Source organism: Schistocerca americana, chromosome 8 (genome assembly GCF_021461395.2).
Source record: "Schistocerca americana isolate TAMUIC-IGC-003095 chromosome 8, iqSchAmer2.1, whole genome shotgun sequence".
Classification (NCBI taxonomy): domain Eukaryota; kingdom Metazoa; phylum Arthropoda; class Insecta; order Orthoptera; family Acrididae; genus Schistocerca; species Schistocerca americana.
This window is the reverse complement of record NC_060126.1, coordinates 518,843,838-519,983,867: the sequence shown is the minus strand read 5'-3', so window position 1 is coordinate 519,983,867 and position 1,140,030 is coordinate 518,843,838. Positions and strand designations below refer to the sequence as shown.

Below are 1,140,030 nucleotides of genomic sequence, written 5' to 3'. Positions count from 1 at the left end.
TAGTATTTACACACATTTTTGAGGTACCTTACATTAGTTTTATATCATTATGTAATTTTCTTATAGTACTGTACAATTCTGGATTTCATATTATAATTATCTCCTCATGTATTACAATGCAGGCTACTTTAATTACACTACATGTTGTAATTCAGATTGTCCGTTACTGCGTAATAACTTTAATTTAATAAAAAAAAAATTTAGTTTTGTTTTGAACTGTCCAATTGTGTCAATATCTTTTATATTTTGGGGTAATTTATTATATAATTTAATGGCATTGTACAACAAGCTCTGCTGAGTTTTAACTTTATTTTTCCTCTCTAGATGCAGATTGTATTCGTTTCTAGTTTCATAGCTGTGGACTAAAGAATTTTTCATATAGCAGTCAATATTTTTTTTTACATACATAATACTTTGAAAAATGTATTCACAGGGACAGTTAGGATTTCCAGCTTTTGTAAATGTTCAAGGCAGTGAGCTCTACTGCCACTCTTGGTTATTATACGAATTGCTCTTTTCTGTAATTTGAAAACTATTTGAATATTTTTACTGTTGACTCCCCAAAATGTTATTCCATAGGTAATAACAGAGTAGATATAAGAAAAATATACAGATCTGACACATGTAGTATCACACACTGCACTCAGAATTCTAAGAGCATAGCATGCTGTAGCGATTCTGTTACTAAGTATTTTAATATGTTCTTCTCACTTTAACTGACTGTCAACATGCATACCAAGAAATTTTGTGTAGTCTACACATTCTATAGTTTCATCATTTAACTTAAAGTTGTTATAGTATGGTTTTTTGCAGACATAGACGTTAACAGCAATTTTTTTTTTTTTTTTTTTTTTTTTTTTTTTTTTTTTTTTGTGTGTGTGTGTGTGTGTGTGTGTGTGTGTGTGTGTGTGTGTGTGTGTGTGTGTGTGTGTGTGTGTGTTAGTTTATTATTGGATGCCCACTCACGTACACTGTTTAGTGTTTGTTCGGCTTTTTCTTTCAGTGTACCTGGTGATTTGTCACTGATTAGAACATTTGAGTCATCTGCAAACAATATTGTTTGTCCATGCTTGATGCTCTGTGGGAAATCATTTATGTAAATGAGGAATAGTATTGGGCCAAGGACACTACCCTGTGGGACACCTATATTTACATAATTTGGGCCTGAAGTATACTTTACAATATAGTTTGAGCAACTTGAAATATGTGAGATTTCAGTTATCTGTCTTCTATTTTTTAGGTATGACTGGAACCAGTTTTTCACAACCGCCCTTATTCCCAGTTCATCTAACTTACTTAACAATATGTTGTGGTCTACTGTATCAGACAGGTTGCATTTCCCAGTATTTTAACAATAAACCAAAGTCTACCATCTGCTTTATCCTTGACTGAGGCTATGTGATCATACCATTTCATATCCATATGAAGTATTACACCCAGGTATTTGTACAAAGTGGCCAATTCCAACTGTGACTCATTGATATTGTAGTCACAGGTATTACATTTCTTTGTTTTGTGAAGTGCATAACTTCACATTTACCAAAATTTAAAGCAAGTTGCCAATCTTTGCACCACTTTGAAATCTTATCAAGATCTGACTGAATATTCATGCAGCTTCTTTCAGACAGTACTTCAGATAAAAACATCATCTATAAACATCTGTTTCTGTAGCAACACTTTCACATACACAATCTGTTTTCTTAACTCATAATTTAAACACTGTTTTTGTAACTTATTCCTTGTTTTCTTATCAGTATGTTAACCATGCCATGTTACATAGATATAATCAAACTGTTCGAGCTAAGTTTACAAAAATTATGCAGAAAGATCACTGTCATAAATTGGCTTTTTTAACAAAGAAAGTTAAGACCAAATTTCACTGGATGACCTTGTACATCAGAGATGCTTCCCACACAATATAATTAAATTTGTTTCTAAGCATATCAATGTTCTTGGCTGAGTAGACATCTTACACAGCATGACCCAAATATCACTGGTGGTTTTGGCTTCATCGACCTGAAGCAAAGGCTTAGTTCCAAATGACAAAATTAGGCATTTTCTTGCCTTTTCATTAGCCTTTGTTCTACACCCAGATTGGTTTCATAATTTTGAGCACTTTCTTCTGGTGTAATCAATTTACCTTTAATAATGTCAAGAATTTGATCACCTTCTGAAATTATTTAAATATAATTCACTAGGTTCCACAATTTCCTCCACTTTTCAATTTTTGAATTTATTGTGTGCCATTGTCCTGTCTTCTGCATTTCTATAATGTCAAGGTATCATCAAAATCTGTTACAACTGTTGCACTTTAGGCCACAAACATTACCAAACATGCTCAAACGGCCAAAGCACGCAAACCACAATTCCATAACCACATGTTACTATAATGTCATGTAACTACTTCAAAAGAATGTTAATAATATTAGTGACTAAATACAGGGCTATTACAAATGATTGAAGCGATTTCATAAATTCACTGTAGCTCCATTCATTGACATATGGTCATGACACACTACAGATATGTAGAAAAACTCATAAAGTTTTGTTCGGCTGAAGCCGCACTTCAGGTTTTTGCTGCCAGAGCGCTCGAGAGCGCAGTGAGACAAACTGGCGACAGGAGCCGAGAAAGCGTATGTCGTGCTTGAAATGCACTCACATCGGTCGATCATAACAGTGCAACGACACTTCAGGACGAAGTTCAACTAAGATCCACCAACTGCTAACTCCATTCGGCGATGGTATGCGCAGTTTAAAGCTTCTGGATGCCTCTGTAAGGGGAAATCAACGGGTCGGCCTGCAGTGAGCAAAGAAACGGTTGAACGCGTGCGGACAAGTTTCACGCGTAGCAAGTCGACGAATAAAGCAAGCAGGGAGCTAAACGTACCACAGCCGACGGTTTGGAAAATCTTACGGAAAAGGCTAAAGCAGAAGCATTTCTTAAACAGGAGATTGGAAAACCGATGGATCGGTCGTGATCAACAATTCATGTCATGGCCTCCATGCTCTCCCGACTTAACCCCATGCGATTTCTTTCTGTGGGGTTATGTGAAAGATTCAGTGTTTAAACCTCCTCTACCAAGAAACGTGCCAGAACTGTGAGCTCGAAACAATGATGCTTTCGAACTCATTGATGGGGACATTCTGCGGCGAGTGTGGGAGGAACTTGATTATCGGCTTGATGTCTGCCGAATCACTAAAGGGGCACATATCGAACATTTGTGAATGCCTAAAAAAACTTTTTGAGTTTTTGTATGTGTGTGCAAAGCATTGTGAAAATATCTCAAATAATAAAGTTATTGTAGAGCTGTGAAATCGCTTCAATCATTTGTAATAACCCTGTATATTAAAAAGAATATTTAAAGCAGTAGCTTCTTGATCACTTAAACTGATTTTTAATTAGGTATGATTGCGCAGTATATTGTAAAATGTTTAATATAAATGTCATTGTTAACATACATGTCTTTTTAAACATTTCATGTACAAACAAATGTGTAAAAATAATATAAACATTAAACGTTTAAAATTTGCCGAAGTAGCATTTCCCAACACTACAGCACATCAAACCGTAATTAAAATGATGTGCTTTGGAGCTATCTTTACTGTAGTGGATCAATGAATCTGTATAATTTCGTAATATGCAAGTAGAAATAAGAAAACGACCAAATAACGCAATTCTCCGCGCGCGCGCGCGAGAGAGAGAGAGAGTCCTTGGTCGCGTGCCGTGGGTTGCCCTTGGCGGAGGGAATCATGTGTTCTGATCTGTACCAGTCTCATGTTAGACTGAGTATGTACTCTGCCATGCTGGCGAAGCTAACGTCGTACAGTGCTCGGTGGTTTCTTATTTATACTAACGTATTAAGAAAATATGCAGCTTCAGTGATACACTGCATTATAAGATCTTTCTAAAACGCTTAATGTTTAGTACGGTTTGTTGTGCTAAAGTACGTCATCGTAGAAAACCGGTACTAATATAAATACGGTGTATATGGCACCTACATCCTTGCGGTTTATTCGCACTTAAATTTAGAAAACAGATAAGATAAAAATAAAACCATCTGTGCATTAATTTGTGATCTGTGCGTGCTACTCTCAGAGGCCACTTATTTATATATTTATTTTGGTTTATTCGCTCTTAAATTTGTGGATCGACATATAAGACAAAAATTAACCCATCTGCCCATTAATTCGATTTGTGCCTGCTACTGCTACTTAAGATCAGCTGTTGCCACACCCTCTAGCCAAGTGCTTGTCACATTCCTCTGCGAGACGTAAATACTAACAGTGTTCCGATTCTTACGCTGTTTAATCGCTTCCAGAGATCTCTTAACTTTATTAATGCCACACAGTTTTTTAAATACGACTGGTTGTTAACCACAGGCTATATATAAGTGTAAATATATTTCAATGTTAGTCTTCGTAACCTTTATTTCATAACTGTGTACAACACATTTGAAGATGTAAAAATTAATTCCATGAACATATTGTCACATAGCGTTTCCACCCAATGATTACCACGTGCTTATGTGAAGAATTTCCTCAAAACATTATACCATGTAACAATGATAATAAATACGCCTGCCGCATGAGCCTGTCCACACGTTTTCGTGAATACGCTGGAATTTAATGTAAACTTGAAACTCTGGTATAGAGGTGGGCCAAACGGTTATTCTAGAGTAACCGTTGCAACGAAAGAAAAACAGTAACACATGTCCATCTACGTCGGAAAACAATTGTCTATCACAGCTGTACCTAATGCAATCCAAGCTGTCTGGCAAAGTTTCAGTGCCATTCTCATTATAAATTGCGTAAACGCCATAAAAACTAATATACCTAGGTTTAACTATATTTCTCGATTTTTTCCTTGTCCGACAATTCTTAACTACGGTACTTCCGTATGGATAATTCCTCATAAGCACTACAACGCAGATTTATACCAACTAAATTCACTACGGTTATGTGGTACAGAGCTATTTACGCCTGCAATACTCACCACCACACTTCCGTATACAACGACGTGTGCACAGTGTGCCTTTACGACTATCTATTATCTAGTGACGGTAAAAGAAATCGGGGGATACCCGAGAGCGTCAACTTATTGCTGATTGGCTGACAAACGTTTCATCAGTCAGCGTAATATTGCAAGGTCTGGGTGTCACGTATTTCAGCAAATAAGGAAATAAAGCTTTATCATCTTTCGGGAGAAGAATATTCACGTATCGAGTAGTTTTGTAATAATATGATGGCAGTTTTGATCGAATAGCTATCACGGACAGTCATGACCACACGAAATTGTCGGAGTCGATTGTACCTGCCCGAAATCTGTTTGAGACCTGGCCAATGGAGAGTCAGGACAGCCTCAAGAAAGTTCTTACGGCGATCGCCTTTCTTTGTCAAAGAAATGTGATGATGAAATAGGGAACTTTGTCAAATGTCGTCAAATATTTGATCAATTCTAGGGCCTTGTTGATAAAAGAAGTCGCTTGTCTTCTGTTCACTGCAATGTGACATGTTACCACGTGGAGCGCTAGTAGCGCTGCATCCAAAAAGTTAAAGGGCCATCCGCCATACACTCTTACAGCTAATTAGCTGAAGTAGGAAGTACACAGTGTCGCAAGTTTTACGTCAAAGGTCAAGTGATTATATGCCGTAATTGATTTTAATAGCCCTGGATTTAACGGAACAGTGGAGTGAATTTAAATATATTCATGTCGCGTTAGAATAATGTTATATTATAGTGACTTAATTTTAATCCTCTGATTTGATTTCGACGCTATTAACAAAGCAAGCAGAACTTTGAAGTCATTATTAAACAAATTGCGCCTTTACAAGACAGATTTTTTTTCAATTCTTGAGTTTATTTTTCAACTACTCTTCTAACCTTTTCCGCGGAGGCGGTCAATTTAAGATTTCAACTGTTCGTTTAACTTCAGTTGTCATGTTCTCTTACGTATGGCATTTGTGTGTTCCCTTTTCTAGGCCTCACGTCGTTTCCGAATTAGAGTTGTATATTTTATCATCATCAATCACCACCAAACTTAGAAAAGAGGAATGGGAACAATGATTAGTACAAAGCCAGCAGATGTGTGTAGAAGAGCTGCCTTTCCAACATTCATCTATTTCGTATCTTGATAGTGTCTATATGCTGATAACTTCCAAGTATGTAGAAAATAACAGCAATTAATAGAATACCCATAGTATGTCAAAAAATGAATCTCCATGTTCATACGACAGAAATCCTTCCCTCTGTTAAAAAAAAAAAAAAAACCGTTTTCAACGGGGATTGAAATGTTCCACTTGTCAAAATAATTAAATACCTTGTTTTACCCTTGTTTATGGAGAATTTAAAAACCCTTTTGCTTGATAATTGTTCTTAAAATGAATCTTTCTTAACATATAAGATAAAAGAAACACAACATTAGCAAATACAAAAATAAAAGAGGGAAACAATTACGCAAACTGTATGTGAGTGAAAGTTTTTCTTGTATACACAACTTAAATATGCCAATTATTTAATTTGCTACTCTGTGTGAGGAAGGGGAACGTGGAATTGCCATGACAGATTTTTGCCTTTTTTATTTATTTATTCATCCCTGGAACAATAAATATTGTATGGATGTCGTCAGATTACAACACATGAGCACACATACATTTACAATTAAACAGGTTTCTCATATTTTGTGTAGTTTTTATAACTAGTCATACACATATTTATAATTACATAATATTTTGGTGATAATGTCGTATGTTGCTAATAATCTACATCTATATTAAATATTCTTTTACTGTATAACAACTTTTTACTTAAAAGGTTTTAAGCTTTTGTCTGAAAGTGAGGGGCTCATTTATTTCTTTAATTTCTTGTGGTAATTTGTTATACAGTTTTATCCCATTATAAAATATACTTTTTTGCGTCTTTGCCTTGTTCTTTCTATCTAGATGGAGGTGGTGACAAGCTCTTGTTTCATGGTCATGTATTAGGCTGTTTGTGTTGTACATGTTGAGATTTTTCTTAATGAACATTATGTTCTGAAAGATATACTCACAAGAAACAGTAATTATGTCAAAACATTTTTCCCTTTTTGTCATTTCGTTCCCTTCTCCCCATGTGGGCAGGGGGTGGGCTGTCAGCAGTTAAAAGTCCTCGCTGTTCAACCATTTGGAAGTAAAATATTAAAACGTGTTATAAAATTTCGCAGTATGGTTGACAAAATGAATGTTTGACATAATAAAAGGACACGTATTCAGTTGTATTATTTAAGATACAAAAGACAGATCGATTGGTTAATTAAAAGATTTGAGCAGTGACCAGTGAGGAAACTTGGGGGCGGGTAGCATCAAGTTTACAGATAACGTAGGATATTCGAAGGTGTTCAAGATGTAAAAGGAGAGTGGGGAGTTTTATAAGGTGATAGAGGATCAGGGTGGGGGTGGATAAGTGGATTTGAAAGGCTAGGCAGAGTCCATGGCATTTGAGAATCTGTAGGGCATGATAAAAGGAAGGAGAAAGAAGTGCCACATTTGTATAGCAGTATGTCAGATCTTGGTTGATCCATCTATATATGAATGTACCATCACATCTGGTGATTGTCATCTATCATCATATCTTAATATACCTATAGAGTTTATCAAAATGTACATACATGGTTGGAAAATGCTTGGGAGAACCAAAAGAGAAATAACAATACGGAGAAAATGTGTTTTTGAATGTTACTGAGCAGTAACTGTGCTTTCTCTGGCTATTTTATGACTTATATTAGTAGCCTAATTTGGAACTGTACAGAGATAGATTGAAGGTAACATATATTATTTTGGCATTTCCTGACTTTTACATCATGTTGCACCAGAAACAATGTGATTTTGACAGACCTTTTATGTGTCAGTGCTACTACACATGGTATTTTGTTAGTAGGCAAATTATAATACATTAACTACCAAATACTGCACTTTAGCACTGGAAGTATTAAATCCAGCATGGCTTTGAAGGTTCAGTTTATATATTTATTTATTTTGTTTTATATGATATCCACCTGCTAAACAGCTACCAATATTTTTTGTTTCTGCATACATTCAAGATATAAAAGTTACATATTCTTATATAATCATTTATAACAAGAATGAAATTAAAACATTTATGTGATGTTGTTGTTGTGGTCTTCAGTCCTGAGACTGGTTTGATGCAGCTCTCCATGCTACTCTATCCTGTGCAAGCTTCTTCATCTCCCAGTACCTACTGCAACCTACATCCTTCTGAATCTGCTTAGTGTATTGATCTCTTGGTCTCCCTCTACGATTTTTACCCTCCATACTGCCCTCCAATGCTAAATTTGTGATCCCTTGATGCCTCAAAACATGTCCTACCAACCGATCCCTTCTTCTAGTCAAGTTGTGCCACAAACTTCTCCCCAATCCTATTCAACACCTCCTCATTAGTTACGTGATCTACCCACCTTATCTTCAGCATTCTTCTGTAGCACCACATTTTGAAAGCTTCTATTCTCTTCTTGTCCAAACTGGTTATTGTCCATGTTTCACTTCCATACATGGCTACACTCCATACAAATACTTTCAGAAACGACTTCCTGACACTTAAATCTATACTCAATGTTAACAAATTTCTCTTCTTCAGAAACGATTTCCTTGCCATTGCCAGTCTACATTTTATATCCTCTCTACTTCGACCATCATCAGCTATTTTACTCCCTAAATAGCAAAACTCCTTTACTACTTTAAGTGTCTCATTTCCTAATCTAATCCCCTCAGCATCGCCCGATTTAATTTGACTACATTCCGTTATCCTCGTTTTGCTTTTGTTGATGTTCATCTTATATCCTCTTTTCAAGACACTGTCCATTCCGTTCAGCTGCTCTTCCAAGTCCTTTGCTGTCTCTGACAGAATTACAATGTCATCGGCGAACCTCAAAGTTTTTATTTCTTCTCCATGGATTTCAATACCTACTCCGAATTTTTCTTTTGTTTCCTTTACTGCTTGCTCAATATACAGATTGAATAACATCGGGGAGAGGCTACAACCCTGTCTCACTCCTTTCCCAACCACTGCTTCCCTTTCATGCCCCTCGACTCTTATAACTGCCATCTGGTTTCTGTACAAATTGTGAATAGCCTTTCGCTCCCTGTATTTTACCCCTGCCACCTTCAGAATTTGAAAGAGAGTATTCCAGTTATCGTTGTCAAAGTCTTTCTCTAAGACTACAAATGCTAGAAACGTAGGTTTGCCTTTTACTTAATCTTTCTTCTAAGATAAGTCGTAAGGTTAGTATTGCCTCACGTGTTCCAACATTTCTACGGAATCCAAACTGATCTTCCCCGAGGTCCGCTTCTAGCAGTTTTTCCATTCGTCTGTAAAGAATTCGCGTTAGTATTTTGCAGCTGTGACTTTTTAAACTGATAGTTCGGTAATTTTCACATCTGTCAACACCTGCTTTCTTTGGGATTGGAATTATTATATTCTTCTTGAAGTCTGTGGGTATTTTGCCTGTCTCATACATCTTGCTCACCAGATGGTAGAGTTTTGTCATGACTGGCTCTCCCAAGGCCATCAGTAGTTCTAATGGAATGTTGTTTACTCCCGGGGCCTTGTTTCGACTCAGGTCTTTCAGTGCTCTGCCAAACTCTTCACGCAGTATCTTGTCTCCCATTTCATCTTCATCTACATCCTCTTCCATTTCCATAATATTGTCCTCAAGAACATCGCCCTTGTATAGTCCCTCTATATACTCCTTCCACCTTTCTGCCTTCCCTTCTTTGCTTAGAACTGGGTTGCCATCTGAGCTGTTGATATTCATACAAGTGGTTCTCTTCTCTCCAAAGGTCTCTTTAATTTTCCTGTAGGCAGTATCTATCTTACCCCTAGTGAGACAAGCCTCTATATCCTTACATTTGTCCTCTAGCCATCTCTGCTTAGCCATTTTGCACTTCCTGTCGATCTCATTTTTGAGACGTTTGTATTCCTTTTTGCCTACTTCATTTACGCCTACTTCATTTACTGCATTTTTATATTTTCTCGTTTCATCAATTAAAATGAATATTTCTTCTGTTACCCAAGGATTTCTACTAGCCCTCGTCTTTTTACCTACTTGATCCTCTGCTGCCTTCACTACTTCATCCCTCAGAGCTACCCATTCTTCTTCTACTGTATTTCTTTCCCCCATTCCTGTCAATTGTTCCCTTATGCTCTCCCTGAAACTCTCTACAACCTCTGGTTCTTTCAATTTATCCAGGTCCCATCTCCTTAAATTCCCGCCTTTTTGCAGTTTCTTCAGTTTCAATCTGCAGTTCATAACCTATAGATTGTGGTCAGAATCCACATCTGCCCCTGGAAATGTCTTACAATTTAAAACCTGGTTCCTAAATCTCTGTTTTACCATTATGTAATCTATCTGATACCTTTTATTATCTCCAGGATTCTTACAGGTATACAACCTTCTTTCATGACTTATGTGATAGATATACATAATCATTCAAGGCAAATGCAACTATATACTGATGCCTGTGGCTTGCAGATATGTTCTTATAATGTCAAAATCCTTATATCATTCACATTTTATTGGATAGTAATGGATATCAACAATGGACTAGGAACAGGGAAAACAGAGCGGTTAAATCCAATACCGATATTTTAGCTGTGAGTAAGCATTGTCTTTTGGTATTTGTTCTATCTCAGTTATAATAGGTTTCTTTTGTTTTTCATTAATCACATGGTAAAAAACGAGAATATCAGTTTGCCGTAGCAGCACTGCTAAATTGCCTGTTTTTAAATAAAATCCTTTAAAAACGAGTAATGTATATTCACAAAATTTCCATTGGTTGAAACATTGGGTTATTATAGAAAGTGGAAAAAGCGTTCAGTGCTGTTTTAATTAGTGCCCATAGTTACAACAAGCAACAGAATCAAGGCATAAAAATTGGCACAGAGACACTACTGTACCTGTTATCGAGTGGCGTGGTGTATTACACGGTATACATGTACTTGGTGTGTGCAAGACTTGCCCCCATTTGGCCGATACTTAAGTTTCTCACTGTCGTTCTTGGACATTGGCAGTATTGCTGAATGGCGCCTCCCTAGTTTGGAAGTGTTTGCTGTAAAAGATTAAAAACTGGAGAAGGCACAACAAAGTTGTGACATAACGCAAGGAGAAAACAGCTAATGAAGAGAAGGCAAATTTGATTGATATACTTTAAATTAAAGCGACATGCTATAAATTTGAGATAATAACTGAAGCTTTAATTTAGTGAAGATGTAGGGAAGCGATCAGCTTGTGACCTCCTTCTCTCACCATCGTTGCACCTGTCCCCTTCACCTTCATCCTCTTTTCTGGAAACAATGAGACCAATTTCTGCCACAGCCTCAAAACCATATCGATCAAAATCTCCTATTTGTCCACCTTCATTATAATTTTTCAGTCTTTATTTGAAGTCTACATTTATTCCTGGAAATAATATAAGTGAAACCCGGAAATTGCTTATTTCAGAAAACTATTATCTTGAGTAGTTTTTAACAGCCAGGTTAAACTGGAAACAAAAAAACTGATATCACCAAAAACCAATTGTTCCAGCTATTACCCCCATCCCTTGCAACTTGCGACATAATTTTGCTTTACTGTATCTGGTGTACACTAATATTACCCAATTTAAGTTGGCTTCTTCTTCACCATCATGACTGCACGTAGTGCAATCAATAACTAATTTTATAAAGTTGTCTGGTGTAACATCCATGTCCCAATCACATTCTTATTATGGATTTTGGTTGCACTCAGTTTTGAAGAATCCTGAAGGCTCATGTGTCACCAAGCTGGAATAACATGCTGAAAAAAAGATTCAAATTATGTAAACTGAAATGAGTTTTGAAGGTTGTTAATACCAATATATTTTCACTTTATTATAGTCAGTAGCTAGCTCCAGTTTAACAATTCAGTGTATACAAGTAAACAAAAGTGCTTCTCCTCCTTAGGAACACTATAAGGTAGAAGAATCACATAACTACTAAACAACGTCACAGATGTGGTTAAAAGTCACAGTGGCAGAATATGTGACATCAGAAATAAGATCGTAACAGTGCACACGAAATAGTTAAGGTAATCTCATAATAAAAAAACACTGTCCCAGATATATTGTTAGCAGAATATTAGCACTCTGAAGTCACAAGTTCACAGTTTCACATGAGATTTTCAGGAGAAATGGCATTACTCAGTTTTATACTCTTTACAAATGTAGTTATTGCACAGAATATGTTGAAGGGCAAAGCATTACTTTAACCAACACATTTAGTTTAGTAATGTACAGAGTTTCATACAGCTTGACATATTGGTGCTAAATGAGAAGGCACCAGTCACAAACTATTAATGAGAACTGACATAGACATGTTAACTGTGTGTGAATCAAACAATGGAAAATCCATGATGGAATGTAACAATATTATAAGAAAGAAAGTTGCTACTCGCCATATAGTGGATATGCCGATTCAGATAAGGCCTTAACGGCCGAAAGCTATAATTGTGAGTGTCTTTTTGGTGTGTCTATCTGTGACTCAGCACCTCTTCTATATGGTGAGTAGCAACTTTCTTTATCATAATATTGTTAACTGTGTATGATTACATATGACCTCTCAGACAGTCTGTCATACATATGTTAACTGTACATTGGCTGACACCGAACTGGCAATTCTGGGAGAGGGGTTATTATACAAATACAAGAGTAAGAACATCTACATTTATACTCTGCTAGCCACCCAACGGTGTGTGGCGGAGGGCACTTTACGTGCCACTGTAATTGTCTCCCTTTCCTGTTCCAGTCGCATAGTTCGCCGGAAGAACGACTGCCGGAAAGCCTCCGTGCGCGCTCGAATCTCTCTAATTTTACATTTGTGATCTCCTCGGGAGGTGCGAAACGAAATTACACCTCTATCATTAAAACTTTCTAGTACAGGTACACTCGGTACTCCGCTACCACCTCTTACTATGGCAACTGTCAACCATCCATTCCCATGAGAAAAGGTATCGTTTATGTCCAAACTAAAATTAAGAGAACATCCAAGAAACACACATGGTCCATCAACAAGCGCATTCGCTGCAACACTCTTCACTGGAATGCGATTTTTCTTGTCGCCTTTAGTTGTCAGTTCGATGTTTTCTATATTTTTGTACACTGTTATGCGACGACGAGGTCGGTATCTCCTGTAGGGCATGTTGGCGGCGTTCAATGCAGTTGCCTGTGCAGCAGCAGCAACACACAGACTGAGCGTTGCACGGCAGCGCGCTCGCTTATATACTGTGCGAGGACTTTGACCTCAGACAACAGACTTAGTGTTTTCGCAGTAGCCAGTGGGACGTTATCCCGGACGTGCACACTAGCCGTACTAGGTGTGCGCATCACCGCTGGCGCGCCGCCAACGCCAAGCGATAAGAGTGTTAACATAACAAAACTGTTGCATCCTTGCCCTACTCTTAATTTTAGTTTGGACGTAAATGATACCTTCTCTCATGGGAATGGATGGTTGACAGTTGCCATAGTAAGAGGTGGTAGCGGAGTTCCAAGTGTACCTGGACTAAAAAGTTTTAATGATAGATGTGTAATTTCGTTTCGCACTCATCATATGTTTGAAATTGCTAATAAAGACTTTGGTAAATCTGCTTATGACTCTACTTCTCCACTTGCATTGTATACACGTAGCAAAAGAAAACTTAATCCTAATGAATCTGTATTTATTTGGATAAAAGGTAAAGGTGTATGTGAATATGTAAAATTTGTTGGTGATTGTACTGTATATTTCCATAAAGAAAGATCTGTAGCGTCAGCCACTAACCGGACAAGGGTACACCTAGAACTGGAGGCTCAAGGATGCAACAGTTTTGTTATGTAAACACTCTTATCGCTTGGCGTTGGCGGCGCGCCAGGTCAAAGTCCTTGCACAGTATATAAGCGAGCGCACTGCCGTGCTACGCTCAGTCTGTGTGTTGCTGCTGCACAGGCAACTGCATTGAACGCCGCCAACATGCCCTACAGGAGATACCGACCTTGTCGTCACATGACAGTGTACAAAAACATAGAAAACATCGAACTGACTACTACAGGCAACAAGAAAAATCGCATTCCAGTGAAGAGTGTTGCAGCAAATGTGCTTGTTGATGGACCATGTGTGTTTCTTGGATGTTCTCTTAATTTTAGTTTGGACATAAACGATAACTTTTCTCAAGGGAATGGATGGTTGACAGTTGCCATAGTAAGACGTGGTAGCGGAGTTCCAAGTGTACCTGGACTAGGGGGAAGCAATTATTCGATACCTCATCCAGAAACGCACCCTCTCGAAACCTGAACAGCAAGCTACACCGCGATGCAGAGCACCTCTCTTGCAGAGTCTGCCACTTGAGTTTGCTAAAAGTCTCCGTAACGCTATCACGCTTACCATATAACCCTGTGACAAAATGTGCTGCTCTTCTCTGGATCTCCTCTGTCAACCCGACCTGGTACAGATCCCACACTGATGAGCAATACTCAAGTATAGGTCGAACGAGAGTTTTGTAAGCCACCTCCTTTGTTGATGGACTACATTTTCTAAGGACTCTCCCAATGAATCTCAACCTGGCACCCACCTTACCAAAATTTAATTTTATATGATCATTCCATTTCAAATCGTTCTGTGAAAAACAATGGTCCCATAACACTCCCCTGTGGCATGCCAGAGGTTACTTTAACGTCTGTAGACGTTTCTCCATTGAGAACAACATGCTGTGTTCTGTTTGCTAAAAACTCTTCAATCCAGCCACACAGCTGGTCTGATATTCCGTAGGCTCTTACTTTGTTTACCAGGCGACAGTGCGGATTTGTATCGAATGCCTTTCGGAAGTCAAGGAAAATGGCATCTACCTGGGAGCCTGTATCTAATATTTTCTGGGTCTCATGAACAAATAAAACGAGTTGGGTCTCTCACGATCGCTGTTTCCAGAATCCATGTTGATTCCTACAGAGTAGATTCTGAGTTTCCAGAAATGACATAATATGCGAGCAAAAAAACATGTTCTAAAATTCTACAACAGATCGATGTCAGAGATATAGGCCTATAGTTTTGCGCATCTGCTCCACGACCCTTCATGAAAACTGGAACTACCTGTGCTCTTTTCCAATCATTAGGAACCTTCCGTTCCTCTAGAGACTTGCAGTACACGGCAAGAGGGGCAAGTTCTTTCGTGTACTCTGTGTAGAATCGAATAGCTCTGCGAAATAGGGCATTCCTCGACAAGGGGAATCTACTAATATCAAACATAAGCCTTTAATCTGAGGAAGAAATTTCTAAGAATGTAGATTTGGAGCACAGCATTGTATGGTAGTGTGACGAAGCAAGCTGGGATGATTTTAATTCCCCTTGTGTTTTGACATCTGCCTCCTTAAATTCATTTTTTTAACTTTTAACATTTTACCATTAACATACATGAGTATAATCTGAATTTTCATAAAAGAGAAAGGTTGGCCCTCAGTTTTAAAGAATTTAACACCAGATCTAATTTTGTACTTAGTTTTATGTATGTAATTGAATTTCTTATTTATTTTAACTATTCCTGGTTAGTATCTTTTGTTATAGGGTGAAATCAGTAATTGTTTCGTAACTTAAATTCTGTTGTTGACATACCAACAAATATAAATTCTGTAATAATTGTAAACATTTGGAAGAGGAAATGCTAGTAATCTTAAAGTATCTATTTGGATATATTTGAAAACATGTTAGCAAAGCCAGTCCTTAATTAATTCCGAAGTAATTAACAGTTTTGTCAAAAGTATTGTTTGTGTAACAATATCTGTTAGTTTCATCATTTAAACAAATAATTCAGCTTAACCCTCGCAGTAGAAGAAACTGTTGAAAAGACAGAATTTTTCGATGTATTCAGTTAATTTAATAAGTTAAGTTTTAATTGTAATTACTGTAAATTTAACATTGAACAAAATGTAGTTTCAGTACATATTATTGTGATGATATATAAGGGCCCGATTTTTGGTCATGAGACTGTCAGTCCGTGGATGAGTTTCAGATGAGGAACTTGCGTTGCTTAGAACGACGACAATGTATCAACTTAACAGTGAAATAAGTGTTAAACCAATAGGCCATGTATTAAAGCAATGATAGTGACTGTTCAATTTATTTGAAGGACTGTGAACTATGTGGTTATGTTTTTGCTGCTCGTAGATGTTCAACAGAAAGCTATTGTAGCAGTATGTGGAGGTTCACCTGCAAACTATTAATGAGGCTTATTGTAAATTTAAACAATAGTGCACTGGCCATACTTATATAACTGTGTATTATTGGGGGGTTGTGCAATGTGAAAGTAAACTATGGTGAAACGCAAATGTGTACCTGTTGGCTACATTATTTACAATAGGCAGTGTCCAAATTACAAACCCCATTTTTCAGCCAGTGTAGCAATGCAGTACGTCGACACTGAGGACAACAAATGAAATAAATAAAGCAGGCAGAACCGCTACAGTAGTGAAACTCGGACAGTGGGAAACCTGGAACAGAAGAAAAATGAAGCATATGAGATGTGATGCTACAGATTAATATTGAAAATTAGGTGGACTGATAAGATAAGGAAATCAGAGGTTCTCCACAGAATTAGCCGGAAAAGGAATATGTGGAAAACACTGACAAAAAGAAGGGACAGGATGACAGGATATCTGCTAAGACCTCAGGGAATAAATTCTGTGGTACTAGAGGGTAACAACTGTAGAGGAAGACAGAGATCTGAAACATTGTTTTTAGAAGTCTGTTGTCCCGTACATCAAGAGGTCACATTTCAATCACATGATGTTCAGCTCAGTTATACTCCCCAGTAATTTGGAGGAGAATGTCTAGCCATGTACTAACCAGGACGAATAAATTGCATCCACATGTGGGTTTTAAAGGTGCTGTTTGGATGTTCCACAATTCTCACTTTTATGTGGGAGAATACTAAGTAGTGATTTTTCTGTATTACTCCATTTCCAACTTGAAATAATTATTGTAAAACAGACCACCGTGGTGAGTTTGCAGGTTTTAGAACATCAATTTATCCCAGTCTGTAGCAATTGATCAAACCCAGTGCCGCTTCCCGAACTTTGACTTCACAGAAAGGGCCCATGAAAATTTGGAATGTGTATCTATAATCATTAAGATATATTTAAACCTTCCATTCAGTCATGAATATTCTCTAATATCCATGAGATCAGCCTGCCATAAATCATCAGATCCACATATTATGACTCATTTGCACGGGAACACGAGCAGATCTGTTGAGTTCATGGACCACTGCCTTCATTATTATTCAATAATGCATCTCTCTCAAAGCTCCAGAATGATTGATATTATTTCATTTATGTGAGCTCCATTCCCTGCGGTGACTGATGCTGTCAGTCTTTGCAGTCAGTCTATGATTTCATTAGGATCATTGTAATATGACAGTGACTGATGTCTTGTTGCACCACAAAATAACGATGTAGTTAGAAGCAGGTGTTGTGAGTATTATCCAGATGATGATTGTGAACATAATAAAATGTGCTGTGGGCAGTGTAAATAGGAAGATCCATTTGGACAACTAGGACCTGGTTGAACTTCTTGTATAGTACTTAAGATCTGTCATTTCACAGACATATTCAGGTGCTGAGGTATTTTGTTGAAGGTGCTGACCAAAGATAAGGAAAATAATCTAACTTATCTGTCATCTTTTGTGTGGCCATTTGCTGCACAGCTTCTGCTGATGTTTGCAGCATGACCATTTGTTGTCTACCAGTTTCAGCTTGTGCCGTCCTAGCCTGGATCGTTCCAATTGAAACTTCACGTTTGGTCAGACTTGATTCTCTGCATTTTTGGGTGATACACTGCCGTGCATATGCAGGAGTCAAGTGATCATATGTAGGAATAATATCAGATTAAAATAGAAATATGATGTTTTTCTAGTAGCTGCAGAACCACTTTTCCAGTTAACCTCCATTTTTCTCGGCTGTAGGAATCTGTGATGTAACACCACTTCTTCTGTAGCAATGTACCTGTAATAATGAAATATTATTTTAACTACCGAAAAAATTGCTCGTTGTAAATTACAGCTACAATAGCGTTATGCTGGATGAGTTTCCCCATGTCATATCTGAAAAAAAATTGGTGGGACATATGCTAATTTAAAAATAAATAAATATTAGAATATTCCTGCTTAGTTGATTACCTTAGCAAAAAGTTTCAAGAAATTTTGTTTGAAGAAGGATGCCTGAAATATAACTTATTTTCCAGATGTGTGAACTAATTTAGTAATTTCTCCAAAATTATGAAATAGACAGTTTCTACTCACCTTATAGCAGAGATGCTGAGTCGCAGATAGGCACAACAAAAAGACTGTCAGAAAATGAGCTTTTTGCCAATAAGGCCTTTGTCAGAGATATAACATACATACACATGCCCACAGTCTCTGACTGTTGAGGCCACACTGTGTGTGTGTGTGTGTGTGTGTGTGTGTGTGTGTGTGTGTGTAGATTCTGTCAGCTGCAGACCACGTGGGTGAAGTACAACTCGAGCTCCGTGCCGATGGATTTGAGAATTTGAACAGATGCCGATTGTTCATCCCATCCTGTCAAGTCCACAAATTAAATGGTGCCCTGCGAGGAAAGAGGTAATTTTTCTGTTTGGCCTGACGTGCATCCTTTGTCTCTCTGCAGCTGAGAGACCATACTGTACACTCGATCACTGAGGGGGTGTGCACCCTGTGGGATCAGTGGTCAAGCTATTTACCGCAGTCATACAACTGCAGCATGTAATCATTTCATAGAGCACCTCTGCAAGAATTTTAGTGAGCCATCCATTGTCAGTAAATGTATTATTATGTAATAACGTGTTCAGTCAATTACCCTGAACTGTGTGCGTGGGTATGCCAGTAAAAACCAGCTCGCTACATGACTGACTTCAAAGCAGTAAAAATCACCTGTTTCCTTGTTCAGCACCATGCATTTAGACTTGAAGTAACAGTAACCAGAGAAATTGTGAAAAGAACATGTCCAGCAATATGGATTATCTTCAAAGATGAATGTGTATTAGAAATGATGAAAAACAACTGAAAAATATTTTGAAACTAAGGTCAATTTCTCAAACTATCTCAGAGATGTTGATGGAAAGCATGGGCAACTGGTGAAACCAGCAAACAATGCATCATTGTTATTTAACTATAAGAAATATTTATCTATTGTATTAATGGCCGTTTGTAATGCAGACTCTTAAATTTGTCACCATGGATGTGCGATTGCATGATGAATGTGCCATCTCAATCGTATTTCAACAATCAGTGTTCAATAAGCAAATATTCTCTCAACCTGAACAGCCCACAAGACAAACACATAAAAAAAAGGCCTGTGTTAGTATTTATTGCTGATGGTGCATTTCTGCAGCTGTACAGAATTATAAGTCCATACTTTGGTCTACGACTTGATATGAAAAAATAATTAGTCAACTATCGTCATTCTCGAGCAAGACATTTCGTAGAGTGCACATTTGGGATAATGGAAAGTAAGTGGGAGATCTTTCACAGGCCTCTGAATGTAGACATTGGTTTCGCTGTAGACACTGTTGAGGCATGTTTTATTGTACACTACTACTTATGAAACAGAGTTAGTGTTCAATTTTTAGACAAATTGTTTGTATATCCACCAATGCATGAGGATATTCCACAATGAATACTCAGGTATGGATCCAATTTACACTACAGAAATGTTTTTACTGGATACTTTGTACATGAAGGCACTCTGCCATGGAAGGTGGATTATGTTCACCAAATTAAATGCGCATGTTGTGTTAAGTAAAAGAACTTACACAGAGTGTTTTGTTCCTGTGGTGTTGCACATTCTCCGCCCCTGAACATTGTAGTCTCTTCCTACCACATTGTCTTTTCAGATTTTTGTCAGCATATTCTTCAGATGTAAGTTCCACAAAGCAGGCCTCTCCCTAATTTCTGTAGTAAATTTCTCCATATTGAAGTCCATTTTGGCTGATAGATCCTTTTGCATAAACTCAGCATTGCACAAATAATGAAATTAAAAGATCGTACCTGTAACCGCATCAATGACTGGCCGCAAACTGACATTCTAGTGTGCATGCTACTTCTTGTAGCTGCACATAACTTTGATGACAACGTCTCACTGGCTGGAAGCTGGTCACAGCACAAAGTACCGTCTGGATGGAACAGCTGACCAGTCAGCTGCATGTGTGTTGCTTGCACAGTATAAATCCGCACCAGGTAACTGAAAGCTCTGACTATTACACTGTAACTGTTGAGAGGCCACTGTGCATATGCAGAGGTACTGTTCAGTGCTATGCTTGTGGCTGCCTTGTGTTTGCCACATGTGTCCATTGTAAGTACAATACAATACAATACAATCCTAATATTTCTACCAAAATAATGTTGTTTGCAGATGACACTAGCATAATTATAAGTGATGATAAAAAATCATTAACCACCACAACTGATATAGTCCTGAAATATATTCAACATTGGTTTAATGCTAATGAGTTAACACTTAATCTAAGTGAAACAAATTATATACAGTATGGCAAAGCAACTCAAGATATGGACCTCCAGTTAAAATTAATGGATAAGAAGATAGAGAGAGTACAATCCACAAAGTTTTTCGGCATGCACATTGATCAAAACTTAAGCTGGAAAGACCACCTCAAGTACTTATCCCACAGGCTCAATTCGGCATGTTTTGCATTGAGGATATTATCTAGAGTATGCAGCACAGACTGTACTAGACTAGTGTATTTTGCTTACTTACAGTCCATCGTGTCTTACGGCATAGTGTTCTGGAGTAAAACTAAATCGAGCTTAACAGATATCTTCAAACTTCAGAAAAGAGCTATACGAATCATAACACACAACTCTCCAAGAATTCATTGTAGGCCCCTTTTCAAAGAACTGCAAATACTCAGAATACCATCACTGTATATTTTAAAAAGCATTCTGTGCACAAGAGCACATATGAAAAACCTACGTACAAATGTGGACTTCCATAATTATAAGACTAGAACTCGTAAGAATTTGTATGTAGAAAGGGTAAGGACAACACAAACTCATAAGCATGTAAGTTATTTTGGAATAAAACTTTACAATGCTCTACCAGTGTACATGAAGGAAATAATAGATGAAGTAAAATTTAAGACTGAGCTTAAAAATTACCTTTTAAGCAAAACTTTCTATGACATAGATGAGTACTTCGATTGTGTGTAAATTTATTCCCAAAAATTTTAATTTATATGTCTAAATTTGTACTTTTAAAAAATGCCTTGAAACTGATACTCCATTATTATGTCTGTAGTACTTGGACTAGTATGATAACTTTGTTGTGACAATTCCTACATCATGTAAATGATATACAGGAAGATAATAAAATGAAAAATGAAATGAAGTTTGTGTGTCCTTAATGTTTTTCTATGTTTTTGTCACTAGTGCACAGTGACTTCAGATTGAAAGTATGATGCCTGTTGGTACTTCAAAATTGAAAATCCAAAAACTGAATAGCCAGTCTTGGGAGATTGTACATAATGTTTTAATGTTTATGGGAGATGAGTCCTCTCAGGGAAGGAGCATTCTACTGCACCAAGTTCAGCTGACAGTCAAAGTGGCCACACGTGGTTCATGTAGCACTATCCAAAAAATTTAAGTTGGAAGACAGGCTATCAGAATCGGGTAGAGGAAGGGGATTTGTAAATTCAGATAAAAAACAGTAGTAGATATTGATAGTTTTGATGAGGTTGTTGTTAGGAGATTTGTTTACAACTTTTATATAACTGAAAACTGGGTGCCTACAGTGGAATGAATTAAATAGAAGTTGAAAAAAGCTATTGGTTGTCAACAAGTAGGCTCATATTATTAGAGTGATGTGACATCTGAGAAGAAAGAATTGTGTTTTTGAAGTAATTCAAAATTATTCAGGGAGAGAAACATGTAAGTGGGGAAATCAGGGAGTAATAATACAATCCATGATCTCATCAAACTGGTATCAAAGGGACAATGCCTAATAATAACTCATGCAGGCACTGAAAATGGTTTTATTCCAAATGCACTTGTTATGTGGAAGTAAAATAAAACAGGAGATTACCTTGACCACATGAATCAACAAAATTATCAAACGTAGTTGACAGAAAAGGTGATTCCCAATTTAAAGCTTAACTCTATACTAATTCTTGACAGCGCTCCATATCAAAACATTAAAATAAACCAAGCTCTAACATCTAATCCTACTAAAGATGATATCAGAAAGTGGCTAACAAATGAACGTGTGGCACGTGCAATGAGTGCAGTAACCAACAACCAAGATAGGTTGAATTACTGAGTGTACATTACATGTGTGTCATGTCTTTGAACTGAGGAGTCATTGCTTTGTACCTACTTGTGATGCTTGCTGTATATGTGCATCTCTTCTCTTGATTATACTGAACTGTGTTAAATAAAGAAGGTATGTTAAAAGGGCATACTGCGTGACTTGTCACCCCACAGTGGTGACCTCGATGTGCTCACTTCAGGCAGAATTTCTCTTCCAAGCCTTAATTATAATCTGATGTAATGACGATGATACGTGCTCCGATCAAGACGGAGCAGCAACTGCCGACAATAGGTTCTGCTCTGCAGTTGCCTATTATGCCTGTGTCACCTCCTGCCTCTCCCAAACACCGCATCAAGACGGCGTAATTAAAGTTACAGCCTTTTTGGCCTGAGAGGCCACAATTGTGGTTTGCAAAATTTGACACCATTTTTCAATTGCACACATTACTTCAGACATGGACCAATTACCCATCATTGTTTTGTAGTTGGTTTTGTACATTACTGAGTTGACAATATTCTGCCTCACTGCTCTTGCCATGTTTAGGGAGACTTGTCTTGCAGCGATTTCGTGTCCCTCCAGAATTTCATTTGAAAAATGTCATGGACAATGATTTTAGTTTCAGGAAATCCCCATCTCAGGTACTACCCTTGCTCTGGGCCTTTGGTGGGTCGAGAACTCCTTTCAGACAAGTCTCTGAAATTATTTTGGTTTCAGTGGCTCCTGCAGGCTTTTTGCAGTGTTTTATCCAAATTTCCTGAACTATCTGTGAATGAATTGGCTCTGAAACCAGTTGATGAGGCACTTTCATGTGGCAAAACTCTTAGTTTATGTTCAGCAATAGATGAGGTTATGGGTCCCTGTCCGAAACCACTCGTGTTCAGCCCAGCAAGATGTTTCACGCTCGGAGCATTGAGGCAAGACTCGACGCCAAAATGACAGCCCCAGTAGCAGACAAAATGCTGGAAATCTGCCTCCATTCCATCTTGAATGGTATTGGTATCATAGACACATTAGAGGCAATGTTAAGACTATATTCACCACCTTGCGGGTTCCCAAATGACAACAATAGACACATACAGAGAGAAGCACTGTTTCACAGGATGCAAAGGATAAGCATCAACTTACAGCTTTCCTATTTAACAGTCTATAAGTAAGATATGTTGATAGAGGCATATGATTCTGACTCTACAGGATGATTTTCCCCTCCATGGCATTTCTTAATCATCAACATTACTCACCCCATGCTGGGTCTGACTTTCTTAAATTTTTCTCATTATTTACATGCTTGTACAGTCTCCTTCTGTAGCCACACTCCCTTCTGTGTAAGACACCAGATGCCCTTACACTGGCACAGAAGACATGAAGAATTCTGTGCCTCCTGCGTCTTCTACACCTCAGCAACTTCTCCCCATCCTGTGCTCACCTTGTTACAGAATTCACATGCATGCATTGTGCAAGATGAATGCATTATGTCATTACCACTTACATGCAGATCTGTCTTCCCTTCAGAAGGACTGCACTAAGTTAAAGGTAGAGGTTGAACATTTCACTGCCACTACGGATCCAGCATAGGCACATTGCCAGCAGAAACATTCTACCGTGCATCACAGTCACACATCTGGAAAATCCGCCACACGCCACCCATGGCGACTAATACCACAAAATTTAAGAGTGGCTAAAGCTGCCTTCAAAGCAGTGCTGGCAGACGGAACAGTGTCTCACTCTGACAGTACATGGGCGGCCCCATTACAGATGGTTTGTAAGAAAGACAATTCTTGGCATTAGTGTGATGACTAAAAAGGACCAAACTCACCACACCAGGCTGTGACCCAATGCCGAACATGTTATGTTTCGCAAGCTGTTTAAAGGGTGCCCTGTATTCAGCGTTATTGACTGTACTAAAGCTTTTCTGTAATCCCAGCGACAGAAGCTGACAACGATAAGACTGTCATAACAATGACTTTTGGGTTATTTCAACATAATGTCATGCCTTTCAGTCTCCACAATGCTGCCCGGATGTGGCAGCATTTTATGGATGAGGTTCTGCAAGGTTTAAATAACATTTTTTTGATATGTGGATGATACTTTTTTTGTGACAATATGGTGGATCCTGTGTCCCATTTGTGTGTAGTATTCTCCCATTTGAAACCATACAGTGACAAAATTAATAAAGACAAATGAGTATTTGCCCAAGGAAAAGGGCATTTCTTACCATGTATCCAAAGAAGGTATTTCTCCTACCCCTTAGAAGGTGGAAGATATTTTGCATATGCCCTTTCCCATCACATATAAAGACTCACGCAGGTGCATTGGAGTGATTAATTATTACTGGCGACACCTGCCGAGGCTTGTGGGAATTACAGAACCCGTAAATAACCTGATGAAAGACAAACGCACTTCCATTGTCGGGAAGCTTTTGTGGACAAGTGTTGCCAGGGAGGCCTTCAAAACCTTGATGTTGAACTTAGCAAATGTTGTATTATTGGTTCATTTTGTCCCCCGTGCTCAGGTGGAAATTTTTTTTATGCTAGCCAGTCTGTTGCAGGTGCAGCACTTCAACAGTGGGCATCAGGAGCTTAATAGCCACTAGCCTTCTTTTTGAAAGGTCTATCTTCACAGCAAAAGGATTGGAGCGCATTTGACACAGAGCTGCTTTCTATATATCTCTTTAACATTTTTGACAATACTTGGATGATGTGGAAAGACTACAAACGCTTAACTTCACTTTTTCAGCAGGTTTCTGGATTAAATTCCCCATGTCAAGTATATTATGCAGAATTTGTCACCAAGTATTCTACTGATGTCAACCATGTCTTGGGGTCTGACAATGTTGTTGCAGACTGCTTGTCATGCAATTGAGCAGCACTGACTTGTGTTGACTGGACAGCTATCGCAACAGAAGAAGAATCCAATGCATTTTTGCAACAATGCCACCTTTATCCTGCAACTACCAGTTCGAAACTTGAATATGTGCAATTACAGGACTCTCAGTGCCACTTATAGTGCGACGCATCTCTCAATATGTTGAGACCTCTTATTCCATTTCATTGGTGGCAAGTCATTTTTGATGTTTCACACACCTTGTCACATCCTGGCATTAACACTATGACCTAGTTAGTGGCTTCCAAAGTGATAAGGCTGAGAGTATGCAACGACTGTAGAAGCAAAACTTTCTAAAGAATTTGAGGTCAACCAAGTGTTAAGGCAGGGTGATGTGTTATCCACACTACTCTTCAACGCAGTGTTGGAGAGAGTGATGCAAAGGGTGGAGATTGGTAACCGAGGTGGCACTCTGTTTAACTGTATGTACCAAAATCTAGCTTATGCTGATGGTGTATGTATGCTGTCTAGAAGTTTGTAAGAAGTGGAAGAAGGATTTGGCAGGCTGGAAAAGGAGGCAGAAGAGTTGGGATTTAAAGTAAACAACACAAAAACACAGTATCTCTATGCTTCCAGGAAAAATGTTGTTGTTAAAGAAAAATATATTAAGTTGGACAGAGGCAATTATGAGAGATGTGAGAAGTTATAATACCTGGGAGTGCTGGTTACAGAGGATAGCAGAATAAGAGAAGAAATAAAATCTAGGATTGCTGCAGGAAATAGTTTACTAGGCAGTGATGAAGATCCTTCAGTCACATAGCCAGAGCAGAAAATCAAAGGTGACTGTTTATCGAACAGTCATAAGATCGGTGGTAAAGTATGGCTCAGAAACATGGAAAATGATTGTAGCAGAAGAAGCACTCTTGAGAAGATGGGAGAGAAAAATATTAAGAAAGATTTTTGGAGCTGTGTGTGAGACGGGCCAATGGAGGATAAGGAGAAACAAGGAATTGGAAGAACTGTATAGAACTCCTAACTTGATGACTGAAATTAAGTGTAACAGATTGAGATGGCTGGACCATGTAGAGTGAATGTCGGAGGATCGAGCTGTCAAAAAGGTTTACACAGGAAATCCAGGTGGCAAAAGGAACAAAGGGAGACCCCGGAAACGATGGATGGAGGATGTGGAAAATGATTTGAGAAAGACTGGAGTCAGGAGACTGATGATGGTTTTGCACAATTCAGTATTCCAATGGCAGTTACTTCTGACAGTCCATCCATTTGATTCTCAATTATTTCATGGATTAATACATCTGCGAACTATGAGCTACCATCCCTGTAAGGGCGCACTGGCCCATCATGGAGAAGCTCAGATGGCTGCCCTATCAGCGGTTTTGCTGAGACTAAATAGTACATTACATGAGGATGCTGGATGCCAAGTGGCACAATTGGTCTATGGTGAGGGCTTAAAGGTCCCAGGTGAATTTTTCATCTCATCCCCTCTGCATGATTGGGGAAAAGGTAAATAGTCACAGTTTCTGCAAAAATTAGAAGATTCCATGCACTTGCTGCATCCTCCTCTCCCATTGTGGCAATAGATTTCAACCACTCTTTTTTCCCAAAGACCTCACCTGTCCTAAGTTTAGGATCAGGGATGATGCTGTAAGGCGTCCATTGGCCTCATTCTCTTTTTTTTTTTTTTAAGACCTTCATTATTGATAAAAACAGAAAAAGTGCCACAGTCTCAGTTGATCATCTGAAGCCAGTGTTTAGTGAGATGCAACAGCTGCCTCAGTTCATGGAATGTCCAGCCAACCCACCTCGGCTGCCCTTACCATTTCCACCTCCACCTTCTGCGCCCCAGACCTGTTGTGGCAGATATTTCAAGTGCGTTTGCCCTGAGGTCCGAGGTGCTCCAGGCTTCTGTCATGGTAAGGTCTCTTAAATGTGTGGTCGAGCATAGTTTTCCCAAAAAGGGGGGGGGGTGGGTGTTAAGTGGCATGTGCAGTAATCAATGACCTAGATAGGTCAAATTAGTAATGAGAGTACATTATATGTGTGTCATATTTTGAACTGAGGAGTCATTGTTTTGCATCTGTTTGTGTTGTGATGCTTGCTATATATGTGCTCCTCAACTATGAAATTAGAGTGAACTTTGTTAAATAAAGAAGTTGTGTTAAAGTGTTTGTTGTGTGTCTTGTCACCGCACAAATGTGTCCCATTCTTATACGACAAGCTGAAACCTGTTCTACACGAGATTTTTCTAAGAGCCGAGCCAAGCCAAAGGACTGTCAAGTATTCCATCGATAATACACTACAAACTGCTGGTCACATTGCTTTACACCTTGCTCCTTACCACCCAAAATAAAAGCAACAGAGAATATTTGGTCTATTGTGAAAGACTGGGTGGCCTCTAGGAACCTTCTCTGCAACGTAACATCTGTGAAAACAGTTGTGCAATGAAAAATTTAATTCAGTAACTAGAGAAGATTGGAATCACTGAGCGAGAATACATGCAGCAAGAAATCTGTTTCGATGATGAAACAGGTAAAATAATAACACATTTAAGTGGCGTAGTTGGGGTAGCGAAAGTTATTATGGTGATCCTCACTCTGAAGACGATGGAGAACTGGGGGCAGTAATTGTGCTGCAGTGACTGAAAGTGAGGACTCGCACTCAATGGTTTCTGTTCAGCATGCATAAGCTTGATCTGAGCTCCATGGCAGCTCTCTGCATGACTTCACCCACACATTGAGATGTCTGGCTCAGAGTGTACCCTTCCGTGTAAACTTGGCAGCATTTGACAAGCTGCAAGTCTGGCCATTGCCACACTGTTGTGCCATCGCCCTAGTCTTTGCTCACATCACCTCAGACGAAACTAAATATAGTTGTGTGGTTGCTACAGTTAATGAGCAGATGGGTGTAGAAGTGCAAGACATCCTAGCTGAGCAGCCAAGCACTGCAAAATACTTTTCTGTCAAGCATGTACTTCTGTGCATGGGCTAAAGAATGTGATCAAGAAATTTTAAGGAACAGGTGAATTAGATGGTGTAGCAGGGAGAGGGAGGCAACCAATTCCCAAGTTGTTGATGCAGTTGCTGTAGCTATAGCCAACCGTTCAGCATACACCTCACATTCTGCAGCCAGTGCTCAAGCTGTATCATGAGAATTGTCTCTCCCCAGGTCAACAGTTCAAAAGCTTTTGCAGCACATTTTACTCTGGTATCTGTACAAGAATCAGGATGTGCACCAGATCAATTCCCAAGATATGCAACTAGCAATGACTTTGTCCTTTGTCTTGTGGCATGCATGGAAATGGATTACAGGTGTCTGAAGATATTCTTTGGATGGACAAGGCACATTTTACTCTGCATGGTGCTGTGAGTGCACAGAAGTGTTGCATTGGGGATTCTTCTTTGCCACAAGTTGTGTGGGAACATCTACTGCACTCATCTTGTGTGATTATGTGGTGCAGTTTCCAAAGCTCCTTCATTCTCTGTCCATTTTTCTTCGAGGAGATGACAGCTTGTGGCACTGTTAGGTGTACAGTGACATTTACATGTTATAAGGACCTCCTTGCGCAAAGCGTGATTCCACCTTTGCATGAACACAAATGTGTCCACACCAGCACTTTCATGCAAGATGGGGTGACACCACATGTTGCTTGCCAGATGAAACATTTGCTCTGAGAAACCTTCGGTGATGACTGTATCATCTCTAGGAAATTTCAAGATGTGTGGCCTACTGACTCCCCCAACTTCAACCAATGTGACTTCTGGTTGTGGAGGTATCTGGAAGATTACGTCTATCAGGGATGTACCCAGACTCTTCCTGATCTGAAGGATAGCATATGATGACATATCACTCTGATTACAATGGGAGTGAGCAACTTTGACCATGTTGTGTTACAGATGCAGCATGTAACAGAGTTGGGAGACCATATTGAACACATGTTGTAACCTGTGACCATATCATAAAAAATGTTCCGGACCCACTGTTATCACGTGTTTGACCATTCCACCCCTATTTTCCTGCACCTACACCACATTCTGACATCTTATGACACCATACTGTCACTAGGTGGCAGGAAGTGGAACTATTACTAGTTCAGCACAACCTGCAAGCGCACTGATTAATGAAGTACCTGCAATATTTCAGCATCCTGCAGTGTGTGCAGCCCACACTGCAGTACTCACAACACAATCAGTTTGATAATAACCACCCATCACTAATGTTGATCAGACCTAACCAAATGGAGTTTTGTCTGATGACAGAACTTGTAGACATAATTTTCGGGTATGGGCAAACAAATGGAAGCAGCAGAGAAGTGGAAAGGCTGTATAGGATGAAATGTATGCACAGAAGACATCCAGCTGACTCCATTTTTCCAAGATTGTTCCAAAAATTAAGAGAGACAACTGAGGAGGACAATGAACTACACGGGCTCCCAGCTTAGAAGATACAGTGCTTGCCTGAGTGAGTGAGCTGCGTGGCATCAGCATTTGATCAGTTGCAGGCGAAATGAATCTTTCTCACAGAACTATGTGGCAAGTATCATGGGAATAGCAGCTACACCTCCACCATCCACAGAAATTTCATGCATTGACTCTCGTCACGTTCAGCCAGTGGTTCTTGCAGCACCTTACAGTCATTCCTCACTTTCGTGCTTACATACATTTCACAGGATAAGCCTGTTCCACCAGAGACAGAATGTTAAATAGTCGCAATAGTCATGTTGGGAGCAATGAGGATCCCCGTGTTACAATTGTGAAGAGCCATCAACACAGATTACCATCAACATGTAGGCAGGCATAGTCAATGATTATGTACTAGGCCCTGTTGTGCAGTAGAATAATTTTATGTACATCTTTAAAAAGTTCTACCACAAGAGCTCAGAAAAAAGAAGATTAACTCTGGGCCTGTTTGCCAATCAGAATGTCAATAAGGTTACCACCAAAGTAACAGATGTTAGGGCATGAGGCAAGCACCGGCATACAACTTCAGAAAGTGGCATACAGAAATACATACATTGTCGTGGTACATAACAAGGCACTGTGAGGTAACACTACACAACTTAACCATCTGAGCACCACTGCAAAATCAAACATAGGCAGAAAGAATCAAGTTAATCAGTCTGGAATAATTATTGAATTACCACAGGAAGGCTAGAAGCACTGATAGGTCCGATAAAAGAGGACAAATACAGTGCATAAACATGGACCCACCGAGTCATAGGCAGGGACGCAGTTCTTTAAATAACAAGGCTTTCGGAGCTCAGGGACACATTTTGTCAAGCTGCCATTCTGTCCATGTCACTGGAAACAGAGAGGATGATATTCTACTGAGTTTCAGGGAAACCAAAGCAAGCTGGTTGATGATGGCCAGCCAGACACCTGCTTGCTGACTTCCACACTGAGATTTAGCCAATCTGATGCATAGTGCAGCCATAGCCTCGCGTTGCTACCTGCTGGGTCATTATGGATGAAAAGACTGGTGTGCAGCCAGACCTCCTACACTACGGATCATCACAGTTGATCAGCAAGCTGCTATCTCCACACCAATCAGGTTTGGTTCCTCCACTCAGCCTCGTGGTCAACTCACCAGTGTCTGATACCATCTTGGTACATTCACGGTGGATGGCCAGGTCTTAGTCTTCGTGACAGCTGACTCCAGAACCACAGTCAAGTCTCCACGTGAGCAGACAGTGGCCTGACTTCGAGATTGCTGAGGTGGAAGCATCACTGGGTGACAGAACATCTGGGCAGCCAATGCCTTCCTTGCCCCTCTACCACCACCATCACAGCACATGTCCACGGCACTCTCCTGTGAGAGCAACATCACAACTCACCAATAAGGGAACGGCACTCGTCATATTGCGTGCATTTACACTTGGCTGCTGACCAAAGGTCTGAGGACACTTATAACTCTGTACACTTTGTGTGATAAATAAATGTTATTGCAGATACCATTGTGGCGCCAATGCCTCCAGGAGTGCCCACACTCTGGACTCAATCTCCTGTTCACAATGTGGCCCCAGTTCTCTGGGTCGCAACAGCCTGTATCAGGGTATACAGTGTTTATCAGGAACATATTACCCAGCTTCCTGGAATGTCTCTTACTTTTTATTTGTCAATGGATGGGTTTTCAACATGATGGAGCCCCACCTCAAATTGGACTGAGAGTTCTTGAACACCTGTATCTGACTTTCACCAAAAAAGTGCAGGCAAGGTCCTGTTTCATGCCCAGCATGTTCACCTGATCTCATCCCACTTGATTTCTTCTTACGAGGTCATGTCAAAAGTTTTGTATATGAGATGCTTTCCGAGACTAAATAGGATCTACTGGCAAGATTTCTCGCTGCCTGTGACCTGTTCAAATGACACTGGGAATATTAAAAGGGATACAACAGACCTCTGTATGACAATGTCTGCATTGACACTGGGGGGACACCATTTTCAACAACTTTATAAATGCAGCAGCTTGTGAAACTTGTGCACGTAAATTTTATTCATTATTAGCACACTGTAAGTTTAGGATTTTCGGTCTCTCTGACATGAAGTTACGTGAGGCATTAATAGTATCAACAGGACACTGAGGACTATTCAGTAGGAATTATTTATGTCATGATCACATTCGGACATTGGAGCCCCTTAGTTTGAGCTCTGTTCAAGGCAAATGTGGAACTTGAGTAGATTGCTCTTATATCTTTTGACTTTGTTGTTTGTGGACTAGGGTCTCATACCTCAAATTGATACATTAGCCCTTCTCCATCTTCCCTGGAAGTTTGTAAATTAATCATAGAATTACCCTGTTGATGGGTAGGGCTAGATGAGCATGATTTAGAAAGGCAAAGACACTTTTTAGTCATGAGGATTCAATGGGATTGCAGGAAGTCATGTCAGAATTCTCTGAGGGGGAGGTGTCAGCAGTAATTGGGTTGCCTGCAACTCAGAAACCCGCACCAACAACCGAATACAGTGAAACTAGCGTTACTTGCAAAACAGAATCGACAATGGCACAGAGCAGCTCAAATTTCTGAATTTTGGGAGATATTGAGAGTCCGCAGCTTGTGGTCTTGCGGTAGTGTTCTAGCTCCGCATGGGTTCGATTCCCAGTGGGGTCAGGGATTTTTTCCTGCCTCGAGATGACTGGGTGTTGTAGTGTCGTCTTCATCATCATCATCATTCATCCCCATTACGGTCGGAGGAAGGCAATGGCAAACCACCTCCACTAAGACCTTGCCTAGTACAGCGGTGCGGGTCTCCCGCATTGTCCCCTATGCTCTTCGGAGTATGGGACCTCATCATCATCATTGAGAGATAAGGAATCGGAAGCAGATGGGAAATAAGTTGAAGCAGCTAGGATACCAGTAGAGGATAGAGATATAAAGGCCAAAGCATATAGGAAACAAGTGGAAGTAGGTAGGAAAAAAGCGTAAGCAGATAGGAAACAATTTAGGGAAGAAATGGCAGCACTACACAGAGAGTACAATAGCCAATTCAGATTGGCTGACGACAAGCTGGTCAAGGTTTCAAGAACAGTAAAAAGCAGTGTGACCAGGCAAGTCCAGGCCATGTCGAATTTGAAGAAAGTAGAAGATACAAACCTCTCAGTTTCTCAAATAATTCAGGTTCTGGTGGAACGCACTCAAATTGAAGCCACAGAACTGGTTTAATTCTCATAAACTGAGAAATTTACCTTGCTCGAACAAAATCTAGAGATGCTAAGGAAGGACACTGAGAGACAGTGAGTCAAGGAGCCATTAATGCCCCTAGCAGAAAGTGGCTTAGAGTCATTAATGAGTGGCATATTTGTGAGAGTTCATGACCTAGCAGCAGGCCATCAGCAAAATAAGATTAGGCCAATGCAAGAGAACAATGAGTGGCATGAGGGTCTGTTTCCATCAGCTGGCAGGACTTTGATGAGAAGCTGTTCTTCTAGGTGACAAAATTCTTTACAAATACCTCAAGTGGGAACCTGCATATTATGATGTGGATTGAACACTTTAAAACACTCAGCATTGCTTGGTACAAACTGTATTTGAACCTGTGCCTGCCACCTTGCTCCTAATGGTCTTATGGAAGACCTACATCAGCAGTTAAAGGCCTCACTCAGATGCCAGGCCAGAGAGCATTGGACTGACAGCTTCCATATTGACTTACTGTGCCTCTAGATAGTTGTCAAAGAAGGTCTCAGTGCAGTAACAGCTGAATTACTCTAAGGACAAACAGACCCACTACCAGGAGAGTCCTTTACTGCCATGGCAAATAGTATTATTGAAGCCTCAGACTTTGTGCAGTATCCTTACTTGCAGATAACGAAAGCTCCACCCTGCCATTTCAAAATAACAGCAACCATTCATTTTCTGCAAATTTCAGGTTTTTGTCTGACACCACGCCATTCTAAAACATCTCCAGCCACTGAACGATGGTCCATACACAGTACTGACGCCACAATGAAACATTTGATAGTGATATCAGTGGCCCTTCCATCACAATATCTATCAACAAGCTCAAGCCAGCCATTATCCCAGCTGAGACTTGCACCAGTACTGCACAGAGACAAGAGCTAACACTGAGACGCTACCTATGGGTGATTCCACAAGGACGCCAGACGTACCCACTCTTCCACTGACACAGTCTGTGCCTCTAAGTGAACCTCATGTCACAACTCGTTTTGGGCGTCACATATGTTTCTACCCCAAATATCGTTGATCCATGGGGTAGGGGAGTGATGTCAAGAGTGAATCGTCTGCTACAGCTTGTGTGTAATGTAAATTCCCTCTGTGATTCTTTGTGCTAGCTCTGGACTACAAACAAATGATAGATATAAGGCCAATTCACACTGGCCGTTACGTCACATCACACCCTGTCAAATGTACTGCAATGCATTTCAGATGGTGGTATCCACACTGGCCGTCCCATCATATCACGACACGGCACTGTCAAGGTTTCTTGGGAAGTAAGTTTTGCAGGTGACGCCATATGTCCATTGGTAATCAAAATCAAGTGATCCCCAAGTTCATTTCCTCTAGATACATTGCCATGCACAAATCTCTGTATATGATTTCATTGTGGTTAATATCAGTTGTTTTTTATTTGTTATTTATTATAAATTGTTTCACTTCATTATATCGTTTGTTAAAATACATTACAAAAAAAGATTAATTGAAGCAGTGAGGCAGCAGCCTGAGTTGTATGATATGAGTGCACTAAACTTCTTGCCCTTGACTACATTTATAAAGTTGATTTCCACACAGACCTGTATAATATTTAATATCTTACAATGAGATATATTGCAATAAGGCTCCAACTTGAAGTGAAAAAGTACTGTGGGTAGAATCAGATTGATTGGTAGATGGAATTTACTTGTATGTTGTCAGGCATTTGTACTGTTACAAAAAGAAGTGGACTAAAATATTTCCACGCTTCATGTTGTTTATTTAAATATATGTTTGTGGCTGGCTTAGTTCTTGTGAAATAGCTCTGAATTGTGTGTGAAGCAATTTAGCAGGCGTCATTGGTCAATATTTGTATGGTTTCACTAACCCCATTTCAAATAAGGCACTTGAAGTATTAAAAGCCAAATACAAGACGTAAAGAAAACCTATAAATCTTGAAGAGAAAGGTATTGAGGGAGACGTGACTATTGTACAAAAATTTGCACTGGAAATAAATAAAATAAACTTTAAACAAACCAATTTTTCGTGGGATGTGATGGCAGCTCGTAACACTGTGTTCCTTTTAGTAATTCTGGGTGCAATTTGACGTAACATATGAAAAACATTATGCTTCAACTTCCTAAAATCTAAAAGGAAGGGTCGTCTTCCTTGAGCTCTTTATATAGTGCGTGAAATCCCCTTTTGTCACTTAATGACTTTTTTTCAGGCCCACACACTTCCCCCCCTCTCTCCCCCCCCCCCCCTGGCCCCTCCACCTCTGTCTGTCTGTCTTCTTTCTGTAATATACATGATACATGCTATCCTTGCAAGCTGTAAGCCATATGAGTCCAATAAATGTCATTTTTGTATGAATGTGGATTCCTTGATCCATATACATGCCTAGAGGTGCCAACTTGATTTTATTAGGTACTACATTTGACAGATAACTTTGCGTTTCCATCTACATGTTTGACACTCCAAACCACTCCTATTTGCAGATGACATCAGTGTATTGATTGAAGGTGGAAATAGAAAGGCTCTTAGGCTGTATGCTGAAGTCACGAATGAAAAAATTTCAGAGTGGTTTGTGATGAATAAGCTACTGATTACCCTTTTTTTAAAATAAAAAAAAAGGCCACTATACAATTCCACACAGCAAAATAAAAATCTATTAAAACAAAATATTTCTTTGGAAAACCAAAAAATTAAGTATCACTGAAACAAAATTGCTTTGTTTACTTACAAGACAATCTGAAATGGAATTCCCACATCACATTCTTAAATTCTAAGCTACCTGAAATGACCTATGCAATGATAAATATATGGAACAACACAAGTGCTGAAGGAGAGAGGTATATTATGCACACATACTTTCCCTTTTGAGTTATGACGTCATATTCTTGGGAAATTCCCCTCACAGCATAACAACTTTCAAGAAACAAAAAAAGATTGTGAGGATAGCTGAAAATCATGCAAACCACAGTTGGCTGGTGACTAGCCCCTACCTCTCGACTCACTGAAACGTCAATCACAATGTCATTTCAGTCGGAGTATAGGTCATTAGTGGTACAAAACAAATACATAGATAACGTTGAAGAAACATACCTTAATTTTTGATGGCAAATGTACTCCTCTTCAGATCATTCCTGCATATGAACTCATCACATATGGCATCAAGGTCGAGTTTCATCGATTCATCTCTATGGGTGTTGAGAAGGGCGATGGCATTAAGACGATCCTGCCTCATTATAGAACAAAGATATGTTTTGACCCTCTGTAGACAAGAAAACGATCGCTCAGCAGTGCAGGACATTACTGGAATTGTCAGCACTACATGTATGAATTTCTAGTTCAGGCAGTAGGCCAAACAGGTGGTTTTCCTGTTTTAGATATTTCACTGTCATCCAACGAACTAATATTCGCAGAATCACTACTTTGGAGAATCTCATGAAACATGCTTCGGTGGAGAAGCAAGTGTTCTTTGTCTATATCTGATTCGTAGAAAGATAAAATATCAAATGAATGTTTGTTATCACGAAGAAGAAATTGTTCAATTTGATTTACAAACGTGAATGATTGAGTTTTGAACTGTGATTCCAAGAAGCTGATGGATGTATCCATTGTTTCATAATACAATCTTCTACATTTGTCACATACTTCAGTGAATGTTTCTACAGATGAATTGATGGAGTCATCGTATTTCTTAGGGACTATTCTTCTATGGGGTAATTTTGGGGAATCAACATCCATATCTTGACATTTTGAAGTTACTTCACCCCAGAATGATTCAAAATTGTTTCTCATAAATTTAATAGAAGTTACAAGAGTGGAAATCATCTTATTGGCCTCCTTTGAGTGTAGGGATTTCCTCTGTAGTGCTATGTTTACGGTATCAACGTGACCAAACAGTTTTACCAAAAGTGATAACATGAAAAAGAAATCATATGTCTGCATATTAATCAAAAAGCCATTTGCTTTGGCCCCAGTGTCTGAATTGTCATTTCTTGAGACATTTATAAAAAATTCCTGAAGTTCTGTATAGTTGGAAAAAACTGAAGACATTGACAAGTATCTTACGGCCCACCTTGTAGGACAGAGTGCTTTCAAATTTATAGAGGCATCTGCATTCAGGTGAGCAAAAAGATCTAATCTTTTAGGTGAATCTCTCACAAAATGTATTAAGTCCTTCATAACATTCAATACATTTCGACATTCTGGAACTGCTTTCACAGTGTCTTGTAGCGTTAGATTTAAACAGTGTGCAAGGCAGTACACAAATATAGCTCTCTTCTCCATTTCCGTAAACTTTGCCTGGACACCATTATATAATCCGGCCGTGTTAGCTGAACCGTCAAAGCATTGGCCCCTACAATTAGATGTAGGCAAATCAAATCATCTTAAAATATCGATAATAATATCAAACAGAGCCTTAGCTGTGGTACTTTGTATTGAGTATAGCCCTAAAAAATATTCTTTTATCTCTAGCGAAGTATCAAGAAATCTTATACGGATACTAAATTACTCTTTGGTGGCTATGTCTGTCGTTTCATCTGCTATTATTGCAAAATACTCTGCACTCTTGATATCCTCCAATAATTTTCTAAGAAGTGTATGACTTAAAATGGCCAAAATTTCGTTTTGAACATCATGGGATGTCCATTTGTTAGTTTAGCACTGTAGCCATATTAATAGTAGCTGGTTATCTTCACATCGAAGGCATAATAAATTGTCAGTGTTACTTGTTTCATCAGTATGCCCACGTATTGCAAGCCCCTGCACTGCTAAATAACGGAGGGAAGATATGATTTTTAGTAGACAAGCTCAGTTTTCATTCATTTGTGTCAGCTTTTCTTTGGAAATCTGGCTAAATACATTTACATTCCATTTTAAGGATCTGAATTTCAGTACAGCTTCTCTGTGGCAGCCCGATGATTCATGCACTTTCAACTTTTCCACCCCTTTCTTCCAGTTCGAAAAACCAGTTTCCATGAAAGTTTTTTCCATTTTGTGAGAAAACTGAAAATGATTTTCTTCAAACATTTGTCTGCAAATTTTGCAAAAAATAACAACTTTTACCTTATTGTAATCAATCCATGCCAATTGCTGTTTCCATGAGGGCTGATAACAGCATTGTTCTTTTTTTTTCCGGGGAACAATGTTTTTTGTCTCCGTCACTATCTCACTCACTCACTATATTGACGGGCCTGCCTTGGCTTGAGGTGTAGGAGTTTAAGCTGGTTGAGCTGTTCCTCCTGGAATCCTCTCTGGTGGGAATATTTTTCTTCGCGTTTTGGTCTGGCCTCTGGTTTCTGTGGGATAAGGAATTTATCTGCCGGGTGATTCTGGTGGCTTCTTGTTCTTCTTTTTCTTGCTGCTTCCTGGCTGCCCGAATTCAATTTTCTTCAGGTGGGAAAAGTCCACTGGTGGCGTCTGTTGCTGGATGTACATGACTGCTTGGTCAGTCATGTACCACCAGTCCTCGTCGGTAAAGATCGGGTGCTTGTTTATCAGCTCCAGATCTGCACGCCTGACGAGTTCCCTCCCGTGCAGCTTCTGGTTCATGGGTTTATGGGGTAGGGGAGGGATGTTGTCTACCATGAAAGGGTAAGGATGATCATGACGGGGGTAGCTATTGTCGCGCAGGGAATCTGCGATCTTGGTGAGCACATCCCTCACACACTTCTTGCTGGGCAGGGGGAGGCACTCACACGGCTCGTCTTCTTCTTCTCCCTCCGTTTCCATCGGCACTTCCTGTTCCGTCTGCATTTCCGCAGAGACAGGAGGGACGACTGCTTCCGAGGGGGCCGTCTCCTTGTTGTCGGCGGTCTTCCCCCGACTGCATGACCACCTCCCTAGCAACCTGCGTTGCCACGTCGGCCAGGGAGGCGGTCGTTTGTGTTGCCGCGTCTACCCCCGTACTGGTGGGGGTCGGTGCCACGTCCGGCATCGTGCGGGACACGAAGTACAGGGCGACCCTCAGTTGAGTCACCTCCCGACGCGTCTCTTCTAGTTCAGCTCTCAGGGGCGCACTCTCCTCCGCCATGGCGGGTTTGAACACGGTGATTGCGTCCTCGTTGGCTTCCCGCAGTGCTTGGCAGAAGGCGTCCACGTCGTCTTTGTGGCACAGCCTGCTTCCCCTACTAAGGTAGGAGGGCGGGGTGTCCACCTTTTCTTCTTGTTGGGCCACCTCTTCGTGTGTGGTGGCCAACTTCCGCTGCTTCCACGTCTTCAGATAGCTGCAGCTGCGCGCGTTTGTGGCGTGCGAGCCATCGCAATTTACGCACACTGCTGCAGTACCCCTCGGTTTGGTGCAGTTGCGTGTGTCGTGCGGTTTCCTGCACTTGACACACGCAGCCACGCCGTCGCATTCCCTGGCTGTGTGTCCCAGCTTTTGACACTTGTAGCACTGTAATTGTGCCACAGGCTTCCGCTTCATCTTCTTGTTGCCGCAACCGTTGCTCCCGACTGTGTTTAGCAGGAGCTCAACAGCAGCAGCAATCTTGCCTCTTCCTCCATTCCTACTTCTCGGCACGGCATTGGCTAGTGGCGTTGGCGTGTGCGAGTGACGGTAACAGAGTGAGCCGCAGCGAGTCGAGCAGCCTAGTGCGTCGAAGAAGTGCGTCGCGTTGCCACTATCTGTGCCTTTGTTGCCACACACAGCACCACTAACACTGGGTCTAGCTTCACCATCGCCAACACTCGCCACATTGTTACATTTCTTCCTAATTATAAACGTGTCCATTTTAAACTGGACAGTAAGGGACAAAAGATTAACAACTGAACCGAGTCACAGTAAGACTAACTGACCACTGGCGATGCCCAGCTCCGGAATATTTACGTTCGCTGCCAACATTAGCTGCGTCCTGCGTAACAGTATTGTGCGCCTAACAAGAAGTGGCCATGTAACAATGGTGTTGATTATTGTCAGGGCCGGCTCTAGGGAGAGGGGGGGGGGGGGAAGGGCGAACAGTGCCAGAGCCCAGGGCGGCAGATTTTTGGGGGCGGCAAATCCATCTTGTGTAAATGAAGGAATGTGAGAATAAATTGGAAATACAAATTATTCGTAAAATCAAGGGTCTTATTGAAAATTATCTATGGTACAGAAACAGTGTGCTCTGATTTATGAAAGAAACGTTTACACCAACAAAAATGGCTTAAAATTTATTGCACTGTAAACGTATCACTGACTGCTGCTTTGATCTTAAAGACATATTCACAACAAAGAGACGAATGAGTGTGATATGTGAAAATATGATGATGATGATGATGTATGAAATATATTGTGGGAAAAGTTGACTATGTCAAAAAAGGGGGGGGGGGGGGGCGCTTGACATGTTTGCGCAAGGCGGCAAAATCCCTGGAGCTGGTGCTGATTTGTGTAGTGTTGTACCTAGTGATTGTCAATAGAATTAACAAAAATGAATGAAGGGTCTTTGACGTTACAAAGTCCTTCTAGGGATCGCCATCAAATTCGGTGTCACTATTGCTCATTAGTTTCTTTTACAAGCTGCCAGCAGGCTGCTGTAGGAGGAAGTGGAGCTCGTCCTTGCAGCCAAAGTGCTGCGAGCTCATGGTGAGCTTTCGTTCCCCGCATACCTCCGTTCAATAAAAGTGTGTGAATAGTACAGATGCAGGGGACAAACCCTGTCGTTACAGTTCATCATATGCAGAGGTTGGAGGAGTAGCAGAAAGGACTACGCAACAGCTCGTAAAATCGGTATTTTTTTTCCTACATAATCATTACATACTATTATGCAAAAATGTATGTGCAAGTTTTAACAGATTTCCCAGTAAAGGATGAGGAAGGGGGAGAGAGCAGTGAGAAATGCATGTTTAAATATTGGGAGGGGGGGGGTGGGGGGGAGGTCCCTACTTTTAACTTGTGGCAACACTGACGTGCCATAACATCTCTGGCGCGCAAAAACTCTTTTGGGCCAAGGCAGCCATTATGTTCTGTCTATGTGATACTTTCGATGTGTAATGACGTATATCTGAAGTGTGACAATAAACGAGCTAATTGTTTTAACAAGTGGATCAATGGGGTGTTATTTATAATGATAAGGACCCAAAATACCCACACATACAGGACAAAGTATGAAAAGATATCCGGACATCCCACAGCTAACGTCACACACTCAGAGGTGCGCAACTACCCTCAGAACTTTGCACCAACTTTCGGGGCAGTGCCACTACACAGCTGCTACATCATTCATGCCACAAATCAGTTCCGCGCCTGGCTACGCACAGCCTCAATTTTCTAATCAAACTGAACAGTGTATAGTGAATGTGACCTCTCCTAGTACCTCGCCCACTTTTGCTAGACATCAGACAGCAATAACGACCGATCCGAGGAGTGTAACAGTTTACGGGCCCCCGGGCCTACCTCCCCCGGTTGACGCCATATTGGCTGCTCCCACACCTGTGGCTCAAACTGCCGACATTTGCAAAAACATAGCCCAACATATGGTTCGTGTTAGTCGACTCTATTTTTGATGCCACAAGCAATGACTCACAAGAATCACGCTTCGTGTGCTTTGTGGGACATTTGCATGACCATTTGGATTTGATTAGCGACATTGTGATCAGCCAGCCCCCTTCACCAAAATATACGAACGCTAATTTGTGAAAGACTTTCCCGAGCTCCGGACGAGATCATTCATCATATCGTTCATGAGGAACACCTGCACGACCACTCCCCATTGGGACTATGGCGACGACTCTGCACCCTCGCACCTGTGGATTTGGTACCTGCTACAGCATTATGGTCGATGTGGCTCGTCAAAATGTCAGAAGCATTACAACTACAGCTCCTACCACTCACCAACAGCACCTTGGATGAGAAGCTTTCGATTGGATCGAGCTTTTAGGATTATTAACAAGCGAGCGCACAGCATGAAGAGTCGGGGTAGCGATCTCAACAGTATGCCACCCCCCCCCCCCCTCCCCCCTTCAAGGTTTCGGGCGAGCACGTTTCCTCTGCGCTCACACTATGACTGGTGACATCTGCCCACCATCGCGGGGAACCAGATACAGCCTCCACGACATCCGCCATGACAACCAACACCGCACTGCAGTGCTCCACAATGGCCACAGCCAACACCAGGAGCTCTACATCACCCCCGCCTAATGCAGCCTGGCTGCTGTGTTGGTTCCACGCCAACTTCGGCGACGGGGTCACGAAATGTCGCAGCCCTTGCGCAGCGACAAATGCAGCTCGCGAGACGCGATAGGCGCAGCATCTCGTGCACAGGAAAAAAGACGCCTTACAGCAGCAACAGCATCTAACACGGTTGTCTATTCGCTCTTGACCTCATCTCAGGAGCTAAATTCCTTGTTGACAATGGTGCTGATATGAGTGTAATACCCCCAGTTCTCGCACCTACCGTGTTAACTTCCGCGCCCAGACTGTTACCCGTGGCTAATGACTCTCATATCAAAATGTTAGGTACGGCGCCTTTAACGCTCAGAGTGTCAAAAGACTTGAAGTATTCGTGGACTTTTCATGTGGCACAGGTGACTTGTCCTGTCTTAGGCATTGACTTTTTGTGACACCACAAATTTTCACTAGACATTCCATGAAGTACATTAGTCCACCAACCTTCGCAAAAGACTATCATCCTCACGGCCAATGCATTTGTATCACCCATTCGGTCAACAAACATTGACATTTCACTATTGCAGATCGAATGTGCTCTTCTTGTGGCCAAGTTAACTAGTAAAAGTTGCGATGTACTACTACAACGACAAGAAATCAGTGAACTCAAGCAAACGCAGGCCAAGTTCACCTCCCTTATCGAGCGTACCGAACTGACATTTCAGAGCGTGAAAACCGAACTCGCCTCACTTCGAGGTATTCGCTCTTAGCACAAACCGGCATGTGCCCAAATCATTGACTCATTGCTGGAGTGTTCGAATGCTAACGACGCACCCCGCGTGTGAAGCATGTTACCAATCACGAGCGGCGCATGTCACAAACTCAGTACGACTGAGGGCCCTCCGGTCAGACACTGACCACGACGCCTGAATCCACACAAACCCAAAGCGGCGAAAGCAATCATCTCGGACCTATTAAAAGCAGGCATTGTACGCCCATCCTCCAGTGACTGGTCATCATCGATTCATCTCACACTGAAGAAGGATGGTTCCTACAGACTCTGTGGCAACTATGGACGTCTCAATGACTGCACAATCATGGACAATTATTCAGTACCGAACATTCAGGAGTTCGCTTCTCAGTTGGCAGGCGCAAAAATTTTCAGTGTGGTAGACTGTGAAAAAGCGTATCACCAAATACCAATGTACCACCAAGATATCCCTAAAACGGCCATCACCACACCCTTCGGCCTCTGCGAATACGTTTACATGCCTTACAGATTGAAAAACGCCACCCAAACTTGGAAGAGGTTCTTAGATACAGTGTTACGACCCCTAACTTTCTGCTACATGTACCTGGACGACATTTTGATCTTTTCTTCCTCTCAGGAGGAACACAAGCTTCACATCCGGGCGCTGTTCGATACATTACAATCTCACGGCCTGATCTTCAACAAAGACAAATGCAAACTGAGACAGGATTCTGTTGTTTTTCTGGGTCACATAGTTTCAGCCGATGGTATCTGGCCTACCCAAGAGAAAATAGACATTATCAAACAGCTGCCGATACCAGAAACATACCATGAACTCTGTCGGTTCTTAGGAATGATCAGTTTTTTCCGCCGCCACATTCCAAGATCTGCCGAACTACAGGTCCCCCTCACAGACGCACTGCGTGGGCCACAAACGTCAGGCGACCAGCGCGTGCCGTGGACAGAGGTCATGCGTACGTCTTTCAAAAAACTCAAAACCACACTCATGGAGGCCATCACGCTTGCCCATCCACACCCGGATGCAACACTTTCGCTCACCACGGACACTAGCAAAATATCTATTGGCGCGGTACTTCAACAACACAGAGGAGAGGTGGTGCAACCTCTTAAGTTCTTTTCAAAAAAACTTTCTCCCTCTCAGTGCAAATGGTCCGCATTTGACAGAGAGCTCTTAGCTATCTACAAAGCCATTACATATTTCCGCGAAGACGTCGAGGGACTGCACCCTCACGATCTTTACAGACCACAAACCTCTCGCCCAAGCGCTCACAAACCCTCCAGCCGACCCACCTCCTAGGAGGTTCCGTTGTTTCGACCTCATTTCACAACTAATGTACAATACATTGGAGGATCCGACAACATAGCCGCTGATTATTTCTCCCGGATCTCGGGCACATCTTCCTCAATCGACTTCAATGCTCTTGCTCGAGTGCAAACAAATGATGACTCCTTGGCGAGCCTTTTATCTGACAATAATCACTCTCTGCGCCTGGCGCGCAAGACGACCCCTCGCACATGCTCGGAGCTATGGTGTGACACTTCCACTGGCATGCCACACCCCCTCGTCCCCTCCTCTTTGCGTCGCTCGGTGTTTGACACATTGCACAGTCTCGTCCACCCGAGCATTCGCGCAACTACGCACATCATTGCCGAGCGTTTCGTATGGCCTTCGCTTCCCAAAGACTGTCGCGACTGGTGTCGCACTTGTATTTCGTGCCAGCGGTCCAAAGTCTGGCGCCTCTGCACGCCCCCCTCAGGCGTCTTCCGCTCTCCTTCTGGCAGACTCCGCCACATCCACATCGACATTGTCGGCCCCCTTCCCTAGGTGGATGGTTACCGATACTTGCTTACTTTTATCGACAGAACAACTAGATGGGTACAGGCAACCCCTCTAGCCAATATTTCGGCCGGAACGGTCGCCAACGCTGTCCTCTCCACACGGGTTGCACATTTCGGCTGCCCCGAAACCATTACTACAGACCGAGGCCGTCAATTTGAGGCTGTCCTCTTCACAAAAATGTGCGAGCTCTTCGGCGTCGGCCGCATTCTCACGACAGCCTACCACCTCCAATCAAATGGCTTAGTGGAACGATGGCACCGCATGTTAAAGACAGCGCTAATGTGCCACGAGCAACAGTGGTTACACACCCTCCCGTGGGTACTGCTAGGCCTGTATATAAAGATGACCTGCAGTGCTCGGTGGTCGAACTGCTCTATGGCGAGCCGTTGACCCTACCAGCCGAGTTTGTCGAGCCTTCACCGCTCCAAGATACCACCGAATACCCTGTGCTAATCGAGAACATACGACAGATGATACGAGCGCAGAGAGCACCCGCTCCGAAAGCACACACTCCGCTTAAAACATTCTTGCACCAGCGGTTAGACACGTGTGAAGCTTTGATGCTTACGGACGATACAGTGCTCGCTGCCCTGCAACCCCCATACACAGACCCTTACAGGGTACTTAGGCACTTGTCGAATACATTCGACATCTGTATCAAAGGCAAACCCTCGACAGTGTCAGTGTCTCGACTCAAGCCGGCATGGGTCACTGCAGACGACGACCACCTCCAGCGACCCGACGCCACCGACCAGGACGGACGACGACCTCCACACTACCTCCTCCTCAAGGGACGACACGCCAGCCATGCCCCCTTCCCCAATGCCGGGAACCCTCACTGGGCTGAGTCCGAGGTGCACGCCCTTCTCCCCACCCTCTCCTGCTATACCCGTCACACACTTCTCACCTGACATACAACAACCCACTACCGTCTCCACTGACGTCTCACACTTTTCACTGTCTGACATCTGTATAACTCCCACAAATGATTCTCTCTTAGTCATCCACGTACCCCCCCCCCCCCCTCCCCTCCCCCCCGCTCCGCCAGCGTTGTCACCTTCCAACTTTCTGTTCTCCACTTCTCACCAATCCCCAATTCCTTAGATCCTCCCCTCATTCAATCTTTCATTGACGCCACGGGAACACTGTACGTGTTGTACCCTGTGTCTCCATCTCTATTCCCCCCCATCCCTTCTGTCACCTCACGAACCGGTCGCCGCATGCTCCCACTGGTGTGGCACCGTGATCACATTTTTCCATCCAAAAGGGTTCGAACCCCGGCCCCGCCCCGCCAAGTTCCCCCTCCGGATGAAGATGGCGCGACACATGCACCCTCCCCCCACAATAGCCAGGGCCTCGAGCTCCGCATTGCAGGGGGGAAGGGGGGCGGGGGCGCCTCTGTGGCAACACTGACGTGCCATAACATCTCTGGCGCGCAAAAACTCTTTGGGGGCAAAGGCGGCCATTATGTTCTGTCTATGTGATACTTTCGATGTGTAATGACATATATCTGAAGTGTGACAATAAATGTGCTCATTGTTTTAACAAGTGGATCAACGGGGTGTTATTTATAATGATAAGAACCCAAAATCCTGACAAACTATTGGGGGGGGGGGGCCAAAGCACCTTGCCCCCCCCCCCCCCCCCCCCTTAATAAGTCAGCGCCACTGTACGTGCCCATTGTGTATGTGCACTTCGAGCGTCAAAAAAGTTGAAAAGCATTTTCGCAATTCCCGCGAAAAGAACAGTTGAGGACAGCCATCCAAGTTGAGATCACGTGACTTGAAGTGATTTGAAGTGACGGACAGTCGGACAGTGACAGTGTGAATACACCTTGACGTGACGGACAGTGTGAATCGGCCCATAGATGTTACAGTTACACGGCACAGTGACAGTGTGAATACACCTTGACGTGACGGACAGTGTGAATCGGCCCATAGATGTTACAGTTACACGGCGCAGTTAATAGCTTATGTAACGTGGAACAAATAAATTACATTTATATACGACACAACCATACCTGTAAGCTTTCTTCTGTAGCCAAAATTCTTTTCCAGAACGTTATTGTTATTTGTTAAATAACAATAACGTCTCTCATCGTTTAGCCAGAGCGAATCACTCAGTTAATGAAAGAAAACAGCAAATACCCACAAATCAAAATCTAATCTTGTGGGTGGAGAGGGAAAACCATACCTCGTTAGCACGAAATGAAGTACAATAAAATATCTGTAAGCGGACACAATGGGCACAAGACATCTACAAAACCGCCATTTGTTTGCGCTGTGTGTGTGCTAATATCGTAACAAACTGCTATAGCCCTTATAAAAGTGTAATAGAAATGCTTGGAGAAATGAAATCGAAATCCTTAGAAGAACAGACGTAGTTCTCGCGAAACCTTGATAGATCAATTTAGAGACCATGTGTTCTAAAAATAGAGATTATGTTGCGTACCAAGGCATAGAGACAGTCGTTTATCTCGCGCTCAGTAAGAAAATGATATAGGACTGAATGGTTATAATTTTGGTAGGCTGTACCCTCCCCCATGCACTGCATAGGGGCTCGTGTAGATTAAAAGTTATATGTTTTCTTGAAGCAGTTCCTGTGTGACATGCTGACCGATTTTCCCTATGAACCCCATCATTATGTTATAGTGCGTTGACGCCCATTTTACTGCAAAGGATGAAAAATTCTCTACACATACAAGATGAAGAAAGAAACGAGAAAATTCACTTGTTGCCCGAAGTATTTTACTTCCGTTCAATAACTCTCATTAATCAAGGTCTCGTAAAAAAAAGAAAAACTGGCGTGATGCTGGTTACGATTTTCGGTGTTTTCTTATTCATTTCTTTGCAACAAGGATGCCTTTAGTAAAAAATCGTGGAAAATATGAGTTCCAGCAACTCTTCAAATCATCGCAAATTGGTCAAGAATTCTGTATCAATCTCTGACGCACATAGTAAATAAAAGAGTCAGAGATAATATGCGATTGCAGGATTTGACACAGATGGAACTTGGTAATGATGTTTTTGTGTTGTGTGATGTGGACTGAAAGAGTGTTGTGTTCCACAAATACCGATCAATCAAACACAATGAAACGACTTGCCTAACACCTTAACAATGGCGCAATCCGGCGACGGCAGAGGACCACCAAATATTAGCAGCAGATTTGGAGTGCCGTTTGCAATGTTTGGACATAGACAGGCACATCACGGTTTATTAATGACACATTCCGTAACGCCACTGGGTAAGAATAAAAATAAATATTCGAGAAGAATACAGTTCCTTTCTGCAATATAAATGTGATTTAACTGATGTTATCGAGGATACTTTCCTTAGTCGTGGTTTGCTCAGTTCAGTTACGTATTATGGTTTGTTTATTTTGAAGGGTTTCGTGCACACTAACGGAACCTTTTCAGATTGGCAAAAGTGATGTGTCGTGGATTTAGTTGTGTGCATTTTTATGTATTAAAAACTATGTCAAGTGTTCAAAACCAGTTCTCAGAAGAGACATAGTACTTTTCCACAGTGAAGTGTTCCAGGCAACGACTCATCGCGTAGTATTCATTATACTGGATACAATACTTTTTTTATTTGACACTGTAATCCAATAGAAACCTAAAAACATTTTTGTAGGTTGCATTAATAACAGTAACCCTGGCCTGTAGTGACTAGTGTGATGCTGAACCATTGGTTTTATTATTATTATTATTATTATTATTATTATTATTATTATTTCTTTCTTTCCTTCTTGTACATTAATTGTAAAAATGACAGCAGCAGCAGTATAAGCAAAGGGCCTCATTATATTCAATTTAAAATAGTTACTTTCATGACATTTTTTAGTTACAATGTTTGTTGTATAAACCCTTAGAATTTCCTCATGGGTGTGAAATATGTCAGAACTTTTTTTTATTTTCTTCTTCATTGAATCTCATTCACAATGTCGTATTATGAATGTAGTAGTCCTGTGTCTATTAATACAGACCATATAATAACACATTTTCTCCTGTAGCCAAAATGTAATCTCCAAGAACGTTCTGCACGTTAACAAGAGTGATTTTTGCTCTCATTAAACTCAGTTTAGTTTATTACGATGTACACAAGCGAAAATTCCAAAAAATCCATGTCACAAATGAACAATCTTGCCCTGTTTGAATTGCTACTGAAGTTTGTTAGTATTGTTAATTCACTAAGAAACGATAAAATGTTTTTGCAGCTTGATAATTTGCTCAATGCCAGCATAATGTTGCTCTAAAGAGTAATCATTTTACTGCCTAGTTCTTTAAATTCTTGTGCAACTGAATTTGGCTCGCTCACCTTGTAACGTGAAGTGTCCCCTTCCACCATAATGATGGCAGGTCAAGAGGAATATTCGATAAAGGTCATTGGCTTTGACGAGTGACGTAATGCTAATGACTGCTGTGACATCACATTTTTGTGTTTATATTCACAGTTTTGTTCTTAGTTGACAAAGCCAACGAATGTGAAAAAAGCCTGTTTGTGGTGACAGATTGATCTGTAGCTTACCCTGTTTGCAAAAATCACCCCTGATATCATTCTATAGTCAATGTATTGTTAGCACTATTTGTTGCTCATTTTCTACATCACTGATCTAAGCCGACAACCTGTACCAGATATTCCTGTTTATCCATGATGGCAGCAATATGTCCTGGTCTGGACTCCATGAGATAGTGAAGCAATAGGAAGCTATCTGGCTCCACGACTGTTCACCCTTTGCTCAGAACTCATACAGGTGACACAGAGCAGGCTCTAAGGAACCTGCGTATCTCTCTGTGGCATCACAGATGGGTATTAGCTGTCCATTCCCACAGTTTGGGAACAGTGAGCCAGATTTACTTCCCGAAAGTAAGACACCAGCTGAGTGCTATGGCTGTATCTGCTGATACAATCCACAATAGTTGATAGTGACTCCTGCCTTCAATGTTACGGCAAACGGCAGTTGTGTAGTGGTTTGCTCCACTGTAGACAAATAGACTTTTGTCGTAGAATTTATGCAATCCTAAAAGCTGCGGAATGGGTGTGGTGTGATCAGTGCAATAATTTACTTTTTTTCTGATTTGATATGTACCCTTCCAAACAGTACATGGATGAAATATTGCAGATTGTACAAGACACCCTACATATACTAGAACACAAGAGGAAAGCATGCATTAATGTACTGGGTGCCAGTAGTGATGGGTACAACCAAATGAAAACAACAGAGTCAGTTGGTTGTTGGAAAACAGTCATCTCATTCGGTTGTAGTTTTAAGTAATGGTTGAATTAGGCCTACTCATAAGAAAACTTATCTGCTCAAATTTGTAGCCATTGCTGAACTTTCAGGCCCACCAATACATCAGTTTAATTACGTGCATCTGGAGCCAACTAATACACAGCAATATATTAACCATTTTTGAATGATGAAATGAAGAATCAGTCTATTCAGCACATACTTAAATGAATATGTATGTATAATGTTTACTTTAACTATGGTGTACAGCCTGAGATGCCTTCACATCTAAGCTGTACCTCTGGGGGTTTGTGTGGCCTGATTGTACTCCTGTTATAGTTCAACTAACAAAAGCGCTGCAGACTTCAATTGGAAGAATGAATGGAGAGCTCCGCCAACTAATACACTAAAGAATGATTTCAGTTGAAATAATAGGTACATGGTTCAACTGACAGAAAAACTGCAGATTGGTTTCACTGAAAAGAAAGAAAAAATAATTCAGTCAACATGCACAACTGCAATGGACTGGGTCAAATATTTTCATATGGTTTGTCTGATACACTGGTTTCTCTCAAAATGATGAATGAATAGCTATGTGGGGAAAAAAAAATGAATATTGGGAAAATTAGCAACTGTTTTCATTGCATCTCACTGTGATGATTTCCAGTAATTACAAACAATTTGAATTTAGCCCTTGCCATTTGTTTGTGTGGGAAGTGAATATACTACGCAGAAAATTTCATTACCAACTATATATATAGGCCTACATGTCATATTCGTCTACACAAACCTGTTTACATTTAATAGCCTTTGAAAAGTAGCAGATATATTTCATGAGCATGAAGAAATACTATTCATAATCGTATATTGGTACTTTAGTCTCATTGTTAAACCATCACCGTAAACAGTCTTGACACCATGTTCGTACCCCTCTGATCGCAAGGGGCAACATGGTACATCTCACATCATGTGCGCTGCCGCCCAGGGCAGCAGGAACAGTGGAGAGGTGGTGCAGGCTGCAGCCACCTGTTACCAACAGGCATTCGCTCCCTGTTGTGTTCAGCTGCTCTCCTGACCACCCAGGAGGCTGGCTGCGCTCCTTTCTGTGCAGCAGGCACAAAAATTGCTGGAGGAGGTGGGTGAGTGGGGTTAATACAACCTCTGATAATAAAGTTCGATGAATGAAGTCAGAACGGTCGATCGGACAAGACTGGCGACTCACAATGCTGCACCTGTGTACTGGCCAGAGTTGACAACCTGTCCCCACCGCAGTTCAGTTGAGCATAGTGTGTGTTCTGTGTTAGACCTGTTGGACGAAGTGCTTGTTTAGTGCATTGATTTTGAACTGAGAACAGGACAATGAACAAGTAAAGGATGAATTTAAAGTTTTGTTGTAAGCTTGGCAAGACACCAAAAGAAATGCATTCAATGCTGGTACGTGTTTATGGGGATCAAGAACTGTCCATGAATGTGTATGAGTGGTACGCCCTTTTTCAGGGAGGCCGGGAAAGTGTTTCTGACAATCCTCGTGGCAGATGACCGGTGACTGCCTTCAGTGACAAAAATATTGAGAAAGTGAGGACATTAATCACGAATGACGTCGCTTAACTGTGCGCATGATAGCGGATGAAGTGCAGATGAACCGTGAATCCATCTGACAAATCCTTACCCGGGAGTTAATCAAGAGGAAAATGTGTTGTAGTCTTGTGCTACATCACTTGACTGATGATCAGAAGCAGGCACTTTTAGAGGCTTCACAGGATTTTGTCAAAAACGGTGGATGCGACACCCAATTTCTTGAACTGTATTGTCACTGAGGATGAAACCTGGTGTCTCCGGTACGACCCTTAAACGAAAAGGCAAACCATGGAATGGTGTTCTCCAACATCACCTTGTCAGAAAAAGGTCAGAGCCGCAAAATCACGCATAAAAATGATGCCCATCGCCTTTTCCAATAGTCAAGGAATTTCTACCTGAGGGAATGACTTTGAATGCTGCACGGTACATTGAAATTTTAATCCGTTTCATGCAATGTCTACACAGGTTACGACCTCAGTACGAACAAGGTTCCTGGTTTTTGTTCACGACAACGCTCACCCACACACAGCCAATATTGCCAAACAGTTCCTGGCAAAAAAACGGTTCAACTTGAACATCCACCATACTCGACGGATCTCAATTCTCCAGACTTCTTCCTATTCCCTCAACTGAAACTTGCTTTGAAAGGAAAGAGATTTGACGATATTCCTGACATCCAATGAAACGTGACGCGGCTTTTGAATACCATCCCAAAGGAAGACTTTGTACAAAGTTTCCAGGACATGTATCACAGAGCTCAGCAGTTCATAGTTATGGGAAGGGCAGTAAGGTAACTGAAATTCATAGTTCATCTACATTAATGTTACAGGACTATTCACTGAGCTTTCTTTTCAGAGTTTGTCTAAGTAGTAACCTTCTTTTTTCAGCACATCAGTTGGTATTCACAGATTGTACAGAATCCAGTAATGGTCTGCCAAGAGTTCCTTAGTGTGAAATGTGTAAAATGATATTTTCTGCAAACAATCTTAACTTTTAAGAAATATACTTTATATTCACGTCTCCTTGAAATAAGGTATGTTATTTGTCTTTCAAAATATTGGCAACCCTAATCATGGTTCAGGTATAATCGTGAAGTCTGATCATTCAAACCCAGAGATTGGGTAAAAACATTCATATAACAGATGTAACGGTGAGAGACTTGTCTATCAGTTGTCTTATATTAAGTGAAAAACATTCATATAGCTGATGTGGCTGTGGTGACTAGTTTCATTCGTTTGTTTTGTTCAACTGAAAAAACTGACTGAGTGAAAAACCAGTTGATTGTCTTGTCACTAGGTATCAGGCCATGTAGGAAACTGTGGAAATGAGACGTGTCAACAAGGGCTTCTTGCACTGCAACAACACACCATATCCATTTAGGTGCTATTGGCTATTGTGAGTGGGGATAATAGTGACCGGAGGAACAAAATGACAAACTACAGCAGATTAACTAAATCTTTCTGTCATGGCAGATTGCGTTTTGTACAATGATGACTGGGAATACCCTTTTTATGTTTAAAATTGTGGCTTTAAATATTCTCATTTAAACCTTGTCTTAGTTACAGACTGAACTGCAGGTGGTTTGATGCCAACTGAATATGAGCATTATCATGTGTCACAGCATATAATGTAACTCATTTCACCTTGTGTAAACGTACTACACGCACGAATGTCTCCACAAGTTGCCTCAGTAGTGGTTCTCTTGGAAAGCAGATGTTTCTGTTCCCAAGCTAATCTCTGTGACGTGTGGTGGATCGATGTACATGTATGGTGTGCTGTTCTGTCTTCCACTCGCTATAGTGCTGATGGGTTGTACAAGGTCTGTGATAGGGTCAGGAGTAATGTTTGACATGAGTTGTCAGCTTTGGCCAGTGACATAATGTTAAATGCTGCTGTCATATCACCTTTTGGTGCATGTATTAACATTTTTGTTGTCTGTTGAAGCCAGTGAATATGAAAAGATAAAAAACTGGTTGTGGTGACAGGTAGATATGTAGCTTGGCCCAAGGTACAGGTTAGGTTTGGAGGTGATAGTTGGGTTGTGAATTGGCGAAGGCAACAGTCATTTAAAAACAGTTGGTTGTGGGGAGAGACTGATCTGTAGCACAACCTCTTTGAAAAATTTCTAATATCACATTATAGTCACTGTATTGTTTACAGCATTTGTTGCATGCTTCCTATGTCACTGGTCAAAGCTGATGCTCGTATTTGACATTGCTCTAAATCCAGTTTGATGACATCCAATTCTCTCCTTCCTCTTCTTTTTTGAAATCACATTTTGGTCGTTTTTGTTCGTTGCATCTGCTCGGTTAACTCAGGGTGTCCCCCCCCCCCCCCCTCCCCCCCTCCGCTGCAGTGTGGAAGTAGTTCTAAGTTCTAGGGGACTTATGACCTAAGATGTTGAGTCCCATAGTGCTCAGAGCCATTTTGAACTTTATCATCAGAATCAGCAATTGCAAGTAGAGGAAAAAATTACTGCATTCTAGCACTTTAAAAAAAGTGCTGCAAAATACTGTTTTTCTCATTACTCCCTCTTAAGTATGCACATACAAAATTTGAACATAATGTTATGTATGTTAACCTTATTTTTAAGTTTTGGTATTATTCAGCAATTTTAGAGGAAACTTTTTTGACCATTCCTTTTTTTTTTTTTTTTTTTTTTTTTTTTTTTTTTTTTTTTTTTTTTTTTTTTTACACCATTCCTTTTGTTTGTGCCTCTGATCAATTTGCTCGTGTCATTGTATAGGTTGTTTCTACTATGGGAACAAACAGTGTGATTGACATGTCCAGACTACAGGGACAACAAGATCTACTGCAGATTAATAGAAACTGGGATACCACTGGTCTGCTTTGACCAACGATGCCATCACCATGCCGAAAACCCCTACTTTGAGCATACCCGAAACATCGAATGTAACACCGACAAATATACAAATACCATGCGAACCAATATCTGACAGAACTCGACAAAAGTTAGCATAACAACTGCAGGGTAAAAGAGAGTTTTGCTCAGGGGCAAACTAAAAATTCATTAATAAAAACAACACTGCTGTTCAAGATGCAACACTGAAAAGAACAAGACACTTGAAACTGCCAAAAAATAAAACTTGACAAAACCGTACAAAATATGCCATAAGATCATGGTATCCTAATCTCCAGTTAACCCTAGACCAGGATGCGAAGAACAACTACAATAGCTTTTACCCAATCTCCAGTTCACCTATATAGCTCAACTCTACACCAGGATATCGGTAAAGCCCCCCTACAACTACAGAAGCCTGTGTCCCATTCTCAAGTTCACCTATATAGCGCAACAGTAGACCAGGTTACCAATAACCGTGCCTCCTCCCACTTCCAACTACAAAAGCCAGTATCCCAATTTCCAGCTCAGCCATATTGCTCAGCCTTAGGGTAAAAGTATAATTACGGTGTCAGTGGCTGCTCTGTAATGTGTTTCAGTTGGTAACAGTATGTGTGGTGAATTATGGGAAGTGAACATGATGAATGAGGAGTCGGATAGCACAAGACAGTGGAACCCATGAGAAAATAAAGAACATCATAAGTGGATCAATGCTTTTTAATTAAATTGTGGGAGAAGGTATATGAATCAATGTTTTTAATGAAATCGTGGGAGAAGATAGAGAGATCAACGTTTATTAATAATAGAGTCACATGTGCAATACGTTAATAAAGATTGAGCCACCACCCTTCTCTCATAATTTAATTAAAAACATTGATCTGCTTACTCAGTGATTACTCAGGCACTTAAGAGTACAGTTTAAATTTTACACCTTATATTCTGTTTTATGCATAACATATTCCATTGTGCCACCATGTAATTTTGTACACTCCACATCACATCGACTGTAGTGCACTAAATGACACAGTAACATACCTCAGAAACACATTGCCACTACAAGATTAAACCGCTAGAGCACGCCACCTCTTCATACACCGCACCCTCTACAGCATTCCACTTCACTCAAAAACACACACATTGGCTTAGTGATGTCACACAACACATCACGGCACAATGCAACTACATCATGGGTCAAAACAGACGAGTGGTATACCCGATCACTAGTACATTAACCAGCATAGACTGTTGGTTTGAAATATTTCTGATGTTCCATTGAGTGTTATAGAGCATGAAGCCCCAGTCTTGAGTAACTGGCATGTTCTATTTTCTTCTGTTTTTTGCAGCAAGATAATATAAATTCTGGTAACATTAGCTATAAATGACCGTATGTGTCCTGTTAATTGTGAACAAAGATCATCATTTCTGTGATAGTTGTAACCAAAGCATCTTTATAATGAACATGTTGAGGTTTGGTTTTGAGGAGGCTAGATCGCTGCTGTACATGGTCTGTGATTTTATCTCTGGCTTAGTGTGTAATCTGTATTTCATAAATACAACTGTATACAGGATACGTTATTGTTAATTGTTGAATCGCTTTAGGAATGTTGAAATAACCATTTCTGCTTGTGTTCAGTATTTGAGGAGTGGGGGTCCAACCGAATGGAAATCTTTCTCTTTTTCAAATAATCTGTCAGAATTTGAAATAGGACATACCACATTTTTGACGTTCTTATTGTCTCAAAAAATTTCACACTCGTCACAGGACAATCTTACGCCATAGTGTTTGCCTTAAATTTGAAACTTTTTGAAACAGTTCTTTTTGGCCTTCCTGGTCATGAGTTATACCTGTGTAGCCACTATGGATTTGAGTAAACCAAAACGAAACTATACTTCAATCCAGTGTTAATTCACCATAAACTTCATTTAAATTACACTGAATTTCTTTCCTGCTTTAGCAGTTTTCAAGTTAAGACTTAATTTATGACCTTTCACATTACCAGAGAGCCCTGCAGGTTCCATGTCAAGCTAGCATTAATTAAAAGGTTTATACTGAATGTTAAACAACTCACTCATTTATTCCCCAAACTATAAACTACACCTTAAGTAATTTTTAGTTTTGTTGCATCACCCAGTATTTGATGTTGCCAACCTGTGCAGTATTAATGAAATGACAAATGTAAATATAATTAAACTCTCTTTACATACACCTCCATGAACAGGAAATTCTGTGTATGATAATGAGTATCGTACTCGGTAGGAATAATGTAAAGGTAACAGACATGAAATTTTCACAGTTCACTGCTTATATTAGCATCATCAAATTAGAGTAGTACCTAAGACACTGAAGTAAATTTAGGAGAAGTAATGTTGAAATCCCCATCTTGTTAACCTAATTTAAGCTGACAAAGTAGCTGCTGTTTTGGCAGACATCTCTGTATTCAGCTACAAGTTGTCAACTAGGGAATCAACAGTGTAACAGAAACTGACACATTGGTGTTCCACTGTAAAGAAATTATGTTGAAATTTCTTGTCATTACACCCGTTAAAAATATATACTGCAGAACAAATCTTTAGTGATGTGACACTTCTCAAACTGTGTGTTAGCAAAAGAAAAGTGGGTGTTAGAAACTAAATAACTAACATGACCAAACTGCTGTTAACTACTTGTGGTTACATAGATTAAGCTTAACGCAGCAAAATTAATAGGAAAGGAAGTACTTAGGAAAAAATGATGAAACATTGAAAACAGTTATTGTTTATTGTCTACTATCTGAGTAAATAAAATAAATAAATAAAATAAAAATATTGAGTGTCATGTAATATTTTGTGTAATGTAATATCTTGTGTAGACACCTTTTATTAGCCTGACATGTTCCACATCATTACGAAGTGTCGTATTCATGATCTATGAAACAAGTACTAATCTAATCTAATCTGTATAACAGTATTGATATTTATCAAAGAATAACAGTTCATGACATTTGCATAAATAGATGTTTCATTACAGTGGATATTACCAACTGTGATTCACCAAACAGACCAAACTGTTATGTTGGTAGATGATACCAGTATATCGGTACATGGCTCAAACAGATGTGTAGCAGACACAGCCAAGACAGTAGTGACACATGATCACAACTGCTTCACAGTAAACAGCTTAACTCTTAATCATACTGAGACTCTTGTTATTCAAGTCCAAAACAAATCAAAATTACTTAGGGCCTACAGGTATCAGAAATACAGATCAGTGGGCACATGCTAACTGAAACTCCATACCTGAATTTTTGTGATTGAGATGGATAGCAAACAGAGGTCATTCCAGCGTGTGGTTAAGTTAACCAAGCAGCTTTGTTCTGTCGTAGGAAGTTCGGACATAGAAATTTCTCTCACTGTGTTGACATGCGGGTGGGATTGGTAGCATATTTGCATTCAGTACTGTCTTATGGCATAATCTTTGGTGGAATGCAGCTAAAGTCAAAAACACATTTATTTTACAGAAGCATGCCATAAGAATATTGAGCAAAGTTCATGGTTGAACATCTTACAGAGGCATTTTGTTGGACATTCACGTACCAATACATTTACTTCCTATTGGTATTTGTGTTTAATGATAAGAATGAAATTAGGATGAACTGTGAAATTCAACTAACATAGTGAAGTATAAATCATTTCTGGATTGACTACACACTCCTATCTGGCTCTCGGATAAGATTTTCACATTCTCATGCAAAAACCTTAAGTTGCCAGGAGACATTGCACAGAAAATTGCAGACCTCTTAACATTAAAACTATAGAAAAAGATTATTTTACTAGCCATGTTTTTTCAATACCTTTGGAGTCAAAGACGTAAATTTCATTTAACACCAATGTTCACATTACTTTTCTTGTATACAGACACCTAATTATGTTCTGTATAAACATTGCTTAGTTTGAAATATTGTGTAAAAACCACAACCAAGTAGTGCTACAGGGTGTAAGTGCCTCAAAAAAAAAAAAATGTTTTGCACAACTTTCACGACTATGATTGCTTGTGGGTAAAGGTTTGAGGGAAGCAGGAAATGAAAGAAAAACCCTTCTGAGGCCCCATCAGGTGCATTTTAACATGTGCTTGTGTTCTCCTTGGCCTGCTGTCTACAGTGTGGTTGAGATGATGCTACTCTAGCCTGACCTGTCTGTGACTGGCACCTTCCTGAAGTCCACTTGTTTACAAGGAGAGGGGAGGGGGGGGGGTCTTGCTACAGTGGTGCACTGCAAGTTTTGACTGGTCGCAAGCGTCATCAGTCAGATTCGTGGTAGCAGATACAATAGGGCATTCCATTTGGTGATATTCCTGCCTCCTGGAGGAAGGTTTTCACAAAATGGGCATAATGTGCTCATACTTTATTGTCTCAAAAGAACAACCCATTACTGAAATATTGGCTGTGTGGCAAGGTAATAGGTTGGAGGACCCTCCCCCAATACTATACAGCCCTCAAATTCTCCTCCATTGTGTTATCGGTGTTTAACCTCTGCATGTGATTCTAATCCAAAACGGAACTGAGCTTCCCCCCAGCTGAACCTGTTCTAATGCATGTTTGTGTTGTGCATTAGTATCTGGCTGCCTTCACATGCTTCTACGACGGGCACGAATTGTCTGGCAAATCCTGCATTCATCAATGTAGTGAACCTGACATTACAGATGCAGATCCATTCCAGGTGTTTCTGTGTACACCACTGTACTTAGGTTTGTACTGTTCCATGATGTGTGCCTAGTGGGACAAATGATTGTATGGAGAGGGTTACATGCTTTATGGGTCAACAGGGCCTTTCCAGGTGTCTCCTTACAGGCAGCACACAGTTCTACTGGATTTTCCTCAGAATGCTGACAAACCATAATTTTGTAGGTAGTGTTTGGTAGCAGTGATGTTCTGGACCATGATTGACTATTTCAGTGTTTTGTGTCTCGCGGTAATGGTTGAATTTTTGAACAATATTACTGAGGTGTATACCAATTTGGCAAGCAACTTCTCATGCTGCCAACCCTTCTGTTTCTTAAGTGACATTAAGTGCACAGTCTAAACCTGAAATGATCCTTTGAGGAATATTGACAGACTGAACACTCAACACAGGCTGCATTGTTCTATTCACAACTGGAGCCTCTGAAATGCACTCAGAATGCAATTTTACTTTTACTTCAATTACACATCAGTTTTCTGCACTCAAAAGAGTATTGACCCCTCAGGGGGCTCGCCGCTCTCTGGCAGGTTCGTGCTTGGCTACCACAGGGCCGCAGCCTTTGCAGCATCTTTTCCCTACCATGCTACATGTCTATCCTTTTGCTATTCTTTTTTCCCTCCCTTGGGGAACATGTCTGGGGTGTTATTGGGAATGTTCCCCATTCTCTCTCGCCGACATAAGCACAGTCTCATAACTGTTTTTCATTCCCTTTTCCTTCTTTTGTTTCCCTTCTCCACTCATTCCCCTGCTCCAGTGTTTGAGGTTCCTCTTTGTAGTCTTCCTCCCTGTGTGCTCCTGAAGGCCGGCCTACCCGTCTGATGCATAACAGATGACTGGGTAACCTGTAATTCCCAGCCCTGGGTAGACAGGTAGGGTTTGCACATACCCCCTGGTACAGGCCAGGCCAACGGAGGGGTGACTGCCTGAACTGCAAGTTCCCAAATTGCCGATTGGTCCCTCTGTCAGGTGTTTGGGTGGTGTGACCCGAGGTGTGAACAATCACCTAAGGTGGGTGCCTCCCCTCGTGGAGGCCTGTTTACACTAGGCTGCTTGACAATCTAACCGAGCCCGAAATCCAATCTTACCTCTCTGAACAGGGTGTCATTGCCGTCCATCAGATGATGAAAAAGATAGATTCCACCTTAGTGCCCACCCGCACTGTTTTTCTTACCTTTGATAGAGTGGTGGTTCTGTCTAAGATCAAAGCAGGCTATGAAATTAACTCGGTCCGACTGTACTCTGAACCTGATGCACCGTTACCAGTGTCATTGTTTCAGCCACAATAGAACATCTTGCTGACACTCAGTCAAAAGTGTAACCTGTGGTAGGGATGTGCACGAGGGTGATTGTCTGTGTCCTTCTCCCCACTGTATCAACTACAATGGCAGTCACACCACCTCCTTTTGGGATTGTCCCGTTTATCTTGATGAGCAGGCTGTCCAAGAGACCTGGGTAAAGGAAAAAGTGCCCTACCCAGTCACTCGCAAGTTATTGGCTAGTCGCAAACTCTGCATTCTCCCGTCTGGCACCTATAACTCTGTTCTTGTTACCCTTACTCCATGAAGGGATGGCCATGCAGACTTGCGACCTCAGATTCAGTTCTGAGGTTGTGAAATCGCCCAGTGTCAAGATAACATCGCCATCCCCCCGTCCAGCTGTGCAACAAGCCATCAGACTCTCACCTCAAGGAGCGCAGCCGCCAAGTACACACCTGGCAGACAGGAAAAGACAGAAGGAGTACTCCTGTGAAAACTTCCTACATCCCTCCAGCCTAACAACACCCGAGTCTTCCTCTGCTAACCAGAAAGGCTCGAAGAAGTCCACCAAAGGCAAACGGTATTCTCCTTCGCCGACTCGAAGACCCTCTTCGATGGTGTTGTCACGTGATACCTTAGCCTGGCTGGCCTCTATCTCACTGGTGCGCCCCACCAACCGTTTTTCTGCATTGGACCAACAGCACAAGCAAGCCAATGCTTCTGTTTACCCCTTGGAGCAGAATCCTGCTTCTGTGCCCTGCAGCAGCGACTATTCGCAGGCTGTAACTTGGCAGTCGCCGAGGTGACACCCGTTCATCTCTTCGTCATCATGACTCTCCTTCAATGGAATGTTTGCTGCCTTCGGTCCCACAAAGAGGATATACGGGTGCTTTTAACATCACAGCGTCCCCTTGTACTCTGCCTTCAGGAAATGAAATTGCGTGCTCACAACCGCTTTCAGCTTTCACATTTCTTCCCGGTTTGTTTTGACCTTTCCCCTGAGGTCGACAGTCCAGCTCATGGGTGCGTCATGCTGCTGGTATGGGATGATGTTCATAGTCAACCCATCTTCCTGACTACCCACTTTCAAGCTGTTGCAGTTCCTCTTTTCCTTCCCCACCTGACTTTTTCCCTCTGTACCATTTCTGTCCCTCCCTCATTCGATGTCCCCAGGACAGACTTCCTTCAGCTTATTGGTCAGCTACCTCCCCCATTTCTGCTACTTGGTGACTTAAATGTGCATCATCCCCTTAGTGGTTCTCCTAGAACCTGTCAGAGAGGTGCCTTCTTGGTTGACCTTCTTAATCAACTCAACCTCTTCTGCCTTAACACTGGAGCACCCACATTTTTTTCTGACTCCTCACACACCCATCCCCATTTGGACCTATCCTTCTGCACTGCCCAGCTTGCCCAACGTCTTGAGTGGTCCGTTCTTTCTGACACTTACTCGAGCAACCATTCCCCAATTGCTATCCATTTGCTGGTTCCTATGCTGCCTGCGTGTACACCCAAATGGCAGCTTACTAAGGCTGACTGGCAGCCTTTACTCCTCCCTGGAACAGGATTTCCCTAGTTGTGATGAGCAGGTGGAAAATCTGACAAACGGGTCCTTCCTGCTGCAGAACGTTCCACTCCTCACACTTCCTCTTTACGATGTCGTGTCCCAGTTGCTTGGTGGACTGAAGCATGCCACGATGCAATTCGCGCACGGAGACGTGCTGTCCGCATTTTTAACTGTCGCCCTACGATGGCAAACTGCATTCATTATAAACAGATGCGCTCAGAGTGTTGTCGTGTTCTTCGGGACAGCAAAAAAGCTAATGGCTTTCATTCACTATTTCTTTTAACAGTTCCACCCCTTCCTTTGTCATGTGGGTCAACTTCCAACGGTTCTCTGGGATCAAAATCCATTCGCCAATTTCCAGCCTGAAAGGAGCGGATGATGTTATTGTGGACGCTATTGCTATCTCCAACACCTTGGGCTGCCATTTTGCGGAAATTTCGAGCTCTTCCCACTATCACCCTGCCTTCCTCCATTGGAAATGAGCGGCAGAGGCTCAGGTGATACCCTTATCTTCTTAGAATCGTGAGTGCTACAATGCCGCCATTACTATGAGGGAGCTAGATCATGCTCTCAGTTCACCCCGATCCTCCGCCACAGGGACAGACACTGACCACTTTCAGATGTTGCAGCACCTTCCTCTTGCGGGCAATCACTTTCTGCTTAACACATACTACTGCGTCTGGGCAGAGGGCACATTTCCCAGACATTGGCATGAAGCCGCCGTCATGCCCATACCTAAGCCCAATAAGGACAGAAACCTTCCTTCTAGCTACTGCCCCATCTCTCTCATAAGCTGTGTTTGCAAGGTGATGGAACATATGATTCATTCCCAGCTGGTATGGTGGCTCGAGTCTCGCAGTTTGCTAACGACTGCACAGTGTGGATTTCAAGTGCAGAATTCTGCAGTTGACCATATTGTTATTTTGTCTACCCATGTTATGAATGGTTTTCTGTGGAAATATCAGCCTGTGACCGTGTTTTTCAATTTGGAGAAGGCCTACAGCACCTGTTGGAGGACTGGTATCTTCCGTATTTTCTACATGTGGCGCTTCTGTGGCTGCCTGTCCTTTTTCCTTCAGGAATTTTTAAAAGACCTAGTTTTCAAGGTGCATGTAGGTCTGCCTAGTCGGACACCTTTATCCAGGAAATCGGTGTGCCTCAGGGTTCCGCCCTGAGTGTTGTCCTCTTTGCTATCGCCATTAACCTCGTAATGTCCTGTCTCCCGTTGGGCATCCCTGTCTCCCTTTTTGTTGACAATTTTGGCGTCTATTGCAGTTCTCCACGGACCTGTCTCACTGAGTGATGTCTTCATGATGTCTTGATCATCTTTACTCCTGGAGCATCGACAATGGCTTTCGTTTTTCCACTGACAAAACTGTCTGTATGAATTTCTGGCGGTGTAAATTTTTGTCCCACCATCTTTACATTTTGGGGCTGTTGCCCTTCCGTTCATTGAAACTACGGAATTCCTGGGGCTCATGCTCGATAGGAAACTCTCTTGGTCCTCCCATATGTCTTACCTGGCAGCAGTCCGCTGTATGCAGTTCCTCAATGCCCTACATGTCCTCAATGGTACTTCCTGGGGTGCCGATCAAACCACCCTCCTCCATTTGTACCGGTCCCTTGTCCATTTGAAACTAGACTATCAGTGCTTTGTTTATGTGTCTGCACATCCATCCCTCTTACACAGTCTCAACACTATCCACCATTGTGGCATCCGTTTGGCCACTGGCGCCTTTTACACTAGCCCAGTTGAGAGTCTGTATGCTGAAGTTGCTGAACTACCACTGTCCTACTGCCGTGACTTTCTCCTCAGCGTGTATGCATGCCGTTTGTCTGCCATGCGTGGCTACCCATCGTATACCTCCTTCTTTGATGATTCCTTGATCGCCATTATGGAGTGCGTCCCTCTTCTCTGTTACCTCCTAGAGTCTGCTTTCAGCGCTTGCTTCAGCAGCTTAACTTCATACTACCTGCAACTTTCACAGTGGGTGTGAACCCTTCACCACCTTGGCTTCGTGAAGTGGCCCATGTTAACCTTGGCCTTCACTCGCTTCCTAAGGACACTATTCCAGCCTCACTCTGTAGCCTTCAGTTTCACGACCTTCGCATGGAATTTCGTGTTAGTACCTTTGTGTACAATAATGGCTCTCAGACTGACCGTGGTGTTGGGTGTGCCCTGGTCATTGGTGCCCACATCTTTATACAGGGTGATTCAAAAAGAATACCACAACTTTAAAAATGTGTATTTAATGAAAGAAACATAATATAACCTTCTGTTATACATCATTACAAAGAGTATTTAAAAAGGTTTTTTTTTCACTCAAAAACAAGTTCAGAGATGTTCAATATGGCCTCCTCCAGACACTCGAGCAATATCAACCCGATACTCCAACTCATTCCACACTCTCTGTAGCATATCAGGTGTAACAGTTTGGATAGCTGCTGTTATTTCTCGTTTCAAATCATCAATGGTGGCTGGGAGAGGTGGCCAAAACACCATATCCTTAACATACCCCCATAAGAAAAAATCACAGGGGGTAAGATCAGGGCTTCTTGGAGGCCAGTGATGAAGTGCTCTGTCACGGGCTGCCTGGCGGCCGATCCATCGCCTCGGGTAGTTGACGTTCAGGTAGTTACGGACAGATAAGTGCCAATGTGGTGGCGCTCCATCCTGCTGAAATATGAATTGTTGTGCTTCTTGTTCGAGCTGAGGGAACAGCCAATTCTCTAACATCTCCAGATACTGTAGTCCAGTTACAGTAGCACCTTCGAAGAAAAAGGGACCAAAAACTTTATTGGCTGAAATGGCACAGAAAACGTTCACCTTAGGCGAGTCACGTTCATACTGAGTTGTTTCCCGCGGATTCTCAGTGCCCCATATACAGACATTGTGACGGTTGACTTTCCCGTTAGTGTGGAAAGTTGCTTCATCACTAAACGCAATCTTTGAAATGAAAGATTCATCTGTTTCCATTTGAGCAAGGATAAAATCACAGAAATTGATTCTTTTAATCTTATCAGCTGCAGACAGTGCTTGAACCAATTTCAGACGATAAGGTTTCATAACTAACCTTTTTCGTAGGACTCTCCATACAGTTGATTGTGGAATTTGCAGCTCTCTGCTAGCTCTGCGAGTTGATGTTCCTGGGCTGCGAACAAATGCTTGCTGGATGCGTGCTACATTTTCATCACTTGTTCTCGGCCGTCCAGAACTTTTCCCTTTGCACAAACACCCATTCTCTGTAAACTGTTTATAACAACGTTTAGTACACCACCTATCAGGAGGTTTAACACCATACTTCGTTCGAAATGCACGCTGAACAACTGTCGTCGATTCACTTCTGCCGTACTCAATAACACAAAAAGCTTTCTGCTGAGCGGTCGCCATCTTAGCATCAACTGACACTGACGCCTAGTCAACAGCGCCTCAAGCAAACAAATGTACAACTAAATGAAGCTTTATAGCTCCCTTAATTCGCCGACAGATAGTGCTTAGCTCTGCCTTTTGTCGTTGCAGAGTTTTAAATTCCTAAACCCCCCAGGGGGTCCACAACTCTTTTGTGGATACGTGCGTGGCGAGCACGGGGCCCCGAGCCATTGCAGCCTTCTTTCTCTCCTGGGCTGCATTTCCTTTCCCTTCCCCTCCTTTCCCCTCCATACCCCTTTCCCCTCGCCCTCTCCTCTCCCTCTATTGGTGTCCTTGCTTATGTTGGCCCCCGCTATCCTCCTGGTTCTGTTGGTTTTACACTCCGGCTTTGTTGCGTAATCATCTCCTCCTTTTGGCATTCCTTGGTCCCCCTCTGGGGTTTGACCTCCATTCCAAAATTTCTCTCCTGTAGTGTGAGCCATTTGGGGAAGAGCACCTTACCTAGTGTCTCCGACGTGTGCCCTCCTAGTACATTCCACCTTTTCTTTTACGTCGTTGTCTGATGCTAGGGTGCATAGCCAGCACGGTAGCCAGCCCGTGTGGTGGGGTCGCTATGTACCCTTTTGGTTGAGCCCCCTGAACACACAGGGATCACACTTCTGATACCTGAGCTGTGGCCTCCTCATGCATGCCTTGGAGTGGTTGCTCGTCATCCTGGAGCATCGGAACTCCCGGCAATGGCCGCCGTGCCAGACGGCCCTTGCTGTGGCTGGGTGGCGCCCGTGAGGAGAGCCCCTGATCGGAGTGGGTGGTATCAGGGCGGACGCTATGCAGATGAAACGCATACGGGTCCAAAACTCTGGCCGCTCTTCTGCGGCCGTCTCTCTGCGTGGTACTGATTCCTCAAGTGCTGCTTCTCTTGCCCCTTCGGCCTTCCCTTCCGTGGCTACCCCCTGGGAGGAGGGTCAAGCCCGTCGTCTAGGGGCAAAACCTTTCCCCCGTTATCTAGTTTGCACCAGGACTGATGGAGATACTTTCACCAGTGTCAAACCTTTATTCTTTGTGGAACACATTGAAGACAAGTTCGGCGAAGTAGACTCCCTGAGCAAGATGCGGTCGGGTTCGTTGCTGATAAAAACTGCTTCGGCTGCCCAATCTGCGGCCCTTTGTGCCTGTACCCATCTTGGCACAATTCCCGTGTCCATTACCCCTCACCAGTCTCTAAATATGGTACAAGGTGTGATTTTTCACAGAGACCTCATCCTTCAAACTGATGAGGAACTTCGGGACAATCTCGGACGGCGGGGTGTTCACTTTGTTCGGCGTGTTCAGAAGGGTCCTAAAGATAATCGTATTGATACTGGTGCCTTTATCCTGGCCTTTGAAGGGGATACCCTTCCTGAGAAAGTTAAGATTATGGTCTATCGCTGTGATGTGAAGCCGTACATCCCACCTCCTATGCGGTGTTTTAAGTGCTTGCGTTTTGGCCACATGTCTTCTCGCTGTTCCCAGGACCCTCTCTGTGGTGACTGTGGACGTCCACTCCATGAGGGGAGTCCCTGTGTTCCCCCTCCTGTATGTGTAAATTGTCATGGTAGTCATTCTCCACGTTCAGCAGATTGCCCAGTCTATAAGAAAGAAAATAAAGATACAGGAGTATAAGTCCCTTGATCGTTTAAGCTACACAGAGGCCCGTAAGAAATATGCGCGATTGCACCCTGTGTCCATGACATCTAGTTACGCCTTGGTTACATCTTCATCCCTTCCTCCCCCTTCCTTACCCCCATCCCGGACCCCTCTCCTTCCCCCCTCCCCTGCGGCTCCCACACCTTCTCCTCTGGGCGCTGCTCCCCCCCCCCCCCCCCCCCCCCCCCTGCTGGGAGGAGATCATTTTATCTAGGTTGCGTATTGGGCGCTGCCTTTTTAGCCATCATCATTTGATAAGTGGCACTCCCCCAACATTTTGTCCACATTGTGCCCAAGTTTTAACTGTCTGCCACTTCCTGACAGAATGTCCATTTTTTAACCGTTTATGTTCTCGCTAGGGTTTGTTGTCTGAGCTATCAGCCATTTTAACAAATTATGTGTGGGCTGTCGACTGTGTTTTAGTTTTTATACATCAGAGCAGTAAGGTGAAGGCCATTTAATTTTTAGTTCAAAAAATGGTTCAAATGGCTCTGAGCACTGTGGGACTCAACTGCTGTGGTCATCAGTCCCCTAGAACTTAGAACTACTTAAACCTAACTAACCTAAGGACATCACACACATCCATGTCCGAGGCAGGATTCGAACCTGCGACCGTAGCAGTCACACTGTTACGGACTGTGCGCCTAGAACCGCGAGACCACCGCGGCCGGCTAATTTTTAGTTTTGGACCTCCATTTCTGTATGGTGTCTTTAGTAGCCCTTTCTTCACGTCCCTGTTTTTAGCTGTCCTCTCTTCTGTCAGTTGGGATTGCCGTTCACTTGTTTTTTAACTCCCCTCTGTTTTCGTGTTCTGTAGTTTTGGCTTGGGCGCATATGACCCCAGTTGTTTTTTGCATCCTAAAACAAAATAAAACAAAAGAGTGTTGAAAAACACGTTTCTAATTTTTCAAAAAAGCTCTAAAAAGTAAAAAATAGGAACTATTCAAGTCAGGAGAAAAACTTTTTGGAGCAAATTTTGTAGATAGTGAGTCCCTTAATAACAAATGTTAGTAGATTAACACAAATTGCATTTGGTTTTTAGTATACTTTACAGAAGGAGCCTGCCATGGTGGCTGCTTGTGCTGATCTATGTATTATTTTACTCATTCCACATGCCTGAATGCTCTCTTTCATGATGAGATTTATGGAACACAGCCTGTAAATGAAAGGAATCTTCAGTCCTTAAAATTACCAAATCATATTGTTATTTTTTAAGAGCAGTGGGAGTGAAATATTTTTGATTTTGTTTTGTACAGGATCACTGATTTCATGTTTTGTCTCGTGGTGAAAGCGGTAGACCAGTTGCATCAGAATACAGAACCCCACCCTGAGCCTTAGAAATGAAGCAATACCTACATGTAAATTTTGTATCTTACATTGTGGTTGTGTAAGTTGCAGCTAATCCAAAACAGATTTGCATTATTAGCAACAAACACTATTAAGGATAGTGTATTTAGAAATGAGTGTATGAATTTAAAGATGGCATCTGCATAGTGAGTTGTTATGTATCCTACTTTACAAAGTATTCCTACTGTTCGTTTGTGTCGGATAATTATATTATTTGCTTTAGCTGCTTAGTGTTGAGGGCAGTTCCATTGAACAATGGAAGATGAATGTATATAAAATAAGCTAACATCATGTCTCCAAGGTACTTGAGAGAATAAAACATGCCAAACTGTATTTCTTGATAATTTTACCTTTAGCTTGACTCCATTTTATCGTGCTATCTGGTTTGACCCCAAGCAATTTTGCACATATTATTTCATTTAGTATACAACCAATAATTCCTATTTCCAGTACATACAGGGTATTTTTATTTGTTTGAAATTATTCAGTAGTTGCCTTTGTGGAATTTGTTCTAATTAGGAATACAAGGAAACACATGGCCGTAAAACAGAGAATTGTTATTGGGTCACAGTGTGATATCAGTAAGAATACAGTGAATGCATTTTACATGTATTAAACACATTAACAACTGAAGGCACAGGAGCCTGTACTTGCACTTATGGAGTCACTATCCACATCAGGTGTCACTGGGGTAGTGCTGTGCACACACAGCAGACCTGGTGATAGCGGTCAGTGACTAGGCTGCCCCTGGTAGCCAGCTCGAGTTGTTCTGGGCGTTCTGTTCGAATGTCGGCTTGCACTAAGTTTGCCATAGTGATCCAGTTTAACGTCTGCTGGGAGCCGTAAGATATAGCAGCTGGCAGTTTTACTACATTTCTCCTTTCTGGCAGGGGTGAACACCAGGCATTGCCGTCCACAAAGCTGTGACTGTAAAAACATTCTGTGGTGATGCTGGGGATAGCAGCTAAAGCCACGAGGAGTTCCCAACCTGCCCAGACTGGTGCATACGAATGAAAGTGAACGGGACGAGGGCACCTCTGCCACCCCTGTGCCCTGTGGTGGCTGGTGGACAGGACCAATGATGGGGGCGGAGGTGTTGGCCAGGGCAGTGATGGCGACGGACTGGAGAGGAGAGGCTCTCGATGACAGAGACCTGATTTGTCCTTACTGACAGCGGCACCGGTAATTGCAGTGGGTGGCGTTGGTACCAGACCCAGGAAGCAAACCTGTTATCGGTACTGAAGAAGCTCCAACCACAGGGGTAATCAGGCGCAACAAGGATAGCATGAACCCCAGCTTGGCCAGGACCGACAAAAGACAAGGCGTCAAGTTCACGACCTGCAGAGGGTCCCTGCACCCATCCTGAGATAGAGCTGGTTCTGGTGGTGTGCCACAAGTCGATCTTCAGTGAAAACTATGAAGAAGCTGCACCTATGCTGGCTGTGGGCCATCCAAACATCCTGGCCCAGACTTGTGTGCCAGGTGTGAATGTCGACAAAACTGGTGCTGCTGGGGAACATCTGCCCAGCAGGAAGAGATTGAGCAGCATCCGCAGCTGATGACCGTACAGCAGCTCGTTGGGACTCTTGGCCTCAGTTGGCGTCTTTCTCCGAGAGCTAAAAAAGTGTGAGAGCCTCCTGAACCGGGATATCTGCTACATAATTGCACGTCTCTGTCTTAAACATTTGGACAAGGCATTATGTCTCACTGTTTATCTGTGGATGAAATTCAGATGTCATGACACGGCAAATGCCATTGTGTATGCGAAAGTCCATGAAAGATTGTGCCACAAACTTAGGACCGTTGTTGAAAACCAGGGTGCAAGGCAAGCCTTCTATAGAGAATATCTCTGACAGGACCTTGAAGTCACATCTTCTGTCACAGGTGGACAACAAATGATATAAGGCAAACAAGAAAAACTATGAATTGCCAATAACCAAAAAGTGTCTAAAAAGGACGAGCAAAATCAATGTGGACTATTTCCCAAGGCCACATAGGGGCTCCCATGGCATAAAACAGTGCACAGCACCACCTGCTGATGAAAATATTTCTAGCAGGCCCTGGCAAGGTGTAACACCTCCTGATCGATGCCTGACCAAAACACACGGTGGTGCGTCAACAGTTTTGTGCGACAGTTTCCCCAGTGACCCTCGTGTATTAAGTAGAGGGTCTCCTTGCCGCATATCCGAAAAGTGAAATGATTTGGGGGAAGGTCACGGTTAAAGCAGGCTCGGACATGGTAATTGGATCTCTCTATAGGCCCCCTGGCTCAGCAGCTGTTGTGGCTGAGCACCTGAAGGATAATTTGGAAAATTTTTCGAGTAGATTTCCCCACCATGTTATAGTTCTGGGTGGAGATTTTAATTTGCCGGATATAGACTGGGAGACTCAAACGTTCATAACGGGTGGCAGGGACAAAGAATCCAGTGAAATTTTTTGAAGTGCTTTATCTGAAAACTACCTTGAGCAGTTAAATAGAGAACCAACTCATGGCGATAACATATTAGACCTTTTAGTGACAAACAGACCCAAACTATTTGAAACAGTTAATGCAGAACAGGGAATCAGCGATCATAAAGCGGTTACAGCATCGATGATTTCAGCCATAAATAGAAATATTAAAAAGGGTAGGAAGATTTTTCTGTTTAGCAAAAGTGACAAAAAGCAGATTTCAGAGTACCTGACAGCTCAGCACAAAAGTTTTGTCTCAAGTACAGATAGTGTTGAGGATCAGTGGACAAAGTTCAAAACCATCGTACATTATGCGTTAGATGAGTATGTGCCAAGCAAGATCGTAAGAGATGGAGAAGAGCCATTGTGGTACAACAACCGAGTTAGAAAACTGCTGCGGAAGCAAAGGGAACTTCACAGCAAACATAAACATAGCCAAATCCTTGCAGACAAACAAAAATTACTCGAAGCGATATGTAGTGTGAGGAGGGCTATGCGAGAGGTGTTCAATGAATTTGAAAGTAAAGTTCTATGTACTGACTTCGCAGAAAATCCTAAGAAATTTTGGTCTTATGTCAAAGCGGTAGGTGGATCAAAACAAAATGTCCAGACACTCTGTGACCAAAATGGTACTGAAACAGAGGATGACAGACTAAAGGCCGAAATACTAAATGTCTTTTTTCAAAGTTGTTTCACAGAGGAAGACTGCACTGTAGTTCCTTCTCTAGATTGTCGCACAGATGACAAAATTGTAGATATAGAAATAGACGACAGAGGGATAGAGAAACAATTAAAATCGCTCAAAAGAGGAAAGGCCGCTGGACCTGATGGGATACCAGTTCGATTTTACACAGAGTACGCGAAGGAACTTGCCTCCCTTCTTGCAGCAGTGTACCGTAGGTCTCTAGAAGAGCGTAGCATTCCAAAGGATTGGAAAAGGGCACAGGTCATCCCCGTTTTCAAGAAGGGACGTCGAACAGATGTGCAGAACTATAGACCTATATCTCTAATGTCGATCAGTTGTAGAATTTTGGAACACGTATTATGTTAGAGTATAATGACTTTTCTGGAGACTAGAAATCTACTCTGTAGGAATCAGCATGGGTTTCGAAAAAGACGGTCATGTGAAACCCAGCTTGCGCTATTCGTCCATGAGACTCAGAGGGCCATAGACACGGGTTCACAGGTAGATGCCGTGTTTCTTGACTTGTGCAAGGCGTTCGATACCGTTCCCCACAGTCGTTTAATGAACAAAGTAAGAGCATATGGACTATCAGACCAATTGTGTGATTGGATTGAGGAGTTACTAGATAACAGAACGCAGCATGTCATACTCAATGGAGAGGAGTCTTCCGAAGTAAGAGTGATTTCAGGTGCGCCGCAGGGGAGTGTCATAGGACCGTTGCTATTCACAATATACATAAGTGACCTGGTGGATGACATCGGAAGTTCACTGAGGCTTTTTGCAGATGATGCTGTGGTGTATCGAGAGGTTGTAACAATGGAAAATTGTACTGAAATGCAGGAGGATCTGCAGCGAATTGATGCATGGTGCAGGGGATGGCAATTGAATCTCAATGTAGACAAGTGTAATGTGCTGCAAATACATAGAAAGATAGATCCCTTATCATTTAGCTACAAAATAGCAAGTCAGCAACTGGAAGCAGTTAATTCCATAAAATATCTAGGAGTACGCATTAGGAGTGATTTAAAATGGAATGATCATATAAAGTTGATCATCGGTAAAGCAGATGCCAGACTGAGATTTATTGGAAGAATCCTAAGGAAATGCAATCCGAAAACAAAGGAAGTAGGTTACAGTACGCTTGTTCACCCACTGCTTAAATACTGCTCAGCAGTGTGGGATCCATACCAGATATGGTTGATGGAAGAGAGAGAGAAGATCCAACGGAGAGCAGCGCGCTTCGTTACAGCATCATTTAGTAATCGCGAAAGCATTACAGAGATGATAGATAAACTCCAGTGGAAGACTCTGCAGGAGAGACGCTCAGTAGCTCGGTACGGGCTTTTGTTGAAGTTTCGAGAACATACCTTCACCGAAGAGTCAAGCATTATATTGCTCTCTCCTACGTACATCTCGCGAAGAGACCATGAGGATAAAATCAGAGAGATTAGAGCCCACACAGAAACATACCAACAATCCTTCTTTCCACGAACAATACGAGACTGGAATAGAAGGGAGAACCGATAGAGGTACTCAGGGTACCCTCCGCCACACACCGTCAGGTGGCTTGCGGAGTATGGATGTAGAACTGCTCCAACTGTGACACAGGGAGAAAACCTTTCCGTCGACGGGAGAAAAGCATCACCCGAGAGGGAGAGGCAGTGGTGCTACACAAAAAATTCTGAAGTGAGTCCAATGCCTGGCGCAGTGAGTGGTGGGCCGCCCGTGTTGTACCGAGTGTACAACTTGCCAGAGCACCAGATCTGCCACCACAGCAGAGGCAGTACAGGCACTAGTGTGGAGGAGCCGTGCACCGTGTGCCTTGCTTCTGTATCCAGTTGAAAACAAAAGCAGTTACTCCTGCTCGAATGAGGTGTCAGAGCCCGTGGGGAGACTTAGCAAGGTTAGCCCATGGCCTGTAGAACAATGAACAAAGACCAGAGGTTATGTAAGTGATTCTCCCTGGTAGCACCTGTCTTGACGGATATCGTCGAGATAGTTAATGCTATGAGGGGCAACTGTTGTAACCTGTTGTAAAGGACGTTGAAAGATGGCAGGTGCACTAGTGACCCCAAACATTAGCTGTTGATTCTGAAAGAGGTCAAAAGAGGTACAGATGAACTTTCATATAACAACATTGGTTACAACAACTTGGCTTTAATGTCACGATTTCTGTTGTACAGCCATATTCCACGCAAGGAACATACTTCTCATCCTTGCTTAATACAACAAATGAATATGCATTTACGTAGGATATAATGTCGTTTTCAGCCTCAGTTAACAACAAAATTATCGAAGAATCAGTGTGCTGTAGAAGGAAATATGTTGTAATATGGCAGCCTGGCACATTCTTTTTTCTGCTCTTCTGTCAACAATATGTTCAGTATAGACTCTTCGGCTCATTGTTACCCTATTGCATTCATACCACTGTATGACAGTCACAGAACTCCTCAACAGTACACATAATGTCAAGTGCACGCATTTTAGAACAGCATGGTCAGTAAAAGAAAAGTCTTAATGGTGGAAGAAAAAGTGAAAATGGTTCATGTAATCGAGAATGGAGCTAAAAAGGTTGACTTGTGTCATCAGTTTGACTTTGTAAATTCCACAGTCGAAATGGTTTGGAAGAACAAGAGGATAAAATTGTTACTGTCTTTGAATAAAATGGATCTAAAATTAAGCGGTTACGAAAAGCTGAATGGAGCAAAGTGGGTGAAGCATTGCTTAACAGAGAAGCATCAATGTATCCATTATTGGACCTCTCCTTATTGTAAAAGCAGAATAATTTGCCAAGAAATTAAAACATGAGGAATTTGTGTGCAGCAGTGGCTGGATTGACAGGTTCAAACAATATCACAGCATTATTTTTGGCAAAGTGAGCATTGAAGTCAACAGTGTGAATAGTGGAACACTCCAACAGTGACTCACTGTTGTGTGGCCTACAATTCGTGAAGGATATGCAGACTGTGACATCTTTAACGCAGATGAGAGTGGTATTTTCTTTGGCTTGACACCTGACAAAACTCTGAAATTTAACGGCCAAAAATGTGTTGATGGCAACTTGTCTAGAGAATACCATTTCTGGTATGTGCTAACACAGATGGAACTGAGAAGAAATAATTGTTTGTGATCGGTAAATCAAAAAATCCTAGGTATTTTAAGCATGTAAAAAATCTGCCAGAGCATTACAATGCTAATAAAAAGGCCTGAGTGATGTCCGAACTCTTTAAACCCGAAATAAGGTGTTGCGATCAGGAGCTTAGAAGTCAGAAAAGGTAAACACTGGTTTTTGTTGACAACTGTCCAGCACATGCTGCACTCTCTGTTCTGGAGAATATTAAGCTAAAGGTACTAATATAATTCTGATTTTGTTCTAGACGGCTGAAGGTCATCAGTGCTGTCTGTTCTTCCGGACATGTCCGAAAGGACAGACACCATATCCATATAAGTATAAGCTTGTTTTTCTCCCTGAAAATATGGCAAACTTATTGCAGCCCTTGCACCAAGGAGTAATTAGGAGCCTGAAATGCCAGTATGGCAAGCTCATATTACTTAAAATGATACGATGTGTTGAGAAAAAGCAAAATTATTCTATTACACTGATGGATGCAGTCAAATGCATTACTGAAGCTTGGAGCCTGGTGACATCCCAAACCATCAAGAACTGTTTCTGTCATGCAGGAATGGTAATAGAAGGAATAAATGCTGCCAAAACTGAAGCCTAGTTTGATGACACTATAGCCCAATCCACAACCTATGGTGGTTTGTGCATATCGAGGCACAGACAAGTATTTTATTGTTGACAATTCCAAGTGGCAGTTGCAATATGCGCAAGCGTTGATTTCTGCCTGAAGGAAGCGTATATCCTGCAAATTATGTCTCTCACTTGCTTATGCAGAATTTATCATTTACGACCACGATCAGCTATAAAACTTGCAACATATGGAATTTAAATTGACAAAACAACTCACTACGATCATGTTTAATGTTCACATTAGCTATGGGATTCACAACAGAGCACTCAGGACACTACTGAGAACTCATTGGCTATCGAAGAATATGTGACATAGTTGTGTAGAACAGGCCTAAACTTGACCACTGTTGCTCTTGGTTCCAAGTATAGTGATTGATGGTGATCTTGTCACAACTGAAAAGGGAACTGAAGATGAAATTGCAAATGAAGTGAAGAATCAGGACCACAGTGTGACTATGAAGTGAGTGAGGGAGATGAAGAAGAAGAAGAAGAAGAGGAAGAAGAAAGAAATAAAGTGTGTTCTATGTAGCTAGGGGATGGAACAGTGAAATTGCAAATGAAATAATGAACAGAGAACATAATGTAGGAAGTGTGTGTTGGGCAAATAGACAGCAGAGTAAAATGACTGAGTACTTCACTCCTAAATAAATAAGTTTGGCGCGTACTCAACATACTGCTCCATATACTGTATTCAGAGTGTATTAAGAGTGAATACTGTACATAAAATTTAAAAAAAAGGCTAAATAAATTTATATATTTCCATTTGCCACCACAATAGACTGAAAATATGAATCTTGGTTACGATGACACTTGTTTATAACAACATAATTTTCAAGGTCTTTTGAATGTTGGTATAGCCAGTTTCCACTGTATTAACCACAAGCAACTGTTTTGATGTCTCATTCAATGGAATTTGGAGTAGGCTTCAGCCAATTTGATTTTCAAACAAAATTGACCTCCAGCCAACTTTGTGAACAACTTCCCTGGGACAAGGCAGGGGGTAACTGTCAATGACTGACAGAGCATTAATAGTGACCTTGAGGTCTCCACTGAGCCAAAACCGAACTGCCAACTTCTTTAGGATCACTAAGGGTGTAGCCCATTCACATGAAGAAATCTGTCTAATCACTTCACTTAACCTGGTCACATAAAACTACTGGCACTGGCTGCAGCCGAAAAAAGCAAGGGCAGCTGGGGGGTTTGTTGGTGTTGTGTACTGTGAAATTGTTTGCACAGTCTAACCCTGGGACAAACAGATCTGAAAACTCAGAACACAAGGGACCCAACTCACGATGAGACACCTTGACACCAGATGCACCACATCCACAATAGAAAAGTCAAAGCCAGGAAAGGCACCTAATACAAACAGATTTTCAGTACCCACATTGTTAATCCTTAACAGTGTAACGGGGCAGACAGCTGACTTGTAAGTTTTGTTGGCTGTGAATTGGCTGAGAGGAGATATCTGCTATTTGTTATAGCTTACCAATTGACACCCGATGCATGCCAACAATGGGGACCATAGCCTGACGTATATCTGAGAGTTGTGTAGGCACGCGGCAGCTCCCATGTCGACTTGTAGGGTGAATGGCATATCCGTCACCCGCACTTCAATGAAAAGCTTGTTCTGGCATGCAGACAAAGGTGACTGGTTTGATGCAGCTCTCCATGCTACTCTATCCTGTGCAAGCTTTTTCATCTCCCAGTACCCACTGCAACCTACATCATTCTGAATCTGTTTAGTGTATTCATCTCTTGGTCTCCCTCTACGATTTTTACCCTCCACGCTGCCCTTTAATACTAAATTGGTGATCCCTTGATGCCTCAGAATATACCCTACCAACCTATCCCTTCTTCTAGTCAAGTTGTGCCACAAATTTCTCTTCTCTCCAATTCTATTCAATACCACCTCGTTAGTTATGCGATCTACCCATCTAATCTTCAGCATTCTTCTGTAGCACCACATTTCGAAAGCTTCTATTCTATTCTTGTCTAAACTATTTATTGTCCATGTTTCACTTCCATACGTGGCTACACTCCATATAAATACTTTCAGAAACAACTTCCTAACACTTAAATCAATACTCGATGTTAACAAATTTCTCTTCTTCAGAAACGCTTACCTTGCCATTACCAGTCTACATTTTATATCCTCTCTACTTTGACCATCATCAGTTACTTTGCTCCCCAAATAGCAAAACTCCTTTACTACTTTAAGTGCCTCATTTCCTAATCTAATTCCCTCAGCATCACCCGACTTAATTCGACTACATTCCATTATCCTTGTTTTACTTTTGTTGATGTTCATCTTATATCCTCCTTTCAAGACACTGTCCATTCCATTCAACTGCTCTTCCAAGTCCTTTGCTGTCTCTGACAGAATTACAATGTTGTCGGCGAACCTCAAAGTTTTTATTCCTACTCCGAATTTTTCTTTTGTTTCCTTTACTGCTTGCTCAATGTACAGATTGAATAACATCGGGGATAGGCTACAACTCTGTCTCACTCCCATCCGAATCACTGCTTCCCTTTCATGCCCCTCAACTCTTAAAACTGCCATCTGGCTTCAGTACAAATTGTAAATAGCCTTTCGCTCCCTGTATTTTAACCCTGCCACTTTCAGAGTTTGAAAGAGAGTATTCCAGTCAACATTGTCAAAAGCTTTCTCTAAGTCTAAAGAAGCTAGATATGTATGTTTGCCTTTCCTTAATCTATTTTCTAAGATAAGTCGTAGGGTCAGTACTGCCTCACGTGTTCCAGCATTTCTACGGAATCCAAACTAATCATCCCTGAGATCGGCTTCTACCAGTTTTTCCATTCGTCTGTAAAGAATTCGTGTTAGTATTTTGCAGTCATGGCTTATTAAACTGATAGTTCGGTAATTTTCACATCTGTCAACACCTGCTTTCTTTGGGATTGGGATTATTATATTCTTCTTGAAATCTGAGGGTATTTCGCCTGTCTCATACATCTTGCTCACTAGATGGTAGAGTTTTGTTATGCCTGGCTCTCCCAATGCTATCAGTAGTTCTAATGGAATGTTCTCTACTCCTGGGGCCTTGTTTCAACTTAGATCTTACAGTGCTCTGTCAAATTCTTCACGCAGTATCATATCTCCTATTTCATCTTCATCTACATTCTCTTCCATTTCTATAATATTGTCCTCAAGAACATCACCCTTGTATAGACCCTCTACATACTCCTTCCACCTTTCTGCTTTCCCTTCTTTGCTTAGAACTGGGCTTCCATCTGAGCTCTTGATATTCATGCAAGTGGTTCTCTTTTCTCGAAAGGTCTCTCTAATTTTGATGTAGGCAGTATCTATCTTACCCCTAGTGATATGCACCTCTACATCCATACATTTGTCCTGCAGCCACCCTTGCTTAGCCATTTTGCTCTTCCTGTCGATCTCATTTTTGAGACGTTTGTATTCCTTTTTGCCTGTTTCATTTACTGCATTTTTATATTTTCTCCTTTCATCAATTAAATTCAGTATCTCTTCTGTTAGCCAAGGATTTCTGTTAGCTCTTGTCTTTTTACTTACTTGATTATCTGCTACCTTCACTATTTCATCTCTCAAAGCTACCCATTCTTCTTCTACTGTATTTCTTTCCCCCATTCTTGTCAATCGTTCCCTAATGCTCTCCCTGAAGCTCTCTACAACCTCTGGTTCATTCAGTTTATCCAGGTCCCATCTCCTTAAATTCCCACCTTTTTGCAGTTTCTTCAGTTTTAATCTACAGTTCATAACCAATAGATTGTGGTCAGAGTCAACATCTGCCCCTGGAAATGTCCTCCAGTTTAAAACCTGGTTCCTAAATCTCTGTCTTACCATATCTATCTGAGACCTCCCATTATCTCCAGGATTCTTCCATGTATACAGTCTTCTTTTATGATTCTTGAACCAAGTGTTAGCTATGATTAAGTTATGCTCTGTGCAAAATTCTACCAGGCGGCTTCCTCTTTCGTTCCTTAGCCCCATTCCACATTCACCTGCTACGTTTCCTTCTCTTCTTTTTCCTACTATCGAGTTCCAGTCACCAATGACTATTAAATTTTCGTCTCCCTTCACTATCTGAATAATTTCTTTTAGCTCTTCATACATTTCATCAATCTCTTCGTCATCTGTGGAGCTAGTTGTCATATAAACTTGTACTACTGTGGTAGGCGTGGGCTTCATATCTATCTTGGCCACAATAATGTGTTCACTATGCTGTTTGTAGTAGTTTACCCGCATTCCTATTTTCTTATTCATTACTAAACCTACCCCTGCATTACCCCTATTTGATTTTGTATTTATAACCCTGTATTCACCTGACCAGAAGTCTTGTTCCTCCTGCCAGGTTTCTTTCTCCTGATAACGTAGTCGTCCTGAGTAGTTCCCGCCCGGAGATCCGAATGGAGGACTATTTTACCTCCAGAATATTTTACCCAAGAGGACGCCATCATCATTTAACCATACAGTAAAGCTGCATGCCCTCGGGAAAAATTACGGCTGTAGTTTCCCTTGCTTTCAGCTGTTCACAGTACTAGCACAGCAAGGCCGTTTTGGTTAGTGTTACAAGGCCAGATCAGTCAATCATCCAGACTGCTGCCCCTCTTCAGGAACCACGCGTTTGTCTGGCCTCTCAACAGATACCCCTCCGTTGTGGTTGCACCTACGGTACGGCTATCTGTATCGCTGAGGCGCGCAAGCTTCCCCACCAACGGCAAGGTCCATGGTTCATTGGGGGGGGGGGGGGGGGGGAGGAATGGTATGAATATTTAAATCATTGATTCTTGCAATGACTCTTGGAGGGGGAGGGGAAGGGGGTGAGTGGGCGGGTGGGTTTGGTGGGGGGTAGAGAGTGGCATACCACTGCTATGTGACTTTTTTTGTCAATGCAATGAACCCACTACTGGAATCAGACTGCCCACTCATGCTGTTCAAAGCAAGAGGGGCACAAAGAAAGTGGCATTTGCTGTTCCTGCTGCTGACAACATGTTATTCCATGTCAACCTGGTTGGCTTCTTCTGTACTGCAGCTACCCCCTCTTTCCCCAATGTGTTAGCCTCCGTGCACTAGGGGCTGCATGCTGTCAACAGTGGCGACATCATTCCAGGCCTCTAATTAGCAGCCCACACTGCAGGAGACATCAAGTGACTATCCCTTATTTAAAACCTCTCCTAACAAAGGGTCCTCAAACAGAAGGGCCCATTGATGTACCTCCTTATCTGGGGCCAAACAAATTATTGCATCTGAGACTACGGTGTCTGTATAAGACTCCTGAGACTTGACTTTGACGAACTGTGACTTACAATTGAGGGCGTGAAACTCAGCTGCCCAAGCTCAGTACAATTTCTGTGGCTGTTTGCGACACTCATAAAAGACTCATTTCTTCTAGCCCACATCAATGGTTAGAATAAACATTTGTACTCTAATAATTTTATGTCCAAATGTGACTCACTTTGCAATTCACTGCGTCAGTTTGCTGTAATTCATTTCCTACTGCTCTTCTTAGCTGTGTAGATGGGTTCACAGAAATATGGCTTTGCCAGCAATTTTTATAGGGAAAAGGGGATTATAGGAAATCAGATTATAAGCTATAGCACAAGATTTAGGTTCAGATACCAGTGATGATGTGTGTTGGCATACACCCAGGTTGTGAAGTGTAGAGAACAACAACAGGTTGTATTTAATACTTTTTGCATATGTACTTTGTTCTGTGAGTGCAAGTATTGCATCATTTACAGCAGTAGTTCCTAACCTAGGGGTAAAATGAAATTTTTTGAGGGGTAAAAACAAAAGGCTCAACTGTGTTTCAGTCACAACACTAAATTATTTTTAGAAGATTGTTACTATTATCACCATATCTTCAGAGCGTAGTACTGACTCCATTATTTATCAGTAATTACATTCTTTTATTTCAAATGCGAGCAGTAACATGTGACTGTGTGGCTGAGATTATACCTTGTGAAATGAATGCATGGACATCTTATTCATATACCGAGCCACTACAAATACCGTATAGTTTGTATGATCCATTTATGACAGTAAAATTGAAACACGTATATCACATATTCTTAAATATCTCATTAAAATGTCTTCACTGAGTTGTAGGTAGTTCCTGCAGTAGACAATAAATTGTTTCATTATTTGCTTTGCAATGGTAAATAAACTTATCTGGTAACATGATACAACATATAATGCTACTTCACTGCTGTAGGGTATAATGCTATTTCCCTGCTGTAGGACCTAGACAGTATTTTTATTATTATTATTATTATTATTGAGAGTGGTCAGATACAAAGTATTGGTGACCCGAATTCTTCCAATTTCTGCCAGTTCAGGAATCCAGCAGTTAAGTGATTTACGAACAATAAGTATAGTGTACACATTTGAACTTGGCACAGTTTGAAAGGGTGTGTCGTTGGGTCTCTGAGTGGTACAGAGGAATTCTACCCTCAGTATGGATACTTTTCTGAGGAGGAGTTGTAGGTAGCAGTTGCAATGCACTGAGAATTGCTTCAGCATTGTACATAAAAAAAAATATTGTTTTAAGTAAGCAGCACCAGTTGTCTAAATGACTCTTTAGTTCATGGTTTAGTGAGACACCTACAAAAATGGTATTATTTATGATGTTGATAATGGTTGGTTTGGGGGGGGGGGGGGGGGGGGGGTTAATAGCTAACATCTGATTGCACATGGAAGTAATAGTTTCGAGACGGTTGGGGACCATTGATCTACAGGACAGCCCTACTTACCCGAGAAGTACAACACACATTGATCTGAACTTATGAGAATTATTCTGGGAGTAGTAGTTAATACAAAAGGGGCTATAACTGACTGTGAGGCTTTAAAGCATCCAAAGAGAATTTAGCAGTGGATCATAAGCAGGCAATCTGTTTTACTATGTCAAGATAATATCACCAGAAATTCTGTGTTCTTATCGTATGTATGTTAATGCACATTTGATTGTGATGAGATCGTATGTTTTCTTTTACAGGGGCCACAACAAGTACACCTCGACTTATCCGAGAAAACTTGCGTTCTGTATATGCTGAGCTGACACGTACAGCTCAAGAAGGTGGCCTGTCATCATGGCTCCATGGTCCTGGTGACGGTGGTGAAGGAGTCAGTGCTGTTCAGCAAAGACCACAGCCAGTAGTACAAAATGATCCCACGAACTCAACAGATAGTATTGCAATTTCCATTGATGTAGGTACCCCAAATGCAAGTCATATTGGCAGTGAACAGAACATCCCAGAGACTGGTGGCCATGTCCACACCCACATAAATAGTGGAAATAATAACAACAACAACAACAATAATAATATTGATGAAGGTGAGTGTTCTTTTAGCTAAGTGGAAAATAAATGTGCTCACTTTTTGTGTTGCCACTGTACTGTAAAATGCACAGTCCTCAATATGTGGAGCACTTTTTAGTGGTGTTTGGTTGGAAGCTACTTTAGTTTGGGGGCAATAATGACTGGTAGAACTTTAAAAATGGCTATCCATGCTCCTACTTCGCATGTTGGTGACAGCAGTGATGAATATTTAATATGATGGAGCAGAATGTGATTTATGTAACAATGACATGATATGCTATGCAGCACAAAAATAAATAAGATTGTAATGTTAAACAGTAGCAGTCAGTGTTTGCACAATTTCATTCTTGAGTAGAGACACATTGTTTGGTCTCCAAAAATAAAACTAACATCTTCCAACCAGTGTTACACTAAATGTCTCTCATCACAGTAAATAATTCGTCCCATCATCAGCTAGTTCAATAATTTGATGGTATGACCTCCTCGAATTGGCAGGCAACAGAGGATCCCTGCAGGTTCTTCCATTTCTGCGGATCTTTTGTTTCCTGTGGCCATTTCAATCCGGCTGCCCCTCTTAACTCTCTGTCCGATGGTCTTGTCCTTTGTCTTTTACGGTAAACTGGGCTCAAATCTAGTACCTGTTTTGAGCAGTTGCCATATTTTTTTCAAGTGACATGACTGTCACTGGCATTTTGATGTGATACTGTTACTTTTGATTGGCTCTATGGGAACCACATTTTTGTTTGATTTTACTTTTTATTTTTAGTTTATAATTTGAATGTATTCCTATACCATTGGTAAGCGCACTGTATCCCATCTATAAGATCAATGTTTTGTTAATCAAAATACATTTAGGGAGTGTACTTAATTATTAACTGCTCTGATGTATTTATTTATGCAGAATGTCATTTGATCAAAGTTTTTACAGATTATCGAAACAGGTCACTTAGAGTTGCAGTTGTAGCCAGTTATCATGTGCTAATGTGCTACAGCACATAGTACATATTACACTAAGATTATGCTATTTTTCTTTAAATGCAAGCCAGATATCACACTAAAATTATGCCATTTGTCTTTGACTGTGAGCCAGAAACGGCACTAAAATTACACCATTTCTCTTCAAATGCATGCTGACATTCAAATTAAAGTGGACAAAACAAGGTTTTGTAGTGCTCTTTCTTTGAGAACTAGAAACCAGTGTTGAGTGCTGAAATGATGATCAGCCATGCTACGATCATCTCGGAGAAGGGACACAGGTGTCTGTTTTCAACTACACATGCTCTGATGTGATGACATCCCGTCCAGCACAATGCTTGCTACGTTGCTCCCAGCACCAAAACAGCAATTTTCATTGCATGGCAATGTAACATATTGTGCAAGCATAGAGTATGAGGGATTTTTAAGGAGCAGTTGACTTAATGATGCTTTAGCCTGTTGTCAAGCACACCGACTGGCAATTTGTTGGCTTAGGTTCAATTCCTACTGTTGGCATCATTTTTTTTCCATTCCTGCCAATGTTAAATGAAAAATTGTAAAATTGAAATATATTTGAACAGTTCAATCTATATACATAAAATTAATATATTCAGTTTAGTTACAATTATTAACCTTGTAAGTTAAAAGGCTATAGGCCAACACATTGTAGCTCATTGGTAAAATTTTGCATGAGCGACCGCTGACTACTTGTATCAACTGTTTCAGGGCTTAACAATTTCAGCAGCTCCTTGTGAGGCTTCTTATTATGCACATTTGTTTTAGAAAGTGTACTACCTCTGTTTTTGATTCAAGTTTGAGAGTTATGATGGATCTATGTTTTATCACTCATCATAAATACAATAAAAAATTTTGCTACTTCTTGTTTTTAGCAAGTAAAAAAACCTGTGTGAACGTGCGTATGTATGCATGCGTGCACATGCATGTGTGTACGCGTGTGTGTAGTATATATATTTCTCCATTGGTGCTTGATTGGCACTTGTGAGAACCTTAAGGTTAAATTGTGATCAACCTTGCTTTGGTCACACAGATGGGTAGCAATTGCCACAATCCTTCTTAGCATGGATGTCTTTTTGCATTGAAAGACACATCAAAAACCATGTTATTGGATTGAACAGGAGTATGCCCTAAATTTTAGGTGATAGTAACAGTAGTATCTGTTCCTCACTAAATGGGAGGAACAATTATTTTACTTTATTATGAATTTCATGTATCCAAACTGTAATACGTTACCAGGATGGGTATGAGTGAAGGGAGTCTCTCTTCTTCACTAGATTTACAGTAATGATTTTTTTTTTACAGATTTTACAATAATTAATAGAGAAGATATACAGTTTATTTATGTTTATTCTCACACTGACTGTTGTAACATATTTATACATGAGAATAAATATGATATATTTAGTATTGGAGGACAGCGTGGAGGGTAAAAATCGTAGAGGGAGACCAGGAGATGAATACACAAAGCGGATTCAGAAGGATGTAGGTTGCAGTAGGTACTGGGAGATGAAGAAGCTTGCACAGGATAGAGTAGCATGGAGAGCTGCATCAAACTAGTCTCTGGACTGAAGACCACAACAATAACATTGTACACTAAAACTTAAGAATTTATATTTATGCACACAATGAAGAGATGTGCATGTTAGTTTTTGCATCAGCCAAAGTAACATCATAGTACATGACAGTAAGTATGGTATGCTTCACAATAAAACATAAGGATTTATATTTATACTGTCACTAATGTGACAACCAAGTCTTCTTATTCCTCCTCGAACGTTTTTGCCTATACAGGTCATTCACAGAGCCTCTTCCAAGCTCCTGTTTCCTCCCACAGTCTCTCACTGAGCACCTCCTCCCATTGCAGTTCTCTTTGGTTCACATTATCCATCCCCTAGTCTCCATCTTGTTCACGGTCGTCCATTTGGTCTTCATCCAGATTTTCAGGGTTTGATTTGCAGGATGTTTCGTAGTGTTTCATTCCTTATAACTCCTTTCTCATCTTACCCAGAATCCCTCGTAGAAAGCACATCTCTGTTGCTTGTACTCTGCACAGATCTTTCTTTGTCAAAGTCCAGCATTCTGATCCATAGGTCAGTACGACTTGTATATCATATATTTGCTTTGGCAGTTACTTTCCAATTTCTAATTAAGCCCAATACACAGTAATAAAATTTCGAACTGTTTTCTATTCTCTCTGAAATTTCATTCCTGATCTTTACGTTCATGGTTAATTTGCTTTCTAGATTCTTAAAGCATCTACATCTTTACTAATTTTTCCATTGCAACTTAATCATTCAGTTTTCTGTTTTCCTACCAATTTTCGTTACTTCACTTTTTGTGAGCTTATTTCCATGCTTGCATTTTCAATTACTCTCTGCCAGTTGTTCTTCCAATTTCTGCTCATTTTCTCCCCAAATCATATTTCAGGCATATGCTACGATTTTCATATTGTCTGCTGTTGACCCTTCATGAATTTTCCTTATGATGTTGTCCATGACTATACTAAAAAGCACTGGTGAGAGCACGCTTCCCTGCCAAGCCCCTGTGTCTGTCATAAACCATTATGATCTTTTGCTGTCTATTATAACACAGTTTAGGCATTTTTGTACATATTTCTGATTCTCAGTTGCATTCCTTTTGTCAGTTCCAGTCTGTTCAGACCTTGCCGTATCTCTTCCCTTCTTACAGTCTCATAAGCCTTTTTTATATCTATGAATGCAACTTCAATATAACTCCCGTTTCGTTTCTACATCCTGTTTGTCTGTAAATGTGGCATCTGTAGTTGATCTTGCAGGTTGAAATCCTTGTTATTCTTCTCTTAACTGTGATACTATCTTGTCGTGATTTTCTGTAGAATTACTTTTTCATAAATCTTCATGCTGGGGCACAGTAGTGTTGTTCCTCAGTGATTCTCAAAGAGTGCTTGCTACCCTTCTTAAGGATAGGTGCAATTACTCCCTTTGTCCAACCGTCGGGAATCTTTCCATTTATCCATGCTATCCTCATTCAGTGCACCCACTGAATTCTGACAGGCCCTGCAGTTCTGATCATTTCCTCTGTAATGTCTAGAAGCTTTGCCATTATTCATACTAGGTACAGAAAGCTGGTTGAAACCTGATAGCAGTGAGATTTTTGGGAAAAATTTAAGTATATAGTGAACGGATAGGCTAATAGAAAATGGAGGTAGTGTACTTGTCAGAGTAGACAAGAAACTCAGATCCACTGAGACAGAAATTGAAGTTGCATGTGAGATTGTTTGGGCAAGACTCAGTATCGGGGATGGGCATAAAATGGTAATTGGGTTTTTCTATCGCCCACCAGACTCATCTCGTGATATAACCCAAAACTTAGGTAAAAACACAGTTCACTTGTATGTAAGATCCCCAATCGTACTGTAATGATTGGTGGAGATTTTAATCATCCATCAATCCATTGAGAAAATTAAAGTTTTGTTATTGGTAGATGTGATAAGACATCCTGTGAAACATTACTAAATGTCTTCTGAGAAAACTACTCAGAACAGATATTTCAGAACCCCACTCATGATGGAAATATATTGGCTCTAATGGCAACAAAGAGACCCAACATCTTTGAGGATGTCCACATTGAAACTGGTATCAGTGATCATGTAGTGGTTGTGGAAACAATGATTACCAAAGTACAAAAGATGACTAAAACAAGCAGAAAGATACTACAGTAAACTAGATAAAAAATCAGTAGCGTCATATCTTAATGAAACTTTAAGCACAGGCAGGAGCATGTAGAGGAACCATGGCTCAGGTTTAAATGAACAATTGACCATTCACTTTGTAGATAAAACCCAGTAAAACAGTTCATAATGGGGGGGGGGGGGGGGGAGAGGAGACCAGGAGACCCTTCATGGTATACAGCCAATGTAAAGAAACTTCTAAAGAAACAGAGACCGTTGCATAATAAGTGTAAAACAAAGCATAGGATTATAGACAGAGAGAGGCTGAGTAAACACGTTTGGCTGTAAAGAGAGCAATGTATGAAGCCACAAAAGAAATTCTAGTCATATGTAAAGACTATTGACGGCTCCAAAGTCAGTGTCCAATCCCTAGGGAATGAGACAGGAACTGAAATTGAGGATAGCAAAGCATAAGCTGAAATGCTTAACTCTGCTTTCAAATGTTCCTTTACAAAGAAAAGTACTGGAGAATTGCTCCCATTGAATCCTCATACTGCTGAAAAGATTAGTGAAGTCAGTATTAGTGTCAGTGGTATTGAGAAAGAGCTGAAATTGCTAATATTGAAAAAAGCTCCAGAGTTCGACGGAATCCCTATCATCTTCTATACTGAATTTGTTGCCGAGTTAGTCCCTCTTCTAACTATAATATATCGTAGATCCCTCAAAAAAAAAAAAAAAAAAAAAAAAAAACAGTGCTCAGTAGTTGGAAGAAAGCACACGTCACACCCATCTACAAAACGGGTAGTAGAAGTCATACACAAAATTGCTGTCCAATGTCCTTGACATCAGTTTGTTGTACAAATCTTAGAACATAATCTGAGCTCAAACACAGTGAGTTATTTTGAAGAGAATGTCCTCCTCAATGCCAACCAGCATGTATTCCAAAAACATCAATCATGTGAAACGCGACTCATACTTTTCTCACATGATGTATTGAAAACTTTGAATCAAGGCAGTCAGGTAGATGTAGTATTTCTTGATTTCTGAAAAGCATTTGATTCATTATCACACCTACGCTTATTGTCAGAAGTTTGATCTTATGGGGTATCAAGTAAAATTTGTGACTGGATTGAGGACATTTTGGTAGGGGGGCACAGCATGTTATCTCAGATGGAGGATCATTGCCAGATGTAAAATTAATTTCAGGTGTGCCCCAGGGAAGTGTGCTTTCTGGCCTCTCAACAGATACCCCTCCGCTGTGGTTGCACCCATGGTACGGCCATCTGTATCGCTGGGGCACGCAAGCCTCCCCACCAACGGCAAGGTCCATGGTTCATGGGGGTAGGGTCAGGTATATAAATTCTCAGATTTATTAATGAAATTGCTTTCACTTAATTATAATAAATATTGAAAGAAAAAAAGAAAAATAAATTATTTTAGTCATGTACCTTAAACATATTGCTAATTTTTCTTTAGTAATTGTGGACTCTCACAAGTTACTTGGTTTTCCTTTTTGAGTCTTCTTCTATCAGCATGTGAATCTCTCCAAACTGGTGGTTGTGTAACTGGAATCTTTCCCCAAATAATTGATTGGGAACCTCCATAGACAACATATATCCACCATGTATACTTCACTTGTGCTTGTACTTGTTATTCCACAGAAACCTAAAATTGAGTTCCAAATCAGATTCAGAATCTAAATCTCAGTACATTTAGGGGTTTACAGTGGACATTGCAGGACATGCTACACTATGCACTGAACTGCCAAAGCTGTGCTGCTCTGCCATGCCTCTTCTCTGTCTCTTTTGAGTGAAATGTGCAGTTACTTGCTGGGGTGCTGCCGCTGTGTCTGCTGCGTGCAGCGGGCCATGCTGAGAGACAAATGGATTGGTGGAATGAAAGACTGTGAGAAGAGGAGAAAAGAAGACTGGGAAGAGGGGTGGAGGGGCAGGGAGTGAGAAACGTGGTGGGAGAAAAAGATGGAGAGGCTCGTGTTAGAAACAGCCCCTTCCTGAACTGTGAATGATGATGATTTGCAGCATGGTCGACAGGACCGATTGCAGACCTCTGGTACAGAGCCGAGTGGAGGGTCTTAATCAGAGGCTCAGATGGTTCTGCGACTGTGTAGGCTGCAGATTCCTCGACTTGCGCCAAACGGTGGTTGGGTTTCAGGTTCCGCTGAATAGGTCAGGTGTCCACTGTATGCAGGAGGCGGCTACATGGGTAGCAGAGACTGTGTGGCATGAACTGGGTGGTTTTTTAGGTTAGAGGGTCTCGGGAAAACCTGGCAGAAAATCCAAAGAGATTCTGGTCGTATGTGAAGTATGTTAGCGGCAAGAAACAATCGATGCCTCCTCCGCGTGATAGCAGTGGAAATACTGTCGAAGACAGTGCTGCCAAAGAAGAGTTACTAAACACAGCCTTCTGAAATGCCTTCACAAAAGAAGACGAAGTAAATATTCCAGAATTCGAATCGAGGACAGCTGCCAAGATGAGTAACATAGAAGTAAATATCCTCAGAGTAGTAAAGCAACTTAAATCACTTAATAAAAGCAAGTCTTCTGGTCCAGACTGTATACCAATTAGATTCCTTTCGGAGTATGCTGATGCTTTAGCTCCATACTTAACAATCACCAATATTCAAGAAAGGTAGTAGGAGTAATCCACTAAATACAGGCCCATATCGTTAACGCCGATATGCAGCAGGATTTTGGAACATGTATCGTGTTCAAATATTATGAATTACCTCGAAGAAAACTGTCTATTGACACACAGTCAACATGGGTTTAGAAAACATCGTTCCTGTGAAACGCAACTAGCACTTTATTCACATGAAGTGTTGAGTGCTATTGACAAGGGATTTCAGATCAATTACGTATTTCCATATTTCTGGATCTCCAGAAGGCTTTTGATACTGTACCACACAAGCGGCTTGTAGTGAAATTGCTTGCTTATGGAGTATCGTCTCCTTTATGTGACTGGATTTGTGATTTCCTGTCAGAGAAGTCACAGTTCGTAGTCATTGACGGAAAGTCATTGAGTAAAACAGAAGTGATTTCTGGCATTCCCCAACGTAGTGTTGTAGGCCCTTCGCTGTTCCTTATCTATATAAATGATTTGGGAGACAATCTGAACAGCCGTCTTAGGTTGGTTGCAGATGACGCTGTCATTTATCGACTAGTAAAGTCATCAGAAGATCAAAACAAACTGCAAAACGATTTAGAAAAGATATCTGAATGGTGCTAAAATTTGCAGTTGACCCTAAATAACAAAAAAATGTGAGTTCACTCACATGAATGCTAAAAAGAATCCGTTAAGCTTCGGTTACATGATAAATCAGTCTAATCTAAAAGCCGTAAATTCAACTAAATACCTAGGTATTACAATTACGAACAACTTAAATTGGAAGGAACACATAGAAAATGTTGTGGGAAAGGCTAACCAAAGACTGCATTTTATTGGCAGGACACTTAGAAAATGTAACAGATCTACTAAGGAGACTACCTACACTACACTTGTCCGTCCTCTTTTAGAATACTGCTGCGCAGTGTGGGGTCCTTACCAGATAGGACTGACAGAATACATCAAAAAAGTTCAAAGAGGGGTAGCTCGTTTTGTATTATCGCAAAATATGGGAGAAAGTGTCACAGAAATGATGCAGGATTTAGGCTGGACATCATTAAAAGAAAGGCATTTTTTGTTGCAACGGAAACTTCTCATGAAATTCCAATCACCAACTTTCTCCTCCGAATGTGAAAATATTTTGACACCGACCTACATAGGGAGAAACGATCACCACGATAAAATATGGGAAATTGGAGCTCTATGGAAAGATACAGGTGTTCGTTCTTTCCATGCGCTATACGAGATTCAAATAATAGAGAATTGTGAAGGTGGTTCGATGAACCCTCTGCCAGGCACTTAAATGTGATTTGCAGAATATCCATGTAGATGATGATGATATGTAAGGATGAAGTTTGTTTGGCTGCTTTGCAAGTGTTAGACCTCAAATTGTGACTATGACATGACCTACTGGTTTTGAAGGGAATTGTATTTGTTAAAAAAACATACAAGTGAGAATAATTAACTCTGATATTGTAAAAGAAGGACTGTAGTATATTTTGGAATGGGTTCAGGTTTTCATTGTTGATCCAGCTGTTATCTAACTGATCTACTGGCTCATAATTTGGTTGGGTTAAAATCGCACATTCTGTTGGCATATACAGAGAATAGCAGGTGTGTGTGTGTGTGTGTGTGTGTGTGTGTGTGTGTGTGTGTGTTTGTGTGTTTGTACCTGGAGCAAGCAGATAATATTTTCAGAATTAAAATTACCAGGGAAATTAGTAATGGAAAATTCCAGCATAAAAGGTTTGTTTGTGACAAATATTACATAATGATACCTGCCTTCATTTCATTTTATAAATAAACCTGTTTCTGAACCATTTAAGCTATGTGGGATGTGGGTTGACACTACCATACTTCACACTTCTTTGCACTAATAACAGATTTTTTAAAAGCTGTAGTGGATGTCTTTCTTGTCTCACATGTAATGCGTATTGACATTTTCACTCCTTTTGTAGAGAGGAGGTTCTTTATAACAAAGCACATAAGAAGAAATTGTATTAGGAAGTGTTGGAAAGTGGGAAAGTGTTCTCATCTGCGAGAACAGTTTATGGCGGGAGATTATTGACTCTTGCTAATGATTATGATCACTATTTTTAGGGCAATGGAGATTTTTCCTTTTGGAAAGGGAAGAGAGTCCCCCAAAAAATTGGTACACGACACAAAATGGAGGGGAGCAGTCATCTGATCAACTTTGTCAACAGTGCTGTAAACATAGTTGTTATTAGAATTTATTTTTTGCCTTTTGTAAATTATACTATCTACCCTTTTCTTTCCTTTTGTTTACCGCATCTAGTGAAAATTTTGAGATATAGTTCAGACAATGTTGCTGTGATGCAGTAGGTGCGTGTGTTTACTTGTTGCTCACATTCTTACATAGCTCTCTCTCTTTCTGTTGCTTTTCATTGTTGCTGTTGCTGTTGCTGTTGCTGTTGCTGTGGTCTTCAGTCCAGAGACTGGTTTGATGCAGCTCTCCATGCTACTCTATCCTGTGCAAGCCTCTTCATTTCCGAATAATTACTGCAGCCTACATCCTTCTGAATCTGCTTAGCGTATTCATCTCTTGGTTTCCCTCTACAATTTTTACCCTCCACACTTCCCTCCAATACTGAATTGATGATCCCTTGAGACAACTGATCCCTTCTTCTAGTCAAGTTGTGCCACAAACTCCTCTTCTCCCCAATTCTGTTCAGTATCTCCTCATTAGCTACATGATCTACCCATCTAATTTTCAGCATTTTTCTGTAACACCACATTTCGAAAGCTTCTATTCTCTTCTTGTCTAAATTATTTATAGTCCACGTTTCACTTCCATACATGGCTACACTCCATACAAATACTTTCAGAAATGACTTCCTGACACTTAAATCTATGCTCGATGTTAACAAATTTCTCTTCTTCAGAAACGCTTTCGTTGCCATTGCCAGTCTACATTTTATATCCTCTCTACTTCAACCATCATCAGTTATTTTGCTCCCCAAATAGCAAAACTCACTTACTACTTTAAGCGTCTCATTTCCTAATCTAATTCCCGCAGCATCACCCGATTTAATTCGACTACATTCCATTATCCTCGTTTTGCTTTTGTTGATGTTCATCTTATATCCTCCTTTCAAGACGCTGTCCATTCTGTTCAGCTGCTCCTTCAGCAGGTCTTTTGCTGTCTCTGACAGAATTACAAAGTTTTTATTTCTTGTCTGTGGATTTTAATTCTTACTCCAAATTTTTCTTTTTTTCCCTTTATTGCTAGCTCAATATGCAGATTGAATAACATCAGTGATAGGCTACAACTCTGTCTCGCTCCCAACCACTGGTTCCCTTTCGTGCACCTCGACTCTTACAACGGCTTTCTGGTCCCTGTATAAATTGTAAATAGCCTTTCGCTCCCGGTATTTTACCCCTGCCACCTTCAGAATTTGAAAGAGAGTATTCCAGTCAACATTGTCAAAAGCTTTCTCTAAGTCTACAAATGCTACAAATGTGGGTTTACCTTTCCTTGATCTATCTTCAAACATAAGTTGTAGGGTCAGTATTGCCTCACATGTTCCAACATTTCTCCAGAATCCAAACTAATCTTCCCCGAGGTCGGCTTCTACCAGTTTTTCCATTTGTCTGTAAAGAATTTGTTAAATTAAAAGGAAGGTCTGCGTTGGTCATAATATTGATGTTTCATTAGTAGCAGAATCGATTTACGATCACATAGTGATCATCTTCGGTGCTGGAAGTTAAAAATTTTTATGTAGCAATCAGATTGAATAACATCAGGAGTAGGCTACAACCCTGTCTTGCTCCCAACCACTGCTTCCCTTTCATGCACCTTGACTCTTACAACGGCTGGACATGCAACCCCAAATTTGACGTCTCCATTGAAGTTGTTGCATAAGGGTGAAAAGGGACACTTTCTCGACCTTATGGAAGTGATGGAGATTTTTTGCCATCATAAATCTCCAAATATAGCGTTACTTAATGAACAAATGATTTCGAGAAGTACACACTCTTGGGAGTGATTCCCTGCTTTCCTGTGTAAAAAAGCTGTCAACTAATGGCCAGTCATGACAATTGGCGATCCAAAATCAATCGCTTGTAAATCCCTCTTATACAACGTTTCACTCAAAGTCATTATGAGAACATGCACGTTAGTTTCTATTTTACCTATCTTACTGCTTAGACACACATGTTCTGGTTTGCACCAATAAAGTTTACTAATTTAGTTTTTAAAAATAGTATTCTCCATTTTGTTCTTTCAATTCTGGAAGTTTAGGATGCCTATTGGAACATAGTTTTCAATGTAGTCGACATCTCTGAGGCACTTACACGAAGTAAATTGTAACTATTTTCACTTATATGTAATTATTTTCATGTATCCTTTTAATTCCTTTGCCGTTTGAATTTGTCTACATTAAAATGTTGTAATAAGGGTTCCGATACAGCTCACGTGTATATATATCATAACTGCATTACAGTATTTTATTATGTTAACGTTGTTCTCACATACTAGATAATACGTGTGAATCAGTTATCTGAACCGCGTATTACCCATAATTTTCGTTAGCTAACATATTTTAATGTACAGCATTTTTGAGGTTCTTTATTGAGATTAAATGGCTGGTATTTTTAGCACTGGTTTTGTAATAACCTCTGTTAACTGGTGGTCAGGTTACATAACCGACAGTCATAACAGGTCTCTAACAAAAATCCATGCACACAACACATTAAGCGTTCGGTTATGACAATCTATATGGTTTCCCAATAGACAAGGAATCAAACCCTCATCGCTTTTATGTAATTATTTAAATTGCTAGTTTGTCACTACATTGTAATTGCTTTAGTAATTGGGAAAATGTGCGTAATCTGGCTCTAATTAACTACAGTGCGATGTATTTTTTGGAAATAATTTGTACTGTTACTTTTCTTGATATACGATGTATATTACCATTTATCCAGTACTTGCATTTTAGATTAATTGTTATGGCCTATTTTGGATATATGGTTTTTTAAAAATTAACTTTTATGTTATAAGGGGTCCCATTGCTGCTATAAGACATGTAATAAAATTATCTCCTTTATATGAGTATCAAAAACAGTTTGCTTGACAGTTTTCATTTCTGTTCTATCAACTGTAGAGGTATGATAGGTTCTGACCCAGTGCTTGTGCAAAAAAAAAAAAAAAAGAGTATAACTTGAGTGCAATGTATTTATTTGGGGCAAAGCTTTTATGCTTTAAAGAGAACACTGTTTCCTTATACCCAAGTTCTGTTTGTATCATATGATAAATTTTTCTATAAATAACAGGTGTGATAGTGGAGGTATCTACTAAGCTAGCGTATTTTGTCTCTATCCAACATATAATTTATTCTTTGTAATTTGTAACAGTAGTTTTCACTCATGAATGCGCTAAACGATCTCTGCATCCACAATGTGCTTTTAAAACATTCTGCTTTCATAATTATGATGACTTTTTAATTTATATAAAGTGCTCACATGTCCTAACGGGATAAATGAGATGTGTGTTTCATCACGTTGTTAAATACGATAAAAAATTGTTAATCTGCACCTTTTGAAAAAAAAATTTTTATAACACGTAATGAGTTTCATGGCATTCTGAAATGCTATATTGTGACTTACAAGGTATAATTACATTTATGTATTTGACTTATTGGTTTCAATGTAATATTTTACGTAAATTAAGAACCTTATATCTCTGACTCCCTACACCAGTTGGCAGTTACTGTGTTGTAACAAATTCTGTTATATTTGATGTTACGTTATTTGTATATTTTTCTTCTTTCCTATTCCTGTAATTTTACACCATATAACTTACCCTGTTGGTTTTTATTCTGGCATGTTTTTTAAGTTGTTTGAAAATAACATGCCAGCATATGTTGGCAAGATGTGCATTACCCCACTGTCTTTTTCTTGCTGTGCGTTTTTTAATGTACAATTTTAAAATTGAAATATTCAATTAATGATTTGTAAGTACAAGTTGGTATTTGGTGGTAATCTCTTGGCAAATAAAGAATTGTTAAGTCTTCACGTGACACACGCCACATAGAGGGCGTTCCAAGACCCTGTCACACCGAGGTCTGCTGTATAGGTGATGTAAACAGCGGCTTCAGTTATGGTGATCGCTTCTCAGTTTTGGTTATTGATAACTTGATACCAGTGTCTGAGTTTAATGTGTACAGGTATGTTCTTTCGAACAGTTGGTTTATACTCAGGTGTATTTGTGCTTTTTGTTTTTACTCACTGATTGCTATGTAAAAAAAAAAATTAAATAAAACAAAAAATTTAAAAAAATATTAACTTCCAGCACCAAAGATGATCACTATGTGATCGAAAATCGATTCTGCTATTAATAAAACATCAATATTACAACCAACGCTGACCTTCCTTTTAATTTAACATATATGGTCGTTGGGCACACAGCACTCCATGGAGTCGCCAATCAATAAAGAATTCTTGTTAGTATTTTGCAGCCGTGGCTTATTAAACTGATAGTTCGGTAATTTTCACATCTGTCAGCACCAGATTTCTTTGGGATTGGAATTATTAAATTCTTCTTGAAGTCTGAGGGTATTTTGCCTGCCTCATACATCTTATTCACCAGATGGTAGAGTTTCGTCAGGACTGGCTCTCCCAAGGCTATCAGTAGTTCTAATGTAATGTCATCTACTCCTGGGGCCTTGTTTCGACTTAGGTCTTTCAGTGCTATGTCAAATTCTTCACACAGCACCATATCTCTGATCTTATCTTCATTTATGTCCTCTCCCATTTCTATAATATTTCCCTCTAGTACATTGCCCTTGTATAGACCCTCTATATACTACTCTACTTCCACCTTTTTGCTTTACCTTCTTTGCGTAGGACGGGTTTTCCATCAGAGCTCTAGATATTCATACAGGTGGTTCTCTTTTCTCTGAAGGTCTCTTTAATTTTCCTGTAGGCAATATGTATCTTACCCCTAGTGATTCATGCTTCTACGTCCTTACATTTGTCCTTTAGCCATCCCTGCTTAGCCATTTTGCACTTCCCGTCGATCTCATTTTTGAGACATTTGTATTCCTTTTCGCCTGCTTCATGTACTGTAGTTTTATATTTCGTCCTTTCATCAGTGAAATTCAGTATCTATTCTTTTACCCAAGGATTTCTGCTGGCCCTTGTTTTTTTACATACTTGATCCTCTGCTGCCTTCACTATTTGATCTCTGAAAGCTACCCATTCTTCTTAAACTGTCTTTCTTTCCCCTGTTCTTGTCAATCATTTCCTAATGCTCTCTCTGAAACTCTCTACAATGTCTGGTTCTGTCAGTTTATCCAGGTCCCATCTCCGTAAATTCACACCTTTTTGCAGTTTCTTCAGTTTTAATCTACAGTTCATAACCAATAAATTGTGGTCAGTGTCCACATCTGCCCCCTGGAAATATCTTTCAATTTAAAATCTTGTTCCTAAATATCTGTCTTGCCATTATATAATTTGTCTGAAACCTTCCAGTGTCTCCAGGCCTCTTCTACGTATACAACCTTCTTTCATGATTCTTAAACCAAGTGTTAGCTATGGGTAAGTTATGCTCTGTGCAAAATTTTACCAGGCAGCTTCCCCTTTTGTTCCTTATCCTCAATCCTTATTCACCCACTATGTTTCCTTCTCTCACATTTCCTACTCTGGAATTTCAGTCACCCATGACTACTAAATTTTCGTCTCCCTTGACTATCTGAATAATTTCTTTCATTGCATCATACATTTCTCCAATATCTTCATCATCTGCGGAGCTAGTTGACATATAAACTTGTACTACTGTGGTACGCCTGGGCTTCGTGTCTATCTTGGCTACAATAATGTGTTCAATATGCTGTTCGTAGTAGCTTATCCTTGTTACAATTTTTTTTATTCATTATTAAACCTACTCCTGCATTGCTGTAATTAGATTTTGTATTTATGGCACTGTATTCACTTGACTAGAAGTCTTGTTCCTCTTGCCACTGAACTTCACTAATTCCCACTATATCTAACTGTAATATATCCATTTCCCTTTTTAAATTTTCTGACTTACCTGTCCTATTAAGGGATCTGACATTGCACGCTCCGATTTGTTGTACACCAGTTTTCTTTCTCCTGATAACGATGTCCTCTTGAGTAGTCCCTGTCCGGAGATCCGAATGGGGGACTATTTTACCTCCGGAATATTTTACCCAAGAGGACGCCATCATCATTTAACCATACAGTAAAGCTGCACAGCAAAGCTGCTTTGGTTGATATTACAAGGCCAGATCAGTCAATCATCCAGACTGTTGCCGCTGCAAATAGGCTGCTGCCCCTCTTCAGGAACCACGTGTTTGTCTGGCCTCTCAACAGATACTCCTCCGTTGTGATTGCACCTATGGTACCACCGTCTATATCGATGAGGCACGCAAGCGTCCCCACCAACACCAAGGTCCATGGTTCACGGGGGGGTCTTCATTGTTTATAGTAATTAATTATGAACTGAGCTTCTTTGTTGATGCATTGTTGTATTTTTAAAACTGTCTTCATTTGCTGTATTGTCACATTAGATTCAGAAGATTGGAAAAATTTCTCCTACATTAACTCCCCCCATTTTTTTCCAGGGCCTGCTGAAATATTGCGACAGAGTCCAGAAACAAGAGAGTTCCTATCCATTCTACAAAAATACATTCCATTTGTCCTGATACTCTGCGCAAAAGGATTATATGATCATCGAGCAGGTAATACTTGGACTGCCGATAAAAGATTATACGTTGAAATTTTATTGATCATGTCATTGTGTTTGTATTCACATATAGAATGTTTCTGTCATTATGATAAGCATTTTGTGTGTGTAAATGTACTGAAAATAGTGTTAATGAAGACTTTTTTGTCAGTGGAATTTATTGTAATGTTGAAAAGATGAACAAGAGAATATAAATTCTGTTTGACAATGAAAGGATTAGAAAAGCTTAGAAGAAAATCTATATGCTATCAAATTGAGATGCTTGCTGTGAATGGGGATGTAGTAATTATCCACAGGCTTGAGATAAAACTAATTGTTCCATCAGACTGTAGGCATTCTCCCCCCTTTTTTTCCATTCAGAGCTTGAGGCTATTGTTACTTTATGTACTGTAAACTAACTACTGCCACTTCGTTGTTTTGCTTACCATCATTGTGAACTACATGCTTCTCAGTTTACTGCCAGGTATCTTCATATTTTATCCACTGTAAAAGATGCAATATAAGGGGAAGACAACCACTTACATATAGAGGAATGGTGTATGGTGCACAGAAACATGTAATAGAAAACAATTAATACTTGCTTTTGAGCAGTGCTCTTTTTCTAGTAAAAGTACCCACAATCACACACTACCTTACAGGCACCCAAAAATACACACTTGTGGTAGCAGCGATGCTGATTATTGCATATTGATTATCGAAAGTAGTTGTCTGCATAGGTGGAGGTGGAAAGTGGGTAGGAAAGGATGCATGAGGTAAGGACGGGGTAGCAGGTAGTGTGAGGCAGGTGACTCGGAGCCTGCACAAAATGACAAAAAGCGCTTTGAGGGTAGTGCATGTAAGGGAAATAGATAGAGAGGGGAGGAGAGGGAAAGGTGGTGATGAAGAGGGAGACAGGAAGGGGAGAGAATAAGGGGAATGGCTGTGAGCTGGGGAAAAGGGGGCAGAGGCCTGCAGAGAGAGAGAGAGAGAGAGAGAAGTTGGGGGGGGGGGGGGGGGAGGAGAAGAGTAGTGCGAGAAGGAACTGCCTGCATAGTTCAGAGAAACTTGTGCTGGAAGAGAATATCCAATTGGTCCATGTAGTGAAGCAGCTGTTGAAAACATTTCTGTTGTGGTGCACATCATGTCGAGCAGCTGGATGCTAGAGTTAGTGGCTTGCCACATTTTGGCTGTGACCATTCATGCAAGTGGCGGACACATGATTACTTCTCATGCACACACAGATTGCTATGCAGTAATCACATAGCTGATATATAACATGTAGGATGCGGAGCACTACTTTGGATGATATGGGAAGTATGGTTGAATTGAGGTTTTGGGTTGAAGGTGAGGGCTTCAGAAAGTATTGAGACTTCACAGAGATCAAACTTTTGGCAGAAATCTGTAGTAAAATACTTCACACAATTTAACTCCCGATGTAACTGTAAAAGAATTCTTCTCAGTAAATTAAAAAGAGAAAGATCCAAAGCTAGAAAGAGCAGACTCATTAGCCAAGAAGTCAAAAAATTTATTTAAGAATAGGAAAGATACCAGACTAAGTTAAACAGCAAGTTCAACATGTTGAATAATAAAACTAGTCCAGCCGTAGATGAAATGGACAATCATTCAACAAACATACTTGTGGAAACATCAAAATATATTGCAGGTAAAAAGATAGCAAAAGAAAAATAAGGTTAGAGTTCTAAGTAGATAATAATAGGACCATGATGGAATAGGCTGCATTAAACAAAACTATTCAGGAATTGTGTCAAGAGAATGCAGAAAGCAACAGTAAAAATGTAGTAAGGGATTAAGTCAAAATATTAAAAGTATGAAAAAACAGAAAATAAACTGCAAGTACATTTCTCAAATTTGGCATGGATAACGTTGTGTAAGTCCCACAACATTTCATCGAAGCAACTGTTCATCACATGTAGATGTTTACAGTAGTTATTGCTGCAAGACATGACTGGTGATTTTCGCGAGGCAGAGCACGTGTACCACCAGTTGCATCTTGCAGCAATAACTACTGTAACCACCCGTAGGTGTTGAATAGTTCTTCAATGAAATATTGTGGGACTTATACAAGTGTTGGAAGTGTCCACAATAAATAAGCTGAGAAAACTTGAAAAAATTATAAAAGAGAAAGCTGTGATGTGTAGACATCATTTTATCATTTAGATGAATGATGATGCAGTATTTAACAGTAGAGAGAACGTTGTGCCCACATTTGCAGATTGGAAAAAAATTCTGTGGTCCAAGAGGTGAATCAGAAGCGCATTTATCAAATAATGATATTGAAGAAGTAATACTGCTGGAATGTAAAAAGCTACTGGAAGTATGCAGAAAATAAAGGTACCTGGAGAGAATGTTCCAATATAAGTAATTACATTCAGTCAAAGAAATATGAAAGAAACTTATGAAATTATTTACAGAATGTCTGCGGAGAAGACAATTCCTGAAACTGAGATAGTGTCTTTATTCTACTTAACAAGAAATGGAAATGTCGTACGGCTAGGGCCTCCCGTCGGGTAGACCGTTCGCCTGGTGCAGGTCTTTCGATTTGACGCCACTTCGGCGACCTGCGCGTCAATGGGGATGAAATGATGATGATTAGGACAACACAACACCCAGTCCCTGAGCGGAGAAAATTTCCGACCCAGCCGGGAATCGAACCCGGGCCCTTAGGATTGACAGTGCGTCGCGCTGACCACTCAGCTACCGGGGCGGACTACTTAACGAGAAAGAAGGCAGACAAAATACTCTAAAATTAACACAGACTTTATAGAGAAAACATCGCATCTTAATCATACAAACGAATGAGATGGCTTTAGAAATGGATAAAGCACAATGGACTATTTGCAAGTTGTGAACGATTTAATGGAATGTATAGTGACACTGTATTAGCACTTTTTCTGGAATTCTTAGATTCTGAGAAAGCTTGTGACTTGGCTTCAAAAAATGTATACTAACATTCTGTGAGAAACAAGGTGTTAAATTAACTTATACTAGTATATTGAAAAATTTGTATGTAGTCGGTTTTACAGTCTCTGTTATACCTCACGTTAGTGGTAAATTCAGAATTGAAAGAGTATTCAAGCAAAGAGAGTCTATATCACTAACACTGCAATTATCAGTCCTAAAGGATGTTTTCACTTCCATAACTGGGAAAATTGAGGAATATATGTTCATGGAATATCTGAAGTACCTTTGTTCAGGGATGGCATTGTATTATTTATGTCTTGTACAGATAAACTTCAACAATAAATCGTGTATCTTATTAGAATAGGTTTTAAACTAGTCCTGAAGGTAATTTTAATAAGACAAAACACTGCACAACTAGTGTACAAAAAATATGGTGATACAAATTAATAAAGAAGTCATAAATGTTATAATGGGACTTTTCTTTATTTAGAATCACTGAAGACATAGAAAAGATGAACAGGGAGAGTAACAAACAGAAGAGTGGAACTGACCTGGAGTACTTTTCATAAAGTTTGTCAAAACTAGGCTTGATAATGTGTGTGAAAATGAAAGTTTACAATCATTGTGTATTACTAATTCTGATTGATGGCACTGAGACAGGGATTTTTAATGTGAAAAAACAGTTACAAACTTGAGGGTTGCTCAGTGATTGGAGGAGAGAGATGCTCATTGGGAGTTACTGGGAGAAACAAGAAAACACATAGATGCATCAGGGAACAAACAGGAGGGGAGTATGTAATGGTGAATTTAAAGAAAATGGAATGGAGGCTTTCAGGACTTACACATAATTTGATCATAAGTGTCTGGACACCCCTATGTAATGTGGAATTGAATAGTAGATGTCACAAGAGGCAGACCTGCCAGTAAAAGAGGTGGTAGGATAAATGTGCTGTCAGCAGAGCAGCAGTTAACAGCAGAGTAGGTCGGGCAGGATAGCTCGGTGACTTTGAATGTGGATTAGTTGTTGGACGTCACCTGAGTGACAAATTCATCAGGGACGTTTCAGCCCTTCTAAAGCTGCCTAAGTCAGCTATTGTGGTGGTTGTGAAGTGGAAATACGAAGGAATCACTACAGTTAAATCGAGGCCAGGGAGACCTCGTGCTGATGGGCATGTACTGTCAAGCATTGCAGAGGGTGGTTGTAAAAAAATGACATGAAATCAGAGGAGGGAATCACTTGTGAGTTCCAAAGTGCTACCAGCAGTCCAGCTAGTACAATGATTTTGTGTATGGAGTTAAAAGAATAGGATACAAAGGTTGAGCAGCTCCTCTTAAGCTACACGTTTCTGTAGTCAGTGCTAAGCATTGCATGAGTTGATGTAAAGAGCAATGCCATTGGACAGAGGATGACTGAAAACAAATGATTTGGAGTGACCACCCACACACCCTGTGGCAATTCCATGGAAAGGTTTTGATTTGATAAATACCTGGAGATTATTGCCTGCCATCATGCATAGTACCAGCAGTGAAGTATGGAGGAAGTGGTGGTACGGTATGAGGTGTTAGTCATTTTTAGGGTATGGTGCATAAGAAAATGCTTAATTTGATGTGATAGGAACACATTTTGCAGCATTGTGTACTGCTTACAGTAACGGGATGGTTCAGAGGTGATAAGTGTATGTGTATCAGCATGACAGTGCACTCTGTCATAAAACAGTTTCTGTGAGGCAATTGTTTGTGGATAACAACATTCCTTAAATAGATTGGTCTACCCAGAGTCCCTACCTGACCCCAGTTAAACTCCTTTGGGATGAGTTGGAACATTGACTTCACTGTGGACCTCAGCATCCAACATCATTATCTTCTCTGGTTTCGGCTGTTGGAGAAGTGTGGACTGCCATCCTTCCAGTGACATTCAGACATTGCGTTGCAGAGCTCGAGCCATCATAAAGGTGAAGAGTGAAGACACACTATACTAATGTCCACTAATAGGTTTCCGGATGCTTTGATTAGATGGTGTATCCACAGGAATGTGTGGTAGAGGACCAAGATAGCTCTTTATTGGATTCCAAGAGATATGAAAACTCTGAGACTATGACTTAATGGATGGTGGGTAGATGACATTAGAAAACAGACAGGAGCAATTTCAGTGCATTTAACTAGAGACTGTAATGCATTGAAAAATACACTATGTGGTCAAAAGTATCTGTATTGTGCTGCCATCTAGTGCCAGGTACTCCATATCAGCGACCTCAGTAGTCATTAGACATCGTGAGAGAGCAGAATGGGGTGCTCCACAGAACTCACGGACTTTGAACGTGGTCAGGTGATTGGGTCTCACTTGTGTCATATGTCTGTACGCGAGATTTCCACACTCCTAAATACTCCTAGGGACACATACAGCACAAAAACATACAGACCAACCTCATCTGTTGACTGACAGAGACCGCCGACAGTTGAAGAGGGTCGTAATGAGTAATAGGGAGACATCTATCCAGACTATCACAAAGGAATTCCAAACTGCATCAGGATCCTCTGCAGGTACTATGACAGTTACGCGGAGGTGAGAAAACTTGACTTTCATGGTCAAGCAGCTGCTCATAAGCCACACATCATGCCGGCAAATGCCAAACGGTGCTTTGCTTGGTGTAAGGAATGTAATCATTGGATGATTGAACAGTGGAAAAACGTAGTGTGGCATGGCGAATCACGGTACATAATGTGGCGATCTGATGGAAGGGTGTGGGTATGGCGAATGCCCAGTGAACGTCATCTGCCAGTGTGTGTAGTGCCAACAGTAAAGTTCGGAGGCAGTGATGTTGTGGTGTGGTTGTGTTTTCCATGGAGGGGGCTTGCACCCCTTGTCATTTTGCGTGGTACTATCACAGCACAGGCCTACAATGATGTTTTAAGCACCTTCTTGCTTCCCATTGTTGAAGAGTAATTTGGGAATGGCGATTGCATCTTTCAACATGGTTGTGCACCGGTTCATAATGCACGGCCTGTGGTGGAGTGTTTACACGACAATAACCATGGACTGGCCTGCACAGTGTCTTGACCTGAATCCTATAGGACACCTTTGGGATGTTTTGGAAAGCCGACTTCGTGCCAGGCCTCACCGATCGACATCAATACCTCTCCTCAGTGCAGCAGTCAATGAAGAATGGGCTGCCATTCCCCAAGAAACCTTTGAGCATCTGATTGAATGTAAGCCTGCAAGAGTGGAAGCTGTCATCAAGGATAAGGGTGGTCGAACACCATATTGAATTCCAGCATTACCGGTGGAGGGTGCCACGAACTTGTAAGTCATTTTCAGCCAGGTCTCCGGATACTTTTGATCACATAGTGTGTAGGGAGGTCTTGTTCCTTCCTGCAGATGGCTTAAAATGACTAATAATGAACACACATTTTATTGCACATAACATTAGAGTAGAAGCATTCACTGTTATTTTTTATTAGTTTTTTAATATATATGTTATTTGGTGGGGTGAAATTTTTTGAGTAAATTTCATATAACAGTACTTAAAACAGTCCCATACTCAGGATATGAGGGGGTGAGCAGATGTAGGAAACCTGTCACTGCCACTCACAGAAAACCCTTAGTGGAGGTGGTGTGCATTGCCTTCCTCCAACCTGTTACAAAGTGTCAAGCATGTATCCGTGTCTTGTGGATGACTGTGATGAGTATTTGTACAGTGTAGTGTTGGGTTTGTGTCGTGATGGATGAAAGGAAGGGAGAGGGTCGAACCCAGTGCCAGCACATAGCCTACTCCTCATGAATAGCACAAAGGGGGCTGCTACACTCTACTTCTCCGTACGATGGATGGATTATTGTCAACAGTGTCACATCCCCTCACTTCATGAGACACTGCAGAAAGGTTTGAAATTTAATCCAAGACATTGGCACAAAGACTGGCAATCGGGAAATTTGCACCACCACCTCTCCTCCCCTTGCCGCCCAAATACTGTGCAAGTGAAAATTTCATCCAACACAAAGAGTTGAACTGGCTTACCTCAGAGTCAAGGACCACTACACAAAGTGGGCATTAACAGCCTCAGCTATGGATGCGGATAAATTTCATATTCATTGTATTTTATTTTGTTGCTCTTAGTGCACCGTGTATGCTTTCTCCACGTAACTATTTTTGTAATACAAAATTTTATGTTTATTCATAAATAATTTCTGACAGATATGACAGCATTAAATAACATGTAATTTGGTATTTTAACTGAGGCCTGAACTGTTTCAGGCATTCTTATATTTCTGGCCTTATCAATAACGGCATGCTATAGCAACACAGTTCTAAGGAGAGAAATTGGGAAACAATCTCGCCGTAGCCTTGGCACTCTTGGTCTCGTTGTAACAAACTTACTTGTTTGTATCCTTGGATTGTATTATTTCTTTGAGGACCAAAAGCTCTATCTCAGGTATGTATTCTTCTCAATTGATTAATAGTTATGTTGTAATGCCACCCACTTGGCAAGAGACTGGGAAGTTAGTTACATTTGATAAGATTTGTGCAAGGTATTTTCTAAGAGTAGGAATGAGAAGCCATCAGGCATTCACCAACATCTGTTGTAGAAAAATAAAACAAGACCAAAATCACTTGGCCCAACAAAGTATGCAAGGTTTCGTGTAGCACTTTTGTGTTGTCTCATTTTGTACCTACAGCTACACCAAATTGCCAATTGCAGTATTCTTCTGTTTCACTGTTATCATTTCTTGTTATTTCCTGCAGCACTATATTTAACTGTTTCAAAATATGAACTTTTTAATATTTTTCTGGAGATGAGTCAGCCATAAATACAATTAAGTCTTCAATATTTCTGTACACAGCTATTGATTTTGTATAATATTACAAAGAAACAGAATGGCTGACAGTACTTACCTCCAGAAGGTGAAACTCCCAAGTACTGCCAACAGGCACATTTAAACTGGAAAGGAAGAAAGTGAAACCTCGAAAACTGAAAGATCCTCTTCCCAGTACGGAGGTATAGGTCACTTAGACCTCAGTTTGAGAAGGATCCACTTGTTTTGAAGACAAGGGGAGACTCAGAGGAGGAGGTCAATGATAGATTCATGTATTAATTTACACAAAATAAGGAAAAGGCCACGACTTACCTTTAGCGGACTGGTGCGCAGAAATACATAACAGAAAACTGTGATCACAATAGGTATTGAGCTCTTCCTCTTTTTCTGCTAAAAGTACACAAATTCACACACAGGCATCCAAATACACTCACTCCTGCAGTCACAACGAGAATGACTGGGGATTCCGCCTCCATGACCTCTGTGTCAACAAGATGTTAATCCCTGATCTTCCTTTGTTATTATTGATTGTAGATTATTGAGAGCAGTTGCCTGGACAGATGGAAGTGGGAAGGGGGGACGGAAGGACACATGAGGCAAGGAGGGGGTGGTAGGACATTGGGAGGCAGGTTTTACAGCAGGTAACTCAGCTGCTGCACAAGACAAAAGTAATTCAGAGGTTAGAACATGTAAGACAGAGAGTGGGAGAAAGGGAGGAAGGGGAGGAAAGTAATGTGGAGATGAAGAATGTGTGTGTGTGTGTGTGTGTGTGTGTGTGTGTGTGTGTGTGTGTGTGTGTGAGAGAGAGAGAGAGAGAGAGAGAGAGAGAGAGAGAGAGAGAGAGAGAGAGAGAGAGAGAGAGAGAGAGAGAGAGAGGGGGGGGGGGGGCACATGGTGATGGGGGTGGGGGGAGAAAGCAGCACATGATGTGGATGTTGAAGGAGTGCTGTGAGCAGACGAGAGAAGGGGAAAAGGTAAGATGAGGCTATGGGAGACAGGTTGCAGAAGTTTGGGCCATGGGGCTGCAAGAGTGCAGAATATACTGGAGAGACAATTTCCACGTGCATAGTTCAAAGAAAGTTGTGCTGGAAGGCAGTATCCAAATTGCCTGCACAGTGAAGCAGCAGTTGAAGTCATTTGCATTGTGGCGTGTAGTGTGGGTGGGTGTTGGGTGGGTGTATGGGACAGGTCTTGCAGCTAGGTCGACCTCAAGGAAAGGGCCATGAGAGTGCAGGGTTGAGAGCAGGGTTGGAGTAGGGATGTTCTGTAGGTTGGGAGGATGACAGAACACAACTTTGGCTTATGTGGATAGGGTTTTGGACAGGATAGACCTGAATGAGATTTTCACTCTGCAGCGGAGTGTGCGCTGAAGTGAAACTTCCTGGCAGATTAAAACTGTTTGCCTGACCGAGACTCGAACTCGGGACCAATGCCTTTTGCAGGCAAGTGCTCTACCAACTGAGCTACCCAAGCACGACTCACGCCCCGTCCTCACAGCTTTACTTCTGCCAGTACCTCGTCTCCTACCTTCCAAACTTTACAGAAGCTCTCCTGCAAAGTTCTGCAAGGTTCGCAGGCCATAAGTACTCCTCAGTTACATGAAAAAATGGTTGCAGCATGCTTATAAATATATTTATTCATCTATGTCTTTGTTTATAACCAATATATACTATTCATGAAGAAATTGGGTAAATATTTACTGTGTTTTGGAAAGCACAGAGACATTAGGCTACTGGCCTACCTTTTGTTCTATTCCTTTGATATATGTTTATTTAGTTTGTTTCTGTATCTAATAATGTGTGTTAGAGTGTGTTTATGGTCCAGCTATAGGAATATGTATTTAATTTCAAGTTATTTAAGTGTAAATCCAGCATTTCGAATGTGTTTCAATATATTTGTGAATGTACGTTGGCTTGGACATATGGAGGGAGCACTCCAGCCAATCGCAGTGCTCATTGCTAAGAGAGATGTATGGAGGTTGGGGAGGAGCATAATTTCTGAAGAGGACACAGTCAAGTACGGCACAGGACACGGAGAGCGCTGGACGCGACAGTGCGAGGGATGCACATTCACGAGAGGGACTTGGAGAGTGTGGAGCGGCTTGCGCGTGTTCGTGGCAGATAGAAATACTTCGTAGTGCTGACTTGTGCACTTGTGAGATTTCCGTGGCTTCTACAGTGAAGCTGTAGTGTGCTTTTACAAGTAAATATCTCACAAGCTATGGTGTTGTTCATAACTAATTACCTGCAGTAGGAATCTATTGTTTCCCTGTTATTCAACTTGTATTTTATTTAATTGCTGGACCATCGACACCAATAAGTGTTTTGCAGAAATATACCGCATTCTCTGCTGTCGTACTCATCATTTAAAGTCGTTAAGAAAGTACCTGCAGATTTTTTTTTTTCATTGCAATCTTTCATTTATAAATTTATATGTTTCTTTCATAATTCACAATTGCCGAGTGATAGAAACCTTTGACCATTCGATTCATGTGTGTATTCTTATCGTATACTGAAGACTCAGCAGTATATGGCCTTTAATGTGGTAACTATGTAACCCAGCCCCCAGACAACGAAACCAGCCAAAACTTTTAATATTGCAACTCTGTGTCGGAGGGTACATAGTTGAGGGCCACCATACCACCACCATTTCATTTCCATTTAATTGGAAAGCCTGCATTATGTTCTTGCCTTTCATGTTAGAGCCGCTGTCATAGCCCTGACCCCTCATGTCCTCCAAAAGTATTTTCATTTCTTCTAACTATTTTAAGACTACCTCTGTAAGCCTCAAACCAGACATATCTCGTACACGTACAAATCCAAGAAAATGTTTAATAATATTTACATCACTCGTGTCAAGGTCGGTAGAAGTCACATTCACAAAACGCACTATCATAGTCATTTGCTCAACAACCGAAATATCTGGTGTACAGTCCAAAATCAAAGTATAATATTTAGCAGATCTCAATTGAGACAGTATTTTGTTTTTAATTTTTTGATGGAGAAAGTGAATTATTTCACTTTGTATGTTTTTAGCCAGATAATGACGAGACTTATTTTCACCATGTGTTGTCCTCCCCATTTATTCACCAGAACTGAATCAAATTTACCAAATAATTCAACCAGTTTTAAGAAATTCCCATCTTTGTGAGTGAACAGTTTGTCAGAAGTTCCTCTTAAGGGAAGAGACTGCCTAGCCAAAAATTGGATAATTGTTATAAGGCGTTTGATTGCATCTTTCCACTGCTGGGTTTCTGCATTTAATATCTGCCAGGATTCTGGCATCGACAGTCTTGCCAGATTTTAATCTTCTGGCGAGGCCCACTCACTTTTGGTGCGATTGTAAGTGCACTTGGGACCTACGGTGGCTAGCTAATGTCTCAGAAATGTGCTGTCAGTCACCTGAAGTCAATAATATTTTAATGTTACTTATAATAAGTCACATAACAGTCGCTGAGTGCACCCACTTTCCGAATGGAAGGTAACCTGATGAATATTTTAATGTTTGAAAAGAGTTTACAACTGAAACAAGAAACAGCATTTGCACTTGTTGAATAAACTAATAATTTTCCTCTGTAGAATTTCACCATTGCACAAACTGTGACTGTAATTTTTAGAGTGAAGCAATGATTAGAATCGTCCTTAGGGCAGCTTTCAAATTCTGTTATGTATTCCGGAGGCCTTGTTTCGACTAACGTTGTTCTAACAAAATCATCTATTTTGTCAGGCCATTTTGTGGGTCTGACTCAACTAATCACTGACAGTTTGAGCATCAAGCAAGGACCTGCTAGAATCAGCTGGAACAGCTTCACAGTCATCAGAGAGGTTGCATACAATGTCATGTTTACCGTGCGACATTGAAGGTACATCTTCATCTACTGAAGGCTTACCCTGATTTATGTCTATATCTGCATTTGTGCTTGGATCACTCTGATCAAAATCTTCTTTAGGTTGGAAAAATTTATCTAATGAAAATTTTAATTTTTTGTGTACATTTTCTCTGCATGCAACAATATTAGAGAAGGAAAGTTACTACTCACCATATACTGGAGGTGCTGAGTTGTGATAGGCACAACAAAAAACCTCACACAATTATAGTTTTCGGCCCTTAAGGTCTTTGTCATCAATACACACACAAACACGAACGTGACCATGCGCGCACACACGCACACGCACAAGCACACACACACACACACACACACACACACACGCGCACATGCACGCACACACACACACACACACACACACACACACACACACACACACACACAAATGCAAACGCAACTTGCACACACGTCTGCAGTCTCAGACAACTGAAAACTTTTTGCTCATCCTTTCCTATACTGGCTGCCTGAAAGGCGCTTCCAGTTGTCAGACATTGCAACAGTTTATAACATTCGCAGTAACTTACAGCCTAATGAAAACGCATCACGTCACAGTGAGAAAGTGTTTCACACAAAACTTATATTATGTTGGCACTGCTAACTGAATGTATTGCACACGCAAAGAAAGTTGACACTCGGTGCAGTGGCTGATGGGAGCAACCGTAAAGGCGTGTACCATTTACAGTTGCTCCCATCAGGCACCACGCCGAGTGTCAAATTTGTTTGCGCGAATATTATAATAATCAGCTTTTAACACAATCGTTATTGTTTTTACTGAACAGCCTCCAAAAGGAATAATACGGCCAGTGATAGAACTGTCTTTACCTACATTGTTGTTGTTCAAAGTTAATTGATGAAAGTAAATTGTGTCTGGCAAATAAAATATGTTTCTAATAATTGCATTACAAACAGACCTATATTGGCACCACAATCTAAAATTCGACCACTATATCAAACACTTAGCTATTAACAATCAAGGCAAGTGACCATTGTTGCTATATAATGAAACTGCAAAGTGAGTGTGGCGTATCCACTGTGCACTGGTGCCAACTCTCAAAAATATTTGCCCTGTAAACCCAAATCAAAACATCCCTAAGACTCGGTATTTTCATCTAAAACCTCTAGAAGAAAATATCCATATTTTGCTGTTGATTTTTACTTATTTATTTGCAAATTATTCAACATTTCAAACATAATTTCAGCTTTTTATGAAGCATTCAAAGTTTTAATGCCAATGTCAAACAAACTTATCATTTTGATGATATGAATATAATAGAGGGAAACATTCCACGTGGGAAAAATATATCTAAAAACAAAGATGATGTGACTTACCAAACGAAAGCATTGGTATGTTGATAGACACACAAATAAACACAAACACACACACAAAATTCGAGCTTTCGCAACCCACGGTTGCTTCATCAGGAAAGAGGGAAGGAGAGGGAAAGACGAAAGGATGTGGGTTTTAAGGGAGAGGGTAAGGAGTCATTCCAATCCCGGGAGCGGAAAGACTTACCTTAGGGGTAACCAAACAGCCCTTATCAAAGATTTACTGTCCTACACTCGTACTCTCTGCTGGAAATATCACTTTGCCACAAATAAAAATAATCCTAAATCCTACTCCTAATGATCCAGCTCCCCAAGACAATATCCAAATTGAACCCTGCCTAGAACAGTTCCGTCCTTCGTCACAGCGGGACCCATCTCCTCTTCCTCAAAATCACCCTCTCCAAACCTTCCAGGAATTTCTCACTTCCAGCCTTGCCTCTCAATCCTTCTTGAAAAACCTTAATCCTACTCCCAACATCACCACTACTGAAGCCCAGGCTATCCGTGATCTGAAGGCTGACTGATCCATTGTCATTCTTCCGGCGGACAAGGGTTCCACGACCGTGGTACTTGCTCGTCGGGAGTATGTGGCTGAAGGACTGCGTCAGCTTTCAGACAACACTACATACAAAGTTTGCCAAGGTAATCCCATTTCTGACGTCCAGGCGGAGCTTCAAGGAATCCTCAGAACCTTAGGCCCCCTACAAAACCTTTCACCTGACTCCATCAACCTCCTAACCCCACTGACACCCCGCACCCCTACCTTCTACCTACTTCCTACTTACTAAAATTCACAAACCCAATCATCTCGGCCGTCCCATTGTAGCTGGTTACCAAGCCCCCACAGAACGTATCTCTGCCTACGTAGATCAACACCTTCAACCCATTACAGGCAGTCTCCCATCCTTCATCGAAGACACCAACCACTTTCTCGAACGCCTGGAATCCTTACCCAATCTGTTACCCCCAGAAACCATCCTTGTAACTATTGATGCCACTTCCTTATACACAAATATTCTACACGTCCAGGTCCTCGCTGCGATGGAGTAACTTCCTTTCACGCCGATCACTTGCCACCCTACCTAAAACCTCTTTTCTCATTACCTTAGCCAGCTTCATCCTGACTCACAACTCCTTCACTTTCGAAGGTCAGACATACCAACAATTAAAGGGAACAGCCATGGGTACCAGGATGGCCCCCTCGTATGCCAATCTATTTATGGGTTGCTTAGAGGAAGCCTTCTTGGTTACCCAGGCCTGCCAACCCAAAGTTTGGTACAGATTTATTGATGATATCTTCATGATCTGGACTCACAGTGAAGGAGAACTCCAGAATTTCCTCTCCAACCTCAACTCCTTAGGTTCCATCAGATTCACCTGGTCCTACTCCAAATCCCATGCCACTTTCCTTGACGTTGACCTCCATCTGTCCAATGGCCAGCTTCACACATCCGTCCACATCAAACCCACCAACAAGCAACAGTACCTCCATTATGACAGCTGCCACCTATTCCATATCAAACGGTCCCTTCCCTACAGCCTAGGTCTTCGTGGCAAACGAATCTGCTCCAGTCCGGAATCCCTGAACCATTACACCAACCACCTGAAAACAGCTTTCGCATCCCGCAACTACCATCCCAACCTGGTACAGAAGCAAATAACCAGAGCCACTTCCTCATCCCCTCAAACCCAGAACCTCCCACAGAAGAACCCCAAAAGTGCCCCATTTGTGAGAGGATACTTTCCAGGACTGGATCAGACTCTGAATGTGGCTCTCCAGCAGGGATACGACTTCCTCAAATCCTGCCCTGAAATGAGATTCATCCCTCATGAAATCCTCCCCACTCCACCAAGAGTGTCTTTCCGCCGTCCACCTAACCTTCGTAACCTCTTGGTTAATCCCTGTGAAATCCCCAAACCACCTTCCCTACCCTCTGGCTCCTACCCTTGTAACTGTCCCCGGTGTAAAACCTGTCCCATGCACCCTCCCACCAACACCTACTCCAGTCCTGTAACCCGGAAGGTGTACACGATTAAAGGCAGAGCCACGTGTGACAGCACCCACGTGATTTACCAACTGACCTGCCTACACTGTGAAGCTTTCTATGTGGGAATGACCAGCAACAAACTGTCCATTCGCATGAATGGACACAGGCAAACAGTGTTTGTTGGTAATGAGGATCACCCCGTGGCTAAACATGCCTTGGTACACGGCCAGCACATCTTGGCACAGTGTTGCACCGTCCGGGTTATCTGGATACTTCCCACTAACACCAACCTATTGGAACTCAGGAGATGTGAACTTGCCATTCAGTATATCCTCTCTTCCCGTTACCCACCAGGCCTCAACCTCCGCTAATTTCAAGTTGCCGCCGCTCATACCTCACCTGTCATTCAACAACATCTTTGCCTCTGTACTTCTGCCTCGACTGACATCTCTGCCCAAACTCTTTGCCTTTACAAATGTCTGCTTGTGTCTGTATATGTGCGGATGGATGTGTGTGTGTGTGTGTGTGTGTGTGTGTGTGTGTGTGTGTGTGTGTGTGTGCGAATGTACACCTGTCCTTTTTTCCCCCCTAAGGTAAGTCTTTCTGCTCCCGGGATCGGAATGACTCCTTACCCTCTCCCTTAAAACCCACATCCTTTCGTCTTTCCCTCTCCTCCCTTTTTCCTGATGAAGCAACCGTGGGTTGCAAAAGCTTGAATTTTGTGTGTGTGTTTGTGTTTATTTGTGTGTCTATCCGCATACCAACGCTTTCATTTGGTAAGTCACATCATCTTTGTTTTTAGATAAACTTATCATTTTGAATGAATTGAATTGTTGAAAATGAATAACTCCACAGTGAACGTATTGTCATGTTTATAATTGCTTCATGTCATAAACAGATTTGCTGAAAATTGATAAAAATACTGTTAAGTAACTAAATATTAGCCAAATAGTTAAAACTTCAAGTCTGTTTTTTTTAATATGCAAACAGTGGTGTAACCCGGCTTCACCTACTTCACGGTACTGTTACGGGAACAAGACAACTAGTGGTGTTCTACGTGTGATGTATGAAATGTCTTTTTGTGGGAGTCAACATTTGTTTCGTAAATTGGAGCACACTGTTTCTGTACCACAGATAATTTTCAAAAAGACCTTCGATTTTATGAATAATTTGTATTTACGACTTATTCTCACATTTCATCATTTATGTGTTGTGAATTTGCTGTCTCCAAAAATCTGCCGCTCTTGGCAGTGGCACAGTTCACTCCTCGCCCACCCACCTAGAGCTGGCACTGTGTGATGTGTGAAGGCAGGTACTGTAGAGGAGAACAAAGGAAAGGCATATTAAGGAATAATGAATGGACAAATGAATTATAAATAACTAAAGGAAGAGAGTAACGAAGGCTAAAAGGGAAAGATCCAAATAAAAAATGTATAACAATAATTAAAATTCCTGGATGGAAAAATGCGTAAGATACAGGAGGCCGATGCAGGGTGCACAGCAACACCAACAGAGAACAGCAGCGTCCACACCGGCTTTAGCTCTCTCTCTTACAAAAGTACACACATCCATGCACACAGCCACATATACACCCAAACACTCATTCCCGTAGTCAGTGTGATACTAACTATTGAGTACTGATTATTACGAGCAGTTGCCTGGGCAGATGGTGGTAGGGAAAGGATACAGAAGGCACACGAGATGGGGAGGAGCGGGGGAGCAGGATGGTGTGAGGCAGGTCTTTCAACAAATGACTCAGCACAACAAGGTGAATGGAGTGCAAATGGTAGAGCTTATAAGAACCTGAAAGAGGGAGAGGAGGTTAGTAATGTTTTCATCGAACTGAGGACAACCAGTACAGGGCTGGCCTAAGGATCATTTCATTCCTTATTGTTCAACAGTTGTACCTGTGACCACCAATGCATCTTGTCAGGTAAAATTAGCATACTCCAATATGCTGACATTTCGTGTATTTATTCTATTGAAGCTTCCTTGGAGGCTGTTGAAAATAACATAAACATGACAGTACACCACTCCAGGGGGGGGACTGGTTACAGGAGTATGGAGAACAGATTTAACATGACACTTGGTAAGTCGGCAGTCAGTTTATACAACTGTCAGATTCAAAGTGATTGAAGCCGTACGACTAGGTGACTTTCCTATTCCCTTTAAAGAACGTGTTAAACGTCTAGCCCTTTGTATAGACAATATACTTTGGTGGTTCCATGATATAGACAATAGCGAAAGGAAGCATGATAGCATTTTGAATATACTTCATCCCCCGACAGGAAACGCATGCGATATATATATATACCATAATAGCTTAACATACATATTGCAAGCTGCTCTTGACTCCCCTAGACTGCAACTGCATTTTGTTTAGCATGACACCCAGGCTGTTGCTGCAGACACTCGACAGGTATGCATAAGAACACTTGGCCAACAGTGATAAATGCACTGGAAATTCCAGGATGGACAGTAACAATGTTATGAAAAGGATAATTGCTACTCACCATACAGCAGAGATGTCGAGCTGTAGATAGGCCAACAAAAAGACTATCACAAAATGAGCTTTTGGCCAACAAGGTCTTTGTTGAAAATAGATCACACACACGCGCACACACAAACACGTGCGCACACACAAACACGCGCACACACACACACACACACACACACGCACACACCACACACACACACACACACACACACACACACACACGCACACGCACACATCGTATGAGATGGTGACTGTAAAGATGTTGAGAATGGTGGCCACAATTCAAAGTCAACCTAGCAGAGATCCTCACAAACTGTCTTGCAGTCCCTATGCCATGGAAGTTGCAGTTCAGAGCCCTTTGCAGCATACCAATTGGTATGTATACTGACTGTCTAAATATGACATCTCCACCAGCTATACCTGTGTTGATATTAAAATTAATGAAAGCAAACTGTTTCATCTACTGAGAGAGAAGTCACTTTATGTAGTTGAACTACTAACCATAGACAGAGCAATAAGTTACAGCATGACCATAGTGGCTGACCATTCTTGTCTTACTCACGGACTTGGGCGCTGCAGTGAAAGCACTTACATTAATTGGTAAGGACGAAGGGAGGTGTTACCTTACATTCCAAATAGCGGCTCCTGTGTCGGAGTTGTACCGGACCGTTAGGGGAGTCTCATTTCTGTTGCTCTGTTGGAATTGTGGGGAACAAAAAACCCAACTGATTAGCTTAGGATTCTGTGATGACTGACTGGCATGCAAGAGTGATACACTCCTACAGAAGATTTCATTGCTGTGGTTAAGGGCTTGACCAAAAGTGACTGGAGCAGGGTGTGGGAGACTGAAGATCTATGCAAGGGCATCTGATACCAACAAATCCATCTGCGTTTACTGAAGGCCAATTGGTATGCTGCAAAGGGCTCTGAACTGCAACTTCCATGGCATAGGGACTGCAAGACAGTTTGTGAGGATCATTGCTAGGTTGACTTTGAATTGGGGCCACCATTCTCAACATCTTTACAGTCACCATCTCATATGATTGCCGTATTGCAACTGTTGGGAGCTCCAGGGCGTTAATGATATCTTCTTCGGCTGCCCTCGATGCAGAAGGGAATCCAGTTGGCTGATTATGGAGCTGGTCTGCAAATGTCAACCATTTCCGTCTATATGTTAATCCTCTTGTTTATGAAGAATTTAGATGTTTATAAATTATTAGTGGTATTTGTTGTAAAAGACGAAATTAAATTGTAACCATTAACTGTGCGCGCGTGTGTGTGTGTGTGTGTGTGTGTGTGTGTGTGTGTGTGTGTGTGTGTGTGCATGCGTGCGCTATGTTGTTCTTTTGCACTGTGTGAAATCTGACTGTTAAGGGTCCAGTACATTATTTCAGTATTGTTCCAAGACATCGTATATTTAGCTGGCTGTATGGGTGCAACTGAAGCCCAATAAACACAAAAAGCTGGTTTCCATCTTGTGCTTCCAAAGGTTTAATTTACGAGAATTTTATATTTCAGTACAAATACATCATTCTAGAGAGGCATATTTACCTCGTTAAGTTTGTCAGATATATCTGACAGATATTGTAATTTCTAACAATGGAAACTTCAGGTAGGAATATCAACAATGTAGAAAAGATAGATTGCTACTTACCATAAAGAAGACACGTCAAGCTGCAGACAGACACGACTGAAAGACATTCACATATAGCCTGCGGCCACAGCCGTAGTCAGTAAAAAGGGCACACACACAAGGAAGCACACCTCACGCTAACACAGCCGCCGACTCCAGCATCTCGGGCCGGAAAGCAACATCATGTGGAATTCAAGTAGCAATCTGGAGATGGTGGGGAAGGGGTAATAGTGTACGGATGATGAGAGAGACAAATGCTGTCTGGTGGATTGTGCAGGGACTAGACTGCCGACAGGTGCAGTGTCCGGAAGTTGTGGGCCAGGGAGGTGCGGGGAAAAGGAACAAAAAAGGAGGGTAGTGGGGAAAGACGGGCGGATGTATTGGCAGAGGGCTGCAAATAAACAGTGCGGGAGATGATAATGGGTAGGAATGATAGCACAGAGAGGGTGGAAACTCTTGGGTCAGTATGTTACCATAGGTTGAGGCTGGAATAGTTACGTAGTGACATACTGACCCGACACCCTCCACCCAACAGTTTCCACCCCATCTGTCCTATCATCTCCTCCCCATTTTCATCTCCCACCCTGTTTATTTGCAGCCCTCAGCCAAGGCATCTGCTTGTCTTTCCCCACTCATCTTCTTTTTTGTTCCTTTTTCCCCCCAGCTCCTTGCCCCCCAACCTCCTGACACGGCACCTGTCGGCGGTCTAGTTCCTGCACACTCCAAGAGACAGCATTCACCTCTCTCCCCACCTGTGCACTAACTAGTATCCCTTCCCCTTCCCCTTCCCCACCCCTCTAGATCCCTCAGCATCCCATGTGATGATGATGATGCATTCCAGCCTTAGATGCTGGAGTTGGCAGTGTGTGTGTGTGTGTGTGTGTGTGTGTGTGTGTGTGTGTGTGTGTGTGTGTGTCCTCTTTACTGATGAAGCCTGTGGCCGAAAGCTTTATGTGAGTGTCTTTTAATCATGCCTGTCTGTAACTTGATGTGTCTTCTTTATGGTAAGTAGCAATCTATCTTTTCCTACACTGTAGATAGTGTAATTTGAACACCCAGTTTGTATTGTGGAAGAAACTGATGTATTCAGAATTATTTTGGGATAAAAATGCACGCACACGCGTGTGACCCCCCCGCCCCCCCCCCCCCCCCCCCCCCCCCCCCCCCACACACACACACACACACACACGCACGTGCACACTGATGGAATAAAAGAAGCCCGTGATAGGACTAGAATAGGATGTGTTGAAGGGTGTGTCATGCAGGTCTTGTATCTGGATCTTCCACAGGGATATGAAACCTGTTGCTGATGTCAAACTGTGGTGAAGAACAGAGTTGACCACCCAGTGGCAGAACACATTGCTGAGCACAACATGCTCAAGATCATTGGTAACCTAACCTAACCTGTGCCATTTGGAGCCTTCCCTCTAGTATCAACTTTTCTTAACTACACACCCTATGCTCCTATAATCCTCCTGGCCTCAATCTCCACTAATTCACTTCACCCACACCTTGATCCCAACAGTTTCTCCTTCCTCTGTTCTGTTACCACCACCTCCCACAAATTCATACCTCCACATCATCGTGTGCAACTCAAACACACTGTGCCTGCAAGTTGTATTCCTAGCTAGTTCACCTGTGACCACTTCCTTGCAACTGCTACCTCCCTCAAAGCCATGAGCTACCCTTTCATCTACATCTATACTCTGCAAACCACCATGGGGTGCATGGCAGAGGGTACTTCCCATTGTACCAGTTATTAGGGTTTCTTCCTGTTCCATTCACGTGTGGAGCACAGGAAGAACGATTGTGTTGAATGGCTCTGCGCAAGCAATACTTATTCTGATCTTATCGTCATGATCCCTAAGTGATTGATGCATAGGTGGTTGTAGTATTTTCCTAGAGTAATCATTTAAAGTTGTTTCTTGAAACTTTGTTAATAGATCACTGGCAATTGGGGAGGGGGGGGGGGGGTTTCTCACAGTGAGCCATTCACCATCTCAGTCTACATCTACGAAACGTAAATGGAAGGAGGCTAAAGATTCCAAGACTCTGCCAGCTGTGCCTCGGTTCCTGATGGTACCACATACTGAAGGAGTTCAGTCATTTGCTATGGTTAATCTGTTTATAATTCAGGAAGGTGTTGATGCAGTTGCCGGCCCTGTGAAATACTGCTCACGTTTATGTAATGGCACTATGCTTTTGGAGACGAATTGTGATTCTCAAGCCCAGCAAATGTCTGCAGCTTCACTCTTCCATGGCCATCCTGTTCATGTTGAGGCCCATCATATGTGAAGTCTTCAGGTACTGTTATCTACACTAGGCTGCTCAATGGACTGATGGAGGAAGAAATCCAAACTTACCTCTCTGCGGCACTGCAGTCCATCGGCTACTGAAAAAGGTTGATGCAACCTAAGTGCCTACATGCACTCTTTTTCTCGCGTTTGATAGAGTAGTGCTTCCATCAAAGATCAAAGCAGGCTATGAAGTCATCACGGTCTGACTTTACATTCCAAACCTGATGTGCTGCCACCAGTGTCAGTGTTACAACCACACTTGCTTGCCCTGTCGAAACATGGCCAAACGTGTTACTTGTGGTAGGGATGCTTATGAGGACAGTTGCCTGCCTCCTCTTCCCTGCTGTTTCAATTGCAATGGCCACAGTGGGGGCTCATCTCGAGAATATCCCGAGTATCTCAATGAGCGAGCCATCCAGGAGATCCAGGTGAAAGGAAAAGTGCCTTACCCTATTGCTCACAAGTTGTTGGCTGCTGAGAGCCCTGCATTTTACCATCTGGCACTTACAATACTGCTCATGCTACACCTGCTTCACGAAGGATGCAGCCAAGCAGAGTTGCTACCTCAAATTCAGCACCATGTTTGTAAAAATGCCCAGTGTCATGGTAACATCCCCATCTCCTTTTCCAGATATGCAACAAGGCACCACATCTTCACCTCCGGTGCTGAAACTACCTGCTACACAACCGGTAGGCTAGAAAGGACAGAAGGAATACTCCTGCGAAGACTTTTTGCATCCCTCCAGCCAACAGACATCTGAGTCTTCATCTGTCGACCACAAAGGCTCCAAGAAATCAAACACAGGCAAACAGTCTTGTCTTTCACTGACTCTGAGATCCTTTTCAGTGGTGTTGCTGCATGATACCCTCTCCCAGCTGAACTCCCATTTTGCCAGTGCGCACTGCCAACTGCTTTTCTGCCCTGGAATCCACAGGCCAACCCAGTGAGAATGATGACGCCTCTGTAGATCTCACGGAACAGTATCCTCCAGCCTCTGTGCCTGTGTCTGGCACTTGACAGCCATGGAGGTGACAACCCTTCTTTTTGTCCCTCCTCCCCCTTTCCCCGTCACGACTCTCCTCCGATAGAACATTTGCGGCATTAGATCCGACAAGGAGGAATTATGGTTGCTCTTGAAATTATAGTGTCCACTTGCTTTCTACCTCCAGGAAACAAAACTGTCCTTGCGACCCTTTTGACCTCTTGTATGTCTCTCCGGTCCGCTTTGACCTTCCCCCCTGAGGTTGGCATTCCATCTCTCAAGGGAGTCACGCTCCTGATCTAGGATGATGTTCATAGTCAAACCATGTCTCTGAACACCCAGCTGCAAACTGTCACAGTCCACATTTTCCTTCCCCTCTTCACCTTTTCTCTTTGTAACATCTACATCCCTCTGTCATTTGGTTTCACCATGAAAGACCTTCTTATTTATTGGTCAACTCCCTCATCCCTTTTAACTGCTCAGTGGCTTTAATGCACACCATCCCCTCTGGGGCTCTTGCAGAACCTGTCAGAGAGGTGCCCTCTTGGCTGACTTCTCAATCAATTCAACCTCGTCTGCCTTAACACTGGAGCACCCACATTCCTCTTAGACTCCATGCACATCTATTCTCATTTGCCCGCCATCTCAAGTGGTCCATTCTCACTGATACATACACAAGGGACCATTTCCAATGTGCTATCTGTTTTCTGACTCCTACCTCAGCTATGTGTAAACGCAACTGGCAGCTTTCTGAGGCTGACTGGAGGCTTTACTCCTCCCTGGTGACCTTTGCTGAACAACATTTATCCAGTTGTGATGAACAGGTAGAATGCCTTACAAATATCCTTACTAGTTCTTTTAACAATTCCACTCCCTCTTCCGTTGTGTGGGCCAACCTCCGGTGGCTCTCTAGAACAGAGGTCCATTCCCCAATTTCCAGCATGTGCGTAGCAGATGATGTCACTGCCGGCCGCTGTGGCCGAGCGGTTCTAGGCCCTTCAGCCCGGAACCGCACTGCTGCTACAGTCGCAGGTTCGAATCCTGCCTCGGCCACGGATGTGTGTGACATCTTAGGTTAGTTAGGTTTAAGTAGTTCTAAGTCTATGGGACTGATGACCTCAGATGTTAAGTCCCATAGTGCTTAGAGCCATTTGAACCATTTGATGTCATTGTGGACCCCATTGCTATCTCCAACATCTTAGTCCACTGTTTTGCAGAGATCTTGAACTCTATCCACTTTCATCAAACCTTCCTCCATTGGAAACAGTGGAGAAGGCTTGGGTGACATCCTTCTCCTCTAAGAATCATAAATGCTACATGCTGCCTTTACTATAAGGACCTAGATCAAGCTCTCACTTCATCCCGATTTTCTGCCTCAGGGCCAGATGATGTTAACATTCAGGTCTTACAGCACATTTCTCTTGCAGGCAAGCACTTTCTCTTTCATTTGTACCATCACATCTGAGCAGATGGCACAGTGTCCCAGACACTGGTGTGAAGTCACTGTCATACTTGTACCTAAGCACAATAAGGACAAACACCTCCCTTCTAGCTACCATGTCATTTCTCTCACCAGCTGTGTTTGCAAGGTGAAGGAACATATGATTCATGCCTGTCTGATATTGTTGGTCGAGTATCGCAATATATTATATTTGGGGTCACGAACAATGGCAATCCAGTTTAGGCTTTTTCTGCAACTCTACATCACACATTCTTCAACAGCCAATGAGCGTTCAGCAGTGTGCTGAGTGCTCTGCTGTGAATGTTATATGCTGTGCGGCCATTTAAAGTGATTGAAGCAAGTTATTAAGTGAATTTTTATTCCATTTGTTGTGAGTTGTCACAGCTGATTGTGGTGGTAAGCGAAAAATTGTACATTAGCAAGCGAGAGACATAACTTGTGGGATAAACGCTTCTACAAAATGCAAAGCACATGTATGTGCTTATGCAGCTGTCTCCTGGAACTGGCAACAGTGCTCTCCCCATCCTTGTCTCGACCTGCATGAACGGCCATCGTTCGTTGATCGGACTGTAATCACTGCACAGTGCGGACTTTGAATGTGCCATCCGTTTGTCAACCCATGACATGAACATTTTTCTGTGGAAGTACCAGACTGTGCTATGTTACTTGATTTGGAGAAAGTCTGACACCTGCTGGAGTACTGGTGTCCTCCATACTCTCTACACATGGGGCTTCCAATGGTGCCTTCCCCATTTCTACATCTACATCTACATCCATACTCCGCAAGCCACCCGACGGTGTGTGGCGGAGGGTACCTCGAGTACCTCTATCGGTTCTCCCTTCTATTCCAGTCTCGTATTGTTCATGGAAAGAAGGATTGTTGGTATGCTTCTGTGTGGGCTCTAATCTCTCTGGTTTTATCCTCATGGTCTCTTCGCGAGATATATGTAAGAAGGTATGTTCTCAAAACTTTAACAAAAGCCCGTACCAAGCTACTGAGCATCTCTCCTGCAGAGTCTTCCACTGGAGTTTATCTATCATCTCCATAACGCTTTCGCGATTACTAAATGATCCTGTAATGAAGCGCGCTGCTCTCCGTTGGATCTTCTGTATCTCTTCTATCAACCCTATCTGGTACGGATCCCACACTGCTGAGCAGTATTCAAGCAGTGGGAGAACAAGCGTACTGTAACCTACTTCCTTTGTTTTCGGATTGCATTTCCTTAGGATTCTTCCAATGAATCTCAGTCTGGCATCTGCTTTACCAACGATCAACTTTATATGATCATTCCATTTTAAATCACTCCTAATGCGTACTCCCTGATAATTTATGGAATTAACTGCTTCCAGTTGCTCACCTGCTATTTTGTAGCTAAATGATAAGGGATCTACCTTTCTATGTATTCGCAGCACATTAAACTTGTCTACATTGAGATTCAATTGCCATTCCCTGCACCATGCATCAATTCGCTGCATATCCTCCTGCATTTCAGTACAATTTTCCATTGTTACAACCTCTCGATACACCACAGCATCATCTGCAAAAAGCCTCAGTGAACTTCCGATGTCATCCACAAGGTCATTTATGTATATTGTGAATAGCAATGGTCCTATGACACTCCCATGCAGCACACCTGAAATCACTCTTACTTCGGAAGACTTCTCTCCATTGAGAATTCCTTCAGGAATGTTTAAAGACAGAGTTTTCAAGGTCTGTGTGGGTTCTGTTCTGTCGGACACCTGTATCGAGGAAAACTAGGGTACCTCAGGGCTCTGTCATGAACATCGTCCTCTTTGCTATAGCCATTAACCCTGTTATGACACGTCTCCTGCCAGGCATCCCTAGCTCTCTTTCCATTGACGATCTTGCAATCTAGGTGTCTTCAGCGATGTCTCCATCATCTTTACTCATGGAGCACTGACAATGGCTTTCACTTTTCGACTGACAAAACCGTTTGTATGAATTTCTGATGGTGCATTGGGTTTCTTCCATCGTCTTTACATCTTGGGCCTGTTGATCTTCCATTCGCTGAAACTATGAAATTCCTCAGCCTTATTCTTAATAGGAAACTTTCTTGGTCCTACTACGTGTCTTACCTGGCCGCCAACTGTATGCAGTCCCTCAGTGTCCTACATGTCCTAAGCGATATTTTCTGGGAATGGATCAGACCGCCCTCCACCGTTTGTCCCAGTCCCTTCTTCATTTCAAACTAGACTATGGAAGATTTGTGTATGCATCTGTACGCTCATTCACCTTACGTCATCTAAATACAAATCACCATCATCGAATACAGTGGCCCATATTCTGGTGCACTGTCCCACTTTGACTGCCCAGTGATGAAATTTTGGGTTACCGGACTCGTTGCCGTTCATTTTATCTGACAACGCCTTATTGGCTGATTTAGTTTTACATTTTATTCGTGAGGGTGGGTTTTATCGTTTGATCTAGGTTTTAGCGCATGTCCTTTGTCCCTCTGTGTCCCCCACCCTAGTGCTTGTAGGGTGGTGGTTTAAATATGTTGCAGAGTGGCTGGCTTTTCCTTTTTATTCTCGTGGTTGGCGAGCTACTGTAATCTGCTTTTTTGTTTTACTCTCTTCTGTTTCTAGCATCTCTCTGTTGTTTTCTTGTCTTCTTTTGTTCCATTTAGTGTTTGTTGCCTTCCCTTTGTTCTTGTGGTTTCTCCTTTCTTTCCATTTTGTGTTATATTTCTTGTCTGTTTTATTCTCACACTTGTGGCATTGTTTTATTAGGAACAAGGAACCAATGACCTCATAGTTTGGTCCCTTCTCCCCTCTTTTAAACCAACCATACAACTAACCAACCAAACAATCATGGAATCCGTTTGGCCACTGGAGCCTTTTACACTAGCCTGGTTGAGAGTCTCTATGCAGAAGCTGCTGAACTACCGCTGTCGTACCAGCATGGTGTTCTACTTAGCAGATACGTGTGTTGTTTGTCTGTCATGCCTGGCCATCCATCCTATGCCTCCTTCTTCGTTGACTCCTTTGACTGCCAGTATGCGACGCGTCCTTCTTCTGTGTTATCTCCTGGTACTCCCTTTCGAATTTTGCTCCGGCAGCTTAAATTTATGCTGCCTGCCTCTTCCTCGATGGATATGAACCTTTTACCACTCTGGATTCATACAGCGGCCCGTGTTCACCTCACTTCATTTGCATCCTAAGGAAACAACTCCAGATTCAATCTATCATTGTAAATTTCTTGACCTTCGTTTTGTACTTAGTGATAGTGCCTCTGTGTACACTGATGGCTCTTGGACTGACAGTGATGTCAGGTGTGCTTTCTTCATTGTCTCCAATGGTTTTTGGTATTGGCTTCTGGAACACTGCTCAGTATTTACAGCAGAGCTCTATGACCTGGATCAGGCCACACAGTACATCCAGTGACACAGGCTTTCCAATTGCGTCATCTGCTTCGACTCATTCATTGCCCTTCAGAGCCTCAGTGTGCTGTACACCGTCCATCCCTTAGCGCAAAGGGTTGAAGAAATCTTCCTCTTGCTCACTCTTGAGGGAGTCACTGTGATGATTACGTGGGTTCCTGGTCACATCGGTCTGACTCGAAATGAGACCACTGATGCTGCCAAAGTTCTTCCAGCCCCTCTGAGGATCTCTCTGTTGCCGTCACACCTTGTATCACATATATATTTAACATCATGTCATGCTCCAGTAGGTATATAAAAACTTGTGTATTCAAATGCAGTGTTCCGTTAAAATTTCAAAGCAATCAGTGAAGAACTTTTGGAGGTTTAACATTTTGAACTAACATACATTTACATCTTTATTTATATGTATTTTATAGATTACTTGATAATATCTAAATCTGAGTGGGTAATGACTGTGTTTTATTGGTTATTTATTTAGATTAGAACATTCCATAAAGATTTGTTATCTGTCACAATTTTCATAAAACTATTTCACACCAAATATTTAGCTCCAAGAAAGTCTCCAAAAGAGTAAGACAACACACATTCACGTCTTTGCGGATCTGTTCAAGCAGTTAACTAAATATGCACCACCCATACATTGCTCTCGAAGGACCCATTGTTAGCAGCAGAAGTGATACTTTACTTATTGTTGTGATAGTCTGCCTGCCTTTAAGTGAATAAATAAACAAATAAATAAATAAATAACAGGATTAAAAAATTACGTTTCAGAATATGGGATCGTTGTAATTTCAGTCTAAATCTTGCGCGTTTTAATTACATCCTACAGTGTTGATAATGTATTGGCAGAGCTGAACCCTAATGACATATGATTCATATATGAGCATTGTTGAGGTACACTGGACTAGAGTATTCAGCTACCAAGTACACAGTTGACATTGCTGTTGTTTGGAAAGCTACTGTACTGGTCTTCCAACCAGTACTAGTACTTAAAATTTTAATGGAGGACGTTATTTCTCATAACAACTTCAGCAGCTGTTTCATGAAGATGTGGTCTGTATGATAGTGAGTAGTGTAGTATAATGCCTATGTACTTTGAAAAGATTATATTTCAGCTGTTAGCCATCAACGTAGTCTAGTCACCCTGCATGATGTTGCATTACTGGATGCAGATTTTGCCCCATGTCAGTCTTACTCAGTGTGTTGTTCATGACATTTAACATCAGTTTTTATCTCTTCCAAACTATTTGTCCAAGTATGGAGTTTAATAAATATGGGAGTATATGTCGCAGATGTATCTTAATATGATCTCAGGGATAATAAGGGACCTGTAATATAGACTCTTTGGCCTATCTGTCAGTTCCATGTTTATGTTCTATGACAGTATTGGCTAATGTGACCAGGAAATGTTGCCTTTTAACATTTGACAGCTGAACATGTTTGCACAATGGCCTCCGTACTGTGACAGTACAGATTAGATACTATTATAAGCACATAGACGTGGTTATAACTAGATTTTAAATATCCATGGGGTCCTATATTTATTAGATCAACTGATTTTGACACCATAGAAAATTTATGATTTACACACACACAGCATTTGATATAGAGGTATGTAATATCTAAGTAAACATATGTTTCTACTGTTATGTATAGAATGTTGTAAATATCGATATGAGTACAATGGTTTGTTTGTCCTCTGTATCAGATGCCGCTGAAGATGGGTTGTATACCCAAAGACTGGTCTGACGGTTAAAGATGTTACATGCAGTTCTTGTTGTTAACAAGATGTCTTTTAACACATAAAAGCCTTAGAGCACCAAATGTACAAGAGCAGATTTTTTACCAGCTCATTAGACTTATTACTTTTTACTTCAACCCAACTGAAATAATTCCACTTTACATATGATAAAACGTATCTCCAGTTTGTATGATTTTTTTCTGTCTCCATACCCTTACAGTGTTATTAAGCATGATTTCTGTAGCCAGTATTTTAGACCAAAGCTTCCAGTAGCTGGGCAACATACGGTTGGTACTTCTGATCTTATTGCAAGCTCCTTATAATTAACTTCAGTGTTTTGTTAAATATAACGTAATATAATGTTTGTAGAAATTACATTCATGATGTCCTTTATGGTGTATTAAGTGCACTAAATTAACTGATTTATCTATTTTCCTTTTCTCTAGTTTGGTGTTCATACCTCCCTACTCTCAGCCTCTGAGTATGTGGGATCTGCTTTGGATAGTGGGTATCACTGACTTTGTACTGAAGCTTGCAACAATAATATTCAAAGTGTTAATTGCAGCATTGCCAGCATTTGCAGTTCCGTATCAGAGGAGAGTGAGTAAAACACTTTTGCATCCTATAAAACTATCCAGAATACTTATTAGCAGATTTGTCTATTTACTGTCTTCTCTCTGTATCAGGGAAAATATTATCTATTTGTGGAAGCAACATCACAACTTTACCGTTGTTTGGCACCTATCCAGCCATGGCTGTACTATCTTCTGGAATCTTATCAGGGTCCAGAAAAAGTTGTAGGTGTCTTCCTGTCTGCTGCATACATGGTTTCAAAGGGCACAGACCTTATGGTGAAAGTCCGCCTGTGGAGAGCTGCCTTCTGGAAGCTGTTGCAGAATGTGGTAAGATGCACTTGTTGTGTTTTACCATAAGGCACTGAATTTATCGTGGTCTAGTATCACCACATCTGCCAAGGAATAAATTGCATTTTAGAATGACACCTCTATCAAAACTTGTATGTATTCAGTTAATTAAACCTCTTTCAACTTCATCTGAAGTGAGGCTTCTGTAAATGCATACCCACGTTAAAAGATGGCACAGTGAAGAGCCAGCAACAAAATTCTGTTTTATTAGTTTAGACCTCTGCTAATTTTTAACATGTTTCATTGGATCAGATTGTAAACAATCATGTTTGGTTATATATTAAGTCATTTTTAAAATTTAGTGTATGGCAGAGTAAAATTACTGAAGGAAGAGCATTAACAATTCTACTGTTGTGCTTCCCTAAATCTACATCCTTCTCTCTCTCTCTCTCTCTCTCTCTCTATCTATCTATCTATCTATCTCTCTCTCTCTCTCTCTCTCTCTCTCCTCTTCCCCCCCCCCCCAACCCACACACACACACACACACACACACACACACACACACACACACACACACACACACACAGAAACCTTCAACTAACATAGGTGCCAGAAGACTAAAGTTTTTTAAAAAAAAATACACAGTATTCATATTCATAATTTTAAGCTTTCCAATTGTCACATTTCACACATGTTGTGTAGGTTCCCTACACCTTAAACTTTTTTTATTAACTGGCTTGCATAAAAGAAAAGGAAATTCGAAAAGGATACTTGTTGAAAGAATATTAAAATAATTCCATGTGTAGTTTGTGCCTTTTTTCCTTCAGTGGGAAATGTCAATCAATGGATGGGTGTATTATGTTACAGAATCTTGGTATGAGCCCCAGCAAGGAACAGCTACAGTCAGCAGGAGGGCAGTGTCCCATCTGCCATGATAATTACGCTGAGCCTGTTCTTCTCCAGTGCCGACATATCTTCTGTGAGGCTTGTGTTTCTACTTGGTTTGATCGTGAGCAGACATGTCCTCTGTGTCGTGCGCGTGTTGTTGATGATCCTGCCTGGCGTGATGGGTCCACTGCCCTATTTGTCCAGTTGTACTGAAAGATGTTGAAGAACACACACACACACACACACACACACACACACACACACACACTCACTTCATTTTTATCACTGTCATTCTAAAGGAATTTGTTAGCATTTTAGCTAGAATATATTTTCAACATTTTACTCCATCTTTGTTATGCACAGCATACTTTTTACCAAAACATAACTCATTGTCGTAAACAGCGAAGGTAAATATGTTACTTGGAAATTTTTGAGTTTTATGTACCCAAAAGAAATATTTATTATGTTAAAAATTATTGTTGGTGTAAGAGACTTGTTTTATATCACCACATAGCTATTAAAAAAAAAAAAAAGAAAGAAAGCTCTACTCAATAGAGACTTGTTTTATATCACCACATAGCTATTTAAAAAAAAAGGAGAGAGAGGGAGAGAGAGAGAAAGAAAGAAAGAAAGCTCTACTCAATTGTGAATAATTGGATTGTGTAACAGCAGCTACAATACTTTGAATTTCTTTTCACAGAAATTCACTGTTTGCACGGAACCCCACAATGTTTGATAATGTTAAGAAAGAAGAAAAGAAAATGTAAGACTTTTAATCTATCAGCATTACTTACTCCAAGTGTATGTTGTTTAAAGAGACTACTGATTAATCAGACCTCTTGCAGAGACGATGACGAGACATGAACCTGTTAAAACTATGGGCACTGCTGAAATGAATCCACCATTGGCTGTATCCTCTTATCATCAAAACTCTGTCACAGAATGGGTTTTAAAATTTTCTGTTAATGTAGGAGAATAATTAAGTGTAATATCATTATCCAGGTAAAGGAGAAAGTATTGCAGCCTGTGTGTTGGAGCACTTTATGTGATAAACTATTGGAACTGTGATAAAGATATAGTGAGAGATTTAGTACGTGTGGACATTTGTGGTTATTCCTGCCCTTAAAATCAGTTTATTATTGTCCATTATTTTCTTTACAGAGAGAACTGTGATAGATCATTCTATTGTTTATAATATTTTTACTTTTGACGTACAGATTTTAACTTTTATCAGAGTAATTATAATTTTAGAAGGTTTTTGTTACATTTTGAAAACTCATTTGAACAGTACTGTGAATAAAGTATTGACAATTTTGTAGAACATAACTTTAGTCAAATACTGTTACACATTGCTCAGTTCACTTACGATATGGGAGTGACAGATACCAGAATCTATTTGCTTTCATTTCCTCAGTTATTGTGTTGTAAGTTTACACTTACCTTTTTATTGTGAGGAGAAACATTGTCTGAGTGACCACATGCTGAATATATATGTTTTTAAACCAACTGGAATAAAAGTGACAGAAAAGACTGCTTCTCCAGAATTTATATTTGTTCTGTTACATTAACATTAAACACTTTCCAGTTTTATTTATGGGTGTGCTTGGGATGAAGTTATTTAGTTTAATGTTTGAGAGAATTGCAGTTTTGTGCCAATTGTAGAACATCTGTAACATATTGAGTGGGTATTTTCTTTTGGGCACATTACAGTGACAAAAGGAGGCAGTAAAACTTGGTTGTCAGAACTGTAAGAGATGTTTTTACTGATTTGAGTGATGTATAATTGTATTGATGTTGCCTGTAATTCCATAATGAGGAATATTAAACATACTATTATTATTGTGTTTTTACCATTCAGGATGATTTTAGTTAAGAACTGCATCTTTTTAATACCCTTTGATCCCACAGATGCTGATATTGTTATAGGTAGTCATATTAATTGAGAGACAAATAGAAAGGTGTAGCACACACAGATCATAAAAGGGAAAAGAGAAACTTGTTACAAATTGAAAAACAGTTGTATCAGACAAAATATAAGATTAGTAAAATAGAAAAAAATGGAGATGAGGAGAGGTTTGGTAAGAGGCGCCTTGTCAGTCCACCTTTCTAAAAGTCTCAGGTTACCCAATAAATTACTTATCTTGATCATCAGTTTTTTTTACTCGTATATCTCAATGGAGCACACAGTATCTAGTCAGTTGTACAACTACATACATACCATTATCTCTTTAAAGTCTGACGATGCTAAGAGTGAAACATGCTGTAAGAATGAAAAATAAAGAGAAATATTGATAGCAAAGACAAGGCTGATTTATTAGTGCTGAATATGACTAGTAGTGTAAGGAGTAGTCATTAGTGATCAACAGAGCACAACTAGCGAAGCAATAGATCTTAAGGCGTTTGACAATGGTCTTATCAAACTGCCTCTTATACAAATTTCAAAGGCCTCTCTCTCTGCCCCTCTACTATTCTGCTATAATTCATGTTATATCCTACTTTTCATACCCAGTTCTTGTTGCATTCTTTCCTCCCCCATCTTCCTCTGTGCTAATTGCTTTGTCTCATGTTAGGAATTGGATTGTGACCTTGTTAACTTTAATACAATTTTCTTTCTTTTAATTTGTTACTAAATGAGTAACTGTCCTTTGAGGGAGAGACATAGCGAAACTGTGATCCGGTCCTGGCAAGAGGGGAAAGTTGCTGTGTCATTCTAGTCTCATGTACTTACCCTTTACATATTTGTTTGTTTTTTTTTTTTTTAACATGGACTACTGCTAAAATTGCAACCCAAAAGATACACAAAGTACTATTGTTGAAACTTGCAGTATTTAATTTATTGAACTCTGGATATATTCATATGGAATCTGAAATGAGAAGTCTTTTTCAGTTGTAATAAAATAAGAATGAAGTGGCCTGGCAATCTGATGTTGTTGTCATTGTAGTCTTCAGTCCAAAGACTGGTTTGGTGCAGTTCTCCGTGCTACTCTGTCCTCATCATCTCCGAGTAACTACTGCAGCCTACATCCTTCTGAATTTGCTTAGTGTATTCATCTCTTGGCCTCCCTCTACAATTTTTATCCTCCACACTTCCATTCAGTACTAAATTGGTAATCCCTTGATGCCTCAGAATGTGTTCTACCAGCCAATCCCTTCTTTTAATGACGTTGTGCCACAATGTCCTATTCTCCCCAATTGTGTTCAGTACCACCCTATTACTTACGTGATCCACCCATTTAATCTTCAGCATTTTTCTGTAGCACAACATTTCAAAAGCTTCTATTCTCTTCTTGTCTAAACTGATTATCGTCCATGTTTCATTTCCATACATGGCTACACTCCAAACAGATACTTTCGGAAAAGACTTCCTGGCATTTAAATCTATATTCAGTTTTAACAAATTTCTTTTCTTCACAAATGCTTTTCTTACCATAGCCCGTCTGCATTTTACATCCTCTCTACTTCAACCATCATCGGTTATTTTGTTCCCCAAATAGCAAAACTCATCTACTAATTTAAGTGTCCCATTTCCTAATCTAATCCCCTCAGCATCACCTGATTTAACTCGACTACATTCCATTATCCTCATTTTGCTTTTGTTGATGTTGATCTTATATCCTTCTTTCAAGACATTGTCCATTCTGTTCAACCGCTGTTCCAACTCCTTTGCTGTCTCTGACAGAATACATCGACAAACCTCGGAGCTTTTATTTTTTCTTCATGGATTTTAATTCCTACTCAAAATTATTCTTTTGTTTCCTGTACTGCTCTTGAATAACATCAGGGGTAGGCTACCCTATCTTGCTCCCTTCTCAACCACTGCTTCCTTTTCATGCCTCTTGACTCTTTATAACTGCCATCTGGTTTCTGTACAAACTGCAAACAGTCTTCCACTCCCTGTATTTTATCTCTGCCATCTTCAGAATGTGACAGAGAGTATTCCAGTCAACATTGTCAAAAGTCTATGACTGCTATAAACGTAGCTTTGCATTTCTGTAACCTAGCTTCTGAGATAAGTCGGAGAGTCAGTGCTGCCCCCCATGTTCCTACATTTCTACAGAATTCAAACTGATCTTCCTTGAGGTCGGCTTCTACCAGTTTTTCCATTTGTCTGTAAAGAATTTGTGTTAGTATTTTGCAGCCGTGACTTATTAAACTGATAGTTTAGTAATTGTCAGCACCAGCTTTCTTTGGAATTGGAATTATTATATTCTTCTTGAAGTCTGAGGGTATTTCGCCTGTCTCGTACATCTTGCTCACCAGATGGTAGAGTTTTGTCAGGACTGGCTCTCCCAAGGCTATCAGTAGTTCTAAAGGAATGTTGTCTACTTCCGGGGCCTTGTTTCTACTTAGGTCTTTCTGTTCTCTGTCAAATTCTTCATGCGGTACCATATATCCCATCTCAACTTCATCTACATCCTCTTCCATTTCCATAGTATTGCCCTCGAGTACATCATCCTTGCATAGACCCTCTATATACTCCTCCCACCTTTCAGCTTTTCCTTGTGTACTTAGAATTGGCTTGCCATCTGAGCTCTTGATATGCACATAGGTGGTTCTCTTTTCTCGAAAAGTCTCTTTAATTTTTCTGTAGGCATCCTTACATTTGTTCTCTAGCCATTCCTGTGTACCTGTTTTGCATTCCTATTGATCTCATTTTTGAGACATTTGTATTCCTTTTCACTTGCTTCATTTACTGCATTTTTCTATTTTCTTCTTTCATCAGTTAAATTCAATATCTCTTGTGTTACCCAAAGATTTCTGCTAGCTCTCATCTTTTTACATACTTGATCCTCTGCTGCCTTCACTATTTCATCTCTCAGAGCTATCCATTCTTCTTCTACAGTATTCCTTTCCCCTGTTCTTGTCAATCATTCCTTAATGATCCCTCTGAGACTCTCTACAACTTCTAGTTCTTTCAGTTTATCCAGGTCCCATCTCCTTAAATTCCTACCTTTCTGCAGTTTCTTCAATTTTAACCTACAGTTCATAACAAAGAAATTGTGGTCAGAGTCCACATCTGCCCATCGAAATATCTTACAATTTAAAACCTGGATCCCAAATCTCTTTCCATTATATAGTCATTGGGACCCTCTGGTGTCTCCAGGCCTCTTCCATGTATACAACCTTCTTTCATGGTCCTTAAACTAACTAGACTGCCAATAGGTGCAGTGTAGGGACGTTGTGGGGTGGGGCAGGGAGATAGGCAAAATAGGAGCAAAGAAGGAGAGGAGCAGGGAAAGACAGGCAGGTGCGTTATAAGAGGACTGAAAGAAACATGATGGGAGATGAGAATGGGGAGGAGATTATAGGACAGGGAGTGGAAACTATTGAGTGGAGGGAATGGGGACAGTATTTTACCATAGGCTGGAGCCAGGATAATTATGGGAGCAGAGAATGTGTTGTAAGGACAAGTCCCATCTGTGCAGTCCAGAAAAAGCTGGTGGTGGAGGGGAAGGTCCAGATGGCTTGGATAGTGAAGCAGCCATTGAAATCAAGTGTGTTAGGTTCAGCTGCATACTGTGCCACACGGCTGTCTACTTTGCTCTTGGCCACAGTTTTCATGTTAAGCCTCTCCTGATTAAGTGTTAACAATCAAAATCAATTTCTGTGGTTATGTCTAATTTTCTTGCTGGGCTTAACATCCTACAAGAAACTTTTGAACTGTCCAGTCAAGGCCTTATTTTTTTCCTCTGACAGGAGGTCCTTTCCCTCTCCCCCCTCCCCACCAAGGAAAACATGGTGCAGATCTTTTGTCTATTCTCGAAATAATCACTGTTGTTTTCTTTAGACTGTAAAAAAGCCAGATGCTCTTAGTTAACTGGTCATTGTTTATTCTCTCTGTGGTATCATAGTCTTCAGTTTCAATTATGATATTGATTCCACCATTCGTTATTAGATCGTAGTCACGTGCATCTATTTTTTCCCAGTATTTTGTGTTCTGTTTTTATCGCTTGGTTGAGTGGTACTTTTGTGCTCTTATTTAAGGTTTGTAATCCTAAATTTATAACCAACCTGTAGTGTCTTAATTTGCCTCCATTGATAAGAGCCCCCCCCCCCCCTTTTTTTTTTTTTTTTTTTTTTTTTTTTTTTTTTTTTTTTTTTTTTCGAAATATAGCCTAACATTGATTGTATCCTGTTTTAGCACATTCTCCTGGATCACCTGGTGGCAACATCACTAACTCAATTCACCACAATGAATGGCCAAACCTACTACTAACTATATAAAACAAAGTCAACTAGAACCAATCACGCAGGCCTAATTTGTTGTTTTATTGCAGGAAAAAACTGGCAATTGACCGTACATAATGAAAAGTGTGAAGTCATCCACATTAGTACTAAAAAGAATCAACAAATTTTGGTTACATGATAAATCACACAAATTTTAAGACCGCAAATTCGACTAAACACTTGGAGATTACAAATATAAGTAACTTAAATTGGAATGATTACTTAGATAATGTGGGAAAAACAAGCCAAAGACTGTGATTTGTTGGCAGAACAGGTCTACTAAAAAGACTGCTTGCACTACTCTTATTCGTCCTCTCCTGGAGAATTGTTGTATGTTGTGGAATCTGCATCAGATAGGACTGGCGGAGCACATCAAAGAAGGGCAGCTTGTTTTGTATTCTCATGAAATAGGGTTGAGATTGCTCTGGAGAGGACATCAAAGAAGGGCAGCCCATTTTGTATTATCGCAAAGTAGGGTTGAGAGTTTTGGTAAACATTTTTTGGAATACAGTGATCAATAGATTATTATATTTTGACTAAAGTTCAGTCTTGATCACACCATTTATGTTTCAATGATATAGGTAACCGGTTTAGGTTATTTTTACATAACCATCATCAGACCTGTGGATTAATTTTAGGAAATACTAGAAACCAATCTGTAAATAAAATGAAAGTGTCTAATGACGTCAAAATTTAACAAGATAAAATAAAATTAATTATACCCATGGCTCCCTTAGGATGGTAGGCGGAGCTCTCCTCAGCTGCTACGAAGGTAACTGATGGTTATGAGTGCTGAGCATGAGCTTAAATATGCAGGGGCTCCGCCTACTTCCTGTCACACTACTTCACAACTGCCAATCAGCGTTCATAATATGACGCCATCGTCAAAGTATAAAAGTAGGAAATACACTAATAACATAAAATTGATTCATTTAAAATGTCTGATTAACAGATAGTTAGTATGTGTACGGCTTATTTATATTTTAGATAAAAACAGTAAACTACGAAGTGTAATAGTTGTGCCCTCTATGGGCAACCTTAATACTATTACAGTGTCAGTTACATCAAAGATGTGAAAGTCCTTGGAGTTGTGGTATATATCGATTATACCAAGTCGCCTACATCACAATTGCATCTTTGTTGGATGCTGCAGAATCGTCTTACTTTAACTGTAGTTTTCATAGCAATATTCTTTATAGCAGTAGGGTAGCAGCCAAGAGTACGTTCCGCATTATGTATGTCTGAATAACTGATGAGACGGCTGATTAAATTTTTTTTAGAACTCATCGATCTAATTGATAAAATTTTTATATGTTGTACAGCATATTTTACACACACAGCTTTTGCCATGGGTATAACTAGTCTTATATTTTAAAACAAAAGAGTAGGTGCTTTTATTATAAAATTTCGTCAAAAAGGTCGTAAAAATATTTTTCGCGAAAATCTAATTGTTCATTGAGCAGCATTGATGATTTGGTTTTCAAATGAGCATATATCTCGATTTCTTCTAAGATATTCATAAGTAAGCCTTTATTTGCATAATGAAGAACTTGTAAATTCTGCTCTACTGTCCCCTCAGCATGATTATTGAATGCTATATGATGGCCGAATACAGACTTTGTTCGTGAGGTACCCGACGTATGTTCTTTGTACCTTACTGCAAAATTTCGACCTGTTTGGCCGATGTATATTTTCTCACAGTCTCTATATTGGATCTTGTACACTCCTGATCTGGTAAAATTTCCATTATCCTTACTTACGGTATGTCTTAATTTTTGTTGTAAAGTATTGTCAGTTGTAAATGCTATTGTTATTCGAGAATTTTTGAATAAATTAGTAATTCTATCTGATATGTTTCCCATATATGTCATCTTCATATATTTTGGATTACCTATTAGCACAGTACTTTGTGGTTGTTGCACTTTATTAAAAATGATATCTACCTGTCGTGTGTCGAAAGAGTTGGTTTTTGCAATTTGTTTTAAGATGGTCATTTCCTTTTTGATCTCATTAGCTTCTAGCGGTAATTTTAGTATTCGGTGTATCATAGACTTAAAAAATGCTTTTTTATACTTGTCAGGATGACATGACGTGGCATTAATAATAACATCAGTGGTTGTAGGTTTCCTGTATATGGTGAAGAAATGTTTCCCATTGTTATTAGTTATAGTGAGATCTAGGTAGTTAATAGATTTTCGATTTTCATACTCAACCGTAAATTGTAACTTCGGATGCATAGAGTTTAATTTTATAGCAAGCTTCTCAATTTCATCTTTTGAACCATTATAAAGCAATAATGTATCATCTACATATCGCTTGTAATATATGATTTTATTTGCGATATCAGGGCTATTTTTCAGGAATTGCGTCTCAATGTGGTTCACGAAAATGTCTGCAACTGTCCCAGCCAAAGAATTGCCCATTGCTAAGCCATCTTTCTGACAATAAATTTTAGTGTTAAAAGAGAAATAATTGTAATCTAATGTGCATTCAAGCAGTTCTATAAATTCGGTTATTTCGTCTTTAGTCATATTTTTGTATTGTACTAAGTTATCCCTAATTATATTAATGGTCTCATTAATTGGTATATTTGTATACAAATTTTTAATATCTAATGAGGCGAAACTTGCACTAGTTGGAATGTCTATATTGTGGATTTGTTGGGCTAGTTCATAACTGTTTTTTATACTGAAATTGCTGTCATATATATATATATATATATATATATATATATATATATATAATGATTTCAAAATTTTATTAACTTTCATATGAAGGACTACTTTTGTAGTTGACAATAGGTCGTATAGATTTCTCTTTTTTATGCAGTTTAATCTATGATCTTAATTTAGGTATTTGGGGATTCATATTTTTCATCATATTCTTTTCTTCAGGGGTCAAGAGGTGAATATTTTCATCCACTAATTTCTTGATCTTTATCTGGAACTTTGGAGTGGGGTCTTTAGTTACTTCGACGATCCAATTTTCATTAGAAAATGAGAGTGTTGTAAATATATAATCGTCTTCTTTAATAATAACAAGGGTATTTCCTTTATCGGCCTTTACTACAATTGCTTTCTCTGCTAGTAGTTTATTATTGATATTTTTAAGTGTTTTATCTTCAGTTTTTCTATGCAGTTTATTTTTCTCTTTTAGAATTAAATCTTTCGTTTTTAGGGCTATCTTACATGCTTCGGGTTTATTTATTTTCGATATTTTGCTTGTTGCTATTAAATCAGTGCATCAGTGCTGCTTAGTAAAATAGAAAAAAATCAAAGGTGAGAGTTCATTATGTACAACGAAAGAATAGTGTTTTATGGATTAAATCTGAAATCAGAGAAGCTTTTAAGATAAAAGGTCTTTTAAATGTCGAAATGTATAGTCTGCATTTATTGCTAGGTAATGAATTCTCACCTTTGATTTTTTTCTATTTTACTAAGCAGCACTGATGAGAAAATAGACCTTTTACGTAAAGCGATTACCCAAAGACATCAGAGAAAAATTGATTTACTCGTAGCTAAACAGCAAAATAAGCTTTTAGAGAAGGTCAACAATATACATCAATTTTATCCAAGGACAATGAATCTTACAGATATTCAGTCCACAAAGTCCGAAATGTCGCTACTTGACAAAGGCTTAAAATTTAACTAAACTCCCCCACTAAATAATACGAATGTTAAACACATAATTGCTGGTGTTATAGCAACAAGCAAAATATCAAAAATAAATAAACCCGAAGCATGTAAGATAGCCCTAAAAACGAAAGATTTAATTCTAAAAGAGAAACATAAACTGCATAGAAAAACTGAAGATAAAACACTTAAAAATATCAATAATAAACTACTAGCAGAGAAAGCAATTGTAGTAAAGGCCGATAAAGGAAATACCCTTCTTATTATTAAAGAAGACGATTATATATTTACAACACTCTCATTTTTTAATGAAAATTGGATCGTCGAAGTAACTAAAGACCCCACTCCAAAGTTCCAGATAAAGATCAAGAATTAGTCGATGAAAATATTCACCTCTTGACCTCTGAAGAAAAGAATATGATGAAAAATATGAATCCCCAAATACCTAAATTAAGATCACAGATTAAACTGCATAAAAAAGAGAAATCTATACGACCTATTGTCAACTACAAAAGTAGTCCTTCATATAAACTAAATATGAAACTTACTAAAATTTTGAAAGCATTCTATATATATGACAGCAATTTCAGTATAAAAAACAGTTATGAACTAGCCCAACAAATCCACAATATAGACATTCCAACTAGTGCAAGTTTCGCCTCATTAGATATTAAAAATTTGTATACAAATATACACATTAATGAGACCATTAATATAATTAAGGATAACTTAGTACAATACAAAAATATGACTAAAGACGAAATAACCGAATTTATAGAACTGCTTGAATGCACATTAGATTACAATTATTTCTCTTTTAACACTAAAATTTATTGTCAGAAAGATGGCTTAGCAATGGGCAATTCTTTGGCTGGGACAGTTGCAGACATTTTCGTGAACCACATTGAGACGCAATTCCTGAAAAATAACCCTGATATCGCAAATAAAATCAGATATTACAAGCGATATGTAGATGATACATTATTGCTTTATAATGGTTCAAAAGATGAAATTGAGAAGCTTGCTATAAAATTAAACTCTATGCATCCGAAGTTACAATTTACGGTTGAGTATGAAAATCGAAAATCTATTAACTACCTAGATCTCACTATAACTAATAACAATGGGAAACATTTCTTCACCATATACAGGAAACCTACAACCACTGATGTTATTATTAATGCCACGTCATGTCATCCTGACAAGTATAAAAAAGCATTTTTTAAGTCTATGATACACCGAATACTAAAATTACCGCTAGAAGCTAATGAGATCAAAAAGGAAATGACCATCTTAAAACAAATTGCAAAAACCAACTCTTTCGACACACGACAGGTAGATATCATTTTTAATAAAGTGCAACAACCACAAAGTACTGTGCTAATAGGTAATCCAAAATATATGAAGATGACATATATGGGAAACATATCAGATAGAATTACTAATTTATTCAAAAATTCTCGAATAACAATAGCATTTACAACTGACAATACTTTACAACAAAAATTAAGACATACCGTAAGTAAGGATAATGGAAATTTTACCAGATCAGGAGTGTACAAGATCCAATGTAGAGACTGTGAGAAAATATACATCGGCCAAACAGGTCGAAATTTTGCAGTAAGGTACAAAGAACATACGTCGGGTACCTCACGAACAAAGTCTGTATTCGGCCATCATATAGCATTCAATAATCATGCTGAGGGGACAGTAGAGCAGAATTTACAAGTTCTTCATTATGCAAATAAAGGCTTACTTATGAATATCTTAGAAGAAATCGAGATATATGCTCATTTGAAAACCAAATCATCAATGCTGCTCAATGAACAATTAGATTTTCGCGAAAAATATTTTTACGACCTTTTTGACGAAATTTTATAATAAAAGCACCTACTCTTTTGTTTTAAAATATAAGACTAGTTATACCCATGGCAAAAGCTGTGTGTGTAAAATATGCTGTACAACATATAAAAATTTTATCAATTAGATCGATGAGTTCTAAAAAAAATTTAATCAGCCGTCTCATCAGTTATTCAGACATACATAATGCGGAACGTACTCTTGGCTGCTACCCTACTGCTATAAAGAATATTGCTATGAAAACTACAGTTAAAGTAAGACGATTCTGCAGCATCCAACAAAGATGCAATTGTGATGTAGGCGACTTGGTATAATCGATATATACCACAACTCCAAGGACTTTCACATCTTTGATGTAACTGACACTGTAATAGTATTAAGGTTGCCCATAGAGGGCACAACTATTACACTTCGTAGTTTACTGTTTTTATCTAAAATATAAATAAGCCGTACACATACTAACTATCTGTTAATCAGACATTTTAAATGAATCAATTTTATGTTATTAGTGTATTTCCTACTTTTATACTTTGACGATGGCGTCATATTATGAACACTGATTGGCAGTTGTGAAGTAGTGTGACAGGAAGTAGGCGGAGCCCCTGCATATTTAAGCTCGTGCTCAGCACTCATAACCATCAGTTAACTTCGTAGCAGCTGAGGAGAGCTCCGCCTACCATCCTAAGGGAGCCATGGGTATAATTAATTTTATTTTATCTTGTTAAATTTTGACGTCATTAGACACTTTCATTTTATTTACAGATTGGTTTCTAGTATTTCCTAAAATTAATCCACAGGTCTGATGATGGTTATGTAAAAATAACCTAAACCGGTTACCTATATCATTGAAACATAAATGGTGTGATCAAGACTGAACTTTAGTCAAAATATAAAGGTTTGTGAGTATTATGGATACAATATGTGAACTGGTGTAGCAGTCATTAAAACAATGGCATTTATCATTGTGATAGGATCTTCTCATGAAATTTCAATCACCAACTTTCTTCTCCAAATGTGAGAATATTTTTCTTTTGTGCCCACCTGCACAGGGAGAAATGATCATCGTAATAAAATAAGAGAAATCAGAGCTTGCACTGAAAGATTTAGCTGTTTGTTTTCCTGCATGCTGTTTGAGAGTGGATTGGTAGAGTAAATGGTTCAATGAACCCTCTGCCAGGCATGTAACTGTGGAATGCAGAGTAATCAGGTAGAGTAGAAGCAGTACATCTATGTATTTTTGCAACATGCTTTGAGTACTTGGCTTTCTGGACATTGTTACTTCCTTTAAAAATATAGTTTCCTCTCCTCAGCAGTCGTATCTTAGTTTTTAATCTGTCTATTTTGTGTTTAACAGTAACGCCTAGGTCCCAATAACTGCCTGTGTTCCAGTCGACTAATCTAATTTAATTTTTTTGGAGATACAGCTTCTAAAACAGATAGTGTATTCTTCTTCTTTCACTTTGGCAACCTCTTCCTCTCATTACATGTTAATAAAAGCAGATCTATTGTAGATCATCATCATTGTTGTTGTTGTTGTTGTTGTTGTTGAAGAAACGAAACATTTTTAAACACTATAAAGAAACAATGCACAAATAATCCCAAAACCGATATTACACAGAAACGTGTTTCTAAAGAGGATGAATAACTAGCAATTATCTGTACATTGTCCTTGTTGGTGCTTGTGGCAACCTCAAATGCCTCTCCATGCCAATTTAGAATTTTTTGTGATGGCAAAGAGTTACACTTTACCTTTTCAAAGGAAACCCCAAAGATCTTTTTTAAGTCCCGTGCGTTATTCATACTAACAGGACCAGTTATTTTATAACGTGTCACCCATTTCCACTGTAATTCTCTTGTCTTTCGGAAACTGATGGTAATCGATGTCAGCACTTTTAGATGAAACATTTTGCATTTGACAATAGCACATTGATTTATACTTTATCTTGTAGTACTACACAACGATCAGCAAGAAGAATAGCTAATAGTTCAATTAATTTCAATGCAAGGATTTGGGAATCTGCTTCCATTAACAAGGCACATGTAGTGTTCTCACTTCCTGCACAGCATGTGCTTCCCATTTTCCGTATTCACCAGCAGTCTGCATGGGAAGCTAATATGGCGTGCCCTGATATAAAAGCATGTTTCGTGCAGTCAGCATGTTTGCAGTTGTTTACTCTTATTCTGATTTTCATCTTGTGTGAGTACAAGTAAATATCTATTAAGTAACTGAGCAGGCATGTTGTGAGTGAAATATATATGAGCTCCCATAGTGATGACCCCAAAAAGGGAAAACATAGAGTACAGTGTGAACATGTACCATTGGGAATAATGGATTCATAGACGCAATCACCAGAAACTGGAATCAAGACAGAACAGTACTTACCACTCATGCAGGCTCATAATCCACAATTATTAATTCACCGCAAAAACGAATGATGGGTGAAAGTGCACAAGAAGGAGTGCATACATGTGACATGGAAATGGTATGCTGCCTGCGTTCTGGCCAATGCAGCCTCAACTCTGATTCGTGCAGGCTTAATGGCAAGATTGCCACAGGTTCTAGAAATCAGGGAATTTCAAATTTGTCAGTGAAATTTGAAAAAAAAAAGAAAGAAAAAACTGAAAACATTTGTTTTTTGTCAGAGTAGGTGAAATAGTTTGTTTACTGAGATGTCATGCATCGAAGGCTAAGGCTGAAAATTTAGTTGTAAGAATGTGATTGTCTTTTCTACATGCCTGCCTGCGGCTCAGCGATCATCTTTATGGTGATTTGCTACCTGTCCTCATTATTATTGATTCTCGGAGTATTTGCGAAAGTTATCTGTTGCATGGATTGATCGCCAGGGACTCATTTCATCAGCATACTGTCTGTGACTCTGAATAGCTGACCACACTAGTGGATTTCTGCGACAGGCCAAAACTGTAAGCCATTTCTGTGTGTCTCTCTAATGGATCGGGCCTGCTGATGTGAAGCCCTTCCTTTTTTTTCCATTAATGTGCAGGTCCTACCCATCAGATCTAGTCTCACTGATCTGCCCACAGCCTGGGTCTGTTTGTGTACGGTGTAATGCAGCGGATTTTCGTTATTTATTCGTGGACCCAGGACTGCAGTGTTCCTCAGCAGGCCAGAGGCCACAGGAGATGGATTTCAGAAATTTTGACTGTCTCACTGCAAGTACACTGCAAGGTGTGGCGTCCTATAGACATTTTATTTACTCTAGTACATTTTGGCACTTCAAAAGTATTTCATTTAGTAGAAAGTGCGGATGATAAGAAGAAGGAAATTGTGGCAGTCACTGGCAGTTTGTACACTAGTACTCAAATATTTCGTGAAAGAAAAAAGAAAAATCACATGACGTCTGTAAAATAATAGATTAATACAGTGGGCAATAACCGACAGTGATGAACATAGAGAACCAACATTGTATTGGCGGCCACCTATATTGTTGGTTTACACAACTCTTCCCCACCTTATACACTTCTTTCAAGAGGCCTATTCTTTCTGTGGTCATTTCTGAAATCAATGAAGCTATTTTAAAACTGTCTTGCAACTACAAGGAAATGCGTATTTTTGTCACCAAATGTGTTTCGTTTTATTGAAATAAAATTACATCAGTGGTCTTAATGAAACACACACATCATTTTGCTTGCTTTCTCCATCTAAAAGCAGTTCGTTTTAAAAGATGTTGATGTTAGTACTTAAGATTTTTGCTCATGTTAGGAAATGCCCTCTGCTTGCAAGTTTTATTTAGATATTTCCTCATTTGGGTCTATTATTTCCTGCATCATAGCTGCAAAGACAGATTGTCAACGTACATCTTTACTTACCCTTCAGATCTCAAAATTTGTCTGGGAAAAATGCTAAAACTTGTTGGGAAATCAGGGAATCATCAGTGAATTTCACTTGGGGATACTTGCAGCAACCCTGAATGGATATTTTAGCACTGTAGTGTGTCCAATAACACTGATAGATTTAGTGTAGTGGTTTCACATCTGTATTTAGAAATTATAGAGGGGAACAGAAGAAAATGTGTCACAACAAATACATGATCAACAGTGCAGCAAGTACAAAAATTTTCACAGATGGTAATATAGGTGACAAGCTTCCGTCACAAATACTCAGAGCCCATATGCATTAACATGCTATGAACTTTGGCAATCTTTAATCTCTCAGAAGCTCCAGAACGTGCTTGGTTATTGAAGCTGATATCACTGACCTCCAAACGTGCATAAATACATATCAACTGAGCCTACTGTGGAACAGCTGGAAGCACAAGTGGAAAAACTCAACAGCAGCTGAAAAGGTACAGTTGGTGAAGAAAAAGGAAAAATGCACAAGACTTGCCAGAGGAATGGTGCTGGTGTTTCAGCAACCCCGTTTGTCAGTGTATTCAGCCCTGCAACCACTCACTCTCAAAGAGGGTGCTAGTGTTCTCATCAATAGCATAGGCACCCAGACCAGTATGTGGTACAAAGATGGACAAATACTACATTATCTGCAGTCTATCAATCACACCAATTGTTCATGTATGACCATTCATTAGGTGGAAAGGTTTTGACTGACAAGGGATCAGAACTCAATGTCTATCCCTGGACCAGTGACACACCAATGCCAACAATGCAGCATTTACTTACTGCAGCCAACAGCTCCAGAATTCCTACCTATGGTAAAAAGAAGTTAGTGTTACACCTGGATTGAAACTTTCCAATGTGGACTTGTGTGGTTGCGGATGTACCTGGTCCTATAATTGGAGCAGACTTTTTACATAACTATCAACTTATGCCGGACGTGGTGAACCATCGATTGGTGTCAGTACCCACAGAAAGGATATTGCATCCCATGTCTAGTCAAGGCAGCACAATCTGCCCATGTCTTGCTGCGCAAGGGTGTACAATGGCTGAGTGTGTCCAACACCTCTACTGTGCCATGTAATTGTGATGCAGTTCTGTACATGCAGCAACACGGGATTCACGTACTATAGGCGATACCATCACACTGTCAGAGGAACCATTTTTTTTGTAATCTACTTAGAGACTTTCCAGCACTCACCAAACACACAAGTGCCACCATAAAATGCACATGCATTACTCAATACCAGATCTGTGCCACATAAGGTCAAACCATTGCCTTCTGCCCAAGGCCTCTGTCTCCAGAGAAGCTCTTTACAGTGCAGGGTTAGACAGACTTCTGAAAACAAATACTGTGACAATGTCCAATAGTCTGTGGGCCTCCCAAATCCTCATGGTCCATTAAAAAAAGAAACAAATGTGAAGTGCTCAATGCCCTCAATTCCAGACTGCTTACCCCATATCCAATGTGGCTGAATTAACACTACCATTAGCAGTGCCAAAATATTCAGTGTGATAGACAGTACCAAGGCATTTTCCCAAATCCCATTACTCCATCTGCTGCGGGGAAAAAATAAAAACGGTATGGATCACACCATTTAGCATGTTTGAGTACAACTTTATGCCATTTGGCCACCCGAGCTTGGCAGCAGTTTACACACAAAGTTCTTCAAGAATTATGATTCGTATTTTGATATATGGATGACATTCTGGTATTTCTTAATTCAGAAGAGCAGCATTTCAAACACCTGGGGCAGCTTCTCGTGCACCTACAAGAGTATGGCATAATTATTAATAAAACAAAGTGTATATTTGGGAATCGTGAAGTGAAATTCCTGGGATACTTGGTTTCATGGCAGGCGTGTCACCATTGCTTGACCCCCCAGGGGATCCACAACTCTTTTGTGGATACGTGCGTAGCGAGCGCGGGACCCCGAGCTAATGTGGCCTTCCTTCCTTTCCGGGCTGCATACCTTCCCTTTCCGCATCCTTCCCCATCCCCCATCTTCGCCCCCCCCCCCCTCACCTCTGGCTCTTTCCTTCCCTTTCTCTCCTTCTGGGAGTATGGTTTGTGCCTACGTCCGGAGACGGACGCTTGTAAATGTACCGCATTCTTCGCCTTCCTTGCTTGTATGTCTTCATCCTTCCTTTGTCCTTCTCTTTTCCTTACCTCTTCTCTTTACCCTTTTCTCCGCTGCGGCGTTTGAGACCTCTCTTCTTTCCTTTCCCTTTCTCTTTCTTTCTCCCTGTGCGTGTCTGAAGGCCGACCCATGCACTTCCATGCGTAGCCGGTGACGGGGTAACGCGTAATTCCTCGCCCCGGGTAGACAGGTAGGACACGTACGTACCCCCTGGTAACGGCCAGGCCCAGGGAGGGGTGATTACCCGAGCTGATACCTTCCGAAAGTGCCGATTGGTCCCTCCGTTCGTTTGTCGGGAGGTGTGACCTGAGGTGTGAACAATCACCTAAGGCGGGAGTGCCCTCAGAGAGGGCCCCCACAAGGAGCGCGCCATCGGAGACGCCAGTAATCATGGGGGATTCTTCCGCAATGGTTTCCTCACCTTCCACTATGTCTGCTCACAAACGTAAGTTCACTGAGTCCCAGCCACAGTCAGTTCTTCCATCATTGCCACAGTTCCTTGTTGTTTCTCGGTCTGACGAAGGTCACGACTTCTCCACGGTCAACCCTTTCATTATTCAGAAAGGTGTCGACGCAATTGCAGGTCCTGTAAAGTCTTGTTCCAGATTACGGAATGGCACCCTGTTGTTAGAAACAGTCAGTGCCCTCCAGGCACAAAAATTGCTGCGTACCTCACTACTACACACCTTCCCTGTCCGGGTGGAACCGCACCGTACTTTAAATTCCTCACGTGGAGTCGTTTATACACGCTCCCTCGATGGATTGTCTGACGAAGAAATTCAGCACTACCTGTCTGACCAGGGCGTAACGGCTGTTCGTAGGGTTATGAAAAGGGTTGACACGAACATCATTCCAACCCGCACTGTCTTCTTGACATTTGACAAACTTCAACTCCCATCGAAAATCAAAGCAGGCTATGAGATAATTTCCGTTCGCCCTTACGTCCCAAACCCTACGCGTTGCTATCGGTGTCAGCGGTTCAATCACACCAGCCAGTCCTGTTCCAATCCGGCCAAATGTGTTACGTGTGGCAAGGATGCCCATGAGGGTGCTTGTCCACCTCCATCCCCTCGCTGCATCAACTGTATGGGTGACCACGCTGCTTCCTCTCGAGATTGTCCCGTTTTTAAGGACGAAAAGCTCATCCAGGAAATTAGAGTAAAGGAAAAGGTGTCGACCTTTGCTGCTCGAAAATTATTCGCCAGTCGACAGTCCACCGTGCCTCAGAAAGGAAAATACAGCACTGTCCTTGCTTCTCCTCGGCCAACAAAGGAGGCGGCCACGCAGACTTGCGACCTCACCTTTAGTGCCACGGTCGTCAGATCGGCCAGCGCAAAGATCGCCCGTTCAACCTCACCACTTTCGCCTGCCCACTCTCTGGCTCACCCTTCGTCGAGTTCTGCTAAATCTCGAGCCCAAAAGTCAGACACCAAGACTTCGAAAAAAGAGCATACTCGTGAAGAGTTTTTACGTACGGCAACTTCCCAACCATGAGTTCCTCCTTCTTCTAAACATCATACTTCCAAGAAGGCTACAAAGAAACCCAGTTCCTCTCCTTCTCCGCCAAGGCGTGTCCCATCTACAGCACCACCTGGCGGAAATCGCCCTCGGCCGTCTTCTGTGTCGCCGAGGCGCACTGCTGGCGGCCGATCAACCGGCCGATCGCTGGTGGCAGGAGCTGCTCCTGAACAACCTATGGATCAGGATCTTCTGCCTTTGGCTGAATGCCATTCCATGCTGTCGGTCGCAAGCTCAGAGCAGTCGTTGAGTTGACAGCGACCTTGGTCACATTCCTCCATTTTCTGTTCACCCTATGTCATCCACTGGAATATCCGCGGTATTCGAGCCAATCGGGATGAATTGTCGATCCTCTTATGATCCTACTCGCCGGTCATCTTCTGTCTTCAGGAAACAAAGCTGCGTCCCCATGACCGCTTTGTTCTCCCTCATTTTCAGTCCGTCCAATATGATCTCCTCTCTGTTGAAGGCACTCCAGCACATTGAGGACTCATGATTCTTCTCCATGAAACTCTCCATTATCACCCAATCCATTTAAACACTTCCTTCCAAGCTGTCGCCGTCCGTCTTTCCCTTTCCGGATACACGTTCTCTCTTTGTATTGTATACATTCCATTGTCCACACCAATGGCACGAGCTGATCTCCTTCATCTTCTTGGTCAGCTTCCACCCCCATATTTGCTGGTTGGGGACTTCAATGCCCACCACCCGCTTTGGGGATCTCCACATCCTTGTCCACGTGGCTCACTATTGCTAGACGTCTTCCACCAAGCAGATCTAGTTTGCCTCAACACTAGAGTCCCTACATTTTTGTCTGCCTCCACGACAAATTTATCTCATTTGGACCTTGCGGTCGGTACTGTTCCGCTAGCTCGGCGCTACGAATGGTTCGCCCTTGATGATGCACACTCGAGTGACCACTTTCCATGTGTCCTTAGACTGCAGCCTCAACTGCCCTACATGCGCCTGCGACGCTGGAAGTTTGCCCAAGCCGATTGGACACTTTTTTCGTCTCTAGCGACATTCGATGACCGTCACTTTCCCAGCGTCGACGATGAGGTCACACATATTACCGACGTTATTCTTACAGCTGCAGAACGTTCAATACCACGCACCTCCGAATTGCCCCGGCGCCCCCCAGTTCCTTGGTGGAACGAGGCATGCCGTGATGCAATACGTGAGCGGCGACGTGCTCTCCGCGTTTTCCGCCACCATCCTACTTTGGCCAACTGTATCCGCTATAAGCAGTTCCGAGCGCGATGCCGTCGTGTCATCCGCGATAGCAAGAAGGCAAGCTGGAAATTCTTTATTAGCTCATTTAACACCTTCACTCCCTCCTCGGAAGTTTGGAGTCGGCTTCGACGGTTCTCAGGCACGCCTAGTTTCTCCCTGTCACGCATGACACATTAGTGGATCCCGTCGCAATTTCTAACTCGTTGGGTCAGCACTTTGCTGAGATTTCGAGCTCTTCAAATTACCCGCCAGCGTTTCTCCCGAAGAAACGTGCAGTGGAAGTGAGACCTCTTGCTTTCTCCTCTCAAAATCGCGAAAGCTACAATACTGTTTTCTCCATGCGGGAACTCCAACATGCACTCTCTTCTTCTCGCTCCTACGCCCCAGGACCGGATGGTATCCACATCCAAATGTTGCTGCATTTATCAACCCATAGTCTGCGTTATCTCCTTCGCCTTTTTAATCGAAATTGGACCGACAGTACTTTTCCCAGACGATGGCGGGAAGCTATCGTCGTTCCTGTTCCGAAACCTGGAAAGGACAAACATCTCCCCTCTAGCTATCGCCCCATTTCTCTCACGAGTAGTGTCTGTAAGGTTTTGGAGCGTATGGTGAATTACCGTTTAGCGTGGTGGCTGGAATCCCGCAGTCTTTTAACACCTGCCCAATGCGGATTCCGAAAGCATCGTTCTGCAGTTGACCATCTTGTTGCTCTCTCCACTTATATCATGAACAATTTTCTCCGGAAACGCCAAACAGTAGCAATATTTTTTGATCTGGAGAGAGCATACCATACTTGTTGGAGGACAGGCATCCTCCGCACACTGTTCTCTTGAGGCTTTCGAGGTCGGCTGCCCCTTTTTCTTGGCGAATTTATGGCAGAGCGCACATTTAGGGTGCGGGTGAACACTACTCTCTCCTGTACTTTCTCCCAAGAAAACGGGGTCCCCAGGGCTCCGTGCTGAGTGTTGTACTGTTTGCCATTGCCATTAATCCAATTATGGATTGTCTCCTTCCTGATGTCTCGAGCTCCCTCTTTGTGGACGATTTTGCGATCTACTACAGCTCTCAACGGACCAGCCTTTTTGAACGACGTCTTCGAGGATGTCTCGATCACCTCCACTCTTGGAGCATCGAAACCGGCTTCCGTTTTTCTCCCAGTAAGACCGTTTGTGTTAATTTTTGGCGACGTAAGGAGTTTCTTCCGCCCTCCTTACATCTAGGTCCTGTCAACCTTCCATTTTCAAACGTCGCTAAATTCTTGGGTCTTATGTTTGACAGAAAACTGTGCTGGTCCTCCCACGTTTCCTATCTTTCGGCTCGCTGTCTGCGATCCCTCAACACCCTCCGTGTCCTGAATGGTACCTCCTGGGGAGCGGACCGAGTGGTCCTTCTCCGCCTCTATCGCGCCTTAGTGCGCTCAAAATTGGACTATGGAAGCATAGTCTACTCCTCTGCTCGGCCGTCTATTCTTCGGCGTCTCGACTCTGTCCACCACCGTGGATTACGTTTAGTGTCTGGAGCTTTTTACACCAGTCCTGTGGAAAGCCTTTATGCTGAGACTGCTGAACCTCCGCTGTCCAATCGGCGAGCAGTCCTTCTGAGTCGTTATGCTAGCCATCTGTCTTCCATGCCTGCTAATCCAGCCCATGACATTTTTTTCGACGCCTCCTTTGATGTAGGGCATGCAGGCCGCCCCTCCTCCCTACTACCACCACCGGGAGTCCACTTCCGTCAACTGCTCCATTCTCTTTCCTTCCGCTTTCCTAAAACCTTCTTGACAACTTGGGGTACAGCACCGCCTTGGCTCCGTCCCCGGATCTGCCTGCTCCGTGACCTTTGTCGATTTCCCAAGGATGGTACCCCTTCACTTGTTTATCGTCGGGCATTTGCTGCTCTGTGTGCGCAAATGACGGAAGCCACATTTATTTACACCGATGGCTCAAAAACATCGTTAGGTGTAGGGAGTGCCTATATTGTTGGCGACACCCCAAATCACTTTCGGCTTCCCGACCAGTGTTCGGTTTATACTGCGGAGCTTTACGCTGTTCTCCAGGCTGTCCACTACATCCACTGCCATCAGCGGATACAATACGTTATCTGCTCAGATTTTCTCAGCTCTCTCCTCAGTCTCCAAGCTCTTTACCCTGTGCACCCTCTGGTCCACCGGATTCAGGACTGTCTGCGCTTGCTCCACCTGGGGGGCGTCTCGGTGGCGTTCCTCTGGCTCCCGGGACACGTTGGTATCTGTGGAAATGAGGCGGCCGATATTGCAGCCAAGGCTGCAGTCTCTCTTCCTCGGCCAGCTATTCAATCAATTCCCTTCGCCGATCTACGGAGCGTTCTATGTCGACGTGTTGTTCGTTTATGGCACACGCATTGGTCGACACTTACCCATAATAAATTGCGGGACATGAAAGCTCTTCCTTGTGCTTGGACCTCTTCCTCCCAAATGCGTCGTCGGGAGGAGGTAATTTTAGCTAGACTCCGGATAGGGCACTGTCTTTTTAGCCATCGACATCTTTTAAGCGGCGATCCTCCCCCACTCTGTCCCCACTGCTCTCAGCTGTGGACGGTAAGACACCTTTTAATTGAGTGCCCCTATTTTAATCCGTTACACTGCCGTCTACAGCTATCGCCTGATTTATCGTCAATTTTAGCAGATGACACGCGCTCAGCCGACCACGTTCTCAAGTTTATTAGTGCCAGTGAAATGACATCAGTCATTTGAAGCTTTTTTTGGGGACAACCAACCCCTTTCTGTAGTGGATTTTTAAGCCTTCCTTCTGCTTTTAGTTTCTCCAATTTTATGACTTTCGTTCCCATTGCTGCTGGTTTTCAATTTCGGTTTTTTACTGTTTCCTAAGTCACAAACCGGGCGCTAATGACCATAAAAGTTTTGCGCCAAAGAAAAAAAACAAAAAAAAACGAATGCTTGAGCAGGTCAAAGAACAGATGCTTCTTCCTACAACCTACAAGTGGCTTTGCAGATTCCTGGACATGCTGAATTATTACTGATGTCACTTGCCTAAACTGGTTGTCATCCAAGAGCCACTCACAGCATTGCTCGTTGGCTGCCATATTACAGGAAATCGTAAAATACTGAGTACAGATGCTGAAACAGCATTCCATGATCTAAAGAAACATCCATCACAGGCAACGTCGCTGGGACACACGAGACTGAGTACCACTTTGGTGCTTATGGTAGATGTGACTGAAATGGCAGCGGATGCAGCTTTGCAACAAAAAGCTAATTGAAAATGGTAGCCACTCATATCTTTCTCTAAGAACATGACTCAAAAACAGCAAAAATGAAGTGTTTACTTTGCTGTCAAGCATTTTCACCCATCTGTGAAAGGGAGACACTTTGCAAGGTTTACAGACCACAAACTGCTAGTAGTTATATTTCAGCAAGGACAGACCTCGGTTCACCCCGTCAGTGCAGGCAGGTCAAGTATATCGCACATTTCATAACTAACGTGTGTCACATAGCAGGAAAAGACAACGTAGTCACAGAATGCCATTACGGATTTGTGCCGGATGAAACTCCATTCATTGGGCAGTGTTAGCATCAAAGCAACAAGATGTGACCCTCTCTTGTGTCATCTTATACAGCTCAGATGTGTGTCAGTCCTAAATGTGCCAGATGGAACTTGGTGTGACGCAATGAAAGGAAAGCAGTGAATAACAATATTATCATAGTGTTTCCAATTCACTGCGCAACGTAGCACACCCAGGAATCTGTTCCACCACCTAGATAATCTCCACCAAAGTCTTGTGGCTCAGAGTGCAAAAACGTGCATGCCTGATATGCCAGCCTAGTACAATCAGCAGGCTTGCCTTTGAACATATTGCCCACTTCCTGACGCCATCAGCAAGGTTTTTGCTTATTCACGAGGACTTTATTAGACCGTTACCATATTCTTCAAGACAACACAAATTCCCCTAGATTAGTGATCATTTTACCAGGTGTCTAGAAGTCATTATAATACAAGAAATATCTCCCAGTTTTGTGTTCAGCAAGTCATAACTACAGACTGCGGGAGGCAGGTACAACCACCTAACCAGCAACAGAATGGTAACTGCCCTAATATGTAGCTCCTCATCGTGATCTGTAGCACTGGCTCTAGTCCTACTCAGTTTAAGAACAACAGTGAAGGTGGATATATAAAACTCTCGCACACAAGTGGTCTACAGCGAACAGCCATGGATACCAACAGAATTATTCAAATCACCATCCACACTCCCACATGCAAAACCTCAGCACAAGAATAAGGAACGTTCAGCTTACAGGTCCTGTCAGAGACAGAGACAGGAGAGTGTACAAGCAAAAACCTGGAGAAAATGTCCCAAATGTGGCTCAGGAATGATACAGTGTGTCCACCGCTCACTTCACCATACTCTAGACCCTGGAGGGTGATCACAAGAGGAAGCCACAATTTCAAAACTGAGAAGAACAGTGAACAAGAGTCAGTCTCGATAGAGCGACTCAGATCCACTTACACCAATGAAGGTACACGTCTTACTCAGCCCACTACGTCACTCTCCAATGTGGAGCCTGATACTACTGCAGACAATTTCAATAAACCCCCAGCAGACACTGAAGTGATAACTGCAGAACAAAAATAGCCATTGCCTGCATCGGCAGTTTTCATGAGAATGAGCAGACAAATCAAGTTTCCATATATACCGAAAGCTTCCAGTTTAGAACAAAAAAACGGGAGGAGGGTAGATGCACGCGGCACCACTAGTCCACTTCATCGCAATGAGTGAGCGAACCAATTTTTAAACCAACAAATAACAGGCAGGTGTCTTCAAAGAAAGTTTGTATTAGAAGAGCTCTCTGCACAGACACATCAAATATAACAAGAGTGGGAGTATGTTCATCGTTTTCTTGGCTTTCAGGGATTCAATAGACATGGAGTGCTTCTCGGGAGTGAACTGTGTGTGAGCATTTTACAAAAATGGTGATTTGACAACTGTAGCACGGAGGAAATTTTGCAGTGCTCGTGGATTATATAACATACATGATGCTCCAAGTGTTCCCCTTATCCAGAAATTGATCACAATGTTTGAGGAGACTGTTTCAACACTGGCCAAACTGAAATCCAGGCAACCGAGGTCATCAAGAATGGGTGAATCTGTGGAGAGTATAAAGAGTGTAAATCACTTTGTTCGTGGCAATGCCAACCTCTGCAGTTCATTAATGATGAAACTGAGTGCTCTTCATTTATCATCGTCTTGTTTCCTGGTGGGGCTCATTTTCACCACAACAGTCATGTCAGCAAGCAAAATTGCCATTACTGGAGTGCAACGGGTCCTAAGCAGAAGCATGACAAACCCCCTCCATTTACCAAAAGTTACTGTATGGGCTGTGATATTGGCTCAAGTAATAATTGGCTTGTACTTTTTCAAGAACGAGAGTGGTCCTGCAGTAACAGTGAATTCCAAACGCTATGTGATGATGTTAAATGAATTGCAAAACTTTCTGGTTCTAACTAAAGAACATGGTTCCACCAAGATGGAGCCACAACACACACATCCAATGTGTCTCTACTGCTAGTTCATGAAATTTTTCCTGGCAAGATGATTTCCAGGAGGAGTGACATAAATTGGCCCCCACACAGTCCTGATTTGAGCCCTATGGATTTTTACTTATGGGGATATGTCAAATCTAAAGTCTATGCAATAATCCGACTTCTCTGGAATAACTCGAAGAAAATATTCATAGCAAAGTGGCAGCCATCGTAGTGCCTACATACTGAGCTGTCATGCAAAATTTTGTTCATTGTTTAAATGTGGGGGCAGTGGATTGCATTTAAATGACATTATTTTTAAGAAGTAAATATCTAAACTGTATACTTCAATAATAAATAGAGATTTTGTTGATAGATTTCAACCTTAATTTTATTTTGACATATCAAATATAAATTTTCTTTTGAAATACCCTATGACATTGCATCCCTGACATTCTTTTATCTCAATTTTTTCAGACTGAAGAACTGTTGAGGTTAGTGGCACCTATTCATGAAACCAGTTATTATTATTATTATTATTATTATTATAAACAGCATTTCATCTATGAGTCTATACCAAGCAAACTGGATATATATGACAGAAAAGTGTGTGATGGACAAAACTTTTCAAAATAATATATTAAATATGTAGGTAAAATAAGACTTTCTTGACAGGTTGCAAATCCATGTTAAAAGATGTCGGAAAAGACCCTTAGAAGGGAACAGGTTTCCAATACCTGTATGTGATGACAATTTTAGCCAATGGGACATAGAAATCCCACATGGCCCAATACTAGCCAGTGGTGAAGAAGTAATGCAAATAGAAGTTTCAAAACAGAACCCGAGTCAAGAGGAGAAATATAATTACCTGTGAGGAAAGTTTGCGCACTAACACCTTCGATAAGAAATTGGTTGAAAGAGAAGTTGGCATATTTGTCGGAGTCAGAGCAAAATCTTTTGTATCCAGTTTTAGAGGAACATACGTGGTTATTCAAGGGAAGGCAATATTTGCCACCAACTGACCTCATGCGACAAGAAACCCACAGGAAACGCTAGACCTATCGTGCAGAAACCATATCGCTTATTCCACCAGTTGCAATCTGTTGTTGATGATGTGATTTAACAGCAATTGGCTGCAGGGATAATTCAACCCTCTGCAAGTCCGTGGGCCAGTCCAATTGTCATTGTTCCAAAGAAATCAATCAATGGGGAGACCTATCATCTATACATCGATATGAGAGCAGTAAACAAGGCTACCACATTGGATCCTTACCCTCTGCCACATATCAATGAGACCTTAGACAGGTTAGGAAACTGCAAATATTTTACCACCCTGGACTTGTGTTCTGGATATAATCAGATTCCAATTGCACCACAAGATAGATCTAAAACTCCTTTTGTGGTTCCATCTGGATTGAACGAATTTTTGTGCATGCCTTTGGTCTAAGGAATGCACCTGCAACTTTCCAGATATTTGCCGACTTGTTATTGAGAGGTTTAAAGCCTACTGTGTGTCTTGTGTAATTTTTAAAAAAACAACTGAAGTGCATGCTGAAAGATTAAGAAATGTATTGTGTAGATTGCTACCCGAGTTTAAATCTAGAGAAATGTTCTTGTACACATTCCCAGGTTCAGTACCTGGGACACAACATTAGTTCAGACAGAGTTAAACCACATCCTAGGATAACTGAAGCAATGGATAATTTTCCAACCCCAAGAAATGTTAAAGGGTTACAATCTTTCGGAGGTTTAGCCAACTATTAAGGCGCTTTTTGCAGTATTATGCTACAACAGTAAAGCCATTAACAAAATTACTAAAGAAAGGTTTGCAGTATTTGAATGGACGGATGACTGCGAGGCAGCAATGACAAAATTTAAATAATTTTTGACTAGTTCACCTCTACTAATATATCCAGATTTTGAAAAACCTTTTATTCTTTTAACGGCTGCAGCAGACTATGCTGTTGGAGTTGTTGTAAGTCAGGATTATGGTGGCAAGGAAAGACCTATTGGTTATTCCTCCTGGCAAATGAATTCAGCAGAAATTAATTACAGTACTACCGAGGTGGAGTTGCATAAATTACTTTAAGTGTTTCTTATACAGACATCACTTCACTGTCGTTATGGACCACACTGCTTTAGTAAAAATGTTAAGTTTAAAGGACCCCAGTAGTCACGTGACTAGAAGGGCATTAAAATTATCAGAATACAATTCCACCATTTCGCATAAGCTGCGTGCACAGCATTGGCGACCGCATAAGTGGAAAGGTTAGAGTTGTTCAAACGAATGATGATCCAATTGATGAATTGGAAGAGGCACAGGAGAGAGATGCAGAATGCCATTGGTATGCCAGAAGATGGTATACTACACTGCAAAACCCCACTGGGGAATAGGATAGTAATACGTAAGAATGGCAACAGCATGTTATGATACAATGTCATGACAGCCTACAGGCCTGACATAATGAGCGACACGCCAAAAACGCTAGAATAGCCTCACGATACTGGTGAAGAGGTTGACAAACGGATGTTTTGTAGTATATACAAAATTTTCTGCCTTGTGTGCAAAGGGCGCCTCCACCAAGAACCAAAATTCCTTTACAAACATGGCCAGAAGCTACAAAACCATTTCAAAATGTGGCCTTAGATCTTTTAAGCCTTTTCCCCAAAGTAATCATGGTAATAAATATATACTGTCAATCCTTGATTACTTTTTTAGGTACCTAATTTTAGTATTACATCACTGTGGAAATGGTCGTGTGCACATTTGTCGATCACTTGGTTGTGCAGTTTGGCAGCCCTGATGCCATACTTGCTGATCAAGGTTCAAATTTCATGTCAGTTTTGTTTGTACAGGTTTGCAAAATGTTACGAATCAGAAAATGTTGAGCTACGCGCTTTCACCCTAAAGCCAACGAGCACCTGGAGCAAGTGCACAAAACTATTGTGCAAGTGCTATCGTATTATGTAGGGGAGGCCCAGATAGATTGGGCGAGGTACCGGTACATAGTAGTTGTCACCTCAGCTTACAATAGTTGTGCCCACGAGGCAACGGGATATTCCCCATTCGGAGCTGTCTATGAGAGGCCCATGAATTCACCTTTTGAGATTGACAAATTGCCCTGACAGCACTATAGGTGAAGTGAAAAGGCTTGCCTACTGCCTCAGAGCGATATGGAACCGAGTTAAACACAGTAATTTCAAAACCACACAAAAACAGCTATAACATAGCAACAAAGACACTACACTGCCTCAGTATAAACCCGGTGATGTGGTATTGCTCCGAAATCCCGTGATAAAACTGGGATGAACTAAGAAGTTCACTCCTTGGTACGGGAGTCTCTATACTCTATTGCAGATTATGTCCCCAGTGAATGCCGAAATTGTTACCTGATCGTACTGGCAATAGTACACTTCGATTAGCTAAAGCTGTATCACAGCCCAGCTGTGTCGCCTCAAGCTGCACCGCTTGCTTCCCCCTAGAGTCGCATGATGGGTATAGGTGTCACCACAACAAAGCAGGAAAAGAAGAAAGACAGGGTGTTACCAGCACATTCTTGCTATGCTTTCAGAAACGAGCATCCCTGCACCCTGAGGTCCAGGGACTAAATGAGAAAGATGTAGTGATACGAAGGTATCAAAATAGGACATTGCAAGGTTACTTGTGTCCTTTTATGCTTCTAGTTGTGTCATGTTATGTTACAAGTCATAGTGTTAAGCATCAGCCACTAGGGCAGAGGAAAATGATAGAGAGTCAAGTCATGAGAACTAAATGATAGAAGTGAACCAATTAGTAAATGCCCTTTCAGTTGTGGCAAATTTCTGCCAGTTAAAGGAAAATGTGAAAGTATGAGTAATTTTTGAATTCAGCAGTCACAAGTTAATGTAAGTTAGACATTGCCTACCACTTACACTTGGTCATGAGCAGAAAAGCTGTAGAGAATAAGTTGATATGAATTCATGGTAATGCATCGCTTAACTTTAATTAATGCAGGTCCTGGGAAACAAGATACCTCCACGAAACATATAGGAAACAGAATCAGTTTGCATAATGTCACTATAAGTGAAATAGACGCAAAATATAACAAAAGGTGACTAAAATGCTTAATAGTAATCTATTTCTCAGAAACAAATACAATCACAAGTTAACATAAGTGATAGATACACGTGAAGAACGCAAGCCTCTCTATAAAACATGAGACACCACAGATGTCAATAATTATCGGCCAGTATCCTTGCTTACAGCATTTTCAAGAATTGTTGAGAAAGTAATGTACTAAAGAGTGGTTAGCCATCTCAACAGTAATAGGATACATAGTAAATCACAGATTGGATTTCAAAAATGATATTCTACTGAAACAGAAATACACAATTTCATTGTCCGCATGATAAAGTCGTTAAATAGGAATTTTCAATGACTTATCCAAAGCATTTGATTGTGTGAACCATGACATTATGTCAAAGAAATTACAAAACTACGGTATAAATGGAACAGCAGATGAGTGGTTTAAGTCATGCCTACAGAACAGGAAGCAAAAAAGTTTCTTTATGTGGGTTAAGTGATTTAAGGAAGTTTCCCACTTCATCTAACTTGGGTGAAATTACATTAGGTGCTCCACGGGGTTCAATCATGGGTCCCCTTCTGTTCTTGATATATGTGAATGACCTCTGTTCTTTTCTGAAACAAGAAGCTACACTGACACTGTTTGCTGGTGATACAAGCATCATTATTAAACCAGTAAAAGACACTACAGTAGTAAGTGATACAAATAATGTCTCTGGAAAAGTTATTGACTGGTTTTCTGTGAATGGGCTTGCTGTGAATTTTGAAAAAACACAGTACATCCAATTTTCTTCTGCAAGGAGTACAGTTCCTTCAATAAATATAACACATCAACAGAAGTCAGTAGCAAGGGTAGAGCATACTAAGTTATTGGATGTAAATATAGAACATACTATTAATTGGAAAATTCATATTTTGGATCTTCTAAAGCAACTTTTGCAACCAGAATAATTGCTAATTTTGAGGATACAGAAATTAGCAAGCTAACACACTTTGCATCTCTGATGCCATACGGAATAATATTTTGGGATAAAACAACATTTAGGCAAAAAGTATTCACTGCTCCAAAGAAAGTGGTTAGAATAATGTGTAGGGCTCATAGTCGCACATCTTGTAGGCATCTGTTTAAAATTAAGGTCAGGAATTCTTACAGCAGCTTCACAGTACGTTTACTTGGTAATGAAATTTGTTCTCAACAACATGGACCTGTTTAAAAACAACAGTGACATTCATGATTATAATACCAGAAATTCTGTTCCGACACTGACAATGTTGAGTGTTTATGGAAAAAGTTCAAGGCAATCGTAAAATGTGTTTTAGACAGGTACGTGCCGAGTAAAACTGTGAGGGACGGGAAAAACCCACCGTGGTACAACAACAAAGTTAGGAAACTACTGCGAAAGCAAAGAGAGCTTCACTCCAAGTTTAAACGCAGCCAAAACCTCTCAGACAAACAGAAGCTAAACGATGTCAAAGTTGCGTAAGAAGGGCTATGCGTGAAGCGTTCAGTGAATTCGAAAGTAAAATTCTATGTACCAACTTGACAGAAAATCCTAGGAAGTTCTGGTCTTACGTTAAATCAGTAAGTGGCTCGAAAGAGCATATCCAGACACTCCGGGATGATGATGGCATTGAAACAGAGGATGACACGCATAAAGCTGAAATACTAAACACCTTTTTCCAAAGCTGTTTCACAGAGGAAGACCGCACTGCAGTTCCTTCTCTAAATCCTCGCACAAACGAAAAAATGGCTGACATCGAAATAAGTGTCCAAGGAATAGAAAAGCAACTGGAATCACTCAACAGAGGAAAGTCCACTGGACCTGACGGGATACCAATTCGATTCTACGCAGAGTACGTGAAAGAACTTGCCCCCCTTCTAACACCGCAAGTCCCTAGAGGAACAGAAGGTTCCAAATGATTGGAAAAGAGCACAGGTAGTCCCAGTCTTCAAGAAGGGTCGTCGAGCAGATGCGCAAAACTATAGACCTATATCTCTGACGTCGATCTGTTGTAGAATTTTAGAACACGTTTTTTGCTCGAGTATCATGTCGTTTTTGGAAACCCAGAATCTACTATGTAGGAATCAACATGGATTCCGGAAACAGCGATCGTGTGAGACCCAACTCGCTTTATTTGTTCATGAGACCCAGAAAATATTAGATACAGGCTCCCAGGTAGATGCTATTTTTCTTGACTTCTGGAAGGCGTTCGATACAGTTCCGCACTGTCACCTGATAAACAAAGTAAGAGCCTACGGAATATCAGACCAGCTGTGTGGCTGGATTGAAGAGTTTTTAGCAAACAGAACACAGCATGTTGTTATCAATGGAGAGACGTCTACAGACGTTAAAGTAACCTCTGGCGTGCCACAGGGGAGTGTTATGGGACCATTGCTTTTCACAATATATATAAATGACCTAGTAGATAGTGTCGGAAGTCCCATGCGGCTTTTCGCGGATGATGCTGTAGTATACAGAGAAGTTGCAGCATTAGAAATTTGTAGCGAAATGCAGGAAGATCTGCAGCGGATAGGCACTTGGTGCAGGGAGTGGCAACTGACCCTTAACATAGACAAATGTAATGTATTGCAAATACATAGAAAGAAGGATCCTTTATTGTATGATTATATGATAGCGGAACAAACACTGGTAGCAGTTACTTCTGTAAAATATCTGGGAGTATGCGTGCGGAACGATTTGAAGTGGAATGATCACATAAAATTAATTGTTGGTAAGGCGGGTACCAGGTTGAGATTCATTGGGAGAGTCCTTAGAAAATGTAGTCCATCAACAAAGGAGGAGGCTTACAAAACACTCGTTCGACCTATACTTGAGTATTGCTCATCAGTGTGGGATCCGTACCAGATCGGGTTGACGGAGGAGATAGAGAAGATCCAAAGAAGGGCGGCGCGTTTCGTCACAGGGTTATTTGGTAACCGTGATAGCGTTACGGAGATGTTTAACAAACTGAAGTGGCAGACTCTGCAAGAGAGGCGCTCTGCATCGCGATGTAGCTTGCTCGCCAGGTTTTGAGAGGGTGCGTTTCTGGATGAGATACCGAATATATTGCTTCCCCCTACTTATACCTCCCGAGGAGATCACGAATGTAAAATTAGAGAGATTAGAGCGCGCACGGAGGCTTTCAGACAGTCGTTCTTCCCGCGAACCATATGCGACTGGAACAGGAAAGGGAGGTAATGACAGTGGCACGTAAAGTGCCCTCCCCCACACACCGTTGGGTGGCTTGCGGAGTATAAATGTAGATGTAGATGTAGAAGAAACTTGACCTATCTCTGGCACAGAAAGGGGTAAAATGTGCTGCTGTAAAACTTTTCAATAAATTACCAGATTAAATAAAATGTCTGACAGACAGCAGTAATAGATTCAAAAATAAATTGAAATCATATCTCCTTGACAACTCCTTCTGTATCATAGATGAATTCTTGAATAGGAATAAATAAATCTATAGGTACAATTTATGCATTTTGTGCCATTTAAGGGAATGGGGTAGGTAATAAAAATTTTAAGTTAAAAAAAAAAAAAAACCTTGACTCTTGTGTGCATTTCTTATGCACTTAACACATTCCACATCATAACGGTTTTTGTGAAATTGATCAATGGAACACGTAACTAACTCCACTTGAGAGTCAGTCAGAAACTACTTTTGGTGCCACAATTTGAACACACAGAAAATGCAGAATAGGTTAATTGCCACCCCACTCGATGTTTTAGTACCACTGGATAGCTCGAGACATAAAAATCTCGCATTTACAAGCAATGACTGTTACCAGTACACAACTGTTTCATATCTTGCTACAATTCCTCATGCATAGTGCAGTTCTACCTCTTAACAAGTATTAAGAAATGCGTTTTCAGTCAATGATTTATAATGCCACAAGCGAATTGCTATGTGTACCTCCACAAAATGTAATACGAATGTAACACATTAGCCATTGCCATTACTTTTGAAGTCAACCAATGTTATTTACAAGAAGATGAAATAGCTCATCAAAACAGCTAACGTTCTAGACAACACTTAAAACTTACATGAGTTGAGGTAGAACCGTAAATGTAAACAAAGCCATGACCATTAATTTTTTTACACTCAGATTTTGTACACTGAGGCAACCAGTTAATTCCATTTAGGTTCAAGATTGTTGATTATTATCTGATAGTAAGAAAAATTTATTATGAAACAGGAAACTAATAAAGGCCAGCTTATTTGCCTCAGCTTGGAGGCAACAGGGCCATAAGTGTGTTATTAAAGATTTCTACATCTTAACCCTCGCATTACCAAGCGGGGTATTCTGACTACCCTAGGTTGATTTTTTCCCTATAATAATGTTATCTGAAGGGCCACAAGTCTGTGGTTTCATGACTTTGTAGTAAAATGATTGACATTGAATTCACACTCACGACTGTCTAATTTTTTTGGCTTTATCATTGTTATTCAAGCCATTTATTGATGGGATTGTGAGACTACCCCACTTGGTATGAAACGTCTTATTTTCTTATTTGTAGAAAAAGAAGATTTTGGGAAATATATCTGTCATTCATCTTCTTTGTTGAGTTTTGCCATAGATCCCATGTTTGTTATTGTTGCTGGTTACTATAGTTGAGTTGAATTTTACGTTCACTGTTGAGCTGATATTACACGAGTCAGTATTTCATCTGCAAGTAAGGATGTCCAGAGGACTTTCTAGGGAAGAGATCATGGAAATTCTATACAATTCTGATGTCAGTGACGATGAAAATGAATGGGACATTGATAATGAACTGAATGAATATATGGAACCTCTTGACAAAGACCATATCATAGCATCAGATGAAGCTGATGATGAAATATCAGAAGACACTACACATTCACGTGAACAAGTAGAAGAAGAGGAAGAAGAAGAAGACACTGGAGATTTGTTTGTTTCTACGAGGGCAGTTCAATAAGTAATGCAACACATTTTTTTTCTCGGCCAATTTTGGTTGAAAAAACCGGAAATTTCTTGTGGAATATTTTCAAACATTCCCGCTTCGTCTCGTATAGTTTCATTGACTTCCGACAGGTGGCAGCGTTGTACGGAGCTGTTAAAATGGCGTCTGTAACGGATGTGCATTGCAAACAACGGGCAGTGATCGAGTTTCTTTTGGCGGAAAACCAGGGCATCTCAGATATTCATAGGCGCTTGCAGAATGTCTACGGTGATCTGGCAGTGGACAAAAGCACGGTGAGTCGTTGGGCAAAGCGTGTGTCGTCATCGCCGCAAGGTCAAGCAAGACTGTCTGATCTCCCGCGTGCGGGCCGGCCGTGCACAGCTGTGACTCCTGCAATGGCGGAGCGTGCGAACACACTCGTTCGAGATGATCGACGGATCACCATCAAACAACTCAGTGCTCAACTTGACATCTCTGTTGGTAGTGCTGTCACAATTGTTCACCAGTTGGGATATTCAAAGGTTTGTTCCCGCTGGGTCCCTCATTGTCTAACCAAACACCATAAAGAGCAAAGGAGAACCATCTGTGCGGAATTGCTTGCTCGTCATGTGGCTGAGGGTGACAATTTCTTGTCAAAGATTGTTACAGGCGATGAAACATGGGTTCATCACTTCGAACCTGAAACAAAACGGCAATCAATGGAGTGGCGCCACACCCACTCCCCTACCAAGAAAAAGTTTAAAGCCATACCCTCAGCCGGTAAAGTCATGGTTACAGTCTTCTGGGACGCTGAAGGGGTTATTCTGTTCGATGTCCTTCCCCATGGTCAAACAATCAACTCTGAAGTGTATCGTGCTACTCTTCGGAAATTGAAGAAACGACTTCAGCGTGTTCGTAGGCACAAAAATCTGAACGAACTTCTCCTTCTTCATGACAACGCAAGACCTCACGCAAGTCTTCGCACCCGAGAGGAGCTCACAAAACTTCAGTGGACTGTTCTTCCTCATGCACCCTACAGCCCCGATCTCGCACCATCGGATTTCCATATGTTTGGCTCAATGAAGGACGCAATCCGTGGGACGCACTACGCGGATGATGAAGAAGTTATTGATGCAGTACGACGTTGGCTCCGACATCGACCAGTGGAATGGTACCGTGCAGGCATACAGGCCCTCATTTCAAGGTGGCGTAAGGCCGTAGCATTGAATGGAGATTACGTTGAAAAATAGTGTTGTGTAGCTAAAAGATTGGGGAATAACCTGGTGTATTTCAATGCTGAATGAAACAACCCCTGTTTCAGAAAAAAAATGTGTTGCATTACTTATTGAACTGCCCTCGTAGAAGTGGACTACAATTTTCTAGTGAACCACCAGAAGGTGGGCGGCGTTGATGTCGCAACATTTTGAACATAACACCTGGGCCAGTGAATGATCGAAAAACAATCAAAACACTAACAGAGTCATTTTTATTATTTATCTCACCAGAAATCAAGAGCATCATTGTAGAAGAAATGAACAGGAAACCCAAACGAGTAATTTCTTTGTGGAATGCAGCTCATTCTTCGAACAAAACAACATGGAGAGATATAAATGCAACTAAAGTGTATGCTGTATTAGCAATTCTAATAGGAGCTGGTCGAACTCATGGACATCGCACAAGTGCTTCCGATGTGTGGGGAGGTAATGTTGCCTTTTGGCAACCATTCTTTTCTGCTGCCATGTCAAGAAACCGATTTTTGTCTATACTGAAAGTCTTGCGATTTGACAACAGAGACACAAGAGCACAGAGAATTGAAGAAACCAAGGGCAAGCTACGAATTGAAGAAACCAAGGACAAGCTACAAGCCATCAGGGTAGTGTTCGGCAAATTTCAATGTAACTTGTGCAAAAACTCCTATCCTTACGAATACGTGACTATTGATGAACGATTAGCAACATACCGAGGAAACTGCAATTTTAGGGTTTATATGAAGAGCAAGCCTGGCAAGTATGGCATTAAAATTTGGGTTTGTGCTGATGTGAAGACATCTTACTTATTACGGATCCAAATTTACACAGGAATGGTGGACAATACTCGGGAAGTGAATCAAGGACAGAGATTTGTTTTGGATCTGATGGAACCATTTCTGAATAACGGTCATGGTGTAACAACTGATAATTTTTTCTTCCATTGGCTGCTGTACTACTAAAACGAAACACGACATTCGTTGGTACCTTGCGTTCCAATAAGAAAGAGTTCTGAAGGAATTCTTGCCAAACAGAAAGAGAGAAGTTCACTCTTCAATGTTTGGTTTCATGAATGACTTGACCCTAGTTTCCTATGTTCCAAAGAAGGGAAAGGCAGCAATACTACTCTCTACTCAGCATAATGAGAGACAAGTGAGTGGTGAAGAAAGTGAACACAAACCGGAAATCATACTGCACTACAACAAAGCCAAAGGTGCTGTAGATAATGGGGACAAAATGACAAGAGAATACAGTTGTGTTAGAGGAACGAGGCAGTGGCCACTAAGAATCTTCATGGAAATGATAGATATTGTAGCACTGAATGCATATATTCTGTACAGTCAAAGATTTATTGACTGGCAGAATAATAACCGAAGCCGTCGTAAACTCTTCACGACTGAACTGGCATTTGGACTCGGCAAAGGCAACATGGATGAAAGAGCCAAAAATATCAACAGTCTTCATAAAGATGTACAAGATGCACTGAAAGCTTGTGGTATTGCAATTCCTACAGCAGTGATCCAGACCCAGAGTTCCAAGTTACCAACGCCACAACGATGTCAAGATTGCAAGAGAAACAATCGGAAAACAAGATTCTGTTGTGTAACGTGTAAGAAACCTGTTTGTAATATACGCAGAGAAGAAACTGTTACTGTGAAGTGCATGCAGTGCAAAAATGTACCTGACTGAAAAGTTGAAAAAAGTCTTGTGTTATTTTACTGCAGTGACTGTTGAGGAACATAGATTATTAATTTTCTTTTCGTTGAGTAATGAATTTAGCGAAAGATATAAAAATTTTTTTGTACTTTGTGATCTGATTAAATACTTCTAATAACCTGAAAAGCTGCTTCTCAATACCAAATAAACCCATTCACTGGAAATAACGAAATCTGAGAACAAATATTACAAGGATCATATACCGACTGCCTGTTAAAACTCCTTTCCATCCTCCTGATGGGAAATATTAACGAAGTTACAAGTCAAAAAGCTGTGCCACTACGGCAGGCGATGCCACATTGTCACCTGCAGGTGTGGATTCGAATGCGTATCGGCTCCCCGCCACTCCTCTGGCGGCACGCGGTGGCCATCACTCTCATATTTTACAGTGCTCAGCTCTCTGACTGCATGCCCACTCGCTGTTTACGACCTGCACATGTGCATTTCTGTACTAACCACAGAATACCAGAAGATGACTTCCTTTCTTAAAACACCAATTGTACCCCAATCTAGCAAAGAATTATTAAAATGTAAAGTTAAAACATTAAATCAACTTATCAAATAGTTATCCATTTGCCTATGCCCAATTAAACTTATTCCTAGTAGAGATCTAAAACTAAGCAGAAATTTCACATTAATATAGGAATACCACGAAGTTCTATTTAAGATATAATGTAAGTGATACCCATTATTGACCATGTTCAGTAATGCTTCACTCAAATTAGGGCAAGAATTGCCGTTTATCTTGTGGCTGCAATCAAGGTATGAGGACCTGAGCATCTAAAAATGACTGTATGTAACCAATTTACCAATCTGCAGCATTTTCCAGTCGTATCCTTATGTCTCAAAATGTAATTGAAGTTAACTATGAGTTTTGCTTATGTAACGATAACAGAAGACTATTGAATACAACAGACTGATATTGATCCTACCACTGTGCCAACTGGCCATATCCATTTCCAACATTTCTCAGCCACATGAATATTGGTCATCATAAAGGCACCAAGCGAGCCGCTTGCGCTCTGGAGGTACGCTCGCTAACAATACAACACTGGATCCTGCTGACTATAGCACTTACCACTGGCATCACACCACAGCAACTGCACCAAGCCTCACTTAGCTACAACATCCAGACCCTTTACACAATGCAGTTAAAAAACTTTGACATACAGCCCTGATCTCTCCTTTTCACGTCAAAATAATGTGTTGATTTTACCAAACACTCTTACTTGTGCCCTTACAAAACTCATAGGAAAATTCATGATAGAAATTATTAGTAAAATATCCATTTTGAAGATACAGCCTCTTATGACACTGTAAAGTCAGATTGAGTTTCATGGCCATTCAGCCCTGAGCTGTTCCTACTTGAAGGGGCCATATGTTATGCGTCAAGACATTGTCTACAAGCCTCAAGCTTGTGTTCAACACACTTCAGGTTACTTTCTATGATTTACCACTCTGACTTGCAGCTTTCAGCCTTCAAGGTAAGTTTGTCACTGGAAAATCAACAGCCACCATCTGCCTGAATCTTCACTGCAGCACAATAATTCATAAGATATTACAGGTAGGTTGAATAACTCACCACAAAGGCCAACAATGATGACTTGCCGTTATGAAGATTACAGGCACGAAGAAACAAAACACATGTTAAAAAAGACCATACCTAAGTAACATGTAGAAGGTGTATTGGGATTCATGATGTACCCGTAAGGTAGTGGGAGAACCGTTAGGTGCACATTGCTCAGCACTTTCATGTGAAATATACCAACCTACAAGCAGAAGTAAATGACAACAGAGATAACAAGAGAAAGGTTATCGCTATAGCCCCTGCTCTAGCTATTAAAAAAATGTATTTGAAAATATTTATTGTGTTTAGTGTAGGATTTAGAAGTAATGCTGTGTGTGTTTGTATTATATTATATCTAGAAACAAAGATGATGAGACTTACCAAACAAAAGCGCTGGCAGGTCGATACACACACAAACAAACACAAGCATACACACAATTCAAGCTTTCGCAACAAACGGTTGCTTCGTCAGGAAAGAGGGAAGGAGAGGGAAAGACGAAAGGATGTGGGTTTTAAGGGAGAGGGTAAGGAGTCATTCCAATCCCGGGAGCGGAAAGACTTACCTTAGGGGGAAAAAAGGACAATCCTCCCCACTCCACCAAGAGTGTCTTTCCGCCGTCCACCTAACCTTCGTAACCTCTTAGTTCATCCCTATGAAATCCCCAAACCACTTTCCCTACCCTCTGGCTCCTACCCTTGTAACCGCCCCCGGTGTAAAACCTGTCCCATGCACCCTCCCACCACCACCTACTCCAGTCCTGTAACCCGGAAGGTGTACACGATCAAAGGCAGAGCCACGTGTGAAAGCACCCACGTGATATACCAACTGACCTGCCTACACTGTGAAGCCTTCTATGTGGGAATGACCAGCAACAAACTGTCCATTCGCATGAATGGACACAGGCAGAAAGTGTTTGTTGGTAATGAGGATCACCCTGTGGCTAAACATGCCTTGGTGCATGGCCAGCACATCTTGGCACAGTGTTACACCGTCCGGGTTATCTGGATACTTCCCACTAACACCAACCTGTCAGAACTCCGGAGATGGGAACTTGCCCTTCAGCATATCCTCTCTTCTCGCTATCCGCCAGGCCTCAATCTCCGCTAATTTCAATTTGCCGCCTCTCGTACCTCACCTGTCTTTCAACAACATCTTTGCCTCTGTACTTCCACCTCGGCTGATATCTCTGCCTAAACTCTTTGCCTTTACAAATGTCTGCTTGTGTCTGTGTATGTGCGGATGGATATGTGTGTGTGTGCGAGTGTATACCTGTCCTTTTTTCCCCCTAAGGTAAGTCTTTCCGCTCCCGGGATTGGAATGACTCCTTACCCTCTCCCTTAAAACCCAAATCCTTTCGTCTTTCCCTCTCCTTCCCTCTTTCCTGACGAAGCAACCGTTTGTTGCGAAAGCTTGAATTTTGTGTGTATGTTTGTGTTTGTTTGTGTGTCTATCGACCTGCCAGCACTTTTGTTTGGTAAGTCTCATCATCTTTGTTTTAGATATATTTTTCCCACGTGGAATGTTTCCCTCTATTATATTTGTATTATATTATGTATTTATATAATTTATCTCACAGTCTACCCCCCTCTCTCTAAGCTTGCCTCCCAACTTTGAGGAGTATTTTTATTGCTGTTTTATTATGCCATGTATAAAAATATTCAGCGTGGTTAGAGGATGCTCAAACTGAGCTACTGGGAAATAGCAGATATGGATACTTCATATTATTGCAACTCTGTTCATTTGAAAATAGCAGTTGGTGGAAACATCCCAAATATGAGAACTTACCTCTTTATCTAAATATTGTAAATAATTATTTCCTCTCACTGAGAGATGTGCACTTTACACAACAAATACTTTTCATGCCGAATCCAAGCACAGTGTGCATGCCACGACACATGTTTCTTCAATAATTTAAGTACAGTAGCAATCCCTAGTAAAATGGAAGATAGATAAAAAAAATTAGCCCATGAGAACTGATAGTAGTTACCTGCAACAACATACATTCAGAATCATTATCACTAATGTTGATGCCACAAGCCCTATCACGTGTGCCAAAGTAAGGCACACTGACTTGAGGAGAATGCACTTAGTGGCCATGCCACTACGCCCTTAGGCAAACGGAAGCACCAAGATGCGTAATCTATCAATTGATGTGAGACTAGGAATCTGTTGATTTCTATGGTAGACCAACTAGGCTTGGATCGATTCAGACAATGCTGTTATTTATGCTACTGACAGGGCACAGTGGATCTGCACCCATTCTGTTAGAACTGCCACCGGGCTCCATGATCCTATGCTATTGCAGTTAATTTTTTGACCCTCCCGCTTTTATCGTTTACCCTATTGCCAGCTCTATTCTGTACTTCTTTCTTCCGTCAATGAGGAGCTAGCCAGATTAATCGGGACTATGCCCTTGGACAGTACCATGAGTATCACATTCTTTTGCAGCCACATTATACCAGAGTATCTCTCCTCTCTTGTTGCAATGATCTGTCTCACTTTACTCACGTCTTGCCGTAAGGACTCAACAGTGTCCTAATTAATTCAAGTGTATCACTAAAATGTCAGAGACTAAAGCCTTACAAAGATATCAAGTGCTCTGCACTTCGGTAACACATGCCTAACCTTGAGGGATAGGAATAAAACTTTGCTGCTTCTCAGTCATCATGAAACTGTGTTCCTCTGTCACTCTTTTTGCTTCCGCACACTCAGAATTATTCTAATTGAGTGGATATTCCAAGCATTATGTCTGTGCCTGTAGCTCTATGGGTCATTGAATTTATTATATGGGTTTTGTATAAATACGGCTACTGTAAATCCCAGGAGCCAACCCCACAGGTTGCACCACATCCCATACCATGGGAACGTCTGATGAGTCACTCTATTTCACAGGCATGGCGCTCCCAATAGGTTAAGCCATAGAGCTTTGGCTAACAGTCTGCTGAAGTTTCATGCAAATTCGTTAAAAACAATTTTACAGGAAAATAGTTTTCAGATGCCAGGAATAAAAACAAACTAACTGTTTGTAATGAAAATTATTAATGCCTATTTAATCATTTGCCAATTACACCTCTTACAGACTCATTCTGTATTCATATCTATTGCTTACTGTCACTTTATGCACTGTTTACTGTGAACCACTTGAGCCTCCATTGACACGAGTCCCACTTGTGAATGTTGCAGTCGCTGGTACTCGACACGCTCTTATTCAGCCAGCCAGCCCTCTAGCCATGTCAACTCTGGCCCGTATTATGGCACCTGGGTGACCATGCACTTCTGCTCAGCTGCAGCCCAGCTGGTTGCTGCCACTGCGCCCACTGCCGCCTCGTCTCCCCGCAAGTAATCGACTACTGACTGCTGCACAGACTCCAACAACTTCACAAAGTGAGTAAAAAGACATTACATTAACAGCGACTTCCAATTATTAAAGACTCAAGTGACACAAATGGATAATGATACTGTAAAGTAAAAACTCAAACTTTGTACCCCCTCCCCTTACTGCATATTTCATAATTCTTTTTTTTTTTTTTTTTTTTTTTTTTTCAATGAGACTTCAGCCCTCCATTAGGTTTAATGGCCTTTAAAAAACAACTGTTTTCTTCTTTTTTTGTGTTTTGAATTGGTCATTAAGAGTGATTACTGTCAGCCTTTGTAACAATCACAGACCTCTCATGGAAGGGAGAAGGAGCTGCACGTGGTAACGGGTAATAACGGTAAAAAAAAATTTATGACATTCTACTTTCAGCATTTTAATCTGGCCTCAGGCAGTGGCGTAAGCAGTTACGTAAATTAGTCCGTAGTACTTGCTATCAGCTCCCATGCTATTACGCTGAGCTAGATTGCCACCACAGTATTGCTAAGTGAGAGATGCCAACTTTCTCCCACAAACCCACCAATGGCAGGAGTGGGTGCAATCACACGAGGTGTGCAAGAGGGTCAGCGAGGTAATGGCTGCAACAGCAGGTTGCTGTCTTGCCTGCCAGCTTCCTTACCCTCTGGGTGTGTCCACCATTCCTTCCTATTTGAAGGTGAAATACTCTTCCCAGACAATGTGCAGTTCATTCTGCAGCCGTAGCTAGTTTCCATGAATATTGTACCCCTTAGTGGCAGTTCTTGGCAATAATTTCTACCAATCCTAGCATTTTTCATGTTACACGCATGAAAAACCCCTTGGATGCCCACTAAGTTCCCGATACCATCCTGACCATGTACAGAAGCTTTTGAAATGTTGTGCCGCTGAAAATTGGATAGATGGAGACATAACTTATGAGTAGATACTAAATAGAATTTGAAAGAAAAGAAATCTGTGGCACAACCCGACTGGAAGAAGGGATCGATCAGTTGATTGGACACATTCTGAGAAATCAAGCGATCACCAATTTAGTATTGGAGGGGAGGGGAGATGGGGAGGGGAGGGGGGGGGGGGGTTGAAAATTATAGAGGGAGACCAAGAGATGAATAGAGTAAGCAGATACAGAAGGATGTATGCTGCAGTAGTTATTCGGAGATCAAGAGGCTTGGACAGGATAGAGTAGCTTGGAGAGCTGCATCAAGCCAGTTTCCATACTGAAGACAACAACAGAAAAAACATAATGTTGGAAGTAAATCTGTCAGAACATTTTCTTTAAATGAGCCTTTTCCTTGTGGAAGGTAAGAGCCCACTTTTTCTGTCGAAGCAGCACACAACCAAGACAAGTGAGGGGGTGATGATTTGTTCATGCTCAGCACAAAGAAGTAGTAATCCACTGGGATTACAATTTCCTATCTTACATCTGCCTGCAAAGCTCACATGTTGATTATTTTTTTCCCCAAGAAATTAGGGAATTCTGGTAGGTTGGTGTCAGTGGGAAGTATCCAGATAACCCGGACGATGTAACACTGTGCCAAGATGTGCTGGCCGTGCATTAAGGCATGTTTAGCCACAGGGTGATCCTCATGCCACTTTCGTTGACGTTGACCTCCATCTGTCCAATGGCCAGCTTCACACATCCGTCCACATCAAACCCACCAACAAGGAACAGTACCTCCATTTTGACAGCTGCCACCCATTCCATATCAAATGGTCGCTTCCCTACAGCTTAAGTCTTCGTGGCAAACAAATCTGCTCCAGTCCTGAATCCCTGAACCATTACACCAATAACCTGAAAATAGCTTTCACATCCCGCAACTACCCTCCCGACCTGGTACAGAAGCAAATTGCTAAAGCCACTTCCTCATCCCCTCAAACCCAGAACCTCCCACAGAAAAAACCCAAAATTGCCCCACTTGTGACAGGATACTTACCGGGACTGGAACAGACTCTGAACGTGGCTCTCCAGCAGGGATACGACTTCCTCAAATCCTGCCCTGAAATGAGATCCATCCTTCATGAAATCCTCCCCACTCCACCAAGAGTGTTTTTCCGCCGTCCACCTAACCTTCATAACCTCTTGGTTCATCCCTATGAAATCCCCAAACCACCTTCCCTACCCTCTGGCTCCTACCCTTGTAACCGCCCCCGGTGTAAAGCCTGTCCCATGCACCCTCCCACCACCACCTACTCCAGTCCTGTAACCCGGAAGGTGTATACGATCAAAGGCAGAGCCACGTGTGAAAGCACCCATGTTATTTACCAACTGACCTGCCTACACGGTGACGTATTCTATGTGGGAATGACCAGCAACAAATTGTCCATTCGCATGAATGGACACAGGCAGACATTGTTTGTTGGTAATGAGGATCACCCTGTGGCTAAAGATGCCTTGGTGCACGGCCAACACATCTTGGCACAGTGTTACACTGTCCGGGTTATCTGGATACTTCCCACTGACACCAACCTGTCAGAACTCTGGAGATGGGAACTTACCCTTCAATATATTCTCTCTTCCCGTTACCCACCAGGCCTCAACCACCGCTAATTTCAAGTTTCCGCCGCTCATACCTCACCTGTCATTCAACAACATCTTTGCCTCTGTACTTCCACCTCGACTGATATCTCTGCCCAACCTCTTTGCATTTACATATGTCTGCCTTGTGTCTGTATATGTGTGGATGGATATGTGTGTGTGTGCGAGTGTATACCTGTCCTTTTTTCCCCCTAAGGTAAGTCTTTCCGCTCCCGGGATTGGAATGACTCCTTACCCTCTCCCTTAAAACCCACATCCTTTCGTCTTTCCCTCTCCTTCCCTCTTTCCTGACGAAGCAACCGTTGGTTGCGAAAGCTTGAATTTTGTGTGTATGTTTGTGTGTCAATCGACCTGCCAGCGCTTTCGTTTGGTAAGTCACATGATCTTTGTTTTTAGATATATTTTTCCCACGTGGAATGTGTCTGTTATCAGCAACAATGACATCTGGTGTCTGAACAATTCTACCTTATGAAATTTGAGGAACTGGTAAATTCAAATTACTGTGCCCAAGATAGTCTGACAGTTTAATAGTTGTTACAAATTCCATCATCAGACATTCTACCATTACTGTCCACATCAAAGTATAGAACTCTACAATCAGGTCTAACCAGTGCTAACAGCACAATAGTATTTGTGCCTTTATGATTAAAGTACTCACTACCTTCATTCTTGGGAGCCTATACATCATGTTTTCAAACCACAGCATCAATACAGTTTGGAAAATCCCATCTACTTTCAAAACCATTAACAATTTGCAACTATTTTTCTGTTAAAGATACCAGAAAGTACAAAAATCAAGAGTTCTACCTGTAATTTATACATATAAATAGTAATAAGCATATTACATTATGACATTTATTTTGGGTAACAGACATAGAAAACAAAAAGAAAAGTAACGCGACACAAATAGGCCTACTAACAGAAGTCAGAAGGACTCTTTGTAAAAAAAAAAAAATATGGACAGTCAGATTCTGATAGAGTTTTGGAAAATGCCTTGGAAATGATGCAGAAACGTAATGATAAATTTCAAGTGTTGTTTCATGTTGTTTCACAGCTTATAGCACTGTCGCAATCAGCAATTTAAAAAGAGAGAGAGAGAGAGAGAGAGAGAGAGAGAGAGTAGAATCCAAGAAGCAATTTTGCAAAACGTTGGCAGAGAATGATGCTGCAATGTTTGGATATCTGATGATAGAAAGTTTATTCCTATAATGTACACGCCATCAGATGAAGTAGTTATTTTACCTGAGTCTACAAAAGTGAATCATTCACACGGTAATTGTTTTGCAAATGTTCTGCCTAAGTGAATTATCTGAGTGAACTTATGAAATATCAAAATACTAACCTTTAAATACACTCTTTTCAAACATTCATACATAGAGTCTCATAGCAGTCGAGGACACTTTTATTCTCTTACCTGTTGCTAAAAATCAAAACGTAATTAAAAGGCAATCTCTTGGTGAAACAGCTTGCTGCATGTTTGCATCCTGTTTCTGAATACTTGTTTCTACAATAGACAAAAGTTGTGCAAAACTTGCATACGATATTCTTAGAAAGTTTTTGATCTGAGCAGAGTCCTCTGTTTTTAGTTCATTCAGTAATGTTTTTGAAAACTTAAACATGTATGTCTCTGCACCCACTACTTCTTTTTTTCTTATAATTTTGTTCATCACATTTTTGTTTCAGTATGTAACAATAATTCAAAAGTGGTGGTGGCCACTCTGATTTTTGTGCACAACACTGCAAACTTCCACCTGATTGTCTCAAAATGTGGCACTAGTGGAAACACTTCCTCAAGTACTTGTAGCAAGTTCTTGCCCGAGTGACTTGCAGAAGAAAACTTGCACAAGTTTTTGTTCTAATTTAAACCATTCGGCAAGTACTTGCAGAAGTTACTCACAGTTGGCTACTAGTGGATCCATGCCTTAAGTCAAACACAAAGACAAAATTATTTGAACTGTACTTAAATAAAATACTTCCTGAACCACTGTACACAAAAGTGTGCAATATTCTTATTCATTAGGCCGTCAATAAAAATAACATGTTGCGGTAACTCCCAGAAAATCCAAACCCAGGTTGCACACTCTTTTCATAAAAGTTCAGGAGTTACTTGCTGCATTTCAGGGTCTTCCATTGTGCTGAAGTATTCATATGTATATTCCATCCATTGTTTTTCTTTATTTTTAATTAACTTTCCATGAACTATTTTGTGATGATTCCTGACATAACCACAGTTTTGGCTCAGATGCTCCTACAGAACTTGAAGACAGATAATTGTTAATATTGATATTATTATTATTATTATTATTATGCACAATATTGATGACAAGATAATGCAATTTCCAACATTGTTGGCACAATTTCGCCTTCATAAACTGTGAAGCTCTTGGCAGTTGCTCAGTCAACAACAGTTAATAAACATTTCAGAAGGCTGACAGGGTCAGAAAATCAGTACTGCTATCAACTTATTACACTTCAAATGGCAAAGTAGTTTAATATTTTAATTGGATAGATAAAAAATCTATTCACTAAGTGACAGCAGAACACACACACACACAAAAGAAGGTTGTAATTAGGCAAGCTTTCGGAGCCAGTGGCTCCTTCTTCAGACAGAAAGGTTGAAGGGGAAGGAAGAGGGGTGAAGGAAAATGACTGCAGAGGTCTAGGAAAAGGAGTAGACTTTGGGAAAGTCACCCAGGACTGCGTGTCCGGGGAGACCTACCACGTGGGATGAGAAGGAAAGACTGATTGTTGGGGCCTGCATCAGACGAGATTTGAGAACCTGAGAGCTTAAAGGTGGAAGACAGGGTAACACGCAAGACAGAGATTACTGCTTAAACATCATGCACGAGTTAATAAGAGTAAAAAGCTAAGTGCACTGTACATAACAAGAGATGGGAGGAGGCGGCGAAAAATAGACGGGTAAGACAATGAAATATGTAGGAAACTAAAATGGATTGAAGAAATGCTGAGATAGAAGAAATTAACGTAAATTAAGGCCAGGTGGGTGACGAGAACCAAGGAAATGTTGTAGTACTACTTCCCACCTGCAGAGTTCTGAGAAACTGGTGTCTGGGGGGAGAATCCAGATGGCACGTCTGGTGAAACAAGCGCCAAGGTCACAATTGTCATGTTGTAGAGCACGCTCTGCAACAGGATATTACGTGTTTCCAGTATACACCTATAGCTGTTCATCCTAATTGATGGTTTGGTAGTAGTTGTGCCAAGTGAAAGGCCAAACAGTGTTTACATAACAGCTTGTATATGACACGTAGATCGTCTGAAATCCATGCCCGTCCCACTCCCACCACACAACCTGCTTGTCACCATTGATGCCGCTTCCCTCTAGACCACCATCGCCCACATACATGGTCTGTCTGCTGCTGAACATTTCCTCAGCCAGCGCCCACCTGATTCCAAACCTATGACATGCTTCCAACTCATCTTAATCAACTTTATAGTTGCCAACAACAACTTCATCTTTGAGGGGCAGACTTACAAACAGATAAGGGGTTTGCCCATGGGAACCAGGATGGCTCCTTCCTATGCCAGCCTTTTTATGGATTGCTTGGAGGGGCTTTCCTGGGATCCATAAGTCTTCAGCCCCTGGTTTGGTTTATATATATTGATGATGTCTTTACCATATGGACTCGTGGTGAGACTGACTTGTTAAAATTCCCGGAATCTCTGAATATCTTCTCCCAATTAAATTTCAAATGGTCCTATTCTAAATCCCTTGCTACTTTCCTTGATGTTTATCTTATCCTCACTGAAGGCCAGCTACACACTTCCATCCACTTTAAACCTATCACTAAACAATAGCACTTACATTTTGACTGATGCCATCCTTTCCACATCAAGCATTACTTCCCATACAGTCTTGGACTTACAAGGGGAGGTCGCCAATTGTGAAATTCAGATTGGATTCATACTGCGCATAATAAAAGCTCATGGCCACAGGTGTAATGTGGCAAAGCACCAAGACGCACTTCTCAGCCGTTGTCGAGAAAATCGACAGTTAAAAGAAACCGCTGCGGTGAAATACTCTCTACGTTTAATTATTTTCCACAGCTTCATGGCTCAGCGGTAAGCGCTTAGGGTTTATAATCCGAAGGTCGCCAGATCGAATCTCGCACCATGCAATTTTTTTTTTTTTTTTTTTTTTTTTTTTTTTTTTTTTTTTTTTTTTTTTTTTGTAATTCAAATGTGTATACACACACACATATATATATATATATATATATATATATATATATATATATATATATATATATATATATATATATATATATATATATATATATATATATATATATATATTTTTTTTTTTGGAATATCGTTTCTACGTCTTCCGTTAACTATACGTGGTTAACATTATGAAGACAATTAATAACATTTGTGAAATACAACTTTGTTTGCGGAAAACATAATGATGTTCGAAGTCACCAGTTTTTCCGCGACAAACGACTTTCAACAACTTATTAAATGCATAATTGTTGCAACTGATTGCCGGGAATTATATATATATATATATATATATATAATATATATTTGAATAACAAAAAACTAATAATTAAAAAAAATTGCATGGCGCGAGATTCGATCCAGCGACCTTCGGATTACGAACCCGAGCGCTTACCGCTGCGCCACAACGCTGTAGAAAACTATCAATCGTAGAGAGTATTTCACCGCAACGGTTTCTTTTAACTGTCGATTTTCTCGATGACGGCTGAGAAGTGATATATATATATATTTTTTTTGGAATATCGTTTCTACGTCTTCCGTTAACTATACGTGGTTAACATTATGAAGACAATTAATAACATTTGTGAAATACAACTTTGTTTGCGGAAAACATAATGATGTTCGAAGTCACCAGTTTTTCCGCGACAAACGACTTTCAACAACTTATTAAATGCATAATTGTTGCAACTGATTGCCGGGAATTATTTATATATATATATATATATATATATATATATATATATATATATATATAGATGAGGTGACTTACCGAACAAAAGCGCTGGCAGGTCGATAGACACACAAACAAACACAAACACACACACAAAATTCAAGCTTTCGCAACAAACTGTTGCCTCATCAGGAAAGAGGGAAGGAGAGGGGAAGACGAAAGGAAGTGGGTTTTAAGGGAGAGGGTAAGGAGTCATTCCAATCCCGGGAGCGGAAAGACTTACCTTAGGGGGAAAAAAGGACAGGTATACACTCGCACACACGCACATATCCATCCACACATACAGACACAAGCAGACATATTTAAAGACAAAGAGTTTGGGCAGAGATGTCAGTCGAGGCAGAAGTGTAGAGGCAAAGAAGTTGTTGAAAGACAGGTGAGGTATGAGTGGCGGCAACTTGAAATTAGCGGAGATTGAGGCCTGGCGGATGACGAGAATAGAGGATATACTGAAGGGCAAGTTCCCATCTCCGGAGTTCGGATAGGTTGGTGTTGGTGGGAAGTATCCAGATAACCCGGACGGTGTAACACTGTGCCAAGATGTGCTGGCTGTGCACCAAGGCATGTTTAGCCACAGGGTGATCCTCATTACCAACAAACACTGTCTGCCTGTGTCCATTCATGCGAATGGACAGTTTGTTGCTGGTCATTCCCACATAGAATGCATCACAGTGTAGGCAGGTCAGTTGGTAAATCACGTGGGTGCTTTCACACGTGGCTCTGCCTCTGATCGTGTACACCTTCCGGGTTACAGGACTGGAGTAGGTGGTGGTGGGAGGGTGCATGGGACAGGTTTTGCATCGGGGGCGGTTACAAGGATAGGAGCCAGAGGGTAGGGAAGGTGGTTTGGGGATTTCATAGGGATGAACTAACAGGTTACGAAGGTTAGGTGGACGGCGGAAAGACACTCTTGGCGGAGTGGGGAGGATTTCATGAAGGATGGACCTCATTTCAGGGCAGGATTTGAGGAAGTCGTATCCCTGCTGGAGAGCCACATTCAGAGTCTGGTCCAGTCCCGGAAAGTATCCTGTCACAAGTGGGGCACTTTTGTGGTTCTTCTGTGGGGGATTCTGGGTTTGAGGGGACGAGGAAGTGGCTCTGGTTATTTGCTTCTGTACCAGGTCGGGAGGGTAGTTGCGGGATGCGAAAGCTGTTTTCAGGTTGTTGGTGTAATGATTCAGGGATTCCGGACTGGAGCAGATTCGTTTGCCACGAAGACCTAGGCTGTAGGGAAGGGACCGTTTGATGTGGAATGGGTGGCAGCTGTCATAATGGAGGTACTGTTGCTTGTTGGTGGGTTTGATGTGGACGGACGTGTGAAGTTGGCCATTGGACAGGTGGAGGTCAACGTCAAGGAAAGTGGCATGGGATTTGGAGTAGGACCAGGTGAAACTGATGGAACCAAAGGAGTTGAGGTTGGAGAGGAAATTCTGGAGTTCTTCTTCACTGTGAGTCCAGATCATGAAGATGTCATCAATAAATCTGTACCAAACTTTGGGTTGGCAGACTTGGGTAACCAAGAAGGCTTCCTCTAAGCGACCCATGAATAGGTTGGCGTACGAGGGGGCCATCCTGGTGCCCATGGCTGTTCCCTTTAATTGTTGGTATGTCTGGCCCTCAAAAGTGAAGAAGTTGTGGGTCAGGATGAAGCTGGCTAAGGTGATGAGGAAAGAGGTTTTAGGTAGGGTGGCAGGTGATCGGCGTGAAAGGAAATGCTCCATCGCAGCGAGGCCCTGGACGTGCGGAATATTAGTGTATAAGGACGTGGCATCAATGGTTACAAGGATGGTTTCCGGGGGTAACAGATTGGGTAAGGATTCCAGGCGTTCAAGGAAGTGGTTGGTGTCCTTGATGAAGGATGGGAGACTGCATGTAATGGGTTGAAGGTGTTGATCTACGTAGGCAGAGATACGTTCTGTGGGGGCTTGGTAACCAGCTACAATGGGGCGGCCGGGATGATTGGGTTTGTGGATTTTAGGAAGAAGGTAGAAGGTGGGGTGCGGGGTGTCGGTGGGGTCAGGAGGTTGATGGAGTCAGGTGAAAGGTTTTGCAGGGGGCCTAAGGTTCTGAGGATTCCTTGAAGCTCCGCCTGGACATCGGGAATGGGGTTACCTTGGCAAACTTTGTATGTGGTGTTGTCTGAAAGCTGACGCAGTCCCTCAGCCACATACTCCCGACGATCAAGTACCACGGTCGTGGAACCCTTGTCCGCCGGAAGAATGACGATGGATCGGTCAGCCTTCAGATCACGGATAGCCTGGGCTTCAGCAGTGTGCACCTTACTTCACAGACAACTTGTAGTGATGTTGCCATCGTAACTAAAAAATTCAATAAATGTGGTACTTGCAAAACGAAGAGACATGCAGCAGATCCACACACGACGTGGCTCATTGGAGGACAATACGACAGAGGCAGGAAAATTCTGTTCCCGCCCGGGATCGAACCGGGGACCTTCTGCGTGTGAAGCAGACGTGATAACCGCTACACTACGGAAACGACGGACCCGAGGAGTCCATCCTTGTTCACTCGAACTTGCCTCAGCCTTTCTCTCGTCCGCGAATGCACACACGACAGTTCTTTTGTCAGCTTGGAACCCATCACAGCCGAGGGCTCAAGAAGTCTTCGGGGTGCTCGAGAGGGTGTCTGCCGTAGCACCCCTAACGAGATAGCGGCGTTTCGCGCAGTCGTTATTGCAAGTCATATCAGCAAAAGCAAAAGCAATCACTTTCTCAGCAGCAGGCAGTGCGAGCCCAGCAGTGATAATTTTTCCCACGTGGAATGTTTCCTTCCATTATATATATATATATATATATATATATATATATATATATATATATATATATATATATATATATATATATATATATATATATATTTGAATAACAAAAAACTAATAATTAAAAAAAATTGCATGGCGCGAGATTCGATCCAGCGACCTTCGGATTACGAACCCGAGCGCTTACCGCTGCGCCACAACGCTGTAGAAAACTATCAATCGTAGAGAGTATTTCACCGCAACGGTTTCTTTTAACTGTCGATTTTCTCGATGACGGCTGAGAAGTGCTTCTTGGTGCTTTGCCACATTACACCTCTGGCCATGAGCTTTTATTATGCGCAGTATGAATCCAATCTGAATTTCACAATTGGCGGCCTCCCCTTGTTAGAGGCAAACATATTTGTTTGGATACAGGCTCTTTACAGCAATACACCACCATTCTCACCTCAGCCTTCACTGCAACCAATTACCCCACCAATCAATTTCAAAAGCAATTTCCCAGGACATCACATCCAATCCTGGTACTGCTGATTCCTCCAAAAAACAATTTCAGAGCTCACCACTGGTGACTCAGAATTATACTGGTCTGGAATGTATTAATCAGCTACTTCGACAGGGCCATGACTTCCTAAAATCACACCCTGAAATGAGATCTATTGTGTCTGAAATTTTCCCCACCACACTTACAATAGTTTTTCAACATCCTCCCAATCACTCCTTCTGCACCCATCTCTCTACCCTATGGCTCGAATCCCTGTGACTGTCCCCAATGCAAGAGTTGCCCTATGCGCCCTCCTACCACCGCCTGTAGCAGTCCCGTAACTGGCAAAACATACACTATTAAGGCCAGAGCCACCAGTGAAACGATACATCATATACCAGCTGTTATATATATAGCAGCATGACTACCACCAAATTATCAATAGGATGAATAGGCATAGGCAGAGGGTGTATACTGGCAACACGCAATATCCTGTTACAGATCATGCTCTACAACATGACAATTGTGACCTCTGTGCGTGTTTCACCACACACGCTATCTGGATGCTTCCCCCAGGCACCAGATTCTCAGAACTCTGCTGGTGGGAGCTAGCGCTACTTGTCCTTGGTTCTCACCACCCACATGGCCTTAATTTACGTTAATTTCTTCTGTCTCAGCATTTTTTCACAGTAACAACTCTTTTCTTCACTCTGTTTTAGTTTTGTACATCTTTCATTGTCTTACCCGTCTATTTTTCACAAGCCCCCCTTCCCCACCACCTCTGTTGTGTACAATGCACTAGGCTTTTCACTCTTATTAACTCATGCATGATGTTTAAGCAGTAATCTCTGTCTTGCATATTACCCTGTCTTCCACCTTTAAGTTCTCAGGTTTTCAAATCTCGTCTGATGCAGTCCCCAACAATCTATCTTTCCTTCTCATCCCGTGCAGTAAGTCTCCCCTGACCCGTGGTTCTATGTGACTGTCCTGAAATCTACTCCTTTTCCTAGACCTCTCCAGTTCTTTACCATCACCCCTCTTCCATCCCTTTCAACCCTTCTGCACGAAGAACGAGCCACTGGCTCTGAAAGCTTGCCTAATTACAACCTTCTTTTATGTGTACTTGTGGAGTAGATTTTTTTTCTATCCAATTAAATTATTTTGTCAAGTATATTAGTAGGTTGACTGCAACTACTAGATCAAATTCATTAGTTTATTGCATAACAGAAGTAAACCAGTGAGAACAAACTGTGCTGTAACACTCTTGTGCTTCAGAAGAACCATTTTCCTTGTATCATTTAGGACTGTTGAAGGTCTTCAGACTGTTCTTCTCATTACAGAAATTTGCTTTGGAAATGATCCATACTTAACACTTTGAACTGAATAACAATGGATTGTTTTTAAAAGAAAAAGAAGGAAAAACGAAAATCAAAGTACATTTTGAAATAACGCATTCTACGAAAAAACTATTAGGTACATGGGAACTCCTTTTTTTCTATGGTACTTTAATTGAATTTGCATTTACTACTGTCAGTTTGAAATAAAACTGATTCTTTAACAAATTCAACTGTCAAAGTGCAACATTGTGCTTACCTTGAGCATCTGATGTGAAGCTACCTTCTGACCATGAGACCACTTGGCACAATTTGTGTGTTTCACTGGCCTTCAGAAGAGCAGCAGAATGCTTGGAAAAGACATGAGTGGTGAATCAACTATGCTAAGATTAGTAGTACAGAAAATGTGCACTGTGAAATAAAAACAATGTATAGTGTGTGAATAATAAATAAAATATTTATGTTCAAGGTAATTAATGCACATATTTATTTCTGCAAGTTTTTTCCCCGTTGTAACAGACAAAAGGTGTGTGTAACTAGTACAAAAAGCTGAGCAACTGGAACTGTTATAATTCTGGTTCTACAGATAACTTCAAGTATTCTGGAATAAAGAGGCTGCAAAAATGTTGCATCAAACTGGAAAAACAAAAAATGGAAAATCCAGGGCGAAATATGGCAATATTAGGAAAGGGATAGTTGTTACTCACCATACAGCAGAGGTACCGAGTCGGAGTAGCAACTATCTTTTTTGTAGTACCAGAAAAATGAAAATTGGGACTGCAGCTGATGGTCACCGTATCAACAACTTCAATAGAAATAAGTATTTCTTTTTCAACTGAAAGACCAAATAAAACTATATCACCCGTCCAATGAACTGAATTACCATGTATCATACTAAACTAAAGAAAAGAGCGTTACTGCTTCTATTTTAATTCTGCAGATGGGAATTTGTTGCTCCCATAGTGCATTTGAATATTATGCAACTATTAGATTGCTTTTGTATTTAAACAACTAACATCACTCAGGGATTACCCTTATGCCTGGCCTGTTTTGACTGGTTGATGGCTGCCTATAAAACAATCACTGATTGCAGGACAAGTGATCAGCATGTCACCACTCCTTACAGTCGTTATTGTCAGTATATGAATCCTGGCAAAGCCACTTAAGCAATTCCACTTTTGAATTTTGTGATTTTAACTTTTGAATAACTTATATTATATGATTCTATTTGTAAAGTACATTTAGAATCGGAACGAATATGAGATATTTGTGCAATTATTTATTAAGATATTAAAAAGACTACAGTCTAACAAATTAACAGTACACTAATGTGACATGGCTTTATCAGTCGCTACAAGGCTTTAAGTACGATAGTAAGTAAGTAGTCTTAAAAACCCCATATGTCTTTCCTCCAACAAGGCTCTTAGTTCTGCTTCATCCACTACTTGTATGTAACTATTTTATCCTTTCCTTTTGTTTCTTCTGCCTTTGCCTTTCATTTCCAAAATTGAAACTTCTGGTCCTGAAATCTGGCAGCATAGTACTTTTTGCCATATGTATTCCTATCGGCACTTTCCCATACTTCCAGTTTTAATAACTAATAAGATGGTACTTTTATTTTTTATATCACTAATTATCATCCTTGTTCTCCTCCTTTCCTGCAAGAACACAAATCTGCAAGTGTAGGACATTAAATAAAATGAAGTGACACCCACACTACACAAAAGCAATGTTGACTGATGGCCAGTTGTATAAACTCAATACATAGACAATCTGATTTGCTTTCTATAATCATAACAGGTTTTCACAATATCATGAGAAAGAAAGTTGCCACTCACCATATAGCAGATATGCTGAGTCGCAGATAGGCAACGCAAAAATATTTTCACACTTAAAAGCTTTCAGCCAATGGCCTTGTCAACAATACACACACGTACACACATGCACGCACGCACGCACACACACACACACACACACACACACACACACACACACACACAAACGCAACTCACACACACGACTGCAGTCTCAAGCAACTAAAACCACACAACTTTTGTTCTCATAATATTGTTACATTCCGTTCCGGATTTTCTATTGTTTGATTTTTGCATGACAGGTTTTATTTTTGATGCAAAGGAAAAGAAAGAAGAGGGTGTAGCTTCTTAACAATTGTAACTTCCCAAAACAATGAAGACTAATTTATTCAACTCTAAAACATATACATACATTCTCACACTCATTTACTTGTTAAGTATTGCGAATAAAACTCAGTCTTTACACATTATCATATTTTTGTACTTGAACAGAATCCCACAAAGTTACTTTATGGAATAGTAGGTATGAGCTTTTTTTTTTTTTTTTAAAAAAAAAAAAAAAAAGAAATGAATAATCTGTAACCAAATTATTCTCAAATGTAATATGTGTGTAAATGCTATTGATCTTCAAAATGGAGATGAAATTACAATATGTGTGAATGAAAAGAAGTACTTCACAAGTTACTTCTTAATGATTATAACATGTGATATATACAATGAAATAGCTATCCAACAGTACAATATATTACTATTTAGGCTGCAGTGTAGCAAGTTTAGCTTGGAAGAAAGCTCCATCACCCACTGTTGCCTGTCGATTAATTTCACGATGGCGTTCCTTGCTCACAATCTCCTCCAAGACTTCACCATCTCCTTTTATCAGCCTGTAACATATGAGATCAATGAAATAATGCACCTGCCTTTACTCAAATTACTACAGCAAAAACAATAAAAAGCAAACAATAACTTATTGTAATGAAAGGACGAGGAGGAGGAGGAGGAGGAGATTAGTGTTTAACGTCCCGTCGACAACGAGGTCATTAGAGACGGAGCGCAAGCTCGGGTGAGGGAAGGATGGGGAAAGAAATCGGCCGTGCCCTTTCAAAGGAATCATCCCGGCATTTGCCTGAAGCGATTTAGGGAAATCACGGAAAACCTAAATCAGGATGGCAGGAGACGGGATTGAATCGTCGTCCTCCCGAATGCGAGTCCAGTGTGCTAACCACTGCGCCACCTCGCTCGGTCATGAAAGGATGATCTCTCCTTACAAATTAATTCCTGTTACTATGGACGGGCTATCTTCTATTTCATGATTATGATGCACTGTTTTCCTATGCCACTGAAATTAGCACTGCCTCCAAGAATTATATAATCAGATGGACATCTACATCTGTTCTATGGCCAAATATAATTATAAAGAAGACATTTGAGCTGTACAAGAAGAAGAAGAAGAAGAAGGGGGAGGAGGAGAAGATCAATAAGTATAATTAAAGGCAATAAAAATGCTTGTAATTTTGATGCTGTTTATTACAAGTTCACAATTTAAACAAAAGCCATTATTTGCTTAACCTACCTGTGCTCATTAGGGCAGGCGGATAAGGCAGGTGGGTGGTGATGTTTAGGAGACAAGGAAATGGAAGTACAACAGCCTGCAGTCTGGAACACCATCCACTGCTGGCTGAAGTGGTCACTATCTGCAGTGTATGTAGCTTACACACAGGCATTGGCAGAGTGAGTGGGAGGGGGGGGGGGGGATGAGGGTTCAGGGGGCACAGAGTACAGAGTTTGCATTCATTAAAGAATTCCTCATACACAAAGACATACTCATTTTCATGAAGAATGATAATTTTAGAGTCTTGCTCCACCTGCTACATTACGGGTAGCTATAATTCAATTAAAATTGCTTTGTGATTGACAGATTGCAGTAGTTGGGGGTAGGGGAGAGGGGAGGGGGGTCAATGTTACCGGTGTGCACCAGCCATACTTCATAAGGCAGTGCACATACCTACAAAAGAGGCAACTAAGCGAACATGTGGTGCTCGTGAAAGAATTACGATTGCATGGCAACTGTCCCCTACCACACAGCTCGTTAAATGCAAATCATTGGGCACACAATCACCAACATTCAGTATTATATTATGGCCAGAAACATACATTTCTTGTTAAGACCCCAAAAATCTCGCAAAAAAAGAAGAAAGGAAACTATCTACAGGTATCATTTTGTGTCTTATGAAGTAGCTGTACCTGTCCAACAAGAAATATACTCGAACAACCCTCTCAACTGACTCAGTCAGTTGGTAGTTGATGGTCGCAGACACATCACCACTCTTACAGTATTCTATGGAAGCCACTTCATAGATATTTACCAGTGGAGGAATTGTGTACACAGTGGTTCATTTTATTTCATAAGTGAACGGCCAAAGTCTCGCAGAATATCAGTTGCAAGGATGTACATACGAAAACATTTGGAATCAATTGTAACATTAACTTCACTGAAGACTCCAGGATCCAATAACATTACCTTATTCGGTTTGAGCTCTCGAGGAAGAATGAGCTGCCATCCCTCCACACACATTCATACACCTAATTGAAAGTGTCTCCAGCAAAGTTCCAGACATCGTAAAGACACACCCCATATTAATGTCAACTAATAGGTACCTGGGTACTTTTGAGCAGATAGTGTGCTCTCCATTTTCGAATTAATTATATTAGTTATTATCAGACGTAGATTTCTTGTAAAGTTCACTGTAATTCTTTTCAATAAACTCACTCTGATGGCATCTCTGTTCTTCATTTATTAGTGATAGCTACATGCATTCCTATCAGAAGTCACACTTTATCAGTTTACTGCACAATAGGTAGGAGGTCTAAACACTTACTCGGGAGAATAATTCAGGACACCTTGCCTCCACCAGTGACATGCTTTAGCTTGATGTATCCATACAGTCCCAAGGTTCCTGCTCAAATATGGATAATCAACTGAGGTGGTGCTAGCACAGGACAAGTTAGCGAGAAAGCTCAATTCTGGTTGTTTCATACATAGAAATCTCTCCACTGTGTTCACCTACAGACAGGACTGTCAGCATTCTTTCACTCAATACTGTACTATCACATAATCTTCTGGGACAATCCATCTACAGTGAAAAACAAATTCTACAGAAGTATAAAGTAAGAATATTGTCCAGGGTGATAGCCCAACATCTTGGACGAGCCTCTTCAGGAACCTTGGGATGATCAAACTTACTAATTTGAGAGAAGAGCTGAAAGATAGTTCTTCTTTGAACATAACCCTTGCAAACACATACTTCAGTGGGAAAAAAATATTTGCCTTTTTTTCCAATGCAAACAAAACACTAAGTCAAATGACAGTTTAAACACTGGGGACTCAGTTCCAAATGAGCCATGGTGTTGCAAATTCTTAGGTGATGGTGCTGATAGCAACACAACATGAAATCTGCTTAAAAATAAGTAGAATCATATTCTTATTATTAAAAAAAAATGTAAATTACAAAGCACTACAGACTATGTAGTATGGAATGTTCAGGTCAAACAAATCTACTGATGCCAGAAGTTGACTCCTTCCCATGAGGTAATGACAATGTGGCGTGCAACATCGTATTTGCACAAACAGAACAAGAAGATAACACTGACAATATTTCTTTTGCATATTTGTTTGTTTCTGGTTTGCAGGTTGTGGCGACATACTGATCTGTAGTGAAGCTTGAGGTCTAGGTTAGATTGGAAGGCGTCAGTTTGGTTGTGAGTTGGCGAAGCAGTATCAAACACTGTAGTTATTCCACTTGATTTACTCGCATCTATCATATTGTACTCCAACATCGGAATTTGGTGTAAAGGAACATATTCAAAAGTTGGTGAAACTGCAGAAGGAAGCGGTTAGGTGCACAACTGATCTGTTAACAAGACAATCCTTTAAAAATGCATTAAAAGAACTAAACATGTTAATTGGTCCTACACTATTTATATACTTAAATAATCAAGCATGTAAAAACAAATTGTGTTGCTTTGTTGTACAGTGACATACATAATTATACTACAAGGTGTAGGAATGACTATCACTTACAAAGAACACAGCTTCATCTAACTGGCAAGATTCCACAACAAATTCCCTGTCGGCATTAAAAAACTGAGAGAGAACATCACTATTCAGAACTAAATTGTTATTTAGAATTAGTGTGTCCATACAACATTAAAGACAATACAGAAGCTACACATCAAACCTTTATAATAAAACTGTAAACTAAACTCAAAGTAAACAGCTACTCATTGCAAGTTTTTGTTTCTGTGTTAGAACAGTTTTCTCATTCTGTTTCAAGCACCTATTGAGACCAATATATCCTGAAGAAGGTAGAATGGAAGACCAAGATAAGTGCTCAGAATGTAGAAGAAAAAAATAGTAATATGTGCAAAACTGTGTTTGCTGGTGCAGTGTAGGATAACCAAGAGTGTCCTATACCAATGATGTTATATTAAACCCCAAGATGGTACATAAACATGGTTTAAAAATGGCGACCAATAATGTAACATGTTATCATAGCGCAAAAATATAAACATAAAATACAGAATCACACAAAATTCTAATACTATTGAAGGACAACCACAGGAAATTGAGGGTTTTGAGTGGGAACCATCTAAAATTTAAAATAACAACCACAAAATCTCTATAATAGTAAAATATACAAAGATGAAACAACCACAGAAACACAATACAATATTAGTTTCCAAAATGCACAAAAACACAAAATAAGTGCAAACTAACTGTAACTGTTATCGAAATCATCACCTGATATATACAGTTCAAATTAAAAGACGGATACCAATAAAAACCGGATACCAACAGAAAAAGCTGAAAAGTAATACCAACACATACAATGAAAAATTGCAAGAACGAAATCCAGTATTGGAAACATCAGTTGAGTTATCTAGGTCAACTTAAAACATTGATATCCATACAGAAAGCCAAAAACCAAAAGCATTAGAAAGAGTCAAAAGGTGATACCAATGCACACAGAAACAAATCATGAAAAGTAACACAAGATGTTATTGAAAACACCAGTTGAGTTGTATTGTTCAACTTAAAATGCCAATACCAATACAGAGAGCTAAAAATCACTGAGACTAATGAAACACAGCATCAAAAACATCGGTTGACCTACATATCTCAACTGAAAAGTCCGGAAGGAAGGAATATTAGAGTTTAGCATCCTGTCAACAGTGAAGCCGTTAGATATGGCACACAAGCTCAGATTATGAAGGGATGGGGAAGGAAACTGGCCATGTCCTTTTCAAAGGAGCCATTTTGGCATCCACCTGGAGCAATTTAGGGAAATCATAGAAAACCTAATACTGGATAGCCGGATGCGAATTTGAACCACTGCCCTCCCAAATGCGAGTCCAGTGTGGTAATCACTGCACCACCTCACTCGGTTGGAAAGGCTGCTAACAATGCTGAGAACCAAAATTTATGAAAGTAATTATACTTGATACCACTTCGATAATAATTTAAAGTCCTGGTTTCAGAACATTTTTCCTCTAACAAGCGACGTATCATTTGCCCCCACCTCCCCCTCCAGTTGCCTCTCACAGGCATCATAAATTGCCTTTCCTTGAACTCTTGGCAAAACCTTTAAAAATAAATAAATCTAATGATCATGACAGAGGGCTGTTTCTTATTTTAAAGGTACTATATACACATTCCTCTGTAACAAAGATCAATTTCTAAATCTTATTCCAATACTAAATATTAAGAGAGGGCACAGTTCACATTTCCACTAAAAGTAATTTTTGACATTTTTAAAGCTTTTGTGGAAAAAAGTTGTTATTACAGGATGAATCACAGCTAATAGCAAAAACTGACACTGTTAAAGTATATGGCAGCAGAAGCAAAAAATGTTCCAGCAAACATGAGTCCATAGACTATCTGTCAGTAAAATTATTGTGAATGTACGGTAACGAGCTACCATTGACTTCAGTATGAAATATTGCCCTAGTTAGTACAAATGTATTTTAAATGTAAACTTTTTGATTAAGTCATAACATAACTGGGCTCAAATTTCATCTATGGCCTACATTACCTAGCGCATCATTGGAGAATGTGGTACACGCATGTTGGAGGACAGGCACAATTTGCTGCTGATGCAAGACGACAACTAAGGCATCAATATGGTCCAAGATGGGTAGATCTCTAAGGTCACCTGACATCACTCCTCCAGATTTCTCTGTCTGGGAGCCATCCTAGAAGTGGTGTGTACATCACTTTCATTGATACAGATGAAGAACTGGAACAGTGAATTCTGTAGGCTTGTCAAAATTTATGAGGTGATCACTCACAGCAGACATGAATGCAGGGTTGTGTCCAAATGCCAGAATATCACATGGAACACCTTTGTTAACAGATGCAAGTGTACAGCAAATTGTAATTGTTTTTATTGTTAATGTATGCTCCAGTTGAAACTCGAGGTCAATTACGTAAGGGCTTAATTGAAATGTTTACATATCAAACACTTTTGTACCAACTTGGACAATGTTTGATACTGAAGTCACTGGAGGCTCGTAACCACAAATTGGCAATTATCTTGCAAATGGCTCATTTGCAGAACCATTTTTAATGGGCCTTTTTTGTTTCTGCAAGTGTTATACTTTCAGCCATGACAGTTTTTGCTACTAATTACATTTCATACTGTATAAAAATTCTGCACTTGAGCACCAGAGTCCCAGTTTGGAACCCCACGCACCAGTTGTGTCACTTGGCCCTTAAACCAGCACTGATAATGTAATATACTACGTAAACATAACAAAGAAATGAACCAATGGACTGAAAAAATTACCAATATTGTAACTTTCAATTACAAAATTTATAAATCTTAACTTAGACATCAATAACTACTTTAACTAAACAAAAGATCTAACTTTCAGACACAGATTTTTCCATAAAAGAGAGACTGAAACTCACGATCAAACCGAACGGTAATGAAAAACAATCAAACATATTAAAATTACACAATTTAACAATAAATTTAAAAAATTGAATTATTAAAAAACGAACCAAAATAAAAACATCAATGGCATGCATGAAACAAATCCAACAGAAAACTCCCCCTCCCCACCCCAAAAAATAAAAAATACACACACTCTTCCATTGAACTTACAACCCACATCCTACTCATTTTCATGATCCTCTGGAAAATACAGAAACCCCGAGAAACACACTTCTGCCAGCAATATTAATCAAGGATCCCACAGGATGAAAAGCTGCTTTTGTCCCTCCCTGGAACAGATTTTACAGCTCTTCAACATCACTCAGTTGTATTTGTACAGGCCCCAGTCTCATAGTCTTAAAATTCCAAGGTGTAGTCCACGACAAGGTGGTTGTAACCCCATCTGTTAACCCCGTATAAGAACCAATTCCACCTGAAACATATTCTTCTATTAGAGAAACCAGCCCGCATCTCGTGGTCGTGTGGTAGCGTTCTCGCTTCCCACGCCCGGGTTCGATTCCCGGCGGGGTCAGGGATTTTCTCTGCCTCGTGATGGCTGGGTGTTGTGTGCTGTCCTTAGGTTAGTTAGGTTTAAGTAGTTCTAAGTTCTAGGGGACTCATGACCATAGATGTTAAGTCCCATAGTGCTCAGAGCCATTTGAACCATTAGAGAAACCAAAACACCCTTAATACAATTTTCAACCACCAGAAAGACAACATCAGGAAGAGAATCCACATCCGAAATAAAAGCACCCCAAGCCCAAAGACCCACAATCTCATCATGCCCCCTCCTTCACCTCTACTTATCATAACTTGGCTCATCAGTTTCCACTACCATACCATGCTGCCCTACAGGTTCTCTATACTTAATAAATCCACCACATACCTCCGTAAAAAAAGAAAATCAATCTATTACAGGTCATTTACAAACACCACTTTCATGCAGGGCATGTCTTGCAGGCGACTCACAACAAAAATAATAAGTTAACATCACTAGAAGAAAGAGACTGATCCTTGCTCTCTTCAACCATGTACCACACCTAACTGACTGCCACAAATTATCTCAACAACACTTCCACAAGTAGCCACCTGATGACTGTTGGGACAAAACCTTCGTCACGCTGATATTAACACCACATGTATGATATCTACAACACTCTGATTAAATCTAAATTTTGTAATATTTTAATAGTTGACTCCTGATCTTCCTTTTCCCACCACAACATACAACAATAAATATTAATTTTGGATTCACTTTGCAAAAATTGTACTGCAGGATCAGATACCAATAAAACAAAATAATTAAACAAGGGAATAAAACAAAGGATAAATATGTAACACAACTATTACACATAAAATAGGACTATCTCTGAAACGGATTAGCACTGAGTGTAAACATTTTATTTTTGAAAGGAAATTTTTTTTGCACATAATTCAATGTTCATGTAAATTATAATCACAGTCTTTGCTTGTTACTAGGACAACCAAAGAATCTATGAATGCTTTCTTTGACCTCATGTGTGGATACATTATTTAGTCATCAACAATTATACTATTCAGCCATGAACAGTTACGAAAATGAAGCAATTTTTTTTAAACAAATAAATGTACAAATCACTTAAAGATAAGAATATTTCTTCACTAATAACAAAAAAAGAAAAAATCTTATTGATTTCTGAATATGAAAGTAATAATTAAATTTTGCTTTAAAATGCTTACTAACAGATCTGTACAGTCACAACTCTTTCAGATTCAAACAATAATGACCATTTCAAAAAGTTAATAGCAATCTGATACCATTCAAGAAAATTTCATTAATGACTAACATGGTTATTGCACCATATCCATATATTTAAAATTACAAACTAAAACAAATCATATCAGGTATCTAAGAAGAAAAGTAAAGGGACGAGAGAGGCAATTCTGACATTACGGCAAATAATGGAAGCAAGGCTAAAGAAAAATCAAGACACTTTCATAGGATTTGTCGACCTGGAAAAAGCATTTGACAATATAAAATGGTGCAAGCTGTTCGAGATTCTGAAAAAAGTAGGGGTAAGCTATAGGGAGAGACGGGTCATATACAATATGTACAACAACCAAGAGGGAATAATAAGAGTGGACGATCAAGAACGAAGTGCTCGTATTACGAAGGGTGTAAGACAAGGCTGTAGCCTTTTGCCCCTACTCTTCAATCTGTACATCGAGGAAGCAATGATGGAAATAAAAGAAAGGTTCAGGAGTGGAATTAAAATACAAGGTGAAAGGATATCAATGATACGATTCGCTGATGACATTGCTATCCTGAGTGAAAGTGAAGAAGAATCAAATGATCTGCTGAACGGAATGAACAGTCTAATGAGTACACAGTACGGTTTGAGAGTAAATCGGAGAAAGACGAAGGTAATGAGAAGTAGTAGAAATGAGAACAGCGAGAAACTTAACATCAGGATTGATGGTCACGAAGTCAATGAAGTTAAGGAATTCTGCTACCTAGGCAGTAAAATAACCAATGACGGACGGAGCAAGGAGGACATCAAAAGCAGACTTGCTATGGTAAAAAAGGCATTTCTGGCCAAAAGAAGTCTACTAATATCAAATACCGGCCTTAATTTGAGGAAGAAATTTCTGAGGATGTACGTCTGGAGTACAGCATTGTATTGTAGTGAAACATGGGCTGTGGGAAAACCGGAACAGAAGAGAATCGAAGCATTTGAGATGTGGTGCTATAGACGAATGTTGAAAATTAGGTGGACTGATAAGGTAAGGAATGAGGAGGTTCTACGCAGAATCGGAGAGGAAAGGAATATGTGGAAAACACTGATAAGGAGAAGGGACAGGATGATAGAACATCTGCTAAGACATGAGGGAATGACTTCCATAGTACTAGAGGGAGCTGTAGAGGGCAAAAACTGTATAGGAAGACAGAGATTGGAATACGTCAAGCAAATAATTGAGGACGTAGGTTGCAAGTGCTACTCTGAGACGAAGAGGTTAGCACAGGAAAGGAATTCGTGGCGGGCCGCATCAAACCAGTCAGTAGACTGATGACCAAAAAAAAATCTAAGAACTGTTTTATCATTTTCTAGTAAAAGATCAGTAATGATTTAGAAGCTTCAGGTTGTTTATGAACGTCGTCATCTAGCACAATGGCTCAAAGACGCCACATGGCATCAAATGCTCAAGTTTGCCGGCGGTGTATTGGTGTTAATTCATTTCAAAATATATATTTACATAAAAATACATAATTATATGAAATTGCTGTTTAATTTTTCTGCAGTATAGCTTACAAGTACAACTTTTTATGTGTTTTGCTTTTACCTGTGGGAATGTCTTTTCGATGCTAGTAATTAGTATTTCTCTGTGTAAAAAACAGGTTTATGTTGTGTTTTAATGTAAGGAAATTTCTGGTTGAGAATAATGAATACAGGAGATGATTCGCCGAAAGGCAGAAGCGTTATGTCATCGACAGGTACACAAACGAAAGGTACAGAGCTTTGCTTTGCTAGCTTTCGGAATGAAATTCCTTTCTCAAGCTTGAGGAACACACACACACACACACACACACACACACACACACACACACACACGGTTCCTTCCTGGCCCAGTGTGAGTTTGTTGGAGTGAGGTGGGAGTGCAGGGTGGGGTGGGGTGGAGTGAGGGACAGAGAGAGGCGGGAGGCAGTGAGGGGGGTGGGGAGTATCTCGTGGGAGAGTGAGGAGCCTTACAGTGTGTGTGTGTGTGTGTGTGTGTGTGTGTGTGTGTGTGTGTTTTCTCTTACATGCTTGAGAAAGGAATTTCATTCCAAAAGTTAGCAAAGCTCTGTACCTTTCGTTTGTGTCCCTGCCGACACAGCACTTCTGCCTTTCAGTGAGTCATCTCCTTTATTCCCACATATTTTGCTGTGTTGTTGTCTTTACAGTTAATGTACAAAATGGTTCAAATGGCTCCGAGCACCATGGAACTTAACATCTGAGGTCATCAGTCCCCTAGAACTTAGAACTACTTATACCTAACTAACCTAAGGACATCATACACATCCATGCCTGAGGTAGGATTCAAACCTGCGACCGTAGCGGTCGTGCGGTTCCAGACTGAAGCACCTAGAACTGCTTGGCCACAGTTAATGTACACACAAATTTCACATATGTTTAAAGCTGTACGAATATGATGTGTCTAATGTCATTGTAAAATGTGATCCATGCACAAATCACCTACTACTACTACTACTACAACTACAACTACAACCACCACCACCACCACCACCACCACTGCCGCCATTACTACTCACATGCCAATAATTTCTCTCTCTAACAGTATTTGTGATTAATAAATGAACTAATTAAGAATGAATGGTGCAATTCACAATCACAACACTTTAAGTAGAAAAAATTTCCTTATGAATTAAGCATTCCTCTTATGGGTTCACATGAGTTTCTCTATATTATGGTGCAACATCGATGCCGGTGGGAGTCAGGCAGGAAACTGACAATCTACATATATACACAAACAAATTAAAATAATTCCTTATCAGCTACTCCTACAATTTTTCAGAATATTTGGATTCAGAAATGTGAATTCCAGGAGAGCCTACATTTTTATTAGATAGATGTAGACTTTAGCAGTAGGTCTATATGACAGCTGATAGTGGTTGTGAAAGTTACATAAATTCTTTGTTTAGTAGGCTATCTATCAGACAAAAAGAAGTGGTTATTAAGGTGTGCTGATTTTAATGTATATTTCTTGAAGGAATCTGACTGAAAGAGTGATCTAGTGCTACTGTTAGCCACTTACAATTTAGTAGTATCCCCTACCTGAGTTGCTCAAGATAACAGTAATCTTATAGATGATGTAGACATACAACAACAGGAAGATGAAACACATGCCTATCCTGTGGTAAATAGATTGTAAGAGCTTGATACACAGTTAGCCACATTACGTAACTTACAAGCTCCAAGTATAGTTTAGAAAAACTCAATGAAAACAATGAGGCTGGTTACTGACAAATTTACTAAATATTTTAAAGAAAGCTTAAAAATGACCATTTTTGAAAGTAGTTTGCCTAAAAAGATAATTAAATATAATAATGAGGAGTCATTAAAGAAACTTTCGATCACTACATGTACCAGAAGCTCTACACAATGAAAATGGGGCATGTATAGCATTGCCAGAACAAGTAATGTTCCAGAAAGGCTTTGTTATTATTAAAAGTACTGTGACACATTAAGAAAAGTTTTTAAAAATACCATGAGTGTGCACATCTTATCTGAAACTGACAGCTAAGACAATACAATAAAATCAATATCGACTATAGTTAACAGAAAGGCAGAGAAAGAAGCCATAGAAGATGACATTATTTATATTAAACAGAACAGGAGCGTTGTAAATGACACATCAAGTGTAGCAGATTACGTTTAAAAGTGAGGAAACTGGTACAAATACTTCAGAAAAGAAAGCAAAACATTACACTGAAGAAGCAACAGAGAGGTTAATTATTTAGTGAAATAAAAATTAATCTTAGATTCTCATCTGAAATATAAGGAAGGTCACCATGATTCTAAACAGTGAAAGTGCTCATGAAATGGATTGCATCTCCCATTAAGACACTAAAAATTGTGACACTATAATTTGTAACATTCTTATTCACTCACATAATGCATCAGTAATTCATGGTGTTTCCTCCAACAGACTGAACTATGGCATCATATGACCTATTTGTAAAGAGGGTGACTCCACAGGCGTCAATTACTACCACTGAGTGCCATTTTCTAAAATTTTTGAGATGACAATGTACTCCAGGGTTGTAACCAACATTTGTAATAATGGGTTGATTATGTTGCCAATCAAGTTTGGATTATTACAGGGCCACTGGAATTACAGAAACATCCAATTCCACCCGTTTACACTGACCCATGACGTTATGGAGTCTCTGGCACAGTGTCCTATCTTTGACTCTTATTTCTTTGGACTGCTTTGCTCTAGCTTCGTCTCGGCACGTAACTTATTCTTCTGCCATGTTTGTTCATTTTGTCTCAGTGATTAATAAATGTATATTTGATACTTAGTGTGTGTCATTAGCAAATAACCATACATGATAACCACAGTGGTGATCCCGACACTGGCGTCATTTCATCGCAAGTTATTTTGTGCTTGTTTTCATCATTTGCGAACTTCATGTGCCAGCCCACATTGTTTCCGCCACAATGGATCTACCAGTGTCTTTCAGTGCGAGTGTCACGCACCGTATTAACTGTGCCTGCGACCACGAGTGGTCAAGTGTACCTAATGCAAGTTTGGTTAAAAGTGAATAATTATTTATGCCTGGCCAAGCCGGCGACCACCTAACCATAACTGGCTCAACATGGCCACCATCTAGCATGGCAGCACAACAACAGCCACAACATGGACAGTGCACACCGCATAACGACATTGTGGACGATCTTCCAGTTAAAGACATTGCGGTTTATCCTTCATCGACGCCATTTCCTTCGGGATGGTTTGACGTGCCGACGAAGCTCCAGAACTGTGAATCGAACATTTCTATGCACGAGGTTGCACATTCTTATATGTCTAGTGTCGCAGTACGCCACTCACCCCACCCCCCCCACCCTCGCACTTCATTGCAGCGACACCGGTCGCCTCACCCACACCGGTTTTCGTGACTGTTGCACCATGACCACCTTCCACCCATTTTCGTAATGGCGCAAGCCGTTCCGCCGATGCTGGTTGCTGGTTTCCGGGGCATCCCCCCCCCCTCCCCCCCTTCCCATGGCTGCGCCGTAGCCCCTTCCGCCCATTGTTTCAATGGCACCAGCCATTCCACCCGCGCCGTGTTCTTCGTCGGGCCTGCAGTTTGGACACACCGTGCCGACTTTTACACCCACCCCCACCCCCCTCTCTACACCACAAGCTGCATGCAGCCAACCCCTCATGCAGACCTCGGGCGACGCACTGTTCACCACTACCGCACTTCCGGTGTCGGAGGCGTCCTGCTCTGCTCGCGTGGATCTCCATCTGCTGGTGCTGCCTCAACATGTGTTGCAGCAGGTTTCCCAAGTTGCCTGCTTTGTGAAAAGATAACCCTAAGACTTGTTTCGCCTTAGTGGATCACATTCTGGACATCCACGGTATTTCGGATGACAACGCCCATTTTGTCTGGCAGGTGAGTCACCTCCAAGCTCATCCGGACCTCATCAGTGACTTGCTTCTCTCACTACCCGCCTCGCACAAGTATTCGACGGCAAAAGCACTGCTCATCGAGTGCCTTTCTCACCCTCCAGCAGAGGGTATCCACCACATTATTCACGACGAGCAATTCAACGACTGCACTCCTTCGCAGCTTTGGCTGCGCCTAGGTGCATTAATCAACAATCAAGCATTACCTAACACTGTGCTTTGGACATTGTGGATGGTCAAAATCCTTTGTATCTGCAACTTCATCTACTGCCTCATGTCACCAATCCACGTGAGGTTCATTTACGCATGACAGATCGGGCTTATACTATCATTTGTCACTGACGCCCCTGTCATGGACGACATCTCGATCACCCTCAGTTGGCACACCTGCACCTTCAGTTACGCACCCTGCTGGCAGAGGCCAGTGTGCTCGCATCGGCACCTCAGCTGCCAGTCAGGAGCTGCCATCTAGCGGCCTACGGGAGGAGCTACTGCCTGTGCCCTCCTGAAAGCCGCTGACCTCGCATGAGCAGCAGCCAAATCTGCTACCGGCCCCGACACACTCAGCTGCGGCTCCCTTCCGCTCCGCATCGCCCCATCTGCACCGCCCCACCATTGGCCTACCCGCTGTGCTGGTTCCATGCTACTTTCGGGGATGCTGCCCGCAATTGCCACACGCCTTGCACCTACCCAAATGATTTTAGCGGGCATTTTTAGGCGCCATGTCCCGGAACATTCCTTCACGGTGCCTACCGTCCGACTTCAGCAACACGATGCCTCTGTGCCACAGACTTGTCATTGGGCAATCGCTTTCTCGTCGACACTGGCACCGACGTTAGCATTATCCTGGCCAAGCACGCTGGCGACAAACTTTCACCAACTACCTTTGCCTTGATCGCCACCAATCATTCTCCTATTGCGGTCCGTGGCTCAATCAAGATGTCACTTCGCCTATCGCCGGTCGACACCTTCCCTCGGACCTTCCACGTTGCCGATGGATGAACCCTGTGATCGGGCTGCATTTCCTGCATCATTACGACCTTTAACCAGACCTGAAAGCCACTGCATTCTGCCTCTGGCTCTACTGTGTCTGGTTCTATTGTTCTGTGCTCACACGAGTTCAGCATGACTTCGCTCTCTGCCTCCTTGGCTAGACTTTCCACATGTGCATCCCTACTCGAACGCATTACTGTACGGCTCTCTGACCTGTCGGACATTCGCTCACAAATTGACGAACTCCGCATCCAGAACACTGCCTTATGCACCCGCATTGCCTCTACCTCCTACCTCCGATGAGTTGCCACATGCACGGTGTACAATACGTCGTCTATATGCAGAACCACAATGAGGCGATCCAACACATGCCTCTACTATGTCTTCTCACCAACCTGCTCCAGTGTCGAACATTCCACCGCCCACTGTTGTTCTCTCTCATCACTGAAGACGAGTCTCCAAGACGCACCCACATGCCCCTCCTGATTCTTCACACCATGTGGCTCCTGTAAGACACCTTCCATTGTCGACTACAGCTGACGCCCCGCCTACGCCACCTCGGTTCATCAAGGCCACTGAACTGACGTTGCCTGTGGATCCCTTCTTGACCCCTCTTGCTGACCCCGCTTCGCGAGTATCGGCCATCAGTAATGGCACTTGTCATAGGATTCGCACCACCAATGGCCCACCTGTACGTTATACGGCCAGGCACCTTAACGCTTCCAAACTTTTCTGTGCCAAGGAGATCATTCAGCTTCTGCTGGCTTCAGGTGTCCTCCGCCCCTCCGATAGCAACTGGTCTTCACTCATTCACCCTGTTCCTAAAAAGGACAGCACCTTATGCATGTGCGGGAGTACAGGTCCCCTAACGCTCGCACCATTATCGATAACTTCCCCATTCCTCATGTACAGGATTTCACACAATTACTATACGATTGAAATTTTTTTAGATTGTTCCAAGGCATACCATCAGATCCCTATGCATCCACCAGATATTCCAAAGATTGCCATCATCACATCCTTCAGACTATCTGAATAATTTTACATGCCTTATGGATTGAAAAATGCTGTGCAGACATAGCAGCAGTTCATTGATTCCATTTTGCTCCCGCTGCCACTTGCTTATGCTTGCTTAAATGATATAGTAATCTTTTCCTCCTCCACTGAGGAACATCAAGTTCATCTCGATGCGGTTCATTCGACCCTTGCTGCCAATGGCATAGTGATCAACCATGATAAATCTCGACTGTGTTCCACATCAGTGACCTTCCTAGGCCATACCGTCTCTGCTAGCGGCCTCCGACTGGCGAGCTCCCATGTCGAAACCGTACTTGATCTCCCTCTCCCTGAGGATTATGCTCAGCTCCGTTGTTTTCTGGGTAAGGATAATTTTTATCGCCGCCATATTCCTCAGGCTGCCTCCGTCCAAATGGCCCTCACTGACGCCCTTTCCGGCAACAACACCACTGGGAAATGGAAGTTGGAGTGGACCAAACCCACACTCGATGCATTTGGTAACATTAAAACTGCCCTCGCCAAGGCCGCCACACTCGCCCACCCTGATCCTGAGGCCCGTGTCTCGATCACTACCGATGCCAGTGACTCAGCTGTGGGTGCTGTTTCACAACAGCACACCACCGACTCCACACAACCTTTTCCAAGAAACTGACTAACAGCCAGTGTAAATGGTCGGCTTTCGACTGTGAGCTCTTCACAATGTACGAGGCGACTAAACATTTCCGTAGCAACCTCGAGGAACCTTTCACGATCTATACAGATCATAAGCCACTTGTAGACACTATTCATAATCCTGCTAAGGACCTTCCGCTGAGGTGTTTCTGCCATATGACCTACATCTATCAGCACTCTTCCGATGCGTGCTATATCTATGGAATGGTGGTCTACCTTTCCCGCATCTGCGCACTAACCACGCCACTGAATCTGGAAGAGCTCGCCCGACTTCAGGCCGAAGGCGATGATATACAGCGAATAGTATCAGACAATGAGTCATTGCTCTCTGTCCAGTCCAATAGGCAACACGGGTTGATGACCCCTGTCCTTTGTGACACCTCTACGGGTACATCCCGCCCCCTGGTCCCTACCGCCCTTCGTCACGGGGTCTTTACTGCCTTGCACAGCTTGGCCCACCCTGGAACACAAGCCATGACACGGCTGGTTATGGAGTGCTTTGTCTGACCCGGCATGAAGCACAACTGCTGCATTGGACCAATGCATGTGTTCCGTGCCAGCACAGCAAGGTTGGCAGGCATGTTCAACCTATACTGGGCAAGTTTGACATTCTAAAGGGGTGTCATTGGCACGTCCATATCAATGTCGTTGGTCCCCTGCCGAGGGTTACAGATACATCTTATCGATCATCGACCGTGTGACCTGCTGGGTCGAGGCAGTCCCTCTTATTGACATCACGGCCGAGACCATCACATGTTCTTTCGCCTCGGCATGGGTTGCTTGTTTTGTCTGCCCCCTGTCTCTCACGACTGACCAGGGATGCCAGTTTAAGTCTGTTCTCCTTGCACGGCTCTGCAGCGTAGCCAAATTTCACACCACGGCTTACCACTCGCAGGCAAACGGCCTGGTCAAATGGTGGCACTGCACACTCAAGGCCACACTTATCTGTCACAGTGGTCTATGCTCCGAGGCCCTCCCATGGGTCCTGCTGGGTATTCGCTCAGCCCATAGAGAAGACTTGAACGCCACGCTCGCTGAGATTCTATATGGCGAATTCCTCCTCCTTCTGGCTGAGTTCGTTGAGGATATATCGTCAGCTGCTACTGTGGATCTTCCCGCTCTGGTTGAAAGGGTTCGTACGCACGACGCACGCCTCCACATTCCTCTTCCATGCCCTCACTCCACCCCGCCTGTGTTCATTCACAAGGACCTTGCTTCGTGCGACTCTGTGATGCTGCAGGATGACACTGTGTGAGCAGCCTTGCAGCCGCCTTATTCAGCCCTCACCACATGCTACGTTACAATGCGAACACGTTCGTCAGCCACCCACACGGATGACCACAGACTGTGCCTGGTAATCAACTGAAACAGGTGTGGTCACTCACCGACCTGCCTCCCAATGCTGCCGACCTGCCTTCGGCCGTTGGAGCCAAGGGACCCTTGCACCGCTGATTCTGATGCACCTACTTCTCATGCCGGCTGCCACGTATAACCGCCACGCTGGCACAAACATTATGAATTCGTGTGATGAAGCTTCCCTCCGCCGTCCTCTGCACTACTGGGGGGGAGCACTGTGGCGTCCCTGGTGCGGAGCACTCTTATTTCTTTGGACTGCTCTGTCCTAGCTTCTTCTCGGTGTGTAATTTGTTCTTCTGCCATGTTTGTTCATTTTGTCTCAGTGATTAATAAATGCATATTCAATACTTAGTGTGTGTTATTACCGACCAACCATACGTAATAACCACATCATTAATATGGAGGAAACAGCTACTTCGGTCGTATACAAAATTACAACAATAATGTCACTACACACACACACACCATGCCAATGAACGCAAACAAAAATAAAAATTACACAATAACGTTTCACTCCAAAAATAAAATGAAACTAATGGGACAACTGTGGAAAATTGGGGATTTAGGGTAGGATGTGTGTCCCTGGCCCGAGCTGCTGGAACTCTCGTCAACCATATGCTGTCGCCACAAATGGGACACTTAACACATTCAGTAATAAGACCGAACATCTGCAGAAACTGTATGACAGACATCATATTATCACCCATCTCACTTGCAATGATACCGAGCGAGGTGGCGCAGTGGTTAGACACTGGACTCGCATTTGGGAGGACGACGATTCAATCCCGCGTCTGGCCATCCTGACTTCGGTTTTCCGTGATTTCCCTAAATCGCTCCAGGCAAATGCCAGGATCATTCCTTTGAAAGGGCACGGCCGCCTTCCTTCCCCATTCTTCCCTAATCCGATGAGACCAATGACCTCGCTGTCTGGTCTCCTTCCCCAAAAACAACCAACAACAACTTGCAATGATACACCTCATGAACGTTACTGTCATGTCCATACTTAACATAAAAGCAATTAAGAAAATTAGGTAGACATCTTTCCACACAACAAATACCAAACTAATCAGATGTAACAAAAATTCCAAATAGGTCTACATAATAAAAAAAAATCTTAATAACTCACTGAAAACACTTCCACAACACACATTACAACACCAAGTACCTAAACTCAAAACCACATTAGGACGATGACAACTAAAACTCAGATTAACCCAATACCACATGTTAAACTCAGCATGCCCACATACACCGCCAGAGGGCACCATCAAATACAACAACATGACATCTACAAATACAATCAACTCAAAAACTCCACGCCGTAATGATGTCACACACTATAACACCATATTTCACGGGTCAAAGCAGACAGGTGTAATTCGACGCTTTCGTTGATGTGGGCCACTCTACTGAGTGAGCTACTTATACATTTGCTGGATACTTAATGAAATCTTTTAAATGATAAAATATAATCAGTTGGAATTTTCTGCGACTTATTGAAAGCATTTGATTGTGACAGTCACAATATTAGAGAAGTGAAGTTTTTATGGAACACACAGTTCAGCAGATGCCTGGTTTAGTTCTCACTTAAGAATCAGAATGCAGAAGTCTCCTTAGACTGGTCATGTAATACAAAATGGAATTCCACATAAACTGCATGTGGAGAATTTACAAAGAGAATATCACAGTGCTCGATCTTTGGTCCACTACTCTTCTTGCTGTATGTTAATGCTATGTCATTTTACTTGAATCAGGAGGAGGAATTAGTCTTGTCTCCAGATACTAAAAGCATTGTTGTGAAGTCATGCAAGGAAACATCAACAAAGAATATAGTAAATGACGTTTCTTTATTATCCTACTTTCTATTAGGCCTATCCACAAGAAATAATTAGCAGCATAGAAAGTTCTAAGTTTTTATGTCATAGGTATGCATACTGATGACAACTTAAAGGTGGAAAAACCAATTAGCAGACTTTTTAAAATGTTTAGGCTCGGTTCTTTTGTCATAAGAATTATTGCCAACTTTGGGGATACCGAAGTCTGTAAGTTGCACAGTCTCAGTCATTGTTGTCTTATGGGATAATTTTCTAGGGCAATTCTAATAGTAATCTCAGATTTTTACAGATGATTCATTTGCCTATAATGAAGTACTGTCTGAAAGAAGCTGCATTAATATTTGGTCAAATCTGGATAAGATTTCAATGTGATGCAAAGATTGGCAACTTGCTTTCAATATACAGAAACATAAAACTGTGCACTTCACTAAACGAAAAAATGTAGTACGCTATGACTATAATAGCAATGAGTCACCACTGCAAGAAACATAACACTGTGCGCTTCAAAAAACGAATAAATGTAGTATGCTATGACTATAATAGCAATGAGCCACCACTAGAATCAACCAACTCATGCTAATACTTGTGTGTAACACTTCATAGGGATATGAAATGGAATGGTCACATACGCTTACTCGTGGGTAAGGCAGGTTGTGGACTTCAGTTTATACAGGTGAAATGCAACCTGACTACAAACGAAATTACTTACAAAACACTTGTGTGACCCATTCTAGAATATTGCTCAAGTGTGTGGGCCTTTACTAAGTAGGACTAACATGGAGCACTGAATATAGGCCTATACAGAGAAGGGCAGCAGAAATGGTCACGGATTTGTTTGACCTTTGGGAGAAAGTCACATGGATGCTGAAAATCTGAACCGGCACAATCTCAAAAGCAGACATAAACTATAACGAGAAAGCTCACTTACAAAGTTTCAAGAACTGGTTTTAAATGATGAATCTACAAAAATAAAACAACCCCTTATGTATCGATCACACAGAGTTTGTGAGGACAACATTAGATTGGTTACAGCATGCATGGCTCAGGCATGTAAACAATCATTCTTCCTGCATTCCATACATCAATGGAACACATAGATACCCTAATAACTGGTACATTGGAATGTACCCTCTGCCATGCACTTCCTGGTGGTTTGCAGAGTACGGATGTGATGTGCTTTCGAATGTAAACGGAAGATGTTTCTTCTTAACAACTTCTTCTACACCATAGATGAATTCTTGAACATGAAATAATTTAAGTAGTCAGCAATTTTTTTTTTCAATCGTTTTTATATACACATCTGTGTGTGTGTGTGTGTGTGTGTGAGAGAGAGAGAGAGAGAGAGAGAGAGAGAGAGAAATAACACAGTCCAGGAGACACAACAGTACTAGCTTTTTCCAAACCTTAGCTGCTTTTCTCCTGATATATATATGAAGTAATTGCTCTACTTTGCAGAAGTAGCCAGGAGTGGTTACTTCTGCCTGTAACATATAACTTGACATGTCCCATGTCCGAGAAGGCTATCTATCATGATGCAGTTTACTAATCATGGTACGTGAATGACTATTGAATCAGTAGCACTGACCAATGTCAAAGTTAGGTTGGAGTAGAAAATTTTATTCTAAATTGGTGAAGCCAATAAACTTTAACATGGAATAACAGTTGTGCAAACAGATTTCATCTGCAATATAATCTGAGGCTGTTATTCATTTCATATTAAATGCTCTTTTTTTGTAAATAATTAAAAATGAAAGATAAATTCAGAAAATCTGTACTACACAACTGGCAAATCTCTTGATGTGTAATTCTGTTCATATTATGTTACATATAAGGTAAATAAGCATATTTAAAATGCAATGGGGCCATTAAATCTTACCCGGCTTGTTTAAAACAGTAGTAAATATAATGTGCTCTGCATAGTTTGCACACATATCAACAAATTTTTCTGCCTATTTTATGCCATCACTGACAAAAAAAAATAGTCTAAAGTATGTTCATCCACATCAGACACCAATGTGGATATGCCAAGGACCACAAAAGGTTTGTTGAACACACAAGTACTTCAGTGCACTAGAATAATGACACAATTACATATCGCTACAACGGAAAGGTAATGGAAAAACTGGTAGAAGCCGACCTCGGGGAAGATCAGTTTGGATTCCGTAGAAATGTTGGAACACGTGAGGCAATACTGACCTTACGACTTATCTTAGAAGAAAGATTAAGAAAAGGCAAACCTACGTTTCTAGCATTTGTAGACTTAGAGAAAGCTTTTGACAATGTTAACTGGAATACTCTCTTTCAAATTCTGAAGGTGGCAGGGGTAAAATACAGGGAGCGAAAGGCTATTTACAATTTGTACAGAAACCAGATGGCAGTTATAAGAGTCGAGTGGCATGAAAGGGAAGCAGTGGTTGGGAAAGGAGTGAGACAGGGTTGTAGCCTCTCCCCAATGTTATTCAATCTGTATATTGAGCAAGCAGTAAAGGAAACAAAAGAAAAATTCGGAGTAGGTATTAAAATTCATGGACAAGAAGTAAAAACTTTGAGGTTCGCCGATGACATTGTAATTCTGTCAGAGACAGCAAAGGACTTGGAAGAGCAGTTGAACGGAATGGACAGTGTCTTGAAAGGAGGACATAAGATGAACATCAACAAAAGCAAAACGAGGATAATGGAATGTAGTCAAATTAAGTCGGGTGATGCTGAGGGAATTAGATTAGGAAATGAGACACTTAAAGTAGTAAAGGAGTTTTGCTATTTAGGGAGTAAAATAACTGATGATGGTCGAAGTAGAGAGGATATAAAATGTAGACTGGCAATGGCAAGGAAAGCGTTTCTCAAGAAGAGAAATTTGTTAACATTGAGTATAGATTTAAGTGTCAGGAAGTCGTTTCTGAAAGTATTTGTATGGAGTGTAGCCATGTATGGAAGTGAAACATGGACGATAACTAGTTTGGACAAGAAGAGAATAGAAGCTTTCGAAATGTGGTGCTACAGAAGAATGCTGAAGATAAAGTGGGCAGATCACGTAACTAATGAGGAGGTATTGAATAGGATTGGGGAAAAGAGAAGTTTGTGGCACAACTTGACTAGAAGAAGGGATCGGTTGGTAGGACATGTTTTGAGGCATCAAGGGATCACAAATTTAGCATTGGAGGGCACCGTGGGGGGTAAAAATCGTAGAGGGAGACCAAGAGATACACTAAGCAGATTCAGAAGGATGTAGGTTGCAGTAGGTACTGGGAGATGAAGAAGCTTGCACAGGATAGAGCAGCATGGAGAGCTGCATCAAACCAGTCTCAGGACTGAAGACCACAACAACAACAACAACAACAACAACAACGGAAAGGACAACATAAATGGTCAGCCACCAAACTGAGAGACAACTCATTTCTGATTCCTGAAAACGAGATAATTTTGAAGGAGACTAATGGATGCATACGAACATTTAATTTCCAGGACAATGCTATTTAAATGGAACACAATATACATGCAGAAATCTTTAGTGAAAGAAGCACAACTCTGCAAGGTTTACTTTCAACAGTGTGTAACGACTAAACTTTTTTGCGGCGGCTAAAATAAGATGTATAATCCAAGTATAACTGATTGCATAGAGCCTCGAGAAATGCTAGGGTTTCTGCTACAAGCATAGATTCTATCACTGGTATGTTACAATGTTGACTTCTAATTAATAAACAACTTGCCTGTATCTTCCAGTTTCTTCATCAAATACTCGTCGCACAATACTCTGCTTCTTTTCCCACTCTTCTTTCGTCATTGGTGCCATAGATCTGCAAGTGGTCTGTGAAATCGTGTCAACAGACGGCGAGGTTTTGACTGCATCCTCTGGTAGAACTGGTCCAATGATTTCTTCGTCCTTGCTTTGCCTCTTCTTCCTTTTCTTTTCCTTCTTTCTTTTCCTCTTCTCCTTCTCTCTCTTCACTTTCTTCTTCTTTTCTCTTGTGTGTTTCTTCTTTTTCCGTTTTTTTCTCTTCTCCTTCGTAGAAGATGAACTTGTGCTTAGTGATGAATCACTATCTGGCGATACAGATTCCGATGATGATTCACGTTTCTTCTTTTTATGCTTTTCGGTCTTATGTTTCTTTCGTTTCGGTGAGCCATTCTCTGAGCTAGACGACCTTTTCTTTTTCTGAAATAATTCAGTAACTTCATTTGGCGCCTGTGCTTCAGATTTAGTGTTGGAATTTTCTTCAGCATTCATAATATTGTCGGGAAACTGTAAAATCAGGTTTCACTCGTTTTGCTTACGAAAGTGATTAATTGTTTATGTACAAACATTCTGAACTGAACTATATCGTATGGTCCGTGCACTAAACGTAAAACTAATTTGGCACTGTAGCGAAACAGGTCCATGAAACATCATAGGAGCAACAGGAAGTACTATGTGACGCCTTTAACATCAATTATAATATCACTTAAGTTTAGTGCACGTAAAAATTACTAGCGTGTTATTCGTCTTCCACTTGAGAACAAACATATCTAGAAATCCACCGGCAACACATGTGCTGCCACCTACCAGAGACTTAGCATATTACAGGAAGTAAATAGTTCCTGCCTCTGCCAAAAGGGCGTCCGATTCGTCCTCTTTGCCCTTGCCGTGCTCACAGCAGCTTCAACCAGGGTACCTCGCTGAGAAACTTTACGTTCGGTAAGTAATACGAGTTTGTAACTGTATGCCATTTCTATTATTTTGTACCTTGTGAATCACTAAAGGCATATTTACATTTTTTTGTTTCATGTATGGAAAATCGTTACGATTACACGTTTCCTAAGTATTTCAGTGAGCATCAACACTTGGCACAAATGAGGCAACCTAATGGTATATTAGCATACTGTTATGCTTTTCCTGCGATGTCAATTTGAAATTTAACAAACAACTGGAATACAATTACAATAAGGTATTCAGTTTACATGAGATCAGTAAATGTGGCCTACAGTGACCAAGAGTAGAATTTTCGCTAAAGTTTTAGTTTGATATAAACCTGCAGGAAAACATTTTAATTGAAGGCTGTTGCAAAATTTTCACCTAAAGCTGTCGTTTTCTAGAATATGTTGTATCTTTGGCCTTTCTGTCAATACCTTGTAGGGGGGCGTGGCTGAAATTCAAGTCTTCTTTTTTTTTCTTTTTAGCAATGTGTTTAGGCCATTGTTGATTTCCTTTATTCAAAATCGTTGAGTGATCAAATGTGAAAGCAGTACTCTAAATCTTTCGTCACATATTATATAAAATTTGAAGTAAAGACTAATTTTCACTTTCTAGGCTCACACTCCCAGGTATGTTTCCATTGATTTCGATTTTTCGAGTAAAGCATCTGTGAATATGAGTGTATCAGTGCAAGTCGGAAAGTGGAATCGGGTATTAAACACTTGTATGCTTTATTGTAATTTAGTGCTACAGAAGTTGGCGTCCTTAGTTCCGGCAGTACCGGTTTGTACATTGTAATAACTTTCCAGTTTTTTGCAACTAAAATTACTCCAGGCATTTTGGATGGCGAATGCCTTCAAAGTATTGTGATTGAATTGTTAATTATCTCAAATGAAATTCTCACTCTGCTGTGGAGTGTGCGCTGGTATGAAACTTACTGACCGAATAAAACTATGTGGCGGACCGCGACTCGAACTCGCTCACGAGTCTCGGTCCGGCACAGTTTTAATCTGCCAGAACTGAAAATGTGCTTCTTCAGCAGCCTTGAATAACATTGTGAAGAGTGCTGCGGTTATAATGTTTCAGTATTTCCTTTCCTCCACAAACTTCATGCCCATATTTCAGGATTTTTTGTTCGTTTATGTAGCGATTTCGACATTACCGATATTTCCGACATTCTCCATTGTTGACCATCACTGAAGGAGAGACACATACACGATAAACGTCCATTGATAATGTTTTACCAGGAAAACTTGTGAACATTTAATTGCGAAGGAAATACGATTCTGAGTGTACTGGTTTATATATCTTACTAGTTATATCGTGCATTACGGGGGGGGGGGGGGGGGGGGTCCGGATTTTTAGTGTGGTCTTTCAGCATCGCTATTACCCGACTATTTATATTTTAAGATTTAGGTGTTGAATAACAAAATACTACTCGTACTTTTTGCTCAATAATCGGCAGTACTAATTTCTCTATCATTAAAAGAGATAGGCCCAATTCTTATTTTTTAATGTTTTGGCCTGTAACTGAAGTGACAGAAGGCGCTTAGCAACGAATTTTCGCGTAAATAAGGAATAACTTCGCAATAGCTTTTACTTGCCTACATTGTCGCAACGACGGCTTTTGCTTCTTGTTACGGCGGTGTGATAACACGTTGGCAGGACTGTTGGGACAGAACTACTTTAGATTGGATTCTTGAGCGACGAATTATTTTGCACCAGACTACCATACCATAATACTTTTAGGGTTCTGCTAAGGTGCGAAAAATTAGTTGGAGCTATGTCGTCACTTTTCATCAACAGGAAACAATTTTACTGCGTCGAGTATGAAACTGTGATTTTACATATAAGTTTTATTTGGAATAAGTTCCTTCCACATTTAACCGCCGCCCTCTCGTCCTTACGGCGATGAATGTATGTGGGTAATACATGAGTTGTAAATTTGTCTCCTTGCATTGACATTTGGCACATATTGCCGGCAACATGGTTAGAATACGAAGCGAAGTGGCTCAGTGGGTAAGAACTGGGCTTGTACTCGGAGATGCAGCATGGTTCTTCTCTAGCAACCATAATTGAACTACCACGCCGTTGCCTCAGATCACTTTAGCCAAAAGCAGGAAACATTTCGTAATGAACCTGAGACTCCAAACCAGAAAATTCACTGTCAAGGGCCGTGAACTGTTTTGTTTTGTGATTTGGGTAGTCACGCTTTTTGACACAGCCAACGCTTGTTCGCAATGGAAACCACTATATTTCGGTGGGGTCCCCGGCGTGTTTGCGGACAAGTCATTGGTTTCCAGCGACATTGATAACAAATTTTTACACAAAAGTGGTATCATCCCGGCTAAACACTTGCGAACATATACTTCAAGTACCTGTAATTCGTTTAATTGAATATCCTTGTAATCTCAACTATGCGTGGTCACTATACTTTTTTTCCCTTCAGAAATGTTTTCTTAAGAGGACGATAACTTTCTATGATGCCAAAGGACGCGGCCAGTTGGGTGTCTCAAGAGCTTGTGCTCATGTCAGAAATAAAGTTACCGAGCGAGAATTCAACCCAAGCTGGTCATCTTGGTTTAGATTTTCCGCGGTTTCTGTTAATTGTTAAGGTGAATGTTAGGATGGTTCCTTGAAATGGAGACGGCTGATTTTGTGTCCCATTCTTGCCCTAGACATGATATGCTCCATCTCTAATTACCTCGTTGTCGACGGAACATCAAACCCATATTTCCTTTCCCGTCCTTGTAATGACCTTGACTTTGATGGAGCGCGGTACTGTTGTACCTCCTTTAATACTTGAAAGTATGTCCAGCGTTTCTCCACGTAACAGAGAAAGAGGGGGAAGGTGGTGTCTTAATCAAGTCGTGTGGTATCGGTGTTTTGTAGGCAGCGAAAAGTACATGCACTGCGGTAAAAAGTTAGTATTTGAGATTGATTCCGTGTGCGCCTTGTAGTTATAAGTTCGATTGTAACGTAACTGGACATTTTCATTGATTTTCGTAGATTGTTCTGAAGCGTTGACGTAGCGTTCATCTACAATCATCTTCACATTGTCACGTGTGTACTTTGATGTGTGGATGCCATGACTTATGTTTTTGTTGCCGTGGGTGCGTACAGCGTTTGAAATTGCGACTGAATCAAAAATTTTGTGACAGGCAGGACGCTGAAGCTGTATCGGGTAATGTGCCACAGGGGATTCTAATAGTACTGCTACTGTCCATGTTTTACAGTAATGATTTAGCGATTTGTATTAATTGCAGTATTAGGCATTTTCTCAGGTGATGCAGCTATCTGTAAGGAAACTATATCTGGAAAAAATTACGGTAATTTCCTAAAGTGATTGCCTATCGAAGTCTTGGGATCCAAACGATATATATCGAACGTGTGATCATAAATGGATCATGCATCCCCGGTGGCGGGCGTTATGAGTATGTTTACGGTGGTCGCTACAGCAACGACATTAGAAGAGCGTTACAAAAATACTTGTATTTGCAAAGTAGACGACTTACCTTACACGTCGTCGGTGTTGTCATCATGTGAAAGTCCATTACGGTGGTCTGGATGGATAATTTGGAAGAGTCCAACCATGTATTCTTCCTGGTACTTGTTCGTTTTCCGCACTGTCCGCAATGAAATTGTAAACGATATTTCAGCATCGAAACTGCTCTTACGAAGTTCTACACACTTCGCACCACCACAGTCTACATAGTATATTCTTTCCTCGTCCGGTGGTGCTCCATATTTGCGACAAAAAGTCAAACAATTTTCTGCGCTGGATAAACATGGAATTAGATTTTTCTATGTGAGAGAATCCGCCGAAGAAACATCAAGAACACCAGACATCCCACTCACTAATGACATAAATCGCCTGGGATTCCCTAGCAACTCACAAATAATTCGCGGAGGTATATGATGTAGAGCAACTAAGAGAACGACGGAAAACAGATAAAAATGACAATCACAAATAATTGATCACAACGCCCGCCACCAGGGTCACATGATCGATTTACGATCGCATGTTCAATATGTATTGTTTGGACACCGCAACTTCGATAGGCAATCATTCTTGGAAATTACCAAAATTGCAGTAAGATAAGTTGGCTTTGGATAAAATATGTCTGTTGGAAAGACGGGGAACTATCTCTTAATGTAGAGAAATGAAAAGTTGTGCACGAATCGTAAGAGCGTGGTATCTTTTGACTAAAGGTTAATGAATCACAGTCCGAGTCAGCTATGTAATACTGTACAAATATTTTGAGAATAAAAATGTGTAGAGGTATGGAAAGGAACGACCATATAGGCATAGTGGCAGTTACGGCACATGACAGGGTACGATTAAGCGGTAGAATACTGGGAACCTGTAGTTTGTCTTCGAAAGCGGCTACATCAGACTATTGCAGGGCCGATGTTTGAATATTCCTGAAGTATATGTGACTCGTATCAGGTCGGACTGACAGGGAACATGCTTAAACAAAGAATGGTTGTGGAAGTAATAACAAGCATCCGGAATGAATCTTTCAATCTGTAGTAGAGTGTGCGCTGTTTGGAAACTTGCTGCCCAATTAAAGCTGCGTGCTGGATCATGAACTGGAATCAAGAAACTTGCCCTTCGTGGATAATGCTCGCGAACCGCAAGAATCCGTGTTCGAATCCAAGTCCTTCTCGCGACAATGTGATTTAAAAATTTCAAAAATCATCTCTCAGAGCAGAAACCGCGAATATTCTGCAGCCAATTGCGTATCTGTGCCGTGGAGATAGTGCTGACAAGATTAGGCAGAGAGTTCGCTCGGAGACGTAAAAGTCGTTTTTCTCTCCATACTTCAGCTGTGGTAAGAAACCTTAATATATGGCACAGTAGAAAGTACCCTCTGACATAAACTTGATAGGAATTCACGGAGAATATGATTATTTAGATTTGGAAATGGAAGAGTAAACCTTTTTCCGGTAAGTAGCCTCCTACTCCTAGCTCCAATTAAAGCCCCCGCGCAGCAGTTCCTCTATTGCATACCAGTAAGGCCCTCAGGTGTATTAACGTTCACGATGGGTAAACGGCTCAATGTGAGGAGGAAATGCCGGTGGACCCATCGTGAGCATGCAAAGTCCTAAGTGTGGGTATTGTGTATTCTTTAGCATTATTTGATTGAGTTAACAAACCAAGCCACACTACATGAGAAATCGTTACAGTTTTTTAAAGAAATGGTAACAGAGTGGGCAGGTCGGCACAGTGTCCTCATAAAATGGGTGTATGATCATTGTCGCTTACATTAACTTGTTGAGACGCAGATTATAACGTTTAAGGCCAGGGTGTTGGCACGTATTAAGCTGATCAGGAATTTTGTGCCGCAGTCTGTCGTTCCTTTCGGTGGCAGTCAAATACGGCGATTAGAAGTTCTTGTAGATTTCGAACCATCTCGTGCTGGAGCGCCTCCGTTACAATGCTAATACTAGTAGTGCTAATACTTACGATGATAGTGCCTGTGGACGAGGTAATAGCTGTTTGGGCTAATAAAATGGGATTAGGGGCAATTGCGTGATGTAGCAGCGGACTTCCGGGAGTGTAGAATAAACCGGAGAGAAAAAAAGATTCGAGAATACAAGCGACGGGACGAGAAATTAACTGATAGATTGGATGAATGGCTCAGAGTGAAAATAGAGAGAAAAATAAATATGAGGTGATGCTTGATACGGTGCTGGGTACTGAGGAAAGTAAGTCCTCTCTTCTATTATTATGACGAATTTACTGTGATGATAACTGAAATCGGTTCAGTTTCTGTATAATTGTAACAAGGTGGTAGGTCTTACGTTTACTGCCGGTTTCAGAGGCTCCAGTGGAGAAAGCGTAGGAAACCTTTTTTTTTTAAAAAAAATCTGCAAGTACGTACGGTACATCGGATGTAGCATATCTACTACAGCAGGCTTAATGAGGTGATAGGCATCTGACATCGGGCTAGGGCCACTTGAGCAAGACAGCGTATAACTACACTTAAACTGCGTGTTCGGTTTCATCCAGTTAACGAAGTGTATTTGCCACATACAGGTCAAAGAATCTAATGTTACACGGTTTATTTGTAGAATACTGGGGAAGTGCAATCAGTCTACCAAGGAGATTGCAAAAAAAATCACTCGTGCGACCCATCCTAGAATATTGCTTATGTGTGTGGGACACGTACCAAATAGGACTAACAGGGGATATTGAACGAGAATGGTTATAGGTTTGTGTACTTGGTGGGAGGGTGTCACAGAAATACTGATGGAACAGAACTGAAAAACTCGTGAGGATAGACTTAAACTATCCCGAGGAAGTCTATTAACAAAGTTTCAGGAATTGGCTTTAAGTGATTACTCTAGGAATACACTACAACCCCATACACAGGGATCATGAGAATAAGGTTAGAATAATTACTGCGCGTACAGATGTATTCAATCATTCTTCCCGCGCTCCATATGTGAATGGAATAGGAAGAAACCCTAATAACTGGCACAATGGTACGCACCCTCTGCCATTCGCCTCACGGTAGGCTCGAACAACATGCAAGTTTTGCGGAGATGCTTCGGGAACTGAAATGGGAATTTCAGGTGGGAAGGCGGCGTTCTTTTCGGGAAATACTATTAAGAAGATTTAGAGAACCGGCTTTTGAAGCTGACTGCCAAAGATTCTGCCCCCGCCAGCATACATCGCGCGTAAGGACCACGAAGGTAAGCCAGGAGAAATTAGGGCTCATACGGAGGCGCACGGATATCCTTTTTCCCTCACTCTATTTGCGAGTGAACAGGAGGGGAAATGACAATTAGCGCTTCAAGTACCCTCCGCCACACACCTTACGGTGGCTTGCGGAGTATCTGTGTAGATGTAGAAGTTAGCCAATCAGGGCAGCATTCGTGTACAAGGGAAACTGTAACGGATCTAAAACTGTATCTGGGCGACTTCTCAAAGAATAACCTTTTAGTTCCACGGACAACTCATTGCCTTCGGTTTATGTACCACTTCACCTGTACACAATATGCGTTAGTTTTCAGAAGTAACATTCTACAATAACGGTACCAGAAATGTTATTGAATGAATTATCAATGGCGTGGCCGGTGATAATCCAGATGTACAGTCGTATTTTCTTTACAGCGTTAATCGTGAAAAAGCTTGGTTAAATACCGTTATTTACATATTCCGTGGACCAAATTTGCGATCCCTCGCAATAATGAAAAACTTGTCAGCTAGTTTAACAGTGATTTCAGTATGTGTTTGAAGTTTCGATTACCTATTAAATTCTTCGCTCGCTGTGTAAGCCGTCAAAGATTTTTATGCCTGGACATTTGCCTCTTTTCTCTCACACTAAGACTGCGTGGCGAATTGGTAAGTTATTTCTCTTCATATTATAATTGTAAATGGAACGGTTGTTTCCTAACTGCAGTAGTTACCCGAAGTGAAGTGGCTGGCACATAATGAGTAGCTTGGAGAGGTGCCTCAAACAAGTGTTCGGACTGAAGACGACACAGCATGTAAGAGCGGAAATCCTGACCTTGATTTTTAACAGACAAGACATGCATATATAAGGGATTCACTTTTATAGTAGTTCTTTAATAATTGGGTGCATAGTTTCTACGTGCTTTTGTTTTCCTCCCCGTCCTTTGTTAAAGAGTTTTAGAAAAGTCGTTCTTAGTGCTGGAAAGAGAACCTACCATAAATACCATTATCGCGTAGTGTTTTATTTATGAAAATTACAGTTACCGAGCTATTGGCACAGTGTAAGTAGACAGATATCCATTGCCAGAGTTGAGCTAATGTATCGTTATCTTGAGTAACAGAGAATTAGAGCAATCTAGAGTCAACGAATTGCCACAACCACCCAGTCGGGTGAAAGGCACGTCTGACACGTATTGATCGGAGCGGGGGCGACATGAATGGTGCTGGTGGATTACTAGCCTGTGTGTTCCAAGGGCGTACACTCGCAGACCACACACTCCATCGTGCCCAAGATTTTGTTGCCAGGACCTGCCGCCCAGCTGTCGCACCACCTACTCGGGAAGTTTCCACCCGTAGGCAGCTCTACCACTGTCGCAGAATAGGCGGATACGTGAAAGCGGTGCTCGGAGTGGGGGCAATGCTGCAACGACCGACGCATGCGCAGAAAGATACAGAGTACACGTGAGCTCTGTGAAATAGTACACAAGTTGTATATTCTAATTCCCTGCTACCCAAGCGCCATGTCAGTCCTTACAAAGCGCTCATAGTTCCAATTGGATGTCACCAGAAATAGTTTACGATAGAAATTAAAGTACACATCTAGTCGGTAAAAGTATCTGAAAGGACACCATTTCGTACTTTCGCGTAATATTTGCGATCCTGCTCTTTCCTGACGCAGCCTTTCGCTGTATATTGTTTCTCTAACTTTACTTAAGAGTGTCGTTGTCTGAGCTTCGAAGCATGCTTTTCTTCCCCACATGCGCTTGACTCTTTCGACAGCGCAACGAAAGCATGTGTTTTATGTTGGAAACTGAAACGCGTCGGAGCGTATAGCTTCCTGTCTTTGCTCAGTCTATCTTACATTAATCAACATTCATACGTGACGAGTATGTTTATAGTAAAAGTATACTCCACAATGTCGTGTTTTATATTTCCGTCTGTAAAGTCTGCCGACAATAACGAAATCAGATGATCAGAAGCTTATTCCGGTAGACAAGGTCAGAAAATTATCCCGATAAACTATCAGAGGTGATGATTTAATAGCCCAGAAATTAAATAAATTAAAATCAGCACGTATTACATTCGCGTGCATATTCGTACAATCTATTTTGTAGCTAAAATAGTGAATGTCGTGAACAGTTCAACCATTTCCCTGTGCTGTTCTCTTAGCTCCTTTTTGGTTTGTTTTCCCCTCTTATACTTTCTTGATTGGCTGTCTTGCCTCCTCATTGATTTTAATGCATGTGAGAGTGCCTGTGCGATAGTCCTTGTGTGGTCGTTTCGTGTGCATGCGTGTACGACGGTTTTCGTTCTTGTCCACATTCGTTTGTTTTCATCGATGTCGGGGCGCTGATAACCTCGCCGTTGGGCGCCCATAAGTTCCCAAACCACACACACACACACACACACACACACACACACACGGCGGAAATGCCGATGAAGCCTCGGTTTTCAGGTTTTATAAGAGTTACTGAAGTACTTAACCTCTGCAGAAATAGTGAGCATTCTGAGTTGTCCAAGCTATAAACAAATATCGTAGAGAGAAATCCTATGTGGATTTCAAGAAAACTGAGGAAACGTGTAGCCGCTATGCCGCGCATTCCTTCATTGTATGACATTGCGTTGACATAGCTTTGTCTGCACTTGCACGCTAGGAAAGAAGCACCACATTTATGTACCTTCAGGTAATTTTAACGTACTGCAAAAGTCCGTTAACTCGAATTTATGCAATTAAACTCAAATGCCGGGATCGGAACCTGGTGGGGGAATAAATTTCATTTACCAGTCTTATCTGGCAAGGAGAGATGTTGGCATAGAGTTCCTGAACACCAGACTATTCATCAGTACCGTTGGTTAAATGCCTAGATTCGGTGTAACGTGTGGTGGAACGACATGTGACACAGTCGGTGGTGATTTCGTCAGATGGAATGGGACCTTAAACTTGGAAGACCCATTAACTGGACTGTCAATGTCACTGGCATCAGCAACACTAACACGACACTAAATTCTACACACATTCACCACAGGCACCTGCACCAAACAGTTATACACGCACTTATGTGCGAGACATTATAATCACTGCGGACCGCGAGATTGACTGCTGTTCACATGTGTGTGAATTCCTAAGGGACCAAACTGCTAATGTCATCGGACCCTAGACTTACGCACTACCTAGTTGAACGGTGGAACCACGAGTAGGCTACAAGGTGATTGACGTCCCTGCCTCGTCGCAGAGTGCTGAGGTCGGAGGAGCGCCGTCGTGTAAAGCGGGATAGGCGGCGATCCGTGGGAGATATGACGAGAGTACAAGTCTGGTGCAGGTGCGAGTGTTTCGGAACACACCATTCGGCGCGCGTTGTTGGACATGCGGCTCCGCGGCAGGTGTGTTCCTACGTTGACTCAACGACATCATCAAGTACCATTGCAGTGGCCACGGGATCATCAACAGCTGTTCTAAACGTCTATAGAACCACGAGCGCTGGCCAGGACGGGGACAGTATTGTGCGAGGGGGCATTCGCCTGCACTTTGATGGAACCTGTAGTAGTAATCGAAGGGATGTGGACTGCGTGAACATTGTTGTGAACCAAATGCAACCATTCACGTTTTATATCTTCCCCCGAAGACGATGGCACATTTCAGCATGATAACTGCCCTTGTCAGGGCCAGAATCGTACTGCAGTGGTCTGAGGAGCGTGCTGGTGAACTCAACGTTGATGCCTTGGCCACCAAGTTCGCCTGATGTGAACCCGATGGAACACATGTAGCACATAATCGGTTGCGAGCTCCGCGTCCACCAACCAGCGACCTATAACTTAGGGGAATTTTGCGACCTTTGCGTTGATACCTGGTGCTACTTGCCTCTGGAAACCTACCAAGTATTTGCAGAGTCCTTGCCAGGCAGAATTGCTCCTCAGTTGTGCTCCAAAACCGTCCAATAAGCTACACTTCCCACCTGTAATTTCTTTAGGCTCGCCTAGGGCGTGTATAACTAAAACGTGTCCAGGGTGTTCAACTGAACCCCTACGGAAATGTAGTGAACAATGCCACATGGCATTTAAATATTTTATGACTTGCTTCTAGATATCGATTTGCATATCCAAGTCCCTTAGTTCTGACGGAACCAACCTACACTGAAGAGCCAAAGAAACGGGTGCGCCTGCCTAATATCGTGTAGGCCCCCCGCGAGCACGCAGAAGTTCCGCAATAGGACGTGACATGGACTCGATTAATGTCTGAAGTTGTGCTGGAGGGAACTGACACCATGAATCTTTCCACAAATCCGTAAGAGCACGAGGGGGTGGGGATCTCTTCTGAACAGCACGTTGCAAGGCATCCCAGATATGCTCAATAATGTTCATGTTTGGGGAGTTTGGTGGCCAGCGGAAGTATTTAACTCAGAAGAATGTTCCTGGAGCCACTGTATAGCAATTCTGGACGTGTGGCGTGTCGCATTGTCCTGCTGGAATTGCCCAAGTCTGTCGGAATGCACAATTGACATGAATGGATGTGAGTCGTATCTAGACGTACCAGAGTCCCATATTACTCTAACTGCACACGCCACCTTGAACAGTCCTCTGCTAACATGCAGGGTCCATGCATTCATGAGGTTGTCTCCATGTCCGCACATTTCCATCTGCTCGATACAATTTGAAACGAGACTCGTCCAACAGGGAAACATGTTTCCTCAACAGTCTAGTGTCGGTGTTGGGCCCAGGCGAGGCGTAAAGCTTTATGTCGTGTAGTCATCAAGAGTACATGAGTGGGCCTTCAGCGCCGAAAGTCTGTATCGATGATGCTCGTTGAATCGTTCGAACGCTGACACTTTTTGATGGCTCAGCATTTAAATCTGCAGCAATTTGCGGAAGGGTTTCATTTCGGTCACGTTGAATGATTCTCTTCAGTCGTCGTTGGCCCCGTTCTTGTACGATCTTTTTCGGGCCGCAGCGATGTCGGAGATTTGTTGTTTTACCGGATTCCTGTTATCACGGTACACTTAATCGCTACATCGGAGATACTGTGTCCCATCGCTCGTGCGCCGACTATAACACCACATTCAAACTCACTTAAATCTTGATAACCTGTAATTGTAGCAGCAGTAACCGATCTAACAACTGCGCCAGACACTTGTCTTATAAAGGCGTTGCCGACTGCAGCACCGTATTCTGCCTGTTTACATATCTCTGCATCTGAATACACGTCCTATACTAGTTTCTTTGACGCTTCAATGTATTTCATTTAGTTTACTTCATACGAACAACAGAACGCCAGTTTTGGAGTCTTCAAAGAAAATCTTTTGGTGCATATGCTTTATACGTTATTTCTACACACACCAAAAAAAGTTTTGCGTCATCTCTGTTCCGAGAGTTCGAAAACCTGTACAGAAAATTGGATTAGAGATCATTACAAACATCATTTACGCTGTTTTTATTGCTGATGAATAACACACATTGCATGTTGTACCACCACACATCGAGACCTTCAGAGGTGGTGGCCCAGATTGCTGTACACACCGGTACCGCTAATACCCAGTAGCACGTCCTCTTGCATTGATACATGCCTGTATTCGTCGTGGCATGCTATCCACAAGTTCATCAAGGCACTGTTGGTCCAGATTGTCCGACTCCTCAGCGGCGATTCGGCGTAGGTCCCTCAGAGTGGTTGGTGGGTCACGTCGTCCATAAACAGCCCTTTTCAACCTATCCCAGGCATGTTCGATAGGGTTCATGTCTGCAGAACATGCTGGCCACTCTAGTCGAGAAACGTCGTTATCCTGAAGGAAGTCATTCACAAGATGTGCAGGATGGGGACGCAAATTGTCGTCCATGAAGACGAATACCTCGCCAATATGCTGCCGGTATGGTTGCACTATCGGTCTGAGGATGGCATTCACGTATCGTACATCCGTTACGGCGCCTTTCATGACCACCAGTGGCGTACGTCGGCCCCACATAATGTTACCCCAAAACAACAGGGAACTTCCACCTTGCTGCACTCGCTGGACAGTGTGTCTAAGGCGTTCAGCCTGACCGGGTTGCCCCCAAACACGTCTCCGACGATTGTCTGGTTGAAGGCATATGCGACACTTACCGGTGAAGAGAACGTTATGCCAATCCTGAGCGGTCAATTCGGCATGTTGTTGGGCCCATCTGTATTGCCCTGCATGGTGTCGTGGTTACAAAGATGGACCTCACCATGGACATCGGGAGTGAAGTTGCGCATCATGCAGCCTATTGTGCACAGTTTGAGTCGTAACACGACGTCCTGTGGCTGCAAGAAAAGCATTGTTCAACATGGTGGCGTTTCTGTGAGGGTTCCTCCGAGCCATAATCCGTACGTAGCGGTCATCCACTGCAGTAGTAGCCCTTGGGCGGCCTGAGAGAGGCATGTCATCGACAGTTCCTGTCTCTCTGTATCTCCTGCATGTCCGAACAACATCGCTTTGGTTCACTCCGAGACACCTGGACACTTCCCTTGTTCGGAGCCCTTCCTGGCACAAAGTAACAGCGCGGACGCGACCGAACCGCAGTATTGACAGTCTAGGCATGGTTGAACTACAGACAACACGAGCCGTGTACCTCCTTCCTGGTGGAATGACTGAAAGTGATCGGCTGTCGGATCCCACCCGTCTAATAGGCGCTGCTCATGTATGGTTGTTTACATCTTGGGGCGGGTTTAGTGACATCTCTGAACAGTCAAAGGGACTGTGTCTGTGATACAATATCGACAGTCAACGTCTATCTTCAGGAGTTCTGGGAACCAGGGTGATGCAAAACTGTTTTTGGTGTGTGTAGTTTCCAAAATAGCTTACAAACAATGTTCGTGTTTATTGGAAATCATTATCTTCATGCTCGTTAAAAATACAAAATAAAGCGTTTTATCTGACATTGTCTTTGTATTCATGCAATAATATCAGTATTGTTTCCTTTGACATTATGGTATTCTACGTCTCTGTAATTAGCCGGTCTTCGACCATTCTAAATATACTCCTACATCTATAGATCACCCTCTTTTAACCTATGGCGTTACTCGTTCTGCGAGGGTTGCCCAGAAAGTAATACACCGCAATTTTTTTCTTAGCCGAAAACAATTTCTGCGTATGCGAAACGTTACGTGTGGATTATCTGAAGTTTCCTGAGTGAGCGCGCCAAGTTTCCATCACGTCCGACAGATAGCGTAGCTGCAGGACAGTTTCAAAATGGCGTCTGTACGTGATGTACGTTACGAGCAACGTGCCGTCATTGAATTTCTCACTGCAGAGAAAAAATTGTGGGCAATATTCGCAAACGCTCGTGAAAAGTTTGTGGAGCATCTGCTGTCGACAGAAGTACAGTTAGTCGCTGGGCACGGAGGGTGAGGTCATCAGTAGGCGGTTCGGCGGACTTCACGATTTGCAGCAGTCGGGGAGACCATCCTCAGCTGTCACACCTGACATGTTGCAGCGAGCTGATGTCATTCGTGAGGGCAGACGCATTACGACTCGGCAGTTGGCAATGCATCTGTCAATCAGCAAAGAAGTCTAGATACAATTATCAGCACTCCTGACTATTCAAAAGTGTGTCTAACGTTGGATCACAAATCGTACAGAAAAACAGTGTCTTTCAAAAAATGGTTCAAATGGCTCTGAGCACTATGGGACTTAACATCTGTGGTCATCAGTCCTCTAGAACTTAGAACTACTTAAACCTAACTAACCTAAGGACATCACACACATCCATGGCCGAGGCACGATTCGAACCTGCGACCATAGCAGTCGCGCGGTTCCGGACTGAAGCGCCTAGAACCTCTCGGCCACTCCGGCAGGCACAGTGTCTTTATTTGTTGCAAAGTTTTAAAGCTGAGGGGAGTCCTTCTTGTCCCGGATTACGACAGGTGATGAAACCTGGCTCCACCATTTTGAGCCCGAAACAAAACGACAGTCGATGGAATGGCGCCATTCCCACTCCCCACAGAAGAAAAAAATTCAAAGCGACCGCTTCCGCCGGGAAGTTCATGATCACCGTGTTCTGGGACTGTGAAGGTGTGAGTGTCATTGATGTGATGCCAAGAGGCGTCATCATTAATTCAGAAACTCCGCCACCAGAATAAGGATTGGTACCGACAGGGCATACACGCCCCTGTCTGACGCTGGAGGAAAGCCATAGAACGGGATGGACATTATGTGAAAAAACAGGGGGTGTAGATAAAACACCATTCTTTCGTGTGTGTAATTCTCATTACGTTCAACAAAGAATTGTTGAACAAAACTGCGGTGCACTACTTTTGAGCAACCCTCGTATATTCTTGTCCAGTTTCCCATTAGATCATAGTCGCATCTTTGCATCAGCCTAAAGAAAAAAAGCTGTGAAAACGGGTTCTCGTTTTGTCAGCTGGAAGACTAGTCCCTTTGTCCTAGCATTCAAAGTCTCTGTTGCGAACACTTTTCCAGTTTTAATAGCAAACATTAAATACAGTCCCGTAACTCAGCTACGGCGCTTTCCTCCTATTACAGATGAATGTGACCGGGGATTTTGAGATACTAAACTACTTCGTTTTCGCTTCGTATTCTAACCCTTTCTGCTCGATCACCCCACCTAATCGTTTGAATTCGTTGACAAGTGCGATCTTTACGCAGTAATGATCTGCTCTGTTCCATCACTGAAGTAAGTTGTGTATTTTGTTTCTTTGGAGTAAGTCGTCTTATTTTAGATATTCATTTAGTCCAAGTTAACTTGAATGTAGCGTCGATGTTATTGCTCAAGAGAAACTAGACAGTTAACCTATACTCTTCTGCGATTTGGATAAAGCCTTCGTTTTCAGATGAGTTTTTCCACATCACAATACTGGAAAGAGGCCGAGAAAGCTCTGTCCTGACACTAGTTTTGATCAGGAATAATTTCAACAGCTTGTTTATGAAGTTCATCTTCTGCATTGTGTCTGTGTGTGTATGTTACATCGTACTATCGGTCTTTTGATCCATTCCGTGTTCCTTCGGAATATTAAATAAGAATTTCCTGAGAGTCTAGTCGTACTCCTTTCTTAAAACAAATGGGTAGTCGTTACACACATACGATTCGACTCACTTGTCCTGGACAAGAAAGAACCCCGAATCTACATTACGTTACTCGTATACAATGTTTCTCCTGGAGAGGGGCCTCTGGAACGTGGAAAGAAGGCAGAGATATGTATTTCATGTGAGTATAATGCAGTGAAATGACGTTACGGAATATTGTATTGCAGTGCTTATATTAATTATATCAGGTGATTATAATTAAACTTTGCCTATTTAACAATTTATAACACGGAAACTAATTTACAAGTGCCAAACTTGGTAGCATTACTGTCCAGAGTATGGGGTGCATGATTTCCAATGTTCAGTTCAAACTATGGCCACCAGGTGCCATGATCAGTCATCATGATTCATAGTCTCACACACCTGACCAGTTGCAGTGCAGTTTTGACGTGTCAACATGAGCTTGGACAAAAGGAGAAGGGCATTATTGGTGAAGCTCTAATATCAAAACAACAGTCACGCTGCAGCTGCACTTCGAGAATATAGCCGGCTGAAAGAATTAAGGAATGCATCTGCTGTGCGGAGCATGAAGAAGTTCGAATCAACTGGGGAACTGGGCGTCGTTCCGGGAAGAGGCCGACGACGGGTTGCACTCAGGTGGTTGATGAAATCGCTGTTGCTATGGCAGACAACGCTGCGTACAATTCTCGATCGTCAGGTAGTGCATGTGCTGTGTCACGGCAGTTGAACATCCCATGTAAAACTAAACTTCGCCCGAACTGGCTATGAAGACCCAACGGTACCAACCGGCCGCCGTGTCATTCTCAGCCCGCAGGCGTCATCGGATGCGGATATGGAGGGGCATGTGGTCAGCACACCGCTTTCCCAGCCGTATGTCAGTTTACGAGACAAGAGTCACTACTACTCAGTGAAGTAGCTCCTCAGTTTGCCTCACAAGGGCTGAGTGCAGCCTGCTTGCCAACAGCGCTCGGCAGACCCGAAGGTTACCCATCCAAGTCCGAGCACAGCCCGACAGTGCTTATCTTCTATGATCAGACGGAAACTGGTGTTACCGCTGCAGCAAGACCGTTGGATAAATGATATCTGCACAAGATCCTAATTGTACAGCAGCTTGCACCAAGGACACTCAACGACATGTTGAATTCACTCTCCACTTCCCGCAAGGATTAAAGTTGACGAGTGCTGGCCCAGGACCATCCTATGCACAGACGAAGCTCATTTTTCCCTGATGGTTAAGATGAACACACAGAATTGCCATGTGTGAGGATCTTCACCTCCAGTCACTGTATATGGTGAACGTATCACAGTATTGTGTGACTTCACGTTTACATTCATCATTGTCTTTTTTAGCAAGCTGGCGCTCAGGGACAAAAGACGTGCAGTGTGACTGGCCAACTTCACTGCGAAATGCTTCGCCAGCATATCATACCTGCCCTACAGGAGACACACACATTGAACTCAACAGTTTTCATGCAAGACGGGGCCTCACTGCACATCGCTCGTAAAGTTCAGCTGGGGATACCTGAAGGACGGGGTTTACCAGGGGAACATTCACACATGTGTTGATCCGAAGCACAGCATATCAAGAATGGTAGCCGTCATAACTATGGACATGCTTCGTTCTGCTGTGCAGAATGCAACCTGCACTTTCAGACCTGACACCGATGGGCGCCATCTTTGACTCGCTTTTGTAGGAGTTACGCTCAGGGTTGCCACAAGTTCTGGAAATCAGGGAATATCAAACATATCAGGGAAATTTGAAAAAAAAGCAATGGAAAAATCTCGTTTCTGTCTCAGTAGATGACATGGTTTGTTTTACTGAGATGTCATCCATCGTCGCTGGCTGGGCACGGCTGAGTATGAGAGCAGCTTCCCTACTCCCTCATTCTCACCGCTTCTTCCCTTCCTACCACTCCCCTCAGCTTGCGGTCAGTGGTGCCGCCACGTCTTGCTGCTAGCCTAGCAGCTGCAGATGAGGGGCAGGGAGGCATGAGGTGTGGTTTGTTTGGATCTGATTCTCAGAGACTGTTGACACCTTCGGAGACAGCTGCCATGTGTGCACGAGTTCTGTCTGAATGATTGTGTGACTGTGTGTGTGCGCACTCTCGTTTTCTGACAAAGGCTATGGCCAAAAATTTATTTTCGGAGAGTGTGATTGTCTTTTCTGTGTGCCTGGCTGCAGCTCAGTGATCATCTTTACGGTGAGTTGCTACCTATCTTCATTAGTATAGATTTCAGAGTATTCACGCAAGTTATCTTTTGCATGGATTGATCACCGTGGTCTCATTTCGTCGGCACTGTGTCTGACACGTAAATAGCCAGCCACACCAGTGGGCTTCCATGATGGGCCATTTCTGTGGGTATATCTAACGGATCGGGCCTGCCAATCTGAAACCCATCATTTCCCGCTAACGTGCGCGTTCTGCCCGTCGGATCTAGTCTCGCCGATCTGCCTGCAGACCAGGTCTGTTTTTGTGTGTGGCGTAATGCGGCGGATGTTCGTGGTTTATCCATGGACTCTGGACTGCGGTGCTCACTATGTGCTCACGTATTTCGTGAAAAAAAACCACACACACACAATACATGTAAAATAATAGACAATAACTTACAATAAAAAACATAGTGGAATCAACATTTTATTGGAAGTCACGTATAGTGTTGGTTTACACAACTCTTCCCTGCCTTATACACTTCTTTCAAGAGGCCTACTTTTTTCTGATGTTATTTCTGAAATCAGTAAAGATATTTTAATTCCGCCTTGCGACTCCAATGAAATATTTATTTTCGTCACCAAATTTTATTGAAATAAAATGACGTCAGTGGTCTTAATAATCATATATATACCGTTTGGCTTGCTTTATCCATCTAAAAACAGTTCATTGCAAAGGATGTTGTTGTTAGTACTGAAGTGTTTTGCACACATGTGTAGAAATACAGAAGTCTTTACTTTTTTTTTTGTCAACTTATGTCTTTACTTACCCTTGAGATCTCAAAATTTGTCCCTCCAGGAGACCAACAGCTCTTTTGTGGGTACGTTTGTGGTGTGCACGGGTCTCTGAGCTATTGCAGCATTTATTCTTTTCCCTGTTGCATTCCTGTTCCCTGTTGCTTTCCTTTCCCCTTCCTTTTCCTTCTTCCTTTCCTTCTCTTGCCGTTCTTCTTTATGTCGGTCTGGCTACCCTCATGAGACAGGCAGTCGGCCAACCATTCACGATCCGACAACCCAAATGACCGACAGTCAACGGACCCACCGACAAGATAACTTACACTTCACCCGACCAGGGCACAACAGGGAGTTCAACGGAACAACGCAGAAGATATTGGCGCCCACAACCAATCATGTGCGGAGCTGTCAAACTACACATCGTGCTGGACAGCAGCAACACGATGAGGAAACTACACTGCCTGAAATTTACGTCAATGGCCAGGGCAGGTAACCGGAACGTTAACAGCCACAAGGCAGAAGATTCCGCTGGTGCACTCCAATTCAAATAACCAAATACAGTGAAACTCCACCGGAGGGTGGCTAGAATTTTCTAACTTGAGAAAACCACGTTGTTGCTCGCGGGAATATCCCAACAGCCGACAACGAACACCAAACGACACAATGTGAACAGTCTTGACTTGCTGGTAGATTAAATCAAAACTCAACTTTCTTGACCAGGGTCGGTGAGCCACGGACCTCTTAGCAGTGGGAACAGTACCACACACTTTGACCGCGTAGAGACCGCCAGCGGCCCCGGCCAAACTAGTCCTGCAGAGAATTCCTTGCTGCTCCACACCAACCGACCGACTGGTCGCACACAGCCCAGCCGGAAACTATAAGCGTCGGGTCAAAGATAGTCCAAGGTGCGAATATCGATACACACTGCTGCTGCCACCCGTGGAAGGAGAGGATAACAGCATAATCGCAATAGCTGCAGGAGACTGAACATAGAATTGCATAGCATGCGCCAGCCACTGCTCACCTTTCCACGGTTCCTGGTCTGTACCAGGACCGACAGGGAGACTTTTGCCACCACCAAACCCATTTTCTTTGTGGAACATACTGAGGACAAGTTTGATGAAGCTGAGTCATTACGCAAGGTGAGATATGGCTCTCTTCTTATAAAGACAACTTCTGCCCGTCAGCCAGCCTCCCTCTGTGCCTGCGGCCATTTAGGAGACACCCCATGGCTATCGCTCCTCACAAGTGACTCAGTATGACACAGGATGAAATTTTCGATAGAAACCTTCTCTTCGAGTTCGATGATGAACTTATGGCTAATCTGGAATGACATGGTGCTCATTTCGTCCGGCGTGTCTAAAAAGGCTCTAAGGACCATCATGGAGACACTGGCGCTTTCATCATGGCTTTTAAGGGGGATAGCCTGCCTGAGAAGGTCAAGGTAGTGGTGTTCAGATGTAACATACATTCCACTTCCCATGCGTTACTACCATTGCCATATGTTCTCAAGATGCAATGGCTTTCCCATCTGTGATGACTGGTGGCCACCATTCTTCCTACTAATTCACGACAGGAAACTTGCACCCTTGGACCGGAGGTGAGACCCACGCTCCAAGGGCCCCAAATCCGCTCGTTGTCTGTCCGCTCTTGACATCACTGCCTTCTATTCTCATACTGATAACGCCTCCTCCCTCCCTCTGAGGGAGAAGAAGGACAGAGCAAGTCAAAGGACGAGGTTTTCCTGGCTTTCTAGAGTACTTCGCCGCCTCCGCCTCATCCTGAATCAGACCCAATTTTTATGGATGCTACCATATCCTCATTAGTGACGAACACCGACCAAGTGACGTGACCTCCCCTTGGCTGCTTTATGTCTCACCTGGACTCTCACCACACCATAATCCAGTGGATTTGCAAGGGTTATTATCGCCACCTCCTCGAAATACGCCATGTTTCCTCCTACTCTTTGTTCTGTCTTGCTTTTCAAGAAACTCACGTGATGACCACTCTCTAACGCTTTGCGTTATTGGGCATTCTGTTGGAACCGTGCCGGCCCCAGGATATCGTCTTGAGGGGTCTGCACTTTGGTTCACATTGATTTCATTAATGGCTGGATCCCCCTTCATACCAACCTGGAAGCGATAGTCGTTAGACAACTCTGACAGTCACCGTTTACAATGTCTACCTTCCTCCAGGTAGGTCATTTCCTTATGCTGAACTTCTACCTTAATACTACAACTCCCACCCCCATATCTCCTCCTTGGGGACGTCAATGCACACCACCCCATGAGTGCCACTTCGTCGGGTATGGGTCTTCTACTTGACCAACTTACTGCAGACTTTGATTTGTGTCTCCTCAATGACGGTTCCCCTACCCACTTTGGTGCCACTCATTACACCTTTACTGCTATCGATCTCACAATATCCTACCTGCTCTCGTGGCTTGCCTACATAATTGCATTGATGTGGTCGTGCAGGGCATCTCTGCCACTATCCTTCATACTGCTGGCACTGCTGTCCCCGTATTCACAGGTACTGTGGTGGACCAGAGACATAGCAGTCGTTGTCCAGGGCCGCCGACGGGCGCTGCAGCGATTTAAACACCACCCCTCACAGATCAACTTCCTCACTTTTAAGTGCCTCCATGCTAAGGCTAGTTACCTTATTAAGAATAGTAAAAAGGGAATGCTGGGAGCGCTTTGTTTCCTTCCTGGGGATGTATGGCTCTTCATTGCAGGTCTGGTCTAAGCTGTGTAGTCTTCTGAGCCACCAGCGACAGTCAGCTGTCCAGGGACTTATCTTCCAAGGCACTCTGTTTACTGATCCGTTGGTCCTTGCAGAACACCTCGTGACACACTTTGCGACAGTATCAGCGTCCTCTTCCTATCCTGCCATCTTTCCCCAGCAGAAACACAGAGTTAAACAGACCCCCTCCCCCCCCCCCCCTTTTGTTTCAACCTTCACCAAGCTGAACCCTATAATGAACCCTTCACTGAATGGAAATTCTTGCAGCTCTTGCCTCTTAATATGACAAGGCCCTAGGACCAGATTCCATCCACACCCAGATCATCCAACACTTGGACATTATACACAGAGGCAATATCTACTCAGGGTCTTCAACCACATTTGGCTCACAGGTGCCTTCCTCTCAATGTGGCGAGACAGTATAGTTATCCCCGTCCTTCACCGTGGGAAGAATACACTGTCCCTCGACAGCGACTGCCTAATTAGCCTGACGAATGTACTTCGTAAACTGCTTGAGAGGATGGTTAGCTTCCAATTTTGTTGGGTACTCGAATCTCAGGGCCTTTTGTCCCCATATCAGCGTGGCTTTCGGGAAGGACGCTCTGCAACTCACCATTTACTCGGATTGGAAACTTCAACCTGACAGGCTTTTATTAATTGTCGGCATCTTGTCACGATTAAGTGTCAGTCTTCCTCATAGCCATCAATGGGCTTGTTACCTCTGCTGGCCCTCAGGTTACCCCGGCGTTGTATGACGATTATTTTTGCAGCTGGTGCAGCTCCCATTCACTGGCGTCTGCTAAGTGCGGGTCCAAGGCGCCTTGCGACGGACCTCTGCGTGGGCTGTATCCCACGGCTTCCAGTTTTCTCCCTCCGAAATGCGGGTTTTGCATTTTTGTCGTCAATTCATACTACACTCTGATTCAGAACTTTATTTAGGCGACCAGCTCCTAGATGTTGCAGCACAGTCTCATTTCTTGGGACTCTTTTTTTTTTACGAAAATCTTATGTGACTGCTCCATATTCGCCACCTGAAAACGACATGCATGCAGAAGCTTAGTGCTCTGCGCCTCCTGGACCAAGCATCTTCGGGTACAGACCATCCTTCTCTTCTTCATCTTTACCATTCTGTGGTCCTGTCCAGACTAGATTATTTAAGTCAGGTTTATGGCTCAGCAGCTCCTTCCACTCTGAAAATACTTGATCCTGTTCACAATTTTGGGGGGGGGGGGGTGTCTGGCTATTAGTGCCCTTCGCACTAGTCCCATTGACAGTCCCCTCACAGAAGCGGGGATGTCCCCTCCACAAATACAATGAAGCCAACTTCTGGTTCCTTACACAATCGCCATTTGCAGATTCCCTGACCATCCTGTGTACTCTGTCCTCTTTGCAAGCGAGGGACGTCACCCTCCTGATCACCGCCCATGGGAGGGATTGCAGGTTGGAATGTGTCTCATTTCTCTCTGTCAGGATATCCATCTGCGTTCATTGAAATGCGCCCCATGTATTTCCTCCCCCCCCCCCCCCCCCCCCCTTGGATGGTCCCTACTAGACCACGGATTAGGATCGACCTATTCTAGGGTCCCAAGGTCTCTGTCGCCCCTACAGTCTGCCGGCAGCTTGTGCATTACATCCTTGCAGAGTTCCAGGGCGCTGTCATCTTCTTCACTGACGGTTGTAGGACGATAGCTAAAGCGGTATACTCTTTCACGTCTGCTACTGGCTTAGAACACCAATCATTGCCGGAATCTTGTAGTGTGTTCACAGCAGAGCTACTAGCCGTTATCAGCGCCCTCCGTTTTGTTGCTCAGGTGTCGTCTCATTAAGCAGCCTGCTACTCTCGTCATCCTTTGGTCTCCAACAGCCTGTTACTCTCGTCATCCTTTGGTCTCTGCTATCCATGACCTTCTCTCCTCGTTTGGCTGTGCCGCCTGCTCAGTTGTCTCTCTCTGGGTCCCACGTCATCTGGTTGTCAGGAAATGAACTGGCTGACTGTTTGGCAAGATAAGCTGATACTCACCCTCCATTCCCTTTCATGACGCCAGCTGTGGATATGCAGATCTATGTCACATCTCTCTTTGCCCAAAAGTGGAAGGACACCAGGTGCGCTACTGCTCTCAGTAATAAACTCCACACAATCCAGGAGACTACTACACTTCCTTCCGCTCCTCTTGGAAGGAGTCCACTGCTTTATGCCGTCTACGCATTGGTCATACCAGGCTCACCCATTGTTTCCTCCTGTGTAACGAAGAACTAACCCCACAAAATGGTTGTGGAGCCAGACTGCGGTATCCCACATATTGGTGGAATGTTCCCTTCTTTTGGCCCTTCGTGTTAAGTATAGTCTTTCTTAATTTTGATATTAGTAGACAATTCACGAATGGTATAACTGGTCCTCAGTTTCCTCCATAAAAGTGGTTATTTCCAGATATAAGGTTTTGCTTCACTGTTGGAGCCCAGGCAATGTGGTTGTGGTTGGGGCCTCTCCAAGTTTTCTCAGTCTGGGACCCAGTCACCACACCCCCGTGGAAAGACCACTCTTTTTTCCAGTTTTTAGATTTTGTCTAACCTTTTATGCCTTTTACTGTGTGTGTTTTAACTTCTTTGTTTTATAGTTTGACTCCCCTGTCTGGATCCATCCACTTTTAGCGAACCCTCTTTTCTCTGTAACTTTGGAATCATAGGACTGATGATCTCGCCGTTTGGTCCCATAAACCCTCTCAACTAATCAATCAGTCAATCAGTCTCAAAATTTGTCAGGGAAGAATGCTAAAACTTGTCTGGAAATCAGGGAAGTATCAGGTAATTCCAGTTGGGAGAACTTGTAGCAACCCTGATGATGGTATCGGTGTCGCCATCGGGTCTACAGCATTATCGCAACTTGGCGGGCTACCTCGGCGCGCCTCACCGCCGGTTCACATTGCCATCGCGCACCACCTGCTCGCAGTCCCTGTCAATTTAGTCACTGTTCGCTACTCTGAGGGTCCCATAGGAGGTCGGACTTGCACCGAAGAAGGTGCATCCGTTGCCCAGCTAGGCTTGTCAATTATATGTCCGAAGAACAGACAACATGCATTCGTATAATTTAGTACCAGTTTGAAGAAAGCCAGAACACAATAAAGGATAATGACTAGTAGCTGGTGCACCCATAGCTATTTGTCATGAAATCTCTCCACTGCGAAACTAACCAAAGCCCCGCTCCCCCAGCCTGGTAGGTTGCTGATGCTGAACACGTGTGTGTCAATATATGTCTGATTCCTTTCTGTAGTGAAACTAATATTAAACTCTCGTGAATTCTTTGTAGAGATTATTTTTAGTCCTCTTAGTTATTCGTGGTTTTTTTTTTTTTTTTTTTTTTTTTTTTTTTTTTTTTTTTTTTTTTTTTTTTTTTTTTTAAGAAATGGATACTGGTAACGACAAAGGAGTTTAAGTAATATGTGTATTATCAAAATGGTGTCAAAGTATCGAGTTTTTATTGAAGACGCCTTTGCAGGTTGTTCTAAAACACCATTTATAAGCCTTGTACGCTTCTGTATTCCGAAAATACTGTTTCTATAAGTCGAGGTTCCCCAAAACAATTCCATACTTCATCAGTGATCGGAAAGATTCAGAATTAACCAGTTTTTTCATTTTTAAATCACTTGCAGCAGAAACCACGTGTATTGCGAATATAGTTTAAATCACGGGTTGAAGTAAAAGCACAGCAATAATTCCAAGGTGTGAATTTTGCAATTAAGACCGTGATCCGTCTGTATTACCGAAACATTAACAATTACCTACTTCTTGTGTTTCTTCGCTTGAATAGACTGTTTTTATAGCTTTAGGAGTCCTATGACATGTTCTAAATTGTATATACTGAACCTTCTCAAAATTTGTAATGATAATCCGCTTGTTTTTTTACCATTTGTTAATGTTTGTAAATTTTTCATTAACTGCCTTTTTAAGTAAGAGAACTGGTACTATATCTTATACAAATATTTGTAAACTACCTGAGAAAAGGGGCAAAAGTTACAACTTCTTACATTGTAAGTGCAAGATCATTTTCACACAAGCATCCATACTCTAAAGCCACAGTGAAGTACAAGGCTAAGGCTATTTTTATTGTAGTAGCACATGTAGGGTATAAGTGTCAGAAACAACATGCGTCTATCAGAGTGAATTTTATTTTGGTGTGTTCGTTGGAGTCGAAATACAGGTTCAACGTCATTATACCTTGTAGCGGCAAGCGTATTGTACCTGAAGACTAGAAACAAAGGCGCTTAGGTAAATTTATGGAATGAATGCTAAAATAAATGGCGGAGGTAAAAATTGCAGCAGAATAATACACTCGGTTGTTCAGCCATCTTCCCTTACAGAGTGTTAAGTTCATCTCCCGGAACAACTGCTCATGTATAGGGAATTCTGGAGGCACTGGAGCAGGTGACACGCCATGGCAGTAGAAAGCTTCTCTTCTGCTCTGACACCAAACGTACGCAGTAGGAAAAAAATATTAGTATTTAACGACCCGTCGACAGCGTGGTCATTTAGAGACGGAGCACAAGCTCGGATTAAAGAAAAACGGGAAAGGAAATCGACCGCCCCCTTTCAGTTGCTAAACTGTCCTAACGTTTGCCTTAAGCAGCTGAGGGAAATCACGGTGTTCTAACGAACGCAACCTCGCTCGGTCCAAAGCCGTGCCAAAAATATTTTATCCTACTGCGTATCGGGACATAATGGGATATGGGCTAACGATGCAGACGACAAAGAAAAGAGGCTTGTAGAGGATGCGATGTGACTCGGTGTGCGTTCCCCTTGTACTTGATCAAATCATTGTCGGATAGAAAGATCGTGCATCTTTGGAAACATGAGTAATCGGTGGTGGTAAGCAATAAATTACCCAACCAGGCGCAGCGAATCTGATGTCAGCCACACTGGTGGAAGTTAGCCTTATCAGGTTAAGAACAGGACACTGTCCATTGATATTCAGTTTCCTGCGCCGTTAGATAATCCACAAACATATGAAGCTTATGCTGACATAAGAGCAACACTTTACTCGACTGAACATCTGTCCACCATCCCAGCTGACAACGGCAGCAGTGCAAAATGCATTATAAAATTTTCTGAAATGTCAGGGTTCTTGCCGAAAATTTTGCGGAGAGGGAGTTAATGAGCACAAAGTGAAGGGCTTGCTCTTTGTTTTTTTTTTTTTTCCAAATAGCCAACCACTGATATAACACACAGTGTGTCAGGAAGGCGTTTTTCCAAACGATTGGCGGATTTTTTATACATACGATCCACTATTTGAATCGAACTGAAGAAATCAGTTATTAGGTGTTCCTAGGGAAACGTCGCAGCGCTTTCTCTTGTGAGGGCAAACGTCATTCACACAACGAGATTGTGCGTATTGATATACAGTAAGGGCGCTCATGATCGTGCTGATGAGCGTCTTCAATCCAACATCGTCACCATCAGAAGCAAGGGATTCACATGTTTCTCCGACAAAGAATCAATAGTGAGAGTCGTTTTCAGACGGCGCAAATAATTATACCCGCAGAAGACGCCGGGAAGACCTCGTGCGCGCGCCTCGTCCATCACCCTTCAAGTGGGAGGGGGCAGAACACTTCGACAGGCAACCATAGGAACGCGAAGAATTCTTTGAACTGTCCCTCCGTTTTACGCTGTGGAGGAATTCCCCCCCTAGCCCTATCGGAGTTGTACAATCTGAAGCTAACTATAGCGCTCTTCCGAGACTGCAGAGCCGCTCCTTGACCCGCGTCGCTCCCCCACCACCACACACGAAAGAGCTCTGTCCGTGACGCCGTTACATAAATCATCGCGTCGGAATGAGGTCCAGTAATGCCTGGCGGCTACGATCGCGTGTCGCTGTTGCTGGTGGGCCGACGACCTTCCCGTGACCTTGCCGTGCGTTCGGAACGCTTTCACGGTGTCGTACGCTTTCTGGCATTTCACCGCCAGCAGCTTTCTGTGACGTCATTAACAACAGTATCTCTGGACAGATTGTATCTGTGGAAAAATGAAAAATTCCATGGCGCGAGGACTAGGATTTCTATTACTGTTCCTGCACGGTTTTGGTATGTGATAATGTACTATGTAATGGTTCCGCAAAATTTTCTGCCATAAGCCACTGTACCGAATTGCTTTACCAGTAAAATAATTTCAAATTCCTACGCATATTTCACGCGCGTCTTCTCGTTTGCCATACGTACGGGAGTATTGAAAACTCAGCGATGACCGCTTTTATGCTCGTCAAGACGTCGCGTAAAACTACTCGATTCCTTGTAAAACAGAGCTTTATTCGTGATGAACACCAATCGCTGGATTCGATGACGAGCGAGTCTATTGCTGTTAAACGATTTCCTGAGCGCAGTCGGAGTCTCCCGGTCACTACTGCCATATGATCATTTTATTTCACTCGTTTCCTGAAGCGTACATGTCCATTTTACTGGCGCGTATTCACGACTGTTCGTGTTTGGGAGTATCGTCGTATGTCCGCTTTAGACGCGTATCTTTAATGGATTAAGGCAAAGCCATCGTTGCATAGTTTCAAACGCTGTTCCGCAACACATCACGAATTTACCAGCAGACTACCAGCCGTTTGCCGTGTTACTAATTTATCCTGATGCTGTATTATGTTGTGAAACTCAATTCGCACTTTTCTCACATGACGTATGAAAACCTTAGTCAGGCTGTCAGGTAGGTGAAGTATTTCTCAATTTCCGAAAAGCATTTGAATCAGCACCACTTCTGCTATTATTATCAAAAGTACGATCGTGTGGGCTATCATGCGAAATTTGTGACTCGATTGAGGATTTTTTGGTAGGAGGACGCAGCAAGTTATCTTGTTGTAGAAGTAACGTAGGATGTGGCCCAGGAAGTGTGTTGGGATCCTTGCTGTTCGTGTTCTATATGTTAATGACCTTGCGTACAATATTGATAGTTAGTAGAGAATTTACGCAGATGACGCAGTTGTCTGTGGTGAAGTACTGGTGAAAGAAGCTGCACGCATTCAGTTGGATCTTGATAAGATTTCAAAGTGGTGCAAAGATTGGTAGCTTGCTTTAAATTGGTGGTTCCCAACCAGGTGGTAATTGAAATTTTCTAAGGAATAAAAAACAAACGATTCAATTACGTCTCACTCACGAAACTAAATTATTTTCAAAGACCATTACTACGATCACAATTTTGTAAGACTCTGATACTGATTATGTAGGTTACCAATAGGTACATTTTCTCAATTAGCAGCATTAACGCTGTGGAGGTTACAGGTTCCTCACATAGTCCATCCATTACACACACACATGTTGTGCTTTGCCCCGTACATCGCTGATGATAAAAGTGAGACATATACTTAACAGAGGCTAAATATCTCAAGAAAATGTATTTTCCAAATTGTAGATAGTACCTGCAGTAGTCCAGAAATTGCTTCATTTCTCTGTTCGAAACAGATAGATGAATTGACGACACAGCATAACGACGTAAGGGCTACTATAGTGCAATACAAAGTGTTGTGCACATGGGGTTTTCTAGGTTAGAAAACCCCCCCTCCCTTGGGAGCACAGATGATTTACCTGTTAAATCAGCCACAGCGACCTCAGAGAATCTTGGTACTCGCAGTCTGAAGGTTATAACGCACAGATATTATTAGGAATAGAACGCTGGCTGTAGACGGCCGTCAGTGACAACGAAATCCCAAGTTCAGAATGGAATGCTTATCGTAAGGATAGGTTAGCCGCCAATGGTGGCGGCGTGTTTATTCCAGTAAAATAACTCAATAAAATCTAGCGAAATTATCACAAATTCCGGCTGTGAATTAGTCTGGGTGAAATTGAGTATCAAAGAACGGTCAAAAATGGTGATGGGATGCTTCTATAGACCATCTGGGTCAGGATCTGTAGTTGTAGAGCGCGTCAGACAGAACTTGCAGAATATCCTTAGTAATTTTCCTGATGACTTCAACTTGCCGGGTATTGATTGGGAGTGTTATGCTCTCAAAACCGGTGCCAGAGACAGGGAATCGTGTGGCATTGTTCTGGATGTCTTGTACGAAAATTACCGTCAGCATCTATGATGACGGGTCCTATATTTGCTCAGCAGGGGTGACAGGATACACATTTAAGAATATCTCAGCAGTCAGCATCAAATATTCGGAGATGAGGACGAAGATGTGGAGAACAAATTGAAAAAATTCAGACATCATTCAATATATCCTAGACAATTATGTTCCGAGCAAGGTTTTAAGGGATGGGAAAAAGCCACAGTGGTTTAATAGCCGTGTTAGAAAAGCGCTACGTAAAGAGCGCTTCATCTCAAATTCAAGAGAAGTAAAAACCTAACTGACAAACTAAAGTTCAACGAAGCGAAAATGAGCGTAAGGAGAGCAATGAGAGAAGCGTTCAATGATTTTGAATGTAAGATGTTGTCAAACGACCCGAGTAAAAACCCTAAGAGATTTTGGTCATACGTAAAATCAGTGAGTGAGTCAAAATCATCTATTCATTCTTTCAGCGACCACACCGGCACCGAAACGGAAGATAACAGAGAGAAGGCCGAAATACTGAATTTGGGCTTCCGAAGTTGTTTCACCGCGGAAGATCGTAACATTGTCCCTCCTTTGAATCGTCTTTCGAAATCGAAATGGCAGATATTGAGATAACCGATCGCGGAATCGAAAAGCAGCTACAATCGCTTAGTAGTGGAAAGGCTTCAGGACCGGATGAGGTACCTATCAGATTCTATAAAGATTATGCGAAAGAACTTGCTCCCTTTCTAGGTCGCTTGAGCAACGAAATGTACCTAACGACTGGAAAAAAGCGCAGGTCATTCCCGTTTTTAAGAAAGGCCGTAATGCAGATCCACACAATAATAGGCCTATATCGTTGACGTCAATATGTTGTAGAATTATAGAATATGTTTTATGCTCAAGAATTATGATTTAGGATTTCGTTGTCATTGACGTCTGGTTTCGGCCAGCATTCTGATCGGTTGGAAGCCTTTCTTTTTTAATCATGGGGTATGCTACAGTGTTCAGTGCTATATCTTGTGCAGGATGTGCATTCTTAAAGCTAGCGAGGTATTTCTTGTTGTACAACTTAACAGACGTTAAGTGATTTAGTAAAAGAATATCTATCCATTATATCAACACATTTCCTCAACATCTACCATGAGTTTCTTTGAAGGATTCTCACAGTACAGTACTTTGAATTTCTTAATTGTAAAATAACAGTTCTGAACGTTAAACAGGCTTATTTCTCGAGACTGCACTTCGTTGCAGTTTATTTCAAAATAAGACATGTTGTTGTTGTTGTTGTTGTTGTTGTGGTCTTCAGTCCTGAGACTGGTTTGATGCAGCTCTCCATGCTACTCTATCCTGTGCAAGCTTTTTCATCTCCCAGTACCTACTGCAACCTACATCCTTCTGAATCTGCTTAGTGTATTCATCTCTTGGTCTCCCTCTACGATTTTTACCCTCCACGCTGCCCTCTAATACTAAATTGGTGATCCCTTGATGCCTCAGAACATGTCCTACCAACCGATCCCTTCTTCTGGTCAAGTTGTGCCACAAACTTCTCTTCTCCCCAATCCTATTCAATACTTCCTCATTAGTTATGTGATCTACCCATCTAATCTTCAACATTCTTCTGTAGCACCACATTTCGAAAGCTACTATTCTCTTCTTGTCCAAACTATTTATCGTCCATGTTTCACTTCCATACATGGCTACACTCCATACGAATACTTTCAGAAATGACTTCCTGACACTTAAATCAATACTGGATGTTAACAAATTTCTCTTCTTCAGAAACGCTTTCCTTGCCATTGCCAGCCTACATTTTATATCCTCTCTACTTCGACCATCATCAGTTATTTTGCTCCCCAAATAGCAAAACTCCTTTACTACTTTAAGTGCCTCATTTCCTAATCTAATTCCCTCAGCATCACCCGACTTAATTAGACTACATTCCATTATCCTTGTTTTGCTTTTGTTGATGTTCATCTTATATCCTCCTTTCAAGACACTGTCCATTCCGTTCAACTGCTCTTCCAAGTCCTTTGCTGTCTCTGACAGAATTACAATGTCATCGGCGAACCTCAAAGTTTTTATTTCTTCTCCATGAATTTTAATACCTACTCCGAATTTTTCTTTTGTTTCCTTTACTGCTTGCTCAATATACAGATTGAACAACATCGGGGAGAGGCTACAACCCTGTCTTACTCCCTTCCCAACCACTGCTTCCCTTTCATGTCCCTCGACTCTTATAACTGCCATCTGGTTTCTGTACAAATTGTAAATAGCCTTTCGCTCCCTGTATTTTACCCCTGCCACCTTTAGAATTTGAAAGAGAGTATTCCAGTCAACATTGTCAAAAGCTTTCTCTAAGTCTACAAATGCTAGAAACGTAGGTTTGCCTTTCCTTAATCTTTCTTCTAAGATAAGTCGTAAGGTCAGTAATGCCTCACGTGTTCCAGTGTTTCTACGGAATCCAAACTGATCTTTCCCGAGGTTGGTTTCTACTAGTTTTTCCATTCGTCTGTAAAGAATTCGTGTTAGTATTTTGCAGCTGTGACTTATTAAACTGATAGTTCGGTAATTTTCACATCTGTCAACACCTGCTTTCTTTGGGATTGGAATTATTATATTCTTCTTGAAGTCTGAGGGTATTTCGCCTGTTTCATACATCTTGCTCACCAGATGGTAGAGTTTTGTCAGGACTGGCTTTCCCAAGGCCGTCAGTAGTTCCAATGGAATGTTGTCTACTCCGGGGGCCTTGTTTCGACTCAGGTCTTTCAGTGCTCTGTCAAACTCTTCACGCAGTATCATATCTCCCATTTCATCTTCATCTACATCCTCTTCCATTTCCATAATATTGTCCTCAAGTACATCGCCCTTCTATAGACCCTCTATATACTCCTTCCACCTTTCCGCTTTCCCTTCTTTGCTTAGAACTGGGTTTCCATCTGAGCTCTTGATATTCATACAAGTCGTTCTCTTATCTCCAAAGGTCTCTTTAATTTTCCTGTAGGCAGTATCTATCTTACCCCTAGTGAGATAGGCCTCTACATCCTTACATTTGTCCTCTAGCCATCCCTGCTTAGCCATTTTGCACTTCCTGTCGATCTCATTTTTCAGACGTTTGTATTCCTTTTTGCCTGCTTCATTTATTGCATTTTTATATTTTCTCCTTTCATCAATTAAATTCAATATTTCTTCTGTTACCCAAGGATTTCTGCTAGCCCTCGTCTTTTTACCTACTTGATCCTCTGCTGCCTTCGCTACTTCATCCCTCAAAGCTACCCATTCTTCTTCTACTGTATTTCTTTCCCCCATTCCTGTCAATTGTTCCCTTATGCTCTCCCTGAAACTCTGTACAACCTCTGGTTCTTTCAGTTTATCCAGGTCCCATCTCCTTAAATTCCCACCTTTTTGCAGTTTCTTCAGTTTTAATCTACAGGTCATAACCAATAGATTGTGGTCAGAGTCCACATCTGCCCCTGGAAATGTCTTACAGTTTAAAACCTGATTCCTAAATCTCTGTCTAACCATTATATAATCTATCTGATACCTTTTAGTATCTCCAGGGTTCTTCCATGTATACAGCCTTCTTTCATGATTCTTAAACCAAGTGTTAGTTATGATTATGTTGTGCTCTGTGCAAAATTCTACCAGGCGGCTTCCTCTTTCATTTCTTAGCCCCAATCCATATTCACCTACTATGTTTCCTTCTCTCCCTTTTCCTACACTCGAATTCCAGTCACCCATGACTATTAAATTTTCGTCTCCCTTCACAATCTGAATAATTTCTTTTATTTCATCATACATTTCTTCAATTTCTTCGTCATCTGCAGAGCCAGTTGGCATATAAACTTGTACTACTGTAGTAGGTGTGGGCTTCGTATCTATCTTGGCCACAATAATGCGTTCACTATGCTGTTTGTAGTAGCTTACCCGCATTCCTATTTTCCTATTCATTATTAAACCTACTCCTGCATTACCCCTATTTGATTTTGTGTTTATAACCCTGTAGTCACCTGACCAGAAGTCTTGTTCCTCCTGCCACCGAACTTCACTAATTCCCACTATATCTAACTTCAACCTATCCATTTCCCTTTTTAAATTTTCTAACCTACCTGCCCGATTAAGGGATCTGACATTCCACGCTCCGATCCGTAGAACGCCAGTTTTCTTTCTCCTGATAACGACATCCTCTTGAGTAGTCCCCGCCCGGAGATCCGAATGGGGGACTATTTTACCTCCGGAATATTTTACCCAAGAGGACGCCATCATCATTTATATCATACAGTAAAGCTGCATGCCCTCGGGAAAAATTACGGCTGTAGTTTCCCCTTGCTTTCAGCCGTTCGCAGTACCAGCACAGCAAGGCCGATTTGGTTATTGTTACAAGGCCAGATCAGTCAATCATCCAGACTGTTGCCCTTGCAACTACTGAAAAGGCTGCCGCCCCTCTTCAGGAACCACACGTTTGTCTGGCCTCTCAACAGATACCCCTCCGTTGTGGTTGCACCTACGGTACGGCTATCTGTATCGCTGAGGCACGCAAGCCTCCCCACCAACGGCAAGGTCCATGGTTCATGGGGGGGAAATAAGACATAATCTTATGAAAAAGCTATAAAGAAAACTTGAAATTATCAACATTCATGTATTTTAATATTCCTGTTGCTTCTTCAGTGGTTTGATATGCATTTGATATTCATTGAATTTCAGTTGTTTAAAGGTTGCAAATTTTCATTAACTCTGTATGTCAAGTTATACCTTGTAAAAATATGGACGCGGAATGCTGGCTTCCATATGATTTTTAAGAATGGACTCATTTCAATAGCCAGAATGGTTGGTGAAAAATATTTTTGCATTTCGTATAATACTTACTAATTTGAGGTACATAATAGTGAACGAAATGTGCATTACGTAAACTGCTTTGATTTTTGCTTAAACTCTTGATTTCTTTGCCATTCACGATATTTGCGTAGTTTTTGTCCATTTCTATGAATGATCATCTATTATTATTATAAAATACGTTTTGATATGCCGTCTGCCGTTTGATTTTCTCGTATAATGAATCCTCAAAAACTCTCAAATATTTCCCCGCTCGATATGGCACGTACTGTAAGGCAAGAACCGTGTAATTTTGTTCTGAATCATCTGTTGTCATCAGCCGTGAGAGCTAAGATGGAAACCTTTCTAATTTCCGTCCACATCTCCTTCGTACCAGGCAGTCAAACATCTCATTCTTAATCGTCTTAGGAACACTTTCGAATACTGCGCTGGTTTCTAAGAGATTCTTCAAATCTGAGTATAATTTAGAGGCAAAAATCACTAATTCTCTTAACACCCCTGGATTTATTGAATCTTCATTTTCATCATGTCAACGTTAGGGAGTTTCAAAGTTTCTAAGGAACAGACAAATCCAGGACCTGTTTTCGATAAAATTTCACTTTTCTTTTTAACCTTATGTTATACTTATTGATTGAAAGTCTCTATGCCCCAGTAATTTTGCTCTTGATACCAACGGTTCCTTAAAAAATGGACAATGAAACTGCAAGGTGCTTCTTTGACTTCTCACACTTTTCAGTTTTTTTCTTTCATTTTCTTTGTATTTCTAAAACTGCCTTTTGTCTGCTTTGCATCACCTCCAAACAGCAAACACGGAAAGCAAAACAATGCTTTTTTTACTTCACCTGCCGCAAAGCCAACTTTTCCGTTCGTACGCTTCAGAATTAATGCTACGAAAATATTTGTTGTTGTTGCTGTGTATGCCTTGTTGAGATATTAGAATATCAGGTGTTGAACAATCTCTCTTCTTAACTGTAACGTTTTCGTGCAGAGACAACCGTTAAAGTTCACTTACAGTAACAGAACTTACTTCTTGGGGATGCAAGACGATAGTTAAAGTTTTCTGTAAAATAAAAGAGCCGAAGGAAACGAATCAAATGACTAGCAGGATAATAGTCTAATTCTACTCTTTAGATCATTCAAGAAAATGGTACACGTTTGAGAACGACACACTCGAAGTATTAAGAAATCCTTCCACCAGCACACTAGGGTCCACACTGCGAAAGCGACTGTGCTCCCTCTCCCTTGCAGCCTCTGGTCCAGCTTCCGCTGTGCGCATTCGTACAACAGTCGAACATCATGGCGCTGAAACTGTGGAAATAGGGGATTCTGCAGTTCCACAGTCTCAGTACCGTGACCCGCCACGGGTCAACGTAGTTTTGTGAGATGTTAACTGGTATTTATACCAAGCGTGGGTGAAATTGCTCCAGGTGCTCCAGATTTAGACTTACATGCCACCAATCCTCACCCTCCCCTCCCTCCCCCGCCCCATAAATAAGGACGCCAGGGATCTCTTGCACTCACGGTATTTCTCTACTGGTACTAAAACTTACATGGTCGAATTTTGGCTAGTAGGAATAATCTCGCCTTGTTCCGTGTGTTCACTGAATGTATGTTGTATTTCTCGAGCGTTTGAGGTAACCGCAGCCTGGCTGGCTTTAACGATTGTCTCAGTAGCCAGCGGATTCGACAACAGAATGATTCACAGTCTCCGATGACCTCGATATCGACGGGACGTTAAATCAAATCTTTCTTCCTTCCACCAGAATGATTCACTTCTCAAAGCCCAACACTGAACGTGCCGGCTGTGTTTGGTCTGTACTTTAGATCTGCGGTAGCCCTACTCTTGAGTGAATTATAGCGTGCAAAATCTGGTATGACCTTTCACTAAAATGTTATCTGAAGAACGTGAGATCCCAAGGAGTGCGAAAGCAGTAACAGACGCCACGTCACAGCTCTCTCCCCATAATCAGCATTGTACGTCTGTGCTCGGAAAATCTTTGTAATTTGCTTAGAAGAGGCACTCTTGCAGAACATATATTTTTGAGTGGTACGTTCTCTTCAGTACAGTCAAAAGGTAAAGGTAGAAGAAAAATGCTTTTACGCGTTCGAACCTGCTATGACTACCGTTATTCTTACCACGAAACAATTCGTTAATAGATTTTAGGGGCCGCTGATCATTCGAAAACTAGTTCTTTAGATTATTGCACAATAATTGTCTTCCTTTGCTCTCGTAAGTACTCATTAAATATGTTGCGAATCAGAAGTAACACATCCTCCACCTTTCAATAAATTATCCACTAACATTGCTTTCCGTCTAAGAAACTTTTGAGATCCTCGTTAATGCAGCTTCATTGGGATAATAATCTGTGGGTCGTAAGCGAAAGTAACGTCGTCGACCATGTTTGTAAACAATTTATTTGATGAGCCAGCTGCACTGTTTACTACAACGGCGTGATGTTTCCCCTGCTGCTACCTTTACTCTTTATCTCAGTTCAAGTGATTGTATTACTTCATACCTTCGTGCAAAATGATAGGGAATGATCATCGTTTATGTACGAAATCCAGAAATTGACTCCCCTATTGCCCTCTCTCCACGCCCTTTCCTTCACTGTTCGTCAAGGTGCGATTCTTAAGTGTGTGTGGGGCGGCGGATACTCTGTAGACAAACTAAATGGGTGTAACATTTCAGCACACACCTTCGCACCCTCCTGTACCCAGATATCTGTCTCACACACAAGCGCGTACGCTTGAGAGAGAGAGAGAGAGAGAGAGAGAGAGAGAGAGAGAGAGAGAGAAAAGGAGAAGAGCGCCCTCCCACTTCGGCGCAAACACACGCCACTTCATACGCTCCCCTCCCCCTTTCCCCACCTTCCCAAAGCTCGCACACCATCGTCATTTTCCTCATTTTTACGGTTCCGTACCTCAGTCGGCTAAAACTGAACCCTTGCAGGATCACTTTGTTGTCTGTCTGTGGAAGACCCCTTTTTCTCAGGAACGGCTAGACTTATCAAACTGAAATTTGTGTTACATGCTAAGGTCTGCAGTCGCTTGGCGCTGTACGAAAATGTAAGCTTCTATGTGGTGTGTGGGAAAAGTAATGACAGTGACAACACTGCCAGCGATCTAGCAACGCTGTTTTGTTCTACTTCTGTAGACCCGTGTGTTCATCCCTTTCATACGCTCAGTCAGAGTTTCAGCTCCGTGCAGCCATCACGCGATTTTTGAGAGCGACATCAGCGAAGTTGTGTTTGTGTTTGTGTTGTGTGTTATGAAAATGGAACGGCGGTATTTAGAAAAACGTTATACCATGAATTTTTTTGCTAAACTTGGGGAATTCGCTAGTGTGATTTTCGAAACAGGCATTTCATTATCAAGAGCATAAATCATTTTTGGAAGACCGAGAACACGTTGAAGAAGAACCTCGTTCAGGGGGACACTTCAACTTCAAAAACCGATGAAAACGTCGGAAGAGTGCTTGCTCTTGTGAGATTAGACTGACGTTTAACAATGCAAACCATGTGTTTTACAAGAAAGGCTCAGGAAAAGGTGAGTCGACTGAGACCAGATATTGCGGTCAAGTGGATTCTGCATCATGACAACACTCCATATCAGACGGTCATCACGAAATTTTTGACCTGAAAAGGCAATCATATTCTTCTCCACCTGCCCATTCACCTGATCTGGCTCTCTGTGACTTTTTCTTCTCCCGAAACTGAAAAGTGTTTTAAAAGGATGGTATTTTGAAACTCTGGAGAACATTAAAATTCATGTGACCGACATGTTAAAGGCGCTACCAGTTAAAGCCTTCCAGCGCTGCTATCAAGACGAAACAGCTACTCCACTGGTGTATAGCTGCCGAAGGGAACTGCTTTGAAGGGGATAGTATTGTTGTCCGAAGATATATATTTCTAAAGATAAAAATTCCGTCTCTACTTTCCTCGCACACCTCGTAAGTCAACGCAATCAAAAGATACGGCTATTTATCTCTCATTTTGTTATTCGCAAACTCATCAGAACCTATAGGGTACGTCCCTTTTACATAGAATCATTTGCAAGAAGCAAGTTTCCAAAGTACAAGTAAATGGAAAAATCCAAAAATTGTTAATTTGTAATTATATCACACTAAAAAAAATATTTTTTGTCACGTGTCGTCCGACAGTCTGTCTGTCTGTTAAGACCACTTTTTCTCAGGAACGGGTAGACATATCAAGTCGGGGAAAAAAAGTTCCTACGTCAATGCAATCAAAAGATACGGCTATTTGTGTCACGTGTTTTGATATTCGCAGACTCACTCATCAGAATCAGTCGATATCGACGACAGGCAAAAATCATCGAGATTCTCGATTACCGTTATAAATGAACTCTCCATATACATAATTAAGTCTGTACGGAATCCAGAGAGCACGATTCCCGCTCGAACTTGGCCAATTTTTAAGGTATAGCCCACAAATATTGTCAGTGATCGTGGTAAAATGTATCGTTCCAATAATGGCGAATTCTAGTTGCCGCTAGCTGTTAGACCCTTATGACCTGATCTGTGTATCACTCACGAACCCGAGGTCTTCCCGAAGGCTTCCGCGTTATCTCTGTAGTCGGTGACGCAACTCACTATCTTGCAGAAGGATTTCGCCAGTCGGTGCTGTATTTGCAGTCAGTGTAACACGACTTATCACTGCTGATTTCTCTGAAGTTTACGTCATCAGATCAGTGACGCCGTCGCTGAGCTATCGTCTTCAAGGCGGTAAGATGTACTCGAGCGTTAGACTTATGTCAAGACTTACGTGTCTACAGTATTGTTTGCTCTTGTAATCTCACAGGTTGATGTGAGAGAAACAAGTTTTGAACGAACTCAAACTAAGACTTAATGTAGCCTTTCCATACTTCCTACATACGTTAGAATGCACATTCGGCCTACCAATACTCAGAACATTCGTTTTCTAACTGACGATAAATTGTTAAACGCACCGCGTGTACCGGACATTTTCTCGCCTAAGACATTTTACTTAACCTTTATATAGTGTAGGTTAGAAGTGAGGCAACAAGTAACTTCTTTAAGCAACTTTCTCTAAGCATAATTCAATTTTTTATCATTAGTTTCTACTTAATAATCGATCAGATTGTTATTATTACTGTTGTTGTTGTCAATAAAGTCAGAAGGTTCATTGCTGCCGTTATTACGATACAAAGCAGTTACAAGCCATCAGTTATGTGAACATTTTGCTGCAGACTTAACTATATCTTTTACAATGTTCTTCCTAATTACTATTTTGCAAAAATATTGACTTTTAGACTTCGTCTAAAACCGCAAACTCAGCCATCCTGGTGCCTTTCTTCTGTCTGGGAATTCTTCCACCACAATCTTGGTGAATCTTTCTTATTCTGATATAATTACATCACCTATTCACTTATTCCTTTTACCTTTTATTTTTGCAACGTCAGGTTCTCTAAATACGTCACTTAGTGTTTTCTCGAAGTCACCATTCTCCACTGACTCTCCACAAAAACTTACGTAATATTTTCCTTCCAGATGTTCAGAGGGCTGTCTCGTTGCAGTCTTGGTTTCGCGTGCATATGGTAGAACTTGTTGTACAAGTGACTTGTCGATGTATATTTTTGTTTTACCAGAGGTATTTTTGCTCTTCAAGAAATTTGACGGGGAAAACCTAAGAATCATGTCGTCCTACAGTCTTCTCAATAGCGTTTTTATTTCACCAATACACATTTCGAAACAGCTTCGTCAGGGCTTTGGTAGGCTGTCGAAAGGCATTCATTGTGATACCTTTTGAGTTTCCAATTCTAATTTTAACATTTTCCTTTATTTGCTGTACTGAAGAAGTTTTCCAGATTTTAGATTCATTTTCTAGTTCAAATCTTTTCGTCTGAATTTCCAAGTTGTTGTTATATTTAAGGGTACAGGTGAGCACATAATATTTTATTTTATTACTTTTTAATTGTAAATCAGTTCATCTGAAGACTTCAGTTAACTGCTGTGTGTGAATTGTAATTTTCCTTTAATTGTATCCTAAAGGAACTACATCATCAGGATAAGCCTATATAGGATTTTACGTCTTCAAATTTATTCCCTCAGATGTTTAATGTGTCACATCACTCATTCTGGTACCAGGATGGAGAGAACTGGTGAAAACTTCTTTAACCCCTAGGTGCATGGTAACCCCATATGTAATGAGCTTTTTAATGCACACCGCGAAACCGGTAAATTCAGTACACATTTCGGTTACATTTATAACTTTTTGCGTGATTCAGAAAATAATTTCTATTAACGTTCGTAAAGGTTTTTTGAAGTCACCATCAGAAAGTATAGTTCTTGATATTTTTTCTTACACATTATTAGTGTAAATATGTGATCCAAAGAATGTCTCTCTCGTCGGTAGCCTGCTTGTGCATTATAGAATATATTCTTCGGTATACGACTTGATTTTTGATAATAGCGTTTTATGTAAAACTTTATATACTGTAATCCCCAATGAGATACTCATATTTAGTACATATGGTGGACTCGCCTTTTTGTTTATAATTTAGAGTTTTTTTTGCCTGTTGTTGAATACTTCCTCCTGATTACATATTCTTGAATATTAAAATCTAAAATATAAACCGTACATTTGGAATTAATGTAATAATACTGCGCTAACAAACAGTGAAAGCCATTTTTAGCCGGCCGCGGTGGTCTAGCGCTTCTAGGCGCACAGTCCGGAGCCGCGCGACTGCTACGGTCGCAGGTTCGAATCCTGCCTCGGGCATGGATGTGTGTGATGTCCTTAGGTTGGTTAGGTTTAAGTAGTTCTAAGTTCTAGGGGACTGATGACCTCACATGTTAAGTCCCATAGTGCTCAGAGCCATTTGAACCATTTGAGCCACTTTTAACCCAGAAATGAGCCACATCCACTCTAAACAGTTGCATGCGTTTGAGGACATCCTAAACATTGAAGGCTGGAGTACATGTCCTAGCTGTCTATGCTTTGTCGATGGTCGTTCTCTATTTTATTCTTCTCTCTACTCAGAAGGGGACTGACGCTCCATATTAATGACATGAATTGTGGTAGGCGTCAATGAAACATATGCAAATGTACCTTCCAAAAATTGTGATGGAGGAACTTATGACTATTAAATGAAACAAGAGTCATAATGACTTTGATTTATCACAATAAACTGAGTATTAAACAATTGTAACCTGAGGCAGCAATAACTAGATAAAACCATAGACAAACAATTTAACGGAAACCTGTGGCAAGTTCAATATCGTTGGCATATCTGACAGAGTGGTCTGGGAGGAGGGGTGGTTCAAATGGCTCTGAGCACTATGGGACTCAACATCTGAGGTCATCAGTCCCCTAGAACTTAGAACTACTTAAACCTAACTAACCTAAGGACATCACACACATCCATGCCCGAGGCAGGATTCGAAGCTGCGACCGTAGCGGTCGCGCGGTTCCGGACTGAAGCGCCTAGAACCTCTCGGCCACCAACGGCCGGCTTCTACTTAATAAGTTTTCATAGTTCTTAGTGTACGCATTTTGGAGCCCACGTTTGCTAGACTTTCCTGCTTCGAATGACCGTTACTTTCATATCCGTCTGCCTGTTAACATCTACATCGTGTCCTGATTAACTGTTTTTTGAGTAAACAACGCAACTACTTTCGACGCAGTCCCATTTTAGGTCAGTACACTTTCTCCAACTGTCTTCCAGTAAGATGTTGAGTCCCTAAGTGCTGTTCTGGAAGGTTTGTAAAATAAACATTGCTGTAACATGGCAGTGAATAAGATAATTATTCGTAGATTAATACGCATTTTCAGGATTATAGTAGGATCACAGTGAAGGAATTGACAGACCACCGGGATGAAGTGACAGAATTGTTGTTCCGGAATTGACATTTGATAATGATGCCACTTTTACGCCAATTTTCAGACACTTCGCGAACAGCTTAACGTGCAGTGATTGTCATCACAGATGTAACATTTATACTGCTTGGGAATACCTAAAATTGGTTCCACGGTGTGAAAACTGTGTCATTGATGGAGCATTTATCTAGGAAAGCATTGGAAGGTCGTATTTCCACGAGCTATAAATCCATAAAAGTCATATACAGGGTGGTCAAAAAGAGTCTGAAAAGTTTACCAATGTGTTACGTGTTAGGTTGCGCTGAGAAATATTAAGAAAAAAATTAGGTACATTGCACCGTTTCCGAGTTAATTAGCATTGAAGTCAGCGTGTCAGGCCGTTGTCAACTGTTCTCACACCGTAAATGTTAGCGCACGAGACTGCTCAGCCTCTGTGTCGGGTTGGATCCTTACTACCGCCCCATGCCCAATTTTTGTATCGCGCTCTCGGTTGGGTTTAGCAAACCAAACGAAGTACACGGTCGCCGACATCTTCTCCGTCGGGCCACTTGAATTTGGGCGCAAAACTGCCCGATTGGGTAACTTAAATGCTTAATAACTCGGAAAAGGCGCAACATATCGAATCTTTCTGTTGCCAATTATTGTGCAGCACTACCTATCCTTCAACACCGTTATAAGCTTTTCAGACTATTTCTGACCACAGTGTACAAAATGCGACGTCTGAGTGTGTACTTTTGCGTCAACTAACTGACTCGAAGAAATCTCGGAAAACGCAAATGATTACTGCGCGGTCGTTTGAGAATCGGCACCTCCCTGCTGTTAATCCAGAATACAGCAAACAGCAATCGCTATTTAGGTGCATAGGTGGCGCAAGGAGATTTGTTAGTAGTCCTGCCAGAAACCCCGAATAAAATAACACTTCGTTATCTCGCCTTGCAGTTCAGTTCTGGGAAGGTTTATTTTTGGTACCTTGTATTCAGATTTCATCTCTTGAATCACTTGATCATGTAGTTCTTTCATTCACTTGGTGGTACGTTTGTTCTTACGCAAACGAAATATTTATCAGGAGAGCGTGTGAAGATAGCGCTTACTAGATAACTTTTCCACGATTAGAGTTTATCAGGGCGTGTTTATTTACGGTTTTTTTGCTGTTTTTTGTGAAGTATAGCTACCTGCCATGTTAAGGGCTACTTTGATTGTAAATGAAAGCGATACATTTGCATGTTCTCTCGACCTTGGCGGATAGAAAGCTTTATCCTCGCGTGACCCCTCTATTGCTGGCACGGGTCGCGATGTATTTAGAGGTCCCAGCTATTTTGGTGTTTAGCGGATTATGCTGCGCCCCCAGCCGCCGATTAAGGTAGACTTGGGAGAGCAGCGCGACCGTGAAATACGAGATATTTCTTCGTCGCTAAACATCCGTATGTCTTTTCCCGGAATTAATTATCCATTTCGGCGATATCGAAAGTTTACCGTGGATTTTCCACACTTTGTGTCCTGTTTGACATGTAAGTAGTATTATCTTGCTTAGTACATGCGGAAGGAAGGACATCACGTCGATGTCTTGATCATTATGGACGTAGCAAAGCTCCGAGTTGGGCAGAATAAGGAAAGAAATCGACCGTGTCTTTTCAAAGGGCCGGGCAGTGTGGCCGCGCGGTTCTAGGCGCTTCGGTCTGGAATCGCGTGACCGCTACGGTCGCAGGTTCGAATCCTGCCTCGGGCATGGATGTTTGTGATGTCCTTAGGTTAGTTATGTTTAAGTAGTTCTAGGTTCTAGGGGACTGATGAACACAGATGTTAAGTCCCATAGTGCTTAGAGCCATTTGAATCAATCTTTTCAAAGGAACCATCGCGGCAAAACAATTTTGGGGAACCACAGACGATTTCGAACTGCGTTCCTACCGAATTGGAGTGCAGTACTTAACCTTGGTGCCACCTTGCTCTGTCTCGTACAGATAGTGTTAGGATCGCCGACACGCGATGAACAATGTTCATCTCTGACGACCCTGGTTAGCAGACGAGACCAAAGAGATCCAGAGAAAAAACTGCGCACTCTGTAAAGGCAGTTTTATAAATCACTTGAGTTTTATTGTAAAACGAAGACGAAGTAACATGTTACTTTTCAACCTAGCCGAAAAGATCTGAACATTGCTTCCCAACAGCGGAAACCTGTAATCACCAGTATTACATCGCAAATGTGATTGTAATATATAGTAAAATCTATGACTTTCGTACTGGATAACTTGGAAAGAAAAGCTCTGAATGTTTATTTTTTTAGTTTTCTAGAAATTACTACAGTCCCCATTTCAAGAAAATTGTCGATATTTGGACACCCACAAAGACATACAACTGTTTGTTTAATCCCATTTACTCAGTAAAGAGAGAGCTGATAAATATCTGTTAATCTGACAATCCAGTCTAGTTTCGGTACTTCAGCCGAGGTGCTTTTTTTTTTACCGACGACTGTCAGTCATGGTAATCACACTTATACCAAAGCAGAAAAAATATGTCACGCAAATGGTGCAAGTACTAGTTCAAGAACTGGCTGACAAATGCCGGTATGGTTCCTTTGAAAACAACACGGCCCGTTTCTTACCCCATCCAGGGTTGTACTCCGCCTGTAATTAACTCGCCGTCGGCGGTATAGTTACCATCGCTATCTTCACTTCGCTTGCAGCTAAAGAAACATCACGTGTTCTTCAAGAGCTAGATCTTCCGCGTATCTCTGTACCACCGTTGGTTTGCGATATACTTATGGATATATTTTATCTGAATTGTAATTCGCAGATCTGACTGCGTGCTAACATAATCTTCCCATTTTAGGACCAAAACGTTTTTATATAATGCGTTGACGGTCTGTCTGTATCAATGAGATGACTTTCCTCAAAGTTTCTAACACACAGATCACTACGTACTCTTTTCGGGGTGAATAAAGAAGTCATTAAAACAATGCAATCCAATTCTGCATGTAGTTGTTTTTTGGGTCGATGAAAAAAACACTAGTGGCACATACTGGTTTGTGCAGCAATGTCCAGTATCTCGATAACGGGGAATTCTATTGATTGTGTATTTAGTATATTGATTGTTTATTCAGTACACAAAGTACTACTTGGCTAACAGTAACGTGATTGCCAGAAAAAAGAAACTGACTTACCATGGAATGGAATTTCGAACGTTTTATTTAAAAATTTTATACCCAGCGAACTAAATTGCAAAGAGATGCGTCTTACAGTTCGTATTATATTAAAGCTGCTACTTTTCGACGAAATGTATTTTTAAATTTTTTGTTTGCGTTTAATTGTATCAATCTCAGTTAAATTTTTTTGCAAATTACTTCCTTCCACAATATACGTGATCCCATTGATGAATGTCATTAGAACACTGTTGGAATAGAATAAGAATATGTAAATTGGTCCGTAAAGTTCTAAAAAGCATACACGTATTGTGATGGGAAAAATACATATACAGTACCTGGCATGGTTTCTGTGTGCAGCGCTTGGAGCATTGCCGTACGCTTATATTAATAGACCTGAGAGTGTATTTGTCGTTGCGAAACAATAGCCGTCAGTTTTCTCTTAAGTAAGAAACATTGCCGGCGCCGACAGTAATTGCGAGTTTATTTTATATATCTTTTCTTATGGTGAACTGTAGAAGTTGAAGAGACAATGTTGTTCTTATTGGTATGGAACCAGTAAGAGTGAGGCGACAAACTTGACATTTTAAGGGTTGAAATAATGGTGCAAATAATATTCAAAGATTGAATGGAGGGAAAGAATGGCACAGGAAGGTCCAGGCAGAAACACACTGGAGAAGGATAAAGTATGCAACAGCTACTACCACTTGAAAAGGTCGGCAACAGTTGAATATCGCTACTGCAAATGAAGCCACGAGTTGAAAGCGGGAAGATGAAGACGAAATAAGAGGGCGGTTCTTTTATACTGCTGCCACATTTGTAAGAATCTGTTCTTGAACTAATCGCACTCTTTCTTTTAAAGAACTTTCAAGTAATACATTTGCAGATTTTTTGTTTTTCTGGAAGGAGATCTTTCTCCACCTAGAGATTTTTACAATTTTTTTCTACAAGGTGTGGTGTTACATTGGTAAGGGGTTTTCGATACCGCAGAAGCTTCTCTTGTATTTCATTTTAGTGTCCGTAGAACTTTTCGCTGTCTCTGTTATTTCCGCGAAATTGACACGTGGAGCAAAGGAAAAATGATTGCTTGTATGGCTCTTTGGGAGAATGTTATCAAAAAGCTAACGACTGGGATGAAATCGCGAATGGAGTCCCGCAGAATTCCGTTTTGGTACCACCCGTATTTTTTAATTATTACTCTGCTTTTTAACATGCGTCAGGAAGAGTTGGCATGTTTCGCAGATGACAGGTGTAATAATTAATCTGCTTGGAAGTTGTTAATGTCTTTTTACTAAGAATTACTAAGTTATCCTCCAGATGGACTCGCCATTAATTTCGGAAAAATGCAGTAGATTAAGTACTGTACAACAAATGGAATTGATCAGAATATGAATTGTAAGAAATTAATTACTGAGCTTCTTAAGCAGCTAATTTCAACGTATCGCGTGGATTGAAATCCGTTCCCGAACTTCTTGATTAGGGAAGCCACCGAAAATAATAAATGTCTTCGGACGAATGCAGAAATAGCATTTTCAACAAGGCTATTACTATTCCTCCCTCCATCTCTCTCCAAAAGGAGCACTGCCCACGAAGCTCAAGATTCCAGATTTATGTCGCGGTCTGGTACACAACTTCAAACTGCCACGAAGGTTCAAAACAGCGCACACTCCGCAGCGAGATGTAAAATGTGTTCTGGAAACAAGTCCTAGGTTGCGACAGTGCCTTTTTTTCGGTATCTATCCTTCCAGTAGTGATGGTCCCGTAAGTCATTCCAGAGAGCTGCTGTGAGGTTTGGAGAGTGGGAGAAAAATGCTGGCGGACTTGAAGGTTTGAGGACGGCTCGTGACACGCGCGTAGATAGCTCATTCAGTAAGAGCGTTGCCCGCGAAAGATAATGTTTCAAGTTTGAGTCCCGGTGCGGCACACAGTTTTAATCAGCCAGGCAGGTTAGTGATAATGTCATTGTATCGTTGGGTATATTCGCCACGGTTCGTCAAACACAATATAACTACGGATAAATTCAGTAATATGTCGCTTTTGATTCCTGGGGCGATGCTGCAAAAATAGGAATTATTTGGGATGGCGGGAGAGTTGCTGTTGCAGTATTTTTCTGAATGGTGTCCACGCTCAGGGGGTTCTCCATCAATTAGGAGTGACAGATACAAGACACCAAACTAGAACTCTGTCCAAGACGGGTGTTCCAATCACAAGTGATATAAAAGTGACGTAATTACGAAATAAGATAAAAAGTGACTGTGTGTCAAAACAATGGTGGTTCTGCGTTGATAAAAATGGAAGTCTGCGCTCTCCATACAGTTAGCAACAGCCTAGTCCCTTCACATAGTTATCAGAGAGGCGTGAGCGTTTGACATTGACACAGCCGCTGGAGGTCACAGCACCGTCTCGACTTTGCTGGGCTTCTGCCAGAGAAGCTAACATCCCAGCCAAACAGCTGTGTGCCTTCACAGCACACACTGTCGCTCAGACAACGTTCTTGTTCTCACGATACGAAACATTTGCTAACACTCCTCCTCTCTACGGAATGTGTCAGGCTCACACAGAGGATCCGAAACTGAATACTTTTGACATGAGGTACCAATGGCCGGAAATGATTATGTAGTATCTTTTTAATGTCGTACGCAAATTTACCTTGTAGCGAAAATTGAAAGTCATAGCAACAGTTCAAAGTGACGACAGCTGAACTAAACGAAGTCATAAAGTTCTGTAGCACACTCTCGAATATCCCTTGTGTCTGTTGTACAATGAGGCAGTCGGCAAGGATAGCTCAGTTACTGGGATTTCGTACACCAATGGTCTCAGGTAACTCCGTAGGGAAAAAAAGTTTGAACAGTAAGACGATACCAGGAGCTAACGAGAGCCTTACCAAGAGCTTATTAGAATCTTACCAGAAATTCACCATAATCTTATGTAACGAACTCCGTGTGAAGATGTTCATTTTCAGCAATTTTTTACTTTATTAAGACAAATGTCGTGGTCCAAAAGGACCGCTAGAGCTATATGCAAATGCAAAGTATTAGTCTGAGGATGGAAGTTAACATTTCATTTCGTGGGCTACATTCGAAAGGCTTGCTGGACAAACATCCTTTAGCGAACAGCAGGAGGTCAAGTCTCCAGTAACTATGGCAACACATCCAGGATTGACACGATGTAAAGAGTTTCGTGCAAACTGAGTGGCCCAAAATAGAGCTCCATTGAACCTCGTTGATGTTATAGAATTCCAGCCCACGTGTTGATAGAGAATCATTGCTTCTTTTCCGAGACGAGCGTCGTATATGGATTTTCATCGGTCCAGAAATCATGGGATTTGAAATCACCATCACGTTTAAATGAAGCCTCATGGACAATACGACCACGTGCTTCGCAACTGTTCAAGACAAGACACCTTACTGCTTGGAAGTATTCATCTGCTGCCGTTAGTTTCTTCTGCACCTGTATAACTCTGAACTAAGGGTCTGGAATACCTTGTATGTGAATGTAATACACGCTGATGAATCACGTCTGGCATCTTGTCCAATTCGAAATATGCTTCTTAAAATTATTGGTTGTGTCAAAAAGAACATCAGGATGCTAGGTGATTGCTATACATCTTATAGTGGAGAATAGTGAATGTACGTTTGACGTAGCGGCCTTTGTTAGGTGCACTTCGGGAAGCTATTAATACGGTAACAGATTTGTTAAATGTAAGCATTGCACGTAAGTGTGCATTTGCTGTCAATACATATTGGGTATGGCAGCTGCAGAAATGTAATTAAAGTAAATCGTAAATCCTTTTATTTCCTATTTTGGGCCATGGATAAACTGATGGTAGTTATCCTTTACAAAGATGCTACCGTACTCGGGAATGCTTAAACCAAAATAATATCTTTCCATTACACACACAAATTTGCAGTGCTTTTAACGTAAGGGACCAAACGGGTCACAAGTGATTTCAGAATGCACGTGTTTGTGCTTCTCATCTGAGTGAAGAACAGCGAATCGCCGTTGAGTACCGGCGATTCCTCGCGTTGTTCAGGATGTACAACTTTGTCTGTCCCACATTCGCCCGTATTACAAAACATGACAGCTCCTTATCTCTTCATTGAAATAAATATTTCGCACGTTCTTCAACGTGTACACTGTACAGCTTTGTATGTTCCACTTTCGCCTGATTCCAGGCCACGGTCGACACCTAATCTACACAGTGCAATAAATATTCATCAAGCATCGGCTACCTTTGTAGGCCATGTGGCGGCTAGTGTATGTACAAAGTAGACAGGGCAATGGAAGTGTGTAACACTGAGGTCTAGACTTCGCCGTTTTAAGAGACGGCGATAAACAGGTATTGTCCGAACGCGTTTCTAAACACGTGTGTGTGGTGCTATGTTTTCAGTGAAGAACTGTAGCTCTCTGAAGTTTAGTACTGATTAACATAAACCTAGTAAATCCATTATTTTCTCGAATGTTCCATTTCCTCTGGATGTTTAAGTCTATTGTACCGAATAAATATACTGTAATCAATAGAAAAATAATTATTTTCTTGTGAGCATTCCATCAGATGTGTTGTGATAGTAAGTTTAAATTTAGCTATCGATTTGTTTTATAACTCGTTCAGCTTAAGTATCCAGGAAACAGGACTGTTCAGGACTACCTCCACCTTTATTTCCCATCGCAGAGACCGTGGAAATTAGTGTCATTCTGTTACGTAGCACGTACATAGGAATTTAGGAAAGTGATACATGAGCTTTTGTAGCTAAGGTGGCTTGTGTTGTATACTTTCTGATTAAAACCAATGCGGTCAGCCCTCTTAATGGTGTTCAAATACGCAAGCAATTGTTTCTGTTCACATGCTGCTAGAGCTGTATGACCATAAATAGCTCCCTCCAATCGACGCCGAGAATTCGATTTGAAGACTCACTGCAGCCTTTATATTCTGGGTAAAAAAAATCTACGGTTGGTCCTAAAGTATGAGGAAATGCGTCGTGACACATCATGATAATGAAAACATACTCTCAAAGGACAGATGTGTTGGCATCGCCAATGATAAACGCTGTCGACAACTGGATCTTACCAGCGTGAAAAAACATTTTTAGAAGATTGTTGGAGTGATTGTCTGATGGTATCAGAATTCTGGTAGCATTGGATTACGATAGATACAGCACCAGCACAAGTTAAGAAACACAAATTTTACCTAATCCACAGAGGAAGCAATGTTTCGTGGATGAAGAGCTATTTCCAGCGCAAGTGGAAAAAAAACCTACACCAAGGGCGACATATTGGAAACAACTGAAGGGGGCGGAGGAAGGTGAGGGCTGTGGAGGCCCCGTGTTCTATGCTTCTTCCTCCCCCTTCCATTTTGTACCAATCTAAATCTCATCTGCCGGCGTGGCCATTTCCGAGAAAGACTAGTCGGAAGCTCGGCGTCAGGAACAAAAGCTAATTACTACCCTAATGCTCAACTGCAACGGCACTGCCTTCACATCTTTTCATGACTCCTGAATCCCCACGCGCAGAATGCAGCCCCTTTTCCCTTGTCGCAAACGTGCGATGCATTGAAGTTATTTCTGTTGTTGTTTAAGAACTGCCCTTGATTCAGAGATATTAGATTTTGCCAGATGGTTGAAGAGAAACGTCGAGCATTATGTCCGAATTTGGTAGGGGAGACACTTTTACTAAAGCACCAATTTGCGATAATGATTTCGCTGATTCTATATTTGGTAGGATCCGCATATCGTTTGTTTAGCGTTTACTTACTCAAGCAGCTACTCTCTCTCTCTCTCTCTCTCTCTCTCTCTCTCACACACACACACACTAACACACTTCTTTTAGCAACTCTAACGAATGTACGATTAAGAGGCCTTAATAGTGACTCATGTAATACTGTGGTGATGCGTAATTCTTTCCATGCCTTGTAGTTCTTCATCGGATGGTTTGTCTGCTGACTTACGCCAATTCTACAGGAAGGAAACTTTACTCGTTTAAACATCCGTTCCAGTTCTGAATGCAAAAATAAAAAAAAACATTGAAATGCATACTAATTATACGTAATGGTTACTTCCGTAGCTTAATATTAAGCTGTCTAAAGATAATATAACTCTAGCCCGATCGAGGTCTCGTCAAGTTATTGACAAGACATGGCATGTTCGCGTCCTTCCGGCCGAGGAAGGCGACAAATTTCCGGAGGACGTGATTCTGGAACAACTTGTTCGGAATGCGCTGTGTACTAAACATTGGTAGCTCAAGTAGTCGTACTAAACACTGGTAGCTCAAGCAGTCGCTCTTGAAGGACGAAAGTGTTGTGTACACAGTGAAAAATACGGGGCGTTTCATGTATGGTGCAAGCGCTGCGTCTGGTGTCGCACGGGAACACGCTCTGGCCCGTTCTTCGGACTTCTGCTGGCGTGTCGTTTTGTGCCGCACTATTTGAGGCAGCCCCAGACAAGAACGCTGCCACCTCCATGCCTTGGCCGCGCGGTTTGAGGCGCCGTGTCACGGATTGCACGCCCCCCCCCCCCCCCCCGCCGGAGGTTCGAGTCCTCCCTCGGGCATGGGTGTGTGTGTTGTTCGGTTGTTCGTAGCGTAAGAAGTTAGACTAAGTTAGTTTAAATAGTGTGCAAGGCTAGGGACCGATGACCTCAGCAGTTTGGTCCCCTTCACACACACACACACACACACACACACACACACACACACACACACATATGCCTTACCGTCGGTTTAATATTTGTGACTGTAAATTCTTCGTTCTTCTTCCGCCACACCAGTCTTCGTCCATCGGACCCAAAAACCTTAAATTTACTTTCTTCGGCAAAAATGACTTCGTTCCACCATATTTCATCCTTCGTAATAAACTCCCTGGCAAAGTACAATCTCTTCTTTCGATTCTGTTCATTCACATACGGTTTCATCCTGGCCACTCTTCCATCGTAACCGCTTTCATTCAATGCTCTGCGAATCGTCAGCTCACTTGCTAATCTGGGTACACTGAGAGTAGGATCCTTCTTTATTTTCCGTATTAGCTGCCTCTTGTCACATGTATCCAGCTTCGGTGGCTGGCCCTTTTGCGGCGTGGAGTCGTTATGGTCCTCATTTTGGAATCGTCTGAGGATATCTGCCGCAGTACTCTTTCTTGTGTTGAGCGTGGCAGCAATTTGTCTGTCTGATTTAAATTTCGCGTTGTGAAAAATCGCAAGCTGTCGTATCTCAAAACTAGTATTAGCTTTCCGTGGCATCGTACCGTCTGGGCAGTGGACCGCGCTTGTAAACAAACACACACTTGCCTTCTGGTTCAAATGGCTCTGAGCACTATGCAACTTAACTGCTGAGGTCATCAGTCCCCCAGAATTTAGAACTACTTACACCTAACTAACCAATGGACATCACACACATCCATGCCCGAGGCAGGATTCGAACCTGCGACCGTAGCGGTCGCTCCGTTCCAGACTGTAGCGCCTAGAACCGCACGGCCACTCCTGCCGGCGGCTTGCCTTCAGACTACCCCGGAGTGAACGGTGAATACAAGTGTGGCACTGCCATCTGTCCGCATATTGAAGTAACGTGACCGTCGATGAGTGCTTTATTTCTATACGTTGTGTAAACATCATTCATACTATTGTTTACTAGACATCTACCTTCATGTAATACGTGGATATATTATATTTTTGTTTTATTCAGAATACAGTTATAATGCAGCAAAGTAAAAATCACGTAGTGTCCGAATATTAAGGTTATTCACTGGATTTTGCTGCCCAAATTGCAAAATTCCTGCCGGCCTTGGTGGCCGAGCGGTTCTAGGCGCTTCAGTCCGGAACCGCGCCACTGCTACGGTCGCAGGTTCGAATCCTGCTTCGGGCATGGATGTGTGTTATGTCCTTAGGTTAGTTAGGTTTAAGTAGTTCTAAGTTCTAGGGGACTGATGACCACAGATGTTAAGTCCCATAGTGCCATTTGAACCATTTTTTGCAAAATTCCTCCCTTGCTACTTTTAGTATCTCATTCTAAATCTAATTGTCGTGGTGTCACCGTTGTTCTTTTGACTACACTCCATTGCCCTTGCTTTGCTTTTGTTGATTTCCATTTTATAACTTCATAGCAAACCGAGCAACGCTTCGCAATTGCTTAATATGTTTGGAAATTGGGTATAAGTCCTATATCCTTTTCCCCTTCCCTCTGTCCACCCCTCTCTTTGTCCATCTTCTCCTTCTCCCGCTCTGGACCTTTCCCTTATGTATTACATACATATTCAAGTGTTATATTAAAAATATATAGCTTATATCCGTCTGAATATTCATTAATGGATTGTGTAAAAATCTAAAGTAAATAGGTCAAGAATTTCTAAATATTTTTGGTAACAACGTTTCCCATTTCTGTATTAAATATATATTTACAAATTTTTTCGTTAAAAAGTATAAAATAGCCAATGTCTGTCCACATGTTCATTAGTGTGGTGCAAAAATGTGAAGTAAATTGGCTCAACAACTTTTAGAGATTTTTTGGTACCGGCGTTACATAACAACTTGTCTTTATACTGAAGTATAAATTTTTCGAGACTTTCAGCATTGCGTTCAATTGATCTTCCAATTTTTTTGCCACCTTTGACAGGATATAAAGTTTTCTTATTTATTCTTCCTTAACTTAAAATATCATAATTGCGTCATTATCGTGGTTAATACAAGAGTAATAGTATTAACCGTCTAACGATATTACGTGCCACTCAGCCTTCTGTCGTTTACCGAAAACCTCGTTTCGATATGTTGAACCATTCAGGGAACAAAAAGGGATGTGTCGAGTCACCTTGTAGAGTGGTGGGGACGGAGGCGATAGCCTGCGTGACGCAACATCCTGGGCGAGCTAAAGAGTGGTGGGCCGGTGTCCAGGGGCCCAGTTAGTGCGAGCCGGCTGGCCAGCTACACCGGATTACAAGCAGTACGCGGACAGCAGGTGCGTGCGTGGGCGGGCGGGCGAGCTGCTCTGATGCACAGACAAGGCAAAACCCTCTTTTTGTCGACAAGCGACTCGTGTTGTATGATAATGTTTGTCATATGCGCCTGTGACCTAGGTTGAATTCGTGAAAAATAACACGAGACTTGTAATGTTCAGTTGTAATATCAGGATTCGCCAATAGCGCTGAATTGGTAAATAATAGGTATATCTATGTGCAACTGAGTAAGCGCTTTCAGTCTTCTGCCTATTGCATTTCGCCTCAATTTATTGTGAAATGTTTTCAGTGATACAACGTGTCGTTCCTGGACTGTTGCAGTTGAGACTGGTCATCTGTCTTCCGATACAGTGTACACTTGTCAGTACAGCATACAGAATGCATCCGTGCTTTATCACCAAGTTGCTGTCAGCAATATGGACTATGTACTTTGCTACTGAAGATTGTTCTCAATACAGTAAGCCGAAAAGCGGATGGCTGAATAGAAACTGCACTCTTTCATTGCACATAGAGGTACGCTCATATTGCCAGTGCAGTATTACTAGCAACGATCGATAGGTCGCATATCAAGAAATGATTGCCGTGGCATTTTCTGCTGCAAAGTGTCGCCTTCATGTGTCTGCGGTGGTTAGTGTGACGATAATCGTATGTTATAGGTTTAACGCAGTAACTTATACAATGAGCGTTACGCACTGCGCGCAATTTACTCAGACTACATTCATCCAGAAAGAGAGGACTTTGCAACTTCCAATAAACTTCACGCATAATTTCGAATCTTAACGAAACTTTTTCTCGCTGGCACGCCCCACAAAAGGAATAAAGAAAAATTCTTATCACTTACTACACATACCTTCTGCATGCAGTACACTTTGCAGTTAACTCTATTCACAGTTTACAGGCATTGTCTACATATACCCGTAAATGTACCTGCAAAATTATATTATTGTACGACACGTAGTTTGGGAGATATGAAGTTTCATACATGGGAGTTCGATTCTGTCAAGAATCGAGGATAAGGATTTATTATTAGAACAAAAATTCGGATGGATCTTGTGTAATTGCACGAATTACTTCGTTTTTAGAATAGATGTAACTCAGCATAGTGACTCCCTATGTTACAGAAGATCACGATCGAAAATATATTTTCATTTTGTGAAGTTTTCCAGACAAAAAGATCGTAGGATACCTGTCAGTATACATTAAATAAACCGTGGCAGTTTTCATCGGAATCATTTGTCTAAGGTTTCCGAGGGGAGGTGGGCAGATAAACGTTTAACGTCCCGTTGACAATGAGATCGACGAAGCGCTTACTCGAGTTGGAGAAGAAAATTGGCATCTCCTTTTCGAAGGAATCGCTTCGGCATTTTCCTGAAGCTAATTAGGGAAACCACGAAAACCAAAATCTGGATGGCTAGAACGGAAGTTGAAGTGCCTTCCTCCCGAAAGCAAGTGCACTTTGCTAAGCACAGCGCCACCTCGCTCCGTCCCTAAGGTTGCTCCCTAAACCTGCAGGAGGACTGCTTCTTTGCGTACCATCTATGAAAAAGAGGGTGTTTGTAAAGTCCTCTTTCTGCAAAATCAACTAAACAGATCTGGAGACATTAAGGGATACATAATGTAGCGTCGTTAGTGCAGTACGTCGTTATATTTGTATCTGACATTGGAAAAATAGGAAACCGTTTTAGTTTCGACGCCTAAAGTGTCTAGTTATGCGACATAGGACACGTTAAAACATCACGAGAGTTACGTGCGTTACATTCTATGATAGGTCAAGGCCTAGTCGACGAAGCTTGGCAAGTCTGTTTAAATCAGCTGTTTCGCAAAATGTATCAATCGGCTTTATCCCTTGGAGATTCTCGCGGTTGTTTCGAGCAACAGCATGGTACTCGACTCGTGGCTTGCCTAATACAAACCCATTAAAGTACAAAGTCACTTGTTTCCAATTGCAGGTCAAAAGGGATCCAGCATTAGCGACGGCATCTTCTGTGGCAGCCACGTCCGGAAAAAGGGGACAATGGACATTACCAGCTCATTTTACTTTTGGTTTATGTGCTACAGTTTGTTTTGTGTGCATATACTGCTTTGCTGCCTCTGCGGAGGATGTGTAGTAAAACCGGTTCAACGAGGGAAGGTCCCCAGGGATGAGGTCGACATTTGGGAACCACCTAACTGAGATCTAGGTTCGGGTCCCAGGTGTCACACCTTACAACAATTCACCCTTGTGGACCCTCTTATACGAGTAATCCGCACAAAAGAATTTCAGGATTTCTTATGAGCCTTGGAAATAGCGATGATTTCTAAACCGGCGTCGTAGTCTAGCGGCGAAGGTAACTTGCCTGTGAACGCCTGAAAAAATATTAAAAATTTCCATAAAGTTCGGCTGTGATTAAAAAACACGAATTCTTAGTATGATAAAAATTGTAGGACAATAGAAGTATATTTTGATATGCAATTAATCATATTAGTTCTCATATTGACTTTATTACATTTTTGTGAAAATTAGTAAATTACATGTTTTGTTTGGCCTCTATGCATTGACTAACTGTCTTATTTACATCCTTGAAACTTTAAATAGACATTAACAACATATCTACATAAAAAATAGACTGCGGTCATGTCATTTCAGTCACAATTTTTTATTCTAGAAATGTTTACATTTGATAACCAAAATTAAGTTACTTTTTTATAATCAATTAGTATGGGTTTTGCTTCCTGTTGGTAGTACGTCAGTCTCTGTAGTCAGCGTTCCTCCAAATAATATCCTGAAAAATCCCAAAAAAATTCAGACATCTAGCAAACATGTCAGGAAACTAATTCAAATTTATATTTCATCTGACTGATCTTTGTTGTTGCCAATACATTCCATTTGCATATATATATTTGTGTTTTTGGTTTACATGTTCGTCTTCCCTTTTCCTTTTCGTGTTTCTCCTTGTTATTCTGGGCTCTTTAGTTGCTCCAGGGCTCACTTTTCAGCAGAACTAACTGTGTGTCTTTCTCAAATCTTAGAGGTGGTGGCAGATGCATGATTGCACAAAATGTTTTTGAGTTTCTCTTCTACCCTTCACAATACACCTCATTCCATACGTTAGTGAGATTTTTGAATTATAAACTCTTTATTGCGCAATCAAAAAAGTTACTCAAGTTTAGTTAGTCCACAGAAATCACAAAACATTTGAAGCTTACTGGCCTGACATTCGTGTCTTAAAAAAAATTGCTCTGAACACTATGGGGCTTAACACCTGTGGTCATCAGCCCCCTAGAACTTAGAACTACTTAAACCTAACTAACCTAACGACATCACACACATCCATGCCCGAGGTAGGATTCGAACCTGCGACCGTAGTGGTCGCGCGTTTCCTGACTGAAGCGCCTAGAACCTCTCGGCCACAGCGGCCGGCCCTGCCTTCAAGATCTTCTACAGTTGGACCGCCGTCTTGTCTACAGAACGCAAACAAGCCAAAATACTTTACAAGACTACACAAAGCAGTCATGGAACCACATTCAGTCATACAGTATTGTCAGTCAGTTCTCTTAGAAGTGTCGCTCTGGATCTCCAAATATGTGAGCTTTTCTCTTGAGGCATCAGATGGAGTCGACATAACATCCAGTCTGTTTGTAGATGTACTCACACAGTCTCCACTTGTAATTCCCGGCGAAATAAACCGACTGCCGTAAGACTAACGTTTCCCAGTACCAAAACATTTTCCGGAGGCATAACAACTCGCGAGAACGACAAAATTGCAACTACTACAGGAAATTTTGTAACGGAACTCCTTGCCACGTGATCATTACAATCTGCCAATTGTTTTAGCAACTTGAGCACGCATCAAAATAACGAATTAAGCATGTTCCAGAACATTTGCTTTGCGAACGTCCTTCAGTTGCCGGGAAGGGCGATAGGGTGCGTTTGCTTGTGGGCCTGGCGTAACGCCAGGCAACCGCTTGCGACACGGTTCTACACCAGCGCTACTGTTATTTGCGACAACTTGTTTACCGGCGACCAGCTGATAACAGCTGTTAAGCTAGCGGTTCACCAGCTTGTAATGGCCGGCTGTTTATTCGATGACAGATTATCGTGTTTAATGTGACTCTTATCTCCTGCATGAAAATCCACTCTCCAGTCAACGTTCAGCAGGGAAAGAAAAATGCCTTAATGTTCAATAATAACTGTTATCGTTTAAGTGGCGTTTAAGAAACCCAAATTAATGTGGATTGTGAGAGTTTGGTGTGATCCACTTAACAACGTGTCCCAACTCAGCCAACTTTTGAATATATCATATGATATTGACCTAAAGCTGCTTCACATTCCGAAATATACACGGTATTCTCTTCGTATAACTCTTAAAATACAAATGCGATTCGTCCTGTACTGTTTTCAAATTATCACCTTTAAATAACTTGACTTACACATTATCGAAATGAAACCCTTTCCGCAGAAGGTATTTGATCCAGAACAATGCTTTGTAACGGCCTACGGGTAATTACTGTTATAATTTTTATTGGTTTTACAGCACTTGCCTATGTTGCGTTGTGTTTTAGGTTAAGCTTAATAAGAATTTCTAATTTGACCAAATGCAAACACAAATGGTTTCTGCCTGAAATTAACTATATAGTTAATATAAAGTATAAAGTTAACGTTAAAGCAGAAGTACACAACTATATACTGGTACATCTCATCTAACATTACACACTAAATTTCAATGTACTTACTTTCAAAACGCAATTTTAAATATCGTTATCTTTAAATTAAAGTATTTAACTGCAAATTAACTAACTGTGGACAAAAAACTAAATTTGTTGCATTCAAAGCTATCATAATGTCTAAGAACCTAATACAAAATTACTTGTGCTTTTCTAAAAACGTGAACAGTGAGATTTTCAGTGCGTTACTGTTTAATGCCTCAATTGAATACTTCCCTTGTCAGAAGTAGTGTCAGTACTTACGATTGAGGCATGAATAACCTTGAGAGTGAATCTGTTATACCTTTTTTGTAATCGGTGCACTCCCATTGTGATAATTATTTGTTTTCGGCTTTAAACTGTAGGTATTCCGTTCGCACCGTTGTCATACCATGGCAAGACCAAAACGGTGAGCCATTTTGTATATCTCCATCTTTACAGCAATACCAAATATCTTCCCTAATCACAAATCATAGCTAAACTTCTATGTGCTCTTAGAATGAGTTGGTCAGTGCAAATTTTCTACGCAGACCGTCGTGAAGTAGGAACAGATGGGTGCATTCCTTTAACAGTGCAGTGCATTAAGGTATAATTAATTCAAATAGTAACATGCGTAATGTATACAACCTCATAAAAATGTTTGCATAGGTTATCCTTAACAAGAATAGATAATGTCCATGTCCATGTTAAAACTTGATGTGGCCTCAAAGAGATAAGTCGAATACGCTGACATCGAGAGAACATTGTCACCAGGCGATTGGTTCAAAAATGGCTCTGAGCACTATGGGACTTAACTACTGAGGTCATCAGTCCCCCAGAACTTAGAACTACTTAAACCTAACCTAAGGACATCACACACATCCATGCCCGAGGCAGGATTCGAACCTGCGACCGTAGCGGTCACGCGGTTCCATACTGAAGCGCTTAGAACCGCACGGCCACACCGGCCGGTAGGCGATTGGTCCTTGAAGCCATATTCATTTCTCTGAGAGATGTTTTCTCAGAAGTGTTCACGGATCAGTGCTCCGTTGCGACGTGCTCCAACATACATAAAATTGTTTCCTGTAATTCCTCGATCTGGTGAAGCATGTAATATACAACTACGTCACGTTAAATTAAACTGTATTGGTATCTTGAGTGGAGGTAAAAGGTAGCGTGTCACGATGCAGTAGAGATCGGACATTCACCTTTGCGTAGGCAATGTTTTTGAGCTGCACAGGAGTTACACATCTGAAAGGTGTGGCTGTGACTGTTTCTGAATATATGTATATAGAAAACGTACTATTTCGTGTACATCCATTACACCATACATAAACAGCTTCATCCTCCTCGAGCTAACGAAGACCACGCAGAACTCAGTGGATGTTTGATTTTTGTGCATTTAGTTTCAGTGGTGGTCGACGAATTGATTTAACGGTGGCTGTGTTAAAATGCATCTTACATATCGTCGATTATTTATGGGAGCTTTGTGGTTCTCCCCTCCTAGGCAGTTGCCACAAAATCGACAGTCACTTTGAAGTTCGTTTTTTTTTTTTGGAGGGGGGGGGGGGGGACCGTCTTTTATACGGGACATGGTATTGCAGTTGAAAAGCAACTGGTAGGTACAAGTAGGAGAGTCTGGCGTAGTGTTGCTTTCTGGTCGACGAAGCATTCACCAAAAGATAAAAAACCACTAGTTTTAGCTATGGTGGATTCAGATGATAATGAACCTTCTGGGACACCTAACACTCTAAATAATCTCGTTTTGTTTTAATTTCTGTACCTTCGTGTAATTGTTCCAACATTATTTTATCGCTGGAAGTTCGGTAAGCGTTTTATGTCACGACGACGACTAGTTGATTAGAGACGGGTCACAAGTGAAAAGCATACAAAGCCCACGTTTAGAAATGACAGAATTCTCTACTTAGCGAGCAAAAGAATTTCTGAGCAAAACAATGGACTACTACTTTTAGCTTGCGACAAAATATTCAGTTAAAATTTGTCTTCATTTTTTATTGTATGCTACTGTTCCCCACGCAACCCAGAGAGGTATGTGCCTGTTAAGATACACGAAGATTCTACGATTAAACAATTGACAGATTTGTTCTTTGCAGTTAAGTGGTTCAATTGCTTGTTCGTACAACGTACAGTACACAGCCCCCTGCACGTAATGGCATTTCTGAAAGGCCATAAGTTAATACTGAAAATGTAGGATTTATTGCGGGAAATTGAAAGCATGTCATACGATATTTCGATCGTAACTGGGAAGATATTTTTTCGACTGGTGGAAAAAAGCAGATGATAAAGCACGATAAGAAAGATGGCGATTACGTGCGATTATATATAATCCTTTAAAAATCCAGCTTGAAAAGATAGGCTTTCCCCAAGAGTGCGGTTGCTTTGTATTATACGAAACAGTGAGACGATCGTACCATTGACACATGTGCGTTAGTGAAAGTTGGTCAGGCGTTTTCGAGGCTGTTGAAAGAGCCAGTGAAAAACACCAGTCAGATGATCTTAACGAGTTTGTCGGTGTAGTAAATATGGGTGCCCATGAAAACAAGTTCCGGTGGCAAATATTTGGCACGCCGTAGCTGATCAAGTCAACAAAAAAAGTCTTCATGGAATGTTTTTGTTCATTATTACTATTATTGTTTGTTCGTTGGGACAACTCGGTCCATGTTAATAGTGTTGATTCAGCATTTGCTTCTATTTCTTTCGCGCCTAAATTCTTTCGTCTTTTTGAGAGGATTTGTTTGCGATTGTTAGTCCACAGGGTACATAGACTTTCTTATGGTTGTTCCTTTGGATTCATCTCGTTCGTCACTTCTTTATTCCGAAAGAGACCTCTGTCGAAAACATCGTCGGAATTGGTTTCTGTTGTTTGACGTCTTGGTGCTTGTGAACCGTAGCATTTCTATTTTTTGTTGAAAACTTCTAATATATGTTTTTAGTCAGCCAGTTTCCATCAGTTCATTTCATATGACCATCTCTTACGGATTGTTTCTGTGAGTATTACTACTTGACTGTAAACTTTTTTGTTGGAACACCGTTCGTAATTGGATACCAGAATTCTGTGCCCTTTATTCTCCAGCTCTCCGAGTAGTCCTTTACCGCTACTCAGGAACAGGCTTCTGGCTGCGTACAAAGGTACTGGTTTTTATAATTCTGTAGTGGCCACCATGTTGGTATCTTTAATTGCTGGTCGCTCTGTTATAGTTGTGATTGAAGTCGTAAGGACTTTACGTAGTACCACTGAGTGAGACATCGATTCCGTTGATTTCAGTTTCGTTTAAGCGTGTAATAGAATCTTTCAGAGATATTATTTTTGCACGGTGAAGGTTTTGTACGTGACGGGGCAGGTTTAATGGTTTTTCTTTTTTTATCTGCAATTCGTACGCTGTAAAGGCGACAGTACCAAGCTTGGTGAAACCTGACTTCATGTGCAGGGTGTTTCATTATGTTTGTGACAAACGTGTACATGTGATGGATCACGCCATGAGGAACAATTTTTATTCGAGAGAAAATGTTCGCTAGGCGTTCTTTAGTATTTGCCGACCTTGGGAGGATGAGATTTCACCGAGCTATCAGGGTCAAATAACCCAAGTAAACTGATAGTGATTTTCAACAAAAAAAAGTAAGAATGAGTGTCTCTAAGCGGAGAAAGATATTATACAAGCAAACCAATAACTTCAATTTTGCTCAGCCTACCTCCTTTTTATGCAGTTCAGTGACTGGATGATAGGCAACACACATTGCATACGAACGCCGAAAACTACCGTACCTGCGCCCTACTGTCTCACAGGGGCATAACCAGTCTTAAAACTATACGATATTCCAATGCCCGTATTATTCCGATTTACGCTGCAATGTTCCTTCGGACATGAATACGTTGCGTCGTAATTGGTAATGACACATGGATGCATATCCGAAGAAACACAGCATCGTAATAACACAGGCACTTCAATATCGTATTTATCCGCCGACATAGCGAAAGCGACTTGCAAGTAAAATGTCTCCTCTGTGCAGGAATATACATAATGGATGTACGAGTACAGGTCGTAGGCACGTGGTTGACGACATATGAAGCGACTACTCGCTGTAATCGAGAAACCCGGGTTTGAGACCCGGTTAGGCACAAATTTTCATTTCCTGTATTCCATTACAGAGTTCATTTCATGTATTTCGTAACGGCTATAGTCGATGCAGTGCCTGTACCTCGTAAGGTTACAGATATAGTTAATCCTCGAGTATCGATGTCTTTACCCGACACACAGCGGCCTAGCACAGCAGCACTTCTGCCAGGGGAAGGCCCCAGTGATCGAGAAGCTCAGTTTGGCGCCAGCCGCTACTTGGACTATCGTGAGAAGTTCGATAAATCCGTTAAATAATGCAGTGTTCGTGCACAGGATTGAGAACTCACCAATATTAGAAGCGAGTCCTTAGCAAAGATCGGTAGAAGCAATGGTTACCTCAGAAAAATAATAACAAGCCGAAATAAGGACAGTAGGTGTGCGGAGAAACGTTAGAAAGGTGTTCCGTGCCTTGTGCTCGAGACAATAAATCTATTAGTTCTATGGAGTCAGTGTCTTCTTTCGAATCCTCTTCATGTCTATTGGAACGCAATGTGAAGATTTTTAATGGCAAGCTGAGTGATTTTGATAGGGCATGTACCGGTAGGCACACGGTCCCGTTTTTAGACTTGAGGTGCACATTCCTTGAAAGTAAGGTGCCTGCTCTAAGCTGTGCAGCGTTAACATTGGTCCGGTCGCTGTGGTTATACCAACACAGCTGGTTTGACAGAGAAACTTGACCGTGATAGGTACGGATAAGGTAGTAGGCATCTTACAACCTTGCGTAACGGCTGTACGAGTACAGGCTCTAGACACACGATTGACGACATGTGTAAGTTTTGGTCTGGCAGTGAGTCGTGCACGGATAGCCAAATGGTAAGGCGACCGCTCGCGATAAGCGGGAAATCCGAGTTCGAATCCCTTTCCGGCACAAATTTTCATTGTCGTCATTCCATTACATAGCTGATGGTTGCCCCTATTCGTTATTGCGAATACGCTTCGTGGATAGTTTTAAACAACGTATAGAGTCGCCGGGAAGCGTCGGCAAACATTTTGTCTATAACAGAAGTTGTTCCTCATGACGTGGTCTATCACCAATAGGCAATTGTAGCAAACACTTTGAAGCATCTTGTAGGAGGGTCACTCCAAAAGAAATCCACACTATTTTTGCAAAAATACAGTTGTCATTCTGCATGTGTGGAAGCTTTACAGTGTGTAGGTACATCCTTCCCGCTTGTTTTGAAACTTAGTTCGACCTGTTCCCGTGAGTGGCGCCGTCACAGCACGTCTTCAAGATGGCTACTACACTTGACGTTCGTCAGAAGCAACGTGCTGTCATAGAATTCCTGTGCTATGAAAACTAGACAGTGGGAAACATCCCCAAGAGGTTGAAAAAGGTGTACCAAGATGCTGCTGTCGATCGCAGTACAGTTACTCGGTGGGCAAGCAGGTTACGTGACGAAAGCGAGCGCGGCAATTTTGAGGATTGTCCTCGCAGCGGCAGGCTTCGTACTGTACACACTCCAGACAAAGTGCAGAGAGTTAACGAATTGGTGACTGCTGATAGACGCATCACATTGAACGAATTGGAATTGCACGCTACGTTGGGATAGGGGAAGGAAGTGTTTGCAGATCACTAAAACTGTTGGAGTTAAAAAAGGTTTGTGCCAGGTGAATTCCCAGGATGTTGAGAGTGGCTCACAAAGAAACAAGAAAAACGGTATGCAGCGAAGTTTTGGAACAGTACGAGAATGGTGGAGATGAATTTCTTGGAACAATTGTGACAGGTGATGAAACATGGCTCCATCATTTTTCACCAGAGACGAAGAGGAAATCAGTGGAGTGGCATCATGCAAATTCACCCAAGGGGAAAAAAAAAATCAAATCAAAACCACACATTCTGCTGGAAAAGTTATGACTACGATATTTTTCGATTCCGAAGGACTCTTGCTTGCGGACATCGTGCCAAGTGGAACCACCATAAATTCTTATGCATATGTGACGACACTGAAGAAACTTCAAGCTCGACTAAGTCGTGTTCGACCACATCGGCAAAAGCAAGATGTTTTGCTGTTGCACGACAGTGCACGACCACATGTCAGTCAAAAATCAGTGGAAGCGATCGCAAAACTCGGACGGACAACACTGAAACCCCCGCCTTACAGTCCTGACTTGGCTCCATGTGACTATCATCTCTTTGGGAAACTGAAAGACTCTCTTCGTGGAACAAGGTTTTGAAGATGACGACTCCCTTGTGCACGCTGCCAAGCAGTGGCTCCAACAGGTTGGTCCAAAATTTTACCGTGCGGGTATACAGGCGCTGGTTCCAAGATGGCGTAACGCAGTTGAGAGGGATGGAAATTATGTGGAGAAATGAAAATATTGTTCCTAAAGGATGTGTCTACACACTGTAAAACTTTAAAACATGTTGAATAAAAGATGGATTTTAAAAAAATAGTGTGCATTTCTTCTGGAGTGACCCTCGTATATATATGTCCGCAATAAAAATTTATTTTTGGATAGTCTGATGGTCGCTTGTTTTGTGAGTAAAGGCTTTCTGTTTCAAATATTGTTGCTTTTATAATGACACAGTATTGTATACGTTCGTTTTTGCGTTTATTTTTTGTGTGTAATGGCTTTCTACTTCAATATTGTTGCCATAATAACGACTCAGTATTGTATACGTTGGTTTCTCTTCGAAAATTTAGTCGCAGATCCACTGAAGCATTATTTTCGCTGTTAGCGGGTTTCATAATTTCATTAATTTCTTTTTGGACGAAGTAACCGACGTTAACATCCATCCGTCAATAAACATATGAGTGAAATTGTGTCCTCGAAAATCGTCACTCGTTTTTTAATTAATTTTAGTAATTACCGTTAATTTGAATTTACATCCGTTTTTTAGAAGAGAGAAAGTGACTTAGGTAGTGAAATTTTCTATGCATAAGTTGCGCCTGAGCTATGCATTCAATAACACACGAAGCACATCAGCGTAGTGTAAGCGCATAGCGGTATTGTACGTTCTTTGGCTGCATTGGATTACGGACAGAGTTTTGTCGTATATTTATGAAAACAATCTTCGGAAAGATTGCGATGATTGCATTAGTAATAGAATCGCACAACCTATTTACGGTCAAATCTAGGGCATTTCTACAACTCTAATTGGTAATTTTTATTTTAAGCCACGTTTAATAATAATGGGCTTAGGGATGTTATAGCATTTTACTTTTCAATGCATGTAACTCCTCGTAACACTTTGGTGAAATGTCGATTTGTAAAGCAATATTGAGGCTGGACCCTCATCTGTAGTTGCGACACTTTTCAAGCATAAAAATCTTCGTGTATAACCTGAGTACTCAAAGGAAAGGAGGAGAGCGGCATAGTATGATAATTTAACGGAAAGCGGTTTATAAAAGTTACTTTCACCCACTCTTATTGTGGGCTTACAAATAATGCTAGGAACGTACGTCAACAAGCGAAATTGCTCTGCTGTTACACAATTTCAGTCACGACATAAATTTAATCAATTACTAAGTGCTGAATTTCAACTAATCTATAATGATTTGACGTGGTACGCAGAGACAGTGAGTGATATATATGAGCTAATTTAAAAAATAAAAATTTGTCGGCCGCTGTGTTTTGGTTTGTAGATTTTTAAGTGCGATACGTATTTCGGAGTTAAAGCTACCATCCTCAGGATTAGAACAGTCACTTCATGATTTCCGCCTTGAAATGGTGAAGTAGTCGCACTTGCGTGTTGTGAGAAACTGTTTGACTGGTGGCCTACTCCCCCTCCCCCTCCCCTTGCAATAGTTTTCATCCCTTGTTGCCGTCTCTCGCGTTTAGCCATATTTCTTCGCCGTTTTCTCCAACTCAGGAATGATCGTTTATGATATTTGTAAGGTTTCAGCTGTTGTCATACAGCAATAAAAATCCTTTATTAATTTTAATTGGTGTCGCTAATTTAATACCTAGCCGTATATCCCATTTTGGCCGTCCGCCGTTAGGCAACATGGCTTAGCATTGCAGTGAAGTACCCACATACGGTGTAAGGTAAGAAGATTAAGGAAAGTATTGTAGTGTACTGTATTAACCACATTGGCCTCAAAACTAATCTGCAAGGGCCATTTCTGCAAGCAATGCGCTTAGAGCATATAATAAGGAGAGGATGAGTTGAGCAGGGGAAACAAATCGTTTTGATGGGTACCAGAGAATCAGGGGAAACGAACAAGCAGTGTTAGCAGCCGAAAAGATCTGCAAGCAAATCTGTGACACTGTGTGCGACTTCCTTGCAGTCTACCATCTTTCTGTTCAGCTAGAGGTATATTGTGGCTGACATTGGGATATGTGGAGTGCGGATACTGAATCCGTGTGTGGCGCGCCTCAGTACCCTGTCACTCCGACGGTATCCATTCCCCGCGACTTCGCCTTGAAAACGATTTACTGACATGTTCCATATGTCATATGAACGATTCTTTTATCGAAATTATGTGGAATTGGCTAATAGTTTTTAAAAGGAAAAGGAAGAGATGTCGAGGAGAAATGATTTTATATTAGGTATAAAACTTGCTTCGCCACCTGTCAGGTATTTTACGTTATTAGGCAAAATATCAAAAAATTTTCTTGCTACATATTGAACTCTTCTGAGCCACTGATGGCTGCACCGACGAGTAATAAAAGGTCATTTTTCCGTCCATTGTTGTAGGTATGTACATTACTGCCCTTCTCAAGTTGTGATGGATTATTCGTGACGAATTTCTGTATGCTTAGCTCTTAGAAGAAATAAGTGTGCACGTAAAGCGTGGATGCATGCTCTGCCGGTAGGATCCGCCAGTGTGGGTTGTTTGTGGCCTACTGATCGCTACACACCACTTTGTAAATGAGTACAGTCTTCCTTTGACGAGAAGGAAGACGCACATTGAAGTGGAGGCCTGGCTTGTATTTTAGGTGCCGAGTATTTTGAACCTTTTAAAATTTTGTCTAGCCTTTTTTAGTCCCTTATCACAAACTACATTTAGTAGTATTAACCACGTTCTCCACGTAAGAGATTTTAGTATAGTTGCTTAAGGTCTGGTTGTCGTGCGCCCATGCCAATGTCCTCACCACCATCATCTTGAGCTGAGTGATACTGCGAGTATATTCATTACATGAAGTGTTTCAGGCAAAAGATATTTCTGTGGCTTCTTAGAAAGAAGACAGACTGGCACGATGTGGTATCGTTCGTTGCATCAGAGCTTTGTTCTCGAGTGCCCTTCGCTAGCCTTTGAAAGTCAAACTGAGTATCAAAATAGCCCAGCGCAAGCGGCTTAAATGTCGCCCCGGCACCTGGCCCGTCTGGTGGGCGCAGACTGCAATCAAAAACGCTCAGTGTGGGGGCGTCGGCGAAACAACAAGTGGTGCAGGCGGCCGGCGGCTGCAACGCCAGGTGCCCGAACGTGTCTCTCCAACCCGTGCACCGAGTGCCTCCTTTTCTCTGTTTCTGAAGGAAAAGAGAAAACCAGTTATTTACGTGGCACCCCTGCCGCTGGATTGTCGTTATAGCCTGTGTAGTCGGTCGGTATCTTGCATTACTAAACGGCTTAGCCGCTTTGTGGTTCGTGGTACGCCATTCAAGTTACAGGCTACTTATCTAACGGCTTCGGGGGCAACAAACATTTGATTGATCGTTATTTCATAAAATCAATGGCCGAAGTTAAAAAATTAAAATGCTGTCATACTCTACTCAGTAAGACAAGTATTAACTTAGAAACTTGTCCGTATGTCTTCAGGCAGCAAACTAACTTATTCCTCTAGCATTTGAGACTTTCAACAAATCTTACACATGAATTCAAAGCATTGCGAAACTTTTTCTCGCTGACAACCTCCCCCACTCGCCCCCCCCCCCCCCCTCCCACCCGAAATAAGGTGAAAGGAGTTAATCGCTTATTGCATTTTCGTTGTTCATGTAGTAAGACTGGAAATCAAGAACGACGTTTTTTTGTTTGTTATTTCTTTACCACTACCTCTGCAGCAGATTTTCCAGGTAGTATCCACGTATAGCACGGATGTACCTGCAAAATTACATCATGGCACAACACACAGTTCAGGAGATATGACGTCATTAACATTGAGATGCGTGAAAAACTAGCCTTTGCTTGAAATGGAGCGCAGGTTACGCAGTGTGTTCTCATTCAGTGTTTGATAATGAGAGCACTTTGCAACTTCCAACAAACTTTAAACATAATTTCAAATCTTGTTCACGTTTGCACGTTTAACGTCTGATATTTGCCACATTAACTCATTTGTGATTACTGTTGCTCGTAAAGAGTTACAGACTGTTCGCGCAAGAACGCTGTGCGTGCCTGTTGCTTTGGTCGCGTGTCTCTCAGCGCGATAAAATTTCGCCAGCAGAGCGCGCCTGTTGCCGTCTCGTGTTGTGCAGACTCGCCGTCGTGGCTGTCAGTTGCGCTTGTTGCAGCCGTTACGACCAGGCGCCACGCGCGAGTTTGCGTGTGGCGAAAAGTAAAATAAATAGGACGCGTAAGCACCTCACAAGGGAACCTCCTCATCGCATCCCCCCCCCCCCCCCAAACCGCCTCAGATTTAGTGGTAAGGCGGCCCAGAGGATAGCCCGCCAAAAACTGAATACAAGCGTGTAAACAGGAAGAAGGTGTACTGAACTATGGGGGAAAAAAAAGCGAAATAGAAACAGTGAACGGGGTCCAACCTTAACGAGTGCAACATTGAGTACAACACCCATGGCGTCCTCGTTAAGCGGTCTCTTTTTGTAGTCTTGGCAATTGTCCTACTGTACGTTGGTTATAGAATATAATCATGTGATAAGAATACATTACCGTCGCAAGTAAATGTGGCGAATAGTGAGAGCAAGGGGGTACCATAGAGGCGTGTCACAGAAATGAAAACAACAACTCAACGGGTGTTACAGCAAAGGAATTAAAGATTCACAAGTTCCAAAACGGAACGCTGCTTCAAAAACTTTAGAAGGTATGTTTTGACGGAGCACACAGCAACTGAGAGATTGTGAAACTGTTGCGTTCATTTGTTGCAGCTTATGTGACAAACTACTATGTTTACATCATTTCCTTGGGAGTGATCACGTTCACATTCATACGAACACCTATATCGGGCAAGGAGGCACACCTCACTCACTTCCCAGGCGTAGAAATTAGGTGGGTCGATGAGCGATTGTTATTAAACATGTACTCCCACTACTGCCGTGTATGACACGTCAGACGTGTTTTCCGGTCGAGGATTCGGTTGACTTGTCGCCTTGCCATGGAACGTTTGCGGTTCCCATTCGGGAGCCACTTCCTTTCGGCTGCAAATAGAGTAGTTGTGCAGAATCTACTGTCCTTATTGGTCCCTACCTTATTACACCTCGCTGTTGGGAATGGACGTTACACCTCGTCACAGACACAAATTTGAAGACAGCGAACAAGGACAGAAAATTAAATAAAGGCCATGAGTTAGATTTGAACACGGCTCGCCCGCCTCGCACCGTGACCACTTAACCACGACGCCGTCGTTTCTCCTCTGCTCCCAGTTTTGCACTTGTTGAGCTTGGACCGTTCACTGTTTCTATTTTTTTTCACAGTTCAGTACACCTTCTTCCTGCTTTCATGCTTGATCTGTGTTCAGTTTTTGACGGGCTGTCCACTCGGCCATCTTACCACTAAAGCTGACGGCTGTGCAATGTGAGCAGCACCTTCACGTAGCATTGGGCGGTGTTGTAAATATCCGACTTACATTTAAGTCGCATTCGTGTTAGAGACCCTTTCTCGTTGCTGAGCGCGAGGGCTAGTCATAAGTTTTGATTATCACCTCGAGGCGGGGGGGGGGGGGAGGGGGGGGGGGGAAGTCTTTGCGACCATGAAACTGAGTGACGGTGTTAGTCGTCCTGTACGTGTTCACACTGAAACGCGATACATTATTGCCATCGATAAATGACGTGGCGGACAATTGTCTTGTACGGGTCAGCATTTTCACGTCGAAAGTCACCTCGTTCTGGAAACAATGCCACGGATGGTTCCTTCATACGAGGAAAGAGGACGGAGACTGACTGCCATGTGAGGACAATACGTAGGGAGCGGCAAAATCTGATGGCCCAAAGTAGTAACATAGCTAATTCTGCCTTGCGTAGAACGAACTGGGGTAGTGTCTTGGAGCAGAAACACTCGCTCGATGTGTCGTTGAAAGAGAAGTACGAGGCTTTTGCACAGGGGAGCTTGTTTCATCACTCGTAACTTCATTCCTTCTTTAGTATCCCTCTCGTTCCGTCACATTTTCCCCTAGTAATTTGATCTGTATTCCGCCATTCCTCTTCCCTCCTCCCCTCTGTCTCACTCTCAAGCAAAAGGGGTCTATGGTATCAGTGCTTGCATGTGCTTTCTCCTCCTCCTTCTTCTTCCTCCTGAAACTTCTCTGCTTATGCTGGTCGTTCACAGAGCCTGTTGCAAGCTTCCCTTCTCTCCCACAATCACTCATTTAACAACTACTACTCTCCGTGCAGTCCACTTAGTTTCATATCATCCTTCATCTGGTCTCTTACATCTTGTTCGTGGTCTTCCATATGGTATTCGTCCAGATTCTGTCCATTCTGGGAATTTTCTTATAGGTCTTTCCCATTCTTTTAATGTGGCCCAACCATTCTTTGTGCAACTCCAACATCCTGATCCATAGGTCAAAATTGGCAGATAATACGACTTTTATACCACGATATTTGCTTTGGCAAGTATTTTCCAATTTCTAATTATGTCCGATACTCAACAATAAAATTTCGAACAGTTTTCTGTTGCTTAAATTTCATCCTTGATGTTTCCTTTCTTGGTTATTTTTTTCCTGAGCATCTACTTCTTTAATAATTTTTCCATTGTAACTGAAATCCTTAATTTTTGGTTTTTTCCTGCTGATTTTCCTTGCTTTACTTTTTGTTAAGTTTATTTCCATCCCTGCTTTGCCGCGCGGGCTAGGGCGCCTTGCAAAGGTCCGCGCGGCTCCCCCGCCCCCCTCCCCCCCCCCCCCCCCCCCCACCGTCTGAGGTTAGCGTCCTCCCTCGGGCATGGGTGTGTGTGTTGTCCTTAGCTTAAGTTAGTTTAAGTAGTGTGTTGGCTTAGGGACCGATGACCTCAGCAGTTTGGTCCCATAAGAGCTTACCACAAATTTCCATGCCTGCTTCATCAATTACTCTCTGCAAGATATTTAATTGTTCTTCCAATTTCTGATCATTTTCTTCCCAAATCATATTATCTACATGTGCTATGATTTCCTTGTGGTCTCCTGCTGCCTCTTGGCGAACTTTCCCAGGATGTTGTCCATGACTATATTAAAAAGCACTGCTGAGAGCACGCTACCTTGCTTGGATCCCTCTGTCCGCTATAAACCATTCTGATTTTTTGCCCTCTATTATAACACGATTCGGGCTCTTTTTCTACATATATCTAATTCTCAGTTGCATTCATTATAACAATTCCAGTTTATTCAGACCTTGCCTTAGCCTTATCTCTTCCCTTCTGATAGTGCCATAAACCTATTTTCTATCTATGAATGCAACTACGATGTCTTTCCCAAATTCCCTTTTCTTTTCTACAACCTGTCTGGAAGTAAATATGGCATCTGTAGTTGATCTTCCATGTGGAAATACTTGTTCTTTTTCTCTTAGTTGCGTTTGTATCTTATTCCTAATATTCTGTAAAATTATCTTTTCATAGATATCCACGCAGTGGAACAGTGGTGTTATTCCTCTTTAATTTTCCCAGAGCGCCCTTTTACCCTTCTTAAAGACAGGTACAACGATTGCTTTTGTCCAGTGATGTGCAATTCACGCATCTCTAGATTAAAATTAGTTGCTGTCGGTACTGATGTAATGTTGAATAGACAGAAGCGCATTGTCTGCTGTAAAAATACCCACAGTGGACTCTGACATCCCGGCGTACGGCAGTGTTACACACGAAGGGTCTGGTCTTTGGACCGGACAGAGGCGGATGCGGTATACCAATGATCTGGAACTGCTCGATAAAACAAGAATGCGACCCAGAGTTCCGGGTGCAGACGCCATTGGCCCGATGACCTTCTGACCCGGACCAAACGGTTTGTACTGTTGACTGACAGGGCGGTTCAAAAATGGTTCAAATGGCTCTGAACACTATGGGACTCAACTGCTGAGGTCATCAGTCCCCTAGAACTTAGAACTAGTTAAACCTAACTAACCTAAGGACATCACAAACATCTATGCCCGAGGCAGGATTCGAATCTGCGACCGTAGCGGTCACGCGGTTCCAGACTGCAGCGCCTTTAACCGCACGGCCACTTCGGCCGGCTGCCGGTTCCTATAAGCTTCTGTTTCCTGCACTATTGGGGCGGTTGACCCCAAATCATTATCATTTTTCCTCTTTGTTATTTTAACTGACTTTAAGCTCCTTGCCACGTATGAGGAGAGGGGATAAGAAACGGACAGTCGTATATTCATAGATGTCTAGATAATGAAACAAAAGTTAGTTGCGAAAGTAACAGTGTTTGTGCAAATTTTCGTAGAGGACTGCCGAAGAACATGAATAGTAACATACGAGGCCTTCTAGTGACGTATTAGGAAGTCGTTTTGAGGGTATTTGTCCGGAGCGTAACCTTGTATGGAAGTGAAATGTGGCCGATAAGCAAACCAGACGAGAAGAGAATAGAACCTTTCGAAAGTTGGTGTTAAAGAAGAATGATGAAAATTGATTGGGTACATTTAATGAGTAATGAGGAAATACTGAATGTAATCTGGGAAAAAAGAAGTTCTGATGCAACCTGACTAAAAGAAGGGATCTGTTGATAGGACACATCCTGAGGTATCAATGAATAGTCAATTTTGTAGTGGAGGATGGAGGGGGGGGGGGGGAGGTAAAAATTGTGGAGGGAAATCAGGGCCTGAATACAGTAAGCAGCTTCAAACGGATGTTGCGGTGGCTATACAGAGATAAGGAGGCTTGCATAACATTGACCTGCGTGGAGAGCTGTATCAGACCAGTCTTCGGACTGAAGAACAGATCAGCAACAAGTAGTGACGTGAACAGGCTTTATTTCACCCTTACCTTTCCATTTCAAACGAATATGAAGATAATGACTGGAGGCAGAAAGGTACACGCAGTATGACATTCGCATGTTTCACATAAATCGTTGGCGATGAGAACGGTGATTCTGTAGTACTGTCATAAGTAATAACAACAAAACCTCGCAGAGAGATGAAGTTTGTGAGCTAGTTTGAAACTCACAGATCGAATATCTGCAATTACCGGCATTACCTCATAATTTCAGGAATGGTAAAGTGCTTCAAGTTGCTATTTTTATAAAATCCACAGACATTTCGCTTATAATGTTTTGAAGAAACATCGCTCACTGACCTAAGGTAGCAAAATCGCATTCTTCTATCTTTCTTTAATAACTGTAAATTATTTTTTTCCTACATCTCGCGCGTGTATCTTTTGTTATTTTTGTTGTGTATTGTTCCTACGATCCTAATTTTGTACTGAAATCATTGGTTTTGAGCACTGTTAACTCAGTTATACTAGGATCTCTGCGGGATTTCCGGTCCATCAGCAATACTTAGAATTGTGAAGTACTACATTCAGGTGCTGTACATATTAGACGGAATTTTTTCCGTACTACAGTGGGGCTGACGGTTCCAGTCTGCCCTCAAAATTTTGAAGACTTCTCTTGTTGACTTCAGGTGCTTCTAATGATGATTCTGCGCGGTTCCAACCAGACTCCGTGCAGAAGGACCACCTGAAAAAATAGTCTATCATTAACACAAGGAACCTACAGGAATCGCGCTGTGGGAGCTAGAAGGCCATAGGAAACGGTACGCGGTACTCAAAGAGTTCGGCATTGGGCCGTTTCTGTTCACGATACATATGAATGTGGTCGGTATGTCGGAAACTCGGTGACACAATTTAGGGATGATAGCGTTGTAAGAAGATAGTTACAACGCCAGAAAATTCTAGTGAAATACAGGAACAATTGAACAGGATCGATGCTCCGTGCAGAGACTTGCAGTTGAGTGCGCATAAATTAACGCGAGACCCATTACTGTTCAATTACAACATTGGCGATAAATCACCGGAAACACTAACGACCGTAATCTGTAAGTATCCGTCAAGAGCGACTTGTGGAATGACTATATAAAATACGGCAAAAATGCCGGGGCGAGATTCATTGGAAGAATACCTATGAAATGTAAGTTTAGTAAACGTGAGAATTTCACAAAGATGCTTGTCAAACTACAGAGACAGACGGTATAAGAGGGGCGTTGTGCATCACGGAGGGGCCATATTGTCAAAGCTTACGCTTTCACAAAAGTCAATCGACAAATTACTACCTCCCACATAGATCGACCGTGGCGCCAAAACAAGAGAAATTACAGGTCATACGGAGACAAGTCGCCCTTCCCAAGCACCATTCGTGAATGGAAAGAGTTGGAAATGATAGTAATGTCAGACATAACCTCCGCCACCTACCTTACCTCTTTCGCTACCAGTTGGACGCAGCTGTCCAACGACACATTATTAAAGAACTGTGAGGATTTACCACATATTGCTGCCTACGTCAAAAATACCAGTGGGACACACATTTGCCAACCTTCTCTGCGTTGGTAAACGAAACGGCAGGAAATATTTTTTTCCCTTTTTGTTACTTCTGACTACGACATTAATTAAAATAGCGATACATTAATGACTTTCACAAAAATGGAAAAAAAAGGTATAGTGAAAGGGTCAAGGTGGTTTGCGGAGTACAGATGTAGATGCTCCAGATCATTGTGCGACGTTGTCTGATTGTGCTTTTTATTTGTCGAGAAGAGTGGCGGTAATATTAGGAGCACAGTAACTTCTGCAAGTAAGACTAGATGTCTCCAGACCAATTACTATTCTGTATAAATCGTTTCCACTGTCTTGCCGTATTGTTTGCGGCAGTAGTAATTGTGCTGTGAGATTGTTTCTTTATTGCAGTAACATAATTTTATTTATGCATTTAGAATGTTCGCCCATAATAATTTATCACAGGTCAAGATATCGGTTTCACAGTGACTATTGGTGTTTCTTATTTTGAACAACAGATATACTCCCTGTAGTTTTGCAATCATTTCACGGGCGACTTAAACAGCTATCACCTAAAGCCATAGTAAACCCTAAATCACTTGCGTCACTACCTTCCGACGCCAGCGGTTTTGTACAGGTTGCTGTAACTTCCTGGTTGCGGAACAGAAAGCCTGACATTGGTAACAGATGAGCCGCCTTCAGTACTTGCTGATCAATCGTGCGTGTAATCCTATTTGCCGCCGACGGCGCGGTTCAGGGGAGAAGCGGCTCAGGGAGTCGACGTGGCGGTGCGCGGGTTACCCGCTGCTCTGTTCCGCCTATTTAGCAAGAAGCGGTGTCGCTTTTCGTTAGACCAGTGTCACCTCCCAAAGACAAACACTTTATCGAGTTAGGAGACTTGGCGGAACTTGCAGCGCGTTTCCAGTATTTAGTCCGATGTATCAGTACTCGTCGACTCCGGAATTCATCACGTCATTTGAAAGCTTGTGAATTACTCGTCCTCACTACCACTCAACTCGACAGTGCAGGATTCACTAGTAATGTGTAAGTTACTTTTTGAAATTACCTCATACGTCAAAGAGACGGAAATCTGTTAACGTCCAGACTTTCGTTGAATTAACTGTGGCGCCAGACAAGCAGCAGTGACATTACTAGTGCTGGGTAGGTTTGTTTTCCCACAGACTAAATTATATCCCACTTTTCACTGGGTTCTGAAACATCCGATTCCTTTTCTTTTTCAGAACGTCTCTCAGTATAACAGAACTGCCGTGTTTTATGACACGCATGTCTAACCATCTGTGCACGGTTCCTCGTCATTTTATCGCCCGACTTGCAACAAATGTGGACAGTCTGTTGCAGAAACGTGTGTATTTTGCCACTGTCTTCGGTTACGGTGCTTCAGACACTCACTTGGAATGTGAGTCGTGTGTGGCGAAGGCTGCACCCCCTACCGTTCGGCCGCGCCGTGCGTTGAATTATTTAAGGCGACCACCTGATGGACGTGCAGTGAAGACGTCCGCTCACGTCTGCGCTGCAGGCTGTGTGGTGGCCGCCTGTTAACTGCTTTCAGTAGCCTTAATGGGGTCGTTTCTACTCGGGCCTAAGCCGAGTGTTCCAGTCGTGCACTGTTCTGGAAGGAATTGAACGAAAGTGACTTACCTAATACCGTGACACTCGTGCACCACGGAGAAGTCGCAAAAAATAACTAAAGTCAAGAACTGTCAGGCAAATCAACTAAATGTAGAGGTTGTCGTTTCAAATAAATACGATTACACACAGCTTAAACTGGAAGTATCACGTAGAAAATGTTTTCGGGATAGCAAACTAAAGACTACGTTGTATTGGCAGAATACGTAGAAGATGCAGAAATCTGCTAAAGAACTGCCTGCACTACCTTTGTTCGTCCTCTTCAGGAGTATTTTTTCATGCTGCATTTGGACTGCCAGGGCTCGCCTGCTAATAAGGAGTACTGCTGCACAGTACTGGATCCTTATTAGATAGGATTGACGTAGGATATCCAAAAAGTTCAAAGTAGGGCAGCTCGTTTTATCGCGAACGTGAGATGTGATAGCGAGTTGGCATGGGAATCATTAAAACAAAGGCGTTTATCGACGCAATGAAATGTTTTCGCGAATCTCAATCACTAACTTTCTCTTCCGGATGCTAAATATTTTCTTGACTTCCACGTCCACAAGGAGAAATGACGATCGTAATGAAAATAACTGAAGTCAGAGGTCGCACGGAAGCGTTTTAGTTTTCCCCACGTTCTTTCGAAAGTTGAATATTGGAGAAGTAATTAGAAAGTGGTCCTATAAATCTTCTGCCAAACACTTATCTTTTGAATTTCATAGTAATCGTGTCGCTGTAGATACTACTTACGTTCCTGTGCAACATGTACCATCGTAACAAAACTAAATTACGTGGATATCAATGCCTTCTCTGTGCCGGCCGGGAACTTTTCGTCTTTGCCTCTTCCACCGTCATTCGGTAAGAAGTCAGTGATGTTAGTCTGGTGAAGCTGAAGCTGATCTCGTAGTGGCAGGGGGCTGGGAGGAGGACTGCGAACAGCAACACGCCTCCAGCAAGCGCGCCAAATAGACTTGATCGGATTCATGTCTGCTGTCGGGACTATTCCATGAAACTGTTTGCTATTGAAGACTTCGTCGAGACATGTGTATGACCAAAAGTTGCCCGCGTGGCAGGTGTCAAGATATTGCCATTGGCAACGCGTTAAGGTCGTACGGAAACATCAACGATGTTATATCTATTGTCTCGTCGTCGACGGCGAGCTCATTAGGGGGAAAAAAAACCTTGGACACGGCAGGAAATTGCACGCGTCCTTTCTGGGAACTCGACGGAAAACCGACTCTAGTCGTCCTGCACACTGGTCCATCTCACGGTGCACTTTAGCTCCTTGTGTCCCAGCGCCCGGATGTGCTGCTTTCGCGAGCTTCCCGCATAGGTGAAGAAGACACGTGGTATCTCCCGGAAGATTTCACTGAGACAAGAAACACCCGCCATCTGGTGAACTGATTCTGTAGTATAGACAAGTGGAAGACGTAGAACAAACCTCTATGTGACCCTTTCTCTGTAAAGCATCGTAAACGTGTACTAACGGTTATTCTACGGTTTTGATTGATTACAGTAACTCAGCATTATTTTTGTAATCAAATAAAACTACGCCTATCTCCCGGAACGCCTGAAGCAATTTCAACCAAACTTGGTATTTATATGACTTACGACCTGTGGAAGTAAACTCTGCCGCGCGGTGTGACAGCGCGCTCTGAGCCGCCATGTCACGGATTGCGCGGCCGCTCCCGCCGGAGGTTAGAGTCCTCCCTCGGGCATGCGTGTGTGTGTTGGTCTTAGTTTAAGTAGTGTGTAAGTCTAGGGACCGATGACCTCAGCAGTTTGGTCCCTTAGGAATTCACACACATTTGAACACAAACTCTTCAGGTAATCCCGTAGCACCCTTAGCAATGAGGTGGGAATCTGGCAGAACCAACCTTAAGAAATAATAGAGAACAACGCCAGGTCGACCCCATTACTTTAGGGGTTGTTCGGCTCAGTGGTGGCAGTCCCGATACTATTTAACTGTTGCAGTGGGTTGGTGATAGGAAGGAGTTACATGTAAAACATAACTCTGGAACGCTTGGAGAAATTTCAACCAAATTTAGGAAAAAAATTACTTATACGGTTCGAAAAAAAAAAAAAAAAAAAAAAAGATGTGGGACTAGGACATTCGTGGCATTTCTAGAGGTGGGAGTGAGGTTAGGGGTGGGAAGGAGGTAATTTGTAAGTATATTTCTGAACTGAATAAATTTCAGTTAAACATAGATATAAAAAGATGACTATCTTTCGCAGCCTCTCTCCACCATGTGCAAATTCCTAATGCTGCGATGTCCTTCTCTATGTCATCTTTCCACCTTGTTTTACGGGGTCGGCCCAATGGTCTTGTTGCCTGGAGAGTTCCTTCAAATGGTTTCATGGTGATTCTGTTGTTTTCCATTCTAGCCACATGTCCAGCCCATTGCAGTCTCCTGCTTTCTAATTTCTGGATGATAGTTGGTTGCTTCATTAACTGATAAATTTCATTGTTCTTTCGAATTCTCTATACACCTTTCTCCAACACAGGTGCCCGGATTTTTCTCATTACTTTTCTTTCGAAAACATTCAGTTTTTTCTCTTTCATTCTTTGTAACTGTCCAGCTTTCTGAATCATACAGTGCTACGGGGCAGATGATAGTGTTGTATATCTTCATCTTTGTGCTGATTGACAGAGCTTTACGTTTTAGTGGATTGCTTAGTGAGTACAGACATCTTGACCCTGAGGCTATTTTTTCATTTATATCCATTGTTATGATATTGTTACTGTTGAAACATGATCCAAGGTATTTAAACTGGAGAACTTTTGTGAATTTAGAGTGCTGGTCAATTTCAAAGTAAGGATTTGGTTTTATGACTACCTATGTCCATATACTCGGTTTTCTCTTGGTTAATCAAAAGCCCCATCCCCATTTTGCTGGCACTGTGCCTGAGAGATCTGTACATGTCTTTCAGTTCTTCTTCATTTTCACTCAGCAACACTATATCATCTGCATAAGCCAGGAGTTTTACTTCACTGTGTTCGAATCGGAGACCATTGTATAGATATAAATTACTCTCCCGAACCACTTTCCCTAATGCAAGGTTGAAGAGGACACATTAAAGAGCGTCTCCCTGTCGTAAGCCTGTTTTAATTGGAAAGGTGGGGGATATGGATCCTCTGAACTTCACTGCTGCCTGGGAGCCATCCATGCACTGTTGTATCATCCTAATGATTTTACACTTTCCACCTAGGAAAAATTACACTTGAGGTATGACATCCTGAAGTAAAATACTATAACATAATTTTTTTTAAAAAATTGGGGTAACATAACTCTAGTACTCTTTAAGGAGTGCTGCAGGGGAGAAGTGGTGAGATCTCCCCCCCCCCCCCCCACCCATGTCACTCCCATGGGCGTCCGCAGAAATTTTTCCAGAGGGTGGGTAAGACTATAAAAACAGCCATGTCTGATGTAGGAGGATGTGGTAAAAAGGCAAGCAAATTACTTGTTTCGTAAATAACTCACCTTACTTCTCGACAGTCTCCCTTGAAGGATATACAAAGGATATACACTTGGTCCAGTGATCCTTTAGCTTTTTCATCCCACAGGAAAAATAAGATCTGTCAAACTCAGCGAAATACTCGTTGACTGCAACTATCACTTCCTCATTTGATGAAAATTTCTTCCCAACAAGCCAGAGTTTCAAGCCAGGGACCAGAAAGAAGTCACTTGGGTATACGTCTGGTGAATAGGGCTGATTAGGAATCAATTCAAAGACCAAACCATGCACTTGCATCATCGTTATCGCTGATTTGTGAGATTGTGTACCATACTGGTGAAAGAGCATTTTTTGCATGCCAGCCTTGCTACTTCTTTTAGCCAACGTAAGTTTCGGACGATCCAACAATAAAGCATAATAGGGCCCGGTTATGGTTTTGCCTCTTTCCAAGTAATCTATGAGGTTTATTCCTTGGGAATCCCAAATAACAATGACCATCATATTACTAGCTGACAAAATGTTCTTTGCCTTCGTCGGTGCTCTTTCACCAGCCTTTGTCCATTGTCTCGACTGGCGTTTTGAATCTGGTGTGTAATGATGGATCCGGGTTTCATCAACAGCCATAAATCGGCGCAAAAAGTCTTGCGAATTGCGATTAAGCATCGCCAGACATGTGTTGATACGTTGTGCCTGATGCACTTTTGGTCGACTGTGAGCAATCGCGGCACCCACCTCGCAAATAGTTTCGTCGTAGCCTATTCTCCGTGCAGAATATTATGCACTCGCTCCGATGAGATGACTACAGTCTCAGCCATTTCACAAAATTTTATTGGAGTGCTTGCACTACCATATCGTGGACTCTGTCCGTGGTTTCCTTTGTGGTAATTGCAATTGGATGGACAGACGGAGTGGGCTTCGTCTTCGGTGCTTGCCCCACCACGTTTAAATTCATTAATCCAAACGTAAATTATCTTCAATGACGTTGCACATTCCGCGTGAACTTCATCCATTTCTGTTTTGATTTGTGCGGCAGTCCAAACCCTTCAAATGATAATATTTAATCAGCACGAAACTCAGTTTTCTCTATTTTCAATCGCAGACGACGTACTGACCAATTCAGACGGCTGTCAACAATGAAGAATACGCTGTCATTTTTGAAATTCTTTATACGATTCTTGGAATAATCAAGCTTACCAACCATCTAGGAGCAACAAAAAATTTTCCATTCTTTCATAGAAATTTACCAGGCTTATTAAGCCAACCTCAAATCAGTCTCACTTTTGAGAAATGTCATGCCACGAGAACTAAAGTTTGTCGGTGACACAAAAAACTTACTATATTCCAGATAGTTGATGGTTATCCAATAAATATATGAATAAAAATTCTGTACTCCAGATTCCAGGGGTGGGGGAGTGTCCCCTATTAACCGCTGTCCCGAAGACCTTCCAGAAGACTGCAGATTTGCAGGAAGATCTGCAGAGGAGTCGTAAACGGTGTGGGGTCTGGCAGTTGCACTTGAACGTAAATAAAAGTATCTCAGTATGCATACACAGGAGAAGAAATACACAACTGTACAATCACATTAGTGATAACAAATTAGTTGAAACAATAACTACCATAAAAGTCGAGAAGTCAGTTAAGTTGAATTTTCTTTTCTTGTGCTTCTGTCCCGCATCGCCGCAAGGTTGGCACGGTTGTGAACGGATTTGGCATGGTTAATTTAAGGGGCGGCCGGGTACCCTTCCTGTCACCACCTCGGTATCCTCTGGGACGTATTGCACGTGTACATCAGTGTAGTGTTACTCATGTGAAAGTAAGCGGAAATTTTGTAAATGTTTGCGAATCGTTTACTGAGGCTGAGACTTCGTTATCAGCACGGTATTCACGTAGTGGAACGTGGTAAATTGTGTGAAAACCACATGCGGGCCGGCCGGCACACCGACCCACGCCGTTAATCCGCCGGGTAGGTTCGATCCGGAAGCACAGCTGTGGGGGCGGGTAGCGACCTAAGTTGAATGACCACTTACAGCCAATACGCGGCCCAGTAACCTTAATGTGATGACCAGTTAAAGCCTGAAAAACTACCTTATGCAGGGCAAACGTGCTGCAAGCGCGCCAGTGAGATTCTGGAAGGTGCCGATAGGAATGTTGAGACGTGCCGACCCCAGTGCCGTGGCCGGCTGCGCTGGCTTTCACGGTTGAGGCTGTCCCACAGATTCTCGATTGGGTTTGAATCCGGGGAGTTTGGTGGCCTGGGGATCAGGGCACACGCATCCGGATGCTCGCTGATGAGCGGCAGTCGGCACGAGTGCGTCAACTAGGCGCCTGCTGCACACGCCCACACGCAGAAACGTCGAGGAGCCAGCCCCCTTGGCTCAGTTGCACGCCTGTTGGTCCGCACACGTCTCTGCAGCCGTCTTCCGCCCCTGCCATCTGGGGGCCGTGTGGTGCACTACAGTTGCGTCCGCGCCGGTTTTGGATAGCGCCATCTTGCCACGCACGGTGGCACACGAAGATTTGTGCAAACTTAGCCGTTTCGGTAATGCGTTCACCTTTGGACCGAAAGCCAATAACCACTCCCGTTTCCGCGTTACAACAAAGACTGCACTGTTTTCGGCTTCCTACCCCTCCCCCCGCCTTCGACACGCTTTATACGCAGTCCACTGCCAGTGCTGCCACATGCCGTCTGTAAGTGGTTAGTGCACGTTGGCGTAGAACGTAGGCGGTGGTCACCTAATGTGGCTAGACCGCGTAGTAGGAAAAACAGCTGCCAGACTGAGGTTCAGAGGAAGAATCTTAAGGAACGAACTCGTCCACGAATAAAGTGGTTACGGAAAACTTGTTCCCTTTATGTTTGAACATCACTCGTCAGTCTGGGGCCCTTATCAGGTTGGACCATACACTCCGACAAAAAAGAAACGACGCATCACCAAGGAATTATCAGATTGGCGCGGAAATCGGTAGATGTGATGAACATGCGCTGACAAACAGATGATTACAATTTCAGTTAAATTGGGTGATTTATTCAAGAGAAAGAGCTTCAAAAATTAAGCAAGTCAGTAATGCGTTGGTCCACATCTGGCCCTTATGCAAGCAGTTGTTCGGCTGGGCATTGATGGATAGAATAGTTGTTGTTGTTTTATGGCGGGCGGCAGTCAGATTGAAGTCCTCATGTTGTCCGGGGCGTGTCCACACACGTCTTTGTTGCTTATCGAGGCTCAGTTTCAATCGGGACTCAGCACTGAATACAATTCTACTCCAGTCAATGAGGTTCCGAGCCGAAGACGTGCCTGGAGACGCCAAGGACAGCGTTCTGGTACCAGTCTGACTCTTGTCCGCCATACGGCCCGACAACCGGGAGTGATGGTCTGGGGGTCCATTGCTTTTTATGGAAGGACTGCTCTGGTTGTCATCCGCGGCAACCTTACAGCGGCGATATCCTACGCTTCGTCTTGTTGCCCTTCATGGTGAGCTATCTTGGGCTTACATTTCAGCATGACAATACCCGCCAAACACTACCTTGGCCGGCAAGGTCGGCGAATCCCTTCCCAACTGAGAACGTCTGGAGCACTGTGGGCAGGGTCCTCCGACTAGCTCGGGATTTTGGCCACCTAACGCGCCAATTCGACATATTTTGGCACTATATCTGTCAGGACATCCAACAAATCTGTCAATCGATGCCAAACCGAATAACTGCACGCATAAGGGCCAGAGGTGGACCAACGCATTATTGACTTGCTCAATTTGTGAAGCTCTTTCTCTCGAATAAACCACCCAGTTTTTCTGAAATTGTAATCATTTATCTCTCTGTACATGTACATCTTACCCACAGATTTCCATCCCAATAGGATAATTCCTTCGGGGTGCGTCGACTTTTTTTTTTTTTTTTTTTTTTTTTTTTTTTTTTTTGTCTTGTAGTGTATTAAGAGATTGACAAGATACAACGAAGAGCGGCGCATTTGGTCATGGGATCGTTGGCGCCGAGAGCGTTATGGACACGCTCAACAAACTTCAGTAACAGAAACCTGCTGAGATTCGGAGAGAGTCGGGAAACATTAATTCCTCCCACATACATCTAGCGAAATGATCACAACGAGAAAATTCGAAAAATTATCGAGGTTTACCGACACTCATTTTTCCCACGCGCCTTTCGCGATTGGAATAGTGAAGAGGGGTCAGTTAGTGGTACGAGAAATACCCTCCGCCACACACCGTCAGATGGCTTGTGTAGACTAGATGTAGAAAACTACTGCTGGGAGGGGAGCAAATTCTTTCGCATAAGCTGTGTAGACCCTCGGTCCAGTTGAGCAATTTTAGACGACTTTCTCTTCGGCGATCGCTTATCTCCGTAGCTGCCATTTCGGCGTCGATGCCGAACTGTTGCAGCTCTTACGAAGCTTGCGGTAGGTAAAAAGAAAGGTGTAGGGATGTCGCGGTGGGCGGCAGCCACGCGGCGCAGCTAGCCACCTGCTGTGGCGCCTTGTTTACGGCCGCGGGCGACGCTAGCGCCGGCGTGTGCCGCAGCGGCGGCGGCTGCAGGCTGCGGGCGTCGCATTGCGGCGGTCCGGCGCCGAGCCTCGCCTAGCGCGCCGAGACGCCGCGCAGAGGCAGTCGGCGGCGGCCCGGGCTGGGCGCCGGCCGCCCGCAGCGCGACGCCGACCGCCGACCGCCGACGCCGACGCCGCGTCAGTAAGTCGCACCAGGCGCACTACGCTTTGCTTCGCCCATCTTCAGTCACGAATGATGCAAAAACTTCCTATTCTTATTCACTTTCGCCACCTGGACAACTGCGAGGCTCAGCAGCGCGGAGTGACGTTTCTCTTATGTTTATTTTCACTCATATCACGATTCACGTGAATGGAACGTTTCTTTCTTTTTGTTTTTTTTTCAGCTCTACGTAAATCTTATTTCGTACAACTATTACTGCAATCTATCCAAAAATGCTTATGTTAATTTCCAGTATGTTCCCGTTCACTAGTGTCATGTGCGAAGCGCTGCGTTCTCGGCGTCTACTGTAGGTGTCAGTGCTAAGAATTTACATTAATTTACCTCTGCAGCATGAGCTAGGGAATTGACTCTTTTGTAAACACTGCTAGAAAACTGAGCTGCCATTTGTATTAATAACTCATGACATGACCGGAATTTGCTTCTCTGCTACCAAACCCGTAGATGCCTTTTAGTACGCTGCACTTAGATATACAGGCTGTCCTAAAAATAGACTGGTTCCATACACCAAAACAAGGAAAAAATGCAGTAAACATGGGCTTTAAAATGCATTCCATAAGAGCTATAAGCACTAGTTCTATTTCGATACTATGAAATATATCTCTTCTATTACAAACTCTTTGTCTTCCATATTTTGGAAGAAAAAAAAGAAAAGAAAAAGACCCTAGGAAACATGAGCTGTAAAATGCACACCTGAAGAAGTATGAGCGCTTCGTCAGGAGAAGATATCTAGCAAAGACGGACAAGTACTCGTAGCTCTGAAAGTATGCATTTTAGATCTCTTGTTTACTACACTATTTTTTCATGGTTTGGTCCGTACTACCTCCTCCCAAAATATGGAAAGCAAAAACCTTGTAGTAGAAGAGATGTATTTCATAGTATCGAAGACGAACAAGTGCTCATAGTTGTAAGGGTATTCGTTTTAGACCCCATGTTTACTGGACTTTTTTTGTTGTTTTGGTGTAAGAAACGTGTCCCTTTTTTCTTTTTTTGGGACATCCTGTTTGTTAGGCTTAAGAGCAACACAGTTATCACTCTCCACGCACTGTTACATGTTACATTCTTGCCTGCATTAAAATTAGAAACTTTTTCTCGAAATTTACCTTTCAGTATTCCTGTTACAAAACCGTAATTGCTGTGAAACAGTAATACTCGTATTAGCAATTTGAACGTTCTAGAATGTGTGAAGTCATTACACGAGAAGCTGACTTTATGGGCATTTCCGTTGTAGCAGTGGACTGTGCTCGATACAGTTTGGGCAAGTTCACGAACACCCGAGGGCTTCCTGTTTGCTTTACTGTGGAACTGCGGCGTATGTTACTGTGGATATGAGTATTAAAACGTTCACTACTGACTAAGTTAAAAATAACGCGTTGACAGCGTGGTACTTTGATGGTGTGGATCTGATACCAAATGCGGTACTATTTCTGCTTTTATGTCTTAAGCTTTAACGAAACTCCAAATGTATCATAACTCACCGTAGCGCTGTTTGCAATTACTACCTTACGTTTTTCTCATGTTACATGTCGTTTTCTTATCCCCTACTGTTGTAAATTCGAGTTTGGAAATATTCTATTTGTTAAGCAATGCAAACTGTTATTCTATAACATTTTTTTCCATGTTTCATTATACTGAATTTTATATTCGACGCATGGTTTAATTATGGTAACGCCAGAAATTCAGAATTTCTCGTATGACTGTTTACTAGAACAGCAAACATCACTGACTGATATGTATAGTGCACAGCATAGATTATAATACTGTTAAGACTTTGCTATTGTTTTCTTTCGTCGTCATTTGTACTAAATTCTGAATTCTGCCCTATGGTATGAACACTTATTTACCATAATAGCAGCAATTCCGGTGTAAATCACTTTGAACCGTCACCATCATCATCATCATCATCATCATCAGTGTTCTGCCGAAAGGCAGGTCTTACGTGTTAACTATCCACGCTCTCCTCTCTTCTGCCATCCTCTTCAGGTCCCCGTAATATTCGTTTCCCTTTATGTCTCTATCATCCTGTATCTTCTCCGTCTCAATCTCCTGGAATTTCCCGAGCAGTACATGGTACGGCTCTCCGTGTGAAAGAGGAACCGAAAGCAAATCGCCTACTATCGATGACGTGGTAGGTTGGTAGTTGCGGGGTATGACTTCTAACGTCTTGCAGGGACGATTGGCTGAAGTTGTTATTTCTAGACATCGCACCGGAATTACATACTGTCTTTCTTGTCTACAAAAGTTGGTCGTAGGTATAGTGCACAGACAAACGTAACGGTAGATCCTATCTGAGAGGATATGTACCACTACGTCTTTGCTGGGAAATAATTTCGATTTTTTTTTTTTTTTGTGTGGTCTGCAAAATCTTATCATACTGATTCTCCTTTAACTTATAAATTATTTACGTAGATAGCCCTGGACTCCGTGGCAGCACTGACATCAGAGTAGAGCAGCGTAATGCACTACTAACTAAACTTCAGCTCCCAGGGCACCTACTGTAGAAGCAAGCTCGTGCATTGGGATAATTATACGTAGTACAAAGAGGCTTTGCTGAACAATCGTTTAATATATATTCACTCCCTCCCTCTTAGACACACACACACACACACACACACACACACACACACACACACACACACACACACAGAATGACTAGTTTCTTTCGTGAATGATTCAGTACTCGACGATACGCGTGAAAGAAAAAGGGCCAAGCCACGTGAAGTGGAGCATCAACAGGTGGGTAATACTGCCTCCGTTGTAGGACTGGCGACGCGGCGCTTGGCGCTGTCGTCAACGCCGGTTTCTCTACGTAGAATCGAAGTGCACTGGGCACGTGTTCTACTGTAGATGCCGTCGAACGGTTACTGGGAGCACTTACGTTTACTGCTTTCTGTAACTACTTTAGTAGCTGTCGACGACGTTTAGTTCCTACTGCGATTGTTGCGTTGTCTGCAAATAATGTAGCCGAAATCGTTAGCTGAACACTGGGTGTAGCAGTTACTAGCACTTCGTAAACAATATGACGCCTATTTATATTATCGGCTGTCTCCACATAAGCACCACTTTGGAAGGAAAGTGGGGGGGGGGGGGAGGCTTAGGTATCCGATAACGGTCTGCTATATCAATAGCCAGAATGTACTACGGATTGGAAAAAGAGAGAGAGAAGAAGAAGAAGGTGAAAAAAAATCTGCAGAGTTGCAGCATCATCTTGAAGTTTCAAGACGATGTGTTACGGCTGACAACCTGTGAATATTTCATCAAATTCGATTTGTTTCCCCTGTACCGTGCGTGTCTCTCTTTTACGAGAAACGAGGCAAGTCCTGCCGCTGACTGTGACAGCTGATGCCGCAGAAGGAGAGGCGGCGATGGAGAGAGAGCGATTGACTGGCAGTATTATTTGAGCTTTCTGACGTATTGCCTGTCACCGGTAGTCGGAAGCCACGCTTCTGCTGCCGAAGGTGACACGGAAAGCGTCCGCTGCCCAGGGCACTGCAACGTGGCGTGGAAAATTCCGTTGCGGGGGGTTCCACAGTGCAGAGCTAGGGGATGCGGCACGCGCGCGCGCATCCTACACACACACACACACAAACTCTGTATAGCTATATTTCGGTCGCAAATGCTGTACTGGCTTAGAAACTGCCTATGAACCTGAAAGTCTCGTTCCCAACTACACGAACGCGTTCAAAATGCTTTTCTTATGATGATGTACACAGAAAGCCGAAGATTACCTTGGAGAAAGTATGTACAATAATCCAATTACTATGGTGCAACTACAAGAGGCCTTGAAAGCTATGAAAAACAAGAAAGCTACCGAAATGGGTGGAATAAATGACGAACTAATTAAATATGGAACTTTGTTAAGGCTTTCGTGGCCACTTGTTGACAAACTGCCTATTGGCTTCTGTCTGGGGTTCTTCGGCGGACGTTCATCTAATGATTTTTCTGACGTTTCGCCAGCACGAGTGGCTGGCATTGTCAAAGCTTCACCCTCCATAGCCGGCAATAGAGGGTGAAGCTTTGACAATGCCAGCCACTCGTGCTGGCGAAACGTCAGAAAAATCATGAGATGAACGTCGGCCGAAGAACCCCAGACAGAAGCCAATAGGCAGTTTGTAAATATGGAAGCTTATCGTTAGATAAAAGACTTTTCCAAGTTACAAATGAATGTTGGAGGAATTGCAAGATCCCAGACCCCTGTTGTACATCAGAAGTAATTACCCTCTTCAAGAAAGAAAAACGCAGTTACTGTGGAAACTATTGTGACATCAGTCTCTGGCTACATACTATTCCCAAAGACAGCCAATAACCGTGTGGAGAAAGTCATATAAGCTGTTATTTCAGAGGAATAAAATGGATTTAGATCGGGTCGTTCGTGCACGGACGATGTTTCTATATTTAAGAACATTATTGAAAAAGACAGAGAATTTAATCTTAGATACCTATATGGCCTTAATCGACATTGCTAGCCTATGAGAGGTCAGATCCAAATGTCGATATCCTTATCACCTAATAGAGGTAGCGAAAATCTTTATAAACATTCACGCATTGTTATAAAAACAGGTAGAAAACAATTACAAGAAATAGTTATTAATGGGAGGTTAAGACATAGTGAGGACTATCGCCTATTCTTTTTAATATTTACGTTTTGATCCTTCATAAATAAAAATCTAAAGTAAACAAAAGAATTAAGTTAGCGAATTATGGCTATCTCCAAAGATCAGTACACAAGCTGAGCGACACATATCAGCAATACAATTTAAAAGTTTCGGTAATAAAACGAAAATAATGCTATCCCGAGGAAAATAACCAGTCAGATCAAAAATTGTTTTAGATACTTAAGTTAAAGAACAAACTTCTCGAATCTTGAACTTCAGCTGTGATGTACGTTATGATTTTGATTTCTATATTGAAAATAGAAGACAAGTTCCCAACTGTCTGTGGTACCATTAGCGGAACATTTGTCCATAAAGTACAAGAGACCGCCATGAAATGGGTTCCCACAAAACATAAGAAAATAAAATTCAAATGAAGGGCTATACAGGAAGAGACATGATTCGAAACGAAATATTTGCATCATGAGCGAAGAAATTAAAAAATATCGTGAAAATTGGAGACAACCCCCCCATGCGAATACCGGATCAGAGAGTTCCCCCATCAGATCCAGAGACACAAGCCGATTTGGAAAAAGATATTGGAAGATCTCAGTAAAGATGGAAATGATTGTGTTTTTGAGTTCAAGTAGGCAATAGCCTATGTTGTTGTTGTGGTCTTCAGTCCTGAGACTGGTTTGATGCAGCTCTCCATGCTACTCTATCCTGTGCAAGCTTCTTCATCTCCCAGTACCTACTGCAACCTACATCCTTCTGAATCTGTTTAGTGTATTCATCTCTTGGTCTCCCTCTACGATTTTTACCCTCCACGCTGCCCTCTAATACTAAATTGGTGCTCCCTTAGTGCCTCAGAATATCACCTACCAAGCAATCCCTTCTTCTAGTCAAGTTGTGCCACAAACACCTCTTCTCCCCAATCCTATTCAATACTTCCTCATTAGTTATGTGATCTACCCATCTAATCTTCAGCATTCTTCTGTAGCACCACATTTCGAAAGCTTCTATTCTCTTCTTGTCCAGACTATTTATCGTCCATGTTTCACTTCCATACATGGCTACACTCCACACAAATACTTTCAGAAACCACTTCCTGACACTTAAATCTATACTCGATGTTAGCAAATTTCTCTTCTTCAGAAACGCTTTCCGTGCCATTGCCAGTCTACATTTTATATCCTCTCTACTTCGACCATCATCAGTTATTTTGCTCCCCAAATAGCAAAACTCCTTTACTACTTTAAGTGCCTCATTTCCTAATCTAATTCCCTCAGCATCACCAGACTTAATTCGACTACATTCCATTATCCTCGTTTTGCTTTTGTTGATGTTCATCTTATATCCTCCTTTCAAGACACCATCCATTCCGTTCAACTGCTCTTCCAGGTCCTTTACTGTCTCTGACAGAATTACAATGTCATCGGCTAACCTCACAGATTTTATTTCTTCTCCATGGATTTTAATACCTTCTCCGAATTTCCGAAAGAAAAATGATCATGAAGAAGTAGCTTGTAACAATCAATAATCTGAAAGAAATAATTTACGAGCATATAAAGCTTCAGATGATTGGTGATGTGAAGAAATACTGCGTTAACTCAGTGATGTGTCGCCATGAAGATACGACGTGGAAGAAAATCCTGGTGACTTTCAGGTTAACCACTAAGTTGAAACTGTGATGTGTCCAATGACACACGTATGGGCATTCCTTTCGGACTGCGTAGCAGGTGTCTGTTTGGTTACTTATTGAGGTCTTCGAAAGCGGAACGTGTATTAGTGGATCTCTGGGATTGGGAGCCCAATTCTACGATCGACTGTGTTCAACTGGCTTAATGAGTCGACTGTAGGGATCTAGGCAAAAATAAAGTCGTTATTTAGCCCCATTCTGGAAAGCTCCGCTTATTCAAGGCACCATTTATGTTTGTGCTTGTTTCATCCTTTATTAACATCGCACCTGCACGCAGTTTGTTGAAGGACATTTCATTTTATGCGAGACTGTCGTTCCGGCCGGTCAAATTTACGTTGGGAACCACGTGATGTGGATCAGAGGCAAAACGCTTGGATCACGACTCAAGTTTAAATGCCACGTACAGCAACGTTGACCTACATTATGTGGTTTTTTTGCTAGAAATTGATGGAGAATAGTGTGAAGCCTCTTTCAGTAAAGCAACTGCAGTTTCACCCATTTTCCTTCACGAAGCCGAACGAGTGTTCCGTCCCTAACAATAACGAAGTTGTCTTGGCGTTGAATGAAACCAAACACGCATACTGACTGACTTAACCTGAGTTGAGATATTACTTATCTTCTCAGAAAATAAAGAAATTGTAATCAGAATATTGTCCAGCGCAGAAATATAAGATGTAAGTTGTTTATATAAGTAAAAAACTAAATGTTCATTTTCGACTATTATTTACTTGCCTTAAACACGGCCTAAGATTCTCTGCCACCTGTAAAACTTTGACTTTTAGGTTTGGGACATCCTGCATAAGCAAACATAAACAGTTAAGCTTCAGTGGTGTTTCTGTCCTAGAGAAGTGAAGCTGACCAAAAGTGTGTCCAGTGAGGAGGAGTTAGTTTGGCCAGACTTGACAGATGCGTAGAGATGGTTCCATCCACGGTAATTCAAAAGTTGATCCGCAAGTCATTCTCTCTCTTTGTCCACTGTGGAAAGCGCTGTAGTTAGTGATAAGGCTTCCACCGACAGAAAAAGTCTCTTGACTTCTAGAAGTGGTCGATAATGAGACTGTTCATTGTTCGCTTATCCGATGTTTTGCAAACAATGTCGCTGGTCTGTTTCGTGTACGTAACCCATACATATTAATGGCCGCTGATTGCGCAGCAACGTTCTATATTTATTCAGAAAGTAATGATGTGATGGGAAGTAAGAGCGAGTGGTCCTACCTTGCCGCTGTCTGCTACTAATAATTTCTCACTCTTTCTTCTTTTTCCTAGTCTCTATCGTGTACTTTCGCGGGATAATTTGTGTACCCCCACCTGTCTGCGTCTGCTTTAGCCAATGTGAAAATGCACAAACTCTTTCTAAATGTCCGCGAATCGTGCAACTGAAGCGGCACGTTGGTACCAGCCCGGTATTTACCTAGTCGGATGTTGAAAAACTGCCTGAAAACCACATCCGAGGGGGCCAGTCCTTGTCATTAATCCGCCGGGCGAATTCGATTCCGAGAGCACGTCTCCCCAAATCTTGGTAGCTGCATCTAACGTGCACGGCATATGATTTCTCACTAATTATCGCAAAAAAGATAATCTTGAGGACGTAAGACATCAAAAATTTTGTTTATCGTTCGTAGGCTGAATTCTTCTATATCTTCCAATTTTGTGAAAATCGCCTTAGTTAAATTGAAATAACAGCATTTGTACAATCACAGTAATATCGTGATTTCGCATGGCGCCCATGTCGCCTAACGTTGTCTCTCAAATTACTTCTCGTCTTCCAACGTGTTTTAGGTTTTCAGCAGACGGTTAAAGCAGTCCGTTTGGTTTGTTGCATCAAACTGTTTACCTGCCGTAATTGTTGGTAGTCTAACGTGCAGCATTTCCTTAAAACCGAAACGACCTTGATGACAACGTCTTCTCTTAGTTAACTTCTCGGGCTGTTTTTTTAAAAAAATGGTTCTGAGCACCATGGGACTTAACTTCTGAGGTCATCAGTCCCCTAGAACTTAGAACTACTTAAACCTAACTAACCTAAGGACATCACACACATCCATGCCCGAGGCAGGATTCGAACCTGCGACCGTAGCGGTTCTGTCAAAGAAAATAGTTTTCTCTGAGTTCTTGCACATCCATGTACAGTCTTGCATCTTGGCTCCGAATGAATGTTTTCCTCAGAATGTGTCGTCCCATTTTGCCGATGCCGATCACATTGATGGTTAATGATGTCAGCAGCGTCGAGTACTTCTGAGAAAGCGGCTGTCTGGTATGGCGAAGTTGGGATTTCTTGTTCAATTTGAAATGTTTCACCTGTGTGACGCATCTCGTCAGGGATCCCAATCGGCTTATTTGCTATCGTTGTATTGAATTTTCTCGAAGAGATTTGGAGGCCAGTTTTCATAGCCATCTGATGAATGTGCTATATGGTGTGTCTGACTTCAGCGGTAGTCCTGGTAATTACGCTACGTCATGAGCTATGGCGACACATTTTATATCGATTCGTTTAATTCTTGGCTCCCTCATTTCCTTATTTATCCATTCATCTTCCACTTTTTCTATCGCTTAAAATTACATCTAATAAATGTGGATGATTTTCCAGCCGCACTTCTGATGTCCGTTGATTCACAGTGGTAATCAGAGTATGGAAGCGTTGCGGATGATGCTTTTAGCTCGACATTTGGCAGTCAAAATACTTTTTGCGGGGCCGGCCGGTGTGACCGAGCGGTTCTAGGCGCTTCAGTCTGGAACCTCGACCGCTACGATCGCAGGTTCGAATCCTGCCTCGGGCATGGATGTGTGTGATGTCCTCAAGTTCGGTTTAAATAGTTGCAAGTTCTAGGGGACTGATGACCTCAGATGTTTAGTCTCATAGTGCTTTGAACCATTAGAACTTTTCGCGTCATGCAGGATTCCAACGGCGCTGTTTCCGCTTGGACATAGTCCTTTTTGAAAGGGATTTTCTTTCGGTTTTCACTGTTTATTGCAGATAGCAAACTGCATCATGTAACTTAGGTTTCTTAAGATTAATTTCCGAACTGAAAGCAGTGGAGCGAACAGGAGTGAAGCAATGGTGAAGTGGGCTGCCACAGGTGCCATGAAGGCAGATGAAGTCGTCCCTTACCAAAAGCTGAGTGCACATACCGCGCTAAGCAATCACCGATCACGGCATCTCTATGGGTCCAGAAACTCGTGCACTGAAGGCATTATTGTGCATCGCAAGGGAGCAGTAACCCACCGCTACGAGCGCATAGACTTCCCAAATCACTCTACAAGATCATGGATTATTTCCATCCTCCACAGCACTGAGGTGTCAGAAATGAGGAGAGAGCGCTCCAGTTTTGTCGACCGAAACATCTCTGGGAAGTCTGAGTTTCTTACTGGTCACGTGGAAACATATTTGTGATGATCAGGCACCCAATATCCTGGTTTCTTGCTACCGTATCTGTCTTGTCAATAAAAGTCTTCGCTTTCTGTCGTAAGGTATCTCGGCACACTGCTCTTTGGAATGTTCTGTAAAATTTCTCTCGCCTCAAGACACTCATTGAAAGCTCTCTCTATTTTCTTCCAGTTCAAATTCTCTGCGATCTCAAGTTTACTGTACAGATCTGTGCTTGTGAAGGTGGTTCAATGCCTTACTGCCTTTACGTTTTATAAGAATACCTTGAAGGTTACTGTGTTCATCAAACTTTTTTTTTTTTTAATTTAGGAAGCAGATAGCCCTCAAAAGCGCCGAACATCCTGGTTCATGGAAACGTTACTGTACCTCTTAAAATTGCAATGCGGCGTATTTCTTGCGACATGTGTATCATCAGATTAACGTGGCCAAGAAGAGGTGTGGATACCGCATTGCTTTTATATGAACAGGCAAACACCTACCGAAGTCCAACTACTGATGTGTGGACGTTGGTTATCAAGAGATTTTGAGATGTTTTCGTCAGTCTACAAGGAAAGTTCTACCCCATCAACGCTTTTTACCAGCACTTAAAAAAAAACTAAATTCAACGTACGCTGTACACTGCGTAGAACATTTCCCATCAGTCTGTTGCGGTTTCAGGTGTCTTTTCTCCGCACGATGAAATGGACGAACTCGACAAGTCTTAAAAGTGTGCTGTTTAACCATTCCGGATGTGTGATGTGTTTAAATTTTAGTTAATTTAAGCGCGATTTATGGCTCCTGTTTGACACTGCCTTCGGTTAACAGGTTTACATGTTGCAGATGTGACGTAGACGTTGCGTCAGATACAGACAGTGTACAGCCATCGTCCCCTCTCTTCTCCTCCCCCTCCCACGACCTCCGTTATTTCAGCTGGATGTGGCGTGGCGCGCGTCCTGTTGCGTGATTGGCTTTGGCGCTTGAGTGAAGTGTGACCTGTGTGTCCCACCTTGCAGCAGCCAGCTGGTTCACGTGACTATCAGCACGAAACACCGAGTGTGAACTTGCGAAATCGCTTCTCAGTAAACGGGAGGCGGGGGCTTCGTGGCTCTGCAGACGAAGTAGTTGTCGATCTCTGTAGTAGTATCTGCCGCATTGCCCTCGTGGAATCATCGCTTTCATTTTGCGTAAAGGTACGCCTCTCAGCAACAAAATAAGTACTATGTGAGAAGATTGTATTTAATTTTGCTTTTATTTTGCTATCAAATTATAGCGAACAGTTGCCGCTCGTTGTTTAGCACTCGGTAATCTTGCTCGGCGAATTGTACTTTACTACTTTGTGTTACGCCCCCTAGCGAATAAATTTTAATAACATGTGGGCCCAGGTCTGATGGTAACCCTGTAATTAAAATTATTTCTGGTGTGTTAAGGCATTTAGAACCGAGAAAAAATAAGAATTCAGACTTTTATTAGAAAGTCGGTTTTTTTTTGTGACAGTTAGTTACCATGTTGGAATAAGTAACATTGCCTATGTTTAAGGTTTCTTTAACAGATATATTCGCGGATCAGCTGACATAGCACCTCAGATTGTTAATGTCATTGAACTGAAGGGGAATGCTGGATTAGAATAATCGTAATTTGACAGCTACTAATGAATAGAGGTAATTACAAATTTTTAACTGTCATTCAGAAGCCTATACTGAAAATGAAAGGATGGTGATGTGCTTTTTATTTGCGTACTGTGTATTGTAGGTAAATTGAAGAAAAAAGTTTTCTCTCACCTCTCCATGTAAGATAGACCATAAGCTGTGTTGACTGGTAAAATGAAAGATTCCTAATAACGTATCTACAATATAACCTTGTGAGGAGATGAAGACAGTAGCATTTCATAAACAGATCAGAAATGGAGCACTATCTCACTGGGCAACAGTGGAGGAAGGAATTGGAGATAACTTAATGGAAGGAACAGTTTTGTTGCGCCACCCCACTCGGTGTTACCACGATTTAATTACGTCTCGTAGTTGGCTTGGGTCACATTGTTTGGTACTTTCTGGAAAGCATTGTAGTAGTTCACAGAATAACATTGAGAAGCACTTACAGTGAAATTCTGAGCATTTTATGTACAAAATTTTAGAGTGAGCTATGCCGTTATCTGTATTGCAGTTACCCATTGTTCGTCACACAATTATAATGAATAAAGTGACATTATTATTCACTAATGTCATGCTGATGGATTTTAAACCTGAACTGCAGTGCAAGAGTTGCATCAGGTGCAACTGAGTAGAAATGAATACCAGACACATCTCTCTCTAGTAACCAATAATGTAAGGAAGTGCTTTAGGACATCTTTTTAATAGCCAGTATTAGTGGAATCCAACATTCATTTGCCAACTGATTGTGGCATGATTACACAGTAGGCTCAGGAATAAGATTATTTCCACTCAATACTGATGAGATACATGACCATCTGAGCATTTGGTCCAAGGAGATAAAACACTGTTTGGTATTAAGGCACCAGATGGCACAGTTCTTGTAGCTACAATTTTATTTTGTTGTTGTTGTTGTTGGTGGTGGTGGTGGTGGTGGTGGTGGTGGTTATAGACATAGTTGTGGTTGTGGCAGCAGATGAGGATGATGTCAATTCGATTATCACTATAACTATAAAATCATTAATAGTGTTAAATCTATCCAAGAAACTAAAATATGTTCAGGTGCATTTGGGGAGGGGAGGGGCAAGTGTGACACATTCCCCAGTAAAGCATACTATCCTACATTAAGTTATTGTGGTCTGGAATATAACACGTTGCTGCTGTATGTGATATGCAGCACCATTACTATACATCCAGATGTGCATTGCAAAGGCAGAAGCCTTTACTTCCTTTGTGGTTATTTGATTATAACTGAGTGTACTAAACTTCAGTGTGATCATGTAAGCTGAGATTGTGTGTTCTTTAATGGGAGAGTAAACTAGGACTGAAATTTTTGTTTCAGTGTGTGATCCCCATTCAACATGACAACCTACTTCAACTACCCACCACCTGAACTGCAGCAGGAACTGCGTCAGATTGCACAGGCCATAGTGGCACCTGGCAAAGGTATCTTAGCTGCTGATGAGTCCACTGCTACCATAGGCAAGAGATTTTCAGAAATTGGTGTTGAGAACACTGAAGAAAACAGACGTCTTTATAGGCAGGTAAGTCCTTGTAAAGAGAAGAATGTGATTACAGTCTTGTTACTTTTAGGATTTACATTAAGTCTCTTTACATTTGGTTCCTATAATATAATTCTTATTGCACACTTCGGATTACCTGGAATAACAGATATCCTTTTTTAAGATCAGTTTTAGCTGCAATCATTTTCAAGACATCTAAGTAAAATTTCATGACAGATTGTCCAAACCAGCAATGCATAGAATGTTAGTCACATTGAACATCACACACTGAGAACACTGTAGTTTTTTTCTGCAGGAAACTTCAATCAGGTGTACAACTGCAACTGTTAATGTGAAAGATCGATTTCTTCCATTCAGCAGCCAGAGGTTCCCTTCATTATGTGCAAAGTGTAACTGTTGTCTACACATTTTGTGCAGTCGTCACCAAACCTCTGAAATACCTTCAACATTTATGAGGCCAGACAAATGTTTCAATAAGTGATTTACTTCTGTTTTGTTAGGCACACATTTTACAGCAATGTTACGTTGGTTATGGTGTTAATCATCGCTCATTTGTCATCTTTTTGGTACATACAGGACAAAAGTCACCAAAAATAGTTTGTAGTGGTCCATACAGGTAAGAGAAGAGCTGTCTGCATTCACAAGTCCTTACCTGGCTGCATCTGCAAGTATTTGATCCACATCATCCCATAAAGTATGCCGTGGCACTGGTGATAGACGTGCACCCGGCTTGGATTTTTATCTGTCGAGTCTGCACTCGGCTTAAGTTTCTGCTGTAAATTATTGGATAGACATATTTCATTGTCAGTCATGCCAAATTTAATTTAATAAGAAAGCTACAAAAAAATTTTGATCCTTGTTTATGTTTGAGGCCATTTACGAAAAAAAGTTCTTTGCCCATTTTTAAACAATTTCTTAACATACCTTGTAATTTACATTTAATAGAATAAGAACATAGAGACTGATCATGATAACTTTTTAATAAAACAAAGCCTGCCATATACTTTCTATAGTTAGCTTCTCTATTTGCAGAAACTGTAAGGGGGTCCACAGTCACACAAGGGGTGATCCCTGTGGTTAATGGGTCCAGGCAGACAGGTTTTTTAGGTTAAAGCCACAGTCCAGACAGATGAAAATCAAGATAAATAGAATAAAAGAAACATCACATACAGTTAATAGGGTAAAGCTAAGGGCGGTATCAACATACTTAATCAAAATATCAGGGGAATAAAAAATAAAGTAGATGAGCTATTAGTGTGTTTGGATGACCTCAAAAATAACAATGAGATTGATATACTCCGCCTGTCTGAACATTATGTAACTGTGGGCATAGATAGTGTCAGTATAAGTGGGTATAATAGATATAGGATGGATGAAGGAGGAGTTGCCATTTTCATAAAACAAGGGTATAAATGCAAAACTGTAGAAGTAAGCAAATTTTGTGTTGATCAGCACTTTGAGGTTTGTGCATGTGAACTTCAGCTATATAATGTAGTATTGATATTAGCAACAGTGTACAGGTCCTCATTAGGAGACTGGGAGCTGATCATAAAAAAAGTTTGACTCCCTATTATGCTGTCTGTCAGACAAAAAGAAGAAGTTATTAATCTGTGGTGATTTCAAAGTAAACTTTCTAAGTAATTTTGATAGGAAAGGTGAACTAGAAGTGTTATTAACAACATATAACTTAGAATCAGTGATCAATTTCCCTACACGTATAGGTCAGGACAGTAGCACACTAATATATAATGTATTTGTACAGAAAGAGGATGTAAAACAAACATGGACTTTCCCTGTGGTCAGACCACGATGCACAACTGATTAACTTTCAAAACCTAACAAGGTGTACGGTTCAGAAACAATTAAGTAAAAGTGTGAGGTCACTCAATGCGGTACCTATACAGCACTTCAGAGAAAGCTTAAGAAATGTTAATTGGGGAGATGTATATAATGAGCCAAATGCTAGTGATAAGTGCAGCATATTTCTTGATAAATTTATGTCCCTCTTTGAACATTGTTTCCCATAGAAAATTACTAAGTGTAACACCACACACTTCTCAAAGAGACCTTAGACTACTACAGGTATTAAAGTGTCTTCATAAAGAGAAAGAAAACTGTATGAGACAGCAAGAACTAGTAAAGATCTAGAAGTAGCTTTACACTATAAAAATTATTGTAACATACTGAGAAAAGTTGTAAGGAAATAAAGAAATATGTAAATTAGAGAAGAAATTAACAACTCTGGCAATAAAATCAAATCAATATGGAATGTTGTTAGAAGGGAGACAGGAAAATTAACCACTGGGGTAGGTAGTGTTACTGTTTGAGAGAACGAGACCATCCTAACCAACAGTACACAAGTAGCTAATGTATTTAACAACCATTTCTTAAGTGTAGGAGAAAAAATTGGTGGGAGCAGTTCAAAAGAAAAATCTAGGCAGTACATGGAAGAGTCTGTTTCGAAAAAAATTAGATTAAGTTTCATCTAACAACCTCTTGTGAAATAAGTAAAATTATTAAATCTCTGAAAAATAAATGTTCTGTTGGAGTAGATGACATCTCTAATAAGATATTAAAACAATGTGGAGCAGTTTCAGCTGATGTTCTGAGTCACATATGTAATGCATCACTAGCTCAAGGTATTTTCCCAGGCAGGTTAAAATATGCCATTGTCAGGCCTCTCTACAAAAAGGGGGACACCACAGATGTCAATAATTATTGACCAGTATCCTTGCTTACAGCATTCTCAAAAATCTTTGAGAAAGTAATGTACTCAAGAGTGGTTAGCCATCTCAACAGTAATGGGATACTTAGTAAATCACAGTTCGGATTTCAAAAATGCTGTTCCACTGAGACAGCAATATACAGTTTCACTGCCCACATGATAGAGTCTTTAAATAGTAAAATGTCACCAATAGGAGAGTCTTTAAATAGTAAAATGTCACCAATAGGAATTTTCTGTGACTTGTCCAAAGCATTTGATTGTGTGAGTCATGACATTATGTTAGAGAAATTACAATTCTATGGCATAAATGGAATAGCATATGAGTGGTTTAAGTAATACCTACAGAACAGGAAGCAAAAAGTTTTCTTATATGGGTCAAGTGATTTAAATAAGTTTGCCACTTCAGCTAACGGGGGTGAAATTACATTAGGTGCCCACAGGGCTGTTCTTCATATATGTGAACGACCTCCCTTCCTATCTGAAACAGGAAGCTGAACTGACACTGTTTGCTGATGATACAAGCATCATTATTAATCCAGTAAAAGAAAGTCCAATTGAAAATGATACAAATAAGGTTTTTGGAAAAGTCATTAATTGGCTTTTTGCCTGTGGGCTTGCTCTAAACGTTGAAAAAACACAGTACATCCAATTTTCTGCTGGAAACTGTACAGTTCCTTCGATATATATAACACAACGGAAGTCAGTAGACAGGGTAGAGCATACTAAGTTTTTGTGTACATATAGATGAGAATCTTAATTGAAGAATTCATATTTTGGATTTCCTAAAGTGACTAGGTTCAGCAACTTTTGCGATCAGAATAATTGCCAATTTTGAGGATATAGAAATTAGTAAGCTAACATACTTTGCAGACTTTCACTCTCTGATGTCATATGGAATAATATTCTGGGGTAACTCAACGCTTAGGCAAAAGGTATTCACTGCTCAAAAGAAAGTAGTTAGAATAATGTGTGGGGTTCATAGTCGCACATCTTGCAGGCATCTTTTTAAAAGATTGGGGTTCTTACAACAGCCTGACAATACATCTACTCACTAATGAAATTTGTTCTCAACAACATGGACCAGTTTAAAAACAATAGTGATATTCATGATTATAATACCGGAAAAAAGGAAGACTTACACTATCCTTTGCTCAACCTATCTTTGGCGCAGAAAGGGGTAAAATATGCTGCTATTAAAAGTTTTGACAAATTACCAGATGAAATAAGGTGTCTGACAGGCAGCAGTAATAGCTTCAAAAATAAATTGAAATCATATCTCCTTGACAACTCCTTCTATACCATAGATGAATTCTTGGATAGGAATAAATAAATCTATAAATATAGTATATGCATTTTGTGCCATTTAAGGGAATGGGGTAAGTAATAGAAATATTAATCTTTAGGGAAAAATTCCACGTGGAAAAAATATATATAAAAAACAAAGATGCTGTAACTTACCAAACGGGAAAGCGCTGGTAGATACACAATAAAAAACTCACAAACACACACACACACACACACACACACACACACACACACACACACACACACACACACACACAATTTCAAGCTTCCGCAACCCAAGGTTGCTTCATCAGGAAGGAGGGAAGGAGAGGGAAAGATGAAAGGATGTGGGTTTTAAGTGAGAGGGTAAGGAGTCATTCCAATCCCTGGAGTGGAAAGACTTACCTTAGGGGGAAAAACTTACCTTAGGGGTAAGTCCTTTTTCTCCCTAAGGTAAGTCTTTCCGCTCCCACGATTGGAATGACTTCTTACCCTCTCCCTTAAAACCCACATCCTTTAGTCTTTCCCTCTCCTTCCCTCTTTCCTGATGAAGCAACCTTGGGTTGTGAAAGCTTGAAATTTGTGTTTGTGTGTTTTTTATTGTGTCTACGTACCAGCGCTTTCCCATTTGGTAAGTTACAGCATCTTTGTTTTTTTGTTTCATATGTGCATTTCTTCCGCAATTGACACATTCCACATCATAACGGCTACCGTACCGTGGGATTGATCAATGGATCATGCAACCAACTAACTATGTCCACACAAAATTAAAACATTATGCAATAATTACTGAAACAATTTGTGAAATTTTCTGCAGAACATATCCTTAATGTTATGAAGTCAAGTCATTTTGTAAAATCATCTGTTGTAACAGGTTGATTATTCTTAAATGTCAATCAGATCTGTTTATCCTGTGTACTTCAAGCCATGTCAATGGCCGCACTTCCGTGCCAGGGATTTGCACTGTGTACTTTTCAATATGCTTAATAGAAACTTTGATAGAATCACAGACACTCCCCCTCCCCTTCCTTCAAGTAACCCTTTATCTGTTCATTGTGTTTTTCTTCTTCCTTCTGATCACTTCATACCAGTTTTCACTCTTCTAGCTTGGAATTCTTCCATATTGAATGATTTTTCCCTAAACCTTTATAAGTTGTTTCGTCAGCTGATATATAATTTTTTCCCCTAAATTCTTTTTAGGACTCCGTACCTCAGTTGGTAAAAATGGAACCCTTAAAGGATCAAATTGTCTGTCTGTTCGACCGTTAAGATCTTTTTTTATCGCGAACAGGCAGAGGTGTGAAACTGAAATTTGTCACATACTGTAGTCTACAGTTCCCTGCTAGAGTAAAGCTTGTAAGTCAGTACAATAAAAAGATACAACCATATGTCACATATGCTGGTTTTCGCAAACTATCATCGAAACCTATAGGTGAAAAATTTATACACATCAGGCCTGATGGTATAGCAGTCAAGTGTGTGCCAGGAAGCAGAGGGTGCAGGATCAAGTCTTGGTTGAACTATGTACTTTTCAGTCTTTGTTTTTACCTAGCCTTCAGCTGCCAACAGTGTGAGATGTCAACAGAAATGACACGGGATTTGGATTCCACGTTAAACAGTAGGTCCCCCTATATCCAGTTGGATAACTGGGGTAGGTAGGACACACAAAAGTTGTCAAAGTGGTGTCCAGTAGAAAGACTTGCTCCAGGCCATTGAGCCACATGAAATTAGTATTATTATCTGTGTATGTAATTGAATTTTTACGGAACCCTCAGAACATGACTCCCACTTACACTTGTCCGGTTTATTGATTCGTGGATCCATCTTGACATCTTATTCCACAAACATTTGAAGGCCTTTTTGGTTAATCTACTCTCTTTCATTTGTATAAATATCCAAAATGTTCCAGTATTCTTTTTCTCATTACTTCTGGTATATTTTCTACTGTATTGACGTGTATTGGGTTACAAGTGCCCCCCAGACAAAACTTCTCCAAGGCATGTTCGAAACTTCCTCCTAATGTCACTTTCATCTTTTGTAGCTGTCATAAAAATGTTCCGAAATTTTGGGTTACATTCTTTGACTTCTGCAGTTAAGATAAACGTCTCTTACATGCCACACTGCTTCTCAGAGATTTTAATTATCGATACATGATCAGGACGTGGTTTTTACTGAGAAACTGCTCCTAATACTTCTAAGATTTGGTCCTTCTTTGCCGTAAGTTCAGATGCTAAACAGAATGTCACAATATTTATAGTGGTCACTTCTTGTTCCCTTGAATCGTCAGATATTTGAATGAATTTTTTTTTCCTCCCAGCAAAGTAATAATTAGAAAGGGCGCGTAGTGATGAGGGCTGAAGTGTGTTCTGAAGCTTTACTGAAACTTGGGCTGGAGAAGATATGTAGCTATTGGCTACAACTTTGATTTGGTACGTGGCACCTTATCAGTTAAATACTAACTAAAGAAGTCCAAAATTTTAGTTTGAGTTAAAGTCCGGTTGACAGTGAAATGGTATAAAGATCCATGTGAGATGATTTTGATGTTTTCAAAAACCATGTTTTTAACAGATCAAATCCTAAGCCTTCCTGGTTTGTTAGCATTGCCACGATACTGTTGTAAAGCTCTTGTTATTTCTTCTTCCATTCTTTTTAACTGTGTTTAAGGCTATTCTGCCTTCAGTCCTTCCATTGTTTTATGTGTGATTATTTTCTTTCTATAAACCTTTGACAGACAAACATGAAAACCTTAGTTTTCCTGTAAATTGTATTTTTAATAGATTCTCCTCCCTTCAGTAGTGTTTCCCACATCCACGTTAGTCATAAATCTTCGGATGTGTTATTGGAACTCTTCAACACTTTTTACTTTGGTTGTTTGCACCATTTGATGTCGCTCGGAAATTTAAGGTGGTTGTTGTATTGTTTTAATTGACTTCCAGAACTTGTAGCACCGCAGTCGAGCCTTTAATGCTAATGAAAACCATCTAGGCCATCAGGTGTGTTGTTGGGCAATAGTCACATCCAGCTGACTAAAGTTTGTCATGCCTTACTCTCGATGGACCTATAACAAGCAATGTTAGAACACATGTGATATCTCATGTCTCATTGAAAAATGGAAGGAGGGTACATTTCAGGAAGTATCCCTGATCCGTACACAAAATACTGAACCCCACAGGGGGCTTGAGGTTCTTTCGTGAGTTCGCGCAAGGCGTCCACGGGCCCCCAAGCTATTGCAGCCTATTCTTCCTTCCTGGGCTGTATTTCCTTCCCTGTGCCCCTCCCTTCCCATCCTAACTCCTTCCCTGCTTCCCCCTCCTCCTCCGCTGCCCCCTCCTCCTCCGCTGCCCCCTCCTTCCCCCCCCCCCCCTCTCTCTCTCTCTCTCTCTCTCTCTCTCTCTCTCTCTCTCTCCCCCCCCCCCTCCCTCTCTCTCTCTCTCTCTCTCTCTCTCTGTGTTCTTACTTATGTTTACCTGGCTATTCATCTGATTTCCTGTCTTGCAGTTTTGATCCCCTTGCCTTTTCTCTTTCATCCTTGCTTTTTGGTACTTTTGGTCCCATTTGGGATTTGACCTCCACTTCTAAATTTTCTATTTTTATTGTGAGTCGTTTGGGGAAGAGCTCCCTTCCTAGTGTCCGTGGTGTGGATTCCTCTCCCAGTCCCTTCCTCGCCGTAGCCCCCTCTGCCCCGCTAGGTCACCAGCATGTGTAGCCAGTCTGTGTGGTGGGGCTGTTATGTACCCATCTGGCTGAGCCCTGTGACAAAACAGGAATCACATTTCTGATACTAAAGCTGTTGCCTCACCACATACGCCAAGGAGTGGTTGCTTGTCATTCTGGAGCACTGGAACTCTCAGCAATGATCGCCATGTCAGGCTTGGGTTGAAATATTTTCCTAGCTGCCTGGTCTGTCCTAGAACAGACGGGGCACGTTCACCACCACAAAGCTGCTACTTTTTGTGGAAAATATCGTAGACAAGTTTGGCAAAATAGAATCTCTCAGTAGGATGTGGTCGGGTTCCCTGTTGATCAAAAGGTGTTCTATTACCCAATCTGCAGCTCTTTGTGCTTGTGATCATATTGGTGACATCCTGGTGTCCACCACATCTCACCAGTCTTTGAGACATTTTTCATAGGCACCTCATCCTTCAAACCGATAAGAAGTCGGGGCCAATCTGGAATGATGGGACGTTCATTTAGTTCGGCGTGTGCTGAAAGCTCTTAAGGACAACTGCACTGATACTGGAGCCTGTATTTTAGCTTTCGAGGGAGATAACCTCCGAAGGTCAAGGTTGGTTATGTGTTGTTGGTGTGATGTGAAGCCTTATGTCCCATCACCCACGAGATGCTTTCGGTGCTTGCATTTCAGGCTCATCTTCCCATTATACAGTGGATTCTCTGTGTGGTGACTGTGGACACCTGCTCTATGAGGGGAGCTCTTCTGTCCTGCCATCTGTGTATTGTAGAGCATCTCAAAGAATATATTTATTCATCATAAATACACCTCGACATGTGAACCATTTGTAGCATGAAGAATACTGAGTCTATATTCAATTTCTTGCCGAGTTCTTTGTAACATTTCCTCTGTTGTTGTTGTTGTTGTTGTTGCAATCGCATTAGTGATACAGTGTTGCAATGTAGGAATATCATCCACTTTGGTCGCATACACGCAGTCCTTCATAAATCCCCAAATGAAGAAATCAAGTGCCATAATGTCGGGTGAACATGGTGGTAGTCCTCAGAGTCCGATCCAACGATTGGGAAATTTCCTATCCAGGAACTTGTGAACAGCCTTGACCAATGCGGCAGAGCTCCATCTTGTTGAAAAATGATGTTGGGTTGCAAGTCTTGTATCTGCGGGTACACAAACTACTCCAACATTTCCAGATCCACGTTCCACAAAGAAGAACGGTCCAACAATTTTGTTATGCATTAGCCGGCACCAGACATTTAGTTTAGGGCTATCACAAACATGTTCAATGACAACGCGCAGATTTTGCGAACCCCAAATCCGAACATTATGCCTATTAACCCTTCCTGATAGATGAATGGTTGCCTCATCTAAGAATAAACATCTTTCCAGAAAGCTGGCATCGAGTCAGTATGCTGCAGCATATTCACAGCAAATTGTTGTTAGCACGGTTTGTCGTTCGGCGTCAGATGTTGCAGAATTTGCACTTTATAAGCACACATACAAAGACACTGGTGAACTACACAATGCAGTGTTGATCGAGGTACATCAGGTTGCGTAGATGCTTGACAAATTGACTTATGTGGGCTTCTGAGAAACGTTTTTCTGATGTCCTCCCCCTGTCTCTTCTGAAACTCTGTAACGTGCATCGCCAGAATGTTTCAGAACACTTCATGTTGCCAGAAACTTCCTACACCACTCCTTAATTGTTTTCACATCAGGTGGATCACATTCATACACACGATGATAATTTATTCGCACAGTAATTGGTGATTTTGTTTCTGCAAACCACACTACTGCTTTGTGTGCGCTGCCGTGGAGTCACCATTTTCACTTCGTGCGACCGTGCTGCACTCTGGCAATAATACTTGGCACTTCTGATGTGGGAATTTTTGAATTCTTTGAGATGCTCTACAATGTGGTGCATTTTTCATTGTCCCTCCTGGGGCCTTGAAATCGGGGAGGTTTGAGTGGGACACCCTGTATAGTGTGGTGAGGGTGACAGTATGCTTTGGTGGTGGTGCTGGTGCTGGTGCCCCACCACGTGTAGCATTTCTGGAGCACCCCTGCTCTCCCTGTTTCCACCCACCCTTCTCCCGTCCTTTCCTCTTCCCACCACCCTGACATCTATTTTACCTCTTTATTTGCGTGTTATCCCATTCCCTTGACTGGACCGTGGTGTTTGTGTTGTTCCTCCCCTCATTCCTGCCATCCTAAATCACGGGACCAATAACCTCACTGTTTGGTCCCCTCCCCCAAATCAACCATCCAACAAAATAATGAAAAGTGTGGGAAATGTGACTTCTCTTGGAGAACCATTTACCTCTACTAGCAAATTACCTCTTACAAAGTAAATCAGCTGTGGAAAGCTCAGTTACTGAAGAACATACTGACACACTTAGCTTTGTGAATTTTAAAATTTTCCCGGCGAAGTGACTGTTCAAACAAATTTTGGACTTGCAGCCGGTCGTCGTCCAATACTTCGCACGATATTTCAACTGGGCTCCTGCCAGTCACCTTCAGGTGAACCATCGCAGACTGGTGAAAACGTCCTCCGTTCCGCAATATATAGAGTACTGTAACTATTCTGCGCATGCGTCGAAAATTTGATAGATGAAACACACTGCCCACCAGCAGCACCCTCACTGGTGGAATAGCAGAACTCAGTCGCCCTCTGCGTTGCTGTTTGCCACGGCCGTCGACGCACTCTGTCGTCTTCAATTTGAGCAAATCGTGGAGATGATGGGATTCCGTGCACTGTCCAGCTGGTAGCCGCTGTCACGGTTTAACAGATTTTCCGCCAGATTTTACAAGATACCGTGCCAATGTGGTATGGCTTACATAGGTGAAACGACACAAACCGTGAAGGAATGCTGCACTGAACATCAACGTTTTACCCACCTTTTGCAGCCAAGCAAGTCCGCTATTGCTGAACATTGTATTTCTACTGGACATTCAGTGGAGTTTGAGAAAACAATGATTTTGTCCACAGCAACATCATTCTGGGACTCCATTATTAAAGAATCCGTAGAAATACAACTGGCAGAAAATCTGTTAAACCATAACAGCGGCTACCAGCTGGACAGTGCATGGAATCCCATCATCTCCATGATTTGCTCAAATCGAAGACAACAGAGTGTGTTGACAGCCGTGGCAAACAGCATCGCAGAGGGCGACTGAGTTCCGCTATTCCACCAGTGAAGGCACTGCCGGCGGGCAGTGTGTTTCATCTATCAAATTTTTGACGCATGCGCAGAATAGTTACAGTACGCTATATATTGCGGAATGGAGGACGTTTTCGACAGTCTGAGACGGCTCACCTGAAAGTGACTGGTAGGTGCCCAGTTGAAATATCGTGCGAAGTATTGGACGCTGACCGGCTGCAAGCCCGAAATTTGTTTCAACACACTTAGCTTTAGTAGGATAGTGGTCAAGTGGGTATTGTACCAGTGAAAAGGTAAAAAAAGTGGAAAGGAAGAAGGAGTGTGCTGCGTGCAGAAGACCACGAAAGGAACAGTGGCAGGCACAACAAACTTTTATGGAAGTATTATGCGATTCTGGCTATATTGAGTGCATTATGTCCAAATCACCAATACCCACATATCTGTAGATGTTTCAGAATATCCATTACAAGGAGATTTGGCTTGTCAGTAATACGTGTAGGGGCAAGCATAGTATATACCATGTTAGCTAAAGCTGATGTGATGTGTGGCACCTGCCATCCGGTCTGTCAGACACAGGAGTCTGCTCAACAGTCCACTGATAATTACATAGGGTTGTATGCACCTAAAAAAGACTTATTTGTTAAACTGTCTATCTACCATGGAACCACTTAGGACACAAAGATCTGGTGACACATAGCCAGGCCACGTTATCCTGAGGCATTGGGGAAAAAAGTGGCTTAAAGTACAGAGTGACAAGATGTTTAAATTGAAATAGACTATCTGTTCATGATCTAGCTCTTTTCTAAAACTACCTCCTGTTATAGTGAAGTGTTGTCAACACCACCAGATAGGACACTCCCTGATGACATACAGTTTCCTTCTATGGTGTTCAGTGCTTGTAGTGTGGACTCATGTGTATCCCACACCGTTATTTTTTGTACAGTGTGGGTATCGTTATGTTGTAATTTGTGTAGCTCTTGACATTTGGCAGATGGGAAACAAGAAGTAAATTTAGTATTAGAATTATATACCATTATGAGGCAGCTGTGGGTGTAACTTTCTGTGTAGTGAGTAGCTACTAATATTTTAGTTACATTTGTTTTCACACTGATGGGCACTGGCCATTACTTATGTACCAGAAAAGAAGCTTAGAGAAACTGATCATTCTGGACAAGAATTTGTCAAAATGGCTCTCAAATCAGACACTTGCATTGTATGGGCTGAGCTGCCTTGAACACACCTTATAAACTGACTCAAAGCTTTAACTTGCTACTGTCTACCATCCATTCCTTCTAACCTTATTTACTGATAGTTTTATTTAAAGCAAACTCAGCTTTTCTTCATCTCTTAATCACATTCTTGTCTGTCCACAGCTGCTTTTCACAGCGGATCCTTCTGTGGGTGAAAATATCTCTGGTGTCATCCTTTTCCACGAAACCCTCTATCAGAAGGCAGATGATGGAACTCCTTTTGTGGAGCTACTAAAGCAGCGCAACATCATTCCTGGCATAAAGGTTGACAAGGGCGTTGTTCCATTGTTCGGCTCTGAGGATGAGTGCACCACTCAGGGTAAGTTTTAAATCTTTGAGCCTTTCCATTCAGTATTAAATTCCTTTTGAGAGAGTATATTGTGGCTTTAACAAATGACTGTACATCATTGTCAGAGTCATAAGAAACTATTCATTAAGGGAAAGGTAATTATGTTTTCCAAACTGTAATGTTGCCTAATTAAGTACTTTAGAGCTAAATTAATTTGCCTTGTACACTTTGATATTGAACCGGGTAGTAAATTATTTGTTGTCCTTGTATGCCACACCGGTGAAAGAAATTAACGTAATTGTTAGCTGCAAATGATACTTGTTTTAATTGGAGATTCTGTGAATAAAGAGTTAAGGGGGGAAACCACGTTAGGAGGCTGTTTGACACTGATTTTTTGGGATTTTTTTGGGGTTTGAAGAATTAATTAGAATTTAATTAAATTTTGACATATTTTCATTCATATTACGAACAGTTGTTCTGAATTTTTTAGAATAATTTCAGCCAAAAATAACAAAGTTACACTGTGATTTCCACTGAAGGTTGTGAGTATAACTCTACAGTTGCATGCAGTGTACCCATTCTGATTTTCATCTGCATTCAAAAAGGTTTTGATTTTACATTAATAACTTATTTTCTAAGAATATGGATCTCAATGCGGGTGAAAATAATGTTAATTAAAAAGTTTGCAGGCGTTGGAGCAGTTTACTTAGATTTTTCACAATTTTTTTACTCTAATTATGCAAAGAAAAATACCTTAAAATCATGATACTATCTCACAAATTGGTTCATATAATTTGTAATTTTATAAAGAATAATACTACCAATTTTCCTAGTGATTGGTTCTGTACCTTTTGAGTTGGACTGCACGCAAATATGAAAAAGGTCATTTCGAGGTAAATGCGTTTGAAAAATAAATTCTTGGAAACTAGAAATTCAAGGAAGTGTAATGTAAAATGCTTATTGATTAATCTGCGATTCCAGCACCCTATAGTAATCCTCCTCCTTCCTCATAGGCTTCGTTTTGTGCTTGCAGCAGTGCTTTCCGACCCTCCTTCGATTCCAATGAACTAAGTCGATTCTGCTGGCTCACGTGATTGAAGCTTTGCGTGCCTTGTTCATGACCATCAGAAGGGATGAATTTCCTTCATTGAATACGCCTGCTGCTAAATACGATGCCAATTCAGTGACTTTTAATCCGGAGTGCAAGTGTTCAGGAGCTAATCGCCAAGTAGTGGAATTAAAACTTTCATTCGCATTTTGTGTGCGACCACCTAACCATCTCTCCAGTAACTCTTCCCTTGATAAATTTTCATATATTGGAAGAGTTTCCTTCTGCACATCAGGGTGCAATGGCGTAGGGTGTAGTTCATTTTCCATTCCAAGAGCTGTTTGTTTCTGCCACTCACACCAGCTGTCTTCTCCCTCTGGGCAGTACTCGTGTTGAGGATTTTCGTCTGTGGAGATCATATGATAGTATGTCGCCATAATTGCTTTTTTCATGTCTTGCACACTCTCTCTATGTCTTCGAATCACTAGTCCATAATAAGTGATGAGCTTTTTCACTAATGACTTGGAGTTTGCCTTTTCCACCAAGCTTTTTAGTTTTTCAAATTTTTCGGAGCTGAGCCCCCATTCTCTTCTGGACGTGACCTGTGCATATGCCATGTGCGCTCGGTTCTATGCTCATAAAATCTAAACGAATGCGAATTTCGCTTTGAAATTTTGACAGCGTATTCTTGGATAGTTAAGCTAACAATTTATGCAATAAAAAAAATCTGATTTTCTTAAACCTCCTAATGTGGTTTCCCCCCTTAAACTACACACGTTGAATATGATTTGTATATGAAGTAATGTCATTACTCCTGAAGTAGGAGAATGTGACATGGGCAGTGGATACACCATCTGATCTGTCCAGTGCTAAGCACTGATTGTAGTTCATAAGTAATGCCATATCCTCATATACATATTATATTAAATTCTGGGTTTTCCGTTAATGCATATTTATATAATGATAATGAAGATAGTCTTAAAGAGAGAAATTACCCTGTGGATACTGAGCCATCTGACAATCAGAGCTCAGAACACTGCCAATGTAAGGGAGCATCTGGCACACTCTGAAGTGTGGTAAGATACCTTGGAAGTAAAGACATTTATTTTTTCATTCGTGCATTCATTCAGTTAGTTAATTAGTTTCATGTTCCATTGATCATTTTGCACAATAAATCACAATGTTGTGGAACAATGGAAACTCCACTTAGCAATATCAACAATGTACAAGGTGTACAACTTTGCTTCCGCCGTTTGCCGATAGGTAGCGACAACGGTAAGTAGTGGTCGAAAGAATCAGATCGCAGACGTCAGGCAGTTAGCTTGGACCTCAGTCAACAGAACCTCATTCAAACATTAGTCAATTTGTGTCTGCATCATAAAGTTGTTCTTGATTGAAAATGTCGGTTTACGAGCCTAATTCTCATCATTTGCGGGAGGTGTTACTGTTTTGTTTCTGTATGAAGAAAACAGCTGCTAGGTCTCAATGAATGCTCTCAAGTACGTATGGTAAGGATGCTATTAGCGAAAGAACATGTTGCAAGTTGTTTTAATGTCGTAGACCCGCATAGTGGTGGAAGAGAGAATGTTTTCAAAGATGCAAAATTGGAGACATTGCTTAGTGAAGACTTGCGTCAAACTCAAGAAGAATTGGCACAATTAGTGGGAGTGTCACAGCAAGCCATTTCAAAATGTCTCAAGGCTATGGGCATGATTCAGAAAGAAGGAACCTGGGTCCCATGTGACCTGAAACCAAGAGACATTGAATGGCGTTTGTGTGTTTGTTTACAGTTGCTTCAGAGGTGAAAACAGAAGGGATTTCTGCATCACATTGTGACCAGGAATGAAAAATGGGTTCATTATGATAACCCTAAACGCAAAAAATCGTGAGGATAATCCTGGCCATGCTTCCACGTTGATGGCCAAACCGAATATTCAAGGCTCCAAGATCATTCTCTGCATTTGGTCGGACCAGCTCGGCGTCGTGTAGTATGATGTGTTAGAACCAAGTGAACCAATCACAGGTGCTAGTTAGAACCAAGTGAAACAATCACAGGTGCTAGTTATCAAATGCAATTAATGCGTTTGAGCAGAGCATTAAAAGACAAAACGGCCGCAGTGAGAGGCACGATAAAGCGATTTTGCAGTTCGACAGCGCTCGACCCCATGTTACAAAAGAGGTCAAAATGTACTTGGAAACGTTAAAATGGGAAGTCCTACCCCACCCACCTTATTCTCCAGACATTGCTCCCTCTATCACCTGTTTAGATCAGTGGCTTGTGGCCTGGCTGACCAACACTTCCGATCTCATGAAGAAGTCAGATTGGATTGATTTGTGAATCACTTCAAATGATGAACAATTTTTTCAACGCGGGATTCGTACACTGCCCAAAAGATGGGATTCGTACACTGCCCAAAAGATGAGAGAAAGTAGTGGCTAGTGATGGAAAGTACTTTGAATTGATACATGTGTAACCAATTTGTTCCACTAAAACCTCAAATGTTGGGGAAAAAAGGGCGGAAGCAAAGTCGTACACCTTCTAGAAAAAGATAGATTTCTGCTTGCCGTAAAGAAGACACATTAAGTTGCAGACAGGCACAATTGAAAGACACTTACACAAAGCATTCAGCCACAGCCTTCATCACCAAAAGAGAGAGAGAGAGAGAGAGAGAGAGAGAGAGAGAGAGAGAGAGAGAAACAGTTACCATGCATACATACAAACAAACAAGCACACCTCATGCACACATGACCACCAATTTCGACAGCTCAGGCCAGAATGCAACTATCCCATGGGATGGCAGCAGCAATCTGGAGGGGATAGGGAAGGAGAAAGGGTAGTAGTGTAAGAGCGGGGCAGAAAGGCAGAGGAAAAATGTAGTGAAAAGGAGAGGAGTGGGGAAAGATGTGTGGTTGCATTGGCAGAGGGCAGCAAACATAGAGGTGTTGTAAGGATAACTCCTATCTGCGCAGTTCAGAAAAGCCAGTGGTGGTGGGGAGGATCCAGATGACTCGGATAGTGAAGCAGCCATTGAAATCAAGTATGTTGTACTACAGGGTGGTCTGCTTTGCTGTTGACCACAGTTTAATGGTCGCCATTCATCCTGGTGGACAGCTGGTTGGTTGTTGTAGCAATATAAAAAGCTGTGCACTGGCTGCAGCAGAGCTGGTAAGTGACATGGCTGCTTTTGCAGGTGGTCCAGCCTCTGATGGGGTAGGATATACCTGTGGCAGGGTGGAATAGGAAATCCTGGGTGTGTGGATTGGGCATGTATTGCACCTAGGTCTTTCACAAGGATATGATCCATGTGGCAAGGGGTTGGGATTGGGAGTGGCATAGGGATGGACTAGGATGTTATGGAGGTTGTGTGGGTGACAGAATGCCACTTGAGGAGGGCTGGGAAGGATCTCGGATAGGATTTACCTTATTGCAGGGCGTGATGATAGATAATCAAAGCCCTGGCGAAGGATGTGATGCAGTTTTTTCAGTCCAGGGTGGTACTTGGTGACAAAGGGGGCACTCCTTTGTGGTAGGTTCTTGGGGTTGGTCGGGGGATTGGGGTACGAGGAGAAATGGCATGGGAATTCTGTTTGCGGATTAGGTCTGGGGGATGGTGCCTGTCTTTGATGGCCGTGGTGAGACCCTCAGCATACTCAGCAAGGCAGTTCTTGTCACAGCAGATACACCAACCCCGGGTGGCCAGGCTGATTTTTTAATGTGAAATGAATGACAGATGTTGAAACACAGGTACTGTTTGTCGTTGGTGGGTTTAATGTGGACAGAGGTGCAGATAGAGCCATCAGAGAGTAGTTGGTCAACTTCTAGGAAGGTAGCACGCTGGGTTGAGGAGGATCACGTGAAGCGTCTGGGAGAGAAGGTGTCGAGGTTGTTAAGGAATGAAGACAAGGTGCCATGGCCCTGAATTCAAATCTTGAAGGTGTCATCAGTGAACCTAGACCAGACTAAGGGTTTGGCATTTTGGAAGGCTGGGAAGGTCTCTTCTACATCGCCCATAAACAGGTTGCCATTAGAGGGTGCCATGCATGTGTCCATGGCTGTGCCATGGACTTGTTTGTATATCTTCCCTGCTAAGGAGTAGTAGTTGCAGGTTAGGATAAAGTTAGTAAGGTATATAAGGAATGAGGTAGTGGGTTTGGATCCGAAGGACGTTTGGAAAGTTGATGTTCTGTAATTGTAAGACCACGGGCATTGAGGGATGTTGGTATATATGGAGGTGGCATCAGCAGTGACGAGTAGGTATCCAGACATTAAGGGGTGGGGGTGGTGGAGAGTCATTGAAGGAAGTGATTCCTATATTTGATGTTGGACGGTAGATTATGGGCAATTGGTTGGAGGTGTTGGTCAGTGAGGGCTGAAACTCTTTCAGTTGGAGCACAATAATCACCCACAGCGGCATGTCCCAGATCGTTGGCTTTCTAGATTTTTTTTTTTGGAGGGGGGGGGGGGGATATAGAAGATGTATGTGTGTGGGGTGTGTGAGCAGGGAAATGGATGCAGGGGAGAGGTTCTGGGGAGGGCCTATGGCTTTAAGTGGGCATTAGAGTTTGTGTTGGACCTCTTTGGATGGGATCATTCTGACAGAGTTTGTAGGTGGGGGAATTGGATAAATGGTAAAGGCATTCTGCCAGGTAGTCACTGTGATTCATAACAACATTGGTAGAACCTTTGTCTGTAGGTAGAATGATTAGGTCTGGATTTGTTTAGAGATTGTGTTTGGCTATTCTTTCTTTTGCTGAAAGTTTGGTATTCTGAGGAAGGGACCTGGGGAAGGATGGTGTGGCTAAATTGGGACTTAAGGAATTCCTGGAAGGTGACCAATGAGAGGTTGGAGGAGGGGGGAAAATGGGAAGGATCGTGGTTGGATGGTGGTATGAACTGGGAGAAGCCGGGTTCAGTGTTGAAATTAGGTTTGTTTTGGTTAGATGGATGCAAAGAATTGCTTCCATTGCAGGGATTGAGAGGAGGAAAATAGATTAGGTCTTTGACAAATCTACCATGGTTAAAGTTGGGTGTAGGCTAAAGATGAGATTTTTGGACAGGACTGAAACTACCGTGGAGCTCAGGGATTTGGTGGAAAGGTTAACAACAGTCTTTCGGGAATGTTTTGCATCTAGATTTGGTGGAGTGTTGGTAGGGAGTTTAGGCGGATGCGGCAAGTTGAAAAGGTCAGCTAGGCAAAGTTTAGGTGCTATGAGGGATGGACGAGGAGGAACACAGTGGGTAGGATAGGGGTTGTATAGTGGTGCCCTGAGGTAGCTATAGGATGTTAGTAGGTTGGATGACTTATCGAAGTGGTATCAGAAATACTCCTCTAGATGCTGGAGAGCAAGGGACTCAATTTCAGAGATGTGATGTGCGGAGTGTGGATTGCACAGTGATTGTATCTTTTGGGGGGGGGGGGGGGGGGGGTTCTGGGATGCCCTTGCCATGGAGATGTTTCTGCAGTACCTGGTTTGTGAGGGTCGGGACTGGCAGAACCTGAAATGGCGAAAGACATTGTGAAAGGAGGGGTGGGATCCACAGAAAGAAATTTTTTATGATTTAGGCAGCATTTGAGAAATAGGATGTGGAACTGGGTTTTAGCCAGGGAAAGTGATACTTTTCTGAACTGGTACAGAGAGATGGAGAGGGATCCATTGTGGCAGGAAAGGTGTAAAGGAAATGGAAATGACACTGAAATGGGCAAAACAGGTGTTGGTGGTTGAGAGGAGCTGGATAAGAGAAAAGAAAGCAGGCACGTCATTTACTAGCTCTGCTGAAGCCAGTGCGTAGCTTTTTATGTAGCCTCTTTGTTTGTTGCACTCTGCCAATGCACCAACCCAGCTTTCTATGCTCTTCTGCTTTTTTCCCCACCGTCCTGATCCGCAACCTTGTGACACTGTCCATTCTAGTCCCTTCACACTCCACCCGACAGCATTCTTCTGTCCCCCCACCCATACACCATAATACTTTCCTCTTCCCCGCCCTCTTTAAATTACTCCTGCCATCCCAAGTGGTAGTTGCATTCTGGCCTGTGCTGCTGGAGTTGGTGGTCATGTGCAAGTGAGGTGTGCTTGTTTGTTTATATTAATGGTGTGTGTTTCTCTGTTTCTCTTTTGCTGATGAAGGCTGTGACTGAAAGGTTTGTGTTTTAAGTGTCTTTTAATTGTGCCTGTCTGCAATGTAATGTGTCCTCTTTATAGGAAGTAGAAATCATCTTTCCCTACATTGTTAATGTGAAACAAGTGGTTTTACATTTTTATGTTCTCACTGCAAATTAATTTATAAATATTATGACCCCCCCCCCCCCCCCCCCCCACACACACACACACACACACACACACACACAGATGTGAGTTAGTAATTCCTACCCACCACGCTTTACACTTACAACTGTGTGTAATCAAATGCTTCCTTGGGAGATGTTCAACTTTTGTCAGCTTATGTTATACTGGAAAATCCTGAGTAAAATTCCAGCAATTTGCTGTACGCAGATGGTGTTAATGAAGTAGGCATGTAACAAGAAGTTGACCGTTGCGCCTAGTGTATATTGAGTTGTTGCTTTCATTCCATTAGTCGTTATCTTGACAATATTGCCATGTAAACATTAAAAGGAATGTCATCTTAGTTGAACTAACACACATTTCTTTAACCAGCCATTTAACTACTGTCTGTTTAGTATTTTAAAATAGTTAAGGACTGAATGTATGAAATAATGTATTTATATCCATGTTTTATTTCTCCACATGAAAGTATGAAAGCCACAGAGCACTTATAAATCTAAATTTCTATCTCTTTCAGTATTTGTATGTGATATTTAATTGTTAAGAATGAAATAAATGAGACTAAATGTGTATTGTTCAGGACTCGACGACTTGGCACAGCGATGTGCACAGTACAAGAAGGATGGTTGCCATTTTGCCAAATGGCGCTGTGTGCTGAAGATCAAGCGCAACACACCATCATATCAGGCTATTCTGGAAAATGCTAATGTACTGGCTCGCTATGCCTCCATATGCCAGTGCAACCGCATTGTGCCAATTGTGGAGCCAGAGGTATGTTAACTATGTTTGACAAAGTTTGTGGATCAGTTGAATCAAATTCTGACCTTTTGTTACAAAAGTCACTTGTGTAAAAAAAAAAAAAAAAAAAAATACTCAATTTGAGATTTTGGTGCTTGATCACCATATTGTCAAGAGTTCCTCTAGTTCAGGCTTTTCTAACTCTGCCCCATGGGACATGGATACCGCAGCTTGTCCGTTGGACAGATGAAGATTGTAGGCTGCCTGAAAGGTGGCCCTATTTCACAACATTCACTCCTCATTCTGTTGAAAGCACACAATTTTAACTTTTCATGACACCTGATCCATTTCAACACTTGATCTTGAAACATTCTACTGTCATCACAGACACTCTTTGTAGCGGAGGTAACAGTAACTTCCAGAAGAAACCTATTGCCACTCTCACTTTGATAGGAAGCACAGTTCTTATTTATTGAGAAGAGTTAAGACCTGTGTAGCACTTGCCAGGAGGTGTAATGTAGCACTTGCCAGGAGGTGTAATTATAATAATAATATGAGGTTCATTCAACTGAAACCTGGTCAGTGCGTCTACCTTTGCCTTACACGTGATGTGGCACCACATAACTGCGGGTATGGTGGCACCATCTGTTGGTAGAGAGACTGATGCGTGCGGACCGCTTGGTGTTGCATAGTGCCAGTGTGGTTTCACTCCAAAGGGAAGATGCTCACACAAGTTATCATCCGTTACCGATCAAGTGTTCAAGTGTTGTGGAATGGCTCCAAGGATTCCTTGAGGGTCACTGGAAGACGATGCTCGTCCTGGACAGGATCATCATGTCATCACACCGAAAATGGTTGCAGAAGTGAATGATTTAGTCTTGCTAAAGCTAAAGCTTGCTTTCGCTAAGACAAGCTATTTGCAGACATCAATTTGCAATGGACGACAAAATGTGCAACTGGGTCCAGGCGTGTATCCGACAGCAGCCTACTAGCTTCTTTGAGGATGGAATTGACTGACTAATGTCACAATGGGATAAATGTGCCAGAAGTTCTAGTGACTATTTTTGAGTATGTGTACTATGTATAACTACATTTTTGAGTTAATAAAATCATTACCATTACTTTACACTGGTGACCGGGTTTCATTTGAATGCCCCTTATAATATGCAGTCAAAACAAGTCCATTCACATGTCTCAGTATGATTAGCTGTATGAATGTTGCAAGGCATCGTGGCATCAGTCATCACCAGTTCAAAGACCTTTTGCAAGGTGTGTAATAAGCATATTGTGGCAAACCTAACCATTGCTCAGTTTGGTGGTTAGATAGAAGCAAAGTTCTCTGCATGTTATGTAAACTTTCCATCTTTGACGGAACTGTGGAAAAGTCTATATGATTAATTTGGAAGTAAGAATGATTTAGCCTCAGACTTCAGTTAATTGCAGGAGACTACCCTTTTTTCCTGAATGTATTTCATCAATAAAATTACCTACATACACAGGTTCCATAGTTTACCAACAAAACAATGTGAAGTGGCAACAGATACTGTATCTTTGGAAATAATTAGAATTCATTGAGTTCCAAAATAGTGCTCTGATGAAGGATAGGTATTATAGCAGCATGAACTTGTTAAGGTAATAGCACGATATACACATATGTGAGTGACTCGATCAATAAAGAGGTGCAAATAATATCATGTCCCATGTTTGAGTCAACATTTTGTTGTGAACAATGTTTTTTTGTCATGAAAAAGATAAAAAGTGCAGAAAAGTCTCACCTTCTTAATACAACACTGAAGAGTGTTCTACAACTGAAGGCATATTAAGAACAAAGTTGAAAGAAATATCACATACTACAGAGTATTGAAATTTGAATATTTTTTAGTTCGATTGAGTGTTTCTATTAAACACATTTTGTTACAGTCACATTTGTTTGCTCAAAGTACCTTCACCAGTGGGCATTAAATACAGTGTGTGTTGTCTGCCCCCAGCTCTCCCCAGGCACCTGTGTGTGTGGACACGTAACCTAGAACAACCTGTTCTAGTTAGACATAATATTCCAAATTATTGTGCTGACAAGAGTTTTCTGTGACCATCCCACATCCAAGTTTTGTGTCAGTGTCTTGGGTGGTTTTAGGAAATGACCATTTGTTTTTACAGGAATTTAAGGGAGCTGGAATCGGACAGATCAAGGAGTTTGTGTTTCATTACTGGTATCTCCAATGATTCATCTGAAATTTTGATTATTATTTGAACCTTCTGGTGCTGTTTATTCGTGTTATTTTCCCTCTTCAATTATCCTGAGCTAATCTTCCTAAGAATTCTGTCCTTCATTTGAAATGTTTCCTCCTTCATACAACACCCAATATCTCTCATCCACTGAAGAGTCAATTTAGGTTGCTGTTCCCATTGCACTCTTTTGTCCAATATGAATATGGGTCCAGTCCACACAGTCTTGTAGGATATTATCAAAACAACTTGGTTTGAGGTTTGTTCACATTTTTGCTGTGAACTTCAGTTTTTCTTGTGGATTTTGTGTAAAATATGCTGTATAGCATTAAGGGCTTTATAATGTTGTGTTTGGGACTTCGAGAGATGTGGCAGCCATTCAGTTCTCAATTCTGAGAGTGAAGTTCAGTTGTCAGTCAGTCTCAACTATTGTGGATTTAGATATTGACATTTAAAGGAAATCGGTACCTAAATAACATTGTTTCACAAAGCCAGTCAAAAGATAGAGCCATTTCTCTATAGTGGTCAGCGTATCGGCAACAGGAATAGCCACTGTACATAGCCACGTACAGATAGTAGCAATCTGAAAAATTGTAAGAGTTTTGAGCTGAGAAATAATTAAGAAAGAATTGATACTTTTGCCATTTCAGAGTTGATTAACATTGAAGTTAGTCAATCAAGTCATCATGCATGCCAAGTCAAATGGCCCACCAGATAAAATTAGTGTCAGTTATTCTCATAGCATATGCGATAGTGCACAAGATTGCTCAGCCTTTGGCTCGGGTTCAGTCCTTATTACCATCCCACTTCCAAGTTTTGTATCGGTGTCTTGTTTGGTTTTAGGAAACGAAATTAAGTACATGTTGGCAACACTGCCTGTGGCAGATCCTGCAATTTTAGTTCTTTTGATAAAAAAGGCACATATTTCTGAAATCCAAATAGCAGTTGTGAAATTCTGAAACTCATATGCCTTGAATATTTCATCAGTAAATGTAATTTCTGAAAACTACTTCTGTTTAATCGGGATGGTGACTTCTACTCCTTCCATGTTAACTGTTTGTACTACAGAATAATTGAAGGATTTGCTTCCTAGTGTCATTCTGTTATGCTTTTCTATTTTTTTAATTTTTTACCAACTACATTACCTGAAGCTAAAGTCAAACACTTCTCTGCCCATGTCAGTTTTTGCCAAAGAATTTTTTTCTATTCTAAAGTTGAGAGATTCAACACAAAATGTGTTTTTTTAACGAGTATGCTTGTTCTGGTTTCCTTTTATGCATCTCTCTGTAGAGTTTTCTCCAATGACAGTTTCAAAGTTTGAGGTCAAATAAGATTAAAATTTTGGATTGTAGGAACACACTATCATGTCTTGCTCTGTTCAAAATTTAGAATTTTAGTAGTCACTAATGATCTACATCACCGATGTTCATTGCTCTTCCAGGCCCATGTGATCTGGCTGTTTATCTTCTAACATGAATGTTCTTGCAATTTAATACTAAATGCGAAGTATTCAGTTAATTGTTGCCACTGTTGTATACCTGTCTTTCACTGCTAACATTTAAAGTGCATTACTATACAATATGGATTGTTGCATTGAGCCATGATCTGTTAAATAAGTTACATTTTTAATTTGTTTTTAGGCAAGAAAAAGTTGTATAAAATTTTGTATAATGACTGGTCTTTCACAGTGACCTCATATAATACAAAAGCTGGTGCCCTGTCCATGGCTAAAACTCTGGTGTTGCAGTCTATTGTTCTTCAGACATTAGTCCAGCACTCGTATGTCACACACACACACACACACACACACACACACACACACACACACACATACATACAGCAAAACTTTATAATGAGGAGAACTCTGTAGGAATTGTGATATTGGGTGCTATTTAAGTAATGTTACCAAAAGTACAAACCAAAGAATTTTGTAGAGGAAGTATGTGGCAATGTGATATTCTTCACTGCACATACATGCAGCAGCTTGCACACTCTCTCTCTCTCTCTCTCTCTCTCTCTCTCTCTCTCTCTCTCTTCCCCCCCCCCCTCCCCCGCCTCCCTCCCCCCTCTCTCCCTGCCCCTCCCCCACCTCTCCCCTGTAAGTGGCAATCTAGAGTACCTTGGAAAAGTTTCAGTACGTGAAATTCACAATTTAATTTTTTGGCCAACACTCTCGTGTTCTGTGCTTTGGTGTATATAAAGCATTGTAACTTCTTTTACTGTAGCTACTTTGATTCCACAGTTTATTATTTTATCTAATTGTCAAATGCAGTGTAACTGTGAAGGAAATAATAGGTCAGTGCTGTTTTCATAAAAATTGGAGCTCTCAAGGTTTCTAAAATGATTATTTTGAAGTGAATTTTATTTTTCAGGTGTTGCCTGATGGTGAACATGACCTGGAGCGAGCCCAGAAGGTAACTGAAACAGTCTTAGCTGCTGTATACAAGGCACTTAACGACCATCATGTGTACCTGGAAGGTACTTTGCTGAAACCTAACATGGTGACACCTGGCCAGTCATGCCCTAAAAAGGCTGCACCAATGGAAATAGCGCAGGCAACAGTGACCGCCCTGAACCGTACCGTGCCCGCCGCCGTGGCAGGTTAGTTTTTTGATGAATTCTATTTAGATGTAATTTCATTAACTTGAGCAGCTCATAACTGTGATTATCAGAGTTGTGCAACCATATTTAGATTTTTTAAATTCCCAGCTACGTGAAAGCTGCTACTGAAAGGAGGAGGATGAAAGGAAAGATTAATGGATAAAATGAATTTTACTTCCATGGTGGAATTACATTTTCCTTGAGTCAGAAGGAAAATGTAATTCCTTATGAAGCTGAAGAAATGAATTAAAATTTGTGCCACAGCTGGGACTTAAACCATATCTTGCTTACTAAACAGATGTGCTACACATTACACTACTGTAGCTGTATAGCTAACTTAGCTGCATGGACGACCCTAATCCGGTGTCCTTCCTAGCACAAAGGCATTGCTGAAGGCATGAATTGAAGTTTGTGTTAAGGATGGCATTGCACTAGGATAGTCCGTGCTGCTGTGTTAGCTACACTGCTAATGTAATGCAATGGTCAACACATCTTTTTAGCAAGCAGGAGACCAGGGTTCAAATCCTCTGGCACAAATTTCAGTTCATTTCTTCAGTGTCTTATCTTTCACTGCCATGCTTTACATATGGCCTTAGTAGTAATCTGAGGTGGTTAAAAGATTTTGTTTTCAGGCTGCCACTGTGGCCTTTTACGTTTTCTCACAAGTTTATCTGATGAACTGACACTTTCTTTATGTGTCAGACTAACAGCTATTACTCTGACTTCAAACAGACTAAATATAGAGAGTGCAATGTCTGTTTCACTGGAAAGAATGGATGAACTAATTACCTTATTATAGTAAGACATCAGTAAGTAAACATCAAGAATAAAGTGATTAAATTGTTTTGCAGGCATCGTGTTTCTGTCTGGTGGACAGTCTGAGGAGGAGGCGTCAGTGAACCTTGATGCCATCAACAAATTCCCAGGCAAGAAACCCTGGCCACTGACCTTCAGCTATGGCAGAGCTCTGCAGGTAAAAGGCTACTTAAAAAATTGTTTTTTAATAAAATTCTGTGCAGTAGGATCTGTGAAAACTGTGGGAGTTGTTTGTTTGGATCTCTCATGTTATGAGCGGGTGGGTAAAAGTGGTTTGTTTGGTAATGGCATTTAAATTCCGATTTATGCAGTGAAGGCACTTGAAGTTCTAGACATTGAAAAAGTTCAGAACTTCGCAGTGCATAAAAAAAGAAAACATAATATACTTGTGTAGTCATCGTGGAATTTTCCAAATGGATACTTTATTCCCTGTTAGTTGATATGAGTGGTGCTGAGATAATGTCAAGGTGTTTCGTATGTTTGGTGTTGAGGTCTTGAATCCGGAGAATGTTTGGATGCAACTTTCTGTGCTAGTTTATCTTGCACTAGTTTAGCTTTCATCTCTGCACAACCATTGCCTCGTAAATCTCTTTGAAATGGCTAACTGTAGTCTCCCTTCTTAATATTTAACTACTTCAGTTTTACGTTATTTCCAAATTAATCGGTACTCTAACCCACAGAATGTATACCATGAACCTCTGTCGTATTTAGTCAGGCTGTGTTGTAAAGCTCTTTCCTCTCCAACTTAGTACCTCTTCAACAGTTGCTCAGCATGCTCGTCAAGTGTTAAAACGATTCAAAAACTCCTGTTTTCCTCTTGCTTGTACTGCTTATCATCGTCTTTTCATTTCCATATATGGATGTACTCCAGATAAAACAAGTAAATACTTCCAGAAAAATTTCCTAGCACTTGAATTTATATTCCATCTTAGAAAATTTCTGTTGAGATGATCTTCCAACACATTTGCCATCTCTGGCAAAATTACATTGTCATCAACAAATTGTAATGTTTCTATTTATCCTCCCAGAATTTTAATTCCTTTTCCAAATGTCTCCTTGTTTATTTCATGCTTGGTCAGTGTGTGAATTCTACAAATCTCTCTTAATTCCCTGCTTTTTTTCCTGTGAGATCCAGCACCTTAGAAAAATGTTGGGCCCAGAAAATTGGCCATTTATGCCATTACTTAGTGTTATTGACCACATTTCTTTTTTAATATATTGTAAAGGGTTATACAAAATAAAAAAGACCTAGCTTCAAGGTTTATATTTCATATTTACTTGAGTTCTTTAGATTACATATTTTACAATAATGACAACAGAAAATATGATTATGGCAGAGTCTGAAGTATTCTGGCATCAAGCGAGGTATGTTGCAGTCAGGGCAATACCAACAATACCAGTTGGGTTTCTTTCCTTCCTTCTTGTTTTGCCAGTGAATTGTCTTGTACCCTTCAAACAGATCTTGGAAAACAGTGTTGGATTTTATTCCATCATCAGTTTAAGACAAACAGCAGCAGGACCTGTAGCAACAATATTAGCAACGAATAACTGTACCAGACTGGAGCTTATCTGAATATGAATTTTTCTCATGCTGGTACCACTCAGATATTTCCCTTTCAGGTCCAGACTCATTGAGTTATTCCTCTTGAGCTTCTATAATTTCTTGCTCACTCAACAGAAGTGACATATTTGTAGCAAAATTAGCAAATAGCAAAATTTAACAGGTAGACACAAGAAATTTGTGATAAAGCGAGCACACAATGAATCTGTCAGTTGCGGCAGCAGACATGTTCGGTACTGTTTCTTTCAAAGTAATTCTATAAATTGACAATAGAAGGCAGCATCTGTCAAAGGCCAGGTAATGAGATATCCTTACATTGTTCTCATAAAAAATGAGTCCAGTTTTTGAGCGATAGGTGGTTCGTGTGTCGATAAAATCGTGGCTTGAGATATTCTCGGGTGCGGTATTTTGAACACAGTGACACAAGTTATGCTTGAGCTATCAAAGTGATAAGACTGCAGTCTGGGTTTGTTGAAACTGTAGGTAACCTTTTGCTCTCTGTATTTTATCCCTGGTACCTTCAGAATTTCAAAGAGTGTATTCTGGTCAACATTTTGAAACGCACATCTAAATCTACAAATGACACAATGTATGTTTAATCAAACTATGGAATATCAACAACATAAGTAAAGGATAGATTGGTACTTATTGTAAAGATGACACGTTGAGTTGCAGACAGGCACAGCAAAAAGATACTGAGCACATTAGCTCTCGGCCAATGCCTTTCTCAGAAAAGGAAACACACACACATTCATTGACACAAGCAATCACACCTTTTGCAGACATGACTGCCATCTTTGGTAGCTTGGACTGGAATGCAGCTGTCACATGGAATGGAAGTACCAATCTGAAGTGGGTGCAGAAAGGGAAGGGATAGCAGTGTACGGGTGGAGGCAGAGAAGAGTGCTGTCTGATGGAGCTTGCAGGGACTAGACTGGCAACAGGCACAGCATCTGGAGGCTGTGAGGCAGGGAGATGGGGAGGGAAGGGGGGACAGGTAGCTAAAAAGGAGAGGAGTGAGGAAGAGGAAAGTTGGGCAGATGCACTGGCAGAGGGTGACACATAAGAGTGGGAGATGAGAATAGGGAGGAGGTGACAGGAGAGAGGGAGAGGAAACTATTGGATGGTGGGTGTGGGGACATTATGTTACCATAAGTTGAGGCTGGGATAATTTTGGGAGAGAATGTTTTGGAAGGATAACTCCCATCAATGCAGTTCAGAAAAGCTGGTGGTGGCAGGGAGGATCCAGATAGCTCGGTTAGTGAAGCAGCCATTGGAATCAAGCTTGTTACGTTCAGCTGTATGTTGTGGCACAGGGTGGTCAACTTTTCTTTTGACCACAGTTCGGCAGTGATTGTTCATCCTGGTGGGTAGCTGGTTGGTAGTCATAAAAAAAAGAAAAGAAAAAACAGGCCTTGGAGGCCCAGTGGTACTGACTGACCACCGTGTCATCCTCAGTCTTTAGGTGTCACTGGATGCGGATACCGGAGGGGCATGTGGTCAGCACACCGCTTTTCTGCCTGTTGTCAGTTTTTGTGGATGGGTTAGTAAAGCTGTGCAATGATCGCTGTAGAGCAGATGTATGGCTGGCTGCTTTCACATGTGGCCCAGCCTTGATGATGTAGGATAAACCTGTGACAGGACTGGAATAGGAAGTGCTGGGTGGATGGATTGGACTGGTCTTGCACCTGGGTCATCCACAGGTGAATGATACCTGTGGCAAGGGGTTGGGATTAGGGGTGGCATAGGGATCGAGTAGGATGTTGGGTGGGCGACGGAACACCACTTTGGGAGGGGTGGAAAGGAGATTGGACAGGATGTCCCTCAGGGCATGGTAGTGTTCTGCTACTGAAGTGCTTTTTTGTCTGAAAGCTAGAAGTTTAGCAGTGTTGTCATTTTTGTCAGCCACTCAATGCTTCCTCTTTGTTGATTACCAATCAGACCTTTTCATATTGTTGTTACTCTGTCCTGGACACACCGTTGTTCAATTTGCACGATACTGGACCTCGTGTTACAGGCTTCTGTTCTGCGTGCATGGAGTGGGAAGCCTGAAAATGTTGCTGCTGCTCAGGAAGAACTGAAGAAGAGGGCTAAGGTGACTATAATTCAGACTTTTTGATTGAACCTAGTGTTGTACATAAATGCATTATTTGCTAGATTTCTTGCAGCATGTCATTTTACACCTTTTGCTTGTTGCTAATAATGAAAAAAAATAGCAGCTACTCAAAGATCTCAATTTCAGACATCTAAGAAACGTTCTTTGCTTGTTTTATTTGCTGATAACCTATGAGTGCGTTTTACTTCACCAGTCTTAAGTAGTATAAAGTGTGAACTGTGAACAGCATAATTTTCAGGGCCTTGAGTAATTAATATATCAAAGAAGGCTTTGTTAGAGATAACACTTAAACTAGTTAGAGCAGTTAATAGTATTGAATAAGTGCCAGGCAGTGATTTTTAAATACTTCAGCATTATGTTGTAAATTTAATGTGTGTGTATTTGACCTCTTATTCACAAGGACTGTGAAACAGTTTGATAGTTTGTAATTAAAAAACAGCATATTAAATGTTTGTACCAGTGCTGTGTCGTAGTGTTGCTGCATATTATTTCCATGACAAAGTATTAAGTTGTACAGATGCAGTTGGAAATCTGTAGAAAAATTATATTTGTTTTAAAATGATTAACTAACAAGAGTTTTATAATTTGCTTGGGTCATATTGAGAGATTCTTGGCACGGACATAGTGGTAAGTGGAAGAAGGCTCCAGTGATGTAAACATATTGCAAACCACCTGCTGCTCAAAATATTTCATAGGTTTTCATCAGGTGAGCAGTGACCAGTTTCTATTTTGCACATTCATACTTCAGTATATGCATTTATATGGCACTGTAGTAATGTATGGATGTTTTGTTAGCTGTATGTTTCAGTGCTTGTGTCTTACCTCTCTATTGAGCATGTAGTTTGTTCTCTGAAAAGTGGATATAATTTGCCTATTTTGTGAGAGTAGTTTTATTTCTTGTAGTGTTATTGAAAGGACACAGTTGGTTGACAGTAGTAGTACATTTTTTTGTAGGTTCACCATGTTACATTTCTGATAATAGATGGGGACAGAAAAGATCTCCTGTGTGTACTGTTCAAGATAAGCACTAAAATTTTCACAAATTGCATAGAAAAACGTTGGATTTTAATCAAAGCACATGCCAGCATTAAAAGTGGCTATAGCGTAGTGAACCATTTGCAAGTTGCAAAAGGAATTACATAAGAGTAATGAGTATGATAGTACAGTGTGGTTGATTTTTTATAAATTTAGGGAAAGCTTTTGAAATGATTTCACAGAAATCTGTACTGACAGCTTTTCAGAAACAGCGTATGTTAAAATACTGAAAACTTTGTGCCTGAATGCTACACCTTCCTTATGAGACTGCCCAAATAGTCAGACAAGGAAATTCTTAATCACAAGAAATATTCTCAGAAATCCTACAGGAATTTTGCTGAACCTTAAATTGGGAAGTTGAAGAAGTACATGTTAATGTAACCTGTTTGAACCACCTTTATTTTGCTGATAACATTGCACTCTTTGCTTTAAGAGCAGATTAACATTGACACTGACTGGTAGAACTTAATGGAGTAAGTTTCAAAGTAGACCTAAAAAACAACTATGTGAAAAGTGTAACAGCGTATAATCAACACAGAGAAGAGGAAATTGTTTGAATCAACAATGAAGGACTGGGTGATGACTTTTCCTATTTAGGGAGATTTAGACAATGACAGGTTAGAAGTAAAAATGAGTTGGTGTTTTTAAGAATCTAAATAGTATGTTTGAACTAAGCTTCTGATGTTTCTGCAATGTTTCATTGTGTGGCAGTAAAGATGTGGGCCTTTAGTCTGAAAATTGCTCAAAATCTGAGGATTGCTCTGTAAGCAGTGGAAAACAAACAAATGGATCGGGGAACAGACTGGAATGGGAAATCTAATCCTAATCATAATGAAAGTTAAATGAATGTGGTTAGGCAGTGCCACCAAGAAGATTGATAGTAAGTGGATGAAGAGGGTTTTTTGGGAGGATTCCAAGAGATAAAAAAAAAGACATGATGGTTTAATGAAGATGGCGAGATGATGATGGAAAATGTGCAGGAGCAGCCTTAAAGCATTTAGCAGAAGACCATAATGTAGGCAGAATTCTAGAGGAAGCCTTTACCTAGTGGGTGTCAGAAGGTTGATATCTTTTAATAAGTATGTACTTTTCCAAGAAAATTAATGTGAAGTTCTGGCCACCATACAGAAAATAAGTGTGTTATTGAGTGGCACATCACATAAGATGATTTCAGGGACATCAGTGGAATACCTTAGTGTGACATAAAACTGACATTTGAAACCCTTAACAGAGAATACATCTTGTGGAAGAATTTGGCCTGCGTATTTTGCTACTAAAAGAATTACTGGAAGATGATACAGCCAATCCTTTGCTCATCTGGAGTTATTGAATCAGAATAATCAAAGTGATTGAAGATATTGAAAAGTTACGGATAATCTCGGCATTTCATTATGTGTCTGAGATGTTACATTGTGTAGGTACCAACACTCTTGAGTTGTAGAGCACAGACTATTTAGAAGGTAAGCAGGATTGTTCCATAAAAAATTAAGTTCCAGCTTTTGGTACACAGTATTACAGATTTTTTAAAAATTTATAATGGTGTCATCAATGTCTAAATTATGTGGCTTATCATGAGATGATAATTCAATGCTTAAGATCTATTCTTGTGAAAGTGAGAATGTTGTTTTTTCCAACTTTGCTTTTCTCTATTGCAGTAGATTAGAGTAATGTAATGCACTGTAGTGTAGTGTAAATAGTGCTGTAATAACAGTATATTTGAATCAACCTGTAGAAGTTGAATATTAGAATTTTTATTGCTTCCACAGGCCAACGGCCTAGCTACCCAGGGAAAGTATGTTGCTGGTTCCATCAAGACAGTGGCCTCTTCTAAGATCAACTTTGTTGCTACGCATGCCTACTAAGTACCTCTGCTTGTTGCGTAATGGTTTGTTGAGTTTCATTGCTAACCTATCTCTCTTGATTATGTACATATCACTCTAAAGTAAGTTGGTGCTGAAATGGTAAGTACTTAATTTCACCTTCTTTTCTTATATCCTTCATTAAATAATTCACTCCCCATCTATAGCTATCTGTGTTAGTATATTAAGGGTTAATGAGAATGATTTTAAACAAGGTATATTTTCATGGGTACAATGTTTCATAGAAATCAAGTGGAATAATGGTGTGTAGCAGTAAGATACTTTAAGGCAAACATGACAAGGACTTGAAGGAAATAAATGTTGCTATGCTGGATATGCGTAATGTTTTATACAATCTGTAAATTAGTACAGTAAATTTGTTTTCCAGAGTGATGGGGATTCTGTTTTTAATTAGGATTTATGGGTTAATTAATTATTAACATATGGTTGCATTCCTATACCAAGAGAAACTATAACATTTTTAAGAACAGGCTCACACAAATAACTTCCAGGTCAAATTCATATAAATGATACATTAATGTAAAACAAATTTGAACAAACTTCTGAAAATCTTTTGATTGCTTCTGACCGCTGTTGGGTCTTAGTTAATTACTTTGATGATTGTTCAGTTTTGTGTTCCATAGTTCACTGGAATGATATAGTATGACTGCACACTGACTACTTACAGATGGTCACAGAAAAGACTATCTAGTTTAAGAGGAGAAGAAAATATTTATTATGAAAAGGATAATTGCTACACACCACAAAGCGGAAATGCTGAATCACAGATAGACACAATTCATTCTCTCTCTCTCTCTCTCTCTCACACACACACACACACACACACACACACACACACACACACACACACACACACACACCAGTTTCTGGCTGCTGAGGCCAGACTCGTGTGTGTGTGTGTGTGTGTGTGTGTGTGTGTGTGTGTGTGTGTTTGTTTCTTTTCCGACTTGTTGGCTGAATGCTCACTTTTGGACTGTCTTTTTGTTATGCCTATATGCAACTCAGTATCTCTGCTATATGGTGAGTAGCAATTATTCTTTTCATACTATTGTTACAGTCCCTCTTGGATTTTTTATTTTCTGTGGAGTAGGATGTGCCTGGAAGGAACTTCAAAAGCTTACTTTCAGATTTAGCTTTGCTCTCTGTCCAGCATTTAATGTCATAGAGTAAGTGCTCAAAGAGTTAGATAATTCAGAGAGTTAGCCAACAGCATTGCTCATCCTTCCTGGGTTAGTTTGAATGAAGAATAATGATCTTTTTTTTGTGAACTCTGATGATACTTTACAATGAATTTCATGAGAAAAAATATGGTCATTAATGAGTACCACATTTTACTCTTTTGCTACATATTTGTGTAACGAGGGCTTTCTTAAAGCTGTTATTCCATGATGTAATTCCGTATGACATTTGTGAATACTTATCGCTTGACAAACACATAATTTGAAAAGGAGAGGCAGCTTGCATATGTAGTGACTTGTTTTTGTATATACAAGCAGGCACACACTGAAGTGACAAAAGTCGTGGGATAGTGATTTGTACATGTAGGGATGGCAGTAGTATCACATACATGAGGTATAAAAGGACAGTGCATTGGCAGAGCTGTCATTTGTACCCGGGTGGTTCACGTGAAAAGGTTTCCAATGTGATTATGGGTGCACGACAGGAATCAAGACTTCGAATGTGGATTAGTAGTTGGAGCAAGGTGCATGGGACATTCCATTTCAGAAATCATTAGGGAATTAAATATTCTGAGAGCCACAGTGTCAAGAATGTTCTGAGAATACCAAATTTCACCTCTCACCATAGACAATGTAGTGGCTGATTGCATTCACTTAATGACTGGGAGCAGTGGCATTTGCGTAGAGTTGTCAGTGCTAACAGAAAACCAATACTGAGTTAAATAACTGCAGAAATCAATGTGGGCCGTATGCTGAATGTATCCATTAGGACAGTGTGGTTAAATTTGCTGCTCATGGGCCAGGATGCCTGAAGACAAACATGAATGCATTTGCTAACAGTATGATATTGCATGCAGTGCTTCTTCTGGGTTGGACCCTAGACAACTCCAAAACCATGGCCTGGTCAGTTGAGTCCCGATTTCAGTAGGTAAGAGCTGACGGTAGGGTTAATGTGTGGCATAGACTGCATGAAGCCACTGACCCAAGTTGTCAACAAGGCATTTTGCAAGCTGGTAACGGCTCCATAAAGGTGTGGGCTGTGTTTACATGGAAAGGAGACGGTCCAACTGAACTGATCATTGACTGGAAATGGTTGTGTTTGGCTTCTTGGAGACCATTTGCAGTCATTCATGGATATCATATTTCCAAACAGCAATGGAATTTTTATGAATGACAATGTGCCATGTCACTGGGCCACAGTTATTCACTGTTGGTTTGAAGTACATTCGAGTTAGTGATTTGGCCATCCAGCCCACCCAACATGACTTCCATTGAACATTTATGAGATATAACTGAGAGGTCAGTTTGTGCACAGAATCCTGCACTGGCAACACGTAACCGCAGTTATAGACAGCTATAGAAGCTGCATGTCTCAATATTGTGGCAGCAGACTTCCAGTGACTTGAGTCCACACCAGATTGAGGTGCTGCACTACGCTGGGCAAAAGGAGTTGAACTCGATACTAGGAGGTATCCAATGACTCAGTGTACGTAGAAGGTGGTGGTTCCCATGTTGTCTACATTTTAATTTGTATTTGAATATGGGTACTAAATTACTATAGATGCTACTAGAAAGTACTCACAAGTTTTTGAGGTAAGTTGGAATCCCCCCTCTGTTAAGAAATTTACTGAAAGCTTGGAATTTTGAATCGGCAGGTCAACTTACAACAGTAGAACCTTTTTCTGTTCTGTAATTAGTTCACTGCTTGTAATTAAACAAAGAACTTAGTCTTAACCAGTTTGGAAACTGACACTTTTAGACAATAAAAGCTAATTATTTTTCTTATGCATTTTGTAAGAGACCAAGCTCTAGTGTGAAGCAGGTGACAGTGTAATATTCAGTTCCATGAAGTCTCTTAAGTTATCACATGTCAATGCGCCACACGTTAATCATCTACGCGTGAGTAGTTCCCTTACCTCATTTTTGTTTGATGCTTCAATCCTGAAATTTCTGTTAACATCATACCCTCTTTTGATGTACTATTAACATGATTTAATAACCAACTTCATATAATGAAAATCAAATCACTTGCATGTCTGAAGTCTTAAATTTGTTGCCTTCAGAGACTTTCAAAGTTGTGTAATGCAATGCAACTGTAGAAAACCCTTAATGAACTGAGAATATTTTAAATGAGCTTAAAAAAAATTTACTAAACCAAGGGGGCAACTGATGGAAATGCATATGATGATCTGAAATCCCTAGCTTATGGAACCAGCATTGCCTTCTGGTAGAAGAGAGGCAAGGAATGGAGAAAGACTATGGCAAAAGTCGGCGAAGACCTCAGGTCATGGGACACCTGTTGCCAAGATACTGGAAGAAAGTGCCAGAGATTTGAGTAGCGACAGGAGAAAATTGTTTTATCTTGTGGCCAAATTCAGTGTTTTTTGCAATTTTGCTGCTATTTTCGTCATCGCATCAAAGTGCATTACATGGTAAATGAAATGTCTTAAGATTCTATCTGAACCTCAGTGTTCAGGAGACTATAAGTCAAAATTCAGTTTTAACATTCCGTAACTATCAGGTAAAAATAATAGTAAACTGCTGTCCTCAGATTTATAACATTTTCTATAAGGCAAAATTAGAAATTTCATAACTTCTAAAAAAAAAAAAAAACCACTGATATTGCTTTATTTGACAATAAACTGCTACTTTTGCTTTATCATTTTTGAGAATTTTTTTGTACTTGGGTATGAGGTGACTTTTCCTCTGTGTTGTAGCCTTAAGTCTCTCTTACTTCAACCTGTTCCTCTCTTGTGAGAGAAGGAGCCTCTGGTTTTGAATGCTAGTGCTTTTGCCACTGTGTGTTTTCCTCTGTTATTACCCAATTAGTAAATTTTCACTATCTAACTTAAAATTGCTGATGATGATGCATGATGATTCCACGTTTAATATTATAATTATTGCCACTGTATGTACTGGGAAAAAATGAAGCTAAATGGATTGGCAACAAATTTTGTCAATCATTTTTCATACTGTAGCAAATGAAAATGTATGAAGGAAATTCACAAATACTCCACTTCATTTATTTTGTAATGAAAAGTTCACAGTATGTATGTTTGCTTTTCCATTCGCAGAAAATTTTTACTTGCTTCAGAACAAGATTCACAGGGGCAATAGTCTGTGAATTGTGTTGATTTATTCAAACTACTTGTTAGTTGATATTTCATGTGCCACTCCAGTGTTGGCGCATTGCCTACATGTTGGCTGTGGATTAATCAGACAGGTTAGTGTGTGTGTGTGGGGGGGGGATAATACTGTTTACCACGTGGCTCAATGATAAAGAGACACTTCATGGACTGGGCTGCTTAGAGTGTGTCAACAGCTGTGTTGCATGGGCAGCGCAAGTGAACTAATGCTTTGTTGTTACATTTTCAGTAAACAATTTGTACATGATATTGAAAGCTCTGATTGGACCAGTTTGGTTCCAAGTTCTGAAGTATCAACTAGCAAGTAATTTTAAACCGCCATTAATCATTAAGTACTCTAATCACTAATATTACTGCTTCCATTAAAGAGCATTGTTCTATTAGCATTGAAGAAGTAATGAGTTTCCAAGGGACACACTGTTTTTTTTTTGTTGCTTACCCCACTGACTGTACATTAAATCATTTTTGTAATTTTCCCCCTAGGCCAATGGTGATGCTGCACAAGGAGTTTATGCTGGAGGTGTACAGGGAGCAGCTGCTGATGTTGGTCTTTTCATCAAGGATCATGCTTACTAATTTCCCAAGAGCAAAAAATAAAATAAGAACTATGGGTAGACTATATGTGGGTCACAAAGGCCGTGCCGTGAACACCATCTGGAAAAAAAAAATACATAAAGTTTGTAATAACATTTGACGCATTTTTTCCTATTTTAGATGGTTAACTCAAGTAATCAGTGTTAATGGAGTCCAGTTTTAGCTTACACTTGTACATGTGACCGTCATGTCTTATACTGACGGTTTTACCAGTTGTGATTTGCTGTTGTGATCAATTTACAGAGGATAGGTATGAATATATATACAACAATCATATAAATGAATAATATATATGTATACATAAAAGAAACTATATAGATTTCAGATACGTGTTTAACATTTTCTTCTAGTTGTTTACCTGTTGCAAAAGTGAAAAATGGAAAGCAGAAATGCAGCTGTAAAATTATGTAACCTATAAGAAACTGTGTGTATATATTTCCTTAGTATTTTCTGTATGTATCCACAGTGCTTCTTGGTTACCTATGCTATTGTCGATGTCAAGAAAAGAACAAGTCACTATTGTATCAATTCTCCTGTGTAAGACAACCAACCCTTGTAAATGCTGTGGAGGAAGGTCAATAAAAGTCTTTGAACATCAAGAGTTTATACACAAGCCCTGAAAAACATACTTGACTTTCCCCACATCCAAGTAAAATGTGTTCCTATATTTAACAAAAAAATTAAATTGGAAGGCAGGAATACATTCCTAAAAAATAAAACAAACTTCAGATTACCATCATATGCCTGACAGATATTGATTCTTTGTTGTTCATAAAACAGTGAAGAAAATCGTATATTCAATTATAAGCCCATGTAGACATTCATAGTTTCATATTCCCCACTCCCATACCCTTCCTGAATCCCAACACTAACCACCATTTCAAATTTTACTTGCATTCTGCTGCTTCCACGTCATAACAAATATAGTTACCTTTTAAATTACCCATTATATGTTACTGATAGAGGCAACATGTCACACTTAAGGTGGCCATTAATCCCCAAAGAATATCATGAATACCATCACAGATAAGTGCAGCAGTGCTAGGCAATATTGGTTCATATCAGAAGTCTCTATTTGATGTTTTCTCAGATCACATCACGTAAAACATTTTGTATTCATTTTGATGCCCTTCAGCTACTCAACAGGTCTAATTTTTGAAAATACAAGTATGTTTGTCGTTGTTGTTGTTGTTGTTGTTGTTGTTGTTGTTACCTTCATTCCAAATATTGGCTTTGCAGCTCTAGACACTGTGCTTAATCGAATTATGGGCTAAAAACACAAGTTTGTCTTTTTGGATAAAATTTGTGTGTCAATTTTGTGTATGAAATGCTTGTAATCAATCTTATAAGGGGACACCACCATTTGTTTTAAGGAATCACTTAGGTTCTTGGGCCTCTTCAATGAAGAAATCACCTGTTCACCCCATTTGAAGCATCTCAAAGCAAAACTCTAAAGGCTGCCAACATCTTAGAGTGCCTTAATGGCATATCCGTAGAAGTCACATTGACAAAGTGGACTATCATTGTCATTTGCTCAACAAGTTGGCCCTGTTATTTTACAAAGCCTTAGGTCATACTTACACTACTGCAGCGTTCTATGTATTGGGCCACATTCACGATGAGGGCCTTAGACTGGTGACAAACACCCCGTACCCAGGCTCTGTGCTTATGCTGGGGAGCTGCCTCTAAAGATCCAGCAGAAGTTCCACATGCTGTGGCATGCATATAATGACCAGTCAATCCACCAAATATCCAGCCTTCAATTTTATTGTCCGAGCATCAGCAGAACAAATGTGTGCATTGCAGAATAGCAACAAGACTGTTTGGGTTTGAAGCAAAGGAACAGCTTGCAGAACTCTGTGAGGCAAATCAAATATTTTCCCTGGTTAGTAGCGAGTCCAAGAGTGTTTCTCAATTTTAAAAAAATGCAAGAAATTGTCCTCACAGATTTTATTTTTAAACAAGCCTTTTTAATGAGCATTTTTAAAGAGCCCTGAAATTTAAGTATTGACACTGATGGATCCAAGCAGGGCCATAAGAGTGATATTGTTGGGTGCTCAGTAGTGTCCTCTGTTTGTTTTCAGGATTACAATTCCAAATATAGTCTTTTATGGAGAGCTCTATGTAATGCTAAAGGCACAGGAGTGAAGGAGATGCAGTAGATGGAATAACTTTCTCGTATGCTCTAATTCCTTGAGTACTCTACAGGCTATTTGTCAAATGTACCCAGCAAAGTGATCCAAAATGTACAATACACTCTCCACATACTATGACATCAAGGGAAAGAAGTAACAATCTGTTAAATACCTGGCTTATGGGGATTCTTGGAAATGAGCACATTAACACGGTAGCAAAGGACACTTGCAAGGAAAGTAATGTGCTGCCCTTCTCTGTCTCTTGATTTCTATTACCTTGTTGTTGACTCGGAGGAGTTGAGTATCAGTGGGGAAATGTGTGGCTGGAGGAATAACGTGACAGATTAAGGCTCATAGTTGAAGCCTACAGAGCGATCATGGTTCCAGTGACAGATGGGGAGAGAAGTGGCAAATACACGACAGAACAGGGAGCTGTCCTGTGACACACAGGCAAGTTCCTGATCAGGAGGACCCACTAGTGTCTGGTGCTTGTAGCAGAGCAATGGTGACAGGCCACATCTTACTTAATTGCACTTTGTTTTGACAGAATGGCAGCAATTTTGATATCCATATGTATGGAGGAAATCACTGTAAATGTCTTACAGAGGAAAATTTAGCAGTGTGTGTGTGTGTGTGTGTGTGTGTGTGTGTGTGTGTGTGTGTGTGTGATTTTGGTTGGCACCAGAAAAAATGGACATAACGTAGAGGCTTATGTTATATGGAGGAATGTTACAAAGAGGTTTCACTGTATAGCACAGTTACTCAACATTCACTTGTCCTTGCCATGTCTGGCTTTTCTCCTATTGTTTTTTAGTAGTCAACCAGCTACACAAATCGGGGAATTACTTCTAGTGTATTATGCTATGTCTTGTTTCACTTACTGTTACAGATTTATGTAAATGAACATGCAAGTAGATATATACACTCCAAAATGTGAATTTTTATCATTGTTGATAAGCAACTGCTATATCCATTGTCATTGTCTGCCTGTCTTAATTGTGTAATATATGTCCATGGGCCATGGCCAGAAGGAGATTGTGTGTGAGGAAAGACTTTAGCATTTAGTTCATATTCTACATGGATACTGATAGCCATGCCATTGAATGCATTGAAATCACCACAACCACTACCACCACCCTCACCATGCTAGCTTCCTTTCTGTAGCTCTGCTATGTACGCCTTCCACCTCTCAGCATGTCCTGTTTTTAGTTGAGGCATGCCATCTGAGCTATGTATGTTCATTCAGCTGCTTGTATTTTCTCTGAAGGTTTTGCATCTTCCCTATAGTAATGAATGCTTCTAAAATTTTTCATTTGTTCTCAATTTGTTCCTGCTTTGCCATTTAGCACTTCCTCTAAGCTTCATTTCTAGGTATCTGTATTTTCTGTTGCCCACTTCATTTACTGGAATTTTATACTTTGTTCTTGTCCATTTAATTCAGTGTGTCATATTAAATGAAGGTTCGTGCTGGGATTTATTTCACTTAATTCCTCAGCTGCTATCACTATTTTACCTCTCAAAGTTATGATTTTATATTGTGTTTTACTCTTTTCCCTTATTTCAACCAACCATTGCCAATGATTCCTTTGAAACTCTCAACTTTTCCAGATCCCATCTCCTTTTTACAGTCTCAGTTTTAATCTGCAGGTTATAACCTCCCCCTTCCTAATCGGCCTACTGGACTGCGATACAACTGACTGTGTTCACATATGCCTAATGAAATTTTACAGTTAGTAGGACTATCGTTATTGAAGGAAAAGTGTACATCAGGCTCTTCTGAAGGAAGAATATATTATAAACTTAAGTTAAATACTGATGATAATTTTGAACCACACAGGGAGAAAAAGGGTACCACGTAATATTTACTACAAAAATCACTGATAATACAAAGAAAACACTAATTAGCTAAAGAAAGGGATAATTAAATGGTCACCAGCCTGCTAGGGCAGTGAATCTCCAGAATCTTGAGAAAGGTAATGGCAAAGCAATTTAAGCAAATAATCACTGGCATGGCAATAGAAGGTTGTCACGCTTTTCCACAGCACAACAGTTCACGAGAAATTAAATGAATCAGAAAGCACTGAGTTTGCAGTTACTCATTCCGAAATACTAAATTTTGAAAGTAACGTTAAATGAAAATACTGGTTAAATAAATGACTGGCTTAACTTAAACTTTGTTACATAAAAAAATTACATTCAATAACCTCAGTGTAACGTAATGCAAAATTTAGGAAGAGGCAAGCAATTTACTTTTGATTATTGAAAGATTAAACTAATTTTACTTTAAGCAAATGATCAATTGGTTTTACTTTTAAAATATCGACTATAAAACACATACCAAGCCAGCAAAAGTCACTCGCCAAGCTAAATACAGAGTAAATGAAATTGCGCACACTTCATTTGTGCTTTATCTGTAGTTATTAATTTTGCCAGTGAAATTTTACTTTCCTAAGTAGCCTCTGTTATGCAATACAAGAATAAACAGTTACTGTGGCAGAAAATTTAGACTGAAACTTCCTGGCAATAAATAGTTAATCACTTTCATATTCTTATGACACTTGGTGGTTGCATGGACAGTAAAGGGACTCTGTTCGGTAATAGTGTCTGAGGACAATGACAACACGGGTGCCCTACAAGTTTTAACTATTGCAAGTTGTTATTCAAGTTATTCATACTTTGTGAAAGAAATATTAATGGGCAAAACTCCTACATTACTGTATTTGTCAGTTAACAGTCTTACGATGTTGTAGCTGTGCGGACGACGAAGAAAGTAGCCGATGACAATGCTGTGCTGCTGTTGTGGATGCTGCTACTGTTCGATGAGAAGAACTCCGAGTCGTCTCCAGAGCCACGTATTGTTACGGGACAGGCAATAGTTGGAATTGCAGCTTCCCCTGCCTGTCCACTCCTACCGTGCCCTCGATACTTGGGGGCTAACCAGTCAGGTGTGTGTACATTGGTGCGAGTGTAGCTGCACTCTGCAGCAGTGGGAGCGCCTAACAAACACTTCTGCACTCTTTCATGACTCGAGCTACCGTGTTTCCTCTCTGCTCACAACGCGACAGGTACCGTCCATACTCAAATAAAAAATGGCGTAACTACTACCATTTCATCATTGCTACTCATACATTTCAATAAAGTCCCCTTGGCTGTTACCCAGCAATTCACAATATTTTCATTGTAATTACAATCAGTTATATACAGTCAAAAATAAATACACTAGTACATTGATTACGTATTAAATATAGTTTCTGTAATACAGCTTACGGCTTCAGAATCAAAAGTACAGTGCAAGTTATTAACAGATATTAAACGGCAAAAATTTTGGATGGTGCAGAAGGTATTTTACCTGCCTTTTATGTGTCACAAGGTCATAACCAGTAAACTGTGATAGTGCCCACATCTGCCTCTGCAAATGTTTTCCAGTTTTAAGGTCTGCTTTTAACATCACTCTCTTACTGTTGTATAATCCATCTGAAACCTCTAGGGTCTCCAGACCCCTTCCACATACACAACCTTCTTTCATGATTTTAAATTGTGTGTATGCAATAATTAAATACAGCGGTGTGCAGAATAACAGGTGGCACCTGAAGGTAAGTAATGGCCAGCCATAGTGTCTCGTAATTTTAGTGTTCTCAATTGGGTTTTCTCTTCAGTATATTAATAGATGCAACTCATACGACTGGTTTGAGCCACACCTTATTACTCTTCATAAATATAGTGAATGGAATGATATGAAATGATTGTATGGTATTGATGGCTGGGAGTCCCCACCTGGGGATGTTTGGCTACAGAGTTGCAAGTCTTTTCAGTTGACGCCAAATTGGGCGACCTATGTATAGGTATTGGTGGTGGTAGTGGTGGTGACGACGACGATTATAACACAGAACCTAGTCCCCAAGTGAAGAAAATCTTGCAACATGGCCAGGAATCGAACCCAGATCTGCTGCGTGGCAGTCAGATGCACTGACCACTAGCCAGTGTGGCAGACCCACAAATCTAGTATTAATTATGAGAATATCAATCTTATTGTTCTGGTAGTGAGTAATTCTTGTTCCATGATTGCTCTTAAGCCAACCCTGAAACTAACAAAAGATTGATTTTGCTACTACAATACTGATAGTGCATACAATTTTTTAAAGCTGGTATTTTGAGACCAGCTTTGACAAGACACGTTGTTCTAGGAATCCACAGTATGAAGTTTTCCACTCCAAAGGATAAAAGTATTGAGGAATCAGTTGTATACCTCTGCCTCTATAAGATTTTTTCCCAATGTGTGCTGTGTGCAACAGCGAAAAAAATGATTAAATTGGAAAGACTCGGTGCACACATGGAGAGGCTTTTGTTCAGTACAGATGTCTATAACAATACAAAACGTTTTGAAAGTGTTCTACAGTGAACTGAGTAACTTGGAGATTATTTCAGTGTGTGTACTAACTGTCAATAAATGATCTTTAAGTTCCACATCTGATTATTCAGCAGGTCAGGTACCCATAATCCACAACTTGTCTCTTTTAAGACTCTTACGCAACAAACTTTAAGTTTACAGCTGATAACTGAAGAAACAGCTGAGCTATGTATTAAACTGTATGTTGAGTAAGAACCTTTAGGAGGAACTAAAGGTGTTAATAATAGTAACAATAATATAATGGTGTGTTCTAAAGGAGTGAGTAGGAAAGGTTGAGTATATTTTCAAAGCTTGGGTATTACAGGACCCATGCAGTCACTTGGACACCAAAGTGGAAGATGACTGGCAGACTACTGAAAGGGGTAGAATGCTTGCTCCACTTCTGACAATTTATGTTGCTGGAACAATGAAGAATATAAAGTGATCATCCCTGTTTTCTCAAAGGGTCATCTGAGCAATGCACATAATTATCTGCCTATATTGCTGATGCCAGTCTGCCAGAATTATGGAACTCATTTTATTGTACAGAAAATGAAAATTTCCTCTGCAGGAATCAACAAGGAGGAATCTTATGAATCTTGGTTCATTCTGTTTGCCATCAGATCTGGGCAGTGGCACTCAAGTTGATGTATTTCTTGGTTTCTGGAAGTGATTAAGCACGGTTCCACACTGCTGCTTGTTGTTGTTGTTGTTGTGGTCTTCAGTCCTGAGACTGGTTTGATGCAGCTCTCCATGCTACTCTATCCTGTGCAAGCTTTTTCATCTCCCAGTACCTAAAGCAACCTACATCCTTCTGAATCTGCTTAGTGTATTCATCTCGTGGTCTCCCTCTACGATTTTTACCCTCCATGCTGCCCTCCAATACTAAATTGGTGATCCCTTGATGCCTCAGAACATGCCCTACCAACCGATCCCTTCTTCTGGTCAAATTGTGCCACAAACTTCTCTTCTCCCCAATCCTATTCAATACTTCCTCATTAGTTACATGATCTACCCATCTAATCTTCAGCATTCTTCTGTAGCACCACATTTCGAAAGCTTCTATTCTCTTCTTGTCTAAACTATTTATCGTCCATGTTTCACTTCCATACATGGCTACACTCCATACGAATACTTTCAGAAATGACTTCCTGACACTTAAATCAATACTGGATGTTAACAAATTTCTCTTCTTCAGAAACGCTTTCCTTGCCATTGCCAGTCTACATTTTATATCCTCTCTACTTCGTCCATCATCAGTTATTTTGCTCCCCAAATAGCAAAACTCCTTTACTACTTTAAGTGCCTCATTTCCTAATCTAATTCCCTCAGCATCACCCGACTTAATTAGGCTACATTCCATTATCCTTGTTTTGCTTTTGTTGATGTTCATCTTATATCCTCCTTTCAAGACACTGTCCATTCCATTCAACTGCTCTTCCAAGTCCTTTGCTGTCTCTGACAGAATTACAATGTCATCGGCGAACCTCAAAGTTTTTATTTCTTCTCCATGAATTTTAATACCTACTCCGAATTTTTCTTTTGTTTCCTTTACTGCTTGCTCAATATACAGATTGAACAACATCGGGGAGAGGCTACAACCCTGTCTTACTCCCTTCCCAACCACTGCTTCCCTTTCATGTCCCTCGACTCTTATAACTGCCATCTGGTTTCTGTACAAATTGTAAATAGCCTTTCGCTCCCTGTATTTTACCCCTGCCACCTTTAGAATTTGAAAGAGAGTATTCCAGTCAACATTGTCAAAAGCTTTCTCTAAGTCTACAAATGCTAGAAACGTAGGTTTGCCTTTCCTTAATCTTTCTTCTAAGATAAGTCGTAAGGTCAGTATTGCCTCACGTGTTCCAGTGTTTCTACGGAATCCAAACTGATCTTCCCCGAGGTTGGCTTCTACTAGTTTTTCCATTCGTCTGTAAAGAATTCGTGTTAGTATTTTGCAGCTGTGACTTATTAAGCTGATAGTTCGGTAATTTTCACATCTGTCAACACCTGCTTTCTTTGGGATTGGAATTATTATATTCTTCTTGAAGTCTGAGGGTATTTCGCCTGTTTCATACATCTTGCTCACCAGATGGTAGAGTTTTGTCAGGACTGGCTCTCCCACGGCCGTCAGTAGTTCCAATGGGATATTGTCTACTCCGGGGGCCTTGTTTCGACTCAGGTCTTTCAGTGCTCTGTCAAACTCTTCACGCAGTATCGTATCTCCCATTTCGTCTACATCTATATCCTCTTCCATTTCCATAATATTGTCCTCAAGTACATCGCCCTTGTATAGACTCTCTATATACTCCTTCCACCTTTCTGCTTTCCCTTCTTTGCTTAGCACTGGGTTTCCATCTGAGCTCTTGATATTCATACAAGTCGTTCTCTTATCTCCAAAGGTCTCTTTAATTTTCCTGTAGGCGGTATCTATCTTACCCCTAGTGAGATAGGCCTCTACATCCTTACATTTGTCCTCTAGCCATCCCTGCTTAGCCATTTTGCACTTCCTGTCGATCTCATTTTTGAGACGTTTGTATTCCTTTTTGCCTGTTTCACTTACTGCATTTTTATATTTTCTCCTTTCATCAATTAAATTCAATATTTCTTCTGTTACCCAAGGATTTCTACTAGCCCTCGCCTTTTTACCTACTTGATCCTCTGCTGCCTTCACTACTTCATCCCTCAAAGCTACCCATTCTTCTTCTACTGTATTTATTTCCCCCATTCCTGTCAATTGCTCCCTTATGCTCTCCCTGAATCTCTGTACAACCTCTGGTTCTTTTAGTTTATCCAGGTCCCATCTCCTTAAATTCCCACCTTTTTGCAGTTTCTTCAGTTTTAATCTACAGGTCATAACCAATAGATTGTGGTCAGAGTCCACATCTGCTCCTGGAAATGTCTTACAATTTAAAACCTGGTTCCTAAATCTCTGTCTTACCATTATATAATCTATCTGATACCTTTTAGTATCTCCAGGGTTCTTCCATGTATACAACCTTCTTTCATGATTCTTAAACCAAGTGTTAGTTATGATTATGTTGTGCTCTGTGCAAAATTCTACCAGGCGGCTTCCTCTTTCATTTCTGTCCCCCAATCCATATTCACCTACTATGTTTCCTTCTCTCCCTTTTCCTACACTCGAATTCCAGTCACCCATGACTATTAAATTTTCGTCTCCCTTCACAATCTGAATAATTTCTTTTATTTCATCATACATTTCTTCAATTTCTTCGTCATCTGCAGAGCTAGTTTGCATATAAACTTGTACTACTGTAGTAGGTGTGGGCTTCGTATCTATCTTGGCCACAATAATGCGTTCACTATGCTGTTTGTAGTAGCTTACCCGCATTCCTATTTTCCTATTCATTATTAAACCTACTCCTGCATTCCCCCTATTTGATTTTGTGTTTATAACCCTGTAGTCACCTGACCAGAAGTCTTGTTCCTCCTGCCACCGAACTTCACTAATTCCCACTATATCTAACTTCAACCTATCCATTTCCCTTTTTAAATTTTCTAACCTACCTGCCCGATTAAGGGATCTGACATTCCACGCTCCGATCCGTAGAACACCAGTTTTCTTTCTCCTGATAACGACATCCTCTTGAGTAGTCCCCGCCCGGAGATCCGAATGGGGGACTATTTTACCTCCGGAATATTTTACCCAAGAGGACGCCATCATCATGTAATCATACAGTAAAGCTGCATGCCCTCGGGAAAAATTACGGCTGTAGTTTCCCCTTGCTTTCAGCCGTTCGCAGTACCAGCACAGCAAGGCCGTTTTGGTTATTGTTACAAGGCCAGATCAGTCAATCATCCAGACTGTTGCCCTTGCAACTACTGAAAAGGCTGCTGCCCCTCTTCAGGAACCACACGTTTGTCTGGCCTCTCAACAGATACCCCTCCGTTGTGGTTGCACCTACGGTACGGCTATCTGTATCGCTGAGGCACGCAAGCCTCCCCACCAACGGCAAGGTCCATGGTTCATGTGAACAAAATATGAGCTTACCAAGCCTCATAACAGCTTTGGGACTGGATTCAGAATTCCACAGCAGATGGAACTCAAAATAAAATAAAATAAAAGGGCTAGATCATCAGATGTAAAAATAACTTTGGGAGTGCCCCAAGAGGTGTGAAAGGTCCATTACTGTTCACATGTATGGATAACCTAGAGGATACTGCTAGAAGCTCTGTTAGGATATTTACAGACAATGTTCTGGATTATGGGAATGAAGGATATTTTGTAGGGAGAGTTCCCAAATGTGCAGTTCATAAAACCCGCTGTTGGTGGGAAGACTACAGATGGCACAAGCTGTGTAGCAGTTGTTGAAGTCTAGCATATCATGTTGTACAGTGTGCTTGGCATCTGGGTGGTCCAGTTGTCTCTTGGCCACAGTTTGGTGGTGGCCATCACATGTTACTTGTCATGCCCATATATAATGCTGCACAGTGGTTGGAGCTAAGATTGTAGATCACATGGCTGCTTTCACAGGTGCCCCTGCAAAATAGTGGTTGGAGCTAAGATTGTAGACCACATGGCTGCTTTCACAGATGCCCCTGCTTTGATGGGTTAGGAAGTGCCTCGCGGTTCTAGGCGCGCAGTCCGGAACCGTGGGACTGCTACGGTCGCAGGTTCGAATCCTGCCTCGGGCGTGGATGTGTGTGATGTCCGTAGGTTAGTTAGGTTTAAGTAGTTCTAAGTTCTAGGGGACTGATAACCACAGCAGTTGAGTCCCATAGTGCTCAGAGCCATTTGAACCATTTGAAGTGCCTGTGACAGGACTGGAATGGTGGCAGGATGTATGGGACGGGTCTTGCATCTAGATCTGTTATAGTTAGTCAAAACCCTTTCAGAGACCACAATTGAGCTGCTCCTGTTCTAAGTGGTAATTTGGCTGGCCAGTGGGTATGTGGAGGATGGTAGGTGACTGGGGCGACAAGTGGTGGGAAATCTGCCTCTGGACAAGATGGCGAGGTTACTTTCAGTCGGTGAAGGCCTCAGTGAGACCCTCGGCTTATTTGGAGAGGGACTGCTCATTAGTGCAGATGAAACAACTGCCAGTGGCTCAGCTGTGTAGAAGGGACTTCTTGATGTTTAATGGGTGGCAGCTGTTGAAATGGAATTATTATTGGTGGTTGGTAGGTCTGATGTGGACTGCCTTGGTTCACATCCATGGAGCCATCCATGAGGTAGACATCAAGGAAGGTGGCTCGTTGGCCTGAGCAGGACGAAGTGAAGTGAACGGAGGAGAAGGTGGCAAGATTATGGAGAATTGTGGCTAGGGTGCCCTCACCCTTGGTCCAGATAACAGAGATGTCATCAGCGAACTAACAAGTGGAGGAGTCTGGGACTCTGGATGGTTAGGAAGGATTCCTCTAGATGTTTCTTGAATTGGTGGGCATAGGATGGTGTCGTGTAAGTGCCCATTGCTGTACCAGGTATTTGTTTGTAGATGATGCCTTCAAAGGAGAGGTAATTGTGAGGGTATAGTTGGTCATGTTGCCAGTAAGGAGGTTGTGGGTTTAGCACAAGTCAGGCATTGGGGAAGGTAATGTTAATGGTGGGCATTGTAGATGTTATTGTGGAGGGACGTGGCATCAAACAGTGATGAGCATGGCTGTGGGTGACAAAGGGAGAGGAAATGTGGAGAGTTGGGTGGGGAACTGGTTAATGTCTTTTATATAGGTCATAAAAATTACGTATACAATATTTTAGACGTAAGGAGAGAAAAAACCTTTTTTATGAAGCAAAAATGTCACAGGTTCACTGTTTTCCTGCTAAGGGTCCATGAAGGTTTTGACACATGATCTGATATGCTGTTAAAACTGCATTGTGGTGAATATTGAAGATGCTGGTGACCTATGGTTTTCTTTTTGTGTGGCAAGGTGAAGTGTTGATGTATGAGACAGACATTCTAAAAGAGCTGGTTGCAAATTTGGCTGAAGCTGCAGCCATTATCTGCGAAACACCTGGTTGTTTTGAGCATGTTAGACAATCATTATCATGCAAATACCAGCTATGCATTGATGTAAACAGACAAAATTTTCTGCTCATCTCTAAAACAATGTTCACCACACGGCAGTTTGAACACCATCTCTGTTGTTAGCATCTAGTCCTCATAGACCACTAGCGGGGAAATAGTGCATCTATGACATTAGTCTCACATAAGAAAGTGTTTCTTTTTCTCACATCTAAAATCACCAAACTTTGGTTTACGTAGTTCTTATGCACCCTGTATAGGAGGGTAAGTTGCAGATAATTGGCCGAAGGCACTGATTCATAAGGGCAGAGATTGTCTCTGTGGGGATCACATCAAGGGTTTCAGTCTGGAAGGTGTGCTGCAGGAATTTGGGATTGTAGACCAGGATTATTTTACAGATGGAGCAAAGATAGTGCGAGGAGGCCTGAGCCTGAATTCCATGGTTTGGCAAGACTAGGTTGGTGAACACTATGGACTGACAGAACTTGGAACAGGTAGAGTTCACTGTAGAAGGATGGGTTGCAGCCAGAGATATGCAATTCACTGGTCAGGCCATTTGGGGGGTGGGGGTTCCGTGAGTTAGGCAACAAAGTAGGAACAGCATGTGGGACTGGGTTCTGGCTAGGGGTAGGGATGAGATTTTCGCACATATGTAGGTATTGATTAGAAGATGAGACAAAGCCTGCCTTCCCATCACAGTGGCTATGTGAAACACTTGTAATTAGTGAAGCCTGACAATGTCAGGAAGGAGATAGCCGTCTTAATGTAATTTATTAAATAAAAATTTTTAATGTGAAAGCTTTTCATGCCTAAACCACAATTTTCATTATACAATTAAAACATGATTGGTTTCAGTTGCTTTCTGCAACCATCCTCAGATTATTCAAATCATTAAAAAAATTGAATATGTATTGAAAAACATCATCATTAACTACAATCATGCAATGACATGCATTCATATTATAGGCCAACAAGACTAGCCTGTAAATTACTGTCATCTCTGAGTTACAGGTTAATCGTTTGTTTAAATAAAAACCCTCAATTTCACGATATCTGGCTTCAATACATTTCATTTTGCATTGTAGTTTTTGAATTCGTTTTACTTACAGACTGTTCTCTGTTGTCTAGAAATGTACTATGAACTGAATGCAATGAGATTCACTCAAAAACTTCCTTCGACAGTCAGACAGTAATTAACTATTTTCTTTATAGAGTTATAGACTTTGCTTACAATGGAAAATTATATATTTTAATTTGTGGGTAAGGCTTATACACCACATAAAATCAAATATACAGAATTGAAGAGTACAGAATTACTTCTTATTTTGAGCCAAACACACACACACACACACACACACACACTCACTCACTCACTCACTCTCTCTCTCTCTCTCTCTCTCTCTCTCTCTCTCTCTCTCTCTCTCTCTCTCTCATAAATGGAAACAGATAACTCAAGAAGTGAGAGTATTTCAAAGATAATCTTTGCACCAAAGGTAACGCATACTACAGTCGATTGCTGGATCTGTTATTCTCAAGCAGCTTCCCCCCTCCCCCAATGTTGTGGAGCAACAAGAAAATAAGGGAATTTATACTTAATTTGCCGGCTGGCTGTTGCGCAGATAGCTGGCTGAGGTGCCAGTGCGGCTGCCAGATGCGGCTACACTGTGGATGCTGGCTGTTGAAGGAGGGTGTTAACAGCAGGTAAAGTCTGCGGGTGTCTCCACACTTGGTGAGGCTTCCAGCATCAGCTTGGTGACCAGTAGAATCCACACTGGCTTGACTTGAGTCTGATGTTTTGCACCATCTAAACGATCTGGTCTCCTTTCACAACACTCAAAAGGGGCCAGCGTATGGTGGTTCAGGCAGTGACTGGATGGCATCTATGCAGAGCATGTTGTGGGTACAATCGTTTGTTGATTGGACAGTTGTTTGGTTAGTTAGGGATTAAGGGACTAGTCAGTGAGGTCATCAGTTCCTTGGTAAAAAATCAGTTCATCTGGAGTGAATGACATCCATCAGAAATTTGATCTGATTATGAAAGTATGTAGGTGTGGTAAAATTGGGGCTTTGAAAGCAATATTTATGCCAGAGCTGAGAAATAATTTAAGGAGAAGTAAAAGTATATGGGTAAGGCTAGTACATAGGTCAGAGCAGATGCGACTATCAGACTTACGTGTGGTGAGAGAAACCTCACCGACATGTGACTCCCCGAACAACCTGATTAAGGGTGAAGAAAGGCAGAGAGGAAAGAATGCTGGCTAGCAATGAGATTCTTAATGGCGCAAGTGAGAATGTTGGGCATCATTCGTACTGCCAATAATAAAACAGGGTGAGAGAAATAATGTCAGCCGGTGGGTGGACCAGGCAAGTGTCTTTTCTACAGTTGTCCCACCCCTGATCCATTATAGTCAAAATGTTAAAAAAATTGCCACAACAACAAGTTCTCCAAGTTACACAAAAAGCTTAGCTGCTGCAGAAATTATTGATACCATTATGTTTATTGTTTATGTACGTTAATAAGGAATTGCAGTACAAAATTTTGTAAGAATGTTACTAGAGTAGTACTAGAAAAGCGTGAACGAGTATATTGACTAGGTTCCTGCAGTTCCAATTCACAGTGTAAAACCGTTATCCAAAATACATAATTACAACTATACATAACTTTAGTCTGTGTATTAACTGAATGCAAACAAATTATAAAAATAGATCATGTTTGTTTAAAATACATGTTCAAATATCTGTAAATAATTTCAAATGGTAGTCTTGAAGTTGCCAATGGCCTTGCCGTAGTTTAATGGCGGTCTCCCCTCATATCACCAAAGTTAAACATTGTTGAGCTTGGCTAGCACTTGGGTGGCTGACCATCCTGGTCTGCTGAGTACTGTTAGCAAGCAGGGTCCACGCGGTGGTTATGGGCCCAATTGAGGAGCTACTTAATTTAGAAATAGTGACTCCAGTCTCAAAAGCTGACAATGAGCGGGAGAGTGGTGTGCTGATGACAGGCCCCTTCATATCCGCATCCAATTACACCTATCAACTAAGGATGACACGGCAGTCGGTCAGTAGATTGGGCCTTGTGAGGCCTGTTCAGACGGAGTTTAGATTTAGTTTTCATGTTGAAGTTAGGAAGTGACATGACTATTGTGGTGATCATGAGACAGTTGAGGATGGAGTGAGCAGAGTATATTTAGGGGTGTTTTGTTGCTGTCTTCACTGTGGGTAAGAGCTTTTGCAGCTTATGAGCCTCTTATGATAATGTGGTGTGGAGATAAATGATCTTAGTCATTTCAGTGCAATACTTTGTAATTCTGGAGAGCATTTTCATAGTATGTTAGTGTGAAGAGTTATACTGAACTTTATTTGAGAATCATTAATTTAATAGACTTCAGTGAACTGGCTAGAGGTAGGGATATTTTCTTAGATTAAAAAAAGCAATGCACTGCACAGTGCCTCTGGCACAAAAGTAAACATTGCCTGTGTACTCTCTACAGCCTTGCCACAGTGGTAACACCGGTCCCCATCAGATCACCGAAGTTAAGTACTGTGGGGTGGGCTAGCACTTGGATGGGTGACCATCTGGTGTGCCCAGTACTGGCAGTGGGGTGCACTCAGCGCTCGTGAGGCAAACTGAGGAGCTACTCGACTGAGAAGTAGCGGCTCTGGTCTCATAAACTGACACGGCCGGCAGAGCAGTGTGCTGGCTACGTGCCTCTCCGTATCCGCACCCAGTGACGCCTGTGGGCTGAGGATGACACGGTGGCCGGCCGGTACCGTTGGGCCTTCGTGGCCTGTTCGTACGGAGTTTAGTTTAGTAGTGTAGTTTTGTACCCTCTGCTAGCTTTTATGGCACTAGTATTCCAAAATCAACAAGAAAACTTCAGAGTATGATCATCATTGGAAGACCATCATTTCAAATAACTTGTTTCTTCACTTAAATTAACATTGGTCATAATTATGGTGTCAGAGTACATCCTTGTCCTAAGTGACTGTTACCAATTTGTCGTATTCCTTATTTATTTGTGTTTGTATACATTGACTGTACCTTATGCTAGCTTCCTATCATTTAAATAATTTATTAAGGGCACAATGCAATAGCGCACAACCAGACCCATATGTTAGTAGAAGAAGCCACTAAATTTATTAAATGGTTGTGTGATTGCCCATCTGTTGTGAGGCAGCGGCAAGCTGGTTCATCTGATGATTAATTTCACTCCTTTCTTTGTTCTTGCTATAAACCAACTGGTACATTGTGATTGATAAGAAGCTGCATTCTTAGCATGGACAGTTAGGAGGGGGAGTGGGAGGGTGAGCAAGCAGAGGCATTCCACCAGGATATCAGCAGCTTCACAACCACAACACTGGTCTGGCTTGTTACATCAAAGCTATGAATTAATTTGATAGACAGTTGCATAGGTGACGTAGGATAGTGAATTCCTTCCAGAAGCTGGAATGACATGCAGCAGTAGTCTCCTTCATAGTGTAGTGTTTATTAGAGGGGATAATAACCCACCAGATGTTCCACCTCCAAGTGAGGAGATGTCTTATTTGGACTCACAAGTCCACATCTGGGATGATCAAAGCAAATGCTGGGCGAGTAATCATTTCTGTAGCCAAATGGTTGGCCCATCCATCCCTGGAATACCCACATGTTTTGGGACCCAGAGAGAGACAACTGAGGAGGTAGTAAGACTGAGGTCAGAGAAAAAGCCATGAATAGCAGAGATCACTGGGTAACGAGCAATACCAGTCAGAGTCATTGCTCACTGTGTCACTGGTAATTAGGATGTGTTTGAGGGATGTTTGCTCAAATCAACTGTAAAAACACATTACTGGAAACAAATGTTGTTCCTGACTGGCAGGAGAAATAAAATCATACCCTGTCCTAGCCACAATTTGGAACCATCAATATCACACACCAAATTTTGAAGTTACAGTCATGTATGCTGCAACACCCCCTTTATTTCTGTTAGAGAAACCAGTATTATTTCAAAAAGAACTGTGAACTTTTCTGTTTCCAGCAATTACACGTATGATACATTGTATGTGTTGGTAACAGTGCAGGTTTCTAGTGTCTGTAAATGATTATCTTTGCTACTATTTACTTTTGTTTGCAGCAGTTTGTTCACTTGTTACTGAATGTTTGTTGTCCAAGTACTACATATACTTGTGGAAATACATATCCTTCAGTGTGCAATAAATACGAATTATGCCATGCATCAAGAAATTGAATGAAAGGAAATTCTGTGGTAACCTGTTCACAAACAAAGCAAGCCACACTGTTGAAAGCAACCTATGTATCAGTTCTTCAGGCAAGAAATTTCCACATGGCACACCTCCTGGTTATTCAAATTTTTGTGTTAACAATGATGCTGTTTGTAGTGGATTTGTTGTTGTTGATGTGGGCATCTTATCTTCTTTGATAAAGGAACTGGTGAAATGTAAACAATGTGATGGTGTACGCTGTCTGGAAATAACTGAACAACAAAGTAGCAGGAAGGGTTTAGCATCAAAAACAGTTGTCCTTTGTAGATCCTGCAATAAATCTACCTCAAATATGACTTCGAATATTGTGCATAATTCATATTATGTGAATTTGAGGTTAGTGTATGCAATGCGTGCAATAGGAAAAGGAAGAAAGGCTGCTTGAACCCTCCTCCTCCTCCTAGTAGGTTCTGTAAGTACATAAAAGTACTTTTAGGTGCCTTGACGGTTGTGTCTAAAGCATCTGTGAAACATGCAGTAGAAGAAACTGTAAATATTGGTGGAACCAGGGACATTGCTGTTTCACTTGATGGGACAAGGCAACCTCGAGGACATCGTTCCTCGAGTAGTGTTGTAAGTGCTACTTCTCTGAAGAATGGAAAAGTTGTTGGTGTTGAGTGCTTATCTAAGTACTGCCACATCTGCCATGGCAACACTGAAGGACTTACTGAACATCACTGTTCTAAGAATTATGATGGTTACAGTGGAGGTTGGAGTGTGATGGAGCTCTAAAGATATTTCAGAGGTCGGTGCCCATTTATAATGTTAGATATACAAAGTACCTAGGTGATGGGGACTCTAAAGCTTCCAATAAAATTAATGAGTTCAATGTTTATGGTGATACCTTGGCAACAAAACTGGAGTGTTGTGGACATGTGCAAAAAGAGGATGAGTGATAGAGTGAGGAAGCTAAGAGGAGATGCTTCAGGAACGTTCTGAGGCACAGTTTAATTGGACTCATATCTTCATTCACAATTTCCCTCAAGTTGTATTTTTCAGAATTCAGGTACAAATATTTCCTAAAGTTTAAAAGCATTGCTTAATTTTTTTCTGTAGCTTGCAATAGTCCATACTTATGTAGTAGACCTAGCGTTATTGCAGAATCAACTATTTTACGAAAAATAACATTTTTATTAGCAAAAAAAAATTATAAAAATTAAAATGTAAGATGTGATATTTTTTATTTTTGTAATATACATAATAGGTGAAATTAAATAGGTCTAGTACCTCAGCCATCATGTCATGCATATCAAATAAAAATTTGATCTCTTGCAAATTTATAACATTGGATTAAATGGTATCTCAATTTGAGGAAGCATTTTGGAAAAACAATTGCATCAATTTCTTTGTAATTCTTGTTAATAACACTAAGCAGGTTCAAAAATATTCAAAATACTTCTAATTTGTTTAGAAAGTGTGCTGCATTACCTCTTAGCAACAAATAATCCTGAGTTAATAACAAGCATCAAAACCGATTCAGGGATTAGTGATCACAGAGTTGTCGTAGCGAGATTGAACATTGAAATCCCCAAATCCTTGAAAAATAAACGAAAAATATACCTATTCAAAACAGATAAAAATTCACTTGATGCCTTCCTAAGAGACAATCTCCACTCATTCCAAATTAATAATATAAGTGTAGACCAGATGTGGCTTAAATTCAAAGAAATAGTATCGGCAGCAATTGAGAGATTTATACCAAATAAACTAACAAACAACGGAGCTGATCCTCCTTGGTACACAAAACTGGTTAGAACACTATTGCAGAACAACGAAACAAACATGCCAAATTTAAACAGACGCAAAATCCCCAAGATTGGCGATCCTTTACAGAAGCTCGAAATTTAGCGTGGAGTCCAATGCGAGACGCCTGTAACAGTTCCCACAACGAAACTTTGTCTCGAAACCAGGCAGAAAATCCAAAGAGATTCTGGTCGTATGTGAAGTACGTTAGCGGCAAGAGACAATCAATGCCTTCTCTGGGCACACGTCACACCAATATTCAAGAAAGGTACTACGAGTAATCCACTAAATAACAGGCCCATATCGTTAACGTCGATATGCAGCAGGATTTTGGAACATATGTTGTGTTTGAACATTATGAATTACCTCGAAGGAAACGGTCTATTGACACACAGTGAACATAGTTTTAGAAAACATCGTTCCTGTGATAAACAGCTAGCTCTTTATTCCCATGAAGTGCTGAGTGCTATTGACAAGGGATTTCAGATCGATACCGTATTCTGAATTTAATTGATGAAAGGAGAAAATATAAAAATGCAGTAAATGAAGCAGGCAAAAAGGAATACAAACGTCTCAAAAATGAGATCGACAGGAAGTGCAAAATGGCTAAGCAGGGACGGCTAGAGGACAAATGTAAGGATGTAGAGGCTTACCTCACTTGGAGTAAGATAAGTACTGACTACAGGAAAATTAAAGAGACCTTTGGAGAAAAGAGAACCACTTGTATGAATATCAAGAGCTCAGATGGAAACCCAGTTCTAAGCAAAGAAGGGAAAGCAGAAAGGTGGAAGGCGTATATAGAGGGACTATATAAGGGCGATGTTCTTGAGGACAATATTATGGAAATGGAAGAGGATGTAGATGAAGATGAAATGGGAGATATGATACTGTGTGAAGAATTTGATAGAGCACTGAAAGACCTAAGTCGAAACAAGGCCCCAGGATTAGACAACATTCCATTAGAACTACTGGCAGCCTTGGGAGAGCCAGTCCTGACAAAACTCTACCATCTGGTGAGCAAAACGTATGAGACAGGCGAAATACCCTCGGACTTCAAGAAGAATATAATAATTCCAATCCCAAAGAAAGCAGGTGTTGACAGATGTGAAAATTACCGAACTGTCAGTTTAATAAGTCACGGCTACAAAATACTAACGCGAATTATTTACAGACGAATGGAAAAACTGGTAGGAGCCGACCTCGGGGAAGATCAGTTTGGATTCCGTAGAAATATTGGAACACGTGAGGCAATACTGACCCTAAGACTTATCTTAGAAGCTAGATTAAGAAAAGACAAACCTACGTTTCTAGCATTTGTAGACTTAGAGAAAGCTTTTGACGATGTTGACTGGAATAATCTCTTTCAAATTCTGAAGGTGGCAGGGGTAAAATACAGGGAGCGAAAGGCTATTTACAATTTGTACAGAGACCAGATGGCCGTTATAAGGGTCGAGGGACATGAAAGGGAATCAGTGGTTGGGAAGGGAGTGAGACAGGGTTGTAGCCTCTCCCTGATGTTATTCAATCTGTATATTGAGCAAGCAGTAAAGGAAACAAAAGAAAAATTTGGAGTAGGTATTAAAATCCATGGAGAAGAAATAAAAACTTTGAGGTTCGCCGATGACATTGTAATTCTGTCAGAGACAGCAAAGGACTTGGAAGAGCAGTTGAACGAGATGGACAGTGTCTTGAAAGGAGGACATCAGATGAACATCAACAAAAGCAAAACGAGGATAATGGAATGTAGTCGAATTAAGTCGGGCGATGCTGAGCGAATTAGATTAGGAAATGAGACACTTAAAGTAGTAAATGTGTTTTGCTATTTGGGGAGCAAAGTAACTGATGATGGTTGAACTAGAGAGGATATAAAATGTAGACTGGCAATGGCAAGGAAAGCGTTTCTGAAGAAGAGAAATTTGTTAACATCAAGTATAGATTGAAATGTCAGGAAGTCGTTTCTGAAAGTATTTGTATGGAGTGTGGCCATGTATGGAAGTGAAACATGGGCGATAAATAGTTTGGACAAGAAGAGAATAGAAGCCTTTGAAATGTGGTGCTACAGAAGAATGCTGAAGATTAGGTGGGTAGATCACGTAACTAATGAGGAAGTATTGAACAGGATTGGAGAGAAGAGAAGTTTGTGGCACAACTTGACTAGAAGAAGGGATCGGTTGGTAGGACATGTTCTGAGGCATCAAGGGATCACCAATTTAGTATTGGAGGGCAGAGTGGAGGTTAAAAATCGTAGAGGGAGACCAAGAGATGAATACACTAAGCAGATTCAGAAGGATGTAGGTTGCAGTAGGTACTGGGAGATGAAGAAGCTTGCACAGGATAGAGTAGCATGGAGAGCTGCATCAAACCAGTCTCAGGACTGAAGACCTCAACAACAACAAACCGTATTCCTGGATTTCCGGAAGGCTTTTGATACTGTACCCCACAAGCGGCTCGTAGTGAAATTGCATGCTTATGGAATATCGTCTCAGTTATGTGATATTGTGATTGGATTTGCTATTTCCTGTCAGAGAGGTCACAGTTCGTAGTAATTGACGGAAAGTCAACGAGTAAAACAGAAGTGATTTCAGACGTTCCCCAACGTCGTGTTATAGGCCCTTTGCTGTTCCTTATCTATATAAACGATTTGGGAGACTATTTGAGAAGCCGTCTTCAGTTGTTTGCAGATGACGCTGTCATTTATCGACTACTAAAGGCATCAGAAGATCAAAACAAACTGCAAAACGATTTAGAAAAAATAAATGAATGTTGCGAAAAGTGGCAGTTGACCCTAAATAACGAAAAGTGTTAGGTCATCCACATGAGTGCTAAAAGGAACTCGTTAAACTTCGGTTACACGATAAATAAGTCAAATCTAAAAGCCGTAAATTCAACTAAATACCTAGGTATTACAATTAAGAACAACTTAAATTGGAAAGAACACACAGAAAATGTTGTGTGGAAGGCTATCCAAAGGCTGCGTTTTATTGGTAGGACACTTAGAAAATTTAACAGACCTAATAAGGAGTCTGCGTACACTACACTTGTCCTCCTCTTTTAGAATACTGTTGCGCGGTGTGGGATCCTTACCAGATAGGACTGACGGAGTACATCGAAAAAGTTCAAAGAAAGGCAGCACGTTTTGTATTATCGCGAAATATGGGAGAGTGTGTCACAGAAATGATACGGGATTCAGGCTGGAAATCATTAAAAGAAAGGCGTTTTTCGTTGCGATGGAATCTTCTCAAGAAATTTCGACAACCAACTTTCTCCTCCGAATGCGAAAATATTTTGTTGACACCGACCTACATAGGGCGGAAAGTTCATCACAATAAAATAAGGGAAATCAGAGCTCGTGCGGAAAGATACATGTGTTCATTCTTTCCGCGCCCTGTACGAGATTGGAATAATAGAGTATTGTGAAGGTGGTTCGATGAACCCTCTGCCAGGCACTTAAATGTGATTTGCAAAGTATCCATGTAGATGTAGATGTAAATATCAACAAAAAATCTGTAAAACATATACATTATAAACAGTGCCTGAAAGAAATATGTGTCGATTTTTGCATAATATTGAGCTGGAAAAGTACCCTGTATCCTTAACCCACTCATTCTTTTTACAGCAACTACTTGTCAAGTCAGCATATATACAAAAACTGTAGAATGACCGCTGCAGGTAAGTAACTGTGTTACTTTAGCCAAGTGAAAATGATTGTTTTCAGAAAGCATTGCTCTAATTCTGTGCCATACCAGGTGTACAAAGTAGTATATATGGAATCCAACTACCAGAGAACTGTAGCTGAGCTGGACCAATTTATGCTACAAAGAAGCTTTAAAATACATAATTATTTCATTTCTTGTTCCTCAAGCTGCTCCACATACACATATTTTACACTTGATATGAGAATAGTAAAAGTTACTTTGCAGTGTAAAAATTATACTTCATCTGAAGGATGATTGTCCCTTTTGTTCAGTACCAACAAAAAATGCGATACACCTCAGCAATCCAGCTAAGATCTTTTGATATTGGACATTGTAAATGGCGATGTAACTGATGAAGAAAAAGTATGCGATACATACAGAGTGATTGGCTATTGTGTTTACAAATGTAAGAGACAAGTAGAGGACAATGAAACAAGCAAATAATCATAGTAAATGTAGGTCCAGAAACAAATGGGTTCCCTGATACAACATATTATGACTGAGTACATGAAGACCTCGCTACATAGCCCCTGAGAATCCAAACTACAGATAGGCACTTGAGGGCAAGAACATTACAGAAAGTTATCTACAGTCATAGAATGACATGCATTCATATTGTAGGCCAACAAGACTAGGACAGTGTGTAGTAAAAAGCTTCATGAAGAGCGAGCCAGGTTGTAAACCATAATCTCAGAAGATGCAGATCATAAAAAAGGAAAATGGACAGTAGTATTAGTAAAAACTGCATAAAATGCAAATAATGGGCATTTGATGGAATTTTTGCTAATGCAACTGTCTATTTTCCTTTTCTATTACCTGCATCTTGTGGGATTTTGGTTTATAATGTAGATTGCTCTTGAAGCTTTTAACTACGTAACTATGCTAGTCTTACAAAATATTCATTGAAAGAAAGTCAACGTTTTTTTGCAAGGTCAACTATCTTCAACATCATATCAGTAATACAAACGCGCAAAAAAAAAAAAAAAAAAAAAAGAGAGAGAGAGAAGGATTTCATTTTTATCTGTCAGAATGATTGACTACAGAGTAAATATTCTATGCTAGCTTGTTTTCTTTGTTCATTGAGTTTACAGTCACTGAATCTTCAGGTACTGATTTATGTGAACTAACATGAACAAACAGTTTTAAACATGAGAGGTAAATTCCGCCCTTTGTCACAGTCGCCTAGCACCTTGTACATTCCTCTTTTGGATGTCTGCATCAAGAGTTCTGTCTCTTAGTTTGACTGCAGATGGGACGGTGCAGACGTCCTGAAAGATCTGGGAATGAGTTGTAACCGGGGGCCTAGAAACGGTGGAGAGGCTCCGTCCCTGCCGCAGCTGCAGTGGTCCACAACCGCACGACGACTACCACAATCCGCTTCACCCCTCCGCCGTCCCCACACCGAACCACTCTTGCAGGGCAGGGTTATTGTGCTGTTTGGCCTCTGGTGGACCCCCCCCCCCCCCCCCCCCCCCACACACACACAGGGAACTGCCCAAATATAAGCAAGAATCTTTCCCTAAACATCGGTCATGGAAAGTTACATGCAGATGTCTGAGCAATCCAGCAAATACTGGTATTTTTAGATGTTTTGGAAACTTAACTGTAGTGCTCGTTCCTTAGTTTGAAATGGAGTGAAAATATTGGCAGTGATTGTAAATCAGTCATTGAATATGAGGTGGCAAAGCAATCCTCTTAGATTGTTGATGATGTTTCATTTAGGTAATGTGTGCTCAGAGTCCTGCTGCTTTACACAACAGGACGGGCATAGTTTTGCCCTAGCTAAAGAGTAAAATTTGATCTTCATCAGTGGGTGGTAACTTTGAGGTTCACAATTTGGCCCAGTTATTATGCAATTTAATTCCGCAGTTGTACATTATGCAAATGGAGAAGGTTTCAAAAGTATGTTGCAAGAAGTGCTGTGTGTCCAATGCCCTGGATTGTAACGACGACAGTGTTCTTACCGAGGAGGGTGACGAAAATACGGACAGTCATGAAACACATACCGAAAGTGAAGTTAACAGTGACATCAGTGAACGCTGTTATTATAAAGTTGGTATTTCTGTGTAGTTTATCTACATTACAATTTAAAAATGCGATTAAAAGTGACCATACTGTGAACAGCTTTTCCGCAAAAGTGTAATGTGTAATTAAGAGAGTGGCTTATTTTCAGATGCAACTTATATTCGAACCAATTCAGTATGCACGGATAGTTTGAGAGTGTCCACAACAGCAAACCTCATCTTGTTGAGGAATGTCCCCATGAGGTGCAAACTAATTCTTTCACACGGGGTTTTTGGTGAATGTCCTGGTGTTCGCTTCACTGCTTGTCTAGTTGAATCATGCATAACTTTTGTGAGATAGTGTCTCCCAATGAGTAAGTCACATTAATTGTGAACTCATTTCTGGTTCTCCATGTTAATCAGAGAACCTAAGCCTTTAGTTGATCAAAACTCAGAAGTACTGTGTGGGGAACCAGAATCCATTATTTGCATTGGCATGCTGACTTTATGACTGAGAATGGATCTCCAAATTGTGTGAATGAAAAATACCAAGCTGCATTGTGGTTTAGAGTTCACTGTAATATCCATTACTGTTTCAAAGTAAATTTGTGTAATTTTAGCTTGACTGATTTATCTCTGGTGGAAATATTATAACGCTTTTAAAACACGGTGTTAAATCGCTGGTGTGTATCTGTCTCCAGTGCTTGTTTTATATGATTCGATTTTATCTCTCTCCCTGAGGTAATGAGCAGTATGCAAGTTTTAGCTGCTCCCAAAATCATACACATTAATACAGGGTACTTCAGAACTGACTAAGCAGTTTCTGCTGATTACTGCTGGGGCTATGGTGGGAGTAGGCAGTTGCACGTGGTCTGCCTTTGTTCAGTTGTTGACCCCATTTCAGAAGCCAATATGGTTTCGACCGGTGCACATCGTGGTTTAGCTGTTTGCAATTATTATGAAAACAACAGACCTGTGATCGCTACACAGTGAGCTTTTCAGCGACAGTTCAACATTCCACCAAACAGTGCCGTTCCTAATGCAATCGCAATTCGGTCCTGGGTTCAGCAGTTGGTGGAAACTGGTAGCACACTAAGAACAGATACACGTGGCACACGCAGATCCATCAGAACGCCAGGAAATATGCAGCGGTTGAGAACGGCAGATCAATAAATTCCGCATTGTTCTGCTCGATGATATGCTGTTGCATTGGGGATTGCAGACCGCAGTTTGAGAAGGATTCTGCAACGCAATTTGAAGTTCCATCCTTTGAAAATAATGATTGCTCAAGAATTACGCCCAGCAGACTACGCCAACTGTCACAGTGTGTGTGAGTAAGTGCTCGCTCAGAAGCCTCCGAATGCAGCTTTCTTCAGTAGTGACGAGGCACATTTTCATCTTAGTGGGTGCGTGAAGAAGCAAATCTTTCGCTACCGGGCTGAAAATATCCCCCAAGTTGTTCATGAAAGACCGCAACATTCTCCTAAAGTGACAGTGTGATGTGCTATAGCACAATTTTACATGGTAGGGCCTTAATTTTTTTGAGGAGGAAGGAGTGACCGTGACAGTGAATTCCACACCTTACGTTTCAGTGTTGCAAAATTTTATGCAACCCAGAATCGACGAGATTGTTGACGAACATGGACTGGGGGACTTGTGTTTCCAACAGCATGGAGCTACTGCTCACATAGCTCGAATTTCAGTTAATGTTTTGAGAGAAATGTTTCTGGGACGCCTCGTCTCTTTGAGGGGTGATATTGGGTGGCCTGTGCGGTCACCAGATTTCAGCATTTGTGACTACTTTCTTTTAGGATATCTGAAGGAAAAGGTTTTCAAAAGCCCCTCTTACACCCTACCAGAGTTAAAAGAGTGGATTACTGATGAAGTGAATGCCATACCCCGCGATATGTGTGCAAGAGCTGCTCGAAACTTCAGGGATCAGCTACAACAATGTGTTGATGCTAACGACCGCCATCTTGAGGACATTATTTTCAAAACTAAATGAATGTAAAATGCTATATAGCACTAATTTAGAAAATAAAAACATATTTTCTCTATACATCCAGATTTACTTTTTATTGCTCCTTAAAACTGCTTAGTCAGTTCTGCCACACCCTGTATATTCAATTAGACATATGACTCAAGGATCTAGTCTCAAACATGTTGAATGTCCATGAAAGATACTGAATAAATCTAAGGTAATTCATCATTACTTGTTTGCAGTGCATCATAGATCATCCATTATTGTTAATCATCAGTAAATCTTTTCTGTTCAAGTTTCTGTTATGGGGTGTCTCACATTATTGATGTCCTATGGTGCTGGAGAAGGTCCAACGTTATCGATGTTGGACAGTCTTTTCTGGCAGTTTGCAATAAGACCCAAATATCACGGTAAGTGCTTTGATGATGCATGGCCAGGTGAGAACTTGACGTATGCAGACAGGTGTGAAAGTGGTGCTTTATACTGGGAGGCAGCTGGCGCACAGAAAGAGGGAGATGGAGAGAGCGAGAGAGAGATATGTGTGTAGGGGAAGGACGCTGTTTACGAGTGATGGAAAGAGAGATGGGAGACACCTATAATACTAGCAATCCTTATAAAATGTTGTTGTGGATAGCAGTGAATGAAACCATCACTGCTCAAGTATGGCAACTGCACAGCATGGAGGATGGGAGTTAACTACATACAGTGTTCTTCACAGTAAGGCTTGACGAACGAGATGATATCTCATTGTCTGGTGACAGTTGGTGGACTTGGGGGTGAAGGCAATGGGGTGTTCCATGCCATTCCACATCTTAGTAGATGATGAGAGATGCCATCTTGGATTGTCTGTGAGATAACAGCTGCTACTACACTCTGAGACAAAGAAAAAAAAAGAAAGGAAAGACAATGCACCCCAAAGGAATTAACTGAATGGGATGGGAATCAGTAGGTGTGATGTACAAACAAATGATCACCATTTCAGAAAAATTGGATGATTTGTTCAAGAGAAAGAGCTTCACTTATTGAGCAAGTCAATGACATTTTGGTCCAACTTAATCCCTTATGCAAGCAGCTATCAATTTGGCATTGATTGACAGTTGTTAGATGTCCTCCTGATATATATAGAGGGAAACATTTCACGTGGGAAAAATATATCTAAAAACAAAGATGATGTGACTTACCGAACGAAAGCGCTGGCAGGTCGATAGACACACAAACAAACACAAACACACACACAAAAAAAAATCAAGCTTTCACAACAAACTGTTGCCTCATCAGGAAAGAGGGAAGGAGAGGGAAAAGACGGAAGGATGTGGGTTTTAAGGGAGAGGGTAAGGAGTCATTCCAATCCCGGGAGCGGAAAGACTTACCTTATGTGTGGATGGATATGTGTGTGTGTGTGTGTGTGTGTGTGTGTGTGTGTGTGTGTGCGCGCGCGAGTGTATACCCGTCCTTTTTTCCCTCTAAGGTAAGTCTTTCCGCTCCCGGGATTGGAATGACTCCTTACCCTCTCCCTTAAAACCCACATCCTTTCGTCTTTTCCCTCTCCTTCCCTCTTTCCTGATGAGGCAACAGTTTGTTGCGAAAGCTTGAATGTTGTGCGTATGTTTGTGTTTGTTTGTGTGTCTGTCAACCTGCCAGCACTTTCATTTGGTAAGTCACATCATCTTTGTTTATATATTGGTGTTTTGCCCTTAAAGAGCGCATTTGGACTAAACTACATGGCCAGTTCCTTTTGCTGCCTTCCTTGCTGCCCAAACTTCCCTCATTCGCTCGCTGTGTTTCTGTTTTCGGTCCTCTGTCTATGCTTCTTGTCGGCTTTGTGTCTTCGGCTTCATCTTGATTGCCTTTTTGGTTGCCCATATTTCTTTCATCTTCTGGCTGTGATCTTGCTTGCGTTCTTCGGTCCATTTTATGCCTGTTCGTTTGTCGCATTGTATCTCATGTAGTTTACTTTTCTTAATGATGTTTCTGAACTTTATTCTGTCGTTTATTGTGTCTGCTGTTATGTTGAGCTGGTTCAGGTCGTTTTCTACCTCTGCCACCCATTTGTTGTTTCTAGTGGTTACCCAGTCAAAGATCTGTTTGGTCAGCCTGTGTGATGGCATTCTGTATAGGTGTCCATAGAATTGTAGTCTGCGTTTTCTAATCTTTTCTGTGATTGTCTCCGTATGTTTGTACAGTTCCTCTGTAGGTTTCTTGATCCATATTCCATTTTTGTTAGTTGCGCCAAATATTTTCCTAAGTATTTTCCGTTCTACTTTTTCTAATTGTCTGATACGTGTATGCCCTAGGATTAGTGTGGTCTCTGCTGCATATAGTGCCTCGGGGAGCACCACCGTGTCGTAATGGCGTAATTTGGCTTTTTGTGAGATAGACTTCTTGTTGTAATGATTCCACACTACTTTGTATGCCTTGTCCAGTTTAGTCTTTCTTTCTTCGTTCGAGTCTCTGTTATGTCCACTCATTTGTAGTGTTTCACCGAGGTATTTGAAGTTTGCCGTTTTGTAAATCGTGCCATACTTTGTGTTCAGAGATGAGAGTTTCTTTGTGCTCATAAACTGTGTCTTTTCGTAAGAGATCTGTAGTCCGGTTTTGGAAGCGATTTCGTGCAGTTTTTCAATAGCGTCTTTTGTTTCCTTTATACCTTTCGTGACAATCGCCAAATCGTCTGCAAAAGCCAGGCATTTAATCTGTAGGTTTCCCAAGGTTATCCCCTGTTGTGATGTTTCCCATTCTTTTATGACCTTATCTAACACCAGGTTGAAAAGGAGAGGTGAGAGGCCATCGCCTTGTCGGACACCTGTGCGAATTTCAAAGGGCTCTGATAGTTCCCCACAGAACTTTACTTTGGAGGTCGTGTTGGTTAAAGTTTACTCTATGATAGCCCGTGTTTTGTTGTCTACTTTGTATTCTGCTAGAATTTTGAAGAGAGTTTTCCGGTCGATAGAGTCGTACGCCTTTTTGAAGTCAACAAAGGTAATGATCAGGTTCTGTTTGTGTTGTAAAATCATTTTCAGGTTCCAAATTTGTTCCGCACAAGACCGCTCTTTACGGAAGCCTGCTTGGTATTCCCCAATCAAGTGGTCGGTTTGGCATTCTAGTCTGTTCAGTAAAGCTTTAGAGAGGATCTTGTATGTGACCGGTAGTAGGGATATTCCTCTGTAGTTGTTCGGGTCAGTCTTGTCACCTTTTTTGTGTAGTGGGTGTATCAGGGCAGTTTTCCAGTCGCCAGGAATTTTCATGGTCTTCCAGATGTCTTCCAAGATCCTGTGGATGTCTTTGGTGAGTTCTGGGTCTTGCAACTTCCAGATTTCCGCGATGATGCCATCTTCTCCTGGTGCTCTACGATTCTTGAGTGACTTTATTATTTCTTTAACTTCTTCTAGAGTTGGAGGTTCACTATCTGGATTGTATGTGCTCGTTTCTGTCATCATTTCTTCCATGGGGGGGTCCGTGTTAAGCAGTTTTTCAAAGTACTTTGCCAGAATGTCACAATTGTTTTTGGTATTGGTTTCTAGGGTTCCATCCAGTCTTCTGAAGCACAAGTTGGGTGGTTGATATCCAGTCATATTTTCTCTGAACGTTCTGTAGAAGTTTCTTGTATTGTTCTTCATGAAGTCCGATTCGATCTCTGTCAGTCGCCGTTTGTCATACTGTCGTTTTTCACTGCGAATGATTTTGCTTGATTGCTTCTGTGTTTTCAAGAAGTTCATCCAATTCTCTTGGGATTTATGGCTACTAAATTTTTTCCATGCACTGATTCGTTGGTCAATAGCTTGGTCACATGTGTGGTTCCACCAACGGTGTTTCCGTGTTCGTGGTGCTTGTGCTAGTTTCATGGCCTCTCGGATTCTTCGTGAAAGTTGTGCCCAGTCTGTCGTTTTCTCCATTTTAATTTTGTGTAATATTTGTGTCTGGTTTAAAGTAACGTATTCTGGATCTGGTCTAACAATTTTGTTCTTCTGGAGCTTTTTCTTGGGCAAAAGACGAATCCTGATCTGTAGTAGGTGGTGGTCTGAGTCGAAGTAGCCTTTACGGGTGTCTATGTTCAAAATTTCTTTTTGTGAGTCTTTCTGCACTATTACGTGGTCGATTTGTAGTTCTTGCTTTCCGCTGGGGAATTTCCATGTAGTAAGTTTTCGTGTTGGTTTCTTGAATTTTGTTGACATAATGGCGAGGTCGTGGCTTTTGCAAAAGTCTATCAGATGTTTTCCGTTTTTGTTGGTGTCCTTGTATGGAGTATGTTTTTCTGTGATATGTCTGTATATCTTTTCTTTTCCGAGTTTGGCGTTGAAGTCTCCCAGTATTATTTTGACTCTATGTGCAGGAATTTTTCTGATAGTTTCTTCCATTGTCGTCCAGAAGTCATCAATTTCGTCCGGGTTTTTCCTGTTGTAGTCATTAGTCGGTGCATGTGCGTTGATTATTGTGTAGAATTTATTGGCTGATTTCACTGTGATGGTGCTGATTCTTTCGTTTGGTGACGAAAAGTCAATTATGCTGTCCGTGATGGACCTGTGTACTGCAAATCCTGTGCCAAAAAGCCTTAGGTTTTTCAGTTGTCTCTATGGTTTTCCTTTGTATATTCTGAAATTCTCTGTGTTGAAATGGTCTTCGTCTGTGAATCGTGTTTCTTGCAGTGCACATATTTTGATTTGAAATTTTTCGAGAGTGTCTGTCAGTTGTTTCATCTTTCCTGTCTTCATCAGTGTGTTCACGTTGAGTGTGCTGATGTAGTGTTTGCGTTTGGTCTTGAGGGAGTTTGAGAAGCTCTGATTCTTCTCATGTTGTCCGTGAGCCCCCGGTATCCGATGCTCACGACAATCCCAGTCTATTGACTGGGGCCCGGGGTAATGAGATTTTTCTCGTTGTACCATCATGATGTTTAGTAGTTGGATGTATGGCATGCTGGCGAGTACAACCTGACTTTCCAGATCAGGAGGTTGGTTGAGGCCGCCACTGACATGCGGAGCAGACGCCTTTTGTAGCCGCCCACTGTGGCAACAGACGCTACTAGTAGTTTTGGTCCGCCCCGAGTATTTCATTTCCTCGGTACCACCTATATCTAGGAGGCATTCCCCTATCCGCCACCTGGGGAGGCGCTCGGTTGCGGGTCTACTAACCGCCCCGATATATATATGTATATATATATATATATATATATATATATATATATATATAGTGTGAAATTGTGTCCAGTTGGTGTGTCAGATCATCAAAATTCCGAGATGGTTGGAGGTGATGATGCTCCAAATGTTCACAATTAGGGAGACATGCGGCGACCTCAGTGGCCATGGTTGGGTTTGGAAAGCACAGAGACAAACTATAGAAACTCTGACTGTGTGTGGGCAGACACTATCTTGCTGAAATGTAAGCCAAGGATGGCTTGCCATGAAGGGCAACAAAACAGCATAGAATATCGTTGGTGAACTGATGTGCTGTCAGGGTGGCACAGGTGACAACTGACAGTGTCCTGGTATGACAAGAAATGATACCCCAGACCATCACTCCGGGCCATACGGTGAGCGACCGTCAGGAGCATCTCAGCCCTGATGACCAGTGATGACATGTCTGAAGACACCCCAGAAAGTGGTGGGATACCAACCTGAGTGTCGCCCGTCATACAGCCTAACAACCAGGAATGATGGTCTGGGGTGTGATTTCCTTTCATAGTAGGACCTCTTTGGCTGTCATCTGTGGTACCCTTACAGCACTTTGATACGTCGACGTTTTTCTACACCCTGTTTTACTGCCATTCGTGGCAAGACGTCCGAGGATTACATTTCAGCAAGATAATGACCGCCTGCACACAGCCAGAGTTTCTAGTGCTTGTCCTCTTGCTTGCCAAACCGTGCTTGGCCAGCACGTTTGCTGGATCTGTCCCAAACTGAGAATGTTTAGAGCATTATGGGCAGGGTCCTCTAACCAGCTTGGAGGTTTGACAATGTAACGTTCCAGTTGCACAGGATTTGGCGTGATATACCTCAGGAGGACATCCAGTAAGTTTATCAATCACTGCCAAGCTGAAAAACTGCTCATATAAGGAATAGAGGTGAATCAATGTGTTATTGAGTTGCTCAATCCGCGAAGCTGTTTCTCTTGAAAAACTCATCCAGTTTTTCTGAAATTGTTTTTTGTCTGTACACATAAGTCACATGTGTCGATTTCCGTCTCATTTGGACAATTCTTTCATGGTACATCTTTTTTTTCCTTAGAGTGTATTAATGGTTTCCCCAGTGAATAGTTTGCTGAACAGAGCACCAATCAGCATGGATTCTTTAATTCAGCATACACGTGCTTGTGTTCTGTTGACCAGCAGAATCTAATCCATTTTCTTACGCAACGTGTTAAGCAGGTGCATGATTACCACTATTTTAAGTATAAATTTTATGTAGTTATTTACTCTTCAGGAGTCAAATTCGTATACTGCTATGGATGAGACTGAAATATTCTACTTTGATGAATTTCTGTGTCTAGCGATAATTGTAGGTATGCATCTCCTAAGTTGAGTTTCGGAACAAAATACTGCCTCTTGCATAAAATAGTTTTTGGGGATGGTGTGAACTCCTCCTCTACCACTGCCTGGGCATTTACTGTCGTTTTAAAATCACATCACTGGCAGAGTGTTCGGATAGGCTTTTTATAATCATCACTGTTAGCGTTGCCCTCTTGAGTCAACAGAATTGCTTATGTCGTCCCTTCAACCCATAACCACCCGAGTTCTGCTTTTATTACGACTTTTTAATGGTAAGGGAGTGGGGCGAGCTTTTTAATGTTAAGGGAGTGGGGCGAGCTGGAAAGAACATATAGTTTTGCTTTTTGGTAGTTTCGGTACAGTGCATAAATGACTTAGTAAATGATAGGATTACCAGTAGTAATGGTAGCACTGGTAGGGAAATAAATATAAATGCACGTGTGAGAGAGAAACTGGGTGCCGGGGACTTCTCTTTGTTTTCTTGTTGTTTCTTCGTTTGTTTTGCACATAATCAATCTCTTATGGGAATCAGGTCGCTTAGCTGCCGTAATAACCTGACCACCACTTGTATGAAACTCGTATTTATTCTGACTGCACAATTACGCATATACACACATAAACAAGCCTCACGAGAGTCACCGATCGAAACGTAAACACAAGGCGCGCGCCAATACCCGACTCCTAAGAGCGTGTCAGTGCGCAGAGATACCACTCTGCTCTATTCTGGTGGTCGATGACCGCCACACTCTTTTCAGCTGAAGTTAAGCCTCTTTAAGAGAATGGGGATAGGACTGTCGCCCAATATCACTTTTGGTGGCTTTTTCAAAAATATTAGAAAAGGTTGTGTTCAAGCATCTTCTTAAGTATCCGACTGCAAATAATACAATGATGCACCAAAGAAACTGGTATAGGCGTGTGTATTCAAATACAGATGTATTAAACAGGCAGCAACACCTGTGTAAGACAACAAGTGTCTGGCACTGTTGTTAGATCGGTGGCAGGTTCTCAAGATTTAAGTGAGTTTGAACTTGGTGTTGTAATTGGCGCATGAGCGATGGGACACAGCATCTCGATGAAGTGGGGATTTGCCCAAACGACCATTTCATGAGTGTAGTGTGAGTATATGGAATCCGGTAAAACATCAAATCCCAACATAGCTGCAGCTGGAAAAAAACCCTGCAAGAAAGGGACCAACGACGACTGAAGAGAATCGTTCAACGTGACAGAAGTGCAACCCTTCCGCAAATTGCTGCAGATTTCAATGCTGGGCCATCAACAAGTGTCAGCGTGCGAAACATTCGCCAAAACATCATCGATATGGGCTTTTGGAGCTGAAGGCCCACTCGTGTATCCATGATGACTGCATAACACAAAATTTTACACTTTGCCTGGGAACGTCAAGACAGACTTTGGACTGTTGATGCCTGGAAACGTCAAGACAGACTTTGGACTGTTGATGCCTGGAAACTTGTTCCCTGATCGGACGAGTCTCGTTTCTAGGACTGTTCTGCCACTGTCAACTATGTTCCACTGCCACTGTGTCCCTCTCTTTCTCTCACACTGCCGTTGTCTAATTCGCTATTTCTATAGCATAATTGCTGTCTGGCACTGTCTGGCCCTTTGCTGTTCCTTATCTATAAACACGGTTTGGGAGACAATCTGAGCAGCTGTCTTAGGTTGTTTGCAGATGATGCTGTATTTATCGACTAGTAAAGTCATCAGAAGATCAAAACAAATTGCAAAACGATTTAGAAAAGATATCTGTATAGTGCGAAAATTGGCAATTGACCTTAAATAACGAAAAGTGTGAGGTCATCCACGTGAGTGCTAAAAGGAATTCGTTAAACTTCGGTTACACGATAAATCAGTCAAATCTAAAGGCCATAGATTCAACTAAATAGCTAGGAATTACAATTACGAACAACTTAAATTAGAAGGGACACAAAGAAAATATGGGGAAGGCTAACCAAAGACTGCGTTTTATTGGCAGGACACTTACAAAATGTAGCGGATTACTAAGGAGACTGCCTACACTACGCTTGTCTGTCCTCTTTTAGAATACTGCTGCACATTGTGGGATCTTGCCAGATGGGACTGATGGAGTACATTGGCAAGGTTCAAGGAGGGGCAGCATGTTTTGTATCATTGTGAAATAGGAGGGAGAGTGTCACTGAAGTGATACAGGATTTGGGATGGACATAATTGAAACAAGGGCGTTTTTAATTGTGGAGCAATATTCTCACGAAGTTCCAATCACCAACTTTCTCCTCCGAATGCGAGAGTTGTAGGTGTTCGTTCTTTCTGCGCACAATACGAGATTGGAATAACAGAGAACTGTGAGGGTGGTTCAATGAACCCTCTGCCAGGCACTTAATTGTGCTTTGCAGAGCATCCATGTAGATGTAGATAGATTTTAAAGTGTGTCGAGCAGGTGGACATGTATGGGTATGGCGACAGCCTCATGAATCCATGGACCCAACATGTCAGCAGGAGACTGTTCAAGCTGGTGGACGCTCTATAATGGTCTGGGGTGTGTGCAGTTGGAGTGATATGGGACCGCTGCTATGTCTAGATATGACTATGACAGGTGAAATATGTAAGCATCCTGTCTGATCACCTGCATCCATTCATGTCCATTGTGCATTCCGACAGACTTGGGCTATTCAAGCAGGACAATGCGACATCCCACACATCCAAAACTGCTACAGAGCGGCTCCAGGAACACTCTTCTGAGTTTAAACATTTCCGCTGCCCACCAAACTCCCCAGACATGAACATTATTGACACACCTTGCAATGTGCTGTGCGGAAGAGATCTCCACCCCCTCGTACACTTACAGATTTATGGACATCCCTGCACCACTACTTTAGACATTAGTCGAGTCCGCACAACATTGTGTTGTGGCACTTTTGCGTGCTCACGGGGGCGCTACACAACATTAGGCAGATATACTGGTTTATTTGGCTCTTCGGTGTATATTGCTGAAGTCATGATTTGGGTTCGTTAAGGGTTCTGACATAGAGAAGGCTATTTACATATACATTGAGATACACTTGATCCTTTAGGTAACAAATCAGTGGCTATTGGCATTTAATTCATTACATAACAAATCAGAGGCTGCTGGTATTTTCTGTGACCTGTCAAAAGCCTCTGACTCTGTGAATCACAGCATTCTCTTAAGTAAATTAGAAAATGCTGCAAAATGGTTTGAGTCTTACCTAAGTAACAGGAAACAAAGGGTGTCGTTTTGAAATACCTGTGGAGTGAGCAACCAGTCTTCATCTGATAGGGAATTAATTACATGTGGTGGTCCTCAAGGTTCCATCTAGGGTCAGCTGCTTTTTCATGCTTAGTGACCTCTGGTCTGTTACATTACCAGATACTAAGTTTGTATTTGTTTGCAGATGATACAAATATTGCAATAAATAGCAAGTCAAATAAAGATTTAGAAATGGCTGCTAATTAAATTTTCAGTCACATTAATAAATGGTTTAAAGCTAATTCACTGTCATTAAACTTTGAAAAGATCTACTATATGCAGTTCATAACCTGTATGAGATATCCTTTCAGCATGTGCACGACACATGAAGACACACATATAGAAGAGGTGGATGGTGTTAAATTTCTGGGATTACAACTCAATAATAAAATCAGTTGGGAAGGTCATATACCACAGAATTACTGAAGCACGTAAACAAGTCAGCATTTGCAATGTGAATGATGTCAAATGTAGGAGATATAAATATAAAAAAGAAATCTATATTTTGCTTATTTTATGTCATGTCAGATCGTAGTCTGAGATAACGCATCAAACCGAATAAAAGTTTTTAGAGTGCATAAGTGTGTAATGAGACTCATTTTTAGTGTAAATTCAAGAACATCATGTACAAACCTATTCAAGGAATTGGATACTCTAACCACTGCTTCTCAGTTATTTATTCCTTAATGAAATTTGTTGCAAATAATATGTCTCAGTTTCTAACCAATAGCGCGACACATAGTATCACTGCTGGTAATAAGAACAATCTACATAAAGACCTAAAATCACTTACCACGGTCCAAAAAGGGTCCAATATTCAAGAACACATTTTCAGTAAATTACCAGCAGCCATTAAAAACTTGTGTTTTTGGAAGGAAACTCCTTCTAGTCTGTTGACGAATCTCTTAAAAGGGACTGTTAAACCAGCTTAAGTATTATGTCTGTTAGATTTCAGTTTTGACAACATTTGGTCACAACAGTCAACATTAGGTATTTTGTTTATGATAAACTTATTAAAAGATCATAACTATGTTCCATTCTGATAGTGTATCAATTCTACAAACATTAGCAGCTCCATTTTATTGTAATGTATTAACAAATCTTGACCATCTCTTGATAAACGATCAAGGATATGAGTATTATATTCATAAATTTTGCCTAGAACAGCATATGGAAGCATGTGCAATAGAAGTAGAATTTCACAAAAAAAATACTTCATAATATTAAGAGTATATCAAGCACCTGCAGGTAACTTTAATCCATTTGTAAACCACCTTGAAGCTGTACTGGTCCATTTAACAAAAAAAAAAAAAAAAGAAAGAAAAGAAATAGTGGTTGCTGGCGATTTCAATGTAGATTTCCTTAAAGACACTTCCAATAAGAGCTTATTTGAGTTAGTAACACAATCATTCAACTTAATTCCCACTGTAAAGTTCCCCACTAGGGTAGCCAATTACTCAGAAACAGCCACTGGTAATATCTTTGTCGAAAAGTCCAATGAACAAATTATATTACAAAACCAATAGTCAATGGCCTCTCTGACCATGACATGCAGTTCCTTCTGTTAAATGTTAATACTGAACAGGATATAAAATCTGTTTAATCTGAGCTAAAGAGGGTAATCAATGAGCCAAAAATAGATTATTTTAGGACACTCCTCAGAGACATTCACTGGACTGATGTTTACAGTGCTCATGGCATGAATGCAAAATATAACACTTTTGCTAATAAAGTGCTTACCTTATTCGAACACTGTTTTCCCCCAAAACTTACCAACATTAGAGCAAAGTCTACATAGAAGCCATGGATTACTCAAGGAATAGGGGTATCTTGTAAAACAAAAAGACAACTGTATCTGTCAATCTCAAACAGTTCTGATGTTGATGCTATAGCATATTACAAGAAATACTGCAAAATATTAAAGACTGTAATACGGACATCAAAACAAATATATTACAAGGAAAAGATAGTCATATCAGATAGCAAAATAAATATTATATGGGATATCGTGAAGGAGGAGACCGGTAGAACCAGACGTGAAGAGGGACAAATAGCATTAAGAGTAAATGATACATTGGTGACAGACGTGTATAGTGTTCCAGAACTTCTTAACAAACATTTTATAACTGTTACTGACAAGATGGGGTTGTCAGGTTCTGTAGATGCTGCTATGGAATACCTCAAACCAGACATTTCAAGTAACTTCCATAATATGAATTTGAACCTCACTACCCCAGCAGAAATAATATCCATCATAAAATCATTGAAATCAAAAACATCTAGTGGGTATGATGAAATATCGACAAAGTTCATTAAAGAATGTTATTCTGAGTTAAGTAAAATATTAAGCTATCTGTGTAACCAGTCATTTATCAGTGGAATATTTCCTGAATGGTTGAAATATGCTGAAGTTAAGCCACTGTTTAAGAAGGGAGATAAAGAAATAGCATCAAATTTCCGTCCAATTTCACTTTTTCCAGCATTCTGAAAAATTTTAGAAAAAGTAATTTACAATCGGCTTTATAACCATTTTATCTCTAATAACATACTGTCAAAGTCACAGTTCGGATTTCTAAAGGGTTCTGATTTTGAGAAGGCTGTCTACACTTACACTGAAAATGTGTTTAATTCATTGGACAAAAAATTGCAGGCAACTGGTATATTTTGTGATCTGTCAAAGGCATTTGACTGTGTAAATCACAATATCCTGTTAAGTAAATTAGAATATTATAGTGTAACAGGGAATGCTGCAAAATGGTTCAAATCTTATGTCTCTCGCAGGAAACAGAGGGTGTTATTAGGAAAGAGACATGTATTAAGCTATGAGGCATCATCCAACTGGGAACTAATTACATGTGGGGCCCCCACAAGGCTCCATTTTAGGGCCCTTACTTTTTCTTGTGTATATCAATGACCTTTCATCAGTAACATTACCAGAACCCAAGTTCGCTTTGTGTGCCGATGATACATACATTGCAATAAATAGCAAATCAAGTGTAGTCAGCTAATAAAATATTTGTGGACATTAATCACTGGTTCCTAGCCAATTCTTTGTCACTAAACTTTGAAAAAACACACTACATGCGGTTCAAAACTTGTAATGGGTGTCCCAGGAATATATGCCTAACATACGATGACAAGCAGATAGAAGAAGTGGACAGCGTTAAATTCTTGGGATTACAGCTTGATAATAAATTAAACTGGGAGGAGCTCACCACAGAACTGCTGAAGCGTCTTAACAAATCTCTATTTGTAATGCGAACTGTGTCAGACATAGGGGATATAAAAATGAAAAAGGTGACATACTATGCTTATTTTCAGTCCATAATGTCATATGGGATTATTTTTTGGGGCAATTCATTAAGCCAAGCTCAACTTTTCCAGTCACAAAAACGTGCAGTAAGAGTTAATGTGGTGTGACCTCAAGAACATCTTGCAGAAGCCTGTTTAGGGAACTAGGGACACTAACTACTGCTTCCAAATATATTTATTCCTTAATGAAATTTGTCATTAAAAATATATCACTTTTTGAAACCAACAGCTCAATTCATGGAATCAATACCAGAAATAAGAATAATCTTCAAAAGGATTTAAAGTTATTTAGTCTTGTACAAAAAGGTGTGCATTATTCAGGAACACACATTTTCAATAACTTGCCAGCAGCCATAAAAAGCTTAACAACCAATGAAATTCAGTTTAAGAGAAGCCTAAAGGATTTATTGGTGGCCAACTCCTTCTACTCCATCGATGAATTTCTCAGTAGAAACCAACTGATTTGTGTGTGTGTATATATATACACTCCTGGAAATGGAAAAAAGAACACATTGACACCGGTGTGTCAGACCCACCATACTTGCTCCGGACACTGCGAGAGGGCTGTACAAGCAATGATCACACGCACGGCACAGCGGACACACCAGGAACCGCGGTGTTGGCCGTCGAATGGCGCTAGCTGCGCAGCATTTGTGCACCGCCGCCGTCAGTGTCAGCCAGTTTGCCGTGGCATACGGAGCTCCATCGCAGTCTTTAACACTGGTAGCATGCCGCGACAGCGTGGACGTGAACCGTATGTGCAGTTGACGGACTTTGAGCGAGGGCGTATAGTGGGCATGCGGGAGGCCGGGTGGACGTACCACCGAATTGCTCAACACGTGGGGCGTGAGGTCTCCACAGTACATCGATGTTGTCGCCAGTGGTCGGCGGAAGGTGCACGTGCCCGTCGACCTGGGACCGGACCGCAGCGACGCACGGATGCACGCCAAGACCGTAGGATCCTACGCAGTGCCGTAGGGGACCGCACCGCCACTTCCCAGCAGATTAGGGACACTGTTGCTCCTGGGGTATCGGCGAGGACCATTCGCAACCGTCTCCATGAAGCTGGGCTACGGTCCCGCACACCGTTAGGCCGTCTTCCACTCACGCCCCAACATCGCGCAGCTCGCCTCCAGTGGTGTCGCGACAGGCGTGAATGGAGGGACGAATGGAGACGTGTCGTCTTCAGCGATGAGAGTCGCTTCTGCCTTGGTGCCAATGATGGTCGTATGCGTGTTTGGCGCCGTGCAGGTGAGCGCCACAATCAGGACTGCATACGACCGAGGCACACAGGGCCAACACCTGGCATCATGGTGTGGGGAGCGATCTCCTACACTGGCCGTACACCACTGGTGATCGTCGAGGGGACACTGAATAGTGCACGGTACATCCAAACCGTCATCGAACCCATCGTTCTACCATTCCTAGACCGGCAAGGGAACTTGCTGTTCCAACAGGACAATGCACGTCCGCATGTATTCCGTGCCACCCAACGTGCTCTAGAAGGTGTAAGTCAACTACCCTGGCCAGCAAGATCTCCGGATCTGTCCCCCATTGAGCATGTTTGGGACTGGATGAAGCGTCGTCTCACGCGGTCTGCACGTCCTGCACGAACGCTGGTCCAACTGAGGCGCCAGGTGGAAATGGCATGGCAAGCCGTTCCACAGGACTACATCCAGCATCTCTACGATCGTCTCCATGGGAGAATAGCAGCCTGCATTGCTGCGAAAGGTGGATATACACTGTACTAGTGCCGACATTGTGCATGCTCTGTTGCCTGTGTCTATGTGCCTATGGTTCTGTCAGTGTGATCATGTGATGTATCTGACCCCAGGAATGTGTCAATAAAGTTTCCCCTTCCTGGGACAATGAATTCACGGTGTTCTTATTTCAATTTCCAGGAGTGTATATACGTACAATATAACTTTTGCACAATTTCAGTGCAGTAATGTGTTCATTGTAAATAAGTGTGTGGCGACGTCATTTATCCACTGCGCCAAAAACAGTGGGTGAAAGCTGCAGCTGATAGATATTTATCTTTGCCGTAGTCGGCTTGATTACGAGTTGTTTATTCTTGTTAGTTTATGATCTGTGCTTGGAAAATAAAATGTTTTCTCATCTCATGAAAAAGCTGTTACTTCATAAAATATAAAGGCTCCCATAGTGGTGACCCCGAAAAATCGTAGCAGAAGTATAAAGAAAATATACATACCGACGAGAATAATGAATTCGGAGACAAAAATATGGGGCAGTGGAATCAAGATTGAAGACTACAGTCTGTTCGACCAAGGATCGCGGTCCACGCCCTTTGATTCGCCACAAAACGGAACGACAGATGTTAACGCAAAAGATGGGAGTACCTACACGCTACACGGAAATTTTAAGCTTTCCGCGTTCTGGCCGACGCGCCCCCAGCTTTGGTTTACGCAGGCTGAATGCATATTTCGGCAGCGTGGGGTGTCTAACAACATTGACAAATTTAATATAGTGGTTTCACATCTAAATTTAGAAGTGATAGAGCAAGTAGAAGAAACCTTGTCGCAACAAAATTACTTTGTGCTAAAGGAAGCTCTCATACAGCATTATACGTTGTCACCAGATTTGTGCCTACAAAAAATTTTCGCACACGAAGATTTGGGCGACAAGACTCCGTCACAAGTACTCAAAGCCTTACGTGCATTAGCCCTTCCCGGAACTCCTACCTGAAGAGTCTTTACGTCTAATATGGCTTCGTAAACTTCCTGCCAATATCCGTGCCGTCATTGCAGCAGAAACAGACTTACCATTGCAAGTCTTAGCAAAAAAGGCAGACACCATCGCAAACACCTTAACCGAAGTTTCTGCGCGTTCCGAATTCAACTACAGCCAGGATAGAGGCCCAAGAACGTGTAGTGTGACGGAATCTGACGTCAGTGAGCCAGGAACAGGCAATAATACTTCCCAATAGCAGTGCTCATCGACCGAACCCACCATACAGCAACTGGCAGCACAAGTGGCAAAACTCAACGTGCAAGTAACTTCACACCACCAGCAGCTACGACGTCGCAGTTGGAAAAGACGAAGAAATGCTATCCAACAGGATTTGACAGATCAATGTTGCTGGTACCACAGACGCTTCGGTAACACTGCCCGTCAATGTATTCAACCCTGCAGCAACCCAAACTTAAAAGGCGGGCGTTAAAGGGCGCTAACGTTCGTCAACAACAACATAGGCGCCCGAGTCATAGCGTGATTCAAAGAGGTGAAAACGCCACGGTGTCTGCAGTCAACCAATCACACCGATTGTTCGTGTTGGACCTCTCTTCAGGTGAGAAGTTTCTGATTGACACAGGTTCAGAAGTCAGTGTGTATCCAAGAAAGAGAGGTGATATACTCACGACAACAATGCAAAGTGTGCCGACTGCGGCAAACAATTCCAGAATATCTACCTATGGTGAGAAACAGTTGGCATTACATCTGAATTCCAACTTCCATCCAAAATAGACTTTTGTGGTTGCTGATGTGCCGAGTCCTATAATTGGAGCGGACTTTTTACGGAACTACCGACTTATACCCGACATGGTTAACCGTCGTTTGGTGACGGTTCCCACAGAAGGGATATTGCCTACTGCGTCTTCCGCGTCGGTTCAAGTGCAGTGCGATGTGCCCGTGTCTTTCCGCACGAAGATTTCCGGCTCCTCTACCGCGTCATCCGCGTCGGGATATTATGATACGAGTTCGTACCCGCAACTAAGCGGGGCGCACACGTGTGCGTCACGCAAGAAGACACCCGACAGTCGTAACGATTCGTATACTGTAGGCAATATCAGAGCACTGTCGGAGGAAACACTTTTTCGTAAACTCCTTCAAGACTTTCCAGCACTTAACCGAACCCGTCAACGCAACCAGGAAATGCAGACACAATACTCAACATCACATCAGCACGACACGAGGTCAACCCGTTGCCTTCCGCCTGCGGCGTCTGCCTCCAGAGAAGCTGCTCGCGGCGCGAACTGAGTTTGACGACTTCTAAAAACAGGTATTGTAAGTATGTCTGATAGTTCATGGACATCTCCAATTCACATGGTCCGTAAAAAAGACAATTCATGGATAGTATGTGGAGACTACAGGGCGCTCAATGCCCGCACAATTCCCGACCGCTACCCAGTACCCAATGTGACTGATTTTTAACAGTACGATTAGCAATGCCAAAATATTTAGTGTGATTGATTGCGCCAAAGCATTTTCCCAGATTCCCGTGACTCCATCTGACATTAAAAAAACAGCAGTTATCACACCATTCGGTTTGTTTGAGTACAATTTTATGCCATTTGGCCTTAGAAACGCTGCCCAAACATGGCAAAGATTCATGCATGATGTGCTTCGAGAATTACCATTCGTATTTTGTTATATGGACAACATTTTAGTATTCTCTGGTTCTGTATATCAGCATGTCGAACATCTGCGGCAGCTTTTCCGCCGTCTGACAGAGTATGGCATAATTATTAACGAAACGAAGTGCACGTTTGGAAAACGCGAGGTTAAGTTCCTGGGATATTTGGTTTCAGCACCAGGCCTGTCACCTTTGCCTGAGCGGGTTGAAGCAGTACAACAGATGCCCCTTCCCACAACTTACAAAGGACTTCGCAGATTTTTAGGCATGCTCAACTATTACAGACGTCACTTACCTAAATTAGCTGCCGCCCAAGAGCCACTCACAACGTTACTTGCAGGTAAAAATACAACAGGAAATCGTAAAATTCCATGGAGTCCAGATGCTGAAGCAGCTTTCCATGACTTATAGAAATGTCTTTCTCGGGCAACACTACTGGGACATCCAAGATTGAGCGCTCCTTTAGCGCTCATGGTTGATGCGAGCCAAACAGCAGTGGGCGCAGCGCTACAGCAAGAAGTTGATGGCAGATGGCAGCCGCTCGCATTTTTCTCTAAAAACCTGACTCGACAGCAGCAAAAATGGAGTGCTATTGACCATGAGTTGCTTGCTATTTACTTAGCCATAAAGCATTTTCGCACGTCTGTCGAAGGGAGGCACTTTGCAATTTTTACCGATCACAAGCCGTTAGTAGCTATATTTCAACGAGACACAGAGCTCAATTCACCACGTCAGTGCAGGCAAGTCGAGTACATTGCACAGTTCACAACTGACGTGCGTCACATTTCAGGAAAAGACAACCTGGTCGCAGATTGCCTGTCTAGGAATTGTGCCAGTTTAAATTCAATTCGTTGGGCCGAGTTAGCGTCTAAACAACGAGAAGATCCTTTCTTGCGCCGTCTAATAGAGGAACAGAGAACTGCGCTGCGGCTCAGACGTGTGTCTGTCCCAAATGTTCCAGACGGAATTTGGTGTGATGTAGCAAAAGGAAAGGAGCGACCTTACATACCAGAACAATATCGTCGGGAGATTTATAGTGCACTACACAACCTATCACATCCAGGAGTACGAGCTACAGCCAAGTTAATTTCCTCCAAAGTAGTGTGGCCTGGAATACAAAAAGATTGTCGTGCATGGGCGCGTGCATGCCTAACATGCCAGCGTAATAAAATCAGCAGACATGTCTTTGCACCTATTGCTGACTTCCCGACGCCATCTGCAAGATTTTCATATATACGTGTGGACATTGTGGGCCCGCTATCATGCTCTTCAGAACAACGCTATTTGCTCACAATCATTGATCGTTTTACCAGGTGGCCAGAAGTAATTGTAATACAAGACATTTCTTTGGAGTCGGTTGCAAAAGCACTGTTGCATTCATGGTTCTCCAGGTTTGGCGTTCCGCAAAACATAACAACAACAGATCGCGGAAGGCAGTTTGAAAGCCAACTTTTCAATGAACTTTTACTACTGTGCGGGTGCAACCACCTACGCACCACAAGCTATCATCCATCTAGTAATGGAATGGTGGAACGACTACACCGCACGCTCAAAGTTGCATTAATGTGTAGTTCCACTTCATAGCCTGAAGCACTACCGCTGGTCCTACTCGGATTGAGAACGGCCGTGAAGGAGGACTTACAATGCTCTTCCGCAGAATTGGTTTATGGCGAGCAATTGTGGGTTCCTGGAGAATTTATCGTTCCAGCATCTACACAGCCGTTCGCCCCTGAGCTATGCACGCAATTCGCGAGACAACTCAGCGTTAGAATGAGAAACATCAAACCCACTAACCCTGTCAGACATGGAGACCGGAGAGTGTTTGTACATAAAGAACTGCAAGCGACGTCCCACGTGTGGCTTAGGGATGATACGGTGCGCCCGCCGCTTGTTTCGCCTTGCTCTGGACCATACAGGGTAATCACAAGAGGAAGCCACAGCTTCAAAATCGATAAGGATGGTAAAGAAGAGAGAGCCTCAATTGAGCGGCTTAAACCTGCTTACACCGAAGAGGGTACACTCCTTCCTCGGTCTGCAAAATCACCCTCAAACGTGGAGGCCAAAGAAACAGCAGAGAGTCTCGCCGAGCCCTCGGTTTCAGAAGAGGACAACGAAGCAGCAAGTGCAGAACAGGAGCAGCCATTGCCTGCGCCAGATGTTTTCACAAGATCTGGTAGAAAAATCAAGTGCAAGTTTCCCCACATACCTGGTGCACCCGGTTTCAAAAGGAGGGTGGCTGATGTGGCGACGTCATTTATCCACTGCGCCAAAAACAGCGGGTGAAAGCTGCAGCTGATAGATATTTATCTTTGTCGTAGTCGGCTTGGTTACGAGTTGTTTATTCTTGTTAGTTTTTGATCTGTACTTGGAAAATAAAATGTTTTCTCATCTCATGAAAAAGCTGTTACTTCATAAAATATAAAGGCTCCCATAAGTGTGTTTGTGTGTGTGTAAGCACAATCTAACTTCTGCACCAGTTCAGTGCAGTAATGTGTTCATTGTAAATAGGTATTTAGTAGTTGTATTACCTTATAAGTAAATAAAAAACTTTTTAATTTTAAATTCAATGCATTAGTATTTGTAAAATGATTCTTTCATATAGCGTTCATTAAAAAGTGACGACCATGCCACTTGGGGCCTGTGGAATGGTACATTAGCTTATTTGTTTGAGTTGTAAATATTTGTCATGTATTGTTGTTTTTTCTGACATGTTCTACATCCTGGAGGACCACCTCACTACGGATCAATTGGAATGAAAGTAAATCTCATCTAATCCAATCTATTCAAACGTTATTTGTTTTTTATGTTACACAGGAGCTTCTGACATGTTCAACACCACAGAGAATCATCTCATTCTTGAGTCTATGAAACGCAAACTGATCAAAGAATGGCATATCTTTCATTGTTAGTCCACTGTCTATTTCATTTCCTTAAAAAGCATAAATGGCATTTTATAAGTAGTGAAAATTAGTTGATCATGTAACATCTACTTTTTTATGTCAAATTCAAATGTGTGTGAAATCTTATGGGACTTAACTGCTAAGGTCATCAGTCCCTAAGCTTACACACTACTTAACCTAAATTATCCTAAGGACAAACACACACACACACACACACACACACACCCGAGGGAAGACTCGAACCTCCACCGGGACCAGCCGCACAGTCCACAACTGCAGCGTCTGAGACCGCTCGGCTAATCCCGCGAGGTTTTTTTATGTCAGGAAAGCAATTACTTTTGATGCAAGTACAGTTTCATGCACAGACATAAAAAGCTATACTATTATTGTTGTTATTTTGTACTCATTAGAACATTCTTAATCATGATTAAAAGCAAGAGATCCCTGTTATTTTTGGTAAGTGTGAAACTTGTTTATGAATAACACAAACATGTTTTATACAGACTCTATGAAGTATTGAAGCATTGACTGGTATATTTTTGTTTTGCATTTTTTATTTTACCTTGTTTTTGAAGAAATTGCGTTTTCTAGCGTTATATGGTAAACCTGTACTTTTTTATTTTTACTACAACATCCCTCTGCTTCAAGTTACAAATCAACAATATTCGTATTTATGATGGTCTCCTAGACAATAGGCAGGACATGGTTCTTACTATGGTGTGTGGTCACCATGGATGGCAATGCATCCTCTGCAACGCCCTCCCATGCTGACCACAAGGTTGGTCAGAATTTGTGGTGGCAGGGCGTTCCATTCCTCCTCCAGCGTGGTTGACCACTGCTGGATGATAATGGAGCGTGCTGGCGTGCTTCAATATGTCTCCCCGATACAGCCCACACGTGCTCGATGCGAATTAAGTCTCAGAAATGGGCAAGCTAGTCCATTTGCAGAATATCCTCCCGTTCCTAGAGTTCCTCCATCTGCACTGTTTGATGCAGTCGCGCATTGTTAACCACAAAAATGAAGGCAGGGCAGAATGCACCCCTGAAAAGATTTGCACTGGAAAGGAGTACAGGACCACAAAACGTTGACAAGGGAGTGCACCGTTTGGAGGGCAGTCTGACCGTGCAACATTATGCCTCGCCATACCGTAACACCTGGACCACCAAAACAATAATATTCGACAAAGTCGCTGTTCGCATTACGTATTCGCACTGCTCGTCATATGAGGGTATGCCCAGCATTGTCGAACTTGATACTTTTGGCGTTCCAGGTATTATGTTGTGGGGAGGCATAATGTCGGATGTGCGTACCAACTTCAAAATCTTAGAAGACGGTGCCCTCACCGGTCACCGCTATTGTGACTCTGCACTCCTTCCCTGTGTGTGTCTTTCCATTCACTTGGCCCTGCCTTCATTTTAACGGTTGACAATGGAACACTGCAGGTTGAGGAGCTCTGTCGGCCGCGCTGGTGGAAGAATGGAGTGTCCTGCCACAACAAATCCTTACCAACCTTGTGGCCAGCTTGGGAGCACGCACTGCCGTGTGTGGTCGTTACACACCCTATTAAGAACCGTGTCCCACCTTTTGTAATGGCCAGGAACCATCATAAATCGCCTTGACTTAAATATAATTATTGTCTTTCAACAGAAGTGTCATTTCTGTTCGCCTCATTCCATATTTCTTTCAGTTACCGTCTGTACTATACTGTAGCAGTGCTATGTATGACCCAAGTTTCTTCGAGCTACGTTACTTGACAGCAGTGGCGGATACAGAAAAACCTCAAGGAGGAGGCGCTAAAGATACCTTGAGCTACCTTTACTTTTACTGTAATAAAAAATAATCAAGCCACACGCAAAGTTTAATAAAGTTTTAATTAAATTGATTATACACATATACAAATGCAGCACTAGTCCACTTACCTCTAAAACACACATGTCACACTCCGCATATTTCTAATACCACTAAGCACAACGCTGACTGAAGTCAGTGCCAATAGCCAATAGCCAATAATCACAGTTGTTCACTTTTTATCACTTCAAGTTACGGCGACGATTGTAGCTTTCAAACTGACTACCTGGCAGCAACTCTGCTTCCCTTATAGGTGGCTCGGTTGTTTCGGGAACATTCGATGCCAGAATGTTCACTTCCAGACTTTTATGGAGTGTGAACAAATACCGAGTGTGAAAGCGACAAGCCGATATGTACCTTACGACATATAATACACACATCAAAAAAAGTTCCGCATCACCCTGGTTCCCAGAACTCCTGGAGATATTGTATCACAGACAGAGTCCCTATGACTGTTCAGAGACGTCACTAAACCCGCTCAAAGATGTAAACAACCACGCTTGAGCAGCGCCTATTAGACGGAGGGGGGCCCAAAAGCCGATCAGTTCTAATCATTCCACAAGGAAGGAGGTACACGTCTCGTCTTGTCTGTAGTTCAACCATGCCTAGATGGTCAGTATCGCGGTTCGATCGTGTCCGCATTGTTACTTTGTGCCAAGACGGGCTCTCAACAAGGGAAATGTCCAGGCGTCTAGGAGTGAACCAAAGCGATGTTGTTTGGACATTGAGGAGATACAGGGAGACAGGAACTGTCAATGACATGCCTCGCTCAGGCCTCTCAAGGGCTACTACTGCAGTGGATGGCCGCTACCTGTGGATTATAGCTCGGAGGAACCTTGACAGCAATGTCACCCTGTTGAATAACGCTTCTCGTGCAGCCCCAGGACGTCGTGTTACGACTCAAACTGTGCGCAGTAGGCTGCACAATACGCAACTTCACTCGCGACGTTCATGGCGAGGTCCATCTTTGCGACCACGACACCATGCAGATGGGCCCACCAACATGCCGAATGGACCGCTAAGGACTGGGATCACGTTCTCATCACCTATGAGTGCCGCATATGCGTTCAACCAGAGAAATGCCGGAGACGTGTTTGGTGGCAACTCGGTCAGGCTGAACGCCTTACCACACTGTCCAGCGAGTGCATCAAGGTGGAGGTTCCCTGTTGTTTTGGGGTGGCATTATGTGGGGCCGACATATGCCGCTGATGGTCATGGAAAGTACCATAACGGCTGTACGACATGTGAATGCCATCCTCCGACTGATAGTGCAACCATATCGGCAGCATATTGGCGAGGCATTCGTCTTCATGGACGACAACTCTCGCCCCCCATCGTTCACATCTTGTGAATGACTTCCTTCAGGATACCAACATAAAAAAATATGGCTCTGAGCACTATGGGACTCAACTGCTGAGGTCATTAGTCCCCTAGAACTTAGAACTAGTTAAACCTAACTAACCTAAGGACATCACAAACATCCATGCCCGAGGCAGGATTCGAACCTGCGACCGTAGCGGTCTTGCGGTTCCAGACTGCAGCGCCTTTAACCGCACGGCCACTTCGGCCGGCGATACCAACATCGCTCGACTAGAGTGGCCAGCATGTTCTCCAGACATGAACCCTATCGAACATGCCTGGGGTAGATTGAAAAGGGCTGTTTATGGACGACATGACCCACCAACCACTCTGAGGGATCTACGCCGAATTGCCGTTGAGGAGTGGGACAATCTGGACTAACAGTGCCTTGACGAACTTGTGGATAGTATGCCACAACGAATACAGGCATGCATCAGTGCAAGAGATCGTGCTACTGGGGGTTAGAGGTACCGGTGCGTACAGCAGTCTGGACCACCACCTCTGAAGGTCTCGATGTATGGTGGTACAACATGCAATGTGTGGTTTTAATTAGCAATAAAAAGAGCGGAAATGATGTTTATGTTGATCTCTATTCCAATTTTCTGTACAGGTTTCGGAACTCTCGGAACCGAGGTGATGCAAAACTTTTTTTGATGCGTCTATAAGGGCGAGTTTCCAGTGATGACGCCATCCGGCAATTTATGTGTGTGCAACTTTTATTGTCGATTTTGTGCATTCGATAGAGTGCCTATATAGTAACAATGCGTTTTGTGGAATCTCCTCGAAAATCACTATTATCGGAGATACGCATCAGTAGTTTCCCATACCTAACTCGTATTACCATTATTAATACTTCACAATGAACTGATCACTCTCACTCTTGACTGATCTTCACACTTGCACTTGCTAAAACTAGGACTTCTTACTTTTATCCATTCATCAGTCCTAACATTTCTGCTTCTGAATGTAAACTAGCTTCCTATTCGGCGAATACGCCGTATATATAACGCTACGTATCGAAGAAAACAGTAGAAAATTCGCGACTTTTCTCGAACAAATGCCAGACAGAAGAACCTATCGAGGTCACTAGAATGGCCGCGACTTTTCTCGTGGGTATGTGTTTGCTATCTATGTGCTAGACAGAAACGTATTACGATGACGCGGACGTGCGTGCTACATAGGAAAGTACAATTACTCTATAACTCGATTCGGTCGAATCGACTGACGAAAGAAGCGAACGAATAGCGTGCCGGCTGACCGACGGGGACGGCGCGGGTGGGAATGCGGGCGGCCTCGCAATGTATCCGCATTGCTTGACAGGGACGCATGATGCCAATGTTGCTTTTATCCTTAACTCTTGCTCACCGGTTCATATGGTACGCTGTGGATTTGTAGACTACTATGGCTAGGAGCGACTGTGATGCATTCCCATTGTGATATTTTCCAATAGTAATTATGCCACAGATGGGAATAGGTAGGCTCCCATAACTTACTAACCTTCCTTTCTTTGGTGTAGGTTGGGGTCTTACGACGATGGTAAGTATCTACATCTACATCTACATCCATATCCACCGTCGACAAATCACTGAGAAGTGCATGACCGAGAGTACTTTCCACTATAGCAAATGTTACGGACTGATGGCATTTTCGCAGTACCCTATCAAAGAACCGAAATACGGCGCCTGATTTATCCACAACTGAACCTGTGTGATCATTCCATTTCACACCGCAAACAATTTTAGTAATTTCAGCTGTTTCTAAGAGCTACTGACAGTATCTTTGAAGTGGTGCAAGGATGAAACTGGGGCAGTATTCATGGGTCACTTTTGGCAAGGAATATTTGAATATGGACTCCAGCATTTCTCCTTTTGCTTGCTATTCTAAGTATTCGTTCCTGTGTCATCCACGGGGGTCTGGACACCGACGACATTATCACTAATAGTCGTTATGTCCGACGAGGAGAATTTTTATTTTTATTGTTTTTAAAGATATTTCGACAAGATTCTGTTGTGGTACATGTTGAAGGCTTGATCCAATGGCCTCTGGACAGCCAATCGTGTTTATTTAGCATCTCTCTATCTATAGGCATAGGCTTTGTTTTCACATATCGTGCCTTTGTGTCAGTATTTTTACAGAGACTGAATACCATTGAGTCTCAACCTTATTGTGAACTGTTTTACTAAGTGCATATCTATCCAGTAGTTTCATAATTATTGTTACTGTAGCTCCACTATGATCATTGATACTAGTTTCAAAGTGCGCAACTTCAGAGAGGTTTACTGTTGTTCGTTGTAAATAATTTTCAGATAAGGCATTCACTATCGTTTTGCGCGAAGTCTTGGCACATACACCTCATAGAAAACAGTTTTTATTGCAGGTGATTGTAGGATGATTAAGTCTATACACCTCTGTGGCTCATACCCTGATAATTCAACAAATGTTCGCAGAATCTGACAAGCGACAGCTTGCGCAAATGATAGACAGTAATGGTGGATTTTAATGTGAAAATAGGACAAAACTAAAGATCAATTCTTCATTGGGAAATTTTGGGTACGCTATCAGAAGTGACAGAGGTCACTCGTTAGCAGAACCACCTGAGAACAAAAATCTGTTCGTCCTTTAAACATTCTTCCGGAAGAAAGCAAATAAAAAAACGATTGAGGGACCAACGGAATTACAGACATAGGCGACAAGGGCGGTTTATCAACACCACACTTACGCCAACCGCGACAGATGTTGATAGTACATAGAGCGCAAAGCAAAAGAGAATCCCGAGTCTTACGAGAAATCTATTAAAGAGAAGGCGAGGTTTTTAAACAAGCAACTACACACTGTTAAACTGACGGAATCTACTGAATTAAGCAAACTTAATTGAATATGTGAAACTTTGTGGCAGACTAAATCTGCGTGCCAAAGCGAGACGCGAACTCGGGACCCTTGCCTATTGTGCGGAAGCGCTCAGGTGAATGAACCATCAAAGCACGACTCATAGTTTTGCTTCTGCCAGTACCTCGTATCGGCGTATGTAAAGTTGTGGGGGCGCATCGTGAATCATGATGGACGGCTCAGTCGGTGGAGCATTTGACAAACAGTTTCAGCCTGACAGGAAGTTTCACATCAGCGGACGGACCGCTGGTCATACTGGAGGTAATTGAGGATGTGATCAATGCCCTTAAGAAGATGCAACTACAATCACCTTAGAGAAATTAATAACTTCAATAGTAGCACAAAGAAGGCAAACTTGGAACATATTCAGTAGATAATAAATTTAATTGGTTAAGCTGGCTAATGACACAGTAAACAACAACGGGAAGAAAATATACAATGAAAGGCAAGAATCACGAACATGAACAGTGAATATTGTCACTGATGACTAGAGACCGGGTTATATGCATCATAAAACCCTTAAAATATGCATCCAAATGTGCATGAAAACTGCTTAAAACTGCGTGGAAAGTGTCAAAATATGCAAGATAAAATAATAAAAAACATTGTTGTTACTCCATTGTAACGCGTCCTCTTATATTATTATGTTTTGCTATTGTTATTGTTAGAAAAATCTTTATTCAATCGGTCATCGAAATTTTGAAATAGAAGTTATTGTGGATGTCGCGTAATAAATATTTCGCGTGAAGCATTGTTGCGAGACAGGCAAAGATCAATCGTGGAAACTAAGCCACTGAATATTACAAATAATGTTATTAAAGAATACGGCCGACTGACTACATCAAATAAGAGGACACGTACATTCGCGAATGAGTGGTCAAACAATAATAATAATAATAAGCGTTAATACTGTGTAGGCAATGAGTCTTAAATATAGTTACGCTTGTACACACTCAAATGTATGAGAACATACGAACGGGATAGAGGCACGTACATTTTGAGTGCAATCATCCCCCGTGGCCTGGATACAAAGAATTACAGTTGAAATCGCTCTGCTTCAAAATCACTTTCATTACTTAACCCAATTTTATCAGTAAGAAATGGCACAACATGTCTTAACACTAGGACAGGATAACAGTGAAAGGAACTTATTCTATAACTAATAAACGAAGAGCGTAAAGCTTCTTTTGTCCAGCAAATGCTTTACGCATTAATCTCTGGTAGTTGAACTAGTGACTATATATTCACAAAAAAAATTATATAATTCCTTTACATTGCCCCCTTGGGCGAATTGTCCAAAGAAATGTCAAATTCCGGGCAATGAGCCCAATCACTTAACACGCTGGTAGTTCTTGACTCCTCTACACACTTACTTAAATGGCATTGTTCATTTATTTAACAGAGTTCTCTTCATCACTTAGTTTATATAGTTCTGGTGCTGGCACTGGTACTTAGCAAGGAAAACAAAACGTACACACTGGGCCACACAAAATACTTACATACTAGATACAAAAATTACTGCCTCGTCCTTTACATTAAATACATGGATATTACGTTACATCATCTTTTACATCAAATACATGGATATTAATTTACATCGTCTTTTAGATCAAATAAATGGATATTGCCCCCTTGGGCAATATGGATATTCCTCCCCTCATGAACCATGGACCTTGCCGTTGGTGGGGAGGCTTGCGTGCCTCAACGATACAGATAGCCATACCGTAGGCCAGACAAACGTGTGGTTCCTGAAGAGGGGCAGCAGCCTTTTCAGTAGTTGCAGGGGTAACAGTCTGGATGATTGACTGATCTGACCTTGTAACACTAACCAAAACGGCCTTGCTGTTGTGGTACTGCGAACGGCTGAAAGCAAGGGGAAACTACAGCCGTAATTTTTCCCGAGCGCATGCAGCTTTACTGTATGGTTAAATGATGATGGCGTCCTCTTGGGTAAAATATTCCGGAGGTAAAATAGTCCACCATTCGGATCTCCGGGCGGGGACTACTCAGCAGGACGTCGTTATCACGAGAAAGAAAACTGGCGTTCTACGGATCGGAGCGTGGAATGTCAGATCCCTTAATCGGGCAGGTAGGTTAGAAAATTTAAAAAGGGAAATGGATAAGTTAAAGTTAGATATAGTGGGAATTAGTGAAGTTACGTGGCAGGAGGAACAAGACTTCTGGTCAGGTGAATACAGGGTTATAAATACAAAATCAAATAGGGGTAATGCAGGAGTAGGTCTAATAACGAATAAAAAAAATAGGAGTGCGGGTAAGCTACTACAAACAGCATAGTGAACGTATTATAGTGGCCAAGATAGACACGAAGCCCATGCCTGTGACTAGAATTCGACAGTAGGAAAAGGGAGAGAAGGAAACATAGTAGGTGAATATGGATTGGGGCTAAGAAATGAAAGAGGAAGCCGTCTGGTAGAATTTTGCACAGAGCATAACTTAATCATAGCTAACACTTTGTTCAAGAATCATAAAAGAAGGTTGTATACATGAAATAATCCTGGAGATACTAAAAGGTATCAGATAGATTATATAATGGTAAGACAGAGATTTAGAAACCAGGTTTTAAACTGTAAGACATTTCCAGGGGCAGATGTGGACTCCGACCACAATCCATTGGTTATGAACTGTAGATTAAAATTGAAGAAATTGCAAAAAGGTGGGAATTTAAGGAGATGGGACCTGGATAAATTGAGTAAACCGGAGGTTGTACAGACTTTCAGGGACAGCCTAAGGGGACAATTGACAGGAACGGGGAAAAGAAATACAGTAGAAGACGAATGGGTAGCTCTGAGGGACGAAGTAGTGAAGGCAGCAGAGGATCAAGTAGGTAAAAAGACGAGGGCTAGTAGAAATCCTTGGGTAACAGAAGAAATATTGAATTTAATTGATGAAAGGAGAAAATATAAAAATGCAGTAAATGAAGCAGGGAAAAAGGAATACAAACTTCTCAAAAATGAGATCGACAGGAAGTGCATAATGGCTAAGCAGGCATGGCTAGAGGACAAATGTAAGGATGTAGAGGCTTATCTCACTAGGGGTAAGATAGATACAGCCTACAGGAAAATTAAAGAGACCTTTGGAGAAAAGAGAGCCACTTGTATGAATATCAAGAGCTCAGATGGAAACTCAGTTCTAAGCAAAGAGGGGAAAGCAGAAAGGTGGAAGGAGTATATAGAAGGTCTATACAAGGGCGATGTACTTGAGGACAATATTATGGAAATGGAAGAGGATGTAGATGAAGATGAAATGGGAGATATGATACTGTGTGAAGAATTTGATAGAGCACTGAAAGACCTAAGTCGAAACAAGGCCCCGGGATTAGACAACATTCCATTAGAACTACTGACAGCTTTCGGAAAGCCAGTTTTGACAAAACTCTACCATCTGGTGAGCAAGATGTACGAGACAGGCGAAATACGCTCAGACTTCAAGAAGAATATAATAATTCCAATCCCAAAGAAAGCAGGTGTTGACAGATGTGAAAATTACCGAACTATCAGTTTAATAAGTCACAGCTGCAAAATACTAACGCGAATTATTTACAGACGAATGGAAAAACTGGTAGAAGCCGACCTCGGGGAAGATCAGTTTGGATTCCGTAGAAATGTTGGAACACGTGAGGCAATACTAACCTTACGACTTACCTTAGAAGAAAGATTAAGGAAAGGGAAACCCACGTTTCTAGCATTTGTAGACTTAAAGAAAGCTTTTGACAATGTTGATTGGAATACTCCCTTTCGAATTCTGAAGGTGGCAGGGGTAAAATACAGGGAGCGAAAGGCTATTTACAATTTGTACAGAAACCAGATGGCAGTTATAAGAGTCGAGGGGCATGAAAGGGAAGCAGTGGTTGGGAAGGGAGTGAGACAGGGCTGTAGCCTCTCCCCGATGTTATTCAATCTGTATATTGAGAAAGCAGTAAAGGAAACAAAAGAAAAATTTGGAGTAGGTATTAAAATCCAGGGAGAAGAAATAAAAGCTTTGAGGTTCGCCGATGACATTGTAATTCTGTCAGAGACAGCAAAGGACTTGGAAGAGCAGTTGAACGGAATGGACAGTGTCTTGAAAGGAGGGTATAAGATGAACATCAACAAAATCAAAACGAGGATAATGGAATGTAGTCGAATTAATTCGGGTGATGCTGAGGGAATTAGATTCGGAAATGAGACACTTAAAGTAGTAAAGGAGTTTTGCTATTTTGGGGAGCAAAATAACTGATGCTGGTCGAAGTAGAGAAGATATAAAATGTAGACTGGTAATGGCAAGGAAATCGTTTCTGAAGAAGAGAAATTTGTTAACATCCAGTATTGATTTAAGTGTCAGGAAGTGGTTTCTGAAAGTATTTGTATGGAAGTGAAACATGGACAAGAAGAGAATAGAAGTTTTCGAAATGTGGTGCTACAGAAGAATGTTGAAGATTAGGTAGGTAGATCACGTAACTAATGAGGAGGTATTGAATAGGATTGGGGACAAGAGAAGTTTGTGGCACAACTTGACTAGAAGAAGGGATCGGTTGGTAGGACATGTCCTGAGGCATCAAGGGATCACAAATTTTGTAGCATTGGAGGGCAGCGTGGAGGGTAAAAATCGTAGAGGGAGACCAAGAGATGAATACACTAAGCTGATTCAGAAGGATGTAGGTTGCAGTAGGTACTGGGAGATGAAGGAGCTTGCACAGGATAGATTAGCATGGAGAGCTGCATCAAACCAGCCTCAGGACTGAAGACCACAACAACAACAACAACACAGGGATATTACATTACATCGTCTTTTAAATCGAATCCATGGATATTACATTACATGGTCTATTAGATCAAATTTGTAGTTCAGTTCTTTACGACGATTCACAGTGTCATTGTTCCTACGTACAAAAAACATCTTCAATCGCACGTTGACAATAACATTACATTTCACAAGTCTTTTCTATGATTCTGCAGTTACATATTTGCTGAAAACAAGAAAGTTTTACAAGAACGTCGTATATTTTAGTGTATCGATCCAGACTGTAAGGCTGCAAGGGTATTTGGAGTAGTAAGTGCGAGAAATTCTTCATTATAGTTGCTTATGCTCTCCACTTACTCTTTTATACCAGGATCTATTTGATAATGTCCTTTCTGGGTTTCGTAGTTGTCTCACCATGGGCAAGATAAACATGTAACAAATGAAATTCACAGAGATTAGTATTTATTCTAACTTAACACTAGCATATACACAAACATGGGTACTGTTCAATGAACATGGGTGCCCTTTTTATATTTTGTTTTGTAACGTGGGACGTAAATCATGAGCTGTAGAGGTAAGATTTTATTTAGTAGGTCAGGAAATCGAGTCTCTACGCCTCTTTGCACTATGGTGAGCGCCCATTCGAACGCAGATCTTTGCTTCCTATTGAAATTGCCCTCCTGCTTCACGCTGTCAGTCAACAATGTGTCGGTTACAAGCAACCGCACGCGCAACAATGAGTCTGGCGGCACGCTACGCGCCGTTTGGAGTCCAATAGTCGTGCAAACACCGCCGGATAGCGATGTCGCGCGCGGCGATCAATACATTTCCGTGAAGTGTTTTGCGGAGCGTTTGTAGCGTTTACGAAACTACTGCATCTGCTTTCACTCGTCGTACACCTTGGCTGTGAGAAGGGACCACAGGGCACCTCCTACGGTCATTGCACGAAGGTAAGTACTGCACTTGCTTTCCAACGGCACACTGTCCTATACTTTGCACAAACACTCGTGCCGTAACAGGCTTTCTCGATTTACCAAGTCTTCTTTATTTCGAAGGAGAAAGCTTGTGGTATAATAGCATTCTCACTGGTTCCTATGCGTACATCTCACATGTCACTGACACTGAATAACTCACTGTCGTTGGGTAACTACACCGTCCGGTTGATTTTCTTTCTGTTCCAAAAAAAAATTATAGCTCATGAGACCACTGGCTGGTTTTTAGTAGTTTATGGCCACGTTCGTTATTTGCTCCTGTATTCTCTTTCAAAACTTTATCGGGGTACATATTGCTCAAAATATTTCATTATAGAAGTTGGTAGGTGAATGTGTCCACAGAACATACGTGCCTCTAGTACTACAGTTCGCAATCGCGATACTACCTGGCATCTCACAGGGCAGAAGAGAACACGTTTTCGTCAACAACAGCACTCCCCTAACTTAGGATCGTGCTACAGACGCACTTAAAACATTGACTTATCGTGAAGCTTGGCCGCTATACGCTGTACTGCTTTCTGAGTCTGTGCCTGTGTTTGTTCATGTTTGTACTTGTGTACATCATTGTATCACTGGCACGTGTACATTATATACACTGGCCATTAGAATTACTACACCACGAAGATGATGTGCTACACACGCGAAATTTAACCGACAGGAAGAAGATGCTGCGATATGCAAATGATTTAGCTTTTCAGAGCATTCACACAAGGTTGGCGCCGGTGGCGACACCTACAACGTGGTGAGATGAGGAAAGTTTCCAACCGATTTCTCATACACAGACAGCAGTTGACCGGCGTTGCCTGGTGAAACGTTGTTGTGATGCCTCTTGTAAGGAGAAGAAATGCGTACCATCACGGTTCCGACTTTGAAAAAAGTCGGATTGTAGCCTATCGCGATTGCGGTTTATCGTACCGCGACATTGCTGCTCGCGTTGGTCGAGATCCAATGACTGTTAGAAGAATATGGAATCGGTGGATTCAGGAGGGTAATACGGAACGCCGTGCTGGATCCCAACGGTTTCGTATCACTAGCAGTCGAGATGACAGGCATCTTATCTGCATGGCTGTAACGGATCGTGGAGCGACGTCTCGATCCCTGAGTTAACACATGGGGACGTTTGCAAGACAACAACCATCGGCACGAACAGTTCGACGAAGTTTGCAGCAGCATGGACTATCAGCTCGGAGACCATGGCTGCGGTTACCCTTGACACTGCATCACAGACAGGAGCGCCTGCGATGGTGTACTCGACGACGAACCTGGGTGCACGAATGGCAAAACGTCATTTTTTCGCATGAATCCAGGTTCTGTTTATAGCATCATGATGGTCGCATCCGTGTTTGGCGACATCGCGGTGAACGCACATTGGAAGCGTGTATTAGTCATCGCCGTACTGGCGTATCACCCGGCATGATGGTATGGGGTGGCATTGGTTACACGTCTCGGTCACCTCTTGTTCACATTGACGGCACTTTGAACAGTGGACGTTTCACATTTGTGTTCCGACCCGTGGCGCTACCCTTCATTCGATCCCTGCGAAACCCCACATTTGAGCAGGATAATGCACGACCGATGTTGCAGGTCCTGTACGGGTCTTTCTGGATACAGAAGATCTTCGACTGCTGCCCTGGCCAGCACATTCTCCAGATCTCTCACTAATTGAAAACATCTGGTCAATGGTGGCCGAGCAACTGGCTCGTCACAATACGCCAGTCACTACTCTCGATGAACTGTGGTATCGTGTTGAAGCTGCGTGGGCAGCTGTACCTATGCACGCCATGCAAGCTCTGTTTGACTCAGTGCCCAGGTGTATCAAGGCGGTTATTATGGCCAGAGGTGGTTGTTCTGGGTACTGATTTCTCAGGATCTATGCACCCAAATTGCGTGAAAATGTAATCACATGTCAGTTCTAGTATAATATATTTGTCCAATGAATACCCATTTATCATCTGCATTTCTTCTTGGTGTAGCAATTTTAATGGCCAGTAGTGTATATAAAATCTCGAACGTGACCTAAGTCCTTTCTTACTCTAATTCTTCGCAAAACGTAATTGTATTGTAAACATAAGAGATAATCAGTGCATATATTGCTCTAAAGTCAGCATAGATTCTTGGTACTCTGAAGCCGAAGACCAATTATTAAAACTTTCTGGTCAAGTAGTGTACCTCTAAGTGATCTTGGTAATATTCTGTAACGTAGATCGTAAGTTGTAGTGACGTAAGAGTAACATAGTTGAAGTCTCGTAGCATCTCGATGAACGCCGCATGTAAAGAATTAAGGTTGTTTCGGCACTGTCCAATTTCTTTGCCCGTCAGTTTCCTGTAACATACCTCGTACATATTTCTTTTACTTTACTTTAGAAGAGGCGGTATTAAGTATGCCTCATACCATGTTTACAAATCGTACCTCAGCAGTGTACTTGCAGTCAAACGTGTGTATAAAGTTGAAAAATTATTTTTATTTCAGTAAGATCACACTAGTTATTTTATTCCTAAACTCTATCTTTGGATGCACTTTACTTAGATCAGGTTGTCGTGCGTATGGTGTATAACACACTAAACTTTCATTAGCAGCCAGAAATCATATCATCATCGGAGCACATAAAAAATTTAATATCGTTTTGCTCGATATATTCATAAATAAAGCCTAGTTGTGTGGACATGTCAAAAAAAAAAAAATCTCTCGGCAAGATGGCATATTCTTGCGTGACCGTATACTTATGTACCTTAGGGAGTCCAATATTTTCTGTAACTTAGTCTGTACCTTATAATCTTGAAACACAAGTGGCAAAAAAAAACTTACATCTGCTTTGTTTCGAGGTCTGTGCTAATTGTTCGCTCCAGAATCCTTTGTACATAAACTTAAAACTAAAATACCTCTGTGATCAGAAACTGTTCAGTCAACCTTCCAAGTACATCCTATGTTAACATTGCTAGTCATCAATTGACGTGTATGTCCTAGCTTGCTTGTGTATTGAGTCCACAATCGCTGACAAATGTAAACAGAAGTAGTGAAATGCTCTGATTCACGTAGCTGCATAGGAAGATATACCTACTTTAACCTAATCGTATTTCTTCTTTTTACCATAGTTTACTTATATCAATCGCGTGCATAGATGGATATAAAGTGTGATACTTAATCATGGTGGAATTTCCTCAAGTCTCTGTGTGCATAGAGTCCTTTGATTTTACCGTTGTGAGGATACGCAAGTAAATAACACCCGTCTTGCGGAATATGTACAATAATATACGGACCAGTTTATCCTATTTGCCACTTAGCGTTTTTCTTGGCTGACAGAGAAGATTTTTGTCTAACCACAAGTCTGGCGACACCATGTAGCTGTTTGTCAAAATGTTTCTTACGGCGTTGAGCTTATTCTGTAATAGAGGTCAACACCTGTCTTACCTTTTCGTTTAAATCTCCAGGTTGTCTTGGAACAGATGGGATGGGGTTAACCCATTCATTGTTTTCTTTCCCATTGTATATTAATTCCGACGGTGTAACTGTTTCGTAAATCGGAAGATTATTTACTACGTGTTCAAAACCGTTTAAATATTCAATCCATTTAGACTGTTTGTTGGCTACATACGTCCTTATAAACCTGTTCAATTCACGAAAAATTCTTTCTATCAGGTTGGATTGCGGACTATATTTGGATATCAAAATTTGTTTCACCTGCTGCTCTTTTAGAAATTGTTTCCATGCATGGCATGTAAAATTGGTAGCATTATCTAATAAGATCGCCTGCGGTTTCCCAACAGACGGAAAATAGTCATTTAGCATACGTCTAATAATAGGCTTAGCTGCGGTGGTTTTTGTGGCGTACAGTTTCACATATTTCGAAAATACGTCATATACACCAATTATATAGTTCATCTCTCCTCTTGCAGAAGGTAAAGGACCCATAGCATCTATGCATATCAGTTCTAGAGGGTTTTTTCTTTGGTAAAATAGGATGTAACTCTGTTTCGTCGTTCTGATTGACAGGCTTAGCCTTTTGACAAACAATCAAGTTTTCAGAATTTGTGGTGTGCGTCGAAGCATATTGGGAAAATAGCAGTACACATTCAATTTCTACAGCACTTGCGGGCACCGTAGTGTCCCCAAGTGAAATGAGTATGCCAAATTAAACTTTTCTCACACGCTTCGGGTACACAAACACTCCACACATCGCTGCTTAGGTTTCACCTATAGAATAACACATCTTTATACAACTCGTAACGCTGTCGTACAGGTACAGATGCAGGTGGGTTATTGCTTAATTGAAATCTGACTTTCTTCCACCGCTCATCTTCTTCCTGCAATTTCGCCATGTTGTTCCACATATCCAAAAAATACTTTCTAAATTTAGTGTCTTTTATGAGCATAACTTTAAAGTGTGTGTTTTGTTCTATCAACTCCTCAAACTCGGGTAATCCTTGGGGTAACCGTGACAGTACATCGGCGATCACGTTGTCTATGCCCTTCACATATATAATTTCAAAATCATAAGACTGCAAAAACGCGCGCAAGGTGATTATGTAATAACTTACATGTGAGTAAAAAGCTGAACGCCTGGTGGGCACTGTAGACTCGTATATATTTGCCAAATAGATAATAATTAAATATTTTGAATGCCCACACAATAGAAAGGGCTTCTAGCTCTATGGTGGAAGATCTGCGCTCACATTCTGATAGTGTGCGGCTACCAAAACCAATAACTTTAACATTGTCTGTGCCCCCACCTACGTCCAGCAGTAACAGACGGGCTCCTAATCCAGAAAATGAAGCATCTGCCGCTATACAAAAATCCTTGCTCATGTCAGGCTGTCCCAAAATATCGGAATTTACCAAAGCATGTTTTATACAACCAAAATCAGCTTGGCACTGTTGCGTCCAGTTCCACTGTTTGTCCTTCTTTAACAGGTCTGATAATGCAGGGCTATTGAGCAATTGGTAAGGAACGAGCCTGTGGAAAAATGAACACAAGTCTACGAATGCCTTTAGCTGTCACTTTGTCTAACGGACTGGAAAATTTTTTATCGCTAATAGTTTCTCAGAGTCAGGCTTTATCCCAGCGGGCGAAATTATGTGACCGAGAAATCTCATGTCTTTTCTTACAAATTTAGATTTCTTAAGGTTCGCTGTAACACCAGCTGCTGAAAACCTCTGTTAACATCCTGTCTAAAAGTTCTATATGTTCATCCCAAGTAGGTGTTGCTATTAAGCTGTCGTCTATATATACTGTGAGTTTGTCTAAGAGGTCAGGCCCTAACATGGTGTCGAGTGCAGTGGTGAAAACACCAGCACTCACGTTTAACCCGAAGGGCAAAACACAATACTGTAGGACCTGCCTGCAAATATGAATGCTGTGTGTTTCCTACTTTTAGGTGATAGGAGAATTTGCCAGTACGAACTACGGAGGTCAACACTAGTTAAAAATTGTACTCCGTGGAACCGTTGCAATTGTTCTTCTAGGTTTTCAAGTCGGGTGGTTACTGGAACAATAATCTTATTGATTTCCCTGGCATCGAGAACAAGTCTCACCGATTTATCCGCTTCCTTTACTGCAAGCAATGGACTGCAATATGGCGACTAGGAGGTCTCTATAATATTCCAAGCAAGATAAGAATTATCTCCTGGGCCACTGCCTCTCTCTGTGACCACGGTGTGGAATAACTGTTTTTGCAGAACGTGTCGTGGGGCCGGACATCCATACGATATTGATACGTTCTAATAACTCCAGGTTTCTTTTAGAACACGCGTACATAACGTAGCAATACACTTCTGAGGTCGTCCTTTTGTTGCCGAGAGATTCCTGCGCATTCCGATATTTTATCCTCAAATTCGTGCTGCTCTACTTGCTGACACCACATTTCGTTCGAGTCATGGCGTCGAAAGGTGTTGACTTTTAAAATTTGGATGTGTATAGCTTGACAAGGCTTGGCGTTGCTACTTTTGACTTTTATCAAATCTACAGTACAGTTCTTCCCATTTGTAAACAGTGCCTGAAACACAATATCTTCAATTTGTATTTCGACCATGGTTTGTACCTTAATTAATTTAGATTTTCCACCTATGGCTCCTAATAGCATGCAGTTCTGCACTGGATAGGTCGGTAAAGCTTTGTGGCTGTTAATCTATTTAAACAATGCCTTCGAGGCCGGTCAGTGTGGCCGAGCGGTTCTAGGCGCCACAGTCTGGAACCACGCGACCGCTATGGTCGCAGGTTCGAATCCTGCCTCGGGCATGGATGTGTGTGATGTCCTTAGGTTAGTTGGGTTTAAGTAGTTCTAAGTTATAGGGGACTGATGACCTCAGCAATTAAGTCCCATAGTGCTCAGAGCCATTTGAACCAATGCCTTCGGCATAACACAAATTTTTGCGCCAGTATCCACAAGCATATGAGTGGGTATTTTTCCTACTACAGCCTGTATGCTAGCTTGCACTATACCATCCTCTTCGTACAACTTGTGGTTGTCCCTCATTGGTTAACAAATCACGCATGTACGATTCATCTTGATATCTTAGCAAGTTATTACCGTGGTAGCATGGATCGCACCCACGACTATTCATGGCCAACATTGGGGAGCATAATGAGACCACATTTAGTTTAACGCCCCATTATTACTGTTTATAGGTGTTTCGTTCGTCACTTCTATAATATTCATCCCCGACGTGTTGCTACCTCATTGCACATTGCGATCATGATTTTGCCCTGAGTTAACAGGCTTAATGTTATTTTGAGGTTGGGACTGATAGTGTTGATTGCTAATCGGGTACTGTCACTGCACGTTTCGTGGGTTAGCCGCGTTGTTGCTAAATTGAAGCTGAATATTACTGTGAGCCTTACCCCAATGATTTCTGTTATCGTTCCTATTCCAGTTTCGTTTCCGGTTACCGGAATAGCCAGAGTAGTTTCTGTCCCCATTTCTCCTTTTTCTACCGGCCGGGGTAGCCGAGCGGTTCCAGGCGCTACAGTCTGGAACCGCGAGACCGCTACGGTCGCAGGTTCGAATCCTGCCTCGGGCATGGATGTGTGTGATGTTCTTAGGTTATTTAGGTTTAAGTAGTTATAAGTTCTAGGGGACTGATGACCTCAGAAGTTAAGTCCCATAGTGCTCAGAGCCATTTGAACCATTTTTCCTTTTTCTTTTAAATCCTGGGCTAAAATTTTGATTATAGTTCCTATTGAAATTGCCTCCCGAATTCGGGCCTGGCATATACGCTGCTGCGGCGGAATCGACAAAAGCCGGTCGTGACAGCCGCGCACGCTTCGATGTTGACGCCGTACTGCGGCTGGCGCAGCGGAGGCTGGTTGCCACCGCTGCTACGGAAATTATTTTGATCGGTGTGGCTTTGTCTTGCGTCTTCATTCATTAAGTCAATAGAGTCCAAGACAGATAGAAAACACTCCAAATTGCTTTCGGGTACCTGTACTAGCTTTTCCCGAATATTTAGCGGTAGTTAAGTTTCAGAATGCGTAGGACGTCCGTGTGTGTCACTGGTTCATCCCAGAATCTTGTTTTATTTAAATATTTCTCAAACTACTTCCGGAGAGATCCAAATTTTGGATTATATTGTTCAGGGTTGAACATGGCTTTCCTTAATCTCTCTTGCACGCCGTGTGACCAATACTTTGAATGAAATGCGTTTTCAAACTGTTCTAATGTCTGACAAGTTTCTGGCATTTCCATCGCCCATAGCGCTCCATCCCCTTGTATATAACCCGTAACATATTGTATCTTTTGCTGTTTCGACCACGTTTTAGGCAATACATTTTTGAATGACTTTATAAAAATTACCGGATGCACGGATTTTTTTTCCGGGATAAACACTTGAAACTGACGATGTTTTATAAGACTCTCTTCTAACAAAACTGATGGCAAAGTGGGTTCAGCTATCTGCTGTTCCCTTCTTTCGTCACGGTGTCGTTGGTTACCCTACACCTCATAGTTTGGTGAATACACATGTACATTCGGGGTAGGATATTCACTGACCTCACTATCGCTCTTACCTGTGGGTATGTTGTCAAGTTCTTCTGCTGCATGTTGGTTTCGTTCTTTCATTGTCCATCGTTGGTTACCGTTCATCTCATGTGTTGTTGTTATGGTCTTCAGTCCTGAGACTGGTTTGATGCAGCTCTCCATGCTACTCTATCCTGTGCAAGCTTCTTCATCTCCCAGTACTTACTGCAACCCACATCCTTCTGAATCTGATTAGTGTATTCATCTCTTGGTCTCCCTCTACGATTTTTACCCTCCACTCTGCCCTCCAATGCTAAATTTGTGATCCCTTGATGCCTCAGAACATGTCCTACTAACCGGTCCCTTCTTTTTGTCAAGTTGTGCCACATACTCCTCTTCTCCCCAATTCTATTCAATACTTCATCATTAGTTATGTGATCTACTCATCTAATCTTCAGCATTCTTCTGTAGCACCACATTTCGAAAACTTCTATTCTCTTCTTGTCCAAACTATTTATCGTTCATGTTTCACTTCCATACATGGCTACACACCATACAAATACTTTCAGAAACGACTTCCTGACACTTAAGTCTATACTCGATGTTAACAAATTTCGCTTCTTCAGAAACGCTTTCCTAGCCATTGCCAGTCTACATTTTATATCTTCTCTACTTCGACCATGATCAGTTACTTTGCTCCCCAAATAGCGAAACTCCTTTACTACTTTAAGTGTCTCATTTCCTAACCTAATTCCCTCAGCATTACCCGACTTAATTCGACTACATTCCATTATCCTCGTTTTGCTTTTGTTGATGTTCATCTTATATCCTCCTTTCAAGACACTGTCCATTCCATTCAACTGCTCTTTCAAGTCCTTTGCTGTCTCTGATAAAATTACAATGTCATCGGCGAACCTCAAAAGTTTTTATTTCTTCTCCATGGATTTTAATACCTACTCAGAATTTTTCTTTTGTTTCCTTTACTGCTTGCTCAGTATACAGATTTAATAACATCAGGGAGAGGCTACAACCCTGTCTCACTCCCTTCCCAACCACTGCTTCCCTTTCATGCCCGTCGACTTTTATAACTGCCATCTGGTTTCTGTACAAATTGTAAATAGCCTTTCGCTCCCTGTATTTTACCCCTGCCACCTTTAGAATTTGAAAGAGAGTATTCCAGTCAACATTGTCAAAAGCTTTCTCTAAGTCTACAAATGCTAGAAACGTAGGTTTGCCTTTCCTTAATCTTTCTTCTAAGATAAGTCGTAAGGTCGGTATTGCCTCACGTGTCCCAATATTTCTACGGAATCCAAACTGATCTTCCCCGAGGTCGGCTTCTACCAGTTTTTCCATTCGTCTGTAAAGAATTCGCGTTAGTATTTTGCAGCCGTGAGTTATTATACTGATAGTTCGGTAATTTTCACATCTGTCAACACCTGCCTTCTTTGCGATTGGAATTATTATATTCTTCTTGAAGTCTGAGGGTATTTCGCCTGTCTTGTACATCTTGCTCGCCAGATGGTAGAGTTTTGTCAGGACTGGCTCTCCCAAGGCTGTCAGTAGTTTTAATGGAATGTTGTCTACTCCTGGGACCTTGTTTCGACTCAGTTCCATCTCATAGTTTGGTGAAGACACATGTACAGTCGAGGACAAAACGAGTGAGACCCCTCGCCTTTTCGTTATGCTGATCCGCACAGCTTTAAAGTCTGCTACACAGCATAACAGGCAACGCGACGAAGTGCTAACAACATACTATGCACAGGCGTTAATTTGAAAAACTACCCGAAATTTGTCAGACTGTTTTCAATCATGTGTAAGACTATATTAATGCTGATTAGTGTGTTAACCACAACACCTAAATATAAGATATAAATGAAAGAAGAAACGCTAATTAGTATGATAAGATATAAATGAAAGAAGAAACGCTAATTAGTATGATCTGTACTAATAAAAATGAATTTCAGCTTATCGAGATAACATAACTGTTTCAGTAAGACAAAGTACCCCAGATCGTTACGAATCAGCAAAATATTATGCGCATTCGACCGCGAAATTGTCTGTGTCAACTTTCAGACCAGTCATACTGGATTACCGTTGCTGACCTACAATGAAACTGTGAAAATTTAGCAATGCGTAAAGATTCATAACGAAATTCAGTTACAAATCACTCAGTACCACACCTAAGTCAATTCAGTTACTGACAGAAGCGGAAAAAATAGGCAGCAACAAGTATGAAATTCTACAAGAGTTTCATATCGACATCCACGGGGCGCCGGTACAGAATAAAGGTAGAAATAAAACGTATTTGGGGCGCGAGAATTCTTAAAATTCCTTTACTGATAGTCTATCTGCCTCCATCGACATTAGAGCCGAAAACAAACAAGACTTCCCTTGCAGTAGCAAACACCTTTCACTACGCTAGCATACAACCCAGACAAACAGCCCTCTATTACTGCCCCAGACATGAATAAGCCGGCAATTTCGCAATGAAAATGGCAACAAAATGATCTGCAGTTTCTGTTGCAAAGAACTTTCTGGACTCAAAAACATGAATGGTCTACCCTCATGTCACTGCTTATGTGACAACCATTCGGGATGTTTATCGAAATAACAAAAAACTGTTATTAGCGAGTAAATTTAGTAGAATAATTCTGCACCACCACAGGAAATAAACGGCGACGTAGCTGCCAAACGTATTCTACAATGTTTCGAATTCTCCATTAGATGTGCCACAGACAGAAAACGTTCATTAGCCGAAGTGTTCCTTAAGGTAGCTAGCAATGGGAATGCTCGCACATCTAAAACGCGGTGGCATTAATAGTAGGCTCTGAATTGCCACGTGTATAGGCAAATGGATTTTATTTGCATTCCTGTAAACGTGATTTGGATCGAAAGCGATGCTGATGTATTGACTACAACAGAAACATTTCGAATAAAGAGTAGGGGAAACTATTATGCGGCCCTCATCTTCAGTAAATGTGGTATCTATTTTCGTTGTTAGGATTTCGTCACGTAAATCGGTAAAAATGGAACCCTACTAGTCTCACTTTCTTGACCGTCTATCTGTCTGCCCAACCCCCTAAAACCCGTTCACCTCGAGTACGGGTGGACATAATAAACAGAAATGTATCGCACTTCCTGCGGTATACGGTCCTTTGGTGGTGTAAAAAAGTGAGCTATGTCAACGCAATCTAAAGATACGGCCGTTTATGTAAAGAAAATTTACGCGAAAGGTCAAAAAATGTCTCTAAGAGCTAGGCCACCAAACTGCTTAGGTCAACAGCCCCCTAGATCTAGAACTACTTCAACCTACCTAACCTAACACACATCCATGCCCGAGGAAGGATTCGAACTGGCGGCGCAAGGAGCCGCGCGGTCCGCGATATGACACCGTTGAGCGCACGGCTAACCCGCGCCGGCAAGCTGTTAATATCATCTGGTGTTGCTAAAAAGTTATTCACTTCTGGTGAATGGTTTTCTGCGCAGTTCATTTAAGACAGAATAACTAAAATATATTTGATGTTACGGATGAGGAAGGACGCCTAATTCATTTCCCCTTGTCTTTATTCATGATGTTAGATTCGCAATCTGAACATACGTACTATCCATAGCCACACTTTAGATCCAAGTCATAATCACAGATAAGCGGATAGAACACATTGGCTTATACTTGAGGTATTTCGTTTCCCACGAAGTGGTGGCAGACGATGCTGTGGCGTCTTCGAAGAGCGAGTTTCTCCAGTGCTAGCTATCTCAGCACATCAGCTGAGCGAACTTGCATGGTATGTTGGTAGCACTTCGGTGCCTTGCCTGTTATGCTGTGTAGCAGACTTTAAAGCTGTGCGGATCAGCACAACGAAAAGGTGAGGGGTCTCGCTCGTTTTGTCCACGACTGTACATTCGGGGTAGGATAGTCACTGACCTCACTATCGCTCTTACCTGTGGGTATGTTGTCAAGTTCTTCTGCTGCATGTTGGTTTCGTTCTTTCATTGTGCCAAGTTTCCTGTTTAGTTGTTTGACTATTTCAGTCTGCCGACCTGGTAAGTCCTGTGTCAAAGTTTTCTGTATCAGGTCTATGTCAGTTTGCAGTTTAACTACAGATGTGTTTTGTTTGTAGTTGCTCCATTGTGTTACTTATTGCTTTTTGTAGCTCTTTTTCTACAGTACTGTTTATGTGTGTGTCTTTTTCTTCAAAAAAGCCCTCGAATTGCTGTTTCTGCTGCTTTGTCAAGTCCTCAACTTGATTTAAAGCTTCCTGCATTTTTGTATGGAACTCGGTTTGCTGTACACTCATGGCACTGAAATTTTCAGTTAACTTACTTATCTGATTTGGCACATCCTTAACTGTGGTTTTTAAATTATCAATATTCCGATTCATACAGTTTAAATCTTCACGCAACACTTCTATTACCTGATCCGCTACCTCTCTTTTTAGTTGTGTCAGTTGTGTCGTCAGGTTATTGTGCATTTCAGTAAGGGTTTTTACATCTCTGTCTAGCTTGTTCATTTGGTCTGTTACATTCCCTGTCTGCGCTGTGACATTTTCTATCTGTGCATTCATTTGGACTGTTCCATTCCCTATCAGTGCTGTGACATTTTCTATCTGCGTTGTGACATTTTCGGCCTGTGCATTCATTTGGGCTATTACATTCCCTCTGTACTGTGACATTTTCTATCTGTGTATTCATTTGGACTATTACATTCCCTATCTGTGTTGTTATTATTTTTAACATCTGCATAATGCCTGGCTCTGCTGGACCTGGTACACCTGCGGAATCCGGAACAGTTTCTAGAGTAGACACATTTTCGTCTGTCGCTTGCGACTGAGTACCACTAGCCGCTCCGACTGCGGTATCTGTATCTGCAATGTTTTCTATCTCTGTGTCAGGTATAGGTTGAGCAACTGATTCTTCATCTGACGAATTATCCATCGTTTTGGTTTGTGATCTTAATTTCACCATAGCTGTATGTAATCGTAAACCAGCGTGCAGCCGAACTTCACTACTATTGTGGCTCGTACTACGCGTAAACAAATCACAGAAGACGTCGCGCTCTTTCGCGTATTTCAATGTAGTGAAATACGTCTCTGGTAAAGCAGTAGACCGATAAATGACTTTTACGCGTGAAATCAATGAACGGAAAAATGCTATTCAGTCCCACATTGACGGTCACCTAAAAGCGTAGTAGTGCTGTTGCTCTTACTTTACGTATTTTCTTTTGCCGGTCGTTTTCTTAGTAGTCGGTTAAAAATTTGATGTTCCAGAAGTTTTTATTTTATGGATATATGTGAATTTTATGGGCTGATTTCATTAGTAAATTTGGTGATCTTATACGCAGCTAGCGTAACATGTAAGAGAAACAATTGGTATAGTCACAATAATGGATGGGAAAAATTACTTAAATATTTCCACTTAAAATTTATACTAAATTTTTCTGAAAACAAACAAACGTCATGGCACTCGGTCGCCATTTGTAACGTGTCCTCTTATATTATTATGTTTTGCTATTGTTATTGTTAGAATAATCTTTATTCACTCGGTCGTCGAAATTTTGAAATGAAAGTTATTGTGCATGTCGCGTAATAAATATTTCGCATGAAGCACTGTTGGGACACAGGCAAAGATCAATCGTGGAAACTAAGCCACTGAATATTACAAATAATGTTATTAAAAAATACGGCCGAGTGACTGCATCAAATAAGAGGGCACGTAAATTCGCGAATGAGTGGTCAAAAGAAAAAAAATATATAGAAAAAAAATAAAAACATTTTAATACTGGGTAGGAAATGAGTCTTAAATATAGTTACGCTCGTACACACTCAAATGTATGAGAACATACGAACGGGATAGAGGCACGTACATTTTGAGTGCAAACATCCCCCGTGGCCTGGATAGAAAGAATTACAGTTAAATGCGTGGGCTTCGAAATTAAATAAAAAGAAAGACTGCAGGTTCTGAATGTCGCGGCAAATACATTGAAATTGACAGTAGCGGCCACGAAAGGAAATAGATGAACACATTCACGTACCTCTATCTTTCAGCAGCGTCGCCGTGAAGATAGTCGCCTCCATCTAAATTCTCTGCATAAAATGTAAATAATAGTAATAACTTTCCAGAATTTCAGGACCTGGGACCCCTGGTATCACAAAAGACGAAATCGCTCTGCTTCAAAATCACTTTCATTATTTAACCCAATTTTATCAGTAAGAAATGGCACAACATGTCTTAACACTAGGACAGGATAACAGCGAAAGGTAACTTATTCTAGAACTAATAAACGAAGAGCGTAAAGCTTATTTTGTTCAGCAAATGCTTTACGCATTAATCTCTGGTAGTTGAACTAGTGTCTATATATTCATAAAAAAAAGATTTTGTATAATTCCTTTACACCGTGTATTATATCTCAAAGTCGAACCTGTGCATATCAGTTACCAGGAAGAGCGCCGGCCACGCGAAAAATTGGTTCATTTAGAACGCTGATATCAGTTTCTGAATACTTTCTGGTAGAGATTAGGAAAGGGGACCTTTCTGGGATTATTTTCTAAAAATTTACTAAGTGGGGACGCATACTGTGTTTCAAGAATTGTTCTTTCTTTGCTATTGTTGTTGGTAACAAGCGGATGCGATGCGAGTGAGTCGCAGCGAAACAGTCGATATGTACAGGACCAACTTCGAGATATATCACACGCAGAGGGGCACGCTCAAAAACTCCGTAATATTTTATTTAAAAAACAACATACAGTCATGAATTCTTTTCAACATCATTAAATTTTAATTAATACTATTGGACCAAGGCATAATTTAAATTTATTTTACATTTCCCTTCTATTGTAAACATAAACGGCCAAGTACTGTTCCAAATGTTCGTTGGGTAGATTAAGTCTTCGATCGCTCAAAACATTTTTATTAGTAGAAAAGTACCGTTCTACATCAACTGAGGCACCTGGGCAGTATTTGAATTTGGGTACTATGTTGGCACTTATTGTTTTTGGTAAAAGTTCACCTGTCCCGTTAATGAAACTATCAATTTGGCACAAGTTTTCAAAGCCTGGGTTATTGTTTAAGATGTTTTCAAACTTTTCTTTAAGTTTTTTTGTGATTACCTCCGGCAATGAGGAGTTCACTACTATAATTTTATTCACTAACTGAATAGATTCATTCAGCGCCAAACCTTGAGTTTCAAGTTTTGTAATACCTGCACGTATATGGGATAAATGAGTGCTAATCACAGCCATGTCTTTTTTAATACCGGAATCATTAAAAGCTTCCTTGCAAAGGCCAACTGCCAAAGCCTTTGCACTATCGACCCTCTTATGGCCTCGAAATATTCATTGTAAAACCACACAGCTTGGACCCACGTACGCCAACGAATTGCCACTGGTTTCGTGAGGTAAAGGCATATTTGGCAGCTTTTCTTTGTAGGTTTTGATACGAGCAGGGGCCTTTAGAAATACTTTCTTTGTGGATGAAATGAGTTTATTTACATTCACAAACGTGGAACGTACTTTTTCAGCAAGGCGATGTACTCCATGAGCAAATAAGTCACATGAATCAAATTGGGTTAAAATACTCGGAGGGCTTCTCCTTCTTTGATCATATAGGGAGCAGCATCGGATATAAACACAAGCACCCTTTCATCTGCAGAAGATTCTGGCAATATTATTCTAATACCCCCAGTCACAAATCTGGCCATAAAAGATTTACTTTTTCAAGTTCTTTGTAGGCCGCTATGTAGGAAGAAGGCTCTTCTTTTAAAGCACTAACAATTAAATATGCAACGCAACGGCCACCAGTGTCTGTACTTTCGGCAACTGAAATCCAGATAATGCTGTCCTTGAGTTCATTGCATATTTGTTTCAGAACATTTGCGCAATTTTGATTCATCTGGTATAGTTTGATTTAAGCAATATTTGGAGCAGGAAGCCTTTGAGGATAGGGTTTGTAAGTTTGTGACGAGGAATATTGCTTGCAATGAATGATTCATATAGATCCATGTTAACCCGATGTTTTTGGTTACCTTTGGACAACTTACTGTTGTCAGAAATTGTTGTCGTGATCCTTTCTCCTGCATTACTGCGATATGAAGACTTGTCTTGACATTCTGGTCTATTTGAAACTTTTTTTTGCACGAAACGTTTTCTCGCAAACTCGACAATATTGAACAATTCCGCCATATAGAAATGTTGCAGGATGATCAGTTGTACACGAAACGACGTTTCTTTTTTCGGGCGGCATGGCGCACAACACGTTACACACTACACATACTAAAACACATTCAGCTGTGCACAAGTAAATAGACAGCTGAACTTACGTAAACGACGTGCAACTAAAAGCTTGTGTAGTTTAATTTAATTGTTGCCGATGAGTACGAAATGACAGCGGAGAGGATCAACGGGGGACGCGGACGCAGCGGCATTGGCTCTGCCTGTTCCGTTCGTCTTCTGTAATGTTTTCGCTGGGCAGTGACCTCTCGTGCAAGCAGTTCTGGATCGCGATCGGTCTGTGAGATATCAAAACTAGATCGACCTAGAGAAAACGAGACAGCCTATAGATTTGTCAGTCCCCTCTCCGCAATATACAACATATTCACTAAAATTAGTACCAGTTGCATAGGAAAAGAACACAGCATATCGGACACATTTTAATCGGACAAAGGAACGAGCTGTCTTAAGAAACGGATACGCAACATCTACATCTACATCCATACTCCGCAAGCCACCTGACGGTACGTGGCGGAGGGTTCCTTGAGGGTACCTCTATCGGTTCTCCCTTCTATTCGAGTCTCGTATTGTTCGTGGAAAAAAAGATTGTCGGTATGTCTCTGTGTGGGCTCTAATCTCTCTGATTTTATCCTCATGGTCTCTTCGCGAGATATACGTAGGAGGGAGCAATATACTGCTTGACACCTCGGTGAAGATATGTTCTCGAAACTTCAACAAAAGCACGTACCGAATTACTGAGTGTCTCTCCAGCAGAGTCTTCCACTGGAGTTTATCTATCATCTCCGTAACGCTTTCACGATTACTAAAGGATCCTGTAACGAAGCGCGCTGCTCTCCGTTCGATCTTCTCTATCTCTTCCATCAATCCTATCTGGTACGGATCCCACACTGCTGAACAGTATTAAAGCAGTGGGCGAACAAGTGTACTGTAACCTACTTCCTTTGTTTTCGGATTGCATTTCCTTAGGATTCTTCCAATGAATCTCAGTCTGGCATCTGCTTCACCGACGATCAACTTTATATGATCATTCCATTTTAAATCACTCCTAATGCCTACTCCCAGATAATTTATGGAATTAACTGCTTCCAGTTGCTGACCTGCTATACTGTAGCTAAATGATAAAGGATCTTTCTTTCTATGTATTCGCAGCACATTACACTTGTCTACATTGAGATTCAATTGCCATTCCCTGCACCATGCGTCAATTCGTTGCAGATGCTCCTGCATTTCAGTACAATTTTCCATTGTTACAACGTCTCGATATACGACAGCATCATCCGCAAAAAGCCTCGGTGAACTTCCGATGTCATCCACCAGGTCATTTACATATATTGTGAATAGCAACGGTCCTACACAACTCCCCTGCGGCACACCTGAAATCACTCTTACTTCGGAAGACTTCTCTCCATTGAGAATGACATACTGCGTTCTGTTATCTAGGAACTCTTCAATCCAATCACACAATTGGTCTGATACTACATACGCTATTACTTTGTTCATTAAACGACTGTAGGTAACTGTATCGAACGCCTTGCGGAAGTCAAGAAACACGGCATCTACCTGGGAACCCGTGTCTATGGCCCTCTGAGTCTCGTGGACGAATAGCGCGAGCTGGGTTTCACACGATCGTCTTCTTCGAAACCCATGCTGATTCCTACAGAGTAGATTTTTAGTCTCCAGAAAGGTCATTACACTCGAACGTAATACGTGCTCGAAAATTGTACAACTGATCAACGTTAGAGATATAGGTCTATAGTTCTGCACATCTGTTCGCCGTCCCTTCTTGAAAACGGGGATGACCTGTGCCCTTTTCCAATCCTTTGGAACGCTATGCTCTTCTAGAGACCTATGGTACATCTGTGCGACAATCTAGAGAAGGAACTACAGTGCAGTCTTTCTCTGTGAAACAGCTTTGGAAAAAGACATTTAGTATTTCGGCCTTTAGTCTGTCATCCTCTGTTTCAGTACCATTTTCTTCACAGAGTGTCTGGACATCTTGTTTTGATCCACCTACCGCTTTGACATGAGACCAAAATTTCTTAGGACTTTCTGCCAAGTCAGTACATGATGCACCAATAACAAGTATTCAATAAAATTACAGACGCGAACAATGAAACGAATTTCCACTTTGCCTGGAATTCATAGATTTCGTTGAAACACACTACTCGGTTTCATTGAAATCTACACTAGCAGCCCTTGAGAAACAACGTATAGATTCGATATATGCTAATACACTGAAGGATACATATGTTAAGCAGTTTACGTTAGATCTCATCTTTTATTATGGGGAATGAGGACTGTTTATTCTTTGCTGCACCGCCTGAAAAGAAGTTGAAGTACCCTGAAGGGAAAGAAGAAACGAAACAAAACTTCAGGCTTTGAGAGGGTGTATGATGTTATTTCAATGATTACAAAATCGGGTGAAATTTACTAAGAACTTGGTAGTATGGGAGCACTTGTCAGTATGAGGCTGAACCCTCTGTGGCTTAGATGCACGCACTGATTTGGTTGTGAAGGGTGTCAAAGTCATCGTACTCTCTCCTGCAGCGTGCTAGCCCACAACTGTTGTAACCGATCCTCGATATGTTGGACGCTTAAACTGGGACAGAGTCAGTGCCCCAGCTGGTCTCTTAGACGTTCTACAGGGGGCAGATCTGGCAATCTCGCTGGCCTCGGTAGTATCTCATCGTCAGACGAACAGTTCACAGAGGCTCGTGCCTTGTGTGGACGAGCAGAATCGTGTTGAAAAATAACACCACGAGAGGTAACACACGAGGAGGCAGGATGTCCGCGACGATAGAGTTCCCTGCTGTGACCTGAAGTCACATCTCATGGCTGCCCACACCGTGACACCAGGAGAAAAGCCAAGGGACCGCAGAGCTCAACACGTGAAACAACAGTCGACTTGATACGTCCACCTGTTCCTGAGAAAAACGGGTCTGAACAGTGGAACACAGAGGCACGCAGACAGAAGACGAGGTGTTACCGATTGAGGTAAGGAACCCTACATAAGAGCCTCGGAACAGACCGGAGCAGAATACGTAATTATGAGCGTAATGCGACCCAAATGGAGGTGGGTGGTACATGTAGCTAAGTACATGAATGATTTACGCCTCAAGGAATTACGTGCTCAATTCCAAAAGATACGAAAATACCTAGTGGGAGGTGGGTAGAAGAATTATGAAACATGCCGGAACAACATGGAAGAGTGTAACTGAAGATAGCAATGTGTAAAAAAAGAAGATGAGGTCTTTACCCAACAGAGGGCGTCAAATGGCTGATGATCGTGGCATTACAGAACACCCTCTGCCATACGCTTAATACCGATTCGCAGAATGTAACTATCCGGATGTGCGCTGTTCTGCCTGCCTGCTGGGATGCCGACACACATCCCTCGTCCACGGTGGTCGGGTCCCGCCGGTCCAGAGGACGTTGCATAGCCACCACGCCTTGACCCTCTCGCTGACCTCCCGCCCAGCCACACATCACGCAGTCACAGACAAGCAGCGTTTGATAGTCCTAATTAGTAAACACTAAACAGATTGGCTGTTCTGCTACTTAAATTTAGCCTAGAGCAGTGTTACGCAACCGGTGTGCCGCCATCAAGCCAAGGGCGCGATGCGAGCGTTTACGTGTCAGCGTAATAAAGTGATTTTGATTTTCGACACACCGCGACTTTTTATATTTTGAAAGAAATTAAGTATGATTTATTTCTGTTGATTTTAAGTAAGAATGCGCTTGTTTCTTCTTTAATTATTTAATACATGCTGATAATTATAATATTTTCATAGAAATTAAATGTAGTTTATTTACTCAATATTGTTGTTATACTCTACTTACCTTTTTTATGCGACTGGCTGTACGCGCTTTCCCCTAAAATTCCAGGGATTAGCAAAAATATCCCTCTCTTGTTATTTTAATTGCCTTCTTTTGTTGTTTGTTTCAGTTTGCAGCGGCTTGTTAAACTTTATTGCTCTCTTCATTCTCCGCCAACGGATCCATACACTGTCAGACAAAAATTGAGTCCATATCTTTAGCTTTCCAGAGTGCTTTCGACACTGTCCTTCACAAGCAACTTATTATCAAATTGCGTTCCCACGGAGTATCGTGTCAGCTGTGCTACTGGATTCGTGATTTCCTGTCAGTAAGGTCACAGTTCGTAGTATTTGATGGAAAGCCTCTGAGTAAAACAAAGTAATATCTCTCGTGTTATAGGCCCTGATCTATATAAACAATTTAGGAGACAATTTGAACTGTCCTCTTAGATGCTGTCAATAAAGTAATCACATGATCGAAACCGTTTGCCAAATAATTTAGACAAAATACCTGTAACGTTCGAAAAGTGGCAATTGATTATAAATAACGCTAAGTGTGGAGTCATCTTTATGTATACTAACAGGAATCCGCTAAATTTCAGTTGCACGATGAATCACAAAAATCTAAAAGTTGCGAATTCAGCTAATTACTTGGGAATTACAAAACTTAAACTGGAACTATCACATAGATAATGTGTGGGGAAAGCGACCCAAAGGAGGCAATTTAAAACACTTTCTTCCCGGAAAATGCGACAAGCCTACTAAAGAGACTGTCTGTGCTATGTTTCTCAGTCTTTTTCTGGAGTATTGCTGCGTGGTGTGGGTTCCGCGTCAAGTAGGGTTGACGCAGAACATCGAAAGAGTTCAAAGAAGGGTAGCTCGTTTTGTATTATAGCGAAATAATGGAGAGAGCAAGGGCAGCGCCAAGATTTTTTTCAGGGGGATGCATTTCGATCTACACATTACACTAATACGATATAATTTGTACCAGCGCAATCTCACAGTTATAGGTGGATGGTCCCAATTGTGTAAAATTAGGGCTATACGCTAAGTTTAAATCATGCGGTATTCGAATATGAATATGCGTCTCGCGCCTGTGTTGGAACCTGCATCTTTAGAAAACGTCTCTGCTGCTGCGCTGTGTGTGTGTGTGTGTGTGTGTGTGTGTGTGTGTGTGTAGGGGTTGTAGAAGAGCTTTCACACAACGCATCAAACTCGAAACGAAAATCAAAGCATATCAGCTCAACATGACTGCAACAAGTCCAACGTATTACCCTTCGTGATTGCTGTCTGCCAAACGCAAACCGCTGTGAAACCAACTACAAGTAAATATAAACATAAAGACAGTTCACGGCCGCATAAATAAATTAACGGATGTTCTTCAGACACACCGCGCTAATGGCTTGACGAAGATCAGAGTCATCTTTGAAAATGGTAAAAAAATTGAGAACAACTGGAGTGTAAAGGTCCTCGAGTGGTGACAAGGTGGGCCTACAGATCAAATCAACTACCTGAAAATGTAGATGAATTTTTCAGGATATCTGTCTTCGTCCCATACTTAAACACCGTAATTTCCTCTCTGAGAGATCGGTTTTCTTCTACAGACAAAAAAGCATTTTTGCTTCTGGAGTTCCACCCTGGAAATATAAGAAAATATGTCAGATCTTAATTTTTATCAGTTGTAGAAGACATAAGAACTTTTATGGAAATTTTTAATAGAATTTTATTTCTGAGGCAACCACGTGGTATATGTTCAGGGCAAATGATGTGTGTGATGTGGCCTTAAACAAATCCATGAGGTAAGTAGACTTATTTGATCAGGCCATCACGTTTTACCCAGCTGTGTGCGAGGCAGTCAAGTTTGGCCTGACTGTGATACTGAACGTTGATTTAGTGCGTTATGAAATGTGAAGAGGAGGAATCGGTCTGCGATGTTGAGGCACAAGTCTCAGCGCCATTGCTTGGTGTGTGTTGACGAGGGAAGTGTGAAGGAGGACATGACATTCAACGATAAGGTGCTAAACAGTTGTGGACAACAGCCTACCCGCCTCAAGTTTTTATTTTCATCGTTATTGTCCCAGAGCTTACACTAAAATAATTATTTATTTAAATTAAAACACTACGGAAAAAATCACAGCACCAAGAAGGAGTTGTGCGACATACGAAAGTTGGTAGGCGTGTTCCTACATATGAAAGATGATGTCTGTTCAAATTTCGCACCAGTCGCATAAGAGTGGTGCCAGTATAAGAATGCAAATCAGGATTCATTTAAATACACGCTGTAACGGTCCTCAGCGTTAGTTACCTTTGACATTGGACATGGTGAGTTGATGTTAGTCAACAAATGCTTTAAGGCGACAAACACGCCATTGTCAACAGCTCACTGTTTTTGCACGAGGTCGTGTAGTAGGGCTGCGTGAATCTGGGAGCTCCTTCTGTGATACTGCAGCAGTACTCGGCAGGAATGTAGCCACTGTACGTAACTGCTGGCAGTGGTGTTCTTGAGAACGTACAGTCGCAAGAAGACGGCTCTGGACGGCTACGTGGCACCACCGAGGTGGTCGACCATTGTGCTCGGCTTGGGGCTCTGGCACATCGTACTGCATCTGCAGCAGCAGTTTTAGCAGCAGTTGGCGCCACCTCATATTTCATCTTCATCTACATCCTCTTCCATTTCTATCATACTGTCCTCAAGAACATCACCCTTGTATAGACCCTCTATATACTCCTTTCACCTTTCTGCTTTCCCTTCTTTGCTTAGTACTGGGTTTCCATCTGAGCTCTTGATATTCATGCAAGTCGTTCTCTTTTCTCCAAAGGTCTCTTTAATTTTCCTGTAGCCAGTATCTATCCTAATCCTAGTGATATGCGCCTCTACATCCTTACATTTGTCCTCTAGCTATCCCTGCTTAGCCATTTTACATTTCCTGTCGATCTTATTTTTGAGACGTTTGTATTCCTTTTTGCCTGCTTCACTTACTGCATTTTTATATTTTCTCCTTTCATCAGTTAAATTCAATATCTCTTCTATTACCCAATGATTTCTATTAACCCTAGTCTTTTTACCTACTTGGCCCTCTGCTACCTTCACTATTTCGTCTCTCAAAGCCTGAAGCTCTCTACAACCTCTGGTTCTTTCAGTTTATCTAGGTCCCATATCCTCAATTTCCCACCTTTTTGCAATTTCTTCAGTTTTAATCTCCAGTTCATAACGAATAGATTGTGGTCAGAGTCCACATCTGTCCCTGGAAATGTCTTACAATTTAAAACCTGGTTCCTGAATCTCTGTGTTACCATTATATAATCTATCTGATACCTTCCAGTATCTCCATGCTTCTTCCATGCGTATAACATTCTTTTATGATTCTTGAACCAAGTGTTAGCTATGATTAAGTTGTGCTCTGTGCAAAATTCTACCAGGCGGCTTCCTCTTTCATTTCTTACTCCATTCCATATTCACCTACTACGTTTCCTTCTCTTCCTTTTCCTTCTGTCGAATTCCAGTGACCCATGACTATTAATTTTCGTCTCCCTTCACTATCTGATAATTTCTTTTATCTCATCATACATTTCACCAATCTCTTCATCATCTGCGGAGCTAGTTGGCATATAAACTTGTACTACTGTGGTAGGCGTGGGCTTCGTATCTATCTTGGCCACAATAATGCGTTCACTATGCTGTTTGTAGTAGCTTACCCCCATTCCTATTTTCCTATTCATTATTAAACCTAGTCCTGCATTACCCCTGTTTGATTTTGTATTTATAACTCTGTGTTCACCTGACCAGAAGTCTTGTTCCTCCTGCCACCGAACTTCGCTAATTCCCACTATATCTAACTTTAACCCATCCATTTCCCTTTTTAAATTTTCTAACCTACCTGCCCGATTAAGGGATCTGACATTCCACGCTCCGATCCGTAGAACGCCAGTTTTCTTTCTCCTGATAACGACGTCCTCTTGAGTAGTCCCCGCCCGGAGGTCCGAATGGGGGACTATTTTACCTCCGGAATATTTTACCCAAGAGGACGCCATCATCATTTAACCATACAGTAAAGCTGCATGCGCTCGGGAAAAATTACGGCTGTAGTTTCCCCTTGCTTTCAGCCGTTCGCAGTACCACAACAGCAAGGCCGTTTTGGTTATTGTTACAAGGCCAGATCAGTCAATCATCCAGACTGTTGCCCCTGCAACTTCTGAAAAGGCTGCTGCCCCTCTTCAGGAACCACACGTTTGTCTGGCCTATCAACAGATACCCCTCCGTTGTGGTTGCACCTACGGTACGGCTATCTGTATCGCTGAGGCGCGCAAGCCTCCCCACCAACAGCAAGGTCCATGGTTCATGGGGGGGCATAAAAATGTATGCTCTTGTAAATGCCAAGACATTCCATATCCTCAAATTGGAAGTATACTCGGGGAAACAACCACCAGGACCTAACCACCTTAGTAATAAAGCTTATGGTATTGTAAACATCGTGGAGCCAATAACGAAAACAAACAGGAATTTGACGATCGGTAATTGGTTTACTAGTTACCTCCTTATGATCCATCTCTTGAAAGAACATTCATTGACTTCTGTCGGTACAGGCCCTAAAAACAAGACAAGTGTACTTAAGATTTTCAAAAAAGGAACAGAAGTACATAGTACTCGATTTGGGTCCCAGAATGGCGTTACATTGGTGTCCTACGTACGTAAAAAAGTAAAGTTGTGCTGATTATGTCAACTTTACAACATGATAAAAACATAGACCAATCTGCAGCAGATACAGGAAAACCAGAAATGATTATTTATTACAGTGCAACTAAAGCCGATGTCGATGTCGCAGATGAACTGGGTGCCACATATGATTTTGCCCGCAACAGCAAACGCTGGCCTATGAAAATTCCTTATGGTATACTCAATATGGCTCCCATAAATGCCATCACAGTTTACAGAGAAAATAACAAAAGTGGCAAAAAGCGCATGAGGCGCCGAGATTTCATTCATAATTTAGGTTTGAATCTGATAAATGACAGTCTTCGCATTAGAAAAGAAAACCTAGTATTCCAAGGGAAATTCGGAAGGGGGCTGCTGATCAACTGAGAGAAACTTCATCGCCAGTTCCAAAAAATATGACTGGTAGATATGTCAGGTGGTGACTGTACTAAAAAAAGACAAGAAAACAAAACATTGTTCTTCGAAGTGTGAGAAGCCAATATGTAAGGAGCACGTGATTTTTATGTGCGAAGAACGTGCTGATTTGTAGGTGTAATGCTGGTGCTGAGCTAATTGATCTCACAAGGCCTTTTATTTTCTTCTCCTGTTTTATAATTAAAATATATCATTATGTTAATTATCAAAGAAACGGTAATTTTGTTCGAATTTTGTATGAAAAAATGTTAAACTTTTTCCGCCACCTCTCATAAAACAACTCAACACAAAATTAAAAAAAAAAGGATATATGTTTGTCTCGAATTCCCACGTAGAATTAAAAACTGCCCACTACGCAAAACTACCGAAAATAAATGGACGAGCTTTCACATAAATTCACTCTGGAAATTAAACTGTTTTCACTGAATTGCCGTCTGCCTTGTTGTGCATACCTTCATCTCTGTGTGCGTGTGTTTTTTCTCCCCAATATGAAGAGAGGTAGCAGCAGCATAACTTCAGAGTGTAGTGGCAAGAGGAGTAGAGACAGGATTACCAAGTGAGTAAATAATTTGTATTTTGAGTGTAAATTTTCGTGTGTATGTTAAATTCGCCTTATTAATTCCGTCTCCTTGTTATAGTACAACTCCAGGGTTTTATGTGAGGAGGGACAGGAGGGCGCTGGGCCATGGCAGACTTTCAAACTCCAGCCTCCTGCGTTGGGTTCACTGCCACGATATCCTTGTGAGTACAATTTTCATTGTAATTTGTTCTTGTGTAGTAGCGATTCAAAATTGTCTTATTTCATACTTTTTTTGTTTTTTGTTTGTTTGTATATCTTGTTTGTTATTGTTGTTGTTGTAGGTGAGACAGGCCAATTGCCAGATGTCGATTCTGTCTGGGACTATGACATGCCTGAATGGGTCAGACAGAGGGCCACTGAACTAGAGGAGGAGGAACGGCGCTGTGATCTGACCCTATTAGATGATGATAATGATGATGTCTTGTTTGAAGGTGTGATGGAATCGCCCGATGAAGTGTTAACCCTAGGACGCCTAAGGGGTGGGTGGAGGGGGTCGTTGAACCCACAATTTTTTTATGCCCCCTGCTTTTGCCCAAGTAACTTTCATACTACATATTCCCTTTGAGTTATTGTTTGTTGGCTATTTTCTGAAACGTTGGTGTCAATATATTTTATAGAAAATTCCTGCTTTGAAAGAAAAAATAAATAAACTTATTATGGGTCCAACAACCCCCCTCCCTTAGGCTTCCATGCTATAGAAAATTTCCCTAAGTAGGATTTCGTATTTCTCATCTCTACGACAATGCAAGTTAGTTTCTTGTTGGTTGGTATTGTTGATATTCACAACAATCGGTTTACTTTCAGAGGAAGTGATTGTTGATGTCAGTCAGCTGTTATTCATCTTGTAAACTTGCAGTGAGTTAGTACAGTTCCATATTGTTCACACCCAGACCTAGAAATGACTAAAAGAATGCGTGACTCGTCTTTAGAAAGAGTTCTGAATGAAATTTTAGATGGAGATTCTGACTTGGGGAGTGAAAGTGAATATGAGGATGGTGTTATGGAGTATGATTCAGATCGGGAAAGTGATGTGGATGTTAGAGAAGATGAAGATAGCGCAGCTTCAGGCAGTGACCCTCAGCATGTTATTGTGGCCAAATCTGGAAGAAGGTACGTAACCACACAGCCTAGAATTTCTCGGAGGTCTGTTCCTAATGTAGTAAGAGAGCAGGCAGGAGTAGCTCCAGCTGGTGTTTGCCATTCACCTGGAAAAACCCTGAAGGTACCTCTTACGCCTGACATCATGGATGTTATAGTAAAACATTCAAATGAAGAGGCAGTTAGGCGAAATGTTACTTTGACTAATGAGAAAGAATTGTATGCCTTTATAGGAATCCTGATACTTATGGGGGCAAATAAGGACAATTCTGTCAGTGTACACGATCTTTGGTCAGACCTAATGGGTCGGCCAGTTTACAAGGGTATTATGGCAAGAGAACGTTTCAAGGAACTTATTGCAATCATAAGGTTTGATGACAAAAGGACCCGCCAGCAAAGAAGGGAAGCAGACAAGTTGACAGCAATCCATGATGTTTTCAACAAGGTGAATGGTAGGTTTCCACTACTGTATAAACCAGGGGTCCACCTCACCATTGATGAGATGCTCAGCTTGTTTAGAGTGCGCCGCCCCTTCAAAGTATTTATGAAGGACAGGTTTGGCATTCTCGCATGATGTCCGATGCAGTTGACAGACACGTCTTGAATATGGAACCCTGTGCAGGTAATGTTCAGAATTTGTCGACAGAAGAACGGGGTTCAGCAGCTGTCGTCAAACGTCTGGTAGCACCTGTGAAAAATACTGGTCGAAATATTACTACAGACTGATACTACACATCGGTGGGTTTGGCGGAAGAGTTATACCAAGACTACAAAGTAGGAACTCTCCAGTCAAACAGGAAGCATATTCCACACATTATGAAGAACACGTCAAATCGAGAGCAATATTCATCAATGTTCTTGTTCACAGACCCATCAACAGGTAGGCCTCCAGTAACTTTGGTGTCCTACATAGCAAAAACGAAACCAAGTAAAAACTTACTGAGGTTGTCAACAATGCACCAAGATAAAGGCACTGTTGGAGGAGAGAAGAATAAAACCGAGATAAATACATATTATAATCCCACTAAAGGTGGAATTGATACCATTGATCAAATGGCGCGTATGTACACCTGCAAGAGGGGAACAAAGAGATGGCCTCTATCTGTGTTTCACTCTCTCATCGACATTTGTGTTATCAATGCAACCACCATATTCATCCAGCAACATCCAAGATGAAATGAAAAGAAACACAACAAACGGAAACTTTATCTTCTGCAAACTGGGATGGAACTAGTGAAATTGCAGGTAGAAGAAAGAAGTGCCAATGCAATAGGGTTATCTAACCAAATTGTTCAATCAACAGAGACAATATTCTACAAAAGAAAATCAAAGAACTGACAACAGAAGCACGTCAGCCTCCTGCAGGGAAAGGTCGGTGCCATATTTGTGTAAGAGAAGCTAAAACAAAGAAGCAGAAGTACAACAATCTAAGTAAACCAAAACAGCATTGTGGACAGTGTTATAAACGTATGTGTAACACACATTCAGAAAAAATTGTGAAGTGTGTCTCTTGCCTTAAAGTTGAGGACTCAGAGTAGTCTATTGTATATGAACACATCTGTATTTTGTATTGTAATATGTTAATTTTTTATTCACTCAATCCAATATTTATAACAATTAACAACATTTATAAACAAATGCCTTAATTAAAATACACTCCTGGAAATTGAAAAAAGAACACATTGACACCGGTGTGTCAGACCCACCATACTTGCTCCGGACACTGCGAGAGGGCTGTACAAGCAATGATCACACGCACGGCACAGCGGACACACCAGGAACCGCGGTGTTGGCCGTCGAATGGCGCTAGCTGCGCAGCATTTGTGCACCGCCGCCGTCAGTGTCAGCCAGTTTGCCGTGGCATACGGAGCTCCATCGCAGTCTTTAACACCGGTAGCATGCCGCGACAGCGTGGACGTGAACCGTATGTGCAGTTGACGGACTTTGAGCGAGGGCGTATAGTGGGCATGCGGGAGGCCGGGTGGACGTACCGCCGAATTGCTCAACACGTGGGGCGTGAGGTCTCCACAGTACATCGATGTTGTCGCCAGTGGTCGGCGGAAGGTGCACGTGCCCGTCGACCTGGGACCGGACCGCAGCGACGCGCGGATGCACGCCAAGACCGTAGGATCGTACGCAGTGCCGTAGGGGACCGCATCGCCACTTCCCAGCAAATTAGGGACACTGTTGCTCCTGGGGTATCGACGAGGACCATTCGCAACCGTCTCCATGAAGCTGGGCTACGGTCCCGCACACCGTTAGGCCGTCTTCCGCTCACGCCCCAACATCGTGCAGCCCGCCTCCAGTGGTGTCGCGACAGGCGTGAATGGAGGGACTAATGGAGACGTGTCGTCTTCAGCGATGAGAGTCGCTTCTGCCTTGGTGCCAATGATGGTCGTATGCGTGTTTGGCGCCGTGCAGGTGAGCGCCACAATCAGGACTGCATACGACCGAGGCACACAGGGCCAACACCCGGCATCATGGTGTGGGGAGCGATCTCCTACACTGGCCGTACACCACTGGTGATCGTCGAGGGGACACTGAATAGTGCACGGTACATCCAAACCGTCATCGAACCCATCGTTCTACCATTCCTAGACCGGCAAGGGAACTTGCTGTTCCAACAGGACAATGCACGTCCGCATGTATCCCGTGCCACCCAACGTGCTCTAGAAGGTGTAAGTCAACTACCCTGGCCAGCAAGATCTCCGGATCTGTCCCCCATTGAGCATGTTTGGGACTGGATGAAGCGTCGTCTCACGCGGTCTGCACGTCCAGCACGAACGCTGGTCCAACTGAGGCGCCAGGTGGAAATGGCATGGCAAGCCGTTCCACAGGACTACATGCAGCATCTCTACGATCGTCTCCATGGGAGAATAGCAGCCTGCATTGCTGCGAAAGGTGGATATACACTGTACTAGTGCCGACATTGTGCATGCTCTGTTGCCTGTGTCTATGTGCCTGTGGTTCTGTCAGTGTGATCATGTGATGTATCTGACCCCAGGAATGTGTCAGTAAAGTTTCCCCTTCCTGGGACAATGAATTCACGGTGTTCTTATTTCAATTTCCAGGAGTGTACATAAACCATTTTGAAAGTTGTAATATTTCGTCAGTAAACTTATTTAATACCTGTGGGCTCGCCGAACCCCCCCCCCCCCCCCCCCCCTTAGGCATCCAAGTTAGGAAAAAAGGATTGGGCGTCCTAGTGTCAATGCCTTGGAGCAAGAGCAAAAAAAGTAATTACTCACACTGCTTATAACCTTGTGATAGTCACTATTCTTTCTTACAAAAGTGTTCAAATGTGTGTGAATTCCTGTGGGGCCAAACTGCTGAGGTCATTGGTCCTTAGACTTAAACACTACTTTAACTTATGGTAAGAACAACACACATGCGTCCATGCCCAAAGGAGGACTCGAACCTCCAGCGGGAGGGGCCGTGCACCCGTGACAGGGTAACTCAAACCGCACGGCTACTCCAAGCGGCTATTCTTTCTTTCACTGCGACAGTGCTGAGCAATGTACTTAACTATTATTTTTTTATCTCTTCTTCGTGTGCATACTAGACCTATCCAAACTGCACAAGTAACGCTTTCATTATGAGTTTGCGAAAAGTCATTTCGCAGATCCTAAATTAGTTTATATGGATACAGATAGCTTCATCTAGTGGGTGAAGAACTGTGGTCCATATGAAGTAGTGAGCCACCACGGTAATGAATTCGACAAGTCCTCGCACATCGCTGATAATCCTTATGGTATTATTCCACAGCACAAGAAGGTTATCGGTCTTATGAAGGATGAATGCATTGCCGATTGTGGAGTTTGTACAGTAGATCTGCGATCAAAAATGTATGTGTATCGCACATTGGAAAGTGCCACCCAGAGGCGGACTAAGGGTGTGCATTGTATGGCATCGAGAGCCCTGTCTATCGACGACTATTTGCGCTGCCTGTGCAGTGGTGCAGCTGCCGCATGTGGTACGACAGACAAGTATTCGATTGAGAGGACACAAGGTGTACGTTGTGCTGGAGTCTAAAATCGGCCTATCGCCTCATTTCGATAAAAGGGTCATTTGTGATGACAGGATAGAAACTCTCCCATACTCACACTGCCCACCTGTTGTGAGAGAAGGGGTGGGGGCTCTGATTGAGTGAGAGTGAGAGAGAGAGAGAATGAGAGACAGACTGACAGAGAGAGAGAGAGAGAGAGAGGGGGGGGGGGGGGAGATAGTGTGCATAGTAGTAGTGTGACCCTTTTCTTATCGTGTAAGTAATTTTGTATGTGTGTGTGTGTGTGTGTGTGATGTACTATGTACATGTTTATACAGAACACATTGAGTATGTGTTGTGTACATAGTTCCGCGTAGTCAGCGCGTACACAACTTTCCCACTAGAGCGCGCCCCGCCAAGTACAACAGCGCAGGCGCAGCGCTCGTCCATCTCCGCACTACGAGATGGCGCTGTCATAGAGACGGACCAAATTTTACTTCCGCCGATCCGCGTATTAATATGTAACGCAGCCAATGAAATTGCTGCTAACGTAGAACCTTTTCTCCTCGCGTATCACACTCGCGCAGTGATACCTGAACTCGCGAGGTATTATAACGAGTGTACAGACCTCCGATTAGTCAGTCTGCATTAGTCTGTAGTCAAGTTTCAGTCTGCGCCTAGTAAGATTACTATATTCCTGTACATAGCCATGAAGATAAATGAATAGACACTTTGTCAAGTATCAGAGATATGTGAGAATAAGATTAACGTACCAAGACCAAAGGAACTTCAGATTGTCAATTGTAGACATCATCCAGAATCAAGTTACGTAATGTCTATCCTTTTCATTATTTTAATAAATGTGTGTGAAAATTAATCAAGTTCTGTTTAAAGTTGGTCACCGTCAATCTGCTACTCTAAGCGTGCAAGTGTCATTTCTATCGTCTGACCTAACGGCAGAAGATAAACACGCCACGATAAGACCACGAGACATATTGCTGACACTCGCCTACTTCGTTCGAGCGACAAGGCAAATAATCTGATGGTGTGTGTACCGAAGGTCTTACAGTACGTACACCACAGTATGTGTGTAGGAAAAGGATAAAAAAAGAAAAAGCAAAATTGTATATATATGCACACCATGTGTGTGAAAGAAAGAAAAAATTAAAAAAACATAAAAATATTAAAAAGCATAAACAGAAAAAATATTTGTACATTTATTTATTTGTTCATATGCAACGTATGTGTAGCCATTAAATACACTCATATATATCTACGCACCATGTGCATCTTGTAAATAGAATAGTTTTTGAGTTTTTCACGTGCCAGTAGCCATCCAAGTCAGAATACTTTTTAAGTGTATATATATTTCTATATAGCTCACAGTCATCAGAATTATTACTGTAAAAACCTTTGCTATTGGGGCTGTTGAAATTAGATTCTAAGCCTGCACAGTCCATCAGAATTATTGTAAAATCTATGCTACTGGAGCTGTGGAATTTAGTTGTAGTAAAGAAAGTATCTCCACATTAGTTTTTAGCATTGGTTTATAAAAATGTTTCCGAGCAATGTTACTGTTGTAGTGTGTAGGTTCAAAGTATTTCTGCATTGGAGTAGCAGAGTCAATTTGTACCTCAAGAATACTATATTGTACCTCAAAAACTACATTGTGCCTCAAGAATTATATTGTACCTTAAGAACTATATTGTGGCCGTGCGGTTAAAGGCGCTGCAGTCTGGAACCGCAAGACCGCTACGGTCGCAGGTTCGAATCCTGCCCCGGGCATGAATGTTTGTGATGTCCTTAGGTTAGTTAGGTTTAACTAGTTCTAAGTTCTAGGGGACTAATGACCTAATGACCTCAGCAGTTGAGTCCCATAGTGCTCAGAGCCATTTGAACCAGGAACTATATTGTATTTGTGTGGACTGAATAAACGAAGAAAAAAACTCGTCAACATACGTCTTTGTTGTTATTTACAAAAAACCTACCCCCTGTTGCATTATGTACGTAAATGTATATAAATGTGCAGGTCACAAATGACATTAGTTTTGCTGAAGATGAGAGCTATGAAGGAGGTGAAGTTTAAGTTGGAAGATAACAAAACCATGCAGCACGAATTGGGTTATGGGAGCAGGAGGCACGGGACCATGTCTGCTTCCAAAGACTTATAGCAGACATGTCGAAAATTATATCTCCTTTGCTTGAAGAAAACCACAGACATAGCATGTGGATAAATTATATACTGTCAAAGAGGGAACAGGGTTGAAAAAAAGAACACAGAGGCTGTGAGGTAAAAATTCATTTATGACACCATAGTTTTGTAGGGTATGCCAGGATCATCCCAGTGAATTCCATGATGGAAGTGTGTTAACCACTTTGCACTCTTCCGTGTCTTAGCACACTTTACATACTTGAAAGACCTCGGTGATAATGTTTGCTAAATGCCTCCAATAACTAACTATTATTCCTGCGTCTTCTGTGTATGCTACGAATGCAACCTCTTTGAATATGAACTGTCTATGCTCACCATCACAGAAACCCTGAGCGTCTGCAATGATATTCACGCCTTGAGATGCCATTGTGGAATGCTCTAGATTAGGTGCAGCACCTGTTCATTTATACAGCTCTTTGCACAACACCGGTGAACGGGCATTAGTTTTCACAGAGTCATGTAGAACTAGAGCATACACGGCAGTGTGTTCTGGGACATTTGTCGAAGATTCAAATTCAATTCTCGCATCTATACGTCCAGACTTAATTATCTCGTTCTGTTTCGAGCAGTCTATTACGATGGTCGGTGATAGCTGCTTGAAATTCCGTGGACTGAGTAGACACCCTCCTTCTTCTTCAGCACTTGCACAGTAAGAGGCATGAAACCTATCATACATGTCATATGCTAGACTGTATACATTTTCATTCAACTGCAGGTGTAAATTATCATGTGGGTAGAATTCTGAATTCAGGTATACTTTCACATTAGTTAACTTGCAGTGTAGAACACGGTGGAATCATTTGCTATACTACCTCTTCTATCAGTCTGAAACGCAAGTATGATGAATCTAGGTGTCTCTAGCAGCGAAGAGCTTTTAATAGCCCACGTTTGTCTGCTCGCAGCCGGTAACACTGGGTACTCGAAAACTTCCCATGAGCAAAACGCCAGTGATAGAAATGTACCGGAATTCAGGACTTTTAAAAGCCTCAAACGCTTCTCGTCTCATACATTGATGTGAGGCATTTTCCCTATTATCTTGTTAATTGCGAACATATTCTCCTCTTGAGCTCCTTGAATGTTTGAGTTATTATCTGTCGTAATCCATACCAGAATGAGTTCCTGTTTAGCGTTCATAATGATCTGGCCCATGTCCTCAAAGTAGCCCATAAGCATTTTTAGAGGTATGCAATCGCGTGTACTCTGCAACTGTTCTATCCTCCGGATCGTCTATGAATGATCCCGCATTTTCTTAACTATGCAAATCCGCGGGTGATACAGAGACGTATGTTTTAAGGGCTGATGTTATGATGACATTGCGTGTAATGTCGATCTCAGACTCATTGGGTTCATAGCGTATCTCTTGGAACAGGAATGCTAAAGCGTTACGTGTAAACTTGGATCCCACTGTATCGCTGCCGTCGGTTTTCTTGAATGACACCTCTAGATATATGAAAATCTTGCATGGAAGCTTGAGTGCGTCTCGGTGCTGGATGACAATCGTAATTTCATCGTTCTTGTTAAATGTGGTTGAAGCGTAAGGTTTATGGGAGAAGTATTCATGACGTTTAATTATCTCATCATACTTTATTGGGCTGGTTATACTGAGTGAGGACGTCATTGCGAGGTTTCAAGCCAACTGATTTAAGAAACTCGTCGTTCGCATGTGTTGTCACTTTGCGGTTCGGCAACGAAGTGATGTGCTGTGGATTGCATACACTGGTTTTATACCATACGCCCATCCTGCCTTAGATGTAACTGTACAATGATTTCCTCACCACGAAAGTCAACAAGTTGGTTATTCTGGTCCATAATACGCAGATCCAAATAGTCCAGTGTCTGAGCTGTCAATGGAAGGTATATTGCATTGCCAGGAGTCTCAACAATCTTATACTCGATTGCAACTGAGGGGAAGAATCCGTAAATACTAAGAGTCAGACTGTCGTTGAGATAGGAGTTCGTTGCTGTGTAATACTCTACTGGGATTGTGCTGACGGACAATATGTCCACAGTCTGATCTGACTTGTAAAATTTACTAGGATCCTTCTTCAAAACCTGCCCTTTTTTGGAACCCAGTAGGCGCCCTATTGAACCTTCCTGGTAAAAGTCAGTTGTTGCATTTACAGTCCTTATTTCAGATTTAAGTGTATTGATGTTTGCACATAGCTCAATACTTTTTCCAGACTGTCTTAAGATATCGTTTAAATCGTCGATATCGTATGCACCCGGTTCTATTTCCGCAATGTCTTTTTCACCATTAATATCCAGATGCAGTTTGTTGGTAGTCTCGGTGATATTTGGGATACTGTTGTACGTCTCCAGTCCAATCGATGCAATACTACATTTACCAGTGCTCAAATCAATTGGCGGGAAGTAATTTGCACGCAGTACAGGTGGTCGTTCTTTTAATGTCAAAGTGTACGACACTGCATCTGAACCTCAACTGATGAAGAAATGTTTAAAGTTCTTCCTTATACAGGGTGTTACAAAAAGGTACGGCCAAACTTTCAGGAAACATTCCTCATACACAAAGAAAGAAAATATGTTATGTGGACATGTGTCCGGAAACGCTTACTTTCCATGTTAGAGCTCATTTTATTACTTTTCTTCAAATCACATTAATCATGGAATGGAAACACACAATAACAGAAAGTACCAGCGTGACTTCAAACACTTTGTTACAGGAAATGTTCAAAATGTCCTCCATTAGCGAGGATACATGCATCCACCCTCCGTCGCACGGAATCCCTGATGCACTGATGCAGCCCTGGAGAATGGCGTATTGTATCACAACCGTCCACAATACGAGCACGAAGAGTCTCTACATTTGGTACCGGGGTTGCGTAGACAAGAGCTTTCAAATGCGCTCATAAATGAAAGTTAAGAGGGTTGAGGTCAGGAGAGCGTGGAGGCCATGGAATTGGTCCGCCTCTACCAATCCATCGGTCACCGACTCTGTTGTTGAGAAGCGTACGAACACTTCGACTGAAACGTGCAGGAGCTCCATCGTGCATGAACCACATGTTATGTCGTTATTGTAAAGGCACATGTTCTAGCAGCATTGGTAGAGTATCCCGTATAAAATCATGATAACGTGCTCCATTGAGCGTAGGTGGAAGAACATGGGGCCCAATCGAGACATCACCAACAATGCCTGCCCAAATGTTCACAGAAAATCTGTGTTGATGACGTGATTGCACAATTGCGTGCGGATTCTAGTCAGCCCACACATGTTGATTGTGAAAATTTACAATTTGATCACGATAGAATGAAGCCTCATCCGTAAAGAAACGTTTGCACTGAAATGAGGATTGACACATTGTTGGATGAACCATTCGCAGAAGTGTACCCGTGGAGGCCAATCAGCTGCTGATAGTGCCTGCACACGCTGTACATGGTACGGAAACAACTGGTTCTCCCGTAGCACTCTCCATACAGTGACGTGGTCAACGTTACCTTGTACAGCAGCAACTTCTCTGACGCTGACATTAGGGTTATCGCCAACTGCACGAAGAATTGCCTCGTCCATTGCAGGTGTCCTCGTCGTTCTAGGTCTTCCCCAGTCGCGAGTCATAGGCTGGAATGTTCCGTGCCCCCTAAGACGCCGATCAATTGCTTCGAACGTCTTCCTGTCGGGACACCTTCGTTCTGGAAATCTGTGTCGATACAAACGTACCGCGCCACGGCTATTGCCCTGTGCTAATCCATACATCAAAAGGGCATCTGCCAACTCCGCATTTGTAAACATTGCACTGATTGCAAAACCACGTTCGTGATGAACACTAACCTGTTGATGCTACGTACTGATGTGCTTGATGCTAGTACTGTAGAGCAATGAGTCGCATGTCAACACAAGCACCGAAGTCAACATTATCTTCCTTCAATTGGGCCAACTGGCGGTGAATCGAGGAAGTACAGTACATACTGACGAAACTAAAATGAGCTCTAACATGGAAAGTAAGCGTTTCCGGACACATGTCCACATAACATATTTTCTTTCTTTGTGTGTGAGGAATATTTCCTGAAAGTTTGGCCGTACCTTTTTGTAACACCCTGTATATTCTGCTTCTTCTTCTTTGTAAACGTCAAGAGAAACATGATGTATAGATGTCAGGATAGGTGTGTATTAAAGTCCTGATAGCACCGAAAATTGTAGACCAACACGTCTTGTATGAGTGAAGTATCGTTGTAATACTGCTGGCTGTCGCAAGTCACCACATGTGTCGAAATAGTAGACGGCATCCGCATTTTTCATAACTTATGACACACAGTGGGTGCCGGGACTTCCAGCCACTTTTAAATTCACAATACCATATTCACCAGTTTCCACATAGTCTTCGATAATGTATGCCACATAAACGCTCCACGGTTCTTGGAATGTTGAACTTCTTTCTAACAAACTTAAGAAGATCAGTATTTGTGAGTAGTCGATCTGGAAGGACCGCTAATGGTTTTTTTATATTAATAGAACCTTTCGTCGGTTCTTGGTAGAACAACATTATAATAAATGAAAAGCACCAGTCTGCTTTTGTTCTACAATATTTCTTTTATTGTTAACCGGTTTTCGGCTTACAAGGCCATCTTCAGACATTTACTGAGTATTATCACCAAAGAAGTTAAATGTTAGCAGACAGCATTGGAAGAGAAGTAACACATCTAGACTGATGTAGAAACATACAGTAACATCTTTGCAATGAAAAAGTAAAAACTGAAGTGTACATGAATAACAATGGAGTAGACAGGAAAATCTTTAGCACAAAATAGGAGTAACATGCCTACATAACAGTTTCTATTAGTAAACAAAACTTATAAAATAAAATTAGTACTAGACAAGGCTTCATCAGGAGGTATGAATCATGGAGAGTGATACACAACAAATTAAAAGAAGAGACAGTTATCAATGTAAATACAGAATACATAAGGAAATTAAGCAATATCAATAAGATAAACAGAAATAAATAAATGCAGGAAAATGGAGGTGTTTGAGGGAACCTACAGTCTAAGAGTGTGGTGGAACTGCATTTTAAGATTAACATTATAATCAAAGCAGTGGCTGAGTAACAGTTTTCATCAAATAAATGAGCAAAGCGAACTATGAACAGTATTTGAGACAACTACAAGGGGTGCTAAACATGGACAGTAATACAAGTACCAGTTAAAAGAAAGCCTTAACTTTTGAAACTACAGTCTATGTGGAATACAAAGACAACTTCAATAAAACAAAACAACTTAATGAATACAGGAAAATGGGAATATGTAGGAAGAGAGAGTGTGGGAAGTAGTGACCAACAAAGATGGTTATATGAAGTTTAGGAGGGGGGAAGTGTTGAGTTGTGTCTGATCATTTAGGATGAGATCTGGACTGTGAGCAAGATGTTTGTTACTTTGCAGGGCTTCCAGCAGGTTTAGTTTATGGCCTTTGTTTGGTAAGTGAAGTACATGGGACACTGGCTGGTAGTTGTGACCCTCACTCAGTACGTGCTCAGCAAATGCAGAGGCAGAATTCTGCAACCTCGATCTGCGTTCATGTTCAGCCAGCCTAGTTGATATGTGTCTGCCTGATTGACGAATGTAAAATTTGTCACAATCAGAGCAGGTGATTCTGTATACCCCACTGTTGGCTAATAACTGGATCTTGTCTTTGCTATTAAAAGCACACTGGGCTGTCGTGTTCCTGACACAGTAGGAAACGCTATACTTGCAGGATTTCAGTGCTTTGGCTACAATCTGTGATACCTGACCTAGAAATGGTGGTGCACACCATTTCTTGCAGACAGTGCATGGGGAAGCAGGTGGGGCATAGAGGAGGGATATAATCTTCCGTTTTTGTTTCCCGTGCAAGATGTGGTCAGTAAGAACTGAATTGTAGCCATTGGCTGTGGCAATAAATTTTATTGTATCTAACTCTGCTTTAAAATCATCTCTGGACATGGGGATGGATATGAGACGGTGTACCATTGAGTGGAAAGCTGCCTGTTTGTGAGCTATGGGGTGCTGTGAGCAAGAAGGTATTACTGTGTCTGTCGTTGTGGTTTTTCTGCAAATTTTGAAACAAAGAGTGTGTGTACTGATGTCAGTGGTGAGATCGAAGAAGTTTATGGATTTGTTGCCAATCTCCATAGTGAACTGGGTATTATTGTGTTGACTGTTTAGGTTTTTCAAGAATGTGTTATTTATGAATACGCCAAGCCCTTTCCTGTACGGTTTCAAATATAGTCCGTTTCTGGTGGCTGCGGCTTCCATCATGCGATTATGTCTTCTTGCCTCTTCTAATTGCACTTGGGAGTTTTGCGCTTCCTTGACCGTTCGAGCAGTATCTGTAGCACCACCAGCGAGGGACCCTACCGCTGAGAGCGCGGGGAGGGGTGGCACGAGGAAGGGAAGAAAACCACCAGACATCTTGGGTACTGGTGGAACTCGAGGTGCTATAACCGATCCTCTTCTTCTTCTTCTTCCCACACCTTTCTGCTTCAGTGCATTTTTAGCTGCACACACCGATGTCAGGACACAGTTCTTCAAACAGCTCTGCTTCCCGCCCTTCTACTTCTTCTTCTTGTTTAGTGCACAATATGCAGCAATCATAACTCGCTTGAAATTCATCTTTCCTAAAACCAACTTAATTTTTCCACGCATGTTTTTACCAGCTGCAAATGCTGCGATGCGTTCTCCTATACCAATATCCTTTCTTCTCCGTATCGCTTTAGCCTTATCAGCTATAATCCTGTCTGCAATGTGACGACGTGAGAGATCTTTATTTGCAGTGTATGCAATGTCGTGTTCCACACACGCTTCACCGAGCGGATTAACCTCCTTATCACCTCGTGCCAGGTGTTTCTGAAGCTTTGTTCCAGGTCCACAGTAGTTAAATCCCGGAATGTGTAATTCCACTGACAGTTTGTCTAGAATACCACCACCTCCTCTAATGCGTCTCCTAGCACGCATGTTATGTTACTGAGTTTGCTGTGGACTGTGTGCCCCCATTATAAACGAAATTGTTAGCATCAATCCAACTGTTTTGTCCTCCGGAAAAACCAAGCCATTTGGCTAGTGCTCTATCTACCCGACGTCTTATGACTCTCTCCACGAGAAACACATCCGGTTCTGATCTTTTCTGCAGCTCCTGGGTGTAGAAGCAGCCTGCAGTTTCTTCGCCTTTACTATCCCTCAACATATAATTTCTAGGATTCATTCTTTGCGCCTTTGAAACTGTAATTATCTCTTTTGACCAGTTGGGTAGGTATGACTTCCCAAATGCTGTCTCAGCCATTCGTGGCTCGTGTTCCTGCCATTATGTATTTTACACTTTGCTTTTAACGTACGTCCACCCCACTACGTTACTTTAAATTACTACTGTCACTGAGCTGCTGCTTTCCCTGACCGTGTGCGGCGTTAGCCGTGCGTATCGATGTATCTCCTCTCCTAGTATCTTTGCTTGACTGCTATTACTTGCCGGTCGTTGTCTGTCGTAGAGTGAGTTGGTCGCAGTTCGGGTCAGCCAGTCGGTTGGAACGCGTCTGGAGCGCAGTCCGGACCTGCCATTCGGGGAGTTGCAACGCGGCACTCACTGGTGCAGTCGGGTCGGAGCAGCAGAGAGGTCTGCGTCGAGATGGCTCGGCCGACCACTGCCGCCACGCATCACGTCAGCCGGGCCGCGGTGTCGGTGGATGGTCGTCGGTCGTCCTGCAGGAGGACGCGTTTGGGCTCGCCGATCGTTCATGAGTCGGCTGTGTGTGCGTGTGAGTGCACGCACGCATCGACTCCCGACTTGTCTTCATGCGTGTTTAGTTACTGTTGTGTATCGTTCAGGTCTTCGTGCAAGTTTCTGTCAGACTATATGTGCAGTTGGTGTGTTTCCACTGACGTCTATTTTAGATGTTGTCGGCATTCGGAGGAGTCGGTCGGTTGATGCGGACCAGCAGAATTTCCTGCCTTGTGGCTGTTGGTGTTCTGGCTACCTGCCCTGGCCTCTAACGTGATTTCAGGCAGCGTCCTTTCCTCACCTGTTGTCGCTGTCCAACATGGTCTGTAATTTTGACAGCTAATACTACTCCATTGTAACATTGCCGGTTGGTGTTCTCATGTACTGATTGACGGGAAGCAAGTTGTTGTGTCGGTCGGTCCGTAGCTGTCCCCTGGTTGGGTTCCGACGTATCAAGTGTAGTTTGGCTCACCACCTGTCTCTCCTAAGTGAACGAGGGCAGACCGACCTCCCTGGTGTTTAATTATCTGTTGTCAGCTATTTTAGATTTTAGGCATATGGTTATTGTTTGTTTCGTCAAATAAAAATTTATCTTTCAAGCTTGAACACTGCGGCCTTCTGGCTTTAAAGATTATGGTAATATATTCTGAAGTTTTGAAATTTAATTGTGACCCTCAGCCATTTGTATTGCACCTTGCATATGTTTTTTTTATTTTATTGCTATCTTAATGGGATTTTTATCTTGTTAAGATTTCTTGTTGGAGGCCTTCAGCCGTGAAAGAGTTACTAAATTACAATAAATGATAATTAGAAGCAGAAACTGACTTCAACCCTTGGCCCTTTCCACAATCCTATTACCTGTTCTGCCCAGCGGGTTTAGCGGGCGTTTCACTGTCTAGTGTTTTGAGATACGTACTAAATCATGTACGTGAAATTTCTGTCTGTGTGGAACCAGCATTTTAATTCGATTTTCCATGAGTCCATCATAACGAACATCGATTGGTTTCATTTCTATTGTGCTATGTTTGGTTCGATTATACTGAGCAATTATTTCTGGGAGGATATCTGTCCGTTTGTATGAGCCGCGAAGGTTAAAACGCATCCACATTCGACCTTTTATTGCTCTGTTCAGACGCTCCACGGTAATTGCCTTCAGGTGAGTGGATGTTGAGTAGTGATATATTACCTACCGCTGCATCACGGTCTTGAAGTACCTATTGTAAAACTTCCCACTGTGAACGGTTTGGAGGTTGTCTGGGCATCGATTCATCCCTGTCTGTAGCAAACGCTCAAACACATCTGCGACATTTCTATCCTTTTTTGTTTTAACAGGTAATGCCCTGGCAAATTTAGAGTATGTATCAATAACCATTAAAATATATTTGAATCCATCATTCTCATTTGAATGTTCCCTCACATCTACTAGATCAGCCTGCTGTAAATCATGCAAACTTTTAATCATAACATGCCTACGAGGGTATGTTTTGAGTGTGGTGTCACCGCCAGACACCACACTTGCTAGGTGGTAGCTTTAAATCGGCCGCGGTCCATTAGTACATGTCGGACCCGCGTGTCGCCACTGTCAGTGATCGCAGACCGAGCGCCACCACACGGCAGGTCTCGAGAGACTTACTAGCACTCGCCCCAGTTGTACAGCCGACTTAGCTAGCGATGAAACACTGACGAAGCCTCGCTCATTTGCAGAGCAGATAGTTAGAATAGCCTTCAGCTAAGTCAATGGCTACGACCTAGCAAGGCGCCATTAGTAACATTGCATGTATCTACAGAGTCTCACTTGTATCGTCAACAGCGATGTACAACAATGATGGATTAAAGTTAAGTATTCCAGCAGCTACGTACTTTTCTTTATAGCATTCATTACGTATCCTGTTTCGGACCTATCTCTAGCCTGCGTGGGTTAACGCGTGCATATCGGCTTCCTCACTCAGGTAGTGTTCGTAGTGTTGGCTAACTGCTAACACTACATTGAATGCTAGTTTATGCAGTTCTCAAACTACTATCTCTCTAAGCTCAGAGGTTACTGAAACAGCCTCATTCGAATGAGCTGTATTACCCGCAGCAGCTGATGCCATGAGCAGCCGCAGTCGATCCATTACCTTGTTGCGGTCATCATAATGCTCAATGACAATACCATCGCCATTGCTACTGTTGTTGTTTTCGCGATGAAATATTGATTTTATAATGGTTTTATATTTCTTGTTGCTCAGGGTTTTTGTGGTCTTATGTACATCAGGCAAATGCAGTATGTCGCGATACATTTTTCTATCGTTAACTGAATAATTTAGAGGTTTTTTGGTACGTCTTAGGAAAATATTCGTTAAGTCAGGTGTTCTCTCAAACCGTCTCTCACCATTCTGTACTGTGTCATCAGTTACATTCATAGGATGCACTCCTAATATGTACTGTCTCTCCCTGCTAAAGCCAAATGTTCCATCTGACCGGGGGCGTGACGGATAATGAATTCGTCAATGGCAACACAATCCTTATCGTGTGTTTTTGTTTTTCCTGAGAGCTGCCCGAGAGACTCAGTAACCGGTTTAAAGATCTCTCTTAGTGTTTGCTGTCGATCCATATGCCCTTACCTTAGCAACCGTAATTTCTCTCGAACCGCTTTCCGCGCTTGAATGAAATTCTGCGTCGTTGACATCTCGGTGTATACTAATCAGACGTCTCGGCGGCGTGAGGCTTTATATATCCGCTCATCTTCTTCCTCTTACTATGTGCCTGCTCTCCCCTTCTCAGCAACAAGGAACATTACATCTGTTTTCCTCTCAACAGCCTCCACCTTTTCAGTTAAGCTGGTTTTTTCTTACGGATTTCAATAACTAACTCATTTAACGCATTGACCATTCTCAGAAGAGTCTGGTAATACATCTCTAGTTCCCCTGCACATACCTCCAACTTCATGTACAATAGCCTGAATTTTCGCATCGATGTACAGGCGAATGTTCTGTATGTGTACACCCATTCTCTGGGGTTGAGAGCTAGACATGCGCGCGAATTTGTCCATGGTACAGCGTATACTGATGTACTATCCTCTCTTGCCAGGCTATATATATACAGAAACTCTTGAAAGATTCGCTTGTACTTACGCAGTGAATGTTTCCAGCAATCAGTGTATATCATTACAAAATCATTGAACACATGTCAGTTCTTACATGTACCTGGTAAATGTGTTTTAAATTCAGATTGTCTTGTTTGAAGGCTGTAATGAGGTTTGCATTATCCGTAACAACTGTTTCGGGATTCTGGAATATGTTTAGCGTAGACAAAATACATCAGCACCCAATGACGACCGAAACAGAAATATTTTCGAATTTGGTCTTGGTTTTCCACAGCAACATTGTAAAATATAAGGACTGTGTTTGGCTTTACTTTTTCAGGGGAAGATATCACCACATTCACTGAATGTCATGTATGTAACACCATTTACACCGCGCATTATCTCCTGTAATAGCTGATACTTGGGCTGGAGCAGTGTTATTGAGAATACACAAACATGTTCAAATCGGACTCCATCTACATGTGTTCGCAGCATCATGAGGAAATGACTCTTGTCACAATTGGATGGACCTACAATGGTTGCTCGTATATTACCAGTAAGGAATATTCCGTTTTTCTTTGTCTTTTATTGCAATTTCACAGGACCAGTCACCGATACCAAAGTCTTAATGAAGGGGATGTTTCATCCACCCTGCCATGGTACCAACTACGGCAGGTACTGACAAGCATTTGGCATATACAGAAAGATATGCTTGAAGGGACGTAAATAGTATGTGTAGCCGCTATAGTTCCATCACATAACTGAGCTATATTGGCTACACAGAAATCAGGTATATAAATTTTACCCATGAAGGGTAACTTGATCATTCACTTTGTCAATGACTGCTGAGGAGATGTTTGGGGTAACTGTCCGCTGCTGCTGCATCATTATAGATGTGGCACTGAAAAATGATATTAGTAGGCATAATACTTTGACTATAATGAGAGAGGTGTGAAATAAAACACAAACACAGTTTGAGATTATATAGAAATACATTATTTATTTAAATATCATACATCAGATGCAGTATTTCAAAAAAAATTATCAGGCTCTTTCTTTATCTTCTTCTTCGCAGCTGTACAGTATTTCCCAAACAAACCTTTTTGATATGCAATAAATTCCGCATGTATCTCCCTCAGCCAATGGCTCCCTCACAGTACTTGTTTTTTTTACACGCACATTTAATCTGTTTCTCTTTTGGTTCAGTGTTCACGTGCAAACAAAGGTACTGCTCCAAACCATCAACATGTACACTATGCACACATAGGAAGTTTACAACATCATTGTAGGCAGAGTCTGTCCTCGGCAACCACCGATTCACTCTCCAATGCAAGGCATAGCACAGTAAACAGATCGTGTAAGTTCATAACTGAGGTGTGCTGTAGATAAACACACTTGTTACCTGATTTCACACATAGTGTAGAGTCATCATACACTGTTTTAATACATGGTGTCACACCAGTAAGGCGAATGTCTTGGGGGGGGGGGGGGGGGGGGGGGACGAGTTTGATAATACTCTGTAGTCATCTGCTGGTTGATTTAGTGCTCTGCATGACGTATTTCATCCCAGCAGCAAAGATCAGCACATTCCTCAAACTGGGGAACTATCAAGAATGGGGTTCCACAAGGGTCAGTCTTGGGTCCTTTGTTGTTCTTATTATATATTAATGACTTGCCATTCTATATTCATGATGAGGCAAAGTTAGTTATCTTTGCTGATGATACAAGTATAGTAATCACACCTGACAAACAAGAATTAACTGATGAAATTGTCAATACTGTCTTTCAGAAAATTACTAAGTGGTTCCTTGTAAACGGACTCTCACTGAATTTTGATAACACACAGTACATACAGTTCCGTACAGTGAATGGTATGACGCCATTAATAAATATAGACCTTAATCAGAAGCATATAGCTAAGGTAGAATATTCCAAATTTTTAGGTATGTCCATTGATGAGAGATTAAATTGGAAGAAACACATTGATGATCTGCTGAAACGTTTGAGTTCAGCTACTTATGCAATAAGGGTCATTGCAAATTTTGGTGATAAACATCTTAGTAAATTAGCTTACTACGCCTATTTTCACTCATTGCTTTCATATGGCATCATATTTTGGGATAATTCATCACTGAGGAATAAAGTATTTATTGCACAAAAGCGTGTAATCAGAATAATAGCTGGAGTCCACCCAAGATCATCCTGCAGACATTTATTTAAGGATCTAGGGATATTCACAGTAGCTTCTCAGTATATATACTCTCTTATGAAATTTGTTATTAACAACCAAACCCAATTCAAAAGTAATAGCAGTGTGCATAACTACAATACTAGGAGAAAGGACGATCTTCACTATTGAAGATTAAATCTAGCTTTGGCACAGAAAGGGGTGAATTATACTGGCACTAAAGTCTTTGGTCACTTACCAAATAGTATCAAAAGTCTGACAGATAACCAACAAGTATTTAAGAAGAAATTAAAAGAATTTCTGAATGACAACTCCTTCTACTCCATAGCGGACTTTTTAGATATAAATTAAGAAAAAAAAAATATTAAAAAAATAAAAATAAATAAAAATAAAAATAAATAAAAATAAAAAATAAAGAAAAACAAAAAAACACAAAAATAAAGTTGTTATATTAACTTAAGTATGTTGTTAAATTAACCTAATTATGTCATGCATTGGAAAATTCGACTTGTTCCACATCATTACGAAATATCGTATTCATGATCCATGGAACTAGTATTAATCTAATCTAATCTAATCCAGTCGAACTCCGAAATTGGCACTCTTAACACCCTTCAATGCAGTTTCAATTTCTATTCTCGCATGCAAGCTCCAGTCATGATGTGCTTCTATACCAATGTTTACACGCTTCGTTCCACTGGGAGTTAAATTGTACGTGTAACTGAAAAGCATGGGTACACTTGATGCCTTCTTATCCACAGCATCTGAACTCTGTGCCTGCACTAGCACAGGGGGTCTTCTGCTGGGATTGGTCATATGTTGGTTACCAGTACTGTCCTCCATCTTGCTGTTGTTCAGGACCACCAGCAGCATTTGATTTGTTGGGAGCAGACTGGATGTCCTCATTGCACAAATCAATGAGTGGGGCAGACAACAACAGCTCCTTGTCCTGCGCCAGCTAGTGGGCTATGTATGCTACAGGATCCTATGTGGTCACTACATGTTCGGACATGCTGAAGGTTGTTGCATCTGAGGGTCCAGAGGTCGTTGGAGATCTCGACAAGATGGCAGCTGAGGTTGCTACAGGTCCAGATGCGTCATAGATCGACATGTGGGCGCTCAACTCTGTGGGCTTGGACGTGACGAGAGCTACTGCTGAACAAAGACGAGGAGCTATTACAGATGGACCAAGAAGTGAAGACAACCAATAATAATTATAATGCTGACCATAAACAAAGATGTGATAGGAAGTACTTACTTTTTCTTTCCTTCTTTTTCTGCAGGGCTGTGTTGGACTGGGACTGCTGTTGACGCTTCATGGTTCTTCTTCTTCTTCTGCTGCTGCTGCTGCTGCTGGCTGACTGAGCGAAACTGAAGTCCTAGAGCTGCTGAGCCAGCCCTATACCCCCTCCAATTATGTTACCAGATACCACCATCCTACTGGCTGAAGCCTAATATGTGACTGGATGAAGGGTTCTTATTGGTTCCACCATTTTCCCCCAGACCGCCATCTTGGATTAAATCATGGGAGGGATGACAGCACCCTCTGGTGGCAGTACTGTGTACTAGGTCAGTTGGACTCCAGGCCTCATGGTGAACACACTGGATGGAGCTACTGCCTACGACAACTTAAATTGTTTAAATAAACAATGCATTCAAAATAGAGACTTACGCCCATCCTATCCAGTACAGACTGAGTCCTTTTCCCACCAATTCCAAGGAAGAGGTGGTGATCAGATGACTTAGATTAGAGGAGGTAGCCCAACTGACCTATTTTCGTGCCAAAATTTGAATTTCCCACCATTTTCTTGGGGAAGGGGGTAGGGTAGGGGAGGGGAGGGAGTTAGGTTAGGGAAGGTAGCCCAATTGACCTATTTTCCTGCCAAAATTTGAACTTCCTGCCATGATGTCATTGTAGAGTTGCCACATCTATCGCCGCGATCTTGGATCCGCCATCTTGAATAAATTTGGTGGGGCAGAATAAAGGTTGCCCTTCTACTGATGTAACAATGAATTACAGTGCATTATTTGCTTTAAAAGATTAAAGATTTGTCTGCCGTTTCTATGAAATAACGAAAGAAGGAGATTATGGTAATGGTAATAAATTAAAAACCTAATAACTGTTCATTCAGAATGAACAATAAAAGTAGAAAGTAGCCAATCTGCTGCCGGTGTCTACATAATATGCCTGTATCAGTTTCTAGCTTTCGAAAACGGACAAATTAACAGGAAAAACTGATTTCTCCAACCTCAGTTTTCACCCTTTGGCACTGACTATCCGTAATGCATAAACATGATTTTTTAGCAGAGTTTCAAATAATTAGAATCAAATCGAGAATACTGGTGATTTTTTTCTAGTATTCAGGCACTTACCATTTTTCTTTGTTCGATTTTCACGTTTATTGCACGAAATAATAGGAACATAAAATCGAAAATCGCTTATTTCAGAAACCGGTTATGTTGAGCGATTTTAACAGTCGGTTTAAACTGGAGTGAAAAAAAAAACGAAATAAACGAAAACCGGTTGTTTCAGCGATAACCGCCACCCATATGACAGACTCAATTTACTGGGAGAATGCCGGCGAAGTGTAACGTACGCGTGAAAGACAGTCACTTACAATGCTCTCTTTCGGCCAATAATTGAGTAAAAGATAGAAAAGTTTCCAAGACGAGATGCAAGGTTGAGTGGTGTCTCGGACTTCGGCGTATGGCCAAGGTGTCCTTAAGCAACGGCGCGGATTCGTTGTTGGTACAAAAGAGAACAAGGCGCAGCTATTAACACAGGAATAGGTGGCAAAACAGAAAAATTCCGCCTCCCGTCAAATCTTTCTCCGTACCAAAGCAGTCCTCTTGCAACTGCTCCAGAGAGTTGATATCGCTTCGAAATATCTTTAGTTTAAATTTCGCTGACATCGAGATATCTATTTGCATCGTAATTTTTATCATACCAATTCTCTTCCGCCTTTCCACTGAAGAATTCGCCATTCAAGAGTTTAATGTGGGAAGGAAATCTATAGTAATCTCCTGCCTCTCTTCAAAGCTCAAAAAATTACCAATAGTTCAATTCGTAACACCCTAAAGTTGCGCTACATTGCAATTAGAAGGCAGCATCTTGAACTTGATTAACCCTTTATTACAGGAGAGAAAGCACACAATAACTTCAAAAAAATTGTTCAAATGGCTATGAGCACTATGGGACTTAACTTCTGAGGTCATCAGTCCCCTAGAACTTAGAACTACTTAAACCTAACTAACCTAAAGACATCACACACATCCATGCCCGAGGCAGGATTCGAACCTGCGACCGTAGCGGTCGCGCGGTTCCAGACTGTAGCGCCTAGAACCGCTCGGCCACTCCGGCAGGCACACAATAACTTCCGAACATTCCGTACAAGGGGTCCCATACACAGTAACACATTCCTTTTCATTTCAACATCCAAGTTAAATAATTTAACAATTAAGAATCTCTCTGTGGCAGCTCATAGATATACAACTTGCGGTAATAGCGAAACTCGAGTATTACAAGTATTCACCTTGTTTATATACGTTTCTGCCCATTTGAGTCTCAGTAACAGTTATGGTGCAGTATTGTCGTTGCTGCAAATCTAAAGAGAAATAATTGAAACAAATGTATAACTGTAAATATCATATTGATATGAGACAATCTATATATTGAAGAATATTGAGACACGGTATTATAAAGTCTTATACTATGTAGATAATTTCCGCGATTTTATGGCCATGTGTTTGCAAGAGAGGTGCTGGTTAAATTTGCAAGTGTGTTTGAGTAAACTGCCAGTCAGTGTACACATATGGGTGCATATGCAGATCAAATTTTTACATGGCAGTCTGAGTATTTTCTACACTGTAATGCAGGTTCTCAGACCCTGAGTATTTCTGCATGACGCAGATTCCTGTACAGTGCCATTGTAACGTAATTAATTAGAACAGATTCGACAATATGAATCAGCGCAATAGAAAACGTAAAAAAATATTGTTGACTGTCTCTTCTTATCCCGTTATAAAAAGAAGTAATAAAGTGGAATCTGATCTATGATACTGTGGCAAAAGAGTACAGTACAGTTGCTTTTCACATCTTTAAGCCCACTTTAGTTCCTGGTATGAAATTGTTGAGATGTCTCTAAAACGTGTATACAAAGTTTCCCTGTACTTCTGAAGATGATCTGTCTGTAGCACTCAAAATACACTAAGCGCTATACGGACTAAAATGCGCCGTCACAAAATCATGTGACTTGAGCTGCAGGATTTGGTGAGGGGCAGAATTCTCTATCTGCGCATCCGAATGCTCACTCCGTAGGTATTTATACTCTACGTGCAACTTCTGTGTGTGTTCTGTGAAAAAAACAAAGGCGAGTAACATACTACACGACTGCCTGCAAGCGTGACGACTTTTTGACGTCATACACAATATCGACAACCTTAGGAACTGCTATCGACTTTCGTTAGCGTTCAAAAAATGGTTCAAATGGCTCTGAGCACTATCCAACTTAACTTCTGAGGTCATCAGTCGCCTAGAACTTAGAACTAATTAAACCTAACTAACCTAAGGACATCACACACATCCATGCCCGAGGCAGGATTCGAACCTGCGACCGTAGCGGCGGCCGCTCGGCTCCAGACTAGCGCCTAGAACCGCACGGCCAATCCGGCCGGCCGTTAGCGTTCAATGTGGCCTCTGTCGCACATGTGGTTAGCGGCAGGAATACACGGAAGCACCAAAGAAACTGGTACAGACATGCGTATTCAAATACAGAGATATTTTAAGTCATAATACGGCGCAGTTGTCGGCAACGCCTATATAAGACAACGAGTGTCTGGCGCATTTGTCAGATCGGTTACCGCTGCTACAATGGCAGGTTATCAAGATTTAAGTGAGTTAACGTGGTGTTATAGTCGGTGCACGAGCGATGGGACACAGCACCTCCGAAGAAGCGATAAAGTGGGGATCTTACCGTACGACCATTTGACGAGTGTACCGTGAATATCATGAATCCGGTGAAACATGAAATCTTCGACATCGTTGCGGCCGGAAAAAGATCCTGCAAGAACGAGACCAACGACGACTGAACAGAAACGTTCAACGTGACAGAAGTGCGATCCTCCCACAAATTGTTGCAGACTTCAGTGCTAGGCCACCAACAAGTGACAGCGTGTGAACCATTGGACGAAACATGATCGATATGGGCTTTCGGAGCCGAAGGCCCACTCGTATACCCTTGATGACTGCGCGACACAAAACTTTACGCCTCGTCTGGGCCCGTCAACACAGACATTGGACTGTTGGTGACTGGAAACATCTTTCCTTGTCGTACCTGTCTCGTTTCAAATTATATCGAGCAGATGGATGTGTACGGATATGGAGACAACCTCATGAATCCATGGGCCCTGCATGTCAGCAGGGTACTGTTCAAGCAGGTGGAGGCTCTGTAATGGTGTGGGGCGTGTGCAGTTGGAGTGATGTGGGACCCCCTGATACGTCTAGGTACGACTCTGGCAGGTGACACGTACGTAAGCATCCTGTTCGATCAACTGCATCCATATATGTCCATTGTGCATTGCGACGGACTTGGGCAATTCCAGCAGGACATTACGACACCCTGCACGTCCAGAATTGCCACACAGTGGCTCCAGGAACACTCTTCTGAGTTTAAACACTTCCACTGCCCACCAAACTACCCAGACCTAAACATCATTGAGCAAGTCTGGGATGCCTTGCAACGTGCTGTTCGGAAGAGATCTCCACCTTCTCGGCCTCTTACGGATTTGTGGACAGCCCTGCAGGATTCATGGTGTCAGTTCCCTCCAGCACTACTTCAGACAGTAGTCGAGTTCATGCCACGTCGTGTTGCGGCACTTCTGTGTGCCCGTGGAGTCCAACACAATATTAGGTAGGTGTACCAGTTAGTTTGGCTCTTTAGTGTATATCAACCTGAAATGCCATTGGTTTTAAGGAAGTCTTGTGAGATTTGTGATACCCGCGAAATACTTGTTATTACTCACCGTTTCACTGATGAAAGGATATGAATTTTGTATCTGCTCGTTTCAGTCGCAGCATTTAAATCTCTCCTCTGAGGTTCCTGTGCAAACACATATTCGGAAACAAACAGTCAAATATTTATTTCGTTATTCGTTCTCCAATCAGACGGAAATGTCAAATAACGTCGAATATTGCAGGACATAGGCCTACTTGTCTTACATTGTTAAGGAATGTGTTAACAACGCTAAGATGAAAAAAGAAATTAGCATGTAGTGAGGTGCAAACCTCCACTTTGCGACATGTAAACCACGACATAATGCATTATATTAGTGGTTAGTGAAGTGATTTCCGTCTCCTGTCTTTGTTGCCGTAATATCTCTTGAAAGCTTGTATCGCTGAGTAAGTAACATTTAATGATAAGAGTGACGTATTTGTGATGCATTTCTATTGCGCCTTCGTCTTGAAACGGCATGCTGCAAGTTGCACTACAAAACAGTTAAATATGAGAAAGTACATATGGTGCATGCTGCATCAGTTGTCGATTTTGCGTACGATTACAGGCAGTCTTGTGAGATGGGCGCGGCGCGGGGCAGTGGCGGCCTTCGACCCGCCCCCATCAGTGGCCAGAAGCCGCCGCCCTGTTAACTCCCGCGATGGCCCCCCCCCCCCCCCCCCGACTCTCGTAATGCGCTTAAGTGGTATGACGACGAAAACAACGCCAAGGACAATAACAAAACACCAGAGCACAGGCCCACGTTCTCATTGCTCCCTCACACATTAATACAGCGGAAATCGATAAATTAGAGTTCGTCACGGGTTTGTTTAGTCAGCGTGAGACGTCAGAGAGACCCCGCAGGAAACAGCAGTGGGAGACGCTACAAGGGAGAGGCTGTGCATCGCGGAGAATCTTGCTCACAAAATTCTGAGAAACCACGTTCCAGACAGAGTCAAGAAACACACTGCTGCCGCCAACAAACAACCCAGGTAATGACCTCAAAGCTAAAATGGAGAAATTCGTGACTATATAGAGGAGTACTGACAATCTTCCTTCCTAAATACTAGCCGCAATTGGAATAGAAAGGCCGCAAGATGATGGTGGCTACGTTCACGTGGTGATATAACGTATCTGCGCCCAGTGAAATTTGCGCCCGTACAAAAATCTGTGAAATCTGCCCCCATATTACTGGAAACTACCTGCTCACTGAGTCTCGGACTCCGAGAGTTCTCCCTTGTCTACGGAAACGCTCCGTATGTTTCACGGCCTGTCTGCGCTCCCAAAGCCGACGTCCACACCTGTGGATGACCGCTTCAACAATAACCCTTTGTGCGACGCTAACGTAGGCTGAAATTTTGTTAAGAAGCAGCTTAGCATAGTCAACATTAGAGAGCAAACAGAAATGACGCAGAAATAAGAAAAGGCTCGCGAGTCGACGTTTTAGAAGAAGTAGAGATTGTGCTGAAAACAACAGTCTTGGTTGCGGAACTGATTTTATTACTTTATTCATTCATGATGCGCGTTTCGCGTAATACAAGGCATTTCAGATTACAGTATAGTGTTGGTAAATGGGCTTTTGCCCGCCCGGTTGGCCGTGTGGCTTAACGCATGGCTTTCCGGACTGGGAAGGAGCGCCTGGTCCCCGGCACGAATCCGCCCGGCGGATTTGTGTCGAGGTCCGGTGAACCGGCCAGTCTGTAGATGATTTTTAGGCAGTTTTCCATCTGCGTCGGCGAATGCGGGCTGGTTCCCCTTATTCCGCCTCAGTTACACTATGTCGGCGATTGCTGCGCAAACAAGTTCTCCACGTATGCGTCATCACCATTACTCTACCACGCAAAGATATGGGTTACACTCGTCTGGTGTGAGACGTTCCCTGGGGGGTCCACCGGGGGCCGAACCGCACAATAACCCTGGGTTCGGTGTGGGGTGGCGGAGGGCTGAAGTGGACTGTGGTGGTAGCCGTTGTGGGGTTGTGGACCACTGCGGCTGCGGCGGGGACGGAGCCTCTCCGTCGTTTCTAGGTCCCCGGTTAACATACAATACAATACAAATGGGTTTTCGGTGCCACTATTGGGGCATCGGCAAAAATAGAGTGCCCTCGTCTTTTATAGTAAAATAAATCGAGACAAGTATGTGCTCACATAATATGTTAAAAATGTAACTCCCAATAACTTAGCACGTCTGTGTAGCATAGAGCAGTCGATACAAAGCAGGACCGGGCTTACTATAGGCTCAGTATATTACCTCAGACCGGAGAACGAAGATCGGTGCCTCCACAGTATTTACCATGTGACGGACTGTGTGCGGACCTGATCCTGCCTCGTATCCATTGGCCTACACTACGCAGACCTGCAACGTTATCGGATGTTACGCTTCTAAAATACGACGTGAGCACACACTTCGTTTCATTTACTTTAATATATATCATGAGGGGAGTCTATTTTTGCCGATGCCCTAATCGTGGCACCCAAAACCAAATTACCAACACTGTGATGGCCGTTCTGAACATACCTCGTAGTAGGCGAAACACGCGTCCGCACTGTCGCCTCATAAACAAAGTAAGAGCCTACGGAATATCAGACCGGCTGTGTGGCTGGGTTGAAGAGTTTTTAGCAAACGGAACACAGCATGTTGTTCTCAATGGAGAGACGTCTACAAAGGTTAAAGTAACCTCTGGCGTGCCACAGGGGAGTATCATGGGACCACTGCATTTTACAACATATATAAATGACCTAGTAGATAGTGTCGGAAGTTCCATGCGGCTTTTCGCGGATGATGCTGTAGTATACAGAGAAGTTGCAGCATTAGAAAATTGCAGCGAAGTGCAGGAAGATCTGCAGCGGATAGGCACTTGGTGCAGGAAGTGGCAACTGACTCTTAACATAGACAAATGTAATGTATTGCGAATACATAGAAAGAAGGATCCTTTATTGTATGATTATATGATAGCGGAACAAACACTGGTAGCAGTTACTTCTGTAAAATATCTGGGAGTATGCGTGCGGAACGATTTGAAGTGGAGTGATCATAGAAAATTAATTGTTGGTAAGGCGGGTGCCAGGTTGAGATTCATTGGGAGAGTCCTTAGAAAATGTAGTCTAGCAACAAAGGAGGTGGCTGACAAAACACTCGTTCGACCTATTCCTGAGTATTGCTCATGAGTGTGGGATGCGTACCAGGTCGGGTTGACAGAGGATATAGAGAAGATCCAAAGAAGAGCGGCGCGTTTCGTCACAGGGTTATTTGGTAAGCGTGATAGCGTTACGGAGATGTTTAGCAAACTCAAGTGGCAGACTCTGCAAGAGAGGCGCTCTGCATCGCGGTGTAGCGTGCTTTCCAGGTTTCGAGAGGGTGCGTTTCTGGATTGAATATATTGCTTTACCGTACTTATACCTCCCGAGGAGATCACGAATGTAAAATTAGAGAGATTCGAGCGCGCACGGAGGATTTCCGGCAGTCGTTCTTCCCGCGAACCATACGCGACTGGAACAGGAAAGGGAGGTAATGACAGTGGCACGTAAAGTGCCCTCCACCACTCACCGTTGGGTGGCTTGCGGAGTATAAATGTAGATGTAGATGTAGATGTAGAATAAATAACGGAATAAAATCAATTCTCTAACCAAGATTGTTGTTTTCATCACATTCTGCATATTGGTTGTTGTACGAACACCTCACGAAGTACAAATCCTTGTAGAACTGAAGATCTACCCTGCAAAAAGGAAGTAGCAGACTGCTTAATGGGCAAAATGAATTTACGAGTAGTGCCTCCTTTAACATTTATGATCATCTGTTTGGCTGATCCGGGCGCTGCGGTTTATTTCTACTGGAGCCGCCCTATCCGAGGGCCGCCAACGTCGCCAAGCAAATGACAAAATGTAAACATCCTGCGGACGGAAGAAGTGCGCGACGTAAACTCCTGCGATACGCCTTCTTTCACACTCGTGTTGCACTGGTTCCAGTTGCTTTAATGTTTAAATCTTCTTTTCCTTCTTATGTGATGCGTAGTCCGTTCCCAATACAAAAAATTACGTTGTGCATCAACATTTTAATTTTTTGTTGTTGTCGTTTGATGTTACGTAAGTTACTTTATGGTGCATACTCTGGCCTTTTAAAGTATGTCTCACTTAATATACGGTTTTGTACGGTTGCTAATATATCTTCCACGTGGAAATAGTGACAGTGAATGATACGCAGAACCATGTGTATAAAGAAAACTGTTTTCGTGTTTTAGAGTCACATGTAGACGACCTGGGCATGTGGCACCAGGACGGGGAGGAAAGGCTATGTTCAGCTTACATCGCCTGTACAAGCTCTTACTGCAGGCTTTTTAGTTACTATTTCAGCGCAACTTACCGAGCGAGGTGGCGCAGTCGTTAGTACACTGGACTCGCATTCGGCAGGACGACCATTCAAACCTGCCTCCGGCCATCCTAGTTTAGGTTTTCCGTGATTTCCCTAAATAGCTTCAGGCAAATGCCGGGATGGTTCCTTTGAAAGGGCCCGGCCAACTTCCTTCCACATCCTTCCCTTATCCGATGGGACCGATGACCCCGCTTTTTGGTCCCCTCCACTAAACTAACCAACTAACCAACCAACCAACAACGCAACTTATATACAGGGCGTAGTCAACAAAGTGGAAACGCCGCCTGGAATGTATACTTGAACAGACAGTCAGATGCTAGTCGAGACCGCACGTTGCGCTGCTGTATTCGACCACGGACGGGTGATTGTGAGCGGAGTGTGTCGGAGCTGAGTGAATTCGAACGTGGGCAAACCACTGGTGCTCGTATGGTGGGAGTTTACGTAACCCAAGTGGCAGAAGCGTTTGCAGTTTCAACAGGCCCCATACCGAAGATTTACGCAGCAGAGAGGGAAAGTGTAGAAACGTCATTCGCCAAGTCACAACGCGGACGGAAGTGCTCGCGACGAACGTCACCGGAGAGGATTGTGGGGAAGAACAAGAGGGCGGACGACAGCTGCGGAAGTCACCGAAAAACTGAATGTCGCGCTAGCGAATCCTCTCGGCACTAAACCAACACGAACGGAGCACCACAAGCAGGAAATAGCAGGGCGTGGCGCCGAAGCCATAAACTGTGGAGAAATCGAAGGAAGTGATTTGGACGGATGTGTCTTGTTTCACGCTGTTTCCAACTCCTCAAGGGTGAGACACGGCCGGAGTTCGGTGATGACTTGGAAACAGTATTGTGGTATTCCAGGGATCCTGCGGTTGCATTGCCAAGGCTTATGTGACTGTTTTGGCTGGTGGAAATAAATTCAGCCGAAATTTTTACAAAGGACCTAACCGTGTTCAGAAACAATACATTAATTATTGGTGGTGGACTGTTTATTGCTATCAGAAGTAGTTTACCTTGTAGTGAAATTTAAGTCGTTAGTTCCTTTGAGTTAGTATGGGTAAAGGTTATATTTGACAACCGGAATAAATTAATAATAACTGGTTCGTTTTACCGATACCCGGACACAGATGATACAGTACTGAGCCTTTTAAAGAAAATTTGAATCTTATTTCAAATAGGAACCCCACTCATACAATTATACAATTATAGCTGTTTCAATCTACCATCAATGTGTTGGCAAAAATAAACGTTTAAAGCGTAGCCATAAAACTTCATCCGAAATTGTGCTGAATGTTTTTTGAGAAAATTATTTTGAGTGATTAGTGCAGCAGCCAACTCGAAGTGTAAATGTTTGCGGAACATTTTTACCTATTAGCAACAAATAATATTGTGCAAAAAGGGAGCATAATGACGGATACAAGGATTATCGGCCACAAGGCAGTCGTAACTGGACTGAATACCGTAAGACCCAAACTCACTAAAAATGAAGGTAAATGCATCTATTTAGAAAAGAAGGTCAAAATTCACTTCACGCCTTCAGATTAGACTACGTAAGTACACAGCTGTACATCTACATCTATCTACATCTACATGGATACTCTGCAAATCATATTTAAGTGCCTGGCAGAGAGTTCATCGAACCACCTTCACAATTCTCTATTATTCCAATCTCGTACAGCGCGCGGAAAGAATGAACACCTGTATCTTTCCGTACGAGCTCTGATTTCCCTTATTTTATCGTGGTGATCGTTCCTCCCTATGTAGGTCGGTGTCAACAAAATATTTTCGCATTCGGAGGAGAAAGCTCGTGATTGGAATTTCGTGAGAAGATTCCGTCGCAACGAAAAACGCCTTTCTTTTAATGATTTCCAGCCCAAATCCTGCATCATTTCTGTGAACACTCCCCCATATTTCGCGATAGTACAAAACGCGCTGCCTTTCTTGAAACTTTTTCGATGTACTCCGTTAGTCCTATCTGGTATGGATCCCACACCGTGCAGCAGTATTCTAAAAGAGGACGGACAAGCATAGTGTAAGCAGTCTCCTTAGTAGGTATGTTACATTTTCTAAGTTTCCTGCCAATAAAATGCAGTCTTTGTTTAGGCTTCCCCACAATATTTTCTATGTGTTCATTCCAATTTAAGTAGTTCGTAGTTGTAATACCTAGATATTTAGTTGAATTTACGGCATTTAGATTAGACTGATTTATCGTGTAACCGAATTTTAACGAGTACCTTTTAGCACTCAAGTGGATACCCTCACACTTTTCGTTATTTAGGGTAAAAAAAATGGTTCAAATGGCTCTGAGCACTATGGGACTTAACATCTATGGTCATCAGTCCCCTAGAACTTAGAACTACTTAAACCTAACTAACCTAAGGACATCACACAACACCCAGCCATCACGAGGCAGAGAAAATCCCTGACCCCGCCGGGAATCGAACCCGGGAACCCGGGCGTGGGAAGCGAAAACGCTACCGCACGACCACGAGATGCGGCCATTTAGGGTCAACTGCCACTTTTCGCACCAATCAGATATCTTTTCTAAATCGTTTTGCACTTTGTTTTGATCTTCTGGTTACTTTATTAGTCGATAAACAACAGCGTCATCTGCAAACAACCGAAGATGAATGCTCAGATTGTCTCCCAAATCGTTTATATGGATAAGGAACAGCGACTATAACAATACCTTGGGGAGCGCCTGAAATCACTTCTGTTTTACTCGATGACTTTCCGTCAATTATTACGAACTGTGACCTCTCTGACAGGAAATCGCAAATCCAGTCACATAACTGAGACGATATTCCATAAGGACGTAATTTCACTATGAGCCGCTTGTGTGGTACAGTGTCAAAAGCCTTCCGGAAATCCAGAAATACGGAATCGATCTGAAATCCCTTGTCAATAGCACTCAACAATTCATGTGAATTAAGAGCTAGTTGCGTTTCACAGGAACGATGTTTTCTAAAACCATGTTGACAGTGTGTCAATAGACCGTTTCCTTCGAGGTAATTCATAATATTCGAACACAATATATGTTCTAAAATCCTGGTGCATATCGACATTAACGATATGGCCTGTAATTTAGTGGATTACTCCTACTACCTTTCTTGAATATTGGTGTGACCTGTGCGACTTTCCAGTCCTTGGGTACGGATCTTTCGTCGAGCGAAACGGTTGTATATGATTGTTAAGTATGGAGCTAGTGTATCAGCACACTCCTAAAGGAACCTAATTGGTATACAGTCTGGACCAAAAGACTTGCTTTTATTAAGTGATTTGAGTTGCTTCACTACTCCGAGGATATTTAATTCTACGTTACTCATGTTGGCAGCTGTTCTCGATTCGAATTCTGAAATATTTACTTTGCCTTCTTTTGTGAAGGCATTTCGGAAGGCTGTGTTTAGTAACTCTGCTTTGGCCGCACTGTCTCCGATAGTATCTCCATTGTTATCGTGCAGAGAAGGCATTGATTGTTTCTTGCCGGTAACATACTTCACATACGACCAGAATCTCTTTGGATTTTCTGCCAGGTTTCGAGACAAAGTTTCGTTGTGGAAACTGTTATAAGCATCTCGCATTGAACTCTGCGCTAAATTTCGAGCTTCTGTAAAGGATCGCCAATCTTGGGGATTTTGCGTCTGTTTAAATTTGGCATGTTTGTTTCATTGTTTGTGCAACAGTGTTCTAACCAGTTTCGTGTACCAAGGAGGATCAGCTCCGTCGTTTGTTAATTTATTTGGTATAAATCTCTCGATTGCTGCCGGTAGTATTTCTTTGAATTTAAGCCACATCTGGTCTACAGCTACATTATTAACTTGAAATGAGTGGACATTGTCTCTCAGGAAGGCGTCAAGTGAATTTTTATCTGCTTTTTTGAATAGGCATATTTTTCGCTTATTTTTCGAGGATTTGAGGATTACAATATTCAATCTCGCTACGACAACCCTGTGTTCACTAATCCCTGTATCGGTTTTGATGCTCGTTATTAACTCAGGATTATTTGTTGCTAAGAGGTCAAGTGTGTTTCACAACCGTTTACTATTCGCGTGGGCTCATATACCAACTGCTCGAAATAATTTTCAGAGAATGCGTTTAGCACAATTTCGGATGATATTTTATGCGTACCTCCGGAATGAAACATGTATTTTCGCCAACATTAAAGTCACCACCAACTATTATCGTATGAGTCGGGTACGAGTTAGAAATCAAACTCAAGTTTTCTTTGAATCTTTCAGCAACTGTATTATCTGAACTGGGAGGTCGGTAAAAGGATCCAGTTATTATTTTATTCCGGTTGCCAACAATTACCTCTGCCCGTACAAACTCACAGGAATTATCTACTTCAATTTCGCGACAAGATAAACTACTTCTAATAGCAACAAACACGCCTCCGCCTACCGTGTTTAGCCTATCTTTTCGGATCACGGTTAGGTTCTTCGCAAAAATTTCGGCTGAACTTATATCCGGCTTTAGCCAGCTTTCAGTGCTTATAACAATTTCAGCATCAGTGCTTTCTATTAGCACTTGGAGCTGTGGTACTTTCTCAACACAGCTACGACAATTTACAACTGTTATACCAATGGTTCGTGTATCTAAGTTCTTCATGTGTTCAGCCTGCACCCTTTGTGACTGAAGCCCTTCTTGTGATTTCCCGAGACCCTCTAACCTAAAAAACCGCCCAGACCACGCCACACAGCCCCTGGTACCCGTGTAGCCACCTCCTGCGTATAGTGGACACCTGACCTATTCAGCGGGACCCGAAACCCAACCACCCATTGGCGCAAGTCGAGGAATCTGCAGCCTACACGGTCGCAGAACCGTCTGAGCCTCTGATTCAGACCCTCCACTCGGCTCTGTACCAGAGGTCCGCAATCGGTCCTGTCGACTATGCTGCAGATGGTCAGCTCTGCTTTCATCTTGCAAGCAAGACTGGCAGCCTTTACCACTTCTGTTAGCCGCTCGAAACCAGAGAGAATCACTTCTGATCCGAAGTGACACACATCATTGGTACCGACGTGAGCAACCACCTGCAGTCGGCTGCACCCTGTGCTCTTCATGGCATCCGGGTGGACCCTTTCCACATCTGGAATGACTCCACCCGGTATGCACACGGAGTGCACATCGGTTTTCTTGTCAGCCAAGTCCCTAAGGGGCCCCGTAACGTGCCTAACGTTGGAGCTCCCGACTAGCAATAGTCCCACCCTCTACGATTGCCCGGATCTTGCAGGCTGAGTGGTTTCCTCTGGAACTCAAAGAAATAATATCGACAGCAATTGATAGACGCAGAACACATAAATTAATAAGCGATGGTACTGTTCCCCCATGGTACACAAGTGGGTCAGAACACTGTTGCAGATGCAACGAAAAAAGCATGCCAAATTTGAAAGAATTCAAAATCCCCAAGATACTTGAAATTCCAGAGAAGCTCGAAATTTGGTGCAAACTTCAATGTGAGATGCTTTTAATAGTTTCCACAACGAAACTGTCTCGAAATTACAGTAATTGACGGAAAGTCATCGAGTAAAACGGAAGTAATATCTGGAAGTGTTACAGACTCTGTAGTGTTCCTGGTCTACGTAAACGACATAGGACACAATCTGAGCAGCTCTCTTAGATTATTTGAAGATGATGCAGGCATTTGCCGTCTGGTAAAGTCATCAGATGAACAAAATCAATTACAAAACTATTTAGGCAAGGTGTCTGTATGGTGAGAAAAGCGACGGTTGACTCTAAATAAAGAAAAGTGTGAAAGCATCTAGATGCGGACTAAATGGAATCCGCTAAATTTCGTTTATATGAAACGCACAAAATGCAAAGGATGTAAATTCAAGTAAATTAGAAGGATTACATAGACAATGTTGTGGGTAAAGCAAACCAAAAACTACAATGTGTAGGCAGAAAACTTTAGAAAGAGCAAAAGGTCTATTAGAGAGTCTGCTTGCGCCAAGCTTGTCCGCCCTCTTCTGTAGTATTGTTGTGCGATGTCGGATCCGCATCAGATGGAACTGACAGAGGACGTCGAAAAAGTTCAAAGAAGGGCAGCTCGTTTTGTATTGTCGCGCAGTAGGGGAGAGAGTCCTACTGGCATGATAAATGAGTTGGGGTGGCAATAATTAAAACAAAGGGTTTTTCATAGCGGCAGGATCTTCTAGTGAAATTTCCATCATCCGCTTTCTCCTCCGATTGCGAAAATATCCTGTTGGCGCCCACCTACATAGGGTGAAATGATCATCATCATAAAATAGGAGAAATCAGAGCTCGCATAGAAAGATTTAAGTGCTTGTTTTTCCCGCACCGGCTTTCGATGAAATGAAATGAAATGTCGTGTGGCTAGGGTCTCCCGTCGGGTAGACCGTTCGCCTTCTTTCGATTTGACGCCACTTCGGCGACCTGCGCGTCGATGGGGATGAAATGATGATGATTAGGACAACACAACACCCAGTCCCTGAGCGGAGAAAATCTCCGATCCAGCCGGGAATCGAACCCGGACCCTTTGGATTGACAGTCTGTCATGCTGACCACTCAGCTACCGGGGGCGGACCCCGGCTTTCGATAGTGTAATGGTAGAGAAAGAGCTTGAAGATGGTTCGGTGAGTCCTCTGCCACGCATTTAATTGTGAACTGCAGGCCCCTCCTTGTACAATTTTTTTTTCCCCAATGGTGCTGCTGTGTTTCAAGGCGAGAGGTCCCTGTTCACACAACTCGCATCGTCCAGCATCGGTTTTGTGAGCATGAGGATCAACTGTCGCGTCTCCCCTGGCCACTACAGTCACCAGATCTTAACACACACATCAAAAAAAGTTTTGCATCACCCTGGTTCACAGAACTCCTGAAGATAGACGCTGACTGTGGATATTGTATCACAGACACAGTCCCTTGGACTGCTCTGAGATGTCACTAAATCCACGCAAAGATGTAACACAGCCATGAATGAGCAGCGCCTATTAGACTGAGGGAGCCCGACAGCCGATCATTTCCAGTCATTCCACAAGGAAGGAGGTACAGGGCTTGTGTTGCCTGTAGTTCAATCATGTCTAGACGGTCAGTACCGCGGTTCGATCACGTCCGCTTTGTTACATTGTGCCAGGAAGGGCTCTGAACAAGGGATGTGTCCAGGCTTCTCGGAGTGAACCAAAGGAGATGTGGAGGGGTACAGAGAGACAGGAGCTGTCGATGACATGCCTAGCTCAGGCCGCCCAAGGGCCACTACTGCAGTGGATGACTGATACCTAAGGGTTATGGGTCGGAGGAACCCTAACAGCAACGCCACCATGTTGAATAATGTGCTTTTCGTGCAGCCTCAGGTCGTCGTGTTACGACTCAGACTGTGCGCAATAGGCTGCAGGATGAGCAACTTCACTCCCGACGTCCATGACGAGGTCCATCTTTGCGACCACGACACCGCGCAGCGTGGTGGCACAGATGGGCCCAATAACATGCCGAAATGGCCGCTCAGAATTGGCATCACGTTCTCTTCACCGATGAGTGTCGCATATGCCTTCAACCAGACAATCGTTTGGAGGCAACCCGGTCAGACTGAACGCGCCTTAGACACACTGTCCAGCGAGTGCAGCAAGGTGGAGGTTCCCTGCTGTTTTGGGGCAGCATTATGTGGGGCAGACGTACGCCGCTGGTGGTCACGGAAGGCGCCGGAACGGCTGTACGATACGTGAATGCCATCCTCCGACCGATAGTGCAACCATATCGGCAGCATATTGGCGAGGCATTCGCCTTCATGGGCGACAATTCGCGCCACGATCGTGCACATCTTGTGAATGACTTCCTTCAGGATAACGACGTTGGATCGACTAGAGTGACCAGCATGTTCTCCAGACATGAACCCTATAGAACATGTCTAGGATAGATTGAAAAGGACTGTTTATGGACGACGTGGCCCACCAACCACTCTGAGCGATCTACGCCGATTCGCCGTTGAGGAGTGGGACAATCTGGACCAACAGTGCCTTAATGAACTTGTGGATAGTATGCCACGAGGAATACAGGCATGCATCAATGCAAGAGGACGTGATACTGGGTATTACAGGTACCGGTGTGTACAGCAGTCTGGACCACCACCTCTGAAGGTCTACCTGTATGGTGATACAACATGCAGTGTGTGGTTTTCATGACAAATAAAAAGGGCGGAAATGACGTTTATGTTGACCTCTATTCCAATTTTCTGTACAGGTTCCTGAACTCTCGGAACCGAGGTGATGCAAAACTTCTTTTGATGTGTATATTACAGTACTTTGGAAAGAAGAGTGAGCGATCGCTGTCCACCTTCATCATAGTTACCTCAACTTGCCATTATTTTGCAGGACGAACGGCACAGGAAAACCACACAGCAGCTGTATTTACCCATTGCCAGACGGCTGGAAGCTGTTTTGAATGGCAGTGGGTTTGCTACTCCGTAATCTGTTATGTTTGTCCACCCCCTTGTCCATTACATGTACCGTCTGCTGATCCAGGGCTACGGACCCTATTTTATTTTACGTTTGTTTTAAAGCAAACTTTCTGAGGTAGGGTATATACTCTTTTCAAAAATCCATGTCTGTAATTGGGTTTGTACGTTTTCACATTGCAGTTTATGAAGATCCGGTCATAAACCAAAATTTTATGACTGCGACAGAAAGCCAATAAAATAAATTTTGGTTACATCCGACTGTAAGAAAAATTGGCAATACAGCTTTTTCTCGAGCAACTGCAGTCCTCTTCGCCAGTTGTTACTATGAAGCAAAAGGTGTTCCTTGCGGCGTGGGGGGAGTGGCGACGTACGTAAAAAACAGTATTCCATTTGAGTCCAAAGATGTATCACGGCACTGCACTAAACAGATATTTGAATGTTGTGCAGGGGCAGTTGAATTTACTGAAACTAAACTTCTAATGTTTGTTGTTTTATAGGTCCCCTAACTGACTTCAGAGCATTTCTGCTCAGGCTAGAGAGGGTTCTTGATTCACTTTATAGGAAGTATCAGAAATTAGTTATATGTAGCGACTTCAATATTAATTTTGTATATGATTGTGCAAGAAAAAGAATACATTCAAATGATCTGATGTAGACTGAGTTTTTTTCCAACTAGGGTGCAGGGGAACAGTGGCACAGTCGTACACAATATTTTTATTCATTCTTCATTACTAAATGGGCATTCTGCTAGTAAAAGGGAGAAATGCCTTTCAGGCCATGATGCACAAATTTTGACACTAAAAGGCTTTTGTAATCAAACAAATGTCACATATAATTACAAATTATGTAGGAAAGTTAATCCAACCGCAATAGAGTAGAGAGTTTTTTAAACCTCGTCAAGGAAAAAGGGTGGCAGGATGTTTATGGTGACGATAACATAGATGATAAATATAATGCTTTCCTTAACACATTTCTGATGGTTTTTGAGAGTTGCTTACCATTAGAACGTCGTAAATGGGGTACTAGCAGTAAAAGGCAGCCTGAGTGGCCGACTAGTGGGACAACGATATCAAGTAGAGCAAAGCGGGAATTATATCAAAATGTTAGAAGTAGTCACAGTCAAGCTACAGTAGCCCATTACGAGAAGTACTGTAAGATGCTTAAAAATGTTATTAGGAAGGCAAAGAGTATGTAGTACGCAAACAGAATAGCTAATTCACAGGATAAAATTAAAACCATATCGGCAGCTGCGAAGAAAGAATCTGGTCTGCAGCACAACGTCGACGATATAAAGTCAATTCGTAATAAAAATATTTCTGTTCCTGATAAATCAGATATAATGTACAGTATATAACAATCATTTTCTGAGCATTGCTGGTGAATTTAATAAAAATTTAGTTTCTACAGGAAATCATATAACTTTCTTGGCAAATGCCTTTCCGAGATTGATGTCTGAAATACTCCTCTGTGATACAGACAAATGGGAGATTGTCAATAATTAAATCACTGAAGACTGAGGACTCTCACGGATATGATGGAGTGCCTAACAGAATATTAAAGTACTGTGCTGCACATGTTAGCCCTATACTTAGCCATATTTGTACTTTTTCCTGTAGGAATGGTCAGTTCCCTGAACGATTAAAGTACTCAGTAGTAAAGCCGATTTATAAAGAAGGAGAAAGGAATAATGTAGACAATTTTAGGCCTTTTTCTATGCCATCAGTGTTAGCTAAAGTTATTGAAAAGGCTGTGTATGTAAGGATAATTGATCATTTTATATCACCTAATTTGTTATCAAATGTAAAGTTCGGCTTTAGAAGTCGTTTAGTAACTGAAAATGCAATATTCTGTTTTCTCTGTGAGGTACTGGACGAGTTGAACAAAAGGTTTCGAACGCTAGGCTTTTTTTTTATTTAACTAAGGCATTTGGTCGTGTTGATCACAAAATATTGCTCCAGAAGTTGGACCATTACAGAATATAGGGAGTAGATCACAATTGGTTGACCTCTTACGTTAGCAACAGACAGCAGAAGGTCATTATTAACAGTATTGATAACGGCTGTGACGTGGGGTCTGAGTGCGGTACAGTCATGTGGGGGGTGCCACAGGGATCAGTGTTGGGGCCGCTCCTGTTCCTTATTTGTACAAATGATATGCCCTCTAGTACTATGGATAACTCTAATTTCCGTTTGCTGATGACACTAGTTTGGTAGTAAAGAATGTTGTGTGAAACGTTGGCTCAGTTTCAAATAGTGCAGTTTATGACCTATGTTCATTGCTTGTAGAAAATAAACTAGCGCTAAATCACAGTAAGACTCAGTTTTTACAGTTTCTAACACACAATTCAACAAAACCTGACGTTTTAATTTCACAGAATGGGCATGTGATGAGTGGAACCGAACAGTTCAAATTTCTAGGTTTTCAGGTAGATAGTAAACTGTCGTGGAAAGGCCATGTTCCGGATATTGTTCAAAGACTTAATGCTGCCATTTTTACTATTTGAACGGTATCTGATCGTTCGAGAAGAAAATTAGTCTACTTTGCTTGTTTTCATTCGATTACGTCGTATGGTATTATATTTTGGGGTAACTTTTCCCGTTCTAAAAGGATATTTGTGGCTCAGAAACGGGTGGTTCGGGCAATAAGTGGTGTAAGTTCGCGAACCTCTTGTTAACCCCTGTGCACTAGTCTGGGTATTTTGACATTGACGTCTAATATATGAGGGCTGGAACTTAAATAGTCGCAACTATTCATTCACAACCGATACAAAAGAGTTATATGGTGCGAATGGAACAGTCTACTGCACGTCGAATCTCTGGAACAGTTCTGAATCGAATGCCACGAAGTGGTTCCTTCGTCTTCGGAATCAAATCAAAGTCACAAGGACTTGCGTCCGGGGAGTATGGTGGATGGTACAGTACTTCCCAGTCCCATCGACTGAACGGAGCAGCCACAGCTTGCGCTGTATGCGCCTTCGTATTGTCGCGCTAAACGATGGGTGGATTGCGCAAAAGTGTCGCCGCTTCTTTCGCAAAGCTGGTCGCAGGTGATGCTCCAAAAAACGAACAGTAATACTGTGCACTGACGGTCTGCCGTGGGAGAACGTAATGCGTTAGGATAACACCATCACAGTCGTATTTTTTCTTGTTTTATTATCCGCATAATCGATTTTCGGTCACTAAGTGACCATCCTCAGTGCTGTAATATACAATTAAAATTGGTAGGCACTGGTATCAACAAGCTTAGAGCGATCACATAGTTTATGTGATTTTAATTGTATATTACAGCACTGAGGACGGTCACTAAGTGACCGAAAATTGATTTTGCGGATAATAAAACAACAAAAAATACGACCAATGCTGATTCTCCTTCCAATTCTATCCACTATTTGGTCGTGGTGCACAGAACACTCCATGGAGTCGCCAATCAGTACCATCAAAGTCGTTATACCGCTCGCTCACAAGTGACGGTGTTTCCCTCGATTGTGTGACTTGGGACGGGCTAGTCCGTTTCCTCGGAGGTAAGGTAGGTATGTCAACAACGTGTGCTATCAGCGACAATAGTGCATTCCATTGCACAGTGTCTCCACAGCAGTGTTGCCACTATTTAAGTTCCAACCTACGTATGTATATTCTCTACTATCATTTCTTGTTAACAGTATCAGCTTATTCGCTAGAGTAAGCGGCTTTCACTCTGTTAATACTCGGCAGAAATCCAATCTGCATTTCGATCGAACTTCCCTAACTCTTGTGCAGAAAAGTGTGCAGTATACTGTTGCATCCATTTTCAATAAGCTACCACACGAATTCAAAAATCTTAGCAGTAATTCACGCGGTTACAAATCTAAACTGAAGAGCTTCATAATGGGTCACTCCCTCTATTCTGTTGAGGAGTTCCTTGAAAAATTAAGCTGACTCTTATGTTATATTGTTAATGTGGAGATATCGAAATAGACGACAGAGGGATAGAGAAACAATTAAAATCGCTCAAAAGAGGAAAGGCCGCTGGACCTGATGGGATACCAGTTCGATTTTACACAGAGTACGCGAAGGAACTTGCCCCCCTTCTTGCAGCGGTGTACCGTAGGTCTCTAGAAGAGTGTAGCCTTCCAAAGGATTGGAAAAGGGCACAGGTCATCCCCGTTTTCAAGAAGGGACGTCGAACAGATGCGCAGAACTATAGACCAATATCTCTAACGTCGATCAGTTGTAGAATTTTGGAACACGTATTATGTTCGAGTATAATGACTTTGCTGGAGACTAGAAATCTACTCTGTAGGAACCAGCATGGGTTTCGAAAAACACGGTCGTGTGAAACCCAGCTCGCGCTATTCGTCCACGAGACTCAGAGGACCATAGACAAGGGTTCACAGGTAGATGTCGTGTTTCTTGACTTCCGCAAGGCGTTGGATACAGTTCCCCACAGTCGTTTAATGAACAAAGTAAGAGCATGTGGACTATCAGACCAATTGTGTGATTGGATTGAAGAGTTCCTAGATAACAGAACGCAGCATGTCATTCTCAACGGAGAGAAGTCTTCAGAAGTAAGAGTGATTTCAGGTGTGCCGCAGGGGAGTGTCGTAGGACCGTTGCTACTCACAATATGCATAAATGACCTTGTGGATGACATCGGAAGTTCACTGAGGCTTTTTGCAGATGATGCTGCGGTGTATCGAGAGGTTGTAACAATGGAAAATTGTACTGAAATGGAGGAGGACCTGCAGCGAATTGACGCATGGTGCAGGGAATGGCAATTGAATCTCAATGCAGACAAGTGTAATGTGCTGCGTATACATAGAAAGATAAATCCCTTATCATTTAGCTACAATACAGCAGGTCATCAACTGGAAGCAGTTAATTCCATAAATTATCTGGGAGTACGCATTAGGAGTGATTTAAAATGGAATGATCATATAAAGTTGATCGTCGCTAAAGCAGATGCCAGACTGAGATTCGTTGGAAGAATCCTAAGGAAATGCAATCCGAAAACAAAGGAAGTAGGTTACAGTACGCTTGTTCGCCCACTGCTTGAATACTGCTCAGCAGAGTGGGATCCGTACCAGATGGGGTTGATAGAAGAGATAGAGAAGATTCAACAGAGAGCAGCGCGCTTCGTTACAGGATCATTTAGTAATCGCGAAAGCATACGGAGATGATAGATAAACTCCAGTGGAAGACTGTGCAGGACAGACGCTCAGCAGCTCGGTACGGGCTTTTGTTAAAGTTTCGAGAACATACCTTCACCGAAGAGTCAAGCAGTATATTGCTCCCTCCTACTTATATCTCGCGAAGAGATCATGAGGATAAAATCAGAGAGATTAGAGCCCACACAGAAGCATACCGACAATCCTTCTTTCCACGAACAATACGAGACTGGAACAGAAGGGAGAACTGATAGAGGTATTCAAGGTACCCTCCGCCATACACAGTCAGGTGGCTTGCGGAGTATGGATGTAGATGTAGATGTAGAGATTTCTGGACCTTCCCTCTACCTTCTCTTGGCGCAAATTTCACTGGGCACCTTTTAAAGGGCGCGAACGCGTGGTGAATTGTGGAGCAGAGACGAAGAGGTAAAAGTAGGAATGTTATGTGATTATTTGTTCTAGTCGAAGCATCACTTTCTACTATGCAAATGACTAGAATGGATAACTTCCAAAGACCGAGAGAAATAAACTGAATGTAAACCAGGTGGAAGGAAAGCCCAAAAGTGATGCCACTATTCGAAATAGCGGATTGCAGCAGTCTTAACTTGCACTGATTATATAAATAGTGTTCTTGACACAGCACGGCCTCACGGTGTGTACAGCTGTCCGCTACCAGTGAAGGACGGTGTTTACTGAGAGACGAACAGAAGACTTGAAGCTCGTACGGTCGTCTTAGGTTCGCTGCCGCTTCGCGAGATAAGACCGTGGCGCCAGAAAAACAGCGGAGTCGCCTGGTTTGGAGCAGGAGGGGCTGACCTTACGAAACACCAGGGGCTGTGATGTAACAGAACGTCTGTATTAGAGCCTCGTACGAGGTCCGAATGACGCAGTTTGAGGCAGGCGTCTGACTTACGCACATCAGCAGCAGGACACAGCCCAGGTACGTTGTTGAACATTGCTTGTTATCGGTCACGTGATGAGGAAGTACTGACCCTTTTGACACTGTTCAAGGAGAACCTTTTTAATTACGGCTCACCATCAGATTACTTGTTTCTTTTAAAAAACTGAAATGTGTTGATTTTCCTACCGTTAAAAACTAGATGACTGGCAACCGGAATAGCTCTCGATTATATTGATGTTGATGCTGTAGTCTTCAGTCTAAATACTGATTTAACGCAGCTCTCCACTTTACACAATCCTGCATATCTACTGCTAGCTGCATCCAGTTGAACCTGCAGACTATTTACAATTGTAGGTCTACGTCTACCATTTTTACCCTCACACTTCACTCCGTTACCAAACCAACTTTCCGCTGAATCCTCAGGACGTGTGCTATCAACCTACTCCTTCTTATAATCAAACTCTGTCCGGTTTCGTTCGGTACTTCTTCAATGGTCATCAGATCTACCCAATTAATCTTTGGCCTTCTTCTGAAATATTATATTTCAAACACTTCTGTTACTTTCTAGTCTACTTTCAACTATCATTTAACAGTACATTTTGCAGTTGTTACTTTTGTATGGCCGACGCCTAGAGCCAAACTGTGTAGTGGGGGTGCTGTCATATCAGGCCTAGTTAATGGCTTCTGGAACAAAAACTTTTTTCAGGCGGCTGTCTACAGCATCGATATACTTGAAGAACTGCGTAGTACAGAACGTGCTGTTCAAATGGTTCAAATGGCTCTGAGCACTACGGGACTTAACATCTTAGGTCATCAGTCCCCTAGAACTTAGAACTAGTTAAACCTAACTAACCTAAGGACATCACACACATCCATGCCCGAGGCAGGATTCGATCCTGCGACCGTAGCAGTCGCGCGGTTCCGGACTGCGCGCCTAGAACCGCGAGACCACCGCGGCCGGCAGAACGTGCTGTCTTACAGTATATTTATTCACAGCGGATTTCGATCATTGATCATCTTCACGGTGGGAAAACATTCTGACAACTTCACATGTCATACATGCTATTTATCAGAAAATACACGGTCAGTTCGCAGGAGAGCTTCTGTAAAGTTTGGAAGGTAGGAGACGAGGTACTGGCAGAAGTAAAGCTGTGAAGGACGGGGCGTGAGTCGTGCTTGGGTAGCTCAGTTGGTAGAGCACTTGCCCGCGAAAGGCAAATGTCCCGAGTTCGAGTCTCGGTCTGGCACACAGTTTTCATCTGCCAGGAAGTCTCACATCAGCGCACACTCCGCTGCAGAGTGAAAATCTCATTCTGGAAATATTGGGTTTTGTTACTCAGTTACTCAGCGGCGGGAGAATACGCAGAACATCCAACAATTCTATCAGTCAATGCCAACCGAATAACTGTTTCAATAAATCATCCAATCTTTCTGAAATTGTAATAATTAGTTTTTTTTGTACACGTACATCACATCTACCATTTTCCGTTCGTTTCGGGTAATCTACCGATTTCCGTTCGTTTTAGGTAATTCCTTCGTGGTGCGTCGTCTTTTTTCTTTTCTCTTAGAATTTGTATTTATCAGGAAGTCTGTTCTGGAGGTATTTGTCTGGAGTAAAGCCATGTGCGGAAGTGAAACGGGGACGATAAGCATTTCGGATAAGAAGAGGCTGAAATTTTCGAAATACGTTGCTACAGAAGAATGTTGAGGACTAGATGGGTAGACCGTGTGACTAATGAAGAGGTAGTGCACAGAACTGGGGAGAAAATTTGCGGCATAACATGACTAAAAGAAGGAATGGTTTCATAGGGCACATTATGAGACAGTAAGAAATCAGCAATTTAGTACAGGAAGGAATTGAGGGAGGTAAAAATTGTAGAGGGAGACCAAGAGATGAATACGGAGAGCAAATTCAAGTGGACGTGGGATGCAGTAGCTGTGCGGGCGTGAAGGCGCTTGCTCAGGATACACTAGCGTGGAGGGCAGCGTCAGAGCAGTCTTTGGACGGAAGACAACAGGAGCGTGGCAAATGTAATTCAGAAAGTGTCGCACAAGTGCTTTTTAGTGGTGTGTTTCACTGGAATGGAGCTTCTTAGGCCTTATTCTGAAAGCTACACTATGTGATCAAAAGTATCCGGACACCTAGCTGAAAATGACTTACAAGTTCGTGCCGCGCTCCATCGGTAATGCTGGAATTCAATATGGTGTTGGACCATCCTCAGCCTTGATGATAGCTTCCACTCTCGCAGGCATACATTCAGTCAGGTGCTGGAAGGTTTCTTGGGGAATGGCAACCCATTCTTCACGGAAGGCTGCACTGAGGAGAGGTATCGATGTCGGTCGGTGAGGCCTGGCACGAAGTCGGCGTTCCAAAAACATACCAAAGGTGCTCCATAGGATTCAGGTCAGGACTGTGTGTAGGCGAGTCCATTACAGGGATGTTATTGTCGTGTAACCACTCCGCCACAGGCCGTCCGTTATGAATAGGTGCTCGATCGTGTTGAAAGATGCAATCGCCACCCCCGAATTGATCTTCAACAGTGGGAAGCGAGAAGGTACTTAAAATATCAATGCAAGTCTGTGCTGTGATAGTGCCACGCAAAACAACAAGGGGTGCAAGCCCCCTCTATCAAAAACACGGCCACACCATAACAGCACCGCCCACTATTCAGTCGTCCAATGTTTACGCTCCTTACACCATTCGTTTGGCATTTATCGGCGTAATGTGTGGCTTATGAGCAGCCGCTCGACCATGAAATCCAAGTTTTCTGACTTCCCGCCTAACTGCCATAGTACTTGCAGTGGATCCTGACGCAGTTTGGAATTCCTGCGTGATGGTCTGGATGGATGTCTGCCTATTACGCATTACGGCCCTCTTCGACTGTCGGCGGTCTCTGTCAGTCAACAGACGAGGTCGGCCTGTACGCTTTTGTGCCGTACGTGTCCCTTCGCGTTTCCACTTCACTATCTCAACGGAAACCGTGGACCTACGGATGCTTAGGAGTGTGGAAATTTCGTGTACCGACGTATGACACAAGTGACACCCAATCACCCGACCACGTTCGCAGTCCCTGAGTTCCGCGGAGCACCCCATTCTGCTCTCTCTCTCTCTCTCTCTCTCTCTCTCGATGCCTAATGACTACTGAGGTCGCTGATATGGAGTTCCAGGCAGTAGGTGGCAGCACAATGCATCTAATACGAAAAACGTATGGTTTTGGGGGTGTCCGGATAGTTTTCATCACATAGTGCACCTTTCCACATTTAGCATTTGTTGAAACGCAGTACGGGGACTGTATCCTAATAGCAGAAAACACCCCCCTACCGTAACACTGTCTCCATGGTACTTCCCTGTTGGCACTACACACGAGGGTAAGTAACGTTCTCCAGGAATTGGCCAAACCCAAACACTTCCATCGGATGTCACACAGCATAGCGTGATTCACCACTAAAAGTCACTCATTTGCAGTCGTGTAGCATCCAGCGGCCTCGCCCTGTACACCATCTCAGGCGTCGTTTAACACTGACTGCTGAGATGTGTGGCTTACGAGGAGCTGCTCCATCACTGTACCCCACTCACCACAGTTTTGCTAGTTGAAGAGCAGGTAGCAGTTTGGAATTCGCGAGCTCTTCCTTCCGCTGATTTCATCCAGTTTTTTACACCCACATTCCGCAATGTTTGACGCATGCTGTCAGTCAGTACGTGAGACCTGCCGTGTCCTGGTTGGTTTAGCTCTGGTTGTTCCTTCGTGTTTCCACTTCACAGTCACGTCACCGACAGTCGATTTGGGCAGCTTTACAAGCGTTGAATTGTCCCTGATGGACCTATCGCTCGTGTGGCATCCATTGACTGGTCCGCGTTCGAAGTCGCAGGGGTCTCTTGACCCATCCATTCGGCAGTCACCTGGTTCTCTACTGACAATACAATAGTCCCCACCTCCTTTTATACTGACAGGTCTGCCTCGGGTGACGTCTAGAGGTCAACTCCACATTACATTGAGATGTCTGGATGTTTTCGATTAGATAGGTAAAAAGACGAGGGCTAGTAGAAATCCTTGGGTAACAGAAGAAATATTGAATTTAATTGATGAAAGGAGAAAATAAAAATGCAGTAAATGAAGCAGGCAAAAAGGAATACAAACGTCTCAAAAATGAGATCGCCGGGAAGTGCAAAATGGCTAAGCAGGGATGGCTAGAGGACAAATGTAAGGATGTAGAGGCTTATCTCACTAGGGATAAGATAAATACTGCCTACAGGAAAATTAAAGAGACCTTTGGAGCAAAGAGAACCACTTCTATGAATATCAACAGCTCACATGAAAACACAGTTCTAGGCAAAGAAGGGAAAGCAGAGAAGTGGAAGGAGTATATAGAGGGTCTATACAAGGCCGATGTACTTGAGGACAATATTATGGAAATGGAAGAGGATGTAGATGAAGATGAAATTGGAGATATGATACTGCGTGAAGAGTTTGACAGAGCACTGAAAGACCTGAGTCGAAACAAGGCCCCGGGAGTAGACAACATTCCATTGGAACCACTGACGATCTTGGGAGAGCCAGTCCTGACAAAACTCTACCATCTGGTCAGCAAAATGTATGAGACAGGCGAAATACCCACAGACTTCAAGAAGAATATAATAATTTCAATCCCAAAGAAAGCAGGTGTTGACAGATGTGAAAATTACCGACCTATCAGTTTAATAAGTCACGGCTGCAAAATACTAACGCGAATTCTCTACAGACGAATGGAAAAACTTGTAGCAGGCCGATCTTGGGGAAGATCAGTTTGGATTCCGTAGAAATATGGGAACACGTGAGGCAATACTGACTCTACGACTTATTTTAGAAGCTAGATTAAGAAAGGGCAATCCTGCGTTTCTAGCATTTGTAGACTTAGAGAAAGCTTTTGACAGTGTTGACTGGAATACTCTCTTTCAAATTCTGAAGGTGGCAGGGGTAAAATACAGAGACCGAAAGGCTATTTACAATTTGTACAGAAACCAGATGGCAGTTATAAAGAGTCGAGGGCCATGAAAGGGAAGCAGTGGTTGGGAAGGGAGTGAGACACGGTTGTAGCCTCTCCCCGATGTTATTCAATCTGTATATTGAGCAAGCAGTGAAGGAAACAAAAGAAAAACTCGGAGTAGGTATTAAAATCCATGGAGGAGAAATAAAAACTTTGAGGTTCGCCGATGACATTGTAATTCTGTCAGAGACAGCAAAGGACTTGGAAGAGCAGTTGAACGGAATGGACAGTGTCTTGAAAGGCGGATATAAGATGAACATCAACAAAAGCAAAACGAGGATAATAGAATGTAGTCGAATTAAGTCGGGTGATGCTGAGAGAATTAGGTCAGGAAATAAGACACTTGAAATAGTAAAGGAATTTTGCTATTTGGGGAGCAAAGTAACTGATGATGGTCGAAGTAGGACATAAAATGTAGACTGGCAATGGCAAGGAAAGCGTTTCTGAAGAAGAGAAATTTAATTTGTTAACATCGAGTACAGGTTTAAGTGTCAGGAAGTCTTTTCTGAAAGTATTTGTATGGAGTGTAGCCTTGTATGGAAGTGAAACATGGACGATAACTAGTTTGGACAAGAAGAGAATAGAAGCTTTCGAAATGTGGTGCTACAGAAGAATGCTGAAGATAAGGTGGGTAGATCACGTAACTAATGAGGAGGTATTGAATAGAATTGGGGAGAAAAGGAGTTTGTGGCACAACTGGACTAGAAGAAGGGATCGGTTGGTAGGACATGTTTTGAGGCATCAAGGGATCACAAATTTAGCATTGGAAGGCAGCGTGGAGGGTAAAAATCGTAGAGGGAGACCAAGAGATGAATACACCAAGCAGATTCAGAAGGGTGTAGGTTGCAGTAGGTACTGGGAGATGAAGAAACTTGCACAGGATAGAGTAGCATGGAGAGCTGCATCAAACCAGTGTCAGGACTGAAGACCACAACAACAACAGTGTGTTTGGGGTGAGATAGCAGTAGGGGCGTGTACCAAAGTGTGCCACCATCCCCCCTCCCCCCAGAAACAGACCCTGGATCCACGCCTGACGTTGTCCCCATGTTATCACTCAGGTGAGCTCCTTGGTTGTTGGGAGGGAACGATCTGCGTTAGAGGGCGCCCTCACGTGGGCAGAATGTTGCGTGCCGCTGTTAAAATAGTCCTGCCGCGGCGTTTACGGAGCGTCTGCTCGGATTGTTCTGCTGTTTACTGGAACAGCGCCCCATGATAAAGGCTGCGGCGGCAGTATAAATCGCTGCGTTGCGTAACAGACCAAGTGCGGGACGTTTGCCACGAAAGCAGCTTCAGGGCAGTAGTAAAGTGCAAGGACAATTTTTGAAGTGTCAGCACAAGATCCGTGTGTGACGATGTAAGCCTGGTGTGGCGGCTCCAAAACACTTCTGTCTCTGATTTAAAAGTGACTGTTACGAAACAACTGTGGCGTGAAGGGTCTGGTTTTGAAATAAACTCATTTGGTGTTGTTGACTGTGGGACCCTGAGTGGTAGCTGGAGCATTCTCATTGGGAGGTCTCCTTTCTTTCCTTGCACTCAATGGCGCCATTTCTCCGCGATTTGAGAGTCGTATACCTGTCGTATGTGTGTGACCGAGATGAGTACAAATCTACATCTACATCTACATCTACATCTATACTCCGCGAGCCACCTTACGGTGTGTGGCGGAGGGTACTTATTGTACCACTATCTGATCCCCCCTTCCCTGTTCCATTCACGAATTGTGCGTGGGAAGAACGACTGCTTGTAAGTCTCCGTATTTGCTCTAATTTCTCGGATCTTTTCGTTGTGATCATTACGCGAGATATATGTGGGCGGTAGTAATATGTTGCCCATCTCTTCCCGGAATGTGCTCTCTCGTAATTTCGATAATAAACCTCTCCGTATTGCGTAACGCCTTTCTTGAAGTGTCCGCCACTGGAGCTTGTTCAGCATCTCCGTAACGCTCTCGCGCTGACTAAATGTCCCCATGACGAATCGCGCTGCTTTTCGCTGGATCATGTCTATCTCTTCTATTAATCCAACCTGGTAAGGGTCCCATACTGATGAGCAATACTCAAGAATCGGACGAACAAGCGTTTTGTAAGCTACTTCTTTCGTCGATGAGTCACATTTTCTTAGAATTCTTCCTATGAATCTCAACCTGGCGCCTGCTTTTCCCACTATTTGTTTTATGTGATCATTCCACTTCAGATCGCTCCGGATAGTAACTCCTAAGTATTTTACGGTCGTTACCGCTTCCAATGATTTACCACCTATGGCATAATCGTACTGGAATGGATTTCTGCCCCTATGTATGCGCATTATATTACATTTATCTACGTTTAGGGAAAGCTGCCAGCTGTCGCACCATGCATTAATCCTCTGCAGGTCCTCCTGGAGTACGTACGAGTCTTCTGATGTTGCTACTTTCTTGTAGACAACCGTGTCATCTGCAAATAGCCTCACAGAGCTACCGATGTTGTCAACTAAGTCATTTATGTATATTGTAAACAATAAAGGTCCTATCACGCTTCCCTGCGGTACTCCCGAAATTACCTCTACATCTGCAGATTTTGAACCGTTAAGAATGACATGTTGTGTTCTTTCTTCTAGGAAATCCTGAATCCAATCACAAACCTGGTCCGATATTCCGTAAGCTCGTATTTTTTTCACTAAACGTAAGTGCGGAACCGTATCAAATGCCTTCCTGAAGTCCAGGAATACGGCATCAATCTGCTCGCCAGTGTCTACGGCACTGTGAATTTCTTGGGCAAATCTAATGTGTATATTGATGGCGACGATGACAGAAAAAGGGGAGGTGTGGCCCAGCCCAGTGCCGGCATACACGGGACTACTCGTTCCGGTTTGCGCACAGGAGGCCATCAGAAGCGTCACCCGCCCCCCCCCCCCCCCCGCCCGCCCCCCCCCCCCCCCCCCCCCACCCTCCACGAGTCACTGAGCAGATTTTAGGAGTTTAATCCAAGACTGTGTGAGGCTCATAGCTTAATGACCACGAACTGTAGACCAACATATCTCTTCCACTTGCCAGCCAAGTAACCGCAAAAAAATTTCGTACACCACCAGGGTTCGAACATGCTACCTCGAAGTCTACCACCACCGAACAGGTGTGCGTTAGCGACTTTCACTACGGTCACTCAGTCGTCACTGAATGATCGTTTTATGTCATTACCAAGGTGCTTTCAATCGGTAAAATACAGTGGTTAAAGCAACTACTGGTCTCCGGAACGATTACGGCTGAAATCTCCCTCCCGGCCATACATCCTCGTTTAAGCTTTACAAGATTTCCTGAAGCACGTAAGTCAAAAATGTCTATACTATGCGTGTCGAGCCTTCCTTCCACCTCTGTGACTACGTCGTCTACAGGACGTCCAGCCCTCGTCTTCGTTCTTTCACTCATGCCTTTTTAATCCATTATTTACATTAACGATAGTCATACGTTGAACTCATGTCGTGCTCGTCTGATTCTTACTTGATGTTCTTTCATTTTCCCTGGTAAACAGTTTATTTCGCTAAAATGCTACTGCATTATATAACTCTGAAAATCCGTTATTAGATAAATTTCTGCCTCACGCCCTACCGGAACACTCCCTACTTGGCATAAATGACCAAAGGGTATTTGACTTTTGGAAGATTTAAACTATCAGTCGTCACAAAATTCCTTTACTTAGAAGTTGTAAATATTTTTTCTATCACTAAATAACTCAACTCTTTGCAGAAAAGTTCGAAACAACGCAAGCAGCTTTGGTTAACACTTCTATAACACAGGTGTAGCTTCGTAATACTCCTAGCTTCAGACATCACCAGAACTTCAGACGATAATGGAACGTTTTCGATCACGTGACCAAATCTTAAAATTTTATTATAAAAAAATGGCTCTGAGCACTATGAGACTTAACATCTGAGGTCATCAGTCCCCTAGAACTTAGAACTACTTAAACCTAACTAACCTAAGAACATCACACACATCCATGCCCGAGGCAGGATTCGAACCTGCGACCGTAGCACTCGCGCGGTTCCTGACTGAAGCGCCTAGAATCGCTCGGCCACCGCGGCCGGCAAAATTTTATTATATTTAAGCTTTAATTACATAGCAGTGTCAGATATTTTGTCACAATATTGACCGAAAATCCTATCTAGATGTTGAAATCGTTCAAGATAACAACAATCCGAACCATATTTTTGACACAGGAAAGTAGGCTATTATGAGGGCTTGGTAAAAAGTAATGCCTCCGCATTTTTTATGTGAAAACGCTTGAAGCTTTTTGAATGAAACAAACTTTATTAATATTCTACATCCTTATTCTTCATGTCTACATATTTATTTCTCAGTTTGGTCACCCTGGCGAAGATCACATTTCTCCCAACGAGAGACCAGTTGCTTGATACCGTCACTGTAGAATGTCTGACTTTGTTGATGGAGTCGCAAACTCACCTCTGCTTGCAGCGCTTCATCACTATCAAACTGAAATGCTCGAAGGTGTTCTTCAATTTTTTGGAAAATGCGAAAATCGGATGGTGCCAAGTCGGGACTGTACGGGGGATGGTGGATGACAGCCAAGCCAAGGCGTCCGCACTGTTGCAGGTGGCGCAAGGTTGGCGAGTGGTCCGGCATTGTCATGCTGAAGGACAGGGTGCTCAACGTGTGGACGAACTTTTCTACAATTTCTCATTCGATTACAGCACGCTGTTTCACACATACGGGCGTTATTACGTAGCATACGGCCGTGTTAAACGCTACAATTTGGAGGCCTCTAGCGGCAGAAGATTGCAAGTTGCATCAGCGAAGGAGAAAAGTCGACCGAGTAATATCTCTATCGATATTGAGAACAGAATAAAAAATTCGAAGGTATTACTTTTCAGTACGTCGTCGCCCTTCAAATGGGACTGCTAAATGAAAATCATCGAACAAGTAGTTATACTGAGGGACACGAGGCCCACTGAATTTACGAATCCGTAACAACGGAATGGCGACTAAAAACAATGTAACGACTCTGTTAATAATTTTCTGTAGCAAGCCCTCTCATTCCATAACATAATCAAATTTAATTCGGACTTTCCACGGTTGCTCTCTATCAATACTGATAGAAATTTGTAAACTCACAGAAAAGTGTTGTTTTAACGAAATATAACTTGTATAAATTCCTTTAGGGAATCAGTCAGCGTCGTGATGGAATACTAGTTGTTATATAATGATGCGGCCTAATGCCCAACTGGATTTTAATCAAAGTAAAACTGGTCGTGGAAGTCTTAGGCAGTTACAGAATATAGCTCATTTGTGTTGTATATAATGTTGTCAATATTTCCTATACTCTCCGTCTTCGGGCGTTTTCTTGGTTAAAGGTTGGAAGCTTCACATGTTATACGGAGAAAAATTAATTTTGGTGATCATACTCAGATTTTTAGCATCAATTTCTAACTAGGGAACACAACAACATTTTACTTTCATCGTGGTCTGCCCTCTCCCCTGCAGCAGGCGATGTTCGTGGAGGAAAAATATTTATTCCCGCGGAATATTTTTAGTCGAATACACATTCCTGGCAAAAACTTCACAGCCGGAGGCAGTTTCTCGTAGATCCGTTCTTAATAGATAGCCGGGGTTACGTTTTCTAATGTCAGTTCACCTTCAGTCGCTGATTTTGCACGCTACGTTCGTGACGCGAAGCAGTCTAAATTACTTTCTTGATATATGGCCAGCTTCCACGCCACAAGGAAAGCGAAGGAATGCATTACGATTGCCAAAATGTTCAGTTCACTTCAAACTTTTCACGTAAGTCCAAATGTGATGTGCATAACTGCACCAGAATTTATCGAACAAAAGACTTGTACATCACATTTTAAAAAATTGTAATTAACGGTTTCGGCCGAAATACGACATTTTCACTTCGAGTGTTGTAACGACAAACGCTAGCTGACGCCGGTGGTAGCTAAGGTCCATTCATGTACTTTGGAAGTGAAGGTGAAAGTAGCCAATTTTTTTCGGGTCACACTTTCGTGTTCCAGTGTGCGGAGGGTCTGGACATGCTAGGTTATTCATAAGTGTCTTCGGAGTTTCAGAAGACGACTCTGCAAAAACTGAGAGACATCTAGAAAACATAAACACATCAAAAGATTGGGTACAGCTCCAAGTTTGTAACTGACTTACAGGTGCCAAATATGGGCACCGTTTGTGACGCAGCAGACGTCAATACTTGCGACACCAGGCACTGCTCGTCTTGTTCCGAAACTCTTCACATAAAAACAGAAGTCTTCCGGGGCTCATACCATGTGTTCTGCTGGCGACAGAAAGGTAGAGTGAAGTGCTCCGCATAGGTTAGGAACCATTTGTATAGCCAACAGAAGGATCGTCTTACGGTCCCTATCCTACAGTACATGGCCAAAGTGTGAAATTGCACCCTTCCTCCTGCTTAGGCAAATGGAGCAAACGGTTTGATTCTTTTTGCATTCGATGTGGTCTACGATAGGCCATAAGTTGCTTATGGAGGCACCATTGGTTCACGGTCGGTTCCTTAGAAAACCCCGAAAAAGCGTTTACTGCATCTTTTCGTATCAAAACCGAGCCACGGTTTCCTAGACGGCCATGCACAGCAAGTGGCTGAAATTTTTACGATATATTCCTGAGAGACCGATCTCGAACAATCTTGAAAATTTTATTGATATCTTTAACCGTTTGTGAGACACAAAGGTTCAAAGTTACCCTGCCTGTACGCATACAATACGCATAAAAAGTCCGGTGTGAGGCGAAAACGTAATTTATGAAGTGACGTAGCACATAGAAATATAATGTAAAGTGTCCCCATTATCATCCGAAGGGTTGTGGGGACCCCATGTTTTTAGTATTTTAGCACCAGCAAAATTTTTGTGTACATAAAATCCGGTCTAAGTTGTAAAATTAGTTTCGTGTTATTTCAATTTCACATAAGTAAGCTATACTGAGCCATAAATTTCTTTTCATATAAGTGACATGTGACGCTGTGGCAGGGAAAAGAAGAGAAGCAACTGAAATATGCTCTTATCCGAACAAAAAAGGCGAGTACGTCACTGTTTAAGACTCTGACTGAAAAGCGGGATACCAGCTGTCCCATTCTATCTTCTTGAGCACCTTTAAAATTTTTCCCAAAAATTTGGTATGCGAACATATTTGCGCTTTTTTACGCTGAGAGAGAAGGACACAGTGGCAGTGGGAAAGAAACGGAAAAGTAATAAATACTGGCAGATAGTGGACAGTGGTTGTGATACAGAAAAAGCGAAGGAAACAATGGCAGTTTGAGAGAAAGAGAGAGACACAGAGACAGTGAAACGTGGTTGACAGTGACAGAACAGTGCTAGGAACAGAGTGAAGCAGGCGGTGCCAGTGGGAGAGGAATCGAGAGACGGAGAAAGTGGAATTGGGTGAGAGCCAGTGACAGTGACAGACGGAGTCTATGATAGTGACAACGAGAGAAAGAGAGATAGTGACAGCAGCAGTGGGAAGGCATGAATGAGATAGTAGGAGTAAGAGAGAGCAAGAAGGAGTCAGTGACAGTGAGAGCAGACGGTAGTAGTGGGGCAGAACGGAGGAGACTGTGACTGTGAGGCACGAGACACAGTGACAGTTAGAGAGACGCAAAGAGATAATGGCAAAGGGTTGGGCTGAACGAGTGAGTGAGAAGGGGCAAGTGGGAGTGGATGGGTACGAGCGACTCACGGCGACGGACCGGTGGGTGTGAGCGAGTTACGGTTAGGGGCTCTTGCGGGAGGGAGAGGTGAGCTGCATGTTGGCAAGAGCGCGAATAAACTCGCATGACAACAATTTTGGAAATTTTTGTTTATAGGTGCTGAAGAAGGCAGAATGAGGCAGCTGGTATCTCACTCTTCAGCCATAATCTTTCAAACAGGAGCATGCTCCGATAGGCGCATTTTTCCGCTTCTTTATGACACGAATTGTCCGGGAATATGGCACAACAACCCGCCTTGAAAACCTGTTCGCCGGGTTACCTACCTGCAGGCGCGAACTAATTCGACGTGGTAACACGGGGCTGAGAACTAACAATGAAACTTGAAGACGGCGCTGCCTGCAAGCCGGATCTGTAATTGTAGAAATTGTGCAAACCATTAGCAGGTTTCCCTTTACTAGTGGGACACACGCATAGCAATAACATGCACCAAGTTCCCGCTGGTTCTCTGATACCATCTACGTCGTAATGCTGGTGAATGGCTTAGGTCGACCGAAAGCGGTAATAGCAATTAAAAAAAAACTGATCTGGACGGTGGTTGTTCATACAAGTGAGGCATTGACAAAGAAAACGTAGTAAGTCAGAAAAAATCATTTTTCCGATTTTTTTATCGACAAGGTAGTAAGACAAGTCGCCAGTGGCATAGAAGTTGCAGACAGTCAAAGTTGAGAGCTGTTGCTTTCTTACAGACGACTTAAAATTTATACTTGTAATAATATGTAGTAACACAGATACGGGAGTAAGTAAACAAGCCACCGAGTTTCCAGCTTTTACTCTGTGACCAACCGTTCATTACTGTGTTATTGATTCGGCGGTAACTTTACTAGGAGTTGTTAACACAACGAAATGCTCCAAAACGTGTTCACATACAAACTGGTCAGTCATATTTTACGTCTGCTATGAAAGTTAATTGATTACATTCAGTGTTAACACCTAGTCTTGTTTCTTATTATGACCTAACCGATCTCTATATTTCCTTCGGCCCAGGCTACTTGTAAATCCAGATATAAGGGCAGATGCAACAATGAAAAATGCCTAATATGGACGATCCCGCTTTGAGCAGAAGACATCTGTCCCTGACTGTGACTGTGTATGATGTGGCATTTGCTCCGGGCAAAATAAAAATCGGATGATTTTAATGGGTTTAATGTATGCAGTGGTAAGCGGTGTGGTTCATAACGTGGATTTTAAATTTCTAATTTCGGGGCATTCGTACTGAGTACTGAGTTTTCGGCATAATAGAGAAGAGAAAGAAGTTTCACGACCAGTGACTCATGATAGCTGATATGATTAGAGAAGCAAGAATGTACAACCGTCCATGTTGTAAAGGTGTCGGAGGAAGACTTCTTTGGTTTCACCTCAGTATGCGATACATTGCTGCATACAGCATTAGTGAAGACTACCTCTGCTTCTTGGATCCGAACTGTGAGGGATGAGCCACCATTTTGAAAAAGAGTAAATCTGTCAAGAACATCTCTGCAGTTCGTTCTCTACCGCCTGCTGGACGAAGGCTCATCAATACTGATAACAAAGAAAAGACCTGGCGATGCTGGACTACATTGACATCAAAATCATGTGTTTTACCGCACCCTTTGTACACCATGATCTTATTTCTTATACGCATGTGACATCTTGCTGTAAATGAATCCGAAAATTTAATTTGGAGATTCTGTATTCATTTTGTGAATACAACTTCGTACCTCGTAGTGTCAAAACCGTTTTTTGCATCTTCTGTTAAATTTGCTTTTTGTAACTTACTCTCTTCCCATGTCAACGCCTCAACTATAAAACAAGATCACTCCTACCTCTTGCGACACAGCGCCGTCTTCCAGTGAATCAGGATTTTTGTTGAGCATGAACCAGAGCAACGCCTTTACGGTTGTGAATACAGCTGCTTGTCGTGAATAAAATACTAAATGAAACTTCTGCGGCGCGGAGAGTTAGACAGAAACGAAACGTATCAGTGATTCATTGCGAGATGCAAAGTGCAAAGTGATTGAAAAAGATTCGTCGGTATCAGAACACAGTATCTTCTACATGACTGAAACTAGAAACCTGTGACGAGTTTTAATATGCGTATAAGACTAGAAAGATTTTATTTTCAAAATAACCTTCCGGTGTTACAACGGTATATATTTTACACGTATGGATATACAACCTTGATGTAGTTTTTAGGATTACGTTTAGAATCGAAGTTTTCATTTATCTTTCACAAACATTCACTGTATCGTCGACTGAACACATGACAAACCTGCAGCTGTAATCAAACTCTATGCATACTTTTGCGAGTATCTCTGGAGTTAACAGTGTTCACAGCTTGTTGTTTGTGGCCGTCGGAGTTAGCCAATTTTTTTGCGAGGTATTAAATGTTGTAACAGAGAGTGCCAGGACGTATTTGAAGAGTAACAGAAACGTTCTGATCGGTGCATTCCGCTCCCAGGCAGACTGTTTTGAAGATGTCGGTGCAGAATAAGGTCTAGGAGAGAAGTAATAATTCTAATTATTACCGGTGTGTTTCGGACACTGTTGGATGCCATCTCCTGCAAATAAACGTTGTTGCATTTTAAGAGAAAACAACATAAAGGGCTGGAAAGGTGCTTGTTGTTATTCTGAAGCTGATGGCTTTATGATCGCATAATTCTGGAAATATTATTTCGAGTTGGTATTGGCTAAGTATACTGTAACCAAGACAAGGTTATGCAACTTGGATCGAGTGAAAACAGAAAAAATCCACGTATTTTGAAATTTGTTTACAATTTACGGTGGGTACTGTTCAATCTGCAAAATCACCTGCAAAATGTTTGAACATGATGCGATGTTAGTACATGATCCACAAAACTGATTCAAGTGTTTTTTCTGTGGAAAATTTGATGTAAAAGATGCACTTCAGTCTAACCAACAAAACTCTGGAAGACTAGATGATATCTCAGGAACAGTTGAGTATCTTAATGCGATTTTGTCATATGATGAGATGGTTGGAGACTGTGGCTGTTATTTGCAGACAAATGTTGATGGTGTTGAGACAGCGACCAGCCACAAATTTATTTTTACTTCCTTTATTCAGAAGGCACCGTTACCGGTTTCGAATCAAAACGATTCATCGTCACACGGCTTCCATGCATTACATGTGCTGCGTTTTTTACTGATTAGTTATCCTAAAATACAAATAATACATCATTATGAGCACGTCACAAAGATGGTTGGGTTACAGATTTGCATTGGGATGGGACTCACGTGAAATGTCGGTCTGGAGTGTTTGTTTTCATAATTTTCGTCCAGCAGGCAACGTTTGTAGTTTTCGCCGGATTCACATCATTGCACACATAAACTTGCATAATTGAGCGCCTCAGATTTGTCACTGCATGCATTTTCACCTCATTTCAATACATTCAGTAACTAATCTGAAGCGCTCAATTATGCAAGTTTATGTGTGCAATGATGTGAATGCGGCGAAAACTACAAACGTTGTCTGTTGGACGAAAACTATGGAAACAGGTACTCCAAACCGACATTTCACGTGAGTCACTGCAAATCTGTAGCCCAACCATCTTTGTGACGTGCTTATAATTATGTATTATTTGTATTTTAGGATAACTAATCAGTAAAAAACGCAGCACATGTAATGCATGAAAGCCGTCTGGCGATGAATCGTTTTGATTCGAAACCGGTAACGGTACCTTCCGAATAAAGGAAGTAAAAATAAATTTGTGGCTGGTTGCTGTCTCAACACCATCATCAGTTGAGTATCGTCAGGACGTTCTGTAAAGATCCAAACATAGCCATTGAAACTGTTCTAAACTATTTAGATAAGACTGTGTGGTTATAGTTCTAATCAACATGATTCTGACGACAGATCAAAATTCTATCAGTGAGAGACAGTAGTACGAATTTTCACAATTTCCGACGCTTTAAGGTGAACGTAGAAGCAGGAGGAAGCTCTGTGAACGCAGTCACCAGCCCAAAGGGTGGGGGCGGTCGTGAGGGTCATGACATTCCCCCCCAAAACAATATTTTACTAAATGAGTTTATATTTTTAAATATATTAATTTCCAGATCTCTTCGGCTAATTTTTGGAGAATACAGTATCGCGAAAACTAAGAGTCACAAAAACGGAAAGAAATTCTAAAAAAAAAATTACAAGTTTCGTTTAACACAGCATACTTTTAAGCTGTGTTGCTGAGGGTTAGTCCATGTGGATTGGTTTGCGGGCTGACTGGCCGTAGAAAACATTCCAGCATGGAAAAGACGCCATTTACAGGATGACCATCTGGATTGCCAGGGTTTTCGGATTTTTACCGAACTGTTCAGTATTTCAGCCTCTTGTGCGGTGTTAGGTATCGAAGAATGAGTTCCTTGGTATTTTTTTTATAATTCCATCATATCACTAATTTATTCATTGATTTGCAAAATCAAGTCAATAATCATTTGATGCGTATGCCAAATAAAACTTTGGAACATTTTAAGTCCATAAACCGAGTGCCGATATAGAAAAAGTAGAATTGCGCATTTGAATTTTTACCAAAAAATTGAATGTGAAAGAAATTTGTTGACAGCTGTAACTGGTAATATTAATTATAGTTTTTCGTGTTTACTAAGTGTTTTATTGTATTTACCCTCAGCCTTCAGATCAGCAAATCCTTTCGCCAGCTAACGTTCGGTAATTTTGTCAATTTAATGTGTTAACCATAATACCTTACATGCTGCTGACAACAAATTCGACACGGTTGAGGAGTCCTTATGTGGAACTTACAAACTACTGTTCGTCCACGATAACACGACGAGTTTATTGGCGCTGCCAGCAACGATGAAAAACTACTGTAGCCGAAAGATATTCATTTATCTCCTACCGTTGTCAGTGTCCAGCTGCCCTCGACGCGAAGTCAGGAGTGTTTAATTTCGGCCGGGACGCACCGCGGTGGCGTTACTGACGTTGCGGTACCTTCCAGGGATTTTTTTTTTTTTTTATTTCATTGGAACAAGTCGGCACCAGAGATTTAAAGCAGTACACGTGCACGAGGATGGTTTGGTAACTCTGGTAAAAACAAGAAAAATGTTTGTTTCGCACCCGACTCACCTTACTTCTCGCATAGTCTCCTTTGAGGGATATACACTTGCTCCAGCGACCCTCCAGCTGTTTCATCCTGTCGAAAAAAATAAGTTCTGTCAGATTCGTTGACTGCAACTAGCACTTCATTTGCTGAAAATTACTTCCCAGCAAGCCAAAGTTTCAAGTTAGGAAAAAGGAAGAAGTCACTTGGGGCTAAGCCTGGTCAGCAGCGTGGATGAGGGACCTATTCAAAGACTATTTCATGAACTTTCGACCTGTCATCTCTGATGTGTGGGATAGTGCAATATTCTGGTGTAAGGACACTTTTTGCGTGCCAACATTGGTCGTTTTTCAGCCAATTCAAGTTTCAAACGATCCAAAAATGAAGCATAGTATGATCCAGTCATAGTTCTGCCTTTTCCCAAATACTCTATGAGGATTATTCCGTGGGAATCCCAAATAACAGTGACCATCATCTTACCAGCTGACAAAACGGTGTCTGCCTTCATCGTTGTACTTTCACCAACCTTCGTCCATTATTTAGACTGCCTTTTTCCTTAGCTGTGTAATGATAGTTAAACGTTTCATCAATAGTCATAACCTGGCGCGCTTTTGGTCAACTGAGAACAATCGCGGCACTCAGCTCGCACACAGCTTCCTCATAGCCAATTCTCCATTGGGGATATTCATGCACTCGCTCAGTTGAGATGCCTTCAGTCTCAGAATCTCATGAACTTTTATTCGGCGGTCTTGCATTACCATATTGTGGATTTTGTCAATGGTTTCCTTTGCGGAGACCTTAATTGGACAGCCGGAGCACACTCAGTCTTCGGGGCTTGCCCGATCACGTTTAAGTTCATTAATCCAAAAGTAAATGGTCTTCAGTGACGATGCTGAGTCCGCGCGAATTTCATCCAATTCTGTTTTGATTTGTGTAGCAGTCCAACCCTTCAAATGAAAATGTTTAGTAACAGTACGAAAGTCTTTTTTTTTTCAGTTTCAGTCGCAGTCGACACACTGACAAATGTAGATGGCTGTCAACAATGAACTGTACGCTGTACATTGTTGAAATACTTCGTACGAGTTTGGAACACTGAGCAAAGTGATATTTCTACCGAGACAGACTGTAGCACCTGTTGTTTCTATTAAATCTTGTAGTTTTATTTTTGTGATTGTAAGAAATTACCAGAGTTGGAACTTAAATAGTGGCAACTATTTATTCACAACCGATACAAAAGGGTTACATGTTTGCACCTGTTACTGTCCTTCAAAGTGGTCACCAGAGTTGTATAGAACCGTTGCCAGCGATGTGGAAGGCGTAGTATAACGTTACCAGAGCCTGTTCTGTTGATGGTGCGACTGGAGAGGTCTAAAGTTACGGTGATTATCGTTACGACTGTGATGGCGTTATCCTAACGCATTACGTTCCTGCACAGCAGACCGTCAATGCACAGTATTACTGTTGGTTTTTGGAGCGTCACCTGCGACCAGCTTTGCGAAAGAAGCGGCGACACTTTCTGCGCAACCCATTTTGCACGACAATGCGCAGGCTCATACAGCGCAAACTGTGGCTGCTCTGTTCGGTCGATGGGACTGGGAAGTACTGTACCATCCACCATACTCCCGGACCAAAGTCCTTCTGACTTTGATTTGATTCCGAAGATGAAGCAACCACTTCGTGGCATTCGATTCAGAACTGTTCCAGGCAGTAGACCGCTCCATTCGCACCATCAGCAGAACAGGCTCTGCTAACGGCATACTACGCATTCCACATCGCTGGCAACGGGTTCTGTACAACGCTGGTGACTACTTTGAAGGACAGTAACAGGTGAAAACGCGTAACTCTTTTGTATCGGTTGTGAATAAATAGTTGCCCCTACTTAAGTTCCAACCCTCGTATGTTGTGCAAACCTGAACTTCAGAAATTTTGTTAAAAATGGTTTTATTATAGATTTTCAAAAATCTAAACATTTGATTTTTATGCCTGGGGAGGGGAGAGGGGGGGGGGGGGGGTTGGTTAGAAGAGTTGCGGTCCGGCACCTAAAATTTTAGAAGTTAAGCACTACGTGAAGTGTTACTGTGCATATCGTTATGGGCGACAGCGTCAGAACTGCGGCAAGCATCCAACCACGGCCGCCTAATACAGGCGGCCGTGATCCAGCTCCTCCTATCCCTCAGCGCTGCTCTCCCTTCGGGAGTCTTAATGCGGGGGCAGGACCCACATCTCCTGCCGTTCTCAGCAGCCACCGCGCGGCCTGCCACACTTTCATCGTGGACAAACAGTGCAGTGAGTTGAGGGAAGGCAAAACAAGAGGCATGCTGTACGAAACAAAAAATAACAGAAATACCTTCTTTCCCGGACGCCGGTGAAAACGACAGAAAGATACAGCATTCCCCGATCTAAGACTGACAGGGCTGTTCTGAAGGTGTAGAGATGTAGGACCTGCCAAAGGCGCAAGTCACAAGGGAGCGCAAAATCTGACAGGGAAAAAACAAGAAAGGAAGAACGTTTTGTGAGTGGTACACGAGTTCCCCTATCACTCGCGTTTTTCTTCCTATGAGAAGAAGTATTTTCCTCGCTCGGCAAATGCAATCGCATGTTGTTGTCATTACGTCATTTCTACAGCGTCATTCCATCCGAGTAGCATTCTAAAGCCCAATGTACACTGGCCGCCACCTGTCGTTACGCCAAAACATTCGGCAATGTATTGCAAATGGTGGTAGCATTCACACAGGCCGTGAACGCACCGTCACATCACGCCACGTCAACGTTCTCGGGAAAATCTTGTGACAGTGTAATCATCTGATAATATCGGAAACTCACCTATTATCGCCGTGCTCACGACTATTATAGAAGGGAGGCAACCGCAAAAACAGTCCACATTACTGACAACTGTTGTTCCTGACCAGCAAGCGATGTAAAATCATATCCTATCCTAGCAATGGTCTTAGTCACCCTAAATGACAGTAGGCCCTGATATTCCTGAAAAAGACGAGAGGAACTGATGCTGGAAGGACATTAAGGTGACCGGAACTTTAGGACCCTGAAATAGATTAGTTCTAATTCCTAATACAGCATTCGTTTTCTACTTGTATTCCTGCAAACAAGTTGTTATCTTACGTAATGATATTCAAGAATTTCTTCAATCACTGTGTGATGGCGCATGCACGGTACCAGCTTGCCATCCAGAAGATGCAGTGTTGGCATCAATGTCTTTACAGTCTCAATATCCATAAACAGACTTAAGCTGGCCTTTGCCCCATCTGAGACTCACATTGATTCAGAAACATCAGCAAAACATCAAGGCACTACCTGTGTATGATTCCACGAACACACCGGATGCCCCCAGCCTTGCTAGTGCATCTGTTAAAACAATTACATAACATAGGTGCCTCTTAAAGCTTCGGACAAGTGCGTTTCAGATTATGTACTTATCTGAATTGAAATTTCTTGGAAGTTATGTTGAAGCCATGTACTAAACACTGCCAAACAAATTACATAACATGTTTCAATCCAATAATGCCTATATACTGTTGATGTTTTTAAAATCTTACACATCTGTGTGTTGCTAAAAGTGTGGGTGAGCACATGAGACGGGAAAGGGGGGGGGGGGGGGAGGGTGTAGTAACAAACTGTGAAACCCTCACCTCCCCATCCGCTCTCCGGAACTGAAAAATAGAAACACACGATTGTGTGAGCGCAGCAAGGATTGGTGCAAGGAAAAGAGCTGCCAAACATTACACTTAAACATCTACATCCATAATTTGGGATCCATTGTGAAGGGCATTGCAATGGGAACTACCACGTAACTGGATTAGGATTCCTTCCCATTCCACTCACATATGGAGCACAGAAAGAGTGACTGCTTAAATGCCTTTGTGCATGCTGTAACTAGTCTCTTATCATTGCAGTTGTATGGGAGCGTTTTGTAGGAGGCAATGTTGTATTCCTATATTCTTGAAACTGTGTAAGTAGGCTTCTAGGGGATAGCTGATGTCTGTCTTCAAAAGGCCACCAGTTTCGGATTGCAGCATTTCCGTAATATTCTTCTGTCAGTCAGACTTTTGTCCACTCATGGTTGTTCTTTATTAGAGTTCAGTATCCCAGGCTAACCGTATTTCAGATGGTCTCAGTACACTTAAGCAATTCTAGGATGGGTAACAAAAGTGTTTTACAAACTCCTTGCCCTGTAGGCTGATAGCATTTTCCTAGCATCTTAGCAATAAACTGAAGTCTGTCACCCACTCTATCTACAACTGAAAACATATCTTTTTTCACGTAGAATTTAATTTAATGAAACTCCAACAATTGTAAAAAGTCTATGGTTACCATTAACATCATCTGCTAGGTCATTAATATACAACATTAAGAGGAAGGGTCACAGTACACTCCCCTAGGGCAGCCTAGAGTTGCTTGTACTTTTCATCCAAGATAACATCCTACATCCTGTCTAGCAAAACGTTTGCAGCTATCTTGATGTAGGAATGAATACTGTGTGCATATTTTTAGAGCTTGCAAAAGTATTCAATTTGGCCAATCAGCACAGCTCTTACAAAAACAGAGCACATGCAATGTCAGCAACACGTTTCTTGAATCTTTGTCTATGTATCTGAGCAAAGTGGCAGTGTGGTAGTACACTGCACTCTTTTTTGGGTGGAAGGCAGTTGAAATTCCTGTCAGATCATCCTTATTTCCCTAAATCATTTGAGTTGAATGTTGACAAGGTTCCTTTGAAAGAGTATGGCCAATTTCCATATCCATCCATCCCTATTCTTTTCAAATGACTTAGACGAGATGTTAAACCCAATCTTTGTTCTTTACCTGTGTATCTGTCTAATAAATCATAAAAGATGTAGACTACCAATTATCAAAGCACTGTGAGAAAATTCATCACAAAGTGTATCGACTGAAACAACAACGCAGTGTGTACCAGTAGAGGGACCTTCTCCTGTTGTATCAGGGTGGAGAAAAATTGTACGAAATTTTAACGCTGGGTAGCTGATGCCAGTAGGAACTTAAATTACTAATGTTGTGTAGGTCGACAATGTACCATTTTTAAACTACGGAAACTTGGCGCCGCGTGCTCCGATAGGCCGTGGGATTGCCCAGTTGCCGTTCGTCCGGTTGACGGGCAGCGCTATGGTTCTCGGTTCCAATCAGAGCGTATGGCGCCAAGTTTCCATAGTTAAAAAAATTGTGCCTTGTCGATCTACACAACATCAATAATTTTGTTTCGTACTGGTATCAGCTATCCAGGGTCAAAATTTCGCGACACAATTTTTCTCCATCCTGTATAACATCTCTATTATAATGACATATCCAGATCTTGCTTCTCTGCTATCTTATGGTGATGATGAGAAGAAACTAGCACATTTTTCAAAGCAAGGACCATCAGAAGTGACGAAAGTTTAGTAACCAGGGTCTTAAATTGAATACCATAAAATTTTAGTTGCTGGAGTTCAAAGCAGGCATCTCGTCCTGCAGACATATAAATGATACCTGTAGAATTTTGTATAAACACAGTGAAGGTTGTTAATTTCTTGGTTTGTCCTTGGATGAAAATCTTCAGTGGGAAAACAATGTAAATTTTTTGTGTAGGAAATTCAGCAGCACCTTATACTTGCTTTTCTAATGGTCCAAAATAGTATCTAATATAACCTTGCAAAAAGTAAGCACAAGGACGCCCATACCCGAGGGCAAAAGGGGGCACCGTGGTCCTGCCTTAGTGTAGTCAGGTGTTTTCCTTTCAAGAGAGATTCCGGTCAAAGCTGCTGGAGGTAGCAATCATGTGTCAACGAGGTGTGCTTGCGTGTGTGAGTGCGGTTTTTTTTTCTGTGCTAAAGAAGCCTTTGGCCAAAAGTCTTTTTCGTTGTGGCTGTTTGAAACTCAACTGGTCATCTTTTCGGTGAGCAGCAATCTATCATTTTTCTATTATTGTTGATATTCCTATTTGGAATTCCAGTTGTTTGATTTTTCTTTCAAGAAAGTGATTTAGAAGTTGTCATTCCTGCGACGGTACCAAACGATTACTGCTCGTGTAATTGTTCTTCCAGACAGCATCCCATGAGAGAAACCCGTTGGAACTTTGCGTGATATTGCTCGTAAGTTAGGCACTTGGGCTATGCATGGCTCTGTTTAAAACGAATAGCTCAATGTAGTCACAGGGTCAAGCCGTGCACGTCTGCTTTCATGCCCCGCAGACAATTCACTGCATGCAATAACCTGTAAGTGTGATCCTGCGGTCAAATAGTCTATGCTTGTTTAGCATAGTCTAAGCTTGTTTAAACAGTAGTTTTACTGACAACATGACTCGTGTATGTGATGTGATTTATATGTATTTGACGATGTTGGTGCTGATTCCGCATTTAACATTTGACAATGCCACTATGGCTGCAGTGCATTAGGACTTTGTTTTTATGAGACAAATCTGATGATGGTCATTAAAGACTGAAACCGGTACTCTGTTAAACAGAAAAGATTGTGACCATAGACGTAAATTAAAGGAAACATATTAAATCTCAAAGAGCTGTTACTCGGGCATCTTTAAGAATGTCTGACATCCCAATGTCCTGGAGCATATCCTGCACGAAGGCAATGCAAGCACCAGCTGTCCAAATTCCCAGTACTGGGATTTACCTGCCTCCAGTGACACGCTTGTTGTATTTGCATCTGGCTGGACGGAAACGTTCAACTACACAGGCTGGCCGTGGTGCTCCCTGAGCCCTGGGGCTGCTAGTGTTCAGCAGTGCATCAAATTCACCTTACCTCCTAGCAATTCTAGGCAGCCAATTAGCTCAGCTAGATATGCTTGTCATTATATTACACAGGATTTTAAAAGGGTTAGAACTGGTACTTTTTTTATGGATACTCAATAGTCTCCATTCATCTCCCAAAACATTATAAATAGTCCACACGCCCAGGTCTTGGCCCTTCCCACCAAGTATCATGTGAGTGCCCTCGAGTAGGTAGGGCACTTTCCCCATTTATAAATAATTCGATAGAACTGTGGGGCTGTGCTGCTTATATACACCTTAACAGAACACTGAGCTATTAGGCTGATACGTGGTCTGGGGTATACTGAGTCCTCTTGATATGTTCTTATCCATAGCAAATAACTAACTGTGTACTCCTTGCATATACGCAGGCTTATCACTTTTTAACACAAAAATGTTATGAAATACATAACTACAATACAAGAAACAAATACCTTTATCTTGAGATAAGAACAAAACTAAAAGTAACAGATCAGGGTCCTTATAAACTGATGAGCCAAAATATTACGACAACTTGCCTAACAGCTTGTTTGTCCATCTTTGGAATGAAATACATCTCTGATTCTGTGTATCAGGGATCCAACAGTTTGTTGGTAGGTTTGTGGAGGTACATGGCATTAGGTGTCTATGCACAGGTCATGTAATTCGCATAAATAATAGGCCGTTGATTTGGCTATGCGATTATGGTGCCCAATAGTGACCCAGATGGGTTCTATAGGATTTACATCAGGCAAATTTGTCACCAATACATCAACATGAGTTCACTATAATGATCCTCAATCCATTGTAGTATGGTTCTGTTTCTGAGACACGGACAATTATGCTGCCAAAAGGTGACATTGCTGTCAGTAAAGACCAGGATACAGGTTGGCTGGCAGCTTTTCTAGGAGCTCTTTGCGGTGTGGGGGAGTAGCCATGTATGTGAAAAACGGTATCCCATTTGAGTCAATTGATGTTTCAAAGTACTGCACTGAAAAGGTGTTTGAATGTTGTGCAGGTGTGGTTAAATTTAGTGGAGCTAAACTTCTTACTGTTGTTATTTATAGATCCCCAGACTCCGATTTCACAACATTTTTGCTAAAGCTAGAGGAGGTTCTTGGTTCACTTTATAGGAAATACAAAAAGTTAGTTATATGTGGTGACTTCAATATTAATTGTATAAGTGATTGTGCAAGGAAAAGGATGCTGGTAGACCTCCTTAATTCATATAATCTTATGCAAACCGTATTCTTTCCAACGAGAGTGCAAGGGAACAGTAGAACAACCATAGACAATATTTTTGTTCATTCGTCATTATTAGAAGGGCATTCTGTTAGCAAAAAGGTGAATGGCCTTTCAGATCATGATGCACAAATTTTAAGTCTAAAAGATTTTTGTGCTGCAACACATGTTAAATATAGTTACCAACTTTTTAGGAAAGCTGATCCAGTTGCTGAACAGACTTTTGTAAACCTTATCAAGGAACAAGAGTGGCAAGATGTTTATAGTGCTGATACAGTAGACGATAAATATAATGCTTTCCTCAAGACTTTTCTCGTGCTCTTTGAAAGTTGCTTTCCGTTAGAACGTTCAAAACAGGGTACTAGCACAAACAGGCAGCCTGGGTGGCTGACTAAAGGGATAAGAATATCTTGTAGAACAAAGTGGCAATTATATCAAAACGTTAGAAACAGTCAAAATCTAAATGCAGCAGCCCATTACAAACAGTATTGTAAGGTGCTTAAAAAAGTTATTAGGAAGGCAAAAAGTATGTGGTATGCAGATAGAATAGCTAAGTCTCAGGGTAAAATTAAAACCATATGGTCAGTCGTAAAGGAAGTGGCTGGTCTGCAGAGACAGGTCGAGAATATAGAATCAGTGCGTAGTGGGGATGTCCGTGTTACTGATAAGTCGCATATATGTACAGTACTTAATAATCACTTTCTGAATATAGCAGGTGAACTAAATAGAAACATAGTCCCAACAGGGAATCATATAGCGCTCGTAGAAAAAAGTGTTCCGAGACTGTTACCTGAAATGCTCCTCCATGATACTGACAAGAGGGAGATTGAGTTAATAATTAAATCACTAAAGACTAAGAACTCTCATGGATATGACGGGGTATCTAGCAGAATACTGAAGTATTGTTCCACGTATGTTAGGTCAGTACTTAGCCATATCTGTAACTTTTCCTTTAGGAGTGGTCGGTTTCCTGACCGATTAAAGTACTCGTTAGTGAAGCCACTTTATAAAAAGGGAGACAGGGATAATGTTGACAATTATAGACCTATTTCTATGCCATCGGTGTTTGCTAAAGTTATCGAGAGGGTTGTATATACAAGGTTACTGCAGCCTTTAAATTCACATAATTTGCTGTCAAATGTACAGTTTGGTTTTAGAAATGGCTTGACAACTGAAAATGCTATAGTCTCTTTTCTCTGTGAGATTTTGGACGGATTAAATAAAAGGTTGCGAACGTTAGGTGTTTTCTTTGATTTAACGAAGGCTTTTACTGTGTTGACCACAAAATATTACTGCAGAAGTTGGACCATTATGGAGTAAGGGGAGTAGCTTACAATTGGTTCGCCTCCTACTTTAAGAACAGAAAGCAGAAGGTAATCCTCCGCAATATTGAGAGTGGTAATGATGTTCAGTCCCAATGGGGCACTGTTAAATGGGGCGTTCCCCAAGGGTCGGTGCTGGGGCCACTGCTGTTTCTTATTTATGTAAATGATATGCCTTCTAGTATTACAGGTGATTCAAAAATATTTCTGTTTGCTGATGACTCCACCTTGGTAGTGAAGGATCTTGTGTGTAATATTGAAACATTATCAAATAATGTAGTTCATGATATAAGTTCATGGCTTGTGGAAAATAATTTGATGCTAAATCACAGTAAGACTCAGTTTTTACAGTTTCTAATCCACAATTCAACAAGAACTGACATTTTAATCAGACAGAATGGGCATGTTATAAGCGAGACGGAACAGTTCAAGTTCCTAGGCGTACGGATAGATAATAAGCTGTTGTGGAAAGCCCATGTTCAGGATCTTGTTCAGAAACTAAATGCCGTTTTATTTACCATTAGAACAGTATCTGAAATAAGTGACATTTCAACACGAAAAGTAGTATACTTCGCATATTTTCATACGCTTATGTCATATGGTATTATTTTTTGGGGTAATTCTTCTGATTCAAAAAGTGTATTTTTGGCTCAAAAACGGGCTGTTCGAGCTATGTATGGTGTAAGTTCGAAAACTTCTTGTCGACCCCTATTCAATAGTCTGGGAATTTTGACGTTGCCCTCACAGTATGTATTTTCTTTAATGTCGTTTGTTGTTAGCAATATTAGCTTATTCCCAAGAGTTAGCAGCTTTCACTCAGTTAATACTAGGCAGAAATCAAATCTGCATGTGGAATGCACTTCCTTGACTCTTGTGCAGAAAGGAGTGCAGTATTCTGCTGCATGCATTTTCAATAAGCTACCACAAGAACTCTAAAATCTTAGCAGTAGCCCAAACACTTTTAAGTCTAAACTGAAGAGTTTCCTCATGGCTCACTCCTTCTATTCTGTCGAGGAGCTCCTGGAAGAGCTAAAAAATTAAGCAAATTCCAGTGTTACATTCTTGATTTTCTTTATTTAAACTAACGACTTGTCGCCTGAATATGTTTCTTATATTTTGTTTTATCTGTTTCTACAATCGTGTAATAATTTCATGTATTGACTCGTTCCATGACCATGGAGACTTCTCCTAAATGTGGTCCCACGGAACAATAAATAAATAAATAAATAAATAAATAAATCAAGCATGAGCAGATGCGGTTGGTTTGCAGCTGTCAGCATGTTTTTGATTACTACCACAGGTCCCACGGAAGTGGAGGAGAATGTTTCCCATAGCACAATGCTGATTCCACGAGCCTGCTTCCATGGCGTGCTGCACGTTTGGAGCTGCCATTCACCTCGGTGAAGGCATTTGTGGAGACTACAATTGACCTAGTATAGCAAAAATTGTTTGTCACCTGGAGAGCCGGCATATTTCCATTGATCAAGGGTCGAATACTGATGGTCCCGTGGCCACTGCAGTACTAACTCACGATGTCATACGAGTCAACATATGAACACGTAGGGGTAGTCTACTGTGGAGCTTATTACTCAACATACTACAGTAATTGCGATGACACTCAGAGAAGCTAATGTCCTCTGGATGTAAGAGGTAGGTGCCTGCAAAGAGGCTGGACCATCAGGAGGCATCCTGGCAGTGTGCAGCATTGCATGGATGATGAACTGATGATGCCAGGTACTCCACAAAGGCACTGACTACAGCAGCTGGTGGCAGCCCACTATACAGGCTGAAGCCAGCACTACGGAACAGAATGAGGCGTGCTGAGACGTGCAGAATCACACTGTGGACTCAATGTGGTATCTGCCCACACAAGCAGTGGCGGGCAGCGAGGTGCCTAAACACACAAGTGAGCTCCAGGATAGCAGGTTGGCAGCAACTGAGGTAAGCCCACAGTTGGCCCAGTAATATGAGGGCACCAAGTCCACAGCACTGTCTCGGTGCAAACAGCAGGTTCATATCTAGCAGTGGCAGTGTCTGGAGGTGGTGACATATTGATCCATGTACACTCTTATTAGACTGTCGTAGGCCTCCATTGGGACTAGTGGCTGCTAGACTGCTATACCTTTGACTAGAAATCACGGGTATTTAAACAGATTTGGTACATCTTCATTTTACTGAAGCATCAGTTTCTGTAATGCAAGCTATGACACAACCGAGGCTCAGACCTGAAGCAATTAGATCAACCATGCTGCAGTGGTTTTGCTGTTATGTTGCATCAATGCTGTTATGCCTTTGGCGCCTTTGCTTGGCTGGTGTAGCATGTGGTACCCATCTTGATGCCTTGGAGATATGCAGTAATTGTAATTTCAGCAGGTAGCCTCTGATGTAACTGCATCTGGTTCACTTCAGTCTAATCTACTTTCACAGCCTCTTGCATTAATTGGGGCAGCGTCACGATTTTATTTAGTCACGTCAAGAAACAGTTATTACACTACAGTTTGATAACTAAAGGCAAAAAGAAATGTAAGTAAAAAAGACTCCCCTTCATTTATTTCATTACTGTCCATTGTTGCCAACAATCTATGTGTGTATTGTCAGTCACACCTCCCCTTGTCTCTGACTTCTCTACTATATGTTTCTATCTCTTTTAATAGCTTTCATATCCTACTTCATTCATTGTTGGCATTTCCGTTAAGATTTCCCATTCACCCAGTCATATCTCATTTCCTGTGTGGCTGCCCCATCTAATTATTAGTTCCATTTCACCTGCATCTTTCCTCAATTTTATCAGAAGAAGGAACCTCTCATTTTGCAAGCCACCTTTTCTGTGAGCTTTTATTCGTGTGGACATTTGCAGTTGATCGACAGATAGATTTTATTGTTATATTCCAGCTTAAGAATCTGCTTTACTAATCTGACTGAAAATGTGTGATTCCATTTCAGAATGCCTACTAACTTCAACTATCCACCACCTGAACTGCGGAAGGAGCTGCAGCAGATTGCTGATGCTCTTGTGGCACCTGGAAAGGGCATCCTCGCTGCTGATGAGGGACCCCCAACCCTTGCAGCACGCTTTGCTAATGCCACCACTGGCTTTGAGAACACAGAGGACAATAGACGGCGTTACAGGCAGGTCAGTCTTGTGAATAGTAGAATTAATTTCATTTATGTCAAAAGAACGCTAATTCTGTAAATAGAGGACAAAATGAATGTGATAAAACTAACAGCAAAGCAACTAAATAAAAAATCTTTGGTTCCATCACTTATATTAGCAGCTCCTTAACTTTGTTAATGTATATTCTGATCTATTATGTATTACTTCATGATAGGATCAATGGAACACAGCAAATCAGTTATTCCATTGAAAATTGTCAGACTACAGTAGTTATTTATAAATTCTACAGAAATGCAGATTTATTTACAATAAATGTTTTCACTGGTCAGGTGGACAACAGTATTTTTCAGTTCTTGAAACTAATCACCCAAATAATTTGTAGATAGGACTAATGAGACACATTTTTTAAAATTTCTATTGAATGTTTTAAATCTATCAGCAGCTTGTTATAGATACTTCAAGAGAATGCTGGATACTGCTCTGAATCATAGATGGCAAGGTCATTTTTATGTAGAAATTGTTTAATCATTTTTGGTTTTGCTTTTGTCACTCTCTTATGCCTGACTCCATAGCTTAATATACACTGAAGAGCCAAATAAACTGGTACACCTGCCTAATATTGTGTAGGGCCCCCACGAGTACGCAGAAGTGCCACAACATGACGTGGCACGGGCTCGACTAATATCTGAAGTTGTGCTGGATGGAATTGACACCATGAATCCTTCAAGGCTGTCCATAAATCTGTAAGTGTATGAGAGGGTGGAGTGCATGAGTAGACAGCAAACTATTAGGATTAAATAGTGATAAAATTCTACACTGAAGTGCCAAAGAAACTGGTATAGGCATGCGTATTCAGATATAGAGATATGTAAACAGGCAGAATACGATGCCACAGTCAGCAACGCTTATATAACACAAGTGTTTGGCGCAGTCGTTAGGTTGGTTACTGCTGCTACAATGGTAGGTTATCAAGATTTAAGTGAGTCTGAATGTAGTGTTATAGTTGGCACATGAGTGATGGGACACAGCATCTCTGAGATAGTGGTGAAGTGGGGATTTTCCCATATGACCATTTTACGAGTGTACCATGAATATCAGAAATCTGGTAAAACATCAAATCTCTGATATCGCTGTGGCTGGAAACAGATCCTGCAAGACTGAGGCCAACAACCACCGAATAGAATTGTTCAGCATGACAGAAATGCAATCCTTCCACATATTGCTGCAGATTTCAATGCTGGCCCATCAACAAGTGTCAGCATCAATATGGGCTTTTGGAGCTGAAGGTCCACTCGTGTACCCTTGATGACTGCACAACACAAGGCTTTATGTCTCTTCTGGGCCTGACAACACCGACATTGGGCTGTTAATGTCTGGAAACATGTTGCCTGGTGAGACAAGTCTTGCTTCAAATTGTATTGAGCAGGTGGAAGTGTGCAAGTATGAAGACATCTTTATGAATCCATGGACCATGCGTATCAGCTGGGTAAGGTTTAAGCTGGTGGAGGCTCTGTAATGATGTGGGGCATGTGCAGCTCGAGTGATATGGGACCCCTGATATGTCTAGATACGATTCTGACAGGTGACAAGCATGTAAGCATCCTGTCTGATCTGACTTTGGCAATTCCAGCAGGACAGTGCGACACCCCACACATCCAGAATTGCTACAGAGTGGCTCCAGGTACACTCTTCTGAGTTTAAACACTTGCACTGGCCACCAAACTCCCCAGACATGAACAGTATTGATCATGTCTGGAATGACTTGCAACATGCTGTTCAGAAGATATCTCCACCCCCTCGTACTCTTACGGATTTATGAATGGCCCTGTAGGATTCGTGGTGTCAGTTCCCTCCAGCACTACTTCAGACATTAGTCAAGTCTGTGTCGTGTCTTCTTGCGGCACTTCTGCATGCTCGCGGAGGCCCTACACGAGAAGCAGTCTGGGTGGTGGGGGCGAGGAGGAGGGAGGGGACAGCATGGTGGGATGGGGATAGTATAAAGATTTGCTTGTGGGAGCATGCAGGGACATATTAGGAACAGGGCAGGGCAGTTAGATGCAGTTGGGAGGTTACACGGGGTGAGAGGGCAGGAGAGTGGAAGCGGAGACAAGTAGAGGATGTGGGGGGAGAGAAGATTAGTGGGTGCATTGTTGAAATAGAAGGCTGTTTGTGCTGGAATGGGGGCAGGAAAGAGGACAGGTGTGTGAAGGACAGGGACTAACAAAGATTGAGGCCAGGACGTTATGGGAATGTAGGATATATACTAAGGGAGAGTTCCTATCTGTGCAGTTCAGAGGGGCTGGTGTTGATAGGAAGGATTCAGATGGTGCAGGTTGTGAAGTAGTCATTGAAGTGAAGAATGGTGTGTTGGGCAGCATCTCAGAAACTGGATGGTCCGGCTGTCTCTTGGCCACAGTTTGTCAGTAGCTACTCATACTGACAGACAGCTTGTTGGTTGTCACATAGAATGCAGCTCAATTGTTACTGCTTAGTTTATGGTACAACTAAGCTATAAACTATTGTCTTTATTGGTTGTTAGTTTTACCAGTACAATGATTCTTCCACACTGTCATTGTGGAGGGGATACGGGTGGCATGTACCCTGCTGTAAGTCCTGGGAGCCCTTGCCATCTCCTTCTCATACTGACATGTCACCTCTTGAATCACGGTTACCTCTACTATGTTCTGGTAACTGAGAGACTAATAATGTCATAGTTAAGTCCCATTAATCTACATCCATTCATTCATGTCTATTGACTGTGACACTGCACAGACCATCTGCATGATTTTGTGTGCAACATTTTTTATGAAGATGTTACTTTGCCATTGCTCTTATGTTAATTAATTCCATTAAACAATCCTTAGAATTCATTGCTAGCAGGTAATTTCCTCAGTCAAAAGATAGTTTGTGGTTAGAAAATACTGCTATTCTGTTCTCATCAAGAATATAGGCAATATATTAAATAATTGTCTCATAATTTTTATCTATCATTCTTTTGTCTAGTACCATGGTTTTCTCCTGACAAAGAAGACATTTTTGCTCCTGTGCTATTCATCTAGGGCACGAATAATACACCAAGATCCTTCCTATTGTGATTCTTTTCATGAGTACTGTCTGGCCTTCTGCACTAATACCTGGCCATTTTAAACTGTTCTCTACATGAGGAATTTAGACACAGCTTTGCCTTCCAGTAGTAATGATCTGCCCCTTAGCACTCTCACAGTCTGATAGCTATACCTGCTGGTGCATTCTTTCAGTAGTTCCTAATGTAACATGGACTTGCTCACATTGCTGCTGAATTACCAACACTAGTTGATAGATTAGGACTTATAAATACTTACTGTTTTCTGTGATCAGTTTCTGGAATGAAACTTAAGCCATTTGGTGGGTCCTCGGTTTCATCCCACATTTTATGTCTCCTCAAAGCTTCATTCTTCATTCACTTTTTCTTTTTCTTTTATAGTTCTTATCACTGTACCATTCCTCATGAGATGACTATAAGATCAGTTTTGAGTTGTAGTTGTGGGAGCTCTTTCTCCAAACCATGTTTATGTTCTAAGTGTTTTACACAACTATTCTGTGTACAATAAAGTACACAAGGAAAACATGTTAAATACATAATTACAGAAATAGAGTCATGGCTGAAACATAGGCACACAGAAAGGTAATTGCTTTAATGCATAGAGAGTGATCCATCATAAATTTTCTGTCTCACTATTTGATCTTTGTGGGAACTCTTTGATAATGAAGATATTTTCTAACTTAACTTAATGAATGAGCAATGCCAGATTCCTTTGTCTGTAACATGCTGTTCTTTTTGTGTCTCCAGCTGCTGTTCACAACAGATCTTTCGATAGGTGATTACGTTGCAGGAGTTATTCTGACTCATGAAACACTGTACCAGAAGGCTGATGATGGAACTCCTTTTGTTGAGCTGCTCAGAAAACGTAACATAATTCCAGGCATCAATCTTGATAAAGGACATGTTCAGCTGTTTGGTACAGAAAATGAGTGCACTACACAGGGTAAGATTAATACTAAATATGTGATAACTCTTTACAGTCCTTTTTCTACAATGTCAGTGGGGTATTTTGTTAATATGCTTTTGAACAAGTCATGTGTTGATGTATATTGTTACTTACCTCAGGACTGGATGATCTGGCAAAGAGGTGTGAACAATATAAAAAGGATGGTTGCCATTTTGCCAAGTGGCGCTGTGCTCTAAGAATTGGCCGTGGTACGCCTTCTTCACTAGCTGTCAAAGAAAATGCAAATGTACTGGCCCGTTATGCCTCCATCTGCCAAGCTAATGGCATTGTACCAATTGTGGAACCTGAGGTAAGTCCTCGTGTTACTCTTAAGGACAGTATATGAAATGAAAGGAGAACAAATGACATTGGGTTTGGAGCATTTTAATCTATTTTAATTTTCCCTCCTTGAACAAAATAATTTTCTATGAGCAGTTATATAATGCATTACCAAACATGCAATATTTTTAAATCAGTGAAATACTGCTGACTTTAAGATATTGGACTTGTATCTGGAAGGAGTGAGATTTGAAGTCCTGTTTAGTCATTTCAAATAGTTTTCCTGTGACTTCTCTACAACACTGCTGGCTAATGCTTTACTACGTGACTGTAGCTATTTCCATATCTTTGCTGAGTGCACTATTGCTCAGTCATTAAGACTTATTCTTTTAATGGTACTTAGTAGATGTATGAAAATTCCATACTTCATTAAAGAAGAAGAAGGAAAAAATTCACCAAACATACACTTGACATTTCTGAAAGAAACTTATGAAACATTTTTGCTGATGTCATATGCCAGTGCAGTAAAGGAGTGTAATATTCGTGAAGAAGGTCATTTTCTGCCACTATTTCCCAAGAAACAAAATTTAAGTAATTAAGTATTATTTTCATCGTAGTGACAAAAGGATATAAACAAAAGATGTGTACAAATCAGTTTTACACATGTTACAGCAAGGAGTTTCTGGCATTTTACATTTACAAAATCAGATGTATTATACACAGCACTAAAGTGCATGGCAGAAGGTATGTCCCATTGTACCAGTTATTACAGTTTCTCCCCATTCCATTCACATATTTTGCATGGGTAGAATGATTGTCTGAATGCCCCTGTGTATGCTGTAATTATTCTAATCTTATTATCATGATCCCTACAAGAGTGGTATGTAAGGTGGTGTAATATATTCTTAGAGTTATCAATTAAAAGCCAGTTCTTGAAATTGTACTAGCAGATTTTCTCAGGATAGTTTATGTCTATCTTCAAGAGTTTGCCAGTTCAATTTCTTCAGTATCTCTGTGACACTCTTCCACAGACCAAACAAACCTGTGATCATTTGTGCTGCACTTCTGTGTACATGTTCCATGTTCCCTGTTAGTTATAATTGGTTTGGTTCCCACACATTTGAGCAATATTTTATAACTGGTTCCACAAGTGATTTGTAAACAATCTCCTTTGTAGACTGACTGCACTTTCCCAGTATTCTACCAATAAACCAACTTTTGTTTTTTGAAGTGCACAGTTTTACATTTTTGAACATTTAAATCATGTTACCAATCCTTGCAGCACGTTGAAATCAACATCTACATCTATGTCTACATGGTTACTCTGCAATTCACACTTAAGTGCCTGGCTGAGGATTCATCAGATCATTTTCATACTACTCCTCTACCATTCCATTCTCGAATGGCGAGTGGGAAAGAGGAACACCTAAATCTTTCCATTTGAGCTCTGATTTCTCTTATTTTATTATGATGATCATTTCTCCCTATGTAAGTGGGTGTCAACAAAATATTTTCGCATTCGGTAGAGAAAGTTGGTGATTGAAATTTCGTAACTAGATCTCGCCGCAAAGAAAACTGCCCTTGTTTCAGTGACTGCCACCCAAACTAGTGTATCATATCAGTGACACTCTCACCCCTACTGCACAATAACACGAAACGAGCTGCCCTTCTTTGCACTTTTTTTGATGTCCTCTGTCAATCCTACCTGGTAAGGATCCCACACCATGCAGCAATATTCCAGCAGAGGACAGACAAGATTGATTAAGGCTGTGTCTTTAGTGGGTTTGTCGCATCTTCTAAGTGTTCTGCCAACAAAGCAGTCTTTGTTTCACTTTCCCCACAATATTATCTATGTGGTCTTTCCAATTTAAGTTGCTCATAATTGTAATTCCTAGGTATTTAGTTGAATTGGCAGCCCTTGGATTTGTGCGATTTATAGTAAACCCAACATTTATAGGATTTCTTTTAGTACCCATGTGGGTCTATCAAGATCTGACCGCATACTTGTGCAGCTTCTTTCAGACAGTACTTCATTACAGATAACTACATCACCTCCAAAAAGTCTGAGGTTACTATTAATATTGTATTCAAGCTCATTAATATACAACATGAACAGCACGGATCCCAACACACTTCCCTGGGGCCCACCCATTGTTACTTCTACATCAGACGATGACTCTCCATCCCAAATAACACGCTGCATATTCCCTAGCAAAAAGTCTTTAATCCAGTCACAAATTTCACTTAAAATGCCATATGATTGTGCTTTTACAATAAGTGTAAGTTTAGCACTGAGTCAAATGCTTTTTGGACATAAAGAAATACTGCATCTACCTGACTGCCTTGACTGAAAGCTTTCAGTATCTCATGAAAAAGAGAGCGAGTTTGGTTTCACATGATTGATGTTTTCGGAATCCATGTTGTTTGGCATGCTGGTTCTGTTTGAGATACCTCATTATGTTTGAGGTTAGAATATGTTCTAAGATTATACAACAAATCTATGTCAAGGATATTGGATGTAGTTTTGTGGATCACTTCTACAAAACTACTCTTCTTGTCAATGAATGTGACCTGTGATTTTTCCAATAACTGGGTCAAATTTTTTATTTGCAGAATCTCTAATATATTATAGTTAGAAGAGGGGCTAACTCAGGTGCAAATTCCGTATACAGTCTGATAAGGATTCCAATGATCCCTGGAGGTTTGTTCAGTTTTAAGGATTTCATCTGTTTGCCAATGCCATTGACAGTAATACTTATTTCATTCATCTTTTCAGAGGTATGGGGGTTTAACTGGACAGTTCTCCTGGGTTTTCCTCTGCAAAGGAACATTTGAAAACTGAGTTACGCATTTCAGCTTTTGCTTTGCTACCCTCAGTTTCAGTTCCTGTCTCATTCGCTAGTGACTGGACACTGCCTTTAGTGCCACTGAGAGCTTTTATATACAACAAGAGTTTCTTTGGGTTTTCTGAAATATCACTTGGCAATAATCTGCCACAGAAGTCATTGATAGCAGAGTTCATAGTCAAGTAGAACTTTTTGGATGACAACGTTCCTCCCTTTGTCAGTTTAATTTCAATCACTTCAGTTAAAATGTGGATCATAGGTAGAAGATTTCATGCCTATGTATATATGTTAAAATATTTAAATATCTTCTGGCATTAAATTCCACTGTCTGAATTGTGTTGGACTATGGTAAGAAAATGTTTAAATTTTTTTTCATCGTGTGTAGACACAAAATATTCTACCTGAATAATTATGCTCCCTCAGGACTCAAAAAAGAAAAAAAGGATCAGAATTATTTCCAAGTGTTGCAGTGCTTTAAGTTATTTTATTAAGAATTATGATTGCTGTATAAAAGGAACATTAATTAGCTGCTATGTCATGTGACTTAACAATTAGTAAAGTGTAATATCATCTTGTTAAAGATAATTTAACTTTAACATGCAGTAAGATGATTTTCAGAAAGCCATGATTTAACACATGAATACAATCTATACTTGTCCTTTTTATTCCATAACTATCTTTAACCCTTTAGGTGGAGCCATATGGTGATCATGACTTGGAAACATGTCAGAAGGCAACTGAAACTGTTCTGGCAGCCGTGTACAAGGCACTCAATGACCATCATGTGTTTCTGGAGGGCACTGTTCTGAAAGCTAACATGGTAACACCAGGCGAATCATCTTCAAAGAAGTCTTCACCAGAGGAGATTGCACGGGCCACTGTGACAGCCCTGAATCGTACAGTGCCTGCTGCTGTAGCGGGTCTGTTCTTGTGATGTCTGTCATTTGGCTTTAGCAACTAGTTCTTAAATTGCAGACATTACAAGTATTTGTATTATTAATCAACCAAGATATTTTATATGGAAAACAGTGGTGAATAAGGAAATAAATTAAAACCAGTTTAATGCATGGGAAGTATTTGGAAATAAAAAGTGGTGCCCAGCAGCTTATGTCTCAAATTAGATTGACATTTGCAGTACTGTGGTCTGATAACCCATTTGCTACCACTTTTACATCTAAATATTGTTGAAGATTGCTGAGTCTAAACACAAAGTCTCAGTGGTTGTTGCACTACCAGGAACTGTATTGTGGAAAATAATTGAAAGCTGAACATTAACAACTCTAGTTGTTCTATATCATCACTATCATAATACACAAAGCTTCTAAAGCTGATTTGATCAACACTGCAGGGATTTTAACCTGTTGTAACATTCTCCTGACAACCTCAGTAGCCTATACGTTGCAAGGGGTACTGTTTCCTACATTTGTAAGTCCACTAAGTGAGATAGTTTTAAAAAGAATGAATGATACGAGTAATGGCACTTGGCTGTAACGTTTGTTTTTGTTCCTTCCCTTTCATTAGTTCTGAAAACTTTGAATGCTACAATTCTTTCCATGCTACAACCAGTTAAGACTGATATTTCCAGATTACTTGATCTTGCCTTCTTTATCTTTCTTTTCTCCTGCTATTCTTTCCAGTGGTGTAGCAGTGTGATAGATTCATTTTCAACAACACAGGCATTGTCTATCACTGATGTTCCACAAGAAGTAACATGAAGTGATGGAAATAGAATAACCCAGACCTGATGGCCTCTGACAGTGTCCTTTCTTTTTGTATTCCTATCAATGAAACATGATGTGTGGAAGGATGGATGAATGAATAGATGAATGGAGCTGGCAAATTAGAGTGTTTGAGGTGAAACTGCTACAATCACTGTCGCCATTGTATTATAAATTGCAAACACAAAACTGATGAAATAACCAAAATTAAGTACACAATATTTTTTGAAAATATTGAAATTGTGTCAGTAATTATTATTTTTATCTTGTGTCTTACAGTTTAGCTATAGGTGTTGTGGTTGCACTGATACTTTTTTTTTGGGTTAATTTCTGTCATTAAAAACCATACATACAACAACTTACTATTGTATGTAAAATAATTTTTTCAGGCATGTTAAACCATGCAAGTATATTAGGTATGAACAGTCATTCTTCACCTTCCATATCCCATTCTTCTTTTTCAGTTTCCATTCACATAATCATACCCAACTGGTGTTTCGTCTTAAGCCTTCCCCCCCCCCCTCCCCCCCCCTCCCCCCTTTTCCAATCTCTTTATCTCACCTCATTCTAACATAACCAATCATTTTATATGATATCAAATGCACAAGCTGTTTACTCTTCCCATTTTGCAGTTAATATTCCTTCTTTAAGCCTCTCCTTTTTTTCTTGATTTATATATCTGATTTTTAAACACTTTTGTCTAGTCTTCTGAAGTCAACTGCCGTATTTGCTAAAATATATTTCTAAATTGTCTGTTGCTGCACTACACTGATGGTTTTCCATTTGTAATCTGTACATGATGTTTCCTCCTTAAAACCAGATAAAATGGCAAATTGATTGTCACAAAGGAATTGTGCTGGGAAACAGTAGCAATATGATGGATCGAGATGCTCGATATTCTGTCCAGACATCCTAATTTTGAGTTTATCGTAGTTTTCCTAAATCTTTTCAGTCAAATAGTGGGTCTTTGACAGTGTGCTAGTCACTAATAATAAAATTAGTTTCAAATAAAGTGTGACTTACACAACCGCAGTACAAGACTCAGAAAAAACTCTCCTCTGAAGAGGAGGGAGGTGCAGAAGTATGAGGTCCCCAGTAGGCAGTGTAAGCTGGTCCCCCAAGAGAGTATGCTGTAAGCCAAATTGACAGATCAAAAGAGAAGAAATGCTCCCTGAGAAGCGTCCTTAGGAGTCACGGAGGCCACGAAATATTGTTCCAGCCAGTCAAGGCATCATCGAAGACCCAAAGCGGTGGTAGCTGTAGCATCCACATTTCAGACGGGGCACTGGCTGGGTGGGTGAGCCACTGCAGCAGAAGCTCCGCGATGTGCTGCACGGTCTTGGTGTTGCACTGCATAGCTTGTAATAGGGGAAACAGCACCAAAACAACTGAAGGTGCTGTGCTGTGCTGTAGTGAGAAGGTAAGGAAAAAATGTGGGCCACAGCCCAATACAATACACCAAAACAGGCTACCCTGTGCGAGCACCAAGTCTGTCACTGGGGGATGCAACCCCATCTTTTCACCAGTTTCATGTTCATAATCAAGTGGAAATGACATACTGCTAGATAATGAGCCCAGGTAGTTCTTGTATGCTGACTTTATTAAGTCAATGAACAACATAAACAGTAGTCCTTAATTGATGCAGGCTTAGAGTTCATCACTGTACCCAGCAATGGTTGTAGGTGGCTGCAGTGAGTGGTAGAATGGAGTCCCATAGAGTGGAGAGCTCGGAGGTGATAACAGGGGTGATTTCCCACAAAGCAATGCGGAGGAGGTACTTGGTAATGGCCGAGAGGTCTGACATACAGCCCGTTATGTGCTCCTCGGTCTTCGGTCGAGGGGGAAGTCGGCATTAGTTGATGTCCCGAGAGGGGATAGTTTGATGTCGGAGGTGACATCCTGTGAGGTGGGCGTAAGCAGTTTGACATGCAGCTGGCAAAATCCTCCCTCCATATTGAGGGAGCAGGGATGATCAGCGCTTGGCCACAGAGTGATTCCCAATGTCGACTGCCACAGAATGACCTGTGTAGCCAGGCTGTGTATGAATACAGGGACCAGCACTTGGAGGTACATGACTGGCAGCAGCAATGTAGTGCCAGTGGGAGTACCTCCAGTGGTAAGGCCCACACCGCCAGCAACCATAGTGACTTGTGAAGACTGGAAGGAAAGCAATCTTACATGTTTATGTGTACAGCAAATTTTTTACTTCTGATCTCCAGAGCCCACATAGCAAATGGGCACGGAAGGCAGCCACTTATGGTACATGGCTGTATGAGTAGTGGTTGGACTGCAGGCATTAGTCATATGATACAGGAAGCTTCCTTTACAAATTTTGCCTAACACATTTCCAAATATTATTTGTATCTGTAATACAAACTGTTCCTTGATGTTTTGTGCTCTCTCTCTCTCTCTCTCTCTCTCTCTCTCTCTCTCTCTCTCTCTTTCTTTCTTTCTTTCTTTCTTTTGTGTGTGTGTGTGTGTGTGTGTGTGTGTGTGTGTGTGTGTGTGTGTGTGTGGTGAATACATTGGTTAAAAGGGGAATTTTTAAGGCAAAAGTACACATTATAGGAATACAGAATTTCATTTTCTTTTTCATACCATGATCATGTACATTCAAATATTTGCTGATATTAGAAATATTAATTTTAACAAATTTACACATTTCTGATTTTTAAAGAGGCCAGAATAACTGATTTTGATAAGAAAGGTCTGTAGTTGTCTGCTGGCTTAGTACTGTGCATTACCCTGATGGCTCTCGTCTAAGTAAGGGAACTGTCTGAGCTAATGGAGAGTCTCCCCAGAATATGATACACTGTTGCACTATACTATGACACTGTGCATAGTTTAACCACTTTTCAAGACACTGTCCATTCCATTCAACTGTTCTTCCAGTTCTTTGACCATCTCTGACAGAATTATAATGTCGTCACTAAACTTCAAAGCTTTTACTCTTCTCCATGAACTTTAATTCGATTTCCAAATTTTTCCTCAGTTTCCTTTGCTGCTTGCTCTATGTTACTAACACATGAGATAGTCAGTTGCCAATAGTTAATTACTAATGCAGGAAACAGAATGTTTCTGGCAGTGGTAATAATAGTGGTATTTATTTATCAGTGAATAAATTTTACACATTGGTATTAGACACATAAAGCTGTACACAAACATGTAAGCATATTACAACAATATTTATACTGCATTTATATTCAGATATCATTTACATTTATTGCCCAAACACACAGAGATATATTTGTTGATTCGTGCATCATGAATCATCCGTCACTTCAGTCGCACATCACTCACTACAGTCACTTCAACTCTTCCTTTAAATGCCTTGCTTGAGTAGTCATTTGTTTGCTTGAAAATAATTAATGCAAAGATAAGAATGAGCAGCAGAAAAATCCCTATTGAAAATAAAAATAAAAATAAAAAGTGCAGTGTGTGCGTTTTGTCTGCATGTGTACTTTATTCAATAAATATGTTTCTCTTAGTAAAAACATTTTCTCTAAAAACTAAATATATTTTATGTTTTATAGTGAGACTTATGATAAGTAATGGTTTCCTTTATTTTGAAATGTATTTATCGTTTTTGTACTTTCCTCTGTTGAGTTTGCTTTTGACAGCTGCCTTCCTTTGCTAATAAACTACTTAATGGATGTTTGAGAGAGAGCCTGCATGCTGTGACAAATGTTTCTCTGTAAATGAAGTTGTACATTGATGGTGTTTTGCAGGTATTGCATTCCTGTCTGGTGGACAGTCGGAGGAAGAGTCATCTGTGAACCTCAATGCAATCAATAAGTTCCCAGGGAAGAAGCCTTGGCCACTGACATTCAGCTATGGCAGAGCCCTGCAGGTAAGAATCAGCTTGTCTGCTCACTTCTTGATGGAGTAAGTCTGAAGTGATATGTGCTTGTAAGTTCTTAGAAATTTTGAAACATAGAATACAATGTTGTAACTATGGCTGTGTTAGTTGAGAAACCTTAGAATATAACTGAAGAAGTGATAATTATTGTTGTTAAGGTCTTCAATTGGAGGAATGAGTTGATTCTGCCCTATGTGCTCATGTATCCAGTGCAAGCCTTTTCATTTCTGCAGAACTACTGCAACCTACAATCAAATAAACCTCCTAATTGTAGCCAAGCCTTAAACTCCCTATATAATTTTTACTCCACCCTATTATTCCTCTACAGCCAAATTGACTATTCCTTTATGTCTCAGGAGGTGTCCTATCAGCTGATCCCTTCTTTTAGTCAAGTTGTGACATAAATCTTTTCTTGTAATTTCGATTCAGTACCCTTTCATCAAAAATTTTAACATAGAAAGTATTCACATGTTTCTGAATGTTACTTGTCTGACAGTAAGACAGTATTTCAAATCTCCTACAAACTATATTCCCTCATAAGTACTCTGTAGTTAGTAGGTACCTGTTTTGAATTGGTATCATCAGTATTTTTGGTAACTGCCTACACAGCCGAATGGTTAGTGTCTCTGTCTTTGTCTTTGACATGGTAGCACCCACATTAAATTCCCATTACCTACTAAGATTTTTCAAAGGTAGAGGGGTCTGGAACAGGATCTACTTAGCCTCATGAAGCCAGATGAGCAGCAGCTTGAATAAAGAAGCGACAGCAGCATCAGCATTCATCTACTGGCGCTAATGGCTGGAGGGATTCATGACAAGCTGACCACATGTCCCAGAATCATAGATTGCTCCATGTTCTGCCTTGTAGGCAGCAAGTCGGAATGTGCCTGAGGTCTAATCCTTGAGTGGTGGTTACATTTACCATATGTTTGGTAATTAATGTAATGTCTTTTTAATATTTTTGAGTTTTATTTTTTAAGAAATTGTGCTTTGTTTTCTTCACATCCCCATGAAAATCAGATGAGTTACCCCACCTTGCCCCAGCCTCTACTCTGATCCTGGGTGTGCTCTCATAAATGGAACAGGGAATGGACTGGAATGGAAGACATAATTATGACTATAATGAAAATGAAATGGAGATTGGTTGGACTTGTAGCCAGGTGAATGGATGATTGCTGGGTGTAGAAAATTCCATTTTGTATTCAAAGACATAATAAAAGACCAAGATAGAAACTTAATTGAAGGTTAGTAAATGATATTAGAAAACATACTGGGCAACCTGTATATGTATAAGTGGCGACTACAATGCATGAAAAAGATCAGGAAAGTGTTTTATTCATCAATGTACGTCGAATGGCTGATGACAATGATGATGAAAAAAGGAAACACCTCCTATTACAAACTTAAGCAGCTGCAAACCACCCACTGCACAATCCTTCCCACTTATGATCCACTACCAATCATGCCTCAAAAAAGTTATCCTATGGTTCCCACTGTCTCTTGCAGGGGTCAGAGGTGAGTGAAATGCTAGCTTAATCCTTTCCTCATCCACTCCCCCCCCCCCCCCCTCGTAACCTCTCGTAATATGCTATTACATTCCTCACCAAATACTCACATCTTAGTCCATCCATTTGATAGTCATACTTACAATCACTCATACTCTACTGAATTTTCTGAAACTACAAGGACACTAGTGACTTACACAGTTCCTGCTGTTCCTGTGCCATTTGGGTCTACCCTCAAGTGCAAGCTCCTCTTTAATTTGGAGGAGTATTATTTCTTTTCAGAACATCCATACTCACGTTTATTCTTACCTTGTCACTGTGTACTTATGTCTGAAATCCTAATATCTCTCTCTCTCTCTCTCTCTCTCTAACTTTCAATGCTTCCCTACTTACTGCCTCACCCACTATCATACAAGGTCTGTTCAAAAAATTCCAGAACGTTCGTAATTTTGTGCCAATGGTGTGTTGATGCAAAACTGGTTGGCATCCCTGCACATGCCTGTATTTGATCTGTAACCTCTCAAAGTTTCATTGTGGTGCGTCTGTTAGTTATTGTTCAGTGAGGTATTGAGTAGCAAATTGTATCACACAGTCTGCGAATTTCAAGGTGGCAGAGCTGAAGCAGCAACGCTTCTGGATTAAATTTTACGTGAAACTCAAGAAAACTTCTACAGAGACATACCAAATGATGCAGGAAGCCTACAGTGATGAGTTCTTAAGCCATACTTGTTGTTATAAATGGTTCACACAGTTTAAAAATGGCCAGATGGAAGTTCAATATAACTCTCATTTAGGACGCCCTCTGATGTCTACTGGTGACATGCTCATGTCAGGAATGTCAATGAAATTGTGCTTGCCAATGGAAGACTCACTGTCCAAGAGATTGTAGAAGAGTGTAACATTTCAGTTGGATTGTGTCATGAAATCCTGACACGGAACCTTGGAATGCATCATGTTGTTGCCAAGTTCGTCCTGTGGCTCTTGAGTCAAGACCAGAAAGACCTTCACCTTGCAACTGTGAAGAGTTTTTGGATTGTGCAAATGAGAACGAGATATTCCTTAAGAGAATCATAACTGCTGATGAGGCACAGGTCTATGGTTACGATGTTGAGACCAAGGTTCTTCACAACGGGTCAGGAAGGCTTCTCCGAGGCAAAAAAAAAAAAAAAAAAAAAAAGCTCATCAGGTCAGGTCAAATATGAAAGTCATGCTGATTGTTTTCTTTGACTTTGAAGGATTAGTCCATCATGAATTCATGCCACAGGGACAGACTGTTAATTGATGGTACTGTCAAGATGTGTAGCAATGCCTGCGAAAAAATGTGAGAAAGAAATGGCCTGAAATGTGGTGAGACAATTCGTGGATCTTGCATCACGAAAATGCACCTGCACATTCGTCCCTGTTGGTGCGTGACTATCAAACAAAAAATGAAATCATTGTGTTGCCTCATCCTCCATACTCTCCAGACCTGGCCCCTCTGGACGTTTTTATTTTCCAAAGTTGAAAACAGACCTAGTATTATGTAAGTCTATGTACTATCCACATTTCTTCTGAACAGTGTGCCATCCATATTTATTCTGCAGGTGAGTGTTTTCTTGTCCTTGTTTTTTTTCCCACCCTCGAATTTCTATTATCATGATATTTCTGCCTTATGATTCCTGATTATGACTTCAGTACTTTCCAATGCCAATGGCATCATAAAACATAATTTTTTGAAGATTACACAGTGAGATAAATAATCTAGTGGACAAAAAGTAGGATAATTTTAATCATTAAATGCATTTTCAGACCTCTGCTATGCGTGCATGGAGTGGAAAGTCTGAGAATGTTGCTGCTGCTCAAGAGGAATTCAAGAAGCGAGCAAAGGTAAGTGTGTATATTAATAAACAAATGGATAGAAATGTAGTATGTGAAGCCATTAAGACATTCAGTATTGTCTGTCATTTGTGACACATGATTTCAATAGATTCATGTAGTCTCTCCTCTTAAGTATAGTTTTCAAGGCTGGTACCTAGTCAGCTGGTTTCAAATATAAATAGCTCCAAGGTTTTTTCTTTTCTTTTTACTGGGATATTATTTTATAATTTTCTTCAGTTACTGTACTACTATATACATATTTTGAAAGCATAAACACACAACATGTAATGTAGGAATGAGTAGTCTTTTAGTTACATGATTAATAAAATATTTTCAGGCTCAATATGCCTCAAAGCCCAGGAAGACTTTGTTAAAATATGACTCACACATTATTTCCTCAAATGAACTCAGCTGTAAATATAATGGTAATACAATGATGACTACAAATCAGTATGGGGAGAATCAAAGTGGAGTACTGATGATCACACATTGAGTTATGTGAAGGAGAAACAGGTGATTTGAACTGGGACTGACAAATACACACATTGCAACATCTAAGGAAAGAAATGAGATTGAAGTGATGAAGGCAGTTAGGAAAGATGTAAAACTTCAGACAAAATGAGGAAGGTACAGTAGTAATTTCTTGTCATGTGGAGTTCTGAGCATACCTACATATAAACAAGATGTAATGGAAATGAAACCTCTGCAAACCATGGGTTCTCCACAGAGCATAAAAGAGCAAATGGGTGGAGAGAAAGAAACTACATCACTACTCAGGTTTTATTAAACTTCTTCAAACCATGGGGTTCCTCCAACTAGCAGAAGAGAGGAAATAGGTCGAGGGAATGAAACTACGTCACTGCTCTGATGTGATTTAAGAAAGGCATCCAGGATCCTGCACACAGGATATGACCATGAAATTCTAGCAACAAATTATTTTTAAAAATTTTGGAACCTAGAAATTACTGAGTGAGCAATCTACATCTCAGAGATATGTGAAGGGCAAGCTTAAAATAAAGACATGTATGAGATAAAGGGTAAAACAGATAAAAAGCAGATAAGGAAGTAGTACAAACAATCAAATGAATTGAACAACAATAAAAGCATAAAAAATCCTCTTGTTTCTCTTATTTTTCAGTGCCTTATTTGGTTTCATTTGATTGTGTTCTTTCATTGTCACATGATATGTGTCACAGGATACATCCTTTTACTGTACTGAATCTTAACAATGATGACATGTCAGAAATGGGGTGCATAGGACTAGTTTTAATGTAGTAAATGTCACAATAATATGAACCACATGGCAAGGCAATTAGTTTTGTGCAGGTATGGAATTTGACATGGTTGTTACAGAGATGGTGGACTGTTTTGGCTAATAAAAGTATAGTAGGCTACATTCTGAGGCATGATCTTTTAAAATCACAGCCCTGGTGAAGTAGTGCTGAGACAATGTAGATTAGTGAAATATTGTTTAATAATGTATCAGTATTATTGAGGTAAACCCTCAGATGGCACCAGAATATGGATAAGTTAACCAAAAGCTCAGTTCAGTTAACTTCGTACTTATAACTCTCTCTCACTAAGTTAGCATGCAGGTGTGATTGATAGTGTACTTCGCACCCTTTCATTTAATACTGCCCTATATCATAATCTTCTGGGGAAATGCAAAGTGTAGAAAAAGTATTTATTTTATGAAAATCAGTAGTAAGAATATTATCAAAGTTGATAACCAAACACCTTAACACTCTTTTGTTTTCAGTGTCTACAACTTATAGGAAATTCAAGAAATTAACCATTTTATTTCTTTATATTCTGGTTATTTAAATGCAATGTCTTGGCAGACTTTTGGATCCAGGATTCCTGGATGGAGGAAGAGGCCATAGGACAGGAATGACAGGGATTAAGGAACCTTGTCAGTCTCTTTTCTTCCAACTCTTTCCCCTCTCAACTGTTAGGGGAAAGAGCTCCTGGTTCAGTAAGCCAGTAATTTTACATGTTTCTACGTGTTTGTGTTGTGGTATTCCTCACTCTACCCATCGAATCTTCAACATTCTTCTGTAGCACATTTCGAAAGCTTTTCTTCTCTTCTCATCTGAACTGATTATGTCCATGTTTCAGTTCTGTACAGGGCTACACTTCACACAAATACATTCAGATAAGTCTTCCTAATGCTTAAATTTATATTTGATGTGAACAAATTTTATCTTTTTGTAAAATCCTTTTTGCACTTTAACCAGTCTGTATTTTATATTCTCTTAACTTTGGACACCATCGGTTATTTTACTGCCCAAATAACAAGACTCATCTATTACTTTTTGTGTCTCATTTCATAATCTAATTCTCCCAACATCACCTGATTTAATCAGACTACATTCCATTACCCTTGTTTTACTTTAGTTGATGTTCATCTTCTAATCTCTTTTGAAGGCACTACCCATTCATATTAGCTATAAATATTTGCAGCTCATTGTTCATTTTAATTATGACATTTTCATATAAAGCATTGTAGGTAGTTATTACTGACTGTCCCTATTGCCATAAATCATTTATACGCAAACTAAAACTACTTGGAAGAAAGGACTCTTCAAGTGTGGTGGAATCCATTTCTTCTTCTGTCACCATGACATTTATTTGCTGCATTTTTCTTCTTCACATCTGATCCTCTCATTTTTTTCCCCTGCTATGTCTCTACCATTTGATTCTTCATTCACCTCACTTGTGCTTTTATTTTCTTCCCTTACCTGCAATTCACGTACTGTTTTCTCTGACAATTGCAATCACAAGTTTTAAAATCATACATTTTGATAGCATTTCATTGATTTCTCTTTATCTGATCCTGCGGCACTTACATTGATCTAGGATTGTGTTATCACATAACTGTTTAGCCTCTGAATAGTCTCTCTTCATATGGATGATGACAGTTTGTGTTCCAAAATGAATCATTTGTACTGCCTTTTGTTTTGGATACACCTGCTGCTACTTTTGAGCATCAAAAGTCTAAATAACATAAGTGAAATATCTGAGGTTGTGTCCTGTGTCTAATGACCTGGTTGGCATTGAGATTTCAAACTGCAATTTCCTTCTATAATTATTATCAGTTTTCCATATATTTAATCTTATGTTTTCTCTCAGTTTTTTTCTGACTTCTTGTCTACAGGCATCAGTATTCTCACTCTCTTGCCCTGTTAATTTTGTTTTGTTTAGTGGAAGGAGAAACTCTTATTTTGTCTTGTATTTCAGGGAGAACAAGAAGCTGATTCAAGAGTTAAGAATTGTGATCTTTTTTATGATCCTTGTTCATTTTTATGGAGACAATGATGCTGATGATCATTAATTAATTTTCACTCTGCAGTGGAGAGTACATTGATATGAAATGCCGTGGCAGATTAAAACTGTGTGCTGGATCAGGACTTGACTCTGTTGGCTTTGCCTTTTGTGGGCGAGTGATCTACCTCCTGAGCTATCAGAGTACACTTCATCACCCAGCAGAAGTAGAACAGGGAGGATGGGCTGAGTGTTGCGCTTTGATAGCTCAGTTGGTAGAGCACTTGCCTGTAAAAGGCAAAGGTCTCAAGTTTGAGTCCTAGTCTGGCTTATGGCTTTAATTTGACAGAAAGCTTTGTAATAATGAATGTTCAATGCAGAATGATAACATTCCTCACACTCTACAACAACAGTCATTTCACACTAGTAATGCTATTCATGAATGAGATGTGGGTGAGAGGTCAGAAAGATAAATTTGTGAACTTGTTTGCTGATGGACTAAGTTGTATAAAATAGGATTTTTTTGTATAAAACATGGGCTGTACAAACTAATGGTAAAACTATGTCTGATAGATTCTTCAGCAAAAATATTGATGTGTGGTACACTTTTTCCATCTCTAAGAAAGACTAACATCAAATGTAAGCATAAAAGTAAGTTACCAAACTCATATACTAAAGAACTGGAAAGCATTAGGGAACAAATAACGTTACTGTGAAGTTAAACAATGGAAAATCCTGGCTGGAATGTAACAATATTAAGAATAGTTACTACTCACCATATAGTGGAGATGCTGAGTCAGAGTCAGAAATTTTGGTCGTGTGTGTGTGTGTGTGTGTGTGTGTGTGTGTGTGAGAGAGAGAGAGAGAGAGGGGGGGGGGGGGGAGGGGGAGGGAGTGAGTGTGTGTCTTTTGTTGTGCCTAAGTCAACATCTCCGCTTTGTGATAACATTGTTACTGTGAAGTATAATGTACCTGTTAGATGGACTTTAACCAGGCTGATATAGATTATAGAACATATCTGAAGTCTAAAACTTATAATTACTGGCTGTTCAACAATATTATCAAGAACATTCATTTGATCTGTGAAACTTTAGCTTTTATTTTTAATGAATGTGTTCAATTTGGAATTTTTCCTGAATGAATTTATAAAAATAGAGAGAAAAATATTCCCAAAAATTATTGAGTCTCAATAGCGCCCGTAATTTCCAAAATACTTGAAACTCATATACAATCAACTAAGTGATTATTTTGAAGGAACTATCCTCCTTTCAAAGGATCAGTTTCAGTACAGATGAGGAAAAAATACCAGTTCAGCAGTTCTTGACATCAGAAACCAGATAATTACTGCTTTTGAAAAGAAGAATAAGGTATCACTTGTGTTATAGGACTTACATAAAGTCTTTGATTGTATTCCTTATGAAAATTTGCTTGAGAAGTATGAATTTTATGGTTTACATAATATACCAGTCAAAGCAATTGCTTTATACTTAAGTGACAGTATGTCTCAGTGAGAGACAACCATTCTCTGATAAAAATTGAGACAGGGGTTTTACAGGCATCAGTTCTTGGGCCTTTCTTTTTCATAATTGCAATCAATGATTTGCCACGTCATGTTCCCCATTCTGTGATCTGCTGTGCTGATGATACAACTATAATTACCACCCATCAAGACACATTAGTAGTGCAACAAATGCCACTGGAATCACTAGATGCTGCAGTGAAGTGATTCTCCTCCTACTCTAACAAACTTCTGTAACCGAGACAAGTTCCTGTTATTACTATCTAATAATGTAGAAAATAGAGTGGTTAAATTACAATTTCTTATTGACTCCAAGTTGACCTGGGAAGAATACATAAGTCATATTTGCAAAAGGACTTAAGAGTAACATACCTGATGTGGAAATCAGAAGAGAGATAGTTGCTTATGAATATCTAAGGCTGACAACATATTTGGGCTGTTCCAGTCTCACTTTTCTTATAGACTGCTAGTGTGAAGGCATTCTTAACATAAGACACATACTAAAGATACAAACAAGTTCACAATAGAAATGTGCAAGGCTGGGCCAAGAAATCAGTATTAACCTCTGTTTAAAAAACTTAATACACTCATAATAGTAAACCTGAATACATATGTTTCAGCATTCTACATTAAACTGAATGTAAAAGAATTTCATACAAGAGGAGATATTCACCAGCACAACAGAAGGGGAAGAATCAAAATGTATATTCTAAGATAAAGCCTGAAAAAAGCAACCCACTCGTACAGCATCAGCTCCCTGCAAATCTTTACCTCAGCATGGTCCATGTCTTGGAAATCATTTTAAGCAAAAATATATAGCTGACTGGCTGAAAATCTATTTTGTAACAACATAATTTTTTGATGAACAAATTGTGAACATATCTTAAAACTCAAAATGTTAGCCTAAATGTCTGATTTTGTATGTAATTATATCTAAAAACAAAGACTATGTGACTTACCAAATGAAAGCGCTGGCAGGTCGATAGGCACACAAACAAACACAAACATACACACAAAATTCAAGCTTTCGCAACAAACTGTTGCCTTATCAGGAAAGAGGGAAGGAGAGGGAAAGACGAAAGGATGTGGGTTTTAAGGGAGAGGGTAAGGAGTCATTCCAATCCCGGGAGCGGAAAGACTTACCTTAGGGGGAATATTTGTATGTAATTAAGTATATTGATATGATGTACACAAGATTAAACCTATTCCATTGTACATACGATCAGTGATGAACAAAGATGAATGATCAACAATAGTCACTTGCCACTTGATGTGGGCATATTATTGTCAAAATTTCAGAACCATTACTGTGTTTCTTTATTTTAATATAAAGGAAATTTAATTCTGTGTTGTTACTGTGAAATTGTGTTTTGTAAAGTAGTGTACTGATATATATGACACAATGTAGTGTACCACTGCTGAAGTCATCTTACACTCTAAAATTTTTATCCTTCTACAGGCCAACAGTCTAGCTAGTCAAGGGAAATATGTTCCTGGATCCATCAAGTCACTAGCAGCTTCAAAGACGAGTTTTGTATTTCCTCCTGCCTACTAAGTACTTATTTCCATGCAACAACATGCTGAATTCAATTTTAATGTGTTACATATTTTTTGGAGTCCAGATTCCTGCTCAGTTTAGTAGTACATCAATGGTGAGTTTCCAGATCATAATTCTAATTATTTGACTAAGTCATCCCTGCAAGGATCTGATTGATATTTACTGTGGAGAAAAGGTGCACCATAGCACAAACTATGTAAATTTATGAAAAGAAAACAGGTACTGGTACGAGATATTGTGAGACAGTTGGGGAAGGCAATTTCTTATGATTACTTGTGCAGTGATGATTATACAAATAAAATGACTCGTTTTCATTTAAACACCATGGAATAAGACAGTCTAGCCTTGGCAACTGGAGACATTGGTTTTTTTTATATATATATATATATATATATATATATATATATATATATATATATATATATATATGTGTGTGTGTGTGTGTGTGTGTGTGTGTGTGTGTGTGTGTGTGTTTAATTTGATCTAAACTGATTGAAATTAGACCTTACAAGCTTCGAGTAACAATTAATGATAGTATTTCTAACAGACCTTTTGGGAATTATGATTTTAATATTTTGTGAGGATAATATGTATGGTGCGTGTTGGAGGCTGTAAATCAACATTAATTTAAGGTTACATGTAATGTTTCTCATTTATATACTGATCTTTAAAAAATGGCATCATTATGAGACCACTATATATTCAATTAATGATTTAAATTTGTGTTTAGATGGATATTGTTAAACTATTAAGTAACTGACAGGTGCTGCTTACTAGACATACAAGCCTCATGTTAACAGGATTTTTTTCTTTGTTTACTTCCTTTAAGAGACAAAGTGTTAATCTAAACCACATTTCTTATTGTTGTTGCTGGAGTTATGGGCCATTTACAGGATGACAGTTACTGATCTATATGAAATTGAGGCCCAGGTCAGTGGTCTCTGGGTACCCCAGAGCCAGAAAGTGATCCCCAAATTGCTCCTCCAGCACATCAAACACTCTCCTGCCTCAATGGGGCCAATCTCGATCTTTCATGAACCACATCTTGTTGAAATCAGGATCACCTTGGATAATTGGGATGAAATCATCTTCTAAAACCTTCACAAACCGTTTGGTAGTCACCACGCTGTTAAGGAATATTGCACTGATTATTCCATGACTGGACACTGCACACCACACAGTCACCCACTGAGGGTGAAGAGACTTCTAGATCGTGAAATGTGGATTCTCAGTCCCCCAAATGCACCAATTTTGCTTATTAACAAATCCGTCCAAGCGAAAGTGGGCTTTGTCGCTAAACCAAACTGTACATGCCCTTCCTAATTCCTAACATGCCCCACAGCCAACCATGCAGTTTGAATGTCCTAATGCAAACTGTTCAGAAGTTATGACAATTTTATTTCATATAGTTCAATATCTGTCTCCCTGTACATATGCTATGAAGATGATAGATACATGCAGAAATGATTTTTCTAATGAGCTAAAAGAAATTATAAGTTATTGGTGATGTAAGAAAGGAAAAATCTGCAGCAAACTTTGTCAGGATTGTGGAACAGGCACATAAAAACAGTGAGTCGGAAATAAAGAAACTGCGTTAAAATTCTGCAACCAAGGTCGACAGCCACACAAGACAGTCAGTGTACAAGTGCCTCACAACTTCAACTTACATGGAACTAAATGAAGCACCACACTTTTGCTCCAAACAGAAGAGAGCAGGAGTTGCTCCTACATCAGGTCCAATGTTCATGGAGAAAGTGGGAGAGTCCCATGAAACTCTGAAGACTGTAGAAAAATTTAATGCTCTTACATCTATAGTCTGCAACCCACTGTGTGGGTACATCACAGTGAACCAGTTATTAGGGTTTCTTCCTGTTCCATTCACATACAGAATGTGTGAATAACAGCTGTTTCTACAAAATGTTACACCCAGGTATTTGTACGAGTTGGCCGATTCCAACAGTGACTCACTGACATTATAGTCATAGGATACTACATGTTTTTATTTTGCGAAGTGGAAAATTTTACATTTCTGAACATTTACAGCAAGTTGTCAATCTCTGCTCCATTTTGAGATCTTGTCAAGATCTAACTGAATATTTATTCAGCTTCTTTCAGATAGTACTCATTATAGATAACTGCATCATCTGCTAAAAGCCTGATTTTACTATTGATATTGTCTGCAAGGTAATTAACAAACCACATGAGCAGCAAGAGTCCCAACACACCTTCCTGAGGTACACCAAAAGTTACTTCTGCATCTGACAATGACTCTCCTTCCAAGATAACATGCTGCATCCTCTCTACCAAAAAGTCCTCAATCCAATAAAAAATCACTTGATACCATATATGACCATATCATTGACAATAAGCATAGGTGTGGTACTGAGTTATATGCTTTTCAAAACTAAAGAAATGCTGCATCTACCCATTTGTTTGAGCCAAAGATTTCAGTAAGCAATGTGAGAAAAAAAACAAGTCGGGTTTCACATTATCCATGTCTTCAGAATCCATGCTGGTTGGCACTGAGGACATCATTCTGTTCAAGATACCTTATTATGTTTGAGCTTAGAATATGTTTTAAGGTTCTACAAGAAATCAATGTCAAGGACACTGGATGGTAGTTTTGTGGATCACTTCTACTACCCTTCTTGTAGATGGGTGTGACCTGTGCCTTCTTCCAAGGCCTGGGCACAGGTATTTGTTCAAGGGATCAGCAAGAGATTACAGTTAGAAGAAGGGCTAACTCAGAAACAAATTCAGTTGAGAATGTGACAGGGATTCCACTGGTGCCTGGAGCTTTTTTGGTTTTTATGATTTCAGCTTTTTCCCAACACCACTGACACTAATACTTATTCCATTCAAATATTCAGTGGTACAAGGATTAAATTGGAGCAATTCTCCTGGTTTTTCTTTTTAAAGGAACATTTGAAAATGCAGTCATTCACTAGGGACTGAACACTAACTTTGGTGCTGCTAACAGCCTTTACATATGACCAGAATTTCTTTGAGTTCTGTGAAATGTCTCTTGTCAATATTTCATCATCACAATGACTGATTCACTCCAAACACTGCTACAGAACTTGAGAAAGTGCTGATCAGGGTAAGAAACTTAGCACCAGGAAAATAAACAGCTGATGATTTTTTTGCGATTTCTGCTGTCACATCTAACTGAACAGTTTTCTCCTTGTATCTTGGAACAGACAGCATCTTTGACTGAAGTGTATGCTATCAGAAATAAGCCTAGCAATGAAAAGTGAACTGTTATTTGCTGTGCAAATTTAAAACATGAATACAAATGGAAACCACTTGTTAATCACAAAAATTGGAAAAAAACTAAGTCTAGTCTAAGGACAAGTTAACGCACTACTTTCTTACAGGCTTCAGAAAGGAGACACTGAATTCTATGCTCATTGCTGTTGTGTGCACATATTTCGAAGGGAAATGCTTACCTGAAAGAGCAGTTCTTTTGCTGGACAATGCACCTGGCCATCCTACAGAAGATTTGCTTGCTTTGAACGATCGAACTGTATTTGTGAAGTACCTACCACCTTGTACTGCATCACTTTTACAGCCAATGGACCAAGGTATGTTTGTGGCTGTGACACTTGGTTGAATTTTATGAAACATCTTTTCTGAGAAGATTCAGATATCATCAATTTCTGAAAGCTGTGATGCAATCCACGGTATCTGTAATGCTTGGGACAATGTGAAGATAATGTTATCTACAGTTGAGATGGTGCAAGAAGATGCCCAACAGCTCATAGCACTGTTGCTAGCTATCAACTGCAAAGCACTAACGAATGTAGGTGAAACAGTAGCTACCTCAGAGGTGTGACAACAATAAGACGTTGCCACATAGATGTTTACAAAATAAGGTTATGTTACTGGTTGAGGTAGGCCTGTGAAGCTGCTGCACCCAACACATTGCAACTGTCAGGGATCAACTTATGCGTATTCAACTACAGCTCATGAAAGAAAATGGCAATGTTCTCAACTGTCAGTGACTTTGAAGGCTTTAGTAGTGAGTAATATGATTCTACTAATTGTCTGACTGATCTAGTGAAACAGCTTAGTGGTTTGACTTTGTAGGGGTACTTGAAGTGACTTCATAGGCTTTCCCGGCGTAATATGTCTTTAAAGTCTCTCTGGGTTTGCTGCCAGACTCTAAACTCAACTCAGTTGAATATTTCAGTGATCCAACTGTTCACTATCTTCAGGATAATGCTGCTTCTGCTGCCGAGTCCTGCTCAGAACTGATGCCAAGCTGCAAATCGACGTCCTGTATAGGCCTCTGCACTGTACACAGTGCATGCACTGCCCATCACAGTTGCTGCCCTCCAAGACTGTGCAGATGGTGCCACCCTTCGTAGAACACTAGCTGCAACAGTGTATCCCACTCAAAGATAATTTTCAAACATTTTGACTGGCTGCACCGAAGAATGTTCTGGTTTGATGCGAGATAGTACAGGATCCCATGTCCTGCTAAGAGGAAACCCATTGTCTCTGGTAATTAAATCATCTGCCAACCTAATTTCATCTGCCTCCTTATAGACACTGTTCCAAAAACCATAAGTGTTGGCAAATATCACAGTTTTGTCAAATTTCATACCATGTCCCTTGTTTAAGCAATGTTCTGCCACCACCAATTTTTCTGGTTGTTGTAACCTCATACAATGGCGATGTTCCACACACCTGTCATGAACTGTGCAAATCAAAAGGCTGATGTAAGGCTCTGACATGGAATTTTGTATATACTAAGCTTCCTAAGCCCCAAATCATCTTTCACAGAGCCGAGTAGTGCACTAATCGTGGAAGGTGGCTTTGTGGTTGTGAAGATGTGTGGGGCAAAAACTTCCACAACTGGTTAAGCAACAATGCCTATGAAGTAGAAGCTGAGCAGCTGAATGACTTGGATGGAGTGGACAAAGTGTGATCGTTAGAGGAAGAGATCAAGGGGCTCATTATAACACACATCAAGGCTTTGAAATAAATTGATATGTCAGAGTATGCATGAAAAAATTTGTTTGGCTATGCCAATGTTTTGATTTTCTGGATAACAAGAACCATAGTCATTAAAAAATAAATGAAAAACAGAAACAGAAAATTTGGACAGTTATTCACTAAACGTGAAACTGAAAGCAAGTAATCCAAAATGCAGTATAGTTTGTGAGTAATTTTGTAAACAAATTGTCAGTGTCGAGCGAATAATGCACACGCAGTGCAGTGGGCTTTGAAATGTAACATGTTTTGTAAATATAATTAATAGCAGTTTATGGTACAAACATTTGTATTTAGTGTCAGCCATGCTTTTTGGTTACCTGTGCTGTCTCGGGTGCACATTAATCTGGATAATCAGGAGCTTGTCATATTTGACAATCATGGTGGATAGCTTTTCAGATGGTATGTGGCATCTCCCTCAAGTTTATGACTGGCTTGAAGGAGGAGAATATCTAGTGTTCTCTCAGACCCAGTGTCTGAATGATAGAGAAACTGAATGGAGACAGGAGCTATTGTCATTTGTAATCACCACAGGCAATGTGTAAGTCAAGGATAAGGTTGATACAGGTTGAAGACTGGAATTTAAAGGCTATTTCAGGAATCTGAAGACAGGAACTTTTAAAATGAGGTACTCAGGAGCAGTAACAAATATAAAGCAGGAATGAAGGAAAAGTATATTAGATGATAGGCTAGAATATGGCAAGGTCATGTTTGTAGAAGGGGCATAAGTATTGAGGTATAGGATTAGGGAACATGAGACTGATCATAAAAAGGAGAGAAGATCAACACTGGAAAAACAACACTTGCATACACTGATGTGTCTCAACATTATGACCACTGCCTGCACTGAGACCGACTGCTGCTGGGTGACATTGCAGGCACGTGACATGACAAGAAAAGTATATGAATGGAGCAGAGGTGAATGGGGAATCATTCTAGCAAACAATACGGGCCAAACATGTGGAAATACCAAGAAAGAGGCCAAATGACATATTGTTCCGTCTTGATGCCTTGAAACCAGCATCTTGGAAACAGTGAAGTTGGTCAGCTGTCCATGTGCTACTTCTTGAGCATCTGTGGAAAGAGGTTGAAGGGCAGTGAAATATTGAGTAGGCAACAAGCTGTCAGTAGTCCATGCTCCATCACAGAAGGTGCAGGTCAGAAGGTGCCCCATTAAAGCAGATGTCTGTGGTAGATCTGAGGACAGATTACTTTACTGGTTTAGGCACAAGTGTTTCAGAGCACCCAGTTCAGTGCAGAGTGTTGAACGTGAGGCTCAAACAGGTGACCCCTTTATCTTCCCATTCTGGCTCAACAGTATCATCGGTTACAACTGCAGTGGATGTGGTATCATCAAGATTAGATAATGGGTCAATGGAAATGTGTCACCTGGTCAAATGAATTACATTTCTTCTTACATCAAGTTAACGGCTCAGTGCAGATACATCATCATCCAAGTGAATCACTGCTCAAAATGGGGGACATTTAGCTGGGATTCCGTGCAGCCTGTGGCAGTAATTAAGAACATCATGATAGCTACAAACTACACAAACATTAATTTACACCATTTGCATATCTTCATGTTTGACGTCTTCCTTGATGGTGATGGCATCTTCTCGTAGGCTGTTTCTGTCACAAGGCTAGAATCATGCTACAGTGATTTGAAGAGTGTGATAGTGAACTCACATTTCTATCTTGGCCACCAATTCACCTGATCTAAACCCAATGGAACTCATCAGGGCTGATATCGGGTGTCAGGTTCTTGAACAGTGGACCATAAAATTGAGAACTGCATGACCTGTGTGCAAACATTTGTTGCCACATGCCTCTGGAAATGAACCGAGGCTTGTGGAATCCACACCATGCAGAATCATTGCTGTGTTGTGTTCCACAGGTACACCAACATACTATTGAGCAGGTGGTCATGTTTTGGTTAGATGATAGTTTGCCAACTTCCTTGATTTTGCAGTATATATTATGTAAGAGGTATGTTTTAACTGCTTTTTCAAATATGTTGATTTTAGATAACTCTTTACTCTCCTTGGGAAATTTATGGATAAATTTTCTTCCCTGACAGAAAAAACTGTTTTCAGTTTGTTAAAAATAAATGGTAAATTTTAAAACAAAAAAGTTAATAACAAATCCGTATATAATTATTTTACTTGTTGCAGGCTAACTGACATCTGCAGAAACTTTTTCCTTTGGAGCAATGCTGAAAACTGGTACAACAGTTGCTTTTGTACTTACCTGCATTCAAAGACAAAGGAGGAATACTTGAAAAATAACACCTATGCCACATGTATTGCAGTAGGGGGACAAGGCACTTAAGCTAGATGATAACATTGAAGATTTTCATTTATTTTAGGATGTTATCTTAGGCATCAGTGTCGGTAACATAACTCATGTTCATAGTCATTTCCTGTGAGTATGTAAATGACTGTTGCATCAGTTGTTATACACTGCTTGACCAGAATATATCAAATAATGTAGTAATCAACTAACCAAATTCAGATACTTATATCAAGGATAACTGCTACAGGTTCCTTATTTGCTCTGGTTTTTCTGCCTTAGTAACATCCTAAAGGAAGTGAAGTAATGATGGTATCATGTGAGTTGTAAGAAAATATTTTATTTTTTTTGTGGCTGCCTCTACATTTCCTTTGTTACCCCTGTTGCTGCCAGAACCAATCTTAAAAACAGCCATTGTACCATTATTTTACTTTAAACAACCAGTTTGTACCAATATTGCACATAAAAGTCAATAAATTCATTTCCTTTACACACTGGAAGCATAAATTACTTATAAATATCCCAAAAATTTTCAGGAATAATATAAAATTTCAGATAATAGAATCAGCTTGCATGTTGCAAAAATGATACTCACATGGTTAGGGAAGAGAGATAATCTGTTTGAATGTTTTTATTTTAATTTTTATCTGCAGGTATTAGTATTATAAGGATATTAAAACAATACAAGAACCATCCTTAGTATTTTATTTGCTATAAAAGAAGTTATACAGAAAAAAATCACTCTCATACAATACAGAACAATGGGCCATTTTTCCATCTAATATGAACACTAACCCTGAGAAGGGAAGAAATGTTACACCCTAATGATATGCAAAAAGAATTGTAAAATATTAAACAATGTAATTAAATTAAAAGTTTTGAAAGTGTTTTATTTTTCCTCAAGCTTAAAAACAAAACTTCCATTTTTTTAAAATAATTTTTACCTACTCAATTATTAATTATAGTTGAAGTATCTCCTTGTGAAGGGAACTCTCTTTGTAATTTGTTCATCGGTATCACATTCCAAATTATTTAGTGGTAAGAAACGAATGTGTAGGAAATAATTTGAATGAGTATTTGGAAGGATATGCACAATACATGAAAGTCCATTTTTAAAATCTATAATGTACGTATGGGCAATTAAATGAAATGAAATCCTGTTACTGACTGGGTAATAAGAAATTATTTCATACCTTGTTTGCATTCAGAAATGTCTCTTGAATGAACTTTTCACCAAATGTGACATCCATGAACTACTGTGATCTTTAAAACAAGGATCATGGCTTTCGGTATTTCCAAATCAGACAAATAAAACAACATCAGTGCTGAAAATCAAAGATATTATTAAATAAGATAAAGTTGAAGTTCCCTGTACATCACAAAACATACCAGTCATTGACCTCAAAAGCACGGAGGCAGAATTAGATGGAATGCTCGTAAGTGCTCCAGCTCTCAACTCTCATTTCTATATTGTTCAATGAAGAAGGAAGAATGAAATAAAGGGTGAAAGTTTAAGAGTTTAATATACTGTTAACAATAAGGTCATGAGAAAAAGAGAGCATTAGTTCATTTATTGAAGAAACCAGTTGCATTCTTACTAACCCTTTCCGCTACAATGACAAGTCTGATCAACATCGCAAATTTTGTTTTCCATTTTGCTGTCAAGCCACGTTAGACATGATTTTTCATAGCTCTCACATGTTCCATTCTCAAAGTTGACAGTACTAGGCATCAATGCAGCATAGTACTGCCATCTAAGGAAACCTGTATTAACTTAGTGTCAAACTGTCATGTTGAGAGAAATATTTTAATTATTACATTCAAGTTAATAATAGTAAAATGGCTAGTTCTTCACACAGTCCTTTCTGAGGAAGAGGTTATAAAGCTTTTATAGGAATCTCTAAGTGAAAATGAGTGACAATGATTTTGATGGTGACAGTGGTTGTAAACAATACAAGTGAAAATAATAATGAAAACAATGAAAATATTAATGTTTCTTATTATTCAGCAGAACACTCATGGTGAACGTGAAGTGACAATCATTATGAATTTACAGATTTTCCTTTTTGACTCTTCAAAGTGTGATATTATCACTGAAACTAGTAATGATCCATTATCACCAGTTCATTTCTTTCACTTAATTTTTACAGATGACTTATTTCAAGAAAGAGCTGATGAAATGAACAGATATGCTACAGTAAAAGTACAGAAAGTGACACCACTGCCACTATGTTCTGTGTGGTGGAACTGGAGAAATGTTTTAACAGAAGAAATGAAATGCAGGTGCAGGTGTATATGGCATTACAAAAGTGTCAAAACTTGCAATTTTTTTAAGAGAATCGTTACATTCATCTGCCTTCTTTTCAGACTGCTTTAGTTGTGCCTTCTTTTCAGACTGCTTTAGTTGCAAGCAATTGATGCAAATTTTCTGGAAACTGTGGGAAGAAACAACATGCTAGTACTGTCTTACAAAGCATTCTGTTAAAGTATTTTAAGGACTTAGTTGGTGAAGAAACTAGATGAAAAATATGAAGACGTTGTTCAACTTCTGATGGTGAGGAAATCTTAAATGGAATGTTGCACATTATCTACAAGCTTTCCAGGAACAAGCATAAGGGTTGTGCACCATGTTAAGACAGAGAAAAAGGTGGCAGGCATGAAACTGTATTACTATGAAACACGCCCTGAAAACCAGCTCTCCACCCTAAAGAATGTGTTTCAGAAAAATCATACAGTGAAAAATTATGCACTGCAGTGCTTCTGTGAATATATTTGGTTGGAAGTACATTTTTTGTTTCAATGTATACTCTAATCATTGGTCAGTGGCCACATTGTTTACACAAAGAGACTTGTGCAATTCTCTGTGGTGCGCTCTCCATGCTGGCACTACCGATTTAAATAAGAGCACACAGACACCCGGTGTCTGCATGTTTGAGTGCAAAAGCGTAAATAAACTATTCGTGTATTTATCTGAAATGATTTAGGAAAACAAAAATTCTCACAAGATTGACAAGTCTGTGAACCTTCATCTCATAAACATTCATCTGTGTCTTCACACCTGCACCACATTGCTTGGTTTGGACATTTAAACAGTTCAGTCAATTGACTCAGTACTTCCATTGACGCAGTTGTTCTGCAAAACACTTCTTCAGTGTGAGTGACTGGTTGTCAAACTATGTTTTAATTCAAGGTAAAGTTGCAGGACACTTGTCAGGTGTTACGTTAGACAGACTGGTAATTATGTGAGCGTTTACTTCATTGTTAGTTTTGTCTTTAGGATGAGATAGTGTTAGAATTGATGGTTAAAAGTGAATTTGTGAAACTGATATCTTCGCCTATGTTCACACACTGCCACTACACAAGTAGAAATAGGGAGTGCTAGTTCTGCAAGGTTCGCGGGAGAGCTTCTGTAAAGTTTGGAAGGTAGGAGACGAGGTACTGGCAGAAGTAAAGCTGTGAGTACTGGGCGTGAGTTGTGCTTCGGTAGCTCAGATGGTAGAGCACTTGCCCGCGAAAGGCAAAAGTCCCGAGTTCGAGTCTCGATCGGGCACACAGTTTTAATCTGCCAGGAAGTTTCAGAAATAAGGTGATTTTCATTTAGCTCCAGACAGGACATTGAGGAACATCACGGAAGAGCAGACTCACTAGAATGTATCACTTGTAAAGTGTCTCTTAATTGAGAGGATGTCATCGCCTCTATAAATAATTGTAGGAAAAGTATACCATATTTTTTAAATTTTTTACTCCCTAAACTGATGAACAGGAGACACCTGATAACTGGCATCAGTTGGTACGTTAGAAGAAAGCTAGACAGGACATCTTCATCTTCACAGAATGAGGCAGAGACTGAGTACTTCATTTTGGTCTTTAAACTACACATGAATCATTCCACCTCTGAATTAGAAGCTTCGCGAAACATGGCCGTAGTCAGATGCTGGATACCACCAAGTGCAAAAGTCCTCAAACTTCCACAGTGCAAATTGCCAACTTAAGTGCCTAGGAAGAGCCCAAAATAATGAAGATGACTGATAATGCATGGATAGTTGCTGTTGGTGTGTGGAGGACAGTCTGGCTACATATGGGAAATCAGGCAATGGCAAAAAAAAAAAAAAAAAAAAAAAAAAAAAAAAAAAAAAAAAAAAAAAAAAAAAAAAAAAAAAAAAAAAAAAAAAAAAGAGGACCCTTGAAGTTGATATGCTCCCTGTCACAAAGGCGCTTTACGTCTAGCTGAGAGTAAAATTGATGTATCAGCACAGCCCGGTTCTGTGCACAGGCCATGCAAGTTCAATGTCATGATCAGGCACTGCCCAGTAGGTGTGTCCCTGTGCCAAAGCCTTCACACGATAGATACCGCAGCACAAAGCGTACAGTAGCTTGGTTATGTGAGAATGCATGCTAGAGGGACAACAACTAGACAGTTTTGCTACTCCCTGGCAGTCATGAGGATCCCTAGGCAACGTCAAGTTGATCAGGCAGTAGGAAAAATGTACGCCACACCAAATGTGCTCCCGAAGGGGTGTGCTTGAACCGTGCCATCTGGACTGTAGAGATTATTTTCCACAATACTGGGTCAGCAGCTGTGAACTCCTCACCATCAAAGGACAATCCAGCATTGTCTGCTGCAAGGTATTGTCCAATGTGAAAGTGAGAGCAACTTGTTTACCAAACTCGGGATGGGGTCCGGATGGCAGCCACAGTAGTGCATCTGCATTAGCATGCAGGCCGGTGAATGTATGTAATAGCAGTAATGCTCACTCCTGCAATGTGGGCATGCTCCTGTGCAGTACCTTAGGAGGGGGGAGACTTTGCAACAAAATTTTTTAAAGCTGAAAATGGTGGTAGCTAGCAACACCTCTCCCACTTGCGAATAATTACTTTGCGTGCTGAAAGTGCATTTGATGTGTAAGCAATGGGCTAATCAGTGCCACCTGGGTTCCAACACAACAGGAGCACACCAATGCCATAATGGGACACATCAGAGGCCAGGGTTAACAGCTTACCAAATGTAAAAGAAGCCAAACAGGGAGTGTGAACACTTTTGAAAGACTGGAAAGCCCGGCGACATTCAGCGGAACTCACAAATATGATGCCCTTTTGTCAAGCTGGTTAAGAGGATGGCGGATGCGCACAACCTGGGGAATAAGCTTAGCATAATAAGAAATCCTGCCCAAAAATGACAAGAGCTCCTTCAAGTTCGTGGGTGCCAGGGGTTGACAATGGCTTCTGTGCATTTGTCCTTAGGGATGAGGCCAACTTTGTTAAGCACATGTCCCAAAAACTGCAATTTTGGGGCAAAAAACTGCATTTTTCCAATTTGCAGTGAAGGCATTGGGAAAGTGTCTGCCAATTTGGTAAATGCTCCTCTTGTGAGGAGCCCTGGACCCAGAGATTATCAAGGCAGTTGATGGTATAGGGAATGTTTTCAAACAAAGGCTCCAAATGTCTTTGATAAATTCCTGGGGCAGCTGATACTCCAAAGGGCAAATGACTAAACTGGTGAAGCCCAAAGAAGCTGTTGAGCCTGAAGCAGCACTGAGGAACAGTATGCAATGGCAACTGTAGGTACGCATTGTGCAGGTCGATGCGAGAAAAATACTGGCCCTTGACAATTTTGCAACATCTGTTCTGGACATGGAATGGAATGCGAGTCTACGACACATCATGTGTTTAGTGTTTAAAGTCACTGCTCGTCTTCTGAATAGCCTCCAAAGCGGAGCTCACAAACTAGATGAAATAGGAGAAATGATTCCAAGTTTGTATCAATGCGCACCTCACTAGGTGTGACAAAATTTAGGTAATACTGACAGCTGTATGGAGCAGAGGTCTTGAAATTCTCTGCTTGACCCAAGGTATTCTCAAACAGATGGTCATACACCTTAGTAAAATGGACAATGCCTGTGGATGTCTGAGACAGTCAATGAGTCCAGGGGAAAAACAGGGGCATCTGATGACCATCCTGTGTCTTGCCAACAGTCACAAACTGTCTAACTTCACCAACTGCAAATTGTTAAAGTACATCCCTTGCTGTGACATGACTTTGATGCGAGTCAGAACTCTGAGCAACTTCATCTAAAGATGGGCCCGACAAGTCCATTGCCTCAGTTGGGACCTTACGGTCAGGTGCTAATCAGAGGATCAAGTCCCTAATCAACAAGTCTGCATACGAGATAGCAGAGTGGGGATATTCAAACTGAAATCACATGACACACCTTGCAGGTCAGCGATCCGAACTGCACATGACTGACTGCCCAGGATGCTCGTGTTGCAGGTTAAACCGCAACTGTGCCACAACCACATTGTTTTGATGTCTAAAATACTGCACGAGAAACTGTCAGAGTTCCACATAGTGAAGTTTCTTTGATTTAGCGGGGGGCTTCAAATTTTGCACGATTTTGTGCAGCCCTGCATTACTGCAGAATAACAAGGTGGTCTTATAAGCTGCGCTGGTGTCTTACCTGGCAATACAGCAATAATGCTGAAGGTAATTCTCCCACCTTTTCTTAGCCTCAATGGAACTGCCAAGAAGACTTCCTGCAGGCGCACAGCCTGCCACCAGCACAGCATGAGAGGAGAGCAACTCTGCATTCTGAGGATCTCCTGCAGCTCCTGCTGCTGCAGCTGATGCTGCTGCTGCTGCTATTTTTTCTGGAGGCACAAATGTTCCTGCCAGCATACCAAAAATGTTGGGCCCATGGTGGTAGTATGTGCAAAGAAGTGTCACCCCTGTAAGAACGCTCTCCATTGCCTCTTTTGTATCTGCACAGGCACGGCACCACCATGAAACAGCCCTGTCAGCACAAACGTCCCTGCTCTAGCCACCAGTGAGTGCTCAACTGGGGAACTGGGTTCCAGAATAGGAAAAACTATGTGAGAGTCAATCTATAGGGAACCAGAGTATCTAAACAGTATATAGAAACTAGCATTGAGAAAAAACAAAAAATATGAAATGGGGATGGCAAACAGCAAGCACACTGAATTGACAGCACTGTACAGTACGAAAGCCAGGTCCAGGTTAACCAATCTTAATGTAAGAATTAACTGGCCCAGCATATTACTGTTCCTAAGTGAACATGCGTGTCAGTGGTTTTTCCCATATCATATTTCATGAACACCAACTGTGACAGCTTTCTACACTACTCTTCTACAAGAACCGTGCCACCTCATCTGTGTCCACACATATATCTGATGGTAAGGATAACAAATATATGCTATTTACCTTAGTATAGGATGCCCCTTTGTATAAGAGGCACCTTGATAAAATTTATTTTTAACATATTCTGCCTAATCAAAATTAAAGACTGTTTTACTGACAAGGTATCTGCCAAAAAGTTAGCATTATACCTATTCTAAACTTCTGCCATTTATTGATTGTCTACATTTTGATACTACCAGAAGAAATAAAATAAACAAAAAGAAATGGTTTGTATTAATTTCCAGACCTTTCATTTTGTACTGTAGTGGGTGGGTGCCAGGAGGGGCCGTATTAAAACTCGTCCGAGCTTTTCAAATGATTTATTTTTTCCACTACAGAGCTTTGTTGACCTCAGTCCGTGTCACAGGCCCCGCATTGCTGAGGCAGCACCCCAGCGGCCTGTGCAACGCACTGTGTCAGGCCGGCCTCGTACGCCAGCTGCAGAGTTCCAATTACGTCAGGATGGCTGCACTAGCAGCCGACTCAGCGGCCACCGTCCCTGTCGACTCCGTGCTGCTTCGCCGGGAGCCGTAGGCTGGCCGCGCTGCTGCTTCTTCCTCTGCTGGTGTAGCTGGGAATGCGGTGGCAATGACCGCTCCAGTTCCGGTGTCCGAATTTTGCGGCCCGCGCCTCAGGAAGTCTCGAGTGTGTGTCGGGAGCTGAGATAACTGCCCATGATAGCGAGCCAAAGAGTGGCCCACCCCGGCTGGCTGCGGACCCTGTGTCGGCCTCAGAGGGTCGAACCGACTGCCGTGGACTGGGACGCTGTCGCTCTATCTGTTGCCGTGTGTCACCGGTAGTGTGACACGCCCCGCCATCCAGGAGAGCTGCCACACTTGAATGAATCTCGTTAGAAAACCACACCTATTTATACTCGGCGTCGCAGCTGTGTTTCGCTAAGGCATCGCTCCGAGTCGTGTATGCCCCACACCATGGTTGCGCCAGTAGGCCCATTCTTCCTATAGCTTGTGACATACGAACCGCTATGTTTACACTTTTCAGCTGTTCGATGGCCCCTGTGGCCTCCATTCCACTTCGCAACCGCTGGTCAGTGTAACTTACTGCAATCCAGCCTGCACCCGCCTGTAACTTGTGCGCTCTGAAATACTGCACCAAATCTAACTTCACTATCTTAAACTGTGGTGCTACACTACCTTTCTTGTTCACTATCCCGGTATCACTGTTTTAGTCATCATCATCCTAATAGCACAACCATGAAATTTAGCCTATATCTTCATTGTCATAAATATTTGGCTGTTTCTTCTGAATATGTTGCTATTTATGAGGTGGTTGGTACAGTAGGACATGAGAACACAGCCCTTTTTTTCTGAATACATATTGGATTTTGTTTCTACAATGACATGAGAAAATTACAATGTCTGTCACTTCCAAACATATCATTTGCCCAGTGCCCACTGATTGGCTCTGTAGAAGCAGCTGAGACACCCCATTTCATTCCCATCAGGCATCAGCGAGAGCATTGACAACACTGCAGCAAGAAACACATAAATACACTACTGGCCCTTGCCTAGACTTACTGTATCCTGCAGAAAGGAATACTACTATTGAGTATTTGTCCAGTTTTAAAGTCAGTTTGATTTTGACTACAAATGAATTCAGCCAAACTGCAATTTAAATGTTGTAGATGTCCATAAAAAGCTAAAGTACACGGTACTGATTCCCACGGCAGGCAACACAATGAAATCTGCTGGTTGCTCGCTGCTCCCCTCCCTGCAATCATCCTAGCTTTCAGCCAAGCTAGTGTCACTGTTCTCCTTCAACCATTCCATAATGTTGAGCTTAGAAAAAAGAAACTGAAATATCTTATAGTGTGCAGGTCATCTGTAGAAACGTCAGTGAATACATAAATAAAATATCACAATTACAATTCTGTCTCAGTCTTTAACTTTTGCTGGCCCCATGATCTAGTGATGTCTGTTGATACTATCTCCTCAATGGGTCTTGCCACTTTAATTTGTTCTCATGATGACAGTTGCAGTGATTTATTTCCTTTGTTAAACTTTCATTCTTTTAATAAAAAAGCTGGTAACATTTTACATTTTTGCACAGTATTCAAGTACATGAACAGCGATCGAATTTCTCATTTTCAATCCTCTTAGTACATCATTACAGTCTCTCATAACCAAATAAAGTATCGGTCTGGCTTCTGAATCAACTAATCTTTTTTGAAGGAAAACATTTCCATTTTTGAATATCATCTTTAGTTTAAAAAGCAGCATTAAGTGTTGTCCATGGTACCCCTACACGTGTAAGAACGCTTATAGCAACAATGTTAAAATACAACAAAAGTTTGTAAGGTAACAGAATTTAATGATATTTCCTCCTGTGTTTCACAAAATTGTCAAATTTTAATAATAGCAACAGACTGATGTAGTGGCTAGTCCATAGCTTCTATCATATCTCTTTCACTAGTGTGTACGAGTCAGTGTCACGTAATTGTTCAGGCAACTTCGATGCTGTATCAAACCCTGCAGCATATCAAGAAATCTTGAGCCTGTTGGAATGTGAGTATCATTTGCCATGCCCTGCCCTTCTGAAATTTTCAAAATAAATCTGCATGTGACCTCAGTAGCCACAGCTTCATCTCTACATATAAAACAAGCCCTTTAAATGTAAGACTATGCCTACACACTCTACTAAAGAATGTAAAAATGTTGACCTCGGCACCAAAAATTTAATCTACAAATATAAGATGACCCTGTATTTATCATATGATGAATTTGGGAAAAAGCTCATCTTATAAATGAGCAAATACAGTATTAGCAACAAATGATGACTAATGCTAATCTATTCATACTGATATGTCTGGCAATGCAAGGAAAAGATAGATTGCTACTTACCATAAATATGGCCCATTATATTGCAAACAGGCACAAAAGAAAGCGAAAAACACATCATTTGTTCATACAAACAAGCACACCTCATGCTCACATGACCGCCGACACCGGCAATTTGGCTGTGGCCAAAAGTTAATTTTTGAGTGTCCCTTAACTGTGTGTCTCAAACTTAACATGTCATCTTTATGGTAAGTAATAGTCTGTCTTTTCCTCACATTGTTGATATTCAAACCTGAAGTTTCCATTGTTTAATACATGTGGTAATTTGTTCTCGATTACCTTATACACATATATTAGGTGAGAAACAGCTACTTTGAAAACAATCACTGCTCCTCCTCATATACTCATTAGCTGTTGTTTTCATCCAATACTTCAAACAAACCATTTATTTTATTTTACACAGACCACTATCAGCTGCCTATATACCAACAGAATCAAGATCTATCTAATACAAATATTTGTATTTGAGAAGGGAAGTTGCTACTCACCATATAGCGGAGATGCTGAGTCACGATAGGCACAACAAAAAGATTATAGCTTTCGGTCATTAAGACCTTTGTCAGCAGTAGGCACACACACACACACACACACACACACACACACACACACACACACACACACACACACGTGCGCGTGTGCAGTCTCAGAGCTGGAACCACACTGCGAGCAGCAGCACCAGTGCATGATTGGAGTGGCGACTAGGTGCTGCTCGCAGTGTGGTTTCAGCTCTCTGAGACTGCACACGCGCACGTGTGTGTGTGTGTGTGTGTGTGTGTGTGTGTGTGTGTGTGTGTGTGTGTCTACTGCTGACAAAGGTCTTAATGACCGAAAGCTATAATCTTTTTGTTGTGCCTATCGTGACTCAGCATCTCCGTTATATGGTGAGTAGCAACTTCCCTTGTCTGGTATTGTTACATTACATCCTGGATTTTCTGTTGTTTGATTTAATACAAATGTTTGAGCTACACGGAATTTTCATTCCCGACTTCAACATCCTAATAAATTATATAAGTTGTTACTGAAGTGTTGCTTTACTTTGTTTTCAAGTATTTGATGATTTTCAATTTCCTGCCTGATGTTTACTGGCAACCTGTCTGATTTTTGCATCAGTGTAGAATAGTCCATTTTGGTACCTAGAGAGGGGCTACATAGTACATATGCAAATTATTTTTACTCCTAATTTTGTGGTTGTGAACTGTAGAGTTCTTTTTTGTAGCCACAAATACCATTAGGGAGTATATGTATTAACACCTACATGTAAGAATTCCATGGTTCCCGAAAAGACTTCTGCATGGTGTTTGGCTCCACAGAATTCTTGCTGGACACTTCCGTAAATCAAGTTCTTTTTTCACCAGAAGCTCCTATCAGTTTATTACTTTATCACACCCAGCAAAAAAGGTCACAAGTTAGAATACTAATTTTGGGTAATGTTCACAGATAAATTATCGAGGGAAGTAATGCAAAATATTTAACAGTAATATAACTATGGAAAAATATTTTTAAATTTATTTCACTAATTGGTGGTGGTGATGAAAATATGAAAAATTCACAAGAATGAAACCATGACTGCAAGGATATTTTATCCAAAAATGGATTGGAATGAATGCTGCAGTCATGTATAAAATATGAAATGGAATGAAATTTTTCACTATTTATAATGTACAATATATTTACAATATAATTTACAATATGCAAACAAGTATGTTGCTGCTAGCTGTTCTGCGATGACCTGCAGCACAGACAGTTTTTACAAGACACTCTATCACCTTGCGCTGTTCGCTGGTCCATCTCATCCAATGAGTCCATCAATTCCTTGCCCTTTGTTTCTGGCAGTAATAATGATAACATGCCAGCAAAGAGTGATACAATGGCACACAGGGTGCTTGGAATGTACCATGCCTTCTCCCCCTGAAATAAAACAAAACATAGCTGACAGTTAATAGAGTAATTCTATATGTTGCAGTGTAGTTTGTAAAGTTTTGTCCCCTTATTTAGCTTCGATATTTTTAGGATGGAACAAACCCTATTCATGGTATTTCCTAGTAGTTAATTTTGTTGTTCTCTCAGTAATTAACTTTTTAAAGGATTACATCATTACTGACTGTATGCCGCTGACATATTTTGTCAGTTCTGTAAGCATACAAATTTTCTCTTAATTTTTATACTATGCCAAAGAAGTGTTCTAAAACATGTTTGAGTGTGCACATTCTACTATCAGGCATTTGTGTTTAAGGTGGGTTCTCTTTTTGATCTGACACACTGAATGTCAGTCTACTTTTAAGAACTGAAAGGCCTACAACAATTTATGGTCTGTCTCGCTTTTGTGTTTAGCTGCTTTTGAACTAATTTATTAATACTCAGGAATGATATGTAACAATTTTTCTTAACTGAAGCCCATCTTCCATTTCAGTTTGGGAAGAAATCTTTGCAATTTCTTTTCAGATTCCGTTTTTACTTTGTGATTACTACCTTCTTTTGTATCCTGCTTCCACATTCACTATCATTTTGCAGGTTTTCCATTCTTTTCCTTAAAAGCTGTTGCCATTGTTCTGGACAAAGTTCATTTCTTAAGCACACCCTGTACAACTGTTCACATATCACTACCAGTGTTATCCCTGTCAGAAACATGGTATCATACTTTATTGCCTTCAGTCTCATATCCTGTTTTAAAATAATCATTATTAGGGTAATCCAGCTTTAATGTAATCTGACAGCATTGGTCAAACATCAATGCTTTTTTTTGTTTTTTGTTTTTTCTCCCTTCACAAAATGCCATATACCTAATGCTTTATATTGTAAAACTTCAATGATCCTGTGACGAAGCAAGTTTTACTTCCCCCCTTGTTTTGCCAGCTGCCTAATTAAATGCATTTTCTTTTAAATTTTAACTAATTACCATTAACATATGTGAATATAATCTGCATTTCCATAAAAGAGAAAGGTTGGCCTTCAGTTTTAAAGAATATAACACCAGATCTAATATTGTGCATAGTTTTATGTATGTAATTGATTTTCTAATTTATTTTGACTATTTCCAGTTAGTATCTTTTGTTATAGGGTGAAATCAGTAATTGTTTCATAACTTAAATTCTGTTGTTGACATACAAACAAATATAAATTCTGTACTAATTATAAACATTTGGAAGCTGAAATATTAGTAATCTTAAAGTATTTATTTGGCACTATCTGACTCAGGGGCACGCATCTTGCGTGACGTGCATGGTGAGCACGGGGCCTCAAGCTAGGTCTGTCGTTGCTTCCACTTACTGTGCCAGATCCCTCCTGTTTTCTTTCCTATCGACCACCCTCAGTCAGCTCTTGCTCACTTCTGACCCCAGCGGTATTAGGACATCTGAAGCCTAGGGAGTCTTTCATTTCCCCCTTTCTGCCTTTCATGGCTCATTCTTTGACTATTGGAGCTCTTTTTTCTTTCCATTTCTCTTTAAGTTAGTCAACAGCTTCAACAGCAGACAAGGTCTGGAGGCCCAATGGCGAAGAAGGCTAGGGCGTCCCCCATAGGTGATGTATATTGGCATGGCCTGGTCAATGTGTGAGAAATATGCAAGGGTTACTGTTGCACGGGCAGTGACGGCTTAACAAGCTAGTCCTCACATCCCGTCTTGCAACACTCAACATTACCATCATGACTGGATGGTACAACAAACTATCAAAATCCCTTGAAACTCAACACATAGATATCTGTGCAGTCCAAAAAACACGGTGGATTAGAAGAAATCGTATGACACTGGATGCAGTTACAAGCTGATGTATAAGGGCACACGTGGAACACCTAGTGGTGTTGGCATTATAATATCATCCAAGTTTGACAGTAATATCTGTGAAGTGCAAAGATATGATGATCACCTGATGAAGATTTTGTACATCACAGATGGCAGGAAAGTCCACTTTTTCAGTGCCTGCGCTTCACAAACTGGCCAAGCAACTTCCATCAAGGATGCCTTTTGGAGAATGCTTAATGCAAAGACTGCTGAAGTGCTCCCAGGAGATAACATCATCATTGCTGTAGATCTGAATGGGCATGTAGGGTGCAGAAAGGAAGTACATACTGCTCACAGTGGGCATGGATTTGTAGAAAAGAATGACGATAGTCAGCGTATCCTCGATTTCTCAGAAGCTCACAACCTGGAAATTGCGAACACGTGGTTCAAAAAGCGTGACTCACATCTAATCATGTATTAGAGTGGCACTAATGCCAAGCAGATTGACCACATCCTCACGAGACGCCGTGATCTCAAAGATGCGCTTGATGAAAAGGTCATCCCCTATGAAACAGTTGCAACAACACCGTCTGTTGATCTGTAAGCTATGAATCGAGTTGCCAACAAACAAGAATGTAGATTGCACTGGACCTGCAAGAATCAAATGGTAGAAATCCAAGGATAAGGAAGCCGACATCATAGCCCAAATTACTTTGCCACCAGTTACCACAGATGAAGAAAGCTGGGAGAAACTGAAAGAGTCTGCTCACGAAGTGGAGTGACTGGTTGGTGCAACATTGTTTGTGCCTTAATTTTATGGAAACCAAGTACATGGTGTCAGACAGACATGAAATGGGAACCATCACGATTAATGGTGAGGGTCTGACTCGTGTGAGTAAGTTTAAGTATCTCGGTTCCACGATCACCGTTGACGGCTGACTCACTGAAGAGGTCAACACCAGAACTCAGGCAGCCTGGATGAAGCGGTGAACAACAACCGGAGTCACTTGCAACCGCAGGATGAAAGACAATTTAAAATCAAAAATCTATCACACAGTCATCTGACCAGTCACCTTGTATGGTTGTGAGTGCTGGCCAACTACAGTTGAGATAGAATGCTGAAGAATGGAAATGAAGATACGAAGGGGACAGTGGGCCTCACTAAGTTATATCACATTTCTAATGGCAGCATTAGGAAACAGTTTGGTGTTGCACTGATCCAAGACAGGAGTCATCTTCGATGGTTTGGGCATGTTTTACTGGCCGGTGCTGACTATTGCCAAGGTGGGTTACACAGTTGAAGTCATTGGCAGCAGACCCAAAGGACGACCTAAGCAATGTTGGGCACATACGATTCATAAAGACCCTAAATGCATGAACATCCACCCAGATGCAGCCCGTGATAGAGCAAAATGGAGACAATGGATCCATGTAGTGGACCCCCACAGGCATGCGGGAGAAATGCTGAAGGATAAGAAGAAGGGGGGGGGGGGGGGGAGAAGAAGAAGATTTATTTGGCTTTATTTGAAAACATGTAAGCAAAACCAGGCCTTAATTAATTCCAAAGTAATTAACAGTTTTGTCAAAAGTATTGCTTGTATAACTATATTTGTTAATTTCATGACTTAAACAAATAATTTGACCTAACTCTTGTAGTAGAAGAAACTGTTAAAATGACTTGCCTTTTCGATGTATTCAATTAATTTAATGAGTTAAGTTTTAATTGTAATTTTTGTAAATTTAACTCTGAACAATGTGTAGCTTCAGTACCTGTTATTGTGATGATTTATAACAGCCTGATTTTTGGTCATGAGACAGTCAGTCCACAGCTGAGTTTCAGAAGAGGAATCTGTGTTGCTTAGCATGACAACAATACATCAACTTAACAGTGAAATAAGTGTTACACCAATAGGCCATGTGTTAAGACACTGACCATGTCTGCTCCATACGTACCTTTCTATTCTTCAAGAACTGTGAACTTTGTGGTTAGGTTTTTACCGTTCATAGATGTTAAATAGTAAACTATTGTAGCAGTATTTGGAGGTTTGCCTGCATACTATTAATGAGGCTTATAAAAAGTTAAACAATAGTGCACTGGCCAAATAACTGTGTGTTATTGGGGGATTGTGAACATTATGCACTACTCCTCAAGCTCTGCTGTGTTTACACCAACTGATCAAAATATCTGGACGTCCCTAAGTAATATGAAATTGACCACTAGATGTCATGCGAAGTGGACCCACCAATATAAAAGGAGGCAGGGAGTGTGGTGATGTAAGTAGAGAAGCAGTAACAGCAGACTTTATTCGTTGAGAGAGTTCATTGACTTCAACTGTGACTAGTCATTGGGTGTCACCTGCGTAACAAATCCACCAGTACCATTTTAATCTTTCTGAAGCTGCTCTCATCAACTGTTGGTGATGTGATTGTGAAGGAGAAATGTGAACAAACAACCACAGGTAAACTGAGACCATGCAGATCTCATGTACTGATGGACAAGGAGCATCAAGAATTGTGGAGGGTGATTGTAAAAAAATAGCTTGAAATCACAAGAAGGAATAACTCATTATTTCCACAGAGCTACCTGTAGTGCAGCTAGCAAAGTGACTGTGTGTGGGGATTTGGAAAGAATATGGTACAATGGTTGAATAGATCCTCATAAGCCATACATTCCTGAAGTCAATGCTAGGGGACACATACAGTGATATAAAGAGCGACACCTTGGACAGTGGATAAATGGAAACAAGTGATTTGGAGTGATGAAATGTGCTGTATCCTGTGGCAGTCTGATGGTAGGTTTTGGACTTGGTAAGTTCCTGGAGAACATCACATGCCAAGTATAATCCAACAGGAAGAAGTATTAAAAAGGTGCTGTTACAGTATGGGGGCATTTTTCCATGGTTTTGGTGTGGTTCCCCCTACTGTGCTTAAGAAAACACCAAACATGGAAGGATATGAACACATTTTACATAATTGTGTAATGACTGCAGTAGAAGAACAGTTCAGAGGCTAGACTGTATCAGCATGACATGAAAAAGCAGCACGCTGAGGGAATGGTTTGTGGACAATAATATTTCTGAAATTCACTGGCCTGACCGGAGTTCCTACCTGAAGCCAGTGAAACACATTTGGGATGAGTTAGAATGTTGACTTCACTCCAAACCCTAGTATCCAGCTTCTATTGTTTTGGTTGTTTAACCCTTTTAGTGCCAAATACGATCTGATCGTGATCCAGATTTTCGGCGAAAAATGCCAGTAGAGATCTGACCGTGATGCCTTTCTCATTCGCTAGGAAATACTAACAACTTAGCCTTCAAGCGCGGAAAAAATGAATGAGAAAGGCATCACGATCAGATCGTTACTGGCATTTTTCACCGAAAATCTGGATCACGATCAGATCGTATTTGGCACTAAAAGGGTTAAGAAAGGCATCAAGACAACTCAGTGAAAATGTCCCTAGTGAAGTTGAGGGGATCATAAAGATGGAGGTTTAACACACCCCTATTAATGTCCACCAGTAAGTGTTCAGATACTTTTCATTAAAAAAGTGTAGATATGTAATGTCACTGTATGTTGTTATACCTTTTGCATAGTTGAGAGCATGGTGCACGTCATCTGTAGTTGACTGTTACCCCAGTTGTTATAATTTCAGCAGGTTGGTGACTTGCTATGATGTCACTATTTCTATGCCTCCTGTATCATTGCATGTATTTTAAGAACATATACATATCTTTGCAGTTCATTTGCATATTGGTGAATGAGATCTTCTGTGCCTTTTTCCTATTTAATTAGAATAAATATATTTTGTCATGATCTCTTATGGTTAGTTCCCTCTGTGTTTGACAAGAAAGAAAGATAACATACTACTGGGTTTGCTTTGATAACTGAACCTCTATAGTGCCCAGCTGACTGCACAAACTGCTGTTTTCTTTTTCCTTTCTCTTTTTTATTTATAGATGCAGGGAATTAGTGGATTCCATTTAGTGTTAATGAATAACTATGGAAATACAAGTTAACACATGCAGGGTCCCATATTCCTACACACTTTTGACTGTTTTGTGTCAACATCCATCTACCTTACCGGCGTGTAGTTCACCCTGAGGTGCAAGTAGAACCCAGACCTGTTCTCAGCTAAAGCTGAGAGTTCACTGGCGTGCTCACAGTGTCACTTATAACTTACTGAGTTCTGCAGTTGTGAACATTACCCTCAGAAAGGTTGCAGGCTCTCCCTGATTTGCTACCATTTCCCAATGAAATTGAAAACAAAAATACTGCCAGCAGAGGGCCTCAACTACCCTGCTTCCCACTTCTGGCATTTAGCCACAATGTTAGTTTTATAGTACACTGTCATGTGCTAACAGAGGTAAGGTGAGACATCATTATACTTAAGAGTTGTGGTGTTACTGAGGTAGTAGTACAAAATATCAATACTATGATTCCTGATTGCAGTACTGCATGCATTGTTAATCCACATTACAACGTAACATGGTCACGTACCCATGAGAATGCTATTAAAACACAGATGCCACAGAAGTCTACGGTTACCAGTGTACAGTAGCTGACAGAACCTGGCTGATAGTTACAGCTATCCAATTGTAAATGTTTCCTTTCTTTGTGCTTATCAGTGTAGTATTATGAAACTGTCCTCTACCAAATATTTTGTTGAATATATTCCCAACTAAGCAGTTCTATACATTCTTGTTTACATGGTATCATTTCAAACTGATATGTGATGTGGCTGTTGCATAAAACAACAACTGAGTTGAATAGATTTTAGTACTAAAAATGAATGCTGGAGATTTCCCACATTATATCTGCACTCTATTAATGTCATCTTTTGCATCCCTAAACCTAAATATTTAAAGAGAAAAAATATTTCTGCTTAGCTAACAGTATAGTTGCAGGCCAATTACCTTCACAGTAGTGATAATTCCATCCTTGGACTTCAAAAACTGAGTCATTAGTCATTTTGTGACATTTACAACTGTAATGGTTGTGTAGTAAGAGTTTCTATTTATTTTAAGGAATGCAGTGGAAGGGGTGCTTTTTTTTCTTTCACAACATACAATGTTACAGCCTTACGTGCTTATAATTGAATTTCAGTCTCACTGATATCTTCTTTTACTGTAGCCTTTTAATTAGGCCTGTAGCCGTTTGTGGATCATGTCATGTCACTACATGTTCCCATACAGAGATTAATGTTTCATCTGATATCAGAGTAGCATCTCACTTTGTTGTCTACAAACATTCACGTACATTCCAGAATGAGATTTTCACTCTGCAGCAGAGTGTGCGCTGATATGAAACTTCCTGGTAGATTAAAACTGTGTGCCCGACCGAGACTCGAACTCGAGACCTTTGCCTTTCGCAGGCAAGTGCTCTACCAACTGAGCTATCGAAGCACGACTCACACCCGGTACTCACAGCTTTACTTCTGCCAGTACCTCATCTCCTACCTTCCAAACTTTACAGAAGCTCTCCTGCGAACCTTGCAGAACTAGCACTCCTGAAAGAAAGGATATAGCGGAGACATGGCTTAGCCACAGCCTGGGGGATGTTTCCAGAATGAGATTTTCACTCTGCAGCGGAGTGTGCGCTGATATGAAACTTCCTGGCAGATTAAAACTGTGTGCCCGACTGAGACTTGAACTCGGGTTCGAGTTCGAGTCTCGGTCGGGCACACAGTTTTCATCTGCCAGGAAGTTTCATTCATGTACATTACCTATTACTTTTTCATGTAGGTAACTTTTGATAAATGTGACTCACTGAAAGTGGAAACATGTAAATACTAAGAAATTGCAGTTATAAAAGATATCAATATAGTAGGAGTTTTGTTGATCAGCATTCTGGGAACAGAGGATATAACAAGATATAACACGATATTCTGGTAAAGTAGGTTAGAATGAAATCCCCCAAAATGCCAAGCATGATATTGAATTTAGAAGAGGTACCTCCAGAGTGATTAAATGAAAAATAATTATCCTAGTCAATATACATTTAAATGAAGTGGAATTTCTTGCATCATTATGACAGAATTATCAACTGGAATGAAAAATTATAAGAACTTACCAATAGGTCAACAATGTATGGTGCTATTGTTGCACCCATATGTGACACAGTGGCACTGGTACCAACTGCTGTGTTTCTGACAACTGTTGGGAACAGTTCTGAGGTGTGAAGTATGACCACGGAGTACACTGCTCCAATGCAGAGGCGACCCACCATTGCCACAGCCATCCGTAGTCCTGGAAGATCTGGAACGTGACGAGAGAAGACTATCTTAAGGAAATTTTTTTCCTGTTACTATAAACGTGTCTATTGTGCCTACTCTGGTCCCGTAAACAAGTTGAACTTCTTTAACAACTTCATTTAAATATAGGATAGCATTCAAATAAATGTAGTACTGGTTTTCTGCTACTGAAATCTTACAACATTATTTTTCGCAAATTTATGATATTAGGTACACTGCTGAAACAAATTTATTTATTCAGCGTGTGTTTCAAATGGTTCAAATGGCTCTGAGCACTATGCGACTTAACTTCTGAGGTCATCAGTCGCCTAGAACTTAGAACTAATTAAACCTAACTAACCTATGGACATCACACACATCCATGCCCGAGGCAGGATTCGAACCTGCGACCGTAGCGGTCACTCGGTTCCAGACTGAGCGCCTAGAACCGCACGGCCACTCCGGCCGGCTCAGCATGTGTTTCATAAAGAGTTTTAGTGTATTTGTTAGGTAATGATAGCAAAATTTATACAAACACTCCTAAGTAATGAGAGTACAAGAAGCAGCTCTAGCATCTTGTAAGACTACTATAAATTGCTCTTAATGATTAGTGACATTAATCTTTGTTGCCAACAGTCTATCTGTCGTGTCATTGACTGCAGTTGAGACATAGCAAGGTGGGGCTCCTATGCCACAATTCTGTGCCTTAAATACATAAGTTTTAAGCTTTTCCCATTTTATATGTGATGTGTATACCATAGTTACATAAAATGACTTTAGTCTTATAAGTGCAATTTTTCATTAAACTTCATTGTTCACAGTGTAAATGGGATGATTACAACAGAGTATGTAATTCAGCTGGAATTTTTTTTTTATAAGACGTTCATAATTTATGATACAGACCATGCAAGTGTCAAAATTCAATTACGGTTAAAACTCCTGGTCTCAAGATTGACCTAGCTTATTCAGAAGTCCCTTTTCTCTGGTTTACAGTTAACATTTTACTTTTTCTGAAAATTTTATATTTCAGGAGTTATTTGCACTTAAAATTTCTTGCTCTAGAATGTTCCAATCTTGAAATGTGGTTCTTTCCAAAATCCAATATTACAGTTTAGCAGCCCTGATTTTTCTGTTTATGAAAATGTATGTAACCATTAAAATAACATGTTAGTTTGTTAACTATTCAAATTAGAAATTTCAATATCTGAAAAATTCTTGGAAAATTTTGCAGATCCCACAACACATTACAATTTATCTCTAATAAAGTTGTACCTATTATTTTACCATTTTCTAAGTATACAGCTTTTAGTTAGACAAACTTACTTCATTATCTACTGTAACACGACATTTATTTCTTGTGTCTTTTATGGTTCTGTCTATGTAGACATGTGGTACATACGTATCGAGGGTACCAGTATCAATAGTGGCGAGGACCTCGACAATGATTGTATTTTGTGTGCAGCACAACAGTCAGTCAGTTCCACTCCTTGAGAGTACCCGCACAGTGTAATGGTTGATGTACATTGTACACTAAAGTGCCAAAGAAACTGGTATAGGCATGCTTGTTTAAACACAGAGAGATTTAAACAGGCACAATACAGTACTGTGGTCGTCTATGCCTATATAAAACAACAAGTGTCTGGCTTAGTTGTTAGATCACTTACTGCTGCAGCTTATCAATATTTAAGTGAGTCTGAATGTGGTATTATAGTTGGCGTATGGGCGGTGGGACACAGCATTTCCGAGGTAGCGATGAAGTGGGGATTTTCCCATATGACCATTTCATGAGTGTACCATGAACGGGAATCCAGTAAAACATCAAATCTACAACATTGCCGTGGCCAGAAAAAGATCCTGCATGAATGGGACCAATGATAACTGAAGATAATCATTCAACGTGACAGAAGTGCAAACCTGGGCCACCAACAAGTGTCAGCATGTGAACCATTCAATGAAACATCGTCGATATGGGCTTTCAGAGCCGAAGGCCCACTCGTGTACCCTTGGCGACTGCACGACACAAAGCTTTACATCTCACATGGGCCCGTCGAGACTGACAGACTGTTTATGACTCTGAACATATTGCCTGGTTGGATGAGTCTCATTTCAAATTATATTGAGCACATGGACATGTACGGATGTGGAGACAACCTCATGAATCCATGGACCCTGCATGTCAGCAGGGGCTGTTCAAGATGGTGAAGGCTCTATAATGATGTTTGGCATGTGCAGTTGGAGTGATATGGGACCATTTATACAACTGAATTGCTAGAGAGTGGCTCCAGGAACACTCTTCTGGGTTTGAATACTTCCGCTGGCCACCAAACTCCCCAGACATGAACATACTGACCATATCTGGGATGCCTTGCAACATGCTGATCAGAAGAGATCTCCACCCTGGAGCACTACTTCAGACATTAGTTGAGTCCACGTCACATCATGTTGCAGCACTTCTGCGTGCTCCTGGGGGCTGTGAACAATATTGTGGAGGTGTATCAGTTTCTTTGGCTCTTCGGTGAGTTAGCTAGTTGTTAATAAATATTCCTAACATAATAACAATTTGTAGTTGTTGAAGATACAAGGTTGCGATTCAGAAAAGTTGTGATCATTTGTGAACTAAAAAGAAACTCTTGCTCAGAAAAGTGGTGACCATTTGTGAACTAAAAAGAAGACTCCTGTTAAAAAAAGTGTGCATTGTCAAACTGGGTGTGGGTGACATTAAGATAATGTTTGATAGAGAGAGCTACAGGAACTGAAAATGGTGAACTGAAAAGTATATGGAAATGAAGAAATGCTATATAGTGGCTTCAAGAGGAAAAAATGAGTACAGACAAGGCAGACACCCAGGATGAAGAAAATCTAACAACTATGAACTACATCAAGCAATTTTGAACTATCAGCTGGAATTTGTGCATGACTTTACCGAAGATAATGAAGTAGTTTGGTGAATAATACTGTAAGGAATTGATAGCACTGCAAATTATTTGCAGGAACAAGTTAGACAAACAGAGGTTAAAAGACTAGTGACACAGAAACATGTGAAATGTATTTTATTCATCTCATAACATACACAATTTCAGAACATATGTCTGATGTGCAAGAGACACGTCAAGGTTACAATTTGCGTATTTAAAATTTTGTTACACTTACAATAATACTTTGTGGGGAATTTACGTACTTAAATTTTGTCAAGCTTACAGTATTTACATCTGCTATAACTATCATAAATTTTTATTCCATTTCAGGGATCCAGCTGAACACTTCACCTTGTCCTTCATGAAATCTTCCACAGAGTAGTAGTATCATTTAATTAGAAAATCATGTAACTTGCTTTTTAAAATATTTATCTTCATATTCATCATGTCACACTCTTTTATTGTGTTGTGAATTTTAATTGAGGAATCTGAGCACACAGTTTTAAGTGAGGATAAAGTTTCCTTCCTGTCTTGTGTTGTATGAGTGTTCAAAATGATTTTTTAAAAATAGATCAGCTCTGCTGCGTAGGAAAAGAACCATCTCAAAAATGTATAAAGGCGGGGCAGTTAATATTTTTAGGTCTTTAAATAATGATCAACATGATGCCCTCTGCTGTGCAGAGCACAGGTTGTGAACGATTATTTTTTGCAACTTTAAAATTCGTTAACGTTTCCTGAGTTCCTCCAAAAAATTATGCCAGATCAAATAACTGATTCAAAGTACCTATAATATGCTATATTCCTGGTGGCCATATCAGTGGCACAGGCTAAAATTTCCATTGCAAATGCAAGGCTGTTTAATTTATTTGCTAGATATTCTATATGAGAATTCCAACTAAAAGTTATGTCTGAGTCAAGTTTTTGATTGTTCTGAGTGATACTGATTTTTTTCAGTTTTTGACTGTTTGGTTTTAAAACTCATCATGTGGGTTTCTGAAATGTTTAGCCTTAAGCCATTTAGACTAAACCATGTTTCCAGGTTACTTAACATATTCATGAGACACTGTGGTATATTGTCAGGATTTTCATTTTCAATTAGGGCTGCAAATAAAGTTAAATGAGTATTTATATAATAGAGGGTAACATTCCACGCGGGAAAAATATATTTAAAAACAAAGATGATGTGACTTACCATACGAAAGCGCTGGCAGGTCGATAGAAACACGAACAGACACATACGTACACACAAAATTCAAGCTTTCGCAACAAACTGTTGCCTCATCAGGAAAGAGGGAAGGAGAGGGAAAGACGAAAGGAAGTGGGTTTTAAGGGAGAGGGTAAGGAGTCATTCCAATCCCGGGAGCGGAAAGACTTACCTTAGGGAGGAAAAAAGGACGGGTATGCACTCGCGCGCACACACACACACACACACACACACACACACACACACACACACACACACACACACACACACACACATCCACATCCATCCACACATATACAGACACAAGCAGACATATTTAAAGAGTATTTATATTGAGAAGCAAGTCATTTACATACAACAGGAATAGAATGGGTCCAAGGACTGAGCCTTGAGAAACACCTGAGAAGTAATCTGCTCCATTTGATGTGATTACTACCCTTTGTTTCCCCTCCAAGAGGTATGATTCAAACCACTTCAAAACATTATCCCTTATTCCATACCTGTTGAGCCTGAAAAGCATCATCAGGGCCTGGTTTACAGAGTCGAATGGTTTTGTAAGGTCACAGAATATTCCTGCGACCTTAGCTTTCCTATCTAGTGATGAGTTAATTTTTTCAATAAACTCGTTTATCACATCTACTGTGTTTTTGCCTTGTTGGAAGACAAATTGGTTTTGTGAAACGATATTCTGTGTGATGAAGCTTTGTATCTGGAAAGCAGCAATTTTTTAAAATATTTTTGGTATGACATTCTTCAGCATTTTTGAAAAACAGTGAACAAATGAAAATTAGCAGGCAAAAAATTACAGAAGCTAAACTACATGTTGAGAAACTTTCCAGAATCTTTGACCTGCATTAGAGATCTGATTAACATTTTGAAAGAAGAAAGGTATAAAATCCAATGCCTTTCATGCTGAAAAGACAACCAATATGAGATTTCAGGAGTAGCTGTGTTAGAGATGTGGCAAACCAGGACATTTTAGGATGAACTGTTGCCAGTCTGGGACAAGGCAGATTTGTGAACACGTTGCAGACATCACCGAGGAGGTGGTCATGGCAGCTGGCAAATAGGGCAAAGCAATCAGCATAGTGGGGGTAACAACAACTGGTCACATGGTGGAGGTGAGCAATATGACTGAAGAGGTTATTGTCATTGAGCACACTAAGGTAACAACAGAACAGAATCTGCAGAGCAGCTTTGTAATAGAAGTACAATCCACAGTCACCTGTAATAATGTTGAGTCAGGTAAAAATGTACAGATTGATTGGTTATTGAATAGTGGTCACACATATCATGTTGTTGTTGTTGTTGTTGTTGTTAATAGTGATGAATAATGAAAATTATGAAGTGTGTAACTTTAGAAGTGCCTGTGAATGTAATAACTGTGAATGGTAAAGTTTTGCAAGCTACGAAAATAGTAAATATAATTCTTTTCCAGTTTATCATAATGTGAGTCCAATTAAAATGTATTTTATATCAAAGGCTTGGATAGAAAGTTTTTTAGCTACCCAAAAGTGACAGAAAAACATAGAATTGTATCTATAGGCAATACCTCAAAAGTTTTTGATAAAGATAGTAACTTAATAGCAATTGCTTTCAAAGACAATAGACTGCATAACATGACAAGAAGAATATATGAGAAAAATACTGATGTAAATAGTGTGAGTAGGAAGGACAGTATGTGAAGGAGAAATGTTATTTTATACCGAGACTTGTGACTTTCAAGAATTTGAGAATGTTATATAAATATCAGTTATCAGTTGGATTGGGGGGGGGGGGGGGGAATTGCATCAGGATTTAGTGTGTAAAGTTTGCATTGAAAATAGAACACACAATCACAATTCATCTTTTAAAACAACAGAACCAGAGTGAAAAAAAAATTAGATTCAAATTGATTTAAATGGGCCTAATTCAACACTCAGTTTGCATGGGGAAAGATATTTTCTCACATTTATTGATGATTACAATAAAGCAGCTAGTGTGTATATTACCAAATCTGAAAATCAAGTTTATGATATATTTAACTACTAAAACTATTAAAAAATTGAGATGTGACAATGAGATGGGATGTTTAAACTCCAATAGTTATTGGTCTGTAAGACTGAAAAGAATCATTTTAAAAGCATCTCCTCCCTATGTACACAGATTAAATTATTCATTTGTGTGGCCATAGTGTCCGTAGTTGCTTCATAATTCTTGAGGGTATTTTTGGTCTGTCATTGCAACTACAAAAATGCGTGATTTTTGCACAAGACTCGTTTTGATTTATTGAGATAAAGCATCATGAGTAGTGGTGATTTTTTGGCTAATTTCTCACTTACATTGGGAAATCCAGTCTGCTAGCACATCGATGTTTTTCTGTTTTTGACACATAATTTTCCATCTAATTTTTAGATGTTCTGCAGCACTATGCATTTCTCACACCACACTTTTATGCACACCACTGTATTCTGTTTCTTTTTGTACTTCAGGTATGTCTTGAAGCACAAAAAGAAACAGAAAGGAAAACTCCTTATGAGATATTTTTTGGGAAGAAAACTAATATTAATCATGTAATGTTTTATGAAAGTAGTGTTTTTGTACATGTACCAGAAGACTCGAGAATGTCAAATTGAGGACATAAAGCAGACTTAGGAACTTCACTAGGCTATAGCGAAGCTGTTTACACAGTATTGATGAAAAATAAAATTATCATTGATGCTGTGGAAGTGGGTGACAGGCATGAATATTCGTGTGATTCTGAGTATATAAGCTGTAAAATGAACCTGTCAATGAGCAGACGGAAGAAAAGGATATCAAAGGAGTTAAGCAATCGCAAAATAGAACAAGAATGTGTGTTGAAAGGGTCAGTTAGTGAATGTAAAATCCCTGTTAGATTTCATGATTATGTCATGAGTAACTTCATTTTTGAAATGTGATGAATACTACATCTACATCTATGTGGTTACTCTGTTATTCACAGCAAGTGCCTGGCAGAGGGTTCAATGAACCACCTTCAAGCTGGCTGTCTACCGTTCCACTCCCGAACAGCATGCAGAAAGAAAGAGCACTTAAATTTTGCTGTATGAGCCCTGATTGCTATTATTTTATCGTGATGATCATTTCTCCCTATGTATGTGGGTGGCAACAGAATGTTTTCGCAATCGGAGGAGAAAACTGGTGATTGATATTTCATGAGAAGATCCCGTCGCAGTGAAAAACGCCTTTGTTTTAATGATTGCCACTCCAATTCACTTATCATGTCTGTGACACTATCTCCCCTATTTCATGATAATACAAAATGAGCCGCCCTTCTTTGTACTTTTTCGGTGTCATCCATCAGTCCCACCTGATGTGGATCCCATACTCCTAAATAGGGAGGACAAGCATGGTGTAAGCAGTCTCTTTAGTAGACCTGTTTCACCTTCTAAGTGTTCTGCCAATGAATCACAGTCTTTGGTTTGCTCTACCCACAATATTATCTATGTGATCGTTCCAATTCAGGTTATTTGTAATTGTAATCCCTAAGTATCTAGTTTAATTTAAAGCCTTCAGATTTGTGTGACTTATTGTGTAATCAAAATTTAACTGATTTCTTTTAGTACTCATGTGGATAACTTCACACTTTTCTTTATTTAGTGTCAACTGCCACTTTTCGCACCATACAGATATCTTATCTAAATCATTTTGCAAGTCATTTTGATCATCTGATGACTTTACAAGACGGTAAATGACAGCATCATCTGCAAACAATCTAAGGCGGCTACTCAGATTGTCTCTTATGTCATTAATATAGATCAGGAACAATAGAGGCCCTATAACACTTCCTTGGGGAATGCTGGATGTTACTTCTGTTTTACTTGATGACTTTCTGTCTATTACTATGAACTGTGACCTTTCTGACAGGAAATCATGAATCCAGTTGTCGCACAACTGAGGCGATACTCCGTAGGCACACAGTTTGGTTAGAAGACGCTTGTGAGGAACTGTGTCAAAAGCCTTCTGGAAACATCCCCTGTTGATAGCACTTATTACTTCACGACTATAAAGAGCTAGTTGTGTTTCACAAGAACAATATTTTCTGAATCCGTGCTGATTATGTGACTTGAGCAATTTTCCAGTCTTTAGGTACGGATCTTTCTGTGAGCGAGTGGTTATATATAATTGCTAAATATGGAGCTATTTTATCAGCATACTGAGAGAGGAACCTGACTGGTGTACAATCTGGACCGGAGGCCTTGCTTTTATAAAGTGATTTAAGCTGCTTTGTTACACTGAGAATGTCTACTTATATGGTTCTCATCTTGGCAGTTGTTCTTGATTGGAATTCAGGAATATTTACTTCATCATCTTTGGTGAATAGTAATGAGTCTTAAGTTTGGAAACAAGCAAGGATAAGGAAATTCGATGTTTAAATAAAAATAAAATTAGAAAACTAGTAACTAAATTACTGAATGTAATTGTTCTTGCTGTAAAATAGTTTAAAATTTGTGTAACACTTGCAAAGAAAGATTAGTTATAAGGCATTTTGAACAAAAAAAAATTGTGACTGATGATATTTATTCAACAGCTGGTATGATGAAAACATTGAAACTTTTGTTGTCAAAAGGGTTTAATTGTAGGAGAAATGGATGTACAGACTGCATTTCTTTATAGCAAAATTGTCTCAGAAATTTATGTAAAGCAACGTCCATGATAGAGGAATGAAACACAGAGTTTGTGAATTAAGGCGTTTGGATCTATGGGATGAAAACTAAATCTAATCTAATCTAATGCAAGTTATATGGTTTGAGAGAAAGTCCTTGAGTGCAATATGATTGATTGGAAGAGTTTTTAAAAAGTCTAGGTTTTAAAATAAGTAAATAATACTATTAACTATATGTACTGATAACTACAAATTATGCCATCTATAAAATTGTGCTCATGGATGGTTTGCCAGTTTGTTGTAAAAGTAAAGGGAAAAATACATGGCATTGTTATCTAAGCAATTTCAAATGCAAAATTTATGTGAAGTAAAGAATTATCTTTGGATAAATATTAATTATAATTGGGCAAAGAAGGTAATGACTTGGTCGGGAAAGCTGTACTGAATCTGTAGGTTAGAGATATCAAACTGAACATTCAAAGTTCTACAGTACGCTGATGGAAGATAATTTGAAATTAGAACCACGGGAACTTGTGTCAGATGGACTACTAATGTATTTATATTACACAAAAAGTTTGGAGTTAGCATATGGAAGGACTGAAAATATTTATTTCTTAGATCATCATTTTGTAGATACAGATTGGGCAGGTGATTGTCTAGGTTGTAGGTCCACATCAGATTATGTGATTAGATTATCTGGAACTGTAATATTCTTTAAAAAAAGGAAGTTTTATGAAATATTCTACTTTTGCTGAGTATGTAGCATTGTCAGAAGATGTCACTGATATTAAGTTAATTTTAAATAACTTGAATATTTTTATGCAAAGTCTTATGAGCCTGTTAAAATATGTAAAGACAACTTGGGGCACTTAATGTTACTAGATATTGCAACTTTACTAAAAATTCAAAGTGTAAAAGTACACTAGAGCTGTGAAGTAGATTCAAAAAACCATGTAGCTGACATTCTTTCCAACTCTTAGAGAACAGATAAATTTGTGAAATTTAGGGAAATATTGGATGTAATTTGATTGGCATATAAATGTAAAGAGGAGTGTGTATTAACAAATATGAAGACATCACCAATAAATTTCTACAGCATTGCACATATTGTAACAAATGTTCACCAAATGCAGTAATCATAGGAGGATGATTCAAGAACAAATTCTGGGAGACTTACAAGGTACCAACAAAATCAGTAATCCTTCAGTGTGTAGAATCACTTTTATTGTAAAGCTGCAGCACTGGCGTCAAAAAATGATGTATGTATCTGTATGACATTGGTAATCGCTCTTCTCTGTGTGTTTCAGTTCCCATATGATTTTACACAAACTGTCTTTCACAATACCACCATAGTACTATTATGAATTTGGAGCCACTGAGAGTGTGGTCTGCCTGTCAGAGAGGTGCCCAATCTTCCCTTGTTGGCTATCCTAGGTGGATGCTGGAGTCGTGCCAGAATCACGATTTGGGAGTGAAAAGGGAACAGTAAATTGCAATTAAAATCTCTCTGTAAGCAACTTTAATGAAACAAGCTGCTGGAGAGATATGGTTGTGTTTTACTGTAAGTATGGGCAAGTTTTTTTGCAGGAGTCCTACATTACCTTGTAAACCTGATGGCTGGAGAAGGCCATGGAAAAAGGTTCAGACTTGGCTACTACCGAGTCATCTGACAAATGCATTGTTTCTGTGCAAAAATGGGTGCTTTATTTATTCAGGCTGCCTTTCTGCAAGAAATAATTCCATAAGACAACAGAGTGTGAACTAATGCAAAGTGTGGCATCACTTTTGTCTTCAAGTGATTACTATACAAGATATTTCTAAATGCATAACATGTTGAACTGACCTGCTTGATTAATTCATTTATATGGGGCGATTCCGTGATGACATTACAAACTTTCAGGGATGATGGAGAAGAGTAAATACATTAATTTGAGGTAAGGAACCCTGGTACAGAAAGGACCAATTTGGAAGTTATAAACAAAAATAATTCTGATACCGCCGGCCGCGGTGGTCTAGCGGTTCGGGCGCTCAGTCCGGAACCGCGGGACTGCTACGGTCGCAGGTTCGAATCCTGCCTCGGGCATGGATGTGTGTGATGTCCTTAGGTTACTTAGGTTTAAGTAGTTCTAAGTTCTAGGGGACTGATGACCACAGATGTTAAGTCCCATAGTGCTCAGAGCCATTTGAACCATTTGAATTCTGATACCTTTGATAGCAGAATACAAGTATGAGTACTGTTGTTGCTAACACTACAGGGCAGACAATCTTCAGAGGTGGTAGTATGGATCAAAAGAAGCAAAGAAAGGTCCAATAAACATGGGACATAAATGCATACCTTAAGAACTGTGAGCACACGTTCATTTTCGATATTGTGAAGCACATCTCTTCTACTGCAAGCCATTTGGTTTCTATATTTTTGGAGAACATAGTATGGACCAAAACAAGAAAAAAATGTGCAGTAAATATGGGATCTAAAATGCATACCTGAAGACATATGGGCACTTATTCAGTAGAAGAGATACGTTTCACAGTAGCAAAGACGATCATGTGCTTGAAGCTCTTAAGATACGCATTTTAGATCCCATTTTTACTAGATATTTTCTTCTTGTTTTATTTCATACTATTGCCTCTGAAAGATGCAACTTAGTAATAACCGTACCAGTACATGTATCCCATTGTCAGAGGTATTGGAACAATTTTTTCTTATAGCTTTTGACTTGGTTGTTTCTAGATCAGGTTCGCTTACCTCAAAGTGACACATTTACCCTGCAAAAGAACGAGAGAGAGAGAGAGAGAGAGAGAGAGAGAGAGAGAGAGAGAGAGAGAGAGAGAGAGAGAGAGAGAGGGCAAAGAAGTTACCTTCTGGAACTGGTAATACCAGGAGGAGTGCCACACCAGATATAAAGAACAGTAAAGAGCTGGTGGACCTGCGACCCATCACTCGTAGTAAAGGAATTGGTATCAAGTAACCTACTATCTCCACTGCTCCAGACACAGCAGTGTAGACATATCTGAAACAGGTGAAGAACCACAATGATCAGAAACTTAAAAAGCAATTATTTCTGTCTAAAACTTATCTTACTGATATATCCCTAGAAAGTTTTGGAAGCATTTGATGAATCCCTAGATATTTTGATATTTGTCATGAAACGCATATCACATGTACTATATGAAGGCATAATCAACTTCACTGCAGCAAAATAAGTGCAAAAAGACTGCGTAGTCACAGATATTAATATAGTAGTAACAAAGCTCACACAATGTCACGGTTGGAAGTTGGATGGAGGGAGATAACTGATAAAACATTATGGGAGAGGGGGAGGGAGGGAGGGAGAGGGAGAGGGGGGGAAGGGAGAGGGGGGAAGAGAGAGGGGGGAAGAGAGAGAGAGAGAGAGAGAGAGAGAGAGAGAGAGAGAGAGAGAGAGAGAGAGAGAGAGAGAGAGAGAGAGTGAATGAATGAATGTCAGGGAGCATATAGACTTAGTGATGGATAAAGGTCGGACAGAAGTGACAACTACCAGGGCTAAATGTTAGCCAGTGTTAACCTCAGCCACCCAGTCCAAGAAAATACTGCACAGCTCATTCTCTCTCCATCTGTAACACTATGAGCTCACCTGTCAGATGAAAAGTTCTGGGAGTTGAGAGAGAGACCATAATATGTGAGTGCAGACACCCACCACAGATAGAAGCATATGACCAGCCGGCGGCAGCTCTCTCCATGCCGGAACATTACAACTAGCTTCTTAGTGCTGGCCAAAAACCTCTTAAACAATGCGATCTCATAGTTCTTCTCAGTCACTGTTGCATCTGTGTTGGCTACCTGCAATTGTGTTAACACAAATCAGTACCATGGCTTATTGTAAATTGTTTATTAAACAACTGAGGAATTATATTTTTGGAGCTTTCTGTGGTTAGTTTCGATTAGTATCCCATGGGTGTGAGAAGCAAATCTTCATGCTGAACCACAAATGTACCCGAACAACTCTGTTGCTAAGAGCAATGCCCATGAAAGGCAAGTGTTCAAGTTTCAATGCCAGTCTGGCAAACAGTTTAACCCTTTGCACTGTAATGTAGATGAAGGGCATCTCCATGCACTCTTATTTGAATTTAAATCACCACCATCTGGGCGGACAAAATTCACAATGTCGAGTGCCACTCCATTGTTGGAGTGGCAAGGGTTAAACCTTTTATTCTGCCAGATTCTAAACAGGAAGAATAAGAAGAAGAAGAAGAAGAAGATGATGATGATGATGATTATTTGTATCCAGTACTGAAGTGTTGTATTCTAAATTTGGAACTAGGGGTCACAGAGCTCTTTGAGCAGAGTATGGCATTGTCCGAATATGATATTTGATTGCTGTTGGTGTAGCATGTATTTTTCATATGTACATGAAAGATAGAGAAATTAATTGCCTGACTCTTGTTTGTGTATTTCTAGAATGATAGTTTTGCTTGAAATATAAAGAAGGTTGACATATGAAGTAGTTAGATAATCTTTGTAACTATCTTCACTATGCCCTCACTACCAACCAGTAATTTTTTTTTAAGCATCATATACATTTTGGGAATGAGATTCTGTCTGGGAGCACAGTTTTCAAGCATTTCAGCGATTCCAAAGAGTACCCTTCAAAATCATGAATGAAGAAATGTCCAATTTTTATATACTGTTTACATATTACAAAATAAACTGTTGATTTTGTAGTTATCATACGTAATACTCTCCTTTCCGAAGTAAGTCATACAATATTTGGCAGAAATATACTTACTGGCTGTATTTCTGTGACACTCCTTTTTTCTGCATGAGGATTTGCCTTTTTCACTATCTTCCAGGCCTTTTCCCTCTGTCCACGTGCAATAAGCCACCTGGGGGATTCAGGAAGCAACCTGTTGGGAAAAAAATATTTGGTGGCTTATTAACCATAAACTGAACAGTAATTATCAGTGCCTTTCCCACAATAAATTGAGCAAATGGTTGTATTCCTGAAAGTAGAAGGCTCTAATATTTAAATCAACTTTTCTGCTCCACATAATCAACCATGAAAGTGGTCGCTTTATTTCGGTGTATAACTGCTGAGCAGGAGTAGATATTATATAAAATTACACCTATATAGTGGACAAAAAAACCAAACAAACACTCTTGCTCAAGCTTTTTTGAAACAAGTGACTGCTGAGAGGAAACCACCTGTTTTGGGGACAACACGTGGGCCCTCTCATTGAGGGGTCTGAGTGACCAGCCTCTCCATTTTAATCTTCCCCACTCTATTTTTCTCTACTCACTGTGGAAAGAACAAATAATTCAAGTGACGGTAGTTTCTTGTATTATTGCATGCATTTATCAGCAATACTAAGACTTTCACATCCTGAAGCTAAATGATGACTGCCTAAATTGTCTCACAATTTTATATAACTATAATGAGCAACAGGTACTTTTTATGGGGCACTATTAGTGTATCAGCAGTTGCTGGTGTTAAAAACTGTGGCTAGGTTCAAATGTAGTCAACATTCAACAGGCATGAAGGGGCCAAACATACATCCTCCTCCTATGGAACCCCAGCCTTATGTATCAACAGTGCGATGCCTTACCTGATGTGATAGTGGATGCTCCAATATTCTTCAAATTACTCCAGTTAAATATGAAATTTATATGATCTCTGAATAGTAGTAATACATAATTGCTATTTAGAAACCTGAAGCTACCTTTGCTGGCAGAAAAGTGGCAATTCCAGAAGTCACAAAATACAGCTCAATGTTCTTAATTTGAGCAGAATGAAATATGACCACTGAAGTTAATAGTTATTCATCCAGAATTTTACACTTGGAAAAAAAGCAGTTTCAGCTTGTCTGACTGCCATGTGGAGGATGTGGGTACAATTACTGATACTGCCAGGGATTCTTCCTTGGTGAGAGGAACTGGAACAGGATCAACTCGTCATGATGCCAATTGAGAATCTACTTGAATGGGGAGTAGAGCACCAAGATCTGGATAGCTGACAGTGGCTGGGAGGGCCATCTGCCAACCATATGACCCTCCACACCACATCCAAATGATGCCACTGACAGCAGTGGATGCTCCACCAAAGTCTGAGTGTGGAGCTCATCATAAAATCAGTCTGATACAGAATCTCTCAAAACCACAATGAATGTATTTTTGCAAGTTGGTTAGCCATTTGCTTGGTAACTGAATTGTGCACCTATGAATGCATGAAATACAGAAAAATACTTTAGTTTGAAAAAAAAATGAAGTAAGTAGTTATTCTTTTACACTCTAAATTCCTTAACTGGCAGAATGAATCTTCATCTATGACTGCCAAATGATTCTACCGTCTCGAACATTCATTTCTTGCTAGGACTGCAAGAATGTATTTGCAATTAATATGGATTAGCAAGTACTGCGAAGACACTGTTGTCCTAAAGACTGCATACCATGCTCTATTTTCCTCTCACCTGAATTACGGAATATAAATTTGGGGAGCAATAACCATAGTCCTTGTTAAAAGATTGCATCCCAACATTTGTCCCAATTTGTATCAGTACAATACCAGAAATAAAGAAAAATTTTACATCAGCAGTAACAGAAAAGCACTCTATGAAAAGGGTCCACAGTATGCAGGTTTGAAGTTAGCCAATGCACTGCCCAGTGAATTTATGACCCTACCCACAATTAAGCTTAAATATCAACTAAACAAATTCCTGTTAGAAAATCCATTTTACACATTAGAAGAATACCATACTTACATGCAGAATAAGAATTGCTCCAAAAAAAAAAATTGTAAATAACATTACGCACCATCTTATTTGTAATTTAATCATTTTGTTAATCAGTGACATATTCAGAAAAATGTATTATTGTGCTATACATCAAGTATTTGTAACCTGTTTTTATACATACGTAATGAATCATTCATACCATATGGTGGCTTGTGGAGTATGTATGTAGATGTAGAAAAGGAGAATGGATATACATTCTGGGAAAACATGTTTGCATCACTCTGCATATTTAGAATTAAAATGAGGGCCATCAGAAATGTGAACGGAAGTAAAATACGAAAGACATGTAAATCTTCCTTCACAACATTTAAAACATTTTTCTCTACATCAGATCAACAAAAAGAAAAAAAAATGGTTCAAATGGCTCTGAGCACTATGGGACTTAACATCTGAGGTCATCAGTCCCCTAGAACTTAGAACTATTTAAACCTAAATAACCTAAGGACATCACACACATCAACGCCCGAGGCAAGATTCGAACCTGCGACCGTAGCGGTCGTGTGGTTCCAGACTGTAGCACCTAGAACTGCTCGGCCATCAAAGAAACAGTTCTATACTTTAAATGAAACATAACTAATAATGACAAAGCTTCTAAGACACTGTATCATTCCCAAACATATCACTACATTGAAAAGAAAACTTATGGCACACTCTGATACTGATCTATGCTAGGCAAGCACATTTTTCAAGACACAGAATTGAAAAGTTTTAACTAACTTTGTGAAGCAATCATCATCAAAGATACAAAGCACTTCAAACAACCCATTCAGTCATGTTTATGGTACCACTACCTCCATGTCCAACTTCTCAATCATATGTAATTCATTTAAAATTGGTAGGTTAGTTTTATATTAAATGTGTAATCAAACCAGATGTCTAAATCACTAGCTTTTAAAAGAATTATTTTGATATAATGTAGAGTAATATGCTTGTCGAAAACAGCATACTATTACAGGTAAAATGATCAACAACTTTATTATAAACTTACAGGGAGATTGAATAGGTAACCAGTATCTATGTTCAGGAAGTGATGTCCCAATGTACACTATCATAGATTTTGGAACTGTTAGTTCCTTCATAAAAAGGAAATAGAGGAAGGATGGAGAGTAGAAGCAGGTCACTCAGACCCCACATTGTCATTGTTGATCCTCACAACTGGTGCCTCCCTCTCAACCCTGGGTCTGATTGACCTGCTTTTCCTTTCCAACCTTCCCCTTCACTCTTTCCTCCCTGATAAAGGTACAAACATTATTTGATTTGGTTTTTATTTGGTTCTCTTGATTACATATTGTACAATTAGTGTACTTGTAATACAGGATAAGTCAAGTGAAATAATATAGTGTTGCATGAGCATTTTATACAGTATATCATAAATATAGCATTTTATTTTTTCTATGAACAGTTCATTGTGTATAAAATTACAATATGTGGTTTAATGGCATATGTTTAAGTGAATGCTTAAAATAGTAGAATAAATGGAAGTACAAACTTTCATCATAATGACATAAATACAGAAACATATTTGCATTTTATAATAATAATTTAAATTAAAACACAATTTTTTTATTTTCATGACATAAGTAAAAGTATCACATTTTTCTTTTAAGAGTGTGCCTTTACCTAAGTGGTTTCCTCTATTCTTACACTAAAGAATGCCTTATAACTATAAGAATCCATTCATTTTATATATAAAAAAATTGATCTATCCTGCATGTTTTTAGTTTCCTTTTGAATAACTGCAAATTATTAATTTCCCATTTTGTACTGTTGGGGAGCTTATTGTATAGCGTCATACCTGACACAGTAACTCCCTCATGTACTATTGAGAGAGTTGCAAAGCATCAGTGAAACTTTTCCAGCAGTCATTTTTTCATTGTTGTGAATGTCACATTTTTTGTGAAATATATCCCTGTTGTGGGCAACAAACATCAGTGAGTATATACATTGACCTATAACAGTAAGTATCCTGAGAGACATTAAGAGACCTCTGCAGGATGTTCTGTTAGAGATCCCATATATTAATTCACTATTTGCTTTTTTAAGTTTGAAGACTTTTACAATTCCTGCAGCATTTATCTGTATGATTATAATACTCTAATAGAATGTAAATATGCAAAATATGACAGCAGCATCGTTTCTGTGTCAACAAAGTGGGAAACAGCTCTCAGCACAAAGCATGCTGACCTCTAAGTGTCTTGTCCAGCTCAACAGTTCACTCTTTCCATCTGAACTGTCTAGATGCCTAGGAGTTTGGTTCATTAATTATCTGATAGTTAATATCCATTTCAGGAACTAAGTTTATTTGTTATCTGAAACTGTATGGTGTTAGTTTTTGGAATTTAGGATTAGGCTATTTGCTATGAACCATTTGTGTTCTTTGTAAGTGGCTGTCATGGTTGTATCCTGCATTATGGTTATGGGCACTTTGAACAGAGTATTTTCGTAATCAGCGAACATGTCAATTTTGCTCTGTTATTAATTTAATTGGTAGACAATTAATGTAGATCAAGAACTGGTGCAAGGCTTGAGCCCCAGGGATTCTGTATTTTACATTTCCCCAGTCTGAGTTTATTGTTAATTCTGCCTCCATGAAGACAACTCTTTCCTACTGTGTAGATAAAATTCTGTCCTTGATGTCACAGTTTGGAAACATTTTTAGCAATGTGTTATGATACACACAGTCAAGTACCTTACAAAGTCACAAAAGATCCCCATTGGATACCCTCTGAAATTTAGTTCACCTAATATTCCATCTGTACAGCAAAATATAGCTCACTTTGTGGAGAAACCTTACAAGACCTAAAGTGTGTAGCTGTTAGTAAGACATTCGGTGTAGTGTGGTTATAAACCTTACCATGTATTTTTTTCTCAAATACCTTTGAGAACACTAGCACCAGAGAGATGGGCTAATGGTTAAATATTACATGCCTCACTCCAGTTTTGTGGATTGGCATCACTGCCTTATGTTTGAGTGTATCTGAAAATATCCCAGTTTTAACCGACTGGTTGCACAAATAGCACCATATGTGACTATGATGATGTATCCTACTGATACATCATCATATCCAGGTGAGAAAGCTTGTAAGTCATTTTTTAAAATTTCTTTAGGAGTTGTGATTTTGAAATGAAGTGCTACTTTTCATGCAATTTACATGTAATTAAGTAGCTCTATGGCTTCTGTGGAAGACTGACTGTTATGGTACCCTCCTTCTTCAGCTATAGTGAGAAAAAAATTCATTGAAATATAAGGCTTCAACTTTTTGTTTATTGTGGCCTCTACCATTACCAGAGGACTGTGACATCCCTGCTTGTTCCGATTTTACGGTCCTGTTTGTCTCTCTTATGATGTTCCATTTAATTTTTACTTTATTGTTTGATGTGTTAATTTTTTGTGCATAATGCCTCCCTGATTAACCAAGTTATAACAATTCTCAAAGAAAGATGAGATAAAAACCATCTACTTCTTTGTGTGTATTAGCAGTACTTTGAATTTCTCAACTGAAAGAATGAATAGAACAGCCATTCTACATATACATCTATATTCTGGAAACTACCATATGGTGCATGGCAGAGGATACAACCCTTTGTACCAGTTATTAGTGTTTCATCCCGTTCCATTCACTTATGGAGCATGGGAAGAATGTTATTTTGAATGCCTCTGAGCATACAGTAATTATTCTTATCATATCTTATCTTCATGATGCCTATGTGAGCAATACATAAGGGGTTGTAGTATATTCCTACAGTAATCATTTAAAGCCGGTTCTTGACTCTAAACTTTGTTAATAGACTTTCTCAGGATAGCGTACGTTTATGTTAAAGAGTCTTCCAGTTCATTTTCTTCTGTATCTCTATGACACTCTCCCATGGATTAAACAAACCTGTGACAATTCATGTTGCATGCCACTGTATATGTTCAATATCCACTATTAGTCCTATTTGGTATAAGTGCCACACATTTGAGCAATATTCTACAACTGTTCACACGAATGATTTGTAAGCAATCTACTTTATAGATTGATTGAACTTCCCTGTTAGGAGTCCCCATTAGCAATCTACCACTAAACTATAGTTTACCACATGCTTTACCTGTAACTGAACTTATGTGATCATTCCATTTCATATCCCTACAAATTGTTGCACCCAGGTATTTATATGAGTTAATTGATTCCAAGAGTGACTCACTGATATTAAAGCCATATGATAACATTTTTTCATTTTGTAAAATGCAAAATTTCATGTTTCTGAACATTTAGAGCAAGTTGCCAATCTCTGCACTACTTTGAAATCTTATTTATACAGCTTCTTTCAGATAGTACTTCATTATAGGTAAATGCATCCTCCTGATTTTATTATTAACACTGCCTGAAAGGTCATTAATATACTACATGAACAGCAAGGGTCACAGTACCCCTTCCTGGGGCACAATTTAACTTATTTCTACATCTGACTATGACTCTCCATTCAAGATAACATGTTGCATCCTCCCTACCAAAAAGTCCTCAATCCTGTCACAAATTTCACTCGATACTCTATACGATCATACTATTGACAATAAGCATAGGTGTGGTATCAAGTCATATGCTTTTTGGAAATCAAGAAATACAGAACCTATCTGATTGCTTTGATTCAAGGCTTTCAGTTTGTCATATGAGGAAAGTGTGACCTGTACAACAAATTGATGTCGAGGATATTGGACAGTAGTTTTGTGTATCACTTCTACTATCCTTCTTATAGTCAGGTGTGACCTGTGCCTTTTTCCAAGAACTGGGTGTAGTATTTTGTTCAAGAAATCTACTGTAGATTTTAGTTAGAAGAGGGGCTAAGTCAGTCCCAAATTCAGTATAGAATCTGACAGGGTTTCCATCGGGCTCTGGAGCTTTGTTCAATTTTAATGATTTCAGTTGTTTCTCAACATCACTGGTACTAATATTAATTTCATATATCTTTTCAGCAGTATGAAGATTAAATTGGGGCAATTCTCTTAGGTTTTTCTTTGTAAAGTGACATTTGAAAATGTAGTTAAGCATTTCAGCTTTTTCTTTGCAACCCTCAATTTCAGTTCTTTTCTCATTCACTAGGGACTGGACACTAACTTTGGTGCCACTAACAGCATTTACGTATGATCAGAATTTCTTTGAGGTCTATGAAAGATCATTTGACAATATTCTGCTATGGTAATCACTGAAGGCATCATGCATATCTCTTGGCAGCCAGATGCGTTTCATTCAGCATGTCTATCTACAGCCCTGCACTTCGTTTTACACCTATTATGCAGTAATCTGTTTCTTTAGATTTTTCTTTAGAAGTTTCTTTACAGTTACTGTATATGATGGAGGTTCCCTCCCATTATGTACTGGTCTGCTGGGTACTCATCTGTCCAGTGCATGGTCAACTACTCTTTTAAACATGAGCTAGAGTTCCTCTCTATGCTCCTGCCCTGTGCTGAAAGTTTCAGGTTCCTCACTGAGATAGGACACTATTGATTTTTTTTATCTGGTTTACTGAACATATTCTGCTTGTTTTAGTTGTCCTTTATTCCCTGGTAATTATAGTAACCACTACCATATCATGGTCACTGATACCAGTTTCAATGTGGACATCCTCAAAGATGTCTGGTCTTTTTGTTGCCAGTAGATCCAATGTATTTCCATTATGAGTGGGGTTCCTACCGATTTGTTCAACGAAGTTTTCAGAGAAGGCATCTAGTAAAGTTTCACAGGATGTCTGATCATGCCCACCATTAACAAAACTTTAATTTTTCCAATTAATTTTTGTATGATTAAAGTCTCCACCATTCATTACAGTATGATTGGGAACTTACTTACAAGTGAACTGAAGTTTTCTCTGAAGGTTTTGCTTACATCAGGAGAGGAATCTGGTGGGCGATAGAAGGATCCAATCATTATTTTATGCCCACCCCTGATATGAGTCTTGCCCACACACTCTGACACGCAGCTTTAATTTGTACCTTGGTCAGTCGGAGTCTCTTGTCTACTGTGACAGAAACACCAACTCTATTTCCGATTTCCTATCCTTTATATATACTCTTAAATTTATCTCAAAAATCTCACTGCTATTAATTTCAGATTTCAACCAGCTCTCTGTACCTAGTATTATTTGAGCTTCACTGCTCTTCAAGAGTGCTTCAAACTCTGGCACTGTTGTGAATGCTTCGGCAGTTCACCATTAGGCTTTTAGTACTCTCACTTGTGAGAAGCATTTCTTTCATTCTTACACTGATACTTCTGGATTTTCTACAGCTATCATTATCTGGATTTGGTGGAGAGTCACCTAACTTTAAAAAAAACCTTGTGTGGACCCCACAGTGTCAGCTACCTGAGTAGCAGCCTCTCACATGTAGTGCACGCGCATGACCTATTTAGGGGGACCCTACAGTTCTCAAACCCCACGGCCCAAGTCAAGGCAATCACAGCTTAGCATCACAGAACTTTTAAAGTCTCTGGTTCAGTCTTCCACTTGACTCAGAACCAAAGGGCCACGATCAGTTCTGGGGACAGTGCTGCAAAATTATGGGCACCGCTGAAACTCCGTGTGCAAGGCTGGTGTTCTCAACTTTCTCTACCAGTTTCTGTAACGAACCGAGAATGAGCTCAGATGATGAGCATCATTTTTTGCAAAGTGTGTCACAATCTGCATTTCATTGCACTCTCTTCCATCAATAGCTGCTGGTATAGCCCCTTCAACATGTTAAATGAGGCCCCCAGGCATACGCACTGAGTGCATCTGGTGTCCTTTCCTGTCCCTTGCTGTCATTTCCATAACAGGTACCATCATTTATCACAAGTTTGAACTGCTGACTGATTGATTAATTGAGAAGGTTTATGAGACCACACATGAGGTCATCAGTCCCACAGTTCTGAAGTTAGGCACAGAAGAAAGAGGGTATACTAAAAGTGGACTGATCTAGTCAGGGGAGTCAAATGATAAAACAATGAAGTTAAAAAAATACACAGTCAAAAACATAAAAGGTGAGACCAAATCTAAAAACTGGAAAAAAGAGGTGGGATTTCCATTGGGGAGTGGTCATGGGGTCCCAGACTGATAAGACACAAATAGAGGTCCCAACCACAACCACCATGCCCCTGCTCCAAGAATAAAACAAAACCATATATCTGGAAATAAAAACCACTTTCATGGAGGAAACTGAGGGCCAGTTCAACCATCTGTCAGTCATCTGATAATGTTAAATTTAAGGAATTGGGAAGATTATACTTAGTATGAGGGGCCAAAAGAAGGGTACATTCCACCAATACATTGGATGCTATCAGTATGGCTCCACAATCACATTGTGGGGGTGGTTCGTTATGTAGGAGGAAACAGTGGGTGAGCCTAGTACAACCAATGCATAGACAGCATAAAACAGTGGACTACTCCTAAGAGGAGCAGAAGGAAGAGCACCAAACTGAAGTAGGCTCCTTGATTGTGCAGAGTTTATTACTATGAGCAGTAGTGCAACAGATGTCATTCGATTTTTATGCAAACAGAGATTTGATGTAGATCTGCATATCCATAGCTGGAATCGTGAAAGGGAATGACAGGTAAGTATCTGCTTCTCCAGCCACACAATCAGGCAGTTCATTCCCAGGGCTGCCCACATGACTTGGTACCCAGAGAAACACAACTGGGCAGGTGGCATGGCCAAGGACAGAGAGAAGGTCATGGATAGCAGAGACCAAAGGGTGGCCGGAGTTGATAGCCTGCAGGCTGCTTCTTGAGACTGAACAAATTAAAACACTGTGGAGGGGGGCCTGGGAAACAAAATGGAGGGCTCTGTGAATGGCTAGAAGCTCTGCTGTAAACACACTATCCTGGCAATAAATGGTGTTCTAAGCCAGTAGGAGACTCTGAAGCATACCCCACCTTATCGACTGTCTTAGAACCATCAGTGTAGATGATGATGGCACCATGGAGCTCTGCAAGGTGGGCACATAAAAGATGCCAACGAACCATAGTGGCGACAGAGATCTTACGACTTTGGAATACATCGGTCCTAATGCCTTGTCCAGGCACCATCCAAGGATATGGGATAAAAGACACAAGGTGCATTCCAGTCAGTGGAGATGGAGATCCTGACTGAGACAAGTGAGACACATGCCAACCGGCAATCTCACCCATGGGTGGATGTCAGGAGGGAGACATCCCTCATTGGCAAAGAGGACAGGGTACATGGGATGGTCAGGGAATTGGCGAATGGCGATAGCATAAGAAACCAGGAGTTGGCTCTGTCATATCTGTAGAGGAGGAATCCCTGCTTCTGTGAGGAGACTGTCAATGGGACTAGTGCAAAAGGCAGCAATAGCCAGATGCACCCCACAATGGTGAACAGTTTCAAGCAGTTGCAAAGTGGAAGGAGCTGGTGAGCTATAAACCTGACTCCCATAACCTAGTCTGGACAAGACTAGAGCACAGTAAATATGGAGGAGAGTGATATGGTCTGCACCCCAAGATGTGTGGGCCAGGAGGCAGAGAGCATTAAACTTTGGCATCCATGCAGTCTTTAGTTGACAAATATGGAGCAGCTATGTCAGCTTTTTATAAAAAATAAGGCCCAAGAAATGGGACCGTGCTACAACATCGAGACTGTGACAAGGTGCCGGAAGTTACTAAAAGCCTGTCAGATGGCTGTTTCCAACCTGAGTAAATGGTCAGTTTGAGATCATCCTGCCCAGAAGCCACACTGATACAGGGGCAAAAGGCCCCGAGATTTGGGTACCCAACATAATCTGAAGCTAATCATCCTCTAGAGCAGTTTATGAAGTACATTCATCAGACTAACTGAGTGGTAGTTGTTGAGAGACTTGAACTGCTGATGGTTAATAGACCACTACCCTTTTGCATCTGCTGCGTCCTGACACCAGACAAAACAGGTTTCCTCAAAACAAGTGAAGTGATTCCTGCTGGCTCAGTTTCAGTTTCCATGAAAGACAGCACCTTAGACTTAAATGATTAATGGAAAATCTCATATAAGATGTGAAACAAATACTAACAAAGAGATAGAGGGGCTGGCCAGTACTTACCTCAGCTCAGTACAGTCGATAGATACACATAAAACAGAACTGAAAATTTACATTCCTAGCTTTCGGAACTTTGTTCCTTCATCAGGGAGGAGAGAGGGGAAAAAAAGGGCAGAAGGGAAAGTGGATTCAGTTACTCACAACCCAGGTTATGAAGCAACAGGGAAAGGTAAACAGGGAGGGTAGCAAGGATGGAGGCATGGTTGTCAGAGGGAAGCCAAAGATATTCTACTGTTAGTACTGTGCCAGCTTCAAACCAAAGAGGATGCATACAGAAGTAAAGAGGTATATAGTATAAAGATAAACACAACTATGTAGGATGAAAAGATGCGTGAATGGCTAAAGAGGAAAGGGAAAGAGGAGAAGACTGAAGAGTGAATGGGAGTGAGGTTGTTTAACGTAGGTTCAGTCCAGGGGGATGGCGGGATGAACCTACATTAAACAACCTCACTCCCATTCAGTCTTCTCCTCTTTCCCTTTCCTCTTTAGCCATTCACGCATCTTTTCATCCTACATAGTTGTGTTTATCTTTATACTATATACCTCTTTACTTCTGTATGCATCCTCTTTGGTTTGAAGCTGGCACAGTACTAACAGTAGAATATCTTTGGCTTCCCTCTGACAACCATGCCTCCATCCTTGCTACCCTCCCTGTTTACCTTTCCCTGTTGCTTCATAACCTGGGTTGTGAGTAACTGAATCCACTTTCCCTTCTTCCCTTTTTTCCCCTCTCTCCTCCCTGATGAAGGAACAAAGTTCCGAAAGCTAGGAATGTAAATTTTCAGTTCAGTTTTATGTGTATCTATCGGCTGTACTGAGCTGAGGTAAGTACTGGCCAGCCCCTCTATCTCTTTGTTAGCACCTTAGACTTGTTGATTAAGGAGATTGGTACAATGCCCAGAGTCCTCCCTGGTTCCCATCCACCATATACAGGACACCTGGACCTACCATTGACACACCACTCCCAGTCAAGTTATTGAGTAATGACAAATCCTGTACTTTCTGCATAGGAGACCGGATCCACGGAACAGGATGGTATTTAAGATACCTCTGATACATGTATCACAGGTACAAGACTCTTGGGAGCTCTTCCAACATACTGATTCACAGCAGCTGGCATCTCCTTATAATTTTAAAGTTTTTCAGTGTATTTGTCTCTTGATACAATTAAGTAATCAATCAATCAATCCATCAATCAATAAGTTAAAAATATTTCTGCATTATTAGGATGGATAAGCCCCACATAATATTCTTATGACACACTTCTTTTGTGAAATGAAAACCTTCTTTCCAAAATATAAAATAACAAGAATATTTTAACATGTGGTACAAACATCTAAAAAGAGTAAGAGAATTTGTCACTAAATCTATTGTTTACCCATTTTTAACAACCTATTTCCTTCAGTAAAATTCTCATCTATGTGTGTATACAAAATTTATATTATCCAATTTACAGAATTGAATAAGATGTGCTTTCTGAATGTTAAGGGATAAACTACTTACACAAAATCACCTTCATTTCAGTCTTTCTTTGAAATGATAATGTGTCTTTCCCCTTGTTATTTTATCATTATTGTAACTGATAATAATACCAGTATGTCTGTGAAAAATAATTAATTTGTCTAGTTGTAAATGAAATATAACAACGTTCAGTTGTATGGGAAACATTAAAAAACATTGCATGTTTGAAGTAGGAAATATTACTCACCAGATGTTGAAAATGAGCAGCACGGCAGGTATCGATATGGCTAGCTGCAGTTTCTGCCAATCACGCAGATAGTACGCAATGACAGGTAGTGTAAGCTGCCCCAGTGGGTACGACATATTGTAGAGCAAGCTCAGCAGTGTGCGGTAAGTTGGGTGGCAGACTTCTGTCACTGCAACACCAGAAGTGGCACATGGGATCTACTCTGGTTGGTTGAAGTGAAACATGTACATGTGACAAATGCATAAATGCATGAATGATTTCCACAGAGAAATTCATAAAACACCTATGTATCATAAAAGTGTACTATACCAACCCAAAATCCTCTACAGTGCTCTCCCCAAAGAACTAAAAATAATGCCAAAACTGCACATATTTAAAAGAGAATTAAAAAACATGTTATTGAGCAATAGTTTTTACAGTATTGAAGAGTTTATGAATCATTGACAATAAAAGTGCAGTTAATATTTCCATGATATAATAAATATGTGTAATTGCTCACATTTAAATACTTGCTGTTTCTATGAAAGTGTGAAACAGTGTTAATGTAAGAATGGAAATAATCTTTGATGTGAGAATCACTAGCTTTTTATTGTGTGTTGTTACCCTACTTGTGTATTTTTATGTTAATGTTCTAATAGTTCTATTAAAATTGTAATGTCTAAGTGACAGGTAAAGTCAATTATAAATTTTCATGTACATGTCTTTTAAATTGTAATGTTTATTGGCTAGTCCTATGTCATTTTGATGTTATACTACAAGGATGCTAATAAATTGAATTGAACTGAATTGAATAGTGGCCAGCTGGTGTGGTTTCCTTGCCAAAATGCTCAAGGTTACTCCCTTGTGAGAGGACACGAACAGTGACATTCCATAAAAGGCTGCAGACGTGTCATGTCTACTGGAGCCTGTACTAAGCTAGGCACAGTTTCTCAGCACACACCAGTGGGCAAGATAACCACTGGGCACACAAATCCCATATTGAGAGTTATCCTAATGAATGACAAAAATGCGGTCACAAAGTTTGTCAGCTATGTTCACAGATTACTGTGACAGTGGAATCTCATTATATTATCTTACTTTATTCATATGATGATGGACAAATGGCTCTGAGCACTATGGGACTCAACTGCTGAGGTCATTAGTCCCCTAGAACTTAGAACTAGTTAAACCTAACTAACCTAAGGACAACACAAACATCCATGCCCGAGGCAGGATTCGAACCTGCGACCGTAGCGGTCTTGCGGTTCCAGACTGCAGCGTGATGATGGACATTTCAGTATGACAATTAGGAGTGCAGCATTATTAAACTCAATTGTTTTATCCACTCTCAATGCACATTAGAGCATGTAGCAAAGTTCTACAGAGGATTATAGAGGGATAATAGTGTGAGGACACTGGAAGAGCTAAATATTAACATTCCGAATGGAGAAGTGCAGCATGGATGAGTGGATATTTTAACACTGAAACATCAATAACCAACAGAATTGCATTGCTAAAATTTAATAATAATAATAATAATAGCTTTATTCAACATCGAATGGTACATTGCACATGTACAAAGAAACAGTAATGATTAAAGTTATTTGTACAATACACAAGACACATTCTTCTGAATACGTCATTAATTTACAACAAAATTACAATAAGGTATTTACTTATTTCTATTCACATAATTTCACAGAGCATTTGTTGTTCTTCATATAAGTATGGTACTCTTCTAATGTGTAGAAAGGGTGTTTTACTAAAAATTTCTTAAGCTGATGTTTCAGTTTAATTGTAGGAAGAGCCATGACTCCTCTAGGCAGTACATTAGCTAATTTTATACCTGCATACTGAGGCCCCTTTTCGTAAAGTGCTGTTCTGTGGCTGCCAATGTAAAATCTTTCTTTATTTCTAGTATTGTACTGGTGGAAATCTGAATAAGTGTTTGGGTGCAGTCTTTTCACAAGCAATATGGCTTTTAGAATGTATGTGTTTATAACAGTTCACACCTCTGTTTTTGGAAACAAGTTGCGACAAGATTCCCTATATTTTGCTCCACAGATTATTCTCACACCCCTTTTTTGAAGAATGAGTAGCTCATCTAGATTAGCTTTGGTTGTTGCCCCCAAAATTTCAATACCATAGTTCAATTGAGAGGAGAAAAGAGCATGGTATGCAGTCTTTAGGACTACGGTGTCTCTACAGAACTTGCTAATAGTACTGATTGCAAATATATTTTTTGACAACTTAGTTGCTAGAGAGTCAATATGTGTGTCCCATTTCAGGTTGCTTTGGATTGTTACGCCAAGGAATTTTACACTAGACTCTTTCTTTACCAATTCGTTGTCCATGTATAATTCAATTTAATTATTCAAACTACTTTTGTTAAACTCCATCAAACATGTTTTACTGGTGCTTACATTTAAGTGGCTTTCATTAAAAAACTGAACAATTTATTTTGTCACATTATTACACTCGGCCTCTAGTTCATTACATGATTCCTTTTTACACACAATGGATGTGCCATTGGCATACAGAACAATTTTGGAATTTATAGTACAGTATTTGATATGATTTACATAGATCAAGAACAGAAGGGGGCCCAACACCGAGCCCTGGGGCACCCCATATTTTATGCAAGTGATCTTTGATTTGTAGACACCACTTTCCGTTTTAAGTAGAACAAACTGTTTTCTATTGCTCATATAACACTTTATTAGGTCATAAGCAGCGCCTCTAATGCCCATGCTCCATAGCTTGTCTAATAGGATGTCAACGTTCACACAATCAAAGGCTTTTTCCAGGTCTAGGTATACACCTGCCACATGTTCCTTGCTTTCGATACTCCCTAACACCTCTTCAATTAATTGAGCAGCTGCAGTGCTAGTTGATTTACCTTTTACGAATCCATTTTGATTTTCGAACATCACGTTGTGTTTGTTAAGAAAGTTTGTAATCCTGTTGTATATAACTTTCTCAACTATTTTGGAAAAGACAGGAAGGATTGAGACTGGTCTGTAGTTTTCTATTTTGTTGTTGTCACCTTTCTTAAAAATGGGTGTTACCTGTGCTATTTTTAGTCTGTCTGGAAAGGTGCATGATTCTATTATATTGTTGACTGCTGCAGACAGAGGTACAGAGACATTTTGGCTACAGGCTTTTAAAACATTAGTATTTAGGCCATCATGCCCCGCTGAATTAGAGGGTTTTAGAGAGCTAATGATGCCCATTATTTCTGCACAGTTTGTGGGGGCTAGATATATACTATGGTCACATGTATTACCTTTAAAACTGTAGTGCATGTTTTTATGTTTATCATTTATGGCTTCCCCTACAGAAGAAAAATATTCATTAAAAATATTTGCAATTTCCAGTTGGTCTTTTATGAGCATGCCATTGTGGTTAATAGTAAAGTCCATACAGGATTTGTCATTGCCAGTTCTAAAACTGTTTATGGCTGTCCAGATGCCAGTAGTTACGTTGAGTGAGTTATGAAGCTTATTTGCAACATAGTTGCTCCCGGTCTGTGTAAGTAAGTCCTTATAGTGTGCTTGATATATTTTGAAGGCTTCCTTTAGCTCAGGAATATCTCTATTATTCACCATTGCACTGTGGAGTAGTTTTAATTTTTCCCTCGCTTCAGTGACATTACTATTTACCCAAATATTTTTGTTTATATTTTTTGTTTGTTTCATTTTTGTGATTACAACTGGGCATGTGGTATCAAAGCAGTAATAGAAGTCAGCAGCAAAGTTATCATATGAAAAACTATTATTTTCAAACCATTTTATTTGTGCTAGCATCCAGTTCAGTCTATTTATGTTGTCATTATACATTATTCTTTTAGTTACAAACTGTTGCTTTGTGGTGACAGTGGGGGCCTCATGGCGTTCCAATTTAAGCTGTACTGCATGGTGATCTGAGATTGCTAGTTTTAAAACTGATTTCCAATTGGATAGTGTGTTCACTTACATACAGCCATTGTAATGCCACTTCTTCGATTTTCATAGGAGTCTCATCCCACAGTGGATCACTAGGAGGTATAAGACCTTAAGAGCATATTGAGTTTGTAAAGAGGGCTGCATGGGACACATTAAAGCAGGTAATTGCTGCTCATCTCCTTTATGAGTCTGAGGGCAGTGTAGATTTTAAAGTACATTTACTAGCAGAACTCTGACAGTCTGCACAATGGCGGGCATCTCCTCCCTCCTTACACCATGTTAGCCATAGTTAACTGAGATGAGATGCAAGACTAGAATATTCAGGATCTATATATGAAGAACAAGACTGCTCACAATGTGAAAAATCACTGGCAATGTTACTGGGACCAAAAAACAGCATTTACAAGTGAGTTGGTCTGAGTATGGAAAGCTCAATATGAGTAATGTGTCAATTACTGGAGCAGACCATATGCAATCTAATCAGAATGGATCAGAGGAGATGGAGATGATAGTCCTTCAAAAACTATGCAACTAATGACAACACATACTCTCTCAATTACTGAAGCTGAATGGTTGCATCTGTTTCCAAACATAGCATTCACCATTTCAACTACTGAACCAGGTGTTGAAGGCTCAGAAGCCAATGGAAATAGACCACCACCACCACCACCACCACCAGACCTGTGGTGGTTGAGGAACTTACACTGTCTAGCCTGGTGGTACATTACTAGAATTGTGTTTGCCCTCATCACTAAGGGGTGGATATGCCTAAGGGTTTTGTGTGTTTCAAACAATGCAGGGGCACTCCATAGCTATAGTATCATCACACAATGACAGTTTGATGCAGAGACTAAGTGAGGTGGCATAGTGGTAATAGACTGAAATGTGTTAAGTTTGGAAACTTGCTTCATTTGTTATATTTTCTGCTCCCACAAATAAGTAAAATTTTTCACTCTTTTGTTCTATATCTAATGCAGCTGCACATGTAACATGTAATACGTACTGACGTGTCAAATCGTTATTTATAATAAATTCCCTTTAAATTTACAGTTCAGTTATTTATATTCATCTTCCTGATTGCAATGATCCAAGTGGCTTTACTGGAAGACTGAGTAATTAAAAGGTACAGCTAATTGAAGTTACAACAACATAAAATAATTAGAAAATGTTTTAAGCTAATGGGAAGCATAGGAGGTCCCAGTACCACTCATTTGAAAGCAGCTATTTCCAACTTTTCAAGAACATATTCTAGTTATCTGAAATTAACCAACATATGAAATAATGTTCAGAATGATTTTCCTATGGAAAACTAAAGATACTACTATATAAGATTGTCATTCAATATTGTATTTTATACCTTATTCGCCTGCAACATCAGTTTCTTTACATTTTGTAAATTTTATTTGTAACATCAAAACTGTACAAAATTTATAATGCTTTATTTTGGAAGCTATTGTTAAAATTCTATATAAGGCGATGCAGAGAGGCTTTGAGTTAGTTGTTGAGTTGTTGTTTTGTCAGTCAGTTTTTGAAGTTACTTTTGGAACTCAAAGAGATCAGTGAAGTCTGTCCGTGTTTTGTTTACATGATGAGTGTGCAGTTGGCATGTCAATTAATGTGAATAAAATTTTGTGAAGCCTGGAAATTTCCCATTCCTTCATCAATGGATGAGGCAGAAGAAACTTAAGTAACATTCAACATGAATCGTTACAATCTCTCCCCCAAAATGGTTAGTCTGTGACTGGTCAACACACAGATAATATCGTTATGTCAGTTCATGTGAAAATCTGCACTTACCTGATCTGATGCTAACATATCAGTGTCAGTATAAAAATGTCCATGGTAAGGAAGTGAATGCTAAAAATCTATGCAGTTTTAAGTTTGCACCCCAACATCATAAGAGCAACAACTATTTACGTAAACATGATGTAGGCCACACAATATATGAATTTCAAAAGTGGTTCATCCCACTTTATTTGCACTATAATGTTGTCAATGGCTAGTTTCAGTGGAAACCACATAATGTCTTAGGGTCTTATGAGCCAGTAAATACTTAATCTGAAAATGCTTACGATCCACAAAAACTATGTACTACTATATTACTATAAGTTAATTACTGTGCACTGCTACTTTCACATTCCTGTCACTATACTGTATGGCATTGTGAAGTTCAACAAATGGTCTGATTAATGGCTAGTTGAGTTTTCTTCTGGGCATGTTTACAAAGGAAGAGATGTGTGTCTCCTTGACTGTGTAAACTGCAATCTGTAAAACTTGAAATAGTCATCAGCAGCATTACAGTGCAAATAAAGTGGGATGAATCACTTAAAATTCATCTATTGTGTGGTCTACATCATTTGCAACTACCCTGCACAGTAACAGTTTCCAGAATATCTTTCAGTAGATCAAGTTACCAGACTCCAAGATATGTAAGACCAAGTGCGACATCAGCAACAGGTAAGGGGCACATCACAACTGGACTCAAAGTAAGAGAGCTGCAGTTCCAATTCCCGTCTGTTCATCCAGATTTAAGTCTTTCATGGTTTTCTTAAATTGCTTAAGACAAATCCAGGATGATTCTTTTGAAAAGAACATGACCTATTTCTCCATCTTGCATCCATCAATCTAAGCTTTTGCTCTCTCTAATTATGTCATTGTCAATGGGATGCTAAATTCCGATCTTACTTCATTTTCCACTGCAGCGACCACTGCAATCAGAGACTGATCCTGTGGAAACACAAACATACAGGAAACGGAGAAAAAGCTCTACAAATGTGGAGGCGACTGGACACAAGTACAGTGCTATATAACACATTCTGATCAGTGCAATTGGCTTAGGTGTTGGCATTTGTGCGACATTTACAAGCAATTTTAGAACACAGAACAAGAGGTTATGTCATGATCGCGTGGATAGAACCGACATAGAAAAATCAATTGAATTGCAAAAAATGACAGGTGAATAGCTATAAATTGACCAAATATACACTGAAATGTGGGGAAATTGAGGAAGTACTTGTGTATCTTCTGGTTCACGCTGAACAATTTTTGTACATAGGAACAAGTATGCAGCAGCAAGAGGAATCTGAGAAAATGTCGACATTGAAGCGAAGGGAATCAGGGAAGCAGTCTATTTTTCTCCCTTGAGGCAACATTATATTGCATGTCTATTGAGGTACCAGTGATACACACGAGTTGACTACTGTATTTGACACTTTTTAGGAAGACAGAGAACCATCTGTCTCTAAACTTACTTGCATCTGCGTTAAAGTATAACAGATAGTGGATGGGGTGATTGATTGAGATGGAGCTATAATGAGGTATGATTTAATGGTTGACTGATGATGCATTCTAGAGAGAGAGAAGTTGCTGCAGGTCAATTTTTCCACTGTTCTGTCAGGATGCATCAGTCGCCTGACATAGCGAGCGTTCTACTCGCTTACAGCCACGTGTTCTGTATGTGGTTTAAAGCACTGTCTACTTTTGGTCATTAGTGATAAACCTGTTGGTCATCAGAGGACTTCCATCTCGTGTGATGAAACGTGACACATTCCTCTAAATGAACTTTGATTTATGCAATGTACTCCATCCTCCCTGTCGCATCTTTGGTGTAAAATCGAGACTTCAGTGTCATAACTAAGTTAGTGATAGGTGCTTGTGAGGCAGTGCAATCCCTCTGCACACTTTTGCCCGACAGGTGTGCTGTTTACAGAGTTAGTGATGGAATGACTTAATTTTCGCATGTCAGACGCCGCTGCTATGCCTTTATCTGTTTCCTTGTAACAGGTATTCGCTGTTACTATATAGCGCTGATGCAGGCATAGTGTAATTTCTGAACCGTGATCAGATGTGAACAGCTGGTGCTATACATCTGCAGGAAACTATATTGTACTCGTATTACACAGAGCCAATGTTTTATGGATGTAGTTTTTGTTTTACGGTTCGATAATGTAGTTTATTGTTGAGAACCCAGGAAAAAAGATGTATGTCCTGCACTTGAAATACATTTATTTCATTGGAATATTAACAGCACTACATTCCATACAACTGATACATTGTAAATGCAAGCGGTCTAGCATTATAGTCCATTTTAAGTGCAGAATGTTATAGCCTTAGGAGTGCATGTGTTTATGTTCTCTCTTACCAATACCTTCCAGGTATGAATCCTAGACTCTAGAACAATACTTTAGAGTTGGTAGCTTCGTTGATTTATGTAAAAATGCATCTAACTCCATCCGTCTGGGGCTCCATTGTGCATAAAAATTATTCATTTCTTGTTCTTCTTAACCATCTGCTATTACATCACGACACTTTGAACTCTGTTACTACACATCGATAAGGAGCACTAAACGCCTCGACATGGGCACATCTTGAGAAATCTTGTGCACTTTGAAGGATGAGGACTCTGAAAGCTCCACTCATCCACAAGACATGGAGTGTAGCAGTCTACTTCTGGTCGGTTGCAGATTAATTCGGTAATGGTGCTGCAGGGTGGGTTGGTCAATGCCAGTGTGATGAGGGTCTTTCACTCTCTAATTTTACCCTAAGACTGTGAGAATGCTCTGTGACTCTCATACACAGAGATAGATCGTAAATTACGCACTATGCTCGAGGTGTTAGAAATATGTAGGGCGCTGTCTGATATACTTTGATTGTGTATGTGTTTGAGAATTAACAATGAATGGACATACAGCACAGTCATCTATCCATGTTCACAATGATGCCCACTAATTAGATACCGATACTGAAATAGGGAAACATGCTGCCACATCATTGGTCAGTGTTGAAATTACTGTAAAATTGCTAAAATTGTTCACACTACCAATTGTGATGCTTATTATTAGAGTTCATCGATGGTGTCTTTTCCATCCCATCCATGCACTGGCACGCTGTTAGTTACCACAGACTGATATTGCTTGTTTGAGTTGGAGACTGAGTTTTGGTGGATGGACAGCACCTTCTCGGGTGGATAGCACCGAAACAGTGATCGTGTACATGACTGCAGTATGAGGAATCAGTCTGAATGGAATGCTGAGCCATCAGCTATTCTGTCACTATGACAGATGAGTTTAAACATAGTTTGGAACCCCACACCAATGCCATAAAACTCTTGCAATTTCCTTATGTTGTAAATGACTTATTTAAAATCATCCAGTGTGTGTGGTGTATTATGGTAACAGCAATAATAATATGGTTTACACTGTGCGATGTTTAGAGGTGGCCCAATTGACCTATCTTCCCTCCAAAATTCAAACTTCCCACCGTGGAGGGCTTGGCGGGGTGTGTGTGTGTGTGTGTGGCACTTTCCAATCACCTTGGGTAGTGGTACTCATGTCATCAGCTGACATCATGGCAGTCATCTTGAATGACGTCAACCGCGTCACAGTGGGACGTCTTCGATAACAGTACTTTGGGGTGATGTCCTTTTTGTCTGCGGGAGGCAGCAGATCAGAGCATCTTAATGACAGTTTAGAACCTGATGAAGACCTCAACGTTGTGGCAGAAAAACAAAATGTCTGACAGTGTACAAAGCATATTAAAGCAGAAAAAAATAATGTTTCAAACAATGAGACAGTAGGTCTGTGGGATATGGTCATCTTCCTACAGTACAGATAATCAAACTTTAAACTGGTCTGTGTAGTTGATCAATACCTGTATATTACATAGGTTCATCACATGTGCTCAATACCTGCATGCATGCGGTATTTATTTTCAATATATGGGAGGAGGAAGATGCGGTAAAAATCAGTTACCTGTCAGATGAAATTAGTTGAGCTTTTATAGGTCATAATTTTTCTCTGATGGATGGTACAGAATAATGAAGATAGCATGTTGGGGAGGTAAATGTGAACGGACATGGATCTGTAGTATTTGTATGTAGTTTGGAGAAGCATGACAATGCAGTAGCAAAATCCACAACCTCCCTTACTGTGTTTTATACTAGAGTGTTTTGCAGGAGCAGGCTCCGTTTTCGTCGAATGGTCAAAACACAGTTATGTCACAGTAACTCAGCTTCACCTGTTTGTGCATGGATTTCAGGTGGTGGTAGATATAGTTTCCTCAGACCCCTACTTAGTTCTGACTTACACTGGAATGATCACGTGTGCAAAGGTGCAGGGATGGTAGAGTAGAGTCTGAGGAGGCATTTGCAGGATGCATAGGGGGCTACCTAGAATGAAACGGTAATTTTACTGTAGCAGACAGATTTGAGAAAGGTGACTCGTTTCAAGATATGAAAGTGCCAGAAATATGATTCACTAGAGATCTGGAAAGCTAGTGTACATTTCTTATGGCCTCAATCATCTCACCATCTACTACTGTTTGTGATCCTTCTCAATCAACCATTGCCTATAGCCTAGTAGATTTATCACCGACTCTCGGACATTGCATCAAGACAGAATGCGTTACAAATATTGGAGAAATATCGAGCAGTGGTGCCTTGAAGGAGTTGCAAATACCGGTTTCATACCACGCTCCTTAGTCGAATTGCTTTCAAAATGTGGTAATTTTATTATGAGGTTGTACCATCGACGACTGATACTGTACACTCTGATGATCACCGTCTCTGTATTTGTCTGGAAAAACCAATTCATTCAGAGGTAATGCCATACTTCAATTTATAAAGCCAGTATAGCTTTTAACATGGATGCCTGTGTGCATCTGTAGAACCAAGACCACTTGTGACAGTTACATACAGTAGTTGTTGGGATTAGGTTTTTTAACATCTGGGAGTTTGTAAGATGATTAAACCTCTCATTCTAAGACATTGTGGTAGCACCCGCAAGAAAAACTTATGAGACAGGTCCACTCATAGTTGATTTTCAGTCAGTATTATTTTGTATCGCCAGTGATCAGTTATTGACAAAGTAGTATACTTTGTAGTAGTAGTAGTAGTAGTAGTAGGGAATGTGCGATATGTTTGCCTTGAGCATCAGGTTTATAAAGTATGTGCGTGTTCAGACATGTGAAAAAGGGAATGACTATGTCCATTCATAAGGAAGGTATGGATTTGACGTCAAGTGCTATGACTGCAAAGGGAAGAGTATGTCAAGTCATAAGAATGGTACCGATTTCTATTTCCAGAGCCACAGCCATCAACAGGGTTTATTTCTGATACTTTGCTCATTGTCGAATCACATTCAACTGAGACTGCAATCGTAACATTTAGTTGTAAGTACGGGGATAAAATACATATGTGACCGATTTCTTAGGATGATTGATTCTACCTACGCATGCTTGGCCTGCAGTGCCGGTGACACGTGTGGTAGGAGCTGTCAGAATGGAGAGGCCTGTTGGAATGCAGGAATGTATCCGAGTCAAATTTGCCATCCTCTAGACTACTGAATAGTGAACTAATACTTAGTATGTGTTGGGCAGCTTTCGTGATTGCGTAGAAATTTGAGAAGATTGAATACGGAGGTGTGTTTGTGCTGGATCATTAGTCCCTCTTATATAAATTGTTTGGTTGACTGCTTCGGCACATTTTGTGCCTTTATTTAGTTGACAGAATATTGATTGTGGTGTGTGCATCTAGCAGATGAAAGAGACATTTGCTTGTTCTCTAGAAATAAGAAAGACCTTAGTCGACTTGTAAATTATAGGGATGATTTTGAGTCTGTTACATTATGGACATCGGTATTTGTGAGTGGAAATATCATTTTCCTCTATTTGTTTTGAGTTCTCGTGTAAAGGTCTTCAAAGATGAGATAAGTGCTAAAGTTTTGGGTTTGTAGAGAAATAATTACCAATGTACATCTTCAGGATTATGCTGCATGAGTGATCAGTAGGCTACTGCTGTGTCCTTGATATTGAGAAGCACTGCCAAAATGGTATAATATTACGGCAAACCATGCGAAAATACATATGTTCTTCTAATCCCAGAGTCTGGAGATTGGTATAGAAAAGCAAGCAAGCAAGCAAGCAACCAAGCAACCAAGCAGGTCCGGACCAGAAACAGTAATGTGTTTGTACCCATGGGTGAAACAAGCCAGTCTTTGCACAACAGCTCAGAGTGACTTCGATCCACTGACAGCTTTCTGATGTAAAAGGGATGATTTAGTATGGCGAAGGATATGAATTGTATGTTTACTACATCGACAAGGTATGTGGTGATATATTGCTGGGCTGGAGATCAGTTTCATGCTCTAATATTCAATCTCCTGTCCTCAGTACGAGAGCAGTGTAATTGAGTAAGGGTCTTTCAGTATTTGACAATAGTTATGGGCACTTTGCAGAGTTTACTTGCTGGTGCAATATGGTGTCCTGTGTAAAATAGTTTTTTGCTACTGAAAGTCACGTCTGTAGAAAGAAAGAAAAGGCGGACAGTGCTTTCCTAGGACTGAGGAGAATCATGACATATAGCTGGTGTGAGTGGAGGCATACCATAATTTTTTCAGGTGCTGTACAGATATAAAAGGTAACTGCACTGTTTGTGTAAAATGTGTATATATTGCATTGTAAAGTTACTGTGGTTTATGTTGTGGCATGACTAGAGAAGAGGACTGTGTGTCCTATTATGAGGGACTTACCGATGCAGCACATTGATAACCATGAGGGTACAAGAGAGATTTTTTACGTGGAAAATTATGTGCGCTATAGATACTGAGATTCGTTCCAGAAGCACAGCCGTCATGAGGAGACATTACCTGTACATTGATTGGTGTCAGACTGTTGCAGCAATTATAATATTTAATTGTATTATGCTGGTAAGTATGTTCCTGGCTTCCAATATTCTTGTGAGACTCATTTATTTCATGATCTGTAGACAACTTTGTGGGTTTAACTGTCAATGCAATTTAGCGAACTGTGCAAAATAATTTTACTGTTGAAAGTCTCGTCTGCAGAAAGAAAAGATGGATGGTGCTTCGATACCAGCAACATCAGTAACTCAGCAGGTAAATCTGGAAAGAGCCAGTCATAATGCATGATTCATTCACAACACATTCTTTGTGCTGAGATGTAGGAGTGTCTACATAACGGTGGGAACGTTTGTGTGTGTTGGAAGCTGGAAGGGTAACACTTGATGGACGGAGTATCACATTAGGACTGCTGGGAAGAGTGCATTCGATGTTATTCTGCACTATTTTCGTAGACAGGTTTTGTTAGGGCAAGAATTTCCATGCATACAAGCTGAGACATCACGAAAACTCTTACAAAAGCACACGTTAAGTATTTTTGGGACACTATGCAATTTACTAGAGTTCGACTTGGTTATTATTTTAAATAGCCATGTGGCTTAAATATGACATTGAGAACATTGTTAGATGCACTTGTGATGGTATGTAGCTACTCGCAGCAATGCATCAGCCACACATCTCGCACGATCCGTTAGAATCGCCAGGGAGAAAGCAGCTTGTGCTATTCTGGAACAGATTTCTGCAGCGTCGCTCGGCAATAAGCTCTTTGCCAGACTGCAGGTAGAGGGAGGGTTCACACCAGCAGAGGAAAACACATGTGTGTGCAGCCCACCTTGGAGTGTCTGCAGTTTGTAAGTAAGTCTTCACTCCCGTCCGGTCGCGTCATCAACGATGCCTAGGTGATGAAGTATTTCAAGAGGGATTTCTCAGGCACCAAGCACGAAAGGGATGTTGCTGCCTCATGCGTGTGGGACCCGAACGGGCACCTGTGTGTGGTTTGACAGCTGATGACCATGTCAGTTTGCAGGGCTATCGGTAGACTCCTACGCAGTCTAGTGGACAGGGGGTGGCGGGCTGTGTGTGTCTACGTTGTTTGCGTGTTTGTTGCATTATTTTGCGAGCGGGTCTGTGGGTTTCACTACGCGTTATTTGGATAGTGTACGAGTTGATTTCATGTCTGCACATTTGTGTACTTCATTATTTAGGAGGAGTTTGCATGTCTGTACTGAAATTATTTAGCTACATTAGGAGTTGTTTGCGTGTCTGCAAAGTGTTATTCAGGAGTAGTTTACAGATCTGTGGGCTTTGTAGCGTGATCCCAATCATGTCAGAGCGTGTGTTTTGTATCAGTGTAGTAAATATACTCCATCCGTAAATAAATTGTTCCAAAATAAATGAAGTACACTTCTTCCTCTCTCCAGCAGCCCAGCACTGGACGAGTCCTTTTCCAGCGAATCCCTAGGAGGAGGTGGCAGACGGGTGACTTAGGTTATTGGAGATTTCCTATCTTCCCGCTATTTTTTTTAGGTTAGTAGAGATAACCATGGTGTGATGCATTATCCTGTTGGAATTTGAACTTCCTGCCATTTTTTCTGGGGGTGGAGCTGGGTTAGGTTAGTGGAGGTTGCACAAGTGACCTATCTTCCCAGCCTTTTCTTAGGTTAGAAGAGGTTGCATTGGCTTGATGGAATTTTAACTTCCCACCATTGGGGGCCTGACACTTTCCCAGCCATCTTGGGTAATGGTACTTGCATCATCATCTGACGTCACGGCCGCCATCTTGGATGGCGTGATCAACTAACATCAGTTGATGATGTCATCGCCGCCATCTTGGATAACTGTACTTTGAGCCATAATGCAGGTTGTTGCAATACTCATATTAACTGAAAAATACAAATAATAAACTAGTAATACACAACGCAATAGAAGTAAAGGCAGACAAGGGAAACAGTGTCGACATACAGTACAACTACACCAACAATTTCAATACCCAAGTCACGGAAACATCTTCCTAACATTTCTTCATTTTTTATTAATCCAGTCTCAAAACTATGAAACTTGTAACGCCGGAAATGCATACCCTCCTATTTCCATCTATTGTACTATAAATTTTTTTCCTTATTTTGTTACCTGAAGGTATGACGTTTCTGTGTCTTTGTATATTGTAATTGTTTTACTATTTGTATATATATGCATTTATGTCGATGTATAATTGGTTTGTTTCGTGAATATTATTTGTATTTATACGCTGGGTCTGGCCTAGGGAAAACTATGCTATCGAACGAATACATCGATAGGTCGTGTGGAGAACCAAAGTGTGTAGGATCTTTGGTAGTGTTAACTCTGCCGCGTGGAGCGCGGGCAGAGCAGAGTCTGGCTGGGGTAGGGCGGTGGAGCAGGTGTGTTGAGTGATGCTCCCGCGAGTTGCCGTGCTTTCTGGGTTTGGCAGCATGTAATTGCACTCGACTTGCTATGATAGTTTCTGACACGGTGTCGCGGACGGGAAGCATTAGCTGGCGCACATCAAGGGCCCGTTTCACCTGGTGACCGTGTCGAGAAGAAGGCTGGCCGACAAGAGTGACTGTCGCCACCTCCTCGATCGAAGACTTCAAACCTTCAATCAACCAACAAGGAAGACTGGAAGCACGTAAAGTTTTAGAACTGTATGGCAGACCTCAGCTTTTAAAATTGTTGCATCACAAAATTACAGCAACTTAGCATGAACCTTTGTTGCTCATTGTCCCAATTGCATTACCAAGCAGGGCCCCTTCCTTTTCTGAAATGAACCCGAGTGTCGTTGAAATTCAGACGCCAGCATTAAAGTAATATCATTCCATTTCACTGCTTTAATTTCAAAGTTCAGTTAAGGTATTTATATTACAGAAGCACAAATTAAGAGTGTGAGTTTTGTTACCATATTTTAGCTTACCTGTGACTACAGCTCAGCTTGGTACGTACTAAATTTTACTATTGTTAATTGTTCAGAATCATTTAATTCAAGTTCAAAGTTAAATCTCTTATTTCTAAATTGCGTAGATTCAAGTAGCTTTTGAAATGATTGTTGAGGTAGTCCAAGACTAACCTTATTTTACTGAATTTCGATGAGCTTCAGAAAGAAAGCTCACTATTAACTTCAGTCACTAAATTAACTTTCAACTATCCGGTTTTATTAATTCTTTTGCTAAATTAAGTCAGAGTGTAGCGAAATTTATTACTTCTGCCAAACTTTCAGTTTTCACACTACACGTGTCAACCTTCAGTTGCCACACTTCTAGTGCTAATTGTATGTGCAATAACCTTTCTTTTTCAGTTACTATAGTAATTGTCCACAGGACTGGCGACTGTAATTTTCCCCAAATCTCAAATATGTAATTACCGCTAGTTAATTGTTAATGTAATGGCCACACATTTACTTTCTTTATTAACTTTACCCCTTTTCAAAATTAATTTCCACCAGTTTGATTTGCATTTTTCCTTTCATTTAGATGTAGCCCTTTCCTCCCTCTTTACTGACGGATTAACTTCGGTGACGATTGCTTTTCCCAAATTTCCATTAGGTACACGCGGTTTAATTTTTCACTGTCATTAAGGTCGGTAAGTGAGGGGGAGGTTACACACTGACAGTCTCTATCTTTAGTAACTGACTTATTATGTTAAACTCTTAAAACAAGGTAAAATTTTTTAATGAGCAGATTAAGAGAGCATTTTAAATTTGGTCCTGAAGGCCTGAAAAATGTTTACTGTGCGCAATACCATTCTGTGCCTTGCAGCGTCACGCACACTATCTGTGGAGGAGCGTGTGGTCAGCACACTGCTATATCTGTCGTTTTGCCAGAGTCGATGTTTCTCATTCAAGTAGCTTCTCAGTTATCACGATGCTGAGTGCACCTCGTACCAGTCATCCCACCAAGGAAAAATTCTTGGCGGTACCAGAAATAGAACTCACGTCCCCCACATGGGAGCCATCTAAGCTGACCACTCAAGCTATGGAGTCAGACCACTAATTATACGAAGTGCTGAAAATCAAGTTTCTGTTGTCCCTGAAAGCATTAAGATATGTAACCTGTGACTAAGGCAGGGTGACAATTTTAGGCGTTTACTAATAGTTTAGGAATAGTAAATTCAAAGCTAGTACAGCCCAATATGACTTCACTGTGACACGCGCATCAGCGTATACAGCGTGAACATTAATAAAACCGACAAACTACAGCGACAGATAGCCGGGTGGAAATGGAGGGGGAAAAGGTCCTATGACATTGAGTCCAGAAACGCATCGTTGCCACAGTAGATGGCGCTGACAAATGGAAGTTCCTCTGACCACATGCCCTGTGTTCCTTGTGTGTTACAGGCAGAGGGGCTGACGCTGCGTACTGTAAGCAGCAGAATGGTCCGATATTCATGTGGGAAACAAACAGAGATGGAGTTTGTGTGCGGCCAAGCAGATGGGTACAGTCGAGAGGCAGCGCAGTTGTACCAAAACAAGTAACCTCACAGACACCAACCACATCACACAACTCTTTAAAACCTTTTTGGTCATTTGTGAGATAATGTGTCCTTTCAGACAGACAAAGCTGCAGGGAGGTAGGGGCTGTGCGTACACCAGATATTGAGGACGGTTGTACAGGATGTTTAGATGAACCCTAGTACAAGCTCCAGCCAAGTGGCCTACCAACACGGTGTAAACCAAAGTATGACTGTGTGTATCCTGCATGACAATCGCTACTGCCCATATTAACTGCAATGAATGCAGAGATTATTAGCAGCAGATTTCCCTCTATCATAACAATGTTATCGATTTTTTTGCACCAGGCCATCAGAATTACCAGATTTCTGTTGTCATTCCTCTTTACCAGAAATGGCATCATCAATCTATATACTCGACATCAGTGGGCTACAGAGAATCCTCGGAGACTGGTTGAGGCACCTCATCAGCATTGGTTCAGCATCGATGTGTGGGCAGGGACTCTTGGCGAACCCTTATTTGGACTGGTTATTATTCCGAATGCCTTGATAGAGCACCATACCTAGACTTCCTGTGGAATGCTCTGCCTGGGTTGCTCGAGAATGTGTCTTTGGCAATACGCTAGGTTATGCGGTTTCTGCATGCCCGTGTATCACCCTGCTTTCGCATTACAGCTCGTCGACATCTCACCAACATCTTCCCCGGATGTTTGATAGGATTTGTAGGCCCTGTAACAGGGCCTGTTACGTCACCGGACTTACCCCCTGGGTTTTTAACTCTGGGAGCATCTGAAAAGCGTTTTTATGCTGAACCAGTTCCCGACAGGGAGACCTTTTAAGTGTGAGTGTGAGTGTGTGTGTGTGTGTGTGTGTGTGTGTGTGTGTGTGTGTGTGTGTGTGTGTGTGTGTGTGTGTGTGTGCGCACACACACACAACACACACAGTGTCCATTTCCGGACACTGTATATAAGTAATTCTTTTACCACGATTCCTTATTACATCTTTATTATAACTCGATACTGATGTACCACAATGATTATCATTTATATTATCCTTGCCTTCTGAAGAATCATCATTGCTTTTAATGCTAGAAATGCTTTGTGGTAGGTTAGTATATCGCGTGCCTGGAACGTAATATGGGGACAGACTACTAGTCTGCCACCTTAGCCGACTGCCTCGTATGGCATAATACACAAGCAAAACTTTGAACCTCAGTTTCTCAAAAACTTTTGAGAAGTGCATCCCATTTTGAGTACCGTCACCTATTAGCTGGTATATCTCTCGCTGCCGTCCCCCACCTCAATCAACAACATTAGCGCCTAACTAAACTGTAGAATGAAAAAAAGCTTTCAACGTATTTGTTTTTAAAATGATGAAAGACAAATGATATTTAGCTTTTTTAGGTGTTTTATTAAACCATGAAATAAGGAGTTAGTGCTACCTGCAAATTCTCCTCAGAAAACAAAGCCAATTATCCAGATTGAGAACAGATAGTCGTCACAAAACATGGTCGCTCTCTCTCTCTCTCTCTCTCTCTCTCTCTCTCTCTCTCTCTCTCTCTCTCACCACCAATCTTGTACACGATGACACTTGCGTCATCCACACCCTGATCCTCCATTTAAAATTAAAAAAGTTAAAATGTGGTGTAGTGGACTTCAGTTTAGAACATTTGATTCTTTACTTCTGAACTGGCAGAAACTGGAGGACTTTAGGCTGCCGCTGCTTTGAGCACGACCACTGCCATAAATAATAATAATAATAATAATAATAATACTGTGTAAGCTCTACAATAATGTAGCAGCCATTATACAGTTACATTGTGTGCTGCTGTCCATTATTTCGTTTATTTATTACAAGGTGAGAAACGAAGAAGTTTGTCTACTGCGGGAACTATCAACATTTCGGCCAAAGCATTTAATGACGTGTATGTCTGAATTTTACTATCATAAACGCCTGCTATAGGGTACAGAGTGTGTGTGAAGTGGATGGAACTTGAGGAAGCAGATGGTCGTACATTTGGTCCTGAAGTTTTAACCTGTAACATTTGAAATTTTCCCGGCGAATCAACTGTTCAAAGAGATTTCGGGCTTTCAGCTGGTCGTCATAAACTTCATTGCCCGATATTTCGGCTGGGCAACTGCCAGCCATCTTCAGGTGAGCCGAACGAGGACTGACGAAGACGCTCTCTACTCCAGCTTACACAGTGTGCTGATGCTACTGCCGCGCACACGTTGCAGTCACGGAGACAGAAGGGCCACACCACCCAGCGGCAGCGCCCTCGCTGGTGGAACTGCAGTACTCAGCTGCCGTCGGTATTGTTGCTGGCCGCAGCTATCTAAGTCTTCTGGCGTCTTCGCTTGAACAAATTCAAGATGGCGAGGATTCTTAATAATATTTATGTGAGAGTGGTTTTTAGTCCGCTTTCTAACATTTCGGATTTGCTGGGATCGGTGAAGGACGATTTGTTACTGCAGAAGGCGGGAATTACAAAATTCTGTGTCAATGTGGTATGGCCTATATATGACAGATAACGCATACAGTAGAAGACCGTTGTACATAACATCAACGTTGCACTCGCCTACTGCAACCCAGTAAGTCCGCAGTTGCGGAACATTTTATTTCTAAAGGACATTCAATGGAGAACGACAAACCTTCGATTGTGGCCACAGCAACAACTTTTTGGGACTCCATTATCAAAGAATCCGTTGAAATATGCATTGTGGGAAATCTAATGCCCCGTGACAGTGGTTACCAATCGAATAACGCGTGGAATCCCATCATCTCAGAAATTGGCTCGAGACGAAGACGCCAGAAGACTTCGATAGCTGCCGCGAGCGACAATACCGACAGCAGCTGAGTACTGCAGTTCCACCAGCGAGGGCGCTGTCGCCGGGCGGTTTGGCCCTTCTGTCTGCACGACTGCAATGCATGCGCAGCAGTACTATCAGCGCAGTATATAAGCTGGAGCGGAGAGCGTCTTCGTGAAATGCATCCGTGACTACCACCGTGCCGACTGGCATGCCTACCGGGGTACCCTCTCTACCCAGGTCGACAACCACCCCCTCACCTACCGCCACCCTGATGATATTACCCGTGCCGCCTCCTTTCTCCAACAGACCTTGTCTGAGGCCGTGGAGGCCCACGTCCCTTCCGTCGCCATCCACCCCCACTGTCCTACTTTACCCCCACAGGCCGTCCTCCTCCTCCATAAATCCGCCGTCTCCAACAAGCCTTCCTCCGCACGCGTGACCCGGACACACTACGACGCCACCGGCAACTACAACAACAACGACGCATCAGAAACTTGCTCGTGGCTAAGAAATGCCGGGACCCGCGACAGACATGCACCCGTTTAAATGCTATCCTTGCTATCAACTCTTCGAAGTACTTGTCAGCCTACCGCCGCCTTACCAGATCTAACCCCCCCCCCCCCCCCCTACTACCCTCTCCTTCATGATAATCAACCCTTCCCGGACAACCTTAGTAAGGTCAATCACTTTGCCTCCTACCTCTCCGATGTATTTTCCATCCCCGACGATCCCCAGTTCGATTACTCCCTTGTCCCTTGTCCCGGATGTCCGCGATCGAACTGACCCCTCTGTCCCTCCCCTCACCCCTGGTTTCCAGTACTTGGACAACATTGCACACACAGAACTCAATGCCCCCATCACTACACAGGATCTCATCGCTACACTACGCATGAAACGCAACACCGCTCCCAGTCACGATCGTGTCACCTGTCGCCACCTCCGTGAAGCTCCTGCCTCTTTCCTCTCCGCCCTGGCCAGGCTGTACAATGTAGTCCTGTCTACTGGCTACTACCCCAACCTGTGGAAAACCTCCCGAATCCTGATGTTCCTTAAGCCCGGTAAACTGCCATCTGCCGTCTCCTCCTACCGTCCCATCAGCCTTACCTCCATCTTCAGGAAGGTCCTGGAATCTATCCTCACCCGACGCATCCACCAGCATCTCCGCCAGCACCGCCTCCTTCCCGTCACCCAGTGTGGCTTTCGGCCGTCCTTCTCTTCCGACGACCTCCTTCTTCACCTCACTCATCTCCTTTCCGAACAGCTTAATTCCCGTCGCTCCACCATCTTCCTCTCCCTGGACCTCTAACGTGCCTATGACCGCGTATGGCATTCCGGTCTCCTCTTCAAGCTCCAAACCTTCGCACTTCCCATTAACTACATCCGTCTGATCGGGTCCTTTCTTTCCCACTGTCCTTCCTACGTCACCATCCATAACACGGATTCCTACATTTTCTTCCCCTCCGCCAGTGTGCCCCGAGCTTTCGTCCTCTCCCCTCTTCTGTACCTTTTCTATACAGCGGACTTGCCGCCGCCTTCACCCCCCATCCACCTTCTCCAGTACGCCTATGACACCGCCTTCCTTGCCCTCGCCCCCACCCTGCAGTGTTCCCAACACCTTCTCCAGTCCCATCTTGACCGATTCACCACTTGGTGCAACCAGTGGTTGCTTAAGGTAAATCCTTCCAAAACCCAGGCGATCATTATAGGCAAAACCATCCCTTCCTTCCGCCTCCTCGACTTCTGTATCACCGTCTATGGCCGTCCTATCGCCCTCACCCGCACCCTTAAGTACCTTGGCGTCACCCTCGACTGTCGCCTCTCCCGGACCCCCCACCTCTGGACAATCCGAGCCGAGACTCGCTCCCGACTCCGTCTCCTCGAGCTCCTTTCTGGCTGTATTTGGAGTCTGGACCCCTCCACCATCCTCCACACCTATAAATCCCTCATCCACCCTATCCTCTGCTATGCCCACCCTGCCTGGATCTCCGCTCGTCCTACCTTTTACAAATCCCTTCAAATCCTAGAACGCCATGCTCTCCGCCTCGCCTATCACATCCGTCTCCCCTCCCCCACGCAGATCCTGTACGACCTTATTTCGTTCCCCCACCTCCTCCTTTTCCTCCAATGGGTACGGATCCTGTATACCTCCCGTAAACTAGATCCTCCTCACCTGCTGGTCTCTCCCCTCCTCTCCCGCCCCCGTCCAATGCCGCGCCTGTATTTCCACGTCCCACCTGCTCTCCATCTCTCCGCCCTCCTTACCCTCTCCCAAGGTGGCTTCCACCAGCTCCCCCTCCCTAATGATGCCCTCCTCCCCTCCATCTACCCCTCCTACCAACTTTGATCCTCCCTCCCTCTTCCCTTGTTTTTTCCTGTGGGCACCCTCTCTCCCTTCTCTCCCCCTTGCCTCCCTCCTCCCTTTCTCCCCCCTCCTCCCCCTTCCCTCCCTTTCTCCCCCCCTCCTCCCCCTTCCCCCCCTTTCTCACCCCTCCTCCCCCTTCCCTCCCTCCTCCCCCCCTTCCCTCCCTCCTCCTCCCCCTTCCCTCCCTCCTCCCTTTCTCCCCCCTCCTCCCCCAGGCTTCTCCTACCCCCATACCTTCATTCCTTCCACCACCTCCTCTGCCATTGGCATCTCTCTTCTCCCCTCTCCATCCCCCACCACCCTCTTCCCCTCTCGGCAAGTCCCCGGACTCGCACATTTCGAGTGGACGTTCGGGCCCCAGAGATCGTCGCGATCAGTTTCTCGTGTGTGTGCCGTCGTGTTTGTGGTTTAGTGTTTTTCGCTGCCACGCTCCTTCGTTCACTTGTATCGTCCCGGTCGTCAGTGTTTGTGCGCAGTGCTGACAGTTTTTTTGTGTTTTTCATCAAGTGTGAACGGCTTCGTGTTTTTAATTTTTGTGTCTACTGTTTTTAACCACCCCTGTGTTACTTTCTGTCTTCATTGTCTCTTTTATTGTAATGCTTGTGGCTGAAGAGCGGAGTAGATTTATCCGGTGCCAGCCCACCTCTGTATGAGGCGAAAAATCACAATAAAGAAGATGATAAAAAAAATCTCTTTGATGTTTTAACCTCCTCACATTGTGTCAGATGTTAATGCTAGCATTAAAAAATTATTACTAAGTTACATAATCAGTAATACAGTCTTATGAAATAGAAATAACACTAATCATGTTTTAAGAATAATTTAGCTTTGTGACCAAAGCACAATTGAACCCTTTTGCTTTTACCCCCCAGAAAATTTCATTTTACCCGTTTGGGCGGGGGGGGGGGGGGGGGGGGTGTTAATTTACCCTCATGTCGTGGACTACTGTTGTAGAACAACATTCCCTTGTTGATGCAAGTCAGCCAAGGTAGGCAGAGCGTGCAGTTTGCGGCACTCGGGCTGGCGCTACTCACGCAGGGTGAAGCCGCAGTTGAAGCAGCCGGCGCCCGCCATGCCGATGAGCAGGCGCGCCGCCACGAACACCCAGTAGTAGGCGAGCAGCCCGGACAGCGGGCCCACCACGATGTAGATCAGGAAGGACAGCGTCAGGCTCGTCTTGCGGCCCGCCCTGCAAATGGCCGCCGGTCACCGCCCCGTCACCTTCTACACGTCGACCCTGTACCGGTCAGGTCGAATCTGCCACTGCGGTATTTGGCCACAGCCGTACATTAAAAAGTTAGTGAGGAAATAAACCACTACAGTCTCCACTGACAATCGTGATTTTATTTCAATGCACGATGCGTTTGAGGCCTGGTGATTCATCTCCTGGTGCTCGGACAGTCTACATCGATTATTTTTCCTGATTTAGGTTAATTCTGGTCCGGTAACATTACAATGGTATATTACAAAGTGGGCACATTATGAATATAAGTTTACAAATCCAATGCGAATCGAAAAATCTCTCTCACTAGTACTGAACACATGGTTCTTGAAGCATTGTATGAGTATTCATGTTTATGAACATACATATACTAATGTTCTACAGTACATTTTGTAAAAGCAAGTCAAAATAACCCAATAGACTAGCTACAGCAATAACATAAGTTTGCCGCCGACCAAGTACTGATCAATAAAAGTCTGCACCATTCCGAACAATGGAGAGAAGAGGAATAGAAGAGGATGAGCAAGAGCGGCGAGACCGAGGCGTTTGGTAACAGAGATGTGGGGTGCGGGGACTGCTACAGGATGGAACTGGCGCGTGTCCCTAGAAGGTGTCGTACATTGAGTCCGGCTGCCTATTAAAGTTCAGACAGCCGAAATATGGCAGTTAGCTTCAATAAAAGGAGGAGCAACTTATAACATTTAGCTTCAAGCTCCATCTCGTTTTTGTGTACGCAAATGGATGTGGACACACACTCGTCTTAAGTATGTCTCAAAAGTCATATGCCACGCACACTTCCACATAGCATAGTCTTCAACGGACACTACCTCGGAGTGAACAACTAGCAACAGCGCAGACCCAACATACACCTTTAATACACTGTTAAGCGAACACAGTATGCCAGTGTGCTTAGTAAGATGTTGGTTCACCTTTGCAATGCAATACAGTAGCCGTTCTGCACGGCGTGAATTTGACAAGCCCTCAGTAGCTTTCCGGAGGTATGTAGCGCCAGATGTCTCCACACACGTCTTGCAATTCTCGTAAACACCGAGCCGATGGTCTGTGGGTAGTGTGTGGATGACCGATGGTGTCCCAGATGTGCCCCATCGGAGCAGGTCAGGCAAATTTGGTAGCCAAGACATCAACCCAAGTCCCCCAGGATGCTCCTCAAAGTACAGTAGCATGATTCTGGCGTTGTGACTCGGATAGGTATCCTTGTGGACGATACCATCTCTGTAAGGTGGGACATCAAGCATGAAGCGACGCATGTGGTCCGTAACAAGTCTCTCTCTCTCTCTCTCTCTCTCTCTCTCTCTCTCTCTCTCTCTCTCTCTCTCACACACACACACACACACACACACACACACACACACGGAAGCCCAGGTGAATGTACCTCGTACCATGATACCACCAATATTGGCCTGTGTCCGTGGTGCGGTGCATCTACCGAGCAGCCGTTTTTCTAGATGATGGAGTTTCTGCACACGACCATAGAGCTGGTGGAACAAGAAACGTGATTCATCCGACAAGGTCAGATCTCCATGATCCCGCGTCCGCTGCAAGTGTAACTGGTAATATCGTTGGGAACGTAAATGGCCGTCCGCTATGAAGCCCCGTACTCAACAAAGTGCGTTGAAAAGTATGCCCCAAGCGCTCGGCTCTGCATGAGCATTGCACTCTCTCGTCACACTTCCACAGATCGCCTCGTACTGCTTCATACAATGGACGAGTCTCCAGTTTCCACGTTCTCTTTTGAGGTGTGGACGGGCACACCTTGTCATCTACTCGTGGTCTTGTAACGCCGGAAATGCATATCCTCCTATTTCCATCTATTGTACTATAATTTGTTTTCCTTATTTTTGCTACCTGAATATATGATATTTCTGTGTCTTTACGTATTGTAATTGTTTTACTATTTGTATATATATATATATGTATTTATGCATTTATGGCGATGTATAATTGATTTGTTGTGTAAATATTATTTGTATTTTTACGCTGGGTCTTGCCTAGGGAAAACTGCTATCGAACGATTACGTCGATAGGTCGTGTGAAGAATCAAAGTGTGTAGGATCTTTGGTAGTGTTAACTCTGCCGCGTGGAGCGCGGGCAGAGCAGGAGTAGAAGTCTGGCGGGAGTAGCGAGTGGAGCAGGTGTGTTGTGTGACGCTCCCGCGAGTTGCCGCGCTTTCGGGGTTTGGCAGCATGTAATTGCGCTCGACTCGCGATGATAGTTTCTGACATGGTGTCGCGGACGGGAAGCATTAGCTGGCGCACATCAAGAGCCCGTTTCGCCTGGTGACCGTGTCGAGAAGAAGGCGCGCCAACATCCAGCTTCTGCAACAGCGACGGCCGACAATGAGTGACTGTCGCCACCTCCTCGATCGACGGCTTCAAACCTTCAATCAACCAACAAGGAAGACTAAAAGCACGTAAAGTTTCAGAACTGTATGGCAGACCTCAGCTTTTCAAATTGTTCCATTTGCCTCGCAAAATTACAGCAACTTAGCATCAACCTTTGTTGCTCATTGTCCCAATTGCATTGCCAAGCAGGGTCCCTTCCTTTTCCGAAATGAGCCCGAGTGTCGTTGAAATTCAAACGCCAGCATTAAAATAATATAATTAGATTTCACTGCTTTAATTTCAAAGTTCAATTCAAGCATTAGCTGGCTACAATAGTTAGATTACACAAGCACGAATTAAGAGTGCGAGCTTTGTTACCGTATTTTAGCTTACCTGTGACTGCAGCTCAGCTTGGTACGTACTAAATTTTACTATTGTTAATTGTTCAGAATCATTTAATTCAAGTTCAAAGTTAAATCTCTTCTTTCTAAATTGCGTAGATTCAAGTAGCTTTTGAAATGATTGTTGAGGTAGTCCAAGACTAACCGTATTTTACTGGATTTCGATGTGCTTCAGAAAGAAAGCTCACTATTAACTTCAGTCACTAAATTAACTTTCGATTTTCCGGTGTTATTAATTCTTTTGCTAAATTAAGTCAGAGTGTAGCGAAATTTATTACTTCTGACAGACTTTCAGTTTTCACACTACACGTGTCAACCTTCAGTTGCCACGCTTCTAGTGTTAATTATATGTGTAATAACCTTTCTTTTTCAGTTACTATAGTAATTGTCCTTAGGACTGGCGACCGTGATTTCCCCCAAATCTCAAATATCTAATTACCGCTAGTTAATTGTTAACGTAACGGCCGCACATTTACTTTCTTTATTAACTTTACCCCTTTCCAAAATTAATTTCCACCAGTTTCATTTGCATTTTTCCTTTCATTTAGACGTAACCCTTCCTCCCTCTTTACCGACAGGTTAACTTCGGTGACGATTGCTTTTCCAAAACTCCCATTAGGTACACGCGGTTTCATTTTTCACTGTCATTAAGGTCGGTAAGTGAGGGGGAGGTTACAGTCTCACTATCCTCAACCGGTTTCCATACGCTCACGACAGTCGCAAACGAATAGTATCGCTATTTCCGAGATGCTTGTTCCCAGCCGTCAAAGCCGCTTTCGTCAGCGGACTTCCCGTTTACGGGCACTATTGTCGCCAGAGTGATTCCCCGTCCGTCCCTGCTCTATGTTTGTACTTCCCTTACCGCGTCACGAGCCGGCGACGCCACCATTTGTCAATGTTTAGGCTCTCACTGTACACACTTACTAGGAGAATGTGTCCATCCCAATTCGTAGGCCTGACAACGAGTTAAAGCTCCAAAGTGGCCAGTTGTGCTACATGAAGCATAGGGTGACCCAGAGCGTCAACATTTGACTAGGCACTAATTCGCGGAATAATGTAGGTAGAGAGCTAAAACTTGACATACATGCCCGAAATGACATGCAGTTATGGAATGTTATTGAAAAGAAAAACAGATACAAAAGCCGACCAATAGATGGCGCTGAACAGCAACACGTCTGTGACGCCGCATGGGAACACCCACAAATGCAGAATTTGTGCTACCTAAGATCCTAGAACTGTGGTGGAAACCAAACTGCACGATGAGAGAGTCACGGTATGGTGTGGATTGACAGCTTCAACCACGATCGGACCCTTTTCCTCCGAGGAAACGCGGAGTGCTGCTTCTCGGGCTGACAAAGTGACGGGTGCGACGTACGCTGGTACACTGCAGGGTCACATCAACCCTATCCCGGCTGATAAACACCTGCTGCAACGTAGGACTTTCATGCAAGATGGCACTCCAACACATATTGCTATACGTGTGTGGAGGATCGCGTGCTGAACCGCCACTTTCTCCGTGATTGGCCTCTCAGGTTCCCAGACCTCAATCCGTGTGACTTTACGAGGTTATGGAGTTATCTGAAGTCTACACCGACCGTCCGACCTCGTTATGGATGCTAGAATACGACAACCGACGGCAGTTTGTAACCGTACCTACTAATCAGCTGTGCAGCGCTTGTTCACAAAATTGTCCCTCTATTTCATGTGGGGGTGTTGAATGATGGTCGACGTGTTGGGCATTTGCTGTAAAGAACGTCGTCTTTGCTAGAAATCAATTGTTATGCTAGTTATTGCTTTTGTATCGTATGAGGCGCCATGTGCACTTTTTTGGTTTCAATGAAACCCCATGTCATTTCAAGCATGTGCGTGTGTTTTTGCCTCTCTACCTACATTATTGCGTAAGTATTTGAATTTTCAAATGTCAACGTACTTTTGGGTCACCCTGTACCTATTTCAGTGAAACAGTCGGCTGGAAATTATGTCTTCCTTTGAATTTATCAAGGCTATTTACTTCTGGTTTCAACCAGTTGCCTGTTCCAAATAGTATGTCACCATTTTTACTGTAAATGAAGGCGACTAATTCTGGAATCTTATTATTCATGATTCCGCTATTAAGTAATGCGAAATAAAAATTTCCCTGTGTAAATAGCGATGACGACGTACGCCTTGTCCCGAATACGGCACGTACAGGGAGTGATCAAAAATAGGGAAACACCGCAAGAAACGCATCCTTGAACAGTAATGCAGGTTGTACTGTGTTTGACCACCTCTGCAATGCCCTCAGTGAGTTGCAAGTGTTAGCCGTGGCCAGTGGCCAGGAAAGTGCTCTGTGTAGTTGTGAGTGTATTACGTCCGGGCTAAGTTACTCGAGCCTGGGAGAATCGTTGGTGCCCCTGAACCAGGTAGTCGAAGCGTTCGCTGTTTCAAGAGGTACCGTATCTAAGATTTGTTACGCATACCGGCAAAGACAGATCATCCGCTAATTCACAATGAGGACGAAAATGTATTCTGACTAATCGCAAGCTATTGTTATGGACGAGGATTGTGACGGAAAGTAATAACTACAGCTGCAAACGTGACTGCAGAAGCGAACGTCGCACTTGCGAACCTTGTCAGTACGGAAACTGAAAGGGAGTACGTAACTAGGGACTTGCAGGGGGTATTGCAATTCCAAAACCAGTCACCAATAATGCAAGTGTGCTCAACAGGAAAACATGGTACCGAAGCCATAAAACCTGCTCTAGGAAGCAATGAAGAGTGTCCTTTGGTCGAGTGTGCGCCCAAGAGTGAAACGTGATGACCTGGGCGGCCGCGTCGCGGTGTTCCGTGGGCGCCCACGGTTATTATGCGAAGTTGCACTGCTGCCAAGGATTTTGTGACCATTTTCATTGGTCATGTCCATCCCACGATACAATGTTTGCTCTCCAGTGGTTATTCTATATTACAAGGCGTCAGGACCGCTGTTCACACAGCTCGCATCATCAAGGGCTGGTTTTGTGAGTACGAGGGTGAACTGCCACATCCTCCCTGACCACCACAATCACCGTACCTCGATGTTATTGAGCCTTTGTGGTGTGTTTTGAAGGGAAGTGTGCGTATTCACTATCCACCTCCAACATTTTCAGATGAGCGTACCACATTTTGCGGGAAGAATGCTGTAAGATTCCCCTGAATACCTTAGTAGCTATATTTATTCATTCAGAGACGATTGGAAGCAATTTTGAAAGCCAACGGCTTTCCTACACCATATTAACCGTGGTAGTTTGAGCGCGCGTGTGCGCTCGTTTCCGTGTTTTTGTTCACCCCCCCCCCCCCCCCCCCTCCCCAACTGATCATTAGGTCTATGGATGGTGGGACTGTTTGTAAACTATGAAACTGCTTTGACCAGGCAATACAACTTGTGTTAAGTTTGAAATGTAGGAGAGAGGCAATGGCGGAAGCGAAGTTCGTCTTGTGAGCCGCACCTGAATAGCACAGTCGATAGAGAAATTGCCTGCTAGAAGCAAACGTCACAGGTTCGATTTTCGATCCGCACACAGTTTTATCTGCCAGCAGTTTGTCACTTCTCCATGTACAAAAAAGACCTGTGGCGGCTTGGGGAGACGAAACAGTTTTACAGAGTAGAGTGATTTTAGTAGACCCTGCAAAAGCCTCTATTTTATACAGCTTGTGTGGCCATTTGTGCTTCGTGTGAATATTCAGAAACAAAAGATGGAAACAGAAAAAACGATTCGGCGTGCTAGAAAACACGAAGGAACTGAGAAATCTGGAGGTCGGAAAAGATATCCGCTCGACGAGTTGGCATCTATGGACTGCATCACTGCGGAATGCACAGCATACAGCAATTCTGCAACCCAGTTGGTACAGATGTACAGCCAAGTGACACATTTGACGGACGAGGACAGTCTTCTTCATCTACAAGGATACTCCGCAAGCCACCGTACGGTGTCTGGCGGAGGGTATCGTGAACCACTGCTAGTCATTTCATTTCCTGTTCCACTCGCAAACAGAGCGAGGAGGAGGAAGAAGAAGAAGAAGAAAAAGAAGAATAATTGGTTGGTTGGTTGTTTGAGGTTAAAGGGACCGAACAGCAAGGTCATCAGTCCCTAAAAAGAAGAATAAGAAGAAGAAACAAACTACTGTCTTTATGCCTCCGTATGAGGCCTAATTTCTCGCATCTTATCTTCGTGGTCCTTACGCGCAACGAATGTTTGCGACAGCAGAACCGTTTGTTAGTCGGCTTTAAGTGTCGGTTCCCTAAATTTTCTCAACTGTGTTTCTCGAAAGGAACGTCGCCTTCCTTCCAGGTATTCCGATTTGAGATCCCGAAACATCTCCGTAACACTTACGTATTGTTCCAACCTAACGGTAACAAATTTAGCAGCCCGCCTCTGAATTGTTTCGATGTCTTCCGTCAATCTGATCTGGTACGGATTCCAAACACTCGAGCAGTGCTGAAGAACAGGCCGCACTGCTGACGTCCTATGTGCGGCCTCGTTTACAGACGAACCACACTTACCTGTAATTCGCCCAATAAAGCGATGTCGACCGTTCGCCTTTCCTGCCACAGTTATCACGTGCTCCTTCCATCCCACACCGCTCTGCAACGTTACGCCCAGATATTTAAACGACGTGACTGTGTCAAGCAGTACACTACTAATGCTGTAACCGAACATTACAGGTTTATTCTTCCTACTCATCAGCGTTAACTTACATTTTTCCACATTTAGAGCTGTCTGCAACTCATCACACCCATTAGAAATTTTATGCAAGTCGCCTTGTATCTCCCTACAGTCTCTCAACTTTGACACCTTACCGTACAGACACGCCATCATCGGCGAACAACCGCAGACTGCTGTCCACCCTGTCGGCCAGATCATTTGTGTGCACAGAGAACAACAGCGGCCCTGTCACACTGCCCTGGGGCACACCTCACGATAGCCTTGTCTCTGATGAACATTCGCCGTCGAGGACAACATGCTGGGTTCTATTATTTTAGAAGTCTTCGAGCCACTCACACATCTGTGAACTTATTCCATAAGCTCGTGCCTTCGGTAACAACCTGCAATGGGGAACCGTGTCACATGCTTTCATGGAATCTGGCTGTTGCCCTTCATCCATAGTTCGCAAGTATATCATGTAAGAAAAGAGCAAGCTGAGTTTCACACGAGAGATGCTTTCTAAAAGCATACTGATTCGTGGACATAAACTTCTCAGTCTCAAGAAAGTTTATTGTATTCGAACTGAGAATATTTCCAAGGAATCTGCAGCAAACAGAAGTTAGGGATATTGGTTTGTAATTTTGCGGGTCCGTTTTTTTTTACCATTTTTATCTACTGGAGTCACCGGTGCTTTTTTCCCAGTCGCTTTGGACTTTGTGTCGGATGAAAAATTCACGATAAATGCAAGAAAGTGTCCAGTGCCGCAGAATTGGGATTCCACTCTGACGTGATGATTTATTTACTTTCATACCTTTCAGTTGTTTCTCTACGACAGGGATGCTTGTTAGTATGTCGTCCACACGGGAGTCTGCCCCATGGTCAAATGATGGTCTGTTTGTACGATTCTTCTGCGTGAACGATTTCTTGAACGTGAAATTTGAAACTTCGGCTTTCGTTTTGCTATCTTCAACTGCCACAACAGACGGGTCAACGAGGGAGTGAATGGAAGTCTTAGACCTGCTTAGCGAATTTACATAGGACCAGAATTTTCGTGTTCTCTGCCAGATCTTTTGCTAAGGTATGAGGGTGGTGGTAGTAGTCGTATGCTTCGTGCATAGATCTTTTCACAGACGCGCGAATGTCTAGTAACCTTTCCTTATCGTCATTTGTGCGTTCTCTTTTGAACCGAGAGTGTAACAACGCTTTCCGAATTTCGTTATTAAACTATGGTGGGTCTCTTCCATCCTTTAGCCACTTACTATGCACATAACTCTCTAGACAACGATTTACAGTCTCAATAAATTTCGTCCATAATTACTCTAGGACCACGTTACTGGAACTAAGCGACTTCAGTTCACTGTCTAAGTGAGATGATAACTGTTTATCTGCTCTGTCTATCAGACACACTGTCCTGGCCTTCTCGACTCTTTTATTAACTTTCGTAACCACAGTTGCTGTGACATGATACCACTTCCATACTGAGACTGTCGATTAGGTCCGGCCTACTTGTAGCTAGAACAACTAAGACATTTCCATTGCGTGTGGGCTGCCGAGCTAACTGCTTATGACAGTTTTCAGAAAATGTTTTCAAAACTATTTCGCATGACTGTGTGTGTGTATCCATCGCAATGAATCCATAGACATCCCAGTCTATACCCGGTAGGTTAAAGTCGCCTCCAGCTAGTATTTTCGCGCTACTGACCGTAGCCTGCTTTTGAATGATTCTGGAACTGTAACAGCGGCATCGGGTGGCCGGTAAAAACATTTATTACTAGGCTGTTACCTAAATTTCTCGGCAAATGTGGGGGTGGCTTTGGGAACATTCTTACATTCACGTAGTTGAATGATGGCACCATGTTACACTTTACGCAAACAATAAAAATGTAGCTTTCATAACAGATCTGGTTCAACTTCAATTATGCTAGTCAAAATAACAAAAATAATGGGCATGCAAGTAATCCAATAAATCCATTAGAATAACGCAGTGTAAAGTTTTGTATGCACTTTTGTAGATGGCATCAAGGCCGTATACTCTATTTTTTAAACCTCATTTCTTGGTTCTCCATCTCGAAGAGTATTAATCATGGACATTTCTTGCTAGATATTACTGCTGATATCCAGTAAAATTTTCTCCACCGTTCTGACTCAATTCTTGTTTCCAGTTTTTAATTTTCCATGTTAGACTAACATTATTGGTGGCTGATAAATAGATTCTGTGAATATTTTCTAATTTTAGTTTATGACTCTTTGGATACGTTTTATTTAATCATTTAGGAATGTAATTGCAGTTTACAGAAAAAAAAATATCGCAACACCGAACAGCAATTAATGCAGAGTAATGAAATTTCGGGAATATATTTGTCTGGGTAACATTGCAAGATCACAAGTTAATGTAAATGCGAGATAAGCCATCGCAGATGTGAAATGGTGGTACTTCAATAACCGATGTAACTAAAGGAATGTTGAATGCAAACGTGTGTGCATTGTGGTGTACAGATGCCACATACCATTCTGTGAATGGTATTTCCTGCCTGTTACACGTGGTCGGTCAATACAGGAACGGTTAATGCTGTTTGTAGATGACGCTGGAGTTCTCTTCCGACAATGTCCCGCATGTGCTCGATTGCAGACAGATTTGGCGGCAACATGTCGACACTCTTGTAGAGCGTGTTGGGTTACAACGGCGCAATGTGGACGAGCGTTATCATGTTGGAAAATACCCACCTGGACTGCTACTCCTGAATGGCAGTACAACAGGTCGAATCATCAGATTGGCGTACAAACTTGCAGTCAAGGTGCGAGCGATAGCCAGTAGAGCGCTCCTATTGTCATACAAAGTGGCACCCCACACCATAACTCTATGTGTAGGTCCCGTGTGTGTATCACACAGACAGGTCCTCAGTTCACCTCCTGCTAACCAACACACGGCCATCACTGGCACCGAGGCGGTACAGGCTTTCATCACAAAACACAACAGACCTCCACCCTGCCCTCCAATGAAGTTTCAAATGGTGAAGGTTCGGGGTCAGTGAAATACACGCTACAGGGCGCCTGGCTCGAAGCTGTTCTTGGAGCAACCGATTTGAAACAATTAGTTTCGTCACTGCGTTACCAAGTGTTGTTCAAAACGTCGCTGACGCTCCAGAGACCCACACCGAACAACACGGTGTTCCCTCTCGGCAGAGACACGTGGTCGTCTGCAGCCAGGTCTTGTAGCGACCGTACATTCCCGTGACCACCGCTGCCAGCAACCATGTACAGTGGCTGCAGTCCTGCCAAGCCTTTCTGCACTATCGCGGAAGGAACATCGAGATTCTGGTAGCCCTATCACACCACCTCGTTCAAAGTCAGTGAGGTCTTGACAATGGCGTTTTCATCGCCTTAAAGGCATTCGTGACCGACATGAACACTCAATATGAAAGGTAACTAACGCTCACTACCTTTACATTGTGTATGTGAAGCAAATTTGATTTATATCCACATTTCGGCACTACTACGCCACTCCTATGCAACTGGCACGAATCTGAATAGACATCTTTCAGATGTAACAGCACACCTGCCAATTATCGTTTATGTCGCAAAATTCCTCCATGGTGTTGAGACTTTTTTTCTTCAATGAATAAAAATACGTATGCACATTCCATATACTAATGAAATACGCTAACCCTTCAGGTATCAAAGTAATTATATTCGAAGAGAGACATTAGATACAATAGGTCACATACTTTTAAAGACACAGAATCAGCAGTATCAAAAACGTCAATTTTAGACTCTTGCCCGCTGTTGGATAATTTTCTGCCCATGGAGCGCACATTCAGCAGCTTTAACCGTTCAAGTTTCTATTGTGGCTGACCCGAAGCACTCACCTGTCTGCGATGAAGCCGAAGATGAGCGCGCCAAGCAGCTTCCCGAAAGAGACGACCATCTGAGCCGTGGAGCGAAGCGCAGTCCTCTCACACACCAGGTCCCACTGCAACAGACACAACTGTGACAGACCTACAGAGCGGCAGCAGTATTAAGTGGCAGGATAAGTCCGCTAAATTTTTATTTACCAACTAGTGTCGAGGGGCATGAAAGGAAAGCAGTGGTTGGGAAGGGAGCGAGACATAGTTGTAGCCTATCCCCGATGTTATTCAATCTGTATACTGAGCAATCAATAAAGGAAACAAAAGAAAAATTCGGAGTAGGTATTAAAATCCATGGAGAAGAAATAAAAACTTGGAGGTTCGCCGATAACATTGTAATTCTGTCAGAGACAGCAAAGGACTTGGAAGAGCAGTTGAACGGAATGGACAGTGTCTTGAAAGGAGGGTATAAGATGAACATCAACAAAAGCAAAACGAGGAAAATGGAATGTAGTCGAATTAAGTCGGGTGATGCTGAGGGAATTAGATTAGGAAATGAGACACTAAAAGTAGTAGAGGAGTTTTGCTATTTGGGGAGCAAAATAACTGATGATGGTCGAAGTAGAGAGGATAGAAAAGTAGACTGGCAATGGCAAGGAAAGCGTTTCTGAAGAAGAGAAATTTGTTAACATCAAGTACAGATTTAAGTGTCAGAAAGTCGTTTCTGAAAGTATTTGTATGGAGTGTAGCCATGTATGGAAGTAAAACATGGACGATAAATAGTTTGGACAAGAAGAGAACAGAAGCTTTCGAAATGTGGTGCTACAGAAGAATGCTGAAGATTAGATGGGTAGATCACATAACTAATCAGGAGGTATTGAATAGAATCGTGGAGAAGAGGAGTTTGTGGCACAACTTGACAAGAAGAAGGGACCGGTTGGTAGGACATGTTCTGAGGCATGAAGGGATCACAAATTTAGCATTGGAGGGCAGCGTGGAGGGTAAAAATCGTGGAGGGAGACCAAGAGATGAATACACTAAGCAGATTCAGAAGGATGTAGGCTGCAGTAGGTACTGGGAGATGATGAAGCTTGCACAGGATAGAGTAGCATGGAGAGCTGCATCAAACCAGTCTCGGGACTGACGACGACGACGACGACGACGACGACGACGACGACCACCAACTAGTATTATCATTATTATCATTATCATTATCATTATTATTATTATTATCATTATTAAGTGCGATGGTTGTAACGCTTTTGTTCAGAATTTGAAACAGATGCACATGTTCGGTGGAAACGATCATTGCATTACGTTCCCTAAAAATATATAAAGATGCGTGGCTGACAGTGAAAAAACCATTTTTATGTAAAAACTAGCTGAGAAAGACGGCGTTGACCGGGTATTTATTTATTCCAGTCTTCTATTCGTCCTGCCTCTCCCTCTCTATCCAGCCCTTCTTTCTTTATACACCTCTCTTCCCTCCTCTTTACATCCCTCCCACCTATTCCTGTCCACCACCTCCACCCCACCCCCCACTCTCTGTGCGTCCCCCCTATGTCCATCTGCTCCACCCCTGTCTTTGTCAGTCTCTCTCTCTCTCTCTCTCTCTCTCTCTCTCTCTCTCTCTCTCTCCTCTCTCTCCCCTCTCCCCCCCCCCCCCCCTCCCGTGTGTGCCGAATTTAGGTCTAGACAATATGGTCACATTTATATGGCCCAGGTTAGCCTTTGAGTCTGACATATTTACAGTATATAAAATGTTGGTGTTAGGATAATGTTGTGTACATAGTTCCGCGTAGTCAGCGCGTACACAACTTTCCCACTAGAGGGCGCCCCGCTAAGTACAACAGCGCAGGCGCAGCGCTCGTCCGTCTCTGCATTACGAGATGGCGCTGCCATAAAGACGGACCGAATTCTGCTTCCGCCGATCCGCGTATTAATATGTAACGCTGCCAATGAGATTGCTGCTTAAGTAGAACCTTTTCTCCTCGCGGATCACACTCGCGCAGTCATACCTGAACGCGAGAGATGTTATAACGAGTGTACAGACCTCCGATTAGTCAGTTTGCATCAGTCTGTACCAGTATGCATCGGTCTGCATTAGTCTGTACCAGTCTATAGTCAAGTTTCAGTCTGCGCCTAATAAGATTACCGTATTCCTGTACATAGCCATGAAGAGAAATGTATAGACACTTTGTCAAGTATCAAAGATATGTGAGAATAAGATTAACGTACCAAGACCAAAGGAACTTCAGATTGTCAATTGTAAACAGCATCCAGAATCAAGTTACGTAATATCTATGTTTTTTATTATTTTAATAAATGTGTGTGAAAATTAATCAAATTCTGTTTAAAGTTGGTCACCGTCAATCTGCTACGCTAAGCGTGCAAGTGGCATTTCTATCGTCTGACCTAACGGCAAAAGGTAAACACGCCACGATAAGACCACGAGACATATTGCTGACACTCGCCTACTTCGATAGTGCGACAAGTCAAATAATCTGATGGTGTGTGTACCGAAGGTCTTACAGTACGCACACCACAGACAATTTGTCCCATATGGAAGATGTCACGACTACCGTTGGTGCGAGATGGAGAAGAGTGGTGCGTGCGTACCTCTGAGGTGATGGTGTGGTAGTCCTCGTAGTCGTGGCTGATGCAGGGGACTCTCGGAGGCCGCGGCTGCGACTGCACCTCTTGGAGCGCGTCCACGAAGCCCAGGTCAGCCAGTGCACTGTAGTTGTAGTTGTAGTACGAACAGGACTCCGCTTCTCTGCAGAATAGCTAGGTTTCAACTGACAGAGCAAAAAACCGCGGCAATAGACACAAACAATGAGAAAAACTAAGAATAATACTGTATAATTAATGAAAGATAAAATAACTTATAAATATAATTAACTTTTACCGAAATCAAAGTGCAGTATTAAAGAACTGTAGGACGTGAAAGGGGCGCACTAACTGAGATATGAGTGAGACAGGGTTGCAGCCCACCCCACATGTGTCACAGTATCTGCGCAAAGAGCAGCTGATAAAGATATCCAAGGTGCAAGTTGAAAAGATAATTAAAATTCGAGGAGAAGAAATAAAGTTTGCAGCGTTGGAGGATAACAGCGTAATTCTACCAGACATAGCAAAGGAGTAGGAAGACCAGTTGCCCGGATTGTATAGTATCTTTAAAAAGAGGTCATAAAATGAAAATAAAAGTAAAACAAGAGTAATGGAGACTACTTGAATGACATCAGATGATGTAGAGAATTAGATAAGAAAATGAGACTCTAAATGTAGTAGGCGAGTTTTGCTATTTGGGTAGCAAGATAATAGATGACGCTAGAAAGAAAGACGATATTATATGCAAATTGTCAACAGTATGAAACGCTTTTTTTGAGAAAGAGAACTACGGTAGCACATAGTAAAAAGTCAAGGAAAGTATTCGACTGGTTACATTGTTGTATGGCAGTGAATTGTGGAAGATATATATTACAAGCAAGAAGGAAATAGAAGCTTTCAAAAATGTGATGCTACAGCAGAATTGTAAAGTTATATGAGTAAGTGGCCTAGACAATGAAGATGTTCTAAATCTTCCAGCGAAGACACAAGCTTTATGGCATAACTTCATTAAACTAGGAATTAAGATGACAGAGAAAATAAAATAAAGTGAGGTATTTTGGTATTACAGGGAAGTGTGGAAGTATATGAAGGTGGTTGCAATATTTATGTAGATATGAAAAGACAATAGAGTAGCGTGGAGAACTGCATCAAATCTCTCTTCGGTATGATGTCTGTAACAACAAGAACATAATTATACTTATTTACAAGGCCAGTAACAATACAGTATTGGAAAATGATGTAACGCACAGTTCAACTCTGTCCCTTCTTTTTTTAAACTGCATACTACTCATAGCGAAAGTGTCATCTTGTAAATTTTCGTACGCTGATGCCGGCCATAGAATGACACGGCAAAATCTATGAAGAAATTCAAGTAAAACTTTTTAAGGAGCTGAAATACTGTACAAACATTACATCTGATGCCATTTTGATCCTACCCCAATAAGACAGTTTGTACGTTAATGCAAACAGGGAGACAAATAGAAAGTCACAAATTTCTACGAATGAGAAGTGCGTAAGGCAGAACGACAGGCCCATAAATCTGGTCTGAACTTTGTCATACAGACCACAGATGGAGGCGGTGGCTCGAACTGGAAGCCGTGATAGTGTTTTGGTTAACCTGCCAGGTACGCCGTGGGGTCATCATGCAGACGCCTTTAGGACCTCGGCTCAGCGCGATACAGTACTGGGGTCACTGCTGAGTACTTTACGACAGCACCCGTGTTACTGAAGTCTGTATCTAAGAGGTGCTAAGAGTATCCTAACAGGAGCACTTGGGGCTACACAATGAGCATGGCTTCTAGTTCTGGACCTCTTAGATAGCTGAGGAGTATGAGAAGAACAGGAACAATTCTGATTTGTCCATACACTAGTATCTCAAATTCAGGTCCCCACTACGGTAGGCATGCAAAGCACTAGAGAACTTTGACGTAAGAGGGGAACGAACGATCTGAAACACTCGCAAATCTAGATATCAGCCTGACTGAATCAACGTGTAAGACTTGAAACTGCAGGCGTTGAAATGAGTGAGGACAAGAGTGGGAAGAAGCAGGAAGGTGCGTGGGACGTACAATATGACCCTCTTTGTGGCTTAACAGGTGAAACCCACGGAACGCAAGATGTATGAACGGGGCAGACAGAGACGGCACGATTTCTCACGCGCATTGTTGGAATGGCTAAAAGAAAATTGGCACAATAGTAAAGAATTAGAATATGTACATTTTTATTCTAATAAATTATATATTTTATACATTGTCAATTATATGTAACCTTTTGTGGTCCTTCGAGACCGCAGTGCATGCCTGACCGAGGTAACACGCACTGCAGCGACTACAGCTGTTGTGAAATACATGAGGTGGATTTGCAGATGCGAATATAGACAACCCTCAGCCGTGTAATGGAATGAAGACATTGAGAATTTGTGCCGGCCCGGGACTCGAAGCCCGATTTACCGCTTGTAGCGAGGAGTCGCCTTAGCACTTTGGCTATCCAGAGCGATTGATAGCCCGACCCAAACTTCCGCATATCGTCGTCCACGTGGGTACAACCTACACTCATACATTTGTTTTCTACATTCCTGTGAAGTCGAGTCGTTTTAACTGAAAGTAAAAACATAATAAATGTACGGTGCAGGTTCTAGACACCATCCACGAGAACATGCCGAATTTTTGGCCTGACTATGAAGTGTGCTCCTACAGCCAGAGTGGTTAAGGCGACCGCTCGCGACAATTGGGAAATCCAAGTTAGAGGCCCGTTCCGGCACAGAGTTTCAATGTCGTCATTTCATTATACAGCTGAGTCTTGCCCATATTCGCAACTACGATTACCTTTCATGTATTTTGTGGTGCCATCGGAGTATGTAAGAAATAAAAATGTGAGACCTGAGTTTCTCCTGTCGTATACAACTTTCAAATAACTTCCCGGAATTCAAATGGTTCAAATGGCTCTGAGCACTATGGGACTTAACTTCTGAGGTCATCAGTCCCCTAGAACTTAGAACTACTTAAACCTAACTAACCTAAGGACATCACTCACATCCATGCCCGAGGCAGGATTCGAACCTGCGACCGTAGCGGTCACGCGGTTCCAAACTGAAGCGCTTAGAACCGCACGGCCACACCGGCCTGCCAACTTCCCGGAATTCAGCCAGGTAACGCTTTCAGCGACCGCCGATATTTCTGCGGGAGAACACCCCGCCATTTTCAAGGCAAACTGCAACGGACAGGCGGCGTACGTGCAAATTTAAAACCTCTGTTCTCGGACTGAAGCAGGAGAGGTAACACACACACTGAGCACTAGTGCCACCAAAGATGACCAAAGTCAGAGGTATCGATAGTGAGGCTATGAATTCGCAGGTGAGGTAGCATTGACTCTGTCCCTCTGTTTTTTGACAGGGGAGAGAGCCGGATTCCAAACAGAGTTTAAACAGAAACCTCCATCCCTGTTAACGAGGTTGCTCGCTAATTTAATCTCAGCTGCCTCCCGAATCACACTGTCCCAATAGCTGGACGTGCATGCCAATATCTCGGTGTTATTATATAACATGGGGTGACCAGTATCCAAGCAATGTTCGGCAATAGCAGATCTATGTGGCTGCTGTAATGGTGTGTGCCGTTTATGCTCAGTACATCGGTCCTGCAGGGTCCTGATAGTTTGACCAATATATGCCATGCCGCAGCTACACGGAATACGATATACACCCGCCTTACGCAGTCCAAGATCATACTTAACGAAACTCAAATGTGCTCTAATTTTAGATGGAGTTTGGAAAACACATTTCACATCGTATTTCCGTAAAATACGACCGATTTTGTTGGACGTGTTTCCTACGTAAGGCAAAAAGGCAGTAGACTTAGGTGTTGACTCAGAATTATCATCAATCACCCGATGTACAGTTGGTCGATAGTGCAACGCACGTTCAATCTGTCTATCACTATACCATTTTGACGAAATGTAACTTCAAGATGGGACAGCTCAGCTGGCAAAGTCTCGGCGTCAGAAACGACATGTGCCCTGTGTACCAAGGTACGAAGTACCCCTTCACGCTGTGCCGGATGGTGACAACTATCAGCCTGTAAGTACAAGTCGGTGTGAGTACGTTTCCTGTAGACTGCATGTCCCAACGATCCATCATCCTTCCTCCTAACCAACACGTCAAGAAAGGTAAGGCAACCATCCTCTTCCACCTCCATCGTAAAACGAATGTTCGGGTGGATCGAGTTCAGATGTTCTAGAAAGACATTCCAATTCTCCCTACCATGAGGCCAAACAACGAAGGTATCGTCAACGTATGTAAAGAAACAGGCGGGTTTCAAAGGCGCCGACTCCAGTACACGTTCCTCAAAGTCTTCCATAAAGAAATATGCGATCACAGGGGACAACGGATACCCATCGCAACTCCATCTGTCTGCTCGCAATACTGGTCATTAAATAAAAAGTAAGTGGATGTCAACACATGCCGAAAGAGATTAGTTAATTCAGCACCAAACCTGGCCTCAATTAACCGCAACGCATGAGCGTTATGGTTTGGGGAAGGCTTTCGTGGGATTCCATAGGTTATCTCGTCATTGTAGAAGTTACAATGCATCAACGCAATTATGCGTCCGTCCTTGGGGACCATGTTCATCCGTACAAGCAGTGTGTTTTTCTTCGGCACGATGCCATCTACCAGCAGGACAATGCAACGTGTCGCAGCGACCGCCGGGCTCAGTTTACCGTACTCCCCTCGCGAGCAAATTCTGGATTTAAACGGAATCTAGAATCTGTGAGACCACCTCGACCCTGTTGTTCGCTCCACGGAGCCTCAGCCGAGAAACCGGTGCAGCTGGCCGCTACACTGGTGTCCGATGGCTCCACTTCCCTGTGGGTACCTTCCACAACCTGATACACTTGCTTCTTATACGTCTCGCAGCGGTCCGCGCTGAAAAAGGCAATTATTCAGGCTTTTGACGGGAGGTCAAACATGGTTAGAAGTGTGTACCAATTACGAAAGTTATAGCTATCATTGTGTATACCTAATCTTCTAAGAGCACTGTAATGATAACCGCAAACACAGTCTCTAATGACTCCTAGTTAAGTGGAAAGAGGACCTAAAAGCCCTATCCTTCCCAAGTGAAAAAAATTACACTGAAGTGCCAAACGCATGCGTATGGAAACAGAGATATTTAATCGGGCAGAAAACGGCGTTGCTGTTGGAAATGCCTATACAAGACAACAAGTGTCTGGTGCAGTTAGATCGGTTACTGCTGCTACAATGGCAGGTCATCAAGATTTAAGTGAGTTTGAACGTAACAAGTGAACGTGGTGATATAGTTGGCGCATCTGCGATGGGACACAGTACCTCAGAGATAGCGATGAAGTGCGGATATTCCCGTGCGACCCTTTCACGAGTGTGCCGTGAATATCAGGAATCCGGTAAAACATCAAATCTCCGACATCGCTGCGGCCGGAAGAAGATCCTGCAACACCGGGATCAACGACGACTGAAGAGAATCGTTCAACGTGACGGAAGTGCAACTCTTCCGCAGATTCCTACAGATTTCAGTTCTGAGCCATGAACAAGTGTCAGCGTGCGAACCATTCAACGAATCGTCATCGAGATGCTGTTTCGGAGCCGAAGACGACTCGTTAACCCTTGATGACTGCACGACACAAAGCTTTGCGCCTCACCTGGGCCTGTCAACACAGACATTGGACTGCTGATGACTGGAAACATGTTGCCTGGTCGGACGAGTCTCGTTTCAAATTGTATCGAGTGGATGGACGTGTACGGGTATGGAAGTAACCACATGAATCCATGGACCCTGCATGTCAGCAGGGGACTCTTCAAGCTAGAGGCGGCTCTGTAATGGTGTGGGGAGTGTGCAGTTGGAGTCATATGGGATCTCTCATACGTCTAGATACGACTCTGACAGGTGACACCAACGTAAACATACTGTCTGATCACCGGCATCCATCCACGTCCATTGCGCATTCCGACGGACTTGGGCATTTCCACCAGGACAATGCGACACCCCACACGTCCAGAATCGCTACACAGTGGCTCCAGGAGCACTCTTCTGTGTTTAATACTGCCGCTGGCCACCAAACTCTCCAGACATGAACATTGTTAAAAATATATGGGATGCCTTCCAACGTACTGTTCAGGAGAGATCTCCACACCCTCGTATTCTTACAGATTTGTGGACAGACCCGCACGATTCATGGTGTCACTTCCCTCCAGCACTACTTCAGAGACTGGTACGTATCACTTCACGATTCTGCAATCGTTTTGTTAGATTTATTTCATAAACAAAAGTGAACAGGACAAGCGTTGTGAGATGGTTAAAAGGTTCTCACGTAAGACAAAGGAAAATGGTTCAAATGGCTCTGAGCACTATGGGACTTAACATCTACGGTCATCAGTCCCCTAGAACTTGGAACTACTTAAACCTAACTAACCTAAGGACATCACACACATCCATGCCCGAGGCAGGATTCGAACCTGCGACCGTAGCGGTCACGCGGTTCCAGACTGAAGTGCCTAGAATCGCTCGGCACACCGGCCGGCGTTCTCACGTAAGAAAGTGGATTCCGGGACAACCGGAGTTTACTATCGAGCTGCGGCAGAAAAACTTTCCTCAAGACATGGGTAGCAGTCTTGGTACATTCCTACGCACCACTCGCCGAATTTTGAAGTATGTTTTCCTGGCGCAGATGCCACTGTGCAAAGGTACCTAAGGTCCCAAGTGCACACCTAAGATAAGTACCTATTCAGTACGGGTCTCAATAACGATACCGCCTCTTCGTATCCCTGAAACGTGAGAAAATTCGTGCCATCTCAACAGAATTTCTGTCCATCCAATCCTGCATATTGCCTACCATACTAGAGACTTCTTATCCTAAGGCGGTTTCAATTTACCCATCAACCGAGGCGACAAAACTCTTGGAATACTCTGATGAGGCGACAAGTTGTGACCACTGTCCGGCCGCGGCGTTTGATGCTGCCTGGCGGCATTGCGGGCACGTGACGCGCACACAGAAGTACACTATGTGATCAAAAGTATCCGGACACCTGGCTGAAAATGACTTACAAGTTCGTGGCACCCTCGATCGGTAATGCTGGTATTCAGTATGGTGTTGGCCCACCCTTAGCCAGGATGACAGCTTCCACTCTCGCAGGCATACGTTCAGTCAGCTGCCGGAAGGTTTCTTTGGGAATGGCAGCCCATTCTTCACGGAACGCTGCACTGAGGAGAGGTATCGTTCGGTGAGGCCTGGCACGCAATCGGCGCTCCAAAACATCCCAAAGGTGCTCTATAGAATTCATGTCAGGACTCTGTACAGGCTCGGCCATTACAACGAAGTTATTCTCGCGTAACCCCTCCGCCACAGGCTATGCATTATGAACAGGTGCTCGATCGTGTTGAAAGATGCAATCGCCATCCCCAAATTGCTCTTCAACGGTGGGAAGCAAGAAGATGCTTAAAACATCGATGTAGGCCTGTGCTGTTACAGAGCTGCGCAAAACAAGGGGTGCAACCCTCTCTATGAAAAACACGACCACAACCTAACATCACCGCCTCCGAATTGTACTGTTGGCACTATACACGCTGGCAGATGACGTTCACCGGGCATTCGCCATACCCACACCGTGCCATCGGATCGCCACATTGTGTACCCCGATTCGTCACTCTACACAACGTTTTTCCACTGTTCAATCGTCCAATGTTTACGCTCCTTACACCAAGAAAGGTATCGTTTGGCATTTATCGGCGTGATGTGTGGCTTATGACCAGCCGCTCGACCATGAAATCCAACTTTTCTCACCTCCCACCTAACTGTCATATACGAGGTGCATTCAAGTTCTAAGGCCTCCGATTTTTTTTTCTCCGGACTGGAAAGAGATAGAAACATGCGCATTGTTTTAAAAGGAGGCCACGTTCATTGTCAATACGTCCCAGAGATGGCAGCACCGTACGGCAGATGTAATTTTACCGCCAGCGGCGAGAATGAGAACCGTTTTAAATACTTAAAATGGCGACGTTTTCCTTACTTGAACAGCGTGCAATCATTCGTTTTCTGAATTTGCTTGGTGTGAAACCAATTCAAATTCATCGACAGTTGAAGGAGAGATGTGGTGATGGAGTTATGGATGTGTCGAAAGTGTGTTCGTGGGTGCGACAGTTTAATGAAGGCAGAACATCGTGTGATGACCAACCGAAACAACCTCGGGCTCGCACAAGCCGGTCTGACGACATGATCGAGAAAGTGGTGAGAATTGTTTTGGGGGATCGCCGAATGACTGTTGAACAGATTGCCTCCAGAGTTGGCATTTCTGTGGGTTCTGTGCACACAATCCTGCATGACGACCTGAAAATGCGAAAAGTGTCATCCAGGTGGGTGCCACGAATCCTGACTGTCGACCACATGGCTGCCAGTGTGGCATGTTGCCAAGCAATGTTGACGCGCAACGACAGCACGAATGGGACTTTCGTCAGTTGTGACAATGGATGAGACGTGGATGCCATTTTTCAATCCAGAAACAAAGCGCCAGTCAGCTCAATGGAAGCACATAGATTCACTGCCACCAAAAAAATTTCGGGTAACCGCCAGTGCTGAAAAAATGGTGGTGTCCATGTTGCGTTCCATGTTGCGTTCCAAAGGGCACTACGGTAACAGGTGCATCCTACAAAAATGTTTTGAAGAACAAATTCCTTCCTGCACTGCAACAAAAACGTCCGGGAAGGGCTGCGCGTGTGCTGTTTCACCAAGACAACGCACCCGCACATCGAGCTAACGTTACGCAACAGTTTCTTCGTGATAACACCTTTGAAGTGATTCCTCATGCTCCCTTACTCACCTGACCTGGCTCCTAGTGACTTTTGGCTTTTTCCAACAATGAAAGACACTCTCCGTGGCCGCACATTCACCAGCTGTGCTGCTATTGCCTCAGCGATTTTCCAGTGGTCAAAACAGACTCCTAAAGAAGCCTTCGCCGCTGCCATGGAATCATGGCGTCAGCGTTGTGAAAAATGTGTAGGTCTACAGGGCGATTACGTCGAGATGTAACGCCAGTTTCTTCGATTTCGGGTGAGTAGTTAATTAGAAAAAAAATCGGAGGACCTAGTACTTGAATGCACCTCGTACTTGCAGTGGATCCTGATGCAGTTTGGAATTCCTGTGTGATTATCTGGATAGATGTCTGCCTATTACACATTACGACCCTCTTCAACTGTCGGCGGTCTCTGTCAGTCAACAGACGAGGTCGGCCTGTACGCTTTTGTGCTGTACGTGTCCCTCCACGTTTCCACTTCACTTCACTATCAGATCGGAACAGTGGACCTGGGCATCTACAAGAGTGTTGGGAATCTCGAGTACAGACGCATGACACAAGTGACACGCAATCACCGTGCGTTTAGATGGAATGTACTGAGTCCTGTGGATTTTCGACTACTTTAACATTTGCAGCCGTTCATGGGCGACAAGTTCCCAAACAATGATGGTATTTTTTTTAGGGACGACAACGCCTCATGTCAGCGGGCGATTTGTTTGGAGAAGGTTCTGGACAATTCAAGCGACTGGTTTGGCCACCCAGATCGCCCGACATGAATAAATCTGACAATTTTGGTACGTAATCGGGAGGTCAGTTCGTGAACGAAAATCAGCGCTGCCAACACTTTCGCAGTTGTGGACGGCTATAGAGACAGCATGGCTCAATATTTGTGCAGGAAACTTCCGACGACTTGCTGAGTCCATGCCACGTTGAGCTGCTGCACTACGGAGGGCAAAAGCAGGCCCGACACGATACTGAGAGGTATTCCGCGATTTTTGTTACCTCAGTGTTAATAACGCTCGGGGTCGGGCACTAAATTTATGAGAATCTCGTCGTTTCTCGCACGCACCAGAGTGGGAAAACGCTGAGAGAATTTGCGTTTCGCGGAACATCAGTGCAAGCTCTGAAAAACAAAAGAGCACCATAGGATGTAGTGGGCATCGGGAATCTACCTATGCTGTAAGTAGCGGCGTGAGACTAACAATAGATCAGAGTCTGGTTGGAGTCCAGGCTGCGAACACACTTAACAGCAAAACTCTTAGCACCTGAAGAAGACGACCGGTTTCGTCGTCGAAATGTGAAATGGAAACAAGAACTTAGCAGAAGACCCGGAAGCTCACTATTAACCTAATAATTTGTTTATGCGTATTTGTACACGATGTCAGATATTAGTTTTGTTCTACCCGATGATTTTCCGCCAGTTACTACGAACTGTGACATTTCAGACAAGGAATCACTAGTCCAGTTGCACAGCTGAAACGATACTCAATAGGCACGCAATTTCATTAGAAGTCGCTTGTGACGAATGATGTCAAAACCCTTCTGTAAATCGAAAAACATGGAATCAGTTTGACATCCCCTGTCGATAGCACTCATTACTCCGTGAGAGCAAGGAGGCAGTTAAATTTCACAAGAACACTGATTTCTGAATCCGTGTTGGCTGTATGTCAATAAATCGTTTTCTTCGCGGTAACCCGTAATGCTGGAACACAGTACACGTTCCAAAACTCTGCTGTAAATCGACGTTAGCGATATTGGTCTGTCATTCAACGGATTACTCCTATTTCCTCTATTGCATTTTTGTGTGACTTGTGCAACTTCCCATTCTTTAGGTACGGATCTTTCGACGAACGAGCGGTTGTATACGATCGGTAAGTATGCACCTATTTTATCAGCATACTCTGAAAGGAAGTTGGCTGGTATACAATCTGGAGAGGAGATGTTGCCTTTCTTAAGATATTAAAGCTGCTTCGCTGAAACCAGGCCGGCCGCTGTGGCCGAGCGGTCCTGGGCGCTTCAGTCCGGAACCGCGCGCCTGTTACGGTCGCAGGTTCGAATCCTGCCTCGGGCATGGATGAGGTTGATGTCGTTAGATTAGTTAGTTTTAAGTAGTTCTAAGTCTAGGGGACTGCTGACCTCAGATGTTAAGTCCCATAGTGCTCAGAGCCATTTTAACCATTTTTGAGCTGCACCGAGGATATCTATCTTTAAGTTATTCATGTTGGCAGTTGTTTTAGATTCGAACTGAGGAATAACTTCGTGTTCTTTGGTGAAGGCATTTCGGATGCGAGTGTTGCTATTGCCAGTGACATGAGATGTTAATTTCATATTTCAGAGTCCATACTCTTAACAAACTCGCACTTAACTGGATCCTTCTGCGTCTCAGATGCGGAGCTCATTGGGTTATTTCTACTGTATATCAGAAAATGAGAGTTAGTCACATCAGAAACTCTGATTTTGTTCTCCTTTCAGTCTTCCCAATGACGTCAGTCAAAATCACACGTAATTAGCTTCAGATTTTCGTTTTTTTTGTAGAATCGACTTCCCTTTATAAAACCTTCTACAATTTCTGGACCCATATCTAATGATATATAACCAGGTATTTCAAAATCTTGTTTTCGATGTGATGGTGCCTCCACTACGCGTAGTGGCCAAATTACGAGTAGAATGATATGTAGAACATAAATATGTTAGTTAATTGTGGTGACGTGTTGGTAGCGCTCACACGTTTCAGAGCTCAAACCTGTTACTAATGCAGATTAGGTTAAATCTTGTGGGCAGTAAAATTTATGCCACTTCATAAATAAACTATTTTTTCTAAAATTGTCTCCGGTTCCTACTAAAGCTGTTAAGTTAGTGAGTGCGATGGTGACTCTTCATTTGATCTGTTTGGCGAGTTCAGAATCTCAGCCACAGAACGGTTCTAGCTGTTGTGGACTATTACAAGGCGACGCTCTGGTCACGGAAGAGTGACTCAGTTTCTGGGGGATAGCTGGCGCCTCTTCATCCTCTGACGTCAGCTCTACAAGAGCCCTCTCTCTACGTGACGGGCCGTCGGTTTTAGTCTGGCTTCCTTTTGACAGTCCCGATATCATTCCACCAGCCTTTCGTCTGCCAACCACGAGATACGAGGTCAAGAAGAACAAATATCTCTCTCTCTCTCTCTCTCTCTCTCTCTCTCTCTCTCTCTCTCTCTCTCACACACACACACACACACACACACACACACACACACACACACACACAGAGAGAGAGAGAGAGAGAGAGAGAGAGAGAGAGAGAGATATGGATGATGCAGGTAGCAAATAAATTTTGTTCTTGTTATGTCGGTACATATCGCTCAGTGCGTCATGCTTCAACTTTATGTGCGTAGTAGTTTTGTTTATGTAACTTCTCGAAAGTAGTCTTCTCGCATGTACTTCGTTTAAATACATAAATTGGAATATCTAAATACGTTAATTTTTTTCTTATGGATTATTCGAAACGGAAGCACATCCGACGTTGGTGTTTATGACTATGCCACTAAATTTTCAATAGCTGAGAAATGGGGTGGCCGAGTTCTGTTTAAGGTTACAGATGCAGACAATGCTCCGAACACACGGATGAAAATGTCGAAGTGCACAATACGGTGCTGGACGTGGGACAGTTGTGTAAAACAGATGGCGCCGTAGGCAAATCAGATGAAACTGAAAGGTACTATTTACATGAGGAATTGAAGATGAGAATGTTTTGTGCAAGATGGGTGTTGTATTTATGGAAAGCTACCCGAAAACTAGTGCTTAAACAAATTTCTCAACCGCGTTGGATTAATTCATGAACTGACATCAAGGAGAGCCTACAGAAATGTGAAACGATTCGAATTGTGTGTTATTTGACAGAAGTCTATTTATGTTACGCTATGTATGTTAAGTGTACCAACAACAAACTACGTCTAGTTCTAGTGCACTCACTTTGATTATTGTGATTCTAGATTACTCTGCAAGCAGAAAAGCAGCTGCTTTGTGGAAAGCGACTCCTCTTACGCCACTCATCTGCTATTTTATATAATACTCTCTATCAGTTATTTACATAGCTTTAGACAGGGTCCTATCAGCGGTGTCTATATTATAAATTTAAAGCCTGTTTAATGTGGTCGTTTGTGTCAACTGGAGTTTACGAGTCTTAATATTCTGACAGTTATAGAAGGAATTGTTAATAAAGTATTAGCCCATTTCGGTTTTGAATATTTTGATATATCAATTTTCTACCTAATGTCTGCCGGTAAACTGTTAGTGATTTCTTGCACCAGAACATAAAACACCGTTCTGAACACTACACAAGAATGCGTGGGCTATTTGTAAGTTAAACTGGAGCTTTTAAGAAGAATGCAACTGATTTTGTGCGACGATTTGTTGCCGTCAGTGAGACGTGGGCCTTGCGAAGCTAAAGGCGAAATCGAGTCTATATATCAGAAAGATAATGATCAAAAGTTCTTACCGATTTCCTCGCAAAGGGTAACAGCAATTGGCGTATAGAACGCCTGAGGTCCGAACCAAATAACTACAAAATGAAGTGGTGAAAGGGTTCGAAGAGCATGTTCAGCAATAAAAATGTCTATGATGATGCATAAGGCGTACAGTCGGCCTGCAGCGAGTGGGATAACTGTTCTTGTCAAGGGAATTATCGCAGCTTTAGCGACCAAATCCAAATAAAAATTATTTTGAAATACATAGGTACGTGTTTTCTCCCACTCAGGATGGTCATTTATCTCTAAAACTCTCCATTTCGGTACAGTCAACGTTTGAAGGTTGATGTCAACGGCTAAGAAGACTAGAGAATCAGTAAGTCCCTGGAAAAAATAACACACAGTTACGATCAGCAGACTCACAAGAGTCACAAATCAAGCAGTATTTCGCAAAAAATCTAAACTTTTGCACACGGTAACACATACAGTATTTACAAAGTTATGTTGTCCAAAATATAAGTCGCTACGTTGCCGCTAGTTCTTTCCTTATTCGTCATCGAAATGCAAATGTGATGTTTTAAGGAAGTGATTAAAACAGAATGGAATGGAACAGCGTGTTGAAAAGATCGGAATGTTGTGATCACTGTGGCCTTGGATACCGGACAGCTGCAGTGCGGATACACCGAAAGTGTTTATACTGTTTCGAGCCACAGAATAGAACGTGTGTGTTTACATGTTAGTCCAGGATTTATTTCCATAGCTCAGTGAAATATCGGTTTTTGCAGCGTCAGTTTTCTTTACACGAGTGGTGTCTGCAAACCAACTATTCCTATTCCTATTTCCGTCAGCACGACGAAATTTATCAGTACGTGAGTCTTACCTTTAACAAAGAGACAACAAGATTTCCTTATTTACGTCAGTGAATTCTTGAGGAGGAGGACGGGTAGACTGTTCAAGAAGGATGTTTGAAAAACTTATCTTCCGCAATTAACGTGTGCGAAATTAGTTCATTCCGACCACCTGTACCACGCGCGTAGTGAAAAAGTGTGAACTAATGTCTTGTAGAACATAACTGCACTCTACCATTTTGGATGGTTACAAAACTTATAGTGAATAAAGGTATATTCTTAATCCCGTGCACTGGATTGGATATCCTGTACCTGATGCTTGGCCACTAAAAGCGAGACTGGGCATTTTTTTTTTTTTTTTTTTTTTTTCGTCATCAGTCTACTGACTGGTTTGATGCGGCCCGCCACGAATTCCTTTCCTGTGCTAACCTCTTCATCTCAGAGTAGCACTTGCAACCTACGTCCTCAATTATTTGCTTGACGTATTCCAATCTCTGTCTTCCTCTACAGTTTCTGCCCTCTACAGCTCCCTCTAGTACCATGGAAGTCATTCCCTCATGTCTTAGCAGATGTCCTATCATCCTGTCCCTTCTCCTTATCAGTGTTTTCCACATATTCCTTTCCTCTCCGATTCTGCGTAGAACCTCCTCATTCCTTACCTTATCAGTCCACCTAATTTTCAACATTCGTCTATAGCACCACATCTCAAATGCTTAGATTCTCTTCTGTTCCGGTTTTCCCCACAGTCCATGTTTCACTACCATACAATGCTGTACTCCAGACGTACATCCTCAGAAATTTCTTCCTCAAATTAAGGCCGGTATTTGATATTTGTAGACTTCTCTTGGCCAGAAATGCATTTTTTGCCATAGCGAGTCTGCTTTTGATGTCCTCCTTGCTCCGTCCGTCATTGGTTATTGTACTGCCTAGGTAGCAGAATTCCTTAATTTCATTGACTTCGTGACCATCAATCCTGATGTTAAGCTTCTCGCTGTTCTCATTTCTACTACTTCTCATTACCTTCGTCTTTCTCCGATTTACTCTCAAACCATACTGTGTACTCATTAGACTGTTCATTCCGTTCAGCAGATCATTTAATTCTTCTTCACTTTCACTCAGGATAGCAATGTCATCAGCGAATCGTCTCATTGCTATCCTTTCACCTTGTATTTTAATTCCACTCCTGAACCTTTCTTTTATTTCCATCATTGCTTCCTCGATGTACAGATTGAAGAGTAGGGGCGAAAGACTACAGCCTTGTCTTACACCCTTCTTAATACGAGCACTTCGTTCTTGATCGTCCACTCTTATTATTCCCTCTTGGTTGTTGTACATACTGTATATGACCCGTCTCTCCCTATAGCTTACCCCTACTTTTTTCAGAATATCTAACAGCTTGCACCATTTTATATTGTCGAACGCTTTTTCCAGGTCGACAAATCCTATGAAAATGTCTTGATTTTTCTTTAGCCTTGCTTCCATTATCAGCCGTAACGTCAGAATTGCCTCTCTCGTCCCTTTACTTTTCCTAAAGCCAAACTGATCTTCACCTAGCGCATTCTCAATTTTCTTTTACATTCTTCTGTATATTATTCTTGTAAGCAGCTTCGATGCATGAGATGTTAAGCTGATCGTGCGATAATTCTCGCACTTGTCAGCTCTTGCCGTCTTCGGAATTGTGTGGATGATGCTTTTCCGAAAGTCAGATGGTATATCGCCAGACTCATATATTCAACACACCAACGTGAATAGTCGTTTTGTTGCCACTTCCCGCAATGATTTTAGAAATTCTGATGGAATGTTATCTATCCCTTCTGCCTTATTTGGCCGTAAGTCCTCCAAAGCTCTTTTAAATTCCGATTCTAATACTGGATCCCCTATCTCTTCTGAATCGACTCCTGTTTCTTCTTCTATCACATCAGACAAATCTTCACCCTCATAGAGGCTTTCAATGTATTCTTTCCACCTATCTGCTCTCTCCTCTGCATTTAACAGTGGAATTCCCGTTTCACTCTTAATGTTACCACCGTTGCTTTTAATGTCACCAAAGGTTGTTTTGACTTTCCTGTATGCTGAGTCTGTCCTTCCGACAATCATATCTTTTTCGATGTCTTCACATTTTTCCTGCAGCCATTTCGTCTTAGCTTCCCTGCACTTCCTATTTATTTCATTCCTCAGCGACATGTATTTCTGTATTCCTGATATTCCCGGAACATGTTTGTACTTCCTCCTTTCATCAATCAACTGAAGTATTTCTTCTGTTACCCACGGTTTCTTCGCAGCTACCTTCTTTGTACCTATGTTTTCCTTCCCAACTTCTGTGATGGCCCTTTTTAGAGACGTCCATTCCTCTTCAACTGTACTGCCTACTGCGCTATTCCTTATTGCTGTATCTATAGCGTTAGAGAACTTCAAACGTATCTCGTCATTCCTCAGTACTTCCGTATTCCACTTCTTTGCGTATTGATTCTTCCTGACTAATGTCTTGAACTTCAGCCTACTCTTCATCACTACTATATTGTGATCTGAGTCTATATCTGCTCCTGGGTACGCCTTACAATCCAGTATCTGACTTCGGAATCTCTGTCTGACCATGATGTAATCTAATTGAAATCTTCCCGTATCTCCCGGCCTTTTCCAAGTATACCTCCTCCTCTTGTGATTCTTGAACAGGGTATTCGCTATTACTAGCTGAAACTTGTTACAGAACTCAATTAGTCTTTCATTCCTTCTCCCAAGCCCATATTCTCCTGTAACCTTTTCTTCTACTCCTTCCCCTACAACTACATTCCAGTCGCCCATGACTATTAGATTTTCGTCCCCCATTACATACTGCATTACCCTTTCAGTATCCTCATACACCTTCTCTATCTGTTCATCTTCAGCTTGCGACGTCGGCATGTATACCTGAACCATCGTTGTCGGTGTTGGTCTGCTGTCGATTCTTATTAGAACAATCCGGTCACTGAACTGTTCACAGTAACACACCCTCTGCCCTACCTTCCTATTCATAACGAATCCTACACCTGTTATACCATTTTCTGCTGCTGTTGATATTACCCGATACTCATCTGACAAGAAATCCTTGTCTTCCTTCCACTTCACTTCACTGATCCCTACTATATCTAGATTGAGCCTTTGCATTTCCCTTTTCAGATTTTCTAGTTTCCCTACCACGTTCAAGCTTCTGACATTCCACGCCCCGACTCGTAGAACGTTATCCTTTCGTTGATTATTCAATCTTTTTCTCATGGTAACCTCCCCCTTGGCAGTCCCCTCCCGGAGATCCGAATGGGGGACTATTCCGGAATCTTTTGCCAATGGAGAGATCATCATGACACTTCTTCAATTACAGGCCACATGTCCTGTGAATACACGTTACGCGTCTTTAATGCAGTGGTTTCCATTGCCTTCTGCATCCTCATGTCGTTGATCATTGCTGATTCTTCCGCCTTTAGGGGCAATTTCCCACCCCTAGGACAAGAGAGTGCCCTGAACCTCTATCCGCTCCTCCGCCCTCTTTGACAAGGCCGTTGGCAGAATGAGGCTGACTTCTTATGCCGGAAGTCTTCGGCCGCCAATGCTGATTATTTATCAAAATTTATGCAGTGGCGGGATCGAACCCGGGATCGAAGACGTTTTGATTATGAATCAAAGACGCTACCCCTAGCCACTGGGTATAACGATGTATAAATTAACCATTACGCAGGATATGGGGTCGTTGTGACCTAGTTCGATTCTGCTGATTCAGTAAATATGTCAGCCTCTATGTATCTCTTACCATCTAATAAATATAAAACATGTTTCCCGGGAATGAAAAGAAGGAAACAAAATAACTTCCTTGTTAGTCCAACGATTCTTCTTTTTCCTCACACAAAATCACTTCGTGTACATTAATCGAAGTTTTAAAAAGCAAGTAGCAACATTTCGAGCCGGTCGCGACTAAAATGCGGTAGATTGTTTACACGGAACGAAAACCGACTGTGGAAGTAGAAATCTGGCAGACGGGGCCGCGTTTCCAGAATCAATAAGCGAGTGTTTACATGACCAACCAGAAGCGGAATGGGTACACGTAGCGATGGTGCGGGCAGCTTGCAATACCCACACAGCCCTAGTGTGTGTTAATGGAACACCGAACATCCATAACGGCGTACGACCCATTGTTTTACCTAGACCTGAATGTGACGGATGTGTGTTCTCCCAGGTATTTTCTTTAAGTGACACCCTTTAAATGTGTTTTTGTTTTCATTTGCTTTAGGGAGCAAAAAGCAACTGGCGTCATACGCGCCCAAGTCAAAACTATAGAACACGAACACAGAGAGGAGTTCGTGGTCAGTATTTTTGCCGACAGATTAGAGTAAAAACTCGAGCTCTCGACGACAGCCACCGTCGACGTCAACAGGAACAACTGCCTGTCTTTACCTATGCTGTCATGGTCTGATTAAGCGGCACTCGACCTATTATTGGTCAACCTACGTCATAGTGACGTCACGTTGCGCGAGGATTTGGGGCGTCATTGCGACTAGCAGCCCACGGATCGAAACGATTTTTAGTACCATTAGGCCAAGATGACATACAACGACCAACCAACGATCGATTGTTTGCTACATAAGACCATAGCAGAAGAAGTTACGGTATGGGACGTAACAGGACGGCGTAATTTGGCAGACGCTGCATCTGTTGATTACTCGCAATAACAAGTGCAAGTAGAGGAGAATAATATGTCTCATATACATCTCTGTTTTGGTCTGTTCATAGACGACTGCACTGTAGCTAGAGGATGTTACAATAAAATAGTGAACCTATAGTCCAAGGTGACCTTTCTATAGATGTGTATCTTTGAGCGTATGATTATATACAATGAATGTAAAAAAAAAAAAGTTCAAATGGCTCTGAGCACTATGGGACTTAACATCTATGGTCATCAGTCCCCTAGAACTTAGAACTACTTAAACCTAACTAACCTAAGGACATCTCACAACACCGAGTCATCACGAGGCAGAGAAAATCCCTGACCCCGCCCGGAATCGAACCCGGGAACCCGGGCGCGGGAAGCGAGAACAATGTAAGCTGTATGATATGAACATAAGGATTCATTCCTTGGAGACCGTTGCTTAAGGTTCAATATTTTACATTTCCCTCTAGCATGATACCTCTTTAGGGTGTTTCTACACGAAGTTGAAAAAATAAATTTTGGATTTAAATACAGGCCAGAGTTCTTCGATATTTCTGGACTGTGCAATTTATGCTGGTAAGTTCCTACTTTCTTAATTGCACCGTGGCTTTAGCAACAGGTCTTCCGCTTCGGTCGATTTCAGGGTGCGTGACGTCAAGGGTTGCCTTGTCTGCTCTCCACTCTGTTTGCCAGGTCTCGCTGTGCCTTCCATAAATACCTGCGCTGCGGTGTCACGTGGCCTTTCCGCCTAATGGTGCTTTTCCATTAGGTGAAGGTTCGCCTTTTACTATACCACTTGTCTTTTTTTACATTCGTAAGCCCCAGCACCAACATAATGCTGACGCATTTATTGTAAGTACTACATTAAGACTCACAGACAATATTATTCCGTATTTCACCAATGATTGCACACCCTAGGTCAGTGGTTATTCGGACTGCGTGTAAAGCAATTCCGAAGCATTAGGTCTCAGACGGAATAAGAGATTAGGAAGTTTTCCCGGCTGTGCAGAAATAATTTGTGTATATTTGACAATCATCAGCAGAATTGTACGAGGGTTGGAACTTTAATATTCGCAACTATTTATTTACAGCTCGTACAAAATAGATACGTGTTTCGAAGTTTTAGTGACCTTCAAAGTAGTCGCCAGCATTGTGTATAACCTGTTGCCAGCGATGTGGAAGTCGTAGGATAGATAATATTAGCAGTGCCATTTGTGTTGATAGTTCGAGCGGCGCGGTCTATTGCCCGACGAATTTGTAGCACTTCTGCAGCGAATGCCGTGAAGTGTGTAAGTAGGCTGTTTAGGTTTTTTTATTGGTAACGCCACCTCTGTATGAAAATCACTGGCTGTGCTGTGTGCAGTCTGTGGCTGCTTTGCATTGTTGTAACACTCGCCATTGCAGTGTTAGGCAGCTGGCTGTGAACAGCGCGTAGCGTTGGGCAGTTGGAGGTGAGCCGCCAGCAGTGGTGGATGTGGGGAGAGAGATGGCGGAGTTTTGAAATTTGTCATGAACTGCTATATTTATATATGATGATATCAAGGTAAATACATTGTTTGTTCTCTATTAATATCTTTCATTTGCTAACTATCCCTATCAGTAGTTAGTGCCTTCCATTGTTTGAATCTTTTATTTAGCTGGCAGTAGTTGCGCTCGCTGTATTGCAGTAGCTTGAGCAGCGAAGATTTTTGTGAGGTAAGTGATTTGTGAAAGGTATAGTTTAATGTTAGTCAGGGCCATTCTTTTGTAGGGAATTTTGAAAGTCAGATTGCGTTGCGCTAACAAAATATTGTGTGTCAGTTTAAGCACAGTCATGTATAATTGTTTAAAGGGGACGTTTCATATGTCGACCCTTAGCCGAGGATACCTCACTGGAATCTTCTGATTTTTTTTCTTGTAGTTTGTGTAATTAGTGTAGCTTTTGTTTATTGCTAGCGCGTAATTGTAGAGAAAATCTCCTTTGTAGTTGCAGTCTTTCATTGTTGTACAGTAAAACAGTTGTGGTATGCATGTAGATTTGCACCAAGTATTTCGCAGCTGCAATTAACTAGATATTATTTTCAGTGTTATGTTAATGTGTTCTCTTATTTTTGCTCTTCAAATTGTGCTTTTCTGTGTTATCGTGAAATATTGTGACAATAATGGCGTGTGAAAAACGTAATACTAGGCTCCAAAGTAAATTGAGAAATGACAGTGAAGACGAAAGCAGTGTGTTAGCGCCGCAGAGTAATGAATTAACTAAGGTTCAAAGTAGTAATTTGGTAATTGTGCATAGGGAAATGGAGCGGGCGGCAAACAATGGTGTAGACAGTGAAACAATTAGAGAACAGGGAAGCATTATCGATCGATCGGTCGGCAACAGCTCGCCTCAGGAATCCGAAATGACAGGAAACAATCTCGCAAATACTGTAGATTCAGGTTTTGGATTCTCACCGTTTTCTCAAATAAGTCAAGACATATTTTCTGCTTGTCAAAATGTGAATGTTTCCGGTGCAAATTCACTGCCGAAAAGCACTGAGGAACATGTTCCAGACACCAGTGCATTGTTATTACAATTAATACAGCAAATGGGACAAACACAGCAAAAGCTTCAAAAGTTAGACACAATGGAACAAAATCTTCGAAAGTTAGATACAGTGGAACAAAATCTTAAAAAGTTAGACACAATGGAACAACATCAGAGACAAACACAGCAACAGTTAGACACAATGGTACAAAATCTTCAAAAGCTAGACACCACACTTGAACAAACACGTGAAGATTTAACTACTGAGTTACATAACATTGAATCGAAATGTCAAAAAGTCTGTGATGACGTAAAAACACAAATTTGTGAGCATTTTCAACCTATTTTTTCGCGGCATGAAAATGCATTACAGAATCACGAAGCAGCCATAAAAGAACTGCAAGCCATTGTTCATGAAAATCATGAGACCTTGTGGGCTAAAATTGACTCAATTGCATCTACCGATTCGGTTACGCAACTTGCAATAACTCAGGAAAACTTAAAGGACACAGCAGATTCGATTTCAACACAAATGGACACTCTGAAACTTGGTTCAGAAAAACACACTGAGGAAATGTGTTCACTATCGGAGAAAGTAGCCGAACTTTCGGATCAGGTCACTAACTTATCTACAAAGGTAGATGATGATCTGAATGACACAAGACCTGTAGCCTTCACTGACACAGAAGAGTATGAACAAATTAGAAAATTCAAACAGAATCAAAATCAAATCAATATACAGTACAAAAGAGAAATCCAGGAAGTACAAGATCAGCTGACACAGGTAATACAAGAATTACGTATTTCAGAGGATACTCGCGCCCCAATACGGGAAGAGGGACACAGAAATACGGAACAGCCACAAAATAATAACACAGGGCATTTCGGAAGTTATGAAAGAAATTGGCAATGTGCACCGAATTTTGATATGGAACGGCCGACACGACCTAACAATGACCGATATGCGACTCGCTGACATGATGATTTTGACTATAAGCTTTCCATTACTACACGTAAATTCAAAACATTTAAGAATTCTGGCAACGACATTCATCCACAAGCATGGCTCCATCAATTCTCGCATTGTTTTTCTCCCAACTGGTCGTTAGAACACAGATTAGAATTTATGTGTGGCTACTTGGAGAATGAACCAGCTGTAAGAATGCGATCGGTAATTCACGATTGCCACAGTGAAGGAGAGTTTTACCATGCCTTCCTCTCAGCATATTGGTCTCAAGCCACACAAGACCGAGTAAAACATAGCATCATAATGATGAAACGTTTCGAACAATCTGAATTTTCCAGTCTTATGAAATATTTTGAAGACATGTTGCATAGGAATCAGTATCTTTCAAACCCATACAGCCCCTCAGAACTCATCCGCATTTGCTTAATCAAACTGCCTGAACATTTACGACATATTATTTTGGCAGGACGTTGCAAAGACGACATTGAAGCATTTCAGGGACTTTTACAAGAATTAGAAATTGACACTGACAATCGCGGAACGCGAAACCAGGAACACAACAATTACAGGTCACATCCGTCGCAATTCCGCGATGAAAGAAGTAATAACTTGACACGACAAGGCTATTCTCACAACACAAATCGTGACCAAAACAGACACCACCCGTATGACAACCGTTGGCAGAGTAGTAATAACTACAGGGAAAGATCACCTCTCCGTGGTAATGACTATCACAGAGACAATAAGAGAAACAGACAATATGGGAACCAAAATAAATACTATCAAGGGAGACAGAATAACTTTAGACGCAACGGACCAGCGCGCAGTTACGATTCAGGGAGAAATTCTCCACCATGTGACCGACAAGAAAGAAACTATGGAATCTACCGACATGACGACAGACGATATGATCGTAACGACAGACCTGAATTGCATCAGAACTGGCGGGATTCAAACAGAGCAGGGCCCTCTCGTCACGGTGAATTTGTAGAAGTTAGGTCTCCAAATCCCAATAACGACGCGCGCCAACAAAGAGACAATAGGCAATGACTCACACCGCTGGCAGCAACAAAACGTACTTATGAAACTGATGACGCAGCTGCCGTAGCTAGTAATTACGTAAAAATGGAAGACATTAGGGACATCTTACTCCAGGAACACGACGTAAAACTTAACAACATTGCATATCCTGTGATTCACATTGCTGTAAATGACGTAAAATTTACGGCAGTACTTGACTCTGGCAGTCCCATCTCAGTAATTAGTGAAACAGCCTTTAGCAAATGGAACAAATCGAACGATTGCCCCACACTTCCGTTACGTAAGATTAAATTACAAGGTGCAATCTTTGGAAAAAGTGTAGATGTACGCCAACAAACCAACTTAGAATTCTTTTGTCAAAGCCACAGCTTCTCTACGAACTTTCTTATTGTTCCATTATTGTCGACGGAAATTATATTGGGAGTAGACTTTTTGAATGAATTCAAAGCAATCAAACTTTCACGATGCTGAAATAAGTTTAGGGAAGGAAGGTAAGTCAATAGCTTTGAAATTTGAAGATTGGCTCTCAAACCATGACGAAGAAATCAATCGGCTTTACCTTCTGTTGGACAACAGTTCGGAATTTTCTACGGAACTAGACACTAACAATCACTCTGCAAGAACTGACAGGGATGATATCAACGGCATATTTGAAATTAATGAGTTAATTCAGAATAAAATTCAAACAATTGAGAATTGTAATGACACTGATAGGCAGGACCTTTTTGAGATTTTACAAGAACATTCCACAGTTTTTACTCATAAAACAGGAACAATCAAGGGATTTCAATACCAATTTCGTGTTCGTGAGCATACTAAATTTTGTGTTAGACCGTATGTAATTCCAGCACATTATAGGGACCGTGTTAGAAAAGAAATACAATCTATGCTTGACGAGGGCATTATTGAGCCTGCAGTAAGCTCATACAACAATCCATTACATGTTGTTGAGAAGAAAAATGGATCGATCAGGCTTGTCTTAGATTCGAGACAAATCAATACGATCATTATTCCTGAAACAGACAGGCCGCAAACGTTGGAAGAACTTCTTCAAAATTTTAATGGTGTAAAAGTGTTGTCTTCCATTGATCTCAGATCCAGCTTTTATCAGATCGAACTTCATCCAGAATGTAGAAAATACACAGCTTTCCTTTGTTTCGGCGTTTGTTATCAGTTTCGGAAACTTCCCTTTGGTTTGAACATTTCTTCAGCAGCATTCATTCGCGGGCTAAATTTCATATTACCTGAGTTCTTAAAACGTCACATCACCTTATATGTGGACGATATTCTAATAGCAGAAGCTTCATGGGAACTACATAATCGCATCCTCAACAGTTTGTTACGTATTTTTGCAGAATCTGGAATTACAGTTAACTTGGAAAAGTCTGAATTCGGTAGGACAAAGGTGAAGTTTTTGGGACATATTATTTCTTCTGAAGGCATTCAGCCGGATCCTGAAAAGTTATAGAAGCAATCAGAGCCATTCCAGTTCCATCCACAAAAAGACAAGTCCGCAGTTTTCTAGGTCTCGTAAATTTTTACCGTCGTTTTCTGAATATGCAAATTCTTGTTACACCAAAACTTTGTTCTCTCACTGGAAAAAATACTATTTGGAACTGGGACGAACAAGCACAATTGGAATTCAATTCTTTGAAAGAAGCGTTACTTCACGCGCCAATCTTAGCTCATCCAGATCTGTCACAAGATTTCTGCCTTAGCACGGATTCTTCTAAAGTCGGTCTTGGTGCCCATTTATTTCAAGAAGCCATAGAAAATGACACTACCATTCAGAAAACCATTGCTTTTGCTAGCCGAGTGCTAACAAAATCTGAAAAAAATTATTCCGTTACTGAGTTAGAAGCTTTAGCTATCGTTTGGGCATTTAACAAATTCCGTTTCTTTCTTTCTGGTAAGCACGTAAAAGTATACAGTGATAATCGTGCATTACAATTTCTTATGTCTTCAAAATTAAATCATGACAGGTTAAAACGTTGGGCATTGTTTCTGCAAGAATTCCGCTTCACAATAGTCTACATTCCCGGCAAGGAGAACATTGTTGCGGACGCACTGTCACGCGCACCGGCTGGGCTTGAGAAAAGTACCACAGAAGGCAACATCGAGAAAAATTTCAGTATTCTTTACATTCAGAAAGTCGCCTTTGAAAACTTCATCACCACATCTTTAAAGGACATTGCTCATGAACAAGATAAAGATCCGATTTGGAAAGACATCAAGAGCAAATGGCATGAAAAGACACACACACAGATTCGGCATTATTATCTGGTTAGAAACAACACACTGTTCAAACGCTGCACTGTTGTTGATAAGCTATGGGTACTTTGCATTCCTGACGATTTTGTTAATAAGCTCATTTGGTACATTCATTTCAGCTACGCACATTTTGGTCCACGAAAATGTTATCATATTCTTCGAACGACTTGTTATTTTAACAATATGGAAAAAAGAATTCGAAGAGTCTTGTCTATTTGTAAACTTTGTCAAAAGGCGAAACCATCTACTGTCTCACATCGTGCTCCGTTGTTTCCTATTATTCCTTCTAAATTAAAAGAATTTGCTGCTGTTGATCTCTTGGGACCGCTTGTCAGAACATCCAATGGATTTTCGTACGTTCTAGTCGCTGTTGAACTTACTTCAAAATTTGTTTCTTTCACTCCGTTACGTAAAGCCACTGGACGATCTGTATCCAACGCCTTTGTTAAAAATTTCTTACGTGAAGTTGGCCACGTTGCTAAAGTCATTTCAGATAACGGACCGCAATTTAGATCTGCTGTTTGGTCACGCACGCTTCGGAATCATAAAATCAAACCTGTTTTTATTTCATTGTACTCACCACATTGCAACCCGTCTGAACGGATTATGAAAGAAATCAATAAGCTTTGCAGACTTTATTGTCACAGAAAGCATCAGCATTGGGACAGATATCTACAATTATTTCAAAATGTGCTGAATGAAATGCCTCATGATTCCACTGCTTTACCACCTACTCTTGTACTGAAGAATGAAGAACCACCGAACAGAATCAGAGAGCTTGTACCTTTTCCGAATACACGTAAACTTCGACACAAAGACATAATTGATTTGGCTCTTAAAAATATAAAATCTGCAGCAGACAAAAGGAGAGAACTACACGGTAAAGCAAATGCAAAGAAATTATATATTGGTCAGAAAGTTCTCATTAAAGCTCATTCATTGTCACATAAGAAGAAACACTTGAGTCACAAATTCTTTCTAGTTTACGATGGACCTTACAGAATCCGACGTATACCACATGATAATTGCGTTGAAGTTGAAATTCTGCGTACAAGGAAGAGTAAAGGTTTACACCACATTTCACATGTAAAACCGTTTATTGAAAGATAATCTGCTTTTTAACTGTGTCATTGCCATAAAACTTTTCACTTTACATTACTAGTATGCTTGTCAGACTTAGAATCCGTTAACATGCAACAATGTTTGAAGTTAAATATCCAGTCAAGAACCAAGAGAACTTATTGAAACAGAAATGACGAATGCATTGTTATAGTGAACAGACGTCACAGTGTTATTGTATGTGTACATTCTTGCTTGTTAGTTGCACGATTATGGAACGACTACAAGGCTTACATACTTAGAACATTTACCAGTACTGCTAATGAGATTTTAATGCAACATTTTGGTTTACTTGAAAATATATTCTGGATTTAAAGTACTTTCAGTGAGATACCAGATGGCACAGTGGTTAGTTTATGTGACAGCTACACGATTTTATCACGACGCTACTAATGAGTGACAATTTACAATGTTGCTTTTGCAGTGTTTCTGTTTTATATCTGCACAGTTTTCTGTTTTATTCTGGAAAGTAAAACAGGTTTTAGTAGTAACTTTTGTGGTATAGCTACAATGAGACTGCCTTTTCCGTAGCACAACAATACGTTACAGCACAGTACTTTCCTCATCACGGCAATAAGCGTAATAACTAAGACATTTATACGCAAAGCATTTCACTTTTGTGTATTATGAGGTAAGTACATTGACTTCTGCAGAACTTAGCTTTCGGAGGACGATAACTACGACACTTCCACAGAGATTATGTTGCAACAAGACGCACATTTAGCGCTACAGTACACGTATTTGAGTGATTAATTTTGTTCTTAAAACATTTATTTTTAAAGATTTTTGAATTACAAAGAAAGTTTTCCGTGATACATTTCATTCCATTGCTGTAATCTGTAACACCTGAGGGTATAATTACATTAATCCTCAGGGGGGTACACGCTTACTTTGTGTACCATGTGTGTGGCAACCACAAGGAACCCTAGCTAATATGGTATTTGCTTATACAACTTTACACATCGGTACCATATTTCTCTAACACACAAATTACACAGCTATCTGATCATTTAACTGAGAGATAAACATTTTTTTACTACATCAGTGACACATGTTTACACAATACACAGTTGGGTAACTTCACACTTATGAAACGGTATTTTGTCTGTACTTTGTAAACTGTTCATATTTTTTCGGAATCATTGTGATACTATGAGAGCTTTGAATGATATATTTGGTAAGGGAGCATGATTTTAAAGTACGTTTGAGGTAGATGACACTATTGAAATGAACAGAGAATTTTTTTTAGGTTTTGAAATTATTGGAGGAAGCTACGACGATTTTGAGAATTGACTGAGATGTTATGATATTATTACGACGACGATGTGTACTATGCTGTTGAGATATGTTTATGATCAATAAGATGATGCTACCGTGTATGAGGAATAAGAAGTATGTTGGAAACCAAGAAGCGTACTTTAAGAGTTATGAAATGTGCATAAATGCGTGACTGTATCACAATGCTGACGAATATTTTATTTGGACACTTATATTTATAGGGTTTTGTTTCTACACATTTGCAACGCAAATTCTCGACCCGTGAAATTTAGTATATGAGACTGTCACAGTAGCGGAAACTGCTGTCGTAAATATTTCCGTAAGAAAGTTAAGTGACCACCTGGGCGACAACCGCCCGAAAAAAAGCCATTAGCCTTTCAGCGGCACAGGTAGAAAAAAAAAAAGGGGAGGCCATTATCCTCGCGTTTTTATGCTTTGGTTTGCGTAATTTCTTATTTCATTTGACATCTGTTTTCCAGCTGTGTTGCAGCATTGGTTTCATAAAATAAAATTAAATGCATTTGCTAATGTGAACACTTTCTGTCAACAGATCTATTAAATAATAATTTTGTAATCCACATTCTTTTAAAAAAAAAAAGGAGCACTTGGAAAGGAAAGAACAATAAGAAGGGACTAGTAACAGTAACTGCATACATAATATTCTTTTCAAGTACATGGTAATATTTCTTTTACAATAAGTTGTTGTGGTGCACCACTTTAATTACTTAGACATTAAGATGTGATTATACATTTCCCTTATCTGCATTGTTATCTTTAGTGTACTATTTTTTCTGCGTGAGCTATGTCATTTTTAGATATAAGCTGCTGTTTGCCAGTCATAGTGCTACTGAACTTTAATTTGTGTTACCCTGCTAAGCCAGATTTATTTATTTGTTTGCTGCACATTGCCTCATATTAGTTGTAATGTTGAATTGCTTGGTAATTTAGATTTACTGTAGCTTGCTTTGTGATTTTCCATTTTTTTTATTGCTGTTTATATTAATTGTTTTATGTGCTGCTGCATTGCCTCATCCCTTAGTTTAGCATCTGAGCTCAGTAGATTTAAGTTAGCTTAAGAGGGGGTAGACTATATAAGAAACTGACTATGGAGAATAGGTAAAGAATGCATTGCGAAGTTATATGAAAAAGATTTGGGCCCAAATGAGTATTGTACAATCAGAAATAATTATTTTGAAAGAAATATGAACAGAATACAGAAAGCAGGCTTAGATAGGACTTTTTGGGAATAATGATGAACAAAGGGAGATCTCCATGCAAAATACTGCAGTAAAACAAACCCTGTCCTTTCCCTTTTGTGTTATCCCACTATATGTTTGTGTACCCTTGTGTATTTGTTTTCTTCCTGTCTCTGTGTACTGTTTCATAGAACTTTTTTCTCTTCTAATACTAAGTTACATTCACTATGATGAGGAATACTGTTATCCTCAAATACAATTGGCATTAATAATGTGTTATTTACTTTGTAAAGATGTTTAGACATTTATTCTGTTTTGTGTTAATGCTCATGTGTGAAGTTGATGTTTCGAAAGTTATTCTTATCTTTTATGTATGTACTCATGTCATAATTCCTGTAACACTGACGTATATGTCTATTTCTATTCTTTTGTAACGCCTGTTTTACTACAAATGTTATCTGTATTGTTATGTTCTTTAATGATGTATTTTGTACCTTTGTAATTGTATTCTCATGTTATAAAATTGTAATTGACATCAGTTCATCTTATTATTAACTTGTAAGTTACATTTCACTGCACACGTTTCTGTTGGTCATAGTATATGGACAATATGTGAGAAGTAGGGACTGTTAGTGTTTGCACGTGTGTTAATAATTCAGCAAGGGACTGGATAACAGCATTGCTGGTTCTAAGGACAATTTCAAAAACTTTGTGAGTGCACAAGTGGTGGTTTATGGACTTGCTATATTATCCGCAAGACTCTTCGATGGTGAATGTGCACCTGCACAATCGCAACAGATGGCTGCTGGCCATCTCTACCAGGACTACAGTGGGTCTGCACCTCTGGTGGCCCACCAATACCATTATCTCTACAAGGACTACAGTGGGTCTGCATCTATGATGACCCACCAACGCCATTATTTCTACAAGGACTACAGTGGGTCTGCATCTTTGATGACCCACCAGTACCATTATCTCTACTAGGACTGCAGTGGGTCTGCACCTCTGGTGGCCCACCAATACCGTAATCTCTACCAGGACTACAGTGGGTCTGCTCTGTGATGACCTACCTACCAATACTCTTCAAAATTTCGACTGACGCTGCTGTGGGTTTGCTCTGTTGTGGCCCATTACCTGTATGCATGTCAAGAGTCAGCACTGTCTTTCCGTTGGAAGGACAACACTACTTCTTCAAGACTGCATGGAAATCCACTACTTCCGTGTGCATTTTCTTCTACTGCTCAGACTTTGAGAAAAACACAACTATTTTACCGTAATGAACGATCAAGACTGTCTTTATGGACTGTGAGAAAATTTGAGCTTTTGACCAACATTGTATCAATAAGTGTGTGCATTTGATTTCTTTGTTATTGTAATTATGAAAATTTTTTTCAAATCTGTATTGGCCACTGCCCAATCCAATTTGTAAAATTTTTTGTGGGGAGCATGGGGGCTATGTAAGTAGGCTGTTTAGGTTTTTTTATTGGTAACGCCACCTCTGTATGAAAATCACTGGCTGTGCTGTGTGCAGTCTGTGGCTGCTTTGCATTGTTGTAACACTCGCCATTGCAGTGTTAGGCAGCTGGCTGTGAACAGCGCGTAGCGTTGGGCAGTTGGAGGTGAGCCGCCAGCAGTGGTGGATGTGGGGAGAGAGATGGCGGAGTTTTGAAATTTGTCATGAACTGCTATATTTATATATGATGATATCAAGGTAAATACATTGTTTGTTCTCTATTAATATCTTTCATTTGCTAACTATCCCTATCAGTAGTTAGTGCCTTCCATAGTTTGAATCTTTTATTTAGCTGGCAGTAGTGGCGCTCGCTGTATTGCAGTAGCTTGAGCAGCGAAGATTTTTGTGAGGTAAGTGATTTGTGAAAGGTATAGTTTAATGTTAGTCAGGGCCATTCTTTTGTAGGGAATTTTGAAAGTCAGATTGCGTTGCGCTAACAAAATATTGTGTGTCAGTTTAAGCACAGTCATGTGTAATTGTTTAAAGGGGACGTTTCAAGTGTTTCCTTCAGTTTAGAAATCGAGTTGAACTTACGATGGCTGAAGTCATGGGAGTGCAGTAGGTGGTATAGCACATAGCACCCCATCAGTCAAACAAATCAGTAACAGATTGCACTGTATGTGCTTGAGCATTGTCCTGCAAAATGATGGTCAGGTCCTGCAGAAAGTGTCATCACTTCTGTCTCTAAGCTGGTCATAGGCTGTGTTCTAAAAATGGACAGCGTATAGACAGAAGTGATGACACTTTCTGCAGGACCTGACCATTATTTTGCATGACAATTCTCAAGCACGCACAGTGCAAGCTACTGCTGATTTGTTTGATTGATGGGGCTGCTAAGTGCCGTACCACCTACTGAACTCACCTGACTTAAGCCCTCGCAAATCCTACTCGGTTTCTAAACTGAAGGAAACACTTCACGGCGTTCGGTTCAGAACTGCTACAAATTCGTCGGGCAATAGACCGCGCCGCTCGAACTATCAACACAAATTGCACTGCTATGACTATCTATCCTACGACTTCCAGATCGCTGGCAACGGGTTATACACAATACTGGCGACTACTTTCAAGGTCAGTAAAACTTTGAAACACGTATCTATTTTGTAAACGCTGTAAATAAATAGTTGCCACTATTAAAGTTCTAACCCTCGTATTAGGCAAACGATTTCAGATTTCTTATTTATCGTACGACTTTTTGACTCATTGGTAGACGGCATGCAACAAACTGCTAACTGTCATGAATTGTGGTACATGATTGCATTTGCAAATGGTTAGCACTTCAGGGCATGAAGTACAGGGTGACTGAAAAGTTGGTTATTTGAAAATACTTGACTTCAAGGTTCAAATGGTTCTGAGCACTATGGGACTTAACTTCTGAGGTCATCAGTCCCCTAGAACTTAGAACTACTTAAACCTAAGGACATCACACACATCCATGCCCGAGGCAGGATTCGAACCTGCGACCGTAGCGGTCGCGCGGTTCCAGACTGAAGCGTCTAGAACCGCTCTGCCACAACGGCCGGCAGACTTCAAGGAATAATGTATGCAGAGAGATAAAAATTGAAATGAGATGAGAGTTTATTGAAACCAAAGAAAGTGCACAAAATGACCTACAGATGGCGCATCATGATACAAAAATGATAGTTAGCATAACAGCTGACTTAGGAAACGCGATGTATTTTATAATAAATGCTCAACATTTCGGCCGTCATTCATTAACAATACCTGTAGTCGAGCGACAATGTTGTCAACAGCACTGTACAACACATTAGTAGATGTGATGAGAAATTGCCATAGGATGTCGTCCTTCAGCGTTTCTAATGAGGTCTGACGTCGCGGTAGACTTCCGACTTTCGGTAACCCAAAACCAATAATGAGACGGTTCGAGGTCTGGGGACTGGGGGAGGCCAAACATGGCGGATGTGTCGGCTCAGCACACGATCCTCACCAAACGATGTGCGCGAGGGATCTCTTGCACATGTAGCAATATGTGATGAAGCACTGTCCTGAGTAATAGCCGTGCCTTCCAGCAGGTGTTTCTCAGCCTAGCGACGATGAGATTCTGTAACATATCTGAATACGTCGCATCCATGACACTGACAGTTTGAAAATCAGCATCCTGCGTTTCCTCGGAGGAAAAGGGTCCGATCATGACTAATGTGGTAAATTGTGACTTCCTCGTCATACAATGTGGCTTCGACGACAGTTCTACGATTTTTAGGTAACCGAAATTCTGCAGTTGTGGGTGTTGACAGACCCTCTGAGTCTGAAATGGACTTCGTCGGTCACTTTTCGGCCCATTTCTTAAGTGCCCACACCGCAAATGGTCTCCGCGTCACAAAATCGGTGGCTAACAATTCCTGAGGACGATAGATTTTGTACGAATGGCGCTGGAGGGTACGTATTAGTGCTATCTGAACACCAGTGCGACTTCACGAGCGCCGACATCAAGCGGAGATGAACCCGCTGAAGTCTCCATTTCTTTCTGAAGTCTCAGAGCCAACTATGGGGCCGATCGTCTGAATAACTAAACTTCAAACTACGTGATCATTTTCTTCATACGACACTTGTTACAGGAGCTATGTCCGTTCGAATATCATTCTTATTGTGACAGGATCGTAAAACTGTGCGAGTGAATTCTTGGGGGACGAAACTACTGAGGTCATCGGTCCCTAGAGTTATACACTACTGAAACTAACTTATGCTAAGAACACACACGCACACACACACACACACACACACACACACACACACACACACACACACACACACCGATGTCCGAGGGAGGCCTCGAACCTTCGGCGGGAGGGGCAGCGCAATCCGTGATATGGCGCCCTAGACCGCGCGGCACTGTAGTAGTGCATTCTCCAGTCTGATAGTGAAGCTTCGCTGACAGTGCTTTTGCTTGTTAAGTTACAGCTGGCGCATCTGACTCCCTATCTCACTGAAGCTCATTTTGTACACAATTCTCACACGGCGTCACCGGCGTCTTGCTGACCAGCGCCATCTGCTGACCAGTTTGTTCATTTATTTTTCCTTTCAATAAAACCCCCGTGTCATTCGAGGCACGTGCGTCATTTTTCACCTCTCTGGCTACATCATTCCGTGAATTAGTCCATTTTGAAACGTAGGTAGGAGTGAGCGCATCTACCCTACTGTATAAAGGAGAGAGAACACGGCAGGTTTCTCATTCTGAAATCACATTTGCGTGTTTGTTTGTGACAAGGTCGTGTTATGAGTCGCGTAACAAACAGACACTCCTATCAGCACATGCCAGAATCCGAAGCGGAAAGATCGTGCACTATCGGGACTGCGCCGTATCTTCCTGCAAAACCGCTGGCAATGCCTTGTTTGCATTTCAAGTAGTATCAACACGAACACTTTTTTCCCACTCCTGCCTGCATTCAGCGCCGCTGCCTTTATTATAAAGCGGGTCGTATTTTCCACAGATTGTCTCTTAGCCGTCAAACTAGTCCCTCAAATATACCTGTATGTACACACCCACACTCATTTACACACACACACACACACACACACACACACACACAATCCCACATTTACATCAAGGTAGTCGTGCGCATCCGGACACACCCTCGAGTGTCGGGTGTGTTGTCGTCCGCGTCCCGCCACGTAGAATGGCAGAATGGCAGTGACAGTGAGTCATCAGCAGCTGTTTCAACTTACAAAAAACAATACAAAACAAAATTAGAGATTTAAGTACAGGAAATGGACAGACAGCGTGACGACTTGACCAGCACCACTGACTGTCAGCACGGAGACGTTTGTTGCAGTTGCTCCGGAGGCGGCATCAGAGAGAGCGCTCAAGATTTATCCGATCCAATTTTTGTGGGACACAATCGAGATACCAGTTCGTGCACAAAACCCCGCAATGGCAACACTTTCCCAACTGTGGGCGGTTAAAGAGACAGCAGGGCCCAATAGTTCTGCAACGACGTATTAATACGTCCATTCCACGTGGAGCTGCTGCACTATGTCGGGCAAAAGGCTGTCCGACACGATATTAGGAGTTACCCCGTGAATTTTGTCACCAAAGTGTAATCTGGGGTACAGTCTTTCTTGCAGTGTTAAGTTTAGTGTAATTGTAGACGTTGATTGTAACCATGGTGGAAGGAGACTTTAGCCGTGGGTAAAAGCTACAATTTGCTCCAGATCAACTGCGACAAGATCTGTACTCTCACAGATCCAAAGACGGTTTCCTTATTGGCCATGAGTTTGTGAATTCATTTTCTAGAAACACAGAAAGCGTCGGAATTGTTTAAAGGTGTACGACCTACTGCTCCGTACATTGCGACCCTTAACAAACCCGAACAGTTCGCAAATCTTATAATACCGGGGGAGTCGAGCTGTCAGCATCTCAAGAGCGAAGTCGTTTCAAAGTGGAAATTACTCTCGGACCCCTCGGGTGTGGAAACTAAGAGGACACGCAAAGGAAACACTGAATCTCTCCTGAAACCAGCGCGCCGTGTTCTTTATTCCTACCTCTTTAGTACCAGTTGCAATTGGCGTTACTGTTGCAGGGCGCAAAACATAGTAAAAGTCATCAAAGCGTAGGGAGCACTATACTAGTATCCTTATTGTGGGCGTTGTGCTATTTATTGTGACTGAAAATACGTTGACTCTGAGGATGCTTTCCTGGGGGACGTCATTTCCGGTTGGAACCTGTGAATGAGGTTTCCGACTCTGTACCTGGAGAACCAATTGCTCAAAAACTTCAGGTTGAAGATGGGAAGGCGTCTACAGACAACCACAGCGGTAGAGCTATTACGAGGTTAAGCCGCCAAGCAGTGTAGTGAGCTTCATCGAGTTCCAAAAACACGCCTACTAAGTTGATTGCGTAGTGAAATCTACATTCTCACGTTATCATTTGTGAAATTGTACCTCTTGGAGGTGGCAGGGGTAAAATACAGGGAGCGAAAGGCTATTTACAATTTGTACAGAAACCAGATGGCAGTTATAAGAGTCGAGGGGTATGAAAGGAAAGCAGTATTTCGGAAGGGTGTGAGACAGGGTTGTAGCCTCTCTCCGATGTTATTCAGTCTGTATATTGTGCAAGCAGTAAAGGAAACAAAAGGAAAATTCGGAGTAGGTATTAAAATCCATGGAGAAGAAATAAAAACTTTGAGGTTCGCCGATGACATTGAAATTCTGTCAGAGACAGCAAAGGACTTGGAAGAGCAGTTGAACGGAATGGACAGTGTCATGAAAGGAGTTTATAAGATGAACATCAACAAAAGCAAAACCAGGATAATGGAATGTAGTCGAATTAAGTCGGGTGATGCTGAGGGAATTAGTCTAGGAAATGAGATACTAAAAGTAGTAAAGGAGTTTTGCTATTTGGGGAGCAAAATAACTGATGATGGTCGAAGTAGAGAGGATATAAAATGTAGACTGGCAATGGCACGGAAAGCGTTTCTGAAGAAGAGAAATTTGTTAACATCGAGTATAGATTTAAGTCTCAGGAAGTAATTTCTGAAAGTATTTGTATGGAAGTGAAACACGGACGATAAATAGTTTGGACAAGAAGAGAATATAAACTTTCGAAATTTGGTGCTACAGAAGAATGCCGAAGATTAGATGGGTAGATCACATGACTAATGAGGAGGTATTGAATAGAAATGGGGAGGAGAGGAGTTTGTGGCACAACTTGACAAGAAGAAGGGACTGGTTTGTAGGACATGTTCTGAGGCATCAAGGGATCACAAATTCAGCATTAGAGGGCAGCGTGGAGGGTAAAAATCGTAGAGGCAGACCAAGAGAGAATACACTAAGCAGATTCAGAAGCATGTAGGTTGCAGTAGGTACTGGGAGACGAAGAAGCTTACACAGGATAGAGTAGCATGGAGAGCTGCATCAAACCAGTCTCTACACTGAAGACCACCACAACAACAACAACCTCTTGAAGCCACGCTGAAGCAGAGGATGACACGGCGGTCGGTCGATACCGGTGGGCATTAGGGAGAGCGTAAGTGGGGCGCTACGCAGAGTAGTAACCGATATGGAGCAGCCGATAAAAAAGTATGGGAAGCATGGTGAGAAAACAATATGAGTGAAGATATTTTTAGAGATTTTAAATGATGTATTCTAATGAAAAGGGGCCCATGTGCTTAACCATCACGTGACATTAGTAAGAAGCTGAAATTATCATCTGCGACGATTCAAGAAATTGTTGGTCGTTTACAAAGAGAGCAGAATGACATTAACCACAGCAGAAATTTTATGTCAACAAAAAATGGTTCAAATGGCTCTGAGCACTATGGGACTTAACATCTATGGTCATCAGTCCCCTAGAACTTAGAACTACTTAAACCTAACTAACCTAAGGACATCACACAACACCCAGTCATCACGAGGCAGAGAAAATCCCTGACCCAGCCGGGAATCGAACCCGGGAACCCGGGCGTGGGAAGTGAGAACGCTACCGCACGACCACGAGATGCGGGCCTAGCAGTAGAGATGACAGGCATCTGCGGACTTATGTCAACAATAGTGACGTGTGCTGTTATCGCGAACTGAAACACTCAGATTGAAAAGCTTGTTAAATAAACAGTGACTGTTTACGTATTTCGTCTTACGACTTTTCTTTACTTATCAGGTTGGATTAAAACGTCCTGTTTCGTCAAGTGTTTGTTCAGTAATCGCGAGTAACGCTACAGACACCTGTCAAATTGCATTGTCAGACGCTGTAAGTGAGGCGTTATACATCACGCGGGGATCTATTACTCAAATCCCGAGAGCGGACGTTCCAAAACGGGTCAGCGAACATTCTGCTTCCTCCTAGATACATGGCGTAACGAAAACACACCGACAGACTTCGACGGGTAGGAGAAGGTGTCTTCAAAGGCCAACTGAGGACACGAGCCACGTCATGCAAAGGAGGTGCGGTGTGTTCAATTTATGGGGGCAACCACCCACTGCGAGGCAATCCCATAGGCAGGAAACACGAGTTTGTACGCTGGCGCGATGGCCCTGACGGGATTCAGGAAGGTAAGCGATGTCTGATGCACTGGAGACTGCCGCAGCATTGCGGAGACTGGTACGCACGGCGTCATCATTCAAGGTAAACTTTTGCTGCCGAATAGGCCTAGGGTAAAAGCAAGGTTGATCCTGTGAATCAGACGCTTTGTAGTGTCGTTGGATATCGTTTTTGGACATGGCTTCGCATCCTAAAATTGATCCCAGAGACGCCCTTTACAAACCCTCGAAGATTGTCGGAATATTTTTGTAGTATCTCGGGAAGAGACGTCAGGGGGAACTCAGAGTTTCCAGGCAATGTGAAGGCCTATCGGCAGCCTTTCTTCGTTCGTTCCATTCGCGATTGTAATAAGGAAAGGGAGAGGCGATGACAGCAGTATTGGAAGTAGGCCTACCGAGTGACTCAGGGTGTAGGCCGAGAAGTGGAGTATACAAACGGAATGTGAACTCTAGCGGTACAATTCATGAGGTTCTTCAGGGAAATTTTCTATTTTGCTATAAAAACCCGTGGTCTCCGGTGTCTCGTTACAGAATAACTGAATTTATTATGATTTCTTGCCCACGTTTACACTATCTGCTCAAAAGTATCTAGACACCTGTTATTGGACAATACTGGATGTGTCCACTCTTCGGCTTTATGACTGCTTGTACTCTGCTGCCACTTTCAGTGAGGTGTCTAAATGTCTGTGGAGGAATGAGAGCCCACTCTTCCCCAAGAGCCGATACAGAGAACCTAACGATGATCCACTTTGGGGCCTAGAGCGGAATCGACGTTTCTGACTCACCCGAGAGGTGGGTTCGGACTGGGAGTCCGGGCAGGTTTGTTTAAGAACGCCAGTCTGCGCACACCATGGCCTCACAGCTGGTGCTTTGTCACAGGACTCATCGTCATGCTGACATATAGAAACGACCTCCGAACTGTTGTTCTACCGCACAAAATCCGGTAAAATATGTTTATAATACTCCGCATTTAGGATTTCTTTAAGTGCTAATGCCAATAAGGGACCACTCCCTAACCATGAAATACACCTCCCACATCGTGACACCACCACCTCCTCCTCCTCCTCCTCCTCCTCTGTACTTGACTCTTGCACCACACATGACGTCAGGTAACGTTGTCGAGGCATTCGCCAAAGCTACAGCCTTCCATCGGACTGCCACAGGGTACAGCGCGAATCGTCTCCCCACATCACTCACTTCCAGTCGACCACTGTACAGTGTCAGAGTTCTGCACACCACCTCAGGCGCCGCTCACCACTGGCTGCAGAGATACGTCGAGAACGAGTAGGCACTCCACCACCGTACCCCAAAAAAATGGCTCTGAGCGCTATGGGACTCAACATCTTAGGTAATCAGTCCCCTAGAACTTAGAACTACTTAAACCTAACTAACCTAAGGACATCACACACATCCGTGCCCGAGGCAGGATTCGAACCTGCGACCGTAGAAGTCCTGCGGTTCCGGACTGCAGCGCCTAGAACCGCACGGCCACCGCGGCCGGCTACCGTACCCCACTCTCGTTAACTTCCTGCGCAGAGCCATTGTGCTAGGTGGGCTGCTGGTCGCACTTTGGAACACAGGAGTCATCCCTTCAGCTGATTTAAGGCTTCTTTTTGTCTGGTCTAGCTTTAACTGTGGTTTTGCTTCGCGTTCCCACTTCACAGTCGCGACACCAAGAGGCGACTCGGGCTAGTTTAACAGGCCTGGTGACATCCAGTGACTAGACTACGTTCGGAGCCACTGAACTGACCTGCCGTTACTGCTTGTCCACTGACAGCACAACACTCCCTCCTTTCGTAACAGCTAGTTCGCATCTCGTGGCGTCTAGTGGTCAATTCCAGGTAACATAGATCTCTAGTTAGGTTTGATCGGAAAGTGTATTTCTGGATCTGCGCTGCACAGAGCATCTACACAACAGAGCTAGTATCAACGGTATGTATGCCGGCCGGAGTGGCCGTGCGGTTCTAGGCGCTACAGTCTGGAGCCGAGCGACCGCTACGGTCGCAGGTTCGAATCCTGCCTCGGGCATGGATGTGAGTGACGTCCTGAGGTTAGTTAGGTTTAAGTAGTTCTAAGTTCTAGGGGACTGATGACCACAGTAGTTAAGTCCCATAGTGCTCAGAGCCATTTGAACCATCAACGGTATTCCCTGTGTGTCTCTTTTGTTGAACTTTTTCCAGTGACTCACGAAACTTGCTGTTGACAACATGAATGAGCAGTTTCTACTAAAGCTAGCACTCAGTACTGTTCGGTTCTATTCCGGATTTGTTTGTACGACAATGTCTTTTGAACATTAACGAGTGAAACACACCGGTGTAGATAAGTATACTAATGAATAACTGGGCATTTTGCATCCTATATATGGGTTCACTGGGAAGAATGGAAGAGTGGGACGACGGCGCTGTGCTCAGCTGTTCACACAGCTGCACCGTTGCTGTATACGATGTGCCACTGGGCTGTGCCCGTCTGACTTCACAACGCGCTGCGGGATTTCGTGGAGATGAGGAATTGGGCTCGTGCGCGTGTTTTCAGTGTGTAAGCTCCTCTTTGTGTTTTGTGTATCTTATTGGTCCCGCAAGTGGTTCGTAAAGGTTAATTCTGGGCGTATTTGAGAAGCTTCTGTTGGTTCTTGTTCTAAATGGTTCAAGTGGCTCTGAGCACTATGGGACTTAACTGCTGTGGTCATCAGTCCCCTAGAACTTAGAACTACTTAAACCCAACTAACCTAAGAACATCACACACATCCATGCCCGAGGCAGGATTCGATCCGGCGATCGTAGCGGTTACGCTGCTCCAGACTGTAGCGCCTAGAACCGCACGGCCACTCCGGCCGGCTCCTTGTTCTAAATATTGAATGAGAGAGTGAGGCGAAGTTTATGTTGCTTCGTAAAATTTTGTGGATTTATCGTGAATAAGTGTGTAGATGGTCGGTTGGTCTAAGAGCTCTCCTGTAAGAGATGACACAGAAGTCTTTGTCTCGGAGTGTTGCGCCTGACGCCATAGACCACACTTCCGAGCCGTACACGATGACCGAAAGTATGAGCGAGGAAGAGGAGCAGGAGGAGGAGGAGGAGGAGGAGGAGTTTCCACTGAATGGTTAGTCCGTAACCTTTGAGGAGCGTATACAACCTAGAGAAAAGAGCGCAGCCTCTGTTTTCTGCAGTGGTGAGATGTTTGTTCCACGTTAGCGTCGATCAATCTCAAGGCCCACGTATGTGAAAGAGTTTCTCCAAATTTTGGTGGGTTGACCTTGACCTTCCATAGACTACATCGCTCCATAATCTGAAGTTCGCGATGTATTTGGAGGAAGCTGCGACTACTTTTTTTAAACCATTGTGTCATCGCATAGAGAACAATCTCTTCGCCAATTTGCTTAGGAATGTCATTCGTGTACATAGCATAAAGGACACGACCTAAAACACAGCCTTTCGGAACACCTGTTGCAATATGCCGTGGCAGAAAATCCTAAGAAATTTTGGTCTTATGTCAAAGCGGTAGGTGGATCAAAACAAAATGTCCAGACACTCTGTGACCAAAATGGTACTGAAACAGAGGATGACTGACTAAAGGCCGAAATACTAAATGTCTTTTTCCAAAGTTGTTTCACAGAGGAAGACTGCACTGTAGTTCCTTCTCTAGATTGTCGCACAGATGACAAAATGGTAGATATCGAAATAGACGACAGAGGGATAGAGAAACAATTAAAATCGCTCAAAAGAGGAAAGGCCTCTGGACCTGATGGGATACCAGTTCGATTTTACACAGAGTACGCGAAGGAACTTGCCCCCCTTCTTGTAGCGGTGTACCGTAGGTCTCTAGAAGAGCGTAGCGTTCCAAAGGATTGGAAAAGGGCACAGGTCATCCCCTTTTTCAAGAAGGGACGTCGAGGAGATGTGCAGAACTATAGACCTATATCTCTAACTTCGATCAGTTGTAGAATTTTGGAACACGTATTGTGTTCAAGTATAATGACTTTTCTGGAGACTAGAAATCTACTCTGTAGGAATCAGCATGGGTTTCGAAAAAGACGGTCATGTGAAACCCAGCTCGCGCTATTCGTCCACGAGACTCAGAGGGCCATAGACACGGGTTCACAGGTAGATGCCGTGTTTCTTGACTTCCGCAAGGCGTTCGATACAGTTCCCCACAGTCGTTTAATGAACAAAGTAAGAGCATATGGACTATCAGACCAATTGTGTGATTGGATTGAAGAGTTCCTAGATAACAGGACGCAGCATGTCATTCTCAATGGAGAGAAGTCTTCCGAAGTAAGAGTGATTTCAGGTGTGCCCGCAGGGGAGTGTCATAGGACCGTTGCTATTCACAATATACATAAATGACCTTGTGGATGACATCGAAAGTTCACTGAGGCTTTTTGCAGATGATGCTGTGGTGTATCGAGAGGTAGTAACAATGGAAAATTGTACTGAAATGCAGGAGGATCTGCAGCGAATTGACGCATGGTGCAGGGAATGGCAATTGAATCTCAATGTAGACAAGTGTAATGTGCTGCGAATACACAGAAAGATAGATTCTTTATCATTTAGCTACAAAATAGCAGGTCAGCAACTGGAAGCAGTTAATACCATAAATTATCTGGGAGTACGCATTAGGAGTGATTTAAAATGGAATGATCATATAATGTTGATCGTCGGTAAAGCAGATGCCAGACTGAGATTCATTGGAAGAATCCTAAGGAAATGCAATCCGAAAACAAAGGAAGTAGGTTACAGTACGCTTGTTCGCCCACTGCTTGAATACTGCTCAGCAGTGTGGGATCCGTACCAGATAGGGTTGATAGAAGATATAGAGAAGATCGAACGGAGAGCAGCGCGCTTCGTTACAGGATCATTTAGTAATCGCGAAAGCGTTACGGAGATGATAGATTAACTCCAGTGGAAGACTCTGCAGGAGAGACGCTCAGTAGCTCGGTACGGGCTTTTGTCAAAGTTTCGAGAACATACCTTTACCGAAGAGTCAAGCAGTATATTGCTCCCTCCTACGTATATCTCGCGAAGAGACCATGAGGATAAAATCAGAGAGATTAGAGCCCACACAGAGGCATACCGACAATCCTTTTTTTTCCACGAACAATACGAGACTGGAATAGAAGGGAGAACCGATAGAGGTACTCAAGGTACCCTCCGCCACACACCGTCAGGTGGCTTGCGGAGTATGGATGTAGATGTAGATGTAGATGTATGGCTGGACTTGCTCAGTCCCTTACGAAGAACTGTCTTCACATAAGGAAGGAGACTGTCTGTTCTGGGCACCCTACTTCATCTAGGTTGTAGATTAGGCCATCATGCCAGACTGAATCAAATCCTTTCTCGAGGTCCAGGAGCACTGCATCTGTTGCTTCTCTCCTTGCCTTAGTCAGACAAATGTGTTTCACCGAGCGGAGAGAATGCTGGATAGTGGAATATTAAGTGTGGAATCCGATAGTTCCTGACTGAAAACGATTTCCTTACGCCCAGACACTTTGGAGGGGGGGAAAAGAATTCCACTGGAGGATCGGGCAGACTGCCAATAACTGGCACAGAAGGTGTACATGCAGAGTCCGGTTGTGTGGAGGCCACTGGAGTTTCCTTGATCTTGGAGGACTACTACTTGTCCTGCTCCTCCTCCGAAGACTGACAAGGTTTCCCTGAAATGATTTCATAGGAAGAACGAGAAGTCTAACAGCCAGCAGCCTGTGGTTCCTTCTGCCACCAGCTGGCACCTGGTTGTGGACCAGCAGTAATTGTGCAAGGGTAAGTTACGATGCACCTCTTCCTAACTAGAGAAACTGGAGGAGGATGAGGCACCTCCAGCTGGGGAATGGGAGCTGTTGACCCCAACAGGTGGCGAGCCAATGCTCCCAAAGTAGGTGCAGTGGAAGTACCAGAAGGGCGCCCAATCACCTGGGGTGGGGGGAGTGGCACGTATCAGCAAGCCGTTCTCAAGGCTCAGTGCAACAGGCGCAACAGGGGACAGCACCGTCGACAGAGGAGGAGAGAACATCGTGTAAGATTGTTACATTTGTATGGGATGAAGACAATTTTTTCTGGCCTGTTGATGTGCGAGCTTTTCCAGTGTCTGATACTCCTGGATTTTCTATTCACGATTAAAAATGGAGCAATCTGGTGAGCAGGGAGAGTGGAACTCTCAGAAGTTTACACAGATGGGGGGAGGGTACGCGGATGATGATGACTGGTTTGTAGAGCGCTCAACTGCGCGGTCATCAGCACCTGTGCAAATTCCCAACCTGTACTCAGTCCAATGTCGCCACTTTCAGGAATAATGATGAAATGGTGAGGACGACACAAACACCCAGTCATCTCGAGGCAGGTGAAAATCCCTGACCCCGCCGGGAATCGAACCCGGGACCCCGTGCTCGGGAAGAGAGAACGTGACCGCGAGGCCACGAGCTGCGGACAGAGTACATGGAACGTTCGCACGCTGTGGACATCCACAATAATGCAGACAGGGGTAGCGGTGCAACGAGAAGACGTATGTCCAAACTTCATATACCTGAAGCATCTCAGAAGAGGAGAGGAACACGGGGTTTAACGTCACACTGGCAGACCATCACTTTGACCATCTCAGGAAATTCATCATCCTGGAAAGGCAATATGAAGACCCATGAAGGCTTTGTGGCCAAAAAGGTGTCCCCTTTGGTCGTGGTACGGACCAGTTATTGGGGGGAGGATTTTGCTCCTTGTCGTCTAGTCCTTTATTCCTCCCACAGAGTGATCAGGGAACGCATTGGAGTCACAGTTCGCACGCAAAGAGACTGCTGGAGCGTTGTGACCACCACCAGGAGGAAGTTCAAGTCGCTTCATGAGCAAACTATCTGCCGTGGTACTACCCAATCCAAGCGGTCGCTCTCCTCGTGGGCGCCACCTAGCCACAGCGATGGCTACGTGGCCAGCAGTCTGTTTCCAGGAGTTCACGTGCCACAGTCATGACGGCCACACAGTCCGTGGCACACGTGGGGAGCGGGCAGTGCGCGCACCAATGGTGCGATCCCTGCGTGGTCAGGAGGCTACCACCGTGCAGGTGCTTCACGAGTGTGTTCTGTTATTTCAGTGATTACAAAATCCAATCAATTTACAAATAATCTGGCAGTATGAATCCACTTATCACTATGACGTTACACCTCCTCTGGCCTGGGTGTAAGCGTTGATTCAGTTGGGAAGGCTGACAAAGCTGTTGCAACAGTTGTGAGGCGAGCTGCCGCACGAGAGGTTGCAACTGGTCCTTGATACCTCAGGTTCTGGCGCTGGGATGAAGTTTACGTCCGAGATAGCCACACAGCATCAGATATTGTTCACAGAGAGAGGTAGCATGTCTAGACAAGCAATGTCTAGACAAGCAATGTCTTGTTGGGAAATGGCGCCACGAAACTGTCGCATGCGCAGGATGTCCGTGACTGACTGTTGTGCGACAAGAGTTCCTTCAACCACTACCAAGTCGTGACTGGAAGCCACACCCAATAGCTCCCCATACCGTGACGCCAGCAGTAACAGCACGCTGCGTCTCCGGAACACTGGAGAAATGGAACCTCTGTCCAGGCCGCTGACACATTCGCCGACGATGTTCACAAGGGAAACGCAGAACCGTGATTCACCGCTAAACAATGCGACGCCATTCATCAACAATCCACGCTGCCTTCTCACGACACCGCTTCAAACTCAGTCGTTTGTGTTGTTGTGATAACGGCAGCCAACGCATGGGACGGTAATTCCCTAGTTCGAGCGCTGCTAGTCTCAGATCAAAGAGTCGGGATGACACAGAACGTTACAGGCAGACCATTACTTGTTCTCAAACAACAGGCGCAGACGTTACAGTGCGCCCCCCTTGTAGTGTGCAGACGCGGTTGACCGGACCTCGCTACAGTCTGCATACTGTTGAAATAACGGGAACGCAGCCGTGTGACGCCGTCGACAACCGCCAATACTTCGACAGGAGCACACCCTGCCACTATCAAGGCCTGACTGCAGAAAGTAAACGCTGTGCAAAGGAATTTAAAATCTCGGTTTTTAGAGAAAGTCCGGGAAGATAAAACTCGGTCAGACACACTAAACGCTAGCGCCAACACAAACCAAAAAAATATCGACTTCATAAATTGTCGACACTGAAATTAATAATCAGTGGCTGAGGTAGCATTAATTCTATCCCTCTATTTTTTGGCGAAGGAGAGCCCGGGATGCCATGCAGAATTTAAACAAAAACCACCACCTCTGTTTATAAGGTTACTAGCTAATTTCAGCAGCTATCTGCTCCTGTCGAAATATCGGAGGGTGTCGACATCATCACCCAGCTGCATTCCCGTAAGTGGGTCGGGACAAACTCAGGTGTCGCGGATCTAGATACACGATTCTACCAGCCGTCCAAACGCAGACCCACAATGCAGCCCCTTGGAAACAGTCAGGTGCTGATACCGCAGTCTTACACGGGTACGCGGAATTTCCGTTTCCTTCACAGTAATCTCTCACCATCTGACGCTCTCCAAGCCCTTCGTACAGGGTCAATCACGTGAAACTCGCACAGAAATTATTGCGGCAATGGAAACTACTATTGACGTGCAGTTTTGATAGAATAGAATCAGGGGCTCGTATTGTTAGCCCATCAACAGATTGTAGTAACACTTACAAAGTATTTTTGTCTAAATATTCACCTTTTTATGGAACACTGCCTATTGATATTAACGAACTAAAAGTAGGGTAAATAAGAATGTCGGCTATGCTTGTTGCAGCATTCTAGTATGGGTCGTTTTTAGAGATACCGTATTTTTAAAAGTTTCCACGCCGACCCTTCTACAATACCTGTGGTGCACACATTAAAGGACGATACAGCTGCACACACTAGTTATGCGCAGTCTGGCATTCTGACCAGTAACGAGACAACTGACCGTCACAGGCTGCGATCAAAATGACCACCGGCAGCGGCAATGCAAGCTTCCACTCACGTATTGAACGACCGCTGCACGCGTACTAGCATTCCAGCGGAAATGTCCGAGCAGGCTACAGCAGTATGTCAAAAAATGTTCAAATGTGTGTGAAATCTTATGAGACTTAACTGCTAAGGTCATCAGTCCCTAAGTTTACACACTACCTAACCTAAATTATCCTAAGGACAAACACACACACAGCCATGCCCGAGGGAGGACTCGAACCTCCGCCGGGACCAGCCGCACAGTCCATGACTGGCGCGCCTGACACCGCTCGGCTAATCCCGCGCGGCAGAAGTATGTCATTGCATATGATCGGGTACAGTTGGTACGTCTTTGCAGGCAGCGTCTTTCAGCTTTCCCCACAGAAAAAGTCTACAGCCGTCAAAACCGGGCAAAAGGCCGGCCAAGGTACACGTCCGCTGCGTCCAGTCTAGTTTTTTGGAAACGACTGGTGAAGACATGCCGTGTACATCGTGTAGTTGGGCTGGACAGCCGTCAGACGGCACCACACGTTCCTCCCAGCCTTCAAAGGAGAGTATCCGTAGGAAATGGTCTGTTAGGTGGCTGCCACACTTGTGCGCGTTTTATGTTCCATCTGTGAAAAACGGGCCCACGAGTTGATGGTTAACTATCCCATACACTCCATGTACGCTGACGTTCCATATGACGAAGCCAACGGGCATTGTCAGCAATGCAATAATGCATTTTTCGGCGGTTTACCTGGCCATGAATAACAAACGCGTGTGGCTTCATCGCTAAACAAGATACGTGGTACATCTAGCGTATCCTGTCTTAATGCCCATGTACAGAAGTCAAAACGATTCTCATAACTGTTCTCATGCGACTCCTGATGGAGAGAGATGTGGTAGGGGTGGGACCTGTGTCGATGGAGAGAGTGTAGGGCGCTTGCCTGACCCATGCTGGTTCCTCTGCGGTTGCGCCTGAGCTAACGTGCTGATCAACTGCAAGAGCACCAATGACATCAATTTTCTCTTCTTCTGTCGTCACTTGTTTCCCTCTCTTACGCTGTGTGTTAAACTACCAGTTACACCTGACTGGCCGAAAAGCTTGGTAAATAACTGCCGAAATGGTTGGCGTGTATTGCGATATCTTGTCGCATAAACCGTACAATAACGAACATTCTTCCTACACTCTCCATACACCACCTACTGCTTGGACTGTCACACACCAACTGTATAGCAAGTCGCAATGCACTCACTGGGGACACTATAAGTAGGCTGTTTAGGTTTTTATGTTGGTAACGCCACGTAGCGCTCTCTATGAAAATCACTGACTGTTCTGTGTGACGGCTGTGGTTGGTTTGCATTGTTGGAGTATATGCTATTGTAGAGTTGGGCAGTTGGCTGCCAACAGCGCGTAGCGTTGCGCAGTTGGAGGTGAGCCGCCAGCAGTGGTGGATGTGGGGAGTGAGATGGCGGAGTTTTGAGAGCGGATGATCTGGACGTGTGTCCATCAGAGACAGTAAATTTGTAAGACTGGATGCCGTGAACTGCTATATATTATGACTTTTGAACAGTATGAAGGTGAATACATTGTTTATTCTCTATCAAAATCTTTCATTTGCTAACTATGCTTATCAGTAGTTAGTGACATCAGTAGTTAGAATCTTTTATTTAACTGGCAGTATTGGTGCTCGCTGTATTGCAGTAATTCGAGTACCGAAGATTTTTTTTGTGAGGTAGGTGATTTGTGAAAGGTATAGGTTAATGTTAGTCAAGGCCATTCTTTTGTAGGGATTGTTGAAAGTCAGACTGCGTTGCGCTAAAAAATACTGTGTGTCAGTTTAGTGTTGATCAGAATAGGTAAAGAGCGAAATGTGCGAGTACGTTCAGTCCTGCTCAGCTGTTTGAATATCAAATAATGTAAGAGGTTTATCAGCACAGTCCATTATTTTTTCTACGGGGACCTTTCAACACAAGCACATTAAAGCAACATCCTAGAAAGCAGAAACGCAGGCTGAATCCCACAAACCAGTGTCGCTGTGTAAACTTTTCAGAATACTACATCTCGTAAATGGCTCGCACTAGAATCCTGCAAACAAGCGTCACTGACATTCTAATTTATCACGGTTTTAGTTTGCTAATGGGATTAGGCATGGTTTCATTTTTAAAAATGTGCTCGTTTCCACAAAACATTATTTTAATCTGTTTTTGGTTAACAATACGATCCCTTGACTACTGATCCATTCTGTGAAAACCGCACGTCAGTAGCAGTTCTCATTTTCTTAATATTTGCAATGCAAGTTTTAGTTAATTCTATCTCTATACCCTACAAGGTCTGGAAACGAAACTATACACGACCGACACTAATGCGCTCTACTGGCCATTCTACCTACCACGGGGAACTGCAGCTGTATCCATTTACATACCCGCCGGTGGTGTGTACGTGTACGAAGTAACATTGACGTCAGACCGTGTCTTTTGGTGCTTCACGCAATGTAATCAGATAACGCCCGCGGAAAACCTTTGGAAATTTCGTCGGCGAAGTTGTGGCTGGCCGTGTAGTTGTGGACGCCGGAAGCTCGCCCTCAGCACTGGAGGAGGAGGACAAGGAAGCAGCCTGCTGCGTGGAGCCTCACCCTTGTCCGGAGATGTTTCGCACCTGGGCCTCGCTCCAGCCCCGGGCGCTGAGCGCCTCCACGTGGCACCAGTGGTCGACGCGGTAGCCCTGGAAGACGTACGAGGTGAGGTGCCACATGTTGAAGACGCCGGGCAGCGAGCACAGCAGGAAGACGGACCAGAGGAAGCGGCCGGGCCGCCCCAGCCGCCACAGCGCCGCCTCCAGGCCGTCGCCGCCAGCCTCCGGCTCGCGCTCCCCGTCCTGGAACACCGGCAGCCGGGGTCACTCAACTGTCCAGCGTTGGGGCAAAGTCAGCACACACGAAACAGGTGGACGTGCTCTTTCGTGAAACCTGCAGGTAACTGTAGTCGGAAAGTATCCTCAGACGACGCCAATGGACAAAGTCTACGTCGTAGCTGGAATTCCTCCACCTAACAAAGGAGGTGCAGTGGCCGCTAGTGTAGGAACGTATAAGCTGGTATCCAGGGTGTTACAAAAAGGTACGGCCAAACTTTCAGTAAACATTGCTCACACACAAATAAAGAAAATATGTTATGTGGACATGTGTCCGGAAATGCTTACTTTCCATGTTAGAGCTCATTTTAGTTTCGTCAGTATGTACTGTACTTCCTCGATTCACCGCCAGTTGGCCCAATTGAAGGAAGGTAATGTTGACTTCGGTGCTTGTGTCGACATGCGACTCATTGCTCTACAGTACTAGCATCAAGCACATCAGTATGTAGCATCAACAGGTTAGTGTTCATCGCGAACGTGGTTTTGCAGTCAGTGCAATGTTTACAAATGCGGAGTTGGCAGATGCCGATTTCATGTACGGATTAGCACGGGCAATAGACGTGGCGCGGTACGTTTGTATCGAGACAGATTTCCAGAACGAAGGCGTCCCGACAGGAAGACGTTCGAAGCAATTGATCGGCGTCTTAGGGAGCACGGAACATTCCAGCCTATGACTCGCGACTGGGGAAGACCTAGAACGACGAGGACACCTGCAATGGACGAATAAATTCTTCGTGCAGTTGACGATAACCCTATTGTCAGCGTCAGAGAAGTTGCTGCTGTACAAGGTAACGCTGACCACGTCACTGTATGGAGAGTGCTACCGCAGAACCAGTTGTTTCCGTACCGTGTACAGCGTGTGCAGGCACTATCAGCAGCTGATTGGCCTACACGGGTACACTTCTGCGAATGGTTCATCCGACAATGTGTCAATGCTCATTTCAGTGCAAATGTTCTCTTTACGGATGAGGCTTCATTCCAACGTGATCAAATTGTAAATTTTCACAGATCAGCATGTGTGGGCTGACGAGAATCCGCACGCAATTGTGCAATCACGTCATCGACACAGATTTTCTGTGAGCGTTTCGGCAGGCATTGTTGGTGATGTCTCGATTGGGCCCCATGTTCTTCCACCTACGCTCAATGGAGCACGGTATCACGATTTCATACGGGATACTCTACCTGTGCTGCTAGAACGTGTGCCTTTACAAGTACGACACATGTGGTTCACACACGATGGAGCTCCTGCACGTTTCAGTCGAAGTGTTCGTACGCTTCTCAACAACAGATTCGGTGACCGATGGATTGGTAGAGGCGGACCAATTCCATGGCCTCCACGCTCTCCTGACCTCAACCCTCTTGACTTTCATTTATGGGGGCATTTGAAAGCTCTTGTCTACGCAACCCCGGTACCAAATGTAGAGACTCTTCGTGCTCGTATTGTGGACGGCTGTGATACAATACGCCATTCTCCAGGGCTGCATCAGCGCATCAGGGATTCCATGCCACGGAGGGTGGATGCGTGTATCCTCGCTAACGGAGGACATTTTGAACATTTCCTGTAGCAAAGTGTTTGAAGTCACGCTGATACGTTCTGTTGCTGTGTGTTTCCATTCCATGATTAATGTGGTTTGAAGAGAAGTAATAAAATGAGCTCTAACATGGAAATTAAGCGTCTCCGGACACATGTCCACATGACATCTTTTCTTTATTTGTGTGTGAGGAATGTTTCCTGAAAGTTTGGCCGTACCTTTTTGTAACACCCTGTATAATAAAGACCCCCTGCCAACCCTCTACAGAGACACTGAAGTACAGGAACAATCTTCGTCAGCAATGCAGCTACTCTGCTGGTTATTGAAACTGCACGACCAGTAAGGATAGTAAATAACGATATTTCCAGTATTGTTTCTACGCAGTATAGTAGCAAGAAGAAGAGGTACACTGTGTAGTGTACCCCGTGACTGGGATATTCGCCTGACTCCAAGTAGGGTGCAGCCCCTCGTCACCGTGGCACGAGAATGGTGAGGATGGTGGGCCCATCTCTCTGGTCGATTTACACCCCCAGAAAAGATACCCGCTTATTTGATAGCAGGCTGACTTCATCCGGAGCCCTTCCGGAGCGACTCGCAGGAGGAAATATCCCCTCCCCGATCTGGCACTCAGCTCTTCACCTGCATGTCCAGGGCTCCACTCTAGACCAGGGAAGTCCATATATTCTGTGTGCTCTTTACGGACTGCTGTTGCTGCGGTCATTTGAATGCCGCCGAGCGCGGAAGTTTACTCCTTTGTCCGTGGAAACTAGCGCAGCCAGACAAGTGATACGTTATGTTTACGCCATTCTCGAAGGCTAATAGAGAGAGAGAGAGAGAGAGAGAGAGAGAGAGAGAGAGAGAGAGAGAGAGAGAGAGAGAGAAAAACAAGAAATAGTGTTTTCTTGAAGTTGGGAAATAAGAAATATCTTTCAACTACTTCACTGTTTTCAAAATTAATGTAGCATTTCGATAAAGCTGTATTTCCATATCAGCATGCCAAAATTGATCATTTTACTTCTTCAATCCTACATAGAGCCTAACGCGGAGAAAATGTAAATTATATGTCAGTATTTTACAGCGTCACATTTACAACAGAGATCACGCAGATTAAAGAACAAATAAAATTTGTATTTACTTTAACTGATTGGAACCACAGCTTTAGAGAAATTTTTGCCTTTATTTGTTCATAACGTTTTCCGTCAGTGTGTTCGAAACACGATACCCATCTTCCCAAAGGCTTCTTATTCTTACACGTACAGTGCTCTAGATCTGATGACAGCAGTGTAATATTTTTCAGCGGCAGTCTTTGCTAATTCCTTGATTATTTCACGATTTCTAATGGTGGCGTATCCCTTGGTCCACCAATTTTACCTTCTTTCGGAGATTTTTTTTGTTTCTCATGCTCGCTTTCGTAACGTCAGCTACCTGTTGATAAGATTTCCTGGCAAGGATCAGGGTCTGCATGTTTTGGGGCAATCTTCTGTAATCTGTTATGGTAAGAACATTTTTTTTGTTTGATTCGGACCGTACTCTAGCGCTGTTAGTGCCGCCGGAACTTCTATAGAAAAACTGGGACGGGAAATGTGCCGGACACGTGAATGTACAGCCCACTCTGCCACTATCTGTACCTCTGGGGCATCCCTGTAGGTTCCGAAATATTCTGCAAAATCGTCAGCAAGCAATTTTTCACAAATCGCTAAGCTCCGACAAATGTTTCTATAGGGGAGAAGGACACAGAGGCTGTTGCTACTATTTCGTTATGAGAGGAATCTGAATTAACATATGTTTACGTTCTTCAGAGAACAGTTACGTCGTCATTTAGACTTGTGAAGTGCAACGTAACTCTGGTGGTTGTGTACTGTGCCCACTCTGCCCTCACAAAAAGTTCTAGATGATCGCAGTACGCCCTACTGCCAACTTTGAGACTGTTCGCGGTGGAAGACGCTTCTGTTTGTGGGCTGCATCTTTAAGAAAATGTCGCGAAACGCAGCAGACACTGCTGCTGCTGAACGGTAGATGCGAAGGCTTCCAGCTAATTCTCAAGGCTAATCGGATTTAATACAATGCGCATAAAAAGCCGAAAAGACCCGTTATGATTTATCCAATCACCGCAATCAGTCATCCGTCGAATGTCAGCTGATATCCATCCAGAGAGAATAAATATAACAACACCCTATAAATTACATTTAATCATGGAAGATGTAAGTCGTGGACAAATTCACTGGTATGTCTTAAGGACGTGTGTCGCACACACACAGGTCACTTACAAAACTCTCATCACTACCTGTGTACTGTGCAACAGTCGGACTCTTGCGGAGTTCGGTGGACGTGTACCGGTGTTTGCTCCTCGGCAGCCAAGGAAAGACTAACACCACGTGAACGCAGCGTGACCCAGCTCACGTTTCCGCCTTTACCACACGCACGTCGGAAACACACGAACGTCACACTGATCCCTTACCTACATGTCGGTGCTTATACACCCGCATCGGCGTCGCGCTACGTTGTATGTACGCTGCAGCAACGCCCTCAAACGGAAACTTTTCATCGCCCCTTACATCATATGGAAACTTTGTATTGTGCGTGTAAACCACTGTTTATTCAGTTGCACCGTGGGCACCTTCGTATTGATATCTTTTTCCCAACGGTTTGTCAGAATCGAGGAAAGAGTTGGATATGGCACAAAGGAGGGATTGCAAGTGTTGTGTGTTACTGTGGTCTCCAAACCGAAGGCTTGTTTCACGCAGTGCTACAAGCTACTCTCGCATCTCCAAGTTTCTTCATCCCTGCGTAACTACTGCACCCTACAACGTTTGAATCTTCGCCCCTCCTTCTTGCCTCCATTACCAAAATAACTATTCCTTGATGCCTCACAATGTGTGTATCAACCAAGACCTTCCTTTAGTTCGTTTGTGCAATATACATCTTTTGTCAAAGGTTTGACTCAATATCCCTTCTTTAGTAACGCTGTTATCTCTCTAATTCTCAGCATTCTTTCGCAGCATCACGTTTCAAAAGATTCTAGCAGCTAAATGAAACAAGGATCAGCCAAAACTGCAGTTGTTTCAGGGTTGCCACACACTGATCTGAATTAACGATGGCAATTGCTGAAGACATATCAGATCATAATTACAGCCATAATATTTCCTACAAAAAGCTTGGATTTCCATTTTCTGGGCGAACTTTTGTGGGACGTCACCAATGAAAGTAATATCCATGGTTTTCATATAATACCACTGCGTTTATTCACCTTGATGCTCATATTTGTTTCTCAATGTACAAAAATGTTTAAATTGGCTCTCTCATAAGAAAGAGAGACTGACTAAGAATTTAAGAGCTATCAGACTTCTCTCTGTGATGTACTAGACGTCCACAAAAAGATCATCATCAACCACATAGAAAGACACTGATTTTCATAAAGCGAAGAAATAATGTGGTTTAAAAGTAAGTGTGGCGTAAGGGAGCACGTACTCACAAGGAGTGAAAGAACTTCTAGAACTGTGCAGTGAGTATGAATTACTGTTTTTTCTGGGAGTCATAGGTTTCAATTAAATCTCTACTAACAGTCACTGAGGTCACGAGAAGACACTGATTCAAGTGTTGTATACGAGTATTGGAACTTAAATACTGGCAACTATTTATTCACAACCGATACAAAAGGGTTACATGTTTGCACCTGTTACTGTCCTTCAGAGTAGTCACCAGCGTTGTGCAGAACCCGTTGCCAGCGATGTGGAAGGCGTAGTATACCGTTAGCAGAGCCTGTTCTGTTGATGGTGCGAATGGAGCGGTCTACTGCCTGTGCCTGGTGGATGGTGGATGGTACAGTACGTCCCAGTCCCATCGACCGAACAGAGCAGCCACAGCTTGCGCTGTATGCGCCCGCGCATTGTCGTGCAAAATGATGGGTGGGTTGCGCAGAAAGTGTCGCCGCTTCTTTCGCAAAGCTGGTCGCAGGTGATGCTCCAAAAACTAACAGTAATACTGTGCACTGACGGTCTGCCGTGGATGAACGTAATGCGTTAGGATAACGCCATCACAGTCGTACACGAGAAGCACCATAACTTTAGACCTCTCCATTCGCACCATCAACAGCACAGGCTCTGCTGACGGTATACTACGCCTTCCACATCGCTGGAAACGGCTTCTAGACAACGATGGTGATCACTTTGAAGGACAGTAACAGGTGCAAACATGTAACTCTCTTGTATCGGTTGTGAATAAATAGTTGCCACTATTTGAGTTCCAACCCTCGTATAATGTCACTTTTATTCAAAGCCCATAATTACACTGAAGCCACCGCGCGTTATGGTGGTCCATTGGAGATCACGAAAGACGTGAATTGCCTCTTAATAGTGTGACAGCAGTACATCCCCTGGTGGCCACAGGACTGCTGAGGAGTTCTTCCGGCAGGGCGTTCCAATCCTTCCCAAGCGCAGCTGGCAAGTTGTAAGGTGTCAGGCAAATCCAACACCTTCCATGAAAACCCTGACATGATAGCAAATCCGGCAGTATGTCACATAGCTCCGAATAAATCCTGACATTAAATTAACCAAAGTAATACGATCAACGAGTGAGAAAATGGAATACCACAGGCTAACACAAGAATGCCTAAATGCATGTCATACCTTCCCACCGTGAAACAGACGCAGTTCCGAGGGAAGAAACGAAAACAGAAGCCGAGAGCAGAGTCGTGTAGGCTAGGAGGCCCTACGATAAGGGACGGACACCCACGTCGCCAGCCGACCGCCAGATAGAGCCCTCCAGAAGAACAGTATAGATCTTACGATAACACTAAAAGGACCACACCAGCTGCAAGTTTTAGCGTGAGACTATACGCGTCTCTGTTACGTTGCAAACGTTAAAAACATTGCCCCACCACGAAAAGTATAACGTTTCTCATTGGATAGACAGAATTTTTGTAGGCGGAGCTTAAGGTTAACATTGAGACCCTGATTGGTCAGTTGAAAACACAGCCAGATACCTTTTTTTTTAAACCAACTTCGGTAAATTGTAGTAAGGAGAAGTTAGGAGGGAGTTGCTTCCGAGACGGCGAGGTGAGCTAAAAATCTGAGACGTGATGATTTTTCTGTTATATAATTATTGAGAAGCCACATCAACCACTGTAATTTACGACAAGTTAAATAAGTAATTAAAGATAATTGAGGGTCACTGTAGACCATTTTGTTAGTTTTCTCTTTTATGAAACTTAACTTAAAACTAGATTATGGATGTGATATGGTATAGGCCATCCTTCGATCCATTGTAGAACTTGGAAACCCATTCAGGGAATATTAGTTCACATTTTTGTTGAACGCAGTTGGTTCTTATCATCTTGTATTAAAATATTTCCTTTTATCGATAGTGCAATTTATAAACAATGTTTTGTGAGTAGAATAAAATTTCCTATGGTAAACTTAACTGCTTTTTCGACGTTATTTTACCACCTAACTAAAAATAGGAAAGCCTTGAACCCCTTCCACTAAATTTAGTTAGTATTAAGATCCTGTTACATGGAGTGCAGTGGAGCTGACGCTGAAATCATTAAGTATTTGGTTATATCATCGCTAGTCTCACTGCACTCCTCTGAATTCTACATGTCATGTGTGGTCTGGCGTCTCCTTACCAGCAACAGGTCCCAGGTTCAAACTAGTAAATTCCCTAAAGAACACGCTCAGAGCGTCGTTGCGCGAAAGTGGTAGGGAGACACGATATAGAACAAACAGACACCACGCAGAATGTTAGAAAGTGCTGGAGGATAATTAGTGCCTGCTGACCCATCGCATCTCTCATGTGCTCGACGGGCAACGAGTGCACGAGTCCATTTGGCGCGTACCGTCTCGTTCCAAGCGCCCATCCACATACGCTGTTGAACGCGGTCGCGCGTTATCATCCGTAAGACCGAAGTCAAGGCCTGATGGAGCCCCTGGAAGTACGCACGTGTGCAAGGAACACAGTGTTACAGTAACGTTGACCGCTGAGCGTCCCGTGTTCAAGGACTTGGAGGTCAGTGCGGCAACAACATTACGCCTTACCACACCGTAACACCTGGACCACCAAAACCATCATGTTCGACAATGTTCTTGGGTGCGTTACGTGTTCCCACTTCTTGCTCTATGACAATACGTTCAGAATCATTACTCGGACTGAATCTGCTGTCATCCGAGAGGAACACGCGACCCCATCCTTCGCCGGTCCAGACGCTACGCCCTCGGCACCATCGCAAATATTGCGCCGATGTGCGGGCGTCGAGGGAACACGACGTACTGGCCGTCGGGCAGAGACAGAGCACACTCGTGCAGTCGCCGTGCCACATGGAGCGTCAGACTGTGTGCCTTGCAGCCCTGTTGAATGTGGTGGCAATTACATGGCTGTGCTGCTGCTGTAGTTAATCGTGGTCGACTACCTCCTTTCCTTTGGGCAGCTGTACCTATGTTCGAAACATTGCTCTTGCACGTTAAACGATGCTGTGAGCAATTCTACACTCCTGGGCTACACTTCTCACATTTCGTCCTCTTACTTTCTCGAGAATTCTTCCCTGTTTGAACACACCATTCACATGTTGTCTCGTGATCATATTGTAATAAGGACCACCACCATAGCGCAACCTAACTGTTCGCTGATTGGCATACGCTGTCTTTTTCCCGTTTCTTGAACTTCCTGTGCAGCCAGCCACATTTGACACTATAGTCGCAACTACCTCATGCAATGTGACTTTCAACTTTCTGTGCGCGACTGGAAGAGATCTGGCAACACGCTCCCGCATGTCCATTCACTTCTACCGAGTAGTTAATACGTTACGGTACTTTATGTAGATCGTCCTTAAGCTGCCATTAGACTTCGGCAAGACAGTGGTCAATTGACAATGGAAAAAGGAGTAAGTCTAGGAGGGACATCCCATATTACTGAACCATTCTCAAGGTCGTAGGGGAAGCTACTAGATCTATAATCTGGGAAGTCAAAAATGTAATACGCGTTAACCAACGTACGGGGACCATGTTAACTTTTCTGATGACAACGTGTCTCTGCCTCTATTGTAAGAGAACTTCAACAGCGAATGGAATGACTTGGGAAAGCAAGTCTGAAAGTAGGTCCAAAAAATGGCTCTGAGCACTATGGGACTCAACTGCTTTGGTCATCAGTCCCCTAGAACTTAGAACTACTTAAACCTAACTAACCTAAAGGCATCACACACATCCATGCCCGAGGCAGGATTCGAACCTGCGACCGTAGCGGTCGCGCGGTTCCAGTCTGTAGCGCCTAGAACCGCTCGGCCACTCCGGCCGGCTGGAAACTGGGTCTCAAAATCAGTTATAGTACACTAAAATCACATAAAGGAAACAATACAAACCAACAGTGAAGTCATAGTACTAGTCAATGAGTTTTATACTTGGGCAGTTGTAGAAACTTGTCGGTAGACAAGAAATAAATAGACGAGCAAAATCGACTTTGATTACTTTTGGTGAAGTTAACGAAGATACCGACATATCCGAAACGCAAGGTTAACACTTACCGTTTGTTATCAATTGTGATAAGGACTTTTATTGATAAAACTATCCAGAAACAAAGTTATTTAGCTCGTAATTATCAGATGCATATGGGAAACTACTACGAGTGGCAGGAAGCCAGACAAAGACATCATGGGATATACCGGAGTGGAAGACGTAATAACGATTACGATGCAAATGAATTCCATTTGGACAGGACATATAATTAGGCAAATAGATGGTAAAGGGGCAAACGAAGTTCTCCGTTGTATTCTAAGACACAAGAAATGAGCCAAACGAAGAGGTGATGGAAGGTATGTGGTCGAGTTAGGAAACTTACTGGGGCAACATGGATGCGTGTTATTGGTGACTATAACGCATGGAGAAAGGCCTTTTGCAACTGTGGATCTCATTTGCCTGATGACGATGTTAATATCCTCAGCACTATCGGGAACAAGAGCTTTTATCAATTCCTACCGTTTTTATATCTAAGTATACAACAAATTTCCACTGTCCCCATCACGTCTGTCAATATCTTGGCAGTCACTCGTTTCTGTTTCAGAACAATATTGTGAACAATGTGCATTTAAACGGGATATTGCGCTCTACCTGGGACACTGTTTCACACGAGGTCATTCCAAGAGAGACTTCCCCTCCCCTCTTTCTTCCTCAGAGACTTTAACTGTCGACAGCGCCGTCTACACGCTGAAGTCTCAGAGTGTAGGGACTGTTTGTCCAGTGTCTCATTCTCGCTACATATTGATCACTTGTTTGACAGACTGTTGCGTCAGTGTGGTGCGTGGGAAAGAGGTGACAATTTGAATACAAGCGGGAAGACTGTGTTCCTTCCCCCTACGAGTGTCTAGAGCAGAATACCCACGGAACTCTCTACTAATGACTGAAAATGCGAAATTGTGCATGTTTACAACGTTAGCTCTGACAACAAGATTACCGAAGAAGGTCCCGTATAGCACGAGACGGAATCAGTACCAGAAACGGGTGACGTTCGAATTAACTAATTTCGAATTGATCATCGGTGCCTAAACACCGATGTCCTATAATAATCGACCCACGAACATCTATATTACATGATGAATTTATATAATTTCACTAAAAGGCAATAAGGATATCCAATATCATATTTGTCAATAAATAAATAAATAAATAAATAAATAAATAAATAAATACAGGAATCATTACCATTGCATATCCCACGACTTTTTGTATACTTGCTGTAAAAATAACATAACATTTTTCAAGGAAGTTTCCCCTTACGTCTATTGAAAAAGAGCATATCCTGATTTTGACAACAGTCTTAAAGGAGCTGGCGATGTGACCATATAACTCAAATACTTCAGCGCAGTTTTTTGTAGATTTCGATCGGTACTTGCAATGATATGATTGCACATATCTAATGGGTCTTTTTTAAGATCTAGAAGACGTTTCAGATGAAACCTGAACTATGGTAATAAGTGTTTTTGTTTCAGTTTGGATATTATTCTTTTCTTGTGTTATTTTATAATGTTCACACAATGAACAGAATTTCGTTTTTCTGTAGTTAGTTAATTACCTAGTTTGTTAGTTTCATGTTCCATGGTTCATATGTTTGATTAATCTTACTGATGTGGAACGAGTCATTTTACATTCACGTTACACACCCATAAGTAAATATGCCCATATACCATATTTTTAGTACCGCTTGCCACCCATCACTTTCTACAAGTTACAAAATGAGAAATTCTTCTTTGGAATAGGGGTTCAAGGAGAACTGAGTTTGTTTTCAGATTTAGCTTTACTGTCTGTCAAACATGTTCTATCATTGGATAAGTGGCAAAAACTTTGGTAACAGCATTCTCCACCCCTTCTTGTGTGGAAGACAAACTTGATGTGGAGTAGTGAATGTCACTTCTTCTTCTTCTTCTTCTTCTTCTTCTTCTTCTTCTTCTTCTTCTGGTATTGTACTTATGTACCTTATTGTTCCTCTCGAACTGAGGTGATTGTTTACAACAGACTTCATGAAGGAATAAATGTACAGTGAAGCAGTAGTCAAAATGCCAAACTTCCTAAACAAATGTCCACTAAATGATCTTGAGTGAACACCACATAATATTTTTACAGTATATTTTTGAACAGTGAAGACTTTCTTAAAGATGGGTTACCCCAGAAAATTGTTCCATATGACATTATTGAATGAAAATTTGCAGAATGCCAACGAATTGATTTGTCTCTCCCCAATATTTGCAGTGATTCAAAATACAAATGTGGCTCAACTACGTTGCTTTAAGAATTCCAAAATGTGGTTTTCCCATTTTAAACTCTCACAGTATGTACATTAAAAGTTTTGAAGGTTCTGTTCTAAGTATTATTTCCTCGCCATGTGTGAGAACTGAATATTTTGCGTCTTTTTGGTATGATTACAATACTAGTGTCATTCTAAAAAACATTATTCTGCTTGTTGTATGTACGACAGCAAGTCGCTTTCATAGTATGAGAAATAGTGGAGCTAAGACTGAGCCTTGTGGAACCGTGTAAATCATTTCTCCACCATCATAAAATCTCCCCTGCTTACATTAGTTGGATTAATAAGTACAACTTTCTGCTTTCTTTTAGTTAGATATGGCATTATTCCTTAGTTTGCTACACAGTCAGTGCCATAAAACATCGATTTATCCAGGAGAAGATTGTGACTGACACAATAAAATACATTAGATAGTTCACAGAACATACGAACTGCTGCTATTTCGTGATTTAGTGCTTGTAAAATTTGTTGCGTGAATGTGTAAATGGCATTCTCAGTTGAGCAACTCTTCTGAAATCTAAACTGCGATTTAGTGACGATATTATTGTTGCTCAAGTGGAATACTATTCTAGGATACATGACCACCTCAAAAATTTTAGTAAGTGATGTCAGTATTGAAAGGGGTCGGTAATTATTCAAATCTCTTATCACCTTTCTACTGGAGTGGTGAAAATACTGCATATTTCAGTGTCTCAGGAAAACTGTCCTAAGTTCGTGATGTATCACATATTTCAGAAAATACAGTGTTTATTGTACAGGAACTAGTCATTACTGCTCTGTCGGAAACCATATCAAATCCAGATGAGTTAAATGCATCAACGTGTTTCCCTTCCTCACTGGCAGTTGTTTCAGCATTTGAAGGCAAAAGTTTGGTGATTCGGATTGCCTTCCAAACTGCTAAAGGATCTTGAAGCTGTACGTCGTTGAATCTAGGATCGAACAACATCGATATGGCTAATATGTTAACATATTCAGTTTTTAGCTATCGCTTTTTTCTGTTATGATGTTACTCTTGAGATTCTCTTCAATAGTCTGCATTGGTTATATGGCAAATGATATGAAATTCAAAATACTAATTATTGGGATTACTTTAATGCTTATTATGTACCTTTATACGTAACATTCTCTAGTAGCCATTTTTATAGTAAACAGAATGCCACAACCATCTGCCAGGTCTACAGTATTATAGCTGGTAGTATGCGTGGTGCACTAGCATGGCGTTAATGATAATAGTTAATCAGTAGACAGAGCTGCAAGTATCTTTCAGTCACGCAACACGTTGAATTCCACTAGTGGATATTCTTGAATTAGTTTGACGTCTGATTTTTTCTAAGTTCATCAATTCGTTTAAACTACATTACAATCAAATTGAGCATGTGGAAAAAACGATGTATAACTTTGTTCCAAATGCCTTTTTTGCGACATCGGAAGTAGTTATATTCTACACCTATAGCTATAGCTATATGGATACTATGCAAGTCATACTTAAGTGCCTGGCAGAGGGTTCATCGAACCACGTTCAGACTAATTCTCTATTATTCCACGAACAGCGCGCGGAAAAAAACAAACACACATACCTTTCCGTGCGAGCTCCGATTTACATTATTTTATTATGATGATCGTTTGTCTATGTAGGTCGGCGTCAACAAAATACTTTAGCATTTGGAGGAAGATGCTGGTGATCGAAATTTCGTAAGAAGATCCAGTGACAACGAGGAACGCCTTTGTTTTAATGTTGTCCACCCCAAATCCTGTATGATGTCAGTGACACTCTCTCCCCTATTTGTCTATAGTACAAAACGTGTTGTTCTTTACACTTTCTCGATGCGCTCCGTTAATCCTATCTGGTAAGGATCCCACATCAGGCAGTAGTATTCCAAGAGGACGGGCGAGAGGAGCGTAGGCAATCTCTTTAGTAGATGTGTTGCATCGCCTGCCAACAAATCGCAGTCTTTGGTCCGTCTTCCCCCACAACATTTGCTGTTTGTTCTTTCCATTTGAATTTGTTCGTAATTATTATTTCTAGGTATGCAGTTGAATTTACGGGCTTTAGATTCGATAGATTTGTCGTGTAACCGAAGTCGACCTCATTCCTTTTAATATACAAGTCACAATGGCAACAAAACATCAGTGTTTAAAAGTCCAGATTGGACGTAGTGTAAATATTAATGATCATCGAATGCACCCAGCTATAAACCAGTTTCGGCAATTCATTTAGGTTTTCCGTAATTTGCCTAAACTGCTTGAGGTGAATGATTTTCTTTTCTTGACTGTTCATTTCATTTCATCCACCTACCTCACCAAACAGAAGAAGTAAAGAGGGGGTTGGGGTAGACAACAGCCATATTAATGAAGTTAAAACGAATAAATAATTGCGATTAAATTACAGTAATCGAAGATTACTTTAGATTGTATAAAAAAAAGACGCAGATGGTGAGGATGTGAATGATCTACATCTACATCTTCATCATGACGATGCTGTTTCTGGCAACTCCTAGGTCAGCATGCAGTAGATGTTGTGAAGGTAGCAGTAGATGCTCGAGGACTGAAGAGCAAAACAAATGAATTGCAACGTCTTATGTCTGGAATCCAAGTCAGGGAAGGTGGGAGCCAGTTAATGGCAGATTGAGAAGTATCTGATCGATAAATCGACATCTGCACTGACGGAAAAAAATTGTATCAGCCAAAAATAATTTAGAGTAATGAAATTTCGGGAATACATTTGTCTAGATTATATATTTCAATGATTAACATTGCAGGATCACAGGTTAATGTAAGGGCGAGGTAAACCGTTGCACATGTGAAATGCTGGTACTTTAATAATCTGTGTAACCGTCAGAATGTTGAATTAAAGCATGCAAACGTACATGCATTGTGTTTTACGTGCGTCTGATGTCAGTTTGTGGGATGGCGTTCCAAGCCTGTTGCACTTGGTCAATACAAGCACGGTTAACGCTGTTTGTAGATGACGCTGGAATTATTGTCCGATGATGTCACGTATGTGCTCAATTGGAGACATAGAGCAGGCGAAGGCAAAAAGGTCGACTCACTACAGAGCATGTTGGGCTACAATAGCGATAAGAAGAAACAGTCTTAGTACATGATCAGTGACTATGCCTGTCCACACATTGACCGATAATCTGTGCTGGTGAGTCTACACGTGGAGATTCTAGTCGACCCAAACCTGCCTATAGCGACTATTAAGGGTTTCGTCTCTGATGAAACAGGCTTCATCTGCGAAAAGCACATACAGGCAACTATGTGGGAATCGACTGAAAGGTACTTTAAGAACCATTGGCTGAATGCGAAACGATGCCTTTAGTCAGCAGGATCATATAAAATTGTTGGTAAGGCGGGTGCCAGGTTGAGATTCATTAGGAGAGTCCTTAGAATATGTAGTCCAGCAACAAAGGAGGTGGCTTACAAAACACTCGTTCGACCTATGCTTGAGTATTGCTCATCAGTGCGGGATCCGTACCAGATCAGGTTGACGGAGGAGATAGAGAAGATCCAAAGAAGAGCGGCGCTTTTCGTCACAGGGTTATTTGGTAAGCGTGACAGCGTTACGGAGATGTTTAGCAAACTCGAGTGGCAGACTCTGGAAAAGAGGCGCTCTGCATCGCGGTGTAGCTTGCTGTCCAGCTTTCGAGAGGGTGCGTTTCTGGATGAGGTATCGAATATATTGCTTCCCCCTACTTATACCTCCCGAGGAGATCACGAATGTAAAATTAGAGAGATTCGAGCGCGCAGGGAGGCTTTCCGGCAGTCGTTCTTCCCGCGAACCATACGCGAGTGGAACAGGAAAGGGAGATAATGACAGTGGCACGTAAAGTGCCCTCCGCCACACACCGTTGGGTGGCTTGCGGAGTATAAATGTAGATGTAGGAGTCAAAGCACTTTCTGTGGATGGCAGCAGTGTAGCTGCGTTTCCTGTATGCCTCGTCTTGTAGTAGTTTGCGAAACGATCACTTCACGTGCAGTTGATCGAGTGCTGATTGCAGGAGCAAACACTGCATCCGAAAAGTCTGGAGTCCGGGCAGTTCTCCTCGGCCGTTGTACTCTGGTACCAACTTCTCTGCTTCACTTAATCGTTGGAACAGTCTTGGAAACAAGGTGTGAGGCTACGCAGATATTTGGTCCTGCTGTACAACCGTTACGCTTCTCTGCTGCTTCCATTTGCTTGCTCATACACTAAAATCATATCAGCAAGTTCCATCACCGGGTACAGCTCGATGCTATCTGGGCTGATCGAAGTCAGTACTTCAACTTGTTGTTGTTGTTGTTGTTGTTGTCTTCAGTCCTGAGACTGGTTTGATGCAGCTCTCCATGCTACTCTATCCTGGGCAAGCTTTTCCATCTCCCAGTAACTACTGCAACCTACATCTTTCTGAATCTGCTTAGTGTGTTCATCTCTTGGTCTCTTTACCCTCCACGCTGCCCTCCAGTACTAAATTGGTGATCCCTTGATGCCTCAGAACATGTCCTACCAACGGTCCCTCCTTCTAGTCAATTTGTGCCACAAATTTCTCTTCTCCCCAACCCTATTCAATACCTCCTCATTAGTCATATGATCTACCCATCTAATCTTCAGCATTCTTCTGTAGCACCACATTTCGAAAGCTTTTATTCTCTTCTTGTCCAAATTAGTTATCGTCCACGTTTTGCTTCCATACATGGCTACACTCCATACAAATACTTTCAGAAATGACTTCCTGACAAATCTATACTCGATGTTAACAAATTTCTCTTATTCAGAAACTCTTTCCTTGCCATTGCCAGTCTACATTTTATATCCTCTCTACTTCGACCATCATCAGTTACTTTGCTCCCCAAATAGCAAAACTCCTTTACTACTTTTAGTGTCTCATTTCCTAATCTAATTCCCTCAGCATCACCCGATTTAATTCGACTACATTCCATTTTCCTCGTTTTGCTTTTGTTGATGTTCATCTTATACCCTCCTTTCATGACACTGTCCATTCCGTTCAACTGCTCTTCCAAGTCCATTTGCTGCCTCTGACAGAATTACAATGTCATCGGCGAACCTCAAAGTTTTTATTTCTTCTCCATGGATTTTAATACCTACTCCGAATTTTTCTTTTGTTTCCTTCACTGCTTGCTCAGTATACAGATTGAATAACATCGGGGAGAGGCTATAAGCCTGTCTCACTCCCTTCCCAACCACTGCTTCTTTTTCATGTCCCTCGACTCTTATAACTGCCATCTGGTTTCTGAACAAATTGTAAATAGCCTTTCGCCCCCTGTATTTTACCCCTGCCACCTTCAGAATTTGAAAGAGTATTCCAGTCAACATTGTCAAAAGCTTTCTGTAAGTCTACAAATGCTAGAAACGTAGGTTTGCCTTTCCTTAATCTAGCTTCTAAGATAAGTCGTAGGGTCAGTATTGCCTCACGCGTTCCAATATTTCTACGGAATCCAAACTGATCTTCCCCGAGGTCGGCTTCTGCCAGTTTTTCCATATACTCCTTCCACCTTTCTGCTTTGCCTTCTTTGCTTAGAACTGGGTTCCCATCTGAGCTCTTGATATTCATACAAGTGGTTCTCTTTTGTCCAAAGATCTCTTTAATTTTCTTGTAGGCAGTATCTATCTTACCCCTAGTGAGATAAGCCTCTACATCCTTACATTTCTCCACTGTAGTTTATTGCAATACAAACATTGTACACCAGGATTGTTTATGCAAGCGATTTGCAATGGATTAGTTGAGTTATCCCAATCACTACACCAAAGTGCTTGTCGGGCTTGCCTACCCTAAAATGTTAGCAACAACAGTAGTGGTACATGTATTCCATTGTCTGAAGTATCAGAACGGTTTTCGCTTATAATTTTCGATTCGGTCGTTTCCGGACCGGGGTCTTTTGCCACAGATTGGAACACTTAGTCTTCTCCATCATTCCTGAAAGTGTGTATCCTCGTCATTGAATCATCCTGTTGACAGTCATTTTTTCCCTCGCTCAGTACATGAATGGAACAGAACACACTCAGCCATTCACTGTACAGTAGCTTGATAAGGAAGATGTGAAAGTGTGGCTTAGTTCTCAGGCTTACCACGTGTTGGATGAGACGGAATCTTCCTTGGTGTTCAGGCACGTTATCAATTTTCCAGCCTAGATGTAGTTCATGTAGGCAACGGAAATATTTTGCAATTCGTTCTGGATTCCCACACAGATATAAAGTGACATTTTCCCACGAGCAACTGGGAGGCAACAGCCTGCTGGTGAGTACGTCAGGTAATAACTTTGTTGTCGAGTCAACTGAATTTCCGTTCTCCAACACTTTGGCCTTCGCCCCCACACACTCGGCAAGTGACAGCAGGCTTCGGGCTGTTCGTTGCCAGAGACCAAGAGCCGTCATCTGGTGCCGGCGACTCGCTAACGGCCGCTAACTCAGCTCTGCGTTCCGTGTGGATCGCAGCGGTACGCGGCTACGCGCTGTCGCCTTGACGAATGACGTGTAGTGTGAACCTACGAGAATCAAGCCAACAAACTAATGCAAAGTTTTTGCACCAAAGGTTGCCAGACCTGACCCAACAATAACAACCCTTAACCTATTTATTGTTCTTATGCGTTAGCTGTGTCGGACTAGCTCTGCTCGTGATGATTTCAAAGCATTTTATTGTTAGTACTCGTCGTCTTTATGTAGCAAGGGGAAAAATACGGGAGTGACTCGTTTGCTGTACTCTGAAGGGTGTAAAGCTGCGGAAGGTATTCGGACAATGCAGCTGTAGTTTTGTGATAGCTGCCTTATGCCTTAGTGAATGAAAACTTTTCATGTGGGTGAACTGCCTTAGAAGTGAACGTATATCTGTCTACGAGGCGATCAGGTAGGTCATTCATTTCGAAAAAGGACAGGAAAAATAGAGACAACTGAGGAACTGATGCTTGATTATTACCGTACCAGAACTTATGATACTGTTGATAAGTTTAGCCCAGGGACGCTTCGGGAACATTTTTCCACTCAATTGACCCGTCATTTGGAGCGGACCCCCATCCCTGCCCCCCCCCCCCCCCCCTTACTCCACCCCTTGCTCGTTCATACAGTTTCACCTGTGTCAGTTTCGGCTATTGATTGTGATACGCATTGAATACAAATCTTGCACTTTAGCAAGTCTGGCGCCCATCTCAGTTAGGCGTCCCAGGCGGCAGGTTCGACGTCCTATAGTCTACAGCAGGGGCCTCCAAACTACGGCCGGCGTTAGCTGGCCGGACATCCCCGGTATCCGGCCCGCCGAATATTTGAGGTGGTACCTATACTGCCAACAATTGAGTTTCGAGGCCTATCGCGACCAATACACCACGACATTGGCTCTGCTACTCGCTGCAAGACTACGTAACTAAACTTATTGTTGCTCCGCTTGAAATAACAATGCGTTGACATACTCTACCTCTGTTACGTATTGCAGTAATATTGTTGTTAACAATGATTTTGAAATGTCGTTAACTTGGCAGGACGCTTTCGTGAAGAATGTGCAGTGACATACTTTTTTGTCGGTGAAATTCGACAGAATAAAATACGCCAGAATTTCGGTCAGGTAAGTCCACCAATCAAAATTATGTAAGTAAAAAAAACCTTAGTTCGTTTCAGTGCTAGTTATTCCCACAGCCTTAGATTTTTGCGATTTGATCTTTCCTTTAGCCTTACATTACGGTGATCATGGAGTGCTAGGGTGCTTTAATCCCACTAGGTAGATCTTGGCCCTTATGACGTCGTGGAGGAGTCAATGTGGCCCGCGGACTAAAAAGTTTGGAGACCCCTGGTCTACAGAAATCTGAGTTGCTTGGCGCCCCAAGCATCGGCTTGTGTCGTTTGAGCCTTCAGCCGTACCTAGTTGAACATTAACTGCGGTTTAGCACTTGCAACCGTCCGTGAATCCCAATTATTGCAAACTCTGTGCTAATTGTGTACCACATCAACTGAAGGACGGACACAGAAGAACTTTTTGGCAAGAGAGACCACAACGATCGATTGTTTTGACCATAATTTAGTTATTCTGCTAAACCACATTTATTCTAACGGAATAAACAATTTCGTCCACCTTCGGTAATTCTCAGATCGCAAAATAATAGCCGTGTTTCTCTGCATGTCCATCTTTTCAGAGACGGTTACGGGACTCGGATCTTCGATACAGCAAGTCAAATGGTTTTCAGAAATTACTGCAACCAGTCGCCTTTTATGTAGATGTATTTTATTTAACCATGACCGGTTTCGAGCTGCCTAGCAACTCATCATCAGATGGTATATACATTTAGTGCTTTTTTTTGTACCCATTGTGTGGGTGGTTGAGTATCTGTGGCTAGACAGAAACGAGAACAAATAATCGCTACATGTGGTACAGTAACACGAAATATTTACAGCATAATTTATGTTTAACGTATAAGAACAAATAATCACTACATGTGGTACAGTTACACGAAATATTTACAGTTTAATTTACGTTTTGAGGTGTTACTTACAGATAAATCTTTCTGCAGGTATATATATATCTCTTATAGGAGATATATATATACCTGCAGAAAGATTTATCTGTAAGTAACACCTCAAAACGTAAATTAAACTGTAAATATTTCGTGTAACTGTACCACATGTAGTGATTATTTGTTCTTATACGTTAAACATAAATTATGCTGTAAATATTTCGTGTTACTGTACCACATGTAGCGATTATTTGTTCTCGTTTCTGTCTAGCCACAGATACTCAACCACCCACACAATGGGTACAAAAAAAGCACTAAATGTATATACCATCTGATGATGAGTTGCTAGGCAGCTCGAAACCGGTCATGGTTAAATAAAATACATCTACATAAAAGGCGACTGGTTGCAGTAATTTCTGAAAACCTTTTCACACCACAGTCGCAGTGTTCCACATCCACAATGGATAAAAGTCTCACAGCAAGTCAAATCAAACACCTTTCAGCTGTCTAGTTTCCAAACTTATTTTGTTTGGCTACCAGTTTCGGCGGTTTACCACCTCATCTTCAAGCCACCGACCGACGTTTAGGAAGATTCCACCTCGGTTCTGGTCAAAACGGGGGCCAGCAGTACTGACTGGTATTAGTAGATTTCTGCTTGCTATAGCAATCACTTATACCATCGCCTGTCGACTGTTTTGACCGGAACCGAGGTGGAATATTCCTACACGTCGATCAGGGGCCTAGTAAAACGCCGCAATTCGTAGCCACACAAAATAAGTTTGGAAACCAGATGGCTGAAAGCTGTTTGTTTTGACATTCTGTAATCCGTGTTTCAGTCCAACCACTATGGGAATCACGTTGCGGATCAATCCTACCAAATAGCGTATGAAGATAACAGCGGGAACTCTGCCGAAAACAGTGCGGCTGCGATTCCAGCATACCCTGTTGGCTGGAAGAGAATAGTAACAGCTTCGCGTATGTACACAAACACGAAACGGACGAGAGCTTCGTTGAAAGACAGTTTCAGTTCGTTTATGAGTTGAAAATAGCTGGTAGAGGAGTCATTTGTGCCGTACATGGATGCAGTGATTACCGGCAACGGAATAACCCGAAAGATTCCAGGGGAATGAACAAACTCGAGCATGAACATAAATTGGAGGTTAGAGTTTCTCGGTGAGTTAATTTTACTCACTTGTCAGTATAATTTAGGACGTTATTATTTGTAACTTTATTTTTGTTATTTTTAGATGTAAACAATGGTTATTCGCAATAGAAGAGCAGATCTTTATGAAATATTTAGAAAAGATGGGCCAGAGCTTTTAAGTAGGAGTCAGACTATTTTGTAGGGATGAAATTCAGAAATAAGAATTTATTGAGCTAGTGGTAACTATTGCTTTTAAAACAATAAAACAGCTTTATTTTTACGCCTGTTGAATGATCTGTTACATAATTGCTGACATGCACAACCTTTTTTCCTCCTCGTTTCAGTATTTGGCCTGGCTCTGTTCCTTTAGTTGTGTTGATACAGAGGAAACTATTCTCAGACCAAGCCCAAAGAAAATACAGAGAGAAGAGGAAGTGACCAGTAAAAACCAGCCGCCGACATCCGAACTGAAGTGGACGATAAAGTGAGCTCTTGAAGTAATGAGGTGCAACAGTAGCAAAAGAAGTGTTTGTCATGACGCGGTAGACAGAGGTTTATCAACCTGCAGGAAATTATTAAAAACAGAAACCTAATTGAGGAACGGGCAAAATTCTTTTCTACTACAGTCTATAGATTTTACGAGTCTTTTCAGTAATTTTCTGTTTGAAAGTATTCATGGAGTTCGAAACAAATCTGTCCATACAGTGAGGAATCAGTGTGCTGCTCCAGAGGGTGTTTGTGCAAATTGTTTCCTCTTATTGGCCAGCACATATTCTGCGATGCTTATTGAAGTATAATGTAAATAAATTACACAACTCATCTGCATCACGGGTATCAAAACAGAATGTCAAGTTGGAGAAAATTATGCACATGTGATCAGATAACTTCTGTAAGACGTCATGAGTAAATAGTGATATACTCTATCACATCCCGTTCCCTGACAAAATTGTTTATTCCGCAGCTAAGAAATTCCTTTATGTCAAAATTTCCAACCTGTTGTTGTTGTTGTTATCTTCAGTCCTGAGACTGATTTGATGCAGCTCTCCATGCTACTCTATCCTGTGCAAGCTTCTTCATCTCCCAGTACCTACTGCAACATACATCCTTCTGAATCTGCTTATGTATTCATCTCTTGGTCTCCCTATACGATTTTTACCCTCCACGCTGGCCTCCAATACTAAATTGGTGATCCCTTGATGCCTCAGAACATGTCCTACTAACCGATCCCTTCTTTTAGTCAAGTTGTGCCACAAACTACTCTTCTTCCCAATCCTATTCAATACCTCATTAATTATGTGATCTACCCATCTAATCTTCAGCATTCTTCTGTAGCACCACATTTCGAAACCTACTCTCTTCTTGTCCAAACTATTTATCGTCCATGTTTCACATCCATACATGGCTACACTCCATACAAATACTTTCAGAAACGACTTCCTGACACGTAAATCTACGCTCGATGTTAAATTTCTCTTCTTCAGAAACGCTTTCCTTGCCATTGCCAGTCTACATTTTATATCCTCTCTAATTCATCCATCATCAGTTATTTTGTTCCCCAAATAGCAAAACTCCTTTACTACTTTTACTGTCTCATTTCCTAATCTAATTCCCTCAGCATCATCCGACTTTATTCGACTACATTCCATTATCCTCGTTTTGCTTTTGTTGATGTTCATCTTATACCCTCCTTTCAAGACACTGTCCATTCCGTTCAACTTCTCTTCCAAGTCCTTTGCTGTCTCAGACAGAATTACAATGTCATCGGCGAACCTCAAAGTTTTTATTTGTTCTTCATGGATTTTAATACCTACTCTGAATGTTTCTTTTGTTTTCTTTGCTGCTTGCTCAATATACAGATTGAATAACATCGGGTAGAGGCTACAACCCTGTCTCACTCCCTTCCCAACCACTGCTTCCCTTTCATGCACCTCAACTCTTATAACTGCCACTTGGTTTCTGTACAAATTATAAGTAGTTTTTCGCTCCCTGTATTTTACCCCTGCCACCTTCAGAATTTGAAAGAGAGTATTCCAGTCAACATTGTCAAAAGCTTTCTCTAAGTCTACAAATGCTAGAAACGTAGGTTTGCCTTTCCTTAATCTAGCTTCTAAGATAAGTCGTAGGGTCAGTATTGCCTCACGTGTTCCAATACTCTTACGGAATCCAAACTGATCTTCCCCGAGGTTGGCTTCTACTAGTTTTTCCATTCGTCTGTAAAGAATTCGCGTTAGTATTTTGCAGTCGTGACTTATTAAACTGATAGTTCGATAATTTTCACATCTGTCAACACCTGCTTTCTTTGGGATTGGAATTATTATATTCTTCTTGAAGTCTGAGGGCATTTCGCCTGTTTCATACATCTTGCTCACCAGATGGTAGAGGTTTGTCAGGACTGGCTCTCCCAAGGCCGTCAGTAGTTCTAATGGAACCCTGTATTCGCCTGACCAAAAGTCTTGTTCCTCCTGCCACCGAACTTCACTAATTCCCACTATATCTAACTTTAACCTATCCATTTCCCTTTTTAAATTTTCTAACCTACTTGCCCTATTAAGGGATCTGACATTCCACGATCCGATCCGTAGAACGCCAGTTTTCTTTCTCCTGATAATGACATCCTCTTGAGTAGTCCCCGCCCGGAGATCCGAATGGGGGACTATTTTACCTCCGGAATATTTTACGCAAGAGGACGCCATCGTCATTAACCATACAGTAAGGCTGCATGCCCTCGGGAATAATTACGGCTGTAGTTTCCCCTTGCTTTCAACCGTTCGCAGTACCGGCACAGCAAGGCCGTTTTGATTAGTGTTGCAAGGCCAGTTCAGTCAACCATCCAGACTGTTGCCCCTGTAAGTACTGAAAAGGCTGCTGCCCCTCTTCAGGAACCACACGTTTGTCTGGCCTCTCAACAGATACCCCTCCGTTATGGTTGCACCTACGGTACGGTTATCTGTATCGCTGAGGCACGCAAGCCTCCCCACCAACGGCAAGGTCCATGGTTCATGGGGGGGATTTCCAACCTATGGTTCAGTGAATGTCTTCACACACCTATCACTTTACGTAGGAGAGCCAAATACATAACATAACGTACTCTTATTACACGGAAGGTATTACATGCTAGGCAGACGATAAAAATATTGTTATTATTTCGAACCGCTAGGTGTCGTGGTTTGTGTGCTGTCTTGTACAAAACTAATGCGTTCTTGCGAAAGTTTCCGCTATTATCTTAATACGCTATTTGGTCCCACCTAAGTCGTCCACTCATCGCAAAAAATTTGTTTTTCTATGGCACCACAACCGATCCGATGTATAACTCCATCATCTGGAAGTAACAATACTATTCCTCAAAGTATTAAAAAAGCCATGCAGCGTTGCTTGGTTTGCAAACGAAAGAACGTGTGAGCCTTTAAGATTCTCCGTTAAAGACGAGCAACGCTTTGTTGCAATGAGGGAAGAGTGGGGCAAAATGTTGACCAGCACCTGAAGGTCAACTGCTGTTTTCTTCCTCTCTCGGGAACCGCCGACACTCCGCGCCGTTTTCTGCCAGGGATAGCCGGCTTTGCGAAGCGCACCTCGCTGTCGAATTATGACTGTACTATAGTGTTACACCGCGAAGATATGCCGTGGCTAGCCCACTGCTCCCGTAGCGGTTCAAATCCCCGTCCGGGCGCGCGGAGTTAGCTTTCCCTATTCAGCGGTTTCTAAACTTTTTTGACAACTGAACACTTTTTTGCTAAGTATTTTACGGGGCCCTAAAATAGACAAAACCTGGTTTTATGTTTCTTCTTTAATTATAAGCCTTTCATAACGTCATACAAAATTAGTTACATTATACACTACTGACTTTTACAAGGATATACAAAATACACAGTAATGCAGTATGTGATTCCACCGTAAATTTATAAATTTATAAAATTGCTTCCATTTAATGAAGTTTTTTCTTTTATTTTTGATCAACTGTTTAATGTAAGGTTTGATAGAAGAGAGTGAAAACTTATGTCAGGTTCAGCATCCAATCTATTGCAGTATTTTGCCTTTGTGCCGGCATATACTGAGAATTCTGTTTCGCGGAAGTATGTTGTTCGGGATGGGAGATGGACAGCCTATGGGGCAAGTTGTGGATATTCATCAAGAACCACACACCAAAAATCAATTGATTCCATGCTCGAATTTGACGTCATTTCTTAAAGGAATATAGAGGATTCATTTCCTGACTTCTGTGAATTAGGTATAAAAGGAGTCAGAAACCATAAGTTCATTTTCAGTTTTGTAAACTGCTCTTCAGGAAAATAGTCTCAAAAGATGCATGCAATTCATGCAGACATTTGACTAGATCTTCAAACATTTAGGTCTGTAAAGTTTCCGCCTCACCAACGAACACATTCAGTGTAAAAAGATTTCTAGTACTTTCTTGCCAACACAGACAATCCAAAGATTTATTTTTAATGCGTTTATTTTGTTGCTGGTATCGAAAACTGTTGAAAGTTTGCCTTGTAAAATTCATTAAGTTTTCAAACATATCTGTCGAAGTACTCTAGCAAAATAGCTAGTCTGAACAACCATGTCACATCTCTCACCCGGTCTCTTAATTTCAAAGAAATGGTAATTAAAGCTTGTAATTCAGCTCTTCGATTAATCTTGTTACGGGATTACCTAGAGATAACCATCAAACCTCGGTGTGGGGCAGTAGCTCCCACAATATTAACACAACATTGATAACAGTCGGCCCTGATAAGTACGTGATTTAACGTAACTGATTAGTTTCACTGCTTCATCAAGAACCAGTATTAGATTTGTCGGCATCTTTATCGAGGGTACTTATCTATGCAGGATACAATGGCTGGAACTAGTCTGGTCCTTTATCTTTATTGTTCCTGCTGTTTTACCAGTCATTGCCTTGGCCCCATCTGTATCAATATCCACGCAATCGTTCCAATCGAGATGGTTTATTTCAAGAAAAGTTAATCACATTACAAATTTCGTTCGTGATAGTGTCAGGTATAGTCTTAGTTAGCATCAATGCGCACACAAGCAAGTCATCTTTGAGTGAATGTTTGTATGGTTACTTTACAATCCTCATCATCGCAATCATCATCATCATCATCATCATCATCATCATCATCATCATCATCATCATCATAATCATCATAATCATCATCATCATAATCATCATAATCATAATCATCATCATCATCATAATCATCATCAAGATGGCCAGTCCAGCAACACAGACCGACTCACCTATTTGTTGCGTTGAAAGCGACCAACTAGTTCTTGTTTCATATAGCCTGCGAGATCGTTAATTCGATGCAAATCAGTGCCATTGGAGAGTAGCTCTGTAGAAAGATGCTTTGCAGATTTTTCATCGAATATACAGTGTGTTATGTCTACATCAACATCTACATGAATATTCCCAAATCACATGTAAGTGCCTAGCAGAGGGTTCAAACCACCTTAACAATAGTTCTCTATTATTCCAATCTCGTACAGTGCGCGTAGAAAACGAACACTTATATCATTCTGTGCGACTCATTTCCCGTCTTTTATTATGATGATCGTGTCTCCCTATGCAGGTCGGCGTCAACAAAATATTTTCTCATTCGGAGGAGAAAGTTGGTGATTGAAATTTCGTGAGAAGATTCTGCCACAACGAAAAACGCCTTTGTTTTAATGATGTCCATCAAATCTTGTATCATTTCAGTGATACTCTCTCCCCTATTTCACGATAATAGAAAACGTGCTGCCCTTCGTTGAACTTTTTCGACGTACTCCGTCAATCCTATCTGGTAAGGATCCCACACCGCGCAGCAATATTCTAAAAGAAGATGGACAAGCGTAGTGTAGGCAGGCTCTTTTAAATAGATCTGTTACATTTTCTAAGTGCTCTGCCAATAAAACGCAGTCTTTGGTTAGCCTTCCCCATAACATTTTCTCTGTGTTCTTTCCAATTTAAGATGTTCGTAATTGTAATTCCTACGTATTTAGTTGAATTTACGACCTTTAGATTTGACTGATTTATCGTGTGACCTAAATTTTACTCATTCCTTTTAGCACTCATGTAGATGATCTCTCACTTTTCGTTATTTAGAGTCAACTGCCAATTTTTGCATCATACAGATATCTTTTCAAAATCGTTTTGCAATTTCTTTTGTTCTTCTGATGACTTTACTAGTCGATAAATGACGGCATCATCTGCAAAGAACCTTCGACGGCTGCTCAGATTGTCTCCTAAATCGTTTATATAGATGAGGAACAGCAAAGGGCCTATAACACTACTTTTGGGAACGCCAGAAATCACATCTGTTTTAATCGATGACTTTCCACCAGTTGTTATGAACTGTGACTTCCCCGACAGGAAATCACAAATCCAGTCACATAACTGCGACGATATTCCGTAAGAATGCAATTTCACTACGAGTCACTTGTGTGGTACAGGGTAAAAAGCTTTCTGGAAATCTAGGAATACGGAATCAAATTGAAATCCTTGTCAGTAGCACTCAACACTTCATGTTAATAAAGAGCTAGTCGTGTTTCACAAGAAGAATGTTTTGTAAACCAGTGTTGACTGTGTGTCAATATACCGTTCTATTCGAGGTAATTCGTAATGTTCGAAAACAGTGTGTGTTCCAAAACCCTGCTGCATATCGATGTTAATCAAAGGGTCAATAATTCAGTGGATTACTCCTACTACCTTTCTTGAATATTTGTATGACCTGTGAAACTTTCCAATCTTTCGGTACGAATCTTTCGTCGAGTGAACGGTTGTATATGATTGTCAAGTATGGAGCTATTGTATCATCATACACTGAAAGGAACCTATCTGATACACAGTCTGGACCGGAAGACTTTCTTTTGTTACGTGATTTAAGGTGCTTCACTACTACGAGGATATCTACTTCTACTTTACTCATGTTGGCAGCTGTTCTCGATGCGAATTCTGGAATATTTACTTCGTCTTTTTGGGTGAAGGAATTTCGGAAGGCTGTGTTCAGTAACTCTGCTTTGGCAGCTCTGTCGTCGATAGTATTTCCACTGCTATCGCGCAGAGAAGACATTGATTGCGTCTTACCGCTAGCATACTTTACGTAAGACCAGAATCTCTCTACATTTTCTGCCTGGTTTTGAGACAAAGTCTCGTTGTGGAAGCTATTGTAAGCATCTTGCATTGAGGTCCGCGTTAAATTTTCGAGAGTCTGTAAAAGATCGCCAATCTTGGAGATTTAGTGTCCGTTTAAATTTGGCATTTTTTTTCGTTTCTGAAAGAGTGCTTTGACCAGTTTTGGTACTTAGGAGAACCAGCTCCGTCCTTTGTTAATTTATATGGTATAAATCTTTCAGTTGCTACTGATATTATTTCTTTGAATTCAAGAAACATCTGATCTACACTTACATTGTTAATTTGGAAGGAGTCTCTCAGGAAGGCGTCAAGTGAATGTGTGTGTGCTTTTTTGTATAGGTATATTTTTTCGTTTATGTTTGGAGGATTTGGTGGGTACAATATGTAATCTCACTACGACAACCCTGTGTTCACTAATCCCTGTATCCGTTTTCATGCTAGTTATTACTCAGGATTCAAAAAATGGTTCAAATGGCTCTGAGCACTATGGCAGTCAACATCGGAGGTCATCAGTCCCCTAGAACGAAGAACCACTTAAAACTAACCAACCTAAGGACATCACATACATCTATGCCCGAGGCAGGATTCGAACCTGCGACCGTAGCGGCCGCGCGGTTCCGGACTGAAGTGCCTAGAACCGCTCGGCCACACTGGCCGGCTACTCAGGATTGTTTGTTGCGAAGAGGTCAAGTATGTTTCCACAACTGTTTCCTATTTGCGTGGGCTCATGCACTAACTGCTTGAAACAATTTTCAGAGAATGCGTTTAGGACCATTTCGGACAATGTTTTATGCGTACCTGCGGATTTAACTATGCATTTTCGCCAACATGTCGGGGGTAAATTATAGTAATCACCAACTATCACTGTATTAGTTGGGTAGGTGTTTGAATCAAATTCAAGTTTTCTTTCGGCAACTGTATCATCTGAATTGAGAGGTCGGTAAAAGGATCCAGTTATTTTATTCCGGTTGCCAAGAATGACCTCTGCCCATACTAACTCACAGGAATTATCTACTTCAGTTTAGCGACAGTATAAACTACTTCGAACAGCAACAAACATGCCACCCCCAGCGCCAACTGTGTTTAGCCTATCCTTTCGGAATACAGATTTTTCGCAGTAATTTCGGCTAAACTTATCTCTGGCTTTGGCCAGCTTTCAGTGCATATAACGATTTGAACATCAGTGCCTGGAGCTCTAGTACTTTCCCAACACAGCTACGACAATTTGCACCCATTGTACTGATGGTTCCTGTATCTATGTTCTTCCTGTGTTCGGCCTGCACCCTTTGAGACTGAAGCCCTTTTTGTGTTTTCCCGAGACGCTCTAACCTAAGAATCCTTCCAGTCCACGCCACACAGCCCCTGCTACCCGTGTAGCCGCCTCCTGCGTATAGTGGACACCTGACCTATTCAGCGGGACCCGAAACCCAACCACCCTTTGGCGCAAGTCGAGAAATCTGCAGCCTACACGGTCGCAGAACCGTCTGAGCCTCTGATTCAGACCCTCCACTCGGATCTGCACCAGAGATCCTGTACACTATGCTACAAATGAGATGGTGTGTTAGGCTTTCATCTCGCAAGCAAGATGGGCAGCCGTTACCACTTCTGTTAGCCACTCGAAACCAGAGGGGGATCTCTTGCGATCCAAAGCGACACTCATCACTGGTACCAACGTGAGCCACAATCTGCAGCTGGCTGCACCCTGTGCTCTTCATGGCATCTGGAAGGACCTGTTGCACGTCTGTGATGACTCCACCTGGTATGCACACAGAGTGCACGTTAGCTTTCTTCCCATTCATGGCAGCCATGTTCCTTAAGGGGGCCCCATAACCCACCTAACATGGAGCTCCCAACTACCAATAATTCCACCCCTCTGTGATTGCCTGGATCTTGCAGGCTGAGTGGTTTACTCTGAAACAGGACAGGCGACGGCATCTGACTGAGCGACAGTGGCAGCCACAGACAGCGCCTGTAACCTGTTTGACAGACAAACTGGGGAGGCCTTACCTGGAGTCCCGTGGGAAGCCTTTCGCAGCTTGCCACACCCCAAAGCGACCTTCCAGCCTATCACGGGTGAAGGGTCAGCCTCAGTGCGAGCAGTAACTGGGCTGTCCAACGGTGAGGACGGATCGGAGGACTCTGACGTGCCGGACATCCGCTGGATCCCTACAGCTGGCCCACAGCAGTGGTGCCCATCCACTGCAGCTTCAAGCTTTTTTTTTTTTTTTTTTTTTTTTGTGGTGTTTAAAGGCGCTCAACTACTGAGGTCATTAGCGCCCAGTCACTGTTGTTAGAGCACATGGAATCTAGTAACACTCAAGGGGATGGGGGGACACCAGAAGGACCTGACAAAGATGAAGATAAAATAAGTAAAAAGGTTAGATGTCTTTGGACAAACCAGTCAAAGTTATAAAACGCAGTATACGAGCAGCTGCTCGAGCGTCATCAGCTAAAACATCTGGTAAAGTAGATGGCAGGGACAGGACAACACGAAATTGACTAAAACGGGGACACGACAATAAAACATGGCGCACTGTTAACGCCTGACCACAAGGGCACTGCGGGGCTGGGTCACCGGAGAGCAGGTAGCGGTGGCTAAACCGGAATTGCCCAATCTGCAACCTGGTCAGAAGGACCTCCTCTCGCCGAGATTGTCGGGAGGATGTTGTCCAAGCAGTTGGGAGCGGTTTTACTGCCCGGAGCTTGTTTCCTTGGAGGGATGACCAAGCATCCCACCACAACGACACAAGCGTCTTACATACATCCCCACGAACGTCAGATGACGGGACACAATGGGAGGCTGGCCGAGGCAGGAGGACTGCAGCCTTGGCTGCAGCATCCGCAGCCTTGTTCCCAGGCACTCCTACATGACCGGGAACCCACAGAAAGCTGACAGGAGAACCATTACCAGCGAAAGAATGGAGGGACTGCTGTATCCGTTGAATCAAGGGATGGACCGGATAGGAAGCTCCAAGGCTCTGAAGAGCACTGAGTGAATCAGAGCAGAGTACATACGATGAATGGCGGTGGCGGCGGGCATACTGAACGGCCTGATGGAGAGAAAAAAGCTCGGCCGTAAAGCTCGAACATTGGTCGAGGAGCCGGTATTTAAAGGTGGCGGCCCCGACGACAAAGGCACAGCCGACACCATCGTCAGTTTTGGAGCCATCGGTGTAAATAAAGGTGTGACCGGCAAGTCGAGCACGAAGTTCGACAAACCGTGAGCAATACACTGCAGCTGGAGTACCCTCCTTCGGGAGTGAGCTGAGGTCGAGATAAATATGAACCGGAGCCTGGAGCCAAGGTGGTGTCGGGCACTCACCCTCTCTGAAGGTGGTAAGGAGGGCAAAATCCAATTGTCGAAGCAGGCAACGGAAGCGGACTCCGGGGGGCAACAGGGCAGACACATACAACCCGTACTGACGGTCGAGAGAATCGGCGAAGAAGGACTGGTAAGAGGGGTGGTCGGGCATAGACAACAGCCGGCAGGCATACCGACACAGCAGTACGTCGCGCCGGTAGGTCAATGGTAACTCGGCAGCTTCAGCATAAAGACTCTCGACAGGACTAGTGTAGAATGCTCCGGTCGCAAGACGTATCCCCCGATGGTGGATGGAGTTGAGCCGGCGTAAGAGGGATGGCCGAGCGGACGAGTAGACGAAGCTCCCATAATCCAGCTTCGATCGGACTATGGACCGATACAAGCGAAGCAGGACAGTGCGACCCGGTCCCCAAGATGAACCGCTAAGAACTCTGAGGACATTAAGGGAACGTGTACAACGGGCCGCCAAATAAGAGACATGTGGAGACCAACACAGTTTCCGGTCCAACGTGAGCCCTAGAAACTTAGTTGTTTCCATGAATGGGAGAACAACGGGACCGAGATGTAAGGATGGCGGAAGGAACGCTTTATATAGCCAAAAGTTGATACAAACCGTCTTCTCTTCAGAGAACCGGAAGCCGTTTGCCACGCTCCATGAGTAGAGGCTGTCTAGACAACACTGAAGGCAGCGCTCCAGGAGGCATGTTCTCTGGGCACTGCAGTAGATCGCGAAGTCATCGACAAAGAGAGAGCCTGAGACATTAGGTGGAATACAATCCATAATTGGATTGATCGTGATGGCAAAAAGGGCTACGTTCAAGACGGAGCCCTGAGGCACTCCGTTCTCCTGGAGGAAGACGTCGGACAATACGGAACCCACACGTACCCTAAACTTTCGATCCGTTAAAAAGGAATCAATAAAAAGGGGCAGGCGACCGCGTAGGCCCCACCTGTGCATAGTGCGGAGGATACCTCCTCTCCAACAGGTATCATAAGCCTTCTCCAAGTCGAAGAACACGGCTACCGTTTGGCGCCATCGCAAAAAGTTGTTCATGATGAATGTTGACAAGGTCACAAGGTGGTCAACAGCGGAGCGGCGGCGACGAAAGCCGCATTGGCCATTAGTAAGTAGCCGTCGAGGTTCAAGAATCCAGACTAACCGAGCATTAACCACGCGCTCCATCACCTTACAGACACAGCTTGTAAGAGAAATGGGGCGGTAACTAGAAGGAAGGTGTCTATCCTTCCCGGGTTTGGGTATAGGAACAACGACGGCGACACGCCAACGCATGGGGACCTGACCTTCGGTCCAGAGTTCCCGCATAGTAAAGGGGGCATTATAAGTTTCCAGATTCAGCGAGTGGAAGGAAGGTCGCCGAGCCTCTTCTGCGTCTTCTGCGTTTTTCCTGGGAAGGAAGGCAGGGTGGTAATGGGCGGAGCTTGAAACCTCCGCGAAAAAGCGGCCAAAGCCTTTGGAGATGGCCACAGGATCAACAAGGACCTCATTACCTGAGGTCCGGCCAGGTACCGAGGAGTGGGCCTTAATGCCCGACAGCTGGCGCAGGCTACCCCAAACGACGGAAGAGGGAGTAAAACTGTTAAAGGAGCTGGTGAAAGAGGCCCAACAAGCTCTTTTGCTGTCTTTGATGACTCTACGGCATTGCGCTCAGAGTCGTTTGTATTCAATACAATTCGCCAACGTAGGATGGCGGCGAAAGGTGCGTAAAGCACGTCGTCGAGCACGGATAGCGTCCCTACAAGCCTCGTTCCACCAGGGGACGGAAACGCGACGTGAAGAAGAAGTAGTACGAGGTATGGAACGTTCGGCAGCATGGATAATAACAGCCGTGAGGTACTCGACCTGACTGTCACAACTGGGAAAATCGTGGTCCGGAAAGGTCGCCAGGGAGGAGTACAGTCCCCAGTCAGCTTTCAGTATGTTTCAGCTCGAAGGACGTGGGGATGGGGTGTGGTGCAGGAGACGAACGACACAGGGGAAGTGGTCGCTCGAATAGGTGTCAGAAAGGACATACCACTCGAACCGACGGGCAAGAGTGGTAGGACAGATCGAGAGGTCCAAGTGGGAGTAGGTATGAGTAGAGTCCGAGAGGAAAGTCGGGGCGCTGGTATTGAGGCAGACAAGATTGAGATGGTTGAAGACATCCGCCAAGAGTGAGCCTCTTTGACAGGATGCAGGAGAGCCCCAAAGGGGATGATGGGCATTGAAGTCGCCAAACAATAAGAACGGTGGGGGAAGCTGAACGATCAGGTGCATCATGTCAGCCCGACTAACAGCAGATGACAGTGGAGTGTAGATGGTACAAACTGAAAAAGTAAAAGCAGAAAGAGTAATGCGGACAGCTATTGCTTGGAGTGGGGTGGTCAATGGGATGGGATGGTAATAGACATCGTCCCGAACGAGCAACATGACCCCACCATGAGCTGGGATACCGTCCACAGGGGTGAGGTCATACCGCTCTGAGGTATAGTGGGTAAAGGCAATATGGTGAGTCGGGCGCAACTTGGTTTCCTGGAGACCAAGGACGAGCGGACAGTGCAGGTGGAGGAGCAGTTGTAATTCCTCCCGATTAGATCGAATACCTCTTACGTTCCAATGTAACAAGGCCATTGCTAGTCAAAAAGTTGGGGGAACGAGACGGGGGAAGAGCTGGTCACCTCGACGGCCGCGGAGGGCCAGGTTGCGAGGGAACAACGCTACAACCGATGGGAGGCGGATCCGTTCCATCGAGTCGTCGCCAGCTGCGGCCGCTGTCCCAGGTTGTGTAGGAGGGGCAGCATCATTTGCCGACGAGAGGCCAGCTGAGCGCCTGGCAGCAGAGCGTCCCGGCGAAACTGAGGACGGCCGGGAGCAGCGACTCACGGATGGAGCGTCAGACGAAACGCGCCGAGGTGGAGAGGGGGATAGAGACTTCTTCTTGGAGGCCTTCTTGGAAGGCCGAGGAGGCACAGGGATGGTGGGCTGGACCCGAAGAAGGTCCTCACGCACGGGGTCCGTTTTGGAACGCCGCACCTCAGAAGCTGGGGTCCGGAATGTTTCCCCGATGGATGCCTGAGAAGAGGATCGCTTCTCAGGTGGCAGGGGGAGAGAAGGAGGAGGAAGGGTGGCCCCTGGGGCAGAGGGGGTGGAGGCCACGGGGGAGGAGGATTTGGAAGGGAGGGATTTGGGACGCGGAGGCAGAGCCCCCTGATGGGCGGAGGAGGTGGAGGGGGGACAGGATAGGGGTGAGGATACCGCGGAAGGAGTGGACACAACTGAGGCGAACGAAGTGGTCAAAGACACGGGATGGAGGCGGTCGTACTTCTTCCTGGCCTCAGAATAAGAGAGCCGATCCAAAGTTTTGAGTTCTTGTATCTTCTTCTCCTTCTGATATGTGGGGCAGTCTGAGGATCTAGGCGAGTGGATGCCAGGACAATTAATGCACTGAGGTGGTGGGGTGCATGTATGTTCCTCACGAAGAGGACGTCCACAATCGCCACAAAGGGGCTCAGCCTCACACCGTGATGACATGTGCCCAAAGAGCAAACACCGAAAACAGTGCATAGCAGGCGGGACGTAAGGTCGCATGTCGCACCGGTAGCACATCACCTTTACCTTCTCCGGGAGAACGTCCCCCTCGAAGGTGAGGATAAAGGCACCGGTGTCGATGCGACGGTCTTTGGGGCCGCGCTGGTCTCGCCGGACGAAATGCACCCCTCGGCGCTCCAGGTTGGCCCTGAGCTCCTCATCAGATTGTAGCAGGAGGTCACGATGAAAAATAACCCCCTGCGTCCTATTTAGTGCCAGATGCGGGACAATGGACACTGGGATGTCCCCTAGGCGGTCGCACGCCTGGAGCGCCACCGACTGTGTGGTGCAGATGGTCTTGATAAGAATGGACCCTGAACGCATGTTGCTGAGAGCCTCGATTTCTCCGAAGATGTCCTCGATGTGCTGAACAAAGAACATGGGCTTGGAGGTGGCGAACGTCCCCCCATCGGTTCGAGAACAGACCAAATAGCGGGGGAAGTACTTTGCCCCAAGCCAGCGGGCCTGTCCCTCCTCCCAGGGAGTGGCCAAGGGGGAAAGGGCAGGAGAACCAGAACTAGAAACGGTACCCTTCCTTTTGAAAGACTCGGCCGCAGAGCGACCTGATACGTGTTGACGTTTCATCTGCGAAACGTCCGCCCCGATACCACCCACTCCGACCAGGGGCTCTCCCCACGGGCGCCACCCAGCCTCAGCAAGGGCCACCTGGCAGGATGACCATTGCCGGGAGTCCTGATGCCCCAAGGAGACGGGCATCTACTCCTTGGCCAACGTGGGGAGGGTGCAGCTCAGGTATCGGCAGTACGATCCCTGTGTTGTCAGGGGGCTACAACCTAGAGGGTACATGACGACCCCACCACAACGGGCTGGCTACCGTGCTGGATTTCTGGTGCCATGGAAAGTCCATCGTGATCGCTGGTGCAGATGGAGATGCGCTATGGGCGTAACTTGGACAACCCATCAGGTGTTTAGGCCCAATTTGAGGAATAGTGGGTATGGTTACAACGCCGGTGCAATGCTGAGTGCCAAGGTCTTAGTGCACTTAGGACCAGTGGTACACCACGTAAGGTGTCCTTCCCCAAAAGGCTTGTACTTCTGTAGAATTTTGAAAAATGGAGGTCAAACCCCAAGGGGGACCATCACATGGAAGGCCGAAATGGTTGAAACTCCTTTTAGTCGCCTCTTACGACAGGCAGGAATACCTCGGGCCTATTCTTACCCCGGACCCGCAGCGGGGGCTTCAAGCTGTGTAACCGAAGACATCACAGCCTGGAGCTGAGAGCGAAGTGTCACCAACTAGGCTGGTATCCGCGTACATCATCATCACAGTCCGTATCCCAGCTAAAGACCATGAGTCTAAAATTTTTAGTCTGCGGGCTACATAGACTCCTCCATGAAGTCATAAGGGCCAAGATCTACCTAGTGGGATTAAAGCACCCTAGCACTCCATGATCACCGTAATATAAGGCTAAAGGAAAGATGAAAGCGCGAAAATGTAAGGTTGTGGAAAAGCTAGCACTGAAACAAACTACGATTTTTATTTAATTATATAATTTTGATTGGTGGACGTACCTGACCGAAATTCTGGCGTATTTTATTCTGGCGAATTTCACCGACAAAAAATGTCACTGCACATTCTGTATGTATTTTATAATGTAATCAAAAGAAAGTGAAGCCTCGCTTAAGAAGCATCTTCCATAATGGTTGATTACTAAGGCTAGTCGCCGAAGTGGCGTCCATTTGAAAGACTTGCACCAGACTTTTGAGTAGAATAAAATGCAAAGAATTTTTTTACTTGAAATGTTTTCGCCAACCTTTTTTTTTTTTTCACTATCGCACGGAGAATGGTCTGTCTGTTTATTTTGGATAGCCACAAGTTTAACCAAGACCTTCCGCTTTGTAATGATAGAGCTCCGACAATGTCGCGGTGTACTGGTCGCGATAGGCCTCCAAACTCAGTTGTTGGCAGTATAGGGCATCATCATCAGTTATCTGCTACATTAGCAGGTCCTTTGCCTCTCCATTTCCTGCGATCCATTGCTTCCTTCTTAAGGCTGCTGTATGTTGTACCGTCCATCATGTCATCCAGTATCTGGAACCTCTTCCTTCCTCGCTTCCTTTTCCCTTGTACATAACAGTATAGGTACCACCTGAAATATTTGGCGGGCCGTAGATTGGAGACCCCTGCTAAAGACCATGGAAAACTTCATTACTCAGAAAAACGGACAGTCAACACGTGGTGCAGAATTCTCTGGTAAACCCTGACGAAAACGCAAGAACCGTGTCTAATAAAATAGATTAATATGCGGAGATATCAAACACTGAACTACCGAAGCACTCACCTGAGACTAAATAATTCGCTATCCATTTGGAACTTGTAATATGTCACAAAATCGGTTTAGTTTCAGACGGAAAAAGCTACGAGAACTGTGTCTATTACATATTACATTAACACACAGAAACTCAAGAAACTAAGCTATCATAGCACGCAGACGAAATTATACAATTCGCTCCTTGTTAGGACCTCGTAAAAGTCACAAAATCTGTCGATTCCCTGTTGCTGCTTGTGTGTGCGTGGTTGCTGCTGCCACAGATGGTTTCATTGACTTGTCAGTGACAACGCGCGCTTAGCCCGCTTGCGCAGTGCGATAGCTGACCAAATACGATGACTCCGTGGCTTTTTAATTCACAGTTTGAGTCACATACTTTATAGCTTTTTGACTTCTTAATAATAGTTTATTCTAATGAATGAAAGATTCTTCATTCTTTTTTTTGCAATCGAGATTTACAGTTTGTAAATGTCAACGCATCTTAGCAGGTACCATGGAAATACTCTGGAGCAACTTTCTACATAACATATCAAGAGAAAAAGAGTAGAGCTGTCAGAATTGAAAAATCTGTGATTGATGTAAAATTTCTCGTATTTTCTTTTCTTTATCGTTGGTGGGTCGTTAGATATCTTACTGCTTGGAGCCACAGAGCTTGAAGTCGTTACATCATATTCTTGAATCTCGTAGTCTTTATCGGCAATATTTGAGGTGGATGCCGTATCTTCCGGGTGAAACACCTTAGAACTTTTGATGCAAGATTTTCTTGCGATACCTTTAAGCCAATTCTCCATTCTATCTTTTAAAATCAACAGTTTAATTTTACAATATGACAGACACAGAATAATATCGCCACAAGGTACTGAAATTTACAAGTGCGGTTCTAGAGCGTTGCACTGTGCACGTATACGCAGCGCCGAACTGGACTGGACTGGACTGCTCGCTCCAATCGCGAAGACTACTAGTGCCTATTGTGTACAGCGCGGCGCGTGTTTACAGACCGAGGTGACAAAAGTCACGGGATAGCGTCACGCAAGGTGTAAAAAAAAAGCCGTGCACTGGTGGATCTGTTATTTCTAGTAACGTCATTCCTGTGAAAAAGGTTCCAACGTGAATATGACCGCACGCTGGAATTAACAGACTTTCAACGAGGAATGGTAGTTAGAGGTAGACGCATGGGACATTCCACCTCGTAAATCGTTCGGAAATCAATATTCCGAGATCCACAGTGCAAGAGTGTGCCGAGAATAGCAAATTTCAGGCATTACCTCTCACCTCTCGACAGCCTTCGATTAACGACTGAGAGCAGCGACGAGATGTCAGTGCTACCAGATGCGGCTTTTCGCGGATGATGCTGTAGTATACAGAGAAGTTGCAGCATTAGAAAATTGTAGCGAAATGCAGGAAGATCTGCAGCGGATAGGCACTTGGTCCAGGGAGTGGTAACTGATCCTTAACACAGGCAAATGTAATGTATTGCGAAAACATAGAAAGAAGGATCCTTTATTGTATGATTATATGATAGCGGAACAAACACTGGTAGCAGTTACTTCTGTAAAATATCTGGGAGTATGCGTGCGGAACTATTTGAAGTGGAATGATCATATAAAATTAATTGTTGGTAAGGCGGGTACCAGGTTGAGATTCAATGGGAGAGTGCTTAGGAAATGTAGTCCATCAACAAAGGAGGTGGCTTACAAAACACTCGTTCGACCTATACTTGAGTATTGCTCATCAGTGTGGGATCCGTACCAGGTCGGGTTGACGGAGGAGAAAGAGAAGATCCAAAGAAGAGCGGCGCGTTTCGACACAGGGTTATTTGGTAACCGTGATAGCGTTACGAAGATGTTTAGCAAACTCAAGTGGCAGACTCTGCAAGAGAGGCGCTCTGCATCGCGGTGTAGCTTGCTCGCCAGGTTTCTAGAGGGTGCGTTTCTGGATGAGGTATCGAATATATTGCTTCCACCTACTTATACCTCCCGAGGAGATCACGAATGTAAAAGTAGAGAGATTAGAGCGCGCACGGAGGCTTTCCGGCAGTCGTTCTTCCCGCGAACCATACGCGACTGGAACAGGAAAGGGAGGTAATGACAGTGGCACGTAAAGTGCCATCCGCCACACACCGTTGGGTGGCTTGCGGAGTATAAATATAGATGTAGATCAGCAACACTGCATGAAGTAACAACAGAAATCAGTGTGGGACGTACGCCGAACGAATCCATTGGGACAGCGCGTCGAAATTTGGCGCTAATCGGCTGTGGCAGCAGGCGACCGTCGCGAGTGCCCTCTGCTAAGAGCACGGCGTCGCCTGCAGCGCCTCCGCTGGGCTCGTGACCGTGTGGGTTGGACCCTAGACGGCTGGAAAACTGAGGCCTCGTCAGACGAGTCCCGGTTTCTGTTGGTAGGGTTCCAGTGTGCCGGAGATCCCATCGACCCGATTTGTCAACAGGACTGTGTGCACGCTGCTGGTAGCTCCATAATCAAGTGGGCTGTGTTTACGTGGAATGTACTGGGTCGTCTGGTCCAAATGAAACGATCATTCACCAGAAATGGTTATGTACGGCTACCTGGATATCATATGGCGCCACTCATGGACGTAGTGTTACCAAACGACGATGAAATTTTTATGGAGGACAATGCGCAGTATCACTGGGCCACAGCTGTTCGTGATCGGTTCGAAGAACAATTCGAGCGAACGATCCGGCCACCTAAATCGCCCGACATAACGGCTATAGAGACAGCACGGCGCGAAACGAATATTTCGGCAGGAGACTTCCGACGACTTGTCGAGTTCTTGCCACGTCGAGCTGCTGCACCACGGAGGGCAAAAGGAGACCCGACACCATTGCAGGAGACACCACATGACTTACCAGCCCTGTTGTGTAGCCCTTGGCGATGAAGCGTAGATGGCGAAGGTATGGTATCTTTCGAGGCGGTCTGTGAGTACAGAGAGAAGAGTAGAGCATATGGGATTGTTCGTCGCTGATGTAGATGAGACAACGCGGAGAGAGAGAGAGAGAGAGAGAGAGAGAGAGAGAGAGAGAGGGGGGGGGGGGGGGGGGGGGGAGAAACCGTCAACACAGCCGCTAGCCGCTACATGTAAAGGGTGACAATTATTGAACTACATGAAAAGAAAAACGTAAATTAGTTACAAAACACGGCGTGTACACGCTTTATTCACCACGTAAATGTCACTACAGATATTCGGATCTATCTTACGACATGTTGGATATGCCTGCCATCATGGGCGATGACGTGGCTCCGACGAATAGCGAAATTCTGCACGTCGGAACATAGATGTTGTCCACGACCTCTTGAATGGCTGTTATCAGCTCACTAATGGTTTTGCGGATAATGCTGTACACCTTGTCTTTAATACAGCCCCACGAAAGGAGTCGAATGTGTTCAGATCCGGAGAATATGGCGGCCAATCGAGGCCCATGCCAGTGGCCTCTGGGGTAAATTAACTAAATAAAAATTACCTTTATTAAACAAGTTACATAAGATAGAATTAAACTACCCCAGAGCCAGTGTGCAGTCCCCAAGGCCAGAGCCAGAATGCCCAAGGGGCTCCTCCAGAACATCAGACACACACTGCTTCGATGGGGTCGGGCATCGTCTTGCATGAACCACATGTTGTCGAAATCAGGGTCACTTTGGATAATGGGGATGAAATCCTCTTCCAAAACCTTCACATACTGTTCGGTAGTCGCCGTGCCGCCAAGGAATATCGCACCGATTATTCCGTGACTGGACAATGCACACCACACAGTCACCCGTTGAAGGTGAAAATTCCTCTCGATCGCGGAACGCGGATTCCCAGTCCCCCAAATGCGCAAATTTTGCTTATTAAAGAACCCATCCAGATGAAAGTGGGCTTCGTCGCTAAACCAAACCAATCTACACCATGCACACAGTAATTCCCATAGTGCCCCGCGGCCAATCGCGCAGTTTGAACGTCCTAACGCAAACCGTTCAGCATTTACGAAGATTTTATTTCATCTAGTTCAGTAACTGTCAGGCTGTGTGCGTGTGGAGACGAGTATCGAGTCGCCACATACCTACTGGTAGATGATAGACTCTTTAATTTTTAATTTTTGAGCGTTGATTTATTGTCTATTGATTATGCTTCTTGTCGCCTCATTTTCAGCTAGTTTGCACTTGGTACAAAAATTTACTTTTATAAAGCAAACATTGGTATGAGATTTATAAGAGTCTTTTTGGAGTGTGCGCTTGTCAACACTTTGTGTTCTTCGAGTTGATGTTATTTTGGCGGTGCCCCTGCAGAGGTCTTGAGAAGCCGCAGACAACGCTCTGAGTATCGCCGCCCTAAATCAGCATCATTATAGTTGTCGATGTGGCCCGCTTTGTTCAAACAACAACTAGAAGATCAAACTTCCACCTCTCCATAGGGCGACCAATCAGGTTCTGGAGCAACGACTTTGAGAATGCACTTCTGCCTCCCATACGTAGGAAGTACTCGTATCAGTAGCCTTTCGCTTTTCAGTCTTTTGACTTGTATTAAATATTTTAATATTTTTCCTGTGTCATAGTTTTTTTATTTCATGTCCATGTCGCTTTCATTACTTTCAGTTACACAGTTTGCATAGCTGTCTTCTCATAGGCCGAATTCAAATGGCTCTGAGCACTATGGGACTTAACATCTGAGGTCATCAGTCCCCTAGAACTTAGAACTACTTAAACCTAACTAACCTAAGGACATCACACACATCCATGCCCGAGGCAGGATTCGAACCTGCGACCGTAGCGGTCGCGCGGTTCCAGACTGAAGCGCCTACAGCCGCCACGCCGGCCGGCCTAGGCTGAATTCTCACTGGAACTCCCACCGCTTTATAAAAATTTCACTTGTGTGTCCAGTCTGGTTTCACTGGTCCATGTCCTGTTTACAGTGTCTCACAAGAGTTCTTTCTCATGCATTCATATGCATTATGAGATCAGTAACACAGGTTAACAGTTTAATCTCCTTGATTATGTTATTGTCATTTAAGTGTGGAGTGGGTTTTATAGCTACCAATATAGACATTAATAATGTGTAGTGATAAGGGGCATGAAGGGTGTCACCCCTGGTTAATGACCGCTTACGTTGATCTTCGGCCCCGACAGGCAACACAAGTATCCGTATGTAAACTCCACACAGATTTTTTTGGAGGAAGTGAATAGCACATCTCTTACATTGTTTCCCAAATCGTGAGTCCAGACTGTTACTCAAATGCTTTTGAGGAGTCAGTGAACAAAATACGGGTTCATAAGTGGATGGCCGGCCGGAGTGGCCGAGCGGTTAAAGGCGCTACAGTCTGGAACCGCACGACAGCTACGGCCGCAGGTTCGAATCCTGCCTCGGGCATGGATGTGTGTGATGTCCTTAGGTTAGTTAGGTTTAACCCAGATAACCCTGACGTCCTTCTGGAAGGACGACGTAACTCACTGTTGAAATTATTTATTTTTGCGAATAACGCATTGTTGCAACGGAGTGTGACGCATTGTTATATGATGTAGGCAGAGTCAGTTGCGCGCTGCGACAGTCAGTTTGACGCTGTCGTTCATAGTGAGTGAGAAACTGTGTCTTGAAAACAGGGCCGATTTTACCATAGACGAACTGACTGACCTTGTCATCGATGGGTATGTATATTTTCTTTCATATTGCGTCAATAATTCTGGAACTTGTCATATAATATCTTAAAGAATTAACCTATATCATTTATGGGCTCATATTACGATATTACGATTGAAAGTTTTCGTCAGTTGCAATTCAATAATGTTTTCAACCGTCCTTCCAGAAGGACGTCAGGGTAATATGTTGTCATTTTGCATTCACAGAAAACGTTGTACACTTATTGAACTTTTGGACATGTTAGAATCAAAAGATGAGGAAATACCTAATACTGGTGTGAATGTAACATTACACCCTCCTATAAATACAACCGATGACGTAACAGATGAAGATTAGGGTGCTGAAGAAAATCCAAGTGTAGATAAATTACCAGCAAGTCAGCTCAATGATACTGTGCTACATGACCTAAAAGAGAGGGGCGTGGAAGCAACAGGAACAATAAGAGGAAACAGAGTTTGTAGATAAAATGATAAAAGAAAATAGAGGATCATATGAGATTTGTTCTGACTCAGCATCCAGGATTTCCATTGTACGCTGGAATAACAACAATGTTGTTACTGTAGCCACCAACGTTGAAAGAGTGCAACCACTACGCTCTGTAGCAAGATTTTCCAGGGAACAAAAGAAAAGGATTAGCGTACTTTAACCTAACTTATTACACTCCTACGATACTCATATGGGAGACATAGATCGAACTGACCAAAATGATTCCCTATATAGATGCTCTATAAGAGGGAAAAAGTGGTATTTCCCGATCATTGCACATTTTATATATATTGCAGAGCAAAATCCCTGGGATCTTTACAAGCACAACGAATAACCCATAGATCATCTGACATTTCGTTGTCAAATTGTCACTGCAATTCTTGAAAGTATCAAAAGAGTCACTACCAGCAGAGAATGTCCTAGCAAGAGGGCAAAACTAGATTCTAGATTTGACGGAAGAGAACATTATGTTGCTGAATTACCAACGGACGAGATAACAAAAAAGAAGAAGCAGCTGAAATGTCGAAGTTGCCACAAAAAAACTACTACTATGTGCGTAAAATGTGACGAACCACTTCATGTTTGTTGCTTTTTGTCTTATCCTACTATTGCATAAAATATGTGTATAGGTTATTTTCTTTGTTTTTTGTATTTATTAGCTGTTTTAGCCCATAATTCAAATTTATTTATGTTTATTTGAAAGTATAAAAAACCAAAACAAGTTAACTGTGCAATGTCATATACTTTAAAAACATGTTCCCTTATTGTCCTGACGTCCTTCTGGAAGGACGCCCATTTTTGGAAATACTAAATAAAAATAAATACTCAAAATTGTTTTTACTTTCTTCCTTACAATCTTGTGAATGAATGTAGATAAGATATAAATAAATTTTTGAAAAACAAGTAATTCAGGACTATCTGGGTTAAGTAGTTCTAAGTTCTAGGGGACTTATGACCACAGCAGTTGAGTCCCATAGTGCTCAGAGCCATTTGAACCATAAGTGGATGAATTGTATTAATATAAACACAAACTCTCTACAAAAACTGTATTTGCTGAGACTATGCTGCTCTCGCAGTAAAAGTGCCTCGCGAACGGTGCTGAACACCTGGAAATAGTTTCTGCGTAAAATTTATATGGTGCTGTTAACGGATTTATTCCACTAAAACTGTGATCATGGAAAATCGCTTAAACGAAATGCCGATGGTTTCTTTGAGAAGACTAGACCGGTTTACTTTCCCACCCGGAGAGTGTGCTTCGCACCTAAAGGAATAGTCATTGATGGGACGTTTGACTTGATCTTCCTTTTATCCTGCTGTTTGTCGGTCCAATACTGGAACAGCTTTCTGCAGTTAAAAATGCAAACTTTCGTTTGTCTACCCATGATCAGCCATACAAATGCTACAGACCACGTCCGAATCGGTTCATACACTACTGAGATCAGTTTTGTCTTCGCCCGCAGTAAAATCTCCGTAATACACCGCGAATTATTTACTCTCATTACGGCAAAATGCGTATTAATCAGGAATCCAGCGCCACTGTCATTTTAGTCTTCACGTCGCTCCTATTGCCAGCCGGGAAGCGCGTGCCGAAAAGCATACCGTTTCCTCGCTGGGAATAGTCTTTGGAGGCGGAAGTTGTGTGGCTGTAGGAAGATACAAGGCGAGTTAGATAAAATTTCTAGTTGGTGTCACGAATACTAGCTAGCTCTAAATGTGGGGAAATGTAAGTTAATGCGGATGTGTAGGGAAAACAAACCCGTAATGTTCGGATACAGCAGTAGTAGTGTCAGATCGTTTAAATAGCGGGCGTGACGTAGCACAGCGATATGAAGTGGGACCAGCACTTGAGGATCGTTTTAGGGAAGACGAATGACCGACTTCAGTTTACTGGGAGAATGCTGGGGAAGTGTGGTTGATCTGTAAAGCAGAACGCATATAGGACGCTAGAACGGCCTTTTCTTGAGTACTCCGCGAGTGATTGGGATCCGTAACAGGTCGCATTGAAGGAAGACATCGAAGCAGTTCAGAGGCGGGCTGCTAGGTTTGTTACCGGCAGGTTCGAACGACACGTGTTATGAAGATCCTTCGGGAACTGAAATGGGAGTTCTGGAGAGAAGGCGGCCTTGTTTTCGAGAAAACTACTAAGAAAATTTGGAGAACCGGCATCTGAAGCTGACTGCAAACGGTTCTACTGCCGCCAACATATTTTGCGCGTAAGGACCACGAAGATAAGATGCGAGGAATTTGGGCTCATACGGAGGAATGGAGAGAGTCTTCTTTTCCCTCGCTCTGCTTATGAGTGGAACAGGAAAGAAAATGCCTAGTAGTGGTACATGGTACCCTCGCACGCACTTACGATGGCTTGCTTGCAGAGTGTGAGTGTAGATGTAGAAGTGGAGAGGGGGAGGGGGCGTTCGGGTGAGCGCAGGCGTTTCAGGATCGCTGTTCCGCAACTAGCGGGCGGCTTCGTAACGACCTGCAGCACGCGCTGCCTCTCTTCATGAACGGTTCTGACGTTTGATCTCCTCCTAGCTCATTATCGGGGTCATTAGGCCTTAAAAACACAGTAGCTTAACTCTTGTAGCAAAACAGAAAAGAAATTATAGGTGGATATGGTGTACTTACAAACTAGGCGTACTCTCCTGTGTTCTGGCGTAACCACAAGCGCCGGAACGAAGATGCAGTACGCAACACCAGAGGCGGCCGTAAGGAAACGTCGGCCAATTGTGCGCAGAATTGGACCGCGCCACACCAAGACCGACACCTGGAAGAAGTGAATATGTGCCCCGATCCTGATAGCCTCGGCCGCTCAGGTCGGTACAGTCTAGTACGGACATTAGCGATACGCTACCACATTGTCGTGATCCGTATCAAGTGCTTACTTGGACTTTTTGTGTAGCAAGAACTGTACTGTTTTCACGTCGCTTATCGCTAGCGACGTCCGCCGTAATCACAGTTAAGTATTTTCAATTTGATTTCTAGAAATAAAACTACTAATGTTATTTGTTTGAACTGTTGTATAGCATTGCGACGAGGATGGAATCCAGTTATGGGGTCTTGCCCACTCGTTGCTTATAGGGTGCCTAGTGGATGTTACGTTCTCGCAATGCTATACAACAATTGAAACAAATCTACATCTGCATCTACATCTACATACATACTCCGCAATCCACCATACGGTGCGTGGCGGAGGGTACGTCGTACCACAACTAGCATCTTCTCTCCCTGTCCCACTCCCAAACAGAACGAGGGAAAAATGACTGCCTATATGCCTCTGTACGAGCCCTAATCTCTCTTATCTTTGTGGTCTTTCCGCGAAATGTAAGTTCGCGGCAGTAAAATTGTACTGCAGTCAGCCTCAAATGCTGGTTCTCTAAATATCCTCAGTAGCGATTTACGAAAAGAACGCCCCCTTTTCTCCAGCGACTCCCACCAGAGTTCCTGAAGCATTTCCGTAATACTCGCGTGATGATCAAACCTACCAGTAACAAATCTAGCAGCCCGCCTCTGAATTGCTTCGATGTCCTCCCTCAATCCGACCTGATAGGGATCCCAAACGCTCGAGCAGTACTCAAGAATAGGTCCTCTTAGTATTTTAGAAGCGGTCTCCTTTACAGATGAACCACATCTTCCCAAAATTCTACCAATGAACCGAAGACGACTATCCGCCCGCCTTCCCCACAAACTGCCATTACATGCTGCAACATTAGTAGTTTTATTTCTGGAAAGCAAATTGACAATATTTGACTGTAATTACAGCAAATGTCGCTAGCGATGGGCGACATGAAAACAGTAAAGTTCTTGCTACACACAAAGTCCAAGTAAGCACTTGATAAGGATCACAACAATCTGATAGGGTACCACTAATGTCCGTAGCAGACTGGGCCGATCTGAGAGGCCGAAGGTAACAGGAGCGGCACTTATGTTCGCTTCTTCTCGGTGCGGCGCGGTCCAGTTCCGCGCCCCATTGGCCGACGTTTCCTCACCGCCGTTCTGGTCTTGCGTACTGCATCTTCGTTCCGGCGCGTGTGGTTACGCCAGCACATCCTGTTTTAGAAAGTGTTGATACAATACACGGATTACAAAATAAACTATTACAAGTTCATTGAAACAGTTTGACGCACTGAAGGGAAAATAAACGCAACACCAAACAATAATCGAGGTAAAGAAATTTCGGCCATACTGCAGTCGAACGTCCACTGTGCCGTATAGGTAGTAGTAGTAGTTAGTGTTTAACGTCCCGTCGACAACGAGGTCATTAGAGACGGAGCGCAAGCTCGTGTTACGGAAGGATTGGGAAGGAAATCGGCCGTGCCCTTTCAAAGGAAGCATCCCGGCATTTGAATGAAACGATATAGGAAAATCACGGAAAACCTAAATCAGGATGGCCGGAGACGGGATTGAACCGTCGTCCTCCCGAATGCGAGTCCAGTGTGCTAACCACTGCGCCACCTCGCTCGGTGCCGTATAGGTGTCTGATGTCAGTTTGTGGGATGGAGTTCCACGCCTATTGCACTTGGTCGATCAATACAGGGAAGATTAATGCTGGTTGCGGATGACGCAGGGGTTGCCGTCCGATGTTGTCCTATATGTGCTCGATTGGAGACATCGAGCAGGCCAAGGCAACATGTCAAATGGCTCAAATCGCTCTGAGCACTATGCGACTTAACTTATGAGGTCATCAGTCGCCTAGAACTTAGCACTAATTAAACCTAACTAACCTAAGGACATCACACACATCCATGCCCGAGGCAGGATTCGAACCTGCGACCGTAGCGGTCGCTCGGCTCCAGACTGTAGCGCCTAGAACCGCACGGCCACTCCGGCCGGCGACAACATGTCGACACACTGTAAGGCATGTTGGATTACAAGAGCAGCATTTGGGCGAGCGTTATCCTGTTGGAAAACACCCCCTGCAATGCTGTTGATGAACGCCAGCACAACAGACAGAACCACCAAGTTGACGTACAGATTTGCAGTCAGGGTGTGTGGCATAGCCATTATAGCGCCCCTGAGGTCACACAAAACCGCACCCCAGCCTTAACTTCACGTGTCGTTTAAGTTTGTGTAACACGCGGACTGGTGTTTGCAGACCCTTAACTGGCCACCGCCGCCTCATCGACGCTCCGGCATCACTGGCAGCGAGGCAGAACCAACTCTCGTCAGAAAACACAGCAGGCCTCCACTCTGCTCTCCAGTCAGCTCTCGCCTGACACCACCGAAGTCGCAAACGGCGGTGGTTTTCGATCAGCGGGACGCACTCTCAAGGGCGTCTGGCTCGGAGCTGTCTTTGAAGTGACAGATTTGTAGCAGCTCGTTGTGCCACAGTGGTGCCAACTGCTGCACGTGCAGTACGGTGAGCCAGAGCCATACACGGAAGAAGATGGCCTTCCCTCCCGGTTGTTCCACGTGGCCGTACCGAGTCCGGTCTTCCTGCGACTGAACTTTCGCGTAACTAACGCTGTCAGTAATCACGAGCAGTGACTACGATCCTGCTAGTCTTCCTACAGTATTGCAGAACGAACATCCAGGTTCTCGTTGCCCTGTCACACGACCTCGTTCAAACTCAGCGGAGTGTTGGTAACGCCGTCTTCGTGGCCTTAAAGGCAGTCGTCAGTAAGAACGGCCCACGTCCAGTCTCGCAGGTAATTAACGCTCACAACAATTACAGAGTGTATTTAAAGCAAATCTGATTTGCATCCTCCTAATGGCGCCACGCGCTTCACTCTTTTGCGTCTGGCGCGAAATTTGAATACACAACATCTTTCATACGTAGAAACACGCCTACCAACTTTCGTTTATATCCCAAAGCTCTTTTATGGTGCTGAGATCTTTTCCCGTCAGCGTATATTTGAGAAGGCCGCGCGCAGAAACGCGGCTTGGAGGGTTCTTAGTGCTCAGTTCCTATTTGAGCTAGGAATATGGCGTAAAAAGTTTGTTTATCCCGGATCAGCGGCTATTTTTATAGCCAATCGAACATCTATCTTCCTGTGGCTATGTCTATGAAGCAAGGTTTTAACTACGGGCCACAGCTGGCGCACAGGCAAATTGTCTGAATGCATTAATTCCTTTTCTCAATGATTTTAAGTGGACCGACATTGGTTCCCAGCTAATAGCACCATTTGTATTGCACCGTTAAGATCTTAAGTGCAATTACGCGCAAAAAAAAAAAAAAAAAAAAAAAAAAAAAAAAAAAAAAAAAAAAAAAAACCGTTCTCTGGGATGTTTTTCAAGCGCATCACCTCTTGTTTCATACTTGTGGAAGTCGGTTCAAGTTTTGTAAGAAGGTAGACATATACCTGTAATTAATGATCGTCGTGTTCTGTGTGAGATTTATCCGTTGCCACGCTAAAAGCAACACGGCTCGAAAGACACCTATACCAGGTCAGTCGTCGTCCGAGTCAACAAAAATGTACATCACTTGCCAAGCTATGGCGGTCTGATGTCAAAATTATGATACAGTAGCGCCAAAAATGGGAACCATAATCAAAAATGCTCCTATCATACCACAAAAAAAGGCGACTATGTCCTTGGATTAGGGCTGTAAAAGAAGGGAACTGGCTTTTCGATTTCTCTGGCAATGCCGAAGACATTGAAATCAAAACATCTTGACATGTTCGTGCATTTTTACAAGTTAACACTACTTCCTCAGAGCAGCGAGCTCTCTTTGCAGCTAAGTGTTCGCACACTTACACTTTACAATTTATGACCAAGTCCCTGGTGCTGTGCCCAAAATACAGAGAATTTGCCAGCCACAGTAAACAACAAACACTGAAGCGCCAAAGAAACTGGTATACGCATGCGTATTCAAATATAGAGGTAAGTAAACAGGTAGAATACGGCGGTGCGGTCAGCAACGCCTATGTACGACAAGAGTGTGGCGCAGTTGTTTAGATCGGTTACTGCTGCTACAATGGCAGGTTGTCAAGATGTAAATGAGTCTGAAAGTGGTGGTACAGTTGGCGCATGAACGATGGGACACAGCATCTCTGAGCTAGCGATGAAGTGGGTATTTCCCCGTACGACCATTTCACGAGTGTACCGTGAATATCAGGAAACCGGTAAAACATCAAATCTCCGACATTGCTCCGACTGGAAAAAGATCATACAAGAATGGGACCAACGACGACTGAAGAGAATCGTTCAACGTGACGGGAGTGCAACCCTTCCGCAAATGGCTGCAGATTACAATGGTGGCCCATCAACAAGTGTCAGCATGCGAACCATTCAACCAAACATCATCGATATCGACTTTCGGGATTTGCACAAAATTGTCAAACCCGTATACGCGACATAAAAAATTAATTTCTGCAAAAATACCATTAGAAGAATGACAAGACAACTACAAATGTTCAATTACCAAATCTACACATGCAATATAGACTACAATTGCTAAACTACAAATTACTACAACAATACTACTGTCTGCTATTTTTACTGTCAAAAGAATTCCAAGGGACGATCCGAAACAGCGGTCGCCACGTGCATGGGGGTTTAATTAAAAAGAAATAAATGCAATAATGCAATAACTTTAGTAGCTATGTGTCCGGTTACGAGATCTCGTAACCGGTTGGCCCCGAGTAATATTAGCACGCAATCTGACTGCATAAAATAAAAATAAAGAATGACAAGAAATTTCCATTAACACAATTAATTAATTAAGTCCCCTGCAACTATAAAAGCTACGAAACAACAAAGCACAAGTGTAACTGTTCTGTGTGTGGTAGTGTGACTCAACGTACATGTATCTGGCACGGTTCTTCCTCAATACGACAAGATTTTTTAAACACCATTTACAATGAACTAATTGAAAAACCAGAAATACTATAATTGCACATAGAAGCCAGAATTACAAGTCTAATACATGAACACGAGCCAAATGCTTTGTTGACTGAACCTGTGACCAAGAGGCATTGTCATTAAAGAAATGTGAAATAATTTTTCTTTTTACCTCAATATATATTGACGCAAAATACACTGTGATCATTGCAACATCTTCCATCTATACATTACACCAACCGAACAGCATGTACTGTCTCGCCCAACAGAACAACGACTACACTCGACATCCTCTCAACAAGTACTACCCACGGCAACCTCTGAACTAGTATTGCCCTCGGCAACCTCTGAACTACTACTGCACCAATGGAGGCGGCGGAATAATAATCTTTGGCGCAACCTCTGGCGCTGTGACTCAGTGCAGCCACCTTTCAGTGGCCACCTCGGTCCTCGCTCTACGTTGACGATCCAGTCGCTGGTTCTTCCATAAGAGAAGAATTGCGGCGACCAGTCTGTCGATTTGGGCTAGGAGTGAGAATGTGAGGACTGCGCACTTTAAAACAACACTCCAGCAAGCCTCCAAATCAAAGACAAAAATCGAATGAACTTTGAGATATTCTCGTGCCTTGGGTCCTATTTATAAAGTTATCCCAGCATCATTTGTCAAAAAAGAGCTGGAATAGAAGCAAGCTTGATATGACACCAGGAGCTCATAGGGGTGCTGTGTCACAAAGGCTGACAACTACCTGGCGTTCGGTCGCCCCGTAGGTCTGTCTAGTAGTGACAATCGATGGAAGATTAAAGCGGTTACCGAAAGATTACCCAATCGCCGTGTATGTGTGTATGTCCCGCAGGACAATGAGAATGCACCTTTTTTTATCATGTCGCCGAGGGTAGTATCCATCATAGATTGGATACAGCTCCCAACGCAGAGAAGAAGATGTCAGACAAGCAGCACTTCCTACACACACACACACACACACACACACACACACACACACACACACACACACACACACACACACACACACAGAGAGAGAGAGAGAGAGAGAGAGAGAGAGAGAGAGAGAGAGAGTGTGAGTGTGTGAGTGTGTGAGTGTGTGAGTGTGTGAGTGTGTGAGTGTGTGAGTGTGTGAGTGTGTGAGTGTGTGAGTGTGTGAGTGTGAGTGTGTGTGTGTGTCAGCATCCCTTCACAATGAAAGAGGTGTTCAGATGTGTGTTCCCGGGTTCGATTCCCGGCGGGGTCAGGGATTTTCTCTGCCTCGTGATGACTGGGTGTTGTGTGCTGTCCTTAGGTTAGTTAGGTTTAAGTAGTTCTAAGTTCTAGGGGACTGATGACCATAGATGTTAAGTCCCACAGTGCTCAGAGCCATTTGAGCCATTTTGAGATATGTGTTAATATTATCCATTGCAGAGCTTTGGTATAAGGTCTTTCAATAAATTCTAAAAGTTATGAAATGACAGGTACATTTGTTTTGTCACTATCGGAGTTATGTTTCTTACAATTAAGAGTAACTTAAATTGCAACTATACTGTATAAAATTTTGTGGGGAGAGACAGTCTTATTTAACAGGTTTACTAAAGAGACTGCTTGCACTACGCCCGTCCGCCGTCTCCTGGAGTACTGTCATGCGATGTGGTATCCGCATCAGGTAGGATGGACGGAGTACAGCGAGAAAGTTCAAAGCAGAGCAGCACATTCTGTATGTTCGAGAAACAGGGGAGAGAGTGTCACTGACATGACACAGGATTTGGGGTGGATATCATTAAAAGAAAGGCATTTTACGCTACGCCAGGAGTTTCTCACCATATTTTCATCACCAACTTTCCCCTCAGAGTGTGAAAATATTTTGTTGGTGTCCACCTCCAAAGGGAGAAATAATGACGACAATAAAGTAAGAGAAATCAGAGCTCGCACAGAAAGATTTAAGTGTTCTTTTCTCGTGCTGTTCGAGAGTGGAACGGCTGAGAAGTAGCATACAGGTGGTTCGATGTAACCTCCGCGAAACACTTCTTGTGAATTGCAGGGTGTAGATGCAGATTAAATTCATGATGGATAAGCCCTAGGTGTCGAAGAAGGCTTTCAACATAGTCTCAATCTTGGTTTTAGGTCAGGCGATGTTTTTTGGGAGGAGAGGAAGACGACGAACACCGTGGCATTAACCATCGCTTACTCTCCAGACCATATCGGTAACACTACGTATCATCTGCTGTAGTGATGCGGGTATCCAACAAGCGTGACCACGGTGCTTCGAGCGATGGCACAAGATTCGTCTGTTGTCATTTTCCAACAGGTTTACAACCGATGACGAAAGTGAGTTGTAGCTGGTGGTGATCATTGTGAAGGTCAGTAAAGGTATTTTGTTGTAACTCTTGTTTCCTTTACTTTCTGAGACAATTCGCCGAACTTTTCAGACGCGCTTCGTAGTAACAGATTAAAGAACTGACAATGATAGAGGTAGTGGTCGAAAGCTTGGAGTTTTATCCCGAATTGACGCGGCATGTACACCGAGAGATTTTTATTCAAGAAATACGTCGTGAAAGTCTTCGTAGCCATATTGACAATGATAGAGTCTTTTGACCAAAGCAAAATTCAGAACAGATGGTTCCGCGTGGGTCATATGGTAAATCTTCCACGAACCAGACCCAAAGAAATGGAAAAAGACTTACGTATGAGTCGACAACTGCTGTAATTTTCGTAAACGAAGTCATTTTTTCTGCATAATCCATTCTTTTATTTTGAAATAATCACTTGTTTTCATTACCAGCAAGTACCTTATCTTGCACCTCGATAATGCCTACAGGGCCGAAATTAGTTCACGTTTAGTAATGAAATGAAAAGTATATTTAAAAATGAAGGACAAGCTACACAAGAAACTGACTTCGTCTACGAAGTAGATCAAGTGCCTTCCAGGTATTTAAAGACATTAACATTTATTTGCTAATTTAAATACATACATACAAACACTTCAAAGAATGTTTAGAAGGCGGTACATTGAGATCTATCATTTGCGTCCTGTTTCCTTTCTAAATGCAAATAATTTCAAAGAAACAATTTTCTGCTTCAACTGCGTTGAAATTTTTGCTGTTGGAACTATTTAAATTTAAAAAAGAAACCTTTGCATTGTCTGTTTATGTTCTTATTTAAGGACAGTGTAGATTTTCACTTTGTCTAGGTGTTCTAAAACATAAACCGTTGCTTGTTTTCAGGTATTTGGTCTCTCTTGGGGACAACTGTCGTAAGGAAAGTGTGAAGTCCTGATCAAGCGTCGCAATATGCCCCGCAAGTAAAGCAAACAATTAAATGAAGATCAGTAAGACACAAAAGGACGATAGCTATCACTACAACGTGAGTGACTGCTGCGAGAACAAATTAGTTTTCGATGTCACCAGACATCGCCGTCCCCTTTTATCTCAGCTGCAGACTGCACAGGAAAACAACCCTTTTTGTTTTACATTTCTATTTTGAAAGTTCCGTAATTCCAGTGGTATCTAATATGTGATTTTGCGTAATACACTGAATCTGATAAAATTTATTATTCCATTTGGTTACTAGTAGTTCATGCTTGTCCAATAGATGTTCGCAATGTTTTGCATTCAGAAATGAATGCCATAATTAAGAAAATTTACGTTAGCATTGTTATCTTTCAGTATTTTATACAATATGATGTATATCCTATGTAAAAGTCTTTTCTATCGCATACGCCAGTTTCAGCATAAAATAAGCAAGGTTTTGTGGACAGTTACTCATAAAAATGTTAAACTTTTAATTGTTAATTTAATAAATTTGCACTGTAGTTTTGTTGACTTGATTGTTAAAAAAACGCATAAATAGGAGGAGCACAAGTCTCAAGAATGGTCAGTTGGAGACAGTTTTGAGGCGCAACCACTGTGTCGCACGTCTGTACAATAACCTAATTGTTGTAATACAGTACTGTGACTATGTAGCCTGTTATGTGGAGTGGGCTCTCACTAAGACGAAATGGTGCAGCTTGTCATAAATAAACCACTATAAAAAGACTTGGTACCTGGATTACTTCATAGAATTCACGTAACTTGGTCCAGTTAGCAGATAAAACGGACCGAGGCAACGACTACTTCAGCAGCAGCAGCAGCAGCAGGAAGCAGATTACTCCGAGTTACACCGGACTAAGATACGTGTAAGAAATCAACTGAACTATGCAAGTGTCACTGCAGAACTAATTACTAAAGTGTAATGTTTTGGAAACTGTTCTAGCAGTAAACATTTGCATTAGTCTCATCTACATCTACATGATTTCTCTGAAATTCACATTTAAGTGCTTGGCGGAGGGTTCATCGAACCACAATCATACTATCTCTTTACCATTCCACTCCCGAACAGTGCGCGGGAAAAACGAACACCTAAACCTTTCTGTTCGAGCTCTGATTTCTCTTATTTTATTTTGATGATCATTCCTACCTATGTAGGTTGGGCTCAACAAAACATTCGGAAGAGAAAGTTGGTGACTGAAATTTCGTAAACAGATCTCGCCGCGAAGAAAAACTTCTTTGCTTTAATGACTTCCATCCCAACTCGCGTATCATATCTGCCACACTCTCTCCCGTATTACGTGAAAATACAAAACGAGCTGCCCTTTTCTGCACCCTTTCGATGTCCTCCGTCAATCCCACCTGGTAAGGATCCCACATCGTGCAGCAATATTCTAACAGAGGACGAACGAGTGTAGTGTAAGCTGTCTCTTTAGTGGACTTGTGTCTTTGAGTGGTGGAAGCCAATGCGATCGGTAAGAAACACCCCCATGATCACACGTTTCTTGATGTCTATGGAACACAAGAATAACAACAAATTTTTGAGGTTTTTTGTTTAAATCAAATAATCTCTTTTCGATGTTGAAAATTTTCGCCCCAGCAAAATTTCACTGTCTCCCCAAGTAGCAACAGTTCGGTTGCACAGTATACTCAGGAGTTTAGAATTCCATACTAGGTAAAAACAGCTGATCAATGACGTCGCCGATCCACTCGTGACGTGTCTGGCGCCCGGTTGATAAAGCCGCCACGTGGCGTGCACGGACCGCAAGTAGAAGGGGCTTCACTCGCGGGGAGTCCCAGAGCGTGTGACGTGAGCGAGCATCGGCCGGCGCCGCGACCCCAATACAGGCGAGGCGGCCTCGAGGGAAACCCCGGGTCGGCCTTCACCTCGACCCTAGTCGCGTGTCGCGGGCGAGCGTCCCTCACGAGGCAGCCAGCGACGGCGCGCGCTCTCTCTTCCGCTTCGTCGCGCGACTGTCAATGCAGACAACACGAGACATTGCTCAGAGCTGGCCGACGAAATTCCAGTTTTCTAGTGCTTAGCGGCGCTGACTACGAGCGACTGGTCTCGCATTTATCTGAATCATATGTGCAGGTATTAAGAATGGATGACCGCATCCGTCCCACCGAGCAGGAATTCGGAAACACACCTTGGGCTTTTTTCTCACTATACGTTCTACGAGGCCTGTTCAGAAAGTAAGCTCCGATTGATTGCCAAATTGAAACCACAGTGAACATCAGAAATGTTTTACTTGTAACAATTAGCTACACCTTTCAGCTACTTCTCTACGTAGTCGCCGTTCTGACTTAGACTTTTGTCATAGCGTTGTACCAACTTTTCAATAGCCTCATCATAGAAGGCAGCCGCCAGTGCTTTCCGCCAATTCTCCACGCTGGCCTACACCTCGTTGTCTGTGTCAAAATGTTGTCTTCAAGGACAGCGGTTCATGTGACCAGAGATGAAACTGAGGGGGAGACAATTGCGGACTGTATTGTGGGTAATCTCACATTTCCATTTGAAAACGATGCAGGAGCATCTTCATTGCCCCTGCAGAATGCGGCTGAGAATTGTCTTGAAGAAGAAACAGCACGACAGTTATGTAATGTTAGCTGCATAGCTTCAGGCGAAATTTCTCACCAGGCCCTCGTACTTGGCGGCAGACACTATTTTCTAGACATCTTTACGCACTCACTGCGAGCTCAGAAATGAGAAGAGCGACGTGATGCTAACTGGGGTTATACTAGAGACACTACCCAACACATCTGTGCAAAGCTTTATCGGATTTTCATAGTCGTTTCCATTTCGCGACCGATCGGAGCTTACTTTCTGAACGCCCCTCGTAGAAGCCATGGTCAGACCTCAGCAGCTCTGGCATGAACCAGTAAAAGTGATCTCCCTGGGTCTTAGCGGAATGGGGTGTTTGAAAAACCACTGGCATCGACAAAATACCCGTCATCCGACTAGAAAAGGCCGCCTTACTGGGGTCTGAACGCATTGTCCGCCGATGTATCGTGCAGCGCTTGCCATTTGTAGGAAGCCAGACCGGTAAAATGCGGAATCTAACGTAATGATCTTATTTTCTGTTTTTACTGTTGGCTTCCTGGTATTTTACAGCGGGACGTCGTTTTCAGATCTGTCTCAGTTACTCTGTGCGAACTACGAGTCGGAAGAAGACTCATCGACAGATTAAAAGGTAAGCTAGCTAGCTAGCGCTCTCTCTCTCTCTCTCTCTCTCTCTCTCTCTCTCTCTCTCTCTCTCTCTCTCTCTCCCCCTCCCCCCGCACTTCCTTTAGTCCCGAGACCTTCGTCCAAGCTTTAGTTTCGGTAATTCTATCAGAGCAGTCTTGCATACGACGCTAGGCCGGCGCTTCCGGGAGAAATCATATGCCGGAGAAAGCTTGCACAGTGGCCGCTCCCAAATCGAAAACTGCTCTCGGTACTATAATTACGATTGGGTGGGGGAAGAAATTGGCGTAGTCGTGACTATCACAGATCGAGTTCTGGTACAGTTGGTCGTTCAAGAATGACGTCAGTGTTTCTTCAGATTCGCTGATGCGGACGCCTTTGAAACTTCGTAAGGAGTACATCTACATCTACATCTACATTGATACTCCGCAAGCCACCCAACGGTGTGTGGCGGAGGGCACTTTACGTGCCACTGTCATTACCTCCCTTTCCTGTTCCAGTCGCGTATGGTTCGCGGGAAGAACGACTGTCTGAAAGCCTCCGTGCGCTCTCTAATCTCTCTAATTTTACATTCGTGATCTCCTCGGGAAGTATAAGTAGGGGGAAGCAATATATTCGATACCTCATCCAGAAACGCACCCACTCGAAACCTGGCGAGCAAGCTACACCGCGATGCAGAGCGCCTCTCTTGCAGAGTCTGCCACTTGAGTTTATTAAACATCTCCGTAACGCTATCACGGTTACCAAATAACCCAGTGACGAAACGCGCCGCTCTTCTTTGGATCTTCTCTATCTCCTCCGTCAACCCGACCTGGTACGGATCCCACACTGATGAGCAATACTCAAGTATAGGTCGAACGAGTGTTTTGTAAGCCACCTCCTTTGTTGATGGACTACATTTTCTAAGCACTCTCCCAATGAATCTCAACCTGGTACCCGCCTTACCAACAATTAGTTTTATATGATCATTCCACTTCAAATCGTTCCGTACGCATACTCCCAGATATTTTACAGAAGTAACTGCTACCAGTGTTTGTTCCGCTATCATATAATCATACAATAAAGGATCCTTCTTTCTATGTATTCGCAATACATTACATTTGTCTATGTTAAGGGTCAGTTGCCACTCCCTGCACCAAGTGCCTATCCGCAGCAGATCTTCCTGTATTTCGCTACAATTTTCTAATGCAGCAACTTCTCTGTATACTACAGCATCATCCGCGAAAAGCCGCATGGAACTTCCGACACTATCTACTAAGTCATTTATATATATTGTGAAAAGCAATGGTCCCATAACACTCCCCTGTGGGACGCCAGAGGTTACTTTAACGTCTGTAGACGTCTCTCCATTGATAACAACATGCTGTGTTCTGTTTGCTGTTGTCAGTACGAACGCGAGTCATCTGCACGCCACTAAATGTCTTCGTCAAAGATTTGAGCGACAAGGTGAGCATGCATACTGTCGTGATATTGGACAACCTGTGCGTTTAATACTTATCCCACTACTTGAACGGTTCTGCTTACATAATGAAACAACACTTGGCAAGCAGTAAAGGTAAGGAAAGATAAATTTGGAAAGGATAATTAAAGCAAGGCTTGCCAATGACATTGTCAGGGATAGCATAGAATTTCTAAGATGAACTGAAAGGAATGGATAGTCTCTAGAAAAGAAGTTATAAGGTGAACATCAACAAATGGAAAACAAGTGTAATGGATGTAGTCTAATTAAATCGGGTGACGCTGAGGGAATCAGTTTAGGATATGACACAATAAAACTAGCAGAAGTAGCGAAACAACTGACCATACCCAATTTAGAGAGGATATAAACTGCAGACTGGGAATGGGAAGAAAAGCATTTCTGAAAAAGAGAAATTTTTTAAATAGCTAATTTAAATTTAATCGTTAGGAAGTCGTTCCTGAACGTATTTATCTGGAGAGTAGCCTCGTACGGCAGTGAAACGTGAACGATATGCGGTTTAGACAACGAAAGAATAAAAGCTTTCCAAATGTGGTGCTACAGAATGCTGAAGATTAGATGGATGGATCCCGTAATTAATGAGGAATACCGAATCGTACTGCTGAAAAAAGAAATTTGTGGCAAAGTTTGACTAAATTAAAGGATCTGTTAATAGGAGAGACCTGAGGCATCGAGGAATTGTCAGTTTGCTATTGGAGGGAAGTGTAGGGGTAAAAAATTTTAGACTGAGACCAAGGGTTGAACACAGCCATCATGTTTAAAACAGATGTAGATTGCAGAAGTTATTCAGAGATGAAGTGTTTTGCACAGCACTGACTAACGTGAGAGTAGCATTAAACCAAGTTTTAAAAATGGTTCAAATGGCTTTGAGCACTATGGGACTTAACATCTGTGGTCATCAGTTCCCTACAACTTAGAACTACTTCAACCTAACTAATCTAAGGACATCACACACATCCATGCCCGAGGCAGGATTCGAACCTGCGACCGTAACGGTCACGCGGTTCCAGACTGAAGGGCCTAGAACCGCACGCCCACAACGGCCGGCAACGTGAAACACACAAGCCTGGAAATTCGTAATGATCATTACCAAAGTAATGAGAATATTTCACAATACAGGGAAAGTAACGGAAACAATATGTAAACGAAGGCCAATATTTTCTTAACATTCACACATAATGAATGACAGCATGCTAACAGAACAAATCATGTATTTCTGGAACAAAAAATTAACAACATTCTGGATCTGAGAAGTTAAAATATAATTAGAAATACAGATCATAAGAGAAGAAGCTGCGGAAGGAAACTTTTAAAGGTAAAATGCTAAAATTAGAAGGACTGAAAGGTAGCAGTGGGACAGGAATAGCTATGAATTAATCTCAGAAAACAAAAACGAGACAGAAACTAATGCAGTAAATGATAAGTAATTGAATTTGGCACTTTGTCCCTTTGTGGCCAAAACGCGATGAAAGAAAAATAAGTAGCATCTGTAATAACGGCGTGGAATGACTGCGTCTCAAACACGTCAGTGCAGTCCCCGAAAGAACTTGGGAATGTTTAATGCTACAGAATTCATATTCTAATGAATGGAGGGAAACGCTACAGCGTTACGGAGTTTCGTTTCCTCTTTCTGCGGACAGGAGAGCTGCAGCCCGTATAGCACAGACATGCCGCGAATGGTTTGTTGATAGGTCTTCTTGAACAGGAAGCCTGTTACGCCGGTCGGTGAGCCTACCGGTGTGTCTGGAAACTGCTGGGGACGCGACCTGAGCCAGCGCCACACACGAAGGAACGGCAGCCTCAGCTTGAACTCCCGTGGTCGTAAAAAGGAAGTCCTACAGCTATATACCACCTGCCTCGCCGTATTGCGGCATTACTCATGGTTACCAGTGGTAACCCGACTCAGTCAGTCAGCTCACAAACGCTATTACTCTTCTCCCTTTTGTGCTGCCCTGTTCACTGTTTGAGGATTGGGACATTGTCACTTCCACTAGACATTTTTACTATTTTCTTTCTTGGCCTTCCTTCGGTTTTCTGTCTCAGTTTTTTTCCATCTAATATGTTTGCTAGAAACTTTGACAAATGGCCACCCAGTTTAGTTTCCCTTCTTTGAATAGTTCCTAAAGTATTTCTTTGGTCACTAATTTCTTTCAAGACATTACCTTTGGATTTTAATATAACTTCGTAGGCATCCACCGATAGCGTCAATTTGAATAAAGTAATACTTTATATTAGGCCGCGTCATTTTGACACGCTAAAACAGCTAGCAGCCAACGTATCGATCGACTTCACGGCGGTCCTGTTCTAGCACGACTAACTGGTGGATTCTGGTGCCGCTATACACTGTCTTATTTCGACTGTCTCTTGGCTGTGACATCACGTCCAGGAACGACGATATCCAGTGGCAAGAGGACAGATACCTGGAAGCTTGGAGCTGAAAACCAGGACCATTCTCACAATTCGAAGTAGATACTGGGCGACAACTTCTTTGTTGTTCCAGTGTGTTGAGGAACCACACATGGAAACCGCGAGTTTGCGCTTCCTCTACAGATTCCACCAAATAAAGTTCGCAGTGGAACATGTACCATAACTATGGATTTCTGCAATAAGAGGGACCATTCACGGTACGCTTCTGGCTAATTAATCTGTGACTCGTACGGGCAATTTAGATCATGCTTCGCTATCCAACATATCCAAGAATGGCGGAATGGTATCCTCCTCCTTCTTGTTCTTCTGTGCAGAAGAGAGTTGTTGGTTTTTAAAATTGTTACGCTCCAGCTCCTGACATTCACAAGGAAAGGGGTGTTGAAATATCTTTATGGATGCACAACTTGCTCTTTTCTGTGTAAGAATAAGTTTAAATTGTTGATGCTGGAGGCTATTTTTCTGTCCCTGTCTAGTGACCACACACAGACGAAACATTAAACTGTAATATCCCTTCTTTGCATTGACACACACACACACACACACACACACACACACACACACACACACACACACACACCCGCTAAATGATGTGCTATGGCAACTAGTAGCCGCACTTCAAATAATCTGTAAGGATTCAGGCAACACCGCCTTTTTGTTGTGCCTTTGTTCCGTATCGGCTCACAGTCGGCATGGTTAGCAACGGATTTAGGATGGTTTAGTCTCACAGCTGGTCTGATTGTGTTCCTGTCGCAACCCGGTTAGCCACCGACCCCTACGCCTCCCTTGGACGGGAAAGTGTGTACCCTAGCTGCCTGTGAGCATTGTTACTCATGTGAAAGCGAGCGAAAGGTTTGTAAATGTTTGCGAAACGTGTAAATGAAGTTGGACTTGGGTACCAGCCCGCTTTTCATCTAGAAGGGTGCGGAAAACGGCCTAAAAACGACATACAGGCTAGCCGGCACTCCGATCATGGCCATTAACCCTCGTCGCGGATTCGAAACGTCCCGGATGCAGGTAATCCGGGCGCATTCGTGATGGAATGGTAAAGATGGGAATGATGATAATTGGGACAATGGTGCCACGTATGAACAAAGCAGGCCGAATGTGCGAGATTCGAGACAGGAGCAGACTTTGCCAGACGTGACAAGGGTACAAACAATGATGGCGGAACTCTATCAGTGTGTTGTTTCAGGCTGACCTTCAGTCGGCAAACCACTTAGGTCCTTTGGAAGCCGAATGTTGGAGAAAGTGGTGTAACACACCGCCAGTCAATGGAAAACCGTTGCGTCATTTAAAGACCAAACCAATCTCAACAACACTGAAAAACCTACTTTCTTCCAGACACTCCGTTAGGCATGAACACTGGTGAATGAAAGTTCTGTTCCGCTGGATAATCGAAGACAATGAGAGTTGTTTAAGATAAAGATAAGCCGCCAGTCGACATTTGCTACTCCTGTTGCCGCACACCACGCACTCCTGTTATCTGATTGCCAAGATGGGAGATAAACGGCCACGATGCACTAGGCGGCACATAAGAGCGAGCTCCAACAAAGGACGTTTAAAACATTTTAATTTACTTGATAACGGATTCTTGGCGAAAGAGTGAAGTTACTCCACAAGGAATTACCCATTTTCTCACACTCTTCAAAGCTTTTAATTTCACACTATATGTTTCAAGGTGCAAGCCCGTTTGCTAGTGGTACTATATTAAACATATTCCAGTCATCTGGTGTACTGTGAAACAAAGATTTTGCAACCATCAAAGAAATAAAGAGGTAATAGGAAATACGTGGACATGTTACAGAAGAGTACAACGCAATTAAGAGACTAAATCAGGCATTGATCGCAAAATGTCTGACAGATTACTGGTTAAATGTATAATTCCTCACCATGCAGTATTACAGAAGGGGCATTATATGCTACACAACAAGGAGAAAAGAGTTTTCCCGTAACTGGAGCTGTACTTACTGAAGAACTTTTTTGTATAGAACTCAACAGCACAGAATGGGATAGTAAATATAAATATAAAAAGAGGGCACCCAGAACCGTAAACAAGTGAACTCCTTCGATATGATTGCCTGAGTAACGCCAGAGGGCAGGATCAGCCGCCGATATGGAAAGGTTTTTCACACACTTCGGGCACACTGGTTCCTTTCTTTCGCCAAGTGTGAGAGCTGTGTTCACGCGTATCTGCGAAGTGTAGTTGACTGCAGCTGGCGTGTTGTTGCGTGCCGTCAGGTACGTGCCGTGCTGAATGACGACAGAAGGGGGAGGCCGATGCCCGGTGCCAGCATACAGCTCACTCCTGCGGACCGCCTGGCTCAACGTCCCCTTCCGATGGACGGATCTCCGTCAATGGTGCCACGTGCCCTCGCTTCGTGAGGCATATGCGGGGAGGTTTGGAATTTAATCCAGCACGTTGACGCAAAGTCTGGGCCGTCAGGAACGTTACCCCACCATTGCTCCTTTTCACTTCCGTGAAGACAGAAACTTGTTAATAGCACGTGGCTTACCCAGGCGGTTACCCATCCAAGTAGTGGCCACGCTCGATGTTGCTTGACTTCACTGATCTGACGAGAACTGGTGTGTTCAACTACGTAACGCCTTTGGCACCCGAAACTGTTACCGAATGGTCGAACAGATTTTTCTTTGCCATTACTTATGGATATAGACAGAATAATTAAAGGACACCGTGCCTAATAATCCATTCCCCTCTCCTATCCATCCTGCGTTATTCAGTTGCACAATTTGTACCATAATTTGCAGCACTAAATACAATGAGAATTACTTAATCAACCAGAATCCTTGAATCAAGGTGAATAGCATCCCTCAGACAATATCGTGCAGCGAGACACACTACACTGATGAGTCTCGACTGCTCACAGGGTCGTTGCAGGTCAGACAAGTCAAACATTCGTGGGTCGACCCCTAGTGATTCAGTTTTTTCTCCAATTAACATGAGTTTCATGTCTGCCAATATTCGTCGAGTAGGAAATGCCAAGTCGGGTTGGCGTTCTTTCTAAATGACTGGACGAGCCGATTCTGGCGTTAGAGAAATACACTGAAGCGCCAAAGAAACTGGTATAGTCACGGCGTATGAAATACAGGGATGTGCAAACAGGCAGAATACGGCGCTGCGACCTATGTAAGAAAAGTGCCTGGCGCAGTTGTCAGATCTGTTACTGCTGCTACAGTGGCAAGTTATCAAGATGTAAGCGAGGTTGAACGTGGTGTTACAGTCGGCGCACGAGCGATGGGACACAACGTCTCAGTGATAGCGACGAAGAGAGGATTTTCCCGTACGACCACTTCACGACTGTACCGTGAATATCAGGAATCCGGTAAAACATCAGATCTGCGACATCGGTGCGACCGGAAAAAGATCCTGCAAGAACGGGACCAACGACGACTGAAGAGAATCGTTCAACGTGACAGAAGTGCAACCCTTCCACTAACTGCTGCAGATTTCAGTGCTGGGCCATCAACAAGTGTCAGCGTGCGAACCATTCAACGGAAACATCGATATGGGCTTTTGAGCCGAAGTCCCACTCGTGTATCCTTGATGACTGCACGACACAAAGCTTTACGCCTCGCCTGGGCCCGTCAACACCGACATTGGACTGTTCATGATTGGAAACATGCTGACTGGTCGGACAAGTCTCGTTTCAAACTGTATCGAGTGGATGGACGTGTACGGCTACGCAGACGACCTCATGAACCCATGCACCCTGCATGTCACCAGGGGAATGTTCAAGCTGGTGGAGGCTCTGTAAAGGTGTGAGGCGTGTGGACTTTGAGTGATATGGGACCTCTGATGTGTCTACGTACGACTCAGATAGGTGACACGGACGTAAGTATACTGTCTCATCACCTGCATCCATTTATGTCCATTGTGCTTTCCGACGGACTTGGGCAATTCCAGCAGGAGAATGCGACACCCCACACTTCCAGCCTCCAGAATTGCTACGGAGTGTCTCTAGAAACCCTCTTCTGAGTTTAAACACTTCTGCTGGCCACCGAACTCTCCAAACGTGAAAATTATTGATCATGTCTGGTCTAACAACCCTACCACAATAAAGGTCAGCATTTAATGACGATTGTGGTGTTGCTCAACGCTGCTAAATACTGCATTATAGGGCAACAACAGTCATTATGTGGCAGGTGTCATTAGAGCACAGTTAATAAAGTCATTTCATGTAATAATGAAAAAACTAGGCACTCATCTTTTCGTGTTTCCCACGCTGGTCTCGTTGTGAAATCATGGCGTCGAAAATCTAGGTGGTGGTGATTCCAAGCTCGGATACAAAGAGGCCAAGGTTTTATTCTGCTCTATTCAAAAGTTTTGTAGATGCGCTTCACAAAACATCCTTGGAGATTACACTTTTGTTGAAAACATCTTCCTCACATTTTATAAGCCAACTACAATATGGATCTTTCCAACATGACGTCCAACACTTGACTTTCAGCACGCCCGACTCTCTAACAACCTAACAACTAACTAACTATCGCTTACGCGCCCAAAAATCAGAGTTACAAGTACGTCAAAGATCATAGTGACAAAAGAAAGAATACACATAAGAATAATATCATTGCAATATAAACATATCGATGTATCAAAAGTGAAATCAAATCTGAATGTTGTCTCAGAAATATGTTAAGTAGTTAACAGAAATACAGTAGAATATTACTGGTATCGAGAGGTTCAGGTGAGGTACCATAATGGTTACGTAATTCAAGTACCATTACACTGAGAGGCCTTGCAACATTCCGTTCAAAAGAGATCGCCACCCCCTCGTATTCTTACGGATTTATGGACAGCCCTGCAGGAGTCATGATGTCAATTCCCTCCAGAAGTGCTTTAGACGTTATTTGTAGTCCTCTTGCGTGCTGTTGGGGGCCCTACAAGATATCGGGCAGGTGTACCAGTTTCTTTGGCTCTTCAGTATACAAGGGTGAATCACTGCTGTTCCTGACACGCCTAGTAAAGTACACTTATGTGTAGCGAAGAAATGCCAGAAGTCCGCAGAGGGGACGTACCAAGGGCTTTACCAATCTCGCAACGCTAAGCAGTCTTTCTTTTTCACTACCAGATTAGTACAAGTTTACGCTGGAGAAGTATGTTACTGCAGGAACATAGCTCGTTTTATCACTGTGAGATTTGGAACACAAAGAAAAAAATGGTTCAAATGGCTCTGAGCACTATGGGAGTAACATCTGAGGTCATCAGTCCCCTAGACTTAGAACTGCTTAAAACCTAACAGACTTACGGACAGCACACACATCCATGCCCGAGGCAGGACTCGAACCTGCAACCGTAGCAGCAGCGCGGTTCCGGACTGAGGCGCCTAGAACCGCTCGACTACAACGGCTGGCTGGAACACAAAGAGAACGACACGAGAAAGTGACTGATGTTTCTACGTTAGTACTGTAACTGTAGCTTAAAGTTGAGCTTCATTTACGGTTCCCATAACTATGAATTTGAGCGACAGTCACCTGTTAAATAAAAAATTTACCGGGTGCGAGGGGGACACACGCTTTGAGTGTTCCGTACAAATTTGCTTACGTGTACAGGCAGTTCATCCATTCTGAGAATCGAGGTTCTCGACAATTTTTGCATGTTTCGATATTGATATTGCCAAGAAATGGGTCCCAGGGATTCCAAGACTTTCGAGTACGTATTAATTTTAAGTTTAAAGTCGGATAACAAACGACAGGAGAAATTTTGTTTCGTGTGATATAATTAAACACTGAGAACTTTCCGATGTTTTTCGTTTGGTAGTAGTTTGAAATCTTACTTGGTGGAAAATTTCACGATTCTAGGTCAACGAGAAGAACTGCATAGGTTCTAATGAGTGAGTTTGCGAGTTTGAAAATATGTGCCACGAATGGCCGTATCTTTTGATTGCATTAAATTACGAGTTACCGTTTAGTATACTGCCATGAGGCCATAAACCTGAGAATGTGACAAATTTCAACTTTATACGTCTATCCGTTCCTGAGAATATGGATTTTGAAGAGACTGAGACAGACAGACAAAGTGATTCTGTGACTTTTTTTTCTCTTTTTTTCCCAGCGACTGAGGTATGGAACACTGAACAGTATCGTACTACCAATCTGAAGCTCCAGCTTCGAGCTAATGGTAGCTATAGAGGCAATAAACCAGCATTAGCAGAGATTATACTGGCGATTGCTGCGTGGTGCGGCCTGCCAGTATCTGAGTGAAGCCGCAGATTAGGCGCTCTCCCCCGCTCCTGCCGCACTGCCTCGGCGACTTACCTTCTTCTCCTCACCCGAGGCGACCGTACACGTGACTCCTGCCAAGTGCTCGTCACCTTACGGCGATTGTTAAATGCGAGGTAATCGCAGCTGCCGACTAGGCGGCGGCAAACGACACGAAAAACAGAAAACGCGCCCGCGGCAGGTGCCTCCAGGCTGACGGCCCCGAACAACAAACACTCCGCCAGCCGTTTCTGCGTGCGCTTTGAGGACTTTGGCCGTTCCTTAAAACGGGGCTGATCAAAGAACAAAGTCCAAGACGCGAGCGAGCAGTGATGCAGCACAAAGTCGGGCGAACGCCGCCGATGCCCTAGCAACAGAGGAACTCTGTCGCACTCTTTCTGCTTGTGTCCAACGTCCTGTAGCGTTTCTCTGTAGTGAAACAGATTTATTTACCATCTCGTCATGTTTATTGTCTAGTGACTGTAGCAACCTGTGCTAACTACTACAGAAGTACTGAAAATTTATTATTTACTTCTACATCTACATACGTCCTCAGCAACCCCCATATGGTGCATGGCGGAGGTTACCTTGTACCAATGCTAGACATTTCTTTTCCTGTTCCACTTGCAAATAGACAGAGGGAAAAACGACTGTCTATATGCTTCCTTGCGAGTCCTACTTTCTCTGTCTTCGCGGTCCCTACGCGAAATATACGTTGGTGGAATTAGTATAATTCTATCTTGTAAGCTTTTCACAATGTTGACTGCAATATACTCTTTGAAACTCTGAAGTCGGCAGGGATAAAACAAGGAAAGCGAAAGTTTATCTGTAACATCTGAAGAAACTGTACTGCAAGTTAAGACAGTTAAGGGGATGCAAGGGAATTAGTAGTATTAGTAGTAGTAGTAGTAGTAGTAGTAGTAGTAGTAGACTTGCGCTCTACCAAAACTTCGGTTTTGTAGTTTTGATGCGATATACAAATGACATAGTAAATGGGAGGATTACGTGTAGTATTAGTAGGGAAAGAAATATAAATGAATATGTGAGAGAGGAATTAGGAGCGGACGACTCCTATCTATTTTTGTTTGTTTCTTCACAGAACCGCACATCGTTCAGTCTTAGTCCATTGTGTAGTCTATATACTTGTAAAATATAAATTGCATTTTATAAGTAATAAATTAGTTGATGGCGCAACTTCTATGCTGCTATGTAACCAAAGCAATTACTTTTAATTAAAGTACAGTTTACAAGCACAAACAAAAAATCCATCTATTCTTATTCTTGTTGTTGTCCTTGTCGTTTTTGTACTCAGTAGAATGTTCTTCATGATAAAGGCAAAAACTTCCTGTTATTGTTGATAAGTGCTGAAGTTTTTTCTGAACAACAGATTTTATATAAGCTCCACGAGGTACTGAAACGATGTTCTATGCGTTTTTGTTTTGCAGTTCTTTTAATTTTTCTTTTTTTTGAGAAAATTGCATTTTCCTGTGATTTATGATAAATCTGATGTTTTTGTATTTTTATTACACCATCTCTGTTTCACGTTAAAAATCAAAAATTTTCGTATAAAACCTGAATATTGACTATTTCAACTTTGCTATAAATACAGTACTTTTAAGTAACAGAGGAGAGTAACTAAGTAAAAGAAAAATATTCCATAGATTACATGGCCCTTTATATAAACTGTCTCAGGTTATAGACGGAAGTTGAATTTTCCGTTGGAAATGGAACAGCTGTGAATTGCTATGGATAAACTACTCAATCTCCATTACATGTCCTGTTTTCTGCAAGCAGACACTGAATTGATAAGCCTCTCTGTATCATGGGTAGGATTTAAGTTCGATTAGCGAAGTTTTTTATTTACTTATTTATTTATTTTTTAGTTGGAGGGAGGAGAAGGTGCTAGCTACCATGCTCTGTCTCCTCCTGGGCACGTTCTAGTTCCGGTAGAAGATATCCTCAGTATTTGGCTGTTGTGATTGTTACTTGTCGTCGGCCGACAATGTAGAACGCAATGCCAGCATCGCTGTCATTTACACTGACCGTCTGGTGGCAGATTTGCACGCGTCTGATCTTTTTTTCCAGTTCTGTAGGTAACCACTCCGAGAAACAAGACGAACAAGTGATCGACGTAACGCCTCAGAAAGACAGAGAGACAGACAGACAGACAGACAGACAGACAGACAGACACACACACAAAGTATAACTGTACATTTTTAATGAAGTAACACTTTTCCCAACAGCGAAACGAAAAAAGAACTTTTCGCAAATGAGTTACTTCTCCAGTGTATCTGGGATCAACAATGAACTGGTCCATTATTTGCTCCCCTTCCGGATTGGATAGATTTTGCAAAGTAAAATTTTACTTCCAATTGCCGACACTAACTAAAATGAGGGGAACTGAACGTATGATGATTGATTTGACGTCTGTAAGAGGAGCATAGGAAGTCCGACAATTCAGACCGTTTGTCGGTAGCTAGCGCAGAGCCTTGGGATAGGTCGGCACCGCACTGGCAGTTTCTCACATGGACACCGGCCAAGCGACCGGTGGCTGTTTTACTGAATGGAACAGCTCTCTCAGATCATCGTGGCACGAAACTGCTTATAGCTACGAAAAGAAACAAGGGACTCGGAAAAAAAAAACGCAGGCCATTCCTGTTTTCAGGAAGAGTCGTAGGGCAGATATACATAATTATAGGTCTACATCGCTGACGTGAGTCTGTTTTAGAATTATGGAACACGGTGTATGCTCATGGGTTATGACGGTTTTGGAGAAAAAAATCTACTCTGCAAAAATCAACATGTATTCCGAAAACTAATCTTTCGAAACTCAGTTCTCTCCGTTCGTCCATGGTATCTAGACGGGTTTAGACAGCGGGGCCCAAGTTGATGGCTTTTGTTCTAGGGCGCAAAAACAACTAGGTTGACTTGTGCTCACGTCAAAAGTGCGAAACACAAAGGCAAAGAGAGGAGTTCAATGGGCTACACGTCAATCCCAATCGACGGAACATAAGACAGCTAAAAACAGGGACGCCGAGAAAGGTCTATGAAGTACGTCACAGAGAAACGGATGTCCTGAACTAAAAATTAAATGTCCTCCGCCATATTGCTAGGACGGATTAAAAAGTAAAAAGCGATCGACAGCCCGCGCGTTGGCCGCTAAAACGGCCGATAACTCAAACGCCAACACAAACAGGAACGTAATCTGTTACAAAAAGAACATTCAGTCAGGAAATGGCTGACAGTTCGAAGTTGATGGTGAGTCCCTTGATATCAGGGAAGCATTTGGTACAATTACGCTCAGTCGTTTAGTGAAAAAAATGTAGGCGGTTACTGTGTACCGGGCACGACTCGCGACCGCGCTCAGCACTCCCTTGCAGACAGAACTGAACACGCCACCGCTAACGAAACAACGCTGACAAATCCAAAGATAATTTCGGGAGCAGACCAAGGAAGTCTGGTAGGACCGCTACTATTTACAATGTATATGAATGACCTAGTAGAAAGCGTCTGTGTTCGCAGATGACGCGGTTGTTTGTAAGACAGTAGCAAGCCAGAAGACAGTATACGTTTTCAGAATGACCTACAGAGAAGTGATGAATGGTACAGGCTCTGGCAGTTGACCCTGAACGTAAAGAAATTTATAGTTTTGCGCATACGTAGGAAAAGAAATCCACTACAACAGTATTGGTGACAAATTCCTGGAAAAAGTATCTACCGTAAAATACGTGGGAGTAACTGTCCGGAGCGACCTAAAGTAGAACGGCCACATAAAACAAAACAATGCGAAAAGCAGTTGCCAGGCTGAGAGTCACAAAAAGATCCTTAAGGGAATGTAACTCTATCGAGTGCCCAGTACTACTACTAATCAGTCTGGGAGACTTACCATGTTGCCCAAATACAACATATAGACAAGATCCACGGAATAGCTGCGCGTTTCGTCACGGGATGGTTCAGTTGGCGCGAGAGCATTACGCAGTTGCTCAACACACTGCGGTGTCAAACGTTGCAAGAGAGGCGATGTGCATCGTGGAGAGGTTTACCGTCGAAATTCCGAGAGGAGTCTGACAACATATTACTTCCTACCAGATGCTTCTCTCGAAATGACCACAACAAGAAAATCCGAGAAATCAGAACTGACACGGAGGTTTACCGAGAACAACTCTTCCCAGACGCTATTCGCGAATGGAACAGTGAAGGGCGGATCAGATGCTGGTACCAGAACTACCCTCCGCCAGAGACCGCAGGGTGGCTTGTGGAGCACTGATGTAGATGTGTGTTGTTGCGGCTCGCAATCTGAAGTTTGCCATAAGGGAAACTTCAGAGAATGGAAAGATTCAGAGAGACATTTCTAGATTCGAAACAGTTTTATCCAGGTAGTCATACTGCAGTAATGTAAACAGCAACGATACCCAGCACAGTATATAGAACACTGCAGGATTAAAAAAGTTGAACAAGTCAACTCCTTCACATACTTACTAACCATGCTTGATGCATATCGAAGCTCCATAAAAAAAAAAAAGTGGGGGGAAGGAGGAAGCATTCATAAAAATACGAGGATAGCTGATATCAAGGAATTGATCGAGAAAAATATCTGAAAAATCCTTTATTTGGAGTGTGGTAATCTACGTCTCTAAAAAACTTGGATAATAATGAGGAAGGAAGAGAAATACTTGGAAAGCTTTGAAATCTCTTCTCCACAACGAGAAGAAAGGAGAAAGCCACACAAACATACGAAAAACGAAGTTTTAGAGTAAAGAAACCAACACTAAGTATACAAGACAGAGGAAAGCGAACTGCGATTGACACATCATAAACAGAAACTGTTGAAGGAAAAATAGACGTTAAAAGAAGCGCAGGAAGATGATGATATGGCTTGTTAACAGACATGAAAAGGGAGGGAAGATTAGGATCTAACGTCCGTCGAGGACGAGATGAACAGACAATGAGCTCATCTCGGATTGGGGAAAGATGACGGAAAGCGGCCACGTCCGCTTCAAAGGACCCATCTCGACAGTCGCCTTAAGGGATTTGAATTGTCGACATCCCGAATGGGTGTCCAGTAACAGTCTTCATGAAAGGAAGATCTCTCGAACTAAAGTAAACACCAAGGAACAAAACATCGTTTAAGACAAATTTCAGCCGAAACTTGTCTTTCGACTTTTCTTTAATGATGATACTTCCATTGTTTGTGATTTCTTTAGCGGAAAATACTTGTCAAAACAAGAAACAAAATTTGTAATCATCTACCACTATATTATTCAAGAAGCGCTCAACTGAATGTTACAAGGATATACATACACTTCTCGCTTTGCAGTTGTGAACTTAACGTGCTCTGACAACTGCGATTTTTGTCAGACACGAAAATTAAATTTTCCATAAACGAACACGCTTTACATGCCTCAATACCGATATTCATTATCACAGGTGGATTTCACCACATAAAAGGGGAAAACCTTCTGTGACAGATAATAAACATCGATATTCCAGATTAAAAAAGGAATTTTGCTTAGAAACAAATATTTATGGTGAGGAATAATGAATATTTGGATACTCACATGTGAACTGGTGGGAACTGTACGACACGCTTAAGTCCATCGCTTGAAAACTGACGTTATGGTCCTAACTACTCTCCACAAAGAAATGATTATTATAGCGACGCTGACGGATATTGGAAGGAAATAAAAATATTCGTAAAGCAGCCGCAGAAAGAAATCCCTGTAATAAAATTGTAAACAAAATTTACATTATCGAAGCAATCTCATTGCAGTATTGTGCCATAAGAGATACGTAGATCATTTCCCCCCAATAGATCTCAGTCAGCCCCTTTCACCAGTAGCTGTGGTGCTTTTTATCTCTGTTCGGTACTCCCCACGATTTGATGGCTACGTTATCGTCAGATACTGGCACACGTACGGCGTCTCTGAACAATCGATGTTCGAGCCCCGCACGCTGTATGCGCACAACAGACAAGGGGATACACTCGCCTTATCTTTGATCCATCGTAGACAGGTACGCCAAAACATCGTTCGTTCGCAGGCTCGGCGGCCGCTGCAGCTGATCGCGTGGCGAACACTTCGGCGCTCGGAACGCGACTGACAGCCGCTACGCAGCCACGAGCCTGCGTGGTGTGGGGGCGGTGGAGGGGATGGAGCGGGGCGCCACGCCATTGGCTGAGACCGCGGGAGTGTCTTCCGTCTGGCGGCGCGTGGCGCTACGGACTGGCGTCGCACTCCGGGTCTGGCGGCCGGCGAGCGACCCCCGACCTGCGCCGGGCGTCTGACGTTGGTCCACATCCGGGTAGGCCGCCAGAGGGAGACACGCCACGCCGGCACTATCTGCAGCCTCTCCGGCAGAAGAGGCAGGCCTTCCAGAGTTGCGAACACGACATACGAGGGCCACTCGACAATTAGACAAACGTACACTGCCCGACAAAAAAAGTGGAACAATCGGAAGACGTGATAGGCTATCAATGTACGCTACGTGATCAAAAGTATCCGGACACCTGGCTGAAAATGACTTACTAGTGCGTGGCGCCCTCCGTAGGTAACGCTAGAATTCAATATGGTTAACCCACCCTGAGTCTAGATGACAGCTTCCACTCTAGCACGCACACGTTGTCAGGTGCTGGAGAGTTTCCTGGGGAATGCCAGCCCATTCTTCACGGAGTGCTGCACTGAGCAGAGGTATCGATGTCGGTCGGTGAGGCCTGGCACGAAATCGGCGTTCCAAAACTGTTCTATAGGATTCAGGTCATGACTATGTGCAGGCCAGTCCATTACAGGGGTGTTATTGTCGTCTAACTACTCCGCCACAGGCCGTGCATTACGAACAGGTGCTCGATCGTGTTGAAAGATGCATTCGCCATCCCCGAATTGCTCTTCAACAGTGGGAACCAGAAAGGCGCTTAAAACAATGTAGGCCTGTGTTGTGATAGTGCCACGCAAAAACAACAAGGGGTGCAAGCCCCTCCACGAAAAACGCGACCACACCGTAACACCATCGTCTCCGAATTTTACTGTTGGCACTACACACGCTGGCAGATGACGTTCACCGGGTATTCGCCATACCCACACCGTCATCGGCTGGGAGTATTTCAGATGGTATACTGAACAAGTCATCATTGGTAACATAATGCCTAATATTCAATACTGCCGGTTTTAATGGTACAATTAATTTCTCTTAGTCATTAATATTTTAAGAAGCCAAAAGATTTTAACCGTATGTAATCCAAATATGTGCTGCACCTGGCTTAAGTAGAAATCACTTCAGAAAATATTTTACATTCCTTTTCTTGAGAAAAGTAATAATCATTTCGTTTACTCGCAATTAATGCACATAAGGGTTTTTTACAAAAAAAAAAAAAGATAGTCTTTCATCGCAATATTCACTGAATTGGGGTATCGGATACAAAAATATAGAAAATGTTGCACACACCAGCAAGCCTTGTGTAAGACTGACAAACGTCAGTGTTGCACAGTAGAACAAGTGGGTGCGACGTGGCCTCACAGTAGAACAAGTGGGTGCGACGTGGCCTCACAGTAGAACAAGTGGGTGCGACGTGGCCTCACAGTAGAACAAGTGGGTGCGACGTGGCCTCACAGTAGAACAAGTGGGTGCGACGTGGCCTCACAGTAGAACAAGTGGGTGCGACGTGGCCTCACAGTAGAACAAGTGGGTGCGACGTGGCCTCACAGTAGAACAAGTGGGTGCGACGTGGCCTCACAGTAGAACAAGTGGGTGCGACGTGGCCTCACAGTAGAACAAGTGGGTGCGACGTGGCCTCACAGTAGAACAAGTGGGTGCGACGTGGCCTCACAGTAGAACAAGTGGGTGCGACGTGGCCTCACAGTAGAACAAGTGGGTGCGACGTGGCCTCACAGTAGAACAAGTGGGTGCGACGTGGCCTCACAGTAGAACAAGTGGGTGCGACGTGGCCTCACAGTAGAACAAGTGGGTGCGACGTGGCCTCACAGTAGAACAAGTGGGTGCGACGTGGCCTCACAGTAGAACAAGTGGGTGCGACGTGGCCTCACAGTAGAACAAGTGGGTGCGACGTGGCCTCACAGTAGAACAAGTGGGTGCGACGTGGCCTCACAGTAGAACAAGTGGGTGCGACGTGGCCTCACAGTAGAACAAGTGGGTGCGACGTGGCCTCACAGTAGAACAAGTGGGTGCGACGTGGCCTCACAGTAGAACAAGTGGGTGCGACGTGGCCTCACAGTAGAACAAGTGGGTGCGACGTGGCCTCACAGTAGAACAAGTGGGTGCGACGTGGCCTCACAGTAGAACAAGTGGGTGCGACGTGGCCTCACAGTAGAACAAGTGGGTGCGACGTGGCCTCACAGTAGAACAAGTGGGTGCGACGTGGCCTCACAGTAGAACAAGTGGGTGCGACGTGGCCTCACAGTAGAACAAGTGGGTGCGACGTGGCCTCACAGTAGAACAAGTGGGTGCGACGTGGCCTCACAGTAGAACAAGTGGGTGTGACGTGGCCTCACAGTAGAACAAGTGGGTGTGACGTGGCCTCACAGTAGAACAAGTGGGTGTGACGTGGCCTCACAGTAGAATAAGTGGGTGTGACGTGGCCTCAGTCGCGTCGGAACAAAGGATTTGGCGGCAGACTGTCGCCTCTCCGTCGACATCGCCTTCTCGTTTCGGCCTCTACCAAAGCCTATCTGTGCTTGTCAACACACACCGGCCATGGTCCAAATGGATAAGAATGTAACTAAATATTTGGTCTTTTGTCGACGTATTTGGTGTGTGCCGACATTCACCAAAGAACGTCACATTCACCAGCTTGAGTCTCCCACGGTAACATGCAGGGTCGTTGCATCTAAGCTGACAGGGTTTCGAGTGCGGCAGTGCGGGCTGTACAACATCGCAAGGCGCTGAAACATCGCGGTGCTCGCAGAGTATGCAGAAATAAATGATAGTTCCGTTTTGTGGCGCCAGGTGAAAGCGGAGAGTGGAATGTTTCCTGTTTTAACGCCCGTTGCTGTGTGTCGTTTGGCGGCGCGTGTTGATTTCTATTGTGAAGTGACTTAATGTTAAGGGTTAAGACGGTTGAAGTTTCCCGTACGAGACGCAGGGGCTGAGCAGAAGAAAGATCCTGGCTGCTGGAGGAGTTTTTTTTTTATATAGAAGGCAGAAACAGCAGTGCAGCATTGCGAGAATAACGCAGACAGAAAAAGCTGCATGTTAAAAAATATGCCAAGGAATACGATCAAGAAATATGAATAAACAGGACAATTAAGTGGTGCAGAAGGCAATGGGAGGCGGACCATTCCCATGGCAGTAGCTGTAACCGACCGCGCAGAACATGCCTCAAATTCTGCAGCCAGCTTCCGAGCTACGTCACGGGGACACTCTCTTCCCTAGACAAGAGTTCAAAATATTTTGCGGCGTATTTTACACTGCTATCGCTACAAGATTCAGAATGTGCACCGAATGAAGTCTTAAGATATGCTACAATGCTGTGACTTGGGCTTTTTTTTTCTTTTTGCACGCATCGAAATGGATGACTTGTGGTCAGGTAGTTTCATTTCGACAGACTAGGCGCATTTTACTCTGCACGGTGCCATGAATTCACCGAAATATCGCATATGGGGTTCTACTCCGCCACCTGTTGTGGAGGAGCATCCAGTGTAACCATCTTGTGTGACTGTGTGGTAGGATTTCACAAGCTGCTTCATTCTCTGTCCCTTTCCCGTCGAGGAGATGACACTTCGTGGGCCTGTTAGATGGACCTCCTTGTGCAACACGTGATTCCAGCTTTGCGCATGTCGCTTTCCAGGTGAAAGATGTGCTTGGAGAAACCTTCAGTAACGACCGCATCATCTCTAGGCTGAGATGTGTGGCCATCCTACATCCACGTTATTTCTGGCTGTTGGGGTATCTGGGAGATGGTATCTACCAGAGATGTATCTGGACTCTTCCTGATCTGAAGGATAGCATGTGACGGCGTATCACTGATTACACCGGATATGCTGCGAGCAACTGTCGACCACGCTGTGTTACTGATGCAACGTGCTGCCTAGTCAGTAGAACATACTGAAGCCATGTTGTAACTCGTAACCATGTCCTAGTAATCATTCCAGAGCCACCGTTACTATGTATTTGATTGTTCCTCCCCTTTTCCACCACCAACCAGAACATTATGACTACTTAACAGCGCCATATTTTCACCTGGTGACAGAAAGAGGAACTTTCATTGTTTTCAGTATACTCCGCTAGCGCACCGATTAATGAACATACCTACGATGGTTGAGCATTCTGTGAAGTATATGACCCCCACTAAAGTGCTCTGAATACCATTAGCTTAATTATAACCATCTGTACTCGTATTAATGTCCTAACGTCGAAAGTTCCAGGGGGCTTTTCGCAGATGGTGCTGTCGTAGAGAGAGAAGTCGCAGTAATAGAAAACTGTAGCGAAATGCAAAAGTCCTGCAGAGAATCTACGCCTGGTGCAGGTTTGGCAGCTGAGTCTCAACAAACAAATGTAACGCGTTGCCAATACCAAGACAGAAACATTACGGTTGCACGACTGCAGAAGAGTAACTGCAAACAGTCACATCCCTGGAATACCTAGGAGTGTAAGTACAGAGATATTTCAAGTGGAACGACCACATAAATCTAGTGGCAGGTAAGGGAGATGACCAATAGATTCATTCAAAAAATCCTCGAGAAATATTGTTCATCCACAAAAGACGTAGCTTACAAAATCCTCGTTCGACCGAGACTAATACTGCTCGTCAGTCTGGGATCAGAAACATATCTGAGTGACAGGATATCCAAATAACAGCAGCGAGTTTCGTAACACATTCATTTAGTACGCGCGAAAGCGTCATTAAGATGCTCAGCCAAGTACAGCGGCAGACGTTGCAAGGGAGGCGTTCTGCATCAGGGTGTGGTTTACTGTTAGAAGTTCCGAGAGCTTAGCTCCCTAGGACAGTCAACAAATACCTCGTATATTACCTTCCTCCTACGTATATCTCGCGAAAAGACAACCTCCTTTCTGCGAATTTTCTACACCGTGCGCAGTCTCTCACACTCTACCTATCCCGCCATTCGTCTTCTCGCACGGCCCTGTCCTGCATCGCACGTCTCACACCATCGGTCCAATGTAGCCGCGGTCTCTATCTTTTTTTTTTTTTTTTTTCTGTGTCGCGGAGGTCTCCAGTGCCGTATGTTTTAGAGGATACCTTTCCTCTAGCATTATTCTAGTATGTCCATACCTTGTTAGCAGTTTATTTTCAATTGTGTGAAAAGTATCTTTTGTAACTCCCATCTGTTCACGCAGCACTTCGTTTGTAATTTTGTCTCCTCTTGTTAACTCACAACTGTCTCCAAAACTGCATTTCCACATCGTTTAATTTCTTCTTACTGACCCTGTAGACTTCCCACAGTTCAGCACCATATAGGGAAATGCCCTCAAATATGGTTTCGTATATCCTCCTTTACAAATTTTTTGACGTCTCCTTGTACTTCTCCGAGGAAGAAGAGGCTGTGTCTTTCATGTTACGAAAACTTAAAGAAGAATATGAACAGTGAGCAAGGAAAATTAACTGTACAAAGACTGAATACTTGGTTGTCGGAGGTACAGGAAGGGATCTTCTTATAGATGATGGATCTATAGTCAGGGATAGGCATTTCGGATGAAGGAGGAAGGGAAACACAGCAACAGGAGGGGAAACACAGCAACAGGAGGGGAAAAACAGCAACAGGAGGGGAAACACAGCAACAGGAGGGGAAACACAGCAACAGGAGGGGAAACACAGCAACAGGAGGGGAAACACAGCAACAGGAAGGGAAACACAGTGCAGGAAGGGAAACACAGTGCAGGAAGGGAAACACAGTGCAGGAAGGGAAACACAGTGCAGGAAGGGAAACACAGTGCAGGAAGGGAAACACAGCGCAGGAAGGGAAACACAGCGCAGGAAGGGAAACAGTACAGGAAGGGAAAAGGTGGCAATTAAGCAGCGGAAAGACCATGAAGGTAAAATTGGCGAGATTCGAAGCACATGCGGCCTACCGGCATCGTTCTTCCCGCGAATCATTCATGTCTTGAACAGAGAAAGGGGGAAGTGACTGGTAGACAAAGTACCTTCGGCCACACATGGTAAGGCGACTTGTGCCGTACAGATGTAGATGAGTACCTTCTAAATGAAAGAAGGCGTAAACTTTAGGCAACGTAACTACCGACTAGGACTAGAAAGCTTTTATTTTCAGTAGAGCCATCCAATTTTACGAGGGTTATATCTGTTACACGCCTGCACATAAAACAATGCGGTACTTTTCGGAATTTTCATTTAGCTTTCACAAATATTCAGTGTGCCCTCCACAAGACTCACGACCAATATCCAGGCGATAGACAAACTCGTCCCGTACTTGGGCGAATATCGACTGCTGTTGCTAAGCGCTGTTGTAGTACACCCCAAGTTGTCGGAAGGGGAGCCACACAGTCTGAGTCTTTAAGGGAGCCTGTCAAAAATTAAAATAACTTACAGTGCGATCAGACGACCTAGGAGGATGATGGTGCCATACGAGATCCGTACCATACATGATCGACCCATGGTTGAGTTAACTCATTGTTAACAAAAACAGTTATGTCGGTGCCAGTGTTTTAGTACAGCGTCCTGTTGAAAAATGAATTTTTCTGCGTTGTCTCCCAACTACGGAAAATCCACATCTGCAACATATTCAGATACATGATTCCTCTAGCAGTCTGTTCCGAAAAAGAGAACGATTTGTAACTCTTTTTCGTGAACCACATAAAAGTTTGGAGACTCTCTCTCGTGCTAGACTACGACTACACTAAATACAGGGTTATTACAAATGATTGAAGCGATTTCACAGCTCTACAATAACTTTACTATGAGATATTTTCACAATGCTTTGCACACACATACAAAAACTCAAAAAGTTTTTTTAAGCATTCACGAATGTTCGATATGTGCCCCTTTAGTGATTCGGCAGACATCAAGCCGATAATCAAGTTCCTCCCACACTCGGCGCAGCATGTCCCCATCAATGAGTTCGAAAGCATCGTTGATGCGAGCTCGCAGTTCTGGCACGTTTCTTGGTAGGAGGAGGTTTAAACACTGAATCTTTCACATAACCCCACAGAAAGAAATCGCATGGGGTTAAGTCGGTAGAGCGTGGAGGCCATGACATGAATTGCTGATCATGATCTCCACCACGACCGATCCATCGGTTTTCCAATCTCCTGTTTAAGAAATGCCGAACATCATGATGGAAGTGCGGTAGAGCACCATCCTGTTGAAAGATGAAGTCGGCGCTGTCGGTCTCCAGTTCTGGCATGAGCCAATTTTCCGCGGGCTATTCGTGAAACTTGCCCGCACGCGTTCAACCGTTTCTTCGCTCACTGCAGGCCGACCCGTTGATTTCCCCTTACAGAGGCATCCAGAAGCTTTGAACTGCGCATACCATCGCCGAATGGAGTTAGCAGTTGGTGGATCTTTGTTGAACTTCGTCCTGAAGTGTCGTTGCACTGTTATGACTGACTGATGTGAGTGCATTTCAAGCACGACATACGCTTTTTCGGCTCCTGTCGCCATTTTGCCTCACTGCGCTTTCGACGGCAGAAACCTGAAGTGCGGCTTCAGCCGAACAAAACTTTATGAGTTTTTCTACGTATCTGTAGTGTGTCGTGCCATATGTCAATGAATGGAGCTACAGTGAATTTATGAAATCGCTTCAATCATTTGTAATAGCCCTGTAGTTAATGATTACAATTGCAAAGTGCTTAAATTGGAAGCCTCACACACATAACAATGTGGGAAACGCAAACCGAAGACTGCGATTTACTGGCAGAACACCAGAAAGTGCATCAAGCCTACTAAAGAGACTGCGTATACCAAGCTTGTCCGCCCTCTTTTAGACTACTACTGTGCGGTGTGGGATCGATCAGATGGGACTGGAGGAGGATACCGAAAACGTTCAAAGAAGGGCAGCTAGTTTTGTATTATAGCGAAATAGGTGGGAGTGCTACGGACATAATACGTGAATAGGGGTGGAAATCATTACAACAAATGCGTTTTTCGTTGTGGCAGATATTCTCGTGAGATTTCAGTCACCAACTTTCTCCTTCGATTGCGAAAATTTTCTTTTGTCGCCCACCTACATAGGGAGAAATGATCGTCATGATAAAATAAGAGAAATTAGAGCTCCACAGAAAGATTTAAGTGCTCGTTCTTTTCCTGCGCGCCGTTCGAGAATGGAACGGGTTGCGAACTAGCTTCGATGAACCCTCTGCTAGGCACATAATTTTAAATTGCAGGGTAATCATGTAGATGTAGACGGCTTACGTTCTGGTGACCCACTTCTCCACGTACATGGAACTAAACGTGAAGGGAAGTTATATTACATCTCTATCTCCAGAAAGAATTCACCAAAGCTCTACACATTGTTATTTATCGCTATCGTGAAGGGGTTGTAGCAGTTGAGTCGTGTGTGCTTTTAAACGGAGACGCCGCCGTACAACACGCCTGAGACACGCACACATGAGGCATGGTCAACTCTTGGCTGACACGACGATTACATATCTGTGGGCTACAGGCACAACAGTGCTTAACGACCGGACGGACGGGCCCAGTGGCTTTTTCCTTACGAAATAAGCAGGGCCTTCAACCATCTGGCGCCATCCTCGTATTCTTTGAACAGCACGAGATGCAATGGCGTGCTCTTCACTAAATCGCGTCGGATGCATGTAACTGAACAGTATGAACGCAAAAGCCCTTTGTCGCCATATTACCACCATGCAGACTTGACGCACTTTGGGTTATGAAGTGGACGAACTGGCTACTCCAGGGAGACTTCTGCTGGGAAACACATGAACCGGTAACATTCGTTATGCTAAACTTTCAGTTTCGATGGATAGATCGAAATTCACTCGAGTTTTCTATCTTCATTCATCAAGAAGGTACAGATTTTGAAGCACCCCGTATTTCATCGAGTTAATCTCTCGTCTTCTTCAGGGGTAATTGCGGGGAGCTGCTACGTTTTAACGCACAGTTTGTGCTCTACCCCTAAAGGCACAGTCGGCTGTTTGAGCTATTATGCACTGCAGGGAGGGAGAACAAATTGGGAACGTTTGCGAGGTGGTTTCCACTTCGGCCATTTGCTTTAAAACTAAAATTCTAAACTTGGTCGGAATAGGACAATGTAATTTAGTTCTGGGCTACTGTCACTACAAATTACTACGAAGGATGTAACTGTGTTCAGAAGGCATGGATTAAATACTGTTAGTGGTGGCGAGCTTACAGCTGTCAGAAGTAGTTTATCCTGTGATGAAATTGAAGTCGATAGTTCCCGTGTGTTAGTGTGGGTAGAGGTAATATTTGACAACCGGAAAATGTAATTATTAGTTCCTCTTACCGAACCCTCGACTCATTTGATATAGCTGTTTAACAATTTAAAGAAAACTTGAGTGTCATTTCAAATAGGCATCTCACTCATAGAATTATAGTTGGTGGCGGCTTGAACCTATCCATGACATGATATGATATGATGCGGAAAGTATATTTTTAAAGTCGTTGGTAGGGATAAAACATCGTCCGAAATAGTGCTCAGAAAATTATCTTGAACAATTAATGCAGTAACCAACTCGAAGTGTAAATGGTTGCGGAAACATATTTCACCTCTTAGCAACAAACAATACTGAGCAAATACGGAGCATCATGAAGGATACAGGGGTAAGTGACCACAAGGTGGTTGTTGCAGGGCTGAAGCCGTAATATCCAAACACACCAAAAATAAGCGCAAAATACACCTATTTAAAATATCATATAAATATTCACTTGACGCAATCACAAGAGAGACTCCATTCCTTCCAATCTGAATGTGTAAGCGTAGACCAGACGTGGTTTAAATTCAGAGAAGTAGTAAAGACGGCAATTGAGAGATATATTCCAAATAAGAGATAGCACTGGTGGCCCATGGTACACGAAACATCACAATACTGTTGCAGAAGAAACGAAAAAATAACGCAGAATTTAAAAGAGCGCCAAACCCCCAACAATGGCGTAGTTTTACAGAAGCTCGAAATTCAGTGCAAACTTCAATGCGAGATGCTTTTAATAGTTTCCACAACGAATGTCTCGAAATCTGACAGAAAACCCAGAGAGATTCTGGTCGTATGTAAAGTACACCAGCTGCAAGACGCAATCAGTACCTCCACTAAGCGATAACAATGGTGATGTTACGGATGACGTTGCCACTAAAGCAGAATTACTAAATACAGTTTTCCGAAATTCCTTCACCGAAGAAGAAAATATTCCGGAATACGCATCAAGAACAACAACAAACATGAATAATTTAAGAGAAGACATCCTCGGCGTAGCAAAGCAGTTTAAGTCACTAAATAAAGGCAAGGCCAAATTGTTTAGCAGTCAGGTTTCTTTCGGAGTATCTGATACAATAGCTCCCTATATAGCAGTCATATACAACCACCCTCTCGTTGAAAGATCCGTATCAAAGGATTGGAATGGAATGGCAAGTTGCACAAGATTCACCAATATCCAAAAAGGAAATAAGAGTAATCCGTTTAATTACAGACCCATTTCGTTAACGTCTATTTGCTGTAGGATATTTTAACATATGCTGTGCTCTAGAATTATTAATTAATTCTAAGAAAACTATTTATTAACAAATAGCCAGCACAGATTCAGAAAATATCGCTTTTGTGAAATACAACTAGCTTTTAATCCTCGCAAAGTAATGAGTGCTACCGACAGGAGACATCAAACTAATTCCATATGTTTAGATTTCCAGAAGGCATTTGACATCGTTCCTCACAAGCGACTTCTAATCAAATTGGTGCCTATGGAGACGTCTCAGTTGTGCGATTGGATTCGTGATTTGCTGTCAGGTAGATAACAGACTGCAGTAATTGCCGGAAAGTCATCGAGTAAAACAGAAGTATTATCTGGCGTTCCCCAAGGAACTGTTACGAGTCCTCTGCTGTTCCTACTCCACATAATCGATTTAGGAGACGATCTGGGCAGCCCATTTGAATAGTAAATTCATTAGATGATCAAAACCATTACAAAATGATTTAGATAAGATACCCGTATGGTGCGAAAAGTGGCATGTACTCTAAATAATGAAAAGCTTTGAGTCATCCATAAGAGCACCAATTAAAAGGAATCCGCTAAATTTCGGTTACACTATAAATCACACAAATTTAAAGGCTGTGAATTCAAGTAGATACTTACGGATTACAGCTACGAATAACTGTAATTAGAGCGATCACATAGATAATGTTGTGGAGGAAGCAAAGCGAAAACTGCGAGTTATTGGCAGAACACTTGGAAAATTCAACAGGCCTACTAAAGAGGCTGCTTACACTACGGTTCTTTGTCCTCTTCTGGATTATTGCTGTACGGTGAGAGATCCGCATCGGATAGGACAGAGAGGACGTCGAAAAAGTTCGACGAAGAGGAGCTCGTTTTGCATTATCGCGAAATAGGGGACAGTGCCACAGAAACGATACCCTAACTGGGGTGGCAATTATTAAAGCAGAAGCGATTTAGGTTGCGGCAGGAACTAGAAGAAATTTCCATCACCAGCTCTCTCGTCAGAGTGTGAAAATATTTTGTTGGCGCCCACCTACATAGGGAGAAATGATCATTATAATACAATAAGAGAAATCGAAGATCGCATGGAGAGATTTAAGATTTCGTTTTCCCGCGCGTTGTACGAGAGTGGCACGGTAAAGAAATATCTTGGTGGTGGTTCGATGAACCCTATGGCAGGCACATAATTGTGAATTACAGTGTAATGAACTACATGTAGGTGAAAAAATGAAGCATCCGGCAGAAATGTCGGGTTTCTATGTAACTACGCGCACACGCACACGCACACGCACACGCACAGGTAGAAACGCCACCAGTGTGCTTTGGTGTTTGTCGTGTTTAGTGTTGTTACCAGGCCTGCTAGGGTACATGTTGAGTGACCACTATGGAGGACACGCAGATGCCCTGTTCTAGTTTGAGACAGCATTATCAGCACCTGTGTGATTTTGAAATGGGCCTCATTGTGGTTCTCCATTTGGCCTGCTGGTCGAATTGCGCAGTGCCCAGATCTATGGGGCATCCGGATGTGAAGGCGGCTCGATGATGAACTGCACGAGAAAGCGAAGACCGGCACATTCGCTGCCGAGTTTCCACTCGTACCACGTCCAACAACCAGAAGGGACGAACGCCGTGTTGTGCACGACGCACATCGTAACCCGCTCACATATACGTCTGCCATCCGAGAGCACGTAATGAACTCCGAGCCACATTCTGAGTCTTCCAAATCTTCAATGTTTTCGAGAGGCACAATGGTGTTACTGCTGGCGTCATGATTGATGACTGATGGTGACTGGACTATACTGAGCCACAACAATGCTCATCAACACAAGGCACGTGCGTGTATGAATTGTCTACGTGATGATGATGATGATGTACTCCAGTGGCCAGCAAGGTCCCCCAGAAGAACATCTGAGAGACCACATCGGACGTGAACGCTGTTCCAGCGCCGGGTATGCAGGATATCGAGATCGAGTCAGAACAGTGGTGGGGCAGCTTGGCTCAGGAGAGGGCAGAACGGCCTTATTACAGCCTTCCAAACCGGATCTGTGACCGCATCCAGGCTAGAGGGGCTGCGACGCCATACTGGTAAGTGCACCCATAACGCCAAATTCTTTGTAAACTTGATTTTGTAACCACTGAAGTAACATCACATACCCTCTCAACTTATTTCGCTTCCTCCTCTCCTCCTGGGTGCTTCACCTTTCAGGTTTGCGTACCTCAATCGGTAAAAAACAGAGCCCTTACAGGACCACCTTGTTGCCCCTCTGTGTGTCAGACTGGTAAAAAACCCTCCTCCTCAGTGGCTTGTAGACGTGTCAAGCTGTGATTTATGTGACCAACTGAGGTCTACGGCCCTTTGGCGGTGTAAAACACTGAAGGCACTAAATCAATGCCGTCGAAAATACTACCATTTATGCCATACTCGCAAACCACGAGTCAAAACCTATAGGATACTTCCCGTTCACATAGAATCATGAAATTTGGCAGGAAGCAAGGTTTCACAGTATAAGCAAACACAAAAAATCCAAATATTGTTGATTTCTAATTATATCTCACGAAAAAATACTGCTTTTGTCATTTGTTATCCAACGTCAAACTTGAAATCTAAACAATCATGTAGTTCTGTATTCGGCCTGACTGGATCGCAGTGATACATGTACGCCTGTTTCGCAACTAGAAACGCCTTATTGAAGTGAAGTAATCGCTCCTGGATATCTGATGATGGATAAATTACGAAACGCGTCATATGAGCAGTAAAGCCATCATACCTTAATTTGAAGCCGCGTTGACTATTAATCGATCGTAACTGTTTGAGAAATACGTAAAGGTTTCCAAATACCGCTACCACCCACGAAATCTGTTGACAACTTAATTATTTATTTAGCGAAATATTGCTATGTGATATATCATCAGGCTATATTGGCATTACAAAAACTTTTAACTATGTTTTTGCAGGTATTAAGGCTTCTTTACATGACTGCCGTGATCATCTTTGTTATTGTGGCGTGTCAGTTCCCTTGCAATGTAATGAGAGGGATCGCTATTTCCACGGCCGGTTTGGGCTTCTTCACCATTGTTTAGACTTTAGAACGGTGTGTTTGAAGCACGATACATGAAACAAACAAGCAGTGCAGGACACAAGATCTTATAACAAAGAGAATTACAGCAGTCATGTAAAGGAGCCTTAATATCTGTGTAAACATGGTTAAATGTTTTTGCTATGCCAATATAGTCTGATGATGAGATATCACCTTGAAACACGTCGCTAAATAAATAACTCTGTTATCAACAAATTTTGTGGGTGGTAGGGGAATTTCAAAACCTTTTTACTGAGTCATGCCTTGCCTGATGTTTGACTTGCACCATTGCGACCTAGCTGCCCTGAGTGGAGAACTACTGATTATTTTAAAAATATTATTTAAATTGAAAAAAATTCTGAAATCTTGCAACTCCTGGAACCGATACCTTGCAAGCTGGCAACAGGCAAAAATGGGAGAGATTCTAGATACCCAGAACGGATGAATTGTCTATACACACAATTAAGTTTGGAATCACCCCTGAGAGCTCGGGTCCTACTAGCAACTGGCCAATTTTATTGTTGTCATGCAGTGTAACTCAAAAGGAACCGTGGGACTGCGCCTCCAGATGAAACGACATGCTCGGAGGAAAAAAAAAAAAATGTATGTAGATGCACGAATGTTGCGTATGTACCTCTATAAATACATGGCGGGCTGAATACCGGGCAAGACATCAAGCAGGTCGCAGTACGGTCGGCCACTAACATCTATGGAGTACAGATTCTATATTAGGGCCTCTTTTTAGCTGCGCACCCGGACCTCTCAAATCCCGAGATAAAAGTTTACAGCCCCGAGAACGCTGAGATTGAAAGAATGTGGCCAGCGCCGCCGGGAGACCAGCTCGGAGGGAGATAAGGCGAGAGATAAAGGCGCTGCGGCCGCTCGCTGCCTCCAAGTGTCTCGTCTGCTCACAGGTAGGCGCGGGACGGCGCGGCCGCATTCCCGTACGTGAGAACAGCAGGAGTGAGTGAGGAGGTCCTCCTGGGTAGCTGCGTGGTCCACCAGGCAGGTTGCTAACCTGAGACGCCCAGATTCGATCGCCGGCCGGATCGGACATTTTCTCCAATTAGACACTGGTTGTTGTATTGTACTTACATTCGTATCGTCATTTGTTGTTGTTGTTGTTGTTGTTGTTGTTGTTGTCTTCAGTCCTGAGACTGGTTTGATGCAGCTCTCCATGCTACTCTATCCTGTGCAAGCCTCTACATCCCCCAGTACCTACTGCAGCCTACATCCTTCTGAATCTGCTTAGTGTATTCATCTCTTGGTCTCGCTCTATGATTTTGACCCTCCACACTGCCTTCCAATGCTAAATTTGTGATCCCTAAAAGCCTCAGAACATGTCCTATCAACCGGCCCCTTCTACTTGTCAAGTTGTGCCACAAATTCCTCTTCTCCCCAATTCTATTCAATACCTCCTCATTAGTTATGTGATCTACCCATCTAATCTTCAGCATTCTTCTGTAGCACCACATTTCGAAAGCTTCTGTTCTCTTCTTGTCCAAACTATTTATCGTCCATGTTTCACTTCCATACATGGCCACAGTCCACACAAATACTTTCAGAAACGACTTCATGACACTTAAACCTATACTCGATGTTAACAAATTTCTCTTCTTCAGAAACGCTTTCCTTCCCATTGCCAGTCTACATTTTATATCCTCTCTACTTCGACCATCATCAGTTATTTTGCTCCCCAAATAGCAAAACTCCTTTACTACTTACCGACAGGAAAGTCTCCTCAGACACACTGTCGTATCGTCTTTCTACTACTGAGATGGCCGTATGGGCACGAACCGAAAGGCAATAAATTAAAAAAAGAAAACGAAGAAAGGAATGAGTCCGAGGAATGTAATCAACAACCTATAGTACAGCCACTTGTCGATAACAATCAACTGTATACCAAATACTCTCAGCAATCTAGTAAACGGTGTGCTCCGAGATGAACTAAAAGTTATGGCGAGTTGAAAGTAACGTTAACTCCCCGATACCACATATCAAAGACTTTGCTTCTCTCATTGTTTAAGCGCATCTTTCCTGCTGCTAAGATCCTGTGTTCCAAACTACAGCTTTTCTGTTATGGATATCAACCACCATCACAGGTGCACTATCTGATCAAAAGTATCTGGACAGCCAGATTTAAATCTCAACTGACCACTGGGTGCCGCGAGTGGTGCACCCGCCACTACAAAAGGAATTTCCGTGAGTAGGGGAGCAGTGACCTGACCACGGAATGGCTCTGTCAGGAGAGCTCAGTTGCTTCGGAAGTGCACCAGGCATTCCACGTCACCTCACTAACAAATCTGTAACGGACATTTCAACCTTTCTGAAGTTGACGAAGACCACTACTAGCGATGCGAATGTGAAGTGGAACATGAAGCAACAATCGCGGCTATACCAGAACCGTACAGTCGTAACGTACTGATGCTCAGGGACCGTCGAGAATTGCTGAGGGTGTTTGCAAAAAATCACATGTGACCAGTGGAAGCAATCACTCTTGAGTTCCAGAGTGCTACCAGCAGTCCAGCACAATGGCTGCCGTAGGTAGTAAAAGGGATGGGGCATGGTACTCGAGCAGCTCCGCATCAGCCACCCGTTTCTGTAGACAGTGCGAAGCGACGGTTGCTGTAGTCCAAAGAGCGACGCCAATGGGCACTGGACGACTGGAAACGAGTGATTTGGAGTGACAAATCATGCTGTACGCTGTGGCAATCCCGTGGACGGCTGTGGATTTACCGAATGCCTGGAGGGCGTCACCTACCATCACATGTTCAAAATGAAATGGCTCTGAGCACTATGGGACTCAACTTCTGAGGTCATCAGTCCCCTAGAACTTAGAACTAGTTAAACCTAACTAACCTAACGACATCACACAGACCCATGCCCGAGGCAGGATTCGAACCTGAGACCGTAGCGGTCGCACGGTTCCGGACTGTAGCGCCTAGGGCGACTGTAGCGCCACTCCGGCCGGCACCATCATATGTAGTGCCAACAGTGGAGTATGGAGAAGGTGGTTTAACGGTATGGGAGTGTTTTTCGTGGTTAGGCTGTGGTGCCCGTATTGGCTTAAGAAAACACTAAACGGAGACAGAGGAACATTTCGGACGATGCGTGTATCAACATGACAATGCACCCTGTCAAAGCAGCAAATGTGAGGCACTGGTTTGCGCGCAATAACATTCCGGAAATGGACTGGCCTATTCAGAGTCCCAAACCCAACTGAAATGAACATCTTAGGGTTGAATTAGAACGTCTAGTGTGCTCTAGACACCAAAGTCTACTATCACTACCTTCTCTTGTTTCGGCTCTTGAGGAAGAATGGATTGCCATACCTCCAGTCACATTCAGACAGTCAACTGGAACTGTGCACAGGGTGGACACACCATGTGTTAGTGTCCAGTATAGGTGTCCGGATACTTCTGATCAGACAGTGTAGATTGAAGTAACTGGTCTCCGGGAGCTCCAGCTGTTTGAAACAAACAGTGCCGTCATAAATCCCGCAGGATTCCAAAGACGCGCCAGCCTTTGAGCACTGAACGATATTAACTCGTATTTGGAAAGGCGGGAATTCAGATCCTTGTCTGGCTATTTCTCTAAATCGTTTGCAGTAAATGTTGCGAAGATTCCTTTGAAACGGCTGAGCTGATTTCATTCCCCCATTCTTACACAGAGCGAGCTTCTGTGTCGTCGTCGACATCTCCTAATTAAACTACCACGATGCGTTTCTGCACTAGACTATCTTCTGGTGCCCTATTTTTTCCTCATCATCTCATCTGCGCAACGGCCTAAAATCTCTCATTGTGATCTTCCTTAGGTCCAGAAGGTTACGCAGTCTGGATGGACGTAATTGAATTCGACTGCCATGAAAGTAGACCAACTGTGGGCAGACGTACGCGCTGGATACAGGGATGGACAAAAATATGGATACAACGCAGAACCGTACCTGATACGGTGTAGTAAAAACATTGGCATTCAAAATAGCTTCCAGGCACCTCGGGTTGTGTAAAAGGTAAGTCCTGCATCGTTTTCAACGAAAACGTCTACCATTCTTCCTGCAAAACAGTGGCAAGTTTCACGTACCAACAATTGAGATGGATAGCGTTCACGGACCATTCTCTCCGAAGTAGACCACGAACGCTCATGAACATTGAGACCTGGTGGCTGTGGTGCCTTCGTGCTCACTAAACTAGTCCTGGACGATGCGAGCTATGTGACTAAGGCCCTTGTCGTCTTTTAACATAGCATTACAGTTTGGGGGCAAACAACGTACCACTGAATGGAGCTGAACAGCCAAAATGCTCACAATTCTCAGCAGTAATGCGGCCTTGCACAGTAACCACGGTGATCAAACCAAGTCATCGGCCAAAATCCGCCATGTTTCACTCTTGGGGGTCGCAAACTCGGCCGGAAGTTGGAAACAGTCTGAAAGAATACTCATCCGACCAAATGACTTTCTTCCATTGCTACATAATGCTGGTTTTATGGCTTCGGCTCCATGATTTTGTGACGACGGTTTCATCTCAGACCGTACCATCTGCAGCTCGTGCAACAATTAAAATCGGAAGGTTATGGCAGGCCCCTTCAATTTTGCATAACAATTCAGGAATCATTTGAGGATGAACATTTCGCCTCCAGACTGATGGTATTCAGAGACACAGCAACATTCCATGTCTTCCGAAAGGTTAGTCGCTACAGTGTGAGAGTGGGGGGCACTGAAAATTCTCATGAAATTGTGGTGCACGAACTAGACTAGCCGAACGTTAATGTTCTCTGTACGATGTCACAGACGAAGCTGTGGGGTGTCGTTTTTCTTATGTGAGAAGACCGTGATGGCTGCCTCTTACCTTGCTATGTTGCAGCTGCGTTCTTTTCCACAACTGACTGCTGATCCCGAGAATTTTATCTTGCAGCAAGACGGGCCACCCCGTTACTGGAGCATCGATGTTCGCCGCTACCTAAACGACGAACTTCCGCGCCGCTGGATTCGGCGAATTGGTGAAGAATTTGTGGCTTTGTTTCGTTGAACCCTCATCGCTCGTCCTAATGCCTTGTCAGTTCTTCCTTTGTGGGTACTTCAACGATCGTGTTTACGTTTCCCTACTATCAAGAGCACTGGAAGAGATTAGAGATTGCATCAGTGTATGGAACAAACTTGGCTGCCGTTTGAACCTGTATCGTCTGAGCAGAGGGCACTCATAGAACATTTACAGAGTGGAAAATGCAGACTCGAGTTTATGATTCTGTTCATCCATCAGTTATATTTGGACATGTAATACACTGTAAGGAACGAAAAAAGAAGAGGAAACGACGCACCATGAAGGCGTTATGCAAATTCGTCGCTAATTGATATTCATACAGGTATCGACGGAAAATGCAAAATTGTAAACCTTGGCGGCCGATGGGCGAATGTGTGGCGCTGCAGTGCGATTTCACCACGCAGTTGGCAAGGATGGTAAACAATGGACATTTCCACACAAGGACATAAAGTCTTTGCGAATTTCATTTCGTATGCTCAGCTGGACAGTAACTATGCCTCGATATTTGCGAGTTACATTCCGTGTGCTCAGCTGGACAATAACTATGCCTCGCAGATAGGCGCATTAGCAATATACTCATATGTACGCATTTGAGAGAGGACGTGTAGTTTGGCACAAAGATGGTGGTTGGAGTAATCGGTGAATCGCTCGACATCTGAACAGGATCAATGCCACTATTCGATCATTTAACAGGACTGGGTGAACCATGGCCGAACACAATATCAAGGAGGAAGCAATCAGCAGAGAGACAAAAGGACAGGCAGAGGCGCAGTCAGACCCCCATATTCATCACTGTCATCGATCCGACGCGCAACTGATGCTTCACTGTACGCAATGACCAGTAATAGGCGGCTCACAGCCCCTCGCGCCGACTACCATTGACCACTGCACATCAGTGCAGTGATGTCGGCCACATTCGGACTGGAATCGCCTTGACTTGAGTAAAATAGTGTGTGTTCAGTGATGAGTCCCACTTCAAAATGAGCCCCTATGAGCAGCGAAGACATATCTCAGACACCCCTGACAGCAGTGGGATACTGGACTGCTCAGCCGCCATAGGGCCCAACAACCAAAAGTGATGCAGGACCCCTTTGGCTGCCATCCGCAGCACCATTACAGTGCAGCAGTATGTCGACGATATTCTACGCCTAGTTTTGTTGCCCTTCCTGGCAAGCCATCCTGGGCTTACATTTCAGCAAGATAAACCCGCCCGCACATTGAGTGTTTCTACTGGTTGTCTTCGTTCCTGCCAAACCCTGTCTTGGCCAGCAAGGTCGCCGGATCCCTCCCCAACTGAAGAAGTTTGGAGTAATATGGGCAGGGCCCTCCAACCATCTCGGGATTTTTACGATCTTACGTGCTATTTGGACAAACTGGCACGATATCCCTCAGGAAGACATCCAACAGCCCTCCCAAATCAATGTCAAACCGAGTAACTGCTTGCTTAATGGCAGAGGTCGTTCATCTCGTTATTGACTTGCTCGAACTCTCAAGCTTTTTCTCTGGAATGAATCATATTTTTCTGAAATTGTAATTTTTTTCTGCACGTGCGTATCTACCGATTTCCGTCCCATTAGAATAATTCCTTCATGGTGCGTAGTTTTTCTTGACTTAGAGTATACTTTGAAAAATATGGATCTTTCAAAATGAATGAATCATTTATGGGAGTTCTACATTTCGGGCACGAACTGATTGATGCTTGTCCAGGCATGTTTGAGCCGTGTGGAGGCGTAAGGGATTTGTGCACGCCTGTGCAAAACGCTTGATGAGTGCTTGCCAAGCATGCAGTTACATATGTATCCACCTTAACACTTGCTGAAACATGAATCTCCACAACTGAGAAAGCTGTAACTCTCAACCAAATCCGTATTTAGTAAATGGGGCCTGGCCATCCAGAGAGCAAATATCAACATTTCAGACGACTGAGTCGCGAAGGCCAAGGAAACCCTGCTGCAGATTGGAACAGCGCCCAAGGACGTGTTGCTCTGTGTGTGCCCCCCGTTCATTCTGTTTGTCTGCATGTGAGCAACAAGTGTGGCCAGAGGCCGGCAGTCTTGACCGACTTCTCGAGGGCGGTCGCTGCGACCGAGGAGGGGACAGACGGAGAGAGAGAGACGGTAGCGTCCTCCGAGGGACGACCCCTGCCAGCTCAGTCCTTCCGGCTGCCGCTGAAGACCAGCCACAGCCACCTCCTGCCACGGCGCTGTCTGTGGACGTGTCGAGTCCTGCACGAGCCTTCTCACCACCAATTTGTACACCAAGTCTCTCAGCTACTTCCCGTTCAATGGCCAGTAATCAGATAAGCACAATGGACGGAAGATTATTCACCACCAGGACACATGACGCTGCTACTGTGTGACACTACCTCCACTTGTAACACAGGCCTCCATTAAGCGATTAGCGGAATCCCTAAGTTTCTTCAGCTATCCTATATCCAGCTTAGGCCACTCACTGAATTTCAGATCTCGTACAGCTAGCAAATTGCAGTGATGCTGATTACTACTTTTCACGGACTGTTCCGGCTAGTTCCACACATTTTCAGTAGGATTACACAGGGGTGTCCAACCCTTCGCCCGCGGGACGCATGCGGCCCAAATCAAATATCAATGTGGCCGAATAAGTTAGCATCCCACGATCGGTAAAAAAAAAAAAAAGAAAAAAAATCTATGAAATTCCGTCTATGTAAAGTTATGATAAACTGATTATTTTCAGTTTGAAACTCCCACCACAAGATGCTATTCTCTCGATGATCCATCCAGTTAACACTGCCACCGGTACTGTATTTCAATCCCTAGCCATCGTCAGATGCGCTGGTCTGTTATCTTACGGCTACTTCAGTTGCAACTCCGAAACTAGAGATTCACAGACGTATAATAAAATTAATATATGGAAATACAGTGAAGTTCTGTGTTATTTCTCTACCATTGTGATGATCCTTTTTCATAGTAGCTGTGATTACTACAACTTGGTACAAGTTAGAAATCTTCATGTGGATTGCAGTTACTGCTACTGTTTGCTATCTAGTAGCACAGTAATTGTGTAAGTACCGGAAGTGAAGTGCCACATTCATTCTATGATTTGCTATTACTTTTACAAGCAGTTATTAAAGATGCCTCACATACAAAATATCAAATTAATTCTATCATCTTGCATTCTTAGAATAAAGGATCATAAACTAATAAATTCTAGTTAAATAGGTTCACTATATACCTCCGATGGTCTCCCCCTTTTTTTCTCCGCGTTCATGTTAGTGTTAAATATGTTATGTGCGGCCCAAAAAAAGTTGTCGTCTTCCATTCTGGCCACGGCATGGTAAAATGTTGAACACCGCTGGGTTAGAGTGAGTGATTTCTGAACCCAAGTGTAATCCTTGACAGATTGGTCACTTTTCTAAACAGTGTAGATTAAGAAGTGTAAGCCCATGTAATGCTTACCACGTTTAACAGATCTTTTGGGTTACAGTTTGATATATCAAGCGCAGATTCTGGTCACATTTTTTTTCTGAATTGTATTTTGTGTTGCAAGTGAAATAACGCATATTAATTATTTATGTAATCAAAGGTATACATATCTCTAAATGAAAAAGTAAAAGCTTGATATTTTTTCTGGAAATTCTTTACACTATTATGTTTGAAGCAGACACTTAAAAACATGTTGCTGTTATACATTATGGTTTAAAATATTCAAGAAGTCATTATAAAAAAATTGCACTATTAACACTGATTTTATTTGAAAATTTCTTTAATTTTCAAATTTAAGTCTTAAGAATAGTCGGTTGTTATGTTTTAAGACAGTATACAAAATTTCAGTCCTCAGTTTTTAAACGATGTGTAGCAGCACAAGTTGAAGTTGGTTTCTCAACCTCTCATGCATGACACTAATGTATCATCGGCCCGCCCGCCCCCTCCCCCCCCCCTCCCCCCTCTTCCCCCCCCTTCCCCCACCCCCCATCCCACTACTACTACTACTACTACTACTACTGCTTCATTTGCTTCTTTGGTGGCATCCAACACTGACTTTTCTGCTTCGAAGGGACTCCTATGGTCACTGCAATTAAAGTTCTTTGCATATTTAGTCCGCCAGGCACTTCCATCAGTTCCATTAAACATTAAACCTTAAACCTTGAGACTGCACCGTCACTGAAACGTAGTATAGCATCCAGCACAGTAGGCTGTTTAGGTTTCTATGTTGGTAACGCCGCGTAGCTCTGTGTGAAAATCGCTGACTGTGCTGTGTTCAGTCTGTGGCTGGTTTATATATATAATTATGACTTTTGACACTATTAAGGTAAATACATTGTTTGTTCTCTATCAAAATCTTTCATTTGCTAACTATGCCCATCAGTAGCAACGCCTTCAGTAGTTAGAACCTTTTATTTCGCTGGCAGTATTGGCGCTCGCTGTATTGCAGTAGTTCGAGTAACGAAGATTTTTGTGAGGTAAGTGATTTGTGAAAGCTATAGGTTAATGTTAGTCAGGGCCATTCTTTTGTAGGGATTATTGAAAGTCAGATTGCGCTGCGCTAAATATATTGTGTGTCAGTTTAGTGATGATCAGAATAAGTAACGAGAGAACTGTCTGAGTACGTTCAGTTTTGCTCAGCTGTTTGAAAATCAAATAACTTAAGAGGTTTAGCAGCACAGTCATACTTAATTCTCAAAGGGAAAGTTTCAACACTTATTTTCAAACCAGAAAGCTTTTGGTACCTGTTCCCACACACAGTTGTTAAAACTCATTTCGATTTTGAGTTCTACCACTTAATTACTTAACGATCTTGTGTCACTAAGAGACTGAAAAGTCCTAAGAAAGGAACAAGTGAGAACAAAATTTTGTTCCAACAAAGCTGTCTGCATGACGCGTCGGCGACCTCATGTGTGAAGACACTTTGAAATTCCTCTAATTTTGGAGCTTTCTTCGGTAGCAATCTCTCCAAGCAAACTTTTTCTTGTTTAGAAAACTGCAGAGAATTTTGCAAGACGCTTATTCACGTACCAGTCTTCTTAAGATGGGCTGATTTAGCGCGCCAGTGGAGGGACGATAGGCTGCTTGAGTGATTGTCAAACCAGGAACGAATGCTCTGAAGACGACACGACTCATTTCCTTCACAATCTGGCGTTGTTTTCCGTCTCTAATAAACTTGTTGGAACGTTAATTGATGACCTTCCTTTTTTTTAGACGATAGCATAATCTGCGACCAATCTGACGTTGCTGTTTACTTTGGCTGATACAGAGTGTATCGGAAGCACTGCTTCTTTGTTGCACGGCTAGACTTATCGTTGTTCCTGATAAACACACGCTATCTGGGACAAAAACAGTCCGTTCTAAGTAAAAAAAGACGCAACACGGAGAAATTGTTGGAATGGGACGGAAATCGGTAGAGTTGATGTTGACGTAAACGTACAGAAAATAAATGATAGCAAATTAAGAAAAATTTGATGACTTATTTGAGATAAAAAAGCTTGATAAATTGAGCAAGTGAATAACGCGTTGGTCCACTTCAGGCCCTTCTTATTCAAGCAGCTATTCGCCTTGGCATTAATTGATGGATTTGTTGGATGTCCTCTTGAGGGCTATCGTAATAAATTCTGTCCGACTACCGTGTTAGATCGTCAAAATTCCGAGATAACTGGAGAGCCCTGGAAATAATGCGCCAAACGTTCTCAGTGGGGGAGAAACCGGTGACTTTTCTGGCCAAGGAAGTACCGGTATTTGGCAAGGATGAAGACAAGCAACAGACGCTCTCTCTGTGTGCGGGTGGGCATTGTCTTGCTGAAATGTGTGCCCCGGATGGCATAACGTGAAGGGCAACAAAAAGGGGGCGTAGAACATCGCCGACGTACCGCTGGGCTGTGAGGATTCCGCAGGTGAAAACCGGCGGGCGGGGGGAGGGGGGTCCTGCTACGAAATGTAATGTAGTGGCACACCAGACCACCACGCCTGGCTGCCTGGCCGTGTAGCGGGCGCCAATCAGGTTGGTATCGCACCGCTTCTTCACTGAAGCCAAGTCCTAGTACATTCAATGAGTTTCCACGCTTAAGGCATGTCTGGAAACGTCGCAAACAGCGGTGGTAAACCAACCTGACTGTCGCTCATCATGTGGTCCAACGAACGAGACTGACGGTCTAGAGCGCCATTTCTTTTCATAGCAGAATCCCTGTGGTTGTTATTCCCGGAACCATTACAGCACAGCGGTACGCCGAAAATATCCTACGCCCCGTCTTGACGCCATCCTACCTTGCCCAGCAATGTCGCCGGATCCCTCCCCAACTGAGAACGATTGGAGCATTATGGGCAGGGACCCTGAACCAGCTGCAGATTCTGACGATCTGATGCGCCAATTGGATGGGATTTGGCCCGATAACCCTCAAGAGGACATCTAACAACTGTGAGTCAATGCCAAACTGAATAACTGCTTGCATAAGGGCCAGAGGTGGAGCAATGCGTTATTGACTTATTCAATTCGTGAAGCTACTTTTCTTTAATAAATGGTCCAATTTTTCTAAAATTGTAACTGTTTATTTTTTTGTAGGTGTACATCACATCTACCAATTTCTGTTCCATTCGATAATTCCTTCGCGGTGCGTCTGTTTTTGGTCTTAGAATGCATTTCCGCACAGACTAACTTTAAAGTACCTGGAAGTCCATCTTCATACAGAATTGTTGCGGGAACTCGGCTGCTTGGAATAAAATGAAAAACACATTCAGCCGCCTATATTTCCTTTTTTTTTTTTGCTAGCAGTTTCGGCGTTGCTCTACCCCATCTTCAGGCCCCCTGACGAAGTGATCGTGTTGTTAAGAAGAAGACAATGGATACCATTGTCTGTTGGCCCCTATTTCGACTGTAAGAGGTGCGATTCTTCCTACACTTCTTTCTTCCTGAAGATGGCGTAGGGTAGCGCCGACACTGTAGCAAAAAGTAAATAAAATTGGAAATACAGACGGCTGAAAATCTTTTTAATTTGACATTTTAAACGGCTAAGAGTCGTCAGACGCATCGTCTGTGATGTTTCGTCAGGTATTTGTGATTTATTTTTTGTTTTTTATAGCTTGAGACAGCCCAAACACATGCTGCTCATTAAATGTTTTATGCTAGTCCCTTTATTGAGGGAAAGTGTGTGTTTTTAAAGGCCAGTGTTACGTGCCCATTCGATGGAGTGGTCCCATATTTGTCTTATACACTTTTCGATAAGCATTGCCTGAAACAGAATAATAGCCAGTACTCCAGCAGCCCAGACCAGCGTTGCCGCGCAGTGGTACCACCAGTCAGCGCGCACCAGGGCTGTGCTGGAATACAGGCCGCCCTCCGTATTTTGCTGTTCCTGTGGACACACATCGATAAAACGTACGGCGCGCTAGACAAATGTGGGACCACTCTGTCGAATGGGCGCGTAAAACACCTCTTTAAAATTCATTTTGTGCGCAAGAGAAAACAAACCGACGTAACCGTCGGCACTGACCATCGGATGAAAGATGAGATGAGCGGTATTTTTTTCGGCTTTCGCAAAAACGGAATTGCAAGTATCCGCCGAAACAGTACAGAAAATGCACCTGAAGACTCTTAGTATAGAGGGCGATCAGTAACCGCCTAAGAAGCTTGTAAGTGTGTTGCAAGGTAAGTCGTGCTGAGAAATGTTAAGAAAAAAAAAGTGGATACGTTTCTCAAGTAAAGAACATATGGCGACACAACCATGACAAATGCGTGCAGAAGTTTCAACCAGCCTCTGTTCACATGTGGCTACTGCACTGTCCAGTCACGTCACGTTAATGTTACAAGCCGACGTGCAATCATCACTCTGAGACGGCAGCACTAGGAGTAGGGAGTATATAAAGCGTGTCTCGTGGGGGGCGGGGGGGGGGGGGGGGGGGAGGAGGTGCGAGAACAGTGCAGTCGTTGTCGTAATGGTAATGCGGAAACGGAGCGATTTATCTGACATCCAGGAGAGCATCATCATTGGCTTTCTGACCAAGGGTAAATGCGTTCCCGAGACGGCTAAGCCTGGAAACTGTTCGCGTGCCGCCGTGTTAAAGTACCGGGTGATCAAAAAGTCAGTATAAATTTGAAAACTGAATAAATCACGGAATAATGTAGATAGAGAGGTACAAATTCACACACATGCTTGGAATGACATGGGGTTTTATTAGAACAAAAAAAATACCAAAAATGTCCGACACACAGCGCTTCATCTGATCAGAATAGCAACAATTGGCATAACAAAGTAAGACAAAGTAAGACAAAGTAAAGATGATGTTCTTTACAGGAAATGCTCAATATGTCCACCATCGTTCCTCAACAATAGCTGTAGTCGAGGAATAATGTTGTGAACAGCACTGTAAAGCATGTCCGGAGTTATGGTGAGGCATTGGCATCGGATGTTGTCTTTCAGCATCCCTAGAGATGTCGGTCGATCACGACACACTTGCGACTTCAGGTAACCCCAAAGCCAATAATCGCACGGACTGAGGTCTGGGGACCTGGGAGGCAAAGCGTGACGAGAGTGGCGGCCGAGCACACGATCATCACCAACCGACGCGCGCAAGAGATCTTTCACGCGTCTAGCAATATGGTTTTTTTTTTTTTGGTTCTAATAAAACCCCATGTTCATATTTATAGTGACATTTTGATCACCCGGTATATCGTGAATAGCAAAATGGAGCTATCCAAAACCGACAGCAAAGAAACTGTTGTGCACCACGGGGCATAAGTGGCAGGGGTGAGCGAGGACTGCGCAGATGTTAGACGTGCAGCTGTGGAGCAACCGGCCACCCACATGAACCAAGAGGCTACCAACAGTGTATCCTCAACGACTGTTCAACGAACGTTGCTGCTTGCGGGCTCGGCAGCAGCCACCTGGTTCATGCAGCCACGTTCGCTGTTGCTCATCGGTGACGGAGGCTGGAATCTGTGCGCGAATATCGCAACAGGACCAACACTGGAGGACGACAGGTGGCCGTTCCAGATGAATCACGTTTTATGCTCCATTTGACAGATGGCCGTTGTGTACGGCGTGAAACGTCTGTAAGCGAACACACTGCAACTAGGAGGGGGCGTCATGGTCCGGGGGATGTTTCAGTGGCATTCCGTGGGTGATCTCGTCATTCTGGGACGAACAGAGGATCACAGCAAGTATGCATCTTTCTCTGGGGACCATGTGTGCCCCTACACGCAGTTCGCCTTTCCCCGCCACGATGACATCCACCAGAGGACAATGCAACGTGTCACACAATTCGCAGCCTACCTGTGCGTGTCTAACACCACCAGAATGAGTTTACTGTTTTCCCCCGGCCACTGAACACTCTGGATTTACACCCAGTTGAGACCGTGGGACCAGCTTAGCGGGCTCTTCGCCCCACGGAACTTTAACCGATAAATCTTGCTCCACGTCCGTGTCGGTTCCTCCAGAATCTCATAGTCTCTCTTTCCCCCCGTCTCGCAGCTGTCCGCACTGCAAAAGACGATTATTTAGGCTTTTAAAGGATGGTCACAATGTGATTTAACAGTGAATATAGGGAAAAAATTAAATGTAAACACCCTTAGCACAGCTAGGTGGGTAGTGGGGATGGAAGAGAAATGACACTAGAAAAAAAAAAAAATCACATAAAGAGTGACCGCTATTAATGTCGAACCACAGTTCTTTGAAGCAGCAGGTCTGATTGGTGGCAGACCTCGGCAGTTTGAGTAGACGTAGACACGGATTCGGTAACTTCACCGGAGGCTACGGCCTGTTTATGAATGGACATACTCCACTGAATTAAAAGACACTGATGAGCCACAATATTATGTTCACTGCCGACCGCAAGATTAAATGCCAGGAAAGTACACATGCGAAGCAGAGACGACGTGGCATCATTCTAGCTGCGATACGGACGTCAATGGAGAAAACCTACCGAAATAGGTGCCTTTGACAAAGGATAAATGGTTACAGCCCGGCACTTGCGAAAGAGCATCTCGAAAACGGTTGTTGGTGTACTACTGTCTTGAGCATCTATTGAAAGAGGTTGAAGGACGGTGAAACCACGTGTAGGCGACAAGGTGTTTCGTCTCAGAAAGTGGAGGTCGGAGGCTCGCCCGCAGTGTACACCAGGAGGGGAGGCAATCTGTGGCACGTCTGTGCAGTGCTGGTGCAGGAACAAATCTTCTGGAGAACACCGTTCAACGGGCGTGGGGCTATGGAGCAGAAGCTCGCTGAATGTTGCCGTGCTGACCCAATGCCACTATCGACTATGGTTGCAGTGGGCAGACTGGACCACGGATCAATGGAAACTTGTTGCCTGATCGGGTTAATGACGTTTCCTGTTGCATCAGGCCGCTGGTCATGTCAGTAGATGTCCATATCAAGACGAACGGCTGCTCGAAACCTGCATCGCACCACGAAAGCGGCTCTTTAGGGCAGTACAGGGCAAGTCTCGCCGCATCTGAATAACTACTGCAACACAAAGGGGCTGGACCATACTACGGAAACGCCGCGATAAGCGGCACGAACATAAATGAAGGTGCTAGCCGAGCCTAAAGGTTGTACTGTCGTATTTGTCCACGAACGGCACTTTTGCAACGTCCTCAATGCGTTCCAAGCGTCAGTGGTGGGCGAAATAGAGTTCCATCTAGGTATGACTGAATGATCTCGGAGCTAAGTGAATTCTAACGTGGGCAAGTTGTTGCTGCTCGTACGGGTGCTTCCATAGCTGAGGAAGCTGAAGTGTAGTGTTTAAAGAGACACGGTAGCGACGATTTGTACAGCATACAGAAAAACCGAAAAATCATCATTCTCTAAGCCACAATGCAGATGAAAGTGCGTGTGGAATGACGGTCACCGAAGAGGACTGAGACAAAAAATAAGACGATGGCAGCTGGAAAAGGCACTGCAGAATTTAATGTCACACTCGCGAACCCTGTCAGCACCAAAATACACCATCATGGGAGTTCCATATACAGGAAATTGTAGGGCTAGCTGAAGTTCCAGAACCACTCGTGATATAAATGCCCGTAATAGGAAACGTGGTGTCCAAGCCATAAAATCTAGACTATGGAGCAATGGAAGAAAGTCATTTAGTTTGACGCGTATTGTTCCATACTGTTTGGAACTTCTAGTTAAGTTTACATCCCAATAGAGAAACACTGCCTGTGTTCCGTCATTATTTGAGTTCCAGTATTGTGTTATTCCATGGGCCTCCTCGCTATTATGCAGGGTCGCATTAATGCCGATGATTACGTCATCTTTTGGCTGATCAGGCAGAATATGGAATCGGTGGGTCCAGGAGGGTAATACGGAACGCCGTGCTGGATCCCAACGGCCTCGTATCACTAGCAGTCGAGATGGCAGGCATCTTATCCGCATGGCTGTAACGGATCGTGCAACCACGTCTCCATCCCTGAGTCAACAGATGGGGACGTTTGCAAGACAACAACCATCTGCACGAACAGTTCGACGACGTTTGCAGCAGCATGGACTATCAGCTCGGAGACCGTGGCTATGGTTGCCATTGACGCTGCATCACAGATAGGAGCGCCTGCGATGATGTACTCAAAAACGAACCTGGCCGCACGAATGACAAAACGTCATTCTTTCGGATGAATCCAGGTTCTGTTTACAGCATCATGATGGTCGCATCCGTGTTTGACGACTTCGCTGTGAACGCACATTGGAAGCGTGTATTCGTCATCGCCATACTGGCCAATCACCCGGCGTGATGGTATGGGGTGCCATTGGTTACACGTCTCGGTCACCTCTAGTTCGCATTGACAGCACTTTGGACAGTGGACGTTACATTTCAGATGTGTTACGACCCGTGGCTCTACCCTTCATTCGATCCCTGCGAATCCCTACATTTCAGCAGGATAATGCGCGACCGCATGTTGCAGGTCCTGTGCGGGCCTTTCTGGATACAGAAAATGTTGGACTGCTGCCCTGGCCAGCACATTCTCCAGATCTCTTACCAACTGAAAACGTCTGGTCAATGGTGGCCGAGCAACTGGCTCGTCACAATACGCCAGTCACTACTCTTGATATAGTGTGGTATCGTGTTGAAGCTGCATGGGCAGCTGTGCCTGTACATGCCATCCAAGCTCTGTTTGACTCAATGCCCAGGCGTATCAAGGCCGTTATTACGGCCAGAGGTGGTTGTTCTGGGTACTGATTTCTCAGAATCTATGCACCCAAATTGCGTGAAAATGTAATCACATGTCAGTTATAGTATAATACACTCCTGGAAATTGAAATAAAAACACCGTGAATTCATTGTCCCAGGAAGGGGAAACTTTATGGACACATTCCTGGGGTCAGATACATCACATGATCACACTGACAGAACCACAGGCACATAGACACAGGCAACAGAGCATGCACAATGTCGGCACTAGTACAGTGTATATCCACCTTTCGCAGCAATGCAGGCTGCTATTCTCCCATGGAGACGATCGTAGAGATGGTGGATGTAGTCCTGTGGAACGGCTTGCCATGCCATTTCCACCTGGCGCCTCAGTTGGACCAGCGTTCGTGCTGGACGTGCAGACCGCGTGAGACGACGCTTCATCCAGTCCCAAACATGCTCAATGGGGGACAGATCCGGAGATCTTGCTGGCCAGGGTAGTTGACTTACACCTTCTAGAGCACGTTGGGTGGCACGGGATACATGCGGACGTGCATTGTCCTGTTGGAACAGCAAGTTCCCTTGCCGGTCTAGGAATGGTAGAACGATGGGTTCGATGACGGTTTGGATGTACCGTGCACTATTCAGTGTCCCCTCGACGATCACCAGTGGTGTACGGCCAGTGTAGGAGATCGCTCCCCACACCATGATGCCGGGTGTTGGCCCTGTGTGCCTCGGTCGTATGCAGTCCTGATTGTGGCGCTCACCTGCACGGCGCCAAACACGCATACGACCATCATTGGCACCAAGGCAGAAGCGACTCTCATCGCTGAAGACGACACGTCTCCATTCGTCCCTCCATTCACGCCTGTCGCGACACCACTGGAGGCGGGCTGCACGATGTTGGGGCGTGAGCGGAAGACGGCCTAACGGTGTGCGGGGCCGTAGCCCAGCTTCATGGAGACGGTTGCGAATGGTCCTCGCCGATACCCCAAAAGCAACAGTGCCCCTAATTTGCTGGGAAGTGGCGGTGCGGTCCCCTACGGCACTGCGTAGGATCCTACGGTCTTGGCGTGCATCCGTGCGTCGCTGCGGTCCGGTCCCAGGTCGACGGGCACGTGCACCTTCCGCCGACCACTGGCGACAACATCGATGTACTGTGGAGACCTCACGCCCCACGTGTTGAGCGATTCGGCGGTACGTCCACCCGGCCTCCCGCATGCCCACTATACGCCCTCGCTCAAAGTCCGTCAACTGCACATACGGTTCACGTCCACGCTGTCGCGGCATGCTACCAGTGTTAAAGACTGCGATGGAGCTCCGTATGCCACGGCAAACTGGCTGACACTGACGGCGGCGGTGCACAAATGCTGCGCAGCTAGCGCCATTCGACGGCCAACACCGCGGTTCCTGGTGTGTCCGCTGTGCCGTGCGTGTGATCATTGCTTGTACAGCCCTCTCGCAGTGTCCGGAGCAAGTATGGTGGGTCTGACACACCGGTGTCAATGTGTTCTTTTTCCATTTCCAGGAGTGTATATTTGTCCAATGAATACCCACTTATGATCTGCATTTCTTCTTGGTGTAGCAATTTTAATGGCCGGTAGTGTATGTTGATACCAACTATTGTTACTTTGGTTTTTAAAGCGGATAATGTCTGTTGAGTAAGTGTATAACTGACATTATCAGTCAACAATTCTTCTAGAACCAGAAACGTTCAAAAGTGAGTGAATTCATTTCTAGAGGGTCGGCTTCAGCGTTACGTCAAGAACCTGTAATTAACCCCACAGCTTACAATGTCGTGTGAGAGACGTAGCGTGCCGACCTGGCCAAACATCACCCAGACGTATCAGAGACGTGGTACGTTCACCGCGCCGAACAAGCGCGTGTCGTGTGAGAGGCGTCGTCGGTCAGCCGCGCCAAATGTAAACAGAACGTCTCTGACACGTTGCGGAGCTGATCGAGTACACGCGGCATATACCAAGTGTCCTTCGCCGCATTCGGACCTGCCGACATTAAAAAAATACTTTCACAATGTTCCCGACATGTAGCAAACGTGTTCACAAGGAAAGGGAGACATGTGGTGGCACAGCCAACAATGGTTTTGCAGCATATTTTGACAGCGCCAGTGACAGTCGTAGCGGGGTTTTACCTCATGTACGAAAACGGTGTAAGCGGCTGGTGACTGAAGATGATACCGACGAAGAAGAGCAAACCGATCAGCAACAGTCTGAGTCGTGGATGTGGCAAAAGGAAAACAATGAGCCAACACTCTGGACGTACACGGAAATTCCCGGAATAAAGGAAGCAGCTTTACAGCACGTGAGTACAAGCATACGAGAATTAGACGTTTTCTATGTAATATTTAATAGTACATTTTGGGAAAACATCGTAACAGACGAATAGATATGCACAAGACTTACTCAACAATGAACAGAAGAGACAAAAATAGACCAAAAGTGGTCTCCTATCGGCTGTAATGAAATAAAAATATGCATTGCGCTATGTATATAATCATGGCTGAAGTAAGGAAACCGTCGATTCAGATGTATTGGTCTAGGAGGGCCGTTATAGAAACGCCGGATTTAGGAAGACCATGCCATTCAGGAGGTTTCTGGACATAAGTAGATTTCTGCATCTAGCGAATAACAGTTTAGCCAACAACACAGATAAGCTGTACAAACTAAGGCCAGTCATAGACATGTACAATCAAAAACTTCAAGAAGTGTACACAATGCAAGAGAATATTGCCACTGATGAATAATGAAATAAGAGGCGCTAATCCTACAACAGTTTAACCCATCAAAAAGAGCGAGGTTTGGTATAAAAATTTATAAATTGAGAGCGCCAAGTTCAGGATACTGCTGTGATTTTAAGATATGCACAGGTAGCGACAAACGGGATGCTAGTGGTAGTGCCCCTGAAAGTGTAGTTCTAGAACTATCACAGTTACACAAAGGGCATACTCTACATTTAAATAACTGGTTTTCTTCACCGAAACTTTTCAAAACTCTCCTCACCAATAAAACTAATGTGATTGGAACAGTGAGCTCAAACAGAAAAAAAAATGTGCCCAAAGACTTCCTGAAGGCATAATTAAAGAAAGGAGAATACACAGTGAGGAGTTGTAATGGAATATTGGCGCTAAAATGGAAAGATAAACGAGACGTTTACATGCTTTCCACAAAACATTCAACAGGAGAAATGATTGCCACAGACACACCTCTCCGCAACGCATCGTGGAAACCGAAATGTGTCGTCGAATACAATAGAGGCATGATTGGAATTGATCGCCAAGATCAGATGCTTGCTTGGTTCCCTATGATGAGAAAATGTATGAAAGGATACCGCAAGATATTCTTTTGCCTATTTGATGTTACTTTATTTAGCACGTACATTTTGTATTACAAAATACACTGCGGCAAACGACAGTGTTACGCAGAATATAGGAATCACTTTGCAGAATCATTGTTGAAAACTACACCTTTACCGGAATATAATCGGAAGGGACAGTTAGCATCCGGCGATATGCCACAAAGACTGCACGCGCAACATTGGGCACATTTTCTCAAACATAATTATCCAACACCATCGAAAGTAAATCCTGCGAGAGCTTGTGTAGTGTGCAGGAAGCATAAACGACGCAGCGAAACAACGTGGGAATGCAAAAAGTGCAGGGTTGCATTACATGTGCCAGGTTGTTTTGAACGATATCATAGAATCGAAGACTATTAAATTCGTGTACATGTCATTGTGAAGACTTTGCGTTTGAAGATATGTTTGCCAACGTACTAACGTAACAGGTGCCAGAATGTTTTGAACAAAATATTATACAGTCTTAGATCATTGCATTGTTGTGAATATTATTATTAAGATGTATTTCATGAATGTATGTTTGCTTATAAAGGGAAATAAAACGTTTGTGAATATATCGTTGCGTTTGAGACAATGAATGTTTCGTTTCCAATGGGCAAACTAATCGTCATTATTTATGATACGTCACGTTACTGGTATCTCACACACGTACTTAACAAATCCCGAGGGCGTCTGCACGACCTCTGACGCCAGCAGTCGTAGTGCACCGCACCTTTAGCGTGTGTAAGCGCCGGGAATCTTAAGGCGCATCCGTACCTTGCACCCACTTACGGCTCACGCTAACGGAACTTAAATCGTAAGGCGAAGGGTTAAAGAAGCCGAAAAAACACAGTGTCACAAATGTGTTGTGAATATCTGTTGGTACATCGGCCAGAATCATTCTTCGAGAGGATTCTGAAAACACACTTTGCCAAAGAGTACCTCAGCGTCAAAGAACAGCGAGAATCCTTCGGCGCCAGTAAAATTCTTCATTGTGAAGACATGAGAGTCAAGAGCCGCAGAGTGAATTGGAAATAAAGAACGAAGGTACGTTCCTTGGATCATGAACAAAGAGCAAACGTTAATGTCATCAAGTGCAGTAGATAGTTAGCAGTATTCGCAGATGATTACTGTCCTCGCCAAAAGAAACGGCATTAATTTCTCTGTTGAATACAGAAATGGAGAACTTTGCATTGCTCTGTAGAAACTTTTCTGGCAATATAGAGGTATGATGAATAGCCTGACTGGCGTGTTTCATAGGGTCGTATTTCGAATATACGACGGCAATCGATGGCAGTGCAGGCTTTACGAGACTAAAAAGCTATTGATCTTCATCAAGTCAAGCAGTCTACTGAGCAAACTATTGCCAAATCCGGCGCGCGGACTTTGTGCTCGTCTTTTACGGACTGACACCTCACATCGTAGCTACGTGCGTTTCATTGAACATTATGTTACTCTTCGTAAGGGCCGTGGGAAATTTGCTGATGATTACATGACAGAGTTTGCCTGTTTTTTTTTCTCTCTTTTCCCAGGCTGACATTTCGTCTTAGCAAGGCAAAACATATCAAATAACTGTGGCAGAAATAACTGTGGCAGAAATAACTGTGGCAGAAATAACTGTGGCAGAAATAACTGTGGCAGAAATAACTGTGGCAGAAATAACTGTGGCAGAAATAACTGTGGCAGAAATAACTGTGGCAGAAATAACTGTGGCAGAAATAACTGTGGCAGAAATAACTGTGGCAGAAATAACTGTGGCAGAAATAACTGTGGCAGAAATAACTGTGGCAGAAATAACTGTGGCAGAAATAACTGTGGCAGAAATAACTGTGGCAGAAATAACTGTGGCAGAAATAACTGTGGCAGAAATAACTGTGGCAGAAATAACTGTGGCAGAAATAACTGTGGCAGAAATAACTGTGGCAGAAATAACTGTGGCAGAAATAACTGTGGCAGAAATAACTGTGGCAGAAATAACTGTGGCAGAAATAACTGTGGCAGAAATAACTGTGGCAGAAATAACTGTGGCAGAAATAACTGTGGCAGAAATAACTGTGGCAGAAATAACTGTGGCAGAAATAACTGTGGCAGAAATAACTGTGGCAGAAATAACTGTGGCAGAAATAACTGTGGCAGAAATAACTGTGGCAGAAATAACTGTGGCAGAAATAACTGTGGCAGAAATAACTGTGGCAGAAATAACTGTGGCAGAAATAACTGTGGCAGAAATAACTGTGGCAGAAATAACTGTGGCAGAAATAACTGTGGCAGAAATAACTGTGGCAGAAATAACTGTGGCAGAAATAACTGTGGCAGAAATAACTGTGGCAGAAATAACTGTGGCAGAAATAACTGTGGCAGAAATAACTGTGGCAGAAATAACTGTGGCAGAAATAACTGTGGCAGAAATAACTGTGGCAGAAATAACTGTGGCAGAAATAACTGTGGCAGAAATAACTGTGGCAGAAATAACTGTGGCAGAAATAACTGTGGCAGAAATAACTGTGGCAGAAATAACTGTGGCAGAAATAACTGTGGCAGAAATAACTGTGGCAGAAATAACTGTGGCAGAAATAACTGTGGCAGAAATAACTGTGGCAGAAATAACTGTGGCAGAAATAACTGTGGCAGAAATAACTGTGGCAGAAATAACTGTGGCAGAAATAACTGTGGCAGAAATAACTGTGGCAGAAATAACTGTGGCAGAAATAACTGTGGCAGAAATAACTGTGGCAGAAATAACTGTGGCAGAAATAACTGTGGCAGAAATAACTGTGGCAGAAATAACTGTGGCAGAAATAACTGTGGCAGAAATAACTGTGGCAGAAATAACTGTGGCAGAAATAACTGTGGCAGAAATAACTGTGGCAGAAATAACTGTGGCAGAAATAACTGTGGCAGAAATAACTGTGGCAGAAATAACTGTGGCAGAAATAACTGTGGCAGAAATAACTGTGGCAGAAATAACTGTGGCAGAAATAACTGTGGCAGAAATAACTGTGGCAGAAATAACTGTGGAAGAAATAACTGTGGCAGAAATAACTGTGGCAGAAATAACTGTGGCAGAAATAACTGTGGAAGAAATAACTGTGGAAGAAATAACTGTGGAAGAAATAACTGTGGAAGAAATAACTGTGGAAGAAAAATCTTAGTATCATTTGTGATATTGCTTCTGCAAACTCTAAATGGTGGGATCGAATGTTTGTAGAACATTATAACTCTTTCTGACATATTTAGACTATGTGCAAGGTATAAATTCGAAGACGAATCCTTGTTCATCACTCTCAAAACGCCTCAACTTTCTCCGCTGTCCATGCAGGGGAGAATACTTTCAGCTATAGAACACGCAGAGCTTAATTGCGGACCAAGTGTGTTGAAAGATGTATAGAATACTTCGTAACGGAGGGAAACGAAAATCATACCTAGGCAGTGAGCAGTGCCTTATGTCGTTCAGATATCCAAGCAGAAGCGACTTATTTTTTCCTTACCATAGAGTCGGTGGCCTTCATGCAACTTCAGCAATTCGTCAGATCTGTAGAACTGAACGATTTCCTGACTGCAGACGACTCGTGAGGAGTGCTGTCGGGTGCCAACATGCCAGCCACGTGGAAGGAGAACAAGTTTCCTCCTGTGCACGTAATACACGAGGTGTGTGAGCTACAGCGCGGTATCGAACTTCGGTGAACATTCTGCGGCTACCCTATCTCCTACAGAATGTGTGCCTGGACTTCCTCACAAGGACTCAAAATACAAGGGGCACGCGCTTGTAACGGGTGGTTATAACTGAAGTTTCTACTCACAGAGGTATACTGTAGGTTACAACTGTCATACGGCACCAAAACATTATAGAAATGCTAATGCATTATGTGAGGAACCGATTTACTCTGGAAAAAAAATAGTCCCAATTTTGGCCACCAGGTGGAAATCTGGCGCTTTGAATGTAAGAAAAACGTATAGAAATGTTTCCGTAGGTAATGGATTAGGAACAGGACGTGGACAGAAAAGGTGAAACGAATGAGAAAGGCTAAATTTTTATTTTATTATCAACCAACAGTTAACATAATTACTTCAATACAAGCACCGGAGACGTCGGCGAGATGCTGCATCCGTCAAATGATGTGAACAACAGTTGCTCGCAGCCGTTTCGGTGGAATAAGAGCAATGTGATCCTGTACATGGGCCTTCGGGCCAGTTAGAGACAGAACTTGTCCCTGAAAAATGCCTACCTTTAGATACCCCCAGAGACGAAAGTTACGGATTCAGATCGGGGGATTCTGCAGGTGGCGACTTTGGAAAACCTCTGGAAATATCACTTTGGTGGAAGATTGCACTAAAGAGATCTTTTCACTGGGCGATCGGTATGACGTGTTTCCCCATCTTGTATGCAAACAGTGGTTTCGAGACAGTTGTGCCCTCACGAAACAGGAATCACATGCTGCACAAGGTTTCGATAATGTGCAGACGTTACGGTACACCTGACAGGCCCTCTGGGTGTATTCTCTTCCAAAACGAACGGACCGAGAAGAAATGAGCTTGTTAATGCACAACACAGTCACATACGGCGAGTGCACTCGATCTCCGTGCACAGCACGCGATTTAACATCACCCAAAATTTGTCATTTCTCTGTATTCACCGCACCCTGCATTGTAAAATGTGCCTCGTTACGCCGTAGAACATTGACCAGCCATATCTCATCAAGTTCGATCCGTGCCAGACACCGAAGGGCGAACTCAGAACATTGCTGCTGAGCACGAGGTTTCAGTCGCTGCACCTTCTTGGTCTTGTAAGGATACCAGTGTAAAATAGACGGTAAAATTTTGCATACTGCTGACCATGGCACGGACAATTCTCGTGGCAATTTACGAGCACTAGCGTTACCCAGGGCACGTGCTGCATGGTCAGTTACAGCAACAGCAGCCTCGTCAATAACTTCGACCGGGAGAGGACGCCTCCCTCTTCCAGGTGTCACACCAAGCCCAGCCGTGTTTTCGAATTTCATTATGGTCAGTCTTAAATCATTTAATGTGATCGGGCCTCTCCTTAGAATGCAGCACTGTAATTGGTGCCGTCCACGTAAAATAGTGTCTCTAAGAGCGCGCGATCTCTCTTCTCGACACCCATACTGGCCGGCCGAGGTGGCCGAGCGGTTCTATGCGCAACAGTCTGGAACCGCGCGACCGCTAGGGTCGCAGGTTCGAACCCTGCCTCGGGCATGGATGTGTGTGATGTCCTTAGGTTAGTTAGGTTTAAGTAGTTCTAAGTTATAGGGGACTGATGACCTCAGATGTTAAGTCCCATAGTGCTCAGCGCCATTTGAACCATTTGACATCCGTACTGTTCGCTCAAGCGTGCAACCGCCTGATTTGCAACTGGTGGCCAAGACTGGAAATAATTTTTTTCCAGCGCAAATCTTTTCCGCATTAACGCATTAGGATATGTATCAAGTTCCGCTGCCATACGACAATAACAACTCACACTATCTCTGTGAGTAGCTTCATTTTAATTGCAACCACCCGGTACGTATTTCAGAACATTCGACCGAATGCCCAAGTTTCAAGAGGAAGCGCACAAAGCGTGGAATGAAGGCTGGGAAGGAAGACGATTGAATGGAGGCCACCAACGGTATAATGAACGGCCTGCTTCCCATAGAGACTAGACGATCGTCGTTTACCCATTTGATAGGCGGTAGACGATACATGACGTAACAGTGCGGTTCAATCACTGAGTCTTCAAGTAACCTCCGAACGGTAGGTTTCAGACAAAATGCAACTCATTCGTGCGATTCGATATCGACAGGTGATTTAATTCACCTGTTCTCTTCGCGTGAGCGATTTTGCGAATAGCAAGCAACTCTGAGACGCTAAGAAAGTTGAAAACGCAAATTACGAGGATCTTCAAGTCTCGTACCTCCTGCATACAAGCTGGAAGAGTTCCATCATGGCTGGTTCCGCAAGGATCTCAATAATTCTGAGGGAGTGTCGTCTAATCGAGGTTGCTGTTTTGACGTCGGTTTACAATGGTCTGCGAAATTCTATTCGCAGTAACGACTCTGATCTTCATCCATCTCCGCGTGCGTTTCCACCAAGGTGTCTTTGTTTCTATCATTTACAAAGCCTATGTACATTTATACGTCATGTGTACGTTTTTTGGGAACTGTGCAGTACTGTTCCCATTGTGTGAGCATACCGCTGTCCTAACTCGCTCACAACCTGATTTTGCCTCGACTGATGTGGACAAGGCGTACCAGCTCTGCTGGCAGTGTTCTCCTTGATATGACGCTGACAAGGGGACCATCGTACCTGTTAGTCGCGGGTTTCCGTGAGTATACGTATGCCGTACGAGGACCTGTCCTGAATATCTTGCTAGCGGCTTTTGATGCAACGCCCTTTATTTTCGGAGAATGCAGAGGTTGAATTTTTGTGGATTCCCGTTATACGTGAAGGTTCCCTGAGTACTTTTTTTCGATTTCATCTCATTAGAAAGTATATGTAATCCAAAATTATTGAAAAGCAATGATTTTCGCCTTAATGACTTCACTAATAAGTACATCATTACAGCAAACTTTCTTGAAATGATAAATGAAAAGCACCAGTTTGCTTTTGTTCTACAATATTACTTTTATTGTTAACCGGTTTTCGGCTTACAAGCCCATCTTCAGACATTTACTGAGTATTAGCACCAAAGAAGTTACAATGTTTGCAAACAACATTGGAAGAGAAGTATCACATCTAGACACACAGTAAGTAACATCTTTGACAGTGTGGTGGTAATGCAATGAAAAAGTAAAAATTGAACAGTACATAAATAACAATGGAGTAGACAGGAAAACCTTTAGCACAAATTAGGAACAGCATGCCTACATAACAGTTTCTATTAATAAACAAAACTAATAAAATAAAATAAAATTAGTACTAGACAAGGCTTCATCAGGAGGTATGAATCATGGAGAGTGATACACAACAAATTAAAAGAAGAGACAGTTATCAATGTAAATACAGAATACATAAGGAAATTAAGCAATATCAATAAGATAAACAGAAATAAATAAATGCAGGAAAATGGAGGTGTTTGAGGGAACCTACAGTCTAAGAGTGTGGTGGAACTGCATTTTAAGATTAACATTATAATCAAAGCAGTGGCTGAGTAACAGTTTTCATCAAATAAATGAGCAAAGTGAACTATGAACAGTATTTGAGACAACTACAAGGGGTGCTAAACATGGACAATAATACAAGTACCAGTTAAAAGAAAGCCTTAACTTTTGAAACTACAGTCTATGTGGAATACAAAGACAACTTCAATAAAACAAAACAACTTAATGAATACAGGAAAATGGGAATATGTAGGAAGAGAGAGTGTGGGAAGTAATGAACAACAGAGATGATTTTATGAAGTTTAGGAGAGGGGAAGTGTTGACCAGTGTCTGGTGATTTAGGATTAGATCTGGACTGTGAGCAAGATGTTTGTTAATTTCCAGGGCTTCCAGCAGGTTTAGTTTATGGCCTTTGTTTGCTAAGTGATGTACATGGGACACTGGCTGGTAGTTGTGACCCTCACTCAGTACATGCTCAGCAAATGCAGAGGCAGAATTCTGCAACCTCCAGCTGCGTTCATGTTCAGCCAGTCTAGTTGAAATGTGTCTGCCTGACTGAAATGTGAGATACGTTTGTCACAGAATAGCTTATAGAATCGTCTCACCCGCTGTCGCTTGCATTGCTTGCTGTGCTAGAATAGTATACCGGATGGCACGTCTCACAAAAGTAATAGAAACTAATTCATTGGGCACCACGCACATTAAGGAAAACTAGGGCACACGAATTTTTCAGAAGCGATACCGCAAAATACACTTCGTTTAGATTCAAAGATAATGTTCATTCTTCGATCGACTTTGAAGCGAACCACCCATATTTGATCATTCCTTTGAAAGCGGGTGCACTAAACTGAAGCAGAATTTAAAAAGTTCATTTTTATGAAATATTCTCTCGAAGAGATTTTTCTATTAGTGTTTAGCAGTTCGGAATAATTTTGAACTGTTTTCGTGAAATTTTTTTGAACTTGTCTGTGAAAGTCTTCATCACAGGATTGGCCAATCCGTACCTCCAGCGTTTTAGCCGTAAGCCTTACCCGCTGTGCTGCTCTCGCTTGGTCGATGCATAACTAACGTTACGGGCATAGGAGGTAGCCAATAAATCTTCAACATAGAAACTAGGGCCGTCGCATGAAAAGCCGCTAGCCACCTGCTCAGGACAGAATTCTCTCTGCAACATACCTAAGACTCGTCAGAATTCGTACCTAACAGATCTGATGGTCTTCTTGTGAACGAGGCCTGGTGTAATAACTGAACGCTTTGGTTCCTCTAAAGAGTAGTGTGGTCATCAGAGAGTGGGGGTGGATGGGGACAGAATGAGGCAGTATTCTTCTTAGGGGAATCACGTAGGGGTTTCCCCTCAAGCGATTTAAGGAAGTCACGGAAAACTAATATATTGATTACCAGATGAGGACTTTGATGGCAGTCCACAGTCTTACCACTACGACATCTCGCTCAGCCCAAGTATCAACAGCATGTAGAGCCGTAGTTTTGGAGAGCAGCCGATAACGGGAGTAGTATGAGGGACACTCAAAAGAAAACTGGACACCCACCACAACGGGTATATGGAATGGTTCCATTCAAAAGTAACCACCACATACACACACACACACACACACACACACACACACACACACACACACACACACACACACACACACTAACAGATTTCTTAGACTGGAGACGATACCATCAGTTCCTGTTTCGTACAAAGCTGTCGGCCGCTGGCGGTTCCACAATCTAACTCATTCTTGCTCTTCCTTGTCCGAATGAAACGAACGTCCACGCACGTCTTTCTTCTGATTCCGTCGGACAGTATACCGACAGCAAATGGCAAAGACAACAGTGGAAACAGCCCCACCTCCCCCGAAAAAGTAATTCAAGTTCCGGTAAAGTCATGACGACTTTCTGCTCGTCGAGGTACTTGGAGCAAATCCTTGATGCTTACACTGTACCGGTATTTAAACCTCGTCCTGTGGTTTTCCTCCACGTTGTCCTTTTTTGTCTGTGCACATGTTTCGCAAGTCTTGGGTTTCTCCGGTAATTCCCACAGAGAAAACAAATGACGCCATTTCTTTCACGTTACGGAACGTACCGCGATGCAGTCGGCTATTTCCCCGTTGGCGTTGTGCCACGCTCAAAGTTCATGTACTCATATCTGCTCGCTTTTTTTTTTTTTTTGTTTATTTCGACAATGTTCCCTCACGTGCACACTCATAGTATGCGGTACAGATTTGTACTTTCTTTTGTCTCTAAATTTACTTTTAGACTGGACTGTTTCCTATGGCTCGTAGTATTGCTTCTGCAGCTTCGAAAAGAGTCGCATTTCAATTCCAAATGTAAACGTACACCGTAAACAGAACGTTTACTGCATTTTTGTTGTAATTTCTGTGATTTCTCAAACTTCTCTTATCAGCTAAGAAACCCGCGTATCTAAAACCGCACAGTCTAGCTCACTGTGGTGCGATGACAGGGACTGACACAGTCGTGAATGGACCGCCATCTCCTCACAGCTGCGCCAAGTCAAGTCGCTGCGATTTCGTATAAACTCTGTACTCTGTTATGTTAGTCAAACACAGAGCGTTTGACACATTTCAGTTCGTCTGCATGCGACGTGCAATATTAGAGTGCCACGAAGTACCGAGAACTTTATGAGCAGCCCCTGCATACAGAAAGTGACTGCTTGGTGTGCATTATCCAAAACTAGCGTTACTGGCTCACGGTTTTTCGAAGAAAAGGATAGGCAGTTACTTTCACTTCTGAGCATTATGTCCAAATCATCAGTTTTTTCTTCCCGAACTCGAAGAAATGAAAGTCGGGGACGCCTGGTTGCAACAAGACGGCGCCACAGCTCGCGTTGACGAGATTCTCACGTGAACACTCCCCCCCCAACCGTCTCACCACTCTGACGGGCTATCTTCAGTGCCCACCACGCTCACCAGATTCACCCGCCTGCGACTTTTTCCTTATAAACCGTTGGTGTATACCAATCGTCCACGGACCTTGGGTGAGCTGCGGAACAATATTCGTGATGTTGGCAACACGGAGACATGCTGGACAAACTGCAACGAAACTTCAGATTTCGACTCGGAAATACATTGCGCAGAACGTAGGCCACCTTCGTGATATTGCTTTCAAAACCTAATGAAATAACACTTTAAATGTACCTCCGTGTAAAGAAAAGAGAAATGATCTCTAGTACTACGTATTATGCTTTTTTTTTTAGAAAAGCTAAGGACGTTCCCGCGCCGGCCTCTGTGAAATCATTTATTTACACCACGGTCAATTGATTTCGGTTAGGAGCAATCTGTATGTCAGATGGGATCTAACTTTGACATCTGATTTAAGGAACACATTAGTTTGCCAAAGAGGAAAAAGTCCACAGTGGCAACACATATGTAAGAGATTGTCCACGCTATTTCAGAGGCTCCAAAGCCCTATGAATACCACGTACAACAAGAAAGGAAGAGTTATAGATACAATAGAGGAATTAGAACTATACACGTATGCTGAAAGACAAGCACACAATTTGTTGAACAAACAAAATTACGCAACGTAAGGTTTTTACATTATTTACACTAGTATTTAATGAAATGGAACGGCATAAATGATGCAAATAAATGCCCACACCGTCCGTATGCGTGTTATGCATTGAAACGCCAAAGAAACTTGTATAGGCATGCGTATTCATGTACAAAGATATGTAAGCAGACAGAATATGGGACTGCGGTCGGCAACGCCTATATAAGACAAGCGTCTGGAGCATTTGTTAGATCGGTTACTGCTGTTACAAGGTAGGTTATCAAGATTTAAGTTCAGAAATGGTTCAAATGGCTCTGAGCACTATGGGACTTAACATCTGAGGTCATCAGTCCTCTAGACTTAGAACTACTTAAACCTAACTAACCTAAGGACATCACACACATCCATGCTCGAAGCAGGATTCGAACCTGCAACCGTAGCAGCCTCGTGGTTCCGGACTGAAACGCCTAGAACCGCTCGGCCACAGCGGCCGGCTAAGATTTAAGTGAGTTTGAAGGTGGTGTTATAGTCGGCGCACAAGCGATGGGTCACAGCATCTTCGTGGTAGCTACGAAGTGGACTGGGTGTTGTGTTGTGTTGTCTTCATCATCGTTTCGTCCCCATCACCGGCACGCGAGTAGCCCAATGTGGCGCCGACTGAAATAAGACTCCCACTCTGCGTCCGAACTTCCCCGAATGCGGCCTCCCGGCCAACAATGCCACACGTCATTTCATCCCCGCTCCCTCCCCCCCCCCCCCTCCCCGCCCCCTCCCTCTAGTTCGGCTGCTGTCAGTAACTGTCCAACGGCGTGGTGGCAATATTGCACAGAATTCGTTTCTTGTTCTCAGATGACAGCCGCGGATGTGAAACGGTTACGATGTGCCTGGTGCAGGGAGTTGCAGTGGAGAAACGAGACTACGAATATGTAGAAACATAGACCCTTTCTTTTATTATTGCACGATTACAGAACAGATACGATTGATTGAGGAAACAGAGAAGAACCAAAGTAGAGCCGCACGTTTCGTTATAGGTTGTTTTAGTGAGCCTGAAAGACACAGAAATGTTAAACCAACTTGAATGGCAGACGCTGCAGGATAGGCGCTCTGAATCACAGTATGGTCTACTGTTAAAGTTCGTAGAGCGTAAGTTCCTGGAAGAGTCAACTACTATTCCTTCTAGGTATATCTTGCAAAAGGCCGTGGAGATGAAAAAGAGAGATTCGAGCCCACGTAGTTGTGCAACAGCAGACTTCCTTCCCGCAAACCGTTAGGGACTGGAACAGGAAAAAGGGAAGTGAGACTGGTACGTAAGATACCCTCCGCCACACACCGTAAGGTGGCTCGTGGAGTACAGACGTAAATGTAGATGCACGGCTGTTCTCCCTTGTCGTGGCCAGACACGATCGACCGGCAATTTGACGATGAGAATGGCTGCCTTCACATTTCAGTGCAGTCCAACATCCGGCCTGTGTCAAATTCGAATGACCCACGATTCGACCAGCCGACCAAATGGGCGCCGGCAACGAGTACGCTTTTCAAACTCTGTTGCGTGTTGATAACGCTGTCTCGCGGAAGTTCACCGCGTGTCTGCATCTTTCACAGTGATCCCTCAACGTATGACGCTCACACACCCTTCCAGGTCACTGTTGGCTGTTCCACCTTCCACAGAGCATTGCGACGCTAATCGTTTATATACTCGCTGATGGTGTCTACGTTTACTTACGTTACTTCTACTGACATCCGAATATGTCTTCTCGGTGCTCCACTTTTCCTGGCACTTATTGTCTTTGTAATTGGCCGATTAAAGATTGAGACTGCAAGGATAGGACATTTACAATTATTAACCATGAAACGAATACCACGTGTTTATTTTCCCAGTTCCGAATACAGTCTTAATTTACATATCTAATGAATGTCTTTGTAAAGACGGTAGCTGTAATCTCTCGCATACGTTTTGGAAGTGAAGTGCTACATATTGTTCACTGCGCCCGAACGTCTTGTACTGAACTGGTTAGAGTACAAACTAACTCAACTGAACTGAACACCCGGAAGATCGCCTCTAATCAACCGCGCCGAGGAATCCTGAGGTATCACATTGATCAAATATTTCGTTAATATTATCGATTACAGTTTCTTAAGAACATATGATACGGAAACTGTTGCTAGTCACTTTTTTGAAGTTTATTGAAGAAACTAGTTTTCGAACCTTTTCAGTGTCATCTTCAGATGGTGCACATTGAAGTTAAATGACTATTTCATAGCGCGATGCTAGGTACTGGCTTTTGACAGTACGGACGGATTTGTAATTAGAATGCTCCCAGCGACCTCCATTGTGATGGCCAGTTGATTACAGATCACTTTTCACCGGATATGAAGATATATACTGATTGCCACAATAATTGCCAGCGTTCTCTCTCTCTCTCTGAAATATCATTTACCTTTCATGTGGACCATCTGAAAATCAGCATGAGAAAGTTCGGAAACTTATTTATGAATAAGCAAGTATTTCAAAAACGTGACAAGCTGGAGTTTTCTGCATTTAAATCAGAGCATTCTTGTTGTACTGAGTCATCAAAAAAATTCAGTTTTTCAAATCATGCAGAGCATTTTAATGTATTTTTAAAACATCCCCGTCGGCAGTTCTGCTAGTGAGTGGACCCAAATACAGCCATACTTTGTGGGAGAAAAGATCATTTCAGAACATAACTCTCCATTATGCCCGAAGTGGAACGGCAAGTTGCAGTACTGAAGTCTAACAACAGTATCTCAACAGACCAGGCGATGCTCTGCCGCCACTTTGTAACGCTTCAGTTTGAGTTCGCGCAGAGCAGTATCAACAGATGATACTGATACCCCAGTCTGAAGTGCTACATGACGCAGACATTTTCTCGGACCTTTCTAACGTCGCTGTTAACTTGCCTAGTTTATCCTCAGTTACAATCGATACACTGGCGGCACTTGTGTCGTTCGTGAAACACGTGGTAGAAAAGTTCCCGTGACGTCACTCGTTCTTGTAGACACTCCGAAGGCTGATTTGATGCAGCCCTCCACCCTGGCACCTCCTGTTCAAGTCTCTTCATCTCTGCTGAACAGCGAGAATCTACAAGGTGTGTCAGAAAGCTAGTGACTGGCAACACTGTGAGCGACCTGGCAACGCTATGTTGTTGTACTTGTGTGTTCAAATGGCTCTGAACACTATGGGACTTAACATCTGTGGTCATCAGTCCCCTAGAACTTAGAACTACTTAAACCTAACTAACCTAAGGACATCACACACATCCATGCCCGAGGCAGGATTCGAACCTGCGACCGCAGCAGTCACGCGGTTCCGGACTGAGCGCCTAGAACCGCACGGCCACCGCGGCCGGCTACTTGTGTGTTCATCCCTTCCAGATGCTCAGTCCGAGTTTCCGCTCCTTACCGCCGTCACGCAATTTTTGAGAACGCCATCAGTGAAGTTGTGTTTTTGTCGCGTGTTACGGAAATGGAACAGCGGAAATTAGAGCAACGTTATGCCATCAAGTTTTGTATTTAACTTGGGGAATCCGCGAATGTGACCCACGAAAAGTTTTAACAAGCCTACGGGGAACATTCCTTATCAGGAGCATAAGTTTTTCGCTGGCACAAATCGTTTTTGGAAGGCCGAGAACACGTTGAAGATGAACCTCGCTCAGCGAGATCTTCAGCTTCAACAACCGACGGAAAGGTCGAATGTGTGCGTGCTCTTGCGAGATCAGTAATTCGACTACATTGTGCTATCATTTTCTTAAATTTACTTTCACTTTTGCTGATAACCACTTTTCAAGACACTATCCACTGAGTTCAAGCTATCGCACAACTCCCTTGTCATCTCTGATAAAATTACGGCGTCAACGGCAAACCGCAAACTTTTTACGTCTTCCCTCGGAACCTTAACTCCCTTTACAAATATTTCCTTCGTTTCCTACAGTGCTTGCTCGGTGTACAGACTGAATAATGAGGATAGGCTACAGCCCTGTCTCACTTCCTTCTCATTAAGTGCCCCCCCCTCCACCCCTCTCATGTCTGTGGATTCTTGTACCTGCAACCTGGTTTCTGTACTAGTTAACCTTTCGCAGGGATAAAATACAGATAGCGAACGGTTATTTACAATTTGTACAGAAACAACACAGCATTTATATCAGTCTAAGAGCATGAAAGAGAAGCAATGGTTGAGAACGACGTGACTCAGAGTTGTAGTCTATCTACTCAATCTGTACACTGAGCGAGCAGTAAACGAAACAAAGGAGGAATTTTGGGAACAAAGTTCAGGGAAAAGAAACAGAAACTTCGCAGTTTGCCGAAGATGATGATATTCTACCAGAGACGGCAAAGAATTTTAATGGTCATTTTAACACAGTGGGTAGTGTCGTGAAAGGAGGTATCACCGGAAGTAAAAGTGAAGTAAATAACAAAACAAAGTTGCGTAGCAACGTGTTATCTGTCGTAGTGTAGCTCAATAGTAGTAGGGAACCGCTAAAAAGCATTTTAATCTCAGTCTTTTGAGCCCGCGACATTTGTCGTTACTAACAATGTCACAATACTGGTGAGCGCCGGATTGAGTGACAAACCACTTTCTTTGTTCAAATGGTGAGCTGGATTAAACTCAGTTTCGCATACCTCTATGACACCACAGCTGCTATAACGGATTTCGAGAGCAAAGTTCAACCTGATTGTCTGAAATGGAAGTAAAAAGTGCCAGAATTAAGTCTTTGTTATTCTTAATTTTTTCGGGAATATTTCAGTAATTAAGGATCATCCAGTGGACACAGCAGATATCTTATAAAATATATCGTAGAAACTTACGCTAACCACACAATAACATTTAGAAATTAATGCGATCAGGTAAACAAAGTATTTTTAATCTCTAGGACGCACGAACTAGCAAAAATTAACAGAGCTCTATTAGAAAGTTTCAAAACCTATGTACATTGATCTCTCGCGCTAAAAAGAGGAAGGAAATTCATATAAACAAATTACTTTGTTTGTAGGTTATTAATGAAGATTTCACGAGGTTATCTTGTCAGAGCGTCATAGCAAATGTTCAAAACGTGTTTAGTTTTTCAAAAGTTCTTATCTTGCTTTAATCTGTTATTTTACGATTGCAATTTCGTTATTACGCCATTTTCAAGCATAAGATTTTTTCATACTGATTTACGTTAGGCAGCAACAGGTTGTTTCTATACACGCATGTAATGTTCATAGATTGTTGCATCCTTTCACACATCCCCGCACAGTGCCTAACATTTCGTATAATGGAAAGAAAGGATCCTCTGCCATGCACGTCACTGTGACTTACAAGGGATGTATGTGGCTATACATGCAGAATCTGTACACGCCACGTTGATGAAATGTGTGTGCACAATGAATCCACAAATCGATTTAGTTTTCCCCACACACAACAACACAGAATTCAGGTTGTGGAACTACAAGCCTCGGAAGTGGTCTTGCCCTAGCTATCCATCTGTCACGGTAGACATCACCTAGTTCTAGTGCATGTAGAAGAATATGACTGAAATGTGATGGGGCCCAACATATGTAAACCACGTGCTCCCGCTTCAATGCACAGACACATTCTGTAGGCAGTTTGGAATTGTGTTCCGAATACAGGCATTGTAGACACGACTCGCGAGACTGGCTGACAGAAGTTACTGGTAAGGTCTCTACAATTCCACCCCACGCATTACTATCAAACTGCAGCTGGTGAGCAGTTTGAATTGTACCACGAGGATTTTCGTTCGCCCACTAATATACAATGGGGGTTCATAGACACGTAGAACTCTACGGAAGACAGTTTGTGTTGATCACTTGAGAACTTTTAGATTTTTTAAAATTAATATCTAAAGCATTAAAAATTTTCTGACATGTTTATGCAGACTTATCTTTCATTAAGTATGACATACAACAACCTCCATGTAAATCTTAAACAACTCAGCAGGCTGCCGACTAAATGGTGGTTTGATATCTGCTGTCAGGATGTATTTCGAAAAGAAAGGGCTGATGGGTTTAACACTATCTCCGTCCTCCATCTTATAGGCCGCCACACGTGAGAGACATCGACAGCCGTCATAGCAACGACCGTCTACTACAATCGATCGCTCCTTCGATCGTCACACACGAGCAATTTACTGTGCAATTTCAATCACTATATAGAAGGTGACTGTGTCGTGAAGTTGTACTAGGGTAAATTAACAACCGTGGTTATCAGCAGGGACAGTTAATCTGCATGTCTACCAATATGCGAAAAAAATAGAAAATTATAAACATGTTTTGGAACGCTTTTCTTGGGGACTACAGACTATTCACTAAAGGAAGAGTTCAGATCTAAATTATCTCCAACTGCCCTAAAAACATGTTAAAACTGTGTAATTTTGGGACTACTTTTGTTCATTTTATTTACCATAAAAGATTTCCTGTTTTCCCTGTCTCACTTTTTACTATGTTCTAGGTTGCTGTTTTGTTTCTGTAGGCACTTTATCCTTGAATGTATATAAATTTTAATAATATAATTATTTTGCTTAGTATTTTAAATAACATTTCACACTGTGATCCAACCTGTAAGCAACAATTTCCTTTGACCTCCCTTTGCAATATATTCTATTTGTACCCCAAGATTTGTGTGTATTTAGTCTATTCAAGCATTTTAATTTTTTTGAGACAACAGTTTTCTAAGTAGCCTAAGACTGTCTTCCAAAAAACTTAGTTTTCAATGATGCAAGATGAATTTACACAACTTTCGAAATACATTTTGAAGTATTCAATTTTACATTTAGTGTGCTTCTTGAAAAAAGTGTTTCCGCAATAAGAATGCTACTGGTTCCTAAAACTCGTGCCGAAAATTTTTATGTGGGTAAGTTACATTATATGACATGTTAAAGGAGTTAACTACAACTATTGAATATCAATGCTTTAAAAATATGAATTTAGTCACCTTTAATCTGATTAGAAACTAACGAGCTTAGTCATGCTCAAGTTGTACCATAAATAACTTATAATCACTTGCTCAACCCTAATATTGTAAGACTAGTAACATGAACTTCCCACAAATATCTACATCTCCAGCAAATGCTTCATAATGCTTTTCATTGCAAGCTTCGCAAAGTAGTTTCTTATTCCCTCTTCATACAAGTGAAAACCTCACTTTTCAGAATGGTGTGTGTACCCCAAATAACTACAGACTGTATTTTAAGATTCACGTGAGCGTAACGGAATGGCGTAGGATTAGACTACGATACGCTTAACAGCTAGACGAACGAGTAGTAGCCAGCCTGCTTTATTGCCACATACGGGCACGTCGCATGTAATTCTTCATATTATTTGGTAATTACGAGTGATGGCTAGGATCTGTGATATTTACACACAGGTGCGGTCGACACAGTGTGAGTTGGTGATAGACTGCTGCGACACGTCGGTCTTGTGTGCGTAGGGTTATTGCAAATTTTGGTGATAAACATAGCAGTAAATTTGCTACTATACCTTTTTTCATTCAATGCTTTCATTTGGCTTCATATTTTGGGCAATTCGTCAGTAAGAGAGAAAGTATTCTTGCACAAAAGCGTGTAATCAGAATAATAGCTGGTGCCCACCCAAGGTCACCTTGAAAACATTTATTTAAGGAACTCTGGATATTCACAGTACCTTCGCAATACATGTATTCATTTATGAAACTCGTCACTAATTACCCATCCCAATTCAAAAATAACAGCGAAGTGCATAGCTACAACACAACTATTCTAAAGTAAATTTCACTTTGGCACAGAAAGGGGTGAATTGTGCTGCCACAAAAATCTTTGGTCATTTGCCAAATAGTAGTCTGACAGATAGCCAACCAACATTTAAAAGCACATTAAAAGACTTTCTGACTGGCAACTCCTTCTACTCAACAGATGAACTCTAAGACATGAATTAGTAACTGTAAAAAAAAAGTAAAAAATTATTTTGTGTGAATAAAACTTAAACGTAAGTGACACCGTTCCCTATCATTACGAAATATGATATTCATGATCTCTGCAACAAGGATTAATGGATGGATGTATGTATCTTGACGGCACTCATACAGCGCGCTCGCCCCGCTACTTAATTGGCCGTGTCTCACAGGTATCGACTGAATCGGAGTACTTGTTTCGACCGTAAAAGTGCAGTGTTGCCACCACAGGAAATGGATAAAGATGCGTGGCGAGTCTTAGGCCAGAAGTTGGGGGCGAACGCCTGGGTGGTTACGGAGCAAGGTGATGGCGGTAGAAAGCGTCTGCAAGGAGGGGTACTTACGGTGGAGGCGAGCAGTACGGAAGAATAGTCGGCAGCTGCAACGGCGCCGGCGTCGGACTCGCCGGGAAGCGGAGCACGGCCAGCGAGCGCCGAGCCGCCCGCCGCCATGTCGCCTGCGACAAAACACTGCCGCCCGGCGTAGCAGCGCGAAAAAACGTTGCGCGTAAAATGGCTTCCGTGCTGTTACTGCGAGTTCAATGAAACGCGCCTGTCCGGCAGTTCTCTGTGGCTCGTCGCTTTGTTTTAGATGTAATGACGGACATATCACATTCATGGCAGCTCTGTCACTAAGCGGTGAGTTCCTTAGCTAGTCATTTTCAGTTTTGACGTCAAAAACATTTGCTAGTGACAGTTACGATGTTTGTTCTATTAATTTATATTGTGAATACAAACGCCGGGACGGAATTAGCAGTGTCCACTGATTTTCTAACTACGTTATGAAAATGATAAACGTGCTACTAGCTTTTGCGTCAACTGCTGTGACACACTATTACAAACGCGCGAAAGTTTATTTTATTAAAGTTACGAGAACCAAACTGGTGCGGAAGCTCACACATAGTATCGCATTTAAGACGTTTTAGTGTACAAAGAAATCGCATTTGAATCTACAAAACGCATCGTGCAGCAGAAAAATAACTAAAATGCCGCCAGTGCTGCAGCAATTTTTTTAATTAATAAAACTCACTACGCGCAATCATTTTTAATGAAGGAAGTAAATGGGAGTTATTTTTATGTTCTGCGAAACATGTTCGCTATATCCCGCAAGGTCGTGGCTTGTGTCAACTGGTTTATAAATGTAATATAGTACGTTTCTTCTGCGAATGTATGTACACGTACACACACACACACACACACACACACACACACACACACACACGTGAGAACCTTTTTTTATTTACCAGCAAGGATATTAACTATTATTGTGCGAACGAAACTTGCACTGAAAAAGAATGCAGTATCGAGACTGTGAGAAAACACCACAGTAAAGATTTTAGTTTGCTCGACATCCAAAGTAAATAATCGTAATGCAATAAAGTACTCGTAACGTAACGCTGTTTTCTCGTCAGATTACGATCTTATGTAAGAAGGCATTGTAAAATAGGGAAGTTGAACTTGGAAACGTATGATTTTGGAGTTATGCCAGTGGCTTTAGAAATGTTTGAAATTTCAATTAGGGAACTATGAACAGTTTTTAAATATTAGGAAAAACTGATGACACGTAGCTTTATGGCTGTTTATGGTGGGACCTGTCATAAAAAATTACACTCTTACAAGTACGTGTCAGGAATTAAAAAGAAAGGTGTTTTTGCGTCTGAAACTAAGGTCAAAATGCAAAAGGCATAAATCACTAGGGATCCCGGTTCAAAAGTCAATGACTGGTGAGGAAACTACGTTTGGAAGGATCGGAAAGAGAGATGAGTCAAAATGTAAAGCGTCGAGGCCTATATCTACAACTACAAATTGAACATTGCTGTTAGATGCGTATGATGTGCTGGCACGTATGTTGCGGTTATGAAGTACATGACGGGTCAGCGGAGGTCTCTGGCGGATTTTGGCCGCTTGGCCTCGCAACGTTTTCCAGTTTTAGACGTGGGATCTGGTGAGACACTGCCGTCCTGTTGGAAAGGACGAATATAGCAATAATTATTACTTTGAACCACTCAGCTTACCACTCGGAAAATGCAGCTTTGCTCGAAGGTGCAATACTTAGTAAAAAATCCTTTTTCTATTGAAATCCGAGCTTTTTCCCAAGCAATTTTTTTTGCTCTAGAGGGCCCGTAAGACTTTCGTTTAACAGTCATTGATTTACCCTTTACCGAATCTACGTACAAATAATAAATGGAGGGATGAATATTTGTAGAGGAGGTAATACTTATCGAAACAGAAAACACAAATTTAATAAAATGGGTCCAAAAGCACATACTTGCTGAGTGTCATCAGTCTGGGAATTCATTAATCTGTGCATTATATAGTCTTGCGGCTTGTTGCGTGGTTAGAGTTGTGCTGTACTGTAGTTTTAGTTTCATTAGTGTTTGTTACTGCAGAGGAGACTATTCGTACCGCCTGCTGTATGTAATGCTGACTTACCTACTTATATGAATCAGTTCACTTTTGTATTTATTATTATTGTTGTTCTCTTTGTACGTAGAAATGGTTCAGCACATTTTCTTTTTCATTATCGATCCTTTGTTAGCACAAAGAGCCTACTACTCAACACGTTACATGATTTTCTGCTATGTTTTAGTAAATGCAGTTCCTGTGCGGGAAATTCTTTACGTCAATGAGTACCAACTGAAAACCTGCCGGTGAAACTTTTCCAACGTGTTAGGGGCACAGATTATCCAGCACACAAGAGGGTACACAACGGAAGTCAGTCTCTCTCTCTCTCTCTCTCTCTCTCTCTCTCTCTCTCTCTCTCTCTCTCTCTCTCTCTCAAACCGCACGAATTAGGAGCGTGCACCGCACTAAGAGAACGAAAATTCTGGAAGCAGTGTGCAACGATTAGCAGCAGCTTAAAATGCGAATGATACTCCTGCCAGGGCGGTATTTCGTGAACCAGCACTGTACCCACATAATTTTTATATTCAGGTGTTAAGTCCGCAAGCTGACCATGGTAGCTCATACTTCTGTTACAAATTCTTGCGGAAATATGGTGTTTATCCTCGGTTCACTTCGCAGATTGTAATTATTGACTAGCCGGTGTTGAGAAGAAATTGTGGTATGAATTTTCATAATCTGCTTGTATGGGCTGACGAAGCTCTCCACTCCACTGCAAAAAAAGGCATCGGTATCGTTAGTCAGTGAGTTCACAGAGATCAATACGGCCTTCTGTGGTACCGCAGAGTTAGAATTCTGTACGACAGAAGTGAACGAAGTGCACGGGCGGGATTTGAACGCGCACCACCAGCATGGTAGCCGTAAACCTTAAAAAATGGCTCTGAGCACTATGGGACTTAACATCTGAGGTCATCAGTCCCCTGGAAGTCTTCAAATAACTCACGCGTTTGCTGCCGGGTGACGTCGCCGAACACCGCCGATATTTCGACAGGAGCACACCCTGCCATTCTCAAGGCACAAATGCAAGGAAGAAGAAATGTGCAAGGAAATTTAATACCTCGGTTCACAGAGGGGAAACAAGGAAGACACCACACACAGAATAAGTGTCAACACAAACAAAGATAACCAACGTCAGCAATCTCGATAGTTACTATTAATCAACAGGTGAGGTAGCACTAATTCTGTCCCTCTGTTTTTTTGATGAGAGACAGAGCCGGATTCCAAGCAGCATTTAAACAAATTCCAGCATCTCTGTTAATAAGGTTGCTTGATAGTTTGATTTCAATAGCTTCCTTGATAACACTATCCCAATAGCTTGACGTGCAAGCCAGAATCTCCGTGTTGTTGTATTGCATAGGATGACTGGTGTCAAGGCAATGTTCTGCAATAGCGGATTTGCTCGGCTGTTGTAAGCGTTTGTGACGCTTGTGTTCAATGCACCGGTCTTCCACAGTCCTGATAGTCTGACCAATGTATGACACGCCACAACCGCAAGGAATACGATAGACCCCACCCTTACGCAAAACAAGATCATCTTTTACGGACGCCAACAAGGCCCTAATCTTAGAAGGTGGTCGAAAAACACAATTCACGTATTTCCGCAAAATACGGCCAATCTTGTTGGAAATGATTCCTGCGTAAGGCAAAAAGGCCGTAGACTTGGGTGCCACTTCGTTGCTATCGCCACTCACCCGTTGCACAGAAGACTGATGGCGCAACGCACGTTTGATCTGCCTCTCACTACAACCATTCTGACGAAAGGTGACTTCGAGATGTGCTAGCTCAGCTGTCAAACTTTCAGGGTCTGAGATAACGTGGGCCCTGTGAACCAAGGTACGAAGTACTCCTTCACGCTGAGCTGGATGGTGACAACTATCAGCTCGCAGATACAAGTCAGTGTGGGTAGGCTTCCTATAAACAGAATGTAGCGACACTGAAAGTTTAGGCCGGAAATCGGGACTCGAACCCGGAATTCCCGCTTATCGCGAACGGTCGCCCTACCGTTTGGCTATCCGAACGAGAGTCATCGCCAGACCCATAAGTCCATAAGTCGTCAGCCATGTGTCTACAACCTGTACTCCTACGTCCATATATATTCGCGGACAGGGGAGATGTTTTATTTGAAATTAGCTTGCCCAGTGTCGGCGGATAAACACGATATTGCAATGCCTGTGGTGTTCCGAGTTACGGTGCAATGTTCTTTCGGACATGCATCCGCCGACGCCGTGCAACCGACTCCCGAGCAAAATGGCTCCCATGTACGGGAATATACATAGCTACCATAATAGACTAGACTGTAGACATGTGGTTGACGACATGTGTGATTTTGGGTCTGGCCGTGAGACGTGCTCGGGTAGCCAAATAGTGAGGTGGCCGCTCGCAGTAAGCGAGAAATCCGAGTTAAGAGTCCCGGTCCGGCACAAAGTCTCATAGTCATTCATTCCATTGTACAGCTCATGGTTGGTTGGTTTAAAGGTGGGAGAAAGGACCAAACTATGAGGTCATCGGTCCATTGTTCCTAATAAAACGATGCCACAAGGGTGAGAATATAACGGACGAAATATGTAACACAAAACGGAAAGAAAGGAAAAGCAACAAGAACATAGGGAAGGCAGCGAATACTAAAAGGAACAAAAAGAGGACAAGAAAACAACAGAGACGCTAGAAACAGGAGAGAGTAAAACGTGAAAGCAGATTACAGTGGCTGGCCGACCACGAGAATAAAAAGGGAAAGAAAGCCACTCTGCAACACATTAAAAGCTCCACCCTAAAAGCACTAGGGTGGAGGACATGCAGGGACAAACCTACATAGAAGTGTAAAACCCACTCTCACAGATACAACGTAAAACTAAAGCTGCTGTGGAGGCACTGTCGCCCAACACCGAAGGCAGGGTGCAGGGAAAGCTAAAAGTCTGCCGCAGAGCGGCTAAAAGTGGGCAGTCCAGCAAGAGGTGGACGACCGTCATTTGGGAGCCACAGCGACAATGAGGTGGGTCCTCGCGACAGAGTTGGTAACCGTGCGTTAGCCACGTGTGGCCAATGCGGAGCCGGCAGAAGGACAACTGATTCCCTGCGAGAGGCCTGCATGGAAGACTTCCACACATTCCTAGTCTCCTTAATGACACGCAGTTTGTTGTGCGTGCTGTTATGCCATTCCGTCTCCCAAAGCCGGAAACCCTGCGTTGTAAGACAGAACGCAGGTCAACTTCGGAGATGCCTGTCTCCAGAAGCGGTTTCCGCATCGCCTGTTTGGCCAACCTGTCGGCAGGTTCGTTGCCGGGAATTCCGACGTCTCCTGGGGGTCCACACAGACACCACGAAACGGCGGGACTGCTCCAGGGCATAGATGGACTCCTCAATGGACGCTACCAGAGGGTGTCGAGGGTAGCACTGGTCGATAGCTTGTAGGCTGCTCAATGAGTCAGTACACAGGAGAGATGACTCGTCAGGGCATGAGCGGATGTACTCAAGAGCACGAGGTATGGCCGCCAGCTCTGCAGTGAAGACACTGCAGCCAACTGGCAAGGAGTGCTGCTCAACATGTCCTCCATGAACATATGCGAAGTCTACGTGACCATCAGCCAGTGAGCCGTCGGTGTAAACCACTTCAGAGCCCCGGAACACGCCAAGAATCGAGAGGAAGAGACAGCAGAGAGCGGCAGGGTTAACGGAGTCCTTAGGGCCATGCAGAAGGTCCAGACGAAGCTGCGGCCGAGACTCCACGGAGGCGTACGTGAATGGACCGCAAGTAGAGGTGGTAAAGGGAAGGACTCCAGTTCGGAGAGAAGGGATCGCACGCGAACCGCAGTCGTTAGCCTCGCTGTGGGCCGCCGACGCGGGAGATGGACTGCCGCGGGCGGGAAAAGGAGACGGTAATTCGGATGCTCAGGGGAGCTATGAATGTGTGCTGCGTAGCTGGCGAGCAGCTGCGCACGTCTGATCTGCAGTGGAGGGACACCAGCCTCCACCAGTTCACTTGTCACCGGACTCGTCCTAAAAGCTCCTGTCGCGAATCGAACCCCACAGTGGTGTACAGGGTCGAGTAAATGTAATGCCGAAGGGGCTGCCGTACCATAAACCACACTCCCATAGTCAATTCGGGATTGGACCAGGGCTCTGTAGAGCTGCAGCGGCGTACAGTGATCTGCACCACAATTGGTGTTGCGCAGGCAACGGAGGGCACTGAGGTGCTGCCAGCACTTCTGCTTAAGCTGACGTAGATGAGGGAGTAAAGTCAATCGAGCGTCGAAAACCAGTCCTAAGAATCGACAGGTCTCCACTACAGTGAGTGGATCATCGTTAAGGTGAAGTTCTGGTTCTGGATGAACGGTTCGAGCCGACAGTAGTGCATGACACATGACTTTGTGGCTGAAAACTGGAAGCCGTGGGCTAGAGCCCATGACTGCGCCTTGTGGATGGCTCCCTGAGCTGATTGGTATCGGCTGTCCATATTCGCAACTGCTAATACATTTCCCGTATTTCATAGCGACTGTAGTCGCCTCAGTGCCCGTTCCTTCGGACATCCACGCATTCGCGAAGGAACATTGCATCGTAATTCGCAAAAACACAAGTACTGCAATATCGTATCGAGACCGACTTTCTCGGGAACTAGGTGCAGACGCATGCAAAGCTGCCAGCTAGGTGCTTGGGACATATCTAAGATTCACATAAATCCGTGATTAACAGGTCTGATGGTCCCCTTGTAAACTTAGAAGTGTCAGGACGTCAAAACACACTAGCAACCCGAAATAACTGAGAGCCTCATACAATAGAATGATGAAAGCCGTTAACTGCGATAACACCTGTCAAGGAGATGACGAATCGTCTGCAGGCAGCGTTATTCAGTGTCTGCTTGGTTCTGATGTTTCCTAGCGACCCTCCGACCGAACCCTTCACAGTTATCTCGAAGCAGTTACAGCGAGTGAAACAGGACAAAGCTCAGCAGAGTATATTTTTATATCTGGGGCTTATGTCTAACATCTGCAGCAAAATATTGCCTCCCAACCCTAAGATATATCTGTCCACCTGAACTCAGAAGGCAAGAAGCTTTTTATATAATGAGATACGTGACAACCGCAACCTCCCCATTCGGAACTACATCACAAGGGCTACGTGTGACTGACTGCAATCCAGACAACTAGCAATAAAACCTGTTGCGGAACTTCTGGATTGTTGATGAGGTGTCTGCTGGATGCAGAAAATGGGAACAAATTTGGACCCAACGCACACCAGCAGAGGCACAAACAAACTGAACCGGCAGACTTCTGTTTGCCCCCATGGATGCGTAAGACATAAAATAGAACACGCACAAACCATGGAGTATGAAAGGGCCTCCTTATCAAGTGGAGAAAAAATACACGACACATCTTGCTGACCATCCAGCACATCGTGCAGAGGTGCGCTGTATCACATCCAGGCGAAGGAACGGACTTCCTGACACTCCCCTTGAATGCAGCTGACTGGACTGAGAAATTTAATATTGGAAACCAAGGTCCCAAATATATAAGAATTTGTGCTCTTTACTGTATCTATTTTTTGTTATTACCATTCTTCATATCTGTGTAGTAATAACAGGTCTTCCGCCACACACCATAAAACTAACGAAAATAAAATTTCCCTCGTTTTTCTAAATCATTTCACCACGTTTCTGGCTGATTGGGTCTACAATGTCAAAGCCTTGTCTCCCTCTTTTACAGGCGACAGCAAATTTGGAAATTTGTGGTACGGTCTTATACGACCAAACTGCTGAGATCATCAGTCCCTAATCCTACACACTACTTAATCTAACTTACGCTATCGACAACGCACACACCCATTCCTGAGGGAGGACTCGAACTTCCGACGGGGGAACCGAACGGACCGTGACAAGACGCCGTACATCGCGCGGCTCAGGGGACAGGGTTTCGTCTTTAATGACTGGCCCCCTCCCTCATCTATTTAAGCCGGATTCTAAATTACAGAAAGTGGAGCATATCGGTACCTTTCAACCTGTTTGTGAACGGCCGCATTATGGAAGCATGCAGTATTAGGGACTTATATTTTTCCACGTGAAAAAAGACAAATTATAAGTGGTGTAGCGCAACTAACGCAGTTTTAATTGCCGGTAACTACCTCAGATTTCTTTGGTGTGAAATTATGAAACGGTGTCTATTCATTCTAATGGCACCAAATAATAAAATGCTTGGTATAATTGCTAGCGGAAGCGAAACGCAAGCTATGGAGGTGTCATCAAATATAAAGGTTCACACCAAGCTGGGACGCACATGAAATTTTTGATCTCTAATCGGAGAACGGCCATATTTTTGTGCCCTAATAATCTCTTAAATACGAGGGCATGCTGAAAACTCGTAAAGCTTTTTTAAATAAAACAAATGTCATTAACGTTCCACGTCTGAATCCTTCATATCTAAATATTTAAATTTCACAATATAGTCATCCTGGCGACGAACACATTTCTCCCGACGAGAAATCAGTTTGTAGACACCGTCACTGCAGAATGTTTGTCGTTGACGGAGTCACAGCCTCACCCCTGCTTGCAAGGCATCCTCACTCTCACAGTAAAATCCTCTAAGTTCTGGAAACGGGCGAGAATTGGACTGGGCCGAGTCGGAATTGTATGGAGGACAAACGATGGCAGTGAAGCAAAGGCTCTGATTGTTGCAGATGTGCAGCGCCCGTCTGTGGCCTGGCACTGTGATATTGAAGGAGAAGATGCTCCCTGTGTGGACGGACTCTTCGAATTTGAAATTCGATTACAGCAGGTTGTTTCTCACGCCTTGACATGCTTACGTTACACTCCGCCGTGTTACACGCCACAATTCGGAGCCCTTTAACGGCAAAGAGACGAAAATATGTCGACATGACGAATAAAGAGGTAGAACGTTAATAAAGTCTGTTTTATTGAAGCTTTATGGGTTTTTGCATAAAAAAAATTGGATGTGTTACTTTTCATCGAGTCCTCGTATAATCACGGTTTTAAATCAACTATGGAAAAATCCACATAAAACGTACTCTTAAAATATTCGCAAAATAGGCTCATGCATAAATAAAGAGCAAAGTTAAGGTCATGTTCTGCGTTCTGGCTCTAGACAGACCAAACGCCGTGTCATCCCCGTCCGCGGCGTTGTCGGGTTCCATAGCCTTGGAACATCCACTGCTCGGTCAAGTAGCTCCTGAGTTGGCCTGAAGAGGCTGAACGCACCCCGTACCAATTCTTCCACAAAGGAAAAATCCGTGGCAGTACCGGGAATCAAACCCGCATCCTCCACCACTCAGCTGCGGATGTGAGCTAAATAAAAGCTAGTTTTCTATTATTTTACCACCAAGCAAAACAACAAACTTCCATGTGAATTTTGTGTAATTAGGATATCGTTGCTAAAAATATCTATACGAAAGTAAAATAACAAACCACCTAACCTACATCTTAACATTTCACAGGGAGGTGCAATAAAAACCTAACAAACCACCTAACCTAACAAACTAACCAACTACCTACCTACCTGCCTACCTGCCTACCCCGCCTTCCCCCCCCCCCCCTCTCTCTCTCTCTCTCTCTCTCTCTCTCTCTCTCTCTCTCTCTCTCTCTCTCTACACACACACACACACACACACACACACACACACACACACACACACACACACACACACACAGACACACGCGCGAACCAGAGTCCTTGTACTCTGACCTCACAGAGCGATTCCTTGCATAGTAGTACTACAAAAATATTTCTTACAAAACTTTTGCTCCATACATATTTTTGGTAAAAGAACCTGGACCCGAAGGAAAGGAAATTTGGTAATATTTCAATAACATGCACGGCATCCATCTTCTTTGAATACTGTACCAGCGGATAAACGCTGCTAACGGAGCACAAAAGGCGAGAATGTTCATTTTCACTTAAATGACTAACTGAAAAGTGGGGTGTACGCTGTCTTATTCTACATATTTTCCCAAAACTTTGGCATCCGAACACACCCGCGGTCTTTTTAACATGCTACTCACCTCAGACTCCCACAGCCTCCCCTGACTAACATCCACTGCTGTGAGTCGCCCATACCCATCCATTCTCGGTTTCCCTTTCTCGCGCGCACACGCGCGCACAGTCGGTCTCTGTGTCTTCCTGTCACTGTCTTCTGTGTCACAGCCACGGTGCCCATCGTTCTGTCCTCTCAGGTCTCCTCTCTTCCTCTCTACTGATGCTAATATCCCCTTCCTTCCTTCCTTCCTTCCTTCCTTCCTTCCTTCCTTCTTACTTACTTACTGCTGCTGCTACGTTCTCTTCTGTCACTGTGTCTCTAGTTGTCGTTTACTTCCATTAATTATCACTGGCTCTCACCAACTTCTCCTTTGCCTTTATTGTAGCGAAATGCAGGAAGATCTGCAGCGGATAGGCACTTGGTGCAGGGAGTGGCAACTGACCCTTAACATAGACAAATGTAATGTATTGCGATTACATAGAAAGAAGGATCCTTTATTGTATGATTATATGATAGCGGAACAAACACTGGTAGCAGTTACTTCTGTAAAATATCTGGGAGTATGCGTGCGGAACGATTTGAAGTGGAATGATCATATAAAACTAATTTTTGGTAAGGCGGGTACGAGGTTGAGATTCATTGGGAGAGTGCTTAGAAAATGTAGTCCATCAACAAAGGAGGTGGCTTACAAAACACTCGTTCGACCTATACTTGAGTATTGCTCATCAGTGTGGGATCCGTACCAGATCGGTCTGACGGAGGAGATAGAGAAGATCCAAAGAAGAGCGGCGCGTTTCGTCACAGGGTTATTTGGTAACCGTGATAGCGTTACGGAGATGTTTAGCAAACTCAAGGGGCAGACTCTGCAAGAGAGGCGCTCTGCATCGCGGTGTAGCTTGCTCGCCAGCTTTCGAGAGGGTGCGCTTCTGGATGAGGTATCGAATACATTGGTTCCCCCTGCTTATGCCTCCCGAAGAGATCACGAATGTAAAATTAGAGAGATTCGAGCGCGCACGGAGGCTTTCCGGCAGTCGTTCTTCCCGCGAACCATACGCGACTGGAACAGGAAAGGGAGGTAATGACAGTGGCACGTAAAGTGCCCTCCGCCACACACCGTTGGGTGGCTTGCGGAGTGTAAATGTAGATTAGATAAATCCCCCTACAAAATAATGAATGGGAGAAAGTTTATCACTTACTGTATTCTCGCTGTTCTTGCAGTAAAACTGCCGCATCAGGCGTGACCGTTTTATTTACTGCTTCTTTACCACTATCTGCAACACATTTTGCTGACACTAGTGATATATGTACGACTAAATGTACCCGCAAAAATATGTAATTTTGCGACATATAACACAAGAGATATGACAAACACTGAAATGAGTGCAAAACTGCCATACGATGAATGACGTATTAATGTATTACTTCTTTGCTACTAAGTACCCGCAACACATTTGGCAGACCTTACTCACATAAACCACGGCATCTACCTGCAACACACAGTTCAGGAGGTATGACACAATAATCACTGAACCGCGTAAAAACTCAACTGCAGGGCGAATTTGATAGATACACAGGTGAAATGTGTGTAAAATGTAATATTATTGGGATTTCCGTCGTAAGAAAGCTGTGAGTACCCTTGGAAAGGCATTCACCTATCTGTATGTTAAATGATGAACTTATGAGATGAGACCTATTCTTTGAAAGACATTTGTTTTATATAATTTACGTAACTGTAAAGATGCGCATCTAGCGCGGGTGCTAATATATCAAAGAAACATTTTAACAGAAGCTGAACCGAACGTTCCGCTTCGATGTAAATAAAAGATGACAGTAAAAACTTTTGTAGATCTTCAGATTTTATCGTACTTCTGCTTGTAATGTGAATGTGTAAAGGATGTCGTCTTTAAGCCACAAAAGTGAGCGGTCTTGCCAGCGTGTAGACAACATTATTAATTAATAAAATTCCAGTAATTTATGTTCGATACTGTAAACCGGCGAGTTATTGTTATGAAGGTGTTGAACGGTGCAAGAATTGTCTTGAAGGAAGGAGAAAAGTAGTGACTAATTTGTGACAAAAACGTGAACCAATGAGTTAGCACAGGACAGGCTGAAATCTGATCGCACCATACAGTTAGAAAAGTACTTATGTAAGTTATATTGTTTTTAAATAAGCCCTAATTTGGCTAGTGAGAATTGTTTGAATATATTTAGTGTTTACCAGATTTCTTATTCTATTCTTTTCCTTTATATTTTTTTTACCTCCGTGTCAGCCTTTACTACAGCAGAGAATACTGCGGCATCCTGGTCGTAGACAGAAGGCCGCTCCTTGTCTTCTATACAACTCATAGCTGCCCCATTTATTAATGATTTCATTTGCAAATGCAATTGTTTTTATTGTTTATTATTAAAGGTCCCTTGGGTGATTATAAATTTCACACTGATTACGTAAAGAAATCCGGGTTGTTCTTTTCCAAATAATAGAAGCCTTTGCGTAAACCAAAACTAGCCGCCTCCTGACAACGATCAGGAGCCGACCAGAAGGCGGACGTCTTCGACCGCTTTCGTGTCTCCTGTGGCAAAGCTGTGCCAAACTGGGAACACGACATTCTAGTTTCACGATTAAAATTGAAAGAATTGAAAAATATTGAACTTATTTGCTTATTTGTTTTTTCTTTTATCATACAAGAATAAATGTATTAAATATACATGATGTATGCACGGGTGTGGAAATCCACGGGTAAAAAGCCCCTCCTAAACCCCTGCATATTTTTCAACAAAATTTTGTACACAGTTTGCTTACTATCTGGGGAGAAATACTATGTGGACAAAAACCAGCAACCTTACATTGGGATGTGGGCGATAACGTGGGGAGAGAAGGAGGAGGAGGAGGAAATGGACAGACAAAAATGGTTCAAATGGCTCTGAGCACTATGGGACTTAACTTCTGTGGTCATCAGTCCCCTAGAACTTAGAACTACTTAAACCTAACCAACCTACGGACATCACACACATCCATGCCCGAGGCAGGATTCGAACCTGCGACCGTAGCGGTCACGCGGTTCCAGACTGAAGCGCCTAGAACCGCACGGCCACACCGGCCGGCTACGGACAGACAGAGTGGGTGGAGGAACAGGTGGGACAATAGAAGATTGGGGTAAATACATACCTCGACTATGCTGGGTGCTGAGGCAGTTTGTATGTAAAGTTTCAGTTCCTATGTATTCAGCAATGATGTGTGTGAACTCTTACACTCATAAGTTGGATATGTTAATCACGTCCTCTGACTTTTGAAGCAAAGCGTGATTCACTTTTCTACTTTTATCGGTGGCTTTAATGAAGGCAGATTAGCTGCAACTAAATGAAGTGGAGTGAGTAGAATCTTCCATTTTGTTCCTGGAATTGGCGAGTTCAGTTACGGATGTAGGTGTATTCTGATCTGCCCAATAATACTGTGGAACACACTGTATCTTAAAAGATTCATATAATCGTTTTTAAACCTGAAACATGACTATCATTGGTTGGACATGCAAGAACTATCCATGAAGGCTAATAAGAATTTATTTTCATCTGTAATGAGACAGAATTAACTAGGACACTCATCAGCGTGGAGATGTTAAACATGCTTACTAGATTGAGTAACAGCAGCTTGCTGTAATATTTTAGATGCTCCGAGTTGCAGCATGCCTTTCGCAAACTATATGTCGTCTTCAGAGCAGATGCTCAACGTGACATCCCAGACGCCCATTTAGCGAGTAGTTGGAGCGTGCTTTTCTGAACTCTTTGCAGCATAGCTGCATCCTCAATTACAAGAGCAGTATGCAGGTGCACTACCAGTTCATCCTTATTCCCTGCTATGGGAAAACGCAATACATATGGAGTTAGAGAGATCAACTCTGAGTTTTTTTAAAACTGAGCTTCTAAATAGCAGCGCGTTCTGTGTAAAGTGAAGGTTCGCGAAGAGAAGATTCGTAAAACACTTTGGGAGTGTGTTTGGAGAAACAGAACGATGATCGCCGATGGGGTCAACTACGTACAGAGAGACATACCGTCCAGGAAACTTAGATTTTTTTTTGAGAGTTAATATCTTTGAAACAAAATGAGACATCGTAGCAATTTTAGGCGGTAGCTTAGCCCATTGTTTTGTCAACAGATCTTGGCGCGCTTTTCCCAACAAAGACAGTGCAGCAATGAATGAATGAAGTGAGACTGTATTGTAGTGGTACTGGAAGTACGAAAACATTATGGATGTAGAACGGCAATGGCATAATGTATACGGTACTCAGCCATCAGCACATACCACAATTAATCGTATTGGGGATAAATTTGAAGCTGATGGTACTGTTCAGGAGGTGCTTAAGGAAAGGTCTGGCCGAGCGAAACAACAACAAATCCAGCTTCCAGCATTACTGTGTTGCAAGATTTTACTAAGTCACCTCCAAAATCTGAAGCAAGGTGCACGTGAAAGCGGGGTAAGCCGATCAGGCGTACACGAATTCCGAAGGCTGCAAAGTGGACAGTGTACATTTCTAGATCGCTGCACGCTATGAACGAGAATGACCGGAGTCCGAGGATGGAGTACTGCGAGTGGTTTGAAGGCATGCTTCGCGAGGATGAACGATTTGCAGGGATGGTTATCTGGTCTGAAGAGGTGCAATTTAAACTGAACGGTTTATAAACTCCCACCACTGCGTGCAATGGGCTCCTGAAAATCTTCACGTTCACGAGGACAAACGTACTAATCTATCGGGTGTTAATGTGTGGTGCGGTCTGTCATCGCTCGGTTTGATTGGACCACTCTTGTTTGAAGGTAGCGTAACTGGTGAGGTGTATCTTCATATCCTGCAAACATCGATTCTACCTGCCGTCCGAGAAGTGTTTGGAAATGAAAGATGGCGCTCCGCCTGACTGTGACGGAGATGTCCGAGCCTAACCTGGATGAAAATCTATCTGGACGATGGAGAAATCGAGGAGGACCTGTTGAGTACCCACCTCTGTCTCCAGACCCTACACCTCTTGACTTCTACCAATGGCGGACCTTGAAAAATGAAGCTTATCAACAGCTATGAGAAACCATCGAAGCGTGCAGGGCGGCTATCACACCGGCTGCAGTGACAGCCGTAGTTCCGTCAACAGTCCAGCGGCATCGACGTCGTTTGGCTGCTACTGGGGGTCACTTGGAACACACATCGGGAGCAATTTTTTCACTGGTTTCTTCACCAGGCAAGCACGATTCCGGGATTTGTGTCATCCATCCCATTCACAGATGACGCCACCTTTACGTAGAGTGATATCTTCAACTTTCGTAACAGTCATCTGTGGCATAGTATGCAGAACCCCCATGGTCTGGTGACAGCGAATCATCAACATCGATGCAGCTGGAAAGTGTAGGCGTATTTCGGGACCAGTCTTGCTTCCACGTCATGTAACAGGCCGGAATTACCGGCGTTTCTTGCGGGTGACTTTGCTTCCCTTGGTGGATGAAGTGCCATTGATGAATCGAAGGGTTATGTGGCTGATACGTGATGGTGCTGTCGCCCACTTCACAGTTAACGTCCGGACGCATCACTGGTCGATGGATCGGAGGAGGGGCTCCAGTTGTATGGCCTGCTCCTTCACCGGATCTGAACCCGTGCCATTTCTAGTTATGGGGCGATCTGAAAAGTACCGTGTATGGAGAGCCCATTCCAGATGTGGAGACACGTTAACAGGACATTCAGGCTGCCTTTGGCACTGTTCAGATGCAGCCTGGCCTATACGATCTGAGACAGAACATGCCACGGCGCGTACACGCATGTGTTGAGGCACGAGGAAGCCATCTTCCACACATACTGCAACTGTGGCTGCCTGGCACAGTGCGTATAAGAAAGCAGTCTCTGTAACAATACATTGCCGCACGGTATTAGCCGAGCTGTCTCAGGCGCTGCAGTCATGGACTGTGCGGCTTGTCCCGGCTGAGGTTCGAGTCCTCCCTCGGGCATGGGTGTGTGTGTTTGCCCTTAGGATAATTTACGTTAAGTAGTGTGTAAGCTTAGGGACTGATGACCTTAGCAGTTAAGTCCCATAAGATTTCACACACATTTGAACAATACATGTCGGGACGTAAGTTCATTAAACCTTTTTTGTTCTGCATTCTGTCATCGATGAATGCCTACAGTTTGCACACGGTGGCAAAAAACCATCCTGTATGTGTAAATATGTAATCTGTTTCCTTTGCAGGTCAGTTATACTGCTTTTACCAGGTACTGCGTAAAGTATTTAACTGTATGTAGTTGTGTATATGAGATAGTTTGCTATTGTAATATAGTTTCCTAGCATTTACATTTCTTCCTTTTCTTCCTAAATGGACAACTTTGGCATAGGCTGAAAATTGACCACACATTCGGGAAGTACTAAATTTAAAAACAGCTTTGAGAACAGTATTTGCTTAGCTCGCGTAGCTTGCTACGATTGCCACAAATAGTCAGCACTGGTGTAGAATGTTATTCGCTGTAGTGGATTAAGCCATCAAAGACATGGCTGCAGAGAGAAGGTAAGCGCGAAAGCTTTGTCAGCCGTTTACATTATGGACACCATACTGAAATCCACAATGCGATATTTGCGTAAGTGATTTAAACTGATGTATATTCTGCACGAGCCATCGGATTCACCCTGTTGAATAAAGCAGTTCTCGACAGTTCGTCGAGGTTAAGCAACGGTGAACGTGGGCACTACTTGGACGGGATACCGTCGTTTTCGTCACGTGCTGATGGCTGTTTACCCTTTTCCTTTCCAGCGAAGGAGGGGAGGAGTGGTGGCGTGAGTTCCTGGTCTACCAGACTTCGTCCCAGCCTCCTGGAGCAAATGTGAAACCCCTCCGCAGTGGGTCACGAAGCCACGGCACGTGACCCTGCTGACCTGACGGTGGGCAGTCCGCACAGGATGGGGGCGTTCAGTTCGCCGGCTCCCTCAGCGCTGTTCAAGAGGAGCAGGCTGCGTGCCTGTGTGGAGCTTCCATCCTCTCTCTCACCGCTTCATCCATAACACAAGCCCAACACTACACTGTACTAATCACAGTCCTCCACAGGATACAGGTACACAAATGACACTTCATGAAAGGTCGGAAGAAGGCAATGGCAAACCACCTCCACTAGGACCCAGCCGTGAGCGGCATTGCAGAATTCCTCTACCTGATACCCAAAGCGCATTCCCTGGGTATGTGACTACTTTGATGTTTTGCAGCGTGATATTGTTTCTATGAGTTATTTGTGTGTTAATTAGGATGTGTGTGGCTTACAATATACATTACATTGAAACAGCTGTAATTTATTAAGAACTGGATACGTCTCTATAAACTGGTAACTTACAGTTGCCCATACAAACATATTCATAAACTGAGTAACTTTTGGAACACGAATGTATGTCATTTAACCACACTAAGAAATTTCGAAATACGTACTTTTTGAGCAGCAATGTTCCGGAATTGCGTTTCACTTAAGCTGCGGTACGTGTAGTAATCCTTGGATTAAAATCACGCTGTACCTGTGAACAATAAAAACAAGAGGTAAGTATCTCGAAACGCCCGTATTATTCTTATATTAAACAGTCCAATGGCTTTTTGGTGGATATGCTATTTAGTGAGATACGATATAGATGTGGGTATTGCGAAAAAACGCTAATCCAGCACGCTCCTCAGAATGACAAGTAAAATACCGACGCAGTATGACGACTCGACTTAACAACTGTTTGCGAAGATTAGTTATCCGCGTCACGAGCATTCCCCCCTCTTTCTGAAAGTGGTGAAACTGCTTGTTTCCGTCGCATTTCACGAGTACTGAGACCAAACTGAGTTGTTGTTAACGACGACATACTGACGTCCCTAACGCATCTAACCACGAGCAATGGAATAACGCATCGTCCACTTCCTGCAAAAAAAAGAAAAAAAAAAAGGGAAAAAAATACGTAGAGAAGCAAATAGTCTCGCGCCGTGGCGTTCCAAGTCTGTTCGGTAGCGGTTCCCAAGCATTTACGACGTGTGTGTACATCCGTTCATACTCTTCTGTAACTGAAAAGAGAGAAGAAATTAAATGCGTCTTTTGAAAATTCCACTTTTTAGGAGAAACAATCTTTTTCGAAACTACATGACAGATGAAAACTGTGTGCCTGATCGAGTTGTGAGCTCGGGACCTTTGCCTTTCGCGGACGTGTGCCCTACAGACTGAGCTATCCTAGCACGACTCACGACCCGTCCTCACAAGTGGGCCTGCGGAATACAGATGTAGATACAGGTGTAGGTATAGATGTATTTCTCTGAGGCTATAGCGCACAGTAAAAACTTCTGCAAGCATGGTGCGTAAGCACAAGGTCCACATGACCTGACGTATACAGTGCCGATCGCAGAAACACGTATGTTGTCTCCTCAAAGTACGGCTAGAAAGGGTGGCTGGCTGTTCTTCCTGGAGCCTGTTTAAACAAAAAATGGTTCAAATGGCTCTAAGCACTATGGGACTTAACATCTGAGGTCATCAGTCCCCAGGACTTAGAACTACTTTTAAACTTAACCAACCTAAGGACATCACACACATCCATCCTCGAGGCAGGATTCGAACCTGAGACCGTAGCAGCAGCGCGGTTCCGTACTGAAGCGCCTAGAACCTCTCGGCCACCACGGCCGGCTCCTCTTTAAGCACTCATAGCCAGAGACACACTCCTTTTTCGGACCAACCTAACTGAGTTTTCTTGCAGCAAACTCTGAAGGAACCGCTGTGTGACGTTAGGTTGCCAGGTTCGCCGCTAATTTCAACTTACAGGCGTCTTCCTGCTCGTGAAGGTGTCATCACGCTCAAAGGCTCCATTTTAACGAAAATTTGTAACTTACTAAAGCCAATACTTGTTGAGCTGCGAAAATTTAAGATAATTACTCTCATAAATGGCAAACATCATTACAATGTCGTTATCCTTCTGTCTCCTAGCGAATATACAGAAAATTAATACTCATATTTTAATATTCAAATTTTAGTTCTTAAACTGATAGTATTTTGCTACCGATTTTTACCTAGCATCTTTTGTTGTACATACTTCCATATGCAATTTGATTTTGAAAGGCGTTCAATAAGTAATGCAACACAATTTTTTCCAGTCAATTTCGGTTGAAAAACTGCGGCATTAGTTGAGAGACGACGTGGAATATTCCCGCTTCAGCTCCTATAGTTTCATGAGATTCCGATACGTCGCGACTGTATGCTTAGCTTTCAAAATGGCGTATGCAACGGAGGTGTATTCCAAGGGGAACAGTCATTTAGTTTGTTTTGGCGGGAAATATCAGAGAATCTCTGACATTTCATAGGTTCTTGCAGAATGTCTCCGGAGACCTCGCAGTGAACAAAAGCACGGCGATCGTCGGACGAGGCGTCTGTTGTCATGGCAACAGCGTCGCTCGAGTCTGTCACGTGCCGGGCAGCCAGCCAGCCGCACACGGCTGCGACTCCTGCAGTCTGGGAAGGTGCGGACACTCATTCCAGGCGATCGAGAGACCACAACCTAACACCTCGCTGCACAACGCGACGTCTCTCCAAGTCCTAACACTCGTTCACCACTTTGTGTTATCCTCACGAAATCGCCACAAAAAGGCAAACGGACTTCTCCTTCTCAATGACAACGCAAGGCCTCCCACAACTCTACATACCTGAGACCAGCTCACAACACTTCACTTCATAGGACTGTTCTTCCTCCTCCGCCCTGCAGCCCGGATCTCGCAGCTCCAGACTTCCATCTGTTTGGGCCAATGAAGGATGCACTCCGAGGAAGCATTACGTGAATGGTGGGGAGGTTATTGATGGAGCAAGACTTTGGCTCCGACGTCGACCGGTGGAGTGATACCACGCGGTCATAAGGCCCTCCCTATTAGGTGGCGTAAGGCCGCCGCACTGAATGGATATGATGTTGAACAATAGGGTTTTGTAGCCAAAATAGTGGGGAATAATACCGTGTATTGGAACGTTGAATAAAAACGTGCTTTTGAGAGAAAAGCTGGTGTCTTTATACGAGGGGCCTTAAAAAACAAAGAGACAGTAATAACCTTCGTGGACTTCACAAAGGCATACGACTCCATCGACAGACAGACTCTTGTTAGGATCCTGAAGAACAGAGGACTTGACGGAACTACACAAGAACTCATAAAAGAAATTCTGGCAGGCACAAAAGCAAGGGTGAGATTCAGAGGAGCACTCTCAGAAGAATTTGAGATCAAGACTGGTGTTAAACAGGGAGATGGATTGTCACCATTGTTGTTCAATATAGCACTGGACGAAGTGATCAGGCAGTGGAGAGCAATAAACGAGGAACCGGGAATACCAAAGAGCCGTGTGGGCGACAAAAAGGACGACAGGGCTCAAGTGGTCTGCGTAGCGTTTGCAGACGACATAGCAATAGTAAGTGAGACGGAAGAAGACGCAAAGACACAACTCGTCAACTTAAGTAAAGTAGCCAGAAAGGTGGGACTGAGGATAGCCCATAACAAGACAAAGACATTAAATACCACTGCAGACTGGGAAACACCGGAAGGCACTGTGCAAATGGTGGACAAATTTAAATATCTGGTATAATTTATAACAGGAAGGAACAGGAGCAAGGAGGGAATAAGAGAGAGGATAAAGAAGATGAGGTCAGCCTTCTGCATGACGAGAGACATATACAATAAACAGAATATATCCACAGAGGAAAAGATACACCACTACAAGGCAACGGTGAGGAATGCAGTATTATATGCTGCCGAGACGATGACACTAGGAAGAAATGGAGCAGAGCAACTAGAGAAAGAAGGGAGAAAAATACTAGGTCCCAAAAGAGGTGGAGAGAGGTGGATGCGAAGACCTAGGGAAGAATTGTACTGGAACATGAGAACAGTATCCGGTGAAATCAGACTCAAAGGGGCAAGGTTTATTGGGCATGTAGTCAGGATGAGTATGGACAGAATGACGAAGAGTGTGGGAAACAACAGGGAGGACAAGGGGAAAGACAGGAACCAAGTGGGTTGTTGAACTTCGGAAGGACTGGTTGGAACTGCGGATCAAGGTCGAAGGAAAGGAAAACTGGAGGAACAAATATACACCGACCAATATGCCAGAGATCAATGGCTCTGGTTCAAATGGCTCTGAGCACTATGGGACGTAACTTCCGAGGTCATCAGTCCCCAAACTTAGAACTACTTAAACCTAAGGACGACACACACATTCATGCCCGATGCAGGATTCGATCCTGCGACTGTAGCGGTCGCGCGGTTCCAGATTGTAGCGCCTAGAACCGCTCGGCCACTACGGCCGGCCCGGAGATCAGTGCCAGAGAAGAATATAGGAAAAGATTAGTGTCACCAGTGCAGCCGACAGGAGAAACGGAAACTGGCGAGAGAGAGTGAAGAGAGAGAGAGAGTGAAGAGAGAGAGAGAGTGAAGAGAGAATGAAGAGAGAGAGAGAGAGAGAGAGAGAGAGAGAGAGAGAGAGAATGAAGAGAGAGAATGAAGAGGTTCTGGGAGAAGAGGAAAATGCAGTCCACAAAGGGGCTACCCGTGGTCCTCTACAGAGGCCGTAATGCAAGAAGAAGAAGAAGAAGAAGAAGAAGAAGAAGAAGAAGAAGAGGGGCGTTCAATACGTAACGCAATACCGAAACCCATTAAGGCTGTGGCACCACATTTTCGTCATCTTCTGTGGTGCTCATTTTAATTTGAAATGTAAATGAATCTACTGCCGTCACTTTCGTTACACAGTATTTGTCGCTCACTTATCGTAAGCAACAGCCCTGTACATCAGGCTTCATGGCATGTGAACGTCTTATTAGCGTGCAGAGATGCGCTTGCTGTTTCCACCTTGCGGACAACTGATTCTCCAAGCTCGACTGTTATTTCGTCTTATGTTCCGAGCTGTGTCTGGTGTCTTCGATCCGTTTTATTACTAGAAAAGTGAAAGTTAATGCAGATGAGTAGCGAAGCGATATAAAACGGAATGAGCGTATGAGGATTGTGGTGGCGAAGGGATAGGTCGACTTCGGTTTGCTGGGAGAATTTTAGGAAGGTGTAGTTCATCTGTAAAGGAGACCGCATAGACGACGCAAGTGCGGCCTGTTCTTGAGTGCTGCTCAAGTGTTTCAGGGTCCGTAGCAGCTCGTGCTAAAAGAAGACACCGAAGCAATTCAGAGGCGAGCTGCTAGGTCTGTCACCGATAGGTTCGATTAGAGTGCAAGTGTTACTGATATATCAGTAGCTGAAGTAGGAATCCCTGGAGGGAAGAAGACACTGATTTCAAAGGACACTACTGAGAAAGTTTAGAGAACCGGCACTTGAAACTGACTGCCACACGATTCTATTGCAACCAACATACATTTGGCGTAGGGACCAAAGACAAGATACGAGACATCAGGGTTCACACGGAGGCTCAGACAGTTGTTTTTCCCTCGCTCTGTCTGCGAGTGGAACAGGAAAGGAAACGACTAGTTGTGGTAAGGGGTACAATACGGTGGCTTGCGGAGTATGTATGTATTTACGTGTAATTTTTAAGCTTCTTTCTATTTTGTATATAGTCCATAACTTGCATGCTATGTGTTTCTGTACTTTGTTTTACTTTTAAAGGATTGTACTTTTCTCGTTATTATTTGCTCCCCTGTGTGCACCTTCCCTGTGCTCTTGAGGCCCTCCCTGTAACTCGCCATTCCTCCATGTAAGTACCTACATTTCACGTGTTTCACTCGTCTTAATGTCCGCCCCTGGTAGCTGAGTGGTCAGCGCGACGGAATGTCATGCCGAACGGCCCGGGTTCGATTCCCGCCTGGGTCGGAGATTTTCTTTGCTCAGGGACTAGGAGTTGTGTTGTCCTTATCATCATCATCATCATTTCACCCCCATCCACACGCAAGTCGCCGAAGTTGCGTCAACTCTAAAGACTTGCTCCAAGCGAACGGTCTACCCGAGGGAGGCCCTAGCCGCACGACATTTCCATTTACTAGTATTATATGTGTGCCCTCACGAGGACAGACCCGTAAGTACACGTTACGTATCACATTTTCTTAAATTTTAGACTAATTGATATACAACACTGCTTATTTTACTGTGCAGTCTTGATGGTTATTGACCTTTTGTTGTATGACAGTATTTATTTTCTATGTACGTTTTTGACAATGTGTGTGTTGCTTTATCATATAACTTCATTATCTGTACTTTTTTTTTATAGATCTCATAATTACATTTTCCTGGAGACATTTAAGCCTCATTTTTATCTACGATAATGACGGAAGCAGAAGAAACGAACTAAAATTTGTGCCGCGGCCCGGACTCTAACCGGGTCTTCTTGCTTCATTGGCAGATATGCTAACCATTCCACCACCGCAGCACGATGATCGACATTGCTGCACGAACTATGCAAGCTCAGTGCCCTCCCCAACGCAAAATTCAGTTGATATCTTCATCTTATTTTCCTCCCTTACATTGTCACTATTACCATGGCTCTCCCGGCCGTGGCACAAATTTTAGATCGTTTCTTCTGCTTCCGTCAATAGCTGTACTTTGTTTTTCAGAATTGCGGAAAATGGCCTTTTGGACAGAATACAGTCTTGGCAATTAAAAGGAAAATAACAGTGCAACTGGTGTGTTTAATTTGATTGAAGCTGCCCCACAATGCTCCACATGACGGACAATGCACAGCTCCTCTTCATCCCTGGAAAATATCACTCTTTTGACTGGCTCTCTCTTCAGAGCCTAGGACTATAACAAGTGCGCCTATTGTGCTATGATTGTTCACCTGACACAGCATTTTTTAAAATGCTTTTGTTTTTACCAGATGTACAATATATGACTTGATATAATGTCTGTAAAATGATCGGAAATAGAACAGTTTTTTTTTCTCAAAAGGTATATGTATGTACCTTTCTTTCTAAGAATAACAGTATAATGTTTTTGTCAACCTGTACGATTCGGAAAAGAAAATGATAAGCATTGTGTTTTGATAGACCGAAGTTCAAAGAAAAAAGAAATTTGATTCCTCGGTTCTGGAATAGAAAAGTACTGAAATGTGGGGAAAATGGAACCCAGGTAATAACTGTCAAGAGGTAAAGAGTACAAAGTGTTTATTTGATTTTACTGTACCATAAGTAGCAAAGTAGCTAAATTCCTCATTCTGTTACTGATGCTAATACTTCGGCACTCACAACCTGATTTTTTTGTCTTTACTACTGTAATGTGTGTGAGGCGAAAGCGACTTGACTGTCATTTTGAGCAGCTGTGTTAACAGTCACCAGTGCATATGTATTTGGCAATGAATTAGTTTATTCCCTGTTCCTTAGGTCATGAGTATTAAACAAATCACAATGATATAGAATGACTTAGCTTAAAGGCTGTGTAATCAGGAATGTTCGTGTGCACAGAAACATATGCCTATTCATAGGTTATTAAATACCATATTGACAAAGAGAATAACAAAAAATGAGCTTATTGAACTTTAACAGTACTGATGTGTCAACATTCGTGAAGAAACAAAATATTAAAATATTACTATTTTAAGCTACACGTGTTACACAATTTTTTTCTGCTGGACCACTGTTAAAGCTACAATGTACAACAAGTTTAATTTGGTGAATTTTTCAGAGATGAGCTCGAGATCACTGGCAATAGTAATTTATATTACGTCATTATTATATTCAACGAGGAGGGGACTGAAAATATGTGGAGATGCCATTGAGATGGATTCGATGCAAGCAGAAGTTTTGGCTTTGTAATGTTGATACATTTTATCCTCCGATAAGTCAGTGATATTATTTTCGGACAGTTATGTTTATAGTTTCCTGAAGTAGCTGAGTTTCTTTAAAATTGACAAGCCTGAGCGAGACATTGGAGTGGTCAGCACACTGGACTCGCACTTTGGTGGACGACGGTTCAAATCCGCGTCCTGCCATCCAGATTAAGATTCTCCCTTATTTCCCGCAATCGCACCAAGAAAGTGACAGGACAGTTCCTTTGAAAGGGCATGGTTGATTTCCTTCCACATCTTTGAAACATTCCGAGATTATGCTCCATCTCTAATGACCTTTATGTCAGCGGGACGTGAAACCCTACTCTTCCCTCAATTTTTAAAACGCGTAGGCTAGAAATTTTGCCGAAGTGAAGTTTTGCTTGGCTACCGGTCAGACATTTCATGGCATTGGGAAAATAGTCAAATCTTTTGTTCCTGCGTACTGAAGTAATTTCTCAGCCAGTGACAGCTTTCGTGTTGTACATATGGATTTCACTACGCTTCTCAAATTGTGATGGAACACATTGAAGCAGCGCTTATATGACGACCACGGATGAATGCCATAAATTATTCTTACTGTTCGTTTGTGTGCAATCAGTACCCTCAAAGCAAGCATCCTAGTGTTCACCTTGATTGATTCAGGGAAAGAAAGTATAGCCACGCAAGATTTTAATGAGAACCATAGTCCAATTCCTTCATTGTCTGAGATGTGTTTCATCATTCTAGTGATGTGTGCCGTACGAAAATATTGTGAATGAATGAACATGTATAATGAGGTAAAAACTTATTATTTTTGCTTCCTGCTGATGCCATTTTTCCCTAGCATGTTACATTGGTCTGTGTGACTTTGAAATCAGGATCTTCAGTTCGCCACATCTTTATAGTAGTAATAATGGCGTTGCTCCATTAATTTGTGGAAAAAGCAATTTCTACCAAGCAATGAAAATCAACAGTTATCTGCTGATACCTTTAAAGTGTTTACGAAGACTGCCATCTATATTCAGCAGCAACAACGCTCTAGAATTGCAACAGAAATCCTCGCATCGCGGATTTCTCCCGCTACATCGTCTTCCCCCCCTTACAATGCGATTACGCTAAGCTCTGTGCATATAGTTGCTTTTGCACCAAGGTCCATTGTTCCTGCACGGAGACGAGTCACGTAAGACGAAAGCTACACCGAACGTAAGCAGCGGCTAAAACTTGACAACTAAATCTGGCGACTCCAGAAGGAACTAGTTTGTGCGTCGCAGTGCGCGGTTGTTCCCTCGAGAATGTTTTCAAACACTGCGGCTGCCTTCTAGCCAGGGGTCCGTAACTTCCGTAATGAATTACGCGTTCCACTTGAACAGTGCCGTTATTGCCCTCCGGTACCCGAATAACGTCATTATCGGGTAAAACTTTATACGGTGTACCCTTATCGCAGTAACGAAATGAATTACGAAACGTAACATAACAATATTGGGTAACAGAAAAGGAATAACGGTACTCTAAAAACGTTATTATCGGTTGAAGCGTTATGCCGTGTAACGTTATTGCAGCAGCAAAATGAGTTCCGGTACGTGACGAATTGCAGTGTGGTAACACAAAAGGAATAACGTTATTGGTCTGCGGTACGGGGAGAACGGTACTGTACCCATGACTAATAATCAGGGGTTCATAACTTAACAAAACCTATTAGTAACGTTATTCGGGACCTGTAGGGAATCAACCCGTTTTTTGTTGTGTGTTCCATTTGAATAGAACACTGTTGAAAAAACTAAAAAACAAATTTAAATAAATTCCTTGAGAAAAATTATCGGAAGAAATTTCCTGATGAACGTACTTAAAAAAAAAGTGTGCACGAACAATGCACATATCTTCTCGTACTTACGTTTTACGGAAATGACTAGTGGCAAAGTCTTTCTAATGTGTGGTCGATTTCGGTAACTAGTGTTTTAATGAACTTTAAACTGTTTGTACACTATGTTAAGAACAATTTGTAAAGTAGATTTAGGAACTTTCTGGGCTGTTTTATAGATCACAGAATCTTGGCAACGGTAAATACGTTTGAAAAATAATGTTTAACGAAAAGATACTAGTTGATTAAATTGATTTACAAAACAAATCCGTTATGCAAATAATATTCAATGCGGAACGAAAATCACGGATCTTTTTGAACTTTATTTCCTCAAGAACTAACATGTCAATATAAATTGGATCGTATCAATCATTTTCGTAATTATTCCCTTTAAACTGCAAAATTTTAAGGGAAACATGTGGAGCCTATTCCTGTGCCCTGTGCTGTGCGGTTGTGTCCACCGGGGCAGGGGTGGGAAGCAGAAGGCAGGCCGCTCGAGCGGTCACAACCGCGCCCGCCCCTGGTCCAGAGGGAAAATTAGCTTACTTTAACTTTAATGTCGTCTACTGTGTATGTCATAGAAACAATAGGACTCCCGCTGTATAATGCATTAGAGTTGCATTTGCTAAGAGAATTGCAAATGACCCGCTACCAGGTACCAGAGGAAGGTTTTTCCAGACAAAATTTCAAAAAGCAAAGATTAGAAATCACGATGAAGTAATATCAAGCAGATGTAAACGGTTGCAAGCAGACGTAAACGGTTGCAAGCAGACGTAAACGGTTGCAAGCAGACGTAAACGGTTGCAAGCAGACGTAAACGGTTGCAAGCAGACGTAAACGGTTGCAAGCAGACGTAAACGGTTGCAAGCAGACGTAAACGGTTGCAAGCAGACGTAAACGGTTGCAAGCAGACGTAAACGGTTGCAAGCAGACGTAAACGGTTGCAAGCAGACGTAAACGGTTGCAAGCAGACGTAAACGGTTGCAAGCAGACGTAAACGGTTGCAAGCAGACGTAAACGGTTGCAAGCAGACGTAAACGGTTGCAAGCAGACGTAAACGGTTGCAAGCAGACGTAAACGGTTGCAAGCAGACGTAAACGGTTGCAAGCAGACGTAAACGGTTGCAAGCAGACGTAAACGGTTGCAAGCAGACGTAAACGGTTGCAAGCAGACGTAAACGGTTGCAAGCAGACGTAAACGGTTGCAAGCAGACGTAAACGGTTGCAAGCAGACGTAAACGGTTGCAAGCAGACGTAAACGGTTGCAAGCAGACGTAAACGGTTGCAAGCAGACGTAAACGGTTGCAAGCAGACGTAAACGGTTGCAAGCAGACGTAAACGGTTGCAAGCAGACGTAAACGGTTGCAAGCAGACGTAAACGGTTGCAAGCAGACGTAAACGGTTGCAAGCAGACGTAAACGGTTGCAAGCAGACGTAAACGGTTGCAAGCAGACGTAAACGGTTGCAAGCAGACGTAAACGGTTGCAAGCAGACGTAAACGGTTGCAAGCAGACGTAAACGGTTGCAAGCAGACGTAAACGGTTGCAAGCAGACGTAAACGGTTGCAAGCAGACGTAAACGGTTGCAAGCAGACGTAAACGGTTGCAAGCAGACGTAAACGGTTGCAAGCAGACGTAAACGGTTGCAAGCAGACGTAAACGGTTGCAAGCAGACGTAAACGGTTGCAAGCAGACGTAAAAGGTTGCAAGCAGACGTAAAAGGTTGCAAGCAGACGTAAAAGGTTGCAAGCAGGTATCTGGTTATAAAGTTGTTAATATATGTATGTTATAGTGTCAACCTTTAGAAATTGCAGTGGTTGAGTACTGGCCAGTAACATGTGAAGTTGAAAAAGTTCTTCATCGCTGACTTATCGTTTAGTTGAACGTCGCACACTTCTGCTGCTAGGGCTAATGGAGACGGTGGTATGAACGAATGATGATATTATAAAGAATTGGTAGAATGAAGGAAGGGGAAACGGGAGAACTGCGCAAAATCTGCCGTGAACCTGTTTTGAACACCACAAATTCCACTTGGCTCGGCCGGGTTTTGAATTTTTTTTCTGATAATACGAAGCTTTTACTTCCAGAAAATTTACAGATATGCTAAGTAATTTATTACAATTGTAATGGAAATGAGTTACGTAGATACATAAAGTATTACAAATTTTTATTTATAATGGATGAATTTTATGAATATTTAATAGGCCTTTTTATTTTTAAGTGCACATATTCAGGTTTTGAAAAGCATGTATGTTTTTGTGCTCTCCAGTTTTTTGGAGCACATAATTTCACCATCTAGATCCCTGGTGATAAGTTGCAGTGCTACGGTTGGACGAAGAACGATATTAGCAGCAGTGAACGTCTTCACCGGCGCACGGACGACCCGTGTAGGACGCTGGCGACCGTGTTCCGTCAGGTCGAACTCGGAAAATTTCCGGCGCATCCTTACCTGCTTGCCGAGCGGATTAGTTGGGTTGGGTTGTTTGGGGGACGAGACCAGACTGTGAAGCCAACGTTCTCATCGGATTAGGGAAAGACAGGGAAGGAAGTCGGCCGTGCCTTTTCAAAGGAACTATCCCGGCATTTGCCTGGAGCGATTTAGGGAAATCACGAGCGGATTACTGCTGCTCCTCTCACGCCACACTCCTTATTAGCGTCCTGTGTCAGGTGTCGGTAGCTAGATCAAGGGTAACCCCGTCGTGTGGGGTTAAAAACGTTTTTCGTATTCAATATTCTTCATCTATTCTTTATCTATTTGTTTTCTTTTTAATCTGAGTTATCGATATGGCTAGTGCACGTGCAAAATCAGCTGCAGCAAGGAGGAAGAGGTCTCATCCTATACATGAAATTTACAGTTATGGCGAATTTTTCGGCGTATCGAAGTGTTTAATTTCGGACTGTACCTACAGACTACCGGTAAGTAAAACATCTTTACACCCTGTTTATTGCATACACTATTATAATGCTGTCCTGTCGTGAACATTAAATGAGAGAGAGCATCTGAATGAGTCGGCCCCAAAGGTATTGGCTGATCGTAAAATTTATTTGCATGTTCTCATTTAGGTATGCCAATTTTTTGTTATACTGTTTTTCGTTTCTGCAAACACATTATCGAGAATGTCACTTCTATTATTTTGCCGGGTCCAAACATAACAGAGCGTTTTAGAATTAAAAAAACCAGATTTTAGAAGCTTAACACATGTGCGCCTGTTGCATTATTAGGACGAATACCACGTGGATAGTTCTACGCATCTACGCAGTACTTCTGAAGGATTGTTCCTACTGTCTATTGCGACAAAGTCATCAAAATAGCAGTTACATATTTTATTCATGGGTTCGTAGTAAAGAAATCTGAAATCTTTACTACGTTTGACGGAAGCTTTAGTTTCAAAGAGAATGTCAGCTTACTCCGGGTTCCTTGAACATTATGTTTACGTATTTATCTAGAACAATTCATTTAATACACCTATAATTCGCCAGCTGAAGGGCTTTTTCGCTCAAGGTACAGTACACAGAAGCATATACTTCAGTTTCACATCATTACCTGTAACTTCATTTTGACTTTTTTTCCACATTCACCGCCATTTTGCCGTAACATTGACGCCTAGTTAGGACAAGAACTATCATTTATAAACAAAACTAAATTATCCCAAATGACTAATCGAAAACGCCGCTGGCTCCCAGACAATATGTTCACTGCATTCACATACTTGACACGCTTTTACACTCTCGTTTCGCCCTTTGTAACACGCTTTGTATGACTTTCTGACGTATCTGAACGAAGCCGGTTTGTTAACTGTAGACATGTGTGGCAAGAAATGGCTAAGTAAGTGAAATGTGTTTGTTTACTGGATTTAAAAGTGTAGTATTTCGGTTCAGTGAAACCTGGTATGTCATTGATGTTTAGCACTATTTTAATTCGAACCCTGCATTCCCACGGAAGGCACAGTGGAAATCTCACGAATCAAATCCAAAGATGTGACAAAGCTGCATTTTCAAAGCCTACAGGAGAAACTGGAGAACCAGCACCCAAAAACGGAACGCCCGTGGAAAGCGTCCTGAAGGGCGTCTCTGTGTCTGGCTGACAGCTGGAAACGCAGTGTGCGCGGTTGGTGGCTGAACACACACACGCGTTCATCCTTCTGGACAATGAAGTCTTCCAAAAAAATCATATTACCAGAGTTCGAAACCTTGCCAGCTTCAGATAGGTAAGCTTACATTTTCCTGACAAAAATTGAAGTGCCAACATATACGGACCGTGCAGCCTATAACCGATTTCCGTTCGTAACTGAATACCGTCTGACTTTCGATGTTTAGTAGACTATAGTGTATTTTGTTACGTGTTAGCAAAAATAGTAAAAACCGACGTGTCTCATGGTTGTAAGTATCCCACAGACTTATGTTATTACAAAAAGAAAACCAGTCAAAATTGAACGATTTTATACTGTCGACCGTATGAAAGGCTGATTAAATTTAGATAAAATATTGATGATTGTATCATTAGTCTACATTGTGGACGGTTGTAATGTTCTTGTCGATGTAATTTGCTGTACAAAAGATTAAAACAATTTGGAATGATTTTAACCGTCGGTCTTTAGTGAGAATTTCTGCTTGTTATATGTGTAGCTTCGGAACAGATAACATCACATTCCATAGACCAGACGTGGCTAACGGTGGATGTCAGCGCACGAAGGATTGTGATGTGAAGGGTCTGGAGCGACGAAGAAGAGGCGGCGGCGCGGTGGGGATGTGGGCGTGAAACCAGAGTTTATGACATTATTGCGCCATCACCATTACTGAGCAGAGTATTGTACTTGCGTAGGTCATCACAAGTATCGGTTACAGGGGTCTCAGCATCGTATTAATGTTCTTGTGTACATGATTGTACATAGCATCAGTAATTAATTGTTTTGTTGTAAATAAATTTTACGAATTGACGTAATATAAGAATCAATCTAGCCACGACATCACATATGTTAGGAAAAGCGATGGCCGACGTTCCCCGTTGTTGAAGACATATTCACATGTTATTACAAAAATTCACACATATAATGTAAAATTTTTTAATATGTGCTTAAATATTCATCCTAGACGAAAGTATAAGAATATATACTGTGTCTTCTTGAATGATGAACAACTTATGTCACTATATTCTTTATTTACACTATTTACAATATATCTTCTAAACATCGCAGCACAAGGTTTAGAAAAATGTCTGAAAAGGTTGTTTCTTGTAAATGAATTTGATTTCTATTATTTACACTTAACCTAGTCTACGCCTTAAGTTTCTTTTAAATAGAAAATGTTGTACTTTCTCTTTAAGATCATAGATACTGTAGGTATTGTCAGTTCTGTTGGTTTTGTAGGCTGTGCAAAGGAAAATGTGTGAAGTTTAGTGTTTCTTTAATTGTCTGGAATTATTATTTTTGGTTTCTATGGTAATAGTTTTTGAAGAAAGGAAACAACGTTATTCTGTGACTTTTCAGGGTTGTCGTGAATTCTGCAACCACTCCTCCACTCATTCCGGACCTTGCTTCCGCAGTAACGAGCAAAACTAAGGCAGGAATTGAAGTGCAGACTGATGTTTAGAAGTCGACGCAGCATCAAACATGCATCGACATTTTTTAGGAGTAAAAGTTAGACAAGTCAAGGACTGGAAGATAGTAGTTAGGACGCTACGAGTTGTCCAACTATTCGAGAAACACTGCGGGGGGGGGGGGGGGGGGGGGGGGGGGGGGAGCAGCCTCAATATGGAAATTAAACTTTTGCGTGGAGACATTCTTACGTTGGGAGACTGGGATGAAGAGTGTTCATTGCCTGAGTGTGGACTGCTATTTGAGGGCAGTCACCTATAGGTTGTCAGATGAACGGGAGTTGGTCGTTGACTACTGAGTCGCTGTGACGCCGTTCTTCGCGTGGGATGAACTCCCAGCCAAAGTTTGCGCTTTAGAAAAGTATCTTCTAACTCCACAGCCGCCCCTGGGCCCGCCAGAACCAACATTACCGCCATACAAGAGGAAGGATTGGTCTTGGGAGATTTTTTTGGCCTTGGCTAAAGTGCAAACTTCGACTTGTCAACATGCCCGGAAGCGATCTCCCGAAGAACTCAAAAATAGCAATGGACAACAAGGAACGTACCCAAATGCATGAAAGTTGTGAAGTGAGATATACGGCATTGTTCGATCCCACAGGTTTTAAGTCGGCCCGCTTAATGGAGCCCCGATTTTTTTCGTTCCTGGAATAACATGACTTGGATGCTGTCATTTCTTACCTATGTAAAATATGGTTTGAGGTCGAGACTTGTATATTTGTATATTAAGACAAAACTCCGCAGTTATTTCGAAGGTACGAAGCAACTTAAGAAAATCGCAAATGTCCTCCAGTACCGAGACGAGCAACGTTTAGTACAGCCAAAATTGTATGCATACGCTTGTGTCGCGCTCGCTACCCAACACGAGTGAGCGTGGAGCGGTTCTTCTCGTCTCTGCGAGACTTTCTGAACCCACTGAGGTACAGACTTGTGGAAGAACACGTCAACAACGTTTTGTTCCTCGACAGTAACAAGGATATTGTTCGGGAAATCTTTCTTGACGCCCCATCCCCATTTACTACATCATGTATTCTGGAGAAAACCAAAGCTCTACACTGTCCTCCGATTTGCAATCTGAGTCGTCGATCATGGAGACCACTGCCTGCAATACCAGCCAATATATGTTGCTGTTTTATACTGGGTGCCGATCTGTTTGCAATAAAAGTTATGTTTCATTATGAAATGTTTACTGTATTATTCATTAACAAATGTGTCCTTTTATGTTCAATATTTTGAAAATTATGAAGTATCCTCCCTTTGCCGAGACTTCCAAAAATCGAACAAAAAGAACAAGTGGTGCATACACTTTCTCGTATGGTATTGGAAACGACTAGCAGCAAATTCTTTCAGCTTTGTGTAAATTTTCACTAGGCAAATATTTCAGTCAACCTGCAACTTACATGTTATGTCCGTAACAGTTTACAGAGTAGATTTTGAACGTTTCAAAAGAAAATAAGAGTTTTCTAGGAAATCGTCTTAGAGTAGTTTTTGAGAGTATCAATTTTAGGAACAATGTACACTCCTGGAAATGGAAAAAAGAACACATTGACACCGGTGTGTCAGACCCACCATACTTGCTCCGGACACTGCGAGAGGGCTGTACAAGCAATGATCACACGCACGGCACAGCGGACACACCAGGAACCGCGGTGTTGGCCGTCGAATGGCGCTAGCTGCGCAGCATTTGTGCACCGCCGCCGTCAGTGTCAGCCAGTTTGCCGTGGCATACGGAGCTCCATCGCAGTCTTTAACACTGGTAGCATGCCGCGACAGCGTGGACGTGAACCGTATGCGCAGTTGACGGACTTTGAGCGAGGGCGTATAGTGGGCATGCGGGAGGCCGGGTGGACGTACCGCCGAATTGCTCAACACGTGGGGCGTGAGGTCTCCACAGTACATCGATGTTGTCGCCAGTGGTCGGCGGAAGGTGCACGTGCCCGTCGACCTGGGACCGGACCGCAGCGACGCACGGATGCACGCCAAGACCGTAGGATCCTACGCAGTGCCGTAGTGGACCGCACCGCCACTTCCCAGCAAATTAGGGACACTGTTGCTCCTGGGGTATCGGCGAGGACCATTCGCAACCGTCTCCATGAAGCTGGGCTACGGTCCCGCACACCGTTAGGCCGTCTTCCGCTCACGCCCCAACATCGTGCAGCCCGCCTCCAGTGGTGTCGCGACAGGCGTGAATGGAGGGACGAATGGAGACGTGTCGTCTTCAGCGATGAGAGTCGCTTCTGCCTTGGTGCCAATGATGGTCGTATGCGTGTTTGGCGCCGTGCAGGTGAGCGCCACAATCAGGACTGCATACGACCGAGGCACACAGGGCCAACACCCGGCATCATGGTGTGGGGAGCGATCTCCTACACTGGCCGTACACCACTGGTGATCGTCGAGGGGACACTGAATAGTGCACGGTACATCCAAACCGTCATCGAACCCATCGTTCTACCATTCCTAGACCGGCAAGGGAACTTGCTGTTCCAACAGGACAATGCACGTCCGCATGTATCCCGTGCCACCCAACGTGCTCTAGAAGGTGTAAGTCAACTACCCTGGCCAGCAAGATCTCCGGATCTGTCCCCCATTGAGCATGTTTGGGACTGGATGAAGCGTCGTCTCACGCGGTCTGCACGTCCAGCACGAACGCTGGTCCAACTGAGGCGCCAGGTGGAAATGGCATGGCAAGCCGTTCCACAGGACTACATCCAGCATCCCTACGATCGTCTCCATGGGAGAATAGCAGCCTGCATTGCTGCGAAAGGTGGATATACACTGTACTAGTGCCGACATTGTGCATGCTCTGTTGCCTGTGTCTATGTGCCTGTGGTTCTGTCAGTGTGATCATGTGATGTATCTGACCCCAGGAATGTGTCAATAAAGTTTCCCCTTCCTGGGATAATGAATTCACGGTGTTCTTATTTCAATTTCCAGGAGTGTATTTTGTAAACGGTAAATGCTCTCGCTCTCGCGTGCCACGCGAATGAGATTAAGACAGGTACTACAGGTACAAAAATTACGACAAATAAATCGTATGCTCATAGATTGACATACTACAGCAAGCTGTAACTAGAACTGTGACATGCTTTAACACATATCCAAACTACAACTACAGTGTGATGACGTAAACAGAACCGTCCACTCCATGTATATCCCAAATACAAAATTCGTATGCAGTTACTGTCTTGACCACATTATTACTGATGCCTTTATTATCCATATTCGACGCATTCACTCATAAAATTTTGATTTCTGTAATAGGTGGCTTGGAAAAACGGGCAGAGCCTGAACCTAGACAGCCAATAAATAAATAAATAGTAGCTTTGGTGCAAACAATTAAGCACGTTTTTCTTCAGTACTTGAGAGCTGCAGGACACTATGTACTGAAAACCTTTACGATTCTGTCTGAGTTCCTCGAGCATCTCCGTCACACTTTCGTACGGGGGTACACCGACTTCTGCAGACAAGAGCGTCGCGCAAGTAGTTAAGCTCGGCATCCTCTTTCCAGAAGACTCTTCACACCGTGCCTTTCAAGCGTCTTGTAATCATATTGCGTGCTTATGGGACATCGTCTCAGTTATGCGACTGCGTTCGTGATTACCTGTCAGAGAGCCCACAGTACGTAGTAAATGACGGAAAGTCATCGAGGCAAAGAGAAGTGATTTCTGGGGTTCCCCAAGGTAGTGTTATAGGCCCGCTGTTTCTGTTACATAAATGATTTCAGGAGACAACTGAGTAGCCCTCTTAGGTTGTTTGGAGATCTGCTGTAGTTTATCGTCTAGTTAAGTCATCAGACGATTAAAAAAAAGTTTCAAAACTATGTAGATAACATCTGTATGGTGCGAAAATTGGAAATTGCCCTAAATAACGAAAACCGTGAGATCATCCACATGAATGCTAAAGTAAATCCGTTAAACTATCGTTACTCGATAAATCAGTCAAGTGTAACGGCCCTAAATTGAACTAAACACCTACGAATTATAATTACAACTTAAATTGAATGAACACGTTGCAAATGATGTTCGGAAGGCGAGCCAAAGACTGCGGTTTCATTGGTAGAACACTTAGAAGATGCAACAGATCTACTGAGGAGAGAGCCTACACTACGCTTGTGCGTCCTCATTTAGAATACTGCTGGGCGGTGTGGGGATCTTACCAGATAGGTTCAAAAGGTTCAAATGGCTCTGAGCACTATGGGACTTAACATCGGAGGTTATTAGTCCCCTAGAACTTAGAACTACTTAAACCTAACTAACCTAAGGTCATCACACACATCCATGCCCAAGGCAGGATTCGAACCTGCGACCGTAGCAGACGCGTGGTTCCGGACAGAAGCGCCTAGAACCGCTCGGCCACCGCGGCCGGCTAACCAGATAGGGCTGACGGACTACTACGAGAAAGTTCAGAGAAGGTCAGGACGTTTTGCAATATCGAGAGATATGAGAGTGTGTGTCACGGACATGGTACAGGATTTGGGGTGGAAATCATTGAATCAAAGGCGTTTTTAGTTGCGGCGGGATTTTCTCACGGAATTTCCGTCACCAACTTTCTCCTTTGATTGCGAAAATATTTTGTTGACGTCAACCCACATAGGTATAAACAGTCACCAAAAACAAAAATAAGGGAAATCAGAGCTGAAATGGAAAGCTATAGGTGTTTTTCTTCGCGCGCTGTTCGAGAGTGGAATAATACAGAATTAGTGTGAAGGTGTTTCGATGAATCCTCTGCCAAGCACTTAACTGTGTATTCCTGAGTAGCCATGTAGACGTAGATGGTGGTGTTCGAGAATATTAGGCCAAGTGCCGGCACCGGGATTCACTGTCTCCCTTCTATCTTCATCTTCGGCACCAACTTGACACTGCACTCTACACACGTCGTTTACTGTCAGCTATACTCACAACTGATACGCTTAAAGAACTCTCATACGCCGCAAAGGAAGGTGGGCAAAGGAAGACAACCGTTTATGTTTACGGTCGTTGGACCGACAGCGTGTGCGTGTGCGGTATTTCACATGGTTTCACAGTATAACCCCGAAATATACGGCGTATATCACAATTAGTAGCAGAAGCTGACACACGGTAACAGAACCCATAAACGAGTAGTCTTTCACATACTTGCTAATATATGGTTATGAGCCGTCACTGTCTTCAGTGTGAAATATTTTCCTAGTCAGTACAAATGTAAACACTGATACACCAAAAAACGGCGCATCATAAAGGAATTAACCGAACGAGACAGAAAGCTGTAGGTGTTATGTACATAAGTAGACAAATTATTATAATTTTATGTGTACAGACTAAAGCGACGGTGTGAGAGCTTGTACCAAGGCCAGGAATCGAATCCGGGTCTTCTGCTTGCTAGGCAGGTGTGATAGCCACTAAGCCGCCTTGGCACAGCGTTTCACACAACCGCTCGGATTACCCTGTCACGCTTCCTTCCACGATCCAAATTCTCGCTGCCGGCCTGGTCTATTTCGACTCCCGCCCTCGGTACAAATGTTCACTCGCCATTTCAGTCTGTATACATAAAATCATGTCTGCGCCGCTTCCTGGACGGGGAGGTGCTCCGGCCTGCAGCGAATCCGCTCGGCCGATTAACGGCGAGGTTGTGTGTGCTGCTCAGCCTGTATGTGGATTTTAGGCGTTTCCCCACACCCCACTAAGTGAATACTGGGCTGATACCCAAGTTCCGCATATGTTTCAGGATTCGCAAACATTTAGGAAACTTCCGCTCACTTTCAGATGAATAACACTACATGCAGACAATTGCGGTACATGTATTCTAGCCTGGGGCAACAGCATGGTGACAGTAAGGGCATCCGGTTACCCATTAAATTAACCATGTCACTTCCATTAAGAAACATGCCAACACTGCGCCGATGCTGGACAAAGGGCCAACAAAAGGAAATGGGTTTTCCTGAATCCGTCCGGAGCCTTTAAGTATGCTTACTACTGACGAAAGCTCATCATTTCGGTCTACGCAAAGCATTTGCATATAATGGCCCATCTTCAATGCAGGAAATGTCAGGTCATCCACGTGTCGAGGAGCAATGGGAACATGTAAAGCGTTTCTTTCTCGATAAAAGCACTCGTTTTCGTGGTTGCTCGCATTTTAATGAACACTTCTTGCCACACACTAATGAACTGAGGAGTCAAGCGTTATTAAAACTATATCTCTGATTATACTTAACGAGGTTATGGATTGTAGCTACCAATCGATTTTCGGAACAAATAATTAGGCTTAAAGCTGGTATTAACAAGACTTCATGGAAGATTCACAGAAAGTAGGCCTCCAAATATATTCACCTGTCGACGGTTTGTGTGTGTACCAATACATAGGAGGAAGATTACAATGTGATGTTCCAGCAACGACGTGGTCAATAAAGAGACGGAAAACAAATTCCGATTTAGGAGGGGTTTCGGAAGGCAATATAGGTCCGGGAACACAAACAGCCTCCAATATCAATAATTTCATCATGCTGTTGCACAGAAATGATCAAAGTATGCAACCACAAAAACATTTCCTCTCCCCCAGTGTGCTGAAAAATAACAAGAACTTTAGAAACAAACTGAATTCATTTCTCTTGCCAACTACTTCTACTTCATAGATGGGTTTCTGAATAGATATGTTCCGTTTGTAGCTCTATTACATTTATCAGTTTTGTTGTTTTTTTGTTGATTAATATTAATAAACCATCTATGTAATGTCCAGTGTGTAGTCAAGTTTTCACAGATAAAATCTGCCTTATTTGAAAACCTACTGACACGTCCAACATCATGGCGGGTTGTCGCGAACTTGACCCAAGGAACATGCGAAAAACTGGCCAGGCGTTCGCACCACAATGGATCGTAAACAGCGGTGTTATCTTTCTTAGTTACAGAGGATGTCATTAACATTCGATCACTTCATTATTTCTAGTAATGTTTTATTATCATATGTATAAATTAAATAAACAAAGTTCAATGAATGAATAAATGCATTGTCTTAGTAAATGTAACTCTGGCGTACAACTTCTTAAGCACTTTGACGTAACTTCTTAAACAAAAAGTTAGGACAATTTTTTTCAGATATCTTCAGTATTCGGCCGCAACTAAATTTTTCTTGAATGTACGAGTAACTTAATTCTTTGTTGATATCCCTTCAGCTTTGTAACCGTTTTCAAACGGTCTCCATTTTACCAAAGATTTTAGCTGCGTCATCAAGCCCATTCTTCCTTCTTGAGCATTTTTTCCAGGTCCCCTTTAGAGTTCATTGAGTTTACTTGATCTTCATATCCAGTCTGATCTACAGATTTTCTATAGGCTTAGAAATGGTGACCGAGGTTCTGTCTGAATAACTTTGGAACAGTTACAAAGAAGTAATTCTCTCAGAAAGTATGATGTGAGCTTCTGGTAGTTGTTTTGGAAAAATGTGATCGAATCCCAGACTTTTCTTAGTCATGTGCAGAATTTTGCTACATGGTGATGTCATATTCCTCCTTGTTTAACGTGCTGTCAATAAAAGTAAGCTCTTCCTCGACAAATGCGAATTGCAGCCACATACCAAAATGATCCTTACGTCGTGTTTTACAGTGGGTTGCCAATATTTATCCGGCAGCTCATCATTCTGCCTTCGGCACGCCGTTGCTCTCCCTTCTGCTGGGAAGTCGTATAACTGCTCGCATCACCAAATACACGAGGCGTGCTGAAAAGTAATGCCTCCGAATTTTTTACGTGATAACTAAAGCTTCTTAAATAAAAAGAAACATTGTTGCCATTCGTATCTTCATTCTTCATGTCTACATCGTTGTTTCTGAACACAGTCACACTAGCAACGAAACTATGTTTTTATACATGCTTGCCGGTGGTGATAATCAGCCGCCAAATAATTGTTAAAATTCATGGTGAAGTCTTCAGTTTTTATTTACACACATCAAAAAAGTTTTGCATATCTCGGTTCCGAGAGTTTCGGAACCTGTACAGAAAATTGGCATAGAGATCGACATAAGCATCATTTCTGCCCTTTTTATTGCTCATGAAAACCACACATTGCATGCTGTACCACCATACAGTGAGACCTTCAGAGGTGGTGGTCCAGACTGTTGTACACACTGGTATCTCTAATACCCAGTAGCACGTCCTCGTGCATCGATGCATGCCTGTATTCGTCGTGGCATACTATTCACAAGTTCATCAAGGCACTGTTGGTCCAGATTGTCCCACTCCTCAATGGCGATTCGGTGTAGATCCCTGAGAGTGGTTGATGGTCACGTCGTCCATAAACAGTCCTTTTCAATATATTCGAGGCATATTCGATAGGGTTCATCGCGCATTGTCGATAGGGTTCATGTCTGGAGAACATGCTGTCCACTCTAGTCGAGCAATGTCGTTATCCTGAAGGAAGTCATTCACAACATGTGCATGATGGGGGCGCGATCTGTCGTCCATGAAGACGAATGCTTCACCAATATGCCGCCGATATGGTTGCACTATCGGTCGGAGGATGGCATTCACGTATGATACAGCCGTTATGGCGTCTTCCATGACCACCGGCGACGTACGTCGGCCCCTCATAATGCCACCCCAAAACAGCAGGGAAACTCCACCTTTTTGCACTCGCTGGACAGTGTCTAAGGCGTTCAGCCTGACCAGGTTGCCTCCAAAGACGTCTCCGACGATTGTCTGGTTGAAGGCATATGAGACACTCATCGGTGAAGAGAACATGATGTCAATCCTGAGCGGTTCATTCGGCACGTTGTTGGGCCCATCTCTACCGCGCTGCATGGTGTCGTGGTTGCAAAGATGGACCTCGCCATGGACGTCGGGAGTGAAGTTGCGCGTCATGCAGCCTACTGCGCAGAGTTTGAGTCGTAACACGACGTCCTGTGGCTGCACGAAAAGCATTATTCAACATGGTGGCTTTGCCGTCAGGGTTCCTCCGAACCATAATCCGTAGGTAGCGGTCATCCACTGCAGTAGCAGCCCTTGGACGGCCTGAGCGAGACATGTTATCGACAGCTGCTGTCTCTATCTCCTCCATATCCGAAGAACATCGCTCTGGTCCACATCGAGACGCCTGGACACTTCCCTTGTTGAGAGCCCTTCCTGGCACAAAGCAACAATGCGGAACGATCGAACCGCAGTATTGACAGTCTAGGCATGGTTGACCTACAGACAACACGAGCCGTGTACCTCCTTCCTGGTGGAATGACTGGAAGTGATCGGCTGTCAGACCCCCTCCGTCTAATAGGCGCTGCTCATGAATGGTTGTTTACATCTCTGGGTGGGTTTAGTGACACCTCTGATCAGTCAACGGGACTGTGTCTATGATACAATATCGAGAGTCAACGTCAACCTTAAGGAGTTCTGGAAACCAGGGTGATGCAAAAAGTTTTTTGCGTGTGTATTTTAAACAGTTCGCTGCTAGTTTCGGTCAATGGCCGTTATCAAGCTTAACTGGCATGAACGGCAGGAAAGTCATAGCATAACTTGAACCAAAGTGATTTGCCCACTGTAGTATGTAGATAAGTTCTCACAATAATAAATGTGTACTGTAATTTCCGTCAAGATGCAAGTTCGCATCGACAGCTAGAAATACTCCTAGATGTAGAAACGTTCTGCGGCCAGCTTAGAACGCCGTTACTCTAAATTGTCAATAGTGTTCCGCGAAAAGAACGTCGCATTCCCTCCATGGATTCCCATTTGCGTCCCAGAATCATTTCCGTAACACTTGCATGTTGTTCGAACCTACGGGTAACAAATCTAGCAGCCCGCTTCTGAATTGCTTGGATGTCCTACTTTAATTCATTCTCGTACGGACCCCAGACATTCGAGCAGCTATGTCATCCGGTCGAAAGAGACTTCGTTCTATGATTCTGACAGTATTCCTACTATCGTTCTATACGTGTTCTCATTTCCAGATGAACCGCACTTTCCCGAAATTCTCCCAATAAACTGAAGTCGGCTAGTCGCCTTCCATACCACGTTCCTCACATAATAGTTCTATTTCATATCGCTTTTGCAGTGTTACACCCAGGAATTTAAATGACAAGCGGGACACTACTAATGCTGTATCCGAACATTACGGGTTTGTGTTTTCTACTCTTTGACATTAACTTAAATTTTTATATGTTTAGAGCTAGCTGCCGTTCATCAAACCTACTATAAATTTTGTCAAAGTCGTCTTGTATTCGATCGTCCTGCAGTCACACAACTGCGACGCGTTCCCGTCCACCACAGCATCATCAGCAAACAACCGCTGATCGCTGCCCGTCCTTTCCGCCAAACTACAGTATTTGTGTATAGAAAATAACAGCGGTCCAATCACACTCGCCTGAAGATACCCTTGTCTCTGATATTGAACGCTCGCCGTCCAGTACAACATACTCTGTTCTATTACTTAGGTCTTCGAGCCACTCATGTCTGGGAAACTACTCCGTATGTTCGTATGTTTCGATCTTCATTTAACAGTCTGCAGTTGGGCACCGAACCAGTGCATTCCGGAAATCTAGAAAATATGGAATCTGTCTGTTGCCCTTGACCCGTAGTTCGTATATCCGCGAATCTGATAATTCCTCCTGGACACTCGGTGTAGCTACCGAGCTTTCTGTGTACATTTGGTACGTAATGACGCATTTGACGCGGAAAGTTATCGAAATAAATGTGAGTGAATATTGATGACCGCATCTGTACGTAATGTTGTGCACCCGGAGTCGGCTCTTTAGCAGAGGCCAGTAGCTGGCATCCCGTAACTCACGGATCCATCATCGTCTCGGTCCTAATATACAGAACATAGCTACCGGAGATTTTGTGTACTTCTCGTACGAGAAATTACATTTCACACCTTCAGCATAGGAACAAACACCACAGTCAGCGTGTTTCAGTGTTGAGAATTAAGCCGAGTTTACACAGTAGTACACAGCACTGGAGTATTATCTTTGGTGTGCCCTGTACAGCGACAAAAGAGAAACTTGTCCGGTGAGGCGTGTTGCGCAGCACACGGGGTTCCGTGCATACGAATCAACTGCAGCATCTGCTCATCTGACAGCGATGATTCTGCATGGACTGATCTGCAGTCTACCGCAACTCAAGACGACTTTTACAGTTTGTTTTTGAACGCAACAATAATCATGCGATCGTAAAGCACTGTATTCCAGATCAACAATCTCACTCTCCAACCTATTACGTTGCGTTCTATTTTTTCTTTCTTAAACTAAATTGTGCTTTAAAAATATTCAATATATTTCTTTCACTAACCTACTATTCGTGTTTCACTTTACTCTGTGCAAGTCTCTTCATCTCTGTGTAACTACTGCGATTTGCAACTATTTGAACCTGCTACTGCATTCATGGCTAGGCCTTGCTCTAAAAATTTTACCCCCACACTTCCCGGTATTACTACATTGACGATTCCTTTATGCCTTAGGATGTGTCATGTCAACTGATTCCTTCTTTTAGTCAAGTTAAGCGATAAACTTCTGTTTTGCGAAATTCGATTCGGTATTTCCTTATTACTTATTCGATCCTGTCTTCAGCGTTTCTCTGTCATACTATATCTCAAAAAGGTTTTATTCTCTTCTTGCCTTAAGTGTATGTCGTCCACGTTTCTCTTCAGCAAAAGTCTAGACTCCAGACGAGTATCTTCAATCACTAGCGCTTAGATTTACATTCGATGTTAAATTGCAGTCTTTCAAGAATCCATTTCTTCCTATTGCCAGTCTGCATTTTATACCTTCTCTATTTCGGTCAGCGTCCATTTCAGCAAGACTCGTCTAATACTTTTAGTACCTCATTTCGAAATCTAATTGCCTCACCATCGCTCGATCTAGTTCGAGTACATTCTATTGCCTTGTTTTACTTTTGTTCATGCTCGTCTTCTAACTTCTTTCCAAGACACTATCAGTTCCGTTCAACTAGTTTTCGAAGTGCATTGCCCTCTCACAATATGACAATAGCACCAGCAAACTTTAATTGCCATTCTAAATTTTTCCTAGCTTTTCTTCACAGCTTGCCCAATGTACAGATTGAACAACGTCGGCGTAGGCTACAGTCCTGACGCCATTCTCGACTACTGATATCCTTTCATGTCCTTTGATTCTCATAACTGTACTCTCGTTTCTCCATAAATGTTATCTTACACGCCTCCTTCATTCGAGATTTCGCAGAGAGTATTCCAGTCAACGTTGTCAAAAGGTTTCTTTAAATCTGTGTTTGTTTTAAGTTTGCGTTTGTTTAACCTAGCTTCTAGGGTAAGTCATCGAGTATTGCCTGGTGTGTTCCTGCATTTTCCCCGAAGTCTAAACTGATCCTCCCCAATGCCATCTTTTTTCCATTCTTCTGTAACTGTATCAGTATTTTGCAACAGTTACGTAGTAAACTGATAGTTAGGTAATAGTCACAAGTGTCGGCACCAGTCTTTTTGGAATTAGAATTTTTCTTCCTGCAGTTCGATGGTATTTCGCTACTGTCACATCTTGCACTCCATGTGGAATAGTTTCGTGACTCTCAGCAATTATGAGGAAATGTCTACTCCAACGGTATTGTTTCGACGTAAGTCTAACTACTCTGTCAAATTCTTCTCGCAATATCGTATCTCCCATTTCAATTTAATTTACTTTCTCTTCTGTGTCTATATTATTGTTTTCAATAATATTTCCGCTGTAGGGAAACAGTATCAAGATCAGTTAAGTCCAGAATTCAGTTGGTAAGAGCTGATGGCAGGGTTGACGTGCGGGCGCAGACCCCATGAAGCCATGGACCAAAGATGTCAAAGCACTGTGGCTCCACAACGGTGTCGGCTGTGTTTACACGGAATGGACTGGGTCCAGAGGACCAACTGAGCCCATCTTTGATTGGAGATGGTTATGTTCGTCTACTTGGACCCCTTTTGCAGCCATTCACGGGCTGCATATTCCCAAACAACGATGTCGTATCCCCGTGCCACAATAGTTGGTTTGGAGGACATACTGTACAGTTAGAGCGAATGATTTGGCCACACAGATTTCCCGACATGATTCCCATCAATCATTTATGGGAAATTATCGAGAAGTCAGTTCGTTCACAACATCCTGCTCTGGCAACAGTTACGCAATTATGAACGGCTGTAGGGCCAGCATGGCTCTATTTCTGCTGGGGACTTCCATCGACATGTAGAGTCTCTGCCGCGTCGAGTTTCTGCACTACTTCGAACAGGAGGCGGTCCGGCACATCAGGAGGTACCCAGTGACTTGTTACCTCAGTGAATATACTCCACATCGCAGCTTTCCCTTCCTTGCTTGGTACCGAGTTGCCCTCTGCGCTCTTGATGAACAGCTGCTTCCCTTTCCTTCAAAGAACTGTTTATTTTCTTTATAGAGTGGCATTTATCTTTCCTCTAGTCATGCACGCTTCTACAGCCTTTCATTCCTACTGCAACCACGTAAGCACCAGCCACTTGCAGCCTGACTCACCAGCCTGAAGTAGTTTTTCCAGTGATTCATTAAAGCAACATGTACATGTTAAGAACGCTGTACGTGTGGCAGGTAAAGCTGTCGTCAATCTGATGGTTTGAACACCGCACTACTTTAGCAGCTCGGGGTCCTGTTTCCTACCACAACCGTGTGTGTTTTCTGTGCTGATGTGGGCGGATAGGGGAGTCCAGTGAATTGGTGGCCGACTTCATTTGCAGTTTATTGGGCCTGTTCTTTACTACAGCTCGATAATGGTGTGTACAGTGAAGCGAAAGGAAAAAGGTTAGTGGCTCCGTTTTCGCACTGTACTGCAAGGATTATCAACAGATTTCATTGCTGGACGACGCCGAAGCGAAGAAAACGGCATAATTTATCGCAAAGAAGGAAACAAACCTAAACTGCACAGCAGTTACGAAGGCGATATTGCTTCGGATCACACTCTGCAACATAATTACCGAAAAGATTAAACTCGCGGTTTATTATAATCTCAAACATTACTAGAACTGCAAGCGGTTTCTGCAATGAGTAAAATATTAGGTTGGTGCTTAAGTTCGTAGTTTTTTTTTGCTTCTATTCCTTTGCTATTGATTTGTTTGTCGAGCGTCTTTTTTCATTTGTAGCTCACTGATTCTGCCTGAGTTTAAATATTGTCATTTTGGCATTTGGCGATGGTGATTAGAGCTGTGGACGATAGAAAATGCACTAGGGCAAGTGGAGAAATCGAAACATTTGGGCTACATTATTGTATTTGAGTTTAATACAGGGGTGATGGCAGTGGAGGCCGCCAGAAAGATTTGCGCCGTGTATGTGCGTAATGCCATTGGTCAGAGCACGGCAATAAAATGGTTCTCTCGTTTTGACGAGGATCCTTAGACATTAGTGGCTGTCCACGTCCAGGAAGACCTTCGGGATTTGATGAAGATCGTTTAAACGCTTTAATCCACAATGATCTACGTCATTGTACTAGATAACTGGCAAATGTAATCTACTCTGATCATTCCACCATTGCATGCAATGGGGAAGTCTCAAAAATTAGCCGAGTACCGCAAGGTCTAAGCCAAATTCACGTAAATCATCGGGTGGCTACACATTCATCTGTGCTTGCTCATCATCAATTGGCTAGCGAACAACACCAACTATTCCTATCCTATAGGGTTACTGGCGACGAGAATTGGTGTCTTTATGCTAACGTAAGGAAAATGAAGGAATGACTCGGCCTAAACAAAGTGACACCTCCCCATACAAAAACCTGCTCGCACCCATACAAAAATGTAGCGTGTGTGGTGGAACAGCGACTGTTTGGTTTAGTACGAACTGCTTTCCCGAAATGTAACCACGGCTGCCGTCGTTTGTTGCCAACAACTGAGGCGTCTTGCAGGTACAGTTGGAGAACAGCGACACAGAGAGACTGCGTGAAGCGATGCTGCTCCACGGTAACGCAGGCCAGCATTCTCTGGGACTGACAAAAACCGCCATACAGGAGATTGGTTACGAAGTCAGTCCGCACTCACCTCGTTCACCCGATCTTGTGCCTTCAGCTTCTCACCTTTACCGCGCTCTACCGGACAGCCTTCAAGGAATTTCCTTTTCCGGATGAAAACGCGCTCCGAACGTGGTTCCACGAGTTCTTCGCCTCAAAACCGAGTGATTTCTTCCGCGCGGGGTAGCCACGTGATCTACATCTGCATCTACATTTGTACTCCGCAAGCCACCCAACGGTGTGTGGCGGAGGGCACTTTACGTGCCACTGTCATTACCTCCCTTTCCTGTTCCAGTCGCGTATGGTTCGCGGGAAGAACGACTGCCGGAAAGCCTCCGTGCGCGCTCGAATCTCTCTAATTTTACATTCGTGATCTCCTCGGGAGGCATAAGTAGGGGGAAGCAATATATTCGATACCTCATCCAGAAACGCACCCTCTCGAAACCTGGCGAGCAAGCTACACCGCGATGCAGAGCGCCTCTCTTGCAGAGTCTGCCACTTGAGTTTATTAAACATCTCCGTAACGCTATCACGGTTACCAAATAACCCTGTGACGAAACGCGCCGCTCTTCTTTCGATCTTCTCTACCTCCTCCGTCAGACCGATCTGGTACGGATCCCACACTGATGAGCAATACTCAAGTATAGGTCGAAAGAGTGTTTTGTAAGCCACCTCCTTTGTTGATGGACTACATTTTCTAAGGACTCTCCCAATGAATCTCAACCTGGTACCCGCTTTACCAACAATTAATTTTATATGATCGTTCCACTTCAAATCGTTCCGCACGCATACTCCCAGATATTTTACAGAAGTAACTGCTACCAGTGTTTCTTCCGCTATCAAATAATAATACAATAAAGGATCCTTCTTTCTATGTATTCGCAATACATTACATTTGTCTATGTTAAGGGTCAGTTGCCACTCCCTGCACCAAGTGCCTATCCGCTGCAGATCTTCCTGCATTTCGCTACAATTTTCTAATGCTGCAACTTCTCTGTATATTACAGCATCATCCGCGAAAAGCCGCATGGGACTTCCGACACTATCTACTAGGTCATTTATATATATTGTGAAAAGCAATGGTCCCATAACACTTCTCTGTGGCACGCCAGAGGTTACTTTAACGTCTGTAGACGTCTGTAGACGTCTGTAGACGTCTGTAGACGTCTGTAGACGTCTGTAGACGTCTGTAGACGTCTGTAGACGTCTGTAGACGTCTGTAGACGTCTGTAGACGTCTGTAGACGTCTGTAGACGTCTGTAGACGTCTGTAGACGTCTGTAGACGTCTGTAGACGTCTGTAGACGTCTGTAGACGTCTGTAGACGTCTGTAGACGTCTGTAGACGTCTGTAGACGTCTGTAGACGTCTGTAGACGTCTGTAGACGTCTGTAGACGTCTGTAGACGTCTGTAGACGTCTGTAGACGTCTGTAGACGTCTGTAGACGTCTGTAGACGTCTGTAGACGTCTGTAGACGTCTCTCCATTGGTAACAATCCAGCCACACAGCTGGTCTGATATTCCGTAGGCTCTTTGTTTATCAAGCGACAGTGCGGAACTGTATCGAACGCCTTCCGGAAGTCAAGAAAAATAGCATCTACCTGGGAGCCTGTATCTAATATTTTCTGGGTCTCATGAACAAATAAAGCGAGTTGGGTCTCACACGATCGCTGTTTCCGGAATCCATGTTGATTCCTACATAGTAGATTCTGGGTTTCCAAAAACGACATGATACTCGAGCAAAAAACGTGTTCTAAAATTCTACAACAGATCGACGTCAGAGATATACGTCTATAGTTGCATGTGCTCGACGACCCTTTTTGAAGACTGGGACTACCTGTGCTCTTTTCCAATCATTTGGAACCTTCCGTTCCTCTAGAGACTTGCGGTACACGGCTGTTAGAAGGGGGGCAAGTTCTTTCGCGTACTCTGTGTAGAATCGAATTGGTATCCCGTCAGGTCCAGTGGACTTTCCTCTGTTGAGTGATTCCAGTTGCTTTTCTATTCCTTGGACACTTATTTCGATGTCAGCCATTTTTCCGTTTGTGCGAGGATTTAGAGAAGGAACTGCAGTGCGGTCTTCCTCTGTGAAACAGCTTTGGAAAAAGGTGTTTAGTATTTCAGCTTTACGTGTGTCATCCTCTGTTTCAATGCCATCATCATCCCGGAGTGTCTGGATATGCTGTTTCGAGCCACTTACTGATTTAACGTAAGACCAGAACTTCCTAGGATTTTCTGTCAAGTCGGTACATAGAACTTTACTTTCGAATTCACTGAACGCTCCACGCATAGCCCTCCTTACGCTAACTTTGACATCTAAGGGCGCCTTGTCACGGTCCACGCGTCTGCCCCCGTAGGAGGTTCGAGTCCTCCCTCGGGCATGGGCGTTTTGTTGTTGTTGTTGTTGTTGTTACAAGGGAACCTCCACATCGCACCCCCCTCAGATTTAGTTACAAGTTGGCACAGTGGATAGGCCTTGAAAAACTGAACACGGATCAATCGAGAAAAAAGGAAGAAGTTATGTGGAACTATGAAAAAATAAGCGAAATATACAAACTGAGTAGTCCATGTGCAAGATAGGCAACATCAAGGGTAATGTGGGCTCAGGGGCGCCGTGGTCCCATGGTTAGCGTGTGCAGCTGCGGAACGAGAGGTCCTTGGTTCAAGTGTTCCCTGGAGTGAAAAGTATACGTTCTTTATTTTCGCAAAGTTGTGATCTGACCGTTCGTTCATTGACGTCTCTGTTCACTGTAATAAGTTTAGTGTCTGTGTTTTGCGACCGCACCGCAAAACCGAGCGATTAGTAGACGAAAGGTTGTGCATCTCCAATGGGAACCGAAAACATTTGATCGCAAGATCATAGGTCAACCGATTCCTCCACAGGAAAATCGGTCTGGTATATTCTATACGACACTGGTGACGGCATGTGCGTCACATGACAGGAATATGTTGTCGACCCACCTAACTTGTACACTTGGTGAATGGGTAAAAAGGTTCTTCCACCTTGCCCGATTTAGGTTTCCTTGTGGATGTGATAACCACTCCCAAAAAAGTGATGAAAGCATAAGAGTTTGTCACACAAACTGCAACAAATGAATGCAACAGTTTCAGGGTCGGCGCAGTTACCTCGCATCAGACGGACGGACGGACAGATAATTGTATGAAAACAAAAAATTACACTTTTCACTCGAGGGAAAACTTGAACCAAGGACCTCTCGTACTGCAGCTGCTCACGCTAACCACGGGACCACGGAGCTCCTGAGCTCATATTATCCTTGATGTTGCCTATCCTGCGCATGGACTACTCGGTTTGTATATTTTGCTTATTTTTTCCATAGTTCCACAAAACTTCTTCCTGTTTTCTCGATTGATCTGTGTTCAGTTTTTCAAGATCTATCCACTGTGCCAACTTATAACTAAATCTGAGGGGGGTGCGATGGGGAGGTTCCCTTGTTAGCATAAGTGAGTTTAAGCTAGATTAAATAGTGTGTAAGCTTAGGGACCGATGACCTTAGCAGTTTGGTCCCATAGGATCTTACCACAAATTTCCAAAAAAATTTCCAAGTGATTTTTATAGTCGCGGAATCGAAAAGTAACGCCAGCGTTGGCAGACTGTTGTAAATGGTGAAGGAGACTATATTATTGGTGGCTGAAAATTTTGTTATGTGCATCTGTTTTTATAAAACTTATGGAAAATTCTGCCAACTTATGCTCCAACCACAGTATCTGTATTCTAGATTCGAAGACAGGGAAGCGCTTCTTCTAGTCATTCCTTGCTGACGACTATGCCTTCGTAACCTTTTCGAATGGTAACGGAAAGAATTCTGTAACAGCCAGATACGTTACATCTAGCCACTATAACACGAGATGGCTTCCAACGACCAAGGGGATAATAATATGAAACCAACAGTACGAGCAAATGCAGCACTTCGTTCCGTGCTGTGATTCGGGGAGCGCGCTCGAATTAATGGGCGTCGCTTTCGCTAGCGGTCGTGGTACGCAGGACGCCCGCCAGATGTCTCTACCGTGCAGCTCGGCCGGGAACGAAGTGCGGGCAGTCGCGTTCGGAATGCGGTGCGGAACGGTGCGGTATTTTGGATGCAGCGCCTGTTGGCAGGTGAAAGGGATTGCGCATCAGGTTCACGGTCTGCCTGCCTCTTGCTCCGACACCTCGACCTGGCCCACTAGTCACAAGCAGTCTGCCGAATTCCGGCTGGAGAGTGGAACACAGTAAAGAAGCAACACCAATACTTGCATACAGAACTGTTCACTTTTGTGAACATTGGTTAGGCCGCAGGAGAGTTTGCTGCTATTTTTTCGTTTTTGTTTATTCTCAAGGTTATCGGATTCCAACCATGAAATCCGCCCTGACGCACACCCATCCCATATGCTAATGTTACTCGCTATTCAGTAGGAATATCCCAACGTATCTTATCATTCTCCCCCTTTCCCTCCCCCCCCCCTCCCCCCTTCATGCAATATTATATGCCTCCTGCGAATCTTCGTACCCCCATCATTGGAGATATCTTTTCATCTCCCTTACAAACATCTGTGTTTCATACCGCATAACAAACAAAACCAAAATTATAGCCATGACTGTTTTATGTAATATAACTCCGGAAAAAAATTTAACGCTTTGACAGGCGTGTTTCTATCCATTGCCAGCTCTCTTCCTCCTGTGGAACTGAATATACAGGGTGCTCCATTGACCGTGACCGGGCCAAGTATCTCACGAAACAAGCGTCAAACGAAAAAACTACAAAGAATGACACTTGTGTAGCTTGATGAGGGAAACCAGATGGCGTTATGGTTGGTCCGCTAGATGGCGCTGCCATAGGTCAAACGGCTATCAATTGCGTTTTTCTAAATAGGAGCCCCCATTTTTTATTACGTATTCGTATAGTACGTAACGAAATGAATGTTTTAGTTGGACCACTTTTTTCGCTTTGTGATAGATAGCGCTGTAATAATCACAAACGTATAAGTACGTGGTATCACGTAACATTCCTCCAGTGCGGACGGTATTTGCTTCGTGATACATTACCCGTGTTTAAATGAACCGTTTACCAGTTCCGGAAAAGGCCGATATTGTGCTGATGTATGGCTATTGTGATCAAACTGCCCAACGGGCGTGTGCTATGTATACTGCTCGGTATCCTGGACGACATCATCCTAGTGTCCGGACCGTTCGTCGGATAGTTACGTTATTTAAGGAAACAGGAAGTGTTCAGACACATGTGAAACGTCAAGCGCGACCTGCAACAAATGATGATGCCCATGTAGGTGTTTTAGCTGCTATCGCGGCTAATCCGCACATCAGTAGCAGACAAATTGCGCGAGAATCGGGAATCTCGAAAACGTCGGTGTTGGGAATGCTACATCAACATCGATTGCGCCCGTACCGTATTTCTATGCACCAGGAATTGCATAGCGACGACTTTGAACGTCGTGTACAGTTCTGCCACTGGGCACAAGAGAAATTACGGGACGACGACAGATTTTTTGCGCGCGTTCTATTTAGCGACGAAGAGTCATTCACCAACAGCGGTAACGTAAACCGGCATAATTTGCACTATTGGACAACGAAAAATCCACGATGGCTGCGACAAGTGGAACATCAGCGACCTTGGCAGGTTAATGTATGGTGCGGCATTATGGGAGGAAGGATAATTGGCACTCATTTTATCGATGGCAATCTAAATGGTGCAATGTATGCTGATTTCCTACGTAATGTTCTACTGATGTTACTACAAGATGTTTCACTGCAGGACAGAATGGCGATGTACCTCCAACATGATGGATGTCCGGCACATAGCTCGCGTGCGGTTGTAGCGGTATTGAATAGCATATTTCGTGACAGGTGGATTGGTCATCGAAGCACCATACCGTGGCCCGCACGTTCACCGGATCTGACGTCCCCGAATTTCTTTCTGTGGGGAAAGTTGAAGGATATTTACTATCGTGGTCCACCGACAACGCCTGACAACATGCGTCAGCGCATTGTCAATGCATGTGCGAACATTACGGAAGGCGAACTACTCGCTGTTGAGAGGAATGTCGTTACACGTATTGCCAAATGCACTGAGGTTGACGGACATCATTTTGAGCATTTATTGCATTAATGTGGTATTTACAGGTAATCACGCTGTAACAGCATGCGTTCTCAGAAATGATAGGTTCACAAAGGTACATGTATCACATTGGAACAACCGAAATAAAATGTTCTAATGTACCTAAGTTCCGTATTTTCATTTAAAAAACCCACCTGTTACCAACTGTTCGTCTAAAATTGTGAGCCATGTGTTTGTGACTATTACAGCGTCATCTATCACAAAGCGAAAGAAGTGGTCCAACGAAAACATTCATATTTCTCCACGTACTACACGAATATGTAATTAAAATGGGGGTTCCTATTTTTTTAAAAACGCAGTTGATATCCATTTGACCTATGGCAGCGCCATGTAGCAGGCCAACACTAGCGCCATCTGGTTTCCCCCTTCAAGCTAGACAAGTTTCGTTCTTTGTAGTCTCTTTCGTTTGACGCTTATTTCCTGAGATATTTGGCCCGGTCACGATCAATGGACCAGCCTGTATACATGTTTCTGATTTAACAATGTTTACACTTTTTACCTCCACCTCGTGATCTGGAGTGGATCTGTAACAGGTCTATGTATCTCCGTATCTCTTCCTCCCTCATTAACGACCGTAAGCCCTTAAACCAAGTATTAGATGGTCGCTCTCTTTTTTTTCTTCTTTTTGGTATCCAGTTCATTGTGGTTTGGAAGTCTTCGAACTTGCATAATGGAAGTGAAACATGGACGATAAATAGTTTGGACAAGAAGAGAATAGAAGCTTTCGAAATGTGGTGCTACAGAAGAATGCTGAAGATTAAATGGGTAGATCACATAACTAATGAGGAAGTATTGAATGGGATTGGAAAGAAGAGAAGTTTGTGGCACAACTACTCGATCCTCTGCTGCCATCGCTACTTCATCCCTCAGAGCTACCCATTCTTCTTCTACTGTATTTCTTTCCCCCATTCCTGTCAATTGTTCCCTTATGCCCTCCCTGAAACTCTGTACAACCTCTGGTTCTTTCAGTTTATCCAGGTCCCATCTCCTTAAATTCCCACCTTTTTGCAGTTTCTTCAGTTTTAATCTACAGGTCATCATATGCAGCTGGAAAGTCCATATTCTCAGAATGGAACTTCTTAGGTGCTGTATTAATTCTTTCCAATGTGTTTTACTGAATGCGAGAAGAATAGGATTACGTTTACTAACATTAAAGCTCTTTCTACATTTGCTTTGTTACATTTCGCAGTACGATTTACGTCCGTCAAAGCCTTAAGAAATCAACGAATATCGAAGTGCATAGATGAAGGTCTTATCTGTCACCTCAATGCGTTGGGTTTGGTGTCTTTCTCGTTACCTTAGAAATACACGTAGATATTATTCAACAGGTCGAATAAGTTACCGTGGTGTCTAACCAAGTTTTCCGTGTACGTGTGATAAAAAATAATAGATTCTTGTAAGATTTTGCAACGATTACAGACAAATTGCACGAATGTTAAAGCTGTGTTTTTCTTACAAATCTTAGATGAAACGGGATTTCAAATTGTTGTTTCTGCTTATGTCTATTTGAACAAGTTTGGCCAGCTTTAGTGTTTTTACCAGTGCAGTTTGTGTCCTCACAGTACAAGTAGCCCACATTTTATTGGCTTCTCGACTTCCTATATTCAATCGATAAATATCGCTGGAATTCTATGTTCTAATGTTTTGACTCTTCTCGTTGGTAACTTTGGCGGTCGAATGATACTGAGAACTACTATAGGACTGACACTACAGTGCGCCATTTCGTGTGTTTCATTTCGGTGATGATTTGTATCTGTATCATTTGTACTGAACATCTTACGCCGCCGTGTGCCGCCTCGTCTGACAAGTACCAAATGTTCATTATAAGACGACTCTCGGAGCAGTGGCTGGCGGCCAGTAGCTGCTTCGATTAAAGACTGCGGGTTAGGACTGATTTTAACAGTTTCTGACCGCTGCCAGTCCTAACTTTCAATATAGTGTGCAGAGAGCATCTTCACGGGACGTATCCGTAAATTCAAACTGGTTTAAATTCAATTACACATAACATTTACGTGATTTTCAGCTCCGCATGTTATGTCAGCTTTCGTCTGAGAATACATAAACGCACTGTACACGGCGTCGTCCGTCGTATAAGTTTTATTAAATGATTCGCGTTTATTTGCAGGAGAATGATTTTCAGAAGCAACTTTGAGTATTATAATGCGGGGAAAGAAAAACTGGACTGATCGATTTCACTGATTTTTCCAGATTTTTTCCTTTGTTTCTGATACCAGATGGTCACTTATTCACGGTGGCCCTAAAGCCGTCGGCACACGGACCGTGCATCCGAACGTTGAGCGTGCCGAGTTTCTGACGTCTTAGCGTGGAATAGCACGTTCCGGAGTCTTTCCGAACGCGCAGAGCAATATCTGGCATGTCATATTCTGAGCGTGCGTCTGAGCGTTGACCAATGAGATGGCACAGCGCCACCTACGTCACACGCGCACCGTCTCCCTTCAGTACAGAGTTGTGAGGCGACGTATTGGCATTCATTGCAAGCCTATATGTATACATGCCGTTTCTGGGCACCAGCAAATTGACAATCACTGGAAAACCCGTTGTTAGTTGTGTGATTCGTTTCAATAAAATAATGAGAAACATGATATTCGTGGCGAAAGAATTATTGTAACCTGCGTATTATGAGAGGAGGCTATTTGAAGGCAGCGACACACTGAAGATCCACCAAAAACGCATAGTTCTTGATACAATTCGTTATAATTAAATTTCAGTTAGTAACATAATTATGTACGATTAACGTTTTTAGCGAGGGGTAACACTATATGATTAACTTCACAGAGCTTCTTGTTGGTTTAGCGTAAAGAGTGGCGTCTCTGTCTAGTTACGAGTCTTTGTTGGGGCCGTGGTTCGCGTCTGAAGACTTTATTAGGTTCTGATGCTTTATTATTAGTTTAATATAAGTATATGCTATGAAATTTGATGTTATGTAAATATAAGTTCACCTTTTTTTGAGGGGTGACTTTGTTCGATTGGTTTAATCTACATGACAGCTTGCGCTACTTTTATATTGCTCATTTTTGTTTTGCGCTTCGTAATTGACATGTTGCAAAGATTCTGCTACTGGGTAGGAACAATGATCAAGTAAGATTTACCTTGGGGTTTTACTAAAATGTGGAAATGATGAAATAATGTTTATCTTACGCGGAGAAGTATTCCAAATTTGTACCGTACTGTTTGTAATGGAACTGTTATAAGCCTGTGTCCTTATTGATTGGACTTTGTATTTTCCTTTTCGTGGGCGATGGAGGAAATGTGCCTCATAATAGAGCTAACGTGAGAATTTTACGCGAGCCCATTGAGTGAACAGTGTGATTTACGTACTAGACACATCCCTCAACTGCCGCTGGAGTGCGTTGCGATCGCGTATACCACGTTGGGGCCCACGTACCGTGTGCACGAGTCGCATAGTTCCTGGGCGTTCAGCAGCACGTTGAACTCGGCACGCTCAACGTTGACGTTCGACAGCACGGTCCGTGTGCCGACGGCTTAAGGCAATGCTCCAGTTGCGTTAGGCTAGTTACGCCCTGATAAAAGAACGAAGGAACTGAACATAGCAGCCGGCCGGTGTGGCCGAGCGGTTCTAGGCCCTTCAGTCTGGAACCTGCGACCGCTGCCTCGGGCATGGATGTGTGATGTCCTTAGGTTGGTTAGGTTTAAGTAGTTCTAAGTTCTAGGGGACTGATGACCTCAGATGTTAAGTCCCATAGTGCTCAGAGCCATTTTTTCGAACATAGCAATACCGCTGATATCTGTCCCCTGAGTGATCGCAGAGCATATCTTAAGCTGGTAGGTTACAACGACACGCTCTTGGTGTAATTGTTTTCTTAGCCTCACCTGTCAGTACACGGTTACCTACAAGAAATTTTTGACGACAGTCCAAGAAGTTATCCGCACGCCTTGTACCAGTGACTAGTGACGTCGGTGTCAACAAAATATTTTCGCATTCGGAGGAGAAAGTTGGTTGTTGAAATTTCGTGAGAAGATTCCGTCGCAACGAAAAACGCCTTTCTTTTAATGATGTCCAGCCTGAATCCTGTATCATTTTAGTGACGCACACACTCCCATATTTCGCGATGATTCGAAACCTGGTGCCCTTCTACATCTACATGCACATGACTACTCTGCAATTCACATTTAAGTGCTTGGCAGAGGGTTCATCGAACCACAATCATACTATCTCTCTACCATTCCACTCCCGAACAGCGCGCGGGAAAAACGAACACCTAAACCTTTCTGTTCGAGCTCTGATTTATTTTATTTTGATGATCATTCCTACCTATGTAGGTTGGGCTCAACAAAATATTTTCGTATTCGGAAGAGAAAGATTGTGACTGAAATTTCGTAAATAGATCTCGCCGCGACGAAAAACGTCTTTGCTGTAACGACTTCCATCCCAATTAGCGTATCATATCTGCCACACTCTCTCCCCTACTACGCGGTAATACGAAACGAGCTGCCCTTTTTTGCACCCTTTCGATGTCCTCCGTCAATCCCACCTTTGAACTTTTTCGATGTACTCCGTCAATCCTATCTGGTAAGGATACCACACCGCGCAACAGTATTCTGAAAGAGGACGGACAAGCGTAATGTAGTGAGTCTCCTTAGTAGATCCGTTACATTTTCCAAGTGTCCTGCCAATAAAATGCAGTCCCCAGAACATTTTCTGTGTAATCCTTCCAATTTAAGTTGTTGGTAACTGCAATTCGTAGGTATGTAACTGAATTTACTGCCTTTACATTTGACTGATTGTGTAACCGAAGTCTAACGGATTCCTTTTGCACTCATGTGGATGACCTCAAACTTTATATTAGTTAGCGTCAATTGCCAATTTTCGCACCATGCAGATATCTTTTCTAAATCTGTTTGCAATTTGTTGTAATCTTCTGACGGCGACAGCGTCATCCGCAAGCAACCTTAAGACGGCTGTTCAACCTTAGACGGCTGTTCACATTGTCTCCCGAATCGTTTATATAGATGAAGAAGAGCAAAGGGCCTATAACACTACGTCGGGGAACGCCAGAAATGACTTATTTTACTCGATGACTTTCCGTCAATTACTGCGAACTGTGACCCCTCTGACAGGATATCACAAATCCAGTCACATAGCAGACGATATTCCGTAAGCACGCCATTTCACTATAAGGTGCTTGTATCGTACAGTGTCGAAAGCCTTCTGGAAATCCAGAAATACGGAATCGAACTGAAATCCCTTGTCTATAGCACTCAACACTTCATGTTAATAGAGAGAGAGTTGTGTTTCACAAGAACGATGTTTTCTAAATCCATGTTCACTGTGTGTCAATAGACCGTTTTGTTCGAGGTAACGGTCTCCCAAATCAATAGCTTACACAGCTATTTCTTGCACTAACCATCTGTTGACCGTTATCGACTCATCGGGCTATCGCGATTTTCTCAACGACAAGTCAAGGTACACCTGTTCGCTCGCAATCGAACGGCACATGCCGTGCGCGCCGAAGGCCGGCGGTACGGGACTTTGGACCGACGCAGTCAGTCGACCGGCCTCGCCTCTGGCGTTGACGGTTCCGCATCCGAAGTGCAGCGGCAGCGGCGTCTGCGCGTGCGCACTGCGGCCACCACAGGTTGTAATGTCCCACTGCGGCGGGCTTGGACAGTGAGCGAGGGCCGGTATGTGTGTGTGTGTGTGTGTGTGTGTGTGTGTGTGTGTGTGTGGGGTCCGTCCCTCGCCCGGTCAAAGTCCATCCGTCCGTCCCAACGCAAACTGGGTAAGCCGGAGAAAGTGTTTCCTGTCGCTGCTGGCTCCAACAGCATGCAACGAAACATCAGGAAGTCATCACTTCTACATATTGAAGGCGCAACGGACTGATATAGACAAACTTCCAGAGGTTGTGTTCAGGAACACATTGAACATAGGAACATATTTCCAGGAATGTTATCTGGTTTAAAAAAAAAAACTTGAGTCTGCACACTTTCGACCGTATGTATAAACCGCACACCTCCGTGTGTCTTGTTTTAAGGTTCGATACGGGCATGTAAGTCACGTGACATGACGAAAAGCCGAGTTTATGTAATTACGTACTATGGAAAGTGGAGCTTATAGTTCCAGTTTTTCTTATTCGTAGCTGAAATAAAGCACTCACTTTAACAACTGAACTACTTACTATAATACACTGAAGAAACTAATAAAAAAACCACCAAAAAATATAAACCCAGTGACAGTTCAGGAAGTATCCAAAGCCTTGACCGAGCTCAAGAACTACAAAGCAAGCGCAGAAGATCAAACATTAGCAGAACTCTGCAAATACGCAGCAGAGCCCTTGAAGATATCATTACATCAATGCATATTTAAAATCTGGATAGGAAAGAGCTACCAGAACATTGGACTACAGCTATCATACATCCATTACACAAAAAAGGAGGAAAATCAAATCCGGACAACTACAGAGGGATTTCCCTATTGGAAGGCACATATAAAATGTTGTCAAGAATTCTCTAAAATCGCTGTAACCATCAACTTCAAAAGGAGCCAGGAGAATATTGAGGAGGATTCAGACCCTGTAGAAGCTGCCCAGAACAGATCATCACATTAAAATTAATAATGGATGCCTACAAAAGAAGCAACTAGTCATAACCTTTGTAGACTCCGAAAAAGCTTATGATTGCATCCACAGATCTTCTATGCTGGACATATTAAGAAATTTTGCACTTCATCCCAAATTAATAAAAATGATAAAATTAACCCTTACAAAGACCAAGTCCAAAGTAAAATTCAGAGGAGGACTATCTGAGCCATTTACAATCAAAACAGGGTTGAGACAAGGAGATGCTTTATCACCACTGCTCTTTAACTGTTCTCTTCAATGCTCGACGAGAGAGTGGTCCAAAAAGAATCCTGAAAACATAACAATTGGAAGCAAGAAAGATAATATAAACCTATATTGTTTGGGATTCGCAGATGACTTGGCATCGCAAGCTAATAATGTGCAAGAAGCTAGGAATCAAATAATGAGCCTGCAAAACATAGCGCAAAAACTAGGACTCCAGATATCTTTCGAAAAGACCGAGATGACGGTAACAAACCCGCTAGTAATAGACCACGTAACAGTAGACAACAGAAAAATTAAAATAGTGAAGCAATTTAAATAACTTTGAGTTATTATAATATACAACTTGCATGAAAAACCTGCTTGGAGAGACAGAGCCAATAAAATGATAAAAACTCGAAAACTAACATGGTCTACATACAATAAGAAATGTCATCAGTTCAAACACAATTAAAACACTACAAGACGGTGGTTCAGCCAGAGGTAGCATAAGCAAGCGAGACACTTTTTAAACCGACTCAGAGTAACATACGACAAAATAGTGAAAGTAGAGAGAAAAATAGCTAGAACACACATAAATAAAAAATACCAGAAGGAAGAACAATGGCGGAGTGTGCCAAATGAAGTAGTGTACAGGGAACTGGAGCCCACCATGGATACTATACGTAAAAAAGAGGATTTCTTTCTTTGGCGACTTAATGACACCAGAAACCAGATTAGCAAGAAAAATTATGCAGAAACTGTGGAATCTGAAGCAACAAGTGGGATAGATCAAGGAAATTAAAGGGGATATGGGGGAACTAGATAAAACCTTGGATGATCTGCAAAACAAGACAGAAAATCTCAAGAAACTGAAAGACAAGAAAATAATATTTAAACCAAAAGTATACAAACGACAGACAATGAAAAAGGTATTCACAGCTGAAGAAAGACAGGAAAAAAAAGGAAAGATGGGAACGAAACGAAAAGATCAGGTCGGAACGAAACGAAAAGATCAGGTCGGAACGAAACGAAAAGATCAGGTCGGAACGAAACGAAAAGATCAGGTCGGAACGAAACGAAAAGATCAGGTCGGAACGAAACGAAAAGATCAGGTCGGAACGAAACGAAAAGATCAGGTCGGAACGAAACGAAAAGATCAGGTCGGAACGAAACGAAAAGATCAGGTCGGAACGAAACGAAAAGATCAGGTCGGAACGAAACGAAAAGATCAGGTCGGAACGAAACGAAAAGATCAGGTCGGAACGAAACGAAAAGATCAGGTCGGAACGAAACGAAAAGATCAGGTCGGAACGAAACGAAAAGATCAGGTCGGAACGAAACGAAAAGATCAGGTCGGAACGAAACGAAAAGATCAGGTCGGAACGAAACGAAAAGATCAGGTCGGAACGAAACGAAAAGATCAGGTCGGAACGAAACGAAAAGATCAGGTCGGAACGAAACGAAAAGATCAGATGGGAACGAATGAAAAGACCAGATGGGAACGAATGAAAAGATACTGGGAAGTTAAGAGAGAATGAAACATGTGCTTACTGAAAAAGAGGACCAGGTTGGTTGGTTGGTTTTGGGGAAGGAGACCAGACAGCGTGGTCATTGGTCTCATCGGATTAGGGAAGGATGGGGAAGGAAGTCAGCCGTGTCCTTCCAGAGGAACCATCCCGGCATTTGCCTGGAGTGATTTAGGGAAATCACGGAAAACCTAAACCAGGATGGCCGGACGCAGGATTGAACCGTGGAGGACCAGGAAATGATTGACTAAAGTGGTCCAATGAGGCTGTAAAAGCAAATAAAATAACATGGAAGAGCCAAAGAAACTGTTACACCTACCTAATATCGTGTAGGACCACTGTCAGCACACAGAAGTGCCGCTACACGACGTGGCATGCACTCGATTAATGTCTGAAGTAGTGCTGAACGGAATTGACACCATGAATCCTGCAGGGCTGTCCATAAATCCGTAAGAGTACGAGGGGGTGGAGAAGTCTTATGAACAGCAAGTTGCAAAACATCCCAGATATGCTCAATAATGGTCATGTGTGATGAGTTTGGTGGCCAGAGGAAGTGTTTAAACACGGAAGACTGTTCCTAGAGCCACTCTGTAGCAGTTGTGGACGTGTGGGATGTCGCATTGTCCTACTGAAATTGCTCAAGTCCGTCGGAATGCACAATGGACTTGAATTGGTGCAGGTGATCACACAGGATGCTTACATACGTGTCACCTGTCAGAGTCGTATCTAGACATATCAGGGGTCCCACATCACTCCAACTGCACACGGCCCACACCATTACAGAGCCTCCACCAGCTTGAACAGTACCCTGCTGACATGCATGGTCCATGGATTCATGAGGTTGTCTCCATATCCGTACACATCCATCCGCTCGATATAATTGGAAACGAGACTTGTCCGACGAGGCAACACGTTTCCAGTCATCAACAGTCCAATGTCGGTGCTGACGGGTCCAGGCGAAGCGTAAAGCTTTGTGTCGTGCAGTCATCAAGGGTACACGAGTGGGCCTTCGGCTCCGAAAGCCCATATTGATGATGTTTCGTTGAATGGTTCACACGCTGACACTTGTTGGTGGCCCAGCATTGAAATCAGCAGCAATTTGCAAATGGGTTGCACTTCTGTCATGTTCAACGATTCTGTTCAGTCGTCGTTGGTTCTGTTCTTGCAGGGTCTTTTCTGGTCGCAGTGATGTCGGAGATTTGATGTTTTACCGGATTCCTGATATTCACGGAACACTCATGAAACGGTCGGACGGGAAAATCCTGGCATCATCGCTATCAGTGAGATGCTGTGTCCCAATGCTCGTGCGCCGACTGTAACACCACGTTGAGACTCTCTTAAATCTTGATAACCTGCCATTGTAGCAGCAGTAAGCGATCTGACAACTGCGCCAGACACTTCCTGTCCTACAAAAGGTGCGGCGCCCGAACTTCCTTATTTGAAACGCGCGGCACACAGCACTTGTTACTCATTGTTGCGTGGGTTTCAGTACAATCAGAAGTACAAGACTTAACGTTTTTTGAAGGTTACTTTAGTAGCGATCATGCTGTGGTCAAGAGAGGCGCGCGCGTTCGCCGTTGCGGCCTACATTTCGAATGGACGTTCGGCCATCAGAACTTAGCGTGCATTCAGTAAACAACGTCGTACCTGCAGGTCGTGTTCCGCATCAATTTTTATGTGGGTATACACCTTTATGGATACTGGAAGTGTGCAGAGAAAGAACCACCAGTACGCCTGAAAACTTCGAGAGGCTAAGGATGTCGGTTTTGGATTCCCCCAAACGATCTGCACGCAAACATGCAGCTGCCCTTGCAATTTCTGAACGCACCGCGTGACTAATTCTTCATGAAGAGTTGAAATTTCATCCGTATAAAGTGTGAGTGGTGCACACACGTCACCCAAGTGATTTTGTTTCACAAAAAATTGCCTGTGAAGCCTCGATCGATGAGCTGCCTCATGACGCCTTAGTGTTCTTCAGCGACGAGGCACATTTTCATTTGTCTGGCTGCGTGAATAAACAAAAGTGCGGTACTGGAGCGGCACGAACGCCCGATAACTTCATGAGCAGCCCCTGCATATGGTTCAAATGGCTCTGAGAACTATGGGACTTAACTTCTGAGGTCATCAGTCGCCTAGAACTTAGAACTAATTAAACCTAACTAACCTATGGACATCAAACCCATCCATGCCCGAGGCAGGATTCGAACCTGCGACCGTAGCGGTCGCTCGGCTCCAGACTGTAGCGCCCTGCATGCAGAACGTGTGACTGTTTGGAGTACACTATCTAAAGTTGGCATTATTGGCCCATGGTTTTTCTGAGCGTTATGTTCACATGACTGAACAGTTCCTCCAGAACTTGAAGAAATATGTGTGGGTGATGTCTGGTTCCAACAAGGTGGTGCCACAGCTCACACGGCACGAACATCTATGACCATGTTGCGCGAGCTCTTCCCCGATCGTCTCATCTCTTTGAGAAGCTATCTCCAGTGGCCAGCGCGCTCGCCAGATTTAGCGCCATGTGACTTTTTCTTATGGGGCTGTCTCAAATCCTTGGCGTACACGAATCGTCCGCAGAGCCCGGCTGAGCTACGGAACAATACTCGTGTTGCTATTGCCAATACTGACAGACACACGTTGGAAAAAGTGCACCGAAACTTCCTATTTCGCCTCTCCAAATGCATTGAGCAGAACGGAGGCCACCTTCAAGGTATCATTTTCTAAACTTAATGGAACAAAACTTAAGATGCTACTCTTCGTATAGAAAAAAGAATTAAATTTATGTCGAACTGTCTGATTTATGATATTTTTTTTTAAATGGGAAAGTTTGTGCGCCCCACCCTGTACAGGCGTTGCCGAACACACGGCCTTATTCTGCCTGTTTACATATCTCTGTATTTGCATACGCATGCCTATAAAAGTTTCTTTGGCGCTTCAGTGTAATATTACAGATGTAATGGTGTAGTTAACCTAATTTCTCCGACACTCTCAATATTAATACAATGGTTGTCATATGTTTTGCCAGGTGAAAGGGTAACAATTTCATGAGCGCCACACAAATTAAGAAATAATTTCGAACATTGTATTGACAGGTCTTTCTGTTTGAAAACGACAGAATTGCAGATATTCAGTGACATTGTTTTTGTTGCACAAAAGGCGAAATATCACGTTTGGCAGGAAGCATTTAGATTTGTGATGGTTCTATGAAATCTTATTACGCTTGTACAAGAAATGACTTGTTCCCATCAACACTGTCAGGTTCTTATGTTTTATTACTTTTGCTTAATGCAGTACAGATACCGAAAAAATTTTAAGATAAGCAGGATAATATAGCTGAAAACGTTGACTGAAGACAAAACTCCTGTAGTGTATCAGATATTAACATCGTGCTGTCTCAAAATCTGTCATTCATCAAATTTCGGATCTGAGAACCAAAATACATCTGTTAAAAAATATGTTCGGATTTTGTCTTAAAACATGTTTACCTATGGAATAAATTATTACTTTTTTACTGCAAGAAGCTTTACAGAAAATACTAAATTAATATAAAAACACTTTGAATAGCGTTACTCAGCTGATCTAAATACTGGTTGTGATACAATGACGTGAAGAGCAGTCTGCGTGATCTAAGGTCTAAGGCTTTCCGCTCTGCTGCCACGAAGTGTAGCTGTACCTGCAGTGTTGCTACGAATGGTGTTCACGCATTGGACATCACCTGACGCCGTGGACGCTGTCCGACAACACGTACACTCACATACGCCACCGAATTGTCGGCTTAGCGGCAGACATTGGCTCCTACTACCTCGGCGCCCGGAAATATCGTTGGATGGCGTTTCCGCACCTGATTCGTACTCTCAATTTGTTTTTCAGAGGCCCCTACTGATCTTGCAAATTAGTGGGTAAGTTTTATTTCAACTGTTGTACTTTACGAATCACTACGTAGTGAAGGGAGAGAAAGCGAAGAAATACTGCAAGCCGATGATGTTTGAGGAGGATGGTGAACGCCCGTTGATGTAGATTAGGAGGGGGGGGGGGACCCAGAACAACAACTGCATCACCAGTGCCATACAAATGCAGCACTGCAACAATGACCTGAGAATACACTTCAGTACGAATTACAGATGTTTTGCACGCTGAAGGTTAGTTAATTGGACATGAGAGAACTTTGTGTTAGCCTAGAATCACTGTATAACGTAACATTAACTAGAAGATGTGAAACACAAAAAGAAAAAAAATTATCTATTCATAGACTTTACATTGAAACATTCTACCTTAAGGTGAATTATTCTCTATCTTTAATAACCTCGATGTTGAAGGAAAGAACTTCCACCTTACTGCTGGAGCTTGGCAATCAGTTTGATTTTCAGAAACCAATTACAATCTGAATCAGGGAGTCAGAGATAATTTTTAGTCCATGAATCGATGGGTAAGCGTCAAGCTACAAATTCAAAGGTCCGGTGTGCGATCTTTGTACCTTGTGTATCTTCCCGTGCGTTATGACCACGTTAACGTTGCACAGTCAATTGTTGACGTCAAAAATAAAAAAAAAGGTATGCCGTGGTTTTGAGTATCCGCTAAACTGAAAAATTAGAACTCCTAGGGAGGTTTTACGACGATAATTCTCTTTCATCATTCTGGAATGGAAAAGCGGAAAGGGGGGCTGGGGGCTGATACTAGTACCAGAAGTGCCCTCTGGCACCGTGAGGTGGGTTTAGGAATAGAAATGCAGATGATAATTTTGAGTGTGTCAACTGCCTGGTGCAAGTCTTTCTATTGGACGCCACTTCGGCGACTTGTGTGTCCCTAACCTACCCAGTTACCCAACCGGGAAAAGGTTAGCCACAGTTCAGTGTGGAACCCGAACGATGTGTCGTTTCTGGCGGACCTCCACATAACAGAGGTGAAAACTAGGTTAAAAAGCAGAGTGAACTATCTCTGTTCCGACAGGGATTCGGTCCCACGACCTTCCTATTTGCAGATATGCTCTTTTCTGCGAGACCACATAGCCCTACGCAATGTACTAGTAGACGAAGATGTAGTAAGCAGCGCCTGGAGACACCTACCGCAGCAGACAGATGTGTGGCGGGTTGCATAATTACGGGCGTATCTACCGATATGACCGTTGCAACGACGTATACAGGCACTTTGATGGAAGTGTTTGACGTTCCATACACTGCGGCTGCCGACACTGCCTAGCGTCTGTGTACTTTGCAACGATCACCTCGGTTGCTACTCCCGTAATTATGCAACCCTCCACACATCATTGTCTGCCGCGGTGTGTTCAGGCGCTGCTTCATGTATCTTCATCTGCACTGCACAGGGCCTTGTGGCTTCGCGGTTAAGAGTGTGCCTGGAAATGTAAGGGTCGTGGGACCGAATCCTCGTCGGACCAGAGACTGTGCATTAATCGCGGGAAACGCACAGTTAATATAGTCTAACGAAACAGTAGAGACAGATGAAGTATGTTTTTGGGTAAGTTCTACCCTGAGCAAATAATTTGTTCTTTTCTACCCAGACATCTTCCCTGAATTTACAGCATCAGTGGTTTTGTAATTTTCTTCCTATTAAGTAACAGTGCAAATTCTTTTTACTGTCCGCATAGTCGAGGCGTCGTAAGTCATGGTACATCTATGTGCACAGATACGGATCGCTGTAGTATCGCGTACACACGGGTATAAAAGGGCAGTGCATTGGGGGAACCGTCATTTGTCACGAGAAAAGGTTTACGACGTGATTATGGCCGCACGACGATAGTTAACACACTTCGAATCCGGAATGCCAACTGGAGCTAGACATTGTACAAACCATTTCAGAAATCGTTAGGAGAATTCAATATTCTAAGAAAGTGTCAAGAGCATACTCAGAATACCAAATTTTAGGCGTTACCTCTCACCACGGGTAACACAGTGGCCGACGGATTTGTCTTAACGACAGGACAGCGTCGTTTGCGTAGACTCGTGAGTGCTAAACAGATGAGCAACACTGCGTGAAATAATCGATGTGGGAAGTATCCGTTCGGACCGTGCGGCGAAATCTGCTACGGCAGCTGAAGACCGACGCGAGTGCCATTGCTAACAGCAGAACGTCGTCTGCAGAGCCTCTCCTGGGCTCCTGACCGTATCGGTTGGACTGTAGACCACTGGCAAACCGTGGCCTGGTCAGATGATTTCCAATTTCAGTTGGTATGAGCTGATGGTAGTGTTCGAGTGTGGCGCAGACCCCAAGAGGCCATGGTCCCAAATGGTCAACAGGGCTCTGTGCAAGCTGGTGGTAGCTCCATAACGGTGTGCACTGTGTTTGTATGCAATGGACTGGGTCCTCTGGTCCAACTGAATGGATCATTGATCGCAAATGTTTATGTCCGCCAACTTGGAGACAATTTGCAGCCATTCATGGATTTCATGTTCCCAAACAGCGACGGAATTCTTATGGACGACAATGCGCCATGTCACTGGGCCACATTCTGAACAGTTCGAGCGAATGATTTGGCCACCCAGATCGCCCGACATTAATGACTTCGAATTTTTATGAGACATAATCGGCAGGTCAATTCCTGCACAACATCCCTCACCGACAACACTGTCAATTATGGACGACTATAGAGGCATCGTGCCTCAATATTTTTTTTACAGGGGACTTCCAACGAGTAGCCGACTCTGTGCCACGTCGTGGTGCACCGACAAGATATTAGGAGGTACCCCATGACTTTCGTCGCCTCAGTGTATATACTAGGGCGTACTGAAAGGTAATGTCTCCTAATTTTTAAGCAAAACTGACTTTATTGATATTCTACATCTTTATTCTTCTTGTCTATAATTTCGTTTCTCGACTTAGTCACCCAAGCAACAACACATTTCTCCCAAGGCGAGACTAGTTTGTTGATAAAAGCACTGTTTAATGTTTGACGACCTCACCTCTGCTTGCACTGCTTGATCACTGTCAAAGTGAAGTCCTCGAAGGTGGTGTTTAAGGTTTGGAAACAGCTGACAGTGGGGTGGGGCCAAGTCGGGACTGTGTGGAGGATGACGGATGACGGCGGACCCGTGAAGCCGGGGCGCCGGACTGCTTCACATGTCGCGGCGCTCGTGTGTGGTCTGGCGTCGTCGTGCTTAGGGGAAGCGTGCACCGTGTGTGGACCAACTCTTCGAATTCGAACTGCCATTACAGCAGGCTGTTTCTCACCCACCGACACAATTAGGTTACACACTTCCGTGTTACACGCTACAATTCAGAGCGTTCGAGCGGTAGACGAGTGCAAATATGTAGACAAGAAGATTAGATGCACTGACTGTCAATTTTGTTTATGGGTTCTCATTCCCCCCCCCCTCCACCCTCTCCCCAATGACTGTCCAGGTAATTTAAGCTTATTTAGCTACTTCATATACGAGGGCAGTTCAATAAGTAATGCAACACATTTTTTTTCTCGGCCAATTTTGGTTGAAAAAACCGGAAATTTCTTGTGGAATATTTTCAAACATTCCCGCTTCGTCTCGTATAGTTTCATTGACTTCCGACAGGTGGCAGCGCTGTACGGAGCTGTTAAAATGGCGTCTGTAACGGATGTGCGTTGCAAACAACGGGCAGTGATCGAGTTTCTTTTGGCGGAAAACCAGGGCATCTCAGATATTCATAGGCGCTTTCAGAATGTCTACGGTGATCTGGCAGTGGACAAAAGCACGGTGAGACGTTGGGCAAAGCGTGTGTCGTCATCGCCGCAAGGTCAAGCAAGACTGACTGATCTCCCGCGTGCGGGCCGGCCGTGCACAGCTGTGACTCCTGCAATGGCGGAGCGCGCGAACACACTCGTTCGAGATGATCGACGGATCACCATCAAACAACTCAGTGCTCAACTTGACATCTCTGTTGGTAGTGCTGTCACAATTTTTCACCAGTTGGGATATTCAAAGGTTTGTTCCCGCTGGGTCCCTCGTTGTCTAACCGAACACCGTAAAGAGCAAAGGAGAACCATCTGTGCGGAATTGCTTGCTCGTCATGTGGCTGAGGGTGACAATTTCTTGTCAAAGATTGTTACAGGCGATGAAACATGGGTTCATCACTTCGAACCTGAAACAAAATGGCAATCAATGGAGTGACGCCACACCCACTCCCCTACCAAGAAAAAGTTTAAAGCCATACCATCAGCCGGTAAAGTCATGGTCACAGTCTTCTGGGACGCTGAAGGGGTTATTCTGTTCGATGTCCTTCCCCATGGTCAAACGATCAACTCTGAAGTGTATTGTGCTACTCTTCAGAAACGACTTCAGCGTGTTCGTAGGCACAAAAATCTGAACGAACTGCTCCTTCTTCATGACAACGCAAGACCTCACACAAGTCTTCGCACCCGAGAGGAGCTCACAGAACTTCAGTGGACTGTTCTTCCTCATGCACCCTACAGCCCCGATCTCGCACCGTCGGATTTCCACATGTTTGGCCCATTGAAGGACGCAATCCGTGGGAGGCACTACGCGGATGATGAAGTTATTGATGCAGTACGACGTTGGCCCCGACATCGACCAGTGGAATGGTACCGTGCAGGCATGCAGGCCCTCATTTCAAGGTGGCGTAAGGCCGTAGCATTGAATGGAGATTACGTTGAAAAATAGTGTTGTGTAGCTAAAAGATTGGGGAATAACCTGGTGTATTTCAATGCTGAATAAAACAACCCCTGTTTCAGAAAAAGATGTGTTGCATTACTTATTGAACTGCCCTCGTATGAGGTAATCTATGACTAAATTTCCGTCGTGTCCCTTCATTCGTTTTCTGTTTTCACCACTCATTCAACCTCTTTCCTCCCCTCCCCCCCCCCCCCCCGTTCCTTTATGTCAAATAAATCTTCTACCTCCTTTCCCTACTGCCCTTTCTTTTTCCCTACAGTGTCTTATACTTATAGTGGAACATTAAAATTTCACTTTAAACAAATGGTTCCACACCCATCCCACCCATCCCCCATCTTTGGTTATGCTACTTAAAATTAGGATATTTTTTAAGCACTCAGCTAAATTCAATGCACTTCACTATCGTAAATTTAGTACTAAATATTTTGGTCAGCTTAATTACTTCTATTTGTCTGTCAGACGATCTCTTTCACAGATCTAAGTTGTTTACTACCAGACAGACTCCATTGTACCATTTGCCTGCTTCCATGTATTGCTTGACCGATTTTCGTCTGTTGGTTTGTTATTCACTTTCGATGTGAATAGACCTTCAGGTGACAATTGTTCTGCACATTTAATATATGGCTGACAGTATTATTTACTATGGTTGGCCCGCAACAGGAACTAGTAATCACTTACATCATGGTACAACATTCCTGCCACTTAAGCCTGTAACTACGATGATGTAACGTTACACTAGCTTATCCAATTTTGCAGTGTGTAACGTTTTGTATTTCCCCGTTTATGCTAAACTTGAAAATTCTCCATGACGGAACTAGTGGCGGAATATAAAATGAAAGGGCTGAATTTCAACATTTAAATAGCGTACTGATGAAGTAAAAAATACACGAAACTTTATGTCTACCTTGTTAATACATGCTTCGGTTTCCGTGCCTTTCCGTGTTTTGCTGTTTTGCGTTACACCTTTTTTTCAGTTTGTCACCTACTACCGTAACAAAAGTAAAGTATAAAACTTTATTACTACATCAGGAATCTATTACTGCAGATGTTAGACTATTGTCGCTTACATTATCTTATTCCATGTAAAATATAGCGCACGCGTGCGTGTGCATTCTGTGAGAAACCTATTGAAAAACCTTCTGAATGAAACAATATTGTCAATAAAAGATCTCACGATGGAGTAAAAATGGTTCAAATGGCACTGAGCACTATGGGACGCAACTGCTGAGGTCATTAGTCCCCTAGAACTTAGAACTAGTTAAACCTAACTAACCTAAGGACATCACAAACATCCATGCCCGAGGCAGGATTCGAACCTGCGACCGTAGCGGTCTGGCTGTTCCAGACTGCAGCACCTTTAACCGCACGGCCACTTCGGCCGGCCATGATGGAGTACCTGAACGGGATGATGAAGTTAGAATTGCGAGACACTTTAACAGCAGCCTACACGAAGTTCACGAACTGACACCGCAAATCAGTCTGACCATCTTCTGAGCTAAGAATAGTCTTGGTGAGTACACAGAATTGCCCCGAAATATAAGTCCATTCCAGACCACAGAGAAATTAAACAAGCCTTTCCGCTTCAGTGTCAGAGGCAGTGTAGATAATTCTCATACTGAAGTGACAAAAGTCAGGCGATGTCTCTTAATATCGTATTTGGCCACCTTTTGCCCGGCAGAGTGCAGAATCTCGACGTGGAAAAAACTGAATCTTTAGAAGTCCCCTGCAGAAATATTGAGCCATGCCGCCTCTATAGCCGTTCTTAGTTGCCAAAGTGTTGCCGGTGCAGTACAGGGTGATTCAAAAAGAATACCAAAACTTTAAAAATGTGTATTGAATGAAAGAAACATAATATAACCTTCTGTTATACATCACTACAACGAGTATTTAAAAAGGTTTTTTTTTTCACTCAAAAACAAGTTCAGAGATGTTCAATATGGCCCCCTCCAGACACACGAGCAATATCAACCCGATACTCCAACTCGTTCCACACTCTCTGTAGCATATCAGGCGTAACTGTTTGGATAGCTGCTGTTGTTTCTCGTTTCAAATCATCAATGGTGGCTGGGAGAGGTGGCCGAAACACCATATCCTTAACATACCCCCATAAGAAAAAAATCGCAGGGGGTAAGATCAGGGCTTCTTGGAGGCCAGTGATGAAGTGCTCTGTCACGGGCTGCCTGGCGGCCGATCCATCGCCTCGGGTAGTTGACGTTCAGGTAGTTACGCACAGACAAGTGCCAATGTGGACTCTCCATACAGTTGATTGTGGAATTTGCAGCTCTCTGCTAGCTCTGCGAGTCGATTTTCCTGGGCTGCGAACAAATGCTTGCTACATTTTAATCACTCGTTCTCGGCCGTCCAGAACTTTTCCCTTTGCACAAACACCCATTCTCTGTAAACTGTTTATACCAACGTTTAATACACCACCTATCAGGAGGTTTAACACCATACTTCGAAATGCACGCTGAACAACTGTCGTCGATTCACTTCTGCCATACTCAATAACACAAAAAGCTTTCTGTTGAGCGGTCGCCATCTTAGCATCAACTGACGCTGACGCCTAGTCAACAGCGCCTCAAGCGAACAAATGTACAACTAAATGAAACTTTATAGCTCCCTTAATTCGCCGACAGATAGTGCTTAGCTCTGCCTTTTGTCGTTGCAGAGTTTTAAATTCCTAAAGTTGTGGTATTCTTTTTGAATCACCCTGTATTTTGTGCACGAACTGACCTCTAGATTATGTCCCACAAATGTTCGATCGCTGTCCAGATCGTTAGCACGAACTGTCCAAAATGTTCTTCAAACCTATCGCGAACGACTGTGGCTCGCTGAATCGGCACATTGTCGTCCATAAAAATTACACCAGTTTTAGGGAACACGAAGTCAGTGAATGACTGCAAAATCGTCTTAAAGTAGCCGAGAATAGCCATTTCCAGTCAATGATAGGGTCAGGTGGACAAGAGGACCCAGTCCATTCCACGGTAACACAGCCCACACCATTAGGGATCCAACGCCAGCTTGCGCAATGCCTTGCTGACAAGCTGGGTCTGCGTCTCGCTCTAACTCTGCCATCAGCTCTTACCAGCTGAAATCGGGACTCATCTGGGCAGTCCACGGTTTTCCAGTCGTGCAGGGTCCAACCGATACGGTCTCGAGCCATGGAGAGGCGTTGCAAGGGATCTCGTGCTGTTAGCAAAGCCACTCGCGTCGGTCATTAGCTGCCATAGCCCATTAACGGCGCATTTCGCCGCACTATCCTAACAGATAGGTTCGCAGTACGCCGCAGATTGATTTCTGTGGTTATTTCACGCAGTGTTGCTTGTCTGTTAGCACTGACAACTGTACGCAAACGCCACCGCTCCCGGTTATTAAGTGAAGGCCGCTGGCCACCACGTCGTCCATGGTGAGAAAGAATGCCTGAAATTTGGTATTCTCGGTACACTCTTGACGCAGTGAATTTCGGAGTAAATTCGCTAACGATTACCGAACTGTTATGTCCCATGCGTCTAGCTCCAGTTCCACGTTCAAAGTTCATTAAGTCCGGCCGTGCAACCACAATCACGTTGAAAACCTATTCCCACGAATCATATTAGTCAAGCTGACAGCTCCACCAATGCACTGCTCTTTTTTATGTTGTGTACGCGATACTAGCGCATATCGCTATCCGAAGCCCTCTCGCCTCAGGATCTTTAAATTTGTACTTCCAAGAGAGCCTTGAATTTGCTAACTGCCATGAAAATTTAAAATGGTCGACCTCACTGTGCTGGACCAGTTTCGGCCAATTAAGCTTCTTTTCTACAAGCGTTCCATGTCATAATATGCTAGTTTTGAGCAGACAACACACAAGTAAGCAGCTTCCAAAATTCTAGTGTATTGTGACAAAGAAACAAGATACACAGTACAGCAGAGCGATTTTATTTTCGTCACGACATCATTTGTTTCGAATAGAGACGACCAGGTTGCTGCTGTTGCTAGTCATCAGCCGCAGTTTTGCAACATTTCATTTCATTAAGCGAAACCGAGCGAGGTGGTGCAGTTGTTAGACATTGGACTCGCATTCGGGAGGACGACGGTTCAATCCCGCGTCCGGCCATCCTGATTTAGGTTTTCCGTGATTTCCCTAAATTACTCCAGGCAAATGCCGGGATGGTTCCTTTGAAAGGGCACGGCCGACTTCCTCCCCCTTCTTTGCCTAATCCAATGAGACCGATGACCTCGCTGTCTGGTCTCCTTCCCCAAACAACCCCCCAACCCATTAAGCGAAATCACGGTTAAGATTCTTCGTGACAGTAGCAGTCGTAGAACTCTAAGGTAGATGGTGGAATACCCGGCATTTTCCAAATCCTGAAAAGGAAGGAAGATTTGAGTTTAACCTGCCGTCGACGACGTTATTACAGATGGAGCATAAGGTCGGACAGGAAAAAGGGAAAGAAAATACGGCTGTGTCTTTTTCCAAAGGAAACATTTTACCGAATTACAGTTCCGTGCTTTTATCACTGCACCAAATAGTCTGGTAATAGCCGTTAAAATAACGCTAGTCGATCAGCCGTGTGTATGCTTCCTATTATTATCTACTGGGAATGTATTACGCTTCTATCCCTGTACTTGACACCATACTACTTACGAAAAGAAAAAAAAATTTCACTCCATGTCACATGATCCGAAACATGCCCCAAATATACGAACAGAACACACGATTCCTTTATTTCTCTAACTCTGTGTCTAATTTTTAGCTGCAGCGCTAAACTTTCTTCTGGATTGTCCCTGCTTCTCCTAATCTACCTTCAGGTGTCACTTTTATTCTTCAAGACAGTACTCCTGTGAGAATTTTACATCTGTACGCTCTTACCTTCTCCGGAACCGTAATAGCTCCATTCTTTTCGAAATGTCACCCAACTTCCCCAGTTTCATAAATTTTCAAAATTAAAAAAAAGTTGATAAATTTTCGCATTGTGCTTGTTAGCCTGTGAAAAGAGCTTATTATCTGCAATGAAGTGTACACTAGTCCTGAAGATGATAGAGAATATTTCCTCGCGTGATCGCAAACTTACTGCAATGAACAGAATTAATGTTACTTGCTTTGACACATGCCATTAACAGTATGAATTTGAAATTTTCCGTTTACCTCTCGTATATCGCATTGCTTTCCTGCAGATTTCTAGTGACATTCGAACAGTGCAGAAACGGTGCTAACGAGAAGGCAGCATACACAGGTTTGCACTTTTCATCTGCATGACTTGTGGTTTCAAGAACATTCGCAATATAAGGATATCCTACGAAGGCCGCATGGCAATGTGCAGAGGTGTGACCTGTGTTGACATGAAAGTATCTGACGTAACCATCTCTAAAGCAATACAGAAACACTAATTCCACAGCCGCTCTCTCGTGTTGCTAAGGAGGAAATTGCGTGACCTCGAACGACCAGAATCACGCGAAAATGTGCTTCGAATATCAAATGCAGAACTGCGCGTCTTAAAAAGACACACATTTGAATGACGACTTACTCAAAGGAGTGGAATTTAGGTGACGCAAAATAACCAAATATCGATACAATAGGATCAAAGCCACTGAACTTGTTCCTGTATTTGCGCTGCCTGAACAACATTCTTTTTCTACTGATCTGACAGTGGTGCACAGATATTCGGTCATCCAAAGGCAACTGTGGGATTACGATGATGTCAGAGTGGAATAGAACAACACGCACATCTGACTTTTCACACTCAAGAACGCTTCTGAATTCAGGCTGTCAAATATTAACCACTACCCTAATTACATTTTCAAATGCTGACATTGGAGTGCTTGAATGAAGAAGCGATTTTTAATGCGATAAAGTCCGATGTGCAAATTATTGTACTTCACTTTGCTTCGACCACTTCATTGAGATCATTCCTCATCTGCACTTCGAATAGCTGCGTAACATTATCAAGTCGGCGTGAAACTAACTACATAATTATTTTAAGCGGAGAGAAATAGAAAGTCACTATACTGACATGTATGTTTTTGGTCCTGTTATATCGGTATTTTATTCCTTAACGTTACAAAAATTCCTCTTTTAGCCCTTGAATAGGAGATGATTCAAATATACATCGTCGTAAGACGCGTAGCTTTGCGCTGGAATGGCTCATACCACGATTTTTGGAGTGAGCCGCTTGTAAGGATGTCCCATATTCCTCGTAAGCATGTTTTTAGCGCCGTTCTGAGTGTTCGTGGTCACACACTTCCCTTTTACCAAAAGAAGTGAAATCAGCAGACAGAAAGGGAGATGAAGTAAGACTAAGGACCGGAGAGGAATGAAAACTGCTGGAAATCGTACAAGTAATGAAATCGTGGCTGGTACGTGTATAAGGAAGAAATTGTTTGCAGTTTAGGATCATCAAAGGAACAAGTACACCGACGGAGATTAAGAAGAAGAAGAAGATGATGGCTTGGAATTCTGGATGACATTAAAAATGGGCGAAGTTAGCTGCAGATTGAAGAGGAAATGGTGGTGGTGGTGGTGGTACGTGACAGATGAAAATAGGGAGCGTCCGTTCGGTATCTGTTGTAAGACATACCAAAGAAGATGGGATAAGGAGAAATTCGGCCCCACTTTGAATCTGTGCTCTTTTTCAACTGTTGAAAGAGTTGGAACAGCCTCCTTTCGATGTATCTCCTTTGACGATAAACCGTCCGAAACAAAGGACTTTATCACACACCGTATTCCCGTTTATTCATTTTAATTGAACGCAAACAGCACGGCTGCTTAAAAAATCATAATAATTAAAACTACTCAAAAGACCAAGCTAGTATTTGACTGACAATGTTACACAACATGCACGAGCATAATTCGTGGATATCAACGCTATCTCTGTAGTACGCAAAAATCCTTTCAACTTGCCTCTCCTAAACATAATAATAATAATGATAGCCCAGTAATAGCGGTTACTACTGCCAGTAATCCTTGGCGCTTTGTCACATAAGTATAGGAACAAATGCACCCTTTTAAACCTTGATGTAGGTTGTAACTTTTAATTAAACGGCAGTAGTTAGTGTTCTGTGGCAGATAAATCACACATAGTTCACCGTTATTAATTTAAAGATTTGTCAATTTGCAGCATGTTTGTTACTGTCGTGGTCTTCAGTCCGAAGACTGGCCTGGAGCATCGTATCGCGCTGTTCTATCCCGTGCGAGTGTCCTCATCTCTAGCTGCGGCCATTTGAATGTTCAAATCTGTGTGAATTCCTAAGGGACCAAACTGCTAACGTCATCGATCCCTAGACTTACACACTACTTAAAAACTAACTTATGCTAACACGCACACGCACACGCACACACACACACACACGCACACACGCACACACGCACACACACACACACACACACACACACACACACACACACACACACACACACACACACACACACACCCGAGGGAGGACTAAGCTCCGGCGGGAGGGGTCGCGCAATCCGTGACATGGCGCCTAAAACCTCACGGCCACGCCGCGCGGCCAGCCATTTGAACCTGCTTAGAGTATTCGCTAGTAGAATATGTACCTTTAACATTTTTTTTCTTTTCCTCGTTAATTAAAGTATGTTTCACTACTAGAATCAACAGTTTTAATGATCAAATATTCATTTTTATCATTAAATACAAGTCGTTATCGTACTTAATATGTAAATGATCAGCATCTAGCTGTACACGCAAACTGATTATGAATATGCAACATGTATACTAACTTGCATTACTTCATTACGATGTGTACCATACTCATAAGCTATGCCAACACTGAATTAACTAGCTCACTGTGAAATACATGGTTATCGACGATTTCAATACAACTTGGCAAAATTTTAGAAGGATTGTGTTTGCTTCCGACACTACGTGGGAGGAAATGCAAGAAAAATTTCATTGTTGCAGTCAGTGTTGAGATTTAACCTTCAACAATAGTGAGGCTGAGGATTTTAACTACACAACTGTTTTGGATGTGGTAAAATTAAACGTGCTCTTTGCGCTGTCAGAGCCTGTGCAATCAGCAGATGGGCCTCGCCACAGTAATAGTTTTATTGGACGCTGCACCACACTTCAAAGTGATACAGAGGCACGACGCTATTTTTCCTCGTAGCCACCAAATGTCTGTACACAGTGGTCGGAATGCTGTACTAATCGTTCATTTTCTCGACGGCAGAAATCTGCTCCTTGGTCAAGCAGTCACTCCAGAACCGCTGTGTGAACGCCGTCTTCGTCGGAAAATTTGCGGGTGCTGAAAAATCAGTTCCACTGGCTGGATGTTGTCATCTGTGGTCGGCGTCGACGGCCTGCCCTCCTCCCACACCATCATCGCCCAAGTCTGCGCAGCCCACATCGCCCTGTTCTCGCCACTCCACTGTGGCTGACTTAGTAGCACATTGCATTTGGTCCACACGCCGCCAGCCGCCGACCGCATTCTACGAAACAGGAACTGATCGTCTGTTCTCCTTGCGGGATAAAAGTCTTCACGTGTGTGGTGGTTACTTTTGAACAGAAATATAGCCACCGTTCCGTTGTGGCGGCTGTTTCATTTGAGTGCCCTTCGCAATTCTGATAGATTCTGTCAAGTTCCCTCGGGATATCTGGTGCTGTGTGTACCATGTAGCGTGGAAAACACACTGTATTATGAAGTGTCACTGACTGCGTTCCGTGATAGACGCTGAACTTCTTGAAACTCAACTGCCACTTCTTTCGACTTCGCTAATGTTCTTGTGGCCTTTAAATTTGCCCGCATACAAGGATCCGGCGATTTTAGTTGAATCGGTGTTGAATGACCAGTAAATACCGTAAAAATAAAAGTATTTAATTATTTACTGCAGGTTGCGGCAGAAACAAAATCCTACCACAGACATCAGAGCCCAACCATCATGTTTCAGGACGGATTGTTGAAACACCTGTAGCAAATGAAGTCTAACATCGCTCTCTTTACCTCTTCCCTTGCGTTTTCCACACCTAGTACGCGGTCTGCTTTATACAGGGTTTAGCTAATTTTATTTTAGTATTTAAGTTGATGACCAGATGCCCTTCCTGAGGCCACAATCGTCAAGGTAACCTAAGGGAGTGAAGCCGTGTGCAGCATCTGTCTGTAAATAGTGTAAACTTAGTTTTGTGTGTTCTCGTATTTTAGCTGTTTGTGGCTCTTATTCTCTGAGAATAAATTCTGGGACGAGGCCAGTATTTGTCAGACGAGCGTACGGAACCACCTAAAATGCATACTCAAGCTGGCCAGTCTGCCAGCCCGTGGTCGTTAACCCGCGGCGCGGATTCGTTCTGGGCTGGCTCACCTCCCGGACTGACGACGAAGTGCGCTGCGCTTTACGCTGTACGAGCATGTCGTGTTCGAACAAAGTGTAATTCATTTTCACATACTTACTGGTGGCTCAAGCGCCTAACTCATAAACGAAGGTTTAGAGATAATACTCTTATGATCTTTAAAAAACGAAATTACTCTATGTTTATGGACTTTCGTATCTCCACGAGGTCCCGAAATGCCCTTTAGAAGTGTTTACTTGTCGATAATAAATCACTGCCCAGTTGAGTAACGTATGAAGAGTCGTTATGTACTGGCCAATTTGTGTTTATCGTCCACTGACATAAGCTAGATTGATATCTCGTGGCGATAAGCACTGAACATTGGTCAACACAGATTCGAGGACGGCCTGGTCGAAGTCCACGCCGTCGTGTAAGGACAGCCGCAAAACTCCAGGGAAAAATCTGTGTCTAAGCGGGCGTGTGTTCTCGTTTGATACGACTAACCGTGCTGAAGAACAGTACTGTTATAAACATACACGTCTCGGTTTACTCGCTGTCTAATTAAGACACCGTTGGTTTTCGTACTTACAGTGAATGTCAACAGCGGGACATGCAGGACATAAATAGCTGGAATTGCGTAGCACTGTATCAGAAGCAAAGTGCAAATATAAAGGTGAATAGCATTGTAATGCTTTCGCACTTACTAAAGTAATCAAGGCTATTCTACCGTGGTCGAATGATTTCCTTGGAGAAACCCAACGTTTCGTCTATCTACGGAGGATATCTTCAAGGAGGGTTCTAACTTGTTTGAGGGTCCATTTCACACCCTGGCTCGCTACTGACAATTTCGTTTCCGTTTCTGCTTGCTGCTCTGCGAGGCGTGATGTCATGCTTTCAAAACTCTGTCATTCTCCAACACCCTCTGACATATACAGGGTGGTTCAAAAAGAATACCACAACTTTAGGAATTTAAAACTCTGCAACGACAAAAGGCAGAGCTAAGCACTATCTGTCGGCGAATTAAGGGAGCTATAAAGTTTCATTTAGTTGTACATTTGTTCGCCATTTCAGCCAGTAAAGTTTTTGGTCCCTTTTTCTTCGAAGGTGCTACTGTAACTGGACTACAGTATCTGGAGATGTTAGAGAATTGGCTTTTCCCTCAGCTCGAACAAGAAGCACAACAATTCATATTTCAGCAGGATGGAGCGCCACCACATTGGCACTTATCTGTCCGTAACTACCTGAACGTCAACTACCCGAGGCGGTGGATCGGCCGCCAGGCAGCCCGTGACAGAGCACTTCATCACTGGCCTCCAAGAAGCCCTGATCTTACCCCCCTGCGATTTTTTCTTATGGGGGTATGTTAAGGATATGGTGTTTCGGCCACCTCTCCCAGCCACCATTGATGATTTGAAACGAGAAATAACAGCAGCTATCCAAACTGTTACGCCTGATATGCTACAGAGAGTGTGGAACGAGTTGGAGTATCGGGTTGATATTGCTCGTGTGTCTGGAGGGGGCTATATTGAACATCCCTGAACTTGTTTTTGAGTGAAAAAAACCTTTTTAAATACTCTTTGTAATGATGTATAACAGAAGGTTATATTATGTTTCTTTCATTAAATACACATTTTTAAAGTTGTGGTATTCTTTTTGAATCACCCTGTATTTGTTTAGGTTACATTCTAACAGCTTTACTTTCGTAACCAAGAAGGATTGTATACATGTTTCACGGTATGTTTTATTCGAATTAGTCTCTGCTAAATATTTCCTTTTCATCCTAAAATGTACACTGTAAGGAACTACTGACTGTAAGACGCACCTTAACTTTTAAGCAATTTTTAAAAAATAACATTACCATTTTTATTATTAGATTGCAAAGCCCAACTAGAAAATTCTTATTTTATAAAACCGAACCGATCTTTCAAATTCCCTGAAAACCGTTATCAATAGATTTGACCATTGTGCTATTTGCATATTCAGTCTTCCTCATTCTTTTCAGTTTTTCTTTACTAGTACGCCAATCGCAAAGGGTTCTTTCTTTTGGTGGAGGGCCGAAATGCCGCTTAGCTGCTCTGTTTCCGTGTTGTTCTGCATATGCTATCACTTTCAATGTATAGCCCGTAACATATGAACAGCTTTTATTTTTTCCATTACGAAACTGCTAGCTAAAATATTGTACTGTTACCGATAACACAGATCACTTTCAGTTCAAGTTCACTGGCACCGTAGACTGCGATGACGCATTGTAGGCTGGGCAGTGCTCTGGGTTTGTGATAACAGAGCGGGAGAAGGTAAGCGGTGGCAAGCTAGTGAAACCCCGGAACTGATGTTCGTCGCATCGGTGCACTGCTGCTCCCAGTTGAATCCAATGTTGGCAGAGAGAGAGACAGGTTTCCCGCGGAATCGGATACATAGTCTTTTTAAGACTGTCGGGAATTTTAAAAAACAATGGACTTTTTATATTAATTTCAAGTATAAGAAGTACCTAAATTTTGGAGGCAAGTTTTCGAAGAAAAACATATCTTATAATCCGTAAAATACGGTAAATTATTTGGTGGGTAAAGTCGGAAGCTACGTGAGGCTGTCAGCGGATAACGGCATTGGATCTAGGGAAGTTGCAACGCCAGAAAGCTGTACATAACAAGGGAACTATGAGACCTGTTTATCGTGGATTTTGGTGAATCGTAGGTGTGCGCCAGAGGGACCTCCAGAGTACCTGGCTAGCGGCTTTTCGTGCGACGGCTTCCGAGAAAATGCATTTTTAAGTTTTATGCGTCCCTCCTATGTGCGTAAAGTCAATTATGTTTCGGCCGAACAAGTGTAGCGCAGATGCTGAGGTTCGCGGCTACCAGCCTGGCGGTAGGGGTTCAAATCCCGCCCGTAAACCTCTTATTTTTATCGGAAAGTAGGGCCTATAGGCTTTAATTAAATAGTATCTGTCATGCGAAATTATTCAAATATAGTCATTTCAACCGTAGCAATTTCGTTACTAAAATCAATCATTAGAGCACACTTTCTGAAAATGTGTAATCCGTTCGTTACGTAACAGATTACAGAATCTTCTTACTTGTTATCGCCTGATTTGCTAAAATATGATTCCGGATGGTGCTTATTGCAGAATCAATCTAAATTCTTAGGATACCACACACATTTAATAAAAGCTACTGCCTTACAAGCGCACGGTTTTTTTATTTTTTTTTTCAGAAGCGATACCGGCAAATACTGGTTTAAATTTAAAAAGAATGTTCCCGATGCGAACCATGCATGTTTGATCATTCCTTTGAGAGCAGATGTACTGAACTGAGGCAGAGTTATGGAATGTATTTTATGGAATCTTTAATCGAAGCGATTTCTCTATTAGTCTTTAGCAAGTCTGAAGGATTTTGAATTTTTTTCCGTGATAATTTCAACTTGCCTGTAAAAATAAACATCGAGGTTGGCGAAGTGGAGTATTTTTAGTGGGATGGTTTTTATGGTGTAGGCGGATGCTTGTATTTCATCTACAAGGATTTGATCCTAAAATATCGTACCAATCTCCACTCCCCATGAATCAGTCATGTAAAGAAATTTACCTTGTCCCCCGTACGGAAGATAACAGGGAGAACTCTTCGCGCAGCTCTTTCGTGAACTTCCCTGATTTCATGCAGGTCACAAAATTATATTTTCTAATTTACGAGTCAACTCGTAAATTATTTTTTGAACTATACGAACAGATTTCCAGCGTGGTTATTGCATACATAAGAAAATGCAAGGGGACATCTTTCCTGGCCCGTTTATAATATACTATGCCACGCAAGAATAATTAATCTGGCTTATATCTATTTTCGCACTTTGTTTCCCAAGGCTATTAATTAAGTAATCGAAATCTAAATCAAAATTAGGGATGAATACTTTCTTCTGTATCTGGAATCCTTTCACAGCTGCTAATACTTCGACCATCGTTGATAACTGTCCACGTATTCACGATTTTAACTACGGATCACAAACAGAATACGCATTTGAAGAAAGTGTTCTGTAACGATCGTTTTATTAATGAAATTACTACGGTGAAAGTCACTACTTTTGAGTATTTCACCGGCCGCACAGGTAGGGTTATACAGGTACTAGCATTCGGCCTGAAAGTTAGTGCAGGTGCATTTATAGCTGCACTTATACAGTGCTTGGGCCTCAATTCCTGGATAGAGCAACGTTATAAGTCGAGGACTCAACATGGAAAGAGCATGTAGAGATTTTAGAGAGGGTACTGCGAAAATTCGCAGAAGCAGGGGTGACAGCAAACCTAGAGGAATATAAGTCTGACAGTCACCAAATCAAATTTATAGGACATTTCATTTCGCACTTAGGCAACGATTCTGATCCTAAGAAAATGCAAGCGAATTTTCTCAACCGAGTACGATTAACCAATTAGAGGTTCTCATCGGTCTCTTGTCGTTTTTCCGGAGTTTTGTGCCCGATTCGATTTTGAACAGTGGGCCACTGTTGGGAGTACTGCGGAAAAACGCACCGTGGGTGCGGTCAGCAGAATGCCAGAGAGCGTTTGCGACAGTCAAACACGTGTTGTTAGAAGCAAACCTGCTGTATCACCCGAACATGACTCGAGTTCTGTATTGCAACAGAAGCTTCTTCGTACGGTCTAGTATGTTGTGTGTTTTAAGTAGAAGAAGCGGACGGTTGCAAAGAAATACGAGAGATCGTTTTCGCAAGTCGAGTGTTCACAAGTTGTGAGCGATCGTGTTTAGCAACGGAGCTGGAGGCCTTAGCGGTTGTTTGGACTCTAACCTTACAAGAGTGTATTAAAGAATGTGACGACGTAGCAGCAGATGCTTTATCGCGCCTACCGCGTGGTATGGATGAACTTATAGAGTTGATTGAACAGGTTTCCGCATATAAAGCGTTACTGGTTAGGGATGGAACACATGGGCAAAAGATGTTTCGCATGTGTAAAGACATGGCCGAATTGCCAAACTCAGATCGACTTGGAATGAAGTAAATATAGCCTCGTCCCAAATTCAGCGTGTGTCCTAAGCGAACGATACAAAATAGGAAATTCATTCCTGTGCCATAGGAGGCACGTAAACGCAGACGTGTGGTCCGTGTGTGTTCTACAGTCGTGCTTGAAAGATTTCAACTGGGACACACGCATGACTTGCGGCCGCATAGCAATGAATAAGTGTGCAGCAATCACAAAGAGGTACCTTCATGCCAATAACCTCGAAAGACAAGTACAGAGGGTAATACGAGCCTGTGAAATATGCAGAAGACCGAGCCCATGAACTGTTCAAATGAGAACCTGTTACATACGGCAGCACCAAGCAGTCCTTTACAATTAGTGTCAATTAACATAGCGGCAAAGACTTGGATTTATTCAAAGGAAACCATAAAAGCATTTAATTATGAAACCAAAAATAAGTTTCAAACACGAGACACCAGACCACCCCGGTAGAGGTGAACCTTAGGCCCTGCAGTACGCTCGGTCTGTTGAAACGGCTGTTAACTTTACGTAAAGGCGCTGTGCATAAAACTACAATAAGAATTTTCTTGGAAAGCAGCGGCGTCTTCTGAATCCGCTAGCTAGGTATTCAGACAAATCGCCCTTCAAAATAACTAATACCACCCTCAAGTCCCTGATTAACGGGTGCCCTTGTAAAGGCAGGAAAACATGAAGGGAATCTAGTCTTGGCCGGCCGTGGTGGCTGAGCGGTTCTAGGCGCTTCAGTCTGTAACCGCGCGACCGCTACGGTCGGAGGTTCGAATCCTGCCTCGGGTATGGATGTGTGTGATGTCCTTAGGTTAGTTAGGTTTAAGTAGTTCTAAGTTCTAGGGGACTGATGACCTCAGATGTTAAGTCCCATAGTGCTCAGAGCCAATCTACTCTTAGCGCAGAAACTAGTGATACGCTCTCATTGTAAATAAATGGGAACTATTACGTGCAAATGGGTGAAACAACATTACACGTGCATTACGCTACTGGCGATCAATATTCACACAGTAACAACGTCCTGTAGTGACCAAAAATCGGGCGTCCTCATAAAACCAGTTGCTCCGGAAGCAGTTGCCAGGCTGAGATTAACAAAGAATCATGGAAAAAATGCAATTCATCCTCAAATGAATTAACATACACAACGCTCGTTCCCACAATCATTGAATTCGTACGTCAGTGCAGGACCCGTCTCAAACAAGACTAAAGGCAGAGATAGCTGAGATTTAAAAACGGGCAGTGCGTTTCATGTGGTGTTCATTTAGCAAACGTGACGGAGATGCTTATCTAATTCCAGTGGCGCGTGCTATACTTTACACTGCATGACAAAACACATGAAACACACCGGAAACGAAATTAAACTTCACGGGTTGAGAGGGTGTGTGATGTTATTTCAGTGATTACAAATTAGAGTTAAATTTACGAACCACTCGGGAGTATGAGGTCACTTGTCAGTATGACATTGCACACACACACACTGGGGCCTGAATGCAAGCACCAGTTCGATTGGGAATGGTGTCTGAGCGGTGGTGCAGCTCGCGTTGGTGCCGTTGGTAGGTTGGCATCGTGAAATATGGATAGTGGCGTCTCGTTTTCTTCTCGTGTTTACTGCCGCCACTACGTTCGCTAGCGTTGTCTGTCCGCGAGTGGCGGCAGCAGAAGCAGCAGCAGCAGCAGCAGCAGCAGCAGCAGCGGTTATCGGTATCTAGTGCCCTAGTACTATGTTTGGAAGGGCATCAAGTATTTTCCGGATCGGAGTGTGTCAGAGTTTGGTTGGGACGGAGCAGCACTGAGGACATGCCGGGACTGCTGGTGGCACGCAGGCACTGCCGGATCCAGGGGCTGTAGTGGCGAGGGCCGCAGCCTCGTTGTCCACCGGACCCACGACGTTTGAGTTGAGAACGTTACTCCAGTTTGAGGTCACGCCGTTTGTTCACGCGTTGCTGCTCGCAGGGTCATTGAGAGAAGAGCAACAAGTGGAGTGTTTGCAGTTGGCGAAATTAATTAGCGATCCTCCACCTTTTATTATTAATCATTGAGTTCCTTGTGTTTATTGATGGAGTTCAACCAGCGGTATTTTTCTGCCTAGTGGCCACTAACGCCCGAGTTACCTGCCCTGCAGGTTGGCATATATTCGCAGCAGTGTGCCTTTCCTGACGTTGTTTCTGCTGTCCGGTAGGTCGTGTAGTTCGACAGCCTCCTTGATTGCGGTTCGGATATTTTGTTCTTTTAGACTACCTTGGCCGTAGTGGTTCCTTCTGCTTGTGGATGTTCTAAACACCAGATTCTGGAGACGCAGTGGTGTCCGCCAGTTCCGCCTTCCCTGGGTTATTCCGCCGTCGTGTTGGTTATCAGACGTTAGGTAGATGTTTCAAGAGTGTTGGCCTGCGCTTAAACTGTCACTAATTTCAGTTGCCATCCGACTAAGTGACTACAACTCTTGGCTGCCTGTCTCATTGTAAGTAGGCTGTTTAGGTTTTTATGTTGGTAACGCCACGTAGCGCTCTGTATGAAAATCACTGGCTGTGTTGTGTGCAGTCTGTGGCTAGTTTGTATTGTTGTAATATTCGCTATTGTAGTGTTGGGCAGCTGGCTGTTAACAGCGCGTAACGTTGCGCAGTTGGAGGTGAGCCGCCAGCAGTGGTGGATGTGGGGAAGTGAGATGGCGGATTTTTGAGAGCGGATGATCTGGACTTGTGTCCATCAGAAACAGTACACTTGTAAGAATGGATGTCATGAACTGCTATATATATTATGACTTTTGAACACTATTAAGGTAAATACATTGTTTGTTCTCTATCAAAATCTTTCATTTGCTGACTATGTAGTTAGTGACTTCAGTAGTTTGAATCTTTTATTTAGCTGGCAGTAGTGGCGCTCGCTGTATTCCAGTAGTTCGAGTAACGAAGATTTTTGTGAGGTAAGTGATTTGTGAAACGTATAGGTTAATGTTAGTCAGGGCCATTCTTTTGTAGGGATTATTAAAAGCCAGATTGCGTTGCGCTAACAAAATATTGTGCGTCAGTTTAAACACAGTCATGTATAATTTTTCTAAGGGGACGTTTCATCATCGTTTACGAAGTTGAGCGACTTTCCCAGGCCGATCCTTGCAGCATTGTCCGAGGCCCACTTCTCTCTTTATTTGGTCAGATTGTGGTAATTGTCAATAAGGCCTTCAGTCGTGAATGCAATTTGTCTTTAGAATTTTTAATTAGATATTGTCTCTTAATAGTGAAAATTTGATTATTGTCCTTTTTTTATAATATTTTATTATCTTTTGGAGAACTTTAATTCGTTCTTAAGAATTTACTATCCAGGCCTTCAGCCGTCAATTTTTTTTTTTAGTTATTACTGTTGGGGCCTTCAGCCGACAAGCAAGTTGAATTTGTGGTCAATAAGGCCTTCACCTGTGAGTGCAAGTTGCTCAAGAAATTTTTTTATGAGACATTTTGTCTTACACTCAAATTTGATAATTGTTCCATGTTGTCAGCGTTATTGGCAATTTTTTTGAAATAAAGTGTACATGATTAAAAAAACTGAGCAACCAACGGTAACAGTGTGGTGCGATCCACACTGAATCCTGCCTCTCCCTGAGTACCACGTCTTAGTGTGAAAGCCATCGTGTCTTCCCCTGTCGCAAACTGGCCCACAGCGTCCAACACAGGTCACGTGATATCCCGGATACTGGCGCAGAGGCGGAGATTACGTCTGAGCTGATCCCACACTTGTTCTGTCGTGGGCAGAACTGCGGATCTTACTGGCCACAGGAGCACCCCAACGTCAGGCAGACAGTTCACGCGCCTACTGCATCTACAGATATGACTTGTTCCTACATAAAAATATTAAGTATCACTAATGCATCCAATGTATGAAACTTCCGCTTCAGATACTTGAAAATGGCCCAAGGCCGAAATTTTACATTTGTACAGGAAATAGAATGGCAGCTGAAGGCTTCAAGAAATCTTTCAAGAAAGTTCATAGAGAGACGCGTCAATGTACGAAATGTGGACTAAAGTTGTTCGGTTGAAAACTGGCACCACAATACTGTGGCTTGAGAGCTGACGTGACAGCACAGGACGTCCTGCCGTCAGAATTCCTCAGTCAGTACCAGCCGTGACCTCCTACTCCCCCCCCCCCTCCTCCATCCACCCACTCTCGCTCCCCCCTCATTTACACACCATGTTACCAGGAATAACGCCGCTGTCCCTCTCCAAAGCATTGAAGAATGGGATCTCTCCGCACGTCACCGCCGCACTCGCCGACGATTGTTGTCCGACGTAACGCGTAACCGCGATTCATGGCTAAACAGAACGCCACGCCATTGATAAGCAGTCCGTGCTTACCCATCACGGCACCGCTCCAGATGTAGACGTTTGTGTTGTGGTATTGATGTCTGCTTACACTTTTAATTCCCTGCTGCTACTCTCTGACCAATGGAGCGGTATGATAGAGAATGTTGCACAGGGTCAGCTGGTTGTAGTCGGAGGGCAGGCATGGGTATGAAAGGTGTAACATTGGGCGATCCTCCTCTGTGGTGGTCAGACACGGTCGACGGGAATGTGTGCCCTCGGCTTCCCATGCAGTCCAACATGGAGCCACTAACACAACCAAATGCTCCGCAAACACGCATCTTGCGTAATACGTCCACTCGGGCCGACGGACAGCCACAATGAGGCCCCTTTCAGACACACTCAGATGAGGCAGCGCTTTGTCAAACGCGTGTCCTCCTCAGTGATCACCCAACATACGACGCTGTTGACGGCTCTTATTAACACAGTGAGGCTTGCTAAATACATTAAACACGAACGACACTAGGCGCATTCTGGTGGTCGTTCTACCTGTCTCAGAGAACTGCAGCTCTAATCCTTTACATACTCACTGATGGTGTGTACGTGCACGAAGCTACGTGGGGTATTTATGTATTCTTATTCGTTCATCCGATGATATATGATTAGTAGTCACAATGAAAATAACTGATTCAAATAGACACTCAGATTATTCCGTTAGTCCTCAACGTACGATGTTCCATTCATACACAGTTCGCACAAGATTACATAAAAAATAGTATAGCACGGCATGTTCGCGTCTGTGTAGACTGTCATTGCACCCACCAGGGACACCCGTAGGTGACTTCAGGACCACGAATATGCTGCTACGTCTCTTGCATTTCCTCCAGTGTCTGGAAAATTGACTGCTGGCTCACAAGCATACTACTGTGCCCCGTGTTCACCCCCATGTTCTCCCTCCAGTCCGTACCGAAAATTGAGTCAGCATCCCCACAGCGTAGCTTTGATGTTGAGCTGAGGAGAACGACAAAACATTAGTATCATGTACTATACATGTCGGCACACACTTTTCTTGTAAAAAGCATGTCATTCTGATAATGTAATAAGTTCTCGTAATTATCTTCTATCGTTATTACAACCTACTCTGAGTTCGGTAGGTAATTCTGTAGTGTGTAGAGCGTTACTTATGAACTCTCTATTAACTGTCTTCTTAAACAGATGAATTTTAGTAGTAGTTTATCATACACTTCAGTTCCCTGATAGAAAATTGTGTTTAGAGTTCCTTTTTACCTTGTTAAATTCAAGTCCAAATTGGCTCTTGTTCCATGATTATAGCGAGCGAGGTGGCGCAGTGGTTAGCACACTGGACTCGTATTCGGGAGGACGACGGTTCAATCCCGCGTCGGCCATCCTGATTTAGGTTTTCCGTGATTTCCCTAAATCGCTTCAGGCAAATGCCGGGATGGTTCCTTAGAAAGGGCACGGCCGATTTCCTTCCCCATCCTTCCCTAATCCGAGCTTGTGCTCCGTCTCTAATGACCTCGTTGTCGACGGGACGTTAAACGATAATATCCTCCTCCTCCTCCTCCTCCATGACTATATATACACAGACGGAAAAAATCGCAACGCCAACAACGAGTTGTGCAACATAAACCAAAGCTGGCACGAGTGTTTCTACTTCTGAAAGATGATTGCTACGGTCGCAGGTTCGAATCCTGCCTCGAGCATGGACGTGTGTGATGTCCTTAGGTTAATTAGGTTAAAGTAGTTCTAAGTTCTAGGGGACTAATGATGTAAGATGTTAAGTCCCATAGTCCTCAAAGCCTTTTGAACCTTTTTTTTGTTTTTTTTTTTAAGTATGATTTCTGTTCCAGTGTCACCCCAGTCGCATAAGAGCAGCGCTAGGAAGAGGACGCAAACCTGGTTTCCTTTAAATACGCGTTGTAACATTTCTGAGAATTAATTACCTTTGAGATTGGACGTGGTGAGTTGATGTTACTCAAGAATGTCTAAGGTGACAAAGAAGCCATTATCAACACCTCAGCTAGCTTGAACTAAGTCGTGTACTAGGGCTACAAGAAGCTGAATGTTCCTTCTGCGATACTGCAGAAATAGTTGACAGGCACGTAGCCACTGTACACGATTCCTGGCAGCGGTGGTCACCAGAGTGTACGGTCCCAAACACGACCGTGCTTCGGACGGCCACGTGGCACTACCGAGAGAAACACCACCGTGTTCGGCGTACGGTTGTGGTGCACCGTACTGCATTTGCAGCAGCAATTTGAGGAGGACAGTGACAACGAACTATTACAAATCGTTTAGTTTAAGTACAACTGCGAACCAGTCACCCTGCTGTGTGCATTCTACTGACCTCAAACCGCCAGCATTTTTTACTTCAGAGCTGACTGGACGGCAGGGTGGAGGCCTGTTGTGTTTCCTGATGAAAGCTGGTTGTGCCTCTGTGCCGGCGATGGTAGTGTACTGGTCAGGAGAAGGCCTGTTGAGGGCGTGCAACCAACCCGTCTGCTGCCTGGGCACACCGTCCCCCATACCTGGACTCATGGTCTGGGGTGCGATTTCGTGTGTCAGCACTCTCGTGGTTACCCTGCGCACACTGACTGCAAATTTGTACGCCAGTCTGCTGACTCCGCGGGCTGTTTCCCAACAGGACAACGCTCGCCACATACCGCTGTTGTAGCCCAACGTCCTTTGCAGTGAACACGTAGTGTGTTGTGGGGGGCGATCACTCTGTTGGATAAGTAATTCAAAACCAAGATCGCTTAAACACTGCTTACTAGATGACCGGTTTCAACACACTAAAGGTGCCATCATCGGATCTGTAAAGATATAACATGACACGTTTGAGGCAGGGCTTACATCAGATAAGTTACACTATATGTTGTTGTTGTTGTAGTAGTTGTTGTTGTTGTTGTCTTCAGCCCTGAGACTGGTTTGATGCAGCTCTCCATGCTACTCTATCCTGTGCAAGCTTCTTCATCTCCCAGTACCTACTGCAACCTACATCCTTCTGAATCTGCTTAGTGTATTCATCTCTTGGTCTCCCTCTTCGATTTTTACCCTCCACGCTGCCCTCCAATACTAGATTGGTGATCCCCCGATGTCTCAGAACATGTCCTACCAACCGATTCCTTCTTCTAGTCAAGTTGTGCCACAAACTTCTCTTCTCCCCAATCCTATTCAATACCTCCTCATTAGTTATGTGACCTACCCATCTAATCTTTAGCATTCTTCTGTAGCACCAAATTTCGAAAGCTTCTATTCTCTTCCTGTCCAAACTGGTTATCGTCCATGTTTCACTTCCATACATGGCTACAATCCATACAAATACTTTCAGAAACGACTTCCTGACATTTAAATCTATACTCGATGTTAACAAATTTCTCTTCTTCAGAAACGCTTTCCTTGCCACTGCCAGTCTACATTTTATATCCTCTCTACTTCGACCATCATCAGTTATTTTTCTCCCCAAATAGCAAAACTCCTTTACTACTTTAAATCTCTCATTTCCTAATCTAATTCCCTCAGCATCACCCGACTTAATTCGACTACATTCCATTATCCGCGTTTTGCTTTTGTTGATGCTCATCTTATACCCTCCTTTCAAGATACTGTCCATTCCGTTCAACTTCTCTTCCAAGTCCTTTGCCGTCTCTGACAGAATTACAATGTCATCGGCGAACCTCAAAGTTTTTATTTCTTCTCCATGAATTTTAATACCTACTCCGAACTTTTCTTTTGTTTCCATTATTGCTTGCTCAATATACAGATTGAGTAACATCGGGGAGAGGCTACAACCCTGTCTCACTCCCTTCCCAACCACTGCTTCCCTTTCATGCCCCTCGACTCTTCTAACTGCCATCTGGTTTCTGTACAAATTGTAAATAGCCTTTCGCTCCCTGTACTTTACCCCTGCCACCTTCAGAATTTGAAAAAGAGTATTCCAGTCAACATTGTTAAAAGCTTTCTCTAAGTCTAAAAATGCTAGAAACAAAGGTTTGCCTTTCCTTAATCTTTCTTCTAAGGTAAGTCGTAGGGTCAGTACTGCCTCACGTGTTCCAACATTTCTACAGAATCCAAACTGATCTTCCCCGAGGTCGGCTTCTATCAGTTTTTCCATTCGTCTGTAAAGAATTCGCGTTAGTATTTTGCAACTGTGACTTATTAAACTGATAGTTCGGTAATTTTCACATCTGTCAACACCTTTCTTTGGGATTGGGATTATTATATTCCTCTTGAAGTCTTAGGGTATTTGGCCTGTCTCATACATCTTGCTGACCAGATGGTAGAGTTTTGTCAGGACTGGCTCTCGCAAGGCTGTCAGTAGTTCTAATGGAATGCTGTCTACTCCCGGGGCCTTGTTTCGACTTAGGTCTTTCAGTGCTCTGTCAAACTCTTCACGAAGTATCGTATCTCCCATTTCATCCTCATCTACATCTTCTTCCATTTCCATAATATTGTCCTCGAGAACATCGCCCCTATTAGGCGGTGTAAAGCATGCCTGCTCGATCTCCAGAACTGTCTCCAGTCGAGCACATACGGAACGTCACCGGACGACAGCTCCAGCGTCATCAACAAACAGTATTAACAGTCTCTGTACTGACCGACCGAGTGCAACAGGCATGGAATTCCATCCTACAAACTGAGATCTAGCACCTATGCAACACAATGCATGCACATTTGCTGGTTGCGTTCGCCAGTTTGTAAGCAGCGGGGCAATGACGTGGACGGCGTTATGACGTTTACCAGTAGATTAGAAGTACGTTCTGCCATCCGCTTCCTGCAAGCAGGAGGAGTCAGTACCGTCCAGATTCATTGGTGGTCGTGTCGTGTGTGCACTGCGATGGGATGCGGTTGTAAGTGAGGGAGCATTGCAGGAAAGTAAAGGTTGGTCGCACAGATATTCATGATGAGTATATTCGAGGGAGACACTCGAACGGGGCTGATGAACTGGTGCAACGTGCCAAAATTGTGCGAGACTTCGGTTCACAATATTACTGAACTTTCTGGAGATGTGCCTTAGATGTCAAGGTCAGCTCTCTTGTCACGAAACGGTAAGATTACCATATGCTTCGTGTAAGGTAGCCACCAAAATATTTTACCGATGTTCACAAAAGTAAAAGAATGGTTTCACCCTTGATATTCCTTTAAGGGCCACCACGAAGTGTGGGAAGAGTTCCTGATCAGAATCTTGACTGGGTATGAGACATGTGTGCAGTACGTGAAGGAACAGCTCAAACAGTGGATGAAATGTCATTGCCCCAAAAAGCACAAAAACTAATTCTGTCAAACAGCAAAACGATGGTTAAAATTGATTCGGATAGGAAAGGAATTTTGATAAAAGATTTCATGACAATAACGAGTGAACTTAGTTTAACACTACAAGTTTCTTGTGAAATTTTTACGGAACTCCGAAGGTTAATCGAAAACACACAGCCCAGAATGCTCACCCCGTGATTCTACTTCGCGACAATGAGCTAACTCGTACTGTGAATCGAACAAAGGAAAAACTAGGACTTTTCGGCTGGGTGACTTTTCAACATCATTTCTGAGGGCCTTACTTGGCACCCTAAGTTGAAGGCCGGAGTGGCTACTTAGCACTTCACGGACGACGTTGAGCTCAAACACACTGTCAGCAACTGGCTGAAGCGCCAGGCGGACCATTCTTTGGTGAAGAGATGAAGAAGCTGGTATAATGGTACGACAAATGTTTGAATACGTCTCTCGACTGTACGGACGCGAAAGTTTAACATGTACTAGGGATTACCGAAAATGGCTCACCAGAGGGAAGAAATGTATGCACGCGAAACTTTGCAAATAAATACCACGAGATCCGATATTCAAATGATCCCAGTTTGGTGCCAGTGCACACGCAGTGGCGGAGCAATTGGGCATGGAACCACACTTAAACGGCGCAGAGTGGACGAGTCAGACGCACGACGATCACAATCCGACTCTAGGTGGACCTTAGTAGACACGGAATGCCAGATAGACGTGCTAGACAACGAGAAGCCAGTTTGGAAGGAGTCTGACCATCGGCATAAAAACCGCAGACTGGTCGACACGCCTTGTGGCTCGCCAAGTCGATCGCTCCGAGTGTTCAGTCAGGCGATGTTGGGAACAGTGGACACGAGATTTCACACGCGCGCGTCTTATTGGGTCTGGAGCGATGAGGAAGATGACGAGGCGACAGGATCGAATGATCGCGTAGCAAGCGATCAGAGATCTTACAGTTACTCGCTCCGCGATACAAGCAGATGTACAGGTGCCAGTTGTACCACAAACTGTCTCCAGACGCCTTGCGGATGCGAATTTGCTATTCAGGCGCCCTTGTTGAGTATTGCCGTTAACACCGAGACATCGGCGGCTCTCTGTACAGTGGTTGCCAAGCCATATCGACATGAACTGCCAAAGATTGGCAAAACGTGGTGTTTAGTGATGCAACCCGACTCGTTTTGAGGATGGATGAAACCGAATACTGATTTGGACGACGGTTCGCGTCCGGCCGTCCTGATTTAAGTTTCCGTGATTTCTCTAAATCGCTTCAGGCAAATGCCGCGATGGTTCCTTTGAAACGGCACGGCCAGTTTCCTTCCCCATCCTTCCCTAATCCGACGGGACCGACGACCTCACTGTTTAGTCCCCCCTCCCCTCCCCCTCCTCCCCGCAAATGGCACAGAGACCAACCGGTGTGGGGAGAGCCTGATGAACGGTACAGTTCCACCCACGCTGTCACGCGCCACATCACCCGCGCAGCCGGCGTAGTAGAATGGGGGTGCACAGCATGCGATGGCCAATCCCCGCTAATTGTGGCACATCGAACCTTAACGGGCCAGCCTTATGTCAGTGACCTTCAACCTCCTGTGGGACCTTTCCTACATGCTTTACCAGGGGCACTTTTCCAGGAAGATAACGCTGGTCCGCATCAGCTTGGCTTGTTTGAGGCTTCCTGTGTCATGTGTCATGTGTTCCTTCTCTTCTACAGCAGGCCTGCTCCCTGCATTTGTCCCCTGTAGAACATGTGTGGGACCAGATGCTGCCGTGTTATTCTGTACACAGTCTGCAGCTGACTGTTCAAGATTTGTGGGAATTTCAGCCTCAGGACATTACACGTTCTAATCATTATCCCGGACCGTGTCGTGGCTTATACTGAAGCGAAAGGAGGTCCAACGCGTTAATAAGGTTGCACTGCATTTACCTCTTTGTACTCAATGCATCTGTTTACTTGTCTTTATTTTGGGATCAAGTGAATCTCTTATCTGTTGCATTATGTCTAATAAATTTCATTTCGACCCAATGCTCTCCACTTATTTTTTTAATTAACCAATCGGTGGTTAATTTACGAATAGCCCTCGCAGTGATACCCGCTGTACTCTCCGCTACATGCACTAAGGTGGGTTCCAGAACACAAACTTAGCGCTCACGGTCAAAGTACGGAGTACACGAAACGTTAGTCGTTCCGCAGTTAGAAGGCGCTGTAGTGCGTACCCATTACGGGTTACGCAACAGAATCCATCTTGGCACGACACTGCAGCGCATGTAATGGGTCCGCGTGTCCGCCAGCACAGTTGCACAACTTCACCGGCGAGAGAAGATCCGAGTCGTTACGACGGCTGATGACTTTCCCCTCTGCAGAGGCGCCAGAGCAGCGGTCTGCTCGCAGGCGCGCTGTTCGAGTTCCTCACGGGCTCCACACGAAATCACCTGCTCCCTTCACAAAGCAGCTCACATTTCTGTGCCCACATCCTACTCCCAACGAGCACACACTGCCTCCAGTTGCTTTAGGCGAGATTATTCACGTGGAACACAATGACTCGCTTGGCTCGCTGACTAAGGGGGGAGCCAGTTCAAAAATTCAGATTTCTGTTTCAAGGGTATCTTATCGCTTCTTCCACCTCTGGTAAAAATTTACATACGTGGAAAATGCCAAGTTGCATCGTGGTTCAGACTCAACGTTTGACTGTTGATTTTCCTCTAGCGACTGGATCAGTCAAGTTAAAGGACGGAGGAAGGCTAGGTCGGCTTGGTGAAAACTGTCCTACGTTACGTCATACACAGAGCAGCAATTTGTGGCATCCACTTACAACGTTTTTAAGAGTTGACACGGTGCTAATACAGACAAAAAATATACAGAAGTCACAGGTTCTGTGATGACTCATTTGTTTAATGAGGCGTTTCGATATGATCATAATCAGATAATCTGATAAAGTAATAAAACCACAAATAGCACAGCGGAAACAGAAAAATAACTGAAAAAGGTATTACATAACTATTTCACAACATGGCACACAATTTACAGAAAAGTGCATACCAAATGTGAACAGGACGTACAACCGAGAAACATGCAGTCATGTAACACACAGACGTCAAGAGGGCACTGGCTGGTTAAGACGACTTGTGCCGCTTAAGCTGACAAACTAGCCACTAGGTTCTCATCAGTTACGTGGCGTAAGCCTTATGGATTCACTTACTCGTTACGGATAGTAGAAAGGTAGGACTTAATAAGATATATATTTGTGTTTCAAAAAAACAAATATAAGAGATCATTAACATAAATAGTTTATAACCGAATGACAGTAGGGAAGGAGGAGGGAGCAATACAGGGAACCAGCACTGGCGGGGGGGGGGGGGGGGGGGGGGGAGGAGGGTAACCATCAATATGCCGTAGAAGATTAATTTATTGTTGGTGGAAAGGAAACATTCGCATGAAAATACCTAACAAAATTAGAAACAGGACATTGCCTCGTAAGGTCTTGCATACAAAAAATGCTTACGTAAAAGAAACAACCACTTCAGTTCGCTTGCAGAAGCGGAAGTGTTAAGACGTGCTACGCGGTCGCTCTTCCGTGTGACGCTTGTGTTTACCTACTAGTGCACGCGCGTAACATCTTTCGTTTGGTACGGTTTTCTGTTAGGCACATTAACACCTGACATTACTATCGGAGACGGCAAGCCCCGCCATGTATGGTGGGGTGTATGGAGAAGGGGGTGGTGACTTCGACGCCCCTATGGGACAACATCAACAACAACCACCTGGCCAGCGGCTGCGTCCAGATGCAGCACCCTTACCAGCTCCTCCAGGAACTACATTGGACAACACGACGGCTGTGATCAGCCACTCGTTAGCAGTTGTTCGGGGAGAATCTGGAATACAGCCGGCAGAAGAGCATATGGATTTATCGGAACAGGATTCCTCCAGCTTCTCCGCTACGAGAAACAAGCGACAAAGTGAGGTCAGTCTGGATTTAAGAAATTCCAAAACCTTCGTAGCAGACGCTAATCAGCTCCTACCTGTAACTGACGTTTCAAACGTAGCTGACCCCCTGTAGCAACTGCTTCTGGGCTCACTCCTAACCAACATGCTGCAATTACCACCCCTCATGTGGGACCTGCACCTACTCCGAGGTCTCTCAACTTTTACGAACGTAAAGATAGGGGACCATTCGTAGTTTATATGGAATGTTTGGACAAAAACTTAGGCCGCTTGCACCCTATGGCACCAGGGAAATTATTGCATATTTCCTTGCCAGAAGTGAAGAATTCTATCCTTAACATCTCTTCAGCAGGAAAAACAAAAGTTAAGTTGGAACTGAAAACCCCAGACAAGGCTAATTTCCTAGTTACCAGTGAGGTATTAAAGTCAAAAAATATAGAAGTCTACATTCCTTCCTTTGTTGTCCATAAGCTGGGAGTAATCAGGAAAGTAGACACCAACCTTGAAGAAGCGGAGATTTTGGAAGTCGTACAATCTCCCTTCCCTGTTGTAGGCGTTCGGAGGTTTACGAAGAGATATGGTAAAGACCAAATCGTTAAATTGCAGACCTGTTTGTTAACCTTCGACTCTCAAACCTTGCCGGAAGCCGTGTCTATTCACGGAACAAGATGTCCCGTAGACCTTTATGTACCAACTGTCAGGCAGTACTTTAATTGTCTTCGTTGCGGGCACATCAGCAAACAATGTCGATCTCAGATGAGATGCATTAAATGTAGTGGTCCACATAATGTTGAATCCTGTGTCTCACCTATCACTATTTGCGCTCATTGCGGGGGACAACACGCATCCACGGACCGTTCCTGCCCGGAATACCATATACGGCGACGAGCTCAAGAATTATCTACGTTCAACAACATTGACGTCAGGGATGCGCTGTCTATTGCTCGTATGCCAACCTATGCATCCGTCACCGGGGTTCAACAACATCACTTACCGGCTCCGATCATCCCTGCTCCAACAAATTTGAGCTCTCCGGACTTTCAAAACCCACAACTCTTTCCGCCGCTGCCCGCCGCAAGCATGCAGAGTCAACACACCCTAAATTATGGCGGCTTTAAAAGTATTGCAGTGGAATGCGAGATCGGCTAATTCTAATAGAGAAAGCTTGCAACGAGAACTGTTCGTAAGTCAGCCTGATATCGTTCCGTTATGTGAAACTTGGTTCAAATTCGAACGAACTGTTCGCTTTCAAAATTATTCTATAGTAAGGGAAGACCGTCTCGATGGGTGGGGCGGCGTAGCTATACTGGTAAAAACTTCGCTGCCGCATCGACCACACACGTTACACGTACCTGTCACCAACCTTGAATTAGTTGCTGTGGAGATACGAACTGCCCACAAAACCTTTACAGTTGTCTCGCTGGATAACGCTCCCCACCACAGTATCGTGGAAGATGACTGGAGACAATTAATAAGCCAGCTTCGTCCTCCCTTTATCGTAGCTGGAGACGTGAATGCCCACCATGTAGCGTGGGGAGGAGACGTGACAGACGGGAACGGCAGGACCTTGATAAGCGTTATCGAAGATAATAACCTAGTGATACTCAACGATGGCTCTCCTACTATGATAACTTCACCTCTCCGTAGACCCTCCGCAGTTAATGTAACTCTTTGCACCCCCTGTTTTACTGAAATATCTAATTGGTGCGTTACAAAGGATTCAATGGGATCCGATCATCTCCCAATAGAGTTTCACATTAACATCACCGTCGATACTACGCACATCTGTTACTCTAATAGTACGTGGAAAATCAAGGAAGCCAATTGGGCCTCTTATAAGGAAACGGTTCGGCGGGCACTCGCAAATACGAGACGTGACTTACGGGACGACGATGCATACCCAGTTTTACTCAGTGCTATGAACGTCGCAGCTGGCATCAGCATCCCTAAGAAAAAAGAATTTACAGTAATGAAGCACCGTTCTCCTCCTTGGTGGAATTCGGAATGCTCTCGGGACGTTGCGAAGCGACGACTCGCCTTGAAAACCTATCGTCAGAATCCTTCATTGGACAACTTCTTGGCTGTGCAAAAAGTGAATGCGCGAGTTACCAAATTCCTGAAGAAAACCAAGGAGGACAGTTGGAAACAATTTTGCCTGTCCCTAAGTAATGAAACCAGTATGGCAAGCATCTGGCATAAAATAAAAGCTTTTAGAACAAGAAGACTGTCTTCCTCCCCTCCTGCTATAGTCTACGCTCCTCCCACGGTGCCATTTTTAAACCATCGGTTCCCTGCTGAAGAAGACCGCTACCATGTTCTCCTTCGTCCTTTCTCTATAGAAGAACTCAACGAAGCTATTAAAGTATCGAGCGACAGTTGCCCTGGCACTGATCACATACATTACTCTATACTTGCACACCTGCCTATAGAAGCGAAAGACTTTCTCTTGGACATTTTTAATCTACATCTACATCTACATCTATACTCCGCGAGCCACCTTACGGTGTGTGGCGGAGGGTACTTATTGTACCACTATCTGATCCCCCCTTCCCTGTTCCATTCACGAATTGTGCGTGGGAAGAACGACTGCTTGTAAGTCTCCGTATTTGCTCTAATTTCTCGGATCTTTTCGTTGTGATCATTACGCGAGATATATGTGGGCGGTAGTAATATGTTGCCCATCTCTTCCCGGAATGTGCTCTCTCGTAATTTCGATAATAAACCTCTCCGTATTGCGTAACGCCTTTCTTGAAGTGTCCGCCACTGGAGCTTGTTCAGCATCTCCGTAACGCTCTCGCGCTGACTAAATGTCCCCATGACGAATCGCGCTGCTTTTCGCTGGATCATGTCTATCTCTTCTATTAATCCAACCTGGTAAGGGTCCCATACTGATGAGCAATACTCAAGAATCGGACGAACAAGCGTTTTGTAAGCTACTTCTTTCGTCGATGAGTCACATTTTCTTAGAATTCTTCCTATGAATCTCAACCTGGCGCCTGCTTTTCCCACTATTTGTTTTATGTGATCATTCCACTTCAGATCGCTCCGGATAGTAACTCCTAAGTATTTTACGGTCGTTACCGCTTCCAATGATTTACCACCTATGGCATAATCGTACTGGAATGGATTTCTGCCCCTATGTATGCGCATTATATTACATTTATCTACGTTTAGGGAAAGCTGCCAGCTGTCGCACCATGCATTAATCCTCTGCAGGTCCTCCTGGAGTACGTACGAGTCTTCTGATGTTGCTACTTTCTTGTAGACAACCGTGTCATCTGCAAATAGCCTCACGGAGCTACCGATGTTGTCAACTAAGTCATTTATGTATATTGTAAACAATAAAGGTCCTATCACGCTTCCCTGCGGTACTCCCGAAATTACCTCTACATCTGCAGATTTTGAACCGTTAAGAATGACATGTTGTGTTCTTTCTTCTAGGAAATCCTGAATCCAATCACAAACCTGGTCCGATATTCCGTAAGCTCGTATTTTTTTCACTAAACGTAAGTGCGGAACCGTATCAAATGCCTTCCTGAAGTCCAGGAATACGGCATCAATCTGCTCGCCAGTGTCTACGGCACTGTGAATTTCTTGGGCAAATAGGGCGAGCTGAGTTTCACATGATCTCTGTTTGCGGAATCCATGTTGGTTATGATGAAGGAGATTTGTATTATCTAAGAACGTCATAATACGAGAACACAAAACATGTTCCATTATTCTACAACAGATTGACGTAAGCGAAATAGGCCTATAATTATTCGCATCTGATTTATGACCCTTCTTGAAAATGGGAACGACCTGCGCTTTCTTCCAGTCGCTAGGTACTTTACGTTCTTCCAGCGATCTACGATAAATTGCTGATAGAAAGGGGGCAAGTTCTTTAGCATAATCACTGTAGAATCTTAAGGGTATCTCGTCTGGTCCGGATGCTTTTCCGCTACTAAGTGATAGCAGTTGTTTTTCAATTCCGATATCGTTTATTTCAATATTTTCCATTTTGGCGTCCGTGCGACGGCTGAAGTCAGGGACCGTGTTACGATTTTCCGCAGTGAAACAGTTTCGGAACACTGAATTCAGTATTTCTGCCTTTCTTCGGTCGTCCTCTGTTTCGGTGCCATCGTGGTCAACGAGTGACTGAATAGGGGATTTAGATCCGCTTACCGATTTTACATATGACCAAAACTTTTTAGGGTTCTTGTTTAGATTGTTTGCCAATGTTTTATGTTCGAATTCGTTGAATGCTACTCTCATTGCTCTCTTTACGCTCTTTTTCGCTTCGTTCAGCTTTTCCTTATCAGCTATGATTCGACTACTCTTAAACCTATGATGAAGCTTTCTTTGTTTCCGTAGTACCTTTCGTACGTGATTGTTATACCACGGTGGATCTTTCCCCTCGCTTTGGACCTTAGTCGGTACGAACTTATCTAAGGCGTACTGGACGATGTTTCTGAATTTTTTCCATTTATGTTCCACATCCTCTTCCTCAGAAATGAACGTTTGATGGTGGTCACTCAGATATTCTGCGATTTGTGCCCTATCACTCTTGTTAAGCAAATATATTTTCCTTCCTTTCTTGGCATTTCTTATTACACTTGTAGTCATTGATGCAACCACTGACTTATGATCACTGATACCCTCTTCTACATTCACGGAGTCGAAAAGTTCCGGTCTATTTGTTGCTATGAGGTCTAAAACGTTAGCTTCACGAGTTGGTTCTCTAACTATCTGCTCGAAGTAATTCTCGGACAAGGCAGTCAGGATAATGTCACAAGAGTCTCTGTCCCTGGCTCCAGTTCTGATTGTGTGACTATCCCATTCTATACCTGGCAGATTGAAGTCTCCCCCTATTACAATAGTATGATCACGAAACTTCTTCCCGACGTTCTGCAGGTTCTCTCTGAGGCGCTCAACTACTACGGTTGCTGATGCAGGTGGTCTATAGAAGCATCCGACTATCATATCTGACCCACCTTTGATACTTAACTTAACCCAGATTATTTCACATTCGCATTCGCTAATAACTTCACTGGATATTATTGAATTCTTTACTGCTATAAATACTCCTCCACCATTGGCGTTTATCCTATCCTTGCGGTATATATTCCATTCTGTGTCTAGGATTTCGTTACTGTTCACTTCCGGTTTTAACCAACTTTCCGTTCCTAATACTATATGCGCACTATTTCCTTCAATAAGAGATACTAATTCAGGAACCTTGCCCTGGATACTCCTGAAGAAAGACCTCATATCAACATGGACGACGCAAGTAATAATTCCAATTCTCAAACGTGGTAAAGATCCAAATGTCGGTACTAATTATGGACCTATTGCCTTGTCGTCGTGCGTTGCAAAAACACTCGAACGAATGGTAAAAAGGAGACTAGAATGGTGGCTTGAAAAAAGTAATTTGTTGCCTCTGAGTCAATACGGCTTCAGAAAAGGCAAACGGACCATGGATAACCTGTTTTTGCTTAATATGGATATCACGTCAGCCTTTCAAACGAAAGAGACAGTAGTGGCAGCTTTTCTTGACGTTAAGGGTGCATATGATCACGTACAAATACCGATAGTCTTGGACAAGCTGGCAGGATTCGGAATTCCTTCACGGATGATCTACGGTATCAGTACCCTGATTACTCAAAGAACGATCTACGTCCGTTTCAAAGGCACCATGATCGGACCTTCTTATGTCTCCCAGGGCTTGCCGCAAGGTGCAGTTTTAAGTCCTCTCCTGTATACTCCATATACGCACGACCTAGAACGCATACTTACTCCCACCACAAAAATCCTACAGTATGCTGATGATGTATGTGTTTATTCTACTGCTGCTTCGTATCTTCAGGCCAAAACGGCATTAACCACAACCATCGCACACATCGATGAGTGGCTCTCTATCAATGGGCTGGAGATCTCGGCTGAGAAATCAGCAGTCGTTCCCTTCTCCAAGTCGACGGCAGCTCGCACTGAAGATCACATTACCTGTGGCAAGTACACCTTCCAAATGAAATCTCACGTTCGATTTCTGGGGATGATTTTTGACTCTCGGTTAAGCTGGGCGCCCCACATCCGATCCACCGTTACCAAGTGTGAAGAAGGTTTAAATGTAATCAGATCACTCACTCGTGTCTGGTGGGGAGCGCACCTGAGTGATTTACTCACCATGTACCGAGGGATAATTCGATCTCGGTTAGACTATGGCTGTCAATTCTACCACACTGCGTCAAAGATCCATCTCTCCAAATTAGATACTCTTCAATATAGAGCCATTCGTACCTGTCTTGGAGCCATGCGATCGACGCCCACCAACGCCCTTTTAATAGAAGCAGGGGAGATGCCATTGAGCATTAGGCGCCAAATGTTATCGGACAAATTCTACATTCAAGGCATGGCCATTATGGACAGTTCCGTCTATCAAAGTAGAGATTGCATTTATCGACTGTGGATTGCATCCCACAGAAGGAATAAAGTGCCGGCTGTTTGTGCCAGCTTTGACACTTGGTCACCTGTCATACATTCTGTACGGCGTTCAGCGCATCTACCTGTTTTTGAATATGATCTTCAAACGCTCTGCTCTCAGATCCCAGTCCATTATTTAAGTACGACCTGGCTGGACAGTACTAATGTCAACGTTGGCTTCAATCGTCTCGTTCAAGCACAATGGCCGAGTTTTCTCTGTGTATATACTGATGGCTCCAAAATTCCGCAAGAAGAGTGTACAGGATGCGCTTTTATCTGCCCTCAGATCCAGATCCGCAAAACCTTCAAACTGCCTACGAGCACTTCTATTTTTACGGCGGAGACAGTGGCAGTTTTGGAAGCACTTAAGTTAAGTTTGTCTCTAGCACTTCCTTCTCCAAGATATTGATAGTATCTGACTCGCAAAGCGTTCTTAAAAACATTCAGTACAGTCGACGGAACAAAACAACCAACAGTTATATCTTGGATGTGATATCTGAATATATTCGCAGCACACGCACGGGCCGGACGATCCATTTGTTGTGGGTACCTTCCCACTCTGGTATCCTCTATAATGATGAAGTTGATGCATTAGCCAAACAAGCGGCAACCTTAGGCACCGTCCTGGATCTGCAGCTTCCTTATACAGACTACTTACATGAAGTCAAGGATCACGCAAGACAACAATGGCAGGAAATGTGGAACGTTTCTCAACAGACAAAAGGCGGTTATTACGCAGTGCTACAACCTCGGATTCCTTCACAGCCGTGGTTCATGAGGACACATCTGGACCGATCCACGATTTCTACCATCATAAGACTCCGCTTCAATCATGCCTCTTTCCCACAGCATCTACATCGGATCAACGTTTACAGTTCACCAGCATGTGAGTGTGATCCTGAGTCGGAAGCTGATGTCAACCACATCTTATTTATGTGCCCCAAATTTGACCGTGAACGGTTGGTCTTTTTGAAGATATTGCTGAGTATGGGCTACCATCTTCCTCAATCAGCTTCTCTTTTGTGTACTAAAGACGTTCGTCTATATAAAGTGATCGTTAACTTCATCAAGAGTACTGGTCACAATCTGTAGGTTTTAATGGTGTACGTCAATTATAAATATGTCTTGCTGATGAAGATATTTCAGAATTGGTGTGAATTGTAAGCCAAGACACTTAATTATTTTTCAATTCAATTCAATTTTTAAAACATTAAGTACAAAACTGTAACAGTTAAGCTTTTTATTCTTGTAAATATGCATTTCTGTATTTGTTTATTCAATTATGTGTACATTGTCACTGTGTTGCCGATGGCTAATTTGAGTACACACTCAAAGGCTAAATAAAAAAAAAAATAACCACTTCTTGTAAGGGGGGGGGGGGGGGGAGAGCTAGAAAGGGGAGGGGAGATTTACCCTGTAAGAAACAAACGTTCAGCTGGGTAAAAACGGAAATTCATTTTTTCACCCGAGACATATCAACAGTTTTTGTGGTTTATTGTTCTATAATATTTTAATGAGTAATGCGTTAATTTTAACATGTTTTGTTTGATTTTAGACTACACATTTAAAAAAATCAACGCAGCTATAATCATAGTTGGAAATGGGCATAAATTCACTTTTTATCAAATTCGGGTACATTTACTTCGTACATCAGTCCATTTTCATGCCATCTGTGGAAAAAAAAAAACTTACACGAAGCAGTTGGAACTAGAGACACTAAAGATGAACGATAAGGCACGAAAAATCAGTGTTTGAAAACGGCTCCGTGATTTTCTTCGATTTCTCAATCGCACCCATATTTTCGTGATAAGGAGACTGTGACATGTCCAGGATTCTTTTAATTATTTGAAATTGTTCGTATAAGGAGACGATATTCAGTTGATTGATCCTTAAAAGTTGCGCAACTTTTTGAAAGTGGTCGCAGTTTATTGGTTATGTGAAGTTTAAAAACAACGTCTTGGAAAGAACGTTGTTTTCTGAGAAATCATATCGTGGTAACAAATATCCTACAATACTGTAGGAAATAGTTCCGAATAGATTCTTTGCATTAGCGCTTAAGTCACCCATTACTTCTGTTTTCTTACTTCCGAAAAGTAATCTTTTCGCGAATCCTGTGCATTTCAGTATGCATGTCAACAACTGACAATCTGATTCAATCTTCTTCATTTCTGCTTCTACCGAAAATATTACATTATTCAGAAACGACAAATATGCCAAAGCTTTTTTTTCCTCTTATTCACACGTGATTATCATTTCTAATAGACGAGGGCATTCATTGCGAAATTTCAGAAAATGAGATTTTAGTGCAGGCCAAATTTTTAGTACCCTTGACAGCAGGACCAAGAGACAAAAAATCTTGTGGCAACGTGTTTTCTTATTTCTTCCTACTGAATCTCATTCCCTTCAAATCGGAATTGCAAGTCCGCTCTTCTTTTCGCAGATCTGCTGAAGTGACCGAATATTTTCAGTATCAAACTTTCTACATCCACTTCCAGTTTATCAGTACTGTATTTTTCAGCATTGTGGAGAATGGACGGGGCAACCAGCTTTGACAGTTTTATCGTTTTCAGTTAAAATAAGTGTACGAATGGAATGCTTTCTGCTTAAGCTTACAGTAGTCTTGTCACTGGCGAATGGCGAAACTTTAAATAAAGCTGATCCGTTCTTCTCCAAAGTGCACTTTCGTCGTTACATTCTACAACTTCAAGAAGACTTTACAGCCCTCGTATCATAATGAAATAGTCATAAGAAAATTGGAAATATATTTTTTTATTACTTGCGTCTGTCGCTATAGAAAAGGATGGATTCTTTCTTGGATTGTCTTTACAACATTTTTAACATTCTTTGCCCCTACTTCTCACACTACAGCTTACACTTTTGTTCTTCTAATACTTTGCGAGATTTTTGAATCATTGCAGATATATAGTAATTTGTGTTAACAATACACACTATTGTAACTAAGAGATACTTAACCGTGTAGTGAACAGATGCGAGTTCCCCAACAGTGATCTTGTCGCTGTCCGAAGCAGATGGTTCAGGCTTCGAGAAATATTAGGACAAGGTACTTGATGCTCCATTGCCAACAGCAGTCATGTGATATTTAGTAGATGCAAGTTGTTTTACATCAGCAACGTTTCCATGAGCACACGAATAATCTTCATAGCACAGGCAGCAGTACGCCTTGTACGAATTTTCTTTTACTTAACCAGGAATAACTATTTTCCCAGTTCAGATTATACTTAGTTAGTCTTTTGGCTTTCTTCGAAGGTATTCCACCGCCTGCAGAAGTATCTGTGTCACTGTCATTAAAACCACTCATTTTGTCTACGCGGTAGCTTTAGAAATAACTCACAAGCGTAACATGTTCAGTTCTCGCAAAATGATGAACGAACTTTTAAACTAGAATGACAACAATGGAATTAAAAAATCCTTCCAGTATTGTTGATACGCGCTGGCGTAGCATTTGAATGAGGTAACAAACGAACGAAAATATGTAATTGTAGAAAGGAAGTGGGTGTGGTGATAAAGTAGAAGAATGTACAGCAAAACGAAGCAAACAGAAACACGCGCTGCGCCGCGCGAGTGTGGGAATCTGCGAATGTCGACCCTGCACGGCACTATCGTAGACAGACAGGTGAGTTAGTCGTATCTCCATGCTGTACGTGCGTCGATAAGAGATACTCGCTAGTTGTAGCGCGAAACATTTCGCAGTAATAATCGAACAAGATAGAAATATGGGTCAGAGCCGTTTCCGGCGAGACATTTAAAATTTTGCCCGAAATACGGTACGTCCCGGAAAAGACTGGGATGTCTGACAACACTAATAACGATTAACAATTGGTTTGTAGAGGGGAAGACAGCCCCTGTTTATTCGTTAGTTATATCTGCCGGGCTACATGCCAATGATGTTTTGAAATTTTCGACGAACTAATGGTTGACTAGCTTAACTCCCATTAGTTCTAATATACTTTAGGCTACCGTAACAGTTCACACAGGTCACCTAGATTTTTAGCCCAAACGTTTCACTCTCGGGCCTTGCTTACTGGACGCAAGTTTTTACATTTTCTAATGCTCACACAGTTTTCACTCCAACTCCAATACCGATAACAATATAAACTACTTACGCGCCCATGCGCCTGTTAGGCATTCCTGATTTTGCTATCCTTAGGGATTTGGCACCTTACATCTCACAGTTTGTATTTTATCTGTTATCTGGTCTACATGATTTTAGACTGATTTGATATTTTATTCCCTCTCATACGTTTGAAATAAACAAAAACTTTTGTTCCTAATAAAAACATTTTACTTACTCTGACATGCTTGCGGATTTGACTTCATCAGCGTCCATATTTTTTTTTTTTTTTTTTTTTTTTTGTGGTTTTAGGGCGCACAACTTCAATGGTCATTAGCGCCCTGACTACTCTAAGAATGCACCGCGAGGCACAAGTTGACCACAACAACTAAAAGGGAAAACACGATAAAAGACAGACTGACAGGCATAGGATTAAAAAACAGCATCATCAAATGTCCTTAGCGAGGTGTGTCAAATTGATAAAACGAAGAACACGAGCAGCTGCTCGTGGGTCATCCGCTAAAAATGGCATCGAAAGTATTTGGCAGGTTATGATCGAGGCGCAGTGTGTTAAGATCTGGACAGGACATTAAAATGTGTCGAACCGTCAGCAAGTGCCCACATTGGCAGAACGGCGCCGGCGCAGCCGTCAGCAGATGGCGATGGCTGAACCGGCAGTGTCCAATTCTTAACCGGGCTAAAACGACCTCCTCCCGCCGAGAAGGGCGTGAGGAGGACGTCCAAGCCACGGGAAGAGGTTTTAAAGCCCGAAGCTTGTTGTCGGTAAGTGCAGCCCAATCGGCATGCCACAGAGATAAGATGCGCCGACAAATCACCCTGCTAAAATCGGACGAAGGGACGCAACAAGAAGCTGTTCGAGGCTGGAGGACCGCAGCCTTGGCCGCGGCATCTGCAGCTTCGTTCCCAGGGATACCGACATGGCCAGGAACCCACATAAAGCTAACTGGAGAACCGACGTCCACCAGCTGCTGAAGAGAGCGTTGGATCCGGTGTACGAAAGGGTGAACCGGGTACGGATCACTGAGGCTCTGGATGGCGCTCAGGGAATCTGAGCAGATGACATAAGCAGAATGTCGGTGGCGGCAGATGTAAAGAACAGCCTGGTAGAGGGCAAAGAGCTCAGCTGTGAAGACCGAACAATGGCCATGGAGCCGGTATTTGAAACTTTGTGCCTCGACAATAAACGAACACCCGACCCCGTCATTGGTCTTAGAGCCATCTGTATAAATGAAAGTCATGTCGATGAACTTCGAACGAAGTTCCAAAAAACGGGAGTGGTAGACCGAACCGGGGGTGACCTCTTTTGGGAGCGAGCTGAGGTCAAGGTGAATGCGGACCTGAGCCTGGAGCCAAGGTGGCGTGCGGCTCTCGCCCACTCGAAAGGTTGCAGGGAGGGAAAAAGTAAGGTGTTGAAGGAGGCGACGAAAGCGAACGCCAGGGGGTAGCAGGGCAGAGACATACAACCCGTATTGACGGTCAAGAGAGTCGTCAAAAAAGGAACGATAAGACGGATGGTCGGGCATTGACAGTAGCCGACAGGCATACCGACAAAGCAGTATATCGCGCCGGTAGGTGAGTGGCAATTCGCCAGCGTCAGCATGAAGACTCTCTACGGGACTGGTATAAAATGCTCCGATCGCAAGTCGTAAACCCCGATGTTGTATGGAGTTGAGGCGGCGTAAGATGGATGGCCGTGCAGAGGAGTATACGAAGCTCCCATAATCCAGCTTGGAGCGGACGATCGACCGATATAGACGAAGTAAGACGGTTCGATCCGCTCCCCACGACAGACCACTGAGAACACGGAGGACATTTAAAGAACGGGTACAACGGGCGGCCAAATATGACACATGTGGAGACCAGCTAAGTTTCCTGTCAAATGTAAGGCCTAAAAATTTGGTTGTCTCCACGATTGGGAGAGCAACGGGACCGAGTCTTAAGGACGGTGGGAGAAACTCTTTGTATCGCCAGAAGTTAATACAGACCGTCTTCTCGGCAGAAAAACGGAAGCCATTGGCGACACTCCAGGAGTAAAGACTGTCAAGAGAACGCTGAAGACAGCGCTCCAGGACACGTGTACACTGCGCGCTGCAATAGATGGTAAAATCGTCCACGAAAAGGGAGCCTGATACATCAGCTGGGAGGCAATCCATTATTGGATTGATCGCGATGGCGAAGAGAGCGACGCTCAAAACTGAGCCCTGTCGCACCCCATTCTCCTGGCGAAAGGTGTCGGACAGGACAGAACCCACACGTACCCTGAACTGTCGATCCATTAAAAAGGAACGAATAAAAAGAGGGAGGCGACCGCGAAGGCCCCATGTATGCATGGTGCGGAGGATGCCCGCCTTCCAACAGGTGTCGTAAGCCTTCTCCAAATCAAAGAACACAGCCGCGGTCGGGCGCTTCCGCAAGAAGTTATTCATAATGAAGGTCGACAAGGTAACCAGATGGTCAACAGCAGAGCGGCGCCTACGAAATCCACATTGTACATTGGTAAGTAGGCGTCGAGACTCGAGCAGCCAAACCAATCGAGAGTTAACCATTCGCTCCATCACTTTACAGACACAGCTGGTAAGCGAGATAGGTCGATAACTGGAAGGCAAGTGCTTGTCCTTCCCCGGCTTAGGAATCGGGACAACAATAGACTCGCGCCAGCATGCGGGAACATGTCCCTCAATCCAGATGCGATTGTATGTACGAAGAAGAAAACCTTTACCCGCAGGAGAAAGGTTCTTCAGCATCTGAATATGAATAGAATCTGGCCCTGGAGCAGAGGACCGTGATCGGCCAAGTGCGTTTTCGAGTTCCCGCATGGTGAATGGGGCATTATAACTTTCACAATTCGAGGAGCAGAAGTTAGGTGGCCTAGCCTCCTCTGCCTGTTTGCGGGGGAGGAAGGCAGGGTGGTAATGAGCGGAGCTCGAAACCTCTGCGAAAAAGCGACCGAAGGCATTGGAGACAGCCTCAGGGGCCACAAGGACGTCATTCGCGACCTTCAAGCCAGAAACTGGTGAGTGGACCTTAGTGCCAGATAGCCGGCGCAGGCTACCCCAGACAACAGAAGAAGGAGTAAAACTGTTGAAGGTGCTTGTGAAAGCAGCCCAGCTGGCTTTCTTGCTTTCTTTGATAATACGACGACACTGAGCACGTAATCGTTTATAATTGATACAATTCGCCACTGTAGGGTGGCGTTTAAAAGTGCGTAAAGCACGTCGACGAGCACGTAAAGCGTCTCTACATGCTGCGGTCCACCAGGGGACCGGTACGCGACGTGGAGAAGGAGGGTGAGGGATGGAATATTCAGCAGCAGCGAGAATGACTTCCGTGAGGTGTGCGACCTGACGATCGCAGCTTGTAAAGGTTTGATCCTGAAAGGTCGCCCTGGAAGAGAAGAGCCCCCAGTCTGCCTTGGAGATGGTCCAATTAGAGAAGCACGGAGAGGGGGTATGCTGCAGGAGATGGATAACACACGGGAAGTGGTCGCTCGAATATGTATCAGAAAGTGCATACCACTCAAACCGGCGTGCAAGTTGGGGAGTACATATAGAGAGGTCTAAATGGGAATAGGTGTGAGATGTGTCCGAAAGAAAAGTAGGGGCGCCAGTATTGAGGCAGACAAGATCGAGTTGGTTGAAAAGGTCTGCTAACAAGGAGCCCCTCGGGCAGGATGCTGGAGAGCCCCAAAGGGGATGGTGGGCATTGAAGTCTCCAGTTAACAAAAATGGTGCAGGTAGCTGAGCAATAAGTTGCATCACGTCTGCCCTGGTAACGGCAGATGACGATGGAGTGTAAACGGTACAAAAGGAAAACGTAAAAGTGGGGAGAGTAATGCGGATGGCAACTGCCTGCAGGCTGGTGTGCAACGTGATGGGATCGTAGTAAATATCATCACGGACCAGCAACATAACCCCTCCATGAGCTGGGATACCTACCACAGGGGGTAGGTCAAAACGCACAGAGGTGTAGTGTGCCAAGGCAATTTGATCGCATGGGCGTAGCTTCGTTTCCTGGAGGGCTACGACAAGCGGACGGTGCAAGCGGAGCAGCAACTTCAAGTCCTCTCGGTTGGAGCGAATGCTGCGAATATTCCAGTGAATAAGTGCCATCGTAAGAAAAGAAAGATGAGAGAAGTGGTCACCTCGAAGGCCGCTTAGGGCCTGGCTTCGAGCGAGCACTGCCGCCGCTATCAGTAGGCGGACAGTCATCGTCCATTGGGTCTATAGGGTCATCGGCCATCTCGGGAGGATGGCCGGGAGGGGGAGCTTCCTCCGCCAGTGAACGGCCAGATGTACGGCGACCAGCGGTGCGGCCAGGCGAAACGGATGACGGCCTGGGGCGGCAGCCGCTGGGTGGCGCAAGAGAAGAAATGCGCCGTGGCGGGGAAGGAGAACTGTGCTTCCTATGCGCCTTTTTGGAAGGACGTGTAGTGGAAGGACCGGTCGAAGGCTGGGAGGTCGAGGTACGGAGGAAGTCTGCACGGGATGGTTCCTTCTTGAAGGCCCGTGCATCTGACTTCGGTGTCTTCGTCTTAGCAGAAGCTGAGGAAGGTGCTCGTGTCTGTGGGGTGATGGGAGGAAGAGGAGACGTCGACCGCGCGATCTTAGCACTGGCCGAACGGACGACCGTGGTGCTGAAGGTCAGATCGCATGTCTGGGTTGCTACCTCCCGGGTAGTCAGAGGAGAGGCGAGGACAGTACTGTATTTCCCCGCTGGGAGCAGCGTGGGCTTCCTACTAGCCAATAGCTTGCGAGCAGCCGAGGTGGACACTTTCTCTTTGACCCGAATTTCCTGGATACAGCGTTCTTCCTTATAGACAGGACAGTCGCGGGAGGATGCGGCATGGTCACCCTGACAGTTCACACAACGAGGAGACGGAGGTGGACAGTCACCCTCATGGGCATCCCTGCCACAGGTGACACATTTAGCCGCATTGGAACAAGACTGTCGAGTGTGATTGAAACGCTGACACTGGTAGCAGCGCGTAGGTGTCGGGATATAGGGGCGAACAGAAATAACCTCGTAGCCCGCCTTGATGCGCGATGGCAGCTTAACACTATCGAAGGTCAAGAAAATTGTCCGGGTCGGTACAAGGTCATTGTTGACCTTTTTCATGACCCTATGGACAGCCGTCACGCCCTGCTCAGCGAGGAATGATTGAAGCTCCTCGTCAGTCAATCCGTCGAGGGAGCCAGAATAGACCACACCACGAGACGAATTCAAAGTTCGGTGGGCCTCCACCCGGACAGGGAACGTGTACAGGAGGGTGGCCCAAAGCAGTTTTTGTGCCTGAAAGGCACTCTCAGTTTCTAGTAATAAGGTGCCGTTACGCAACCTGGTACAGGATTTGACAGATCCGGCTATGGCATCTACGCCCTTCTGAATAACGAATGGGTTGACAGAGGAAAAATCCTTTCCGTCCTCAGTTCGAGAAACTACGAGGAACTGTGGGGCAGGCGGTAGTACTTTTGTCACTGTTGGCTGGTCACGTTTCCGTTTTTGGGTCGAAGTCGAAAGAGATGGAGTAGAATCCATTGCGGAGGAATCCCCCATGATTGCCAGCGTCTCCGATGGCGCGCTCCTTCCTTGTGGGGACCCTCTCAGAGGGCACTCCCGCCTTAGGTGAATGTTTACACCTCAGGTCACACCTCCCGAGAAACAGACGGAGGGACCAATCGGCATGGTCAGAAGGTATCAGCTCAGGCAATCACCCCTCCCCGGGCCTGGCCTTTACCAGGGGGTACGCGCGTGCCTTACATGTCTACCCAGGGCGGGGAATTACGCGTTACCCCGTCACCGGCTACGCGTGCGAACGCGTGGGTCGGCCTTCAGGCACGCACAGGGAGGAAGGAAGAAGAGGAAAAAGAAGAGAGAGAGGGAGAAAGAGGACAGACTGTCTCAAACGCCGAGGCGGAGACCAGAGAAGGCAAGGAGAAGAAGGCAATGAGAAGGCAAGGAGAAGAAGGCAATGAGAAGGCAAGGAGAAAAAGGCAATGAGAAGGCAAGGAGAAAAAGGCAATGAGAAGGCAAGGAGAAAAAGGCAATGAGAAGGCAAGGAGAAGGCAAGGGAAAGAGTAAGGAAGACAGTGAGGTGGAGAAGAGCAAAGAAAGGAACCAACAAAAGGAAGGAAGAAACGAGAAGTGAAAAAACCAAAAGGACCACGATGATAGGTCGTGGAACCGTCCGTCTCCGGACGCAGGCGCTAACGACCCGCTTGAGGGGGTGGGACTCCTTTTAGTCGCCTCTTACGACAGGCAGGAATACCGCGGGCCTATTCTAATCCCCGGACCCGCAGGGGGGGCGTCCATATTTACACACATTGCAAGCCTCTTAATATCATGCATGCTTCTGCAACGTAATTTTATTAGTTTGTTTTCAACTAGTTTGACGCCCGCTGCTTCACTCGCGTAGAATGTGTGGTCTGCACAGGTTTCTTGTTTTTCTTTAATCGAGTTTTTATGTTGTTCCCAAATTGCAATAGCTTCTAATCTTTTCACGGTAATTAAGATCACAGAAACATGGTGTTAGCTCGAGTCGTAGGTTTTTGTTGATCCTGCCTTTTGCGTTCTTGTGGTGATATTTGCATAGGAACTTCCATCCCCCACACACACTACATTATATCTAAAAAAGTGAAATGCCATTTTTAATAACTTTAAATTTTTTTATATATATCTAAGTATTTTCTTAAAAGCTTTCATCCCTATTTCACCGTCATAGAAGTTGAATTTTCAAAAGCAGTGAAACATTGTTTGTTTGTAAGCGAGAAATCAAATGCCATTTTTCACAGATGTAGCTTCAAAATTACTTTAGTAGGTCTCTGAATTATTTCTATTAAAAACTTTCACCCACTATTTCACCCCCATAGGGATTAAATTTCCAAAAACGCTGATACACGTTATCTGATCGAGAAACCAAATACCAATTTTTTTATGTCTAGCTTCGGAATTTCCTTAATAGCGACTTATTTCCAAAAAACCTTTGGTCTCCTATTTCACCCCCTTGAAGTGTGGAATTTTGAAAATTCCCTTCTTAGATGATGCCTTCAGTATGAAATGAAACCTAGAATTTTTTTTTTTAAGGCGGTGAGTCTGAGTCAGTCGGGACATTGCCTCTCAAGTACAGAGAATATTTTCGCTGGTTTTGTTGACTCACTCTGGCCTCCCCTTGGGCAAAATTCCCCTCTCCAACCCTACTTGCACACGAAATGGTTATTTCTTTTACGTAAGTATTCTTTGCATGTAAGGTCCAATGAGGCCATATATACACTACTACTACTCAGTTGTAAACTTATGTTAATGATAATCTCTCGTCTGTTTTCTGAAAACCAGAAATAGGTGTATTTCTCATTAAAGCACTTCTTGGCTATGCCTTCCTAATCTGTATTATCTGCAACTAATAAGTGACTGTGCAGCTTTCGTCACGATTGATGCCACCTAGTGGCTAGTTTGTTAACTTACGCGGCTGAGGTCGACTTAACTGGCCACTGTCATCTTGGCTTGTGTCTAACTTACATGGCTACGTGTTTCTCGCATGTAGGCTGCGTTAACATTTCGTATGTATTTACATGATAGTCTGAAATGTTTATGAAATAACTTTATCAATTAGTCTGTTTCCACTGTACTATTTGTAGTTCTGTTACTTTTTCAGATTCTCTGATGATTACGTACGGAGGCGTCATTAAACAAGTCAGTCACCACAAAATCAGTGACGTTTTATTGTCCATATTAGCACTGTTTCAACGTTTAAAGATATCGAAAATGGACGCGTAATTCTTACATGACTGTATGTCACAGTTAAATTACAACTTTTTCTACTTACTGCCCCATACAACCTGGAAAGTGGAGTCTACCGTGTAATCCTGGCCCTGGACGCCTCCTCAGACGCTGACTGCTATCCCAGGCACGGACGCAAAACGCCACGTAAATCTGTTCAGGGTGAGAGCTGAGCTCGCATACTTGTGCCTGGGATGGATCCCACGGCCGACGCCTCCGACACCTTCCCTCGTATGAAAGGCGGTAGGATGAAGGCCTGGCGTCCCCATTATCACTGATAGTGTCACGCACTAGGCTGTTAGCAACGATATCCCGTCCTACCCTCTCCAGACATATGTGACAGCTACTACTATGCCAACATCACACCATCTATGCGAGGTAGACGCTCGTTCCTTTGATGTCTATAAACTGAAATCCACTGACGTGCAAAACTTAAGGACGAAGGTTATTTTCCCATGATTTGTCATTGCGAAGTAACAAAACTCGATGAAACTTGCATCATACGTAAAACTGCTGCACTGTAGTGCAGAAGGTAACCGGAAGAAATACGGAATGAGACTAACAGGAACGAAATTTCTATTCAAAGAAGATACTTACGCACAAGTCAGCGCGGTTTATGATGGTCCCCTGGACATTACAAAACGCAGCACATACTTCTTAATTGGTTGGTTGATCACCAAACACGGGAACGTATTGCGGGCTTTCAGCTAATATGGTACGGGTGGTGGCCCTCAGCTACGTAACCTCAGTCCCAGAACTGAAGTATTAAAAGTTTCGGCTGGTTGCGTTGGCTAGGGGCTGGGATACGTAGTTGCCGCATTACGAGCCAAATACTGCCGCGTCTGCAGTATACAATACGAATATCCACACGAATCGAATGGTCGAAGGTTCGTATCACTCGGCAATTGCGAATTTTGAATTAATAGACATTTATAAATGAAAGATTGCAATTTAATAAAATCTGCTGCAGATGCTGTTCTTAACGACTTTAAATGATGAGTAAGATAGTAGACGTACCCATAAGAACGCCGTTTATTACTACAAAACAATTATTGATGTCGATGGTCCAGAAATTAAATAAAATAGAAGTTGAATAACAGGGGAACAATAGATTCCTACTTCACGTAGTAAGTTATGAGCAACAACATAGCTCGCGAGATATTCACTTCTGAACGCACACTACGTCTTCATTGCAGAAGCCACGGAAGTCTCACAAGTCGGCACCACGAAATATTTCTACCTCCTGCGACCACGCGCAAACTCCTCCACTCTCCTGCGGCAGTACGTCTCCGCTTCCCACCCAGCACCTCCTCTGTACTGCCCCGTGCTGTACTTCGCGCCGCACTCTTCAGAACTCCCCAGTCCTCTCTCCAAACGATCCTGGTCCCCGACCTCCATACGTCTCTCCACGTGTCCCTCTTGGAAACGATCGCTGTGATTGGCTAGAGCGCTCCCGCCCTGTCTCCAAGCCAACGCCCACGCACAAACATAATGGAACATACGAAATACTGGAGTTACATTTAAATAACTTGAAATTAAATAAATATTCCTACGGTTGGACCATAAACACGCTCTCAAACACATTACTAAATACATAAACAAATTAAACAAACATATATCAAAGGAATAGAACAGAAATAGGCCAGTAGCCTAACGTCTCTGTGCTTTCTAAAACACAGTAAATAGTTGTCCAATTTCTTCATGAATAGTATATATAGGATATAAACAAAGACATACACGAATAAATATATTTATAAACATGCTGCTACCGTTTTTTCGTGTAACTGGAGTACTTATGGCCTGACGCGATCGATAGCAATCGGCCACTTTGACCTCCAGTAACTCGTGTACTACTCAAGTTACATACCTGTAATTTGTACCAATTTAGGTTTACACTAATAGCTTTGTGAAGATACGCCGATCGACAATATATGATGAACTGTTTAGATTATGAAAATTCTTTGCTGTCTGTTACTTGTATAATTTACAGTCAGATACTAAACTTTGCTAGTTTAAAGATATTGAAAATCTGATTAGACCATGAGAATCGTAGTGCAAATAATGCTAATGTACATGTTTCTTTCTGAGGTATCATGATTCTTCTGGCTACTATTAATTTCTATATTAACTGTGAAATGTCTGCCATTAAGGTTTCACAAAGTCCACCATCTTTGGAACTCCCGGCGTGTCTCCTTCATCGACACAGCGTCACCCAGCCACGTGTCGGCTGGACCACATGCCGGGGCTCCCCCTTTTGGTCAGCTGACGTTCGGCGCCACGTGGCTGCTGCCGGGCCCCGGTTTGCCGAGCGGCGCACGCGGCCACGCCAACTCCGTACTTAGAATATTTTCAGGGCGCCACACTCACCTCACAGGATGCTCTGCACCGTGCTTCTATGCTAGACACAAGGTTGGTAAGCGCATCCCACGCGTGCTCGATGGGATCTAAGTCAGGGGAACGCACAGGCAGTCCATTCGTCCAATGTCATTCAGTTCCAAGAGCTCCCCCAACTGCACTGTTCGATGCGATCGCACACTGCCATACATAAAAATGAAGTCACGGTTGACCGCAACCCCTGAAATGACACTTGCAGCGAAGGGGGTGCAGCGTCACAACAATGTTGATTGGTGCGTGCACTGAGTTCTAAGACTCGGAGATCAGTACATCGATGCAACATAATGCCTTCCCGTACCGTAACACGTGGACCACCAATGCTCCAGGCTGCATTTCGCGTCCCCCCACCTCTCGCCATATGAGGATACGTCCAGAATCACTACTCAGACTGAATGTGCTCTGATCCGAGAAGATCATGCGACCTCACTCCTCATTGGTCCTGTCTTTATGCTGCTGGCACCATCGCAAACGGTGCCAGCGATGTGCAGGTGCCAACGGGACAGCATACTGGTCGTCGGGCAAAGGGACCATCCTCATGAAGTCACCGTGCCACTGGACTATCAGCACAGGTCCTTGCACTCCTGTTAAATGTGCTTGCAATTGCACCCACCGTTTGGCGTGCGTCCCTTCCTGCCTGTCACAAAATATAACAGTCATCATCTGCTGTTTCAGTTGACCTTAGTCTACCACCTCCTTTGGGCAGCAGCGCCTTTGGTTCGGAATGCTCCCAATGTACGTGAAACAATGCGGTGTGAAATACCAAACCCCTAGGTTACACGTCACATTTCGTCGTCCTTACAGTTCCCCAATCATTCTTTCCCATGTGAGGTCATCCAATTGTCGTCTTCGAGCCACGTTGCGATGACCACCACCACAGTGAGCTGTAACTGCACGCTGATCGAAACTGTCTTCTGCCGTTGCTTCAACTGCCTCACGTTTCGGGGCCAGCCCCATTTGGCACTAGAGTGACGCTAAGCTCACCCCATGTGACGTCCCACTTGCTGTGCACGACTGGCAACATTCATTTCCACAGAGTACTTAATGGGTTGTATTACTTCGTTTAGCTCGTCTTTAAGTTCTGCAGAGAAGTGTAGGCCATAAAACCACGATGTTTGATACAATGGACTCCTGTGTTCTGCCTGTACTTTCGGTGTCAAGGAAACATGCTTCCACGTTACACTGACTGCCAAAAACGTGAAGCACTCAAACTATAGTGAGATGTCAATACAACTTCGAAGCCGTTAACACTATCGCCGACTGTGTAAATCATTAAATATACTATTCTCCGTGAAAGGTAGAGCTGCCACCAGAATGTATTACTGTTGTTCGTGTTTAATGATGTTACTGGACGTGGTGGGGTATGGAAGGGCTTGAACAGCGTCAGATTCAGAGTGATCAGTGAAGGACAGAGAAGCTGCTTACCTATATGACAGTGTTACCAGCACCTGGCAGACTTTGGAAAGGGCCACATTGAGGGTTTCCCTATGTCTGCCTGGCCTAATCGTGTAATAACCAGATTTGTGGAGCATTCGAATGAGGCAGTGCCCGGATGTTGGACTGTATAAGAACGTGAGAGCAAGCAAAACCTAATCAAGGTTCCGTCCGAGCACGGCTGACCACAAGGGTGCTCCATATCGGCGCCTGAGATCCGACAACGTTCTGCGTCATCCCACACCACTGGTCGGCGACTAGCAGCAGCCAGACCAGGGAATCTCCGTCCCTTAGCTAAGCTGCCGTTAACACGACACAATCGGCTGCTTTGGGAAGTATCGACTTCGCATGAATTTCGTGTTCGGAGATGATCTGTGGTTCTGCAGTGCCAGAGAGGCGCACCAGTGTTACACCTGGCATGACGATGTGGGGAGCCACACTGAAGGACTTCATGCCACGGATGTTAGTAAGGGAGGGAACTCTGACGGAACAGCGATACGTCGTGGACATCCTGGTTCCTCACGTGTCATCTTTCATATCTTGTGGTGGCATTTTTCAACAGGAAAATGCTTGTCTACGCGTGTATCCGTGACCTGTCTGCATGATGTTGAGTTATTCCCGCGGCCAGCATCGTCTCCAGATCCGTCTGCGACAGAATATGCGAGGAAACAGAGGTCAACTCCGCCGCCGCCGGACCACAATCCAGGACATCAAGGACCAGCTAAGCATTTGTGGACCAGCCTGCCTCAGGTGCGGACACAGCTGCTTCTCAAACAGGTCAGCGTAAGCCTGCAGGTCACGTGGGGTGCGACGTCATACTCAGAAGTGGGCTCTTACTGCCGAGTCCTTTCCAAATTTGAGTTTGTGATCTCTGAAATATTATCAGATGCACTCTCACCCCGTAAAGTTTGAATTCTTTTCCTCCTACACTCCCAGGCGCTTCAGCTTTGTCAGGCAGTATATAGTGATTATATTTATAGAACTGTTAATGTAAAAGCGACTCTTGTAGAAAATAATATAAATTATTAATACGAGAGCTTCTGGCGAGTGTGTGAATGTTTGAAAGAACATTTTTCTCCACTATCCTTTTGTTTCTATGTCGTTTACGGCGGGGCACTGTTTCTGTCCTTCAGATAACCTCGCTTCTATACGAGCACAAGAAAGAAAGCTTTCTCAGCTGATTTCACTGATGATTTATTCTCTGGTCATCGTCAGCTGATTTCCAGTGTCATCTTGATGAAACTTTTCCACGAGTTTCCTATTTATTATCTTCTCGTCAATATAACAAGTAGGAGACTCCTCAAAATGTTCCAATATTTCATCACATTCTAAAATAAAATTTTCTTTTTAAAAGAATTCTGGTTGTAAATACGTCTCTGAAGTTACAAAAATTACACTGATGAGCCAAACTTTGACAAAGGGCGGAGTATTGTGAACGGGTGTCTCGTAAGCGGTGAAACTGTTCGAAAGTTCACGTGCTGCTGTCATGAGGACCTACGAAAAGAGGTAGGGCGACAGTGAAGCAACCACTAAGCGCTAAATGGTTGGGCGTCCGCTACAGAGCGTGGGGTTCGGAGGCTTATTTGCTCCGTGAACTAGCATAGAAGCTGGTGTGTGGCATCTCTGACGGAACAGCACAAAGCTGGCGCATGCAGAAGTGTTTCGGAGCACACCGTTCATCGCACATTGTTGAACATGGAGCTCCGCAGCAAACCACCCCTGCGTGTTCACATGTTGACCCGACGGCATCGTCAGTTACAATTACAGTGGACACGGGATCCGACCGGCGATCAATGGAAACGTGTCGGCTCTTTGAATCAATTTTTCCTTCACTGGGTCGATGGTCGTCTCCACAAACGCCGCCGTCGAGCTGAACGGCGGCCTGAAACGTGCAGTGTGCCACGGATACAGGCTGCTGGGAGCAGGGAATAGTATTATGCTGTGCGAGACATTCTCCTGAGATTGCATAAGGCCTTTGGTAGTTACCGAAGACTCGCAGGCAGCTGCGAACCATCTACTTTCCTTCACTCAGGATGTCTTTCCCGAAGGCGATGTTGTTTTTCAGCAGTTTAATTGTCCGTGTCTTGGAGCCAGAACACTGCTATAGTGGTTTGAGGAGAATCATAGTGGAATCACGATGTCTCTGCGACCAAATGCTCGTAATGTAAATGCTATGGAACCCATCTGGGTCGCTATCGGACGCGATCACAGTGCACTCAAATCAGCGGACCATTATTTACGCTAATTACATGACCTGTGTGTAGGCGCCTAATCCCACATACCTCCACAAACCTACCAACAAACTGTCGGATCCCTGAGACCCAGAATCAGTGATATATTTCGTTCCAAATACGAACAAACAAGCTACTAAGCAGGTCGTCGATTTTTTGGCTCATTAGTATCTCTTCTCAGTTGCTGGAAGGTATATTAATCATCATTATACAACTGAGGAATCATATTACTGTCACACACACGTATGAGGGATAATTTTAGGGTTTTAAGTATCACCTAGAAAAAATAAAATTAGGCACAAGAGGCAGTTAAAACTGAACACACGCCACAATGCGACCATGGAATGGCTCCTTTCAAAAGTAATCACCACATCCATTAAGACCTTTACCGCACTGGGATACGAGTCTAATTCCTGTTTCGCTGAACGCAAAAGGCCGCTGACAAATCCAAAATCTCACCCTCTCTTGCGCTCCCCTGTTCGACTGAAACCGATGACTATATGTGTATTTCTTCACGTCTCCAAAGATATGAGACACACACTGTGAAAGATTCTGGCTGTCCAGTAGACCCAGAAGAAGGCCGCTGCAACCGTGGCCGAAACGTTATCCTCCAGCAGCATTATTTTTTTTTTTTTACATTATGACGCGATAACATACCCAGAAAACTTTTATGTCGACTGTACAGACGATGTTTCAGTGTTTCCCTGCCATGTCACTGAATCATAGCCTTCGTCCTGTTGGCTGTGTGGGGACGAGTGTTATCGTGCAACAGTAATGACTCCGTCTGACAGCATTCTTGGGCGCTTTAACTTTACGGTGCGTCGCAGTTTGTCAAATGTCTTCAGAGCGCTGTGCATTGATTGCGGTTCCACACTCCACGGGCAGAGCGCCCCCGTCCACGAAGGACGAATTTATCATGATCTTACTGGATGTCACGTGAACAGTGTTGGATTTCTTGGCGGGGAAGATGTGGGACGTTTCCACTGATGGTTTTGCTGTCCATTGTTAGGCTGTCGGAATGCTGTCTAATGGAAACAGTCTGTTGCACGATAACGCTCGCCCAACACTATTGATCAGACGAAGCGATCTGGTTGGGAAACACTGCATCATTATCCTCCATAAGCCCGGATGTTTCACCGTGCGACTTTCATGTTTCTGGCGACCTGAAGAAAGATCTGTGTGTACGTAGGTTTCAGCCAGACGGAGAAGTGCAAGACTGAGGGCGGTTGCGGATCCGTTGGCGGCCGAATGAGTTCTACGAAACAGGAAATGATTCTCTCTTCTCCCTGTCGATACTTTGGAATGCAGCCGTCGTATGGTCCCGTTAGGGCGGATGTTCGGTTCTTTATTCATTGCCTCTAATAATTAATTATTAATTTGCGCTGTATCGAAACACCGGTCCACCAGCATAGCATGGAAGACTAGCGGGTTGCCGATGTGTTTACCTGCAGGCGACACGCCTGCGGGAACGAAGGGCGCAACATTCCCGAATGCTAAGCAGATTGTCTTCATGGGGAATTTCGGCAGCCCCAGTCACGTCAAGCGAAGCTCTATTCGTCTCAGGCGGCTTCCATATCGCCATTTGAAGGTGCGGCGAACACGGCGTTACATGCTTCCAACACTCCATGCTCCTTCAAGTAGGCCGTGCCATATCCCTCCAACCCCGTAGTGTTTTTAGCCCGCTGCATAGCCTCGGCAAGCCAGTTTCAGCCACCGCCCCAACCATGATGCCTTCGCCACGGCAACTAGTTGCCACTGGTCAGTACTGAACCTCTGCCTATACAGCTTGGCCTCTGAGGGCTCAACTGTAAGGACCTGGATTCGTCAGTTCACTAAACTAAGTGCTTGCAGGAGGACAGCCCTTCCCTTCTAGTCCGTCTCTAATTTGAATTTATTTTGATCTCACTCAACAGTGATAGTGGTCCACGGCGGACGTGTACCTTCTAGATCTGTTGGCCATAAACGCAAGAAACAATTCATATAATTTCAGAAGACGAGAATTGAGACTTTCTCGACGGCACTATTGTATAAAACAGTGACTTCTTGACGCGCCAGTTCAGGTAAGATCATCTTTCGACAGTTGTCTCCATAGTCTTCGTCAGGAGCAACTGACTGTCAAAAATGCTGCTGTGGTGGCCTTACATAGCCCATAGACGGCTTCTGATTGGTCGGAAATTACGCAATGCTGTCGCAGATGGTGTTAACGTCTGCACCAGTGGCTCCACCGCTCCCGTCGTAGCGCGAACATTGCGACGAATATGGCTGCCTCTTCTCTGCATAGAGCTCGCTTCTATGCACCGCTAAGATTATATCCGCTCTCGCGGTTGACGTTTTTCTCGCGCATTCTTATTCCTACAGCCTCTTATTACAGAATCACAATACGTAGGATCCTCGGACGAAACTTTTATTTTTTCAAACAATATTGTGTGTTCGTAAGGCTGAGCTCAGCAACTGCAGGTTCCTCCATATTTTTAATATGCCGTTGATCTTCTGCCCAGCGATCGAGGGCAGTGCGTATGGACTAACCCTTGGAATTGCTTCCGCACTCACAAGCGATGTTATAAATCCCATAGATCCTGAGGCCGACACTGTCCTTAACGGGGTATAGATTCTGTATCTTCTTAGGAAGTCGAAAAATAGGTGTCATACCACGTTTTCCAAAGATTCTGGAAGTTATGATGGATGTAGCGTCACAGAAAAAAGAAATACAATCTATGGCTCAACACGTGAATGATCGACGTTTTCACGTTTTCTTTTCTTGGAGAAGGCTGACTTAATATTACGTGAACCATAGCCATTCATTCGGAAGGCGTGCTTCAGATGATTAATTTGGGAATCCAAGTGGTCCTCGTACAGAGCAGTTTTTGGTCTGTGTACCAACATATTTAAAAATTGCTTTCTACTGGATGCATGAAGATAACACTGTACGTTAAGACATAAATTAGTGGGCATCGGTTTGCGGTACACAAGCCACTGGACAAGTCGGCAGTTGCTGAGTACAGCCTCACAAAAACAAAATATTGTTTAATGAAACTAAAGTTTTGTCCCAGGCTCCTATGTATGGAAATCCTACATCTACATACATACTCCGCAATCCACCATACGGTGCGTAGTGGAGTAATTAAAGAGGCTGTAGAAACAATAATGTGCGAGAAGAACTTCAACCGTGACAGCGGATATAATCTTAGCGACGCATCGAAGTGATCTATCGGTGCAGAAGAGAGGCAGAGATACTCTAATATGCCAAAACATTATGACCACCTGCTTAATAACTTGTTTTTCCGCCTTTGGAACGAAATACATCACTGTCTGTGTACCAGGGGTCCAACAGTTTCTTGGTAGACTTGTGGAGGTATATGGCCTTAGATGTCTAAGCACGACTCATGTACCAATCTGCGTGAATAATGGGCCGCTCATCTGCGCATGCGGTGGCGGCGTTCGATAACGGCTCAGATGGTTGGCTGGTTTAAAAGAGGGTGGGGAGGGACCAAACTGCGAGCTCATCGGTCCTTTGTTCCCAGCAGAACAATTACCCAAGGGACAGAAGAAAACAAAGAAGACGTACGGCACAGTAACAGGAGAAAGGAAGAGGCGAAAGAACGATAGAAGGACAACAAACACTACAATGAACAAAACAGGACAAGAAAATCACAGAGAGATGCAAGAAACAGGGAGAAGCAGATTACCTTGGCTGGCTGACCATGAGAATAAAAAAAGGACAAGCCAGCCACTCTCCACACATTATAACCTCCACCCTAAGAGCCCTAGCTGCTGTTGAGGAATTGTCGCCCAACACCGAAGGTAGGGGTGCTGGGAAAGTTAAAAGTCCGCCGCAGAGCGCCTGAAAGCGGAAAGTCCAGCGAGAAGTGGACGACTGTGATTTGTGAGCCACAGCGACAATGAGGTGGGTCCTCGCGAAGGAGGAGGTAGCCATGTGTGAGCCACGTATGGCCAATGCGGAGCTGACAAAGGACAACTTATTTCCTGCAAGAAGCCCACAGGGAAGACTTCAACACATTCGCAGTTTCCTTAATGACACGCAGTTTGTTGTGCATACTGTTATGCCACTCCGTTTCCCAAAGCCGGAGAACCCTGCGGCGTAAGTCAGAACGCAGGTCTGCTTCGGAGATGCAGATCTCCAGAAGCGGTTTCCGCGTCGCCTGTTTGGCCAGCCTGTCAGCAGGTTCGTTGCACGGAATTCCGACGTGTCCTGGTGTCCACACAAACACCACCGAACGACTGAACCGTTCTAGGGCAGAGATGGAATCCCGGATGCTCGCTACCAAAGGATTGTGAGGGTAGCGCTGGTCGATAGCCCGTGAGCTGCTCAGGGAGGGAGGACAGAGAAGAAACGACTCACCAGAACAGGAACAGATGTACTGAAGTGCTCGAGATATGGCCACAAGCCCTGCAGTGTGTACACTGTAGCCAGCAGGCAAGGCATGCTGTTCAATATGGACTCTGTGAACATAGCTATCAGCCATCGAGCCGTCAGTGTAAACAACTTCAGAGCCCCGGAACACGTTCAAGAATGGAGAGAAAGTGACAGCGGAGAGGGGCGGGGTTAACGGAATCCTTACGACCATGCAAAAGTTCCACACGAAGTTTCGGTCGAGGTGTACACCACGGAACTGTACATGAATGGACCTCAAGTAGAAGTGGTAAAGGAAAAGACTCCAGTTCGGAGAGAAGGGATCACACGTGAACCGCAATCGCGAGGCCTGACCTGAGCCGCCGATGCGAGAGGTGAACTGCCGCGGGTAGGAAAAGGAGACTGTAATTCGGATGTCAGGAGAACTACGAATGTTTGCAACATAACTGGCGAGCAGTTGTGCACGTGGGATGCGCAATGGAGGGCCTCCAGCCTCCACCAGGACACTGGTCACCAGACTCGTCCTAAAAGCTCCCGTCGCTAGTCGAACGCCACAGTGGTGCACTGCGTCGAGTAAACGCAACGCTGAGGGCGCCACGGAACCGTAAACCAGACTCCCTTAGTCAAGGCGGGATTGGAAAATGTAGAGCTGCAGCAGCGTAGATCGATCTGCACCCCAGTTTGTGTTGCTCAGACAGCGAAGAGCATTGAGGTGCTGCCAGCACTCTCGCTTAAGCTGCCCAAGGTGAGGTAGCCAAATCCATTGGGCGTCGAAGACCAGTCCTAAGAATCGATATGTCTCCACAACAGTGATTCGAACGTCATTAAGATACATTTCAGGTTCCGGATGAACGGTGTGACAAATGTATGACACACGACTTCGAGGCTGAAAACTGGAAGGCGTGGGCTAGAGCCTATGAGAGCGCCTTGTGAATGGCTCCCTGTAGGAGCTGCTAAGCAACACCGGTACTGAAGGAGCAATACGAAATGCAGAAGTCATCCACACACAGATAAGACCGATGGCTCTACAGCCGCTGTTTGGTCGCTAATAGCCACTAAAAATAGAGAGAATACGGAGCTCTGCGGGACGCCATTCTCCTGAATACGGAGGGGGGGGGGGGGGGAAGCCTATGGGAGGCACCAATTCGGACACGGAAAGTAAGGAGCTGGAAGAAGTTCTGGATAAAAGTCGGGAACGGGCCCCAGAGACCCAACTCATACAATATGGCAAGGATATGTCGCCAGGTCGTGTCGTAAGCTTTAGTAAGTAGAGAGGATATAAAATGTAGACTGGCAATGGCAAGGAAAGCGTTTCTGAAGAAGAGAAATTTGTTAACATCGAGTACAGATTTAAGTGTCAGGAAGTCGTTTCTGAAAGTATTTGTATGGAGTGTAGCCCTGTATGGAAGTGAAACGTGGACGATAAATAGTTTAGACAAGAAGACAATAGAAGCTTTTGAAATCGGTGCTACAGAAGAATGCTGAAGATTAGATGGGTAGATCACATAACTAATGAGGAGGTATTGAATAGAATTGGGGAGAAGAGGAGTTTGTGGCACAACTAGACTAGAAGAAGGGATCGGTTGGTAGAACATTTTCTGAGGCATCAAGGGATCACCAATTTAGCACTGGAGGGCAGCGTGGAGGGTAAAAATCGTAGAGGGAGACCGAGAGATGAATACAATAAGCAGATTCAGAAGGATGTAGGGTGCAGTAAGTACTGGGAGATGATGAAGCTTGCACAGGATAGAGTAGCATGGAGAGCTGCATCAAACCAGTCTGGACTGAAGACCACAACCAGCCAACCTGTGACGTCAATTGATTTTATGTGAAGCAGGACTGAATGTATGTTGAAATAATGTCCATATGGTGTTATGTCTACCTGGGAACTTTGTTTTGCTTGTTGAGCCAGTGTAAGTTTCAAATGATTCAAATGGCTCTGAGCACTATGGGACTTAACTTCTCAGGTCATCAGTCCCCTAGAACTTGGAACTACTTAAACCTAACTAACCTAAGGACATCACAGACTTCCATGCCCGAGGCAGGATTCGAACCTGTGACTGTAGCGGTCGCGCGGTTCCAGACTGTAGCGCCTAGAACCGCTCGGCCCTGTGAAAGGATAGTACAATTGGTTTGCATGTGCATGTTTGTTGTCCCCTCGCGATGCCACCGTATCAGGCCACTATAGGCGATAAAAGAAAATGCCGTAGACCGTCTCCACTTTATCATTGGTGTACGCCATTTTCTTTTACCGTCTCTGGTGACGTGCTACGATACTGTGGCGCAGTGATTTCTACTTGTAGTAAGTCAGAAGGCATGTACAGGGTGTCCATAATTAAGGTGTCAGTTTCAAAACACCGTAGTGAGGGAACCACAGCTCATAACGACCAATTTGAACAGAATATCACTGACGCAAATTGAAACATCATGGGAAAGAAAGCAGCTGTTCCTCATTTTGCGCCCAGACGCTCAACATGACCGTCTCCATGGAGGACCGCGCGCTGCTGGTAAAGCTCTTCTCTTTTACAAGAACGGTGACTGTGCGTCAATGGCCCTGCATATGTTCCAGACACTCACTCGGGGGTTGAAACAAGACATCGGTCCGATGTCTGCTAAAGGTCTAGAGTAAATGATTACAAAATTCAAAAACACGAGTTCTTTGAAGTGCAATGTGGCAGAGCGGAAAAAGCAATTCATCCGACGTCTGTCGAAGATGTCGTCACAACATCGCAGGAGGGGTCGAGCAGTGATGTGCGGACATGCAGTGCACGGGGAACTGCCCGAACTCCGGACATGCCTGCGAACACGGTGCATAAAATCCTGCATTGCTATCCACACAATATGAGCGACGTTCAGGACTGGCTTCCTGCTCAACTGCCAGCAAGACACGTGTTCGCTCTGGAATTTCTTGCTCGCACAGAAGCGGACAATGGATGGCCGTGGAAAATTCTGTGGACAGAAGCAGGCCATTTCCATCTCCAAGGACATGCAATACACAGAGCTGCAGAATACAGGCAACGGAAAGTCAGCACACACGTCAACCCGTACCACTTCATTTTGTAAAGGTAACTCTGTGGTGCAGGGTGACAGCATCGTTTAATGTAGGGCTGTATTTTTTCAAGAGATGCCTACGGTCCCTGTTACCTGTTGCGTCACTTGTACGCACTATGAGAGTCTTTTGCGCATCAATGTCACTCCAACCATTCGACAGTGTGAATGTGCGGATAAGATCATCTTCATGCAAGATGGCGCTCCTTCGCAAACTGCACAGCCCGCGAAGCGGCTGTTGTAGACTCATTTCTGAAACGCTAGAATTATCAGCTGTCATTTGCATACAGCTTGTCCGTCCCGATCACCTGATCTTGATCGATGTGACTTCTGGCTGTGGGCTGTGTGTTGTGTTGTGTTCATTGCTCCAGTTGCGAACGCAGCTGAGTTTTAAGGCATGCATCGCACTACGCATTCTGAAGGTGACCACCGGGGTACTCCGATCTGTTGTGGAACATGCTGTTTCTCGATTTCAGTTTGTGGCAGAAAACGTTTGACAGCATACTGAACATGTCCTGCTCCAGTCTCACGACAGAGACCACGGTTTTTTTGTGTTTAGGAGGTTTTTGGACCCAGGACAGTTAAAAACCGATTTTTCCCATCCGATGTGGTACGTCTTTGTCTTAGTGGGCGGGCGTACCTAAACAACAGTGCCACAACTGTTGCCTGCCGAACCTGTGCAACCACACACATCCAACAATACGTATGGTGTGTGTGCAACTCTAACCATACTTGTCGTATTACTATTCATCCGTCATTTGTAGCCGATCCCATTTACGTTAAGACTATAGGTAAAACTTTCTTTTTTTGTTCCATGACGTTTTCTTCTGCGTCAATAATATGGTGCTCAAATTCGACGTCATTCTGACCAGTAGTTCTCTTTCTACGGAATTTTGAAACTGGAGCTTTAAGTATGGACACACTGTACTTACAATTAATTACATCATTTTATTTTTCGACGTGATAATTAAAACTTAATGATTGCCCTCGTACGCTCAGTGAGTTAAAACACGATCTGACCCGTCCAGTAGATGACACGTAGCGTGAGAAAAATGTAAGCACGGAGAAACCTGCCGCGTGACTTGGCCCCACTTGCGTTCGAGTAGTACTGGCTGCCGCGACCGTTGGACTTGGGCCCCACACTGGTTTCGCCTCGTCATTTGCTTCCCAGGAAGGACAAACACAGCAGCTCCCAGTCTCCTCCTGCTGATGCGAGAAAAGCAAGCACGGAAGTCAGAGTTTGGAGTGGCCCGTTTCGTCAACACCGAGGCCACTGGAAGAGACAATGAGAAAAAGAACGTGGATAAATCGACAGTGATCTGTCTCCCCATGTTCGCCTTGTCGTCGGAATACACGGGAAGATCCTTTAAGGGCTGACAATATTTTAACGAGATGTAGGAAACACTCGTAGCTGTTGCTAACACTTACAGATAAGGAACGTTGTGTCTAATGAACAAAAAACAACAACAACAACAACAATAATATTTTGCTTACTTTTCCGTGAATTAGCTCGTCTAATATTTGGTCTACAACTTTCCTTCCGCCGTTATGCAATAGATGGCAATTCTCAGGCATTTGTAAACATAAAGTCATGGAATTATTCTCGACTGAATGTCAACGTACGAGCCCAGTTCTCGTCATCTGCAGGAAGTTTTAATTTTCCGCTTTAACATGGAAAAAATCTACGGGTAAGGCTCATAAAATGTTGATTAATACCTATGGTAAGGCACGTGTTAGTGAAAGAACATTCAGAAAATTTTTAACGCTTCAAGGACTGCGATTTTAACGTCGAAGACCGGCTTGGCGGTGGAAGAGACTGGGTTTTCGACGCTACTAAAACTGACGGAAACACACAAGATTGTTATCGAATGTAACTGATGCGTTTGAGCAGACAAAAGGGCAAAGTACAGCGATAGACTTTAAAAGGTGATTTTGCAGCGTGACACCGCACGATCTCATGTCGCAAAACTCAACATACTTAGAAACGTTGGAATGCAGAGTTCTACACCCCCCCCCCCCCCCCCCCCGAAGTATTCTCGAGACATCTTTACATCTTGACATTTGACTACCACCTTTCTCGACCAATGGCACACGGCCTCTCTGACCAGCAATTCCGGTCATACGAACAAGTGCAAAACTGGAACGATTCATGAATCGCTTCGAAAGACGCCCAGTTCTTCCGCCACGAGATTCGTATGATGGCCGAAAGATGGTAGAAAGTAGTGGTCAACGATGACTAAAACGCTGAATCGTAAAATTTTTGCAAGTTTTCCTCAACAAAACTTCTAACTTTGAGAGAATGCAGCGGATGCAAAGTTTTAGACCTAATACATTTAGTTCATTCAGTTTACTTCGTCCAATCAAGATATTTTAATAAAATGGGAACATCTATTAGTATCAGTAGAATTGAGAAACGCGTTTTTGCGGCCCATGAACTTTATAAATAGGCTTTTTCGGTTTGATAAGAAGCTATGAAACCAAATATCATGGAAAGATAAAGGTAAATAATAACAGCAGAGCTAAGAACGTAATGCATTTTTCATTCCCTTACTTTCCTTCCTTAGTAAAGAGTAGTATGTAAGACGACATTGTTGGTGAAGCCTTTCCTGTAGTTTCATGTGGCATGCAACCATACATCGGCGTTTTCATATGTGACGATACAGATTGGTAAAATGCAAACTTATGACGCGACACAATATTAAATATGGTCGTGGACAACAGATGGCTGCAAGATTCCACCTAGATCTGACACACAAGGAAATCATGTCCATTCAAACAAAAATTGATCAATAAATGGGGGAACTGAATTAATGTAACAAATTACAGTACTGTAAGAAAGAAATAAAATGAAGGTTATATACTAGTCCTGTAAAGGAATCTGTACCTATGACTATTGGTCTTAAGTTTGTCGCTAGAAGGTAGTAACTTCCTTGCTGTTAACTTTATTATTCCGCGACTGGCTAGAGGCATTACAGCTGTAACTTCTATTTCGTAATGAACAGCTCACACTACTGGATGTCAAAAACGATTCTCAGAAGAATACGAAGAATAACGCCATGAAAAGAGCTAACTTTTTTGCATAGGTTAAGGACATTATTTTAAATGTGCATCTGAGCAGTTCCAGTTTTCTAAGCCACACAGTCTTAATTTTTCGTTTTAAAATTGTAATAAATTAAAATCTTGCACTGTAATTGTGAGTTAGTTATTTCCCATAAAAAAAACCTTCCCAAATAATCAAGCATGCACTTTAATCTTTTAATAAGGAAAGCGCATAACAAATTTAAAACTTTCCTTCAATGGATAGCATTAAGAGGCATTAAGTTTCCAGCAAGCAAACTGTATTGCCTAATCTTCATAAATAGAACAGCGAGCTAAGGACGACGAACCTGTCAATCGTCTTTTACGCATAAAGGGTACGAAACACAAAGATGCAAAATATTACTGTATTTGAAACAGTGTTTAGTCTTTTCAAAGGCACGAATGTGTGTTCTAAAGCAAAGAATGTTATTGTTTATTGAACGTTTACTGAACTGTGAAATCAAATGGCTCTCAGCACTATGGGACTTAACATCTGTGGTTATGAGTCCCCTAGAACTTAGAACTACTTAAACCTAACAAACCTAAGGACATCACACACATCCATTACCGAGGCAGGATTCGAACCTGCGACCGTAGCAGTCGCGCGGTTCCGGACTGAGCGCCTAGAACCGCTCGGCCACCGCGGCCGGCAACCGTGAAATCATTCAACATAAAATGACATTGTATTTTGATTGTCGCAGATTAATATAAAATTTCATTTGCAGTAATTTAAGAGAGATAGTCAAAAATAAAGATTTTCAAATCCTATACAGAAACAACGTAGCAGAAATCATTCAGCATAAAGTAACATCGTATTTTGATGACTGAAGCAGATTAATACAAACTTAAATTGGCAGTAATTTGAGAGATATTCAAAAATAAAGCTTTTGAAATCCTACACTGAAACAATGTAGTAGATATTTTCAAAACATTTACAATGGAACTTTATCATTGGTTCCATGTGAGAACGCGCCGATAGCGATCAGCATTTTGTTTCATTTATCTCTGGGTCTCGTACGATCATCTACTACACAGATAATATTGTGTATCCTGATTTTTATCATCGGAATTGTTATCACCTCACGTGTGCGAATCTGGTGACTGAGTTGGCTGCGAGTATCTCTCAAACCATAAGCCACTAGTTTCGTTGTTAACATTTATTTTGGTGCTTGCGTGCGGATTTACTCATTATCAGAATACTATTGGTAATAGGGTGATTTCGCCATCACGTCTGTTTGCAACACACCGAAATACTGTAGGTCACTCAGTTTTACAGAAATAGCTAGACATAACGTTATTCCATGTACACACTTTTTAAGCTGCCAGTATTTATTTATAAATATAATAACTGAAGCACAATGAAGGTCTCAGTCTCTGGCACTAATATATTAATTTCACTTTTCTTACTGAAGGGTGAATTTGCGAAACGATGCAAGTCCACATTTTGATTATTTTGAGTTACGGCTACAGCAATATTCAGATGCTAAAGTCGCATCGTTTATTACCAAAATGACTTCAGTTTGCATCTTCCGTACATTATTCTCAGTAGCAGAATATTTGTGTTTACCGGCAAAACAGCCTTAGTCCAGGACTTCAGTCTCGCGGGGTAGCGGCGCGGTTTTAGGCGCCTTGCCACGGTTCGCGCGGCTGCCCCCGTCGGAGGTTCGAGTCCTCCCTCGGTCGTGTCCGCGCGTCCGCGTCCTTAGCTTAAGTTACATTAAGTAGAGTATAAGCATAGGGACCGATGACCTCAGCAGTTAGATCCCATAGGAACTTGCCACAAATTTCCAAATTTTCTGCCAGGACTCCAGCTGTTTTGCTTATCTGGTATGCACTATTCTCCTCCATTGTTTCAATACCTGTGTTTTTATCTAGTGTTAAGGAACTACGGTTGTTTTGTGACTGACGTCCAGACCAGAATAAGAACAACCCTCCCGTCAGATTTTAATGGCTGCATTTTTTTTGAACATCAGACTTCTTTGCCCTACCGTAGGACACTCCTTTCTGCCGTCAGGTCGGCACTTCGCACCAGTGAAACAAGACTGAGGCTTGTGAACACACTGTATAATGCAGGACGTGCGTTATCATATAATTAGTTCTAATTCTAAAGGAACTTTTACAGTTTGAGAGTGAGAATTTTATTCTGTTAAGGACGTTCATAGATATAAAAACGTTTCCACAACTTTTATGGACTTCTGCTTTTCTGCAGAACATATCGAACAGTTGTGGTAAAACCATTCATTGCAAGAATAATTCAACATTCCTTCATCGTCAAGTCAACAAACGCACATATTCCAGAATTACCAACCAAACATGCTTATGAAAATGGTTCATGTCCGGTCAATGACAATAAAATTAAAATTCTACGCAAAATGCTCAAGTAATTCCCAACGATGATGAAGCCAAAGCATTTTATGAAAAAATTGCAGACTGGGAAACAAAGAAAAATGAGTAAAATTGCAATTTTATTCCGAAATTTTGTGTGTGTTTATTTTTCTTGATTGTTTACTATGTTCCCTGAATGAGTTTTCGAATAAACAAAATACACATTTATATATCACAATTTTATTACATAAGCACAACTGGTTGATTTGAAATACGTCTTAAGTCTTGCTTTTTTAAAAACAAAATCTCAACGTGAAGAGGAACAACGTAATTTTTTAATGAAAATTCTGTAATTAACTTGTACGCATTATATACAGGAATCTATTGCAATATTGACTTCAGTAAGAAACAGCTTCTTGTTTTTTCTGAAAATTTACTTCTAAGGACTTCTGCAAATTCAATTAAGTTTTCAGTCTCTGACAATAATACATTAATCTCTCTTATGTTATAGGTCAGAATTATGTTTAAATTTCATATAACCATCAACAATATTGCCCGCATCTCGTGGTCGTGCGGTAGCGCTCTCGCTTCCCACGCCCGGGTTCCCGGGTTCGATTCCCGGCGGGGTCAGGGATTTTCTCTGCCTCGTGATGCCTGGGTGTTGTGTGCTGTCCTTAGGTTAGTTAGGTTTAAGTAGTTCTAAGTTCTAGGGGACTGATGACCCTAGATGTTAAGTCCCATAGTGCTCAGAGCCATTTTGACCCATCAACATTATTTATAGGAAAAATGATTGCCGGGCTGACTAACTGGAAGAATGTGAAGAAAATACAAAACAACAAGAACGACGACAACAACAAAAACAACAACGAAAGAGACTTGCAAATCACTCAGCCGACCAATTCTTGAGTATTTCTAGTCAGTGTGGGATCCTTAACATTTAGGCTTTACGGAACAGACACAGAACACTTATAGAAGAGCGGATTTTTTTTACTCGAGGGTTGATTTAGTGGAGCACGAGAGTGTTACGGAAGTGGACAACAAACTCCAGAGTCACACGAGGAAGGTAGGCGTGCTTCAGTGAGAGGTTTCCTGTTTAAGCTGTTAGTGTGTACGCTCCAATAAGAGTAGGGAAACCTTAATCTGAGAAGTTCAGAGAAATTAGAACTCATTCGGAGGCGTGCTGACAATTTTCCTTCCCGTGCACCATTCGCGAGTGGGGCTGAGGTGGAGGGATGTGCTACTGGTAGAAGTACCAAGCACGGTACACCGTGAAGGAGCTTGCGGAGTATAGATGTAGATGTATACATCGTCTTAAATACGTAAAACTGTCTTGTTGTAACCAACATAGTCGCTGGTGATTTTGCGCTCTTCCTGAGCTGAAGGACTGTCAATTTAAGAAGCTAGAAAAGTGGCGGTAATTTTTTAAGTACCATCAAGTGAATTCTGAAGAATTCACAATACAGAAGCAATGTTTTCAAATATACTGACGAAAATAGTCGCAACACCAAAAAAAAAAAAAAATGCAGAGCAATGAAACTTGAGGAAGACATTTGTTTAAATGTTTAACGCTGCAAGTTAATATATGAGTAATAAAAGCCGTTGCAAATGTGAATTGCTGGTAAATGAGTAACCGGGCACTTGGTCGATCAGTACAGGGAAGGTTAATGCTGGCTGCGGATTACGCTGGGGTTGCCGTCCCACGATGTCCCACATGTGCTCGTTGGGTTAGAAGGGCAGCATGTGGGGTGAGCGTTATCCTGTTGAAAAACACCCCCTGGAATGCTGTTCATGAATGGCAGCGTGACAGGTCGAATCATCAGACCGACGAACACATTTGCAGTCAGGATGCATGGGATAACAAACGAGAGTGCTTCTACTGTCATATGAAATCGCACGACAGACCGTAACTCCTGTGTGGGTCCAGTGAGTCTAGCACACAGACTGGTTGATTGCAGGCCGCCTTCTGACCTACTAAAGACACAGCCATCACTTGCACCGAGGCAGAACCAGCTTTCATTAGAAAACACAACCCTGCCCTTCAATGAGCTCTTGCCTGCCATCACTGAAGTTGCAAATAGCGGTAGTCTGGGGTAAGCGAAATGCACGCTACAGGGCTCCGGTCTGAAGAGATGTTTCTGAAGTAACCGTTGCGTCACTGCGGCGCCACCTGCTGCTCTGGTGTAACAGAGCCATACTCAGAGCACGATGGTCTTCCCTCGCGGTAGGGCCCACGCGTCCTTCCGCTGTCTGGTCCTCTTGCGACCGTACATTCTCGTGAACATCGTCGCTAGCAGTCGTGTACAGTGGATACATCCCTGCCAAATGTTTCTGCAGTATCGCTGAAGGAACGTCCAGCTCCTCGTAGCCCTGATATACGAACTCTCACAAATTCAGTGAGGTGTTGATAATGGCGTCTTTGTCATCCAATGTCTAAGGTGACTAAAGCTCACGACCGTTACAGTGTATATTTAAAGCAAACCTGATTTGCATCCTCATATTGGCGCTACTAACGTCGCACATAAGTGATTGGCACGAAATTGGAATAGACATTTTTAAATGTTTAAACACGCCTACCAACTTTCATTTATGTCGCATAACTGCTCCTTGCTGTTGCGATTTCTTTCCGTCAGTGTACGTGTTCTGTGTTAACTTGTTTAAGAGACGTTTGAAAGCAAAACTAACATTTTTGGTACTTTTCATAACGAGACTTTAATGTTTCACTTTTTCCTGCCTCGAGTTGTGTGTAATTTCTCTGTCTGACCCTTACACGTATTTAATTTTTAATCCTATTACATTACTTCCGTATCTGTGAAACTACCTAATTTTTGTCATGCATCTGTTTATAAAGGGATGGGGAGCAAGGAAGGTGCCTGCAGGTGTGCATTCTACTTACATGCTACATAGAAGAAAGTAAAATGCCGGCGCTCCCCGGAAACGTTGCCCAATTGGACAATGGCCAAACCTTCCACCACCGGAAGCCAATGCAATCAAAAGCCAAAAACAAAAACAGGTCCTCTTCAGGGCCAACCCTGACGATCGTCAGCCTGAACGTCGAGGGAATCACCAAGAATAAGAAGGATGTAATATCTCAACTATGTCAATCAGAAAAGTGGGACGTACTGTGCCTGCAGGAAACGCATAGAGATGAAACAGGAAACAGACCCAATATCAAAGGAATGCGCTTGGCAGTAGAAGCACCTCACAGAAGGTATGGGAGCGCAATATTTACCAGACCCGAGATGCTGCTCTCTTCCACGAGTAAGACAACCACCAACAACATTGAAATGTTAGCGATAGAGAGTGGATCATTTACAATATGCTCCGTATATAAACCCCCCGGCCAGAACTTACACACTTCAACGCCAGAAAGCTTCAACAACCAAAGGACACACTTCATTGTGGGCGACTTTAACAGCCACAGCACCACCTGGGGCTACGACGAGACAGACGCCAATGGTCAGCTGCTAGAACAATGGGCTGAGGCAAATAACCTCTCACTTCTCCACGACCCCAAGCTCCCCTGCTCCTTCAACAGCAAAATTTGGAAGCGAGGTTACAATCCCGATATTTGCTTCATCAGCCGGAACATCTACGACACCTGCTGCAAAAGAGTATATGATGCAATCCCAAAGACACAACATCGACCTATTGGAATCCAAGTCTACTCAACAATCAAAACAACCAAAATACCTTTCCGTAGGAGATTCAACTTTAAAAAGGCTAGGTGGTCAGAATATTCCCAAGCGCTGGATAATTATCTTATCTTTGTTGAGACTTTGCGAAAGGTATCTAGACGCTATATTACTAGGGGGCTGCAGACAACACTATATCCCAGGGCTTTCAAATGCCTCAAAGGACATCCTGGAGAAGTATCAAGTATTGTTCGCGGAAGACCCATTCAGCGACGAAACCATCACCTGCGGCACAGCTTTAATGTCAGCCCTCAGCGAGGCACGCGAGAAGAAGTGGATAGCAACCCTAGAAAGAATGGATATGTCCCACAATAGCAAAATAGCCTGGAACCTGATTAAGAAACTGGATGGTGACCCAAGGCTAAGCAAGGCCCTGGCCAACGTAACCCCAAACCAGGTGGCCAACCAACTCCTCCTAAACGGCAAGTTCAACTCCAAACGTCAGAAAACTAAAATCACACGCCTACTGCCAACGGAAAACACCGACTTCCAGAAACCATTTAGCATGAGAGAGTTGAACAATGGCATAAATACCATGAAGAATGGGAAAGCCGCTGGGTTTGATGATATTTGCGTGGAACAGATTAAAAACTTCGGCCTTGGCGCCAGGGACTGGATACTTCGCTCTTTTAACGTGTGCCGTTGTACAAGATAAGTACAACAAAAATACTTTGTTATGCATGGCTCTTACTTACATCCACTCCAGGTGCAAATATATAAGTAATTATATTAACGCACCAGTAAATAAATCATATGCATTCGTAAAGTAAGGGAGATGTCATATATGCCTACCTTTCCAGTGGCGCGCGACGCTGTTAAATGATGTCTAGTGGCGAATGCTGAGGCATGTAAACATGGGTTGCTATGTGAAAGCTGTTTGTGACGACCCACTCTACCAGGCCTCTCATTTTTCCTTTCATTTTGGAAACACCCTGTATGGAAATATTATAGCCGAGTTCTTTTTTCCTATGTCTACATAAGTCAGCAAACCCCCGCTAAACAATCCCATGTACAAAAAAGCTACCAGCTTCTGATTACTTTACAAATGAGTGAACATGTTGTAAGGTGGTAGATTAAATGAATATCAATTTTGCACCTTACATGAGAGATTTTATACATCATAACAGGAAGGTGAGTATGTCACCTGACATACTTCGGCAAAAATGAGCAGATTTCCCTATTAAAATAAACAGTATGCAATGCAATGGGATGACAATCGATGATATTAACACACCAAACCTAAATCCTGCATTTCAATGAGCAAGACGTAAAAAAGCTGCTGGAGGAAATGTTTTAGTTTGGGAGCAGATGCGAGTTGGAACGTCAAGGCCCCGAGTACAACAGAACACACTGGAAGTGACCTATAGTGAGGGACAACGAATGCGACAAATGACTCATTGAGGAGAGCAGGTAGCGGGCCACTGGCATGGTACGGAGAGAATCTTTAGAAAACTGCGTTGGGGAATTTCCAGATGGATACAAACAGACCAGCGGCGCAGTCGATCACGTGAATGGCGCGTGGTGTGCAGGTAATGCACGTGTGAAACTTTTAGGCGCCTGGAGCGGGCACAAAATGTCCGATTGGCTGACAAACTAGGAAAGAGTAAAGTACCGAAATTTCGACGCAGTTTGATGGCAGGCCCTTTGCTATTAGCAGAGGGTGTTTCCACAAGATGAAAGGAATGCTCCTATTGATTGGAAAACGCCGTGATGTGGAGCACAAAAGGACCCAGGTGGGGGCAGTTTTGCTACGAGAGACACAAGACCGAAAATTTCGGGGATTCTCGTCTGAACCAGCGTCAAGTGTACAACGGGGTGCATCACACACCGTACGACACAAAGGAGGAATTCTGCGTGAACATTGCTTTCATTTCGACTGACATTCAGCTCAATATTAGCTGTACAGTCATTGAGCTCCAACAGCGAAGAAACGAAACAGCCACGTACTTAATTGTTCTTGCGAGAACAAAGGGCATTGTAATACGCACACTGCTCCATCCATGCACGTGCATATCGCCATACTTCGAGACTAGGGATAAGCGCACGTTTTCTCGCCTAATGAAAAAGAGAGGACAGTTTCTGCTGATAAAATCAGCAAAGATTTTTATTAGCTTTTTTGGACTTTCAAAGGATGAGATCTGCCATGCAGCCGACAGCTCTTCGCAGCTAAGGTAAATACTGCTATCAGAGACGTAAACTTGTTGGTTCACCAGCTTGCATCCACTGTGAACTCTAGCAACTTTGAGTAATTTTTTGCTCAGCTTGTCACAAAAACTAACCATTCTCTGTAGACTTGTTTGTCATCCTAAATAGTACCAAAAGAACCAGAATTGGATGATTTGTCGCAATATTGGCCAACTTCACGATGTAGTAGTAAGAAGAATTTTGTAAAGAACCTTCTGGTTAAAATTTAATATTTTGTGTTTAGAGGTATTTCGATTAAACAGGACGAAATACGTTATCTAGACAAATGTCCTCACATTGTCATATTACAACCTACGTAAATTCGTATACTACTTTGACAATAATTTTGAATAGGAAACAATTTGCGTACAGATAAACACCATTGTGCTCTGTCTTAGAATACGGGTCCACTCATAAACCCAATCATTTATTGTAGTGACGATAACGCACTCTTAGGGTTTTTTTTTGCTGATGTCTAACCATAGAGAAAAGGAGTGGAGAATAAGAGTGTTTAATATTTAACATTAAGCATGTAAATGAGAAAAGTTTAGAGAAAGTTTGAAAGTATTCTTAAAAGTTTGTCAGAAGCGCTCTTGTTGTAAAACAGTGGACCAGCATAGACTTGTTAATTTGAAGAGAGAATATTCTCTTGAGTCATGTCAGATGTCAGGAAACTTCCAATGGGCACTGCAGAAAGAAAAACATTGTCCCATAATTTCAACAAAGAATCTGTCATGGCAGGCAAAAAGTCGGCTGAAAGTGTGTACCCAAGGAATGTCAATGGATACGGCAGAGATGATGAAGCTCCGAAGTCCAACACCTAGCAAAGGAGCTGACGAGCAACCCATGTAAAAAGTAGCCAAAGTAAAGGAGAAGAAATCTAGAACAATAGCTCCACCCGTGAAAAGGATGTTTTTAAGTCTCCCAGGGGGAAGCCACTGCAGAAACTCATTCGTAAAACAGAGGAATGGTATAGCGAGTTGTGCTAGGAAGATCGAATGGAAGAGTGATCAGATGCAGGAGGGGGGAGGGTGTGAAAAAGATATTGTAATGCTTGCAAGTAGTGAGGTAAGAACGAAAATATGGACATTTTCTCAGAAATATAGTAGTGTATATCTAAGCTCAGGGACACAATAAGGGTGGTACAATTTATGCACCAACTGGTACAAATTGGAACACCAGATTCCTAATTTGTAGCACTTGCAGATATTTGGAAAATTGAGTGTAGTGAGCTTATTTTTCTGATAATTCCCATTCTTTTAATCATACTAAAACAACATACAATAGTTGAGAATGGTATTGTTTAAATATTTACTATTTTGGCTGTAATAATAAAGAGCGGTACAATTTAGGCAACTCTCCCCAACATTGGAGAATATGCACATCACTGCTGCAGCTCCCATTAGACGTGAAAACTGAGAGCTCAGTCAAGCAAGAGTACTCCATATCACCGATACTATTGTCAGCAGTCTTAGAGGAAGCTATCAGAACCACACCTGAAGAGGAGGAGCAGAAGAAGAAGACAATACAGGTTGATGAAACAACTCTAGACCATTTTTGACACGACTTTTTACTCCTGAACCGTTATTAAATTATTTATTTACGATGGCAGTTTCGGCTATATAGTCATTCTCATGTAGGAACCGAGGCAACAAATTGCTTAAAGACCAATTCAGTTTTAGAGACACACCCTGCTCTAAAACAAATGAAACTCAGATTATTTTTACGAAGTATACAAATTCTTACCTTACTATTAAGTACTTTAGGGAAATAGCAGGCAGGTCAAGGAAAAATGCCAGTGTGTGCAAACCATGGCTGATGACTGCGTGAAAGGAGCCTGCCGCTTCGGTTCTGAGGCTATCTTCAGTTCCCTTTGTTGGATCGCTGACTTGGTGAAGGTAGACTAAGGTCAGTATTTGAAGCATAGTGCCCATGCTCGATCGCAGTGTCTAAACCAGATGCTCAGACGATTCTACGACGGTATCGGCTACACATTTCTGGACGTCCGCTGTAGGGTGGAGAACTAGAGCGACCACCTTCACAAGTTGGGCGGGCGGCACACGCACGAAGCTGCTACCAGGGTAGCGCAGAGCATGTGGTGTGCACACGCGCATTTTTTTAGGTGAGAAGGAAAGCTCCCCCCATGAGATTTGGGACTAGTTGCCCACTGAAATCTACGATACATCAGCCACACTTTTCTCTGAGAATGCTAGTCCTCGCAGATTGGAAACAGTAAAGAGTAATAATATACCAGCGAACTGCATCTGCATCCATTGCAATGTCCCAGAATTAGTATTACTTGTTAAATGTAACAATGCCCAGATTTGTTTTACAAACAAAGTTGGTCGAAACGAAAAGGAAACAGCAACGAAATCCTAAATTCAGCTTGGAATACTTATCGTAAGGGTAGGTCAGACGTCAGCGGTGGTGGCGTATTTATTGCACTAAAGAATTCGATAATATCTAATGATCATATTATGGATTCCGAATGCAGATTCATCTGAGTTAAGCGTCAAAGGTGGGTGAAAATCGTAAGCGGATGTTTTTATAGGCCACCTGCATCAGGAAGCTGTAGTGGTAAAGTGCCTCAGAGAGCGTGCAGAATTTTCTGAGTAAGTTTAGTCATCCTGCTATTGTAATAGGGCGACTTCTAACTTGCCAAAGTAGAACTGAAGAGTCATGTGATGAAACCTTGTGCCAGAGACAGGGATTCTTGCGACAGCTTTCTGAATGTCTTTTCCGAAAATTAAGTTGAGCAGATAGAGAATCAGGTCATTAAATTGACGTCTTCGGCCACCTAGCAACAAACAGACCTGAACTTCTCGAATTAGTTAACGTTGAGAATGGTATCAGTGATCATAAGGCTGTAATAGCATCGATGATTAGTGGTTTTCTAAGGATTGCTAAAAAAGATAGGAAAATATTTTGTTCATTAAGGGTGACTGGCTACAAATTGCTGTTCAGCTGAGTAGTCAACAGTAAATATATGCACTGCTTGGGACCAAGATTTGGAGCACGAAAGGAAAAGTTCAAAAGCATCTTTTAGTACGCCTGAGATGATGATGATGATCAGGAATGCCAATGTGGCCCGGCGTCCACACAAAGGTTGCTGAACGACCACACTCGGCGAGAGCAGAAACAGCACCTTGAATACCGCGCACCCAAGGGTCCCGAGAAAAACACTGGTCGAGTGCTTGCAATCCACTCAGGGAGTCACTGCATATGACAAATGACTCCCCAGGGCAAGAGGAAAGGTGAGCGAGTGCACGACAAAGAGCGACCAGTTCCGCAGTGAAAACACTGCTCCCACAAGGCAGGGAATGCTGCTCCACGTAGTCGCCGTGGATGAGAGCAAACCCAGTGCGTCCATCGACCACAGAACCATCGGTGTCGACTGCATCTGCATCGCGAAACGAGGCAAGAACAGCCAGGAATTGTTGACGAATACTGGCAGGTGGAACGGAGGACTTGGAGTCTCAGGACAAATCGAAGCAAAGCCGCAAGCGAGGGAGGGACCAAGGCGGGGTAGAAGAAGAGGTCCGGAAGGATGGAGGAAGGGGTTAAGGACTCTAGTGACGAGAGAAGGGCACGAACGCGGACCGCGATCGGGAGACCCGACCTAGGCCGCCGTCGTGAGGAGGGGAGTGCAGAAGATGGGAAAAGGAGCCTGCGGTTTGGGTGGTCGGGCGAGGCATGGACGTGGGCGATGTATGACGCAAGCAACTGTTGTCGGCGGAATCGTAGGGGAGGGCTCAAATGGCTCTGAGCACTGTGGGACTTAACATCTATGGTCGTCAGTCGCCTAGAACTTAGAACTACTTAAACCTAACTAACCTAAGGACAGCACACAACACCCAGCCATCACGAGGCAGAGAAAATTCCTGACCCCGCCGGGAATCGAACCCGGCGTAGGGGAGGGATTCGAGCTTCTACAAGAAGGCTAGTCACCGGACTAGTGCGGAAGGCGCCTGTCGCCAGTATGACGCCACAACGGAGAATCGGGTCGAGGATCTGCAACGTAGAAGGAGCTGCCGAGTCGTACACCACTATCCCGTAGTCGAGACGGGACTGGACTGGACTAAGGCAGGAGCTTCGAGGATCCACATGGGACGCCGACTCACCATCCGTTCCAGGAGTTTACACACAACGTTGGTAAGGCTGATAGGGCGATAGCTATCAACCAGCAGCGAATCTACACCAGGTTTCAGCACCGGGATGGTAACGCTATCCTGCCAACGAGTTGGGAAAACGCCCTCTATCCGGATGCAGTTAAACAGGGCGAGTAATTCACCCTGACAGTGCGCCGAGAGATGGGGAAGAAACTCGTTGTGAATTTGGTCTGGACCTGGAGAGGTATCGGGGCAAGCTGTAAGGGCACTTTGGAAATCCCGTTCACTAAACCGGGCATTGTATCGTTCCCAACGGTGCGTGCGAAATGACAACTGCGTATGCTCAGCTTGCTCTTTAATGGCGCGGAATTCTGCGCTGTAGCCTGCTGTCGCGGAAATACGAGCGAAGTACTCTGCCAGATGTTCGGCGATGGCGATTGCGTCGGTACAAAGTGTACCCTGAAGAGGAAGGCAAGGGACCGACGCATGAGGGCGAAAGCCAAAAACCACACCTGACATGGGGAGGTGCGAGAACCTATGGTGGCAACATATCGTTCCCAGCAGTCCTGTTTGCTCCGCCAGATTAAGCTCCCCCACAATCACCAGTTTATTGTAGGTCGCTGGAGCAACGAAGAGTATCTAGCGACTGCAAGAAAGCTCAGGTCGACCCCGTTTTTGAAGAAGGGCCATACAAGCGCACATAATTAAAGTCTTATATTGCTGAAGTCAACCTATTGTAGGATTATGGAACGTGTCTTATGCTCATGTATTATGTCGTTTTTGGAGAACGAAAATCTCTATGATAAAAATAAACGGATCCCGCAGAGATCTTACGGAACTCTGCTCGTTCTATTCCTGCATGAGATCAACACCGCTGTAGACATCGGCGCTCAGGTTGATGCGTTCCTTGACTTCAGCAGGGCATTTGACACCGTCCCACACTGCCCTTTAGTGGAAAAATACAACCTTATCGAGTTTCGGATCAGATTTTGGGCTGGATTCACAAGATTTCCTTGCAGATAAAACTCGACACGTCTGTCTTAATAGAACAAAATCGACATTTACTACATGGATACTCTGGAATTCACGTTTAAGTGCCTGGCAGACGGTTCATCGAACCACCTTCGCAATTCTCTATTATTCCAATCTCGTATAGCGCGCGGAAAGAATGAACAGCTATATCTTACCGTACGAGCTCTGATTTCCCTTATTTTATCGTGGTGATCATTCCTCCCTATGTAGGTCGGTGTCAACAAAATATTTTCGCATTCGGAGGAGATAGTTGGTGATTGGAATTTCGTGAGAAGATTCCGTCGCAACGAAATACGCCTTTCTTTTAATGATGTCCAGCCCAAATGCTGTATCATTTCTGTGACACTCTCTCATAATTAGGGATAATACAAAACTTCCTGCCCTTCTTTGAACTTTTATCGATGTACTCCGTCAGTCGTATCTGATAAGGATCCCACACCGCGCAGCAGTATTCTAAAAGAGGACGGACAAGCGTAGTGTAGGCAGTCTCTTTACTAGACCTGTTACATTTTCTAAGTGTCCTGCCAATAAAACGCAGTCTTTGGTTAGCCTTCCCAACAACATTTTCTATGCGTTCGTTCCAATTAAAGTTGTTCCTAATTGTAATACCTGGATATTTTGTTGAATTTACGGCTTTTACATTAGACTCATTTATCGTGTAACCGAAGTTTAACGAGTTCCTTTTAGTACTCATGTGAATGACTTCACACTTTTCGGTATTTAGGGTCAACTGCCACTTTTCGCACCATTCAGACATCTTTTCTAAATCGTTTTGCAGTTTTGATCTTCTGATGACTTTATTAGTCGATAAACGACAGCGTCATCCGCAAACAACCCAAGACGGCTGCGTAGAGTCTCCCGAATCATTTATATAGATAGATAAGAGCAAAGGGCCTGTAACACTACCTTGGGGAACGCCAGAAATCACTTCTGTTTTACTCGATGACTTTCCGTCAATTACTACGAACTGTGACCCCTCTAACAGGAAATCACAAATCCAGTCACATAACAGACGATATTCCATAAGCACGCAATTTCACTACAGGCTGTTTGTGTGGTACAATGTCAAAAGCCTTACGAAAATCCAGAAATATAGAATCGAAGTCCCTTGTCAATGGCACTCAACACTTCATGTAAATAAAGAGATAGTTGTGGTTCACAGCAACGATGTTTTCTAAACCCATGACTGTGTCAATAGACCGTTTTCTTCGAGGTAATTCACGATGTTCGAACATAATGTATGTTCCAAATCCTGCAGCATATCTACGTTAACGATATGGGCCTGTAATTTAGTGGATTACTCTTACTACCTTTCTTGAATATTGGTGTGACCTATGCAACTTTCCAGTCTTTGGGTACGGATATTTCGTCGAGCGAACGGTTGTTAAGTATGGAGTTAATGGATCAGCATACTCCGAAAGGAACCTAGTTGGTATTCAGTCTGGACCAGAAGACTTGCTTTTATCAAGTGATTTAAGTTGCTTCACTACTCCGAGGATATTTAATTCTACGTTACACATGTTGGCAGCTGTTCTCGATTCGAATTCTGGAATATTTACTTCGTCTTTTGTGAAGGCATTTCGGAAGGCTGTGTTTAGTAGCTCTGCTTTGGCAGCACTGTCTTCGATAGTATCTCCATTGCTACCGTGCAGAGGAGACATTGATTGTTTCTTGCCGCTAATATACTTCACTTACGACCAGAATCTCTTTGGATTTTCTGCCAGGTTTCGAGACAAAGTTTCGTTGTGGAAACTGTTACAAGCACCTCGGATTGAAGTCTGCGCTAAATTTCGACAGATTAAGAGTAACTTCCGGAGTATCCCAGGGAGGTGTGGTAGGACATTACAGGTTGCAGTGTACATAAATGATCTAGTGAACTGCGTTAGATACTGTTTAAAACGGTTCACAAATAATAGGTCGTCTGTAAGTAGCAACGCCGGAAGACAGTATTTATTTGCAGAATGACCGGCAGAGGATTGACGAATGGGGCAGGCTCTGGCATTTGGCGCTGGACAAATAAATTTAACATATTGGGCATAGGTAGGAGAAGAAATCCACTACTGTACAGCTGCACTAATGATGACGGAAACAGTAGCTACGCAAAGTGTGAGTGACGATGCAGGGCGACCGAAGTGGAATAAGCACATAAAACAGATTGTCTAAAAAGCAGACGCCAGACAGATGCATAAGAAGAGTCTTAAGGAAATGTAACTCATCCAGGAAGGAAGTGGCTTACAAGGCGCTTGTTCGACCGGTTCTTGAATACTGATCAAGAATCTGAGATTCTCACCGCGCGTCACGAGTAGGTTTACTATTGAAATTCCGAGAGGGTACGTGGTTGGTTGGGCAATTGAGGCGTAGCGCCGTATAACGATCCTGCCTTGGAGGCGGTTAAAAGTGGGAGATGTGTCTCAGAGCTGGATAGTGACAGAAGGTGACGCGAGACTGGACGCGCACGTAGTTTATGTATCAGCCGATAGAGGACAGTATTGGATAGGGCGACTGTGATTTTAGTTTCGATTGTGCCCACTAGAGTGCACTAAAGTAATAGAATGTTTTTCATAAACTGTTCGAGTATTTCCTTAAAGTGTTATGTCTTTTCGTGTATGTAAAATGTTATAAATGTGTTTTAGCAGTATGAATGATGCGCGAGTGTGGTTTAAGGTTAATATGAAGATAATTGTTTAACGAGTTATGTAGTAGGATTTAGTGTGGGAACATTTCGAAGAAGTATGGATATGAACAAAGGGGATTTTTGTAGAATAGATTTGTAAAGTAAGTTTATGGTAAAAGGAAAGTTAATTCAGGTATAAATAACAGCAAAAAACTTATACATAAACAAAACTTTATACCGAGCGGGGTGGCGCAGTGGTTAGACACTGGACTCGCATTCGGGAGGACGACGGTTCAATCCCGCGTCCGGCCATCCTGATTTAGGTTTTCCGTGATTTCCCTAAATCACTCCAGGCAAATGCCGGGATGGTTCCTCTGAAAGGGCACGGCCGACTTCCTTCCCCATCCTTCCCTAATCCGATGAGACCGATGACCACGCTGTCTGGTCTCCTTCCCCAAACCAACCAACCAACCAACCAACCAACCAACCAACCAACCAGAACTTCAGCATATTAGATAATTACGTCGGTAAAAGGTGCAGTCATTAGGTTTACTATTTTGCGATTGGTTATTGATGAAAAGCGCGGACTGACGCGGGAGAGTGTTTTTTTGCTATTGGCTGTTGAGTAAACTGACCAATGGTAAAGCAATATTCTTCGCGCGCTTCTCTCTGCTGGTACAGAAGACAGTGTTCTAGGGAGGAGTCGAAGCCTAGCCATGAAAGAGATCGGACGTGTGCAGTAGTAGTTCCGATGAAAATGATAAGTTGCCGGATCTACCAGTGTTTCATACATCAAATGTGTTGGAAAGTGAAGGCATAATTATTCCGATGTGTGTGTAGAAATGTCGGAATTTTTAAGTGCATTTTGCGACGAGAACAGACATATATTACGCGTGGCGTATTGAGCAGGTCGGTGGCTAAAAACTGACTGCATTTGGTACCGACACACTTAATATTTGGCGAGCATTATCGATTTAAAACAATCAGTATTTTCGTAGCTATTACGTTTTCGGGAAATGCAACACCATAAACTTGCTAACGTGAGTGAAAGGGATTGTGAGCGACTGTGTTAAGACTAGCACGGGCTTGGCAGTGATACTTGTTCACCTAAGTTTCAGAATATACGAGGTGCATTCAAGTTCTAAGGCCTCCGATTTTTTTTCTAATTAACTACTCACCCGAAATCGATGAAACTGGCGTTACTTCTCGACGTAATCGCCCTGCAGACGTACACATATTTCACAACGCTGACGCCATGATTCCATGGCAGCGGCGAAGGCTTCTATAGGAGTCTGTTTTGACCACTGCAAAATCGCTGAGGCAATAGCAGCATGGCTGGTGAATGTGTGGCCACGGAGAGTGTCTTTCATTGTTGGAAAAAGCCAAAAGTCACTAGGAGCCAGGTCAGGTGAGTAGGGAGCATGAGGAATCACTTCAAAGTTGTTATCACGGAGAAACTGTTGCGTGACGTTAGCTCGATGTGCGGGTGCGTTGTCTTGGTGAAACAGCACACGCGCAGCCCTTCCCGGAAGTTTTTGTTGCAGTCCAGGAAGGAATTTGTTCTTCAAAACATTTCCGTAGGATGCACCTGTTACCGTAGTGCCCTTTGGAGCGCTATGGGTAAGGATTACGCTCTCGCTGTCGCAGAAAATGGACACCATTATTTTTTCAGCACTGGCGGTTACCCAAAATTTTTTTGGTGGCAGTGAATCTGTGTGCTTCCATTGAGCTGACTGGCGCTTTGTTTCTGGATTGAAAAATGGCATCCACGTCTCATCCATTGTCACAACCGACGAAAAGAAAGTCCCATTCGTGCTGTCGTTGCGCGTCAACATTGCTTGGCAACATGCCACACGGGCAGCCATGTGGTCGTCCGTCAGCATTCGTGGCACCCACCTGGATGACACTTTTCGCATTTTCAGGTCGTCATGCAGGATTGTGCGCACAGAACCCACAGAAATGCCAACTCTGGAGGCGATCTGTTCAACAGCTATTCGGCGATCCCCAAAACAATTCTCTCCACTTTCTCGATCATGTCGTCAGACCGGCTTGTGCGAGCCGAAGTTGTTTCGGTTTGTTGTCACACGATGTTCTGCCTTCATTAAACTGTCGCACCCACGAACGCACTTTCGACACATCCATAACTCCATCACCACATGTCTCCTACAACTGTCGATGAATTTCAATTGGTTTCACACCACGCAAGTTCAGAAAACGAATGATTGCACGCTGTTCAAGTAAGGAAAACGTCGCCATTTTAAGTATTTAAAACAATTATCATTCTCGCCGCTGGCGGTAAAATTCCATCTGCTGTACGGTGCTGCCATCTCTGGGACGTATTGACAATGAACGCGGCCTCATTTTAAAACAATGCGCATGTTTCTATCTCTTTCCGCCTTAGAACTTGAATGCACCTCATATTGAGGACAAGATTTCCAACCTTTCATTTCGTGTTTCTCCCGAAACGTAGATTAGTGATTTTAATTGCAGCCTGGTTCACCTCGAAGCACAGTAGGTTTCACTCGGCTTCCCTACTGATGATCTGCTGAGACAATGTTCACAGGTAGGTGCAGGCACGTCGTAAAAGGGACGGAAAGAACCGCGCCGCTGCAAAATGTCTGAAAGCATATTACTTCGCGCCACATACTTTTCTCGAAATGACAAGAAAATTCGACCAGTTATGAAAAATACCGATGTTTACCGACAATCGTTCTCCCCACGAGGGGTTCACGAGTGGAACAGGAGTGCGACTGTACCCCCCGCCACACTTGTGTCAGGTGTCTTGCATAGCGCCGATGTAGGTGTGGAACGCATATTCGTTCCTCTTCAGGAGGCGCAGAAGAAAGCATACTTCCATGCATTGTTGAATCACATGATGAGCCTACCACTAGAAACATGTTTTTAAAAAAGAGTTAATTAGTCTGCTAAATATAGCTATCAGATACGGGTTCGGAGCAGCAACGGCATCTAGAACGAGATACGCAGTTCGTAACATATGACTACTGGCGATGGAATTACTCTCGAGGTAGAAGCAGTAAACAACGCGAAGTCGCGACCCACTACTGTGCCGTATCTCTGACCATTGCCAGATAAAATATTGCATGACTAAGAAAACTTACGTGGGGATTGGAGCTACGCTTATAATACTTTAAAACAGAAGATTAGACATAGTAGTATTAGAGGTACGCAACTTTTCAGCTCCGAGGGATGTAGAGGATGTTGCGAGACATGGTGCATTTAAGAACACGCGAGGCTAACCGATAGGAACACGCCGACTTTCGCAGCCCATTTGAAAGAAAGGGGACGCCAAGTATCAGAAACCGGAAAGTCTTAAGTTGCTGTGTGAAGTAAGGAACGATAAAGCGACGGATAAAATATGCATTGAGAAACGATCAGATAGAGAAGCTGCCTAAGATTTAGAAAGGTATCATAAGAAGTATTAATACGGTAGTCTATGCTTTAACGTACTTCAATGATTTAAGAAGTGGTTTACTTTTTCAAAAATAATTTGATTTTCTCAAATTTTTGAGAAAGAACATACCTAAAATTAAACTGGTCGTTCAGAAATTAGTGCTGTTCCAGATGTTACTTGAGAGCGGCACAACAGCCTAAACCTCAGTCGCAGATTTCTAAAATACTGCAGGACTGTGGACGCCAGTAAACAGAAAATACGTAAATCACCTTTGTTCTGCTAGCACATTGTATAGCTGGTGTCTACTGCGGATAAAACTCTACGTGGAGCAACGTAACATAACAAGTTTCCAAGTTGGTGCTAAAATCAACAATAACGAGATTAAAATGATATATGCTCAATGTACAAGAATGCACAGTGGTGGCCACTCGATGAAAATAAATCAGTATCAATAGAGTACCTGTCCCAGAAGCCAGTTTCTAAACTGACCCGTCTGTCCTGAACATTTGGATGTAGTTTGTAAACGGTCGTAACATAACAAGTTTCCAAGTTGGTGCTAAAATCAACAATAACGAGATTAAAATGATATATGCTCAATGTACAAGAATGCACAGTGGTGGCCACTCGATGAAAATAAATCAGTATCAATAGAGTACCTGTCCCAGAAGCCAGTTTCTAAACTGACCCGTCTGTCCTGAACATTTGGATGTAGTTTGTAAACGGTCGTGTAGCGCTTAGTAACGCCCCCCCCCCCCCTCCCCTTCCCACGAGTACTATATCTGCCCTGCAGGGCCAGCGCCGCCCTTGATCAAGACCGGCTGCATCGAAAGCACAGAATGCATAAGGCATAACGCTCATAAAAACAACTTGTTTGTCTGTTACTATCCACTGACTGGGAGGTCGAAGCAAGTAGGCACGTTGATATTTCTAAATCCACGCATGTTTCCGATCTTTCCAGTGCTTCAATTCTGTATTGTTTCAGACAGCAAATAACGTTAAACACCTTAATTAGACGAAATCTTCTATGCGAAGGAATTTCGTAGCTTCTCTCTATAAGAAAGAGGGCCATCTGCTTTTTTTTTATTATTATTTTGACATCAATGTGTTTTGCCCGACCTTACGACCACGACGAAATTTTGCAAACCAATTATTCCAGGGATTTTTATTAAATAAAACCTTAATAATCAACATACGAAAACATAAAAACTACTTTTACAGTTTCTGAGGTGCTGTTATTCAACAACGTCAAATTTTCAACCTTAGTGGGACCATATCCATACGTCTTTTTATAGAACTTGAACGGCAACGTTTGTATGTAACTGTGTCGTCGGCGCACAGCTGCAAGAAGCTAAAAACCTTATCTGCCAGGCCGTTTGTATACGTCGTAAACAGTAACGACCTATTACGGTTCTCTGTGCTGTAGTGGACGTTACGTCCGTTGCCTGATATCTCCACAATGTTATCAACCTCGAAGCTAACGTAGAGACAGAAACGCGTGTTATGAGAGTTGCCTTTGGAAAGACTGGAGCAATGACAGACCGACAATTTACAGGGTGACATGGAACTATAAGAAATAAAATCGTCCCAACTTCTTAACGGCTTGCGTTAGCACGCTCAAACTGCACGGTTGGCCGCGTGGCATGATGGGTATTACTATGCGCCGTATGGTTTGGTTTAGCAACGAAGCTCATTTTCATTTGGATGGGTTCGTCAATAAGCGAATTTCCGCCCGTTTGGGGGACTGAGAATCCGCATTTCGCCATCGAGAAGTCTCTTCACCCTCAACGGGTGACTGTTTGGTGTGCTATGTCCAGTCACGGGATAACTGATACGATATTCCTTGATGGCACGGTGACTACCGAACGGAACGTGAAGGTTTTTGAAGATGATTTCGCCCCCGTTAATCAAAGTGAGTCTGATTTCGAGAACAAGTGGTTCATGCAAGCTGGAGCTGGACCCCACCGAAGCAGAAGTACTTTGGGGACCGCGTTCGGGCTCTGGGGGTTCCCATATGCCACTGCTATGGGTCTCGATCTGGCGCCATATTCTCTGGATCTGAACACATGAGGTTCCTTTTTGTGGGGCTATATTAAAGACAAGGTGTACAGCAATAACCCCGAAACCACTGCTGAGCTGAAAACAGCCATTCAGGAAGTCATCAACAACCTCTGTTTCGACACTTCTGCGGATCATGCAGAATTTCGCTATTCGTCTGCGCCACATCATCGCCAATGATGACAGGGATATCGAACAGGTCATGATTTAAATCCGAATATCTGTAGTGTCTTTGACATGTTGAATAAAGTGTGTTCACGCCGTACCTGGTAACGAATTTTCGTTTGTAAGTAGTCTTCACGGGTTTGCCGCCGGATCACGTTGTCAAAATTCCACAATATTTCCTCGCAGCAACAGTCAGACATCTTCAGGTGGTTCAACCTTGCTGGTTACTGGGTATTTTCGTTTTTTTTCGTATCTATCACCGTGCTCATCGGCATACCGGAGGACGAGCAAAGAAACAATTTTCTCGGAGGTTCACTGGGGTGGTACCGCTGCAAATCTGGACCGTACCCCACTTCTGTAGTAACTGGACACAACAGTGCTCGTTCGTGTTCGAATCACCTCATCCCCATGTTGAGGAGTTCACTCAAGTTTTCCCTTGGGGAACCTCGACATAAACGGTCAAGCTGAGCAGACGCTCGCGACTGTAACAGCTGAATGGCGCCACAAACTGACTGCTGAGGTGCAATGGAGTGGCCGGCCTAGGCTGGACAAACGGGGGCGAATCACCTGTGAAATAGTCTTACCAGCAGTGACGTTTTCTTCTGTTTTAATTTTAATTCTTCTCGGGTCTTCTGCAGAGCTGAATCGTTGGTTCTGCACGAATTTTCGGTAACGAGACTTTCTGTTCTCCTCAGGGAGTTATTGATAGGGTTTTATTATTTTTTTAAAATAATTTAACCATTTTTATTCCATTCCCTGATGGGGATGGGCGGGATTCTGAGAGCGTTTGGCTGTATTCGGACTTGGGCTAACATTTCCTTTATTTCTAGATATTACTTATGAACAGCTTAATCTAGATTTTGGTGATTTCTGTTTTCATAGAATTGTAGACTTACTTCTAATGCCTTGCTGTGTTAAAGGAACTGTTTTCTTTGATTTCTTGCTTTCTGTCTGTACAAAGACAATTTTCTATTTCTACTCCCATGTAAACTGCTACAGTCCTGCAGGTCTACACCTATAATTTGTTGTTATTTTTTACTTGCTTACATTTGAAATGCTACAATGCTACAGAAAGGTGGAAGCAGAAAACAAGAAACCAATCACATCACCAGTCAAATTGGCCATATTTAGAACGGTTGAAATGTGTAATGGATTTGTTACTTAGGGGACATCCAATGACTAGTCCACGTTCGACATCTCTGGCCTCTGCAGACAGACCCATTCAGCTGTTTTTTATTTTTATTTTTTACTGGGAACACAATATTCCCCGCCTCCTCTTTTATAATGGCGGATCTGCCTCTCGAGAGGTGTAGTGTTCAAATGCGCATTACAGAGGTGCAACCGAATACTTTGAACAGATATATTCAGATTTCTGTTATCATCGACTGTTTTGCCCTCTTATGTTCCCTTTGGCACAACAAACGTTATTCCTTCGTGTCATCACCTCAAGTCCTGTCATCCTGTGTTTCTAGTTGCGTCGTCATCGATTATAAGGAGAAACTCCTCATTCCTTATCTCTCAATTTTCAGCAACTTTCTGTAACACTATCTCAAACGCTTCGATTATATCATTTTCCAGTGTTCCGAAAGTCAGTGGTTCACTTCCCCATACGTACGTTATCAAAAATCCCGTCCTAAAATAATATTAACGGATGAAGACCGAATGGAGAGGTTATAAAAGGCAGACTAGCAACAGCATGAAGGGCATTTGTGAACTACAGCAATTTGTTAGAATTTAATATCAGTTTAAGTGTTAGAATGTTCTTTCTGGAGGTATTTGGACTGTAGCCTTGTACATCAGGGAAACGCATACGATAAGCAGTTCACACAAGAAAAGGGTAGTTTTCAATTGTGTTTCTATAGAAGATTAACGTAGATTACATGGGTAGATCGCGTAACTAATGAGGAGGTACTAAACCGAATTGGGGAGAAAAATTAACGTCTAAGACTAAGAAAAGAGAACCACGAAGGAATTATCCCAGTGGGACGGAAATCGGTAGATATGATGTTCATGTACAAACAAATGATTACAATTTCATGATTTATTGAAGAGAAAGGGCGCCACGAATTGAGCAAGTCGATAACACGTTGTTGCACGTCTGGCCCTTACCCAAGCAGTTATTCCGCTTGGCACTGAGTGAGTTGTTTGATGCCCTCCTGAGGATATAGCGCCAAATTACGTCTGATTGGTGCATTAGATTGTCCCGAGCTGGTTGGAGGGCCCTGACAATAATGTACTAAACGTTCTCCATCAGGTAGAGATCCAGCGACGTTGCTGGTCGAGGTAGGGTTTGGTAAGCCCTAAGACAAGCAGTAGAAACCCTCGTCGGTTGCGGGTGGGCGTTATCTTGCTGAAATGTAAGCCCAGGATGGCTTGCTGTGAAGGGCAACAAAACGGGGGGTAGAATATCGTCGACAGCGGTGGGATACAAACGTAAGTGTTGCCCGCCATACGACTAGAGAACCGGAGGTGATGGGCTCTGGGGTGACATTTATTTTCACAGCAGGACCCTTTAGGTGGTCGTCCGCCGCACCCTTACAGCACAGCGGTACGTCGACGATATTCTACGCCCCCATTTTGTCGCCCTCCGTGGTGAGCCATCCTGGGCTTACATTTCAGTAAGATAACGCCCACCCGCAACCGACGAGGGTTTCTGCTGCTTGTCTTAGGGCTTACCAAACCCTACCTCGACCAGCAACGTCGCTGGATCTCTACCTGATGGAGAACGTTTAGTGCATTATTGTCAGGGCCCCTTTTACCAGCTCGGGACTGACAATCTAATGCACCAATCAGACGTAATTTGGCGCTATATCCTCAGGAGGGCATCCAATAACTCACTCAGTGCCAAGCGGAATAACTGCTTGGGTAAGGGCCAGACGTGGACCAATGTGTTACTCACTTGCTCAATTCGTGGCGCCCTTTCTATTCAACAAATCATGAAATTGTAATCATTTGTTTGTACATGAACATCACATCTACCGATTTCCGTCCCACTGGGATAAATGCACCGTGGTGTGTCGATTTTTTTGGCAGAGTGTATTCTGAGGCATCTAGGACTTGTCAGTTTGGTACGAGAGGGAAGTGAGTGAGTGAGTGAGTGAGTGAGTGAGTGAGTGAGTGAGACCAACCAAGGCTTGACTGTATTGAGAAGCTTCCAGTGGATGTGAGCTGCGCTAGTTATTTAGAGATGGACTGGCGCAGAGTAGGCTAGTGTGGAGAGCTGCACCAAGCCAGGCTTCGCTTCGGGATGAAGACCACAGAAACAACAACAACAACAACAACAACAACAACAACAACAACAACAACAACAACAACAACAACAACAGACTGCCTCAATAAAGGTTATATCCAATGCTAATAGACTTCTCTTAACGAAAGAATATCCTCTTTCCGTTTAGTATTCTCTTTTCTTACGATTTATCGATTCCTAAATGCATTTGGCTGAAAGCAAAGGGAAACTACAGCCGTAATTTTTCCCGAGGACATGCAGCTCTACTGCATGGTTAAATGACCATAGCGTCCTCTAGGGTAGAATATTCCGGAGGTAAAATAGTCCCCCATTCTGATCTCCGGGCGGCAGCTTCTCAGGAGAATATCAGGAGAAACGAAGCTGACATTTTACGGACCGGAGCGTGGAATGTTACATCGATTAATTTGGTAGGTACGTTAGAAAATTTATAAAGGGGAATGGGTAGGCTGAAGTTAGATGTAGTGGGAATCAGTGAAGTTCAGTGGCAGGAGGAACAAGACTTCTGGTCGTGGGAATACAGGGTAATAAATACAAAATGAAGTAGGGCAAATACAGGAATAGGTTTAATAATGAATAAGAAAAGAGGAATGTGGGTAAGCTACTTCGAATAGCATAATGAACCCATTATCGTAGCCGAGAAATACGAAGCCCTCGCCTACCACAGCAGTACATGTCAACTAGCTTCGCAGATGAGACTGAAGAAACTTATGTTGAAGAGAAAGAAATTATTCTGATAGTTAAAGGAGACTGGAATTAGATAGTAAGAAATGAAAGAGAGTGAAAAATAATAGGTGAATGTGGACTGGGGGAAGGAAGTGAAAGAGGAAGCCACACGGTAGAGTTTTGCACAGGGTGTGATGTAATCATCACAAACACTTTAAGGATGATAAAAAAAGGTTGTATACCTGGAAGAGACAGACATCAGAAGGTTTCACATTCATTAGGAACTAGAAATTTTAAGACACTCCCAGGGGCAGATGTGGACTGATCACGATGTATTGGTTATGAGCTATAGATTAAAACGGAAGAAATTTGAAAGAAGTAGGAAATTAAGGAGACGGGACCAGCGTAAGTTGATAGAACCAAAGAGTGTTGAGAGCTTCAGAGGGAGCATCAGATAACAGTTAACTAGAACAGAGCAAAGGAATACAGTAGAAGACGAATGGGTAGCTTTAAGAGGAGAAATAGTGAAGGCAGCAGAGGATCAAATATGTAAAAAGGGAAGCCTAGTGAGAATCCTTGGATAATACAAGAGATATCGAATTTAACTGATGAAAAGAGAAAATTTAAAAATGTAGCAGATGGAGACGAAAGGGAATACAAATGTTTAAAAAATGAGTGACAGGAAGTGCAAAACTGCTAAGCAGGAATGGTTGGATGACACATATAAGAATTTAGAAGCACATTTCACCAGGGGAAATATAGACACAGCCTGCTGTATGAATATCAAGAGCTCAGATGCTAAATCAGTCCCAAGTAAAGAAGGGAAAGCTGAAAGGTGGAAGGAGTATGTATAGGGTCTTCACAAGTAAGATAAACTTTAAAGCAACATTATAGAAAGGAAAGTGGACGTAGATGAGATGGAAGATCTGATACTGCGAAGGAATTTGACAAAACCCTGAAGAATCGAACTCTAAACAAGGCCCCGGGAGTAGGCAACATTCCATCAGAACTGCTGACAGCCTTGGGAGAGCCAGCCGTGACGTAACTCTTCCATCTGGTGTGCAAGATGTACGCGACAGACGAAATACCCTCAGGCTTCAAGAAGAATGTAATACCAATGCGGAAGAAATCAGTTGCTGACAGGTGTGAAAATTACTGATCAGTCAGCTTAATATATTACGGCTTAACTCTAATTCTTTACAGAAGAATGGAAAAACTGGTAGAAGCAGATCTAGGAGAAGATCTGTTTGGATTGGAGAGAGATGTAGGAACACGTGAGACAATACTGAATCTACGACTTAAGGAAAGGCCACCTACATTTATAGCATTTGAGGACTGAAAGTTTTCAAAACGTTGACTGGAAATGCTAAAGGTAGCAGGGGTAAAATACAGGGAGCGAAACGCTATTTGCAACTTACATAGAAACCAGACGGCAGTAATAAGAGTCGAGGGGCATTAAAGGGAAGCAGTGGGTCACAATAGAGCCACAGAGAGGGATGTAGCCTATCCCCAATATTATTCAGTCTGTACGTTGAGCAAGCAGTAAAAGAAACAAATGGAAAATTTGGAATAGGAATCAGAATTCAGGTTGTTTGTTGTGGTCTTCAGTCCTGAGACTGGTTTGATGCAGCTCTCCATGCTACTCTATCCTGTGCAAGCTTCATCTGCCGGTACCTACTGCAGCCTACATCCTTCTGAATCTGCTTGGTGTATTTATCTCTTTGTCTCCCTCTACGATTTTTACCCTCCACGCTGCCCTACAGTACCATATTGGTGATGCCTCAGAACATGTCCTACCAACCGATCCCTTCTTCTAGTCAAGTTGGGCCACAAACTCCTCTTCTCCCCAATTCTATTCAATACCTCCTCATTAGTGATGTGATCTACCAATCTAATCTTCAGCATTCTTCTGTAGCACCACATTTCGAAAGCTTCTATTCTCTTCTTGTCTAAAGTCAGGTAGAAGAAATAAAAACGTTGAGTTTGCCGATGACAATAATTCTCTCAGAGACAGCAAAGGACTTGGAAGAGCAGTTCAACGGAATGGACAGTGTCTTGAAAAGAAGGTGTAAGACGAACAACAACAACAAAAGGAAAACAAGGATAACGCAATGCAGTCGAATTAAATCAGGGGCGTAAGAAACGAGACAGTAGTAGATGGTTTATGCTATTTGGGCAGCAAAGTAACTGATGATGGTCGAAATAAGAGGATATAAAATGTAGACTAGAGATGTCAAGGAAAGTGTTTTTGAAGAAGAGCAATATTTTAACATCGAATGTAGATTTAAGTGCTAGGAAGTCTTTTCTGAAGGTATTTATCTGGTGTGTGGCCATGTATAGACGTGAAACATGGATTTTTTTTAAAGAGAATAGAAGCTTTCGAAATATGGTGCTACAGAAGAATGCTGAAGATAAGATAGGACGAACACGTAACTAATGAGGAAGTACTGAATAGAATTGGCAGACAAATTTGTGCCACTACTTGACAAAAATAAGAAATCGGTTGATGGGACTCTTTCTGAGACATCAAGGGATAAATTTAGTATTTGAGGAAAGAGAGAGAGAGAGAGAGAGAGAGAGAGAGAGAGAGAGAGAGAGAGAGAGAGAGAGAGTGTGTGTGTGTGTGTGTGTGTGTGTGTGTGGTGGGGGTAAAAAAAAATCAGAGTGAGACAAGAGACGAATATTATAAGCAGATTCGGGAATATATGTATGTTGCAATAGTTATTCGAAGATGGAGAGGCTCACACAGAATAGAGTAGCATGGAGAGCTGCATCAAACCAGTCTTTGGACTGGAGACAACAACGAGAACACCAACAAAAAAATACATTTCTCAATGGAAAGTGGTGCAAAATTTTCAAAATCCTCACATAAATAGATTTATGGTACACGAAAATAATCTTAATATGTAATATGTTTAGGGACAAAAGGAAACATGAGAAAGGAAGACCAAATGAGAAACACCCTCTTTAACCTGTGTATTGTGTAAGCTATGAATGAAATTTAAAAAAAATTAGGGGGTGGGATTAAAATTCGGGGAGAAATGGATAACACTGATAAGACTGCTATTCTCTGTGAAAGTAAGGAAAGATGACAGAACCTACTGACTGGAATGAACTCTGTCCTGGGCACAGAATATGGACTGAGAGTAAACCGAATAAAGACGAAAGTATGGAGCAGTAGCAGAAATGAAATTTACGGCACACACAACATCAAAATTGAGCCGCAGGTAATAGGCGAAGTTAAGAAATTTAACTTCGAAGTAGTTATCACTGACGGACGAAGAGAGAAGGACGTAAACAAGGTGTTACAGAAAATATCACTTCTGGTCAAAAGAAGTCTACTAATATCAATTACGGGCTCTAACTTCATAAAGAAATTCCTGAAAATGTGCGTCTGGAACTCCGCACTTTATCGATGTGTGTGATGGACTGTGGGAAAGCTGGACAAGGAAATAATGAAAGCGACTGATACGTGCTGTTCCTGAGGCAGGATTATGCGGACTAGTGCATGAGACGTTACCGTAGAACCTGTCTGGAAAGCTGGCATGGAGACGCGTAAAATCCTGATTGTAATAAATAGGTAGAATAATAGAGGGAATGTTAAGTCGACAGGAAGTAACTGTCATTGAACTGGAGGAAGCGGTAGACGGCGAAATTTGCAGGAGAAGACATATATTGGTTTAAGTACAACAAGTAACTGAGTGCGTTGGGTGTAGATGCTATTCAGACTGAAGAGGTTGGTGCGACAGGTGATGCGTTGCCAGGACAAACTAGTTAGAAGTTTGATGGCAGAAAAGAAGAGGGCCTAGGACAGTTCTCGAAGTCACGTAAGAGGGCAGTGACTGGGCAGCGGCGGTGAGGCACTCTGCAGGTGTGATAGGGCACCGTACAGGTGAACAGGAGACTGCTGATGGAACACTAGCGCGAAAGACCATGTGCTTACCGCGACGTTGCCGCCAGTTTGCTGCGTAACAACGCCATGGACGAAATTCCTGTTGGATGTTACACCGAATACGCTACAAAATTAGCAGATCATTTACTTAGAATATCTTGTGCAGAGACCAGTCCCGAGGGACTGGAAAGAAATCGGCTCACTTGTGTTCAGAAATAGGCTAGGAGTACAGCTGCACGTTCCCACAGCCCAATATCGCTGATGTCGCAGGACCTTTTAGTGTACTCTAAGCTAAAATCTAACGACGTTTACGGAAGGAAAGAACTCACTCAAAAGAACACCACATATTCAGGAAGAACAAATCGTGTGCAACAGAACTGAACTTGTGTTATCTATACCCGACACCTTGCAAATAGTAGACGCAGGTGAGCAGATGAATTCCGTCTTCCTAGCTTCCCGAAAGGCCTTCGATCGCACCGTCTAATAACTAACACCCAATCCTTCATATGTCGGACTTTCAGATCGGCAGCAGACGTTCCATATCTATAGAGTATCAACCAAAATACCGTTATAGGTTTCTACTACTGTATGTGTTGCCGTCCAGAAGAACGTGCATTAACTGAAAATAGAAAGTGCCAGATGACCTACAGAGCACAGTTAAAGCACAATTGTGCGCATTTGCTGTGAGAACTCACATGGTCAAGCCGGTAGAGCGTTAGTTCGTCATACTGAGGGTCCCGGATTCGATCTCTGGTACTGCTAGTTTTCGCACTGTAGTACTTGTGAAGCTATTATATGGCACAACATCATTCAGACACGTAAAAGGACGGTTCGAAGTTTATAGAAATGTTCTGTTGCCAGTCCGCTTTCGCTTGGTGTATTTGAAAGTAGCGAACATATAGAGTACATCTTTAATTTCACAGACTAAACACAAAAAATGTAAACAGAAGAATAAAGAAACAATAGCATCATACGTGCGGAAGTATTAATAGTAATAGCTATAACAACAATGACAATACTGAGAATAGTAATTGACTGTTAGATGGCAACATCGCCGTACATCTATAAACTGCGAACAGGCCATTTACATGTCAGGAACATGTCCCATATTATAGTTTCACACGTACTATTGCTCAAAAACTGGCATGGCCAGTGCTCGAACCCAGTACCCCTGGTACGGTGAACTGACGCTCTACCGACTTCACCACTGGACCTCCAGACGACACACACAATTGTGCTTTTCCTGTGCTCTGTAGGTCGAGTGGTACTTGTTACTTACCATTTAAGCACTTTCTCGTGGACGACAGCACATAGCACAAACTACATCCGTGTTTTGGTTGATACTCTATTGATATAGCACGTTTGGTACCGATCTGACTGACAGACATCTGGAGGTTTGGGTGTAAGATATGATCCCATCAAGTGTTTTCACAGATGTCACTGACTCGAAACTAAAGCAACAGGCGTGTCTCAAGGAAGCGTAATAGGACAGCCAATCTTCTCAATACACACTCTAAGAAAGAAAAAACAAGGAGACCTGACTTACAATGGTCACAGATTTTGTGTTAGACAGCAGCATCGTTGGAGACTGTGATATACGCATTCCAGTAGTACTAGCTTTGGTACGTGAAAGCGGCTGCCTTTAGTTTACAACTGTGCCTTGTGCAATACGCCAACACGAGATTTTTTGCCACGTGCCGTTCGAGAGTGGAATGGTAAAGAAACGGCTTGAACATGGTTCGATGAACTCTCTGCCAGGCCCTTGATTGTGAGTCGCAGAGTAATAATGCAGATGTAGAGGTATGTTTGACAACCCATATTTCCTTCAGGATTTTATTTTTGACGGTGCCAAATAGCACGGAAGCTTAGGATATGTTATAGTATAGGACAATATAAATATTTATATATGGTTGTCAGCACGTGTAGTTCCGTTATTGCGTTTTATTGATTGGTTTCTTTGACTTACAGATCTCGATAATGGAATAGCTTAGTCCCGAAACACGTCATGATAAAAGTATCGCGCAATTGGGAGAGCAACATTCTCAGTACCGACTATTGAGAAAGTTTAGACAACTGGCGTTCGAGGCTGACAGCAGGGCGATTCCGTTGTCACTAACGTACATCTCGCGTCGAGTACGACGAAGACAAGGAAAGAGAAATTAGGGATCATACAGAGGCTTAGAAACGGGTGTTTTCTCCTCGTTTCATTTGCGAGCGGGGCAGGAGAGGGAATGATAGTGGTGGTAACGGATATCCTCTGCTGTGCACCGTGTGGTGACTTGCTGAGTGTGGTATGTAGATGCCTGTTTTGATGTCTGGCGGTGACAGACTGTTAGACTCGTTATAGAGCGTGAGCACCAAAAAGTGGCTGTATTACAAGTGCCCGCATTTAATGACTCAGTTTTATACGCTCAATTTCTCATACAATAATCAGAGACCAGCCCAAAGGAGCGTTACATATTTAATGCAGTTCCGTTCTATTTGTCGCTCTGTAGCCACATGATCGATACTCGACGCCATATCAAGCGCGCCCGAGAAAGCGAGTTTTAACAGATTCTGCGGCTCCTTGTATTCTGAGTTTCAAGTACAAGTGTCGGTGACACGAACACTACGTGTAGTATTCTTTTTGGTACACGATACATCACGAGGTACTATTTACAAGCTGTGAGCGAAATTATGCAATGGAAAATGAGCGTGATCTACCGCTTCGACGGGGACTCATTGCATTCGAGAAAGCGTTTGACTGTTTCAATAAACTCTGAACTGCCATCATTTGACAAACATAGCAACCACTGAACCTACGTCAGTATAATGAATGTATACCTACATCACTGTTGCAGCTCCCATTAGGACTTCGTCAAGTTAGTTTGACTTTCAGAACTGAAAGAGGAATCTGATAGGAAGGTTCTGCATCAGTACCATTCCCCATAGTCCTGAAGGAAGTTTACAGTTCCTTAAACTGAAAAACTAAGAGGAATGGGTGTTCATGGATCATGTCAATCACCTCCGTTTCCTATGTGACATTTTCCTGTTATTCTCTTGCGGCGATAAACTTCAAAAATTAAAGGAAAAACTTAATGGAGCGAGTTAGAATGTAGACATGAAAATCCATAACGATATAACTGAAATATTGTATAGCCAAAATACCGAAAAGTTGATAATACACATTAATAGTGAAGTCACAGTTGATGAGATTTTACCTTTAGGGCAGTTAAAGCCAATACCACGATGGGCAAGCACAGAAATTCACACATCAGTAAAAATCGCCATGACTGCTTTCGATAAACTAAACAGGATTTTCAAAAGCTAACACACACGAGGGATTATCTTTCGGACAAAGATTAGATGCGCAGAACGAAGTACTTGAGGCGTAACAAATCAGTTTATTCCTTTGTGTAATAAGGGAAACAAAGTTTCTGATTTATCTGCAAAAGGAAAGTTTACAACGTTACGAACACATTGCTGATACTGAGTGGCGTCTTTCTTAAAAAAAAAAGTTTAAATGTGTGTGAAATCTTATGGGATTTAACTGCTAAGGTCATCAGTCCCTAAGCTTACACACTACTTAACTTAAATTATCCGAAGGACAAACACACACACCCGTGCCCGAGGGAGGACTCGAACCTCCGCCGGGACCAGCCTTACAGTCCACGACTGCAGCGCCCTAGACCGCTCGGCTAATCCCGCGCGGCCGTATTTATTCTAATTTCTTGTTTATATTACTGCATTTCCGTGACAGTGTATATACCTTTCCCAGCGTGTGTGTTTTGAGGGCCAGTAATAAAACGAGTAATAATTAAAGGTTTTCAATTAAATTAGCTGCATTTGGGCATCGAAAGGAATGTATCTTATGAGGCAAAATTTTTTTACCGAACCAGGACTCTACGCCCGATCTCCCACTTAAACACGAATGGTTGCCTTAAAGGACTCTGCCATCCGAGCACGCTTTCCATCCGACCCAGATTCTCAGCCTGTCTAACATTACTGGAGCAGCGACACCTAGCCATGAGCCCATCACGCGCCATTTCAGATTCCCCAAGAGGTCAGGCTTGGTGTGCATGCGCCCTGGAAGGATGGATCCTTAATCGTCGCACAAACTTTAACCTTCTACCATTTATTCATTTCGATTTCGATACCCAAAATGCGGCTAATGACGTTGAAAATCTTTTAATAGTGCATGAGTGGCCACTGAATCACAATGTTATTCACCTCTCCTCCCCTCGCCCCACACACACGTACAATGAAAATGGACTGAACAGTAATGAGTACAGAGAATGGAGTGAGAGTAAATCGAATAAATAGGAAAGTAATGACAAGTAGCACAAATGACAACACAAGAAACTTAACAGGGTTCGTGATCACGAAGTAGATGAAATTAAGGAATTCTGCTACTAGGCAGCAAAATAACCCAAGGGCATTCCTTGCCAAGGGAAGTCTACTAATATCAGTCATAGGCCTTAATTTGAGGGAGAAATTTCTGAAAATGTACTTTTGGAGTACAACATTGTATCTCAGTGAGGCATGGACTGCGGAGAAACCGGAATACAAGAGAATCGAAGAATCTCAGATATGGTGCTACAGGAGAGCGTTGAAAATTAGGTGGGCTCATAGGACGAGGAATAAGGTGATTCTCCACAGAATTGGCAAAGAAAAGGATATTTAGAAAACACAGACAAGAAGAAGGAATAGAATGATACAACACCTCTTAAGACATCAGGAAACAAGTTCCATGGTACTGGAGAGGTATGTAGAAGACAAGACAGGATACATCCGGCAAATAATTGAGGACGTAGGTTGGATGTGCTACCGTGAGAAGTAAAGTTTGGCCCTGGAAGGGAATGCCGATGATCCGAATATATATAACAATACAGTGAAAATCAGCTTGCTACTCACCACATAGAGGTGTTAAGTCCCAGGCAGTAAAAAATAAAAAAGTAAAAAGTAAAAGAAGTAAAAGAAGTAAAAGAAGTAAAAGAAGTAAAAGAAGTAAAAGAAGTAAAAGAAGTAAAAGAAGTAAAAGAAGTAAAAGAAGTAAAAGAAGTAAAAGAAGTAAAAGAAGTAAAAGAAGTAAAAGAAGTAAAAGAAGTAAAAGAAGTAAAAGAAGTAAAAGAAGTAAAAGAAGTAAAAGAAGTAAAAGAAGTAAAAGAAGTAAAAGAAAAATCCGTGCAATACGTAACAGCTCTGTGCGAGGGAGAGGGTAAAAAAAATTATAATGCTTGCAATCCGTGCAATGCGTAAAAGCTCTATGCGAGGGAGAGGGTGCGATATGATATCGACAGTCATGTAAAAGACACTGACAGACCACGTGTGTGGCCAAAGATGTGATTTTCGTTACTCCTACCTGCTGTATGGACGCAGCTCAGCTCAGTGGTGTGACACGCATGAAAGGAAAACCTGGCAACTCCCGTATAATATTCTCCAGGATAATGTGACTCGGTCTGTAGCAGAAGTGTTGGTGCGACTGAAGTAACAGTTTCATGTGGGGAAATATTGTACCTTCTAAGTGTGCGCGTAAACGGACGACGAGAGTAGTAGTTTCCAGCCAGTATGCTGCAGTACGAACAGACATAGAATCATTTCAGTCACCATGCTCATTATACACACATCACGAGAAATTTTATTAATGTACTTCAACAGTTATGGGCACATTACTGCAACGCAATCGACACTTGGCAGCAGGCAACGTTAGAAGATGTCCAACACGAACTGTCAGAAAACTATCCGCTAACAAAATTTACTAATAGTTCATGTTAATTTCTTAATTTGCTTCTGTATTAAGACCTCTACCTAATTAGCATTTTTTAATAAATGTACTTTTACAGCAACCATTCTTGGTTCCAGTGTGGTTCAAAAATGGTCAAATGGCTCTGAGCACTATGGGACTTAACTGCTGTGGTCATCAGTCCATTAGAACTTAGAACTACTTAAACCTAACTAACCTAAGGACATCACACACATCCATGCCCGAGGCAGGATTCTAACCTGCGACCGTAGCGTCGCGCGGTTCCAGACTGTAGCGCCTAGAACCGCTCGGCCACCCCGGCCGGCTCCAGTGTGGTATTAAATAATCTTGGAATATCTATTCCGGTCATTTCATATAATATTGTTTAAAAATGTTATTTCGAAAATGTTCATGTATCTACAATGGAAAGCTTTGCTGTTTGAACTTTTGTTTAATGCGAATAAGCATTTTTAGTTTTTCTTTTCTTGTCGGCTATCTGAGGATCACATTAAATCGCGTCAGTTTTCTTTCTTTTGGTCTTTCTCCTTGTCCAATACTCTTTCATTCTCATACTTCGTAACATTCTTCGCTCTTCTATTCAAGATCATTTCGCTCTGGGTCTAGTTCTGTCCTGGTGAAAGCCTGAATTTTTTTATATAAAAAAAAAATCACTCCGCTGTATGTTTCCGGTTCCTTTTCGTGTTATTAACAGCTACACGTGTCCTCTTGAGTGGTACTATGTTGCTCTTGTTTGTTATGATATTTTCTTACTTTGGGGGATGTGCTCCTGCAAGTGAGTTAGAAGAGTTATTAGGAAAATTACGCATCTATAATGAGCACATTAAGAAATACGACAAAGCTTTAGCGTCCACCACTGGGATTTTCGGAGTGGCCAGTCAGGACACAGCAGGCTGCTTCTCGGTGGTGGAAGATTAAGACAGCGTGGGTAGCCTGAATGTGAGCCACACGATGAGGAAACTCGAGTTTACTTTCTGACTCTCATCGCACTGTAGCTCCTAGAGAGTCGTGAATGAACTTATTTGCTCTTTCTGTTATTTCTGGGCGCTATTACGGCTCTTATGAGTAGGTCGCCAAAGTGCTTACACGTTTTCTTAATGGTGAACGAGACTTTATGCTGTATCTGTGACTGTGATGCAGGGAAAGTGTTTTCGACCTCTCACGTGATTCATGTTATTTTATTACGAAATATCGTGTTGATATCTTTATTTTTGTATTATAGTGACTGGATTTGATGTAGAGTATCGATCGTCGGGTAAACTAGGATATCCCAATCCCCAATCCCTTTACAGTGTATTACCCGTTTTAACTAATGACAGTGGGACGCAAACTTAACGCGAAAACTATTTTAAAAAATGGAATGGCACGGCTAGCAATAAAGATGTGCATGTTGGGAATTGCTATGCAGACAGGAAAACAAGCAAACTCGAATGGGAGAAATAATGAGAATGTAAAGGACGCAAAAAAACACAGCCAGGTGAATGGATGGAAGATGAACTAATGAAGTGCTTCCCTCTAGTCTCAGAATGTAGAAAAGTGAGCGACCTCAGGGAAGGTGGGTAGGTTATTGTAAAACATACACGAGCAGCATGGATGCTTCAGCTTAACACAGACGTGTGTGGAAAGGTTTAGAGGAAGACTAACACAGTCAATGGCTAATCATGATGCTTTACGAAGGTATGGAAGGAAACAACGAATCTAATGCGTGATATCCGGCTATGTTCGTAGTCATTCCCCAGTGACTGTTCGTAAAGAGTGTTCTACGAAATCTGTTTGCTGAACGAGGTGAACAAAGCGCAAATGACGGGGTGAGTGGACTGACCCTCTTACTGGCCAAGCTACTTTCGTGTTCCATCCTTTCTTAATGTCTTTTCTTGATGTCTGCCTCTACTTTGTCCTTCGCGGTCTCAACAGTGTACCCAGGGTCTGAACTCGTGGAGAATGAGTGAACAGTCTTGAGATTTCAAGACAAGTGGCTCTGACAGGGGAAGTCTCACGGGTCGAACAGGAATTCGGCGTTCCAGTTGCACTTAGAAGCTTTACGTACCACTGAGATAAGGATGGCGAAAGCATTCCATTTTGTTACTCGAAGTTTTCACACTACTGACGTTGAAAATACACGAGTTGTTCCTCAACAAAATGCATGAAACAATATGCATATGTACAACTGGCGCATTTGGCGAAAGCAGTATCTGGTAAATGTGCAGAATCACATTCTTGAGCAGCAAAGTCGAATGCCACTTTAATCGCATTCTTGATTTCAGCAACGTGTGCGGGAGTATTTTATCTAGCCGCTTGCCAGGAATACTGAAAATACGCTGATACAGCTGGTTGTAAACAACAGAATGCATTTTCATTATGAAAATTCTATTTCCCAATTTAGTGTAAAAGTCACTGCAGAATGTCCTTAGAAAATGTGTTATCCTTCTTGCATATTTTTTTATATTGACGGAATAAATTTTCATCCAAAGTCTTGACGTATTTTGTTGTTTTTGGCGGGCTGGCCATAGTGGCCGAGCGGTTCTAGGCGCTTCAGTCTGGAATCGCGCGACGCTACGGTCGCAGGTTCGAATCCTGCCTCGGGCATGGGTGTGTGTGTGTGATGTCCTTAGGTTAGTTAAGTTTAAGTGGTTCTAAGTTCTGGGGGACTGATGACCTCAGCTGTTAAGTCCCATAGTGCTCAGAGCCATTTGTTTTTGGCGGAATGATGTATTCAGTGCCTTTACCCGCAAATGAATCATTTACTATTACTGTGTCTTTGTGAGCAGTCCAGGAATCACAAAGTAATATACACTTCTGCTCATTTGTTACATTGCCATTAACAGTTCACAGAAAAGGACCCTCTGCAGTGACTTCGCCACTAATTTGGGAAACAATTTTCATAATGAAAATACATTCTGTCATTCATAACCGGCTGTATGCTTCAATTTTCCTGCAAAGTGGCTGGGTACAATATTTCCGCACACGTTGCTGAATTCAAGAATGTGATTCAAGTGGCATTTGACTTTGCGGCTCAAGAACGTGATGCTGGGCATTGTCCACATATCACTTTCGCCAAATGCGCCTATTGTAAATCTTCATATTGTTTCACGCATGTTTTGAGAAACCTAATGTGCGTCTTTGATGTCAGATAGTGGACAAACTAAGAGCAACACAATGGAATGCTTTCACCATCACAACCACAGTGGTACGTAAAGTTTCTAAACACAGTTTGAACACCTAATTCTTGTCGGAGTCTAGAGACCTCCATTGTGTGGTCGACGACATGGACATGTTCTGGCTTCTTTCAAACTCATACTGAGTACACACACCTGTCTGGTTGGTCGAGGCAGGATGTAAGTTCAGCAGGCGAATTCTTTTTTAGCTGATTGAGGGGGTAGCTGGCCTACCCTGCTCCTCGCTAGGAAAGCCCGTTGGTCTGTGTGCGTTTTAGACTCTCAACAACTGTAGACACGCCTATCTCTATACGGATTTGGGGCAGCAAGTGCACATATGGAGTGTTACGCATAGATGACAATGCTCCGGAGTCTTAGCGAAAACGAGCTATTTTGTAGCTTACGAAAACGACTTGTAAATGCTTGAAACACTTCGAACGCTACAAGGCGGCTTTCATAGCGTCAAATGCGTTGATTTATTGCTGCGGCTGGGATGAGTGTGCATTCGTTAAGGCGATAATTACGGCTGCAGTTACTGGTACTGATCGTGTCCCACGATCGTAGACACTGTTGCCGACAATTTCACGTGACACCTAATCCTTTCATATCAAACTGATCAAGTCGCAACGTGTAATTGATAAGGATAATCTATAAACATGTATTGTGATTTGGATGTGCAAAAATCTTTTTGTTAATGTGTGAAATGAGTAGCTTTCCCTAACTGTCAATATCTACACACAACTTCCATTTTATGCAAACTGTGCTAACTATTGCCGTCACATGCGTTTGTAGAGCCACTTTTGAGTGGTTTCGTGTGTGCGCGCGCTTGTTTCTGGTGTTGTTCGTACTGAACAGTTTCTGGTGTTGTTCGTACTGAACGTTGCGCTAAATTTTGAAGAAATGTGCGCCTTCTGCAGAGTAGCATTAGATCGTCTGGCTTCAGTCATTCAATGAATTTATAGTCGAGTTTTACTCATTTGTGCTGCGTTCGAACAGTGCCGTCTGAGATGGTTACTCAATGATAGTAACGTTTCTTTGTATACTGGGACTTCTACTCAAATTTATCTTATGTCTGAGGTTGAAGTTCTCAAAATTTATAGAATACACTAATTCCTACAGATTATTATAAACAAACCGTATTTAGTTATCACTGGTATCAACTGTCTTAAAGTATCTTCTACCTAAGCTACTAGTTAGGTGTTTTGTAAATGGACTTTTGTAATATTTTGTACATTAACTTCAGACGAGCAATTGACCTAGCTTCCGTAAATTCGTCTCATCAAGTGACCATGCACTTTTACCTTCTTGAAGTTCATTCCGTGTGGTCTGGTTATCAATAATCAAAGCTGCCAGAGATAAATTTGTGAATCTGCGTCATGATAAGCTTTGTAGAGTAAACTTCACTGGTGTCAGAGATAACTAATGCGAGAGGTAACTTGCCAAGAATAGGCAGATGACGCGAGTAAACAATTCTGCAGTCTCATACGTGTACCTAGTCTGTAAAGAACGTGATCTGAATGAAACCTGTAAGCGAAGGATGCATTTATGGCAGACGTCAGAATTTCTTGCTCGTTGGTGAATTTTCAGCGACCTGCTACTAGTAAACAGAGACCATTTCACATGGAAACGGAGTATCACAAGTAATTCATCTGTCCACCAGCTACGAGAATCCACAGCGCCGTGTGTAGCAATCTGAATTCCTCTTCAGACTCCACCCGTATGAACTTTCAGTTGATTATGGCAACATTATAGCACTCTTTTTTTTGCCTCATCGCCCATTCTTTGTCACCATTAACGACACTTACTACTTGTACCGTAACTCCCACAGTGTGTTTTCTGCAAATATGGCCTCTCTTCTGTCCTGTATATATATGTTTTACAGCGCCGACATACGTAAACCGCCTCCTCTTCATCTCTTAGAGCATACCGATAGTACTGCTTTGCGTTCTTCCACCCTACGCCCTAAAAATGCCAACGGGACTTTTTTTTTTGGTAGGGTTTAAGGGCGCTCAACTGCTGAGGTCATTAGCGCCCAGTCACTGGTGTTAGAGCACAAGGAACCTGCTAAAACTCAAGGGGATGGGGGGACATCAAAAGGACCTGACAAAGATGCAGATGAAATAAGTAAAAAGGTTAAATGTCTTTGGTCAAGCCAGTTAAAGTTATAAAACGCAGAAGACGAGCAGCTGCTCGAGCGTCATCAGCTAAAACATCCGGTAAGATAGATGGCAGGGACAGGACAACACGAAATTGACTAAAACGGGGACACGACAATAAAACATGGCGCACCGTTAATGCCTGACCACAAGGGCACTGCGGGGCTGGGTCACCAGAGAGCAGGTAGCGGTGGCTAAACCGGCAATGCCCAATCCGCAACCTGGTCAGAAGGACCTCCTCGCGCCGAGATGGTCGGGAGGAAGTTGTCCAAGCAGTTGGGAGCGGTTTTACTGCCTGGAGCTTGTTTCCTTGGAGGGATGACCAAGCATCCCACCACAAGGACACAAGCCTCTTACATACATCCCCACAAACGTCAGATGACGGGACACAATGGGAGGCTGGCCGAGGCTGGAGGACTGCAGCCTTGGCTGCAGCATCCGCAGCCTCATTCCCAGGCACTCCTACATGTCCGGGGACCCACAGAAACCTGACAGAACCGCCATTATCAGCGAAAGAATGGAGGGACTGCTGTATTCGTTGAATTAAGGGATGGACCGGATAGGGAGCCCCAAGGCTCTGAAGAGCACTGAGTGAGTCAGTGCAGAGTACATACGATGAATGGCGGTGGCGGCGGGCATACTGAATGGCCTGATGGAGAGCAAAAAGCTCGGCCGTAAAGCTGGAACATTGGTCAAGGAGCCGGTATTTAAAGGTGGCGGTCCCGACGACAAAGGCACAGCCGACACCATCGTCAGTTTTGGAGCCATCGGTGTAAATAAAGGTGTGACCAGCAAGTCGAGCACGAAGTTCGACAAACCGTGAGCAATACACTGCAGCCGGAGTACCCTCCTTCGGGAGTGAGCTGAGGTCGAGATAAATACGAACCGGAGCCTGGAGCCAAGGTGGTGTCAGGCTCTCACCCTCTCTGAAGGTGGTAGGGAGGGCAAAATCCAATTGTCGAAGCAGGCGACGGAAGCGGACTCCGGGGGGCAGCAGGGCACACACATACAACCCGTACTGACGGTCGAGAGAATCGGCGAAGAAGGACTTGTAAGAGGGGTGTTCGGGCATAGACAACAGCCGGCAGGCATACCGACACAGGAGTATGTCGCGCCGGTAGGTCAATGGTAACTCGGCAGCTTCAGCGTAAAGACTCTCGACAGGACTAGTGTAGAAGGCTCCGGTCGCAAGACGTATCCCCCGATGGTGGATGGAGTTGAGCCGGCGTAAGAGGGATGGCCGAGCGGACGAGTAGACGAAGCTCCCATAATCCAGCTTCGATCGGACTATGGACCGATACAAGCGAAGCAGGACAGTGCGATCCGGTCCCCAAGATGAACCGCTAAGAATTCTGAGGACATTAAGGGAATGTGTACGACGGGCCGCCAAATAAGAGACATGTGGAGACCAACACAGTTTCCGGTCCAACGTGAGCCCTAGAAACTTAGTTGTGTCCACGAATGGGAGAACAACGGGACCGAGATGCAAGGATGGCGGAAGGAACGCTTTATATCGCCAAAAGTTGATACAAACCGTCTTCTCTTCAGAGAACCTGAAGCCATTTGCCACGCTCCATGAGTAGAGGCTGTCTAGACAACGCTGGAGGCAGCGCTCCAGGAGGCATGTTCTCTGGGCACTGCAGTAGATCGCGAAGTCATCGACAAAGAGAGAGCCTGAGACATTAGGTGGAATGCAATCCATAATTGGATTGATCGCGATGGCAAAAAGGGCTACGCTCAAGACGGAGCCCTGAGGCACTCCGTTCTCCTGGAGGAAGACGTCGGACAATACGGAACCCACACGTACCCTAAACTTTCGATCCGTTAAAAAGGAATCAATAAAAAGGGGCAGACGACCGCGTAGGCCCCACTTGTGCATAGTGCGGAGGATACCTCCTCTCCAACAGGTATCATAAGCCTTCTCCAAGTCGAAGAACACGGCTACCGTTTGGCGCCTTCGCAAAAAGTTGTTCATGATGAATGTCGACAAGTTCACAAGGTGGTCAACAGCGGAGCGGCGGCGACGAAAGCCGCGTTGGACATTAGTAAGTAGTCGTCGAGATTCAAGAATCCAAACTAACCGAGCATTAACCATGCGCTCCATCACCTTACAGACACAGCTTGTAAGAGAAATGGGGCGGTAACTAGAAGGAAGGTGTCTATCCTTCCCGGGTTTGGGTATAGGAACAACAACGGCGTCACGCCAACGCATGGGGACCTGACCTTCGGTCCAGACGCGATTGTAGGTACGAAGAAGGAAGCTTTTGCCCGCCGGAGAAAGGTGTGCCAGCATCTGAACGTGAATGGCATCTGGCCCCGGAGCAGAGGACCGGGACAGTGCAAGCGCACGTTCGAGTTCCCGCATAGTAAAGGGGGCATTGTAAGTTTCCAGATTCAGCGAGTGGAAGGAAGGTCGCCGAGCCTCGTCTGCCTCTTTCCTGGGAAGGAAGGCAGGATGGTAATGGGCGGAGCTTGAAACCTCCGCGAAAAAGCGGCCAAAGGCGTTGGAGACAGCCACAGGATCAACAAGGACCTCATTACCTGAGGTCAGGCCAGGTACTGAGGAGTGGGCCTTAATGCCCGACAGCCGGCGCAGGCTACCCCAAACAACAGAAGAGGGAGTGAAACTGTTAAAGGAGCTGGTGAAAGAGGCCCAACAAGCTTTTTTGCTGTCTTTGATGACTCTACGGCATTGCGCTCGGAGTCGTTTGTATTCAATACAATTCGCCAACGTAGGATGGCGGCGAAAGGTGCGTAAAGCACGTCGTCGAGCACGGATAGCGTCCCTACAAGCCTCGTTCCACCAGGGGACGGAAACGCGACGTGAAGAAGAAGTAGTACGAGGTATGGAACGTTCGGCAGCATGGATAATAACAGCCGTGAGGTATTCGACCTGACTGTCACAACTGGAAAAATCGTGGTCCGGAAAGGTCGCCAGGGAGGAGTAAAGTCCCCAGTCAGCTTTCAGTATGTTCCAGCGCGAAGGACGTGGGGATGGGGTGTGGTGCAGGAGACGAACGACACAGGGGAAGTGGTCGCTCGAATAGGTGTCAGAAAGGACATACCACTCGAACCGATGGGCAAGAGTGGTAGAACAGATCGAGAGGTCCAAGTGGGAGTAGGTATGAGTAGAGTCCGAGAGGAAAGTCGGGGCGCCGATATTGAGGCAGACAAGATTGAGATGGTTGAAGACATCCGCCAAGAGTGAGCCTCTTTGACAGGATGCAGGAGAGCCCCAAAGGGGATGATGGGCATTGAAGTCGCCAAACAATAAGAACGGCGGGGGAAGCTGATCGATCAGGTACATCATGTCAGCCCGACTAACAGCAGATGACGGTGGAGCGTAGACGGTACAAACTGAAAAAGTAAAAGCAGAAAGAGTAATGTGGATAGCTATTGCTTGGAGTGGGGTGGTTGGTTGGTTGGTTGGTTGGTTGTTTGAGATTAAAGGGACCAAACAGCAAGGTCATCAGTCCCTTGTTTCAAATAGACTCCATTCTGCTAACGGGACATCTCAGTATAGTCAGAAAAATAAAACGGATAAAGGGGAAACGTAAAAGGGCAGTCACGTTGTCATTAGTAAAAACAAATGAGGGAAGTTGGCAAGAGAACGAACCCAACACTATGCTGAAACAGCATAGGCAAGACCACCTGTGACTTAAAAGGTACAACTGCTATAATGCAGAAAGTACGTATGGGAATAGAAAAACTAACTAAGCCTTAAAAAGAAGGGGTAAAAACAGAGTAAAAGGGAAAGAAAAGAGAATTCCGGTCAGGGAGGTGAATCGGGAATCTCTGAACACTGCCTACAGTGGGAGGCACCCAAACACTCACCGCCCTGCCCCAACACCAGAGGGAGATTAAAAACTTTAAAACTGAGAATAAAAACCACTCTCCCGGAGGAAATCTAGAACCAGAGAGACCATCCGGGAATCGTCAGCCAACATCAAAGGTAAAGTGTGGGGGAGTCTGTACTTAGCACGCAGAGCCAAAAGAAGGGGGCATTCAACCAAAATGTGGGCCACTGACTGGAAGGCTCCACAACCACATAGCGGGGGTGGCTCATCACGCAAAAGGAAACCATGGGTCAGCCTGGTATGGCCAATGCGGAGACGACACAGTGTGGTCGAGTCCTTGCGGGAGAGGCTAAAGGAAGAACGCCATGGGCCTGTATTCACCTTAATGGCACGAAGTTTATTAGACAGTGGAGTAGCCTCCCAAGAATTGGCCCATGACTGTGCAAAGTGGGATTTGATGTGAAGCCGTAAATCCGCTGCAGGAGGGGTTACAGAAAACGGGGGGTAAGTAACTGCTTCCCCAGCCAAACGATCAGCGAGCTCATTACCCGGGATACCCACATGGCCCGGGACCCAGAGGAAGTCAATGGAACAAGCAGCACGGTGAAGATCAGCGAGATGGTCATGGATGGCAGAGACCAAGGGATGGCGCGAAAAACACCGGTCAATAGCAAGAAGGCCACTCATCGAGTCCGTACATAACAAAACGCGGTTGTGTTGGGATTGTTTAATAAAGGTAAGGGCCCGGGAAATTGCCATCAATTCCGCAGTAAACACCCCACATGAGGGTGGCAGTAGATGATTTTCCGTTCCAACAAAGGACGTGAAGGCATACCCAACATGATCAGCAGATTTAGAGCCATCAGTGTAAAAAACAACAGCATCCCGAAACTCCCATAAAATTTGGCGGAAAAAGGAACGGAACACCACCGGGGGGATGGAATCTTTCGGACCGCGGCGGAGATCCATCCGAATTCGAGGCCGAGGAACTAACCAAGGAGGGGTGGAGGGGAGGGAGCGAGGAAGACAGGACAAAGAAGGAAGCCGAAAATCACGGGTAAGAGACGCAAGGCGCAGCCCAACCGGTAAACCCGCCCGAGGGCGGGAGTCAGGCGGGCGACGTCCATGGTCTGGGAATAGGATAGAATAGGAAGGATGAGCGGGAGAAGAACGGATAGTAAGGGCATAAGACACCAGAAGCTGTGACCGCCGAACAGAAAGGGGGGGGGGGATCCCAGCTTCAACCAGGAGACTATCAACAGGGCTAGTAGGGAAGGCACCGGTGGCCAAACGGATACCACGATGGTGGACTGGATCCAGCACGTGCAGCGTGGAAGGAGCGGCTGAACCATAAACTTGACAACCATAGTCCAAACGTGACAGAACTAGAGCACGATAAAGACGGAGGAGGAGGGAACGGTCCGCACCCCAGGAGGAGTGGGCAAGGAAGCGAAGGACATTGAGTTTACGGAAACATCCTACCTTCAGGAGTCTGATATGGGGCAGCCAAGTGAGCTTGTTGTCGAAAAGAAGACCTAGGAAACGAAACTGTGGAACCACAGGCAATCTTTGTGCAGCGAGATAGAGCTCTGGATCAGGGTGGACCGTAGTACGGCGACAGAAGTGGACCACCCGCGATTTTAAAGGAGAGAATTGAAACCCGTGGGAGAGGGTCCATGCAGAGGCACGCCGTATAGCCACCTGGAGCTGCCGTTCTGCAGATGGCATCGAGGAGGAACTAACCCAAATGCAGAAATCATCCACATACAGGGCAGGGGCGACCAAGGGACCGACAGAGGCCACAAGTCCATCGATAGCAATGAGGAAAAGAAGGACACTCAAGACAGAACCCTGTGGGATGCCCGTCTCCTGGGTCCGTGGAGAACTAAAAGCAGTACCAACTCGAACTCTGAATGACCGATGGATCAGGAACTGGCGGATAAAAAACGGGAGTGGGCCCCGAAGACCCCACTGATGAAGGGTTAGTAAGATGTGATGGCGCCAGGCCGTGTCATAGGCCTTGCGAAGGTCAAAAAACACTGCAACCAAATGGCGGCGCTGGGAAAAAGCCTGCCGAACTGCGGATTCCAAGCGAAGCAAATGATCGATTGGAGATCGTCCCTCTCGAAAGCCACACTGGTAAGGGGACAATAGATCCCGAGATTCGAGGACCCAAGTGAGCCGACGGGCTACCAGCCGTTCAAGTAACTTACAACCAACATTGGTCAAACTAATTGGCCGATAGCTGTCAACAGATAGGGGGTTCTGACCAGGCTTAAGGACAGGAACCACAATGCTATCCCTCCACTGAGAAGGGAAGTCACCCTGGAGCCAGATACGGTTAAACACCCGAAGAAGATGGTGCCGTTGTGGAGCACTGAGATGTTGAAGCAGCTGGTTATGAATGGAATCTGGGCCAGGAGCCGTATCATGAGAAGCAGATAGAGCAGAAAGAAATTCCCATTCAGTGAAAGGTTCGTTGTAAGATTCTGACTCACAAGTGGTGAAACATAAGGTGACAGCTTCAGCCTGCTGTTTTTGATGAAGGAAAGCAGCTGGATAGGAGGCCGACGCTGATGCCACTGCAAAATGGGTTGCAAGATGTTCTGCGAGAACTAATGGGGCCGTACAAATGCCATCTGGGAGGTGAAGGCCTGGGAGGGTGGACTGCCGATGGCAACCTTGGAGAGAGCGAAGTGTAGCCCATACCCGTGACAGAGGGACAGTGGAACCAAGGGAAGAAACGAATCGTTCCCAACATATCCGCTTGCTCTGTTTGATTAAATAACGGGCTTTAGCGCGAAGGCGCTTAAAGGTAGAAAGGCTGGCTACAGATGGGTGCCTCTTAAACTGTTGCAAAGCTCGACGGCGATCACGGATGGCAATGGCAATGGCCGTACTCCACCACGGGACTTGCCGACGACGAAATTGTCCAGATGAGCGCGGGACAGCAAGGTTAGCAGCGCGAACAATCGCGTCAGACACGTCACGTAGGACGTCATCAATACAACCCGACAAAGAGGGAGAAAACTCGACCTGTGCAGTATATAGAGGCCAATCGGCGCGGTGGAAAGACCAACGAGGTAACCTCTCCATCGGGGAGCGGGAAGGGAGCGTGATAAGCAACGGGAAATGGTCACTATCACAAAGGTCGTCGTGTGGCGACCAGTGTAATGAAGGGAGGAGAGAGGGAGAAGAAAGAGAAAGATCAATGGCAGAAAAGGTACCATGACCAGCACTGAAATGAGTAGGGGAGCCATCATTAAGAAGGCACAGGTCGTGGTCTGCAATAAATTGGTCGATAAGAAGACCTCGTCTAGATGGAAAGGCACTGCCCCACAAAGGATGATGAGCATTAAAATCCCCAAGGAGGAGGAAGGGAGGAGGAAGTTGCTGAAGAAGGGTGGTTAAGGCAGCAGGTGTAAGAGTCCTGTCAGGAGGGAGATAAAGATTGCATACTGTGACTGCAGAGTCTAAGTGGACCCTAACAGCAACTGCTTCCAATGTAGTTTGGAGAGGAATCCACGTGCTAGCAATGTCTGTACGGACCAACGTACAAACGCCACCAGAAGCCCGCAAGGGTCCGACCCGATTTCGACAGAAAACACGGAACCCACGGAGGGTCGGTGAGTGAGCATCAGTAAAATGAGATTCCTGGAGAACCACACAAGCTGCTGAGTAGGACGAAAGAAGGGATTTCAATTCCGGAAGGTGACGATAGTAGCCATTACAATTCCATTGGAGAACCACAGAACGATGGTTTAAATGAGGGCTGAACACGCTAAATCCAGTCATACCGCCGGGTCCCCACCCGTCACCGACAAGGAGGGGGCGACATCCATAAACGACAGGCCAGAATCCGGTTGTGAAGCCGGGGAAGGGACTTCCGGTGACACCAGAGGCTCTTTGTCCCGGGACTTATGTTTCTTCTTCTTTTCAGGCTGAGATCGAGGAGGGCTGTGTGGCATAATGGAGCCAGCTGCAGCAAGATCAGGAACAGAAAGAGACCGGGCGACCTGGGGGCCGATAGACCGCGGCTCTCGCGGTCGCCGCGCTGCAGCAGACCTTTGACCTGGAAGGTGCCGGGAAGGGGCATCCCGGGAGAGGCGCCCTTGACCGGCAGACGCCGAAGGAGTGGGACACTTCTCCGGCTGGGGAGGGGGAGCGGCGCCCAGAGGAGAAGGGGTGGGAGCCGCAGGGGAGGGGGGAAGGAGAGGGGTCCGGGACGGGGGGAGGAAGGGATGAAGATGTAACCAAGGCGTAACTAGATGTCATGGACACAGGGTGCAATCGTGCATATTTCTTACGGGCCTCTGTGTAGCTTAAACGATCAAGAGACTTATACTCCTGTATCTTTTTTTCTTTCTTATAGACTGGGCAATCTGCTGAACGTGGAGAATGACTACCATGACAATTTACACATACAGGAGGGGGAACACAGGGACTCCCCTCATGGAGTGGACGTCCACAGTCACCACAGAGAGGGTCCTGGGTACAGCGAGAAGACATGTGGCCAAAACGCAAGCACTTAAAACACCGCATAGGAGGTGGGATGTACGGCTTCACATCACAGCGATAGACCATAATCTTAACTTTCTCAGGAAGGGTATCCCCTTCAAAGGCCAGGATAAAGGCACCAGTATCAATACGATTATCTTTAGGACCCTTCTGAACACGCCGAACAAAGTGAACACCCCGCCGTCCGAGATTGTCCCGAAGTTCCTCATCAGTTTGAAGGATGAGGTCTCTGTGAAAAATCACACCTTGTACCATATTTAGAGACTGGTGAGGGGTAATGGACACGGGAATTGTGCCAAGATGGGTACAGGCACGAAGGGCCGCAGATTGGGCAGCCGAAGCAGTTTTTATCAGCAACGAACCCGACCGCATCTTGCTCAGGGAGTCTACTTCGCCGAACTTGTCTTCAATGTGTTCCACAAAGAATAAAGGTTTGACACTGGTGAAAGTATCTCCATCAGTCCTGGTGCAAACTAGATAACGGGGGAAAGGCTTTGCCCCTAGACGACGGGCCTGACCCTCCTCCCAGGGGGTAGCCACGGAAGGGAAGGCCGAAGGGGCAAGAGAAGCAGCACTTGAGGAATCAGTACCACGCAGAGAGACGGCAGCAGAAGAGCGGCCAGAGGTTTGGACCCTTATGCGTTTCATCTGCATAGCGTCCGCCCTGATACCACCCACTCCGATCAGGGGCTCTCCTCACGGGCGCCACCCAGCCACAGCAAGGGCCGTCTGGCACGGCGGCCATTGCCGGGAGTTCCGATGCTCCAGGATGACGAGCAACCACTCCAAGGCATGCATGAGGAGGTCACAGCTCAGGTATCAGAAGTGTGATCCCTGTGTGTTCAGGGGGCTCAACCAAAAGGGTACATAGCGACCCCACCACACGGGCTGGCTACCGTGCTGGCTATGCACCCTAGCATCAGACAACGACGTAGAAGAAAAGGTGGAATATACTAGGAGGGCACACGTTGGAGACACTAGGTAAGGTGCTCTTCCCCAAATGGCTCACACTACGGAAGAGAAATTTTGGAATGGAGGTCAAACCCCAGAGGGGACCAAGGAATGCCGAAAGGAGGAGATGATTACGCAACAAAGCCGGAGTGTAAAACCAACAGAACCAGGAGGATAGCGGGGGCCAACATAAGCAAGGACACCAATAGATGGAGAGGAGAGGGCGAGGGTAAAGGGGTATGGAGGGGAAAGGAGGGGAAGGGAAAGGAAATGCAGCCCGGGAGAGAAAGAAGGCTGCAATGGCTCGGGGCCCCGTGCTCGCCACGCACGTATCCACAAAAGAGTTGTGGACCCCCTGGGGGGAGTGGGGTGGTCAATGGGATGGGATGGTAATAGACATCGTCCCGAACGAGCAACATGACCCCACCATGAGCTGGGATACCGTCCACAGGGGCGAGGTCATACCGCTCCGAGGTATAGTGGGAAAAGGCAATACGGTCAGTCGGGCGCAACTTGGTTTCCTGGAGACCAAGGACGAGCGGACAGTGCAGGCGGAGGAGCAGTTGTAATTCCTCCCGATTAGATCGAATACCTCTTATGTTCCAATGAAACAACGCCATTGCTAGTCAAAAAGTTGGGGGAACGAGACGGGGAAGAGCTGGTCACCTCGATGGCCGCGGAGGGCCAGGTTGCGAGGCAACAACGCTACAACTGACGGCAGGCGGATCCGGTTCCATCGACTCGTCGCCAGCGGCGGCCGCTGTCCCTGATTGTGTAGGAGGGGCCGCATCATTTGCTGACAAAAGGCCGGCGGAACGCCTGGCAGCAGAGCGTCCCGGCGAAACTGAGGACGGCCGGGAGCAGCGACTCACGGATGAAGCGTCAGATGAAACGCGCCGGGGTGGAGAGGGGGATAGAGACTTCTTCTTGGAGGCCTTCTTGGAAGGCCGAGGAGGCACAGGGATGGTGGGCTGGACCCGAGGAAGGTCCTCACGCGCGGGGTCCGTTTTGGAACGCCGGACCTCGGAAGCTGGGGTCCGGAACGTTTCCCCGATGGACGCCTGAGAAGAGGATCGCTTCTCAGGTGGCGTGGGGGGAGGAGGAGGAGGAAGGGTGGCCCCTGGGGCAGGGGGGGTGGGGGCCGCGGGGGAGGAGGAGTTGGAAGGGAGGGATTTGGGAGGCGGAGGCAGAGCCCCCTGATGGGCAGAGGAGGCGGAGGGGGGACAGGATAGAGGTGAGGATACAGCGGAAGGAGTGGACACAACTGAGGCAAACGAAGTGGCCAGTGACACGGGATGAAGGCGGTCATACTTCTTCCTGGCCTCAGAATAAGAGAGCCGATCCAAAGTTTTGATTTCTTGTATCTTTTTCTCCTTCTGATAGGCGGGGCAGTCTGGGGACCTAGGCGAGTGGACGCCAGGACAATTAGGGCACCGAGGTGGTGGGGTGCAAGTATGTTCCTCACGAAGAGGACGTCCACAGTCGCCACAAAGGGGCTCAGCCTCACACCGGGACGACATGTGCCCAAAGCGCAAACACCTAAAACAGCGCATAGGAGGCGGGACGTAAGGTCGCACGTCGCACCGGTAGCACATCACCTTTACCTTCTCCGGGAGAAGGTCCCCCTCGAAGGCGAGGATAAAGGCCCCGGTGTCGATGCGACGGTCTTTGGGGCCGCACTGGACTCGCCGGACGAAATGCACGCCGCGGCGCTCCAGGTTGGCCCTGAGCTCCTCATCAGATTGTAGCAGGAGGTCACGATGAAAAATAACCCCCTGCGTCCTATTTAGTGCCAGATGTGGGACAATGGAGACTGGGATGTCCCCTAGGCGGTCGCACGCCTGGAGTGCCGCCGATTGTGTGGCAGAGGTGGTCTTGATAAGAACGGACCCCGATCGCATCTTGCTGAGAGCCTCGATTTCCCCGAAGACGTCCTCAATGTGCTGAACAAAGAACATGGGCTTGGAGGTGGCGAACGTCCCCCCATCTGTTCGAGAACAGACCAAATAGCGGGGGAAGTACTTCGCCCCAAGCCGGCCGGCCTGTCCCTCCTCCCATGGAGTGGCCAAGGGGGAAAGGGCAGGAGAACCAGAACTAGAAACGGTACCTTTCCTTTTGGAAGACTCGGCCGCAGAGCGACCTGATACGTGTTGACGTTTCATGTGCGAAACGTCCGCCCCGATACCACCCACTCCGACCAGGGGCTCTCCCCACGGGCGCCACCCAGCCGCAGCAAGGGCCACCTGGCAGGATGACCATTGCCGGGAGTCCTGATGCCCCAAGGAGACGGGCATCTACTCCTTGGCAAACGTGGGGAGGGTGCAGCTCAGGTATCGGCAGTACGATCCCTGTGTTGTCAGGGGGCTACAACCTAGAGGGTACATGACGACCCCACCACAACGGGCTGGCTACCGTGCTGGATTTCTGGTGCCATGGAAAGTCCATCATGATCGCTGGTGCAGATGGAGATGCACTATGGGCGTAACTTGGACAACCCATCAGGCGTTTAGGCCCAATTTGAGGAATAATGGGTATGGAGACAACGCCGGTGCAATGCTGAGTGCCAAGGTCTTAGTGCACTTAGGACCAGTGGTACACCATGTAAGGTGTCCTTCCCCAAAAGGCTCGTACTTCTGTAGAATTTTGAAAAATGGAGGTCAAACCCCAAGGGGGACCATCACATTAAGGCCAAAACATTTGAGACTCCTTTTAGTCGCCTCTTACGACAGGCAGGAATACCGCGGGCCTATTCTTACCCCCGAACCCGCAGGGGGGGCCAACGGGACTGACCTCGCTAAACCACCATCTCATTTCCCACAACACAATGATATCGCTTTTTACTCGTCCATCCTGCACTCTAAGTTCCAACGGTTCCTGCAACTCCATCTATAACACATCATTCCCCGCCACGCCGAGGGGCGTCATCCTGGTTTATAGAGACGGAAGAGGCTCTATCTCGGAATTAGAGGTTTTAGGCTTTGTCCACTCTCGAACTGACAGTCTTTCCCCTATCCGCCGAAATCGATTTCAGTTGGAGGTTACTAGATTGTCTTGAGGGCTGGTGTCTTCCCATGAAGATAGGTGGTTTCCAGATACACTGCACAAAATAAAAAAAAAAAATGGAGCACTCAGAAGGAGAGCAGCAAACAAGATGAAACGCAGCGTGGCATTCTCAATGGAGAGAAGTCTTCCGAAGTAAGAGTGATTTCAGGTGTGCCGCAGGGGAGTGTCGTAGGACCCTTGCTATTCACATGTATAAATGACCTTGTGGATAACATCTGAAGTTCACTGAGGCTATTTGCGGATGATGATGATGTAGTATATCGAGAGGCTGTAACAATGGGAAATTGTACTGAAATGGAGGATCTGCAACGAATTGACGCATGGCGCAGGGAATGGCAATTGAGTCTCAAAGTAGACAAGTGTAATGTGCTGCGAATACATAGAAAGAAAGATCCTTAATCATTTAGCTACGATATAGCAGGTCACCAACCGCAAGCAGTTAATTTCATAAATTATCTGGAAGTAGGCATTAGGAGTGATTTAAAATGGAATGACTATGTAAAATTAATCATAGGTAAAGCAGATGCCAGACAGACTCATCGGAAGAATCCTAAGAAAATGCAGTGCGAAAACAAAGGAAGTAGGCTACAGTATACTTGTTCGCCCACTGCTTGAATACTGCTCAGCAGTGTGGGATCCGTACCAGATAGGGTAGAGAGAGAGAGAGAGAGAGAGAGAGAGAGAGAGAGAGAGAGAGAGAGAGAGAGAGAGAGAGAGAGAAGATGCGCGCGCTTCGTTACAGGATCATTTAGTAATCGCGAAAGCGTTACGGAGATGATAAACTCCTGTGGAAGACTCTGCAAGAGACGCTCAGTAGCTCGGTACGGGCTTTTGTTGAAGTTTCGAGAAAATACCTTCACCGAGGAGTCAAGCAGTATATTGCTCCCTCCTACGTACATCTCGCGAAGAGACCATGAGGATAAAATCAGAGAGATTACAGCCCACACAGAGGCATACCGACAATCTTTATTTCCACGAGCAATAGGAGACTGGAATAGAAGGGACAACCGGTAGAGGTACTCAAAGTACCCTCCGCCACACACCGTCAGGTGGCTTGCGGAGTATAGATGTAGAAACTTCACGGGCTGAGAGTATATGATATATTAGTGATTACAAAACAGAGTCGAGTTTACAAAGGACTCTGCTTATGACACTACTTATTAGTATAACGTATCACTGTCTCTGGGCTAGATTGTTGCACTGATTCGGTTAGGAACAGTGCCTTAAAACCGTTGTACCCTCCCGAGGCAAGCCGGCCCTCAGCAGCCGTATGTGGTCCTTGACATCCTGGATAGTGATACTGGGAACCAGCACGGAATTTACGTCCGAGCTGGCTCCACCCGTGTTGCGTCAGACCTGAATGTGGCGGTCTTGCTTTCCACGGGACTACCTCAGCACCACACCAACAGTTCACAGAGAAACGGTGTATGCCTGGACGAACATCGTCCTGTTGGAAATGGCACCACAGTATTTTCATATGAGAGGTAAAGCCTGAGGACGCAGGATGTCCGTGCCGTTTGGTCGTGCCGTCAGAATCCCCTCAGTCATCATCAATGGCGCGGGATGACTGTTGCGTGGAGTCCATTACTTGTTTTCGGATGGAAGGTGGAGATGTATGTGCTAGGTGTACAATACGGCATCCTCCTTTGTGGAGGTCAGACTTTGCACATACATGTCCATATCTCCATCTGCCATCCGAGAACAAGTAGCTGACTCCATGCAGCACTGTGTGATGATGACTGAGGGAACTCAGACGTGGTCGATCGGAACCTTGACAAGGAGTACGCCTGCCCCAACGTCTCCACGCAGCCCTGCATCGGGCCACTGTCACATCCGAATGCCCCACAAATCTGGATATCTGGATACTTGCGACTCGACCGGCCGACCAAATGGAACCCTACAATGAGGCTCCTAAATATTGTCAGGTGCTGATAACGCCATCTCATAGGAGTATGTGTGATCACTACACGTATGCCGCTGTTTACGCCCTCTTATACAGAATGTACATATATTATTTTAATTATCTTTATTTTGATAACTTTACAACTATACTAGATAAAATGTAATAAGCTAAGCTTTTTTACTTTGTAGGTGATGCAATTTTGACACAAAATTGAACTGCGACAAAATGTGGGCGCCACAAGAGGGAACTTTTGTGCAGCCTGGTTCGTACAGACGTTGTCCCCTGATCTCAGACCACTGGACTTCTCCCTGTAGGGTTTCGTAAAGGTTCTGGTGCAGCCAACCAAGGCTAGACACCTACACGACTTGAAGGCATACATTCGCAACGCATTTGATGAAGTCACCGTACAGATCTTTAACCTTACGTCGAAAAATGGTTCAAATGGCTCTGAGCACTATGGGACTTAACATCGCAGGTCATCAGTCCCCTAGAACTTAGAACTACTTAAACCTAACGAACCTAAGGACAGCACACACATCCATGCCCGAGGCAGGATTCGAACCTGCGACCGTTACAGTCGTGTGGTTCCGGACTGAAGCGCCTAAAACCGCTCGGCCACCGGGGTCGGCCTTACGTCGAGACAAATGGAATTCCGGCAAGACAACAGTCGTGCCACTAAGAGTGCACACATTGATGTGTATGAATGAAGGCACAAAACTGAGTTATCACTTGTTGAAAACTACTTGTTAATGTCTCGCATAATTTTAAAGTTACTGAAGTCTTAAGTTGTAAAGATACTTTATGGGCACCCTGTATCTTCTTCCCCGTCTGGTAACAGCACTAAACGCAAACAGTAATGGTCTGGCGACGGTTCGGTCTATCACAGAGAGTTGCAATTTCGATCATTTACGAGGGAAGATAGAAAAATAAAAATTTATTAGCAAGAAGTTTAATAGCTAACAAAACAAAAACTGCAAATGCACTAACATCTTTTACCTACTATTCCATATAGTCACCAACGGTCTCAACGAATTCCTTCCAGTTTCAATACGCTCTGTTTGCAGACCTCGGTTTGGCTGAAGTACAGCCAGCTGCGGACTGCTGGTTTCACTTCCGCATCTGTCGCAAAGCTTTGGCCAGCCAGGAATTTCTTCATCGAACCAAACAAAGTCCGCGGTACAACATCCGGACTGTGTGTTGCATGCTGGAGCCCCTCGCACTCAATTTGACGATTTTCTCACGAACAGGAGTAGCAACTTGTCATGAGGTCTGAAACCGTCAGCATTAATGGTGTGACGTTTGCCACGAAGGGCACGACGTAACTTAAGAATACAGGGTACTTTTCAGGCACAGTATCATGTAAAAGTCAACACCTATTTCTTTTGGGCACTATTTATAACGATTGTGTTTTACACATTTTTGTTGATATCAAATAATAAAGCACACTTTCTAAACAAATTAGAAGTACTTTGAATATTTTTGAACCTACCTAGAATTATAAAAAATTACAAAGAAACTGCTGCAATTTTTTTCCAAAATACTTCCTCAAATTGAGGTACCGTTTAATGCAATATTATACATTTCAAGGAGACCAAATTTTTACCAGATATGCATGACATGATGACTGAGCTACTAGACCTATTTAATTCCACACACACACACACACACACATATATATATATATATATATATATATATATATATATATATATATATATATATATATATATATATATATATATATATAACTTAGAACTACTTAAACCTAACGAACCTAAGGACAGCACACACATCCATGCCCGAGGCAGGATTCGAACCTGCGACCGTTGCAGTCGTGTGGTTCCGGACTGAAGCGGCTAAAACCGCTCGGCCGACTGCTGGTTTCACTTCCGCATCTGTCGCAAAGCTTTGGCCAGTCGCATATATTTGCATATATATATATATATATATATATATATATATATATATATATATATATATATTCCATATATAATTCCATATATTATGTGGTAACTTGAAGAGCGAATCTTTCAGCTTCATGCACCGGTTGTCTGTCACACGCAAGCAATTGATCTTCCATTTAGAGCCACATTTTATGCCTAAATTTGTCAGGACTTCCAACCTTCCTATTACTGCATCTAGTACACCAACTTTTAATGTATTTAGTCCTACAAAAACATTCTTGGGTCATCTTTCCCATACGCAATGGTTGAAACTTTCATTTGTATTCTGAGTGCCACCATGAAGACATTTACTAAGCAAAACAGGGTCACTCAGGTCTCTAAAAATTGGTTTTATTTCATTCATAACAGGCTCAGGAACACAAAGCTTACGTTGCTCTATTTCAGCACTTTCTTTTGCTTTTTGGTAACGACACCAAGAATCTCCTCCCTTAGGGCGAAGTCTGAACAGGATGGTCATTTGTGGACAACTTATCAAGGTAGATGGCCAATACAGATTTTTCTCATTGCTGTAACATCATTCAGAGCTGCGGCTCGTCTAATGGCCAGTCCATAATAATTCTGAAGGAGGTCCATTTCGGTTTCTGTTAATTTGCCTCTGCCAGACAGAAACTTTCCGCCAGACAGCAACTTTCATTTCTCTTCGTACCTTCCTCAATCTAGCACCCATCTTCTTTTGCATATGTCCACAACACTCCAGTTTTGCTACCAAGGTATCACAATAAACATTGAACTCAATTTTATTGAAAGCTTTACAGTCCCTATCGACTAGGTACTTCGTATATCTAACGTTATAAACGGGCACCGACCTCTGAAATATTTTTAGAGTTCCATCACACTCCATACCTCCACTGTAACCATCATAATTCTTAGAACACTTATGTTCAATATGTCCTTCAATGTTAGCATGGCAGGTGTGGCAGTACTTAGATAAGCACTCAACATCGACAACTTTTCCATTCTCCAGAGAAGTAGCACTTACAACACCACTCACTCAAGGACCGACGTCCTCAACGCTGTCATGTCCCATCAATTGCAACCACAATGTCCCCAGTTCCACTAATATTTACAGTTTCTTCTACTGCACGTTTCATAGATGCTTTAGACACAATCGTCAAGGCACCTAAAATATTATGTACTTGCTGAACATACTGGGAGTAGGAGGAAGGTCCATCAAACCACAAAACCTTGGAGCAGCCTTCTTTATATTGCACGCATTGCATACACTAACTTCAAATTCACACCATATAAATTAGGCACAATGTTCAAAGTCATTTTCGAGGTAGATTTATTGCAGGATCTAAACACAACAACTAATTTTGATGCTAAGCCCCTCCTGCTACTTTGTTGTCTAGTTATTTCCAGACAGTCTACACCATCACATTGTTTACATTTCGCCACTTCCTTTATCAAAGAAGATAAGATGCCCACATCAACAACAAATCCACTACAAACAGTGTCATTGTTCACACAAAAATTTGAATTACCAGGAGGCGTGCCATGTGGGTGTTTCTTAACTGATGAACTGATACATAGGTCACTTTCAACACTGTGGCTTGCTTTGTTTGTGAATTTCCTTTTATTGAATTTCTTGATGCATGGCGTAGTTCGTATTTATTGGACACTGAAGGATATGTACTTCTATAAATATATGTAGCACTTGGGCAATAAACATTCAGTAACACGTGAACAAACTGCTTCAGCGAAACACTAGAAACCTGCACTCTTACCAACATATATAATGTATCATACGTATAATCGCTGGAAACAGGAAGTTCACAGTTCTTTTCGAAAGAATACTGGTTTCTGCAACAGAAATAAAGGGGGCATGGCAGCATACACGACTGTAACTTTAAAATTTGGTATATATAGGTCATTTTTCATTTGAAACCCTATAATGTATATATCAATGTAATCAGGAAAGACTATAGAATTTAATAAAGTCATAAAAAATTTATTTTTCCACCATTTATAAGTACCCCGTATTCTCAACCAAATGTAGGCTGTAGCATTCAAAGTGGTCCAGTGTTGTGCAAAGTCTACCGATAACACTCCATACATGTCCCAGAACACTGTCTCAAGTGCTGTCCTAGCAGACAGAGTCACTGAACTATTGTTCGTACTGGAGGGGGAGGGGGGGGGTTGCCTATTTCCATTCCATAGAGGCCTGCTTGGTTTTGAGCGTGTAGTGGTACTTTCAGCAAGTCATGTCATTTTGCGGTGTTAAGCTTTAAGTGAGCCACCAAGCTTGTCAGCATTCGCTGGCCCAGGTTCTTAGGCACCCAGCGAACACTAACTTTACGAAGTTTCGACGTGTCATGAATTATATCCCACACCGCATCATAGGAAATGAAATATTGCGATAAGGTTCGGAGTTGTACACGGCGGTCGTTCGAAATTGCTGCCTCCGTACTCTGACATTATTCTGCAGGGCTGCAGCTGCTACAGGCCGCCCAGAGCTTGGCGAATCACTGAGGTTCACATGGTCCTCTTGAAGAACGCACACCACCTGGAGATATTGCTACGGTCCATACAGTCTTCACCATACACGCCACACATACCCCTCTGAATTTTACTCGGTTTACGGCCTTTGGCCCACGAATATCTAACTACACTTCGCTGCTCTTCACAAGTTGAAGTCATTAACATGCGCGCCATGTTTCTGTCGTAGTTCAGGCTTCTCTCGCTAGAGCTGCACATGAAAACAAAACATCCTCTGAAGCGCGAACTTCAAATTACATCTTCATGAAATTTCAACATTCCAGCTGCAATACGGAGGGGAAGAAGATTATTGTGCTTTACTTTCCGATCCTCCCTCGTTTTTATCAAGCAGTGTATTTCGAAAGTCTATGGTAGCTCGCGGAATAGGGCAGTTTGGCGACGGTATGTCGCCCCCCTCCCCTGGGAGAAGCAGACAGGTAGTGTTTCCTGTATGGTGAATGTAGTGTTAAAAACTACTACTAGCACTTCTAGGCGTAGAAGCCAATGGTATCTCTCGAGTGGATGCACTATGTCGATGGTATTACTGATTTCTGAGGTCGGAGGAGATTAATCCACCAGGATCATAACGCGTTTCTTACGTGTCTTTGCCGTTATGAACGCTGTATGAAATCCTTGAGTCATAACTGAAGACTATTGTATGGAAGAGATAGACTTTATGAAGTGTAATTGAAGCCAAAAAATGAAATTTTTCTATAGGAAAGTATTTTGGTAAGCTCTTGACTCTGAACCAATAACCTGTTCTTATTTACATGGAATTTACTTGTGCAAAAAAGAAAGGAACCATTGCAGGGCAGTGTATTGACAGTCAACATTGTATGTTTTCCAATACAGTGACTGGACCTAGGCGGCTTGGTTAAAGCAGCTAGACTGCAACAGGGATTTATTACTGGCATTAGAGTAGTGACAATCTCAACCCTGGCTCCTGGGTCCAAGCGTATCCGACGATCCATATCACGCAAGTCTCTGAAGTTTACCACTGCTGAGAATTAATCGTGGTGGTCCTTCACCACTACTAACACGTACTTTATCCTGATTCATTGAGTTGTGAAGGAACTCCCATTGCGGTAAGGAGAATGATTTCCCAATCTTGAGGTTTATATCTCAAGCCTCCCTGCTACATTCATATTAGGCATGAAGACTATTTGATGCACGTAACTGAATATCTTTCAACAAACACTTCCATCACTACAATGGATCATCTGTCTTCGGAAAGCAACAAAAATAAAAATGATAATCATGTTGGTACATTCATGGCGAGGTATAAGAACGAATTGTGATGATGTAAACATTTGGTTAATGGTGTATCGATGCGCTTTTTGCAGTGAAGTCATACCAGGCTATACCTCCTTCGAATAACGTACACTGTATTTACGATTCTTGCATAAATGTATCGATAAAAATTGTTAAGGATTTCTAATTATACCTCGCAACGAATCTGGTGGCCTGGTGCTGTTTGGCAAAAAGTACTGACAATACCGTGTAATAGGTTGGCACATGTTACTCATGATGGAGAATATCCGAAGGACAGAGGCGCGTTTACTTATATGTTCGATTAGTGGGAGCGAGGGCGTTAAATACACTCCTGGAAATGGAAAAAAGAACACATTGACACCGGCGTGTCAGACCCACCATACTTGCTCCGGACACTGCGAGAGGGCTGTACAAGCAATGAGCACACGCACGGCACAGCGGACACACCAGGAACCGCGGTGTTGGCCGTCGAATGGCGCTAGCTGCGCAGCATTTGTGCACCGCCGCCGTCAGTGTCAGCCAGTTTGCCGTGGCATACGGAGCTCCATCGCAGTCTTTAACACTGGTAGCATGCCGCGACAGCGTGGGCGTGAACCGTATGTGCAGTTGACGGACTTTGAGCGAGGGCGTATAGTGGGCATGCGGGAGGCCGGGTGGACGTACCGCCGAATTGCTCAACACGTGGGGCGTGAGGTCTCCACAGTACATCGATGTTGTCGCCAGTGGTCGGCGGAAGGTGCACGTGCCCGTCGACCTGGGACCGGACCGCAGCGACGCACGGATGCACGCCAAGACCGTAGGATCCTACGCAGTGCCGTAGGGGACCGCACCGCCACTTCCCGGCAAATTAGGGACACTGTTGCTCCTGGGGTATCGGCGAGGACCATTCGCAACCGTCTCCATGAAGCTGGGCTACGGTCCCGCACACCGTTAGGCCGTCTTCCGCTCACGCCCCAACATCGTGCAGCCCGCCTCCAGTGGTGTCGCGACAGGCGTGAATGGAGGGACGAATGGAGACGTGTCGTCTTCAGCGATGAGAGTCGCTTCTGCCTTGGTGCCAATGATGGTCGTATGCGTGTTTGGCGCCGTGCAGGTGAGGGCCACAATCAGGACTGCATACGACCGAGGCACACAGGGCCAACACCCGGCATCGTGGTGTGGGGAGCGATCTCCTACACTGGCCGTACACCACTGGTGATCGTCGAGGGGACACTGAATAGTGCACGGTACATCCAAACCGTCATCGAACCCATCGTTCTGCCATTCCTAGACCGGCAAGGGAACTTGCTGTTCCAACAGGACAATGCACGTCCGCATGTATCCCGTGCCACCCAACGTGCTCTAGAAGGTGTAAGTCAACTACCCTGGCCAGCAAGATCTCCGGATTTGTCCCCCATTGAGCATGTTTGGGACTGGATGAAGCGTCGTCTCACGCGGTCTGTACGTCCAGCACGAACGCTGGTCCAACTGAGGCGCCAGGTGGAAATGGCATGGCAAGCCGTTCCACAGGACTACATCCAGCATCTCTACGATCGTCTCCATCGGAGACTAGCAGCCTGCATTGCTGCGAAAGGTGGATATACACTGTACTATTGCCGACATTGTGAATGCTCTGTTGCCTGTGTCTATGTGCCTGTGGTTCTGTCAGTGTGATCATGTGATGTATCTGACCCCAGGAATGTGTCAATAAAGTTTCCCCTTCCTGGGACAATGAATTCACGGTGTTCTTATTTCAATTTCCAGGAGTGTAGATGCTCATCGAACTCTAGTTGTTGCGTAACGAGGAGAAGTAAAAGAACTATATGCTGGACTTAACTAGAGGAAACAATTAAAATATTTTCTATTCATTTCGTAAGGTAAATGACTAACACGCTAACAACGAATGGTACATTCTTTAAACAAAATTGGAGGCACTCTGCCTCGTAATAACTCCATAACAGTCGTTAAATAAATGTTAATAACAACTGGCGCAAGTATGGAGACGTCTGTGTGGAATGGATACGACGTAAAACCTGACTACACAAGATTCAGTCTCATCTTTCCTCTTGCTAACAACTGCACGGTGTAATTTCCGTGCCTCTTAGATAATTATTTCGCATTTCTGTCACGTTCGCATGAATAGTCCAGGTACTGCTTTCCCCAGAACTCTAAGCTGAGTGGTTCCTCGAAAGCTCTTAGCATGAAACAGATTTTTTTCTAAACATTTCAGTAACGGAATTTTTCACCACTTATCTTCCTTCTCCCATCGCTCAGCAACAATTTGGAATCAATATTTTCCTACCTTATATATGAAATTAATACATGTAACTGGGCCGTTACGAAGTGGCTTGCAGAGTATGAAAAGACAGGTTGTTCAGATTGTTGGCAAGCACCGAGAACTTAACAAGAAGGCCCTCAACCAAAAAAAAATCAATCTGTAGCGATATGAAATGGAACAATCCAACGGTTCCGTCACAGGTAAGGCAAGTGGTATACTTCGGGTCACTGTCACAATACTGGGAAGGTGCAGTCAGTCTAGGAAGGAGACTGCTTACAGATCACAGAGCGTCCTGTCCTACGCCAGAAGGCCTCCGGTTCAGATTGTACAGGTGTACCAGTTAGGTTTCTTTCAGAGGATGCTGGTACAATAGCTCAGTACTTGCGAATCATATTCAACCGCTCGCTCGTCGAAAGCTCCGTACCTAAACAGCGGAAAGTTGCACCGGTCACACCAGTACTCAAGAAAGGAAATAAGAGTAATTCACTGACTTCCAGGCCTATATCACTAACGTCGATTTGCAGAAGAATTCTGGAACATATACTGCGTTCAAACATTATGTATTACCTCGAAGAAAATTTATTGACAAGCAGCTAACAACTATTCAGAAAAGATGGTTTTTGGAAAACACAACTACGTGTTTACTCTCGAAGTAACGATTCCCATTGGCAGTGTATCTCAGTGATTCCATATTTTTTGATTTACAGAAGGCTTTTGACACCGTTCCTCAACAGCGACATCCAATCAGATTGCGTACATACGGACTATCGTCTCAGTTCTGCAACTGGAATCGTGATTACTTATCAGAAAGGTCACAGCTCGTAGTAACGGATGGGAAATCGTCGTGTGAAACTAAGTAATATCTGCCATTCCCGATCAGATAAACGATTTAGGAGACAACCTGAGCAGCCCTCTTAGACTGTTTGCAGTTGACGCTACCATTTTAAATTCATCTGATGATAAAAACAACTGCAAAATGATTTACGCAAGATATTTGTATGGTGTGAGAAATGGCAATAGACTAAATGAAGTGTGAAGTCGTCCACATGAGTACTAACACGGAAAAAACACGCAAGTCTCAAGGCTATGAATTCAACTAAATACATAGGGATCGCAATTACTAAACATAAATTGGAATGATCACAGAGATAATGTTGTTGAAAAAGACTACGATTTATTGGCGGAACACTTAGAGAATGCAACAGGTCTACTAAAGAGACTGCCTACACTACGCTCGCCCGCCCTCTTCTTGAGTTCTGCTGTGCGGTGTGGGATCCTCAGCGTACAGGACTGACGGAGGACATGGACCAAGTTCACAGGAGGGCAGCTCATTTGTATTATCACGAAATAGGGAGGAGAGCGCCACAGATGTGGTACGCGAACTGGGGTGGCGACCGTTAAAGCAAAGGCGGTTTTGTTGCGGCAGGTTCTTTTCAAGTAATTTGAATTACCAACTTTCTTCTTCGAATGCGAAAGTATTTTGTTGTCTCCCAAACTACATAGGGAGATATTCGTAGTAAGATAAGAGAATCTGAGCACGCGCGGAAAGGATTTAGGTGTTCATTTTTCCTGCGTGCTTTTCGCGGTAGAGAAATAGCTTTAAGGTGGTTCGATTAACCCTCTGAATTGCACAGTAATTATTAAGCTGTTGATGTAGAATATTACTGAAGTGTGTGCGATCCATACCAAACAGGACTAACGGGCGATACTGAATGTATACAAAGAAGAAAGGTGGGTTTGTTTTTTTCACAGCGGAGCGTCACGGAATTGTTAGAAAGCCCAAACAGTCGAACTCTTTAAGATAGACACGAAGTGCCCCGCGAAAGCCTACGTCTACATACATACTCCGCAATCCACCATACGGTGCGTGGCGGAGGGTACCTAGTACCACAACTAGCATCATCTCTCCCTGTTCCACTCCTAAACAGAAAGAGGGAAAAATGACTGCCTATATGCCTCTGTACGAGCCATAATCTCTCTTATCTTTGTGGTCTTTCCGCGAAATGTAAGTCACGGCAGTAAAACTGTACTGTCGTCAGCCTCAAATGCTGGTTCTCTAAATTTCCTCAGTAGCGATTCACGAAAAGAACGCCTCCTTTCCGCTAGACTCTAGAGACTCCCACCGGAATTCCTGAAGCCATTCCGTAACACTCTCGTCATGATCAAACCTACCAGTAACAAATGTAGCAGTCCACCTCTGAATTACTTCTATGTCCTCCCTCAATCCGATAGGGATCCCAAACGCTCGAGCAGTACTCAAGAAAAGGTCGCACCAGCGTTCTATAAGCGGTCTCCTTTACAGATATAACCACATCTTCCCAAAATTCTACCAATGAACCGAAGACGACCATCCGCCTTCCCCACAACTGGCATTACATGCTTGTCCCACTTCATATCGCTCTGCAGTGTTACGCCCAAATATTTAATCGACGCGACGGTGTCAAGCGCTACACTACTAATGGAGTATTCAAACATTACAGGATTCTTTTTCCTATTCATCTGCATTAATTTACATTTATCTATATTTAGAGTTAGCTGCCATTCTTTACACCAATCACAAATGCTGTTCAAGTCATCTTGCATCCTCCTACAGTCACTCAACGATGACAGCTTCCCGTACACCAAAGCGTCATCAGCAAACAGCCGCACATTTCTATCCACCCTATCCAAGAGATCATTTATGTAGATAGAAAACAACAGCGGACCTACCACACTTCCCTGGGGCACTCCAGATGATACGCTCACCTCCGATGAATATTCACCATCGAGGACAACGTATTGGGTTGCAGAGTTTCAAGAACCACTATCGATTGAAGAATCCAAGAGATATTGTTCAGTCCCCTACATGTAACACTCGCAGGGACCGTGAAGGCAAATTTCGACTAACCGCAGCACGCAGACACGCTGTAGTGCAGTCGTTACAACTGCGCTCGATACGCAGTCGGAACGGGAAGGAAGGCCAACGTCTGATATCAAGTTACGTGCCCACCGCCGTCCACTTCATAGTAGTTTGAGAGTATGTACATAGCTGTAGATATACTATATTAGACAACACAGACCGAGATAGGAAACACGACATGTCTTACCAAAGATGAAAAAAATATTCCAACAGATGACAGATTTCGTACTACCGAAAACAGAAGATCCCTGAAAAAAGTACAGTATATCAAAAACTGCTAAAGCCGCTCTAACAGCAAACTGCAGGTGGTGGCTCACGTCGGTACCAATGACGTATGTCGCTTTGTATCGGAGGAGATTCTCTCTGGTTTTGGGCGGCTAGAAGAAGTGGTAGACTGCCAGTCTTGCTTGCGAGATTAAGGCGGAACTCACCATCTGCAGCATCGTCGATGGAACCGACTGTGGTCCTTTGGCGGAGGGCCGAGTGGAGGGTCTGAATCAGAGGCTCAGGCGGTTCTGTGACCGTGTAGGCTGCAGACTCCTTGACTTGCGCCATCGGGTGGTGGGTTTCCGGGTTCCGCTTAATAGGTCAGGAGTCCACTACACACAGGAGGTGGATACACGGGTAGCGGGGACTGTGTGGAAGGGACTGGGCAGTTTTTCACGTTAGAAGGCCTCAGGAAAACCACAGAAAGGGCGTCCGTCTAAAAGGGGCAGCTAAAACACAGCAAGTTAGTTATAGAAACGATCGGTATTGTAGTTCTAAATTGTCGTAGCTGTGTTGGGAAAGAACCAGACCTCCAAGCCCTAATAGACAGCACTGAAGCTCAAATAGTTATAGGTACAGAAAGCTGGCTAAAGCCGGAAATAAGCTCAGCAGAAATTTTTCTAACGATCTAACTGTGTTCAGGAAGGATAGATTAAATACAATTGGTGGTGAAGTATTTATTTCTTTCAGAAGTAGTTTGCCTTATAGTGAAATTGAAGTAAATAGTTCAAAAGGCTCTGAGGACTATGGGACTTAACATCTGAGGTCATCAGTCCCCTAGAACTTAGAACTACTTAAACCTAACTAACCTAAGGACATCACACACATCCATGCCCGAGGCGGGATTCGAACCTGCGACCGTAGCAGTCGCGCGGTTCCGGACTGAAGCGCCTAGAACCGCTCGGCCACCACGGCCGGCAGTAGATAGTTCCTGCGACATAGTATGGGTAGCGGTTATACTTAACAATCGGGCTAAACTATTAATTGGGTCGTTGTACCGGCCCCCGACTCAGAAGATATAGTTGCTGCACAGTTCAAAGAAAACTTGAGTCATTTCAAATAGGTACCTCACTCATACAATTATATTCGCTGGTGACTAATCTACCCTCCATATGCGGGAAAAATTATACGTTTAAAGCCGGTGGCAGGCATTTTTTTTTTTTTTTTTTTGTGGTTTTAGGGCGCACAACTTCAATGGTCATTAGCGCCCTGACTACTCTAAGAATGCACCGCGAGGCACAAGTTGACCACAACAACTAAAAGGGAAAACACGATAAAAGACAGACTGACAGGCATAGGATTAAAAAACAGCATCATCAAATGTCCTCAGCGAGGTTTGTCAAACTGATAAAACGAAGAACACGAGCAGCTGCTCGTGGGTCATCCGCTAAAATGGCATCGAAAGTATTTGGCAGGTTAAGATCGAGGCGCAGTGTGTTAAGATCTGGACAGGACATTAAAATGTGTCTAACCGTCAGCAAGTGCCCACATGAGCAGAACGGCGCCGGCGCAGCCGTCAGCAGATGGCGATGGCTGAACCGGCAGTGTCCAATTCTTAACCGGGCTAATACGACCTCCTCCCGCCGAGAAGGGCGTGAGGAGGACGTCCAAGCCACGGGAAGAGGTTTTAAGGCCCGAAGCTTGTTGTCGGTAAGTGCAGCCCAATCGGCATGCCATAGAGATAAGATGCGCCGACAAATGACCCTGCTAAAATCGGACGAAGGGACGCAACAAGAAGCTGTCCGAGGCTGGAGGACCGCAGCCTTGGCCGCGGCATCTGCAGCTTCGTTCCCAGGGATACCGACATGGCCAGGAACCCACATAAAGCTAACTGGAGAACCGACGTCCACCAGCTGCTGAAGAGAGCGTTGGATCCGGTGTACGAAAGGGTGAACCGGGTACGGATCACTGAGGCTCTGGATGGCGCTCAGGGAATCTGAGCAGATGACATAAGCAGAATGTCGGTGGCGGCAGATGTAAAGAACAGCCTGGTAGAGGGCAAAGAGCTCAGCTGTGAAGACCGAACAATGGCCATGGAGCCGGTATTTGAAACTTTGTGCCTCGACAATAAAGGAACACCCGACCCCGTCATTGGTCTTAGAGCCATCTGTATAAATGAAAGTCATGTCGATGAACTTCGAACGAAGTTCCAAAAAACGGGAGTGGTAGACCGAACCGGGGGTGACCTCTTTTGGGAGCGAGCTGAGGTCAAGGTGAACGCGGACCTGAGCCTGGAGCCAAGGTGGCGTGCGGCTCTCGCCCACTCGAAAGGTTGCAGGGAGTGAAAAATTAAGGTGTTGAAGGAGGCGACGAAAGCGAACTCCAGGGGGTAGCAGGGCAGAGACATACAACCCGTATTGACGGTCAAGAGAGTCGTCAAAAAAGGAACGATAAGACGGATGGTCGGGCATTGACAGTAGCCGACAGGCATACCGACAAAGCAGTATATCGCGCCGGTAGGTGAGTGGCAATTCGCCAGCGTCAGCATGAAGACTCTCTACGGGACTGGTATAAAATGCTCCGATCGCAAGTCGTAAACCCCGATGTTGTATGGAGTTGAGGCGGCGTAAGATGGATGGCCGTGCAGAGGAGTATACGAAGCTCCCATAATCCAGCTTGGAGCGGACGATCGACCGATATAGACGAAGTAGGACGGTTCGATCCGCTCCCCACGACAGACCACTGAGAACACGGAGGACATTTAAAGAACGGGTACAACGGGCGGCCAAATATGACATGTGGAGACCAGCTAAGTTTCCTGTCAAATGTAAGGCCTAAAAATTTGGTTGTCTCCACGATTGGGAGAGCAACGGGACCGAGTCGTAAGGACGGTGGGAGAAACTCTTTGTAGCGCCAGAAGTTAATACAGACCGTCTTCTCGGCAGAAAAACGGAAGCCATTGGCGACACTCCAGGAGTAGAGACGGTCAAGAGAGCGCTGAAGACAGCGCTCCAGGACACGTGTACACTGGGCGCTGCAATAGATGGTAAAATCGTCCACGAAAAGGGAGCCTGATACATCAGCTGGGAGGCAATCCATTATTGGATTGATCGCGATGGCGAAGAGAGCGACGCTCAAAACTGAGCCCTGTGGCACCCCATTCTCCTGGCGAAAGGTGTCGGACAGGACAGAACCCACACGTACCCTGAACTGTCGATCCATTAAAAAGGAACGAATAAAAAGAGGGAGGCGACCGCGAAGGCCCCATGTATGCATGGTGCGGAGAATGCTCGCCTTCCAACAGGTGTCGTAAGCCTTCTCCAAATCAAAGAACACAGCCGCGGTCGGGCGCTTCCGCAAGAAGTTATTCATAATGAAGGTCGACAAGGTAACCAGATGGTCAACAGCAGAGCGGCGCCTACGAAATCCACATTGTACATTGGTAAGTAGGCGTCGAGACTCGAGCAGCCAAACCAATCGAGAGTTAACCATTCGCTCCATCACTTTACAGACACAGCTGGTAAGCGAGATAGGTCGATAACTGGAAGGCAAGTGCTTGTCCTTCCCCGGCTTAGGAATCGGGACAACAATAGACTCGCGCCAGCATGCGGGAACATGTCCCTCAATCCAGATGCGATTGTATGTACGAAGAAGAAAACCTTTACCCGCAGGAGAAAGGTTCTTCAGCATCTGAATATGAATAGAATCTGGCGCTGGAGCAGAGGACCGTGATCGGCCAAGTGCGTTTTCGAGTTCCCGCATGGTGAATGGGGCATTATAACTTTCACAATTCGAGGAGCGGAAGTTAGGTGGCCTAGCCTCCTCTGCCTGTTTGCGGGGGAGGAAGGCAGGGTGGTAATGAGCGGAGCTCGAAACCTCTGCGAAAAAGCGGCCGAAGGCATTGGAGACAGCCTCAGGGGCCACAAGGACGTCATTCGCGACCTTTAAGCCAGAAACTGGTGAGTGGACCTTAGTGCCAGATAGCCGGCGCAGGCTACCCCAGACAACAGAAGAAGGAGTAAAACTGTTGAAGGTGCTTGTGAAAGCAGCCCAGCTGGCTTTCTTGCTTTCTTTGATAATACGACGACACTGAGCACGTAATCGTTTATAATTGATACAATTCGCCACTGTAGGGTGGCGTTTAAATGTGCGTAAAGCACGTCGACGAGCACGTAAAGCGTCTCTACATGCTGCGGTCCACCAGGGGACCGGTACGCGACGTGGAGAAGGAGGGTGAGGGATGGAATATTCAGCAGCAGCGAGAATGACTTCCGTGAGGTGTGCGACCTGACGATCGCAGCTTGTAAATGTTTGATCCTGAAAGGTCGCCCTGGAAGAGAAGAGCCCCCAGTCTGCCTTGGAGATGGTCCAACTAGAGGAGCATGGAGAGGGGGTATGCTGCAGGAGATGGATAACACACGGGAAGTGGTCGCTCGAATATGTATCAGAAAGTGCATACCACTCAAACCGGCGTGCAAGTTGGGGAGTACATATAGAGAGGTCTAAATGGGAATAGGTGTGAGATGTGTCCGAAAGAAAAGTAGGGGCGCCAGTATTGAGGCAGACAAGATCGAGCTGGTTGAAAACGTCTGCTAACAAGGAGCCCCTTGGGCAGGATGCTGGAGAGCCCCAAAGGGGATGGTGGGCATTGAAGTCTCCAGTTAACAAAAATGGTGCAGGTAGCTGAACAATAAGTTGCATCACGTCTGCCCTGGTAACGGCAGATGACGATGGAGTGTAAACGGTACAAAAGAAAAACGTAAAAGTGGGGAGAGTAATGCGGATGGCAACTGCCTGCAGGCCGGTGTGCAACGTGATGGGATCGTAGTAAATATCATCCCGGACCAGCAACATAACCCCTCCATGAGCTGGGATACCTACCACAGGGGGTAGGTCAAAACGCACAGAGGTGTAGTGTGCCAAGGCAATTTGATCGCATGGGCGTAGCTTCGTTTCCTGGAGGGCTACGACGAGCGGACGGTGCAAGCGGAGCAGCAACTTCAAGTCCTCTCGGTTGGAGCGAATGCTGCGAATATTCCAGTGAATAAGTGCCATCGTAAGAAAAGGAAGATGAGAGAAGTGGTCACCTCGAAGGCCGCTTAGGGCCTGGCTTCGAGCGAGCACTGCCGCCGCTATCAGTAGGCGGACAGTCATCGTCCATTGGGTCTATAGGGTCATCGGCCATCTCGGGAGGATGGCCGAGAGGGGGAGCTTCCTCCGCCAGTGAACGGCCAGATGTACGGCTACCAGCGGTGCGGCCAGGCGAAACGGATGACGGCCTGGGGCGGCAACCGCTGGGTGGCGCAGGAGAAGAAAAGCGCCGTGGCGGAGAAGGATAACTGTGCTTCCTATGCGCCTTTTTGGAAGGACGTGTAGTGGAAGTACCGGTCGAAGGCTGGGAGGTCGAGGTACGGAGGAAGTCTGCACGGGATGGTTCCTTCTTGAAGGCCCGTGCATCTGACTTCGATGTCTTCGTCTTAGCAGAAGCTGAGGAAGGTGCTCGTGTCTGTGGGGTGATGGGAGGAAGAGGAGACGTCGACCGCGCGATCTTAGCACTGGCCGAACGGACGACCGTGGTGCTGAAGGTCAGATCGCATGTCTGGGTTGCTACCTCCCGGGTAGTCCGAGGAGAGGCGAGGACAGTACTGTATTTCCCCGCTGGGAGCAGCGTGGGCTTCCTACTAGCCAATAGCTTGCGAGCAGCCGACGTGGACACTTTCTCTTTGACCCGAATTTCTTGGATACAGCGTTCTTCCTTATAGACAGGACAGTCGCGGGAGGATGCGGCATGGTCACCCTGACAGTTCACACAACGAGGAGACGGAGGTGGACAGTCACCCTCATGGGCATCCCTGCCACAAGTGACACATTTAGCCGCATTGGAACAAGACTGTCGAGTGTGATTGAAACGCTGACACTGGTAGCAGCGCGTAGGTGTCGGGACATAGGGGCGAACAGAAATAACCTCGTAGCCCGCCTTGATGCGCGATGGCAGCTTAACACTATCGAAGGTCAAGAAAATTGTCCGGGTCGGTACAAGGTCATTGTTGACCTTTTTCATGACCCTATGGACAGCCGTCACGCCCTGCTCAGCGAGGAATGATTGAAGCTCCTCGTCAGTCAGTCCGTCGAGGGAGCTAGTATAGACTACACCACGAGACGAATTCAAAGTTCGGTGGGCCTCCACCCGGACAGGGAACGTGTACAGGAGGGTGGCCCGAAGCAGTTTTTGTGCCTGAAAGGCACTCGCAGTTTCTAGTAATAAGGTGCCGTTACGCAACCTGGTACAAGATTTGACAGATCCGGCTATGGCATCTACGCCCTTCTGAATAACGAAAGGGTTGACAGAGGAAAAATCCTTTCCGTCCTCAGATCGAGAAACTACGAGGAACTGTGGGGCAGGCGGTAGTACTTTTGTCACTGTTGGCTGGTCACGTTTCCGTTTTTGGGTCGAAGTCGAAAGAGATGGAGTAGAATCCATTGCGGAGGAATCCCCCATGATTGCCAGCGTCTCCGATGGCGCGCTCCTTCCTTGTGGGGACCCTCTCAGAGGGCACTCCCGCCTTAGGTGAATGTTTACACCTCAGGTCACACCTCCCGAGAAACAGACGGAGGGACCAATCGGCATGGTCAGAAGGTATCAGCTCAGGCAATCACCCCTCCCCGGGCCTGGCCTTTACCAGGGGGTACGCGCGTGCCTTACATGTCTACCCAGGGCGGGGAATTACGCGTTACCCCGTCACCGGCTACGCGTGCGAACGCGTGGGTCGGCATTCAGGCACGCACAGGGAGGAAGGAAGAAGAGAAAAAAGAAGAGAGGGAGAAAGAGGACAGACTGTCTCAAACGCCGAGGCGGAGACCAGAGAAGGCAAGGAGAAGAAGGCAATGAGAAAGCAAAGGCAATGAGAAGGCAAGGAGAAAAAGGCAATGAGAAGGCAAGGAGAAGTCAAGGGAAAGAGTAAGGAAGACAGTGAGGTGGAGAAGAGCAAAGAAAGGAACCAACAAAAGGAAGGAAGAAACGAGAAGTGAAAAACCAAAAAGACCACGATGATAGGTCGTGGAACCGTCCGTCTCCGGACGCAGGCGCTAACTACCCCCGTGAGGGGGATGGACTCCTTTTAGTCGCCTCTTACGACAGGCAGGAATACCGCGGGCCTATTCTAATCCCCGGACCCACAGGGGGGGGGGGGGGGTGGCAGGCATGAAACGTCATCCGTAATTGTACTGAATGCTTTCTCAGAAAATTATGTTGAACAATTAGTTCATGAGCCCACTCTTAAATGGTTGCGAAAGCATACTTGACCTCTTAGCAACAAATAATCCTAGACAAATAGTGAGAATCGTGACGAATACTGGATTAGCGACCACAAGGCAGTAGATGCTGGGGTGAATACCGTAACTCCTACAACCATCAAAAACAACCGCAAATTATATCTATTTTTAAAAAAGCTGATAAGAGTGCTCTTAACGCCGTTTTAAGAGACAGCCTGCACTCCTTCCGATATGATCATGTAAGCGCGGAAAAGTTGTGGAATCATTTGAAAGAGATAGTATCGACAGCAATTGAGAGATATATGCCACATAAATTATTAAGTGATGATACTGATCCCCTATGGTACACAAAACGGGTCAGATAGCTGTTGCAGAAGCAGCGAAAAAAGCATGCCAAATTTAAAAGAACGCAAAATCCCCAAGACTGGTAATGTTTTGCAGACGTTCGAAACATAGTGCGTATTTCAATGCAAGTGCTTTCAATAATTTCCACAATGAAACTGTATCGAAATCTGGCAGAAAACCCAAACAGATTCTGGTCATACATAAAGCACACCAGTGGCAAGACGCAATCAATACCTTCACTGCGCGATAACAACGGTGAAGTCACTGATGACATTGCCACTAAAGCAGAGTTATTAAACACGATTTTCCGAAACCCCTTCACCAAAGAAGACGAAGTAAATATTCCTGAATTCCAATCAAGAACAATTACCAAGATGAGAAACACATAAATAGATATCCTCGGTGTCGCAAAGCAGCTTAAATCTCTTAATAAAAGCAAGTCTTCCGGTCCAGTTTGTATACCAGTCAGGTTCCTCTCAGAGTATGCTGATACAATAGCTCCACATTTCGCAATTATATACAACTGCACGCTCACAGAAAGATCAGTACCTACGGACTGGAAAATTGCTGAGGTCAGACCCAAAAAGGGAAGTAGGGGTAATCCGTTGAATTACAGGCCCGTATCGCTAACGGGTTTTCGAACATATACTGTATTCGAACATTATGAAGTACCTCGAAGAGAACGATTTGTTGACACGTAGTCATCACAGTTTCAGAAAATATCGTTCTTGCGAAGCGCAACTAGCTCTTCATATTCATGAAGTTACGAGTGCTATCTATAGGGGATGACAAATTGATTCCATATTTTTAGATTTCCAGAAGGCTTTCGACACCTTTCCTCACAAGCGTCTTCTAACCAAACTGCGTGCCTACGGAGTATCGCCTCAGTTGTGCGACTGGATTTGTTATTTCCTGTCAGAAACGTCACAGTTCATAGTAATAGACGGAAAGTCATCTAGTAAAACAGAAGTAATATCCGGCGTTCCCCAAGGATGTGTTACAGGCCCTGTATTGTTCCTGATCTATAGTAACGATATAGGAGACAATATGAGAAGCCGTCTTAGATGATGCTGTCATTTAGCATCTTGTAAAGTCATCAGATGATCAAAACGACTTGCAAAATGATTTAGCTAAGATATCTGTATGGTGCGAAAAGTGGCAATTGACACTGAATAAAGAAAAGTGTGAAGTTATTCACATGAGTACTAAAAGAAATCCGGTACATTTCGATTACGTGATAAGTCACGCAAATCTGGAGGCTGTAAATTCAACTAAATACTTAGGGATTACAATTACAGATACCCTAAATTGGAACGATCACATAGATAATGTTGTGGGTAGAGCCAACCAGAGACTGATTCATTGGCACAACACTTAGAAGGTGCAACAGGTCTACTAAAGAGACTGCTTACACCACACTTGTTCGACCTATTCTGGAGTATTGCTGTGCGGTGTTGGACCCGCATCAGGTGGGACTGACGAATAACATTAAAAAAATCTTCTCATGAAATATCAATCACCAGTTTTCTCCTCCGATTGCGAAAACATTCTGTTGCACGTTACAAGAGTGCGAATGTGTTCGCGTGCCAAAATTTTTGGGAAAACTTTTGAAGGTGCTGATTGAGGTAGAATGAGGCATTGGTACCCCACTTTTCAGTCAGTCTTTTAAATAAACAGGAATGGATTCGCATTTTTGTGCTCCGATGGGAACATGTTTCCTTGGTTGTTCTATGCTTTAATTTGCTGTAACTCTGCTTTTGTAAGTTTAATACGGTAAAGTTAATTCACTTTATATGTCACCATTAGTAGGGGGAAATGATCATCCGACGAAATAAGAGAAATGAGGGCTCGCACCCAAAAATTTAAGTGCTCGTTTCTCCCACGCGCCGTTCGAGAGTGGAACGGTAGAGAGACAGCTTGAAGGTGGTTCATTAAACCCTCTGCCAGGCACTTTATTGTGAATAGCAGAGTAATCACGTAGATTTAACATTGTGTGGTTGAAAGGGAAAAGTCTGAATTACCGTCGGGACAACAAAGAGAATACAACACAAAACGACAAAAATTTGCCAGAAATGATACATGTATTACAAAAGAAGCACATAACCCACTTCTTTCTCTTAGCTGATTCCACACATTCGTCTACGGACTGGCATTGATTACAATCGTCGCTGTTTGTAATCTTCACGTATTAGATTGCTTCTTAAGACTTATGTGCTTGCGTACTGGGCTCAATTTGGACAGTACATCGAAACTACTCTATTGCTTGCAAAAGCCCTGAAAGCCTTGGTCGTCTGTTGAGTGTGTGCGTCTGTCTTCCTAAAACGTGCTGAAGAAAGTTCTTCGAAAAGCGTGGATTGTCATAAGAACTTAAGAGTACCATTCAGAAGTATATACCTACACCCCTGTATATGAAACAAAATTAAATAAAATTAATTTTTTCACAAAGCGATAAATAAAATGATCGATCCCCACTCGCTAAATATAGGCGGTGGAAACCCACTGAAGCAGTAAAGATAGTAGCGCGAAAATTTTAGGACTTCGGACTTATCAAACTGGTGTCGTGCACACTATTTACAGTCTTTTGTTCTACTGCTATTAAGTCAGCGGTAGTAAACCTGGTCCCTACAGTTCATTAGTGGGCGTTCCAATTTTCATGGTGGACGGGAAGCAGTAAGGGTTTTTAAAACCTTTTTCTTAGACTTTTACGAAGTATGCGGAAAGTTGTTATTGTGCATGCGACATCATAGTACCTAATATGTTCCAAACCGCTGCGTACAAAAATCGTATTTTCTGGTGTTCATACATCGGGTTTTGTTGGTGATAAAAAGATGGGGTCAAGTGTTTTGGATAGCCCTTGAGCTAGGAACAATTTGTATGCCCAAAAAAAGTATCATCTTAGTGTCACTATCTCACAGTACAGTGTCAAAGAATGTATATTTCACATTTCCTCTTCCTCAGGCAAAAGGAGCAAATCTATTGGTTCTTTTAGCATTTGAAGTGGTCTACGGCGGACTTTATGGGACTTATGGAGGAACGATTAGTTCATTGGCGATTCCTCGGAAAACTCTACACAAAGGATTTTTTTTTATATTTTCGTGGTCACCAGCCGACTAAAACCCAGTCGAGGATTCCACGACACCTTTGCTCAACAAGCGGTTGAAATTTTTACGACTTATTCCTAAGATCCCGATCCCTAACATCCTCGAAAGTTTTCTAGATATCTTTATCCGGTTCCGAGATACGAGGTTCAATGTTACCCTACTTGCACATGTAAAATACGCAATAAGATTCGGTGACAGGCGACAACGTACTTTATAAAGTGACGTAGAACGGAGACATGTGTTTTAAAAAGTCCCCGTTATCTGGAAACCCGGGGTACTGAAGCAGACCCAAAATTTTTTTTTTACGTAAAATTTGTAGGTGTAAAATTAGTTATGCGTTATTTTAATTTCACATAAGTAAACTGTCTAAATGTTACTGTCCGCCTTGTTACCTGAGTGGTCAGCGCGTCTGACGGCCATGCAGCGGGCCCGAGGTTCGATTCTCGATAGGGTTGCAGGTTTTCTGGACTCAAGGAATGAATATTTTGTTATCATCGACACCCCAAGTCGCCCAAGAAAAGAACTTCATCTCGGTGGCCGAATTGCCACTCAGATCGTACTAAATTTTACTGACAAATGCATTGCTTTTCATATGAGTTATCTATCCTGCTGCAGCAGGGAAAGAAAGGGAACCAGAAGAAAAATAATACTATCAGACCACAAGAAGGTGAATATCCTCCTGTTTATTAAAAGATTGACTGAAAAGTGGGATACCAGCTGCCTCTCTCTACCTTCCCCTGCACCTTTAAAATTTTTACCAGAAATTTTGTCATGCGAACATTGCGCTGTGAGAGAAGTGGTAGTGAGAAAGAGAGACGGAAAAATAAGTACTGGAAGGTAGCAGAGAGAGCTTGTGTTATAGAAAGGGCGAAGGGGACAACGGCAGTGCGCGATGACGACGTGAATGTGTGTGTGTGAGAGAGAGAGAGAGAGAGAGAGAGAGAGAGAGAGAGAGAGAGAGAGAGAGAGAGAGAGACCGATGGGAAAGATTGAATGACAGAAGCAGTAAGAGAGCAAGAGGGGACAGTAACAGGAGAGACAGTAGACAGTAGTAGGACAGAACGAAAGACTGTGGCTCAGACAGGCGACAGCCACTGTTGGAGACGCACTAAGAGACAATAGCAACGAGTTGGGATTAATGAGTGAGAAAGGGCACCAGAGTGGGTGGTTGTGAGCGACCTTTTGAGCGTTTGACGTGAGATGCATGTTACAAAAGTGTGAACGTGTTCGCGTGCCAAAATTTTTGGAGGTGCTGTTTGAGGTAGAATGAGGCATTGGTACCCCACTTTTCAGTTTGTCTTGTAAATAAACAGGAACGGATTCGCATTTTTGTGCTCCGATAGGAACATGTACCCTTGGTTGTTCTATGCTCTAATTTGCTGTAACTCTGCTTTTATAAGTTTACTTTATTAAAGTTACTCCACTTTATAAATCACCATTATTGCGGAACTGTTGGTGGTTAGAAAATTCTAAGACAGATACAAAACCGAGCGTTAGGTAAAAAAATTGACCACTCTTGTAGTAAATAAATCGTAGCAAGGAAGACAAAATGGTTGGCTGTATCTTCAAGGACTTCCTTAGCCAGCCGTCCTCATTGCAGTCCGTTACCTATGAAAGACATTGACGTAAATAATACACGCGTTTCAAATGCAAATAACTGTACACATGAGCTCCATCTGACGGTAACACCCACGCCAACTCCAATTCCGGCACACTTATGACGCATGCTATGACGTGGGAGCGGCCTCCAGCATTACCGAGGACAACTACATTCAAGCACAACTCTAAAAATATACCCTAAAGGGGTACTAACAGAGCACTGTAGTACCGTTACGGTATGCACGAACCGAATTCCACGATACTGCCGGCAGGGTGGTCTTGCGGTTCTAGGCGCTGCAGTCCGGAACCGCGGGACTGCTACGGTCGCAGGTTCGAATCCTGCCTCGGGCATGGATGTGTGTGATGTCCTTAGGTTAGTTAGGTTTAAGTAGTTCTAAGTTCTAGGGGACTGATGACCTAAGATGTTAAGTCCCATAGTGCTCAGAGCCATTTGAACCACGATACTGAAAATAACACTTGCAAAGGTTCAAAATACGCTTCCGTCCAAATTATTCACGAACCAATGATCATCTACATCTACGCCTACGTCTCCGTCTACAGCTACGCTCCACATGCCACCTTATGGTATGCGGCGAAGGGTACTTCGTTTACCGCTCTCACTTCCGCCCTTTCCAGCTCCAGTCGTGAAGGTTCTGCTGGAAGACCGATTATTGATGAGCCTGCGTCTCTCTGTAACCTCGTCCTCATGGTCGCCTTGCTAGATATACGTAGGAGGAACGATTGTGGTTGTTGACTGTTCTTGTATCCGAAGCTCTTTGAATTTTAAAAGTGAACCAGACCTTGATGCTGGCTAAAGCAGGAGACAAGTTCAGCCTAAATTTTTGCCAAGAACTCAACGGTGTTCCGGAACGATAGGCTAAACACAGTTGGCGGTGGTGTGTTCTTGTTGTTACAAGTAGTTTATCTTGTAGCGAAATTGAAGTACATAGTTTCTGTCAGTATGAGCGATGGTCGTTCTTGGCAACCGGAACAAAATAATTAGATCCTCTTACCAACATACCAATTCAGATGATGCAGTTGAAGCGTTCAAAGAAAACTTGAGTTTAACTTCAAACACATACCCGATTCATACAATTATAGTCGGTTGTGACGAATTTACCCTCTGTGTGTTGACGAAAATACGTGTTTAAATCCGGAGGTATGCATAAAACATCATCCTGCCACATACTGGCGAGCATTCAACTCCAACAATTATCAAATAAGTCCTTTATATCCAATAGCTCCCTCACCATGTTTCTACCTGTACGTTTGTACTCTGCGAACTACTGAAATGCGTGGCACAGGGTACGTTCCACTGTGCCAGTTATTAGGTTTTTTTCCCGATCCATTCACGTATGGAGCGCGGGAAGAATGACTTTAAATTACTGTGCGTGCTGTAATTAATCTAACCTTTTTGTCACTATCCGTACGGGAGCGATATGTAGGGGTTTGTAAGACACTCTTACAGTCGTCATTTAAACTTGGTCCTTGACACTGTCAGCAGACTTTCTCGCTACATTTTCTGTCTTCGAGTGTGGCAGTTCAATTCTTTCAACACCCTCATGGCATTCTCCGCGGGTCAAAGAAGCATGTGCGCATTCCTGCTGCTCTTCTTTACATACGTGCAATATCGCCAGGAAATCCTGTTTGGGACGCGTCCCTCCACTTGAGCAATATTCTAGGACAAATCATGTGAGTATTTTGCAAGTAATCTCCTTTGTACACAGATTGCATTTGCGCAGTATTCTACCCATAAAGCGAAGTTTGCCACCTGCTTTATCTATCTGATCGTTTCATTTATGTCCTTACCGAGTGCTACGTCCAGGTTTTTGTATCAGTTTACCGATTCCAGCTGAGACTCACCGATATTATATTCACAGGATACCATTTTTTTCGCTTTGTGCAGTATACAATTTTACATTTCTAAACATTTAAAGCGAGCTGCCAGTCTTTGCAACGCTTTGAAATCTTATCAAGGTCTGACTAAATATTTGTGCAGCTTGATCAAACTGTACTTCGATGCAGATATCTGCATCATGTGCGAAAAGTCTGAGGTTACTATTAATATTGTCATAGATCATCAATATATAACATGAACAGCAAGATACGCCCGAAATTACTGTTGCATCTCTCTATTACTCTCCATCCAAAATAACATGCTGTGTCCCCCTCCAACCAAGAAGCCAATTCGTTCAGAAATGTCGCCTGATACCCTCATACCAATGTACTTTTGATAAGCGTAGATGTGGTACAGAGTCAAATGCTTAACGGCAATTGAGAAAGACAGCATCTACCTGACTGCTTTGATCGACGGCTTTCAGACTGCCGTGTGAGAATAGTGCGAGTTGGGTTTCACATTATCTGTGTTTTCGAAATCCATGCTGTTTGACTAGAAGGGACATCGTTCTGTCCGATATACCTCATTATGTTTGAACTCAGAATACGTTCTAAGATTAAACAACAGATGGGTATCAAGCATATTGTACGGTAGTTTTGTGGATCGCTTCTGCTGTCCTTTCAGACAGCGGGTGGTCCACAAGACAGCGTTATGGGGCTCGAGAATCGTTGCTTCCTGTGACTTTTCTCCATTTCGTCTTCTGGTACGTTGGTGTCTATCTGACCACCAGAAACAGAAGCGACACTTATCGACGAACTCCTCAGAATACTTCTCGATGTAATTGACTGGATTTTAGAAAAGCTGAGAAGTCGCAAACAAACAGGTACTAGTTTTTTGGTGCATTTATTCCAAATGACACGTTTCGTGCTCTGCCCATCGTACGATTTCGTGGTCTAAACAATGACAAATCATTAGTTGTACCTTTTTTAAGACACTAGATGCTAACAAGAAAGCGCAAAATCTAACTAATATTAATTTCATCGTACCCGTTTGAGAGACCGACCTCGGAAATCTGGACAATTTTACAGATCGGTCTCAAATGGGTACGATGAAGTTCATATTAGGCGGCTAGGTGAAAAAGTTTTTGCTAAGGTAGCCGCAGACAAAATGGAACGTAGAGAAGAAATAAAACACATTGCGTTAACGTTTTTTGGACCATTTTCGCAAAATATTGGAAACCTGTACAAAAAGTTTAATGTTCAGGTAGGATTCCAAATGGTTAACAATTTGGGAAAGTATTGAGGCAGTCTGGAATCCGTACAAAATAAGTTCTGTAAGACGAGATAATACAAAATAAAGTGCGGACCTTGTGAACGTTTTTACGTGAGGCAAAAAAGGGCGAGAGCTCAAAACGAGGTTTAGAGAACAAGGGTATGCGAGCAACAGTAGCTCACCAGGTTCCCATTTAGAAGATGAAATCCATACGCTGGGAGAATTAGAAAGTAGCATAATTCTGCACACAGAGTGGAAGGGAAACAATTTGGACATCATGCAGTAAGTGGCTCCAAAACTTCTAACCAACGAGCCAATCAGTGGTGGCAGGAAATGGTTTTTTAGTCTTTTGTCGATTTGTTGTGAGAGGCACGTAAAACAATAATAACTTTAGTAACAACTTCTCTGAAGTTGAGTATATAGGCAACCACTTATCCCTTTACTTTCGCTTCTTCTTTGTGTCTTACAGTCGTTAGTGAATACCACTTTAGTTAGGTTCATCTAGGGTTAAACGTCGAAATGCATACGCCCTTCGCTGTATACTACTTTGATCAGTGAATCAAGACAACTTTTTCTCTAATTCTCATACGTTATCCTTTTAAGACAAATATTTTAATATGTTGAAAGGTACAATCTCGTGCTCATACTACAGCGATGCGTCTTTTACTGTGCTACCGTACAGACATACATGTTTGTTGTTTTATTTTACTGGTTTAATGGGCAGTAAACATTTTGGCATATGGATAGCCGCAATAATAAATCACGAAATGGGACAAATGTCTTAAGATTTTATGTTTGGCGAATAGTCAAAAAGTGTTATTGCTAATCTAAACAAATCCTTTTGTAATCTTCGACAAGGCATGTTTTTCCACGACCAAATACTTTTTTCTGCAATTTTGTAATGTACTTTCTTGTGTTTTGTACTACTGCGATGTGTGTTTTAATGTGCCTACGTGGAGGGGCACACGATGTCTGTCAAGCATGATCTGTCGTACAGGTGTCTCCGGTCTTTGTCATACAATGACAATTTTGGAAGTACATTCAGCGGCATATGTGAATACTGCCTGCGAAATTTGTTGCAAACACACTTAGTTGCACGGAATTAATAAATTTAAACGTCATTGACGATGCGGCAGTTTTTCACGCGTCTCGTTGTTTATGACGTATCTCCCGAATTATGTTATCTACGTTGTTCTTACCCCCCACAGGGACTGTTGCCTGACACGGCAAATTATTATATATTCATATCAACGTTACACCTGCATGTTTTGCAATGTCATGTGTGCACTTTGCATTACGTCATCTCTGTCGTCTCTCATGTATTGGAATCCAGCAAAGGACTTTCTTGGTCCTTCTACAATTCTTTCTGGCTACATTTCCCGTCCACCTCAACATCACTTTAATTACAGTGATCATTATGAGTTCCACTCCAGTTTGTCCCCTGATCCATTTGCTTGTTCCTTGTCTCTCTTAATTTCCATCATGAGTCCTTCCATCGCTGACTCAAAAATCCCCAGATTTTTCTCATCAAACGTCCATGTGTCACGGGCATAAGTCGAAATTGACAACACACTGATCGTAGGTTTTAATTTTTCAGGCGCACCGGGAGTTTTGTTCTGAAAATCCTAGCTTCAGCTACCAAAAGCCTTTGTGCTATTTTTACTCTTCTTTTTGCATCTTTTCCTGTCCAAGCAAGCAAGTTCTTCAGCTGCCCTAAATACTGACTAATCAACTGTCCTAAAATTTCATTGTTAATTTCCAGCTCTTTCCATTCCATGTATGTGTGGTAGTTTGTCAGTCTTATTGCAGTTGGCTTTTAGGCCAACTTTCAAACATGTTTTCTAAAGGTAAAGAATATTAGGTTTTAAGATTCCGCTGACAACGACGTCTTCAGAGACGAAGGACAAAGATTAACTGGGGGAAGGAAATCGGACGGGTCCTTTTGAAGGGAAACATCCCACTATTCGCTTTATCTGTTTAGGGAAACCACAGAAAGAACCTAAATGTGTGTGGCGAGACAGGGATTTTTGAGGCTCCCCCCTCCCCTCCCCCCATGCGAGCAACAGTGGGACAACGAGGAAGACAGAGTCAGAGTGAGAAGAGACAGCAGCAGTAGGAAGGAAGGAAGGAAGAAAGAAAGAAAGAAAGAAATGAGACAGTAGCAGGAAGAGAGAGGAGACAGCAGTAATGGCACAGAACGAAGGAGAGAGTGGCTGTGAGACCAGAGACAGAAACACACAAAGAGAATGTCAATGAGTTGGGTTGACTAACTTGCTGGGAATGAACAAGTGGAAGTGGATGGGTATGAGCACTTAGTGCCGGACTAGTGGGGGAATTTCGGCGTTATTTGCTTCCTTATTTTATATCTTTGCGTTCCACTTATTGTGCCACACATTGTGTTAAACTCTCAGTTTTTTCCAATATCATGGTCTTCAAAAAGAAACCAAGTTAACCCAAAGTGAGTAGATTTGCTGACATCTCATGAGTTGTTAATAATCAACTTGCAGAGAACATGAGGCGGACAACAAAATGCCACTGATTTTATTGCACGCAGCGGAATTTCAGAATTGTGCTGTTCCATTACTTTATTCTGTTCAAACAGGGCTCGCTGTAATATATTTTCAGAAGTTGAAACTATTACTTGATCAAAATGGCTCTGAGCACTATGGGACTTAACATCTGAGGTCATCAGTCCCCTAGAACTTAGAACTACTTAAACTTAACTAACATAAGGACATCACGCACATCCATGCCCGAGGCAGGATTCGAACCTGCGACCGTAGTGGTCGCGCGGTTCCACACTGTAGCGCCTAGAACCGCTCGGCCACTCCGGCCGGCCTATTACATGATCGTCGGCTAACAAGCGCGTCAACCGAAAGCCATATACCTACGCTATCGTCAAAACTTAAGAATAGAGGTTTTCTTTACCATTACCGAATAAGGTCGACAATGTATAAAGAAAGGTGAAATAAAAAAATATTTACAATTCAACGTACGTATTGAGGTCTGAAAAAATAGTGCATTGAAACATGGTAATGAAATCAGAATGCCGTCTGCATGTGAAAAAGAGCTGTACTGAATTATTCATTAGATAATCTATAAATTCTGAGTCCAATAAAAAGCACAGAAGCCTAGAAATTAAGAGGCAGTGATGAGATATACGAAAACATATAAAAACAAATATTAGGATGGTGCGTAATTTCGTAGCGTTTTTGTTTGTCATGTTGGTACTCCGGTTGCTAAGGGTTTAATTACCAACTGTCGTTTATTTGTAGTTCACCGTTGCTCTAAGAGTTTACATATTGTCATTGAGAGGTAGTGGAGCTGTGGACTCCACCATATGTACAAATCTAGGCATTTCCAACACATTCTTTTGAGTTCAGTAGAGGGGCAGTGGAGGAAACCAGAAACATACGCACCCTGTGTGTCCATAATGCCATTGGACAGAGTACGGCAAGGAAAAGGTTCTGTCTTTTTTGAGGAGGATCGTTATGGCAGTGACCACTTTCAGGTAGAGCTTCCGGGTTTTGTGAAGATTATTTAAATGCGTTAGTCCACAGTGATCCACGCCAGTATAGTGGAGACGCGGCAAATGTGGTGAACTGTGATCATTCCACCACTGTGCGACATTTGCATGGAATGGGGAAGGTTCAAAAATCGGGTGTACGGGGTCCGCATGCTCTACGCCAAATCACAAAAATCAGCGGGTCGTCATACGTGCATCTCTGCTTGCTCGTCATCAGTTGGTTCGTAAACAACACCGACCATCTCTGTCCTGTGTCATTACTGGTGACGAGGAATGGTGTCTTTATGCTAATACAAGGAAAAGAAAGATATTGTTGAGAGCAAAACATGCAACTCATCGCAGAAATACCTACGCACATCCACTAAAGATTGTATTATGCATCTGGTGAAACATTGACAGTACTAAAAATTGTTGCTCCTAGATGTAACCATCACTGCTGACATTTATTGTCAACAAATGAGATGTCTTGTAGACGCAGCCCAAGAACAACGACCAGGTAGACTGCGAGGAATGAAGCACGGCAACGGCCGCCCGCACGCTGCTAGACTGACGACCACTGTACAGGAGTTTGGATGCCATTCCACACCCACGTTATTCACCTGATCTTGCCCCCTCAGATTTTCACGTTCACCGCTCTATCGATCAGCGTTCAAGGAACTTCCTTCCCTGATGGAAGTGCGCTCCAAACATGGCTCAAAGAGTTCTTCGGCTCAAAACCACTTTATTTCTACAGACAAACGAAAAGTTACCTCAGCATTGTGAGACAGTTTCAAATTGTAAAGGAGAATTCAATATTGATGAGAGAGCCTCTGCTGTGTGTATCTGTGGTGTTTATTAAAGTTATGGAAAAACACTGTGAAATTATGCTCCAACGCAATAAGGAAAAGACTTACTTTTGAACATTTATGTCTGTGTGACACATTCACACGTATCTCCAAGGAACCCTGGGAAAAAATTTAACTGGATCTGGTAATCTTTTTCTAGATTTCGAAATACGCGACATGAAAGCGGGAAAAGCAGTACAAAGAAAAATTTTCAGAAGGAAAGTGTTAAATTTAGAAAGTTTTCAAGGCACAAGCAAGAAGCCAAACTATCTGAAGCGGTCTGGCGGAAGAAGGAAAAGACATGAGGAAATTACGAAATATTGACGAGAAAGAAAACATCAAATACGAAACAGTTGCTGGTGTTCTGCAAAATCATTTATTTCGTCACGAACGGACTTTTGGCTTCTTTAGCCGTCGTTAGGGGACATCTGAATGTCGCAAACACGCAAAATGACATGCAAATTACACAAGTTATTTGCACAGGAGATACACAGGAAAGTAATACTCTCTTATATTTTGCTATATAACCACTCGAAAAGTTATTTTTGTATCTTCTGTACTAGTAATATATGTAATTCGCTCTTCGATTTATCTGTGTTTGCGACATTCTATTGTCAACTGAATATGGCCGAAGAAGCCGAATGCCGGATCGTGACGAAAGAACTTTGCAAATCAGGAAGTTTTTCCTACTGGATATTTTGTTTGCACAATTTTTTTCTGGTCCTGACTGAAGTTGACATGTGGATGGACAATGTGCTATGGAGTGACGAGGCACATGGCACAGTACAGGGCACAGCGAATGCACAGAACTGCCGAGTTTGGGGTCCTGGTAAACAGCGTGTTGTGCACCATGAGCCATTGCACACGCCATACGTGAGTGTGGTGCGGATTCAAGAGCACTGTTGTTCTCGGTCCTCACGGCAGAATACACGGAGGGGACCTGTCAAGTTTACCACAAAGTGTGAACGTTGAGGCCTTTCACAGCACGTGGCTTTGGAGGAGCGCAACTGTGTGGAAACCACTGTTTACACGCAAGATGGCGCAACACGTCATGTCGTTCGCCCAGTGAAAGATCAGTTTAATGCAACCCTCCGCGAACGTGCTACCTCCAGAGGTTTTCTAGATGCTTGGCTTGCAAGATCACCCGATCTGAAGCCATGTGACATTCGGCGCTGGGGATATCTAAAAGAACGCGTTTACCAGAAACACGTATGGATCTCTACCCGATCTGAAGGCCAGTGTACAGGAAGAGTCGCTCAGATTTCACCGGAACAGCTGCGAACAACCGTTGGTCACGTTTTACGGATGCAGCATCTCTTAGACCTCTCCGATGCTAGTATTGAACAAATTGTGTAAGCGGAGGTTAGCAATAAAATCAACGTCATGCCTTTCTCACTTGTTTCATCTTTCCTGCTTATGTCCCGTTCGTAATCCATTACATACGAAAATATTTCTGTAAGTCTTGTGTTTACGGCAGCATCTTTGCACCTGGTGACCAAAATTTCTACTATTTTTTTGTGGCGCAAGTCTGTTCCGCATTAACGCATTAGATTAACTATTAAGCTTCGCTGCCATACGTTATTACAGCCGACAATGGACCTATGCTGGTAGCTGCACTTTAATTATAACCATGCTTTATCGCTGAGAAAAGAAATCGAAATTGATATAGGAAGCCAAAAACGATTTACAAATAAGCGAAATAAGTAGTAGAAAGATTTTCAGTAGAAACTTTTTTAATGAACGTTTTGCAAGGCACAAATTAAGTCAACAAGTGTGAAGTGTTGTGGATGAGAAAGAAAAAGACGAGGGAAAGAAATTATTGAAGGAAAAGAATATTAAACGGGAAACACTTCGTGATCTTCTGCAAAATTAGTTTCATTTCGCAACGAACCGGCGTTCGGCTTCTTCGGCCATCGTCAGATGACAAAGTCCGAAACAGAAAACATGACGTGCGAATGACCCGTTTGTACAGAAGATACAAATATAAGTGGAATGTTTGCATAGGAAAGAAATACTTTCTTATAGTGTCCTATACAAACACTCTACATGTAATTATTTTTTTACCTTTTGTACTAATGGTATCTGTGCAATTCACACGTCATTGTGTTGGTGACATTCAGTTGTCACTTGACGATGGTCTAAGAAGCCGAAAGCCGGTTCTTTACGACGTATAATTTTGCAGATCAGGGCATGTTTCCTGCTTAATATTATATTCCACCGGGCAGTGACGGAAAATTCTGTTAATGGAAGGAGGAAATCTATATGGAAAAATAAGTGAACATGATGTTGGCAAACAACTTTAAAGAATACAGTGTGCAAAATTTCTGGGTATGCACATTGATGAGAAGATAAACTGGAAGGACCATGTGGTGAGCTTAGCACTAATACTAAATTCAGCATGTACTTAGAATAATTTCAAGAGTTTGTAGTAAATGAGATTTTACAAAAACGCGCTATTCGGATGACGACCCAGAGCCCACCCCAAACACATTGTAGGCCCCTTTTCAAAGCACTGAAAATTTTAACAATTCCATCATTATACATTCTGAAATGTCTGTTAGTGATCAAAAGAAATCAGGACAAAATGAAAACCAATACAGACTACCATAATTACGTTACACGGAAATGTAAAGATCTCCACTTACAAACTGTAACAAGGACCAGACGTCAGAAACATGTATGTAATCAAGGCATCAAACTTTTTAATGCACTACCGAAACATATCAAAGAGCTGGGAAATGAGGATAAATTTAAAACTGTTATAAAGAATCAGATGCTTGACAAATGTTATTACAGTGTAAGTAAATTTCTATGCTCAACTGTATTAGAATATAAAGAACGACATGCTTGACAAATGTTATTACAGCATAAGTGAATACCTCTGCACAACATGTATAAAAATACATGTCTCAGTTAATGTGACAAATGAAATTACACCAATGAATGTGTGTCAAGCACATAAGAAGATTAAGAACCACATGCTTAACAAATGTCACTACAGTATAAGTGAATAGCTATGCTCGACAGTATGAGAGTACGAGATAAACGTGACAAATGAAATCAGAGCATCAAGGAATCTCAAGCACATAAGAAATTATGTTATAAAAACAATTAGTTGTATATTGTATAAACGTAAGATAGATTCATATAAATTCAGCATAAAATTTTTTTTGTAATGCTATTATATAGTTGTTACAATGTATCCTGACAAATCGTCTATCACAAATGTGATGATTGGGATGATAATAAATAAATAAATAAATAAGGAGGAATTACAACTGTCACGTAGTCCCTATTTGGCCAAAACGGATGGAAAAAGAAATCTGCGTCGAAAATCAGCTTTCTCAGTTACCCACATAACTATATCATTTATGTTGATATTATTTGATGACGACGACAGTAATAATAATAATAATAATAATAAATTCACAAAATCATATTACACATTTGGGAAACAGAACAGATCCCTTCTGAATGGAAAAGCGCACTCATCCATCCACTCCACAAAAAAGGGGACAAAACTGAACGAAATAATTACAGGGGTATCTCACTCGTACCGGTCACATAAAATCCTATCAAAAGTTCTCACGAATAGGTTAGAAGAACAGGCTGACCCACAAATAGGAGAATACCAGGCTGGTTTTCGCAAGGGACGATCAGGCATAGAGCAGATCTGGAATCTGAAAATGATTCTCCAGATGAGAAACACCCAAAACACAGTGGTGACTTTTGTAGATTTTAAAAAGGCCTACGACTCAATAGAGTAGCGCTCTGCAAGACGCCGGAAGAATTCACTATTGACAGAAAGACAAGAGCAGTCATTCGGGAAACATTAACTGACACAGTCTCCAAGGTTAAATATATGGGGGATACCTCGGAACCATTTGAAATCCAAACTGGAGTGCGACAGGGTGACGGACTTTCACCATTACTCTTTAATATCATTCTTGAAAAAATTATCAGGACATGGGAAAAAGAAGTCAAAGGAATCCAAATTGGCATTAGAAAAGATAGATCCAACGTGAAATGTTTAGCTTTTGCGGATGACCTTGCAATCCTCACAAATAATAGAAGAGTAGCCACTAACGCCATAGAGAAGTTACACGAAATTGCACAAAGAACTGGCCTGCAAATCTCATATGAGAAAACCCGGTACATAGAAAGAGTGCCACAAGACAAATTGCCTATTGCGACGACCCATGGGAAAATCGTACAAGTACCACATTTTAAGTACCTGGGAGAAATCATCCAGCCATCAGGGATCAACCTAAAGGCCAATCAGGAAAGAATAAAAAAACTACAGAAAGCATATAAAATGACGTGGAATTATTATAACAAAAAGTCCATATCCATCAACGCACTACAACACTGTCATACTTCCGGAGGCACTGTATGCATCTGAAACACAAATAGGTGGGCAAACTAAAATCAAAGAAATAGAGAAACAAGAAAGGAAAATTCTCAGGAAAATTTTTGGCCCTATACAAGAGCAAGGAATCTGGAAGAAGAGACCAACATCACAATTATATAAATAAACAGACAAGATTACGGATACAATAAGGAAAAGAAGAATGCAGTTCTACGGACATATCCACAGGACGAATGAAAACAGAATTTGAAAGCGAATTCTTTAAGTCATCAACTCAGGCAGGGGAAGAAACTAAATGGATAAAAGAAGTTGAAGAGGATCTCAGACGAGCACACAACAGTAAACTATGCAGAAAATAGAACTGAATTCAGGAACACCATCAAAAAACATAAGTTTGACACCACAACACAGAAGAGACCAGGATGCAAATGGACAGCGGAGCGAAAGAAACAACACAGTGGAAACATGAAGAAAATTTGGGCTCAGAAGAAACATAAACAATCATCATAAAGGAATTCAAGTTCAAACGCTCTCTTAAATGGGAATAATCGATAATAATAATAATAATAATAATTGTTTTGCTCAGAATATAGGTCGCTGCCAAGCTTTATTAAATTCGATCCGGACGTCTGACAGTAGTTGAAACCAGGGCATTGTCTGGGATTGTTCCGGATTGCCGGTAACCGTAGTACTTCGTTCCACGAGAGTATTATGTGGACACATGCGTCGGTATAGACGCGATTAGTAGCGATCGTTGAAATTTCTGGGACTCACGATTTGGAGCGACGTCGCGCGTGACAAGACTTTGTTTGCGCGGCCAGCGGCGACTGACCTGTAGGCGGCGGCAGGGCTTGTAGCCGTCGGTGGACTTGTAGCGGCCCATGGTGTCCGGCGTATCTCGCGCTGCGGCAGCCGCGGTCGCACTGACGCGCCGCCAGGTGCGCGGCCGGCCGGCCAGCCAGTCAGTCACTTCCCCCACCACCGCCGCCCGCCACCACGCGGCCGCCTGCCCTACGTCAGCGCCCAGCGTCCTTCCCGCGTCCGTCAGACACTCGGCGGCGCGCCGGCCGGCCGGACACACCCTCGCGGTGACTGCAGCCTGGCCGCGCGTCAGCCTGTCTGTACCGTAAGCTGCGGCTCGCACTGCTGAAGGCTGCCACTCGCGCGCCAACTTAGCGCGGCCGACCGACCGAACAGTTTTGTAGCTGCCTCCACACGTCACGACCGATTGCACTCAGCGCTGTGATTTATGTTCATCGCATATATTCTACGAGATCCCACTTGGTTTTGTACAGAAACGGGACTTTGTCTTGGTTGACATATATATATATATATATATATACTAGGCTGTGGGCAAAGAAGTGGCTGATGCAACGAAAGAAATTTACCCACGTCCTGTCGCAGGCGAAATACCATCAGACTTCAAGATGAATGTAATGATTCCAGGACCAAAGAAAGCAGGTGCTGATAGGTGTGAAAATTATCGAACTATCAGCTTAATAAATAATACCAACACGAATTCTTGCAAAACACTACCACGATTTCTTTACAGACGAATGGAACAACAGGTAGAAGCCTACCTCGGGTACGATAAGTTTGGATTCCGTAGAAATGTTGGAACACCCGAGATAATACTGACCCTACGACTTATCTTCGAAGATAAATTAAAAAAAAAAAAGACAAACCTACGTTTCTAGCATTTGTAGACTTAGAGAAACCTTGGACAATGTTGACTGCAATATTTTTCTTTTTAAAATTCAGTCTTGATCGCACCACGTATGCTACAAGAACATAGGTGACCGGTTTCGATCATATCACATGACCATCATAAGACCTGTAATTTAATTTAGAAAGTAATAGAAACCTTACTAGCTTGACAAAATAAGACAAAATGCTTATAAGCATAAAATACAATAAGACTTGTTATACCCATGGCATCCTTCGAAGATGGTAGGTGGAGCACTCTTCTCAGCTGCTGTGATGTCAACTGGTGCTAGCAAGTGACGGCCATACGCTTAAATACGAAATTTTTTAAACATTTTTTGATCGCTGTTCCAAAAATGTTTATTAAAATTGACTGGAATACTCTCAAATTCTGAATGGGATTTATACTTGACTGAGGAAATGCATAAATGATAAAGCGAAATAAATTAAACAAAATATTCGTGTAAACGTTATTATTTACATACTTAGCATAAAAGATGCCCTGTAGGTTTCATAAAATCTTTTCGAATTCAATGAAGAAAGACTATACACGGCGGTGGCGCACATTATCTAACAAATACAACACATACCTTAGAAATGAAGCAGTTAGAACCGAAAAAAAGTCCCACGCTTTGCTTTTCACACAACAGCGCTTCGATACAGATTTTTTTTACACATACCAATGAAGTAAGTACGTTTAATTAAATAACGGGTATTACATGTCGATATTTCGGTTTTTACATTTCATTTCCGACAACTATCGAAAATAAAACCTAAAAACAGAAATGCAGAAGATCGTCGAACTTTTATTCTCTCTTTGTGTCACACGAAACCTTTATGGCAACTTTAAAAAACGAAAACCTGCTTCATTTCTTGCGTCAATATTGCTGTACTTGTCAGGTGACGTGTCCCACAAACATCTGCACTCTTGAAAGTTCTCCAGAAACTCTGCTCTTTAAAGTTTCGTCCGCCTCGCACCTTGCTGTGGTTAACAGGACAGCATTTAATCCCACATGCAGTGACGAAAGACGAACTTTTATCGGACGGGGGGCGGTCGGCTGTGGAACGGTTCTACCCGCCCGAGACCCCGACAGGAAACATTTGTAGGTAGGTCCCTCGAAACGCCTACAGACGTCCAATTTGTCTGTCCGTCGGGGGTCTTTCTTTGTCAGCTATCCGTCGTTACTGTTACGTAATTAATGTTTCCAAAGAAAGTTACACATCACCGAACACAAATGGCAGAATAACACTGACAAATAACTGCCTCGGTTTTGGTACTAGCAGATAAAAATTTTGGGTCATTAACTTTTTAACCAGTTTAGGTGTACAGACTGATGTTTTGAAATCGCGTTCGAATCCAGCAGTGTTGTGTGAAAGTGTAGACTCTTTAGCAGCACACTGCAGATCACAATCCCCCCCCCCCCCCCCAAAAATCTCTTATGGTTAGTGAAGCAGCACCTTTAATAGCACTCTTATGTTTTGCTGTCTTCAATATCACCCTTTCCCATATGCGCTACAGAAAATTCTCCAATACACAGTGTGCGATAAAGACGTTAATTGTTACTCTCAGCCGGCCTGTGTGGCCAAGCGGTTCTAGGCGCTTCAGTCCGGAACCGCGCTGCTGCTACGGTCGCAGGTTCGAATCCTGCCACGGGCATGGATGTTTGTGTTGTCCTTAGGTTAGTTAGGTTTAAGTAGTTCTAAGTTCTAGGGGACTGATGACCTTAGATGTTAAGTTCCATAGTGTTCACAGCCACTAGAACCACTTGTTACTCTCATTATACTGTTTCAAAAGTTTCCTGTTGCAGGTTATCATTAAATACAGACTTTATTTTGCCCATTGCTAAACGTTACTGCCACCCTACAGCTCAAGAGCCACGGAATTTTTAGAGCCGGTATTCTTAGATTTGTGTGGGCCGACGCAAACCAGATCAACTGGAGACGTCAAATGCTTTCTTACTTTAATTGACAACTATTCCAGGAAGGTATTGATATATACGAGGTGTGGCTATAAAATAAGTGTGGCTACCAAATAGCGGGACTACGAGTATTGCTGTAAAACATTTTATTTCAAAAATAAAATATTGCCACCCTCGATACGCTCCCCTGCTTTCTTCCTACAAAGCTCCACGCGAATTTTCCACTGATGGAAACAGTGCTGGAGGTCTTCCTCTGTGAGATCCTTGACGTCGCGAGCTGCTTTTTGTTTCAGTGCTTCAGCGGACTGGAATCTTGTTCCTTTAATGTACTGTATATTTGATTTTGGGGAGTAGATAAGCTATATGGTGCTACGTCAGGTGGACAAGTCGGGTGGTCTAACGCTGGAATGCTATACATCGCTAGAAACCTCGTAACAGGCGATGGGGTGTCTTGATGCACTACCCATGATTTATCGTTTCACAATTCGTGGCGCTTTTTCTTATTTTCTGACGGAGTTGATCAAAAACCTCAAGGTAATGTTGATTAATAGTCTGACCTTCAGGAACCCAGTGATGGTAAACAATTCCATGAATACCGGAAAAAAACAACCATCACCGCTTTGAATCTTGACTTGCTCATCGAGCTTTTTTCCTCTCTCGGTGACGTTGGGCTCTTGCAGTGCACTGTTCGGCGCTTAGTTTCTGGATCATAAGTGATAAACCAAGATTCGTCACATGTTATCACCCTTTCCAAGTAAGTATGATAATTTTCAGGGGTATTCAAAGTGTCAGTACAAACATTGTCACGAGCTTCTTTTTTTTATCGAGAGAATTTTCTGCAACAGTTTCACGACCACTTTTTCTCATGTTAAATAGGTTACGTAAAATTTTCCTTGCGGACTTTTTGTCAATTCCTACAGTTCCAGCAACTTAGCGAGTACTCAGCCTACTTTTTCGAAATTTTCATCCGTTTTTTAGGCTTAAGGGCGCCTCGAGCGTGACTCATTTTCATCCTCTTCTCGACCATCTCCGAAACGCTTGAATCACTCAAAAACTCTCATACGTGATGAATAATCTTGCCATACTCTTATTTTCGCAAAAGATAGGTTCCAGTACCAGTTTTTCCAAGTTTCATGTGAAACGGCTACAATTAGTTGATCTATTATTACACTTATCATATTTCCCGCAAGACAGATTAACAGCTCTTACACAAATGAAGGCCAAGGCCATGCTGGTTTGTCTACCAGGGATGCCGCATTCGACAAAGAAGGCTTCACACTTGAAAGCTATTTGTCGTTCATCTCTGGCGCATGGCTACTTGCTCTCTGACACCATCAGTCCCGTTACTTTATAGCCACACCTCACACTCTCAGAAACAAAATCAGGTACCACAGCTAATTTACGTCTTTAAAAATCTGGTTGAAAGGCAGAATGGAAATAGACTCTGTACTGTACGCACCGATAATGACAGAGAATATGTGAACGATAATCATTTAAACTTTTTCATTGAATAAAAGATCCGAATCCGCCGTATACACCAGAACAAAACAGAGTAGCTGAATTTTATAATCGTACAATAGTAGAAAAAGCAAGACGTCTCCTAGACGAAGCATATTTGCCAAACTAATTCTTGGCAGAAGCAGTCTCCGTTGCATTCTAATTAACAGATCTGCATCTAAGGCACTAAAGGACGAGACTCAAGAAAAACCTTGGACAAACAACAAGTCGGATCTTAGACATCTCGTAATATTTGTAAACGAAGCCTACGTCCACATTCTGAGAGCCAACCGACAAAAACGGGTCAAAAAAGAGTATTGCGTATGTTTAGGCAGGACAGAGAAGATTCAAAAGCATACAGGCTATTTGAATTCAATTACCAGAGAATCATAAAATTAAGGGACTTTGTTTTTTAAGAAGCTGTTAAAAAGCATAAAGAAGAAACAGAGTCACAAAAACGAGGTTGATTTTTTATCCCAGTCAGAGAACAGAAACATAATGAAAGAGCGAAAAAATGCTCATATCGGAACACAAAAAAGCGCTTATGCTGCTGTTTATTAAAAGACTGACTGAAAAAAATTGTGTGTGAAAACTCATGGGACTTAACTGCTAAGGTCATCAGTCCCTAAGCTTACACACTACTTAACCTAAATCATCCTAAGGACAAACACACACCCATGCCCGAGGGAGGACTCGAACCTCCGCCGGGACCAGCCGCACAGTCCATGACTGCAGCGCCGGAGACCGCTCGGCTAATCCCGCGCGGCGACTGACTGAAAAGTGGGATACCAGCTAACTACCTTCCTCAGCACCTTTAAAAATATGATTCTGTAACTCGCTGACACTCGCTCTAGTCCATCACTGTAAATGGCTCATACCCATCCACTCTCACTCACCCGTCTTCACTCGCTCATCCAGCCCCACCCATCGTCATTATCTCTTTGTGTCTCTCTGTCATTCTCTCCTGTTGTCTCCTCCGTTCCGTCCTACTAATACCGCCTCGTCTCTCTTCTCCTCTGTCACTGCCACTACCTCATTCAGTCCTTCCTACTGCCGCTGTGTCTTCTCACAGTCACTATTCTTCTCTTCCTCACTGACTCCGCCTCTCATTATCGCTGGCTCTCGCACAGTCCCACTTCCTCCTTCTCTTTATCTCTCTCCCACTGCCGCTGTGTCCTGCAGTCTTTTTTAGTACTGTTCAGTCACTATCAACTACGCTCCGCTGCCATTGTGCCTCTGCCTCTCTCTCATACTGCCGTTGTTTCCTTCGATCTTTCTATACCACGCGCACTGTCTACTATCTTCCAGTATTTACTACTTTGCCATTTCCACTGGCTCCTTCTGTCTCAGCATAAATAAGCGCGAATATGTTCGTTTGCCAGAATTGTTGAAGGTACTGAGGAAGATAAAATGATGGAGCTGGTATCCCACTTTACAATCAGCCTCTTTTAATAAACAGCAGCATATCAGTTTTTTTCGTTCTCCGATACGAGTATTTTTCCGCTCGTTCCCTTCTTTTCCCTGCTTTAGCATTGCATGCCACTCATGTGAATAGAAATTTATGGGTCGATAAACTTTTGATTGTTTACTTATGGTGAAATTAACGTAAGGCCCTGAACTCAGTATTTCAGGAGACTCTACGGCATCAAAGGGTAGACAGAGAAATATATCCATACCCCAAGAACGATCCTATTAGACTACTATGTGATAGCAAAACAGTAATTGACTTGTCTAAGGCTATTTATTAAAAGAGTCGGAGCAAACATACAGAGATTCAAGCTGCCACTTCATAAGAGAAAAAGCAGAGTGAGTTAAGTCACTGTGGAGCACATAATTTGAGACCAAATGCTCTAAGACATGATGACAAAACCTCTAGCAAAGCTTCGCCGTTAACTGTTGCTACAAAACTTTGAACTTGCTATGTATTTTTTGTTTTGTTTCGTGATTTTAACGGGCATGACACTGTTGGGGGTGTGAGAATTTAGTTCCTATTACTTGTTTATTGAGGTATTTTTTGCGTTGCTACGGTGTAACTATGGACGCACTAAGCCTTTATTCTACGTCATACACTGGCTGACAAACAAAGTGAAGTACTCGAAAGAGGAAGAGGAAACTAAATGAAACTTCACAAGTTGAGAGGGCACGTGATGTTATTTCACTGATTACAAAGATCTTGACGGCATGAGCCCACTTATCATTATGACGTCACACCCCCTGTGGCCAAATACATACACCGATTCTGTAGGGGAGTGTGTCATAAACGCGATATATCCTCTCTAGGGGTAATCTGATCCACAGCTGTCGCAACTGGTCCTTTATAACATTCATACCGGCACTGGAACGGAGTTGACATTAAATTTTTAAAGTGGATTCATACTGTTCAGCATGTGTAAACAGATGTGCCTGTGTGTACCGTATTTGTATCACGCAATAAGCATCTGTGAGCAATATGTATATGGACAGGGCACTTTGGACAAGGTGCGATTGCAAGCTTTTATGATACTCTTAAGTTTTATCCACTTGACATCTTGTGCATGACGCTCAGTGTAAAAGGAACAAACTTTACTACAGCAAAACGTTTATGACCTGAAGATGAAAGGTAAAACTGCTGAAACCGGTTGTCTTGAATAAAAGATATTCTGTGCAATCTTGGCATTTCAGTTCCTTTTAAATCAGACGCCTTGCTAGTAAAATAACCTTTAAAGAGAGAACATTCCTCAGATCCATATTACTTGTCTCAAGGTTTAAGTAAGTCGAATTGACACGCACTGAATTTAAAGTCCAGGATTACCTCATGCAGTGAGAGGATTTAATTTTAAGTTACATTTTGTTACAACAATTCTAAAGTAGCAAATTTCAAAAAACAACGATCGTACGACAAAAATTTCAAAACAAGTCTTAATGTCTACGTTAAATTCAATCAGTATGAAAAGAACAAACTTAACGTCTAATGATCTAAAATCTGACGAGGCTAAATACACACTTTGCTACGCCAAAATTCTTTGATTTGAATAACTTTTAAAGGTTGTTGTTGTGGTCTTCAGTCCTGAGACTGGTTTGATGCAGCTCTCCATGCTACTCCATCCTGTGCAAGCTTCTTCATCTCCCAGTACCTACTGCAACCTACATCCTTCTGAATCTGCTTAGTGTATTCATCTCTTGGTCTCCCTCTACGATTTTTACCCTCCACGCTGCCCTCCAATGCTAAATTTGTGATCCCTTGATGCCTCAGAACATGTCCTACCAACCGATCCCTTCTTCTAGTCAAGTTATGCCACAAACTTCTCTTCTCCCCAATCCTATTCAACACCTCCTCATTAGTTATGTGATCTACCCATCTAATCTTCAGCATTCTTCTGTAGCACCACATTTCGAAAGCTTCTATTCTCTTCTTGTCCAAACTAGTTATCGTCCATGTTTCACTTCCATACATGGCTACACTCCATACAAATACTTTCAGAAACGACTACCTGACACTTAAGTCTATACTCGACGTTAACAAATTTCTCTTCTTCAGAAACGCTTTCCTTGCCATTGCCAGTCTACATTTTATATCCTCTCTACTTCGACCATCATCAGTTATTTTGCTCCCCAAATAGCAAAACTCCTGTACTACTTTAAGTGTCTCATTTCCTAATCTAATTCCCTCAGCATCACCCGATTTAATTTGAGTACATTCCATTATCCTCGTTTTGCTTTTGTTGATGTTCATCTTATATCCTCCTTTCAAGACACTGTCCATTCCGTTCAACTGCTCTTCCAAGTCCTTTGCTGTCTCTGACAGAGTTATAATGTCATCGGCAAACCTCAAAGTTTTTACTGCTTCTCCATGAATTTTAATACCTACTCCGAATTTTTCTTTTGCTTCCTTACTGCTTGCTCAATATACAGATTGAATAATATCGGGGAGAGGCTACAACCCTGTCTCACTCCTTTCCCAACCACTGCTTCTCTTTCATGCCCCTCGACTCTTATAACTGCCATCTGGTTTCTGTACAAATTGTAAATAGCCTTTCGCTCCCTGTATTTTACCCCTACCACCTTCAGAATTTGAAAGAGAGTATTCCAGTTAACATTGTCAAAAGCTTTCTCTAAGTCTACAAATGCTAGAAACGTAGGTTTGCCTTTTCTTAATCTTTCTTCTAAGATAAGTCGTAAGGTTAGTATTGCCTCATGTGTTCCAACTTTTCTACGGAATCCAAACTGACCTTCCCCGAGGTCCGCTTCTACCAGTTTTTCCATTCGTCTGTAAAGAATTCGCGTTAGTATTTTGCAGCTGTGACTTATTAAACTGATAGTTCGGTTAATTTTCACATCTGTCAACACCTGCTTTCTTTGGGATTGGAATTATTATGTTCTTCTTGAAGTCTGAGGGTATTTCGCCTGTCTCATACATCTTGCTCACCAGATGGTAGAGTTTTGTCATGACTGGCTCCCCGAAAGCTGTCAGTAGTTCTAATGGAATGTTGCCTACTCCCGGGGCCTTGTTTCGACTCAGGTCTTTCAGCGCTCTGTCAAACTCTTCACGCAGTATCATATCTCCCATTTCATCTTCATCTACATCCTATTCCATTTCCATAGTATTGTCCTCAAGAACATCGCCCTTGTATAGACCCTCTATATAATCCTTCCACCTTTCTGCTTTTCCTTCTTTGCTTAGAACTGGGTTTTCATCTGAGTTCTTGATATTCATACAAGTGGTTCTCTTCTCTCCAAAGGTCTCTTTAATTTTCCTGTAGGCAGTATCTATCTTACCCCTAGTGAGATAAGCCTCTATATCCTTACATTTGTCCTCTAGCCATCCCTGCTTAGCCATTTTGCACTTCCTGTCGATCTCATTTTTGAGACGTTTGTATTCCTTTTTGCCTGCTTCATTTACTGCATTTTTATATTTTCTCCTTTCATCAATTAAATTCAATATTTCTTCTGTTACCCAAGGATTTCTATTAGCCCTCGTCTTTTTACCTACTTGATCGTCTGCTGCCTTCACTACTTCATCCCTCAGAGCTACCCATTCTTCTTCTACTGTATTTCTTTCCCCCATTCCTGTCAATTGTTCCCTTATGCTCTCCCTGAAACTCTCTACAACCTCTGGTTCTTTCAGTTTATCCAGGTCCCAACTCCTTAAATTCCCACCTCTTTGCAGTTTCTTCAGTTTCAATCTGCAGTTCATAACCAATAGATTGTGGTCAGAATCCACATCTGCCCCTGAAAATGTCTTACAATTTAAAACCTGATTCCTAAATCTCTGTCTTACCATTATATAATCTATCTGATACCTTTTAGTATCTCCAGGATTCTTCCAGGTATACAACCTTCTTTTATGATTCTTGAACCAAGTGTTAGCTATGATTAAGTCATGCTCTGTGCAAAATTCTACAAGGCGGCTTCCTCTTTCATTTCTTCCCCCCAATCCATTTTAAAGGTAAAACAATTAATCAAAGGTAGCAGCAGCTTCTACAGATTGGAATGCAAGGTGCTTCTCGACGGTAACACATCAATCGCCATGTCTCAGCTAAAGGGAACAGTAGCTTGACAGTGATAAACAATGACGTGAGCGGTTCTTGTTACTGCGACACACCAAAATTCCAATAATACGTACACACGGTGAACAGGTCTCCGTAATACGGCAAATGAATATAATAAGATAACTTCGAACAACACCTTATCTAGAACCTTCAGAGCTAGTGGTAAGTACAATCAAGTACAGCTCTGTCAAACTCGGACAAGAATTTAAACGCATTTCAACGGATCGCGCCCGTTGCAAAACAAATGTGACTTCAGGGTCCAGAGACGCTGCTTAAGTTTGTTTCAAGTTGACACCTAATCCGAACAGCTCACAGACACACGGAGCAGCTGAGCAAACGCTAACACCAGTAGTTACGTCACGGTGGAGTAAGCACGATTAGGAATGAACTAGGAATCACCGACCAACACCGTTATGAGTTTTGAACACAAATCCCCGCCAGAAGTAATGGCCGTGGTGCAACTCCATGAGTGCTGCTTCAAACCCCTCGTTTGGTAGAACCGTTATACAAGCAAAAGGACGGACTCCCAAGATCCTCAGGGGCGCCTTCAGCAGAACTCCACAGCCAAAGTACTTCCCCAACTAAGCAATTACTGGTCATCCACGCGTTGCCGTGTCGATCCACTCTCGTGCTGCATCGAGTCTGAAGCAAAGATGTTCGATGTTAAAAGATCGATATTCGAGCCGACCAAGGCTCAACACTCGACACGAATAACAGGAATGCACTTTGGCGGCTGTTCTGTCTGTCACAGAGAACTGCATGTGTAATGATTTACACACGCAACGATGGTGTACTGACTTACATTGACATCCGACCATGTCTCCTGCGTGTTTCATTTTTCTCGTCAAAGTAGCGTATGTTGTACAGTTTTATCTTGTTTATGTATGTGCAGTAAATGTGATCGTTCCAATAAGATGCCACTAGTAAATTAACCTAATACAACTGGCGAGTCATTAATCGCCGACTGTGTAGTCAAACAGTCACGGATCTTTTCGCAAGAGTCTGTTGCGTTCTCTGCCTGGGACGCACGGCCGGTGAACACCTGCGAGTGTCTGCTGGTGCCGTAACAAGGAGCACGTGGACGGGCAGTGCGTGACGCTACCGACAACACGGCGAGGGCAGCATAGCACGCGAGCTGTCCGCCTGCCACGACACGGCAAGGGCGCAGCTACTCAAAAGGAACTCGTTTATGACGCGAGTTGACTACAGGTCGCTTGGGAGTCAGTTTCTGGGTGATTCAACGGAAGGCCGTACGCGGCACTAACAGAAGAAACTTGTGAGTCTGAAAACCGTTCCAGCTGATCCCCCGTGCACGTCACGACTGCAGTCGCTCAGTTCCGAGACAACAACTGCGTTTTATTGTTACACTAGCCGATCCGGCAATGCTTCGCAGTTGCTAAATGTGTTTCGGAATTCCCTTCTGTCCCCTCTCTCTGTCTATTCGTCCTCCCGCCTCTCTCTGTCCATCTCCACCTCCTCCTTCCTCATCTCGATGTCCACTTCGTCCCCTTCCCCACTGTCCATCTTCTCTCTCCCCTCTCTTTGACTTTGAGCCTTCTTCATTGTTATATCAAATCCAGGTTCCATCTTTATATATATAATTCTACTGTACGTGTGTATGTCACTGAACTCTTCCTAAACGGCTGGACCGATTTGAATGAATTTTTTTGTATGCGTTTGGGTGGCACCCTGGATAGTTTGGATTCACAAATGATCGGTATCTAGGTTATTTATCCATACTGCAACTAAACAGGTGGATCGACTTGAATGAATCTTTGTGTATGCATTCAAGTGGGGGCCTGAAAAATTTACATTCTTAAATCAGCACGGTAGGTGGCGTTGCATTTTTGTGTGCAATGTTGAGAGTATTATATTCACATAAAGTTACGTGCGTAGAATTTCGTTTATTTTTCGACATTATAATTTGAGTGTATTATATTATGTGTGTTTCGCTATTTTGACGTTTTCATTTTTTTACGGCGTCTTTTGATATTTCAGGTGTCGCATTTCAGTGAATTTTAAGTGTATTATATCCACATATAAGTTACGTACATAAAACAATGCCATGTCATCGTGGACGAGGAGGAAAAATTGGTCGACGGACTCGGAATTCACAATTAGTCCAGAGCCGTCGGTTAAATAGATCGGCAGAAGATCAATTGACGGACAATGAAAGTTTAAGAAACCACGCTGCAATCAGACGTGCTAATGAAAGTCAAGAGCAACGCAACGAACGCCTTCGAGCTAATGCATTGAAACAAAGGCTGGCCCGTCAACGAGTCACCGACACATTCAGAACACGTGAACAACAGCGTTTGCAAGTGTATCGCACATTGACACGTGCATCACTTCTTCGCCTTGCGTTTGAATATGAGTCGGACATCGACTATTCGTCACATTCACAATGCCAACACTGTCATGCCCTCAAATACAAAGGTGAATCTGCCGGTTTCTGCTGCGCGTCTGGAAAAGTTGTATTGCCACCATTGAATTCGCCGCCGGAACCATTCAATTCATGCTTTCAAGTGACATCATTTGTGAGCAACAAAAATCGTTCAGAATGAGGATGGTCGCAATTTTCACTCAACGTTTAAGATTCGGGGCCAAGTGTATCATCAAATTGGTTCTTTAATGCCGATGCCTGATACCGATTCAAAATTTCTGCAAATCTACTTCATGGGTGATCAGGAGCAGCAAATAAACGCACGCTGCCAGTAGAACCATATCGAGCATATGGAGGAGTGAGAAATTGTGGGTATTTTAGAACCGTTTTTACAGAATCACAACCAGTTGGTCCAGTTGTTCAATACCGTTTCAAACAGTCTGCAAAACGACAACTATACAGCAGACAAAGTACCAGCTGGGCAGCACGCGGGCCGATATAATGCACCGACCATTAATGAAGTTGCAGTTGCTATGGTTGGCGACGCATTTGAACGTCGAGATATACGAATCCAACGCAGAGATAACACAGTGCATACGATTGAAGACAGTCATCGCTGTTACGCCGCTTTGCAATATCCATTGATATTTTGGGAAGAAGGAGAAGATGGGTATCATTTAAATATCAAATAAAAAAATGCAGGATAACGTCTGTCGGGTCCACTAGTAGTAGTATTTTAATCATAAGCCAGTAAGCCATAAGCACAGCTTTCCTGTTTCTTGTAAAAATCGATTCCGAGGAAGGAAAACAAAACAACACACTGTTGTGTATACAATGTTTTAAAATTATAAACAGCCGAGCAGTTGCAATGGATAAAGAATTCTTTACCTACGTTTCGACAAATATAAATTTGTCTTCTTCAGAAGGTAGCAATTTTACATTAGTAAGGACTAATGTACCATCGACGTTTTTACAAATGTCGGCATAGATCCATTTCATTTTTGACAAATGGATCTATGCCGACATTTATAAAAACGGCGATGGTACATTAGTCCTTACTAATGTAAAATTGCTAACTTCTGAAGAAGACAAATTTATATTTGTCGAAACCTAGGTAAAGAATTCTTTATCCACTGCAACTGGTCGGCTCTTTATAATTTTATTACGTGGAACCGTTGCTGTTGTGCAGATTGAGACAAAATAGATATGGGAGAAATTACGAGGGTAGTTTGGAAAGTTCTCGGAATCACCACGAGAGGTCAGCGCTAGCGTAACGAGTTGTTGACGTGATATTCATTGGACTGTTACCTGTAAACACGTGCCACGTCAAAGGTCTTGGAAGGGAGCTGTGAAAGTGACGTGGCTCTGTTGTCGTTCCCGCGTAGTGATTTGCAAAAATGAAAAAAATCGAGATTCGAACAGTGATTAAGTACTTCGTAAAGAAATTTATGAAAGCAAAGGACATCATGCCGATTTCCAGAATACACTGGGGGACTCTACTACTTCAAATGCAACTGTTGCCAAGTGGACAAATGAATTTACATTTGGTCGGGAGGGCTTAGATGATGATCCGAGCAGTGGGCGGCTAAGGTGTACAAATGCTTCAAATGGCTCTGAGCACTATGGGACTTAACTTCTGTGGTCATCAGTCCCCTAGAACTTAGAACTACTTAAACCTAACTAAGCTAACAACATCATACACATTCATGCCCGAGGCAGGATTCGAACCTGCGACCGTAGCGGTCGCGCGGTTCCAGACTGTAACGCCTAGAACCGCTCGGCCACCCCGGCCGGCGGCCAAGGTGTGTCACTACTCCAGAAATCACTGCAAAAGTGCACAAAATGGTCACGGAGGATCGCCGATTGAAAGTGCATGAAGTTGCTGATGCTTGCGAGATATCATCTGAAAGGGTATATCGCATTTTAATTGAAGAATTAGAAATGAAAAATTATCTATAAGATGGGTGTCGCGACTCTTGATGCTGGATCAAAAACGCATGACAATGGAGATATTGGGACAATGTTTGGACCGCTTTAGGAGAAACGAACAAGATTTTTTGTTCCGATTTGTGACCACAGACTCCAGAGACAAATCAACAGTCAAAGCAGTGGAAACATGCTGATTCACCACCACCAAAGAAAGCAAAGACAATTCCTTCGGCGGGAAAAGTCATGGCTTCAGTGTTCTGGGATGCGAAGGGGATGCTGTCTGTAGATTATATCCCCACTGGGCAAACAATTACTGGAGAACACTGTGCTAACCTCCTGAACAAATTGCAACAAACGATACGCAAAAAAGGCCAGGTTTAGCACGGAAGAGAGTCATGTTCCATCAAGACAATGCGTGCCCACACACATGTGCCGTCGCCATTGCAAAATTACACGAATAATAAATTGTTGCCACACCCGCCTTATTCACCTGATATGGCTCCGTCAGACTTCCATCTCTTCCCAGAACTGAACATTTTTCTTGGTGGATTCACTTCCAAGGAAGACCTGATACCCGGGATTGACAACTATTTTGCAGGCCTGGAGGAAACTCATTTTCGAGATGGGATCAAGGCACTGGAACATCGTTGGATCAAGTGCATTAATCTACAAGGAGACTACATTGAAAAACAAAAAAAGTTACAGTGATGTAAGTACTTTTTTTACTTATTCCGTTCGGAGAACGGTTCAAACCACTCTCGTATTTGTCTATTGTAGTTAAAACTGACTGCGAGAAAGAAAAGAAAACTACTCATTTTCACCGCGGAGCAAAGCACATTTTCTTTCTTGAGGTTTTAAAAGAAAACCTGTAAATTGTTGTTTAAAAAATATAGGGTCTAACAAAAAGAGTAATCCGATTTGGCACGTCTATATTTCTGAAACTAATAAACAAATACAATGAATTTTGGTTTTTGATGAATGGGAAACTGAAAAGTTTTTTTTTTCATACCTTCTCGAAGGTGTTAAATATGCCCCCTTGAGGTGAACGGCATATGACAATGCGGTATTCAAATTGTGGCCACACTGCAGCGAGCAGTCTTGAATTACAGCTTCCACAGCTGCTGTTACGCGATGTCTCAGTTGATTCATTGTTGTTGGAGACGGAAGCACATGATCAGAGTCTTTTATAAACTCCCACAAGAAATAACCACATACAGTCAGGTCCGGTGACCTTGGAGGCCAGTATTGTAAGGCTGAATCATTTGGTCCAGTGCGACTGATCCGTCGTTCAGTAATCCTTTGATTTCAAAATTCCCGCACTTCCAGATGCCTGCGAGGCGGTGCCCCATCCTCTTGGTAAATGAAGTCTTTCGAATCAGTCCCCCACCGTGGGAAAAGAAAGTTCTCAAGCATACCGAGGTACACCGAAGAGCCGAAGAACCCGTGTAGTGCCCCCGCGAGCACGCAGAAGAACCGCACCTCGACGAAGTCAGAAGTTGTGCTTGAGGGAACTGACACCAGGGATTCTGCAGGGAGCATGCCTACAGCAGTTTCTTCGGCGCTCCAGTGTATGTGCTTCCTGTAACAGTGTTCTCGGCAACGAAAAATGGACCTTACACCTTTTCCCGTGAAACTGCACAAAATACATTAAATTTTGGAGAGTCCAACTCATGTTGTACAAATGGTTCAAATGGCTCTGAGCACTATGGGACTTAACATCTGTGGTCATCAGTCCACTAGAACTTAGAACTACTTAAACCTAACTAACCTAAGGACATCACACACATCCATGCCCGAGGCAGGATTCGAACCTGCGACCGTAGCAGTCGCGCGGTTCCGGACTGAGCGCCTAGAACCGCTAGACCACCGCGGCCGGCTCATGTTGTACAACTTCATATGATTGTTCCGTACCCCATATTCTCACATTATGACGGTTCACCTTTCCATTTACATGGACTGTTGCCTCATCACGAAACACTAAACGTGGAAGAAAACTGTCGTCTTCCATCTTGCCAAGAACGAAATTATAGGACTCCATATGATACTGTTTGTCACCTTCACGAAGAGCTTGCAGTAGCTGAATTGTATGTGGCTTCATGTGTAAACGTCGACACAACACACGCCAGACAGACATCGGTGCCATGTTGAGCTGCTAACGGATTTCTGTGAACTCTTTGTGAAACTATGGCGGATACCTTCGACGTCTGTGTCAGACACACGGAGACGGCCCGGTGATTTGCCTTTCCACAAACAACCCGTTCCTCGGAATTGTTCATGCCATCGTCTAAAGCTCTGTGCTGTAGGAAGAACCACGCCATACCTAGTACGGAAGTCACGCTGAACAGTTATTACTGACCCGCACTGCGCAAAACGTAGAGTGTCCACTTTCAGTGAGACAGCACACGCTGGGAAAGGCAGAGGGCTCACGTCAAATCGCGAAGCCAGTAGATACTTTGCAGGTGACGTGTAATTAACGAATATATCTGACATTGACAGAAAAGGAGAAAGCGGTCGTAAGCAGTTAATCAAATATAACGTTATAAATATTTTAAAAAATTATGTATAAAACATTTTAAAATTTTCAAAAAGCTTCTATATATTGTCTCGCTTGCACGTAACATTAAAAATTTTTTACGAAGTGATGACCAGTTTCAGTAGCTTAATTACTATCTTCAGACGTGAAAACGGACAAACCAAAAGAAAAAATGCCTTAAGTAACAATTTTTGAAAAACTGCTTTCGGCTTACTTTGAAAAGAAAGTACAGGGAATTGAAAATCCTGAAGAGCGTGAGTGGATCCGAAAGCAGAACTGTGATACTGCTGGCACACAACTCTACAGCGAACTGTCGGTCAAACTGAACACAGAGCTCGCACTGGGCACGGCCGATGCGCAGACTCTCTTTACAGGTGGGGTGCTACAGAGTCTCCGGTTTGTGTCTGTGGGGCTGCGAACCAGACAATCAAACACAGTAGAGATGAATGCCACTCGCGTTCCTACCACGGGAAACCTGATGATACGGCTCTTTATGGATTAGGAACCTAGAAATTGATATTTAGTTTTATAGAAAATACCGCTGGTGCACATCACTGGTAAGTAACAGTCAATTCAATAATTAATCACAATATAAGAAGATGGCTGCAAGATTTTGCTGAACCCAACACATCATATGTTGCTGCTAGCCCAAATGGCCCAGGGAGCAACAATCCGCAAATGAACGAAGAGATGTCACAGTAGTTGAGGCTTCGTAACAGGTTAACTGATCACTCAACTTCAGTGTCCAGGTTCGGTGGGCGACGAACTTTGTCGCTCTCGCAGCTAGCGCCTCACCATCCGACATCTGGTGCATGCCACCAGTGGTCCCGGCCTGGCCTCGCACTATAGAGACTTCCTCGCTGCTCCGTCCCAACTGACTGACTACCACACACACCACCACCACCCGCAAATACTAGCCGTCACACCAAAGATAGTACGACAGTACTAGTACCGATAAGCGCTGCTGCTGCCACTGAAGGAGGCAAGCCAGCAACTTCATTACGCCAGTAAGTAAGGAAGAAACAAGACGCCACTCCATGTGACAAAATGCCAAAGAACAAACGGCAGGAACGCCAGCAGCACACGGCTCACAAACGTTCAAAAATGGTTCAAATGGCTCTGAGCACTATGGGACTTAATATCTGTGGTCATCACAAACGTTCGTTTTAGGCTGTAAGTAACGAATTTTACCTGAAGATTTTAAAATAAGAATGTTGTGGGCGATGCAACGCTGCTATACACTGCTTGTTGCACTGATAATACAGTCTGTGATATGTTACTTTCTTGTAATTTTAACAGAAAACCAACTGCACTTTTTACATAACGTATTACTTTATTGTTATTTCGGATAATCTTATATGCTTTTAGGCCAACGGCCTTGCAGTGGTAACACCGGTTCCCGTCACATCACTGAAGTTAAGCGCTGTTGTGCTTGGTCAGAGTCTGGATGGGTGACCGTCCTGCTCTGTCGAGCGCTGTTGGCAAGCGGGGTGCACTCAGCCCTTCTGAGGTCTATGGAGGAGATATCTGACTGAGGAGCAGCGACACCGGCCACGAAAACTGACTGTGGCCGGAGAGCTGTGTGCTGACCACGTGCCCCTCCGTATTGTAACGTCTCTTAGCAAAACACATATTATACGTGGTAAAAAAAAGGAGAAAAGAATAGTTGAACTGGATGATTGTAATTGCGTGGGCAACGATTGTGTGAACTTTATGTAATAAAGTGAAAGCATTGTGTGTCATGTTTTGTTCTTGTATAGAATTATGTACTGATTTTTTTTTTTTAAGATAATATCTGTGCCGGTGGGTACTGAAACCGCCGCAGACGATACTTATTAAATATCAAACAAAGATGAGAATATGTGACAAGTATAAATAGTAGTGACCGAACATTAATTTCTCTGTCGTCTTCTTGGAGTTACGTAAGTAGGAAGAGCCTGTGACATTATATTGTACGCTTGCGCAGCATTCTTTTGTCAAGATTGAGAGACGTACGCCATTACGTACTCATTGTAAAGGTGTGGAATAATTTAATCTGTTTAAATGTTTTGAATAGAGTTAGTTAGTGAAAAATTGCATTATGATTTGCAATAAGCTTGCCTGGTATTTTATCCCATCCTTTTAAGACATTTTCAGTTATTTAAATATTATTCGTGGTGCAGAGCTGCTCTACGAACGAAAGAGCCGCAGCCGCGGCGCATTCCAACTCCATTACATGAAACCAATCATACCGCAAAGAAGCGGGCAGGTAATAGTGAACTAAACGTATTTCTTTCAGCTTTCGGAATTGCAGGGCAGAGCAGCAGATTTTATGATTTGTTTTAGAGGTGGACGCGGGCTGCTGATAATATATTATTAACAGTGCAAAAAGATAATTTACCTTCATAACATAGTTCTGGCCTAGTCTGGCAAACATTATAGTAAAAACATCTTTTTCTATGATAATAGTCTCATGTTCTCGTGTTAGTCGTGGTACGTATTGGTGTTTTACTGTTAACAAAAATCCACTGCAAAATTTTGATGTTGAACAATCATTGCGTACTGTAACATCAGTATTGATAACGAAATAATTTTCATTAACCTTTTCAATTACTGTAAAGTAAGGAAGATATGTTTAACTTTATAGCGAGTTACAGTAACGAAAAAATGTTCCTTTAACAGGAAGCCAGATCCAGTATAATAAGAACATAATATATTTTGTTTTGTTGAAATTTAATGATCTAAAGAAAGTCACAGCACAGCATCCCTAAAAAGTATTTCGGGGCTCTCTTCGTAGTAACATATTTTATTTCATATATTAGTTGTTACGCGAGCAATAAAGCAAAGCAAAGAGAGAGGCAGCGAAAGTATCCGCCTCTCGGCTGAGGATGACACGGTGGTCGGTCGATACCTTTGGGCCTTCTGTGGCCTGTTCAGGCGGAGTTATTGACTTTCATACTGTCTGAATAATCTTATTACTTTTATGCTCCGTTCAGTAAAAGCAAATACTTGTCACTTGTTTTGCTTTTTTCGTAGGCAGTTTGCGGTTACTGAACGTAACGAAAATAATTACATAAACGTTTCATTGCATAAAAAATTTTTTAGAACGTTCTACAGGCGCTGTGTTTCAATTTATGTCACAAATAACGTGGTACATTCAACAAAAATGTCTTTTCTCCAAATATTTATTTCCTTGTACTTTTTCGTTTGTAAGTTCATAATATATTTCCCTTTGCTTTCCTATTAGGCTGAATATAACATACGTTAACTGACGATTTAAAATAAGATTCTTATGGAGGATTCAACGGCGTCGTACAATGCTATTTGCATTTATAATATTACATGTGGTATGTTGAATCTCTATAAAAATTATTTAAGATTAAGCCAGTAGCAGTTTTTACAGAACTTGTCACTTAAGGCAATTTCCCTTTTTGTTCCTCTATTGTCAGATGTGAAGACCGTAGTTAACCTACCGAAACTGCTCGTCACTTTGTAAAAACGTGATTGAGACAATATGTGGAAAATTTTTGAAATTAAAAAAAAATTATAGATACTTTTTAAGCTTTTCTAATTTTATATTTTATTGTTTAATTTACGGGATGGGCTTGATGAGTTCTGATTGAAGCCAATAAATTTCCTCTGCTTTCGTGGAAACTTGATATTTGGCATTTTGTGTGACTTTTTCCTGTTGAATTTGAACTTTTATCCTGCTGGTTGAGATTGTCAGCTTTACTTCCTAAGTGCCTGCTGAAGTTAATGTATGAGGTGTTAGTGCTGTACATCTTCCACTCCAGTGGTTGGACCTCAGAATCATTGTGAAAAATGGATTTCTAGGCACTTTTATTAGTTGTATAGAAGTAGCGAAGGTCGGTCGCCGGACATCCAGGATACGGTTTTTAGGCAGTTCTCCACATCCGATTAGGTAAATGCTAGGCTGGTACCCACGTCCCGTCTCAGTTACGCGATTTGCAAACATTTAGAAAACTTTCGCCCCCTCCCACTTGAATAACACTATATGCAGACAGTTGGGGTACACACATTCCATCCGGGGGCTAGTGACGGGAATGGCATACGGCCATCCCTTAAATTAACCGTGCTAAATCCGTTAACAACCTTACCGACCACGTACCGACGCAGGATAAACGTACAAGAAAGAAATAAGATTAATCGTGTAGTTGGTCTCGAGGGCTGTAAATCACAGTGTGTGTGTGTGTGTGGATTCAGACTGGGACCGCGAGAGTAATTGCGAGCGATGCTGCGAAAGCTCTGAGGACGGCGAAAGAAACTCTTCAAAAGATATTCAGTAAGTAACATGATAAAGGGATCTGTTCACCTTGTGCAAAGTAACATGGAAAAGAGGTATCATTCTCATAGCACGTTAATCTCGTTTGCTTGTGCCTTGAATTCGAAAAAAAGATTTAGAAAAAATATGTGAATGGTGCGAAAAGTGGCCGTTGACCCTAAATAACGAAAGGTGTGAGGTCATCCACATGAGTGCTAAAAGGAACCCGTAAACTTCGGATAAACGATAAATCAGTCTAATCTAAAAGCCGTAAATTCAACTATATACCCAGGTATTACAATTACGAACAACTTAAATTGGAATGAACACATAGAAAATGTTGTGGGAAAGGCTAACCAGAGACTGCGTTTTACTGGCAGGACACTTAGAAAATGTAACAGACCTACTAAGGAGACTGCCTACACTACGCTTGTCCGTCCTCTTTTAGAAAACTGCTGCGCGGTGTGGGATCCTTACCAGATAGGACAGACGGAGTACATCGAAAAAGTTCAAAGGAAGGCAGCACGTTTTGTATTAGCGCGAAATATGGAAGAGAGTGTCACAGAAATGATCCAGGATTCGGGCTGGACATCATTGACAGAAAGGCGTTTTTCGTTGCGACGGAATCTTCTCACGAAATTCCAATCACCAACTTTCTCCTCCGAATGCGAAAATATTTTGTTGTTACCGACCTACATAGGGAGGAACGATCACCACGATAAAATAAGGGAAATCAGAGCTCGTACGGAAAGATATAGGTGTTCATTCTTTCCGCGCGCTATACGAGATTGGAATAATAGCGAATTGTGAAGCTGGTTCGATGAACACTCTGCCAGGCACTTAAATGTGATTTGCAGAGTATCCATGTAGATGTAGATGTATAACACATTACGATCCTCTTCAGCTGTCGACGGTCTGTGTCAGTCAACGGCCGAGGTCGGCCTGTACGCTTTTGTGCTGTACGTGTCCCTTCACGTTTCCACTTCACTATCACATCGGAAACAGTGGACCTAGGGATTTTTAGGAGTGTGGAAATCTTGGTTTCAGACATATGTCACAAGTGACACCCAATCACCCGACCACGTTCGAAGTCCGTGAGTTCTGCGGAGCGCCCCATTCTGCTCTCTCACGATGTCTAATGACTACTGAGGTCGCTGATATGGAGTACCTGGCAGTAGGTGGCAGCACAGTGCACCTAATATGAAAAACGTGTTTTTGGGGGTGTCCGAATACTTTTTATCACATAGTGTACAAGTGTGTGTGTGTGTGTGTGTGTGTGTGTGTGTGTGTGTGTGTGTTAGTAGGTAGGCAGGCATTATCGCCCTATCGTTGATACATAAGCAGATATTTTGCATTTACATTTGTGATTTGTAAATGGAACTGGTTCAGTTTGATGATGTGTGGGAGGTAGTACAGATCCGCCGGTAATCTGTCGACGATCACGCACTTGGCAAAAGTAAAAGCTTACAGCATACCGTGAGCTCACAGAGAAGCATTCGCCGCTTGCGAGTCATTAGTGAGCGGTATGGATAATGTGAAAAGACAGCGAAACTGTCTTTTTGTGTGGACACCCATGACTCACACTGAGCAGTTGCGAGTTTGACTGGGGCGCTCGGATATTCCGAATTTGGGTCTGTCGACTGAGTAGATAAGGATCCGACGATTCTCAGAATTACTTGTGATGTTATGAAATCTTCTCAGGTTATCAGCCGAGTCACATCATCGCCTTTTTGCAACGTTTCAGTGGGTTCCCCTAATCATCATCTTCAGGCGAAGATTATGGATGCGGAGTCCATTAAAGCGTTGCAACACGACGACGACGTCACTCGGCTGATAACTCGAGAAAATTTCATAGCTGAAATACCCCGAGAAAGCCTGCAAGCACATAGTTGTCTGTTTTATTAGAATTCGATCTTCGAGGAAGCTTTGAGGCCTATCTTGCAAAGCCTTGTAGTGAATAATATGATATCGGTCATGAAAAATTAATCTTGAGGTGGTAATGTACGTCAGAAACTGATCTTGAATAGTCTGTTTAGGGAGGTACGCTTTTACACAAGTGTAGTCTCAAAACATGAGCAGCACTTTAATCATTCCATGAGCTGGCTTGTAAAACCATCTACATCTGTATCTACACGACTACTCTGGAATTCACAATTAAGTGCCTAGCAGAGGTTTCATGTAACCACCTTCATGCTATTTCTCCACCGTTCTACTCTCGAACAACGCGTGGAAAAAACGAACACATATATTTTCGTGCGAGCTCTGATTTCTCCTGTTTTGTTACAATGATCAGGTCTTCCTATCTGCGTAGGCGCCAACAAAACATTTTCATGTTCGGAGGAGAAAGTTGGTAGTCAAAATTTCGTGAAAAGATTGTGCCACAACGGAAACCGCCTTACTTTTAATGATTGCCACGGAAAGTCGCGTATCAAATCCGTGACACTGTCTCCCGTGTTTCGTAATAATACAAAACGATCTGCCCTTCTTTAAGCTTTGTCGATGTCCTCCTTCAATCCTATCTTATGTGGATCCCACACCGCGCAGCAGTACTCCAGAAGAGAAAGGATAAGCGCAGTGTAGGGGCAAATAAAAGTGACCCGCACGAGTGAGTACGACTGTACGTGGACGTACGCATACAACCACACACCGCGACACGCACACCACGTGTACGCCCATCACATGATCCACACCGGTTCAGAGCGTAGTGCGGGCTGTCAGTTCAAATGGTTCAAATGGCTCTGAGGACTATGGGACTTAACTTCTGAGGTCCTCAGTCGCCTAGAACTTAGAACTAATTAAACCTAACTAACCTAAGGACATCACACACATCCATGCCCGAGTCAGGATTCGAACCTGCGACCGTAGCGGTCGCTCGGCTCCAGACTGTAGCGCCAAGAACCGCACGGCCACTCCGGCCGGGGGGGTGTCAGTATGAGTGGATCAGTGCAAATGGGATGACGATGATGATTGGTTTCTGGGGCGCTCAACTGCGCGGTCATCAGCACCCGTACACATTCCCAGTCTGTACACAGTCCAATCTAGCCCCGGGCAGAGAAAATCCTCAGCCCGGCCGGGAATCGAACCCGCGACCCCGTGATCCAGAGGTAGCAATGCTAGCCGCTAGGCCACGAGCTACGGACCAGTGGAAACAGGACGATGGCGCTCACAGTGGAGCAGCGGGTGTTCGTTGTGGTAAGTTACGTGGCAACAAAAGCGTGGAAATGGTGTAGTCAGTTGTTTGCTGAGAAGTTTAATGGTGTCAGTACCAGCAAAGAGTGCCATGCAACGCTTGGTCCGAAAATGCCGTCAGACAGGATCCGCTTTGAACAAGTCAAAAAAATTCTGAAACGTAACCATTCACCGGAAAATGTAGCTGCAGTTGAATAAAAAATGCTTCAGAGTGCTACCGAATCTACCCGACGCCTGTTCAAGAGACCGGCATACCAAGTCGACCAAGCGGACGAATACTCCACCTCGAGCTGCACTTGCATCCCTGCCGAGTGTCTGTTGTTCATGAATTAAAACCAGCAGAAGCTCCTCAGTTGCTCCAGTTTCCTGAGTAGCTGATTATTGAGATAACAATGGATGGCTTGGACACGGATCTGTTCTTTATGTCTGATGAAACCTGGTTTCGCCTGAGTGGGTCTGTCAGCTCACCGGTTCTGGGCAACAGAGAATGCCCATAACTTCCGCGAAATACCATTACATGACCTGAAGGTTGGAGTTCGGTCTGCAGTGTCTGCGCACCACACTATTGGTCCCATCCTCTTTCAACAGACGCTGACTTCGGCGCGTTACATTGCCAGCGTTTTGAAACCATTTGTGGCAGCATTAACGGAGGAGGAAAAGACCCACAGTTACTTCCAGCAGGATGGAGCAACCGACCATACATGTGGCCAAACATTGGAGCACATTTACGTAAACTTCACGCCTGACAGACTTGCTAGCAGAGGTCAGTCTGGTCGTGGCCCTAGGTGGCCACCCAGGTCACCTCACCCATCAGTGTGCGATTACTTTGTGTGGGGAGCTCTCAAGTCTAACGACGCAAAAACCCTCATAGTCTTCAAGAACTGCAGCAGAACATTTCGGATGAGATAACAGCAGTTCCAGCAGCCCAGCTTCGATCCGCCTTCAGCAGCTCGCTGACAAGGGCCCAAAAGTGCCCAGAGATGAATGGTGGCCATTGTCAACATCTGCCACAGTCATCTTAGTACGGTATTTCCTTTCCTTTCCTGTGTTCCTTTGTACCTTGGAACTCTATTCTCCGGACCACTTTTATTTGCCCAACCCCGTATTAAGGTTGAATTCACAGTCTTTAGATTTGTGTGACTTGCCGTGTAAGCGAAATTTGGCGGATTGCTTTTAGTAATCATGTGGATGATTTCACACTTTTCATTATTTAGAGTCAATTGCTACTTTTCGCACCATACAGATATCTTGTCTAAATCGTTTTGCAAATTTTTTTGATGATCTGATGACTTTATGAGACGGTAAATGACGGCATTATCTGCAAACAATCTATAAGGGCAGGTTATATTGACCACTAAATCGTTTATATAGAGTAGGAAATGCACAGGACCTTTAATACTTCTTTGGGGAATGCCGGATATCACTGCTGTTTTACTCGATGATTACTACGTACTGTGGCTTTTACGAAAGGAAATCTTAAATGCAGTCGCACAACTGAACCGATACTCCATACGCATACAAAAAAATGGTTCAAATGGCTCTGAGCACTATGGGACTTAACATCTTAGGTCATCAGTCCCCTAGAACTTAGAACTACTTAAACCTAACTAACCTAAGGACATCACACACAGCCATGCCCGAGGCAGGATTCGAACCTGCGACCGTAGCAGTCCCGCGGTTCCGGACTGAAGCGCCTAAAACCGCTCGGCCACCGCGGCCGGCATACGCACACACTTTGACAAGAAGTCTCTTGTCAGGAACGGCGTAAAAAGCCTTCTGGAAATCCAGAAACATGGAATTCATTTGAGATGCCCTGTCGGTAGAGCTCTTTACTTCGTGTAAATAAAAGAGCTAGTCGTGTTCCACAAAAACGATATTTTCTGAACCCCTCGGGACTATTTGTCAACAGAATGTGTTCTTAGAGGTAATTCATAACGTTCGAATACAGTATACGTTCTAAAACCCTACTGCAGATCGACGTTAATGATATGGGTCTGTAATTCAACGGACTGTTCTCATTTCCTTTTTTTAAGTGTTGGTGTGACCTGTGCAGCTTTCCAATGTTTCGGTATGGATCTTTCGACGAGAAAGCGATCGCATATGATTGTGAACTATGGAGCTATCGTATCATCATACTCTGAAAGGAACCTGACTGGTATACAATCCGGACAGGAGGACTTGCCTTTATTAAGTGATTTAAGGTGCTTTGACATACCGAAGATATCTACTTAATCACGTTGGCAGCTTTTCTTGATTCGAATTCTGGAATATTTATTTCGTCTTCTTTGATGAAGAAATTTCGGAAAACCGTGTTTAGTAACTCCGCTTTAGTGTCACAGGCATCGGTAACACTGCCAATAGTATCGCACATGAAGGTATTGACTGTATCTTGTAGCTAGTGTACTATACATGTGATCAAAATCTCTTCGGATTTTCTGCCAAACTTTGAGACAGAGTTTCGTTTTGAAAAACATTCAAAGCATCTCGCACTAACATCCGCTCTAAATTTCAACCTTCAGTAAAACATGTCCAGACTTGGAGATACTACATTCTTCGAAATTGGGCACGTCTTTTCGCTTCTCCTGGCCTGTTTTTTGTCCCATAGGAGATCAGTACCATACTTTATTAATTTTTTTTGTATGTATCTCTCAATTGCCGTCGACGCTATTCCTTTGAATGTAACTCACACCTGGTCTGTGCTTACATACTCAGTTTCTCAAGAGCGGAGACTTTTCTCAGAAAGCCGTCAAGCGAATTTTTATGAGCTTTTTGAATACATATATTTTGCGTTTATTTTTGATGGATTTGGATGTTACGGTATTCTGTCTTTCTGTAGAGGCCTTGTGGTCACTAATTCCAGTATCATGATGTCTCCTATATGCTCAGGACTAGTTGTTGCAAAGAGGTCAAGTATGTTTTCGCAAACATTGACATTTCGAGTGAGCTCATGATGGTCGCATCCGTGTTTGGCGACATCGCTGTGAACGCACATCAGAAGCGTGTATTCGTCATCGCCATACTGGCGTATCACCAGGCGTGATGGTGTGGGGTGTGTAACCTCCCCCTCACTTATCGACCTTAATGACAGTGAAAAATTAAACCGCGTGTACCTAATGGAAATTTGGGAAAAGCAATCGTCACCGAAGTTAACCTGTCGGTAAAGAGGGAGGAAAGGGTTACATCTAAATGAAAGGAAAAATGCAAATGAAACTGGTGGAAATTAATTTTGAAAAGGGGTAAAGTTAATGAAGAAAGTAAATGTGCGGCCGTTACGTTAACAATTAACTAGCGGTAATTAGATATTTGAGATTTGGGGGAAATCACGGTCGCCAGTCCCAAGGACAATTACTGTAGTAACTGAAAAAGAAAGGTAATTACACATATAATTAGCACTAGAAGCGTGGCAACTGAAGGTTGACACGTGTAGTGTGAAAACTGAAAGTTTGTCAGAAGTAATAACTTTCGCTGCACTCTGACTTAATTTAGCAAAAGAATTAATAAAACCGGAAAACTGAAAGTTAATTTAGTGACTGAAATTAATAAGAAGCTTTCTTTCTTAAGCACATCGAAATTCAGTTAAATACGGTTAGTCTTGGACTACCTCAACAATCATTACAAAAGCTACTTGAATCTACGCAATTTAGAAATAAGAGATTTAGCTTTGAACTTGAATTAAATGATTCTGAACAATTAACAATAGTAAAATTTAGTACGTACCAAGCTGAGCTGCAGTCACAGGTAACTAAAATACGGTAACAAAAGTCGCACTCTTAATTTGTGCTTGCGTAATCTAAATATTGTAACCAGCTATGAATACTTAAACTGAACTTTGAAATTAAAGCAGTGAAATGGAATGATTGTACTTTAATGCTGGCGTCTGAATTTCAACGACACTCGGGTTCATTTCGGAAAAGGAAGGGACCCTGCTTGGTAATGCAATTGGGACAATGAGCAACAAAAGTTCATGCTAAGTTGCTGTAATTTTGCGAGGCAAATGGAACAGTTTGAAAAGCTGAGGTCTGCCATACAGTTCTGAAACTTTACGTGCTTTTAGTCTTCCTTGTTGGTTGATTGAAGGTTTGAAGCCGTCGATCGAGGAGGTGGCGACAGTCACTCATTGTCGGCCGTCGCTGTTGCAGAAGCTGGATGTTGGCGCGCCTTCTTCTCGACACGGTCACCAGGCGAAACGGGCTCTTGATGTGCGCCAGCTAATGCTTCCCGTCCGCGACACCATGTCAGAAACTATCATCGCAAGTCGAGCGCAATTACATGCTGCCAAACCCCGAAAGCGCGGCAACTCGCGGGAGCTACACACAACACACCTGCTCCACTCGCTAATCCAGCCAGACTCTCTCATGCTCTGCCCGCGCTCCACGCGGCAGAGTTAACACTACCAAAGATCTTCCACACTTTGATTCTTCACACGACCCATCGATGTAATCGTTCGATAGCAGTTTTCCCTAGGCAAGACCCAGCGTAAAAATACAAATAATATTTACGAAACAAACCAATTATACATCGACATAAGTGCCTAAATATATATACATATATATATACAAATAGTAAAACAATTACAATATATAAAGGCACAGAAATGTCATATATTCAGGTAACAAAATAAGGAAAAAAATTTACAGTACAATAGATGGAAATAGGAGGATATGCATTTCCGGCGTTACAGGTGCCATTGGTTACAAGTCTCGGTCACCTCTTGTTCGCATTGACGGCACTTTGAACAGTGGCCATTTCAGATGTGTTACGACCCGTGGCTCTACCCTTCATTGGATCCCTGCGAAAGCCTACATTTCAGCAGGATAATGCACGACCGCATGTTGCAGGTCCTGTATGGGCCTTTCTGGACACAGAAAATGTTCGACTGCTGCCCTGGCCAGCACATTCTCCAGATCTCTCACCAATTGAAAACGTCTGGTGAATGGTGGCCGAGCAACTGGCTCGTCACAATACGCCAGTCACTACTCTTGATACAGTGTGGTATCGTGTTGAAGCTGTGTGGGCAGCTGTACCTGTACACGCCATCCAAGCTCTGTTTGAGTCAATGCCCAGGCGTATCAAGGCCGTTATTAAGGCCAGAGGTGGTTGTTCTGGGTAGTGATTTCTCAGGATCTATGCACCTAAATTGCGTGAAAATGTAATCACATGTCAGTTCTAGTATAATATATTTGTCCAATGAATACCCGTTTATCATCTGCATTTCTTCTTGGTGTAGCAATTTTAATGGACAGTAGTGTATTTGATGGTTCGCAAGTCCAGCAGCTGTAAGCGAAATGTTAAATAAACCATTTATTTTGTTTCGACTTGATATCTTAGGTGTTCGTCCTGTTATTGTTTTCTGCCTTAACTGACGCTACTTGATGAAAGGGAATATAAAAAGCGATATAATCCAGAGAAAAAAGGGAGTGAGTCAGAGGAGAAAGCTAAGGAAGGAAAGAAAAAGAAATAGACCTGCCCTAAAGTTTACTATTTTTCTGTTCCGATCGTATAAGAAACGTATGCAAAGCTAGTGAAAGAATCTATTTGAAGAATATACATATAGTAGGAAGAAAACATGAAAAAATTAAAGATCGCGGTCAGATACATAAAGGTTTCAGAAATTCAGTTTTGAGGACGAACACATCCAGAGATTACTCAATATGCAGAGATATAATATAAAGGGGACGTATGTCGCTGCCATCGGCCGCTCGCCGCGACCCCGCCACACACGAGCGATTAGCCGAGCCATCTCAACCTGCGCTACGAGCGCTACGGTGTGGTGAAGTTTTGCAATGAAAATTAAACTGCGGGCGTAGTTGAGCTGTTTGTGTCTACTAATACTCGTAAAACAAAAGCTTGTACCAAAAAATGGCATTTAAAGAGAGAAAATTCATCTCATACTAATTTACTGAAATAAGTACGATTCCACCAATTGCATAATTACATGCAGATGACAAAAAATACTTATCTTGAGTCACTAAAAATTGTTAAAATGGAAATATAAGAAAGAGACACACAGATTAAACAGTCAATATCAGGTCACGAGCGCCTCACAGCAACTTAAAGTTCGTAGGAACTGATAGAGCTTATGAAGATCTTAAATTTTCGTATATGTTATCACTACACTTCTTCGAGAGGAGCGTTCCAAAAGAATATGCAGCCATTCACAAAATTCTAAAGCAATATTATGATGAAATATGCATAAAATATGGAACTGGTAGAGCTTATGAAGAACTTAAATTTTCGTATATGTTATCACCACACTTCTTTGAGGGGAGCGTCCCAAAACCATGTGCAGCCATTCACAAAACTCTAAAGCAATATTATGATGAAACATGCATAAAATATAATTTCAGGTTACTCATTTTTAGTGTCCCGTATCTTAATCGATAAAGCAGAATCCTTACACAGGGTCAGTTTGTTGTCTGTCCGATTCTTAAAACCCTTTTCCACAGGAACGCTTATATATATCAAGTTGACATTTATCTCACATAATAACGTCTAAGGTTCTGACACTCCACTCCTTTTCTCTATCGTCAGACATCAGCACAAATACCCTTTGAGTGCGTTAGCGTCTATAGAATAAGTGACTGGGGTAAGGAGTGGACCCTTATTCTAAGACAGAGCACAACCGTGTTTAGCTGTACGCAAATTGTTTTCAATTCAAGATTATTGCCAAAGAAATACACGAATTTACATAGGTTGTAATGTGACAATGTTAGGACAGTTGTCAAGATAACCCATTTCATCCTGATTAATCGAAGTAACTCTAAACACAACAATATCAAATTTTAACCAGAAAACCCTTTACAAAATTATTCTTACTGCTACATCTGAAGTTGGCCAATATTACGAGAAATCATCCGATTCCGGTTCTAAGTTCAGTACTGTTTAGGATGACATTCAAGTCTATGGAGAATGATTAGTTTTTGTGACAAGTTAAGCAAAAGATTACTCAAGGTTGCTCGTGTTGACAGTGGATGCAAGCTGGTGAACCGACAAGTTTACACCTCTGCTAGCGGTATTTACCTTAGCTGCGATGAGCTGTCAGCTGCATGGCTGCTCTCGTCCTCTGAAAGTCCTATAAAAGCTACGCAAAACCTTTGCTGATTTTATCAGCAGAAACTGTCCTATGTTTCTCGTTAGGCGAGAAAACGTGCACTCATCGCTAGTCTTGAAAAATGGCGATACGCACGTGCATGGATGGAGCGGTGTGCATATTACAATGCCCTCTCAGTTCTCGCAAGAACAATTAATTATGTGGCTGTTTCATTTCTCCGCTGTTGGAGCTCAGTGATGCTGCAGCTAGTATTTAGCTGAATGTCAGCTGAAGTGAACATAGTGTCCACTCAAAATTCCTCCTTTGCGTCATACAGAGCGTGATGCACCCTGTTCTGCACTTGACGCTGGTTCAGAGGAGAGTCCACAAAATTTTCGATCTTGTGTCTCTCGTAGCAAAACTGCCCCCCCCCCCCCCCCCGGTCCTTTCATGCCCCATGTCACGGCTTTTTCCAACCAATAGGAGCATCCCTTTCATTTTGTGGAAACTATATCCGCTAATCGCAAAGGGTCTACCATCAAAGTGCATCGAAATTTCGGCACTTTACTCTTTCCTAGTTCATGTCAGTCAATCGCACATTTTGTGCCCGTTCCAGATGTCTAAAAATTACACTCATACATCACCTGCGTACCACGTGCATTCACATGATCAACTGCGCTGCTGGAATGTTTATATCCATCTGGAAATTCCACAACGCAGTTTTCTAAAGATTCTCTCCATACCACGCCACTGGCCCGCTACCTGCTCTGCTCAGTGGGTCAGAGGTGCGTTCATTGACCCTCACCATGGGTCACTTTAAGAGCATTCCGTTGTACTCGGCCCGTGACGTCGCCCCTCACATCTGCTCCGAAATGAAACGTTTCCTCCAGCAGCTTGTTTCACCTCTTGCTCATTGACATTCAGTGTGTTAATAGCGTTGATTGAGTGTCATCCCTATGATTTGCATGCTGTACAATTTAATAGGCAAATCTGCTCATTTTCGCCGAAGTACGTCAGGTGAAATATTCACCTTCCTGTTACAATGTATAAAATCTCTCATGTAAGGCGCGAAATTGACATTCATTTAGTCTGACACCTTACAAGGTCACTTGGTGGTGTAATAAATGTAAGCTTCTGAGTCAATGCAGTCAAAATGTGCATCTATTTATGTCACATATTTTGGTACTCTCAAACTCACTCATCCGAAACTTCCCCTTGGCCTAGAATTACGAAATTTGGCAGCAAGCAAGCTTTCAGGGTACATGTAAAGAAAAAAGTCCGAAATTTGTTAATTTGTAATCAATTCGCACGGAAAAATAATTTTTTCTCATTTGTAATCTGTGTTTCAGTCTGTCCGTCCCTCTATTAAGATCGCTTTTCTCAGAAATATTTAGATTGTATCAAGCTGAAATTTTTGTTACATACTAACATGTATAGTATCCCGCCGGGCTAGCTGCACAGTCTAATGCAGTGCTTCCCGAGTGGGAAGGCATGCCAGTGCCTGGCACGAATCCACCAGAATGATTAGTGTCGAGGTACGCCGCCCAGCCTGTGGATGGTTTTTAGGCGGTTTTCCATCAGCCTTGGCGAATGCGGGCTGGTTCTCCTTATTACACCTCAGTTACACTATGTCAGCGATTGCTGTGCAAACAAGTTCTCCACTTACACGTACACCACAATTACACTGCCAGGCAAACATTTGGGGTACACTCATCTGGTATGAGAAGTTCCCAGAAGGGTCTACTGGGGGCAGAACAGCACAATAACCGTGGGTTCGGTGTGGGGAGGCAGTGGGGTGGGTGGACTGCTGTGGTCTGTTGTGGGGTTGTGTTCCACTGCGAGCTGTGGTGGGGACGAAGCCTCTCCATCGTTTCTAGGTCCCCAGTTCTATACAATACAATACAATACCTGTAATAGCTGTCATAAAGGATAAAAATAAACAATATTGACTTTAAATCACTGCCATCTCATTCCTATATTTGAACTAATTTAATGAAACCGAAGCAGCAGCCACAACATATGTGAATTAATTCGCAATTTCCTGTCATCGTTCATTGAATTGCCTGTTAAAGATTGACAGCATCGTCTTTTAGAAGTAAAACTTTATTGAAATACCGCAGCTGCGGTGTGGCTACATGGTGGAGTGACAGTAATGTGACCATCGTTTATGTTCGACGTCAACGTGCAATCACTAGCATTGAAGGGTATATAAAATGTGTTGAGGTAGGGGGGAGGGATGAGGAAAAACAGTGCAGTCGTTTGGTAACGAGGAAACAGAGCGACTAATCTGAAGTTCGAAAGGGCATGGCCATTGGCTTTTGGGCCAAATGTGGAAGCATTTTCGAAATGGCTAAATTTGTAAACCGTTGGCATGCCACCATGGTTAAAGGATATCGGGCATGGAAAAATAGCGCTATCCAAAACCAGCTCCGAGGCAACTGTAGTGCACGACGGCCCATAGATGAATAGATGACAGGGGTGAATGATGGCTGCACAAATGTATATGGGTGCAACTGTTGTGCAACTGACTCCCAGGTGAACTAAGCAGCTCGTCTCTCAAGGACCGTTCAGCGAATGTTGCTGCGTGTCGGCCTTCGCATCAGGCCCCTGGTTCATACACTCCTGCTGACTGCTGGTCATCGGCGGCAAAGGCTGGAATTTGCAGGCCAGTGGCGCAACTCGACGTCCACTGAGAGGCTACACCTGGCTTTTTCACATGAATCACACTCCATGCTCCACTGGACAGAAGATCGTTGGTGTGTACGGTGTGAATGTCAAAGCTAATACCCTGCTTGTGTTATGGTCTGGGGAGTGTTTTCGTGGCATTCCCTACACGACCTCGTCATTATCGAAGGCACAATGAATCGATACACCTATTCATGTGTGCTCGAGGACCGTGTCGACCCTGACATGCAGTGCAGTTTTCCTCGATATGATGGCATCTACCAGCAGGATAACGCAACGTGTCACACAGGTCATAGTGTACGTGCGTGGTTTGAAGAGCGTCAGGATGAGTTTACGACACTCCCCTGGCCACCATACTCCCCAGATGAGTTTACGACACTCCCCTGGCCACCATACTCCCCGGATGAGTTTACGACACTCCCCTGGCCACTATACTCCCCGGATTTAAACTCAATCGAAAAGCTGTGAGACCCCCTCGATCCGGCTGTTCGCGTCATGGATCGTCAGCCGGATCCGTCTCTGTCGGTATCTTCCAGAACCTCACTGACTGTCTCACTGCACGTCTAGCAGCCGTCCGTGCTCCAAAGGTGGTCATGCAGTCTTCTGACATTGGTTCTTCGGCAGCTCCTCACACTAAAGAACTTTCCACTTTCTTACAAGCAATTCTCAAGGTCTATTTTTTTAGAATCTGCTGACCTGCTGATCTCTTTTTACTCCCTCACCGTAATCCTTCAATTTCACTTTCGACAGTGGTTCCTGTTCACAGAATAGCTCGATAAAATCAAGCGTTCAAAATGGTGAAATGTGTGTGAACTCCTGTGGGAGCAAACTGCTGAGGTCATCGGTCCCTAGACTTACACACTACTCAAACTAACTTAGGCTAAGATCAACATACACACTTATGCCCGAGGGAGGACTCGAACCTCCGGGGAATCAAGTGTAAAATCCTCGCTTCGAGTGGCCACGGTGATCCTTGAACCATACAGCTACACGAGAATGAACAAACTGATTTAATCAGCAGTATGAAGTCGAAGCATTAACGATTGTCAGTTATAAAATACCATTTCATTTTCGCAAACATTATTGTAGTGCGCTCTAAGAAAGCCCTTGACTGGGTAACAGTTTATGTAGATTAAAGCACATGTTGACGGATAATCATGGATTCTCAGTTATTATTAAACTGCTTCATTTTCAACTCATTTTACGGTGGGACTGCTCATAAAATTGTTGTGTGTAAACAAATATATCGCTGCTGACCAGCCAGGCAGGCAGGCAGCCTCACTATGTGCACAGATCGCATGCGGCCGATGCTGCGATTTGCTCACACACACACACACACACACACACACACACACACACACACACACACACACACACACACACACACACAAGTGATCTACGAAGCTATCGCTCGCCCCTGCCACAGACCGCCGCGATCCGTGGCTCGTGTGTGGCGCCTGTAGCGCCAGGATAGCTGCGGTAGTAACCACATAACATCTGACTGTGCATTCACCACTGCTAAGGCGTCCTCAAGCATTATAAAAATTTCCTTCTTTTATTGCGACTGAAAGACCTGCCAGAAAAAGTATGCATGTCCACGTGCATAAATATCCGGTTAATGGTTCAAATGGCTCTGAGCACTATGGGACTAAACTGCTGAGGTCATCAGTCCCCTAGAACTTAGAACTACCTAAACCCAACTAACCTTAGGACGTCACACACATCCATGCCCGAGGCAGGATTCGAACCTGCGACCGTAGCAATCGCGCGGTTCCAGACTGTAGCGCCTAGAACCGCTCGGCCACCCCGGCCGGCTATCCGGTAGATGGTTAATTGAACTGTAAGTCGAAGTGCACAAGTATTCACTTTGTTATTCGTAGTTTATCTGTTAAGTTTTCAGTGGAAATGGCAATTTCTGTTAATCGTCAGATAGTAACGGCCAGTTAATGGATGCTGTGAATATAAAATTAATCTTTGGGAATACAAACACGATTACTCGATTTTTATTGAATGAATTAACATTTCTGGGTTTAAATTAATAAATTGCCAGATTATCAGGTTTTGAAAGTCATAGACTTGTTAGAGAGTCTGGCCGGCCGGTGTGGCCGTGCGGTTCTAGGCGCTTAAGTCTGGAACCGCGCGACCGCTACGGTCGCAGGTTCGAATCTTGCCTCGGGCATGGATGTGTGTGATGTCCTTAGGTTAGTTAGGTTTAAGTAGTTCTAAGTTCTAGGGGACTGATGACCAGAGATGTTAAGTCCCATAGTGCTCAGAGCCATTTCCATTTTGTTAGAGAGTGTAGTCTGTAAGTCAGTCACTTAGCTTGCAACAGTACCCAGTGGGAGAAAGGCAAAATGCATCTTACAGAGACAGTAGGCTATAAACGCTAGTCTGAAGTACTATCGAGTGTTACTTTGTTTGGTAAGTCGCTTGGAAATGAAGAGCTAAACGTCATGAGGACACAGTCTGCGAGTGGCTCGACCTATAATTAGTGCCTGGGTCTTGGAAATGTTGATCGTGAGGGGCCACTGGCTGCACCAGGAGGTGAATTGTTTGAGATGGAGTTGGAGGGATCGTTCCAATTTCTGGAGAGTGGGATACAGAAATAGAAAGGTAGAGTCGGTGTGCTGCATGAGATGGACAGAAGAAGGAATAGAGGGGGAGGGGAGATTAGGACTATCACCATTGTAGGCTGTAGAGGATGCACAGGGATGGAGAAAGGGCAGAGGCTGGGGTACACCTGCAGATGGCCGAAGGTACGAGAATTGTCGTGTCTGGGCGTTTGGATAGAGGGGTTGCAAAAGGCAGACATAGTTTATTGGAAGTACATAGGGCTTTAGTTTGACCAGGATACCGAAATGTCATTTGGGGTCATAAACTTTTACGAGGTCAAATGGCATTAAAGTGGTATATTTGCCGTTACTGAGTTGGTGGGAATCGTGGTGGGGAGGGTACAAGGGCTGTTGACTCAGTTGTGCTTCATACATAGATACTATCAAATTTTACCAAATATTTGCCATAAAACGAGTAATTAATATCACAGAGGTAGATACAAACATAATTCATCGACAGAGTTTCTTGTAGACATGTTTTATAAAAGGAAGAGCTCATTTGTAGGCACCGTTCGCACAACTGTTGGTGACTATTATCTCTGTGTTGCCGTTACCATGGGGGAATGACTCAACGCATGATGTATACTGGAGTACTTTGTGAACCGTTACAGTGAGTTAGTTTCCTCCTTACTAGAGCGCTACTGTTATATCTAACGAACTCTAACTGTGTACACTACCGGAATGGTATCCCACATCACATGGAGGGCTGTTGCTACTACAGGGGAAAAACTGTCATTCAAGTGCATTGTATAATGATCGCACACGGGTGGAGACGAATTGCATAATGAATGAGTGGATGAAGATGTTTGTGTTATCATATTGCACTGCGCACTCTTCTGGATTCACGTCGCCCACAGCTCGGTGTTGTATCCACGTGGAGCACTGCTCTTAGCTGCTGACAGCGGCCCAGGGACTGTCGCAAGGGCAGGAGCTGTACTTTTCCACTCATTCGCTGGACGCACAGCGGCAAGGTACTCACGCGAGGTCGATGTTTTTTGTCAGACAGGCTAGGCGCCTCCACGAGGCCGGCCAAGGATGGATAACGCCTGTCGGCCGCCTCGAACGGGAACAGAGCGCTACGGGTGTACCAATCGTTTTTCGAAGTTTCCAGTAACATAAACGAAGATACTGAGTTCATCGTCAGCACGATAGTGTGTCAGATGTCACGCAAAGTGCATAACGTAGTGTGTGGGTACACATTTGAACTGAAGTCATACAGATCTTAACAGAAGTCCGATTTTACGATTTCGCACGTTTTTTTTTTTTTTTTTAATGGGCTTGTAGTCCGGGGTGATAAGTTACAATAGCACGATAGTGTGTCAGATGTCACGCAAAGTGCATAACGTAGTGTGTGGGTACACATTTGAACTGAAGTCATACAGATCTTAATAGAAGTCCGATTTTACGATTTCGCACGTTTTTTTTTTTTTTTTAAATGGGCTTGTAGTCCGGGGTGATAAGTTACAATACAGCATCACCGGTCTACTGCGGTCTAACTGTGTCGGTGAGGCAGTAAATTTCCACTGCGTCACTGCAATTCACTGTGGAGGTGTGGCGGTGGGACTTGTAGTCCCGTACCACCCTCTGACGGTGATAGTACTACATGAGTCACGCAGAAAAATTTGGCCTAACATGGGCGATATCGCACGTGCAAACGGCGGACATTATTTAAGTTGCTTTCTCACTATCGACTGCGAGCGAACTTTTGGGTACTGTGCATTTTCGATAATTTTTGAAGATTTACCATCATCAAATGTACTTTAATTCGTACGAAATCAACGGGTGTGACACGCATTTACAACCATCTGACCGATGAAGTCTTCCATTTGTAAGGTATGCGAACATCCAGACTCCGTATGCAGGAATGCCCCTGGAAACGTTTTGACCGCTAAAAACTTTATTTATGACACGTTTCGAGTAATCATCATCAGATGGCATGCGATGTCTCCAAATTACATTTTTTGCAAATATGCCTAAGGGCAATTGTCCATGACACTGTACGTAAACATCTTTTATCAGATGATGTTTACTGGAAACACGTCGTAAATAAAGTTTTTACCGATCAAGACGCTTCCATGGAACTCCTACACACATTTATATATTTTCAAAGTCTGGTGTAGTGTCGAGTTCTGTGCATGCGTTTCCCCTTAATTCCCGGGGACTGAGTGTTTGTGTTGTCCTCATCATTTCATCATCATCATCATCATCAATATCATCATCATTCGTGACAGTGGCTAGATGGCACTGCAAAAAAATTAGATTGGGTAAAAACTGGGACTTTGTACGGGCGCTCATGACTGTGCAGTTGAGCGCTCCACAAACCTAACATCATCATCATCATCATCATCATCATCATCCCCTTAATTTCAGAGTGTATTCATATGATTAAAGATGTATTTCCACTTTTATCGTACACTGTGGCATGGTAGATCTAAAATTTTAGGGACGGCCGTTGTGGCAAAGCGGTTCTTGGCGCTTCAGTTTGGAACCGCGCGGTCGCCGGTTCCAATCCTTCCTCGGGCATGGATGTGTGTGATGTCCTTAGGTTAGTTAGGTTTAAGTAGTTCTAAGTTCTAGGGGACTCATGACCTCAGATGTTAAGTCCCATAGTGCTCAGAGCCATTTGAACCATTTTGAAAATTTTAGATTTTTAGGAACAGATTCGTAATTCGGACGTTCCGTCCACCTAAAGTTAATTTGCTAACGACGATGATTCAGTTGAAAAATCTCTCTTTATTCACAGCAGATTTCTACGTCCAGTGACGTACACTTTGCTTTTATCTGCGGTTATTTGGCCAATAACTGATGATCATGCAGATCATATAGAAATAAGATAATAATAAGTTACCTGCCCTGGAGATTTGACGGCGGAATTATTGTGGGAATGAGACATTATTTGGAACATTTTTCAACGAGTTTGGTATATAACGTAGTTACTCAGTTAAGATCAGCGCTTGTCATGTCAATGGGTAGAATGTTTCTGCGTGGCACTATTCTGTGAAGGTATACGGCATCACACCAGGCAGCCAAAGTTCTAGTGCCACAACGTCAAGCGCCTATGGTGAATACCTTGATTTGGGTAAAAACTGTTATCTTTCATCTTAAAAGTGTGGATCACAAAGACCACTATCGACTAGCTGGGATTTGATGGTCAAATTATAACACACATTGTTTGCCGATTCAGTGCTAGACAACAACACCATCCAAGTGCCCACACAGAAGCCTCTGTCCTTACAACGCTGGGCTCCAAGAGAGGGATAAGCGCAGCGACAACACCAAGGGACAGTCGATGCAGGGAAAAAATTGCCTCAACGGGTGAGTCTCATTTCTAGTTGGTGCCATGCTGGCGGCAGTGCTCGACCGCAAAGAGAAACGAGGTTCACTTCAGGCTGCAGAAAGTTGTGTCGTATTGTGAAAATCGGTGTGTAATGAAATGGAATTCATCTGGTATGTGTGCCTTCGTCCTTCGCAAGTGCAACCATCAGCGACGTGTTGGCGAAACGGGTTCACCCGCTTGTTCGCTTACCATACAGCAGCGCACTGGAAATCGTTCAGGAAGACGGTGCTCCACTTCCATGCTTCAAAACTGTGCCAGAGTGAATCCACCTACAGCACAATTAGATGAGGACTTAATCCAAAACTTTAAATTTCAAATGCATTTGTACTAACCAGGAAAATGTTCCATGTCGAAGGCTGTAGGAGCTCCTAACTATAATTCGCGATTTTGTAGCAGACGTTTCGTTTGCGGACTCATGTTTATTGGAAAGTTTCTGCTTTTGTTACCTTATGTTTTCACACGTGTCAGTCCTCTCTTTTAATTGTGATCCACACCGTACAGGGTGTCTCAGGAGGAATAGTAAATATTCGAGGATAAGACAGGAATGCTTATTTGAACCAAGCAACTTCATATGGACATATGCCTTTCTCCGAATGGTTTCAGAGATAGAACTCATTTAATGTACACTTGTTTTTAGGTTAGTGATGCGCATGTATGTGTCTTTTACCCATACAACCTCTTTGATGTTTTGTTCTACCCCAACCTACCTCGTTGCTTTCAATATCTTTGCTCGGGATGTCATTCAGCCATTGAACTAACCTGTTAAGCGCGCAGTGGTGTATGGTGTGTTGTAAATGAAGTAGTGCGAGGAACTGAGAGTGTATAAGAGAGAAGCGTCAGTTAATTGTGTCTGTACACGAGCTGACTAAAACGCTTCACATCTACACTAATGAAGAATATGCAGATACGGTGTACATTTATAGCTTCTGCGATGGTACAGCTCCTGTTGCTATCGAAGAATACCGTCGGCGGTTTCCGACACGTCGAATTCCTGATCGTGGAGTTTGTACCACAGTTTTCAGCACACTGGATGAAACAGGTATCTCTCCCCAGAGCCTGTTTTTCTTCTGAACGGGTAGTTCAACAACCTGTGCGGGAACAACAGCAACACGTTGTTGAAATGGTGCAGCGTACTCATACTACCGACACAGGGAGACTTTGTGCACGTGTCAGTGTCCCGCGAACGCTTGTATGGCGAACATTACGTGGGGGAAACTTTCAGCCATTTCACATACAGCGTGCCCACAATCTTCACATTGGCGACAATGCCACACGACTTGAATTTTGTGACTGGTTAAATGACTTCTGTCATCTGCTTCGATTAATACTATTCACTAATGAAGCCATGTTTACGCGGAATGGAATCAACAACACACGTAATAACCATCGATGGTCCCAGGAAAATCCACACGCTATAGTGCAAACCAGTTTCCAAGAACAATCAATGTTTGGTGCGGCATGATCGGTAACATGCTGATAGGTTCGCTCATTTTAGAAGAGTGAGTGACAAGACAGAAGTGCTTGCATCTTCTTATCACGTTGAGGGCGTTACTTTGTCCATGTGGATCGCCACGTACAGGATGGCTGTAATTAAACTTTTGCTCCTTGAAGCAGTGTAACGGAAATCTATCTGCCGTACCCAACACTATGCAAGTGCTGTTCTGTCTGTGCGCTGCAGGATTTGCGTTGCTGGTGGCGTTAGTGTCATGACTTGCAGTTAGGAGCCGCTACATCTACATCCATACTCCGCAAGCCACCTGACGGTGTGTGGCGGAGGGTACTTTGAATACCTCTATGGGTTCTCCCTTCTATTCCAGTCTCGTATTGTTCGTGGAAAGAGAGATTGTCGGTATGCCTCTGTGTGGGCTCTAATCTCTCTGATTTTATCCTCATTGTCTCTTAGCGATATATACGTAGGAGGAAGCAATATACTGCTTCACTCCTCGCTGAAGGTATGTTCTCGAAACTTCAACAAAAGCCCGTACCGAGCTTCTGAGCGTCTCTCCTGCAGAGTCTTCCACTGGAGTTTATCTATCATCTCCGTAACGCTTTCGCGATTACTAAATGATCCTGTAGCGAACCGCTCTGCTCTCCGTTGGATTTTGTCTATCCCTTCTATCAACCCTATCTGGCACGGATCCCAACACTGCTGAGCAATATTCAAGCAGTGGGCGAACAAGTGTACTGTAACCTACTTCCTTAGTTTTCAGGTTTCATTTCCTGAGGATTCTTCCAATGAATCTCAGTTTGGCATGTGCATTACCGACGATCAACTTTATATGATCATTCCATTTTAAATCACTCCTAACGCCTACTCCCAGATAATTTATGGAATTAACTGCTTCCAGTTGCTGACGTGCTATATTGTAGCTAAATGATAAAGCAACTTTCTTTCTATGTATTTGCAGCACATTACACTTGTTTACATTGAGATTCAATTGCCATTCCTTGCACCATGCGTCAATTCGTTGCAGATCCTCCTGCATTTCAGTATAGTTTTCCATTGTTACAACCTCACGATATACCACAGCATCATCTGCAAAAAGCCTCAGTGAACTTCCGATGTTATCCACAGGGTCATTTATGTATATTGTGAATAGCAACGGTCCTACGACACTCCCCTGCGGCACACCTGAAATCACTCTTACTCCGGAAGACTTCTCTCCATTGAGAATGATATGCTGCGTTCTGTTATCTAGGAACTCTTCAATCCAATCACACAATTGGTCTGATAGTTCATATGCTCTTACTTTGTTCATTAAACGACTGTGGGGAACTGTATCGAACGCCTTGCGGAAGTCAAGAAACACGGCATCTACCTGGGAACCATTGTCTGTGGCCCTCTGAGTCTCGTGGACGAATAGCGCGAGCTGGGTCTCGCACGATCGTCTTTTTCGAAACCCATGCTGATTCCTACAGAGTAGATTTATAGTCTCCAGAAAAGTCATTATACTCGAACATAATACGTGCTCCAAAATTCTACAACTGATCGACGTTAGAGATATAGGGCTATAGTTCTGCACATCTGTTCGACGTCCCTTCTTGAAAACGGGGATGACCTGTGCCCTTTTCCAATCCTTTGGAACGCTACGCTCTTCTAGAGACCTACGGTACACCGCTGCAAGAAGGGGGGCAAGTTCCTTCGCGTACTCTGTGTAAAATGGAACTGGTATCCCATCAGGTCCAGCGGCCTTTCCTCTTTGGAGCGATTTTAATTGTTTCTCTATCCCTCTGTCGTCTATTTCGATATCCACCATTTTGTCATCTGTGCGACAACCTAGAGAGGGAACTGTTGTGGATTGGCAAGAGAGACAACCCACTATGAGAGGAAGCCGAAAGGCACGCGTTTTAGCTCACGCAGGCTGGCGTGCGGTCTGGAACAGGTCAAGGAAATGAGACTAACAAAAAAGGACGTAGCTGTGGAAGAAGGGACGTCGCGCAGATGTGCAGAACTATAGACCTATATCTCTAACGTCGATCAGTTTCAGACTTTTGGAACACGTATTGTGTTCGAGTATAATGACTTTTCTGGAGACTATAAATCTACTCTGTAGGAATCAGCATGGGTTTCGAAAAAGACGGTCATGTGAAACCCAGCTCGCGCTATTCGTCCACGAGACTCAGAGGGCCATAGACACGGGTTCACAGGTAGATGCCGTGTTTCTTGACTTCCGCAAGGCGTTCGATACAGTTCCCCACAGTCGTTTAATGAACAAAGTAAGAGCATATGGACTATCGGACCAATTGTGTGATTGGATTGAGGAGTTCCTAGATAACAGGACGCAGCATGTCATTCTCAATGGAGAGAAGTCTTCCGAAGTAAGAGTGAATTCAGGTGTGCCGCAGGGGAGTGTCATAGGACCGTTGCTATTCACAATATACATAAATGACCCTGTGGATAACATCGGAAGTTCACTGAGGCTTTTTGCAGATGATGCTGTGGTGTATCGAGAGGTTGTAACAATGGAAAATTGTACTGAAATGCAGGAGGATCTGCAGCGAATTGACGCATGGTGCAGGGAATGGCAATTGAATCTCAATGTAGACAAGTGTAATGTGCTGCGAATACACAGAAAGATAGATCCTTTATCATTTAGCTACAAAATAGCAGGTCAGCAACTGGAAGCAGTTAATACCATAAATTATCTGGGAGTACGCATTAGGAGTGATTTAAAATGGAATGATCATATAATGTTGATCGTCGGTAAAGCAGATGCCAGACTGAGATTCATTGGAAGAATCCTAAGGAAATGCAATCCGAAAACAAAGGAAGTAGGTTACAGTACGCTTGTTCGCCCACTGCTTGAATACTGCTCAGCAGTGTGGGATCCGTACCAGATAGGGTTGATAGAAGATATAGAGAAGATCCAACGGAGAGCAGCGCGCTTCGTTACAGGATCATTTAGTAATCGCGAAAGCGTTACGGAGATGATAGATAAACTCCAGTGGAAGACTCTGCAGAAGAGACGCTCAGTAGCTCGGTACGGGCTTTTGTCAAAGTTTTAGGACATACCTTCGCCGAAGAGTCAAGCAGTATATTGCTCCCTCCTACGTATATCTCGCGAAGAGACAATGAGGATAAAATCAGAGAGATTAGAGCCCACACAGAGGCATACCGACAATCCTTCTTTCCACGAACAATACGAGACTGGAATAGAAGGGAGAACCGATAGAGGTACTCAAGGTACTCTCCGCCACACACCATCAGGTGGCTTGCGGAGTATGGATGTAGATGTAGATGTAGATGTAGAAAGTTAACTTTAATCCATAAATGGTGAACATCGCTCTTGACGGTACATGTTTTACAGCATCAATAGTAACTGGTAATGGCGCCTTGCTAGGTCGTAGCAAATGACGTAGCTGAAGGCTATGCTAACTATCCGTCTCGGCAAATGAGAGCGTATGTAGTCAGTGAACCATCGCCAGCAAAGTCGGCTGTACAACTGGGGCGAGTCCTAGGAAGTCTCTCTAGACCTGCCGTGTGGCGGCGCTCGGTCTGCAATCACTGATAGTGGCGACATGCGGGTCCTCGTATACTAATGGACCGCGGCCGATTTAAAGGCTGCCACCTAGCAAGTGTGGTGTCTGGCGGTGACACCACAGGAACTACAGTGCAGTCTTCCTCTGTGAAACAGCTTTGGAAAAAGACATTTAGTATTTCGGCCTTTAGTCTGTCATCCTCTGTTTCAGTACCACTTTGGTCACAGAGTGCCTGGACATTTTGTTTTGATCCACTTACCGCTTTGACATAAGACCAAAATTTCTTAGGATTTTCTGCCAAGTCAGTACATAGAACTTTACTTTCGAATTCATTGAACGCTTCTCGCATAGCCCAGCTCACACTACATTTCGCTTCGCGTAATTTTTGTTTGTCTGCAAGGTTTTGGCTATGTTTATGTTTGCTGTTAAGTTCCCTTTGCTTCCGCAGCAGTTTTCTAACTCGGTTGTTGTACCACGGTGGCTCTTTTCCATCTCTTACGATCTTGCTTGGCACATACTCATCTAATGCATATTGTACGATGGTTTTGAACTTTGTCCACTGATCCTCAAGACTATCTGTACTTGAGACAAAACTTTTGTGTTGAGCCGTCAAGTACTCTGAAATCCGCTTTTTGTCACTTTTGCTAAACAGAAAAATCTTCCTACATTTTTTAATATTTCTATTTACGGCTGAAATCATCGCTGCAGTAACCGCTTTATGATCGCTGATTCCCTGTTCTGCGTTAACTGTTTCAAATAGTTCGGGTCTGTTTGTCACCAGAAGGTCTAATATGTTATCGCCACGAGTCGGTTCTCTGTTTAACTGCTCAAGGTAGTTTTCAGATAATGCGCTTAAAAAGATTTCACTGGATTCCTTGTTCCTGCCACCCGTTATAAACGTTTGAGTCTCCCAGTCTATATCTGGCAAATTAAAATCTGCACCCAGAACTATAACATGGTCGGGAAATCTACTCGAAATATTTTCCAAATTTTCCTCCAGGTGCTCTGCCACAACATCAGTGTGAAGACAGTCAACACGGGCCTGGATAAAGTGAGCAGGAGTTTACTCGTGAAGCTGTTTTGTCAAAGCAACAGCTTTAGTGCTGCTAGTATGGAGGCATTAAAGGAATACGGAGAGGTCCTCTTTCTATATTGAGGTTGAATAACATGAGTCGGAAGTTCGGATTGACAGTTGATTCGTGAATTGTTACTGGGAGAGTTGCGCCACAAATTTTTTGAGAAGTTACTGTTGCCGTGGCTGACAGTGCTGGACGCAGTGTGTGATGTACAAGGAGCGCGCGAGCTGCGCCACGACAGCTGAACATTCCACGGTCCACCGTTCGAAAAGGTCTGCGAACACTTGTGAAATGGTATCTATAGTGCGGTCCCAGGCTGTCGTCAATGCAGATGGCCGTCACATTTAGAACGTTTGTAACCTGGAAGGTAAACATAGTGCGCAATTAAAAAACAGTACCGTCTCATCTAGAAACTAAAATCTGTTCCTTTCAATGGTTTATTCGCTATTTCTTTTCTGCACGCCATTACAAATGTTACACAAAGTTTCGTTATCCTGCGATCATTCGTTTGTCATGGGGGACCTCTCTCAGTTAGCGAAAGTTTAATTATAACCACCCTGAATTTCCAGCATGACGGGCGTGGGGCTGGATGAAGTCTGAGACGTACGGACGAAAAGTGGATACGCGACATCAACTGCTTGGTCGCATCATGGACACTGCTGCCCTCATTAGGGAAGTGCAGAGGCAGTCGGACAAGGAAAACATCACGTTCTTCCAAGAGTGCGGAAACGCACTGAAGATGACGGTGGGATATTCGAACATTTATTGTCAACTGTACAACAACTGCAATGTGTGTGATAAAGCGTGAAGGTGAATGTGTTAAAATTACGTATTTTCTCAATCGAAACTTTGTAAAACCCGCATTGAAGTGTGTACTAACCACTGTGCATGTACGCTTGTGAAAACCTCATAACATATTGAGCTAGACAGAAAACAAATGAAATATACGAATTGAGAAAATTCATTCATGCACTGTAACGAGTGGTTTCCCTGACTGAACACATTCAGTCTATATCTCACAAGCGTACATGCACAGTGGTTAGTACACATTTCAATACGGGTTTTACAGAGTTTCAATTGAGAAGTTTTTTGCTTAAAATGATCGTTTGTGTCACATACCTGAACATTGACCTTTCCTCCTAGGGCGTCCAGTATAATAATAAAAATTTTACTATAATATTCATAGGTAAAAAGTAATAAATATCGTGTGGCTCAGAGCTTGGTACAAATATTTTCATCTGACTCGGTTTAGCCGCGCAGACTAGCAGCAGGGACTTGGGAGTCTAGTCTTGTCAGGGTCCGTGCGGCTAACCCCGTCGGACGTTCGAGTCCCCCCTCGGGCATGGGTGTGTGTGTTGTACTTAGTCTAAGTTAGTTTAAGTTAGATTATGTAGTGTGGAAGCTTACGGACTGATGACCTCAGCTGCTTGGTCCCGTAAGACCTTACCAGACATTTCCAAAAAATCTGACTAGGTTTCATCTTTGGGCGTGTTAACTTTAATTGGTGCTGTCACCAGTAACGGAACCGAGAGCTACAACACGAAAAGAGTGAGTGTCACTATTCAGCTACGGGAGGGCATTATTATATTTATGAAAGAATAAAATGCTTCTGATAAGATGATATAGTTTCTTGAGGGTTTCACGGTGGTATTCATTGTGAAGATCCACGGTGCGTGTGTACCGTGGAGGGTGGCTAATGATTCGTAGCACTTTCTTCTGTATGATCTGCAGGCGGCGCAGTCGTGTAGGAGCTGCACATCCCCAGACGGGAGCTGCGTAGTTGTGCGATTGTCTCGCTGTGCCGAACTCGGTTTACACGAATGCACTCCCATCCGAGGGCACTGTCTCGATCGGGGTTCGTAGGCCTACCCCCTTGATCACGCACTGCTGGGTCTTTTCCAGAACTGTCCTGTACGTGAAGTGTTCTCCCTTTCTTTCTTTCAGAAAGTCCAGTGGAGTCGTGCAGTCTGCTTTGTTCACCGCGTACAGTGCGGCGTGGTCCCCAGTGAGTTTGGAGTAAAATGTTGTGGGGTTGTTTTTCTTACTAAATTCTTTGTTTAGGAGACTAAGGTCTCCGTGGTTGTGTATAATGACTGGTGGGAAGCCAGCCGGGGAGTTGTTCGGGTTCTGCGTAGCTGGTTGTGTGTGCTGCAGTCGCAGGGTTGTTTGTATTGTTCCATGTGTTGGTGGTGTTGCTAATTTGCGATGCAGTTGGAGTTGGCAGCAGCACTCGGCAGTTGCCTCGTGAGTTTGTTGGCTCACTTGTTTGTGTGTTTTGAAGCGGTTTGCGTCGTGGACCGAGCTGCTGCCACGGTCCGCCTTCGGAGTTGTTAGTCTCTTCTGTCGGCTCAGGCTGCGATTCTCGCGTGTGTGTGTGAGGAGCGTGTGTCGGTGTTTGTGTGTGTTCACCGCCCGAAAGCAGCTCGATCAGCTGTTGCTGTTCAGCGGTCTGCTCGTCCTTCGAGGCAACTGCCTCTCGGAACGCGGAGAGTGGGGCGGAGATGGCGGCGGCAACAGCCGGCATTGCCGCCTCTAGTGCTGCAGCTTTGCTCCGGATTACTGGAGGGGATATGCAGAAAGGACCGGACATCTTTCCTGCTTAGGGATGTTTTATTTGGATAAGTTCAAGGGAGGGTGTACAAAAATTTTGCTCTTTTCGAAACGACAACTTTTATTTTTTCGGCGATAATGCAGTATTTGTGTACCTACAGAAGAGGGGAGTCCCTACGAACTATCTGCGCGAAGTGCAATGTGCGGGCCAAGAGAGCGCGGGTAGAAGAGAGCGACCTACAGTGTGCGAACTTATCCGACGTGAACGGGCCCCTGACGCTGACAAAACACTACCAAAGAACGGCAGAGTCCCACTAGGGGGGTTTGCAACCGACGTTGCGGGGAGTTGAGCCGAAGCTCTTCCCGGTTAGCTCTTCGAAGCTTTTAAGCGGCTTGCGCTGGTTCGCGGCGCTCGGCACAGCGTCACCAGCAACTACGCCTGTTGCAGCTTGCTAAGAGACCGCAGCGTAGGGCCATCCGCTCGGCTCTGCTCCTCGAATGCGAGTACACGCGCGGACTAAACGATCCCATGACGAAACATACCGCTCTTCATTGGGTCTCCATTATCTCATACATCAGTGTAATCGGTAAGGATCGCAGACTCATTAACAAGACTCAAGAAACGGTCGAACAGCCCTATTGTAAGCCGCTTCTTTAGTCGATGAATTACATTTCTTTGAGATCCTTCCTTTTGAATCTCAATCTGGCATCTGTTATTTCCTGCTATTTGTTTTATTATTCTTAATCTAGCTTCTAAAATAAGTCGTAGGGTCAGCAGGACAAGAAGAGAATAGAAGCTTTCGAAATGTGGTGCTACAGAAGAATGCTGAAGATTAGATGGGTAGATAGGAGTTTGTGGCACAACTTGACTAGAAGAAGGGATCGGTTGGTAGGACATGTTTTGAGGCATCAATGGCTCACCAATTTAGTATTGGAGGGCAGCGTGGAGGGTAAAAATCGTAGAGGGAGACCAAGAGATGAATACACTAAGCAGATTCAGAAGGATGTAGGTTGCAGTAGGTACTGGGAGATGAAGAAGCTTGCACAGGATAGAGTAGCGTGGAGAGCTGCATCAAACCAGTCTCAGGACTGAAGACCACAACAACAACGGTCATTCCACTTAAAAAATTTTTTTGTTAAAAAAAGAGGCACTGGTTTTTCTGGCCATGATACTCAAATTTACAATAAAATATGCTGATCAGTTCCGTTCAGAGCACAAAGTAGGATACTAACATTATACTCGCACTTACCAAGGGTACAAACTCAGCCTTTCCTTACAAATCCCGGATATTAGCTAAATGGACCAGCCAAGTGCATGCGTCACAGGATGCTTGATTTCTCCATAAACGTTGAGAGAAAGTCATCGATTTTACTCTCTCCTGCACTGTTTCAGATGCGCATATACACAGTATGCCGTCTTATTTTTGTCTGGCACTTATGGTTCCAGAAATAAACAAAAAAATATAGAACGAGACCACAGAACGGATCAGAGTTTTGGGGAGTTTCCCTTCGTAGTAAGACAAATGCAGAAAAATATAGTACGAGACCACAGAACGGATCAGAGTTTTGGGGAGTTTCCCTTCGTAGTGAGTCAAATGCAGAAAAATATAGAACGAGACCACAGAACCGATCAGAGTTTTGGGGAGTTTCCCTTCGTAGTAAGACAAATGCAGAAAAATATAGTACGAGACCACAGAACGGATCAGAGTTTTGGGGAGTTTCCCTTCGTAGTGAGTCAAATGCAGAAAAATATAGAACGAGACCACAGAACCGATCAGAGTTTTGGGGAGTTTCCCTTCGTAGTAAGACAAATGCACAACTGGAAATTCCCTTCCAAATACTCCCAACTCGGACTATTTTTGTATCTCTACCCCGGCATTTTATAGCAAAAATACCTTGATTTAGCTTTTCCATCGAACCAATGAATGCTCGCTGTGGGCTGTTCTTTACCTCATACGCGACGGTTTGCTCTTCAGCACCTTACTCACAAGCAGGATGTTCCAAACAATCTCACTGATACAGAGCAGTAACACGTATTCCGACACCATACTGTGTCCCGTTAAGTGTGGTATAGGTGGAGCGAGCGAGGTAGAAGCCAGACAGTTTGCACACGGATTACGCATGTTGATGAGCCTATGGTGGTGTGACTGACAGCCAGTCCGTGAGTTCGCTACAGCCTTCTGACGCTGCAACTCTCCTGAACATCACTGCATCACCCGCTAACTGTCTGACGCAGCTCCCGGCAGTATGTACCACATCATTTGTTCACACCGTAAACCGCAACGGGCCGTGTCACTCTTTTCAGGTCCTCTCGCTGTTACTTTTACGTACGATAGTTCACGTTAGGAGTGACATGTTTCTATTTGCTAGAATTGCTGAACCTATAGACATTCCTACAAAGATAGGTGGGCGTCTGATATGTGGATATTCGGCTCCCCCCATCGGAGGTTCGAGTCCTCCCTCGGGCATGGGTGTGTATGTTGTCCTTAGCGTAAGTTAGGTAAAGTTAGATTAAGAGGTGTGTAAGCCCAGGAACTTACCACAAATTTCTTAAATATGTGGACGTTGCGAGGCTGAGATACCCACTACTTTGGTGTGGATTGCAATACGAGCCATAAAGACCGTGCTATCTCAGATTTTTTCCGCACTGTTGATTAATAATATGCTTCTGAGTGTTCTGCCTTGTTGTGGTTTTGTTTATTGCACAATATTTCGAGTGGTCAGCGTGAAAGGGGCGTATCTCGAACCTAGAGGTGTTTCTAAATGGTTCAAATGGTTCTGAGCACTATGGGACTTAACATCTATGGTCATCAGTCCCCTAGAACTTAGAACTACTTGAACCTAACCAACCTAAGGACATCACACACATCCATGCCCGAGGAAGGATTCAAACCTGCGACCGTAGCAGTCGCGCGGTTCCGGACTGAGCGCCTAGAACCGATAGACCACCGCGGCCGGCAGAGGCGTTTCTAATTTAGTGGCCCGCGAGAATAGATCGAAAGTCTAACGACCACGTGTTGTGCAAAAGGCGCAGGATCTTCGGCATTCCTTACCATTCTAACAACACGTCGAAGCGCTTGATCAACTAAGCGTCTGAATCTGAGACACAAACATTTGACAAATGAATTTTTTCTTCGTATTCACGAAAGTAAAAAGTTTTTCGGTTAATTTTCGTAGCTTTTGTATCTAGATGGTCTTTGTTATTACAGCTGCTTCATGCTCACTGACCCCAGTCTCGAAATGAATACCCTCTGTGAAGTCCAATCTGTCAGTAGTGTAGTAATTACGCAGTACATTTTTCAAATGTAATAGATAGCTTTGGAACAGATGCTTTTCCTAAGATCTCAGGAAAGATAACCTGTTTTACGTTTGAGAAGTTTTAATACCACGAATTTCGGCACTTTCTAGGGGCGTGGAGGCGACACCCACGCGGAAGCCGGCAAGTCCGTGCTGCCATATCTGCGAGTTATCTGTAGTCAGGCGTTATCAGTGTGTGAGCATGGAGCACCGTGTTACACCATACACAGGGCCATAGTCCACGTTCTTCGGTCGATTTGTTATCAGTCGCTGTACGGCAGGTCGGCAGCAGCAGCACGAGAACACACAGAGCGATGACGCACATTTAAAGTACCTGCCCGATTCCAGTCACATACCCGCCCTACACTAAGAGAACGCAAGGAGCTTAGAGGCCACTTGCATCCATTACATTACATTCATATTTACTCATGCGTTTATTTGACCTGACAGGAATAGGACTTTCAGGCTCTTTCTTACATTTGAACAGACACCCGTAGTGAGTTAATGGAAGAACATATCGAAACAGCCGTAATGACTTCTTTTTAAATAGGTATTAGGTTTTCTGAGCATGGTGACAAAATTCACAACAACATATGCTAATCAGTTACGTTCAGACCATAAAACAGCATACTAATCTATACTACTAGATAAAGACGAGTTACATGCGTTCGTTACCGAAAATGTTGAGACGTTCTTCCTCGATTTACTACAACTTTTTACATCGCGCTCTGATAAACGTTCGGGCAGACATGAGTACATTTTTTAAAATATACGAGGCGTGTTCTTTAAGTAAGTACCGTTTTGAAATTAAAAAAAGACGTGCTAAGATATCCCAAAAATTTTACTTTTACATGAAAGCATGTACCTTAATCTACTTCTCTACATAATTTCCGTCAATATTGAGGCACTTGTCATAACGTTGTACCACTTTTTGAATACCCTCCTCATAGAAGTCTGCCGCCTCGCTTGTTAACCATTACGTCACCACTATTTTGACTTCGTCATCGTCTTGAAGACGCTGACCGCCCAGATGTTTCTTCTAGTGCAGGAACAGATGGTAGTCACTGGGAGCAAGATCGGGGCTGTACGGAGGATGATCTAGAGTTTCCCATCGAAAAGATGAGATGAGATCTTTGGTTTGATTCGCCACATGCGGACGGGCATTGTCTTGCAGCAAAACGATGCCCTTGCTCAACTTCCATGGACTGTTGCTTTGATTCTGGTGTGACGTAGGCCACCCATTTTTCATCGCCCGTAACAATTTCGCTTAAGAAATCATCACCGTCGTTGTGGTACCGCTCAAGGAAAGTCAGTGCACTGTCTAAAGGTTTGGTTTTGTGCACATCCGTCAAAATTTACAGTACCCAACGTGCGCACAATTTTCGGTAATTCAAGTACTCGTTCACAATGCCCTACAAAACACTACGAGAAGCATTAGAAAAGTCATCCCACAAGGAGTAAAACGTAAAGCGTCTGTTTTCTCCCACGTTATTGTCCACATCCTGCACCAAACTTTCATTAACGACCGAAGGACGCCCATTCCGTTATTCATCATGCACATTTGTGCGGCCACCTTTAAATGCTCTCACCCACTTTCTTACCATTTCATCACTCATAATGTTTTCTCCGTAAACTGCACAGATCTCACGATGAATATCGATCGCTTTTGGGCCTTTAGCACTAAGAAATCTTATAACAGCCCGTACTTCACAACACTCACGACTATCGGGGACATCTTAAACACTCAGTACACAACGTAAACAAGGAAGAATCGGACTGTAATGGAGTCAGTGCGTAGATTAAGGTACAGGCTTTCATGTAAAATTAAAATTATTGAGATTTCTTAGCACGTCTTTTTTTAATTTCAAAACGGTACTTACTTAAAAAAACACGCCTCGTATGTTGCGGTGTCGTCGAGTAGTGAGAGCGGCGCAAGAAGTATCGACCATCGCAGAGATACTGCACAGCAAAGCAGAGATACTGCGCAGCAAAGCGGTCTCACGGGGCGCCAATGAGGTGCTGGGATGAAGCCGTGCCACCGACGCCCCACTGCCATGAAACAGCGTCGCCAGAGGCCAGGAGGGCGGTTCTGTTCGAGGTCGCATCCTGCCCACTTCCAGCAGGCTCCTGTCGGACTGACGTTGCTGTGCTGCCTACTCGCCGTGACACAGCCCGTGTATCACTTATTCAGGGTGTTCCAGTTAACTGCATTCTCTCTGGCCATCTCCGTGTCCAAGAAGTCGGACGCAACATATATGGTATATAAGTACGTCTGTATTATATAAACGGTAATTTCAGCAACGATCTCGGGAATTCTTGATCTATTTACTTCAAATTTTTACACGATACTCTAATAAACATCCGGACAGATGCAAGTACATATTTTTTATTACATATGGTGTATAAATGCATATATGATATCTACAGTCAACGTTGTCACCAGATTTCTTGAGACGTTCTTGGCCGATTTACGTCAAACTTTTACACGACACTCTAATAAACTTTCTGATGGACATAGGCTACACATGTTTAATATATACCTTATACCCTGAAGAGCCAAAGAAACTGGTACACCTGCTTAATATCGTGTAGGGCCCCCGCCAGCACGCAGAAGTGCCGCAACAGGACGTGGCATGGACTCGACTAACGTCTGAAGTAGTGCTGGAGGGAACTGACACCATGAATCCCTCAGGGCTGCCCATAAATTCGTAACAATACGAGGGGATGGAGACCTCTTTCAAACAGCACGTTGCAAGACATCCCAGATACGCTCAATAATGTTCACGTCTGGAGAGTTTGGTGGCCAGCGGAAGCGTTTAAACTCAGAAGAGTGCTTCTGGAGCCACTGGGGTATCGCATTGACCTGCTGGAATTGCAAAAGTCCGTCGGAATGCACACTGGACATGCATGGATGCAGGTGATCAGGCAGGATGCTTATGTGTCACCTGTGTGAGACAGGCCACAAATTTTTTTTTACATATATACTCTATTCAAGGCAGGACAAAGCGTAATTTAACGTTGTTATAAAAAATCTCGAAAAGTTCTTGACCGATTCAAATCAAATTTTTATACGATACTCTAATAAACGTTCAGACGGACTACATAATTTTAATACATATAGTTGTTTTTGTTGTGGTCTTCAGTCCTGAGACTGGTCTGATACAGCTCTCCATGCTACTCTATCCTGTGCAAGCTTCTTCATCTCCCAGTACCTACTGCAACCTACATCTTTCTGAATCTGCTTAGTGTATTCATCTCTTGGTCTCCCTCTACGATTTTTACCCTCCACGCTCCCCTCCAATACTAAATTCGTGATCCCTTGATGTCTCAGAACATGTCCTACCAACCGATCCCTTCTTCTAGTCAAGTTGTGCCACAAACTTCTCTTCTCCCCAATACTATTCAATACCTCCTCTTTAGTTATATGATCTACCCATCTAATCTACAGCATTCTTCTGTAGCACCACATTTCGAAAGCTTCTATTCTCTTCTTGTCCAAACAATTTATCTTCCATGTTTCACTTCCATACATGGCTACACTCCATACAAATACTTTCAGAAACGACTTCCTGACACTTAAATCTATACTCGATGTTAACAAATTTCTCTTCTTCAGAAACGCTTTCCTTGCCATTGCCAGTCTACATTTTATATCCTCTCTACTTCGTCCATCATCAGTTATTTTGCTCCCCAAATAGCAAAACTCCTTTACTACTTTAAGTGTCTCATTTCCTAACCTAATTCCCTCAGCACCACCCGACTTAATTCGACTACATTCCATTATCCTCGTTTTCTTTTGTTGATGTTCATCTTATATCCTCCTTTCAAGACACTGTCCATTCCGTTCAACTGTTCTTCCAAGTCCTTCGCTGTCTCTGACAGAATTACAATGTCATCGGCGAACCTCAAAGTTCTCCATGGATTTTAATACCTACTCCGAACTTTTCTCTTGTTTCCTTCACTGCTTGCTCAATATACAGATTGAATAACATCGAGGAGAGGCTACAACCCTGTCTCACTCCCTTCCCGACCACTCTTTCTCTTTCGTGTGCCTCGACTCTTATAACTGCCATCTGGTTTCTGTACAATTTGTAAATAGCCTTTCGCTCCCTGTATTTTACCCCTGCCACCTTTAGAATTTGAAAGAGAGTATTTCAGTCAACATTGTCAAAAGCTTTCTCTAAGTCTACAAATGCTAAAACTTAGGTTTGCCTTTCCTTAATCTTTCTTCTAAGATAAGTCGTAAGGTCAGTATTTCCTCACGTGTTCCAATATCTCTACGGAATCCAAACTGGTCGTCCCCGAGGTCGGCTTCTATTAGTTTTTCCATTCGTCTGTAACGAATTCGCGTTAGTATTTTGCAGCTGTGACTTATTAAACTGATAGTTCGGTAATTTTCGCATCTGTCAACACCTGCTATCTATGGGATTGCAATTATTATATTCTTCTTGAAGTCTGAGGGTATATCACCTGTCTCATACATCTTGCTCACCAGATGGTAGAGTTTTGTCATGACTGGCTCTCCCAAGGCCATCAGTAGTTCTAATGGACTGCTGTCTACTCCTCGAGCCTTGTTTCGACTAAGGTCTTTCAGTGCTCTGTCAAACTCATCACGGAGTATCATATCTCCCATTTCATCTTCATCTACATCCTCTTCCGTTTCCATAATATTGTCCTCAAGTACATCGCCCTTGTATAGACCCTCTATATACTCCTTCCACTTTTCTGCTTTCCCTTCTTTGCTTAGAACTGGTTTTCCATCTGAGCTCTTGATATTCATACAAGTGGTTCTCTTTTCTCCAAAGGTCTCTTTAATTTTCCTGTAGGCAGTATCTATCTTACCCCTAGTGAGATAAGCCTCTACACCCTTACATTTGTCCTTAGCCTGCTTAGCCATTTTGCGCTTCCTGTCGATCTCATTTTTGAGACGTTTGTATTCTTTTTTGCCTGCTTCATTTACTGCATTTTTATATTTTCTCCTTTCATCAATTAAATTCAATATTTCTTCTGTTACCCAAGGATTTCTACTAGCCATCGTCTTTTTTCCTACTTGATCCTCTGCTGCCTTCACTACTTCATCCCTCAGAGCTACCCATTCTTCTTCTACTGTATTTCTTTCCCCCATTCGTGTCAGTTGTTCCCTCATGCTCTCCCTTAAACTCTGTACAACTTCTGGTTTAGTCAGTTTATCCAGGTCCTATCTCCTTAAATTCCCACCTTTTTTTTCGGTTTCTTGAGTTTTAATCTACAGTTCATAACCAATAGATTGTGGTCAAAGTCCACATCTGCCCCAGGAAATGTCTTACAATTAAAAACCTGGCCGCGCGGTTCTAGGCGCTACAGTCTGGAGCCGAGCGACCGTTACGGTCGCAGGTTCGAATCCTGCCTCGGGCTTGGATGTGTGTGATGTCCTTAGGTTAGCTAGGTTTAATTAGTTCTAAGTTCTAGGCAATGATGACCTCAGAAGTTAAATCGCATAGTGCTCAGAGCGATTTGAACCATTTGATCGTAAATCTCTGTCTTACCATCATATAATCTATCTGAAACCTGTCAGTATATCCAGGCTTCTTCCAGGTATACAACCTTCTTTTATGATTCTTGAACCAAGTGTTAGCTATGATTAAGTTGCGCTCTGTGCAAAATTCTACAAGGCGGCTCCCTCTTTCATTTCTTCCACCCAATCCATATTCACCTACTCCGTTCCCTTCTCTCCCTGTTCTTACTACCGAATTCCAGTCACCCATGACTATTAAATTTTCGTCTCCCTTCACTCTCTGAATAATTTCTTTTATTTCATCATACATTTCTTCAATTTCTTCGCCATGTGCAGAGCTACTTGGCATATAAACTTGCACTACTGTAGCAGGCGTAGGCTTCGTGTCTATCTTGGCCACAATAATGTGTTCACTATGCTGTTTGTAGTAGCTTACCCGCACTCCTATTTTTTTATTCATTATTAAACCTACTCCTGCATTACTCCTATTTGATTTTGTATTTATAACCCTGTATTCGCCGGACCAGAAGTCTTGTTCCTCCTGCCACCGAACTTCCCTAATTCCCACTATATCTGACTTTAACCTATCCATTTCCCTTTTTAAATTTTCTAACCTACCTGCCCGATTAAGGGATCTGACATTCCACGCTCCGATCCATAGAACACCAGTTTTCTTTCTCCTGATAACGACGTCCTGTAGAATAGTCCCCGCCTGGAGATCCGAATGGGGGACTATTTTACCTCTGGAATATTTTACCCAAGAGGAAGCCATCATTATTTAACCATACAGTAAAACTGCATGCCCTCGGGAAAAATTACGGCTGTAGTTTCCCCTTGCTTTCAGCCGTTCGCAGTACCAGCACAGCAAGGCCGCTTTTGTTTAGTGTTACAAGGTCAGATCAGTCAGTCATCCAGACTGTTGCCCCTGCATTACTGAAAAGGCTGCTGCCCCTCTTCAGGAACCATATGTTTGTCTGTCCTCTCAACAGATACCCCTCCGTTGTGGTTGCACCTACGGTACGGCCATCTGTATCGCTGAGGCACGCAAGCCTCCCCACCAACGGCAAGGTCCATGGTTCATGGGGGGGGGGGGGGGGGGGGGGAATACATATAGTACACAATATTCAACTAAGTGTTCAGACAGACATAGGCTACACATTTTTCATATGTATGGTATTAAAAATATGTGTAATAATGTACGAACAGAGTTGGTAGGAAGTCGTTGGAAATGGGTCATACAAACCATTACGAAAATATCTTACTTCCACCGAAAATGTCATTCATTTTTATTTTTAAATCTCTGGCCATTTACAACAATCTCAGACTACGCTGATAGCATTAACTGCCCTATATTCCATAGTTACAAAAAGCATTAAAACTGTTTAACAAAATTAAATAAAAATTAACGATGTCACGGCTAGAACTGATTAGACTTGTCGTGATGAATCCATTCTCTGTCACTGACTTCAATAGAAGCATTTGATGTGGCTGATAACCTATCAACTTCATCTACGTCTTCCGATGGGTAGAGATGACCAGTGGCCACGTCAATCATAGACTAGGTCGGCTTCAGCCGGAATGTAGTGTAGCAGCTGCAGAAACATTTGACGCACTTTGATGAAAGTTCCATTCACTGTAGACATAGCTAGTTACTCAAATTGGTTTTCATTCTGAATAGCTTGCTGGAAACAAAAATTTAAATAGAAAATAAATTTTTAAGAAATAATATTGAAAATTTTGATGTCTCATCTCTCACTCTTCCTTAGTTAAAGAATCTCACTAGTACCGATAAGAGTGGTAACAGTAACAACCAAACAGCATACAATCATCCAGCAATAATGATTTTTTTCTTACCTGAATACTCGTTCCCATTCTGTTGTTGAATGAGGAAGTGATAGTTATATTTTTAAACCATGGCATACGCGGATTCAAACTAAAATTAATTTAAAAGTTCATACTCAACATATTATAATGAAAAGCTAAACGTTTCTTGTTCCAAAACCTGCCAGGTTCAAATTTCGAGGACACATGTGCTCGAAGCACATCCAAGGGCAGAGCGCCATTCATCACTCACTTCTGCAATTCAGATGTTTTAACCCGTGGCGCAACATCCGCCGGTATTGTTAAATCAGGTGTAACTTCTCTCTCTGTACGAGACAAGGCTCTTATTGAATACAACACAGATAAATGTTCTAGCAGAGGGTCATTAAATTTAAACAGCAGCTGAATTCCTTTACATCCACGATTTAAGAAGTTGGGGCTTCGCACAATAATTTCTCTTACAAGATTAACTATGGTGAAAACATCCTCCGACTTCAGTGTTTCCAGAAGTTCTACGTGAAATTAATGTCCAAAAAATTGGTCTCATCTGCGGGCTCTACAGGATCAACAATAACTGTATCCAAAGATTCTTTGTGAACATAATCTTCCTTAGTTTAGGATGGCAAAATGTCTTTAAAAGATTGTCCCATATGTTTCTTTACGCTTAACGCTACAACATTTGAAGATTGGAAGTAAGTAATCATTGTATAAAGTGTGGCCAAAATCCACTTTAGAAATTGGAAATACTTTTTAAGAAATGGACCACGGAGCAATTTTAAGGTCTCTTTGGACTTATTAACCTTTTCTGTTGCCTACCAATCAATAAAAAATAAAACTAATGCATCTCACTGCTATAACATTCGTTAGACATCAGAAAGAAGTGAAAGCCAACGAGTTAAACTGAGTGTAGTATTTTAAACTGCTGAGTAGTTGTGTGCGCTTTATCACTTAAAAAGCACGTTTTTGTAATACACAAGTATAAACACGACAAATGTGGTGTGTAAATTACCATGATGGTTGTTCTGGTTGATCATGTCAGCCAATCACAGCACAAGGTCCGTGATATGAAAACATCACTGTCTCATCACGCGAATTCATTAACGCCGCAGTTTCAGCACAAAACACTAAAAATTTTAAGTTTGGAAATGAAAATACCAAGAACATTATGCGTGCAGCGAAGCTAACATATACCGCATTAAGGATCACTCAAATGTCTTTTAGTACGATTTGTAGTAGAAGTGTCGGGAAATGTGAGGGTGGGGGGGTGGGGGGATAAATAAGCTGCCTGTAGATTTTATCTTGGAGTTAGCTTTGGATATAATTTAGTAGTCGGCTGTGAAACGGAAGGAAGATACAGTATATAAACGTTTGGCTAGAGTGTGATATTATTCCCCACCTCCGTCCTGGAATCTTGATTGTGGTGACAGACAGATCTGTAGCGTAGCCCGAAGTCTAGGTTAGTTCAGATAGATAAATGTCACAGCCTTTCCCGATATGTAAACCAGGAGCTGCGCCTGATGTAAGCCGAACTGTAATGACACACTGCGCAAAAATGAACCTTACTGCACAACTAGGAACCTTCGAGGCGCGTGTATCGTTAGAAGTTCTTACACTCAAGTAAAGAATCTTAACGTGAGTGCAGTTCATTGTTGTGCAAGTGCTTTATAGTTACCTAATGATGTATGCAAAGCTGATTTCTTTCGCAATGATTTCTCACTCAGAATGTAAAAGTCCCAAAATGATTATATTTTCTTTTAGTTCCATACATTATACCGGACCTGAAATTACGTATGCATATGATCGTTATCATGCACATAACAATACTGTATGAATCTACGTAAGATATGACAGACGTTGTTAGCAGTATCCTCAAAAAGTTCTTGATCCATTTACTTTAAGAACTTGCACAATATTCACATAGAGGTGAAGACGGATGGACCTACAAAAAAGAAAGAGACTATACACGTTTTTTGTTAAAACCGACTGCGAGAAAGAAAATTGTGTTTGTGAAAGGGTGCAGTTTAGTCTTCTTCCCCGCAGTTCGTTTTAAAAACGATATCAGGACATTTAAACCATTAAACAAGTTGTTCTTCCTATATACGGGGTGTACATTAATAAAATCCGCACTCTGCAGGGATAGATTGCTGACTGGAAACGGAGGAAAAAAGGTCCTATGAACATGTGTCCAGAGATGCATCGTCGCCGTGGTAGATGGCTCTGAAGAATGAAAGTTCCTCTGACGACGTACCGTGTGTTCCTCATTGTTGCAGGCTGTGTGATTGACGCAACATATTGTAAGCAGCGGAATTGTTCGGCATTCGTGTCGGGAACAAGCCGGGGTGGAAACTGTCGAGAGGCAGCACGCCTATAAAAAAACAGCTGCAGTTTGCATAAAAATGCTGTGACACGAAGCGGCCGTTTGGATGCACTTTAATAACTTCTCTGTTGTACTGACAACAGTTTTTATTATTTCCAAAATCATCTCACGATTTTTGACATTCCATCATTTTAAGAGGCCGTGTTATGGCTATCATATAAAAGGAACAATTTTACATTATTGACATAACAGTGCCTTTGAAAAAGACGGAATGTCGAAACGCATAAGATGATTTTGGAAATAATAAAAAGTGTGGTCAAGACATCAGAAAAGCTATTTAAGAGTATACCAGAACAAGTACCCATACACACACCAACCACATCATACAGTATTTGAAGCCCTTTTTGGGCGTTTGTGCGATAATGGGTCCTTTCTGACTGACGAACATGAAGGGAGGCGGACAGTGTGTACCAGATTTGGAGGACCAGATTCTACAGGATATGAAGACGAACCCTAGTATGAGGCCAGCATGGTGCAAGCCAAAGTACAATTATCTGCATCCTGCATGACAACCACTGCTATCCCTATACCCTGCAACGAGTGCAAGAATTTTTAGCAGTGGAATTCCCTCTGAAAACTACACGTTTCTCTTGTTGCCATATTAAAATTTACTTCTTTTGCCAAAACACGGCGGAGTTTACACAACGTCATCTCACCAACATGTTGTACGGACGTAACTGCGAGAGAGATCTTTAACAGTGGTTTATTAAGTGAAGAACTGAGGAAAGGTATAGTCAGTAGCTTACGAGAAAGCACATCCTCCGTACAAAATAAACGTGTATCGCCTTCACTTACGTTGTCCTAAAACCCACAGCATTTCTCATTGCACCAGGTATGCATGGCCCTTAAAAATTACATTCTTTCATTGAAAAAGACTGTAGTTGATGGAATAAAGTGGTAGATAATGAAGTTTCGCATAATAACCACACAGCAAAATACTCTCCCCTTTGCGTGCTATCATTTGCCAGAATCTCATTTCTACGTCTCAAATAGTTTACGAAATATGAGGATTGTTGTGGATATTTCACTTGACATTATCGCTGGCGCGGCGCGATCGCCTGTGAGACCAATTTTCTCGACATTGAGGACACAGAGAGACCTCCACTCAAGTCTAAAGAAAACTTCAATATGTTAGCTAAACTTCATACACTGCAACATATTATGCAATATATACCAAACGCAAAATCATAGCGACCCCTATATTTCATTGCAAGCATTTTCGAATTTCGCGCAGTGTCTTACTTCCACGTAAATATCACAGTAACTACGATTATTGACGAAATGCGTGGCACGTCAGAAAGAACCTGACAGATAAAGCTACAAGTAAAGCAAAAATGAAATGTTTTTACCGAATAGTTCCTGTAAAATGGTTTGAGAAAGATTGCAGGGCGGGCACCTCGATTCGGTCATCGCCGACCGTCCCGAAGGTGTCAGTGCCCACCTCCCATTCCAAACAAATCAATGAAGTCGCCCAGCGCTTTGCACGATAATTGGTCACTGACCATTGGCCACCGTATCCTGTACAGACTCAGGGGCTCGTAATGTTAGCCAATCATCAGACTGTAATAATATAGATTGTGGCACAACCGGCTAAGCAGTTTTTAGGAGCAATAAAAAGTAAATCTGGATGTATAGAGAAAAATTGTTTTTAATTTCTAAATTAGTACAATATGCCATTTTAAATTAATTTACTTTTGAAAATAATGTCCTCAAGATGGCGGTCGTTAGCATCAACACATTGTTGTAGACGATCCCTGAAGTTTCGAGCAGCTCTTGCACACACATCGATGGGTGTGGCATTCACTTCGTCAATAATCCACTCTTTTCACTCTAGCAGGGTGTGAGGGCGGCTTTTGAAAACCTTTTCCTTCAGGTATCCCCAAAGAGATTAGTCAGAAATGCTGAAATCTAGTGACCGCGTAGGCCACCCGACATCAACCCTCAAAGAGACGAAGCGACTCCGAAACATTTCTCTCAAAAAATCAAATGAAATTCGACCTGTGAGTCAGTAACTCCATCCTGTTGGAACCCCAAGTCCCCCAGTCCATGTTCTTCAACAGTATCGTCCATTCTGGGTTGCACAAAATTTTGCAACATTGAAACATAACGTGAGTAATTCACAGTCACGGTCGCTCCTTCCTCCTCAAAAAAGTAAGGGTCTGCCACGCCAAATTATGATATGGCACACCACACAGTTTAGGAGAATGTTGCGGTCTTTCGTGAATAATTCAGGGGTTATTTTCAGCCCGGCAGCGAAAGTTTTTCTTATTCACGCACCAACTAACATGAAAGTGTGCCTCGTCACTACTGAAGAAAGCTGCATTCGGAGGCGTCTGAGCGAGCATTTGCTCACACAGATTTTGACGGTTGGCGTAGTCTGCTGGGCGTAATTCTTGAGCAATCATTATTTTCAAAGGATGGAACTTCAAATCGCGTTGCAGAATCCTTCTCAAACTGCGGTCTGCAATCCCCAATGCTACAGCATATCATCGAGCAGAACATTGCCTAATTTATTGAACTGCTGTTCTCACACGCTGCACATTTTCTGGCGTTCTGATGGATCTGCGTGTGCCACCACTTTCCTCCAACTGCCAAACCAAGGACCGAATTGTGTTTGCATTAGGAACGGCATCGTTGGGTGTAACGTTGAACTGCCGCCGAAAAGCTCGTTGTGTAGCGATCACAGATCTGTTTTTTTCATAATAAGCGCGAACGGTAAAACCACGATGTGCACCAGTCCAGACCATGTTGGCTTCTGAAATGGGGTCAACGACTGAACAAAGGCAGACCACGTGCAACTGACTACCCCCACCACAACCCCAGCGGTAATCGATAGAAACTGCTTAGTCGGTTCTGTAGCACCCTGTACTTAGAAGGTGCATTTTCGTTCTAATACACTCTTTTTATGTGGAACAATGTCTATTGACATTAACAAACTAAAGGTAGTGTAAATTAGAATGTCAGTGGTGTTTGTTGTAAGAGAGATATCGTGTTTTGAAAAGGTTCCACTCTGACACTTCTTTGTGCCATTCACTCTGTGTAGTTACTAGGTACTATGTTGTTATGTTTAATTACAGTATGCTTGTGTGTTCCTTGAGTTCATTGCGACTTCCATGTGTGGACTATGGGATTAACCAATGTAGAAAAAGCTGGCATGCTCATGGTGTAAGCAGAGTGTAAGAAGACCGTAGTTTCTTCTTGTACCGTGTATGTGGCAAGGTATCTCTATAGACATCAACCATCTTGGCAGTTATTTATCAACCTCTTCTACCACTTACATGGAAGTGGTAGTGTAGCGCCTATCAGATCACAGGCCTGTTTTTCATAGACGTAACACCGAATGCGTACCAGTATCACACTCCCTAACAGACCATCTTCCACAGATGCTAGAACACATTCCTCTGCAGACTAGGAGGAACCTATGGTGCCAACCTGTGGGTGTCCAGTCCATAGTGCACGAAGTACTACAGCATTTCTTCGTGAATCGTTTTCACTGGATTGGACGCAGAGGATTTGTACCTTTGCTGGTCTGTTGCCTGGATTTGACATCTGTAGACTTTTCTCTGTGGGGGAAGCTGAAAGACCCTGTCTACAAGGACAGACCAGCTACACCCAATGATATGCAACGACTTATTACTGCAGCCTGACCTGACATCTCCTCTGAAATGCTAGCGTATGTGCAGCTGTCGTTTCATACCAGACTGGAAGCGTGTGTTGCAACTGCCAGTGGTCATTTTGAACGCAGCCTGTGATGGTGAATTGCCTCGTTACTGGTCAGGATACACGTAATTAGTGTGTGCACTAGGGTTGTTCTTTATTGTGTGCTACCACAGGTAGGCCCTGTTGTGCAAGTGTCGGTGTACGAACTTCTCAAAATACGTTATCTCATAAACAACTTGCAATAGAATCCTGCAACAAACACCACTGACATTCTAATTACCCTACTTTTAGTCTCTTAAAGTCAATCGGCGTTGTACTGTTTAAAAAGTGTATGATAGCACAAAAATACATATTTCAAGTATCATCACAATCTAATCATTGGCTAACAACACGAGCCCCTGACTACCAACATTCTGTGAAAACTACACATCAATAGCACTTTCCGTATTCGCAATAACTGCAGTGCAAGTTTTAGGTGATTCACCTTGTATACTGCTACGGTCGCAGGTTCGAATCCTGCCTCAGGCATGGATGTGTGTGATGTCCTTAGGTTAGTTAGGTTTAAGAAGTTCTAAGTCTAGGGGACTGATGACCTCAGATGTTAAGTCCCATAGTGCTTAGAGCCATTTGAACCATCACCTTGTATGATTCTAAAGAGTATACACAACAATGTGCCGTTCCGTTTGAAAAGAGTGCACTGGGGCACATTTGCATGTGGCACCATAATATGGTTTTATAAACGATGAATGTCACCGATAGGCTCGATAATGCGGATCGCTGACTGAGCCAGATTGTGCTTTGTTGGAGTGAGAGAGCTCTGGGGGCACAGTTACAGGTAGCTGTCTGTGACGGCGTAAGACGATGGAGTAGGCAGTTTTTGTAGTGCGCTGTGTGAAGCCACCAAGTGTTACATTAATTTAGGTGCGTGAATATTGTTGAGCTTGGAAGCAGAAGTCTTCATGAAAGCAAGGTAAAGATGTTAAATAATTATGATTTCTGTTTCTGCCAGAGCGATGGTATAGATGAGATGGCTGATAATTTGTAATTGTTGAGTAACCCCGGAATGTACGTAAACCGTTTTGATGAAAAGGCTAGTTAGATATTTCACTTTGTAACCTTTCTAAGATTTGTTAACAGAGCTATGTTTAAGGTGATGATTTGCATTTATGTTGGATTAATGAAGTTAGAAAATACTTGCTGTTCAAATCTCATTGTTTGTGAATCAATTGTCAATAATGTAACCTCAATTGTCAGAAGTTTTTGAAAAGCTAAACTTAAATTGCAATATAACTTTGCTAAAAAAAACTCAATGTTAGTAATTCACCACAACCAGTACCGTCTCCCTGTCCAGGTCATATATTTTTTAAAGAAGTTGGATTTTCTTAAAAGTTATCGTTTCTCAGCCAAAAGAATTTCATGTGCATTTCAGTCCACTGTGGACCGAACCTCACAATAACCCTGGGTTCGGTGTGGAGCGGCGGTGGGGTGGGTGGACTGCTGTAGCCTGTTGTGGGGTTGTGAGCCACTGAGGGCTATGGCGGGGATGAAGCCTCTCCATCGTTTCTAGGTCCCCAGTTCAATACACAATACACAAGGTCGAATGTAATTATTTCTTTCTGTACTAGGTTCCAGATTCTATTTTATGTTGAACAGTTAGCATCAAAAACAGCAGTGGAAAGGAGTTTTGGAGTACATCTCATTTATAAGACTGACTGTTGATCAAATTTCAGAGGATGTATCCCTAGTTCTCATTGCTCTACACACCCAAATTATTCGGAGAGTTTCAGAGGCATAGCTTCATAATAGAATACACTGTGTTTGCAGGTCGCCTTGCCAGTGGAGAAGACCAATGATTCATACCACTGCACACTAAAACTTAAAAGCTATGTCCATATAGGCCTTTAAAGCCCAATGTAGTGACTCACCGCCCTCTCATCCTCAGCCGACAAGTGTCACTGGATGTGGATATGGAGGGGTACGTGGTCAGCTGACCGCACTGCTGGCCGTTGCAATTGTCAAGGTCGCACTGCTACTTCTCAGTCAAGTAACTCCTCAACTCACTTCACAAGGGCTGAGTGCACACTGCTTGCCAACAGCTCTCGGCAGTCCCGGACGGTCACCCACCCAAGTGGTAGCCAGTCCCGACAGTGCTTAACATGGGTGATTTGATGGGAACTGGTGTTACCACTGCGGCAAGGCTGTTAGCACCATCATACATTGCCTGACAAAAAAAAAGTGAAACGCCCACAAGACATGATACTATGTAGCAGTATCTTTGTATATGTTCACACGATCAGTGCATATGTAAATGATCAGAAATGCAGTTCTTTGTGACAAGTAGAACCGCCACAAAACTGCATTAGTTTGACTTGTGTTTGGTGTCATTACTAGGCATGCTAGGGTTGTTGTTGTTGTTGTGGTCTTCAGTCCTGAGACTGGTTTGATGCAGCTCTCCATGCTACTCTGTCCTGTGCAAGCTTCTTCATCTCCCAGTACCTACTGCAACCTACATCCTTCTGAATCTGCTTAGTGTATTGATCTCTTGGTCTCCCTCTACGATTTTTACCCTCCACGCTGCCCTCCAATGCTAAATTTGTGATCCCTTGATGCCTCAAAACATGTCCTACCAGCCGATCCCTTCTTCTAGTCAAGTTGTGCCACAAACTTCTCTTCTCCCCAATCCTATTCAATACCTTCTCATTAGTTACGTGATCTACCCACCTTATCTTCAGCATTCTTCTGTAGCACCACATTTCGAAAGCTTCTATTCTCTTCTTGTCCAAACTGGTTATCGTCCATGTTTCACTTCCATACATGGCTACACTCCATACAAATACTTTCAGAAACGACTTCCTGACACTTAAATCTATACTCGATGTTAACAAATTTCTCTTCTTCAGAAACGATTTCCTTGCCATTGCCAGTCTACATTTTATATCCTCTCTACTTCGACCATCGTCAGTTATTTTACTCCCCAAATAGCAAAACTCCTTTACTACTTTAAGTGTCTCATTTCCTAATCTAATCCCCTCAGCATCACCCGATTTAATTTGACTACATTCCATTATCCTCGTTTTGCTTTTGTTGATGTTCATCTTATATCCTCCTTTCAAGATACTGTCCATTCCGTTCAACTGTTCTTCCAAGTCCTTCGCTGTCTCTGACAGAATTACAATGTCATCGGCGAACCTCAAAGTTTTTACTTCTTCTCCGTGAATTTTAATACCTACTCCGAATTTTTCTTTTGTTTCCTTTACTGCTTGCTCAATATACAGATTGAATAACATCGGGGAGAGGCTACAACCCTGTCTCACTCATTTCCCAACCACTGCTTCCCTTTCATGCCCCGCGACTCTTATAACTGCCATCTGGTTTCTGTACAAATTGTAAATAGCCTTTCGCTCCCTGTATTTTACCCCTGCCACCTTCAGATTTTGAAAGAGAGTATTCCAGTTAACGGTGTCAAAAGCTTTCTCTAAGTCTACAAATGCTAGAAACGTAGGTTTGCCTTTTCTTAATCTTTCTTCTAAGATAAGTCGTAAGGTTAGTATTGCCTCATGTGTTCCAACATTTCTACGGAATCCAAACTGATCTTCCCCGAGGTCCGCTTCTACCAGTTTTTCCATTCGTCTGTAAAGAATTCGCGTTAGTATTTTGCAGCTGTGACTTATTAAACTGATAGTTCGGTAATTTTCACATCTGTCAACACCTGCTTTCTTTGGGATTGGAATTATTATATTCTTCTCGAAGTCTGTGGGTATTTCGCCTGTCTCATACATCTTGCTCACCAGATAGTAGAGTTTAGTCATGACTGGCTCTCCCAAGGCCGTCAGTAGTTCTAAGGGAATGTTGTCTACTCCCGGGGCCTTGTTTCGACTCTGGTCTTTCAGTGCTCTGTCAAATTCATCACGGAGTATCATATCTCCCATTTCATCTTCATCTACATCCTCTTCCATTTCCATAATATTGTCCTCAAGTACATCGCCCTTGTATAGACCCTCTATATACTCCTTCCACCTTTCTGCCTTCCCTTCTTTGCTTAGAACTGGGTTGCCATCTGAGCTCTTGATATTCATATAAGTGGTTCTCTTGTCTCCAAAGGTCTCTCTAATTTTCCTGTAGGCAGGATCTATCTTACCCCTAGTGAGATACGCCTCTACATCCTTACATTTGTCCTCCAGCCATCCCTGCTTAGCCATATTGCACTTCCTGTCGATCTCATTTTTGAGACGTTTGTATTCCTTTTTGCCTGCTTCATTTACTGCATTTTTATATTTTCTCCTTTCATCAATTAAATTCGATATTTCTTCTGTTACTCAAGGATTTCTATTAGCCCTCGTCTTTTTACCTACTTGGTCCTCTGCTGCCTTCACTACTTCATCCTTCAGAGCTACCCATTCTTCTTATACTGTATTTCTTTCCCCCATTCCTGTCAACTGTTCCCTTATGCTCTCCCTGAAACTCTCTACAACCTGGGTAGGGTATATAAGCAAAATGAGTAGCGTCAGATGTTGAGTGTGCACTGTGAAAGAGACGGAGATGCAGTGTAAACGTGTGAGACAGCGTTATCGGCGCATAACGGAGTTTTAAAGCGGTTTCATACTGTGTCTCCATTTGACCCACACGTCGAATCGTGCAATATCCACATTTGTGGGCCATTCAGATGCGACAGCGGCCAGATGTTGGATTGCTTTGGAACTTGTGGGCAGGCATACTCGTCAAGATTCAGGTCGACCATGTCTGACCACCATATGGACAGATTGTCCTATTGCGCAGCAGTCACATCATAACCATTTCACATCTGCGCCTGAGAACAAGCAGTGGACTCGTATTTTGTCTTATCAAACACCACTGGTCAGGGACTAGGAGTAGCTAGCTGGGGGATTACCGTCCCATGCATCATCATCATCCCATCATCATCTTCATAAGTCATTGTCCTCATTGCTGAGTGCCGTGACCCCATGAACCAATCGTCTCCATCCCGGACGGTTGCCATCTTCTCTTAGCGCCTGCTGAAGAGGTATACCGGAGATCTTCTTGATTTGATATATCCGTCTGCTCGCTGCTCATCCTCGTGTTCGCATGCTCTCCATCTTTCCTTGCAAGATTATTTTCTCGGGATTTTCTCCATATCCTCTCACAATATGGCCAAAGAACTGTCGAATTGTTTCGGTGACTCGAAAAGAGAGGCATCTGGAGATATCGAGTTGTTCAATAATGGACACATGTGTTCTTCTTTCGGTCCATTTTATGCGTAGCATCCTACGCCGGCAACAAAGCTCAAACACATCAATGCTCTATTTTTCTCTGGCCTTGAGTGACCATGTTTCGCAACCATAAAAGAAGACAGAAAACACGAGTGTTTCAACTAGCTGGATCTTTGTGCTGGTTGTTGCTCTGCTCTGCCAAATCTTGGCGAGCTTCTTCATAGCCACTCGCCCTAGCGCAATCCGTCTTCTTATCTCATCTTCACAACTTCTCGTTGTTGATTGATGAACGAATGCACGACTTCCAGTTCCTTTAATCGACCTGTGAGCTGGATCTGTACTTCTCGATCAATTATCATGAGTTTGGACTTGCTGAGGTTGATGTCTAATCCATATGCTAGACTAATGTCCTTTATTCTTGTTAGTAGCTCAGCAAGTTCATCATCGCTGTTGGCTAAAAGCACAGTGTCATCGGCATTCGCTGCCATTAACACCACAACACAAACGGCTGCGTTTGGAGTAATACCATGACTGCGAAATATGGACTGCTGGTTAATGGCGTCGCATTGTGTTGAGTGGTGAATCGCGGTTATATGCTACACGTATGACCATTGTCGGTGAGTATGGCGGTGACATAAAGAGAAGTCTCCAATGTTTTGGAGAGGCAAAGGTTTCGCACCTGGCATCATAATGTAGGGAACCATCGAGGATAATTACAGGTGGTTGAGGGCAGTTTGATGGCACAGTGATATGTCACGGACATCCTGCTTCATCATGTGTTACCTACATGTCCTGTTGCCATTTTTCAATAGGACAATGCTCATGCCCATATGACATGTGCCTCTAAGAAGTGTCTGCATGATGTTCAAGTACTCCCGTGGCAGCAAGATTCCTAGGCCTGTCCCCACAGAACAGTGTGATACCAGCTCAGAAGTAATTTGCGTTCCATTGCCCAAGGACCAGTTACAGTAGTTGAGGGCCAGCTTGCCTCAAGAGAAGATAAAGGACTTAATGACACCCTTCTCAATCAAGTAAGTGTATGCATCCCAGGTCAAAGTAGTACAACGTCATGCCGATAAGTGGGCTCATGCTGCTCAAGTGTTTTATAAATTTGACTCGATACTGTAATCACTGAAATAACATCCCATATCCTCTCAGCTTGTGAAGTTTCATTTAGTTTCCTCTTCTCACTCGACGTGTTTCACTTTTTTTGTCAGGCAGTGTATAAAGAAAGCTTTGGGCTTATTTATATCTGAAAATCACGAATTGGTAGAGAATGTTAATGTCAGGAAGTTTCATTGTTTCTTTGTAAAACGCGCTTTGACAAAGGAGTATACACGTTGTCATAGGAAGAATGGTAAATATTCGGGGGTATTACAGGAACGCTTATGTCAAACTTCATGTGGACAAAAGCTCTATTCCGAATGGTTTCCAAGACAGAGTACAATTAAGGTACACTTATCTTAGGGCTCGTAGGCGCACTAGACTTACGTGTCTTAAGCCCCTTTCGCACGATTGAGATTCTTGCCTCAACTGACTACTCGAAACGAGTGCATCTACTGCAGCGCCTCTGGCGTTTTATTAACATACTGATTCATTTTTGTTGACACGTGAGCGCCAAAACTGTCGGTGTTGTGAGAGCCGTCTGTTGTGCAATTTGGCTTCTGAAGGGTGAAAGTGAGGTTATGAGGGATTATCCTTTCTATGGAAAAAGCGAAATATAGTAACGAAATGTAGGAGCAAGCGATGATAAAAATAGTTTATTGAAGACCAGAGCAGAATTCGTAGTGGAACTTCAAGTCAAAGGTCATGGTGAATTGTTCACATTCCTGACAACTAATGGAATAGGAGAAGTCTCATCCAAAGATTTCTAACATATACATTTATTTGTTCAAGAAAATATATACTTGCAAATACATCAGACAATGTGTATAATGCTGTAAATAGCAGCTTTTTACTTTATCCTTTGTATATTTTTTTCTTGCTAAGGGTCAAATAGCAACTAAAATTAATTTTCTCGTCCAATAATTCTGACTTTTTCGCTACTGGAATGATTTTCGTTAAAACACGTTTACCTAGTTACGTTCTTATTTATGCATAGCTTAAGTTTTTTCTCTGTAAAACTAAAATACTTTTTGTTTTCAGATATTTCGTCTCTCTTACAAAAAGTACAAGGACTGTGTGTAACTTTTCAGTGTACCACGAAAACAAGTCAAAGAACATAATAAGGATTAAGAAGACACGAAAGCACAAAATCTATTTCTATAAAAGGAGTGAGCACGACCAGAATAAGTTATAACTTCCAGTGTTAACAGACGCTGCCATAGACGAGGCTCTCTGCGCATGAGCAGCGTGCAGCATACTACAAAACTTGGGGCTCCACACCCGGCACAATCTGTACGTCATTAACGTCATACTCAAGACTCGCGTCGTTGTTGGTTGCTGGTTTACACGCAGGCACGAGAGGCCCACGCACTTTGAGTAGTCGATTTTTAACAGAAAGTCGCTCGTCTAGAACAGACTTTATCCATGCAACCTCTTTGACGCTTTATTCTAGCCCAACCTTCCACGTTGCTTTCAACCACTTTGCTCGGTATACTTTTCTACCATTAAACTAGTCCATTTAGTTGCCCACGATGTGTTGTGAGTAAATTACCCGCCAGGTTAGCCGAGGACCCTAATGTGCTGCTTCCTGGACTCGGGTAGGCGCACCAGCCCTGGATCGAATCCGCCCGGCGGAGGCGGATTAACGAGGGGGGTCGGTGTGCCGGCCAGCCTGGATGTGGTTTTCCACATTCCGCTATGTGAATACTGGGCTGGTCCCCACATCCCGCCTCAGTTACACAACGCGCAGAAATCTGAACACGTTCACACTGTTCCATGGACTACACTAGAGACACGGACAGTTGGGGTGCACTAATTCCGTCCCGGGGGGTACGGGGTGGCGGCAGGAAGGGCACCTGGCCACCCCTTAACATTGACACTGCCAAATCCGATCCTAACCATGCCGACCCTGCGTAACTGCAGGATAAGGCACAAGTGAAAGAAGGTGTCTTGTGAGTAAAGTAGTGCGGACAACTGTGTCCGTACATGCGCTGGCTACAATGACACACATCTACGCTACGAAGAATACGCAGATGTGGTGTATGTTTAAGGCTTCTGTAGTGGTAGTGCTCCTGTCGAAGAATACCGTCGGCACTTTCTGACACGTCAAGCTCCTGATCTTGACGTGTTGACCAGAGTTTTCAGCACACTGCGTGAAACAAATATTATTCCAGGTTCCCATTTCTCTTCTGAATGTGTAGTTCAACAACCTGTGTGGGAACAGAGACATCATTGAAATGATGCAGCATAGTCCTACCACCAGCACACAGTGGATTCGGCACATAACAATGTCCCACGAATACGTATATGGGGAACATAACTTGCGAAAAACTTTATAAAACTCACGTTGTAATGTTTATTAAAAGTTGTACTTGCGTACTTCTGTAAACCTGAGAGAGGGTTAAGTGGTATGGAAAATTAATAACAATGTACATTAAATTTGTTCTATCTCGGAAACCAACTGGAATAGGGCTTATGTCTGTATGAAGTGTTTGGCTTCAAATGATCGTTCCTGTCATATCGCCAAATATGACCATTCATCTTGGGACAGCCCGCCTACGTCTACACCCGTGATTCCCAAAGTGGTCTACATCAACACCCATGAGTCTACTACTACGTACAAGGGGCTCATGTATGCAGAAAACGAACGTCGGTTAACTGCCTTATGACCTTCATTTTTTCTGATTTTTCTGTCACGATAATTTCACAAGATGGGTGCGGATGGATGTAATTCGTCACTTCACTTTTCTTGGAACGTTATCTCTCGACATTTTAACAGTAAACTTCTTCATAAAGTACGAAGCCTCTCTTGCAGCATCTGCCACTGGAGTCTAATGAGAGCAACTCTGTGAAACTCTGGTGCTTGTTAAATGAATCCGTTACAAAGTGCGCCACTCTTCTTTGAATCTCCTCTATCTCTTCTCTCCACCCGACTTAGTGTCCCCAATTATTATAAACAACACCCCAGACTATTTTATAAGGCACTTCTTTCGTGTTTGAACTACGTACATTTCATTACGACACTTCCGATGGGTCTCAGCCTGGCGTTTGCTTTCCATGCCACTCATTTTATGTGGTGTCTCTGTTACCAGCAGGTTCGATCAACACGCGAGTATTATGTAGATGCTTCATGGACTCAAATGGAAATCGCCGAAGGAGGTTGAGAAAATTTAGAAACAGGCATTTGCCGCTTACTGCAGAAAGATTCTACTGCCGCTACCTTACATTTCGAGTAAGGACCACAAAGGCAAGATAAGAGAAATTAGAGATCATGCAGAGGCGTGTAGACAGTTGTTTTTCCTTCGTTCCATTTTCGAGTGGAACAAGATAGCGAATGACTAGAAGTGCTGTAACGTACCCTCCGCCATCCTCCATATGGTGACCTGCAGAATATATATATATATATATATATATATATATATATATATATATATATATATATATATATATATATATTGCGACAATAAAGCAATGAGACTGCTTTTTTTTCCAGGATGTAGCAACACTGCAGGCTTGCGTAGGCACAATATCTTTGACCTTGGTCTATAAGCTGCTTCTAGTCCAAGCGGCACATCGATGCAACTGTTCAGTCATGAGTTGTGCTGTAATAAGTTAACATGTATTGCGCAATGGTATGCCATTTCTTTTTGCGTTAAATTGGGTAAAAACAAGACGAAAACTTGCGGTAAGCTTCAGGAGGCTTTTGCAGAGGAGGTTATGACAAGAGCTCAAGTTTTTCTTTGGCATAAAATGTTTAGTGAGGGCAGAACGAATATCGTAGATGAAGACCGCAGTGGACGACCATCAACCTCATGGACGGATGTCAACTTGGCCAGGGTGCATGAACTTGTACCATCTGATTGAAGATTATCTGTGAAAATGATTGCAGAAGAACTGAATATCAATCGAGAAACAGTTCGTCTAATAATAACTGAAGATCTTGGTACGAGAAAGATTCGTGCAAAAATGGTCCCCAAAAATCTCACACCACAACAGCGTGAAATACGGAAAAATGTGGCAGCCGATCTGTTAGAGCAAACGGAAATCAATCCAGAAGTGTTGAGCCATGTTATCACTGGTGACGACAGTTGGTTTTTTTCAGTACGATCCAGAGACAAAAGGCCAAAGTTCGCAATGGTGCTCAAAGGGATCACCCAGACCAAAAAAAATCGCATGTCAAAGTCAAAAGTGAAATGCATGCTTGTGTGCTTTTTTGATTCCAAGGGAATTGTTCATAAAGAGTGGTTGCCTCCTGGACAATCAGTTAACCAATATTACTACAAAGAAATTTTAGAAACACTTCGTAGAAGAGTTCATCATGTACGTGCGAACATTGTTGATAATTGGATTGTGCCACACGATAATGGGCCATCCCATACTGCTCTATCGGTACAGCAATTTTTAACCTCAAAACAAATTTCAGTACTACCACAGCCACTTTATTCACCGGATATCGCTCTGTGAGGCTGTTTTTCTATTTCCAAGAGTCAAAACGGCGCTCAAGGGACACCATTTTCAGACAGCACAAGATGTCCAAAATGCTGTGACGAGGGTCTTGGAGGATATTACAGAAGATGAGTTCCAGAAATGTTGCCATCAACGGCAGAAGCGCTGGAAAAAGTGTGTGCAATCAGAAGGGAACTACTTTGAAGGAGACAACTCTGAACTTGACTAAAACGGTAAGCAACTTTTTTTTTCACATCAGTCTCATTACTTTATTGCCGCACCTCGTATATGCAGACGTGGATGTGATCGTCCCACTATACTCGTTCCAGACGGATATTCCTAGCTGTTTTACGTGTCTCGTGGTGAAGAAAAGGGCTAACAGAAAGAATTAGTGATTTGAGGGAAAATTGAAATATTTCACGAAGAGCTATTGCCCGCTATGTAAGCGAAGTGACAAAAAGTTAATCTTTTGAAGGACTAGCTATTTTGCGCATAAAAAATATATCGGTGTAGAAACTGTGGAACTATCTTTTTCATGTTAAAAGCAAAATAAATATCAAATTTTAGTATAAACTGAAACTTCTTTGATTTATCTTGATTTATGTACACACCATTAATAATAATACAGTACCAATCAATTTTTAAGTATATTACATTTCATGCTTTCTGGCCGTAACTTTAGAATAAATAAAAATTTGGGAATCGGTCAAATGTTTCGTGAAATGATTTGTCTAGAAGTAAAGTAAAAATGGATCAGAGACACGTTTGAAGACATGTTTGATGTCCATTTGAATTACTCGAAATCATGTATAGCAAATGAGGCGCATTTGTCTAATATGTTTTATTTCTTATTTTTAGACCAATAATTTCACAAAACATTTGACAGTTTGTATTTTTAAAATTTACTTCCGTTATTGACTTTTGAGTAGTAGGAGTTTAACCATGTCGCGTGCGTCGAAGCGAGGCTCTAGGCCCTTTTGTAGACCGATTTAATAGTGCAGCGGAACAGAGAATAAATAATTATAGGTCCGCCAGTAACCGTTTCCAACTGATTCTGTAGCAGTGCGTCGTGTATTTTGTCTCGAGTGCCGCATATCGCCGAGGTATTTGTGGATTCTTGCAGCGGTTGCGACTATGGTTTCACGCGACGCCACGGACGCCCTGAAGTAAGGACTATGGTAACGTTTCAGGAACTGTACTAACTGGAGCAGCTAGTGGAAGGCAACAATCAACATTAGTGTAATTTGGTAACTCTCTGTGATCCAGTCATCAGCGGGTGGCTTTAGCTGTATATGGCATATCTGAAGAAATTTGTACACTATCTTCCTCGGCTAACTGACGCCATTAAACTGGCTAAAGATGATATGCGCGGCATTAGCTTGAAGTTTCATCGGGGGCTGACTAACTTTTTATCTGGTGCGCTCATGTTCTAAAGACGAACATAAATTATTTATCATAAGCAGTTTTTCGTATTTATGAATTCTGGTATAATTTTATTAAAATCGATATTTTTTGTATAAAGATAGAATTGCATCTCGGGGAACGAGTTACGAACACGATGCAGAAAGGAACGACTTCAGATAGGCCCTAGTTGCGTTGCGCTGTTCAATAAGTTGTCCGCGGCGTGTCCAGGAGTCAATTGCTGTCTGTTGACTTCTGGTCCCGGTCTCCTCCAGCTAGAAAGAGACGTGCTGGACTCTGTCCAGGGGACGCCTGGTCCGGGCTGGTCAGTTGCTGCAACTCCGTACAAGGGCAAGCGGTTTTGGTGGCTCGCTGGAGAAGGTCTTCTGGACATGGTCGTACAAACGCAGCGAAACGGAACTGCATCACCACCAGTGAATCATAAGGATATCACAAAAAATACCTTCCCGTGTATTGTTATAACATAAATAAACGAACGAAATTACACGGCGAGAGGCTACATCATAAGTGGCTGCAATCTTTTCTTAGGTTTTATCGGTACACTAGCAAACAGAGAAAGTACAGGGTGTTTCAAAAATGACCGGTACATTTGAAAAGGCAATAAAAACTAAACGAGCAGCGATAGAAACACACCGTTTGTTGCAATGTGCTTGGGACAACAGTAAATTTTCAGGCGGACAAACTTTCGAAATTACAGTAGTTACAATTTTCAACAACAGATGCCGCTGCAAGTGATGTGAAAGATATAGAAGACAACGCAGTCTGTGGGTGCGCCATTCTGTACGTCGTCTTTCTGCTGTAAGCGTGTGCTGTTCACAACGTGCAAGTGTGCTGCAGACAACATGGTTTATTCCTTAGAACAGAGGATTTTTCTGGTGTTGGAATTCCACCGCCTAGAACACAGTGTTGTTGCAACAAGACGAAGTTTTCAACGGAGGTTTAATGTAACGAAAGGACCGAAAAGCGATACAATAAAGGATCTGTTTGAAAAATTTCAACGGACTGGGAACGTGACGGATCAACGTGCTGGAAAGGTAGGGCGACCGCGTACGGCAACCACAGAGGGCAATGCGCAGCTAGTGCAGCAGGTGATCCAACAGCGGCCTCGGGTTTCCGTTCGCCGTGTTGCAGCTGCGGTCCAAATGACGCCAACGTCCACGTATCGTCTCATGCGCCAGAGTTTACACCTCTATCCGTACAAAATTCAAACGCGGCAACCCCTCAGCGCCGCTACCATTGCTGCACGAGAGACATTCGCTAACGATATAGTGCACAGGATTGATGACGGCGATATGCATGTGGGCAGCATTTGGTTTACTGACGAAGCTTATTTTTACCTGGACGGCTTCGTCAATAAACAGAACTGGCGCATATGGGGAACCGAAAAGCCCCATGTTGCAGTCCCATCGTCCCTGCATCCTCAAAAAGTACTGGTCTGGGCCGCCATTTCTTCCAAAGGAATCATTGGCCCATTTTTCAGATCCGAAACGATTTCTGCATCACGCTATCTGGACATTCTTCGTGAATTTGTGGCGGTACAAACTGCCTTAGACGACACTGCGAACACCTCGTGGTTTATGCAAGATGGTGCCCGGCCACATCGCACGGCCGACGTCTTTAATTTCCTGAATGAATATTTCGATGATCGTGTGATTGCTTTGGGCTATCCGAAACATACAGGAGGCGGCGTGGATTGGCCTCCCTATTCGCCAGACATGAACCCCTGTGACTTCTTTCTGTGGGGACACTTGAAAGACCAGGTGTACCGCCAGAATCCAGAAACAATTGAACAGCTGAAGCAGTACATCTCATCTGCATGTGAAGCCATTCCGCCAGACACGTTGTCAAAGGTTTCGGGTAATTTCATTCAGAGACTACGCCATATTATTGCTACGCATGGTGAATATGTGGAAAATATCGTACTATAGAGTTTCCCAGACCGCAGCGCCATCTGTTGTTGAAAATTGTAACTACTGTAATTTCGAAAGTTTGTCTGCCTGAAAATGTACTGTTGTCCCAAGCATATTGCAACAAACGGTGTATTTCTATCGCTGCTCGTTTAGTTTTTATTGCCGTTTCAAATATACCGGTCATTTTTGAAACACCCTGTATATGGTAACTAGGAGAGCGTTTCAAAATTCTGATAAGGTGATCACCACCACATGCAATGCCTCTTCTCATCCCTCAGAACCACTATCTGCGGCATTTTTCAGGAGCATTTTCCGAGCAGGGCACCATGTTGGTAATAGTTTTTTATTTACCTCTGTACTTTGCATGTCTGTATGAAGTACATCTCATCATCATCGTCATAAAAAATATTGTGCCTAATGGACTGGGCGAGATGTCACAGTGGTAAGAAATTGTACTCGCGTTATCCCTTCGCATTTCGTTAGTAAAGTTCGTGATAAATATTACTTTCTATTGTAAAATATCCTATAGTTCCTTCCGAATCCACTCGCGGATGGAAAGTTCGAGTAATGACACTTTGTACACCTCTACATGAACAGTTATTAGTATAATCGCATCTTCACGATCTCTGCTGGAGAAACATTTAAGAGGTCAAAGAATATTAACAGAATCTGGCCACAAAAGGTGTTATTGAAATTTTCTAAGGACGAATATCGGTAGACATTTGTTGTCTTTGTTTGTCTGCCAACTGAGATCTTTTTGTATCCACGTGCAGTTCTCTTTCCAAGCCTGTATCCAACCGTGCAGATCTTCTTCGTATACCCTCAATGTACGACATCAGACTGACTTGATTTGGATCTCACACGTTTGGTCTGTAATCCTGTACAGATCGTACTAATATTTTGAATATTTTGTAGGTTTATTTGTACATGAAAGTTTCCCCAATATCCTACCGATAAATCCAAGCCTGCGTCATCGTTCCAATTTGTATTCGCACACGAGGAACTGAAAGTGAAACGATCGTACGGCGTTGTCGGCAAGGAGACTCCGCCTGGCGTTGTTCGACCGCCTAGTGCATGTCTTTCTGTTTCACACCACTTCGCCGATTTGCTCGTCGATGAAGACTAGATGAAGTGATTGCCACGACACAAATACCCAGTCCCCGAACGAAGAAAATCTCCGACGTGGGCGGGAATCGAAACCAAGACCCCACGATCTGGAGGCAGCGAAGCTAACCACCAGACAACCAGTTGGAGATTCCCATCCTGTGAGATCCCAACACACTTCAGTTATTTTTAGTTCAGCTATCTGCATGATTCGTGGATCATGTTTGAGACAGCCCACTATGATGTGGACTGTGTTATTAGGTTTTCAAATATTGTACATTTTCTCGAAATATAGCTACACGCTGACTAATTATTAAATGAATTTTTTAAAACAAAATTTAGTAAATATTACTCACATAAACACAGATCTTTTCAGGAATTCATTATGGAGTTTTCAAGCGGAAACGATTTCGGTTCACTTTTTAAACCGCTTTCATTGTCTGCTTGCCTCTTTAATTCACAAGGGATGTGGTCAAATAAAAGTTGCATATTTTCTCCTTTCTTTACAAGAGTAAAGTTAAGTTGTGGACAGTGGATGCCATTTTTATTTCTATTGTTATTACCGAATGGTTTAGTAAAGTGGATAATTTACATTCAAATCCCTATCCAGACATCAAACTTAGGCTTTCCGTGGCTTCACTAAAATGTTTCCCTTGAAAACCACGTAGCCAATTACCTCCCCCAGCTTTCCAATTGTGCTCCCCATTTTAGACAACTTGTTCGATGGGCGTTCGACACTCGATATCTACATGTGCTTCCGATATTTTTTTTATAAAAATCGAGCTCCCATCAGCAGATTCTCATATCCACAACTTCCGTGGACTTACTTATCCTGTGGTCGTCGGTTTGTCCAGAGTCGCAGCTTCGCGACTTCATTTTGTGCGTCAAGTGATTTTATCTTTGTGTATAAGAAAGAAAGACCTTGTGTGGTGTGTTTTTGTTATTTTTCAGTACAAAGTAGGAGACATCTTGCTTCACCTTCATCTCGTTTGGTCAGTGTTGCCACGAGACTATTTAATAAAATCGAATATCCTCTTGGCTTCTGTCACTACTTCTTCGACCGACGTTTGTTTGATGACTGGATGGAGGGTGAAGCTTTGACACTATCAGCTACTCCTGCTGGCGAAATGCCAGAAAAATCATCAGATAAACGTCGGCCGAAGTACCCGAGACAGAACCCAACAGGCAGTTTGTCAAGATGTGTTCACGAAAGCCTTAACAATTTTGTAAAATCGAATCATCAGAATGACTGGACTACTCCACACCTGTCAGCAGCTGCCCAACTCCACCTAAGGGTGCTTCTCTTATGATATTGCTTGTGACGTCACTTCTGTGGCGTCAAACAGGCCCTAAATCATTAGTGCTGAGTGTCTTTTTAATCAAATGAATATGTCTACAATTTCCAGTGACGATGAAAGTCAATTTTCCTTAAGATTCACTGGATGAAAATAGGGTCCAGGGATCCTCTTGGATTTCCGATTCTGTTTACACACAAATTATGTTTATAGTGTATTGACTGAACTGGGATGACATGGAGATAAAATAACTATAAAATAAAATCAAATAGAGGCGATTAATTCTGACGGAGACTGTAATTCGATAGCAAGACATCACGGAGTAGGTGGAAGGAATGACAAAGATAGAATTTGGCATGGATCGTAATTTAATCATCTAAATCACTTGTTTTAAGAATCACGAAAGAAGGTTGTGCAGCTAGAAGTGACCGAGGGACACTGCAAGGCTCCAGACTGGTTATGTAATGGCGGGACAGAGATTTCAGAACCAGATTTTCAACTGTAAGATATTTCCAGGTGCATAAGTGGACTCTAACCGTAATTTCTTGCTTATGAGTGCAGACTAAAGACGAAGAAATTACAGAAAACGTAAGAAATTAAGGAAGTGGGATTTCAATAAATTCAAAGGACCAGAAGCTGTTCAGAGTTTATGAAAGTGCGTTAGGCAACGGTTGACTGAAACAGGGGAAAGAAGTACAATAGACGATGATCGAGTAGCTTTGAGAGACACATTCCCCATCATAGTGGGCTATCTCAAACATGATCGACGAAACTTGCAAATAGCCAAACTAAAAATAAGTGAAGTGTGTTGGGATCTCACAGTATGGGAATCTCCAACTAGTTGTCTAGACAGCAAAGAATCACATAGGTAGAAAGACAAAAAATCCATGGATGACACAGGATAAATAGAATTACTTTGACAACGGGGGAAAGCATAAAAATGCAGCTATTGGAGCAAGCGAAAAGGAATATAAAAGCCTAAAATTTCAGACTGACAAACATGTAAACTGGCTAGAAGACAAATGCAAGGTTGAAGACGCAGGCATTAGTAAGGGAAAAATAGATGCCGCCAATAGGAAATCTGAAGAGACTTTTGGAGAAAAGAGGAAATACTGTACGAATAACAAGGTACAGAAGGCAAACAAGTAAGGGATAAAGAAGGAAAATTTGAAAGGTAGAAGAAATATTTGAGGGTATACACCAACGGTGTCCAGCGTTTCAGCTTACCTGGGCAATAATGGAAGAGGATGACTATTTTTGGATCGCATATAATATACACTACTGGCCGTTAAAATTGCTACACCACGAAGATGGCGTGCTACAGTCGCAAAATTTTACGGACAGGAAGAAGATGCTGTAATATGCAAATGATTAGCTTTTCAGAACATTCACACAAGGTTGGCGGCGGTGGCGACACCTACGAAGTGCTGACATGACGAAGGTTTCCAACCGATTTCTCATACACAAACAGCAGTTGACCGGCTTTGCCTGGTGAAACGTTGTTGTGATGCCTCTTGCAAGGAGGAGAAATGCGTACCATCACGGTTCCGACTTTGATAAAGGTCGGATTGTAGCCTATCTCGATTGCTGTTTATCGTATCGCGACATTGCTGCTCGCGTTGGTCGAGATCCAATGACTGTTAGCAGAATATGGAATCGGTGGGTTCAGGAGGGTAATACAGAACACCGTGCTCGATCCCAACGGCCTAGTGTCACTAGAAGTCGAGGTGACGGGCATCTTATCCGCATGGCTGTAACGGATCGTGTAGCCACATCTCGATCCCTGAGTCAACAGATGGGAACGTTTGCAAACCGACAACAATCTGCACGAACAGCTCGACGACGTTTTCAGCAGTATCGACTATCAGCTCGAAGACCACAGCTGCAGTTACCCTTGACGCTGCATCACAGACAGGAGCGCCTGCGATGATGTAGTCGACGACGAACCTGGGTGCACTAATGGCATAACGTCATTTTTTTCGGATGAATCCAGGTTCTGTTCACAGCATCATGATGGTCGCATCCGTGTTTGGCGACATCGCGGTGAACGCACATTGGAAGCGTGTATTCGTCATCGCCATACTGGCGTATCACCCGGGGTGATGGTATGGGGTGCCATTGGTTACACGTCTCGGTCACCTCTTGCTCGCATTGACGACACTTTGAACAGTGGACGCTACATTTCAGATGTGTTACGACCCGTGGCTCTACCCTTCATTCGATCCCTGCGAAACCCTACACTTCAGCAGGATAATGCACGACCGCATGTTGCAGGTCCTGTACGGGCCTTTCTGGATACAGAAAATGCTCGACTGCTGCCCTGGCCAGCACATTCTCCACATCTCTCACCAATTGAAAACGTCTGGTGAATGGTGGCCGAGCAACTGGCTCGTCACAATACGCCAGTCACTACTCTTGATGAACTGTGGTATCGTGTTGAAGCTGCATGGGCAGCTGTACCTGTACACGCCATCCAATCTCTGTTTGACTCAATGCCCAGGTGTATCAAGGCCGTTATTACGGGCAGAGGTGGTTGTTCTGGGTATTGATTTCTAAGGATCTATGCACCCAAATTGCGTGAAAATGTGATGACATGTCAGTTCTAGTATAATATATTTGTCCAATGAATACCCGTTTATCATCTGCATTTCTTCATGGTGTAGCAATTTTAATGGCCAGTAGTGTAGCTAACACTAAAAATAACCGCGCCTCCTCCCCAAAAAAGGATGGACCAATGAGAGAATAGCACCGTGTGGTGGTAGTTTCCAATTGAAAATGTTCTGTTTATCATAACTTTACATAGATGCTCACTTCTCGTCCGACACTGGTACTTGCTTTGGGCAGCATGCGGCCCCCGCTGGTTGGAGACCCCTGGTCTATAGGGTGGTTATAATTGAACTTCCTCTACTTCAGAGGACCTCCGTGAAAAGCGTGTGATTGTGAGACAACGAAAGTTTGTGGGGACGTTTCCAAGGGAAATAACGAATTATCCATTGAAAGGAACACATTTCTAATTTCCACATGAGAGGCTAACATTGGTTAAATTGGTATCTTGCTTACCTTGCAGGTTACAAACGTTGCTCAGTGCGAGGACCGTCTGCGTCCACGATAGCCTGCAGTATGTCCTTGGTCCTTGGGGTACGAGTTCCTCAAAGAGAAACGGAGCAATCATGGACTGTATCGTAAAGCCACAGCACGCAGTGGCGTGTTCCCAAGGAAGGGGAACTTCACGAACTTTCGTTGGCGGTGACGATCTCCACACTTCGTCAGCTTCAACTCTTGCAAGAAACATAAGAGCAAGTCCACTAGAACGTCTGCGTCACGTGGTAAAAGATGGTGAGTAATGTGAAGTTTGTGCGGATATCGTTCCATAATTGTTCACAGCACTTTTAGAACGGTGGACCACGGAATGTTCATCTGCCGTGACACATCTCTTGCACTGTTTGAAGTTCGTACATTGCGTCCAGCATTCTCAGCCGAGGCAACAGTAATTTCTTCAACAATCTGTGGCGCAACTGGCCGTCGATCTCTCCCAGGAGCAATTCACAGATCACCTGTTAATTCGAACTTCCGAATCGTGTTATTCAACCTCGGCGCGGAAAAAGGACGTTTCCGGATTCCTTTAATGTGTTGATACTCGCGAAGAGCCGCAACAGTGTTGCTGTTGTTCTGTTAAAACAGCTTTACGAATAAAGCTCTGCTCACCTTGTCTAGACTCGTGTTGACTGTGCGCAACTGCAAAGCACAGCAGTACCGCCGCCCAACGGCAAGTCGTGACACTACACCGCTAACGACGCAGCGCACAGTCGGAAGATCACTTCTGTAAAGTTGACCACTCAAACGGTAACCACAGAAAATTTTGATGATGGCCAAGACATCAGCTTCAAACATAATCCAGAATGAGATTTTCACTCTGCAGCGGAGTGTGCGCTGATATGAAACTTCTTGGTAGATTAAAACTGTGTGCCCGACCGAGACTCGAACTCGGGACCTTTGCCTGTCGCGGGCAAGTGCTCTACCATCTGAGCTACCGAAGCACGACTCACGCGCGGTCCCCACAGCTTTACTTCTGCCAGTACCTCGTCTCGTACCTTCCAAACTTTACAGAAGCTCTCCTGCGAACCTTGCAGAACTAGCACTCCTGAAAGAAGGGGTACTGCGGAGACATGGCTTAGCCACAGCCTGGGGGATGTTTCCAGAATGAGATTTTCACTCTGCAGCGGAGTGCGCGCTGATATGAAACTTCCTGGCAGATTAAAACTGTGTGCACGACCGAGACTCGAACTCGGGACCTTTGCCTTTCGCGGGCAAATGCTCTACCATCTGAGCTACCGAAGCACGACTCACGCCCGGTACTCACAGCTTTACTTCTGCCAGTATCTCGTCGCCTACCTTCCAAACTTTACAGAAGCTCTCCTGCCAACCTTGCAGAACTAGCACTCCTGAAAGAAAAGAGCACTTGCCCGCGAAAGGCAAAGGTCCCGAGTTCGAGTCTCGGTCGGGCACACAGTTATAATCTGCCAGCAAGCTTCAAACATAATGTTTGCCTGAAATGTGAGAATACCGGTTGACTGTAATTTAACTTCTCTATTTAACACGTTATAACACGGAAACTATTTACGGTACGAGAACCAAAGTTGGTAGCACTAATATCAAAGATATGGGGAAGAGAAATAATGAAGAATCATTTCAAATGAAACACTTTTAATGCGCTGCTACGCTACATCATACCATTACATACCGGCACCATTACTGCTACAAAAGGGGCCCATCAGTGTCCAGAAGAGTCTAGAAGCGCAGGGTTGCATTCTGCACAGCAGAACGATGTCCGTAGGTACGCTGACTACCTCTCTTGGTACGCTGCGCTTCAGATCAGCACATGTGTCAATGTTCCCCTGGTAAACCCTGCCCTTCGAGTAGCCTCACAACCAGAAATCACAGGGAATGAGATCAGGTGGTCGTGCTGGCAATACATTTGGAAAAGATCGGCTGATAATTCGATCGTTTCCAAACGTGTTGCGGAGAAGCAGGTGAACTTCGCAAGCGATGCGTGGAGGGGCCCCATCTTGCACGAAAACTGTCGAGTTCAACGCGTCTTTCTCCTGTAGGCAGGATATGACATGCTGGCGAAGCATATCGTAGTAACGCTGGCCAGTCACACTGCATGTATTTGGTCCTTGATCGCCAGCCTGTTTAAAAACAATGGACCAATGATAAAAGCAGCCGTGAAGGCACACCATACGACGACACATTCGCCATACAGAGGAACTTCATGCGCAGTGACTGGAGATGAAGTTCCCCACACTCGGCAATTCTGTGTATTCACCTAAAAATGAGCTTCGTCTGTCCACAGGATGGTCCAGGTCAACCCTTGCCAACTTCAATCCGTGCGAGAAAGTGGAGAGCGAAGTCAACAGTCAACAGGTCGTTGTGCGTCCTGTGGTGCAAGCTGCTGTGCGATATGCATCTTGTGCCGATGCCATTTGAGAATGGTTCGAAGCACCTTTTGTACAGTGGACCGCGGGATGTTCAACTGTCGTGACACAGCACGCGCACTGCCTTACTGTCAGGAATTGCTCGCAGCGTTGTCTGCCACAGCGACAGCGATTTCATCAACCACCTGTGGGGTAACTGGTCGTCGGCCTCTTCACGGAGCGACGCCCAGTTCTCCAGTTGATTCGAATTTCTTCATCGTGCTCCGCGCAGCAGGTGGAGAAAGAGGACACTTCCGTAATCCTTTCAGCCGGCGATATTCTCGAAGTGCAGCTGCAGCATTACTGTTGTCTTCATAACAGAGCTTCACCAATAATGCCCTGCTCCTTGTGTCGAAGCTCATGCTGACACCTCAACAAGTGCACTGCAACTGGTCAAGTGTGTGAGACTATGAATCACCATGACTGATCACGGTACCAGGCGGCCATAGCTGGAACTGGATGGTGGCGCTGTGACGCATGGATATCATGCACCCCATTCTCTGGACGTTAGTGTATGGTACTCATACAGTAATTAATTTCCGTATTGTAACGTGTTAAATAGGAAAGTTTAATAATAACCACCAGGTATAAACTCCATCTCAACGAATATAAACTCCATCTCAACGAACAAACATCAGCTGAATGCAGACAGCCGGCCGAAGTGGCCGAGCGGTTCTAGGCGCTTCAGTCTGGAACCGCGCGACCGCTACGGTCGCAGGTTCGAATCCTGCCTCGGGCATCGATGTGTGTGATGTTCTTAGGTTACTTAGGTTTAAGTAGTTCTCAGTTCTAGGGGACTGGTGACCTCAGGAGTTCAGTCCCATAGTACTCAGAGCCATTTTTGAATGCAGACATTTAAATGTTTCAAAAATGGTTCAAATGGCTCTGAGCACTATGCGACTTAACATCTGTGGTCATCAGTCCCCTAGAACTTAGAACTACTTAAACCTAAGTAACCTAAGGACATCACACACATCCATGCCCGAGGCAGGATTAGAACCTGCGACCGTAGCGGTCACGCGGTTCCAGACTGAAGCGCCTAGAACCGCACGGCCACACTGGCCGGCTTTAAATTTTTCATTATGAAAAAGAGGAAGAGAGACAGTTCCTACTACCTTAGATTCAGCAAGAAAATATGGTGGACCACTACATATCAAGAAAAAATAAGTGACATAAAACAGTTATCACCTACACTTCACAATTATTTTGAATGCCTTGAAATGAATAATGAAGAAAATGAAGACCCAGAATTGCTTTATTAGTTTTGTCAACATATGTTAGCAAACAAAAGCTCACATAGTTTCTTTTTGAGTGCTTTTTTTAAATACTGAGTTATAGCATGGGAGAAGTTTCGAATCTCCAGTACTCTGCTTTAAAGAACATGAACATGAAAGTTTTGTTCATTAATTTATTCACTACTGAAAAACTGACGCTGTTACTTTGCCAGTATTTCAAGACAATTACTGTAATAGGTTGTCTCTCTCTGTTTGGAAACTATATAGTTAGTCTGAGCGGCCGCCTGCCATGTGCGCATAATTCACAAGAGCGCGCCGTATACTGAACATACGACTGTTGCAGTCTATAGCTATTATTGACAAAAAATTAAGACGCAATATGCGGTATTGTCGTGTTACATTTTATTAATCTTTATAGAGGATTACTTTTTTTCAAGAAGGTGCTTTATTAGGAGATAAAAGTACAGGAGTTATTACCTTAATAAGACTTGGAAGTGTGGTACCTTTGCAAACAACAATTCAAACGCAAAGGTGTGTCACATTTTGTAGAAATGTATCTAGTGTCACTTCGTTTCTCATTCTTTTCACGTACAGTACACCTTCCCTGGGCAGTCTTCTTCTTTGGCGTTCCTTGGATTAGCGAGATAAGTGGCTCTCGATTAGGCATAAGAGATTGTCACCATCAACCGATCTCTGCTTACAGTCTGTGGTGAATGTCAAGGATCTCCTTGACGAGTTTCTGCTGAAAATCAGACGTTGAATTATTCCTTCCCGTTTCACGTCTATATAATGCATGAGCGCTCAGAAGACACAGATCCACCAGACGAAGTAATACTTTTTTATACCAGTGTACAGTTTTTCGTACACATTCTAATGGTGTCGCTCTTATCGACGGCCCCCATAGTTTCATTGTAGCTTACGATGCAAGCTAGTTTTCTTTTTCTTTCAATTCAACATTTCTGGCTTGTCCTACCATTTGAAAGCAAGAAGTTTGTGTGTTGACATATGTTCGAACTCACCTTTTTGGTAACTATTACGGTTTTTCGTTTCAGTGCCAGAGGCATTAGTCATTCTGTCATGCAGATAGGAAAATAACGCCGGTCTAGTACATCAATCACCAACACAGAGTCTACGACGAAGGTAGCGTTCTAGTAAAGTAAGAACAATGCTTGTAGGTATTCCAAAATTTACACCAAAACCTGTTTCTATCTTGCGTCCGTTGCTGCACTCACATAAATAATAAAGACAAGAATACATCCAGATTCAAAATCACACAATACAAAAAACATTACGCCAAATCTATGGCGTTAGGATGGAATGTACTGTGTGAAGAAGACACGGTCTTTGTAGATAACTAGTCTTTCGTTAATGCACAGATTTTAAAGGGATGGGAAGCATCTGCGAATGCATGTCGTAGATATTCACAATTGGACGAATTTTCCAGATTTTGTCATCTGCAGGGCCTGATCGTCATCAACAAGGTGTAACATTCCTAGTGACAGAAGGTGTCTTATCTCTTGGCATGATTTGCGTGAACATTCGAGCAGACAGTAACAGATCTTTCTCACTTGAGTCATCAGAAAATGTGCGGCATGGAAACAGTAAATTTCATCATTGTTTGTGTTTTTTCAACTTCGTGGTCTTGATTTTTCACTGGCGTCGTTGCAAACGTGCTCGTAATACTAAATTGCTCAGCTATTTACTTTTCAGTTTCCTGGCAAAAAAACTTGGAAGTAGTCATATACAGCAGATGAACTATCTGAATCGACCACATTGCAATCGGAATTACTGTTATCGAAATTATACACTTTGGGGTTCAATCAATCTTTCCATCTAAGATCGTCTGTTTTACGTCTTTTAGCATATTGCCAGACATACACTCAGACTCTTCTTCGATATCTAAGGAAGAAGCGATGGTAACGTCAAATTCTCGATGTGCATTTACTGGTTCACAAATATTTTGAATAGTCAAGGTCATCGGCGTCCCTGTCTGTGCGACCGTAATCAGCTGGACTGAGTATGGCGGAGTCCTCGTCGTTACTTAGTCCCTCATGTCCTGTAAGCGGACGGTAACTGCGTGTCATTTTGTTCGAAGTCACGGAAAGCGCAGCACACAAAGTAGGCAATATTACGATACCAATGACCTCTGTAGAAAATTCAGCATTCAGCGTGTCTTTCGCGCAATTCCCAGTATTCCAACTTGGGCTGTTGATAAAATATCGATATACCATATAATGTCGATTTATGTGAGATGTATTTTTTACCGACAATCGATATCTAAATAACAACACTGAGTGCCGATATTTTTTTTATTTTATATTTTTTCACAGTTTTCGATAAACATTTGAAATTGTTCTTTCCAAATTGTAGTAGAACATGATTTTACTTTCACTGTGTGAAGGAGTCTTACTACTTTGTGAGCTTTTGTCACGTCCAGTCTTTCTCTTTGGCTGTGTGAATCAAGTTCAGGTGACACAAAGAAATCCGATTACGCTGCGGCTGGCGGTGTGGATGGACTAACTAGTTAACCGTTGTGAAGAAATAGTACGCCAGTTGCGTAAAAAAAAAAAAGAAAAAAAAATAATAACTAGTGTGCTGTTTCTTCACATCAGCAATCTGCAGAAACAGTTGCTGAAAATGATGAACAAAAATCTAAATGACAAGATAAGTCTTTGCAGTGGGCGGAGACCGCTGTGTGGGGGGGGGGGGGGGGGGGGGGGGGGGGGGGGGTGGCAAAGAAGGGAAAGCAGAAAGGTGGAAGGAGTACATAGAGAGTCCATACAAGGGCGATGTACTTGAGGACAATATTATGGAATTCGAAGAGGATGTAGATGAAGATGAAATGGGAGATACGATACTGCGTGAAGAGTTTGACAGAGCACTGAAAGACCTGAGTCGAAACAAGGCCCCGGGAGTAGACAGCATTCCATTAGAACTACTGACGGCCTTGGGAGAGCCAGTCCTGACAAAACTCTACCATCTGGTGAGCAAGATGTATGAGACAGGCGATATACACTCGGACTTCAAGAAGAATATAATAATTCCAATCCCAAAGAAAGCAGGTGTTGTCAGATGTGAAAATTACCGAACTATCAGTTTAACAAGTCACAGCTGCAAAATACTAACACGAATTCTTTACAGACGAATGGAAAAACTGGTAGAAGCCGACCCCGGGGAAGATCAATTTGCATTCCGTAGAAATATTGGAACACGTGAAGCAATACTGACCCTACGACTTATCTTAGAAGCTAGATTAAGGAAAGGCAACCTACATTTCTAGCATTTGTATACTTAGAGGAAGCTTTTGACAATGTTGACTGGAATACTCTCAAATTCTGAAGGTGGCAGGGGTAAAACACAGGGAGCGAAAGGCTATTTACAATTTTTACAGAAACCAAATGGCAGTTATAAGAGTCGAGGGCATGAAAGGGAAGCAGTGGTTGGGAAGGGAGTGAGACAGGGTTGTAGCCTCTCCCCGATGTTATTCAATATGTATATTGAGCAAGCAGTAAAGGAAACAAAAGAAAAATTTGGAGTAGGTATTAAAATCCAGGGAGAAGGAATAAAAACTTTGAGGTTCGCCGATGACATTGTAATTCTGTCAGAGACAGCAAAGGACTTGGAAGAGCAGTTGAACGGCATGGACAGTGTATTGAAAGGAGGATATAAGACGAACATCAACAAAAGCAAAACGAGGATAATGGAATGTAGTCGAATTAAGTCGGGTGATGCTGAGGGAATTAGATTAGGAAATGAGACACATAAAGTAGTAAAGGAGTTTTGCTATTTGGGGAGCGAAATAACTGATGATGGTCGAAGTAGAGAGGATATAAAATGTAGACTGGCAATGGCAAGGAAAGCGTTTCTGAAGAAGAGAAATTTGTTAACATCGAGTATAGATTTAAGTGTCAGGAAGTCGTTTCTGAAAGTATTTGTATGGAGCGTAGCCATGTATGGAAGTGAAACATGGACGATAAGTAGTTTGGACAAAAAGAGAATATAAGCTTTCGAAATGTGGTGCTACAGAAGAATGATCAAGATTAGATGGGTAGATCACATAACTAATGGGGAAGTATTGAATAGGATTGGGGAGAAGAGGAGTTTGTGGCACAATTTGACTAGAAGAAGGGATCGGTTGGTAGGACATGTTCTGAGGCATCAAGGGATCACCAATTTAGTATTGGAGGGCAGCGTGGAGGGTAAAAATCGTAGAGGGAGACCAAGAGATGAATACACTAAACAGATTTAGAAGGATGCAGGTTGCAGTAGGTACTGGGAAATGAAGAAGCATGCACAGGATAGAGTAGCATGGAGAGCTGCATCAAACCAGTCTCAGGACTGAAGACCACAACAACATATTTTATGAGCATAAAACTGAGTGCACATTGGGTACAGGCAATTATGGCAACATACTAGCACATGATTTCCACGGATGAAAATCCTCGACACGATTATTGCTCTGAGGGTAAAGACAGCTGGTGCGAGTGGCAGAAATGAACAGCCCCTGGAATAGAACATGAACCGCACCCTACTCCATTGCACCCCAACGTACAGAAGGAACGTGTTCCAATATATGAAGATTCATCAAGACGATGAATTACTGGAGAGGTGTTTAGGTGGCCACACATAAAATGCGAATGAAAGTCTTAATTCCACTTCTTGGCGATTAGCTCCTAAACACTACTCCAGACTAAAAGTCGTTGAATTGGCATCGTATTTAACAGCGGGCTTATTCAGTGAAGGAAATTCATCCCTTCTGATGGTCATGAACGAGGCAGGAATTGTAGTGGGTACGCAAAGCTTCAGTTGTGTCGAACAAATGGATAACCACCGCGTGAGCCGCCATAACCGTCGTAGTTCATTGGAACCGAAGGAAGCTCGGAAAGTGCTGCTGCAAGCGCAAAATGAAGCCTATGAGGAAGAAGAAGGATTACTATATGGTGCTGGAACCGCAGATTAATCGGTAAGCATTTTACATCATTGTTAACTTCCTTGAATTTCTACAAGGTCCGGCAGAAAAACCTCCCCTTTAAGGAAAGCTAATAAAAACAAAACCAAATAAGGTAGAACAATTTTATTTATACTAAATAAAAGTACATATTATGCCATTTTAGAAAATACTGTTATGGTTTTTTAAATAAAACATCCCTTAAATGGCTTCCTGCACTGTCGACACACTGTTTGAGTCTTTCCCTGAAGTTATTCATTACTCTTTGAGTCATTTCAGGTGGAATAGCTTCAACCTCTTGTGTAATTGCTTCTTTCAGGGCTCGTAAAGATTGTGGACGTTGTTCATAAACTTTTGCTTTTAAATAGCCCCAAAGAAAGAAATCACAGGGCGTTAAGTCCGGCGATCGTGGGGGCCAGCCAATGTCTCCACGCAACGAGATCGCATGTCCAGGAAACATTTCCTTCACCAATGCCAGTGACTGCCGTGCTGTGTGGGCTTAGCACCATCTTGCTGGAACCACACGTTCTCTATTTCACCAAAAAGCTCCCTTAGTTGCGGTTGGAGAAAGTCGCGGAGCATGGCACAATAGCGTTCACTGTTGACGGTTAAATTCCTGTCATTTTCTGCGAAAAAGTAAGGACCGATCACTCCGGAATTGTAAACAGCACACCATACTGTTACTTTAGGGCTATGAAGTGGTCGTTGATGAAGTTCTTGGGGATTGTGTTCACACCAGTACTTGCAATTTTGGCTGTTCACTGTTCCGGCAAGGTGAAAGTGTGCTTCATCAGAAAAAATCACAATATCGTTGGGACGAATGTTCCGAAGAAGGTCTTGGCACAAACTTACACGGACACCACAGTCTCGTTCACTCAGTTCCTGCGTGGTTACAATTTTGTAAGGATGCATTTTAAGATCTCGATGCAAGATTCTTCTCACACTTCGATCAGATATCCGTAATGCTGCCGCATGCTTTTTAGCGGATCGTCGAGGAGATTGTTGAACTGAAGCTCTAACTGCATCAACATTTCCGGGGCCTGTTGCAGTCCGTGGTCGTCCAGGTGGTTTCCTTTTTAATGCGGAACCTGTCTCACGAAAGTTAGCAACCCAAGAATAAATTGTTTTCTTATCGGGAACAGGGTCCCGTCGTCCGAGCGCAAAGCGAACGCGAAAAGCACGTTGAGTATTAATAGGCGATTCGCCATTTTGAATAAAATCTTCCACTACGAAGGCACGATGTTCACCAGACCACGCCGTGGCGTACACTGAAAACGGCACGTAGGCAGCTACTTAACGACGCGCCCCCCACCACTCTGCTCCTTCTACTGTCCGCTGCACGTTACTTTGTAATCGGGGAGTTTTTATGCCGGACCCTGTACTTTCCGAGTATTTATTTTTCAAACGCGTTTGTCTCGGAATGACTTTTTTCACATTTGCGTGAAGTCATTATGAAAATTGATAGTGTGATTCTTTATAAAATTACGAATTATATGAACCAACTTGTGAGATGATGTCATGATTTTAAGGATATTTTTCTTTGCATAAATTTAGAGGAAAAATCGTGAAAATCTAAGTTAATTGTTCCAACGCCTGCAAAATTTTTAATTTTCATTATGTGCCAGGATCATATTCGTAGAAAATAAGTTATTAACTTAAAATCAAAAGCTTTTTGATTTCAGATGGAAATCGGAATGACTACACTGCGCAACTATACTCACAACCTTCAGCAGACATCACAGCGTAACTTCGTTATTTTTATCTGCAAGTTATCAAAACAATTCACAAAAACTGTTAGAAATTCGAATGGAATGATGTCAAAATTTGATTAAATTGTAATTAACTGTCCCCACTCAAAAAGTCCCAAAAATCATTGTTAAACAGCCTCCTAAAGTCGTTTCCCCGCTTAACGATTCATCTGTGCGTGCGCACTGGGGGGACTAATTTTTCGTGCGGTGACCTTATGAGGCGTGGTCGTAAAACATGTGGAAAGGAAAGAGCGATGAAATACGACGTCACTAAGGTCGTCATTACCGTAATTTACAGCGTGTACTCCCAAGCAGGCCGTGATTTGCCCGATCGTAAGAGGCGCCTCCACCACGGCAACCTCCCGTGTCTCCAACACAGGACAGGCGCCAGACGCCCCCAAATTCTTCGTGCAACTGAACAACACAATGTAATCTAAAGCTCTAACATGGTCGATGACGACCCGTACCCGTCTTGCGTTACATACGACTAAAGGAGGCGGGCATTATTAGAGATTAACGTCCTGTCAACGGTAGGTGGAGCGCAAAGAAATCATCCCAACATTTTCCTCAGGTGACTTAGCGAAACTATGGGAAACCTAAATCAAGATTTAATATTGTGGCAGATTAAAACTGTGCCGAGGCAAAGGCAAAGTGCTCTGCCAAACAAAATAGCAACACACGACTCACGACCCGCCCTCACAACTTCAACTCCGTCAGGGCATCCACTCCTTCCTTCCAAACTTCACACTTCTCCTGCATACAGCGAACACTCCTCTGCAGAAGGAAAAATTCATTCCGAAACAGTCCCCTTGGCTGTGACTAAGCCGTTTCTCCGGAATATCTCTTCTTCCAGGAGTGCTAGCCCCGCAATGTACACAGGAGAACTTCTGTGAAGTTTGGAAATTGAGTGATGAGGTACCGGCGGAAGTCAAGCCTCGAGGCTCCCGCTAGGATTGCTCAGGCGGTAGAACGATTGCCCGTGAGAGGCGAATGTCCCACGTACTAATCACATCCCGGCACACAGTTTTAATTTAAGTTTCGTATCAGCAGACACACCGCTGCAGATTGAAAATTCATTCTGGCTAGGTTTACCTGTCTCTAGGGAGATATGAACGCCGTTCTGCTGCATTTGAGCCCAGTGCCTTACCACCGCACCATCTCCTCAATACGTAAGACTGACAGTCCATCTCGTGGAAGACGGCCCAGTCTTACACGGCCATTGACCTGACATAACAGATTCTTATGTCCAATAAATGAGAAAGACTTTCCCATAATTGCAATCCGCTATCCATCCAACTGGAGAGTCCCGCCTGTCCTGTTTTTACAGAATGCTCAAAATTACTTGACCCACGTTATTCGATGAGGTGTGGCCCATACACTTCATTAACGGGTTCACTGCCATCCACTTTTTTTTCGAAAGATATCAAAGACTTCAGTCAGTACCTGATTATCCTCATCTTCCTGAAATACTCCTATACAGTTGTCAAGTAGGATAGATTGCAAATTTGCCCGTTCCCTGCATAAGAAGTTTGATTCCCCTTAATCCATCGGGCTGTTATCTACCTAACGTACCCCGTCACATGTATTATATGTAATCTAGACAAACTTAAGTCAGTGTCAGAGCGAAGGACATCGTGTTCATCGATAACAGTCTATATTTTTGATTACATTATCATCAAACACTGAAATTCCTATAAACTTTTTGAGTATTGTAGAATATTACACCAGTGTTGTGTGTGTTTTCATTCACAACTTTTCAAAGTTTTAAGCGGTATCTACACTCCTGGAAATGGAAAAAAGAACACATTGACACCGGTGTGTCAGACCCACCATACTTGCTCCGGACACTGCGAGAGGGCTGTACAAGCAATGATCACACGCACGGCACAGCGGACACACCAGGAACCGCGGTGTTGGCCGTCGAATGGCGCTAGCTGCGCAGCATTTGTGCACCGCCGCCGTCAGTGTCAGCCATTTTGCCGTGGCATACGGAGCTCCATCGCAGTCTTTAACACTGGTAGCATGCCGCGACAGCGTGGACGTGAACCGTATGTGCAGTTGATGGACTTTGAGCGAGGGCGTATAGTGGGCATGCGGGAGGCCGGGTGGACGTACCGCCGAATTGCTCAACACGTGGGGCGTGAGGTCTCCACAGTACATCGATGTTGTCGCCAGTGGTCGGCGGAAGGTGCACGTGCCCGTCGACCTGGGACCGGACCGCAGCGACGCACGGATGCACGCCAAGACCGTAGGATCCTACGCAGTGCCGTAGGGGACCTCACCGCCACTTCCCGGCAAATTAGGGACACTGTTGCTCCTGGGGTATCGGCGAGGACCATTCGCAACCGTCTCCATGAAGCTGGGCTACGGTCCCGCACACCGTTAGGCCGTCTTCCGCTCACGCCCCAACATCGTGCAGCCCGCCTCCAGTGGTGTCGCGAATGGAGACGTGTCGTCTTCAGCGATGAGAGTCGCTTCTGCCTTGGTGCCAATGATGGTCGTATGCGTGTTTGGCGCCGTGCAGGTGAGCGCCACAATCAGGACTGCATACGACCGAGGCACACAGGGCCAACACTCGGCATCATGGTGTGGGGAGCGATCTCCTACACTGGCCGTACACCACTGGTGATCGTCGAGGGGACACTGAATAATGCACGGTACATCCAAACCGTCATCGAACCCATCGTTCTACCATTCCTAGACCGGCAAGGGAACTTGCTGTTCCAACAGGACAATGCACGTCCGCATGTATCCCGTGCCACCCAACGTGCTCTAGAAGGTGTAAGTCAACTACCCTGGCCAGCAAGATCTCCGGATCTGTCCCCCATTGAGCATGTTTGGGACTGGATGAAGCGTCGTCTCACGCGGTCTGCACGTCCAGCACGAACGCTGGTCCAACTGAGGCGCCAGGTGGAAATGGCATGGCAAGCCGTTCCACAGGACTACATCCAGCATCTCTACGATCGTCTCCATGGGAGAATAGCAGCCTGCATTGCTGCGAAAGGTGGATATACACTGTACTAGTGCCGACATTGTGCATGCTCTGTTGCCTGTGTCTATGTGCCTGTGGTTCTGTCAGTGTGATCATGTGATGTATCTGACCCCAGGAATGTGTCAATAAAGTTTCCCCTTCCTGGGACAATGAATTCACGGTGTTCTTATTTCAATTTCCAGGAGTGTATTTAGGTTTTGTATGTTAGTCTTCTGGTTAAGAAACTATGAACATCCAGGCATCCATAAAACTAGTATCCAATTTCGCAGTAGAATAACACTGAACTAGATGGCAGTATTTTCAGTAATGATAGGTCGTTTAATTACACAAAGTAATACATTGGTGTATCTTCGTTTTTTACTCAAAACACCAAAATGCTAAGGTTTATAGATGAGGTACAAATCGAACCGACTGAAAAACAAAGTTCAGATTACTCTAGTATACAAAAACAAACGAACGCCGTCCGAACAGGCCTTGTAGGCCTTGTAGCACCGACCGGCCGCCGTGTCACCCGCAGTCCTTAGACGCCACCGGATGCGCGGATCCACAGAGGCGTGTGGTCGGCACATCACTCTTCTGGGCGCTTTCAGTTTTCGTGACCGGTGCCGCAACTTCTCAGTCAAGCAGCTCCTCAATTGACCTCACAAGGGTTGAATGAGCCCACTTGCTAACAGCTCTCAGTAGACATGGACGGTAACCAATCCAAGTACTAGCCAAGCCCGACAGCGCTTTGTAAGTAGGCTGTTTAGGTTTTTATGTTGGTAACGTCACGTAGCGCTCTGTATGAAAATTACTGACTGTGCTGTGTGCAGTCTGTGGCTGGTTTGCATTGTTGGAATTTGCTATTGTAGTGTTGGGCAGCTGGATGTTAACAGCGCGTAGCGTTGCGCAGTTGGAGGTGAGCCGCCAGCAGTGGTGGAAGTGGGGAGTGAGATGGCGGAATTTTAAGAGCGGACAATCTGGACGTGTGTCCATAAGAGACAGTAAATTTGTAAGACTAGATGTCATTAACTGACATATATATACAGCGAGCGCCAATACTGCCAGCTAAATAAAAGATACTAACTACTTAAGTCACTAACTACTGATAGCCATAGTTAGCAAATGAAAGATTTTGATAGAGAACAAACAATGTATTTACCTTAAGGTAAATATATATATATATATATATATATATATATATATATATATATATAAAATGACTTTTGAACACTATTAAGGTATATATATATATATATATATATATATATATATATATATATATATATATAATGACTTTTGACCACTATTAAGGTAAATACATTGTTTGTTCTCTATCAAAATCTTTGATTTGCTAACTATGCCTATCAGTAGTTAGTGACTTAAGTAGTTAGAATCTTTTATTTAGCTGGCAGTATTGGCGCTCGCTGTATTGCAGTAGTTCGAGTAATGAAGATTTTTGTGAGGTAAGTGATTCATGAAAGGTATAGGTTATTGTTAGTCAGGGCCATTCTTTTCTAGGGATTATTGAAAGTCAGATTGCATTGCGCTAAAAATATTGGGTGTCAGTTTAGCGTTGATCAGAATAAGTAAAGAGAGTAATGTCTGAGTACGTTCAGTTTTGCTAAGCTGTTTGAAAATCAAATAACGTAGAGGTTTATCACCACAGTAACTCACAAATTTTTCTAAGGGGACGTTTCAGCTTAACTTCGGTGATCTCACGGGAAGCTGTGTTACCACTGCGAGAGGGACCTTGACATAACTCTGGTGTATAAGGACAACAAAGGAAGGGACCCGCAAATTACAGGCCAATATCCTGAATGTCTGTTTGCAGTAGAATACTTGAGAGTATTCTAAGTTCGAATATGAAGAATTTTCCTGAGCGAGAAAATCGTGTGTCCACAAATCAGCACGGATTTGGAAAGGTAACAGGCAGATTCTATATATCTACACTGCCGGACAGCATCTGACGCAATTCACACAGCAGACTGTTAACATAGGTCCGAGCGTACGGCACACGTTCTCAGATACATGAGTGACTCGAAGACTCTAAGTAATGCAACCCAATACGTTGTCCTGGACGGCAAATGTTAATCAGAGTGCCCCACGGAAGAGTGATAGGACCGTTCTTATTCTCTACTACATAAACTGTCTGACGGGTAGGATTTGCCGATGACGCTTTAGCGTTCGGGAAAATATCATTGTTGAATGACGGTAGGAGTATGCGAGAGTAGGGAAAACAATCATGTAATGTCGAAATACAATATTCTGGTGGTGTGGTACCTCACATAGTCACGTCAACAAAATATCTGGGTGTTGCAAAGCGACATGAAACGCAACGAGCTCGTATAGTCTGTTGTAGGGAAGACGACTGGTCGACTTAGGTTTATTGGGAGGATTTTAAGAAAGTGTCACTCATCTATAAAAAAAAATAAGCATACGAAAACACTTGAGCGAACCATTCTTGAGTACTGCTCGAGTGTTTGGGATAACCTACCTCACTGAATTAAAAGAAGACACCGAGGTAATTCAGAGTGGTGCTACAAGATTTTTGTTATCGGTATGTTCGATGAGTGCATGAACAGTATTGAATTCCTCCGTGAGCTCAAATATGAAGCCCTGGAAGGAAAAGACCTTCTTTTTGCGAAACAAGATTGTGAAAGTTTAGAGAACCACAATTTGTGGAAGATTGCAGAACGATTCTATTGCTACCAACATACGCAGTGCATCGATGACAGAGATCGTACGGAAGAATACAGGCAGCCGCTTTTATCTCGCTCCATTTGCGTGACGAACAGAGAAGAGATTAGCTAGCAGTGGTACAAGGAACCTACCGCCATGCACCATATGGTGCCTTACGGAGCTTGTATGTGGATCTAGACATAGATATTTTCGTCGTCGACGACCTAGCGGCTTTCGCAATATTGGTTAAATACCCATCAACATTCGAGAATGCATGTCTGCCATCATTTTGCTGTTGCTTTTCGTTACTTGAAAACACCCGTTAATACTACGAGAGCCCACGACCAGGACAAATTCTGATCGGTTTACTGCCAAAAAAGTGCAAAATCGTTAGGGTAGATGATATCGAATCCGACTAGGTGAGCAGTAACTATCAAAAACGTCACCTCTCCACGGGAATCCATTTCTGCTGTGCCACAAAAGAGGCAGATAGGAATATCACAATACGTCTCACGTTAAAAATATACATAGATTCTTTTATTTTCTACGAAATTTTTTGTTTCATGTTTTTCGATGTTACCTATACTACCAATAACGGAAAGACCATTTCAGTGCTTGTTACTCTTCTATGCTGAGAACTGCTACTTACTTGTAAAGCTCTCGTCAATTGATTCACATGTCACGAACGCAACAAGTTAGACCATCGGATTTCGCAAAATAATTGAATAATATGAAATTTAAGAAAGCTCTGGTCGAATTTTTAATCAATAATTGATCAGAACTGGACAAGGTGCCTATTGTCACGAATAAAACCATACACAAAAATCGCGACGTTTGCACATGAATATTAGGCTGAATATGGTCCTGTTAGTAAAGCAGTTAATGAAGATTTAACTTGACAGGAACACTAGGAGGCAGATACTAGGATTGTTTATTATGTTTGTCAAATTAGTTGATGAGGCCCAGTATCTATTCAGTGTTCAACACTGAGATTTTAATTACAATGCTGGCGAATATGGAATTTGTAAAAAGTTTCGTAAAGATTTGGATGGGTGTTGGAGTTGGTAATCTCCGCCGATATATCCAAGTCTCGCGTCTGTATGAAACTGTCGGGTTGGTCCAGCAAAATCTTTACCCAAATTCCAAGCTAGAACCTGCTGCGATTATAATACCACAATCTGTCTTAAGGGGAAAAAAGGTCACTGACAATGCTGAAAAAATCTACACGCTACCAAAAGGCTTTCACGGATCTAGTCAAATACATTTCTAGCATTCGGGATGAATTGAAGTTCTTAGAAGAATTCAAGTGCAGAGTATATAACTAAAAACAAAAATAATGCCGTCAATTAGGTTAGATTCCATATTTTTACATAAACGTACAAAATGCTGTACGAGTGTAAATCTGTATTTATCTAATTTTGACGTCTGCAATCTACCCACGCGTAAAACAGAATTGGAATAGCATTAAAACATATTTCCAAATACGGAGGAACCCTCATACGAAAAATCTAACAGCTAAACCCTACAGATTTCGGAAGGTAATGACAATGAAAGACGTTATGATTTTTCGTGACTCTCCTGTAGCCAACTACCGGAAATGATGGACGTTATTTTACAGGAAGCACTAACATATGGTATAGTTGGCATGAATTTCATTGCATGATCTTCATAAAGAAATTACTGATTTTGACTAATTATATTATTTTCCAGAAGAAGACATTGAAGAATTTTGTAGTGACCAACGGAATTATTTTGAAGATGATGGTAATGTTGTTGAGTCCGGCCATGACTAAAAACGTTAATTTTTTTCGCTTTAAATAAAATTTATTTTTCGAAATTCAACCCACTTTCCTTTCGTGCAATTTACTTACAAAATTCTTCAATGCGACGATCTAGAGTAAGGTCTTTATTAATCATATCAGAGTTTGAGTGTTGTAGCTTATTCATTGGCTTACAACATATACTTTCATACATCTCAGTACGCCATTGTCAAGATTTTTGAGTATCGGAAAGTCATCTGATTAGTAAGGCGCTGCACTAAATTTTGTCTGATATCAATTTCTTCTGCGTTATGGCAATTGATTTTCTCATATTAAACAGTTTTCCTACGTAATATTTTTTTACAGATCAGTAACATTTTGGAACAGCTTCATAACGGTGTGAAGATGGAAGCTGCTAATATTTTCTTCTGAAAAATTATTTTTGCAAGTTAATTGACGCAAATCTATTAGTAAAACAGATTTTCATGCAGTTTTTATTTTTGGATTCCATTTCTAATTTTTTCAAATGGTTCCCCAGGTTAGCGCTACGCTACAGGCGTCTGAAGAACGTGATTCTGGTATGTTAAAGCTAGAATTCAAAAATCGGACGTATTGCTATAATAAAGTTCGGTAAGATATTTTGAAAATGCGGCCAGAAAAGGTAATCGAATCAATCGATTTTATTTGCTTTTGATCGTGCCCTCTCATACCATATAAGGTAACAGCGGCATTTTCCGAAAATAGGAATAATAACATGAGCAAATACAATCCTCTCTGCCCATTATTGTTATCATATCCTCACAGCAACAATAAGGCCGGTTTCCGCGGTAATGACAGCTCAACAGAGCCGTGAGATTATGTAAGGGGGACAGTGGGAAGTATATTCAGAGCAGTCTAATAACGAGACAAGCGGAAGTGGGACGTCTACACGCTATACGCCAGTGAGTATAAATGCCTGTGAGTTTACACACCTGTAAGACTTCACGCCTGTGAGTCTACATGCCTGTGAATGCACACAACAGCGAGTCTACACGTCTGGAACTCTACACATCAGTGGGGCCACACATCTGTGACTCTACAGATCTCCCAGTTAACACGTCCCGAAGTGTGCACATCTCTCAGTGTGTGAGTCTGGGAATCTACATGTCTGCAAGTCCACACATCGGCGAGTCACCACATCTGCATGGACGTGTCGTTATCAAAGGCTACAAGTATGCTTAACTTAAATGCACATGATTAAAAATGCCTGCTTTGAGGTGTTTCTGCTCAGTGTACACACTCACGCTTAGCCAGTATGTATCAGCTTAGTCTACACATTCTTGTTTAGTTTAAATGTGACCGCTTAGTAGTCGGCCGGTGTGGCCGAGCGGTTCTAGGCGCTCCAGTCTGGAACTGCGCGGCCGCTACGGTCGCAGGTTCGAATCCTGCCTCGGACATGGATGTATGTGGTGTCCTTAGGTTAGTTAGGTTTAAGTAGTTCTAAGTTCTAGGGGACTGATGACCTCAGATGTTAAGTCCCATAGTGCTCAGAGCCATTTGAACCATTTGACTGCTTAGTCTACATGCTTATGCTTACCCACATGTGTCTGTTTAGTCTAAGGATGCCTGCTCAGATTAAATGTACCTTCATAGTGAGACATACTTAACTAGTCTGGAAGAACCTTTTTAATTGGCATATGCCTGTTTAGACTGCATATGCCCGACCACCCGTCTTACCGTTCCTTTTTTTACGACTGTCTGGACCGTCAATACGGGTTGTATGTATCAGCCCTGCTACCCCCTGGAGTTCGCTTTCTTCGTCTCCTTCAGCACCTTGATTTTTCAATCCCTGCAACCTTTAGAGTGGGCGAGAGCCAAACGCCACACTGGCTCCAGGCTCAGGTTCGCGTTCACCTTGACCTCAGCTCGCTCCCAAAGGAGGTTACCCCAGCTTCGGTATACCGCTCACGGTTTGTCGAACTTCGTTCGCAGTTCATTAATACGATCTTCATTTATACAGATGGCTCTAAGACCAATGACGGTGTCGGGTGTTCTTTTATTGTCGGGGCACAGAGTTTCAAATACCGGCTCCGTGGCCATTGTTCGGTCTTCACAGCTGAGCTATTTGCCCTCTACCAGGCTGTTCTTTACATCCGCCACCACCGAGATTCTGCTTATGTCACCTGCTCTGATTCCCTGAGCGCCATCCAGAGCCTCAGTGATCCGTATCCGCTTCACCCTTTCGTGCACTAGATCCAACGCTCTCTTCAGCAGTTGGTGGACGATGGTTCTCCGGTTACCTTTATGTGGGCTCCTGGCCATGTCGGTATCCCTGGGAACGATGGCGCGGCCAAGGACGCAGTCCTCCAGCCTCGGACAGCTTCTCGTTGTGTGCCTTCATCTGATTTTAGCAGGGTCATTTGTCAGCGCATTTAATCACTGTGGCATGCCAATTGGTCTACACTTACTGAAAACAAGCTTCGGGCCTTGAAACCTCTCCCTACGGCGTGGACGACTTCTTCACGCCCTTCTCGGCGGGAGGAGGTCGTTTTGGCCCAGTTACGGATTGGACACTGCCGGTTCAGCCATCGCCATCTGCTGATGGCTGCGCCGGCGCCGTTCTGCCCGTGTGGGCAATTGCTGACGGTACGCCACATTTTAACGTCCTGTCCGAATTTTAATACACTGCCCATTGATCTTGACCTGCCATGTACTCTGGATGACATTTTAGCGGACGACCCAGGAGCAGCTGCTCGCGTTCTCGTTTTATCCACTTGACAAACCTGTCTAAGGACATTTGACTATGCTGTTTTCTTTTAATCCCTTGCTTGTGAATGTGCCTTTTGTAGTGTTGTCCTTTTTAGTTGCTGATTTAACCTTGTGCCTCACAGTGCATTAATAACTTAGTCTGGACGCTAGTAACCACTGTAGATGTGCACCCTAAAACCATACAAAAAAAACCATCCTGCATAGTATAAACATGCCTGCCTCATCTACACATGATTTCTCATATCATAACCAACTTTTCGGTAGAGACATTCCTGTTTAGAACACATTTACCAGTTTAGTCCTCATGAACATGCGTAGAACATACAAACCTAATAAGTCCACACATGATTACACAAACACCTAACATTAATTCATACAACCACGTTAAGTTCACATATTTGCATTTAGATGACATGTGCTCCTTAGTCCACATATACCTGATTAGTCCACATATACCTGATTTGTTGTCATATACCTGATAAGTCCTCACATGCCTGCTTCGCCCATACATGCCTGCTTAGTCCACACATGCATACTCAGTCCACATGTGCCTGCTTAGCCCACACATGCCTGTTTAGTCCGCACATGCCTGCTTAGTCATCCCATGCCTGCTTAGTCCACACATGCCTGCTTAGTCCACATGTGTCTGCTTAGTCCACACATGCCTGCTTAGTCCACACATGCATACTCAGTCCACATGTGCCTGCTTGGCCCACATATGCCTGCTTAGTCCGCACATGCCTGCTAAGTCCACACATGCCTGCTTAGTCCACACATGCCTGCTTAATCCACATATGCATACTCAGTACACACATGCCTGCTTAGTCCACACATGCCTGCTTAGTCCACACATGCCTGCTTAATCAACATATGCATACTCAGTAAACACATGCCTGCTTAGTTCACACATGCCTGCTTAGTCCACACATGCCTGCTTAGTCCACACATGCCTGTTTAGTCCAAACATACCTGATTAGTCAACACACGTGCCAGCTTAGTCCACACATGCTTGCTTAGTCTACACATGCCTGCTTCGTACACAAATGCCTGCTTAGTCCACATATGCCTGCCTAGTCCACACATGTCTGCTTAATTCACACATGCATACACAGTCCACACATACCTGATTAGTCCACACATGCCTGCTTAGACTACACATGCTTGCTTAGTATACACATGCCTGTTTATTCCAAACATGCCTGCTTGGTCCACACATGCCAGCTTAGTCCACACATGCACACTCAGTCCGCATGTGCCTGCATAGTCCACACATGTCTGCTTAGTCAACACATGCCTGGTTAGTCCACACCTGCCTACTTAGTCCATACATGGGTGCTTAGTCCACACTTGCCTGCTTAGTCTACACATGCACACCCAGACCACACATGCCTCCTTAGTCTGCACATGCCTGCTTAGTACACACATGCACACTCAGTCCACATGTGCCTGTTCAGTCCACATGCGCCTGCTTAGTCAACACATGCCGGCTCAGTCCACACATGCCTGCTTAGTCCACATATGCGCACTCAGTCCACATGTGCCAGCTTAGTCCAGACATGAATGCTTGGTCCACACATGCCTGCCTAGTCCAACATGCCTGCTTACTCACCACATGCCTGCTTGGTCCACACAAGCACATTCAGTCCACACATGCCTCCTTATTGCACACATTCCTCCTTATTCCACACGTACCTGCTTAGTCCACGAGTGCCTGCTTAGTCCCCACCTGCCTGCTTAGTCCACACGTGCCTGCATAGTCCACACATGAATGCTTTGTCCACACAAGCCTGCCAAGTCCAAACATGCCTGCTTAGACCACACATGCCTGCTTAGTACACACATTCCTGATTAGTCCACACATGCCTGCCTAGTGCACACATGCCTGCTTAGTCCACACATGCCTGCTTAGTCCACACATGCCTGCTTAGCCCACATATGCCTGCTTAGTCAACACATGGATACACAGTCATCACATGCCTGCTTAGTCCACACATGCCTAATTAGTCCACACATGCCTCCCTAGTCCACACATTCCTGCATAGTCAACACATGCCTGCTTAGTCAACACATGCCTGTTTAGTCCACACATGCCTGTTTAGTCCACACATGCCTACTTAGTCCACACATGCCTACTTAGTCCACACATACACACTCAGAACACATGTACATGCTTAGTCCACACATGCCTGCTTAGTCCACACGTGCCTGCATAGTCCACACATGAATGCTTTGTCCACACAAGCCTGCCAAGTCCAAACATGCCTGCTTAGACCACACATGCCTGCTTAGTACACACATTCCTGATTAGTCCACACATGCCTGCCTAGTGCACACATGCCTGCTTAGTCCACACGTGCCTGCATAGTCCACACATGAATGCTTTGTCCACACAAGCCTGCCAAGTCCAAACATGCCTGCTTAGTCCACACATGCCTGCTTAGTCCACACCAGCCTACTTAGTCCATATATGCCGGCCTAGTCCATACTTGCCTGCGTGGTCCATGCATGCACATTCAGTCCACATGTGCCTCCCTAGTCAACACATGCATACTCAGTCCACACATGCATTCTCAGTCCACATATTACTGCTTAGTCCACATATGCCTGCTTAGTCCACTCATGCCTGCTTAGTCCACTCATGCCTGCTTAGTCCATACATACCTGCTTAGTCCACACTTACCTGCATAGTCTACACATGCACACTCAGACCACACATGCCTGCATAGCCCAAACATGCCTGCTTAGTTCACACATGCCTGCTTAATCCACACCCGCCTACTTATTCCACATATACCTGCTTAGTTCACACCTGCCTGCTTAGTCCACACATGCACACTCAGTCCACATGTGCCTGCTTAGTCCACACATGCCTGCTTAGTCCACACATGCCTCCATAGTCTACACATGCACACCCAGTCCACATGTGCCTGCTTGGTTCACACATGCCTGCTTAGTCCACACATGCCTGCACAGTCCACAAATGTACACTCAGTGCAGACGTGCCTGGTTAGTCCACACATGCCTGATTAGTCCTCACATGCCTGCTTAGTGCACACATGCCTGTCTAGTCAACACATGCCTTCTTAGACCACACTTGCCTTCTTAGTGCACATATGCAAACTCAGTCCACATGTGCCTGCTTAGTCCACACATGCCTGCTTAGTCCACACATGCACACTCAGTACACACGTGTCTGCCTATTCCACATGTGCCTGCTTAGTCTACACATGTGCACTCAGTCCACATGTGCCTGCTTAGTCCAGACATGCCAATATAGTCAGCACATACCTGCTTAGTCCACACATGCCTGCTTAGTCCACACATGCCCGGTTTATTCGCACATGGCTGCTTAGGCCATTCAAGCCTGCTTAGTCCACACATGCCTGCTTAGTCCACCCGAGCCTGTATAGATCACACATACCCACTTAGGCCACACATGCACACTAAGTCCACATGTGCCTGCTTAAACCACACATGCCCGATTAGTTCACACATTCACTCTCAGCCCACACGTGCCTATGTAGTCCACAAATGACTGTGTAGTCCACCCATGCCTGCTTAGTCCACACATGTCTGACTAGTTCACACCTGCCTGCATAATCCAACATGCCTGCTTAGTCCACTCATGCCTGCTTAGTCCACACTTGCATACACAGTCCACATGTGCCTGCTTAGTCCACACATGCAGACTCAGTGCACATGTGCCTGTTTAGTCCACACATGCCCGCTTATTCCTCACATGCCTGCTTAGTCCACACTTTCCTGCATAGTCCACACATGCCTGCTTAGTCCACACATGCCTGCTTAGTCCACACATGCCTGCTTAGTCCACACCTGCCTACTTAGACCACATATGCCTGCTTTGTCCACACTTGCCTACATGGTCCACACATGCACACTCATTCCCAAGGGCCTCCTTAGTCCACACATGCATACTCAGTCCACACATACAAATCCACATATTCCCGCTTAGTCCACACTTGCCTGCTTAGTCCACTCATGCCTGCCTTGTCCATACATGCCTGCTTAGTCCACACATGCCTGTTTAGTCCATACATGCCTGCTTAGTCCACACATGCCTGCTACCTCAACACATGACTAGTTAGTCCACACATGCCTGCTTAATCGACACATGCCTACTTAATCCACACATACACTCTCTGTCCACATGTGCCTGCTTACTCCACACATGCCCGCTTAGTCCACAGATACCTGCATAGTCTACACATGCACACTCAGGCCACACATGCCTGCATAGTCCACATATGCCTGCATAATCCACACATGCCTGCTTAATCCACACCCTCCTACCTAGTCCACATTTGCCTGCTTTGTACACACCTGCCTGCTTAGTCCACACAGGCACACTCAATCCACATGTGCCTGCTTAGCCCACTCATGCATACTCAGTCCACACATGCATACTCAATCCACACATGCAAGCTTAGTGCACACATGCCTGCTTAGTCCACACAAGTCTGCTTAGACCCCAAATGCCTGCTTGGGCCACACTTGCAAGATTAGTCCACACATGCACACGAAGTCCACACATGCCTGCTTAGTTCACACATGCCTTCTTAGTCAACACATGCCAGCTTAATACACACATCCCTGCTTAGTCCACACATGCCTCCTTAGTCCACTCATGCACACTCGGTCCAGATGTGCCTGCTTATTCCAAACATGCCTGCTTGGTCCACACATGCCTCCATAGTATACACATGCACACCCAGTCACCATGTGCCTGCTTAGTGCACACATGCCTTCTTAGTCCACACATGCCTGCTTAGTCCACACATGCCTGCACAGTCCACAAATGCACACTCGGTGCACATGCGCCTGCTTAGCCCATACATGCCTGATTAGTCCTCACATGCCTGTGTAGTACACACATGCCTGTCTAGTCCACACATGCCTTCTTAGACCACACTTGCCTGCTTAGTCCACATATGCAAACTCAGTCCACTTCTGCCTGCTTAGTCCACACATGCCTGCTTAGTCCACACATGCACACTCAGTCCACATGTGCCTGCTTAGTCCACCCATGCCAATATAGTCAGCATAGTCCCACATAGTCCACACATGTATGCCTAGTCCACTGATACCTGCTTAGTCCACAATTGTCTGCTTAGTCCACACATGTCTGCTTAGTGCACACTTGCCTACTTAGACCACACATGCATGCGTATTCCACACATTCCTTCATAGTCCACACATGCCTGCTTCGTCAACACATGTTTGCTCAGTTCACACATGCCTGGTTAGTCCACCCATCCCGGCTTAGTCTACACATGCACACTCAAACCACACATGCCTGCTTAGCCCACAAATTCCTGCTTAGTTCACACATGCCAGCCTAGTCCACACATGCCTACTTAGTCCACACATGCACACTCACTCCACATGTGCCTGCTTACTCCACACACTCCTGCTTAGTACACAAATGCCTCCTTAGTCCGCACATGTCTGCTTAGTCCACACCTGCCTGCTTAGTCCACACATTCTGCGTAGTCCACACATGTCTGCTTAGTCCACAAATGCCTGTTTAGTCCACACTAGCCTGCTTAATCCACACATGGCTGCTTAGTCCATTCATGCCTTCTTAGTCCACACATGCTTGCTGAGTACACACGTGACTGCTTAGTGCACAATGTGACTAATTAGTCCACACATGCCTGCCTAGACCACACACGCCCGCTTAGTCCACACCTGCCTAATTAGTCCACACATGCCTGCTTAGTCCACACATGCCTGCATAGTCCACACATTCCTGCTTAGTCCACACATGAATGCCTAGTCCTCCTCGAATGTTTTAATCTCATATGACAGACAGGAGTGTTCCCCACCTCGTGGAGGGAGGCAATTCTCATCCCTCTCCTCAAATCAGGAAAGGACCGCACATGTCCCGGTAGTTATCATAGTATCGCCTTGACAAGCTGTGTCGGAAAGACCCTGGAATGGATGGTTAACCGGCGTCTGGTCTGGCTGTTAGAGACCAGAGAGCTCCTTAGCCGCTGTCACTGTGGATTCCGAAAATTTCGGTCCACAGTCGACAACCTGACCCTCCTAGAGGCGGCTATTCAGCAGGCTTTTCTCCGTCAGCATCACTGTATCGGTATCTTCTTTGATATCAGTAAGGCATATGATACTACTTGGAGACACTGTATTCTTGCACAAATGCATCAATGGGGCTTTCGTGGCCGCCTCCCGATTTTCATTCAGTCTTTCCTGTCTCAGCGGTTTTTTCGGACCCGCTTTGGTAACACACTGTCTGATCGCTTTGAGCAAGAGAACGGTGTCCCCCAGGGCAGTGTTTTAAGCGTTACTCTCTTTGCCATAGCCATAAACAGTATAAAGTCTACTGTGAGGAGTCCAGTACAGTGCTCCTTGTTTGTGGACGACTTTGCTGTTTTCTGTTCCTCCTCCAGTGTTGCAACCGTGAGCCGTCAGTTGCAGCTAACAGTGCGGCGGTTAGAGGAGTGGGCTGCAAAGACGGGTTTTCGGTTTTCTGCCGATAAGTGTGTTTGTGTTCATTTTAATCGTTCTCGTCATCTTTTTACTTTGCCTGCCTTGCATATGGGGGATACTGTCCTACATTTTAGAGATACAGTGCGGTTTCTGGGCCTAATTTTTGACTCCAGGTTGTCATGGCTGCCACACCTACGTGACTTGAAAGCCAGAACGCTGAAGGCACTGAACATCCTCAAGTGCCTCAGCCACAGGTCTTGGGGAGCGGACAGGGCGCGTCTCCTTCAGTTTACGGAGCTTTCGTGCGTTCACGGCTGGACTATGGGTGCGCAGTATATGGGTCAGCGACGCCATCTTATTTGCGGATCCTTGACGCTGTCCACCATGCTGGGATTCGACTGGCCACAGGTGCTTATCGGACCAGTCCCGTACCCAGCCTCTGTGCTGAGTCTGGCGAACCGCCACTTACCATCCGGCGGCAGCTCCTGCTGGTGCGCCGGGCTTGTAAGTTTCTTGCAGCTCCCAGATCGCCTGCTCACCATCTTGTTGCCCATCCACCTCTGGACCGCCTTTTTTCCCGCCGTCCCCAGGCTACGTTGCCGTTTGGGATCCGTGTGCAACGTGTACTAGAGTCCCTCGGTGTGGTGTCTGTACAACCCCAAATACAGGGTTTTAACCGCCTGCCAACCTGGTTACTGAAGAGGCCCGGAGGGATTTTAGATTTATTGCAGTACAAGAGAGATTGCACTCCTGCCACCGTTTTTAATGCAGCATTTTCTGCCATTTTATCTGAGCACCACGACTATGTAGCTGTTTTTACGGACGGGTCGAAACAAGGGGATTCTGTTGGTTGCTCAGTTGTTTTTCCATGTCGTGTCCTCAAGGTCCGACTGCCTCAGACTTTTACTGTCTTTGATGCAGAATTGTCTGCGATCTTGCGGGCACTGGAGCACATGAGACATTCTTCCTCTCCTAAATTTCTTGTCTGTTCCGATTCACTCAGTGCCCTTCACTCATTGCAACGTTTGTATCCGGCAGACAAAATTGTCCAGACCATCCAGGATGCCCTCCTCCGACTACAGCGACTGGGGAAGGTTGTAGCTTTCTGCTGGGTTCCGGGGCATGTCGGCATTGCTGGGAATGAAAGGGCAGATCTCGCAGCCAAGGAGGCGTGTCTCGCCCCACAAGTATCTCAGTGTGCTATCCCCCTGCACGCACTCACCTCGCTGTTGAGCTCACAAGTCATGCGTCGGTGGGAGGATGAGTGGCTGGAAGTGACTGACAATAAGCTCCGTATAGTCAAGCCCACAACGCGTGTGTGGTGTACTTCCTTTCAGCCTCATCGACGGGACGAGGTTCTCCTCACTCGGCTTCGAATAGGCCACAGCCCTATGACGCATGGCTTCCTTCTCCGGCGAGAGGACCCTCCAATGTGTGGTGCTTGCGGCGTCCAGGTCACTCTGCGCCACGTTTTATTTGATTGCGTTTTATTTTCTGACCAGCAGGTCGCGGCTGACTTGCCAGTGGACCTGCCATCTCTTTTAGGCAACACTCGGACGAATGTGACTAAAGTTTTAAAGTTCTGTGCCCTGTCAAATGTTTTTACAAAGATTTTAGGGAGAGGATTTTAATTTGCTCACTGTGTGACAAGCTCGCCCATATTTTATGTAAGTAGCCAGCCAACAAAAATTTCCTGTGACATTCGTGTTGCTATGTTTCCACCTTTCCATAGGTTTTACTTTCTTATATACCAGATTCCATCTATTCCTGCTTTCTGTGAGTGTGTGCTTTAGTTTTCTTAGGTCTGTCCGCATTGGTTCCTTTTAATGCGTGTCAGGGGGCTGACGACCTCGATGTTGAGCGCCCATAAGCCCCAACACACCACTACCACAACTACCAAATCTTAAAGTCCTCGGCCATGTCCAAGGCACCAAAGCCGGCTAATAAGTCAATAATCGATAACCAAAACTTGAATTGTACTGCTTCTTACTGGCCGATTACATCAACTTAGAAGCTTCTTCTGTGTTCTAGTGTGTTGCTTTAAGTGTCTCCACATAGCGCACCACGTAACATAAGTTTACAGACGATAAATGTAAGCGTTTCAGAGAGAAATGCGGCCAATGTAACGATCTTGCATTACTTTGATGCGATAGCAAATGGTGAAAATGGGCCCATTTCTTAGGTTTTCACTACATATCAACACTTTCCACACGTGTTGAGTAACCAGGCACATGTGGACTAATTGTGCATGGGTCTACTAAGCAGGCAAATGTGGACTAAGCAGGCATGTGTGGACTACGCAGGAAAGTGAGGAGTAAGCAGGAATGTGAGGACTAAGCAGACACGTGTGCACCGAGTCTGCATGTGTGGACTAAGTAGGCATGTGTGCACTCAGCAGGCACATGTGGACTCTGTATGCTTGTGTGGACTAAGCAGGCATGAGTGGACAAAGCAGGCATGTATGAACTATGCAGGCAGGTGTGAACTAGTCAGACATGTGTGGATTAAGCAGGCATGGGTGGACTACGCAGGCATGTGTGGACTAATCAGGCACGTGTGGACTGAGCCTGCATGTGTGGACTAATTGGCATATATTCCACACAGAAGGGTCAACTTGTGTGTGTGGTTGCAACATTACGCTCCCATTGAGTACATTTTTGGAGAAAGGGACATCTGTTGCACCTCAGGGCGGGAGAAGGGTGCCGAGCACGCTACATTTTCTCTCTTTGGTAAGCATTTTTTTATGTTTTATACTTTTGGAATTTTGGTTTTGCATGTTGAGTTTAAAATGACCTTTTTCATGTTTGAAATGTACTAACTTGATTTTTTCTCACAGCAGGTCAACTTGTGTGTGTGGTTGCAACATTACGGTCCCATTGAGTACATTTTTGGAGAAAGGGACATCTGTTGCACCACAGGGCGGGAGGAGGGTGCCGAGCACGATACATTTCCTGTCTTTGGTAAGCATTTTTTTATGTTTTGTACAAATGGAATTTTGGTTTTTCATGTTGAATTTAAATCACCTTTTTCATGTTTGAAATGTACTAACTTGATTTTTCTTCACAGCAGGTCAACTTGTGTGTGGTTGCTACGTTACGATCCCATTGAGTACATTTTTGGAGAAAGGGACATCTGTTGCACCACAGGGAGGGAGGAGGGTGCCGAGCACGATACATTTCCTGTCTTTGGTAAACATTTTGTATGTTTTATACTTTTGGAGTTTTGGTTTTTCATGTTGAGTTTAAAAACACCTTTTTCATGTTTGAAATGTACTAACTTGATTTTTCCTCACAGCAGGTGAACTTGTGTGTGTGGTTGCAACATTACGGTCCCATTGAGTACATTTTTGGAGAAAGGGACATTTGTTGCATCACAGGGCGGGCGGAGGGTGCCGAGCACGATACATTTTCTCTCTTTGGTAAGCATTTTTTTTTTTGTTTCATACTTTTGCAATTTTGGTTTTTCACGTTGAGTTTAAAATGACCTTTTTCCTGTTTGAAATGTACTAACTTGAATTTTCCTCACAGCAGGTAAACTTGTGTGTGTGGTTGCAACATTACGGTCCCATTGAGTACATTTTTGGAGAAAGGGACATCTGTTGCACCAAAGGGCGGGAGGAGGGTGCCGAGCACGATACATTTTCTCTCTTTGGTAAGCATTTTTTATGTTTTATACTTTTGGAATTTTGGTTTCTCATGTTGAGTTTAAAATGACCTTTTTCCTGTTTGAAATGTACTAACTTGATTTTTCCTCACAGCAGGTCAACTTGTGTGTGTGGTTGCAACATTACGGTCCCATTGAGTACATTTTTGGAGAAAGGGACATCTGTTGCACCACAGGGCGGGAGGAGGGTGCCGAGCACGATACATTTCCTGTCTTTGGTAAACATTTTTTTTGTTTTATAGTTTTCGAATTTTGGTTTTTCATGTTTGAAATGTAAAACTTGATTTTTCCTCACAGCAGGTCAACTTGTGTGTGTGGTTGCAACATTACGGTCCCATTGAGTACATTTTTGGAGAAAGGGACATCTGTTGCACCACAGGGCGGGAGGAGGGTGCCGAGCACGATACATTTCCTGTCTTTGGTAAGCATTTTTTTATGTTTTGTACAAATGGAATTTTGGTTTTTCATGTTGAATTTAAATCACCTTTTTCATGTTTGAAATGTACTAACTTGATTTTTCTTCACAGCAGGTCAACTTGTGTGTGGTTGCTACGTTACGATCCCATTGAGTACATTTTTGGAGAAAGGGACATCTGTTGCACCACAGGGAGGGAGGAGGGTGCCGAGCACGATACATTTCCTGTCTTTGGTAAACATTTTGTATGTTTTATAATTTTGGAGTTTTGGTTTTTCATGTTGAGTTTAAAAAGACCTTTTTCATGTTTGAAATGTACTAACTTGATTTTTCCTCACAGCAGGTCAACTTGTGTGTGTGGTTGCAACATTACGGTCCCATTGAGTACATTTTTGGAGAAAGGGACATTTGTTGCATCACAGGGCGGGCGGAGGGTGCCGAGCACGATACATTTTCTCTCTTTGGTAAGCATTTTTTTTTTGTTTCATAGTTTTGCAATTTTGGTTTTTCACGTTGAGTTTAAAATGAGCTTTTTCCTGTTTGAAATGTACTAACTTGAATTTTCCTCACAGCAGGTCAACTTGTGTGTGTGGTTGCAACATTACGGTCCCATTGAGTACATTTTTGCAGAAAGGGACATCTGTTGCACCAAAGGGCGGGAGGAGGGTGCCGAGCATGATACATTTTCTCTCTTTGGTAAGCATTTTTTATGTTTTATACTTTTGGAATTTTGGTTTCTCATGTTGAGTTTAAAATGACCTTTTTCCTGTTTGAAATGTACTAACTTGAATATTCCTCACAGCAGGTCAACTTGTCTGTGTGGTTGCAACATTACGGTCCCATTGAGTACATTTTTGCAGAAAGGGACATCTGTTGCACCAAAGGGCGGGAGGAGGGTGCCGAGCATGATACATTTTCTCTCTTTGGTAAGCATTTTTTATGTTTTATACTTTTGGAATTTTGGTTTCTCATGTTGAGTTTAAAATGACCTTTTTCCTGTTTGAAATGTACTAACTTGAATATTCCTCACAGCAGGTCAACTTGTCTGTGTGGTTGCAACTTTACGGTCCCATTGAGTACATTTTTGGAGAACGGGACATCTGTTGCCCCACAGGGCGGGAGGAGGGTGCCGAGCACGATGCATTTTCTCTCTTTGGTAAGCATTTTTTTATGTTTTATACTTTTGGAATCTTGGTTTTTCATGTTGAATTTAAAATGACCTTTTTCGTGTTTGAAATGTACTAACATGAATTTTCCTCACAGCAGGTCAACTTGTGTGTGTGGTTGCAACGTTACGGTCCCATTGAGTACATTTTTGGAGAAAGGGACATCTGTTGCACCACAGGGCGGGTGGAGGGTGCCGAGCACAATACGTTTTCTCTCTTTGGTAAGGATTTTTTTATGTTTTATAGTTTTGGAATTTTGGTTTCTCATGTTGAGTTTAAAATGCCCTTTTTCCTCTTTGAAATGTACTAACTTGAATTTTCCTCACAGCAGGTCAACTTGTCTGTGTGGTTGCAACGTTACGGTCCCATTGAGTACATTTTTGGAGAAAGGGACATCTGTTGCACCACAGGGCGGGAGGAGGGTGCCGAGCATGATACATTTTCTCTCTTTGGTAAGGATTTTTTTATGTTTTTACTTTTGGAATTTTGGTTTTTCATGTTGAGTTTAAAATGACCTTTTTCCTGTTTGAAATGTACTAACTTGAATATTCCTCACAGCAGGTCAACTTGTGTGTGTGGTTGCAACATTACGGTCCCATTGAGTACATTTTTGGAGAAAGGGACATCTGTTGCACCACAGGGCAGGAGGAGGGTGCCGAGCACGTTACATTTTCTCTCTTTGGTAAGGATTTTTTTATGTTTTATACTTTTGGAATTTTGGTTTTTCATGTTGAGTTTAAAATGACCTTTTTCACGTTTGAAATGTACTAACTTGATTTTTCCTCACAGCAGGTCAACTTGTGTGTGTGGTTGCAACATTACGGTCCCATTGAGTACATTTTTGGAGAAAGGGACATCTGTTGCACCACAGGGCAGGAGGAGGGTGCCGAGCACGTTACATTTTCTCTCTTTGGTAAGGATTTTTTTATGTTTTATACTTTTGGAATTTTGGTTTTTCATGTTGAGTTTAAAATGACCTTTTTCACGTTTGAAATGTACTAACTTGATTTTTCCTCACAGCAGGTCAACTTGTGTGTGTGGTTGCAACATTACGGTCCCATTGAGTACATTTTTGGAGAAAGGGACATTTGTTGCATCACAGGGCGGGCGGAGGGTGCCGAGCACGATACATTTTCTCTCTTTGGTAAGCATTTTTTTTTTGTTTCATAGTTTTGCAATTTTGGTTTTTCACGTTGAGTTTAAAATGAGCTTTTTCCTGTTTGAAATGTACTAACTTGAATTTTCCTCACAGCAGGTCAACTTGTGTGTGTGGTTGCAACATTACGGTCCCATTGAGTACATTTTTGCAGAAAGGGACATCTGTTGCACCAAAGGGCGGGAGGAGGGTGCCGAGCATGATACATTTTCTCTCTTTGGTAAGCATTTTTTATGTTTTATACTTTTGGAATTTTGGTTTCTCATGTTGAGTTTAAAATGACCTTTTTCCTGTTTGAAATGTACTAACTTGAATATTCCTCACAGCAGGTCAACTTGTCTGTGTGGTTGCAACATTACGGTCCCATTGAGTACATTTTTGCAGAAAGGGACATCTGTTGCACCAAAGGGCGGGAGGAGGGTGCCGAGCATGATACATTTTCTCTCTTTGGTAAGCATTTTTTATGTTTTATACTTTTGGAATTTTGGTTTCTCATGTTGAGTTTAAAATGACCTTTTTCCTGTTTGAAATGTACTAACTTGAATATTCCTCACAGCAGGTCAACTTGTCTGTGTGGTTGCAACTTTACGGTCCCATTGAGTACATTTTTGGAGAACGGGACATCTGTTGCCCCACAGGGCGGGAGGAGGGTGCCGAGCACGATGCATTTTCTCTCTTTGGTAAGCATTTTTTTATGTTTTATACTTTTGGAATCTTGGTTTTTCATGTTGAATTTAAAATGACCTTTTTCGTGTTTGAAATGTACTAACATGAATTTTCCTCACAGCAGGTCAACTTGTGTGTGTGGTTGCAACATTACGGTCCCATTGAGTACATTTTTGGAGAAAGGGACATCTGTTGCACCACAGGGCGGGTGGAGGGTGCCGAGCACAATACGTTTTCTCTCTTTGGTAAGGATTTTTTTATGTTTTATAGTTTTGGAATTTTGGTTTCTCATGTTGAGTTTAAAATGCCCTTTTTCCTCTTTGAAATGTACTAACTTGAATTTTCCTCACAGCAGGTCAACTTGTCTGTGTGGTTGCAACGTTACGGTCCCATTGAGTACATTTTTGGAGAAAGGGACATCTGTTGCACCACAGGGCGGGAGGAGGGTGCCGAGCACGTTACATTTTCTCTCTTTGGTAAGGATTTTTTATGTTTTATACTTTTGGAATTTTGGTTTTTCATGTTGAGTTTAGAATGACCTTTTTCCTGTTTGAAATGTACTAACTTGATTTGTCCTCACAGCAGGTCAACTTGTGTGTGGTTGCAACATTGTGGTCCCATTGAGTACATTTTTGGAGAAAGGGACATCTGTTGCACCAAGGGGCAGGATGAGCGTGCCGAGCACGATACATTTTCTCTCTTTGGTAAGGATTTTTTATGTTTTATACTTTTGGAATTTTGGTTTTTCATGTTGAGTTTAGAATGACCTTTTTCCTGTTTGAAATGTACTAACTTGATTTTTCCTCACAGCAGGTCAACTTGTGTGTGTGGTTGCAACATTACGGTCCCATTGAGTACATTTTTGGGGAAAGGGACATCTGTTGCACCACGGGGCAGGATGAGCGTGCCGAGCACGATACATTTTCTCTCTTTGGTAAGGATTTTTTATGTTTTATACTTTTGGAATTTTGGTTTTTCATGTTGAGTTTAGAATGACCTTTTTCCTGTTTGAAATGTACTAACTTGATTTTTCCTCACAGCAGGTCAACTTGTGTGTGTGGTTGCAACATTACGGTCCCATTGAGTACATTTTTGGAGAAAGGGACATCTGTTGCACCACGGGGCAGGATGAGCGTGCCGAGCACGATACATTTTCTCTCTTTGGTAAGGATTTTTTATGTTTTATACTTTTGGAATTTTGGTTTTTCATGTTGAGTTTAGAATGACCTTTTTACCTGTTTGAAATGTACTAACTTGATTTTTCCTCACAGCAGGTCAACTTGTGTGTGTGGTTGCAACATTACGGTCCCATTGAGTACATTTTTGGAGAAAGGGACATCTGTTGCACCACGGGGCAGGATGAGCGTGCCGAGCATGATACATTTTCTCTCTTTGGTAAGGATTTTTTATGTTTTATACTTTTGGAATTTTGGTTTTTCATGTTGAGTTTAGAATGACCTTTTTCCTGTTTGAAATGTACTAACTTGATTTGTCCTCACAGCAGGTCAACTTGTGTGTGGTTGCAACATTGTGGTCCCATTGAGTACATTTTTGGAGAAAGGGACATCTGTTGCACCACGGGGCAGGATGAGCGTGCCGAGCACGATACATTTTCTCTCTTTGGTAAGGATTTTTTATGTTTTATACTTTTGGAATTTTGGTTTTTCATGTTGAGTTTAGAATGACCTTTTTCCTGTTTGAAATGTACTAACTTGATTTTTCCTCACAGCAGGTCAACTTGTGTGTGGTTGCAACATTACGGTCCCATTGAGTACATTTTTGGAGAAAGGGACATCTGTTGCACCACGGGGCAGGATGAGGGTGCCGAGCACGATACATTTTCTCTCTTTGGTAAGGATTTTTTATGTTTTATACTTTTGGAATTTTGGTTTTTCATGTTGAGTTTAGAATGACCTTTTTCCTGTTTGAAATGTACTAA

The 1,140,030-nt window shown here is 42.8% G+C and overlaps 6 protein-coding genes and 1 non-coding gene across 11 annotated transcripts; 3 read left to right on the top strand and 4 right to left on the bottom strand.

The window, feature by feature from the left end:
* Window positions 1-36,175: 36,175 nt before the first annotated feature.
* Window positions 36,176-37,120, bottom strand: LOC124545954. Its single transcript, XM_047124917.1, has one exon. It carries the CDS (start codon window positions 37,118-37,120, stop codon window positions 36,176-36,178), a length of 945 nt encoding a protein of 314 aa, XP_046980873.1.
* A 10,367-nt stretch (window positions 37,121-47,487) lies between these two features.
* On the top strand, window positions 47,488-130,861 carry LOC124545157 (RING finger and transmembrane domain-containing protein 2). The gene is made up of 7 exons (XM_047123991.1): window positions 47,488-47,774; window positions 82,014-82,352; window positions 98,203-98,319; window positions 105,476-105,653; window positions 127,699-127,852; window positions 127,939-128,154; window positions 128,984-130,861. Exons 1-7 carry the CDS (start codon window positions 47,648-47,650, stop codon window positions 129,215-129,217), a joined length of 1,365 nt encoding a protein of 454 aa, XP_046979947.1. The 5' UTR covers window positions 47,488-47,647; the 3' UTR covers window positions 129,218-130,861.
* Window positions 130,862-181,762: 50,901 nt separating this feature from the next.
* Trnav-cac lies at window positions 181,763-181,835 on the bottom strand. Its single transcript has one exon. It is a non-coding gene; the product is annotated as a tRNA-Val (tRNA).
* A 4,271-nt stretch (window positions 181,836-186,106) lies between these two features.
* Window positions 186,107-210,340, bottom strand: LOC124545974 (ADP-ribosylation factor-like protein 6-interacting protein 4). The gene is made up of 2 exons (XM_047124940.1): window positions 209,493-210,340; window positions 186,107-186,625 (listed from the first exon to the last, which is right to left on the bottom strand). The coding sequence occupies exons 1-2, from the start codon at window positions 210,008-210,010 to the stop codon at window positions 186,493-186,495; spliced, it is 651 nt and encodes a 216-aa protein (XP_046980896.1). The 5' UTR covers window positions 210,011-210,340; the 3' UTR covers window positions 186,107-186,492.
* LOC124545973 (fructose-bisphosphate aldolase) lies at window positions 210,319-346,768 on the top strand. Of its 4 annotated transcripts, none has more exons than XM_047124936.1 (9): window positions 210,319-210,457; window positions 308,371-308,572; window positions 320,783-320,978; window positions 328,859-329,049; window positions 333,615-333,843; window positions 334,695-334,816; window positions 338,238-338,315; window positions 341,138-341,256; window positions 346,059-346,768. In XM_047124936.1, exons 2-8 carry the CDS (start codon window positions 308,390-308,392, stop codon window positions 341,231-341,233), a joined length of 1,095 nt encoding a protein of 364 aa, XP_046980892.1. In that variant the 5' UTR covers window positions 210,319-210,457; window positions 308,371-308,389; the 3' UTR covers window positions 341,234-341,256; window positions 346,059-346,768. The 4 variants fall into 4 exon arrangements, with proteins under 4 accessions (XP_046980892.1, XP_046980895.1, XP_046980893.1 ...); XM_047124937.1 differs by lacking the exon at window positions 210,319-210,457 and adding an exon at window positions 264,473-264,618; XM_047124938.1 differs by lacking the exon at window positions 210,319-210,457 and adding an exon at window positions 306,444-306,572.
* A 129,363-nt stretch (window positions 346,769-476,131) lies between these two features.
* On the top strand, window positions 476,132-536,671 carry LOC124545176 (fructose-bisphosphate aldolase-like). The gene is made up of 9 exons (XM_047124015.1): window positions 476,132-476,282; window positions 506,288-506,477; window positions 510,289-510,484; window positions 510,607-510,797; window positions 514,304-514,532; window positions 519,059-519,180; window positions 522,483-522,560; window positions 528,794-528,986; window positions 536,062-536,671. The coding sequence occupies exons 2-8, from the start codon at window positions 506,289-506,291 to the stop codon at window positions 528,887-528,889; spliced, it is 1,101 nt and encodes a 366-aa protein (XP_046979971.1). The 5' UTR covers window positions 476,132-476,282; window position 506,288; the 3' UTR covers window positions 528,890-528,986; window positions 536,062-536,671.
* Window positions 536,672-547,763: 11,092 nt separating this feature from the next.
* On the bottom strand, window positions 547,764-1,019,553 carry LOC124625787 (organic cation transporter protein). Of its 2 annotated transcripts, none has more exons than XM_047149232.1 (11): window positions 1,019,474-1,019,553; window positions 668,902-669,143; window positions 619,714-619,870; window positions 617,116-617,219; window positions 605,658-605,812; window positions 582,435-582,603; window positions 569,687-569,804; window positions 568,535-568,740; window positions 567,780-567,931; window positions 556,018-556,202; window positions 547,764-548,137 (listed from the first exon to the last, which is right to left on the bottom strand). In XM_047149232.1, exons 1-11 carry the CDS (start codon window positions 1,019,522-1,019,524, stop codon window positions 547,940-547,942), a joined length of 1,737 nt encoding a protein of 578 aa, XP_047005188.1. In that variant the 5' UTR covers window positions 1,019,525-1,019,553; the 3' UTR covers window positions 547,764-547,939. The 2 variants fall into 2 exon arrangements, with proteins under 2 accessions (XP_047005188.1, XP_047005189.1); XM_047149233.1 differs by lacking the exon at window positions 1,019,474-1,019,553 and adding an exon at window positions 742,864-742,956.
* Between the last annotated feature and the right edge of the window lie 120,477 nt (window positions 1,019,554-1,140,030).

What these genes read in the sequence shown, in the direction of transcription:
- LOC124545954 (XM_047124917.1), bottom strand. Translation starts at nt 37,120, where the DNA reads ATGGAGAAGAGAGCTATATTTGTGTACTGCCTTGCACACTGTTTAAAT.
- LOC124545157 (XM_047123991.1), top strand. Translation starts at nt 47,648, where the DNA reads ATGGCGCAATCCGGCGACGGCAGAGGACCACCAAATATTAGCAGCAGA. An exon ending in CAATAATAATATTGATGAAG is followed by an intron (nt 82,353 to 98,202) that starts GTGAGTGTTCTT and finishes ATTTTTTTCCAG; the next exon opens with GGCCTGCTGAAATATTGCGA. An exon ending in GACCAAAAGCTCTATCTCAG is followed by an intron (nt 105,654 to 127,698) that starts GTATGTATTCTT and finishes CCTTTTCTCTAG; the next exon opens with TTTGGTGTTCATACCTCCCT.
- LOC124545974 (XM_047124940.1), bottom strand. Translation starts at nt 210,010, where the DNA reads ATGAATGCTGAAGAAAATTCCAACACTAAATCTGAAGCACAGGCGCCA. An exon ending in GAAGAAACTGGAAGATACAG is followed by an intron (nt 186,626 to 209,492) that starts GCAAGTTGTTTA and finishes CATATGTTACAG; the next exon opens with GCTGATAAAAGGAGATGGTG.
- LOC124545973 (XM_047124936.1), top strand. Translation starts at nt 308,390, where the DNA reads ATGACAACCTACTTCAACTACCCACCACCTGAACTGCAGCAGGAACTG. An exon ending in ACAGACGTCTTTATAGGCAG is followed by an intron (nt 308,573 to 320,782) that starts GTAAGTCCTTGT and finishes GTCTGTCCACAG; the next exon opens with CTGCTTTTCACAGCGGATCC. An exon ending in AACTGAAGAAGAGGGCTAAG is followed by an intron (nt 338,316 to 341,137) that starts GTGACTATAATT and finishes TTGCTTCCACAG; the next exon opens with GCCAACGGCCTAGCTACCCA.
- LOC124545176 (XM_047124015.1), top strand. Translation starts at nt 506,289, where the DNA reads ATGCCTACTAACTTCAACTATCCACCACCTGAACTGCGGAAGGAGCTG. An exon ending in AAATGAGTGCACTACACAGG is followed by an intron (nt 510,485 to 510,606) that starts GTAAGATTAATA and finishes TACTTACCTCAG; the next exon opens with GACTGGATGATCTGGCAAAG. An exon ending in AGTGCCTGCTGCTGTAGCGG is followed by an intron (nt 514,533 to 519,058) that starts GTCTGTTCTTGT and finishes GGTGTTTTGCAG; the next exon opens with GTATTGCATTCCTGTCTGGT.
- LOC124625787 (XM_047149232.1), bottom strand. Translation starts at nt 1,019,524, where the DNA reads ATGGGCCGCTACAAGTCCACCGACGGCTACAAGCCCTGCCGCCGCCTA. An exon ending in AGCCCTGCCGCCGCCTACAG is followed by an intron (nt 669,144 to 1,019,473) that starts GTCAGTCGCCGC and finishes CCGGTGTTCCAG; the next exon opens with GACGGGGAGCGCGAGCCGGA. An exon ending in CGAAACATCTCCGGACAAGG is followed by an intron (nt 619,871 to 668,901) that starts GTGAGGCTCCAC and finishes GCTATTCTGCAG; the next exon opens with AGAAGCGGAGTCCTGTTCGT.